The 997,853-nt window shown below is 38.6% G+C and overlaps 41 protein-coding genes, 4 long non-coding RNA genes and 10 other non-coding genes across 79 annotated transcripts; 29 read left to right on the forward strand and 26 right to left on the reverse strand.

Annotated features, from left to right (window-relative positions):
* The first annotated feature begins 4,244 nt into the window (after positions 1-4,244).
* Positions 4,245-7,845, forward strand: LOC139937596 (uncharacterized). Its single transcript, XM_071932806.1, has 3 exons — positions 4,245-4,740; positions 6,012-6,246; positions 7,664-7,845. The coding sequence occupies exons 1-3, from the start codon at positions 4,338-4,340 to the stop codon at positions 7,800-7,802; spliced, it is 777 nt and encodes a 258-aa protein (XP_071788907.1). The 5' UTR covers positions 4,245-4,337; the 3' UTR covers positions 7,803-7,845.
* A 4,269-nt stretch (positions 7,846-12,114) lies between these two features.
* Positions 12,115-19,729, forward strand: LOC139937378 (thioredoxin-like protein 1). The gene is made up of 8 exons (XM_071932500.1): positions 12,115-12,266; positions 14,072-14,168; positions 14,519-14,689; positions 15,914-16,036; positions 16,506-16,666; positions 17,297-17,375; positions 17,546-17,650; positions 18,053-19,729. The coding sequence occupies exons 1-8, from the start codon at positions 12,154-12,156 to the stop codon at positions 18,080-18,082; spliced, it is 879 nt and encodes a 292-aa protein (XP_071788601.1). The 5' UTR covers positions 12,115-12,153; the 3' UTR covers positions 18,083-19,729.
* A 120-nt stretch (positions 19,730-19,849) lies between these two features.
* Positions 19,850-26,432, reverse strand: LOC139937379 (general transcription factor IIE subunit 2-like). Its single transcript, XM_071932501.1, has 8 exons — positions 26,341-26,432; positions 25,630-25,873; positions 24,948-25,057; positions 24,383-24,490; positions 23,718-23,900; positions 22,993-23,086; positions 22,019-22,131; positions 19,850-21,670 (listed from the first exon to the last, which is right to left on the reverse strand). Exons 2-8 carry the CDS (start codon positions 25,763-25,765, stop codon positions 21,554-21,556), a joined length of 861 nt encoding a protein of 286 aa, XP_071788602.1. The 5' UTR covers positions 25,766-25,873; positions 26,341-26,432; the 3' UTR covers positions 19,850-21,553.
* Positions 26,433-26,675: 243 nt separating this feature from the next.
* LOC139937337 (AP-4 complex subunit epsilon-1-like) lies at positions 26,676-46,038 on the forward strand. 2 transcript variants are annotated; one of them, XM_071932440.1, is made up of 22 exons: positions 26,676-26,915; positions 27,714-27,785; positions 27,971-28,094; positions 29,044-29,239; positions 29,740-29,899; positions 30,340-30,506; positions 30,974-31,050; positions 31,577-31,699; positions 32,423-32,532; positions 33,048-33,187; positions 33,790-33,899; positions 34,702-34,805; positions 35,266-35,481; positions 36,516-36,599; positions 37,503-37,617; positions 38,580-38,769; positions 39,548-39,722; positions 40,518-40,655; positions 41,321-42,349; positions 42,911-43,113; positions 44,831-44,985; positions 45,853-46,038. In XM_071932440.1, exons 1-22 carry the CDS (start codon positions 26,781-26,783, stop codon positions 46,035-46,037), a joined length of 4,008 nt encoding a protein of 1,335 aa, XP_071788541.1. In that variant the 5' UTR covers positions 26,676-26,780; the 3' UTR covers position 46,038. The 2 variants fall into 2 exon arrangements, with proteins under 2 accessions (XP_071788541.1, XP_071788543.1); XM_071932442.1 differs by having other exon boundaries at positions 42,914-43,113.
* A 22-nt stretch (positions 46,039-46,060) lies between these two features.
* Positions 46,061-71,271, reverse strand: LOC139937338 (organic cation transporter protein-like). The gene is made up of 10 exons (XM_071932443.1): positions 70,195-71,271; positions 62,764-62,867; positions 62,107-62,261; positions 59,414-59,582; positions 56,685-56,820; positions 55,904-55,983; positions 53,894-54,102; positions 53,264-53,372; positions 50,766-50,974; positions 46,061-49,889 (listed from the first exon to the last, which is right to left on the reverse strand). Exons 1-10 carry the CDS (start codon positions 70,606-70,608, stop codon positions 49,681-49,683), a joined length of 1,794 nt encoding a protein of 597 aa, XP_071788544.1. The 5' UTR covers positions 70,609-71,271; the 3' UTR covers positions 46,061-49,680.
* A 5,727-nt stretch (positions 71,272-76,998) lies between these two features.
* On the reverse strand, positions 76,999-95,070 carry LOC139937524 (proton-coupled zinc antiporter SLC30A2-like). Its single transcript, XM_071932697.1, has 7 exons — positions 94,258-95,070; positions 91,746-91,892; positions 90,442-90,595; positions 83,813-84,143; positions 83,162-83,267; positions 82,100-82,234; positions 76,999-79,970 (listed from the first exon to the last, which is right to left on the reverse strand). The coding sequence occupies exons 1-7, from the start codon at positions 94,685-94,687 to the stop codon at positions 79,822-79,824; spliced, it is 1,452 nt and encodes a 483-aa protein (XP_071788798.1). The 5' UTR covers positions 94,688-95,070; the 3' UTR covers positions 76,999-79,821.
* A 615-nt stretch (positions 95,071-95,685) lies between these two features.
* Positions 95,686-113,764, forward strand: LOC139937445 (metal cation symporter ZIP14-like). 2 transcript variants are annotated; one of them, XM_071932588.1, is made up of 9 exons: positions 95,686-95,817; positions 96,391-96,972; positions 103,829-104,078; positions 105,010-105,185; positions 105,762-105,962; positions 106,466-106,667; positions 106,957-107,268; positions 107,891-108,078; positions 110,273-113,764. In XM_071932588.1, exons 2-9 carry the CDS (start codon positions 96,448-96,450, stop codon positions 110,420-110,422), a joined length of 2,004 nt encoding a protein of 667 aa, XP_071788689.1. In that variant the 5' UTR covers positions 95,686-95,817; positions 96,391-96,447; the 3' UTR covers positions 110,423-113,764. The 2 variants fall into 2 exon arrangements, with proteins under 2 accessions (XP_071788689.1, XP_071788688.1); XM_071932587.1 differs by having other exon boundaries at positions 96,441-96,972.
* Positions 113,765-115,720: 1,956 nt separating this feature from the next.
* LOC139937598 (coiled-coil domain-containing protein 13-like) lies at positions 115,721-137,993 on the reverse strand. Its single transcript, XM_071932811.1, has 15 exons — positions 137,920-137,993; positions 136,461-136,714; positions 135,696-135,767; positions 135,183-135,288; positions 134,195-134,430; positions 133,218-133,340; positions 132,654-132,758; positions 131,461-131,673; positions 130,586-130,762; positions 129,574-129,780; positions 129,157-129,329; positions 128,442-128,546; positions 127,022-127,153; positions 126,113-126,361; positions 115,721-117,846 (listed from the first exon to the last, which is right to left on the reverse strand). Exons 2-15 carry the CDS (start codon positions 136,662-136,664, stop codon positions 117,678-117,680), a joined length of 2,271 nt encoding a protein of 756 aa, XP_071788912.1. The 5' UTR covers positions 136,665-136,714; positions 137,920-137,993; the 3' UTR covers positions 115,721-117,677.
* A 2,129-nt stretch (positions 137,994-140,122) lies between these two features.
* LOC139937827 (NADPH oxidase 5-like) lies at positions 140,123-162,882 on the forward strand. The gene is made up of 14 exons (XM_071933150.1): positions 140,123-140,499; positions 146,850-146,958; positions 147,670-147,820; positions 150,027-150,237; positions 151,419-151,621; positions 154,231-154,431; positions 155,888-156,078; positions 156,903-157,097; positions 157,813-157,945; positions 158,555-159,273; positions 159,588-159,716; positions 160,133-160,345; positions 160,945-161,205; positions 162,751-162,882. Exons 1-14 carry the CDS (start codon positions 140,447-140,449, stop codon positions 162,880-162,882), a joined length of 2,901 nt encoding a protein of 966 aa, XP_071789251.1. The 5' UTR covers positions 140,123-140,446.
* A 1,027-nt stretch (positions 162,883-163,909) lies between these two features.
* Positions 163,910-220,350, forward strand: LOC139937828 (NADPH oxidase 5-like). Of its 3 annotated transcripts, none has more exons than XM_071933153.1 (14): positions 163,910-163,999; positions 174,047-174,167; positions 175,486-175,636; positions 177,923-178,133; positions 179,161-179,366; positions 180,067-180,267; positions 181,151-181,341; positions 181,882-182,076; positions 182,939-183,071; positions 183,635-184,062; positions 184,971-185,114; positions 185,936-186,148; positions 186,608-186,868; positions 187,419-188,003. In XM_071933153.1, exons 3-14 carry the CDS (start codon positions 175,513-175,515, stop codon positions 187,548-187,550), a joined length of 2,439 nt encoding a protein of 812 aa, XP_071789254.1. In that variant the 5' UTR covers positions 163,910-163,999; positions 174,047-174,167; positions 175,486-175,512; the 3' UTR covers positions 187,551-188,003. The 3 variants fall into 3 exon arrangements, with proteins under 3 accessions (XP_071789254.1, XP_071789253.1, XP_071789252.1); XM_071933152.1 differs by lacking the exons at positions 163,910-163,999; positions 184,971-185,114; positions 185,936-186,148; positions 186,608-186,868; positions 187,419-188,003 and adding exons at positions 171,515-171,783; positions 217,877-218,020; positions 218,546-218,758; positions 219,215-219,475; positions 220,026-220,350; XM_071933151.1 differs by lacking the exon at positions 163,910-163,999 and adding an exon at positions 171,515-171,783 and having other exon boundaries at positions 187,419-188,004.
* LOC139937830 (organic cation transporter protein-like) lies at positions 188,002-206,881 on the reverse strand. The gene is made up of 10 exons (XM_071933156.1): positions 206,328-206,881; positions 197,399-197,502; positions 196,520-196,674; positions 194,189-194,357; positions 192,806-192,947; positions 191,947-192,041; positions 190,988-191,196; positions 190,451-190,559; positions 189,820-190,028; positions 188,002-189,099 (listed from the first exon to the last, which is right to left on the reverse strand). The coding sequence occupies exons 1-10, from the start codon at positions 206,745-206,747 to the stop codon at positions 188,960-188,962; spliced, it is 1,752 nt and encodes a 583-aa protein (XP_071789257.1). The 5' UTR covers positions 206,748-206,881; the 3' UTR covers positions 188,002-188,959.
* A 235-nt stretch (positions 220,351-220,585) lies between the features above and the next one.
* Positions 220,586-238,385, reverse strand: LOC139937829 (organic cation transporter protein-like). The gene is made up of 10 exons (XM_071933154.1): positions 237,836-238,385; positions 230,110-230,213; positions 229,231-229,385; positions 226,903-227,071; positions 225,493-225,634; positions 224,641-224,735; positions 223,834-224,042; positions 223,307-223,415; positions 222,643-222,851; positions 220,586-221,897 (listed from the first exon to the last, which is right to left on the reverse strand). The coding sequence occupies exons 1-10, from the start codon at positions 238,253-238,255 to the stop codon at positions 221,758-221,760; spliced, it is 1,752 nt and encodes a 583-aa protein (XP_071789255.1). The 5' UTR covers positions 238,256-238,385; the 3' UTR covers positions 220,586-221,757.
* Positions 238,386-248,984: 10,599 nt separating this feature from the next.
* Positions 248,985-250,719, forward strand: LOC139937832 (NADPH oxidase 5-like). Its single transcript, XM_071933158.1, has 3 exons — positions 248,985-249,154; positions 249,611-249,871; positions 250,422-250,719. The coding sequence occupies exons 1-3, from the start codon at positions 249,005-249,007 to the stop codon at positions 250,551-250,553; spliced, it is 543 nt and encodes a 180-aa protein (XP_071789259.1). The 5' UTR covers positions 248,985-249,004; the 3' UTR covers positions 250,554-250,719.
* A 20-nt stretch (positions 250,720-250,739) lies between these two features.
* Positions 250,740-275,193, reverse strand: LOC139937831 (organic cation transporter protein-like). Its single transcript, XM_071933157.1, has 10 exons — positions 274,610-275,193; positions 265,392-265,495; positions 264,512-264,666; positions 258,196-258,364; positions 256,067-256,208; positions 255,218-255,312; positions 254,251-254,459; positions 253,723-253,831; positions 253,040-253,248; positions 250,740-252,292 (listed from the first exon to the last, which is right to left on the reverse strand). Exons 1-10 carry the CDS (start codon positions 275,027-275,029, stop codon positions 252,153-252,155), a joined length of 1,752 nt encoding a protein of 583 aa, XP_071789258.1. The 5' UTR covers positions 275,030-275,193; the 3' UTR covers positions 250,740-252,152.
* An 11,265-nt stretch (positions 275,194-286,458) lies between these two features.
* LOC139937523 (organic cation transporter protein-like) lies at positions 286,459-301,494 on the reverse strand. The gene is made up of 10 exons (XM_071932696.1): positions 300,818-301,494; positions 295,376-295,479; positions 294,499-294,653; positions 292,904-293,072; positions 291,586-291,727; positions 290,960-291,054; positions 289,901-290,109; positions 289,406-289,514; positions 288,765-288,973; positions 286,459-287,791 (listed from the first exon to the last, which is right to left on the reverse strand). Exons 1-10 carry the CDS (start codon positions 301,235-301,237, stop codon positions 287,664-287,666), a joined length of 1,740 nt encoding a protein of 579 aa, XP_071788797.1. The 5' UTR covers positions 301,238-301,494; the 3' UTR covers positions 286,459-287,663.
* A 15,424-nt stretch (positions 301,495-316,918) lies between these two features.
* Positions 316,919-332,438, forward strand: LOC139937498 (organic cation transporter protein-like). 2 transcript variants are annotated; one of them, XM_071932654.1, is made up of 11 exons: positions 316,919-317,512; positions 318,619-318,722; positions 319,953-320,107; positions 322,745-322,913; positions 323,464-323,608; positions 324,014-324,111; positions 325,633-325,841; positions 326,986-327,094; positions 327,593-327,801; positions 328,871-328,998; positions 332,337-332,438. In XM_071932654.1, exons 1-10 carry the CDS (start codon positions 317,093-317,095, stop codon positions 328,978-328,980), a joined length of 1,728 nt encoding a protein of 575 aa, XP_071788755.1. In that variant the 5' UTR covers positions 316,919-317,092; the 3' UTR covers positions 328,981-328,998; positions 332,337-332,438. The 2 variants fall into 2 exon arrangements, with proteins under 2 accessions (XP_071788755.1, XP_071788754.1); XM_071932653.1 differs by lacking the exon at positions 332,337-332,438 and having other exon boundaries at positions 328,871-332,310.
* LOC139937499 (heparanase-like) lies at positions 332,377-341,890 on the forward strand. Of its 2 annotated transcripts, none has more exons than XM_071932656.1 (11): positions 332,377-332,486; positions 333,949-334,063; positions 334,480-334,638; positions 335,445-335,590; positions 335,898-336,065; positions 336,924-337,098; positions 338,119-338,367; positions 338,919-339,033; positions 339,130-339,257; positions 339,769-339,921; positions 341,022-341,890. In XM_071932656.1, the coding sequence occupies exons 2-11, from the start codon at positions 333,966-333,968 to the stop codon at positions 341,182-341,184; spliced, it is 1,554 nt and encodes a 517-aa protein (XP_071788757.1). In that variant the 5' UTR covers positions 332,377-332,486; positions 333,949-333,965; the 3' UTR covers positions 341,185-341,890. The 2 variants fall into 2 exon arrangements, with proteins under 2 accessions (XP_071788757.1, XP_071788756.1); XM_071932655.1 differs by lacking the exon at positions 332,377-332,486 and adding an exon at positions 332,502-332,840.
* Positions 341,891-342,760: 870 nt separating this feature from the next.
* LOC139937233 (delta-type opioid receptor-like) lies at positions 342,761-343,720 on the reverse strand. Its single transcript, XM_071932319.1, has one exon. The coding sequence runs from the start codon at positions 343,718-343,720 to the stop codon at positions 342,761-342,763; it is 960 nt and encodes a 319-aa protein (XP_071788420.1).
* A 2,000-nt stretch (positions 343,721-345,720) lies between these two features.
* On the reverse strand, positions 345,721-345,793 carry Trnar-ccu (transfer RNA arginine (anticodon CCU)). The gene has a single exon. It is a non-coding gene; the product is annotated as a tRNA-Arg (tRNA).
* A 233-nt stretch (positions 345,794-346,026) lies between these two features.
* On the reverse strand, positions 346,027-346,099 carry Trnar-ccu (transfer RNA arginine (anticodon CCU)). Its single transcript has one exon. It is a non-coding gene; the product is annotated as a tRNA-Arg (tRNA).
* A 279-nt stretch (positions 346,100-346,378) lies between these two features.
* On the reverse strand, positions 346,379-346,451 carry Trnar-ccu (transfer RNA arginine (anticodon CCU)). The gene has a single exon. It is a non-coding gene; the product is annotated as a tRNA-Arg (tRNA).
* Positions 346,452-346,735: 284 nt separating this feature from the next.
* On the reverse strand, positions 346,736-346,808 carry Trnar-ccu (transfer RNA arginine (anticodon CCU)). Its single transcript has one exon. It is a non-coding gene; the product is annotated as a tRNA-Arg (tRNA).
* A 129-nt stretch (positions 346,809-346,937) lies between these two features.
* On the forward strand, positions 346,938-347,010 carry Trnar-ccu (transfer RNA arginine (anticodon CCU)). The gene has a single exon. It is a non-coding gene; the product is annotated as a tRNA-Arg (tRNA).
* A 680-nt stretch (positions 347,011-347,690) lies between these two features.
* On the forward strand, positions 347,691-347,763 carry Trnar-ccu (transfer RNA arginine (anticodon CCU)). The gene has a single exon. It is a non-coding gene; the product is annotated as a tRNA-Arg (tRNA).
* Positions 347,764-348,637: 874 nt separating this feature from the next.
* Positions 348,638-348,710, forward strand: Trnar-ccu (transfer RNA arginine (anticodon CCU)). The gene has a single exon. It is a non-coding gene; the product is annotated as a tRNA-Arg (tRNA).
* Positions 348,711-348,915: 205 nt separating this feature from the next.
* On the reverse strand, positions 348,916-348,988 carry Trnar-ccu (transfer RNA arginine (anticodon CCU)). Its single transcript has one exon. It is a non-coding gene; the product is annotated as a tRNA-Arg (tRNA).
* A 161-nt stretch (positions 348,989-349,149) lies between these two features.
* Positions 349,150-349,222, forward strand: Trnar-ccu (transfer RNA arginine (anticodon CCU)). Its single transcript has one exon. It is a non-coding gene; the product is annotated as a tRNA-Arg (tRNA).
* Positions 349,223-349,495: 273 nt separating this feature from the next.
* Trnar-ccu (transfer RNA arginine (anticodon CCU)) lies at positions 349,496-349,568 on the forward strand. The gene has a single exon. It is a non-coding gene; the product is annotated as a tRNA-Arg (tRNA).
* Positions 349,569-350,468: 900 nt separating this feature from the next.
* LOC139937470 (vacuolar protein sorting-associated protein 16 homolog) lies at positions 350,469-373,196 on the forward strand. Its single transcript, XM_071932619.1, has 24 exons — positions 350,469-350,579; positions 351,644-351,738; positions 352,244-352,341; positions 352,742-352,870; positions 354,152-354,296; positions 354,708-354,823; positions 355,337-355,456; positions 355,836-355,966; positions 356,764-356,858; positions 357,021-357,097; positions 357,949-358,074; positions 359,536-359,663; positions 360,209-360,244; positions 361,512-361,620; positions 362,427-362,561; positions 362,901-363,009; positions 363,837-363,934; positions 365,465-365,569; positions 366,188-366,265; positions 367,365-367,534; positions 368,319-368,415; positions 368,841-368,944; positions 370,154-370,291; positions 371,165-373,196. The coding sequence occupies exons 1-24, from the start codon at positions 350,530-350,532 to the stop codon at positions 371,181-371,183; spliced, it is 2,508 nt and encodes an 835-aa protein (XP_071788720.1). The 5' UTR covers positions 350,469-350,529; the 3' UTR covers positions 371,184-373,196.
* Positions 373,197-373,303: 107 nt separating this feature from the next.
* Positions 373,304-377,586, reverse strand: LOC139937471 (uncharacterized). 2 transcript variants are annotated; one of them, XM_071932621.1, is made up of 3 exons: positions 377,118-377,586; positions 375,314-375,466; positions 373,304-374,746 (listed from the first exon to the last, which is right to left on the reverse strand). In XM_071932621.1, the coding sequence occupies exons 2-3, from the start codon at positions 375,407-375,409 to the stop codon at positions 373,304-373,306; spliced, it is 1,539 nt and encodes a 512-aa protein (XP_071788722.1). In that variant the 5' UTR covers positions 375,410-375,466; positions 377,118-377,586. The 2 variants fall into 2 exon arrangements, with proteins under 2 accessions (XP_071788722.1, XP_071788721.1); XM_071932620.1 differs by lacking the exon at positions 377,118-377,586 and adding an exon at positions 375,675-376,393.
* A 15,316-nt stretch (positions 377,587-392,902) lies between these two features.
* On the forward strand, positions 392,903-395,743 carry LOC139937575 (uncharacterized). Its single transcript, XR_011786069.1, has 3 exons — positions 392,903-393,384; positions 394,377-394,472; positions 395,358-395,743. It is a non-coding gene; the product is annotated as an uncharacterized lncRNA (long non-coding RNA).
* A 4,722-nt stretch (positions 395,744-400,465) lies between these two features.
* Positions 400,466-439,175, reverse strand: LOC139937018 (uncharacterized). Of its 3 annotated transcripts, none has more exons than XM_071931958.1 (9): positions 438,875-439,175; positions 436,623-436,689; positions 434,977-435,183; positions 428,661-428,876; positions 426,912-427,475; positions 419,876-420,036; positions 416,472-416,619; positions 411,461-411,597; positions 400,466-409,858 (listed from the first exon to the last, which is right to left on the reverse strand). In XM_071931958.1, exons 2-9 carry the CDS (start codon positions 436,663-436,665, stop codon positions 408,134-408,136), a joined length of 3,201 nt encoding a protein of 1,066 aa, XP_071788059.1. In that variant the 5' UTR covers positions 436,666-436,689; positions 438,875-439,175; the 3' UTR covers positions 400,466-408,133. The 3 variants fall into 3 exon arrangements, with proteins under 3 accessions (XP_071788059.1, XP_071788058.1, XP_071788060.1); XM_071931957.1 differs by having other exon boundaries at positions 436,623-436,692; XM_071931959.1 differs by lacking the exon at positions 438,875-439,175 and adding an exon at positions 438,757-438,784 and having other exon boundaries at positions 436,623-436,692.
* A 5,314-nt stretch (positions 439,176-444,489) lies between these two features.
* LOC139937701 (peroxisomal trans-2-enoyl-CoA reductase-like) lies at positions 444,490-711,709 on the forward strand. The gene is made up of 9 exons (XM_071932981.1): positions 444,490-444,628; positions 445,752-445,885; positions 446,630-446,795; positions 447,555-447,636; positions 448,531-448,627; positions 449,080-449,184; positions 450,166-450,280; positions 450,904-452,817; positions 711,635-711,709. Exons 1-8 carry the CDS (start codon positions 444,490-444,492, stop codon positions 450,990-450,992), a joined length of 927 nt encoding a protein of 308 aa, XP_071789082.1. The 3' UTR covers positions 450,993-452,817; positions 711,635-711,709.
* LOC139937702 (peroxisomal membrane protein 11B-like) lies at positions 451,001-457,719 on the reverse strand. The gene is made up of 4 exons (XM_071932983.1): positions 457,589-457,719; positions 456,071-456,186; positions 455,326-455,489; positions 451,001-454,209 (listed from the first exon to the last, which is right to left on the reverse strand). Exons 1-4 carry the CDS (start codon positions 457,690-457,692, stop codon positions 453,880-453,882), a joined length of 714 nt encoding a protein of 237 aa, XP_071789084.1. The 5' UTR covers positions 457,693-457,719; the 3' UTR covers positions 451,001-453,879.
* On the forward strand, positions 480,069-488,440 carry LOC139937657 (uncharacterized). Its single transcript, XM_071932906.1, has 8 exons — positions 480,069-480,189; positions 481,294-481,497; positions 482,003-482,203; positions 483,293-483,574; positions 484,380-484,742; positions 485,458-485,575; positions 486,534-486,607; positions 487,500-488,440. The coding sequence occupies exons 1-8, from the start codon at positions 480,183-480,185 to the stop codon at positions 488,438-488,440; spliced, it is 2,190 nt and encodes a 729-aa protein (XP_071789007.1). The 5' UTR covers positions 480,069-480,182.
* LOC139937466 (uncharacterized) lies at positions 490,637-494,422 on the forward strand. The gene is made up of 3 exons (XM_071932615.1): positions 490,637-490,808; positions 491,477-491,569; positions 492,232-494,422. Exons 2-3 carry the CDS (start codon positions 491,514-491,516, stop codon positions 492,692-492,694), a joined length of 519 nt encoding a protein of 172 aa, XP_071788716.1. The 5' UTR covers positions 490,637-490,808; positions 491,477-491,513; the 3' UTR covers positions 492,695-494,422.
* LOC139937558 (uncharacterized) lies at positions 502,508-580,345 on the reverse strand. Of its 2 annotated transcripts, XM_071932760.1 has the most exons (5): positions 580,047-580,345; positions 544,142-544,216; positions 520,955-521,034; positions 519,714-519,794; positions 502,508-505,847 (listed from the first exon to the last, which is right to left on the reverse strand). In XM_071932760.1, exons 1-5 carry the CDS (start codon positions 580,099-580,101, stop codon positions 505,803-505,805), a joined length of 336 nt encoding a protein of 111 aa, XP_071788861.1. In that variant the 5' UTR covers positions 580,102-580,345; the 3' UTR covers positions 502,508-505,802. The 2 variants fall into 2 exon arrangements, with proteins under 2 accessions (XP_071788861.1, XP_071788862.1); XM_071932761.1 differs by lacking the exons at positions 544,142-544,216; positions 580,047-580,345 and adding an exon at positions 533,608-533,987.
* LOC139937557 (uncharacterized) lies at positions 619,649-657,958 on the reverse strand. Of its 2 annotated transcripts, XM_071932758.1 has the most exons (6): positions 657,402-657,958; positions 642,577-642,648; positions 628,980-629,036; positions 627,886-627,941; positions 626,525-626,623; positions 619,649-624,970 (listed from the first exon to the last, which is right to left on the reverse strand). In XM_071932758.1, exons 1-6 carry the CDS (start codon positions 657,481-657,483, stop codon positions 624,929-624,931), a joined length of 408 nt encoding a protein of 135 aa, XP_071788859.1. In that variant the 5' UTR covers positions 657,484-657,958; the 3' UTR covers positions 619,649-624,928. The 2 variants fall into 2 exon arrangements, with proteins under 2 accessions (XP_071788859.1, XP_071788860.1); XM_071932759.1 differs by lacking the exon at positions 642,577-642,648.
* Positions 670,656-684,110, reverse strand: LOC139937733 (FAST kinase domain-containing protein 2, mitochondrial-like). Of its 2 annotated transcripts, none has more exons than XM_071933022.1 (5): positions 683,977-684,110; positions 681,046-682,614; positions 676,578-676,844; positions 675,986-676,140; positions 670,656-672,929 (listed from the first exon to the last, which is right to left on the reverse strand). In XM_071933022.1, exons 2-5 carry the CDS (start codon positions 682,529-682,531, stop codon positions 672,846-672,848), a joined length of 1,992 nt encoding a protein of 663 aa, XP_071789123.1. In that variant the 5' UTR covers positions 682,532-682,614; positions 683,977-684,110; the 3' UTR covers positions 670,656-672,845. The 2 variants fall into 2 exon arrangements, with proteins under 2 accessions (XP_071789123.1, XP_071789122.1); XM_071933021.1 differs by having other exon boundaries at positions 683,973-684,098.
* LOC139937703 (GTP-binding protein Rheb-like) lies at positions 684,254-693,219 on the forward strand. Its single transcript, XM_071932984.1, has 7 exons — positions 684,254-684,421; positions 685,602-685,673; positions 687,708-687,858; positions 688,489-688,545; positions 689,246-689,293; positions 690,407-690,488; positions 691,118-693,219. The coding sequence occupies exons 1-7, from the start codon at positions 684,367-684,369 to the stop codon at positions 691,208-691,210; spliced, it is 558 nt and encodes a 185-aa protein (XP_071789085.1). The 5' UTR covers positions 684,254-684,366; the 3' UTR covers positions 691,211-693,219.
* On the reverse strand, positions 695,609-829,916 carry LOC139937700 (uncharacterized). Of its 3 annotated transcripts, XM_071932978.1 has the most exons (5): positions 829,233-829,916; positions 797,645-797,701; positions 749,503-749,838; positions 731,397-731,708; positions 695,609-704,087 (listed from the first exon to the last, which is right to left on the reverse strand). In XM_071932978.1, the coding sequence occupies exons 1-5, from the start codon at positions 829,455-829,457 to the stop codon at positions 701,757-701,759; spliced, it is 3,261 nt and encodes a 1,086-aa protein (XP_071789079.1). In that variant the 5' UTR covers positions 829,458-829,916; the 3' UTR covers positions 695,609-701,756. The 3 variants fall into 3 exon arrangements, with proteins under 3 accessions (XP_071789079.1, XP_071789080.1, XP_071789081.1); XM_071932979.1 differs by lacking the exons at positions 749,503-749,838; positions 797,645-797,701; positions 829,233-829,916 and adding an exon at positions 743,387-743,526 and having other exon boundaries at positions 695,610-704,087; XM_071932980.1 differs by lacking the exons at positions 749,503-749,838; positions 797,645-797,701; positions 829,233-829,916 and adding an exon at positions 732,348-732,440 and having other exon boundaries at positions 695,610-704,087.
* Positions 829,917-830,335: 419 nt separating this feature from the next.
* Positions 830,336-835,218, reverse strand: LOC139937583 (uncharacterized). Its single transcript, XM_071932791.1, has 4 exons — positions 835,088-835,218; positions 832,485-832,741; positions 832,067-832,167; positions 830,336-831,418 (listed from the first exon to the last, which is right to left on the reverse strand). Exons 1-4 carry the CDS (start codon positions 835,158-835,160, stop codon positions 831,415-831,417), a joined length of 435 nt encoding a protein of 144 aa, XP_071788892.1. The 5' UTR covers positions 835,161-835,218; the 3' UTR covers positions 830,336-831,414.
* Positions 835,219-837,249: 2,031 nt separating this feature from the next.
* On the forward strand, positions 837,250-850,571 carry LOC139937705 (tetratricopeptide repeat protein 23-like). 2 transcript variants are annotated; one of them, XM_071932986.1, is made up of 13 exons: positions 837,250-837,362; positions 838,708-838,878; positions 839,422-839,617; positions 840,169-840,292; positions 842,532-842,688; positions 843,256-843,381; positions 844,376-844,502; positions 845,401-845,483; positions 846,213-846,298; positions 846,805-846,932; positions 847,554-847,703; positions 848,423-848,505; positions 848,851-850,571. In XM_071932986.1, the coding sequence occupies exons 2-13, from the start codon at positions 838,712-838,714 to the stop codon at positions 848,978-848,980; spliced, it is 1,557 nt and encodes a 518-aa protein (XP_071789087.1). In that variant the 5' UTR covers positions 837,250-837,362; positions 838,708-838,711; the 3' UTR covers positions 848,981-850,571. The 2 variants fall into 2 exon arrangements, with proteins under 2 accessions (XP_071789087.1, XP_071789088.1); XM_071932987.1 differs by lacking the exon at positions 837,250-837,362 and adding an exon at positions 837,369-837,480.
* A 1,313-nt stretch (positions 850,572-851,884) lies between these two features.
* On the reverse strand, positions 851,885-859,962 carry LOC139937601 (MIF4G domain-containing protein B-like). The gene is made up of 5 exons (XM_071932818.1): positions 859,170-859,962; positions 858,286-858,506; positions 856,890-857,097; positions 856,171-856,224; positions 851,885-855,911 (listed from the first exon to the last, which is right to left on the reverse strand). Exons 1-5 carry the CDS (start codon positions 859,389-859,391, stop codon positions 855,693-855,695), a joined length of 924 nt encoding a protein of 307 aa, XP_071788919.1. The 5' UTR covers positions 859,392-859,962; the 3' UTR covers positions 851,885-855,692.
* Positions 859,963-861,304: 1,342 nt separating this feature from the next.
* Positions 861,305-870,272, forward strand: LOC139937459 (mitochondrial glutathione transporter SLC25A40-like). The gene is made up of 10 exons (XM_071932606.1): positions 861,305-861,930; positions 862,823-862,885; positions 863,204-863,349; positions 863,799-863,866; positions 864,194-864,330; positions 864,916-865,089; positions 865,799-865,908; positions 866,353-866,428; positions 867,205-867,291; positions 868,379-870,272. Exons 1-10 carry the CDS (start codon positions 861,534-861,536, stop codon positions 868,486-868,488), a joined length of 1,368 nt encoding a protein of 455 aa, XP_071788707.1. The 5' UTR covers positions 861,305-861,533; the 3' UTR covers positions 868,489-870,272.
* Positions 870,273-873,406: 3,134 nt separating this feature from the next.
* Positions 873,407-878,423, forward strand: LOC139937157 (uncharacterized). Its single transcript, XM_071932190.1, has one exon. It carries the CDS (start codon positions 874,155-874,157, stop codon positions 875,607-875,609), a length of 1,455 nt encoding a protein of 484 aa, XP_071788291.1. The 5' UTR covers positions 873,407-874,154; the 3' UTR covers positions 875,610-878,423.
* A 128-nt stretch (positions 878,424-878,551) lies between these two features.
* Positions 878,552-885,231, reverse strand: LOC139937154 (serine beta-lactamase-like protein LACTB, mitochondrial). Of its 3 annotated transcripts, none has more exons than XM_071932186.1 (6): positions 885,090-885,231; positions 883,834-884,380; positions 882,723-882,913; positions 881,829-882,138; positions 880,584-880,907; positions 878,552-879,922 (listed from the first exon to the last, which is right to left on the reverse strand). In XM_071932186.1, exons 2-6 carry the CDS (start codon positions 884,246-884,248, stop codon positions 879,471-879,473), a joined length of 1,692 nt encoding a protein of 563 aa, XP_071788287.1. In that variant the 5' UTR covers positions 884,249-884,380; positions 885,090-885,231; the 3' UTR covers positions 878,552-879,470. The 3 variants fall into 3 exon arrangements, with proteins under 3 accessions (XP_071788287.1, XP_071788288.1, XP_071788289.1); XM_071932187.1 differs by lacking the exon at positions 885,090-885,231 and adding an exon at positions 884,927-884,984; XM_071932188.1 differs by lacking the exon at positions 885,090-885,231 and adding an exon at positions 884,880-884,936.
* Positions 885,232-885,423: 192 nt separating this feature from the next.
* LOC139937153 (UBX domain-containing protein 4-like) lies at positions 885,424-900,108 on the forward strand. 2 transcript variants are annotated; one of them, XM_071932185.1, is made up of 10 exons: positions 885,424-885,594; positions 886,133-886,238; positions 886,530-886,558; positions 887,048-887,169; positions 888,017-888,244; positions 888,452-888,738; positions 894,469-894,571; positions 895,154-895,285; positions 896,535-896,782; positions 898,084-900,108. In XM_071932185.1, exons 1-10 carry the CDS (start codon positions 885,513-885,515, stop codon positions 898,223-898,225), a joined length of 1,479 nt encoding a protein of 492 aa, XP_071788286.1. In that variant the 5' UTR covers positions 885,424-885,512; the 3' UTR covers positions 898,226-900,108. The 2 variants fall into 2 exon arrangements, with proteins under 2 accessions (XP_071788286.1, XP_071788285.1); XM_071932184.1 differs by lacking the exons at positions 894,469-894,571; positions 895,154-895,285; positions 896,535-896,782; positions 898,084-900,108 and adding an exon at positions 889,377-892,775.
* On the reverse strand, positions 898,223-905,479 carry LOC139937156 (uncharacterized). Its single transcript, XM_071932189.1, has 3 exons — positions 905,344-905,479; positions 902,837-902,998; positions 898,223-902,607 (listed from the first exon to the last, which is right to left on the reverse strand). The coding sequence occupies exons 2-3, from the start codon at positions 902,843-902,845 to the stop codon at positions 901,033-901,035; spliced, it is 1,584 nt and encodes a 527-aa protein (XP_071788290.1). The 5' UTR covers positions 902,846-902,998; positions 905,344-905,479; the 3' UTR covers positions 898,223-901,032.
* A 219-nt stretch (positions 905,480-905,698) lies between these two features.
* LOC139937158 (alpha-(1,3)-fucosyltransferase 4-like) lies at positions 905,699-912,347 on the forward strand. Of its 2 annotated transcripts, none has more exons than XM_071932193.1 (3): positions 905,699-905,833; positions 909,433-909,488; positions 910,370-912,347. In XM_071932193.1, exons 2-3 carry the CDS (start codon positions 909,456-909,458, stop codon positions 911,717-911,719), a joined length of 1,383 nt encoding a protein of 460 aa, XP_071788294.1. In that variant the 5' UTR covers positions 905,699-905,833; positions 909,433-909,455; the 3' UTR covers positions 911,720-912,347. The 2 variants fall into 2 exon arrangements, with proteins under 2 accessions (XP_071788294.1, XP_071788292.1); XM_071932191.1 differs by lacking the exon at positions 905,699-905,833 and adding an exon at positions 905,854-906,124.
* Positions 912,348-916,235: 3,888 nt separating this feature from the next.
* Positions 916,236-967,779, forward strand: LOC139937159 (uncharacterized). Of its 5 annotated transcripts, none has more exons than XM_071932195.1 (27): positions 916,236-916,391; positions 918,483-918,572; positions 919,807-919,913; positions 942,041-942,427; positions 943,420-943,602; positions 944,991-945,119; positions 945,755-945,904; positions 946,106-946,270; positions 947,344-947,727; positions 948,156-948,383; positions 948,978-949,139; positions 950,004-950,258; positions 950,645-951,100; positions 951,648-951,836; positions 952,686-952,814; positions 953,272-953,532; positions 954,003-954,224; positions 954,773-955,069; positions 956,310-956,435; positions 957,158-957,931; positions 958,256-958,516; positions 959,562-959,888; positions 961,468-961,998; positions 962,436-962,516; positions 962,646-962,753; positions 963,826-963,946; positions 965,064-967,779. In XM_071932195.1, the coding sequence occupies exons 1-27, from the start codon at positions 916,288-916,290 to the stop codon at positions 965,137-965,139; spliced, it is 6,303 nt and encodes a 2,100-aa protein (XP_071788296.1). In that variant the 5' UTR covers positions 916,236-916,287; the 3' UTR covers positions 965,140-967,779. The 5 variants fall into 5 exon arrangements, with proteins under 5 accessions (XP_071788296.1, XP_071788299.1, XP_071788295.1 ...); XM_071932198.1 differs by lacking the exon at positions 916,236-916,391 and adding an exon at positions 918,186-918,203; XM_071932194.1 differs by lacking the exons at positions 916,236-916,391; positions 918,483-918,572; positions 919,807-919,913 and adding exons at positions 924,165-924,845; positions 925,171-925,269; positions 928,914-929,023.
* Positions 967,780-970,795: 3,016 nt separating this feature from the next.
* On the forward strand, positions 970,796-973,505 carry LOC139937363 (succinate dehydrogenase assembly factor 3, mitochondrial-like). Its single transcript, XM_071932475.1, has 3 exons — positions 970,796-970,841; positions 971,757-972,019; positions 973,082-973,505. Exons 2-3 carry the CDS (start codon positions 971,846-971,848, stop codon positions 973,265-973,267), a joined length of 360 nt encoding a protein of 119 aa, XP_071788576.1. The 5' UTR covers positions 970,796-970,841; positions 971,757-971,845; the 3' UTR covers positions 973,268-973,505.
* Positions 973,506-977,735: 4,230 nt separating this feature from the next.
* LOC139937600 (uncharacterized) lies at positions 977,736-979,849 on the forward strand. The gene is made up of 3 exons (XR_011786070.1): positions 977,736-978,063; positions 978,785-978,897; positions 979,352-979,849. It is a non-coding gene; the product is annotated as an uncharacterized lncRNA (long non-coding RNA).
* An 8,066-nt stretch (positions 979,850-987,915) lies between these two features.
* Positions 987,916-991,439, forward strand: LOC139937833 (uncharacterized). 2 transcript variants are annotated; one of them, XR_011786094.1, is made up of 3 exons: positions 987,916-988,567; positions 989,306-989,405; positions 989,853-991,439. It is a non-coding gene; the product is annotated as an uncharacterized lncRNA (long non-coding RNA). The 2 variants fall into 2 exon arrangements; XR_011786093.1 differs by lacking the exon at positions 987,916-988,567 and having other exon boundaries at positions 989,292-989,405.
* LOC139937834 (uncharacterized) lies at positions 990,870-992,673 on the reverse strand. Its single transcript, XR_011786095.1, has 2 exons — positions 992,124-992,673; positions 990,870-991,598 (listed from the first exon to the last, which is right to left on the reverse strand). It is a non-coding gene; the product is annotated as an uncharacterized lncRNA (long non-coding RNA).
* Positions 992,674-997,853: the final 5,180 nt, after the last annotated feature.

The following is a 997,853-nucleotide window of genomic DNA, read 5'->3' on the forward strand; positions in this document are numbered from 1 at the left end:
TCGACCACAGAAAAGGGTCAAACTGACGCAGAATTCGACTTTAAAGACACTGGACACTATTGGTAATTATCAAAGATCACCGAAGATGTTATCGGTTCACTAAGTTTCTCGAAACCAGTGGAGACGTCGTAAAAGGGACTGTCCATGGGCACCTTTGGTAATTGTCAAAGACAAGTATCCTCACTCGGTGTATCTCAACATATGCATAAAATAACAAACCTGTGAATATTTGGACTCAATTGGTCAAGAGAAGTTGTAAGAGAATAATGAAAAAGGAATTTGTGTGGTTTTGACTAACAAAAGGCTTCAGGCCAGAAGTCGTTTAATAATATTTGAGTGAGAAACTGCCTCGTTCTCAACAATGCAACACAGTACTTGTTACAAGCAAGTAATTGATGCTAACAATTATGTTGAGTTTTTACCAATAGTTTCCAGTGCCTTTAATCAGAGAATTCTATTTAGCAGGTTTCCTGCTTAGCAAAAAAATGTAATAAGCAGGACACCAGTCACAGATTACTTTGAGCTGGTAACGTTATTCTGGCAAGCATGTTATTTTTGTGCTTAGCCAAATTTTGTGCTTAAACGGAACTCTAGAATCAAATTGGGGCATTCATTGGCCCTGTCCTTTTCACCATTATAACCTCACACCGCAGCAGTCGGTCGAGTTAAGTGTCTTTGGCCGGTAACCTTGTTATGGCAAGCGGTTTTTTTTTCACTTAGCTAATTTTTTTGCTTAGGCAACTCATGGAGCCATGGGCAACTCTATGAAATTGGCCCCAAGACAAACCATGAGCCAACCGACCAAACCACTCATCAATGGCCACACTGTCATTGTCACCATTAAAGGAACACGTTGCCTTGGATCGGACGAGTTGGTCAAAACAAAAGCGTTTGTAACCCATTTTTATAAAATGCATATGGTTGGAAAGATGTTTTAAAAGTAGAATACAATGATCCACACAAGTTTGCCTCGAAATTGCGTGGTTTTCCTTCTACTGTGCGAGCTAACATGATCGGCCATTTATGGGAGTCAAAATTTTGACCCCCATAAATGGCCGACGTGTTAGTCGACGAGGTAAAAGGAAAACCACGCAATTTCGAGGCATGTTTGTGTGGATCATTGTATTCTACTTTTACAACATCTTTCTACCCATATGCATTTTATAAAAAACGGTTACAAACGCTTTTCAAAGACTAACTCGACCGATCCAAGGCAACGTGTTCCTTTAAACTTACACTGCAGCACTCGGTAGAGTTAACTGTCCAATAACGCCACAACTATCGACCACAAATCCCCCAAAGGTGGCTCCTAACTAATGATTATTGACGTTCTAGCCTTGACAGATTGGGTCTTAGCTTAACTCATATTAATTACCCCCACTCATTCTAAACTAAACCCCTCCACGATATACAAAGCACGTCAGCGAGGGATAAACCCTGTATGCTTTGTAAAACAAGTCAATGGTTTGTTTTTTAACAGCTGGAACCGGCCCAGTGATTAGTGGTTTTTAATTGATTATTTGTCAACATGCATTAAAGCTTGATTTTGATTAATGACTTCGTTAATGCTGCATATAGACATTTTAAACTATTTCAATGTTAACTGTGACATTCAGTGCGTTTGATTGTTTATTGTTTTAAACAAGATGGGGTCGGGTTGTTTTAAACATAACTGGTTAAATCCATTGATTTATAACATAGAAGAAATAATTGTAAAATGTCAAATTCGATTTCACCAATAAAATATTGTAATTATAATTTTGGCTCAGCCAGATATATTATTAGAGGACACGAGGATAGTTAAGCACTCCGGACGCAAAATGTTCAAGCAAAATTACAAATACCGCATTCAAAGAGAGTAAAAAGATGCAACAACTTGGTAAAAACAGTAAATATGACACTCTCAATCCGAAGAGAGAGAGTGCAGCAGAAGGAACTTTGTTTTATCACTCGCATAATACGCTTTATATTGATTTAAGACACCGGACACTATTTGCAATTGTCAAAGACCAGTCTTCTCACTTGGTGTATCTCAACATTATGCATAAAATAACAAACCTGTGAAAATTGGAACTCAATTGGTCATCGAAATTGCGAGATAATAATGAAAGAAAAAACGCCCTTGTCACACGAAGTTGTTTGCTTTCACATGTTTGATTTCGAGACCTCAAACTCTAAATCTGATGACTCGAAATCAAATTCGTGTGAAATTGCTTCTTTCTCGAAACTACAATACTTCAGAGGGAGCCGTTTCTCACAGTGTTGTTTACTATCAACCTCTCCCCATCACCATTACTCGTTAGTGAGGTTTTATGCTGATAATTATTTTGAGTAATTACCAATAGTGTCCACTGTCTTTAATAGACAGTACGTTAAGCTTAAAATTATCTGTTAACAAAGAAAGACATTCGGTTGGGGACCCGCTCCCTCAACCCACCCATACTTCCACCTGCACTGGAGCCTGAATTGCTTTGCCTTGCAGGCTCTGGAACTACCTTCATCACCGTCGTACGTCCAGGCTCGTACGGCATTGTCTTGTGTCGTTTAGAATTGAAGTTTCCTTCTTTTTGAGTGATTCACTCTGTCCTGGAGTGAAACCCCTCTAAAAGAGTAAAATAGCCACCACTCTTTTTAAAGAGCCATTTGAGGGACAACTCGAAATGTAAAGAGTGATGTTTTCACTCTTTTACATTACAGAGCAGTGCCTTTTCAGTGAAAATGTCTGTACATTTATTTTAGGGCTTATACACAGTGTACTTATACCTTTAAATTAAGACTAAACATCATAGAGGATGTAAATAACACAAATCCAGTCACTTCTAAACGGTACAGCTGAAAAAAGTTTGCAAATATTTTGAGCGATGGGCCAATATCCAGGGTGCACCGTTTCAAATCAAGAGATGTGTCTCTCTTTTCATTTTGCTCCAGAGACGTTTCTGAAGCAATTTACGATTATACATATTCTCTAATAGTAATTTACTGCCTGGAGGGCTATCCGCTTATGCTCTTAACCGTACAGTTGAGCCATATAATGGAGGGAGAGCGAAAATTTAAGAAAATCGATGCCTTTATTTTATTGGTCTGTAATGAAATTACCTCTCGTTTCCTTCTCTTGGGCTGATAGACGGGGAATTTCAGGCGCGAACGACGTAAAAACACCTGGCATTGCCCCGGCCTCCTGATAGCTAAACCAAAGCGAGCGTACTTTATAGCGTTCTTTGGCCGGGCACTCCGGGCCATGACTGTACCGTTAACTGCAACACACGCTCCCCACTAGCTCGCTACATCACCGGCGCAGCATCCGCGGCTTCCTGGCGGTCGATATTATACAAGCGTCTTTTATTGAAACCCACCGAGTCAGAAAACAAATCGAGCTGTCTAATGCTATGTCTTGAAGCTATTTCAATTTGTCAATAGCTGAATGGGACATTATCAGTGGTTCCACACGCCGCAATGGCGAATAAGAAACCTGCTTCTAACCATTATTATTATTTTTTTTCTCTTCTTTCGAGAATGTCATTGCAGAGGTGAACTTTTTTGCCCAGAAGGGGAGGTGGGAAAAAAAGCAGACATATTTATTCCAGCAAACATCTATCAAGCTTTCATAACATCTTAATGTAACAATCTCTTTAAGCAATAACCAATCACGGAGACTCTCTTTTTGTGTTTCATTATTCATGGCCCAAGTGGTGAGAGGGTCATTTAGCGCGGTTTGCGGTTTTCAATCTTACTAAATTTAATAATTTGTGTTTTTAACTCTTTTATTAGGGTAGGATGGCCTCATGCATTTATCGGCCTAAGCACTTCCGGTGCATCAGGCATGGACGAAATAACTCGTCGTTTTGCGCCCCCGTACTTACACAAGTGAAATGACTATAAAAACAACCAAGCTCTCCCGCGCAAACCGAAAACGCCATTTAGCCATGACAAAAAAAGACACCTGCCATTTCTTTCATATGCAAACAAGCCACGCGTGCCGGATGCACTTTGCACCAATGGGAAAGCAAGTTGGCGCGCGATGCACCGTCAATCATCGCCGCTCGTCTGGCGTATTGTTATTGACTGTATGCTAATAGTTCAATCAAGCAATTTGTGAGCGCGCGACCCACAACTTGTGACGAGACTAACACTACTGTGAAAATGGTGGGCGGGGCAGAGAGGCGAAAGAAACAAATTACACGCAGTTATTACATATTGTCAAACAGATTTTCACTCATGTGTTCGGCGAGCAAGGACTGCGAGAATTCAATTCAAGGGAGCAGACTCACGACAGTTTTATTTTATAACGGTTTCATTCCTTGTGAACGGTTTTAGCAGACTAGTTTTGTGTTTTAGAGATGGCGAATCTATCAGTTTGCGACGCGGAGAAGAAGTTGAAATCTCCCGGGTCTCCGAGCTGTCCGTCCCCGCTGCTGATCGGTACGAACATTTCGCTGGGTGTAGAGCCGCGTTTATCGGCCTTCAAATCGCTGGTGTCACCCGCTGGATGTGAGAGCCCGGTAAAACGAGAGCCTACTGCAGCTGAAGCAAGCAGAGGGATACTTGACGGTGCCCTACCCCCATCATCACTCCACAGTCATGCCAGTAGTTTTCATGTGTATTCTAAACTATTAGACTCTGCCACAGCGGCAGTTGCTTCAAATGCTGCAACACTGCGATATGGAGAACTTACGTCAGGCATTTCAACTTTAAATTGTAACAGATCACCAACGTTATCATTTGGATCGTCAAATAGTCTATGTAAGTATGCAGTGGTAACAATCAATTTGAAGTTGTTGTACTTTCTTAAATTATGTTATATTCATTAGGTAGAAAACTTAACAGTTGCTGTCAAATCTCTTGCCTCAAAATGTTTGGAAATTGAAAGTTTGTTTAACGAAGAGCAGTGCATGAGTGGTAATGAAATTTCTTTCACATGACTTCAAAAATAGCGACAAGATTTCTTAAAGGCAGTGGACACTATTGGTAATTACTCAAAATACTTATTGGCATAAAACCTTACTTGGTGACGAGTAATGGGGAGAGGTTGATGGTATAAAACATTGAGAGAAATAGCTCCCTCTGAAGTGACATATAGTTTTCGAGAAAGAAGTAATTTTCCACGAATTTGATTTAGAATTTGAGGTCTCGAAATCAACCATCTAATCGCACACAACTTCGTCTGGATGTGACAAGGGTTATTTCTTTCATTCTTGCAACTTCGACGACCAATTGAGCTCAAATTTTCACAGGTTTGTTATTTTATGCATATGTTGAGACACACCAAGTGAGAAGACTGGTCTTTGACAATTACCAATAGTGTCCTGTGTCTTTAAAAGAAACTGCCGGCCACAGTTTTCGATCTGTCCAATTTCCTTCAAGGGATGGCACAAAACAAAGGTTTTCGGAAGAAAAAAACGTGTATCCTAGTTTTTTTTTTTTTTTTTTTTTTTTTTAAAGTGATAGCTCAAAAGTTGACCTGTGGTTAGATGTTTGAGAAAAGATACCGGACTGGAGACAGCAGTGCTATGAACAGCAATACAGGACATAACCCTATGAAGAACCACCACAGTTTGGGGACACCACCCGAAATAAACTAACATAGGGTTTTGATACCTTGTAGATCAAGTTGTTGACCAAACATGAAACCCTACTCACTATGTAATGTATAAATTACGAGTAGAAATGTCAACTCAATCAGTCGTCAAGTTTTTGAGAAAAAGAGGTGAAAATCACAGAGCGATTTTTTTTTCAAGAAAGTCGCTTAAAAACCAGCACTGGTGAATATGTTTTACATGCTAAAATAATGTTCGTCTCCTGAGACGAAAACTATTTTCATGTCACTATTCTATTAATTTCTAAAAAACTACAGCACCTCAGTTAGTAATATTCTAAGGGGAGCTTTCTATCCCACCATCATCTTCAAACCGTGTAAGTTTAATGTAAATTGAACATTGTGTTCTGTGTCGTTCAAAAAAAGGACCAAAACCCTTTAACAATCAATGTTGTTTTCTTATTATCTCGTACTCCAGTCAGTCGCCGAAGACGAAAGGAGACAAGACAGCGACGACAGAGGACAACCTTCACCAGTGACCAGACCCTCAAGCTTGAGATGGAGTACCATCGCACTGAGTACATCACAAGGATGAGGAGAGTAGAACTAGCAGATCTTCTTAATCTCACCGAGACGCAAATCAAGATATGGTTCCAGAATCGCCGAGCTAAAGACAAGAGGATTGAGAAAGCACAACTCGACCAGCAATACAGGTAGGAGTCAAATGCAGTTTTCAACTCAATGGATCTGCTAAAAATATTATCCCTTTTCTGGTAAATAATTGACCGAAATGGTCGTTAAAGGTCACACCATTTCGGTTGAACTATTTCCCAAATTCAATTCATTTCACTTCAATTCAATTCAATTCGATTAAATTTGACATTTATTTCCGTACTTACAATAAGAAAAGACAGAACCATCTGGACAATATTTAGTAATAGGCCTACACAGCCAAAGGGTAAATCTGACCAAATGCTAATGACACCGAAAAAACCCCACACTTTCCAGTTTAGACAACACATTCATGTGGAACACAACACAGTTACCATTATTGGACTCGTGATCACACAAATAATATTTTTTAAACTACAACAGTCAACAGATAGGCCAACAGTGTTACATGTAATGGATAGCACCAATATTTACTACTCTCATCATGTCAAAATAATGAATGAACAATGAAGCACAATTCTGTATTTGTGTTTATTTTAATTATTATGTTGTCCATTTTGTGAGCATGTTTTTTTTATATATCTATACACGGGTATTTTTTAGATCGATTATGAAGGTTTGTAGACCTGGTTCTATGGACTACCGCTGAGAGGGGGTTCAAATTAATTGGATTTGTAATAAGCTACCAATTCAAAACGATATTATGTTTAGCGGTTTTTGAAAGTGCGTTAATAACACTGTTAAATAACATTAAACGAAGTATGACTTTTTCACAATGCGCCACACGTTTAGATAAAATAACTAAAAATGCAAATAAAATTTGTCACATTTCTACTTTTATTAAGTTCATTTAGTCATGTCCAATTTGCGAAATTCCATGAATGTTAAATTGTAGATTTCGCAATTGTAATGACTATTACACAATTTGACCCCCCCCCCCCCCGAAAGGTCAAACTGAGTTTAATCTTCTACTAATTAATGTGCACATTGCGTTTCTATTATGGTTGCCTTGAAATGTCATCATGCCGCGTAAAATTCATCTGATTTTTCCTGGGGACAATCTCTTATTATCAGAGTATTACCTGAACAAGTCAGGATATTTATGACCTCTGACAAGTTTCGTGGCTACCGTAGGTTTTATCCCAATATTTTTTAATCCGTTTTTTATATCACACAACGCCGAGTTTAGAAGAAGAAAAAAAAACACAGTTCGACTGACTTTGTGAAATAAAAATGCATACTTTCCTTTTCATAGATTTGAATAATAAGTGGTTTGGACTGTTAAACTCATCGTAACAATTAACTTGGCTGTTTGGTGTTTAATTTTGTTGAATGTGTTTGTAAATTTCCCTTTTTCGAACGCTAAAGAGATATACTCTTCTAGGGTCGAAACGTCAGGCCATTAACTATTTTTAGCAAAATGTAATTTAGGAAGCTTTGTTCTGGTTTACCAAACAGGAGTATGGGTCTACCTGCGCCTGGATGTACGTATGCCGCCCCATATCCTGGATTCTGTGGAGCATGTTACTATCCTTCGAACTCCAACATTAATCCCACCGCTGCCACCATTGGAAGGCCATACCAGCTTAGCCTCTGACAGATAGGCAAAACGGACAGACCACATGTTTTGAATAATGCGGACTCAAGCTCAGGCATTAATTCCACCGCTGCCACCACAAAATAATGAGCTCAGTGTGTGCTAGATCGCACGCAGTCAATCAGATTGGCATGTAACCGTTTGGCCTGTTGCCATTCCTTTAACCGCTCCTGAATCATCCCCACCCTACCACCACCGGGAGCGCACTAGTTCAAACCAGAGAAGAGAAGTTCACCTTCTGCCCCATACAGGAGTCTCTGAAGCCAATGAAACTATAAGTTTAATCCCACCGCTGCCACCATTTTTATCAATACGTCTCTCATGATCTGACTGACATGAACGCGAATCCAGGAACCTTCTTCAGTTTATTGTGAGTTTTTTTTAAATAATGGCTAAACCAACCTTTTGGTCACCTGACCTCATGGCTTCCTTGCCACATAAGAAGAGCTGAAACCAGGTCTATTTTAACCTTGACGATCTTAAAGGTTGTTCAGAGCGTATCTTTAAACAGGAAGAGTAAGTCAATGTACAAGAGGTGTCAACTTGGCTAACAACACAATGGTGTCTGTCACTGCAATAATTAAATTGAACAAAACAAAATGTGATAAAACAAAAATGTGATAGACGTTTCTCCAGAACAGTAGCATGTTCAGAGGTTTGTGTGATTATGGTCTGTGTGTATAAAATTAATGTAAACAATCTGTAGGTCTTTGAATGTTTTTCGTTTTAGTTTCTCCGTTGTTAGTCAAAGCCTTTTGGATCCACTACAGTATCATGTACTTGGCCAACAGGAGGCGCACACAGTTTATTTATTTGGATGGTTTGTCAAATAATTTGTATCATACTTACAGTGCAATATCGATTATTAATCGAAGGAAAGGTACAATAGACCAATCAATTATAGAATAGGCCTTATTCGTTCAACATTTTAAAACAGCAAAAATGTAAAGCTAAGAGATAATACCACACGCGTTCAACATTTGCAGTTGTTTACTTATTTTGGCACAAATCAAAACTGTTCAGCAAATTTCACTGCAACAGACCGAAAAATAAGCGGGTCACCATGCCAATAACACATTATGCAGTGGTATGTAGATATATTTTGAGTATAAGTAAGCATTTTCTTGCTAAGCAACAAATTTGTTTGAATATTGAGCAAAAGTAGTCTGATCTCGGCAATGTTCAGAGAAATGGATATTCAAAAAAAACCTTAACTTGTGTACCCTCTTGTGACTAAATGTAAGGTTTATTTAATAATTATATTGATGCAATAAAACTAATGTATATAATCTGAAACTAAACCACTTATTCGAATGGACTGAATAATTTCATTCGTTGTCCCAGGTTAAGACTACACAAAATTCTGAACGTCGGACCATCCCGTGTCAGTCCTGTAAAATGGTAATATATACCATGCATGCCCGAGGGTGGGGGCAGAGTGTACTCCCTCACAACCACCCCCAAAATGTTCACACGTTCCTCTTGTTCCGAAACACACCTCCCGAAATATTTTCAATAAATCCCGAGATAGATTTCAAGCAAACAATGAAGACACGTACTGGGGGTGGTGAAATGCAATTGAGATTGTGCGTCAAATACCATCGAAGTACCCTCTCCGCATACTCTCTCTCTAAATAATGTAAAAGAGTGAAAATTTCACTTTCCTGTCCGAGTGGTGGCATTTTCGCTCTTTTGAGAGTGAAAGTCACTCGGTATCACTCTTTTTGAGTGAAATTGGAACGAACTTCACTCAATCAATTTGAAAGTATACCCGTTTTTCACTCTTAAATGAGTTGTCCGCCATATTATAGCTCTTTGCAAGAGTGAAAGCAGACACTAAAAACGAGTGGTTTGTCATTCTTTTACATTAAGAGAGTACACAAAACCAAACCACCCTCATCCATTATTGTAATGGTGGAAAGAAATCCCAATTTATATGTCTCGATGTATATTTTAATAACACTGTAAAAAAAGAAATCCCACTATTTTATTTGGAACATGAGATGACATTTTGCAGTCTAGATGATGTCAAATACACGTAGTTGTTGTTACGCGCAGTTTACATTTCAACCCACAGTGTCACATTGTCACTATTACTCTGTTTGTCACGATAACTAACCCGTACGCAAATTGCTCAGACTTCTATAAACTGCCAATGTTTCTCTTGCACTCAGCCCTAATTTCCCCCCTCAAACGAGTGAGATTTATAATAAAAAAAAATATCCATTCTGCGACCCATTGGCAATTATTCTTTCATGATGAGCTGGAATTAAGCCTTCGTCGTTGGAACAGCGCCCAGGGCATGGGGGGATTTCTCATCAGTGGACGGCTTCCGGAGCAGGTGAAATCACGCTGCTCGCCCCGTACTTGACGGTAAGGAGTCGGTTCATGTCATATCCCAAGCCCCAAATTGTTGACTTGCATTTTGCATGATGTAGACCACTCATCAAACAAGAGAAAGAAAAAAAACCCTGGACGGAATCATCATGTTTGCATCTTGTGTTACAACAATTGGTTATTTTGAAGAAATCAATTTCTGATCGGTGGATTTATATAGTCCTTAGTGTGTGTTGTTTAAAATATAAAAAATGCTGACAACTCTTCTTATGTTACGAGTTGACATAACCCATTTGTTGCTCCACCTTCTCTGTTATCTGTGTTATGAAAACATATTCCGTTTCTTTTCCTCTTTGAGTATTCATGATTGCTCAACATCTCTGGAGATTTTTTTCACGACTGTTTGGATTACCCAAAAGGATGATACGGTGTAGGCCTATAGTGGAAGGGACATCTTTTGTTAAAGCCACTGGACACGTCACTTTTGGTAATTGTCGCAGACCAGTCTTCTCCCTTGGTTTATCTCAACATACAATGCATAAATAGTAACAAATCTGTGAAATTTTGAACTCAATTGGTTGTCGAAGTTGTGAGAGAACAATGGAAGAAAAACCACAACTGTTGAACAAGTTGTGTGTTTTCAGCCAGCTGAGGGCTCGAATTCATGTAAAATATCATCAATTCAAATAATATTTCAGTGAGGTTACTTCTTCTTAAAGGCAGTGGACACTATTGGTAATTGCTCAAAATAATTTTGAGCATAAAACCTTTCCTGGTGACGAGTAATGGGGAGAGGTTGATGGTATAAAACATTGTGAGAAACAGCTCTCTCTAAAGTGCCATAGTTTTCGAGAAAGAAGTAATTTTCCACGAATTTGATTTCGAGACCTCAGGTTTAGAACTTGAGGTCTCGAAATCAACCATCTAAACGCACACAACTTCGTGTGACAAGGGTGTTTTTTCTTTCATTATTATCTCGCAAGTTCGATGACCGATTGAGCTCAATTTATCACAGGTTTGTTATTTCATGCATATGTTGAGATACACCAACTGTGAAGGCTAGTCTTCTTGACAATTACCAATAGTGTCCACTGTCTTTAAGAACTACGTTGTTTCAGAGGGAGCCGTTTTTTTTACAATGTCACCAACTCTCCATTGTTCGTTACCAGCGGCACACAACCACCATCGTTTGAGTGTACTCGTTAAAACCCGCCCTTGGTGTTGTTCCCGTCTTCAGCTTGTTGATGTCGTCATGTCCTCATTATTTGAAAGTTCAAGTTGCATTACACTAGAGATGTTGAAGATATCATGAGATCGTACTACCCAAATTGTTGCAATAATGACGAAGAAAGCTGCATTTAGGCTTACTACTAAATCAGCTCCTTTATTCAACAACCGTGGTAATAAACTTGAATTAGGGAATCTATTAACGCTGACACTTAACGAACCATTGATTTGATTTACTTTGATTGCTAGTTGAAAAACTCATGGGTGATTAGAGATTGAGATGGGGATTCTTAACCGTGTGTCCCGTTTTGCGCGCAGCAGATAACTGGAATTTTAGCCGAGTTTGTGATACTGGTGGTGGAGTGTACAAGTGTAGGCGCCCTATTACTAGTAGTAGCTCAGTGGTTTCATCAGTCTCTTGCCGTGTTTGTGAAAAACAACTTCTGGTGGCACTTGGTCGTCTTGGATGACGGTATTTAGAGCGAGAGTGGATTGTGATTCCTGGTAGCAAAAATAACTTCATGCGTCATAATAGGAAACAAAAAAACATGTGTCATTATGACAACCACAATCTCAGCGTTGGAGCCAAAAAGGTTTGTTATGACTCGACAATAATACAGGAAGGACCAAGAGAGGGCGCTATCACTTTAGGCAAGTGTTTTAGAGTGGCCCCTCAATGTAATGAAATCAACGAAGGAAATAGCTCCTGTGAAGTCCAGGTCTCAACGTACATTCGGTCTCTGCGAAATAAACGAAATTTGAGAGTCACGTCGCGTCTAGCAAAAAAATGGCACAAAAACAACTCCCAAGTAATATGAAAGTCGTGGAAAAAGACGATTTGGATGATGAGCTGACAAAAGCAGGGAGCAAGCCCGTCGTTGTTGATTTCACTGCTTCTTGGTAATGTATTTGAAAGGAAGTTAAACAACTAAATGTGGGAGGAGGTTTCAAACAGGTCGAGTTGCAGTTAGTTGGGAGTTGTTGATCGAGTGACAAGGGTGACACAAAAACAAGGGATTTGAGTTGAAAACGATGATGAAACTTGAGGGATAGTTCTAGAATTAGCAACTAAGGTTCCCCGTGTAGGAGTCAAACATATTCATTATCTATACAACAACATTCATTTCATGTCGTGCTTCCGTAACACAATACGTTATCAAAATGGTCATTGATACTTAGCTAGGTCAAACATGACATTCATTATTCATGACAATGACATGACACGTTCTCACTTGTGTACTGTATATTGTGTGGTCTTTTGTTTGATATTGTTTTAAGATAGCAAACACTTCAGGAAAAGTTTCTGTATGAAATAATAATACAGTATTTAATTTACCTCAATTTACCTCAATGATATAGGCCCTATTTTTCTTTATGTCAAAATGAGTGAAAAAGTGGTGGCGCCATATGGAAAGTTATTCACACTTCATTTTTTTTTATGATTTTCCTATAGTATAGGTCCTTTGTATTTCACACCTAAAACTTTTTCAACAGACACACTACACTTTCAGTGTCAGTGTCAACTCTTACAACTTACAGTACCATTTACATACATTCACAACACTTTTATTGTACGGCTCATTATGTTTTACTCTTATAATAAAAGCTCATAGTCATGGGGAGCCGGTACAGGGAGCCTTCTGCTTTTCTAGAACTTAGAAGTATGCGAGGGAATGTTGTGTAGTGTGTGGTGGTGGATCTTCTTCTTCTTTTTTAAGGGAAAAAGAAAAAAGGAAGCAGTATTATTGCTAGTTCATTGATTGTGTTTACTCTATCTGGATATCCGTATTTAATGATGCTATGTCAGATTTTTGGCCCCAGACATTAAAAAATAGATTTTGAGTGAAAGATTTTGAGTTTCAAAGATTATCACCCACTCTAACGTAAAAAAAAAGTTTAACTTTTACTTTTAATGGTCAGGAACCATGACAAAAATTTAAAACGTTCCTTATAAAACACATAAGAATTGGTCACGTGGTATTGTCGGGATCCCGACAAAAACTAATTATGAGCACTTTATTTCACAGCTACATGTACTAATAATTGGCGGACTTTTTCGAGCAATGGCTCAAATGAAAGCTTGTAACTTTCTCGACCCCCATCAAAATACCTATTGAATTTTAAATCAAAATTTTTTGGGTCAAATCGGCCAAAAATCTGACATAGCATCTTTAACAAAGAGTTGTCAAAGTCCTGTACTTCGCTACTCCTCCTTAGCCCCACTTGTGTCGCTAAGTTGAATCCTTGGCTACAGCAAAGCGTTTTATTTTGGGCGGTTACCAACGGTACACAGACTGGAGTCTGACAGAATGCAACATACACACGTTGTTGGACAAGAGGTCACTCTCTTAAACTCTACACCCCTGAAGAAAAACATTAGATGCAGGAAGAGTTTCTTCACCCAAAGAGTGATAAACACTATGGAACGCCCTTCCACAAGCTATAGTGGATGCCAAAACTGTAACATTTAAGAAAAATATGGATTTTCACTGGAAGGAAGAAAATAGAGGATATGGGGTCACAAAGGCTATGCCTAATTAATCTACCCATTAAACCGTAAGTAGTAAGTAGTAAGCACTGGTAATTAAACTATAACCTGTGTACACAATGTACTGTACGTGTATGTGTATGTGTATGTGTGGTAGTATATAAAGAAATTTTGTATTGTTTAATTATTCTACTCTTTAATACTTTATTTTTAATAGGTGTGGACCATGTCAGCGGATCGCTCCAGAATTTGTCACGCTTGCTTCAACCTACCCGAAGGCTTTGTTTATTAAATGTGATGTCGATGATAACCCGGTAGGTAACCAACTTCTAGGTTTCGTTGGCAGACATGCCAATGATACCAATGATAAAATACTTTTGGGTTTGAATCCCACCCGAGTAGATATGCCTGTGATATTTTTTCACAGGACTTGGGAAGGTACTGAGTATACAGTGCTAACACACCGGTGTATGGGGGAAAAAAAATAAATAAAAAAATTAAGATCAAATATTTATTATAATTTTTTGTTTATCTCCAGGGTAGGGATAATGGCGCTTTCAGAGTGCATAACATACAGTAGATCATACATGAAAGTGTACAGAGTGGTTAACAACACATAATCTGTTCAGCTTTTTGCTCATATGTTTTTTTTTTGTCTACACAGACCTCCAGTTCCAAATATGGCATCACTGCCATGCCGACTTTTGTATTTTTCCGAAGCAAGGCAAAGATTGACGAGTTCTGCGGTGCAAAGCTTGATGGGCTGAAAAGCAAACTTGAGAAGTGGCTTAACACAGACGGAGATCAGTCGGACGACAAACTAAAAGGAGGATATGTAAGTCAGATTCAGAAGCGAAATAAGACTAAATAGACCCCCTTGCAAACTGCAAAATAATAATGAGAATACCGTAATTATCGGATTATAAACCGCCCGGCGTATAAACCGCACTTCCAAAAAAATATAGAAAACAAATATTTAAGTGTCGGCGTTTAAACCGCCCGACAAATAAACCGCAGTCCAGAGCCCACCTTGCCGTCAACTCGCCTTTAACTCACTTGGTGCCGTCAACTTGTCCTCAACTCCTCCAATAATACATTTAAAATTCACAAAAGAGGCAAAGAACTGTAAAGTATTAGCTAAAGGAGAATTTTCATAAGTTTTAGGTTACATTTCAGTATAAAAAATTGAGTTTTTTCTCATTAAAAATTACCTCGAAGCAGCAAAACCGTCGCGCTATTTTGCTTTTTTCAGACCTTACACAATATGAACAACAGGGGGCGCCTTCCTTCATATGGTTAGTCTAGGCCCAAGATGTCAATGATTGGTACCGCATAGTGTCTTATGTACTGCGCCGTGTTATTTGATTGCTGACGTCTTGGGTGAAGACTAATTCATACCTGCCATCTGCGGAGTGATCGAACTGATGGGGAGTAGACGGCACAAGCGAGTTGATGGCGAGTTGACTGCGCAAGTAGTAGGACCGAAAATAACAAACTCCAACCGGCATAAATTTATTTATAATTGTTAACATTTCCATTGAAATAATAATAATAATTAACTGTACTACCGCGGAGTCAGTTCTTGCGCGGGTAGTACAGTTCATTACGATCCTTTAAGCTAAAGTAGTAGTCCTAGCCTATTTCTATATCATCCGCCCAGGTAATAGTTAATAAGCAGGACAGTTCTTTTCAGAACTGAGAAGTCTCCCAAACACCCGAAAAATCTACACCGCGGTAGTAGAATTAAGCAAGCGGTTCTCTAAGAACAAACTCTACCTGGCAAGTAGATACACACATGGTGTTACCGCAAACCAAATATACATTGATACCTCACCATTTTCTCAAATCCTATACATGTTAAGTTGGTCTGTTAGAAGTAATCATGACAGGATTGGAACCCACTTTCACAGGGCTGAATGAATACTTGGGCTAATTAGCTGTCACACATTCTAAGTTGGTCTATTAGGAATGACCATGTAGGGATGCAACTCACCTTCGCAACTACCTCACGTCTTGACGATAACTTTCATCGTTACTTGCTTTTCTATTCTTCCTCAAGATGGATTTATATCAGTTCATTGATAAGCGTTCAATGGAATGTTTAAACCAGAGTAACGAGCACGACTTGGAAGCTTGTCTGAGAAAAGAAGACGGTTACCTCGAATCGGACTGTGATGAACAGGTAGGAGTAGATTCTACATCTCGTACAGTATTATTTGGTTTAATCCTCAAACGGATGTGTGAAGTACTGTATAGCTAATTCTTTACAATGTTTATCAGGGATAATCGATATGTGAAAAGCTTTTTATACTTTAAAAAAAAAAAAAAAGGAAAGGCACATTACTTGGGTGGGTAGATAATAGATGTTAAATTTGCATCAGGGAAAACCGGATAAAGAATATAAATTGGTTTACCCGTACACCGATGTGTGTTAGCACTGTGTACTCAGTACTATCCTGAGTTCTGTGAAAAAAAATCAGTGGCATATTCCTTTGGTGGGATTCGACCCCATGACCTTTGCCATGTCAGGAGGGTTAATAATAAATTAAAAAAATTATAGTTCTTATGTAATGCAGTTTACATTAAAGTATAAATAAAGATGTGCTTTACAATAATTCTTTCTCAATGTTTTTTGTTCTTCTCCTTTCTAGCTTATTATCAATATAGGATTCAATCAGAACATTAAGTTACACTCCTTGAAGATCAACGGACCTGAAGACGCTGTACCCAAGACCATCAAGATCTTCACCAATCAATTTAAGACAATGGACTTCGATTCTGCTGAGAGGATGCAACCAATTCAAGAATTGGTGTAAGTGTAATGTGTTCCTTTGATTATTCTTTTGTTTAATGGCTTAAAGGCAGTGGACACTATTGGTAATTACTCAAAATAATTGTTAGCATAAAAACTTACTTGGTAACGAGAAATGGGGAGAAGTTGATAGTATAAAACATTGTGAGAAACGGCTCCCTCTGAAGTAATGCAGTTTTTGAGAAAAAAGTAATTTCCCGCTAATTTTATTTCGAGACCTCAGATTTAGAATTTGAGGTCTCGAAATCCAGCATCTGAACGCACAAAACTTTGTGTGACAAGGGTGTTATTTATTTCATTCATATCTCCCAACTTCGACGACTGATTGAGCTCAAATTATCACAGGTTTGTTATTTTATGCTTGAGATACACCAAGTGATAAGACTGGTCTTTGACAATAACCAATAGTGTCCACTGCCTTTAAAGGCAAAGTATATCTTTGGGTTTTTGAGCTGTTGGATTGTTTTAATCCTATTTATCTGTAGACGTTTAATAAAACTAACCTGTGAAATTTCAAAAAGTGTTGTTTCTTTTTAAAGATGTTGCCAATTGTTATAGTTACTTAGTATTTTCCACATCATGCAAATCATCAAACATTTCCTATCACTGTTTTTTTTATTTCTGTGATAGGCTGACAAAGGATGAAGTGGTTGACGATGTTGCAATCCCGCTACGCTTCGTCAAATACCAGAATGTTTCTTCTGTCACAGTAAGTATTTTCCCTGTCATCGTTTACACTATGAGGAGACATAGTTGCAGGACTTGTGTCTTGAGCAACTTGAATTCGTCACCAGTCACAGGCATATTAATTGGGTGGGATTCGAACCCACTACCTTTACAACTCTAGATTAAAACTTGTTGACTTTGCTTTTCTTCTAGTTATTTGTGAAAGACAACCAGGGTGGAGGAGATGTAACTCAGATTAATCAGCTAGCGTTTATTGGAATGCCTGTCAACACAACCAACATGGGAGAATTTAAAAGGGTAAGATACTGTGTCGATGGTGGTAGTTCTTGGCTCTGCTTTCTGTAAGTGAAAAATAGGCACTTATGGTGGATGATAAACTCATGCTGTACAAAATGAGTTTTGTCATGCATTCATTTTTAAGTGTGTCGGTGCTCTTCCACATGAGTTATCTAGCCATATGCTGGAAGTCGCACTATTTTTTCGATATCTTTGTTTTGGGGCCAGTCAGAAGCCATACAACCGTTAACTGTTGTGTAGCCAGGGATAACTCCCAAGTTTATGATACAACCTGGGAAGCGGCAGCCAGGGGATCACCTTAAGGGGATGCAACTTTTTTATTCATACAAAATAAAGACATTGATGTTTTGCTAATGATATTTTTCAATGAGACTTTATGATTAATTGTGTTTTTATTTACAGATCGCTGGCAAGAAAGGAGAGAGTCACTGAAAAGCCAACAACTTCCAGACAAGGACCTTTTTATAAACATCAGCTTCTGTACAAATAACAGTTTAGTTCTTTTGTTTTTGATAAATTATGAGTGTTTGAGGAACTTGACCCAACAAACAAACTGGGCTCAATTTCATAGACCTGCTCCGGCAGAAAAAAAATTGATTTATGCTGCTAAGCGAAAATGAGTAATATACATGTACTAGTCACAAATTGTACACATGACATGATATTTTGGCTTGGGTGAACTTAGTCTAGTAAGCATAATTTTATTGTGCTTAGCAACCTTTTGTGCTTTAGCAGCTCTATGAAGTTTAGCCCTGGTATTTGGTTCTAGTCTTGGTCCAAGATACTGTCTGTTGTTGTCAGTAAACAACATTTTGCACCAAATAGAGTACAATAGCAAATTTCTTGCAAACCTTGGGTCGCATCTGATTTGATGGCTAGGGCTGAATCGGGTGCTAAGGCTGTTGCTAAGAATGCCTGCATGTATAGACGATGTGACCTATGTTTACATTCAAACCGCCCTCTGTTGACAAAACACTGTATACTGTACATCATGTTTCGCCGAGCAAATAGACGCGTAGTCACAGTAAGATTGCATACACTTTCTAGCTGAAACACAAAGGTTTTGCTCGGCGGTATGTGCGCAAATCATGTTATGGTTTGAGTGACGTCAGAGGTCACATCGTCTATACTTCAACGTATGATGATTTAGTTATCAAACCCCAGCAATTTCCGCCAAATTAGGAGTCGGTTTGTCATGGTTTATAAAAACCTTTTGGAATATATTAACAGTTTTGTGCAGAGGAGTTCCTGTACACAGGCAGTAAAATTTGACCGTCCGAGTTTCAGACACGAGTATTCAAGGCTGTGTTGTTCCTAATCGTCCATGCATGAGACGGGTATCCATCCATGCATGATATGGGTAATCATCCACAAACCTCACAGCCTGCTTTTTAACTTTCAATGAATGACTATCTGCCTCGCAGATAAGATATCCATGCACAAAATGTTTTCTGTCCCTTTTTTTTCTTAAGAGAATTCAATAATTTGATATCTTGATGTTTACTCAGTTTGTTAAAGTAAGCTTTGCTTTCCCTTGAGTAATACTTCTTCCAGTGGTTTTAAAGACACCGTAACCATGACAATGAATGAAAAATTATACCCATGTATTCTATGTTTTATTTATAAGTCTTTTCGGCCAACTAACTTCTGAAAAGCTTTACTAATCTTGTATCAAGTGTATGCCTTTAAAAAAGTTCTCTTAAAACATTTGTTGAATGTTTTCCATTATACATGTACCTCAAGCATGAGTTATAATAATACTAACAGGCATTTATTAGGCATTTCGAAACATTGTACCAAAGCGCAGTTTGAAAGGGAGTCCGAGTCTGAGTCAACAACTATGGACTTGAAACCAGCTCGAGTCCGAGACTGGAATAGCGTCTCTAGCATTGTATCCGCAATATTAACTAGTAATAGTTACTCTCCCAACTTAGTCTCGAGAGATCCCAACTTAATCTCGAGATCCTCTTTGTTCTTCAGTACCCCAACAAGGTTTGTTTTAAACCTTTTTATTTTGTACATGAATCATCTGCAAATGGCATGGATGAATAAATCAGAAGATTTCACTACTTTGAAGAATTTTGTATTTTTGTGTAAAATTTGTCATAACAGCTTAGAGGAAAAGTAATGTTGTTATGGAGAAAAATTTAGGTTTTAGCCGCCCCCCCCCCCCCAACATTTGAATCTGATCCTTATAATACCTTGGAGGATCAAAACAGTAAAGCGGTTTAAAAAACCAAGGGTATTCTTCGCCTTAAATTAAAAGAATTAATATTTTTAAAGCAGCCAAAAGAAAAAGAGTTTGTAATCTGATGATTTGTTGGTTTGAAGGCACAGTGGTAGTTTTTCGGTTGGTGCAGAGGAGTTTTCATCAATTCAGTCACACAACAGGACAGTAGATTTCCAATAAACATTTCACTTGTAATATCTAAAACTAGTGTTGTGATTGTTAGTGTCTATTGTGATTGTTATGCAATAAACCAGTCGGGCGTGACCGGTGGCTGGGCCGCACCACTAGATTTAGGTTACAACCTAAATTACAACACTAGTTTATTTACATACATCTCACATCATCTTTTTTTTAATATAGTTTTTTGTATGACTCTCAGAAGGGATCTAAGTCCATGACATTTTATAAAAACTTTTACTGAGAATAAAAAGGTATTACACAAGATTGGTAAGAATAAAAGAAATTCATTGTTTAATTTGAGTAAGAAAGCCGACCGATTGGGAAGATCATACAAGAACCGTTTTTTTTTTCGTGAAATATTTCCCTCTGAAAGAAAGTCAATGAAAATTGTTCGTTGTTTATCAAATTTTTTCACAAGTTTGTTTATTCCATGTATGTTCAATCACAAACAAATCCACAAACACTCTCTGCCACTATTTTTGTCAGCTCCACCAATCATGTATAAAAATCAACTTGAACAGAAGAATAGGACCTGATCTTCGATACGGCTATGTAAAAGAAAAATGTCTGGAAAATGTTTGAAAAGTATCAAAACTAATATCAATGTCAGGGATTCAAAACTTCATTGCTCCATTCCTGATCATAAAAATACTGTAATTCAGGATTATGGTCCACAGTTGCATTTAACAATTCATAAAACTAACAATAAAAATACGTATTTAATAAGCATTTATTTGAGCCAAGTAGGCCCCTCAAAGGACCTCGAAATTCTACAATACTGTTTGTCTGATAATAAGTATTCCTTAAAGGATCTCAACTCCTTAGGAGTATGCAGCATCGTCAGTCAAATCGGTATACAGAGTGCCACTCTTTTACATCAATAATCTGTACCCTCACAGGTAGCCATTTAGTTCCCCTGGGTGAAGAGAAGCAATTACAGTTTTGTCTTGCTCAAGGTCACAAGTGTCACAGCTGCGATTTGAACCCACACTCCATTGACTTGGCCAGCTGAACTTGAGTTCTCTTAACCTGAACATCCGACGTCACACTCGAGGCTCGGAAATTAAGCAAGAGAGTGCCCTCAAGCCTGCATCAGATCATGACAGTCACATGGTACGGATGTATCTGGGATCTTGCATTCATTTCGTAGTCAAATTCTTCGTACACATGTACATATATTGTACCCCTATTGCTTGTTTATGTACCATGTATGTATGTATCCGATGGTATCACTGGTTCTGTAAAACCAATACCTGTCTTTATCCTTGCGGATTAGACAGGGGACTAGTCTAGAGTTCTCTTTGCCAATACACATTAAGGTCATGTTGAACCAAATTGTTCATGATGGATGTCCAGACATCACTTCATTTGATGTTTAGTTTCTCACTTTGGTTTTGCGGGATCCTGCGTATAATCCTGAAGCACTCCCCATAAATAACCAAATTGTTCATGATGGATGTCCAGACATCACTTCATTCCTTGATGTTAGTTTCTCACTTTGGCTTTGCGGGATCCTGCGTATAATCCTGAAGCACTCCCGATAAATGATCGTTGTGCGTTTTAAATTTCCTGGGTCCTTTCCGACCTAGTCTCTTCTTCCTTTGATGCACCTGTCGAAACAAAAATAAAATAATTGAAATAAAAAAAACCTCCAAACAAAGGGATTAGGTGATTAGAAAGTGTAGTTACTGTTCCTCAATGCAATAATTTTTTTGAGGACAAATTATACCGAACCGGTACAAATTCCATCTCATTTTGTTTTCAGTTTTTTCCAGCGAATTTGTTCCTTGGAAAAAAGTAGGGAAATTTAATTGAGTACAAGGGCTGATCTACATTCAAGACTCATCTGTTTCACCAGGCTCACCAACTATTCAACTGTGGGTCACTGTCTTCAAGCAAATGTTGATTTTGGTTATAAATGACTGATTGATTGATTGATTGATTGATTGAATACTCACATGTTTTAAGCTGAGATCTTCCATGGAGGATATTCCTTGTTTCTTCAAATGTTCTTCAATTTTACTCTCGTCGATGGAGTCTACCGCTGTGGTGTTCCATAACTCCTTCAATTCTAAGATAATAGAACATTGCTTCATTAGGAGAAAAAGGACCATCTCAAAATCTCCTTCCTACAAAGAACCACCATGGAGTGGAATCTACTGCCTCTAAACACTAGAGAATCTATGTCAATTGAGATCTTTCCATCAAAGATTAACAATAGACATATGTAGTGGCGCAGGTCGGCACATGTCAGCTACTGCCAGCTACTGATCAAAGTGTTGTCTCCCAAATTTGTAATCATGTTTTCAAACTTTTTTTTACTCGTGAGTTTGCAATGCCTCCAATGCGGTATCATGTACATGAAATCTACTGTTCGTCAACATTAGGGAGTCTATGTCAATATTGAGATCTTTAAGCCAAAGATTAACAATAGACAGATGTTGTGGCGCATAACAGCTACTACCACTTTTTGAAGTTTGATCAACGTGTTGTCTTTTCTGGTTTTTTAATCATGTTTTGAAACTTTTGTTAACATGTGAGTTTGCAACGCCTCCAATTCGGTATCATGTTCAAAGTAAGCTCTCAGCACAGTTGTGCCACAAGACACAACCTGTGTCATTTAAGAAAATGGTAGAACAACTCGCTTGAAAATGAGACGAAAGATTAGGAGGGTTTATTATTGGGTTCAAAACCAAGACCACTGTGGAATGGAATCTACTGCCTTTCAACACACTAGGAATCTATGTCAATTGAGATCTTAACATCATAGATTAACAATAAACTGATGTCAGGGCGCATGTCAACTAATGTCAGTTGTTGAAGTTTGATCGAAGTGTTGTCTCCCAATTTTTAAATCATGTTTCAAAACTTTTCTGAAGTGTTACTACTTTGTATCAAAGGACATTCAGTTGTTGGATTTGTTACTACATACCTTCATCTACATTAAGCTGGCAAGACTTGTCGTTAAAGAAGACTACTCTCTTCTTATCTTGCCTGGTGATGATGATCACCAAGTCACCAAGATTCTGAAATGAAATGAAGGATAGAGAGAGGATGCGTCAGTTACGAGAAAGGACAAAACATTCGGCTCCTGTTTTACTTTTGGTATGGGTTAAAGCCTATTGTCGCTAGGAGAGGAAAGAAATTTTACTTAGTTGGCTCCAAAACTGTAATAATCAAAACTGGCGTAAATCTCATATTCTTCGATCTGTTGATTGTTGACTGAAATGATCGATTCTTTCCCTCACCTCCAAAATCCTATAAAATCCAACTTGGGTTCTGCTGGATGTTGGAATTTGATGGATTTGATATGCTGAAACCAGTCACTCGTAGCCATCAGGCCATGATCATCAATTTTTTTTCATTTTATTTCAACTCTTCTGGTTGTGAAGCTAAGGACTCTCAAAAAAAATGAACTTCATCACTGTACTAGCCAAGACAAGGAAAGAAGGTTCAGTTTAAGATGTGGGAGGAAAACCCCAGAGAACTATTCCAGGGAAACCCATGAAGTCAGGCAGGGACTGAAAGCCTAGTCCTCATAACGCACTTCGGGTGGATTGGAGCCGGGGTCTTAGAGGTTCAAGTTCAGCTCCAGTAAATTTTTCTTTGTTCAAACGAAAATAAAATTGATTGCGAATTGGACTTGGTAAGATTTACCTTAATGCAATTCTCATAGTTTGGTAAGCTCTCCTGAATATCGTCCATCATGATGCCTCCAAGACCTTGTTGATCGTACTTAGTGAGAAGACGGAGTAAAGCTTTACGATTCCTTAGATGGAAGGTTGCCTTGTAGAAGTACTTGCCATCTTCGATTCCAATCTTAGGATTGTTCGGTAGAGCCTGAGTGTCAGACAATCAAATGTTTCAGATCTTAATAATAAGTAGGATTTGAAACTTTGCATGGTGGAAATATAACTTTGGAGAGGTTTGCGGTAACACCAAGTGAATATCTCTTTCAAGTAGTGGTGTTTCTGAACCGCCAGTTCTTTTCAGAACCAACACTACTCATACGAGAAATTCATATGGTGTTCTGGTGTTACCAGAAACCTCTCTTAATCTTTATAATAAATCATCTTTTTTAACCAAACCAAAGATCTTTATAAAATATCCCAAAGCAAACTACAATGTTTGAACATTTTTTTCGCAATCGATCTTTCCCGAGTGGTTCTTGTAAGAGTCCTTGTCACAATTAATTGGTACTTCAGCTGGGAACCAAACAGTACACAAACACGGTATACATTGCATGACATTTTAGCCGGTAGCCTGTATCTGCTAAGCAGGATTCTTCTGTGCTAAGCATTAAGCAAGGTCCCTAAGTTTACCTCATTGATGAGCCACATCTTTTGCTTGGGAGCTGCATCAAGTTGTTTTGTCTCATCTAGGATTTCTTCTATGCTGAGGGGAAAGGTGTCGCCTTGCTGATGACGTTGCTGTGTGCGGGAAAAGAACCACAAGGAAATATGAACAAACAAAATCGACTAGAGTGAACTTGAACCTGCGACCTCCGGACTAACATACCGGTGTTCTACAAACTGAGTTATCTAACCCTATGTTGGCGGTCTCCGATTTTTGTCAATGGCTTTGTTTGGCGTGCCAGTCAGAAGTCATTCAAAATGTAACTGCCATGTAGCCAGGGATCACACCCAAGTTTCTGATACAACCTTGCAAGCAGCAGGAGAGGGATTACCTGAAATATAACTTTTTGTTCCTCTGAGATTTGTTCACTCCTTTTGTATAGAATATTGGAGACCCCATAGGATGGCCGGCCCTGCGGTCGACATAATGTATCCACTGTTTCAAATCACAGTGGCTGATATTGAATGGTCAAATAATAGGAGGGTTAAAAAATTATTTTCAAACTCTATATGAAATGATCAGCACTTTTACCTTCATGTGATCCACAATCTTAGCGAGTACTCCAAATTTATACTTGGAGCTTCCCTGCATCATTCTGTAGTTTTGCCCACTGGAGCTTGAAGCAGACCCATGGCTCCGAGCTGTGGGATTATGACAAATATATTTCTTTTGACTTGGACTCCCTTGTAGTTATTTTGAGTGAACTTTTTAAATTTTCAGAATCCATGAACTGAACAGTCAAACTTGTGGAATCTATGAAAGCCTAAACTTGCTGCTCAGAGTATTTTCTTTCCTCACTTTTAAAAATTCAAGTAAAAAATTCTATTCAGGGTTCTCTTTAGAAAACCGAGGGACATACTGGTCACAAATTTTGAGAGTTTGGCCGAAGCATGCTGAATTTAAACAACTGAACAAGGGTGTAATCTATAGTCTATTTTGACTTGGTGTTTGGCAAAACAGCTTGTTTACTTGCTATTCTTCAATGTACATTGAAGACATGGAAATGATGATAAATGTTATTTGAACAGCATTTTTAAAGGCGCCGGTCAAGATGGAAAAGAGGGAAATTTCAAGTGATATGGAAAGCAAGTGTGAACAGGTGTGTCTTGAGTTGCTGCTGAAAGATGGAGATGTTATGTATTTCCCTGAGGTTTTCAGGAAGTGAATTCCAGAGCCTGGGTGATGTAATCGAAAAAAAACCTGTCCCTGTTACCTTGTGCTCTTGAGTCATTGAGTCTTTTCCTCTTGGCTTGCTGCTGAGATGATGGCTTTGGTCTCTTCTCAACCACAGGCTGCGCCAACGCACGTTTGCGGAACGCTTCCCTCTCTCGCAGTAGACCCGCATCCATCTTGAAGATTTTGCTTAGTTAAAGTCAGAACTTAATGTTTTCAAGGTTTGGAGTTGTTGTCACACTGTGTTCCACGGAGAAATCTGTCTACAGGATTCTGAAGGTCATCTGAAAGTTGATTTGATTTGAGTAAATTAATTCTGCAAGAAAACGAGACCTAGTTACCGACTGTCAACTTTTGGTCTTGGTCATGAGGAGTGAGAAAGTGGCAATCTGATACGTCTTTTGGATAACTTTCAGTATGGCGCCACCACTTTTTCATTCATTTTTACCAAATGGTATATCTCATTGACTTGAGGTAAATTAGATACTATATTATTTCACATCGAATGAAAAAGTGGTGGCACCACACAGAAACTTATTTCCATTATTTGTTACAGCAGGCTACACAAAAATGTTATTTAATATAATTATTTAATTTATACTAGGAAACATGACATACATTGTCATTGACAAAAAGAAAAAAAAACATTTAAATGTTACTCGTAATTTTCCTCCTAGACGGTTTATCGGTTGCTCTTAGTTAGTCTTACAAATTAATTATCTGCTCTGAATCAGATCAAAAACTTACTCACCATTCATGAATCTGATAAACCGATTCTCTTTACAATGAAATAAAACAAAATCAAAGGTTTGTTTTGGTTCTGATCCTTCCCCTTCGCTCTCCTCTGAAATTATGATAAAAAATTCTTTATCTAAAATAAATCCCATCCTTCCTTGGGAGGTCAAATTTATCCCCCGTATTCATACAATGGTGACAGCTCAACAAAACTCCTTCAACTGCATGGTTTTAGCGTTCACATAATAGATTTTTACTGAGTGTTGCAGTCTAGTGTTCAGACTATGTTTTGTTCGTGTCTCAATACAGTTTTAGTCGGATCCTTATGCTACGATGAGCTAATGATAAAATGTAAGTCATCGATAGTAAACAAGGATCTTGAAAGAACTGATTTTTTGTTTTCACTACTTAATCGCAAATTGAGTGATGTCGTTTCTGCAAAGGCAAGGTTAGACCATGTCAGACGTGATGGAGAAGACATTTTCCTCGGTGTCCGGGTTCATAATGAACAGCATCGGCTCAAGGAACATGGATGTTTCGCCTGGATTTCACAACCTCATTCGGAGCATCAGAAAAGCCCGTTCAAAAACTGTAAGACTATTTTAATTACCTGCAATTCGCTTTGTTTTAATCTTATTTTCTTAGTGGTAAAAAGGGGAAGGCTTTTGCATTGTATGGGGAGGGGGGCAGATATCTAACTCGATATTGAACTGGGACTGTCTACTCTATGTTATAACAATTCTCGTCTCTTGTCATCAAAAAAATAAAGTTGTGGTCAGCAGATTCAGCATCATTTATTTTATAATAATTGCTTCCAGTGCCAGTGGTTCACATGTTTGTGCACCACTGCTCTATGTGATGTAGCTGTGATAAAGCTACAATTATCGCAGTTAAATTTCCCCCATTTTTTTAAATACAGTCCCATTTGCCAACATTAAACAAATCTACAACAAAATTAACATGCATTATTAATATTATAATGTTGAAAAGGGTAAAAATTGACTTTCAATCATATTTTTAATCTACGGTATGGTTTGCGTCTGAAGAATTGGTTGAGGTTTACAATTATCCCCAATTTTGAAATATATTACAATTATCAGGTCAGATGTTAAGAAATTTATAATGTGGAAGGGTTGGGTTCATGGAAATTGTACAGTATCTGACAAAATGTTCCCAGGGGTTACTGTTTTTGTAGCCAAGGTCAAAGTAAACATATCAACAACCGTTGGGATAGGCCTTTGTTGGTTGAAGTCCGACCTTGAGGGAGTCAGTCTGAGGTTGTAAAATATACCAAATCACACAGACATGGTGGGCGTCGCTTAAAACTGACAAGCAGAAATGTATTTTTATGTTAATGAAATTTGTTTGTTTGTATTTGTTGCATTTTAGGAGGAAGAGAAAGCCATTCAGAGGGAGTTGGAACTTCTGAAACTAAAACTTCAACAACCAGATACAAGTGTGGTAAGGGTGTTCCTGGATACCGTGAATTCATTAAAACACAGGAAAAAATACAAGAAAATAACACAGGAAAACTATCGGAAAGCACTGGAAAACTACCTGATAAATACTGTAAAACAGTGTGGCAGGCAAAATTGAATGAAACCATTTCTCGAAAGACATTCTTGTGCTTTATTCGTCCATTTCAGATCAAAGTGAAGGAGTTTTTGGTTCGGATCATTTACTGTGAGGTTCTGGGCTACAGTGCTTCGTTCAGTTATATTCACGCCATTAAACTTGCCCAGCAAGGCTCACTGGCTACCAAGCGTGTCGGTAAGTAGAATGTAGAATAAAGGGAGCAGAAGCAAAATTTGGTTACTCCAAACTGAATCATTGGATACAAATTTAAGACTTAACAAGTTTATGAGGAAATAGAAAAGCTGGTGCAAACTGCTTACCAACCAAAGGGACCTATGGTGACACAGGTGTCAAATGCAAAATAATAGTAGACATTTTGACCTCAGCAGAGTCTTTTCTTGAAAGCTTAAAGGAACACGTTGCCTTAGATCGGTCGAGTTGGTCTTTCCAAAGCGTTTGTAACCGTTTGTTATAAAATGCATATGGGTAGAAAGATGTTGAAAAAGTAGAATACAATGATCCACACAAACATGCCTCGAAATTGCACGGTTTCGTTTTACATGTACCGTCCACTAACACGGTCGGCCATTTATGGGAGTCAAATTTTTGACTCCCATAAGTAGCTGACCGTGTTAGTTCGCACAGTAAAAGTAAAACCACGCAAGTTTGAGGCAAGTTTGTGTGGATCATTGTATTCTACTTTTACAACATCTTTCCAACCATATGCATTTTATAAAAACGGTTACAAACACTTTTTATAGATCAACTCGTCCGTTCCAAGGCAACGTGTTCCTTTGATGACAACACAACAAACATATTGCAGGTGTACTGGTAAAACCAAAATAGTGAAGAGAAAGAGAATGTAAAGAGACAGCAACATAATTTACACAGACAAAGCCAGGGATGAATGATGGAGGAGACGAAGGGAAGGGGGGAGGCTGGTTTAACCACAAGAGGTTGGGACCCCCCCCCCCCCCAAAAAAAAAAAAAAAAAAATCAAAGGTGGGAAGTTCTGTAATATTGGCTGATTGATGCCCAGAAGCGGTCATCTCTTGAGAATTTTCTTGAATTGAAACCTGTCTTAATGAGGAGACGGTTTGAGTAAATGATTTCCAATCACTTCATCTTTTTTTTATCCTTGAAGGCTACTTGGCAATCTCCCTGTTTCTCCACGAGGACCATGAGTTGATCCTCCTCCTCGTCAACACAATCCAGCGAGATCTATCCAGCACCAACATGTTGCACAATTGCATGGCGCTGAGCGCCGTCTGCAAGCTGATTGGCTCAGAGATGGTCCCTGCTGTCCTCCCATTGGTGGAAGAGAAACTCAAACATCCCAAGTGAGTAGTTGTGACTCAAGTTATGCATGCAGGGCCTTTTCTATGTTTTATTCATGATGCCGTTATTTTTTGACATTTCGATTTATTTAATTTATTCTGGTTGTGAAGCCAAGGACTCTCAGAAGGGCAAACTTATTCACTATAAAAAATAGCCTAGAACCAAACGGAGAGAAGATGAGGAAGGAAGTTTAAGTTGCAGATGTGGGTGGTAAGCCTCAGAGAACTGTTCCAGGGAAAACCCACACAGTCAGCAGGTACATGTAGGTACTGAAAACCCAATCCACATAGTGCACCGACCTGATTCGAGCCGGGGTCTTAGATGAAGAAGGTGAAGAAAAGATACTTCCACACCAACCTTCAGAACTGTTTGAAAGTGCCAAGTTGCAAAAGGTTTCATTTTGTTTTAGGAACTTGTACAACTCACCCTACGAGTCACCTTATTACTGTTGACCTGATGACCATTTCTTTACCACTGACCTTTTGCCTTTGACCTTTGACAGAGCTCTTGTGAGGAAGAAGGCAGTCTTGGCCCTGCGCTCGTTGTACCTTAAAGCTCCACACATGGTGACCAACCCAGAGGACCTGTTTAAGCAGGCAGTCTGTGATCGCGATGTGGCAGTAATGAGTGCTGCTCTTCACATTCATAATGATCTTATTAAGGTAAGGACCTGCTTTTTGACAAATTTAAAAAAAATATTTTTAACAAAACTAGAATTAATAGATGTTAAATTTGCATCGGGGATAAAAAATATTCTTTTTGGTTTTTTACCCATTCACACCAATGTGTGTTTAGCACTGTATACTCAGTACTTACCCGAGTTCTGTGAAAAAAAATCACAGGCATATTACTCGGGTGGGATTCGAACCCACTACCTTTGCAATTATAGAGCAGTGTCATACCAACTAGACCAACGAGGTGGCCTGGTGACTAAAGAGGCAGTTCGAATCCTATGTTTAGCAGCAGGTACTGCAAACAATTTAATAGACATTAAGTTTGCCTCGGGGAAAGAATATTCATTTTGGTTTATTACCCATACACCAGAATTTAATGTGAGAAACAGAACCTAAGCTTGTTCTTTTTTTTTTGTTCCATCTTAAAGGAAGAACCCGCCGCTAACAAGCAGTTAGTGCGCCCCCTTGTGACCATACTGAGACAGGTGTTCCAGAGGAAGCTATCGTCTGAGTATGAGTACCATGGCGTCTCGGCTCCCTGGATGCAAATCAAACTACTCAGGATGCTGGCAAGACTCGGTGCTGAAGATATACAGTAAGTCTTGAAAAATGTCTTAAAGGAACCGGACACCTTTGGTAATTTCAGAGACCAGTATTCTCAGTTGTTTTATCCCAACATATGCATAAAATAACAAACCTGTGAAATATTGGGCTGAATTGGTCATCAAAGTTGCAAGAGAAAGAAAAAACACACGTGTTGTACAAATTGGTGTGCTTCCAGATGCCTTAAAAAAGGCTTCAGGCCTGAAGTCTTTTTCAAAATTACCTCTTTCTCAAAAACTATTTTACTTCAGAGGGAGCCATTTCTCACAATGTTTTGTCAACAGTTGTGTCAACAGTTCTCCATTGTCCATTACCAAGTAAGTTTTTATGCTAACAATGATTTTGAGTACTAATGGTCACTGGCGAGAACTGGGGAACATACTATGGACTGCACCCTGTACAGGAAGAATTTAATTATAAAGAATGCAGATTATTATCGCTATTGTGTTTGTCTTTTAGCTACAGCAGTTTGATGTACGATATTCTTGAAGACATTCTCCAGCAGTCTTCCGCACTAAGCCATAACATTGCTTTTGGTAAGAATCGCTTTTTGAATCACTTCTTTGCCTTGTTTGTTTAATTTTGCTGTTTGACAAATATGGGTGTTTCTTCAGAGTTGAATGAAGATTTGAAGCTATTTTTGTAATCTTTTGAATCTATTGCAGTAACTATTGGATTTCAAAAATTTAGTCATGCAGGCCTGGTGATTTGATTTTAGAAAGGGCAAGGGCAGGTAGATAAGACGCCTCTATGGGGAATTTGTCAATTTCTATGTTGGAATATATAAAGGGGCACCAAGGCAATGACCAGGGGCAACTGAGGCTATTGCTTCTGTTACCAGTGTGAGGTATCTGGTTTGGTCATGCACTTTATTTTAATTTTACTTTGAATTGATCATGTTCATGCTGATGGTAGAGGAAAAAATAGTTTGGTTATAAACAATGGCCTTAAACGCATGATTAAAATCATAGATTTTTAAATGATGTAGTGATTATGGGATTTTTTGTTCATATATTTTTCTTCAATATTTTATACTATTTTCTTTATGTTGATTGTTTTCAGCGGTGCAATATGAGTGTCTCATTACAGTAGCTACTATTCATCCAAATGAACCACTTCTTATAAAAGCCGCTCAGTGCATCGGCAAGTTCCTCAAATCCTTCAATTATAATCTGAAATACATGGGTAAGAATACCTCCTTTTGTTGTAATAAGAGTGATCCTTGTGGCTTAAAAATTATTACCCCTGGGGTGGATTTCACAAAGGTAGTCCTAACTTAGGACTAGTCCTAGGCAATGCTAAGAGATAGGACCAGTCCTAAGTTAGGACCAGTAACTCATCCTAACTTAGGAATGATCCTATCTCTTAGCATTGCCTAGGACTAGTCCTACGTTAGGACTACCTTTGTGAAATCCACCCCTGGTCAATGGGCCAATTATTTCATTACCTTAACCATCTCAGCTCCCTGGCATGCCTGGGGAGTATACAGCCTGTGCTGCCAAGTAAATAGCGCACTAAGCTAAATCAATCACAAGAACCATCTCTGCTCTCACAGGTACCCATTTACCCGTGATGATGAGAAGTTAGTATAGTTAAGTGTCTTACTCAGGGACACAAGTGTCATGACCAGGATTCGAACCCACACCATGATGGCTCAGCACCCAGAACTTAAGTCAGTACCTACAGATTACTGTAAAGCCAAGAAATCCTAGAAATCGAAGACACTTGGTCATGTTATTTGTCCATGCCATTGGCTTTACCTAGGTCCTCGTGTCTTTTTTGTTCTTTTCTTTTTTTCTTCTTCTTGGGGAGGGGGGGGGGGGGGGGCGAAACTAATTCTTGTCAACCTCCTTCTCTGAACTGTGTGTTTGTTTGAAACTTTTTGGATCTGCTTATTTTATCATCCAGGTATCTGCGCTTTAAGTGCAATTTTAAAGGTCTTACCGAGCTGTGCGGAAGAGCATCAACTGACTGTCATCGACTGCTTGGAAGATGCTGATGATACTATACGATTAAAGGTCAGTAGAGGTCATTGAAGGTCACTAGGGGTCGTTAAAGGTCTGTTGAGGTCACACTGTTGTACTTTGGTTTGGATTATCTCAGGAATTTTCTTAATGTTCAATTCGAAGTTGGTTTTCCTAAATATATTATAAACTTTTGCTTTTTACCAAACAAATTTCCAACATGTAGACCATCAGGCCTGAACTTTATGGCTCTGCTTACCGCCATTCTGCGCTTCCAATCACCATTCTATGCTTACTGTGTAAGTGCTGATTTTTCTGAGCTAGCTGTGTAAGCAAAGAATGCCTAGTTACGTTGACTAAGCACGCACACAAGCACAAATTCCCTGCCAACCAATGAAATACGCTTGCTGTAAACGCGGAATTCCCTGCTTCCGTAAGGGCTTATTATTTACTTATGATAAGCAGAAACATGAAATTGGGCCAAGGTGGGAAATTCTTAATTATAGATTTAATTTGTGTAGACTGTTTTATTGTGATGTTGTTCCATTTAATTTTTTATTTTATGACAGACTTTAGATCTTTTGTTCCAAATGACAACCATGTCCAACGTTGAAGTAATTTGTGAGAAGCTGTTGACGGTACTGATGGATACCAGGGAGATGTTTACAAGGCAGGATCTTTTGTCAAAAATCATCCAGCTCACTGAAAGATATCCTTTGTGAAATAAATGTCAGTATTATTGTTATAATTGTTATGATTGAAATTGTGTAATAAATAAGAAGCCCCTGGGATTTAAAAAAATATGTGTAGTGGAGATGTTTTTGTTTTGCTTTTTTGTTTAACTGTATGTTTTAATGGGATGTTTGGGTGTTTGCATTCACCCATACATAATGATCCCCAAATGATTGTTTTTGAGGGTGTCAAATGGTCCCCAAAGTTGACTCGGGGTTTATTCAGAGTTTGTATGGTTCTTCTTATTTGGGGGGGGGGGGGGGGAGAGGTTGAGATAACTGAGGCGGAGTCCACCCTTGGACAAAAAGGAACTATAACAAACGATTGTGAACAGTTTTGTTGTTTGTTTAGAAGTGTTTTACATTTTTTTCAAGTAATTTTTCCCAGAAAGTGCTTTATTTAGAGAGTTTTAAAAATGTTCACCTTTTGGTCAGATGCTTGCAATCTGGGCTGCTTAACTTGGAAAAAATTGTTTTCCATCAAGAGGATGTTCTTGTACCACTCTGAAATCATACTTTTTTTTCCAAAGTATATGTCAGGATGAATAATAGTATGAGAATTCTTTAACGACTTCTAAACATTTCAGCCCTCAGTAATGTGGTATCTGAACACCTTGACCCGACTACTTACTATCACGGATGAAGTACCTGATAACGTCATCAATCACATCATTAGTGCAATATCAAAAGGTAGGCTTATTATTTAATGTTTCATCTATAGAGGAGACTGCCGACATTAGGGCTATCAAATATATGGATGCGCTCGTTAAGCTTCCCTGGGTCTACCCTGCTGTGCTCGATCGGGTGAGCCCCTGACAAGAGCTAAACGAATGTCCACTCACTGCTCTCGTAGTGACGTCATGCACCTGGGGCCAGCCCCCAAGTGACCCACTCCACAAGCAGGGCACTGGGGGCTGACCGGGATGAGCCCCTGGAATGACGTCAAAGCTATTCGAACGTACCGGGGGCAGTCCAGGGTCGACCCAGGGAAGCAAACGAACGCACCCTATGGTTGGCCTAGCTACAAGCTTAGTGTGACGGACGCAGTGCCCTGCAAGCTTTAGAGGGTATTGGCCGAACATTTTTGTCATCTTCTTCGGCATGCCAGCATTGAGGTCTACATTATGAGATGTTCAAGGCCACACCAAGCATCCTTGTGTAACACCCATCCAGATTCTAGAGACTTCTCCATCTGGTAGTGAGGGTCCAGAGGCCGATTTCACAAAGAGCTAAGATTGATCTCAACTGCAAAAAAATCATAGTTGCCAAGTAAAGTATGATGTTACAATACAATGTTACGGCGCCCTCACCTTGAGTTCAAAAGGAGGTTGTTCATTGGCCAATCTATGTGCGTTTCGATCGTTTCGTCACCGTTTGACCTCAAAGATGGCGGCTGGATGACGTCAATGCATAAGGTCTATTGGTACATGATTATTAGACACATCTTGCAATCACCATTTCAACTCTCCCGTTCGGTTTTATTATTTTACAGAATCCAGACGTAGCTCTGACATTGGAAGCCACGCCCTTCAGTTATACCTGCCACTCCTCACCAAGAATAACACCTCACATAAACTCTTGAAAATTGGCTGTTGGGTAAGTCAGATTTGAAACTTTAAAAAATCTACCGGACAGTGGATGAATGGTCAGACTTTTGTTACACTTCAAGTCAATATACAAACAGTTGACATTTTGCTTTTCACAAATAGAGAACACCCACCAATCAGGTTGGGGCTGTAAACCCACTCCACTAGCAAGGCTCAAGTCCGGGCCTCGAACCGGGGTCTAGAGAGGTGAAATACAGGAAAGAAACCACTGAACCAACCTGGAAGCCTGATAGAATTGTTCTGTTCATCAAAAGAATAAATTAGCATTTATTCAATTAATGATAGTCTCCAATGAAAATCTGTAATATTTTGTGAAATTGATTTATGCTTTCTCTAGAGTTCTATTCATGAGGTGTGAGCAACAAATATGAAAAAGTTAACCTTTTAGCAGTACTTGTAAACTTTTAAAAAGACAAATTCTTACAGCTATATTCTTATTTCTGAATCAGATACTCGGTGAGTTTTCTGACCTAGACACTGCTCCACCAGCCTCAGAAATCCTTGCAACTCTTTGTTCACACCTTGAGAGGAGACTAGATGAAGACTTAGAAGTATGGGTGATGGGTACTTTGACCAAGGTGGTAGGGAGAGGTGGCGGTGTCACGGCTGATGTACGTAGGGTCATCGAGAAGTGTCTGGTAGGACCATCAATGGAGCTTAGACAGGTAAAAATAATAACAATACAAAAAAAATAGTTGTTAATGGCCTGATGTTTCGACCCTAGCAGAGTCTTTCTTTCTTCAAGGAAAACTGCTAGGGGCCAAACTTCAGGCCATTAAATTTTGTTTGCATTTATACCATAAGTCCTTTTGGCAGGTAAGTTGTTTGCAACAGCTAATTTTATTTTCTCATCTTATAATAATAATGGCAATATGAATGTACATTTATAGGGCGCATATATCCATTACAAATGCTCAAGGTGCCAACAAGAAAATCCTGAAAACAAAAACAAAGAAACTCTTTAAGAAACCATTTAAAGTTGTCTCTTAAAGGCAGTGGACACTATTGGTAATTGTCAAAGACTAGCCTTCACAGTTGGTGTATCTCAACAAGTGCATAAAATAACAAACCTGTGAAAATTTGAGCTCAATCGGTCATCAAACTTGCGAGATAATAATGAAAGAAAAAAAAAAAACACCCTTGTCACACGAAGTTGTGTGCGTTTAGATGGTTGATTTCGAGACCTCAAGTTCTAAATCTGAGGTCTCGAAATCAAATTCATGGAAAATTACTTCTTTCTAAAAAACTATGGCACTTCAGAGGGTGCCATTTCTCACAATGTTTTATACTATCAACCTCTCCCCATTACTCATTACCAAGTGAGGTTTTATGCTAATAATTATTTTGAGTAATTACCAATAGTGTCCACTGCCTTTAAATGCTGATATGCTGGAGCATGACCTCAATGGTGATGGTAAATAATTCCAGAGATGAGGGGCTGCTAAATCAACCAGGCCCTATTCCCCATGAACTTTTAGTTCTTAACTCTACCAGTTTTAATCTGTTGATGATCGGAGGTCGACTCTTGCATGAAGAAAAAGTTTAATATGACATGATAAAATTCTCAAAAAACAGTTGTTATTGTAACATTTTAAACTTGGTTGTTGGCAAACATGTACGAAGTGTGTAAATTCAGTATTTGTCATTCATGGGTGAAATAGTGAAACCAAATAATAACAATTTGTCTTCATGGTTACAGAGAGCATTTGAGTTACAGAAATTGTGCAATAGCGTAGACTTGATGACTGAAGCTCACCCATGGACATCGTCTGATGAACTGCAGGTATAAAATGGTCGATTTATTTCCTTTTTGTTGCTACTGTTCTATGATTTGTTTTTCTTATTTGAGTGCTTTGCAGACAAATTAAACTTTGTTCCTTCTTGATGTTTTTTGTTGTTGATATTTGTTTGATGATTGTTTTCTAGGGAGGGGTAAGGCAGAGGTGAGAATTTTCAGAACCTTTATCTGACTTGAGACTTGTTCATGTCTGACCTGGTGACAAAAAAAACATGGTGTATATTTTCAAGATGCGAATGAGTCCTTGGCCCAATTTCATGGCTCTGCTTACCGCCGAATTCTGCGCTTACAATCTAGATCCCCGCTTACGTGCAAGCGCCAAATTTCTGCGCTAGCCTCGAATGCCTAGTAACGCGGAGTACGCAAGCGCAGAAGCCAAAATTCGCTGCTAACCCGTGAAATACGCCTTCCGTAAGCACAGAATTCCCTGCTTCTGTAAGCGCCGATTCTGTGCTTACAGTAAGCAGAGCCATGAAATTGGGCCCAGCTCTTTGATCCACTTCTCTAGTGCTGAGATTATTCCTAAAAGCTAATTGGAGTTTGTTGGAGTCTGTAGTACAACTGAGAGATGTACAAACAGAAGACGTCCGTGCACCCAATGCTAGTCTAACATGGCACTTAAAACTTATTTTATGTCACAGGTTTTCAAGGGCTAATTTTGTTGTGTCTGTTTTTCTTCGTCTTTTTTTGTTTTGTTTGTTGTTGGTTTTTACTGCGCCTTAAACACCCAGCAGGGTGGATACGTGCGCATTACAAGTCTTGTTATTTTTATTATTACTTTGTTACCTGTGTAAGGGGTATTGCGGTAAACTTAATACATTGATTGATTACTTTATTGATTAAGTGATTACTCAATATTGATTAATCTATATTGTTTTTTATATATAGTTTGATTGGAGTCTATCATTCTTGGATCAGTACGTCTCGGACGCCTTATCCCAAGGAGTGGCACCTTACAAACCTAAACAGCAACGCCATGCTGAGAGACAGGATACCACGCAAGGTAAAGATTGAAGACTCTGTGCACCCATCCCCAGTGTGAAATAGAATGCCTGGCTGACTCAGTGGTGTGAGATCAGAGACTAGTGCAAGTCTCTCACAGATTCAAATATTGGGACCTGTTAAAGTGTGCGAGTTTGTTTCCTTTTTTAGGAAAGTTATACGTTTGTTAATCACTCTTACAATAAATGGATATATGCCCCAAAACTTGAATCTGAAAAGTGTTACTGTCAGTTAGCGTTTCTCCCATTTTGTTTGCCTATTAGGGATTATTTTACCTGCAGGGACTTATTCGCTCTTGATTTTTAGCGATATCTAAAAAACGTGACTACCTTGGGTAATGAAATGTTCACATATCAATATAAACCACATTAGTGTTATTGTAAACATATACATTTACATAAGATTAAGACAATCAAACTGTTCAAAAAAGTATACCTTGCCTTTAAAGCAATGGACGTGGAGAAAAGTGGTCCCCAAAATATTTGAATACGTTTGAGACTTGCAAAGTCTATTTGGTGAAATAAGGTCAAAGAGAAGTCAAGACAAGTTGTTGGGTCTGCCCAACATAGCAGTTGTCAAACTGGAAGGTGGATCACTGGTTTTTAATCAGAACTTTTAGTAAAGTTAAAGATAAAGTTTAAGTGTGGTTTATGCAATGAGATTACAGTAGCAATGTCTGCAGTTATGTCTGGAAATCTTCCTTTATTCTTCTTCAAGTTCTCAAATCTTTGGAGGAAATAATATTCAAAATAGAATTAGTATTTAACCAACGGTTCTTTTCAGAACCACCTCAACTCATTTAGAGATCATTACATGGTGTTACCGCAAACTCTTCTATATCTTATCTCCACCATGCAAAGTTTCAAATCCTACTTAGAATTAGTATTTGTTTCAAATTAAATACAATAAATCATTAACCAATTAAACCAAATACATTTGATTATTATATCCGTTGTCCTTAAGTTTTACAACCTCAGTTCGCTGGACTCAATTTCGTGCCGTACCGAAGCCCGACATCGTCCATGGTGAGCGGTCACACTGTCTCAACCTCTACCCCAGAGGGTAGAACTACAATCAAGTCAACCTCCTCCCCAGAGCCTTCACTGAGCTCTGGTGCGTCAGGGAACAGTGCTGAGCCCAGATCGTCAGAGAGGTAGGTATTGTTGTAACCGTGTTTACTTCAGCATGGGGCCGATTTCACAAAGAACTAAGATTGATCGTAACAGCAAATCGATCGTAGTTGCTATGTAAAGTGTGATGTCACACGTAATACTGACAATTTGTCTTGCAATGAATTTGATTGATTTGTGAAATCGGCCCCTGCGGCTACAAGGCTAGTAAGACGAGAAGTTTAAAAAAGATTTTTTGCAAGTTTGCTACAAACCAGACCATCCACATCCACTGCCATCAGGGGACCAGTCTACGTTCCAAGCCATCACTTGGGAACAGTCTGCATCCAATTTTGATTGGTCAAAAGTGAATCTTTTAAACCTGACCACTAGAGGGAGCTTTATCATTTAAAATACGGATGTTACTTTTGCTGCTTAGAGCAAAAAGCAAAAATTAGGAAATCATTTATAATAAAAAAAAACACTTTACCTCTTGTATAAAGATATTCTGGATTGCTGTAACAATTTTGTGACAACATTGTTCATTGTGTGTGTGGCCAGTTTTCATTTATTTTTCATTTTGTAAAAATAATTTTGGTAAGTCCTTAAGTTTCTTCTCAGGAGTGAGGGGTTGTAGGCGAATAGGGAGGCAAAGTGTTTCACCTTGTGTGTCCAGCTTTAAAATAGCTCACTCATAATATTATGTCTTCGAACTTCACTGTATTTTGTTTGTCTTGTGAAACTCAAAATAACATTTAAAAGCGCCACTGACCACAAAGACTTGTCTCCATCGTAACTCTGCAAAATTTATCTTCCTTAAAGTTTATCAGGTCTGAAGCTACAGGGTGTAAAGAGAGTCTGGGGACAGAAAGGGTACACTAAGACGACATCGGATGCAAAGACACAGTCTCATCCTCAAGGAGGTCACAGGCCACTCCCCTCATCCAGTCAAGCCACACCCAGCAGTCCAAGCAGAGGCATCGCTCCAACTGTCCAGGTTGGTTGTTAATTCAGTTTTTGTAGTTTTAACGAGGGGCTCCAAGGCCAAATGGAGTTTTGTGAGGTACTCATTTTCGAATAGAGTCCTCAGGAAAGTACAAGAAATGTTACAAAACTGTACTCTGTTGAAACGGTGTCAAATGTAACTCTTTCAGAGCGAAAAAAACCCCAAATGGATTTGTACATTCCAAAGAGAAATTTTTGCATCAGTCAAAAGTTCAAATTCAATGCCGGTTGGGAAGCTAACTAATTGTTAGCATAAAAACTTACGTGGTAATGAGTAATGGAGAGCTGTTGATAGTATAAAACATTGTGAGAAACAGCTCCCTCTGTGGTAACGTATTTTTTGACAAAGAGGTAATTTCTCACTCAAATATTTAAAGACTTCAGGTCCATCTGAAAGCACACACATGACACAAGTTTGTGCAAAAATTGTTTGTTCTTTCATTATTTTCTTGCAACTTCGATGACCAATTGAGTTCAACTTTTCACAGATTTGTTACTGTGTTGGGATTAACCAAGTGAGAATACTAGTCTTTGACAATAGACCGATCCACTAAGCTCTGCCCCATTGCGTATTGACCAATCACAACGCAATGAAGGTCCGACAAATAAGGTCCGACATGCGTGTGTCTTCTTGGCGCGCGTGGCAGAGTTGTGCAGAAAGGCATTTGAGAGCCCCACGTGTTCTTGCTCACATGTGCGTCGTGGGCGGAGCCTACTGGATTGGTCTATTACATGTGTACCAATGGTGTCCAGTGCCTTCATGTAATTTGTATTTTCGTTTCCACAGTTAAGTTTAGCTACAGCTGTAGGAGTAACAACCTCATCAGCTGCCGACATCGGGTCACCGGAAGAAAATCGGAAGAAGGAACTTGCCAAGGCTTTGTTTGGAGGATTACAGAAGACAATGACAACAAGCAGTAGTAAGGTACAGCCACCCTCTTCCTTCAATCCCCTTGCCCCGCCCCCTCCTCCTTAGAGCACATTGTGGTTATAGTTTGAAGGACCATCACTGGTTATTGTGTTGTCACAAGGACGTAAGCTCTGGTGTTTCTGATCAGCAGAGTGTGTGCTCATGTCCAGGTCTTACGTAGCACTTATTTCCTTGTGGTGTGTCATGGCCGAGTGGTTAAGAGCACCGGATTCAAGCTCAAGTGTTTGATCAGCAGAGTGTGGGTGCAAATCCCAGTCGTGACACTTGCTCTGAAAATTTGGGAGGTAGTGCTTTCTGCTCTACTGGCCAGGCTTTGGACTGATGATACCCAAGCCTACATCTGTATGGACTATAAAAGGAGTAACCCTGTTTCAGCCCTAGGAGTAGGTGGCAACGGCCTCTGAAAAAAAAAAAATTGTAGCCCACACCTTGAATTGGCCTTCAGGCCTTGTGTGTCTGGCGACTTGCAAAAAAAAGAAAAATACTTTACCATTGATACTTTGTCCTTGATATGGAACATTGAGCTATAGGTCCCATGTACTACAAACAAGTAAACAAACAAGCGAACAAACTAGGATAGGTATTGTATGTTAGCAAAAACCAGAATAGTCCTGTTTGTGACACCAGTGATATGTTTTTATTTTGTTTCAATTTTTTAGCAACCTCTGGACAGAAAACCGCAACTGTCAGTAGCCACACATCAAGCATCAGCATCACATTCCTCCAAAGCAGATCAACTTCATATGGATAAAAGTTTGCCTGATTTACTCACATTATCAGAACAGGACTCCACATTTCCCCATCCAGATCCTTTGAATGTCCAGTTTGCATCACACGGAGTGCAGAACATGGAAATAAATAATATAAATCCATCCCATGGAGAGACAAATAAACTTATAGAAGGTTTTTCTGACCAGCAAGAAAATGTCTTTGTAAACCGAACAGAATTGAATCAACCGACAAAAAAACAAACCGCATTGAAACAAAATCAACTCATTAAAGACAATGTCATCCACCATGACATAAACAATGAAAATATTTCCGTTAATGGGACTGAAGATTTAGAACAGAGGAAAACTGATAATGTTCAGGGGCTGACACAGGGTCTTGGGGCTAAACAACAAAGCATGTATGAAGAGTTTAAAGATTTCAATTTGTCCGATGGTGACTCTGCCAACAGTTTAACAAGAAATAATGACAATATTTCTGTGACTGAAACTAAGGAGGGTCACGGAGAAAGGATGAACCAATCTTCAGAAATTTCTGAGGAGGAATGTCTCGCTAGTAACGCCAATCCCAATCTTACCACTCTCGGAGACCTCTCTTCGATATCAAATAATAAATCTGGTTTGAATCCGATGGAGTCAAAGGATCAGTTGAATCCCGGAGACAACCCAACCTCAAAAATGGCCACAGCTACTGAAATCTCAATCTTGGACTTTAGCGTAGGGGACTCTCCCTTCACGAGACTCACGGACGATTTACCGATCAACATTCCGGCTGATTGGTCAGACTACCCAAGAGCTTGTGAGAGGATTCATCTATGCCAAGATACCTCGCTGGGTGTGACTCTACTTAAAGTCTGGAAACCTGATGCTCTGGGTTTGGTGTTTAACGTTACAAATCCAAATCCCAAAGAGACGGTGACTGGAGTTAAAATTAAACTTGATATTTCATCTAATTTGAAGGTAGGGCAACAATTTATTAACAAAACTCAACCAGTAATTCTTCACAAATCTCTATTTCCAACATTTTCAGCTTGCTATCAGGGAGATATTTAGAACTACATTCAATATAATAGGGACAAAGTTTCCATAATATCAGGGAGATTTTCAAATCAGTTCATCAGAACACGGTAGGATTTCCATTGTTTACGTAGTTCTGGGCGTGCGCACATTACCAAGAACAATGGATTTTACCTAGTAAGTCTGCTGCCACCAAGCGTCATGAAAGTCTCTCATTAGAACATCCCTACCACTTATATGAGACCCTCCTAAAGAGAAATTAATATCAGGTTTATTTTCATCATTTTAAAGGGTTTTGTAAATGCTAAAAAATTATTTTTGTGAAATGTTTTACTCGTTTCTCAAAAACTGCAGCACCTCTCGACAAGTAATATTTTAAGGGAAGCTTTTTTCCATCAATATCTTTTAACCTTGTAAGTTAAATGTAAATCTGTGAACCTTTGTGTTTTGTGTCAGACATAAAGTACTCGACACCCTTTTGACAATCCGTTTCTTTTTCTCCAGCAGTTATGTACAAATCCTACGGCCAATTCTCTGTCCAAAGAAACCATCGAGCCAAATACAACGGGGATTCTAACTGCAGAGCTGAACTGTGTCTCTTCGGCCCAGACCATGAGGCTAGGCGGAGAAATATCTTACAAAGATTACACCAAGACAAATCGTAGGCTCTTCTTTAGTTCTCCCATCCTCGTCAGTGACCTCTTAAGGTAGGTGTTGCACTCAATCAAACAATCATCAGGGGTAACCCTCAGTGTTGTAGCTAGACCAATTTTAGTGGTGGGCTTTACATCCGTTTTAGTCCGCCAAGGGTGAGAGGTTCAACCAATTCATTCGTGTTTAGATAAGGGGTCATCATTGCTGAAGTGCAATCTGGGGGAAATCTGTGCTGGGCAGCACAGTGTATTTTGCTGAGAGTGTTGGGTGAAATTGTTTAGTTCTGGGTAGGCCCGCCCAGCACCGCTCACTGTGGCTACAACACTCGTAACCTTGTTACAGCCCCAGAGCAGGTTTCCCTGTGACTGATTTCACAAAGAGTTAAAGGAACACGTTGCCTTGGATCGGACGAGTTAGTCTTTGAAAAGCGTTTATAACCGTTTGTTATAAAATGCATATGATTAGAAAGATATTTTAAAAGTAGAACATAACGATCCACACAAATATCACTCGAAATTGCATGGTTTTCCTTTTACCTCGTCAACTAACACGGTCAGCCATTTATGGGAGTCAAATTTTTGACTCCCATTTATGGGAGTCAAAAATTTGTGTTAGTTCGCAAAGTAAAAGGAAAACCGCGCAATTTCGAGGCAAATTTGTGTGGATCATTGTATTCTACTTTTACAACATCTTTCTAACCATATGCATTTTATAACAAACGGGACCAACTCGACGGATCCAAGGCAACGTGTTCCTTTAAGATTGATCCTAACTGTGAATCAATCTTAACTGCTAAGCAAAATGTGATGTCACAATACAAATCACTATGGTGATACTGACAACTCATCACAAGATGAATCTTGGTGCTTAGTGAAATCCAGCCTAGGTGACAGTAAATTTGTGTCGACAGTCCAAATCAGGCAAGTGTAGCCCTCCCCTACTTGGGCTGTCGACCCAATCAACTGTCACCTTGAAGTTTTCACTCTGCCTCGTGAGGTAAAAAAAACAAAACTATTTTGAAGATCCCAAACCCAGGCTTCTACTTATCAAAAAAAGCTTCAGCTGAGGTCAAGTGTTGTTGTTGTTGTTTTTTGTTGTTGTTGTTTGTTGTTGTTTAGATGATCTTAAAACTATCCATCCGGGTGGTCGGGTTAGTGTACTGGTTTCTTTCCTTGCTTTCTCGCTCTGAGAGTCTGGTTCAAATCCTGCAGGGGGCACTACTCAAGGGGATATAGAACCATGATTAAACCTAAAGCCAACCTCGTTCCCAGGGGTGATCAATCTCGCCATTTTTTCTCAGCATGCCTTGCTCGATCATACCCCCTGGAATTGGCAAATTTAGATGTGCTATTTAAATGAGCCTTAAATGAGCGTATTATTCTATCTTTTCTCCGCGCGCACGCATGTCTTTCGTCTCAAGAAATTTTTTAGTTTTTGTTTTAAAAAAATGTGTTCGTGTCATTAAAAAACGCGGTTGTGATAAACATTAAAATATCTACGCGCGCACGCACTTGACTTCTAATGCATACCCATTTTCCTGAGCCAATCAGCGTTATTTCCCACACATCCCTCCCTGGGGTTAGTGACGAGAGGTATCGATACGGCGCGCTGCCCATGGTAGCAAGGCTGACCACAAGCCAATTTATTGACACTCAAGTGTAGGATCTGCACTTCAATTCATGCGGTCTTGTGGATTTCCCCCACCCCCCCCCCCCCAACTTGGGACCTGTTTTCTGTATTCACTGTAACTCTGACTGTTTTCTCCGACAGACCGCTGAAACTCCAAACATCTGACTTTGGTGAGCAGTGGCAACGACAAACCCATGATTGCAAGTTAGATGCCGATGTCAGCCCAGCTGTCACAATGTCAAAGGTCATGACCTTGATGACCCATGAACTGAACCTCCACCTTGTTGAAATAATTGGTCAGCAAATGTGAACTAAATGTTTCTTTTGATCGTGTCAACAAACCATGTTGTTTTATTGGTTTTAAGTTATGATATTTATTGCAAAAAATGATTGCTTGTTGTTTTGACAGTCCGGACAGCGAACTCTGGTCTTCTGCAGGAAAATGCTGGACGGCTGCTGCTGCCTTACATTTGACCCCTTTACTCTTCACTACTGTATAAATACTGACTTTACCCTAACACAAACCCAAAATGCTTGTTAACGGTAATGGATTGGTTTTTGTTAACTTTATACTAATTTTTAGGAATATTTTTCAATAAAAATACAAAAGTCACTTGTGAAGGTTTCAGCTGAATGCAGTGTGTACTGGCAAAAAACTGTCGCAGTATTTTCACAAGAACGTCGATTCTCTCCACATTTAGCGAGGTGACATGAGGTGACAACCAACTGTTATAGTTGCATACTGCATTGCTTCACAATCAGCACGCCATGATGGTTGCTGGTGGGGCTTTGATTTCATCCTTTGGGACATTGGGAACTGCATATGGGCTATTGAGCAAATTTATTCAGACTTGGGGCCTAATTTCATGGCTCTGTTTACCTTAACCGTAAGCAAGGAATCGGCACTTGCGGAAACTAGGAATTTCGTGCTTACAATATGTCAATCGTTATTTCACAGGTTGACTGGGAATTTTGCGTTTACTCCACGTTATTAGTCATTCTTTGTTCGCAAAGCTAGTGCAGAAATTTGGCGATTGCCCTTTAAGCTGAGAATGGTCATCGTAAGCGCAGAATTCAGCGGTAAGCAGAGCCATGAAATTGGGTCCAGCTCACCAAATCAAATTCATATCCAGCCAATCAATATCTTCTTTTATTTTGTTCAGGTAATGAAGGTATAACTTGTGGGAGTCTTGTCAACGGATCCATCAGTCTTCTTCATCTCAAACTCCCAAGTAGTACGTCTCTTCATGTTTGGATACGATCTTCAAGCCAACTCCTCTCTGATTCCATCGCTAAGCAGTTTAAGGATAACATCTTGAAGATGCTGGAAAGCAATGCTGATGTTTAAACTCCCTGTATTTGATGTCATCAATACAAACAGCGCCCTCATTGGCTGAGAGATGTGTGTGGTGCGTACACATGTGTCAGTTTCCACTGTATGACGGATGTACGCAATGTTTTTTATTGTAGGTGCTTTTTTTTAAGAATCCAGGCATACCCCTACATCAGCTGGGTTCAATTTCTCAGAGCTGCTGAAGCAGAAATTTACGCTTACGATTTCTGCTTAGCAACAATAAGCAGGATACCTGTCACAAATTTTACATGCAGTATGGTAATCTAGCTGGTAACCTTTATTCTGATAAGCATAATTGTGTTGTGCTTATAGCTTCTTTTTGTGCTTAAGCAGCTCTTTGAAATTGGGATCTAAACAGCTGATCCGCATTTTTGGTTTCTCAGCTATATCATCAGAAAAATACAAAGTCTTGTTGCGTCTGGCACTTTACTCTTTGACTTTCTTATATCCTTTGTGATTTCTTCACATTTTGATCAATTTGTATTTTTGACTATGGTTTAAAATGCAAAGGAAGCATTACTGAAGTGAAAATTTAAATTTTGGCCATAAATTTGATAAAAATGCTGGACTTACCTCTTGTAATTTTTTTCAGTTTGGGTCAAAAATTTGATTAAAAAGATAGACTTATGATTTTTTACAGTTTGGGCCAAAAAAATGATTAAAAATATTGACTTAACCCCTTGTGTTTTTTTTTTAAATTTTGGCCCAAAATTTGATAAAAATGCTGGACTTACCCCTTGTGATTTTTACAATTTTGGCCCAAAATTTGATAAAATTGCTGGACTTACCCCTTGTGATTTTTTCAATTTTGGCCCAAAATTTGATTAAAATGCTGAACTTACCCCTTGTGATTTTTTCAATTTTTGTCTTAAATTTGATAAAAAAACTGGACTTACCCCTTCTGATTTTTCAATTAAAAGCCAATTTTGATAAAAATGCTGGACTTACCCCTTGTGAATTTTTTTAATTTTAGGCAAAAATTTGATTAAAATGCTGGACTTACCCCTTGTGATTTTTTCAATTTTTGCCTTAAATTTGATAAAAATGCTGGACTTACCCCTTGTGATTTTTCAATTAAAAGCCAAAATTTGATAAAAATGCTGGACTTACCCCTTGATAGTTTTACTAATTTTAGGCAAAAATTTGATAAAAAAACTGGACTTACCCCTTGTGATTTTTTCAATTTTGGCCCAAATTTAATAAAAATGCTGGACTTACCCCTTGTGATTTTTTCAATTTTGGCCCAAAATTTGATAAAAATGCTGGACTTACCCCTTGTAATTTTTTCAATTTTGGCCCAAAATTTGATAAAAATGCTGGACTTACCCCTTGTGATTTTTTCAATTTTGGCCCAAAATTTGATAAAATTGCTGGAATTACCCTTTGTGTTTTTTACAAATTTTTCATGAAGGGTTATGAATTTTTAGTTAGAATTGTTAACCAAGTGTTATGAATCCATAAATATTTCCACATTCAATTGATGTTTAATACCCTGTTTACAAACTTGTTAAAATATTTCAAACAGATAACTAATTTATACAACTACCATGATATATGAAAATGTCACTAAATGTAAACCCATTACTTCTTTTCTCTAAACCGTCTACAATGTATCTACCTAAACTGAGGTATATATTCATTTTAAAACTTACAAACTATACAGATAGCGGAACTATACAGAATAATAAACCAGCTCATGTGAAGTCTTCTCATGACACGTCTTGGCTGCACTATTCTGAGAGTCAGATCACAGGGCCCAAATTTCATGAAGCTATTTAGCAGAAAATACTGCTCGACAAACGTCATCGCTAAGCAAAAATTGAGTGGGGCAACAGTGTGAACCTGTTTCTAATATTAAGCAATATTTCTTTGCTTTGCAAGTTTTTTTGTGCGTACTTGCTTTATGAAACTGGGCCTGTGTGTGTCAATGTGCATTCCGTTTTGGGGACAAGAATGCGGTGAAACTCACACCATATCTGTACATGTATTATGCATTATGACTCTCAAAATGGCAGACTGCACAATGTATATACAAAGTGTTAGTCCAAGTGAAAATATGTTTTTTAGGCTGCATATATACATGTAGGCTTATGTCATTGGTTAGGCCAAGGAAAGCAAATGAACAGCATTTGTATTTGCATTTAAAATAATTACACTGCAAGGCTAAAACAAAGTACAGTACATATAATTACTAGGAGCTGGAAACATTGTGTCTAAATTATACCTTCAAAACATTCGTCCAAATTGCTCATTTACAATACTTGTTCATGTCTGATGAAATTTGGTGTCTAAGTTATCATCAAACAATACTTCACACATTAAATATGATACCCAAATTGATATGTTGCAATAATTGTACTTAAATAAATGGCAAATAAAACTTGACATCCAAATTGTTAATAAACAATAGAGATGTAAAGTTACCAATGAGTGTGGTTGTCAGCGTTTGGAGAGTCGCAAAGTTTTAAATCCTACTAAGCTTAAAGGTCAACTCCTACTTAAAGGTCAACGTGTAAAAGTATCCCTGAGGAGACTGATCAAATAACCCGTTAGTTCGGCTTGATGGTAACCAAGTTATGTCTTCCCGTCTGTAATGCACTTATAAAAATATCCTTCATTCTAAATGACTTTGTTGACGTAAAAATAAACAAGTACTCTTTTCAAATTATATTTTAACTATTGAAATAAACGTTAAGACATTATGATTTCAGCAATTGTAAAGATTAATGCTACACCAATATTAGTAACAAAGACAAACATATGAATTGAGACTACAAAAGTCAAATTTACATTGTAAGTAATTCTATACAGTTATGTTTACAATAAAAACAAAATATTTATTTGGATACTGGCTCCAGTTTAGTTATCTTTATGTTGTCTCTACTTGGTAGGCAGTGGACACTATTGGTAATTACTAAAAATAATTATTAGCATAAAACCTTTCTTGGTGACGAGTAATGGGGAGAGGTTGATGGTATAAAACATTGTGAGAAACGGCTCCCTCTGAAGTGCCCTAGTTTTCGAGTTAGAAGTAATTTTCCATGAATTTGATTTCGAGACCTCAGATTTAAGACTTGAGGTCTCAAAATCAACCATCTAAACGCACACAACTTCGTGTGACAAGGGTGTTTTTTTCTTTCATTTTTATCTCGCAAGTTCGATGACTGATTGAGCTCAAATTTTCACAGGTTTGTTATTTTATGCATTTATGTTGAGATACACCAAATGTGAAGGCTAGTCTTTGACAATTACCAATAGTGTCTACGTGTCTTTAAGACTAATTCTCAACAAGTTAAAAGAAAGTTAACTATAAAAAAAATATACATTTAACTATTTTTTTTATGGCAGTAAAATATCTATCCAAAGATACATTTCTCCAAGAATTTCAGTCATTGAAATTATGTGCTTGAATCATATCCAGCCAAGCAAATTTAATAGAGGTCTAATCGGTAAGACACTGCTTTAGAATTGCAAAGGTCGTGGGTTCGAATCCCACCAGAGTAATAAGCCTGTAGTTTGTTTTCACAGAGAACCATAAAGTACTAAGTATACAGTGCTTACACACATCGGAGTATAATATGGGTAAAACTAAGAGTAGTTTTCTTTATCCCCTATGCAAACTTCCATCTATTAAGGTTTACACTATACCGGTAGCGTTATCTACTTTTCCTCCGTCCTCATCAACATTACATCCATCATCCTTACTCCCTCTCTCATCTCCGCCCATGTCATCACTCTTTCCGTTCTGGTTGGTATCAACAGGCTTGTAGGTCTTGTCATCGTCACGGGTCACACCTTGTCCATGTTTCCAACCTCGCCAGTGGGGAAGCCTGAATGGTTCTCCAGCTATAGAAAGAAAAATCAAGATAAAGTTTTTAATTTTTTTTTTGCTTACATCGATGTGTATTCAGTAGGCAGAAACCCCCTCTCCAACACGTCCCGGCTTGAAGTGTTGGCGGTAGCACCGGCCCTGGCGCTGTATGTGCTCGGAGGTGCATACTTTTCTGTGACTTGTTAGAAAATACATGGCAAATCACTCAGGTGGGATGTGAACCCACAACCTTCAAAATGCTAGAGCAGATGTCTTACCACTATACCACTGAGCTAGCCTGCAGTTGGGTCAGAACACATTACTTATCCATGATATCTTGTCTCTAGTAAAAAGCCAAGGTCAAGGGTTCGAATCCCAACTGAGTGATTTGACTGGTTTAGAGAGCACTCTGCTGATTGGAAGAGGACTCAAATTGTTGGAAGATCATATTATAGATTGTGCTGGTTCAAAAAAAATCTTACTTTACTTTACTGGTTAAAGGAACATTACAGAATTGGTTTTGCAAACAAAACAGTGTAAGCATTTTTTGTAATCCACCATATACATAAACTGACAAACCTGTAGAAGTTTGAGAGCGATAGGCCATCTGGTACACATTTTGCCTGACATCAATGCAAAAACAAAAATGAATGAAATGCTCACTGAGCGATAAACTCAAAACAGGAAATTTAATTATTTGTTTCTCATCAAATTTGACACTTCCTACAGAAACATTGAATGATGTTTTCTACTATCATCATCATCAGACCATGTAAGTTTTATGTAAATCTGTGTGATCTTCACAATTTTTGTTTCTTACCAATTCTGTAACATTCTTCAACAAATGTGTGAGTTGAAAGTTCCTCATTATGGCCCAATGGATGACATAAAGTATTTTAAAGTTAACCCACCTCCCATCTCTTCTCCTTGCTTGATTGTCTCGGGCATGTTAAGACCCAACGTCTCAGGGAGTAAAAGACTCAATAAGCTTGCAAGCACAGCGAGACAGCCAAATACTAAGAGTGGAAGTGGTTCCCATAGACTGCGAAGTACCAACAGAGGCGGAGCCATGATGCTTCCAAAACGGGCACACATGGACGAAAGACCAATACCAATACTCCTGAAAACAAAATAGAGGTTTTTTTTTATCTGGATATAATCTTCTTAAAGGGAAGGTACACGTTTGGTAATTGTCAAAGACCAGTCTTCTATCTTGGTGTATCCCAACATAACCATAAAATAATAAGCCTGTGATAACTTGAGCTAAATTGGTCATCGAAGTTGCGAGAAAATGATGAGTGAAAAAATACCCTTGTTGGACAAGTATGTATGCTTTCAGACAGGAATAAAAGACTTCTGGCTAGAAGTCTTTTATTATTTTAGTGAGAAATTACCTCTTTCTCAAAAACTGCTTTACTTCAGAGGGAGCCAATTCTCACAATATTTTATACTATTAACAGCTCTCCAATGCGCGATACCAAGTCAGTTTTTAGTTAATATTTGTTTTGATTAATTACCAAACGTGTACCTTCCCTTTAATGCTCTTATTAGAGCAAAACAAGAAGAGTGAAAACAATGAAGAAATTTTAGTTTTATATGTGGGAGGAAAACCCCAGGGAATTATTTCAGAGAAATTCAACCCACAGAGTCAGAAGTAGGGACTGAAAAGCCAATCTACTTAGTGCCCCACGGTGGGATTCGCACCTGGATCCCGGAGGTGGAAGGCGAGGCAAGACACTGTTACACCAATCTGACTGCCAGAATTAACTACAGATGGTAAGTTCCAGAGGGATCAGGTTGGGTCAGCGATTTCCTTCCCTGCCTTTCACCTCTGTGGACATGGTTCAATTCCCACCTCAGACCAGAGCGTTCAGGTTGGGTCAGTGGTTTCTTTCCCTGCCTTTCACCTCTGTGGACCCGGTTCGAATCCCACCTCAGACCGGAGCCTTCAGGTTGGCTCAGTGTTTTCTTTCCCTGCCTTTCACCTCTGTGGACCCGGTTCGAATCCCACCTCAGACCGGAGCCTTCAGGTTAGGTCAGCGGTTTATTTCCCTGCCTTTCACCTCTGTGGACCTGGTTCAAATCCCACCTTAGACCAGAGTGTTCAGGTTTGGTCAGCGGTTTCTTTCCCTGCCTTTCACCTCTGTGGACCTGGTTCAAAACCCACCTCAGACCCTAGCCTTCAGGTTAGGTCAGCGGTTTCTTTCCCTGCCCTTCACCTCTGTTGACCCCGGTTCGAATCCTACCTCAGACGAGAGCCTTGCATATGGATTGGGTTTTCAGTCCATGTGGATTGGGTTTTCCACTATTGGGTTTTTTCCTCCCATATCTAAAACTGAGCAATTCTTCTTGCATGTATTCCTGTTACTAGTCCTATTAGAGCTGTTGGAAATGTAAAATGAACAGCAACAAGTGGTTTGTATCAAATGTCCAATATCGACCTGCAAGATTTGACGTAGGTCCTACTACTTCAATCAACCCAAAAAGTTATAGTAAATATCTCCTTAATTGACAATTTCTTATGTTTCTCAAGCTCCTTATAATCTAAAACTGGAAACCGAAAAGTCCAAGATCAGAGCGAAGATCGTGTTGCAATAATAATTATATATTGTGATGGCATCTATGTACATGTATGTAAAGGGTAAATCATTCATTGTTTGTATATCTAGAAGAAAGGGTGAGGGATTTTGAGGTACATATAACTCCCATTTTTTTAACCTGCTTGTGTCAGTCACTCAAACCAGAAAAAAATTGGGTAGAATTTTGCATATTTTCACTTATTAAAAAGTTGAGAGCCAACATTTACAGGGCCGGGGGCGGGGGGCAAACAAGAATTAGCGTGAGTTGTAGGCATCAGTATCTGTTTTTAATTTGCTCGGTTTTGCTGAATTATAGATTTTGTTTTGTGTTTTGCGTGGTAGCAAGCCATTGATTTTCCCTTTGCCCTTTTAAAACCAACCCATCCATTGACTGGTTGTTAATTAAAAATGAGAGGCTTTACATGTGTCCTTAATGGGTTGCCTCAGGCTGATGCCCTGACATATAGTTATTGTTTCCTAAAAATTAACAGTGTGACCTTTTAAATTTGGTGTCATCATTAATGTCAGACTATCAGAAACTGACTTTATCCTTGGTAACCAATCAATAAGTGGTGTTTGCCTATGAACAACTGGTACTACATACAAATTACCCTGGTATATGCAAAGGAATTTTGGAGGAGTGCATTTATTTCAACCCTGTTGTTTTAAAAAAAAGTGCACTTCTGTCAACCAAAAATTGCCTACTTTCTAATTCTTATTCCTTTTGAGTGCAACCTTCACACTATGGTTGAGTATTTTAAAGCACTGCTAGACTGATGTCAGTAACAAAATTGTAAAGAAAATAGAAATATAATTTGTGAGTATGGTACCTGACAGGGGTAGGGAAGATCTCTGCTGAGAATATGTAGATGAGAAGAAAAGAAGCCGAGATACCAAACTTTCCAATCATCGCTACGGTAGTTCTTCCTGCTCCGGCCTCTGCAATAATCAGTTCCATTTGGATAATTGGTTAATACAAGAATACATTTGGCATCATGGCAAAGATACTTCAGTGCACCAAACGTTTAGGTCTTGCCCCCCCCCCCCCCCCCAATCTCAACCACCAATATTCTCTCCGAGTCAAAACCCCCAAAATACAAAAATATCCCTTTTGGAAATTTGAAGAGCCACTGGGCCATTTAATTTGCTATTCACTAATAGCATTTCATCAGTTCCTTAAGGAATATGTAGCGCACCAAGCTAAGTCAATCACAAGAACCATCTCTGCCCTCACTGGTGCACATTTGCCTGCCTTGACAAGAAACATGGGTGAAGAGAAGCAATTATAGTTGAGTGTCTTTCCCAAGACACAAAAAGTGATTCTAGGATTCGAACCCACCTCATGATGTTTCTCACCTCATAGTCACAAACCTCAACTTGGTGAAGGACAACAATGAAATAAGAATGTCTGATGATCTTACAGTTTTTTTTGCCATTTGTTTAAGATTTTACTTTCTTACCAATAAAAATGGTTGCCAGGCAGGAAACACCTCCGAGGAGTAAAGATAAGAACAGGATGAAGCGACGGCCAAACCTGTCGATAGTCAACAAGACAGCGATGCATGCTGGGATCTCTACGAAGCCACCAATAAAAAACGCTAAGTAGTCGTCTGTTCCGAGGTTTGAGGTGCTCAACGATAGGCCGTAGTAAACTGCAGCATTGACAAACCTGTGAAGTTACAAGAACGATGAGTAAAACAATTCTATGGGGAAAATCAAGTAGGATTGAAACTTTGAATGGCTCAGAGTTATTTGCGGTAACACCATGGTAATATCTCTCAATCGGAGCAGACTGATCGAAATGTTGTGTCGTTAACCACCAGTTCTTTTTATAACAAACGCTACTCAAAAGTGATATACATGTATTTAGTTGATAAAAATTTGAAACAGTATTTATAATGTATTGAAAAAAATTTGCTCATTAGAACTGCTGCCAAAACGAAAAACATACTGTCTTTGTTTAATAATAAAAGTTGACTAGCAAGTTTCAAACATGCAAACTGCAATATAACCACAACAATTTAGAGTAGGGTGCTAGTGGATGGTGCTGGGGAAAAGGTTCAGAACCAGGGGCCAATTTCATAGAGCTGCTTAAGCACACAATTTTGCTTAAGCAAAAAAATCCTTGCTTAGTAAAATCAGATTACCGGCCAAGACTCCACTCAATTGTTATGCTAAGTAAACAACAGCTAAATACCAGTCACAAGCAAAGTATGTTGCATGAAATGTTGGCCAGTAACATGTGTAAAATAACCGAGCTATTTTCGTGCTTAAGCAATTTAAAGGAACACGTTGCCTTGGATCGGTCGAGTTGGTCTTTGAAAAGCGTTTGTAACCGTTTTTTATAAAATGCATATGGGTAGAAAGATGTTGTAAAAGTAGAATACAATGATCCACACAAACATGCCTCGAAATTGCGTGGTTTTCCTTTTACCTCGTCGACTAACACGTCGGCTATTTATGGGGGTCAAAATTTTGACTCCCATAAATGGCCAACCATGTTAGTTCGCACAGTAGAAGGAAAACCACGCAATTTCGAGGCAAACTTGTGTGGATCATTGTATTCTACTTTCAAAACATCTTTCCAACCATATGCATTTTATAAAAAACGGTTACAAACGCTTTTGTTTTGACCAACTCGTCCGATCCAAGGCAACGTGTTCCTTGAATTGCTTAAAGGAACACGTTGCCTTGGATCGGACGAGTTGGTCAAAACAAAAGCGTTTGTAACCGTTTTTTATAAAATGCATATGGGTAGAAAGATGTTGTAAAAGTAGAATACAATGATCCACACAAGTTTGCCTCGAAATTGCGTGGTTTTCCTTCTACTGTGCGAACTAACACGGTCGGCCATTTATGGGAGTCAAAATTTTGACCCCCATAAATGGCCGACGTGTTAGTCGATGAGGTAAAAGGAAAACCACGCAATTTCGAGGCATGTTTGTGTGGATCATTGTATTCTACTTTTACAACATCTTTCTACCCATATGCATTTTATAAAAAACGGTTACAAACGCTTTTCAAAGACCAACTCGACCGATCCAAGGCAACGTGTTCCTTTAAGCAGCTCTATGAAATTGGCCCCTGTCTAGAGACCAAGGCCTTAGAGTATGTTTGTTTTAAAATGTTAACACCAATAATGTTTTACAACTTCTTGGACATAAAGAAGCAAACTCACATTTGTTTTTGACGTGAGTCTCCCAAAAAGTGTGGCGAGGGGGGGGGGGGGGGGTAGGTAATGTGAAAAATACAAGACCCTGTTGAAGGTTTAAGAGTTGGTTTGTTTTTAAAACTTGTAAGAAAGAAAAAGACACATGTTCTTAAAGTATTGGGGAAAGGTCAAATTACCTCCTAATTGTATGTTAAGATTATAAATTAAATGTTCCTCCTCAACTGATAATTAAGGAAGAGGATTGAAAATCTTCCCAGAAAGGTGGGGGGGGGGTGGTAGGGTTTGAAAAATTACTCACCAGTTGAACATAACATTAAATGTTCTCTTTCTTAGGTTTGGAGTGCGGAACAAATCAATAAATGATCTTCTAACAACTACCTATAATTTGGTGAAAATGGAAACAAAAATTAACTTAGATGGTTTTAATTTTTGTTTATGTATTGCTTTTCAATCCAAGCCTTGAAAAGCTTCAGTATTAATTCAAAAGTGAATATTGTGCAGTTAAACAAACACAGTTACAAGGATGCGTTAACCTTTCCTACTTAGTTTTTACATTTTATTGTAATTTACAGCCAATAGAAGCTTAGTGTATTTGTTATGATGCGGACAAATACAAAATCCTATATGTATCTTTAAAGACAGGGTAGACTTTTGGTAAGTGTCAAAAACCACTATCCCCTCTCGGTGTTTCTCAACTTTTGCATACAGTAACGAATCTTAGGACAAAAGTGCTCAATTGGTCATCAAAGTTGCAAGAAAATAATGAAAGAAAAAACACCCTTGTCGCACAACTGTGTGTGCTTTAAGATGCCTGTAAAAAGGTATTTTGCATATCCAACAATATTTGTTTTAAGTATTCTAATTTTGTTTTCTGAAATTTGTAAAAATCATGGTAAAAACATTAAAATGTAAGAATGTTTAATGTCTTTCTTCTTTTTCTCCGGTGAAGAAAAACAGTGACTATAAAATATTTAAAACGAGTGTAATTATGCCTGTTTTATTTAACTTTTCATTTTCAGATTGATTATTAATTTCATTTCTTCTGAATATTTACGGCAACATTCTCTAGGTTTTCCCACCTGCATTCGATCTGCCTCACTAAAGAGTTGTTCTGGCAATTTGGCCTTGTTGACTTTGGCAATTTTACGGATAATGACCTCAGCCTCAGCCAGCCTGCCTTGGGTGATCAGCCAACGGGCAGACTCAGGAATTACTCTGTCAAAAAAAAAAATGAAAAAAAAAGTTAGTCCGACGTTTCAACCTAGAGTCTTTCTCGACGGTTAAAGACACTATTGGTAATTGTCAAAGACCAGTCTTCCCACTTGCTGTATCCCAACATATGCATAAAATAATAAACCTGTGAAAATTTGAGCTCAATCGGTCATCGAAGTTGCGAGATAATAATGAAAGAAAAACACCCTTGTCACACAAAGTTGTGCGCTTTCGGATGCTTGATTTCGAGACCTCAAAATAATTCTAAATCTGAGGTTTCGAAATCAAATTCGTTGAAATTTACTTCTTTCTCGTAAACTATAGCACTTCAGAGGGAGCCGTTTCTCACATGTTATATACTATCAACCTCTCCCAATTACTCGTTACCAAGTAAGGTTTTGTGCAAATAATTGTTTTGAATAATAACCAATAGTGTCCACTGCCTTTAAAAGACAACACAACAAACATGAAAAGAAAGCACACAGAATTATGAGGAGGAAGGGAGCGACAACAAACAATCCACAGTGAGCAGACATGACCAGGGCCCAATTTCATAGAGCTGCTAAGCACACATATTTGCTTAGCATGATATTGTTGCCGTAATAAAACAGGATTACTAACCAAATTTTCACATGATTTTCAGGGTAGAGTAAACAATAGCTGAACATCAGTAATAAGCGATTATATGCAATAAATGGAAATTTGGTTGGTAATCCTGGTTTTTTTTCCCAAGGAAGAAATTTCATGCTAAGCAAATTTTCGTGCTTAGCAGCTCTATGAAATTGGGCCCAGTAGGATTTAAAATGCAGTATTGGCCAGCCACTTTCTGGGAGCCCTTGGTATATGACGAGCTATTTGTGTAAAGATCAAATTGTAACAAATGAAGAAGTAGAGCCTTGTGTTATGAACTTTTATTAGTCTTTTTAGTACGGCATGATGGGTGTGTGCCTCCTATGATTAATGCAAGCATGGAATTTGGCAAAACCTGTCAGAAATATTACAAGGAAGAAAAAATATGGTAGAGTAACAAGCAATGACAACCATTTTGAAAAATTGTGGTTCGGGCCTATGGTTCGGGCCCCCTCTTTTTTTTGGCAACCTTTGTGCATTTTTATAATCCATAACAGAAATCCTAACCCGCGAATGACGTTTTTCCCGGAGGCTGTTCATTCATGACATTACACGCTGTACATGCCAAATTCAATGCTTACATGCTTACAGGCACAAATTGCCCGTAAATATTCCCTCTATCTGCACTTTGTAATCGGTTTAAAAAACTTATGTAAAATGTCGTTGCAATGAACAATTAGTTGAAAATGAAACCCAACAACATTAATCGAGAAAACATTGTCCAGATCTAGTTTCTACTTTCATTGGCACGGAATGGGTTTCAAGTTTAACTTTGTAATTACACTTTAAAGGTGTGTTTTCATTGTACGGAAACATCAATATCCTTTGGTCCAAAATGGTGAAGTTGTTGAAGACAATGTGTGCAATGACACGGATCCATAATTTGATTGGTCTGTTTCGTTTTCAAACAGCGATGTATCTATGTAGCTAAATATTGAACACAATAGTGTCAATGTTAGGACTGAATGATGCATGAAACGTGAGGTGCCTTTATAGGCAGTGGACACTATTGGTAATTATCAAAGACTAGCCTTCACAGTTGGTGTATCTCAACATATGCATAAAATAACAAACCTGTGAAAATGTTAGCTCAATCGGTCATCGAACTTGCGAGGTAATAATGAAAGAAAAAACACCCTTGTCACACGAAGTTGTGTGCATTTAGTTGGTTGATTTCGAGACCTCAAGTTCTAAATCTGAGGTCTCGAAATCAAATTCGTGGAAAATTACTTCTTTCTCGAAAACTATGGCACTTCAGAGGGAGCCGTTTCTCACGATGTTTTATACCATCAACCTCTCCCCATTACTCGTCACCAAGAAAGGTTTTATGATAATAATTATTTTGAGTAATTACCAATAGTGTCCACTGCCTTTAAGGTGAGGATTAGCAGCGCTATAAAAACAGTCCTATATATATGTGTTCATGTTTCAGTTAACTATGAAATAACAAACCTTTGAAAATTTGGGCTTAATCAATTTCGAGTCAGGAGAAAATAATTAGAAAATAGTGAGAAAACAATGCACAGCAATATTTTTCTCAGAATGTAATCAGAATGTCTGTAATTTAGTTATAAAAACTGAAATCAGCTGTTTTTAAAACAGGTTTTCAGACACATTTTTCTCCAATGACTTCAATCCTCACAGGGAAATGTTTCACAGAAAATTTGGTTTAAATATGAATTTTTTACAGGCCTGCTTCGTTTTTGAAAGGGCAAGGGCACAAAGCATTTTCTCTTTGGTAAGGGGCACCCTATAAGAGGAAATTGTAAATTTCTAAACCCGAGCATTTAAAGGGCACCAAGGCAATGACAAGGGGGCAAGGAGGTAGTTGCTTTCGCCTCAGAAATATCAGACCTGAACTTTATTATCAGTAAGCTTTCAGACTAAAACAAAAGTGCAGCACTTGCGTTTTTTTATCGCTACAGATCATTGAAATAATATTATAATGCAGAATAAGAAGATTTACCGAATGAGAAGAAAGAATGCTGCAATTGGTATTGCCCCGATTAGTTGCAATGTTCTCCAGTCACGTACAAAGTAGGCAATGACGGCTAGTAGCATGTAACCCATCGCAAAGGCACATTCTGCACAAACTCCTATAAAGGTGCGCCACTCGGGTCCAACCAGCTCCGTACCTGGTTAGGAGATGGAGAAAGGAAATGTTGGAAACGACAATAGGGGGATGGGGGGCAGGGCAAGGTTTTGATTACGTCAGGGAGTGGTTCCAACTGGGTTTATTTCACTTTTGTCTTAAAGGCACTGGACACGTTTGTCAAAAACAAGTTTTCTCTCTTGGTGTATCCTGCCACCAACATGCATACAACCCGTGAAAATTTGGGGTCAAGTGGTCATCGAATTTGCAAGAGAATAATGAAAGAAAAAAAAAGAAAAAATTGTTGCATAACTTTAGGTGCTTTCAGATGCATAATAAAAGGTTTTTATCATTTGAGTGAGAAATTACCTCTTTCTCAAACAGAGGGAACCGTTTCTTACAATTAAAATACCATCGCCAGCTCTCCATTGCTCGTTACCAAGTAATTGTTATGCTAACAATTGTTTTAAGTAATATTACCAATAGTTTAATGCTGCCGAAAGAGGGTCTTTGAAATAATATAAAAAACAATTATGTTCATTCTTCTTCCGTTTCTTATTATTTCCTCTTTTTTTTAGAGGGGGGGGGGGGGGGCTGCACAATGGAGTATGAACCCTTCAGCACCAGAGAGGTCGAACCCAATTCCCATGCCGGTGCTTCCCGAAATTTATAGACCGTCTCAAAATGAACAGAAGCTACCAGCTTAAAACTGGCGGGAAAAACACGCTGCAGCAATCATGGAATGACGAATATACTGTTTCTTTAAATGGTACTGGACTGGTAATGGCTAAACAATATATAGCAACATTGTGAGAAACAAACTCCCTCTGCAGTAACGTGGTTTTTTGAGAAAAAGGTAATTCCTCACTGAAATGTTGGAAACTGAACAAAAAACTTCAGGCCTTAAGCAATATTGTTTACAGGCATCTGGAAACACACACAATATTGTGCAACAATGGGGTAACTTTTGTCTTTCATTTTTGTACTTGCAACTTTGATGACCAATTATTGATCCAAAATTTGATATTAAGTTATGCATATGTTGAGATTCAAGTTAGTGCACTGGTCTTTGAAAATAACCAAAGGTTTATTTATAGTGCCTTTAAAAAAATACAGTCAATCACAACCTTGACATAGATTTATTAGAAACTTTTTCGAGGAAGGTTCTCAGTTTGACTTGGCGTCGCCTGAGCAACCAACAACCTCGATCCCTGAAGGTTAAATTAACTATAAGGTGCATCCATTTTTTATTACATTATGAATATAAGCATTCGTAAATTGGACTTGGTTTCCGTTACTTCGAACCCCATATTCAGCGCATTGGACCACCACTACGTGTCTTATTTGAATCAGGTGCCCTTTTTGAAACCACGGCTACGGCTCCAGATTCGGCACAGGCTAGCTTGGCCCCGCGAGCGTGTTTTTGTTGTTGAAATTTTGCGTGCGCTTTGCATATACGTGCTAAGGGCTTCAGACGAGAGAAAGAAGACTGAAGCAGAATCCAAAGCCGAAAACGTGGTTTCGAAAAGGGCCATGCAGATTTTTGATCCATGCTATTTTTTCAAAGGGGGTGTTTGATAATTGTCCAGGGTCGTGGTACCTACCCTGAAAAACCACAAACTCAAATTAGAGGAACATGAACTACGTGAATATTTCGCTAATAATAATAGGAAACACAGATGAATACACATTTTATTGGGGGTACAAATTGATTGGGAAACATTATAGCCCACCTACTGAGAATGAGCGTGGGAATGGATGCACCGGCCCAATACATTACTGTCCAGAACAGGAGATCTAAGGTTCCAACTGAAATGGAGACTAATTCGTTAAGTAGGCATATTGTTCGAAAACATTTATTTGTATGATTCCAACGAGTTTTCAAAATAACCCCGGGTGGGATGGTGGTACCATGTACATTGCGACCATTTTTTTCACTCATGATGTCTGGCCAAAAATTGTTTTTTTTAGTGGAGACATATACATACACCGTGCGTCACCACTCACCACCACGTTGGACGATTTTTCTTCAACTTGTTTGGAGGTACGTCGAAAGAAAATAAATATTTATAAAGGTAATACTTTGTAATACTCAAAGCAAATCAAGCACCAATTCGGACAATGTGTCATCACACGCAAAGTATACATTTAAACTTCGGTACAGTGGCATCAGTTGTTACAATCCTAAATAATGTAGATGTGTACATGTGAAGATCAAAAAGCCGCGTGTTGCGATTTCACTGAAAATCCCGCGAAGAATAATTCCAACACAATCTGAGAAACGTTACTGACAGAAACACTTCTCACATCCAAGGTTTCTCAACAAAGACGATGTGACCCCTGACGTCACACGAAAACCATAACATGATTCGCGCGCATACCGCCGGGCAAAACCTTTGTGTTTTGGCAGCCAGCTAGAAAGTGTACGCAACCTTACTGTGACTGCGCAACTCAGTCAACAGAGGGCGGTTTGAATGTAAACATATGTCACATGATCTATAGGTTTAACCATAGGTCTTTAAACACACTATAGGTCTTTAAAAAGAATTCCTTTAAAACTTCCTTACCAATGACAAACGCCATGATGTACACACCCATGTTAGATACAGCCAGAAAGAAACGCAATACTACGAAAGCAGACATCGTTGGAGCAAAGACTGTGGCTAAGCTGAAGATAAACTGGAATCCAAGACACAGAAACAATGTCCGATGACGCCCCAACCTGAAAGAAATTTAGAATGACAATAATTTCAATATGCGATTTTGTTTAAAAGTGTATTTAAAGGCATGGACGTCTTTGGTAATTCGTCAAACACCAGTTTCATCACTTGGTGTATCCCAACATATGCATAAGCTAACAAGTCAGTCAATCAATTGACCATCGAAGTGGCAAGAGAACAATGAAAAAACAAACTTGGTGTTGAACTCATTTGTGAGCTTTCAAATGGCTCGAAAAGGCTTCAGGCCTGAAGTACATTTTCTTTTTTTGTGAAGTTAGCTCTTTCTCAAAAAACTACGTTACTTCCAGAGGGAGTCACTTCTCATAATGTTTTATCAACCGCTCTCCATTGCTCGTTTCTAAGTAAGTTTTTATGCTGACAATTATTTTAAGTGATTACCAATAACGCCTTTATTAGACATCTCAGGCTGTTAATTAACAACTCTTCAAAGGATAAACAAAAACGGGAAGTTGGAAGAAAGCCTGAATAAAAAATGCCCCTTACCAATCAGCGAAGATACCACTGATGAGAGAACTGACCAACACACCGGCGAAGAACAACGACTGGGCCATCTCCGGTATGTTTTTTTGGTCGCAGACAACATCGAACTGTCAAAAGAAGAAGAAAATGTTTATATTTATCGACATTGTTGTTATCAAATCAATTATCTAAAGCATATTACGCAAATACTCAAAATGTGTTGATTTTAATGATAATCTGAATGTTAATCCTGCTGGAAACATCGCACCAACTTTGTCTAAAGAAGACAATGAAGACATTTCAGTTATAGAAGTGGGCGGAGTCAGGAGTGAAGCGATTTATCTTTCTTCTATAAGTTTTTTTTCTTTAGCTCGCAAACCAGAAGGTTTACAAGACTGTCATTAATGTTCCTTTAAGAAATAATGATTTTCATGTTTTTTTTTATAGGTATGACATTCGTCAGAATAAACAATAAGGGTCAAACTTGTACCAAATACAAACAGATTTTCTTTTATTGAAAAAAAAACAAAACAAAAAAAAAAAAAAAAAAAAAACACACTTGGCAGTAGTTCGTGTTCTGCCACTGCCAGCATAATATTTACTCTATATACCACTATATGGCTTGTAGTATCCAGTAATTTTATTATGAAATGACAGCAACACATCTCGCACAACAGTGAGGGAGAGAGTGCAGTTATCGTCTTAAAGGCACTAGACACATTGGTAATTACTCAAAATAATTGTGAGCATACACCCTACTAGAAACGAGTAAAGGAGAGCTGTTGATAGTATAAAACATTGTGAGAAACGGCTCCCTCTGAAGTAACGCAGTTTTTGAGAAAGAAGTAAATTCTCCCTTAAATGTTTGAATTGAATTCGTGACCTCGGCTGAATTGGAGTCCCGAATTCAAGCATCTGTCAACACAAAACTTATGCGACCAGGGTGTTTTTTCTTTCGTTATTATCTCGCAACTTCGACGACCAATTGAGCTCAAATTTTTACATGCTTGTTATTGTATGCATATGTTGAGATACACCAAGTGAGAGGACTGGTCTTTGACAATTACCAATAGTGTCCAGTGCCTTTAATAAGCATTGTGTCTCGTCTCTTGGGAAAGCATTAAATTCTATCCAGCAAAACATATCCTCGGGAAAATTTAAAAGAATCAAACGTGGTTGGCACAATGCGTTCTTATATCAAAAAAATGTGCTCGGAGTCAGCTCAGAATAAACTTTCATTCCGAGGAAGGAATTAAATTAAAGAGACGCAAATCTATACAAATTTAAAATATGATATATCAATTATGTTTATAAGTCTCGAATTCAGACTGTATTGTACACACCGGCAAACTTTTTACTTGGATTGCATTTTTTTTTTTTTTTTTTTTCTCGGTCATAAAGAGTTGACTGTTTATTTTAAGGGTTGATCAATTTGTTTATAATTATGGAGGGATGTATGGGGGGGGGGGGGGTGTGCACTTTCAGGTTTTCCCATAAAACGATCCCCTTCTCAGCCATTGACTCAATGCACTAGTTTGACGTGGCCGGGAGGCAAACATATCGCTGCACTTGGAAAAATGGCTGAATAATGCTGCATATAAACATGTAATAAATTTCAACATTTAATCAGATAACTTTTAATGTTTCAAAGTCCCACATTTCAAAGAAGGAACCCCGGATGCGGGGCATGGACATAAACAGGAGTGGGTTAATAGTTTCTACTGGTAATAATTTAGTTTTTGTTTTAATAAATAACGAAATATTTCTCATGGACGCTGACTTTCGTAAAGCAGTCTCGTGAAAAAAAACCTTCCGGAACATGACTGCTGCTCGCGACGTGTGTTAATTCAAGCGTTGTAGTCTCGCACGCATGCAACAGCACTCACACGACATATAATAGTTCCCAGTAGCGAACTGTTTCGCTATCACCGCGACAGACATTTTTACGACTTGTCCACAAGTCTAAAAATGGTCCAAACTTTAGTTTCCTTTGACACCAACTTGATATGATTTTCGCCCCAGGTGCTTTTCATGGAGTAAGAAAGGTCAGAAGAGTTCATGATCCAAGCGCGAGAGGAATTCGGCAGTGCCCTTGAGCAAGTCCCATTGCGGATTGGCAGGAAATATAATGCATAAGCGCTGTGACTATGGGATCAAGCTGTTTCAACAGCAGGATAGCTGCTTAAACACAGAAAGCAGTTAAGCACAACCAAATTATGCTTACCAGATTAAGAACACCAGCCCAACTACAATGTCACATGTTAATTATTGTGACTGGTATCCTGCTCATTTCTGCGTAAGCTCTATGAAATTGGACCCAGGTTTAACACTCGGACTTTTTAATCAAGTTTGATTTCTTTCGATTTTGTGGCGTGCGAAGTATACTCCCCTCAACACGATACTCCACTGAAAATGTAAGCCAGCCACACGTGGCCACTGGCCCTTACTATAGCTAGTACTCGAACTCAAGTACTAATTGCTTGGTATCCTATGTAGGCCCTACTTGGCACTCGACTGAAAAGTGGACTTCCCGCGGAGTTCTTGTTACCTCGACTTCGTCTCGGTAAAATTATCAAGAACCAGGCATCGGTGGGTTTAAACCACTAGTTTATAAACCTCTTCACCACACATTGATTCCCTTATAACGTTATTACCACTTTGCAGGAAAAAACAAAACGTTTTTATGACAGTGGCTACAACTTGTAGCTACTTGCATACAATAAGACTTGAAAAATTACTACAAAGTCAACCGTGGATACATGCAACTACAAACTAAAACCAAGTTGGCTGTATAACTTCAAACGGAAATCATAACAACCTTAAACCACTCTCTCAGTGGTATACGGTTCTGAGTAAAGGAATTATCCTTTTTATGAAAATATATTCAAATTATTTAGCTCAGCGTGACACCCTGGAATATTTATGCGGATCGACCTTTGATAACCCTGTGACAATAATGTCTATTGTTGGGTTGGCACCACTACAGTCAGACGTCCCACGGCCCCCTGGTGTGGTGTGAAGTTGACTCGATGAACAAAATTCACACTCTTTTTTTTACAATAAAATATGGCATGATAGATGTCTCACGAGTGTGGAATGTTCATTTTTGTCAAGTTCTAATCAAAATGGCAACATTATCGCCACATATTGGTAGACGAATCACTTCTGGTTCTCTGCTTCACAATGAAATAAAACTTCACAATCACAAAAATGCTCTTATTTTCATTAGACGGTGGGTAAATGTTTTTATTTGGTTTGAGACTGAAACGATGTCAGACCCTTTCAATAGATCTCCAACGAACATGACTTTGTCAAAGTGGTTGATAGGGTTACAGACGGAAAGAAACAACAAAGTTATGGACACCTTCTTTTTAGAATGTTTGTGACGGTGCATACCTCGGGCTAGCATACCCCTAGATTCAGTTTAAAAAAAATTCTTTCACAATAATTATTTTGTGTGCTAATAATATCTTTGAAGGTTTTGTACACGTTTGGTAATTGGAACACATTGTCTGTTTCACCCCTATGCTGTATAGGCCCACCCAGACGCGGATCCAGGATTTCTTTCACCGGGGGGGGGGGGGGGGGGGGCACAATTACTTTGTAGTCATACTTTGGGGTTTTTTGCTCAAAGAAATTTAAGGGATCCAGGCCTGGGGCCGGCCGTACGGCCCCTGGTGGGGTCCAGGGGCGAAGCCCCGGTGGGGATCTAGCGGGCGCAAAAGGCCCCTGGAGCTCTGAGCTTTTGGAGTTTTTGTCTCGAGAAATCAAGCCTGCTACCATTCAACAAATTGGATGATAAGGTTATACAAACGGAAAGAAACAACATTGTTACGGACACCTTTTTCAGATTGTTCGCTATGATGGCGCATGGGCTATATGCATACACTCTAAAAACTCCCGGGTTAGGATTGACCCGGATTTGGGTCCAAGGGAACAGACCCATAAAGCAGGGAAAAAGCAGGGATTTTGACTCGGTTTCCGGGACACATTGACACGAATTCCGGGTCAAACTGACCCAGAAATGTGTCTGGGCCCCCTAGGACCTAAATCCGGGTCAATTCTGACCCGGGAGTTTTTAGAGTGTACCCCACAGTCAGTTAAAAGAAAATACAATCTCAAGAATTATTTCGGGTGGTAATAATATCTTTGAAGGTTTCGTATACATTTGGTAATTGGACCCCGTTGTTTGTTTCAATTCTATGCTGTGAAATATACCATGCAACAAATTCAGTTCAAAAGGTGGTAGCGTTTTTGAGATTGCCGAAAATCTGGAGCGGTTATTTCCACTCAGGAAAATTAATCTGCATTTGGAATAAACAGAGAACGCCTCTCAGATTCGAAAAACTTTTTGGGGAAGTCATATCTTTTTCCATAACCATACGTCGAAGTGAACAATTTATCATAATGCATAACAGGCCAGCCCTTCTATCCAAAGCTGCTGTACTTCTAACAAACAATAGTTTTTATTTCCATTATTTTTCAGAGTGAAAACCAGACGTGCAGGCCCCTTAACACCACAAGGTTCAAGGGATCGAACCTGGGAGATCAGGAACGACGGTGTCGATTGCAACCTGTTGAAACCATCTCGGTTGCCCTCCTCAACTTATAGCCCAGTTTCAGATAGCTACTTCAGCAGGCACTGGACACTTTTCGGTAAACTGTCAATTCCCAGTGTTCTAACTTAAAATTTAAAAAAAAAAAAAATTATGCAGGTTCGCCCAAAACAAGGCTAAAAGCCACTTTAGGTGAAGGGCTACACGGAACAAAACATATAAATGCAGAAACGCAGTGGAGCTGAAGGTAGGAATTGATATTCCTCTTAAAAGATGGCAGATCATAGGATGAAGGGAAACATGCATCAGGCAAGAAGTTCCAAAGAGATGCAGTACGAGGGAAACAAGCTACATGTACTGTAAAACAGACAGAGGCTGGCCACAGACCTTCACTGAGAAAGAGGTTGTAGTGTAGATCAAAGATTATATAGCGCCGCAAGGCGCGCTCTATAATCTTTGGTGTAGATCCTGAACTAATCTCAAATAGGTTAACAATGCGCTTCTGCACTCGATCTAGTCAGAATAAAAAGCGGGCAGAAGCTCCAGCCCAAATATGGCAACATGGTGTATCCATGCATAAAATAACAATTCTGTAAAAAATTGTGACACTGTACGAAGGTATCCCTTGTACCATAAAGAATCCTGCTAGAGTTTTGTCCTTCCCCCTTTCCCTTTTTCACCAAACCAGACCCCTGTCGATTGATCGATGAGCCCCTCCATCTACAAGGACATGTATGGTTGAGAATGGTCGAGATTAGAATATCGCATTGAGCTAACCGTCGATGTCCAAGATATCAAATGTTGTCAGCTAGTGCATGGTTTGAAGATCTCTTTTAATGGCTTATACCATGCAATGAGTGTGTCAGTTGAGGCGAGGCCAAAGCAGACCTGGATCAGCAATATGGGATTCATAAATATTAGTCCTTTTTTTTGTTTACTATCACGCCACAGTTTTAGTCTCATACTGAATCCCCTTACCGTCCACCTGTACCCTTTTTAAATCCTGGAGGAGCCTCTCCACAAGTCTGACCTCTGTCCATATTCCAACGTGCCTGATTTAAAGCACTGGGCACCTTTTGAAAATTGTCAAAGACCAGCCGTCGATTTCACAAAACTCTTCCTAACTTAAGACTAATCTTAGGACTTAGGACGAGTTCCAACCCTGCACTGTAGCATGCAGACCTTAAGATAAATCTTAAGTTAGGACGAGGGGACGAGTTACTCGTCCTAACTCGAGATAAGACGAATCCTAACTCTTTGTGAAATCGACGGCAGTACTCTCACTTGGTGTATCCCAACATATGCATACAATAACAAATCTGTGAGAATTGGAAATCAATTGGTCGTCGAATTTGGAAGAAGAAAACATACCCTTATTGTACAAATTTGTGTGCTTTCAGACTTACAAAAGACTTCATGCCTAAAGTCTTTTAATATTTGAGCAAGAAATTGCCTCTTTCTCAAAAAATGTATTTCCAGAGGGAGCCGTTTCTTACAATGTTTGATACTACCAAGAGCTCTCCATAGCTTGTACCAAGTAAGTTTTTATGCTAGCAATTATTTTGAGTAATTACAAAAGTAATTTAATATTGCTTGATGTAACCAACGAGGCCATACTCATGGATCCTAAATCTATACAAAGTGGTGGTCCGTATTGCTCCTAAAGTAGTCTTGGTCGCGGTCACACACAACCAATGTTCCGATTATGCACGGCAAAAACTGTCCACGCTTGTTATGAACGAACGCTAGCGGGCGCTCTGTTTCTCTGATTTAGATCTCACCATGGTGAGCACAGAACATGGTGAGATCCGTAAATCAGAGAAACAGCGCCCGCTAGCGTTCGTTCATTACAAGCGTGGACAGTTTTTACCGTGCGTAATCGGAACGTTGGTTGTGTGTGACCGCGCAACACCAATGGTCTTGGAACCAAGACTACTCCTAAAGCCTCTTTATCCCCCTTTTGTGTTCCACCCAACCATGATATGAAGAAACACGAGGCCACAACATCCCCAAACACAATCACATCAATTTCTATGCCTCTTTTACACACTCTATGTTTACACACAAGGTACACTTAATACACGAGGCACATTATGCAATCTTGTAAAATTCATGACCTGCATCCAACGAAATGCAGAACATGAACAGGAACTTTGATAATGCGAAAATCGACTTAGCTGTTGCAACCAGCCCCTTCCCCCACCCCCATCTTTGTGTCCCCTTTATCCCACTTGATTACATCTGCTACACAAACATCAACCCAAATAGCCCCGCCCCCTCCTCGTAAGCTTTCCCTCCGTTATACATGGTTTTACCTTGTGGTCCGTTAAAAAGATATACGAAGCATATATTCCAAAGGTGCCGACAAATTAACAACTTCATTAAAGCACAACTACAAATTGTTAACTCAAAACTATTCCGTATTTGTGAGGTTTAGGACATCAGGGATATGAGGGTAAATTTATAAATAATGTTGCGTTGAAGTCAATGTTTTGTGGTGTGTCGTAGCCGAGTGGTTGAGAAAAAGAACGCATGCAGAACTCGAGCTCCGGGGGGTCTATTTCACAAAGAGCTAGTCCTACGAGGTATACAAATTGCATGGATAGTCCTAAGTTAGGACGAGTAACTCGAGATAAGACTAGTCCTAACTCTTTGTGAAATCCACCCCTGGTGTTTCTGATCGGCAGAATACACGTGGGTTGGGTGCCATGATACTTGTATCATCATTGAATAATTCATCTTTACGCACCTTTGTTTACAGGTTTACTGATGAGATTTGCAAGCTAGAATGTTAGTTCACTTTATAACGAGGCATCCTTGTTTTCGTTACCATAAATATAATTATGAGTATGAGTTTTAAAGAAAAGAAGCGGGAAATATTAAAGATAGAAAAACTCACATCTTGAACGACGGTTGTGTGATACTGTGAGCGATCGTACTCCCATCCCACATCGCACCCAATGGTTTCATTCCAAAATCCTTCGGTCTCATTCTCATAAAGTAAAGCATCCTCTTCACCAAAATTGCGGTATCTGAGACATCCATCAAACTGTCCTTTCTCATCTCTAGGAATGCTCAAGTTCTTCCTTTCTTCGAGGCATAGTGAGTAGTCATCAGACACCTTGGAGTAGAGGCTGCAGTTCGGCTCGGTCAGCTGCGGGGTGGCACACCAGTGTGCCGTGTCTGGAGCAAGAAACACCTGGGCGAATTGATGATAACTCATAGGAAGGGAGAACACGCACACGAAGAAGAAAATCATCTTTTGGTAGCGACCAAAAGTACCAATGTGGTTGAGGATCTCGTCGAAATGCATCTTGATTGCTAGCTAGGATGGTCAAATTGGAAGTCTGATTCAGTTGGACTCAACGTGGAGTAGCTGTTTATTTCTCACTGTAAACTCATCTCTCCGCTGTACGGGGCTTCGCAATTGTTGTCTGTGTATTCATGATTTGTGTATCAATTGAAAGTTGCCGGCCAGGTCGATTTAACAGTTGCATAACAAGTCAACTCAAGTTATTAACAACAGAAGATCTTCTCCAAACTGATTGTTTCCACTCTGTCTTTTGGCTGGCTCGTAACCGATCACCAACTGTAGCCACTACTACTACAACAGCTAGCTGTGTTAAGACGAATTAAAGCAAACCTGCGCCGCGTGGTTCCGAAAAACTCCCCGACTCCCTGCTCACCTTCCCGCCCACTATACTCCGCACAACTAAAATACTTCAATTCGGATCACACAACCCTCGCAGAGCTAAACGTGTTTATATACTCGCCAACCGACCAGCTTAACTCCGTTAAAATCATGGAGCTGTTCCTAACTCCATGGTATAATTGAATAATTTCCCACCAAGCAGATTGTCGAGCAGAAGCTAGTCCCCAGTTCCCCGCTGTGTAGATTTGTTACGGAATGACTTGAATATAGTATTGCTTTTATTAGCTGTGGGTATTTTTCTGTCATTGTCTGTGGTGAATGCTGGAGTCTCTCTGACCATAGAGCTAGTGCTCTGACTGACACGCACCTTCTCATTGCTAGGTTGCTTTGTGCACTCGACGATCAAGGTCAAATGTAGTTTAAAGGAACTATAGACACCTGTTATTGTAAAAAAAAAAAAAAAAAAAAAAAAAACAGTTTTCTCACTTGGTGTATTCCAACATATGCGTAAAGTAACAAATCTGTACAATGCCTATTTTGTGCTTTTATAGCTTTAATTGTTTGTATAGTTCTATATGTTTATACTGTTTGCCATGTTTGAATAATGTCCATCTATAATTATGTCCTTTTACATTGTCTCTTCTTAATAAGTTGTGGCATCAGGAGATTAACTCGATAGTAATTTAGTTGATTTTTTTTTAAATCCATCAGGGGTGCCACTTTGTTTTTCTTTTCTCTTTTCTCTTTCTCCTAAATGTATGTACTTGTATTTGTTCTCTTTACCCATCTTATTGTCTTTAAAAACTTCGTGAATGAAAAAATACTTCTTTCTCCAAAACTACGTTACTTCAAAGAGAGCCGTTTCTCACAATGTTTTATACTATCAACAGCTCTCCATTGCTCGTTACCAAGTAAGGTTTTATGCTAACAATTAGTATGAGTAATACCAATAGTGTCCAATGCCTTTAAATACATTGTGTGCATATCGTGTGTTTGAAGTGTTATTTACAGAGTAAACTGAAATAAGTGTGGAGTTGACGGTGATACAAAGCTCCACCAGCAGAAAACTGAATGAATGCTCGAAGGCTGGCTAATGTAGTTTTAGGGCTATTCGAAATTCAATTCATTTTGTGGGGGATTATTTTTGGTTACATGGCTATCATTGCATTGCATAGCAACATTTCTCATGGACAAATCACCGTAATTGTGTTGTCGACCCTACCTTTAATACCATGACTGAATTTGTTCACAAGATTTCTTCATTCATACCCCCCCCCCCCATCCTCCCAGAAAAAAAAGAAAAGAAAAAAAAGGATAAAAAAATATTGGAAAAAAGGTATGTGCAGACAAAACGTCAACGTTACTTTTGAAGGGGCGCTGATTTGCCTTTAATTGGGCTATTAAAGGTGTTTATTATGAAATTAATATGGTTTGAGAGATGTTTAAAAAAAAAAAAAAAAAATTGTTGGAACTTTGTGGAACCAACACTGTCCGCCATTTTAAAGAACCCGATTTTTCAAGAAGTAAAAGGAAAACTGGTCAATATTTGGAGTTAAAATTTGTGTCATCCCTGGAATTACACGGTGGCCACAGAGACCGTGACCTCTGTTGACCCTGGTATTGGCATTGGTGCCCCCTTCACGACTTAAAGACTTTCAAGTAAAAGTGCCATTTGAAAAATGAAAAATGGCCATGCCATCTCAATTATGAAATTCCATGCCCTTTATGTGAATCATTATATTACTTAAAAAAGATCATCTTTCTGACCATATTATTCATTTAAAAAACCAAAACCATTGTCCAAAACGCCCGATCTGAGACAGAGTGTCACTTTAAGGTTTGAATTCAACACTTAAGAGTCGATTTCCTTCCACTCAATCAAAAGTACATTGTATGTTATCAAAACATAAACATAGATCCCCCATGACGTGTGAAGGACAAAGGCAGAAAGGCTCACCAAGGTTGATTTTGTGTTTTCACTCATTTTTAAATTTATAGTCCATATCTGAAAATGGTGGGTCATTCTCTAACCTCGTGTTAAATCGTGTATAAATGTAACTGTGTTCAATACCCTTCAAGTTTAGTGCAACTTTTCTCAAAATCCAAAATCGCTCGATATGACGCTCCAAGTTCAACATTGGTAATTACTCAAAATAACTGTTATCATGCAAACTTACTTGGTAACGAGCAATGGAGAGCTGTTGATGGCATAAAACATTGTAAGAAACGGCTCTGTACTAAGTATTGTAGTTTTCGAGAAAGAAGTATTTTTTCACGAATTTGATTTCGAGACCAGAATAGATTATTTGAGGTCCCGAAGTCAAGCATCGGAAAGCACACAACTTCGTGTGACAAGGGTGTTTTTTTCTTTCATTATTATCTCGCAACTTCGACGACCAATTCAGCTCAAATTTTCACAGGTTTGTTATTTTATGCATGATAAGTTGAGATACACCAAGTGAGAAGACTGGTCTTTGGCAATTACCAAAGGTGTCCCAGTGTCTTTAAGGTAAGGTCAACTCCTGTTCAAAACGACTCAACCACGTGCGTTTTTTACTCAAATATCCTTGCACTGCTTGTTAAACATTCTGCAACTCGTGCATTTATTTTAACAACTTCCATACCAGTTAAACTGATGATGTATTTGATATCATTTTACACCCAATGTAGAGTTAGAGGACCTTGGGTCAATAATTCCATCAGGATATTATACACGTTTGAGGGAACAGCTTGCGTACTGACGATAAAATGGGTCAAACTGGAAAACAGGGAACTGAAATGAATACAATGAATAACGAGGACAGTGGTAGCATTTTATGATTTATAACCAATATTAACAAAACTGCGTGTTTTGAGCTTTCGTATAGAAGAAACTACGTAATCAAAATGGGGGGAAAAGAAAAAGAAAAAAACCCAATTAGATTACAAAAAAAAAAATTTTTTAAAAAGATGCAAAACAAACCCTCATTGAAAACGGCTCCTCAGCATTGGTCCCACAGGGACGTTGCAACCAAACAGGTTCCTATAGGGTTGAACAAGCTATTTTCATAGATTCATGCTGTCAACAAGTTGATCAAAATAGCGACAATTTGAGACATCGCAAAATCACACCCTATTTCGATGATGCCAATCGGATAAACAAGCCTATGAGAAAACGACAAAATAAAATCACATTTTCGTTGTTTTCACGAAAACGGTGAGCACAGACTTGAAGACATAATATCCAAATTAATCCACGGTGTGTTATATCGAAAACAGCAATTTTATAATTGGTCTCTTAAAGACAGAGTACACTATTGGTAATTGTGAAAGACCAGTCTCCTCACTTGGTGTATCTCAACATATGCATAAAATAACAAACCTGTACAAATTTGAGCTCGATCGGTCGTCGGAGTTGCGAGATAACTATGAAAGAAAAAAACACCCTTGTCACACGAAGTTGTGTGCTTTCAGATGCTTGATTTCGATACCTCAAGTTCTAAACTTAATGAGGTCTCGAAATTAAATTCGTGGAAAAATTACTTTTTTCTTGAAAACTACTCCACATCAGAGGGAGCCGTTTCTCACAATGTTTTATACTATCAACCTCTCCCCATTACTTGATACCAAATAAGGGTTTGTGTTAATAATTATTTTGAGTAATTACCAATAGTGTCCACTGCCTTTAAAACCAATAATAGCCATACTTTGGTTCGTGGTATTGCCGCACTGCGTTCTGTTTACATTAATAAGGGCTATTGTGTTGAGACTCTTTAAGGAAACAATTTTGATAAACAAATTGGCGCCAAACTCTAACAACACGTGGGTAGAAATTATTGAACGGCTCTGTCGATGAATATGGGTATAATTTTTATACGGAGGACATTCAGGAATTAAAATTATATTAATTGTGTTTTAATACCGTAAGTTTTTTTTTCCGGCTGATTACAACAAAAATTCATTCGGTTTGACATCCAGCTCACTCAATTGTTTTTGAAAATAAATGCACTGGCGATTAGGAAAATAACAGTAAAAAGAATGATTAATTTAAATTTCAACAGTTTAGCATATTATTTATAATAATTCGAAGTCATTATGTCATTCGGGGTCAAATCGTTCAGTTTTGTTGGTCAAAGTTAAATTTACATTCATCAAAACAAAAATTTACATATAAATATAATAGTAGTTGGTTATCTTAAAAGTAGAATTTCAACTGAAGAAAGGTGAAAATGTAGCCTTTGACTGTCTACAACACATTACTTGCACGTTACCTAGTGGGCCTATAAAGGCTTTCAATCACAAAAAACTTGCTTAGCACATAAAAGTATAGCTTAACAAGAAACAGATTACCAGCCAAAATTACAGAAAGTTTAAACTGGTTACGACTGGTGCCCCACTGAATGTTTGCTGAGCAAAGAAAGTTGTTAAGAGTTCTGCACAACAATTATGACATGGTCCTGAATGAATGAGACAAACGAAGTCATGTGTTCGCGGAAACGAAACTGACATGCAATAATGGCAGCTAAAACAACAAGCCAATTTTGAATGATTTAAGGAAACATGCGTGATTGATTTAAGGAAACATGCGTGAATGTGAAGTTTTTGCTAAAATTGACGGGGAACACCTGTTGTTTTTATGTAATGACACTGCAGGGGAAACTGGCAAGGACGAGCTGTACAGAGATTTTGTTTTCATTATTTAATTTTTATTTCAGAAGTAGACAGTGATGAGTTCACCATTGGGCATCAGATCATCATGTCGAAGGCAAGTTCATTCCAGATTTAAATTTTGATCAGCATCGTGATGTAAATAGCTGATTACAAACGACTGAGGGCGCATGTTGAATTACTGAATGTATGGGTGCGTTCGTTTAGCTTCCCTGGGTCGACCCCGGCGTGTGACGTTTTTTTTTTTTTTTTTTTTTTTTTTTCCAGGACGAACGTGTGCAGATAGTTACCCACGTTCGTCCTGGAAAAAAAAAAACGGCCACACACCGGGGTCGACCCAGGGAATCTAAACGAACGCACCCTGAAGTAGGTAAAAAAAGCATCATAATGGAAATATCACACGAACTTTTTTTGTAGAGAATCCAATTAAGAAATTGAAAAACCCGTTAGGAAAACCCGCGCGGTCGGTTAGGGACTGAACAAACTAATCCACATGCAAAACCAAGGCCCCCTCCGGGATTCGAACCGGGGTCCTGGAGGTGATAAGACGACGGGGACGCATGAACCACTCCACTGTGACGATCGAGCAAACCTGACTACCCGACTCCCAGCTTAACACTGAATTTTCAAATAATATTGTCGCCTGATCTTTGACTTTATAAAGATGAGATTTTGAAGAGTCAAATTTTGAACTTTTGAAAACGATTATTAATATAAGTGTCCCCATAATTAAAAATGGGGTTGTAAACATATTTTGATTACACGGCTGTGGAGAGTCTGGTACCCATCTTACTTGTCGGGTCATGCCAACAGTGCAAAAATGAGATAACACTCCAGATGACAGCGTACACTAAATTACTCATAAAATTCATAGTTACTACCTTCATGGCAAGAGTCGGATGTTCGTTGCCGTCTGCCCTTCCAATTCGATCCCCGACGAGCCATTTCCATTTAAATACCGCGCCCTCGATCAGTTACATCCATCCAGTCAAACAAATTAATAGTCTTTGAGAAATTTGAAGACACTGCACTTCAACAGCGCCCTCTGTTGTCATTGTACATGCACAATAATACACATTGATTGAACTTGACATAAAAGAGTAAGCCAAAGTTTGGTCAAAAGTCTGTACCACTACATCTTCTTAAACCAGAAACACTCTGATACTTAAATCGAGAGCCTAAGAAGAAACATTCCATCTGAAGTTTTGGGTAAAATTGATATCCAGTGCAATTAATTCGTCACTTTGAACAAGCAACATTTCAAAAATCACCCCTAAACCAACAACCCCAGAACATTATTGCCTTAAAAACAAAATGGACACTTACTGTGATCATGTGCTGATCCAAAAAGGGTTGGAATTAAAACTTCCATAAAGAATAGTCTTGCAAGTTATAAGCATTTCTTTATTTTATTTATCATTCATCATCATTATTTACAAAATAATTATTAATAATTTCAAAGTGTACTTTGCACCACGATCAATTAAATTACCATATAAATTACAGTTCAACACAAAAACCATACCTTGAAAAGACAAGAAGCAACTGTTTAACCACCAACAAGTATCTTAAAGCATGCATAAGTTTTTGACTGAAAAGCTCATTAAGAAAATTACAAGGGAGTTTAACTTTGAACTCCCGGTTTGAGATGTACTTTTTCAATACTTCCTTTAAGTGTGGTCTTAAAATAATATATATAACAAATTATGTTTAGACTTTATAAAAATCAAATACTTTCTAAAGTACTTCATGTTCACAGTGACCATTATTTGCTTGCTGGAACAAACTGCCTTCAAACCTAAGTATATATACATAATGTTTTTTTTATCATCGATTGGTTTAAAGGAACATGTTGGTCTTTGAAAAGCGTTTGTAACCGTTTGTTATAAAAATGCATATGGTTTAGAAAGATGTATTAAAAGTAGAATACAATGATCCACACAAATTTGCCTCGAAATTGCGTGGTTTTCCTTTTACTTTGCGAACTAACACGGTCAGCCTGTCAAAGGTATATTTCCACAACCACATTACTTTAAAATGAAAATTTATTCAAAATGATTTGTACAATCGAGTAGTCCAAAGTTGCTGTAAGTTAATATTGCCATTAATGTTTAGAGTGATAACCTAACATATTATTCCATTTCAGAGTGATCTTAGTACATGTACTAACAAGTTAGCACCTGAAAATCTTCTTTTCTGCTCAACAGTAACGCCAGTCTTCTCTAAATAATAATAATAAAAAAAAAAAAAAAAAAAAAAAAAAAAAAACCAGATTATTTTGTATTGATACAGGCTGCGTAGAAGATTAATTATGCCTGCATTTCTGAAAGACAGTTAAAATAATACAGATCAAAAAAAAAAAAAGTTGTGTCTCCTGCAGGCTTATAAAATAAGCTTCTCCTAACAACATGAACAAGAATTTAAAAGAACCACAATGTATTATCATAATAGTACTCAAGGACCGCACCCTTGTCTTTGTTACTGTGCACTGACTACATTAGAAACTACATGAGAAACTTTGTATTTTATAATTGCATAGGTACAGTTATTGCTCAAAATGTACATCACTCTGATTATTTATAAATCAATTACAAATTCGAGCTTAAAATATTTGGAATTTTAGCGTTGAGTAATAATGAATATTTTAATTGTGCTCAAATAAAGGCTTCTATACAAGCTTCATAAGGGCAATGTCACATAATATGCCAATTTACAAGCAGCCAGATTCAAGTAATCTCAAAGGAGGAAAAACCCAACGTTTTAGTTTTCATATATTTATTATGTATATTTTGGATTCATACAACTTGGAAAGAAAACTGCCGCTTGTGCTGCAGAAGTGTTCCTTTTCCATGGAATGCAGGGCCCAATTTCATAGAGCTGCTGTACATGTGAAATCATGCACACCTTAGGAAACTGTTCCAGTACAGTCAGCAGAAACAGTGCTAACCATTAAGCAGCGCAATGAGATTGGGCCTCCAAGTTGCCTATAAATATTGGTCCATGTACATGTAATAAGCTCTCGAGGCTTGCACTGCAGATGCATCGATTGTCCTTGGGATAAAATTTTATCCCCAAATTGCAAACTTAAGTCCAGAAGATGATCAGAGCATACTGATCGAAATGTTGAAACCAATGGTTCTTTTTAGAACCACCCCAACTCATTAGAGATAGTCATTACATGGTGTTACCACAAACCTTTCCATATCGTATTTCCACCATGCAAAGTTTCAAATCCTACTTAACTTTAGTCCAAATAAGGGATTATTGATGGCTAATCATGGCCAAGCAAATTCCAGTGGTTTAAGTTATCGGGGTGTGGGTTCGAATTCCAGTAATGACACTTGTGTTCTTGAGCAAGACATTTGCTTTAATTGTTCCTCTCCACCCAGGGGTAAATGGGTACATGTAAGGGCAGTGATGGTTCTTGTGATTGATTTAGCTTAGTGCGCTACATACTTAGCATCACAGGCTACATACTAACAAAGGAGCTGAGATGTTTTAAGGAATGATACAAGAAACAAGTTGCTGGGTCAGTTGATCCAGTGGTTGGATTCTCAAGAAACAAGCTGCTGATAGAAATACATTCAGATTGATGTTAGATGCTGGGCGTGGCAACATCCCTACGCTTCAACCCAAGCAACATCTTTCTCATTTAATGCCTTTGAGGAAGACTCTGCTTGGGTTTTTAACATGAAAACATTGCCTTGTTTTCCGCCTTTACCACAAATCATTTTGGTCAGTGTGCAGTTGCTATACCAACTGCTTAAAAAAGAAAAGGCTGATTTTTAAATATCCTAATTATATTTTGTTCAATTCACTGTCCTTTTCAAAGTATGACATTGATTATTTAATTAATTGATAATTATACTAATAATATTGAACATTTATAGAGCACCATGTCTGTCAAGGATGACACTCATGACGCAAAAAAAACCCAAGAACACTGCCAAATACACAAAGACAAACAACCAAAGAGCAAATCTATGATTTCCACACAATAGACAGGTTTTGAGATGTGTTTTAAATTGAGAACAAATATCTGCTTATCTGAGTTGAAATGGGAGGCTGTTCCAAAGAGATTGCCAGACAATGCTACATGCAATCTTCATCATTCAAGTCAAATTATATCCATGAGTCTAGAGTCTTCTCCTAGATATTATTACATGTATTTCGCATGAAGTCTGAACCAGGCTTTGAAGGATGATGTACATGTACCATGATTGAGTTCTATATCGTAGGCTCCCGACATCGGCCGCAGTTGTTCATGATGTCTGGTTTGTAGTGCTCTACTTGGATCGTGGAGAAGACGATGTTGTACTTGTTTCGGATCAGATGAGATGCTTCTTGAAGAACCTGTTCACTATCTGTCCCTGCATCTGGAAGAATAAAACAAAAAAGATATATTGTTACATTTGAGTCACTCTACAGATATACCAGTTTTTGTTTTTGATTGATAATAATTTAACAATTTGGGGGGGCTAATCATCCTTTATCGCCGCTAAAAGCTGAATTGCGAAGGATGCGGCTGCAACGTGTTCGAGAAGCAGGCATGCAAGGGCGCCTTTTGCTGACAGCCACATCGACCCATTATGACTACGGAGCACAGCCAAGATTGAAAGTGGAGCCAAGGGAGGAAAACCGGATGGTCTGGAAAACCCTTGTGGCACAGCAGAGTACCAACGCACAACTCAACTCACATAAAATATGGCCCTGGCTGGGAATCGAACCAGGGTCACCTAGGTGAGAGGCGAGCGCTTTACGTCATTGATTGATTGATTGATTCAAGAATGGTATTTGGTCCATTACGCTGGCAGGATCAACTCAGGAACATGTCCAAATTCCACTTCATTAATAATATCGAAGTCATATACAGCGCACGAATCTACCAAACAAGGTACTCATGGCGCTGAGTATATACAAACTTTAAGAAAGATAGGTTATTGCAGTGATGGATTCTGAGACCCAATGATGGATTCTGAGGCCCAATTACCCTCATTAGGCAGAACAACTAGCTACGAACATATTTGAATGGGGACGCGAATTCCACGGAGGCCAACGGACACCTTTTCCTAAGCTGAAGAGAGAAGCGATTTAGTCCTTTGAAAAAAGACTCAAATTCTGGTAGTTAAGTCATGAGGGTGTGGGTTCGAATCCCTATCATGAAACTTGTGTCTTTGCAAAACCATAATTTCCTCTCTCCACCCAGGGGTAAATGGGTACATGTGAGGGTAATGATGGTTCTTAAGATTGATTTAACTTGAAGCTCTACATACTAGCACAGGCTGTATATTCACTGGGGACCTGAGATGGTTTAAGGAATGAAATAAAAATGGCCCAGTGACCGGGGTAATGATGTTGGAGCGCCATGAGTGTCCCCGAGTGATAGATTTGAGCGATGTATAAGGGCCTTGTCACACGAGGCAACTTTTGCAGTCAACTTGGAGGCAATCAACTCAGTGTATGCTACAGGATCACTTTGGTAGCACATGAGTCAATTTTATAACACTGTCTTACGATCCACAAAAGAAAAATAATAGCATTCAAATGGGAATGCCTTTTCTTCTTGGAGATTTCCTGGAACAGGTTGCACGTAAATTGCCTCTAGTAATATGACCCTAAGAAGCCACTAATATTATTATTGTAAAATTGTTAGATTCTTAATGATTACATGTACGTTCATTCTATTTCTGCTCAACACAATACATTGACTAGCTATTTTGAAAAGTTGATCGATATTACCTACATTTGTCGTTAAGTCATCAATGTTAAAAAAGCAATCCAAATTAACCGACCTCTTGTACATTGAGATCTCGCGTAGAACCGTGACCTCATATTCTATAAATAGATCACTAAAGCTGCATACACCTCATCCGACTTGACACGATCAAGTGAAAAACATACCAGCATGCAGAGAAGGTATTTGTTTAGTTATCACTCTTAAAACTAATTGAAATAAAAGATTGTGATTAGAAGCTTACAGGAGCTTTCGATACAATGAAGCTTTCTGGGAACTATTTCACTTTGAAGTGGGTGTGTAAGACACATATGTATCAGTTTTTATGCCCCCAAATTTGAATCCCAGATTAAGGGATTATTCTTTTTGAGTGGGCATATTCTCTAAGGATTTTTTTAGAGATATCTAAAAAAAAACACGCCCACCTTTGAAATGAGACTTTCACCATTAGTTTTATTGCATACACGTACATCTACATGTACACACAGCTGTGTTTATGGTGTCAACCGGGAACTTCTCTTTGTTCTCCAATTGTTTTTCAGAAGTCCCCATTGGTTCTGTACACAAAATCGGATCAAGGTTGTCCTCTGTGTGACTTTTCCCTGGATCCCTTTTGCTAAAGTTCTCGATTTAAATGCATAGACATGCCCATAAATGTACATATGTGTAGGATAAAAACAATCCAACAGTTCAAAAAAAACAAAGGTATACTTTGCCTTGAAACTGTAAATTGAAGGTAGGTCGGTACCTAACAAAAGATGTTTCACTCACCAACACACAGGTGGACGGCCATTGCAGCCTGATTTGTCGTCAACGACCACACATGAAGACCATGGGCCATTCTTACATGCGGTAAACTCTTCAAATCAGCTCTTAAATTTTTAATGTTTATGTGTTTTGGAACACCTGAAATTTAAACAAAGAAAAAAGAATCATATACAAAAACTTCTGAAAGAGATGACACTATACGGCTCTCTTAATATTCATGCATGACGTCACAATTCTTACCCAAAATGAGGCCATAGACGCACGTCCACCACCACTTGCAGTGGCTGCGCTATGGCCTTGTTTTGGGTTAGAATTGTGGCGTACTCATGCATAAATATTAAGAGAGGCCTATTGACCCAATGTCATAGTCGGCTACTGTCTGCCATGCTTTACATTTTGGAAGTCTCCATGAAAATTCCAGGGTAAGCAAGTAAATGTCCTGTCGGCTAAAATACAAACTGCATCACATATAACGCACGAGGACAATACCTCAAATGGGGCAACCAAGATTATCTGTCTAGCTGCTGGGCAAACTCGGTGGTCTATTGGTATTGTGTTCTGCAATGGCAAGGGTTGTTGGTCGAATCTCACCCGAGTAATATGCTGGTTATTTTTTGTCACAGAACTCAGTAATAGAGCGCAGTCACCCTGGGTTTTTGCTGACCACTCTATGGGTTTGATTGGCTGAGCTGATGTTTAGGTATCAAGTTCTGGCGGCTACATGTAAGTCAAGAGGGTGTGGGTTCAATCTCATTCATGACACTTGTGTCCTTCCTTGAACTGCAATTGCTTCTCTTCACTCAGGAGTCAATGGGTACCAGTGAGGGCAGGCATGGTTTTTCTGATTGATTTAGCTTAGAGCATCACTAAATGTACATGTATTATACATGTGTGTACATACTTGGCAGCACAGGCCGAGATGATTAAGAAATGAAAACAAAAGTGCCCAACGATAATAATGCTACAGTTCCATAAGCGTCACCAAGTGACAAGATATGAGAGGTACATGTATATAACCAGCCATTATTATTATATTATTTATGTTATAACTCTGGCATGTCATACCTTCCATCAGGACTTGGATAGCGTCTCTTAAAATCAAGATTGTTGTCACCAAAACCAGCACAGAGAAGATAAATGTACAGATTGGATCTGCAATTTTGTATTCAGGCTGTGGAAGAAAACAAAAATAATTACCAAGATCAGCTATTAATAAAATATTTGCTAACCTTTGCATAATTTTAATCCAAATTAACCTTTAAACTTAGCTAATGGTCTGACATTTTGACTGCTTCTCGAACACGTTGCAGCTCTTATTAGCTGAGAGTTAGGATGATTAGCCCCCCAAATATTATTATTATTATTATTATTATTATTATTATTATTATTATTATTATTATTTCTCGAAAGAAGACTCTGCATTTATACCATCGGACCTTTTAGTTGGTAAGTTGTTTGCAACAGCTAATTCCAAGGAATTTTCTTCTTGGTAAAGGGGCACCCTATGAGTAAATTGAGGTCTTGAAATCAAATTTGTGGAAAATGACTTCTTTCTCAAAAACTACGTCACTTCAGAGGGAGCCGTTTCTCACAATGTTTTATACTATCAACCTCTCCCCATTACTCATTACCAAGTGAGGTTTTATGCTGATATTTTTTTTAAAGGAATTACCAATAGTGTCCACTGCCTTTAAAAAACCATTAAAAAACTCTCACCTCGACTAAGATAATAACAGCTGCGATACAGACACCAACGCTCTGTATCAGATCACCCAGTATATGTATAAATGCTGCCCTCACATTCATGTTCCCTTCGGACTTCTTGGGTTTGGCCGGATTCAACTCCTCGTCCGTGTCCGCATCCACAATCCGTATCGGATCTGCTTGGATGCTAAGAGGCTGATCATCTCGGTCTTCTTGAAGAGTCTGGTAGGGAGTGTTACTCTCATGATCCCCGTTGTGACTATGACTGTGGCCGTGGCCTCCCCCTCCCCCTAGTCCTCCATGGCTGTGGCTGTGCCCGGTAAAGTGCAACACGGCTGCAAGTCTGTGTAGGGAATAATAATAACATTAGTCTATTTTCTATACCATCCACCCTGGTAATAGTTAAAAAGCAGGACAGTTCTTTTCAGAACTGAGAAGTCTCCCGAACCTCCGATTATCTACTCCGCGGCAGTAGAATAAAGCAAGACAGTTCTCTAAGAACAACTCTACCTGGCAAGTAAATACACACATAGTGTGACCGCAAACCAAATATACATTGATACCTCACCATGCAATGCCTCAAATCCTATATAATAAAACATGAAAAAGGCTTCTTAGGGGTAGCTACAAATCCGTCACTCAGTGACGCTCAAAGCGCTTTAATTCAGTATTTTTCTGAAAGGTGTATGTGGGACTACATGTACATGTAGTATTACTGCAGATTACTAGCCCCCAGGAAGTTTTAGTAGCCTAAGGACCTTGTCACACGAGGCAACTTTTACAGGCAACTTGCAGGCAACCAACTACAGTGCACGCTACAGGACCACTTGGGTAGCACATGAGTAGTTTTTGAAACAATGTCTTATGATCTCCAAGAAAAAAAAAAGGGAACATTCAAATGTGAATGGCTTCTCTTCTTGGAGATTGCCTGGAAATGGTTGCCTGTAAATTGCCTCATGTAACATGACCCTTGGGGTGGATTTCATAAAGAGTTAAGACCAGTCTAATCTTGAGTTAGGATGAGTTACTTGTCCTAACTTAGGACTAGCCTTAAGTTTTTAATATCACTTAGGACTAGTCTTAAGTTAGGACTAGTCCCAACTCTTTATGAAATTCAACCCCAGATTTTAAAGGAACACTTTGCCTTGGATCGGCCAAGTTGGTCTTTGAAAAGCGTTTGTAACCGTTTGTTATAAAATGCATACGATTAGAAAGATATTTTAAAAGTAGAATATAATGATCCACACAAATTTTCCTTGAAATTGCGTGGTTTTCCTTTAACTTGTGAACTAACACGGTCAGCCATTTATGGGGGTCAAAAATTTGACTTCCATAAATGACCGTGTTAGTCGACGAGGTAAAAGGAAAACCACGCAACTTTGAGTCATACTTGTGTGGATCATTATTTTCTACTTTTAAAATATCTTTCTAATCATATGCATTTTATAACAAACGGTTACAAACGCTTTTCAAAGACCAACTCGACCGATCCAAGGCAACGTGTTCCTTTAAACAAATTGTCATTTGCATCTTGTTGATTTATTAAATAAGGCCTTATAACATTATAATAAGCCCTTTGAGAAATGAAAAAGAAAGTTGTTGAAAAGCAGTTTCCTCCTTTTGACCTTTTTAAGTATATTAGCAGGATATTAATTACTTCAATAATTTGTAATAGTGCTGGTACAAGCTTAATAAAGTAATAAAACTGAGCGTATCATTTTATAGAATGTTTTATGATGAGCGCTTTATAATCTTTCGGATTTTAATAATCTTTCGGATTATTTCAAATGATTCATCCAGTTCACAGTGTTTGACATTACAGTCGTCAGAAAGAAAAAATATTATTTCTTATACATTTAATTTGACAAAACTCTCCTTGTGTATGTCAGTTATTCATCAATCCCATTAAATATGTTAAACAACATAATATTTTTCACAAATTTTAAATTAATAAAAAAATTCATTTAATAAAACAAGTTGAATTTGATTTCACGTGCACTTTCAAATTATGAGTGCCTGTGGTCCTTCTACATGTATTGTTTTCAAGGCACAGACTAAAACAATTTACATTAAAACTGCAATTTTTACATTCCTCTGAATCGAACCATGGCAACAAAATCTTGACATGAAACGCCATCCACCTTGCCTAGATGATAATTTGTTTTTCTGGTGGGGTACAATGCATGTCAAAGGTCACTACTTAAACCTCGAACAAAACATTTATTTTCCTTTTTCTACATTGTAACAGCAATGACTTTAGTTAATCGCAAAGTCAGCGATGTCGCAAAGTCACTTTTGTGAAAACGGCCCCTTGTGTTTAGTATCATCTACATGTACATACAGAGTTCAAGCTGTTACGCAAGTTGCAGCTAATTAATTTCAGCAGAAAAGATTCCTTCATTCATTAAGCAAACAAAATAGCAGACAAAAAAAGACTGATTTGTTTACAGTTTAAGTTAACCATAAAAGTATTATACTTGTGTACTGAAGTATGTACATATTTTGTTTTCAGATATCAATATAAACCACAAGGAAAAAACTGACTGGGTAAATTTTTGAAATGATTTTGGGGTTGAACAAAGAATTTACTAAAGTGGGATTCGAACCAACGACCTCCGGATTTGAATGGGAGCACGTTAATTCGGAGGTCGTTGGTTCGAACCCCACTCTAGTCAATTCTTTGTTCAACCCCCAAATTATTTTGTTTTCAATTGTTTTCTTAGTGATTGGTTTTTGATTGTTTTCAACCTTTGTAATATTGCATTCGTTCAAACATCAGTTTCTTGTACATGTACATGTTCTTGGCTTGTCTCCATCACTACATCTGTTGAAGTAGGTGTTGCTACACAAGCTCATCAATGCACCTTTGGTGGTAATAAGGTCTAGTCTTTCAGTGCTAAACCACTTCTTCTTGTGTGCAATTAATTGAAGTTGTAAAGATTAATTAAAGAATAATAAAAATGTTGATTATCACGAGGGATTTTATATATTTTTTAATGCAGGTTGTTTCTCAGAAATTCACATCGCTCACATTCAAACCCCATCCCTTCAAACTCCAACAACAACAACAACACCATGTTTTAATTGATTTTGTCGGATTAAGGATTGTCAAAGTAAAACGATCACTGATGTGTTTTTTTTACATATTTGATGTTTGCACACGTGCATTTCAGTGCTTTTAAAAGGGTGATACCTGTTCTAATAAACATTTTTGAATTGAATTGAATTAAGCTTTAAATGTGATACCACCCTAAAATAAGAGTCCAAAAGGGCCCAATTTCATGAAGCTGTTTTGCAGTTGCCAAGTGACAAGTTTCTTTGCTTCGCATAAATTGAGTGGGGCATCTGTCAATTCTAGCTAGTAATCTGTTTTCTGTTAGTCAGTACTTTTACTGTCCCCAACAGGTCTTTCTGCTTACAGGCTGCCTTTATGGTTGGGTTGTATAGAGCTACCTTGGTGTTGGATTATGTTCACAAAGAGGATCTTACCAACCTGTAGATCAATGGAATTCAGGATGAATTGACCACAGGATGAAACCCCAAAAAGCTAATTGAGTTATCAACACGTGTACTTGGCTTGTTGAGTTTGTATACTGGTTATTGTAACCTGCTATTTCGACCCTGTCAGAGACTTTCCTCAAAGGTTTAATGACAGTACTAGTTCTATTTGTGTGTAGTCAGGTAGTGTTGTCATTTAGCCTAATAGTGGAAGACTATAAACATCAGGCCATTACTCTACTAGGGTCGAAACGTCAGGCCATTAACTTTTTAAAAACATTTATACATGTAGGTACTTTCAGTTGGTAAGCAGTTTGTGAAACAGCTTATACACTGTACTAGTTTCTCAATACATATAACCAATAACAAAATGTACTATTCATAGTACACACTGTATATTGTACATGGTTGGTAAGCAGATTGTCAATAAATATAATAAATAACAAAAGTTACTATACAATAATACTCGTGTAGTAGGCCAGGCCTACACACAGTATCACATCCTGTGGTAACCACGTTTCTGATACAATTTACATGTATCGCCATGTATGTAAAACAATGATCCATGGAAGTTGCTTCAGGAAGTGAGAATCCAACAACAATAGATAGTTGAGATGTTGATGTAATCAAACATGTGATACATTATTCTGGACCGTTTGTCGTTACCAAGAGTCCCATGAGGCAAGTCACATTTTCATAAAGTTGCTTAGGCGCACGAAAACAAGCTCAGCACAACAAATTGCTTGCCAGAACAGGGTCACCAGCCAATATACAAAAATAAATGTGACATACATGTACAATTTGTGACTGGCATCCTGCTCATTTCTGCTAAGCAGAAAATTGTTGCTTAAAGGAACACGTTGCCTTGGATCGGTCGAGTTGGTCTTTAAAAAGCGTTTGTAACCGTTTTTTATAAAATGCATATGGGTAGAAAGATGTTGTAAAAGTAGAATACAATGATCCAGACAAACATGCCTCGAAATTGCGTGGTTTTCCTTTTACCTCATCGACTAACACGTCGGCCATTTATGGGGGTCAAAATTTTGACTCCCATAAATGGCCGACCATGTTAGTTCGCACAGTAGAAGGAAAATCACGCAATTTCGAGGCAAACTTGTGTGGATCATTGTATTCTACTTTTAAAACATCTTTCCAACCATATGCATTTTATAAAAAACGGTTACAAACGCTTTTGTTTTGACCAACTCGTCCGATCCAAGGCAACGTGTTCCTTTAAAGCGGAAGCCATTGGACACTTTCAGTAAACAGTATTGTCCAAGGCACACCATGCCCACACTTTTAGGAAATTGTAAACTTCTATTGTCAGAGCATTTCCAGGGCACCAAGGCCAGGGAGCATAATGACAAATGCCTTTGATGCCTCAGTAAAGTATCATGCCTAACTGTTCTACAATGTTGTATTTTCAATCCAATAACTGTTTTTTTATGTCGTTGAGTCAAAGAGATAATAAAAACTGCATTATCTTAGCATAAAACAAGATGCTGTTTACATAGATTATCGATTGGTCGTTACATCTGGGCATTCACCATTGCCGCCTTCCGTTTGTTTTTTCTGATAACTGACTTTAGTGTCAATACAATTAGAACCAGAAGTTGTGCAATGTTTGTACCTTGATGTTTGCGTCGGCATAAAATGAGGGTCAATTATATAACCCCATGCTCATGGATGTCTAAGTAGCTGTTTATTACATAAAAACTCTTCCTTGATTATGTGACATGGGCCCAATTTCATAGAGCTGCTAAGCACAAAAACTTGCTTAGCATGAAATTTCTGCCTCCGTAAAAACAGGATTACCAACCAAATTTCCACATGATTTCCAGGATGAGCAAACATCAGCTAAATACCAGTAACAAGCAATATGCAACTAATGGACATTTTGTTGGTAATCCTGTTTTTATCAAGGAAGAAATTTCATGCTAAGCAAATTTTTGTGCTTAGCAGCTCTATGAAATTGGGCCCTGTTCATTAGGTCTGTTGATAGTTGCAAAACCAAACTGAAAGCACACCTTATGACACACCATTTTTAAAGCCATTATACACTTTCGGAACAGAAAAAAAAAAAAAAAAAAGTTCACAGATTAACAAATAACTTACGGTTTAACAGAAGGTAATGGTGAAAGACTTCTCTTGAAATATTATTCCATGAAATGCTTTACTTTTTCAAAAAACATTAAAACAATTATAAATTCTCGATACCGAGAATTACAGATTTATTTTAAACACATGTCATGACACGGCGAAACGCACGGAAACAAGGGTGGGGTTTTCCGTTGTTTTCTCCCGACTCCGATGACCGATTGAGCCTAAATTTTCACAGGTTTGTTATCTTGTATAGAAGTTGTAATACACGAAGTGTGGGCCTTTGGACAATACTGTTTACCGAAAGTGTCCAATGGCTTTAACTAACCTTCCTTCTTACATAGAGCAAGGACTCTTATTAGCGCCATGAACAGCCCTTGGTTTTATATGTTTTTGCCTATTATAAATGTCCATACAAGTTGGTACAACATTTTCTTTCAAGGTTCCATAAAAGGTGTCTTGAAAACTTCAATGAATGGTTTTCCAACAAAAAGACCTCGCCGAACACCAACAAGCTAAATACTTTAAACCAGAGATACAATATGTAGATAGATAGTGGGAAGTGTTTTCACGCTAAGGTTTCGTTTCCCAGTGTTAGCAACATGAACAAACTTGATACTTGACTTCCTCTAAAAAGGCGCCTGTCCGTTTTCAGATTTCTAAATTTCACAAAGCCGTTAAAATGGTTTTAAAAGCAGAAATTGCTTAGCAAACTTCTCTACCAAGCGGAAAATAAGAGGAGCACCAGTTGCAACAAAGTAAACTTTAAGGCATTTTGGCTGGTAACCGGTGTCTGATAAGTGCTTAGCAACTTGATGCAAATTGGGCCCTGTAAAGCCTGTAAGCACAAAACTTGCTAAGCAGAGAGTAGTGTTGCTTAGCAGAAACAGGTTACCAGCAAAATTACATTACGTTTGCAGTGTTGTGGCTGGTGCCCCACTCAATTTTTGCTCAGCATAGAAATATGTCAAGCAGTGTTTTCTGTTTTTTTTTAACAGCTCTATGAAATTGGGACCTGGTCCAGACAGAAAGATTGAACTTACAGTATATTGATTCCGAGTCCAGAACCAGCAGTAATCAGCATGATTTCACCATTGATTTCATAATCTTGGTTTATACATCTCATGATAGCGAGGTATACTAGAACGCCGGTAGCCAACCAGATAGTCAAAACACTTATTACAGCACCAAGAACCTCTGAAATTAACCATCAAATCAAACAAAATTAACAAATTAATAAAATTAAGTTCAAATTTGTCTGTTACTTATTATAGCATCAAGAACCTCTGAAACTAAACATCAAATCAAGCAGATAACAAACGGGGAGGATTTGAAACTTTGCACGGTGGAAATACGATATGGAAAGGTTTGCTATAACACCATGTAATGACTATCTCTAAAATGAGTTTGGGTGGTTCTGAAAAAAACCATTGGTTTCAACTCGATGTTTCGATCAGTATGCTCTGATTGCCTTCTGAAGAATAACAAATGAATAAAACTCAATAAAAATTTGTCTCTGTTACTTATCTAAAAGCAACAGGCACATCTGATATTAATCATCATAAAAAAATAATAACAAATTAATAACAGTAATTACTTTATGCATACATTATAACATGTGTCCTGCATGTACACTTCAAATTAAAATGATCACAATTAAATCCAAGGTCACATTATTATATTATTATGTCGTGGCCAGTCTGGTTCTGGCAGAGCGGATAGAGCAATGAACTCAATTTCTAGTGGCCGAGCCATGAGATTGTGGGTTTCAATCGCGGTTGTGACATTTGTGTCCTTGGGCACGACACTGTACATTAATTGCTTCTCACCACCCGGGAGTAATTCCAGACCATAAACTAAGATGTTTAACAACAATACATTAAAGGATTTTAAAAGTGCTGGTATCTCCATGTAGTTAAAGGAAAATATTTAGTTTTTCCTCTTACTAAAAAATAAAAAAAAAAAAAAATCCTACTAAGAGATCGCAAATTTTCCATCGAAAAATGAAAGAAAAGTTTGTGAAATAGGACTGATTGACAGCAAAATTATTTTGTGTAAAAATCTTTGAATTTTGAATTTGGACGAGCATGAGCCACTACTGGATTCTGATTTAAAAAAATATCAAAAAAGTTTGTTATATATTTGTTAATCAATCAACAATAAATAACACATTTTGGATAGCTTTGAGAGGGCCTTTCACTTCAACATAATGCACACACTTCAAATTTTATCGAATAACGCAACCCTCCTCCCGTCAGCAGGAGGGTTACGTTATCGCAACTCATATCCGATGTGTTTTCAATCAACAATATTTTAAAGTCATTTTGGCCAAAAGATTCTGACATACCAGCTCTGAAGTAACCGAAGGACATACGTGCAGTTGGGGGTCGTCGTGCAATCCACAACGCAAATAAACTGATGAGAAAACTTGTGAAGTCGCTAAGAAGATGAGCTGCATCCGTCATTATTGCTAAACTGTGAGAAAGGTAGCCACCTATTAAGAGGAAATAAATATAAAATAATGAATTTATGATCATCTGTGGAAATTTCTTTATTTGATTTAAATTATGTAAGCTTACTTTCATTGTCATTGTAGGCCTAGAATTTCATCTTCACAGGTGCAAATTAATTTAAAAAGTCTTTCTTAAAGACAGTGAACACTTTCGGCACAGAAAAAAAAATTAAAGTTCACAGATTTACGAATAACTTACAGTGTTTACAGAAGGTAATGGTGAAAGACTTCTCCTGAAATATTATTCAATGAAATGCTAAATACTTTTCGAGAAAACATTAAAACGATTATCAATTCTCGTTGTCGAGAATTACGGATTTATTTTAAACACATGTCATTACACGGCGAAACGTGCAGAAACAAGATGGATTTTCCCCGTTTTTTTCTCCTGACTCCGATGACCGATTGAGCCTACATTTTCACAGGTTTGTTATTCTTTATATCAGTTGTTGTGATACACGAAGTGTGGGCCTATGGACAATACTGTTTACCGAAAGTGTCCAACGGCTTTAAAGGCACTGGACACTAAATTGGTAATTACTCAAAATAATCATTAGCAAAAAAAACTTACTGTAATGAGCAATGGAGAGTATAAAACATTGTGAGAAACAGCTCCCTTGGAAGTAACATAGTTTATCGAGAAAGAAGTAATTTTCCAAGAATTTGATTTTGAAACCTCAGAATTAGATTTTGACGTCTCGAAATCAAGCATCTGAAAGCACACAACTTCGTGTGACATTATTATCTCGCAACTTTGACGACCAACTGAGTTGAAAGTTTCACAGGTTTGTTATTTCATGGTCATTTTATGCATGTTGCGATACACCAAGTGAGAAGACTGGTCTTTGACAATAACCAAAAGTGTCCATCAGTGCCTTAAAAGTAGATTCTGATACCAGTGAGTAAGGCCTAGAAACTCAATCTTTTAGCGATCAGGTCATCGTTCAACCCACACTGTCATTGACGCTAATTTAAAGGACACGTTCTTTTTGAAGGCCAATACCAGAGCAACAGAGGGCGTTTGGCTTCCTTGGAGGTGAAGCCTTCTTTCAAAGTCACAAATCCTGGTCTTCTCAGATCTACCTACAACTCTGAATCCCAGTGGCACCTTGTTGGGCTACATGTAGTATGGCTCTATTTTACAGCAATCTTATCATAGTCGACTATAAGTCTATATGAAAACACAGGTCTTAAAAGAGAGCCATACAAGCAAGGTGGACTATTCTTATTCGAATATAAAATAAACATCTTGTTTATATTGTATAAATAAGGGAATAAAAGGGTATAGACAAGTTCTTACGCGGCCGTTTAAAGCTGGCAGGGTCGAATTGCCCTGCGATAAAAGCCCAAGCCAAAGGCTAGGCGAGGGCTTTTATTGCACGGTAACAACCCTGCAAGGTTTTAGAACGAGTCACTACTCTTTTATTCCCATTCATAATTGCCGTTTTGTTAAAAAAAGAAAAAAAAAAAAACTCACAGACACTTTGACAGTTGAAAATTTGAGGTTTGAAATATTTTCACAAAAACTTTGTGAAGAGTATGTATGTTGCCCATGGGTTGTGTGTATGCTGAGAAATAGGTTACAAGCACATGCACTCAGAAATAGATTAAGCGCTGTTACATAGCTATGAACTGCGTGTTCCACGTGATAATCTTGCGCGATGACACGCGGAAGCCAGCCGGTTATAAACACTGGTCATTATCAACCGTTTAAAGACCCCCACGTGACGCGCTCTCCACCAATATGAGTAGAGAAACTATCTGGGGTATTTATGAATTATCCTTTTGTTTGATAATTCTCTTTTAAAAAATATAAATAATGGTTATAAATAGAAAAACTTGCTGGTAGTTACCGCTACCATGGAGGAATAAATTATTCCTCCATGCCGCTACATTTTAACTTGTATTGATTTTTAGGCCTACATCTTATTCAATCAGAAGTAAAAAAGGAATTTAACCACGACTGGTCACTGGTGCAAAGTAGTCGTTCGCTGCACTTATTGATACCCTGTGAGAATTTAGAATTTCAGCAATTGAAAACAAATGAAATCATTATCAATATGTTGTTCTGCCTGAAGTAATTTGCAGTGTAAATCTTTTGTATCAATTTATAATTGATCCAAAAGCTAGTGCAGTGCGGAGAACTATGAGTACTAAAAGATAAAATTGGCACTATTTATGAGAATTTGTAAAGAAAAATAAATTAAAGACAGTTCTAGCTCTACGACTATCTACGTTTAGCTACTTTTCTATTCTATTTTTAATAATGTAGTAATATTATTATAATGAGGTTTTCGAAATTTGTCAAAAAATAAATAAAATAGATTTAACTTTACACTTGGCATACCAACAAACTCTCCAATCATAAATATCAAGCACACGGCCGCAGCAAAAATGAGTTGTTTCTGTGCTCTTATGTTTGTGGACATGTCGGCACCGGTCCCTCCTGGGCCCAACAAGGCGGCGTGACAGTGGTCAGTGCTCTGCTCCAATTTGGAGTCCATATCCAGGGGAGGGTCATCTTCTGCTGAGCTGGTGTGATTCTGTGTGTTGTTGGGAACAATCCTTACACATGGTGATAGTTCACTGGCCATGATTAGTTCTGAATTATTGGCACGTTCACTTTCCTGAGTTGTGTTATATCTAGCACCACTTCTCCGACTTAGTTGCGATGGTTCGCCGGACCCTCCTTCTTCGAACTTTTCACCGACAACATCCACAAGTAAAACTGTGCCACCGAAACCTCCACTCTGCTCATGTGTAGCTGTTCCATTCATGGCTTTTTGACAAAAACTAAAGCAACTGCACACGAGTCCTGCCACACATGGTCAGGCCCACGTCGGAATTTGGACTTCGGACCGTCATTTTGAGGTCCACACTTTACTTAGACTTCAATATGGAGTTCCACTGCTCAGGAACGAAGGAAGTAGTGCAAAACGGGTCGTAGTCTCTCGACACTTCGGTGGCAGATTTTCAACTGAAATACTCAAACAATACCGAACCGATTATGGAACAGTCCCTTTTCTAGAATTGAACAAACAGAACGAACAGAACTAGCCCAACTTTTGGTTGATGGTTGATAGAAAATAATTCATTTGGCCATAAATAATAATTGTTCTGAAGTTCCACGCGTAATAATGTTTGTTTTGTACACACACGACTTTAGAGACATCAAGTCAAAGTTAACAGTAGTAACAACCTCTAAGGGCACCAGTCTATACGCTGCAGCCCTAGTTGCATAAAAACAAGATTAGTATCCAACTCAAAATGACACTTCTCGCTGTGTCCGAAACGACGACTTCGGCTACAGCTACGTCTAGATCAGCGCGTCTACCACCAGTGTTGAAGAATAGGCAGACGCGGGCGATCTAGCCGTAGCTGTAGCCGAAGTCGCCGTTTCGGACACGGCCTTAGTATGTCGCCGGTGTGACATCCCTTCTTTTTTTTCCACGGTGATTTATATTATAAATCATCCAAACATTTATACCCAAATAATAGTATTTAAATTATTCATGGCAGAGGAGATCGAATACATTTTATTGTGCTCATGTGTATCATAACAATAAAAAAATGGAAATAAACTGTACATCACAACTACAAAACCTAACAACGGCTGGTTAAAAGACTACCAGTGCAATTCATCATGTCCCTTGTTTATTATCTTGCCGATAAAAATAGAACGGTCAAAGGTCAGTGACGTCACGCACAATGAACGCAGGATGTCGTTCGTCAGCGTGTGAATTTTTTCACACGGCACGCCATTTTGGAGCCAGGCAGTGCACACGGCACGTCGCAATCTCTTTTGGAACCGTGCGGAGAATTTCCACGACCTAGTGCAACAAATCGACCAAGTTTGAGTGTTGATGTGTTGGATGGACCACGTGGTTTCTACATACGGGGAGAATGGGTAAAATAAGAGTTATTTCAAAGAAAACTTGTCCGGAATTGTAGAAAAAAACTAGAATGTTCTTTGTTACAGTGTGTTTTTTCGTCCATTATGGATGTAAATGCTGAGCATGCGGTGGTGATGTACGTGTTGTGGATGCGTTGGATGTTTGTGTACACATGATACGGTGCCGGCCCGTGTGAACCACACGTACAACCCACCCGCAGTGTGCAATTGGCTCAATTTACCTGGGTTGAGTGACTCTTGCTAATACGCCTCGATTGATTTGTAAGCTCACAGGCTTAGTATAAAAACACTGAAGGATAAAAAAAAGAAAAAAAAAAAAAAAAAAAGGGAAACGTCAGAGAAAGTTTATCATCATATTATTATACTCGCCCTCATTGCTATCATTTCGGAGGTACCCATCTTGCTATAAGGCTGGCCTCTTTATTGTCTGAGCTTAGAACAGCATTACTTTGAAAACTTGATAACGATTTGTGACTTTGTCTATGATATTCCTCTTCGAAGATTGCAAGCAGAAACTTTGTTGAAATCCTTAATTGTTTTCTTTCCTTTCCGAAATTAAATTGGAAGAAGATCGATACGATTAATAGAAGTAAGACATTTTATTGAAAACTCTTCAGACCTAAGATGGTCCTCCTCTCACGATGGATGATTCAGGCAGCATCATTAGTTCTGTTTGCTCTCTGCTCTGTCATGCTACCTTGCCAGTGTTTCGCGAGGGATGGACTAGGTGGAGATGCTGTAACGGGTCTCCAGGACGAAGGTGACGGTCAGCCTGATAACATTGACAATGGAGAATTTCTCCGTCAACTTTTCCAAAAGTACGGAGACGACTCTGGTCGGATAAGCTTCCAGGGCTTTGTTGAGCTGGTCGGGAGCATCGGGCTCGGCCGGCACGATGAAACGGATGTGCCCGGGTTGGATTCGGACCGTAAGCATCATCATCATCATCATCATCACATAGAGTGGTATGACCAAGATACAGAACCGACTAGTGATGAACACCTTGATGAAGAAACAGCAACTTCCGGGGGAGGGTCACCGGCAGACCGGGAACTACGGGATGGTGAGCTTCCTGGGCGTGTGAGACCGACTAGGCCCATGGTTGGGGAGGACTCCAGTTCTAAGTCGGAACAGCAACAATTAACTCAGGTAAGTTTTTATTTCATAAAAATAGTGGCAAATTTCCCGCTGGACGCCACCAATTAATTGTTTTCCCGTATTTAGTGTCAGTAGCCTACATCCAGAAAACAGGTCTAGGTTTTTATCTTTTGAATTAATATGAAATTCATGTTTGTCTGCTTGCTCTGAGGTGTGCCTCCCTCATCTGCTTGTAGGATGCTTTATCCTTTTTATTTTTGCCAATAAATGACCCACGATTTACAGCTACATTTCAAGTATATAGATTTAGGGGAAAAACAAAACAAAGGAAAACAAAAACTCGATATATTGGTGGCGGAATACGGAAATGTTTCTAAAAAATAAAATAAAGATAATCAGAAACAGTCTTTCTCAACTGAATTCCTGCACATTCTGTGCAAAAAGGGTTTCTTGTATCAAAAGAACTTACTACTTTTTGGTCGCAACGGTTAAAAAAAAAAGTTGCGAACGAATAAGGCACTTAAAACATGAGATTTTGTTGTGGTTTAATTCATCACTTTTCTTTACCCAGATCATAGTACACGTATGGCCTACTCACTTCATTTAAAGACACTGGACACTATCGGTAATTATCGATAAAAGATCGAGGTGTATCTCAACATATTATGCATAAACTGTAAAAATTTGCGAGATAATAATGAAAGAAAAACACACGAAATTGTGTACTTTCAGATGCTTGATTTCGAGACCTCAAAATCTAATTCTGAGGTCTGAAAATCAAAGTCTTGGAAAACTACTTCTTTCTCGAAAACTACGTTACTTCAGAGGGAGCCACTTCTCACAATGTTTTAACCCATCAGCAGCTCTCTGTTACTCGTTACCAAGTACGGTTTTAGGCTAATAATTACCTCGAGAATTACTAACAGTGTCCAGTACCTTTAATCTATCAACTGAATGGAACAATATTATAGACCTGTATTTTTCGTGGTATTGTTTTTAAAACTTTTCGTTTCCGGGATCATGAGCTCTTCAGGCTCAATCACAATTTTTTTCTCAGCTAAGATCAAGCTTACATGCTTGCATGACGTAATCGGTTTTTATGAAACATGTTTTGATTTGAACAAAACTTTGAAAAATAGAGCTGAAATTTCTTGGCCGTGACACCAGAATGTACGAAAGTCCTTTTTTAAGTCTCCCAACACATAAAGCTCCAACCAAGACATAGGTCCAGGAAGAAACTTAAGAGTTATTGCCTCATGTTTTATGTAATTTGATACTTTATCTTGGTTTCGATTTACTGCTCTGAGAAATTTATTGGGTTCCCCCTTGCAGCTTGTTCATGTTGTTTTTTTTTAACACAAAATAATCCTTCGCTGATAAACCATTATAATAACAGATTTAAATGTATTGTACAAAAAATTCAATAAACAACCTTTTCGGCGGATCTTTTTGTGACATGCTCGGTTTGTATGAAACATGTTTTGATTTGAACCACAAGTTTTTGAGAAATAAAGGTGAAATTTCTTGGCCGTGACGAGCAATGTTTGTACGTTACGCGGAGTTCAGATGCAAGATCAAAAGAGGGCATTTCTATTTTGATTATTCATTCACTTTGAATTCGTCAAATTTCATCAAAGTGAATCGACAAGAAACTTAAACTCTCGTTATTGACGGGTGCAAACAAATGGACTTTTATTTATGGTGGGTTGGAATCCAAGTTAGCAGGTGCCGATTATGCAAAGGGACCCTAAAAGGTCAAGAAAGTGCAAACAAATTAAAGTCTTTTTAGAGGTTCATGGTACACGTTTGGTAATTACTCAATATTTTGATTAGCATAAAACCTTACTTGGTAACGAGCAACGGAGAGCTGTTGATAGTATATAACACGTTGTGAGAAACGACTATCTCTGAAGTAGCTTAGTTTTTGAGAAAGAGGTAATTTCTTACTAAAATAATAAAAGACTTCTGACCAGAAGCCTTTTATTCCTATCTGAAAGCGCACTAATTTGTACAACAAGGGTGTTTTTATTTCATCATTTTCTTTCAACTTCAATGACCAATTGAGTCAAAATTTTCACAGGTTAACTGACTTTATTCATATGTTGGGATATACGGCAAGTGACGTGTGAATACTGGCCTTTGACAATTACCAGACGTGTGTCCAGTGCCTTTAATGTAGAACTGCACACAAAAATTCCATTAAGAACTTATTTATGACAACTTTCAACATTTTTGACGATGAGGTGTTTTTTTTTTTGGGGGGGGGGGGGGCGATGACAATATTTTCTGTGTTGGTTAAAAGACGAGCAATTTGATTTTCAGCGAGAATAAGCTCAGTCTGTAGGCTGAAGGCCGTGCCACGTTTTTTATCTTTTGAATTAATATGAAATTCATGTTTGTCTGCTTGCTCTGAGGTGTGCCTCCCTGATCTGCTTGTAGTATTTTTGGCAATAAATGACCCACGATTTACAGCTACATTTCAAGTATAGATTTAGGAAATTAAAAATCTTTCCTATAATGCCATTTGCACGAACAAAATCCGTCATCGTTTTAGGCAGTGGACACGATTGGTAATTACTCAAAATAATTATTAGCATAAAACCTTACTTTGTAACGAGTAATAGGGAGAGGTGGATAAAATATAACATTGTGAGAAACGGCTCCCTCTGAAGTCAAACAGCTTTCGAAAAAGAAGTTTTTTTTCACGAATTTGATTTTGAGACATCAGACTTAGATTTCGAGGTCTCGAAATCAAGCATCTGAAAGCACACAACTTCTTGTGACAAGGGTAATTTTTCTTTCATTGTTATCTTGCAACTTTGACGTCCAATTGAGCTCAAGTTTTCACAGGTTTGTTATGTTATGCATATGTTGAGATACGTGATATATGAAAAGACTGGTCTTTGACAATTACCAATAGTTTCCAGTGTCTTTAAAAAACTACTGTCAGAAAAAAACCTTGACATAGATTTATCTAAAACTTTTTCGCGGAAGGTTCTCAGTTTGACTTGGCGTCACTGTGAGCAGGCATGTCAATTTTTGTACGACCGTGATAGAGAAAAACACGGACGCCTGTTTTGTTTTGACAAACTTTGTTCACTCAACAAAATAAACGTTATCAAAACTTTTCTTTGGCATTACAACTGCGAACTTATGACCTAAAATGTGTGTAGTTTGGTAATTGACAGCAGGGCGCTAATTGTTCTCGGCGCGAAGAATTTAATCTAATGACCCCGAAATTTGGCTGACACCCTTTTCGTTAGCCAGGGTGTCCCCTGTTTGTTTTGGTAATAATATCCAGGCCTGAATATATCTACTGGTATTTTCAAAGTAATATTGAATATCTTTGAAAGTATGATCCAATCAGTGAACGTCATATCTTGCGTCATGCCCAAGGCTCCAACCCAGGGGCCGTATTTTAGTATTTGGTTTGTTTACTCCATTTTTTTTTATGATGAAAGGAAAGTCGGATAAGATCACCCAGCACGCATATTTTCAGTAAGACCCAGGGTGTATTCTGACACTTTATATTGGTACCAACAGATTATATTAATGGAATTTTAAACGTTCTGCACCTCAAAGATGTTGTCCCAGGGGTGCGTCCGAATCCGTGTGAAATTCACTTTGTTTTTGTTGTCTTAACGCAGGAGGTGGTATTCATGATCACAGCTGCGTGCATTTTACCCTAATAGAGCCATTTCCCGCCAAGCAGTAGGTGGTTTTACTGGGGTTAACGGGGTGTTTGTTTCTGCAGTTCGTGCGTTCATTTTACCCAAAATGGGAAAGGGATTTTTTGTCCAGTTTGATTGACGGGTATGGTTGACTTTTAGCCCGTCAACGGGTGTCCATTAGTGAACCATCACCTCTTCAAGGTCGCATTAGGTGGCATAGTTTACCGCCGGACTTGACATTTTGATTTAAAATAATAATTGTTTTTTAGTCGACTTGGGTGTTGTCCAACAATTCCTTGTCAAAGTACATCTTGCATAGCTGCAGGCTTATTTTGTGATTCCAGTGGTCAGTGGATGAAATAGCCATTGAGTTGGCCTCGCAAGTTTACACATTGGTTGTACCCGCAAGTTTACTCTCTTATCTATCTATATATAGTTTCTTCCGATTTCTCAACACCAAAGCTTCAAACAATACCGTTATAGTTGGCAGTTGAATTGTTCTTTTCAGAACTGAGAAGTCTCCCGAGCCCCATATATCTTCTCCGCGGCAGTAAAATAAATGCAAGACAGTTCTCTAAGAACAAACGTCTACCTGGCAAGATATACACACATAGTGTTACCGCAAACCAAATATAGTTGAATTGTTGTTTGATGGTCATTTTATCTGAAAGTGATAACGCACTGCAGGGATCGAGGGTAGAGGAGATCTTCTAACTGTTGATCTTGGACAAATCTAAGATTCGTTTAAATCTTAAGTGGGTCTTTATGGGATGACCTCTTAGTGCCCATAGCCCAAACAGCACATCACTGAAATCAATGAAGACCTATCATTGGTTGAGAGTTTTGCGTGTGGTGCTTTTATCATCATCATCATCATCCTTCGTCCTTAGAATAGTAGAAGCAGCTTTGATGAAGTGAAGTGGTGCCAGGTTGATTTGTCCCTCATGAGTTGTTGAGTCTCGTTTGGATTGAGATTTGTGTCTCGGGTGATGGTGTCAGTGTAGCTCATTTTCCTCCTGCCGCGATTTGGATGTCCACCAGGAGGATTCCAGTAGACCAGATGCGATATAGGTTTATACACGCATGAATGGCCTCGCCGATGGCGGCAACTGCAAAGTGGTTCGAAACTGCATCATCTTCCTGAAAGTCAAAAAAATATATCCCTTGAAAATCCTGTGTGGGTGTTGTTCGGACGAAAATGCGATCGTTCTAATAGAACCAAGACTCTGGAGTCTACCACCATAAAAAGGCGCAAAACAACTTTTACTAACTGTTAAATAATCAGCTTATATTTTTGCTGGTATAGTTTAACAGCAATGATGCGTGAATAAATACCATAAATTAACAGTCGGAAATAGGTATAATTTTAAAACATACTTAAAATGTTGTCCTTGAAAATGTGTGATGTTCATACAATGTTCGTTCGTATAGGCGTTCCTCATATAGTAAAAACAATAGAGTTGGTCATACATAGGGTTTTTTGCCCTCGATAATGACTTTGCTATGCTAGGGTCCAAACGTCAGACATTATATTTTTGTTGTACATCATATACGTACTTTAGGGTTGGTATAAACAGCTGATTCTACTTTTCGTTCTATTTTTGAGTGACAGTTTTATCTAGGCCATAGGTCTAGATTGTGTATACTTACAGAACAAAACTCTTACTTTTACTAGACTTAAAGGCAATGGACACTATTGGTAATTGTCAAAGACCAGTCTTCTCACTTGGTGTATCTCAATATAATGCATGAAATAACAAACCTGTGAAAATTTGAGCTTGATTGGTCGTCGGAGTTGCGAGATAACTATGAAAGAAAAAAACACCCTTGTCACACGAAGTTGGGAATGTGTGCTTTCAGATGCTTGATTTCGATACCTCAAATTCTAAACTTGAGGTCTCGAAATCAAAATCGTGAAAAATTACTTCTTTCTCGAAAACTACGTCACTTCAGAGGGAGCCGTTTCTTACAAAGTGTTATACCATCAACCTCTCCCCATTACTCGTTACCAAGGAAGGTTTTATGCTGATAATTATTTTGAGAAATTACCAATAGTGTCCACTGCCTTTAAGAAAAAAATGTTCTTATTGTTCTAATCTTGTTTTATGGCGATTGGAAAACGATTTGACAGTAGGTTACTTTTTTTGCAATCCCTCGGGTGTGCAATTGTCCTGTCTTGAACCTATTGTTTAAAGTCTGCTGTTTATATATATATATTTTTTTATATTTGGCCTTTTATAAACTATATACACTGTTTATTTTGCTGATGTAAATTTGGTGTTTCCACCCGTAAATGAAATAAAACCAACTCAATGAAAACAACTTCCATTTGGCGGTGACATAGTTGCATACCGGTATAGGTTATACGATAGTCTATGTTCGACCATCATTAGGGTTTTTCTTTCACATAAAAATATGATTAATTTATGATGACTTGTTTTGTACTAAAATCATTTCTGCACGTTCGGGATCTGTGCCATGCTTAGAAAGATAAACTCCGTGGTCTTTTCTCTATGGACTAGGCTGGTCGAGCTTGGCTACGCCTAACGGCTACGCCTACGGCTACGGGTTGATCACCGAATGAACATGTGTTGTAACTTGAAACTTTGCAATACAACGGTTTCAAATGAAAAGTTGTCCCTCGCTCAACATGACACTATATAAAGTTGTTTTTACCTCCAAAGTTTTGTTTCAGGTTGCTTTACATCGGGTCTCCATGATTTGAACTTTGCTTCAGTTTGTCATGTTTTTCGTTTTAGAAGCACCACTGGAAGTCCACCTCACAGTTTGATCGTAGCAATTATTTTGTAGACAATGCTCAATTTGGGTTTCTGGCGGTCATAACAACTAAATAAACTGTTGCTTTACTCACAGACAAGACTGCATCCCGAATCCATGTGTTATGATGGGAAGTGCTTATTCCTTGAAATGTTTCTAATACTAAAAACGACTGTCTTTTGTGTTTTGACTAAACAATTTTTTTTTTTAGGTGATCCAGCCTCATGAAGTAATTGGGACAAATTGTGGGAGAAAAAATAAAACCAGTGAAAGTTTATCTGAGCTGTTGGTGAATTTTTATTTTATAAGAGATGCTCATTGCCTTAGAAACCTACATTTAATCTGAGTTTTAATTGGGTCAGTAATTGTTCCATATATGTCAACATCACAGCAGCAGGTCTGGGATCACAGATTCATTCTTATAATTATTTCCTGATTTTCCTGTCATTTTGTCGCAGTGCCTTTCTCCAGATGGCTTACTGGGTATCTTCGATATCCAGGCCTCGACGGGACTTACACAGAAGGAGTTCCTTCAGATGTGCCCGGTACTCTTGCAGCAGCTAGACAGCCATGTGTGCATGCAGTTTCCCATCAATGGCGGTGACAGTCACCAGGTTGTCACCAATCATGACGGTCACGAAGATGCCACTAATGGTCATGCAGAGATGAACAACACTGAAGTAGGACACCAGCATGTCCCTGGCCATAGTAAGTATGGCATGATGTCACTATAACAAAATTGTCATTTTAACAAGCTTGTCATTTGTTATGTCAAAGTTATTGCCTATAAGCCATTGTCACTATCAATATAATTGGCACTATAGCTAAATCATTTATGAAGTCATTGTCACTTTTAATGTCATTGTCATCCCGAGCATTGTCACTGTCAATGTAATTGTCATAGCCATTGTCACACTATATTCAGGACATTGTCATTTATCTGGGGCATTGTCACTGTTGATATCTTGTTACTGTCGAATTCACTGTAACAATCAGGGTAATTTTTCCTGTCAAAGTCATGTCACTATTGAGGGCATTGCCACTATGGACATTGTCACGGTTATTGTGACTTTCTAAATTATAGGCACTTTCCAAGTCTCTGTCACTATCAAAGCTAGCTGTCACTGTCATTTTCATCTTCACTATTACAAAAGTACCTGTAGCTTTTTCAAATTCAACTCTCCCAATATTTGTAGATGTTTGAATAGTTCAATTTGTTTGGGTGCTTACAATAAAGCGTGATCAGCATTATTTATATTTGTTGGAGTAATAATAATATGTCAAAAACTACCAAAAATATAAATAGTGCTGATCGTGCAGCTGTAGGCCTACCTTAGAATAGCTTCCCGCAGGATTACACACAATCTGAAACACACACACTATATGGACCCTCATGGGATCACTGACTTGGAACAAACTATAGCCTCCCAAAATGTATAGAAACATGGAACTCCAGAATGATCCGCAATACAAAGTTTAGCAAAGCAGCAAGGCTTGTTATTATTTCATAAAAGAAAGACACAAAATCAAGCAGTTTGCACATTTCTTAATTGGTGGAAAGCACCAAGTAAATACTTCTTTGCCATAAATCTGTACTAGTTTTAACAAAACATAATGGATTTTTCTTGTTGTTTTCCAGTTTGGGGTTACGGCATCGCAGCTATTACTCTTATCAGTCTTACGTCCATAATGTGCATCTTGATTGTGCCTTGCATGCAACGCTTTCCTAATGGCTACCACCGCTTGATATCCGTCCTCGTTGCCATGGCAGTTGGAACTCTCTCTGGAGATGCCCTGATGCACCTCATTCCTCATGTAAGTAATTGTTTGCAGAAAAACTGATAAAATTTATTGATACGGAAATTAAGAAGAGGAAGTTAAACTGACATCTTCAGGTGTGTGATTTTTTAGGATGTTTTCTGATTTTCAAGAGTTAAGAAGTCTTTTTAAAGGCACTGGACACTATTGGTAGTTACTCAAAATAATTGTTAGCATACAAACAAATGTACTTGGTAATAAGCAATGGAGACCTGTTGATGATTTAAAACATTGTGAGAAACGGCTCCCTCTGAAGTAAGGTAGTGTTTGAGAAAGAGGTCATACTGGTATTTGACAATTACCAAAGGTGTCCAGAGCACTTGAGTCATAATTGTCTTGAAAGAAGTCAAGCAATTACCAAAAGGAAAAATAGTCCTCATTGTATCCAAATCTGTTAGTATGTATTTTTTGGGGGTCATGCACAGAGTCTGTTTTAAATCTCGTAATAAAGTGTACCATTTCATTTGGGATGTTCTGGGTCTGGAACGAGGGGGAACCAGGCATAAACAAGAGCCATTTTCAAGAATTTTCTATTTCATCCAATCTAATCCCTGCATCTTTGTTGTCTTTTAGTCTCTAGGTATTCATATTCATGATGATACGTCCACCGTTAGTTCCGACGATGATGACCACTCCCATGAGGCTATTCAGAACGAGAAGGAGCACGCCCTCAACGCCGTCTGGAAAGGTTTCTTCGTCCTCGTTGGGATTTTCTCCTTTTTTATTATTGAGCAACTCATGGGAGTTTGTCAACAAGCAAGAAAAACTAAAAAGGTATGTCTAATTTAACGATACAAAAATGTGATTTTAAAATTCTCAACCAAAATGAAGAAAATGTTTTTTGTTGTTGCTAAGCAACAAGTTTGATGTCAGTCACAAATGCTACAGGTACATTAAAATGGTGATTTTGTTTGAAACTATTTTCTGGCATAATTTTGTTGTGCTTGGCTAGTTCTTGTGAGCTCTATCAAACTGTGCCAAGGGTATAAAGGTGGCCGGCCATGATCTATTAAGCTATTGTGTAAAAAAGAAACACAAATAAATGGTTTTGCTTTTGAATTGTAGCTTCTATGTCAACGTGGTATCAATGTTGTGGTCTTTGCTTTGGAAGTGGGTAAAATCTTGTGGCCGATTCTAGCCGGTATTGGCGTTTTGACACAAGCCGCCATTGGCCGCTATGGTCTCTAAAGTGTTAAACAAGAACAATTTTTGTCCTTCAACAAATCTTGAATTGTCAGAATAAAGTTTATTTATAAAGACTCTTATTTCCTTCAAAGGCAAAGAGGAAGAAAAAGCACCGAATTGAGAAGAGTGGGAGCCAAAAACCTCTTAACCCTAATCGTGACTACCCCTGCGACAATCACGCCAATCTTCCAGAAGTGGAGTACAACATGCTGAAGGGTAACGAGGCTGTGGGAAAAAAACTTTGCCACCACTGTGTTGTTGCCATGACACCGGGAGATGCCAATAAAGAAATCAGTAAGAAAATCAAATATTTTGAAGAGATGGGAGAGGGTTGAATTTTAAACGATATCATTCATCAGTTTTGCTCACACGGGACCAACGGCTTTACGTCCCATACAAAGGACGGAGCATCGTGGTTAATGTCTTGCTTAGGACACAGGTGTCACGACTCTCGTACCCACACTCTGCTGAACACCAGAGCTTGAGATGGTGATCTTAACCACTAGGTCATGACACGCCACAACAAAGGGAATAATCAGTTCGCAATTGTTTCATTTCTTGTTGATGTAATTTCCATTCACAGTTCGGAACAGTATGCTCCTCATAGATGATGTGGAGTTGAATAGTCACTTGGAGCAAGAAGGAACCTCATCTCATCGTCACAACCACGAGCCAGATCCAGAAGTTGGTCACGGTAATCACCATGGACACAGCCACGATGTCCCTAAAATGGGCAAGAACAGCATAGCCACGCTTGCATGGATCGTGGTGCTGGGTGACGGACTGCATAACTTCTGCGACGGACTCGTTGTCGGGGCGGCATTCGCAGACAGCATTGCTGGGGGTCTTAGCACATCAATAGCAGTCATGTGTCATGAGGTGCCTCATGAGCTAGGTATGGAAATTATTTTCAAACTTCTAAATATTTCTTCATCATCTTCAGGCCTACGGGTCACAGTGCTAGTCACTTTGTGGGCTCCGTAAGTTTGATCACCATAATGATAATAACAAGAGTGTTCACACTGCTGCATGCATGAACTCCTAATTGTCAGGTTACTAACTTGAGTTAGTTTTGTAACTTGGGTACTAAGTTTCCTCTGGAATAACCTAAGGATGTCAGTCGAGCCTGTTTTGTTTTGTTTCCATAATCTTTTATGAACGACTTCAAGAAAAGTGAAGAAAGTAAGAAAACATTTGAGTCCTTTTTGTTGTAAAACATTGCTCAGATTGTCGAAAGCATTCTTATTACTAAACTTTGTTGTTTCAGCTGAAGACGAGCAGAGTATACTGTTCGAAACGACGAGACCAAACCGGCTCTTCTCAGAGCCAACACTCACACAAAAGAGATTTACACATGGTTGTACCCGCAAGTTCACTATTTATTTAAACCAAAATGCTCTGATCGTCCAGAAGACGATCAGAGCATAATGATCCAAACGTCGAGTTGAAACCAAAGATTTTTTTTCAAATCCTACATATATTTATTTAAAGTTTCTTCCTGTTTGATATTTCTGCAGGTGATTTTGCTGTGATGTTAAAGGGAGGCATGACCATCAAGCAGGCGCTGTTTGTCCAGGCCGTCTCTTCGGTGCTAGCCTACATGGGCCTGGCCATTGGTGTTGCCGCTGGAAATATCGAGGCTTTAAGCATGTGGATATTCGCCCTAGCTGGCGGAATGTTTATCTACATTGCTCTTGTGGATCTGGTGAGTGAATGGATATGACTTTAGGCCTAGTAAAACAAAATACCAGTTGATCATCCGGGTTTTTCCAAAAAGAGGAGGATGAGGGCCTATTTATTTTTTATTTCTCTCAAAGGTGGCTGCCAAGTATTTATATTCAAACTGGCAACCAATTCATCAATTTATAGCCACCACTAACTTTATGTAGAAATACTTTTGTGAAATGTCATTTAAAAAAAAAAAAAAAAAAAAAACAGAAAAAAGGATGTGGCCTCAAAAAAGGATGAGGGGGATGATTAACTTAAATTTTTTTTATTTGGCCTTATCATAAAACAAACCCCTTGCGTAGCATAAGTAATCCCATACCAAGGTCGATTGTACCATGACTGTACATAAAGTGGTTTTATAGACTTGCAGAAATTTTCCGTCAGGTTTTTTATTATGGGATAAATGGTGTTGGGGGACCAGTATAACCTGGACAATATCTTGTAAATACTATTTCAGTATTTTCAAACACACGATGCGTACATTTCAGACCTTTCAAAATATCATAAATTTGTGCCAACACAATTGACAGATGTACAAAACATTTTTGTGGAGGGGGTCCTAACAGAATCTTTTAGCACAGTTTTTTATTTTTTTTTATTGAAGTAACTGGAAAAATGTGTTAAAATAGAAAAGTGGTGGACATTATATGAGAAATTTTGCCATCATAAGTAATATAGTTTTTAAACACTGGACAAGTTTGATGTTTGATTGAGACCATTGTACAGTATACACAGTTGTAAAATTGCAAATCTGAGCTGAAGTGAACAATATTGATCAAACAAGACTTGTTTGATCACTTAGTGTCCGTGGATTTACAACAAAAGTTAGACGTGCAGAGAAAAATCAATATGAGGGATACCTGCAAACGGAAGTGTGCAAAAGTCTGTACCAGGTTTACATTGATGATAGCCTGAATGTGGCTCATATTCAAACAGGTATTAATAGTAATCATATCTTTCAAGAGGCAAGTGCAAACCAAACTGTAAATATTGCAAACAGTCGTGTGACTCTCAGGAAGCCTAATGAATGAACCATGGACCAAGTTCAAGTCTTATCGGAACCTGATGCACACCACATTGAGATAATGTGTAATTTACTGATAATTGATGTGGTATTGCGACGAATGCAAAATATTTTGTTGTACCAGTTTGTGTGCAAATAACAGGCCCTGTGATTTTTGAGGAATTTTCCTGTGTTTATAAATAGACATTCTTAAGACTTGTGCCGAAACATTCAATTCTAAATTTGTCTATAAATAAATTTGCTGTATCACCTCAGAAATTTGAGATTTTCATCTCATCACATGAATTTAAGTACACAATGCAGGGTTGCTGTACAGAAAGGAAAACCAAAGTGTACTAAAATTCTCAAAATTCTTAAAGCCACTGGACACTTTCGGTACAAAAAAAAAAATAAAAGTTCAAGACTTCTCTTGAAATATTATTCCTTGAAATGCTTTACTTTTTGAGAAAACATTAAAACAATATCAATTCTCGATAGCGAGAATTACGGATTTATTTTAAACACATGTCATGACACGGCGAAACGTGCGGAAACAAGGGTGGGTTTTCCCGTTATTTTCTTCCGACTCCGATGACCGATTGAGCCTAAATTTTCACAGGTTTGTCATTTTATATATAAGTCGGATACACGAAGTGTGGGACTTGGACAATACTGTTTACCTAAAGTGTCCAATGGCTTTAACATTTAATGCCACGCATGCATAGTCTCAGATCTTACATGTGATCCAGTCAACCTATATGAACCAATCAAATGTAAGCCAATTAACCTGTGAGCCAATCAACTGTAAGCCAATTAACATTTGAGCAAATCAACTGTGATGAGCCAATCAACTGTGAGCAAATCAACATGTGCGCAAGTCATTATGTGAGCCAATCAACTGTGAGCAAATCAACATGTGCGCAAATCATTATGTGAGCCAATCAACTGTGAGCAAATCAACATGTGAGCCAATCAACTGTGAGCAAATCAACATGTGAGCTAATCAACTGTGAGCAATCAACTGTGAGCAAATCAACCACTTTTTCATGTTACCTCAAAGTGTGTGAATATTTACAGGGGGTTAGCGTTTTGTTGACATTGGTTTTTCAGTTTGCATAAAATTGAATGTACATGTAATATGCCTGTTTTTTCTTCTTTCAATTTGCAGTTCCCAGAATTGGTTGAAACACTGAGCAGCAGACCAGGGCAGAAGCTTCAGTTGCTGTTTCTTCAGGGTTTTGGTACAGCGCTGGGCGTTTGTATTATGTTATTCATTGGACTTCAAGAGGATTGGTTGAGAAAGCAACTCGGAAGCTAAAAGAGTCAACTCTAAAGACACAACGTCTAGACCCGGCCTACCTCAAGCCTCTATTATTATATATATGGTTTTTGTTTTTGTTTTATTTTAAATGACATTGAGAAATAGAATTGTTTTCAACTCTAGTTAATGCTGATAACCAGTTGGTGAAACATCTCTATCTTTTCTTTATAAAAAGAAAAAATCAAAACTGTCAGGAAATAAGTCTAAGTCTCAAACCTGTTTTAGGACAGATGGGACACAAGTCCCTTATAAAAAAAAAATGGTTTACCTTTGATAGGCTTAAAGATGCCTGTATATAGTAGACGATAAACCGAACAAAATGTAAGTTTTAGATTCAGGAGGAAAGCCCACAAATAGGGAAAACCCATGGGGTCAGATAGAAAACTAAAAATCCAATCCACATGCAAGGTTCAGGTCCATTGTGGGATTCGACCAGGGGTCCCAGAGGTGAACACACAGAGGAAGAAACCAAGAAAACACAAACGCCTCAATGAAACTCTGATGTGATGGTGTAAGATTTCACTTCTAAGATTTGATATCCTCAAAACTTTACTTTTCATATTTTGGTTCTTCAAAGTTTTACTGCCTTTTTTAGATATTTGTAGTTGAGTTTTCACCTGTAAATCTTAAAATTGAAGGAATGGGAGACTTTGGAACGCTACATGGCAGCTGACTTACCAGGTAAATTGTCAATGTTGATGTAGTTCTCAGCATGCTCCATTACCGAGAACAATAGATTTACCTGGTACATGTAAGTCTGCTGCAACCTTACATCCCAATAATGTCCCCTAAAAATATTGCCAATGAAGAAAGGTATTTTTACTACATCAGTAAAAGGCAAACACAACCACAATGTATTAACTTACACAACTATTATTTAGTAACTTATATTTCATTATTTCTTGTATAATTTTTGTTTGTAGAAGTGTTAACAAAACACTACAAAATTATAAGTAAATAAGTAGGAGTGAGGCTGGGTGTATTAAAGTGTGCTTGTTGTATGGGAGAATTTAAAACCTAAAGGCGGTTTCTGAATTTACTGATGTGGCTACGGCTGAAGCTGTTGCTATGTGCATCTAATGCTTCAATGCTTCTCAAGTCATAGCCGCAGACACTACCTCAGATATGCCCTTTTCACAGGTTATTTTTTTTTACTCAGTTTCGTGATTACTAAAGTATGAAATACATGTATATTTTCAATAACGCTGATGTTGCCTTTTTTTTTAAATATTATTTTTGTTGTTGATAATCATGCACCACCTTAAGTTAAGGCCACCAATTAGGTAGATTAATGTATTCCTTATGAATATTTAAAGGATCCAGGTATTTTTTGTAGGACACAAACCACAGTGCCCACAAATTTACACTAATCTGAGATTAAATCTCACACAGTTTGAAGATAATGATGATAGAAAGCTTCTCTTACAACATTTCTTGTTGGGGTGCTGTAGTTTTTGAGAAATGAGTACAAGTCTAAAAAATAATTTTTGTCTCTAAATAAAGACGAAAAGTATTTTAGCGTGTAAAACGTATTTTCGTGTCATCGTTTCTACTCATCTCTGAAAAATTACATTTCCTCAGCTAGTAATATTTTAAGGGAAGCTTTCTACTATAATTATCTTTAAACAGTGTAAGTTTAATGTAAATCTGTGGACATAGTGTTACAAAAAATACCCACAAGTGTAAACTATTTAATTTCACTGCCAAAAACAAATGCCATAAGGATAGATTGTTAATTCAATGCAAATTATGCCTAATTAAATTAGATTTGAAATGTTTAACTGGAATTGAAACTAAAATAAAAGACTTTGTGCCACCGTTTAACACATTTTTACTCTTATTATGCTTAAACTGTTCTTTAACTACCTTCTTCTGTTTTCCCATTCTATATGAAAAAACCTTTTAACTGCAGTATATATATGTTTGTTTTGTAGTCCCAATTTCATACAGCTGCTTCCGCAGAAAACTCTGCGTAATTTTGTTGTGCTTAGCTACTTTTTTTTGCCTAGGCAGCTCTGTGACATCGGGTCCCTAATGTCTGGGCAAATCAAAACATACAGTTTCTACCCAGTGGTGTGGGCACGCATCATGGTTTGCGTAAATTTGCATGATGAGTGGCATTTCTGATTTCTGCGTAGTGTTTTTAGGTGATTTAATAGTTGAAACCAAAGCGTTCGTAGTGCCTTTGAAATATTTGACATTCCAGTTTGTACTAAACAATGTGGCTTTAAAAAAATGTGTAACAATGATTTTCTAAGTGATGTTTGTAGCTTTGCATGGTGCGAATGATAAGAGTTAACTATAAATAGAAACAAACTTGAGGGTACAACCATGTGTTTAATAATGTCTTTTGAGGGAGTGTTGGCTCTGAACCGGTGTTGTCTCGAAGTTTTGAACAGTATACATGTATTCTGATGAGCTATACTGTATACTTGAAGACGAGCACTAGAGAATACCGTTCAAAATGATGATACCAAACTGGCTACTCTCAGAGCCAACATTCCCTCAATTAAGATTTCATAAATGTACATGGTAGTATTCGCAAATTTGCTATTATTTATAGTTGTTTCTTGGTGAATTTCTAGACTGCTTTTCACTTTTCCTGTTGAGCTTAAAACTTCTGGTGCTACTGACAAAACAGTGGAAGAAGTAACTTGAACATTTATTGTGTACACAATGGTTGGAAACAGCAACTGGTACAATAAAACAGATGTTTTGACAAACTTTCATCAAAGCAAAAGTTGTTAAATACCAGCCAAACCAGAGTGGTTCACAGTAATGAGAAACTTGAGGTTTAATATGTATGTTTTCATAACTTTTTTAAATTATTTTTTGACGCACAGTTAATACAGATTTAGAATGAGAATGTTGTGCTCTTATAATTGCTTGAATTGGCCTATAATAGTATTAAAGTAAATGGTTTTCAAATCATTTATTCACTAAGTATTTCTTGAATATTTTCATTTTGGGGGGAGAGGTGTCAAACATAAAGTTGAATGAAAAGACTCCTGTGGTTTGAGTTCAATTTTGAAAAGATATTTGCAGGGTATTATAAATTTTCTTTAAAGGTATACAAAATTTAAATTGTTTGAACAATTTGTTGACAACTCTTTAGGTTGGTTATAGAGGTGTAGTTGTTTGAATACAGGGTGTCTGTAAAATGGTCACAGATTTAAAATATGAAATATGTAGATATAATGGTGATTAAGACAAGGTTAAATGGTAATAAAAGAAGATTGTTGTTAAAAGAACAAAACCTGTGTATTGTCATTAACTTAACTCTTTTCTGACTGAGTGACAACATTCTTCTTGGATAGTCTGTTTGCCGAACCTTGTTCACAATATCAATTGTGAGAAAACCATCAAATGAGGCTTGGTTCCCTCTTAAAGCCATTGGACCCTTTCGGTACAGGAACAAAAAATGAAATTTCACAGATTTACAAATAACTTACATGGTTTACAGAAGGTAGTGGTGAAATACTTCTCTTGAAATATTATTCCATGAAATGCTTTACTTTTTGAGAAAACAGTAAAACAATATCAATTCTCGTTAACGAGAATTACGGATTTATTTTAAAAACATGTCATGACACGGCGAAACGCGCGGATACAAGGGTGGGTTTTCCCGTTATTTTCTCCCGACTCCGATGACCGATTAAGCCCAAATTTTCACAGGTTTGTTATTTGATATAGAAGTTGTGATACACGAAGTGTGGGCCTTGGACAATACTGTTTACCGAAAGGGTCCAATGGCTTTAAAGGCAGTGGACGCTATTGATAATTACTCAGGATAATTGTTAAAGCATAACAATTGACTTGGTAACGAGCAATGGAGAGCTGTTGATGGTATAAAACATTGTGAGAAACGGCTCCCTCTGAAGTAACATTGTTTTCGAGAAAGAAGTAACCACTTAATATTTGAATTTGGTTTTGAGACCTCAGAAATAGATTATTAGGTCTCGAAATCAAACATCTGGAAGCACACAACTTAGTATGACAAGGGTGTTTTTTCTTTCATTATTATCTCGCATTTCAAAGACCAGCTCAAATTTTTGTTTGTTATTTTTGTGAGGAGAAGACTGGTCTTTGACAATATTAACAAAAATGTACAGTGCCTTTAACTTGTTGTGTGACAAACTTTTTCTGTTCCTTTCTTTTGAACTGTTTATTTTGTATCCTGAGCGAGCGCCATGAGCGCCTTTTTGTGGCGGATACAGGCGCTATATAAGACTCCATTATTATTATTATTATTAGTTAGGTTTTGATACGTACACTCTGACCCTTCCTCCGTAGATGATCAGAGCATACTGATTGAAAAGTTGGTTTGTCAACCACCGTCTCTTCTCAGATTCACCACTCAAAAAAGATTTCCACATGGTGCTATCACAAACCTCACATGATTATACTCCCACCATGCAAAGTTTCGACTGTCATTTCACAAGTCCGTCAGCTTTTTTACTAGCCCCTCTTTCATATTAAAGGAACACGTTGCCTTGGATCGGGTCGAGTTGGTCTTTGAAAAGCATTTGTTATAAAATGCATATGGGTAGAAAGATGTTGTAAAAGTAGAACACAATGATCCACATAAACATGCCTCGAAATTGCCTGGTTTTCCTTTTACCTCGTCGACTAACACGGTCGGCCATTTATGGGAGTCAAATGTTTGACTCCCATAAATGGCCGATCGTGTTAGTTCGCACAGTAAAAGGAAAACCACGCAATTTCGAGGCAAACTTGTGTGGATCATTGTATTCTACTTTTAAAACATCTTTCCAACCATATGCATTTTATAAAAAACGGTTACAAACGCTTTTTATAGACCAACTCGTCCGATCCAAGGCAACTTGTACCTTTAAATAGGGATGCTTTTCAACACTGAACTAGCCAGTCGGACCATTTTGAGAAAAGTCCGTACTAGCTGCCTTGCCCTTGCACTCACAAGAAAGGGCATCAGGGTTGATTTCCTAAGATACTCCTAACTTAGAACTAAGTCATAGAACTCTTTAAGAGTTATTAAACACTTCAAGCCATTCCTAAGTTAGGTAAATCGTCCTAACTCAAGATGAGATTAATCTTAACTCTTTGTGAGATCTACAGCAGGACTACTACAACAGAAGGATCAATGAAAAAAAATTAAAAAAAAAAAAAAAAAAAAATCATACACCTCAGTAAAATATGAAACCAAAGTGAAAACTAACAGCACTTAATTCTGCATTGCGGGTGACATCAAATGTCTTTCCTAGTTAAGAGTAATAACATTAAATAACAACAAGTACATGTAATCTGCATTTAAGAAGCTCTCAACAGAACAAATATTTAATAATCTTCAAGATATTATTTCTTTGCCACAAATATATCAATGTACAATTCAATACAGTTAAGTCAAAGGACGGACTCTGTTTACTGGACAAGTTTAAACTAATTGAATCAATAATTCGTATCATTATCTCATTATTACGAAACAAAAGCAGACAATTATTTGCTTTAAATATTTACATTTGTACATTTGACAATGTTCCTGCTCTTTGCTAGGACGGTTTATAAAGTATTTCAAAGAGCCAGAAACTAAAAAAAATAAATCATCAGTTAAAACAATTTCTCATCATACAAATAAAACAGAATAAATAGCAGCAAAAAATGAAAAAAGAACTGAAAGTTTGCCGATGTCAGTTTTGAAAAAAAAAATCTTAAAATGTCAATTTTTTGTTTTTTAATAAAAAAAAAATAGTAACACACAAATTTGGCTTCGAAAACCAACTCGTAATGAGTTTTTACATCACAACCTAGCTAGCAGGACTGTGTTAAATACATCTGGGTTTTTTTCTAAGGAACAAATCTGAAATGCTTCTTTAATGAATACTGTCTGGTGACACAATCCTTTCAAAGATATAATTGTTCCCAAGAATTTTCTGGGCCATCCCTTCTCGGTTTTGTTTGCACTTGAGTAAACAATTGCTCCATTATGTTGCAAGGTCCATTGCATTTGTAAAGGAAAAGAACCGTCTAGCAAAAAAGGTGTGGTTCAACAATCCCAATAAAACAGTTCAACCATTTTAAACACCGAGGATAGTTCTGTGACTTTTCAGGAATATAAACTGACCAGAATTTTTGTGTCTACATTCTCACGTTATCAGAAAGCAAAGGATAATCTTACATATTTTGAAATATTTTGACACATGAATGAAAACACAAATGATAACATCTCTCATGGAAAAAAGACCCGCTCAAACTAAACAAATTGAATGTTGTTAAACAAACACACAACAAATCCTTATCCATGTCAATATTTGGACATGTGTAATTATTAAAAATTCTTTTGAACTTTCCAAGTAATTTTGAAACCAGGGCGAGGCACTATCAACTGTTATCAGAGCCAACACTCTTCCATGAAGATGTTTGTACTTTACCAGCAAGTGTACTACATGTAATGTTTTATAGTTATGCTATTTTAACTATTTTAAAGTTGCTGGTTTAATTTTTTCTTTGCAAAGCTTTTCCTGTAGGTTTTATATTGTGTCAATTTTTACTATACTTCTTTTTATGTGCTGCTTCTTGTGCTTTTAATGTATGTGGATAAATTTGCTTTCTTTTGTATTTAATTTCAATTTTTATTGTAAAGCGCATTGGTCTGTTTTGGAATTGCGCTATATAAATCTTTTTAATAATAATAATCATAATAATAATTTCTTAACAAAGCTTCAAACATCACTTAAGCCGAGTTCCAATTGAAACTTTCGTTGTTGCTGTTAAAGTACCGTGACTTTTCTGTAGAATGACACAATTAGATCCAATGGGGACGCATGGTAAATTGACCTCTCTGTCAACTTACTGCGACCGTGATGTAAAACTAACATGCAAAAGAGATTGCGGAAGACTTCTGCGCAGCTACGGTAACTTAATAGGCCCGCTACAAAGTCCAATGTGAACAGCTCAGCTCTGCGCTGTAAACCTACCGCAACCACGCTGTAAAACGCTATGCAAACACCGCAGAATATAAGTCCTTGGGGTCGGTTTCACAAAGAGTTACGATTGATCTTTACTGCTAATCAATTATAACTGCTTAGTAAAGTGTGATGACACAATACAAATCACTTTGGCGATACTGACAACTCAACTTCTGATGAATCTTAGTGCTTTGTGAAATCGAGCCCAGATGGGAACGCATGGTAGAATTACACCAAAGCCAGGCACAGTAACTTTCTGTGTGTCGCAGAAGAAAACTCCAATGGGAACCCTGCTTTAGTTAGCCTTGTTAGCTGCTTATTGCGTTGGATTGCTTGAACTGACGTAATCCTTGGAGGAAAACCTCCTTGGTTTGTCTCATCATCTCATGATAAAGTTTAAGATCTTCCTCCTTGGCTTTCAAGGTGCTCTTAACGGCTGACTTCAAGGCGTTGTTTTCATCCATCTGAATCCCTAATCTGTAACAACAAATATTAGCACAACAAATGATTAATGGCCCGATGTTTCGACCCTAGCATAAAGCTAATGTGTAGGCCTATTGGTATATTTTATATAAGTTATCACACAAGCGAGAGTGGAATATGGAAAAATATAGCGCTTCTGCGTCCCATATCCAACTAGGCTGAAGGCCGAGTTGGATATGGAATGCAGATGCGCTATATTTTCCGTACTTCCACGAGCGTGCTGTGATAACGTATTTATCTTCAAGCAAACTTGGCGCGTGACATAGAACACACAAGACGCATGGTAGTGATATTAGCCGTGCAATATAGGTTTTTATCACCACTCCATTCTGCGAATCTGATTGGAGGATTAGCGCGTACTTGAAGATAATTAACATTATCACAATGTGATCAAAAGGTCATTGCATGACAATTTACACTAAATTAAAAAAATCAGCTAAACATATCTGGGTATACACTGTATCCAGAATAAAATATTTAGCTTATAATTGTTCGTTTATTGTTTCAACGGTAACATTGTAAAACAGGCCATTATATATGTACATGTTCAAAATAATACAGTTAAGCCAGGATGAAATAAATACACTTTTATGGTACTGCAGGGAGAGCTCACTAAGAAGCAAAGCTTATAAGCTTGAGCCCCAAAGAGATGCAGTACATGTTAGTGGAATAAAGCTGTTGGAATGGCATCTTGTTCTACATCGTAGCAAATCAACAAGGTGTATGTATGTGTGAGAAGAAGCAGAAAGTCTGGTTTCACGCTTAAAACCCTGATGGGAGAAACTAGGTCAGACACACTGGTGGCACATTTAACATGGAAATATCTGGTATTTTAAGAAACTCAACGACTTTTTATTTTTATTCATCAGTGACACGGTGATTGATTGATATAATATATCAAAATAGCATTAGGATAACTGCTACATAATTGGTTTTCAAACTTTCATTTGTAAATAGGGTGAAAAATGTTTACCCATTATTGTGGCGATGCCCATTATTTGAAATACATGTACCGAAAGTCAATTGATTTCTACTGAACATTGCCGCAAGCTTGTGTGCCAACCCACCCATGTCCCACTATTCACTACTGTCAGTGTTTACAGGGAGGTCATAAATCACAAAATGTGAAAATGACAATAGAAAATTACTTGGCAACAAGCTCTGGAGAGCTGTTGATGTTATAAAATATTGTTAGAAACGCCCCCCTCCGAGTCATGTAGTTTTAGAGAAAGAAGTAATTTTTTTTACAAAAATAATTGAATCGGAAAGGCTTCAGGCATGCAACTAGCCATTGTCAGGCATCTGAAAGCACACAATTCTATGCAACAAGAATGTTTTTCTTTTATTATTTTTGAGCAATTGTCTGACCAGTTGAACCCGAACTTTCAAAGGGTTGTTATTGTATGCCATTTGTCGGGATACATCGAGTGAGGATACTGTTTTTTGACTATTACCAAATGATACTGTGTTTGTGGAAAGTGTGCACCACCAACTCTACCATCAAGCACACATAAAATAAATTATGGATTAAAGCAAGTCTTAACAAAATAGAGCTTACGAGCCTTACGAAATAGAGATAAGATTCACTAATAAAAGAAGGAAGATTGTTCCAAATCATGTATTTGTCCAGCTACACTGAAAGCATTTATGAATAGAGTAAAATGTTGTTGTACAATTAATGTCAAATAGTTTGATGTAAACTTTGAATGATTACACAGTGCCGCAGTTTAAGTCTTTCACCATGTTCACTCCTTCTGATATTCAAGAGGGTCATAATGGTCATTGCTAAGTTGGCTGTACTCCTTGTAGTAGTTTGTAGGGAAGTAGTCTATGTGGCAGCAGTCTGTGGGGCAGTAGTCTGTGGGGCAGTAGTCTGTGGGGCAGTAGTCTGTGGGGCAGCAGTCTGTGGGGCAGTAGTCTGTGGGGCAGCAGTCTGTGGGGCAGCAGTCTGTGGGGCAGCAGTCTGTGGGGCAGTAGTCTGTGGGGCAGCAGTGTGTGGGGCAGCAGTGTGTGGGGCAGCAGTCTGTGGGGCAGCAGTCTGTGGGGCAGCAGTGTGTGGAGCAGCAGTCTGTGGGGCAGCAGTCTGTGGGGCAGTAGTCTGTTGGGCAGCAGTCTGTGGGGCAGCAGTGTGTGGGGCAGCAGTCTGTGTGGCAGCAGTCTGTGGGGCAGTAGTCTGTGGGGCAGTAGTCTGTGGGGCAGCAGTCTGTGGGGCAGTAGTCTGTGGGGCAGCAGTCTGTGGGGCAGCAGTGTGTGGGGCAGCAGTCTGAGGGGCAGCAGTCTGTGGGGCAGTAGTGTGTGGGGCAGCAGTCTGTGGGGCAGCAGTCTGTGGGGCAGTAGTCTGTTGGGCAGCAGTCTGTGGGGCAGCAGTGTGTGGGGCAGCAGTCTGTGTGGCAGCAGTCTGTGGGGCAGCAGTCTGTGGGGCAGTAGTTTGTGGGGCAGCAGTCTGTGGGGCAGCAGTCTGTTGGGCAGCAGTGTGTGGGGCAGCAGTCTGTGGGGCAGCAGTCTGTGGGGCAGCAGTCTGTGGGGCAGCAGTCTGTGGGGCAGCAGTCTGAGGGCAGCCATCTGTGGGGCAGCAGTGTGTGGGGCAGCATTCTGTGGGGCAGCATTCTGTGGGGCAGCAGTCTGTTGGGCAGCTGTGTGTGGGGCAGCAGTCTGTGGGGCAGCAGTCTTTGGGGGCAGCAGTCTGTGGGGCAGCAGTGTGTGGGGCAGCAGTCTGTGGGGCAGCCATCTGTGGGGCAGCAGTCTGTGGGGCAGTAGTCTGTGGGGCAGTAGTTTGTGGGGCAGCAGTCTGTGGGGCAGCAGTCTGTGGGGCAGCAGTCTGTGGGGCAGTAGTCTGTGGGCAGCAATCTGTGGGGCAGCAGCCTGTGGGGCAGTAACCTGTGGGGCAGCCATCTGTGGGGCAGCAGTCTGTGGGGCAGCAGTCTGTGGGGCAGTAGTCTGTGGGTCAGCAGTATGTGGGCCAGCAGTCTACGGGGCAGCAGTGTGTGGGGCAGCAGTCTGTGGGGCAGCCATCTGTGGGGCAGCAGTCTGTGGGGCAGTAGTCTGTGGGGCAGTAGTCTGTGGGTCAGCAGTCTGTGGGGCAGCCATGGCAGCAGTCTGTGGGGCAGCAGCCTGTGGGGCAGTAACCTATGGGGCATTTGTCTGTGGGGCAGCAGTGTGTGGGGCAGCAGTGTGTGGGGCAGCAGCCTGTGGGGCAGCAGCCTGTGGGGCAGTAACCTATGGGGCATTTGTCTGTGGGGCAGCAGTGTGTGGGGCAGCAGTGTGTGGGGCAGCAGCCTGTGGGGCAGCAGCCTGTGGGGCAGTAGTCTATGGGGCATTTGTCTGTGGGGCAGCAGTCTGTAGGGTAGCAGTCTGTGGGGCAGCAGTCTGTGGGGCAGCAGTCTGTGGGGCAGCAGTCTGTGGGGCAGCAGTGTGTGGGGAAGCAGTCTGTGGGGCAGCAGCCTGTGGGGCAGTAGTCTGTGGGGCAGCAGTGTGTGGGGCAGTTGTCTGTGGGGCAGTAGTCTGTGGGGCAGAAGTCTGTGGGGCAGAAGTCTGTGGTGCAGCAGTTTGTAGGGTGGTAGTTTGTGGGGCAGTAGTTTGTAGGGCAGTAGTCTGTGGGGCAGCCGTATTTAAGGCGGCAGTCTGTGGGGCAGTAGTCTGTGGGGCAGCAGTCTGTGGGGCAGAAGGCTGTGGGCCAGCAGTTAGTGCAGTAATTTGTGGGTTGGTAGTTTGTGGGGCAGTATTCTGTAGGGCAGTAGTCTGTGGGGCAGCCATATGTAGGGTGACAGTCTGTGGGACAGTAGTCTGTGGGGCAGTAGTCTGTGGGGCAGCTTGGTCGTTTGTTTCATTTTCTAGACACATGTTTGTGGGAGCGTTGTTGACTATTCGGCCATAAAGCTGATGAGTAGCTATCGGTGTCAGTGCTTGACGCTCCCTGCAGCAACACCGGTTTCTCAGTTCTGTAATTACATTTAGTCTGGTTCGTAGAAAACCATACGCAAACGGCATAACAGTTACCATGACTGAAGTCGCAACCATCATATTTGCATCCATGTTCCTTTCTGTGGCGACCAAATGCACGGTTAAATGCCCTAGGTGAACAGTATCAAAAGCGAGTACAGCAATTGTCGTGATGGCTAACTTGATAACAACTCTGCGTTGTACAGCGGCTCTTGCTAGAGGGCGCTTCCAAAGTCTTGTTAAAGTCCAGGAGTACAAGACAAAGTTAATGATGAGAAATATCATTGCCATGAGGAGCATAACTGACAGTAAAATGGTTTTTCTAGCTTCCAATCTAGCATGTTCGGTAACAATAAAAAATAATTGCATAAGCCCCCTACAAACCACAGCAAAGGTCCATGTTCCAACACAAATCACGGCCAGACGGCAATTGTTCCGGAAAATAGATGAGCGCTTTTTTTTGGCGAACGTCGCTAGAAGATGTTCCATGGCGATCATGGTAACAAACAGACCAGAGGCAATGTGGGCAACAGGAAGGAATGAACATACTTTGTGGACCCCCTTCAGATCCGCAGCCCAAGCCAGAGATAAGGTTAGGAACATGAATCCACTCACAGAGAGGTTACACAAGATGGCGTTGAAGGGTGTTCGCATCGACTTGGCGAAGACAACGAAGAAGATGAATAGACCGTTTGTCAGGAAACCGATAGGGCTCACCACATAGATAAGAACGCTTGCTGTGCAAGTACTGTTCATCTCATAGCTGTAGTTTTCCATGTTACAGACTTCAAGTTGTGTCAGTGGTTAGCGTTGCAAGACTTCAAAACGAGTCAAGATGAAGGATGCTGAAGGATGATATCTTGGATTCCGTCTCAAGTCTATCAAGGACTCAAGGTAGCATCTCATAGCTGTAGTTTTCCATGTCACAGACTTCAAGTTGTGTCAGTGGTCAGCGTTGCAAGACTTGAAAACGAGTCAAGATGAAGGATGATGAAGGATCTTTGATTCTGTCTTGGATTCGGTCTCAAGTCTATCAAGGACTCAAGGTAGCATCTCACAGCTGTAGTTTTCCATGTCACAGACTTCAAAATGTGTTAGTGGTCAACGTTGCAAGACTTGAAAACGAGTCAAGATGAAGGATGATGAAGGATCTTTGATTCTATCTTGGATTCGGTCTCAAGTCTATCAAGGACTCAAGGCAGCAGCAGGTGATGCAAACAATTGCTCAAAGAAAACAGCGTTTGTTTTGTAGTAAAGCGGTTCTCGATACCAACACATAGGGTTCGAAGTGCCTCTAGCCACAAGGCTAGCTCAGTGGTCTAGTGATAAGTCATCTGCCCAAGCAATCCGAAAGTCATGGGTTCAAATCCCATTCAAGTGATTTTCATGTAGATGTTTTTATCAACCATGCTCAGGAAAGTACTTAGTATACAGTGCTTAATACAAACCGGTGTATGGGTAAAAGCAAACTGTATTCCTTGTCACTGATGCAAAAATTAACATTTATTTTCCAACTAGTTCATCGTATATTCAATCTATACAACTGTCGCCACTCATGCATTCAGGAGCTGTCAATAAATCATCTCCTCTCAATTTCCCTTGTGGTTCATTACTTAAAGGAACACGTTGCCTTGGATCGGACGAGTTGGTCTATGAAAAGCGTTTGAAACCGTTTGTTATGAAATGCATATTGTTAGAAAGATGTTTTAAAAGTAGAATATAATGATCCACACAAGTATAACTCCAAATTGCACGGTTTTCATTTTACGTCGCGAACTAACACGGTAGGCTATTTATGGGAGTCAAAGTTTTGACTCCCATAAATGGCCGACCGTGTTTGTCGACCAGGTAAAACGAAAACCACGCAATTTCGAGGCATATTTGTGTAGATCATTGTATTCTACTTTTACAACATCTTTCTAATCATATCGATTTTATAACAAACGGTTACTGGACGCTTTTCGACCGATTCAAGACCAACTCGACCGATTCAAGGCAACGTGTTCCTTTAAAGGGACACATTCCTTTGGATACGGCGAGTTCAAAACCGTTTATTATAAAATGCATGGTTAGAAAGATGTTTTACAAGTAGAATATAATGATCCACACAAATATGCCTCGTAATTGCACGGTTTTTCTTATACGTCGTGAACTAACACGACACACCATTTTGTGGAGTCAAATTTTTTACTCAACAAAATGGCCGTCCGTGTTATAGTTTGCAAATTAAAAGGAAAACCGTGCAATGTGTTGATCATTATATTCTTTTTTAAAACATCTTTCCAACCTTGCATTTCATAAGAAATGGTTTCAAACGCTTTTCATAGACCAACTCGCCCGATCCAAGGCAACGTGTCACTTTAATTTCATCTCTTTATGCTTTTTAACAAAAGTGTAAACAATGACTTGTCAGCTTGACGTATTGCAATTTACTGCTCCATCACTGATGAAAAATTAATTAAAAATAGGCAGCTTTCCTCTCCAACCACAAAAGCTTTGGAATGGCTTCATAATATAATCCATAAACTGAAGAACAAAGTTATGCCTCAAATGAACCAGATATTTTAGCCCAAATGTAGCCAAAATCAGTAGTTTTCAGAGGCTTTTCCTGTCTAGAAAAAAAACAACTTTGCATATTTTGTATTCTTCTTTTTCGTTTGTTAATTTATATATTTCTATTTTTCAAAACAAAAAAAAATTAATTAATTTTGATTTTAAGTTTGGCCTATTTCTTTGACCAACCCAACCAAACTTTTAAGATTTTTATTATTGACTATTCTGAATTGTACCTTGTTTTTACTTGCTGTGAGTTGATGTTGATTTTAACCCTTCAAGGAACTCCATACAGAGCATGAAAACATTCACCTCACAGAAAAGAAAACACTTTTATTTGATATTCTCTTTTCTTAGAAACTTGCCGAAATTGTTTTGTCTAAGCGAAACTTGTTTAACAACTCCTTGTCGTTGGCCTATTATAGAACTTTTAATCTAGGCAAACCCGTGGTCAAACAAATAATATTGCCATACCCTTCAATCTAGACCCATGAAATTCATGTAGATATGTTTTTTTTTTAAAGAACAATGCTTCATAATAATTTAGAAACATGATCCAAGCTTGCACTATTGAGGTTTATAAATAAAGACAAGTTTACAAACTGTGGACGAAACAAATTATATGCATGAAAACTGTTCAATGTTGAAAAGCCTTGAACTGGTTTACAATAGATGATATGATGATGACTAATAAATGAATATTCAATAGCTTCACGTATATAAGTCGGTTTGCCAACCATCAGTGACCACATGGACAGTCTCTCCTACTATTGGTTTATTGCTGCTTAATGAATAATTCATGAGTATGAACACCTCGAAACATGAATATTCAATATGTAGCCTCATGTTGCTAACAGACATGACAGATAATGACTAAGATGGTTAATGTCTGCATACTGCATTATTTATAAGTATAACAATTTAGTAAACATGGATAAATAATTATAACAATTATAGCCTCATGGTCAAGAGCTAACATACAGTATCTGCATGGCAGGCCCGTGTGCTTCGTTTTTTGAAAGGGCAAGGGCACCAAGACATTTTCTCTTTGGTATGTAAAGGGCACACTATGAGGAAATTGTAAATCTCTATTGCATTTCAAGGGCACCAAGGCAATGACCAGGGGGTATGGAGTCACTCGCCTTTGTTGACTCCGTGAAGTATCGGGCCTGGCATGGTTAGCCCTTCATATTGATATGGTTAATGTATGCATAATGAATTATTCATGACCACCTTTAACAAACGTGGATGAATATTGTGGATGATAGTCAATTGCTAACAAACAGTGTCTTTATGGTTTGTCTACATACTGAGTTATTCATAAGTATGACCACCTAACAAACACTGATGAATATTCAATACATAGACTCATAGTCAGTTGCTAACAATGACTACATGGTTAGATATTTGCATACATAATTATTCAAAAGAATAATCACCTGGCAAAAATGGATACATTTTCAAAAATATAAACTCATGTATTCCATTGCTCACAAACAGTGATTACATTGTTAGATGTCTGCGTACTGAATTACTTATCATTTTGATCACCTAGCAAACAGCAATGAATATGCAATTTACATTGTATAATACATGTAGTCATAAACAATGTGAATGGTTAAATCACCTCCAAACATAAGTACAAAGTCAGAGTAAAGCCAAATCATTACATAATAAAGCAGTTTAAAGCAACTGCTTTATAGACCCTCCCACAATCAACCGAATATACGAATAATTCATGAAAACAAATGAATAAACATGAACCTACCTTGTCTGTAGCTCATCTAGAGTCTGGTGGTTGAGTGACAGCTCCCTATTCACCAACTCCTCATCTGTTACGTATCCTCCTGACGTCATCGTCGTTGTTGACTTCACGGTCGATGACTTCTTGACCCCTTTACCGCTGCTACTCTCAACTTTGACCTTGCCTAGTTGTTTCTCAAGCCACACGTTCCTCTGTTTGACTTCTTGAAGGCTGCTTTGTGCTTCGGTGGTTTTGATGTTGGCATCATCGGCCCTGAGAATGCAGAGAGAGTGAGTGTGACAAACAGCCGACTTCAGGCACTTAAAGGCAGTGGACACTATTGGTAATTACTCAAAATAATTATTAGCATAAAACCTTTCTTGGAGACGAGTAATGGAGAGCTGTTGATAGTATAAAATATTGTGAGAAATGGCTCCCTCTGAAGTAACGTAGTTTTCGAGAAAGAAGTAACTTTCCACGAATTTGATTTCGAGACCTCAGAATAAGATTTTGAGGTCTCAAAATCAAGCATCTGAAAGCACACAACTTTGTGTGTCAAGGGTGTTTTTTCTTCCATAAATATCTTGCAACTTTGTTGACCAATTGAGCTGAAATTTTCATAGGTTTGTTATTTTATGCATATGTTGAGATACACCAAGTGAGAAGACTGGTCTTTGACAATTTCCAATAGTGTCCAGTGTCTTTAAACGGAAAACAAATTTATTGGAGGGATGGATTGTCGAGGGGAGAGTGTTTAAACTGAAATTTTCTTCAGTGTCTTCTCTCCATTTGGTTCTTGGCTAATATAGTGATTAAGTTTGCTTTTCTGAGAGTCCTGGGCATCACAACCAGAATAAATTAAATGAAAAATGAATTGAAATAATAAGGAGGTTTTGAGAAAATTAGAAATCTTCAAACTAGAATGTTTCTGACCTGTTCTGAAGGATCTGAACAAGCTCCATGAGTTTATCTCGCTCTACCTCAGCAACCTGACACAGTGACCTGTATTGTTGTAACTGTCTCCTCCAGTCCTCGGACCCCTCACCTGATGCTGATGTTACGCTCCTTCAAGGGGTGACACAAAATGAATCAAGTCAGTACAAAGATGCAAATGATAATACAAAACTTACTTGGTAACGAGTAATGGAGAGCTGTTGATAGTATACACCATTGTGAGAAACCCCTCTCTCTGAAGCTACATCGTTTTTGAGAAAGAAGTAATCTTCCACTAAAATATTTGAATTTGATTTCGAGACCTCAGAACTAGATTTTGAGGTCCCGAAGTCAAGCATCTGAAAGCACACAACTTCGTGTGACAAGGGTGTTTTTTCTTCCATTATTATCTCGCAACTTTGACGACCAATTGAATTCAAATTTTCATAGGTTTGTTATTTTGTGCATATGTTGAAACACAACAAGTGAGAAGACTGGTCTTTGACATTTACCAAAGGTGTCCAGTTTCTTTAAGAATACGTAACTTACAACTCTCCAAAAAAAGAAATTACATTGCTTGCACAAGTTTAAAAGCACCATAAACATCCAAAAAGTCACAAAAGGCAGATACAAATATTGCAAAAAGAAGCGATGCACCAAGTAAGAACACTGTAGGCATGGGCGAATTATTTGAATATCCGGTTAATGGCGAATAGGTTTTCCTATCCGTAACCGCGAATGCCTTTTTTTTCTTAACCGGATATCCGCATAGGGCGCGAATACCTATTTACAAACCGGATAATTCTGTAATTACAACCGAGTAACCGGATATTCTTTAATATCCGAATATCCGCGGACGTCGGGCGACAACTGATATGAATGTTTTGTCTGAATCCTTATGAAACTTCTATTAAGACAGCAAAAAACAGCATAAATTAAGTATTTAACTATGCTCACCTCCGTGAAGAGTTAAAACAATGACATTTCTGACGTAATTTGTTCAAAGATTACAAAAATTTTCCTTCACGTAGAGTCAATCACGATCAAAAGAAAAAGCAAATCGCCATCTTTAAATTAGATCCGGTCATTTTTATGAATGAACCGAGTGACACTGTCTAAAACTAATATCAATCCGCCCATAAGATCTCATTCACAAACGAACAGCGCCCTCTAGCGGCAAAAAAGAAAAAAAATTATATATATTTTTTTATATATTTTTTTTAAATAGCGCCCTCTAGCGGCGAAAAAACTATTCGAATATCCGGTTAATTTCGGATAGTTGGCCAGCGGTATCCGAATAACAAAATTTCACTATTCGCCCAGCACTAGAACACTGGTCTTTGACGATTACCAAAGGTGTCCAGTGCGTTTAAGTTACAACTAAGATTTGACGAGTAATTGATATTGAATGATAACTTACCCAGCGCTGGTGGGCCGTGTACCTCTTGAGGATGCTCTACTTGGTGTATCTCCATTGCTCAGTCTAGATGATCCCCGCTGAACAGTTGGAGGTCGTATCCCTTGCCTAAAAGCAAATTTGAAACATTAGTGGTCAAAAGTAGGAAAAAAGGTTATAATTTTTATAAATTTATTGGGGATGAGATTTGAGGTCCTAGACCATCAATAAATAAGCCATTTGCATGTTAGATTTTAATATACAATGACGTGCTTGATCAGAGGGTAACCACTAATATTTGAATTCCTCAGACAATCGACAGTTGCCATGTCCCATGATTCAGGGCAAGCTTTTGCATTGTTTGTAAGAGAGGGTGAACAGCCATGCACAATTGTGAATGGATGTGTCTGGCGCAATGGTACCAGGGTCTGCTCATCTTGAGGTTGTTTTGCAAAGGCTTGCCCCTACCCATTTGACATACAGTGTAGCAACTGTTTGAGGTATTCAAATGTAAGCGTTACACTGTGACTATAGCAAGTCATTGTACCAGCCATGATCTAAATAATAAATAATAATAAAGAAAACTTATATAGAGGCAAAGTCTGCCTAAAAGATGCTCAAGGCGCTTCATAGAGAAACAATCTAAAAAGCAAAGGCTAAAAAACACTTATCTAAGTAATTAATAAATCTATCTCGCAAATGGCTTCTTAGCTAAGAACATCAAGAATATCTACTTTACCTTGACTGCGGAGGTGTTGGTGACCCATGAGACAACCCACTGTGTCTCTCTGCACTAAGTGGTCTATCCATTGATGTGATTGTGAAGGATCTGCTTGGGGTTCTGCTCTGGGGTCTGTCAGGGGGTGTGTCGGTAAAGCCGTTATGCTGCAACCTCTGAAGCTGCTGCTCTTGCTGAAAGAGTAAAATATGAAATATCAAAAACCGAGTCTGGAGGTTTTTAAAGTGTCTTTTTGTCTTTAAGGTTAAGCTTAAGACTGAAGCACAAAACACAAAACACTTTTAAATGAAAACATTGTGAACTAAAGACAATGCTCTCAATAATTTCCTGGCTGTCACAAGAGGATGTCAGGGAGAAGGGAGCCATGGGAAGGGGGAAGAGATCGGGAAGTGGGGGGGGGGGAGGCGTTAAACTGACCATTCTTCTCATTTCCAGTACTTCATCCTCCAGCCGTTGGACCGTTGCCTCTTTCTCCTTGACGATGAGTCTAAGTTGGTCTACCGTGTTGGCTTCCTGTTGGCTGCGTAGTTGTAGCTGCTTACCAGCATGCTCCTGGAGCTTCTTAGCGTCTTGGTGTTGCTTGGTGCTTAGGTCTAGATGCTTCTTAAGCTGGTCTTGCTGACCCTTGATATTCAAACAGTACAGCAGTGTTAGTTAAAGCCATTGGACACTTTCGGACAGAAAAAAAAAAAAAAATAAGTTCACAGATTTACAAATAACTTACAGGGTTTACAGAAGGTAATGGTGAAAGACTTCTCTTGAAATATTATTCCATGAAATGCTTTACTTTTGGAGAAAACATTAAAACAATATCAATTCTCGATATCGAGAATTACCGATTTATTTTAAACACATGTCATGACGTGCGGAAACAAGGCTGGGTTTTTCCGTTATTTTCTCCCGACCCCGATGACCGATTGAGCCTACATTTTCACAGGTTTGTTATTTTATATATAAGTTGTGATACACAAAGTGTGGGCCTTGGACATTACTGTTTACCGAAAGTGTCCAATGGCTTTAAACACAGGAGCCAGTTTTTTTTTTTAAACACTCCTGAAGTCAGGACAAATCCTAAGAAATCACAAGGTCTGACTTTTTGAATCACATTCTACCAAGAAACTAGATTTACAATGGACTCTCTGAAGGCGTGTCTAACGTTCGATTTTCCGCCATTATTTACAACTTGTGTCGATAATTTGAATACATGGTCTTTTTCGTCAAATAAATAATTGTGTAAAAAAAAAAGAATTTGTTTAGTATAAATACTTTTAGACGGCTGGAAGTCAAACTAACTCCGAAGATCACTGGTGATTCTGACAATCGACTCATTCAGCTTGACTGCATCACAAATGTCTGGTCCAGTAAATATTTTGAGCTACAAGCCTTGCTGTTTTGTGGATTTTTTTCAACCTTGGCGACCATTACTCACCAGTAGCGCTTCAATCAGCTCATTGTCGTGTTTTCCCTTGTCTAGCAAAGTGGAATTCTGCTGCTTCAATGCCTTCACTTCATTGGACAACACTTTATTACGTGCTTTAGAGGCATCGAGTTTCTCCTTTAACTTACGGTAATCCTCTTCCAAAGTCTTCAATTCTATAGTTGCTTTCTGAAAAAAAGACGATTTTGATTGTGAAAGGAGTCAAATGTGGTTGAGAAAAAAAATGTAGTATTACTTGCACAACATAATGTATTGAGCACCTTGCACAAGTGTCCACCAATAGACCAATCCAGTAGGCTCCGCCCACGACGCACGTGTCAGCAAGAACACATGGAACTCTCCAATGCCTTTCTGCACAACTCTGCCGCGCGCTAAGATACGCGCCTGCATGTCGGGTCTTAGTGTTGGACCTTCGTTGCGTTGTGATTGGTCAATAGGCAATGGGGCAGAGCTTAATGGATCGGTCTATTAAAGGCACCACACCTCAATCCACAGTAAGTTGCTGAGGAGGCTTTTAGCGAGTACCAGCAGAGAAATATAATAAATCTTTCAGGCTTTCAGGAGATGGGGATGTGATAGGCTGTTGGAAAAAAACCTGAACTATGAGCGCAAAGCATGAAAGATTGCGAGCGCGAAAGCTTCCAAGTGCGAAGACTGCTTTTTAAACATTTATCCTTGGTTTTGAAAGCCCAACTCTGCCATCTTGGGTGTTCCATACGATTGCATCTTCATTTTCTTATGAATTTAATCTTAGATATATTAAAACAAGACAAAAAATAAGACAAAAAAACAAGGAAAATAGCAGAATAACAGTTAAAAATGGAGAAATCAATCTGAGGAGAAAGTATATTAGATTAACGTCTCACCTCTTTCTCTTCTCGTTTATCCTTCTCCTGTTGTCTGAGTCTTTGTCTCTGGCGTTCGTCCATCCTCCCTACACCCTTGGTGCTTCTTGGCGGGGCAGACGTGATCGATGACCTCCCCTCAGAGAACTCCATCGTCATGAACTGCTCCTCTAAGCTCATCTCAGTCCCTGGGCGACTTTTAAACTGATCTATTTGTTGATTCAGCTCAGAGACCTGGTGAGAGGAAGTTGAGAGGAGGGGGGGGGGAGGGGTAAGTATTTTGTCTCATAAGCTGCAAGCAGAAGATATCTAACCAGTATCTTTAATGACTTCCCAAGATATCCACAAATACTCGAGAGAGCAGAATACGGGCAGCTGGCAACTACCAACTATCATGACGAAGCACCTCACAAATTCATTCTCTGGTAACCAAAACAAGGTATGGTGCACAAACATGAGTAGACACCTGAAGTTACAGCTCTTCGCGGCCACTCTTGAATCAGTGCTATTTTTTTCGAGCGAAGCATGGACATTAAATCTGTTCTAGAAAAAAACAACTTGATGTTTACAACATCAGAAGGCTTTGCTATATTGTTGATGTCTTGAGGGAAGATACCCCAAGTTTAGGCCAAATAAAACAAAACACCAGTTGGGGCCGCCTGCTTTTTTTTAAACTATTTTTTATTTTTTCAATTTAAAAAAAAAGAAAAAAAAAGAAAAGTTTTTCTTCTTTGATCCATCCTTTCAAAAGGACAGGCCTAAGGGCTTTTCCTGAATCTACTGTGATGCTCTCGAACACGTGTAACCCTCTGTTTCATAAAACAATAATAAGTGCATGCCTACCAGCAAATCTTTTAATAGTGCTCATGCAACAAATAGATTGAAAATAAGTTTGCGGTGGGTTCAAACTGAAGAATTGGTGGCCTGTTTGATTTGAAATATTAGGCGACCATTTTATAAAAAAAATAAAAAATAATAAATAAAAAGGCCCTCATCCTCCTCTTTTTTGAAAAATCCGGACGATCAGCTGGTATTTTTTTGCAAAAATCTGCGCAAGAAGAGTAAAGTTTGCAGGGCACAGCTATCGCCACCCGGAGCATCCAGCCAGCAACCCTGTCCTCTGGGGGCCTAAGCAAGGTTAAGCCCAAAGAGCCTAACGACCTTAATAGTCCTGAGCCGGGGGTTTCCACAAACTGACTCTACATTCTACTTACCTTGTTTTGCAGCAGGATAATCTGCTGAGCTCTACCTCTCCAGTTACTGCTATCATTCAGGAGGTTCTGGATGTTAACATTCTCACCTAGCTCCTTAGAAAGAACCTTCAAACACAAACAAAGAAAGAATTTTTCATTACAGATTTTGAGATGTGGGGCATGGGTGGGGGGAGGGTGACTTAGTGGTATCTTTCCCCACCTACTTCTATGGTCACCAGTTCCAGTTTGTCAAGTAGATTAGGTTTCTCAGGTACTACACACTTTTTTAGTTGAATTAATATAAATAATTGACGCTACTCAGGCCAAACTCGGCTCGAGATGTTGTGACCACGGGTTTGTCCAATGTGAGAAATACACTGTGCCATCCAGGCCGATCCTTGGCAGCTTGAACAGATTGATCGTTGAAACACAATCCACATGGCATTCAAACAAACTATGTAAGGTCTCAATAACGTTCAAACATTCTTGGGATTTTTTAGGTTCCTGAACTTGTGACGGACATAAAATCAAACAGATTCCAACATTCCTTTACACCCAGACAGTGTCACTCTGTCACTTGATTACCTTATGAGCCACCTTGAGTTCCTGTTTAAGTAAGTTGACTTGATTCCTGAAGTCGGTCTGCTTGGCTTGGCTCTTGTTTAGGCTGTCTTGAAGTGTCTTCAACTCTGCAGCCATCGACGCTGCCTGGTGGAACAATTACATCAGGAGTTTTCTTCATAAACAAACTTGGTAACAACTACAATAGGTACTACACAATACAAGTCATTCAGTTCAATTAGAATTGACCAAGCTGGCCATTAGCTGGAGGTCACAGCATCTAGTGCCCTGTTCTTTGCCTTGGCGCCCTTGCCCTGTCAAAAACGAAGCATACAGGTCTGCAGAGATCGCAACTACTTAGAGGTCACAGCATCTAGTGCCCTGCCTTTGCCTTGGCGCCCTTGCCCTGTCAAAAACGAAGTGTACAGGTCTGCAGAGATCGCAACTACTTAGAGGTCACAGCATCTAGTGCCCTGCCTTTGCCTTGGCGCCCTTGCCCTGTCAATAACGAAGCATACAGGTCTGCGAAGATCACAACTACTTAGAGGCCACAGCCTCTAGTGCCTTGGTCTTTGCCGTGGTGCCCTTGCCCTGTCAAAAACGACGCGTACAGGTCTGCAAAGATCACAACTACCTACAGGCCACAGCCTCTAGTACCCTGGTCTTTGCCGTGGTGCCCTTGCCCTGTCAAAATCGAAGCATACTGGTATATGCAGATCACAACTACCTGGAGGCTACAGCCTCTGTTGCCCTGGTCTTGGCCTTGGTGCCCCCTTCAAAAGATCCCATAGACTTTCAGATTTTTCCTAAGGAAATGCCATATTTGCAAAATAAAAATGGCCTTGCCATCCCAAAGATGAAATTCCAGGAGTGATTGATGACAGAATAGATGCAACAAAAGATGGCAGATGTTTGAGACTTTTCAAGTTAACATTACTCTTTCATACTAACAGGAGTTCTTTACATAATCTCTGAATATTTGGAGGGTGTATAAAAAATACCTGGTCGATGGATTGTTCCTCACTCAGTGGCGTTTTCTGATGGGTGCTCTTGCCTCCAATCTCTCCAGGCTGTGACTGTTGAAGAGCCTCCCTAACTTCTTTCTCTTTGTCTCTGACCTTACGAAGAAGCTGCTTCACTTTGGTTTTCTCACCCTCCAGTTCCGCTGTCAGCTCTCGATTCTTCTTGGAGAGGTCCACTATCTTGGTTGCCGCGGTGTCACTCGCAAACCCTCCACCTTGAAAAATGAAATCCACAATGAACTTTCATTCATCAAATTTTGTTGATGGCAGTGTCTGTCATAGTTCTCAAAACTGCCTCAAGACCATTTTGGCAGTCTCGAGTCTCAGCTTGGTCCCAAGCTGGGCCCAATTTCATAGAGCTGCTTAAACACAAAAGGTAGCTAAGCAAAACAAAAATATGCTTACCAGCCAAAATACAGCATCACATGTACAAGTTGTGGCTGGTATCCTGCTCATTTCTGCTAAGCAGAACATTGCTAAGCATTACCTAATCAGCTCTATGAATTTAGGCCCCATTATGCTTAGTCCAGATCTTGCGAGAACTTTTCTCGGTCTCAGGTTGAGAGATCTAGGTCTCATTGTTGGGATTCTATGTCATTGTTGCATGTCTCAAGAATGTCTACAAATCTGTTTTGCAGTCTCAGCTCGGTCTTGTCCTTATCTTACGAGAACTTGTCTCGGTCTAAGATGGAGAGACCTAGGTCTCATTGTTTGGATTCTATGTTTCACTACAACATTGGTTGGGGGTCTTCCTTTTGCATCTTAAAAGTCACCGATTTGAAATCTGGCGTTTACTTCAATTTTATTTAAAGCAGTTTCAACAAAAATGCCAGAATAACTTCCCTGCCAACAAAATAAATGGTTTGGAAAGGCCATGAACTATTTACACATCTTAAGACAGATGATCTAACCTTATCCATGATACAAGAATTGGAAGAATTGGATGTTCTCTGAGTCTTCTACATACCTCCAAGAGCCAGCCTGTCCTCATCTCGCTGTTTCTTCAGCTTCCTGATCTCGTAGTCTCTCTCACTCAGAAGCTTGTATAACCGTCCCGATTCATCTTTAAGCTCCTTGAGAAAGAAGAATTTCAAAAAATAGGCTGAATGAAGATGTCCAATGTATGTAATATAATTTACATGTAGAAGTTGCAGATTCACTAGTTGTCAAGTTTATTAAAAAAAAGTGAAATCACAGAGCAATGTATTCGTGAAATGGTTTAACTTTAATAACTCAATTCACAAAAACTACAGCGTAAGGGAAGCTTTCTACCATCATTATTTTTAGACCAGTAAAATGTATATAAATCTGTGAATGCTTGTGTTTTGTGTTGTACAAAAAGTACCATAACCAACTAAAACAACAGTCAGGCAACAATCACAAGATATCAATGGGTAAAAAGATTTAACTCAAAGTGACAAATAGTTGTATTTTTCTTGTTATTCCTGATGCAAATTGACTTTCTAATTTCTGAACTTACCCTAATCTGACCGTTGAGATGAGCTGTAAGTTCCTCATCGAACTTAATGTCATTTATAACAGGTTCACTCAACTGAAAATAAAAAGAACAAGATTTAATCCATACCCTCTTTAGAGTGGTCTTTTCTGCACCCATTGAGCACACAAACCGTCCACCGTCAGCAGCCGCACCCTTGTCTAGATACTGAATAGGCTCATGACAAGTAGCTGGATAGATGTAGAAAGTACACATCCAAAATACTTAAGTACCAACCGCAACAGTCTCAAATCCTCCATTTACCCTTCTTGAGTGGTTTACTTGCAAGGATCCTTCATCATCATTGTAACAAAATCCATCTCATTATGGCAACTCAACACTCGACTCTGATTATGGTGGTATGTCCAATCTAAAGTTTGAAGAGTCCGATATTGCAAAACCAGGCAAGTTGGATCTTGCAGGATGTGTAAAAAAAACTTTGAAATTAAACAGCCCTTTGACATTTCTACTCGAAACATTTGTGTCCCTGAGCAAGACACTTCACTACAATTGCTTCTCTCCACCCAGGGGTAAATGGTTACCTGTGAGGGCAGAGTTGGTTCTTGCAATTGATTACCTCAGTGCACTACATATTTGGCGGCACAGGGAGCTGAGATGGTTTAAGGAATGGTTTAAGGCCCAATGACCAGGGGTAATAATGTTGAAGCACCATGAGCGTCACTGCGCAACGGACCCAAGCATTACATAAGAAGCCAATATTATTATTATTATTTAAGTAGAATCACGCACCTTTAAATCTAGGTCATCATCTAACCTAAGACCACCGGGTTCAGATCCATCCTTGGTCTTTTTCCCATTCTCTTCCCTCTCCTTAGCTACTAGCTCCTTCTTATTCTTCTCTTCTTGTCGTTGTTTTCGTCGGAGTAGTTTCTTTTGTTGCTGCTCCTGAAGAGCCTGGAATTGCTGACGGAGAGTATCGTCCGTGGCGTCCATGATGAAACGCTGTAAACACTCAGCGGAGAGAATTAAGCATGGTCGATGATCTGTGACAAATGATCCATATGCAAGAAAAAAGAATGAAAATAATTATTTTTGTTCAACTGAATGGCAGAATACATGCCGGGAAATTGGCTGGCAATGGAAGGTCTTTGCTTCTGTTGCCCCTTGTTCTTGGCCTCAGACATGTCAGAGCCCTTTTAAAAGTCTCACACAAACTTTTAAAGATTTTCTGATGAAGTACCCTTTTGCAAAATTAAAATGGCCTTGCCCTTTCAAAAGTTGAAATTCCAAGCCTGAGCCGAGGGGTGAGGAGAGGGAATTCAAAATGTTAGACTTACACTCAGCTCTGGTTTCCAGCACAAACACATTTAACTTGCACGTTTACAATCTTTCGTTTGATTGACAACTATGAATTTATGAAATTGAGAGTTAGAAACAACCAGAGCACAGCTTATGATGACAGTATCTGTTCATCTATTTCTACCATCGTGCTCTGTTAATGCACACGTAATAGTTTACGCTCTTTAAAAGTGGTTAACTTTAAATTGTTATTTTCTTTTGGGCCCACAGAAAATCCAAAACAGATAAAATTAAGTCAATTATTGTTGTTTTTTAATGTTTAATCGAAGGAAAACAAAAGGACACAAAACAAAAAATTACTCAAAAGTTGACGTCAGATAGATATTTGCACATCATGTTTTATTTATTTATTTACAAATTTATTTGTTTATTTAATTTGAAATTTATCGCGCAGGTATGGATCGACCAATTTTGTTGTCAAGTGCTTTGTCCCTGGTTTCAACAAAATGAAGAAATTAATAAGACACCCCCCATGCCACCCCCCCCCCTCCGAAAAACAACTTTAAACGAAGTAGGCCTATTTGTATTTCTTTGTCATTTGTGAAAAATGAACCTAGCAATTTCTTTCTTTACTATCAAATTACTCATGATGAGACAAGCTTTCCATTGATACCAATTTTGAGTAGGTGCTCTGGAAAAACCTCAAAAGTGCCGGACTCCCTAACTCAACTGCTGTGTCTGTGTGTAGTGTAAAATCATGGCGGTAGAAAGTAAAATGAAAATCATGGAGCCTGGCCCAGGAACTTACCCAACAAAAATAATGAAAAATACATTTATTTAAGAAGTGAAATTAAAATTGAAAAAACAATATAAATATCCATCGTGTATGTGGTCATTCAATTCATACAAGAAAAAATTAAATATCGTCCAATAAGTATTGTAAACAAACCTTTTGCCGTTAAGTTTTCCTTCGCAACATGTATCACGAATCAACAGCATCTAAAAATTCCAACAATGTCAAAGAGTTCCTAGACGCACCATAACTTAGTTACCATTGTTCATTCACTAGGCACCCGACTTACCCAATCACTTATAATAACAGGAAACGATAGAGGGCGCCCTATGTTGCTAAGTTGGCGAGATGTGGTGGGGCGGGGCTGGAGGGGGGGGGGGGGGGCTACTTTTAAAATTTACCTTTTGTGTCAGAAAAAACAGGTTTAATGGTTGGATTGGTTATAATTGATTTCAGCCATTGTTAAGATTGTAACTTGTCGAAGTCGTCAACTTGCGGGGAATGCCGTATCCCCCACAAGTTATTTTTCACGAAGCTGCCTAACGGACGACCGTACGTGCCTCCATGCCGAGATCATCATTCTCCGAACTTATTTTTGAGAAAAAATTGGAACTCGCTCACAAATCAGTCGACCTATGGTAAACCATGGAGGTATTTTCTACCTCCATGGGGAACATGCACCAGAAATAATAGCGGCCTGTCATTATGTCTTTTTATCACAAATTAATTTGGCCCTTCGTTTATATCCTTTTAAAACATAAAGCTACTTATTTCAAATAATTAGTAATCAAAAGGAGAATGGCCTGCGCATATGAATTTGCTTTTTCGGCCACTCCACTGTTGCTTAAAGGAACACGTTGCCTTGGATCGGTCGAGTTGGTCTTTGAAAAGCGTTTTGTGACCGTTTGTTATAAAATGCATATGGTTAGAAAGATGATTTAAAAGTAGAATACAATGATCTACACAAATATGCCTCGAAATTGCGTGGTTTTCTTATTACCTCGTCGACTAACACGTCGGCCATTTATGGGGGTCAAAATTTTGACTCACATAAATGGCCGACCGTGATAGTTCGCGACGTAAAACGAAAACCGTGCAATTTTGAGTGATACTTGTGTGGATCATTATATTCTACTTTTAAAACATCTTTCTAACCGTATACATTTCATAACAAACGGATTCAAACGCTTTTTATAGACCAACTCGTCCGATCCAAGGCAACGTGTTCCTTTAAAGCGTGCACGTGTGCAGTTTATAATAAATATTTTTTTTTAAAGGAACACGTTGCCTTGGATCGGTCGAGTTGGTCTTTGAAAAGCGTTTTTTGACCGTTTATTATAAAATGCATATGGTTAGAAAGATGATGTAAAAGTAGAATACAATGATCTACACAAATATGTCTCGAAATTGCGTGGTTTTCTTTTTACCTCGTCCAATAACACAGTCGGCCATTTATGGGAGTCAAAATTTTGACCCCCCTAAATGGCCGACCGTGATAGTTCGCAACGTAAAAAGAAAACCGTGCAATTTTGAGAGATACTTGTGTGGATCATTATATTCTACTTTTAAAACATCTTTCTAACCATATACATTTAATAACAAACGGTTTCAAACGCTTTTTATAGACCAACTCATCCGATCCAAGGCAACGTGTTCCTTTAACGGGCAGCGCTTTCACACTCCCATTGGTTTTGTTCATCTCCCCATTATTATTTCTGGTTCGTGTGAACATCCGATAAATCTACTCCGCGGTAGTAGAATAAAGAAAGACAGCTCTCTATTGAACAAACTCTACCTTGCAAGTAGATATACACATGGTGTTACCGCAAACCAAATAATATATATTGATACCTCACCAATGCAATGCCTCAAATCATATAAAACCAACACAATGTTTGAATATTTTTTTGACCATTGTTACAAACATTATTTTAGTAGAGTTCTATTTTTGATTTGTATTCATGGCTTTCAAAAGTTTTTCAACCAAGGCTGGCAAAAACTCGGGTTTTTGACATTGCAAAAGAAAGGTACATCTATATAGACACCGATTCGGATACGGTCTGTAACTCGTATACAAAACTCGGGCTAGGTCAGCAAGATTGGTGACGACATGTATTTATACAAAGTACTACAAACTAGTTACGTGTCGCTTGGTTGCACAAAACAGTTGTTAGTATCCCTTGGTGAAGATGGCGACTGCCATTTTAAACCTTGGGCTTATTTGTAACGTCACAATGAAATCTGTCACTGGAACAGATTATTCCTAACAGGCGCTAAAAAAAAAAACACACACATTTTATAAGTGTGATACGCATGAGAAGTGATCTGACTTATTTGACATCGTGTTAAAATGCGGGGGCACACTGAACTTGTATTTGCATATTCACTCAACCTTTAGGAAAGTTTTTGAAATTTCTACCAAATAACCAACCTCTTAAGGGATTCATTCAAGTACACATCTAGTACATGTTATACAAAGTAGCGTATAAGACAACGTCACTGACTCGTCCAAATGTGCCACAACTTATCAACTTCACGAGTTGTCATCGACGGCTGATAGTGACATTCAACTTGACGGAGCTTTGGAAGATCCAGACATTGTCCCCACTCGGAAGATCGAGAGCTTGATGATAAACGTCGCTAAAGCTTTTACAAAGGTTCGGCTTGAAAACTTCATGCTGAGATGTCGCAGTCTTTCAAAGATCGCACGAAGAGCCAGCGTGATGTCCGGCTAAGGTGAGTATAGGCTATTGCCTAGGCTTACGGGTAGGCTAAGGGTACGCTGTCTGAGCATGGAGGAAGATGGTCTGAGACAGTTTTCTTTGTATTTAAGGCACTGGGGATGATTTCACAATGAGTTATTAAGAGTCAGTTCAGGTAAATAGTTGACACTTGCTCACGGTCAAAAAATGATTTTTTTTTATACTTTGTGGGTAGAAGGGCCTTGGGGTGCAAGTAAACGAAATTGCATTTTCAATTCTATATATAGCCCGTTGCCATGGTTACGGCTCATTTTGTTTTTTGGCCATTTTAGGCCGATTTTGGGGTCTGAAAAACTGGTTTTTAGCTCACATTTACAACTCCACCCAACCAAAATGCAACATTATTTCAAAAAACCTTTTATATCACTACAAAGTATTATCCTTGGCCTTCCTTGAGAAAAAAAATTATTGCTTTAAATAACACCCTTTTGCTATTTTTGCGTTATGCATTACAGTATGTTTTTAGAACTTGCAAAATCAACATTTTTACCCTATTTTTGGACCCCAAAATGTCAACTTGCCAGGGGTCTCAGAAAATTTCCCTTTCGGCTGTGATTAGGGCTAACAGTGGTCTTTCCATATCTGGTGTCAAAAACTCGGGCAATTGTATCCTGCTGTGACAGTACTGCCTCATAACTAGACTTTTTTCCCCAAAACATGAAAAATTCCTTTTCCTTTTTAAGGGTCTTTTCACATAATATCGAAATACAGAAAACAGAATATGAAAATTGCACCAGGAGACATTCGTCTTGTCCCACGTCCGATTTATAAAGACCACATAATTGCTCTAAGTGATCGAAAATATTTTTTATAATGTCATTGGTTTTTGTTTTAGTTTTAAAATTATACAATTAATAGGGTTGTTGTGAAGTGTTTCCATCGGGTTATTGTGATGTTGTCCCTTAAGTTTATACATTTTAATTATGGGACGCATTTTCCAAATCACACCAAATTTAATCTGTAGCATGTGTCACGCATAAATGTCGGCCTACAATTCTTGATGGAAAAAAAGCAACCAGTTTGACCTTTCGTGTTTTTCCCGAAAACGTGACCTCCCTAGTTGATGACTCTCTGACATTAAAGCCATTGGACCCTTTCGGTACAGTAAAAAAAAAAAAAAAGTTCACAGATTTACAAATTATTTACAGGGTTTACAGAAGGTAATGGTGAAAGACTTTCTTGAAATATTAGTCCATGGAATGCTTTACTTTTTGAGAAAACAGTAAAACAATATAAATTCTCGTTAGCGAGAATTACGGATTTATTTTAAACACATGTCATGACACGGCGAAACGGGCGGAAACAAGAGTGGGTTTTCCCGTTATTTTCTCCCGACTCCGATGACCGATTGAGCCTAAATTTTCACAGGTTTGTTATTTTATATATAAGTTGTGATACACGAAGTGTGGGACTTGGACAATACTGTTTACCGAAAGTGTATAATGGCTTTAAGTTCTTTTTTAAATAATTGAAAACTAAAATTTAGCCGAATAAAGAAACATTGGTATATCAGACATCTAAAGAACACACAAAATATTTATTTTAGTACTAAATAACAAAATAGCATGTCTCTGAAGAAGGTCCGGTTTGGATCGAAAGCTAAGACCATCGACCCTAAAATAAATAACAAACATTAAACAATCAAAACTACTATCTAACTAACTAATTAACCAACTCACTAACTAGTTAACTTACTAAACAAACAAATAAGCAAACAAGAATAACTACGAAAAAATGAACAAATAAGTAAACAAATAAATAAGAAAGTATAAAACAAGTAAATAAGTAAAATAAATGGTCTTTTGATTATTTAATGGACCGTCCCGGCTTTCCACTAAGCTCCGCCCACCGTGCACGTGAGCAAGACACGTGTACGAACACTCCCAATGACATTCTGCACGATTCTGCCGCGCGTGTCAAATATACGCGCACGCATGACCGAGTTTGTCCGACCACAATCATTGCTGTGATTGGTCAAATGGGTGAACGCGCACAGTTTGATTGGCAGGCCGGATCGGTCCATTCACGTAACGTTTCCATAAAATAAACTAACTTTACATTTGTTGTTAATTAATGTCCGCGTTTAATATTATCTGACAAAACAATTTCAATGCATAGATTTTGAGCTTAATTCCAATTACCGAACTTTCCCTGATGTTTTAGATTGATTTGTCACATTTAGCTAATTTTGTGATACACAACTCCTCTCCAATCTCCGCATAGGGCTGGCCAACTATTAGTTACTCCATGTTGTTTACGACTAGCTGTCTCTCTCAAAAAAAATCAAATTTCTATAGAATAAATTTTGGAGACTGAATAACTGGAGTTGTAAAAATCCACTTATCTTGATTTCTAAGCGCAGTTCTTGTTGCTGACCACTCTAAAAGGATTTAAGAAAGAAGCGGTAAACAATACTCGTCAGGGTTAAGAGGACACGTGACCTTGTGGTGGGTGCTTTGGGATATAAAAAGCGTTTGTTGTAAAAAAATAAATAAAATTAAATTTTAAACATGTTAAAAGACGTTTTTTGGAAAGATGATTTAAAGACCCCGGACACTATTGGTAATTGTCTCCTCACTTGGTGTATCTGAACATATGCATAAAACAGCTCAATATTGGTCAACGAAGTTGGAGATAATAATGAAAGAAAAAAACACCTTGTCACATGAAGTTGTGTGCTTTCAGATGCTTGATTTCGAGACCTCAAATTCTAAAATCTGAGGTCTCGCGGAAAATCACTTCTTTCTCAAAAACGTTACTTCAGAGGGAGCCGTTTCTCACAATGTTTTATACTATCACCAGCTCTCAGTTACTTATAACCAAGTAAGTTTTTATGCTAAAATTTACTTTGAGTAATTACCAATAGTGTCCACTGCCTTTAAATGCACTTGACACGATTGTCAGTAATGTCAAAGACCAGTATTATCACTTGGTGTTTTCCACCAACATAAACATATGCATAACACAACAAATCTGTGAAAATTTTGAATGAAATGGTCATTGAAGATGCCGAAAAGGGCTTCAGGTCTGACGTCGTTTAATATTTGAGTGAGAAATTACCTCTTTCTAAAAAAAAAACATGTTACTTGGAGGGAGCCGTTTCACAAAATGTTTTATAATATCAACAGCTCTCCGTTGCTCATCACCAAGTAAGCTTGTATGTTAACAATAGTTTGGGGGTAACATTAAATGATTTACACAAAACTGCCTCGAAATCTTGTGGTTTTCCGTTCACTCCATAACTACGATCCGCCATTTTGTGGGGTCAGAAATTTCGAGCAAGTTCGAGCGTCGACCATTGTCAACCGCTTGTCAATGTTTGGTAACCTATCCGTTCAATAGGCCTACATCATTGGTACCAGGCAAAATCGACCAATGGTCGACTTGAGTCCCTCGCTTGAACTCGACCCATGTGACTTCAATTCATGACAAACGCCTTTTTTATAGACCAAATCGCCCAAATCCAGGACGGTTACAGCTTGAAAATAAGGTTTGACGGTCCGAAGGTTCGTTAGTCCGAAGGCTCGTTTGTCCGAAGTATCGTTGGTCCAAAGGTTCAATAGTCCGAAGATTCGATAGTCCGAAAGTTCGATAGTCCGAAGGTTCGATAGTCCGAAGGTTCGATGGTCAGAATTGACAATAAGGTCCGATAGTCCGAATTGACAATGAGGTTCGATCGTCGATTCGGATTATCGGACCTTATCGTCGATTCGGACTATCGGACCTTATCGTCGATTCGGACTATCGGACCTTATCGTCGATTCGGACTACCGAACCTTCGGACCAGTGAACCTTCGGATCAATGAACCTTCGGACTAATGAACCTTTGGACTATCGCATCAAATGTTCGAATTAACGAACCCTATTACATTTTCGAACTAACGAACCCCCTGTTATGGGAAATTTGTGCGATCGGACTATCGAACCTTCGGACTATCGAACCTTCGGACTATCGAACCTTCAGACTATTGAACCTTCGGACTGTTTTTTTTTAGCTGGTATGTTGGATTTGAAACTTTACATGGTGGAAGTATTAACTAAGAGCGGTTTGAGGTAGCACCATATGAATAATAAGGAAATCAATGTGTGGTGAAGAGGTTTTCAACTAGTGGTTTAATCCTCAGGCCTGGTTCTTGATAATTTTACCGAAACGAAGTCGAGGTATATTATAAAGAACCAGGCCTCGGCGGGTTTAAACCACTAGCTGAAAACCGATTCAACACACTTTGATTCCCATTCATAAATACCTTTTCGGTCAAAAACATTATCACTTTTTGGTCAAAAAGTAAAATAAATGCAAAAATTACAATTGTTCAATGATTTCTTTCAACACAACACCCCTCCACAGCTATGAAATGGTAAAGCCCTCCGCCGCCCTCGGGTAAACAACTCCTTATAAGGGAATGCTGTGCGCGTCGCGCGTATCGCGTGATGTGGCACAACTGTTTTAGCCGTTGCTCCCGACCAATAGGAACGATGAAACTATCTTATAAGAACAGGTGCAAGGTCGCGTACCACACGCCCATGAATTAACACTTTTTACCGGTCATAAACAAAGGTTTATACAAACCAACGTAACGCGCTCCCCACCGATAGGAAGAAACTGTCTGAGGTTTTTATGAATAGTGTTTCATTATACAAAACAAACTTGTTTATGATGTCGACCACGAATCTTTTTCTGTTATGTGATAAGTTCAAATCGTGTATAGTGTGTACCTTTGTCCTAATCCCACATCGCCAAACCATTGTCACATAACCACCCTCCGGATCAGTAAGTTTTTGATAGTCTTTCCGCACATGTGAAGGAAAAGAAAGCATTCACTCATGTATAGTACTGGACCTTTAAAGACGGGTTGACTTGTACTTTTCGTGTAAAATGATTTAGGTTTTTGAATTGTGTAGTTTGATAAATTATATAAAAAAACTGTTGCGTTGATCTATTTGTCATGTTTGGCGACATATTATGCAGTCCCCCTTATTTAGTACACTTGGCCCTTGCAGATTTAATGGGACAACGTTTAACATTTTAGTTAAAGGGCTTTTTGGGCTACAAAATAGACTAAGATATGACTTCAACGGTCTTCCAGGAATGAAGAAGAACAGTCCTTAAAAAAAATCATCAAATTTAGCCGTTTTTTAGCATTTTAAGACAAAAACGCAGGTCGTGTGATTGTTCTAACCAAAAAGTGGTACAAACAATCATGTGACCTTCCGGGCTAGTTTTACTTTCAGCCGTCTAAAAGTAACTTACTTAACCAAATTTAAATCTTTTTTTTACAAAATTATTTACGAATAATTGACGAAAAAGATTCAAATTATCGCTACAAAATGTAAATAATGGTGAAAAATCTAACGTAAGATTCACATTCAAAGAGTCCGTGTAACGGAAGCTTGTTATATGGCCGCTTTGGTTTTTTTAAATACGTGCTATTTTGATGATTTTTTTACAGCAACCATCTATAAAAACATTATTTATGATTCTACACCCCTAAATTGCGTAAACGGTGAGCCGGTGTGTCCCTTTAAGCTATAATTTCAATGAAAGTAGTATTATTCTAAAGTTTACATACTGTTTTTGTTGTGGGTTGTGCCAACTTGTGCATTCTAGATGCTCTGTGGTTCAGTCTAAGGCCAACAAGAGGCTCATTTGAAACAAAACCAACAGCCTTCAAAATTTTGAGCTGTAGAGTTTGGGTCTTTTAGGTAATACTTTATTGGGCTGGTCGGGCGGTAGGGAATAAAAATGTATTGTGAGATTTGTCTTACATTGCGGCATCTACTGTGTGCAATAATGCAAGTACTCGGCTTAAATAATAATGTCCACTGAGTTATAATTGGCGAGGGGAAAAAAGGTGTAATTTCAAGTTAGTTTCTATACAAGATTAATGCCTGACAAAATAATTATGATATTTTACTTCATTACGACATTTCAAAATTTAAATAAAAGATATGTGTAGTCGATTGCAAAACCTTTATATGGTGGGGTCCGGGCCCGCTTAAGGGCCCGTGATGTTTTATAATTTGTTATAGATGCTGTGTGGTGCAATCTTAGACAAATAAGTACATACATGATGAAGGAAACAGAACGAACAACCTTAAAAATTTGAGCTGTAGAATTTGGGCCTTTTTGATTTAGACCTGTTTTTGATTTTGCCTGCAATGTACGCAAGAAATACGGAAAAAGACAAACATCTCAGAAACGTCACACAGAATGGTTAAAAACAAAACAAAAACAAAACAAAAACAAAACAAAAACAAATAACATACAAACCTTGTACATTTCCCCATTTTTGATATATAACTCATTTTTTTTTCTTCTGACAGGCCTTCTCGCAATGCTGACAACGAATGGCTGGCCTGGGTGGCTAAGAAATTCAAAGGTGCCCAAAATATTGACAGGCAAACTTTCAAAAAGGTCCTCCAAGTAAAAAATGTAAGTGGTGGAGATGATTGACTTTCTTAGACTAGTTTCTTTTCTTTAGATAAAGACTCAACGTTGGTATTTATTTTATACTGATTTCGCTCTAAATGCACTGGACGCCTTTGCAATATTAGCAAATACCAATATTCTCGCTTGGTGTGTCCCAACATAATGCTAACAATAAAAAGTCTGTGGAAATTTGAACTCAATAGGTCATCGAAGCTGCAAGAAAATAATGAAAGAAAAGCACCCTTCTTGCAAAATTTGTGTGCTTTCAGATCTTTTGAGAACAAAAATACTTCTTTCTAAAAAACACGTTGACAAAGGGAGCAGTTTCTCACAATGTGTTATACTATCAACTCTCTATTGCTCTGTACATAACTCTGAGGTACTGTTGGAAAATGTATGTATTATTTTGGCGAAGAAAGCTATTTATAATTGTAGGTTCAAGAACAAGAAACCGAATATGACCTCCTTTTTTAACTTAGTTAGGTTTCACTACACATTGGAGAAAAAATAGCTTTGGACAACAACAACCTGTATAAATTTGATAATAAGTGGACTGCTCCTAGAAATGACCTTTTTTAAATAAGATGCTAGGTTACCGGATTGTCTGTGTGTTTTTTGGGTATGTAATTTGTGCTTGTATGTTGTATTGTGTCATGTTTTATGCTCAAAATTTATTTGAGACACTATTTCTGAAGTCAAGCTTTCCGTTTGAAGGAGTTTTTTGCAGATCGTTTCTTCGACGTGTTTGACGAGGATAAAACTGGCATAATACCCTTAGCTGAGATGATGGACGGTTTGTTCCTTCTCAACGAAGGAACAAAAGAAGACAAGATTCAATTTTTCTTCACTATGTACGACTTGGACAGTAAGATATTCCATTATGTTGGTCTTACTAGAATTATTACAAACTGAAGTGTACAGAGTTCTTAACTACGAGACGTTCAAAACTTGCTACAAAAAGATGAGTGGAAAAGAAAGTAATCTTTCAACAAATTTTGTTTCAACAATGGTTTTTCGAAATTGAGATGATATTCATTTCACTTTGACCCGTCGTATTTAAGCAACCTTCACCACACCCAGAAACAAAATTCCCCATTTAAAAATATGTATAGATAATACCAAACCGGTAGACTGTAACACGAGAGGTTTATTAGGTTCCCGATTGGGTGAAGGTTCCCCGATTGGGTGAAGGTCCCCAATGCATGCCAAAAAGTACAAGTGCAAATAAAAGAGGGACTAAAAATAGGAGGTCCCGATTGCTTTACACGCTGGGGTGCGCGATATAATTGCAACAACCTTTACAGCACAAATTATTTGAAAAGGACTATCCGTCAGAAATCTGAAACCACCGTTTCCCTGTTCGTAGAATTGTTTGGCTAATTGGAACAATTGAAAACACTTAACAATTGGATTAGTGTAGAAGTCTAGACCATGACGCCTACTTGCACTTTTAACGTCACATACAACTTGCAATATTCTGGAAACTCGTTTTGTAATTTGCATCAACAAATTTCTTTTATTAAGGTCTTTGCCTCTTTTCAAAATGAATTAACTCGTGTAGGTCTATTATACCTTATAGAAATGCAAAATATCATGGGGGTCGCTCAGTCAGCCATGCATAGAAATGGTTGAAAGGTTCATAAATGTCATGTTTGTCGCATCATGGGGCGATGTAAGCCCCATTCATACTTCCTTCGAATTTGTCATGAACTTGACGCCAAAACTCTGTTTTTGCAAAAGAGTTGAGCTCAACTCAACCCCTGCGAATTATTCGTTGCGAATATGTAACGTTGTCAACATACATCGCATTCGTATATATGCGTATAAGCAAAACAATCCTTGCTTATAGTTAAATCAGATTACCAGCCAAGACTCCACTCAATTGTTGTGCTATAAGTAAACAACGGCTAAATACCAGTCACAAACAATGTATAATGGCATAAAATTGTGGCCAGTAACATGTGTATAATAATCGAGCTATGTCGTGCTTAAGCATTTTTTTTTGCTTAAGCAGCTTTATGAAATTGGACCCTGGGGCTGTTGAATGTTAACAAAAGAGATATGACTAAAGCACAAAGAGAGAGAGCTTGGAAAAAAAACCTTTTAGAAATCGGCGAAACATTAAGGCGTCGCCTCGCTCCGTTAACCGAAACGGTTGTAGGTCACAAGTTTTTACGATTTTATTAAAATGTCATGTCACGGTTTTTTTTACGTTGGCATACTGAGTGAAGCTTGGCAGAATATTTCATAGAGTTAGTGGGTCATTTCACTTGTTAAAAACAAAGAATCTATAGGAATTGCCTTGCCTAATTAAAATGTAGCAGATTATACTAAACGGCGCATAATTGTTAAGTTTTTTTCCCCCGAATGAGTAAATAGAATAAACTTAATTGCAATGGCTTAAGGTAAATACAGAGTCAAAGGCAAATAATGATCAACATTAACTTAAACGTCTTAATGGCACTGTACACTAATGGTAAAGTCAAAGACCAGAATTCCCACTTGGTGTATCCCCCAACATACATAAAATAACGGGTCTATGAAAATTTTGACTCAATTGATCATCGAAGAATACACGAGAGAAAAATGAATAAAAGAAAACACCCTTGCACGGCCTTGTTTCTGCAACAAGGCATTTTTGCACAAATTTGTGTGCTATCAGATGGCTATAAAAAGGGTTTCAGGCCTGAAGTCTTTCTTTATTTGAGTGAGAAATTACATCTTTCTCAAAAACTTCGTTACTTCAGAGGGAGCCGTTTCTCACAATCTTTTATACTTTCATCAACAGCTCGTTCAAAAGTAAGTTTTTATGCCAATAATTACTTTGAGTAACCAATAGTGTCAAGTGCTTAATTTAACCAAACGCTGTCAGTAGACCTGCATATCAATGTCACCAAACCGAGGCTTGATGAACAAACTAGTCTTGTTCCTTTTTAAAAAATGATTATTAGCATTCATTATAGTTATTTGATACGAGGAGCATGACCAAGATGGAGGCAGTATATGAGTTTGTTTTAGCTAGAGGGATACTTCTTTAGATGATGACATTTGTATTAACCCTCTTCTTAAAGACAATGGTGAGATCGACAAAGAGGAGCTGAGGAGTCTCTTGAAGACAGGAATGGTTGAAAGTTCGGTGCAGATAAGTGAGAACAAGCTAAACCATCTGACAGACACACTGTTCACAAGTGCAGACCAAGACAACAGCGGTAGCATCTCATTTGATGAGTTCTTGGATGTGTTGGTTCGGCATCCAGGCCTCATGGAGAACTTCTCAATCGGGTTGGTCAAATAATTTGCGTTACAGATAAATTAATGGTTAACTCAAAAAGAGGAGTTCTTAATCGAGGGGCGTTCTGGCTTTTTGTCAAGGCCTTCGTGTCTTTGACAGCTTCGTAGAGCTGAGGTCCCAAGCGACTGGAACGGGATACCACACACGCGAGTGGAGGAGAAGAATCTGTCCAATCTACGAGGGCCTTGACAAAAGGCTAGGGCGTTCCCAACGAGGGGAACGCCCAGTTAGTGAGCTCGCTACGAGTAACTATACTCTCTAAAAGTTCTATATTGAAATTCACTCCCAAACCATTCGACTTGTGGACAAGTTGTTAAAATGTCTGTCGCTCGTTGTGATAGCGTCCCGACTCTCACCGCGATTTCTGCGGTATTTTCGCCCCCGAGGCTGCTGCTCTCACGACTACGGTCCCAGTTAATGGGGAGTTGAAGTCGGGCAACCAGCAGATCGCGCGAGAGCACGGCGCCATCAACTCGACTATCTCACCGTGTGGGACCATTAACGACTTGTGCACAAGCCTACCAGTCTAAACCTTTAGAGAGAATGTTTCCTATCTTACCATGTGACCTGTGATGTCACATGTTTACAAAAGAGTCGCAGAGCCTCGATTTCCTGAAGCCACGATTTCTCAAGGAAAGAAATAATTCAATCTTGCATTTTATTGACGTTAAGAAGGGGGCACATTCCCAAAACCTATTATAAGCTATGTGTAGTTCATCTTGAAGATATTTTGAAATTAGGAAACAAAATGTCTACTATGTTTGTATTATCATCTCATCAAAAATATCTCAAGTTTATATTTATTCAATCAGTTTAAAAACAGAACATTGCAATCAACAGAAGACTGAGAAAAAAACACACATGCTAAAAAAGAATTACGAGAGAAAAAAAAACCCACACAGCAGCCTATATTAATACGAGCTATGGTGAACAATTGGATTACATACTGCGTGGTTCGGTTTTATACAAACAAATTTACCCATACCCAATAGTGTGATTCTATCGAGTCCACCGTACCTCAAAATGGTTTAAAGGGATTGGCCTTTCAAATCTAAAAGACCAACCCCATTTACAAGAAAGTCTGCTGCCACCTAGCGTTCCACAGTCTCCCATTGGAACAGGATAATAAATACATTTGCAAACCCTTATAGTTATTTTTTGTTCTCTTCAGAGCGTCAGCATGGTTGAAATCATCTCAAGTCAGCAAAACGAAAAAAGACGTTCGTTCCCACACTACAGCAGCAAACTACATCTTGAATAACATCAAAAGGATCGGATTTCTGCTCTTTATTTTCCTCATCAATCTCATTCTTGTCCTCGAAGCCGTTATAAGATATTCCAAGACGGCGGATTCCAACTGGTTTTTTTTAGCTGGTGTGTTGGATTTGAAACTTTACATGGTGGAAGTATTAACTAAGAGAGATTTGCGGTAGCACCTTATGAATAATAAGGAAATCAGTGTGTGGTGAAGAGGTTTTCAACTAGTGGTTTAATCCTCAGGCCTGGTTCTTGATAATTTTACCGAGACGAAGTCGAGGTAAATTATAAAGAACCAGGCCCTTGGCGGGTTTAACCCACTAGTTGAAAACCGATTCAACACACTTTGATTCCCATTCATAAATACTTTTTCGGTTAAAAAACATCAACACTTTTGGTCAAAAAGTAAAATAAATGCAAAAATTATAATTGTTCAATGATTTCTTTCAACACAACACCCCTCCAGCTATGAAATGGTAAAGCCCTCAACGTCCCTCGGGTAAACAACTTCTTAAAGGGAATGCGTGGGCGTCGCGCATATCGCGTGATGTGGCACAACTGTCCCGGCCGTTGCTCTCGACCAATATGAATGAAGAAACTGTCTTATAAGTACATGTGCAAGCAGGCGTGTCACGCCCATGTTTCAACACTTTTTACCGGTCATAAACAAAGGTTTATACACACCCACGTGACGCGCTCTCCACCAATAGGAATAGCGAAAATGTCCGAGGTATTTATGAATCTCTCTTAACAGGCAGTGGACAATATTGGTAATTAATCAAAATAATTATTAGCATAAAACCTTACTTGGTAACGAGCGATGGAGAGCTGTTGATAGTAAAACACATTGTGAGAAAAGGCTCCCTCTGAAGTAACGAAGTTTTCGGGAAAAAAAAGTAGTTTTCCATGAATTTGAGTTCGAGACCTCAGAATTAGATTTGGAGGTATCGAAATCAAGCACACAACTTCGTGTGACAAGCATGTTTTTTCTTCTTTTCTTTCATCTGGCAACTTCGACGACCAATTGAGCTCAAATTTTCGCAGGTTTGTTTTGTAATGCATATATTGAGATACACCAAGTGAGCAGACTGGTCTTTGACAATTACCAATAGTGTCAAGTACAGTGTTGGTTCTGAAAAGAACCGGTGTAGGTAATGACTCAACTTTTCGATCAGTATGCTCTGATTGTTTTCACTACTCAAACGAGATATTCACATGGTGTCCCACAAACCTCTCTCTTAGCTGTTTATGTTGATCGTAATTTCTCAATGCGGAATTACCCTTTCACAAAAACAGTTTACGCAAACACGCAGCACCCTTTTGTCGCCAACATTACTTCAATTCAAAAAGGTCAACTTTGAAATGTCAGAATGTAATGACGTCATGCTAAATTTCATTAAACCCATGTGACATAGCCTTTTAAAAGGGCACCGAACACCTTTTGTGCGTTAGGATGAATAATACAGGGCTTCAGGCTAGAGGTATTTTAATGTTTGAGTGAGAACATTTACATCTTTCTCAAAAACAACCAGTGGGGGCCGTTTCCCAAACATTTTGACATTTAATGTTTAATACCATCAACAGCTCTCCATTGCTCGTTACCATGTAAGGTTTATGCTAACACCACTGGTCTCCAGTGTCTTTAAAAACACTGGACACTATTGGTAATTGTCAAAGATCAGTCTTCTCTCTTGGTGTATCTCAATATAATGCACAAAATAACAAACCTGTATAAATTTGAACTCAATTGGTCGTCGAAGTTGCGAAATACTAATGGAAGAAAAAAACATGCCACACAAAGTCTAATTCTGTTAAGTCTCGAAATAAAATTTAAATATTTAAGTGGAAAATTTACCTCTTTATCAAAAACAACGTTACTTCAGAGGGAGCCGTTTCTCACAATGTTTTATACTATCATCAGCTCTCCTTTGCTTGTTACCAAGTAAGTTTTTATGCTAACAAAATTGTTTGAGTAATTACCAATAGTGTCCATGGGTCGATTTCACAAAGAGTTAGGTCTCGTCTTATCTCGAGTTAGGACGAGTAACTCTGCCTAACTTAGGATTAATCTTAAAGTCACCTGGAAGTGGTATTTTTTCAAAATAAAGCTTTTGTCACTAATATATGTGTTTTGATGAGTGGAATGAAAATAAACAGTAAACTAAGGTTTTAAAAAATCAGTTCTTATGTTATTTACAAATTTAAGAGTAGACCTAAATCGAGGCAGAAGTAAACACAATTGCAAAGTACATGTACGGACCAAGTCGTGAGTTTGTACGTTTAAAAAAAAAACACTTTTTGAAATGTACCAACTGACGACTTGGACGTACATGTACTTTGCACGTGTGTTTACTATACGCATTGCATGCAAAGTCTGCCTCTATTGACGTCACAAAAGGGGTAGGCGGAGTCAGCCCCCCAAACAACTTTATATATTTTTTAAACATATAAGTCGTGACAAACAGTTACTAAAAAAATTGTTTTATTGTTCGTAAGCATATACTCTTGTGTTTGAAAGAAGAAAAAAAAAATATTTCCAGGTGACTTTAAGGTCTGAATGCTACAGTGCAGGGTTGGGACTCGTTCTACGCTCTAAGAGTATTCTTAAGTTAAGAAGAGTTTTGTGAAATCGGCGGCAGTGCTTTTAAATAAACACAATACTAAAATAAAAAAAGGTGAAGAAAATATCTTAATAACCAAGAGATGTTTACTATTTTTTCCTGCAGCTCGTGGTTGTGGCAGTGCGCTAAACTTCGACTGCTCCGTGGTTGTTCTTCTGATGCTCCGTAAGGTCCTGAGTTTCTTAAGAACGACATGGTTGTTTCGTTGTCTACCATTTGATGACACCATCAACATTCATAAACTAATCGGCTACTTGTGTTTTATCCTTGGCATAATACACACCATAGGGCACGTCGGCAACGCACGTAAGTTCATTTTAAATTGGGCTACTTCCCTTCTCTAATGCGCATGAATTTAAAAATGGAAAGACATTTTATACCTACTTTTTTAACAAGATTTGTATATTCTTAGACATTTGTGCCCTTATAGGCAAGGCACCATATTGCTTCGTAAAAAGTTGGGGAGGTAGTGCATTCAACTTTAAAGGCAGTGGACTATTGGAATATACTCAAAATAATTATTAGCATAAAACCTTAATTGGTAACGAGTAATGTGGAGAGGTTGATAGTATAAAACATTGCGAGAAACGGCTCCCTCTGAAGTACCATAGTTTTCGAGAAAGAAGTAATTTTTCATGAATTTGATTTCGAGACCTCAGATTTAGAATGTTGAGGTCTCGAAATCAAGCATCTGAAAGCACACAACTACGTGTGACAAGGGTGTTTTTTCTTTCATTATTATCTCGTAACTTCGACGACCAATTGAGCTCAGATGTTCACAGGTTTGTTTTTTATAGATATATGTGGAGACACACCAAGTGAGAAGACGGTTTTTGACAATTACCAATATTGTCCAGAGTATTTAATACCAGGCGGGCTCTTAGAGGATAACACCCATGCCGCCATACTGTGACGGGGACAACCCTATTTCAGCCAAGGAGTAAAGGCGGCAACGTGTGTCTGGTGACAGTTGAGTTTGGTTATCCCAAATTAAAGGCAGTGGACACTATTGGTAATTGTCAAAGACTAGCCTTCACAGTTAGTGTATCTCAACATATGCATAAAATAATAAACCTGTGGAAATTTTAGCTCAATCGGTCAACGAACTTGCGAGATAATAATGAAAGAAAAAAACACACATGTCACACGAATTCGTGTGCGTTTAGATGGTTGATTTCGAGACCTCAAGTTCTAAATCTGAGGTCTTGAAATCAAATTCGTGGAAAATCACTTCTTTCTCGAAAACTATGGCACTTCAGAGGGAGCCGTTTTATACCATCAACCTCTCCCCATTACTCGTCACCAAGAAAGGTTTCATGCTAACAATTATTTTGAGTAATTACCAATAGTGTCCACTGCCTTTAAGTGTACAGGCTTCACCTTGAGGTGACCGTCCGGTCTTGTGACGTAATAGGCGATCTCTCGTAAATATTTCCGTTCGAAGCACATTCGCTAGCATATTCTCCCCAGTGTGAGAGTAGCATTACTCAACCGGAGAAATCAGTTTACCACTGCTAACCACAAAAACTGGAATGCTTAGCACCAATCAACAGTTTGCTAGCCGTTTTAATTTAGTGTTTACTTTACTCCTTCACTCTAAAAACATCCGGATCAGAAGTGAGCCTGATCCACTTTTTTTAACCACTTTCCGGGTTAGTTCCGTATTAGAATGACCCATAAAGGAGCAGGAATCCGGGACCCGGAATCCAGGTAAATTTTTATCCGGGATTTTCTATGATTATGTTTGTATTTGTTCATACAGTAATATTGCAAACCTACAAAAACATCACGGCGGTAGAGCTGCTATTTACCAATCCGAAACTCCTGCCAGTTGGTCTGCGAGTCGGTGAGCTGAAGGGAAGTGCTTTTATCACGGGCTGGATCCTCATCGCGGTCTTGCTGATCCTCATTTGCGGCTCGCTCCCCTACGTCAGACGGTCTGGACACTTTCAGGTGAGTGATGGGTGAAGCAAAAACGCAAGTCCGAAGCAACAGTTGCTGTCTGTTGTTGTCTTCAAACAAAAATGGAAAAAGTAATGGGTTTATCTCAACACCATTGAGTTTCAGACAACCCTCTTTATTATTTATTATTATTTATTCGACCTCAACAGTACAAGTACAGAAAATACAAACAAGGGAACAATGTAAGGGAAAAAACCCATAACATAAACGAAGACGTTACAAAACATTATGAGTAAACAAAAAAAGACAAAAAAAAAAAATAAATAAATAAATAAGTTAATTAATTACACAAAAAATCAGCCAATCAATAAATAATACACAAAATAATTAAGTAAATAAATAAACAATTAAATAAGTAAGTAAACAAACAAGCGACAAATCATTATTGTGGCGGGGAACTGATTATTTGTTTACAATGGACATATGATTAGTGTACAATGGCATCATAAGGTACAAGAGCAAGGTGTACAGATGTAATTCTCCTCATACTGAATACTGGTGTCCTGTATATAACAACGTTCAGCGATAGCGATCTGGGCCCAATTTCATTGCTTACCGTAAGCACAGAATCGGCGCTTACGGAATCAGGGAATTCAGTGCTTACGGCAAGCATATTTAACGGGTTAGCGGTGAATTTTGGCTTCTGCGCGTGTCGTACTCCGCGTTACTAGGGATTCTACGCTTACAAGGCTAGTGCAGAAATTCGTCGCTTGCACGTAAGCGGCGAATCGTGATCGTAGTAAGCGCAGAATTCTGCGTAGCAGAGCCATGAAAGTGGGCCCTGTATTTTATTGCCATGTCTCTTGTACTCGCAGGTGTTTTTCTGGACCCACAAGATCTGTTACTGTCTCTTCTGGTTCGTGCTCATTCTCCATACGCCCAACTTTTGGTTATGGTTCATTCTTCCCGCGTTTTGTTTCATCCTTGAGAAGTTCTTTGAGATGAAGCTTGTCAAGAGGCTTCGATTTGGAAAAACGTACATCAAGGAAGTTAACTTACTACCCTCCGGGGTAAGTATTGGTATTAAAGGCTCTGGGGTGGACCTTACAAAGAGTGAGAACTATAGTCTTTAGCTCGAGTTAACTTAGGACTAGCCTTAAGCCTGTAATAACTCCTATAGGACTAGTCCTAACTTAAGTCTTTGTGAAATCGACCCCTGATGGACACTATTGGTAATTACTCAAAATAATTGTTAGCATACAAACTTACTTAGGCGGTAAATGAAGAGCTGTTGATGGTGTAAAACAGTGTGAGAAACGGCTCCCTCTGAAGTAACGTAGTTTTTGAGGAAGAGGTAGTTTCTCACTCAAATGATAAAACACTTCAGGCCTAAGCCTTTTAGCAGATGATGCAACAATGGGCTGTTTTCTTTCATTTTTCTCTTGCAACCGCGATGACCAATGGGAGACTTTTGGACACTTGGTGGCAGCAGACTTACCAGGTAAAATCCATTGTTCTCGGTAATGTGCGTATGCTTGGAACTACGTAAAGAATGGAAATTTACCTGGTTAGTCTGCTGCCACCTAGCGTTCCAAAGTCTCCCATTGAGTCAAAATCTTTCAAAATGTTTGGTTCCGCGGAAAGAAAATAATGTGCTTCTCAACGGTCACGGTCAGGTGTAATAATGGGTCACCAGTGCTTCAGTACTACGGTGGCCGATTAGAAACATCAGACACTACTGAAACTTTCATACTGAGAAAGTCTGTGTAACATTTGTTTTTTCAGGTGACCCATTTGGTCTTGCCGAGACCGCGGAACTTCAAGTACAAGGCAGGCGACTACATCTTCATCCAAATTCCCGGCCTGGCGAAGCATGAGTGGCACCCGTTCACAATAAGCAGCGCACCGGAACAAATTGGTAAGCCAATCAAACTTAAAGTGAATGCTTTTGGGTTATTTTTGCTCTTCTAAAGCAATGAATTCGAAACATCCCTATAATCAGTAAAAAAGAACTTACAAGTTTTACGGCGATTCCTTATTTCAACACGACACCCATTACCTTTTCATTTAAAAACGCTAGTTCCACATTAGCCTTGCTCAAGGCAGTCGAATTATTCAGTTCGAAAAAAGACCGCCGCTGTATAAAAACCCACCCGCATTCACTGTGCGTAACACCGCACACACGATGCCCCCGTACACTATCCGCATGCGTCGGCCGTCAGTACGAGTGCGGATGACATTGTGTGCACAGTAGTCGTACGATATGACAGTGTGTATACGGGTGGGTCATGCGGTGTGATCGCACGCACCACGCACAGGGTATACGGGTGGGTTTACAGCGGCGTCTTTTCGGAGCGAATAATGCGACTGCCTTCTTTAGCAATGCTAGTTCCACATATTCTTGCAGGACAATACTGAACGCTTTGATACGCCCTATGAGTGTGATAAAGCACTACATACAAATCTTGTATTATCAGTATTAAAAGATAAGTTAATAACATTGTTATTATTTTCACCCTGCCTGTAGATACTGTTTCTGTGCATATCCGCTCTGCCGGCAACTGGACCAAGCGACTCTATCACATGTTCGACCTCATGACGTCACACTCCATTAAACGCGCGCATATCAGCGTCACTTCACTAACCTCTAACCAGGGGAATGTTAACAAAGGATTTGAAATGTCACCAACGGATGATGGGGATGAAGAGGCAAACGTCGTCACGGTTCAAGAGTTCAAGGTTGACCATTCAGGGATCGACGGATCAGATGAGGACTCGTCCGAGTACGAGTTGGATTTTGAGGAGGATGAAGTGCGCCCTCAATTGACGATCCGACGAGTCAGTTACCAGCCTCCTGAAGAGCTGCCCACGACAGAGTGGAAAAAGGCGCATGGTGCTCCGACCATTATTGAGGAAACCGGGGAGGAAGAGGATGAGGAGGCGGACGATGAAGCAGAAGAGGATAAACACGAGGAGGAGAAACATGAGGAGGAGGTTGATGAAGCAGAAGAGGATAAACACGAGGAGGAGAAACATGAGGAGGAGGTTGATGAACATGATAAGGAGGTTGATGAAAACGAGAGGGAGGTTGATGAAAACGAGAAGGAGGTTGATGAAAACGAGAAGGAGGTTGATGAAAACGAGAAGGAGGTTGAGCAGGCAGTGGCGGTGGTGAAGAAGCAGGCCAGATTTGCAAATGGACACCAGGACACTTCTGATGCTGCTGAACTCACTTTAGGAAATGATGTGAGTTTACAACCAAAGTTATATAAATAAACTTTTTTTCAGAAGACGGTCAGAGCATACTGATCGAAACGTCGAAATGAAACCAACGGTTCTTTTCAGAACCACCCCAACCTAAAGATAGTCATTACATGGTGCTACCGTAAACCTCTCCATATCATATTTCCACCATGCAAAGTTTCAAATCCTACCAAGTTATATAATTATTCATTCTAAGTGGTTATTCTTATCCAAAAGATGTCGTATTCACATCAATAATCGTGTGTTTTGTTTGATCAAACGTTTGTTTTTTTGATATTATTTATTTTATTTTGAAGAGCGCTTCAGTAACGGTAGAGATCGAACCAACCTCGCCCTCTTCGTACAAGAACTACGATCGACGCAAGAGTAAGCCCTTCGTTAAGCCGAATGTCAAATTTGATTTGAAATCAAGTGGACGATTACGAGTAAGTAAAATGTTTGAATGTAAACTTTAATGTCCTCGGGCGGCTGAGTTGGATTGAAGGCGTGTCCTGGCCGAGTGGATAAGAGCACTTGACTCAAGCTCTGGTGTTTCTGATCAGCAGAGTGTTTGGTTCTAGTCTCAGTCGTGACAATTGTTGATTGTCTTGTACAACGTAAATATAGGGGGTCGATATTAAATAGTCAATCTGCGTCGATTGACGAATGACGTTACAAAAAAGGATGGGCGGAGTCACCGCCAAACAAGTTTGTATGTTTTGTTCAAAATACAAATCTCGAAAAATAATCATTTCAGCAATTTGTTTTCTTGTTAACATAATATACTTTTATGTAAACAAAAATGAACAATATATTTCCAGGCGACTCTAAGAAACCTTTTTCCTGTTTTTTGTTTTGAAAGGTTCACATACAGGGACCGTACGGTACCCCAAGCACAAGCATTTTCAATTCAGAGCATGCCGTAATGATCGGAGCAGGAATTGGTGTCACTCCCTACGCGTCCATTCTCCAATCCATCATGTACAGACATCGTAACATCCTCAGCGAATGCCCGAACTGCAACCACTCCTGGGTGGATCTGGAGAGACAGAAGCGCGCCCTCAGAGTCAAGAAGGTTTGCTTCTTTAATGTATTTTATGTTTGTTGAATTTTAATTGAATTTAGGCTGTGTTTGTCAAGGATGTAGCCCTCGTCACGAATCTGCCATTTGTCAAGAAGGTTTGCTTCTTTAATGTATTTTATGTTTGTTGGATTTTAATTGAATTTAGGCTGTGTTTGTCCAGGATGTAGCCCTCGTCACGAATCTGCCATTCATCTCTAGCTGTTCTCGTCCTGCCTAGAGCTAATGTCATCCCTCCTTCTTCTTTGTCTGCCTCTTCCCCCTTTTCCCTGATGTCCTTGTTCGTTTGTATACGTTAGGATACACCAAGTGAGAATACTGGTCTTTTACAATGTCAAATGTGTCTTGCCTTGAAGCATACATTTTAAAGAAGACACCTGCATGTAGAGGTCATGAGTGACATGTTTTAACAAATTTAATGCTTTTTATCATGACAATAAATATTTTGAATGAATATTTAATCTTTGAATATAATGGGTGATTCAAGTATTTTGAAAACGTTATGAAAGTTGGAAATGGTAAATCTGTAAATAATTTTCAAGTTGGAAATGGTAAATCGTACAAGTTTTAACATACCTTCTCCTGCATTCTAGGTGGATTTCATTTGGATGAACCGTAACTACATGGCCTTTGAATGGTTCGTTGACCTACTCTTACATCTGGAGGATCAACAGAGTGAATACTCACTGGATCGGTTCCTAGACATCCACCTCTTCATGACCGGTATGAAGCGATTTGACCTGAAGAATATTGGCCTCCAGATGGCGCTAGACTTGGTCCATGAGAAGGAAAACCGTGATTTATTGACGGGACTCAAGACTAAACTGCAGGCGGGGAGACCCGACTGGGAAAAGGTAGAACTCTTGTTTACACTGTAAATTCGCAGTATTGTTTGTGTGCACAAGTCTGTATTAAAGGAACACGTTGCCTTGGATCGGACGAGTTGGTCTATGAAAAGCGTTTGGAACCGTTTGTTATGAAATGCATATGGTTAGAAAGATGTTTTAAAAGTGGAATATAATGATCCACTCAAGTATCACTCAAAATTGCACGGTTTTCATTTTACGTCGCGAACTAACACGGTCGGCCATTTATGGGAGTCAAAGTTTTGACTCCCATAAATGGCTGACCGTGTTTGTCGAGGAGGTAAAACAAAAGCCACGCAATTTCGAGGCATATTTGTGTAGATCATTGTATTCTACTTTTACAACATCTTTCTAACCATATCGATTTTATAACAAAGTGTTCCAAGACGCTTTTCAAAGACCAACTCGACCGATCCAAGGCAACGTGTTCCTTTAAGTGTTTACTAACTGGAGATTTCGAGTCATGGGTCATTGTCTAATCATATTGCATAGTCAATCGGGTCTGCCTGATAGAACGTATTAAGGGATAGCAACTGTTTTTGCTGGAAATTGAACGAGATAGTTATACTAAAAAGAGTTTTCGGTCTACTGGCTGCATACCGGTAGGTATGTGAGAAACGAAGAAACCTGGTAGTTAATTAGCAAAATTCAATCATAATTGAGATTCTTTATTGGCGCTTGCGTCCCTCAAAACATGGGCCCAATTTCATAGAACTGCTTAGTACAAAAATTTGCTTAGCATGAAATTTCTTCCTTGATAAAAACAGGATTACCAACCAAATTTCCATTTGGTGCATATTGCTTGTTGCAGGTATTTAGCTGTGTGTTTGCTTATCCTGAAAATCACGTGGACAATTTGATTGGTAATCCTGTTTTTATCACAGCAACAATGTCATGCTAAGCAAATTTTTGTGCTCAGTAGCTCTATGAAATTGGTCCATGGTCATACTGAAAAACAATCGAATGCCGATGTGGCAGGAGATTCTCTACCCCGGAGATAATATGTAGCGCCCTCTTTTGAAACACCCTTCTAGACAGAATGGATTAACAGACCCTAAATGGGTTAAAGACACTAGACACTATTGGTAATTGTCAAAGACCAGTCTTTTCACCTAGTGTATCTCAACAATGCATAAAAAAAAACTGTGAAAATTTGAGGTCAATTTGTTGTCGAAGTTGCGAGATAATAATAAAGAAACAAAAACACCCCTGTCACACGAATTTTCTTTTTTTAGATGGTTGATTTCGAAACCTCAAATTCTAAATCTGAGGTCTCGAAATCAAATTCGACGAAAAATACTTCTTTCTCGAAAAACTACGTCTCTTCAGAGGGAGCAGTTTCTCACAATGTTTTATACTATAAATTTCTCCCCATTACTCGTTACCAAGTAAGGTTTTATGCTAGTACTTATTTGGAGTAATTACCAATAGTGTCCACTGCGGTTAAGATTCAAGAACGATTCAAGATTCATCCTTCTATGAAAAATTACTTTTAATAGTATTAACTTGCACCATTGCTTCCATCTTTTGCAGCTATTTACAAAGATTAAGTCTGAGAACAGAGGGAAGGTGTCAGTGTTCTTCTGCGGAGCGCCAGCTCTCGGATCTGTCATCAAAAGCCAATGTGATACCTTCGGCTTCAATTTCCACAAAGAGAGCTTCTAGATAGCCTGAACGTCTGACGTCATTCTTCGAGGCTCGTGAATAAAGACAGGGCTAGCTTCTAGAGAGTCAGCATCGTGTCATAGACAAAAAGGGAAAGATGTCTCTATAAGATGTTACAAACTTTTTTAATACAAAAAAAGGTAAACAAAACAACCCTAATTACATAACAAAGACCAATCAGGAAACAAACTACATCCAAACAAACTCCACTCCACCCCACCTCGACCCCCCCCAAAAAAAATAAAAGAAGAAGAAGAAGAAGAAGAAGAAGAAGAAGAAGAAGAAGAAGAAGAAGAACAAAACAAAACGAGCTTAACAATTCAGCTATTGAATTAGACATATGACGTCACTATGTTGTACCGTATATTGATTCAATGAGATTAAACACACCTGGAGGAAAACCACCCACAATGCCGCAATTGTTACCTTATCTTGATGCAAGGGATTAACACACCTAGCTGGCGAACACAGCCCGCATTATCAATGTTGCACATTATCTCGATTTGCAGAGGGTTATAAGCTTGCCAATATATAATAGATAGTTCCCACATAACGTAAATCGGCCATCTTTACGGGCAATTTGGAACACATAGCCATGTGTTTTGCGCGAGAACGGCGTGCAGCACGCGCAGGATTCACAAAACTCGTTGCCTGATTGGTTAGTAAACAGCGTGGTTGCGTTAATAAACTGAGCGCTTGACGCGCCTGCAAGCTTAAATGCAATTTGCCCGTAAAGATGGCGTCTATAGACTGTGCAAGTCTCGCACGTAGCGAAAACGAGAACTTAATTCGAAAAGAAGTATATTTTTGTACAAAACCAAATTGTATTGAAATTGTTATTTGTTAAAAAATTCTTAAAGATTATTATTTTTAACGTACTTTTTGTATAATTATTATTTTATTTCGTGAACATAATAATTGTTTTGTTTAAATTAACGTAAATATTATACATTTATCGGGACGAGGATCGCTGTTCGACATCGACCTGGATGGTTTTTCTAACAAACCCCGTTTGTGAATCACGTCCAATTGGTGCGATCATCACATAGGTTCAGCGATAATGGGAACGTCAATTGGGTAATATTCTTAATTGTTTAGAGTAAACCGGAAACTGGAGGTAAAGTTTTTTTCTTTAGTTTTCTTCGTTAATTTGTTGAATTGATTTTACTTTTCTGTTTTTAATCACTTATTTTTACATTCCCAAGAACATATTCACTTTTTAGAGTCATAACTTATGTTAAACTAAAATTATTGACAGAACAAAATCTCCCCAACGTAAAACTCCATTAGGTTGGGACCACAATGGTCCCGGAAGTTTAATTTCTCGCGAGACTTGCACAGTCTATTGCAACTTATCTATTGCAACAGTTTTGCAAGCATAGGTTACTCTACCTTGGAAATGTGTGGTTAAGATTTGGTGTAAATAGAAACTTTATGCAGTTTACCCTTTATTGTTTAGTTATAAAGATTCTCACAGAATTGATTGATTACATGCATGACATGTACTATTCTCTGACAAGTAAAGTAATGGATTTCAATGTGCCATTTAGTGTTTCTTTTTTTCTATATCGGTTCCAGTGAGGAACATAAAGAACAATACCTAATTTTAGTAATATTTGGCTCTTTTTCTTAATCCCAGACATGTTTAAATGTGTTTTTCTCGCCATTTTACAATTGACATGAGATTTGAATGACTAAAATAGTTTTCATGTTTTGGATATATTTTATCAATACCTATTTAAGTAATATTTGATTTTTTTCAAATATTAAATAAACGGAATATTAATGTGTTTTTCTCGACATTACAAAATTTACAAATATTTGAATGAGTAAAATTATTTTTATACTCTGGATATAATTTTGTACGTATATATATTATTTTGGGTCTAAAGGCAGTGGACACTATTTGTAATTACTCAAAATAATTATTGGCATAAAACCTTACTTTAATGGGAGAGGTTGATAGTATAAAACATTGTGAGAAACGGCTCCCTCTGAAGTGACATAGTTTTCGAGAAAGAAGTAATTTTCCACGAATTTGATTTCGAGACCTCAGATTTAGAATTTTGGTCTCGCAATCCACCATCTAAATGTACACAACTTCGTGTGACGAGGCTGTTTTTTTTCCGTTCATTATTATCTCCCAATCTCGACGACCAATTGAGCTCAAATGTTCACAGGTTCGTTATTTTATGCATGAGTTGAGATACACCAAGTGAAAAGACTGGTCTTTGGCAATTACTAATAGTGTCCAGTGTCTTTATATCTTTAATTTAATGAAACAATATTTTAATAAATATAAAGACTGTTTTTTTAAACTTGTCTGATAACTTGTACATTCCAGTGGTTTAGACGGGACAGAGTTCTATCAATTGTTTGTGACGCGTGTCAAAGATGACTTTTTTTGTGTGAAAGTATTATACTACCAAAATTGTCAGTGACGAAAGTGAAAGTTCTAACAGCGTTTTCTAAACCCTCCGGATCCCACAGGCCTGACACATAAATGTATTGACCAGTGTTAAAGGCACCGAACACTTGTTACTCAAAATAATGGTTAGCATAAAACCTTACTGGCAACGACCAATGGAGACCTGGTAATAGTATAAAACATTGCGAGAAACGGCCTAACTCTTTTTTTTTTACAGAAACAGGTAGACCCTGATTCAATTCAAATATTACAAAAACTTCAAGCCCGAAGCCCTTTAAAGGCATGTTTTTTTTCTTTCAGTATTTCTCACTCAAATAATAAAAGACTTCAGCTGTGAAGCCTTTTAGAAGGCATCTGAAAGCACTAATATGCTTCGAAATTGCACAGTTTTCCTATACGTCGTGTGGACTAACACATCACCCCAACTTCTCACTCAAATATTACCATTCTTCAGGCCGGAAGCCTTTTAATACGCATCTCAAAGCACAGACATGTGCAACAATGGTGTTTGCAACTTCGATGATCAATTGAGTCAACATTTTCACAGATTTCTTATTATATGTATTTTGGGATGCACCAAGTGAGGATACTTATCTTTGACAATTACCAAAGGTTTACAGTGTCTTTAATATCCGGTTTTGCTGATCTTGCTCTTTATATTGGTAAATATACTGAGAATCAAAAGGCTCCAGAGCCTGAAGTTTTCTTGAGTGAGAAATTACCTCTTTCTAAAACACTACGTTACTTCAGAGGGAGCCGTTTCTCACAACGTTTTATACTATCAACAGCTCCCCATTGCTCTTCACCAAGTAAATTTATATGCTAACAATTATTTTAAGCAATTACCAATAGTGCCACGTGCCTTTAAAGCAGACATTTTAGAACTTCTGATGTTTGTTTCCCGGATCGATTATAATAGACGTTGATGTCAACATTGAGGACTATGGGGGTATTTTCCCTAATAATGTACCAAAGTAAGAAACGTGTGATTTAAAACTAAGCCAAAAATAATTCCCTTATCAAAGATCAACTTGTCAAAATCCTGCATACTGATTTACTGATAACAACAAGTAAATACTCTATGACTAGACCATTAAGCTCACTGTTATGATTAACCTCTATATTACTCATTGTTCTCTTATGGTGTGTCGTGGTTAAAGCCATTGGACCTTTTCGGTGCAGAAAAAAAATAAAAGTTCACAGATTTACAAATAATTTACAGGGTTTACAGGAGATAATGGTGAAAGACTTCTCTTGATATACTAGTCCATGAAATGTTTTACTTTTTGAGAAAACGGTTAAACAATATAAACTCTCGTTTGCGAGAATTAAGGATTTATTTTAAACACACGCCATGACACGGCGAAACGTGCGGAAACAAGGGTGGGTTTTCCCGTTAAGTTTCTCCCCACTCCGATGACCGATTGAGCCTTTATTTTCACAGGTTTTTATTTTTATATATAAGTTGTGATACACGAAGTGTGGGACTTGGACAATACTGTTTACCGAAAGTGTCCAATGGCTTTATGAGGTTAATAATTTAAGAGGGCGTGGGTTCGAGTCCCGATCATGGCACTTTCTAATTAGTTGCTATGTTCTTTGAGTGGGGTTCCTTAGAAGAGCACGTAAAGATTATTGAACATAATCTTGTACACAATTTGTCTGTAAACACTTCCCTTTTAAATGTTTTTATAATGTATATTCTTGTTGTGTATCTTTTAAACTCAATTCAGCCCTCGGGCTGCGATGTTTGCATTTTTTAATAAACCAATAATAATAATACTAATAATAATAATTTTCCTTTCAAGATATTGCCAGAGCAAGTCAAATTAAACATATTAATGCTGGTAGAATTTTGAAGAGAATTGAAAAACACATAGATTATACGTTAATCAATGAGAAAAGAGAAGGCCCGGCAGTGCACACAAGTAACTGGCTTGCCATTTGTGATCATCAAAGCAAAACTGTTCCTATTTGTGAAACTAATGTGAAGTCTAATTATATGAACTGCATAATGTGTAAATTTGTTTCTCCCAAGGTGCAAGTTAAATGGAAACACATTTTTCACCTAGGACAAGACTTACCTTGGGCTTCAGTTTGGATGAATAATTGGAAAAATGGGTTAATGGATCCGGATGACAAACAGTTTATGTACAAACTTAGACATAGAATTCTACCAACTAAAGACGTTTTGCTGAAAATAGGTGTCGTGAAAGAACTAACATGCCCGCTTTGTAACATTAACAATGAAACTCACGAACATATCTTTATTTATTGTACCCACGCGCGGGAGGCTTGGATCTTTGTGGAAAGACTGCTCAGAAAATATACTGGTAACAAACACTATTACTTGAATGACTCTAATAGAATTCTTGGTTATAATTTAGAACCAGTTCAGGCTATCGTCGTAGCTAAACTGCTTAGACTGATCTGGAATATAAGATGCAAAAAGGTGTTCAACAGTTATTCCAGACCAGCAGAAATTGACATCATCATTCAGTTAAAAAAATCCTTGAAATACTTTCTCCGTATGGAAAAGACCAGATTGAGCCCAGAATCTTTTGAAACTATTTACACTAGAAATAATGCGTTGTGTTTCACTGTTAATGATGATGTCAATTTCGATTACTAATTGCTTTTCTCACCAAAGGCCGTCACCGTGTTCCTTTTTATGACCTTTGTGTTTATTTATTTTTGTTTTATTAACCTTGATTGTCTAACATAATTTCTACCCATTGTTTTTCTCGATCACCGTGATTAGGTCACGCTAAAATGTATATATTAATATTTATGTCTCTTGTTCTTGTTTGTATGTTATCAATTTTAATTTCTATGTATTACAACCCGTAGCTCATTTAATCTGTTATATAATAGCAGTATGTATTGGAGCTTGTTGTATTGATGTATGCTGTTGCTGATAATTGTTGTTGAATAAACGGAGTAGCATAACTCCACATCAAGAGAAAACAAAAATAACTAGAGATTGAGAGTTTGTGAACAAACTCAAGGTGTTCGGTTTCCGGAAGTAAAAGCCTGGATTAAAAAACAAATATTACACCTTGCTTTGTTCTCAAGATTTGTAATAAATGATTCAAATTGCAAAAACTGTCAAAACCACATGATTACGTCATCTAGTAAAAGTGTATGTTTGGTGACGTCATCGGTAATATTTGTTTTAAACCAGACCTTTGCCAGACTTGTATGGTGTGATGGTAAAGCATCAAAGGATGTTTGTTTCGACCTAAAAGACAATCAACCACGCCCTTTCAAATCATTTCACAGTAACTTCCCGTTTAAACAGGTCAAAAGGTCAACGAAAGTTCACCAACATATCCATTTCTGTCAAGTACGTAAAGCCCTTTCATATGATGTACAGATTGTCAAAATAGCTTATGTAGTTTAGGAAATATGAACTAAGGAAATATTGACTGACGACTGAAGAAAATACTGTAAGGGGCATGTATTTTTTAACCGCCTTGAACGAAGACTATTCTTCATGAAGCTTTTTCGCGCTCTATTGATAATATTTTTAAAAAGAAGTAAAAAAAAAAAACGTGGATCAAAAATAATGATTTTTTGAAATAATAATTTGAATTTTTATTACTCAAGAATGGATGACGTCATCATGACCTAACTAACACATTATTCCACTCCTAATGCATATCCAACTATGTGCGAAGTTTCAAGTTCATACGAGTTTGGGAAGTGTGCTTTTGTTCGAGGACAAGGGACGAAGAGAAGAAGAAGATGAAAATCTGGATTGTTTAATTGATTTGTTTGTACTAAAGTTTTGTTTAATCCGGCAGTTTTTTTTAGCAAGACCACTCCTAATTGCTTGGGCCTTATGCTTTAACCATTCTGTTTTCTTTGAATGTTTTGTATTGTAACATCCATGTCTGTGCATGGAGGTAGAAATAGATTAGTTTACGTAACGTCCTTTCCTACTAGAGAAAGTTTGAAAGGGCTTATGTTATTCCAGAGATTTTTTTTCTTCAAAATATTTAACTCAAAATAACTTGGATAGTTGTTTTAACAAATAATCAAAACAATTGATGATTATGCTAAGTTCAAGAAGTAATAGATATCGTAATACTGACGTGAATTCCGTGGGCCCAAAACGCCCTTCACCCGGGGGGAGTGGTCGATCGATGTAACGTCTCTATTCTTCTCGGTGTTTAACCAAATCATGACCAATGTTCGTCATTTTGTACTGTTGTTTTCTCACATAATTAAAAGTCCCATGAATCACTGAAGTAGGTGGCCATCTCAGCGAAACTTCGTCTTCAATTCCACATTGACCACTAAGCCATTAGAAGGGTAACATTTGAACAATTTGATGCTGAAGATTGAAATGAAATCGTTTTCGCAGCGTTCTGCATAGGTTTATGCATATCACGCTATGGCACAGAGTACAACAAACTTGGCAGCATGCCACCAAATAAATTATGCCTAATACACTACACGTGTACGCCACAAGTGTTACGCACAACCAGTGGGGAAATTTCGTAGTTCTTTATACAAGAAATTGTGAATTTTCGAACTCGATTTTGAACCAGAAGAAGAGCTCAAAATGGGATCACGTCTGCGAGGCATTTACGGAGTTTTTAACGAACTTTCCGATGATGTGTCGATTGTAACAACCCATCATGTAGATCAAAAGTTATGATTTTTTTAAATAATAAACTTTGAAAATTCATAACTCAAGAATTGATGACGTCATCGTGACATAACTCAAACTGTTTCTTCTCCTTATACATATCTAACTATGTGTGAAGTTTCAACTTTATATGTGCTTGGGAAGTGTTTTTTTTTTAGCGGACAATCGCCGCTAATAAGCAGAATAGATGATCACTGGAGCGTGCTCTGCTGCACCGCTAATACACTACACGTTGTGTGTATGCCTACGTGCAATGTTTACGCACATACCAATGGGGATTTACGTTGTTCTTTAGACGTGAATTTTGAAATTTCCAACCTCTCTTTTGAGCCGGAAGACAACATCAAAATGGGGTCATGTCTGTGGGGCGTTTACGGAGTTTTCAATGACGATTCCGATGATGTTTCGATTGTAAGAATCCCTCATGTAGATCAAAAGTTATGATTTTTTGAAGAATTGATGACGTCATCATGACGTAACTCACGCGGTTTCTTCTCCTTATAAATCGCTAACTATGTGTGAAGTTTCAAGTTCATACAAATTTGGAAAAGGCGCTTTTGTTAGCGGACAAGGGACGCTGAGAAGAAGAAGAAGAAGAATTTAAAAAAAACGAGCAAAAATAAGAGGTGTTCGGGTTCAATACCCGAACACCTAAAAAACCGAACAAAAATAAGAGGTGTTCGGGTTCAATACCCGAACACCTAAAAAGGAAAAAAAAACGAACAAAAATAACAGGTGTTCCGGGCTGTTTGCCCGAACACCTAAAAAACCGAACAAAAATAAGAGGTGTTCCGGGCTGTTGGCCCGAACACCTAATAATAATAATAAAGGATCCAGGGGTCGATTTCACAAAGATAGTCCTAATTAGGACTGCCAGAAAAGTTTGTAACAATTATTGTCCTATACAAGGAACGTGGTTTACGTTCAACGCTCACTTGGTTTTGTTTAAGTTCTGGGTAAGGTAATTGCCATTGTGCAAATAAATTTATTACCATTGACTCTGTCACCATTTTAAATTCCATTCTGTTCTTGTCGTGTTCCCATTCAATGTTTTATTTTGTGGTTTAAACCTACTGTGAATGTTTTGAATGCAACGGATGGATACATATTTTTCCAGTATGAGGGGGGGGGGGGGGGGGCTGGTTTAAATTCATACAAATGTGGCAGTCTGATGTGCCCTCCAACGTTCATCAAATTACTTCACTATACATGGCAGTCAACACGTACAAAATACTGTTACCATTATCAAAAGAAGTCAAACACGTGGTGCAAAACTTGATGCTTTAAAATGCACAATACATTACTTAACAAGGTTACACATCTATTATGGCCTCACAAATATATTACAATGTACAAAAATATGATTCACTGCATATAAATAATCGACTTAGAAAAGGTTTGCATTGCATAAACGTTGGTATTGGGGATTAACGTCACGTGTACAATTCCCCCAATCAACGACTGCCCTTGTCACTGCAGCCTTGCACAAAATCACACCGGACAATGAGTTGTCCTCCCCACTAGTATGTGTTAATTTCGTAAAGCAATACAGTGGTAAACACACACCTCCATCATGCAATACTGTGACATCAACAAATCTACACCAGAAACAGTTTTTGAGTATTCTTTGGATAACTAACAGCTTCTGAGTGGATAAACTCGCCGTGCATTTTCTAGAATTTGTGTCTTATATTCTTCGATCGAAAAGCAACCTTAGCGTGTTTTCTGTACTATAACTCTACAAAGTATATCAAACGATGTCTACGTCTTTCAGAAAGAAATCGAGAAGAAGTCGGCAACTGCACCGACGTAAGAGGTAAGCAAAGGTGACCAATGCTGGGGCGAATTTTATAAAGCTGGTTTAAGCAGGAAAAAATGCTTAGCTGGTTGCTAAGCAAACATTGAGTAGAGCACCAGTTGTTCGCAAAAATTTTCTGAGCTTAGCACATTTTTGTGATTACAGGTCTGATGACATTGAACCTCGATCATTTTAGAAAGTTTAAAACAGAGAGTATCTTGGTCATTTTTAACTGAATGCAGAGAGTACATGGCATGAGTTTCATAGTGACGAAGCTATTTTGATTTAGCTGATACAACCTGTCTCATGGTGTTAACATGAATAACTGGAATCCATCTTCATGCTTAGCAAACTGTATGAGCTGTGGAATAGAGTTTACTGCACAATAGCTGATTAACGAGCTACATCGATCAGCCAAAGTGCAGCAGGAACAATACTTGCATTCGAGCTGTCACTTTTAAGAAAGAACAGAATCATAAAACCTTGAACATTCAATGATACAACCAACCCTTTCACACAGTTTTAACAGTGTTAGTGTCCGCATGGTGTCCGTATAACTGTAACAACGTTATCGGTTAATGTGTGTTTGTCTAATTAAAGGCACTGGTGGACATTATTGGTTACTACTCAAAATAATTGTTAGCCTAACAACTTAATTGGGGAGCTGTTGATAGTATGAAACATTGTGATAAACGGCTCCCTGGATAGTTTACAAGTTTGGAGAAAGAGGTATAGGCCTTCTCCTTACTCAATTAGAATCTAGTTTAAAAGACTTCAGGCCTGAAACATTTTCTGAGCATCTGCATGAAAGCTTACTATTGTGCAACAATGGTGGTTTTCTTTCATGATTCTCTTGCGACTTCGACTTCGACGACCAATTGATTTCAAATGTTAGTTGTTATTTTATGCACATGCTGGGATTCTTCCTCCATGGATACACCAAGTGAGAATACTGGTCTTTGACATTTACCAAAGGTGTCCATTGCCTTTAACGTAAGCTGATTTCGTTTGTTTAAACCATGGGGTAGTTTCCTACCTCCATGTACCATACACCCATTTTGAACCGCGTCATTGTGGATAAGCATACACAGAGTTGTGTTGGTTTTTTGGATTAAAGTTCCAATGTTTGAGCCATGCATCACACCGACATACATTGTTAAAAAAGACAACGCCACAGAGCTGTCATGTCACGGTGGTCAAACTAAGGGGGTGAACAGAAAACGAGTTTGTTTATATAGTTTCGTTATGCCAGGTTCCCGCCCTCGAATAGCTCATCAGGCCAAGTATTAAAAAAAACAGTTGATCAACCAGGTTTTTCTTAATGGGGAGTTATACGTTGTGGTAATCGCTTTTAAATATTAATGCCAATACAAATTATTCGGTTAAAAGTACGGGACCTTTCGAAAGCATTTTGAGAATCATGACGTCACTTCGGAGCCTTTTTCTATACAGCTGCCTTCCGCCTCAGGAAAGGTCTGCCTGTCCCCATCAAAAAACACTCAGACTGTTCTGTCCTTCAAAAAGGGTTTCCAAGACACACCTGTTCTCCAATCTGTAGCTTGTTGTTACCACCACTTTTTTTTTTTTTTTTTTACATTTTCCTCTATAAGCGCCTTGGAAAAAAAAGATATATATATTAGAAGCTCCAGTCTCAGACTATTGATTCGAGTGTTTAGAAAGACATGGGATTAAACTCAGCCTCTTAGCATATCGATTCGTTATACAGTTAGGGACCATTATATTTAGTTACATGTGGGAGTTCCATCTTTGAGTTCTGATGTTAAAATGAAACCAACCAGCAATACACAGGCACTTTATTTTTGAAAGGGCAGGGACACCAAGGCATTTTTTTTTCTTGGTAAAAGGGCACCCTACGAGGAAATTGTACATTTCTACCGCGCTTAATAAGAACTTTGCATTATTAATATTTACATGCTGTTCATTTGGTGTCTTTGTAAGACGATACGTTAGTGCACAGATTAGATAATTGGGGCAGTGTACCCGTCCGAATACTTCGAATTGTCTTCTTCTTTCCGTCATCTCAATCTCATCTCTATCAGTCATCTCAATGTTATTTTTTATATCAATTAACAATTGCTGTGTCTCTGTCCTTACTCTATGGTCTGTCAATGAAGAAAACAAGGCTTGTCGGGTTAAATACAAGATCTATAACCCGTCACCCAGTAATTGTTCAGTTGGTGTTTGTAACAACAAGTGTACATTATGATTTCGGCTGTGCACATTTTGCGAATGCTTCAGTTTTTCTTCTTCGTTCCTTCAGAAACTACGAGGACGCGGACTCCGAGTGGCTGCAGTGGGCAGAAGCCCGATTCCAAGAAATTGCCGGTCAAGATTTGGACATAGACAGAAAGAGCTTTAAGAAGGCTCTTCAAGTACGAAATGTAAGAATGATAATGATATTACCAAATCAAAATATTGTGTTTGTTACTTTTCCCAGTTGCGCATCCACGCAACACTGAAATAGACAAATATTGTTCTTAGGTAACACCGTTGTGGCTCATAGCTCATAGTTGGTAGAGCACCTGCCCGGAGTGTCAGAGGGTCTTGGGTTGAAATCCCAATGAGGACCATTTGATTTTTCTCTCATCCCATGTTAGGTTATTATTATTTCTTGTCATGAAATCAAGGATGCTTTATAAGTGGACTTTATCACTTTAGCACTAAATCCTGTGCTTGGTGAACTATGCTTGGTGTGACCAGAAACACCGGGGTTAACCCTTATAGACCTTTAACACGCTGTCACCATCTTGGTGTTGTTCACTGTTTCCAATAACATTAATGAATTCAAACATTCATTGCGCATGGCACCAGACTATTATTTCATCTAGCCTCAGTTTGGTTACTGTGAGTTTGAATGGAGTAAAATCGAGATGACCACACCGTTGATGAAGGTCTATACTCTTTCAAGACAACTGTTCTATGTTCTTTTGCGTCTTTGGTTTTAAAAAGCTTACATCAGTTTTCGATAGTGAAAGGCATTTTGAGAAACATTTCACTTTGAAGTAATGTGGATATATGTTTAAAAAAAAAAAAAAAAAAAAAAAAAAACAGGTGTTCTACTGGTTCAAAAAACCAAAGCTATACTTTCCCATTATATTCACTAATCCAGGCACTTCAAGTGTACTTTTATGTTGTACCAACATAACATCGAGTGCACTTTTCATCAAACAAAAATGTGTCATTACAAACTACGACGATATGTTGTTAAAGGGAAGGTACACGTTTGGTAATTACTCAAAACAAGTATCTTAAAAACTGACTTGGTAACGAGCATTGGAGAGTTGTTGATAGTATACAACTTAGTGGGAAACGACTCCCTCTGAAGTAGCGTAATTTTTGAGAAAGAGGTAATTTCTCACTAAAATGTTCAAAGACTTCTTGAAGTCTTTTATTCATATCTGAAAGCACACAAATTCGTCCAAAAAGGGTGTTTTTCTGTCGTTATTTTCTCGCAACTTCGATGACCGATTGAGTTCAAATTTTCACAGGCTTGTTATTTCATGCATTATGATGAGATACACCAAGTGAGAAGACTGGTCTTTGACGATTAATAATGTGTTCAATGCCTTTAAGAGAAACCTGTCAATTAATATGAGTTTGTTTAAACAGTTTTGTTTAGTCAGATTGTCCAAATTTCAAAAGGTATTTTTAACGAATTAATGTCAGATGTTAATAATTAACCCCCTGTTTGTTCTGTAGGAGTTCTTTGCAGATCGTTTCTTCGACATGTTCGATGACGATAAAAGCGGCACGATATCCAAAAGTGAAATGCTGGATGGGTTATTCCTTCTAAACGAAGGAACAAAAGAAGACAAAATTAGATTTTTCTTCGACGTGTACGACTTGGACAGTAAGTTGTTTACATTTTCTAAAGGTGGTGTATTTGGGAGTGGTGTGGAAGGGAGGGGGGGGGGCAGGGAGCAGGAAAAAAACCCATTATAACCCATACACTCTCTGCTTGGATAGTTATACTTTGTTATAATTATAACATGTTGGTCTAGCACAGGAGGATACAGTACATGTATTTGATGTAACTTCAGACGCACATAGAAAACGACAACTGAGAGCAACAATCATCGACGCAGAAGTGGATCATGTCTAGGTCTCCGTACAATTAGGAAGATACAAACAAATTCCAGAATAGTTGATGTTTTGGCTACAGCTACACTACTACTTCTGCAGAAAAACGTTTCATTTCGATCTATGTTTTTTAAAACCAGCTGGATGTGAGAGCGCGGTCTAGACAGTTCTTACAAAAACATGGCGCAGCTATGAGTGGTATAAAACCCCACTTGAACCAGCGAATCTCAAACTTGCAATATGGTGGTATTGTAGTACACACTCCTCATTGCTAACCAAGCCGCCATATTGTGTAGTTCTGCTCTTGTCAATATTCTCAGTATTACCAGACTTCCTAAAAGCAACTCTAATCCCGTTAGATTGTGTAAACCCAGCCACCAGTTTGTTTTCTACGCCCTTCCCTGGATGAACATCTATTGTCTCGAAAAACCTTTTTTGGGTTTTTCCTTGGGGCAACCATCTTTAACCAAGGACAAACAGATTTACCATTATGTTGCCTATTCATGTGTTAAAGACACTGGACACTATTGGTAATTGTCAAAGACCAGTCTTCTCAACGTATGCATTTCATAACAAACCTGTGAAAGTTTGAGCTCAATTGGTCGTCGAAGTTGCCAGATAATAATGAAAGAAAACACCCCTGTCACACGAAGTTGTGTGCTTTTAGATGCTTGATTTCGAGACCTCAAATTCTAATTTTGAGGTCTCGAAATCAAATTCGTGGAATATTACTTCTTCGAAAATTACGTTACTAGAGAGCCGTTTAGCACAATGTTTTACACTATCAACCTCTTCCCATTACTCGTTATACAAAGTAAGGTTTTATACTAATAATTATTTTGAGTAATTACCAATAGTGTCAATTGCCTTTTAATTCACTTTATAATGCTCAGTAAGCTCAGAAGTGAACAAACCTTGGATTTATTCATGGAAATGAATGACCACTGTACCTTTGGTGGAGGTTCCTAAGTGTAGGCCTTTACACTAAGATTTTCCATTTTTGTTCGAGCCGAATCTGGGCATGACAGACAATAATAGCTTGGTAACCTTTTTTATAACTTGGAATCAAATGGTCATTATGGTTGTGAACCAGAGAACCTGGCAAACACGCCCACGGACTGATATAGTCCAGCTACTATAACTAAGGCCCATATGTGGAAAATGCACTGTGTGGTAAAAGCATGAAACTTTCCACAGTTGTTATTTATACCCTAAAGATATTTTTCAGACGTGAACCCACTTAGGATCTTGCCAATTTTAGGGACGGGGCTACGTTTTAACAACACACGATACTGGCGAGTATCGTGTTGGTACTTCAGTGCTGCGTTGACCCATATCTGTTTGAGGGTTGGCTCATTTACATTTGCACATTGGCCCAATTTAGTTTCCATAACTCACACAGTAGTACAGGCCCGATAACGTTTATGGTCGATCTGCCACTTCTGTATTGGGCCATTACAGTGTCACTATTGGCCCAGAGTCGGCCCGTTATCTGGCCAGATATGGCCCCCTTCTGGCAGAGGGTTAGCCCAATACTCGTTGCACATTGGCATTTTATCGGCCCAGTACTGTTGACATTAAGCACCAAGTACAGGCCCATTAACGCTCGTCCGATGCTGAAACTTCTATAGTTATTTGGATTGGGTCATTATAGCATGCCACTATTATTGGCCCAGAAATGGCCAGCTACTGGCCAGATAATGCCCACAGCTGGCAGAAGCTTGGCCAAATACTTTTTTGCACAGTTACAGTCAACACAGGTTTTCTACAAATTTCGCCAAAATGGTGTGCCGTTAAAAAAAAGTATTGGCCCCCCAAAAAGGTTTTCTATACCATTTTGCCAAACTGGTGTGCCGCATTAAAACATACATTGGCCCATAATTTAATGATTTCACGTTTTTAAATTAGAACTTTGCAGCGGTAGCTTTTTCCAAAGAGACATCTTTCATTTTCAAAAGAAAAAAACAACAATTATGCAGCACCTCAACAATTTCCAACTATGTATGACTGTTTTTACTAGCAATATCTTTGACACGTTGTATTTTCCTTCTTGAAGACAATGGTGAGATCGACAAAGATGAGCTAAGGAGTCTCGTGAAGACAGGAATGGATGAAAGTTCGGTACAGCTAAGTCAGAACAAGCTAGATCATCTGACAAACACACTGTTCACAAGTGCAGACCAAGACAACAACGACAGCATCTCATTTGATGAGTTCTTGACTGCTTTGGGGCGTTACCCGGACCTCATAGAAAACTTCTCACTGGGGTAAGTGTCGAACAATTAGGGTGAAAGAGAGTTGTAATCCAAATAGTGACCACTCCTTGTTCCAAAACTCCTGTTCCGACACCCCCTTGTGATCCACGTAAGGGTAAGGGTTCAATAGACCAGCTAAACTTGAAAAAGTCTCGAGAAAACAAATCCATGGCATAGTTTGTTTATGGTTGGCATGCATGCTAGCTATAATGATCAGGAAGACGATTATGAACATACATTGTAGGTGGGGTGTCGGAACCCAGAGGTGTCGGAACATGTGCCATACAAATAATACAATATCATGTTATTTCAGAGAAGTTACGACTCCAGCAGCATATTTCTCAGAGCTTACAATAGGGACTTTTCGTTTTCGACGACGGATGGTTCTGCGACGGTTGTTCAGCTAAACGTTGTCGTTTTCAGCACAACGAAGATTCATCCCAAGTACTGTCGTAGAAATTGAGGGACGACCGTCCTCAAAGCCGACGCATGCGCAGATGATGCCAAATGTCACCTTTACCGTCGCATAACCATCCGTCGTCGAAAACGAAAAGTCCCTATTTGTAAATAAGAAACCGACAACAACACCTAGATGTTACATTTTATTATCATATGCTTTGGGACCTTTATTGGCTACCAATTATTAGAGAACGAATCCATTTTAATTTAATTTAATTGTTCTTCTTGTTTTAAATGCTTGAACAAAAATACACCTCGTTTATATTTCCACTTTACTGTCATTACACTAGTGTGATTTACACTCCTCCGCAATTGCTTCGGTCCACACTTGACATCGCTCGCTTGAATGTTCCCCGGGCAAACAAAGTTCTAGGTCAAAAAGCTTTCAGTGTAGCTGGGCTAATCATTTGGAACAATCTTCCTGCTGTCATGAGGGAATCTGTTACTCTATCTGCAATCCGCTATTTCCAAAAGACTTTTGTCCGTGTTAATTTCTTTCTAGTGCGCTATGATTTTGACGGTATAGCGCCATATAAGTTTTAATTGTTATGTAATTGTTATGTTCAATATTCTTTCACAGTGCATCCGCTTGGTTTAAATCCAAACACACTGAAAAACTTCACGAAGGTCGAGTTGGGATCAGGACCAAATTAGCTTCCGACATAAGGAATAACGCCAAGCGGATTGCCATTATACACGTAATAGCCATCGTCAATATCGGCCTCTTCGTGGCGTCAGCGTATAGATATTCACTCACTCCGGATTCTAACTGGAGTTTTCTCATTGGTGAGTTTACCTTTTAGCAAATTTCAAAACTTGTTCATGTTCCCCGAGCCATCCACAGTTAATAATAAGAAATAACTATAAATGCTAAATAGTAAACTTGCGGGTACAACCATATATAATATCTCTTTTGATGGAATGTTGGCTCTGAAAAGAGCCGAAGTTATTTTAACGTTTCGAACAGTATACTCTGCTCGCCTTCATGAGAACGAGCAAAGCATACTATTCGAAACGTTGGTACCACATCTGCTCTTTTCAGAGCTAACATTCCATTAAAACAGATATTATACACCCGCAAGTTTATTATCTAGTATTGTAGTTAGGCCCTACTTCTTATCCTTCACACCATGCAAAGCTTCAAACACCATTTAAAGTTAATGAACATGTACACAGTCTTAAATGAACAATGGTCAAAGACTGAGTAATATGGGAAGCTTCGAACTGGGTGCTTGCCCAGCGTAATTCCGAATTTTTCGTTTGCTTTATATTATTTAAATCGACTGTTTGAAAGGATGAAAAGAAAGAAAAAAAAACCCACCCCGTCAAAAAATACAACCCAGAATAAAGACAAAAAAGAAAAACAAACCTCAAGTGCAAACTCTCGGTGGCTTACTTTTCTTATTCAACCCCTCGTGTGTCTTTTTCAAGCTCAATGAGTGATAATTGTTCTCGTAATCTTACGTTCACTCTTATTTCCCTGCAGCTCGTGGTTGTGGTAATGCGCTCAACTTCAATTGCTCCGTGGTTGTGGTTTTTATGCTCCGTAAGACCCTGAGTTTCTTAAGATCGACCTGGTTGTATCATTTTCTACCATTTGACGACACCATTGTTATCCATAAAATAGTCGGTTACACGTGTTTTATCCTTGGGATAACGCATACTTTTGGGCACGTTGGAAACGCACGTAAGTGGTTCTTATAAAAACAATTGATTAAACGAGACAAAGTTAAAGCCATTATACACTTTCGGTAAACAGTATTGTCCAAGTCCCACACTTCGTGTTTCACAACTTATATATAAAATAACAATCCTGTGGAAATTTAGGCTCAATCGGACATCGGAGTCGGGAGAAAATAACGGGAAAACCCACTCCTGTTTTCGCGCGTTTCGCCGTGTCATGACATGTGTTTATATAACAACTCCGTAATTCTCGTTAACGAGAATTTATATTGTTTTACCGTTTTCTCAAAAAGTAAAGCATTTCATGGACTAATATTTCAAGAGAAGTCTTTCACCATTACCTTCTGTAAACCCTGTAAATTATTTGTAAATCTGTGAACTTTTTTTTTTTCTGTACCGAAAGGGTCCAATGGCTTTAACTCCAGTACTCCAATACTCGAAACAATATTGTTTACCTCTGTGGTTACTGAAAAACGTACACACATGCAGTGATTACAGCAAATGCACAGTTTATTGTCACATTTAGGGAAGCGTATTGCCTCCACACGAATATCACTCTCTTTCTGTGTACGTACACATAATTCCGGATCCAGCTCGGGGTCTGACCAATCAGGATGTGGATTTGAATCTTTTAAAAAGAAATCCAGAAATGACAAATTCCGAATTTAAACCCAAATTTCTGTAACAGTTTGTGGGTCTGCCTTACTCCAGAAATGGGTGAGGTTGGGACCGGATTCCGGGTCAATTATGACCGGATTCCGAGTCAATTATTATGACCCGGGAATTATATAGAGTCAAGGTACGATGATTTATAACAACATTTCATAAAACAACCAATTCCTATATTCCAGGCATTCATATGAATTTTGTTGTTTGGCTGTGTTTAGTGATTTTAGAAACGTATAAAAACTTCACGGCGGTAGAACTGCTATTCACCAATCCATCCCTCATGCCAGTTGGTCTGCGAGTCGGTCGGTTAGAGGGAAGTGCCTTCATCACGGGCTGGATCCTCGTTTCGGTCTTGCTTATCCTCATTGTCGGTTCGCTCTCGTGCGTCAGACGGTCTGGACACTTCGAGGTAAGTGAGAAGCTGACTTAAAATTAGTTTGCCAACAATATAACTACACTATCCTTTGTGACGGACCTGAGCTCTATTTATAAGAAGCCAGTATTAACCCCCTTCTCTCCTTCACGGTGTTCCGAATGCAGTTTCTCCCCCACTCAGCGAGTTGGGCTTATAATGTGACGATGCCTGACGTCAGGCTCTAACATCATCATCATCATCACAATCATAGCCGTCCTCCCGAGGTAGGTCCCGGAGATGGCTTTCCAACAACTATGAGTCTCCATAGGTCTCTGTTCCTTGCTAGGTTTCCTGCTGCTGCCACAGATGGTATGTCAACCTCTTCGCAGAAGTGCTTGATGTCTTCCAGCCATCGTTTCCTGGACTACCTCTGGGTCTGCTAACTGCTTGTGACCTTCTAAGAGAGTTTTGGGGTATCGGCCGCTGCCGATTTTGTTTACAAGCCCAAAGTATTTGAAATTTGCTTTCCTAATAATGCTCTAACATGTCTGCTTTATTTATGAATCATTTAGATTGATATTTATATTTCCACAGATATTTTTCTGGACTCACAAGTTCTGTTACATGGCCTTCTTATTTCTGCTCATCCTACACGCTCCGAGATTTTGGTATTGGTTCTTGGGTCCGGCCCTTTTTTTAACTCTGGAAAAATTCAGTGAGATGAAAATCGTCAAGCGCTTTCGGTATGGCAAGACGTACGTCAAGGAAGTTAACCTGCTCCCATCTGGTGTGAGTATCAGTTTATATTTATGAGTTTAGAATAATGTTGCTTTAGCGCCTTAAGGGGTTTGGGTACTTTTTGTAGACAACAAACACAATGTCCACAGATTTACGACACTGGACACTATTGGTAATTGTCAAAGACTAGCCTTCTCAACATATGCATAAAATAACAAACCTGTGAAAATTTGAGCTCAATCGGTCGTCGAAGTTGTGAGATAATAATGAAAGAAAAAATACCCTTGCCACACGAAATTGTGTGCTTCAGATGTTTGATTTCGAGACCTCAAATTCTAAACCTGAGAGGTCTCGAAATCAAATTCGTGGAAAAAATACTTCTTTCTCGAAAACTACGTTACTTCAGAGGGAGCCGTTTCTCACAACGTTTTATACTATCAACCTCTCCCAATTATTCGTTACCTAGAAGGATTTTATGCTAAAAATTATTTTGAGTAATTACCAATAGTGTTCACTGCCTTCAAACTCACATTTTGAAGATAATGATGGTAGAAAGCCTCCCTGAAAACGTTACTTGCTGAGGTGATGTAGTTTTTGAGAAATGAGTAAAACAATGTCATGAAAATAGTTTTCATCTCAATGATCATGAGACGAAATTTATTTTAGCTTGAAAAACGTATCTCTGGAAAGAACTGTCCTGCTTTTTAACTATTACCCGGGCGGATGGTATAGAAAATAGACTGGGACTAACTGTACTACCGCGGAGTCAGTTTCTTAAATCGGTCTCAACGTTTCGACTACCTTGCTCTAGTCATCGTCAGCCTGACGACACGCATGGTGTTACCGCAAACCAAATTTTATACACTCCTTTATTTTCTCAACAAACTGACGTAAGTTTATGTTGAATTAACAGGTGACCCACTTAGTCTTGACGAGACCACGGCAGTTCAAGTTCAAAGCAGGCGACTACCTCTTCATCCAAATTCCTAAAATGGCGGCACACGAGTGGCATCCGTTTACAATTAGCAGCGCTCCGGAAGACATAGGTGCGTTACCGTCAACATGTTCCAGACCAATATGGACCAGTACACGCTTGTTTCAAACATCATGGTATAATGTAATTAAACAAACAAGCCAGTAAGCATGTCTATGATCTGACTCATGTCACATGAGACAATTTAAAGGCCACCAGTTCTAGGCGATCTCCAAGAAGAAAATCCATTAACGTTTGAATATTCCCATATTTTCCTTTGGGATCCTAAGACATTGTTTGAAGAATGACTCATGTGCTTACAAAATGGTCATAAAAAATAGCATGGCCTGCAGTTGGCTGCCTGTAATATTTGCCTCTCGTTTGAAAATGCTCTTATATTATTAACATAGCTAAAATTAGCAAATTTAGGATGGACTTTTGTCCAAGTTTCCTGTAAAAGTTGCCTCGTGTGAGATGGCCCTTATAATTTACATGAGTCACGTTAATAATTTCAGAGTGGATTGTTGTTGCAGCTAAGATTTTGTTTTTTATTGACCCAGGCTTTAAATTAATAAATGTGAACGTTAAGGTATAAAAGTCAATTATCGTTTTTTTTTTCTTTTTTTTTTCTGGCAGATACTGTATCATTGCACATTAGGTCCGCTGGTAACTGGACTAAGCTACTCTACCAATCATTTGACGCCATGTTGACGTCTCAATCTAACAAATCCACCGTGGAAGGAGGAAACACAAATGGCGGCTTTGAACTACAATTGATGGATGAGGGAGACAAAAATGAAAACACCTTCACGGTTGAAGAGGTTGCCATTGACATGTCTTCGAGTGACTCTAAAGATAGTTCCGAAGACGAGGAGGAGGATGAAGAGAAACCACGCCCAGTTTTGAGGATCAGTCGTAAGGGTTACCGTTTCTCCAAGAAGATGCCATTGGATGCTTCGGTGAAGGTTTCTTCTGATGTTGAAGCTATTGGAGAAGAAACTAAAGGGGTGATTCTTAAAGATACAGGTGAAGACACTCACAAGGAAACAGCAGAAGAAAGTAAGGTGAGTATTGAAATAGATGATGCGAATGAGGTGTGGGGTTGTGATATCGGGTTCAGTTGGCGTTATGGTGTCTTTCCACACCTTTCACCTCTAGGACCCCGGTTTGAAACACGCCTGGGGCACTATGTAAATTGGGTCTAATTCGGTCCCGACCTGAATGTGTGGGTTTTCCATGGAATAATTCTCTGGGGTTTTCCTCACACATCTAAAACTAACATTTCCTTTCTTCCCCATTGAGTCCTTGGCTATTCGTACAGAAATTAAGTTGTTTTTTCTCTCTGAGAGTCCTTGTTGACGCAACAAGAACTAATAAAAGGAATAAAAGGGTAGCGGTTAGGGTTCTTTCACGCCCGTTTAAAACAGGCAGGGTCGAATTGCCGTATGATATCACACAGCAACTTGACCTTGCAAGGTTTTAAACGGCCGTGAAAGAACCCTAACCGCTACCCTTTTATTCCCATTCATAAATACCTTTCTGGTTATAAAGGCGTAATGAAGTAAGAAACTCTGTAAAACATATCCGTTCCCGACGTGCTTGAGCTATGTTTGTTTCTACCCCCATGGTATGTACATGTTACATGTACATGTACGACGTCCGTGTGTTGCATGCCTATTTCCGACAGTTTCAAGTTCCGTTTGTGCGCATTATGGTCTTGGTGCAACACGTTCTGGTTTTCCTTTCACACACAGCGCGCCTGCATCGCCTGTAAACAAGAAACGTCTTGCATCAAGACTAGCGTGGAGTATCCGCTCACAACAGGTTATAAACACTGGTCATTATCAAAGGGTTAAACACCCCCACGTGACGCGCTCTCCGCCAATAGGAATAGCGAAACTGTCCGAGGTATTCATGAATGAGAAGTTAGCCACATCTTGCTGTAAGAGTTATTTTGTAATTTTCTGTACAGGGTAACGGTATTAATGGTCATGGTACAGCTTCCCAATCCACAATGGATGATACAACTCAACAACCAGCAGCAATCTCGGTGGACGAAACTCGTCGTAAATCCAGCAATATCACATTCGATTTGAAAACCAAGGGTCGAATACGCGTAAGTACTGCATGTTTCAATAAGACTTTTTTCCCTGAGCAAACATTGAGACCAGACATATTTCTTGGAATGTGGTACATTTGTAATAGATGTTAAATTTGCATCGGGGATAAAGAATATTAATTTGGGTTTTTACCCATACACCGATGTGTGTTAGCACTGTATACTCAGTACTTTCCCGAGTCCTGTGAAAAAATATCACAGGCATGTTACTCGGGTGGGATTCGAACCCACGACCCTTGCAATTCTAGAGCAGTGTCTTACCAACTAGACTACCGAGGTTGCCCGGCAGCTAGAGGCAGTTCGAATCCTATGTTTTGGCAGCGGGTACCGCAACGATATAATTATACATTATGGATGTACATTTGGATGGAAACCAGACACAAGCCTAGCAGATATTGAACGTGCTGATTTTGGGTAGAAAATAACCATGCTTACGGTTATCCAGCGTGCCTGTCTGTTCGCATTTTAGAAAGATTCAAAAGAGCAGCCATTTTTTACGCCAGTTCTTGGATTTCTGACAGAACAAACAGTGGGATTTGGGGGACTTTTAGTGTGATATTCTAGGCGCATTCCGGACCTCAATCAAAATTCAGCTTGTAACGAGCTATTTCCAGGTTTTGGCCTATGACCTATTAAATGTAATGCATCTTCATGTTTAAATGGAGTGTATAGTTCCATTTGCGCAGTTCTTATCTTTGACAAGTTTTGTTGAATGCTGACGTCAATATGTTACAACCAAACATCTTCATCAAACAACACTATGTTACTGTTTCTTAGCACGTTGACACTGCGTCCTAAAAGTTGTTGTTTTACCATAGGTTCACATACAGGGACCGTACGGTACCCCAAGCACCAGCATTTTCCACTCAGAGCATGCCGTAATGATCGGAGCAGGAATTGGTGTCACTCCCTACGCGTCCATTCTCCAATCCATCATGTACAGACATCGTAACATCCTCCACGAGTGCCCGAACTGCAACCATTCCTGGGTGGATCTAGAGAGCCAGAAGCGCGCCCTCAGGGTCAAAAAGGTAAGTGACGTCACAATAGGTACACGGTCCAAAGTGATGATATGGAAAGGGCTTGAGTTGAAGAGTTGTCAGAATAGATGGACTGCAAATGACGCCATTGACCACCATCTTTGACGAGAAACAATGGAAAGTGAATACTATCAATCAATTATGTTCTTTCACGCGTGCATGTAATATCAAAGATGGCGACCAATGCAAGAGGTATGTTTAACTCTTAGATTTATTCACGGTTGTATGGAACTTTGATTTAGGGTTCTGGGATGAATTCGTACACGTTATGTTTCTCCTGAGGACGAGCACAGTATACTGTTCGAAATGTCGAGACCAAACCGGCTCTTCTCAGAGGCAACACTCACACAAAAGAGATTTACACATGGTACCCGCAAGTTTACTTTTTCTTCCTACATCCTGACGAGTTTTGTTTGACTGTTGGATTTCCATCCACCTCTTTCATGTCAGGTTGATTTCATATGGTTGAACCGTAACTACATGGCCTTTGAATGGTTCGTTGACCTACTCTTACATCTGGAGGATCAACAGAGTGAATACTCACTGGATCGGTTCCTAGACATCCACCTCTTCATGACCGGTATGAAGCGATTTGACCTGAAGAATATTGGCCTCCAGATGGCGCTAGACTTGGTCCATGAGAAGGAAGAACGCGATATACTGACGGGACTCCGGACCAAACTGCAGGCGGGGAGACCTGACTGGAAAAAGGTAAAGAGCTTCTATACATTGAGTGTATTATTCGCTCTCCTGGTGAAGACTGGTCGAATTGTCGAGGAAATCGATATGTTGTAATTGAAATCACATCTGTTTAAACAAGTGTGAAGCATCAAGTATCCTTGTTACATTTCCATTACCATTAAATTATTATTTCATCATGCAAATGGTGTGAAAGTACACTTAAAGACGCTAGACACCTTGTCAAAGACCAGTCTTCTCACTTGGTGTTTCTTAACATAACATAACAAACCTGTGAAAATTTGAGAAAAAACACTCTTGTCACGAGAAGTTGTTTGCTTTCAGATGCTTGATTTCAGGACCTCAAAATCTAAACCTGAGGTGTCGAAATCATTTCTTCTTTCTCTAAATTACTTCTTTCTCTAAAACTACGTTTCTTCAGAAGGAGCCGTTCCTCACATGTTTTATACTATCAACAGCTATCCAATGCTTGTTACCAAGTAAGTTTTTATGCTAACAATTATTTTGAGTAATTACCATTTGTTTTCTAATATTGGTGTATAATGTTTTAAATCTTCTGCAGCTATTTACAAAGATCAAGTCTGAGAAAAAAGGAAAGGTTTCGGTGTACTTTTGCGGAGCGGCAGCTCTAGGATCGGTCATCAAACAACACTGTGATACCTTTGGCTTCAAATTCCACAAAGAGAGCTTCTAGATATAGCTGAGAACAGGAAATGTGCTGGCACAAAGTTCTCCGTTCTTTTTGTTGTTGTTGTTGTTGTTGTTGGTTCAGATAATCGTGATATCCCATTCTGATTTTTGTATACTGATGTATAACACATATTAACACTTATAATTATAAGAATTTGTTATTAGAAGAAACAATTACTATTGTGTGAAATCTACGCCCAATCATTATACACACAGCGATAAAATCGTCTAAAAGCCACCTATTTTTAACGTTTCCCGTTAATTTTTTAAAAGCATTCACATGTTTTTTTATGATGCACTCAATACACAAGCATAAATGAAATGCCATTTTATTACTGGATTAAATTTTACTTGTTTACGAGCAACCATCTTTTGTTTATTATATTTTTTTATTTATTAAACAACGGTAATTAACAAAATCATTTTATAGTGTATTAATCTCAAGTCTCCACGGTTAGAATACAGACAGTTTAAGTGATGATTCAATTTTTTAGTTTAAACTTTAGGATAATTTCAAAAATGTAACAATGGTAAAAAGTTACAATTGTAAAAAAAATTTTTTTTTTGCTCAAACTGGGTGTCACCCTGCAAAAGTAGGCCATGAGATAACTTTTGTCTAATTAATTCTAAAGTTCGTGCAATAATACAATGTCCCCATGAAGGGTCTTCAACCTGCTTTAAAACATACCGTACTGGCATAGTGTCCCGATATCAACGAAACCAGATGTAGGCAAAACATGGATACTTTCTAGCTGGCTGCCAAAACAGAAAAGGTTTTTCTAATCATCTGATGGTTTTCGGGTGACGTCAGAGGTCACATCGTCTATACTTAAAATTAATTTAAACGTTTACTTTATAATTTAACGTTTAGTTGTATCGGGTTACCAGTCGCAGCAATGGTAACTGTATGGTAGTATACGGTTGATAACCTATTTTTATTAAGCAAGATTTGTGTTTGCTTAGCAGTTATTTTTGTGTGTGTTCACATGCTTTATGAAATTTAACCCAAGGTGTAAAACATAGACGTTCTTTATATGCAGTGGTACGTTCCTATTAGTGCAATAGGTAATTGGTCATTTAATTTATCAAATATTTCAGACGAACCGTTTTAAGGTATAAAAGTTATATTAAAATTGAGATCCGAAAATAACACAGCCATTTATATACCTATGTTATACTGGTTTCCAATGCCGTAGTACAATATAACCAAACAGTGAAAATATTCACACAATTTTCGTGCGCCACTCACGCGCAACTTCCGGTGTCAGCGAGAGGGCGCTGTTTATTGCTTTTGACGTCATAGACAAACGGTTTATTTACACTATAGCTATCTAAACACCATTTAGTTCTTACCCCTTCTAACTGTTAAAAAATGAATAAGTTCCCGAAACCGTTATTCATTTGAACCTCAATTTAAACCACTTCGGACGCATTGGTATCTTTTTTCTCGTCTGTCGGAATCTTCTTATAGTTTTGATTGGTGTCGTCTGCGTCGTTTACCTCGGGTGCAGACGGTCTCTTGAAGAGGGTTTTCAGTCCGAAGCCCTGACCCTCTAAAATGAGGAAAAGAAATAAATATTAAATTACTTATTATTTATTTGATTTGATTGATCCCTTACCCCCATCCCACCCTTAATAAGTTTTGTTAAAGGGAGCTTTCAAAGTCTTGTTGGAAACGATACTCTTTGACGTAATGTAGTTTTAGAAAAAAAAATGTTATTTTTTAACAGCACAAATTCTAATCTGAGAGAGGGCCGAGGCACGAAGCCTTTCTCGTGTATCTGATAAAAGCACACAATTCTATGCAAGGGGATGATGTGTTTTTCTTTCATTATTTTCGTGCAACTTCAATGACCAATTGAGCCCATCTTGTCACTGGTTTGTTATTGTATGTTATTTGAGGCACACCAAGTGAGAATACTGGTCTTTGAGAACTCAAGCCTGCCTTTTCTCAGAGTATCCAAAAATATTTAATAAACAATAAATTGCGAAGATTTAGACTCAATTGGTCATCGAAGTTGAAAGAGAGTTAAAGGAAAAACACTCATGTTTCACAATTTGTATGCTTTGAGATGCCTAAAAGGCTTCAGACCTGAAATTCTTTTAATAATTTCAGTGAGAAATTTATCTCCTCTTTTTCAAAATTTACGTCCAGCCGTTTTCTAACAATCTTGTATATCACCTAAGTAAGTTTTGATGCTAAACTCTATTAATAAACTCCCTTCGACCCACAGTGAATTAAAAAGATAAAAAAGAAAACGAGGATAACTTACTTCCGTGGTCTTCTCCTTCCTGGATAGTCTCCGGCAAGTCTTGGTTCAGAGTCTCAGGCAGGAGAAGAGCCAAGACTCCGGCGAGTAAGGAACAACCTCCGAAGACAATTAGAGGTAATGGTTTCCAGAAGTCTCCTAGGATGAGGATGACCGGGGCGATGATGCCGCTGATACGGGCAAACATGGATGACATTCCCATACCCATGCTCCTGGTCAAAAGTAAAAAAAAAAAAAGTTTAACAAAACAATTCGCATGAATAAGTAGGATTTAAAACTTTGCATGGTGGAAATACGATGATAAAGGTTTGCGTCATACGTGGTGTTACCCCAAACCTTTACTAAATTAGTATTAAATGGGCTTTGTAAAAAAAAAAAAAAAAAGAAAGGAACTTTAAGGCTTACTAAGATGTTGTTTTCTTGTGCAATTTTTTTTTTGATTTTTTTTTTTAAACATTATTGTATTTTGTTTTCATTTCGGTTGTGCTTTCTTATTTTTTTATATATTTTTTTTAAAATAAATACCGTTATTGTAAATTTACTTGCAAATCGGCTGATGCCGCTATTTGCAAATCCGTATGATAATCCATGAATGAATGAATGAATGAATGAATGGTCGAATGACTGGTCTTACCTAACGGGTGTAGGATACAATTCCACCGAATAAATGTAGATGACGTTAAAGGAACCGGAAATGGCGAATTTCCCTATCATAGCAACTGCCGCCCTGGCTACACCCGGCTCTGTTATGATAAAACAAGAAAAAAGAAAAACTACAAAATAGAACTAGACATTGTGCGCCGTACAGTTTGTCGTTTAGTGGGTAGCAAAACTCAATAACACAATAGGAGACTTTTCAACGCTAGGTGGCAGCAGACTTACCGGGTAAATTTCCATCGTTACGTAGTTCTGAACATGCGCATAATTGAACAATGGATTTACCCGGTAAGTCTGCTGCCCTCTATCGTCCGAGAAAGTCTCCCATTGGGTAAAGTTTCTTAGCCCGTATTTTCACCTGGATACTCATACCTATGTTGTTTTTTTTAGAATGGGTGTCATTGGGTTTAAGAGCACAAAAAGATGGAATATCAAGAAGTATACAACAAACAAATCTCAAGCAACTGTTACACTGACACCAACAAACAATGTCCAATCAAGCAATTTAACTAACCAATAAATATAGTAGTTAGGCAAGCCACGCCCCCAGTTGCCAGATACAGTGCCAAGGGGAGACGGCGCCCCCAACGTTGTATGGTAAACCAGCTGGACAAATAGGCTGGTAACTCCACTGCTCCAGATATAAAAGCCGCCACGTAGTCATCAACACCTAGATCTGATGTGCTCAGGGAGAGTCCATAGTAAACCAGACTATTCACAAACCTTACAGAAAGCATTGGTTAAAAAATTATTGTTGGCATAACTTTGTTCGATTTTAATTTTTACCACTTTTATATTATTTGTTGAAAAGGAAAACAATGCAACAAAGCATCATTGCAACATAGACCTGAGTAAAATTGGTTAGGCGAGTTTAAAGTAACAACAAATGACTCTTTCAAGGGGGGGGGGTGTCCTTGCCCCCAGTTGAGGGGCCGATCCTCGACCCAGTAGGGGCTGTCTTCGCCTCTGGGCTGGCAAGTACTGAGTTTTTGAGTATGAAGAAACCTAAATTAAAAATAAATACAAAACTTTCGAGACGGTTACGAACGAAATACGGTATAGAAAACGATAACCCAAAGTCTTAGCCCATGATTGTCTTAAACACTTATACAAATTGATGTATCTGATTAATAATAATTAATGGGGTTTAGCTGCACGCTCTGCGTGAACGGGAACGTGAACGTCAGAAAATTGTGCCCTGTTAGCATACCTGAAGTTACCATTTTTCACTTCAGGTACGTAACGTACGTGCATTAGAGCATACAGTAAGCCCCAAAAGTGGCGACATGACCAAGAAGCACAACGATTGTTTGACGTTCACGTTCACGTTCACGTATTTGCTCGCGTTACGTGCAGCTAAACCTTGCTAAACATTTATAATGTGCACATATCCACCCACAGGGATGCTCGAGGCGCATAAAAGGGATGAAACCATCGAATTTACTGGTGTTTTTTAGGTTTGTATTTCCTTACCAGTTGAAGAAGATATTGAGGGTTTTCTTGCGCATGTTTGGAGTTCTGAAAAGGTCAATCTGAGTTGGCTGACGAGTCAAAATATTATTAGTGTCCTGTGAAAAGACGTGGAGAGAAGAAATAGAAAGAAAATCTGCAATCAATTTTTTGTCTCCAGTTAAACAATTTTCAGTGTTAAACTGTGTAATAATGTCATATTATGATACAAAACACAGGTAACGGATTTGGCCGACCTGGGGTCGATTTCACAAATCACAAAGACACATTTTATGGCGAGTGAGATCAATCTAAGCTCGTTGTGAAATTGATTGTGTGACTTTATGGAAGACAATCTACCATTGAAACGGGAAGGAATCGAACCCACGACCTTCTAAATATACTCCACACTGGATGACGCTGGAAGCTGGAAGGGAAAGATTACAGAGCGTGTCGTGTACGAGGATGACCGGGTACATATACGACATTCGTATATACACATGCTCCTTAACGATGGAAACAATCCATGGAAACAACCAAACCATTGAAACAAGAAGGATTCGAACCCACGACCTTCTAAATACACCCCCAATGTGGGACGCTGGGAAAATATTCATGAGCGTGCCGGGTATGAGGATGACTTGAACACTAGATGACATTCGTATACCCATGCTCCTCAAGGATGGAAACAATCCACGGAAACAACCAAACCGTTGAAACAAGAAGGATTCGAACCAACGACCTTCAAAATACACTCCACAGTGTGGGACGCTGGGAGGGAAAGATTGCATGAGCGTGCCGGGTATGAGGATGACTTGAACACTAGTAAAACCATCCATCACTTAGGTGGGATTCGAACCCGAGACCAACGGTTTATTCTCACCTTTTCCTGTATGGTTTCCTCTTCGGCGAACATGTTCTCCGGGACCGATTTCTTGTTCACCTTTGCAATGGACTTAATGATCTTCTCGGCTTGCTTGAATTTCTTCTTTGATATCAACCAACGTGGAGACTCTGGCAAAAAGCTATAGATAGAATGTTGAATTCATTTTAGCTTTCTTCTTAAACGATCTCAACATTCATTGAAATATCAGTTTGGTGATAAACAAACCAATATTAAACAACTGTTTAAAGGGTGTATGTACTTTTTGTAGGACAAAAAACACAATGTCCACAGATTTACACTAATCTTACATAGTTTGAAGATAATGAAAGTAGAAAGTGCTGTAGTATTTGGGGAGTTAGTAAAACAATGCCACGAAAATAGTTTTGGTCTCATGAGACCAACATTATTTTAGGCATTTACAAACGTATTTTCATGACAGTGTTTTACTCATTTCTCAAAAACTACAGCATCTCAGTAAGTAATATTTGAAGGGAAGCTTTCCACTATCATTATCTTCAAACCCTGTAAGTTTAATGTAAATCTATGGACATTTTGACAAAGTACCCAAATCCTTTAAATAAATAAAGCTATACACTCAGACAGATGAAACTTTTGAAGTAAACGAAATGTTGTTATAAAAGTTCAAATTTTTAACAAACTGCGTCAAAATGACCAGTAAATAGTTCAAACTGACGTATATTACTAACTTAGGCCATGCCTAACCCGATGAATGCAAGGGATGACCCGATTTAGTGCAGGCCCGACTTGATTCATGTCAGGGTTGACCCGATTTTGGTCAGTCTGAACCAATTTAGGCCATGTTCGACCCACTTAAGGTCATGTCTGACCCGATTTAGGGTCAGCCCTGACCCAACTTTTAAGGCGACCAAGAAATTTCACGGGTGAGCTGGTCGATACCGGATGGTCGGAAGTCTGAAACCTGACTACTTGGTTTAGATTGTACACAAATCCTATTAAATATACACATCTCAACCTTCTGGATAAGAATTGACCCGGATCCAGGTTCCGTAGGACCCGACCCTATATCTGAGTCAACTTGATCCCCGAAATCTGTACAAAAACTGACTCGTCGGGAACACCTCAAACTGACGTTAGAATACTACCATCAAAATCCCATTTTGTTGACCCAGAATGAGTCAGACAGAAAATTTCAGTGTATTTCTCTCAATGAATCTGTCATGAGATAACTTGACCCTGTGTAGCCACACCATCAACATCTGCATCTATTCAGCTACTTGGCAAAGCCTGTTCAGCATCTTAACAAGGGTGCGGCTGCCGACGCTGGACGGAAGTGTACCAAAATATATACACAAATAGAAATACGTACCATATTTAAATATCACATTAAATATCACTTACAAGAAAAAGGCGAAGAAGATAAAGGTTGGTATGGAGATGGCTAATTGAAGATGGCGCCATTCGCGTAGACTATACGCCATGACCGCCAACAGAGCGTATCCTATAGAGAACAACACTGCTAGAATCGTCCCCACCATGGTCCGGTAGGCTGGCCCAACGATCTCCGTAACTGGTGAGATATTGAATAAGTAGGATTTGAAACTTTGCATGGTGGAATTACGGTATGCTCTGATCGTCTTCTGGAGAACAGAAGACGATCAGAGCATACTGATCAAATCGTCGAGTTGAAACCAACAGTTCTTTTCAGAACCACCCCAACTCATTAGAGATAGTCATTACATGGTGTTACTGTAAACCTTTCCATAAGACGTAAATTGTTAATTTTTAGTTAGTAAACCATTTTTGGAAAAGGTAAAGGTGGGGTCAAAACAACACAAAGTTAACGATATTGTTCATGCCGGTATGTTGTTTTGATCTGCCTTTCTCTCTACTTATAGTTGGAGGTCTATAGAAAGACATTTTGGAGTAAACGGAATCTGTGTAATTTTTATTTGCTAAAAGTTAGTAAATAGGCCTACTCTTATCTACCCAGACTTCCTTCTTACTGCGTTAACTATACAACTGTATGCTGTAATCTTTCATTAGTGGGTGCGTTCGTTTAGCTTCCCTGTGTCGACCCCGCGGTGCTCACTCGGGATCGGGTGAGTCCCTGATAAGGGCTAATCGAACGATCACACTCGCCCTCTCGTGGTGACGGCATGCACCTCAGGTCACCCCAAGTGACCCACTCCACAAGCAGGGCACTGGGGGCTGACCCAGGTGAGCCCCGTCAAAGCTATTCGAACGCACCAGGGCAGACCGGGGTCGACCCAGGGAAGCTAAACGAACGCACCCAAAGATGAGGCTTTCACCAAAGGCGCTGGGATGGGTAAACGTATCATGCACGCTCATTGGTTTTATAATGCGCAGTTCCATCATGCATCACACTCACACTGCAACATAATTTCTATGCACTGCATACATGACGTACTTCCTTACTAAGAATCTACCCCTAGTTGATTACCCACCCCAGCGGTCATTGATAGACTGGCCACTGGGTGGCCGAGCGAAGATGAGGCCCAGATTTCGACTTCGTGTTTAAAGTATAGTCATACTATTTAGGCCAACGTGAACCTGAACTCATGTTTCAAGATCAACGTGAGACATTTCTGACCGCATTGCTGTAATTTGTGTAGACCAAGAGAACGAGGTTGCGACCCTGAAAAGTTGGTATTGGAAACCTGGAGGTCGTTAACGTGAAAATGTTTGAAGAATGAATGTTTATTATTCCTAAGCTTGAAGATCGTCTGAAGTTTCCTCAGATTGTTGTGATACTTTCAAAACATATCATGATCTGTACCATCCCTAAATTTTGGCACAGCTGGTCAAGTCATGCTCCTTTACCAATTTCAATTACTGGCTGGTATTTATTACAATACAAAATGTCGACTTAATGGTACCAGGTTGTTAAGCCCACGCAGTTCCATCTTAAAGGAACACGTTGCCTTGGATCGGACGAGTTGGTCAAAACAAAAGCGTTTGTAACCGTTTTTTATAAAATGCATATGGTTGGAAAGATGTTTTAAAAGTAGAATACAATGATCCACACAAGTTTGCCTCGAAATTGCGTGGTTTTCCTTCTACTGTGCGAACTAACATGGTCGGCCATTTATGGGAGTCAATATTTTGACCCCCATAAATGGCCGACGTGTTAGTCGACAAGGTAAAAGGAAACCACGCAATTTCGAGGCATGTTTGTGTGGATCATTGTATTCTACTTTTACAACATCTTTCTACCCATATGCATTTTATAAAAAACGGTTACAAACGCTTTTCAAAGACCAACTCGACCGATCCAAGGCAACGTGTTCCTTTAAGGCCAGTGGCTTCACCAAACATGTTTCCTGGGGGGGGGGGGGGGGGGGTGGTTCAGGGGAGGAGAATGTGGGGTGGCTGAAGCAGTGCCAAGTGGACGATTGGAGCCCCACTACATTCATCCCATTCATTCACGATAAGCTATTCTTCTGAAAACAATCTAAGAAATGTCAAAGGGCCAGAGTCTCGAAGGATTACCAATAATAAAGGACATCAGCGAGTTCTACCTCCATGATAAGATACACGGTCTTTCGAAGGGTGGGGCGGGGGGGGGTCAAGAAGGGTCCAATAGTTTACCTCGCCAGTGGGTGGTAGGGGACCTATACCGTTCCTTCACTGAAACCTCAATAGACTATTCTTCAAGAATAGACATTTCTTATAGACATTTCAAAGAGACAGATAATCTTTGGGGATTACCAATGATAAAGGACATCAGATACACGCCAAAATTCCCAGCAGCAATGAAGAATCGCAACGCCGTGTAGAACGCCATGTTTTGGACAAATGCCGCAGCAGTAGTGGCTGCAACAGCAACGCAAAGACTGAGGAAGAAAGCAGGTTTCCTGCCACCCCTAGGTAGAGAGGAAAAGGAGAAAAGTGTTTGCGAAAGTTAAAAGGAAATACAAATGCAGTCATATTGCGGGGCACTGATTAGGCCGATTTAAACAAACGACAGCCACCTTAGATCACTTTACAAGTCGACGTTAATCAGGCATTCGACGTTTCGATAGTTTTGTCTAGAAGTAATTGGCTTACATAAATCAAAACAGGTAAACACGTATACAACAAATATGCAAAGCTTCCTTTTCTTTATTCGAAAACAGATTTTTTAAAAGAACTTTTTGTCGGGCTTTGTAGCCATCCAATTAAAGGCACTGGACACCATTGGTAGTTACTCAAAATAATTGTTGGCATAAAAACTTACGTGGTAATGAGCAATGGAGAGCTGTTGATGGCATAAAACATGTGCGAAACGGCCCCCTCTGAAGTAAAGTAGTTTTTGATAAAGGGGTATTTTCTCACTCAAATATTAAAAGACTTCAGGTCTGAAGACTTTTTAATTTAAGGCATATGAAAGCACACAATTTGTGCAACAAGGATGTTTGTTGTTTGTATTCTCTTGCAACTTCGATGACCAATTGAGTTCATATTTTTACAGATCAGTTATGTTATGCATACGTTCGGATACACCAAGTGAGAAATAATTTTGACCGCTATGAAGGTGTCGATTGCCCTTTTTAAAGAGCAACTCAAGGAAGGAATACATCAAAAATCGCAATAAGAAGAAAAACTCACCAGTCTGCAACGATTCCCCAAAAGAAAGATCCGAAGAGAAACCCAGCGAAGTAGACAGACTGCGCCAAACTAGGAAGAGTTTGTTTGGAGCAGACGAGGTCGAACTGAAAAGAAAAATTATCAACAAAATTTATTTAAGTTTTATACTAAGTTTTATAATTAAGTTTTATAATAAAAGACAGTGGACACTATTGGTTATTGTCAAAAACCAGTGTTTTCACTTGGTGTATCTCAACAAATGCATAAAATAACAAACCTGTGAAAATTTGAGCTCAATCGGTTGTCGAAGTTGCGAGATATTAATGAAAGAAAAAGACACCCTGGTCACACAAAGTTGTGTGCTTTCAGATGCTTGATTTCGAAACCTCAAATTCTAAACTTCAGGTCTCAAAATCAAATTCGTGGAAATTACTTCTTTCTCGAAAACTACGTCACTTCAGAGGGAGCCGTTTCTCACAAAGTTTTATACTATCAACCTCTCTCCATTACTCGTTACCAAGTAAGGATTTGTGCTAATAATTATGTTGAGTTAATACCAATAGTGTCCACTGTCGTTAATTGACAGAATGGTGGAGAAAATAAAACAAACAAAATATACTTTTGATGCAAAGTTTCCCGGTGGTGTGGAAATTGTCACTTATAAAGAAGTAAAGTTATTTCCTTAGTATTAAGAGACAGGAAACCAGTATTTAGTGGAACGCAATTAGTATCGCAATTCGACCGAATACCATTGCTTATATACTACCATCGCGTGAGCTTTCTTAATACACCTGACAACAACAACAACAACAACACGACGACAACAACAGTGTTTCTGGTTCACATAGCAAGCTACAGTGTAAGGGTAGGGGTTAACCCCAGTGTTTCTGGTTCACATAGCAAGCACCCTTGTTTACAGGTTTCCTCAGGCTTGCAAGCTACAGTGTAAGGGTAGGGGTTAACCCCAGTGTTTCTGGTTCACATAGCAAGAACCATTGTTTACAGGTTTCCTCGGGCTTGCGAGCTACAGTGATTAAGGTCACTCATGAGGCATCCTTGGTTTCATTACCAAAAATGGATAATAATAATTGTTTCTCAAATTTTGAAGCGAACTAGTCTCGCGCTGTATCTAGTCGAAATTTGAATACACGCGAGGTTTGGAGAGAAAGTCCCAGCCCAACAAAATGAAACCTTATTTAAAACCCTAATCGTTCCATAATTTATTCCGTTTTTTTTATGAAACAAGGAGCCCGTATTTGTTGTTGTTTTCTTTCATAGCTAATAATAGTTGGGGTTTCAAACCGGTGTCGCATTCAATGTTGTCCTTTATGCAATACCGTCCGGCGGACATTATTGCATATGCAATAATGCCCGCCTGTCGGTTTTGCATAAGCAATCGTGTCCGTCCGTCTGCTGCATAATGCAATGTGCATACGCAGTTGTGTCCGCACCCCTGTGCAAAACCGTCCTTGCAGTTATTTTAACGCCCTTGGTCGACGAAACACGTTCGCCTTTTTATTTACAAGCTAAGTGCATGTCATGAATGACATGAGAAATGTTCGGCCGTTGGGTATTTGCTGCAATCATAAAATACGTGAATATTCATGCTGCATTTATACGTTAAGGTTCAGCGCATGCACGCTTACTCACATGCGCACATACATGTAGTCATGTACATGTCCACTGGACGGTGTTTGCATAGCCCCGGACACGATTGCATATGCAAAAGTGTCCAGAGCGGACAGTATTGCATGGCGGACACAATTGCATCTGCACCGGCCGTTTAATGCACTGTGTTTTTATTGTTTCATGCTCCATTTTGCATTATTATTGTGGTCGATAAACATCTGTTTTAAAACTATTATAATTATTAGTAGTAGTGGTATTAATGGTACCTAAAACCTGGTATGGTATGGTATTTGTATGATTTTTAATTCCTAGAAAAGAAACCATAATGCTGCCTCATAAAGTGAACATCATCACTGTAGCTCGTTGAGGCTGGGTCACATCAAACTAGTTCTAAAAACTAGGTTCACTTCGTGTGCACACAATTTAAGTTCATGGGGGTGTCGTGGCCGAGCGGATAAGAGCACCGAATGCTTCTGTTCAACAGAGCTTCTTCATGACCGGTTCACAGTCTTTCCGGATAGTACCAACCCTAACATTCTCACAGAGTCTTACTGTTCAATAACTTCTACCGTCCTTGACGAAGTTTGTCCCTTTGTGACCAGAGAACGTACCGTCAAACCCAAACTCCCATGGTACAACAACTCCATCCATACTGAAAGGCGTGTTCGACGTCGGCTTGAACGGAAATGGAAAAAGAGCAACTCAGCGTTTGACGAACAAGCCTTCCGTTCTCAAAAGGAACATGTTAACAAACTGATCACTGATTCTAAGATTATGTACTTTTCCGATAAATGTACCAATTGTAATATCAAAGATATGTATGCCATAATTAATGTTCTTCTTAACAAGACTGCTCAAGTTTTACCTGAATGTGATTCTAACACAAAGCTTGCTGACAACTTTCTGTCCTTTTTCAAGGACAAGGTTGATACCATACGCTCCAATGTCAGTTCACACCCTGATACCAATGTCATTGTTCCTAAACAGACTTCCACTGTCTTTTGTATGCCAGAATTTGAGCAGCTTACTTGTGACGCCGTTAAACAAATTATCATGCGTCTTTCAAACAAATCTTGCTCATTGGACACCTTACCATCCTGGTTGGTTAAAAACAATCTATCCACTCTTCTCCCGGTTATCACAAAGATTGTTAATGCTTCCCTCTCATCTGGTATATTCCCGTCCAATCTTAAACACTCTGTAATTACTCCTGTACTTAAGAAGAGTTCTCTTGACCGTAATGATCTTAAGAGTTACCGTCCTGTAGCCAATGTACCCTTTTTGTCCAAGGTCATAGAGAAGGTGGCAACATGTCAAGTAATTAACCATGTGGACAGCTACACACTAGGGGAACAGTTCCAGTCTGCTTACAAGCGCTTTCATAGCACTGAGACTGCCCTCCTTCGGGTGAAAAATGACATTCTTCGTTCCCTTGATAAAAGTAAAGCTGTTCTCTTGGTGTTGCTTGACATGTCTGCCGCCTTTGACACGGTTGACCACGACATTCTCCTCCAGAGACTTCATACTCAATTTGGAATAAGCAGTACGGTCAATACTTGGTTCAGCACTTATATCAAAAACCGTACCACCAAAGTTTCGATAAAAGGCGATTTCTCAAGACATCATATCTTTACCTATTCCATACCTCAGGGGTCCATAGTAGGTCCGTTGGCTTTCATTTTGTACACCAATCCCATTGGCGAGATCATTCGTCAACATGGTATCTCATTTCATGAATACGCTGATGATATTCAGCTTTATGCTGAGTTTGACCCTAAGTCTGAAGGTGATCGTCAGCGTGTACTCAGCAAATTATCATCATGTGTGCTTGCCATCAACAAATGGATGGCTCAAAACATGCTTCAGCTGAACCAGGGAAAGACGGAGTTTATTGTTTTTGCGAACAGTCATGTTTTATCCACTCTCCCTAATCTTGAACTAATATTGGCCGACTTTACAATTCCTGCTTCCACATCTGTTAAGAACCTAGGAGTCTCGCTTGATTGTTCTCTGAATATGTCTCATCACATTAGCTCTGTATGTAAAACTGTTAATTTCCACATACGTAATCTATGGCGTATTCGCCGGTTTATTACACAAAGCGCTTGCCATCATGCCGTCAGAAGTCTGGTCTTGTCCCGTCTTGACTATGCCAACTCTCTTTTGGTAGGTGCCCGCGAAAATGACCTCGCTCGACTCCAGCGTCTACAAAACAAGGCCGCTCGGCTAGTATTTGCGTGTGGCCGTGACCAGCCTTCTGCCGGCCTGATTGCATCGCTGCATTGGCTCCCTGTTAAAGAACGTATCAACTTCAAAATTTTCACTCATGTATACAAAATCCTCCACACCCAATCTCCATCATATCTGGTTGAACTTGTTCATTCCCAAAACTCCAATACTGCTGATGAATACAGGCAACGACTCCGCTCATCAGCTGATCAGACCCGGCTTTCCGTTCCTAGAACTAGACGGAAAGCTGGGGATAGCTCATTCTCCATAGCTGCCCCTCGCCTATGGAATGAGCTCCCCGCGGGTCTGAGAGAGGCGATCTCGTTGCCTGTATTCAAAAGCCTCCTCAAGACATTTCTTTTTCCCCACCCATCCTAGTTTGTTTGTTTTTCTTTTGTTTTGTTGTCATAGTCTCATGTAAAGCGCTCTGTTCTCCGTAGAGCGCTATATAAATGTTTCATATTATTATTATTATTATTAGAGTGTGGGTTCGAATCCCGGTCGTGACACTTGTGTCCCGTAGCAAGATACTTTACTATAATTGCTTTTTTACAACCAGGGCAAAAAATGTTGCTTAAGCAAAAATTGTTTTGCTTAAGCAAAAAAACATTTGCTTAAGCAAAAAATGTTTTTGCTTAAGCAAAAAATGTTGCTTAAGCAAAAAAATCTTTGCTTTGTAAAATCAGATTACCGGCTAAGACTCCACTAAATTGTTATGCTAAGTAAACACCAGCTAAATGTAAGTCACAAGCAATGCACATGGCACGAGATTTTTGCCAGTAACATGTGTAAAATAAGCAAGCTATTTTCGTGCTTAAGCAAATTTTTTGCTTAAGCAGCTCTATGAAATTGGGCCCAGGTGTAATGGGAACATGAGGGCATAGATGGTTCGTGTGGTTGGCTTAGCTATAGTGCGCTATATATTTGGCGGCACGGGGAGCTGAGATCGTTTCAGGAATGAAATGGCCCAGTGAAAAGGATAATAATGTTGGAAGCGCTTTGAGACATGGGGTATAAAGCGCTATATAAAATCGAATATTATTACTATTTTTATTAAGCCCAGAACTTAGCGAGAACGAGGTCGGTGTGATGTGGTTTTGAGCCTCAGGAAACCTGTTTGCAATAACCAGAAACACAGGGGTTAACTCCATCTGTTATGTGTGCCAATCCGTCGCATAGGACTACTCCGGAACCTTGGATTGGTGTACAATTTATAAAGGAGGACGAACAAATGGTAAATTACCTTGCCCAAGGCCACTGTGCCACGAAAGGGACTCAATTATTGTCACTTTGAAAGGAGTTGAACAAAAATAGTAATCTTTATAATAAAAAGTATACAGAGTTCGATTTGTGATGAGTGGACCCCTAGCCTAAACTAAGACGAAAGAGAATAAAGGAAAGGGCATGCCTAAAGATACACAGTGGCCGATTTCACAAAGCGCTACGATTCATCTGCTGCCTTGGATCAGATGAGTTGGTCCATGAAAAGCGTTTGAAACCGTCTATTATAAAAATGCATATAGTTGGAAAGATTTTAAATAGTAGGATACAATGATCCAAACAAACATGCCTCGAAATTGCATGGTTTTCCTTTAACATGGTGAACTACACACGGTACGCCATTTTGTGGAGTCAATTTTTTGACCCGTACGAAATGGCGGATCGTGTTAGTTCGGAAAGTAATAGGAAAACCACGCAAATTTGAGGCATACATGTGTGGATCTTTATATTCTACTTTTAAAATATCTGTTGAACCATATGCATTTTATAACTTACGGTTTCGAATGCTTTTCATGGACCAACTCGCCCGATTCCAGGCAATGTGTCCTTTAATGCCATTGGACACTTTCTAAACAGAACAACAAAAATTAAAAGTTCACAGATTTACAAATAACTTACAGGGTTTACAGAAGGTATTGATGATAGACTTCCCTTGAAATATTATTCCATGAAATGCTTTACTTTTTGAGAAATTATTAAAACACTCATCAATTCTCGATATCGAGAATAACGGATTTATTTTAAACACATGTCATGACACGGCAAAACGTGCGGAAACAAGGGTGGATTTTCCCGTTGTTTTCTCCCGACTCCGATGATCGATTGAGCCTAAATTTTCACAGGTTTGTTAATTTATATACAAGTTGTGATACACGAAGTGCGGGCCTTTGGACAATACTGTTTACCGATGTTGTGCGATTGCTTTAAAGGGAAGGTACACTATTGGTAGTTGTCACAGACCAGTGCTCTCACTTGGTGTATCTCAACATAATATGCATAAAATAACAAACCTGTGAACATTTGAGCTCAATTGGTCATTTGAGTTGGAAGAAAATGATGAAAGAAAAAACACCCTTGTTGGAAGAATTTGTGTGCTTTCAGATAGGAATAAAAGACTTCTAGCTAGAAGTCATTTATTATTTTAGTGAGAAATTACCTCTATTTCACAATCTATGCTACTTCAGAGGGAGCCGTTCTCACAATGTTTTATATCAACAGCTCCCCATTATGCGTCACCAAGTAAGGTTTTATGCTAATCATTATTTTTAGTAATAACCAATAGTGTACACTGCCTTTAAGCCATACCCTCTAATGGTGTCGGGTATTGAGAGGAAAATATCAGGAGTAGAAACATAATACAAAACATTCGTTTGCACATGCAAAGACTGCACATAGGTAAAAAAGAAGTTATTATACTAAATAAAATACATATCAATAAATGAAAATAAAACTTTAATTCCCTGTTCAAGGCTACAAAGGCAGCATGAAACAAGATCAATGACACATTGGAACATAATACTATGTTGAGGTTTTACCAGTTAATGTGATTCTCAGCGGGGGCTGGAGCAGCACCCTACCGGGTCGAGAGAGCCGATCCTCGGCGCTGACGATGCTACTGCGGTAACGGAGAACTCTGTTTTCCACCGAAATTAAGCCGAATTGCCTAAATTATTCGGTACCTTTACTACGAAAATCTTGAACTTTGACCCTTTAAGGCAGTGTAACTTTCCTTAGGCTAAGTATCTCAGGTTAAAGAACATTTTCTACGTAAATTGTGCACAAAAATACTGCGGTTTTACAGTGTAGGCGCATACTCGTGAACACTGATTTTGTTTTTTGAAAACGGTATTTGTTAACTTGTTTGGGTCGAACAAACTGTCTCTTCAATATATCTGGAAACATTATTGGCTTTGCAAAAGTACGCATTTATCAACATTACAAATGAGCTATCCGCGTTTCCCGACGGGCTACTGGGTGCAGTTCGCCGTGGCTTTCGTATGAATCTCAAGGGCGGGGCACTGGAGGGTTAAAACCATAGACCTGATCGCAAATACCACTGCGCAAGCGCAGACTGTTGAATGAAGTGCATTGTGGGATATATATGGATCAAATTTGGATACCAGCTAGACTACAATGCACCTAATTCAAAGCTTTACGCGCGCGCCCCGGTATTTGCGAAAAGGTCTATGCCTTTATCGCACCCAACTGCTGGTTCAGCCAACCAAAAGGACACGTGATAAACTCTACACAAAGCAGAGGCCATTAGAAAATTACATGCCAGGGGAAAAGGGTTTCGACGAAGACGATGACGGGGCAAACAACGCTCATTTAACCATTAAATGATGAACGATCCAGACGAACTTTATGGCACACCAGTCACACATTACTCTTTACAAAACACATACCTAGGTTCAGTTCTGTAGGAATGATCGTGAATGAATGAGTGGTATTTTGTGAAAAAGTAAATTGCCACTAACTTTTGAATGAATAAGTTTAACCTAATGTGAATTGTATGAGCTTGGTAACACTGCCCCATGGCCCCTCGGCGCATTCCATTTCTGACCTGAACTATAAAGTAAAGTTTCGTGACATTCATTCTTAAAGGCAGTGGACACTGTTGGTAAATACTCAAAATAATTATAAGCATAAAACCCTCCTTGGTATAAAGAGTAATGGGGAGAGGTTGATAGTATAAAACATTGTGAGAAACGGCTCCCTTTGAAGTGACGTAGTTTTCGGGAAAGAAGTAATTTTCCACGAATTTGTTGAGACCTCAGATTTAGAATTTGAGGTCTCGAAATCAAGCATATGAAAGCACACAACTTCGTGTGACAAGGGTGTTTCTTCTTTTATTATTATCTCGCAACTTCGACGACCAATTGAGCTCAAATTTTCACAGGGCTGTTATTTTAAGTATAATGTTTAGATACACCAAGTGAGATGACTGGTCTTTGACAATATTACCAATAGTGTCCAGTGTCTTTAAGTAAATAAGGAACAACATCTCAGTGTACAGCTTGTTTGGTAGGCAGAGTAAAGTAAAACTCTCCAAACAATTCCTAACAGGAGAACGGTTTATTAGACAAAATTGTTTAAATATTATAATATAGCCTGGCAGTAGACCCAGCGGAGTACAAATCGCGCCACGCCTCCTTTAAATGGACACGTTGCCTTGGATCGGGCGAGTTGGTCTATGAAAAGGTTTGCAGTCGTTTGTTATGAAAGATGTTTTAAAGGTAGAAAATAAAGATCCACTCAAATATGCGTGGTTTTCCTTTTACTTTTACGGCGGCCATTTTGAGGAGGCAAACATTTTGACTTCTTGATGGTGTGCTGACGTGTTAGTTCATGACGTATAATGGAACACCGTGCAAATTCGAGGCATATTTGACAGGATCTTTATGTTCTATTTTAAAAACATCTTTCCAACCATATGCATTTCATAACAAACGGTTAGAAACGTTTTTCATAAACCAATTCGCCCAATCCAAGGCAACGTGTCCCTTTAAGCTAGCGCTGAGGGTTCATCCGCAAAAAGTAGCTCTTCCTTTTTTTTTTAGGGGGGGGGGGGGCGGCTTTACTGGAAAAGTGGTTGATCCTCCTTTTTATAACCGAAGGTCACAGAGCCTCACGCCTTTTTTCCCACAGTCACCACTGTTTCATTCGTCATGACATGAAATAATATTTAACTATTCAAAATGAGGTATTCCTTTTCGTGAAAACAAGTTACGAATCGGTGGCAAGACATGGAAAGTTTGCCAATAATTCCAAAAATTGTACAAAGAAAAGATAAATGATGAGTATACATTACATCTTGAATGATCGTAGTCTTATACTGGGATCGATCGTACTCCCACCCTGCATCGCACTCGATGGTTTCATTGGTCCACCCATCATCCTGACCGTCCGTCAAATTGGAGATACCTTGCTCCGGACTACTCCGAGCATTGAGGTACCGCTCGCATTCCGAATACACCGTGTTCCCATCCTCGTCGACAGTGAACGGTAGAGTCAACTCCTTTTGCAACTCCAGACAGTCCGACTCTAGAGAGCTACAGTTTAGAGATTGACTTTCAGGAACCGCACACCAATGGTCTGTCTTGGCCGCCAGAAACACTTGGCCAATAGCATGCCATGCTGAAGGAATTCCTGTTAAAGCAATCAGTAGACACAACACTATCTGATACCGTCCGAAAACACCTACTTCCACTAAAATGCTATCAAACTTCATGCCTGTGGTTTGATGGTGTGGCTTCACGGGAAGGAATGCCACGAACTAAAGGCCTCGAAACTTAGAGACTGTGTGTCAACAACAGATCGCAAAACGTTAATGCCGCACTGACAAAATTGTAAAGTATTGACAAAGAATTTCTGCACAACTAATGCTACTGCTTGTACAGCAGTGTAGGGTTGTCACATCCGTATGTTGGCCGCTACCCAACCACCCGTGACAGGTTTCAGATGTCAATTATTCAGAAAACTGTACTTTTTTGTGCGGCTGTGCTTTCAAGCGATGACAAGTTGAACCAAAGCAAACGACAGCAGAAGGGAAACTTATTAGTGGAGAAATCTATGCTTAGAGGAAGGATTCTTGCTCTTAGTTTCTGATGATGAGAGTTTTCGGGGGCGGAAGGGGGGAGTGGTTCAGAAAGCAACGTCACCATATGGATTGTATTGCACGTTCTGCATTTCTCTAATGTAAAAGAGTGAAAAACACCACTCTTTACATTTCGAGTTGTCCCTCATGTGTGGCTCTTAAAAAAAGAGTGGTGGTTATTTCACTCTTTTAAAAGGGGTTTCACTCCAGGACAGAGTGAAAAAAAAATCACTCAAAAAGATGCAAACTAATTGAAAAAGAGTTGTCCCTCATATGGCTCTTCAAAGAGTGCTTCTACACTCTTTGCATTTAGAGAGAGGAACTGATCGGGTTGGATTTTGTGTTATTTAACCACCGGAACGAATCCATCTGAATGAAATTAAAAAAGGGACAAGGTTGCAAACTGTATAACAATGAGTGTGCATCAAGAAGGAGCCGTTTGAACGCAATATCGTGGTGACTTGTTGCCTCTGTTGTTCCATTGACCTTTTTTTTGTGAGACTATGTTTTAGTGGAACTCAATTGAACCATTGAATGGCCCCATTCTGGGTACACCAGTGCCTACCCATACGAACAGTAGCCTTTTTCTCAAGGCCTTCATGGCTTCGACAGCTATAGAACAGCTACCCCAAGCGACTGGAAGTGGATATTATACGTACCGAGTGGTGACTCGACTCGCAAGCGTGGTCCCCTCTTCCACTCGCTTGGGATCTCGGCTCTACGAAGCTGTCAAAGCCACGAAAGCATTGACACAAGGCTACACGAACAGGGGCACACAGTCCCAGGGCATCGCGATTGATCATGTCAAGGCTGGAAAAGGACACGAGAATAATTATTTAAAACATTTTAATTAAAAACATCCTGATGCGTCCCATTTGTGTTGAACACTATGATTAGTAGAATTGTTTTCGAAACCGGCAGCTTACAACGTGTCACCAGTGTATATATGCTTTGTTTGCGATTCAAACAATCGAAATGAGTTTGGGTTGAACAAAGACAAATTGACTATAGACTGGTGGTATTTGAACCAACGTCATCTGGATTATGATGCCGGTGTCAGATGCAATTGTGTCCGCCATGCAATACTGTCCGCTCCGGACACTTTTGCATATATGCAATCGTGTCCGGGCTATGCAAAAACCGTCCGGCGGACATGTACATGACTGTACATGTCTGTACATGTACGTGGTGCGTGAGCGAGCGTGCATGCACTGAACCTACGTACGTGTATGCAGCATGAATATTCAAGTATCTTATTATTGCAGCGAATACCCCAACGGCCGAACATTTCCCATGTCATTCATGACATGCACTAAGTAAAAAAAATGGTGAACGTGTTCCGTCGACCAAGGGCGTTTCAATTTACTGCAAGGACGGTTTTGCACGGGGCGGACACAACTGCATATGCAAATGTGTCGGTGGGCGGACACAATTGCATTATGCAGCAGCGTCCGGGCGGACACGATTGCATATGCAAGACCGTCCGGCGGACATTATTGCATATGGAATAATGTCCTCCGAATAGTATTGCATAGAAGGCATAACTGCATGCGACACCGGCGCTATACCATCATGATAATAGCGGTCTCTCTATTTGACAATCTTGGTTTGGGGTGCAGTCCTCAGCAGCCATAGAACCTTAAAGGAACACGTTGCCTTGGATCGGACGAGTTGGTCTACACAAAAGCGTTTGAAACCGTTTGTTATGAAATGTATATGGTTAGAAAGATGTTTTAAAAGTAGAAAATAATGATCGACACAAGTATCACTCAAAATTGCTCGGTTTTCATTTTACGTCGCAAATTAACACTGTCGGCCATTTATGGGAGTCAACTTTTTGACTCCCATAAATGGCCGACCGTGTTAGTCGAGGAGGTAAAACGAAAACCTCGCAATTTTGAGGCATATTTGTGTAGATCATTGTATTCTACTTTTACAACATCTTTCTAACCATATCAATTTTATAGCAAATGGTTACAAACGCTTTTCAACGACCAACTCGACCGATCCAAGAAAACGTGTTCCTTTAAGCTGACGTGTAGCTACGGATCACACCCAAGTTCACGATACAAACACAATTCAAATTTTGGGGCAAAACAAAGTTTTGGGGCAAAAATATAGTTTACCATAACAACATTACTTCGAATTAAATATATGTTTCGTTCAAAATACTTATTTTTTTTTTTTACTTTCTAAAGCTTTTATTATAGGCTTCATACCAAAACTTGTTATTGCTATTATTTTTTAAGAGTGACTGCAGGATTCGAACTGCCTCTAGCTACCGGGCAACCTCGGTAGTCTAGTTGGTAAGACACTGCTCTAGAATTGAAAGGGTCGCGGGGTTAATCCCACCCGAGTAACTTGCCTATGATATGTTTTCACAGGACTCGAGAAAGTACTGAGTATACAGTGCTAACACACATCGGTGTATGGGTAAAAACCCAAATTAGTATTCTTTATCCTCGATGCAAATTTAACATCTATTATATCATACATTCCCTTAAAAGTGGCTATGTCCCCCTTTTCAAACACCAAGTTTTAAACTACAATGGAGTTTCCCTTTTAGTTTATATTTTGATATTTGAAAACATATGATTATGACTTTGGATTTTCTTTTGTATATGTTATATTGTACGCCTTGACCTTGTCTTTGACATTTCTGACTGATCACAGTTCTAAAAACGCACAGAGTCGCGTCTAATTATCGGATTTCCTTAGCGGGTTTGTTATGATGGATGAAAGGTTTCACAACAGCCTTCAAACTCAGTGCTTTAAACTTAGCCTTTAATCAAGTCGTTAAACGTCTATAAAGGCTCAATAATGTTTACTGCTACTAACCTTTATGTATTTGTTGTTGTATACGTTGTATTGAAGTCAACCAGCAGATTGTGTAACTTGCATATCTTTTCGAAAACTGGAATTACAATAAAAATTAATAACTAGATAAAATATTCGTTCATAAAAACTAACACAGAAGGGTTTAGGTTAGGGGACCAAAGCCCAAAAATATTATAACGAGTTTATAATGAGTATTACATGTGATATTCAACATCGAAAAACTTTAAAGACAGTGGACACTATTGGTAACTGTCAAAGACCAGTCTTCTCACTTGGTGTATCTAAACATATGCATAAAATAACAAACCTGTGAAAATTTGAGCTCAATTGGTTGTCGAAGTTGCGAGATATGAATGAAATAAAAAACACCCTTGTCACACGAAGTTGGGTGCTTTCAGACTTGAGGTCTCGAAATTAAATTCGTGGAAAATTACGTCTTTCTCGAAAACTACGTCACTTCAGAGGGAGCCGTTTCTCACAATGTTTTATACTATCAACCTCTCCCCATTACTCGTTACCAAGTGAGGTTTTATGCTGATAATTATTTTGAGTAATTACCAATAGTGTCCACTGCCTTTAAAACAATCTTTTACTTGTTTAGACCGGATTGAAAGGTCGACATTGTGTCCGAAAGCTAATTAGATGTTTGTCATCATAAGCTGGGATTCATGTATAATGCATGAGTATTTGTCATCATCAATTGAGATTCATGCATAATGCATGAGTATTTAAAACCAACTGGTTCAAAATTATTGTTAAGATTGCAATAACAAACAGTTGTCAATCTGTTGACGAGTCACATAAAACTGTAACGCGCGGAAAATAATGCTTACCAGTTACACTAAAGTGAAGATTTAAAGACTCATAGCCCTAACAATTACATCATTTCTCTGCTAAAAAAAAAAATTTATTCACACGGAATAAAATCAAAGAGTTTCAGGACATTCGCCAAAAACGGTACATGACGTCAGAACCACGTCTTAGTCCGTACACAATATACCCTTTTCACGCTTTCACCATCTTGGTCATGTTCACTGTTTTCAATAACAGGAATGAATGCTAACATTCATTGCGCAAACATGGCACCAGACCATTTCGTCCAGCCTCAGTTTGGTTACAATGAGTTGGAATGGAGTAAAATCAAGATGGCCACACCGTGGTAAAGGTCTATAGAGATAAATACCCATAGGGAGAAACATTAATGTCCTCTCTTGCTTAAAGCTAAAAATAGAAGGAAAAAACGGTAACAGGTCGCGAAAACATTTACAGTAAACGCAACATGAAGGAAGAAGCCTGAACACATGACGTCACACTTGGAGGCTCGTGAATAACGCCAGAGAGTGGTCTCCAGCTATTAAGGTCAATCCACGTCCACAAGTTCATTCACCTACAATGTCACGTCAAATCCTATTCACTGTGCAAGTACACACACTGTACAGTACACACAGTGCACATCGCACAACATGCTAGCCTTGCTCAAGGCAGTCGAATTGTTCACTCCGAAAAAAGACCGCCGCTGTATAAAAACCCACCCGTATTCACTGTGCGTAAAACCCACCCGTATTCACTGTGCGTAACATCGCACGACACGATGCTCCCGTAAACTATCCGCATGCGGAGGCCGTCAGGCCGACAGCCTTGTAGGATCTGTGTTGAAGCCACTGACCTCATTACTATAATAAGCGAAGAGTTTCCACGGTCAGCTCATTACCATAATGCCCGCGAAAGACGAGACATGTTTACCTCACACACCACCACCACGGACGCATGATAGGGTCCAAAGGTCGTGATAAGGGAAGTGCGTGATTGGACGTCAAAATGAATAATTCATTTGCCTCACATCCTGTGTTGTCTGATAGGTCTGACGAACGATATACATATTCATGAGCTGCATACTAGCATATCCTAGAGCCCCCCCACTTTCGTCCACTATTGGAATTTTTTCAATACAACACATTAAAACGGGAAGATACAGATCCGACAAGGCTGTCGGCCTGACGGCCTCCGCATGCGGTTAGTGGTGTACGAGTGCGATGACTTGTGTGAACAGTATTCGTGCGATGTGACAGTGTGTATACGGGTGGGTCATTCGGTGTGATCGCACACACCATGCACAGGGTATACGGCGGGTGGGTTTACAGCTGCGTCTTTTCGGAGCGAATAATGCGACTGCCTTGAGCAAGGCTAACAACATGCAGACGACCAAAGGTAAGATTTCCATACCTGGGCCCAATTTCATAGAGCTGCTTAAGCAACAAAATTTGCTGAAGCAAAAAAAATCTTTGCTTTGTAAAATCAGATTACCGGCTTAGACTCCATTCAATTGTTATGCTAAGTAAACAACAGCTAAATATTAGTCACAAGCAATGTACATGGCATGAAACTTTTGCCAGTAACATGTGTAAAATAAGCAAGCTATTTTCGTGCTTAAGTAAATTTTTTGCTTAAGCAGCTCTACGAAATTGGGCCCTGTGCTTTGATTGGTCCGAGATGATGTTTGTCAGCTTGACCTACATCACCTCAGACCAATCAAAACACCGATACGGAAAGCTCACCTCATTGCACGTTTATCCAATGAAATCATCGTATCCAATGAAATCACTGGTTCCAATAAGAAAGACAGGGGACCAGTCTAATTAAACAGGGAAGTTGTAGGCCCCTATCAGGTAAAAGTAAGATTGGTGGCACAGGTGCATTCACTACAATAGTCCCGATGTGTTTATAACAAATACAAAACTTGTATTTGTTTGTGTTCAGGTAACATTCTTTCGACATAATCACTTTGTAAACATGATTTCGGCAAGGAAGCACATGGGATCAGTGTTAAGTTCAAGATTGAGAAACGTCAACAGGTGTTGACGGACTATGACGCATGGGAGCTAGGTCGCAGCCATGACCTGCCGTTGGCACTAGGGGGACGACTCAAAACTGCGACAAACAGAACTTGTCGCGACCCATGGGAGATGGTTAGGGAGACCAAGGGGGTGGTTAAAAATAGGCAATACCCTTGTTGTCTTAAACAAGAGAATCAATGTGGTGGTGAAGAGGTTTCAACTTATGGTTTAAACCCAACGAGGCCTGGTTCTTGATAATTTTACCGAGACGAAGTCGAGGTAAATTATCAAGAACAGGCCTCGGCGGGTTTAAACCACTAGTTGAAAAACGTTCAACACACTGCATAATGTTGAGAGTCATCATCACCGAAGGAAACATCCAGAAGCTGATTCTACCCCCTGGGCTGGAAAGTGTGCAGGATTTGAAGAACCAAGTCAAGGAGAGGTTTGAACTCAAAGGGGAATTCAGTCTCCAATTCATTGATCCGGACTTTGATAATTTCATAAGCTTATCATCACTAAAGGATATCAAAGACAAGGGAACTATCAAAGTCGTTCATAGCCTTGATCAAGACGCTACAGCCAGCCGCGATCTGCAAAATCCCAGTCCCCATCACTGATTTCCGCCAGCGCACCCCCATACATAACACAGTGCACGTGTACAGCGTATGTACACATACGTACTGTACATGTACATGTACCATCTGTGTACGGTACACTTACGGTACATGGGTACTTCCTGTTGTTTAAGCCTCGTGTGCGAGGTTGAAAGTAGAAAGACACGATCGTACTCACGACTACGCTATACTGTTCTCGCTGTACAATGTATGGTAATGTACATTTTGTGTATGCACTGCATGCGTGTGCAGCGAACCGGGCCGGGGAACAGTACGTCAACAGCCTTGATCAAGGCTAGACATGTGTGAGACACAATAAACCAAGCAAGCATCAAAGCAACAGCTCTTGTAGAACTCAAGACATTACACATCAGATGATCAGTTCTGCTCTGTAGCACAAGCATTTGTCAAGAAGCACCCATACCTGAAAGAACCAGGTGCTGCCACTGGCTACCTTGGTTGGAAAATAAGCCTTAAACTCAAGATGGGTAACTATTGCGAAATCACGGATGCACAGAACTAACTGTAAAATCACTCTAAATCAGCCAACAACATAAAAAAACCAAGAAAGGCAGAAGGCAGAAGTTAACTACCTCCCTGAATATCCTGGTGATGAAACAGCTGCAAGCTATGAAAAGGAACGGACTGCTCTTCTTGATTCATTGAGAAAAACACACAATGGAAAAGTGATTATGGAAAAAATGGCAAAGACATTTTTCCCACCACAGACAAGAAGTAGTTCTTCAAAAACCATATGTTGTTCTAAAGAATAGTGATTGAAACCAGCTGACCACTTGCCAATGTAATGATATAATTAATCCTGTACCTTTATACAAGTTTTACTGAACAATCTTTTTTTTCTACTTATTACTTAAAGGGACATGTTGCCTTGGATTGGTCGAGTTGGTCCATGAAAAGTGTTTGAAACCGTTTGATATGAAATGTGTAAAATAAACCAAACAAACATGCCTCCAAATTACGTGGTTTTTCATTTATGTTGCGAACAAACACTGTCGCCAATTTGTGTAGTAAACAAAATAGCCGACCGTGTTTGTTAGCAACGTAAAAGAAAAACCACTCACTTTCGAGGCATGTTTGTTTGGAATTTTTGGATATTTTATTCTACTTTTAAAACATCTTTCCAACCATATACATTTCATATCAAACGGTTTCAAACACTTTTCATTGACCAACTCGACCGATCCAATGCAACGTGTCCCTTTAAAGTGATATTAAATAAGGTTGAGCAAGCTGAATATCTATACCCAATGCTAGACATTACAAGGACCTAAAGTTGATTTCTCTGCACTTTTTTAGGTCAACTAAATGGGTCCTTAGCTTAAAAATGATTGTTTGTAAATAATAACCTTCAGCATGTCTCTTTACTCGCTTAACAAAGACTAACAAAAAATACATCTTTCGGGGGGGGGGGGTGTTAACTTGAATCTTATTTTTTAAAAGAATAGTCCAAAAAGTATTATCTTATAAATGCATCCTAAACCTGTTTGATATAGCTTGTCAGCCAGATGCTTTTTCTTCAAAAGTTCTTTCTGAAAAATCTGTACTTTAGTTATGTTCCACACCGTCAAGAGAATATTGTTTTGAAGCGTATGACCACTTGCCAAAACAATACTGTATTTAATAACTTCCGTGTCAGATAATTAAGACTTTAACAAATGAAAGTTGTATCATAAACACAACTAAAAATTGATACAACAAAGCAAGGTGTTTTTTATGTGATTATGCTATGAAGTTAAAGGGTCTGGGTATTTTTTGTATGATACAAAACACAATATCCACAGATTTACATTAAACTCATACAGTTTGAAAATAATGATAGTAGAAAGCTTCCCTTACAATGTTACTTGCTGAGGAATGAGTAAAACAAGTCACAACAATAATTTTCGTCAACGAAAACTATTTAAGCTTGTGAAATATATTTTCGTGAATTTTTGTTTGTTAATTTCTCAAAAACTACAGCACCTCAGCAAGTAATATAAGCTTTCTACTGTCAATATCTTCAAACGGTGTAAGTTTAATAGGAATCTGTGGAAATTGTATTATGTGTTACAAAAAGTACCAAAATCCTTCAAGAGTGTTCAAACGAGTTTGCTGATGTTATTGTTAAAAATTATTGTTGTTGTTGTTGTTCATATTATGTTTACATAAAATAAATGCGTTCATGGTAGATAATTGCACAAACCGCAAGTCAAACCTTACTGAATTTGGATAAGAGTGTCAATAATTTAAGTAACACACAGAAAGCACTTTCATGATTTTGTTTGAGTGTTGTTTACAAATATCAGTATGTAGTTTACCCCCAATCGGTTAATTTCCTTAACTCAGTTAATTTCCGTCAACTCTATGACTTAAATTGTTTACACATTGATTTGTGTTAAGTCTTGCATCATAATATTACACACCAGTATAAAATCACACTGCGAATTAAGTTTAAAACATTTAAAGGAACACGTTGCCTTTGATCGGACGAGTTGGTCTATTAAAAGCGTTTGAAACCGTTTGTTATGAAATGCATATGGTTAGAAAGATGTTGTAAAAGTAGAATATAATGATCCACACAAGTATCACTCGAAACTGCACGGTTTCCCTTTTACGTCGCGAACTATCACGGTCGGCCATTTATGGAAGTCAAAATTTTGACTCCCATAAATGGCCGACAGTGTTAGTCGATAGGGTAAAAAGAAAACCACGCAATTTCGAGGCATATTTGTGTAGATCATTGTATTCTACTTTTACAATATCTTTCTAACCATATACATTTTACCACAAACGGTTACAGAACGATTTTCAAAGACCAACTCGACCGATCCAAGGCAACGTGTTCCTTTAAGTACTATTGTAGCTGTAATTCAGTTTAATTTCATGTGCAATCTGAATAAATACCTTGTGGAATCTACCTCAATCAATTAAACTTGCCCGGATCATTTTATTTTTGTGATTGCCTAAGTTAAATGTGAGTAACACAAACTTAAATTATTTGCGCCTATTTACCTTGCAAATTCAAGTTACATACAATAATATAACTTTGTTGGGTTAATAACCAAATTCAATTTAATCAAACAAACCCATACTGAGTAAAATTGAATTGATTTAATCAATTGGTTTTTAGTTAATTTTACTTCAAATGAAAAGTAGCGCCCACTTCGAATTGTAAGTTAATTCAACTTGCCATAGGAAGTAATATTAGATGCACCACAATGAGTAAATTGGGCTGTGATATTTTAAGTTTAACAAACTTGGGGAATACAAGTACAAAGAACTTATATTCTTGTCCCGTTCAATTTACTCAATTATATCGAGTCAACAAACTTGCCTTAATACAATTAAGTAATTCGAAGAAAACGCGTTTTGAGTTTATTTTACTTACAATTAAACGTAGCGCCTACTTCTAGCCTCAAGTTATTTCAACTTGCCTTAGATTTGAGTAATAGTAAATGAATCGTAATATGTCATCCCAACTCTTTTCAAATCAGTAAAGTTAACTTGAAAAAGCGAGGAACACATAATTTTTAAGTTAACTGGACTTTGACATTTTAAGTTTAAATAACTTGAGGAATAAAAGTACCAAGAACTTAAATTCTTATCCCGTTCAATCTACTCAATAAAATTGAGACAACAAACCTGCCTTAATAAAATTAAGTAAGTTGAACAAAACATTTTTTTTAGTGTGGGGCAATATGTAAATTGGGTCTAATTCGGTCCCGACCTGAATGTGTGGGTTTTCCATGGAATAATTCTCTGGGGTTTTCCTCACACATCTAAAACTAACATTTCCTTTCTTCCCCATTGAGTCCTTGGCTATTCGTACAGAAATTAAGTTGTTTTTTTCTCTCTGAGATTCCTTGTTGACGCAACAAGAACTAAAAAAGGAATAAAAGGGTAGCGGTTAGGGTTCTTTCACGCCCGTTTAAAACAGGCAGGGTCGAATTGCCGTATGAAATCACACAGCAATTTGACCTTGCAAGGTTTTCAACGGCCGTGAAAGAACCCTAACCGCTACCCTTTTATTCCCATTCATAAATACCTTTTTGGTTAAAAGGCGTTATGAAGTAAGAAACTCTGTAAAACTTATCCGTTCCCGACGTGCTTGAGCTATGTTTGTTTCTACCTCCATGGTATGTACATGTTACATGTACATGTACGACGTCCGTGTGTTGCATGCCTATTTCCGACAGTTCCGTTTGTGCGCATTATAGTCTTGGTGCAACACGTTCTGGTTTTCCTTTCACACACAGCGCGCCTGCATCGCCTGTAAACAAGAAACGTCTTGCATCAAGACTAGCGTGGAGTATCCGCTCACAACAGGTTATAAACACTGGTCATTATCAAAGGGTTAAACACCCCCACGTGACGCGCTCTCCACCAATAGGAATAGCGAAACTGTCCGAGGTATTTATGAATGAGAAGTTAACCACATCTTGCTGTAAGAGTTATTTTGTAATTTTCTCTACAGGGTAACGGTATTAATGGTCATGGTACAGTTTCCCAATCCACAATGGATGATACAACTCAACAACCAGCAGCAATCTCGGTGGACGAAACTCGTCGTAAATCCAGCAATATCACATTCGATTTGAAAACCAAGGGTCGAATACGCGTAAGTACTGCATGTTTCAATAAGACTTTTTTTCCCTGAGCAAACATAGAGACATGAAATATTTCTTGGAATGGGGTACATTTGGATGGAAACCAGACACAAGCCTAGCAGATATAGAACGTGCTGATTTTGGGTAGAAAATAACCATGCTTACGGTTATCCGGCGTGCCTGTCTGTTTGCATTTTAGAAAGATTCAAAAGAGCAGCCAGTTCTTGGATTTCTGACAGAACAAACAGTGGGATTTGGGGGACTTTTAGTGTGATATTCTAGGCGCATTCCGGACCTCAAACAAAATTCAGCTTGTTACGAGCTATTTCCAGGTTTTGGCCTATGACCTATTAAATGTAATGCATCTTCATGTTTAAATGGAGTGTGTAGTTCCATTTGCGCAGTTCTTATCTTTGACAAGTTTTGTTGAACGCTGACGTCATTATGTTACAACCAAACATCTTCATCAAACAACACTATGTTACTGTTTCTTAGCACGTTGACACTGCGTCCTAAAAGTTGTTGTTTTACCATAGGTTCACATACAGGGACCGTACGGTACCCCAAGCACCAGCATTTTCCACTCAGATCATGCCGTAATGATCGGAGCAGGAATTGGTGTCACTCCCTACGCGTCCATTCTCCAATCCATCATGTACAGACATCGTAACATCCTCCACGAGTGCCCGAACTGCAACCACTCCTGGGTGGATCTGGAGAGCCAGAAGCGCGCCCTCAGGGTCAAAAAGGTAAGTGACGTCACAATAGGTACACGGTCCAAAGTGTTGATATGGAAAGGGCTCGAGTTGAAGAGTTGTCAGAAAAGATGGACTGCAAATGACGCCATTGACCACCGTCTTTGACGTGAAACAATGGAAAGTGAATACTCTCAATCAATTATACTCTTTCACGCGTGCATGTATTATCAAAGATGGCGACCAATGCAAGAGATCTGTTTAACTCTTGTATTTATTCACTGTATGGAACTTTGATTTAGGGTTCTGGGATGAATTCGTACACGTTATGTTTCTCCTGAGGACGAGCACAGTATACTGTTCGAAATGTCGAGACCAAACCAGCTCTTCTCAGAGCCAAAACTCACACAAAAGAGATTTACACATGGTACCCGCAAGTTTACTTTTTCTTCCTACATCCTGACGAGTTTTGTTTGACTGTTGGATTTCCATCCACCTCTTTCATGTCAGGTTGATTTCATATGGTTGAACCGTAACTACATGGCCTTTGAATGGTTCGTTGACCTACTCTTACATCTGGAGGATCAACAGAGTGAATACTCACTGGATCGGTTCCTAGACATCCACCTCTTCATGACCGGTATGAAGCGATTTGACCTGAAGAATATTGGCCTCCAGATGGCGCTAGACTTGGTCCATGAGAAGGAAGAACGCGATATACTGACGGGACTCCGGACCAAACTGCAGGCGGGGAGACCTGACTGGAAAAAGGTAAAGAGCTTCTATACATTGAGTGTATTATTCGCTCTCCTGGTGAAGACTGGTCGAATTGTCGAGGAAATCGATATGTTGTAATTGAAATCACATCTGTTTAAACAAGTGTGAAGCATCAAGTATCCTTTTTACATTTCCATTACCATTAAATTATTATTTCATCATGCAAATGGTGTGAAAGTACACTTAAAGACGCTAGACACCTTGTCAAAGACCAGTCTTCTCACTTGGTGTTTCTTAACATAACATAACAAACCTGTGAAAATTTGAGAAAAAACACTCTTGTCACGAGAAGTTGTTTGCTTTCAGATGCTTGATTTCAGGACCTCAAAATCTAAACCTGAGGTGTCGAAATCATTTCTTCTTTCTCTAAATTACTTCTTTCTCTAAAACTACGTTTCTTCAGAAGGAGCCGTTCCTCACATGTTTTATACTATCAACAGCTATCCAATGCTTGTTACCAAGTAAGTTTTTATGCTAACAATTATTTTGAGTAATTACCATTTGTTTTCTAATATTGGTGTATAATGTTTTAAATCTTCTGCAGCTATTTACAAAGATCAAGTCTGAGAAAAAAGGAAAGGTTTCGGTGTACTTTTGCGGAGCGGCAGCTCTAGGATCGGTCATCAAACAACACTGTGATACGTTTGGCTTCAAATTCCACAAAGAGAGCTTCTAGATATAGCTGAGAACAGGAAATGTGTTGCCACAAAGTTCTCCGTCGTTGTCGCTGTCGCTTTCGCTGTCGCTTTCGCTGTCGTTGTCGTTGTTGTTGTTGTTGGGGGTGGGGTGGGTATCAATCATGAGCCTTGGTTCAGTTAATCGTGATATCTCATTCTGATTTTTTGCTTTTTTTTGTTGATGTATAACACAGAAGAAACAATTACTATTTTGTTAAATCTACGACACAGCGATAAAATCGTCTAAAAGACACCTATTTTTAACGTTAACCGTTACTTTTTTTAAAGCATTCACGTGTTGTTTTTATGATGCACTCAATACACAAACATAAATGAAATGCTATTTTATTACTGGATTAAATTTAACTTGTTTACGAGCAACCATCTTTTGTTTTTTATATTTTTTTATTTATTAAACAACGATAATGAACAAAATCATTGTATAGTATATTCATCTCAAGTCTCCACGGTTAGAATACAGACAGTTTAAGTGATAATTAAATTTTTAAGTTAAAACTTTAGGTTAATTTTCACAATGTAACAATGTTAAATTACAATTGTAAGAAATTGATTTTTTTTGCATATAATTGGATGTCACTCTGCAAAAGTAGGCCAAGAGATAACTTTTGTCTAATTAATTCTAAAGTTCGTGCAATACAATGTCCCCATGAAGGGTCTTCAACCTGCTTTAAAACATACCGTACTGGCATAGTGTCCCGATATCAACGAAACCAGATGTAGGCAAAACATGGATAGCCTGTTTCGCTGTCATGTCCACCACTTCTCATCTCAGTTTAGAGGCAATGGGCACCATTGATAAGAAGATGTGACCCCGATGTTTACATTCAAATCGCCCTCTGTTGACCAAACACTGTACACGTCATGTTTCGCCGGGCAAAAAGACGCGTGGTCATGGTAAGATTGCGTGTACTTTCTAGCTGGCTGCCAAAACAGAAAAGGTTTTTCTAATCATCTGATGGTTTTCGGGTGACGTCAGAGGTCACATCGTCTATACTTAAAATTAATTTAAACGTGTACTTTATAATTTAAAGTTTAGTCGTATCGGGTTACCAGTCGCAGCAATGGTAACTGTATGGTAGTATATGGTGGATAACCTATTTTTATTAAGCAAGATTTGTGTTTGCTTAGCAGTTATTTTTTTGTGTGTTCACATGCTTTATGAAATTTAACCCAAGGTGTAAAACATAGACGTTCTTTATATGCAGTGGTACGTTCCTATTAGTGCAATAGGTAATTGGTCATTTAATTTATCAAATATTTCAGACGAACCGTTTTAAGGTATAAAAGTTATATTAAAATTGAGATCCGAAAATAAAACAGCCATTTTTATACCTATGTTATACTGGTTTCCAATGCCGTAGTACAATATAACCAAACAGTGAAAATATTCACACAATTTTCGTGCGCCACTCACGCGCAACTTCCGGTGTCAGCGAGAGGGCGCTGTTTATTGCTTTTGACGTCATAGACAAACGGTTTATTTACACTATAGCTATCTAAACACCATTTAGTTCTTACCCCTTCTAACTGTTAAAAAATGAATAAGTTCCCGAAACCATTATTCATTTGAATCTCAATTTAAACCACTTCGGACACATTGGTATCTTTCTTCTCGTCTGTCGGAATCTTCTTATAGTTTTGATTGGTGTCGTCTGCGTCGTTTACCTCGGGTGCAGACGATTTCTTGAAGAGGGTTTTCAGTCCGAAGCCCTGACCCTCTAAAATGAGGAAAAAATAAATATTAAATTACCTTTTACATTACTCCTTCAAACAATTTTATTTTGATTTATTTGATTTGATTGATCCCTTACCCCCATCCCACCCTTAATAAGTTTTGTTAAAGGGAGCTTTCAAAGTCTTGTTGGAAACGATACTTTTTGACGTAATGTAGTTTTAGAAAAAAATTGTTATTTTTTAACAGCACAAATTCTAATCTGAGAAAGGGCCGAGGCATGAAGCCTTTCTTGTGTATCTGATAAAAGCACATAATTCTATGCAAGGGGATGATGTGTTTTTCTCTCATTATTTTCCTGCAACTTCAATCACCAATTGAGCCCAACTTTTCACTGGTTTGTTATTGTATGTTATTTGGGGCACACCAAGTGAGAATACTGGTCTTTGACAACTCAAGCCTGCCTTTTCTCAGGGTATCCCAATTTGTTTTAGTAAACAATAAATTGCGAAGATTTAGACTCAATTGGTCATCGAAGTTGCAAGAAAGTGAAAGGAAAAACACTCTTGTTGCACAATTTGTATGCTTTGAGATGCCTATAAGGCTTCAGACCTGAAATTCTTTTAATAATTTCAGTGAGAAATTTATCTCCTCTTTTTCAAAATTTACGTCCAGCCGTTTTCTAACAATCTTGTATGTCACCTAAGTAAGTTTTGATGCTAAACTCTATTAATAAAGTCCGTTCGGTCCACAGTAACTTAAAAAAAGAAAAGAAAACGAGGATCACTTACTTCCGTGGTCTTCTCCTTCCTGAATAGTCTCCGGCAAGTCTTGGTTCAGAGTCTCAGGCAGGAGAAGAGCCAAGACTCCGGCGAGTAAGGAACAACCTCCGAAGACAATTAGAGGTAATGGTTTCCAGAAGTCTCCTAGGATGAGGATGACCGGGGCGATGATGCCGCTGATACGGGCAAACATGGATGACATTCCCATACCCATGCTCCTGGTCAAAAGTAAAAAAAAAAAAAAAAAAGTTTAACAAAACAATTCGCATGAATAAGTAGGATTTAAAACTTTGCATGGTGGAAATACGATGATAAAGGTTTGCGTCATACGTGGTGTTACCCCAAACCTTTACTAAATTAGTATTATATGGGCTTTGTAAAAGAAACCCAAAAACCAAACACCTCGAAACAGCTATGTTCAAAGGAACTTTAAGGCTTACTAAGATATTGTTTTCTTGTGCAATTGATTTTTTTTTTTTTTTTTTTTTGAAAACATTATTGTATTTTGTTTTCATTTCGGTTGTGCTTTCTTTTTTTTTTGATATTTTTTATTTTAATAAATACCGTTATTGTAAATTTACTTGCAAATCGGCTGATGCCGCTATTTGCAAATCCGTATGATAATCCATGAATGAATGAATGAACGAATGAATGGTCGAATGACTGGTCTTACCTAACGGGTGTAGGATACAATTCCACCGAATAAATGTAGATGACGTTAAAGGAACCGGAAATGGCGAATTTCCCTATCATAGCAACTGCCGCCCTGGCTACACCCGGCTCTGTTATGATAAAACAAGAAAAAAGAAAAACTACAAAATAGAATTAGACATTGTGCGCCGCACAGTTTGTCGTTTAGTCGGTGGCAAAACTAACACAATAGGAGACTTTTCAACGCTAGGTGGCAGCAGACTTACTGGGTAAATTTCCATCTTTACGTAGTTCTGAACATGCACATAATTGAACAATGGATTTACCCGGTAAGTGTGCTGCCCTCTATCGTCCGAGAAAGTCTCCCATTCGGTAAGGTTTCTTAGACCGTATTTTCACCTGGATACTCATACATATGTTTTTAGAATGGGTGTCATTGGGTTTAAGAGCACAAAAAGATGGAATATCAAGAAGTATACAACAAACAAATCTCAAGCAACTGTTACACTGACACCAACAAACAATGTCCAATCAAGCAATTTAACTAACCAATAAATATAGTAGTTAGGCAAGCCACGCCCCCAGTTGCCAGATACAGTGCCAAGGGGAGACGGCGCCCCCAACGTTGTATGGTAAACCAGCTGGACAAATAGGCTGGTAACTCCACTGCTCCAGATATAAAAGCCGCCACGTAGTCATCAACACCTAGATCTGATGTGCTCAGGGAGAGTCCATAGTAAACCAGACTATTCACAAACCTTACAGAAAGCATTGGTTAAAAAATTATTGTTGGCATAACTTTGTTCAATTTTAATTTTTACCACTTTTATATTATTCGTTGAAAAGGAAAACCATGCAACAAAGCATCATTGCAACATAGGCCTGAGTAAAATTGATTAGGCGAGTTTAAAGTAACAACAAATGACTCTTTCAAGGGGGGGGTGTCCTTGCCCCCAGTTGAGGGGCCGATCCTCGACCCAGTAGGGGCTGTCTTCGCCTCTGGGCTGGCAAGTACTGAGTTTTTGAGTATGAAGAAACCTAAATTAAAAATAAATACAAAACTTTCGAGACGGTTACGAACGAAATACAGTATAGAAAACGATAACCCAAAGTCTTAGCCTTAACGTACGTGCATTAGAGCATACAGTAAGCCCCAAAAGTGGCGACATGACCAAGAAGCACAACGATTGTTTGACGTTCACGTTCACGTTCACGTATTTGCTCGCGTTACGTGCAGCTGAACCTTGCTAAACATTTTATAATGTGCACATATCCACCCACAGGGATGCTCGAGGCGCATAAAAGGGATGAAACCATCGAATTTACTGGTGTTTTTTTAGATTTGTTTTTCCTTACCAGTTGAAGAAGATATTGAGGGTTTTCTTGCGCATGTTTGGAGTTCTGAAAAGGTCAATCTGAGTTGGCTGACGAGTCAAAATATTATTAGTGTCCTGTGAAAAGACGTGGAGAGAAGAAATAGAAAGAAAATCTGCAATCAATTTTTTGTCTCCAGTTAAACAATTTTCAGTGTTAAACTGTGTAATAATGTCATATTATGATACAAAACACAGGTAACGGATTTGGCCGACCTGGGGTCGATTTCACAAATCACAAAGACACATTTTATGGCGAGTGAGATCAATCTTAGCTCGTTGTGAAATTGATTGTGTGACTTTATGGAAGACAATCTACCATTGAAACGGGAAGGAATCGAACCCACGACCTTCTAAATATACTCCACACTGGATGACGCTGGAAGGGAAAGATTACAGAGCGTGTCGTGTACGAGGATGACCGGGTACATATACGACATTCGTATATACACATGCTCCTTAACGATAGAAACAATCCATGGAAACAACCAAACCATTGAAAAAAGAAGGATTCGAACCCACGACCTTCTAAATACACCCCCAATGTGGGACGCTGGGAAAATATTCATGAGCGTGCCGGGTATGAGGATGACTTGAACACTAGATGACATTCGTATACCCATGCTCCTCAAGGATGGAAACAATCCACGGAAACAACCAAACCGTTGAAACAAGAAGGAGTCGAACCAACGACCTTCAAAATACACTCCACAGTGTGGGACGCTGGGAGGGAAAGATTGCATGAGCGTGCCGGGTATGAGGATGACTTGAACACTAGTAAAACCATCCATCACTTAGGTGGGATTCGAACCCGAGACCAACGGTTTATTCTCACCTTTTCCTGTATGGTTTCCTCTTCGGCGAACATGTTCTCCGGGACCGATTTCTTGTTCACCTTTGCAATGGACTTAATGATCTTCTCGGCTTGCTTGAATTTCTTCTTTGATATCAACCAACGTGGAGACTCTGGCAAAAAGCTATAGATAGAATGTTGAATTCATTTTAGCTTTCTTCTTAAACGATCTCAACATTCATTGAAATATCAGTTTGGTGATAAACAAACCAATATTAAACAACTGTTTAAAGGGTGTATGTACTTTTTGTAGGACAAAAAACACAATGTCCACAGATTTACACTAATCTTACATAGTTTGAAGATAATGATAGTAGAAAGCTTCACTGAAAATATTACGTGCTGAAGTGCTGTAGTTTTTGGGGAATTAGTAAAACAATGCCACGAAAATAGTTTTGGTCTCATGAGACCAAAATTATTTTAGGCATTTACAAACGTATTTTCATGACAGTGTTTTACTCATTTCTCAAAAACTACAGCATCTCAGTAAGTAATATTTGAAGGGAAGCTTTCCACTATCATTATCTTCAAACCCTGTAAGTTTAATGTAAATCTATGGACATTTTGACAAAGTACCCAAATCCTTTAAATAAATAAAGCTATACACTCAGACAGATGAAACTTTTGAAGTAAACGAAATGTTGTTATAAAAGTTCAAATTTTTAACAAACTGCGTCAAAATGACCAGTAAATAGTTCAAACTGACGTATATTACTAACTTAGGCCATGCCTAACCCGATGAATGCAAGGGATGACCCGATTTAGTGCAGGCCCGACTTGATTCATGTCAGGGTTGACCCGATTTTGGTCAGTCTGAACCAATTTAGGCCATGTTTGACCCACTTAAGGTCATGTCTGACCCGATTTAGGGTCAGCCCTGACCCAACTTTTAAGGCGACCAAGAAATTTCACGGGTGAGCTGGTCGATACCGGATGGTCGGAAGTCTGAAACCTGACTACTTGGTTTAGATTGTACACAAATCCTATTAAATATACACATCTCAACCTTCTGGATAAGAATTGACCCGGATCCAGGTTCCGTAGGACCCGACCCTATATCTGAGTCAACTTGATCCCCGAAATCTGTACAAAAACTGACTCGTCGGGAACACCTCAAACTGACGTTAGAATACTACCATCAAAATCCCATTTTGTTGACCCAGAATGAGTCAGACAGAAAATTTCAGTGTATTTCTCTCAATGAATCTGTCATGAGATAACTTGACCCTGTGTAGCCACACCATCAACATCTGCATCTATTCAGCTACTTGGCAAAGCCTGTTCAGCATCTTAACAAGGGTGCGGCTGCCGACGCTGGACGGAAGTGTACCAAAATATATACACAAATAGAATTACGTACCATATTTAAATATCACATTAAATATCACTTACAAGAAAAAGGCGAAGAAGATAAAGGTTGGTATGGAGATGGCTAATTGAAGATGGCGCCATTCGCGTAGACTATACGCCATGACCGCCAACAGAGCGTATCCTATAGAGAACAACACTGCTAGAATCGTCCCCACCATGGTCCGGTAGGCTGGCCCAACGATCTCCGTAACTGGTGAGATATTGAATAAGTAGGATTTGAAACTTTTCATGGTGGAATTACGGTATGCTCTGATCGTCTTCTGGAGAACAGAAGACGATCAGAGCATACTGATCAAATCGTCGAGTTGAAACCAACAGTTCTTTTCAGAACCACCCCAACTCATTAGAGATAGTCATTACATGGTGTTACTGTAAACCTTTCCATAAGACGTAAATTGTTAATTTTTAGTTAGTAAACCATTTTTGGAAAAGGTAAAGGTGGGGTCAAAACAACACAAAGTTAACGATATTGTTCATGCCGGTATGTTGTTTTGATCTGGCTTTCTCTCTACTTATAGTTGGAGGTCTATTGAAAGACATTTTGGAGTAAACGGAATCTGTGTAATTTTTATTTGCTAAAAGTTAGTAAATAGGCCTACTCTTATCTACCCAGACTTCCTTCTTACTGCGTTAACTATACAACTGTATGCTGTAATCTTTCATTAGTGGGTGCGTTCGTTTAGCTTCCCTGTGTCGACCCCGCGGTGCTCACTCGGGATCGGGTGAGTCCCTGATAAGGGCTAATCGAACGATCACACTCGCCCTCTCGTGGTGACGGCATGCACCTCAGGTCACCCCAAGTGACCCACTCCACAAGCAGGGCACTGGGGGCTGACCCAGGTGAGCCCCGTCAAAGCTATTCGAACGCACCAGGGCAGACCGGGGTCGACCCAGGGAAGCTAAACGAACGCACCCAAAGATGAGGCTTTCACCAAAGGCGCTGGGATGGGTAAACGTATCATGCACGCTCATTGGTTTTATAATGCGCAGTCCCATCATGCATCACACTCACACTGCAACATAATTTCTATGCACTGCATACATGACGTACTTCCTCACTAAGAATCTACCCCTAGTTGATTACCCACCCCAGCGGTCATTGATAGACTGGCCACTGGGTGGCCGAGCGAAGATGAGGCCCAGATTTCGACTTCGTGTTTAAAGTATAGTCATACTATTTAGGCCAACGTGAACCTGAACTCATGTTTCAAGATCAACGTGAGACATTTCTGACCGCATTGCTGTAATTTGTGTAGACCAAGAGAACGAGGTTGCGACCCTGAAAAGTTGGTATTGGAAACCTGGAGGTCGTTAACGTGAAAATGTTTGAAGAATGAATGTTTATTATTCCTAAGCTTGAAGATCGTCTGAAGTTTCCTCAGATTGTTGTGATACTTTCAAAACATATCATGATCTGTACCATCCCTAAATTTTGGCACAGCTGGTCAAGTCATGCTCCTTTACCAATTTCAATTACTGGCTGGTATTTATTACAATACAAAATGTCGACTTAATGGTACCAGGTTGTTAAGCCCACGCAGTTCCATCTTAAAGGAACACGTTGCCTTGGATCGGACGAGTTGGTCAAAACAAAAGCGTTTGTAACCGTTTTTTATAAAATGCATATGGTTGGAAAGATGTTTTAAAAGTAGAATACAATGATCCACACAAGTTTGCCTCGAAATTGCGTGGTTTTCCTTCTACTGTGCGAACTAACATGGTCGGCCATTTATGGGAGTCAAAATTTTGACCCCCATAAATGGCCGACGTGTTAGTCGACAAGGTAAAAGGAAACCACGCAATTTCGAGGCATGTTTGTGTGGATCATTGTATTCTACTTTTACAACATCTTTCTACCCATATGCATTTTATAAAAAACGGTTACAAACGCTTTTCAAAGACCAACTCGACCGATCCAAGGCAACGTGTTCCTTTAAGGCCAGTGGCTTCACCAAACATGTTTCCTGGGGGGGGGGGGGGGTGGTTCAGGGGAGGAGAATGTGGGGTGGCTGAAGCAGTGCCAAGTGGACGATTGGAGCCCCACTACATTCATCCCATTCATTCACGATAAGCTATTCTTCTGAAAACAATCTAAGAAATGTCAAAGGGCCAGAGTCTCGAAGGATTACCAATAATAAAGGACATCAGCGAGTTCTACCTCCATGATAAGATACACGGTCTTTCGAAGGGTGGGGCGGGGGGGGGGGTCAAGAAGGGTCCAATAGTTTACCTCGCCAGTGGGTGGTAGGGGACCTATACCGTTCCTTCACTGAAACCTCAATAGACTATTCTTCAAGAATAGACATTTCTTATAGACATTTCAAAGAGACAGATAATCTTTGGGATTACCAATGATAAAGGACATCAGATACACGCCAAAATTCCCAGCAGCAATGAAGAATCGCAACGCCGTGTAGAACGCCATGTTTTGGACAAATGCCGCAGCAGTAGTGGCTGCAACAGCAACGCAAAGACTGAGGAAGAAAGCAGGTTTCCTGCCACCCCTAGGTAGAGAGGAAAAGGAGAAAAGTGTTTGCGAAAGTTAAAAGGAAATACAAATGCAGTCATATTGCGGGGCACTGATTAGGCCGATTTAAACAAACGACAGCCACCTTAGATCACTTTACAAGTCGACGTTAATCAGGCATTCGACGTTTCGATAGTTTTGTCTAGAAGTAATTGGCTTACATAAATCAAAACAGTCCTACACGTATACAACAAATATGCAAAGCTTCCTTTTCTTTATTCGAAAACAGATTTTTTAAAAGAACTTTTTGTCGGGCTTTGTAGCCATCCAATTAAAGGCACTGGACACCATTGGTAGTTACTCAAAATAATTGTTGGCATAAAAACTTACGTGGTAATGAGCAATGGAGAGCTGTTGATGGCATAAAACATGTGCGAAACGGCCCCCTCTGAAGTAAAGTAGTTTTTGATAAAGGGGTATTTTCTCACTCAAATATTAAAAGACTTCAGGTCTGAAGACTTTTTAATTTAAGGCATATGAAAGCACACAATTTGTGCAACAAGGATGTTTGTTGTTTGTATTCTCTTGCAACTTCGATGACCAATTGAGTTCATATTTTTACAGATCAGTTATGTTATGCATACGTTCGGATACACCAAGTGAGAAATAATTTTGACAGCTATGAAGGTGTCGATTGCCCTTTTTAAAGAGCAATTCAAGGAAGGAATACATCAAAAATCGCAATAAGAAGAAAAACTCACCAGTCTGCAACGATTCCCCAAAAGAAAGATCCGAAGAGAAACCCAGCGAAGTAGACAGACTGCGCCAAACTAGGAAGAGTTTGTTTGGAGCAGACGAGGTCGAACTGAAAAGAAAAATTATCAACAAAATTTATATAAGTTTTATACTAAGTTTTATAATTAAGTTTTATAATAAAAGACAGTGGACACTATTGGTTATTGTCAAAGACCAGTGTTTTCACTTGGTGTATCTCAACAAATGCATAAAATAACAAACCTGTGAAAATTTGAGCTCAATCGGTTGTCGAAGTTGCGAGATATTAATGAAAGTAAAAGACACCCTGGTCACACAAAGTTGTGTGCTTTCAGATGCTTAATTTCGAAACCTCATATTCTAAACTTCAGGTCTCAAAATCAAATTCGTGGAAATTACTTCTTTTTCGAAAACTACGTCACTTCAGAGGGAGCCGTTTCTCACAAAGTTTTATACTATCAACCTCTCTCCATTACTCGTTACCAAGTAAGGATTTGTGCTAATAATTATGTTGAGTTAATACCAATAGTGTCCACTGTCGTTAATTGACAGAATGGTGGAGAAAATAAAACAAACAAAAAATACTTTTGATGCAAAGTTTCCCGGTGGTGTGGAAATTGTCACTTATAAAGAAGTAAAGTTATTTCCTTAGTATTAAGAGACAGGAAACCAGTATTTAGTGGAACGCAATTAGTATCGCAATTCGACCGAATACCATTGCTTATATACTACCATCGCGTGAGCTTTCTTAATTCACCTGACAACAACAACAACAACACGACGACAACAACAGTGTTTCTGGTTCACATAGCAAGCTACAGTGTAAGGGTAGGGGTTAACCCCAGTGTTTCTGGTTCACATAGCAAGCACCCTTGTTTTACAGGTTTCATCAGGCTTGCAAGCTACAGTGTAAGGGTAGGGGTTAACCCCAGTGTTTCTGGTTCACATAGCAAGAACCATTGTTTACAGGTTTCCTCGGGCTTGCGAGCTACAGTGATTAAGGTCACTCATGAGGCATCCTTGGTTTCATTACCAAAAATGGATAATAATAATTGTTTCTCAAATTTTGAAGCGAACTAGTCTCGCGCTGTATCTAGTCGAAATTTGAATACACGCGAGGTTTGGAGAGAAAGTCCCAGCCCAACAAAATGAAACCTTATTTAAAACCCTAATCGTTCCATAATTTATTCCGTTTTTTTATTAAACAAGGAGGACCGTATTTATTGTTGTTTTCTTTCATAGCTAATAATAGTTGGGGGTTTCAAACTGGTGTCACATTCAATGTTGTCCTTTATGCAATACCGTCCGGCGGACATTATTGCATATGCAATAATGCCCGCCTGTCGGTTTTGCATAAGCAATCGTGTCCGTCCGGCTGCTGCATAATGCAATGTGTCCGCCCGGACACATTTGCATATGCAGTTGTGTCCGCACCCCTGTGCAAAACCGTCCTTGCAGTTAATTTAACGCCCTTGGTCGACGAAACACGTTCGCCTTTTTATTTACAAGCTAAGTGCATGTCATGAATGACATGAGAAATGTTCGGCCGTTGGGTATTTGCTGTAATCATAAAATACGTGAATATTCATGCTGCATTTATACGTTAAGGTTCAGCTTATGCACGCTTACTCACATGCGCACATACATGTAGTCATGTACATGTCCACTGGACGGTGTTTGCATAGCCCCGGACACGATTGCATATGCAAAAGTGTCCAGAGCGGACAGTATTGCATGGCGGACACAATTGCATCTGCACCGGCCGTTTAATGCACTGTGTTTTTATTGTTTCATGCTCCATTTTGCATTATTATTGTGGTCGATAAACATCTGTTTTAAAACTATTATAGTTATTAGTAGTAGTGGTATTAATGGTACCTAAAACCTGGTATGGTATGGTATTTGTATGATTTTTAATTCCTAGAAAAGAAACCATAATGCTGCCTCATAAAGTGAACATCATCACTGTAGCTCGTTAAGGCTGGGTCACATCAAACTAGTTCTAAAAACTAGGTTCACTTCGTGTGCACACAATTTAAGTTCATGGGGGTGTCGTGGCCGAGCGCATAATAGCACCGAATGCTTCTGTTCAACAGAGTGTGGGTTCGAATCCCGGTCGTGACACTTGTGTCCCTTAGCAAGATACTTATACTATAATTGCTTTTTTACAACCAGGGCCCAATTTTATAGATGTGCTTAAGCAAAAAATGTTGCTTAAGCAAAAATTGTTTTGCTTAAGCAAAAAAACATTTGCTTAAGCAAAAAATGTTGCTTAAGCAAAAAAATCTTTGCTTTGTAAAATCAGATTACCGGCTAAGACTCCACTAAATTGTTATGCTAAGTAAACACCAGCTAAATGTAAGTCACAAGCAATGCACATGGCACGACATTTTTGCCAGTAACATGTGTAAAATAAGCAAGCTATTTTCGTGCTTAAGCAAATATTTTGCTTAAGCAGCTCTATGAAATTGGGCCCAGGTGTAATGGGAACATGAGGGCATAGATGGTTCGTGTGGTTGGCTTAGCTATAGTGCGCTATATATTTGGCGGCACGGGGAGCTGAGATCGTTTCAGGAATGAAATGGCCCAGTGAAAAGGATAATAATGTTGGAAGCGCTTTGAGACATGGGGTATAAAGCGCTATATAAAATCGAATATTATTACTATTTTTATTAAGCCCAGAACTTAGCGAGAACGAGGTCGGTGTGATGTGATTTTGAGCCTCAGGAAACCTGTTTGCAATAACCAGAAACACAGGGGTTAACTCCATCTGTTATGTGTGCCAATCCGTCGCATAGGACTACTCCGGAACCCTGGATTGGTGTACAATTTATAAAGGAGGACGAACAAATGGTAAATTACCTTGCCCAAGGCCACTGTGCCACGAAAGGGACTCAATTATTGTCACTTTGAAAGGAGTTGAACAAAAATAGTAATCTTTATAATAAAAAGTATACAGAGTTCGATTTGTGATGAGTGGACCCCGAGCCTCAACTAAGACGAAAGAGAATAAAGAAAAGGGCATGCCTAAAGATACACAGGGGCCGATTTCACAAAGCGCTACGATTCATCTGCTGCCTTGGATCAGATGAGTTGGTCCATGAAAAGCGTTTGAAACCGTCTATTATAAAAATGCATATAGTTGGAAAGATTTTTAAATAGTAGGATACAATGATCCAAACAAACATGCCTCGAAATTGCATGGTTTTCCTTTAACATGGTGAACTACACACGGTACGCCATTTTGTGGAGTCAATTTTTTGACCCGTACGAAATGGCGGATCGTGTTAGTTCGGAAAGTAAAAGGAAAACCACGCAAATTTGAGGCATACTTGTGTGGATTTTTATTTTCTACTTTTAAAATATCTTTTGAACCATATGCATTTTATAACTAACGGTTTCGAATGCTTTTCATGGACCAACTCGCCCGATTCCAGGCAATGTGTCCCTTTCATGCCATTGGACACTTTCTAAACAGAACAACAAAAATTAAAAGTTCACAGATTTACAGAAGGTATTGATGATAGACTTCCCTTGAAATATTATTCCATGAAATGCTTTACTTTTTGAGAAATTATTAAAACACTCATCAATTCTCGATATCGAGAATAACGGATTTATTTTAAACACATGTCATGACACGGCAAAACGTGCGGAAACAAGGGTGGATTTTCCCGTTGTTTTCTCCCGACTCCGATGATCGATTGAGCCTAAATTTTCACAGGTTTGTTAATTTATATACAAGTTGTGATACACGAAGTGCGGGCCTTTGGACAATACTGTTTACCGATGTTGTGCGATTGCTTTAAAGGGAAGGTACACTATTGGTAGTTGTCACAGACCAGTGTTCTCACTTGGTGTATCTCAACATAATATGCATAAAATAACAAACCTGTGAACATTTGAGCTCAATTGGTCATTTGAGTTGGAAGAAAATGATGAAAGAAAAAACACCCTTGTTGGAAGAATTTGTGTGCTTTCAGATAGGAATAAAAGACTTCTAGCTAGAAGTCTTTTATTATTTTAGTGAGAAATTACCTCTATTTCACAATCTATGCTACTTCAGAGGGAGCCATTCTCACAATGTTTTATATCAACAGCTCACCATTATGCGTCACCACGGGTGTTGAGAGGAAAATATCAGGAGTAGAAACATAATACAGAACATTCGTTTGCACATGCAGAGACTGCACATAGGTAAAAAAGAAGTTATTATACTAAATAAAATACCAATCAATAAATGAAAATAAAACTTCAATTCCCTGTTCAAGGCTACAAAGGCAGCATGAAACAAGATCAATGGCACATGAGGAACATAATACTATGTTGAGGTTTTACCAGTTAATGTGATTCTCAGCGGGGCTGGAGCAGCACCCTACCGGGTCGAGAGATCCTCGGCGCTGATGATGCTACTGCGGTAACCATGAACTCAGTTTTCCACCGAAATTAAGCCGAATTGCCTACATTATTCGGTCCCTTTATTACAAAAATCTTGTTTAAGTTGAAAAGTGAATCACTTTTGTTCGATTGACATGACCTTTGACCCTTTAAGGCAGTATAACTCTGCATAGCTCTAGTTTAAAAGAAAATTTTCTACTTAGGCTTGTGCACAAAAAAACTGCGGTTTTACAGTGTAGGCACATACTCGTGAACACTGATTTATTTTTTTTTTTGAAAACGGTATTTGTTAACGTGTTTGGGTCAAACAAACTGTCTATTCAATATCTAGAAACATTATTGGCTTTGCAAATGTACGCATTCATCAACATTACAAATGAGCTACCCACGTTTCCCGACGGGCTACTGCATGGCTGCAGTTCGCCGTGGCATTCGTATGAATCTCAAGGGCGAGGCATTGGAGGGTTAAAACCATGCCTTTATCGCACCCAACTGCTGGTTCAGCCAACCAAATGGACACGTGATAAACTCTACACAAAGCAGAGGCCATTAGACAATTACATGCCAGGGGAAAAGGGTTTCGACAAAGACGATGGCGGGGCAAACAATAGACTTGATGACAAGTCGTTAGGCGCTGCCTATTTGTCTGCCTTTCATGCAACAGTCACAGTGCGATGTTACACATGCAACAGTCGTAGGTAGCGCGAGGTAATTGCGACTGACCCGCACACACATACTGGGATCGAGGGTGTGTGTATCGTCCCCGCAGCTACACCGCGCTGTAACTACACACCGCGCTTAACAATTACCGTCTTGACTTCAAGACTAGGCAAACAACAAACCCCAGAACATTATGACCAACTAGTCCAAAACCACGCCTACAACGCCATCTATACATTTGTACAACCACGAAATACAAGGCTTGAGCATTGGACATGGTCACCAGTCTGATAAAGCTCATAAATTAGGAGTGAAACGTAACTAAAATAATATGTTAAAGTTAACATTCTTTGATTCGAAAAACGAACGCTCATTATCCATTAAATGATGAACGATCCAGACAAACTTAATGGCACACCAGTCACACAATACTTTTTTCAAAACACATACCAAGGTTCAGTTCTGTAGGAATGATCGTGAATGAATGAGTGGTATTTTTGTTAAAAAGTAAATAGCCAGTCACTTTGGAATAAATCGGTTTAAAGGAACACGTTGCCTTGGATCGGTCGAGTTTGTCTTTGAAAAGCGTTTGTTATAAAAATGTATGTAGGTAGAAAGATGCTGTAAAAGTAGAATACAATGATCCACACAAACATGCCTCGAAATTGCACGGTTTTACTTTTACCTCGTCGACTAACACAGTCGGCCATTTATGGGAGTCAAATGTTTGACTCCCATAAATGGCCGACCGTGTTAGTTCGCACAGTAAAAGGAAAACCACGCAATTTTGAGGTAAACTTGTGTGGATCATTGTATTCTACTTTTAAAACATCTTTCCAATCATATGCTTTTTATAACAAACGGTTAAAAACGCTTTTTGTATAGACCAACTCGTCCGATCCAAGGCAACGTGTTCCTTTAACCTAATGTGAATTGTATGAGCTTGGTAACACTGCCCCATGGCCCCTCGGCGCATTCCATTTCTGACCTGAACTATAAAGTAAAGTTTCGTGACATTCATTCTTAAAGGAACACGTTGCCTTGGATCGGTCGAGTTGGTTTTTGAAAAGCGTTTGTAACCGTTTTTCATAAAATGCATATGGGTAGAAAGATGTTGTAAAAGTAGAATACAATGATCCACACAAACATACCTCAAAATTGCGTGGTTTTCCTTTTACCTCGTCGACTAACACGTCGGCCATTTATGGGGGTCAAAATTTTGACTCCCATAAATGGCCGACCGTGTTGGTTCGCACAGTAGAAGGAAAACCATGCAATTTCGAGGCAAACTTGTGTGGATCATTGTATTCTACTTTTAAAACGTCTTTCCAACCATATATGCATTATATAAAAAACGGTTACAAACGCTTTTGTTTTGACCAACTCGTCCGATCCAAGGCAACGTGTTCCTTTAAAGGCAGTGGACACTGTTGGTAAATACTCAAAATAATTATAAGCATAAAACCCTCCTTGGTATTAAGAGTAATGGGGAGAGGTTGATAGTATAAAACATTGTGAGAAACGGCTCCCTTTGAAGTGACGTAGTTTTCGGGAAAGAAGTAATTTTCCACGAATTTGTTGAGACCTCAGATTTAGAATTTGAGGTCTCGAAATCAAGCATATGAAAGCACACAACTTCGTGTGACAAGGGTGTTTCTTCTTTTATTATTATCTCGCAACTTCGACGACCAATTGAGCTCAAATTTTCACAGGGCTGTTATTTTAAGTATAATGTTTAGATACACCAAGTGAGATGACTGGTCTTTGACAATATTACCAATAGTGTCCAGTGTCTTTAAGTAAATAAGGAACAACATCTCAGTGTACAGATTGTTTGGTAGGCAGAGTAAAGTAAAACTCTCCAAACAATTCCTAACAGGAGAACGGTTTATTAGACAAAATTGTTTAAATATTATAACATAGCCTGGCAGTAGACCCAGCGGAGTACAAATCGCGCCACGCCTCCTTTAAATGGACACGTTGCCTTGGATCGGGCGAGTTGGTCTATGAAAAGGTTTGCAGTCGTTTGTTATGAAAGATGTTTTAAAGGTAGAAAATAAAGATCCACTCAAATATGCCTCGAAATTGCGTGGTTTTCCTTTTACTTTTACGGCGGCCATTTTGAGGAGGCAAACATTTTGACTTCTTGATGGTGTGCTGACGTGTTAGTTCATGACGTATAATGGAACACCGTGCAAATTCGAGGCATATTTGACAGGATCTTTATGTTCTATTTTAAAAACATCTTTCCAACCATATGCATTTCATAACAAACGGTTAGAAACGTTTTTCATAAACCAATTCGCCCAATCCAAGGCAACGTGTCCCTTTAAGCTAGCGCTGAGGGTTCATCCGCAAAAAGTAGCTCTTCCCTTTTTTTTTTAGGGGGGGGGGCGGCTTTACTGGAAAAGTGGTTGATCCTCCTTTTTATAACCGAAGGTCACAGAGCCTCACGCCTTTTTTCCCACAGTCGGAAAAATTTTCGTGTCATGTCACCACTGTTTCATTCGTCATGACATGAAATAATATTTAACTATTTAAAATGAGGTATTCCTTTTCGTGAAAACAAGTTACGAATCGGTGGCAAGACATGGAAAGTTTGCCAATAATTCCAAAAATTGTACAAAGAAAAGATAAATGATGAGTATACATTACATCTTGAATGATCGTAGTCTTATACTGGGATCGATCGTACTCCCACCCTGCATCGCACTCGATGGTTTCATTGGTCCACCCATCATCCTGACCGTCCGTCAAATTGGAGATACCTTGCTCCGGACTACTCCGAGCATTGAGGTACCGCTCGCATTCCGAATACACCGTGTTCCCATCCTCGTCGACAGTGAACGGTAGAGTCAACTCCTTTTGCAACTCCAGACAATCCGACTCTAGAGAGCTACAGTTTAGAGATTGACTGTCAGGAACAGTACACCAATGGTCTGTCTTGGCCGCCAGAAACACTTGGCCAATAGCATGCCATGCTGAAGGAATTCCTGTTAAAGTAATCAGTAGACACAACACTATCTGATACCGTCCGAAAACACCTACTTCCACTAAAATGCTATCAAACTTCATGCCTGTGGTTTGATGGTGTGGCTTCACGGGAAGGAATGCCACGAACTAAAGGCCTCGAAACTTAGAGACTGTGTGTCAACAACAGATCGCAAAACGTTAATGCCGCACTGACAAAATTGTAAAGTATTGACAAAGAATTTCTGCACAACTAATGCTACTGCTTGTACAGCAGTGTAGGGTGTCACATCCGTATGTTGGCCACTACCCAACCACCCGTGACAGGTTTCAGATGTCAATTATTCAGAAAACATGTACTTTTTTGTGTGGCTCTGCTTTCAAGCGATGACAAGTTGAACCAAAGCAAACGACAGCAGAAGGGAAACTTATTAGTGGAGAAATCTATGCTTAGAGGAAGGATTCTTGCTCTTAGTTTCTGATGATGAGAGTTTTCGGGGGCGGAAGGGGGGAGTGGTTCAGAAAGTAACGTCACCATATGGATTGTATTGCACGTTCTGCATTTCTCTAATGTAAGAGAGTGAAAAACACCACTCTTTACATTTCGAGTTGTCCCTCATGTGTGGCTCTTAAAAAAAGAGTGGTGGTTATTTCACTCTTTTAAAAGGGGTTTCACTCCAGGACAGAGTGAAAAAAAAATCACTCAAACTAAAGCAAACTAATTGAAAAAGAGTTGTCCCTCATATGGCTCTTCAAAGAGTGCTTCTACACTCTTTGCATTTAGAGAGAGGAACTGATCGGGTTGGATTTTGTGTTATTTAACCACCGGAACGAATCCATCTGAATGAAATTAAAAAAGGGACATGGTTGCGAACTGTATAACAATGAGTGTGCATCAAGAAGGAGCCATTTGAACGCATTATCGTGGTGACTTGTTGCCTCTGTTGTTCCATTGACCTTTTTTTGTGAGACTATGTTTTAGTGGAACTCAATTGAACCATTGAACGGCCCCATTCTGGGTACACCAGTGCCTACCCATACGAACAGTAGCCTGGACAGCTATAGAACAGCTACCCCAAGCGACTGGAAGTGGATACCACGTACCGAGTGGTGACTCGACTCGCAAGCGTGGTCTACTCTTCCAGTCGCTTGGGATCTCGGCTCTACGAAGCTGTCAAAGCCACGAAAGCATTGACACAAGGCTACACGAACAGGGCCACACAGTCCCAGGGCATCGCGATTGATCATGTCAAGGCTGGAAAATGACACGAGAATAATTATTTAAAACATTCTAATTAAAAACATCCTGATGCGTCCCATTTGTGTTGAACACTATGATTAGTAGAATTGTTTTCGAAACCGGCAGCTTACAACGTGTCACCAGTGTATATATGCTTTGTTTGCGATTCAAACAATCTAAATGAGTTTGGGTTGAACAAAGACAAATTGACTATAGACTGGTGGTATTTGAACCAACGTCATCTGTATTATGATGCCGGTGTCAGATGCAATTGTGTCCGCCATGCAATACTGTCCGCTCCGGACACTTTTGCATATATGCAATCGTGTCCGGGCTATGCAAAAACCGTCCGGCGGACATGTACATGACTGTACATGTCTGTGCATGTACGTGGTGCGTGAGCGAGCGTGCATGCACTGAACCTACGTACGTGTATGCAGCATGAATATTCAAGTATCTTATTATTGCAGCGAATACCCCAACGGCCGAACATTTCCCATGTCATTCATGACATGCACTAAGTAAAAAAAATGGTGAACGTGTTCCGTCGACCAAGGGCGTTTCAATTTACTGCAAGGACGGTTTTGCACGGGGCGGACACAACTGCATATGCAAATGTGTCGGCGGGCGGACACAATTGCATTATGCAGCAGCGTCCGGGCGGACACGATTGCATATGCAAGACCGTCCGGCGGACATTATTGCATATGGAATAATGTCCTCCGAATAGTATTGCATAGAGGGCATAACTGCATGCGACACCGGCGCTATACCATCATAATAATAGCGGTCTCTCTATTTGACAATCTTGGTTTGGGGTGCAGTCCTCAGCAGCCATAGAACCTTAAAGGAACACGTTGCCTTGGATCGGACGAGTTGGTCTACACAAAAGCGTTTGAAACCGTTTGTTATGAAATGTATATGGTTAGAAAGATGTTTTAAAAGTAGAAAATAATGATCGACACAAGTATCACTCAAAATTGCTCGGTTTTCATTTTACGTCGCAAATTAACACTGTCGGCCATTTATGGGAGTCAACTTTTTGACTCCCATAAATGGCCGACCGTGTTAGTCGAGGAGGTAAAACGAAAACCTCGCAATTTTGAGGCATATTTGTGTAGATCATTGTATTCTACTTTTACAACATCTTTCTAACCATATCAATTTTATAGCAAATGGTTACAAACGCTTTTCAACGACCAACTCGACCGATCCAAGAAAATGTGTTCCTTTAAGCTGACGTGTAGCTACGGATCACACCTAAGTTCACGATACAAACACAATTCAAATTTTGGGGCAAAACAAAGTTTTGGGGCAAAAATATAGTTTACCATAACAACATTACTTCGAATTAAATATATGTTTCGTTCAAAATACTTATTTTTTTTTTTTACTTTCTAAAGCTTTCATTATAGGCTTCATACCAAAACTTGTTATTGCTATTATTTTTTAAGAGTGACTGCAGGATTCGAACTGCCTCTAGCTACCGGGCAACCTCGGTAGTTTAGTTGGTAAGACACTGCTCTAGAATTGAAAGGGTCGCGGGGTTGAATCCCACCCGAGTAACTTGCCTATGATATGTTTTCACAGGACTCGGGAAAGTACTGAGTATACAGTGCTAACACACATCGGTGTATGGGTAAAAACCCAAGTTAGTATTCTTTATCCTCGATGCAAATTTAACATCTATTATATCATACATTCCCTTAAAAGTGGCTATGTCCCCCTTTTCAAAGACCAAGTTTCAAACTACAATGGAGTTTCCCTTTTAGTTTATATTTTGATATTTGAAAACATATGATTATGACTTTGGATTTTCTTTTGTATATGTTATATTGTACGCCTTGACCTTGTCTTTGACATTTCTGACTGATCACAGTTCTAAAAACGCACAGAGTCGCGTCTAATTATCGGATTTCCTTAGCGGGTTTGTTATGATGGATGAAAGGTTTCACAACAGCCTTCAAACTCAGTGCTTTAAACTTAGCCTTTAATCAAGTCGTTAAACGTCTAAAGGTTCAATAATGTTTACTGCTACTAACCTTTATGTATTTGTTGTTGTATACGTTGTATTGAAGTCAACCAGCAGATTGTGTAACTTGCATATCTTTTCGAAAACTGGAATTACAATAAAAATTAATAACTAGATAAAATATTCGTTCATAAAAACTAACACAGAAGGGTTTAGGTTAGGGGACCAAAGCCAAAAAATATTATAACGAGTTTATAATGAGTATTACATGTGATATTCAACATCGAAAACCTTTAAAGACAGTGGACACTATTGGTAACTGTCAAAGACCAGTCTTCTCACTTGGTGTATCTAAACATATGCATAAAATAACAAACCTGTGAAAATTTGAGCTCAATTGGTTGTCGATGTTGCGAGATATGAATGAAATAAAAAACACCCTAATTGTAACACGAAGTTGTGTGCTTTCAGATACTTGATTTCGAGACCTAAAATTCTAAACTTGAGGTCTCGAAATCAAATTCGTGGAAAATTACGTCTTTCTCGAAAACTACGTCACTTCAGAGGGAGCCGTTTCTCACAATGTTTTATACCATCAACCTCTCCCCATTACTCGTCACCAAGAAAGGTTTTATGCTAATAATTGTTTTGAGTAATTACCAGTAGTGTCCACTGCTTTTAAAACAATATTTTACTTGTTTGTACCTGATTGAAAGGTCGACATTGTGTCCGAAAGCTAATTAGATGTTTGTCATTATCAGTTGGGATTCATGCATAATGCATGAGTATTTAAATCCAACTGGTTCAAAATGATTGTTAAGATTGCAATAACAAAACAGTTGTTAATCTGTTGATGAGTCATATTAAACTGTAACGCGCGGAAAATAATGGTTACCAGTTACACTAAAGTGAAGATTTAAAGACTCATAGCCCTAACAATTACATCATTTCTCTGCTAAAAAAAAGAATTTATTCACATGGAATAAAATCAAAGAGTTTCAGGACATTCGCCAAAAACGGTACATGACGTCAGAACCACGTCTTAGTCCGTACACAATATACCCTTTTCACGCTTTCACCATCTTGGTCATGTTCACTGTTTTCAATAACAGGAATGAATGCTAACATTCATTGCGCAAACATGGCACCAGACCATTTCGTCCAGCCTCAGTTTTGTTACAATGAGTAGGAATGGAGTAAAATCAAGATGGCCACACCATGATAAAGGTCTATAGAGATAAATACCCACGGGGAAGAACATTAATGACCTTTCTTGCCCAAAGCTAAAAATTGAAAGAAAAAACGGTAACAGGTCGCGAAAACATTTACAGTAAACGCAACATGAAGGAAGAAGCCTGAACACATGACGTCACACTTCGAGGCTCGTGAATAACGCCAGAGAGTGGTCTCTTTGCCTAGGTCAATACCCGTCCATAATTCAAGTTCATTCACCTACATTAATTTCACGTCAAATCCTATACACTGTGCAAGTACGTACACTGTACAGTACACACAGTGCACATCACACAACACGCAGACGACCAAAGGTAAGCTTTCCATACCTGTGTTTTGATTGGTCCGAGGTGATGTTTGTCAGCTGCACCTACATCACCTCAGACCAATCAAAACACCGATACGGAAGGCTCACCTCATTGCACGTTTACCCAATCAAATCATTGTATCCAATCAAATCACTGGTTCTGAAAAAAAGACAGGGGACCAGTCTAACAGGTTGTAGGCCCCTATCAGGCAAAAGAAAGATTGGTGGTGCACTTGCATTCACTACAATAGTCCCGATGTGTTTATAACATCTACAACTCTTTGTTGTGTTCAGTAGCATACTTTTGACATAATCACTTTGTAAACATGATTTCTGCGAGGAAGCACATGGGATCAGTGCTAAGTTCAAGATTGAGAAACTTCAACAGGTGTTGACGGACTATGACGCATGGGAGCTAGGTCGCAGCCATGACCTGCCGTTGGCACTAGGGGGACGACTCAAAACTGCGACAAACAGAACTTGTCGCGACCCATGGGAGATGGTTAGGGAGACCAAGGGGATGGTTAAAAATAGGCAATACCCTTGTTGTCTTAAACAAGAGAATCAATGTGGTGGTGAAGAGGTTTCAACTAGTGGTTTAAACCCAACGAGGCCTGGTTCTTGATAATTTTACCGAGACGAAGTCGAGGTAAATTATCAAGAACAGGCCTCGGCGGGTTTAAACCACTAGTTGAAAAACGTTCAACACACTGCATAATGTTGAGAGTCATCATCACCGAAGGAAACATCCAGAAGCTGATTCTACCCCCTGGGCTGGAAAGTGTGCAGGATTTGAAGAACCAAGTCAAGGAGAGGTTTGAACTCAAAGGGGAATTCAGTCTCCAATTCATTGATCCGGACTTTGATAATTTCATAAGCTTATCATCACTAAAGGATATTAAAGACAAGGGAACTATCAAAGTCGTTCATAGCCTTGATTAAGACGCTACAGCCAGCCGCGATCTGCAAAATCCCAGTCCCCATCACTGATTTCCCCCAGCGCACCCCCATACATAACAACACAGTGCACGTGTACAGCGTATGTACACATACGTACTGTACGTGTACATGTACCATCTGTGTACGGTACACTTACGGTACATGGGTACTTCCTGTTGTTTAAGCCTCATGTGCGAGGTTGAAAGTAGAAAGACACGATCGTACTCACGACTACGCTATACTGTTCTCGCTGTACAATGTATGGTAATGTACATTTTGTGTATGCACTGCATGCGTGTGCAGCGAACCGGGCCGGGGAACAGTACGTCAACAGCCTTGATCAAGGCTAGACATGTGTGAGACACAATAAACCAAGCAAGCATCAAAGCAACAGCTCTTGTAGAACTCAAGACATTACACATCAGATGATCAGTTCTGCTCTGTAGCACAAGCATTTGTCAAGAAGCACCCATACCTGAAAGAACCAGGTGCTGCCACTGGCTACCTTGGTTGGAAAATAAGCCTTAAACTCAAGATGGGTAACTATTGCGAAATCACGGATGCACAGAACTAACTGTAAAATCACTCTAAATCAGCCAACAACATAAAAAACCAAGAAAGGCAGAAGGCAGAAGTTAACTACCTCCCTGAATATCCTGGTGATGAAACAGCTGCAAGCTATGAAAAGGAACGGACTGCTCTTCTTGATTCATTGAGAAAAACACACAATGGAAAAGTGATTATGGAAAAAATGGCAAAGACATTTTTCCCACCACAGACAAGAAGTAGTTCTTCAAAAACCATATGTTGTTCTAAAGAATAGTGATTGAAACCAGCTGACCACTTGCCAATGTAATGATATAATTAATCCTGTACCTTTATACAAGTTTTACTGAACAATCTTTTTTTCTACTTATTACTTAAAGGGACATGTTGCCTTGGATTGGTCGAGTTGGTCCATGAAAAGTGTTTGAAACCGTTTGATATGAAATGTGTAAAATAAACCAAACAAACATGCCTCCAAATTACGTGGTTTTTCTTTTATGTTGCGAACAAACACTGTCGCCAATTTGTGTAGTAAACAAAATAGCCGACCGTGTTTGTTAGCAACGTAAAAGAAAAACCACTCACTTTCGAGGCATGTTTGTTTGGAATTTTTGGATATTTTATTCTACTTTTAAAACATCTTTCCAACCATATACATTTCATATCAAACGGTTTCAAACACTTTTCATTGACCAACTCGACCGATCCAATGCAACGTGTCCCTTTAAAGTGATATTAAATAAGGTTGAGCAAGCTGAATATCTATACCCAATGCTAGACATTACAAGGACCTAAAGTTGATTTCTCTGCACTTTTTTAGGTCAACTAAATGGGTCCTTAGCTTAAAAATTATTGTTTGTAAATAATAACCTGCAGTATGTCTCTTTACTCGCTTAACAAAGACTAAAAAAAATACATCTTTGGGGGGGGGGGGTGTTAACTTGAATCTTATTTTTTAAAAGAATAGTCCAAAAAAGTATTATCTTATAAATGCATCCTAAACCTGTTTGATATAGCTTGTCAGCCAGATGCTTTTTCTTCAAAAGTTCTTTCTGAAAAATCTGTACTTTAGTTATGTTCCACACCGTCAAGAGAATATTGTTTTGAAGCGTATGACCACTTGCCAAAACAATACTGTATTTAATAACTTCCGTGTCAGATAATTAAGACTTTAACAAATGAAAGTTGTATCATAAACACAACTAAAAATTGATACAACAAAGCAAGGTGTTTTTTATGTGATTATGCTATGAAGTTAAAGGGTCTGGGTATTTTTTGTATGATACAAAACACAATATCCACAGATTTACATTAAACTCATACAGTTTGAAAATAATGATAGTAGAAAGCTTCCCTTACAATGTTACTTGCTGAGGAATGAGTAAAACAAGTCACAACAATAATTTTCGTCAACGAAAACTATTTAAGCTTGTGAAATATATTTTCGTGAATTTTTGTTTGTTAATTTCTCAAAAACTACAGCACCTCAGCAAGTAATATAAGCTTTCTACTGTCAATATCTTCAAACGGTGTAAGTTTAATAGGAATCTGTGGAAATTGTATTATGTGTTACAAAAAGTACCAAAATCCTTCAAGAGTGTTCAAACGAGTTTGCTGATGTTATTGTTAAAAATTATTGTTGTTGTTGTTGTTCATATTATGTTTACATAAAATAAATGCGTTCATGGTAGATAATTGCACAAACCGCAAGTCAAACCTTACTGAATTTGGATAAGAGTGTCAATAATTTAAGTAACACACAGAAAGCACTTTCATGATTTTGTTTGAGTGTTGTTTACAAATATCAGTATGTAGTTTACCCCCAATCGGTTAATTTCCTTAACTCAGTTAATTTCCGTCAACTCTATGACTTAAATTGTTTACACATTGATTTGTGTTAAATCTTGCATCATAATATTACACACCAGTATAAAATCACACTGCGAATTAAGTTTAAAACATTTAAAGGAACACGTTGCCTTGGATCGGACGAGTTGGTCTATTAAAAGCGTTTGAAACCGTTTGTTATGAAATGCATATGGTTAGAAAGATGTTGTAAAAGTAGAATAAAATGATCCACACAAGTATCACTCGAAACTGCACGGTTTCCCTTTTACGTCGCGAACTATCACGGTCGGCCATTTATGGGAGTCAAAATTTTGGCTCCCATAAATGGCCGACAGTGTTAGTCGATAGGGTAAAAAGAAAACCACGCAATTTTGAGGCATATTTGTGTAGATCATTGTATTCTACTTTTACAATATCTTTCTAACCATATACATTTTACCACAAACGGTTACAGAACGATTTTCAAAGACCAACTCGACCGATCCAAGGCAACGTGTTCCTTTAAGTACTATTGTAGCTGTAATTCAGTTTAATTTCATGTGCAATCTGAATAAATACCTTGTGGAATCTACCTCAATCAATTAAACTTGCCCGGATCATTTTATTTTTGTGATTGCCTAAGTTAAATGTGAGTAACACAAACTTAAATTATTTGCGCCTATTTACCTTGCAAATTCAAGTTACATACAATAATATAACTTTGTTGGGTTATTAACCAAATTCAATTTAATCAAACAAACCCATACTGAGTAAAATTGAATTGATTTAATCAATTGGTTTTTAGTTAATTTTACTTCAAATGAAAAGTAGCACCCACTTCGAATTGTAAGTTAATTCAACTTGCCATAGGAAGTAATATTAGATGCACCACAATGAGTAAATTGGGCTGTGATATTTTAAGTTTAACAAACTTGGGGAATACAAGTACAAAGAACTTATATTCTTGTCCCGTTCAATTTACTCAATTATATCGAGTCAACAAACTTGCCTTAATACAATTAAGTAATTCGAAGAAAACGCGTTTTGAGTTTATTTTACTTACAATTAAACGTAGCGCCTACTTCTAGCCTCAAGTTATTTCAACTTGCCTTAGATTTGAGTAATAGTAAATGAATCGTAATATGTCATCCCAACTCATTTCAAATCAGTAAAGTTAACTTGAAAAAGCGAGGAACACATAATTTTTAAGTTAACTGGACTTTGACATTTTAAGTTTAAATAACTTGAGGAATAAAAGTACCAAGAACTTAAATTATTATCCCGTTCAATCTACTCAATAAAATTGAGACAACAAACCTGCCTTAATAAAATTAAGTAAGTTGAACAAAACATTTTTTTTAGTGTGGGGCAATATGTAAATTGGGTCTAATTCGGTCCCGACCTGAATGTGTGGGTTTTCCATGGAATAATTCTCTGGGGTTTTCCTCACACATCTAAAACTAACATTTCCTTTCTTCCCCATTGAGTCCTTGGCTATTCGTACAGAAATTAAGTTGTTTTTTCTCTCTGAGATTCCTTGTTGACGCAACAAGAACTAATAAAGGAATAAAAGGGTAGCGGTTAGGGTTCTTACCCTTTTATTCCCATTCATAAATACCTTTTTGGTTAAAAGGCGTTATGAAGTAAGAAACTCTGTAAAACTTATCCGTTCCCGACGTGCTTGAGCTATGTTTGTTTCTACCTCCATGGTATGTACATGTTACATGTACATGTACGACGTCCGTGTGTTGCATGCCTATTTCCGACAGTTCCGTTTGTGCGCATTATAGTCTTGGTGCAACACGTTCTGGTTTTCCTTTCACACACAGCGCGCCTGCATCGCCTGTAAACAAGAAACGTCTTGCATCAAGACTAGCGTGGAGTATCCGCTCACAACAGGTTATAAACACTGGTCATTATCAAAGGGTTAAACACCCCCCACGTGACGCGCTCTCCACCAATAGGAATAGCGAAACTGTCCGAGGTATTTATGAATGAGAAGTTAACCACATCTTGCTGTAAGAGTTATTTTGTAATTTTCTGTACAGGGTAACGGTATTAATGGTCATGGTACAGCTTCCCAATCCACAATGGATGATACACCTCAACAACCAGCAGCAATCTCGGTGGACGAAACTCGTCGTAAATCCAGCAATATCACATTCGATTTGAAAACCAAGGGTCGAATACGCGTAAGTACTGCATGTTTCAATAAGACTTTTTTCCCTGAGCAAACATTGAGACCAGACATATTTCTTGGAATGGGGTACATTTGGATGGAAACCAGACACAAGCCTAGCAGATATAGAACGTGCTGATTTGGGTAGAAAATAACCATGCTTACGGTTATCCGGCGTGCCTGTCTGTTTGCATTTTAGAAAGATTCAAAAGAGCAGCCATTTTTTACGCCAGTTCTTGGATTTCTGACAGAACAAACAGTGGGATTTGGGGGACTTTTAGTGTGATATTCTAGGCGCATTCCGGACCTCAATCAAAATTCAGCTTGTAACGAGCTATTTCCAGGTTTTGGCCTATGACCTATTAAATGTAATGCATCTTCATGTTTAAATGGAGTGTATAGTTCCATTTGCGCAGTTCTTATCTTTGACAAGTTTTGTTGAATGCTGACGTCAATATGTTACAACCAAACATCTTCATCAAACAACACTATGTTACTGTTTCTTAGCACGTTGACACTGCGTCCTAAAAGTTGTTGTTTTACCATAGGTTCACATACAGGGACCGTACGGTACCCCAAGCACCAGCATTTTCAATTCAGAGCATGCCGTAATGATCGGAGCAGGAATTGGTGTCACTCCCTACGCGTCCATTCTCCAATCCATCATGTACAGACATCGTAACATCCTCCACGAGTGCCCGAACTGCAACCACTCCTGGGTGGATCTGGAGAGCCAGAAGCGCGCCCTCAGGGTCAAAAAGGTAAGTGACGTCACAATAGGTACACGGTCCAAAGTGTTGATATGGAAAGGGCTCGAGTTGAAGAGTTGTCAGAAAAGATGGACTGCAAATGACGCCATTGACCACCGTCTTTGACGTGAAACAATGGAAAGTGAATACTCTCAATCAATTATACTCTTTCACGCGTGCATGTATTATCAAAGATGGCGACCAATGCAAGAGATCTGTTTAACTCTTGTATTTATTCACTGTATGGAACTTTGATTTAGGGTTCTGGGATGGATTCGTACACATCATGTTTCTCCTGAAGACGAGCACAGTATACTGTTCGAAATGTCGAGACCGAACCGGCTCTTCTCAGAGGCAACACTCACACAAAAGAGATTTACACATGGTACCCGCAAGTTTACTTTTTCTTCCTACATCCTGACGAGTTTTGTTTGACTGTTGGATTTCCATCCACCTCTTTCATGTCAGGTTGATTTCATATGGTTGAACCGTAACTACATGGCCTTTGAATGGTTCGTTGACCTACTCTTGCATATGGAGAATCAACAGAGTGAATACTCACTGGATCGGTTCCTAGACATCCACCTCTTCATGACCGGTATGAAGCGATTTGACCTGAAGAATATTGGCCTCCAGATGGCGCTAGACTTGGTCCATGAGAAGGAAGAACGCGATATACTGACGGGACTCCGGACCAAACTGCAGGCGGGGAGACCTGACTGGAAAAAGGTAAAGAGCTTCTATACATTGAGTGTATTATTCGCTCTCCTGGTGAAGACTGGTCGAATTGTCGAGGAAATCGATATGTTGTAATTGAAATCACATCTGTTTAAACAAGTGTGAAGCATCAAGTATCCTTGTTACATTTCCATTACCATTAAATTATTATTTCATCATGCAAATGGTGTGAAAGTACACTTAAAGACGCTAGACACCTTGTCAAAGACCAGTCTTCTCACTTGGTGTTTCTTAACATAACATAACAAACCTGTGAAAATTTGAGAAAAAACACTCTTGTCACGAGAAGTTGTTTGCTTTCAGATGCTTGATTTCAGGACCTCAAAATCTAAACCTGAGGTGTCGAAATCATTTCTTCTTTCTCTAAATTACTTCTTTCTCTAAAACTACGTTTCTTCAGAAGGAGCCGTTCCTCACATGTTTTATACTATCAACAGCTATCCAATGCTTGTTACCAAGTAAGTTTTTATGCTAACAATTATTTTGAGTAATTACCATTTGTTTTCTAATATTGGTGTATAATGTTTTAAATCTTCTGCAGCTATTTACAAAGATCAAGTCTGAGAAAAAAGGAAAGGTTTCGGTGTACTTTTGCGGAGCGGCAGCTCTAGGATCGGTCATCAAACAACACTGTGATACGTTTGGCTTCAAATTCCACAAAGAGAGCTTCTAGATATAGCTGAGAACAGGAAATGTGTTGCCACAAAGTTCTCCGTCGTTGTCGCTGTCGCTTTCGCTGTCGCTTTCGCTGTCGTTGTCGTTGTTGTTGTTGTTGGGGGTGGGGTGGGTATCAATCATGAGCCTTGGTTCAGTTAATCGTGATATCTCATTCTGAATTTTTGCTTTTTTTTGTTGATGTATAACACAGAAGAAACAATTACTATTTTGTTAAATCTACGACACAGCGATAAAATCGTCTAAAAGACACCTATTTTTAACGTTAACCGTTATTTTTTTTAAAGCATTCACGTGTTGTTTTTATGATGCACTCAATACACAAACATAAATGAAATGCTATTTTATTACTGGATTAAATTTAACTTGTTTACGAGCAACCATCTTTTGTTTTTTATATTTTTTTATTTATTAAACAACGATAATGAACAAAATCATTGTATAGTATATTCATCTCAAGTCTCCACGGTTAGAATACAGACAGTTTAAGTGATAATTAAATTTTTAAGTTAAAACTTTAGGTTAATTTTCACAATGTAACAATGTTAAATTACAATTGTAAGAAATTGATTTTTTTTGCATATAATTGGATGTCACTCTGCAAAAGTTGGCCAAGAGATAACTTTTGTCTAATTAATTCTAAAGTTCGTGCAATACAATGTCCCCATGAAGGGTCTTCAACCTGCTTTAAAACATACCGTACTGGCATAGTGTCCCGATATCAACGAAACCAGATGTAGGCAAAACATGGATAGCCTGTTTCGCTGTCATGTCCACCACTTCTCATCTCAGTTTAGAGGCAATGGGCACCATTGATAAGAAGATGTGACCCCGATGTTTACATTCAAATCGCCCTCTGTTGACCAAACACTGTACACGTCATGTTTCGCCGGGCAAAAAGACGCGTGGTCATGGTAAGATTGCGTGTACTTTCTAGCTGGCTGCCAAAACAGAAAAGGTTTTTCTAATCATCTGATGGTTTTCGGGTGACGTCAGAGGTCACATCGTCTATACTTAAAATTAATTTAAACGTTTACTTTATAATTTAAAGTTTAGTCGTATCGGGTTACCAGTCGCAGCAATGGTAACTGTATGGTAGTATATGGTGGATAGCCTATTTTTATTAAGCAAGATTTGTGTTTGCTTAGCAGTTATTTTTTGTGTGTTCACATGCTTTATGAAATTTAACCCAAGGTGTAAAACATAGACGTTCTTTATATGCAGTGGTACGTTCCTATTAGTGCAATAGGTAATTGGTCATTTAATTTATCAAATATTTCAGACGAACCGTTTTAAGGTATAAAAGTTATATTAAAATTGAGATCCGAAAATAAAACAGCTATTTATATACCTATGTTCTACTGGTTTCCAATGTCGTAGTACAATATAACCAAACAGTGAAAATATTCACACAATTTTCGTGCGCCACTCACGCGCAACTTCCGGTGTCAGCGAGAGGGCGCTGTTTATTGCTTTTGACGTCATAGACAAACGGTTTATTTACACTATAGCTATCTAAACACCATTTAGTTCTTACCCCTTCTAACTGTTAAAAAATTAATAAGTTCCCGAAACCATTATTCATTTGAATCTCAATTTAAACCACTTCGGACGCATTGGTATCTTTTTTCTCGTCTGTCGGAATCTTCTTATAGTTTTGATTGGTGTCGTCTGCGTCGTTTACCTCGGGTGCATATGGTTTCTTGAAGAGGGTTTTCAGTCCGAAGCCCTGACCCTCTAAAATGAGGAAAAAAATAAACATTAAATTACCTTTTACATTACTCCTTCAAACAATTTTATTTTGATTTATTTGATTTTATTGATCCCTTACCCCCATCCCACCCTTAATAAGTTTTGTTAAAGGGAGCTTTCAAAGTCTTGTTGGAAACGATACTCTTTGACGTAATGTAGTTTTAGAAAAAAAATGTTATTTTTTAACAGCACAAATTCTAATCTGAGAAAGGGCCGAGGCATGAAGCCTTTCTTGTGTATCTGATAAAAGCACACAATTCTATGCAAGGGGATGATGTGTTTTTCTTTCATTATTTTCTTGCAACTTCAATGACCACAATTGAGCCCATCTTTTCACTGGTTTGTTATTGTATGTTATTTGGGGCACACCAAGTGAGAATACTGGTCTTTGACAACTCAAGCCTGCCTTTTCTCAGGGTATCCCAATTTCTTTTAGTAAACAATAAATTGCGAAGATTTAGACTCAATTGGTCATCGAAGTTGCAAGAGAGTGAAAGAAAAAACACTCTTGATGCACAATTTGTATGCTTTGAGATGCCTAAAAGGCTTCAGACCTGAAATTCTTTTAATAATTTCAGTGAGAAATTTATCTCCTCTTTTTCAAAATTTACGTCCAGCCGTTTTCTCACAATCTTGTATACCACCGTAAGTAAGTTTTGATGCTCAACTCTATTAATAAACTCCCCTCGGCCCACAGTGAGTTAAAAAGAAAAGAAAACAAGGATAACTTACTTCCGTGGTCTTCTCCTTCCTGAATAGTCTCCGGCAAGTCTTGGTTCAGAGTCTCAGGCAGGAGAAGAGCCAAGACTCCGGCGAGTAAGGAACAACCTCCGAAGACGATTAGAGGTAATGGTTTCCAGAAGTCTCCTAGGATGAGGATGACCGGGGCGATGATGCCGCTGATACGGGCAAACATGGATGACATTCCCATACCCATGCTCCTGGTCAAAAGTATGAAAAAAAAAGAAAAAAAGTTTAACAAAATAATTCGCATGAATAAGTAGGATTTAAAACTTTACATGGTGGAAATACGATGATAAAGGTTTGCGGTAACGTCATACGTGGTGTTACCCCAAACCTTTACTAAATTTGCATGAAGTATTAAATGGGCTTTGTAAAAGAAACCCCAAAACCAAACACCTCGAAACAGCTATGTTCAAAGGAACTTTAAGGCTAACTAAGATATTGTTTTCTTGTGCAATTATTATTATTATTATTAGTTTATTTTTTTTTTTACATTATTGTATTTTGTTTTCATTTCGATTGTGCTTTCTTATTTTTTTTATATTTTTTATTAAATACCGTTATTGTAAATTTACTTGCAAAGCGGCTGATGTCACTATTTGTAAATCCGTATGATAATCCATGAATGAATGAATGAATGAATGAATGAATGGTCGAATGACTGGTCTTACCTAACGGGTGTAGGATACAATTCCACCGAATAAATGTAGATGACGTTAAAGGAACCGGAAATGGCGAATTTCCCTATCATAGCAACTGCCGCCCTGGCTACACCCGGCTCTGTTATGATAAAACAAGAAAAAAGAAAAACTACAAAATAGAACTAGACATTGTGCGCCGTACAGTTTGTCGTTTAGTCGGTAGCAAAGCTAACACAATAGGAGACTTTTCAACGCTAGGTGGCAGCATACTTACCGGGTAAATTTCCATCGTTACGTAGTTCTGAACATGCGCATAATTGAACAATGGATTTACTCAGTAAGTCTGCTGCCCTCTATTGTCCGAGAAAGTCTCCCATTGGGTAAGGTTTCTTAGACCGTATTTTCACCTGGATACTCATACCTATGTTTTTTAGAATGGGTGTCATTGGGTTTAAGAGCACAAAAAGATGGAATATCAAGAAGTATACAACAAACAAATCTCAAGCAACTGTTACACTGACACCAACAAACAATGTCCAATCAAGCAATTTAACTAACCAATAAATATAGTAGTTAGGCAAGCCACGCCCCCAGTTGCCAGATACAGTGCCAAGGGGAGACGGCGCCCCCAACGTTGTATGGTAAACCAGCTGGACAAATAGGCTGGTAACTCCACTGCTCCAGATATAAAAGCCGCCACGTAGTCATCAACACCTAGATCTGATGTGCTCAGGGAGAGTCCATAGTAAACCAGACTATTCACAAACCTTACAGAAAGCATTGGTTAAAAAATTATTGTTGGCATAACTTTGTTCGATTTTAATTTTTACCACTTTTATATTATTTGTTGAAAAGGAAAACAATGCAACAAAGCATCATTGCAACATAGGCCTGAGTAAAATTGATTAGGCGAGTTTAAAGTAACAACAAATGACTCTTTCAAGGGGGGGGGGGTGTCCTTGCCCCCAGTTGAGGGGCCGATCCTCGACCCAGTAGGGGCTGTCTTCGCCTCTGGGCTGGCAAGTACTGAGTTTTTGAGTATGAAGAAACCTAAATTAAAAATAAATACAAAACTTTCGAGACGGTTACGAACGAAATACGGTATAGAAAACGATAACCCAAAGTCTTAGCCCATGATTGTCTTAAACACTTATACAAATTGATGTATCTGATTAATAATAAAATGGGGTTTAGCTGCACGCTCTGCGTGAACGGGAACGTGAACGTCAGAAAATTGTGTCTTGTTAGCAAACCTGAAGTTACCATTTTTCACTTCAGGTAAGTAACGTACGTGCATTAGAGCAAAGACCCAAAAGTGGCGACATGACCAAGAAGCACAACGATTGTTTGACGTTCACGTTCACGTTTGACGTTCACGTTCACGTATTTGCTCGCGTTACGTGCAGCTGAACCTTGCTAAACATTTTATAATGTGCACATATCCACCCACAGGGATGCTCGAGGCGCATAAAAGGGATGAAACCATCGAATTTACTGGTGTTTTTTTAGATTTGTTTTTCCTTACCAGTTGAAGAAGATATTGAGGGTTTTCTTGCGCATGTTTGAAGTTCTGAAAAGGTCAATCTGAGTTGGCTGACGAGTCAAAATATTATTAGTTTCCTGTAAAAAGACGTGGAGAGAAGAAATAGAAAGAAAATCGTCAATCAATTTTTTGTCTCCAGTTAAACAATTTCCAGTGTTAAAATGTGTAATAATGTCATATGATACAAAACACAGGTAACGGATTTGGCCGACCTTGGGTCGATTTCACAAATCACAAAGACACATTTTATGGCGAGTGAGATCAATCTTAGCTCGTCGTGAAATTGATTGTGTGACTTAGTGGAAGACAATCTACCATTGAAACGGGAAGGAATCGAACCCACGACCTTCTAAATACACTCCACACTGGGGGACGCTGGGAGGGGAAGATTACCAGAGCGTGTCGTGTACGAGGATGACTGGGTACATATACGACATTCGTATACACATGCTCCTCAACGATGGACACAATCCATGAAAACAACCAAACCGTTGAAACAAGAAGGATTCGAACCAACGACCTTCTAAATACACTCCACAATGTGGGACGCTGGGAAAATATTCATGAGCGTGCCGGGTATGAGGATGACTTGAACACTAGATGACATTCGTATACCCATGCTCCTCAAGGATGGAAACAATCCACGGAGACAACCAAACCGTTGAAATAAGAAGGATTCGAACCAACGACCTTCAAAATACACTCCACAGTGTGGGACGCTGGGAGGGAAAGATTGCATGAGCGTGCCGGGTATGAGGATGACTTGAACACTAGTAAAACCATCCATCACTTAGGTGGGATTCGAACCCGAGACCAACGGTTTATTCTCACCTTTTCCTGTATGGTTTCCTCTTCGGCGAACATGTTCTCCGGGACCGATTTCTTGTTCACCTTTGCAATGGACTTAATGATCTTCTCGGCTTGCTTGAATTTCTTCTTTGATATCAACCAACGTGGAGACTCTGGCAAAAAGCTATAGATAGAATGTTGAATTCATTTTAGCTTTCTTCTTAAACGATCTCAACATTCATTGAAATATCAGTTTGGTGATAAACAAACCAATATTAAACAACTGTTTAAAGGGTGTATGTACTTTTTGTAGGACAAAAAACACAATGTCCACAGATTTACACTAATCTTACATAGTTTGAAAATAATGATAGTAGAAAGCTTCACTGAAAATATTACGTGCTGAAGTGCTGTAGTTTTTGGGGAATTAGTAAAACAATGCCACGAAAATAATTTTGGTCTCATGAGACCAAAATTATTTTAGGCATTTACAAACGTATTTTCATGACAGTGTTTTACTCATTTCTCAAAAACTACAGCATCTCAGTAAGTAATATTTGAAGGGAAGCTTTCCACTATCATTATCTTCAAACCCTGTAAGTTTAATGTAAATCTATGGACATTTTGACAAAGTACCCAAATCCTTTAAATAAATAAAGCTATACACTCAGACAGATGAAACTTTTTAAGTAAACGAAATGTTGTTATAAAAGTTCAAATTTTTAACAAACTGCATCAAAATGACCAGTAAATAGTTCAAACTGACGTATATTACTAACTTAGGCCATGCCTAACCCGATGAATGCAAGGGATGACCCGATTTAGTGCAGGCCCGACTTGATTCATGTCAGGGTTGACCCGATTTTGGTCAGTCTGAACCAATTTAGGCCATGTTTGACCCACTTAAGGTCATGTCTGACCCGATTTAGGGTCAGCCCTGACCCAACTTTTAAGGCGACCAAGAAATTTCACGGGTGAGCTGGTCGATACCGGATGGTCGGAAGTCTGAAACCTGACTACTTGGTTTAGATTGTACACAAATCCTATTAAATATACACATCTCAACCTTCTGGATAAGAATTGACCCGGATCCAGGTTCCGTAGGACCCGACCCTATATCTGAGTCAACTTGATCCCCGAAATCTGTACAAAAACTGACTCGTCGGGAACACCTCAAACTGACGTTAGAATACTACCATCAAAATCCCATTTTGTTGACCCAGAATGAGTCAGACAGAAAATTTCAGTGTATTTCTCTCAATGAATCTGTCATGAGATAACTTGACCCTGTGTAGCCACACCATCAACATCTGCATCTATTTAGCCTTGCTCAAGGCAGTCGAATTATTCACTCCGAAAAAAGACCGCCGCTGTATAAAAACCCACCCGTATTCACTGTGCGTAAAACCCACCCGTATTCACTGTGCGTAACATCGCACGACACGATGCCCCCGTACACTATCCGCATGCGGAGGCCGTCAGGCCGACAGCCTTGTAGGATCTGTGTTGAAGCCACTGACCTCATTACTATAATAAGCGAAGAGTTCCCACGGTCAGCTCATTACCATAATGCCCGCGAAAGACGAGACATGTTTACCTCACACACCACCACCACGGACGCATAATAGGGTCCAAAGGTCGTGATAAGGGAAGTGCGTGATTGGACGTCAAAATGAATAATTCATTTGCCTCACATCCTGTGTTGTCTGATAGGTCTGACGAACGATATACATATTCATGAGCTGCATACTAGCATATCCTCGAGCCCCCCCCAATTTCGTCCACTATTGGATTTTTTACAATACAACACATTAAAACGGGAAGATACAGATCCGACAAGGCTGTCGGCCTGACGGCCTCCGCATGCGGTTAATGGTGTACGAGTGCGATGACTTGTGTGAACAGTATTCGTGCGATGTGACAGTGTGTATACGGGTTGGTCATTCGGTGTGATCGCAAAGGGTATACGGCGGGTGGGTTTACAGCTGCGTCTTTTCGGAGCGAATAATGCGACTGCCTTGAGCAAGGCTAGCATCTATTCAGCTACTTGGCAAAGCCTGTTCAGCATCTTAACAAGGGTGCGGCTGCCGACGCTGGACGGAAGTGTACCAAAATATATACACAAATAGAAATACGTACCATATTTAAATATCACATTAAATATCACTTACAAGAAAAAGGCGAAGAAGATAAAGGTTGGTATGGAGATGGCTAATTGAAGATGGCGCCATTCGCGTAGACTATACGCCATGACCGCCAACAGAGCGTATCCTATAGAGAACAACACTGCTAGAATCGTCCCCACCATGGTCCGGTAGGCTGGCCCAACGATCTCCGTAACTGGTGAGATATTGAATAAGTAGGATTTGAAACTTTGCATGGTGGAACTACGGTATGCTCTGATCGTCTTCTGGAGAACAGAAGACGATCAGAGCATACTGATCAAATCGTCGAGTTGAAACCAACAGTTCTTTTCAGAACCACCCCAACTCATTAGAGATAGTCATTACATGGTGTTACTGTAAACCTTTCCATAAGACGTAAATTGTTAATTTTTAGTTAGTAAACCATTTTTGGAAAAGGTAAAGGTGGGGTCAAAACAACACAAAGTTAACGATATTGTTCATGCCGGTATGTTGTTTTGATCTGGCTTTCTCTCTACTTATAGTTGGAGGTCTATAGAAAGACATTTTGGAGTAAACGGAATCTGTGTAATTTTTATTTGCTAAAAGTTAGTAAATAGGCCTACTCTTATCTACCCAGACTTCCTTCTTACTGCGTTAACTATACAACTGTATGCTGTAATCTTTCATTAGTGGGTGCGTTCGTTTAGCTTCCCTGTGTCGACCCCGCGGTGCTCACTCGGGATCGGGTGAGTCCCTGATAAGGGCTAATCGAACGATCACACTCGCCCTCTCGTGGTGACGGCATGCACCTCAGGTCACCCCAAGTGACCCACTCCACAAGCAGGGCACTGGGGGCTGACCCAGGTGAGCCCCGTCAAAGCTATTCGAACGCACCAGGGCAGACCGGGGTCGACCCAGGGAAGCTAAACGAACGCACCCAAAGATGAGGCTTTCACCAAAGGCGCTGGGATGTAGTAGGGTCATATCTTTGGATTCCGTGACCATTTTTTTGCTACCTTTTTTTCTCGATGGATTTGGCTTCAGGAACCATTTAAAACGAAAATTAGCTCCTATGAACCTCTGAAATGTGATAGGAACTTTTTTTATTGCGCAATATTCAAAATGGCCGCCGACGCCATCTTGAAAAACATTAATGGTAATAGCTCTGGCACCAGATGACCTAGATGGACAAAGGAGATGTCCTTTTCCACTATATCTGGCATGACAAATACACTGGAGTGGTTATTGTAATGTTTGGGGACCATCTTGACCTCTAAATCCAATATGGCCGCCGGACGCCATCTTGAAAACTATAACTTTTATTAGCTCTGGCACCATATGACCTACACGGACAAAGGAGATATCATTTTCCACTATATCTGGCATGGCAAATACACTGGAGTGGTTATTGTAAGGTTTGGGGACCATCTTGACCTCGAAATCCAATATGGCCGCCGGATTGCATCTTGAAAAACATAACTTTCATTAGCTATCGCACCAGATGACCTAGACAGACAAAAGATATGTCATTTTCCACTAAATTTGGCATTACAAGTCTACTGGAACGGTTATTGTAGAGTGTGGGGATCATCCTAAACCCAAAATCCGAATGGCCGCTGTCGCCATCTCACAAATTATGAATTGTAATAGCTCAGGCACAAGAAGAGCTGTACAAACAAATATGGTGTAATTTTCCACTATTTCTGGCATTACAACTGATTCTAACTGATTCAAGCACTCTCGATACATACGGGCAAAGAACTCGCGGTGTAATCCTTGCATTGGCCCAGGGCCAAAGATGACCAAGTGAGACCTAAACCAGAAGAACAGACTGTGCCAGGGTTTTCAGGGCTTCAGCCAACATGTCAAAACCAGAGGAAAGTCGAGCAATTTCATACGACATACCCCAACCCACTTGATAAGACGATTTATTTGATGTGATGTGTAAACTTGTAAAGCCAATCAATTCAAAGAGATAAAAATGCCTTTCGCAATAATTGTTGGTGACCATCCTGTAAACTTTCCACAAAATCATACCTTTCACATGACCTTTCCACATCAATATGTCACTCATCTACGCTATATTCAAGAGGTTTAAAGGGATCTGGCATCTTAGATGTTTTGGTTCCAGTGGGTGTCATTGCAGATGGTTCTTTTTTTCGGCCCTTCGTGGGAAAAGAGCGGGTTCGATGCCTGTATAACTCTATCTGCCGTAAAATCGAGAAGATGCCGACTATACGTGTCATTGTCATAGATTCACATCCATGGAAGCATGAGGTTGAGTGAAGACTTGAACTCTGTCCAGTTGCTCGTTCTGATGACATGGGTACTTTGAGTCAGAATATCCACCATTTCCATGAAGGAAATCCAGTATTCTGCTTGTTGGGAACCCTCAAAGTCCTTGAAGAGAGTGTCAACTACAATCATGTAGGTCAATCAGATCAGCATTGTACTTAGGTTCATCATGTGAATCTGAAAGTTCTTGAGCACTAATTGAAAGTCGGAGCTTGGCAAGTAAAGCCTCAATAGCAAATACGCTTCAAGTCATGTGTTTTTGTCCTGGCATGACAGAACAGTCTCGATACTTGATACCCTTCCTGAAGACCAGGCTGCATTCAAGGAATATGGTATGTTGCGCACTCAATAATTGGAAAACCATATTCATGTGTCGTCCTTGACATTTGGATAGAGCCAACAATGAATAAGGGCTCTAAGCTGACATCTGGATGACTGGCAATTCCAAACAATGAAAAGCAACTCCTTTCAGACACTCGAAATAGCAAGCATCAGAAGAACTTTTCAACTCGAGAATTGCAGTAAGGATGGAGGAAATGGAGTGTAAAGCTTTGGCCTCTGTTCTCTGGCTGGTCGAAACGAGTGGTGCCCAATCTTGAAGACATCCTGCAGAATCGTGTTGTGCCTTCCGTAGCAATCTTCAACGTCAATGGAACCATGCATAAGACACAGAAAAGCAAGCTCCCGCAAAAGTCTTACTTCGACTGCCATTCCAGAGCCTGATGTATACACATAGATCCTCGATATGGGCCTCATATGGCGCTTGACCATTCCTACCACTGAAGACAAACTGCCAATCAGCAATGTTTTCATGAAATCAGAAGATTTCCATGCTCTCCTGAGCACACCTGAGAACAAGGCAAGATCCGCCTTCAAGTTTTCCTCCAAGAAGCTTTCCTAAAAACAGCAGAGTCAACCAGCAGAGATCATCTACGTGTAGTAGGCAGAACTGCTAAGAATCTCGCAGGCAGTCTGATGCCAGAGCTTAATATTGTGCCCATGCAGAGGCAGACACTGCCATATTCACCATTTACATTGTGCTTTGTTCTTAAGGCTACTCAGAAGCAGTCATTTTTGATACTGAGAACACTGACAACTTTGTACAAGTGGCATATGTTTCTCAGAATACATCAGGGCTCATGTGTGTGTATAACGCAAACATCAACTAATCGGTGCCCGGTGTTAGTGAGATGTGGCAATGGCCACTTCCATCATACCACTTTATGTTCTTTGGGTGTGACGATAACTCTGGTTTCTATGGATCAATTGGGTTGAAAAGTCCAAAGAGGCACAAGACCTGCTAGATAAAACAGCTCCCTGTGACAAAAGATTATCAGCAATTTGGAGCAATTTGTCATACGTGTATGGCGATTGTAAAAGCAAGACCCTGGGAGAAGTCCGAGCTGCCAAGTGAAGAGTGCAGGAAAAAGAGCACTATTTGGCTTGTGCCTGACTTGGACAGTCTCTGTCCACACTTGGGAGCGTGCATACTAACTAAGTTAAGAAGTCACCCCTCACCAATAGGCCATGGGTTGCATCTTGCAAATGGCTTGTGTCTGCCAATCCGTTATACTAAGCCCCCCCATTCCCTGATCCATGTCCCTACCAACAAACCCGCAGACACATGACAACAGTGATAGCGGCAGCTAAGTGAAAAGTGAGATAGGTTGTGATAGTGAAGCTGCTATGATGTGAATCTTGGATTTAGAGGTAAGGATGGTTCCAGAACTATAAAAAAACATTTTAAAATTAATTTGTAATGCCAGAAATAGTGGGAAATGACACACTATTTGTTCTTATAGCTCTTCTTGTGCCACAGCTTTCACATTTCAAATTTTCAAGATGGCGTTCGGCGGCCATATTGGATTTCGAGGTCAAGATGGTCCCTTATAATATTACCACTCCAGTGTATTTGGCATGCCAGATATAGTGGAAAAGGATATCTCCTTTGTCCGTCTAGGTCATCTGGTGCCAGAGCCAATGAAAGTTAGTTTTTTCAAGATGGCTTCCGGCGGCCATATTGGATTTAGAGGACAAGATGGTCCGCAAACCTTACAATAACCCTTCCAGTGTATTTGTCATGCCAGATATAGTGGAAAAGGACATCTCCTTTGTCCGTCTAGGTCATCTGGTGCCAGAGCTATTACAATTTATGTTTTTTCAAGATGGCGTACGGCGGCCATATTTGATTTGGAGGTCAAGATGGTCCCCAAACCTTACAATAACCACTCCAGTGTATTTGTCATGCCAGATATAGTGGAAAAGGACATCTCCTTTGTCCATCTAGGTCATCTGGTGCCAGAGCTATTACAATTTATGTTTTTCAAGATGGCGTCGGCGGCCATATTGGATTAAGAGGTCAAGATGGCCCCCAAACCTTACAATTACCACTCCAGTGTATTTGTCATGTCAGATATAGTGGAAAAGGACATCTCCTTTGTCCACCTAGGTCATCTGGTGCCAGAGCTATTACAATTTATGTTTTTCAAGATGGCGTCGGCGGCCATTTTGAATATTGCGCAATAAAAAAAGTTCCTATCACATTTCAGAGGTTCATAGGAGCTAATTTTCCTTTTAAATGGTTCCTGAACTCAAATCCATCGAGAAAAAAAGGTAGCAAAAAAATTGTCACGGAATCCAAAGATATGACCCTACTAATGGGTAAACGTATCATGCACGCTCATTGGTTTTATAATGCGCAGTCCCATCATGCATCACACTCACACTGCAACATAATTTCTATGCACTGCATACATGACGTACTTCCTTACTAAGAATCTACCCCTAGTTGATTACCCACCCCAGCGGTCATTGATAGACTGGCCACTGGGTGGCCGAGCGAAGATGAGGCCCAGATTTCGACTTCGTGTTTAAAGTATAGTCATACTATTTAAGCCAACGTGAACCTGAACTCATGTTTCAAGATCAACGTGAGACATTTCTGACCGCATTGCTGTAATTTGTGTAGACCAAGAGAACGAGGTTGCGACCCTGAAAAGTTGGTATTGGAAACCTGGAGGTCGTTAACGTGACAATGTTTGAAGAATGAATGTTTATTATTCCTAAGCTTGAAGATCGTCTGAAGTTTCCTCAGATTGTTGTGATACTTTCAAAACATATCATGATCTGTACCATCCCTGATTTTGGCACAGCTGGTCAAGTCATGCTCCTTTACCAATTTCAATTACTGGCTGGTATTTATTACAATACAAAATGTCGACTTAATGGTACCAGGTTGTTAAGCCCACGCAGTTCCATCTTAAAGGAACACGTTGCCTTGGATCGGACGAGTTGGTCAAAACAAAAGCGTTTGTAACCGTTTTTTATAAAATGCATATGGTTGGAAAGATGTTTTAAAAGTAGAATACAATGATCCACACAAGTTTGCCTCGAAATTGCGTGGTTTTCCTTCTACTGTGCGAACTAACATGGTCGGCCATTTATGGGAGTCAAAATTTTGACCCCCATAAATGGCCGACGTGTTAGTCGACAAGGTAAAAGGAAAACCACGCAATTTCGAGGCATGTTTGTGTGGATCATTGTATTCTACTTTTACAACATCTTTCTACCCATATGCATTTTATAAAAAACGGTTACAAACGCTTTTCAAAGACCAACTCGACCGATCCAAGGCAACGTATTCCTTTAAGGCCAGTGGCTTCACCAAACATGTTTCCTGGGGGGGGGGGGGGGTGGTTCAGGGGAGGAGAATGTGGGGTGGCTGAAGCAGTGCCAAGTGGACGATTGGAGCCCCACTACATTCATCCCATTCATTCACGATAAGCTATTCTTCTGAAAACAATCTAAGAAATGTCAAAGGGCCAGAGTCTCTAAGGATTACCAATAATAAAGGACATCAGCGAGTTCTACCTCCATGATAAGATACACGGTCTTTCGAAGGGTGGGGCGGGGGGGGGGGGGTGTCAAGAAGGGTCCAATATTTTACCTCGCCAGTGGGTGGTAGGGGACCTATACCGTTCCTTCACTGAAACCTCAATAGACTATTCTTCAAGAATAGACATTTCTTATAGACATTTCAAAGAGACAGATAATCTTTGGGGATTACCAATGATAAAGGACATCAGATACACGCCAAAATTCCCAGCAGCAATGAAGAATCGCAATGCCGTGTAGAACGCCATGTTTTGGACAAATGCCGCAGCAGTAGTGGCTGCAACAGCAACGCAAAGACTGAGGAAGAAAGCAGGTTTCCTGCCACCCCTAGGTAGAGAGGAAAAGGAGAAAAGTGTTTGCGAAAGTTAAAAGGAAATACAAATGCAGTCATATTGCGGGGCACTGATTAGGCCGATTTAAACAAACGACAGCCACCTTAGATCACTTTACAAGTCGACGTTAATCAGGCATTCGACGTTTCGATAGTTTTGTCTAGAAGTAATTGGCTTACATAAATCAAAACAGTCCTACACGTATACAACAAATATGCAAAGCTTCCTTTTCTTTATTCGAAAACAGATTTTTTAAAAGAACTTTTTGTCGGGCTTTGTAGCCATCCAATTAAAGGCACTGGACACCATTGGTAGTTACTCAAAATAATTGTTGGCATAAAAACTTACGTGGTAATGAGCAATGGAGAGCTGTTGATGGCATAAAACATGTGCGAAACGGCCCCCTCTGAAGTAAAGTAGTTTTTGATAAAGGGGTATTTTCTCACTCAAATTATTAAAAGACTTCAGGTCTGAAGACTTTTTAATTTAAGGCATATGAAAGCACACAATTTGTGCAACAAGGATGTTTGTTGTTTGTATTCTCTTGCAACTTCGATGACCAATTGAGTTCATATTTTTACAGATCAGTTATGTTATGCATACGTTCGGATACACCAAGTGAGAAATAATTTTGACAGCTATGAAGGTGTCGATTGCCCTTTTTAAAGAGCAATTCAAGGAAGGAATACATCAAAAATCGCAATAAGAAGAAAAACTCACCAGTCTGCAACGATTCCCCAAAAGAAAGATCCGAAGAGAAACCCAGCGAAGTAGACAGACTGCGCCAAACTAGGAAGAGTTTGTTTGGAGCAGACGAGGTCGAACTGAAAAGAAAAATTATCAACAAAACTTATATAAGTTTTATACTAAGTTTTATAATTAAGTTTTATAATTAAAGACAGTGGACACTATTGGTTATTGTCAAAGACCAGTGTTTTCACTTGGTGTATCTCAACAAATGAATAAAATAACAAACCTGTGAAAATTTGAGCTCAATCGGTTGTCGAAGTTGCGAGATATTAATGAAAGTAAAAGACACCCTGGTCACACAAAGTTGTGTGCTTTCAGATGCTTAATTTCGAAACCTCAAATTCTAAACTTCAGGTCTCAAAATCAAATTCGTGGAAATTACTTCTTTCTCGAAAACTACGTCACTTCAGAGGGAGCCGTTTCTTACATAGTTTTATACTACCAACCTCTCTCCATTACTCGTTACCAAGTAAGGATTTGTGCTAATAATTATGTTGAGTTAATACCAATAGTGTCCACTGTCGTTAATTGACAGAATGGTGGAGAAAATAAAACAAACAAAAAATACTTTTGATGCAAAGTTTCCCGGTGGTGTGGAAATTGTCACTTATATAGAAGTAAAGTTATTTCCTTAGTATTAAGAGACAGGAAACCAGTATTTAGTGGAACGCAATTAGTATCGCAATTCGACCGAATACCATTGCTTATATACTACCATCGCGTGAGCTTTCTTAATTCACCTGACAACAACGACGACGACGACGGCGACGGCGACGGCGACGACGACGACGACGGCGACGACGACGACGACGACGACGACGACGATGGCGACGACGGCGACGGCGACGGCGACGACGACGACGACGGCGACGGCGACGACGACGGCGACGGCGACGGCGACGGCGACGGCGACGGCGACGGCGACGGCGACGGCGACGGCGACAGCGACAGCAACAGCAACAGCAACAGCAACAGCAGCAGCAACAGCAACAGCAGCAGCAGCAGCAGCAGCAGCAGAGAAAACCAAAAAGATTTATTGAATACAACACATTTATCTGCCATTTAGAATAACTCTTTCAGCGGAACAATAAATATGCCTACGTGCGTGAACTCAAACTTGAGCAATTTAGCAACTTTGGGTTGCCACGTGCATTCTGCCAAGTGTCGTATACACTACCAAAACGTGCACAATATTCAAATGATGTCGTTCACAAATGTGTGGGTTCGAATCCTGGTCTGGCTGGTCATGCTGATTGTGCACTGGAGCACAACTCGGATGGGACATTAAGCCGTAGGAACGTGTACTAGGATATTGGTATAGGGGCCTATTGCGCGAAAAAGAACAACACTTTTTATGTATACGAGAAGGGGTTAACCCCAGTGGTTCTGGTTCACACAGCAAGCATCCTTGTTTAAAGGTTTCCTCGTACTTGCGAGCTACAGTGTAAGGGTAGGGGTTTACCCCAGTGTTTCTGGTTCACATAGCAAGCACCCTTGTTTACAGGTTTCCTCATACTTGGGAGCTACAGTGTAAGGGTAGGGGTTAACCCCAGTGTTTCTGATTCACATAGCAAGCACCTTTGTTTACAGGTTTCCTAAGGCTTGCAAGCTACAGTGTAAGGGTAGGGGTTAACCCCAGTGTTTCTGGTTCACATAGCAAGCACCCTTGTTTACAGGTTTCCTCAGGCTTGCAAGCTACAGTTTAAGGGTAGGGGTTACCCCAGTGTTTCTGGTTCACATAGCAAGCACCTTTGTTTACAGATTTCATCAGGCTTGCAAGCTACAGTGTAAGGGTAGGGGTTAAGCCCAGTGTTTCTGGTTCACATAGCAAGCACCTTTGTTTACAGATTTCATCAGGCTTGCAAGCTACAGCGTAAGGGTAGGGGTTAAGCCCAGTGTTTCTGGTTCACATAGCAAGCACCCTTGTTTACAGGTTTCCTCAGGCTGGCAAGTTACAGTGAAAAGGTAGGGGTTAACCCCAGTGTTTCTGGTTCACAAAGAAAGCACCCTTGTTTACAGGTTTCCTCAGGCTGGCAAGCTACAGTGTAAGGGTAGGGGTTAACCCCAGTGTTTCTGGTTCACATATCAAGCACCTATGTTTACAGGTTTCCTCAGGCTTGCAAGCTACAGTGTAAGGGTAGGGGTTACCCCAGTGTTTCTGGTTCACATAGCAAGCACCCTTGTTTACAGGTTTCCTCAGGCTTGTAAGCTACAGTGTAAGAGTAGGGGTTAACCCTGGTGTTTCTGGTTCACATAGCAAGCACCCTTGTTTACAGGTTTCCTCAGGCTTGCAAGCTACAGTGTAAGGGTAGGGGTTAACCCTAGTGTTTCTGGTTCACATAGCAAGCACCTTTGTTTACAGGTTTCCTCAGGCTTGCAAGCTACAGTGTAAGGGTAGGGGTTAACCCCAGTGTTTCTGGTTCACATAGCAAGCACCCTTGTTTTACAGGTTTCCTCAGGCTTGCAAGCTACAGTGAAAGGGTAGGGGTTAACCCCAGTGTTTCTGGTTCACATAGCAAGCACCCTTGTTTACAGGTTTCCTCGGGCTTGCGAGCTACAGTGACTAAGGTCACTCATGAGGCATCCTTGGTTTCATTACCAAAAATGGATAATAATAATTGTTTCTCAAATTTTGAAGCGAACTAAGTCTCGCGCTGTATCTAGTCGAAATTTGAATACACGCGAGGTTTGGAGAGAAAGTCCCGGCCCAACAAAATGAAACCTTATTTAAAACCCTAATCGTTCCATAATTTATTCCGTTTTTTTATTAAACAAGGAGGACCGTATTTATTGTTGTTTTCTTTCATAGCTAATAATAGTTGGGAGTTTCAAACCGGTGTCGCATTCAATGTCCTTTATGCAATACCGTCCGGCGGACATTATTGCATATGCAATAATGCCCGCCTGTCGGTTTTGCATAAGTAATCGTGTCCGTCCGTCTGCTGCATAATGCAATGTGTCCGCCCGGACACATTTGCATACGCAGTTGTGTCCGCACCCCTGTGCAAAACCGTCCTTGCAGTTAATTTAACGCCCTTGGTCGACGAAACACGTTCGCCTTTTTATTTACAAGCTAAGTGCATGTCATGAATGACATGAGAAATGTTCGGCCGTTGGGTATTTGCTGCAATCATAAAATACGTGAATATTCATGCTGCATTTATACGTTAAGGTTCAGCGCATGCACGCTTACTCACATGCGCACATACATGTAGTCATGTACATGTCCACTGGACGGTGTTTGCATAGCCCCGGACACGATTGCATATGCAAAAGTGTCCAGAGCGGACAGTATTGCATGGCGGACACAATTGCATCTGCACCGGCCGTTTAATGCACTGTGTTTTTATTGTTTCATGCTCCATTTTGCATTATTATTGTGGTCGATAAACATCTGTTTTAAAACTATTATAGTTATTAGTAGTAGTGGTATTAATGGTACCTAAAACCTGGTATGGTATGGTATTTGTATGATTTTTAATTCCTAGAAAAGAAACCATAATGCTGCCTCATAAAGTGAACATCATCACTGTAGCTCGTTAAGGCTGGGTCACATCAAACTAGTTCTAAAAACTAGGTTCACTTCGTGTGCACACAATTTAAGTTCATGGGGGTGTCGTGGCCGAGCGCATAATAGCACCGAATGCTTCTGTTCAACAGAGTGTGGGTTCGAATCCCGGTCGTGACACTTGTGTCCCTTAGCAAGATACTTTACTATAATTGCTTTTTTACAACCAGGGCCCAATTTTATAGATGTGCTTAAGCAAAAAATGTTGCTTAAGCAAAAATTGTTTTGCTTAAGCAAAAAAACATTTGCTTAAGCAAAAAATGTTTTTGCTTAAGCAAAAAATGTTGCTTAAGCAAAAAAATCTTTGCTTTGTAAAATCAGATTACCGGCTAAGACTCCACTAAATTGTTATGCTAAGTAAACACCAGCTAAATGTAAGTCACAAGCAATGCACATGGCACGAGATTTTTGCCAGTAACATGTGTAAAATAAGCAAGCTATTTTCGTGCTTAAGCAAATATTTTGCTTAAGCAGCTCTATGAAATTGGGCCCAGGTGTAATGGGAACATGAGGGCATAGATGGTTCGTGTGGTTGGCTTAGCTATAGTGCGCTATATATTTGGCGGCACGGGGAGCTGAGATCGTTTCAGGAATGAAATGGCCCAGTGAAAAGGATAATAATGTTGGAAGCGCTTTGAGACATGGGGTATAAAGCGCTATATAAAATCGAATATTATTACTATTTTTATTAAGCCCAGAACTTAGCGAGAACGAGGTCGGTGTGATGTGGTTTTGAGCCTCATGAAACCTGTTTGCAATAACCAGAAACACATGGGTTAACTCCATCTGTTATGTGTGCCAATCCGTCGCATAGGACTACTCCGGAACCCTGGATTGGTGTACAATTTATAAAGGAGGACGAACAAATGGTAAATTACCTTGCCCAAGGCCACTGTGCCACGAAAGGGACTCAATTATTGTCACTTTGAAAGGAGTTGAACAAAAATAGTAATCTTTATAATAAAAAGTATACAGAGTTCGATTTGTGATGAGTGGACCCCTAGCCTCAACTAAGACGAAAGAGAATAAAGGAAAGGGCATGCCTAAAGATACACAGGGGCCGATTTCACAAAGCGCTACGATTCATCTGCTGCCTTGGATCAGATGAGTTGGTCCATGAAAAGCGTTTGAAACCGTCTATTATAAAAATGCATATAGTTGGAAAGATTTTTAAATAGTAGGATACAATGATCCAAACAAACATGCCTCGAAATTGCATGGTTTTCCTTTAACATGGTGAACTACACACGGTACGCCATTTTGTGGAGTCAATTTTTTGACCCGTACGAAATGGCGGATCGTGTTAGTTCGGAAAGTAAAAGGAAAACCACGCAAATTTGAGGCATACTTGTGTGGATCTTTATATTCTACTTTTAAAATATCTTTTGAACCATATGCATTTTATAACTAACGGTTTCGAATGCTTTTCATGGACCAACTCGCCCGATTCCAGGCAATGTGTCCCTTTCATGCCATTGGACACTTTCTAAACAGAACAACAAAAATGAAAAGTTCACAGATTTACAAATAACTTACAGGGTTTACAGAAGGTATTGATGATAGACTTCCCTTGAAATATTATTCCATGAAATGCTTTACTTTTTGAGAAATTATTAAAACACTCATCAATTCTCGATATCGAGAATAACGGATTTATTTTAAACACATGTCATGACACGGCAAAACGTGCGGAAACAAGGGTGGATTTTCCCGTTGTTTTCTCCCGACTCCGATGATCGATTGAGCCTAAATTTTCACAGGTTTGTTAATTTATATACAAGTTGTGATACACGAAGTGCGGGCCTTTGGACAATACTGTTTACCGATGTTGTGCGATTGCTTTAAAGGGAAGGTACACTATTGATAGTTGTCACAGACCAGTGCTCTCACTTGGTGTATCTCAACAAAATATGCATAAAATAACAAACCTGTGAACATTTGAGCTCAATTGGTCATTTGAGTTGGAAGAAAATGATGAAAGAAAAAACACCCTTGTTGGAAGAATTTGTGTGCTTTCAGATAGGAATAAAAGACTTCTAGCTAGAAGTCTTTTATTATTTTAGTGAGAAATTACCTCTATTTCACAATCTATGCTACTTCAGAGGGAGCCATTCTCACAATGTTTTATATCAACAGCTCCCCATTATGCGTCACCACGGGTGTTAAGAGGAAAATATCAGGAGTAGAAACATAATACAGAACATTCGTTTGCACATGCAGAGACTGCACATAGGTAAAAAAGAAGTTATTATACTAAATAAAATACAAATCAATAAATGAAAATAAAACTTCAATTCCCTGTTCAAGGCTACAAAGGCAGCATGAAACAAGATCAATGGCACATGAGGAACATAATACTATGTTGAGGTTTTACCAGTTAATGTGATTCTCAGCGGGGCTGGAGCAGCACCCAACCGGGTCGAGAGATCCTCAGCGCTGATGATGCTACTGCGGTAACCATGAACTCAGTTTTCCACCGAAATTAAGCCGAATTGCCTACATTATTCGGTCCCTTTATTACAAAAATCTTGTTTAAGTTGAAAAGTGAATCACTTTTGTTCGATTGACATGACCTTTGACCCTTTAGGGCAGTATAGCCCTGCATAGCTCTAGTTTAAAAGAACATTTTCTACATAGGCTTGTGCACAAAAATACTGAGGTTTTACAGTGTAGGCACATACTCGTGAACACTGATTTTTTTTTTTTAAAACGGTATTTGTTTTAACGTGTTTGGGTCAAACAAACTGTCTATTCGATATCTAGAAACATTATTGGCTTTGCAAAAGTACGCATTTATCAACATTACAAATGAGCTACCCACGTTTCCCGACGGGCTACTGCATGGCTGCAGTTCGCCGTGGCATTCGTATGAATCTCAAGGGCGAGCTGCGAGGCATTGGAGGGTTAAAACCATGCCTTTATCGCACCCAACTGCTGGTTCAGCCAACCAAATGGACACGTGATAAACTCTACACAAAGCAGAGGCCATTAGACAATTACATGCCAGGGGAAAAGGGTTTCGACAAAGACGATGACGGGGCAAACAACAAACCCCATACAACATTATGACCAACTAGTCCAAAACTACGCCTACAACGCCATCTATACTTTTGTACAACCACAAGGCTTGAGCATAGACCTTTTCGCAAATACTGGGGCGCGCGCGTAAAGCTTGGAATTAGGTGCATTGTGGTCTAGCTGGCAGCAAAATTTGATTCATAGCTATCCCACAATGCACCTCATTCAACAGTCTGCGCTTGCGCATTGGTATTTGCGATAAGGTCTATTGGACATGGTCACCAGTCTGATAAAGCTCATAAATTAGGAGTGAAACGTAACTAAAATAATATGTTAAAGTTAACATTCTTTGATTCGAAAAACGAACGCTCATTATCCATTAAATGATGAACGATCCAGACAAACTTAATGGCACACCAGTCACACAATACTTTTTTCAAAACACATACCAAGGTTCAGTTCTGTAGGAATGATCGTGAATGAATGAGTGGTATTTTTGTTAAAAAGTAAATAGCCAGTCACTTTGGAATAAATCGGTTTAAAGGAACACGTTGCCTTGGATCGGTCGAGTTTGTCTTTGAAAAGCGTTTGTTATAAAATGTATGTAGGTAGAAAGATGCTGTAAAAGTAGAATACAATGATCCACACAAACATGCCTCGAAATTGCACGGTTTTACTTTTACCTCGTCGACTAACACAGTCGGCCATTTATGGGAGTCAAATTTTTGACTCCCATAAATGGCCGACCGTGTTAGTTCGCACAGTAAAAGGAAAACCACGCAATTTCGAGGCAAACTTGTGTGGATCATTGTATTCTACTTTTAAAACATCTTTCCAATCATATGCTTTTTATAACAAACGGTTAAATACGCTTTTTTTATAGACCAACTCGTCCGATCCAAGGCAACGTGTTCCTTTAACCTAATGTGAATTGTATGAGCTTGGTAACGCTGCCCTATGGCCCCTCGGCGCATTCCATTTCTGACCTGAACTATAAAGTAAAGTTTCGTGACATTCATTCTTAAAGGAACACGTTGCCTTGGATCGGTCGAGTTGGTTTTTGAAAAGCGTTTGTAACCGTTTTTCATAAAATGCATATGGGTAGAAAGATGTTGTAAAAGTAGAATACAATGATCCACACAAACATACCTCAAAATTGCGTGGTTTTCCTTTTACCTCGTCGACTAACACGTCGGCCATTTATGGGGGTCAAAATTTTGACTCCCATAAATGGCCGACCGTGTTGGTTCGCACAGTAAAAGGAAAACCATGCAATTTCGAGGCAAACTTGTGTGGATCATTGTATTCTACTTTTAAAACGTCTTTCCAACCATATATGCATTATATAAAAAACGGTTACAAACGCTTTTGTTTTGACCAACTCGTCCGATCCAAGGCAACGTGTTCCTTTAAAGGCAGTGGACACTGTTGGTAAATACTCAAAATAATTATAAGCATAAAACCCTCCTTGGTATAAAGAGTAATGGGGAGAGGTTGATAGTATAAAACATTGTGAGAAACGGCTCCCTTTGAAGTGACGTAGTTTTCGGGAAAGAAGTAATTTTCCACGAATTTGTTGAGACCTCAGATTTAGAATTTGAGGTCTCGAAATCAAGCATATGAAAGCACACAACTTCGTGTGACAAGGGTGTTTCTTCTTTTATTATTATCTCGCAACTTCGACGACCAATTGAGCTCAAATTTTCACAGGGCTGTTATTTTAAGTATAATGTTTAGATACACCAAGTGAGATGACTGGTCTTTGACAATATTACCAATAGTGTCCAGTGTCTTTAAGTAAATAAGGAACAACATCTCAGTGTACAGATTGTTTGGTAGGCAGAGTAAAGTAAAACTCTCCAAACAATTCCTAACAGGAGAACGGTTTATTAGACAAAATTGTTTAAATATTATAATATAGCCTGGCAGTAGACCCAGCGGAGTACAAATCGCGCCACGCCTCCTTTAAATGGACACGTTGCCTTGGATCGGGCGAGTTGGTCTATGAAAAGGTTTGCAGTCGTTTGTTATTGCGTGGTTTTCCTTTTACTTTTACGGCGGCCATTTTGAGGAGGCAAACATTTTGACTTCTTGATGGTGTGCTGACGTGTTAGTTCATGACGTATAATGGAACACCGTGCAAATTCGAGGCATATTTGACAGGATCTTTATGTTCTATTTTAAAAACATCTTTCCAACCATATGCATTTCATAACAAACGGTTAGAAACGTTTTTCATAAACCAATTCGCCCAATCCAAGGCAACGTGTCCCTTTAAGCTAGCGCTGAGGGTTCATCCGCAAAAAGTAGCTCTTCCTTTTTTTTTTTAGGGGGGGGGGGGCGGCTTTACTGGAAAAGTGGTTGATCCTCCTTTTTATAACCGAAGGTCACAGAGCCTCACGCCTTTTTTCCCACAGTCGGAAAAGTTTTCGTGTCATGTCACCACTGTTTCATTCGTCATGACATGAAATAATATTTAACTATTCAAAATGAGGTATTCCTTTTCGTGAAAACAAGTTACGAATCGGTGGCAAGACATGGAAAGTTTGCCAATAATTCCAAAAATTGTACAAAGAAAAGATAAGTGATGAGTATACATTACATCTTGAATGATCGTAGTCTTATACTGGGATCGATCGTACTCCCACCCTGCATCGCACTCGATGGTTTCATTGGTCCACCCATCATCCTGACCGTCCGTCAAATTGGAGATACCTTGCTCCGGACTACTCCGAGCATTGAGGTACCGCTCGCATTCCGAATACACCGTGTTCCCATCCTCGTCGACAGTGAACGGTAGAGTCAACTCCTTTTGCAACTCCAGACAGTCCGACTCTAGAGAGCTACAGTTTAGAGATTGACTTTCAGGAACCGCACACCAATGGTCTGTCTTGGCCGCCAGAAACACTTGGCCAATAGCATGCCATGCTGAAGGAATTCCTGTTAAAGTAATCAGTAGACACAACACTATCTGATACCGTCCGAAAACACCTACTTCCACTAAAATGCTATCAAACTTCATGCCTGTGGTTTGATGGTGTGGCTTCAAGGGAAGGAATGCCACGAACTAAAGGCCTCGATACAGAGAGACTGTGTGTCAACAACAGATCGCAAAACGTTAATGCTGCACTGGCAACATTGTAAAGTATTGACAAAGAATTTCTGCACAACTAACGCTACTGCTTGTACACTCGCAGCAGTAGGGTTGTCACATCCATATGGTGGCCGCTACCCAACCACCCGTGACAGGTTTCAGATGTCAATTATTCAGAAAACATGTACTTTTTTGTGTGGCTGTGCTTTCAAGCGATGACAAGTTGAACCAAAGCAAACGACAGCAGAAGGGAATCTTCAGATTGTCCATGCGTACGTGCGGTCCGAAATAAGACCAACAGTAACATGGTTTACTCGGGTTTATTAGTGGAGAAATCTATGCTTAGAGGAAGGATTCTTGCTCTTAGTTTCTGATGATGAGAGTTTTCGGGGGCGGAAGGGGGGAGTGGTTCAGAAAGTAACGTCACCATATGGATTGTATTGCACGTTCTGCATTTCTCTAATGTAAAAGAGTGAAAAACACCACTCTTTACATTTCGAGTTGTCCCTCATGTGTGGCTCTTAAAAAAAGAGTGGTGGTTATTTCACTCTTTTAAAAGGGGTTTCACTCCAGGACAGAGTGAAAAAAAAATCACTCAAAAAGATGCAAACTAATTGAAAAAGAGTTGTCCCTCATATGGCTCTTCAAAGAGTGCTTCTACACTCTTTGCATTTAGAGAGAGGAACTGATCGGGTTGGATTTTGTGTTATTTAACCACCGGAACGAATCCATCTGAATGAAATTAAAAAAGGGACAAGGTTGCAAACTGTATAACAATGAGTGTGCATCAAGAAGGAGCCGTTTGAACGCAATATCGTGGTGACTTGTTGCCTCTGTTGTTCCATTGACCTTTTTTTTGTGAGACTATGTTTTAGTGGAACTCAATTGAACCATTGAATGGCCCCATTCTGGGTACACCAGTGCCTACCCATACGAACAGTAGCCTTTTTCTCAAGGCCTTCATGGCTTCGACAGCTATAGAACAGCTACCCCAAGCGACTGGAAGTGGATATTATACGTACCGAGTGGTGACTCGACTCGCAAGCGTGGTCCCCTCTTCCACTCGCTTGGGATCTCGGCTCTACGAAGCTGTCAAAGCCACGAAAGCATTGACACAAGGCTACACGAACAGGGGCACACAGTCCCAGGGCATCGCGATTGATCATGTCAAGGCTGGAAAAGGACACGAGAATAATTATTTAAAACATTTTAATTAAAAACATCCTGATGCGTCCCATTTGTGTTGAACACTATGATTAGTAGAATTGTTTTCGAAACCGGCAGCTTACAACGTGTCACCAGTGTATATATGCTTTGTTTGCGATTCAAACAATCTAAATGAGTTTGGGTTGAACAAAGACAAATTGACTATAGACTGGTGGTATTTGAACCAACGTCATCTGGATTATGATGCCGGTGTCAGATGCAATTGTGTCCGCCATGCAATACTGTCCGCTCCGGACACTTTTGCATATATGCAATCGTGTCCGGGCTATGCAAAAACCGTCCGGCGGACATGTACATGACTGTACATGTCTGTACATGTACGTGGTGCGTGAGCGAGCGTGCATGCACTGAACCTACGTACGTGTATGCAGCATGAATATTCAAGTATCTTATTATTGCAGCGAATACCCCAACGGCCGAACATTTCCCATGTCATTCATGACATGCACTAAGTAAAAAAAATGGTGAACGTGTTCCGTCGACCAAGGGCGTTTCAATTTACTGCAAGGACGGTTTTGCACGGGGCGGACACAACTGCATATGCAAATGTGTCGGTGGGCGGACACAATTGCATTATGCAGCAGCGTCCGGGCGGACACGATTGCATATGCAAGACCGTCCGGCGGACATTATTGCATATGGAATAATGTCCTCCGAATAGTATTGCATAGAGGGCATAACTGCATGCGACACCGGCGCTATACCATCATGATAATAGCGGTCTCTCTATTTGACAATCTTGGTTTGGGGTGCAGTCTTCAGCAGCCATAGAACCTCAAAGGAACACGTTGCCTTGGATCGGACGAGTTGGTCTACACAAAAGCGTTTGAAACCGTTTGTTATGAAATGTATATGGTTAGAAAGATGTTTTAAAAGTAGAAAATAATGATCGACACAAGTATCACTCAAAATTGCTCGGTTTTCATTTTACGTCGCAAATTAACACTGTCGGCCATTTATGGGAGTCAACTTTTTGACTCCCATAAATGGCCGACCGTGTTAGTCGAGGAGGTAAAACGAAAACCTCGCAATTTTGAGGCATATTTGTGTAGATCATTGTATTCTACTTTTACAACATCTTTCTAACCATATCAATTTTATAGCAAATGGTTACAAACGCTTTTCAACGACCAACTCGACCGATCCAAGAAAACGTGTTCCTTTAAGCTGACGTGTAGCTACGGATCACACCCAAGTTCACGATACAAACACAATTCAAATTTTGGGGCAAAACAAAGTTTTGGGGCAAAAATATAGTTTACCATAACAACATTACTTCGAATTAAATATATGTTTCGTTCAAAATACTTATTTTTTTGTTTTACTTTCTAAAGCTTTCATTATAGGCTTCATACCAAAACTTGTTATTGCTATTATTTTTTAAGAGTGACTGCAGGATTCGAACTGCCTCTAGCTACCGGGCAACCTCGGTAGTTTAGTTGGTAAGACACTGCTCTAGAATTGAAAGGGTCGCGGGGTTGAATCCCACCCGAGTAACTTGCCTATGATATGTTTTCACAGGACTCGGGAAAGTACTGAGTATACAGTGCTAACACACATCGGTGTATGGGTAAAAACCCAAATTAGTATTCTTTATCCTCGATGCAAATTTAACATCTATTATATCATACATTCCCTTAAAAGTGGCTATGTCCCCCTTTTCAAACACCAAGTTTTAAACTACAATGGAGTTTCCCTTTTAGTTTATATTGTGATATTTGAAAACATATGATTATGACTTTGGATTTTCTTTTGTATATGTTATATTGTACGCCTTGACCTTGTCTTTGACATTTCTGACTGATCACAGTTCTAAAAACGCACAGAGTCGCGTCTAATTATCGGATTTCCTTAGCGGGTTTGTTATGATGGATGAAAGGTTTCACAACAGCCTTCAAACTCAGTGCTTTAAACTTAGCCTTTAATCAAGTCGTTAAACGTCTAAAGGCTCAATAATGTTTACTGCTACTAACCTTTATGTATTTGTTGTTGTATACGTTGTATTGAAGTCAACCAGCAGATTATGTAACTTGCATATCTTTTCGAAAACTGGAATTACAATAAAAATTAATAACTAGATAAAATATTCGTTCATAAAAACTAACACAGAAGGGTTTAGGATAGGGGACCAAAGCCCAAAAATATTATAACGAGTTTATAATGAGTATTACATGTGATATTCAACATCGAAAACCTTTAAAGACAGTGGACACTATTGGTAAGTGTCAAAGACCAGTCTTCTCACTTGGTGTATCTAAACATATGCATAAAATAACAAACCTGTGAAAATTTGAGCTCAATTGGTTGTCGATGTTGCGAGATATGAATGAAACAAAAAACACCCTAATTGTAACACGAAGTTGTGTGCTTTCAGATACTTGATTTCGAGACCTAAAATTCTAAACTTGAGGTCTCGAAATCAAATTCGTGGAAAATTACGTCTTTCTCGAAAACTACGTCACTTCAGAGGGAGCCGTTTCTCACAATGTTTTATACCATCAACCTCTCCCCATTACTCGTCACCAAGAAAGATTTTATGCTAATAATTGTTTTGAGTAATTACCAGTAGTGTCCACTGCTTTTAAAACAATATTTTACTTGTTTGTACCTGATTGAAAGGTCGACATTGTGTCCGAAAGCTAATTAGATGTTTGTCATTATCAGTTGGGATTCATGCATAATGCATGAGTATTTAAATCCAACTGGTTCAAAATGATTGTTAAGATTGCAATAACAAAACAGTTGTTAATCTGTTGATGAGTCATATTAAACTGTAACGCGCGGAAAATAATGCTTACCAGTTACACTAAAGTGAAGATTTAAAGACTCATAGCCCTAACAATTACATCATTTCTCTGCTAAAAAAAAGAATTTATTCACATGGAATAAAATCAAAGAGTTTCAGGACATTCGCCAAAAACGGTACATGACGTCAGAACCACGTCTTAGTCCGTACACAATATACCCTTTTCACGCTTTCACCATCTTGGTCATGTTCACTGTTTTCAATAACAGGAATGAATGCTAACATTCATTGCGCAAACATGGCACCAGACCATTTCGTCCAGCCTCAGTTTTGTTACAATGAGTAGGAATGGAGTAAAATCAAGATGGCCACACCATGATAAAGGTCTATAGAGATAAATACCCACGGGGAAGAACATTAATGACTTTTCTTGCCCAAAGCTAAAAATTGAAAGAAAAAACGGTAACAGGTCGCGAAAACATTTACAGTAAACGCAACATGAAGGAAGAAGCCTGAACACATGACGTCACACTTCGAGGCTCGTGAATAACGCCAGAGAGTGGTCTCTTTGCCTAGGTCAATACCCGTCCATAATTCAAGTTCATTCACCTACATTAATTTCACGTCAAATCCTATACACTGTGCAGGTACGTACACTGTACAGTACACACAGTGCACATCACACAACACGCAGACGACCAAAGGTAAGCTTTCCATACCTGTGTTTTGATTGGTCCGAGGTGATGTTTGTCAGCTGCACCTACATCACCTCAGACCAATCAAAACACCGATACGGAAGGCTCACCTCATTGCACGTTTACCCAATCAAATCATTGTATCCAATCAAATCACTGGTTCTGAAAAAAAGACAGGGGACCAGTCTAACAGGTTGTAGGCCCCTATCAGGCAAAAGAAAGATTGGTGGTGCACTTGCATTCACTACAATAGTCCCGATGTGTTTATAACATCTACAACTCTTTGTTGTGTTCAGTAGCATACTTTTGACATAATCACTTTGTAAACATGATTTCTGCGAGGAAGCACATGGGATCAGTGCTAAGTTCAAGATTGAGAAACTTCAACAGGTGTTGACGGACTATGACGCATGGGAGCTAGGTCGCAGCCATGACCTGCCGTTGGCACTAGGGGGACGACTCAAAACTGCGACAAACAGAACTTGTCGCGACCCATGGGAGATGGTTAGGGAGACCAAGGGGATGGTTAAAAATAGGCAATACCCTTGTTGTCTTAAACAAGAGAATCAATGTGGTGGTGAAGAGGTTTCAACTAGTGGTTTAAACCCAACGAGGCCTGGTTCTTGATAATTTTACCGAGACGAAGTCGAGGTAAATTATGAAGAACAGGCCTCGGCTGGTTTAAACCACTAGTTGAAAAACGTTCAACACACTGCATAATGTTGAGAGTCATCATCACCGAAGGAAACATCCAGAAGCTGATTCTACCCCCTGGGCTGGAAAGTGTGCAGGATTTGAAGAACCAAGTCAAGGAGAGGTTTGAACTCAAAGGGGAATTCAGTCTCCAATTCATTGATCCGGACTTTGATAATTTCATAAGCTTATCATCACTAAAGGATATTAAAGACAAGGGAACTATCAAAGTCGTTCATAGCCTTGATTAAGACGCTACAGCCAGCCGCGATCTGCAAAATCCCAGTCCCCATCACTGATTTCCCCCAGCGCACCCCCATATATAACAACACAGTGCACGTGTACAGCGTATGTACACATACATACTGTACATGTACATGTACCATCTGTGTACGGTACACTTACGGTACATGGGTACTTCCTGTTGTTTAAGCCACGTGTGCGAGGTTGAAAGTAGAAAGACACGATCGTACTCACGACTACGCTATACTGTTCTCGCTGTACAATGTATGGTAATGTACATTTTGTGTATGCACTGCATGCGTGTGCAGCGAACCGGGCCGGGGAACAGTACGTCATCAACAGCCTTGATCAAGGCTAGACATGTGTGAGACACAATAAACCAAGCAAGCATCAAAGCAACAGCTCTTGTAGAACTCAAGACATTACACATCAGATGATCAGTTCTGCTCTGTAGCACAAGCATTTGTCAAGAAGCACCCATACCTGAAAGAACCAGGTGCTGCCACTGGCTACCTTGGTTGGAAAATAAGCCTTAAACTCAAGATGGGTAACTATTGCGAAATCACGGATGCACAGAACTAACTGTAAAATCACTCTAAATCAGCCAACAACATAAAAAAAACCAAGAAAGGCAGAAGGCAGAAGTTAACTACCTCCCTGAATATCCTGGTGATGAAACAGCTGCAAGCTATGAAAAGGAACGGACTGCTCTTCTTGATTCATTGAGAAAAACACACAATGGAAAAGTGATTATGGAAAAAATGGCAAAGACATTTTTCCCACCACAGACAAGAAGTAGTTCTTCAAAAACCATATGTTGTTCTAAAGAATAGTGATTGAAACCAGCTGACCACTTGCCAATGTAATGATATAATTAATCCTGTACCTTTATACAAGTTTTACTGAACAATCTTTTTTTTCTACTTATTACTTAAAGGGACATGTTGCCTTGGATTGGTCGAGTTGGTCCATGAAAAGTGTTTGAAACCGTTTGATATGAAATGTGTAAAATAAACCAAACAAACATGCCTCCAAATTGCGTGGTTTTTCTTTTATGTTGCGAACAAACACTGTCGCCAATTTGTGTAGTAAACAAAATAGCCGACCGTGTTTGTTAGCAACGTAAAAGAAAAACCACTCACTTTCGAGGCATGTTTGTTTGGATGTTTGGATTATTTTATTCTACTTTTAAAACATCTTTCCAACCATATACATTTCATATCAAACGGTTTCAAACGCTTTTCATTGACCAACTCGACCGATCCAATGCAACGTGTCCCTTTAAAGTGATATTAAATAAGGTTGAGCAAGCTGAATATCTATACCCAATGCTAGACATTACAAGGACCTAAAGTTGATTTCTCTGCACTTTTTTAGGTCAACTAAATGGGTCCTTAGCTTAAAAATGAAAAACTTAAAAGTTTGTAAATAATAACCTGCAGCATGTCTCTTTACTCGCTTAACAAAGACTAACAAAAAATACATCTTTCGGGGGGGGGGGGTGTTAACTTGAATCTTATTTTTTAAAAGAATAGTCCAAAAAAGTATTATCTTATAAATGCATCCTAAACCTGTTTGATATAGCTTGTCAGCCAGATGCTTTTTCTTCAAAAGTTCTTTCTGAAAAATCTGTACTTTAGTTATGTTCCACACCGTCAAGAGAATATTGTTTTGAAGCGTATGACCACTTGCCAAAACAATACTGTATTTAATAACTTCCGTGTCAGATAATTAAGACTTTAACAAATAAAAGTTGTATCATAAACACAACTAAAAATTGATACAACAAAGCAAGGTGTTTTTTATGTGATTATGCTATGAAGTTAAAGGGTCTGGGTATTTTTTGTATGATACAAAACACAATATCCACAGATTTACATTAAACTCATACAGTTTGAAAATAATGATAGTAGAAAGCTTCCCTTACAATGTTACTTGCTGAGGAATGAGTAAAACAAGTCACAACAATAATTTTCGTCAACGAAAACTATTTAAGCTTGTGAAATATATTTTCGTGAATTTTTGTTTGTTAATTTCTCAAAAACTACAGCACCTCAGCAAGTAATATAAGCTTTCTACTGTCAATATCTTCAAACGGTGTAAGTTTAATAGGAATCTGTGGAAATTGTATTATGTGTTACAAAAAGTACCAAAATCCTTCAAGAGTGTTCAAACGAGTTTGCTGATGTTATTGTTAAAAATTATTGTTGTTGTTGTTGTTCATATTATGTTTACATAAAATAAATGCGTTCATGGTAGATAATTGCACAAACCGCAAGTCAAACCTTACTGAATTTGGATAAGAGTGTCAATAATTTAAGTAACACACAGAAAGCACTTTCATGATTTTGTTTGAGTGTTGTTTACAAATATCAGTATGTAGTTTACCCCCAATCGGTTAATTTCCTTAACTCAGTTAATTTCCGTCAACTCTATGACTTAAATTGTTTACACATTGATTTGTGTTAATTCTTGCATCATAATATTACACACCAGTATAAAATCACACTGCGAATTAAGTTTAAAACATTTAAAGGAACACGTTGCCTTTGATCGGACGAGTTGGTCTATTAAAAGCGTTTGAAACCGTTTGTTGTGAAATGCATATGGTTAGAAAGATGTTGTAAAAGTAGAATATAATGATCCACACAAGTATCACTCGAAACTGCACGGTTTCCCTTTTACGTCGCGAACTATCACGGTCGGCCATTTATGGGAGTCAAAATTTTGACTCCCATAAATGGCCGACAGTGTTAGTCGATAGGGTAAAAAGAAAACCACGCAATTTTGAGGCATATTTGTGTAGATCATTGTATTCTACTTTTACAATATTTGTCTAACCATATACATTTTACCACAAACGGTTACAGAACGATTTTCAAAGACCAACTCGACCGATCCAAGGCAACGTGTTCCTTTAAGTACTATTGTAGCTGTAATTCAGTTTAATTTCATGTGCAATCTGAATAAATACCTTGTGGAATCTACCTCAATCAATTAAACTTGCCCGGATCATTTTATTTTTGTGATTGCCTAAGTTAAATGTGAGTAACACAAACTTAAATTATTTGCGCCTATTTACCTTGCAAATTCAAGTTACATACAATAATATAACTTTGTTGGGTTAATAACCAAATTCAATTTAATCAAACAAACCCATACTGAGTAAAATTGAATTGATTTAATCAATTGGTTTTTAGTTAATTTTACTTCAAATGAAAAGTAGCGCCCACTTCGAATTGTAAGTTAATTCAACTTGCCATAGGAAGTAATATTAGTTGCATCACAATGAGTAAATTGGGCTGTGATATTTTAAGTTTAACAAACTTGGGGAATACAAGTACAAAGAACTTATATTCTTGTCCTGTTCAATTTACTCAATTATATCGAGTCAACAAACTTGCCTTAATACAATTAAGTAATTCGAAGAAAACGCGTTTTGAGTTTATTTTACTTACAACTAAACGTAGCGCCTACTTCTAGCCTCAAGTTATTTCAACTTGCCTTAGATTTGAGTAATAGTAAATGAATCGTAATATGTCATCCCAACTCATTTCAAATCAGTAAAGTTAACTTGAAAAAGCGAGGAACACATAATTTTTAAGTTAACTGGACTTTGACATTTTAAGTTTAAATAACTTGAGGAATAAAAGTACCAAGAACTTAAATTCTTATCCCGTTCAATCTACTCAATAAAATTGAGACAACAAACCTGCCTTAATAAAATTAAGTAAGTTGAACAAAACATTTTTTTTAGTGTGGGGCAATATGTAAATTGGGTCTAATTCGGTCCCGACCTGAATGTGTGGGTTTTCCATGGAATAATTCTCTGGGGTTTTCCTCACACATCTAAAACTAACATTTCCTTTCTTCCCCATTGAATCCTTGGCTATTCGTACCGAAATTAAGTTGTTTTTTCTCTCTGAGATTCCTTGTTGACGCAACAAGAACTAATAAAGGAATAAAAGGGTAGCGGTTAGGGTTCTTTCACGCCCGTTTAAAACAGGCAGGGTCGAATTGCCGTATGAAATCACACAGCAATTTGACCTTACAAGGTTTTAAACGGCCGTGAAAGAACCCTAACCGCTACCCTTTTATTCCCATTCATAAATACCTTTTTTGTTAAAAGGCGTTATGAAGTAAGAAACTCTGTAAAACTTATCCGTTCCCGACGTGCTTGAGCTATGTTTGTTTCTACCCCCATGGTGTGTACATGTTACATGTACATGTACGACGTCCGTGTGTTGCATGCCTATTTCCGACAGTTCCGTTTGTGCGCATTATAGTCTTGGTGCAACACGTTCTGGTTTTCCTTTCACACACAGCGCGCCTGCATCGCCTGTAAACAAGAAACGTCTTGCATCAAGACTAGCGTGGAGTATCCGCTCACAACAGGTTATAAACACTGGTCATTATCAAAGGGTTAAACACCCCCCACGTGACGCGCTCTCCACCAATAGGAATAGCGAAACTGTCCGAGGTATTTATGAATGAGAAGTTAACCACATCTTGCTGTAAGAGTTATTTTGTAATTTTCTGTACAGGGTAACGGTATTAATGGTCATGGTACAGTTTCCCAATCCACAATGGATGATACAACTCAACAACCAGCAGCAATCTCGGTGGACGAAACTCGTCGTAAATCCAGCAATATCACATTCGATTTGAAAACCAAGGGTCGAATACGCGTAAGTACTGCATGTTTCAATAAGACTTTTTTCCCTGAGCAAACATTGAGACATGAGATATTTCTTGGAATGGGGTACATTTGGATGGAAACCAGACACAAGCCTAGCAGATATAGAACGTGCTGATTTGGGTAGAAAATAACCATGCTTACGGTTATCCGGCGTGCCTGTCTGTTTGCATTTTAGAAAGATTCAAAAGAGCAGCCATTTTTTACGCCAGTTCTTGGATTTCTGACAGAACAAACAGTGGGATTTGGGGGACTTTTAGTGTGATATTCTGGGCGCATTTCGGACCTCAAACAAAATTCAGCTTGTAACGAGCTATTTCCAGGTTTTGGCCTATGACCTATTAAATGTAATGCATCTTCATGTTTAAATGGAGTGTATAGTTCCATTTGCGCAGTTCTTATCTTTGACAAGTTTTGTTGAATGCTGACGTCAATATGTTACAACCAAACATCTTCATCAAACAACACTATGTTACTGTTTCTTAGCACGTTGACACTGCGTCCTAAAAGTTGTTGTTTTACCATAGGTTCACATCCAGGGACCGTACGGAACCCCAAGCACCAGCATCTTCCACTCAGAGCATGCCGTAATGATCGGAGCAGGAATTGGTGTCACTCCCTACGCTTCCATTCTCCAATCCATCTAGTCTTGGTGCAAGACGTTTCTCGTTTCCTTATCACGCACACCGCGGCCAATTCACCGACAGCGCGCGCAACGACTCACCTGACTTATAGTCCACTCAACGCCGGTTTCTCCGGCGGTGAGTGGACTTAATATGCTTATGAACAATAAAACAATTTTTTTTTAGTAATTGTTTGTCAGGATTTATATGTTTAAAACATATATAAAGTTGTTTGGGGGGCTGACTCCGCCTACTCCTTTTGTGACGTCAATCGAGGCAGACTTTGCCTGCAATGCGTATAGTAAACACAGGTGCAAAGTGCATGTATGTCCAAGTCGTGAGTGGGTACATTTCAAAAAGTGTTTTTCTGCATTCAGCAGCAATACACCTGGTCGGCATTGCCGGAAAAACAAAATTGTAAATAACATAAGAACTGATTTTATAAAACCTTGGTTAACTGTTTATTCACATTCCACTCATCAAAACACATATATTAGTGACAAAAGCTTTATTTTGAAAAAAAAATACCACTTCCAGGTGACTTTAAACAACGAAAATGAACAAAATCATTGTATAGTATATTCAACTCAAGTCTCCACGGTTAGAATACAGACAGTTTAAGTGATGATTAAATGTTTTAGTTTAAACTTTAGGATAATTTTCACAATGTAACACTGGTAAAAAGTTGCAATTGTAAGAATTTGAAAATGTTTGCATATAAGTGGGTGTCACCCTGCAAAAGTAGGCCAAGAGATAACTTTTGTCTAATTAATTCTAAAGTTCGTGCAATAATACAATGTCCCCATGAAGGGTCTTCAACCAGCTTTAAAACACTGGCATAGTGTCCCGATATCAACGAAACCAGATGTAGGCAAAACATGGATAGCCTGTTCCGCTGTCATGTCCACCACTTCTCATCTCAGTTAGAGGCAATGGGCATTGATAAGTTTAGACGATGTGACCCATGTTTACATTCAAACTTCCCTCTGTTGACCAAACACTGTACACGTCATGTTTCGCCGGGCAAAAAGACGCGTGGTCATGGTAAGATTGCGTGTACTTTCTAGCTGGCTGACAAAAATCATTTTATGTTTGTTTGGGTGACGTCAGAGGTCACATCGTCTACATTGTATATTCAAAATGAATTTAAACGTTTACTTTATAATTTAAAGTTTAGTTGTATCGGGTTACCAGTCGCAGCAATGGTAACTTAACGGTAGTATATGGTTGATAACCTATTTTTATTAAGCAAGATATGTGTTTGCTTAGCAGCCATTTATATACCTATGTTATACTGGTTTCCAATGCCGTAGTAAAATATAATTAAACAGTGAAAATATTCACACAATTTTCGTGCGCCACTCACGCGCAACTTCCGGTGTCAGCGAGAGGGCGCTGTTTATTGCTTTTGACGTCATAGACAAACGGTTTATTTACACTATAGCTATCTAAACACCATTTACTTCTTACCCCTTCTAACTGTTAAAAAATTAATAAGTTCCCGAAACCATTATTCATTTTACCCCTTCTAACTGTTAAAAAATTAATAAGTTCCCGAAACCATTATTCATTTTACCCCTTCTAACTGTTAAAAAATTAATAAGTTCCCGAAACCATTATACAACATTTGAACCTCAATTTAAACCACATTGGTATCTTTTTTCTCGTCTTTCGGAATCTTATAGTTTTGATTGGTGTCGTCTGCGTCGTTTACCTCGGGTGCATATGGTTTCTTGAAGAGGGTTTTCAGTCCGAAGCCCTGACCCTCTAAAATGAGGAAAAACAGAAATACAAAATTACCTTTTACATTACTCCTTCACACAATTTTATTTTATTGATTTATATGATTTGATTGATCCCTTACCCCCATCCCACCCTTAATAAGTTTTGTTCAAGGGAGCTTTTAAAGTCTTGTTGGAAACGATACTCTTTGATGTAGATTTAGAAAAATATTGTTATTTTTTAACAGCACAAATTCTAATCTGAGAGAGGGCCGAGGCACGAAGCCTTTCTCGTGTATCTGATAAAAGCACACAATTCTATGCAAGGGGAGGCTGTGTTTTCTTTCATTATTTTCTTGCAACTTCAATGACCAATAATTGAGCCCAACTTGTCACTGGTTTGTTTAGGTATGCAATGTTAGGGCACACCAAGTGAGAATACTGCCGTCGATTTCACAAAGAGTTTGGACTCGTCTTATCTCGAGTTAGGACGAGTAACTCTTCCTAACTTAGGATTAATCTTAAGGTATGCATGCTACAGTGCAGGGTTGTGTCTCGTCCAAAGTCCTATAGATTAGTCTTAAGTTAGGAAGAGTTTTGTGAAATCGAAGGCAGGTCTTTGACAACTCAAGCCTGCCTTGTCTCAGAGTATCCCAAAAATGTTTAATAAACAATAACGAAGATTTACACTCATTTGTTCATCAAAGTTGCAAGAGAGTGAAAGAAAAAAAACACTCTTGTTGCACAATTTGTGTGCTTTGAGATGACTAAAAGGCTTCAGGTCTGAAGTCTTTTAACAATTTCAGTGAAAAATGTGTCTCCTCTTTCTAAAAATCTACGTCCAGAGGGAGCCGTTTCTCACAATATCTTATACTACCAAGTAAGTTTTTATTGCTCTCAATTATTTTGAGTAAATACCAACAGTTTCCAGTGCATATCAAGCATTGCTAAACTCTATTGATAAAGTCCGTTCAGCCCACAGTAAATTAAAAAAAGAAAAGAAAACGAGGATAACTTACTTCCGTGGTCTTCTCCTTCCTGGATAGTCTCCGGCAAGTTTTGGTTGAGAGTCTCAGGCAGGAAAAGAGCCAAGAAGCCGGCGAGTAAGGAAGAACCTCCGAAGACAACTAGAGGTAATGGTTTCCAGAAGTCTCCTAGGATGAGGATGAACGGGGCGAGGATGCCGCTGATACGGGCAAACATGGATGACATTCCCATACCCATGCTCCTGGTCAAAAGTATCCAGAAAAAAAACAAAACAAAGTTTAACAAAACAATTCGTATGAATAAGTGGGATTTCAAACTTTGCATGGTGGAAATACGATGATAAAGGTTAGCGGTAACGTCATACGTGGTGTTACCCCAAACCTTTACTAAAATTGCATGAAGTATTAAATGGGCTTTAATACCTCGAAACAGCTTTGTTCAAAGGAACTTTAAGGCTTACTAAGATATTGTTTCCCCGTGCAATTAATTTAAAACGTTTTGATTTGCTTTAACATTATTGTATTTTGTTTTCATTTCGATTGTTTTTTTTTTTTTTAAATACTGTTATTGTTAATTTACTTGCAAATCCGCCGCTATTTGTAAATCCGTATGATAATCCATGAATGAATGAATGAATGAATGAATGAATGAATGGTCGAATGACTGGTCTTACCTAATGGGTGTAGGATACAATTCCATTGAATAAATGTAGATGACGTTGAAGGAACCGGAAATGGCGAATTTCCCTATCATAGCAACTGCCGCCCTGGCTACACCCGGATCTGTTATGATAAAACAAGAAAAAAAGAAGAAAAACTACAAAATAGAACTAGACATTGTGCGCCGTACAGTTCGTCGTTTAGTCGGTAGCAAAACTTACACAATAGGAGACTTTTCAACGCTAGGTGGCAGCAGACTTACCGGGTAAATTTCCATCGTTACGTAGTTCTGAACATGCGCATAATTTAACAATGGATTTACCCGGTAGGTCTGCTGCCCTTTATCGTCCGAGAAAGTCTCCCATTGGGTAAGGTTTCTTAGACCGTATTTTCACCTGGACACTCATACCTATGTTTTTAGAATGGTGTCATTGGGTTCTTAAGAGCAAATCTCAAGCAACTGTAACACTGACACCAACAAACACTGCCAATCAAGCAATTTAACTAACCAATAAATATAGTAGTTAGGCAAGCCACGCCCCCAGTTGCCAGATACAGTGCCAAGGGGAGACGGCGCCCCCAACGTTGTATGATAAACCAGCTGGACAAATAGGCTGGTAACTCCACTGCTCCAGATACAAAAGCCGCTATGTAGTCGTCAACACCCAGATCAGAGGTGCTCAGGGAGAGTCCATAGTAAACCAGACTATTCACAGACCTTAAAGAAAGCATTGTTGATAATTAACTATAACAAGATTACCAATTCATATTTTAATTCAACGAATTAATTTGTTGAAAGGAAACAAATACCATAGGGCCTTTAATATCTTTGAAAAAGGATCCTAAGACTTAATAACATATAGACCTGAGCAAAGTTTATTAAGCGAAATCAAAAGTAGCAATACACATCTCTTCCAAGGGGGGGTGTCCCCGCCCCCCATATCAGGGGCCGGTCCTCACCCCAGCAGGGGTTACAATCGCCCAGAGTGGCGTGTGGCCCTTTTTGAGCATGGATATTTCTAATAACAATAAGACTTTATTCACGTATAAAGCGCAAATTACAATATGTTTTTGTTCAAACGCGCAGAACAATAAAATATTAATAAAAAATAAAATAAAAAACACTATAAAATATACCCATACGCAGAACACAGGAAACATCTATAAAATAACTTTAAAAATTATCAGTTAAAATTGCAATAAAAATAAAAATCAAAGAAGATTAAAACAAATTATAAACATTGTAAAAAAGACAACACACATTTTGAAAACAGATGAAAACAACTTTTAACAAGGAGATCAGAACGTCCCACCTTTTTACTTAATATAATAAATAAACTTAAATTAAATATTTGTAAAACAAAACGTTCGTGACGGTTTGGTGAGTTGAACAAAAAGACAGTAACCCGACGACCCGTAATCTTTACAATAATTGTCTCAAACAAATTATACAAATTGGTGTAATCTAATTAGTAATAATAATAACAACATTTATAATGCGCATGCTCATGGCGCCTAAAGGGGATTAAGTTATTGAATTTACAGTTTTTTAAACACATTTTTCTTACCAGTTGATGAAGATGATAATGGTCTTCTTGCGCATGTTAGGAGTTCTGAAAAGGTCAATCTGAGTTGGCTGACGAGCTAAAATATTACTAGTTTCCTGTGAAAAGACGTGGAGAGAAGAAATAGAAAGAAAAACTGCAATCAATTTTTTGTCTTTAGTTTAACAATAATTTTCAGTGTTTAAACTGTGTAATAATGTCATAGGATACAAAACACAGGTGGCGAGTGAGATCAATCTTAGCTCGTTGGGAAACTGATTGTATGACTAAGTGGAAGACAATCTACCATTGAAACAGGAAGGATTCGAATCCACGACCTTCTAAGTATACTCCCCACTGGGGGACGCTGGGAGGGAAAGATTACCAGAGCGTGTCGTGTACAAGGATGACCGGATACATATACGACATTCCTATCCACGCTCTTCAATGATGGAAACAATCCATGGAAACAACCAAACCGTTGAAACAAGAAGGATTCGAACCCACGACCTTCTAATTACCCTCCCCAATGTGGGACGCTGGGAGGGAAAGATTCAATGAGCGTGCCGGGTATGAGGACGACTTGAACACTAGTAAACTACCCATCACTCCGGTGGGATTCGAACGCGAGACCATCGGTTTATTCTCACCTTTTCCGGTACGGGATCCTCTTCGGCAAACATGTTCTCCGGCACCGATTTCTTGTTCACCTTTGCAATGGACTTAATGATCTTCTCGGCTTGCTTGAATTTCTTCTTTGATATCAACCAACGTGGAGACTCTGGCAAAAAGCTATAAGTAGAATGTTGAATTCATTTTAGCTTTCTTCTAAAACGATCTCAACATTCATTGAAATATCAGTTTGGTGATAAACAAACTAATATTAAACGACTGTTTAAAGGGTGTCTGTAATTTTGTAGGACAAAAAACACAATGTCCACAGATTTACACTAATCTTACATAGTTTGAAGATAATGATAGTAGAAAGTGCTGTAGTATTTGGGGAATGAGTAAAACAATGCCACGAAAATAATTTTGGTCTCATGAGACCAAAATTATTTTAAGCATTTACAAACGTATTTTCATGACAGTGTTTTACTCATTTCTCAAAAACTACAGCATCTCAGTAAGTAATATTTGAAGGGAAGCTTTCCACTGTCATTATCTTCAAACCCTGTAAGTTTAATGTAAATCTATGGACGTTTTGAAAAAGTACCCAAATCCCAACGAAATGTTGTTATAGAAGTTCAAATTTTTAACAAACTGCATCAAAATGACCAGTAAATAGTTCAAACTGACGTATATTACTAACTTAGGCCATGCCTAACCCGATGAATGCAAGGGATGACCCGATTTAGTGAGGCCCGACTTGATTCATGTCAGGGTTGACCCGATTTTGGTCAGTCTGAACAAATTTAGGCCATGTTTGACCCACTTAAGGTCATGTCTGACCCGATTTGGGGTCAGCCCTGACCCAACGTTTAAGCGACCAAGAAATTTCACGGGTAAGCTGGTCGATACCGGATGTTCGGAAGTCTGAACCCTGACTTCTTGATTTAGATTGTACATCACTTATTAGCCTTGAGGATAAGAATTGATCCGGATCCAGGTTCCGTAGGACCTGACCCTATATCTGAGTCAACTTGATCCCCGGAATCTGTACCAAATTTTACTCGTCGGAACCATCTCAAACTGACGTTAGAATACTACCATCAAAATCCCATTTTGTTGACCCAGAATGAGTCAGACAGAAAATTTCAGTGTATGTCTTTCAATGAATCTGTCATGAGATAAACTTGAACCTGTGTAGCCATACCATCAACATCTGCATCTATTCAGTTACTTGGGAAAAGCCTGTTCAGCATCTTAACAAGGGTGCGGCTGCCGACGCTGGACGGAAGTGTACCAAAATATATACACAAATAGAAATACGTACCATATTTAAATATCACATTAAATATCACTTACAAGAAAAAGGCGAAGAAGATAACGTTTGGTATGGAGATGGCTAATTGAAGAGTGCGCCATTCGCGTAGACTGTACGCGATGACCGCCAACAGAGCATATCCTATAGAGAACATTATCGAGATAATCGTCCCCACCATGGGCCGGTAGGCTGGCCCAACGATCTCCGTAACTGGTGAGATAAACAATAAGTAGGATTTGAAAATTTGCATGGTGGACATACGGTAAGCTGTGATCGTCTTCTGGAGAACAGAATACTGATCAAATCGTCGAGTTGAAACCAACGGTTCTTTTCAGAACCACCCCAACTCATAAGAGATAGTCATTACATGCTAGAAGTTAGTAAATAGGCCTACTCTTATCTACCCAGACTTCCTTCTTACTGCGTTAACTATACAACTGTATGCTGTAATCTTTCATTAGTGGGTGCGTTCGTTTAGCTTCCCTGTGTCGACCCCGCGGTGCTCACTCGGGATCGGGTGAGTCCCTGATAAGGGCTAATCGAACGATCACACTCGCCCTCTCGTGGTGACGGCATGCACCTCAGGTCACCCCAAGTGACCCACTCCACAAGCAGTGCACTGGGGGCTGACCCAGATGAGCCCCGTCAAAGCTATTCGAACGCACCAGGGAACTAATTGGTTTTATAACGCGCAGTCCCATCATGCATCACACTCACACTGCACCCTACATTTCTAAGCACTGCATACATGACGTACTTCCTTACTAAGAATCTACCCCTAGTTGATTACCCATCCCAGCGGTCATTGATAGACTGGCCACTAGGGCCGAGCGAAGATGAGGCTCAGATTTCGACTTTTTTCGTGTTTAAAGTATTGTCATATTATTTAGGCCAACGTGAACCTGAACTCATGTTCCCAGATCAAAGTGAGACATTTCTGACCGCATTGCTGTAATTTTTTGTAGACCAAGTAAACGAGGTTGCGACCCTAAAAAGTTGGTATTGGAAACCTGGAGGTCGTTAATGTGAAAATGTTTGAAGAATGAATATTTATCATTCCTAAGCTTTGAAGATCGTCTGAAGTTTCCTCAGATTGTTGTGATACTTTCAGATTATATCATGGTCTGTACCATCCCTGATTTTGGCACAGCTGGTCAAGTCATGCTCCTTTCAAAATGATCCTTTACCAGTTCCAATTACTGGTTGGTATTTATTACAATACAAAATGTCGCCTTAATGGTACCAGGTTGTTGAGCCCACGCAGTTCCATCTGGTGGGGGTTCAGGGGAGGAGAATGTGGGGTGGCTGAAGCAGTGCTAAGTGGACGATTGCAGCCCCACTACATTCATCCTATTAAGCTATTCTTCTGAAAACAATCTAAGAAATGTCAAAGGGCCAGAGTCTCGAAGGATTACCAATAATAAAGGACATCAGCGAGTTCTACCTCCATGATAAGATACACGGTCTTTCGAAGGGTGGGGCGGGGGGTCAAGAAGGGTCCAACAGTTTACCTCGCCAGTGGGTGGTAGGTGGACGGTCGGGGACCTATACCATTCCTTCACTAAATCCTCAATAGACTATTCTTCTAGACACAATCTTAGACATGTCAAAGAGGCAAAGAATTTTTGGGGATTACCAATGATAAAGGACATCAGATACACGCCAAAAATCCCAGCAGCAATGAAGAATCGCAACGCCGTGTAGAACGCCATGTTTTGGACAAATGCCGCAGCAGTAGTGGCTGCAACAACAACGCAAAGACTGAGGAAGAAAGCAGGTTTCCTGCCACCCCTAGGTAGAGAGGAAAAGGAGAAAAGTGTTCGCGAAAGTTAAAAGGAAATACAAATGCAGTCATATTGCGGGGCACTGATTAGGCCGATTTAAACAAACGACAGACACCTTGGATCACTTTACAAGTCGACGTTAATCAGACATTCGACGTTTCGATAGTTTTGTCTAAAAGTAATTGGCTCACATAAATCAAACAGTCCTACACGTATACAACAAAGCAAAGCTTCCTTTTCTTTATTCGAGAACAGATTTTTTTAAAGAACTTTTTGACGGGCTTTGTAGCCATCCAATGAAAGGCACTGGACACCATTGGTAGTTACTCAAAATAATTGTTGGCATAAAAACTTACGTGGTAATGAGCAATGGATAGCTGTTGATGGCATAAAACATGTGCGAAACGGCCCCCTCTGTAGTAAAGTAGTTTTTGATAAAGGGGTATTTTCTCTCTCAAATATTAAAATACTTCAAGTCTGAAGACTTTTTAATTGAAGGCATCTGAAAGCACACAATTTGTGCAACAAGGATGTTTGTTGTCTGTATATTCTCTTGCAACTTTGATGACCAAATGAGTCGATATTTTTACAGATCAGTTATGTTATCCATACGTTTGGATACACCAAGTGGGAAATAATTTTGACCGCTATGAAGGTGTCGATTGCCCTTTTTTTAGAGCAACTCAAGGAAGGAATACATCAAAAATTGCAATAAGAAGAAAAACTCACCAGTCTGAAACCATTCCCCAAAAGAAAGATCCGAAGAGTAACCCAGCGAAGTAGACAGACTGCGCCAAACTAGGAAGAGTTTGTTTGGAGCAGACGAGGTCGAACTGAAAAGAAAAATTATCAACAAAATTTATTCAAGTTTTATACTAAGTTTTATAATTAAGTTTTATAATTATACTATTGGTTATTGTCAAAGACCACTTGGTGTATCTCAACAAATGCATAAAATAACAAACCTGTGAAAATTTGAGCTCAATCGGTTGTCGAAGTTGCGAGATATTAATGAAAGTAAAAGACACCCTGGTCACACAAAGTTGTGTGCTTTCAGATGCTTGATTTCGGAACCTCAAATTCTAAACTTCAGGTCTCAAAATCAAATTCGTGGAAAATTACTTCTTTTTCGAAAACTACGTCACTTCAGAGGGAGCCGTTTCTCACAAAGTTTTATACTACCAACCTCTCTCCATTACTCGTTACCAAGTAAGGTTTTGTGCTAATAATTATGTTGATAATTATGTTGAGTTAATACAAATAGTGTCCACTGTCGTTAATTGACAGAATGGTGGAGAAACAACAAAAACAACAACAACAACAACAACAACAACGACAACGACGGCGGGAACATGAGGGCATAGATGGTTCGTGTGGTTGGCTTAGCTATAGTGCGCTACATATTTGGCGGCACGGGGAGCTGAGATGGTTAAAGGAATGAAATGGCCCAGTGAAAAGAATAATAATGTTGGAAGCGCTTCGAGACATGGGGTATAAAGCGCTATATAGGGTGCGTTCGTTTATCTTCCCTGGGTCGACCCCGGTGTGTGACGTTTTTTTCCCAGGACGAGCGTGTGCAGATATTAAAGCCATTGGACCCTTTCGGTACAGAAAAAAAAAAAAGTTCACAGATTTACAAATAATTTACAGGGTTTACAGAAGGTAATGGTGAAAGACTTCTCTTGAAATAATAGTCCATGAAATGCTTTACTTTTTGAGAAAACGGTAAAACAGTATAAATTCTCGTTAACGAGAATTACAGATTTGTTATAAACACATGTCATGACACGGCGAAACGCGCGAAAACAGGAGTGGGTTTTCCCGTTATTTTCTCCCGACTCCGATGTCCGATTGAGCCTAAATTTCCACAGGATTGTTATTTTATATATAAGTTGTGATACACGAAGTGTGGGACTTGGACAATACTGTTACCGAAAGTGTATAATGGCTTTAACCCACGTTCGTCCTAGAAACAAAAAAACGCCACACACCGGGGTTGACCCAGGGAAGCTAAACGAACGCACCCAATAAATCGAATATTATTATACTTTTATTAAGCCCAGAACTTAGCGAGAACGAGGTCGGTGTGATGTGGTTTTGAGCCTCAAGAAACACAGGGGTTAACCCCATCTGTTATGTGTGCCAATCAAAGATTATAGAGCGGCGCAAGGCGCAAGATGAGGAACTGAAGCTTTATCTATTGTTGGAACGTGAAATACGCATGGGCGCCATTTCAGCAAATAAATGTTTTGTTTCCCATTGACAGGAATGGTCATTGTCTGCACTGATCTCCTGTTGTATCAAAAGAGATTTCAGCCCGAGTTCCGCATCTGGCGCCTTGCGGCGCTCTATAATCTTTGGTGCCAATCCTTTGCACGTAGGACTACTCCGGAACCCTGGATTAGTGTTCAATTTATAAAGGAGGACGAACAAAATGGTAATCTTTATAACAAAAAGTATAGAGTTCGATTTGTGATGAGTGGACCCCCTAGCCTCAACTAAGACGAAAGAGAATAAAGGAAAGGACATTCCTTAAGATACACAGGGGCCGATTTCACAAAGCGCTACGATTCATCTGTTGCCTTGGATCAGATGAGTTGGTCCATGAAAAAGCGTTTGAAATCGTTTACTATAAAAATGCGCACTGTTGAAAAGGTGTTTAAACAGTAGAATACAATGATCCAAACAAACATGCCTCGAAAATGCATGGTTTTCCTTTAAATGGTGAACTACACACGGTACGCCATTTTTTTGAGTCAATTTTTTGACCCGTACGAAATGGCGGATCGTGTTAGTTCGGAAAACCACGCAAATTTGAGGCATACTTGTGTGGATTTTTATTTTCTACTTTTAAAATATCTTTTGAACCTTATGCATTTTATAACTAACGGTTTCGAATGCTTTTCATGGACCAACTCGCCCGATTCCAGGCAATGTGTCCCTTTAATGCCATTGGACACTTTCTAAAACAGAACAACAAAAATTAAAAGTTCACAGATTTACAAATAACTTGCAGGGTTTACACAGAAGGTAATGGTGATAGACTTCCCTAGAAATATTATTCCATGAAATGCTTTACTTTTTGAGAAATTATTAAAACACTCATCAATTCTCGATATCGAGAATAACGGATTTATTTTAAACAGATGTCATGACACGGCAAAACGTGCGGAAACAAGGTTGGATTTTCCCGTTGTTTTCTCCCGACTCCGATCGGGCCTAAATTTTCACAGGTTTGTTAATTTATATATAAGTTGTGATACACGAAGTGCGGGCCTTTGGACAATACTGTTTACCGATGTTGTGCGATTGCTTTAAAGGGAAGGTACACTATTGGTAGTTGTCACAGACCAGTGTTCTCACTTGGTGTTTTTCAACATATGCATAAAATAACAAACCTGTGAACATTTGAGCTCAATTGGTCATTTGAGTTTGAAGAAAATGATGAAAGAAAAAACACCCTTGTTGGAAGAATTTGTGTGCTTTCAGAAAGGAATAAAAGACTTCTAGCTAGAAGTCTTTTATTATTTTAAAGTGAGAAATTACCTCTATTTCACAATCTATGCTACTTCAGAGGGAGCCGTTTTTCACAATGTTTTATATCAACAGCTCCCCATTATGTGTCACCAAGTAAGGTTTTATGCTAATCATTATTTTTAGTAATAACCAATAGTGTACACTGCCTTTAAGCCATACCCTCTAATGGTGTCGGGTATTGAGAGGAAAATATCAGGAGTAGAAACATAATACAAAACATTCGTTTGCACATGCAGAGACTGCACATAGGTAAAAAAGAAGTTATTATACTAAATAAAATACATATCAATAAATGAAAATAAAACTTTAATTCCCTGTTCAAGGCTACAAAGGCAGCATGAAACAAGATCAAGGACACATGTGATTCTAAGCGGGGGCTGGAGCAGTACCCTACCGGGTCGAGAGAGCCGATCCTCGGCGCTGACGATGCTACTGCGGTAACGGAGAACTCTGTTTTCCACCGAAATTAAGCCGAACTGCCTAAATTATTTGGTACCTTTACTACGAAAATCTTGTTTAAGTTGAAAAGTGAATCACCCTTTTTTCAATTGACATGACCTTTGACCCTTTAAGGCAGTGTAACTTTGCTTAGGCTAAGTATCTCAGGTTAAAGAACATTTTCTACGTAAATTGTGCACAAAAATACTGAGGTTTTACAGTGTAGGCACATACTCGTGAACACTGATTTTGTTTTTTGAAAACGGTATTTGTTAACTTGTTTGGGTCGAACAAACTGTCTCTTCAATATATCTGGAAACATTATTGGCTTTGCAAAAGTACGCTTTTATCAACATTACAAATGTGCTATCCGCGTTTCCCGACGGGCTACTGGGTGCAGTTCGCCGTGGCTTTCGTATGAATCTCAAGAGCGGGGCACTGGAGGGTTAAAACCATAGACCTGATCGCAAATACCACTGCGCAAGCGCAGACTGTTGAATAAGGTGCATTGTGGGATATATATGGATCAAATTTGGATACCAGCTAGACTACAATGCACCTAATTCAAAGCTTTATCGCACCCAACTGCTGGTTCAGCCAACCAAAATGACACGTGATAAACTCTACACAAAGCAGAGGCCATTAGAAAATTACATGCCAGGGGAAAAGGGATTCGACAAAGACGATGACGGGGCAAACAACGCTCATTTATCCATTAAATGATGAACGATCCAGACAAAACACATACCAAGGTTCAGTTCTGTAGGAATGATCGTGAATGAATGAGTGGTATTTTGTGAAAAAGTAAATTGCCACTAACTTTTGAATGAATAAGTTTAACCTAATGTGAATTGTATGAGCTTGGTAACACTGCCCCATGGCCCCTCGGCGCATTCCATTTCTGACCTGAACTATAAAGTAAAGTTTCGTGACATTCATTCTTAAATTTTAAAGGCAGTGGACACTGTTGGTAAATACTCAAAAAAAAAAATGATAAGCATAAAACCCTCCTTGGTATAAAGAGTAATGGGGAGAGGTTGATAGTATAAAACATTGTGAGAAATGGCTCCCTTTGAAGTGACGTATAGTTTTCGAGAAAAGTAATTTTCCAATGTGAATTGTATGAGCTTGGTAACGGCACCTCATATTTAGAATTTGAGGTCTCGAAATCAAGCATATGAAAGCACACAACTTCGTGTGACAAGGGCGTTTCTTCTTTTATTATTATCTCAGGGCTGTTAATTTAAGTATAATGTTGAGATACACCAAGTGAGAAGACTGGTCTTTGACAGTATCACCAATAGTGTCCAGTGTCTTTAAGTAAATAAGGAACAACATCTCAGTGTACAGATTGTTTGGTAGGCAGAGTAAAGTAAAACTCTCCAAACAATTCCTAACAAGAGAACGGTTTATCAGACAAAATTGTTTAATTATTATAACATATAGCCTGGCAGTAGACCCAGCGGAGTACAAATCGCGCCACGCCTCCTTTAAATGGACATGTTGCCTTGGATCGGGCGAGTTGGTCTATGAAAAGGTTTGCAGTCGTTTGTTATGAAAGATGTTTAAAGGTAGAAAATAAAGATCCACTCAAATATGCCTCGAAATTGCGTGGTTTTCCTTTTACTTTTATGACGGCCATTTTGAGGAGGCAAACATTTTGACTTCTTGATGGTGTGCTGAATTGGGTGTGCTGACGTGTTAGTTCATGACGTATAATGGAACAACGTGCAAATTCGAGGCATATTTGAGTGGATCTTTATATTCTATTTTAAAAACATCTTTCCAACCATATGCATTTCATAACAAACGGTTAGAAACGTTTTTCATGGACCAACTCGCCCAATCCAAGGCAACGTGTCCCTTTACGCTAGCGCTGAGGGTTCATCCGCAAAAAGTAGCTCTTTTATTTTTTTTTTTTTTTTTAGGGGGGGGGGGCTTTACTGGAAAAGTGGTTGATCCTTCTTTTTATAACCGAAGGTCACAGAGCCTCACGCCTTTTTTCCCACAGTCGGAAAAGTTTTCGTGTCATGTCACCACTGTTTCATTCGTCATGACATGAAATAATATTTAACTATTCAAAATGAGGTATTCCTTTTCGTGAAAACAAGTTACGAATCGGTGGCAAGACATGGAAAGTTTGCCAATAATTCTAAAAATTGTACAAAGAAAAGATAAATGATGAGTATACATTACATCTTGAATGATCGTAGTCTTATACTGGGATCGATCGTACTCCCACCCTGCATCGCACTCGATGGTTTCATTGGTCCACCCATCATCCTGACCGTCTGTCAAATTGGAGACACCTTGCTCCGGACTACTCCGAGCATTGAGGTACCGCTCGCATTTCGAATACACCGTGTTCCCATCCTCGTCGACAGTGAACGGTAGAGTCAACTCCTTTTGCAACTCCAGACAATCCGACTCTAGAGAGCTACAGTTTAGAGACTGACTTTCAGGAACCGCACACCAATGGTCTGTCTTGGCCCCCAGAAACACTTGGCCAATAGCATGCCATGCTACAGGAATTGCTGTTGAAGTAATCAGTAGACACAACACTAACTGATACCGTCCGAAAACACCTACTTCCACTAAAATGCTATCAAACTTCATGCCTGTGGTCTGATGGTGTGGCTTCACGGGAAGGAATGCCACGAACTAAAGGCCTCGATACAGAGAGACTGTGTGTCAACAACAGATCGCAAAACGTTAGTGCCGCACTGACAAAATTGTAAAGTTTCGACAAAGAATTTCTGCAAAAAATAGTTAATGGCCTGACGTTTCGACCCTAGCAGAGTCTTTCTCGAAGGCTAAATGACAACACAACAAACATGAACAGGTAACTAAGTGAAGTAAAAGCAGTGAAGTAGAAATACATGAATGGGGTTAGAAAGCGTGCATGAAGAAGCAGGGGGTAAACAATGAATAGGGGGACAAGAAAGGGGGTGAAGGGAAGGGACTGGCTTGACCACAAGCAAGAAGATGGAAACACAAAGGACGCTATACATATTCATGTTATGTTCAATAGAGCAGGAAAGCTGGAGGCATGGTATGCCCCAGGAAAATTCTCTTATTGTCTGCTCCTTGTAAAGCATGCAGGTAGCGGACAATCACTCACAAGACAGTGTAGTGTTAGAATTCACTATAAAGGCAAGATTTACTAAGAATTGCTGTTGTCCACTAGTGCCCAGCCAAAATTAACCAAAGGAAAAAGCGAAAAGGGGAACATTTTGTAATTATTTATAAGTACCCTCTTAAACTATTTTGCAAAGAAATGTATGTTAAGAAGGGGCTGGGTGAAGCATGTTGGGTGTCACTGTGGCCGAATAACATAAGGATTTATTTATAACTGTTAAAGCTGATACTCCAGCGTCCTTACTTACTGTTATTATGTGCAAACACAAAAACATCGTATTCATATCATAGGATTGAAACTCCAAAATCCAGTAGGGATCACACAAAGTTGGGTTAACAAGAGAAGAAAAAAGGAATATATAATTTTGTAAGTGACCAACTAATCTTATTTGAATGTGAACAGCAGACCTGAATATCATAAGAGCTGAACGTAATCTTATTTAAATGTGAACAGTAGACCTGAATATCATCACAGATGAACGTAATCTTATTTGAATGTGAACAGCAGACCCGAATATCATTACAGATGAACGTAATCTTATTTGAATGTGAACAGCAGTCCTGAATATCATTACAGATGAACGTAATCTTAATTGAATGGATGACAGCAGACCCGAATATCATTACAGATGAACGTAATCTTATTTGAATGTGAACAGTAGTCCTGAATACATTACAGATGAACGTAATCTTATTTGAATGTGAACAGCAGTCCTGAATATCATCACGGATGAACGTAATCTTATTTGAATGTGAACAGCAGACTTTTTCTTTACAAGTTGAGCACACCTACATTGTTAGACTCCAACTGCCCAACCAAAGGGACTTGCACATGTTGGATTGAGCTCACAAGTAGTGGTATTATACTGTATAGGCTATTGTTGCATGCTTTTTTTTACACACCCTGCTTGCTTAGTAAATCTTTCCTCAATATAGTGAATGCTAACACTACACTGTCTTGTGAGTGATTGTCTGCTACCTGCATGCTTTACAAGGAGCAGACAATAAGATAAATTTCCTGGGGCTTTCACATGCCTCCAGCTCTCCTGCTCTATTGAACATAACATGAATAATGTATAGCGTTTAACAAAGACAACGGTCCGAGAAGGGTGGAGCCTTCAGTATCCAGCTTGTAATCGGGCATTGGCAAGATATGGACGTGCTACGGTGCTTTAAACGTGTAAAACGAATGATCACTAATAAGACCAACAGTAACATGGTTTACTCGGGTTTATTAGTGGAGGAATCTATACTTAGAGGAAGGATTCTTGCTCTTAGTTTCTGATGATGAGAGTTTTCGGGGGCGGAAGAGGGGAGTGGTTCAGAAAGTAACGTCACAATATGGATTGTATTGCACGTTCTGCATGTCTCTAATGTAAAATGAGTTGTCCCTCATGTGTGGCTCTTTAAAAAGAGCGATGGTTATTTCACTCTTTTAAGAGGGGTTTCACTCTTGGACAGAGTGAAAAAAAATCATTCAAAAATATGCAAACTAATTGAAAAAGAGTTGTCCCTCATATGGCTCTTCAAAGAGTGCTTCTACACTCTGTGCATTTAGAGAGAGGAACTGATCGGGTTGGATTTTGTGTTATTTAACCACCGGAACGAATCCATCTGAATGAAATTAAAAAAGGGACATGGTTGCGAACTGTATAACAATGAGTGTGCCCCAAGAAGGAGCCGTTTGAACGCAATATCGTGGTGACTTGTTGAGAATATATTTTAGTGGAACTCAATTGAACCATTGAACAGCCCCATTCTGGGAACACCAGTGCCTACCCATACGAACAGTAGCCTTTTTCTCAAGGCCTTCATGGCTTCGACAGCTATAGAACAGCTACTCGAAGCAAGACCGTCCGGCGGACATTATTGCATATGGAATATGTCCTCCGAATAGTATTGCATAACTGCATGCGACACCGGTGCTATCCATCATGATAATAGCGGTCTCTCTATTTGACAATCTTGGTTTGGGGTGCAGTCCTCAGCAGCCATAGAACCTTAAAGGAACACGTTGCCTTGGATCGGACGAGTTGGTCTATACAAAAGCGTTTGAAACCGTTTGTTATGAAATGTATATGGTTGGAAAGATGTTTTAAAAGTAAAATATAATGATCCACACAAGTATCACTCAAAATTGCTCGGTTTTCATTTGACTCCCATAAATGGCCGACCGAGGTAAAACGACGATTTGTGTAGATCGTTGTATTCTAATTTTGCAACATCTTTCTAACCATATCAATTTTATAGCAAATGGTTACAAACGCTTTTCAACGACCAACTTAACCGATCCAAGGCAGTGTTCCTTTAAGCTGACGTGTAACAAATGATATATTTTACCATTACAACATTACTTCGAGTTAAATATATGTTTTGTTCAAAATGCTGTTTTTTTTTCTTAAGTTTTCATTATAGGCTTCATACCAAAACTTGTTATTGCTATTATTTTTTAAGAGTGACCACAGGATTCGAACTGCCTCTAGCTACCGGGCAACCTCGGTAGTCTAGTTGGTAAGACACTGCTCTAGAACTGCAAGGGTCGCGGGGTTGAATCCCACCGAGTAACTTGCCTATGATATGTTTTCACAGGACTCGGGAAAGTACTGAGTATACAGTGCTAACACAAACCCAAATTAGTATTCTTTATCCTCAATGCAAATTTAACATCTATTATATCGTGTACATTCCCTTACAAGTGGCTATGTCCCCTTTTTCAAATACCAAATTTTAAACTACAAGGGAGTTTCCCTTTTGGTTTATATTTTGATATTGAAAAACATATGATTATGACTTTGGATTTATTTTTTTATATTATGTTATATTGTACGCCTTGACCTTGACTTTGAACTTTCTGACTGATCACAGTTCTAAAAACGTCACGTCTAATTATCGGACTTCCTAAGTGGGTTTGTTATGATGGATGAACGGATCTCACAACAGCCTTCAAACTCAGTTCTAAACTTAGCCTTTAATCAAGTCGTTAAACGTCTAAAGGCTTAACAATGTTTACTGGTACTAGTTTTTATGTATTTGTTGTTGTATGCGTTGTATTGAAGTCAACCAGCAGATTGTGTAACGTGCATATGTTTTCGAAAACTGGAATTACAATAAAAACTAGACATTAGGTGTTTGTGAACAAACACAAAGCTGTTCCGTGTAAAATTACCAAGGAGTCTGTAACTGAAAAAAACAAGTTTGAAAATCGGTTGTGTAGAGGTTAAATTTGGAGCACGGTTGTTCTAATTTTATTTTTGATGCCTAAGGGGCCGTTCACAATTATCAACATTTTCACAAGTGTATAAAGAGTACACTTTTTCAAGACCCCCCCTCCCCCCTAAAAGTGTACGAATAAAATGTTGATTTTTTTTCACACAAGTCTACATATAGATACATGTCCTTGCTATGTACACTGTACATAGTAAATTTTCATGTACGTTGCAGACTACGATGCCGCGCACCGTCTATTATTATTATGCTGTACCAATCTTGCACTAGTATCGTCTAATTGCGCAAACCATTCCTACACTGTTTTCAAATTGCGCAGATAATTCATGCATGATCTCCCAATCTATCGGCATATAGCGCACACTACTCCTGTACTATTGTCAAATTGCGCAAAATATTCATGCTCAAATAGATATGCCAATTGCATAAACCACAAACCATTCCTGCACGATCGGCAGTTACACAAACTATTCTTGCAAGATGGACTGATTGTGCAAACAATTTTGCGCAAATCAATTCAACACGAACAAAACCACTTTAGTGCACGATCGCCGCCCGAACAAATTTCAGATTTGCGTCCGGGTGTTTTTTGACCTCTGATCGGTCTCCTTATACCACGTAAACTTGATTTCAAGTCTGAGAGTGCGGTCATTTCTCTGCATCTCAGCCACGCATAATTCCCCATTAGGTTTGCTACCACGCTCTAACTCGCTCTAATGACGGATGTTTGGCCACGAGAGGGCGCTGTTTTATCCAAAAATATGTCAGGACAACTATTACCGCACGATCACAGACTTGGAACCAAGTCTAAATACCACGCTGTTGTCAAAATGTAGTTAGTCAGGATGCCCTGCGACACAGAGAAAAATGCACGCGGAATGCCGTTACGAAATAGCCGACTTCTGGGTACCAGTCTCTGCACACTATTATGGTACACAAAGGTAGGTGATGCAGTGCACTGAACAGTGGTTTGTGTTCGTCTCTAGTGTTTTTCGAAATGTTTTGCCTGGGCGCGATATTTTTTGTCCGGGCGGACGACGAGTTTGTCCAGGCGCAGCATTTTTGTCTGGGCGCATTTGATATTTTTGTCCGGGCGCAGCGCCCTGGCCAAAAAAACGATCGACATCAAAAGTATTTTATAAAGCGTACGGCAGGCATAAACCCCCTCCCCCCGAGCGTACGGTTTGTACGCTCGTGAAAATGTTGATAATTGTGAACGGTCCCTAAGGAGTCTAAAACGGTTGTGTAGTTTATTAGATATGGTCCCACTTCCGGTTGACCCAGAAGTAAAGGTCAACATGGGGTCACGGCCAGCCAATGCAAATGTCCAATGTCAAAGGAGTTAATAACCAAAACAAAATTGAAAATCGGTCGTGTAGTTCTTAAGATATGGTCCCACTTCCGGTTGACCCGGAAAAAAAGGTCAACATGGGGGTCATGGTTTTCAAAGTTAATATTTAATGCCTAAGGAGTCTATAACTGAAAAAGTTTGAAGATCGGTTGTATAGTTCTTGAAAAATGATCCCACTTCCGGTTGACCCGGAAATAAAGGTCAACACAAGGTCACAGTTTTCAAAGTTAATATTTAATGTCTAAGTAGTCTACAACTGAAAAAGTTTGAAAATCGGTTGTGTAGTTCTTGAGATACGGTCCCAGTTCCGGTTGACCCGGAAGAAGAGGTCAAAGTTGGGTCACGAATTTTCCCCAACAACATTTAATGCCTAATGAGTCTATAACTGAAGAAAAAAATTAAATCGGTTGTGTAGCTCTTGAGATATGGTCCCACTTCCGGTTGACCCGGACGTAGAGGTAAAATCGGGGTCACGATTACCAAATGCAAATCTATCATGCCTAAGAAGTCTATTACTGAAAAAAATTTTGAATTCGGCCGTTCACTTCTTGAGATATAGTGCTGCAAAGAAAAACTCATTAAAGCTTCTAATTATCATAAATTATCACGTGATGACGTCACAGTTTAAAAATTGTGTTTTTCGTACTAAAAAAATTCATAAGGTACACGATGGTGTGTAACTTACCCCGATCCGATGCCTTTTACAAAAAACCTATTAGAACGTACATTCGTTTTAACGAAAACCCTGAACCATCGTAGGACTCCAATGTATGCCTATTGGAATTGTGTATAAATCCAACGGAGTATGTCCAGAACACGGTTAGAAAGAAAAAAAATACAATGATATCAACACCAGGACAGCGTCGTAGACTCCCCTCAAGTAAGTCCTCACACAAACACCCATAGAGAAAGTGTACAGCCACATGAAAGCGACTGCACCCAGTTTAGTGACTACATCCAGAAGTACTACGTTGTACCCATGACGCCAAGATTTAATGATAAACGTCCCTTGATTGGTTTTAATGGACGGAAACCATTATTTTTAGAATCAGTATATTTTTGACACAAAATATCAAATTTAGGAAACAAACAGATATAACTTTTGAAGTTATTAAGTTTTTGACCATTTAAATGTTGACATTTGAAGAGCCATTGTGTTTGTGCACAGACACAAAACGTGCAATACATGACGTCATGGTGACGTCGTCCGGATTTTAAGGCCATGGAATAGTTATACAGTACCCAAAAAGTACAAAATTGAAAACAAATTGCGATCGGACGTATAGTTTGTGAGATATGGCAGTCTAAAGATTGGCTAATTAAATATTCATGTCGTTATAACTTAGTTAATTAATTATTTAATTTATGCAAATTACATATAACTGCAACTTCAAGACCTAAGCTTTAATATGATATAGGGTCTGACTCTGTTATACTAAGCCAAGTATGATTTTTGGCTTGAACAAAATGCCCTGGTTAAACCTATGGGCTTTTGACGGAAACAAATAATAATAATAACTAGATATAGTGTTTGTAAAAACAAACACTAGGTGTTCGGCTATTGTTGGGTCAGTGTTTGAATAAATGAAACAAGTATTGTAAATATCCCGTCAAATTACAAAGAAATCAAAACCAAACAGTTTTCTTGATGTGTAATAATTTTATGGAAAAAGCATCAAAAAGTGTACATTTCAATTTAAAAGCCTTTAAATAATGCCTTTTCAAAGCATTTTACAGGCTCTTCCAGTTTAAAAAGGTCAAAAAGTCAAGAGAAGGTCACCTACATACCCATTTTTGTGGAATACGTGAGGCCCTTTCATATGATGTATAGATTGTCAAAATAGATTTTGTGGTTGAGGAAATGTGAACTGATGAATAATGACGACTGGAGAAGAGACTAACTAACCGGAAGGGTAATGTTTGTTGAAAAGCCTTGAAAACAGACTACGTACGTAGAGCCCTTTCATATCATGTACAAAATAGCTTTAGTGGTTTAGGACATAGAAACTATGCATAATGACGACTGGAGAAGAGACTAACTAACCGGAAGGGAAATGTTTGTTGAAAAGCCTTGAAAACAGCCTACGTACGTAGAGCCCTTTCATATCATGTACAGATTGTCAAAATAGCTTTTGTGGTTTAGGACATAGGAACTATGCATAATGACGACTGGAGAAGAGACTAACTAACCGGAAGGGAAGTGTTTGTTGAAAACACATTGAAAACAGACTACATACGTAAAGCCCTTTCATATGATGTATAGATTGTCAAAATAGCTTTTGTGGTTGAGGATGTAGGAGCTTAATGCATAATGACGACTAGAGAAGAGACTAACTAACCGGAAGGGGAATATTTGTTGAAAACGCCTTGAAAACAGACTAAAAACGAGGCTATTTATAGGAGAAAAAAATAAATACAAAAATAAACAGTACAAATTTTGGTCGCCAAGTGGTCTCCCATCGAAATACTGACTGGGCCCGATTTTGCTTAACCTCAGTGACCGGACGAGAACCGGTGTTATCAACGCAGTATGGTCGTAGATAAAACTAATTAATTACTTTTGAAGAAAACTGACATTATGTTGAGAACGCCTCGAACGCAGACTAAAACGATCAAAACGTGGTGCAGTGTGTGACTATGCTCCTCAATGCACCGCATACTTCCACGTGGTGACCGCAATGCACCGCATGCTTACACGTGGTGACAGAGTACGTGTACATGTAATCGTAAAATCTTTACGCGCAATCAATGGGGGAATTTTGTAGTTCTTTATACATGAATTTTGAGATTTTCAACCTCTCTTTTGAGCCGGAAGACAAAATCAAAATGGGGTCATGTCTGTGAGGCGTTTACGGAGTTTTTAATGCCCTTTCCGATGATGTATTGATTGTAAAAATCCCTCATGTAGATTTAAAGTTATGATTTTTTGAAATAATAAACTTTGAATTAGTGTATCTCGTCAACTAATGACGTCATCGTGACGTTACAACTTTTGTATCATCTACTGGTTATTGTCTACCTGTGTGCAAAGTTTCAACTTAATGCAAGCTTCGCATCTATGCTTTTTCTTGCGGACAATCGACAGCGAGAGGAAGAAGAAAAACCAAAAAAAAGAAAAAACCGAACAATAACAAAGAGTTGTTCAGGCTGTTACCCGTACACCTAAAAAAAAAAAAACGAACAAAATCAAAGAGTTGTTCGGGCTGTTGCCCGAACACCTAAAAGAAAAAAAAACCGAACAAAATCAAAGAGTTGTTCGGGCTGTTGCCCGAACACCTAAAAAAAATAAAAAAAAAATAAAAAAACCGAACAAAATCAAAGAGTTGTTCGGGCTGTTGCCCGAACACCTAAACAAAAAAAAAACGAACAAAAACAAAGAGTTATTCGGGCCGTTGCCCGAACACCTAAAAAAAAAAAAACTCAGGTTATGTTTGGCTAACAATTGAGTAAAAGAAAAGGCAACACTATCAATATAATGATAATCCAACTTAAATATTACAAACATTATTTATTTTTTAGTTTTGGGGGATAAAAAAATATATTGATTTCACACGGAGACTCGAACTCGCAGGTATCAGAGATGTGTGCGCGACTGATGACCACCATCGGGCCTGATGCATTATACGAGGGTTTAGATGTATTTATATCAACAGAGGGGATTATGATCCGGCGAAATAATTCTTGTGTCATGATTTTGCGAACATTCCCACTAAATATGATCTGCTAACGCCTTTAACTATTAAGTAGGGTTGGAATTTAGTATTAGATGGCTTTAGGGTTTTTGACGACGACGTTGTCGTCGTCAAAAACCCCTATTCAATTACGCACGTTCGTCGGAGGACGCCACCTTGGAGTCTAAAATAATTTGACTTTTTTTCACTCATTTCTCAAAAACTACAACACCACAGCAAGTAATATTTTAAGGGAAGCTTTCAACTGTCATTATCTTCAAACTGTTTAAGTTTAGTGTAATTCTGTGGACACCAAGGTATGTCGTCTTCAAAAACACCTATTTATATACGCACGTTCGTTAAACGAAAACCCTTAGCCTTCGTGTACAAAACATATTGGTCCAGAACTCGGTTAGGAAACGAAGAAAGTGACACTGCGCTGTGGTCCAGAACGTATGTAGAAAAACAAGAAAAGGAGACTTGAGTAGACTCCTCTCAAGAAGTCACAACTCATGATAGGTACATACTGAATTGCATTTACCATAGAGAAAGTTTAACAATAACATGGAAGTGACTGCATCCAGTTATGATCAAAAACGCGTAGACTCATCTCAAGAAGTCACAACTCACGATAGGTACATACTGTATGGCATTTACCAAAGAAAATATTTAACAATAACATGGAAGCGACTGCATCCAGTTATATTCAAAAGAAGATTACGTGGCTAATTAAAGAAGATTTTTTGTTTTGTTTACATTTAGTGTAAAGCTTATGTTCTAAGCTTCAATTTGGTATATGATTGCACTCTTTTGAAGATGGTCTAGGAGATTAGGTTTAAAGAAAAAAACGTGTGCATTGTTATGGGTTTTAGACCTCTGGGTCAAAAGAATTACAGATTTATTTTAAACACATGTCATGACACGGCGAAACGCGCGGATACGAGGGTGGGTTTTCCCGTTATTTTCTCCCGACTCCGATGACCGATTGAGCCTAAATTTTCACAGTTTTGTTATAGAAGTTGTGATACACGAATAGTGTGGGCCTTGGGCAATACTGTTAACCGAAAGGGTCCAATGGCTTTAAGTCATGTTTGACGCCTTGGATCGGGCACCACTAGGGCAGGAGATGTTAAGGATGTTCCAAACGATACATAATTAGTATGCTTAGCCCGGTTTTGGGTTCCAGTATTTTCTTATTTTATGTAAATAACATTATATGCGTTAAAGGAACACGTTGCCTTGGATCGGACGAGTTGGTATATAAAAAGCGTTTGTAACCGTTTGTTATAAAATACATAATGGTTAGAAGATGTTGTAAAAGTAGAACAAAATGATCCACACAAATTTGCCTCGAAATTGCGTGGTTTTCCTTTTACTTTACGAACTGACACGGTCGGCCATTTTTGGGAGTCTTAAAAAACAGGATCTAAATGGAACAGCTGAAAATAAAAACCATGTCGAAATATACCATTGTTATTCAATAGAGACGTATTGTAGTCACTTTGGTTGGGGAGTGAGGAAACTAGTAAAACACACACATAAATCACAGTGCTGGCTGGGACATAATGTTATGCACCTGGCAAATCTATGCATGGATATTCTTTAAAAGGTTTTGTTTGTTTGAAAAGATTCACATGGTTCGTTGAATATAAGGGGGTTGGTAATGTTGTGGCGACAACAACCTTTTTATCCTTTTGTCAACCATCATATAAGAATGTAACTTCACGGCTCATGGTTGCACTTTGGTATTGTCACTTTTCAACTCGGCTCTACGTGCTGTCTGGTACCTTCCATACATACATTTTGTTGTGAAGATTTTAATTGTGTAAAGGCTTATAGTTTGATGAATAGTATGACGAAAACAAACTTTTATCCGTTTGAACTGAATTCATGATTTATTGTCTCAATCTTCTCACGTAGTTATTTAGTAGGGTCAAAACCTATTTTGCAAGTACATGTACACCATGTAGTGTTAGTTGGACGCAGTTTGCTAACAGCCATTAACCTTTTTTAAATAAAATCAGTAAATTAATAATTTTGCTTGTTACATAAAATAAAATTGAAGAGGATGCCTGAATTGACTAATACAATCGGAGTTTGACGAGGTGTTCTTAGATTGTGGTTATTCTTCTGCATCCCAGGCACAAAAAAAACGCCCCACATTGTTAGCGATCACGCGGGCCCTAACTCGCAATCTCAATTTGCAACGTGTGCAGGCTGTGTATAAGTAAACTGTAAGTCGACTTGGTAAGATAAATTCTGTTGTTAAGTCAACTGATAGTTTTGAATAAGTCGACTTAGCAAAATAATATGTCGGTTAGTAACTGGTTCCACGAAATAAGTCGTCTTGATGAGATAACGTATGTCGGTAACTCAATATGTTGGATGGCACTCCTGGAGCTCCGTAGGTGACCTTTTGCACGTCAAAACTTATCAATGGAAAATCACGCCATGTGCACGCACATGGCACTGGCGTATAATGTGTAAACAAGTCTGAACAAGCTATAATCGCGAGGGGTATGCTGCGTTGGGCATAAACACTTAGGCCAAGAAAATATACAAATGCTTACTTTTGAACCGTAAGACAAGGTCAAAATGGGATTATGTCTGCGAGGCGTATACGGAGTTTTGAATGATGATTCCGATGATGTATTGATTGTAAGAATCCCTTGTGTAGATCAGAAGTTATGATTTTATAATAATAAAAAAACTTGGAATGACCATCATTCAATAACGGTGGACGTCATCATGACGTAACTTACACGGTTTCTCTCCTAATAAATACCTATCTATGTGTGAAGTTTCAAGTTCAAACGGGTTTGGGAAAGGTGCTTTTGTTAGCGGACAAGGTATTTTTGAGTTGGCCGAACAAACTTAAAAATACACTAGATATAGTGTTTGTAGAAACAAACACTAGGTGTTCTGCAATTGTTGGGTCAGTGTTTGAATAAATGAAACAAGTATTGTTGATAGCACGTCAAATTACAAAGAAATCAAAACCAAACAGCTTTCTAGATGTGTAATAATTTTATGGAAAAATTATCAAAAAGTGTACATTTCAACCTAAAAGCCTTAAAATAATGCCTTTTCAAAGCATTTTACAGGCTCTTCCAGTTTAAAAAGGTCAAAAAGTCAACAGAAGGTCACCAACATACCCATTTTTGTGGAATACGGGAGGCCCTTTCATATGATGTATAGATTGTCAAAATAGCTTTTGTGGTTGAGGAAATGTGAACTGATGAATAATGAAGACTGGAGAAGAGACTAACTAACCGAAAGGGAAATGTTTGTTGAAAACACCTTGAAAACAGACTACGTACGTAAAGCCCTTTCATATGATGTATAGATTGTCAAAATAGATTGTGTGGTTGAGGACATAGGAACTTATGCATAATGACGACTGGAGAAGAGACTAACTAACCGAAAGGGAAATGTTTGTTGAAAACACGTTGAAAACAGACTACGTACGTAAAGCCCTTTCATATGATGTATAGATTGTCAAAATAGCTTGTGTGGTTGAGGATATTAGGAGCTTATGCATAATGACGACTTGAGAAGAGACTTACTAACCGGGAGGGAAATCTTTGTTGAAAACAGACTAAAGTGAAGCTAGTTATAGGAGAAAAAAAATTAAATACAAAAATTAATAGTACAAATTTTGGTCGCCAAGTGGTCTCCTATCCAAATACTGACTGGGCCCGATTTTGATTAACTTCAGTGACCGGAAGAGAACCGGTGTTATCAACGCAGTATGGTCGTAGATTCAACTAATTAATTACTTTTGAAGAAAACTGACATTATGTTGAGAACGCCTCGAACGCAGACTAAAACGATCTAAACGTGGTGCAAAGCGTGACTATGCTCCTCAATGCACCGCATACTTACACGTGGTGACCGCAATGCACCGCATGCTTACACGTGGTGACAAAGTACGTGTACATGTAATCGTAAAATCTTTACGCGCAATCAATGGGGGAATTTTGTAGTTCTTTATACATGAATTTTGAGATTTTCAACCTCTCTTTTGAGCCGGAAGACAAAATCAAAATGGGGTCATGTTTGTTTTTAATGCCCTTTCCGATGATGTATTGATTGTAAAAATCCCTCATGTAGATCTAAAGTTATGATTTTTTGAAATAATAAACTTTGAATTAGTGTATCTCGTCAACTGATGAAGTCATCGTGACGTAACAACTTTTGCATCATCTACTGGTTATTGTCTACCTGTGTGCAAAGTTTCAACTTAATGCAAGCTTCGCATCTATGCTTTTTCTTGCGGACAAGCAAGCAAGCAAGCAAGCAAGCAAGCAAGCAAGCAAGCAAGCAAGCAAGCAAGCAAGCAAGCAAGCAAGCAAGCAAGCAAGCAAGCAAGCAAGCAAGCAGGCAGGCAAGCAAGCAGGCAAGCAAGCAAGCAAGCAAGCAAGCAAGCAAGCAAGCAAGCAAGCAAACACTCAACCAGACAAACAAACACATTAAAAACACGCTAACAAAAAAACAAACACACACACGCAAAAAGGAAAAAAAAGACAAAACAAACACACAAACAAGAAAATAAAAACTGGGAATAAAATCGATGGTAAAAAAATTGAGGCCTGCCAAAGTGTGTTACATGTTCAAAATACTGGTGAGGTAGGGAATGGGGCTAGACCTGTATCGGTTGGTTCTGCACCTAATACTAGACAAAGAGTCGGAATTCCTAAGGTTATTATTCCTTGCAGGAGGCAGCCACTCTCTATGCTTGCTTGAGGACAGGAGCGAATTACCAAAGTTCAAAGAGAGCTGTTCATAGTCTTTCAGTGAGGGGCGGAATGTTAAGCACCACACAAATATCAGCATAAAGTTTAAATTTACAAATTTAGACCGGATTGAAAGGTCGACATTGTGTCCGAAAGCTAATTAGATGTTTGTCATCATTTTTAAGATTGCAATAACAAAACAGTTGTCAATCTGTTGACGAGTCACATAAAACTGTAACGCGCGGAAAATAATGCTTACCAGTTACACTAAAGTGAAGGTTTAAAGACTCATAGCCCTAACAATTTCATCATTTCTCTGCTAAAAAGAGAATTTATACACACGGAATAAAATCAAAGAGTTTCAGGACATTCGCAAAAAACGGTACATGACGTCAGAAACACGTCTTAGTCCGTACACAATACCCTTTTCACGCTTTCACCATTTTGGTCATGTTCCCTGTTTTCAATAACAGGAATGAACGCTAACATTCATTGCGCAAACATGGCACCAGACCATTCGTCCAGCTTCAGTTTGGTTACATGAGTTGGAATGGAGTAAAATCAAGATGGCCACACCGTGATAAAGGTCTATAGAGATAAATACCCATAGGGAGAAACATTAATGTCCTCTCTTGCTCAAAGCTAAAAATGGAAGGAAAAAACGGTAACAGGTCGCGAAAACATTAACAGTAAACGCAGACGACCAAAGGTAAGCTTTCCATGTCTGTGTTTTGATTGGTCCGATGTGATGTTTGTTAGCTGCACCTACATCACCTCAGACCAATCAAAACACCAATACGGAAGGCTCACCTCATTGCACGTTTACCAAATCAAATCATTGTATCCAATGAAATCACTGGTTCTAATAAGAAATACAGGGGACCAGTCTAAACAGGGAAGTTGTAGGCCCCTATCAGGTAAAAGCATAGAGTTATATATAAGAACTAGAGGGCGCACTGGTAATGCTTCTTGCATATTTTATGGGTAAAAATAAGATTGGTGGTGCACTTGCATTCACTACAATAGTCCCGATGTGTTTATAACATCTACAACTCTTTGTTGTGTTCAGTAGCATACTTTTGACGTAATCACTTTGTAAACATGATTTCTGCGAGGAAGCACATGGGATCATTCCTAAGTTCAAGATTGAGAAACGTCAACAGGTGTTAACGGACTATGACGCATGGAAACTAGGTCGCAGCCATGACCTGCCGTTGGCACTAGGGGACGACTCAAAACTGCGACAAACAGAACTTGTCGCGACCCATGGGAGGTGGTTAGGGAGACCAAGGGGATGGTTAAAAATAGGCAATACCCTTGTTGTCTTAAACAAGAGAATCAATGTGGTGGTGAAGAGGTTTCAACTACTGGTTTAAACCCAACGAGGCCTGGTTCTTGATCATTTTACCGAGACGGTAAAAGACAGGCCTCGGCGGGTTTAAACCACTAGTTGAAAACCGTTCAACACATTTTGAATCCCATTCATAAATACCTTTTCGGTTAAAAAACATCAACACTTTTTGGTCAAAAAATAAAATAAATGCAAATAATTATTACAATTGTTCAATGATTTCTTTCAACACAACACCCCTCCAGGCTAAATGACAACAAAACAAACATGAACAGGTAACAAATATTGATAAACATGTGTAAGATATCAGGGTTTGTTGCCCCATAATTTGAATCTGAGAGGCGGTGATGGTTCTGAGGTTTCCGTACTTCCATAGGGATTGTTCTTCCTGCGTGAAGATTATTCGCTCCGGATTTTTGGTGATATCTCAAAAAGGCGACCACTTCAATTTGAAATGAATTTCGTTACAGGCTAATTTTATTGTATTTATTGTATCGAACGTTCCCAAAAACCAACGGTATATTTTGGTCATAATTGTTGCCTTCACGAAAATGTTTTGTGCTGCATCATCTTTTTTTACACCAGTCTCATAATTAGAAAACTTAGCAAAGGCCTACCTTTCAGAAACATATGTTCCTCAGAATAAAAAACTAGATTTATGGCACTTTAACTAAAACCTTATTATTATGCACACCCTGGTTGGTCGAAAAGTGGATACGTGGACGAAACAGTTGTAAACCTAGAGGGTCAAAAGACCCCAAAGGCCTAATTTGGGGAGGCACTGTGCAAGGTGGGCGGGTACCAATGACCTGATTTTGATTTGTTTCAGTTTGTTGGTTTTGTTTGTTGGCGTTTTTAGAGCAAACCAAAGTCAACCTTTGTTCCTTATTAATGATGGTCCAATGTACTACTACGACAAGAGCTGGAACCTTCAGTGGAGTGTTTATGCAAAACATTTCATATTAGTCCTTGGTTAATTAAAGGTCATTAATTGTAACGATGAAGTTTGATGATATTTTAGTAGAGATCGGAGTTTTTGGCAAGTATCAGAAAGTTCTTGGAGTACTGCTGTATCTGTGTGCTATACCTCTGTCCGAGCACGCCATAGCTCAGGTGTTTCTGGCGGCCAAGACAGACCATTGGTGTACTGTTCCTGACAGTCAATCTCTAAACTGTAGCTCTCTAGAGTCGGATTGTCTGGAGTTGCAAAAGGAGTTGACTCTACCGTTCACTGTCGACGAGGATGGAAACACGGTGTATTCGGAATGCGAGCGGTACCTGAATGCTCGGAGTAGTCTGGACCAAGGTGTCTCCAATTTGACGGACGGTCAGGATGATGGGTGGGCCAATGAAACCATCGCGTGCGATGCAGGGTGGGAGTACGATCGATCCCAGTATAAAACAACTGTCATACAAGACGTAAGTAAACAAAGATCAATAGACAATATTGTAGAAATTAATTGGAAACAAGTCAAATGATTGGAGTTTAGATTCGAATCCCGGTCCTTGAAAAACGAATCACTTTATTTGCCCCTCTTCAACCAGTACCTACGGGGGCAGAGGTTGATATTGTGTTTAAAAAAGCCCTGATAGCAGGACTAGTGTCATAGCAGTTTATGGTTGTATACTCCCACAGGGAGTATTATAGATGGTTTGATCAGGTCACCAATGCAAAGCGCATTAAAGCCATTGGACCCGTTCGATAAACAATGTTGTGGAAGGCCCACGCTTCGTGTACCACAACTTCTATATCAAATAACAAACCTGTGAAAATTTAGGCTCAAGCGGTCATCGGAGTCGGGTGAAAACAACGGAAAACACCACCCTTGTTTCCGCGCGTTTCGCCGTGTCATGACATGTGTTAAAAATAAATCCGTAATTCTCGTTAACGAGAATTTACATTGTTTTGCTGTTTTCTCAAAAAGTATAGAGCATTTCATGGACTAATATTTCAAGAGAAATCTTTCACCATTGCCTTCTGTAAACCCTGTAAGTTATTTGTAATTCTGTGAACTTTTATTTTGTTTTCTGAACCGAAAGGGTCCAATGGCTTTAAAGGCAGGGGACACTATTAGTAATTACTCAAAATAATTATTAGCATAAAACCTTACTTGGTAATGAGTAATGGGGAGAGGCTGATAGTATAAAACATTGTGAGAAGCGGCTCCCTCTGAAGTGATTTAGTTTTCGAGAAAGAAGTGATTTTCCTTGAATATGATTTCGAGATCTCAGATTTAGAATTTGAGGTCTCGAAATCAAGCATCTGACAGCACACAACTTCGTGTGACAAGGGTGTTGTTTTCTTTCACTATTATCTCGCAAGTTCGACGACCAATTGAGCTAAATTTTTCACAGGTTAGTTGTTTTATGCATTATAAGTTGAGATACACCAAGTGAGAAGACTAATCATTGAAAATAACCATAAGTGTCTAGTGTATTTAAGACGTTACTTTGAAATGTGCTTTGAATACAACATTTAAATTTATTATTTAATAAGTATTTTAATTGTTGACTCTATATAACAGTTTGATCTGGTGTGCGCTAAGGGCGACATGTCCGGTTTCGCGCAGTCCGTCTTTTTTGCCGGTTTCCTCAGCGGATCTCTCATCTGGGGAGCAGTTGCTGATTGGTTCGTAGTCCTTGTTTTGCCCTGGTACCATAGAGTCATTTCAAAAGATTATTGGATGCGATAATGTCCTCTATAGTATTGCAAAATATACGCTCTCTCAGGCTCTGGTTTAAAGGTTTCGGGTACTTTTTCAAAATGTCAACAGATTTACATTAAACTTACAGGGTTTGAAGATAATGATAGGGGAAAGCTTCCCTTCAAATAATACTAACTAAGGCTGTGTAGTTTTTGAGAAATGAGTAAAACAAGTCACAAAAATGTTTTTGTCTCATGAGACCAAAATTATTTTAGCATGTAAAATCCTCTTAACCAATTATGATATTATACCAAATCCATAGCATAACTGGTTAATACGTTTTTACATGCTAAAACTATACAGCACCTCAGTAAGTAAAATTTCAAGGGAAGCTTTCTACTATCATAATCTTCAAACTGTGTAAGTTTAATGTAAATCTGTGGATATTGTGTTTTTTTGTTAGGAAAAAGTACATATACACTTTAAGGCATTGACACTCAGCAGTATACCGTGTTTTTGTTTGTTTTTTAAGAGTTATTAATTTCTTTCTAATTTCTTTCTAAAATATTATTAGACTTCAAGCCTGAAGCCTTTAGGCATCTGAAATAATTATATTAATAATAGTAGTATCGAAGTCTTACATAGCGCACGTATCTACCAAACAAGGTACTCAAGGCGCTGAGTATATACAAACTTTCAGAAAGATAGGTTATTGCAGTGATGAGTTCTGAGACCCAACTATTTAGCACCTTATAAGGGTTTACAAGGTGCTACGGCGCATACAGCAGCCACAGCCAGGAACACCGCGGGAAACACTCCTCTTGTTGATTAGTGCAGTGGGTTATTTTACATGCGTTACACAACACATGGGACCAACGGCTTTACGTCACATCCGAAGGACGAAGCAATGGTTAAGTGTATTGCTTAAGGACACAAGTGTTACGGCTGGGGAAAGCACACGCATTTCGTGCAACGGGTGTTTTTCGTCTCTCATTATGCCCTTGCAACTTCGAGGACCAATTGGGTCCAAATTTGCACAGATATGTTATTTTATGCACATGTTGGGATACACCAAGTGAGAATAATATTTTTTTTTTTTTTTTCTTTATACAATTACCAAAGGTGTCCAGTGCATTTAAGGGAAATGAAAAACGAAAATATTACACATGTGAGAGTAAGTTTCACTTTGAGCATTTCTCTGAATTTAATTCCAGGGCCGGTAGGCGACCAACGTTCTTCGTTTGTGTCACAATGTCACTCGTCTCAGCAACTTCTGTTAGTTTCATGCCGAACTTTGCTTCATTCGCTGCCATGAGGTTCTTTGTAGCGGCAGGAAACTACGGCATCTATTTGATGGCGTTCATTTTAGGTAATCAGTTACTGAACACTACTAGTATTTACTTAAAATATGCCTTGGCAAGGCTTATGGCAATAGAGAACTGTCACTAGTTTAAAATAGGCTCCCTCTGCATGAAGTAACGTAGATTTTGAGAAAAGGGTAATTTCTCGCGCAAATAATAAATAAAATACTCCATTCAGACCAGAAACATTGTTAGGCATCTGAAAGCACACACATTTGTGCAGCATAAGTGCCTTCTCTTTCATTATTCTCTTGCAACTTCGATGACCAAATGAGTTCAAATTTTCACAGATTTGTTATGGAAAGCATTATGTTTGGATACATGTAGTCATAATGTATGTCTTTGACAGTAAACTAATGTGTCCGGTGCATTTAACTATAAAGTAAACCAGTTATAAAAAGACAACACGTTTAAGATGGGCCAAGAGCATTACAAGGAGAAGTTGAATATGTCAATGAAAACATGACCTATTAATAATTACATTATCGCAAGGTTAATGACGTCGATGGCAGTCAGACTTTTCGAGATGAACCTTCGAACCACGTAAACTGAGACAAAACAAACACAGAAAACAAACACCACCAATAAACAAACAAAAATGCAAGCTGTAACAGTACCGGTATACGCTGTTAAAACTGGTTTATAGGCCTCCACAAGGTCCATTGTCTATACAAATTTATTAGCTATCACACCAACATGAAGAAAACGATTCCAAACTTTGAATAGTTTGTCACTTTTTATCAGACCGTGTATTCATGTCCACCCATAACGGCGAAAATATCATTGTTAAAAATTAAATGTAAATTAGTACACTAAAGCTCTTGAACCTCACACAAAAATAGCGCACTCCTATATCGGAGTGTGTCCGTACAATATACATGGTAATATAAGCTATGACACGCCATGCATATTCCCGACCAATCTTTGTTTCAGACTGGCCCTCCAGAGGCTAATCGAACCAAATTTTAGCGAATTAAATGAAAGTTCGACCTGACATGTTGAAATGAAATGTTCGAACTCTGAAACAGTTAAGAGCGACTGGACGCGCTAGAAACCGGAATCTGGCACGCCTTGGTTTCAGACGTCGATCTTTATGATGTCAATTTTATGAAAATGTATGGTAATTAGACGATGTCTTCCAGCATCATATAGGGTGCGTTCGTTTAGCTACCCTGGGCCGACCCCGGTCTGCCCCCGGTGCGTTCGAATAGCTTTGACGTCACTCCAGGGGCTCACCGGGTCAGCTCCTAGTGCCCTGCTTGTGGAGTGGGTCACTTGGGGGCTGGCCCGAGGTACATGACGTCACTACGAGAGCGGTGAGTGGTCGTTCGTTTAACTCTTGTCAAGGGCTCACCCGAGTGAGCACGGCGGGTGGCCCAGGGACGCTAATCGAACGCCGCAGTTCACCTGGGGCGCATTAGGACAGCCTGCAGATGGGGAGGGAGTTCAGACTTTTTTTAAGCGAGAAGATAAATGCAAACAAAATCATGCAAACCATATATCTCTCTTTAGGCCTACTTTGACCGGCTTTGACAGTGCAACTTTAGAGGTCAGTGGCGCGTTTGTTTGTGTTCTTATCTCCAGCCAAAGGTCAACTGATGTCTGATACTAAAAATTATTTTGATTGACCTCCATTCAAATCGTTCCTATTATCTATTTGGTTCGGCGCGACTATGGAGCGCCTGTCTAATACGGGTGAGCTATAATAAAGATATGCACTCTTTTTGCTATAGAAACGTCCAATCCGAATCGAGCTTTCAAGTTTGCTTGAAGATAATCATTGTTGGACGATGATCATGGGGTAAAGTTATCAATTTGACCTCTAGAAAGCAAAACAAGTTCGGAGCCCATTTTTGATGTCTTCTCGTTATCGCCTGTATTTAGCATGGTACGTTGACTTGCATTATATTGCGCGATTTGGGCTATAAAATCGTTCTGAAACGAAGAATAATAATTACGCATGGAAATAATCTTTTAAAAAGTAGAATAAATCATGTTTTCTTCACGTTCAAATATGCTAAAACATTGTGGGCATGGTTTCCTTTTACTTCGTGAACTAACACATTTCGTCATTTTGTGGAGTCAAAATTGTTGTTCTTTTATTTCAATTTATTTCAAAACAAACTAAAGATTTGCAATGGGATAATTAAGTCAAGAAGTTGTGTAAGACATTCGCATGAAGCGGGGATGATATTACAACAATTAATGAAATTCAGATCACTGCCTCTAGCTACCGGGCAATCTCGGCAGTCTAGTTGGTAGGACGCTGCTCTAGAATTACAAAGGTTGTGGGTTCGAATCCCACCCGAGTAATAACCATGTGATATTTTGTTCACAGGACTTGGGAAAGTAATGAGTATACAGTGCTAACACACATCGGTGTATGGGTAAAAAAAATAATTAATAGGTGCCTTTTTTAGCTAAAACTGGCCCAATCCAAGGCAACGCGTACCTTTCATGTTTCAATATGATCACCGGAGTAGTATGCCTGTAATGTTTTTCACAGAGCCCGGGAAGATACTGAGTATACAGTGCTAAACACACATCGTTTATACGGGTAACATCAAAATGATTTTATTCTTCATCCCCGTTGCAATTTTCCATCTTCATAATCATTATAAAGTTTGTTCTGTTTGAATGCACAGTGTCTGAGATTGTTGGCCCTGAGTACCGGGTGCAGGTGGGTACCATGTTATCAGTGTTATTTGCACTTGGCTACGTACTCCTGTCTCTGTTAGCGTATCTTCTTCGTGAGTGGCGACATCTTCAGCTGGCACTATCTCTTCCAATTTCTATATTCCTCTTATATTTTATGTAAGTTTCAATGTTTTTCAAATATGTTTTGTTTTTCAACATGTTTCAGAATGACATTCTCGTCTGATTGAAATAAGGCGATGTAAACCTCATGTTTCCCATGCCATTGTGAAACACCGTACACAAAACACATTGAACTAAACAAGAAAAACCTGTAAAGACCGCGCTTGCTGGAGTCATGATTTCATGTAGAATGTGACTGCTGTTTCTGCAGCAGCAGCATGCACTAGCATCAGCAGAAGCAACAGCGGCATCAATACAAAGTCTTTTATGGGCAGTGGACACTCTTGGTAATTTACTCAAAATAATTATTAGCAATACCTTACTTGGTAACGAGTAATGATGAGAGGTTGATAGTATAAAACATTGTGAGTAACGGCTCCCTCTGATGAAGTGAAGTAGTTTTCGAGAAAGAAGTAATTTTCCGCGAATTTGATTTCGAGACCTCAGATTTAGATTTTGAGGTCTAGAAATCAAGCATCTGAAAGCACACAACTTCGTGTGACAAGTTAGTATCCAGGTTATTTAACAACGCTATCCTTTTTCAAAGATTTCTTCCTGAGTCCCCGCGATGGCTCATCTCGAAGAAGAGGTATAAGGAAGCGAAGATGGTCATCGATAAAATTGCTGAGGTTAACGGGACTCAGGTCCCAGAAAACTTATTTGACGACCCGGAGGATCATGATGAAAAGGAGGTATAGAGCCCAATGGGAGATTTTGAAACGCTAGGTGGCAGCAGACTTACCAGGTAAATTTCCATTGTTAACGTAGGTCTGAGCGTGCGCACATTACCGAGACAGTGGATTTTACCTGGTAAGTCTGCTGCCACCAAGCGTCCCGAAAGTCTCCCATTTATTACAGAGTTTAATCTACCTGTAGCCTAATTAGTATTTTAAGAGCTGTGTCTTGAGAGAGTTGTGAAATCGGCTCAATTTCATAAAGCTTGTAGCAGAAATTACTGCTTAGCAATTTTTTTTGCTAAGCAAAAAATGAGTGGGCCACCAGTTGCAACAATGTAAACGTTATGTAATTTTGGCTGGTAATTGAAACTATACTGCATAATTATAACATCACTTCACATAATTATTGTATTATCACAGAAAACCTCTGAAAGTTCCACGAGTCGACAGCCGACCCACATCGATCTGTTCCGAACACCAAATATGAGGAAGAAGACACTTAATCTATTGTACAATTGGTGCGTAAGTGTGGATTCGGTTAGAGGTTTGGCGTATTATTAACTGTAAGCACAAAAATTTGCTTAGTATGAAATGTACTCCATGATAAAAACAGGGTTACCAACCAAAATTTCCGTTTGTTGCACATTGCAATTGATACTTGTATTCAGCTGTTGATTGCTTATCCTGAAAATCACGTGGCAATGTGGTTGGTAATCCAGTTTTTACCAAGGAAGAAATTTCATGTTTAGAAAATTGTTTGTGCTTTCAGGCTTTATGCAATTGGTCCCAGATTTAGATTAATACAGATTAGTATATCAACATTATGTTAATGCCAAAAATAGGGGTAATCGAACCGAGCCGAGCGGTTAAGAGCACAGAGGTCGATTACTGGTGCTTCTAATCAGCAGAGTGTGGGTTAAAGTCCCAGTCGTGGCACTTGTGTTCCTGACCGTAACAGGATACTTACCATATCAAAGCTTAATTGTCCTAGCCGTCGGATGGGACATTGGCCGTAGGTCTACATGCACAATGTAGTAGTGCACGTAAAGGATTTTTTTCGAGGTCGTGTTCGAATATGAGACTATGGAACGCTAGGTGGCAGCAGTCTTACCAGGTAAAACTACATTGTTTACGTAGTTCTTCTGCCGTAAGTCTGCTGCCACCCAGCGTCCCAAAAGTGTCCCATTGGCGGCTACAGGTAGATTTCTGCGTAATCCTGCGTCAACCGTAGACTGGGCCCCTGTCTTTATCCGCAAGGATAAAGACAGGTACCAGCTATTTAGATCCATTGATTCCATTGGGTATAATGATACAATTGGATAAATGCAGTGACTGAAAGCTACCGTAGCTGGGTTTGTTTTGATTGGTCTGACTCACCTCGGTTGGCAAATCAAAACACAAATATGGAAAGCTTACTTTCGGTCGTCCGCACGTGTGTGTCCACGTGTGTGGTAGTATGCATACAGTACATGCATGGTGGATACGGTACTTGCTTGGTAATGTTGGTGTAGAATTTGTGGGTATCTCTATGAGAGGTCAAAGGTCAAACCACACGCCGGTTTTTGGCCGGTCTCTGGCGTTATTCACGAGCCTCGAAGAATGACGTCAGACGTTCAGGCTACGTCAACCGTGGAAGTCTCGCGCGTATTAAAACAGTTATGGGGAACCACTTTGGTCCCACGTCGTTGCTTATAACACGTTTGGTTACTCAAAACTTGCACAGTTTAGAGGACGTACATCACAACAGTTTAGCATCAAGCCGTATAGTCATAGCCGTAGCTGTAGCTGTAGCCACTGATTCGGACACGGCTTATGACACAGCGTACATATAGTTAATTTCTTTAATTGCTTGTCATTGTTCGCTTGATTTTGAACTTATTTTTATATCTTGTTGTTTTTGCTGATTATCTTTATTTTTAATGTTTCTCTGTATTAGCGTCATGGAGCATTGTTTTCGATGGATATGGCGCTATATAAATTTTTACTATTATTATTATTACAACACGTCCCCTAATATTAATCCACCTCGTTCCCGGCAGGTTTGTATCCGGGTTTGTGTACTACGGACTTTCTCTTAGTACTTCAAGTCTTGGGATCGATCCATACATTGCTGCTTTCGTATCTGGAACTGTTGATTTCCCAGCATTCTTTTCCAGTTGGTATTTCATGCAGAGATTCGGTCGTCGTATATCAGTATGTTGCTACTTGGGTATTGCTGGATTGGCGTGTCTCATTACTTCGTGTATCTGTACGTAGCATGGAACTCTTCTATTACGCTGTCACCATCTTGGTCATGTTCCCTTTCCAATGAAAAACTAACATTCATTGCGCAAACATGGCACGAGACTATTACTTCGTCCAGCCTCGAAATGCCTTTACAATGCCCTAACATTTATATGATGAGTTGGAACGGAGTAAAATCAAGATGGCCACACTGTGATAAAGGTCTATTGGCACGGGGAAAGAAGAAGAATCATTTCGCGGGCACTGTCTGACGTAAAAAGCCAGTCACACTGCAGCAATAACGAACACGATTGGCGATTACGACGCAAAGAGAACACATTCTGTTGGTTGAATTGCTCCACGCAGAATACGCGCACGCTTTTTCGACCAATCGAGGGCTTGCGTGGTTAACGTTCTCGTTGTCGTTCTCGTTATCGCTGCAGCCGTCGATTTTACTAATCTCTTCCTAACTTAGGATTAATCTTAGGACTAAAGCCCGGTTCATACTTCATGCGAACGCGAATGCGAAGCGAATTTGACGTGAATTTGACGTCACACCCTCCTTTCGCAGCGATTATTCGCAAGGGAGTAGAGCAGAGTTCAACTACTGCAGCCTGCGAATTGTTCGTTGCGAATTTGTGACGTCAAGATTCGCTTCGCATTCGCATTCGCAGGAAGTATGAACCGGGCTTTAGGACGGATTCTGTTCCGTATCCGAGAACGTTAGGACGCATTGAACCCGTCCTAATTTAGGACGGTTTGCTCGTCCTAACTAGCTCGAGATAGGATTAATCCTAGCGTCTCGTGAACTCGGCTGCAGTGTGTCTGACCCTTTAAGGGCTAGACTTGAATCAAGTCGGGCTTTGTGCTTATTCACAAAAAGGTAACGGTTTTCGTGGCAGCAAGGTGAAAGTGGAACATTCGTGGCAGTGCACATAACTCAAGCTCTGCTGTATCTGATCAGAGCAGAGTGTGGGTTCGAGTCCCGGTAATGACACTTGTGTCCTGAAACAAGGCATGACAAACCATGACAGTTTTAACACGGAGGTTCACTTTGCTCTTACCAGAGCTGTGGAATAAAGCATCAACGAGTAAGGTAACAAAAAGTTCACGTCAACTTCCACAGTTAAATACTATTGTTGGTTTTTGTTTTGTTTTGCACTATGTAGCTCCTGGTGTTGGGCGGGCTGTAGTGGCAATGATTGGAAAGTTTGGCATAGCAGGTTCTTTCAACGCGATCTACACACTGTCTGTTGAGTTGTACCCAACACCAATAAGGTAACCTTAAAGGCACTTGTCACTATTTATAATACTCAAAATTGATGTAAGCATAAAAACTTACTTGGAAACGAGCAATGGTGAGTTGTTGATAGTAAAAAACATTGTGAGAAACGGCTCCCTCTGTAGTAACGTATTGTTTGAGAAAAGGGTAATTTCTTACTCAAAATATTAAAAGATTTCAGACCTGAAGCCTTTAATTAAGCATCTCAAAGCACACAAGTTTACGCTACATGGGTGTAAGCACACAAGTTTACGCTACATGGGTTTTACGGATACACAAAGTGATAATAGTGGTCTTTGACGCTTTGTTTTCTAAATCGATTCATAATAGGGTATTCTAAAAATAAAATCAGGACAATTTTTGAGGATGGCAATTTCATACTACAGACAAAAATTGCTACCCGGATCGATTTATCTGCTGCCACCCAGCGTTGTAAAAATAAATAAACAAGTTTACTGAGTGTTTGGGTTACTTCTTATATGCTTTATACACAGAACAATCGGCGTTGGTTTATCATCCATGTCAGCTAGGATCAGTGGTACCCTGGCCCCGGTCATCCTCTTACTCGGCAAGTTCTGGGAACCACTTCCGTTGGTCATCTTCGGTACCAGTGCTGTCGTAGCGGGCGCACTCACTCTACTTTTACCCGAGACGCTGAACCAACCTTTACCAGAGACGATTGAGGAAGGAGAAATATTTGGAAGTGAGTTGGTTAAAAAATCAACTTTTACGTAAAAAGCACGGCAATTTTGTTTAAATCTATGTAACACAGCTGGCATGGGGCCAAATGACCCATTTTGTTGAAACATTATTTTTTTTAAAGAAATCTCAACCCTTTAAAATAAGACATTAAGCTTTGAATATCTCCTAGGACTAGTCCTATTATTAAGGATTAGTCCTAACTCTTTTTGTTCCATGGTTAAATCGAACTAATGTCATTAAAGGCGGTGGACACTATTGGTAATTATACAAAATAATTATTAGCATAAACCTTACTCATGGTAACGAGTAACGAGAGAGGTTGATAGAAAAAAAAATGTGAGAAATGGCTCCATCTAAAGTTTTCGAGAAAGTAGTAATTTTCCACGAATTTGATTTCGAGTCCTCAGATTTAGAATTTGAGGTCTCGAAATCAAGCATCTGAAAGCAAACAACCTAGTGTGACAAGGGTATTTTTCTTTCACTATTATCTCGCAACTTCGACGACCGATTGAGCTCAAATATTTTCACAGAATTGTGATTTTATGCATGTTGAAATACACCAAGTGTACTGGTCTTTGACAATAACCAATAGTGTCCAGTGTCTTTAAAGTTAGTCCCAAGTTAGGTCGATCGTCCTAACTCGAGAAAAGACTAGTCTTAATTTTTTTTTTAATCCACCCCTTATCTTTTGTTTTCTGATAAAAACTTGTTATGAAGGTTGCCCATCAGCTAATCACGCTATTCCTATCACAAAGACAAACCCCTGCACGTCCATTCAGAAAGGCATACGTGGATACAAATTGGACCAAGTTTTCAGAGGGTGCCTAGCGTTGCCCAAGTACCAACATTTGAGAGTGATCAACCCCCACGTTACAATGTTGGAACTTTTAGTGTCTTCTTGGTTTAAAAAAACAATTTAGATTTAAAGGGGGAGTATTATTGGTGCGTGGCCGATGAATATTGTTCCATATTTTGGCAATTTGTTTATATACTAAAACTGCACACGTTTGTAACCATTTCGCACTCATAATGATACATCTCTGTGCTTCTTTTCTCGTTTGCGTCTCTAGAGGGACAGAGTTTCTACCTGATGACACCAAAGGAATCTTGCAAACCTGAGCCTAGCAGCAGTGACACCAAGTACAAACATATTCCAGATGAGGAACACACACAAGTTTAAAGACACTGGACACTATTGGTAATTGTCAAAGACTAGTCTCCACAGTTGGTGTAATTCAACATATGCACAAAATAACAAACCTGTGAAATTTAGATCTCAATTGGTAGTCGAAGTTGCGAGATAACAATGGAAGAAAAAGTATCCTTGTCACACGAAGTTGTGTGCTTTCAGATGCTTGATTTCGGTACCTCAAAATCTAATTCTGAGGTCTCGAAAATCAAATTCGTGGAAAATAACTTCTTTCTCGAAAACTACGTTACTTCAGAGGGAGCACAATGTTTTATACTACCAACCTCTCCCCATTACTCGTTACCAAGTAAGGTTTTATGCTAATATTTATTTTGAGTATAATTACCAATAGTGTCCACTGATTTTAAGAGGCAGAGGTGCGTGGCCGATGAATGTTGTTCCATATTTTGGCAAAAATTGCACATCTTTGTACCAGTCTTGCACTTTAATTATACATCTCTGTGCTTCTTTTCTCGTTTGTGTCTCTAGAGAGACAGAGTTTCTACCTGATGACACCAAAGGAACCAGGGCCCAATTCATAGAGCTGCTTAAAACCATTGGACCCTTTCGGTAAACAGTGTTGTCCAAGGCCCACACTTTGTGTACCACAACTTCTATATCAAATAACAAACCTGTGAAAATTTAGGCTCAATCGGTCATCGGAGTCGGGAGAAAACAACGGAAAAACCCACCCTTGTTTCCGCGCGTTTCGCCGTGTCATGACATGTGTTTGAAATAAATCCAAAATTCTCGTTAACGAGAATTTATATTGTTTTGCTGTTTTCTCAAAAAGTAAAGCATTTCATGGAATAATATTTCAAGAGAAGTCTTTCACCATTGCCTTCTGTAAACCCTGTAAGTTATTTGTAAATCTGTGAACCGAAAGGGTCCAATGGCTTTAAGCACAAAATTTCGCGTAAGCAAAAAAATCCTTGCTTAGTAAATCAGATTACCGGCCAAGACTCCACTCAATTGTTAAGCCAAGTAAACAACAGCTAATTACCAGTCACAAGCAATGTATATGGCATGACATTTTTGCCAGTAACATGTAAAAAATAAGCGAGCTAATTCGTGCTTAAGCAAATATTTTGCTTAAGCAGCTCTATGAAATTGGCCCCAGGGCAAACCTGAGCCTAGCAGCAGTGACACCAAATGCAAACATATTCCAGATATCGAACATACAGGTGTTTTAAAGATTTGGTCTTGATTAAAGACACTGGACACCTTTGGTAATTGTCAAAGACCAGTCTTCTCACTTGGTGTATCTCAACATATGCACAAAATAACAAACCTGTGGAATTTTGATCTCAATTGGGGAGACGAAATTGCGAGATAATGATGAAAGAAAAAACACCCTTGTCGCAAGAGGTTGAGTGCTTTCGGGACCTCAAAATCTAATTCTGAGGTCTCGAAATCAACTTCGTAGAAAAAAATGTCTTCCTTTTCAAAAACTACGTTACTTCAGAGGGAGCCGTTTCTCACAATGTTTTATATCATCAAAAGCTCTCTATTGCTCATTACCAAGTAAGTTTTTATTCTAACAATTATTTTGAGTAAAAACCAATAGTGTCCAGTTCACTCATTCATAGATGAGTGCTAAACTTCTAGTTTGAATAAAAACAGAATTGACAAATAAGTGTGACCATATATATTCTTAAAACTTTTAGGAACATCAATGGAGCTGAATTAATGCATTAAATGTTCCAAGTTGTAAACAAAAATCAGATAATTTAATCGTACGACTTGTTTGTGCACATTCTAAAACGTTTAACTATCCTGCTCTCAGAGAATTCCTTTTCCTATGGGTGCGTTCGATTAGCGTCCCTGTGTCAACCCCGCGGTGCTCACTCGGGTGAGCCCCTGACAAGAGCTAATCGAACGATCACACTCGCCCTCTCGTGGTAACGGCATGCACCTCGGGTCACCCTCAAGTGACCCACTCCACTAGACTGGGCCCCTGTCTTTATCCGCAAGGATAAAGACAGGTCGCTGCCGCTATGATCCAGTGATTCCATTGGATACACTGATATCATTTGGATACGCGCAGTGACATTAGATGCCCAAATAGTCACTGCTCTCGAGTCCGCAATGGAATTTGATTACGTATCTGTATGTGAAATGACCGAGGTCAGAGGTCAAACTACACGCCAGTTTTGCAAATTTTGAGGCCGGTCTCTGGCGTTATTCACGAGCCTCGAAGAACGACGTCAGACGTTCAGGCTACCAGTCCCCAAGCAGGGCACTGGGGGATGGACCGGGGTCGACCCAGGGAAGCTAGTTCAGTAGACTTCATTGCTGTACTGCCTGACATTGGGGCAGAAGGCATATAGACCTTTATCATGCTGCCTCCATCTCGGTCATGTTTCTCGTATCGAATAACAATAATAAATGCCAATAATCATTTTGCAATGAGGAACCAGACTAGTTTGTTCGTCTATCCTCGGTTTGGTAACATTGATATCAATGGGAGAAATTCGAGATGGCTGCATCATAAAGGACTAAAAGGCCTTTAACATTAAATTCACAAACACTTTAAAGCCAGTGGACATTTTCGGTAAACAGCATTGTCCAAGGCCCACACTTCGTGTATCACAACTTATATATAAAATAACAAACCTGTGAAAATTTAGGCTCAATCGGTCATCGGAGTCGGGAGAAAATAACGGGGAAACCCACCTTTGTTTCGCACGTTTCGCCGTGTCATGAAATGTGTTTAAAATAAATCCGTAATTCTCGCTATCGAGAACTGATAATTGTTTTAATGTTTTCTCAAAAAGTAAAGCATTTCATGGAATAATATTTCAAGAGAAGTATTTTACCATTACCTTCTGTAAACCCTGTAAAAGTTATTTGTAAATCTGTGAACTTTTTTTTTCTGTTCCGAAAGTGTATATATGGCTTTATATTTTAGACCATGTGAACTTTTTTTACAAAAAGTGTGACCTTGTACATTTTTTTTAGTTTTCTGGCACTGAGGCACGATACTGCACAGATTGTATGGGAAAGTCATAATTTCCACCTAAATTTAAGAATTATGAACGTAAAAGCTGGACAAGTTTTGGGATGTGCCCCCTTTCATCATATCAAAAGTTGATAAGAATTAGACAGTGGAATCTCCATAAAATATACGATTTTATGATTTCCTCCTATAGTATTAGGCTGTGTACAAACTTTGCCTGCAGGAAAGTTGACATTTTGTGTCATAACTTCCACATAAATCCAAGAATTATGAAAGTAAAAGCTGGACAAGTTTTGAGATTTGCCCCCCTTTCATCATATCAAAAGTTGATAAGAGTTAGACAGTGGAATCTCCATAAAATATAAGATTTTATGATTTCCTCCTATAGGCTGTGTACAAATTTTGCCTGCAGGCAGTCCATGCTCTGTGGCTCGTTTGTAAAAATGTGATGACACAGGTCACATCGTCTATACAGAAGTAGCCTGGCCGACAATTTTGCTTTTCGTACCACACGCTGGCCATCGCATACACGCATAAGGTATGAGCGCTTTCCCGGATCCCTTTACTGTTGACCCCGTAGCCCCATGTGGTAGAAAACAAAAAATTGCACCCGGCTGAAATCCTCTAAAGAATACATGAGATTGGATATCCAAGCAGACAATAAAAACATCGACAAAGGAAACACAGCGCACCAAAGCGTACGGTCACACAAACAGCAAGCATTTTTGCCACAGGCAAGGGTTCCATGAAGGCAGAACTAAAGCATAGCAGTGGGACAAAAAACAACACCAAGCTAGTTGGTTATTCCTATGTTAGTTGAGGTCAGTCTGCATAAGTTATTAAAAAGTGTATACAAAAATAAACACTCCAAAGAATTCGACACAGAGAAGAGGTAAGTTGCCAATATCATTCTTAATTACTGGATTGATTGCATATAGCATGAAGTTCTGAACTGCAATTTTTCATTGAAATTTGAAAACTCATTTCGGTAACTGATTTCACATTGATATGTTCGTGGTTGTACAGTGACGTGTGTTGAGCAGTATACCTTAGGTTGTGTGGTTTTCTATCGATTCTATATAATAAAAAAAAATGAAGAGTTGCAGAGACTCTCAAAACAATCACTGCATAATAATTTATCAAGGAAGAACATCAATAGCACAGTTAATTTCTATAATATGAACGATTGAAACTGTTAGCTATACTACTTGTGTTTGCATGCGGTTGTTGATTTGAACTCGATCGAATCGCATGTTGCTATACACCGTTTAGTCGTGGTGTGCATGTGTACACCACACTACACCTATTAAAAACCACCCGGTCGTGACAAGGGTCTGTCTGTATACGATTGATGACTTTGACATTGGAAGGCAATACAAACTTACTATAAGTACATGTTTATCACCCTTTGATATGCATTTTGAGACCCTTTTTTCACTTCAAAGTGCTGCGGCTATGTAAAAACATATCTCTTTTTACCACCCAATATAGGGGTGACTTTATAGTGGCGAATTGTTACATGTATTTCGATTTTGTGGTCCTTTCTTTAAAGGAACACGTTGCCTTGGATCGGTCGAGTTTGTAACCGTTTGTTATAAAATGCATATGGGTAGAAAGATGTAAAAGTAGAATACAATGATCCACACAAACATGCCTCGAAATTGCGTGGTTTTCTTTTTACCTCGTCGACTAAACACGGTCGGCCATTTATGGGAGTCAAATTTTTTACTCCCATAAATGGCCGACCGTGTTAGTTTGCAAAGTAAAGGTAAAACCACGCAATTTCGAGGCAGGTTTGTGTGGATCATTTTATTCTACTTTATAACATCTTTCCAACCATTGCATTAATTTATAACAAACGGTTAAAACGCGTTTTTTATAGACCAACTCGTCCGATCCAAGGCAACGTGTTCCTTTAGTAATGCTTCGATCTAGGTTTCCCTGATCACAAGACGAAATAGTGTTTATTAACGACAATCAAATCTGTGTTTTTTTACCAGGATTGCTTGGCATTAACATGTTACGTCATGTCACCAACTTCCTGGTCCTAGTCTTCGCTCAAGCCGTCTTCTTGCTCCCCAAGGTTGACGTAACAGGCTTCAGACAACACGAAGGGTAAGAACTAACTCATATTAATCCAATAGCTTCATGGACGTCCCTATGGTATAATAATGTTGGTAAAAGGAAAAGGGAGAGTCTGAGCATCAAATCCAGCTCCTTCGTCCCTCTTTGTACAATTGACTCACGAAGGTAATGTGTTCGCTTGAGAACGCTTCACGCAGACGGATTCTTGTTGAAGTTTGTCATTCACTATACCTAGCTGAATAGAGTCAGTAAAAGCTGACTTCGGTTGTCGGTTTTCCTAATTTGGAGTAGATAAGTTAATTGTTTTTTTATAAAAGTTGCAAAGTTTGTTTTGTTCTTGTTATAATATTGTTCAAGTTCGACATAATACTGAATTCGGGTTTAACATCAAACTAAGGGATAGTTTGTAATCATTTATATTAAACAATTATACTTTTCTTTCGTAGGCCTATGCTAAGAATAAACGAGACCCCCGACTTGTCGACCAGAGTTCTAGATTATAAGGTCAACGTAAGTTTAAAATTGCCGATCTTCAAGACGGATGCAAGATTTTTATCCCACAACGTCGAGAGTGCAATCTTCAATAAGACAAACTTCAACTTCAGGTAAAAATCCTCAACATTTTGCTTGAAAATGGAAAATGGCAAACGGCATTATGAACTTTGGTTATAATTCTTTTTCAAATTAATGGTTAGACTATCACTTGACTTGCCTCTCCACAGTCTTCTATAGTCTTCCCGATGTGGCGAGAGAATTCCCGAGAGAATTATACCACTGTATTAACTATACTTCCTTCAGCGCTCTCTTTTGGCCAAACCTCCCATCAGGGGAGAAACATCTCCGGATGCACATTTCCCTTCAAAGGGCATCGGTGTGGCAGGAGATTCTATGTGCCCCCCCCCCCCCGGAGATTCGGTCCCCCGCAAACTGGGTACAAACTTCTTCTGCTAGCGCCCTCTTTTGAACGATCCTCCTTAGCCCATGCTTGCTAAGCCCGGTTCATACTTCATGCGAATGCGAAGCGAATTTGACGTGAATTTGACGTCACAACCCTCCTTTCGCAGCGATATTCGCAAGTGAGGTGAGCGGCGGGGCAACTGCAGCGAACTTTACGCTGCGGATTTGTGACGTCAACATTCGTCAACTTTCAGATGCTTGATTTTGAGACCTCATATATTCTAAATCTGAGGTCTCGAAATCAAATTCGTGGAAAATTACTTCTTTCTCGAAATCCACGGTACTTCAGCAGAGGGAGCTGTTTCTCACAATGTTTTATACCATCAACCTCTCCCCATTACTCATTACCAAGTAAGGTACTATGCCAACAATTATTTGGAGTATTTACCAATAGTGTCCACTGCCTTTTGTACAATTCTTGCACGTAACATATAAATGTTTATCCCCTTATTAGCTCAACAAAGTTGCAGACTCTGATGAGGGGACTGGCACCAGCTTACCTACGTGTTGGTGGCACGAGTTCCGACTTCGTCACCTTCCAAAATCCATGCAAAGAAGAAGTAGCCAAACGCAATCAGCATAAACAGACAATTTTATGTCGTAAGTTTTATATTAGAAAGCCAGCATAGAGATTTAGTGTTATTATGCAACTTGAAATAAAATATTACTGTGTTGTTTAATGTTGAATCGCCCCTTTTTCAATTGAATGTGTCGTTTTCTTCGTAATAGTATCGACTTTGATTGTTATAAAATAGGCATTACCACAAATGAAGTCGTAGAACATATATTTTGCAGAAGAATTGGAAACCATTAAATTTGTCTCTACACTTACTGTCAGAAATCCTGTAATTTTGTGTCAATTATTCTTTGATCTATGCAATTTGTTTTCCCCCAAATTAATGCGTAGCACAGGATTGGATTAGACTGAATGACTTTTGTTTGGCTACTGGTTTGCAGCTCGTCTACGCCCTCAACCAGTTGAAACGTACAGAGGATGGACAATGGGACCCGACTAACACGGAGAAGCTCCTAGACTTCAACACGTACGATGTGCCTGCATGGGAATTAGGGAACGGTATGAGTTTAGGTCTGGCTCTCTGACGTCCCTATGGGCCTTGCCACACGAGGCAAGTTGCACAGGCAACCGACTGCTGTGCATGCTACAAGACCACTGTATGGCGCATGGGTCATTAATTTTTTTTTTTTTTCGAACAATATAATTACTATTAACAAGACAAATTTGCGGACATTGAAAATGTTAATGGTTTTCTTCTTGGAAATTGACTAGAACTGGTTGCCTGCAAATTGCCTTGTGTGACGTGACCATAGCCATGTTGTAAAAAATGCACACCCTAAAAAAAAGGGAAAACTCAGTTGTGAATACGGAGGAACGGACAGATAATGACGACACACCCCTTTAAAGACATTGAATACGTTTGGTAATTGTCAAAGAACAGTATTCGATCGCACTAGGTGTATCCCAACATGTGCATAAAATAACAAAGCTGTGAAAATTTGGGCTCAGATGGTCATCGAAGTTGCGAGAAAATAATGAAGGAAAAACACCCTTGTATGCTTTCAGATGCATGAGAAAGGCTTTGGTGAGAACAATACCGCTTTCTCAAAAAAAAATACGTTACGTCAGAGGGAGTCACAATGTTTTATACTACCAACGGCTCTCTGTTGCTGGACCAATAATTGGTCGGTTATCTGTTATGCCAATATTTTGAGTAATTACCAAACGTGTCCAGGGGTGGATTTCACAAAGAGTTAAGACTAGTCTTATCTCGAGTTAGGACGAGTTCCTCATCCTAACTTAGGACTAGCTTTAATCTCCTAGGACTAGTCCTAAGTTAGGACTAGTAAGTTCTAACTCTTAAATTACTTTTAAATATTTTCAGTTTTGTTCTCCTTTTTTTATTTGATATCAAAGAGCCCAACAGTTACCTAAGTCACGCAAACATCAGTCTATCCGGAGAACAGATTGGCCAGGACTTCAACGTCTTAAGAACCGTCTTCAACAAGAGATCCAACTATCGCAACGCCGTCATTTTTGGTCCAGATATAAACATCAGAGGAGCCATAATTACAACCATTTTCCTTGAAAGGTTGAATGTTGCAAATGTTGCTATGATACATGTTCAGTTTTGTGTTTAGTGAGGTTTGATTCCCAATCGGCCATTCCATTGGTGGTAATCCATTTCTTTTCCCATAAACAGGAGCGATCGGCTTTCTTTAAAGACACTGGGCACTATGGATAATTGACAAAGACCAGTGTTCTCACTTGTATCTCAAAATATGTACAAAATAAAACACCTGTGAAAATTTGAACTCAATTGGTCGTCGAAGTTGTGAGATAATAATGGGAGAAAAAACATCTTTGTCACACGAAGTTGGGTGCTTCGGGACCTCAAAATCTAACTCTGAGGTCTCGAAATAAAATTCGTTGAAAATTACTTCTTTCTCGAAAACTACGTTACTTCAGAGGGAGTTGTTTTTTCATAATGTCTTACCAACAGCTCCGCATTGCTCGTTACCAAAGAAGTAAAGTTACTTTGTATGCTAACAATTATTTTGAGTAACATACCAATAGTGTCCACTGCTTTTACAGGGTTATTTGTGTACTTTTTGTACGACACAAAACACAATCGTCCACAGATTTACACGGTTTGAAGATAATGATGGTGGAAAGCCTCCACACAAAGGCACTATTGGTAGTTACTCAAAATAATTGATAGAATTATTACGATAACTACCTGGGAAGCGGCGGCCAGGAGATCACCTTATAAAGAGATGCGATTTTTTTTTTTTCAAATATAAAATAAAAGGTTTATAAACCCCTCTAAGGAAACTGACTGGGTAGATATTGTTTGAAGCTTTGCATGGTGTGAAGAGATAAGAAGAAACTCTAAATAAAAAACTTGTGGGTACAACCATGTGTAAAATTCTTAGGGTGACTGTTGGCTCTGAAAAGAGCCGGTTGGGTCTCGACGTTTCGAACAGTATACTCTGATCGTCTTCAGGAGAAACGACTGGATAGTTTATAAAGTTTTGGTTTGAACAATTAATGTTGAAATTTTTATATGCTTATTTTATCGTCTAAAATAGTTGTATGTTTTTCTGAACAGATTTGTTGCGGCAACTAACGCAACGAACGGTACGACTTTTCACTGCTATTACCTCGATGGCAGCACTGCAACCTTGGATGACTTCATTGACCCGGAAGTACTTGATGTTCTTCCGGGTGAAATCAATCTAATTAAATCTACGGTTGACAAGTACTATGGGAAAGAAGCTAAACCGATGCTGGGAGAAACGGGCAGTGCCTACAATGGAGGAGCAAAAAATCTATCTGACAGATACGTTGCAGGATTTATGTAAGCAGGGCCCAATTTCAAAGCACTGCTTAATAGTAAGCAGATTTTCCTTGCTTATGTAGCAGAACAGTTTCAACAGCGCATTTTCATAGCGCTGCTTAGCGGCCGATTTTGTGCTTACTGTGCAATTTCTATTTCATAGAGCTGCTAACCGTAAGCACAAAAAGGCCTGCTAAACATCCAGTGCTTAATACCGCACGAAAATATATGACGTCACAATGCAAATCCATGGTAAACGCGCAGTATGGCCGCCCAATTCTGCTGCTAACCTGTGAAATACGCTTGCACCTTAGCAATTTGTTGTGATATTTTCTTACCGTTAAGCAGCGCTATGAAATTGGGCCAGGGAGTTAGTATACCTTTTCGTGTGCTTACGGTTAGCAGTGATATAAAATGGAAATTTTACAGTAAGCAAAAATTAATCAGCCGTTAAGCAGTTCTATGAAGTTGGGCCAGGGAGTTATTAGGCATTGTTTATCCTTGAGCTTGACTTAATCCTACCTTAGTGCTTAAAATGGCATCTTACTAAAGGATACCCCTTTGTTTTCTAGGCTCCTAGATAAGCTTGGGATGAGTGCTAAGATGGGGCTCAATGTCGTCATGCGTGCTGCGCTGTACGGCAGTGATTACACGATGCTGGACCTCGACAACCTCGACCCCAAACCGGTAGGCATGAGCTACTCCTGTTCTGTAGGACTTAGTCTTTTGCATTCTGCACGAGATTCGTTCTAAATTGCACTTATTTCCGACACCTCTTTACAGACTTATTGGTCCGCTTACATCTACAAGCGTCTAGTCAACACCACAGTACTTGAAGCAAATGTAGTCAACACAAACTCTAGTAAAGATGATCGCATTGTGCGTGTGTACGCACACTGTACATCAACAGAGTAAGTATTGGGCTCATTGTAGACCTTGGAGTAAGACCAAGGACAGAACAAGAAAGGGGAAATAAAAAGACTCCATTAATGGAATTTCGAAAGACTGGGGTGCTCCACAAGCAAGTGTGTGTACAGTTCAGTGCGGGGACACAGGAAAAACAAAGAATAACACGCAATGATGCACACGTGTTTGACCATTACATTAAAGGACACCTATTGTACTTTCTGTTGTTCCTGTATTGAAACAATCCCTATTGGTTTTGTACACAAATGACTAGTGAGGACCCATGAAAACAAATAACCGACAAGTGAGGACCTATTGTCCCTATTGAAAAATGTTCCCGGAGGTCAGGCCATACAAACCCATTTTGTTTTACTTATTATCATGTATCCTTGTGATTCCAATGTCCAAAACGATACCATGTTTTTGCATGCATAAGATTCCGCATTAATATTAACATGAAACTTTTTTTGTTATATTCATTTTTTATTTTATTTTTCAAATTAATCTTAATTACAGAAAAAGTGGCTACGACGCAGGCGCAGTGACCCTGATCGTCATGAATTTGCATAAGCGCCACTCGGCGAACATCACGCTCCTTCAAGAGCTCTATGGACAAGACGTGGATCAGTATTTACTAACGCCGCACGGGCCGTTGGGCATGGCGTCATTGTAAGTAAAATGCAGCAGCAACAAGTTGACGACGTCCATTTTTTATAATTTTTTTATATTAACTTGGTTTTACCCTTATTACACCGATGTGTGTAAGCAATGTAACTCGGTACTTTCCCAAGCTCTGTGGATGCATCACAGTTGTATTACTCGAGTGGGATGGGATTTGAACCCAAGACCTTTGCAATTCTACAGCAGTGTCTTACCAACTAGACCACCGAGATTTCCCGGTAGCTAGAGGCAGTTTGAATCCTTTGTTATAGCAGCGGGTACTGCAATGATTTTACAAATATTTAATTTGCCAAAACCAAGACTTTCATAATAGTTAACGTAGTTGCCAATATTGCGATCCGCGGCCGAGCGGTCTAGTTTTACCGGACCCAAGCTCTGGTGTTGTCAGCAGCAGACTGTGGTTGTGAATCCTGGTTATAACAATCATGAGCAAGACACTTTAAAATTGCTTCATAACAGTTTTGGAAGGTACTGCATTCTGCTCACAACAGGCTCCTAATGGATGGTACCTACATGCTTACAGACTGTTTCAACCATGGGTTAAGCTGGCAACGTGTCCCTGGTGACAGTTGATGTTGGTTGGCAGCGCAATTCAGTCAAGTCTATGGCCGGCCCCACCTTGAAGTGGCCGTCCGGTCATGTGAATACGCGATTACCTCACGGTTATTAAAGGCAATTAATTTAAAGGATTTGGGTACTTTTTCAAAATGTCCATAGATTTACATTAAACTTACAGGGTTTGACGATAATGATAGTGGAAAGCTTCCCTTCAAATATCACTTACTGAGGTGCTGTAGTTTGTGAGAAATGAGTAAAGCAATGTCATGAAAATACGTTTGTAAATGATTAAAAATAATTTTCGTCTCATGAGACGAAAATTATTTCCATGACATTGTTTTACTCATTTCCCAAAAACTAACAGCACCTCAGCACGTACTATTTTCAGGGAAGCTTTCTACTATCATTATCTTCAAACTGTGTAAGTTTAGTGTAAATCTGTGGACATTTGGTATTTTTGTCCAACAAAAGATACATAGACCCTTTAAGAAACAATTTTAAATAATTTTTTTGCTGTGTTTATTTTGCAGACAAATAGAGCTGAATAACAACTTGTTGGCGATGGTCGATGACAGGACATTACCGGAACTAAAACCCGTTCGACTCAAAGGAGGGCGTCAGCTAGTTCTACCACCCCTGTCCTATGGGTTCTACGTTGTCAACAATGCAAAGGCAGAATCCTGTATTGGATGAGAACTACAGCGATTGAGAGAGAGATAGAGCGCCAATAATGTTAAAGATGCTATGTCAGATTTTTGGCCGATTTGACCCCAAAACTTTGATTTAAAATTCAAAAGGTCGAGAAAGTTACAAGCTTTCATTTGAGTCATTGCTCGAAAAAGTCCGCCAATTATTAGTAGCAGTGAAATAAAGTGCTCAAAATTAGTTTTTGTCGGGATCCCGACAATTATTATATCACGTGACCAATTCTTGTGTGTTTTATAAGAAACGTTTTAATTTTTTTGTCATGGTTCCTGACCATCAAAAGTAAAAGTTGAACTTTTTTTCGTTAGAGCGGGTGATTTTTTAATGTTTGGGGCCAAAAATCTGACAGCATCTTTAACTCATTTTTAATAATGCATGGCTGGTCGATGGATTTTTGAAGAAATAATGTTCGGCTGAAAGAATATACATGCATGTAGTCGTAGGAGCAGAATATTATGGGCTCTCTGAGGTGACATTTTGAGAGTGTAATGACAGGCTGGTCAAGCACAGCGTACTATAAGTGTAATTGGATAATCAAAGTTGAGGTCCAAATTGTGCCATGCTCGCAGTATAAGTCTCTTTCCTTTGAAATCAAGTCTGATATCAAAATATGTTTGCAGACAAGTCTGTTCCTAAGTCAATAATAGCTTATTCCAAGGGCGTTCTTAACATTAATAAAGTAATGTCAACATAGCAGTCTTAATAACATGTCTTAATTTGAATTGATCAATTCCTGAAGGTTAAAGGCAGTGGACACTATTGGTAATTACTCAAAATAATTATTAGCATGAAACCTTACTTGGTAACGAATAATGGGGAGAGGTTGATGGTATAAAACATTATGAGAAGCGGCTCCCTCTGAAGTACCATAGTTTTCGAGAAAGAAGAAATTTTCCGCGAATTTGATTTCGAGATTTCAAGTTTAGAATTTGAGGTCTCGAAATCAAGCATATGAAAGCACACAACGTCGTGTGACAAGGGTGTTTTTTTCTTTCATTATTATCTCGCAACTCTGACGACCGATTGAGCTCAAATTTTCACAGGTTGGTTATTTTATGTTTATGTTGAGATACACCAAGTGGGAAGACTGGTCTTTGACAATTACCAATAGTGTCCACTGTCTTTAAGGACAAATCTCAAGTTTAAGATGTCGTCTCAAATAAAACGTCGAGTTGTATTACTTTAAACCCTGACACCCTCATGGGGTCGGTTGAGACTATAGGTAAAATTACCCCAAATTACTAATTTTCTAACAAACCATTCCGATTTATGCAATATTTTGAAGGAGAGGCAAAGATAAGACCTATATTTGTTTATGTACATATAATTCTGAACGAAACGCTACGATTAACCCTATCTTGAGTTTAGGATGAGTAACCTGTCCTAGCATAGGATGGATTCAATTCGTCCTAACGTCTTAGGATAAGGAACTGAACTCATCCTAAGTCCTAAGATTAATCCTAAGATAGGAATAGAGTGGTGAAATCGACGGCAGAAAATGCAGAGCCAGACCCACATTTTCCCAAGTCAGTTTTATTTGCTTCACATTGTTAGCTGCGTTGCTCTAGTTGGCTGTATTGGGATCTATGGACAGAGGCGTTGAGTTAGTCTCACCTCCAGCCTGAACACGATTGCGACGAAATGTGCTCCGTATCAGATGCATGAGCTGAACTTGAAAATGTTCATACTTGAAGCAATAAACGACTGGATTGACGCTCATGTTGCACATGACGAGCCCAGAGCATGCGATAAAAACAGCCTCATAGTCGATGTTGGTGGTAATGATTAGAAATCTCACTACCATGATGGGCGACCAGCAGACAAAGAAAAGGGTACCAGCTATCAGCATGGTCTTCAGTACGTTGCGTTTAGCCTTGCTCAACACTCCCTGGCCTCGCTGGTTCGCGTTGGTTTCACCAGCCAGTTTGCGTCGCAGCATGAGCAGAATATTCACGTACGAAAATGCCATCAGAGTCACAGGAATCATGTACTCAACTAAAAGAGGAGGTAGTATCAGATATACAGCTGAAAACCGTACAGGAACACACATACCTTGGTGTACGCGTCTCATTGCAATGACGCGCGTTGAATACGCAAAGCCAATGATCCAAGCAGCACACATTGAAACTTTGATCTTGAAGAGTGAGCAGTAGTTGCGGTGTTTGACCGGATAGCACGTGGCAAGAAAACGCTCCAGCGATATCACCACCAGATTGTACGATGACGTCACATTCAGTCCCCAGATGAAATAATCACTTTCTATTAACCGACAAACGAGCACACCCCAAAAGGTGTCGCCAACTTCTGCGCCCACAAAAGAGCCCGGACCTTTAATGACGCGGAGCCCTAGGAACGTAACTCCGGACACGAAATCCACTACGGATTGGTGTAGAATGAGTCTGTTGGTGAAAGACGTGAACTGTTTTCGTCTGACCGTCATGACGAAAATCACCAAACCGTTTCCCAATATGGCAGAGCAAGCAATAACAGTATCCAATGCTTTTACAGCGTTGTCGTAGGCCATTGTTTAACGTACACTCAGCCTTATTAGGGAAATTAAATCAGAAACTGCAGCAGTTTGCTGGGTGGGGGGGGGGGGGGGGTAGCGACAAAATTCTTCAACTGAAATTCATTGCTTTTACAGCATTGATTGTTCTTATAGCCCATGGTGCGGGGTGTCGGTGCTGCTCGGGAGAATGAAATCCGAATCTGCAGCTTTGGTTGTGTTTAGCGACAAAAGTCTTCGAAGTTGGAGTTCATTGCTTTGACAGCCTTGTTGTATGCCATGGCGTATAGCACTCGGTTCTGTTCAGGAAAATGAATACGTTAACTACAATTTGCTGATTTTATAAAGACAAAAGTCTTCAGAGTTGATGTATCACAGCCGAGACGTTGGTCTGACTGGTCCACCGTGTATGCCTCGGGATTCACACTGACTTGATGATTCCTTCCACCGTACTCATTTAATGTCTTTTCAATTGTGAGAATGTCATCAAATTAAAGGTCGAATCCATTAAAATAATTGCATTTTACACACTACTACGCATACTGACCGTGTAAATTCAACAGACTTCAAGAAGATAAATATTGAGTTTTGTCGTCCGAATTTAATTTTGCGGAGCAGCCTTTTTGTTTTCTTTTTTTTCCTGTGTTAAATCGTTGTCGTTGTGAGATCGTAATCAAATGAAAGGAAATCGAAGTCAGCCTTTTGTACCAAAAAAGCAAACAAAGAAAACACTTACGATGATTATACATACATACAACAGAGTATTAATTTTATAAGCGCCTTTCCGACAAGATCAAATTAAAGCGCTATAAAGTGAGCGAACCAATGGAACTAATATCACAGATCCTAGCTTTTTAGTGATTTTGTTTTGCCTGCTTGGTACTTTTTTTGGTTTGCTGTCTCACGAAACGAAGAGATGGAAAAAAAAAAAATCTTATATAGCGCTTTACATTAGTGCCCTGGTCATAGGGCCAATAAACATCTCTCTTAATGTTTCTCAGCTCCCTTGGGAGTATACAACCTGGGCAACAGTTTATATCGCTTCAAAGGCTTTTTCATGCACAATATCAACCTATACCCTCGCAGATACCCATTTATACCCCTGGGTGAAGAGAAGCAATTATAGTAAAGTATCTTGCTCAAGGACACAAGTGTCACGACCGGGATTCGAACCCACACTCCGGTGAAAACGCACCAGAACTAATAGAGTTTGAATACTTATAGATGTTAATTACCTGTACTCCAAGTAATTTTTAGCACAAAAACTTACCTGGTACAGAGCAATGGAGAGCTGTTGATAGTATAAATACATTGTGAGAAACGGCTCCCTCTAAAGTAACATAGTTTTTGAAAGAAGTATATTTCCAATAAAATATTTGAATTTTGATTTCAAGACCCCAGAATAAGATTTTGAGGTCTCGAAATCGAGCATCTGAAAGCACTCAACTTCGAGTGACAAGTGTATTTTTTCTTCCATTATTATCTCGTAACTTCGACGACCAATTGAGTTCAAATTTTCACAAGTTTGTTATTTTATGCGTATGTTGAGATACACCAAGTGAGAAAACTGGTCTTTGACAATTACCAAAGGTGTCAAGTGTCTTTAAAAACTATCACGTGACATTATGACGTGCCATGACTTACGGCAGTCTAATCTATTTTGCGCTGGAACGACAATGCGCCAATAAAAATTAAAAATAGGTGAAGAAAAATCAAGAAGCTCCTTAATTGCTTCACACGGACCCATAAAGAAATCCAGGTCGCAAAAAGACCTTGAATGAAATCAAATTGAATGGAATCATGTTAAAGGATATTAAAAGAACTAAATTATGCAAAACCTTGAAATTAATTTGATAATAATTGCATTTTATTAGTATGTTTGAGGAAGGAAAAAGATTCTCAATTTCTTATCACCATCCCCTGCCATCTGAACAACGTGTGGTTATCACCATTGTTGATCAACGATGCCTTCAAAAGGCTACGTGACTATTGGCAAACAAAACTAGTTTGATACAATCTATCCCTGGCGGGACTCGAACCCGCAGTCTTCGGTTTAGGAGACCGACGCCTTGTCCATTAGGCCACAGGGACGGTGATGGCTATTCCACGATCATAATGCTCTTATTTTTTTTTTTTTTGCATCGCGATAAATATCTGCTCATAAAAATGTCATGTCAACCTATCTGAAAGGCAAGCTAGGTGGGTTACCAGTTATGTCTGATTGTTGAACATCAATTGCTGCAAAAAAAAAACCTTTAAATTATACAAAAGAACTTATTTCAAACAAGCATTTAAAAATTATTTTTCCCCTCAAGGAATGTGTTTACCCCTGGCGGGACTCGAACCCGCAGTCTTCGGTTTAGGAGACCGACGCCTTGTCCATTAGGCCACAGGGACTGTGATGGTTATTCGACGATGGTCGCGCCGTTCTCTCTGCTTCAAAGAGTTGTGTTTATTTGTTCATTTTATTTAACACAATTTGTGCCTTTTCGCATTGCGAAGATGAAAAACTTCTCAAAAACTGAAAGACAGTTTAAAACTAAGAGGCACGCTGTGTGTATAGCATATAGTTTATGTTCAACATCAATTGCTTCAAAACAAAAACTTTTTATACAAAAAACCTTAACTAAAGCTTGTTTAAAATAGCAGTTTTGCAACCATGAATAGGCTATATCCGATTCCTGGCGGGACTCGAACCCGCAGTCTTCGGTTTAGGAGACCGACGCCTTGTCCATTAGGCCACAGGGACGGTGATGGTTATTCGACGAGGATCGCGCAATTCTCTCCGGCAAGCTTTAACACTCTTCTACTTCAAAGAGTTGTCTTTATTTATTCATTTTAATTGTCATTAAACACAATTTATAACTTTTATAAAAATGCAAGTCAGTTTAATGCTAAAAGGCAAGCTGGGTGGATAGCTTATAATTAATGTTCAACATCAATTGCTGCTAAGTAACTTAAAAAAAACAAAAAAAAAAACAATTATCATAAAGTGTGTTTAAAATAGCAGTTTTGCAACCTTGAATAGGCGTATATCCCTGGCGGGACTCGAACCCGCAGTCTTCGGTTTAGGAGACCGACGCCTTGTCCATTAGGCCACAGGGACTTACATGGTCTTCGGTTCACACTTTACACATGGCATAGCTTGCTATGGAGCAGATGAACAGCCTCTCCTCGCTCAGAACACTTGCCCTTCTTCTTGTTCAAATGACCTTCATATGCAATCCCTCCCACAGCCCCTGTGGCCTAATGGACAAGGCGTCGGTCTCCTAAACCGAAGACTGCGGGTTCGAGTCCCGCCAGGGGTATAGAGCTTGGAAACAAATATTTTGTTTTAAAAATAAATTATTATTTTCATTTAAACAGTGTTCTTTCTGCTGCGTTTGATGTTATTACATAAATATTATAAGCAACCTAACACCTTGCCTATCGCATTTAAGAATTAATTGTATTAAATCACTTTAATTGTAAATTTTATTATCGCGGTGCAAAAAGTAAAGAATGAATAGTTTTATGAAAAATGAATATGAAAGATTAAGAACAACTTTCGAAGTAGACACGTATGTTGTTGCGGAGAACAGTACGATCGTCGTCAAGTAACCATGATACGGTCCCTGTGGCCTAATAGACAAGGCGTCGGTCTCCTAAACCGAAGATTGCTGGTTCGAGTCCCGCCAGGGGTAAAAGCATATTCATTTGTGAACAACGACTGATTTCCAGTGTTTTAAAGGAAATGTTTGTAAATGGTTGAAGTTTTCTTTTTGCAGCATGTTGAACAATATGATAAAACTAGCCACTCAGCTTGCCTCAGTTTAAATAATGTCTAAAAATTGCAATGGATTTTTATGAGCAGATTTTTTGCCATCGCGATACTAGATTAATAGCAAACAATTAAAGTTCAATAAAACATAAAATTAAACAAAACTTCGAAGCACAGCCGCGCGTTTGTGTTTGTGTTTTGCGGAGAAGAGCAGCATTAACCATCACCGTCCCTGTGGCCTAATGGACAAGGCGTCGGTCTCCTAAACCGAAGACTGCGGGTTCGAGTCCCACCAGGGATAGATTGTATCAAACTAGTTTTGTTTGTCAATAGTCACGTAGCCTTTTGAAGGCATCGTTGTTCAACAATGGTGATAACCACACGTTGTTCAGATGGCAGTGGATGGTAATAAGAAATTGAGGATTGTGAGATTCTTTTTCCTTCCTCAAACATAGTGATAAAATGCAGTTATTATCAAATTAGTTTCAAGGTTTTGCATAATTTGGTTCTTTTAATATCCTTTGACATGATTCCATTCAATTTGATTTCATTCAAGGTCTTTTTGCGACCTGGATTTCTTTATGGGTCCGTGTGAAGCAATTAAGGAGCTTCTTGATTTTTCTTCACCTATTTTTAATTTTTATTGGCGCATTGTCGTTCCAGCGCAAAATAGATTAGACTGCAGTAAGTAAGTCATGGCACGTCATAGTGTCACGTGATAGTTTTTGAAGACACTTGACACCTTTGGTAATTGTCAAAGACCTAAACCTAAGACTGCGGGTTCGAGTCCCGCCAGGGATATAGCCTATTCATGGTTGCAAAACTGCTAATTTAAACAAACTTTAGTTAAGGTTTTTTCAGAAAAAGTGTTTGGTTCGAGTCCCGCCAGGGATCGGATATAGCCTATTCATGGTTGCAAAACTGCTATTTTAAACAAACTTTAGTTAAGGTTTTTTGTATAAAAAGTTTTTGTTTTGAAGCAATTGATGTTGAACATTAACTGTAAGCTATACACCCAGCTTGCTTTTCAGGTTCAAACTGTCTTTCATTTTTTGAGAAGTTTTTCATCTTCGCGATGCGAAAAGGCACAAATTGTGTTAAATAAAATGAACAATTAATTAAGACAACTCTTTGAAGCAGGAGAACAGCGCGACCATCGTCGAATAACCATCACAGTCCCTGTGGCCTAATGGACAAGGCGTCGGTCTCCTAAACCGAAGACTGTGGGTTCGAGTCCCACCAGGGGTAAAGGATTTTTTCATACTGGGGAAAATCACTATTTTTTTTTACCAACAGTTTTAAAAAGAAATTGTTCATATTTTCGTCTGCTGCGTTTGATGTTGAACAATAAGATATTAGCAACTGCAGCAGATGGAATAATAAGAACAAATTCTTTTTAAAGGAGTGTTAAGAAAAAAAAAACAAGCTGTTTTCCCCATTTATGGAAATCCTTTACCCCTGGTGGGACTCGAACCCACAGTCTTCGGTTTAGGAGACCGACGCCTTGTCCATTAGGCCACAGGGGCTGCGGTGGTTAATCCAGATGACACTAAGCACCAACGTGCGTCTCTGCTTCGAAAGGTTTTTCTTCTTTATATTAATATTTTTTTTTTCAATTGCGTTTTATTGCAAAACCTTCGACGCATTGCAGAGAGCCATTATTATTAACCTCGTCGAATAAATCACCGTCCCTGTGGCCTAATGGACAAGGCATCGGTCTCCTAAACCGAAGATTGCGGGTTCGAGTCCCGCCAGGGGTAAACGCGTTTTCATAGGTGGACAACTTTTTTTAACACTGTAAAATACATTAGTTTTTTATTTAGAAATTTTGTTCAGCAGTTGATGTTTAACAGTTAACTTATAATAAGCAACCCCACCTAGCTTGCCTTTTTAGTATAAAAACTGATTGGCCTTTTTATGAGCGGGTAGGCCTATTATTGTTATCGCGATGCAAACAAGCCAAAATAAAAATTGAGTAACAAACTAAAGAAAAAGAAGAAAACAAATCTTCATGAAATTGAAATAACCACACCGTCTCTGTGGCCTAATGGACAAGGCGTCGGTCTCCTAAACCGAAGACTGCGAGTTCAAGTCCCGCCAGGGATAGAAACGTGAACGTGCTTTTTAGTTTCATCCCGCCCCAGAAGGTGGTTATTTTGAACATAAAACAAAGATTGAAATGATTATTACTTCATATTAAAGGAACACGTTGCCCTGGATTGGACGAGTTGGTCTGTAAAAAGCGTTTGAAACCGTTTGTTATAAAATGCATATGGATAGAAAGATCTTTTAAAAGTAGAATACAATGATCCACACAAATTTGCCCCGAAATTGCGTGGTTTTCCTTTTACTCTGCGAAATAACACGGTCGGCCATTTATGGGAGTCAAAAATTTGACTCCCATACATAGCCGACCGTGTTAGTCGACGAGGTAAAAGGAAAACCGTGGATTTCCGAGTCGTGTTTGTGTGGATCATTGTATTCTACATTTACAACATCTTTCCACCCATATGATTTTATAACAAACGGTTACAAACGCTTTTTATGGACCAACTCGACCGATCCAATTAGGCAACGTGTTCCTTTAACTTCAACTCCTAAAACTGTCTAAATCTGGTCCAGATAATCAGCCTGGACCCGGCCGGGTCTTGAATCGAGATCTTCAAAACCTAGTTTTAAGTGCCTCAGTATTAAATTAGTCGGTACCCCCTTTAACCAAAAACTCTCTTCAAAAAATGGGTGATTGTTGAAATAATATTCCGCTGCGGGAAAGCCAGCTTTTTATTATGGATGGCCATTGAAACTCTGCTTGGGTCGATAACTATTTTTATTTTATAATATAATATGAGTGAAAAGGCGGTGACCGGATACAGAAACTTTTCCATAATGTTCTCTGTTTTAACTGCGGGTTAGGTAGGGCCTTGTCAGAAGTGCGCCGCGCGCGGTCGGTGAAAATTGTCATGACCGATAGGATCACTAGAGGGCGCTATTTTTATTTAGTAGACAAAATAATTAAAAAAGGAGGAGTGATGTGATTTTCGGGGGAAGAGACCCAGAACCGAAGACAATGGCGCACATTACTGGTGATTGGAACCCCTTAGGGGAGGTGTTTTACCGGTAAGGAAGATAAAAACACTTCAATTATTACTGTAAATGGTGTACGGGTGGTCATAGGCAAAACAAAAGAAGAATTGTGTTGTGTTTTGTGGGAGCCATTTAGTTTGCCCAGTTACCGGACAATAGCTCTGCCCCCTTTTCTCTGCTGCCCAGCTGCAGCAGGGCCCAATTTCGTAGATCTGCTAAGCACAAAAATTTGCTGAGCATGAAATCTTTGCCTTGATAAAAACAGGATTACCAACAAAATTTCCACAGGATTTTCAGGATAAGCAAACAACAGCTGAATACCAGTAACAAGCAATATCAATTTTTCAATGAGTCAAACAAATGGAAATTTGGTTGGTAATCCTGTTTTTATCAAGCAAGGATTTAAGGAAGAAATTTCATGCTAAGCAAATTTTTGTGCTTAGCAGTATACTCTATGAAATTGGACCCTGGTCGCTACATTATTTTTTGTTACTGTTCTCACCTGGCTCATAAAAAAGGAGTATGAGTGTTTCTTTTCTTCATTTTTTTTTTTTTTTTTTTGGGGGGGGTTGTGTCCTACCATCACTTTTTAATTTGTTATTAATTAAAATATATATATCTAAAATTTATAAAAAGACCAATTTATTTATTAATAATATTATTAAAATTAAATGATTTTACTCAATTGTTTGACTTTGAGGTATTCCATTTTGCGTTGGTAAAAAATAAGTGAAAAAGTAGTGACAGGATACGGAAAGTTTTCCCTTTTGTTTACTTTTCTTTTTCTTTATTTGTTTCTCCCAGTCCCAGGATATTAAGTCCAAAATTTTAAATGGTCTGAATCTCATTCCCATCTCGTGAAATGCGAAACCACCTTGACCCCTTGAGGAGTTGACAATTTTTGCAAGGAACAGACTTAAGATTTGTCATGGTAAAATATTTAAAGCACAAAAAACCCAGTCACTGCCCATACATGTATTGGCTTGTATTGGGTGATGTTGTGGCTTTATCAAAAGTATGCCTTTAAGCTGACTAAAATATCCACTGCTCAGTCTAACTGCTTAAAATAATACATCATTTATAATTTAACCAAACAGGAAGTTGGAGCTGTACAGTATGGATCGAAGCTGGCAAGAGGTCGCTGACCTTAAGAAGTTCAAGGTGGCTGCCGCCCCCTACGGAGGACCCATCGGTAAGTAGAAGTCCTGGGGTTGATTTCACAAAGAGTTAAGACTAGTCCTTACTTAGGACTTGTCCAAGGAGATATAAAAGTGTGTGGCTAGTCCTAAGTTAGGACAAGTACCTTGTCTTAACTCGAGATAAGACTAGTCTTAACTCTTTGTGAAATCCACCCCTGATAAGTATTATTCGTCTCCCACTTCACAAACACAACAAAGGCGATTGATCCATGCCCTCTGGTCATTGCCTTGGTGCCCATGAAATGCTCCAGTAGAAATTTACAATTTCCTCATAGGGTGCCCTTAACCAAGAAGAAAATTCTTGTCCTTTCAAAAACGAGGTATACAGGCCTGTACCATAGTGCGGTTGCAGCTCATAGAAAAGTTGTAGAGTCAACTGTACTGTATCAATCATGCAACTTATAGATCTGTGTGTGGGTTGCTTACCAAACCTCACATCCTTCTGAGATCAAAGTTTCATAACTCTGTCAAAATGCTTTCATTCCTGTTTCTTTTCAGCACTTGTTCGTGATGACAGTAAGGCAGGAGTCCGAGGTTCCACCCGCCCAACTGTCTACATCTACACATCATCTGGAAGAGAAATCTCACAGTTTCGGGTGAGTAGTTAATGCTGCAGCCGATTTCACGAAACGCTAGGATTAATCCTATCTCGGGTTAGGACGAGTAACCCGTCCTAACTTAAGATGGGTTCAATTCGTCCTAACGTCTTCAGATACGGAACTGAACTCATCCTAAAGTCCTAAAATTAATCCTAAATTAGGATGAGTTTGGTGAAATCGACGGCAGGTCTCATAGAAGCACCTGGAGCCACTGGTGGCGTCTTGTATGACCTAATCTAGAGGCAGTGATTTAAGTTTTTAGTACCGCTACTCTTTGTGCCTTAAGATCTTTTTGTCTTGAAGACACTGGACATTATTGGCAATTGTCAAAGATGTACTCTAGACAAAGCCATGATTTCATTGTGTTGATGATTCTTTTATTTCTACCTCTATCCAGTGGGATAGTGGCCAGTTGTTGCAAATGGGATGGTCAAGTAGAGAAGATCTTCTCTGCGTACAAGAGGACGGTACCGTCTTAGTGTACGACATCTTCGGAACTTTCCAGAGAAACTTCAGTCTTGGTCAGGTAAGTACAGTGTAAGATGCGTCATGGAGCAAGTTCGAGTGTACACCATGGTTAACTAAAGTTTGAGTATTTTTACTCAAACCCAGGCTGGTCGACCATTGGTTGACTACTGTGGTCAGTGTTGTAGCCACGGTGGGCGGTCCTGGGCGGGCCTGCACAGGACTCACAATTTTTGCCCAGCACTCTGAGAAAAATACATTATGCTGCCTAGCACAGATTTCAAATATTGTCCACTTTGCATTGATCTGAGACACAGCTAATGATGAGGAGAATCAAATGTCACAGAGAAAGAACACAATCAAAAGGCCATTCAACTTTCTCTTGGTAGCATAACATAATTTTGCTGATCCCCTTGCCATCGGTAGACTTCCAAATTTGATTTATTGCCCACCACTCAAATTGGTCTAGCTACAACCCTCAGTCTGTGGTCGACCATTTAGAACCAGGCTCATGAGCGTGGTTTCATCCGTGATCCCCTGAAAGCCTGTTCCAAGCTAACATGTTCTGCCATCTTTTCGCTAAATTATTAATTTGTTGTTTTTATCTCTGATCTGTATCTTGTGTCTGTGTAGCGGTCAAGTCTAACAGTCTAATGTTCAACTGTCTTTTTGCTTGCGTGTATGTCGTCTGTTTTTTGTGGGTTGTTTTTTTGGTCTGGCTGTTTTACAAGCTTCTGCTTATCAAACATGTCAAAACAGCCACATACTCTATTTAATACATTAATCCTGCTGGATGCTCTTTAATGTTTTACCCCAATAAGGCCAAGTAAAAAAAGAGACATGTTTAGCGTCCGGGTTTCTCAAAAAAAGGAAGGAGGAGGGGCTTTTTATTTTTTTTATTTTTTTCAAGATGGCCGCCATTCTTTTTAAAATGTCAAATATCCATTGTTTTTTCTACTGCTCAAACACACAATACGTAAATGAAACATTTTGGTCAAGACATTCAGACAAGACATTCAGATTGTTTTAGCTGAGATCGTTTAAAATAACCCTTTTTTCATAAATAAAAAAAATATATAAAAAAAATAACAATAAATGTGCACAAAAAAAAAAAAATTAAAAAAATAAAATAAAAAAGGACGCGTCCTCTTAAAAGGAACCGGGCGGGGATGCTAAACATATTCCCTTTTTTACTCGCCCTAATGTACTTCTCATTATTTTTCATAGCAGTAAGCAAATAAATGTGTATCTGAACCTACCAACCTACAACTCGCCCTTCCATTTAATCCCATCAGTCCAATCCATTCACTCATGTAGCTTCTCTTTCCTGTTGTTCCTTCAGGAGGCACGTGACACCAAGGTCTTAGAGTGCAAGATCTTCCAGGGATTCGTGGGTACAGGTCTTGCCATCCTGACTGGAAGCTACCGATTCTTTGTCATCAATAACATTGACGACCCTCACAGCCGTAAGATGGTCGAAGTGCCAGGTAAAATCACCCCTGCTTTGGATTTATTTTGTATTTTATCATACATTTTCTTATTTCAGTTTCTTTTTCTTTTTTTCTTTTTTTTTACGGATTTTTAAATTAATGGTTGCAGATCAAGGATAGTTTTCTGTGAGGTATCTTGTGATACTTTCTTTGACATAGACTTGCAAGGTAAATCCATTGTGCTCCAAAATGAGTGCATGCTCATAACTATATAAACAATGGAAATTTACCTGGTAAATCTGCTGCCACCTAGAGTTCCAAAGTCTCCCATCAGCTTATTGAATAGCATTTATCAATAATTACAAAAGTAAAAAAAAAAAAGAACAACATGATTTTGAATTTTGCACCATCTTCCTGAACCATCCTTATATTAGTTTAACTTAGCGACCTCCACTCTTCATTCTACAGGTCTAGACTGTCCTCCCAGTAGTTGGTCCATCATCTGCCGAGACAGACATACTCAGATTCTTCTTGCCAAAGAAAGACAATTATTCCTCCTGGACTACACAGATGTACATGAACAGGTAAGAAGATGTCCACTATCTTATCTTCAGCGAATTGTCTTTGTCTTTTTCTTAAGGCCTTAGGTTAAAGTGCATTAGGTTAAAGTATTGTTAAGGATTCGATGGTTTCTATGCAACAATTTGTAAAATCTCATTAATGAAATTCTAGGATAATATGACATTGACTTTTTTTATAGCTATGTAAGAAACAGTTGAGATGTTGCCAAACATACAGAGCGATAAAGTCCAAGCAGAAAGAATAATCCATAACTAGAGTACACAATGTGGAAAATGTTACTAACAGTAATGTTTGTCAGATTCAAATTTTGGGGTATAAAAACTGCCATCCTTTTACATAACCACAGTCTGACAGTACTTCAAAATTAAATGTTTCTCAAAAAATGCCTCATTCTAACAAAAGCTACTGTAACCTTTTTTTGCCATTGTTTTTAAGATTGATTTCCAAACCTAAACCTTCCCTTTAATATTCGCATTGTCATTGACTTATTGAGTGGTAATTTCTTCTTCTTGTAGATGCTAGAAACAAGAAGTAACATCAACTCTTTCATTGAGATGGCCGTCTCGTTTGATAACCGTCTCCTAGCTCTCTTTGCTGACACTGGACTTCTGTGGATTGGTTCCTCTGATCTTCAGGTAGAATCAAATTATTTTTTATTATTGATTCAGAAATGGCGTTGTCGAGCGGTTAACAGCACCGAATTCAAACTCTGGTGTTTCTGATCAGCAGAGTGTGGGTTTGAGTGCCAGTTGTGACAGTTGTGTCCTTAAGCAAGACACTTAACCATTGCTTCGTCCTTCGGTTTTGTGCAATTCATAATCATAGATGTTAAACCAATGTTTATATAAGAGAGATTGGCTGTTAATATTCACTTGTGGGAGTTTTTCGAGTTCCCTTAAGGGGGGGAAGATCTTCCAAAGAAAAAAAAAAAACATATTATATTATCTCAAGAAATTTTGTTGAATTTGCTTTCTCCATCTGACTTTGGTTTCAATTCTTGTTTCCGTTCTATAGAAATGTTACTGTGAGTTTGACACAAAGAGTCAGATGAGACCCAAGCAGTTAGCGTGGTGCGGCACCGGAGCGGTGGTCGGCTACTGGGAGAACCTCCTTCTGGTCATCGGTCCTCACAAAGACTGGATCAAATATCCTTTAAAATATCTCTAAGAAATCTCTGATTAGTACTAAGTATACAGTGCTATTAACATATCGATGTATGGGTAAAAACCAAAATTAATATTCTTTTTCCCCGATACAAACTTAACATCTATTATAGCGTTGCGGTACCCACTGCCAAAACACAGGATTTGAACTGCCTCTAGCTACCAGGCAACCTCGGTAGTCTAGTTGGTAAGACACTGCTCTAGAATTGCAAGGGTCGTGGGTTGGAATCCCACCCGAGTAACATGCCTGTGATATTTTTTCACAGGACTCGGGGAAAGTACTAAGTATACAGTGCTGTAACACATCGATGTATATGGGTAAAAACCAAAATAAATAAATCTCTGATTTGTTTGTTACTTTTCATTTTCACACTATTAATATTATCATTCCAGGATTTTACCCATAACCTATTCCTTTTCATAGCACCATGTAATTGTTTACAAGGTGCTGCGTCGCAATAATATGCTGCCAATCAAACCAAAAACATTGGGGCAAACCCCTTCTCTTATAAATAAGTGCCCTTGGTTCTTTTACGTGCATTCACAACGCACTGGTCCTACGGCTTTACGACCCATCCTAAGGACGCAGCAATAGTGGTTAAGTGGCGTACTTAAGGACACAAGTGACCGGGACTGGAACCCACACTCTGCTGATCAGAAACACCAGAGCTTAAGTTCGGTGCTCTTGTCCGCTCTGCTTCGACACGCCAAACATGCCAAATGTAACAAATAATCATGACAATTTTTTACAACATTTTTTCTTAACTTTCGTGAGTCACATTCAACATGGACAGTGATGCCTACCTAGTACCAGAAGCAGATGGAGTACGTATCGTTGACACTCACACTCACGAGTTACTGCAACGAGTACCAGGTGAGTTCTTATATCATCTGAGTTGTCTTGTTGACCATTCACATCTTGTGAATCCACAAAGAAAAACCTTTTTAGTCTCAATTGTCAATTGTTAATTTTTGCAAGAATGTCAATATATTTAGTAATAAATAAGTGTTTTTTTCCCCCCTCTTTTTCTGACAGTTGTTGTGGAGGAGATTTTTAAGATTGGTTCCATGGCACCCGGTGCGATGCTCTTTGAGGCATCGAAGGAGTTTCAGGTATGACATGCACCTGTTTATTGTAGAGTGTTGGGGCCGAGTGGTTAAGAGCTTCGAATTCAAGTTCTGGTGCTAATTCACCGGAGTATGGGTTCGGGTCCCGGTCGTGACACTTGTGTCTTTGAGCAAGATACTTTACTATAATTGCTTCTCTTCACCCAGGGGTATAAATGGGTACCTGCGAGGGTAGAGGTTGATATTGTGAATAAACAGCTTTCGGAGCGCCATGGCAGCTCAAGGCTGTATACTCCCTAATGGGAGCTGAGAAAGATTAAAGGGATGTTTATTGGCCCAATGACCAGGGGACTAATGTAAAGCGCATTGATACGGTTTATTGTGAAATGCGCTATATAAGAATTTGTTATTATTATTATTACTTATACATGTATATCACTAATTGAAATTTATGTCCAGGGCTCTATTCTCCCTAAAAATGCATTTTTAAAACAATTCTAGTTTTGAAGCCAAACACTCCCAGAAAAGCAAATTTAATTACTTTGATCCCCATGGGAGAGAAGACATAGAAGGAAGTTTTAGTTTCAGATGTAGGAGGAAATCTGGTAGGGACAGACAACCCAATCCACAGGAATTGAACTGGGTTCCTAGAAGTGGAATGCAAGAAAAGAGAACAACCACGGCAATCTTACAACAATCAAATACTTTCTTATTGACACGCATGTACGTTGCGCTAGACAAGGGTCTCAAAGTTTTTGACAAAGCAGTAACTTTTAGTTGGCCAATCAGCGATGTTTCTCAACTCACTTACCAGAGCTTAGTGATTAGAGGTATCGATATGGCGTGCTGCCCATGCCTAAATAAATAACAGTCATCGTTATTTTTGGTTTGTACAGAAAGAAAGTCAGAAAGCTGATGAGTATATCCGGATGGTGAAGGACCAGCTCTCATTGGCCGTTGATCAGACCATTGAAGCAGCGGGGTGTGAGTACGAACCCGCAACGCAACGAATGCTTCTTAGGGTGAGTGTTTTGGTCATAAAGTTCATCAATAGATCTTTCAAGTAAGTTTTGTTTTTAGATATTTACTCACTGAAAGACTCTCTCTCTTAAGTCCATGTGTGGCTTCTGCCGTCCCGTGGTGGTCCGAGAAACAAACTCTCTCCAAGCCTCCTTGTCCAGAGCTGTTGTTGTTAGCTCATGCATGTTATGTCTTTTCAGTGCACGAATGTTGTCAGTCTATCTGGCTTTTGGTCTTCCTCTTCCAGCGAAAGTCATTTGCTTAAAATTTGTAAAATCAATCCACACTGTGCGATTGTTAAGCAGAATATTGTGTAATTTTTGTTATATATTGTTGTATTTTTTATCCTTCCCTTAATCCCTCTCCCCTCTCTTTTTCTATAAATGGATATGTATTTGTTTGTACTTGTTTTATGCCTCTGAAGAAGGTCCGGTTTGGATCGAAAGCTAAGGCCATCTACCCTATTCATTATATATTTATATTTATATTTATACATAATTTTTAATGATTCCTGTAAGTGGCGGCTATCCGCTGTTGGATGTCAATAATAAATAATTATTAAAAAAATTAAAAAAATTGCCTTGCATCTGAGGAGTGAAAACTGCAGTAAAATCGCACCCAGTTTACAATATGGTGTTTAATTATCATAAGCTTTGCATTATTTGTTTAATATTGTTAACAAAACAGTTGAGTAGGTATAGAGGGAGCCCTCGCTGTGTCACGCGCATAACTCCACTGACCTGATATGGGCACAAATCTCTATGGGTCAATAAGCCATTTGTGACCCGCTACGTGAAAATGAGTCAGATGTCGCCCAATGCATTATTAAGTAATATGGACAGTTTAATGTCCATTTTTTAAATACTTTTTAAGATCTTTATTTGCTTGGTTAATCTTGAGAACACTTACCTTTAGGCTATAAATCTATAAAAACATTAATTTTGTTATCATACTTATGTCTAATTTGTATCCTTTCGCGTGCAATGGTATTTTAAAACATTACTTTACTTGTAATTCGTTTTTCAGAAAAACTGATGTATTTGCTAATTTAAAATGGGAGTAACTCAGCAACGCGACACACCCCAAAGCTTAGACATATACCAAATTACTGCTGCTGGTGTGTTCCTTCCAGCCATACATACAACTCAATTCTTGAAATTGTCAACATCTGACTCATTTTACACGTAGCGGGTCACATTTGCGAGTTAGATTTGAATAATGTCTGGTACAATGACTTGCTTAGTCACAATGTACCGCTTACATTTGAATTCCTCAGACTAGGGGCAAGCTTTTGCTAATTAATTAAGAGACGGTCACATGGTCTATCATCACAACTCGTAAATGGCTTATTGCAAATGAATGTAAACTAAAGAGTGACCAGTGTATTATGATGGGTCAGCACCGTTTTCTTATCGGGCCTTTTTCTATCGGTTATTTTCATCAAGATTTTATTATTTTTTCAGGCTGCTTCCTTCGGCAAGTGTTTCTTGACCAACTTGAATCCAGAGAAGTTTGTCAATATGTGTAAATTACTGAGAGTTCTCAACTCTGTGAGGGAGTATCACGTTGGAGTTCCACTCAGCTATGAACAGTATCCTTTGCTACCTTCATAAGAATAAATATTAATAACAATTACAAGTTCTTATATAGCGCATTTTTACAATTTTACATTAGTGCCCTGCACATTGGGCCATCAACATTTCTTTAATCTTTCTCAGCTCTCTGGGGAGTAAACAGCCTAGGGCAACCATAGCACTCCAGTGATTTTTTCACACACAATATCAACCTCTACCCTCGCAGGTACCCATTTATACCCCTGGGTGAAGAGAAGCAATTATAGTAAGTATCTTGCTCAAGGACACAAGTGTCGTGACCGGGACTCGAACCCACACTCCGGTGACTGAACCACCAGAACTTGAATTCAATGCTCTAAAACACTTGGCCATCTTGGTTATGTTCCCTTTGTTTGATACTGATTGTAAATACTAAAAGTTTGACACTCCACTCCAGTATACAGCAGTAACTTGCTACTTGTTATCTAAAATGAAAAAGGAACAACCAAAAATGAAAAAGAAACAACTAAAAATGCATAAAGAAATACTTAAAGCAATTAGATTCCTGAAGGTGTTCTTGCAGACTCAAACGGTTGACTCTACCAGTGTTAATCGACAGGTAAGATTTTCTTATTTTAATTTTTTTCTTTTTTTTCTTACTTTTTATTTTACTTACAAACAGATGTAACTTAAATCAGAGATACAACCAAATCTGAAAAATGCTGTGGTGTCGTTTTGGACGCATAAATCTGGGAAAAATCTAATATTTTCCTTCCGATTTATACATATTCAGATTTTAAGCAAAAAAACCTGATTTTGGAGGTGAAATCAGAAAAGTCGTAATGCCGATTCAAGTAAAAAAAATTGCATCTCTGTTATAAACATGTAGCTACATGTACTTAGCAATCAAATGTTTTGTTTAGCAACATCGGCCTGATACGCTAGCTTGTGCATTGGGAGAACCCTGTATTGCAAGTTTTTTGTTAGTATGAAACATCTTATAGTTACAACATAGGAAGTTACCAGGCCTTGAACGAAGGAGCTTTAAGAAGATTTTGTTCCCAATATCCGTCACAGCTGCACAATAAATTTTGTAGTGAAAGAGTTAAACCATGAATTTAGCGACTCATTTTTACAAATCCAAAAATAATGTAGGTGTTACTTACATATTATTTTAGTTAGTTCTGTTTCACTCCTAAGCTATGAGCTTCTTTAGACTGGTGACTATGTCCAATGCTGAACTGCCTTTTATACCCTTTCTTGGTGGACATAGAGGGCGCTGTAGGTGTGGGTTGGTCATAAATGTTCTGGAGCTTTTAAAGGCAGTGGACACTATTGGTAATTGTCAAAGACTAGACTTCACACTTGGTGTATCTCAACATATGCACAAAATATCAAACCTGTGAAAATTTGAGCTCAATCGGTCGTCGAAGTTGCGAGATAATAATGAAAGAAATATAACCCTTGTCACACGAAGTTGTGTGCGTTTAGATGGTTGATTTCCAGACCTCAAGTTCTAAATCTGAGGTCTCAAAATCAAATTCGTGGAAAATATTTTTTTGAAGACTATGGCACTTCAGAGGGAGCCGTTTCTCACAATGTTTTTTACCATCAACCTCTCTCCATTGCTCATCACCAAGAAAGGTTTTATGCCAATAATTATTTGGAGTAATTACCAATAGTGTCCACTGCCTTTAAGACTACGGGTCTCACAAGCTTAGGAGTGAAACGTAACTAGCTAAAACTATTTAAACAAATTGTTTAAAAATGAACCTCATAATTCATGATTATCAACAATCCAGATGAACTTATTTAATGAAGCGTTAAAAAAGTCTTTTAGTTACAAATTTGTTTTATTTGATGTTTGGTGTGAATTATTCTTCTAGGTTGATCCTGCGTCGTCAGTGGTGTCTCGCCATGCACATCAGTCGCTTCTTGAAACTACCTGAGGCTGATGGAGAGAGTAGAATACTCGCACACTGGGCTTGCTACAAGGTACCGTAGAACCTTCATTTATCACTTCCACTCTTGGCTGTATTTTCCCAAACAAAAAATGTATAATTAACCAGTCAGTTTAAAGGGGGGTCTTGGCTCACTGGTAAAGAGCGCCAAATTCAAGTTCTGGTTGCTAAGTCATAAGGTTGTGGGTTTGAATCCCAGTTATGACACTTCTGTCCTTGAGCAAGACACTTAACTGTAAGTCTTTCTCTTCACCCAGGGGGTAAATGGGTACCTGTGAGGGCAGAGATGGTTCTAAAGGTTAAATTAGCGTGAAGCTCTACACACTTGGCAGCACAGGCTGTTTACTCCTCAGGGAGCTGAGATGATTAAATGAATGAAATAAATGGCCATGTGAACAGGGGTAATAACATAGAGTTATATATAAGAACTAGAGGGCGCACAAGTGAAGCTTCATGCACAAACGCCACGGGACCGCAAGATGACAAGCGCGTCATTCTGCATGCGCGTTGAATATGAAATACACGTTTGAGTTTTTTTTATTGAACGCTCACGCGATGCTGTTTGTTCAACTTACAAAATGGTCGCACAAACACACGCTGTGAGATGCCAGTTTTGTCAACTTAGAAAATGGCCGCCTGGGCGCATGCCAGGGCACGTATATAGGCAAGTGCGCTCTCTAGTTCTTATATATAACTCTATGGGTAATAATGTACAAGCACCATGAGTGTCATTGAGTAACAGGTTCGAGTACCATAGTAAGAAGCCACTATTTTTTATTATTTTTCCTTGTGGTTTGTTGTTTCATATAATGACTTGTGCAATTTCTTGTTTGTATGAAGGTATTGCAGAAGCACATAGCGGATGAAAGGATAGCCCAAGATATAAAGAGTAAGCTTGACACCACGCCAGGGATTGCTTATTCTGAGATTGCTAAGAAGGCATCGGAATGTGGGCGTACCCAACTTGCCGTCAGGGTATGTATATTCTAGTAGACCACAACCCTTCAAAATCCAACTGCACGTATTGTTTCATTCTGTTGGACTGAGGACTGTTCCAGTAAACTGATTATATATTTTTTAGATTGAGAACTCTTCTCAAAACATCTCTGTTCAATTCATCGTATACATAATTATTCTTTTGTTCCTCTGAGCGCTTAGAGACTTTCTTTTGGAGGTGTTAGGCACTATAGAAGTGCAGTTGTTATTATTATTATTATTATTATTATCAATTCTAGTGAATCACTCACGGGATCGAGGCATACCGCCATAAACAAAGTCTAACAGTTTGAGTGCTTATTGTGTTTGTTTGATCAGCTTCTGGAATATGAGCCTCGAGCAGCTGAACAAGTCCCTCTGTTGATGACGATGAGAGACCAAAAAGTTGCTCTTATTAAAGCAATAGAGAGTGGTGATACTGACTTGGGTGAGTACTTAAGAAGTCTCAGATATGTCTCAAAGATGAGCATTGCTGGGCTTAGGTCTTAGGCATTGCCTCAATTGCCTCAATGCGATGAGTTGTTACCCAGCGTTCTGCCTTAGCAGTGGTCTACTGGCTAATTTTCTTTTAAATGAGAGATCACCTACTATCACAATGACACAGATGGCCACTTCAAGTTGGGGGCTACATGTACACTTAACTAATTTGGGCTATCGACCCAAATCAACTGCCACCAGGGGCTAGTTTGCTGAAACGATTACCCCCTTCACAGTCCGTAATGATGTCGTTATGGGTATCATCCACTATGGGCCTGGCTTGTAGAGCAGAATGCACTACCTTCACTAATTTTTTAAGGAGCACTTATGGTTAAGTGCCTTGCTCAATGGCGCAAGTGTCATTACCGGGAATCGAACCCACACTCTGCTGCTGACAACACCAGGGCCCAATTTCATAGAGCTGCTAAGCACAAAAATTTGCTAAGCATGGAATTTCTACCTTTGTAAAAACAGGATTACCAACCAGATTTCAATTTGTAGCATATTCCTTGTTACTGGTATTTAGCTGTTGTTTGCTCATCCTGAAATTCACGTTGAAACTTCGTTGGTAATCCTGTTTTTATCAAGGAAGAAATTTCATGCTAAGCAAATTTGTGTGCTTAGCAGCTCTATGAAATTGGGCCCAGAGCTTGGGTCTGGTAAACTAGACCGCCTGGCCACGACACACCACAAATGGTAGTTATAACTTCTGAGGATCGGTCAAAATTATCTCCAAAGCTAGACTTGACCAGAAGTTTCCCTATTCCATACATACAGTGTACATGGTTCTACTCCAGATGAAAGAGACGATGCCAATGGGTGATTTCCTCATGTCACTCAGAAACCATCCAATGGCACAGAGCCTCTTTATGCAGGTAGGTCAACACATTCAAACCAACACCTCTTCAATAACAATAATATATCGGCTCTTATAATCCAAAAATATTAGCCTTACTCTTCAAACTTTATTATACCAGGGCTCAATTTCATAGAGCTGCTCAAGCAAATTATGCTTACCAGAATAAGTTTACCAGCCAAACTGCCATGTCACAAGTACGATTTGTGACTGGTATCTTGCTCATTTCTGCTTAGCAGAAAATGTTTAAGCAATATTCTCTGCTAAAAGGCAGTGGACACTATTGGTAATTACTCAAAATAATTATTAGCATAAAACCTTTCTTGGTGACGAGTAATGGGGAGAGGTTGATGGTAAAAAACACCGTGAGAAACGGCTCCCTCTGAAGTGCCATAGTTTTCGAGAAAGAAGTAATTTTCCACAAATTTGATTTGGAGACCTCAGATTTAGAATTTGAGGTCTCGAAATCAACCATCTAAACGCACACAACTTCGGGTGACAAGGGCATTTTTTTCTTTCATTATTATCTCGCAAGTTCGATGACCGATTGAGCCCAAATTTCCACAGGTTTGCTATTTTATGCATATGTTGAGATACACCAACTGTGAAGGCTAGTCTTTGACAATTACCAATAGTGTCCAGTGTCTTTAATCCCTGGGGAATAATATATTGTTTAAAAAAAAAACAAAAAAAACAATTAGCTTCCCGAGCTATAAAAACTGTTTTGTAATGTATTTGTTTAGTGATGTATATCATGCACATGCTTAAAGCCATTGGACACTTTTGGTAAAAAGTGTCCACAGGCTTTAAGCAGCCTTTTAAAATCAGGCACTGGTCACTGGGCCACTTATTGCATTCCTATAAATCATCTCACCTCCCTTGTGTGTATACAGCCTGTGCTGCCAAGTATAATGCACACTAAGCTAAATCAACAAGTATGTTGAGAAGCAATTATTGTTTAGTAGCTTGCTCAAGGACACAAGTATCATGACTAGCCTGGCCAGTTACGGGGACAGGGCTTACTCCAACATAGCACCAAGACTCTGGAACTCACTTCCGGAATTCCTCAGACAAATCCACAACATCACTCTCTTCCATCAGAAACTCAATACACACTTGTTCTTGCTTGCTTTCCAACATCTTGACAAAACTTGACTGGCGCCTTTGAATGTTCCTCTTTTCCAGTAAAGTGCGCCTTATAAATGCTGTAGTTTATTATTTTTATTATGACTAGGATTCAAACCCATATCCTGATGACTTAGCTACCAGAACTCGAGTCCGATGCACTGTCGTGACATGTTGTGTGATTCTGCCACCAAATGAATGCTAATATAAACTTTCTTGCTTGTTCCTTTAGAACTTCAAACATTGTGCTGAGCAAAGAAAAAATATTCCTGAGCAGAAAATAGTTACCGACAAAAATACCATATAATACCTGGTATTTGAATGGTTCCTTGATAAATTTGATAAGCTCAGGCATCTCAGGCTCAGGCATTTTTCGCACTTTGTCATTTTTTTTTTACTGAACCTTTATTTCTTTTTGATGTAGTTTTGTCGAGAACAGAACCCAGCCCTTTTGTCAGATCTTCACTATCAAAATGATGACTTCCAGGAGATGGGAAATTGTCAAGTCGCAGAAAGTTTCCAGACTTCAGTAAGTCTTTAGTAAAATGTCTAGTATGGATCTTTATGTCTATTATGACGTGGACCAGTATCTTCAACAACATATGTTGACATAATCGACAAATCATTACATCCCAAAAACTTTTTCGGGGGCATAAATGTCCATGTCTGACAAAATTGTAATTAAGGAACATTTGAATATCAAAATAGATTTTTAGGTTTGGGGATGAACAAAGAAAAGTTTCATTAAAATGCCAGGGCTCTACCAACTGAGCCCTCTAGACCTAAAGTTTTCGGATCAAATTCCACTCTGTCCATTTTTACTGGGTTCAATTTAAAGTTATTGGTATTTCCCCAGTCATTTTCCCTTCCCGCTCAAGAAATTTTGAGCCAAAAATTTGCCCTGTGGGTTCCCTTTATAGTTTATAACTGGATATTTTTAGATGATACTGTTGTATTAAGTGATTTTATGATTACTTTTTAATTTGTTTATTTTTTTTTCTTAACAATGTAATTATGCAGGGCCCAAATGGAAATCAGTTATATTTTACTGATTTGGCTCACACTTCGTAAATAAAGGAAAAATATAAATAAATAAATAGATCTCCCAATTCTTTCCATATTAATGTTTTTGTTTTCTTGATATTAGGACATGAGGCAGAAGTTAGACAAACTCAACCAAGCTCAAGACAGTTACACCAAGGCAAGGAATGAACTAGCAGCAAAGGTAAACAAATAACACTTGATACTTTATCCCATAGGGTCCCCATGGATCTGCTTACAGATGAATTCTGCTTGTGCGATCACCATTCTTTGCTTACAGACCAAGCGCAAATTTTCTGCGCTAGCTGGACATGTATACGTAAAGAATGCCTAGTACTGTGGATAACACACGCGCACAAGCTTCCCTAAGCTCTGATTCATTGATTATTGTAAACAATGCCATGAAACTGGACCTAGTTCCCAAAAATAAGGATTTAGTGATGGGTTTGTTAAGATTTTCCCTATTTTTTGTGTTTTTTCTTTGATGTGTGCAAGTAAATGAAACCGCTTGGTGAATAGTCTCTGAATGCAGCCGTTTTTTTTTGTTGTCTTTCAGGGAGCTGAAAAGCAAGCTAAACTACTTATGTATCCAAAGCCTTAGTCTTTCAATGCAGCCGTTTTTTATGTTGTCTTGCAGGCAGCTGAAAAGCAAGCTAAACTACTTATGTATCCAAAGCCTTAGTCTTTCAATGCAGCCGTTTTTTATGTTGTCTTGCAGGCAGCTGAAAAGCAAGCTAAACTACTTATGTATCCAAAGCCTTAGTCTTTCAATTCAGCCGTTTTTTATGTTGTCTTGCAGGCAGCTGAAAAGCAAGCTAAACTACTTACGTATCCAAAGCCTTAGTCTTTCAATTCAGCCGTTTTTTATGTTGTCTTGATGGCAGCTGAAAAGCAAGCTAAACCACTTATATCCAAAGCCTTAGTCTTTCAATGCAGCCGTTTTTTATATGTTGTCTTGCAGGCAGCTGAAAAGCAAGCTAAACTACTTATGTATCCAAAGCCTTAGTCTTTCAATTCAGCCGTTTTTTATGTTGTCTTGCAGGCAGCTGAAAAGCAAGCTAAACTACTTACGTATCCAAAGCCTTAGTCTTTCAATTCAGCCGTTTTTTATGTTGTCTTGATGGCAGCTGAAAAGCAAGCTAAACCACTTATATCCAAAGCCTTAGTCTTTCAATGCAGCCGTTTTTTATGTTGTCTTGCAGGCAGCTGAAAAGCAAGCTAAACTACTTATGTATCCAAAGCCTTAGTCTTTCAATGCAGCCGTTTTTTATGTTGTCTTGCAGGCAGCTGAAGAGCAAGCTAAACTTCTTGGTTATCAACAGAAGTTAGAGGAGCAGTATAAAGTGACGTATATAGGCAAGACGTTACATGACACCATGCATGAACTGATCTCTAAGAATATGAGCAAGTTAGCCGAGCAACTCAGAAAAGAATTCAAGGTTCCAGACAAGAGGTATGGGGTTTATCATAAGTTCAAACATTTGTTGCACTCAATTACGAATCACTAATTTTCCTCTTATAAATATTATATAACACTTATAACAAAAAGGTACTCAAGGCGTCTGAAGAAACGCTACTACCGTTACTCCTTGTATCCAAGAACTATTACCAATCTGGAACTCACTCCCGCCACAGGTTGAATCAGTCCCTGACGCCTATAATTTTAAGTCCCTCCTTGAAAATATAAAATTTGAGTAGGGAGCATGCATGCACAAGGGTCTGCACGTTTATAGCCCAGTGGCGGCGGTTTGTGCAGTAAAGACAAGATAAGAAACGGAACGTTTCAAGACAAGTCTTCAAATTGGATCATAATCCTTGTTGCCAAAGTGAAGGATTCAGAAGGACTTGGGGCAGGTGGTCAAGACAAAAATTGCTTAGCACTGAGTCGAGCATTCCAATCTCATCCAATTCCAATCAATTTGGTGACATAGTATAGAATAACCCCTTTTTTGCTATGAAAGTCACCATCTTGTTGGGCAAACCGTATGCGGGTCCAAACGCGCACATCAATGAAGCACGCAGCACGCAGCATTCCTGGTTTGATTTCTACAGCACATGCAAGCACAATTGCACGCACAGACGCCATGTTGTAGGTCAGATATTTGAACGGTGACGTCATATTCAATACCGTCTATAGTAGAGGTGGTTATTGGTGGATTGAGGACTGTAGGAAAAAGGGCCTAGGGAGATTTTAGTTTCATTTGTCTGAGTTTTTGTTTGCTCTTTTTCTACTCTAGGTTCTGGTGGATGAAGGTTGATGCTTTAGCCAGCGCTGGTGATTGGTTAGAATTAGAGAGATTTGCAAAGAGTAAGAAGTCACCAATCGGATATGAGGTATGCCATTTGAAAAAAATATATATATTTTGAATTGAAATAAATTTTAAATGTCTTCTGTATGCCACGAAGATGGTCAATTCTGCAAGTGTTTATGTAAACAAACTTAGGTTGGTATTTAAAAAAAAAAAAAAAAATGACTTGTGTCAAAATTTATGAACCTGTCAAGTAGAAAAAGGTGCTTAGCAAATATCTCGCACTTTCGATGACCAATTGAGCTTAAATTTTCACAGGTTTGGTATTTTATGCATAATGTTGAGATACAGCAAGTGAGAAGACTGGTCTTTGACTGTCCAGTGTCTTTAACTTACTTCACTCATTACCTCTCAGAAATAATTATTTACAATTTTCCATGTCTAAGTTACCAGTTTGATGATTACTGTCCTCTCTGAATACTAATGTCTAATTTCTTTTAACCTCGCTAGCCGTTTGTTGAAGTCTGTATGAAGCACGCCAATAAGTACGAGGCCAATAAGTATATCGGGAGAGTCACTGCAGAACACAAAGTCAAGATGTACATCCGTATGGGGTGAGTTACAATCGGATCTCGTTACTACCCAACAACTCCTTCAAAATCATTCCCCCTGGGCCTATTTTCATAGAGCTGCCTCAAGACACTGGACACCTTTGGTAATTGTCAAAGACCAGTCTCCTCACTTGGTGTATCCCAACTTAGGCATAATATTTACAAACCTGTGAAAATTTGAACTCAATTGGTCGTCGAAGTTGCCAGAGAATAATGGAAGAAAAAAACCCTTTATTCACACAAGTTGCTTTCAGATGCTTGAATTTGAGACCTCAGCTGAGGTCTCTTATTCAATTTAAATATTTGAGTGAGAAATTACTTCTTTCTTAAAAACTTTGTTACGTCAGAGGGAGCCTTTCTCACAATTGCTCATTACTAAGTAATTTTTTATGCTAACAACTATTTTGAGTAATTACCAATAGTGTCCAGTGCCTTTCAGCACACAAAAAAACAGCTAAGCCCAACAAAACTTTGCTTACCAGAATTAGGTTACCAGTCAAAATAATATTTGACATGTATACTTTGTGACTGGTAATGGTATACTGCTCATTTATGCTTAGCAGAAATTTGAGCAAGCTCCCTTGATTGGTTAAATCCTTTAAACTCAAGCCTTTTTCGTCAATTTTGCATCTTGCGCTCGGGTTGAAAATGACTGGTTTACTTCTCATAAACCAGTTTATAATATATAAACCAGTTAATAATATCATACACCACTATAAAGCTTACATGTAGGGCTACATTTATATCTAAATTGTTTTTTTCCACAATGTTTTTTGGAAGAAAAAAAATGTTTGCTTACAAATTGTGTGCTTAGCAGAAGTAAGTAGGATACCAGTCAGAAATGTTGAATGTCACATAGTATTTCGGCTGGTAACCTTAGTCTGGTAAGCATGGTTTTGTTATACTCAGCTACTTCTTCTGCTTAAGCAGCTCATGAAATTGGGCCCAGCCGTCTATTTCACCAACTTCTTCCTGACTTAAGATTAATCTTCGGACATAGGATGAGTCCCAGCCCTGCACTGTAGCATGCAGACCTTAAGATTAATCCTAAGTTAGGACGAGTTACTCGTCCTAACTCGAGATAAGACAAGTCCTAATTCTTTGTGAAATCGACGGCTGGTTTCTCAGAAGGTCTCTGACCATGTTGCGATTTGAAGGTCTAAAGTCTTCCATTGTTAATTGATTGATCTTTGTTTCTACATCTTGTTGAAGATCGCTTGAAGAAGCTGCTGATTTAGCGTTCCAGCAACGCAACGAGGAAGACTTGAACCTGGTACTACGTCAGAGCATTGGTAACCGAACTCTAAGCGCTAAGATCCAAAGCATGAAGGCACAGTTGGTCGCTAAGAGGTGAGCAGGATACCAGTGAGAAACCTACTTACCCGCCATCAATCATCAACTATAACTTCAATAAACGGATGATGAAATGCAACCCCCCCCCCCCTGGATATTCTTGGAACAATCCTGCCTTGCTGAATTTAATACTTGGAATATTCCATTTGCCATGGATGGGGAGAACATTATGAAAAGTGTAATATATTTAGGAATAAAAATACTATATTAAAAAATAATGATAATGTTGCCCTGCGACAATGATCTGTCTTAATAGCAATGTATACTCTGTGCTTCATGAGCCTTGCCAATTGCAGGAAATGTGTCCAGGCACCTCCAGTGGAATTGAAAATTTGACCCTCTGCATTATTAAGCAGTTATTTGAACTGAATGCTATGTAGCTAGAAGCAAGACAGGGTTCTTAAGGGTCTGGGTACTTTTTGTAACACAAAACACAAGTCGTCAGATTTACATTAAACTTTCACAGTTTAAAGATATTGATAGTAGAAAGCTTCCCTTAAAATCTGAATGTACTTGCTAAGGTGCTGTAGTTTTTGAGAAATTAGTAAAACAGTGTCACAACAATTACAGCACCTCAGCAAGTAATATTTACAGGGAAGCTTTTTTACCATCATTATCTCAAACCTGTGTAAAGTCCGGTTCATACTTCCTGCGAACGAGAATGCGAAGCGAATTTGACGTGAATTTGACGTCACACCCTCCTTTTGCAGCGATTATTCGCAAGGGAGTAGAGCAGAGTTCAACTGCTGCGAATTGTTAGTTGCGAATTTGTGACGTCAAGATTCAATTCGCATTTGCATTCGCAGGAAGTATGAACCGGGCTTTAGTTTAATGTAAATCTGTGGATATATTGTGCTTTGTGTCCTACAGAGATTACCCGAATCCATAAACAGTGGTCTGCTAGCGCAGAAATGTGGTGCTTGCACAGTTAGGGGGAAATGGTGCAGAGCCATGCAGGTAAGCATAAAAACTTGCTGAGCACGTGCTTAACAGAAACTGGTCACCAGCCAAAACTCCATTAAGTTTACATTGTTGCAACTGGTACCCCACTTACGCTATGAGTAGCAATGAAATTGGGTTAACACAATGGGAGTTAGCAAGTTGCAATAAATATTATAATAACCAGAAAATTTGTTAAAATGTAATTATGACAATTAAAAAATAGCTGATAAAATCAGTGTTCGGTTATTGGAGCAGTTATCTAACCACTAAAGATGGAATTTCAATGACAGACACACAACTGGATCAAAATATCTTTATTTAATTTTTTTTGAAATTTTTAGAATTTATGAGGAGATTTACACCTCTTTAAATATTTTATTTTGGGGGAATTTCTTTTGGATGAAGCCAAGACATGATAAATAAGTATATACATGTATATATCTGACATAAATACTTGTTTGTCATTTTCATTATTATTTCTATTCGTTTTGTGAAAAGAATAGTAAGTGAATTACTTTATCTACTGAAAATCCATAAATATGTATAACATCAATTTTGTACCCCCCAAAACGCAAGGACAAAAGTTAAATCTATCAAACTTTGACAGTGGTTACTATTTTTAGACACCCCTGACTAGTTGTGTTTAATCATGAGAAAATGTACCATCAAGATCATAATAGGAATAATAGTAGCTTCTTAAAGGCACTGGACACCTTTGGTAATTGTCAAAGACCAGTATTCTCACTGAGTGTATACCAACATATGCATCCAATAGCAAATCTCATGAAAAATATTCCTAAATTGTATGTCAAAGTTGCAAGAGAATAATGAAGAAAAAACATTTCTGTGGCACAAATAATGTGCTTTCAGATGCCTCAAAAAAGCTTCAGGCATAGCCCCTGAAGTCTTTGAATATTTGAGGGAGAACCTCTTTCGCAAAAAGTACATTTCTTCAGAGGAAGCCGTTTCTCGCAATGTTTTAGACTATCGACAGGTCTCCATTGCTCGTTACCAAGTAAGTTTTTATGCCAACAATTATTTTGAGTAATTACCAAAATTACCCAGTGCCTTAAACGCACAAATCCGGCACTCAGTGAGGCTTGTGGCCGAGAGTTCCCTGCCCCACCCCCTCCATAACCAACCCCACTAGATGTGAGGACAACCATTTACATTTGGAGAGATGTATCACGATCTTCAAACACAGTTTACAACTTGACAATAGCCACCGAAGCTTCGAGAGTTTATGCCATGTTTGGATATTGTGAAGTGTTGACCATGCTTGGTTGGAGTTTATACAAGACGATATGTTTGTATTGGTTTCCTTTCACAAACAGTGACGACCGTAAAAAATAAAATGACTCTTGTTAACGAGATGTTTCAAGTTGTTTGCTTCGCAACGGGAAAATAAATTGACAGTAAAAAAAAAATAGGGATAGGAAATTGGTGGGCTTTACCTCAAGTCGGAGGATTTCTTTTATGTCTGCCTGGTGGGAAATGTCTGTTAATTTCTACCTGATATAAAGAAATCCTGCTCTTTGATCTACTTCTCTAAAGTGCTCGTATGAATCTATAACTCAAGGGGTTATCAAAAGGTTGAGATGCCATCATATTAACTTTACTTCTAAAATGTTGATCTTTGTTTCAAAACCTTCTGTGGGAAGTGACTCTCGCCCGGATTAAGATAATTTTAAGTTTAACAATTATTATTTATTCATGTATGGAGACTTTCGCTTGTTTTCTATAGCACAGAACAAACTCCATTGTTAGAATTTCCATGATCGGAAATTTGCTATGTCTAAACTTTGGTTCTTAGCTAAATCATACCATGGAGGTAATACCAAACTATTCAAAATATTTAAAATTTCAAATGACATTTGTATATTACGAGTCGCATCATTAGTTTTTTATCTTTATAAAATAGGAATAATGTCACAGAAACACAAGGCAACCGGTTCCAGGCAATTTCCAATAAGGACATCCGTTTACATTCTTCAGTTTTCCATTACCAGTACTTACTTATCTTTTGCGCTGCCAAAGTTTCCTTTTGTATGTGACAATTTTTGTAGCTTATCTGTAATAATCATTTAGTTCTACGTCTCCAAGGATAAGCTTCAGTCCCTGAGTTTTCTTCCTCTTCTTACTCCTCTTCGTCTTCATCCCAGAGTCCTGTAGGAATATTCTGTCCAAGCATTTCTGGCATTTACAAGTTGGCACGTGTGTGAAGTAGGAGAAAGTATAAGCGGGCGTTGTCCGCGTACCTAGCCCGGTGAAATCGTCCGGTAGACGGCGGGACCGAGCCACTGCGAGTGCCCTCGTGTAGGCATCACGGTATGCATTCACCGCTAGTTCCGACTCACGACGCCGTTGTTGTTCTCCGTGGAGCCGCTGCCTGGTGCTGGGAAGAGGGAGGTGGTTCGATGCAGTGGGTATCGAGGCCGGGTAAACACCGCCATCTCCACGGTGTGATGCTGAAGCATCTGATGCTTGGTTATAAAGTCCATCATGCCACGATCTCTTATGATTCATCCCTTGATTAAAACCCAAAGCCTCCGACTTGACATACCCTTCCCCAGCCCCTGTACGGACCCCCGGATTCCCCCGCTCATCAGCAGCCGCGGGTGTGATGTTATAGTTCCTCCCGGAGAAATCAAACTCGTAGTCCGAGCATGTACTCGCTGGCGAGACAGACGGTGGGAAAGGATAAAACGGACTGTCTCGGTCACTACCTCTCAAAGCACCCAAGTAGCTCAAGTGGTTTGAAGTCTTCCCTTGGCCTTCGCTACCACCCTGAGTTGTCCTTGTATTTGGTGATCTCTGTGAACTTAGGTTCAAGTCAGCCCCCTTGTCTCCATGGTTGTAACGCAGCAACGGTTTCCCGTAGATAGAGCCACGGTTTCCATCGTGTTCTGTTGTCCCACCCGGAGCCGCCAGCCTTCCCGGTTGGGCAACTCGTTTCGGCAGGCGGTAGTCAACACTCCGTGCCGACCAATTCGAACCTTTCCCGGACCGAATCTCGGAAGAATTCACGCTGGGTGTGGATTTCGGATCAGACCTACGTGAGGATAGCTCATGACTCAGCTCACGATCCGCCCGGATTTTCTTCCGTGTCCACTGCTCCCTGGTTGCCTGATCCGGTGACCACCCCACTGCTCCATCGGCCGAGTCATGCAACCTCTTACCACTCCCACTCCAAGTTCCCTTTTCATTTTTGAGCTGTTTCCGTTTCTTATAACTTTCTCTCCTCTGTCTGACATCTCGTATTTGTTTCCAACCTTCCTCAGTAGAATCGAGAGATAAAACAGCCGTTGATGTCTTATCTGCCTTGTCTAGTGTCCAGTCTTTACTCGCCTGGTTACCGTGTGTTTTTACGAAACTGCCAATCCCTCCTGGCAATGAAGTGGCCGTCTGCTTTTGTGTTCCGGTTATTTTCATTTGTCCGAGTCCAGACTGCATTTGTAAATAATAGTCACTCTTGTATAGATCTTCAAAAGGAATTCCATCTTGCCGACTCTATAGTGGGGAAAAAGAAAGATTTTCAAACAAAATTCACCACGAATCATCATTTTCAAATCTTCAAAATGTTTGAAGAGAAAGAATGTACCTTTAGTTTGTTTTAACCGTTCTGTTGTTTTATTCCTATATGAATATACAACAAAACATAACTGTGAAAATCTCATTACAAAGGGTGGTTTGCGTTGTTGAGATATCGCCGGAATCCGGAGATATGTCCACGCAAAAAAAAATAATCCGTAATTGGAAACACAATCTGAGAAACGTATCTGAAATCAGATACAATGCTCAGATTCAAAGGTTGGGGGATAAAAACTGATATATTTTTTCCATTACTTTGATTTTAAATGCTTTATACAATCGAATGCTGCTGTACTTATAACCATTTTTTTAACCAAAACTTATACCTAAGTTTTATTCTGCCCTGATTATGTAAGTTTTGTGCCTTTTTGTTGATTTATTCAATACTCCATTCCCAATCGAGGAGCTTTCGGAAGTTACCGGAAAGTTATAAACAAAATGAGAGTTAAAAAACGGAGGAAAGTTTTAAAAAGTGGCTCTCCGTACCGGCACAACGACACCGAACTGTTTGGTAGTATCTAGCAGGGCTGCAACCCGTCTCTGCTCATGGCGTATCCCCACGAGGCTTAGCGGCTCTGGCATGGTGGCATCCGTGGGTGATGACGACGCTACTTCCCCGTCAGATGGAACAAGAGATTTCTGGAAAGAATACGAACATAATTTTAATTTTTAATTCTTGATTTCAAGTTAATAATGAACGAGTGATGAGTCTGCTTCCCCAGTGGGAGGAACAAGGGATTTCTGTGGAGAATAAAATAAAATTAATTTACATTTATTATATTTTATTTCAAGTTCATTAAAAATTAACGAGTGATGTGTCGATTTCGCACCCATTTATTATACATACCACGGAGGTTTTAACTAAGTGCTTCACAACAGGTTCATGATGTTTTCCGGTGATAACTAGGCTCTCATTCATTTTCCACCAAAATATTAAAAAGAACTACCAGCAATAGACGAGACATCATTGTTAGTGTCAACTCCACTGATTCAAAATTAACACCAATCACAATGGAACTGTTGGCGGCAACTGGATTAGACTAAAAAGTATGTCCTCAGTCGCAAGATTGTGGGGGTTTAAGTTCCAATCCGACAGCTGATGATTCCACAGTTGACGATCGGCCTGGTGCTGCCATCAGTCAAGTTACGTTCTTGCTCTTTTAGTTCCACACAGACCCTAATTTTTTTCAGTTCATAATCAGAGTCATTGTTAATAACACCGTAGAGAAATACCGTGGAGAAATTTCTCTTTCAACCTTGGTGCTAACATCCATTGAGAGAAGAGGTTGTCACGTTATAATGTGGTTTGATCCTTCTCATTTAAAACTTATGTCTCATCGCAAGATCGTGGGATTTGAATTCCTACCCGACCGCCGGGCCGATTCCACAGTTGACAATTGACCGAATGTTGCCACCAGTGACCTAGTTGCGTTATTGCTCCAGACACTCAATTTATTCACTCCATAATCTCAAAGTCATTGTTTAACAAAGCCTTAGAGAAAGACGGTCGAGAAATGACTGATGCAAGCTTGGTGCTAACATCCATTGGCAGATGAGGTTGCCACGTACATGTGGTTTGATGATCCTAGCAATCTCACATTATTAACCTCGCAATGTTTACTCATACACACTCGCAGTCAATAATGTCACCTTAATTATTTAGATGATGTAAGCTTACTGTGAGACGTTGGCAACAACGACTCACCGTGTATTTATGCAGTCATAGATCGATGGTCATTGTTAAACAATAATTACCAAATAATGAAACAAGGTCGTCTTCTTTTATGGCTGAGCATAGCGTGTAAAGATGCATTCTACAAGTTTGACCACGTCTTGGAAATCTCTTGGAAATCAAGACGTTCAGTATGAATGGTGAACTAGTGATCGACAAAAACAATCGGGGAAATATATTCCTTGGTAATTTGAAGTCAGGTTGTTGCATTCTCGAAGTGATAGCATCAAATTGGCACATAAGATAATTACTCATTCATACAATTCTTTAAAAAGTGACAGCGCTTCACACGGAAATATTTATACAAGTGTCAACTTCCTATTTATTATACCATGTAAGAATTTATATAGTTGTTCCTTTCCAGTGATGCAATTTTGTGTTAAAGTGATTCTAAAGACGACTAGGCTGCATAGTTATCCTTCACTCCTCTCGAGGAAACCCCAGATAAAGACAGTCATTTGAATGCCTCAAAATTTTTAACTGTACACCTCAAAGCCTGGAAAAGATTCCTGAAGATCAGCAAGCTGATTTAGAGATATTTAAAGAAGTACAACTTACAACTCTGCGATACGACTGAGGAAAAATAGCTGTGTAGATTGCGTCTTGTGTGCTGGCTTTAAAGTTTAGACACTCGTGTGATTACAGCCATAGGAACACCATGGCGGATAGTTAACCTCGGTTGTATACCATCAGTTCACCGTTTCGACAGTGTTTCACAACCTAGTCGAAAATAGGCTTTACATCAAATCATAGGCACAAACAGCAAACAAGAGACAAAGGCCAGTCCGGGATGGAAAACAGTGTCAATAAAAACCCAAATACCACGAGTAGATGTCAAATAAAACGAGTGTGTAGTTTGATCCTTTCTCTATGGTTTGATCAAGGACCCTTCAGTGAGTGTGGCTGATGTAGGTGCATGCATCCTCAAAAAAAAGAACCCAGACAGTGACTTCAATGACTGGCAGGTTAGGGAGTGGGGCACCCATGTTAAGCTGTGGGCTAACTCATTTTAAAGGCTTGTGTTTTCGTGAACCATGCATGTTCAGATAATTTCATCTTGCCTAGAACGAACTACCGACACTATGTACTTGACACAATCATTGGTAATTGTCAAAGACCAGTATTCTCACTTGGTGTATCCCAACCAGACTGATCCCAACATATGCATACAAAATCACAAACCTGTGAAAATTTGGACTCAATTTGGTCGTCGAAGTTGCTATAGAATAATGAAAGGAAAAAAACACCCTTGTTGCATAAAATGTGTGTGCTCTCAATATGCCTAAAAAGGGCAAGGCCTGAAGTATTTTAATATTTTAATGAAAAATAACCACTCTCAAAAACTTTGTTACTTCAGAGGAAGCCGTTTCTCACAATGTTTTATACTATCAACAGCTCTCCACTGCTCATTACCAAGTAAGTTTTTTTAAGATAAAAAAAAAGAGACACTGAAAGTTTGGAGATTGACTCACAAGCTTTTCACAGAAAGAACTTGCACCGGTGTTTTGGGGGTTGAAACTCGGCACCTAGTTACACCAAACGAGTCGATCAGAGCGTAATCACAGCCCAAGGCTCCCGTTAAATGTTCCATTGTCTCCCTGCTACTTCTCACATGTTTACCAACCAAGCACGTATCACTTAACATTTTCTTCTTTGTGAATCAATGAATAGAATCAATATTTTTGTCTTGATCGTGTGAGACGAAAATGATGTTGGCCTCCTGACGGGCCAGCAACATAGACCGCCTGGGGCTCTTGCTGAATAGTCTGAAATGAGCGGGTACTAACTAGTCACAGCAACTGTGGTATTTTGGCCAGTATTTTCTTTTAAAACAAAACCAGATAAACTCTCAGCAAGTGAGAGGGAAAATGCACTCAAAATAATTGAGAAGAAAGACAGTTGTGGTACCAGTGACTTTTTCAAGATAAATCGGGAAAGTGAATGGCGGATCACCCAAACTACCTCGTGTGTAATACTTTTTATTCTGAAATAAAAACAACGTGAATATAATAAGATCCTCCCACAAATAGGGAGGTTTACCCTTAGACTTGGGTTTTGGTAAAACATGTGGAAAGAATAATATTTTCACAGAGTTGCTGTAATTTCACGGTTTGGATTGCAAAGTTTAAGGTGTACAATGTCTAAGTTTAAGTTGTATAGGCCTTCAACGTCTGAGGACGGAACTCCCACACACTGAACTCGTATCTACAATTGTACTGTAATTTAGCTATTTGACTAACCCTTGGGGTCATGTTCATAGATTCTAAAAATTAATAAATAAAGAGTTTTTGATAGACTGGGTCCGTAACTACGAAATAAAACCTGAACTTTAGCACATGTTTATGAGTTGTCTTTGGTTAAACACATGTCACACTTAAAAGGTGTAATCTTCTCGAGTTATCACACCATAAGCTGAACTAAATAAACAGGTCGTTAATAAATTCACCATAAAATACTTCAAACTCTCTTTTATGGTGTTTGTATATAGCGGTCCAATTCCAGAACCGGTTTAAAACCCATACTTGGTGCTTGAATTTTAACGTTTACAGTTCGACAAAACATAGGAATATGCTACTAGAACTGATTCAAATTAAAGAAACACATTGCCTTGGATCGGTCGAGTTGGTCTTTGAACAACGTTTTGTAACCGTTTGTTGTAAAATAAATATGGTTAAAAAGATGTTTTAAAAGTAGAATACAATGATCCACACAAATATGCCTAGAATGCGTGGTTTTCCTTTTACCTCGTCGACTAACACTGTCGGCCATTTATGGGAGTCAACTTTTTGACTCCCAAAAATGGCCGACCGTGTTAGTTCGCAAAGCAAAAGGAAAACCAAGCAATTTCGAGGCAAATTTGTGTGGCTCATTGTATTCTACTTTTAAAACATCCTTTCTAACCATATGCATTTTATAACAAACGGTTTCAAACTGTTTTTTTTAGACCATTTCGTCCGATCCAAGGCAATGTGTTCCTTTAAACTTTCCTATATACTAAATAAAGTAATGATTTGTGAGTGAGGTCACACTTACTTATACAAAGTAATGTTTAGGCGACATTTATCTCGTACTAATTAAAGTCATACTTATTATGATATGTAAATAATTCATTAATGAGTTGTCTTTTACTCTTTTGAGAATGCCCCTACAAAAATTTCCATTCATGTATAAAATTAAACACACTCCTGAAAAATCAAAATGGACGACCATTGAGAATTTGCTAGAGGAGAAAATTATAAGCAAAACATTAGAACAAAGTTATTACAGTAATTTTACCTTGTAAATGTACATTTTGGAGGCAACGTGCTTCGTGCTTCTCGATGAAGAAGATGATCATTAGTGGTTTTTACATTTTAATTTACATCATATTTTATGTGAGGTATAGGCTATTACTGTTTCACACCTGTCGGAATTAAGATGAAAAGACCAATCTATTCAACCGTCAACTACTATAGATTGTGATGAATCTGTTATCATCCGAAAGTATAATCAACTTGATTGTCATTATCCACTAAAAAAATGAAATGCCTTCAACAGCAGGCACTCATACAGAAACATCAAATAACCCCTGTCTCTCAGCTTATCACCTGGGCTCAATTTCGTAGAGCTGCTAAGCACAAAATGTGCTTACCATGACATTTCTGTCTCCATAAAAAAACAGGATTACTGACCATATTTCCACATGATTTTCCGGATGAGCAAACAACAGCTGAATACAAGTAAAAAGCAATATGCAACAAAAGGAAATTTGGTTGGTAATACTGTTTTTATCGAATAAGAAATTTCATGCTAAGCTAATTTGTATGCTTAGCAGCTCTATGAAATGTTGCAACAGGTGCCCCACTAATTTTTGTTCCCAGGAAAGAAATTTGCCAGGCAGTTCTGCTTTACAGCTTAAAATTGAGCCCTGTGTCACTTAAACATGAAGATGACGGTGAAACAGGGGAAGACAAAAGCTCAGCTATGCAGATGTAATTGCTATAGGGACATCGGGGTAATCCAACTGATCTTCCCAATTAATGAGGCCTTATAGATAAGAATAAGCAAATCTCAAGATTCCAACCGTGGTCGACTAGAGAGGGAGATGTACATTCATTATTCTTGATTTGTGAGAAAATATTATGAACTATATCCCGCTGATAAAATATGGAATTCTTAAAGGGACTAGGCCCCTAATGCAAAACTAAAGCTACAGTTACAAATTTTGTGCACGCATGGTTAACAAAAATTACATTTCCTTGGTGGTTTAGAATCGTATGATAATGGTTGACAAAAGAAAGAAAAAAGAATCTTTGGATTCGTATAGTTTTGCGGCATCATTCCACCACTTTAAAGGAAATTACGCGTAATAAAAGTGCCGCATATAATAACTTTAATTTAAGCGCACTTTTTGTAAACCCTCTTAGGTCTTCAAAGAGGCGGGTTGTTACAGGTGCAATCATAGGGGATATTAATTACATCTTACTCAACGGAAATGAGTTAATCTCAATCAAGCAGTGAATTTCCTACTTTTCCTTTTTCGGTCACCATATGTATAACAAGAAAGCGTATTATAATAATTCAAATATCATGCGTGATAGGCAACTTAAAGGCAGTGGACAGTGGATTGTCAAAGACAAGCCTTCACAGTTGGTGTATCTCAACATATGCATTAAATAACAAACCTGTGAAAATTTGAGCTCATTCGGACATCGAATTTACGAGATAATAATGAAAGAAAAAAAAACACCCTTGTCACACGAAGTTGTGTGCGTTTAGATGGTTGATTTCGAGACCTCAAGTTCTAAACTTGAGGTCTCGAAATCAAATTCGTGGAAAATTACTTCTTTCTCGAAAACTACTCCACTTCAGAGGGAGCCGTTTCTCACAATGTTTTATACCATCAACATCTCCCCATTACTCGTCGTCAAGAAAGGTTTTATGCTAATAATTATTTTGAATAATTACCAATAGTGTCCACTGCCTTTAACGGAAATTAGTTTATCTCAATCAAGCAGTGAATTTCCTACTTTTCCTTGAAATGTCAAATGCTGGTTCGGTCGCTATCTATAGAACAAGAAAGCGTATTATAATATTCAAATATCATGCGTGATAGGCAACTAAACCCAGTGTCCCCGGAAAAAAACTGTTTGCCGGAGATTCTGTCATGGACTGGATCGAGGAGGATGATTCAAAGGAGGGCGCTACCGGAAGAAGTTTGTACACAGTTTGCTGCAATAGGGAACATAATCTTTGGGGACGGAATCTCCGGGGGTGGGGGTTGGGATGGCTGCTGACAACCCAGATATTCCACCTGGCAAATTCAATTTCCTCTTATTGAGCCATAATATCAAACAAAGGGACAGACTTCACTTTGAGAAATTATGTTCAGTTGTTTCAAGGCTTCGAACTCGATGCCTTCTTAAAGGCAGTGGACACTATTGGTAATTACTAAAAATAATTATTAGCATAAAACCTTACTTGGTAAACGAGTAATGGGGACAGGTTGGTAGTTTAAAACATTGTGAGAAACGGCTCCCTCTGAAGTAACATAATTTTCGAGAAAGAAGTAATTTTCCACGAATTTGATTTTGAGACCTCAGATTTAGAATTTTGAGGTCTCGAAATCAAGCATCGGAAAGCACACAACTTTGTGTGACAAGGGTGTTTTTTTCTTCCATTATTATTATCTCGCAACTTCGATGACCGATTGAGCTCAAGTTTTCACAGGTTTGTTATTTTAAGCATATGTTGAGATACAGCAAGTGAGAAGACTGGTCTTTGACAATTACCAATAGTGTCCAGTGTCTTTAATCCCTGGGGAATATATTGTTTTAAAAAACAAAACAAAACAATTAGCTCCGAGCTATGAAAACTATCTTGTAATATATTTGTTTAGTGATGTATTATTATGCACATGCTTAAAAGAGAAAATAAGAAGCCGCTAACAAGTATTTATTGGTGCAAACAGGGCGTGTCCTTTATACAGTTAGCAATTTTCTTCTTAACCCTTTACCATCATCGGGGCCCAATTTCATGAATCTGCTTAACATTGTACTTACGTCCCATAAACTGTGTGCTACAAGCGCATTATTCTTAGGTAAGCAGAGCCATGAAACTGGATCCAAGACCAAATTTCATAAAGCTCATCAACAGAAAATACTGTTTAGCAAACTTCTTTCCTTAGCCAAAATTGAGTGGGACACCAGTTGCAATTCATTGTAAACTTTATTCAGATTCTTTTTAAAAAATGTTCGTGCTTAGCAATTTTGTTGTGCTTACAGGATTTATGAGGTATTTTATGTTAACATGTATTAAATTGGACCCAGCTGGGCCCAATTTAATAACAACCTTGTCAAAGCACAGAAACACATTGCTATAGCAGAATTTGAGTACGGGTGTCAGATGCAGTTGTGTCCGCCATGCAATACTGTCCGCTCCGGACACTTTTGCATATGCAATCGTGTCCAGGGCTATACAAAAACCGTCCAGTGGACATAGCAAGCGAGCGTGCATGCACTGAACCTACGTATATGCAGCATGAATATTCACGTATTTTATGATTGCAGCGAATACCCAACGGCCGAACATTTCCCATGGCTTTCATGACATGCACTTAGCTTGTAAAAGAAATGGCAAACGTGTTCAGTCGAAGGGCGTTTAATTTATTGCAATGACGGTTTTGCACGGGGGCGGACACAACTGCATATGCAATTGTGTCCGGGCGGACACAATTGCGTTATGCAGCAGCGTCTGGGAGGACACGATTGTATATTTTATGCAAAACCGTCCAGCGGACATTATTGCATATGCAATAATGTTTGCACATGCAATAATGTGCTCCGGATGGTATTGCAATTGCACATACGACACCGGCAAGAACTCAATGTTTACGTTGTTGTTGTAACTCATGCCTCGCTCAATTTTTGCTAAGAAAAGAAAACGTCATGCATAATTTTCAGCTTAACAGCTTTATGAAATTGGGCATTGGGCCCTGGGCCCAATTTGAAGCCTGTTACAAAAAATACTTGCTAAGCACAGAAAAATATTGCTTAGCAGAGAGTGGTAACCAGCCAAAATTCCATAAAGTTGACATGATTGCAACTGGTGCACCACTAATTGTTTGCTTAGCTAAGAAAATTAATGCCAAGCAGTATTTACTGCTAAACTAACAGCTTTATGACAATTTTCCCAGGTGTGTGGTAGACCTAATGATATGTAGGGGTGGAGTGATGTTCTACAATGAAGATGTTTTAGCCAGCACTGGCAATAATAGATTTCTGAGCTGTTCCTTCCTTTTACTGTTGAGTCTCCCCCCTGGAGGAGAAACAAAGCCAGGGCCCCCTTGGATGGGAATAGAACCACCTGCATTTTTAGAGCAGTCTTCTCTAACCCAACACAATTTAGAAATAATGTGAGGCGAAAAACTCTCAAAAAATATTATAGTTGTTATCCTTGGTGCATGAATTTCATCATTCTATTATAAGACTGACCGTAAACTGCACCGCCTGAGTCAGGCAACGGGGCGTGTCTATCATCCAATCGGGTTGAGGTTTCTTAGCTTTCGAGAAATTCCTTGCATTGTTATTGGCCCAGATGTTACGAAGCCAATTGTAGTATATGCAAATCGTATTGCTAGCCCTCCATGATGAAAACAAGAATTGTTTTCCTTAAGACTCTTTGTTGGGAACTTATTAAGACCTATACAGTACCGCCCTATGCCAAATTTGATAAGCTGTTAAGGCATAGCAAGTTTCTTTGCTAAGCAAAGAATGAATGGTACATCGACACCAGCTGCAACAATTTCACCTTTATGGAATTTTAGTTGGTTACCAGTTTTTGTTAAGCAAGATTTGTCTGTGCTTAACAAGTTCTATGCTTATAGGATTTTTGTAATTGGAAACAATTTTATAACGCATGTAAGAACACCATTGCTATTGGCTAAACACAGAAACGAATTGCTAAGCATAAAGTGCGTTTAATAGCTAAACATTCAATAATGTTTACAGAACCACACCAACTCAATTAGAGATTATAATATGTTTACATTGTTGTGAATATAGTGTCCAGCCTTTTATTTTATTTTATTTTTTGCTAAGCAAAGAAATTTTGTCAAGCAAATTGTTCTGATTAACAGCTTTATGAAATTGGGGTCTGGGCTATAGGTCCAATTTCGTAAAGCAGGTAAGCACCGACAAATCGTGCTATAACATAAATTGGATTCTAGCCAGATTTCCATATTTAATGTTGCAACTGGTGTTGCACTCATTTTTTGCTTAGCAAAGAAATTAGCTTTGCATTATTTTCTGCTTAACAGCTTTTTGCAATTTGGCGCAGATGTGTAGCGGATGATAAATTCTAAGCCTAGTATGATCTTCAACAATGAAGTGTTTTTGCCAACACAGACAGTAATCGGTGCAATCGTAAATTTCTGCGCTGTTCCTTCCTTTTGAGTCTCCCTCTGGAGGAGAAACAAAGCCAGGACCCCCGTTGGTGGGAATCGAACCACCTGCATTTTCAGAGCGGTCTTCTCTAACCCAACACAATTTAGAAACACTCGGAGGCGAAAAACTCTCAAAAAAATTATAGTTTTTATCCTTGGTGCAGTTATTTCATAATTTTATTATAAAACGGACCGTAAATTGCACCGCCAGAGCAAGGCAACGGGGCGGGTCTATCATCCAATCGGGCTGAGGTTTTGAAATTCCTTACATTGTTATTGGCCCAGATGTTACCAAGCCAATTGAGGTATATGCAAATCGTATTGTTATTCAAATTTATCGTCTCTGCGCTTTTTGGCTGGTAAAAGACAAGGCAGGAAAAAAGACGCAGCGAAGACCGCATGGTTTAGTTCTACACGAGTCGGCGAACGGGCAAGATGGCGAATCTTCATGGTTGAATTTGGACCTCGCTTTTTATCGGATGAACTATATCAAAGTTTCACTCTTTATAACTGAAACAAACTGAGTTTCTAACTTTGAGTAGTCACTAGTCACATTCAGAACATTATTTATGAACTTCTGAAGGTAAAATGTACCTAAAACTTCAGACGAAAGTGAGGACCTTTGGTCAAGTTTTCACCAAAGCCTTACACGAGCAACTCTCACATTTTAGTCTAATTTTGTAGTCGAGTTTACGACCTGCTTGAAAACTCCCACGGAGTTTTTGCTAGTTGAGAATTCCTCCAAGTTGGACAGAATTGTCACCGGTGTAGTCAACCAACCCGCTGGTGGCATGGACCAACTCTGATGTTGAGCTTGCGAGTAGGGCTAGAAGGTTCCGGGGGTTTGTACATTTTTTTAAGACAACCAGAACTGTGGAACATTAACTTTTTACAAAATGGACTTGCATTCTCCTGTTGAACTTTCGCCTTTTTCTTGCGAGCACCGTCAAGTTGGTGTGAGATGCTCTTTACGTGCACCGTACTAAAATAACTTGAAAATGTGGCTTAAATTGGAAAACCAAACACTTTTTTGTGACTGTTGTCACTTTGAACTTTGAAACTTTTATGCCCACTGCCCTGGGTGAAGAAAGAAGATCTATGGATTGTGTGGTATGGGTTTGGTCAAGTCGTCCAAGGCTACAACGAGGTCGTCCAAGTTTCTACAAGTCGTCCCAGTGAAAAGACAAGTCGTCAAAGTCATTAAAAGTGACTCGGTTTTGTGTTTCAGAACTGAGCACTTTTTTGCTGACTGTTGTCAGAACTTTGAAACTTTTATGCTGACTGTTGTCAGAACTTTGAAACTTTTATGCTGACTGTTGTCAGAACTTTGAAACTTTTTTACTGACTGTTGTCAGAACTTTGAAACTTTTGTTCTGACTGTTGTCAGAACTTTGACACTTTTATTCTGGCTGTTGTCAGAACTTTGAAACTTTTATGCTGACTGTTGTCAGAATTTTAACACTTTTATTCTGACTGTTGTCAGAACTTTGAAACTTTTATTCTGACTGTTGTCAGAACTTTGAAACTTTTACATGCCCTCTGGGTGAAGAAATGTCTGTGGATTGTGTGGTATGGGTTTACAAGCCGTCAAAGTGGTAAGACAAGATCATTAAGATGACGTTAAGTGGTAAGCGAAAATCTAACTCGAAAATCTAACCCGAAAATCTAACCCGAAAATCTAACCCTTTCATCACCAATAATACCTATCGGTTTTCTTTGATGTTGTCTACTAATATTGTCAATGATGATGCCATCCACTATTTTCTGATCCGGTTTTCTCGTTTTGAGGGCATTTTGGTCGTGGCCAGAGTGATGCCTTGTAAAATAGTTTTCTTGGACATTTCCATTGTTTGGAAGAAGCTGATGTTGTTGTCATTTTAATCTTATATACATTCGCATGTTTAATTTGCTAATTAGCAAACATAATTAGAGACCCATTGATAAAACTAAAACGATCTTTAATCTTACTATTTAAACAAAATTAAAGCTTTTGGATAAATGTAGACAATTCTACACTTTAGGAACTTTAGGATATTGAAAATCACTCGACAGTTTTTTCCCTTGGAGTATTTTTCCCCCTGAGAATAACTTTTATAAAAATAAATAGCCCCATCCCAATTAAAATCAAGAAAAACTTTGAAAGTGATACTTCAGTATGCAACTGAGGTATACACTGTTCAACTAAAAATCATTAGTAGCCTAATAAAAATATAGAAGCAAAACCAAAATGGGAAAAAATAAGATTGAGCATCGAGTAGTATAGACTTTTAAGATGATACAATTTGTTCAGTTGGAAATATTAAAAAGGTTAATTTGGATAGCTGAATTAATCCTTTAATATTCCTGATGAAAACTTGTTATCAATTGATTGAAAGAGAAAAGATTAGGTGTATAAAAAATAATTACCCTATAATGGAACAAGATTATTTGTTCAGAATTAAACTTTACAAAGAGAAAAATGTAAGATAGTGTTTCTCAAGACTGCTCGAAAATACTGTCAAACATAGTTAAGCTGGAGCATTTTGCGGTAAACGCGATAGATGACTATTTTTTAGTTAGAAATATTAAAGTAGTTAATTTAAATTATTCATTTATTATTTCTTCTAAATAAATTTTATAAATTTTTGATTGTGAGGAAGTAGTAAATGCGCGAAGCAAATTTACCACACTTTGGTTGCTGCGCATGAGAGGAGCGCACAATGAAGAGCGAGCAAAAAAGCGGCGGACGAAGAAAGAAGACAAAGACGAAAGAAGACATCCCATCTCATCCCCTCTTGAAGTGAAAGGTGACTATGGCACGTAAGTGGTTAGAGGGACACAGACTAGGCCTAGAACTTAAGTGTTTCCTTTCAATAGGTTTGACTTTGCCCTCATTGAGGGCGAGCAAACTTTAAAAAGAAAGTTAATGGTAGGCAAAAGTTTAACCCAATTCCTTACATGGTGTTCAACTCGGTACTTGTTGATGTTGTCTACTAATACATGTATTGTCAATGGTGATGCCATCCCCTATTTTCTTATCGTTTTCTTGATTTGAGGGCATTTTGGTCGTGGCCAGAGTGATGCCTTAAAATACCTTTTTTTGGACATTTCCCAGGGTTTTGAAGAATCTGAAGTTGTTGTCATTTTAAAGTTATACATTTGCATAATTCGATAATTAGCAAAATTATTTAGAGACCCATTGATAACTTAATTTTAAAAATCTTGAAGCTTACTATAAACAAAATTATAGCGTTTGGATAATTTTAAATAATTCTCCACTCTAGGAAACATAGGATATTGAAAACCACTTGACAGTTTTTTCCCTTGGAATATTTTTTTCCCTTAGAATAACTTTTATAAACAAGTTAGTGTTTACTAAAAATCATAAGTAATGGAAGCAAACCCCAAATGGGAAAAAATTCTTTAAACTGCTCTTAAGTAGTCAAGTACTTTAAGTTTGAACGTTTTGTAGTATAGACTTAAATGATGATACATTTTGTTCAGTTGGGAATATTAAAAAGGTTAATTTGGAAAGCTGAATTAGTCCTTTAATATTTCTGATGAAAACTTGTTATCAATTGACTGCAATGGAAAAGATAAGGTGCATAATTACAAAATTACTATTTAAGTGAGCTAGATAAAAAAAAAATCAGAATTAAACTTTACAAAAAGGGAAAAATGTAAGATAGTGTTTCCCGAGACTGCTCCAAAATAGTTTCAAACAACGTTAAGATGGCGCATTTTGCCGTATACGTGATAGGTGATAATTTTTTAAATATTAAAATGGTTAAATTAAATCATGCATTTAGTATTTCTTCTCAATAAATATTATCAATGATTGCTATTATCAAGTAGAAAATGCGCGCAGCAAATTTACCACGCTTCGGTTGCTGCGCACGAGAGGAGCGCGCACTGAGGAGCAAGCAACAACAAAAGGCGGCAGAAGAAAGAAGACAAAGACACAAGAAGACAAGACATCCCGTCTCATATCCTCTTGATGTTTAAAGGTGTTTATGGTACGTATGTTGTAAGTGTTAGAGGGGGGGACAAAGAGTAGGCCTAGAACTAAAGTGCTACTTTTCAAAAGGCCCATGGCAGTTTGGCTTTAGCCCTTATTGAGGGCTGTCAAACTTTAAGAAGGTACATGTAGCTACTAGTTAGAAAAGGTTTAACCCAATTCCTCCCTTAGTCGTACAGGGTGTTGTCTACTAATATTTTCAATGGTGAAGCCATCCACTTTTATTCTGATCCGGTTTTCTTGATTGGAGGGCATTTTGGTCGTGGCCAGAGTGATGCCTTAAAATAGTTTCCCTTGGAGCATTTCCCAGTGTTTGGAAGAAGCCAATAACCTTCTTTTGTTGTCATTTTAAAGTTTAATTCCCTTGTGTCCCAAGCAGTTTAGAGACCTTATTAAGGTCATTTTGTAGTCATTTTTTTTTGAAAAAAAAAACCCAACAAAAAATATAGTTCTTAAAGATATGAAAACAATAAAAAACAACATTATCTCAGTGTGCCTGATGCACAAACTAATTGAAATTACTATAAAAAAAAAATACTAAATGACACCTCCTCCCCCCTCCCCCAAGTGTAAACCCATGTTAACATGGTACATTTGCAGTAAACTAATCATTGATAAATTCTTTCAGTAAGGGATGTTAAATTGATTAATTTATTTGAATTAAATTAACCGTTTAATATTTCTGACAAAAGGATTTTATCAATTGATTTTGAGTGAATCGATATGCAAGCCTAGCAAACGAAAACAAAGATTTGAATTAAATTTAGTTTTGAGAGCGTGCGCAGCAGGCAAACGATAAATTGAGAAGCGAGCAAACGATAAATTGAGAAGCGAGCAAAAAAAACAAAAACAAAAAGGAAAAGGAGGAGGAGAAACCAGAACTACGAAGAAGAAAAGAAGAACAAGACGAAGCATACATGTACATCCCATCTTGGTGTAAAAGGTGATTGTCGTAAGTATATGGTAAGTTGGTTAGATAGGGCAAAGAATTGGCCTAGAGGAAACTTTCGTTTAAATGTAATCTTAGTTATCACTTGGTTTACGTCTTATTTAATTGCCTTGGTTGATCAGTGATATCACTCTTGTGATATTTTTTACTCTTAATTTTATTTATGTTGCTTTTAATTTTCCGTAACATTCTTAAATATTTACGCACATTTTTATATCGTAAATTTATCACTTGATTTTAAGTTTACTTTTAATATGTTAATTCGTTTGCAGGGCCCAAATGGAAACTAGTTATTTTTTTCCGATTTGGATTACCCTGGGTAAAACTAATAATTACAGAACTTAATAACAGTATGGGGAGGTCGCAAATAGAATCCTAAGGCTTGTATACAGAGTCTGGCCTCCACAAGAAGAATACATATAATTAATAAGTTACAATCATGAGTTTTCAAACAATCATGAGTTTTCAAAATAGATAAATAAGCAATTTTCAATTTGGTTTATTTATTGAGTAATTTAATTTTATAGTTGTTCATAACCTGACAAGTCAAAAAATACAATTTAAAGAAAAAATAACCATCCATAACTTAACAGTTTTATTAATATTGAATCATATGGCAATATTTTAAGTAAAAGTTCATAAAGCTCCTAGTTATCGTAACCTAAGAAGAAGTTGCTTTTAATATCGTAATTTTATCACATGATTTTATGTTTACTTTTAATATGTTAGTTTGTTTGCAGGGCCCAGATAGAAACTAGTTATTTTTTACCGATTTGGATTACCCTGGGTAAATAAAGGAAATAAATAAATAAATAAATAAATAAATAGAACTTTCAGGTTTCAGGTTTCAGCTTTATTTCCATACCATTTGTACATGTACAATGTAAGGTAAAACTAATAATTACAGAACTTAATAACAGTATGAGGAGGTCCCAAACAGGAAGCCTAGGCTTATAATAGGGTCTGGCCTCTACAAAAAGAAGACATATAATTAATAAGTTACAATCATGAGTTTTGAAAATAGATAATTAAGCAATATTCAATTTGGTTTATTTATTGAGTAATTTATTTTTATAGTTGTTCATATCCTGACAAGTCAAAAAATACAATTAAGAAGAAAAAATAACTATCCATAACTAAACAGTTTGATTAATATTGAGTCATATGGCAATTTAAGTAAAAGTTTATAAAGCTCCTAGTTATCGTTAAATAAGAAGAAGTTGCTTTTTTAGTACTTCTTACAAACTCTTAAGTAAGTGGGCACAAAGGAGAGGTCCCTGATATCTTACAGTTGAAAGGTGAAGACTTGTCCTAACTTTACTTAGATGAAGTTTATCTGAAGCCCTAGTGTTGTAGGTATGAATGTTAGTGTTCCTTACAGTTTTCTAACAGTCTAACATTCAACGGTAATGACACAGTTTTTTCAAAGTTAGGCCTATACATTAAAGTACATATTATGGTATTTATAGAGATCAAATACAGATAAGGTGTTGAATTTGACGAATAGCAGTCCAGAGTGATCTCTGGGGCCAGACCCAATTAAGTGTTGTATTTCAACAGATTGGTTGCAGAGATGATTGGGGGTCTGAGATGGACCAAACTACCTGAAGTACACACCGATTACCAACAGGTTAAGTATGACTAAACAGGCCTGGAATTTCATGACGGCTACGGAGGTCATGACCTCTGTTGCCCGGGGCCTTGGTGCCCTTTCAAAAGTTTCCCATAGACTTTAAGATTTTCCAATTGAAGTGCTCTTTTCAAAATGAAAATGGCCTTGCATTCTCAAAGATGAAATTCCAGGTCTGGATTAGCTCAGGTGAGGTGAGGTCAGGTGAGGTCGGGTAAGGTCAGGTGAGGTCAGGTGTGGCCGGGTAAGTTCAGGGTGGATAGACGGACCAAAATAACCAACTTTTCCTTTCACAGCGAATAACACCCGTTCATTTCACAGCGACTAAAAAACGTTTTCTTCCCCCTGAATAACTCCTTTTTGCCTTAAATTCAACTAACTTGATTTATTTTTGTTTCAACAGAAACCTTGTTTCCATCCTGTGGTGGATAGGACGCTCAGATAGTGATGGTTGGTAAGATATGAGGTAATAGTATGGTGTAAACCATGGAGGAAGAATCTCCATGGTCTAACCAATCCTTCCTTTTGACTCTTGTTGAGCTTTTCTTCAACTTACCAAACTAAAAATCTAAGGTGTCTAAGAGATGCCACCATCCGATATCTCCTCATTTCTGGACATATCTGATGGTGGCATCTCTCAGACACGGTAGATTTTATGTTTGGTTAAGTTATCAGGTAAGCTCAACTAAACATGATTTATAAAAAATTAATGCTAACATTTCTTCAGAACTTTTTTTCTTTTCAGATACCAGAGGTGACTGCTCTTTACTTCTGGCATGGCAAGAGGTTTGGTAATGTATTAATTTAAGTTAAGATAAAGTTTAACCGAAAGTTAATCACAAAAGGAGAGCTTTTAAGAACTGGGATGTCTCTCACCAAACCTGGTCTGAGTAGAAGCAGCCATTAAAAGACTTAATCGCCCACACATTGGGCTTCAAATCTTCAAAGGAGCAACTTCACTTCTTAAAGTCATATGTTGTTCAAAGAATTTGGATGAAGTTTTAGTAGCTAAAATGCTTGATTTCAAACTTTGCAAAACCTTAGAATTCATGAAAAAAATCTCTCATCTCAAGCCGTTTGGATATAACAGTTGGAAACTGACAGTAGCAACTGACTTGAGTTTAACTAAAATGGTAAACATTGGTTATAACGATTAAACTTTCTTTCAATGTCTTTAGAGAAGTTCTTCATTATCACATTATACCAGAGGTTTCTTCATCAATGCAGTTTTCACTTCAGACATGGCAAGGATTTTGGTAAAGTATCAATTTGTTACTACGTAAAGTTTGACCAGCAAAGAGAATTATCAAAAGAGAGCTTAAGCCGATCTCTCGGCCCACCTACGTAGTACAAACATTTGGACGCATTCGATCATCAACAAGTTTAAATCTCCCACATATTGCACCTGACATCTTCAAAGGAGCGCCTTAATAGCCGATTTCACTTCTTCAAAATGTTTGCTGTTGGCAATTTTTGACCGAGTTTTCAAACACCATCAAAAATTGAAGAAAATGACTCCACACTATTACTTTACTTTAAAAAAATGTAGTCTCCCATGCATTGGGGCTGAATCCTTCAAAGGAGCAACTTAGCTGATTTCAGTTCTGACAAGTGCTCTTTTTAGAGCAAAAGTTTTGACTTATTTTTATGAGTTCTAAAAAAATTGTAGCAACTGATGATTTAGTTGGTAAACATTGTTTATTAAACAAAATGGCAACTTTCTTGTTAATGTCTTTAGAACTTCTTTGTTATCACAGATACCAGAGGCGATGGACATTGTTACTTTGGCATGGGAAGGAGTTTGGTAATGTATCGATTTGAATTGAGGTAACACTTGACTGGAAATTAATGGCAGTGGACACTATTGGTAATTGTCAAAGACCAGCCTTCAGTTGGTGTATCTCAACATATGCATAAAATAACAAACCTAGAAAATTTGAGCTCAATCGGTCATCGACTTGCGAGATAATAATGAAAGAAAAAAACACCCTTGTCACACGACATTGTGTGCGTTTAGATGGTTTCTCACAATGTTTTATACCATCAACCTCTCCGCATTACTCGTCACCAAGAAAGGTTTTATGCTAATAACTATTTTGAGTAATTACCAATAGTGTCCACTGCCTTTAACTACCAAAGAGAGCTTTACAAATGGTCTCTTACCCCAGGCTGCTTGGAGATATGATTGGTATAAACAGTTGCAAGTGATCTTCAAACAAAGTGACAATTGAAGCTCTGCATGGTATAGAAACCCACCTGAAGACAAGCAGAGTATACTATTCGAAACGTCAAGACAACACCCGCTCTTTTCAGAGCCAGCACTACTCCAAAAAGAAATTTTACACATTGTCGTACCCAGAAGTTCACTATAAGTTTCAATTATGGATTGTTCTGTTTGAAACATCCAGACAACACCCCCTATTTCCAGAGCCAGCACTACTCCAAAATGAAATTTGACACATGGTTGTACCCAGAAGTTCACTAGTTTCAATTATGGACTATTCTGTTTGAAACATCCAGACAACATCAGCTCTTTTCAGAGCCAACACTTCTCAAAAAAGAAATTTTACACTTGGTTGTACCCAGAAGTTCACTAGTTTTAGTTAGTTACTTCTTAAAATAATTAATCTCCCACACGTTGGACTTTAGTCTTCAAGGGAGAAACTTGGCTGGTATCACAATCATACAGGTGTTTGTTTTTGAACAAAAGTTTGGATTGAACTTTAGCAGTTCTAAAATGCTTGCTCTCAAACTCCTCAAAATCTGCAAATTCACTACAAAATGTTAAAACCCCTTTTACTTATTTTCTTTGTATTCAGTTGTCTGGTGCAAGATGGTGATCTTAGTGAACTTGCCTGACTGATGTCATCTATGTTTATCGTCATAGTAGGAATGACCACTACAAGGTCGCACTGGTAAGTTCAAGTTTGAGACCTTTGACCTTCAAGTTTTTATCGAATTCAAAGCACTTGAAATCCGTTAGCTCAGTGCATTTTTCCCTTCAAATTTTGTAAGAAAGACCGTCTGTTCGTAAACAATCATGCAAAAGATTTTCTCAAGAACACATCCATAAAGAGAAAAAATACCCCTCACTAATTCCTGGTCATTTCTGCTACGCAGACAATTTACAGGGCATTTTATTTCTGCTTTAGCGGGAACTCTTTGAAATTGGGCCCACTTGCTCAGTTTTTTAGCGAGATCGTCCAAAACTTGATGTTACTTCTTCAATGAAACTCTTACAAAATAAAGGATCAATCCAAGCTAGCCATAGTGTACTTGTTTTTTTTCAGTATCCTTTAGGCTCGTACTCATTGATAAAGAAAACTTTATCGGAGAAACGAAGGAGATGCGTTTCAGGTTTTGTTTAAGCTGCTGACCTTGTTTAAAGATGCTATGTCAGATTTTTGGCCCCAAACAGTAAAAAATATATATTTTTTGAGTGAATGGTATACTAAAGAGTATCAATCGCTCTAACGAAAAACAAATTTAACTTTTACTTTTAATGGTCAGGAAAATTTAAAACGTTTCTTATAAAACACATAAGAATTGGTCACATGATATAATTTCGGATCCCGACAAAAACTAATTTTGAGCACTTTAATTCACTGCTACTAATTATTGGCGGACTTTTTCAAGCAATGGCTCAAATGAAAGCTTGTAACTTTCACGACCCCTATCAAAATACCTGAATTTTAAATCAAAATGTTTGGGTTAAATCGACCAAAAATCTGACGTAGCATCTTTAATAGATTTAGTGAGAGTGATCAAATAATAATCAGTTAGGTTATTTCAAACTGCAGATTGGGAGAGAGTCTTTATAATGACATCATGGTGACATCAGCCTGAGATGACGAGAGAAGACTCTGGCTTGATTGAGGATCTTATGGACAAGAGCTAAGGACTGACTGGAGCAAGTCTAATCAAGAGGAGGATCAACATCATCCGGATCACAGTGACAACTAGAGCCGTGGGCTGTATCCAAATTGGCGGCTACGGTTACGGCTACGACTATTGCTATAGCGTTTCTAAGGACGTCCTATACTTCAAAGCTTGATGAAGTGACAATCTTGTCGTAGCCGTAGCTGTAGCCGCCAGTTCGGACATGGCTTTGTAGAACTAAAGACTTTTATCAAATTGCAACCATCTAGTTTCTCCCCTGATCAATTCATATAACTCACTAGCCAAACAAAGGCTTGGATGAAAAAAAGTCTGGCCCCTCTATGCAATGAGAATAAGACCTTTGAAAACGATATTGTGTATATGGGAAACTAGATGGTCAAACCGTGATAAAAGTCTTGAGTTTTATGATTGGTTTAGTTCTTATTAGAACCCAATCATAAAACTCAGACTTTTATTACGGTTTGACCATCTAGTTTCCCATAAACACAATATCATTTTCAAGGTCTTATTCTTATTGCATAGAGGGGCCAGACTATCTTCAATATGTACAGCCAAGTGCATACCATAGAGTTATATATAAACACTAGAGGGCGCACGAGTGATGCTTCGTGCACAAACGCCACGGGACCGCAAGATGACAAGCGCGTCATTCTGCACGCGCGTTGAATATGAAATGCACGTTGGAGGTTTTTTATATTGAACGCTCACGCGATGCTGTTTGTTCAACTTACAAAATGGCCGCACAAACACACGCTGTGAGATAGCTGTTTTGTCAACTTAGAAAATGGCCGCCTGCTCGCATACCGGGACGCGTATATAGGCCAGTGCGCGCTCTAGTTCTTATATATAACTCTATGGTTCATACTTCCTGCGAATGCAAATGTGATACGAATTTTGACTTCACAAATTCGCAACGAATATTTCCCAACAGTTGGGCTGACTCTTGCGAAACCTTCGCTGCGAAAACAGCCCTGTGACGTTAAACTCGCTTCACATTCGCAGGAAGAATAAACCGGGCTTAATATGTAGTTTTATCTTAGTACGTTATAGCTTTTGGGTGTTTATGCTTTCAAGTGCATTTGAGGGATCGTAAAGAAAATGCCTTTACAAGAATGGTTCAGAGAGTTGGGACGTCTTGCATCCTTAAAGACAATAAATAATTGTGCCACTATTTTTGCGTTTCATTACTTTTTCCAATTTAAAGTAAAATATGTACTTGACAGTATGATATGTCACAGTACTTCATACAAATTTTAGTTACTTTAAAAGCAAAAGTTGCTCTCAAAATTCTTGCGTTTGAAAAACAAATTTGCAAGGCACTGCAGAGGGTCAAATCCGTTTGGAACCTCTTTTTTTCACAACTCTCTTCATCCACTCAATAACACCTAGAGACTCCAGGGTCACAATTTCATTGGCCAACTTGGTTATTATTTCAGCCAATCAGGTACACTTATCAGATAAACTTTTCCTCTTGAATGCAGCTCCGCATCGCTCAAAAAGAGCAGGGAGCTGTACAGCGACAATCAAATACAGTTATCAGTTTAAAAAATAAATCGGTAATCACATGGTGCTACAATTTCACAAACAATACTTTGCACCCAAATAACTTCCCCTTTGCACACTAATATCTTCACCTAACATATCACCACAACTAATGAACCATATAACAGAATAATTGTGCTCTATGTGATTACTGATTCAATCGCAATACACAATATTTGCAAAATTTACGCAATGCTGTGCGATTCTTACGAAGGTGTCTTGACACACAAGTATTAAGTCACTCACGAGTTAAAACAAAAAGTACCAAATTCTTAACTGATATACAGTGCTCGATATTGGCTGAGGTAATTGCTTAAGAAAGTTGTCAGGAGACTTGGAGTGGGGGGTAGGGGTTGATAGTGGGAATAGTATTATCTAGTGCCTACTTAATGTACCGTAGTTTATATCTATTTAGTTTTGGTGCAAGACGTTGTTCCTAAATTAACACTCTATTGTCTTGTGCCCCCTGTCCGAGCACGACTCGAACGATAGGGGGCACTGTTTAGAAAACTTGAGTTCGTTTGTTGCTTCTAACAAATGGTGAGGCGCCAGGCACTGTTGAGTTGCAGATAATGCATAAGAACGTCTTGCACCAAGACTTAATTTCTGGCCAATTTCATAGAGCTGTGAGAAGGCATAAAAAGAAATTTTCTTAGCAACATTTTGCTGTTTCTGCAGCTCCATGAAATTGGGCCATGGTGTAGTTGTAATGTATGTATAGCCTTATAAATTAAACTGATGCCGATCTACAGAGTTATAAACTTGGGTGCCGTAGAAATTTGGAGCCATATGGGAGTTTCCCCATAGTAGGGGTTTTCACCCATCTCGTAACAAGCAATTAACGCAGACATTGTTGTTCATATGTAGTAAATATTTTTTATGTTAGTAGTGGTAATTATTAAATAATCAATTAAAGTTGAATGAGGCATCATTTTGACATTCATTGGAACCTGTTCTCTTCCCTAATTATCGACAATTTGTTAAAAACATACAGAATGCTCCGAACTTTGACAGACTACAGCCTAGTTCATACTTACTGCGACTGCGAATGCGACATCACATGGCTGTTTTCGCAGCGTTTGTTTCGCAGGAGTTGAACACAGCTCAACTGTTGAGATTTATTCTTTGTGAATTTGTGAAGCCAAAATTCAAATCGCATACGCATTTGCAAGAAGTATGAACCAGGCTTAACCTAGTCAAGATGTTGAACGGTTTACCAATAAATCTACATACAACAGACATAGAAACAGTAAAATAAAATACACTACCTTAGTGCTATTGGAGTCGAGTACTGGAGTGTCCGAACTGAGAGAGAAGAGGTCATCAGTTCATCTTGCTGTTTCACCGAGCTCAGGATCGGATCAATCGCTGTACATTATTGTCTGCTGTCGGCACATGGGTCGTCACTCCATCTTGCTGTTTCACTGAGCTTTGAGTTTCACTGAGCTTTCACCGAGCTTTGAGTTTCAGGGAGCTTTGAGTTTCACTGAGCTTTGAGTTTCACTGAGCTTTGGATCGGATCAAAAGCTGTACATCCTCATCTACTGTCGGCACATTGCAAAGACTTGCCTAGAAAGTGTTACAGTTCCTTGAAGAAGTAGTAGAGACATCAAAACCCTTCAACGGTTTTATCTTCTACCGTCTAGAGAAATCACCCAACAGGCAACTCCTTCAATGGTTTTACGTTCTTCGTCTAGAGAAATCAACGGCCAAGCAAATCCTTTGATGGTTTTACTTCTTCATGTAGAGAAATCACCCACCAGGTAACTCCTTCAATGGTCTTATGTTCTTCGTCTAGAGAAATCAACGGCCAAGCAAATCCTTCGATGGTTTTACTTCTTCATGTAGAGAAATCGCCCACCAGGCAACTCCTTCAATGGTCTTATGTTCTTCGTCTAGAGAAATCAACCCCCAGTCCAATCCTTCAATGGTTTTACTTCTTCATGTAGAGAAATCGCCCACCAGGTAACTCCTTCAATGGTCTTATGTTCTTCGTCTAGAAAAATCAACGGCCAAGCAAATCCTTCGATGGTTTTACTTCTTCATGTAGAGAAATCACCCACCAGGTAACTCCTTCAATGGTCTTATGTTCTTCGTCTAGAGAAATCAACGGCCAAGCAAATCCTTCGATGGTTTTACTTCTTCATGTAGAGAAATCGCCCACCAGGTAACTCCTTCAATGGTCTTATGTTCTTCGTCTAGAAAAATCAACGGCCAAGCAAATCCTTCGATGGTTTTACTTCTTCATGTAGAGAAATCGCCCACCAGGCAACTCCTTCAATGGTCTTATGTTCTTCGTCTAGAGAAATCAACGGCCAAGCAAATCCTTCGATGGTTTTACTTCTTCATGTAGAGAAATCACCCACCAGGTAACTCCTTCAATGGTCTTATGTTCTTCGTCTTGAGAAGTCGACCCCCAGTCAAATCCTTCAATGGTTCCATCTTCTTCATCCTCCAAACACTGTTAAGCTCCTCAAATCCTGCATTCCAACCCCATCTCAAAGCTTATAAAATGAACCAGAACAAAAGCATACTACACAATGGAGTCACCTGGTGTGTAAAAGTCACTGTAAAAGTGAACAAAAAGCACCAGTAACTTTATACAAGTTTCAATGTAATGGAAGCCATTCAAAATAAATGTAATGTGAATCCACTAAGGTCAGATTCCCCTTGGTTGACAACTGATAAAAAACAATGTCAAAACGACTAATGGTCACTTTCTCCATACACAACATGGGGTTTGTCAATTTCTAAAGGTTATTTCAGCCAAAAAACATGAACGATACGCAGGGTTTTAATTATGATCCAACTGAAGTTTTATGAAAAAACATATCACTTTTTAACTCCAAAATTTGAATCTGAAAATCGTTACTGACGGTTATGATTTTCAGATTGTTTTTTTCCAAAAGCAGATTACTCTTCCTGCATTGACATAACCACTTAAAGGCACTGGACACTATTGGTAATTACTCAAAATAATTATTAGCATAAAAACTTACTTGAGTATGAGTAATGGGGAGATGTTGCAAGTGTAAAACATTGTGAGAAACGGCTCCCTCTGAAGTAACGTGTTTTTCAAAAAAGAAATAATTTTCCACGAATTTCATTTTGATAACTCAGAATTAGAATTTGAGGTCTCGAAATCAAGCATCTGAAAGCACACAACTTCGTGTATCAAGGGTGTTTTTTCTTTCATAATATCTCGCAACTCCGACAACCAATTGAGCTGAAATTTTCACAGGTTTGTTATTTTATGCTTATGTTGAGATACACCATCAAGTGAGAAGACTGGTCTTTGACAATTACCAATAGTGTCCAGTTTCTTTAAGATTGTCAAAAATATCTCAAAAAAACGCTACTGCCTTTTGAAACTATATTTTCAAGGGTTAGTTTTATGGTTTATACAAGTTCATATAATATCAAATTTGCAACGAACAATAAAAAAAACCATGCAGACAAGTGAGGCTACAGTTTGCTGTTGACAAGCGCTACATTTAATATGAACGACTATCGGTAATTATTAATAAGTCTAACAATATATTCTGACATAATTACTTATGAATTACTATGCTATACACTACATGGTAACATCTCTACAATTCCTTATGTACATGAAATTTCATACACAGTAAGGACTGTACAAGTCTAGTGTGCATTTGAGCTCCATTGAGGGTGTGAGTTTGATTTCTGGGCGCTTCAATGCAAAGATGACCCATCTAAATTCCCACTAAACTTGCACAGTCTGCTGAGATAACATAAACTGAAACTATCATCAATGTAAAAGGTGATTCCCTATATATATATAAAAAAAAAAATACATCTTACAGTGGCAGTTACCGTGTTAAGAATCTTGATGTGATTTTAGGTGAACCTGTGGCACAATTTCATAGAGCTGCTTTTAAAAGCATGAAAAAGTAGCTAAGCTCATCAAAATGTTGATTACCAGAATAAGGTTACCAACCGATAAACCGATTCCCATGAATGGTTTTCCTGCTACTAAAATTGCACTTAGCAGAACTTGTGTTAAAATAGTTTATTACTGGATGGTTAACACTCTTTTCTGCTTAAGCTGCTTTATGAAATTGAGCCCTTGTTTTGAACTGGTCTTTTGTAATTAAAATTGGGTTTACAAGAAAAAGATTCTTCCCACTTCTTTATCGCAAGAATTGTTATGACATGACATTAAGAAAATAATTTCTAGCAACCTATCCACAACCTAACCAAGGTGTCAAGGCATTCAATAAAAAACATTGACAGATATAAAATAAATTCGTTTTTAACCACATTTTATCATCACCTAATAAAACTAGAAATAACAAGAAAATTGAACTTGCATAAAATTTCTTAAAATGTCCAATTGATTTCAATATTTCATACGTGTGTACCTATCCTTCCTCCAACAAACAAAAATAAAAATAGCAATCTAAATAAATAGAACATAGATAATAAACAATTAGTATCAACCTTAATTTAACCATTTTCTTCAAGCACCATCAAAGAGCTATTAGAATGAAATGCCAAACATTGCCATCTTTTCCTGATGTGAACACATCTGCTAGTCTTTCCTCCTGTCACTCGCTACTGATTCATAGCTGGCAGTATCATCCTTTCCTTGTATTATTATCACAGCTGTGAAACCAATCTTAAACAGTCATTCTTGAATCAAGACTAATTTTAATAATGAAATACATTTCCCCATAATGGAGTTGGTGTGCAGCATTTTTTGTATTATTAAAAACATATACATTCAAACAAAAATACACTTAAAGGTTAAATGCATCGAAAATCAATATCATAAATGACAAACGCCAAGGCTAATTTCATAGAGCTGCTGACTGCTAAGAAAAACTGAGTAAGCAACCAGTCTAAAGTGCTATTCACACGACAGCATTTTAACTGGGGTCCCTTGATAACTTTAGCATGGTTGTAAAATGTAGCAATGTTTGACAAGATTTCGCAAGAGAACTTGGACAGTAGAATTTTTTTGTTTGTCCTTTCACAACGGACATTTTGAAAAATTGTACAACCATACTACAATTTAACAGGGGACCCCTGCTAAATTGCTCTCGTGTGAAAGGGGTATAGTATTATTTCTTTTGTGCTTAGCTGCTTTTAGGTATTAAGCAGCTCGACAACATTAGTTTCTCAGGTTTATACTTTTTATTAAGAATATGAAAATAACAGATGTTGAATGAAAACAAAAAGTCAACATATTTTGTATTTAGAGTTGCGTGGACTTATTTATTTTTCACTGAAAGGAATATTTCTTTGAATTTTTGACAGATGCTGTTGGGAAATGAAAAACAAACAAAACCTGTTGTATATGCTGATGAAAATGCACAGATGTGAGATGAAAGGTTGTTTGTACATGACTAATGGATGTGAGACAAACATCCAATGTCATGATCTCGATCAATAACTCATTCTTAGTTTATAATTAACTACCATTATCGTTTGCAGATTCTTTCGTGCAGATTCTTTCGTTCTTTTTTAAATTTATAATTTATAATTTATTTCAAATTTAAATCTACATTTTCGGGTCAAATGGGCCAAAAATCGGACCTAGCATCCTTCAATAAGTTTCAAACAGCATAGTGAAAAAAACCAAAAAAACATGGGTTTAACAGTTCCACGAATTCCAAAAAATTGTTTGTTCACCTATTTTCATGCTAGGATTCTATCACAATCAAAATCAAATGCAAATAACTAAACTAAATTAAAATGTACAAATTTGTAAAAATTATATTTAAAAAGGGAGGATAAATTTATAAATGTCCTTATTAGATTTTGTAGAGAAGGGAAAACCATTGCTAGAAAGGTGGAAAAGAGCATATTGACTAAACTCGGGTTAAGGCTCTTCAAAAGTTGTACTTATTACAATGAAATAAAACATGGAATGTGTTTATATTTTCATAAACAATAATCCTTCTGCAATTAAGTAGAACCGGACATGATAGTTTTACTTTGGACATAAAAACCACTACTTGTACATGTAGGTATGCAAATTCACTGTGACTGGTGAAGTGGTTAGAATCACAATGTTGTGGGTTCGAATCCAGCCAAGTTGACCCCAGACTTCACAATAACTAAAATAAGTATTGGTGTCCATAGTTGCTAAATTACAAGTTATTGATTTATGCAATTCATCAAAGGTATTTTAGAATAATTTTCCTATTTCAACATCGGTGTGTGATTCACATTGGAAATTGAAGTGTCCACCGACACATGAACTTTGTTTTAAATTATTAAATAAATAAATAAATTTCAATTGCAAAAAAAAAAAAAAGGTTAGAAATGTATTGTGCATAACAGATTCAAGAAAGTTTTACCAAGATGATAGTCAATATCTCTCTTTTGTATAATGGCTTTATAAAACTTCAAAAACATGTCTTGTTTTTTTTTTTTTAAGCGCCTTGAGCACCTTATCTGTATGCTATAACTGATACAACTTCTTTCAATATTATTATCAAATATTCGAACATCTGTTCAACCATCCATTTTGCTTTTTACCAGTTTATTTTTAGGGAAAACAGTCATACAATATTATTTAAAACAACCTTACTCGACATAGTTTCTCAACTACTTGTACAGTTATTAAAAGTTACGGGTTCAACCTCACAGCGCAACATTGATACATGTACCAATTAAAGAAGCACATGAATTCAAATGAAACAATAATAAAAAGCTCGTTTTTAAAAAATACTTTTTTTGTTTTCTTACAAAAAATGCTGTCAGTGCAGTTGCTTAGTTAATTAATAAAAAAATCTTGCAAATTCTACGATAAAAAAAATACAAAGAGCAAAGCACAGACTTGCAGCTGAACTTTCACTTTAAACAGCAACTATGTACTTGTCCTGATTTTTGATCAGTCTAGTTTGTATGCACTGGGCGCCATTTTAGCAAGCAATTCTTTCAATGCAACACTAGATCAGTACAGACAATGACCATTGCTACACAGGACGAGATATTGGGCCCTGGGCCCTATTTCATAGAGCTGCTTAGCACACAAATTTGCTTAGCATGAAATTTTTGCCTTGATAAAAAAACAGGAATACCAACCAAATGTCCATGTGATTTTCAGGATAAGCAAACAACGGCTGAAAACCAGTAACGAGCATTATGAAACTAATGGAAATTTGGTTGGCAATCCTGTTTTTATCAAGGAAGAAATTTCATGCTAAGCAAATTTGTGTGCTTAGCAGCTCTATGAAATCGGCCCCTGGTAAGTTTGCATCCACTTGCCATCTAGAGGTCCCCATTGTACAAGCAGCTTGTAAAGGGCTATCAGGGTAGCTGCATAATACAGTAGAATCTACAAGGAGTCTACATACTAAAAAACACCAATAGGAACGCTACATGATTCAGAAGGGTTAACTGGACATCTATCCTAACAGTTTTGCATCAGTAGAACCCCCTTCAATGGGGGTAGTTCATCTGTCAACTTTGCGTCAATGCGTATTGCGTAGCACAAAGCACCATCAACACAAAATAAGGTGCTAATAATTATTCACTAAAACTTCATTTCAGATGATCACATTTTATAAAGCTATACCACTCCGTGAATAGTCAACGGTCAAAATTGAGCAAGTCAATAACAAAAAATGTGTTTTGTTTTTTAAAATTATGAATAACCATAATCTGCATAAAGCAGTTTGTGAATCAAAAAATTGAGGTACATGTAATTTTGTATGAATACAGGTAAGTATTTGACTGAATTCTAAAAAATTTACAATTGTCATGATAGTTAATACAGCTTATGTTATTTTGTTATGATGTACATTATACATTAATGCAGTTTGTTATTTACACATGACTTTAGCTTCTCTCAAATGAATCCAGGGCCCAGTTTCACAAAGCTGTTTTAAGCAGAAAATACTGCTTGACAAATTTCTTTGCTTAGCAAAAATTGAGTCTAGCACCAGCCACAACAATTTAATGTAATTTGGGCTGGTAACATGTTTCTGCTAAGCAATACTTTTCTGTGCTAAGCAACTTTTTTGTGCTTACAGGCGTTGTAAAACTGGACCCAGAAATGAGCAGGTACTCCCACTAAGATCTTAAAAAAACAAACTTGTGAGGACCTGAAGTAATCTTGGGCAGAGGCGTTGATCTCTCGGACAATCTTTGATGGTGCATTATAGCAAAGGCCAAGAAAACAACAGATTAAACCTTAAAGGATTGGGGTACTTTTTGTAACACAAAACACAATGTCCACAGATTTACATTAAACTTACGCAGTTTGAAGATAATGATATTAGAAGGCTTCCCTTCAAATATTACTTGCTGAGGTGCTGTAGATTTTTTTAGAAATGAGTAAAACAATCTCACGAAAATACATTTAACATGCTAAAATAATTTTTCTCTCATTTGAGGCGAATATTATTTTTGTGACTTGTTTTACTCATTTCTCAAAAACTACAGCACCTCAGTAAGTAATATTTTAAGGGAAGCTTTCTACCATCATTATCTCATGTAAATCTGTGGACATTGTGTTTTGTGTTCTACAAAAAGTACCCAGACCCTTTAACGAGGACTTCACCGTGTTTACCTGCCGGTAACATCCATCAAGTGTGGGAGGAACTTTTAAGAGTCTTCATCTGTCAAGATCCTGAGCCGATGCATTTCTTAAAACCCCGATCTAGTTTACTTGAAACCTCTTGGGAGATGTTGGGAGTCAGACAGAGCACCTTCATTATTTGTGTCAATATTGAATCTACCAGGAGTGGTCCTCACGGGTAACTTCAAGAAAGCGTTATTACATTTAAAGCTTGGACTTGGGACTTGGGAATCTCGGCCGAAAGTCAGTGTAAACATGGTAAATGGCAGTAGAATATTCTACTTGAATGCAGAGACCGTACAATTGCCTTTATGCATTGACGTCACTAAGCAGCTATCTTAAAGACAGTGTACACTATTGGTGATTGTCAAAGACTAGTCTTCACAGTTGGTGTATCTCAACATATGCATAAAATAACAAACCTGTGAAAATTTGAGCTCAATCGGTCCTCGAATTTGCGAGATAATAATGAAAGAAAAAAACACCCTTGTCACACGAAGTTGTGTGCTTTCTGATGCTTGATTTTGAGACCTCAAATTCTAAACTTGAGGTCTCGAAATCAAATTCGTGGAAAATTACTTCTTTCTCGAAAACTACGTCACTTCAGAGGGAGCCGTTTCTCACAATGTTTTATACCATCCATCTCTCCCCATTACTCGTAATCAAGAATGGTTTTATGATGATAAATATTTTGAGTAATTACCAATAGTGTCCACTGCCTTTAAAGAGACATGTTGCTTTGGTTTGGGTGAGTTGGTCAATGAAAAGTGTTTGAAAGATGTTTTAAAAGAAGAATAAAATGATCCACACTAATATGCCATGAAATTGCTTGGTTTTCCTTTTATTTTGCGAACTAACACGATCGTGTTAGAAGTTCACGGCGTATAAGTAAAACCGTGCAATTTCGACGTATTTTTGTGTGTATCATTATATTCTACATGTACTTTTAAAACATCTTTCCAACCATGCATTTTCCAACAAATGGTTTTAAAACGCTTTTCATGGACCAACTTGCCCGATCCAAGACAACATATCCCTTTTTGAACAATGACAAACTTTGAAAAAACAAGCAGCTATTTACGTGCGGCCTGATCAGTGATTAGCGACCTTCTTTTTGACCTCCAGCTGAGGTCGCTCTCTCAATGACGTCATGTGCATATAAAGTCTATTGGTAGATAAAACTTCATCATACTATTTTTTGTGTACATATTATTATTTAACTCTTTATACAGTTGAATGTTACATTGTTTACATTTGCATTTTACATTTTAAATACTTTACAGCTTTTGAGCAAATCAGTTGATCAAAAACCAAAAAGCAATTCCAAACTGACATCACTCTTCAAAAGTGATCTTAAAAATTAATTACACTAATGTAAACAAAAATTAGTTACCATAACAAAACCAAAGATAACGCATCCACTTTATACAATATTTTCCATCTCAAAGTCTATTTCACTTTCAGATGGCTCGGTTCTTATCAAAATTGAATGATAACACCAAATTAAAAATGTGTTAAATTATTCAGAACAGTTCATTATGACAATGAAATACAAATAGGAATCCCATTAGTTTAACATGATCGTTTGTAACAACATTTTATTGTCATGGGGATTTTTAGGAACTTGATCTGTGATATTTCCAAAACTCTCTGTCCCTTTTGATGCATGAAGATTTTTTGATTTGAGCTTTGAAACTACAAATTGACAAGTTTGTACTCAAAACATTATTTCTTGTGATGAGTGCATCTACTCTGTAGTAGTCAACTTTCTCATCGTCTGACCACTCAGTTTTATTCCAAGTGTGGTTTTGAATGATGTATAAAATATGCCAGCCATTAGGAGTAGAGAAACTGTCTGGGGTATTTATGAATAATGTATAAAGTATGCCAGCCATGATGTACCGTTGGATTGAGGACTGTACCGGTAACTGATTAAACTGGGTCAGGTTTACTACTACTACAATCAGAGCCATACAGGTTGCGTGTTGAGCGACCCCAACCATAATATGGTGTAGGATTTTAAGATAGGTTTGCGCTAACACCATGTGGGTATATCTTTTGAGTAGTATTGGTTCTGAAAAGAACCGGTGGTTAACGACTCAACATTTCGATCAGTATGCTCTGATCGTCTTCAGGAGAAACTACTCAAAAGAGTATTCACATGGTGTTACCACAAACCTCTCTTAGTTATATACTTCCACTACGCAAATTTTAAAATCCTGTGTTAGATTTTGTTAGAGTGAGAAAGGATCCTAAGAAATCATTTAAGGGAGTTCAGCCCGGTTCATACTTCCTGCGAATGCAAAGCGAATTTGACATGAATTTGACGTCACGACCCGCCTTTCGCAGCGATATTCGCAAGTGAGTAGAGCAGAGTTCAACTGCTGCGAATTTTTCGTTGCGAATTTGTGACGTCTACATTCGCTTTGCATTCGCATTCGCAGGAAGTATGACCCGGGCTTTAGTGTTTAACCAAGGTGTGTACTGTCAGGATAATGTACTCAGTGCCGGCTCTACCTCATCAGGACTACATTGAACCCTGTCTTAATGTAATACTTCTCTCTCAGTCACTCATGATCAGACACAAGACACCTGGTAATTGGTACATGATGCAGCATCAGCCCCGCCCCAAACCACGCTCTCATCATCCAACTGGAAGGTGTTATCAGTCACCCCTCTCCTATGCCCATTCACAATCTTACCTGTTGGAGGGAGGGGCGTGTCTCCATTTGTGATGTGACCGTTAGGGTGTATAGCATGACCGTTCTGAGTCAGGTGAGGTCTGTTGTTACACTGGTCGCCTGAATTGTTGTTTGCACTGTGCTCCGATGAGTTGTCCGATGAGGTTGCGCCGTCGGTACTGGATTCGGGGGAGCTTTCATCCGATACGGAGCTCCCGTCGCTCTTATTTTGGTAAACTGAGAGTTTCTTACTGCCACCGATTCTATATGGTGTGACCTTTCTCTTGGTCTTCTTCAGGTCTATATTGATTCCACAGTCTCTTGATTTGGAGTTTCCGTTAAGCGGACTGCTGATGTCGGATTCCTCACTGGATCTATCTCCAACTGACCATGATAACGGTCGAGTGTTAAGAACTGCCTTCTCAGACGGCTGTACCTTTTCCCTTAGTAAAACTAGCGGTTCTTCAGCTTTGGCCTTGTAGTGTGTCCCATTTGTGGCGACTTTAACCGGGTGGCACTGGGGGTTTACACTGTCCATTTTGGCAATCCCTGTTTGTACCTTGGTCGTGGGACCAGAATCAGGGATGTACACTGCTACTAGTTTCTTTTTCGATCCAAGCTCGTTACTCGGTAAAGGGAGTGTGTTTGGTCGCCGACTGTGGTTGGAGTCGGAACTATTACTTGACCCCTCTGACAAAGTGGACTGCAGGCTGCTGCAGGATCCCTTACTGGAGAAAGAGTGCTCAGATATGGACGATTCCATTCCCTTTGCATGGTAGTTCTGATTGGGGCTTGTGATGTTCACCTGCTCTGCATCTCTGGCCTGCTGTCTCTGTTTGTTGACGTCGGGCTTGGCCGGTTTGCTGGATCGTTGCTCGGCGGCGACGTCGGCCAGGGAATGATTGGGATGCGAGCGTGCTCTTGCTTCATTGACTGTGAGCTGACCCCAGACCGGTAGGCTGGTAGGTCTGTGAAGGTTATGCCTCTTACTCCACACACCTAGATTATCAGTCATCTGATCACCACCTAGGCTTGGTCTCATCTCATGCATGACAAGCGGCTGACTCGGAGACGTAGTAGGTTCACTGTAACCATAACCCTCACTGGAGCTTTCTGTAGGTGTGCTGTAAGGTCGACCATACTTGAGATCTGAGGTGAACCTCTCGATGTTTTCATCTGAGTAGTGGAGGTTCTTGGGGTCGACGATCGGAGCAATGGCTGAAAGATCGATCAGATTCAGATCAGACTGGGCTGAGAGACTCGTACTGATGGTATCCGGGGACAAGAGTCTCTGACGCTCATTCTTTTCTAACATTGCACTCGACGGCATGTACCGCGTCCCAAAGTCATCTGACGAAGAGACTTCACCCTGGTGAGGTGCATGATGCGTTGAATCTACTGTGGTGACTCCTAGAGGGCGCTCTGGCAGACTACGAGACTGAGTACACGTAGCGACTGTCATCCCCTCTGAGGTGGGGTTGATGGTTGGGCTGACCGTACGGTGTTTGTCCCACAGAATCATCAGCTCAATGATGCGCTCTTCCACACACAGAGCGGTGAGTCGTGCCTCGGAGTCGTGATCCCAACAATCCTCAATAGTTTCTTTCAAAGAACGAAGCGCCTGAAGATGCAAGACAATTAAAGACAATCAAAACACTATCCAAACCCATACTCTATTCCCAACAATAATACACAGTTACTTTTATAAAGAGGTTTGTGCTTGGGGTAAAGCAAGCACAGGGATGATGGACCAGCTTAAGGGGCTGGGGTGGAATTCACAAAGAGTTAAGATTAGTTTAACATGTATCTCAAGTTACTTAGGACTAGCCGTAAGCTTTTAAAATCTCCTAGGACAAGTCCTAAGTTAAGACTAGTCCTTACTCTTTGTGAAATTTACCCCTGAACCCACTTGCTATAGAGCGAATGTCTTAGTGCACAGCCACAATCATGAAAACCACTGATGTAGCAGATCGCTGTGTCAATGATGAATAAAAAGTGCTTGAGTTTATTGACAAGATTTCCAAAGAGTTACTCAATATTTATCTGTTGTTCATTTGGTGTCTTTGTAAAAAAAGTGTACCCCTGACAATCTGACAAAGTGGCTGTGCACCTTAACAATCATTGACATTTACTTTTAAGGAGGGTAGTGACTTGGGGTAAAGAAAGCACTTGGACGTTGGAGCAGTTTAGAGGGCCTGAATCCTCTCTCTGGAGAGAATGTCTCAACAATCTTTGACAGTTTCTTACCAGGGACATGGGGCCGGAAGGTAAAAAAAGCAAAGTTTGAAAACTTGACAGAACTCCAAGAGCAACTTAAAGGGTCTGAACCCATGACCTGTACTCTTGAAGGGGCACAGCAATTTTCTGAATAATGTATGCATTGGAACTTTGCAAAGGACACCACAGCAAAAGCACAGGGCACCATAAGCCTTTTTGAGATGTGGCGGACACAATGCTACAGCACTATAAGTTTTGGGTAAATTGGTGTGTATACACCCAAACCAAACAGTACAATCCTATCACATGTATCACGTCCGCCATACTTCAAAAAGGCTTATGGCAATGGACCGTTCCGCCTGTCCACTAAGCTCCGCCCACCGCAAACGTGAGCAAGAAACGTGTACAAACACTCCCAATGACATTCTGCACGATTCCGCCGGGCGTGACAAATATACGCGCACACATGACCGAGTTTGTCCGACCACAATCATTGCTGTGATTGGTCAAATGGGTGAACGCGCACAGTTTGATTGATAGGCCGGATCGGTCCATTGCTGTGGGTACCGTGGCTGAATTCGAGGCCTGCAGATGTCCCATCCACAAATAATCCTCAGTAAAGCCTGATTCATACTTGCTGCGAATGTGAATGTGATACAAATTTTGACGTCACAAAATGGCAACGAATAACTCGCATCAGTTGACTTTTGCTGCAAAAACAGCCTTGTGACGTATAGACCGATCTATTTAGCTCCGCCCCATTGCGTATTGACCAATCACAACGCACTGAAGGTCCAACACTCGGGTCCGACATGCGTGCGCGTATGCTTGGCGCGCGCGACAGAGTTGTGCAGAAAAGCATTGGAGAGCCCCAGGTGTTCTTGCTCACACGTGCGTCGTGGGCGGAGCCTACTGGATCGGTCTATTGCATTCACAGGGAGTATGATCCGGGCTTTACACAATCTCTGATAAAAAGTAACATTTCAGAGCTCTTTGTTTGTTTTACCTGGTTGTTTTCTTTCCAGGCGTCAGGGAAAGCAGGTCTCTTCCTCCCTCGGGATACATGGACCTGCATGTCTTCAAAGGTTGGATGTTGGCACAGCTCGTCAGAGAACGGCAGCTTGTATGGTGGTACTTCACCGCCTGAAAGACAAGACAAAAATAGATGCTGAATTAATATATCATGGAAAGTTGTTATCTAATAGATGTTAAATTTGTATCGGGGATAAAGAATTCATTTTGGTCTTGACCCCCATATACACCACTGTGTGTTAGCACTGTATACTCATGGGGAAAGCCCTGTCTTGTCTTATTGACCATTTAACATTATGTTTAGTATGTGTTGTTTGTGGGAATCTCCATACATGTATGTATCTACATGTAAGTTAAACAGTTCATATTTACATCGGTTATTTACTAAAGCTTGCAGACGTTAATTGTGGATTGTTTAGGTTGCTGGCAGAATGTTCATAATTTACATGCCTGAGGCTAAATGCACTGCAGAGCCTTGTAACTCATTACATAGTAGGCTCTAAAAATTAGTGGGTCTCATAATTCCACAAATTCATGAACCCTGCCTCTTATATTTCTCTTTGTTCAAGTGCATTGTGAGTACCTTATTGGTGGATGCATATTTACATTGTATTGTATTTCATGTAAGACTGCATATTAAATTTAGTAACTGAGTGCTGCAAGTAGTACATGTAGAAATCCCCCTTTAGTGCATGCATTATGTACATGGAATACAGTCATAAAACATTTACTTGATAGATGATATTGTACACTAAACCTCATCCATGTCATCATCGATCAATAAATATGACAAGAATTTTGAGTTATACTGTCTGCGTATCCTAATCACTCAGGATACTTTTCTACATACATTGAACACTGTCTACTATGTACATTACACTGCATAACGTGTATAATGTACAGTAGGCCTACATGTATAATATGACAATTACATAAATGTATGTGTGATGCCAGACTACAAATGTATGTATTAAGTCATGCATATGTTATGTACAGTGTATGCTCGATTTCACAAAGCACTAAAATTCATCTTACTGTACAACTTTAGACACTGATGTACTTATACATAAGATGAGTTGTAAACATCATCAGTGATTTGTGACGTCACACTTTGCTTAGAAATTAAGATTGATTCGGAAAATCTTGGCTCGTTGTGAAATCGACCCAAGACGCAAACTTGTTTGTACATAATGTGTACATAATGTGTACTGTTCAGTAATCAGTATTCTGCCTTAACATTTTGGTTTAACACCATTTGAACCGAAATAACATGTCCTTTGACCCCAAAGTCAAAACAACCAAAACTAATATCTTTTAGACAGATCAATCAATCAAACTGTTCGGCAAAATATCTGCAAGTCATCCAACTTCAATACTGACATTTTATTTGGCACTGATAGACAAACTTTAAAAAACACTTATTTTCATTGACTATAAAGTCTACAGAAATCCCATTTTATTTCCATTTTATTTCTCAATTCACGAAATAAAATTGCTCATTTAGTAATACAATATGCAATTAATAAAAGTGTTAATAAATTTTCTTCAACGACTGCCCAGATATTGTTTCCCTTCACTGGAAAGCCAGCGGTAATTTCATAATCTGAGTCAGTTAATCAGAAATAGAATGACCTCAACAGGTGACTGTACAAATACAGGTGTCTCGTTGATAAGCTGCTGGCCAGAGGGCTAGTAATATTGCACCACGGCTAAATTCTCACGCCCGTGCCCGCGTGTGCTCAACTGACTGATATGTAGTTGGTGTCATCTCCGGACATTAGTCACAGCTGAGTCAGAGATGTTTGTTGTAGTCAGCCAGGTATTCTTGAATCAAATGCTGTGGTTTTTTTACGTTGTGTGTGTGTGAAGGAAATGAATGAATGAATGAATGGTTGAAGATGAAACGTCCAAGTGCAAATTGACGTCTTTTGGATTTTTTGTAGTCGGTACCCTGCTGTGAAACCATCTGGGTGTCTTAGTATTCATTTACGTACATGTACATGTACAGTGTGTACAGTATGTGTACTATATACATGTACTAAGTACATGTAGTACAGACCATTGCAAATGTACATATGACAACGCACATCGCAAAAGTACCAAAGATGGATACTATACTATTTGGCTTCACAGCACAGTGAATATTAAAAAAGAGATTGAACAAAAAAATTAATTAATTAAAATTTAAAACCCATTCAACAATCTTCCACTAACATGACTAATAATGATTATAGTAGCTCGTGCACGTACGCACTATGGGCTCTCTATCCATGATGCATATTGTAGGTCTAGCTAATCAGACATTGTCAGACATGTTCTTATCTATAAATTGGGCATGAGATTCAGTGAATGATTTCGTCCAGCAATTTTTCTTAGCATGAAGTTTTGACTACATGTAAATGCTGAAATTGAGTAGCAAATCCTGTTTTCCGTGTAGCAATTGAAACATGTGTAGCATTTTGCTTTGATTCATGTGTGTTGTATACAACACCGTACAAGGGAAATCGTTCACTGGTATTATCAGAAGAGTGGGGACAGTAGAACAAAGGAACACAAAAGGGACATAGCTGTACTCACATTGGAATCCTTCAATTTTTTTGCCCTCACATGTTTTCATTTTTTGTAAAAATGCCAATTATTTTTAAGACAGTTTTTAGGATGAGTGTGCTCAGTTTGGTTTTACTGGGCAGCACATACCGATTGCTGGCGCCGACCGGTGAAGACCAGTATTTATAACTGATGTACATGAACTACTTTTATACAACTCTGCAGCTGATTTCACGAAACGCTAGGATAAATCCTATCTCGAGTTAGGACGACTAACTAGTCCTTAACTTAGGATTAATCTTAAGGTCTACATGCTACAGTGCAGGGTTGGGACTCGTCCTAAGTCCTAAGATTAATCCTAAGTTATGAAGAGTTTGGTGAAATTGACGACAGGACCCTTTACCTACATGTAAGTAATGAATGTCTCTGTGTCTGAAGTTTAATTCAACCTCAAAACACCTAAGCACCCAGCACTTTCTACAAGTTTTTCTTTTTACTGTTTTTTTAAACAGCTGTTAGAAAACTGCAAGCAAAAATATGGATACTTTGTGACAGTTTGATGGGAACGCCCAGAGCATCCAGTCAAAAAACAGTCATTTTTTCCACTGACAAGCCATGGTAGTAGTCGATCCTCACTCATACAAATACTAATAAATGAAAAATTTAGAGCAAAGGAGACTGTGGGGCAAATTCTGAACACCAAGTATTCACCTTACCTCTTTAAATTTGTATTTTTATTTACAAGAATTATGTATTTTAAGTAGTTGATTTCATAGGAAAAATGTTGTCTTCATTCAAGTTTTTTCTGGCTTTCGATAAGCGCGAGCCTTGTTATTCGATAAAGTAATCCAGGACCGGGGCATGGAATATCACTTCGTTTTCTTTCATGATCCTTGATTTTCAGTATTTTCTGTTTTCAATAAGCATAAGACTTGTAACTGGATAAGTGCGAGGGTTGTAAATGTATGTTTCTGGATTGCGTGATGTAACTTCACCGAGTGTTTTTCATGATGCATTGATAAACCCACCTTATAGTCCAATATTATTGACTTGAATAAGTAGACACAGCAATTGGAAATACCAGGCAATATAAGAGTCATGGTGAAGTTCAACAGGAAATAATCTGCGCCTTTAACTTTTCAAGTGCATGTATCTACACTTGAAGGTTCCAACATGTTTAGTCTCTGCCACAAACTAATTGATGTTTTGTCAGTAAAATGAAGGTTCATTAGCAAAGGGGGTTCTTTGAAACCCGTCGACATTTCCGATATCAACTTTTGCAGCATCCTAACGTAAACATCCCGAGGGTGGGAAATGAGCTTGTTGACTCCAATATCGGGAATTTCCTGTCGACCTGTGGGTTTCCAAAACAGTTTTTGCTTTGCGGGTTTCTGGGTTTGGGGGAGAGCATATCGACCTACAATATAAGTTTTTGAAACCATGACGGAATTCAGGTTTACAGTGAATGATACAAATGTAGGTTGGTGACGGGTGAGCGGTTGGATTGGATGAATTGCTTGGCAGGTCAATTGATAGGTGTGTATACATGAACGATACCGTGAAATGTCACGCGAGAGGGAGAGTGGGACGGCAGTTGTTGACTTCGGGGTCGGAGTGTGATTTTAACACCTTCTACAGAGCAATGTCGTCTACCAAAGAACAATACATTATTGAACCTTTGTTGGGCTGGAATTACACGCAGGGCACGGAGGCAATATCCTCCGTTGCCCCTGCCAGCGATTTCACAAAACGCTGGGATTAATCATATCTTGTGTAACTTGTCCCATGCTGGTCCTAACTTAGGATGTGTTCAATGCGTCTTAACGTCTAAGGACAACAAAACTTAATTCGTCCCAAGAAGATTAATCCGAAGTTGGGAAAAGTTTGGTGAAATCGACAGCATTGTCCTGGCCTTGGTGCCCCTTCAAGGGGGTTTCCCATTGACTTTTAGATTTTGCAATGGAAGTGCCTTTTGCAAAATGAAAATGTCCATGCCCTTTCAAAGTTGAAATTCCAAGCCTGCCTTGTACCACTAAAAAATTTGAATAAACATGATCCTTCATCTAAAAGGTTAGCAGACATATCTTTAATTAATATGCACTGACCATGGAAAACAAACAAACAAACAAATGAATAAACAAACAACACCTTAATAAATGAGGTTAAAGTTCCAAGTCTTGTTGAGATAATTTGTAAAGGAGAAAATAGAATACGTGTAGCTGTTGCAAACTGTTACAAACCAAAACGGACCTATGGTATACATGGAAAAAAAGATAACAGAGTCTTTCTCAAAGGCAAAATGACAACACAACAAACAAGAACAGGCAACTTAGTGTTAGTTACCTGTTCATCTGTTCATGTTAGGGCCGAAACATCAGGCCATTAACTATTTTGTGCATAATTTGTAACAATTATTAAAATATATGCATATTAATTACCTGGATAGAGGTCACTGCATCTGGTTCCCATCTCCCACAGTACCAGTCCTAAGGCGTAGATATCAACTTGCTTCAGAGCAGACTCACAATCTCTTAGATTCACAGCTCCGTCTAAGACTTCAGGAGACATATATCGTACTGTACCAACCTGAAATTTCACAGAAATAATAAATTAAGCCATAATAACAATAGAGCGCATTATCACAATAATCGTCTCAATGCGCTTTATATTTGTGCCCTTGTCATCGGGCCGATAAAATCCCTTTAATCTTTCTCAGCTCCCTGGAAATATACATCCTCAAACTGCTCAAACGGCGCTCCGGAGGCTTTTTCATACAAAACATCTACCCCTACCCTCGCAGGTACCCATTTTTACCCCTGGGCATGCTGGGTGAAGAGAAGCAATTAATAGTAAAGCATCTTGCTAAATGACACAAGTGTCATGACCAAGACCTGAACCCACACTCCGATGACAACCTGAACTTGAATTCGATGCCACTCGGCCATGACACCCTACGGAGGTACAACCAAAGATTATATAGCGCCACAAGGCGCAAGATGCGGAACTCGGGCTAGAATGTGAAATCCCACTGGACGTCATTTCATCAAGTAACTCTTTTGATACAACAATAGATCAGTGCAGATCAGTGCAGACAATGATCATTCCTATCAATGGGAAACAAAACATTCACTTGCTGAAATGGCGCCCATGCGTATTTCACGTTCCAACAATGGATAAAGCTTCAGTTCCGCATCTTGCGCCTTGCGGCGCTCTATAATCTTTGGTACAATGTACATGAGGTATTCAAGGCCAAGTCTGAACCAATGGCTTCTGCAGTCTTTGATGCCATTAGCCATTGTCACAGCCAAAGTCACTTAATTTGGACACAGCTTAAAAAGGAAAAAGTAGAAGGTTTGTTTTTTTTAATGGCCCTTCGACACATTTTTTTATTCTTTTTTTCAAAATGATTCTTTTTTTTGGAGATTGTAAAATATATATCCTTTTTTTCAGGAAAAAAACATTTGCCATTAAAAAAGAAAAAAAAAAAAAGGCGGCTTCTAAAAAAGGAAGTTGGTGGGGACGCTAAACATTATTTTATTTTTATTTGGACGATAACCAACACACTGTTTAAGTGTTTTCCAAGGCCCACACTTTGTTTACCACAACTTGTATATCAAATAACAAACCTGTGAAAATTTAGGCTCAATCAGTCATCGGAGTCGGGAGAAAACAACGGAAAACCCCACCCTTGTTTCCGCGCGTTTCACCGTGTCATGACTAGTCTTGGTGCAAGACGTTTCTCGTTTCCTTTATGTGTTAAAAATAAATCCGTAATTCTCGTTAACGAGAATTTATATTGTTTTGCTGTTTTCTCAACAAGTAAAGCATTTCATGGACTAATATTTCAAGAGAAGTCTTTCACCATTGCCTTCTGTAAACCCTGTAAGTTATTTGTAAATCTGTGAACTTTTATTTTTTTTCTGAATCGAAAGTGTCCAATGGCTTTAACAACACTAGAACTGGAGTCCACCTTGTCGTGGGTGTACATTGTACAAGTTCACTTGGCCATGACACTCCATACACAGGCCTGATGCTTCATTCTTGAACAAAGGGCAAGGGCACCAAGGCATTTTCTCTTTTGGTAAGTACTGTAAAGGCCACCTCTACATGTAACATGGAGCATTTCACTGGGAGCTTCAAGGCAATGACCAAGGAGCAATGGAGGCAATTCCCTCCATTGTCTCTGTGAAGGATCTGGCCTGGTGTACACATATTATTGTCTTTTGGACTACCCAGTTTGAATTGTTATGAAGTTTTTATTTCCATTTTACATTACAACAACAAAAACAAGTAAGGGCAATGAATTTGAAGCACTACCTCACCTTTATCATTATATTTTGAGAAAGATTAGCCGCTACTGAAAATATGCATAACTTTTTATGAATGTCTTAATGTGATTTCTGACCAAAGCAGTTTCATCATCGTTCTTAGAAATAAACAAGACAAACAGAACCCCCCCCCAAAAAAAAAAAAAAAAAAAAAAAAAAAACTCAGACAGTTCATACTGAACATTGTACCGCACTTGTTTATCTCGGGCCGACAGTACCTCGCTAATGAACGTCTGGAGTTTTTATCAGTACACTAAAGAATGGCCACAAATATACAAAGCGTACGTGTGTGACCGACATTGCTGTGCAACCTCATCTGGGAGAAATGTACTCATGGGAGATTGTTATTCTTTAAACTAAAGAATGCTGATGATTTGTCATGGCCAGATTTTTTTTATGTTCAGGGATATTTCTTCCAAATCAGAGAGAGTTGAAAGCTCTAAAATAACTCTCCAGACATGGACCCATATGCCAGAAATCAACAACTGATAAGGAAATAAAAAAATATTTGCACCTCCTGTACTTGTATGAAAACAAAACCTAGAGATAAGAAAACTAGTTTCTACTAGACCTTTTTGGATGGTCAGGTCAAATTTCATTTCTCACGTTACAGATTTGTGTAAACTGTCTTCATAATAATGTGTAAGCTTCAAAAGAATTCATGTCAAAAATAATTGTTTTTATATTAGAACAATACTCAATAGATAGACTTTGGGATGCTGAATGGCGGTAAATATGGAGTACGATCCAATTGTTTAGGATACTGTAGGTCTGCAAAAGCGCTTATTTTTGAGAACATTAGATATTTTAGTTTTCAGTTTCATTAGTTAGTCGTCAAGTTTTTTAGACAACAAAAAATGAAAATCATATAGCAATGTTTCAGGAGAGTCGCGTAAATCCAATGTAAATGCTAAAATAGTTTTCGTCTCCCGGAGACAAAGACGAAAATAATTTTTTGGGGGGAAATGGTTTTACTAATTTCTCAAAAAATAACTACAGCACCCCGAGCAAGTAATATACTAAGCTTTCTTCCATCGTTATCCGTGTAAGTTTAATGTAAATTTTGTGGATGTTTGTGTTATGTGTCTTAAAGGGAAGGTAGATGTTTGGTAATTATTCAAAACAAATATTAACTTAAAAACTGACTTGGTAATGAGCATTGGAGAGCTGTTGAGAGTATAAAACATTGTGAGAAACGACTCCCTCTGAAGCAGCATAGATTTTGAGAAAGAAGTAATTTCTCACTAAAATGACAAAAGACTTCTAGCTATTAAGTCTTTTATTCCTATCTGAAACCACACAAATTCGTCCAACAAAGGTGTTTTTTCTTTAATCATTCTCTCCCAACTCCGATGACCAATTGAGCTCAAATTTTCACAGGTTTGTTATTTTATATGTTGAGATACGCCAAGTGAGAAGACTGGTCTTTGACAATTACCAATAGTGTCCACTGTCTTTAAAAAAAATACCCAATCCCTTTAACTGATAACGAATAACAAGACAAGAAAACTTACATCAGTAATGGTGCTATTATCCTCATCTCCTTCCCTGACGACAGACGAACCAAAGACTTTCATCGCGAATCCAAAATCTCCGATCACGCATGTCAGGTCTGACTTCACTAGGATGTTACGGCTGTTGATATCGCGATGAACAATTGCTGGCCGATTCGAACCTACACACACAAGAAGAACAAAATATAATGTATGGTAATGGTATTAGACAAAACGACTCCGTTATAATATTAACAAATTCTTATAATAGCGCATTACACAATAAACCGTATCAATGCGCTTTACATAAGTCCCCTGACGATTCGTCTTATCTCGAATTAGGATTAAACTTAGGATTAATCTTAAGGCCTGTATGCTACAGTGCAGGGTTGGGACTCGTCCTAAGTCTTAAGGTTAGTCTTAAGTTAGGAAGAGTTTTGTGAAATCGACGGGCCGGTCATTGGGCCAATAACATCCCTTTAATCTTTCTCAGCTCCCAATATGGACTATACAGCCCCGAGCTGCCGTGGCGCTCCGAAGACTTTTTCATTCACATTATCAACCTCTACCTGCGCAGGTACCCATTTGTACCCCTGGGTGAAGAGAAGCAATTATAGCAAAGTATCTTGCTCAAGGACACAAGTGTCACGACCGGGATTCGAACCCACACTCCAGTGACTGCACCAGAACTTAAATTTGATGCTCTTAACCACTCGGACTCTTACCAGGCCCTAATTTTGGTGATAGAAATCTTTTTTACCATATTGCCCTGGTCAATGGGCCCTATATTGTACGTCATCATAGAATCCCCTACATGTATGTGCATTACTGCCTACTGTACATACACACAGTTCCTTTAAAATGTATCGGAAGACAACAGGCATTTTTTCTTTCAACATTGTCCAATGCTAAGTTTAGTCTCCATGATTTGGGGAATTCCAAATACATGTGGGCTTGTAAAATAGTCAACTCTCATGTGATTTGAAGCATTGCATGATGAGGTATCAATTATTTGGTTTGCGGTAACACTATATTTGCCAGGTAGAAGTTGTTCTTTAGAGAACTGTCTTGCTAATATATTTTCTACTACTGCAGAGTAGATTTTTTCGGATGTTTCGGAAGACTTCTCTTTAATACAATTCTCAACTCTCTTTATAACCAGATTGCTGGGAATGGCCAAATTATCTCCTTTTATCGTTGTTTTAAAAAATGTCGAGAATGAGATGAGAGTACAGCAAAACAATGAAACACAAAGCAGAAAAGAGATTCTAACCTTTAGAGTATCAGGCCTGTATATATGCTTCGTTTTTGGAAGGGCAAGGGCACCAAGGCATTTTCTCCTTGATAAAGGGCACACTACATGTACATGTACATGTACATGTACATGCCCTATGAGGAAATTGTAAATTTCTACTGCAGAGCATTTCAAGAGCCCCAAGGCAAGGACCAGGGGGCACAGTGGCAATTGCCTGTATTGCCTTTGTGAAGTAACAGGCCTGGTAGTACCGTACAAACTGTACTTGTTAAAACATATCCTCTCTTTACCATTGTTCTTTATCAGTTTATAAAAATAAAAAAAAGAGCCGACTGGATATCCATACATACATGTAGTACGTGTGTCATGTACGACATGTACTCGATGTCAGGGCCCAATTTCATAGAGCTGCTTACATGGCTTAGGCACAAATTTGTGCTTTTAAGCAAAAAAACCTTGCTTAGTAAAATCAGATTACCGGCCAAGACTCCACTCATTTGTTATGCTAAGTAAACAACAGCTAAATACCAGTCACAACCAATGTACAGTATATATGGCATGACATTTTGGCCAAAACAAGAACGCTATTTTTGTGCTTTAAAAGCAAGTTTTTTGCTTAAGCAACTGTATGCAATTAGCCCCAGGTCATGCAGAGTGTTGAGTAATCTAAGCGAATGTTAAGCCTGAATGACAGTATCATGAGACCCCTGCATGTATATGATGTACATGGTAAGTCCTATAGGTTCACCTTAAGCCCAACATTACTAATCTAATAATCAGGTCCGATAACTTGATCAAATGAAAAGGTGACATTTTCACTGATCTCCATTATTGAGTCATGACTATCGGCCAGAGTGTTACCATGGTTACAGGAATGATTTGGTTGCATCAGACTCATTTTGTACGCTGGCTTCCATGAAGCACATTTGAACGCACATCATTGTACGCATTTACAATGTATGTACCTGTATATAGGTCAATATGATCAAAAGAGACAGAGGACAGTCTGGGTAAAATGTTGAGTGTGTGGGCAAAAATTATGCAGTACAGTAGCTACACATGTACGCCATACCGTACATGTACCGTACTCGCACAATTGACTTTAAAGGAACACGTTGCCTTGGATTGGACGAGTTGGTCAAAACAAAAGCGTTTGTAACCGTTTTGTATATAATGCATATGGTTGGACAGATGTTTTAAAAGTAGAATACAATGATCCACACAAGTTTGCCTCGAAATTGCGTGGTTTTCCTTCTACTGTGCGAACTAACACGGTCGGCCATTTATGGGAGTCAAAATTTTGACCCCCATAAATGGCCGACGTGTTAGTCGACGAGGTAAAAGGAAAACCACGCAATTTCGAGGCATGTTTGTGTGGATCATTGTATTCTACTTTTACAACATCTTTCTACCCATATGCATTTTATAAAAAACGGTTACAAACGCTTTTCAAAGACCAACTCGACCAATCCAAGGCAACGTGTTCCTTTAAATCTGTTCAATGCTTCCTTTTCTAAGGCATCTGAAAGCACACAATTCTATGCAACTAAGGTTATTTTTTTACTTTCTTCATTATTTTCTTGCAACTTTGATGACCAATTCAGCCCAAACTTTCAAAGGTTTGTCATTTTTAAAATCCTAGAGTGCATCTTATTCTTCTAGAGGATACCAAGCGAGGATACTGGTGTGGTCTTTGTCAATAACCAAAAGTATCCTGCCTTTTTCGGGTAGCAAGTATTTCCATAATACAACAAAACGCTTCATACACCGCCTCAAGCACTTCACTGTTTAAAGGGACATGTTCCCTTGGATCAGTCGAGTTGGTCTATGAAAAGTGATTGAAACAGTTTCTTATAAAATGCGAATGGTTGGTCAGATGTTTTCAAAATAAAATAATGATCCACACAAGTACATGCCTCAAAATTGCTCGGATTTCCTTTTTAGTGTTTGACTTTGCGAACTAACACGGTCGGCCATTTTATAGTAAAAATGTTGACTCCTCAAAATGTCGTAACTGTGTGTTAGTTCATGACGTAATAGGAAAACCAAGCAATTTCGAGGCAGATTTGTGTGGATCATTAATATTCTATTTTTTTTTTTTGCCAACCATGCATTTTATAATAAATGGTTTTAAGCACATTTCATAGACCAACTCACCTGATCCAAGGCAATGTGTCACTTTAATTCCATCGCCCTACAGGGCCCTGCTACAAAAATATTTCATCAGTCAATTTCGGCCTTCAAAGTTCAAATTAGTCTTGTATTTTATTCCACCCCCTCACCAACATGTATCTAGCCATCATACTCTGGTCTAGTCTGGGTCCAGCATAGTTTGAGTTTCTTGTCATGCGTGTCATTTTTTATTTATCTTTTTTTGTGTTTGCTTTTTATTTATGGTGAGGTTTTAATTTTCAGAATATTAAAGAAACCTTTCATCCATCCCTGCATGCATGGCTATTAGATTCGTAAAAAAAAGACCCAGATTTTTTTTAATAAAGTCCGTTCCTCCCTCCATTTGATAATGAGCTTTGATAATTTAAATGTTTTAAAACAATTTTCCTATTCATGCAAGCTTTTTGTTTAAACTTGTATCAGTTTACCTTTTTATCAGTTTACCTAAAAAATAATAATAATAATAATAATAATAATAATAATAATAATAATAACAATAAAAAGAAGAAAGAACAGTGCTGAAAAGAGGCTCGTTTAGGGGGAAAGGCAAACAGAAACTAAAATTTTAATTGACCCGAAGTGTTCTCTTTAAAAATTGGTGGAGCCCTTTTGTGTAACCCCTAAAAGGTTGACCCACTTTTCAGTGGACGCAGTAGAGAGTACAGACATGCAACTTTCTAATTGCAAAAAAAAAGGAGGAAACAGCCGATCACACCTAACTTTTGTACGGTGTTTTTCAGTTTTCTGTGGCACTGTTTTGAAAAGAAATTTTAAGAGGATATAAGCTGATCAAAAGTTGCATGCCTGATGTATGTTCATGATGCAATCATTTTTGTACCCTTAAATATGTAAACTGTGCCATTTTTAAAGACACTGGACACTATTGGTAAATTGTCAAAGACCAGTCTTCTCACTTGGTGTATCTCAACTGTCAACATTTGTTTGCGTAAAATAACAAACCTGTGAACATTTGAGCTCAATTCGGTTGTCGAAGTTGCGAGATAACTATGAAAGAAAAAACATCCTTGTCACATGATATTGTGTGCTTTCAGATGCTTGATTTCGAGACCTCAAATTCTAAATATGAGGTCTCGAAATCAAATTTGTGATTTGTGGAAAATTACTTCTTTTTCGAAAACTACATCACTTCAGAGGGAGCCGTTTCTCAAAGTGTTTTACACTCTCAACCTCTCACAATTACTTGTTACAAAGTAAGGTTTTATGCTAATAATTATTTTGAGTATTTACCAATAGTGTCCACTGCCTTTAAGCAGGTTCCTGTACAAGACATTTAGGTCTTGACATCCAGGGAGCTTGTCAACCTGTCCCTTGTAACCCCTCGATTTGACACTATACATGCTACATGTATACATAGCCTTTCCAAATGTCACATTTTTTTGGAACAGATGCAGATGCCAATTATGTTCCTTCAGGAATTCAAGTAGTGGAACGTTTATATTATTGAACAGGCCTACTGGATCGGTTTGAATATGAGATCTGTACATAAGATGCTTGCCATGAATATAAATGTGTCGACAACTGGAGAACTGGCATTATAGGCTTTATGTACGTGGATTTATAAGAATTAAGTATAAATAAATAGTAAACTTGCGGGTACAACCATGTATTGTCAATAAATCTCTTTTGAGGGAATGTTGGCTCTAAACATGCTGAAAACAAAAGAATTCAAGCGTACATTGTGCTTGCAATGAATATAAACGTGTCCACAACTAAAGAACCGGTTCAGCACTATGAATTTACTCAAAGATTATAATGTAGTAAACTATAAATAATTGTATTACTTGCAAGGGAATGTTGGCTCTGAAAAGAGCCAGCTTGGCCTCTATGGATGATTTCCAGTAAATCAGGACTGAGCTGCGATTATAAATCATTCCAACAGTGGGGGGTCGTTGGTTTTACAATTACCCAATGGCAATCAGAAGAAGCTGCTCCAGTGTTTGTTTGAGCATCTTCAGGACTACTGTTCTGAGTATTACATAAAGGCCTGACACAAAGCAGGTGCATATCATTGTATACTCTAAACAAGTTACAATGTGAATCCGTGTTTACAAAGTCTGTAAATTCATAAACCATGTTGTTTGACCTTGATCTTGCAATGGCAATGTGTACAACAGGGGGGGGGGGGGGGAGATGCTTCCATTACCTGTTGTTAACACTTTTTTTGTTTTTACAGGTTCACGACACTCCCACTTGCACTTTTGTCATTCTCCCTTTAACTCCAAAAAATAAGCGACAACAAATAAAAAAGTAAATAATAAATTTAAAAAATCGTATTCGTTTACGTCGGCTTTTTTTACCAGGGCATTCTGTACCCAAATTTGTGAAGTTTGGCCTTTACAGTATGTATACTGAATTGAAACAAAGTCCTCAAATTGTTTTTTACTTGGTGCTACATGTATTCTTTGGTGTAAAAGCCCTCCGTGCAATCTAGGAAATCCAATAATTGTTTTTCTTTCTGACTTTTTTTAGTTTGCACTTCAGTCAAAAAAGAAGAAAAACATTTATTTTAAATTCATAATTCAGTTATAGGCCTACATGTAATTCCCAAATGCTTTTAAAGCTATTTTCTGTGTGTATGTGTGTTTTCTGAAGCAAAACAAAACCACCCAAACTAAAATACATGTAGGAAGATTATTTCCAGAGTATAAAAACTGATGTATTTTTTGTTCAAAGTACATTTATCTGCCAAGAATTATGTCTTTATGATTCAAGCTGAGTGCAAAAAACACACTGCAACATGACATTAAAGTTGTTCTATTTATTTATTATCTAGGAACCTAAGCTCACTGTCTCTGGAATTCTATTACACCCCATGGGTAAACATGTAATTTAGTAACATCTGCAGAAAAGGCCACTCATATTATTGACGTACCCTGGGCATAAACCCAAGGCTTCCCTCCGCTCCAAGTCCCAAGGTAATCAACTGTGTACGTAGCCTTCTTTTTTGGAATAATTGATATTTGCCCCTAGACCTAGATTACTGATCCAAGAGGATTGGTGTGCTAAGCCTCTTGGTAATTATAAACTGTATCCATATTGCTTAGCGTCTTGGTAATTATAAACTCTATCCATTTGTCTTTAGGCCTCAAACAATATTCCAATCACAATCTAAGTCATTGCTAGCTGGATGTACTGGATTGCAATGAAGTTCCTCAAATCATACCTTCTCAACATTTTCTCAACAGTTTTTTTTTTTATTATATAAAAACTAAGCAGGTTGACGATAAAATTGATTTATTTCCCCCCTCCTGAAACTTTTGCCGCTTTTCTTATTCATATTTGCATACTTATTAGGAGGGTTTGCCCTGTAGCTTTTCCAGCTCGACCAGTAAGCTTTTCTTTTCTGTACTCCAGTGTTGTAGCTCAACAAATTTAAGTGGTTGGTTCTAAAACCAATTTATTCCACAAAGGGTGAGTGGTTCAACAAAAATTAACCATGTTAACCATGTTTAGATATGGGTCCATCAAAGGCACAAATCAAACCAAGGATTTCCAAGAACTCATGGGGGGAGGTGCTGTCGTTTTTGACAACACCTAAGTTTCACTACTCTGAAACTTTTCTTGGATTTGTTAGCCCACTGCAAGTGTTACACAACATTAATAACCTACCTCCTTTGTCGACAGCCTGATGAAGGTGCGCTAATCCAGCAGCAGCCGTCTGAGCTAGACGACACATCCCATGCCAATCATAAGTATTCTCCTTCAAGTAGCTGGACAACGCCCCGTACTGCATGAACTCCACTACCAGTAAATATTCGGGCCAATTGTCCTCTCCCATACGCTCACAGCTGCCGATGCACTTGAGGACGTTGGGGTGCTCCACGTACGCTAGACTGTACATCTCGACTTCGTTCATGTAGCACTGACGAGACGCTCCGGCGAAGATCTTCACAGCGACTTCCCTATTCTCCAGCAGCCCTCGATAACAGTTACAGTAACGCCCCTGCCCGACTAAGTTTAAGACTTTAAGCTGGTCTAAGTCCACGCTAGGCTCTGGTGGCGCAGCTTCTATCATGTTCAGATGGTCTTTGTTAGCTTTGAGGCTGCGTGTGCGGTAGAACCGGATAACCAAGAAAATGATTGGGATGGAGACACACAGGCAGAGAATACACAACATGATCACAATGATGGTGGTCCAACTTTCATCATTCTTTGGTGGTAAGGTAAAGACTTCTGATGAATGAAGGAAAAAAAAAGAAATAAAAAGGTGAACTCTTTAAAGGAACACGTCTATAAAAGGCGTTTTTTTACATTTGTTTTATAAAATGCATAATGGTTAGATGTTTTAAAGGTAGAATACAATAATCCACACAAGTTTGCCTCGAAATTGCGAGGTTTGCCATTTACTGTGCGAACCAACACGGTCGGCCATTTATGGGAGTCAAAATTTTGACTCCCATAAATGGCTGACCGTGTTAGTCGACGAGGTAAAAGGAAAACCTTACAATTTCGAGGCATGTTTGTGTGGATCATTGTATTCTACTTTTACAACATGTTTTTACCCATGTGCATTTCATAACAAGGTTACACACGCTTTTCAAAGACCAACTCGACCGATCCAAGGCAACGTGTTCCTTTAACCAAACTGGTTAAATACTGTTAATGATAATTGATACCTACATAATAATGAGACAAATACAGTAGAAGGTTTGTTCATTTCTCTCCAGTGACTACCGAGCAGGACTACAAAATAGTTAGCTTGTCACATCGCTAGTCCATATTCCATATTACGTCATGTACGCAGAGACACTTTCAACACTGAAGTTGCCAGCCGGACCACTTGGAGTGCGCTTGACTGGTCTTCAGGTGTTTAAACTAGCATTTGAATAATAAATTTTCTAAGTTTGACAATTTATTTTTGAGTGTGTGAATGTTACTTAATTTGACAATCAAACTGGTTGTGAATGGGTTACAGTAACAGGCCTGATACTTCACGGAGGCAACGAAGGCGATTGCCTCCGTGTCCACTGGTCATTGCCTTGGTGCCCTTGAAATGCTCCAGTACAAATTTGCAATTTCATCATAGGGTGCCCTTTACCAAAAAGAAAATGCCTTGGTGCCCTTGCCCTTTCAAAAACGAAGCATACAGGCCTGCAGTAACATTTAGTTTACTGGCCCGATGGGCTACTTTAGAAAAAGTTTAAATGCAAGGTGTTCAATTCTCTTCAGTGACTACCGTCACACCGTGCAGGACTAATGTACATCGTGTACTAAACAGAGACACTTTTCAACACTGAAGTTGCCAGCCGGACTACTTGGAGTGAATTTCTGCGCCTTGAACACCCAGCAGGGTTGGTATGTGCATATTACAAGTCTTTATTATTATTATTAAGGCTTGATAATAATCTCAATACTAACCCAATGGCTTGTAAGTTATAGGTTCCGTCGGTGGTTGCGGCACATAAGTACTACTGACGTTGACATTACAGTAGTCGCCTTTGCAGCAACAGAACTGGCTGGTGATGTTGTGCGCTTGCTGCACGATTAAGATAGGAGGTTCAGATGAATTGCAGACGTTCTGATTACAGCTGTTGGCGTATTGTCTCGCTTCAGACATATCCGATGTCCAACAACCTGTGGATTAATTGAAATTAAGTCATTCGTTAATTAAAGGCACTGGACACTATTGGTAATTACTCATACTAATTGTTAGCATAAAAACTTACTTGGTAACAAGCGATGGATAGCTGTTGATAGTATAAAACATTGTGAGAAACAGCTCCCTCTTAAAGGCACTGGGACACTATTGGTAGTTACTCAAAATAATTGTTTGCATAAAAACTTACTTGGTAGTGAGTAATGGGGAGCTGTTGATAGTATAAAACATTGTGAGAAACGGTTCCCTCTGAAACAACGTAGTTTTTGATAAAGAGGTAATTTCTCACAAAAATATTTGAATTCAATTTGAGACCTCAGCTGAGGTCTCGAAATCGAGCATCTGAAAGTACACAACTTGTGCGACAAGGGTGTTTTTTCTTCCAATATTCTCTCGTAACTTCGACGACCAATTGAGTTCAAATTTTCACCGGTTTGTTATTTTGTGCATAAATGTTGATATATATATTTTGTACACCAAGTGAGAATACTGGGCCCAATTTCATAGAGCTGCTTAAGCAAAAAAATTTGCTTAAGCAAAAAAATCTTTGCTTTGTAAAATCAGATTACCGGCTAAGACTCCACTCAATTGTTATGCTAAGTAAACAACAGCTAAATATTAGTCACAAGCAATGTACATGGCATGAAACTTTTGCCAGTAACATGTGTAAAATAAGCAAGCTATTTTCGTGCTTAAGTAAATTTTTTGCTTAAGCAGCTCTATGAAATTGGGCCCTGGTCTTTGACAATTGCCAAACTTAGGTGTCCAGTGCCATTAAATGTAAATGAGCAACACTACCATGTGATCATGTTTCAACCAATTGGATTGTTCAAACACTCTAATACGTAGCTATTTATGAATGCAGCATCTACATGTACATATACATGTATGGTGCAATCACTGTGATGTGGTGAATGCTTCGGCAGTACACAGTCAACCCTCCTACAATGTATCCGGTATGCTTCGAGTTTTTTAAGGGCAAGGGCACCAAGGCATTTTCTTCCTGGTGAGGAAATTGTGAATTTGTACTTCAAGGGCATTTTAAGGGCACGAAGGCATTGACTAGGGGGGATGGCGGAAATCGCTATCGTTGCCCCCGTGAAGTATAAGGCCTTGTGGTACAAACATGTACATGTACACAGCATGTTAATCTGTAAGTGCAGGCCAGAATCTTAACAAGATTATGTTGGCCCCTAAGCTTACTAAGTAAGATAACAAGACGAACCAACTGCTATTACTGTCAAAACACTGGCTGAAAATAACGCCAGGGGCTGTTACTATAAATACAGTAAATTAGTGTTGGAAAAACTGCATATTGTACTGTGCCCTTACCATCATGTAATCTTGTACACTCCAACTGATTTAAAATGTATACATTTTCAGCCTGGTCATGATCGTTCGTTTATGATTTGTTTGTTTTGTTGGTTTGTTTACTACCGGTAGTTTGTTTGTTTACTAGTTTGTTTGTTTAGGTGATTTTCCCCATCAAGGGAACTGTACTCAGTAATGTAGTTATTTTTAATCTAAAAAAATGTCTTATTTGATGACCAGGATCACCCTGAATTGAAATTTGGTGTACATGGAAATTGTTTTGATATCGGTTTCAATTTTTGGTGAATAAAAGTTGGCACAGCTTACATTTTGTTGAAAACAAACATTCAGTTTCACAGATGGTACGACACAGAAATGTTGATAGGAAATTTGGAAAAAGGCCAAACACAACAGGTCAGGTGCAATTGTATGATAAAAGGTTGAGGTGAACAATCAGATAATACAGGGTGAGTGAGAAGCTTGCATTGTCATTATTAAAGGCAGTGGAAATTATTGGTAATTGCTCAAAATAATTATTAGCATAAAACCTTTCTTGGTGACGAGTAATGGGGAGAGGTTGATGGTATAAAACATTGTGAGAAACGGCTCCCTCTGAAGTGCCATAGTTTTCAAGAAAGAAGTAATTTTCCACGAATTTGATTTTGAGACCTCAGATTAAGAACTTGAGGTCTTGAAATCAACCATCTAAACGCGCACACCTTCGTGTGACAAGGGTGTTTTTTTCTTTCATTATTATCTCGCAAGTTCGATGACCGATTGAGCTCAATTTTTCACAGGTTTGTTATTTTATGCATGGGGCTGTTGAGATACACCAACTGTGAAGGCTAGTCTTTGACAATTACCAATAGTGTCCACTGCCTTTAGGGAGCGTCTCAAAAGTCGGAACGGTAGGAACGTTCTTTTTGGATCGCAAGAGTATCCCCACCGCTTTTGTCCGTTCCACAGGACTGGTCTTTTGGAACTCTCCGCGTATACTTTGTCATGATGTTGCGATCCTGCGGGCATATGCCCGCGATCCATTGGATCCTGCGGGCATATGCCCGCAGGAACGTTCTTTTGCGCTAGGAACGTGCCCGACTTTTGAGACGCTCCCTTAATGAAATAAAAACATCAAACAAGATTTAAAATTTCAGTGTTCCCTAAATTTGTAATTACAGTATACCACTAAATACATGTACAACTTGACATGTGTTAGCAACAGGGGTGTCTGTAGGTCATTTGGACACCATGGTTTAAATTTAGATGTGGACACCCTGTTATGTCATTGTTCTACATGTGTGTCCTACCATTTTTTGAAATTTCCAGCATATTTTGAAACCCTTGTACCAAAGATTGGCTAAAATCTTTGAACACCCCGTAATCTTGATTAATTATAACAGAGGGAGTAACTGTCCAGATTGTGCTACACTTATAATGTGTTTACTACAGATGAACTAAAGATATGAACCACTCCTGAGTCATCAGATCCGAACACTCATCAGTCACTAAATTATGTGGCACTGCTACCGTTTTATGTATTAATGATACAGGCCTGATACTTCATGGATGCAAAAATTGCCCGCTTGCCCTTAGCAATTGCCTTGTGATGCCCCTTGGAATATTCAAGTACTGTAGATAGAGGTGCCTGCTGTGTTAGTGTTACGGATAAAAAAGACTGCTTTGTCCTTGCAGAAATTAGAATCAGGCTTCATGATATTGCCATCGGGTTCTGTGTCCACTATTAACCATTCAAGGTAGAAATTAACATGAACTTCATTGCAAGAAATCAGCAAGCAAGGCTTTCACATGTAGCTTACAGTTTAACACTGAGCTACATTTTTTTCAGCAGACGTTCCAAAAGAAAATCAGTACGTACAATGTAGAACAAAAAATACAAGTTCACAGATTTACAAATAACTTACAGGGTTTACAGAAGGTAATCGTGAAAGACCTCTTGAAATATTATTCCATGAAATGCTTTACTTTTCGAGAAAACATTAAAACAATATCGATTCTCGATAGCAAGAATTACGGATTTATTTTAAACCATTTGTCATGACACGGCGAAACGTGCGGAAACAAGGGTGAGTTTTCCCGTTATTTTCTCCCGACTCTGATGACCGATTGAGCATAAATTTTCACAGGTTTGTTATTTTATATAAAAGTTGTGATACACGAAGTGTGGGCCTTGGACATTACTGTTTACCAAAAGTGTCCAATGGCTTCAATAACAAGAGCATTCCTTGTTTATTTTTAAAACTCATGATTGATGTACATGTATCTTCATATTTTGAATTCTTTTTGAAGGGGCCAGACCTTGTACAAATTTGCTTTGGCTTCTTGTCTGACCTCCCTTATATTGTGCTACCTACGTAATGGTATAGAAATAAACCTAACCTGAACCTGAAAGGAGACCCCCTCCCCCCCAAAAAAGATCATAAGAAACTGAACTGACAAAGCATCTTTGTCCATGTAATTGTTGCACTTAAACCCCACAGCAGCCTGCAGAGCTCTGATGAATGTACATGTAAGACAGGTCCAAGCTCTTCTCCACATTTTGATTAGTCTGAGGCGAGTGGAATAGTGCGCAAGTGTCAATTCAACACCTGTCTTTTTTTTTGGTCATTCCTTGCTTATTGAAAAATGTTGATGACGGATGACTGTTTGTGTACAAGAAATAATGTATTGTTGCAAATCAAATGGATTGTAATGAGTGTCTACATGTATGCACATCATTCATGCAGTGTACTACATATTGTAGGCCTACGGCACAAACTAAATTGTGCATTTGTAACTGCCTTTGACATTGACTAGCAGCACGCTCATTAAAACTAATGGCTTGTTCATGATCAATAAAGTACATTGTGATAAAGCCATTAAGCACATTGTCAGCATGGTTTGAATTCAACAATGTTTCTGCAAAGAAACCAACATGTACAAAATATTGGGAATCTTAGTAAATTTACCCCCTTTTCTTTTTGATAAACAAAATTGTTAAAAAAATTACAGATGCAAGTACATTTGTACCATGTAACTCTTCACCTCATGCAATTTCTATTACGATGTACAATTATGTGTACTGTTACATGTACAGCTGTAATAAAATGTGACCCCCAAATCCTAAGTCTCTGTCAAAATTAATGCTCTTTTGCAAAAGTAATGAAATGAAAATGAAAATTGCTTTGGAAGAAAAAAACTTCCATGCTGATAAACAACAAAAATCATACATTAGTTATTATTTACATATGTGCACCTGTTTTAGCTGTTAAGATTGATTGGTCAGAATTGTTTCAAGATATTTTTCAATTCAATAACAAATCAAGAAAATATTTATACCATACTCTTTAAGATACTACTTAGAAACCTACATAAAAGAATTATCAGTCAGTAGGCTATAGAATCAGTTAAATTATTTATTCCTATCTTAAATTGAACAGTTTATCATAAACTTTATCAGTTTTCTAATGAAATGAAAACACTTTTGACAGCAACTTGACGCTTAACCTGATGATACATGTATCCTATTCGCACAGCTCAGTTGTTCTGTAACTTTGGACTTTCAACTTGCCCTCTGACAACAAGGGATACAATTTGGCATTGTATGAAAATTAGTTGTTGATGTGTTAACAACAGACGCAAATGATTTCAACATATGCAAACATTATTACTGCAGATCACATAGTCAAAAGTCCAAAAATAGTTTTCCGTGAAGTCATTAATCAAACGTTTTCTTTTTCTTTGTAAAAGAATACTACATATAAAAAAAATCAACTTGAGAAGTTACTGATATTCTGGGAGAATTTATTATCAAAATCACATTCTGCTTTGAGACCGGCGGCATTTAAAGGCAGTGGACACTATTGGTAATTGTCACAGTCAGTGTATCTCAACATAAGCATAAAATAACAAACCTGTGAAAATTTGAGCTCAATCGGTCATCGACCTTGCGAGATAATAATGAAAGAGAAAACACCCATGTCACACAAAGTTGTGTGCGTTTAGATGGTAGATTTTGAGACCTCAAGTTCTAAATCTGAGGTCTCAAAATCAAATTCGTGGAAAATGACTTCTTTCTTGAAAACTATGGCACTTCAGAGGGAGCCGTTTCTCACAATGTTTTATACCATCAACCTCTCCCCATTACTCGTCACCAAGAAAGGTTTTATGCTAATAATTATTTTGAGTACCTACCAATAGTGTCCACTGCCTTTAAATCAGTAATAGAAACCATTTAATATATACAAAAAACAATAGGTGTTACACTCAACTTCAGGTGAAAGCAATTTAAATATTTGAGGAAATCTGTTAGTTCAACTACATTTCATGAAGTTCTAAAGACTAAACTTGTTCCATGTATTCATTTGCGAAGGCCTGATACTTCACGGAGGCAACAAAGCTGTCTGCCTCCAATCCCCACCTGTCGTTACTTTGGTGCCCTAAAAATGCTCCAGTAGTAGAAATTCACAATTTCCTCATAGGGTGAGCTTTACCAAGGTGTCAAGCCTCGGTGCTTTTGCCCATTCAAAAACGAAGCATACAGGCCTGTGTGCACTATGGTCTTGATGGAATAGCGCCTTATAAATTTTAATTGATACAGCAGCAGATTTCACAAAACTTTACGCAACTGCGTAAAGTCGACTTGCGCAAGGTTTATGGAGCAACTTGCACCATAAACATTGCACAAGTGGACTTAGGCAGTTGCATTAAGTTTTGTGGATTCGGCTCAGGATTGCCTGTAAGGTTATTTTTTATTGTAAGAATCGTTACCTTGTTTTGAGACGATAATCTCATCGTGACCTGGCCGACTGTACCAAAAGGAGAAGCACCAGCCTTTTCTTCCATCACACCTAACACTCTTATTGTCTGATTGCAAGACTCCTATGACCTCATCTTCGTCCGTCTTGACTACATCGTTGACCCTCTCGTTCTTGTACGCACAGAGCGTACCGCTCAACCCATAGGTCACCGACGCCCCTGTTTGACAGTAGGAAAATAGTACATGATTACTTAAGTGTCATTCAATACCACCAATGGGAGACTTTAAAGACGCTGGTGGCAGCAGTAAAAATGTTACTTATTTGTGGCTCTGCGCATGCACCCAAATGCTCAGTATTGTGCGAGAACTGGCCAGAATTGTTAAAAACGGACCGACCAAAAGTCTTTCGTTGCAACTGTTATTTATCCTACTGGCTGTTGACATACATGTACATGTACATTGTAATGACCTTTTTTAATCTTGGCAAAAATCTGGCCATAATTTGTTAACTTAAATGCATGAGAGATACATGTATACGATAGGTAACAAAAGGTCAGTTTAAAACGTTTTAAAACAGCACTCAGCAGTAGGCCTGGGCGAATTATTCGAATATCCGGTTAATGGCGAATAGGTTTTCCTATCCGTAACCGCGAATGCCTTTTTTTTCTTAACCGGATATCCGCATAGGGCGCGAATAGCTATTTATAAACCGGATAGTTCTGTAATTACAACCAAGTAACCGGATATTCTTTTAATATCCGAATATCCGCGGACGTCGGGCGACAACTGATAGGAATGTTGTGTCTGTATCCTTATGAAACTTCTTTTAAGACAGCATAAAACAGCATACATTAAGTATTTAACTATGCTCACCTCCGTGAAGAGTTAAACAATGACATTTCTGACGTAATGTGTTCAAAGTTTTCTTTCACGTAGAGTCAATCACGATCAAAAGAAAAAGCAAATTGCCATCTTTAAATTAGATCCGGTTATTTTTATGAATGAAAAATATATATTTCTTTTCTTTTTTTTATTTTCTTTTTTATTAGCGCCCTCTAGCGGCGAAAAAAAACTATTCGAATATCCGGTTAATTTCGGATAGTTGGTCAGCGGTATCCGAATATCAAAATTTCACTATTCGCCCAGCACTACTCAGCAGTATGTGAAATTGGGAACTAAATGTACTAATTGCGCTTACACATCTTTTGTTTCACATGTTTTATTCCGCCCACTGTACATGTACAGAAAAAAGGAAAGACGATTTCGGTAATCCCTCCAATCAGTGTATCGTGTACACTGTACAGTGTGCTGTTCAGGTCCAGACTCGTTCTCACCTCATAAATACAATGTATACTGTAAGCCAAGAGTGGGTGTACTGACCAATGTGTTATCCAATTAAAGTATTGTGAGTCGTCCCCAGTGCGCCGAATGATATTCATGAATTTTAATCAGAGTGCGCTAGAAAACATTTGACTCCCTTTTTAGGATTCAACCAGGATGTAACTGACATAACTGAGAGCATTAACAAAATTTGAAAGCCATTTAAAAAAAAAACAAGATGTTTTCATGATGTTCTCCCCAAGTAGATATTTGATCTAAGTACAATGTAGAAGTGTACAGTACATGTACCTTTAGCTCTTTCAATAGGCCTACTTACCTAATAATAGAATGTAAAACAGCGATGCACTAAACATTGTCATCTTCTAAATCCTTGATTTCTTGAGCTACTGAAACGAAGAAAGCACAGAGAAAATATACACAACTGAGATTCAATTTTTAAACATCAATGAATCAAAGAATATATTTGTTTAAAATAATATTAATCTCTGCTTTTAAAAGAAAGATCATTTAAAGCTCTGCCTTTTAATGCATTGGCCAAGAACAACTGCGACCAAAAGTCTCTCACGTTAAGATTTCAGCCAATCTCTTATCAATCTAGCCAAACTCCGTAGTCTGTTGTTAGACATGTTATTGTTAGTCAGTCAGAATCATAATGTTAGGAATTGAAATCCCATAAAAATGTAGTCAAGATTTCGTCTGCATTTGAGTTTTTGCTGTGTAGGCCTACACACTGTCTGTAGCACAGAGCAGAATACGGTGCATTTCTACCATCCTCAAGTGCGTCATAGACAAACACATCGTGTATTAAGTGTATGTTACATGTATGTACGGTACATGTATGTAGTAAGTTGCTACACAGTGGGGGGGAGGGCTTTTGTAATATTTGATTGTTAAAGCCATTATACACTTTCGGTAAACAGTATTGTCCAAGTCCCACACTTCGTGTATCACAACTTATATATAAAATAACACTCCTGTGGAAATTTAGGCTCAATCGGACATCGGAGTCGGGAGAAAATAACGGGAAAACCCACTCCTGTTTTCGCGCGTTTCGCCATGTCATGACATGTGTTTATAACAAATCCGTAATTCTCGTTAACGAGAATTTATATTGTTTTACCGTTTTCTCAAAAAGTAAAGCATTTCATGGACTAATATTTCAAGAGAAGTCTTTCACCATTACCTTCTGTAAACCCTGTAAATTATTTGTAAATCTGTGAACTTTTTTTTTTTTTCCTGTACCGAAAGGGTCCAATGGCTTTAAAGAATCACATTATGTGTGTACAGCCATGATCTTTGATCTATCTTTTACATACACTTTCCATAGATGTGTCATTTAGACAAAAAAGAAAATACCTGAGCACTGGATCAGTTGGAATAAAAACAGAAACACAATGTTTTGGGAATTCGTTGCTAATAACTAACTATTTTGGTCTTGTACATGTATTTGGTGAGTATTTTACTTTATTATAGTCCACATCTCTCTGCAGTTAAGTTGAGATAGACGTACATTAGACTAGGATTACATGTGTAGTACATAATTCATATTCGTACGTAGAACTAGTAACTGGGGCGCTGTACTCCTGTTTCGAAATTTTGACATTCTAGTTCGACAGAGAATGTCAAAATTTCGAAAAAGGAGAACAGCGCCCCATTTACTGGGTGTAATTCGTACGTATACTATTCCTAGAACTATGAGGTTTCGTTCGGCTATCGTCTCCACGAACAATAGCGAAGACGATAGCGGAACGAACCTCAATAGTTCTATGAGTACTAATACGTACCATCAATGATCAAATTAAACTTAAAAAGTAAAGTAAATAATTGATGTAGTAAAAATTTAACTTAAAATTGTTAGATATATTATAAAATAAGAATCATGAATCTCCTTCAGATTCAAAGAGAAACAGAATGCAAATTGTCTCACTATTTTATTACATACATCCAGACTTAATAGTTGCGACTAGTTTATTGCTCCATGGTTGCTATAACGTACCCTCCTCCCCGGAGGAGAGTTACGTTACGGTCTGGATTAGTCTGGATTAGTTGCGATAACCGTCGGTTATCGCAACTAATCCAGACTGAACTTATTGATCTCCATCCAATCCAACATCTTCATTCTTGTTTTGTACAGTGCCTTGCAATTGCATGGTACATGTACTGCAAATGGTAGAGGTGTATTCATTTGTATGTTTGATCAGTCATCACTCTGCTGTCTGACTCAGCAGATCAGAAATTTATGAAATTTATTTACAAATAATGTGGTAGTGTGAGACATTTTGTTACTAATTGTATCATTAATTATTAGTATTACAGCTCAGACACACATTGTAATAAAGTATTTAAAATACTACGAAACTTGTGATTTGTGATTTTCATTCATAGGTAAGCACAGGAAATGTACGAACTGAGTTTGAAAAAATTAGCATTGTTGTTAAACTGCACCCCACACACGGTAGCCAGAGTTTATTCTTGTAGTAGCCACCCTAGTCATGCCGCCAGTGTCAGTGACTAGTTGTGTACAAAAATGGCAATGTGAGTTTACACGTACTCGAATCAAAGACTTACCAACACCAAACTTGATCTCATCACATGCATGTTTTCCCATCAACTGCCGTCTTCTACATCATCTGTACACACTCTATTCCAGTGAAATACCCCCCATTTACAATCCACATAAACACAAAGGCTGGAAACTACCTAACTCTTCTACAAAAAGCCAGCAACATTTTTATCAACGTTCCTTCGCTGCGATCATCTCGTATTGCTTTCAATGCGTAGTCTTCATACGCATTATCAATGACCCAAACTAGCCTTGACTGACGAGACTGTAGTATTCAGCACACACAGCGGGTACAGCGCTTTGACAGACGACTATCAACCGAACTACTCATTATGTCTAGCACCTGTGCATTTATTATGGAAAAACGGGTAGGAACTACATTTTCTCTAACATTTTCTGTAATTATTCATAAAAATCAGTGATATTTTAAAATTATTTAGATGACATGTAATTAATGAGTTAATAAGAAGTAGAATTAGATTATCAAATGTTGGTTATGCTGTACATTCTTGTTAAATGCCACTGGCGTCAAAAGGGCACGTCACTTAGCGGAGTAATAATGGTTTTCTAAAAGTAATGCATTCGTCGACCCCTGCACTCCTTTAGCATTATTTATGTGTCGATTGTAGTGAGGCTCGAGGTTGAACGCAAGACTCAGGATTTTGCGAGGCCGCCGGGGACTTTTGGATTTTAGTGATCAAATTATTTTTTTCTTTTGGGTGTTGTTGTTATTATTGAACCAAAAACCGTCGCATTTTTTGTGTACTTTTACTGTAAGTAAATATTATGCTTATTTGATGCGCCGTTCGCTAATTTTGATAACATAAGTTTCTTGCATAACGTTCCCTTTTTTGATCAAAATGTAAAGAAAAGTAGTTGAAATTATGGGGGGTGGGGGGGGGGGGGCTATCTAGGCGCCAAGTTGTCCAACACAAGTAGCGCCTATTATTCTAGTTTTAGACCAAACAATAATTCACAACCGAAACCTGTAGTGGGTGCCTGAGCGAAGCTGTAAAGTCCGCAGTCCGCACCTGTACGTGTGCATCCAACTAGTATGGCCGTTAAAGGCAGTGGATGGTACATACTCAAAATAATTATCAGCATAAAACCTCACTTGGTGACGAGTAACGGGGAGAGGTTGATAGTACAAAACATAGTGAGAAACGGCTCCCTACGAAGTGACGTAGTTTTCGAAAAGAAGTAATTTTCCACGAATTTGATTTCGAGACCTCAAATTTAGAATTTGAGGTCTCGAAATCAAGCATCTGAAAGCACACAACTTCGTGTGACAAGGGTGTTTTTTCGTTCATAGTTATCTCGCAACTCCGACAACCAATATTGAGCTCAAATTTGTACAGGTTTGTTATTTTATGCATATGTTGAGATACACCAAGTGAGAAGACTGGTCTTTGACAATTACCAATAGCGTCCATTGTCTTAAAGGAACACGTTGCCTTGGATCGGTCGAGTTGGTCTTTGAAAAGCGTTTGTAACCGTTTTTTATAAAATGCATATGGGTAGAAAGATGTTGTAAAAGTAGAATACAATGATCCACACAAACATGCCTCGAAATTACGTGGTTTTCCTTTAACCTTGTCGACTAACACGTCGGCCATTTATGGGGGTCAAAATTTTGACTCCCATAAATGGCCGACCATGTTAGTTCGCACAGTAGAAGGAAAACCACGCAATTTCGAGGCAAACTTGTGTGGATCATTGTATTCTACTTTTAAAACATCTTTCCAACCATATGCATTTTACAAAAAACGGTTACAAACGGATCCAAGGCAACGTGTTCCTTTAAGTGATGGGGTAATTTGGACATTATCGCATTTTTTCATACAGTCTGGCTTTCTTGTAGAATTTTTAATAAAAACAAAATAATTGTCTAAACAATTCCAACTCATGGAATTCCAATGCCTATCCGGTGTGAGGATTAGCACTTTTTTTATTTACAACAATTATTTCCAGGGTGAGTGAACAATACATCATTAATTGGTAGGCCGATAGTATAAGAAATACGAGTTCATATCATGTTTCTCTTTTATCCGGCCCGGCAGCGATTTTTGTTTCCCCAAACGACATTGCAATTGTTTTCCCTGCCGCTGTGATTGGCTCTTTCCGTCAGACTATACGTCATCATGCTTTTTTCACCAAATCATTGCAATGTCGTTTGGGAAAACAAAAATCGCACCGGGCAGCCTTATTTAAAATTTGTTCCTCAGAAATCCATAAAAACTTAAACCCAATCTGCACTGATTATGTCTGCAGGAGTATGTTCTGTTTCATTTTGCTATAAAATTACCGAAAATCCCAATTAATCTGAAAACTTGACCATGCATATAAAAATCTTTGCTCGCTCCTAGTATATAGTGTGTTTTATCTATAGTCTCAAAGTTGAATAAATTATTTTTCTTTTTCAATTTGCTATGTATTGTGTAACCCGACTTATCTTGTATTTGTTGAATTTGTTGTAACACTTTTTTTTGTAGTATAACGCAATTCTTTATCTTTTAACTTTGCACATTGAAGCGATTTTTGCCGTTGGGTCAAATCGCCACCTGTTTACATTTTAATGTGTTGATAATAAAATAAATAATAAAAAGAAACTTCGTGTGTGACTTTCTATGCTCCTCTTGCCTTTATGGCGAAAATCAATTATTTAGTTATTGGTATTACATTAATTTCAGTATTGCCACTTGTCGTGTATAAACAAAAAAGTATGTGATAATGGAGACAGATGTTAAAATTATTATATCGGGCGGATAATTTTTCTCTTCATAAAAAATTATTATTTTACAAAATTTTATCCTGGAAGTTCCCTATCCTACCCCATATGTCGATGTGTGAAGGTACTCATCACTCAGTGACCCCGAGTTCTGAGACAGCAAGCATGGGCGTCTACACGGGTGGGATTCGAACCCGCCGCCCTTGCACTTCGAGAGCAGTGTCTTACCAACTACACCACCGAGACTGCCCGGCGGCTAATGGCAGTTCGATGTTTAAGTAGCGGGTATCTGCAAACGATTTAATAGATGTTTTGCATCGGGGATAAAGAATATTCATTTTGGTGGCAGAAGCAATAATAACTGTGTCTGGTGAGCTAGAACAATCACTGGGTTACATTTATTACTTAATTCGAAGCCTCATTGATATAACCAAAGAAATGTAATCTGCACTAGTATAGCTCGCTCTATATTCTTATTTTTTTTTAGTGCTAGTAGTGCCCATGTTTTTTTTTTTTTATACAGTAGGCCTGCAACTCACTATGTCTATCTCGACGTTATCGTCATTTTTAAGTGAGGTATGGAGATGGATTTTCTGAGTGCAAGGGGGGGGGGGGGGGTTAACAGCTGGTAGCGGATGGGTGAAACCTTTTATTTACTCATTCACCCAAATTCCTTTTTTTCTCGAAAATTTTGTCTGTAAGGCCTAATTAATTAATTTCAGTATTGCCACTTAAGTCATGTATAAACAAAAAATTATGTGATCATGGAGACAGATGTTAATATTATTATATCGGGCGGATAATTGTTTTCATCATATTTAGTATTTTACCAAATTTTATCCTGGGCGTTCCCTGTGCCCATACACCGATGTGTGTATGGAGGTGCTCATCACTCGGTGCTCCCAGGTTCTGTGAAAGCAAGCATTGGCGTCTACACGGGTAGGATTCGAACCCGCCACCCTTGCACTTCGGGAGCAGTGTCTTACCGACTACACCACCGAGACTGCCCGGCGGCTAGAGGCAGTTCGATGTTTAAGTAGTGCAAACGATTTAATAGATGTTTTGCATCGGGGATAAAGAAGTGACCCGCCTGGCCGAGCTAGAACAATCACCGGGTCACACTAATTAATACTTTAAATTGGAAGCCTGGCTGATTTATACCACATCAAAATATAATCTGCTATAGCCGTGCGCTCCATCTCCTTTTTTTTTTTTTTTTTTTTTTTTATTATACAGTAGGCCTACAGCTCACCTAGGTCTACTTGATGTTATCACATTTTTTTAAAGAGGGATATTCTGAGTGGAGGTAGGGGGGGGGGGGGGGTTATAACAGCTGGTAGCAGATGAGTCAAACTTTTTATTTTACTCATTCACCCAAAACCTTTTTCCCCCGAAAATTTCGTCTGTAAAGGCCAAATTTGTTAATGTCCATCAAAATACCTATTGAATTTTACAGCATCTTTAATTCACAACAGAAACACCGTGTGTGGCTTTCATGCTCCCCTTGCTTCCATGGAGAAAATTAATTATTTAGTTATTGGTAATACATTAATTTCAGTATTGCCACTTAAGCTAGTCGTGTATTAACAAAAATAATACGATATTACGGAGACAGATTATATCGGGTGGATATTTTTTTCTTCTTTATTTTTGGGGTATTTTTACCAAATGTTATCCTGGACATTCCTTTATCTCATACATCGGTGTGTGGAGACACTCATGACTCGGTATCCCGGGTTCTGTGAAGGCAAGCAGGGGCGTCTACATGGGCGGGATTCGAACCCTCTACCCTTGCACTTCAAGTCCAGTGTCTTACCGACTACACCATCGAGACTGCCCGGCGGCTAGAGGCAGTTCGATGTTTAAGTAGTGTATCTGCAAACGATTTAATATATGTTTTGCATCGGGGATAAAGAATAATTATTGGCCGAGCTAGAACAATCACCGGGTCACACTTATTACTTTAAAGATGTTATGTCAGATTTTTGGCCGATTTGACCCAACAATTTTAATTTAAAACTCAATAGGTATTTTGATGGGGGTCGAAAAAGTTACAAGCTTTCATTTGAGCCATTGCTCGAAAAAGTCCGCCAATTATTAGTAGCAGTGAAATAAAGTGCTCAAAATTAGTTTCTGATATCACGTGACCAATTCTTATGTGTTTTATAAGAAACGTTTTAAATTGTTGTCATGGTTCCTGACCATTAAAAGTGAAAGTTAAAATTGTTTTCGTTAGAGCGGGTGAAACTCTTTGAAATACCATTCACTCAAAAAAAATCTATTTGTTAATGTTTGGGGCAAAAAATCTGACATAGCATCTTTAAATATGAAGCCTGATTGATATTATACCACATCCAAATGTAATCTGCTATAGCCGTGCGCTCCATCTCCTTGTTTTTTTAAATTTTTATTTTATTTTTTTACTTTTTTATACAGTAGGCCTACAGCTCACCTAGCTCTACTCGATGTTATCGACATTTTTTTAAAGAGGGATATTCTGAGTGGAGGGGGGGGGGTGGGTATAACAGCTGGTAGCAGATGAGTGGAACTTTTTATTTTACTCATTCACCCAAAACCTTTTTTCCCCGAAAATTTCGTCTGTATAGGCCAAATTTATTAATGTTTTGTTTGTCCATTAGAACTACAACTAAAATAAGTCGACAAATAACGAGGGTCAAGTTGTCACAAGTAAGATTTGATTCAAACCCCCAAACTTCGTCACCGAAGAGAAGAGATCCATCTTTATGATTAATTTTGTCAGAAGTGTTGTGCGCCCCTTTAGTTTTTAAAGTCCGTTCATTTTCCGTCGCACCTCCCCTTTTTGTGTTTAGTCTGGTGGCAATGAAGCGGCAACATTTTAAGTGGTTTACTTACGACGATACTTCTAGGGATATGACATCATACACAAAGGTAAACATGGCGGCGGTTTCAAGTGTATTTCGTGCTGGTCTTTTCGCTAATAAAGTTGCTATTGTTACTGGGGGTGCCTCTGGGATCGGGAGAGCCATAAGCCAGGAACTGCTTTACTTAGGTATGGTGAATTTTGTGTATAAAATTCCGTATTTCTGTATGTAAAATAGCGTTAAAAAGCCTTTCTGAAAAAGTCGTTGTGTACAGTGTAACAGTGTGTAAGTGAGTGTTGCACCACTCACAGTCACACTTTCACAGTTATAGTACTTTCAGGAACACACTTACAGTACAGCATTACATTATTATAATTATTGTGATTCCTGAAGAGTGAAAGTGAAAACTTGTGATTTTGTGTGTGTGATCGTAGACGTACATTATAGTACTCCTACCTCGAGCTATGAAGTTCGTTCTGTTATCATGTAGCTGCGGAACAAACTTCATATTTCTAGTTAGGAGAAGTATTCGTACACACAGGCGCTGCCTTAAACTTCGTTCCCTTGGATTTGGAATGGATTGGAAGACTTGGTTGGTGGTTCGGACAGCTACGTATAGAACTTATCCATCCCAAGCGACTGGGAATGGAAGGGGAGACCACGCACTCGAGTGATGCAGACACATATTTAATTTTTTGTTTTATCACCTAGTTCGTTTTTGGTTTCTTAATCTTAATCTTTTAAATCTTGACATTAGCGTCAGCACAGTCACATTATTTTTTAAAAAACAATGCACACTGCCTGGAAAAAACAACAATCATCCAAGCGCCTTGGAAAATGGATTCGTTTCAAAATAAATGCTTGGGAAAGCCTGCGTTTTGACTGGTTGGAAAAGTTTCCGTATGGCACCACCACTTTTTCATTCGATATGAAATAATATAATCTAATTTACCTCAATGAGATATCTGTTTTTGTAAAAATTTGTGAAAAAGTGGTGGCGCTGTACAGAAAGTTATCCGATTGGTTAATCAGTCTGCCCTTTGCAGACAAGTTTTGAATAAATAATGCACGTTTCTTGCTCCAAAAAGAAAAAACGCAAACAGGTTGAAAAGGGCCCTTGTGGTTTGCCCCTCAACTCGCGAGAGTGGTCTCCTCTTCCAAGTTCAAGTCCAGTTTGCTCTACGAAGCTGTCCAAGCGACGAAGGCCCAGACAAATGCTGAGAAGGGGACACAGCAGTTTCCCTCTGGTTAGGAGTATTTCTGTGCGGAAACTTTAAATTTGTATTTGAACTTTTTCTTTCCACATTGAAGGATGTAAAGTTGTAATTGCATCCAGGAATCAGGAGAAGCTTCAGAATGCAGTCAGAGAAATGAAGACTCAAATACCGATCAAATCCACAGCTGACATTAAACAAGTCAAATGTAACATCAGAAATGAGGAAGAGGTACTTGTAAATCTAAAGTCTTTGCATTAAAACAAGTGTAAACAACTGCAGAAAAGGCAGAATAGGCGGTGCAGAATAGGCAGAATACGTAGGTGGTGCAGAATAGGCAATACAATGATTATTTGTACCCAAGCCCTTCCTCTACCACCCCCCTCCCAGTCGTCTCCTTGCTCATTTTTCATCCCTTGTTTTTTTCTGTGTGCTTTCTGCCACTATCTTTCTATGTTATTCCACTTGAATTTGACTGTTTCTGTTACTTTTTTCGTTTGTTGTTTTGTGTTCTCCCAAAAATCCTTCAAGAAATATACTGCAAGGATTAAAACATCAGGGCTTTTTCACTTTGCTAATGTTTTGCACAACCTTTAAATATTTGTTCCTTGTATGATGAGATGTTGATAATAAAACTTAATGAGATAATTGGTTTAATCTCTGCTCTTACCAATTTCTAATCTCCCTTTTGAACCCATCCATATCCAATCCTTCATGGGGAGACCGATCTTTCTCACATCCTGCCCCACACCTATGCAACAAATTGCCGGCAAAAGTTAAATCTTCTGTTTATTGAACCCTTTGATGTTTTTAGCTTTAAAGCTTAGGCTTGTGTTTCTATTTTGATTATTATTCAATAACGTTATTGTTTGTTTATCACCACCACCACTTTTGTGGCTATGTCATGTATGTGCGCTATATAAGTTTTCATTAACATTATTATTGTTATTAACATTTCCACTTCTACTGTTGCAGGTGAAAGCATTAATGGACTCAACGTTGAGCTACTACGGAAAGATAGATTATCTTGTGAACAACGGCGGTGGGCAGTTTATGAGTCCGCTTTCTAATATCAAACTGAAAGGATGGAATGCCGTTATCGACACCAACCTGAACGGCACATTCTTGTGTAGTAGAGAGGGTATGCAGCTGACCCAAATCTCATTGAGCAGCTTAAAGGCACTGGACACAACTAGTAATTGTCAAAGACTAGTATTCTCACTTGGTGTATCCCAAATAACAAACCTGTGAAAATTTGAGCTCAATTGGTCATTGAATTTGCAAGAGGATAATAAAAGAAAACACACCCTTGTTGCATTACTTTAAAGGCAGTGGACACTATTTGTAATTACTCAAAAATAATTATTAGCACAAAACCTTACTTGGTAACGAGTAATGGGGACAGGTTGATATTATGAAACATTGTGAGAAACGGCTCCCTTTGAAGTGACTTAGTTTTTGAGAAAGAAGTTATTTTCATCGGATTTGATTTAGAGACCTCAGATTTAGAAATTGAGGTCTCGAAATCAAGCATCTGAAAGCGCACAACTCCGTGTGACAAGGGCGTTTTTTCTTTCATTATTATCTCCCAACTTTGATGACCAATTGAGCTCAAATTTTCACAGGTTTGTTATTTTATGCATATGTTGAGATACAGCAAGTGAGAAGACTGGTCTTTGACAATTATCAATAGCGTCCAGTGTCTTTAAGGAGAAAGGAGACTTTGAAGATGAAACTTAACATTTCTGCTTGAACTTTTCAAGGGGCACCAAGTCAATGACAAGAGTCTTTATTGGGGCAATTGCCTCTGTTACTTGTGTGAAGTTTCAGACCTACACTATGTAGTTGTATTTTGTAGTTATTCTGTCATCAAATCTAAGTTTCACTTTACTTCTGACAGCTTACAACAAGTGGATGGTCGATCATGGAGGTGTGATTGTAAACATCATTGTAGATATGTGGAATGGCTTCCCTATGATGGGGTGAGTACCGGGCCAGATTTAGAGCTTGGGTTTCAGAGGGGAAAGAATCTTGGAGTCAAGGGTTTCTTTGAACATTCACATACAAAGTAAGCAAGGTTTATGGAGACACATTGTAATGAATGTATCTTTTGAGCTTTGTTGGTTCTGAGAAGAACCAGTAGCTTTACCAACTCCTTTGTGTTTAGGAAAAAACTATAAATAAATAGTGAACTTGCGGGCACAACTTTGTGTGAATCTCTTTTGTGTGAGTGTTGGCTCTTGGAAGATCCGGTTTGGTCTCGACGTTTCGAACAGTATACTCTGCTTATCTTTTTAATCCACCAGCTCTTCTCAGAACCACCACAGCTCATTAGAGATTTATTACATGGTGTCTCTGCAAACCTCACTTGATTTTATCTCAACCATGCAAAGTTTCAGATCCTACTTGATTTGTTATGATAAGCAAGTGTTTCCCATTATCTTAACAGAGTTGTGGAAGTGTTGTGGCCGAGCGGTTAAGAGCCCGAATTCAAACTCTGGTGTTTCTGATCAGCAGAGTGTGGGTTCGAATCCCAAGCCGTGACACTTGTTCTCTTAAGCAAGACACTTAACCATTGCTTCGTCCTTCGGATGAGACGTAAAGCCGTTGGTCCCATGTGTTGTGTAACGCATGTAAAAGAACCCAGTGCACTTATCGAAAAGAGAAGGGGTTCGCCCCGGTGTTCCTGGTTGTGGCTGCTTAATGCGCCGTAGCACCTTGTAAATCCCTATAAGGTGCTAAATAATTGGGTCTCAGAATTCATCACTGCAATAACCTTTCTGAGAGTTTGTATATACTCAGCGCCTTGAGTACCTTGTTTGGTAGATACGTGCGCTATATAAGACTTCGATATTATTTATTATTATATTTTACAGACACACCGGGGCAGCAAGAGCAGGAGTAGAGAACCTTACAAAGACGGCATCCTTAGAGTGGGCACCAAGTGGAGTTCGCATCAACTGTGTAGCTCCTGTAAGTGTTCCTACAACATCTGCTCCAACCAATAGACTGCAGTTTTGCATGTATTTGAACATTGGGAAACAGTGCGCGAGTTTGATTCCTTCATGCGTTAAAGCAATAAATGTAGGACTAAATTGGTCCTCAACTTATTTGACCGCTCGCAAGACTTGCACGCTCTATACCACGTGGTCAGACCTAACACTATATTCTTAAAATTGTAATGCAATGTTTCTAGAGAAAATTTGGGATGAACATATACAAATACTAGAGCAGGAATTGAACCTATGACCTCTAGATCAACAGGCCATCGCTCCACCAACTTAGCTAACTAACCTTAATGTTGGTGGTCTCCCTATTTCGTCAATATCTTTGTTCTCTATAATTTGTTAGTTTGTGTGATTCACTTTCTGAGGTTTATTATTGAGTAATAAATAACCCTGAAATATTGTTTTTGATTTAAACAGGGGACAGTTTACTCAGAATCAGCGGCTGCTAACTACGCAACTCCAGAGATCTTTGAGACTGCAGTTCCTGCCATTCCAGCAAAACGGCTCGGCAAAGTAGAAGAGGTAGGACAATAATTGGACACTTTTGAGACACTGGTGGCAGCAGACGTAACAGTCCTTTTTTGCGACTCTGAGCATGCGCCCACTTGCTCAGTATAGCGCGTAGGATTGAACTGTGAAAAAGACCGTCTAAAAGTCTCCCTTATAAATGGATTGTTTACTAAGAAAAAAATCCAGTTTGAAACCTGCAACATGGCGTCTGAAACCATGGTTAAGACTGTGTCTGAACTTTCAGCTCCAGCTACAGTTGTATTCTCAGATCATCATCAGTTGAAGTATTGACCCAATTCACCTGGCGTCATCATCAGAAAAATCTTGAGTGCGCCATACTGGTGGGCAATTTCAGTTGTTTTTATATATAACTCTATGCCCTGCAGTATCCAGTGTAGTGCGCATTTTAGGCGACGCGGCGTTAATACACGTAAACCTAACTGCCCACCAACATGGTGAGCGTGGCATCAGTCGCCGCGTGTGACGCGCGTGCAAGGGGTCAATAGGATGTTGTTGGGAACACCCTTTAGCAACAGTCATGGCCGTTATCAAAGCTCCCAATGGGAGACTTTGGAACGCTAGGTGGCAGCAGACTTACCAGGTAAATTTCCATTGTTTAAGTAGTTCAGGGCAAGCGCACATTACTGAGAACAATGGATTTTACCTGGTAAGTCTGCTGCCACCAAAAGTCTCCTATTTGGATACAGCCATGGTCAGGTATCTGATGACCAAAGAAAACAAATTATTCCATAAATTGGAGAGAAGACTCAAAGATTCTTATCAGAATATTTGGCTTAAATTTTTAATTTTGGTTTGTGTTTGAGTTTTTTTTTTTTATTGCCCCCACTTTTATTTTCTGGTTATGTATTGTACAATAGGCCTTTTTTATATTTTTATTTTTTTACTGTTGACCACCCCTCCCCCCAAAAAAGAATAACTCAAAACTAACAATAGTGATAATTACAAATGAGTTTGAATATATGCGTTTTCCAGATATCAGCCGCCGTGTGCTTCCTGTTGTCACCAGCAGCTTCCTACATAACTGGAGAAACCATTAAAGTGGATGGAGGGTCAAGTCTTTACGGGCAGTCAGGATGGCATGTACCAGGTGAGGTTTTGTCTTGATTCATAAACATGAAGTTTTGATATCAGATTCTACAATAATAGAATCCTTAACACAATTTAATGGCAGAGGGCGCCACAGTTGTGGTAAAGATTCTTCTTTGTACAATACAAACAATGAAAGTTACTGAATCAATACTAGGTATGAGTACACAGCAACCCCCCTTCCATAACAAGTAACATAGAACTCACACCCCAACCATACAAACAGAATCAAATAGGAGGCTGTTTTTGTGTTTGTAGCGTTTTTTTTTTTTTACTGTTCTGTGGTCAAGTCAGTACATTTTCTTTAAAGTTTTTTATCATTAAGTAGCATAAATCTCATCAGGGAAGGCCTGGATTTTTATCTGTGAGAGGTGAGGCGATTTTAATTTTGCAAAGGGCACTTCCATTGGAAAGTCATGAAGTCTATGGAAAATTTTGGAAGGTGCACCAATGTTACAACGGGGCAACTAGGCCAAGGTCTGGAGTGTAGTTTCAGGTCTGTTGGGGGGGGGGGGTTGGGATTAAAGCATTCTTTAATAGAAGAAGAAATATTTCATCAGTTTTATTTGGTAAACAGATTTTCAATTTGTTTTTACAAATTTGTTTTGTTTTTCTTTGTTTCAGATCATGATAGATCAAAAGCCTATGAATGGAAGAGTGACATCAAAGATAAAGCAAAAACAATTGAAGAAATAGATAAATCAAAACTATGACGACTCTATATTTTTCCAATTAAAAAATTTATTCAAAATTTCAATATAAATGTAAAATTTGTACATCCACTGGCAAAGTAAACCTGTATATAAATAATTAATATTTTCATTTAAAAGTTTGAACCAAAAGTACCTCGACTTTAATTTAATATTTAAAGAGCTGAAGAAAACATTTTGCAAATTATGAAATGGAATAATGCCATATGCTCTTCTCAAAGACAAATCAAAGTCACATCAAAAATTGGTAAGATAAAGAGGTAGAAACAAAAGAAAGAAATACCCATGGGCTGATTTCAAAACAGCTGAGATTAAAGGAACACGTTGCCTTGGATCGGTCGAGTTGGTCTTTGAAAAGCATTTGTAACTGTTTGTTATAAAATGCATATGGTTAGAAAGATGTTTTAAAAGTAGAATAGAATAATCCACACTTGCCTCAAAATTGCGTGGTTTTCCTTTTACTTTGCGAACTATAAACACGGTTGGCCATCTAAATGGTCGACCGTGTTTGTCGACGAGGTAAATGGAAAACCACGCAATTTCGAGTGATACTTGTGTGGATCATTACTATATTCTACTTTTAAAATATCTTTCAAATCAATGCATTTCATAACAAAACGGTTACAAACGCTTTTCAAAGACCAACTCGTCCGATCCAAGACAATGTGTTCCTTTAAGATGAAGAGGAAGCTGCAAACCGTATTTTGTTTGTTACTTTAATTTTACGTGCTCAGCAATCTAAACTTCCTAGCAAAATGTGATGTCACAATACAAGTTTTTGGGTTGATATTGACAGCTCACCGTAAGATACATTTGAATGCCTAGTGATATCCAGCCCTGCCGTCAATTTCACCAAACTCTTCCTAACCTAGGATCAATCTAAAGACATAGGACGAGTTAAATTCTGTATATGCAGATGGCGTCACATTTAACCTACCCTAAGTTAGAGTCCTAACTCAAAATAGGATTAATCCAAGTGTTTTGTGAAAATTAACTGCTGGTTCATTTCATTTGAACAAACCAGATTCCGATTTTACAAAGCACTAAGATTTATCTTAAAATCAGTTGGCAGTATTACCATAATGATTTGTATTGTGACACTTTGCTTAGCAGTTACGATTGATACAAAGGTTAATCAATCTTAGCTCTTTGTGATGTCAAGCCCATAGCATTTGTATATTTGGATGGCATTAATGGTTAGATACATTTTTAATCACAGTCATTTTTAGGAAACAGCTTTCTATAAAAAAAATATTACATCATGTTTTAATAATTTGATTTCAGACTGCAACATTTAAAATTCAGAACTGTTGAGCACCATTTGTTTACGAATGATATTTTTTTAAATAACAGACTGCAATTGTTTTAAAATTCAGGGTTTTTCTTTGTTGTTACTGTGCATTTTGACTAAAACGATAAAACAAACTGTTGTTGATAATTGGCAGTAAATAAAAACTTGTAGTTTGAACCAAAACTAAATGTTAATTTATGTTTGTTAAATTCAACTGAATAGCGTTTTGTGCAACTTCGCCTTGTCAATAAAATCCCTTTTACATGATCATTTTATTTTTTGTTTTATTTCATATTTTCAGTTTCACGTTCTTTCTTTGGCAATGGAAAGGTACAAATGAAAACATAATTTCTGATATTGTTGAACACAATTATTGTGAGAAGAAATGTATCATCAAACTTCCATGCCCAACATGTAACTTGTATACTCCCCAGGGAGCTGAGATGGTTTTAAGGAATTAATTAAATGTCCCAGTGACCAGCCGTCGATTTCACCAAACTCTTCCTACTTTAGGATTAATCTTAGGACTTTGGACGAGTTAAGTTCCGTATTCAAAGGCGTTGGACACATTTAACCCATCCTAAGATAGGACGGGTTACTCATCCTACCTCGAGATAGGATTAAACTTCGCATTTTGTAAAAACCGGCTGCAGGGGTAATAATGTTGGAAGCACTTTGGGACGCCCTTCGGGAGTGTATAGCGCTATATAAAAACGATTATTATTATTGTGTACGATGCCCTTGTACTAAGTCCTACATATGTGTACAAGGAGAAGATGAAAAACACCCAGCCCCCGATTTCACGAAGTGCTGCGATGCGTCGCAAGTGCAAGTTGCGACCGGTTACACGTCGTAAGTTGCGAACTCGTCGCAGCCGTGACGTGTCTTATAGGTCTACGACGCATCGCAAACCCTACAACGCGTCGCTACTTGCGATGAGTTTCGTGAAATCGGGGGCTGGTCTCTCAAGATGTAACCGTTTGTTGTAAAATGTATATGGTTAGAAAGATATTGTAAAAGTAGAATACAATGATCTACACAAATATGCCTCGAATTTGCGTGGTTTTTTTTTTACCCTGTCGACTAACACTGTCGGTCATTTATGGGAGTCAAAATTTTGACTCCCATAAATGGCCGGCCGTGATAGTTCGCGACGTAAAAGGGAAACCGTGCAGTTTCGAGTGATACTTGTGTGGATCATTATATTCTACTTTTAAAAACATCTTTCTAACCATATGCATTTCATAACAAACGGTTTAAAACGCTTTTAGTAGACCAACTCGTCCGATCCAGGGCAACGTGTTTCTTTAACTGTGCTCAACTTCATAGTTGATCAGTAGTTCATCATGAATCAAAAGTTTTGGTCACACATTTCATTTTGCTCTTGTTGAATTAATAGACTGTTCACTTCTCATGAACATTTTTATTCAAACAAAACACAGTTCTGAAAGCTGTATTGCACTCGATGCAATTTTGCACAGCAGTACTTTACTCTCAAGTTAACTTTGCTGAACTTCATAGTTGATCAGTTGTTCATGTGTAAATCACAAGTTCGGACTTCATTTCGCTCTCGCTGAATTTTTAGAATTCAAAAACTGTTCACTTCCCATGAACATTTTTATTCCACACTAAATGAATTGCTGTGACGGAAGCAATGACCCCTCCCATCGACCCCAAACCTTTGCTTACGTATCCTAGTACAGACACAGGGATCCATACATCACTAAGATTGACCATGAGACCGAGCCGAGCCTTATGCATGTCTCGCTTGAGCTCTACTCCTTGATTAGACTTCATCAGTCCTTCTCGTTTCAGGGCCTCTGCTTGACGCGTCAGCAGTTGGATCTTACGGAGGTCATTTAAGGTCAAAGAGAGTAACGCTACGAGCCAGTACCACGCTGAGCGTTGACCCCATTTCTTGATATCTACCTGTTCAGTAAGGAACAATTGAATTTGTTATTGCACAAAATGTCAATCTATTAAATCGTTGCGGTACCAGCTGCTAAAATGTAGGATTCAAACTGCTTCTAGCTACCGGACAATCTTGGTGGTTTAGTTAGTAAGACACTGCTCTAGGATTGCAAAGGTCCTGGCTTGAATCCCATCCGAGTAATATGCCTGTGATTTTTTTTTTACAGAGCTCAGGAAAGTACCAAGTGAGTACATGTATACAGTGGTAACACACATCTATGTGTGTAAAACCAAAATTAATATGCAATAACAAAATTCAAAGAAATATCTCACAATTTTGAGGACTTTAGTCTACTTGTTATTCTTCAACCTTTTTAAACTGATAATAAAGGGAAGGTACACGTTTGGTAATTGTCAAAGACCAGTCTTCTCACTTTGTGTAGCCAATCATAACCATGAAAACAATAAGCCTGTGACAATTTGGGCTCAATCGATCATCAAAGTTGCGAGAAAATGATGAAAGAAAAAACACTCTTTTTGGACGATTTTGTGTGCTTTTAGATAGGAATAAATTTGAGTGAGAAATTACCCCTTTCTCAAAAACTACGTTACTTCAGAGGGAGTCGTTTTCCACAATGTTTAATACTATCAACAGCCCTCCAATGCTCGTTACCAAGTCAGTTTTTAAGTTAATATTTGTTTTGAATAATTACCAAATGTCTACCTTCCCTTTAAGACTTTTAGCTTGCTCAAAATACCAACTTTTATTTATTTAGATTGCCTGACATGTAAAAGCCAACGAAAAGCCACTTCAAGATAACGGCTACAAGAAACTGATTTGGGCTTTCGACCCAAACCAACTGCCACCAGAGTGCACCGTGCACTACACCCCTGCGCCATGACACGCCAAAAGCATCCTTACATTTAAACGCTGTATTCCACTGTAGTAATTTTTCCTTTGCAATTGGTCACCAAAAATTGAATATGTACCAAGTCACTTCCCCTTGTGGTTCAATACTTCAAATCAAAATGAAAACAAAAACATGAGCTACATATAAAACACAAACAAAACAACAGATTGTACAGATGAAAAAAAAAGTAATGAAATGATTTGAATCAAGGTTTCGTTCTTACATCACAAATCTTAGTTCTGCCGAGCCATACCAGGTGATCTATCAGCAGCCACAGTGCTTTACCAGTGAAGCCAATTAAGGTCAAGAATCGTTGAATGTCATCCGTCTGTTGGAGTGCATCCACTGCCCTCTGTGCAAACTCCATGGAACGGAACATTCGGAATACTAAAACGAGATCAAGAATAGAGAAAAGAAGTTTGTAAGATTTATTTTACTCACAACAATTTTTTGAGGCTGGACTTGAATCATACAGAACCAGGTCATGCCCTTGTCTTGGCATCGGTGCCCCTTTTCCCCCATACACTTGAAAGATTTCCAACGGAAGCGCCCTTTGCAAAATAAAAGTGGCCTTGCCCTTAGATGAAATTCCAGGCCTGCTTAGAAGGACTGTGGTATGGCTTGAGTTCAAATATATTACTGGACTGTAAATATTTGTACAAAACTATGTTTTTTTTATTGTTTTTTTTAATGAGCTTTCAGGAGGATGTTGAAGGCAGCAAGGCGATTGCCTCTAACGACCCCTGGGGCTGATTTCACAAAGAGTTAAGTGTATTGAACCATTCAGTTGTGCATTTAGATTCATTTGGGATCTGGAGGACTCAGGAGGGGTGGCTATAAAGTAACCCATTGTTATGCCACTGCCTCCGTGCCTCTTAGTAGAAATTTTGAATCCATTGTGTCTGGAAAAACTGTCTTGTCCTTACAGTACAGGAACATATCGCCTGCAGTTTTTTAGCCCAACGTACATTTTCTTGATGTAGTGACAGCTGCTTCGAGCTGTTGAACCTTTTGTACCGTGGTGTCTGGTCCTCCATATCTTGTAAAGTACCAAAGCAGAAACCTTGAGGCATATTGGGTAACCCTGTTAAAAAAGAAAACACACAAATTAATATTGAACAATTTATTTGAATTGGCCCTTGCGGTCCTACTACTTGCCGTCAACTCGCCGTCAACCCATTTTCGTGCCGTCAACTCATTAAATTTACATGAAAAATCTATAAAAAGGGGCACGGAAGTGTTAAGTCTGGGCTAAACTACATATTTCTCATGGTTTTCGGTAAAAATTCATTTACAAAAACGACTTTGTGTTGATAAAAAAAGTACCAATCATTGACATCTTGGGCCAAGACTAATCAATGTGAAAAAGCAAGATGGCGGCCGACAGTTTTTCGGCATAGAGAAATTTTTTTCACAAGAAAAAAACTCAATTTTTATTCCGAAATATGACCCAAAACTTACGCGAATTCTCTTTGAGCTGATACTTTACAGTTCTATGCTTCTTTTGTGGATTTTAAATGTATATTGGAGGAGTTGACGGCGAGTTGACGGCGCAAGTGAGTTGACGGCGAGTTGACGGCAAGTAGTAGGACCCGGCCCTTGATATATAAATACAGGAATGGAATTTATTTAATCTCACCTTGCAAAGGGCACTTCCGTCAGAAAATCTTAAGTATGTATAATAAACAATCTGGGGGACGTTTCACATTTTCATTGCCATTTTAAGGCTAGTGAGAAATGGCGACACGAGAATAAACAAACGGGTCATCCTTTCATCTTTAAAATAGCATAACTCCACTGACTGTACATACATGTATTTAAAGCTATATGAAGCTGATTTAAGCACCAGTGAACTTCTCTTGAAACAAGCTTTCCATTGATTCCCAAAATGCTGCAACCACCGAACCCCCTACCTAGGACCCTGCCCCAAAATAAAAAGAGCCTAAGCTCCACCATTCTGCCACTGAACTGGCATCCCTACCATTTACCAACAAAAACATGACCAACTCAACTGTCAATGAATTACTAATAATTAGCCTAGCCTGGCTAATTATTATAATTTTTAAATTAATATTATAATAAAACTTTTTAAGAAAACAGAAAGTTCCTTGCTTTTATGGCCATGTCGGGGATAACTTTCCGTATGGCGCCACCACTTTTTCACTCATTTTTACAAAAAGGGATATGTCAATCAGGTAAATTAGATACTATATTATTTTATTTCGAATGAAAAAGTGGTGGCGCCATACGGAAACTTTTCCCATGTCGGATATACCGCTTCCGATTGTCGCAACCCTCTCCTTGACCAGAAAAATAAGTGAAGAAAGTGTGGATCTGTTGTGTTATTTATTAAACAATTAAATTTTTCACGAATTGGGTGCAGTGAAAAGCATCATTGACATTCTCAGCCTAAACGTTGATTTGAGCGTGGCAAAGGTGTAAAGAAAACCAAAACAATGCTTCACTTGGTATGATTACGAACAAACCTGTAAAGTTTATCCCGCCCTTCGGTGTACGATGTAAACTTTACGAAATCCCGAACAAATTGTTCATTCACTGCGGACACTGGCCATGGCAGTGGCAACGACATCGTTCAGCTTCGGACGACTTATCAAGCATTATACTGAATGGGGATGTACACAACTTGAGGTCAACTCGGGCCCAGTTCAAATACGTGTATTAACTGACTCGTACCTATTTTGGTCAGGTCGTATTTATTATTTGGCAAGCTCAAACTCGCCACTCTTCAGAAGGTGGGTGTGGTGGTGGGTGTGGTGGTGGGTGTGGTGGTGGGTTGGGGGGGGGGGGTAAATTCGTCTCATGGATGGAGCACGAGTGCGCTCGGCCGGAAGCGTTAAATTTTTACGGCGTGAGGTGGGCCCGCTTAAGGGCATCGACAGATTTTGCATAGGCAAATTAGAGGCATGTTTGATGAACTTCAAAACTTGAGCTGTACAATTTGCGGCTTTGGATTCTACCTAGGCAATATTTTAAATTGTCATACAAGACGTGCAGTAGGCCTATATCAGTTCAATATTATATGCAATACAGTAGTCAACTTTAGATTCTTTCAAAATACATTTATTACACCCCGGGCCTGGCGCTACCACCGACCCGCCCTTAGACCTTTTCGCAAATACCGGGGCGCGCGCGTAAAGCTTGGAATTAGGTGCATTGTGGTCTAGCTGGTAGCAAAATTTGATGCATATCTATCCCACAATGCACCTCATTCAACAGTCTGCGCTTGCGCATTGGTATTTGCGATAAGGTCTTTGGTCACACCATGGAAGTAGAAATGGTTCCACTAGTTGACTCGATGGACAAACAAAAAAGGTACACCGATACTGGTTAGACCAATGCATATAAAGCCAACCAAAAAATTTCAAAAAGAACTTAGAAAACAAAATAAGTTTAGATGCCAGCGAGTACGTTTCTGTTCGATTTCAAAACTTAAACATTATATTGTTGAAAAATATTTATAGAGATTAATGGATCAAATGAAACACTGTAAGTTGAAAGGGCGCCCTCGGACGACGAGAGTTTCGGACGAAATGAATTCCATTTTTGGAGAAGGCCTAGATTGACGTCAGACCTACCTAGGCATCGTGACTAAAGATGAGTAACCCGGCGAACTTCTAACGTCACAACTTCGAGGCTACCACTCTTAAGGGTTAATCAAGAGATATCTAATCACAGTACTAAAGCAAAATAATTGTGCATAGTTATGCAAGACTTTAATACCGACCCCCACCATGCATCCACGAACACCCAAGTTAAAGGCAGTGGACACTATTGGTAATTACCAAAAATAATTATTAGCATGAAACCTTACTTTGCAACGGGTAATGGGGAGAGGTTGATAGTATAAAACATTGTGATAAAAGGCTCCCTCTGAAGTGACGTAGTTTTCGAGAAAGAAGTAATTTTCCACGAATTTTATTTCGAGACCCCTGAATTAGATTTTGATGTCTCGAAACCAAGCATCTGAAAGCACACAACTTCGTATGACAAGGGTGTTCTTTCTTTCATTATTATCTCGCAACTTCGACGACCGATTGAGCTCAAATTTTCACAGGTTATTGTTATTTGTATGCATATAAAAAATTATGTTGAGATACACCGAGTAAGAAGACTGTTCTTAGACAATTACCAATAGTGTCCAGTGTCTTGTACTTTCTTTAAGGACTTTTCCATTGGTTATGTACACACCAACTTAAAAAATATGTGTGTGTCATCGATTTATCGAACATTGTCGAACATTGCGATTTTCGAAATAATTATTCAATTCAGGAACAAAGAAAGAAACATTAATACTTCCACTTAGTTGAATTCGTCGTTGTGGTCCAAACATCTTTAAAAGACACTGGACACCTTTGGTAATAATGTCAAAGACCAGTCTTCTCACTTGGTGTATCTCAACATTATGCAAAACATTGAGCTGAAAATTTGAGCTCAATTGGTCGTCGAAGTTGCGAAATAATAATGAGAGAAAAAACACCCTTGTCACACCAAGTTGTGTGCTTTCAGATGCTTGATTTCGAGACCTCAAATTCTAATTCTGAGGTCTCGAAATCACATTCGTGGAAAATTACTTCTTTCTCGAAAACTACGTCACTTCATTTCTCACAATGGTTTATATCAACAGCTCTCCATTACTCGTTACCAAGTAAGTTTTTATACGTATAAGATACTGGGCACTATTGGTAATTGTCAAAGATTGGTCTTCTCACTTGGTGTATCTCAACACATGCATACAATAACAAACCAGTGTGAAAATTTGAGCTCAAACGGTCGTCGAAGTTGCGAGATAGTAAGGAAAGAAAAAAACACCCAGTGTCGCTCCATGGTCACACGAAGTTGTGTGCTTTCAGATGCTTGATTTCGAGACCTCAAATTCTAAATCTGAAGTCTCGAAATCAAATTCGTGGAAAATTACTTCTTTCTCGAAAACTTCAGAGGGAGCTGTTTCTCAAAATGTTTTATACTATCAACCTTTCCCCATTACTCGTAATCAAGAAATGTTTTATGATAATAAATATTTTGAGTAATTACCAAAAGTGTCCACTGCCTTTAAAAACCCTCAACCGAATTTGAACCCAACGGGGCAAGGTATACAGCCAGTCCCCTCACATCTTCAACCGACAATGCTCCGACGACAGATATATGAAGAACTTGCGCCGATGAATCAGTGCAGTCCGCCCTGGTGGATTTGGGTTTGAGTTAGTCACTTTAATAGTACCTCACCAAACAACGACAATCGTGCCCTCAAGAAACAACACATGATAGGCAAGATGTGTTCAGTTTTTGACTGAAATGTTCATGCCATGTGTTATTAAACCCCAAATGTTCGAGTTTTTTTCGCTGATTCATTGGAGGAACCTTGATAAAGGGAAAGTTTTTTCGAGTATAACTTGTCTCATGTTTTTATGGATCCCGAGTGATTTTTAACAGTGGTTGATTTGCGAGCACTCTTATTTCCCTTTCTGTTGTGACCTCGATAGGCCGGAATTTCAGCTCAAAGGGTCAGTTATGTTATAACATAACAAGATGATTTACATAATAGTATATAGGAAGGAAAGGCCTACATACTCCAAAGCCTATTATGCGATTTTCGAACTATTCAAATCAAGAACAAAAGAAAGAAATTTCAAAATTATGACAAAACTTCCTCTCGCCAACGCAAGCCAAAAGTATGGATACAAAGATACAGATAAAACCTGAGACAATGCTCGAAAGCTTTCTTTAACCATGCTATAATCACAAGGGAGTCTTTATCAGCAATGCCTTGATCCATAGTTCACCACATTGATTTCGGTTGGTAATCTGAATTTTGCTTCAGCACATTTGTGTTGAGTGAAACTACGTGCTTGAGCATGGTCTTATAAAATCTCCTAGCAGAATGAATGCTGATGTAGGCCTATAGCCATGAGCCGCAGCCATAGTCAAAGACGCAGCCGATGATGTCAATATCCCATGCCTGGATCCCTGTGGTCACTGCTGGCATCATTACACACCTTTCACTCAGCACCAGTCTCTAGAGGATTGCCAGACGAGAAGGTGAATTGGTTAATCCTTGATTAGGTTTTATTTACAAGCCCATGTAGACCCAAGCCTTCAGGCTCCTTAATCCAGATTAAGAAGACGATGATGAGATATTCCCCCACACCTTGGGTTTATTGTGACAAGAACCGCATCATCATGTTAAAGCTGTCAGATTAACTCAAGTTCATAATATCTACAGTCATCATGGTCATGTGGTAATCACAACTGTTGGATTAGGGGAACATTCATGGCCAAGGGCTTGTCATACCATGTATGATGGTGAGCCAACGATCATGGCACAATGACAAAGAAGTAGATCAGGGGTCACATAAAGATAGTCTTATTAACTTATGTCCTATAAAGGACTCTTTATAGATAGATAGATAGATAGATAAAAATAATGGTTTATTAAAAAACTGTCCTCGCAGCGTGCAGCACAAAGGCTGAATTACAACAATTTTACATAAATTTAAAATTTAAAATTTGAAACTAAATAGAAGGCAAATTGGTAAAAAAAAAAAAAAAAAAAGTCAAATAGTTAAGCCTCTCTCCTAAATTTACACATTGAAAATGTGTAGGAGTTATCTTTAACTTATCTTACTAGTGATATTGTTGTCCTAATTTGGAACGAGTAACTCGTCCTAACTTGAGATGATACATAGTCTGAACTCTTTGTGAAATCCACCCCCATTGCAGGTTCCAGTTGGTCCAAAATATTGAAGAGAAACTTTCCTTCTTCGAAATAGAGTTCATAAGAAACTGCAAAACTCTGACGCAAAGGATTTGCAAAAGACAAAAGAAAAACAAAATTCAGATGGTAAAGTCATTTCAGATTCGTTTACAATTTGGCCGTATGTGTAAAAAAAGAAATCGTCACTCATCAATTTTAGGTGGTTTCTTATAAAAGAGGTGGTCACTGGTAATTTGAAAATTTATTTTGAAGGCAGTGGACACTATTGGTAATTGTCAAAGACTAGCCTTCATAGTTGGTGTATCTCAACATATACATAAAATAACAAACCTATGAAAATTTGAGCTCAATCGGTCATCGAACTTGCGAGATATGAATGAAAGAAAAAAAACACCCTTGTCACACGACGGTGTGTGCGTTTAGATGGTTGATTTCGAGACCTCAAGTTTTAAATCTGAGGTCTCAAAATCAAATTTGTGGAAAATTACTTCTTACCCGGAAACTATGGCACTTCAGAGGGAGCCATTTCTCACAATGTTTTATACCATCAACCTCTCCATATTACTTGTCACCAAAAAAGGTTTTATGCTAATAATTATTTTGAGTAATTACCAATAGTGTCCACTGCCTTTAAAAGAGGTGATGGTAGTTTGAAAATTTATTTTGATGTTGAACATGTTGCGGGAATGTAATAAGCCTATTTCACTCGCTGCCCGATGGCTCGACCACGACCCTATAGACCCCAACTGATTCCTTGTTCCGAGGTCAAGTTTCTTTAACCCCATCTCCTTGCAGCTGATTTATTTCAAGATGGTACAAAAGCCTGGACATTCTCTTTCAAAGATCTACTCATGAAGATGGAAAGTTCGCTTCCTCCTCAGCAAGTGCCAATTGTCATTTTGATTTAGCCTCGTAGTCAGCCCCAGACCGGGGGTTCTTGTGAGCGTTCCCCACCGAGGAACACCTAAAGTTCAGTGACACTCTGGCCAGTCAACCATTTCTTGTGTCCCCCTTGAATTTCGCTTTGAGTGGGGCAGGGGTGTTACAAGGTTCAACAGTTTTTATTACCAAAGTGTACAACTGGTGAGGGGTTGGTTGAATTTGACCATGGCCCAATTTCATAGAGCTGCTTGAACAGAAAATATTACATAAAGGCAGTGGACACTATTGGTGAAAATAATTATCAGCATAAAACCTCACTTGGTAACGAGTAATAGGGAGAGGTTAATAGTATAAAAAACATTGTGAGAAACGGCTCCCTCAGATTTAGAATTTGAGGTCTCGAAATCAAGCATCTGAAAGCACACAACTTTGTGTGACAGGTTTTTTTCTTTTCTTTCATAGTTATCTCGCAACTCCGACAACCAATCGAGCTCAAATTTTCACAGGTTTGTTATTTTATGCATATGTTGAGATACACCAAGTGAGAAGACTGGTCTTTGACAATTACCAATAGTGTCTTGTGTCTTTAACAGCTCTCTGCTAAGCAGAAATGAGCAGGATACCAATCACAAATTGTACATGTGGCAGTGTAGTTTGGCTGGTAACCTTAATCTGGTAAGCATGATTTTGTTGTGGAGAGATGTTGATAGTACAAAACAATTTCAGAAACGGCTCCCTCTGAAGTAACTTAGCTTTTGAGAAAGAGGTAGTTTACTCACTCAAATAATAAAGACTTCAGCTGAAGTATTTTGCTTTGCATCTGAAAACAAACAAAGTTGTGCCACAAGGATGTTTTTCTTTCATTATTCTCTTGCAACTTCGATGACCAATTGAGCCAAAGTTCTGGTCTTTGATAATTAACCAAAAGTGTCTAGTGCCTTTAAGGTTGTTGCCAAGCAAGGTGAGGTTCATAAAGCTACTCGAATTACAGCTTTAAATGATGACAGGACAAAATTCAAACATAACCCGAGGATTTTTTAATGTTTTCTTTTTCTCCCAAGACACAATCCATTCCCGACAAACCATTTTTGAAAAGGATAAAGTTCATAATGTCACAGGTTGATGTCATTATAATTTGATAAACTGAATGCAGTGTGACACATCATTGCTAAGTTGTTAGTTTTTTAAGTCATAATTTTGCTCAAGTTCCGCACACAGCGCTGTTTTTGGTTAAAGTCATTTTTTTTGTCATCACCAGAACAGTTGACTCACTCTGCTCTGACTCACGACGCTGTCAAGCTGACGCTCAAATTTATTGCAATGATTTATGAAACAATACTCTCAAGAAACAGGACACGTTCACATTTTGTTACCACAAGAAAAATCTTTAGATTGTAAAGCTCTACTGATCCTCTCAAGTTGTGATCCCCCAACAGAGTGAGTTACAAAACTTGTGGTATGCATTTCAGCAAAGTGTCACATTCTCCCACCCCCTGTCTACCCCTTTCCTTCCCCAAATAATCCCCTTCCTTCCCCCTTTACTGATAACTTCCAGTTGGAAATCTTACCCCCCATCTGTGTAACTTCTAGTTGGGAATCTTACCCCCATCTGTGGAACTTCCAGTTGGAAAGCTTACCCCCATCTGTGGTTTCCTACAGCTTCAATATACAGGACGTGAAAACAAACCTTTGCCCCATTCTTTGGAGGTCTATTAACATGATGATTTCGTCATATCTATATAGATGCTCTTTTCACACGACACAAACTTAGCAAGGGTCTCTTGCTAAATTGTTAGCATGGTTGCGAAACTGCAACTCGTGTGAAAAGGACGATAATGTTTATTCTGTCCTTAAAGAACTGCAGATTTGAGAAGATTTCACTGGGGACTTGACCAAACGTTGTTGTCATTCATTTAAAATGCAATAAATGTAAAAATTTCACAACCATGCTCAAGTTATTAGCAAGCGGCCCCTGCTAAATTGCTGTTGTGCGAAAAGGGCTTTTGAAAATAAAAGCCCTAACTCCTTGTTCCTTTTACTTTTTTTGAAAGCATTGGTGTTTTTTTGGCAAGATTGCATGGGCTTCTGGAAATTCAGGATATAAACGACTGTTACATAGCGCCATGTAATGATGTACAAGTTGTTGTGGCGCAATATGCTGCCAATCACTTAGGAACACGGGGGGCGAACCCCTTCTCTTTTCGATAAGTGCACAGGTTTATTTTACGTGCATTACATAACACACAGAACCAACGGCTTTACGTCCCATCCGAAGTGGTTAAGTATCTTGCTTACGAACACAGGTGTCACGAGTGGGACTCGAACCCACACTCTGCATGGGGTGCATTTTTGCGGTCGTAAACAATAACTGTTTCGGTGAACTACCAGTGATCAACCAAGTGGCCAGTTCAACCGAAACAGTTATTGGTTACGTTCCCGAAATCGCACCCCTGATCACAAATCCCAGTGTTTGAATCCGGTGTTCTTAACCGCTAGGCCATGACACGCCACGGCTGGTATAGAGACGGCTTTGCCTAAAGGCCATAGGGTGTGGCAATCCTCACACCTTGATCATCTGCCTCATCTTGGACAGGTGCCCCAGTCTCTGTGACGTTAGGCCGGAACCTTCAATACGAAGTCCATCTGTCTCCTAATGGTGTCTTTTCACACCTTAGCTGTCAGTGTCAAGTTCCCTAAGGGCGTTATAACAATGACTGTGCGGTCAGCCGCAATATCCCCAGCACCAGTCTATATTGTTGACTTTTGTGTTTGATTCTTTTCTTATCAGGGTGACAGAGACAGTTTTGGAACATGGGCGGACCGTAGTCTTTTGACAAGTTGTGATTTTTTTGGCTGATAGTTGAAGGAGTTGAAATGATTAATTACGGCATTGGAACGTTCCACTTATAGACTGTCTGAAGTCAAGTTGGTGTCTCGCAAACTAAATAAACAAACTCGGTCTGAAGTTTGTGATAAACATATTAGTCATACAGCATGTCGAGGTTATTGAAACTATGTAGATCAATATTTTTGACTGCACAAAGTGTACGCACTAATGCCTCCTTTCTTTAAGTTGATCAAGTTACTTTAGTATTGTAGTCGTTACTCCTTTACTTCAGCCTTTCTTTAAAAAAGGCTAACGGTGTGTTACCATAAACAAGTTTCTGACGTAAAGTTCATTGAGCAAAACAATCTCCAAGGGCTACGCGGCCGTTAAAAAAAATAAAAATATAACAAAGGTACAATTCTTTTGTAGTAAACTTAAGTATACAACCTTCATTTAATGTTTAGGTTAGGGACCTAGTTTTTGTAATCTTGTCAAAATTATCTTAAAGTGTATGCTTCAGGGTATTTCATAATTTCCAAATCAATTCCATTGAAATGTTTCGGCAGTTTCAAGAGTCAGCCATCTTGAACAAAACCTAACTTACTGGTTCAAAAAAAAAAACCACCCATATGTAATTGCAATCAAAATCTTCGTTACACATGCTTTGAAGCCAGCCAATTTCTGATGCAGGATTTGAGGTTTCTTACGAGGGTGGTAGATGAGGATTAATTATTTTAGTTACACATGATTTCTTTATTTTTAAGTTTAATTCAGCAGGAAGTTTGGGTCTTAAAATACAATTTACTTGAGAACTGGTCAGGTCGTTTCCAACGTTATGTCTCTTGTTCACAGTGTAAATCTCTCGAGAATCCCGTAATATTGCGTTAAAGTTTGTTTATTTTTCACTCTTTCACCAAAGAAATATCAATAAATAAATAACACCAAATTACAGATTGTTTTTCTAGAAGTGGACTTTAAATCTCCTCAGGGCAATAATGTAGACTCAAAGTGACGCAGAGAAGGACCGTGTCCCTAAGGGGATGAGGGCATGTCCCGGCCAGTCCCCTAGCGTCCCCCAAATCGCCTTTAGCAGTATCGTCATGTCTATACTCATCAAGGTTTTAATTCCTTGATGCAATTTGTGTGTAAGGACGAAATGAACTCATCACTGCGCGGTATTTTGCAATCTTAAGGTTGTTTGTTTGTGCTTAAAGGCAGTGGACACTATTGGTCATTACTCAAAATAATTAATAGCATAAACGAGTAATGGGGAGCTGTTGATAGTACAACACATTTTTAGAATAGGCTCCCTCTGTGAAGTAACGTAGTTTTCGAGAAAGAAGTAATTTTCCAATAATTTGATTTCGAAACCTCAGATTTAGAATTTGAGGTCTCGAAATCAAGCATCTGAAAGCACACAACTTCGTGTGACAAGAGTGTTTTTTCTTACATTATTATCTCGCAACTTCGAAGACCGATTGAGCTCAAATTTTCACAGGTTTGTTATTTTGTTCATATGTTGAGATACAGAAAGTGAGAAGACTGGTCTTTGACTATTATCAACTGTGTCCAGTGTCTTTAAAATTAGCAACATGCTGGGAGCACAACTTAAGCACGAAACACCCACAACAAACAATAAAAAAAAGTAACATTAACACGGAACACTCACTATCGAAGTTTTTTGATTTTTTTTCTTCTTCTTATAAACAAAAACAACTTGCAGAAAACGAACTTACAGAAAACAAGGAAGCTTCGGAGCACATGTCAGAGTAAAAAAAAAAAACATGCAACACACACAACAGTGCCCAAACAAGCACCACACATAACCCATAACAACCAAACAAGCTACAACAACGATGACAGCACGATGACAGCACGATGACAGCAAAACTCACATAGTGAAGTTTTTAATTTGTTTTTTACAAAATCAACTTTGCAGAAAACAAACTTACAGAAAACAAAACAAACTTAAAAAGCAAATTGTTCCAAACTTTCATTTTTGTTGTTGTTACCACAGGGTGTTTGTTTTTCAATTAGTGTTAGTTTAGTCTTCCCTATGTTTGGTTTTGGTCTGAGGAAGGTGTCACGTATACTAAAAATGTCCCGAAGGATAAATTTAATCTGATGACAGTTCCAATCCAATCTGTAAAGGTATTTCGCTCTTGTCTTCTGTTCAAGTTGAATTGCGTGACTGCTGTCATGTACAATAGAAGGATGACTCAGCATCATCAATCTAGATGAGGTTTTTGTTTGTGGAGGTTTGAGGCACTATAGCCCGTTCATAGTTCAGGCGAATTCGAATACGATACGAATTTTGACGTCACAAATTCGCATTGAATGATTCGCAATAGTTGAACTAAGTCTTGCAAAACATTCGCAGCGAAAACACTATGACGTCAAAGTTCGCTTAGCATTTGCATTTGCAGGAAGTATGAACCGGGCTTTATGATGATCGGAAGTAAGCAATCCTGATTACCACACTGTCCACAAGGAAATAATATCACACATTTCCAGCCCTCGGTTCTTGGAACTATCATCTTCAAATTAATAGATTGATTTGTCTTAAAACGTTAACTCGAGCCTTTTGGCCATCTTTCCCATCGCCACTCGACAACTTCCCAAGTTATCGTCACTTTTGTATACAGGAGCAATCTCCACAACACGTTGGTTTGAGAGTGGCAATATGGTGGCTTAGTGGCTCTAACTGGCGCTAAAGTTTTTTGTTTTTTGAACATCCAGTGTAGCTGCATGGCGTTCAGCAACATGGTTGATGCAACAATGATGTACAGCAATGTGGTTGCATGAAGCTATGCATGAAGTTACCAGCCGGGTGCATATTTCTGTCAAGTCATTCGATGAGACGTATTGCTCAGCCACATGCGGGTCATTTACCCCGTCTACCTGACTCAGTATGTGTCTTTAATGATGGGGCTATACTCCAGGTATTTGCGGCTTCCACACTCGTCCCAAAACAGTCCCATCGAACCACCCCCTGCAATCGGGCCGCATGATCGGCGGGCAACTCCTGAAGCAACGAACTCTTCGACACGGTGTGATAATGTTCCCTGATTGACGATTACCATATGAACTGAAGACACATTGTGAACTATAAACTTCATGATACCCAATGACTCAGATTACACCTATAACGATGTAATTGGCCATTGTTTCTCACTCGGAGAGAGTGTCACTTGGGCAATCGCCGCAATGCGACGCCACCGGAACGAAGGTCGTGAGTCAGCCCGCCCATTCTAGGCATCCAACGGTAGCCCTCCCCGAGCGGACGTGGGTCGTTAACAACCGGAAAGGATACCCATTGAGGTCTTGTGTTCTCTTGGTTCCTAAGCTTGTCAACTGTCCCAACCCTGTCCCACCGGCCGAACCGACTCAGGATGAGTAATGCCCATAGTGTTCAAAACCTCATGGTTCAGGTTGGCCAGTCGGCACAACTTTTGATGTCTTGAGCGAACCGCAAGGGTTTAAGGACCTCCGTTCTTACATGCATCTTAAAGTTTATCACTGATCTCAAACACACCTGTGTCGAGTTCCTCTGATGTTAGCGATAGCTTTGACTACGCCCTGCTGCAGTATTTAAAACGCCAACCCTGGATTGACATTCCATCAGTTCCTCTTCAAACCTCTTCAAGGATGCAAGTTCCTAAGACAATCATCTAGATGCGGCACCTCATCATCTACTAAATGGAGCACACCATGGCCAGATTGTGGATTGTATTATTACCAAGTTGGTGTCTGCTCGGATGGCTGTTGCACCGTGATGTGGCTGCAGCTTCAACCGTTCCAGCTGGATCGTATCAGGCATCAGGCTGCATCGTTCCGGCTAGCTCAACTGATCCAAACCGGTAAGCGCTCATGTATTACCACACACAAAATTCCTTTCTCACCCCTCAAAAGTACATACGTGCATGGTCGACCGGGGTGCGTGCTGGTTGAACTACCCGTCTCGAAGTGGGTCAACCACCACATCTTGCGAGGGTACGACGGAAATGAATTGGTTACAGCGACTGGGATTGAGGTTACAGGTTTGCAGGTAGTTGGTTAAAGTGATTGCTTGGGAGTGCTAACCCGTCAAAATGATTTTAACGATTTTTTTTAAAATCAGGCAGCGAGATTCGAGACTCGAGACGTTATTTTTGACTACGAAATGTCGTGTTCGGAGTAGAGTAAATTAACGTTTAAAGCCACTGTGGTTTTTAAAAGAGAAATTTCATTCAATCAAACAAATTAAAGATAAATGTTATACAACTACTGAAGTTTATTCAGTATTTTATTTTAATTCAGTTGTTGTTGTAAAACAGTTATTAGTGACGATATGTCTGATTTGACTAACAACGCATGACCAAAATGCTTATATTACTCTGATTCAGTTTAGAATACTTAAAGCGACTTTTAATCTGAGTGATTGGGTCCCACTCTGTACAATTATCAAACAAGGATCCAAAAAGAGGGATTATGAATGCTTCAAGATTTGTTTGTTTGTTTGTTTGCTGGGGATGAAGTAGGTTCTCTTTTGCACAGTGCGTTCTGTTTTTAATTTTTTTATTTATTTTTTTCAAATTTTGTATCTTTAAAACCTGACTCGCTTCTAAGGGCAAGCGATAGCAACTGTATGACGTTATTCTACCGTTTCTTTGTCAATAATATCAAACAATAATGATTCTCAAAATGGCTTCAAACTTTGGTTGCTTGTGCAATACGTTGCTGTGAAGAATCAATTATTGCAAACGTCGAGATCCTTAAAAGCACGGTGTACCTTTTGTAATAATAATAATTGTCAAAATCCCATGCATACGATAATAAACCAATGAAAATTTCGAAGTTGCAAAAGAAAACACACTTGCTACATAACATGTTGTGCTTTCAGATGCCTTATAAGAAAGACTTCATGCCCGAGTTCTTTCTCAGAATCAAATTTCTCTGAAAGCACATTACTTCAAAATGAGTTGTCTTATAATGTATTATAACATCAACAGCTCTCTAGTGCTCTACGTTTTAATGGTCTTTAATCTTAAGAGCAATTACCAAAAAGCTACCATGCCTTTAAAATATACTCTTTAGTTTTTTCGCGCGTCAATTTTAGTTAGTCGATTCTTATCAGACAGTCGATTCTATTTAAGACTCTAATGGAATCGATTAAATGGAAGCCACATTGTAACATGGCCGCCCACTCAGCAGGTGCACAATGCACACTCAGCTGTCAGGAGTGACTGATTGGGGGGGGGGCTATTTCTTTTCCTGTTCTTTGCAAAAGTACATGAAATGGAGCAGGTCAAGAGGAGCTGTGGTACAATAGCGAGGTATTACGGGATAAAACGATTTGTGGTCCAAGTTTTTTTTCATTTTTAACGATCTTATTATAATAATGATAATACTGATAATAATAATATTGAAGTCTTATATAGCGCACGTATCTACCAAACAAGGTACTCAAGGCGCTGAGTATATACAAACTTTCATAAAGATGTCATTGAAGTGATGAATTCTGAGACCCAATTATTTAACACATTGTAAGGTTTACAAGGTGCTACGGCGCATACAGCAGCCACAACCAGGAACACCGGGGCGAACCCCTTCTCTTTTCGATAAGTGCACTTGGTTCTTTTACATGCGTTACGCAACACATGGGGCCAACGGCTTTACGTCCCATCCGAATGACGAAGCAATGGTTATGTGTCTTGCTTAAGGAAACAAGTGTCACGGCTGGGGATTCGAAACCACACTCTGCTGATGAGAAACACCAGAGTTTGAATTCGGTGCTCTTAACCGCTCGGCCACGGCACTTCCTCATTATGATAAATGTAAGTATTGCATCAAGCAAATTACACACAAGCAAATCATTCTGTTGGGACTCGAACCTACTACCTTTGCATTGCTTGAGCAGATGTCCTACCACTAGACCACCGAGCTAGCCACGAGCTAGCCCGGTGGCTAGAGGCAGTTCGATACCAACTACTTCATCACTACCTAGCATGCAGCTCTTTACTCAGTGTGAACCTTAACATATTCAATATGAATATATTGGAAAAAGTAATTCGTAAAATTTTGGGCTCGAAAAAATATGCCGTTCAGTTATGTGACAAATAACCATCTGTGCGCAAAATTTATGACTATTACGCAGGCCACGCTATTGCTCATAACGACACTGGACACAAATTGTAAAATACTAAAATAATTGTAGCATGAAACCTTATTTGGTAACGAGCAATGGAGAGCAGTGGCCCAATTTCATAAAGCCTGTACGCACACAAATTTGCTTAGCATGAAATTTCTTCCTTGATAAAAACAGGATTACGAACCAAATTTCAACGTGATTTTCAGGATAAGCAAGTGACAGCTAAATACCAATAACAAGCAAAGTGTAACACATAGAAGTTTGGTTGGTAATCCTGTTTGTATCAAGGAAGAAATTTCATGCTAAGCAAATGTTTGTGCTTACAGGCCTTATGAAATTGAGCCCTGTTTATAGTAACCAACACTGTGAGAAACGGCTCCCCCAAGAACGTCGAATCCAATTGGCAACGGTAAGATAATTGATGAGGTAACAGCGGGTACCAACCGCATCCCTTGCCGCAGTATTCACAAACGGACACCAAGTAATTTGAATTTCCAAGTCACCTTTAAGCGACCCTTTTGGACATTCAGTTGTTTTTTTGTGGATATAATTTGAATGAGTTTTAATTAACGGTTGAACTTCAAAATAAATTATTTCACATGATGCTTTACTACCTTGAATAACAATTTATAAATTAGTCCACTACCACTTTACTTGACAGTGAATCATTCTCAAAATCCTTTATGCCTATCGAAAGCTGCTGTATTTCTTACCAAGTTAGTTGTTATGCCGTTGATTTTAAGGTATAGCTTTCCTCGTTACAAAGTAAGTTTTTATGCTAACAGTTATTTTGAGTAATTTCCCAAAGTACCTCTAAACAATTATTTTTACACGCATAGTCTCATAGTCAGGGGTTTGAGTTCATGTTTGATAAATCCTAATTAATTAAAACCTGCTACATTAACGACAATTACATATTACAAAACATGACCAATTATATCCGTGCCAATCCTTATTACAATGAGTTTGACTCCTCGAACAACCTGAACCTGTTGGAGAAACTCACCTGGACGCAATTTTGTTCTGTAGTCAAGAATGGCCATCCTCAAAAATGCCCCCATTTTGTTTTATTGAGGATTTCCTTTTTTTAATCGATTTAGAAGAAACAAAATTTCCCCCATTGAAAAGCACTACGACAGTGGCAATTTTGATGTACAGAAAAAGAAAATTGCCGCCGGGACGATGGGCTCGAAATTGAAATTGGAGATTTCCTTAACATGACGACATATGATTGGTAAGATCACCTGCTAGCTAGTAAAGCATCTCCGATACACACACCCTTTGTCTCTTACCCCCCCCCCCCCCCCCCCCTTAGTCAAGTCCCCCATAAACGGCCGGCCTTGGTCGACATCATATCCGGTTGTTCCTCTATAAAACCAAGATCACTTTTATATCCTTTTTCTCATCAAAATATGAAGAAGAAGTGTCAAGTCACTTTACAAGAAGATGAGGCCTGTTGGGATGATTCATAAATAAGGGTTGGGGAGGGGGGGGGGGGTAGGGTAGGGGAGGACAGGTCTAGCCGCATGTCCTTATCTGTTTGTGGGGGAATACACGTCTATAAAATGATAGATTGAAACAGAAATGATGACAGATACAATGCTGTTGAATCTTCTACGTATCTTCTTTTCAAAACAACTGTTTGTCAGCTCGGAGACGTTTTCAGGCCGTGTGGACGGACAGCCGGGGTGGTTGTTGTGGGTGTGTACAAGGGGAGAGGTGTGGGGGGTGTGACGTGGGTACGGTGCCGACGTCGTCCCCACATTATAGATCACGCGATACCGATCAGCTGTCAATGAGATGTGGGGACGAGATGACCTGTGCGAGACATGATAGATGCAAAGGGGGCATTCTGATGACAGATGTGAAGATTTACTGTTCCTAGCTGAGGGGAGGGCGATTAATGGATGCCCCATGCACAGCCAACCCAAATCTTGACTTCTTGTGACCATTTTTCATCATCGTACTTTAAACTTCTTTATAGGCGATACGCTCTTATTATTCAAGAACACATTCATCTAAATACTCCATCCAACTTTCAAAAGAAAAGTTTTGTTTTAATCTGTTAAGCAACAACAACAACAACGACGACGACACGGACGACAACTACAACAAAAACGACAACTAAAACAAACGACAACAACAACAACACAGCAACAACAACAACAACAACAACAACAACAACAACAACAACAACAACGGCAACAACAACAACAACAACAACAACAACAACACCATAAACAGCAACAACAACATCAACAAAAACAGCAACCACAACAACAACAACAACAACAATAGCAACAACAAATAAACAACAACAGAGGTTTTGTTTTGTAAGGAAAATTGCTCATTATCACTGTAGGTGATGGCAATCAAAATAAGAGACAGATAAAATATGCTATTTCGGGGACTTCTCAGCATTTCTGACAATCATAACAAAATGTTCACTTGAACAAATGACCTCCATTTATTAATGTCTGGCAACAGCTGTTGCGAAGTGGTTTCGAAATAAAGTCCTTGGAGGTCATTTACTTGACCTCGTGCTAATTATATTAATTTTCATCTTGAACTGGTGACTTATACTGATCGCTGACTCAATTAAATTTAACCTTACGGAGAATATAATTACAAAACTTTCTTCTTGGCATGCCACAAAGAGGGCATTAAAGGTCATGTGTCATTTTCTAAAATGATGAGTGATGAGGTCATCCAAGCAACCATTGCTATAGTTTTCCCGAACATTCCTTAATTTAACATAATTTTAAAGGAACACGTTGCCTTGGATCGGCTGAGTTGGTCTTTGAAAAGCGTATGTAACCGTTTGTTATAAAATTGATATAGTTAGAAAGATGTTGTAAAAGTAGAATACAATGATCTACACAAATATCCCTCAAAATTGCGTGGTTTTCGTTTTACCTCGTCGACTAATACGGTCGGCCATTTATGGGAGTCAAAAAGTTGACTCCCATAAATGGCCGACCGTGTTAATTTGCGACGTAAAATGAAAACCGTGCAATTTTGAGTGATACTTGTGTGGATCAATATATTCTACTTTTAAAACATCTTTCCAACCATATACATTTCATAACAAATGGTTTCAAACGCTTTTTTTTATAGACCAACTCGTCCGATCCAAGGCAACGTGTTCCTTTAAAGAAAGTACTTAGAACAATAGGGACATCCCAAAGAATTATGTATACGCCTAATGAAATGATATTAATTAACGGAAAGGTTATTTTAAAGCTTAGCAGTAACTTGTTGTTGAGGCGTTCGCAGGCTGATTAGCAGTTCTGAGAGGCATTCACACGCCCAAGTTTGTATATACGGCTGCAACCGTGGACCTCATATTGTCCCTCTTTTGTTAAAGGCAGTGGACACTATTGGTAGTTACTCAAAATAATTATTAGCATAAAAACTTTCTTGGTGACGAGTAATGGGGAGAGGTTGATGGTATAAAATGTTGTGAGAAACGGCACCCTCTGACGTGCCATAGTTTTCGAGAAAGAAGTCATTTTCAACAAATTTGATTTCGAGACCTCAGATTTAGAACTTGAGGTCTCGAAATCAACCATCTAAACGCAAACAACTTCGTGTGACTAGGGTGTTTTCTTCTTTCATTATTATCTCGCAACTTTGATGACCGATGGAGCTCAAATTTTCACAGGTTAGTTATTTTATGCATATGTTGAGATACACCAACTGTGAAGGCTAGTCTTTGACAATTACCAATAGTGTCCACTGCCTTAAATAACTTTTTGTCAACAGCTCCCTTGGTTTTGTACACGTTTTCTTACCATGGACCTTTCCCAAACCGTGGACCCTATTGTCCTCTTTTGTTATAGGTCCCTGGTTTGAATGTGTATACCTACTCAGAAGCACGTTTCTCTTCGAACCACACCTTTACACCACAGTTGTACTTTCAGCATTTATCTAGAGCGTAAAAGAGGAAATGAGCACCAGTGAATAGTTAGAACAATTTCCTACTGTTATTACACCACGTAGAGTCTTTATACTCTCAGATTTCCACTGGAGCCTATTTGAGATTAAATCATTACTGAAGGAAAGTCAAAGGGCGTTGTCACTGCGTAAGAATCTGAAGTTGCGGTGTAAGACGGTGAATTCGGTTACTATAATCTTGAGGTTAATTGAAAACAATGGATTTACGTCATTAAAAGGGTTGTTGATGACCTCAAACATGAGTAAAGATGTTATCTGAAACGGTTTCTTGGAAGGAAGGTTATACGAACCAAAGAATCAGAAACTGAAGCTGTTTTTGGCGTACGTAACTTTCTGATCATAGGGACACGACAAAACATTGGAAACTCTTAAAATGTTTGATGCAGACAATTTAATTGTTTCTCAGAACATTTCTCAGAGTATCCACTGCATAATTTGTCAACTGCTTTAACATAAGACAAACAAAGGTTTTTTTTTTTTTTTTTTTTTTTTTTTTAATGCACCGCGGCCGGACACCTTTGGTAAATGTTAAAGGACCGGTATTTGTATTTTCACCGGTGTATCCCCCAACATATGCGTAAAAGCAACTCTGTGAAAATTTGAGCTCAATTGATCATCACAAAAAAATGAAAGAAAAACACCCTTGTTGCACAAATTGGTGTGCTTTCAGATGGGTAAAAAGGCTTCTGCTAAAGTCTAATTACCTCTTTCTAAAAAAAACTACGTTACTTCAGAGGGATCCGTTTCTCGCATTATACTAGTACTTAGCTCTCCATTGCTCGTTACCACGTAAGTTTTTTATGCTAACACTAACAGTTATTTTGAGTAATTACCAGTAGTGTCCAGTACATATTTGGAAAGAGTGTTCTCCTCAATGACTCAGACATCTGTCAAAGTATTACGGACAGTTATTCACAGAATTCTCCTAATTGATTTACTTCTCCCAATCGTCTTTTTTGTTATCAAATTATCCCACACCAAAGTCTATTTATCAAGACCATATTTCTAGCATTAATTCTTTTTAGTAAAACGTTCGACCCCTATGAGACTTCCTGGCCATGGCGTCAGTGGGGAGGGGGGGGGGGGGCGTGGATGCTCAGGCCATATCCACGTTAGTTTTAGCCAGTGTTTGACTCGGCGTTATTGGACGGGAGGTAGACTCCTCATCAAGGCGCTTAGTCAGTCGCACAGCCAGTCCATCGGGAGGATATTACGAACTTAACGTACACTGTTCACTCATCCCCGCTTGGGGATACTAGTACGACGTCGACCCCACTAACACGAAGCGATTCTCCGTTGTGATGACAAATGAATCTTAATCCAATGTTGTTTTTCCCTTCTCTGACCGTCCTTTTGAGGAGATAATGATGGGGGAAATGGATGACATGTGTTTGGGGAGGTAGGGTGTGGGAAATCATAAAACCAAGCAATGTCAGTCAAATCGACTGGTTGAGAATGTTGACAGCCACACCTAATGTGATTGGCTTACCTGTCCAGCGCCCGAGGATGGTCATCAACTCCTAGGTCAGGAGTGAGTGAGAGTTACTTGGTTACAGTATTCAAGTGTCAAGGAAACTGTTGATGTAATGAGGGAATAAGACGCTGCTTTGTCTAGTCATTACCCAAGTGTAATTACACTGGTCCCAATACGATACTTGGTTCTCTTCCGCTTTCGTTCCATAATACCCGTTTGTCACGGTTACTTGTCATAGGAATGTCCAGCTCTCCACTTCTGCCTTTTAAAAATATTTTTCAACTTTTACAATCCAATGTTGTTTTTGTATGCGCTTCTTTGACTTTTGTCTGATTCTGAGTTCGGTTAATTAGGCCCATTATTGAGTTCTTGTAAGTTTTTTCTGTTAATGTTAAGTTTAGAACCACTGCACCACTGAGTGAGACCGGTGACCACGGTTCGACTCCCCGATGCAACCGTTCCATTTATCAAAACTATCGCTATCTTTCTCGATAATAATGCCAAAAGTTGCAATTCTCATCTTTATTTAGCTGAACCACTTCCATGAATCATCTCATTACATCAAAACCATTCTGACAGCCACGTTCGAGCCCATCACACTTTACCCTTTCGCGGTTTACAACAGATCTCGCACTGCGGTCATGAAATAGTTTGAAAAGGCAGAGTTTATCGAGGCAGCTTTTTCTTAAATACCTTTGTCATCTTTAGTTGTTTCCCAAATGAGTTCAAGAGAAATCTATATGCCTAGAACATGACAAGTCACAGATGCGTGATACATAAGGACATCGCAAAGCATTACGTGCAAGCACGCGTGTTTACCGTCTGCAAGTCTTAAATCCCAGAGGGCTGCAACTTCCTTTAAAATAAAACTGAGCTTCGTTTACCTTTTAAGACCATATGGAATAATTTAGAGGACATTGTACCTAAAAAACGGCCACAAATATTGTCAGAGTACTTTTTTGGGGCGGGAGAATTCATACCGCACTGTGACGTTTACCTTTAAAAAAAAGTATGTGAAAACCTTCATGATCAATGCATCCCACCATCTCTGCACAGTCTCCTGACGACCAGGGAAACAAATTAGAAAACCTGTTAACATAAAAACTTGCTTAGCACAAACAAATCTTGCTCAGCTAACTGGTAACATTTGAGAAGCGTTACTGTGCTAACGTTTTTCATTATATTCTTCCTGCGTGAACATAACCGTTCCGGATTTTCGGCGATGTCTGAAATACGCGACCACCCTTTGAAATTAAATTTTCACAGATTAATTGTATTATAAACAACTACATTTGTAACAAGGATTTAAACAATTGAACGGTTCCAATTGAACTTTCACCTTTGCTTTTGCTGATCGGCAACTAATGTCATCTGTGACGTCAACCATCCCAGTATTTTTCCTTGATGTGATCGAATCTGACAAGGCGTTTCAAATGAGATCGCACCACCCTTCAAGTTTCTCTTCTTATCAAGAAGAACAATCGAAAGGTCTTTTAATAACCCCCTTTTCTGTGTATAAGTTATAAGTACGGTTAGCGGTGACACCATAACAAAATCTCTTTAGTGAGTAGTGGTGGAGCTAGTTTGTATACTGCTCACAACAGAGATGTGTACATGGTGTCACTGCAAACCTTACTTTATTTATTTTACTTAGTTTGTTGTTCCACCATGCACTCAGCCTTAAGTATTGTCTCCCTTGTCTGTGTTATTTTTATCTTAGCTTTAGACAACCCTTCACGTGCTGTGACGGATGGGAGCAAATCCAAGGAAGATGCATTCCTGGTAAGAAACATCTCCTTAATTTGGGGGTAAATAGGTTGATTTAAATCGATCGAAATTCAATATTCGATGTCTTCAATCGATCACTTTATTAACTAACTACTGTATGTAACTGATTTCAAATGTTTGATTACGGTTTGATATCAAGTCATAAACCACGAGGAAAACTGATAAATTTAAATTCAATTTTGGGGTTGAATGTGACAGAAATGAACTTGAATTTCTCTGTTCTACAAAAGAAAATGAAATAAAATGGGTTTGAATTTGTGATTACCTTTTCTGTCATAGTTTCCAAACCTTGCCCGAGGGGCTACTCACAAAATGACCCTGGAGGATGTTATAAAGTCATGACCTTGACGTCATCGTGGGAGGAGTCAAGAAAGGCATGCCAACGAGATGGCCAATCAGATCTCGCCATTGTCGATACGAGAGAGGAGTTAAAACGTTTGACAAGTTTGGCTCGAGGAATTCAGCGAAACATTTGGATAGGTAAAAAGCAAGACGCATGCCCAATAACTTCTTGATTCTTTTTCATTAAGAATGATATATTAAGTGAGAAAATCTTAACTTAGACTTAGAGTTTTCTTCCAAGGTTTCGTAGTTCATTTTGTAACCAGGTTTTGTGTTTCCTAATTGACGGTTTCTCCTAATTGGCAATGCCAATGCACAGTTAAAGCCATTATACACTTTCGGAACAGAAAAAAAAGAAAAAAAGTTCACAGATTTACAAATAATTTACAGGGTTTACAGAAGGTAATGGTTGAAATACTTCCCTTGAAATATTATTCCACGAAATGCTTTAGTTTTTGAGAAAACATTAAAACAATTATCAATTCTCGATATCGAGAATTACGGATTTATTTTTAACACATGTCATGACATGGCGAAACGTGCGGAACCCGTTATTTTCTCCCGACTCCGATGACCGATTGAGCCTAAATGTTCACAGGTTTGTTTAATATTTTATAAATAAGTTGTGATACACGAAGTGTGGGCCTTTTGACAATACTGTTTACCGTTGTTGTGCGATTGCTTTAATTGAATGAACACAATGACCTTGAAACGTTTTTTTGTTTTTTTTTGCAGGTTTGAGAGAAGCACCCCTGATCAAGTCTCTAGTTTGGGTCGACGGTTCGCTCGTTACCCCCTCTGATGATCTTGCTTCACTCCTCCCACAAACCAACACCCCTAATCAGAGCTCATCTGTTCTACCAGTGCCGAAGTGCATCGGTATCAACGCAGGCAGTGGATTGGTGGAGCAAAGGGATTGTGAAACACTCGCAGCATCTATTTGCGAAATGCGATGTGAGTATATGGTAATGGGTGCGTTCGTTTAGCTTCCCTGGGTCGACCCCGGTGTGTGGCGTTTTTTTTTTCCAGGAAGAACGTGGGTAAATATCTGCACACGTTCGTCCTGGAAAAAGAAAACGCCACACACCGGGGTCGACCCGGGGAAGCTAATCGAACGCACCCATAATGGAACACAATGGTGTAGATAATGTGACTCTGCTCATATCGCATGAATTCGATAGTTCGAATTCTGAATTAAATTTATAAAGTGGTTGCCATTCCTTTTCCGGTTTGTTTTTTAAGAACTTCAATGACATTTACGGGCCTTCCATTGCAAAACACCCCACTTAAAAATTTACACAGTTTCTCATTAAGACCTTTTCTGTGTGTTTTTATGTTTTACTTTATTTCAAAGTTTCAAAGTCATACTTTGTATATGGACATGAATATAACAATGCCTCTTTTTACCTTTCGTCCCGTTGTAAAGGCAACAGCTCATCTCTGCATTTAAGTTGATAAATGTTTCATTTTTTTTTAGTTGGGCATTTTCGTCATTGAAGGGCATAGTATCATAACAGAACATCAAGCGAATCTAGAAACAAAAATGAGAAACTGTTTAGTTAGGTAAACTTCGTAATCCCCTTAAAGGCAATGGACACTGGTAATTGTCAAAGACCAGTCTTCTCACTTGGTGTATCTCAACATATGCATAAAATAACAAACCTGTGAAAATTTGAGCTCAATCGGTCATTGAAGTTGCGAGATAATAATGAAAGAAAAAACACCCTTGTCACACGAAGTTGTGTGCGTTTACATGGTTGATTTCAAGACCTCAAGTTCTAAATCTGAGGTCTCGAAATCAAATTCGTGGAAAATTACTTCTTTCTCGAAAACTATGGCACTTCGGAGGGAGCCGTTCCTCACAATGTTTTATACCCTCAACCTCTCCCCATTACACTTTACCAAATAAGGTTTTATGCTAATAATTATTTTGAGTAATTACCAATAGTGTCCACTGCCTTTAATCAAAGTGAATAATATTCATATTATGATGATTTCTTGGACGGAAAAGATTAATTGTGGCTTTTTGAAATAAGTTATATGACTTATTTGTTCCAGCTCAGTGTCCGCGGGGATTCGGCCAATACTACGAGGGTCACTGCTACCGGTTCGTCACTGACCGGCCGCTACCGTGGCGCCAGGCCAGGAAGGAATGCCAAAAGGCCCCGGGAGGAGAGCTAGCTATTGCCAAGAAACACCCGGTCAGCGAGAGCCAGTTTCTTCTCGGTCGGGTACAGACAAAAATAAAGGATCTGTGGATAGGTACGAGTGTTCTCATTGGCGTATCTTACTAAAAAAAATACATCATATTGATATTATTAGGTCTTTTTATACATGCTTTCTGTGTCCAGCCCCCGAGAAAGAAGTAATTTTCCACGAATTTGATTTTGAGACCTCAGGTTTAGAACTTGAGGTCTCGAAATCAACCAGCTAAACGCGCACACCTTCGTGTGACAAGGGTGTTTTTTTTCTTTCATTCATATCTCGCAAGTTCGATGACCGATTGAGCTCAAATTTTCACAGGTTTGTAATTTTATGCATATGTTGAGATAAACCAACTGTGAAGGCTAGTCTTTGACAATTACCAACAGTGTCCACTGCCTTTAAACGCGAATGAGGCAAGCAAATGAACCCATGTCTTACGTAATCGAAATCAGACTATAAGACCCAAGGCATTCTGACTAATGACATTGAGGGAAAAATAGTTTTGTATTCGTTCAATTTGTTTATGATCAATTTCATTTTCTTAGATAACTGATCTTTACAGGACTGTTTCATGATTCGCAAACGGGCGTTTGGAGGTGGGTAGATGATACCCCATTGTCGGAGAAGCAGGGCCAAGTATGGAACCTTGGGGAACCTAATAATCCGAGAGGCCGTGAAAACTGCGCTGGGATTAGTTTCCAGGCAAAGTGGAATGACTCAGACTGTAGTGAGAATTTACCATACGTGTGTGAGATACAAGAAAGTAAGTGCAAAGTTTGTTGTACTTTGTTGGATTTATCTTTTAGTTTTAAAGGCAGTGGACACTTTTGGTAATTACACAAAATATTTATTAGCACTTACTTGGTAATGAGTAATGGGGAGAGGTTGATAGTATACTACATTGTGAGAAACGGCTCCCTCTGAAGTGGAGTAGTTTTCGAGAAAGAAGTAAATTTCATCGAATTTGATTTCGAGACCTCAGATTTAGAATTTCAGGTCTCGAAATCAAGCGTCTGAAAGCGCACAACTCCGTGTGACAAGGTTATTTTTTTTTTTCATTATTATCTCCTTCATTATTATCTCCTTTGATGACTTTGATGACCGATTGAGCTCAAATTTTCACAAGTTTGTTATTTTGTGCATATGTTAAGATGCAGCAAGTGAGAAGACTGGTCTTTGACAACTACCAAAAGTGTCCACTGCTTTTAATTGCTGGACAACAATTTGTTGCTTTTGTCTTGCGTTTAAGCCAATAGTCCTGTTGGTAATAATTGTTAAAGACCAGTGTTCTCACTTGGTGTATCCCAACAAATTCATAAAATAACAAGCCTGTGAAAATTTGAGCTCAATTGGTCATCGAGGTTGCAAAAGAATAATGCAAGAAAAAACACCAATGTTGCACACATTTGTGTGCTCTTTAAGATGCCTAAAATAAAAGGTTTCAAACCAGAAGTCTTTTATTGTTTGAGTGTGAAATCACCTCTTTCTCATAAAACTACGTTACTTCAGAGGGAGCCGTTTCCCACAAAGTTTTATACTATCAACAGCTCTCCATTGCTCGTTACCAAGTAAGTTGTTATGCCGACAATTATTTTGAGTAACCAGTGCCTTTAACAAACATTATTCAACTAGGTATTTATTCCATTTTGACGATTTTGTTTTGCTTTTAAAATTAATCAAAGGAGGCACTTCTTATTGTTTCAGTGGAAACATTATTTGAGCACTCACCAGTTTATCTTCTTGGTAAGCAATGCATGTGTGGATCTTCTACAAATTCTACAAAATCTACAAGATTTCATTCTTGAAAATGTGATTCACATGTTTCTTTCTTTTTTGTTTTGAATCAACACAGATAGTGAATGCTACACAAACGTGAATGGAAACGATTACAATGGTCATGTTAAAATATCAGCAACCGGTAATAAGTGTGTGGAATGGAACCGAGATGACCTACGCGCCCTCAACGTTGACCCCATCTCAGACGTTGATTGGTTGAAACTGAGGGGTCACAACCATTGTCGGAACCCTGGAGGTTTTAGAGATTCAACGTGGTGCGTAGTGGAGAGAAGAAACAGTGGGTCCGTAAGTTGGAAGCCATGTTACATCGGCGAGCCACAAGTGACGTGCGTCCAAGGTAATAATTCTTACACAGGGCCCAATTTCATAAAGCTGTTTAGCAGAAAGAGCTTGTTCGCTAAGCAAACAATTTGTGGGGCACCAATCTGACTTACGGGCCGTATGAAATTGGGCCCAGTATATGAACCTATTCAGCTATTTCGTTTGTAATTACATTAGCTATAATATTAAAGCAAGAATGAATAAAAACGTTGCATTGAGCGCTACAAAGATAGTCTTGATTGGCGACGTTGTGCTTTAAATATTTTTTAGCCACCGGTAGAGGGGGTGCAACATCGACTGGCTCATCAGAGTGGCATGGAATTGTTGAGCATTTGTTGGACGGGGTGGGGAAGTTTGTGGTTTTGTTTGTAGAAAATACTGTTAAAAAAGCGGAGAAATAAGATATAAATACTAAAATGCTTTACACAACCCACCAACCAAAACGACTTTTTGTATAAAATGCACACAAAATATTTAATGGCCTGCCGTTTAATCTCGAAGGCTAAATCAATTTCTGTTAGGGTCGATACGTCAGGCTGTTAACATTTTATTTCACTTATATTATATCATAAACCCTTTTGGGTGGCAAGAAGCTTACAACAGCTCATCAATACTTCTTCCTTGTGAATTTTTTCAAAAGTTTTGTTTTGTTAACACTTGTCGTTGTTTTTCCATTGTGCTCGTGCTTTCTTTATTTTTGTTAACACTGTTATTGTAAGTTGCAATTCGTCTGATGCCGCGATTGGTAAACTTGTATAATAAACCATGAATGAATGAACTTATCTAGTTTACTTAATACTTTTCGCCTAATATTCTTATAGGTGATACCCGTTCATCTGTTCGGAGATACGCCACACCATGCACCGTAGAAGACTCATGCTCCAACGGGCACACTTGCCATCCCGTCATGCGCGAGTGCATCTGCCCGAGTGGGTACCAAGGAATTGACTGTCTACTGCAATGCAGACCGGGTACCTACGGTTACCAGTGCGACCTTACCTGCCCTTCATGTCCCGGAGGGGTCACCTGTCATCACGTGACCGGAAGTTGTCTAGAGGTCAATACTGAAGTGACGGAATCTAACGGAGGAAATCGACATGCTGGGTCCTGCTCCGGTATCTGCGTGCTGGCTGTGAAGGTTGGCTGTGTGTGTGACAACACTAGTGGCTCATGCCCCTGTCCCGGTAGGTGTTTAAGCTTGGGGTGGGTACTTGGAGGGGTGGGGGAGGGGCTTGGGGTCAGTCTCCCTATGGTCAAACCTCGGCGAGCTAAACAAATTTAGTTCAATGAAAGTGAAGAATCGGTAAGGAGGATTTCTCTACGGAACCGCCTGTCTGAACACTGGCTCAATAGTCAATGTTAAGGGTTCGACCTTTTTCACGAGGAAATCGCAAAGCCTTTGGTTAGAACTATCTATAACGGAAACAATATTGTTTATTATTATTGGCTTATTAAAAACCATTCAAACTTGGCAGCCAGAGGCCGAATTGCGTTTAAAATTACAGAGCATAAGAAAATAAATACACTATTTTTGGAAAAATAAAAAAAAACATTAAGATATAAAAACATTTATTTAAGTACAAATACAAAATACAAGATATTCAAAGACTAAAATACAAAACTACTTTTCACTAAGGAGGCATAACACACCTCTTACTAAAAACTATATTAAGTGCTACTATTAAAGGCAGTGGACACTATTGGTAATTGTCAAAGACCAGTCTTCTGCAAAAGTCTAAACAAGAAATTACTACTTTTTATGAATTCGGCCCTATATGTGCAGTCGAGTCCCCCGTACTTATTTTCAAGTTTTTTGCCCACACCCCTGCGTCTTCAGCAGAGTCTCCATCTGAAATAACGAGCGCCCTCTTTATATCTGTCTCCCTCTATCTCCTCCAGCCTACGTCATCGCAGTGCTAGCTGTTGCCATAGTAACGTGGGTAGTTTTGGGTTTTGCTTGCTTGGCATGTGGAATACTTCGTAGACGACGTAACGGCACTAGAGTGGAATACAAACGGTGAGTCAGTGCACTTTAGTTATTTGCTGATTTTGAAGACTTTAAAATAGTTAGCGGTCACTTGAAAGAATCATAACTTGTTAATTCTCAGCGCAGTGATGACGTCATCAAAGGTGCCTTTTGTGATAAGGAATGATTAAGTCTCGTTGGTAAACTGATAAGTCAGTTTACGATTGTTGTTTGTAGGACCAAACAAAAACAGATTGAGTTAAAATAGTTAACTGTCACTTGAAATACGATACATTACTTGTTAATTATTTTTAACGCAGTGATGACGTCATCCAGTGTGTCTTATGTGATAAGGAATGATCTGGTCCCATCCGTAATGACAAATAAATCAGTTTTTATTTTTAATTTTTTTTTATTGGGTCCAGTAAACAATAACAACTTTCCGAGTTGTATGAGTAAAAATATAAATGTTCACATTTCATTATTATTGTTTGAACACAAAAGTTGGTCATGGTGGAAATCTACCTTTGAAACATTTTAAGACAGTTGACACCTTTGGTAATTAACAAAGACTAGTCTTCTCACTTGGTGTATCTCAACATATGCACAACATAACAAACCTGTGAAAACTTTAACTCAATTAGTGTTCGAAGTTGCGAGATAATAATGGAAGGAAAAACAAAAACGCCCTTGTCACACGAAGTTGTGTGCTTTTAGACTCTTGATTTCGGAATCTCAAAAAATTAAATTCTGAGGTCTCGAAATAAACATTTTAGTGGGAAATTACTTCTTTCTCGAAAATTACGTTACTTCAGAGAGGGAGCCGTTTCTCACAATGTTTTATACTATCAACAGCTCAATCTCCATTGCTTGTTACCAAGTAAGTTTTTGTGCTAACAATTATTTTGAGTAATTACCAAAAGTGTCCAGTGCCTTTAAATATAAATTGATCTTGCTTCTATATTGATTTTTAATATTTAATTTACGTTTAATTGTTTTCACAAAATAGCGATTCCGACTATTGCGAAGAGATCGGTACCGATTCGGATACTGATGACGAGTTACAGACTCAACAAGTACCAGGTAAGAATCCGATTACTGATAGAATCGATACTCGAACAATTCAGGACTTCAAAACAACATGGTCAACCATTTTTCTTCATGCTTTTCGCCAAACCTCGTCTTAGGCTCCGTGTAGACCGTTCAAAACTCCCCGACCCCTTTTTTCTTTTTTTGTATTCATAAAAAACAACATTTTCAGCTGATATTTTTTACAAAATGTACAGGAAAAGATGTTTAAAGAAAGTTTTTTATTCATGTTGGCAAAGCAAGAACAATTCTTCAAGTAATTTACTTGGGCTACACTGTGCTTAGTTGTTTGAAAAAGTTTACAGAAAATGTCATCTAGGAGTAAAATTTGTTTGACAAAACTATTGAAAACATCAAAAACACACAAACCCTCTGTTTCATAGTGATTGTGATTATTTCTTTATTCTTGATTTCATATTTTGGCATGTCAAAAAACAAAACAAAAACAAAAAAACCTCCCTCCCTCCCCCATCCGCAAAAAAAGGACGATCAGCAATTTTTTGTTTATGTGGCCTAATGGCAAAACAGCTTATCTCTGCAGCCTACTTGCTTTTCTCAAAATGTTATTTTTTCAAGTTTCATTTGATGACTGCAGCCGTGTCACACGGCTGGCGGTGGTTATGAGTGATACAAAGAAATCGGCATCATCCATGGAGAACAGTTAACATAATTTTATGTATTGTCCTAAATTGTAAATTCGTGTAAAGATTTAACATGAAACGACAGTTGAAGTAATACATGTCTTGTCATTGCTCATTGATGTAACTTCTTGAAACAAAGTGACAAGAACATCTGCCGATTTGAACATCTGCCGATTTGACTCAATGACAACAATTCACCGATTTCAATTTAAAACCTCATTTATTTTGACATATCTTTGTATCAGGTCATCCAACGAATGAAATTGTTTCTCAGCCTGCAATTGGCATGACAGTTGGTGTTATGGATAAGTTTGAGTCAAGCACAAGAGCCTTACTACATGACACATCCCACGGCAGACCACCCCCAGTCCCCACAGCACCACTCCCCACTACTCCGGTTCGTCCGTCCGACTCCCCACCCAACGATACAACTCCCCCGGAGTCACCGTTCTACCTGAACGTCACACGCTACCGTGACGAAACGGAGTACTCAAATCCGTACGAGTTCTTTGGTCGGGAGCCCGTATGGAGACGCTCCGCCCCGGGGCCCGATGAAGTCTGGGAACCATTCCTCTTCCGGCCTGTTCCGAATCACGACGAGTTGAACAACGCCCCCAACGGCTACGTAAATGATTCAGTCATCAAACTCAAAGAGAAGAAAAGATTGAACAAACACGGACATCCAATGCCGTATCGGTTACGGTTTTCATTCCGGAGTAAAGAGCTCGATAGTAACGGGGGAGTCGAAACGCAACATAAACGCACGTTCAGGCAAAAACCTGCACTGAAACCAAAACCTGACAATATAAAATTGCGGCCACCGTTCAGCGGGAAATGTCTAGGGGGAACCAGGGTGAACTCCGCCGGGGCTACGACGCTCACACGCCGGTCAGACCCACAGAGTGGCGCCACTCGACACGACGAGTTCGAACTGAAAATCATCGGGCAGCATTCACCCATCGCGACCAGGAACGGCGATACGATGAGGCGGCATAAGATCCAGCGGGGAACTTCGGTTCCCAATTCCGGATCCTCGTGCAAAGTCGACCCTGATATCGTCGGAATGAACTCGCCGTGGAGTTGGAGGGATGGGAAGTCTTCGGATGGTCATGTTTACGTAAACGAAAAGATCGGAAGACCACGTGTAGTAGGCAAAGCAAGAAGTGTGGATGAGTTTGGCGCGTAAAATAAAGTACTTCAAGTCATGTGACTGATTGACGGAGAGGCAATTAGCCTCACGTAAGGGCGGTATTGTGGCCGAAGAGAAACTCTTGTACATAAGTTCGGCTGACACCCTCATGTTAACGTTTGTGCCGTAAATGTATTCTACCTACCCCAAACAAAAACTAGTGAGAGTTTTACACTGACTGCCTGTCCTGTTTGTAAGTGGTGCCACGCCAACTTCACGCAAACTTGCCTCATCATGGCACAGAAGCCCCCAAGAATTGCATTTGTTGTCTTTGATGATTTATAAATGGACGTAATAATTTTTGGGACTTGACTGTCGCATTCTTGCAAAGACTCAAAGTCTGTTCAGAAGTACCAGTTAGTGTCATAAACAATACCTTTGAACAATAAAATAGTTTTTTTTTTTGGCGGTAATAACACAAAAACTAAAGCAAGACTTTGAGCCGTAAGCAGTGTTAAAACATTGCGAATGTTTGACGTAATGTCTTTACTATGCAGAGTGTACAGTAACCGTTTCTTTCGATGCGCCCTCTGTCGGCATTGCTGCTTTAGGCTTAACACCTTGCATTGATTCCTTTTCGAACTCTCGATTTTAGTTTCGAAAACGGTGTACTTTCGTTGCAGGCGAAAGGATCCCACGCCAAAATCGTGCTTTCGAAAACGCCTTCAAACTTGTTATTTTGTTTATTTTTTTTTGTTTTCTTCGATTTGGTTTCTGATCGGGATGTGGTATAAATTATTTCTACCTCCATGATTGCGAATTTGTTACAGAAAAGTTTGTTTGCAATAATTATTGTTCAATTTTTATTTTATTTTTGTCTTAAACACAACTGTCAGACTTAAAGTCACCTGGAAATAGATTTTTTTTCCTTTCAAACATAAGAGTATATGCTTACGAACAATAAAACAATTTTTTTAGTAATTGTTTGTCACGATTTATATGTTTAAAAAATATATAAAGTTGTTTGGGGGGCTGACTCCGCCTACCCCTTTTGTGACGTCAATCGAGGCAGACTTTGCCTGCAATGCGTATAGTAAACACACGTGCAAAGTACACGTACGTCCAAGTCGTGAGTTAGTACATTCGAAAAAGTGTTTTTCTGCATTCAGCAGCAATACACCTGGTCGGCATTGCCGGAAAAAAACAAACTTTTTTTTTTTTGAAACGTACAAACTCACAACTTGGTCCGTACATGTACTTTGCAATTGTGTTTACTCTACGCATTACAGGCAAAGTCTGCCTCGATTGACGTCACGAACAGCGCCCTCTCGGGTCGGGGTCCACTATTAAATTTGTAAATAACATAAGAACTGATTTTTTAAAACCTTAGTTAACTGTTTATTCACATTCCACTCATCAAAACACATATATTAGTGACAAAAGCTTTATTCTGAAAAAATACCACTTCCAGGTGACTTTAATGAACTTAAGTCATCGATCTTAGTATAATGTGATTGTTCGTCAAACAAAAACCCTCTTTGTTTGGTATTTCTGTTTTGCCTAAATCAGCCAAAAGCCTAACTGATGCGATATGTAAATTATAACTAAAAAAGATCATGTACTAAAATATTTATTTAAACTTCATAGCTGAAATGTAAATAATACTGAACTGTAAAAAGGCAAATGATAATATATTCCTTGAATAAGATGAAATAAAAATGATCAGAAAAAATGTATAATTGTTTCTTCTTTTTTCAGACAGCCTTTGTCTATCGTTGGAATTTATTTGACCCCAAACGTGTTGCTGTTTTTACGGTAAACAACAATGCATGACGTCATCAAAAAACGTCAGTAAAACCTAAACACCAATTCAATGGATTTAAATGAGTTAAATAATATCAGAGTTACACATTGCTTCACAGGTTGTCCCAAGTCCCCACAGCGACTAAAACACAAACTGGAAATTTTAATAACATTTTTTTGTAAAACCCTTTCTCGACCACATGAATTACAGTTTATGAACATCACTAATCACTAAATTATGCAAATGATCAAATCGATTATTCACCAGCTGTGTTAGCGGGAAACCAAAAAAAAAAAAAAAAAAAAAAAAAACCACACACAATGGAATCAAGCCATTCCGCTTGTTTTTGTTTGTGTTGCGTTTTATTTCCAATCATTGTCTAACATCTGTTACAGAATGAATTGTGTAAAGCACGACTCAACGTACGCATAGAACAAATATTAATTTTGTCATCTGGTTTGCAGAAAACGAATAAATGAACTGAATTAATTAATGAAGCCCTTAGGTTTAACTCTACCAATAAACAACGGCGCAATATTGTTTAAATACTGCTACGACACGGAATTATTTATCTAGTCGACACGAGACCAACAAATTTAAATCAGAATGCTGAACACAGAGGTAAGTTGTAGCATAGTTCCTCCTACACCTTGTTTTGGTAATTATTTTGGGCGTGTGTTATTTTAAGGAAAAATGTCTTCGTATACGCATTGCCATATGATTTTATTCTGTGAGAATCGTTATTATAAACCCAAATGGTGTGAAATTATTGGTATCTTATTGTGTTATTTGAAAGAAAAGTTCACTTATTTGATTTCTATCTCTAATAATTAGTAATTAAGGTTATACAGAAGTGGCGGAGCTGACAAAATAGTCACAGACTGTGTGTTGTGGGATCCATATACGCATGAAATAACAAACCTCAACACCATTGGAAATATCCCTTTTCTATATGCCGTATCAAAAATATTGGAAAACCACTACGCACAGTTTTCAGCAAGTGTCATGTGGTTGCAAGCAAAATCATTGCATTTTGTTATTGTTTTGCAGATACTGTTTTCTCGAATATTACGAATTAATTTTAGAAGCAAATATTTAAGCTTTCAGACTGAATAATTATGTTTGTTTTTTTGTAAACCTATGTCAATTCTTTACAAAACATCTAAGTAGGCCTACAAGTTACTGATTCAAAACTTGAGCCCATCAGACCAACCCTCTACACTTAAAAACCTTGCCTTAATTCACAAAATCAGCATAGAAACTGAAATGTTCTTCTTTTCCTCCTTTAGACTTTGAGAGACAAATGTTCTTCTATACTGAAGTACAATGGAATGGAACAGTGATTATTATGAAAGTCAATGGGATTATTCACAAAGTGATCGGTAAGAAATACATCTCGCTTGTTGTTGTTGTTGTTGTTGTTGCTGTTGTTATGTTGTTGTTGTTGTTGCTGTTGCTGCTGCTGTTGTTGATGTTGTTGTTGTTGTTGTTGTTGTTGTTATTGCTGTTGTTGTTGTTGTTGTTGTTGTTGTTGTTGTTGTTGTTGTTGTTGTTGTTGTTGTTGTTGTTGTTGTTGTTGTTGTTGTTGTTGTTGTTGTTGTTGTTGTTGTTGTTGTTGTTGTTGTTGTTGTTGTTGTTGTTGTTGTTGGTGGTGGTGGTGCTGCTGCTGTTGTTGCTGCTGCTGCTGCTGCTGCTGCTGTGGCTAGTGTTGATGTTGCTGCTGCTGCTGTTGTTGTTGTTGCTGCTAGTGTTGATGTTGCTGCTGCTGCTGTTTATGTTGTTGTTGTTGTTGTTGTTGTTGTTGTTGTTGTTGTTGTTGTTGTTGTTGTTGTTGTTGTTGTTGGTGGTGGTGGTGGTGGTGCTGCTGCTGCTGCTGTTGTTGCTGCTAGTGTTGATGTTGCTGCTGCTGCTGTTGATGTTGTTGTAGCTGTTGCTGTTGCTGTTGCTGTTGCTGTACCAGCAATTACCATAACCATTTTGTTTCCCATTCGCTTTTCATTTGACATAATTAGCTAAATTACTCCTTTCGTATTCTTCTTTTTAGCACCATGCATTATGTGAGTTACATCCTTGCAGCAACCTGCTTCGTCATCTTAGTTCTAGCCATCGTTTTCCTCCTTCGAGAATGCTGCGACTACGACCACAGCACCGAGAACTCCGAGATGTTTATCCTCCGAAACGAGGAATCCTGCGCCCCAAATTACACCGAAACTACGGCCGAGAGAGAGCAGACGCGCGGTCATCGAATTGCGCACGAATTCAACCGTCATCAGAATGTGGTTTTATTATCGTCTGCGCATTCCATGGCCAACCAGCCACCGCCGTATTATGCGTATGATACAACGACACGCGCAACCTACTACATGTATCCAACTGCGCAAAACACGGCGGGAAGTTTAAATGCGCCAACAATGTCAGCGCAACTGGTGCAACGTAATTATGGGGAGACGGTGCCTTTAGGTGGAACGACAGCCAGACCACCACCTTACGCACCAAATCATCATTAATGTACTCTTAACATGGTGGCAAAAACACTTATCATATACTTTTCGAAACCACGACTTCGGCTTTGGATTCGGCTTCAGGCTCCGTCCTCTCGTCTGAAGCCCTAGGCGCGTACGCAATGCACGCACAACTGTCGAAACAACCGCGGGCCAATTTAGCCTGAGCCGAATCCAAAGCCGAAGCCGTGGATTTGAAAATGGCCTTTGATGATACAAACTATAACTTATAAATTCTTGCATGTAATTGTGATAAACATTGCAGTAGTCTAAACACGCAATCTGTTATACTCTTCCCATTATGATTTTTTTTAAGAGAATTGATAAACTATGTTTTCCGAGGTCAAGGAGACATGACGGGCCTGATATCCTGTTTTGTCCCCCATTAACAATTACAATTACCGAACCTAAGCTTTAAATACCGTTTTTTTTTCTGTGAAAAAGAACCTGTCTTCATACGCATTGGTTAACATTGTTAAAATCGGTGCTTGAGTGTCATTAATATCATAATCGACCCATGAGTCATTGTCAGTAAAAACAAAATATTTATTTTTGAAAAGAAATTGTTGGATTATTTTATTCTTTATAGTTATTAAATTTGTTAAAAGTTATTCTTTACAGTCAGTCATAAAGATGGGAGCAAAAGAAAAACATGCTCATAAAAATGAAACGTATTAATGGCACCGAAACTTTAACAGAACCCCATCCTAAAAAATCAGAGATTCTAAACTAAAAATGGCGATTTGGAAAGTAAATAAAGTTTAATCTTGAAAATTTCAAGTGCATTTTCCTTCAAAATGCGACAGAAAATAAAGCAACCGTATTATCATAACAATTATGAAGTGCCGTAGTAATAGTAATCCGATGAAATAACAAAAACTGTTTTTGGGTCATATTTTTATTCCTTTGCCTTTAACAATGGTTTCACTGATGGATTTATACAAATGTTTCTCCTGACGCAATTCATAGCCTTTGTCTAACCACACCACTCTTCTTTAATCGTATGAACAAGAAGGTCTGTTCATTGTTCTCGTGCGCTCGGGTAGTTCTTTGCCAAAAAGGTAAAATAGATTACAAAAATAAGAAGCATTGTTGGTGTGTTATTTTATTTTAGGGAAGATAAATTAGACTTGTTGTTTTAACGTGGGAGGTGTAGGCGTTTTACACTTTAAAAAAATAATAGACACTTCTGGGAGAACAAGTCCATGACTTTGACCATCCTATCTATATTGCCAATTATTTGAAGCTTTATTAAAAGAAAAAGTAAAAGGTATCATGAAAATCTAAGGATTATTATGTCTTTGACAAAAATGTAACCCTTGAGATGTTTTTTCGTTCTAGACAAAGTGCATTGTTTTGAGTTATTGACTTTTTTGCAGTGCACTCAAAGTGAGGCATGGGCTAGGCCTTTTCTAAGTCACGGTTTGGCATTGTAAAGGCTTTGTCACGCCTGATTGAAGCTCATAATGAAATAACTGACGAAACCTATAAGCCCAAGCCCAAAGCCTCGGTCTCGAGAAGGCCCTTTAACGTAGTTTGAGCCCTGTCATCTTCTGCGTTTCTTATCGAATCCACTCCCCGTAAATTAAGACGTACTTATTTAAGTTTATCTTTAAATATTCAGACGCGATGTATTATTTGGTGAAAATGTGTCACCAATTGTGAGAATAAACAGACAGGTGGGTTCTTTTAGACATTGCTATTGCTGTTACATTTACTCCCCGTAAATAATGACGTATGCACTTACGTGTATTTCATTACATATTCAAATTTTAAAGCCTTAATTTTAAGCGGTGTGAAAAATGCATCATCAATTGGGAAACTTACAAGTATTTTTTGTTTAAGAATTAGATTTTGGGAACTGAGGACCGTGTGTGGTTTGTGAAGATTTCTCGAAAATCCATTTTACTAAATGAAGGAATTTCAGGACGTTTTTAGAGTCTAAGACTATTTCGCGATGCCCATGTACGGATTCCCAATCGGTCAAGGAAACTGACCAGTAGTGCCATAGCATAACTTGTTGTATGTTGTTGTGGCTGTGGTCATTTTTCAAGGAAGAAGTCAAGTACAGATTCTAGCCCATATTAAGTATTCCTTATAATCAGTTGTTCAGTTTACGCATTAAGTGCAATATATTGGCACCGAGTAGTACACTTTACAATGCTGTGACATCATGCATGCAACACCCGTATTCAAAAGGCATATTATTAAAGTTCTTACATAACATTTGCCAGGTTTCTACAATCGTGCCATTAACCATGCTCTGGTAATGTTTGACGTCAAGCATGAAACACCCGTCTTCAAAAGGAATGGTGCAAGGTGAACATTCCTGAGAGGCACAAAGTTACATAATATTTGACCAGGTTTCTACAATCATGTCATACTAGATCTGGTCATTGTTTGATCGGCATACCACGTCCACAATGAAACTCAAAATGAGACTAAATCTGGGCAGAAGTCCGCCATATACTGAAAAGAAAAAGAGTTCAGTGGTTTTAAAAAGTTAGCGAGAAAGCAATGGGGTAAATCAACCCGTGTATTCTGTATGAATAGTCTAACTCTAACACCCATTTAGCACTTCAGCCAGAATGTTGAACTAAGTTGGAATACTGGCACCGTAGAAGTTATTGATTGCACCGCATAAATACAGTAGGTGCGAGCTCGGGTTTGTCCGCCCTGACCCAGCCCTGTTTAGACATCAGTGCCACGGAGGAGTCCAACCTGAGCTAGCCCCGATGACCCTCAAGTCGAACGTTACGGATCCCATCTTTGGATAAATCGACCATTGAATTTGAATGAAGTTGACCGTGACTGTGTTCTCGTTGTGCTTTATTATCAACATTTTACGGAGTAGAATATCAGCGTGGATATAACGTTGGAGTTAAGAGGGTAATAAACTCCCCCGATGCGGGATGGCCTAACCGGGAGCAACTGCCTACATCACGCGGAAATAGCAGGTAATGATTAGAATAATTTCTTTGTTAACCTTCATTGTCAGAAGTATTATTTCTAACACATTTTGCTTCATTAAACACGGCTTTGTGTTTGTCATTCTGAAGACTACCAGTAGGGGTGACGTGAATAAATCTAAAGTAGTAATAGTTGCGCTGCTCGATTCTGGAGTGGCAATTTGAACTACACATTTACGGCACAACGTTTAAGGAAGCCTCGCGTTATAGCTGAGGTTGTAATCGGGTCTAAACGTCTTAAGCCCAAATGGATGACGTAGTTATACAGCACTGACTACTCAAATCTCTTTAATTTTCTCGAATTAATCAGCGCCCCCATTGCAACTGACACCTTGACACTGTCCGTGATGAACTTTAACCCGGGCTGTTGCCATCTACAGACCTACACCCTCTGTTTTGACGTTGTAACATGAGCGCATTAGACTGTGGATTAATTGGTGAGATTGTTTGGCAATGTTCTCCGCGATCAATTAAAGAGATAAGGGTTTCATTGACATGGCAGGCGGAAGAAGCAATTTGTAGACAAATTTACTCTAATACTGTACGGTCCTTAAAGGCAGTGGACACTATTGGTAATTGTCAAAGACTAGCCTTCACAGTTGGTGTATCTCAACATATACATAAAATAACAAACCTGTGAAAATTTGAGTTCAATCGATCATCGAAGTTGCGAGATAATAATGAAAGAAAATAACCCTTGTCACACGAAGTTGTGTGCGTTTAGATGGTCGATTTCGAGACCTCAAGTTCTATTAACCTGAGGTCTCGAAATCAAATTCGTGGAAAACTACTTCTCTCTCGAAAACTATGGCACTTCAGAGGGAGCCGTTTCTCACAATGTTTTATATCATCAACCTCTCGCCATTACTCATTACCAAGAAAGATTTTATGCCAATAATTATTTTGAGTAATTACCAATAGTGTCCACTGCCTTTATAAGAAACTAACCCATAGAATCATTATATAGTTGCAAATTAATTTGTAAAATTTTGGCCAAGGTAATGCTGAGAAAATGTTTGCATAGAAAACATTGTGAAAATGCTGACTCCATTGGTCATCAAAGTTGCAAGGAAAAAAACAACACCCTTGTTGCACAAAATTTAACTTTTAAAACGTACGGTTTTTATATGAAACCAACCCATAAGTATCATAACTTGTAAATTAATTTGTAAATTGTCGGCCAACGTAATATGGAGAAACATTTTGCATAAAAATAACAAATATGTGAAAATTTGGACTCGTTGTTCTTAGAAATTCCAAGAAGATAACGATAGAAAAAGATATAGTACCAGAATTGCAATTTTTTTCAAATTTCGGCCAATATTTTTTACATCAAAATAAGAATTAATTTTGTGGACGGAAATAGTTGGATATACAATCATACAAAAAAGCTTGGTTAGTAAAGAGCGTCCTTCATAACCCATTGTTCATTCTTCACAATCCATTTTGCTCGAAAGGTTGGAAATTATGCTTATTGTGAGAAACATAAGACTATGTTTAAAACAAACAAACGTATGTCATTTTAACAAACATATCTAATTTGATTTAGCCGAATAAGAATAACAACAAACCCTTAAAGCTGAAACGATTGCTGTCGCCTTACCCTTTAAAACAAGGTGATAGTGTTGCTCTAAACCTTTCCTGTTCTTGATTGTAACAGACTTACTAATTAAAGACCAATCATATGACCTTGAGGAACACTTAGCCTCAAAACACTGTTTGATATTGACTTAGATTGGGAAGCATCCACTGTGAACAGCTCTTCCTCCGTGGAGTGAGATGCGGAAGTAAGGTCTTGATGCTTCGATCGCATCTTGAGGATTTGAAGGGAGTTAGTGTACCTTTGAAAGTTACTTCAAACGGTTGGGCTGGAAATTAATGGCAATACCAACTTCAGAGTTGGATAGTATTGTGCAATTTGAGAAACATGTAACCTCTAAGTACTGCGGTATACGCAAAAAGGTATAACTTGTATGCCTGAAATTTGAATATAAGAAGATTACTGCGCGAGGTGGGGCTTCTAAGATTCCCTTCTCAGATTCTCAGATTCCTTTGTTCAACACTAAATCGTACACAATTAACCCAGTCAGTTTCCCTTGTGGTTTATTCTTAGATACTTGTTCGCTTTCATCATATTATTAGGACTTCAAGTATTGGCAAAAAGCACAAAATTGAATTTGACCTTTGAGTTTTGACCCCCATCTTTAAGACCCAGGTCACAATTTCAAAGAGCTGCTAAAGCACAAATTAAATTAAGCTGAGCACAATAAGAATATGCTCACCAGAATAAGGTGTACCAGTCTCATGTATACCATGGTGACTGGTTTCTTGCTCATTTCTGCTAAGCAGGACATTGAGACAAACATTCTCTGCTTGTAAAGCCATTGGACACTTTCGGTTAACAGTAATGTCCAAATGCCCACAGTTCGTGTATAATAACTTATATATAAAATAACAAACCTGTGGAAATTTAGGTCATCGGAGTCGGGAGAAAATAACGGGAAAACCCAGCCTTGTTTCCGCACGTTTCGCCGTGTCATGACATGTGTTTACAATACATCCGTAATTCTCCCTATCGAGAACTAATAATTATTTTAATGTTTTCTCAAAAAGTAAAGCATTTCATGGAATAATATTTCAAGAGAAGTCTTTCACCATTACCTTCTGTAAACCCTGTAAGTTATTTGTAAATCTGTGACCTTTTATTTTTAAAGTGTGCCCAAGTCAAGAGATTGTCTTCACCTTTGATCCTACCAGATCTTTCTTTGTTTACTTCGCAAAAGAGAAAAGAAAAAAGGTTTTTCTAAATAAATTCCTTTTTGAGTCGAAAGGGTGAAGTGTACTTTCTCTTGACGGGTGTGAGAGAAAAAAGGGGGAAAAATAAGAAGAAAGAAAAAAAGAGTAAATCTTGAGCCACGACAGTATCGTCACCAAGTGTACTTTGCTACGTCCGTACGGTGCAATCGCCGTTATAGAGTGTGTACGAGTAGAAAAGCACTCGCTGCGGTACTTCAGCGTGTCGTTCTGACGAGGGGTGCCGGGATGAAGTTGCACAGAGCAACCCGGTGTTTTATTACAACTCGGTGTGTTTCTTCGTTGATCGTCGGTCGTGTCCTATCGTCAACGCCCTTGTATTATTCCGTAACCAGCGTTAGTTTGAAAACTCTTTCCGCTCAGTCGCTGATGCTGAATTTAATATAATCACAGTTTGTAATTCGTTTAGATTGGTTGTTATTTGCAAGATTTGTTTGTGTGTTGTTTGTGATGTTGGCAATTGTTGGAAGTTCTTTGTTGACGCATTTCGCTTTTATAGCAATATTTGTCGATTATCAGGATCAATTTGGATGAGTGGAAATTAACTGGATGAGTGGAAGTTTTTTTAAAAGTTTATTTCGATGTCTAAGTCAACATAAATTGATTAAACTGGATTAAAAATATCAAGGCAAATTCTTTTTGTTCCCTAAATATTGCTCCGATTTTGTTTTGACTAACATAATTTAAAAATAAGGTTGTGTTCTTTGCGTTATCATTATGACAGAGAAAAACAATAATTTAAACGTAAACTTTGACCCAAATCGCGAATACATTATAAAGTCTAATTTTATTAAATAATTTGTGAACCTTCAACACATGAAAAGCAAATAAATATTTAAACTAAACATATTGAATACCGGATTAAGTGTTCGATTAATAAGTTAGTTGATGATTGAACAGCTCAGGTCATATTTTATTAACTAAATAATATCAAAGGAAATTCAGTCCAACCTTCCTCGCTTTAAGGGGTGTGTCACAACACCAGATTGGAGCTCCCGCGGTTAAACTAACCCGGAGCTGTGACGCTTTCTCTTTCAAAAGGATACCAGCCGTTTCTCGTACAATTCAAAATGAGATTGTGTCAAAGAATATTGATCAAGAAACCGGAGGTTTGACAATGGAGGAAAAACATGCTTTCAACAAGTTCAATAGAAAATGTCCCCCTCTGAAGACTGACGGACGCTCTGAATACTCTGAATACGAATAGCTACAACTGATTGAGGAACCTAATACTAAGCCAATGGAAAAGGTCGTAGCTACAGGAGTTCCAACAATAAAAGACATGTCAACTGTCGTTTCACATGCCCTATTTCATGCATCTTTCATCGGGTTACCGGACCATGTGGCTGTGGCGGGGTGGCACATTGCTAAACCATTCCGTCAGGGTAAAGCCCGGTGAGCTGCCTTGATTAGCGTGGCTCGCTTTAGTATCCTAAGCTTTTTTCTGACCTGTAGCCACCCCTTCCCTCTAGCTAATAATAGCTTCAGAGTCAGGTGTCTCCACACTAGCTCTGACCGAGTGAACCAGGCGTTCGTCTTACTGCGTAATATTGTAAACAACTGCTATTAGAGGATGTAAACACCGTTTATAACATGGATATATTGCAATTCAAAATGCGTTGATTATTTGATGATTCGTTTCAAAACTCATCAAACAAAAATTCAGGTGTTTGAATTGTGTTCTATAGCTGGTATTTGTTTCTATTAGTATTCATTTATTCCGCAGCAGAGATAATGAATTTGCCAAATCAACCTTCAATTTACATTGTTACAACTGGTGCCCATCTCATTTTGTACTAGAAGAAATTGTCTAAGAAGTATATCCTGCTTAAAGCCAACTGCGTACACTTTCGTAATTACTCAAAATTATCGTTAGCATGAAAACTTGGTAACTAGCAGTGGACAGATGTTAATGGTAAAATGGCTCTCTGAAGTAACGTAGTTTTTGAGAAAGAAGTAATTTCTCACTAAAATATATGAATTGAATTGAATTGGAGACCTCAGCTGAAGGCATCTGAAAGCACACAACTTGTGCGACAATGGTTTTTTTCATCCATTATTCTCTCGCAACTGCGACGACCAGTTGGGTAAACATTTTCACAGATATGTTATTTTTTTGCATGTTGAGAAACACCAAGTGAAAAGACTGGTCTTTGACAATTACCAAAGGCGTACCTTAAACAGCTTAATCAATTTTGACCATAATAAGTATTTTTGCAATGGAATATATAAACGCCAATGTACTTTTAAATACCAGTGCTACAAGTTTCATCAAACTACTTCAAATTAATAAGCAAATAAAATACAACATGGGGAACCAAATTTGTTTACTTTCCAAGCTGACAACAGGGGGTTTACTTTTGTTTTTATACTCCACGTAAAACAATACCTCCTCTGACAGCAGAGGTTGATTTTAAAACATTTCAAACTGTAAATTACTTCAAGTTGTCAACCTGCAGCCTTTTCCCGCTTTACCTGTACATACAAACCATTACTCGACAGCCCATCCAACCAGAAAGACACCCAGGAACAGGCCAGGTTGAAATCAGACATCGCGGAGATACCATTATCTTTAGCGTCTTCTTTCTCCTTTCTATCGTGAATTCTCGCGTGATTTCACACCGCAAATTGCTTTTAATGGCCTCAGTGACTGGTGGTTTGCTGACGTCAGAACAAACAGCGTACCGCCCTTGAGGGACGGGCGGCAAGCGAGAAGGGTTTCGATTGGCGCGCAAACTCGTGAACACGTGGACATGCGGTATCATGTGACGCTAGACATTTTAAACTTTGTCTGACGAGCATTTTGGTAGTGGTCGAAACTCAAGGCGATAATGGTAAATGCTTTTAAGGAATGTTGGTAATGTAGGGGGACTTACACTGATGGATGTCTTATCTTCTGAAAACATCTTATAACTCTTTGACTAAGTTTAAGATTCGTAACATGCTGCCATTGCCCGCATGGTATAGCTTGTATGGTTCTTTAAAATAATAGGAACTTGAAATATGACGGATACAGACTTCGAGATCTTCAAACGTTATAACAACATCACATTTTTAAAAGGAAGTTTTAAGCTAGTTTTCTTGATACTTTCTTGAAGTTTAAGACTGAAATTCACCCTTTCTAATCAGTTGAAACTATATAGGGACAAAACATTGTTAGTTTTCACCAGTTTCAATCGAATTTAAATCTAAAACTCTAAATGAGCAAGCTTTCCAAGTCTTGAGGAAAGAAATCTCTGGCAACTGGCATGGGAATCGAACCCTAGCCGTCGAGTTCACAAAGCGTTAGGACTCGTCTTATCTTGAGTTAGGACGAGTAACTCCTGTCCTAACATAGGATTAATCTTAAGGTCTGTATGCTACAGTGCAGGGTTGGGACCCGTCCTAAGCCATAAATTAATCCCAAGTTAGGAAGAGTTTTGTGAAATCGACGGCTGAACCTTTTGTTTTATAAAGCAGATTTTTCACAAAAAATAAAAACACTACAACACTAGGCCCTACTCAAAGACGACAAATAAGAAGAAGAAGCGATTTACACATGATTAAATTACAGTTAATTCCCATGAGGCCAACTTAGACGCAATTCGACGTGAATTAAAGACACTGGAGGGCACCTTTGGTAATTGTCAAAGACCAGTCTTCTCACCATATGCAAAAAAAATAACAAACCTGTGAAAATTTGAGCTCAATTAGTCATCGAATTGCGAGATAATAATGAAAGGAAACAACACCCTTGTCGCACGACGTTGTGCGCTCTCAGATGCTTGATTTCGAGACCTCAAATTCGAAATCTTAAAGCCTCGAAATCAAATTCGTGGAAAGTTACTTCTTTCTAGAAAACTACGTCGCTTCAGAGGGAGCCGTTTCTCACAATGTTTTGTACTATCAACAGCTCCCCTTTATACTAAGTAAGGTTTTATGGTTAACATTATTTTGAGTAATTATCAATAGTGTCCACTGCTTTTAAAGCATTTCTCCTGACAATCACAGAATAATTCACACCGAGAATTCAACCACACCGTAGATATAATGCAGCTAAAACATATTTCAATATTTATTTTCATAAAATATCTGGAAATGAAAGTTTGACAGTCATTGTTCTCTGAATCACACCGATAAGAGTGGTTTCTCTACTTTTGTTCGTACCTTCTGGCACTCTGACCTAACGCTGAGGATTAAGCAACACATCGGGCAAATCTTCAAACATTTTGAGAACAAATACAATTTATCAAGAAGTTAAGAAGAAAATGAAATCATTTGTGTAACAATCGAGCTTAAATTATAGATTCAGACTCGAGTTAAGAAAATAATGGCTATGTTAATAAATAGCAGTTATGTTGTGAAATAGCGTCACCAGCTACCAGCCACCAGTTTCGTTTGGCTAAAGACATGCCATCTATACAACGTTTTGTCTTAACCAAACGTATTGTACAAGGCCCTTTTCGTAACCACGGCTTCGGCTTTGGATTTGGCTTCAGGTTCCGTCCTCTCGTCTGAAGCCCTTAGCACGTACGCAATGCACGCGCCAGTTGCCAAAACAACCGCGGGGGCTTGCTAGCCTGAGCCGAATCTGGAGCCGTGGTTTCGAAAAAGGGCTCAAGTTCACTGAACCCCATTTGTGAGTTTCAATCAAGTTAAAAAAAATATATAAAAAAAAATCGGAGGGGGGGTCTACCTCATGGAATATTATCAACCAAATTATCGGATGTATACTTATAATTACCCCAGACAGTGCCATTATGATCGGTCAATGATAAGTCCCGTATCGCTACATCATCAATTCCTCAGGTAACATGTTTGCGTATTACCTGAAGGCCCATGTTTATTCCGTGACTACATGTAGTATTTGATGTCCAACCTAGACATAGGCAAACAGTGGGTGATGTATAGCGGTAGGAAGTAACACTTAATAGCCCCGAGACAGAGTGAGAGTGGACTATAGATTATAGGGCACAGAGGATCACTTGGCTTTCTCTATGCTAAACGTAAACATGAGCTTGTGAATTTGCCTCATCCGAAACAACGTAACATGTTAACGTTTACGTTTGCGTAATTTGCGCATGGACACTGGGACTAACTCTCATTAATGTTTGAACACAAGTTATTAACTTTAAACTATACATTAAACAGGGGTCATTGAAGATGTTTTTCAAAAATGCACATTACGATAACACTATCGGTAGTACAGCGTTGAGTCAGGGTGCCAGACGGTACTTGGACTAATTTACTCACTAGATTTAATAACATGACTTAAAAATCAAGACACAAAATATGTTCTTCTTTATCTTTATACAATTTGTCTCGTCAGCAACACGGTAGATGGCTTACGGTAATCGGTTACTATTCCCAGTTTAGGCAGTAGCACCCTCTTGACACACTCTGGAGATTGTTCGGAAGGCAAATCCCTCCCATCAAAATTTGTTTCATTATTTATTTCGCTGTGGTGAGTGAATTTTGTTTTTATCTTAACAGGCATCCGTCCATCAACATACATAAATATTGATAGTAAAATCTGCATTAAGACTTCAGCGCTTCTTCAAAACATGGTTTTCATAATTGTTGTACCCGATATCGAGTATGCCCGTTCAGTTATGGGAGAAGGGCAGGGTTTGTGGTTGTGTTGGGGGGGGGGGGGGCGTGTCAGTGTGGATACAGCATGACCTTTGACACTAGAGTGCTACTGCGTAACCTTTCTTGAGTTAAGCTAAGAGGAGCATCTACAATTTTAAAACTCTCCAATATTTAATACTCTGCATTAAGTTATCATTAATCGCTTTAAAGAAATGTACAAGCTGAAAGCAGACAAGTATATTTAATAATTAATTTGTTCTGATTAGAATGGGCTTTTGTTCTGGTTGTCGACTGCAAAATGGCGGCTTTGGCCAGCTCTTGTGTCAAAATTAAACTATTTATTGCTATCTAAGGTTTGAACGAAATGATTTGGGGTTTTCTCGACATTGGTGGCTTTTTAGTCTACAAAACGAACTTCGGGAATGGATTGTTTCTATTACCAACATGTGAAGACTAGCTGGTACATCAACGTGTCTTCACTGACGCCACTAAAATGTGAATTTTTAAAACTGAATCTTGCCCAAACGCATCCGAAATTTACACCAAGACAAAGACTTGTTTTTTAACAGGCAAATTTTGTTTCCTTTAATTAGTGACTGTCTCACACCCAAGTAATACTTGTTCAAATAATCTAGTCTTGCGTAGTACAATACATGGACAAGCCTCACCTATATGACTTACTTCTGAAATGCATGTCGTCAAAACTAAAGTTGCGATCGGAATTAACTGGGAAACGAATATTCGAGGCAAAATCACACGAACCAATACGGTTAATAGAAAAATAGCGCTATATACCGCAGTCTTCTCAAACTTTCAAGGACTTTGGGGGAAAAAAAGACAAAAACCGAAAGGGCATAAAGGCCTAGCATTAATACATTTGTTTGTCAAATAGATCAATTAGTTCATCTTCTACAGTGACACTTTTAATGACAATAATTAGTTAAAATTTAAATAAATACTCATAATTGACAATTTGCCTTTCAAGGGGAAAGTGTAACATTGGTGGTATCCGGTTAAAACTGGTCCCATATAAATGCAGATCCATATAAGCATATGACGATGGGGTACCAGACTCACGGCAAAGGTTTAATGAGTTCAAACAGTTAAGTTTCAAAGAAGTTTTTGTCTGGGGGTGTGTTGTTTTAACGGTTTATTTCATTTCATTTTGATAGTTTCCGCGGTGTGTTTGGGGATTGAGAATTACTGAAGATTTAGACAAAACTTTTTAACAATTTTGAAAAGAAAAATTAAGTAAAGGATACCCTTATAGTTTAAATTTCTAATGGATTATTTAAAATAACAAACTACCCGAAAACCACCAATGGTACACCTTCCTACCTAGCTTACAAACCCACAATTTATTCAATAATTCTAAAGATTTTTTTTTTTACATGTTTGGATATTGGTTAGAACTTATCATTTCAATTAGTATGAGTTTATTTTCCGGTTTCTTTGTTCCAAAGATGCAACCCAAACTAATTATCAAAATGCAAATTTTGAATAACAGAGGTTGCTAGATGAACAAAAGGTCAAAGGTCATTTGCATTGAATAACGCGTCAGTATTTATATTTATCAGTCCTTTTAGAGTCGTCGCGCAATGCATAGGTCATTTAATTTATTTAAAATTTTGTATTCGAAAAAAAATCAACTTTGTTGTTTTTTGTTTGATCCCCGTTGTTAGGGTAAGACCCTGTTCTTATAAGACTTAGACGAGTCAGTCGCCAGACTTAGACGAGGCGGTCGCCAGACGGTCTCCGTCTCACTCATTCTCGGCTTCGCTGTTCATTCTTGTCATGGCAAGTAACTGTAAGATTGAAATGGAAAAAAGAAAAAACAAAAGTCAAGTTATGATAAAGTGAAAAATGCATTAACGGATACAAAAATGTATATATATATAGCGTTGACTTGCCTCCGAAGAAGGTCCGGTTTGGATCGAAAGCTAAGGCCATCTACCCTATTTATTTTGTATAAATATAATATCTATGATCAAAAAGAAGAAGAAGACTAAATCAAATTATCTATAAATAAACACAATTTTAATGGAAAACATGTTTATATGTATCTCCAGTTACCTGTGGAGATTGATCAAAAGAAGCAGAAGAATAAAACAAAAATCAAATCATCATTAAGTGACAAATGTATTAACGGATCAACAACAAACAACTGTGACGAGACGTATAAATATCGTAAAGGAGAAATAATGTAATTCTGGGAATTATTTTATTCCGCGATGTTAATCTTCTTTTAACAGTAGCAAAAAAGTATCCCTTAAATAGAAAGAAACAGTGCGTGGAAGGAAATAAATCAGTTATAATGAACTAATTCTTTTAAAGAATTGTGATTTCATTGCACTTTTTGGTTTACGTCATCAGGTGTTTGTCATTTCGATAATTCCCAAGACGTACTGTGCTTTGGAAAGCAACATGCTATACTTGTCGCATATGAAGATTTGTTTTGTACTCTTTGCCGATATAAAGGTTGCCTGAAAAAAGTATTATTTTTAAACTTACAACAACAACAAAATAGATCGAGAACTCAGAATTACTTGGGATTATTAGAAGAAGCGGCAATTAAAGGCAGTGGACACTATCGGTAATTGTCAAAGACTAGCCCTTACAGTTGATGTATCTCAACATATGCATAAAATAACTAACCTGTGAAAATTTGAGCTCAATCGGTCATCGAACTTGCGAGATAATAATGAAAGAAAAAACACCCTAGTCACACGAAGTTTTGTGCGTTTAGATGGTTGATTTCGAGACCTCAAGTTCTAAATCTGAGGTCTCGAAATCAAATTCGTGGAAGATTATTTCTTTTTCGAAAACTATGGCACTTCAGAGGGAGCCGTTTCTCACAATGTTTTATACCATCAACCTCTCCCCATTACTCGCCCCCAAGAAAGGTTTTATGCTAATAATTATTTTGAGTAATTACCAATAGTGTCCACTGCCTTTAAAGCACAAAGGTCATTAAGCACAAAAACGTCTTTCTAAGCAGAATGAATTACTATACGAAAATACTAGGAATGAATACATGATTCTAGTCATACGTTTCTGCATTCGATAATAAGTGATGTGAAATGAGCTATTTCTTTGTATTTATACGGATTAAACAAAAATCTTCCTAATTATTTGTAGCATTTTCAAGCGTGTTGACAATTATTTAAAACTATTCAGCTGCAAGGGTTGGACTGAAATACATATTGAAAACATAACAAATGAAATGGAAATATAATTGGAAATGATGACATAGAAAACAGAAATACAATTGGGAAAATATTTAAAAAAGGAAAGGAAATACAAATGGAAAACATGAAAGAAAGGAAATCTAAAGGAAGTACGAATACAAATCATGACAAAGGAATTTAAAGAGTAGCATCCATTGGAATGTGAGGAGGAAAACACTAAAGAAACAGAGACTTAATTAACATTGTAATTTAAAGCGGCTTATTTTTCTATAATTGGACTTCCCGATCACGATAATGGTCTTGACACGTTTTATTGCGCGTCAAAATTCTTTGAAGCTATTTTATCAAAACCCTTTTAATTTTTTAGAGTTGTCGGACCTATTGTGACGAATATAGCGCAGAATAGGTTTCAGATGCTTTTATTATAATCAGTGGAAGAGCGTAATTTAAAACCTTTGTCTAATAACGGCGTACGGTAGAATACAATGGTCGCAGTTTACATGAAGATAATTTGTACGTGAACTGTTAAAGGCACCGTACACGTTAGGTAATTGTCAAAGACCAGTATTCTCATTTCGTGTATCCATACAAATACAAAAAATAACAAATCTGTGAAAAAATTGGCTTTATTGGTCATTGGAGTTGCAAGAAAATAATGAAAGAATAAACGCACACTTGTGTGATTTCAGATGCTGAATCAAAGGCTTCAGGACTGAAATCTTTTTCAGATCAAAATATTTAAGTGAGAATTTCTTTTATTTATTTTTATTTACGTAATTCCAGAGGGAGACACTTCTTACAGCGTTTTATATAATCAACACCTCTTCTTTGCTCGTTACCACGTAGTTTTTTTTATTATGACTAAGTATATTTTGAATAAAGGACCAAAATTTTCCATTGCCTTTAAAAAAAGAGTTACTGAAAATGCTATTTGTAGAAATAATTAGCAGTGTTGTATCATGCGGAGGTGTCAAGTAAGTTATGTGCAAATTTGAGCAAGACATTTCTTTGTATTCCCTCTACATAGCTACGATTTCCTCGACTTTACCGTAGATTTCTTGCCACATTGTTTTATTTGAAAAAATTGACACTCAACTGAACAGAGTTGAAGTGCGTGTTTTGCCTAAGGTATAATAGAAAAGTCACTGATCCATTTGGGTTGGGATACAAAATATGACCATCGCTATTTTTGAATTTGCAGTGTCTAAAGTACAAACTGTGAAAACTGAAGTAGCGATAAACACGCAAGCCATGCAACTTGTTCGTCGAAGCACTTTGTTCACAATTTGCGGAATATTGCAAAAAGCTTTATGCCAAGGTGTTTCTGTACACAGATCAATCATTGGTTGACATATACGTGGAGTTTTCGTTTAGTATACCGAGATCGGATCGTTAAATCGAATATCTGACAGTTGACGTGCTAATGCTGTTTCAATACCAAACACACAAACACCTTAACTTGCACTTCGTCGACAGGTCAGTGCAAATTTTTCGTCTCTCTTGTTTCTAAAAAGTGGAGCCATTTTCTAACACTTCATTGATTTGGGTGGATTAAGCGTTGATGCACCAAATAAGAGATATAATCAGACAGATAAAACGGGCCCAGATAAATCCACACTTAAGAAACGCATACACCTGTTCAATTATGTAAATTGTCAATGGCTTGAAAGATACAATGTCACAGATACAGATCATTTTCACTTCCGTTTTATAAAAAAATGCAAAGTAGAGAGTGAGTGAGCCGGCTTAAGGTTGCTTATAACCCCATAACAAATTGCCACTCTTGAAAAAGGACTTTCTTAAAATAAGATAGGCATTCAAAAATGTACTTTTACTTTAGAGCTTAAACTCCGGTGGAGTTATTGTTTGAATACAGAACATGAATGAGGCCTCCATGCACTTATGATTCATGTAAAGCAGCGTTCGGAACTGCGAGTTGGTGTCTTGGTTCAGGTTCTGGTTAGTCTTTTGTCAAGGTCTTCGTAGCTCGGACACCTGATGCCTCCAAGTGACTCAAAGTGGATACCACGCGCATGAGTCTAGAGGCAAAGCTACGAGGACTTTTTACAACCCGTTTGTGGCTGTCCAAGTATAACAAATGCCTTGACAAAAGGCTACGGTTATGGCGAAATACGGCATCTGAGTGGGCAGCAAGATTTACACAAGGTGGGCCCCCCTGATTATGTTACCCATATCCACAGCTTGAAGTTTACTCTTAAAAACACGAATAGTTGGTGCATGGCGAATATCCTGTGGTAGTTTGTTCCATTCTGCAAAATTTGAGAATGATAATTTGTAACAGTCTTTGTTAAAGGGAAGGTACACTGTTGGTAATGTTCAAGGACCAGTGTTCTCACTTAATTTATCTCAACATATGCACAAAATAACAAACATGTGAAAATTTGAACTCAATTGGTCATCGGAGTTGGGAGAAAATGATGAAAGAAAAACACACCCTTGTTAGACGCATTTGTGTGCTTTCTGATAAGAATAAAAGACTATAGCTATAGCCTTGCTCAAGGCAGTCGAATTATTCACTCCGAAAAATGACCGCCGCTGTATAAAAACCCACCCGTATTCACTGTGCGTAAAACCCACCCGTATTCACTGTGCGTAATATCGCACGACACGATGCCCCCGTACACTATCCGCATGCGGAGGCCGTCAGGCTGACAGCCTTGTAGGATCTGTGTTGAAGCCACTGACCTCATTACTATAATAAGCGAAGAGTTCCCACGGTCAGGTCATTACCATAATGCCCGCGAAAGACGAGACATGTTTACCTCTCACACCACCACCACGGACGCATGATAGGGTCCAAAGGTCGTGATAAGGGAAGTGCGTGATTGGACGTCAAAATGAATAATTCATTTGCCTCACATCCTGTGTTGTCTGATAGGTCTGACGAACGATATACATATTCATGAGCTGCATACTAGCATATCCTCGAGCCCCCCCAATTTCGTCCACTATTGGAATTTTTTCAATACAACACATTAAAACGGGAAGATACAGATCCGACAAGGCTGTCGGCCTGACGGCCTCCGCATGCGGTTAGTGGTGTACGAGTGCGATGACTTGTGTGAACAGTATTCGTGCGATGTGACAGTGTGTATACGGGTTGGTCATTCGGTGTGATCGCACACACCATGCACAGGGTATACGGCGGGTGGGTTTACAGCTGCGTCTTTTCGGAGTGAATAATGCGACTGCCTTGAGCAAGGCTACTATAGCTATAGAAGTCTTTTATTTTTTTAGTGAGAAATCACCTCTTTCTCAAAAACTACGTTACTTCAGATGGAGTCGTTTCCCACAATGTGTTGTACTATCAACAGCTATCCAATGCTCGTTACCAAGTCAGTTTTTAAGTTAATATTTGTTTTGAGTAATTACCAAACGTGTACCTTCCCTTTAAAGAAGACAGTTTTTTACGTTCCAACCCAGTCCCCGTACACCTTGGTCTGGTGCGGTATGAGTCTTGGACTTGGGTACCGTTAAAATGGAAGGGTTTGATGGAGGATGATCTGCCACTCAACGCTGAAAATCGCGAGGAAAATGTACCGATGAGTGACACATTAGTACATGCATGTGTAAACTTGTAATTTTGAATGTGGTCATATCTTCACTGTGTTATAACAAACCACCGTCATTGTCAGTTGTATCTGTTATTCGGTGTGGCTACTGTTGGTCGTATATTGTGCCAGTGATGCATGTCACAACCGCGACACAGCGCTTGTCAAGAATACCAACGACAACAATTTCATTTTGCTTGCAAGCGTCCACTTTAAAATCAAAGAGCCCATTGAAACACTTTAATTTTCACAGGAATTGAGAAAAACCATGAAACAATTTATTAAAATGAACCAGTCGTAATAAGCTCATAAAACGAGTTGTACGTTATTGATCGTTGCACACAAAATGAGGCATCCTTTGGACCGTAAAGCTCTCAGATCGGAAGTAATACAATTATTAACTGTCCAAGGTTGTTGAGCCATTTCCAACACTTCATTGATTTTAATGGATTATTGCGTTGTACAAAAGAGAAGATGTGTTAAGGCAGATAAAAGATGCCAGATAAATACATAAAAATGAAAATGAAATATGAAATGGTGGCTGCTGCTAAAGTGCAATGACTTATTTTGGCTTCAAAAAGGCAATTTTTTTACTCAGATCTCAAAAACCCATGAAGTTCAACTTCAGGCCGCCATATATCAATGAGTGTACAATGGCTCTTTGACTAACCCGGTGCGATTGACTGTTAAAAAGGTCTCGTATCTGGATAATTAGGGCTACGGTGTTTCAGATTAGCCATATAGTCAACCTCAGAGTTCAATGTACTTAATCAAACGTAAAGGTATTTGACAGGTACGGTGTTTCAGAAGTGACATTATGCATGATCACCTTCAAAGCACGAACGAATCATTACATAATCATAACAAGAACGAAACTTCATAGCGGTACTGTGACGGGCCTTTTATAGTTTTGGCGACCTTTACAGCATGGTGTATACCCTTTGACTGAGATTCCATTTGGCTGAGCTTAACACGTAATGATTGAGTTTACAAGAAGTTTAGGGGTGCATTTTGGCGGCTGTAACCAATAATTGTTTTTGACGTCATAACCAAAATGGTAACCGAGCTCACAACTCGGTTATCGTTCAGTCTGAACAGCAGAACCAATGACCAACAACTGAAACAGTTTTTGGTTACCACCGCCAAAACGCATCCCTGATATATCTCGAATGTCTATGATGTTGGAAACGTTCGAATTCCATGGCATGGTTCAACATCATTCGTCGCCGTCGTAGGAGCACGTACAAACGCACACATCAATGCCCAAAGGCACATAAATAGTCTGGTGCCTTTGGCGTATGGTTATCAGCGCGTTGAGGATAGTCTACGAGTGGTACCTGACAAAGATGGCGACACCTGAGGGAATAACTTAACACAATGTTTGGGGAGTCCAATAGTTTAAGGGTAATCTGATCTTTGGACCTAAGCCATGCAAGATGCATGAATGCTTTTGGGGCATTAAACACTCAACCTGACGTCCCTTTTGACCTGGATGAACCGTGTCTCGTTCCACCATTTAAAGCTTTAATGTGCGCCAGTCATTCCTTGAACGATTCGCTGTGATACCGTGTACAAAAAATCAACCGAACCCAGGATCTCTAGTATACAGTCGAATTTTTACGTCACAAGGCTGTTTTCGCAGCGAATGGTTTGAAGGAGTTCAGCAACATTTCAAATAATGCCAATTATTCGTTGCGATTTTCTGACGTCAAAATTCGTATCGCATTAATAGGAAGTATTAACCGGGCTTCGGTACTCCAATATAACAAAGAATGTGGAAACAATCGAAAAGGTATTTGTTTCAACGCGAGATTGCAATTGTTTCCCGCGTTGTATGTATCCGATCAAGATCAAAGAAGTCATTTTAAGTAGGATTTGGAATTTTTTATGATGGAAAGACGATATTGAAGGGTTTGCGGTAACACCATGTAATGACTATCTCTTAAATGAGTTGGGGTGGCTCTGAAAAGAACCGTTTGTTTTAACCGTTATGTTTTTTACAAGATATTTTGTTTTTTTACATGCAACGCCAAACCAAGCAAAATCGTAAAGCACACTACATCGGCCTAACAATTTCATTTATGGCCGTTTCCTTTCAACTACACTGACCCTTGTCATCACGCCAGTATAAATATAGGAATCCACGCTTTATAATTCCATTAGTTTGTTCCTAATTTGGTGTTGTGTTTCTATAGAGACAATTTGCATAATTGCTAATTGGCTAAGGGTATCGGCCCGCGTCATTCTAGGAGTAATAAAGTTAATTAAATTATTTTCTTCTTTGGTTTCTTTCTGATATTTGGATGTAAATTCGATGAGATTTGATCATTACCTGAAGCTGAAGACCTTTACGCAATGCGCAAAGGGTCAATATGATCCAAAAGTAACACTCATTAAATCACAGAGGTGATTATTTATACATGTACACCGAACTTACAAATCGATAATCGCATGAAGCTAAGATGCAAATAGATAAAAAAAACAAGCTATTTTTAGCGTTTTTATGTTTTTTTTGTTTTTTTTACCGAGCAGATTTACTACTGTGGCAAATTTTGTTCTTGTGACGTTGAAAAAAACTTACCTATAGACGGAGTATAATAGTGTTTATTGTTTAAATCTTGGTCAGTTTTAACTACGTTTTGTTTATTGCCAGAGTGTGTCTAATTTAACAATGTTTGCAACCACGCCAGAAGTAATTTGAGAATTATGGCTATTCTATCTGCAAATTTTGCATTTATGAACTACATGGAGCAGTATATAAGTGTCTTTTTAAAATAATGTCTGTGTCAGGTTTCACCAACTTTTTGTCTATTGCTATTGTGCATCATGTTGTCACAGTATAACCAACATGGCCCAATTTCATAGAGCTGCTTAGCACAAAAGCTGAATATCAATAACAAACAACATGCAACAAATGGAAATTTGGCTGATGGTAATCCTGTGTTTATCAAGGAAGAAATTTCATTCTTAGCAAATTTTTATGCTTAGCAGCTCTATGAAATTGGGCCCTGGTCATTGGAACGCGAGAACTATTACCGGTTTTTTTTTGTCAATTTCAAACCCCAATGTTTTTACTGACAGAGTAAACAGAGGAGTCGATTTCTATTTTTCCTAAGGCAAGGGATAGAACATTCATGTAAACTGATACATTTTATTTCATTTCGTAGGTAACAAACAACATGATGAGGAAATATTGTATATTCAGTTAAGTGTATCAGTCGCAATTTTTTTGGCAGAAAAAAAATCCGATTGGATTTGATTTTGCCTTTTCCTGAAAATTCCTCCCGTATCAGTAGGGAAAAGATTGACGTTGTAGCCAGCATCTAATAACCTGATTTAAATTGATTCCGGAAAACTTTGAGTTTTCTGTAGATTAGTAGACAATGTACTTTTGATATTTTGCGCAAGGCAATAATACTTTAATTAAATCATTTGTTGACACCCAACAACATTATGTTGACACTAATTTATTATCAACAAGTTCATATGAAGTGAAGAAGTTCTAACGCTCTGATAAAACTGTTCTCCTTTGTCATGTTGTCATAAACAAAATAATTATGGCCTAAAGTAAATCCACCCTTACTTCTCGTGCATTTAAAAAAAAATAAGATGATAAAATAATGGTGTACGTTAAAAGCACATGGAACACCATAACAAAGTTGTGTAACAAAGTTAACAATGATTATTTTGTTTTATGTATGTAAAGTTCGCTTGATGTGACACAATTTTGCGAATTTTAAATTGTTGAAACAAGTTTTTTTCTGTACAAACACTGGTCGTTCGTTGTTTTTTGTTACCCGAACTGCTGTTTATTTTAGGCTCGCTCAATGCGTATGAATCGCATGTCACCTGTTCACCTTTTAACTCACATTGTGTTTTAGCTTAAGAGGTGTGATTCAGGTGTTACTGACCCAATCTTCAACCATTTTACCTGTTAACATCCTAATAGGCCGACGTCTGCCGTATTCCCCAACCCATCAGTAGTCTACAATCACACCCGTGGGTGTTTTTCATAGTAACTCGTTTATTTTTCGGCCTGACAAATCTGGATATAAAAATGCATAAAATACGGAAGACGCAAGGGAATGTTTCTGTTTCCTATATCAGATGTTAAAGTTGCTTTATAGATGTTTCTGAACGATCGGATAATTTGAATGAATTACATCACCATTGGGTGAGATTGGCGGTAGCACCATGTATAAATCTCTTTGAGTAGAGTTGGTTCTGAAAAGAACTGGTAAAATTTGAAACTTTTTATGGTTGGAGTATAATCAGGTAGGGTTTGCGTAAGCACTATGTGGAAACATCTCTTTTGAGGAGTGTTGGATCTGAAAAGAACTGGTGAATTAAACATTTCTTTCTAGTGCTGTGCTCATTTTTTCTCTCTCAATTGTTTGGCATATTTTGTCTTAAAAGTGAAACTTCATTTCAAACAGTTGTGTACATCTTTCCGAACCTGCGACTAAAATCACACTTGAAAATATATTCTTATACTTCTTCTTTTAAAGGCAGTGGACACTATTGGTAATTAAAACTTTTTTCGAAATTTGTTTTTCCTAAACGTAAAATTTTCCAAGGGTGAAGTTATTTAGTAATTTATTATATCTATTGACATGCTGTATATATCTAAAACATATCTGATGAATGATTTAAAAACGACAATGACAAAATGGCATTAAAAAAAAAATCTCCGCCGATATTTACGATATTGCTTTCAAACTGTGACCTCGCTCAACTATTTATCTTGAACCCCGAATGACTTGAATTCAATTGAACTATGATGACTGTCCGATTCGTGCCACCATTATTTGTACCCATGATTTATTTTTGGACTGGTTGGCACAGCAAGCACATTTTTTTTTAAATGATATTTAATTTGCGTTTTGTTAAAACCACATCATCTCATGAAGAAGTGTTTATTCGACAGCTCAGTAAGCGCGGATGTTTCTCCCCAAGGGTTAAGGTCAAAACGGTTAAACCGTCCCTCTAGCAGAACGAGACATCAAACGCAAGCTTAAATCCCAAGATGTGTCATGTACACCTATAAGCTCACGTGTGCCAGAAAACAACCAAAACTAGAAATGTCTTCCTCAACAAATGATTGTAAAAAGATAGGTCTCGTCTCCCATGTGTTCTTCTTTGCAGTCACGAATCAATTTCACAACGGATCATTTTTCAGTTTGTGTAATTTTGACAGCAACCTGTCAGTTTGAAAGATATGTATAGTCGTTCAGTTTTACTGCAGAATTATGACAATTCAATTAGGCAATTTGTTGTGTTGAAGGGTTGGGAACAAGTAAACTATCATCTTGGCTCTTATATTTGTCAGTTCTTAGGCTCCAATATCTCTTGATGACTCGATTATATCCGGAACAAAATCCAGCAACTAAAAACAACTCGAGATTTTCAAAGGAAATCGGTCAACAATATGATTCTAAAATGATGAAAAGTTACCCAGCGATAAAAACGATGCAAGCGTATAACGTAAAGCGTCAACATGTTCAGCTTGTCAATTGTTTCGATATAATGCCGAGGAGCATTTAACCGTGTGTTTTCTTGGTTTTGTGATTTTACTTTCTTCAAAACATCTTCACATTCAAACATACTTTCCCTTAAAAGTTCAACAGAAGAAAAAGTTATCAAATTCTACTGAATCAGTGGTGCACCTGTTGTGGTTATCTTGGTACATGTTCCGTCAAGTAGAAAAATAGCATTAAAAGAAAAAATCAAATTCATCAGTTAACCTCATATAAAAACAGGTGCACTGTCTCCCCGCATTACAATACGCTAAACTTGCAAACAAATTTGTCAATCTCGATTTGAAGACAGTAACGTAGGCCCAGATCAAAGACATCGCGTTGACTTTTTATTAATTGGTGCGTTGCTTTTGGCGGGAAATGTCAGAGTGAATTGTATTCGGTAAGTTGAGTGCCCGCGGCAAAAAGTCTTTACACCAATTGTTGTATTGCATGACACATACAAATGGGGACGCTAACCCGATGAAAGAAACCACTTAGCCATCTTGAGACATGGAAAACACATTCACATGACACTATTAGGTTTGGGCAAACTTGTCCGTATAAACCCAAACCAAACAGTGCACTCGTAGTGTCCGCCTTAAAGGCAGTGGACACTATTGGTAATTACTCAAAATAATTATTAGCATAAAACCTTACTTGGTAACGAGTAATGGGAAGAGGTTGATAGTATGAAACATTGTGAGAAACGGCTCCCTGTGAAGTGGAGTACTTTTCGAGTAAGAAGTAATTTTCCACGAATTTGATTGCGAGACCTCAGATTTAGAACTTGAGATCTTGCAACTTCGATGACCGATTGAGCTGAAATTTTCACAGGTTTGTTATTTTATGCATATGTTGAGATGCAGCAAGTGAGAAGACCGGTCTTTGACAATTACCAATAGTGTCCATGGTCTTTAAATTAAAGGGCTAATTGAATGAATTTCATTTTGTTTCTTGGTCGTGTTGGGTGAAGAAACCTTGGTTCTTATTCCGTCCTAATCGAATCTTGAGAATCACCCCGAATGAAAATTGGTTTGTAATTTCACATTCACATCCAAGACCTAATCATGGCGACTCTGGATTGCCGTATAAGGACGACCAAACGCATGACTGACACTCGGCCAAGGTTGGTTTATTCACCGATCACAAGACATCATCGATAACTCACAACCCTAACATAATTCTCTCCCTTGTTTTTAATTTTCTGAGATGAAAGCCTGGCGCGATTCAAGACCTTCGGCCTTGTCGTCAATAATCCGGCATGATCTAAAACAACCTGACCGCAGAAAACCACCAAGATCCATAATCGTTGAGGTATTAGAAGTCTCTACTTAGCAATAAAGGTAAATCGTGATAACCTTTTATTTTCTTTCATGAAAGTTAAACAACAAACATGTTGTTTGATTTCATGTTATGATTCATAAGTAGGATTTGAAACTTTGCATGGTGAAAGATAAGATAAAGAAGAGTTTGCGGTAACACCATGTAATAATCTCTAAATGAGTTGGGGTGGTTCTGAAAAGAACCGTTGGTTTAACTCTACGTTTCGATCAGTATGCTCTGATCAGTATGCTCTTCTGGATCATTCTCCAGAAGTCGATCAGAGCATACTGGTCGAAACGTCGAGTTAAACCAACGGTTCTTTACAGAACCACCCCAACTCATTTAGAGATTATTACATGGTGTTACCGCAAACTCTTCTTTATGTTATGATTCATGTTGATTTTGAGTTCTCATAATGAACACGTTAGTCTTACATAACACTGTTGTTACTGAAACTCTCGCTTTCTTTAATATCTTTTTCGATTGAAGGCATACAAGCACACATCTCAACTACCTACTTGAATTTATGGAATCGTGTTTGTTTGTTCCATCCTTAGTTTGCTAGTCCCGTTGTATTATTCATTGGTGGGCTTTCACCCGAAGCTTAGCTTGTCAAAATATAATCAAACAAAACGCAGTAAAACTGTTGTAAGAGACAATGAAGGAAAAAAGGGAAAAAAGGGAAAAAAAGGAGAAAAAAACTATACATAAACCAAACAAAAAATATTGGGAAACACAAATGTAGAAATTGCTTATAAGATGAAATTAATTCTTGTTGCTATCATACTATTTGATTTATTACAACCATATATCTAATTGAATGGCACATTCCCACCTTAATGTGCAAACCCCTGCAATATTTTGTTCAAGATCACTGCGATTTCTGACTCGAGCAATATACCAAATGTCTTTATGACATTGCTGCAGCTTCACCACGACGCAAATAATCACGTTCACCGCAAATAAACTTCAAATTTCCCGCGCAATGTGAAAAGGGTAACGGGTCCGTTTTTCTTTTGTTAAAAGGTCACAAAACGCGGTGTTTCTAAATCGTATCCCGATGCAGCTGTTACCTGCCACTTGAATTACTTTTGATTCTTTGCACATTGTGTTGGTCAGGAACCGACAATAATCACTTCTTTCTCCCAGTGACACATTTCTACCGAGTCTCTCTTTATAAACAAAATGACTTTTGTATAAAAAGCAATAAATCTGTCAAAAGTGACAACCTATACAAACAGATTTGTGACGTTTTAATATATATCTTATAAATATCTTCTGACGTGATTAATAACTGAATCCTGACTCAAATGTGAGCATGAATTAGGTAAATTAAAATGTTCAGCCGCCCATTGTTTTGTTCCATGTTTGTAAAAGCCAGACTTTATCAGACTTTATTTGCGTTCCTTTTGAAAAACCACACTTACCGTTTTTCAATATGCCTCACATTGTAGCTTTAAAATCATTTTTTCTCTGCACTGTCATTCATAAAGACTCACATTCTATAGACACTATGAATTTTTGTTTGAGGAAGAAAACGTATGAGGATGAAAACTTTATGAAATCGTGAGCAATGGAGAGCAAACATGACAGTAGTGTAATAATCGCTCTCCGCAAACACGCACTTTTTAAAAAGTCCGTTGGCGCGCAAATTTACAAATCCGTCTGCTAGACAAGAACGTCGAGTGAACAGTTCCTTGAAGGAAGTGGATACGATTGGTCATTACTCAAAATAATTATTGCATAAACCTTACTTGATAACGAGTAATGGGGAGAGGTTGATGGTATAAAACATTGTGAGAAACGGCTCCCTCTGAAGTGAAGTAGTTTTCGAGAAAGTAGTAACTTTCAACCTCAATTAGGTTTTGAAGTCTCGAAATCAAGCATCTGAAAGCACACAACTTCGTGTGGCAAGGGTATTTTTTTCTTTCATTATTATCTCGCAACTTCGACGGCCAATTGAGCTCAAAATTTCACAGGTTTGTTAATTCATGCATATGTTGAGATACACTAAGTGAGAAGACTGGTCTTTGACAATTACCAGCAGTGTCCAATGTCCTAAAACCTACCTGTGATAACATATGCCTCTTCCCCGGTGAGAGGTGAGCGAGGTACAACGCTAGTGAGTTTGGCATAGGCTCTTTTTCAACCTGAAGAACAAGAAAAACACAAGAACAGTAGATTAAACAAATCAATCAATCAATTAACAGAACCATGTTTTCCTTTTTGTGTATTTTTCACACAAATTGATGTTCAGAAAATATGTTTTGGGTTTATATTCAAGTGTTAAAGTTTTGTTTTGCTCCCAGTTCATTCAAAATATTATTAGCTTTTACTGATGGAGATTTACAGTTATTTCATGATATCCAGAGTGTCAAATTTGGTCAAGCATAATTTTCCATAATCATTTGAACGTGTAAGCAATATTTTGTACTCGAGTATATATTTATTACCCCGGCCAGATTTTTTTAAATGTGCATTGCTGGACACCCATCATAGTGGAAATATTTGCATTATTATTATTGTTATTAAAGTGAAAGCAATTCTTTGCACTTGATGTAATCCCTTTCTGACCTGAACAGAAAGTTCAGTCATTCTAAAAACATGTTTCACTTATTACTCGCATCGACTACACTCTGTACGTTTACACACACACACGCAACACTGCAGTGTATTTTGTGGTATCTTTCATTTTGGTCCAACACGTCACTCCTTCAGGCCATGTCCTCGGAAATCTAAGTCTACCGTGTACCGAGCTGCGGGGAAAAACACCTGCCCGTATAAAAGTCTGTCGGTTTGACGCCCCTAATGGGGTGAAACTCTCATTCTTCATGATCTCCCATCCGAGAAATGAATTACCAACAGGTAGCCAATAACGGAGTGATCTGATTAAACGCCCGTATAGATCCTCTCTACGCGGGCAGAAGGCATCTGGATTGACGGGTGAAAACAGCCATCGACACGGCGCAGAAGGTCTCGCCGCATTACGGTCGTTTAGACTCAACCCGGACGTGTCGATCGATTTTTATCCACGGCCGTTCTGCTGGGATTTTTTCTCCGCATCAGCTTTTTAATCTTTCCCGTATTGATTATCTCTCAGGACTGATGGTTTTTCTATATTTGAGTGAGATGCTCACTGAATAACCAAAAGTCACCCGATAATTGTTGTAGATAATTGATTTTGCAAGGAATGGATTTACAGCAGTTAATGCATTGTTTGGACTCGCATACGTTTACATGCCACTCCCCATACAGTCCGGTTAATGTGGGCAAACTAAGGTGACGTCATGATGATGTCATGAACACTTACCTCTACCGAATCCCCAGCTTCTTCGTCCATCAAATTAAGATAGTTTACCGGCCTCAGTTCATTCTGTGTTCTTTTACCATCTGTAATAAAAACAATAATAATTTAGTCATCGAGATTTAAATCTAAATGCAGATACTAATTTGGGTTGACGGGAAAGTAAACTTTTTTTTAACAGTTCGATTGTTTTAATCTTTTTTATATACATGAAGATATATACAATCAAACTAACCCGTAAACATTTTATTTCAAAAAGTGGTCGCGTTTTTCAGATGTCGCAGAAAATCAGAAGTGGTTATGTTTACGCAGTAAGACTAATACGTAATTGGAGTACACAATCTGAGAGACGTTTCTGTCATTAACGCTTCCCAGATACAAAAGTTGGGGAATAAAAACCTATTTTTTTTAAATATTTCTTTTAAGTGAAATGATTCTCAAGATGCTCCTGTGCTTCTATATAAGGAAGTTTTTAATTGCAGTTAACAGTAAACAAAAAAATGTATACTTTTCCTTTACAGAAACAAATTTGGGCAATAGCGTGCATGTATAGAGAAGTAGTCTGGTTCCCTTTTAGCACAATGCGTATACATTATGAATCGCGTCAGGGAACACGTTTGATAAGTTATTTCTATGTTATAAAAGGATGCTAAAACCAACAGATTGTTTCACGAAAGTTTTGAATCGGTTAGTAATAGACTGAACAAATAATGAATGGCATACACAAAAAGGCAAAATTATTGCAACATTTCGGTCTACAGGAAGGCAACAAAATGAATGAAAAGGCTTGACCATAAAGAGGCGGTCAAACACGAATGCAAGTGTCGACCTTTTTCTCGAGGCAGTAGTGTTCCACTCAATTAAATGTGACTCTTTTGCTGTTTCTACATTTTTGCAATATTATGATTGACGATGAAGAATTACTCTCATGCAATTTGTCCCCTCCATGCCATCACAAAGACAGTTTCTCAACGCAACAACTTACTGTCTTATATATTTAAGAGCCATGGTTTCCGGTGTTGCGCTTTTCAGAGTGAGAGGCAGTGCGATCAGAATTGAGTTGAACCCAGAGGCAAGGTGGCTACATTATGACAGTGTACACGGCGTGTTTCATCAACCTAGTTTGTAATACGTGTCTATCATTCATTGTAATGTATGTAGAAGATGTAGGAGTCCGAAGACGCATGTGTTGGTGATGACAACCTAATTGAATGGTTCTGCTTACTGTTTTTCTAGCATGGAGTTCCTCCATGCAGCGCCCACTTTCCGAGAGCTGTTAAGCAGAATATATTACTCGACAAATTTCTTTTCTAAGCAAAATTTGACTGGGCGTCAGTCACAACCATGTAAACTTAATGTTGTTTTGGCTGGTAATATGTTTCTGTTGTAGCAATACTTTTCTTTGCTTATGGCACGTTTTTGTGCGTACGGGCACTGTACGCGAAGAATCGGTGCTTGTGGAAGTATCGTGGCCGAGCGGTTAAGAGCACCGAATTCAAACTCTGGTGTTTCTGACCAGCAGAGTGTGGGTTTGAATCCACAGCCGTCACACTTGTGTCAAGACACGCATTGCTTCGTCCTTCGGATGGAACGTAAAGCCGTTGGTCCCATGTGTTGTAACGCATATAAAAGACCCAGTGCACTTTTCGAAAAGAGAAGGGGTTCGCCCGGTGTACTGGCTATGGCTGCTTAATGCGCCGTAGCACCTTGTAAACCCTTATACGGTGCTAAATAATTGGGTCTCAGAATCCATCACTGCAATTACCTATTTTTTTAAAAGTTTGTATTATACTCAGCGCCTTAAGTATCTTGTTTGGTAGATACGTGCGCTATATAAGACTTCGATAGTATTATTATTATTATTATTATTATTGTGGAAGCAAGGAATTATACACTTAGGTCAAGTGTATTTCATGAGCGCAAAAATTAGGTGCTTGCACAAAGCGAGAATGGTGACCGTAAGTGCAGAGTTCGGCGGTAAGCAGAGCCATGAAATCGGGTCCACATCTCTGCTTCTAAGATGGACGTCGTAACGTGGAGCGTTTTAATGCTTTGGTTGTAAAATAGGAAAAACAAACGTTGCCACTTTGTCAAACATCACCTTGCCTCTTCGCAATAAAGATAACATTTCATTTTTGTTGTTATATGGTGAAGTTCTAGGTTGACTACTTGTTATCAATGATGCACCCGAAACTAACATTGGTTTGATTCAAACTGTATCATTGACCTACATAAAGACGAGGTATGCTGGAGGAATCAATCGTCGACCGTGTTGACGAACCATCATGACGCCGTCATAATCATTCAATCCACGGTCTGATTGACATCACGCTCACCCCCCCCCCCCCCCCCCCCCTCTTGATTGGACATCTTTATGTTCGGTATCGGCAACCCATGAACATGTCATAATGTAAGGGTATCACGTCAGTACGTGACTGTAAAAAGTCATACTCGATGGCTCTTGCTGGTGTTGACCTGGTATGACGGTGAATATGATTATCTGACTTTAAATGACGGTGATTATACAACAGACAGTCTTACTCAATGGACTTCACCTTTCTCTCTACAACCTGCTAGAATTTATTGGTCAGGCCCTCAGAAAAAAATAAACGTAAACATGAACGAACAAAAAAACTACACTAACGACAGGCTTCGTCACCAACGTTTTTTTAATTAGATAAAGTTATTCGTAACATCTTATCCAAGTGAGTCTGGAATAAGATCAATCAATCAATCGTTTTTAATAGATGTTAAATTTGCATCGGGGATAAAGAATAGTATAATTTGGTTTTACCCGTACACCAATCGTTCGTTCATTTTTATTTTTTATTTTTTAAGATGGCGGTCGATGACGCGTATGGCAATCCATCTCTAGTGTCGCCAAACGCAAAAAATCAACCTCGTTCTCATCGTCGATTGATCTCTCCGCGCCATCTTTTCCAGCTTGTACAGCTAATTCAGGAGTGACGACAGGGATCAATGCAACGCACTGCTCATGGTAAAAAGGTTGATCTTGAATGGATTAGTCTTTAAAGCTGAGATCGTCCGAATTGGCGCTATGGTTATGGCTTACTATAAGAAACGGCGATTTCGGCTAATAAAGCTACTGCTAGAAAGCTACAGCTATCCTTCAACACTGACAGACGCACTGATCTACTAGCTGAAGTCGCCGTTTCGTAGACGGCCTGAGAGGTGGGTGTCGCTGAGAACGTCCAAAGACCTTTATGACGGTGCAGCCATCTTGAATCTCTCCCATTGATATCAATGTTACCAAACTGAGGCTGGAATAACAAACTAGTCTGGTTCCTATTTTCCTATCCGCCAATTTGGAAACAGCCTTAGCCAAGCTTCCAATAAAGATTGTCACGTCACTCACATGGGACGACATAGAGACGAAAGCGATTAATTTGAGTGGACGGTACACTACCGCACATCAAGGTGACCAGAGTTGACTTTAAGCGCGTTGTTTCAATCTCATTACCGCATAGCCCAAAGGGATGAGTCGTAGTCTAACCTCCAGGCCACTAAGAAATTAAACCAAGTTTACGGAGCGAGTTTTTTTGTCTCTAGAATACTAAAGATACAGGGGTGGATTTCACAAAGAGTTAAGAGGCTTATCTCGAGTTGGGACGAGTTACTCGTCCTAACTTAGAAACTAGCCGTGTGTTTTTAACAACTCCTAAATAGATTTGGACTATCTTTGTAAAATCGACCCGGGACACCAACATTTTATTGACATGGAAACCAACAAATGTACATCTTTGGAATTACTTATTTTGGCTAGGAACGGGTGGGTGCCGACGGGAAAATGATAAATTAATCAAAATATATTCACACCAATTAAGAACCGTTTGCAGTATTTAAAACAGTTACAGGAGTGGCTTCTCATATTGCGCTTAACTATCTGTTACTCAGCAACGCTCACGGCCTAATACGCATATGGCACATTCTACAAAGAGTTAAGACTCGTCTTATTTCGAGGGAACAATAGGGCTAGCCTTTAGATTTATTTTACTCCTAGGACTAGTTTTACGTTAGGATCTTTGTGAAATCGACCCTTAGTCACTGGGCCGTTTATGTCATTCTTTAAACCATCTTAGCTCCTTTTTTGGGGGAATATACAGCGTGTGCCGCCAAAATATGTAGTACACAAAACTAACACAAGAACCATCTCTGCCTTCACAGGTACCCGTACCCCCTAGGTGATGAGAAGCAATTACAGTTTAAATTGTCATGACCGGGGTTCGAAACCCACACCCTGATGACTTTAATAACAAGTAGAACGCGAGTCCAAACGCACTAAACCACTCGGACAAGACATGTCATAATGTTTGTTCTTAAGGGTTTTGGTCTACGAGAAACATGATTTAGTTTTCGCTACCTGGGCAGGTGAGATTACAGCGGACGATACAAAATCAATTAAACATTCAATGGCCTTACAGTGTTACACGGATCCTATTGTCACTCTCGATCGGAAACTTAAAACAATTGATTCGATGGGAGAAATTAATCGGACGATAAGATGCTGTTACAATAAGTATAGCTGTTTACCATGAAATATAGCCTAATTGAGAAATAAACAAATTCAATTTACCAATATTGACAGATTTAATTTATGTTTTTTTATTTTTAATCTAAACATGGTTGAATGTTCCTATGGATTCAGGAAAGTGTAAATTTGGCAGAGATTGCACATAAGAAAACCACCAATAATCATCTCAAATAAACAAGAAAGCCGAGCGCCCATCCTTTGCCACCACTCCCGCCGAACGCCTGGGGGGTCGGGGAGGGGGGGGGGTACAGACAATGAGGTCGTTCACACGCCGTACTAAAGTTGGTCTAAGTCCACTTAGACCGGTTCGGGTTCAACTTTTGTGCGTGTGAACGCAAATAAAGTTAGACCGGATTGGGTTTAAACCCCAAAACTTAAACCGTCCAGCGAGGCGGTCTAAGTCTAAACCGGTTCGGGTTTATCTTTTAACACTGCGTGTGGACAGAATGACATCCGGTTTTAACTCACAACGGACGACCCATTGTGTGGTTCAATGCACACGCCCGGGACCCGGAGTATTTGTATACGGTTTCTGTTGCCTCTTATGCTGAAAAGCACCGAGTATTTATATTACTTTCTTGCCGCTTACCGAGTTGGCGAAACCCTCTCGATCGGTGTATGCAGTTTAACACAGGCCCACGCCCATGATTTATTAAATTCTGAAACAAAATTATATTTTCCAAGCTTTTTTTGTTGAGTGTCCTACAATAAATTGAAACTGCTTTTCATGCGTATACTACGAGCGCAGCGAAGAAGCATTTTTGTAATGCTTCTCACATGTACAGCGCTGCCATCCCATAGTGATCACTCTCTGATATCCCATAGTTATCCATCACCGATCCCGTGGATGTGCCTTTCTATTACTTTCAATCTTGGAGAATGAACTGCAGTGGGCGCGAGGCTGTGTGTAGGGGAAATTCCCTACGCCAGCAATATCACCACGTTGTTGGGAAGTTGGGAAAATACTGCAAAGTACATGTATTTACGTAACTTGCACGTGTGTAGTTGTGTTTATGAACGAATCAGAATAAAAATCGCGGCACCAGCTTTTGAGAGATCGCAACTTCCAATCGATTGAAGTACAAACTAAAAGTATTTATTAAATCGGAAACAGTGGTATAAAACAAAACACAAAAATGAAACGTGTTCTGTTTCATGGAATATGGACAATATTTTGGTGAGTTTTCTCGGCGGTTTGTATCAATATTTTGTTTGTTTAAAAAAATAATTTCGAGTCGTGTTCATGTTTGTTTTAAGTGCCCATATCCTCCTAACGGTAAAACTGTTACCACGTTCGATTGAGCCATTTGTATCCAATAATTATGCCCTGTCTGATCATCCAGGGCATGGGACACTCAGTATCTCGGCATACTCGGTGCGTGAATCTGATGAACAAAACCGGATGTTAGAGCAACGGGTCGCGTCTACTTTGACCTCTTAAAACCGAAGATAAACCGGATCGGGTTTAACTCTGTGCTGTCTGAACGCAATGGGTTTTTATTTTTACGACCACCCCCCGCTGCTCGTAAAAGTTAGACCGGTTCGGGTCTAAGTTAGCACGCTGTCTGAACATACCCTCTGAGTGAAATGTCTAGCTACTTAGCCGAGTGTCATGACCACAATTATCTAGTTTGTCTCGTTTCAAATGAGAAAAACAAAGAACTGACGACGAAATAACCCCGGGAGATAATTTCCTCTGATGTTCTACAAGATGTGACCCAATCTCCCAGCTGGTGATCACTCACATTGCAAATCTAACACCTTCTAAATGGATCTAACAACAATCACAATGTAACATACTCCATGGGGTACGGAGAGGTTTCCAATGTCGTCATAATGTGCCATCATTTAGCCAAGTATATCAAGTCAGGTGGGGATTTATGCTCAAAGCACACATACTTGTACCCTATTGACTGTACATCAGCATGAGCTATTAATGGATGCGCCTCAAAGATCGCCTTAGCAGGGAATGTTGGGCCCAAAATCGGCGCTTAGGGTAGCCTGAAACAGACAAGATCGACGCATAATGTTTAAGGCATTGGACACTATTGGCAATTACTCAAAATAATTGTTAGCATAAAAACAACGAGCAATGGAGAGCTGTTGATATATATGACACATTGTGAGAAACGGCTCTCTCTGAAGTGACGTAGTTGTTACGAAAGAATTTCTCACTCGAATATGAAAAGACTTCTGGGCATCTGCAAGCTCACAATGATTTGCAGCAAGGGTGTTTTTCTGTCATTATTCTTTTGAAACTTCAAAGACCAATTATATATATATATATATATATATATTTTACAGATTTGTTAGGTTATGCATATGTTGGGATACACCAAGTGAGAAGACTGGTCTTTGATTACCAAAGGTGTCCAGTGCCTTTAACGTATTTCACATGTCAGCAAGGGATTGCTGGTGTATGCGTGTGTATTTTACATTCCTAAACACATTATTCGCTTACAGATTATGTAAAAATCTTTGCTAACCATGTATAGTGGAGAATGACCGTTAGGTGAAGAAAAATTCCGTCGTAAATTGAGCCTTGAAATGTGGCCCCAGGTGACGATGTAAAATATCAATCATAAAACAATTTGCTAATCAAAAACCCCGATCAATTTTTGCTATAAAACAATCCCATTTATTGAGTACTATTAATTTTGGAATCCCATCCGAGTAATATACCTGCGCCCCCCCCCCCCCCCAACAGAACTAGGGTGTATTACGGGGTAAAACAAAAATGAGTGTTCTTTATCCCCGATGCAAACTTAAAATCTTGTAAATCTTAATGAGTAATCTTAACAACGAACTCACCCTTAAACAGAATTGAACACACAAGAGCGAAGAATGCCCGTATTGTTTCAGAGTTATTTCAATTTGTAAATTTTTACATTAAATTTAACATAACTAGGTTTTGATGAAATGTATTTTTTTTTTTCGGTGGAAAAGAATAAAAAACGGTTGTGCTGTTTTTGTCAAGGCCATTTTTGTATTTTTGTATGTGTATTTCGATTGAACCGAGACGAAATGAGACTTGAATTTCCGTGGAAATCTAAAAGTTTGAAAATAGTGTAACTTTAAAAAATACCATAAGATAATAAGAGACATGTTTGAAATTTATAAGAATTGTTAACTTCACCCAAGTAATCTTTTTAATATTGTATTTAACATTACATTTTAATGTAATTTAATTGTAAACCAAACTCCTTTAGTCTTTGACTTTTTATTTGATCTATTTTTTTTTATAAAACCAAAATTGAATTGAATTGAGTTGAGTTGAATTGATCAGAGTTATGAAATATGCAAATAACCTATAAAGACCCTTAGGCTGGCTATGGACACTTCAAGTGTTTCATGTCGAACCTAAAAACGGGAACCTTGTCAAGAAACATCAACTGTAGGCCTATTGTATAAGAAAGCATTTTAGTTTAACATCAAACTCATATAGCAGGCTCGTTGGATCGTAAATGATGACGCAAAATCGATGACTTTTGTAAGTTTCACAATAATCTTGATGAGGATGCATCTCGAAGACTACTCGAGAGGGTGAAGATTATGTTCCCGATTTCAGACCAACAGGCGGAGGGGGAAAAAAGAAACATTTTCGAAGTGCGACTTGAATTATTATCGTTGATTGATTTCTTGGGTTTAATTATGAATGTCTGGAGAGTGGTTTGAGCTTCCGTTATTTATCGAGTCTAATTGTGATAAGTGACAATCGGCAATGGCCTTTGACCTGACATTGACCTTTAAAGATGCAGTTGCGTTTTATAAATGAGCAGGTCATGTTATCGAGTATTATCTGATCGACTGGATTTCATATATGAAAAAGAATTTGTTGAATCGATGTTAAAGACACTTGACACTATTGGTATTTGCCAAAGACCAGTATTCTCACTTGTTGTATTCCAACATATGCATGAAACAATAAATTTGTAAAAACGTGTGGACTTAGCAAGAGAATAATGAAATAGAACACCCTTCAAGTTTATGCATTACTTTGTGTGCTTTCAGATGCATAAAAATAGGTCGAGTGCGAAATTACCTCTTTCTCAAAGTGTTTATTACAACCATCAGCTCTCCATTGCTCGTTACCAAGCAAGTTTTTATGCTCACCAATATTTTGAGTAACTACCAATATTGCCCAGTACTTTAAAATAATATGTTGTTGATTGTTTGATAATGCATACAAAGAAACCCTCGTTTGACCGATTTGCTGCCTTAAGATTAAATGTGTCAGTTTGGCTGCAAGGGGTGCCTGTTCCCAATGAGTCTAGTCGATTTCAGGAATGCCTCATTACGTTTATTATCTGTTATAATTGATGATCTGTCTAGATTGGCAAGTACGTTCAAATAAAGATTTAGGGCAGTAGTTAAACCAAGGGTTTCCCATAGAGTGCCCAATGCATCTTGCAAGAAGCAGACCTCTGTTTGATAATATTATTCTGTCGTCCATTGCTTAACATCAGCTATTGCATACCATTATGAACTTTAGTAAGAAACGAACGAGTAAATCTTTAACAGTGCACCCTTTTGATGTATTTGTTTTTCAATGCTTGGGAAATATCGCCCTTTTCCACTCTGCTGAAAGGGAAACGTTCAGAAAAACGGAATTCTTGCGGCCAGCTTGGATGTTACGGATGTTATTGTGATCGTGTTGGACCGAGGTAGCGTGAAACCCGATTCTTATTGCCTAACACTCACCAGTCCCTTTCTCACGTCGTGAATAAATATTAAACAATGTTCTCAAGCTCGTTTTTCTTTCTCGTCAAAATCTTTCTCGTGTGGGTTTTACGAGAAAGTAGAAGTGCTCAAGGCAAACAAGGGCTATGCGGGTTCTTAATACATAAATCAATTCGTCAGGGCTGGCGTTCAAACACACATACCATTCCGATTTTTTTTTTTTTTTTTTTTTTTGATATCTTCATTTTGAATTTGTGGTCATTCATGTCAAAATCAGTTTTATATATAGAATCCAGCTGAATGTCCGACACGTGATTTCGCATGTTGATGTTCTTTCAGAACTGAGAGTTTTTTTCTCATTGTGGATTTAAGAACAGTTTGAACCTCAAATGTACGTGACAATTTTTCATAAACTCTCTTTTTCTGGTTTTCTATTCTATGACTAACCGCACATTATTAGCCACACGTATTGGATATCCCTCGAGGCTGACAGGGATAAGTCAAGTCGTCTCAAGACGTCTCATTGATAACCCAAGTCGTCTCAGTGATAACCCAAGCCGTCTCAGTGATAACCAAAGTCGTCTCATTGAAAACCCAAGTCGTCCCATACTCCCATTTATAACCCAAGTCGTCTCAGCGATTGTGAAGTACGTAGCCCCTTGATGTGGAGAATTCGAGCATGATTGTTTGTCACATGAATGAATAAATAATATATTAATGTGAAATGTTTTGAAAATGTTTCAATATAACAATTTCATACATATCGCTCACTGGATGTCGTTGCCTTCGGGTGTTGTTTTAGGTCGACACGCAGTGACTTCGGAAAGAATCTGTGTTTTGCCGAAAACCTCGATGCAAAAAGATAAATTGCAAGTTCTGAGATTTACAAATCGACTGTCAGATCTTGAATATTCCTATAGATGTCGTTTCATTGCTCATGAAAACCATATTACTGAAAACAAAAGTGTATTATCACTCTGCAAACGTGCACCTTATAGTATGCGAAATGTTGTTTTCCATATAGGAATTATAACCCCCCCCCCCAACAAAAAATAATAAATACGAACACTATTTGTTGCAACATGTAATGCGATATCAATATTTTGATCAGTCGACTACAGACATGAAAAATTCACTCAATATTTTTCTTATCACTTTGAGAAAGAAAAATAACGGCATGGTTTGCGGTTCATGTGCTTTGTTTAATGTGAAAATGTGCTGGAGTACAACAAATAAATATTCTTTTCCGCCATACTGTAATGAAATTTGGATTCCGTAAAATAATACAGACTTTCGCAATTCGCTTTTACTTTATGTAGATAAACGTTTTGTGGAAGAGTGTTTTTCTTCATCCGTATCATTTGTAAAAACCAAACTGATCATACTCTTACCCTTTGGAGTTATGTAACACATTATCATTGTTTCTTATTTCTAGAAAACCGCATATCAAACTGTTTTTAAAATGCTTTGCTGTTGCTGTTGTTGATGTCAGTTAGGGCCTATTAAACTAGATATAATTACTGTCAATGTCTGACATGTTTCCGTTTCGGAGGAAACGCTTGCAATATACATGTCAGAATCAAGGACTTGATTGACGGGAACTTAAAGATACATTTTCATTTTTTGTTTTATTAAATATTTTTTTGAAAAACCGTGTCATTTAAACTTTATAATTTGTAATACGATGTTTTAATCCCATTACAAACACAACAAAAACAAAACCGCGAACGATCATCGCAATGGGTCAGTTTTTTTCGAGAAAATATGAACGGTTTTAAGTGATTTTGTACAGTTTGCTCGAATCAAGATAAGACATCGTGCTTTTGTTTGTTTCGCAAAAGCCACTATTTCAGATGAAAATGTTATTTTCTTCAGGACCAACTTTACAGGTGATATGAAGAGGCTGTAAGATATTTAGCTTTGATACTAAAGCTCTATTTTTTGTATTTTATACAACACGTTCTGTGTTGTTCCCGCGATCTTGTACCATGTTGCGTACCTTAAACTGCGAGCTTGAAATAATGTTACTCTGAAAACAGGTCATATAAAAATATGTAAACTTGACATCATTTTCTTCCGAAAACAGACGCTTTTACAAATGTTTCCCCTTGATTTTTTACTCAGATTCAAAAATCATTAATTGCTCACCCTGGTTTCTTGACCCATTTCCATCCTCGTGATATAGGAAACGATGACTGGTTCTAATTGTATACACATAGTTAAATTTCTTCATTTGATGACAAACCGAAACATATGTTTTACATAGCCTGTGATAGCAACCACAATAACAAAAGGTATAATAATTAACCTTCGGGAAAGACTCGAAACTTCAGACCATTAACCATTTTTTTCGCATTTATACCCTCTGTCATTTTGGTTGGTAATCAGTTGGTAATCAGCTAATTCTATTTTCTAATTAATAATGTATAGCTGGGTGTATATCACTTTATGCAGAAACCCAACGTGTAAATACCAGCACGTTATAGAGTTCACTGTTGGACATCCACCTTATCTAAACACCATGGGGGTGTTTAGTGGGTATTAGGTTAACTCCAACCTGCCCCAGTAGTGTCAAGATAAACCCCCTGGTGTTACTGAAACACCCTGGGGTTTTCGCAGTCAGTCATCGGGACTTAATATCGACCGCTCCCCCATCAAAAGCCACCGTTGCACAATGGGAGAGCATCATGCGTCAAATCGGACTTTTTATTTGCAAACAAATGCTGTACTGTGTTTAAGGGCAAAAATAGACAGATAATATTAAAGGATTGGTAAGACAAATGCTCGACACAGATCACAAATTTACGTACAACTAACACGGTCTAATGATAAAAGAAAACATCCCTTGAAATATTTCTGTCTAAAATGTCATATTTGATGAGAAATAAATAGAACTAATTATCCGTTTGGAGGTGATAGCTCAGCGACTGAGCGTTTTATTCATTCTTCTTTTTTTAATCGATGTTATGAAAAATGTGCAATCGGTCTTTTTACCCCACTATTTTCTCGTGAACCAGATGGCTGATCGATCTCAAACTTCTACAGGTTTGTCAGTTTATGTATGGTGAATTACATAAAGTGATTACACTGCCAGCAACGGTTTTGTTAGTAAAAACTCAATTGGTCGTCAAAGTTGCGAGATAATAACGGAAGAAAAAACAAACTAGTCATGCGAAGTTGTGTGCTTTCATATGCTAGATTTCGGGACCTCAAAATCTTATTTTGAGGTCTCGAAATCAAATTCAAATATTTCAGTGGAAAATTACTTCTTTCTCGAAAACTACGTTACTACAGAGAGAGCTGTTCTCGCAATGTTTTATACTATCAACAGCTCTCCATTGCTCGTTACAAAGTAAGTTTTTATGCTAACAATTATTTTGAGTAATTACCAATAGTGTCCAGTGCCTTTAAATGAAATTTGACTTACATGTGGGTCCAAAGACTCTGTTGTAGTTCCTCCTTGGTTCTGCAAGGCACATCACCGAGAGGCACATTATAGCCACAGCAAGCCGTTGAGATGAGTTTAACATCTTCGTTGTGAGTAGACAAACACCCCCAAAAGGAACTATTTACAACGTCTTGAGACAAAGACCAAATAGCCCACTAATCAGCCTCAAAGAAGGCTTTTGGCAAAGTTCTAAATCGAAGAGCAAACTCAATATGTACGGAAGAAAGTTGTTCACGGTGATGTGGTTACGTTCACTGCTTAGGTACAGAATGCGGGCTGTATATAGTTGTTGGTTTATACGCGGGCGTTCTTCGTGCGATTGTGCTGTTTTCTCTCTCCAATGCGTTTTCTTAGGCCCCGTGTTTTCTTCTGCACACTTGCCGTCCGACGAGTCTTGTTTTATATACGAGCAATCAGAGTGGTTTAAGAGCATTGCGCGAATCGGCACTGCGTCCTTATGTGTCACCATCTTTAGCCAATTCATAATACAAGCTTCAAACCGCGTGCGGGAGGGCGGCCTTTTCTTGCGTCAAGAGGCGTGCGATTTGGCTTATTAAGCTAGCTTTGCTCTAGATGTTATTCACAATACACGGATGGGCACTTGATCTGGCGCCCTGCAACGTGGAATGAAGGGTGGGGAGAGATGCTGAGCAAGTTCAAAAACTAAACTTCAATTTGAAGGTTCTTCGAAAAGAGGATAGGCCTAAATTTCCTATTGTGTTCTATTTTTCAGATGCGTATTAGATTTCCAAGATCTCTTTGAACAGTTTAATTTTTGTCCTTTGAAAAATATATGACCCTTTTAAAGTTTTGTGTTGGTGAATTCGGCCGTGGGTTGTTCGATGTTTGAAAATTACACGCATCAGTTCACATGTACTTTTTAAAATGTTTTCTTCGGATAAGGGTCACATTTGTGACGTCATCGCTCCTTATATCGGGCTTGTTATGGTTTATATTCTATTGTGTATTTTGGGGGTACGTTACTCACAGACGTGTTATCCTTAAAGGCAGTGGACACTATTGGTAATTACACAAAAATACTTATTAGCATAAAACCTTACTTGGTAACGAGTAATGGGGAGAGGTTTGTAGTATGAAACATTGTGAGAAACGGCTCCCTCGGAAGTGGAGTAGTTTTCCATGAATTTTATTTCGAGACCTCAGGTTTATAATCTGAGGTCCCGAAATCAAGCATCTGAAAGCACACAACTTTGTGTGACAAGGGTGTTTTTTTTTTCAAAGTTATCTTGCAGCTCTGACGACCAATCGAGCTCAAATTTTCACAGGTTTGTTATTTTATGCATTTATTGAGATACAACAAGTGGGACGACTGGTCTTTGACTTTAAAGTATTAAAGTGGCAATAAGTTTAAGCATGAGGGACAGGGAGACCGTGGAACAAGTCTATGTTAACATAATTGGCCCAGTACACCACTGGAAATACATAATACAATTCCTTAAGTTAATCCGACTTCTCATTTGCATATAAATGTAGAAACAAGCTTTCAAACACAAAGGAAGGACACAATTTTAAGGCGATGAAATTTTTTGTTTTCAAACACAAAAGGTTATTTTTTTATGAACATCACGTAAACATTTCTGACCAAAATAAGTCATTTAAAAATCAATAATATGGGTACCGCGTAAACAAGTATATTAATTGTAATTAACCACTTTATAGTCTCTTTTTTTTTTTTTTAAACACCGGAAATGTAAAATTTTTGTGACTAGCAGCCAATTTTGAAATAAAAAAACTTGTTGTCTTTCAAAGAATCTAAATCAAAAGACAATGCTGATAATCCCATATTTAAATTTATTTCTTGTCACAGTCGATTTGTCACCGCTAAATAAATAATTAATCATTAGTATTCCAACATTGAGATAAAATGATTTTTTTTGTCTAGAAGTTTTTGTCTCATTCCCTTAATTGCTTCACCATATTAATAATTATAGCTTTTCATCCAGCATACAAAGAGATGACTAGACATTAAGTGTTTGTGAACAAACACGAAGCTGTTTCGTGTTGTTTTGCTTGGATTATGTGCTTCATTGCCCAAGGAATCTATAGCTGAATGAAGGTTTCAACAAAGTTATGTAGCTCTTGTTATATACAAAGAGATGATTATATGATAGTTTTATAACAGCGGAAGTTTTATATTCACGTTTTATTAATGTTTTAATGATGACCACTTCCTGCTCAAAGACTCGTTTCCGCGTTTTATTTTCAGTAGGCCTAATAATTTTTAACGATTGCAGTCTTTGATCGGATGGAATAATAATGTATATTGGTTAATTACTAGACCGTTGAATTGATAAAGAATCATGAAATTAGTTTGTGATTCTCTTTTTCCCAAAGCAATTTTATTTCAACTAAATAATTCATGAAGCGATAGTTTTTATTATTAACGGTGTTGCAAATGAATGCAAAATGTAAATGCAAAATGGTGTATTTGTAGAAAAAGAGTAAGCATTAAAATACACCTTGAAACTTCTCTGTTTTTGGCAGTTTTTTTTTATGTTCTTCAGGGAGATCGAGCGGAATAACAAGTTTTAATAAGTACGCTTAGCAGTATTCAGTATTCAAAACTGTTTTTTAAACAGATTTCCTCCTAAAGTATTTGCTTTGCTCTATGTTAATCTATTTAGCCTTTTTTTCTCAAGACGTGTGAGTGTCACTCGTGAGTACTTAATGTCAAGTCGACTTGCGACGAGCCCCCAGTCTTATATCGATTTAACATCAACCTGACTGCGGATGTAAAAAGCCATTCCGTTTGCCTATTGCAAGTCGCATTCTAATACGTCACGATAGAACTTATAAATTGACTAGTCTAGACCCGCCATGTGGATTCACAATCCCAGAAATTAAAAGCTAGTCCCTCAAAACAGAAAATACTTGAAGATGAAATTACTTATTCCAGAGGTGCATTCTATAAGACGTCACAATAAAACCTAGAAATTGCCCGTCTAGACCCGCCAGTTTTGGATTCACAGTCCCAGAAAAAAATGTAAAGTTAGTCCCTCATCCATAAAAAAAACAAAAAAAAACAAACTTAAAAACAGTGATGATTAAAATGACTTTTTGAATTGTGTTTATGCGAGAGTTGACTCAACCAATGTATTTTTGGAATCGCTGAGGGCGCTAGTCACTGTATTATTTGGAGGTGGCGACGAAGACGTTTATGGTCTAGAAAAACAATAAATATTCACCTTACAGAAAAACGTCATTAGCGTATGCTTGGCGTATTGAGCAGGATTTTTGTCAATATTAATGTAACATTTTGGCCTGTATATATTACATGTAATCAAAATTGTTTCGAGGAAAGCAATTTGTTTGTGGTTGAGCAGCTTTGTGGGGTTGTGCCTAATTAGTAGGCCTAGATTGCTCCTTATTTATATTAAGGACAAGGGTCAAAGCACATGCTTTGTTTAGGGCCCTTGCTTTAAATTCGTATTGATTCCTCTACAGTTTCACTTTACATTGTATAACACTTCATTATGATACTTTTGATTTGTTAAATATATGGAAAAAGTAAATGAATGTTATAATAACACAACAAACAAAGTACCTTTATAGCTCCACATTCAGTATACTGACATCTTTGATTATCACAGACCTGTATTCTTTAAAAATACAATCAGTTATTTTATAGTCCCTGTTCCAGTACCATGTAAACACAATTGGGGATTCTTGCGTCCAAATTTCACCCCAATACTCAGCCAACTCAAGATCGCAATTCTGGATACCATTAGGGGTCAATTTCACAAAGGGTCAGGACTAAAAGTTAGGACTAGTCCTAACTTTCCTTATTAAAAACTCGAGTAACTCGTCATAAAACCATGCCCCTAACTCGATATAAGACAAGTCTTATGTCCTTGTGTTAATCCACCCCATAATCGAACGACTAGCGAGGTTTGAGTGTTCAGCCGACCCTGGAAAGTCGGTTCCATCCCCCGCGACCGTCGCCAGCCTAGAAGAGAAAGAACCCGCGTGCATTGAGGCAATACAATCTCGTCCCATTCCACCTAGTTGACTTCGTAGTCAGTTTGCCATGCCCTGTCGAACCCGCGGATGAAATCCTTGAGATCGACGTCGTGGTGTATTAACCTTCTCCCCTTATCTCGTTCGCATCACCAGGTCACGGAAAGTGACGCACACTAATATCGAGCTAGGGGACTAATCGAATTTCGAAGATTGTTGAGGAGAAATTATGGTTTCTGTTTTGATTGGAATAATATCGACAACCCGATAACCTGATTAAAGGAACACGTTGCCTTGGATCGGTCGAGTTGGTCTTTGAAAAGTGTTTGTAACCGTTTTTTATAAAATACATATGGGTAGAAAGATGTTGTAAAAGTAGAATACAATGATCCACACAAACATGCCTCGAAATTGCGTGGTTTTCCTTTTACCTCGTCGACTGACACGTCGGCCATTTATGGGGGGTCAAAATTTTGACTCCCATAAATGGCCGACCATGTTAGTTCGCACAGTAAAAGGAAAACCACACAATTTCGAGGCAAACTTGTGTTGATCATTGTATTCTACTTTTAAAACATCTTTCCAACCATATGCATTTTATAAAAAACGGTTACAGACGCTTTTGTTTTGACCAACTCGTCCGATCCAAGGCAACGTGTTCCTTTAAACAATTCGTTGTGCCCAACGTCCAACTCGACCTTCGGGACAATGTTGTGCGAGTAAAACCATGTCAAGTTATCTAAAGACTAGTTTTGCGGTAATACCAAGTAAATCTCTTTTTGAATATACTGTAAACACATATATGCACCTCTTGCACTTAAAAATCATCACAAATTTGTCCATAAATAACCTCCACTTGAGGTACTTCTCAACATCACCAGAAAAATAACTAATGATTGACGTCTTAATGTTTCGATCAGTACGCTCTGATCGTCTTCAGGAGAGGTTGAATTAGAGGATTTGCACGAAACACCTATTTGCTTACATTTCTATCAATTGCCGTTGGGTTTGAAAAAGGTACAGATCACTTAAAGTGGAGATTTGGCAACATTTTAGTCAAATTTTCATGATCAATGTTATAATGTACAAATATGGTAGTTCTCGTGTACGTCCATGGTAGTTCTCGTGTACATGCACGATAAGAGCGGGAATTTGCTTGGTAGCACTACACTTCCATAGTTAACCCAACCATGGACGTTAATTTACTCCATGACCAAACTGCCAATATTCTGAATTGATAAACATAAGAGCTCCCTGTATTTTAGGTTGAGAGCATCCAAACGACGCATACATTCGGAAAATTCGTACAGTTGTTTGTCATTGTCACTGAGAAAGGTGCATGACCAAGACATCGGTTGGTGGCCTTACAGTCACTAAACACCGTACAAAAAAAAATAAGCAACTTGACGGACTCGTTAAAATCCATGAATGAATCTTATTGTGTCGAATTACGAAAATAGCGTCAGAGTTTAAAGCCCAGCCAAAACACGTGTTCCGTCATCCCGTTGTGACGATGACGTAGCCTCCTGACAAGACGTTAAAGGCACTGGAAACTATTGGTATAAATTACTCAAAATAATTGTTAGCATAAAAACTTACTTGGTCAACCAGCATGAGAGAGCTGTTGATAGTATAAAAAATTGTGAGAACGGCTCCCTCTAATGAAGTAACGTAGTTTTGAGAAAGAGGTAATTTCTCACTCAAAATATTAAACAACTTCAGGATTGAAGGCTTTTTTTATGCATCTGAAAGCACAAAAATAGTGTTTTTTTTTCTTTCATTATTCTCTTGCAACTTCGATGACCAATTCAGTCAAACAAAAATTACAGATTTGATATTTTGTGCATAATTAGTTTGGGATACACCGAGTGAGAATACTGGCCTTTGACGTTTACCAAAAGTAAACAGCACCTTTAATCTACTTGTATGATGACGATCCTTCAGTCAAACCTCTCCCCTTTGCAAGCAATCTTGCGTAGGGGTTTGGGGAGTTGTTAATTATGACACAGCCTGTCCCCTCCTCCCTTGATCCCGTGTGCGGCTGGTGGCAGGATTTATAACTTCGTGTTTATCTACACGTTCGCTGTTGCTTCTTTCAATTAATCAGAGCAGGGCGAGAAAATGGATGATAGAGGTCGGAGGAAATGTCAAGAAATTGTTTTTAAAAGAAGGTACACTTATGTTGTACAGGATGCAGTGGGGGCGGGGGCGGCGCGAGGGTTGTGTCAGGAGGGGGCGGGGTTACAGTGAACTCACAGTGCTGCATGGTTGATTGTAGATGAATTTAACGAATATTTACAAAGTTCTAAAATATTCGAAAGTGAGATATTCGGAAGCGGTATACGGATGAGGTATACGGATAAGAGATAACAAAGAGAGCTTTACAATTAATTAATTGTGAATAATTCAACTTTTCAAATTGGAATATAAATATCTGATAAATCACTATTTGATAATAGACCCTTCAATTTACCTCAATTTTTGTGTAAATTAAATATGAATAACAATAATTGTGGCTTCTTACAGAGCGCATGTTCGTCACTCAGTGACGCTCCTAGCGCTGTAACTTGCAATATTATTACCTGCACTACTACGTTTAAATTATTAGACCTAATTTTGATAGCACCATGTAATGTTTTTACAAAGTGCTGTGGCGCAATTTGCTGCCGATCGGACCCCTTCTCTTTTCGATAAGTGCACTGGGTTCTTTTACATGCGTGACATAACAAATGGGACAGCTTAACGTCCCATCCGAAGGACGAAGCAATGGTGAAGTGTCTTGCTCAAGGATACAAGTGTCACGGCTGGGGATTTCGAGCCCACACTCTGCTGATGAGAAACACCAGAGTTTGAATTTTGGTGCTCTTAACCGCTCGGCCACGACACTGAAGTAAAACATCCTGAGATTTGTAGACGAAAAAGCTTTTGTTTGTGAGGCTAAACAATGAGTAGCATGGCACTCAAGCACAATCAGACATCACTATACCAACATTTTAGATATTTTTGATGTGATTCCGTTCACCATTTATATTGTATTTGATTGACAAAGTTGGTGAAACTGAAAGTCACTGAGGAGATGATGAGTATACAAAAGGATGTTGTTGTTATTGTTGTTGATGGTATCGTTGTTGTTTTTGTTTTTGCTCTTTGTTTTTTTCTTCTTGTTTATGATAAGATTTTTGAGTTGGATACAAGCTTGAAAGATGCACAGCCGTGTACAGTGGTTGCAGAGTTGAGACGTACAGAATATATGTTGATGCTGCTGCTGCTACTGCTACTGTTTGTGTTTTTGTTGTTGTTGTTGTTGTTGTTGTTGTTGTTGCTGCTGCTGCTGCTGCTGCTGCTGCTGCTGCTGCTGCTGTTGCTGCTGTTGTTGTTGTTGTTGTTGTTGTTGTTGTTGTTGTTGTTGTTGTTGTTGTTGTTGTTGTTGTTGTTGTTGTTGTTGTTGTTGTTGTTGTTGTTGTTGTTGTTGCTTGTTGTTTTTCTTGTGTATATTAAGATGTTTGAATTGGGTACGAGCTTGATATAGATGCACAGTCGTGTACAGTTGTAGCGTTTGAATCGGAGTTAGTGATTTTGTGTATAGTTTGTCAACATTAGCAGTTGATCCAGCCTAAAAGCTTGCCAAATCGGGAGATGAAAAAAAAGCCAAGACGTTTTGTTGAAGAGTTCGGAAACTCACTTTGTGTGGTCCATTCCTCACTCTGCTCCGTTCAACCACCCTATGTACACCATTGTAGTCATAACAACGACATCAAGTGTTTGCTACTCAGACCCATTCGATCAGCCATGCACCGGGTTAGGTTTATTGCACTTTTACAAGACAGTAGTCTCAGCACTCCACCATCTCTGTCGAGTTTCCAGTCTTCACAATGACAGCCATACAATACAGATTTTCATTGTATAGCGTAAGCGCCAGACTGTTTTTGCATACCAGCCTCGATTTGGATAGAGTTATTTGAATGTTAAAGGCACAGAGGATTTGAATAGTCATCCCATTAATCTACAGACTCAACATTGTTCAAAATACTTTACTTTAGCTGGGCTCGATTTCACGTAGCAATAGTCAGTATTACCATAGTGATTATTTTTGTGTTGTGACATTTTGAATTGCAGTTGAGATCTTTAGCTCTTTGTGAAATCAGCCCCTAGTGTCTTACTGGTGAGTTGGTTGGTCTCAATGGATATAGATATACAGTGTAATTCGGACCATACCTCCTGTTAAAACTTTCATTGGCTTTGCAACACTGCGTTATAGCCCTTATGGGTCACATCATTACATTATCACGTATGTGGTAACGTTCATTATTAGGGAGGTTTAACTGCACGTTCCGCTTGAACGTGAACGGAACGTGAACGTGAACGTGAACGTGAACGTGAACGTGAACGTGAACGTGAACGTGAACGTGAACGTGAACGTGAACGTCAGAAACACGTGTCGTCAAAATCTCACGTTTTTAGCATACGTGAAGTTACCATTAATTATCACGTCAAGTACGTGCGCGCAGACGTCATACGTTAGCATGCAACAAGCCAAAAGTGGTGACGTCACACCCATAAACAAAACAAGTTTTTGACGTTCACGTTCACTATTTTAATCGCGTAACGTTCAGCTAAACCTCGCTATTAATTGATGAAAAGAGCCACTTGCGTAACAACTAAGTACATGGAAACTAAAGAGTCAGTAACTAAAACTATTGTCCGGCTGAAGCCGTAGTTGAGATTACTGTATACCTTGAATTTTAATGTTTTTTCGACATAATTTGTGGATAATTTTGCAAAACAAGGATGGTAATTCAAATAACTATTCGACTTCAATACAATGCCGCAGTTTTCTGATGTCGCAAAAAAAGTGACCACTTAACGTTGCAATATTGACTCCTGTGGTTGCTATGGTAATTACTGAATGCATTTCATCACATGACATGTTTTGTTTTTGTTCAGTCTGAGAAGCTTGTCGTAATGTAGTGATGCAATTAACTTCGGAAACTCACTCTGATTCGATGACGCAGGCTCTAGCTTACTAACCCAGAGTGTTTTAATTACACGATTAGAAATGAGAAAACATGCATTGACTTCAAATGACGTAGGTTGGTGGTTTAGACTATCCAACCTTTCTGACGGAAGATTCCAAGTCTGGATCCCCCCCCCACCACCACCCCCCCCCTACCACCAGTATCTCACTAGGGGTTCTATTTTTCTGCCATGTTAGACCCATCGCTCACACGCTAATCCATCCATAACACAGCATCCGTCAGAAGGGGGTATCCTTTTACAGCGGGAACTACTCCTGCCGTGTTTCTGTCACGAAGCACGGGGTGCAACATCACGGAGGTGATGAAGATGCAAAAAACACGGGATGCAGTTTTTTTTTTTACCTTCTTCGTCTTGTTAGGCTAAAGACGATATCATCGTTAAGACTGGCGCATATGCGAGGAGCAATGCCCTACGGGCAAAGAGGGGAAAGCGGTGGCGAATACATTATTTATTGACAATATCCGCTGTGAACACCTAACGGGAATTGAGCTTTTAAATATTACGGAAGCCATTTTTATGATCATTAAAACAATGTGGAAAGCAGATTTAAGATTGGAGGAAGCTTGAAGTCAGTGTCCGCCTCCAAGAGGTATAATAAGATCTTTGTATAACGTTTTACAATGAATAGTGGTTAAAATTGTTAAGTGCAACTAGCAGCGTAACTAAAGCTATGGGGTTGCAATCTTATGGCAATGATCTGGGAGAATAGAGTGGCGCCCCCTGTTGTTCATGACTGCATGGGCTGTTTCCGCAGAGGGCGCAAACTATCAGACTAAAGCTTTGTGTTCTAAAGACAAACAAACTGAGTGTTTTTACAGAAAACAATGCTAGCAGAAAGCCGAGGTTGATGGAAACAAGTTCAGGTTTAATTTTTCAAGGGCATTGTGCCAACGTTGGCCCAGTTCGCAGGGACTATCGTTGACCATGGACTAACTTAAAGTCGAGGATGGTTGGACTAGACTGGTCGACTATTGGAACAGCCTACCGGTCATGGTTGCATCGCTGGTAATCAATGATGATTTTTAATCGTGCAGTGTACGCAGAGAGGACCAGATCAGAATTGTTATAACGCAGACGTGAATTTACCAACTCTCGCAACAATAATAGGTCAACTCAACGTATTAATTTGATGGAAATAAAACAATCTTTCCAGAACCCAAACCCCCTTTAAAAGAAGGTAGTCACTGTCGACTGTAACTCAAAGACATGTCTTCACATAGACCTTATCGCAAATACCAATGCGCAAGCGCAGACTGTTAAATGAGGTGCATTGTGGGATAGATATGAATCAAATTTTGCTACCAGCTAGACCACAATGCATCTAATTCCAAGCTTTACGCGCGCGCCCCAGTATTTGCGAAAAGGTCTATTCCACTTTATAGGCAAAGTGTTAGAGCGTCCTCTATCGACAGTTTGACAACATCATGTTGCTCAGGTATCTGTTTACCAACACACCAATGATAAACAGCGATACGAGGAAACAATGAATGATACTTACAGGCACCTCCACCTTCCATCAGCATTCTCTGGTGTTGAGTAAGCTGTGCTCTTGTTGGCGTCAGGGTTCCAAACACTGCAAATAAGAAAGACAACATAAAACTCGCATTATTAATTAATTGATATTTGAGAAAATAGAATTAGCTGTTGCAAACAACTTACCAACTAAATGGACCGATGGTGTAAATGCAAAAAGAAATAGTTGAGTGCTACGAAAAATGTATTTTTGTATATGTCTCCATTCGGCTTGTTTGCATTTTTTTTTTGAAAGCCTCATCTGTGAGACACGTTTCCAAAAGTAGTTGTTGTTTTTCAAAAATGGTTAATAATTATTTGTGTATCCCATTCATGAACTAAATTTGTAGGTCATGCCTTTCAAACTTCTCAATGCGCTTGTCATTAGTGCCCTTGTCTTTGGTTCAATAATTAACATCCCTGTAATCTTTCTCAGCTTCCTGTGAAGACAGCCCGGGCTGCCGCTGCGGTTATTAAACTTCAAAGGCTTTCTCAAACATCAACCTCTATCCTCGCAGGTACAAAAACCTTTCTTGATTACGAGTAGTGGGGAGAGGTTGATATATGGTATAAAATATTGTGAGAAACAGCTCCCTTTGAAGTGACGTAGTTTTCGAGAAAGAAGTAATTTTCCACGAGTTCGATTTCGATACCTCAAGTTTAGAATTTGAGGTCTGGAAATCAAGCATCAGAAAGCACACAACCTCGTGTGACAAGGGTGTTTTTTCCATTATTATCTGGCAACTTCGACGACCGATTGAGCTCAAATTTTTACAGGTTTGTTATATTATGCATATGTTGAGATACACCAAGTGGGAAGACTTGTCTTTGATAGTGTCCACTGCCTTTAATCTAAATTACAATTTATTTGATTTTTCTTGTCTGAACAGGTGGCAGAAAATCATCAACAGGTATGGTGTGCCTTACGTCTATAAGATTCTTAAAGAAATAAACAAGCAAGACAGTCACCGTTCACGCAGTAAGCATGCGCTGTGGCGTTATGTATCCGAGAAGGAATAACAACACAAGAGGGCAGTATACACTTTTCCCAAATCCAACGGTTTGCCAAGATGATGGTGAGTCTTAAGAACAAACACTTTTGCACTTGTTTATAATTGTCAAGATAATAACTTTTGTAATGTGAAATGATGTCAGTAAATCAAGTATGTCTGCTGGCTTAAAAATTACCCTTTTTTTACCGACAATAACAAACATTTTTAATAACCCGAGTAGGCTTTAACTCTTGTGCATTCTCGGTTAGGGCTGGATATTGTGGATTTTGTGTGCTGGTATTTGATATGAAAAATCATTCCACCGTCTTGTTTACATTTAACATTCCGTGACTGCCGATAAAATAGAGAGTACATGGTGACGACTGATGTGAGGTAGAATAATGATCAAAATAATGGTCGGCCGACCATCTCTTAATTGTGAATCAAACCTGCATTTTGAAACAACACCTGGCGAAACGATTTCACTGGAATCTTGAAAATAGTACATAGTTTTTCAGTCTATGGTTTGCGGTAACACCATGTGTGTCTACGTACTTGCCAGGTAGATTTTATTATTTAGCGAACTGTCTAGCTCTGTATTCGATACAGTGGAGTAGTTTCTTTAAGTCGTGAGTATTTTTTGAAGAAACTTGAAGGTACCTTTGTTCTCATGTCTGCAAAGATGGCGGGAGTGAACCTTTATCATCACAGATTGTTGATCATTTTAAAATCAATCCATGCAGGGCAATTAAAGTTCAAGTAGCAATATTGATATCATTAACACTTAAACATAAATTACTAAGACCTTGTGTATAGTAGCATTAATTTAAATCCAATATTATGCCATAATATGCCGGACATAACTTTCCAATAATTTATTTGATCCTCTCCGACGTCCAATCAAAATCATCAGATTGTTGATTTAAGGGTTTGATACCTTTTAAAGATCAAGTGTTTGGCCACGACATGAACCTTTACTCGCTGTGCATGAAGATTGTATGTAATAATATAATTTACCTGTAGAAGTTTCATATTCATTAGGTGTCATATTTGTTCAGAAAAAAAGTGACAATCACGGAGCAGTTTTTTAGGACTCAGAGTCGCATAAATCCGCTGCTCACGGCGACGAAAACTATTTTCGTGAAATTGATTTGTTCACTTCGAAAAACAAAAAATCAGCACCCCATCAAATAATAATTGAAGGGAAGCTTACTACCATCATTATTTTTAAACCGTGAAATTAAAGTAAATATGTGGACGTTTAGTGTTTGTGTGTATAATAAAAAGTACAGAAACTTTTAATGTCCACATTTCATTTAATTTTAATTCCATTTCAACTCCATTGTTTGGCATTTCTAGACGATTGATTCTTTTTTTCCAAAGTCACTCCTTACACCACATTTATAACATAATAATATAGAACAAAATCTTAACTAAACCAGGAGTCGGTTTGTCGCGGAATATTTATTTCATTCCATCTGCCTTTCTTTATTAGGGACAGAACATGTGACCTATTTCATAACATGCACCACAGTCTCCAAAGAATAATATTTTCAAAATAATATAAGTTTTGATTGGAATAGACCATGGTTTTGATTTGATCATTTCTGTTCATAGGATTCCTACATGTACCGCCATAAACTGAGCTCCAAATATAGAAACGAGCACGTCTGTGCGTGCCAAACACAACTGTCAGCCAATATTGGTATTTTGTTCGCCGCAGTCAGGACACAAGCATGTGACGTCATGCAAGAGCTAATATTGAGAGCACTCTTTGGCAGGCTTTTTTTTTTTTTGTAATGGCCGATTTTAGATTAAAAGTTGAACACAAAATACAAAAATGTCCTTTGTCTAGATGCAAAGATACTGGTTGGTAACTATGAGTGAACGACTGAGGGCGGTATAACGTGCTCATGCACGGCCATGTGTTTGGGAGGTATTGCTATGTTGATTGAATTCTATAGTCAACACCTCAAGTTATCATGTCACCACATAACACAGCACCGGGTTACGGTGACTCCAATCGGATTCATACAATGAATGGCGGGAACAAAATAATATGATTCGGGAGGCTGGTTGTGTACCCATGACATTTTTTTCTAATGATGTTGTTCTGGAGAAATAAAACACATGTGTCAGGTTGAAGCCGGTTGTTGGTTTTGGATGTTGGAGGGGGGGGGGGGGGGGGGTGTCACGAACACTAAATATTCTTTTCCAATAAATGTTCAATGTTTGGAGTCAGTGTGTTTTATCTATCTTGAGTGACCTTATTAAAGTCCCATGAAAACTACCACAGAGTTGGTTATCGAAGCACCAATAGGAATGTTGCGTGGTATTATAGCCATAGAGAGTGTCTGGGGAGCAACAAAATGTTTGTGTCTCCTGTCAAAACACATTTATATTGACTGTCAACCGGTGTTATGTACACTGTTTTTTATTGATTTTGGATCCTTTTGGTCCCTGTCCATACATTTCTCGATCACATTCAATGAATGTTGACGCTCACAAAATAACATCTGATTTCTATGGCGTGTTTTTGAGTAGAAAAACCTCAAATTCAATTTAGAAATGTTTCTTTAGTATTCCAATAGTCAATGTATGAATAGATTTTTTTAAATTTCATATTGATTGACCTCAATAAGCACACAGCCATACTGTCATTGTCAGTCACTTTCTAATTTATGAATAAATAATGAGATTTATGACTATGGGGATTGCGCATTATGGAATTGATATGACACGTCATGCACAGTAATCAACTGAACGGAACACTGGGCAATATGATGAGGATATAGACCCACTGTGTTAAAAAATTATATAGTATTATATGCTTATTAGCAGTTTGCTTGACTAAGACAACATGTTTAAGTTGTATTTGCTGTAAAACTGAAAATGATATTCGAATGTAATCAAACCATGTAACTTTGCTATATGATGGTGAAGTCCCCTACTATACTGCCTTAATAAGTACATTTTCCAAATAAGCAGTTTGCGTTTACCTTGACATGAATATTTTATTTGCTGTAAAATCTTTGAAAATATTCAAATGGCGAAAATAATTAGGGAATAACAGTGCGTGGTAATCACTGCGTGGTAATGACCAGGTTGTGGCTGGCGCTGTTAACGGACCTGGTTTTGACCAATCAGAGACTTGAAACCGTCCAAGGTATTTATTAATTTATAATCAAACCATGTAACTGTGCCATTATGATGAGGTACACCCACAGTAATAAGACAATGCAGTTTGCGTTACTTGGACACAATGTTTTAGTTTTACTTGCTGCAATAATAAAAAAAGAAGAAGTAATATTCAAAATGCGGAAATACTCGTTCGTAACATAAATCACTTTCCAGAAAATGGTTACCAGCCAAGCTACCATGTCACAAGTGCAATTCCTGACTGGTATCCTCCCCAATTATGCTAAGCAGAAATTGGTTAAGCAGTATTCCCTGCTTACATCTTTATGAAAACGATGCACTGAACAGTGCCGCTGGCCATTAAACCATTGACGCTCCTTGCTCCGCCCCAATCCACAAAATACACCGTCTGACCCATTTTGATGCGGATTTTAAATCTGTAATTTCACAATTTGCGGCACGGCTAAACCTTTACCGGGATTTACTGATGTTTTGACGCTCCCGCATTCCCCCAAACCTTTAAGCTCAGTGCTTGTTGTTACAAAATTTATTGATCGTGTCGATAAAAATATCCCCGAGTACATCATAAACTCGTATACCTAAAAACAAGAAGGGTATATATCTCTGCTGGCGGGTGTATGTTGTCAAGCGTGGTGTGTCTTGGCTATTAGTTTAATTTACCATAAATTCGATCTAGGTCTCAGTAATTGAAACCGTTAAGTCGCTGAGTGAGTTCTACCTCCATGGTTTTCCTAACTGGGTTTTCATTTCTTAGAAGGCAACGGCATGGCGCTGCTAACCGCACAATCCAGCGCTTAAAGCCATTGGACACTTTCAGTAAACAGTATTGTCCAAAGGCCCACACTTCGTGTATCACAACTTATTTATAAATAACAAACCTGTGAAAATTTAGGCTCAATCGGTCATCGGAGTCGGGAGAAAATAATGGGAAAACCCACCCTTGTTTCCGCACGTTTCGCCGTGTCATGACATGTGTTTACTACAATCCGTAATTCTCGTTGTCGTGAATTGATATTGTTTTAATGTTTTCTCAAAAAGTAAAGCATTTCATGAAATAATATTTTCAAGAGAAGTCTTTCACCATTACCTTCTGTAAACCCTGTAAGTTATTTGTAAATCTGTGAACTTCTATTTTTTTTTGTTCCGAAAGGACCGCCCAGCCGCCTAGCGATACACTGTATGCGGTAGGAAGAAACCTCGCTAGCTTGTGTTTGTAGAAAAAAGGGAACATCAAAAGAAAACTTGATAGTCATTAGTAGGTCTACGCATTTGTTAATCCATCCAGTTGTTTATAAACCATTATTAATTCTCCTTTCACAGTTGACTTGTCGAAGCTAATGACGATGACATAATTTAGCTCTTACCAATTAGTAAACACAAAGGAAACTGTATTTATTCATCATTCATGATGATATTGTCGAAAACTAACGCCTTCGCATTTAATTAGTATATGAGCATTGAGCCAGATAAAAGTCGAAAACTAACGCCTTCGCATTTAATTAGTATGAGCATTGAGCCAGATAAAAGCCTTGAAAAGCCATTATGTCCATTTTACCCTTACAATAAAATATTCGAGAGCCGTTTATTGTTCCCAATGGGAGCCTGTACTTTTGTACAAATTACCGAAAGGGTAAAAAATTGTGCATAAATGTTAAGCTATCTTTTAAAGATTGAACTACGATTCCAGTTGTTTACTGCAAGAATCTTGAAAAATTGGTTTTCAGAAAACTCGGGCGGTGCAGGGACTAGAGGGTTAAATGCACTGGACACTATTGGTAATCACTCAAAATAGTTGTTAGCATAAACAGTTACCTTGGTAACAAGCAATGGAGGTATGTGGATAGTTAAACAAATTGTGTGAAAAGGCTTCTTTTTAAGTACATGTAACGTAGTTTTTGAGAAAGAGCATCTTTTTACAACCAAATATCAATTAATGTGATTGCATTATTTTAATCATGTAATGGCAGTTTCTTTCATAAACATGGATTCGAACCTGACCCAACATTAATGTCAAATCAGACCTTGTTCATGTTATGTAAATAGACGGCCTTGGCTGACTAATTTAGTATGTACCCAAGACATCAAGGGCGTACTTATTAAATATGGACGGCGAATTGGATTGGAGAATAACAAAGTCCCTCTAGAGCTTTCAAACTAAATGAGCAGCTGTGGAAATAGAAAAACAATATGGGAAGAAAATAGAACGTGGAGACAGTGACTCATCGGCTCACTATGGGAGGTTTTTCTTAAAGTTAAAGACAGTGGACACTATTGGTAATTATCAAAGACCAGTCTTCTCACTTGGTGTATCTCATCATCTGCATAAAATAACAAACCTGTGAAAATTTGAGCTCAATTGGTCATTGAAGTTGCGAGATAACTATGAAAGAAAAAACTCCCTTGTCACATGAAGTTTTGTGCTTTCAGATGCTTGATTTAGAGACCTCACATTCTAAATCTGAGGTCTCGAAATCAAACTCGTGGAAAATTACTTCTTTCTCGAAAACTACTTCACTTCGGAGGGAGCCGTTTCTCAAAATGTTTTATACTATCAACCTCTCCCCATTACTCCTTACCAAGTAAGGTTTTATGCTAATAATTATTTTGAGTATTACCAATAGTGTCCACTGCCTTTAAAGGCACTGGACACTATTGGTAATAACTCAAAAACAATTGTTAGCATAATAAAGTTACTTGGTAATGAGCATTAGAGAGCTGTCGATAATATAAAACGTTATGAGAAACGGCTCCCTCTGGAGTAACGTAGATTTTGAGAAAGAGTTAATTTCTCACTCAACTAGTAAAATACATCAGGCCTAAAGCCTTTCTCAGGCATATGAAAGCACACGCATTGTGCAACAAGGGTGTTTTTCTTGCATTACTCTTTTGCAACTTCGATGACCAATTGAGTAAAAATAATTGTCACAATGTTGTTATTTTATATTCATTGAAATACACCTAGTGAGAAAACTGGTCTTTAACAAAGGTGTCCTGGGGTGGATTTCGCAAAGGTAGTCCTATAACTTAGGACTAGTCCTAGGCAATGCATAAGAGATAGGACCAGTCCTAAGTTAGGATTTAGGATAAGTTACTGGTCCTAACTTAGGACCAGTCCTATCTCTTAGCATTGCTTAGGACTAGTCCTAAGTTAGGACTACCTTTGTGAAATCCACCCCAGTGCCTTTAATGAAGGCATGACCACTGTTTGCAACTACATTTCTTCATGTATGTAATTTTGCAACAAGAACCCTGATGTATGAACTGTAGCCTAAAATATCATTATCAGTTACACGTAAGAAACAACTCATGTACAAGTAGCTTCATACGTTATCCTCTGCAGCCCTACCGGTCTGCAGTCAGTAGAGCGAAAACACATTTTAGTTATTAACTCGTCCATTTATTTGAAGGGGAAAAAAAAAACGAAACAAAAAAACATGTGAAACCCTTTAAGGGCAGTGGGTACTATTGGTTATTACCCAAAATAATTATTAGCATAAAACCTCACTTGGTAACGAGTAATGGGAGAACTTGATAGTATAACACATTGTGAGAAACGGCTCCCTCTGAAGTAACGTAGTTTTGGAGAAAGAAGTAATTTTCCACGAATTTGATTTCGAGACCTCAGATTTCGAATTTGAGGTCTTGAAATAAAGCATCTAAACGCACACAACTTCGAGTGACAAGGGTGTTTTTTCTTTTATTATTATCTCGCAACCTCGACGACCGATTGAGCTTAAATGTTCACAGGTTTTTGAGAAGACTGGTCTGACACAATAACCAATAGTGTCCAGTGTCTTTAAGTTCTACCCTCAGACAGGTTAGCTTGACACGGCCTATGACCTATGACCCATGGACCCTTTAGCCATACGATGACCCATGGACTTGGAATCCCCATTTAGAAACCACTTTCTACATAGGGTTGTGCACACAAATACTGCAGTTTTACAGTGTAAACACATACTAACTAACATTATAAAAAATATATATATAGATAATGAATAGGGTAGATGGCCTTAGCTTTTGATCCAATCCGGACCTTCTTCAGACGCATAAAACAAGTACAAACAAATACATATCCATTTATAGAAAAAGAGAGGGGAAAGGGATTAAGGAAAGGATCCAGAAAGAAGCGGGAAAATACCAGCCAATCAAAGTTTCTATTTCAGAAACAATATTGGTGGCTATGAACCAATAGGAGTGAAGTGGCGAGGACAAAGGATGTTTAGAATGAAAGGATGAGTTACTGGACCGTAAAAGGGGTAAAAGTATTACCTGAAATATATATATATATATATATAATTGTAAAAAAAAAAAAACTGTCTCTATACGTTTGGAAATGTTGTTAGCTATGCAAAACAAATAGGAAATCAACATAACAAATTAATGAGTTATTCACATTTTCCAAAGACTGGCCGAGGACCGGTGGAGCATTCGTGGAAATCTGACGGGGACGGGGCGTCGCAGGGTTTCAAAGGCCAATAATTCCACTTAATACATCAAACTCCGTAATGTCATTGATCTCACATTAATACCATCACTACCTTCTCCCCCAGTAGGATATAGCTATTTTTGATGACAAAATCTATTTATAAACCGCTACCAATCAGGCTTAATAGCAGTCTTCATTGGAAACCTACTATAATTGCCTGATGTGGGTTTTTATATAATTGTTGATACCGCCAAGGTCGTACCGCACCAATGGGCGTCTTCACATCACAGTGGCATGCGTCATAAGAGGGACATGTTGCCTTGGATCGGTCGAGTTGGTCTTTGAAAAGCGTTTGAAACCATTTGTTATGGAGTGCATGGTTGGACAGGTTTAAAACTAGATTATTATAATGATCCACACAAACATGCCTCGAAATTCCACGGTTTTCCTTATACCTCGTGAACTAAAACTGGCACGTCATTTTGGTGAGTCAAATTTTTGGCTTCACAAAATTGCCGACCGTGTTAGTCCACGACGTGTAAGGAAAACCGTGCAATTTCAAATAAAAGATCAACTCGACCGATCCAAGGCAACGTGTTACTTTAAACTTGTACCAATTATGGATGCATGAGCTTTATCTGAGTGGAACGAAGTTCAAGTTATTATACGATACGTTCGGTAGGGAGGCTGAACAAAACTGATGAGAAAAGTTATTTTATTTTGAAGATATTTTCATGGAATACGAGTTTATGCATGGCGGTGCATTTGAGTTCTGGATGGTAGCCTGTTTTTGCTTGGTGAGATAGCGTGCGAAGATTATTTAAAACTCATGAAAATATTTATTTTAAGGTAGTATAAACAAAATGCAAATGAACTAAAAAAAAAACATCGAATTTCTCTATGAATAATAGGCCTTTTGTATAAACACGTTTAGAGATAAGGAAAAAAAAACATGTAGACATAACTGTTTTGGCGTGGTTCGTTACATACTACAATAGTATAAAGTATATATGATTTGAGGCATTGCATAGTGAGGTATCAATATTTGGTTTGCCGGGTAGAGTTTGTTCTTGAAATGAACTGAGAAATGAAAATGGTATTAAGGATCGCTATACAACATGTCAAAGATGAGAAAGGGAATCCGACAGCAATGTCGACATCGTCAGACGTCTATGGCCTTTTCGAAACCATTGATTGGTGGATGGGCTTCCGGCCTAGGCTCCATCCGCCTTTTGAAGTCCGGTTCCTACATACAGAGCATGTTTTCAAAAAAACTCCATGACCTGGAGCATAAGCCGTGCTTTCGAAAACACCCTTAGTCGGTATCATGTTCAATAAGTCCAGGGGGAGGTAGTATGGGAAACGCAACGCTAATAATGTTTCAACAAATCATACCCAATTTATTAGATTTGACAATGCAATACAATCCATCGTAAGACAAATTGTCAGTATCACCACAGTGATTTGTATTATGACTTCACACTCTCTGCAAGCAACTACGATTGATTACTTAGTTACGATCAATCTTAGCTCTTTGTGAAATCGGTCCCAGAGTTTTATTTGAAACGCCTATGGGAGTTTGTATCTTAGGGGCATTACTGTCAATGTACAACCCCTGACATTTACTCAGTAGGGTTGACTTTGTAAATGATTTTTCCTTTAATGACCCCCTTCGCCACCCAACATCAAATGCCCCCCCCCCCCACACACACACACGCACACACCAGCATCAAATTTCCCCCACCCCTCTCCACGCCCTCGGCCTACTATCATGTCCAAGAAACCGTAAATGAAGAGCATAATTCGCAGCGACACTCCGTGTCATCTTTCACTACCTAATTCCCCTATCACTTTACCGGTATTATAAAGTACTCTTCAAACAGGGAATAATATTGCAGAACAAATAAAACATGCAATTTCATATCATGTTATCCCTTCTTTTTTTAATTGGTATCAAAATGATGCATTAAAGGAGTATTAAAGGAATATCTTTGGGTTAGTTTTATTCCCGTGTTGTATCACACACTTCTGTGTGATCCCTGGCTACACTATTTATACAGGTTGTGGAATTTGACTGGCACCCAACCACAAACATGTTAGATAGGGAAAGCAGCCAACATAGGGGCTGTATACCTGTCGGTATAGAGCTTCAGGCAAGTTAAGCTGGATGTCACAGGTTCAAATCCCGCTCCCTTTAATGTGTCTTTGCTCAACCCAAATACTATTTCTTACAACTTGGTGTGACGTTCCCATTGATCGTATTATACCTTTAAGATAGACAGAGCCCCTTGTTGTGACGTATTCATTCGAAGTTACAGGACCTTGCCACGGTGAACAAGTCCAACTCCCAACAATTTGTCTACGTTCAACCCAAAAATGTCTTATGTTGATGAAATTCCCTTGCTCGTACACCTTTAAGATTTGATGGGTCCTGTAACTGTAGCGAGCTGTGACGTACTGTACTTGGCGACGTTGAACTGCGGAAACAAATTGTTATCATTGAGGCAATTTCTTCCTTCTGTCATGGGTTCAAGTCCCGCCCTATCAAATTGTCTATGTTTAACCCAAATGTTTCCAAAATGCCTAGTATTGAGTGCGATGTTCCCGTAGCTCGTACACCTTTAAGTTGGACAGAGTCATTTGCTGTGGCTTACTCATTCGATGACACAAGAGCCTCCGCCACGGTGAACATGGGAAACAAATCTTATCAAAGCGACGATTTATTCTGTCGTATGTGTTAAATTCCCGCTCTTGTCACATTTTCTATGTGCAACACGAATATTTCTTGTAGGCCTTAAAGTTTGACATTCATATGATCATATACCTTTAAGATGTGCAGAGTCCCTTCGTTTTCATTTGATATACTCGCCACGGTGAACATGGGAAACAAATCTTATCGCTAGCCCTTGGGAGTATGTGTTAACCTAATGGAATGAGAAGCTGTATTAGGCAAAGTCAATAATAAAGAGAAGAACTCCGTGAAGATTTCTAACGCTGATATCTATATATGTGATATCTATAAATGGGGAGATTGGTTGGGACGAAATTAGGCCCAATCGGAATTGAAAAGGGAGATATACTTCTTATTTGGAAACTGGCATTGCATGTTAAGGGAGTCAATGTGTGGTGAAGAGGTTTTTAACTGGTGGTTTTAAACCCGCCGAGGCCTGGTTCTTGATAATTACCAAGACGAAGTTTCTATAAACTTCTCACCAAGCTTCAGAACCCTAAAACTTTCGGGATAAATCCAGCTTGCTTGGTTAAAATACAAAGAGATAAACAAGGTTATAACGCCAAAATTCAAGTTGAATACTCCTTATGCTGATTCAGTGCTGGCCACACATAGGCTAACTGTGTTTAAACACTTCTGGTTGTGGTTATATCATCCGTTTAAACACCCCCACGTGACGTCCTCTGAACGAATCAAAATGAAGAAACTGTCTAAGTATTTATGAACAAAATTTATTGCTGTCTACGGAGGCGAACGATCTCCAGGTAATATGAAATAATTGCTCAAAAACCAAGCATTGATCGTAATCACTATTGCCGGAGATTTGACATATAAATATGGATGTCGTGTTCCAATTTAAATGTCCGTGAGCAGACGTACGATTTCGAAATCGCCAACTTTCTGAGGGGGATGTTTCATCAGATTTTAATAACATGGAGCGTCTTGCTGCTATGCCTTTTCAGCGTACGCATTCATTGAAAGTTTTAATCCGCTTGTTCTTAAATGAGGCATTTTACTTTTTGTGTGTTTTCAAAATTGCTTCACCTTTATTTGAAAGTAATAAAACACCTGTGAATTATAACAAACAATGCAGCGTTGGGCATACCAGTCTGCAATTTATCACCGGCTTATTAAGATAAACTCCTTTTTCTCATAAAAGAGTTTTATCTTTGTACTATAATAATCTCATCCAGGTTCAAATATTCTATCTGGGTTAATTCCGCTTTCAACATAGTAGCTTTCATTAAACGAGATTTGTTTCCTTGGCAAGTATGACTTCATCTCAAAACTCTTGGAAACAATTATTGAATGCGTCTTTCTGCAATATAAGGGATAAACCTTCCCGACCCCCCCCCCTCTATCTTTAGGCATAGGACTAAACCCGCATGCACTCGTCTTCTGCTTACACAAGACACAAAGTATAAACCCCCCTGTGGGCGCGACGCAAAAACCCAATCATTCGGCAACCTCGTGTAGCCGTAGGTCAATGTTTTTGAATGCGTGCCCCCGGTAGCTTCTCTCCATTATTCGTATTTTGGTAAGAAATCGCAACCTGTATCCCCCTCCTCTGCTCCGCAGGGAACGTAAGTTGACATTATTGTAAAAGTAGATATATCGTTGGGCCAAATCCTTTTACCCTTTTCCCAAAGGTAGATAGAATAAGCAAGTCATGATAATATCATTTAGCAGTTTGACTGTATACGTAACTTCCCTGGAGGGATCAAAAACACAACTTGAGGGTATTGAGAAACTTTAACTTTCTACTGTCTGCATCATTGACGTCAGTTAGGGAACATAACATAAAATATAGGTAAGTTGAATATTTATGAATTGTTTATGAGTTCTTACAAGTTTGTTTTTATATTAAACTTATCCTCGAGACATGTTTTTATTTATCCAACCAAAGCTAATCAATATGATGGTAACAATATAATTTCCAAACAATATTAAAGATTTCCAAGATGAAATCTTCGCGTGTGTTTACTCGATGCCAAAGAAAAAATACGAGAATATTTTATGACGAAGAAAAAGGATTGATATTAGTATATCATGTTTGTTTTTAACTCCTGTTTTTTTACACCCAAGGGTGGCTCCTTTGTAGACATCCCTAAACGCCGTCAAAATATTTACACAGACTATTTCAAGATGTTACTTGACTTTCAAAGCTATAATCCGCATAATTTGAGCAAATAATGATAAGCAAAAAAATATGCACGGCTAACGACAAAACCAATTGTCGGTAATAACTTCAAACTCCCTATAAAATAAATCGTAATTCCCGGCGATAAACAATTTAATAAAACATAATCTTAGCATTGTCTTATTATTACTGGGGGTTTTTAGATATTTTTTATTCGGTCTTCTTAAGATTTAATTTGTATTTTGCTTTCTTCTGCTTTTATCGGATTTGTTCTTCTTTTCTTTTTCTGTTATATCGAGGTGACTTTAAAGGCAGTGGACACCGTTGGTTATAACTCAAAATAATAATGAGCATAAAATCTAACTTAGTAACGAGGAATGGAGAGCTGTTAATAGTAACGTAGCAACGTAGTTTTCGAGAAACTTCGTGTGACAAGTGTTTTTTTCTTCCATTTTAGTATATCGCAACTACGACGACCAAATGAGCTCAAATTTCCACAGGTTTGTTATTGGTGTTGACGTACACCAAGTGAAAAGACTGGTCTTTGACAATTACCATGGGTGTCCACTGCCTTCAAGAGGGAAATATAGGGCTTACTATTTTAAACGTTGCTGGAGATTCGTATGTTTTGATTTCCCCTTTACCTTTTGGCACCGTTGCTTTACTCCAGTATATACCATGTTGATAAACTTGCTGGGGTTAACAAGAATAATCTAGCTAGTAATTACCTTGGTGTATAGATTCAACGTTTCGATCAGTATAGTTAGACGGTATTCATAAGTGAACGGAGCTGTATTTGGATATTCCAAATATGTAACGAGAAAAACGTCCAGTGACTTAGCAAAATAAGCCGGCACCACTAAAAATTTAAATTAATTTCAAATTATTTCTCATGTTCTTTTTTTTTTTTTGCGCCAACTTCCCGTAGATTCTGGACGATTTTGTAAATAATCTTGTTGGTCCACACCTGTGCACACAATATTTTGTTTCACTGGTAAATATTTGTTGGCTAGGGGGTAGTTTACATAATAGTAACGGTCACTAACCTCGCTAATAAGACAACTTTTCGTTTATTTGCGCTCTTGCATTCATACATCTTACTCCCTACGGGACTTATTGATCTGTTCGGATTTATGGAAGGTTGTGATAGACAGACTTTCTGGATGATTCAGGCTTGTGGTTTGTAATCATAAAATATCCGTGGTTAGGTTTTAATATTACATGACTGTTGAGAATAGAAGTCCACATCGTAGACACGCAACTTTCAACCATTCTATCCAACTTTGTCCCTCCTGTCAGGGTGTTTGAGCGCGAGACCAGACTTTCTGCTTGTTCTCATCCTTATACTGTGGCTGTTCCGAGATGTAGAACAAAGAGCTACCCCAGTAGCTTTTCCCCTCGTACTGTATCTCTTTGGAACTCCCACTTGGTGCATGTTTCCCTTCATCATGATCTGCCATCTTTTAAGAGGAATATAAATTCCTACCTCCAGCTCCACTGAGCTACTACATTTCTATGTTTTCTTCCTTGTAGCCCTTAACCTTGTTTTGGGCGAACTTGCATTACAAAAAAAAAAAAAAAAAAAAAAAAAATACGCATCATGTATTATGGCCTATAGTTGTCAAACTAGGCAACTTTTGCCGGTGAGGCGGTTTCAACTTTCCGCCGTGTTCAGTTTTCCAAATGACCAAATACGGTAACATTACGTCATGCGACGCCTGCACACAGCAAGCGAAAGACGTCAATTGTTATATGCTTTACCGAGTCCCGGATAACTGAACACGGCGGAAGACTGAAACCGCCACACCTGCAACTTGGAGGCAACCAACTGCAGTGCATGCTCCGTGACCTCTAAATTGGAAGGCACAGGAGCGTCTCCTGAAGACTAGCAGAGTACACTGTTCGAAACGTCGAGACCAAACCGGATCTTCTCAGAACCAACACTCACACAACAGAGACTTACACATGGCTGTACCCGCAAGTTTACTATTTATTCAGAGTTTCCTCCTTCAGGAGCAATTTTCCTAACAATGTCTATCGACCATCCCGAAAAAAATGTGTACATTGAAATGTCAATGTCTTGAGAGTGCCTGGAAATGGTTGCCTGTAAATTGCCTCGTGTGACATGGGCCTTGAAAACATCTTAGGTCTGTTTGAAAGGAACTCGGCACGGAATTCGTGATTGACTATTTATTACCAAGAATTTAAGGTAGCGAGGTTCGATATCAAATCATGTTATCTACATGAGTGGGCGGTCCAGTTTGTCATCCCTTCTACCCGCCTGTAATAAGTATGTTTGATTTTGTAAATCAACAGTAATGACTTCTTTGGATTCTGACATAAAAAAAATATGATGGCTGAGGTATACCAATACACATAGAATAATAAACATTCAAAATGAAATGTCAGGAGTGTGATCAATAACCCACTCCGTTGCAGAAACATCTCAGTACCGAGCCCCCATAAAACCATCGCTAGCTTTTCGATCAAATTTCACTCAATCCAATGATCTATCATTTCGTTTCGAGTGAACGATCCGTAACTTTGATAACATGTTATTGGTTTTTATATTTTTGTTTCATAATTTCATTGAGATCATTCATGACATGGGTGTATAGTCAGTTATACTCAATGTGAACGCTGAACATAGTGGCAAAGGGGAAAGAAGCTAGGAACATTATTTATTGCCAAGGAGCCAGAAGCAACATTTACAGCAACTAAAACCGTTTTTACTAGTCGAAACAGACCATGTCCGAACTGCTGACTTCGGTTATGGGTACGGCCGGAGAGATCACTGTTAAAGCCTGAGCCCAAATTTCAAAGAGCTGCTAAAACACAACAAAAAAGCTAAGCACAACAAAATATGCTAACCAGAGGATACGAGTCAAAATACAAAGTCACATGTACCATTTCTGACTAGCTGCTTAAATCTGCTAAGCAGAAATGTGTCGAGCAAAATTGTTGATCGGGAAGTTTGTATATTAGGGACCTTTTCGAAACCACGGCATCGACTTTGGATTCGGCTCAGCCTAGCTTGGCCCCGCGGTTGTTTTGACAATTTCATGTGCGTTGGGTACGGGCTTAGGGCTTCCGACGAGAGAACGAAGCCTGAAGCTGAATTAAAAGCCGAAGCAATGAATTCGAAAAGGGCCAAAGAGTTCAAGATACAGTTTACCCAAGATGGTTATTTAGAAATGCTGATACTAGTCTCAAAAAGGAACCATTTCTCATCAGCAGTGAATCAATGGTTGTTCAAATGGACCGTGACAGTGATGAAATGAAACAATGATCACTGGCAGTCACGCCCAATTGTTATCATTGCACGCCAAACGGGCAAAACGGAAATCATGTTATAATAACCCTCGATCGTTCATGCGGTCTCTCTCGTACAGGTGTCAAGTTGATAATGACCGACATCCGTTTTGGGTAATAAATAAAGACCGTTTGGTCCATTAATAACTTGTGAACTTGAAGTCGGCATCAGGTACATGTCCGGTGGACTGGGGGCAAGACACCTGTCGGACTGTTAAGCATCCGGTAATTTGTTGCGACAACTTGTAAAGCCTGCAGTGGCAGACTAAAGATACCGCGTCGTTGAATTAAATAGCAAATTTGTCAAAGGACACAACCCTTTTTTTTATACATGTGTTAGAAAAAACTTCCGCAACCTAAACTTAAACTCGTGTCTAGTTAGGGAAGATAAACATCGGAAAATATCAATTAACTCTAATGAAATTGAAAGACTTGGCAAGGAGGGGCTCTCGTGTTACAAAACTATTTTCAAACCGTTTTCCGAAAATAAAAACTTGGCTTATTTTTAAAATTTTTTAAAGTGATTGTTCTTCTTTTCCTTTTCCCGTTCGTGCAATTTTTTAATGTAACTAACGTCTACTGTTTATGGTTTAATATCATTCGAGTTGTCTATTCAGTGCCAATACACTTTATTGTTTAAACAAATTGTTGTAGTTCTCTTAAAGGCAGTGGACACTACTGGTAATTACTCACAATAATTATTAGCATAAAAACTCACATGGTAACGAGTAATGGGGAGAGGCTGGTAGTATAAAACATTGTGAGAAACGGCTCCCTCTGAAGTGACGTAGTTTTCGAGAAATAAGTAATTTTCAAAGAATTTGATTTCGAGACCTCAAATTTAGAATTTGAGGTCTCGAAATCAAGCATCCGAAAGCACACAACTTCGTGTGACAAGTTTTTCTTTTCTTGCATAGTTATCTCGAAACTCCGACGACCAATCGAGCTCAAATTTTCACAGGCTTGTTATTTTATGTATATGTTGAGATACACCAAGTGAGAAGACTGGTCTTTGACAATTACCAATAGTGTCCAGGGTCTTTAACGAGTACGCTGCTAGTTATCTTTTATTCTATAGTGTTGTATTTTTTGTTTTACATATTCAATTTCACTTCACTGTTATCGGAGGCAATTGATACTTAGTTTTTTAATAATGCTATTGTGGTTGGCTACGTTACGGAACATTAGGCCTCGTAGCGTCAAGGTGATGAATACAGCAATCAGTAAAATTACATAGTTAGAGATTAACATAATAACAATACAACAAAACATGATATTCCATCAATATACACCATTTGCAACATTGACCAACTTACTTTAACCTGCATTGAGGTGCAAGACCAATACACTCCTTTTGTTCTTTTGATGTTGTCTTTTCAGTCACTCGGTTACCATGACAACGGTTACGCGCCCTGCGTTTAACGTGACGTTGTCGTACTTACAGCCAATATCGCCCCGGCACGCTAGTTCATTATTGCTTATTTAATTTACAGAGAAAAAAAAATCCTCTATTATGCAGTTTTACCCCGTTCCCATGGTAGCGAGTGCCGCAATAAATAAATAATTTCAAAGCGTCAATCTATTTTTGGTCGCGACGTGATAAGGAGCGGGTAATTAGCCATGCACAGCCCTCGGCAAGACGCCTGTGTAACACCCCCTTTTCTTTCACAATTAAAACAATTAGCATCCGTGAAGACTGTCTTCGCATGTTTGGACGAGAAGTCTTGTTTCAAATAAGTTCATATCTCGTAAAAACATTTTTTATCTTAATAACCAAATTACGTCTTAATAATTTATACTCCATGTGTTGGTATTTTTTGTCTCTCTGTGTATTTATATCTCAAAGGGTTTTGATGAGCTTTGTTGTCAATTTGTTTTGGCCATGACATTAATCCCTACTCACTGTAAATGCGAGTTAATATGTAAATATTAATAATATTTATCTGGTAAAAATGTCAGTTTCAATAGTCGTCAAATTTTTGAGAAAAAGATGAAAATCGCAAAGCAATGTTTTCAGGAGTGTCGCGTAAATCCGTTGTACACGCTAAAATAATGTTCGACTCCTTTCAATGAATACTATTTTCGTGACAATGTTTAAAGGCAGTGGACACTGTTGGTAATTTTCAAAGACTAGCCTTCACAGTTGGTGTATCTCAACATATGCATAAAATAACTAACCTGTGAAAATTTGAGCTCAATCGGTCATCAAAGTTGCGAGAAAATAATGAAAGAGGTGATACAGTTTTTGAGAAATAAATTAAAGGCAGTGGACACTATTGGTAATTACTCAAAATTATTATTAGCATAAAACCTTTCTTGGTGACGAGTAATGGGGAGAGGTTGATGGTATAAAACATTGTGAGAAACGGCTCCCTCTGAAGTGCCATAGATTTCGAGAAAGAAGTAATTTTCCACGAATTTGATTTCGAGACCTCAGACTTAGAACTTGAGGTCTCGAAATCAACCATGTAAACGCACACAACTTCGTGTGACAAGGGTATTTTTTCTTTCATTATTATCTCGAGGTGATATCATCTCGGCAAGTAATATGTTAAGAGAACCTTTTTGCTATCATTATATTTAAACTGTGAAAGTTTGATGTAAATCTGTGAAAAAAATTATGTTGTCTGTCGCACACAAAGTACCCCAAATCCTTTAAGATAAGCAATTGTGTCTTACACAATACCATATTTTGTGCATTTATGCAAACAAGGAATGCATTATGCACCTTAATGGTCTTAATTTCTATCAATTTTCTATCTTCCAAATAAATAACGTAAGAGGTTTGGAAGTCGTCTCGTTCTAATGGGCGCGAACGATAGATTGTCAATCGAGGATCTCAGTGCGTAGGAGTAAGCTTTTTTGTTCACACCAGCGTTTATAGGTCTACACTACACGAAAGGCATTTCTTTTTCTCTTTTAAAGACACTGGACACTATTGGTAATCGTCAAAGACCAGTCTTCTCACTTGGTGTATCTCAACATATACATAAAATAACAAACCTGTGAAAATTTGAGCACAATTGGTTATTGTAGTTGCGAGATAACAATGAAAGAAAAAAACACCCTTTTCACACGAAGTTGTGTGCTTTCAGATGCTTGATTTCGAGACCTCAAAATTTAATCCTGAGGTCTCAAAAACTACGCTACTTCAGAGGGCGCCGTTTCTCACAATGTTGTATACTTCTGAGCTCTCCGTTGCTCGTTACCAAGTAAGTTTGCATGCTAACAATTAGTTTGAGTAATATAACAGTGTCCACGGCCTTTAAACAAAAAGCTTAAAGCTGACATAACCATAGGACAAACTACCCACTATGATCAAAATCAGATTATCTTCCAGCCGTATGTTGCGGATGTTTAACATTTCTCCCCTGACTTTGCTTCTATTTTGATTGTATGTCACATCACTCTAAACGCACAATACTTCAAACTTCAAGTAGCTAAATCTACGAATATGAAGACTGGGTTTTTTTCTTCATCAAGTGAATGGGGTTATCTTTGTAACGAGCGCACGAGCTATCTTTGCCCGTGTACTGCCTTGGACTGACGGGAACACGTGCGACATGTCTCCAGGTGTTTCCGTCAATCACAGTCAAGGAAGCGATGATATATGGTTTGACACCCTACAACGGCACTCCGAGGTATCATGGGATTTGAGTCTTCGTGTCCATGTCGCTTCGGTTATCACGATATATGGGTTTTGCGTAGAGAAGGGGTTCACCTTGCATGGGGGGGGGGGGGAGGGAATTATAAAAGGACACGGCACGAGCATTTCTTATTTAGAAGGGGATGTTGCAATGGGGTTTGAAATTCCCTGATGATTTGAGGTTTTTGCCAGAAGTAAGTGTCACTTGACTCGCTTCTTTTAATGTCAGCCAATATTAAGAAAATATTGTTAAAGCGAACCAGACAAAGCATATGACTGGCTAAGAGGCTTGTTCACACTTCTGTGCACCTTTATTTTGGTGTTTATGTCTGCAAATTTTGTTCGGTCTCAAAGCTGATACATTCTTAGATAGGCTAATAAAAACACTATAGTAGTAATAAGACTTTATAAATAGTGCTAAGTCAATCAATAAAAATGCTCACACGTGCTTTGCATACTTTAAAGCAAAACTTAAAAAAGATTTGTAATGAAGTACATCCAGTGGCAATTAATACAAAGGATGTATGATAAACAAAACAAATTGCTAAAATAATCCTACGAAAATAAAATTGTGTATTTAAACCTGTAAAAAAAACACGACAAAAACGCGATAAAAAGTACAATTATGGATACATAATGCAATCAAGTCCGTCACACAGAAGTGACAACAAAACACAAAAGATCAAAAGTAGCTTTTTCGATAAGTTTTTGTAATTGTTTAATTGTGCTTTTATTTTTCAGTTATTGTAAGCGCTGTGATGTAGTTTTCTATGGGGAGCGTTTCTAAATACCTGTTGTTATTATTATTATGATTATTATTATTAAAAGAGACAAATTAATATCTTACACGTTCACCTTGAAAGTTAATTTAGTTATTAATATTGAAAAATAATAATATAGTCTTATAAAAGTGCATAACGTACCTGCCGATAAGGCACTTGAGGCGCTTGAATAATTAGAAACACTCTAAGACAGGTTTTGAGTTTCTTTGAATTATGAGACAAAACTTAAACACCTTAAAGGCAGTGGACACTATTGGTAATTGTCAAAGACAAGTCTTCTCACTTCGTGTATCCTAACAAGTATACATAATAACAAACCTGTGAAAATTTGAGCTCAATTGGTGAAAGAAAAATACACCCTTGTCTACCGAAGTTGTGTGCTTTCAGATGCTTGATTTCGAGACCTCGCATTCTAAACTTGAGGGTCTCGAAATCAAATTCGTGTAAAAATACTTCTTTCTCTGAAGTACGCCACTTCAGAGGGAGCCGTTTCTCACAAAGTGTTATACCATCAATCTCTCCCCATTACTCGTTACCAAGTAAGGTTTTATGCTAATAATTGTTTTGAGTAATTACCAATAGTGTCCACTGCTTTTAATGATTTAATATAAGCCATTAAGCAAACCCCGAAGTTTGCGATAGAACAATGAAAGACAATACACAATTTGTTGCACAAATTTACGGGCTTCAGCCCTCTGAAGTCTTTTATCAGATTCAAATATTTGAGTAAGAAATTGCCTGTTTTCTAAAAAAAAAAATATATATACGTTACTTCAGACGAAACCGTTTCTCACAGTGTTTTATACCATCAACAGCTTCCAATGGCCACTACCAAGTAAACTTTTATGCTAAACATTATCTGAGTAATATACAAATAGTTTCCATTGCGTGTAACACAGGAACTAAAAGACAACAACTTGACAAACTAAAACATAGAATAACAAACATGGAAATTGAAATGTCAAGAGTATGATTAATAACAAACTCTGTTTCTAAAACGTCTCAGTACCAAGCCTAATAAAAACCAGCTTTTTCAATCAAACCTCACTCAATCCAATGATCTCTCACTTTGTTTCAAGTGCTGAACGATCTGCTGTAACTGTGATATGCAATGCTCAACAGCATTATTTGTTTGCAGAATTGTTTTCATATTTTGATTGAGATCATTCATGTCATGGGTCTGTTGTCGCTTGAACTCAAGGTGAAGGCTAAACATAGTGGCAATTGGGAAGCTGGGAATAATATTTATTGCACAAAGCGGAAATGATAAAACAATATATACCTCGCAAGTTATTGGCTTTTGGATGCGAACACCCATTGCAATCTTCTTGTTCCAGTAAGAGTATTAAAGGCAGTGGACACTATTGGTAATTACTCAAAATAATTATTAGCATAAAACCTTTCCTGGTGACGAGTAATGGGGAGAGGTTAGTGGTATAAAATATTGTGAGAAACTGCTCCCTCTGAAGTGACGTAGTTTTCGAGAAAGAAGTAATTTTCCACAAATTTGATTTCGAGACCTCAGATTTAGAACTTGAGGTCTCGAAGTCAACTATCTAAATGCAAACAACTTCGTGTGACAAGGGTGTTTTTTCTTTCATTATTATCTCGCAACTTTGATGACCGATTGAGCTAAAGTTTTCACAGGTTATTTATTGTATGCATATGTTGAGATATACCAACTGTGAAGGCTAGTCTTTGACAATTACCAATAGTGTCCACTGCCTTTAAAGTGTGTTTTTTATATTAATTTTGTGGCCATGTTAATTTTGTGGCTGTGAATAATATTGTTTGCAATGTCATTTGCCTGTAGAAGTTTCAGCTTTCATTAGTCGTCAAGTCTTTAAGAAGAAAAAAGTGTAAATTACATAGCAATGTTTTCAGGAGAGTCGCGTATTTTCGTCTCGTGAGACAGATACTATTTATTTTACTAAATTCTCAAAAACTACAGCACCATAGCAAGACAATTATTTAGTGGAAGCTTTCTACCACCATGTAAGTTTAATGTAAAAATGTGGACATTTGTGTTTTGTGTCATTCAAAAAGTATCCAGACCCTTTGAAATAGTAGTTTTTCTTTTGTAAAAGAAATACTATAAATTGGGTAGTTATGCTCTCAAGAAAACGCCGACATCGAATGATAGGGATTTATTATCTCACATCATTTGCATAATTTCAAACGCCAATTATTTCCACTGAAAATCTGTACTTAAAACTCTACAGTTAAAAAAAAATCATTTTATTTTCATAAATATCTGCACAAGAAAAGAAAAAGGTAGTCAGTGACCTGACGTCAAGCCATTCAGTATTGTTTTGAATTTTAGTTTTTTAAATGTTAACCCCATTGTGTCAATATCTTCCTGTCATTGATTTCGTCTTTTGTTGTTGGTGTAAACCAGCCCCCTTCCCTCCACCTCTATTGTGTCTCTCTGTATTGTTCGTTTCTTGCCTTTTTTGTTTGTTTTTTTGCCACTTTTCATCTCTTTTCACTTGACTGCCTCTGCTGTGTTGTATTGTCATTATTAGCCTTCGAAAAAGACTCTGCTAGGGTTGACATGTCAGGCTATCAATATTTTGTGCATTTTAAAATTTATTGGTGTATTTATTTTTTATTCTTTTTGGGGAAGTCATGTGACTTTTTTCGCACAAAACAATGTAATAACTGACACTTGTTACTTTCACAGTAATACCTTGTACCAGAACAGGTATAAATACCTCACAACAGTAGAATAGCTTCATCTACAATCTTAAATCATTTATTTATTTATTTATTTAATTATTTTGGAAATTAAGGTTCACTTTGGATGCAACCTTATACTGCGAAAGATTAACTAAAGTGGGGGATAAAACCGAATCACGGGAAAATCAAACCCAAATTCTTCCATCAATCCTGCATACCTTTAGTGTATTTAGATAAATAGAGTATGGAATAACATAATTAATCCGCCGCAGGACATTCATTTTAGCGAAATTGAAGAGGATTTTGAAACAATTCTCAGCAGAGTTGACTGCTAGACAGATTGAATGTTTTTTTTGTAACACAACTGTGAAAGTCTTTGTATATAATAATATATCTGCGGGGCATATACACCCGTTTGTATATTATTATGTCTCGAATTATAAGTTTTTTAATTTTCGAAGTTAATAATTTTTCTGTTCAATAATACTATAGCTCGAATTGCTTCGATCACCAATTTAGAGTGGCTTCTGACTGGCTCTCCCTTCCACCAAAAATTAAGACATTGACAAATATGGCTCTCAGAGCACCGGAATGTGAATCCGGGGGTCGCATGTTCCAAGTCCCAATTCGGTCCATTTCTCTTTGTTCGCAAAGTAAAATTAAAGGCAGTGGACGCTATTGGTAATTACTCAAAATAATTATTAGCACAAAACCCTACTTGGTAACAAGTTATAGGAAGAGGTTAATAGTATAAAACATTGTGAGAAACTGCTCCCTCTGAAGTGACGTAGTTTTCGAGAAAGAAGTAATTTTCCACGAATTTGATTTCGATACCTCAGATTTAGAATTCGAGGTCTCGAAATCAAGCATCTGAAAGCGCACAACTCCGTGTGACAAGGGTGTTTTTTCTTTCATTATTATCTCCCAACTGTGATGACCAATTGAGCTGATTTTTTCACAGGTTTGTTGTTTTATACATATGTTGAGATACACAAAGTGAGAAGACTGGTCTATGACAATTACCAATTGTGCCCATTGTCTTTAAGAGCGGCTTCTGACTGGCCGTCCCTTCCACCACAAATCAAGGCATTCACAAATATCGCTCATAGAGCACCACAACCGGAACATGAATCCGGAGGTTACATGTTCAAGTCACAATCCGGTCCAGGTTTTTGTTTTTGTCCCTTGTGGTTAATTGCTTACAACAACATTCTGTGTCCGAAATGATGCAATGCTGAGATATTGTCCCACGAGCCCAATATTGATGAGATTAAATCCAATGCGATACAAGATAATAAGTTTTTGATTACACTAAGGTATGACCAATAATAACCGAAATGAAATAACATGTCCTCAGGATGGTTGGATTGTAGCTGTTAATTTGAAACAAGATGACGGGAAGTAATTTACTCTTCTGGCAAAATATGTTTTAATTGTGTTCGTGCAAATGAATCCAGCTTTGAATTAGGGCTCAAATGTATCAAATTCGGCTGTGTAATAAACCAGTTTTCATTTAAGATATTTCCTTATGAAAGTGTGGAAATAAATAAGAAATCACGCAAAATGGTGTAAAAAATGTCATTTTACTTTATACTTTTTCTGAGAGAAATGTTTGGTTGAGCAAAAGTTATCGTCATGTTGTCCCGGCTTATTTTCGAAAACTGTTCATGATGTTTACTTTTTACTTATAATTTTAAAATTTGCATGACCTGATTAAAAAAAAAAATCATATATCAAAACATGTTTGGTTCTGAATGGATTTATGCTTAAAGTAGTGAGTGAATGTCAATATCCCGACAACAAATTCACTTCAGTTGTTAATTGTTTAACCATTTTAATACCATTAATTGTCAAGTGCAGTACCTTAAAACGTAAGATTATAACTTTGTCGAATCTATAAAACAAAACTATTTAGAATTTGAATCTAAACTTAATAGGACAAATCAGCCAATAAATCTAACCTACATCTTTAAAGACACTGGGCACTATTGATACTTGTCAAAGACAGGTCTTCTACTTGGTGTATCTCAACATTATGTACAGAAACAAACCTGTGAAAATTTGAACTCAATTGGTCGTCGAAATTGCGAGATAATAATGGAAGAAAAAACGTCCACACGAAGTTGTGTGCTCTCATGATTGATTTTGAGACCTCGCGCGTGAGGTCTCGAAATCAATTAAAATATTTTTCTCAAAAACTACGTCTCCTCAGAGGGAGCCATTCCTCACAATGTTTTCTACTATCAACAGTCCTCCATTGCTCGTTACCAAGTTAGTTTGTATACGCTAACAATTATTTTGAGTAATGGCCAATAGTGCTGGTTTAATCGGATCGTGATGAATTGTCAATTCTCGTGTTTGCTTTGTCGCCAAACAATCTGCCTGATCCATAGTCCTAATTAATCACAAATACTTTCTAAAACAGGACGTCAAAAAAAAAATCGCAGCCAACTGAGTCCATGAGTGACATTTCACCCCGACATTTTCCCGCCCAAATCTAGCCGTCAATTGTTTTCCCAAAATTCATAAGTCCACTCAATATCACAAACTATTTACTTTAGACCAAGCAAATCGGATTTAATTTGACCCAGTTATCAACATCTGTTTTTAAGAAATTGCAATCTCGCCCTCGGGAGAACTTTTGAAGGCAATACGGCATCTGTCAAGGTGTGCTGCTAAGACAATATTTGATGCGAGCGGTAGACCTCTTACCTCGTCTCCAATTTATGTATTTGTACACTCAGTTACTAAAGTACAAAAACCTTATTTGTAAAATGTTGTTTTAGGCTAAAAACAAAGAAGGAGCATGTTTCGCGTACTCCCTAATAGGAAATATTTTTTTAAATGGGCCCCCTTTTTTAAATGGCCGCTCAACACATTTTTTTCTGGGCTTTTTTTTTTCCTCAGATTTTGTTGTTGTTGCTGATATCGTTAACATATATCTTTTTCTTTTTTTTAACAAAAAAAGAAAGAAGTACAAACAGAGGCCGCATTTTTAAAGAAAAACGGACGGGACACTCATCATGTTTTTATTTGTATTTTGCCCACTTTTCATTATCTTGTTTTTGTTGTGAATGGGACTGGAGGTGTTTGTGTATACTTGAGTTTAACTCGTGTATAAGGAGTTGAAAGGGAAGGTACACTGTTCGGTAATTGTCAAAGACCAGTGTTCTCACTCTCAACATATGCATAAAATAACAAACATGTGAAAATTGAGCATCGGAGTTGGGAGAAAATGATGGAAGAAAGAACACCCTTGTTGGGCGAATTTGTGTGCTTTCAGATAAGAATTAAAGACTTCTAGCTAGAAGTCTTTTATTATTTTAGTGAGAAATCACATCTTTTTCTCAAAAACTACGTTACTTCAGAGGGAGTCATTTCCCACAATGTTTTATACTATCATCAGCTCTCCAATGCAAGTTACCAAGTCAGTTTTTAAGTTAATATTTGTTTTGAGACTTTAAGAAGTCAATATACACGTAGGTGACTGATCCGTTTAGAGCCCGCCTCTATGCGTAGGAAATCTTGGCAGAGCTTGTTTTGACTTTCCATTCATTCCACCCCCTCTTTTTGTGTTTGCAAATATACAAACACTACATGTCTAGTTTTCTCTCTTTTTCTTTTTCTTCTTGTTTTCTTTACAATTCAGTAGCCCAGGGTGATTAAGATTTGAACTGGGTGTTTATGTGAATATGGATGATACAAACACTATGTCTAGTTTCTTCCTTCCTTGTTCTTCTTCTTCTCATTGCTTTCTTACCAAAACAACAGACAGACCAAGGTATTGTGAATATGGAAATAAACATACAAACACTAGTTGTCTAGTTTTCTCTCCTCTTCTTCTTCAAATTGCTTTCTTTAAAAACAACCTAACAGGGTGAATAGGATTTGAACTCGACAGGAAAAAACAAAATAATGATAAAACAATTGGATTTGAAGTAGACGTACGGTGGTTTATCTTGCCAACGTGTCGTCCTTAATTATCGGAACTGAATCCCACTTCGTTTAAAATGGATTAACGTCATCCCCCCTCAATCCGGCCAATTGGATTAGCCTCTTGGATTTGTGGGAAGGTGTCATCTTCATTATTTTCCTCCTGAGACATAACCACAATCTGATTGTAAGCACATTTTCGGGTCTGACAAAATCGCGTTCCGTTAAATTGTTTTTAAGCGTTGCTGTCTCCCCCACGCATGAAAAAAAAGCACTAAAGTTACTTTAGCCCGAGCGACTATACACCGGTTTGGTTTTTCTTCATACATTTATGCAAAAAATTAAAAACTAATAAAACGAGATGTAGTTACCCGGCTGAGGTTCATTCACCTTTTAGCTTGTAGGTGTTTATTCAAGCTACATTTGGTCACTATCTTATCGCACTGCCAAGCGGCTCATTCTCAATTCATGTTCGATAGTTACAACTCGTTCTGTTGTACTTCAATAGCGGGTGCGCATATCAATGAAACACCGTGTTTAAATGCCACGACTGTGTTTGACAACTGAAGAGACATTCTTTTTTATTTCAATGAAATTCATGCAGCTAGGATGAGATAAACGCTTGGAGTACATTATTGCAATAAATATAAGTGAGGGGAAACAACGCCGGCTAAACTGTCTGTGTTGTTTCAAACCACGATCTTATCTCAGTGGTTTAATAAATAAAACATTTCTATATCTGGATGGGGGAGGCCTTTATTGAAAACAGCCCTTCGGTAAAACATTATGATCTTTCTCTATTCTTTCAAATTATTCTCCTTTGTTTTGTAGGACTAAGGGCAAACAGAAAACCTTACGGCCTAACTAGATTATCTCTATGAGGTTTTTTTCCCCGATAGTTTTTAGTGAAATGTAAATTCATTCCGAACATCTTACACGTTGTATGTGCCTTGGATATATTGACTAATTTTGACGGGTGTAAAGAAATGTCAATGCGAATGAAACCTTCTGTTTGGTTGTTCTTCGGCTGGTTTTTGTTTACTTGTTTGTTTAGACGATCTTCCCTCAGTAAGGGAACTCGATACAAAGCTCCCACGTGGGGATATCAACGCCAAGTTGGCAACAGCCAATCTCTCATACAAACATCGGTTTACCGTTTCAGATTATGAACTGTAGGCCTACACACAATATATATTTTCTTTTCATTATTTAAAAACCCGAGGTAAACATATCGGACCTTCTCGTTTTGATAAAAACACAAGTTTTAGAAGCATCAAAAGGTTAGTTCTGAACAATAATAAGTCGGTATTATGAATACAATACAAAGCAGTATATCATTGTTTAAAGTCATGCTTATGTGTTGAGCGTGTTGATTGGGCAATATTATTAAGATGTTCTATCATCCCTAAAACTCAATGGACCCATCGATTGCGCTTGTGATGTTTGGCAGTTCAACTAATACTTAAATTACGAATAATAAAGCGTATAGTTCTTTGGTCAATGATCTAGCAAAATATTTGAAAACTCTTTTGTACCTCACTTACAAAATGTTAGGGACCGATGAAAGAACAAATTTAATGAATTGGTGTTTTCGAGGGAGCACCATTAAATCAAATAGCGCATGGTTTTGGGTGTATTATGATAGGCCTCCTCGTTACATCTAGTCTCAGTATGCATCATATTCAACCCCTACTACACCCCAGCCAACCCACCCCACCCCACCTCACCTCACCCCACCCCACCCTCAGCTTTCACCCTTCATCATACTCCAAGTCAAACGCCCACTTGACGCCATCTTCGGTCTGGTCTGTAATGACGTCATCATCCGTGGTCATCATACCGCGCATAAAATAATTTTAGCGTAATGAGACAAACTCTCACTTGGGATATGCCGTCAGACTGACGTAGTGATGATGATTAGCAAGATTGAACAAAAGGTTACTTAATAATCGACAACTCGACACACACGGTTCTTATCATAATTGAATAACAAAGGAAGAGCTATAACACAACTAACTGTGAAATCCTTACGGTATTTTAAAGGCACTGGACACCTTTGGTAAAATTGCCAAAGACCAGTATTCTCACGAGGTGTATCCCGCTATGCATAAAATAACAAACCTGTGAAAATTTTGACTCCATCTGTCATCGAAGTTGCTATAGGGAATGATGAAAGAAAAAAACGCCATTGTTGCACCAATTTGAATACTTTCGATTGCATAATAAAAGTCTTCCGGCCTAAAGTCTATTAATATTGTGGTCTAGCTTCACGTTACGCGAGCAAAAACGTGACCGTGAACGTCAGAAAAAAATTGACGTAACCACTTTTGGTGTAATGAATGTTCGCAAACAATGGTAACTTCACGTATTCTTAAAACGTGAGATTTTTACAACAGCATTTTCTCACGTTAACGTTTTTGTTCTCGTTGAACGTGCAATTAAATACTCCCTTATATTTGAATGAGAAACTATACCTCTTACTTCAGAGGGAGCCATGTCTCACAATCTGTTATTCTATCAACAGTTCTCCATTGCTTGTTACCAAGTACAATTTTAACTCTAATTATGTTGAGTAGTTACCAATAGTGTCCATTAATACGTTTACCTGATCGCGCCATAGGTTCCATTGGTCAGAGGAGACCGCCGTGTATAAGGCATGTTATCCTGGTGATCGATTTCGAACCAAGGTCTCTACCGACACTCGCGAATTTCCGTTTTATCAAAATAGAAGAAAGGAAATGCACTGTAGAGTTGTTTCCTACCTTCCTGAGCTGCACAGTGGCTAATTTTATCCTTCTTAGGAAAGACGTCCCCGTTCAATGTATTTATAATTATGTTAATACTAATTAGTTTTGAATAGAGGCATCAGTTATGTTATGTTTATACTGAGTCACGACTCATTTACATTTTTATTTATGACTTGAGCAGAAAGGCTAATTTTTTTTTCTCTGACCAATATTTGCCTCGTATCAAAAATATGAAGTGCTATTCCTTTAAAGCGTAAAATAGACAAATTCCATTTGGTTGATGTTATTGTATAAGGAGACTTGAACTTTAATTATCGTATTAGGGCAAAATAAATGTCAAAAAGAATCTATTTGGGGCGCGGTTTGTGACGATACACAGGAAACAAAATAATCGTCCGTTTTTCTATCGTCATTATTTTATCAAAAGAGGATTACATTGTGTGTTACTGCTACTGTTCTAGTTGTTGGTTTTGTTGTTGTTGTTGTTGCTGTTGTTGTTGCTGTTGTTGTTGTTGTTGTTGTTGTTGTTGTCGTTGTCGTCGTTGTCGTCGTCGTCGTCGTCGTCGTCATCGTCGTCGTCGTCGTCGTCGTCGTCGTCGTCGGCGACGTTAATTGTCGCTGTTGTCGCTGTTGTTGTTGATGTTATTGTTATTGTTTGTTTGGTTAGTATTATTGTTGTTTGGTTGCTTCTGTTGTTGTTGTTGTTGTCATCTACGTCCCTTCGCACTATCGTCATTTATAAGGTAGCTCGAACTGCCTGCATTAATTTCATTCGTGTGCAATGATCACACTGTAAGTAAAAGGGTAATCAACATTGACGATGTACTCATTAGTAAACAACAACAATCAACAATGTGTCCTTATCTCCACATTGAGGCAACATAGACTTGTCCCAGCCGAACAATTCCGGAAATTACACAATTAATCACAATTTGCGATCGAGTAATTGATTCACAAATCATGAAAGGTGTTTGTGCTCATTCATTCTGGTCAAGAATATGGGACGGAGGCCAATGGCTCTCAACCATGTTCCAACTTCCTGGTCTTTGACATGGTCAGTTATAGTTGCATTATAGTACTCTGATAGTTTCCCAATAGTTTTTAAATAGTGTGACTTTTATAATAGTGCAAACAGGTGCATTTCACCCAGTATAATATCTTTAATCCAATAACACACGGGGCGTGGGGGTATATTGAACCCTATATAATAGATCCTTTACAAACCAAACTCGGAACAAATCGTTTTCACAGCTGCTCTCTCGTAATCATATCATTTATGTATGAATCTAAAACTATTGAAATCACGAGCATACTATATTTGTTTGAGAACAAGGCTGAAAGGCTTGACAAACAAACTAGTTTTTTTTTATTCGTCAACCCTAAACCGGAGTGTCATGCGTATACAGCACCGATCTGTTGATTTATAATTGAAAGCGATATGAGGGAATTTATTTGTTGAGAAAGTGTTTTTGATTTGAACGACTAATCGGGCGGAAGTTTACCAAAAAAAAAGACATTTGGCGTAAGTACATTTTTCTTCATTGATTATTAAAGGCATTAAAGGCAGTGGACACTATTGGTAATTGTCAAAGATTAGTCTTCACAGTTGGTGTATCTCAACATTTGCATAAAATAACAAACCTGTGATAATTTGAGCTCGGTCGTCGAAGTTGCGAGATAATAATGAAAGAAAAAAACACCCCTGTCACACGAAGCTGTGTGCTTTCAGATGGTTGATTTCGAGACCTCGAATCAAATTCGTGGAATATTACTTCTTTCTCGAAAACTATACGTCACTTCAGAGGGAGCTGTTTCACACATTGTTTTATACCATCAACCTCTCCCCATTACTTGTAGTCAAGAAAGGTTTTATAATGATAATTATATTGAGTTATTACCAATAGTGTTCACTGCCTTTAACAACATCGCTACTTATCTTCAGAATAACGTATTTCAGCTATCGTTACCCGAGTCAACTTACGATTAAACATGAGATATGTATTAAATAATACGATTTCAAATATCGTTACTACTGCAGGTGTCTTTAAGCGGCAATTTTGTCACAAAACTAACTTTTGGACTGAACGAGGTTCAAAAGGAATTATCCTCCGCTGTCTTTTTATCATTTTTGGATCAAAGGTTGAATCGATTTGTCAATTATCGTGGATGCAGTGCTACTATTTTGAGATTTATCGAGCTAACAGATCAAAGGGGCAATTTTAATATCAGATTCAAACGTTTTTTTATTGATGGGCTTAAGATATTTTTTTTACAGTTGCTAATGTATCGGGTAACAATGCGGTAAACGTTGGAAGCTTCAAAATATATATTGACAATAAAACCCTCAAAGCGTTAGTATTAAAGCCATTGGACCCTTTCGGTAAAAAAAAAAGAACAAAAAGTTCACAGATTTACAAATAATTTACAGGGTTTACAGAAGGTAATGGTGAAAGACTTCTCTTGAAATATTAGTCCATGAAATGCTTTACTTTTTGAGAAAACGGTAAAACAATATAAATTCTCGTTAGCGAGAATTACGGATTTGTTATAAACACGTGTCATGACACGGCGAAACGCGCGAAAACAGGAGTGGGTTTTCCCGTTATTTTCTCCCGACTCCGATGTCCGATTGAGCCTAAATTTCCACAGGATTGTTATTTTATGTATAAGTTGTGATACACGAAGTGTGGGACTTGGACAATACTGTTTACCGAAAGTGTATAATGGCTTTAAAGACAAACTCAAGCAAATTGTGTTGTCTCTTTAAAGGGAAAATCTGAATATCATACATTTTATTTTACGTATATTTTTATGCCGGTATAACGACTCCATCTTGGCCGCCTCAGGTAGATGGCCATGTACCTTATTGCCCCCCCCCCCCCCCCCCTTCTATCCAAGACTCGCATTAAAGGCAGTGGACACTAATGATAGTTACTCAAAATAATTATTATCATAAAACCTTACTTGGTAACGAGTAATAGAGAGGTTGATAGTATAAAACATTGTGATAAACAGGTCCCTCTGAAGTGACGTAGTTTTTGAGAAAGAAGTAATTTTCCACGAACTTGATTTCGAGACCTCAGATTTAGAATTTGGGGTCTCGAAAGCAAGCATCTGAAAGTACACAAGTTCGTGTGACAGGGTGTTTTTTTCTTTTATTACTATCTCGCAACTTAGACGACCGATTGAGCACAAATTTTCACAAGTTTGCTATTTTATGCATATGTTGAGATACACTGAGTGAGAAGACAGGTCTTTGACAATAACCAATAGTGTCCACTGTCTTTAAATGAAACCTTAATAGAAGTCATGAGCTTTCACTTGTTAGTAAATGACGTGTTTAAAACTCGGTACAAGACGATATGATTAAAAGGCGCTCGTTTGAGAAAATGAATGTTTTCCAGTTCTTACCAGATATTTATATTCGTCGACATCAATTACAGAACCTCATTAAATCAATGATGTCCAGAAAATGCCATCTCAACAGGTTCAAAACTGGTGTCACTGCTTTACTTAACTTAAGAGATAACGTATAACACCCTACATAATTGATTTTAACCATTCTTATTGATGCGAATCCTATAGACCATGTGAACCTTGTTTACAATAAGTGTGACCTTGTACATTCTTTGAGTATTCTGGCAGGCAAAATACTACACTGATCCTATGGGATAGTTGACATTTTGTCTCATAATTTCCACATAAAACCAAGAGTTTTTATATGAAAGTAAAAGCTGAACAAGTTTCGAGATGTGCCCCCTTTCATCATATCAAAAGTTAGTAAGAATTAGACAGTGCAATCTCCACAAAATATAAGATTTTACGTTTTATTCCATTGAGCTGTGTCCAAAACATGCCTTCAGGAAGTCCAGCCTCTAAGGCTCTTTTGTAAACATGTGATGTCACAGGTCACATCGTCTATAAACTAACAATTCTCCCTTTCAGTTTTGTTGTCATTTGCTTTAAAATGTTAGCACTCTGCCTCATTATACGCAGTCTTTTCCATTTGTAAATCTAGCGCGTTTATCTTCAAAATTTGCATTATCTCAACATGGTGTTTTTCTCGTTAATAAATAAACAGATTTAATTTCAAAAAAAAAAAAAAAAAATGTGGTGTCACCAAGCACAGACATGTTTCTCACCAAAGGTGCCATGTTAATTAATGTTATGTATTGGTTCAATGAAGACCAGTTTGAATCCATAATGACTATTGCATCACAGACTAATGTGCCCTTCGTACTACAAGCAAGAGTGGAGGGTATTATTCATGCAATAAATTAAGGTACATCTGAGGACAGCTAGTTAGTTCGACATGTAACAAAATAATCTCATAGCAAAGTAGTGGTGGTGTGTTGTCATTTAAGCCTTCATGAAAGACTCTGCTTTTAGGGCCGAAACGCCAGACCATTAAAGTTTCTGGACACTATTGGTAATTGTTAAAGACCAGTCTTCTCATCAACATATGCATAAAATAACAAACCTGTGAAAACTTGAGCTCAGTTGGTCATCGAATGTGCGAGATAATAATGACAGAAAAACACCCTTGTCACACGAAGTTGTGTGCTTTCAGATGCTTGACTTCGAGACCTCACATTCTAAACTTGAGGTGTCGAAATCAAATTCGTGGAAAATTACTTCCTTCACGAAAACTACATTACTTCAGAGTGAGCCGTTTCTCACAATGTTTTTATACTATCAACCTCTCCCCATTACTTGTTACCATGTAAGGTTCGATGCTAATAAATATTTTGAGTAATTACCAATAGTGTCCACTGCCGTTAACAAAACATTAATGGCACATAGTCACCTTTGGTAATTTACATTTTTTGTATCCTAACATGTGCATAAAATAACAAATCTGTAAATATTTTGACACAGTTGGTCTTCGAAGTTGCAAGAGAATAATGAAAGAAAATAATACTATTGTAAAAATTTCAGATGCCTTCAGATGCCTAAAGAGGCTTCAGGCTCGAAGTAATTTAATATTTGAGAGAGAAATTACCTCTATAAAACAACGCTACTTCAGAAGGAGACGTTTATCACAATGTTTTATACAATCAACAACTCTACACTAATCGTTACCAAGTTAGTTTTTTTATGCTGACAATTATGTTTTAGTAATTACCAATAGTATTGGGTGCTTTTTAACGTTTCAAATCCTACTCATTTTTATCTTGTATTTATACCACAGTTTCTTCTTGGTGTTGTCTGTAGTTTCAACAGCTAATTCCATGATCTCAAAATATTATCACTGAATCACTTTCAAAATGACATTGATTACTTCCGCGATGAAGCAGCCACTTGGAAACATTTAAAAAAGTTGATATCTTATAAATCTTACCTGCGAGTACAAGTACTATCGTTGATAGAGTCGCAAGCAGTCCCGTATTTGCCATTCTGTTGGTGTTAACAAGGAGATCCCCTCTTCCCGATCCCTAAAAAAGTATCCTCGTTTTTTTTTTGTTCCCGCTAAAAAAATAAAGAGAGTCAGCTCAGTAGATGTTGAACGAAGCCCCGGGAGCAGATGGAGTGACTGTGATGTATAACCTGACTGTTAAAGTGATACGTTGCGATGTCTGACTACACTTGAAGTAAGAGTGTGGGGTTTTATACGTACTGTCGCTTGATGATAACTCTTTAGAGAACTTCAGGTTGTCCGCAGGGAACGCTCTTTTTTTGCACTGGCGGGGTACGGTATGATGAAACAACGCGCGCACCAACCAACCATCCACAGCGCTTGAACCACGCGTTATATGCAAATGAGGTTGGCATGACGTCAGGTTTAGTCTTTAGCACAAAGCGGTGATCTCCACTTACACTATGGCCGTCAAGATACAATTGCAATAATTGTCAGTAGCTAAATACACTATTAAGACACGTGAACATTGTCACAATGACATTTTACAGAGCGAGTTGAGTTCAGATTTTACATGTGTGTATTTTGTGACAATCAAAGAGTCCATCAAAACAGTATTTTGTTGTTTTGATAAAAGGCATGTATCATGTTTCTATGGACCTTTAGTTGGTCAGTATTAGAACGGCTTATTATCGGATGTGTCTGTCTATTTCATATTAAACATCGGTTAATTAAACATCAGTTTGGGCTTAAGTTACAAATAAAAACAACATATTCTAAAAAAAAAAAAAAAAAAAAAAAAAAGGCTTTTAGTTTCATATAAAATACTCAATTAAGAAGACAAATAGCAATGTAGTTGTACAAAATTACAGCAAACACTACTGTTATATTATTGCTAATAGTATGGCAATAATTGTACTTCAAATTTTTTGTCCACTTCTTTTTCTTGCGAATAATCCATATAGTTATTTTATTTCAAAAGGAAAATACATCCGTGCATTGTTTTTGGTTTAGGTTTAGGGTTGGGATTAGGGTTAGGATTAGGGGTTAAGTTTAGGGTTAGGGTTAGGATAAAGTTTGAATAACTGAGGAATGGGATTAGGGATTATGTTTATGGTAATGGTCAGAATCGGGCTTATGTTCAGGATTAGGGTTAGGGGTAGGTTTATGGTTTTGAGAGGGTTTGGGGGTTTGTTTTGGGTTAGGATTAGAGGTTAAAGTTAGGAAACGGTTAATTGTTTTGTAGGTGTAGGGTATAGGTTTAGGGTTAGGGTTAGGTTTGGGTTAGTCTTAATGTTAAGAGTTTGGGTTGTGGGTTATGGCGTTTGGCGTTTGGGTTAGGTTTGGGTTGAGGTTACAGTTATTTATAGGGGTTTGGTTTGAGTTATGAAGTTATCATTGAAATGGTAACTTGGTTTAGGTTTCTGTTTTTTCTGTGTTCATTTTCCCCATGGAGACATTCACAATTAGTTTTCACTTATTCAATCGGAAGTATACATATAGTCAGATATGTTGATGTTTATTTCAAAATACACATTCACTCTCGCAGTGCGGAGTCAGGAAAACTGTCCGAGATGCTGACTGTTTGTGATCCGCAGACTTGATTCCAGACGTACCACGGCCATAAAATGTGTTTCCTTTTCCTTGTTTTCTGTTTCCCCTTTTTTATCTCTCAAGCTATATGAGTTATTGTGATGAAACAAAAGTTAGCGCTTGCATTGTGCTGTGAGTACTTTGCATAATTTAATTATCTAATCATCACTAGTGATTATTTTGAGTTCAATAGCGATGAAAGAAACCCATGTCATTCATTTTATTGAGTCCCCTCATTTCACCTATACTCTCTTGTGAGAAACACACAGGAATTATGTCTTTATTAACCCGAGTAGTAAACGACAAGGCACTCCGCTATTCATAGTTTTTATTTTCACATGTACCAAAATGCCATAATTTTGTTTGGTCTTTGAACTAGACAGACGATTGCTCAACATCAGTAAGTGTATAAAATATAATTTTCATGTAAAACATGAAGTATGTGTAGAGAAGATGAAGCAAATAAGTAAGTTTGTCCGTCAAGTATATTTTAGAGTGATGTAGTTTCCGAGACTGATAAATTAAAGGAATTGTACACGTTTGGTAGTTAAAGGCAGTGGACACTATTGGTATTTACTCAAAATAATTATCAGCATAAAAACTAACTTGATAACGGGTAATGGGGAGAGTTTGGTAGTATAAAACATTCTGAGAAACGGCTCCCTCTGAAGTGACGCAGTTTTCGAGAAAGAAGTAATTTTCCAAAAATTTGATTTCGAGAACTCAGATTTAGAATTTGAGGTCTCGAATTTAAGCATCTGAAAGCACACAACTTCGTGTGACAAGGGTGATTTTTCTTCGGTTATTATCTCCCAATTTCGACGACCAATTTAGCTCAAATTTTCACAGGTTTGTTATTGTATGCTTATGTTGAGACACACCGAATGAGAAGACTGGTCTTTGACAATTACCAATAGTGTCCAGTGTCCCTAATCATAATATGTATCATAGAATAACAACTGACTTGGTAACGAGCAATGGAGAGCTATTGGTAGTATAAAACAATGTGAGAAACGACCCCTCTGAGGTTACGTAGGGGTTTTGTTTGAGAAAGAGGTAATTTTTCACTAAAATAATAAAAGACGTCTGGCTGTTATCTGAAGCATGCTTCTGTGTACAACAAGGTTTTCTTTCTTTCATCATTTTCTTGCAACTTCAAATAATAGTTAACATAATAAACGAGACGTATAAAGCGTATTTTACACATTCAATGCGCTGGGAGAGTGCTACGGAAAAGACGTTTATGAGCGAAAAGAGAATAGATGTGTTTTTAATTTACTTTATTACAACTTGGTAGGGCGTTCCAGCACCAGCGACTGAAAAGGACCGGTCCCCTGCCCTTTTGTGAGTGCGAGGGGTTGTTAGATTCTGGCTGGAGCGGGGCCCACTCCTTGTGTTATTTTATGCATAATGGTGGGATACACCAAGTGAGAATACCGATCTTTGACAATTACCAAAGGTGTCCAGTGTCTTTAAAAGAAACATTTTTATTTATTCCTTTATTGATGTTGTTGCTTTCTTCTTTTAATCATAAAAAAATAAAAGAAAAAAAAATAAAATTGCAGGTGGTTTTGCAGACATTTTTTTTTTTTTGATTTTGAGGAAGTAGCCCGTGGGTCAACACATTCACAAGTGTTGGTGTTGTCTTGTTAAAAAACACAGGTTTAAAGATCATAATTTCAATATTTTCGGGTGTAAAGGGGATTTTGTTTCCAGCTTGGAAGAGGAAACTCTGATCAAATATCAGAAGGACAGATGGTTCTTTTGCCTTCTGTTTCCTTCATCAGGGAAGCCTTGGGGTGTTTACAAATTCACACATTTTAACAGAATGAGGATATCTTTTTTTTTTTTAAGAAACTTAAATGTGGTTGTTAAAGTGATTTCTGATATCATTAATTATATGATTACCGTTATTTTGTTCACTTCTTTCAAAGTATACATCACGATAAATTACAACTTGAAACTCACAAAACAAAAGATGAAGTAAGGGTCCCTTGTGGTTTTTACTTGAGAAAAACATACTAAAGGCATGGACACTATTGGTAATTGTCAAAGACTAGCCTTCACAGTTGGTGCATCTCAACATATGCATAAAATAACAAACCTGTGAAAATTTGAGCTCAATCGGTCATCGAAGTTGCGAGATAATAATGAAAGAAAAATAACCCTTGTCACACGAAGTTGTGTGCGTTTAGATGGTTGATTTCGAGACCTCAAGTTATAAATCTGAGGTCTCGAAATCAAATTCGTGGAAAATTACTTCTTTCTCGAAAACTATGTCACTTCAGAGGGAGCTGTTTCTCACAATGTTTTATACCATCCATCTCTCCCCATTACTCGTCACCAAGAAAGGTTTTATGCCAATAATTACTTTGAGTAATTACCAATAGTGTACACTGCCTTTAAAGGATAAATGCAAATGAAGGAAGCAAGTTTGAGGAATACTTAAAACTACCCAGTAACCCAAATTTTAAACCTGCCAGTTACAAGAACAATCAAAAGAAAGACAACAATATATATAAGTTTGCAATTTTAAGTACGATTTGCACAAAATGTTCATAGTGCAGGAAAACTATCCAGAGTCTCTATAACGGACTGTGATTTACTGAAGGAACCGGTGGGTACCAATTTTGAGCATGTGTTTTTTAAATGGTATCATCAGACACATATACTGCAGGTTTATGCTGCCTGTCACAGATAAATCCCGAAGTAGAAGAACTGGCAGATATTAGGTGATGTTAAAATTTGCATCTGGGATAAAGAATATAAAATTTGGTTTTAAACCATACACCGATGTTTGTTAGCACTGTATACTCAGTACTCAGCACTGTATACGGTTAGTAAGACATATTTGCCTTCGAAACAAAATGAATACTGCATTTATCTTTTCTGCTCCATTTTCTTCGAAACACTAAACGATGTTGACATATTTAGTACACGGTCGTGTTAATCACAAGACTATGCTAGACCTACAGCCATTTATCATTCACATCGTAATTAAGGAATTAATCAGTATACAACAAAGGGAAAAGGCGCACGTAATGCCTTTTCGTTTCCGAAGATAAATTGAAGAAATAATGAACAACGATTTGACTTGAAGTTGACACTTGAACACAAAAGGACACCGTGCTGCTCAGGTACTTCTATGACACGCTTGATTGAGGGTTAATAAACTGATAATTGTAGAAACGAGTTACTGGGTTCGGTCGGCGAGGAAAAACTCCCGGCTAGACGGGGATACCTGCTCCTTCGTCTCGAAACTTTAAACTCTCTTAGAAAAAAAAAAAAAATCCGCCGTGATTGATGATTCAAGAGTGAAGGACATTTATAAAAGACTTCCCCTTTAAAGATTCTGTTTTCGTTTGGTCGGACATTCTACTTTCATGCGTAATTCAAAAATTAGGGGCGACCTTGTGCGTGTAATCTACCTTTGAGAGCCGTTGTAGCGAGTGCAAAAGTGGGCGTGGTTTATTTCAGACTGACGTCATATTTTGAAAGTTTGTTTTATGTTGGAGTAAAAAGCTGCCCCATTTAACTAAAATAAATCGATTGTGTGCGGCACCTCTGCGCGATATTGTTTCATAGCTCCTATTAAACTTGATTGACTAAATGTCGAGATGTTACATGTTTCCAAACGCTACCTCTAACCTCTGGCAGCTCATGAATTATTCATTGTTCGAAATGATACGTGCAGCAACTGAATGTTCTGATTTGACTACTGATTATGATGAAGATAATGTTATTAAATAGTCAGATTGAATATTCATGAAGGCTCATTTCATTATAGTTTATTAGGCACACCTTTTATTTCAGAGGGAGCCGTTTCATACAATGTTTATACTATCGGCAGCTATATTGCTTGTTACCATGTAAGTTGTTGTGCTAACCTTTAGTAATTACCCCTTGTAGTCAGTGTCTTTATTAAAGACACTGGACACTATTGGTAGTTGTCACTTGGTGTATCTCAACATATGCATAAAATAACAATCCTGTGTGAAAATTTGAGCTCAATTGGTCATCGGAGTTGCGAGATAATAATGAAAGAAAAAAACACCCTTGTCACACGAAGTTTTTTGCTTTCAGATGCTTGATTTCGAGACCTCAAATGCTAAACTTGAGGTCTCGAAATCAAAATTCGTGGAAAATTACTTCTTTCTCGAAAACTACGTCACTTCAGAGGGAGCCGTTTCTCACAATGTTTTATACTATCAACCTCTCCCCATTACTCATTACCAAGTAAGGTTTTATGCTAATAATTACTTTGAGTAATTACCAATAGTGTCCACTGCCTTTAAGGTAAGGGGCTTGTAACGCTTCCCCAACATTCCACGTGGCATTAAAGTTCCAACCCCCTTCAACTAGATACCTCATATCTCAATGATACCACGGTCGTCTCAATCTTCGAGTCGTCCTTGAGATTTTCCCGAGTATGCGTCTTTAAATTTCTCGATCAAGAATTTCATTCACAAAATGAACACTTAAGTTTTTTTTCTGAAAATGTAAGTTATCGATTTGTCCCATTTTTGCTCCAATATTGGACCGTAAAATTTCGACGTAACAAATTTAATCATTATAATTTGTTTGAGTGTTTAATTTTATTCTCAGCACACGGGGCAAAAGTGTATTTGCCGGTGAAACTGAAGCAAATGTCGTACGCCTTCTTGGATTTCGATTTTTTATTATTTTATTTCTTGCAATTTTACGCCTGGATAATTTACCTCAATTAAAATTAAGTAGTTTCCAAAACTAATTCAAACAATGAAGGATTGATACCTTTTTAAAACAGTGTTCACAAATATTTGTTTCGTATCTTACTTTCATTTATCGAATTTAAGGTGGCTGTTTGTAGAAATATATTGATTGTAGGCCTATGCAATGAATTCAACCGCGCGGAGGTTTGAAAAGTTCAGCCAAGTGGAAAGATGGTAGATGGTTTCCGATCTGTAGATTGTGCGTGCATTAAGTTAGTAAGGGATACGAGAAAAAGCAAAAACGGCTGTTTTTAATTTTATGCAAATAATGCATATTTCCCCTACATCCTTGTTCTGGCCTTTTATATGTTTTGGGGGAAGGTTTGAAGAGTTATTTGCCGGGAAACAAAGATTACATTGCAATTTTGTCTATAGGTCAAGCCATTTTTGCATAGATTGACTAGACTATTGTATGACATGATTCTCCAAAAGCTCACACCTACTTTAAACCATGCAGTCCCTGGTGATTTGGAGACCTTGTTTTCCTGCACGTCTATTGTTCGGTTTTGAGAATAATGGGTGTATCTTCACACTGGATTTGTTCCACATTTCATATTCAGTTATAAATATTTCAAAGGTATTGTAAAGAATTGGTAGTAATGCTAGAATAGATTCTCCACATTTCATATAGTCAGTTATAAATGTTTTAAAGGTTCAGACCTTTGTATCATGCTGCCTCCATCTTGGTGAAGTTCCTTGTATCGAATAACAATAATGAATGATTAATAACCATTCTGCAAATAGGAACCAGACTATTTTGCTCTTTCAGACTCATGATAGAGGTATATACATGTTCCACGTATCATACAGTCAGTTGTTAAAGGAACACGTTGCCTTGGATCGGACGAGTTGAACTATAAAAAGCGTTTATAACCCTTTGTTATAAAATGCATATGGTTGGAAAGATGTTTTAAAAGTAGAATACAATGATCGACACAAGTTTGCCTCGAAATTGCGTGGTTTTCCTTTTACTGTGCGAACTAACACGGTCGGCCATTTATGGGAGTCAAAAATTTGACTCCCATAAATGGCCGACCGTAGTAGTCGACGAGGTAAAAGGTAAACCGTGCAATTTCGAGGCATGTTTGTGTGGATCATTGTATTCTACTTTTACAACATCTTTCTACCCATATGCATTTTATAAAAAACGGTTACGCACGCTTTTCAACGACCAACTCGACCGATCCAAGGCAACGTGTTCCTTTAATGTTTTAAAGGTATTATACATGATTGGTACAGCTGACAGAATAGACGCAGATAGTGTTCGTAATGCATGTGATCAACCGTACTTCATAAAATAACAAACCTGTGACAACTTTAGCTTAATCCGTTGTGCTGTGTCAGATGAAAATAGTGAAAACCAAAAACACTGTTCAGCATATAAACACATTTTTACTCAATTTTAGTTGAAACCCATAAGAGCTGTTTTGTAAGTTAAGGTTACTTTTCAGCTACATTTTTCTTGAATATTATAACGTCATTTTAAAAACACTGAACACTATTGGTAATTGTCAAAGACCATTCTTCTCACTTGGTGTATCTCAACATATGCACAAAATAACAAACCTGTGTACATTTTAGTTCAATTGGTGGTCGAAGTTGCGAGATAACTGTGAAAGAAAAAAAACACCCTTATCAATCAAATCCGTGGAAACGAAAACCAGTACGTCACTTCAGAGGGAGTCGTTTCACACAATGTTTTATACTATCAACCTCTCCCCATTACTCGTTACCAAATAAGGTTTTATGCTTATTATTATTTTGAGTAATTACAATAGTGTTTATTGCCTTCAAAGGGAGGTAATTGCAGCTACGGCTACTATTGTTGCTAAGGCTGTTGCTAAGGACTTCATATACCTCAACCCACGATGACGCGGAAATCTAGCCGTAGCCATAGCTCTAACCGCTAATTCAGACACGGCCAAAGTTCAGCATGGAAAATAGTCATTCGTGTCTCGCAATGGCACCCATTCTTGTTCGATAACGGGTTTACTGCTTGTGGTAATAGTTTATGTACACGAGGCTGTAACAGCGCATGGTTATGAATCCAGACATCCATTCCATCCAGTAGACTTCCTACACAACGAGACAGCAGCGTCGATACCCACCAAGGGACACTAATTTGCATCCAATGCACGTGGTTGTCTAATAAACATGGCGTCGTCACTGTCGATTATAATCGAATAGCTAAGAATCGATTTCCTTGCTGTCATGGTGTATATGACTTGGCACTGCGACTCCGAGTATCCAATGAAACTATAATATGGGGACTTGTTGAGCAGCGTCAAACAGAGTCTGCCGTTTCCACTGGGGGCCTTACTTCTTATCCCCAACCCATTTTGTCAAATTTACCATCAAAGGGTTTGATTGTATACGAACCGAGGGACCGCTTTGCGGCTTTTTGCGTACATGCCCCCCGTCCGAGCGACCGGGACGTGAGGGGCTTCACTTAGCCGACTGCCCGCGGCTTTGTACGGCACAGATCTCTTTAGAGGTATCCGCTAGTCGATTCCCTTGATTCAGTTTTGGGCCTCATTTTTTACTAAACAATAAAACAAAATTTGTCCTGTTTCATCTATACGGGAATTTTATCGACGTTTGAAATTCAATTTGAGAAGCAAATTTTCCCCGTAAAATAAACATTGCGAAGGATTTACACTCGCAAGCCAATTTAATTCAAAAGTACAATAGGCACATGTGGATACATTAACAACAAATCAACCAAAGCAACATATTTATTATTAGTGATTGTCATTACTTCATGCATAACCCTGTGCAACAAAATAATATGCAACAATAAGATTATAATAAAAACAAATTCATGAAAGATTTACCTACACTAAAATGAAAGTAAAAGCAAGTTTAGTACTAAGTTCTAAGTACGATAACCTATGCATATCATTATCCTTTTTATTTTTTTTTTGATAGCCTTTAGTCCAAAATTAATTAGATAGAATTCAAATTCGCTAGATAGAATTCTAGCTTCTCCATTGACTTTCCAGTCTTCTTCTTCTTTTAAACCTCATCATTAATATTGCAATCTAAAGTCTCGAAGATAAACAAGATTTATCGTAAGCTCTGCTAACTTTGGTTTTATACTTATATAAGTTTCCAATTATTTCTTTTGTTTGTAAATTAAATTCCACTGTTTGTAGTGATTTACATTCAAAATACTTGACGAATCTCTTTCAGAACATTATTTAAACAAGATTTTAATTTTTTTTTTTATACAAAAACAAGTTGTCAACGGAACAATTTCAAACTGTGGAAGTTCGGCCATAGCGTTGTATGATGTTTATTAATCAAATTTCAAATGAAAAAAAAAAAACACGAATGATTCCGGAAAAATAAATAAATGAATAAAATACAATTAAAACATTTGAAATAAAATTAGCTCATAGAATTTTCGTCGATCTCCGAGGAATATTTGTTAATATCAAATTTATATTAATTAACAGTCTTGATATAGCGCTCCTATATCTTCGATTGAGTTAAACTAATTTGACATAATTATTATTATTCGGTTAGAGAGCTATGGTTGGTAGCGTTTTAGTTCGATGGCCTGTATATCGCCCAAAGAAAGTTTGTTGAAGAAGTATTTTCTCCGAAGGAATTTTGACAGATAAAAACACTGTTTCAAAAAGAAACATTTTAAAATATAGTGGGATTTGGCACACAGGTAGAGCGTGTATATAAAAAAAAAAAATGAGCAATACTATGTTAAGCTATATAGAGCCATCATATAATTTGAAATTTGAACAATTCAGGTAGAGTAGAAAGTACAAGTAGGGTGTTAAAGTCAGTGGACACTTTTGGTAATTACTCAAAATAATTATTAACCTTTCTGGGTAACGAGTAATGGGGAGAGGTTGATGGTAAAAAACATTGTGATAAACGGCTCCCTCTGAAGTAATGTAGTTTTCGAGAAAGAAGCAATTTTCCTCGAATTTGATTTCGAGACTTCAGATTTAGAATTTGAGGCCTCGAAATCAAGCATCTGAAAGCACACAACTTCGTGTGACAAGGGTATTTTTTACTTTCATTATTATCTCGCAACTTCGACGGCCGATTATTTTATGCATATGTTAAGAACTGTGAAGACTATAGTCTTTGACATTTACCAATAGTGTCCAGTGTCTTTAAGGACAAATCTACGTTAGGCTAATGCCAATCTTTCTCATAACAAACTCCGACTATGTGTCAAACTCAATGCTTGGATCATTAAAGGAACAATTCCATCTCTGCATTTTTTCTTTTCAGAGAGTTAGCTTAGAGATGAGACACTGGACACTATTAGTAAATGTCAAAGACTAGTCTTCTCACTTGGTGTATCTCAACATGCACAAAATAACAAACCTGTGAAACTGTATGAACTCATTTGGTCGTCGGAGTTGCGAGATAATAATGGAAGACAAAACACACGGAGTTGTGTGCATTCACATGCTTGAGTTCGGGACCTCAACATCTAATTCTTAAGTCTTGAAATCAAATTCGTGGAAAACTACCCCTTTCTCGAAAACTACGTTACTTCAGAGGGAGCCGTTTCTCACAATGTTTTATACTATATGTTTTCTCGGTCAAATTAAGAAAATGAGCAGCCAATTTCATTTTCATGCGTTCGAATTTAAGCTGTTTTGCCTCTCCAGTTGTTACTGCGTTTCAAATTCAGAATTCGGCCATTCAATTTCATTTTGAGTCGAGTCAAATTCCTTTAACACTCTGTTCAATTAAGCGTATCGTCATTCTTTTTCGTGACACTCACGCCTCAAGAAGCGTCTGCGAATTTGAATGCTTCTTTGATGAGTGGTTAAAGGAACACGTTGCCTTGGATCGGGTCGAGTTGGTCTTCGAAAAGCGTTTGTAACCGTTTGTTATAAAAATGGTTAGAAAGATGATTTAGAAGTAGAATACAATGATCCACACAAATTTGCCTCGAAATTGCATGGTTTTCCGTTTACTTTACGAACTAACACGGTCGGCCATTTATGGGAGTCAAAAATGTGACTCCCATAAATGGCCGATCGTGTTAGTCGACGAGGAAAAAGGAAAACCACGCAATTTCGAGTGATACTTGTGTGGATCATTATATTCTACTTTTAAAATATCTTTCTAATCATATGAATTTTATAACAAACGGTTAAAAACGCTTTTCAAATACCAACTCGACCGATCCAAGGCAACGTGTTCCTTTAAATTGAATAATTATTTTGTCAAATCGAATGACGCAACATTACATATTTTGATTAATCATAAAACGAAATCGAATGACCCTTTTCGCGCGAAATAGAATAGATTGGTGCTTAAATTGGCTGCTCATTTGCCGAAATTGACCGAGAAAACCTATATCAATCTCTCCATTGCTCGGAACAAAGTAAGTTTTTATGCTGACAATTATTTTGAGTAATTTCTAATAGTGTCCAGTGCCTTTAATTGAAATAAGTTAAGGTATGTGGTTGGCGTTTACTCTGTCCATGTCCTCTACTCTAAAACCAGAACTGGGCCCAATTTCATAGAGCTGCTTAGCACAAAAGTTTGCTAAGCATGAAATGTTTGCCTTGATAAAAAAAAGAGGATTACCAACCAAATTTCCACGTGATTTTCAGGATAAGCAAACAACAGCTGATTACCAGTAACAAGCAATGTGCAACAAATGGAAATATGGTTGGTAATCCTGTTTTTATCAAGGAAGAAATTTTATGCTAAGCAATTTTTTGTGCTTAGCGGCTCTATGAAATTGGGCCCTGTACTTGAGTCCGAGCCCCGTTGGTACTGACCATTATAGGGTCAGTATGACTCGAAATCTGTCAAAGTTACCATGTAGGGTTTGAAAATTTGCACGGTGGAAGTATAACAAAAAAAGAGGTTTATGGTAACACCATGTCAAAATCTCTTTTTGTGTAGTAGCGGTTGTTAAAGCACTCGACGTTTCGATCAGATGCTCTGATCGTCTTCCGGAGACAAATGTTCTCCTTAAGACGATCAAAGCATACTGATCAAAACGATGAGTCGTTAACCACTGTTTCTTTTCAGAACCAATACTACTCAATAAGAGATATTCACACGGTGTTACCTCAAACCTCTCCCAGAAAAATGACCATAAGTCAACTTGAATGAGACCAGTTTAAGGGTCAATCTGACCCAGCTATGGTCAGGTCATGGAACCCACAATCTGGGTTATCTGACCTGGGAGCTTTAAATTTAGTACCGATTAAATCACAAGGAGATTGTGAAAGTTAACTCGACAGACACAACGCCGAATTGTCTAAATCGTACATTGATCTGGCCGTAGGAGATTGGGTCGTGGTCACGGGGTCGAGGGATCAAAGGTGAAGGGTCAAGCAAGCTGCAGTGTAGTTCTAACTTTATCTGGTTATAATTCGCCCTTTCTTTTGTTAACTCTTAAATGATTACCCAACACTATTTTAATGCAGGCTATACAGTGAACTTAAAGGTTCGTACAATGTATTGTGAGAAGATGTAACTAGATGTTGCGAACTGCTTAACAACCAAAAAGATTTGTGGTATATATGCAAAAACTAGTTAATGGTCTGACATTTCGACCCCAGAAGACTCTTCTAGAGTCAACACGTCATGCCATTAGTAATGTAATGTCTAACATTATTTATGATGTTATGTTTTGTTTATGACGATGCATATACGGATTTCTTAATTAATTTATGAATATTATTGTGGCTACTGGTGCAGTCATGTCACGCTCCTTTCTTAAGTATTAAGGAACAACCTTACATCGTCCCTAGTTTCTCTGCCTCTGGAGAGAATGCCAGCGTATCAAATCATAGAACATTGCCCCGAGGTTTCGTCCTCATGCACCGCCTGCCTTCTTCGATAAACCACGGTACGACAACCACACTCCGCGCTCTCCCTCATTATTTAATTAGAGAGAAATCCTATGTTTACTTTTCCGTTTTACGATTTGCTTTCAGTGCCGATTCCGATTGGAGGGATGTACGACATGTTTTTAAAGGGTGGTTGGTGGCTTTGAATGTGAAAGACGGATACCTTGTGACAGAAAGCATCTTTCTTTTTGCAAAATTGTCATGCTTTTTTGATGTTGCTGTGGTGTATGTTCCCTGTTTGTACAGCAGTCATGTACATGTATTTGCAGTTATGACACAACTAGGGCCCAGACTACTGTATTGTCACAATTCTTGCGTTGGTTTGGTTACATTGATATGAAAGCAAACTCAGCATGCATGGGTGCACTTTTATTTAAAGGGAAGGTACACGTTTGGTAATTGTCAAAGACCAGTCTTTTCACTGGGTGTATCCCAACATATGCATAAAATAACAAGCCTGTGAAAAATTGAGCTAAATTGGTCATCGAAGTTGCGAGGAAATTATGAGAGAAAAAACACCTTCCTTTCGAATTTTTGTGCTTTCAGATAGGACTTTAAAGACTTCTGGCTAGAAGTCTTTTATTATTTCATTGAGAAATTAATTACCTCTTTTCAAAACTTATGCTACTTCAGAGGGATTCGTTTCCAACAATATTCATACTATCAACAGCTCTACAATGCTCTTTAGCAAGTACGTTTTTAATTTAATACTTGTTTTGAGTAATTACCAAACGTGTACCTTCCCTTTAAAGCTTGATGCTAACGATCTGGTTGTATTGCAAATAAATCAAATATTCGAAAATTCACTAAATAAGTACTGTTCACTTGAAAAAAGGTCCACTATAAAATGGCAACAATTTTTGGGTAAAAAAAGTATGATATGTATATTGTAAAAAAAAGGGTTTGGAGTCAACAAAGTTGTTCTTAGCACTTTAAAACAAATATATATATATACATAAGGCATATTTATTGTAAAATCAGAAAGAAATGAAAAAAACATAAAGAAAAGCATACCATCCATTCTAAGTTGTGTGCCTTATATGGCTAAGGTATAATTTACAGTACAACATAACAATGGAATTTCACACGTCTTTTTTAGTATATAGGTTTAGTGAGAAGTTTTTCTCATAACATACACAGGGGGAAATGTTAATAACATTTTAAGCTTGGGGCCATCACTATACGGAGGCCAAATGAACTGGGTTGAGTCTATGACACACACAGGGAATATTTGTTGCGCCTACGTACCAGCCGGGACACTTTCCATAATTACAGACTGTCTCGTGATAATTGCGATAATGTGCGATCAAAAGATAAATTTCCCTCTAAACAAACAAATAAATGCTGCGAGCATATCTGAGGGTGGCGAAATGTTAAAGAGAGAGAGAGTGTGTGTGGTTTGAATATAAAGCGACTAATGGATCACGGGGTCATCTGCACCTGACCAATGGGAGTCCTTAATTGATTTAAATATTCCCAAACCCTCAAGTCATTAAATTGATTTGAAATGAAACGTTAAATAGAGAGAATGTTGTTTGAATATAAAGCGACTTGAAGGTCACGGGGTCATCTGCAATTGACCAGGGCCCAATTTCATGGCTCTGTTTACCGTAAGCACAGAATAGGCGCTTACGGAAGCAGTGAATTCTGTGCTTACGGCAAGCGTATTTCACGGGTTGGCTTCTGCGCGTGCGTACTCCACGTTACTAGGCATTCTACGCTTACAAGGCTAGCGCAGAAATTCGGCGCTTGCACATAAGCGGGGAATCGTGATCGTAAGCGCAGAATTCGGCGGTAAGCAGAGCCATGAAATGGGAGACTTTGGGACGCTAGGTGGCAGCAGACTTACCAGGTAAATTCCCATTTTTTACGTAGTTCTGAGCGTGCGCACATGACCGAGAACAATGGATTTTACCTGGTAAGTCTGCTGCCACCAAGCGTCCCGAAAGTCCCCTATTTGGTCCTGTGTGAGTCCTCAATGATTTGAATTTATCCCAAACCATTAGTCATTAGGTTATACCTCTCTAAAAACTAACTGGAAGAGCTTTCAATGTAGAAGGAGACGAGATGTTGCTCAAGCAATATTTATATTTTACCCTCAGGTTAATTCATGCTGTAAAATTAATCAAAACGTTATATTGTGTTTTACGACGCCACCGCAAGGGTATGGACAATGCATAAATAGGGATTATTCGTCATTTAGTTCATAGCACTCTTCTCAAAATACAAAAAATTTACATAGAGATGTTAGACAAAGATGTGGTTTAGGGCTAACACAGTGGTCCCTCAATCGGGAGAAGACTGACGCAAAACATGAAACTCGACAATCAAATTAAGACTCGGGAAACAATAACGAAGTGTACTTTTTGTTGACATGTTATGATTGTAATGGGAGGTGAACATTGTTTTGGGGTCGTTGGTGCAATTAGCATTGCGACCTATGTTACTAATTAATGTTTTGTATATAGACAGCTGAGTTTATTTTGGAATAAACTGAACTTTTTAACTGAACTATTCACTGCAGTATGTATTCGCCGCCAGAGGCCAATTGATAACATTTTATATTTTGTACCTTTACACATATATAACAAATAAAAATAAAGAAACTCTCGGAGAGAGTAACAAAGTCTTTATAAACCGGTCAAACTTTTTACCGCACAGCGAGTTCAAACGCACCAATTTCACTATTCATGGATACCATTTATAACACCTGTCCCTACCGGTTGAAACAAATAGACCATTACCCACTCAGCAATAAATATAACTGTTTCAGTGACTAGCTGTTATGCAAGAGGGATCCCCGTAAGGTGTGAAGGCAAGAGCGGGCCGCTTCAAACCCATCGCCCGAAAAGTGTCAACGTCTTCCCGCTATAGGGTGGTGAAGTCTACTCGCCTCACAAAATGGAAATGTTCGGAGAAGGTTCCTTCCTCTATAGATATATACAGTAACGATATGCAATTAAGAATCCGGCAGATGGGGGATGGAGGGTCGTACTTTATAATTACTCAGATAAATCCAGAGGATTTACGTCGCTTGATGAAAGAGGTCAGTCGATATTCTCCCCACGATGTCTTGAAGATGTCTTGACGATTATATCTTTGGCCTTGCCGTTATTGAGGGGTAGCGTTGAGAATGCTTGGGGGCAACTGCAAAGCCTTCGAGTGCGTCATTGTGGAATCATTACTGGTGTTATCAACGATTATTAAAGGCGATAAAGTCATTTTTGAAGATGTATTAATGATTAATTGGATGGGTATTCATTGACAGACAGTATTTTTGTGACTTTTTGGCCATGTGATTTGAATGTTCATTTCAAGCAACGTTGTATCTTTGTACTTACAACTAATACTATTCCTTCGCGTTCACAACCGACGTTGTACTATACTTGTTACGCGCAATCAACGTTTTTACTTATTTTGTTTCTGCTAGCAACCGACGTTGTACTAGTCTTTGTGCTCGCAACAGACGTTGTACTATTTGTGTAATCACAACCGACGTTGTACTACTTGTGTAATCACAACCGACGTTGTACTATACGTGTAAACACAACCGACGTTGTACTATTCGTGTAATCACAACTGTCGTTATACTATTCGTGTAATCACAACCGACGTTGTACTATTCGTGTAATCACAACCGACGTTGTACTATTCGTGTAATTACAACCGACCTTGTACTATTTGTGTAATCACAACCGACGTTGTACTATTCGTGTAATTACAACCGACCTTGTACTATTTGTGTAATCACAACAGACGTTGTACTATTCGTGTAATCACAACCGACGTTGTACTATTCGTGTAATCACAACCGACGTTGTACTATTCGTGTAATCACAACCGACGTTGTACTATACGTGTAAACACAACCGACGTTGTACTATTCGTGTAATCACAACTGTCGTTATACTATTCGTGTAATCACAACCGACGTTGTACTATTCGTGTAATCACAACCGACGTTGTACTATTCGTGTAATTACAACCGACCTTGTACTATTTGTGTAATCACAACAGACGTTGTACTATTCGTGTAATCACAACCGACGTTGTACTATTCGTGTAATCACAACCGACGTTGTACTACTCGTGTAAACACAACCGACGTTGTACTATTCGTGCAATCACAACCGACGTTGTACTATTCGTGTAATCACAACCGACCTTGTACTATTCGTGTAACACAACCGACGTTGTACTATACGTGTAATCACAACCGACGTTGTACTATACGTGTAACACAACCGACGTTGTACTATTCGTGCAATCACAACCGACGTTGTACTATTCGTGTAATCACAACCGACGTTGTACTATTCGTGTAATCACAACCGACCTTGTACTATTCGTGTAATCACAACCGACCTTGTACTATTCGTGTAATCACAACCGACGTTGTACTACTCGTGTAATCACAACCGACGTTGTACTATACGTGTAATCACAACCGACGTTGTACTATTCGTGCAATCACAACCGACGTTGTACTATTCGTGTAATCACAACCGACGTTGTACTATTCGTGTAATCACAATCGACCTTGTACTATTCGTGTAATCACAACCGACGTTGTACTATTCGTGTAATCACAACCGACGTTGTACTACTCGTGTAATCACAACCGACGTTGTACTATACGTGTAACACAACCAACGTTGTACTATACGTGTAATCACAACCGACGTTGTACTATACGTGTAACACAACCGACGTTGTACTATACGTGTAATCGCAACTGACGTTGTACTATTTGTGTAATCACAACCGACGTTGTAGTATTCGTGCAATCACAACCGACGTTGTACTATTCGTGTAATCACAACCGACGTTGTACTATTCGAGTGATCACAACCGACGTTGTACTATTCGTGTAATCGCAAACGACGTTGTATGTAATCACAACGGACGCCGTACCTTTCTAATTAACGTAGTAGTGTTCTCTTTGTTGTCTAAACACCTATCATCGGACGGTTGCCTTTACTCACAAATCAACAATATATGTCTTTAAATTATTGTTGTAACTTACAACCGAAGCATATTCTACACAAACCAAATAAAGTTGTACTATTCGTCTACTCGCAACCGACGTTGCACTATCTTTCGATCTTTTCTACGTTCCCCAGACGACTTTTTTCAATTCGCATTCTACTAATAGTCGATGTGACCTGTGACATCACATGTTTTTACAAAAGAGCCACCAAGCCTGGACTTCTTGCAGGTACGATTTGTACAGCTTAATTGAAGAAAACATCAAATCTTATATTATTTTATGTAGATTGCACTGTCCAATTGAAAGGGGGCACATCTCAACACTTGTTCCTTAACTCTTGGATTTATGTGGAAATTAGGACACAAAATGTCAACTTCCCCATATCACCAGTGCAGTATCTTGCCTGCCAGACTAGCCAAAGAATGAACAAGGTCACATTTATATTGTAAACAAAGTTCACATGGTGTATATCAAACACTAACAAGACTAAGCAGAAGTAATGAGACTCGCATACAGTCCCTTCATGTGAAATAAAATTATCGCTGCAACATAGCGCCTGAACTCACAGTATATTCCCGTTTAGCTTCAATGGTTAAAACATCCGAATAATTTCTATACCCACAAAAACACTAATGAAATTATTTGAAGCATATTTATTTCCCGGCTGTCAGAAAATAATGTGGCCAAGGGGGGTGTAGACTCATTTTTCTTCATAGTTTCCGGAAACTGATTTTGGTTAAATTAATTACGGGCAGTGCTTGGTCAAAATTATGGCATAAACTGACTTTTATTTTTGAGAAAAAAAAAGAACAGCCTTTGGAAGTAATATGGGAATATAATTACAGAATAATAGACATGTGGTTAATGGCACTTTATGAAATTGATTTTGAGAAACGCATTGCATTTGCAAAACCCTGGATACATACTTGTTCGCAGATGAGTAAACTCGTGTTAAAGACTCGGGACACTATCGGTAGTTGTCAGAGACCAGTCTTCTGCTGTATCTCAACGTATGCATAAACTAACTAACATGTGAAAATTTGAGCTGAATTGGTCGTTTTGCGAGATAACTATAAAAGAAAAAAAACCCTTGTCACACGAAGTTGTGTGCTTTTAGATGCTTGATTTCGAGACCTCAAATTCTAAAGCTGAGGTCTCGAAGTCAAATTCGTGGAAAATTACTTCATTCTCGAAAACTTTGCACTTCAGAGGGAGCCGTTTCTCACATTGTTTTATAATATCAACCTCTCCCAATTACTCGTTACCAAGTGAGGTTTTATGCTGATAATTATTTGGAGTAAATACCAATAGTGTCCACTGCCACTAAACTACTTATTTTACATTCTTCCCACAAATTTGATCTCTGAAGATGAAATTAATGGATTTGCTGATAAAAAAAAAAGTAATTGACATCCTTTCCCACAAACTAAAGAAATACAATATGTTATCCTTCTCGACGACCTTGGTGCTATGTGTAGGGTTTTCAAAAAACTGACTAGATCCAAATGGGCAAACTATACGATTAACCCTCTAGTCCCTGCACCGCCCGAGTTTGCTGAAAACTAATACTTCAAGATTCTTGCAGTTAATTACTGGAATCGTAGTTCAAATTTTAAAAGATAGCCACAGCTTAATTTTTATGCACAATTTGAACCTTGATATTTGTATAAAAGTACAAGTTCGCATGAGAACAATACATGTTTCTCGTTAAACGGCTACGGTAATTTTTATGGCGAATATTTGTTTGTAAGGATAAAATGGACACAATAGCTTTTCAAGGCTTTTATCTGACTCAATGATTATACTGATTAAATGCGAGGGCGTGAGTTTTCGACAATAATTATCATGAACGAGGAATACCAACAGTTTCCTTTGTGTTTACTAATGAGCGTTTTGTTGGGGTAAGAGCTAAATTATTTCACCATCATTAGCTTCATTAGCTTAATAATGACTATCGAGGATTCTTTTGATGTTCCTTTTTTTCTACAAACACAAGCTAGCAAGGTTTCCTCCGACCACTACAGTATATCGATAGGCGGCTGGGCGGTCCATTGGCTAAATGGTTAATGACTTGTTTGTTTATTTTGTTTGTTTGTTTGTTTGTTTGTTCGTTTCGTTTCAACAGAACGACCATGATTAATAACAGCTGCCTTTCAACTGAAGTATAATTTGTAAAACATCAGTTAAAATGTAAAAAATGCATTTACCCATGGTTGACATTCCCAGAAAACCGTATTATTACAATATGTTATAATCATTCTCGACGACCTTGGTACCATTTATGGGGTTTTCAAAAAGTAAACTCACCTCAAATGAGGCACACAATACGACATATGACTTGTTTGTTTCATCAGTGCAATAACAACTGCATTTCAATTGAAATACATAGATAAAAACATCAGTGGTAATTGGTCTCATTGTAAACTAATATACAGCTTTTATGTTTCCATACATCTATAAAATAATGATGATCGGTTGCTTTCACAGTAATTACCTCGTAAATTAACATAATTCTAGCGGAGGAAACAGTCATTAAGAACTCATTATGGATGTTCAGTTTTGTTAATTTGCCGTAAAATGAGGAGACATGCACGGGGAAAAGAGATGTGTGATGTGTGGGGGGAAATGGCCAGGTCGGCTCGCTGCTCCCGGACCGTGACGAGCCCGGGGAGGGTGGGACGTGACTCCGGTACTGGTCGCCGGGGTTTCGAGTCGAGAGACGGTTGGAGTCTCATGCATGTTTGATACTGGCATCCATCCAGCCCAAGGGCCTCGGTGGAAATAAATTGTTGATTAATGTGAGCCGTTGGTAACGGTTCCGCTCGGCTTTGCATCCCAACGGGCACAAACACCCTGTTAAAAATGCGTTTCAAGGGTCCGGGTCATGGGTTGATCTTCATAAAAAATAAAATAAAAAACCGGTACTTGAGTTTGATTAACGGTGAATTTGTGGGTGTGACACCTTCCCGTAGTAAATGAATTGTGCATACATATAGGAACTGTAAAACGGCTCATTAAGATCAACGCCATAATCTTAATAGACTGTGCCTGTCTTTAAAAGTGGTGCCCGCAAGGATCATGCGCAAACAACGGGATAAAAAAGGTGTGTGACCCCCTCAGACATTGCTGCCGGCAAATTTTGTCTGTAGTGTAGAATTGCCAACGTCAAAAACAAATCCTGACTTTGTCTTTAAGGATTCCCTTTTCTGAAACAAAGCTGTTCTCCCATCGAAAAGCACTATGTTATACGACAGTGGCAATTTTGATGCACAGAAAAAAAATCCTGCATGGCTATCCCCTCGGAAGAGATGGTTGTGCCGCTTGGGTCTAGCCTCCCCTCGTGCCGCAAAACGAACTCGGTTTCCAGATTGGATATATCTGCAGGGGTTGTACGCTACCCCTACTATGGTGGATGCACTCGCCTTGGTCGCAATCACTCTATTAACTCCTTCATATTATTCCATAGATGCGTGAATGGGAAAAAAAAGCTGCAGCACACGTTTCAAATGTGAGATTTCTGAAACAGATCACGTGACCCTACATGTATATACACCACTCAATCTTTGTCCTGATGGTGGCCATTAAATTTTAAAGGCAGTTGACACTATTGGTAATTACTCAAAATAGTTATTAGCATAAAACCTTTCTTGGTGACGAGTAATGGGGAGAGGTTGATGGTACAACACATTTTTGAGAAAGTAAACATAGTTTTCGAGAAAGAAGTAATTTTCAACGAATTTGATTTCGAGACCTCGGATTTAGAATTTGAGGTCTCGAAATCAACCATCTGAACGCACACATTTTCATGTGACAAGGGTGTTTTTTCTTTCATTATTATCTCGCAACTTCGACGACCAATTGAGCTCAAATTTTCACGGGTTTATTATGTTATGCATATATTGAGATAGACCAACTGTGAAGGCTAGTCTTTGACAATTACCAATAGTGTCAACTGTCTTTAAGTTTGGGGAACATTTTTTTTTTCCTTGGTCTCCGTAAGGTTAAGAAAAATAAGCACAGTTCTCTTGAAGACGAGCAGAGTATATTTTTCGAAACGTCGAGACCAAACCGGTTCTTTTCAGAGCCACTACTCACTCAAAAGAGATTCATTATACAATTGTTGCACGCTGTGATGTGACGGGGTCCATGGTGTACAAAACGCATGGACCAATCACAGCGTGCAACAATTTATTTTTATTTTTTATACCTTGGTAAAGTTGTTATTCCTCTTATCGAAGTTCTGTTGTTATCTTCAAACATTATTACGACGGAGTATTCATTGTTTAATCAGCAGACCAACAAGAAACAATTCCTGACTGTTCCCTCGAACCCGCGGGTGTTGGCATACGCAGCGCTGGAAATCGACCAACACTGGGAACGATCAAGGTGATGTACACCGGTGTACATCACTTTTCATGTCACCCGACCCAGGTCCGAGCCATGTAACATGCGTTTTTGTTGCACGTTACGTGATTGGTTCTCGACCAATCAAGCCTCACGGTTTGTTACCGAGTTATAACAAACATGGTTGTATACCCGCGAAGTTGACTATTTATTTACAGTTCCTCTTTTAAGCACAGTAAATTTGACCCACCACATAACACAGAAAATTATTTGCGTTCACAAAAAGGTCGAATTCAATGGGGGTTTTCTTTTAGTGACTATCATCAACATTCGGGGATGAATTATTAAAAAAAAAAAAAGTATCCTGTGCAATTTTGTGTTATCTAAAAGCTACTTGTAGTATGAGCAGCCAGAACAAGGTGTAATGGAAGCAGTCAAGTGGAAATACTTTAAAAGAGTGACACAGAAGGCTCACGGATAAGAGCAAGAGATAAACCATGGCCAATTTCATAGAGCTGCTAAGCACAAAAATGTGCGTAGCATGAAATTTCTTCCTTGATAAAAACAGGATTATTTTCAGGATGAGCAAACGGATAAGCAATATGCAACTAAATGGAAACTTGGTTGTTGACCCTGTTTTTGGGGTTTTGTTTTGTTTTCAAGAAAGATATGTCATGCTAAGCAAATATTTGTGCTTAGCAGTTCCATGATATTGGCCACAGAATACTTTTTTTTTTTGGGGGGGGGGGTGGGTAGGGTGAGGGAACGGGCTAGTTTGACCAGGAAATGGAAACACAAAGGACGATATCATCAATGGGAACAACAAGATTAAATAGAGAGAAAAACAGAATGAATTGGTGATAATTTTGTGCAGAATAAAAGGGTTTTCTTTCAACAGAAAATAGCGTAGGCATACTTTCGTTTTGACCATTCGTAACGGAGGGATGAGGGTTTCGTAAAGATTGTTTTGCCAATGTTTTATTTTACCCTCTGTGGTGAGTGTGTGGAACCCACATAGCTCGTGGGAATCAAATATCATTCTCGAAGTATCGCCCCCTCGGGTTTTTCTCACCCGACAATAAACTTGTTGGGTTTTTGTTCTCCGGAATGAAAATATAATTGTGTGGCTATTTCTGAAATACTTGTACGTTTAATTACATTCCAATAGAGAAGACGGACCTTAATTGCGATGAAGCCAAACATAGCTAGAACTCCGAATAAAAACAATCCGACGAAGAGTATAAACTGTAATTTGGTATTATGTCTCTCTTTTTAACCACTTTGTATTAAATTTTTGCTATGCCGTTGGGGAAATAGATATCCAATCGGTAAATGTTTTGACAAAAATCTTAAGTCTTTTTTTTTTATTTTATTTTTTTTTTTGGGGGGGGAAGTTGTTTACAGTTAATTTTTTGGTTAAAAAATATACCACTATCTCAGGGGAAATGGGTTAAGAAATAATTTACCCACACTTCGTTAACACAACTTCTATATAAAATAACGAACCTGTGAAAATTTAAGCTCAATCGGACGTCCGAGTTGGGAAAAAATAACAGGAAAACCCACCCTTGTTTCCGCACGTTTCGCCGTGCCATGCCGTGTGTTTAAAATAAATCCGTAATTCTCGATATCGAGAACTGATATTGTTTTACTGTTTTCTCAAAAAGTAAAGCATTTCATGGAATAATATTTCAAGAGAAGTCTTTCACCACTACCTTCTGTAAACCTTGTAAGTTATTTGTAAATCTGTAAACTTTTATTTATTTTTTCTGTACCGAAAGGGTCCAATGGCTCTAAAAGAGGTGGGGTGGGGAGAGGGATGTTTGCCGTTTCTGGGCTTAATGATGTATAATAAGGATACCAAACGTCGTCTAACTTTAGTCTGCAAGTTTGCTGATTATAAAATTCCTATACTTGAACCAATTTTCCCCTGTGCAATGAGGGCCATCTCTCACGAGGCAATTTACCGGCAACCAGTTCCAGCCAATCTCCAAGAACAAGATACATTCACATTTCAATTGTCACCTATTTTTTCTTGGGAATCACAATACAATGTTCGTGTGCTGCTTAAAGCCAGTGGACACTATTGATAATTGTCAAAGACTAGCCTTCACAGTTGGTGTATTTCAACATATGCATAAAATAACAAACCTGTGAAAATTTAAGCTCAATCGGTCGTCGAAGTTCCGAGATATTAATGAAAGAAAAAAAACACAAAAAAAAAATCAAATTCGTGGAAAATTACTTCTTTCTCGAAAACTACGTCACTTCAGGGGGAGCTGTTTCTCACAATGTTTTATACTATCAACCTCTTCCCGTTACTCGTAATCAAGAAAGGTTTTATGATGACAATTATTTTGAGTAATTCAGATAGTGTCCACTGCCTTTAATTAAGTGGTCCCGTGCACTGCAGTTGGTTGCCTCCAAGTTGCCTGTAAACATTGCCTCATGTGACAAGGTCTTAAGTTCTTCTGAAATGAACTCATATTCGAGAAAGAAATATATTAAGACCTAAAAAAACTGCTGATTTTGGTCGATACAACCCAAATTAAGGACCAGTTCAACCGCTGAAAATAGGGTGTTTGGTTTTTCATCATCTTTTTCCTGACACACCCAACTGATTAAAGCCAAAATTTTCACAGCTTTGTCATTTAATTTCGTGGTTGATCACACAAATCATGAGCACTATCTGTGACTAGTTTCGCAAATACCATTGCGCAAGCGCAAACTGTCGAATGAGGTGCATGCTGGTCTAGCTAGTACCCAAATTTGATAGCTAGTTATACCAGCATGCACCTTATTCCACGTCTATTGTGCGCGTACCGAGTATTAATTGCGATAAGGTCTATCCTTTAATGCGGAAATCCATCACCCCAAGAAATCTCATGAAAAGCACAGAGTCCAAAATCAAAACACTGAGGATCGGAGCAGAGACTTAGAAACGCGTCACATGCCAGCACAGCCTAATTCATGATTCAGTTTGAGTAATTGAAAATTCACTGAATCTCAAATTTAACTAGTCTGTAATCTAAGGAGACCCAACTCACTCCCTGCTTCCCAAAACCCCCCTTTTGCAAACCAGATTAAAAACCGCCCGTCACTCCCCCCAACCCATTTTAAAATAACGCTCCAGCGACTAGGTTTCCTCTCATATCATGGCATTTTAATCAGGCGATTAGTTCGTCCAAACCACTCGGCTTTTATAAGTCGATCTGTTTCTAATCATATTGGAGACTTTTGAATTTGTTATTTTCCAGCAGCGGGGGAAAAACAACAAAATTGGAGTTAAGGGAATCTATACTTGATACATTTATTAATGATTTCTGGGGAATAGGGCTTATTTGGACTGCAGATAAATCTTTTTTCATTCGTCCCTCCTTTTTTCTTTAATCCTCATCATGAAAGCTTGTTAGACCAGCGATAAGATGCCGGTAATGCGTTTAAGGGTTTGCCTTGTTGTAGTCAGTGGATCTAACGACATGAGCTTGTTGTCATCAAAACATGACGTAGGGACAAGATGTTGAGAGAAACGATTTTAACTTTCGATTCGTACCCTGTCATAAAACTCTCTTGTTTTTGTTTGTTCAATACTGCGTTTGTTGATGACGAAACCACAAATGGTAGAATGAAATAATAGTTGCGCCAATCTTTAATACAATTATCGTGCATATTTATTATTTATTTGTATGGTAGTTAAACGAAATGCCTTAAAACAAACATCCAACGGCCTTAACGACGAGGAAGCAGTCAATAATGTATCTTTTGGAAAAGAATGGGAAGTGAACTCGCAAAAAAATACTGTACATTTTGTTATAACATTTTAACCAACTATCAGAAAGTCTTACACGTACCTGTTTTCATTTGGGCCTTAAAAACTTCTCAAATCATGTGAAGTATGCAGCACCGGGAGCCGCGTGGTCGAACTTTAATGATCTCATTTTTTGTAGCAAAAGGGGGATTATAAAGACTTGGGTGTTACACAAGGAAGGTACACAGTCCATGGGGGACTGTTGTGCAGGGGGAAAGGAAAAAACGAAAGGACAATCCATTTAAAGACACTGGACACTATTGGTAATTGTCAAAGACCAGTCTTCTCACTTGGTGTATCTCAACACATGCATAAAATAACAAACCTGTAGAAATTTGAGCTCAATTGGTCGTCGATGTTGCGAGATAATAATGAAAGAAGAAAGAAAAAAACTGCTCACACGAAGTTGTGTCAGTGTTTTCAGATGCTTGATTTCGAGACCAAAAATTTTAATTCTGAGGTCTCGAAATCAAATTCGTCGAAAATTACTTGTTCCGCGAATAGAATGTTAATTCAGAAGGAGCCGTTTCTTACATAGGTTAATATTGTCAGCAGTTCCCCATTACTCATTACCAAGTAAGATTTTATGTTAAAAAATTATGTTGAGTAGTTTTTTTTGTTTTGTTTTTTAGAATAGATGAGTTCATGACATGTATAATAACAGTGGTTTGAAAACCAAACGAGTCTTTGTAAACGTACACAATATTATACAAATAACTATTTTCGAAAATCCTTTGAAGTAATCCTGCACTTCCGGATGGATTTCAGCTCATTGCCTAAAGAAACAAAGTAAGTTGTTTAAAATAATCAAAAGTATAAGAATTAGTCATTGTCCATTTATTCATAAATAGTTCGCTTATTATAATTGGAATTTTGGAACTTACATTAATCGTATAAATTGAGACTAATAATTGTTAAGTGGTTGTTGCAATAAATCATTTTAATAACAATAATAACATTTATTAGAGCTTATACTGGCGGTTTTTAAGCCCATTAACCTTACATTACCAAAGAAATGAGTCTGCGACGAGAGATTTGAATGAGCGCGGCTAGAGGTTGCTTGACGGATATTGAGATGGTTGCGGTTTCTTTATAAAATATTTACAAACTAATTGGCCGAAAATGTTATTAATTCTGTAATATCATAACCCTGATGCACTTTTGAGGAATGGAATATCTGTCTGCTTAAGGTTTTTAAAAGGTCCATAAATTGTCTTGCATTGTGAAAAGTGGTTGGGTTGTATTGGATTGTCAAATAGTAGGCCTATGACTTTGAAAAACACCGGATACGCATTTAGTTTCCCTTTTCACCAAAGATGTTTTATAGGTTACGGCTCAGTGGATTTGTGGGCGTAAACTCAACTCTAAAGCCCGTTGATGTTACAGAAATATTTCCAGTAAAATTAAAATATTTAAGTGGATTATGAAGCTTAGTGAGACCAATGCTCTGTTTTAAGTCATACAAGGAAGCTTGAATATTCCACCCCCTCTCAAAATGGCAAAAGTTCAAAGTTCCGGGGGCTTCGCCCCCTACATCCACACCGGGATTCCCCATGGTCACACAGGGGCTCCCCCGGGATCCCATGGGGACTTCCCCCTGAACCACACAGGGGTGGATTTCACAAGGAGTTAAGCTTACATTAATAGTCTTATCTCGAGATTGGACGGAGTTACTCGTTTAACTTAGGACTAGCCACACGTTTTTAAAATCTCCATAGAACTAGTCCTGAGTTAGGACTAGTCCTAATTTTATTTTGAAATCGACCTCGGGGCCCGTAAAGCCGGCCCTTTGCCCCCACCCGTTACAAACGTCGGAGCCCACAAGCCGTGGGGTCGTGGTTTTGAAACAATTGCAGCAACATGAAACTCCTGAACATTATTCATGATTTGCATTCCATTCACCCAACAGAATGTTAAGTCATTTAACTAACAACTGTTATAGACAGAAGATAATGTAATTACCTCTAATTCTTCATGCTTAATTAGATTCAATGTGTCTAAATCGGGAGTGATTTTTGTCATGTGGGTGCCGACAACACCAATTCTGTATTGAAGTTTGGTTGCGCTGCGTGGAGGTTACGTTATATAGATTAATTAATTTAATCAAACTTGCCTTCAGTCGATTCGTTCGACCATTCAGAGTAAGAAACAAGTCAAACCTCCCGAGATTTCGAGCAGGTATACGAGATTAACAAAACCCCACGCAAATTATTTCCGGATGTAGGCAACGCCTACCCAAAATGTTTAGGCCGCTAACAAAACAACTGCGGCTCAAAACTATCTTGGGTAGCTTTTACATTTCACTTCAGAAAACAACGCTGATCCGTTAATTGTTTTCAAACATTTCGAAGTTGAAAACAGGAAGTTTACCTGACTTCCAATAACCAATAACTTCCCACAAGTACAATTTATTTTTACAAACCAAAGTTGAAATTGAGAGGAGAAATTTGGTCTTCAAAATGTCAAGTTTGCGTAGATTGTCATCCTAGGTGGCCTGATTGTTCCGGAAAGGTCAAGAATTGTTTCCTTTTAATCGTCAAGGTCAAACTCAGACCGCTATCGTGTATAATTGCGTTGTAATTTCATTGCAAAACTGACACTTGACAGCACCGTGTTTTGTGGCCAAGCTCACGGGGCCTTAGAGCGCCTCAACCCGGCCATCACTATGGCTACCCACACGGTCAGTCCAACATAATGAGCATCGTCAAGTTCTATTATCGTAACACTAACTAGTTAACCACCTGTTGTTTACGATACGTATTCTATTTGTTCACTTAGAAGTGGGCTTGCATCAGTTAACAAAACTACTCAAATTAATGCCATAACACGTTCTGCTTACATTTCATTTTGAAAAAAAAAGTATGTACCATGCAAAAGGTTTGGAATAGGCAAAGTTTAAGCACTAAACACATAATGGTAATTGTCAAAGATCAGGGCCCAATTTCATGGCTCCGCTTACCGCCGAATTCTGCGCTTACGATCACGATTCGCCGCTTACGTGCAAGCGCCGAACTTCTGCGCTAGCCTTGTAAGCGTAGAATGCCTAGTACGCACACCCAGAATCCAAAATTCGCCGCTAACCCGTGAAATACGCTTGCCGTAAGCACGGAATTCCCTGCTTCCGTAAGCGCCGATTCTGTGCTTACGGTAAGCAGAGCCATTCATCTCACTCAGTGTATGCCAACATTTTCCAAGTCAATTGTTGACTCAATTGGTGGTTACAAGAAAGTAATGAAAAAAACAAAACCCTTGTTGCACAGTTTGTGTGTGTTCTTTCAGATGGATGAAAAAGGCTGCAGAACAGAAGTTGTTTTCAGATCAAATTATTTTAGAGAGAAATTACCTCTTTCTAAAAAACTACGTTACTTCAGAGGGAGCCGTTTCTCACAATGTTTTATACTATCAACAGCTCTCCTTTGCTTGTTACCAAGTAAGTTTGTATGTTAATTATACTTGAAGTAACTACCAATAGTGTGGATAAATGCTTCCATGTTTAAAAATTATTGTATAGTCCAACTTCAAACTCTGACTTGTCATGCTTCGGTGGAAATTACACAATATAATCTAAAAGCAATTTAACACATATCCGTTGTACTATAATAAACTCTTAAACGCGTGAACAACATAATAGAGCGGGTCAAATTAAAACAAAGGGGAAGTGTTTAATAATAATAAAAATCAATAACACCATGGCAACTGGGTAAAAGAATAGAGCTTGGGTTTATTGTTGGATTTGTCAGAAAGGTTGGATTGTCAGTCTTTAACAAAAAGTGTTTTAAATATGATTTGAAACGGTGCATGGCGGAAGGATACAATATACAAGTTTGGGCTACGTTTAGAAACAAGGTTTGGGCTAAATTTAGATACAATATTTTGGCTACCTTGACTAATAATGGTTACATTTACATGCAAGGTTTGGGCTACATTTAGAGCCGGCTCACGCGACACAATTGATATCCCTTCACGTTATGACGTATTCAAGTGAGAGGGCTCAGTTAAGTATGTCTTCATCACAAAAAAAAGAAGATCGGTTTTATAACTCGCGATACTAGTCAAATGTAACTAGTCTGCAATTCTTATCCTACCGATGTATTGGATTATGGCAAGACAATTTAACCTCCATACATAACATTTTCATCAGCGTCACAGCCTTAAGCTGATCCAGAATGTTGGAAAGACTTTCATGTGATTTAATAATGCAAAAAAATAGAAATTCATCCACGTCAGTGAGTCTAGTATATGAAAGAGGACAAACTGATTGTCATATTATGGAGCTATACGCTCAACCCCAAGGATGGGTTTATTAAGGATCTATATCGCACGCATTGACGATCATTGCTTTCTGTAGGATACTCTATGGCTCTATGCGTTGGCTTTATCACAACACCTCGTAAGGCATAGCTGTTGATTGTGTGAGTGTTAAATCGACCATTAACACCTTAAAGTCAGGTCTGAATTGAGCTCGTCGCTTGCTGCTAATTATTGACGCTGCTCAAGGTTAATAATCACTAAGGATACAGGCCGAGTTTATTATTAAGGTGCTGCTTTGCGTTGTCTAATTATAGATGGTGGTGGTCGGGGGTTTGTAGGTTAAAAATTCATATTGCAGTAGGGATTTTGTTGACAATAAAAGAAGTGAGATGTGCACATCTCCAAAGGAGATGTTTTAAAAAGGTTGTTGATATAAAGTCCGTATTAAAGATGCTTTGTCAGTTTTTTGGCTGATTTGACCCAACAATCTTGGTATAAAATTCAATAGATATTTTGATGGGGGTCGAGAAAGTTACAAGCTTTCAGTTGAGCCATTGCTCGAAAAGGTCAGCCAATTAGTAGTAGTGAAATAAGTGCTCAAAATTAGTTTTTGTCGGGATTTTGTGTGTTTTAAAAGAACAATTTAAGTTTTTATCATGGTTCGTGTTTTCGTTATAGAGCGGGTGATACTCTTTGAAATATCACTCAAACAAAATATGTTTTTTAATGTTTGGGGCCAAAAAACTGACATACATGTTTAATGTCAGTTTTGAGTTGTTGTTTGTAGATGCTAAACAGACTGATATGGACGGATGTAGACTATGACGTCATGGATGGTTCCACTCCATGGTTACACCATAGTGACTGTTGAACCTTGCTCTAAGTCTGGCCCAATATTGAGACTCTTATCAAGTGCGCCTTAATCATGGCACACATCTTTAATCATTTCCTGCCAAAACTTACAGCTCGTTTGTTCTTGACCGTTAATTGTAACGGATCTTAATTTATTAAACTAGAAGAGAAGCGGCTGTCTTTGGCTGAGACTAAGGCCTACATTATATGTAGCCACAGCCACAGCTGATGTTTTCACTTAAGCCATGTCAACCAGTTCCAGGCAGTCTCAAAGAGCAAAAGGCATTCTATTTTGAATGTTCACATAATTGTCTTGGAGATCGTAAGACATTGTTAGGAAAACACCAGAATGGGTGTAGTATTACATGTTGCAAGTTATTCTAAAACAACGCATTGTGACATGCATCATCCTTGGTAAAGTTCGTTGTGAGAACCAAATATTTTCTTATAATATGTACATTCGAGAATTATATACATTTCACAATTTACCCAAATTATTAATTTGGGTGAATTGTGAAATATCTATACTTCACTTGGTAAACAAACTCACTTGGTACTGTGACTTTAAAATGTCATTTTACCCAACGTTAACGCCATCTTTTACCAGTGTGGCGCATTCATGTTCACGCGACAGTGCGATATTCTCCTCGATAAACCATTTTGAGAACAGCGATTTTTCCTTGAGAAATAATAATATGTGTAATCTTCCTCCCTAAAATGTTCTCATTTGAGCCCTCTGTTGATGTACCTTTTTTACTCTCTTATTATTTGTTCTCTTGTTCCTTCCTAAGACATTTTGTAATCATTTAGCAAGATGTTATTTAAATCAAGTGGTTTGGTACTTCAAGAAAACAAATAATAAATCCGATGTTTACTGACAAAACCTGAGTGTATAGTATTACACCGACATCCGCAGGTGTATCAGAGTATAAGAATATAAAAATAAAAACAAATTGTGACAACAATTTAAAGAACAAACTGTCGCAGTGTTAACTTCAGTGTGTGTTTTGAAACTTAATGCCACCGTAGACGTGGAACCATGTGGTTTTGCCGTCATAGATGTTGACTGAACCTGAGACCAAAATCGTCTCGATAATATCAGATTCTCTAGAAGCAATCGGTTGAAAATCAGTCAACAATTCAACTTCTTGTTTTTATTCAAGAACACCTTTTTGGATTTTGGTAATACTAAAGGCTAGCATAATTATGCACATTTACCATACCGCTCCCTTGCAATGAACTGTTGATAAAAAAAGGCTTATCCTTTGGAAACGGAAACGTCTTGTCGCATTGAACCACAGAACCGAAAAACTGTTTCTAAGATGGTTGACAGGGTCAAAAGTCCGGTGAAGTAGTACTATAGACCCTTATCTTGCTGCCACCATCTTGGTCATGTTCCCTGTTCCTATAACAGTAATGAATACTAACATTCGTTGCGTAAACATGGCACCAGACTATTATTTCGTCCAGCCTCAGTTTGGTTACAATGAGTTGGAATGGGTTTAAGTCAAGATGACCACACCGTGAGGTCTACAAATGAACCAAAGCATCATTGTAACTGCAACATTATTAACTCCCCCTTCTTACTGTAATGTCTGACTTCATTTTTTTTGCTAATACCCTCTTCATAACCTTTATCTCCATAGAGATGCATGAAGTTAAGTACATCATAAATAATCAACTGATTTAATTAGCTACTTCCCAAAGTATTCTTAAATATTAATCACCTGCTTGTGTAGTTAAAATAGTATAAATTAATGAGCGAACCTGTTTCATGATGGACCGAATTGAATATAGAACACCCAGGAGAGATTCGGGGTCTCCGAGAGGTTGTTGAGAGGTCGTTGTTTTGTTACTCCCTTGTTGTTTCCGGAGTAGGGGGAGCGATACAAATTTTGTGGTCCGGCTAAACAAATCGCATCCCATCACATCCGGGGCCTCGTGGGATCTGGTCCGGGTTAACAACCGTGGTCAGACACGGAGCTATATGGAAATCCGGGTTAAGATGACATGCAACTCCGTCTTGTATATAACGGTTTCTTGTATTCCGGTTTAGAGTTGACCATGATCGGGGCTAGAGTGGGGATTTTTTTTTTTGGTAAAGCTTCAAAATCCACACGTTTCTTGAGAAGATCCGGAGCTGTATGAAATCCAAGTTCAGATGGCATGCCACTATGTTTTGTATCTAATGATATCTTGGAACTATTCCGGTTCAGAATTGACCAGAATCGGATCTAAAGCGGGAATAAGAACCGCAAATGGTTTCGTAATATAAGAAACCCATCGTCGGTCGGCTTGACTCAATCTAGGTCAACGGTTGACCTTAAAACGGATCTGGGTTCAGAGTCCACAGGTTGCTTGTAAAAGAAAAAGAAAAGAAAAAACCATTGATGCGCAGCGCTCCTGTTATACATGTACCTATAAGCTCGTTTGCCGCAAAAGAATGCTTTTCATAAAATAAACGTGTAAATTGAAGTTGTCGTTTTGTATAGTTTTGTATAAAACTTTTTTTTTTAATTAAAAATAATTTATTTCAAAATGTGAAATATTTTTTGTAATATAATCGCTCTCTTAAAAAAATAGAGCAGACAGCGCCATTTAGCTCAGATGGTCTGAACCAAATAATCGTTCATGCGAGACGACTTTGGAAAAATTGGGAAGTTGTTACTGAATAATGTTCTAAGAACATTCTCCACAAATCACTAGGGCTCAGGTTGGAATGAAAACTTCATAGTTTAGAAGGTCATGTGGCGTCATGAGCAGTGAAGGACGAGACTATAAATTATAAATAACTCATCTAAATTAGACCCAATTAACCCAGAGATATAAACGTGTTCAGTTGAATATTTCATAAACGCAGATAAAAGGGAGACTTCGTTATTTATGACTGACATAATGGGGGTGGAAGATACAGGGTTGTATCATTGGAGGTCCATAACGTTCCAGTTGAATGTTTTTGTTGCCGTTCTTCTTCTGTGACAGTTGTGTCTTTGATGTAATTCTGGTAGGCTTTGTGTTTTGTCTTCTGTAAATACAAACAATTACTTGTAAACAAAATTCTAGCACAATTATCGTGTAGTTTGTGTGAGCATATTTATGATTTTTAACAAGCTCGTGAATTACGCCAGAGATTTTCCTTTGAGCCAACGTCCATAATCACATTTGACCGTGCACAATTTCACAAGGCTTTCATAATTCTGGAGATTCGCAGTTAAAAGCGAAATATACACGAGTGTATCCATGAAGCGAAAACCTGCCCTTACCATTGCAGCCTTGCGGATAAGCACATGAAACCAGTCTCTTTTACCAGAAAAGGACAGGGAACAAGTCTATTTTTCAGAAAAGGACAGGGAACAAGTCTAGTTTACCAGCAAATGACAGGTAACAAGTCTATTTCACCAGTAAAGGACAGGAAACAAGTCTTTTTTACCAGCAAATGACAAGGAACAAGTCTACCTTACCAAAAAGGTACAGGGAACAAGTTTATTTCCAGAAAGGGACAGAGAGCAGGTCTATTTGCCAGCAAAGGACAGGAAACAAGTCTATTTTACCAGTAAAGGACAGGGAACAAGTCTATTTTGCCAGCAAAGGACAGGGAACAAGTCTTTTTTACCAGCAAATGACAGGGAACAAGTCTACCTTACCAGAAAGGGACAGGGAACAAGTCTATTTTACCAGTAAAGGACAGGGAACAAGTCTATTTTGCCAGCAAAGGACAGGGAACAAGTCTTTTTTACCAGCAAATGACAGGGAACAAGTCTACCTTACCAGAAAGGGACAGGGAACAAGTCTATTTTACCAGTAAATGACAGGGAACAAGTCTATTTCCAGAAAGGGACGAGAGCAGGTCTATTTTGCCAGCAAAGGACAGGGAACAAGTCTATTTTACCAGCAACAAGCAGAAGAATTTCTTCTCGAAGTCAGCAATCACAACAAAATCCAATGAAAGCAAACTCTAAACGCAGTTCGAGATGACTACACAAAATAATCTGGCGTGACCCAGATCTTCCGTCCCCAAAACGTTGCCAACGGGCAGAAATCGTGGGCAGAGGCACGCCAGCGTGTAAATTGAAAATGGTGGTCACTCGTCTACAATTATTATGAAATAACAAAATTAAGCAGTCAATTTATGATCCTGCCTGGCTGGATGCATGGAGGGAACCTAGACGGGTTTTATGAGGCAGAAAGTTGACATTATTAGAGGGTTTTTTTTCTGAGAAGAGGGCAGACTCTATTGGGCCGTGACCCAATTCCAAAATCGTCAAACATGATTGAGTAATTTGGTCAAAGTTTATCTTCATGGATGCATGGGAAAGCAATCGCTTGACAGAATCATTTCATGGGAAAAGATGATACGCAAAACTTGAAAGGGGAAGGAAATGTGGTTCGTACATTTTAAAAAGTGGGATCATCTTGATGAATGTTTTAAATAAGTTAAATCGTATTCAGCAGGCAGCCTTTTCCACCTTTGTAATTCATATGGAATGGGTTGTGTAATAATGTTTAAAGACAATAATGTTTAAAGACAAAAAAATAAGACATAAAATAACAAACCTGTGAAAATTTTAGCTCAATTTTTTTGGTCGTCGTAGTTGCGAGATATGAATGATATAAAAAACACCCTTAGTCACACGTGTGCTTTCAGATGCTTGATTTCGAGACCTCAAATTCTAAACTTGAGGTCTCGAAATCAAATTCGTGGAAATTACTTCTTTCTCAAAAACTACGTCACTTCAGAGGGAGCCGTTTCTCACAATGTTTTATACCATCAACCTCTCCCCATTACTCGTTACCAAGTAAGGTTTTGTGCTGATAAATATTTTGAGTAATTACCAATAGTGTCCACTGCCTTTAAACAAATATTCATTTTTGTTTAAAAAAAGAGACATATTTGTAATGGGGAGGGGGAACGTAAAGACAATGAACAATATGGAGCAGGTCATAACAAAGCTTTGAAATGTATTGAATATCTCTCTAAAGGGCTATTATTAATTTGTAAATGATGGTTCAACAAGTGTGCACATCTTCTGATAAAAAAAATAAATAAAAAAAATTGCCATATTATAGTCTATGATTCTTTTTATGAGAATTTTCATAAAAAACAGATAACTGGAATGGATGCAGTCTCACAGAGAACAATCGCTTATTATATTGTTAATATTATTTTGTAAACTATAGGCCTTTGGCACACTAGACTTTGGCACACTTCAACAACAAGGTCGCATCAATGTTAAACTGTTTCAGAATTTCAAGAGACTTCTTGTATCATCTTTATTCCATCCACTCGTCTGGCTTCATGCTTTGTTTTCGTTTTCGGTGAGAAGGAAGACATCTCAAACCCGGAATGTTTTTGTTTCAGTTTATGAAGAGGTAGAGGGGAGGAGACGGGGTTTACTTGCAAGGAAGGACGCTCCAGCTTCCCTTTAAATGTGTGTGTGTTTCAAATAATTTGATTTTAATTGCAAGGACACTTAGTGCATGACGCAAGACGGCCATGGCCACATTACTATAATGAATGAAACCATCCGAAAACTCTCTCACTTTGTGACTTGTAGAAGGACCCCCCCCCCCTCCCCTCCCAGGAAAAAGAGCTCCATAGTTTTACTGATTTGTGAACTTGACATTTTTTATTCCTTTGTAACCTAGATACTAATTTGTCATCACACTGCAAAACCGGGGTTGTTAATTATCTTGGTATCTATATGTGACGACACCGTCATGGTGTTAAAGGCAGTGGACACTATTGGTAATTACTCAAAATAATTATCATCATAAACCTTTCTTGATTACGAGTAATGATGAGTGGTTGATAGTATAAAACATTGTGAGAAACGGCTCCCTCTGCAGTGACGTAGTTTTCGAGAAATCAGTAATTTTCCACGAATTTGATTTCGAGACCTCAAGTTTAGAATTTGAAAATCTCGAAATCAAGCATCACATCACAAAGCACACAAATTCGTGTGACGGAGGGTGTTTTTTTCTTTCATTAATCTCGCAACTTCGACGACCGATTGAGCTCAAATTTTCACAGGTTTGTTATTTTATGCATATGTTGAGATACACGCACTGTGACGACTAGTCTTTGACAATTACCAATAGAGTCCACTGTCTTTAAATAACACCGATGTTAGGAATAATTAATTCACTACCCTAGTTTTTGCAGTGCATGAAGCAGTCAATTTTTTTTTATTTTTTTTTTGTGAATCTTCTACAAATTTATTTCTGAAAGACTGATCAATTTTGTTGATGACAATCGTACAGGTGAAAATAATCCAAATTATTGGGAAGAATTTCAAACTTGTTATCACATAATGTATATGTTATTCCAAAGGTTGTAGCATTTGTAATAATATATGTTATATTAGTCGGTAGTCTAGTTGGTAAGACACTGCTCTAGAATTAAAAGGGTCGTGGGTTCGAACCCCACCCGAGTAACATGCCTGTGATATTTTTTTCACAGGACTCGGGAAAGCACTTAGTGTACAGTGCTAACACACATCGGTGTATATGGGTAAAAAAACAAAATTAATATAGCATTTGTAATGTTTGCCGTCTGCTTGACGCACATGTTGTTCAATCAATTAAAGGGTTTTGTTACTTTTTGTATAAACACTTTTTTTGCCAAGACATAAATGCAGATGTATGGAATATAATTTACCAGTACAAGTTGCAGCTTCATTAATCGTCAGGGTTTTTTTTGAGAGAAAAAAAAGTGAAAATCACAGAGCAATGTTTTCAAGAGAGTCTCTTAAAGGCAGTATGGACACTATCGGTAGTTACTCAAAATAATTGTTAGCATAAAACCTCACTTGGTAACGAGTAATGGGGAGAGGTTGGTAGTATAAAACATTGTGAGAAACGGATCCCTCTGAAGTGACGTAGTTTTTTAGAGAGAAGTATTTTTCGACGAATTTGATTTCGAGACCTCAAGTTTAGAATCTGAGGTCTCGAAATCAAGCATCTGAAAGCACACAACTTTGTTTGACAATGGTGTTTTTTTGTTCTTTCATATTTATCTCGCAACTCCGACGACCAATCGAGCTCAAATTTTCACAGGTTTGTTATTTCATGCCTATAAGTAAGAGGAATGGTCTTTGACATTTACCAATAGTGCCCATTGTCTTTATATCCGTTGTACATGCTTCATAGTTTGACCCACACCCTTTGCAGAGTGAAGGCGCCCAATTTGTATGTGCAACTAATGCTAATTTTCTAAATCACGTGGGCATCCATGGTAATGATATATTCAACCAAATGTAAAAAGTTTAAAATTTGAATTTTTAGAGGAGTAAACATCGCCAACAGTGCGTTTAATTAAAACTTGATTAATTGATGGGAATTTCTTCTCTTCAATTATTTATTGTTGAACCTCCATGAACTGTCGACACTCAAATGTTTTACTTGGTTTTTATGTCATCATTTTAATTTTTTCGTATTTGGTTTTGCATGTTTCGGTAAATTAGGTTTAAGTTATAAACACGTTGAAATTGTGTACTTATTTTGGCATTAAAGTGCCATGCGACACGAGACAGTTTCCAACCAACATTCATTCTCAAATATTTGTCTATATAAAGGAACATTGCAGAATTGGTTTTTGCCAACAAAACAGTTGCTGGCATTGTAAGCACTTTAGGTAATCCACCATACATAAACTGACAAACCTGTAGAAGTTTGAAATCGATCGGCCATCTGGGTCAGGAGAGAATAGTGAAAGACCGATTGCATTTTGCATTGCATCGATGCCAAAATGAAAATGAATACGAATAAACGCTCGCTTAGCGATAAACTCCAAACGCGAAGTTAGACTATTTATTTCTTTTCAAATTATGACATTTCAGACAAAAATATAACAGGGATGTTTTCAAATATCATCATCATTATTAGACCGTGTAAGTTCTATGTAAATCTGTGATCTTCACGATTTTTGTTTCTTGCCAATTCTGTACCGTTCCTTTAAGTTTTTTCTTTTGGATATAGTAAGTTACAGCTAGAAGATAGTCTCTTGTGTTGCCGAAGTTCCTTGTGCATTTTACCTCCTCGTTGCATAAAAAAATGCTCTTTGTAACAGGGTCTTCAAAAAAAACAATGTACAACATTGACTCAAAAACAAAATAAAAAATCATAATTATTTTCATCTTCTTTTTCTTGTATGCTTTATTGTCACTACAAAGTCAAATAATTACAATGTATGAAATTATACATTATTAATGCTAGATTCTATCAAATTAATGCCCATCTATGTCTTTCTGCAGTTTCAAACACAATTAAAAGTTATGAATACAATGAAACGTGGCGATCGGTGAACTCAAAGCTATAATCAGCGCTACAGAAAACGTCTTCTAATTAATTAAACGAACCCATAAACTTGCCTTCTTACTGTAAGTAGTACTTTTTGGACACAGGTTTTAACTTTTTAAGTTGTGTTGTATATCATTCTTTGAAAAATCTCATAATTGTAAGTTTTCAATCTAATAATATTCGGATCAGACTGACCCACATTCAGGGGCAGGGTAAACAGGAATATGGATCAAAATGAAACAGAAAAGGGTCAGACCTACACGCAATATGAGTTAAAATCTTTTTGTTTTACCTGTTTGCGGTCAACCTGACTTAGATATGAGTCAGATTCCTTTTGACCAGCAGTCCGGGTCAATTCTGACTCGTTTTTTTCTGGAGAGTACAAAGCCTCATAAATTTAGGATTACACTTTAAAAACATTAGGATCAGGCTGAGCCGGATTCCGGGTCAGGGCTAACCCGAAATCCGGATCAAAATGACACCTTAAAGGGTCAGACCTACGCAGAATCTGAGTTTCATTTGTTTTACCTTTTTGGGGTCAACCTGACTTAGAAATGCGTCAAAGCCCTTTGGACCAAAAAACATGGTCAAGTCTATAAAAAAATCGAGAGTACCGTTTTACGATTGTTAAAGAATCAGCTCCCTTTCATCAATACACACATTTCCAGTTTATGATCGTGTTATCATTATTTGGCTATACCAGAAAAAAAAAGAAAAATAAGATGGCCCTACAGCCTTGTTTGCGTTGAAATAATGTAAGATATTCCTCGACAACAAAATGCACAGCGTCAACAGAGAAGCCTTATAAATACATATCAATTCGACAATCATGAATATTTTGAATAATTATACAGATTTCCAGGGAATGCTATAATATTTCTAGAAAGTTCAGCACCAACAATGCCTCTACACAAATTTTAATTAACTTGAAATGGATTCTGTCTGTAAAAGCATAATATTGTTTTTCTCTTATTGTCTGAACCATGTCTTAATTGAGATCATGGCCAAGCTTAGTGCACGTTGCTCGAAATGTCGTGTCTGTATTCATAATAAGGGTTAAAGACAGCCGATTACTTAAAAAAAATAGATATATATTAATAATAAAATAGTAGATAATTTCATTTGTATTTCAAATGATTGATTTATGTTTGTGGTGATTTAAATAAACATGTTGACCCTTTTCTGCCCAAAACTAAAGTGTTATTTAGAATAAAAACTAGTCGGATTACATGTAAATATTTCGCAAAATAAGGTAAAGGGACTTGAAAATGTTTCGTCTGGAGTTTTAAAGGTTCTTACGAAGGGATTGGGTTGTAGAGTTTGATGCCTTTGGAGGTTTATAAAAGTTATGTTATTCATACCAAAGACCAATTAGGCAATGCACTAACTATACGCTAATTAAATAATACTAAGCAATAAGTTAATTTATTTACGTAATCAGGAATAGTTCTCTTATTTATGGAAGGGGTGGGATGATTTGCAAAAAAAAAAAATCTATGCGCCGACTAATGTTTAAAAGAACTCGTTTAACTCTGAGTTGTTCTGTTATATTAGTCAACTTCATTGACCACCAATATAACTAAACTTTAGCAACTATACTTGTGTATACATTTCATATTTTTTTACGGATAAATATTAATCATTTATACGGCAAACCCTTGTTGAATGAAATAAATCATTTGAGTTTAACATAAATGTATTTAATGTTATGGAACATAGCCGATGAAAGTATCTGTGATGATGAATGATGGTTGCGTGCAGATACAATGTGCACCACGGCTGTGTGTGCACAACTAATTGGGTTCAAAGGGACGCGATAAGATGAGAACTGTTAATCTGTTTGATCTGACAATCCCCCCGAAAAGACAATATTTGTTGCAATTAAACAAACCAGAGTTGGCTAAAAAAATATAAGGATCAGTGTGTCAACAATCTAATGCATCAGGTTGTGGTATGGATGACCGGTCAGCAGCAAGTTGTCCGTCAAAATTCACAGGGATTGCACAGGGGGATAATGGAATTCATATTTAATCGGTGAAGTAATCAATAAACCAAATAAAATTTTGAGTCATGATTCCCATCGAAAGTTGCTTTAATGATAAATGAAGGCCGTGGCACTGGCCTCTCGGACATTGATACCCAATTCATAGTCAATACGTTTCGAGACTAAACAGATTTCGTCTTTTTAAAGATGTTTAGCAAATTGTTCATCAAAATTCACAAGGGTTGCACACCGAATAATAATTTATTCAGTGAAATAATTAAAATTACAAAATATATTGAGTCATAAATCCCATTGAAAGTTGTAATGCTAATTAAGAGTGCGTCGGACTATCAGACAATAATACCCAATTCGTAGTCAATTTTAAGACTAAACAGAATTTGTCTTTTCTTGAATAGTCCCTTTAAGCTGAATTTCTAAAAAATAAGTTACACAAGTCTATAATATTTTGTGTATTATATTGTTTCTTATATTCAAAAGGTTAAATACCTTGTCTTCAAGATAATTCTACTTCGAAGGTTTGCTCTATCTATTGTTTTATTATTAACTGAATTGTTATTCTTATTCTGGTTTTGCCCGTCGTATTAAAAAAATAAAAGGTTAACTGGCAGCATGATGATTTCCCTAAAAGAAATGTCAAAGTGTAGTTTCAAAAACCGCTTCATAATCATAATTAGCAATTTGCGATAGGATGGAAACTATTGGCATATATAGGCATGCACCGTTTTAGTTTGGTTGTACAAACACAATTACCAAAGTGATGATTATTTTGTTGTGTCCACCATTGTCTCAAATTGGTTTATGATATCTGTTTTTCTTGGGAAAGTTGCTTGTGAGAGAAGATGTTTACTAAAAATGTTTAATTCAAGAAAAGAATATTAATGTTTCCTATCTCTTCTTTATATTTGTTATGCATGTCGCATTCTTGGGAAATCTCTTTTTTCAAAGAAACATTTTTAAAGAAAATATTTCTTAATATATTAACATTGTTATTTATATCCCAATTAGAATAAACAGCTGCACACATAATATTATGTTAGACCTTTATCTTACCTCACGTAAGAGGTAGATTGTACCAGAGTTTGCCAGCTTAGAAATGCAACGTTAAACATGAATGAGTTCCAAGTTCTCCAAACATACCAACAGAAGTTTTGCTGCACATTATTTTAGTTTTAAAGAGGGTAAGATTCACGTAAAGTTTTAATAATTAAAAAAGGACATGTGTTCCTAGATATGACAAATTCTGTATTTTATGGTCAATTAAATTTTATTATTGTGGCATCGCTTTATCTCAAAACGAAGTTGATACAAAACAATCACCGTCCCTTTACAAAAGAAAACAAGATGTAAATTCCTAGAAAACATATTTTTCAAGTGGTTTAATTTGACTCATAAAATATGGCATTTGAGGGGCTTTAGTGTGCATAACAAGTGATATTAATATACATCTACACAAGTTAATTAGCGTCGTTGAGGACGAATGCCTGGGAATAAATTCATCTTAAAACTCAATAAATTCGTAAACATAATGTAAATTATGCTCCCTGTGGAGTCTTCAAATCTTGTTTTTTTTTTACCGAATTTGTATTTTTACCGAATTTGTATAGATGGAAATTTGCATCGGGGATAACAAATATATTTTTTCTTTCTCAAAATGTCTCTAACTACCGGCCAATCTCGGTGGTCTTGTTGGTCAGACATTGCTCTAGAATTGCAAAGGTCGTGGGTTCGAATCCCACCCGAGTACTAATAATGCATGAGATTTCTTAGAGCTCGGTAAAGTACTGAGTATAAAGTGCTTACACACAGCGGTGTATATTGGTAAAACCAAAAGATAATATTATTTGATTCTTATTTGTAGTGGTTCCTGGGGGGGGGGGGTAAACTTTTCGTTGAGGATTCAGTTTGGCTATATATGATTGTTTAATTGAATGTAAGCAACGAGGGGGTTGAATCGGACTGCACTCTTTTGTCTGATTCCCCGTATGCTAAACAACGATGTGTATGTTGACTATGTCGAAAAATGGCGCACCAGCCTCTTTTCCCCTCACTGCCTCTTTTTGAGGACAACAATTTTGTTTAATTAGGGAAACCATAGCTGTATCATGTTGGAAAGGGTGAGGGTCAATAATAGTGGCTGTGGCTGCAACTGCCTTGACAACAGTCGCAGCCACCAATTCAAACACGGCATGTACGGGTTGCTTGACTAGTGATTCGATTCTTCAGTGATATTGAATACTGCCCTCACGTGATGAACATTACAACAGGTTTTCTTTTCCACTGTTCCCAGCAGACCATGGTAAGGTTATTATTACAGAAAAAAACTGAATTGGTTGGAATGTATAGAGAGCTAAACAAAAATAAATTCATGGTAAATAACAGCTGAAAGGGAAGGTCAGACTTTGGTAAAATTGGTTTGAATTAAATTATCGACAAAAGCTAACGATCGCCCCTCATCATGAAAGCAGCAAAAAGATCGAGCGTTGTTGTTCTTATAATAATATCATAGTCATCAAGCACGTCACTATAGTCTGTATTATTTTTTAAATTGGACTTTCCTTTTTTTAATGAATCTTTGGTTTTAACGTCAGCTTATCAGGGTTATTTGCTCTTAATAAGCAAAGTTTGTCAGAGATAATTTTTAAGTCAACTTTTTCAAGTCATAACCAGTAATAGTTTAAAGACGTTTCCATTGTTGATAAACTTCCAAACTTGTTAACAGATGTTCTGGACAAATTCATCAATTTCTGCAAACTTTCATCAAATACCACCCTTGATTTGATGTATTGTTTCCAACAAATTTAACACTCTTTTTGAGTAGTTGTGCGGCATTCTTAAAAACTCTGGTCATCTGTTTTCGTTTTTCATTTATGCCTTTCCATAGTTTTTACAATCTCGGGAAATGGTTGGCAAAAACTCAGAATGTGACGTTGCAAAAGAAAGGTCTATTACACGACCCCATAAGGGAGAACTGTTTAGTCGGGTGCCTTGCTTGTTCGGATCGTCATTGTGTGGTGTGTGCATAGCTGAGTCGGCGGGCAGTCAGGTCGTCCCCAATAATGTACATCCTTGGGCTGGTTTATAGGTGATGATGAGTACAGAGTTAGGCACCGGGTTGAAACTACAATGGATCTCTGGTTGATGATGAGGCTATTTGAAAAATCTAAAATGGAAAGAAAGGAGGAAAAATGAAACAGGTTATCGTTGGCCCTGTAAGATCATTCTGAGCAAAGTTTAATGAATTAAAATTGTACAGGTAATGGGTTTTATTACCCGATGAACTATGCAACTGACACAGTAGCCTGGCTGTTTCAATAACGCTTTACAAATAGACTGCAATGGCAAGCAACAGGGGGCGCTCTTCATGCTTCACATCTTCACAGCTCTGTTTCGTACGTAGCCCTGTCTTTATTTATTTCGTTTACTTCATTTACTTCATTATGCAAACATTGCTTTTTGTTTGTTTACATCCGGTTGACTATAGTAATGCAACAGCTACTAAAGAAAAAGTGAAAAGATAATTAGGATATCATTTCAAAAACAGTTTAAAACATTACTCTTTATTTTTGTACTGGTTTTTGTCAGCTGTACGGCAAACTACAAACAAACTGTTTCTGATTGCATCCTCTTATTATTCATGGTTTATTAAAAACTATTTTGAATCATCCTCCTCCAGTCCTCGCTAATTTCCCATTTGGGGAGAGAATCTCCGGCGGACAGAACTCCATTCTCACAACTTAAATCGACCAAATGAGGGCGCTATGACATTTTCAACGTCTCTCACTCATTGCCTAAATAATTTAACCCTCTAGTCCCGCACCGCCCGAGTTTCTGAAAACCAATTTTTCAAGATTCTTGCAGTAAACAACTGGAATCGAAGTTCAATTTTTAAAAGATAGCTTAATATTTATGCACAATTTTTTACCCTTTCGGTAATGTTTGTATAAAAGTACAAGCTCCCATTGGGAACAATAAACGGCTCTCGAATATTTTATTGTAAGGATAAAATGGACACAATAGCTTTTCAAGGCTTTTATCTGGCTCAATGCTCATATTAATTTAATGCGAAGGCGTTAGTTTTCGACTTTTATCTGGCTCAATGCTCATACTAATTAAATGCGAAGGCGTTAGTTTCTGAAAATTAATTTTTCAAGATTCTTGCAGTAAACAACTGGAATCGTAGTTCAGTTTTTAAAAGATAGCTTAATATTTATGCACATTTTTTTACCCTTTCGGTAATGTTTGTAAAAAAGTACAAGCTCCCATTGGGAACAATAAACGGCTCTCGAATATTTTATTGTAAGGATAAAATGGACACAATAGCTTTTCAAGGCTTTTATCTGGCTCAATGCTCATACTAATTAAATGCGAAGGCGTTAGTTTTCGACAATATCATCATTAATGATGAATAAATACAGTTTCCTTTGTGTTTACTAATTGGTAAGAGCTAAATTATTTCATCGTCATTAGCTTCGACAAGTCAACTGTGAAAGGAGAATTTTAATGATTTATAAACAACTGGATGGATTAACAAATGCGTAGACCTACTAATGACTATCGAGTTTTCTGTTGATGTTCCCTTTTTTCTACAAACACAAACTAGCGAGGTTTCCTCCTACCGCATACAGTGTATATCGCTAGGAGTCGTCGAGTGCTAGTTGTCTGTTTGTCGTGAGTTGGGGAATTTGTTGTTATTGTTAGTTTTGAAGAGACTTACTCCGATTATGTATCTTTGCCACTCCGGTGATAATTCATCGAACCACACATCTAGTGTACACTGCTGACTGTTCGTCCAATCACTTTCCAAAGGCGGTGACTAGAAAATAGAAAAAGGAGTATCCTTAAAGACAGTGGACACTATTGGTAATTACTCAAAATAACTATCATCATAAAACCTTTCTTGATTACGAGTAATGGGGAGAGGTTGATGGTATAAAACATTGTGAGAAACAGCTCCCTCTGAAGTGACGTAGTTTTCGAGTTAGAAGTCATTTTCCACTAATTTGATTTCGAGACCTCAAGTTAAGAACTTGAGGTCTCGAAATCAAGCATCAGAAAGCACACATTTCGTGTGACAAGGGTGTTTTTTATTTCATTATTATCTCGCAACTTCTACGACCGATTGAGCTCAAATTTTCACAAGTTTGTTATTTTATGCATTTGTTGAGATACACCAAGTGAGAAGACTGGTCTTTGACATTACCAATAGTGTCCACTGTCTTTAATTATTTACTTAGAAAAGGTAACACTTTAAGTCATGTTCGTTTTCGATATTTTGCCATAATTAGCTTTCCCGAATGCCAATGTGATCAAACTTGTCAAAATGCTATATTATTTTCACGCTATTCTCTTTCGATAGGTACCAAGTTGTCGCACTGACTAGTTCACAATAGTGCGCCCTCTCTTGGTATGTGAAACAACTTTTATTTAATTGCTTCAATTGTCACAACACAGTGGACACTGGGACACTTATCAAAGAGCCTGATCTTTCGCCGTTCTGTCCAAATTGCAAAAAAAAAATCTTCTTTCTTCTATAACTCAGTATTTGTCAGTTTTTAAATAACTATGACATTTCGGTTTTATATTTAAGTTTCAAAATTTAATGTTTATGCCTTATCGCCTCAAGGTGTTAGTTGTAACAACGGATTTAAAAATCACAGGAAACAAATAAAAGTCATAAAATCAGTTTTTACGACACGTTGCCTTGGATTCGGCGATTTGGTCTATGACAAGCGTTTGAAACCGTTTGCTATGAGATGCATATGGGTACAAATATTTTGTAAAAGTAGAATATAATGATCAACACAAACATGCCTCGAAATCGCACGGTGTTACTTATACGTCATGAACAAAAAACGGTCGGCCATTTTGTGGAGTCAAAGTTTTGGCTTCACAAAATGGCCGACTGTGTTATTTCACGTAATAATTGAACCGTGCAATTTCGAAGCATGTTTGTGTGGATCATTGTGTTCTAATTTCAAAACATATTTCCAACCATATGCATTTCGTAACAATCGTATTCATTCAAAGAGCAACTCGCCGAATCCAAGGCAACGTGTCCCTTTAACAGTGTCATACCTGTATCTTACGAACATCTTTCGAATTGTCATTTTCAAACGGTCCCGATCGTTTACCTGCGATGTTTAGAGACAAAGAAAATGTGGTTAATTCGTGGAATTACCACTTAAATTGTAAACCACAATCATACGATTACTATTAAGATGGCACAGTGGTCTGCGTCCTAGTGCAGATCCAACAGTAGTCGTAAGCTGCACGTTGATAAGGGGAGCAATAAACCATAGATTAGAAAGAAAAAAAGAAAAAGAAACGAAAAAGGACAACGACAACAGAAAAACCACACATTAAACAAGCAAACAAACACCCCAACACACGGATGAGCGCACATAGGGTACCAGACAAGACTGCACATTTGGTTGTGCCAAAATAATGACTTAGAAACCACGTGACCAAAAACAAAAACTTGTTCCCTCCGTGTAGCAACTCTTTCAAGTCACAGCTCTGGCATCTGTGACTATTATACCGCCCTCTATTGACTTTATTCTGTATCAAATACATTCAGAAAGGTCCCTCACCGTTTCATTAACTCGTTCACCAGTAATCTTTAAAGACACTGGCCACTATTGGTAAATGTCAAAGACCAGTCATCTCACTTGGTGTATTCCATCATATGCATAAAATAACAAACCTGTGAAAATTTTAGCTTGATTGGTCGTCGGAAATGCGACATAACTTTGAAAGAAAAAACACCCTTGTTACATAAAGTTGTTTGCTTTCAGATGCTTGATTTCGAGACCTCAAATTTCTAAACTCGAGGTATCGAAATCAAATTCATGGAAAAATACTTCTTTCTCGAAAACTACGTCACTTCAGAGGGAGCCGTTTCTCACAATGTTTTATACTATCAACCTCTCCCCACTACTCGTACCAAGTAAATTTGTATGCTAATAATTATTTTGAGTAATTACCAATAGTGTCCACTGCCTTTAACTTCATACAAAAATTAATCGGGTGTTTGGGGCAAAACAGTCCTCTGTCCCCTGCTACCGTATCGACTCCTTCTTAACACTCTATTCTCACCACGTTAGGCACGGCCATGAATAAATACACATCCTGTCAGATCTCTTAAATTATTAAACCATTTAAACACTTACCGAAGCCGCTACAATGGATAGCACATTTCAATGTCGTACAGGAGTCGCATGAGTTTGCTGTCAAACAAGAAGGAAAAGAAACAAAAACATTAAATGTTGAGACCCAGGGATGAGTGGTTGTATCCTGCTTGAGTGGAGACTAGCATTCGTACAACATTTGAGAGAGTTCAGGGTGATAAAACGATCTCAAGGTTTACTAATGGGAATGTTGATAATCGAGTAGTGAATTATTTAAGGTTGTCAAATTAGTCCTGCAAATTATGAAATAATTGTTCGTTATAATAATGGTTTTAAAACTGTACATCAATTAGCGTGAATTACGGAAAAAATGCATCAGGTGGTTTAGAGTAGTGTATTGTTTAAGGTTCTCAAATTAGTCCTGCAAATTATGAAATAATTGTTCGTTATAATAATGGTTTTAAAACTGTACATCAATTAGCGTCAATTTTGTAAAAGAAATGCATCAGGTGGTTTAGCTGTTACTTATTTTCGAACCATTTAAAAGGATCAAGTTGTGCAGAACAGGTCACCAGGTGGGCTTAGCGGCACTGGGGTGGATTTCACAAAGGTAGTCCTAACTTAGGACTAGTCCTAGGCAATGCTAAGAGATAGGACCAGTCCTAAGTTAGGATGAGTTACTGGTCCTAACTTAGGACCAGTCCTATCATTTAGCATTGCTTAGGACTAGTCCTAAGTTAGGACTACCTTTGTGAAATCAACCCCAGGACACCTTTGCCATTTGTCAAAGATCAACATGCATTACATAAGCATTGCGTGAAAATTTTAACTCAATTGGTCATCTAAATTGCAAGAGAATTATTCAAGAAAAAAATTCCCTTGTTGCACAAATTGGTGTACTTTCAGATGCCGACAAGGGCTTCATGCCTGAAGTTATATTTGAGTGAGAAATTACCTCTTTCTCAAAAACTACGTTACTTCAGAGGGAGTCGGTTCTCACAGTGTTTTATAGTTCTGCGTTGCTCGTTACCAAGTAAATTTATGCTAACAATAATTTTGAGTAATTACTAATTGTGTCCAGTGCCTTTAATGAATCTAAACTCATTTTTGCAAATTCTGATTTGTCTAATTAAATTTCAAAATGGCTGACCTTAATAGTTAGAAGGGGAAACAAATCAAACTGAAATCACGATCAATTAATGGTCGGCTTGACAAGGGGAAATCTCTCAATCGTGAATCTTGTTTTTTTTTTGTTTTTTGTTTTTTTTTAAGAGTCGAAAAAAGAAAAGAAAAAAGGCAAGGTTGACTTGATCCGTGATTGAATTATTACGACCTTGCTGTTCCTGCACTTAGCGATAATTCGTCATTTACGCTTTTGACTTCACATCCGTCATCTCGTAAGGAGATTGTCAATGAAGGAAATGCTAAATTTGTATTATTCTTGTTAATAGAATGTCTGTGCCATAGGCAGATCTGGAACTGGAAATATGTTAATATACAACTCTAATTTACGAATTTCCTTACATGGCTACAAGGCTATAAATATTCTGAATTTGAAACTCAGTATATATCTGAAGAGAGGAAAAATATCTTGTATTCGACCGCATGGAAATTTATTTGGTTGATCATTTTGCAGAAAGTGACCGAGAAAAGCTAAACTATTCGAAACAAAAATATAGCGGTATCATGAGATTTGGGGCATTGCTTTATGAGGTATCAACCAATGGTTTGCGCTTGCACAATGTGCGTCTCTACTTAGCTGGGTAAATTGGGTTCTTTCAAGAACTATGCTTGCTTAATGATATTCTACTACCGGGGAGTAGTTTTTTTTTTAGTGTTGGAGACTTCTCAGTTCTGATAAGAACTGTCCTGCTTTTTAAACTACTACCTTGGCGGAAGGTGGGAAAACGGCTGGGACTACTTTGTGGATCGAGGGGACTTCGCGTTATAAATGTCACTATCAAGGAGTGGGGTTCTTATTGGTCTCAACGTTTCGCCTAGCTTACTCAAGTCATCTTCAAGAGAGAAGCTATAAAAATGACATAATTTACATAGATACAGACAGGGGACCGGCCAATGGACTTCCTTCTTTTTACCGCTAGCTGGGGGCGCCCTTCTTTTACGACGCAATGTGTTATTATAATATCAGTCGGTTGAATTTATATCTGTGATTGATAATAACAATATTGCGTATTGACTTCCAACGAGTGTCCTCAATTAGCCTTCAATGGAAGTCACTAATTAATTAACCAGACCCAGATCAATGCAGATTGCGACCTCCACGAGTAGAGACAGGTTGTTCCTGAAGAGGTCGCTCGGCCTTGCCGTAGGTTTATAGGCTCGTTAAACAGTCGCTAATTCTAAAGGACACCGTCCGGTCTCGATGTAACAAATTCGATTAGAGTTAGACTTCAATTTCTCTTTAAGAGTCATCCAATAATAACATTAACTCCTTCAATGGTTACATTGCGCTCCGTGGAAATAAAAAAAAAATTAAAATTGAAGGAGGAATCAGAAACAGCTTTAGAATGTGAAGTCTCGCGAGATGTTATTTCTGGAATAGCCTCGGGATAGGCCGATGAGTTTTAAATTGTCGACTCAAAATTGCACACCATGGTCGACGTGCGTAATCTAGAGTCAGCATGGTTGTATACATTTAGCCTCTGCAAAATTGATGAGCAATTTGATGTTTGGAAGTGGTTTACATGAATAATTAGTTGATTTGTATTAAAAAAAGGAATGCAAGCTTGAGGAATGTACTGTTCCTGTCAATCACCCAATCCCCATCGTTTCGACGACGTGACAAAGTGATCTCTTCTTCTTGCAGCTTTTCCAGCATTAGGAAAGATTTCCATTCACTTTTTATTAGATTGCAGCCCGCAGTGACCAATATAGTTGAGATTATTCCACTTTCTTCATTTTACATCTCGCTATATAAGCTCCTTTTGTGGCTTAGAGCAACGAGAGTATTTCTTTACAACGACAGACAGAGTTAAAGTGCCGAGAAGATGATGGATGAAGTGGGTAGAATGGTTACAATCTTAGTAGTCTGGATGACGAGCCCGTCGGGGGAACGACTCTCTCTCTCCATCTCTCTCTCTCTCTCTCAGTATCAGTGTCCGGAATACACACTCCGATGCGCACACACACAACTTACATATCGACCTAATTCGAACTGACCACGGGGGAAATCGCTCCTTAAAAGCCACGAATTATTGGATGAAAATATGACACCACCTGCATTAAATGGTTGTCAAAAGTTAGAACGATAATGACAAATTGAGTGGAGAAATGTGTGTGGCGTAGGTTGTTGTTATTGTTGTTGTTATTGCAGTTTGTGCTGTTGTTGTTGTTCCTTTTTTGCTGTTGTTGTTGTTGTTGTTGTCGTTGTTGCTGCTGTTGCTGTTATTGTTGTTGTTTTTGTTGTCGTCGTCGTCGTCATCGTCGTCGGCGTTGTCGTTGTCGTTATCGTAGTTGATCATGATGTGTCACCGTGACGTCATTGCAGTATGGGTCAATAACTTCTTTTCTAGTAAGAGGTAAATTATTGTTCGACTGCAGGACTTGCAATTACGAGGTGGTAGGTTCAAATCCTACGAGGGTAACCACTGATTTCATCTAGTTACAGACTTTGTTAACCAATGTTTGTATGATAGAGATTGGTTGTTGCCAGCTTGGTGTTCTATATACCCTTGTGCAAGTTTACATTGTTCCCTTGACCGGAAGATTATTAAAACAGATAGACAGACAAACAAACAAACAAACCAGTAGGCCTACTTAGTGCGTGTCAAGGAAAAATGTCACATGTGACAGATTTGAGCGCTTCATACGAAGCCACTTTTGTTTATCATTATTATTATACTCCAAGACAAACAAAATTAAACAACGGATTTGCATTCGTGCTTTTGTTATTTTTGTCTATTTCCCTATCTAAAAGAGACACCATAAACAATGGTACGGCAGCCACAACGAACTAACACCAACAGAAATCCATCACTTCACTGCAGTAATAAATTGATACCGAAGGCTCCCGTTGCGTCGACGTACGTCTCGCTAAACCCGGGTTGTTTGTCATCATCTTAATGCATCAGAACTGATCAGAAACGTAACGTGAGACAAAGTCAAGACGTATCTTGTCATAAACCCTAGGATGAATGCTACCTATTAATGGATCTTGATGTCCCAACGGAGGTGTCATTAACACCCTTACTTCAACCCCAACCAACCCATCCCCTGTTTTTTGTTTTATGCAGCCATGATATTTGCGGAGACTTCCAATGTGATTTATCTTTACAGTTATTATTAAGTTACAGTAATTCTAGAGGCTTTAATATCTTTATAAATCACTATCATTGTAAGACAATGATTTAATCCATTTGTTTAATCTGATGACACAGCTTTTACAGATCATCTACTTCTTCTTCTTCATTTTCTTCATTTTCTGATTCGTCCTTTTCTATCAATGATAAACAGTAATCCAAACCAATAAGACAAACCAAAATGTCCTTTTACGGAATTACAAAAACAAAAACATTAAAGGGAAGGTACACGTTTGGTTATTACTCAAAACAAATATTAACTTAAAAACGGACTTGGTAACATCCATGTTTTACACATTATTGGGTGCAGTGTTTGTGACGTCATAAGGAAACTGTGACATGGTGGAACCGTAATTAAAGCGAGGCTGGAAGTAAATTATAATGTCGCGGCTCAGTGATAATGAAACAATAACATTGATCCGTGGTATAGTTATGGATTTTTTTTACACAATACGGACTGTCAGAACTGCCAGTCAAAGTCGTGTGGAAATAATTCTTAAGAAAAAAAGTGATTGAGTGTGATGCTTTTTCTGGCAACTTTTCGAATTTATAAAAGGTCAAATCTAAAACCTATACAACATATCGATAAAAACACCCTTGTCGTTACCTCATACGATAAACAAATTAGACATAGATCTGTGCATTATTACAACAGGTCAAAATACTGTAGTAAGATTTGTTTCTAGACGGGTATTCACAAAAAAAACATGTCGATAATTACTGAACCTCGATGAAGCCTGCCTACAACAAAACAACAACATTTTATCAAAGTGTTTTGATTACATCAAGTGAGAAGACTTCGTGTACGTGTTCCGGTTAAGATTGATTGCTTAACTTTACAGAAACGGTCCTTTAAAAGCTGCACTTCTTCGTAAAAGCTTCGTCGTTGGATTGTTTAAAACATTGATGTTAAGACTAATGATCGATCTTAACATGCAGAGTGATCAATGGGTGAACTTTTTATTTAGTCTTTGCAAAACAAAAGAATGCAGGAACGTGTTTTTTATGGGGGTGGTAATATAATTGGTGTTAAGCTTGTGGGGGTGTTTTTGCTTCATTTCTCGTTTGCCCCTTTCTTGTACTTTTTAATTCCAAGTTCCTGAAAAACAAAAACTGTGCAAAATGTTTTCACAATTGGGGTGCACTTTTTCGAAAAAAGAAATTGCTTGTTAAATGTTGTGAACTTTTAACTAATTTGTGCAAATCAATAATTCAAAACACCAATATTTCGATCACCTTGAAGAAACATGTTTTCAATTTCTGGTTCATACAGAGTGCAATAACCCAGGTCAATCAGCAATTCCAGGAATGTTGGTGTATTTTGACGGAGTTATCAAGGGGGGACAGTCGTATCAACGGAGCTTGGTGAATCCACGAAGCGACAGGCCGACACTTAGCACCCTCCCACGCCCCGTGATCACCCCCACTACCCGGGTTGTCACTTCCAGCTAAAGACGGCATCATCCTTTCATCACTTCATGATGTAAGTTATGCAATTTTGCGCTCCGTTTTTTTTCTCCTTCTTATTACACAAAACATATCTCTTGATTTTGGACGTGAGCCGATGTGATTTCTATCCAGCAACGTTAATTACCGCTTGGGAAAACTATCACGTTGTAAGTTTGGACAAACCTGTCAGAGATGGTTCGTCGGCAAATCAGCTCAATTTACAGAGTGTCGTTGTTTTATGAAGCACTTAAACCAGTTGTGAATGTCAGTTCAGAAACAATTTGACTCAAAACCCTAGAATATGAGCTGTCTACAGACTTAAAGGGCATTGGGACACCTTTAGTAAATGTCAGAGAGTAGTGTTCTCACTTGGTGTATCCCTACATATGCACACAAAAAAACAAATCTGTGAAAATTCAGACTCAATTGGTCATCGAAGTCGCAAGGGTTAGAAAAAAATGAAAAACAAAAACCCTTGTTGCACAAAATGTTTGTGGTTTCAGATGCCCAATAAAAGTATTCAAACCTGAAGTATTTTAATATTTGAGTGGGAATTTTCCTCTTTCTTGCGTTAATTCAGAGGGAAGCCGTTTCTCGAAATGATTTCTACCATCAACAGCTCTCCATTACTCGTTACCAAGTATGTAATAATTATGCTAACAATTAATTTGTGAAATTACCAAACGAGTCAAGTGCCTTTAAGGTATCGCAACACACAGGAACTCCTTGCGTCAATTTCACACATTTATACGAGACAAATGTAGGCCATCATAAATAAGTTTGCTTTTGTTTACTTCAACTCATTTTGTATAATGTTGGCAGCGTATAGAACATCACAAATTAATAGTGTTTTATTTTTTCGTACACATCGTCAGCTCGGCTCCAATGGAGTGTAAACAACTTTCACGGAACGGCATTTTTAGGTGGGTGATGTTTAGTGTCGGTAAAGTAGGTTAAATTCATCACAAACAACCAACGCAGTCAAAGAAAACATCTTCCTTTGAAAGACTCCGGAGTCTAAAACCGATCTGTTCATAATTGACCTAGTTTATCAGGTCTAATGGGCACTGACCCATTTATCATTCAAGCTGACCCGGAAACTGGTCAAACAATGGATTATGCATCAACTTGACCCACTTCTTTGTCAATTTGACACAAAGATCGGGTTAAATTGACCCAGAAACGGGTAAAACAATTTTTCTCAATATTTTTTTTTTTGCGGTAATTTTGACCTGTTGTTTGGTTTGTTTATATTGCACATCCAACCTAATTAAATTTGCTAGATATCATGTTTATCAAACAGTAATGATCTAGGTGCAACTGGTATACCTTATAAACTCATTTTGGGACTTCACATCAGAAGCCTGAATAAAAATACTAAAAGGATGCTTCTAAACATGGAAAACCCTCAAAATTGACAAATATATTGATTTATCTTTATTCGCAATGCTTTTCTCTCTTTGTTAAAGCGCTGAGACGTGGTATAAATAAAAAAGCAATATAGCCCAGTGTATGTATGTATGTATGTATATGATGTATGTATTATTTCAGTTAAAGCATCTGGACACTTTCTGAACAGAACAAAAATTAAAAGTTCACTTACAGGGTTTACAGAAGGTGGGTGAAAGACTTCTCTTGAAATATTGTTCCAAGAAATGCTTTACTTTTTGAAAAAAACTTTAACAATTATCAATTCTCGAAATCGAGAATGTCGGATTACTTTAAACACATGTCATTACACGGCGAAACGTGCGGAAACAAGGGTGGGCTTTCCCGTTATTTTCTCCCGACTCCGATGACCGATGAATTTTCACAGGTTTGTGGTTTTATGTATAAGTTGTGATACACGAAGTGTGGGCTTTTGGACAATACTGTTTACCGATGTTGTGCGATTGCTTTAAATCGATCAAATAATCATAAATTTAATCATAAAATCTCCGATAAAGCGAATTCGCTTTTTGTTGTTTCCTTATTCAACAAGAGGACCTCCTAATTGGTTACACTATGGTTGATTTGACTGCACGATGCTATTAATGAAAACCAAGCCATTCAAAAACTAGTGACCTTAATATTAATATTACCATGGTGACATACAAACAAATTGCGTATTGTGAGGGAACCTGTTTCGAAGGGCTAGGATGATTTGTGTTTAGATAAAAACCTAGCAAGATTTTCATCAGCGTACCTCAAGGTTGGCGAATAACTGAGACGCTGTGGATTGTGGAAAGAAAATGATTTGTTTTTCTTGTTCGGTTTGTACAAAAACTTTGATTAGGCGGTGAGATAGTGTTTTATTGAACTAGTTCAGTCGTTATCATTCAGTATTTTGTTCACCAACCATCGATGGCCATAGATTGTGTATAAGCTGACCTCGAGAGATTTGAGTCTTCGCGAGAATCTGAACTTCTATTAGACAGTTGTTTTTGAAAAGATCTTGTGTAGCCGTTTGGAAATATGGTGAACTTATTCACATGACACTGTTATGTTTGGATGAATTAGTCTGTATATGCCTAACACCCAAACCAAACAGTGCACTCAAATAATATAGTGTTCGCCACACGTCAGCAAGGCCAATTGCGATGTTTTTATAAGTTACACCCACTGAAAGTTACACCCACTAGTGGTATAATTACTCAAAACTACAGCACCTCAGTAAGTAATATTTTCATGGAAGCTTTCTACTATCATTATCTTCAAACTGTGTAAAGTTTAATGTAAATCTGTGGACATTGTGTTTTTTGTCCTATAAAAAGTACATAGCCCTTTAACCAGATTGTGTAAAACGTCATAAATACGCAAAGAGTGATGACGTCACAGCCACTATTCAAACGTCGTTGCTCCGCTATTAATACCGTACGCCAGACTAGTGGACTACTGCAATGACGGTCCCTGATCGAGCAAAAGTAAATTTCATATACCATCCGTATCCAAGTTCAAACTGCTAGATTAAAGCGTATAGGCTGAGTGGTTTCGCGTCACTTCTCAATCTGAGAGCGTCTGTTTTATTCATTCCTCCCTCCCCCAGTACAAACATCCCGAAACAAGGAAAGGAAGGAAAAAACGAAAGTCAGCGATGAGAATGTGATTCGTTCCGTAATAAAACATTCCTGTTATTTGTGTTGTCAGCGACCCGGTGTTTCCGTTCACGAATCTCGGACACTAAATCAAAATGAAAAGTCTTCTTTTTTTTCCCCTTTCTATTTGGATCTTCCACGGTTCTTCAAGTCCGCATCAGTGCTCACATGTCCGGTTTGTCTTGATGCCTCCGTTCCCAAAACACGCAAAAGGATTAGCTGATATTGCCAACTTAGACCACCGTGAAATGTGTCTAAACCCCAACAGTGCACTGCACCACTCTAACCCCGCGATCATTTGCGTAGTTTCTGAAGTCGACAAGGGGAGGGTGGGGGTGGGAGGGGGGGGGGGGGCAGGGGGGACACACTCAATAAATACTGCACGACAGGAAAAATAGTAAAATATATTGTGCCACTTTTCCCCGCGATTATGCACTGCACAATGCCTGAGTTACGTGGCGATTTGACTTGATAATATTTATCAATAAGCAAACTTGAATCGTCGATTCTCATTGGACGACCAACAGCAACAAGAATGTGATATAACCCTATCACACGACCCGTATCATATCCCTTGCATGACGTCACACTTTCAAAAAGCGTACTTTGCCTCGAAATTGCGTGGTTTTCCATTTCCTTAAAGAACTAACACGGTCGGCCATTAATACGAGAGTCAAAAATTTGACTCCCATAAACGGCCGACCGTGTTAGTCGACGAGGTAAAAGGAAAACCGTGCAATTTCGAGGCATGTTTGTGTGGATCGTTGTATTCTACATTTACAAAATCTTCACCATATGCATTTTATAACAAACGGTTACAAACGCTTTTCAAAGACCAACTCGACCGATCCAAGGCAACTGTTCCTTTAAATTATGTGGACGTTTGTGTTTTGTGTCGTACAAAACGTACCCAAACGCTTCAAGATAAACATTGTTCTATATGACAAGATAACGTGAACAAGTTCAAATCTCTTGCCACAAACCGGTTCCACTCTAGCGAGCCATTTGCGATCAAAACCTCCTCAACCATCCTATGTCATCAATTTGTAGGTTAGGTAGAAGAAAGTCAACCGTAAGGTGGTGCATGCGTTGAATTTCATTCAATGAAATAGAAAGGACTGAATTATGAGCAGAACGAAATCATGTGTCACGAAAACGTAATTGACTGCTCTTTCAGACACCCCTATGTTCCGACAACCCTATAAGGCAGTTCTAAAAAATACCTGATGATTTTCACGGTCGAGTTTACGGATTTCGAAAATACACTCTGGGGTGTCGAGACGTAGGGGTACCGAAACCCTAGGCCCAGGGATATCGAAACAAATGTATAACCATAAAGAGAAACAATAGTTTGAATGAATAAGGACAGCATGATTGTGTACAGTTTTGAAAGCATGTTTATGGAGCAATATAGTTTTGCGACGCAATGGCTAAGTGATACCAATTGCATTTGTTTAAAGGCACCGTGCACTATTTGTACTTAAAATAAATGTTAGCATAAAAACATACTTGGTAACGAGCAATGGAGAGCTGTTGATATCAAAGCACATTGTAAGAACCGGCTCTCTTTGATATTGAGTTTTTGAGAAAGAGGTAATTTCTCACAAATAGAAAGACTTCAGCTGAAGCCTTTTCTTACGCATCTGGTAGCACAACAAGTAATTCAGCCAGGGTCTTTTTCTTTCAATATTCTCTTGCAAATTCGATGACCAATTGAGCCCAAATGCTTACAGGTTTGTTATTGAATGCATAACGTTGGGATACACTAAGTGATGATACTGGGCCCAATTTCATAGAGCTGCTTAAGCACAAAATTTTGCTTAAGCAAAAAAAAAAATCATGCTTAGTAAAATCAGATTACCGGCCAAGACTCCACTCAATTGTTATGGTAAGTAAACAACAGCTAATTACCAGTCACAATCAATGTATATGGCATGAAATTTTGGCCAGTAACGTGTGTAAAATAAGCAAGCTATTTTCGTGCTTAAGCAAATTTTTTGCTTAAGCAGCTCTATGAAATTGGCCCCTGGTCTTTGACAATAGACCTTTTCGCAAATACTGGGGCGCGCGCGTAAAGCTTGGAATTAGATGCATTGTGGTCTAGCTGGTAGCAAAATTTGATTCATATCTATCCCACAATGCACCTCATTCAACAGTCTGCGCTTGCGCATTGGTATTTGCGATAAGGTCTATATTAACTAACGCGTCCAGTGTCTTTTATCGTAGTTTAATCTTCAACGTACGCCTATTGATCATTGTCTAGGTTGAAACTCATGAAATACATGTTGCTAACTTGACTGAAAATGCCATGCGACCCTGCCTACCAAAACAACGCACTGCCTGCCATAACTCATGGAAAAAAACTACATTTCGCTCAACAAGTAGATGAAAATATAAGGGTTTTCAAATAACATCCAATTAGGGCCAAGGTGGCTAGTATATTGTTCAAAATACATAATGTTTAGGACATCGCGTCATTTTGATACCAATGCCGGTACTTAAATGGCTTCACTTAACTATTGTCATTTCATTATTACCCAAAAAGCCTGATTTTGGAGTGAGGCGTCAAATTTGATTAATTATTAATTTCCTCTGAAAAGATTGGCTGGAAAACCTAAAAGAGCATTTTTGTGCGCTTAATTGATACCCTTGGCAAAATATTAGTAGCAGTTTTGATATTAGGTGGTTTGGTAAAGAAATATTCGCTCGATCCTTTCAGTTGTGCCGACCGTCAGGCTTTTCATACGGCGCGGTGTTTCTGAGTTCGCGGTTCATTGATCAAACTAAGAAGAATTCAAGGAAACAATCTTCAATGTTGACTTCCACCCACACCTTCGTTAGGAGCAATAATTATCCAAGGTTGTCTCTCGTGGGCGGCAATATGTTAGATGGACAGATTTTTTTTCAAAAGAAATTGTGTCAGAGTAACTCATTTGACTACATGGGTTTATGAGGGAATCGACTCGAGATTTGCAAACCGAAGTGTTTGGTTTAAAGGCAGTGGACACTATTGGTAATTACTCAAAATAATTATTGGCATAAAACCTTACTTGCTGACGAGTAATGGGGAGAGGGTGTCGGTATAAAACATGGTGAGAAACGGCTCCCTCTGAAGTGCCATAGTTTTCGAGAAGAAGTAATTTTCCACGAATTTGTTTTCGAGACCTCAGATTTAGAACTTAAGGTCTCGAAATCAACCATCTAAACGCACACAACTTCGTGTGACAAGGGTGTTTTTTTCTTTCATTATTATCTCGCAACTTCTATGACCGATTGAGCTCAAATTTTCACAGGTTTGTTATTTTATGCATATGTTGAGATACACCAACTGTGAAGGCTAGTCTTTGACAATTACCAATAGTGTCCACTGCCTTTAAAGCAAAACTTAAAAAAAAAAAAAAAAAAAGCTCATAGACCAATTTTTTTTTTGAGCTGCTTAAATTGCTTTAAAAAACCTGCTTAGCAATAATGAGCCGGATACCCGTCACAAACTGTACCTAAGACATGGTATGTCTTAAGGCTGGTAGCCTTATTCTGGCTAGCATAGTTTATTTGCCGGCTTATTTTGGGGGCTGAATCTGCTCACTGAAATTGAGGCCCTAGTGATTCGATCGGCAGAGTGCGGGCTCTTGAAACCGTATTATTAATTAGCGATACACTTGACCGCTATTGTTTTGCCTTCGGATGGGACGTAAAGCTTTAGGTCCAGTGTGTTGTGTAACGTACATAAAAGAACTAGACTTATAGCTGGGGTTCAACCCAATATTTTCTGGTTTGTTGGCTGCAGCACCTTGTAGACCAGGGGCCAATTTCATAGAGCTGCTTAAGCAACAAACTTGCTTAAGCACGAAAATAGCTCCCTTGTTTTACACATGTTACTGACCAAAATGTCATGCCATATACATTGCTTGTGACTGGTATTTAGCTGTTGTTTACTTAGCATAAAAGTTGAGTGGAGTCTTGGCCGGTAATCTAATTTTACTAAGCAAGGATTTTTTTGCTTAAGCAAAATTTTGTGCTTAAGCAGCTCTATGAAATGGGGCCAAGTACAAGGTATGTAAAACAATGTGGACGTGTATAAGATTTGAAGCATTGTATGGTGAGGTATCGTTGGTTTACGGTAACACCATGTATATATCTACTTGCCAGGTAGAGTCTGTTCTTAGAGAACCGTCTTTCTTTATTTTACTGCCGCGGAGTATAGATTTATCGGATGTTCGGGAGACTTCTCAGTTCCGAAAAGAACTGTCCTGATTTTTAACTACTCCCTGGGTGGAAAGTACATAAAAATGGCTGGGACTACTACTTTAGCTTATAGGGTCGTAACTAACTGCAAATTGGGGTACGTATCGAGCATTGATCCACATACCTTCTAGACAAAAAACGAGCGCTTTGAGACGCCATTTTGGTACGATAAAGCGCTATCTGAAATTACTGCTAAAAAAATCTGTGAAAAATAAACGCACCATACAATGATGTAGTTTCATTCATTCATTCAAAAAAAAGTTAGTCATTCAAAAAAGAAATGATTGAGAAGAGTTATTGATCTTGCAAACATCTGTCAGACAAACTTTTAGAAAAAGTGTGGTTTATATAAATAAAAAATGTCCATGCGTACAAATGTATGTCTTTGTAGTTGCTGGGCACCTCTGTGAAAAAAAACCCAGTGTTTTACTGAGAGGATTCAATAGAGTCAGAGGATTCAAATTGAGTAAAGAAATCAATAAATAAATAAAACACATGCGTACAATTATCTGGTGTAAGATTTGTGTCCATGCATGTATGCATTATACATACCGACCACCGGTTCGATTGTCGTGGGTTCGATTGTTGCGTCCCTCCGTTGCATCTGTTGTAGAATTATATGCCCTGGATTTAAAAAGCGAATATTTTTAGGACACTGTTGTTTTTTTGTTAGCTTTCAATTTCATGCTGATTTTTTTTTATATTTATTATTGATCTTCCCATCCTGCCGTTGATTTCACCAAACTAACTTGGGATTAATCTTAGGACTTAGGACGAGTTAAGTATACCCTATCCTAAGACGTTAGGACGTATTGAACTCATCATAAGTTGAACGCCACTAGTCCTTATTCGAGATGGGATTAGAAGAACACGTTGCATTGGTTCAGGCGAGTTGGTCTTTAAAAAGCGTTTGGAATCGTATGTTATGAAATGCATACAAATTATGGTTAGATAGATAAATAAAAAAAAGTAGAATATAATGACCCACACCGTGCAATTTTGAGGCTTGTTTGAGTGGAACATTAATATACCTTTAAAACATCTTTCTAACCATATGCATTTCATAACAAACGGTTTCAAACGCTTTTTCAAAGACCGACTCGCCCGATCCAAGGCAACGTGTTCCTTTAATTCTAGCGTTTCGTGAGATCGGCTGCAGGGAACTCGGCAAACTTCCATGAGGGGGATATAGACGCCAAGCTGGCAACAGCCAATCTCTCACATACAGCCATTGGTTTATTGTCAATGATTATGAGTTCCACAAATTGAGAAACTGTGATTCAGCAACCATAGAGAATATGTACTAATTATATTCATTGTAAAATCAGCGGTTAGCTTGGTAGGATTCGAACCCACAACCTTCTGGTTACAAGTCATGCTCAGTCTTACCACTGAACCACGTGGTGACCCTATTTCCTGTTGACTCTACAAACTTTAAAAAGTTCTTTCAAAATGTAAGATGACGAAAACATATTTCTGAGGAATAGAGGCTTTACAAAGAGCGTCTGTTTTTCGTGAAAAATCAATAAACAAGGAGATAACTCCTTGAATACTGGAAACGTGTTATTTTATGGCGTTGTCAGAATTTAACCTCGTGGAGACATGTGAATTTAGTATTTCCCTCCTCAGTAGCTGTGAGTTTAGTAAACGGTCACTGTACCCACATGAAAATTCTATCAGCAGGCAGGGCCAGTAGGTAGTTATTCATTGTCTGTATTGACCCCCCCCCCCCCCCAAGAAAACAATAGGAGCTCTCTCCAGCAAAGTTCTGGGTCGGGTGGTTCTAAGAAGGTCAACCAGTGATGTCAAAGCCCTGAAACACATGAATCTAAAAAATGGACTAGCATGTCTGTTCCCCTAAGTGCACCGACCATGAGGCATCGGTTAGGTAAAACGGCCGAAGGCACCATGAAGATGATCCATAGAGAGTGAAAATCCTGCCAGAAAATTGAGAACATTTCGTCTTATTATTTCAAAAATGTTCTTGCTGGATAAAACAAAACATAATCCAACATTTTGTTTTGTTAAGGAGCGTGCATAACCCCTCCTGTACTATTTTGTGGATGCATTTTACGAATCGTGTTTATTAATTATTTCAAACATGCTTCCAATCCACCTATAACGGACGATCTAAGCAGTGCTCCGCTCACCGAACACCCGGCGATATTTGAACAGCGATTGCAGCTTCCAGTTCATCGACACTTTTTCCCGTAACTTCCGGCAGGTGGAAAGCAGCGTCAAAACCACGCCAAAAAACACTTTGAGAAACCGTGAGATCTTTCCCGTAACTTTACACAATCACCTGTTCTGATTTCCGAGGGAGGGTGGTTTTGTGATGTATTTAATCATTCAGTCGACTCGAGTGCGTTGATCTTTTAGTTTTTAACACCAAGATGCAGATTTAGGTTCCCTTGACTGCATTGTCCATTTTGTGCATTGATTTACTTATGTCAACTTCCATTGGCAAACAAGTCACTCTTTTCTTTGACATTTTGGACAGAGCTTATAAATTAATACTGTTTCACAGTTACGAGACCCAAACAGTACTACGACCTTTTTGTGCGTTTCTTGAACGCCAATCAAGTCCCACCTCTCCGGGACTGGGCACAAGTTTGAGTTAACTTTTGGCAAAATTTACGTATTCTTGATAAACTCAAAGCTCTAGAAACGTGGGTTGTTTTTAAATCGCTTAAGTGGTAGTTATGTTGTGGATGTTGTTTTGTGTTTTGTTTTTCAAAGGTGAGAGTAATTTTGTTGGGGGGAAAATTATATGAAACCTGTAGTTTTCTTTCACTAAAAATTATTTAGGCTTTATAAATGTCTAACTGTCACATTTGGTGGTCCAATCACATTTGGTGGGCCAAACACATTGGTGGGCGAGATTACATGACATCTGCACTTAAAGCCATTGGACACTTTCGGTAAACAGTATTGTCCAAGGCCCACACTTCGTGTATCACAACTTATATACAAAACAACAAACCTGTGGAAATTTAGGCTCAATTGGTAATCGGAGTCGGGAGAAAATAATGGGAAAACTCACCCTTGTTTCCGCATGTTTCGCCGTGTCATGTCATGTGTTTAAAATAAATCCGTTATTCTCGATATCGAGAACTGATATTGTATTAATGTTTTCTTAAAAAGTAAAGCATTTCATGGAATGATGTATCAAGAGAAGTCTTTCACAATTTAATACTTTCTGTAAACCCTGTAAGTTATTTGTAAATCTGTGAACTTTTAATTTTTGTTCTGTTCCGAAAGTGTCCAATGGCTTTAAAGAAAGCGCACTTATCAAATAGGGTCTCTAAGGTTCTGAGCTCATAATTTGTTTTCCAAAAGTAGAGTCAGTGTGTGGGTTCGAGGGGGTCATTTCAATTAAATTTTCAATTTATTTTGTTTTCACTTTGCAACATGTACTTACAAGTAATTATAGAGGAGGCCAAGTGAACAAAGATGATCAATTATGCTAATTATTATCTGCTAATTATAAGACACAATGAAACAGCATTAACATGCCTGTGATATTTTTTTCACAGAACTCGGGAAAGTACTGAGTATACAGTGCCAATACACATCGGTGTATGGGTAAAAAAAGCAAAATTAATGAAGCAGTAAATGTGTATAGGCATATTCAAATAACCAACTCTTGTTTTATACAAATCGCACTATAAAACAATACTGTAAAAAAAGAAATTAAAGTAACAACAAATCGTACAGGACAGACGGGGAACGGAAAAGGGCACATTTCATTTCTTAAGCAGATAATGTTGCTTATAACAATTGCTTAGTAGAAATAATCAGGATACCAGGCAACCTTGTACATGATATCAAGTATTGTGGCTGGTAACATTCTTTCAGTAAAGCTTCTTTTTGTGCTAAATTGCTTTTTTTTTGTGTTTAAGCAGTTATATAATATTTAGCCCAGGGCAAACAAACAAAGCTATCGCGACCTAACGACTAGGACGGAACTAGACGCAAAACATTTAAACTTGAGTGGTGGGGTTGAAATGGTGGTACCTTTCCCTGCCTTCCAATTCTTGGACGACGGTTCGAATCCCACCAGGGACACTATGTTGATTGGGTTTTCAGTCCCTACTTGACTGCGTGGGTTTTCCCTGGAATAACTCTCTGGTTTGCCAGTAGAGTGATTAAAGGGAAGGTACACGATTGGTAATTGTCAAAAACCAGTCTTCTCACTTGGTGTATCCCATCATACGCATAAAATAATAAGCCTGTGAAAATTTGCGCTCAATCGGTCATCGAAGTTGCGAGAAAATTATGAAAGAAAAAGCACCGTTGTGTGACGAATTTGTGTTCTTTCAGATAGGAATAAAAGACTTCTAGCTAGTCTTTTATTATTTTAGTGAGAAATTACCTCTTTCTCAAAACCTACATTACTTCAGAAGGAGTCGTTTCCCATAATGTTTTTATACTATCAACAGCTCTGCAATGCTCGTTACCAAGTCAGTTTTTAAGGTAATATTTGTTTTGAGTAATTACCAAACGTGTACCTTCCCTTTAAGATCACTTTTCTGAGAGTCCTTGGCTTTACAATCAGTATAAATTAAATGAGATGAAATGAAAACTCAATTTTGAGCAGATCTGCAAAGAATAAAAGGGTTGGCAATACACAACGTCTGCTCAGAACTAGGTCATTAAAGACACTGGACACAGCAATTCGACCATGCCTGTTTTAAATAAAAGGCCGCGAAAGAACTAGTAGCTACCCTATTATTCCTTTATCTACCAGGAGCTCCAAAACATGCGAAAAACAGTTTTATGAAATCCATACAAAATGCACAAAAATACATTATAGATCTGAGCGGACGAAAATTAAAGTTAAAGTATGTTTTTCCCCACTTCCTTAAATACTCCATCTATTTAGAAATGAGTGCATCACAAAACTGAGTTCAACCCTGGCACCTCTCTATGAGCAAATCGTCCCTTCGCAGAAAACGTTTCGCTCAAACAGAAAAACCTTCAGTAAATATTGATGACAATACATAAATGCTTTTTGCTGCATTATTAGCGAAGCAAAAACATCCGTTGTAAAACGAAAATTCTGCTGAGAAGTTGCAGGAAAATTGAAAAATCACATCCTTGACCATGACAAGCTAATTCCATTAAAAGGAAGATAAGTCCATTTCTCTTATTGATCTTGTAAGATTGTATGACGTATGTGATCGATATTATCATCTAATTACGAATCCCCCATAACCCAATGAAAACCGATCGATAGGGAAGTGCTTCTTGTGTTATTACAAGATGTGACGTTGATGTAGTGTAAAGTGCTACTCACACGCAGCGTTTTAAGTGGGGTCCTTTGCTTAATTTTAGCATGGGTGTAAAATGTAGCAATGTTTGACAAGATTCTGCAAGAGAACTTGGACAGTAGACAAAAATTATTGCCTTTCACACGAGGTACATTTTGTGAAATTTTAGAACCATGTTGCGATTTGGCAAGGAACCCTTGCTAAAATGCTATCGTGTGAAAGGGGCTTAAGTTGGCGCTGCGCAGGGTTCAAATGTCGTGGGTGACAGTGTGGTACGCTGGGGTTGGACGAAACACAAAGAACCACGTGGGTGCGCTATCATCATTGCCCAAACTTTGGTTATTTTTGTGCACGCCCATCCATTTTGTTTGTTTGTTGGTTCGTTTAGATGATCTTCCCGTCATGGGAACTTGGCAAACTCTCACAAGGGGATATAAACACCAAGCTGTCAACAGCCAATCTCCTTCATACATACATTGGTTTAACGTCTATGATTATGAGTTCCACAAATCAACAAATTGTGATTCAGTAACTAGACGACAAGTAGGATTTGAAACTTTGCATGGTGGAACGATATAGAAAGGTTTGCGGTAAACACCATGTAATGACTATCTCTAAATGAGTTGGGGTGGTTCTGAAAAGAACCGTTGGTTTCAACTCGACGTTTCGATCAGTATGCTCTGATCGTCTTCTGCAGGAAGCTCACGACAATACTTATTCTGTTGTGTTGTGAAGTCGGTGGTTAGATTGGTAGAAATCAAACTACCATTTTGTGATTGCAAAGTAATGCAGTCTAATCACTGGACCACGGTGACCTAATAACTCGCGTGACCTCATGGTGTCGATAAAATAAAATAACATGTTCAATATTTATTTAATTAAATTAACAACACTTTAAAAAAATATTGACTGGTTCTTGATGTTAAAATAACTTTCAAATAGTTACGTCATCTACAAGTTGTCCGTATCAGTTCCAGACAAATTCGCATTTCGCCAGAACGAATTGTATGTCAACTCAAAACGAGCAGGAACGAAAAAAAAAATCCTTTATTGTAGGACCAATAAACCGAATTGAATTGAATTGAATTGAATTGATTGAATTGAATTGAATGAATTGAATTGAATTGAATAAAAGGACAATTTAGTATACATTGGTCCTACGTGACTCATACTAGGAAGCCTGAATTATCCCTATGCATTGTATATGGTATAATGGAATTCATGAATATGACATCCATTTGGCGGCAATTACAAAAGGTTTAATTTCCAGTATTTCCAAAGAAAAAATCATTAATGTCGAACATGTCCACTTTTTTTCCGGCATTGTATGAATGGTTACAATTTATTTCTAAAGGAGTCTTTTATCCTTTATTGTATAACAAAAACCAGAAAGTGCGGTTTATCAGAAGGTAGCTCCTATACACATTGAAGTGTCTACCTTGCCCTATATGGAAATAATGGTTTATACAAGAAAGCCTGGTTTGTCCGAAAGGAAGCTCCTATACACATTGACAACATCTCATGACCATCTTTTCCCAGGCTCATTGTCAACTGAAACAAATCCCTTTTTCATATCGGGGTTTGTATTTGCTGCACTACCTTGGAGAGCTCCTTGTTCATGGGTCCACACATCGCTAATCTAGCAAATAACTAGGGCAATTGCGTCCCTTTCCTTACCCAAACATCCAATAGTATGTTCTTAATAAATAGCGTCGTCCACCCGGCTTAGTCTTGACATTTAGAATAGACCGCGAAAGCCAAAAGAGAATGAAGCTATTTATATAATTAAAATAACGGCTGCAAATGTCCGGTGTAGCGTAATTCAACAGAAAATCGATGAGCGGGAAACCGAACAAAGTGTACCCGTTAATCGGCGTCTTGGTACGGGCTGAATTGCTCTCGTATTACGCTCGACTACTCGTAGTTTACTCTTGGTTGGGTTCAAAATGACGACAAGCAAGAAATACAAAATGGAGGGAAAATTAAAAAAAATGGGACTTATTGAAGGGTTAGGACATTGCAAGTTGTATGATGTGTAAAGATACTATAGATTTACTATACCAGTGGCGGAGAGAGCCGTGTGTTTCATTAAGTAGGCCTACCATGTAGGTGAATGTACGTGTTTTGTTTATGTTACGCTTTAGTTTAGTCTGTGATTAGTTGTTCATTTAATTATTTGTTCATTTAAATGTGAATCGCTCAAATGAACGGACGACCAATGAACAAAAGATTAAATGAATGAATCAGTACATGATGAATTGAATAAACGAATGTTATAACTGAACGCATTCATTTTGTAATCTGTCAAACCTGGAATTTCCGCAGGCACAATGTGGATGTGGAGGGAAAACAATAAAAATCGTTTTTGTTTTTTTTTCTTTCTTTTTCTTTAGATTGAAGTGTATTTTTCCCCAACTTTTTATAAGGTTTAAAAGTAGATTTTTGGGTCGACATAATAAATTAACATTAGGCCTACTGACATACTCCATTTCGAAGTCTGAAATGTTGCTCATGCTAATTGATAATGATATGGTTTTGATGTGCGAAAGATACACTCTTCCTGGTTGGTCATGCTTTCAATAGTCAACGATTACGTGAATGGACCGATCCGGCCTGTCAATCAAACTGTGCGCGTTCAGCCATTTGACCAATCACAGCAATGATTGTGGTCGGACAAACTCGGTCATGCGTGCGCGTAAATTTGGCACGCGCGGCAGAAACGTGCAGAATGTCATTGGGAGTGCTCGTACACATGTCTTGCTCACGTGCGCGGTGGGCGGAGCTTAATGGAAAGCCGGAACGGTCCATTGACATATCGACCAATGGTAAAGCAATAGACCCTTCCAATGAAATATGTAAACTGCGCGTAGCGCGTGCGCACTAACGTTTTGGTTGGCAACATGAGGGAAAATCACTCTGTTTTGTACACGGCTAATGGGTGCGTGACGCAGACGCGACTGCGCGTCTGCTTAGTGCACAACTCTATGGCGTTTGCCAACCAACAGGGTCTTTACGCATGCGTGAATGTAATTAGCATATTTCATGGGAAGGGTCCATTACATAATTTTTTTGAAAGTCCAAAGTTTATCACAGTACTCCCCTTCCCTTACTAAAGGAACCCCTTTACTGTCAAATTTGTGTATCCCCTCCGTCCGTCTGCCATTTGGAAGTATACGAACAACTCAAAGGATCATTACATAATTGGTTTTGCTAACTAAACAGTTGCTGGCAGAAGTAATCCACCATATACATAAACTGACAAACCTGTTGAAGTTTGAGATCGATCGGCCATCTGTGTCACGAGATAGTGATGCAATGACAGTGATGCAAAAAAAAAAATGAAAAAAATCGCTCACTGAGCGATAAACTCCAAACGCGAAATAAGATTATTTATTTCTCATCAAGATATGACATTTCAGGCAGAACTATTTCAAGGGATGTTTTCAACTATCATCATCATTAGACCGTGTAAGTTTGATGTAAATCTATGATCTTCAGAGTTTTTGTTTCTTACCAATTCTATAACATTCCTTTAAATTCATACTTCCTCACTGCGTAGCGAATTTTGACGTCACAGCTCCGTTTTCGTTGACGCGAATAGTTCGTTGCGAATTTGTGACGTCAATGTTCCTATCGCATTCGCAGGAAGTTTGAACCGGGCTTTACCAAGCCAACCCAACCGCTCGCAAATGTTTGGACCTAATTTTTTAGCTCGTCGCGACTTTGCAGTATAAGCTGGAGTAAGCCATGTGTACATTTATTCATTCTGAGTATGCCTAGGCCCTAGCTACAGCCGTGAATCAAAACGTGAATTATACTTCAAACATCCTGAACACCAGATGTCGAGAGATGACGTCTTAACCACTAAGCTACGCCTGCAGCAGCTAGCTGCAGCGAGCATTTCAAAAAGGGGTCACCCAGGTTGAAACAGAACGGACTCCTTTCAATTCCATACTTTGAACATGATTCTTCGGCGTAAAGTAGTAAACACAAGTAATGAAACAGAATGATGGTAACAGTTTTGTAACGGATTTGTCGCCAGTCAATATACGTTTTTGTAAATGTGGAGCATAAATTATAGTTATATATATATGTTTTACAATGTTCTTTTTTTGTTGTTGAGATGTGGCGAGGCATGGTGACCCTGTGGGGGCGTGGACAATAAGAACAAAAAGTAACGACTTGTGCCCATTACGCCTTCGGGCACAAGACGTGAATTGTGTCGTAAATATTCACGACTTTACTCACAGTCGTTCATTTATTTTCTTAAATATTGGCGTAGTTATTTACGACTTCGGGTACCAAGTCGTGAATATCTACGGAAATTTGCATTATTAGTGTAAGGCCGACTTGTGAACAAGTCGTAAATTTCACGACTTGGAGGACCAGTCGTTAATTTCGTCTTAAAGCCATTGGACCCTTTCGGTTCAGAAAAAAAAAATAAAGGTTCACAAATTTACAAATAACTTACAGGGTTTACAGAAGGCAATGGTGAAAGACTTCTCTTGAAGTATTATTCCATGAAATGCTGTACTTTTTTGAGAAAACAGCAAAACAATATAAATTCTCGTTAACGAGAATTACGGATTTATTTTAAACACATATATCATGACACGGCAAAACGCGCGGAAACAAGGGTGGGTTTTTCCGTTGTTTTCTCCCGACTCCGATGACCGATTGAGCCTAAATTTTCACTGGTTTGTTATTTGATATAGAAGTTGTGGTACACAAAGTGTGGGCATTTGACAACACTGTTTACCGAAAGGGTCCAATGGCTTTAAACATTAGGTCTATTGACGTACTTTTTTTTACGACTTCGGGCAAAAAAGGTCGTGAATTTCTTCGGTAATTTGCGTAAGGGTTCACGACTTGTGCACAAGTCGTGAATATTGGCGTCTTAATTCTCGACTTGGGGGAGGAGCACAAGTCGTGAGTTTCATCATGTTAGATATTGACGTCAGTATTTATATTCAATGTCCCTCCAGGGTCGGCCACCATAACATTTCCCATTGTTTAGCAAAACAACATAAACCAATACACGCTGTTTGATTTGATACAACGGTTTAGATGAACACCGAAGTGGGTTGGGAATGAGGCGTCACCGTGCCTCCGTCAGTGGGGGTGTTGGCGTCGACTGTCCCCCGTAGAATTGGTGTCCAACATACGGAGACTTGGGTAAATAACACCAGTCTTAAATGTCATAGCAGGCTCAATCGATTTGGATATTAGAAGCTTTAGTTTTTAACATGGTGATTACTGTCGCCACATCTTTGAAGGTTTTCGTGCAGGAAGTATGAATATGTAGAGCCACTTCAATATTGTACAGGCGTACCCCAGGGCTTTTTTTATAAAAAAGAATTCCACAAAAGTTTCGGGATGTTTTTGAGGTAAGTACTCAAATTAATGACAAAGTAACTTTTTAAAAGGGGGATTTTGAGTGCTTCAACTATAAATATGTTTTGTTTATTTTTTTATTTTTTATTTTTTTTTTTAATCTTCGGACATAATTCTTTGTTGGCAGGGGGCCGTCCAGGGTAAGGAAAAAGTTTTAGAAACTTTCATCAAAAAGATGTGCCCTCCCAGACCCCTTTTCACATCGATTCAAACAGTATAGTTTGCAAGAATCACCCTGAAAGGTTTTGATACATGTTGTACCAAGTTTTTGGCCATGATATTAAATCCCTACCCACTGTGAGTGAAACAACTTCAAAAGTCGTCAATTTTTTGAGAAAAACAAATAAAGTAAAAATAACAGAGTAATGTTCTCAAGAGAGTCGCGTTAATCCGTTATAATGAGAGAAACATTATTTTCGTGAAATTGTTTTGCTAATTTCTCAAATAAACTACAGCACCTCAGCAAGTAATATTTTAAGGGAAGCTTTCTACCATCATTAATCTGATATGGATGTTTGTGTTTTGTGTCTTACAATAGGTACCCAACCCCTTTAAAGCTATACTCTTGTGAACAACTACACATTTTTTTCTGGCACGTTATTACAATCAGAGACAGCTATTGTTTCTTCCATTGTTTTTCTTGAACTTAAAGCCATTGGACTGTGTGCTTAAAAATGCTTGATTTCGAGACCTCAATTTCTAAATCTGAGGCCTCGAAATCAAATTCGTGGAAAATTATTTCTTTCTTGAAAACTACATCACTTCAGAGGGAGCCGTTTCTGACACTGTTTTATACTATCAACCTCTCCCCATTACTCGTAACCAAGTAAGGTTTTATGCTGATAATTATTTTGAGTAATTACCAATAGTGTCCACTGCCTTTAATACGGGTGAGGTTTAAATTTCTAAAATATTTTTGAGTTAACGGAGAGAGTTGTTGAAATTGTCGCTGACAAACTTAACCCTTGCTCGACACCCAACGTTTTCCAATATTTGTAGACACTCGACAATTACACCAAATCTAATGGAGACAGATTTAATATCCTCCCGGCTCATCTCAGTTACTAGGAAATTCATTAAGGAATTTGAAGGCATTGTGTTAGCTACGAGCACATGCAATGTATGTCTTTAGAGCCGCTGGACTCCTTTGATAATTGTCTAAGACCAGGGCCCAATTTCATAGAGCTGCTTAAGCACAAAATTTTGCTTAAGCAAACAAATCCTTGCTTAGTAAAATCAGATTACCGGCCAAGACTCCACTCAATTGTTATGCTAAGTGAACAACAGCTAATTACCAGTCACAATCAATGTATATGGCATAACATTTTGGCCAGTAACGTGTGTAAAATAAGCGAGCTGTTTTCGTGCTTCAGCAAAATTTTTGCTTAGGCAGCTCTATGAAATTGGCCACAGTATACCCACTAGATGCATCCCAACATATGCATACATAAAATTAAAAAAACCTGTGAAAATTTGAACTCCGTTGAACTTTGAAAATGCAAGAAAATAATGAAAGAAAAAGACCACTCCTATTGCATAAATTTGTGTGATTTCAGATGCATTCAAGGGGGGTTCAGGCCTGAAGTATTTTAATAGTTGAGTGAGAAACTGCCTCTTTCTTAAAAAAAAACACCTTCAGAGGGAGCCTTTTCTCACAATGTTTTATACTATCAACCTCTCCCCATTACTCGTTATACCAAATAAGGTTTTATGCTTATTATTATTTTGAGTAATTACTAAGTGTCTATTGCCTTTAAAGGGAGGTAATTGCAGCTACGGCTCCTATTGTTGCTAAGGCTGTTGCTAAGGACTTCCTATACTTCAACGCGTGATGACGCGGACGTCTAGCCGTAGCCATAGCTCTAACCGCTAATTCAGACACGGCTTTCTCGTAATTTCTCATTACCAAGTAAGGTTTTATGCTGACAACAATTTCGAGTAATTACCAGTAGTGTCTTGCCTTCGACAGTGTTAGGCAGTTGGGCATTATTTTTTAGATCACTGTTATGTGCATAAATTTTTAAAACAGCGCCAGGAGCGTCACTGAGTGACGGACATGTGCGCTATATAAGAAGCCACAATTATTATTATTATTATTAAATAAAGCGAATACTGACGAAATTTTGCACGAGACAAAATTCAGGGAAGCAGGTCCACCCATCTTTTCGAAAAACGAAGAAAATTGATACCATCCAGTCGATTTGTCGACATGTCAGCTTTTTGATTTGAGAAATCTCACTTTGTCTACACGCATAATATTTTGACATAGGATGTTTTTATTTTTTTTTAGAAGGTCGTATTTAAACGCGTAACGAGTCGAATAAACACACTTGCATACACGAGGGCTACTTTCAGCACACAAGTCGACCTTTACGAAAACAAACCAATCTAAAAACAGAACCAATCTAAAAACAAATCTGGTAATTGTCAAAGACTTGCCTTCACAGTTGGTGTATCTCAACATATCCATAAAATAACTAACCTGTGAAAATTTGAGCTCAATCGGTCATCGAACTTGCGAGATAATAATAAAAGAAAAAACACCCTGTCACACGAAGTTGTGTGCATTTATATGGTTGATTTCGAGACCCCAAGTTCTAAATATGAGGTCTCGAAATCAAATTCGCGGAAAATTACTTCTTTCTCGAAAATTATGGCACTTCAGAGGGAGCCGTTTCTCACAATGTTTTATACCATCAACCTCTCCCCCATTACCCGTCACCAAGTAAGGTTTTATGCTACTAATTATTTTGAGTAATTACCAATAGTGTCCACTGCCTTTAATGTAAGAGCTCCGTAGACTTCACAAAGAGACCCACAATGGGTATAGAGTAGAGACAATGTATTGTGATTATAAATTAATTGCGTCACACAAACATAATGACATGGACATGTAGCTACGGGTGACGACATAGTTATTGATGCTAAATAACGATTTTGTAACTAACTCTTGATGCGTAATTAGGTGAAATCGAAGGTGAAAACAGGACACAAGTGTCTTGTAAACACATAATACTTGACCCTGAAAATTTGTGAGGATGCTATCGTAGGAGGTTGCCCCGTTGAATCATGGAGGAAGGAAACAGTTAATTTACATCAAATACTAATACGTAGGGGATATTTTCTTACAGAAACTGGGGAACTTTAAGGTATAATGTATTGTTTAATGATCTTTTTTTTAAACAGATCATGAAAATTGTAATGAAAGCTTACAAAAAGACTTGTATATCCTGCAGATCTATTAGTTTAATGTAAGAGCTGTTATCTTCGGGAATATTGCCCCATATTGTGAAGATGTTTTTGACCTTATTTCTTAATTTAATTTGTCAACCGAAATAAGCACCCATCTACATGCACTGAATCTATGATATAACATAATGTTACTTTAAAACATCGATATATGTTACGATGTAATGCGCGTTCAAGAAGCACATTTTTATGAGGCAAAGATGTTTAAGAAATGGATGGGCGAAGTTTTTAAATTCTGATACCCGATTATGTAGCAACTTGAAAGGGTTTGGAAGGTGCTGCGGCACATTCAGCAGTCTCTGCCAGACCGGTGCAAACCCCCTTCTCTTCGCGATAAGTGTAACTGGGTAATTTTTCGTGCATCACACGACACACGGAACAACGGCTTTACGTCCCATCCGAAGGACGAGTCAATTATGGTTAAGTGTCTTTCTTAAGGACACAATGGACTGGAACCTACACTCTGCTGATCAGGAACACAAGAGCTCGAGTCCGGCGCACTAGATTTCTCAGCCACTTGGCCTACACTATGCTCTTAATGTTTCTCCTTTGTTTCTTTTACTTTTTTTTTTGTTTCTGGTGCTGCTGGATGTCCACCTATTTTGTCAACTAATTATTATATCATTCAAAAGATGCTTGGTCTAATTTTTTCCCGAGTTACCTGAAAATTTAGTTCACAATTTTAAAAAGCCACTTTGCCAGATTCTAAAAAAGTTACAAGATTTCATTTACGATACCGGTAGTGCACGAGGGGGAAAACTCCCCCTAAAAATCAACAGAAACGCCAAAAGAATATTGTGTATCGTATTTAATTAAACGAACTATTGCTAGAACCCCGACATTATCTCACTTCCAAGGCATTTTACAAACACGTTTACATGTTACATTTATGTGTGCAGTTTCCGTGGCAAATGCAAAACTTTGTGAGTCTGTTTTGTTTTTAACAAGCATCATATGTCGAAATTCACTCGACTAAATGGAATCATGAAAGGGGAAACATTTCTGAAAACGGGCAATAACTTTAATGTCAAACCCTTCTTTGTGTGCTGGTGTACTTGCAATAAAGGGAGTTCAAACTTCGTCGAGTCTTTACAATTTCGCACAATATAAAAATCTACGCGACAATAGTGTTACTAGATTTTAACTGGAGGTACAGAACACACGAAAGACTTAAGTAACTAAATGAGCGCTCCAACTCAAAGGAGACTTGCTGCTTAAAGTTAAAAACGAGCTGCGACAACAATTTCATGGACAAGATTGTATCTTCATTGCACAAAATATGAGCCGTGCGAATTTAAGCTATTGAAATTTTGAACTACAACGTAGACGTATTGACTTCCACTATAAATTATATGAAGATGCTAACAGGTTAATCAGTTCATAGCAGACCTGTAAAGAATTTGCATCAATAAAATCGGAAAAGAAATGTTGACAATAATATTAATTTTTCATAAAACTCACCTTCTGTGACTGTTGCCCAAATGATTGCAATGACCAGTAGAAAAACCACGCCGTAAACACTCGGTCTTGCCGTAGTACCCATCTTGCTCTAAAAGACAACTGTTTTACAAAATAAAAAGTTCGTAATCAAGTTCACCCCCGAAGACAGCCCCGAATCAACCGCTCGGTCCTCTCTTTGCGTCAAGACAAAAAGTGTTGAGGAAGTTTGCTTATTCTCTCGTCGTGATGACACCTCTCAAGTCACCCGTGTCCTCTAGGATGGAGTTTGACACTAATACTGCTCTGATCTTAGAAGAAAGTAGAGCGACATCAAACAGCAAAGAAACACTCCCAATATTATTTGCTAAGAATGTGATACTCTTCAGTGGAGGGTATCATTTACTTAAGACACGTCCGCCAGCTCCGTGTAGTAGTAGCCGTTAGCTCAAGTCGTCGCACCAAAGATGAAGTGGGGAACGATGAAATGCCCTTTTTCTTTAAAAGCTGTAGCCTGATCCCAGTGGGGATTGGTAGCTCGTTTGCGGTTCCGTAATGATCACAGACGGTAGTGTCAGGTGAGTGGGATAACAGACTCGCTTGAGCAGCCGAGCGCAAAGTGACTAACACGGTAGGGAAGATCTACTTGTTATTGCATTATCTTGTAAAAATGCGCACACTCGTCACATCCGGCACGCAACAAGTTTATTCCCCTGTCCTTCTTCGCGGATGAAGATTTATCAGTAGCGTATGACCATAAAGATAACTACATCCATCATGTAATATAAACATGTATACTGCATCATCAGCCCACCCCCTTCGTTCATTAGTTGATGATGATGGCGCTGACGAACCAGCGAGAGGTTCATTTACATCGTCTTGTATAGTAACACACGTGTTACCAGTGAGGGCACGTTGAGCGGAGAGATGGTTTGATTAGGGGTGGCGTGGCGAAGCTACAGGCGGTACCGAGACGTGCCTAACACCCTGACGTATCCACTAGTTTCCGTTGTCGTCTTAGCATTTGTGACACTCCAACTGTCAAAGCCTGTGCACACAATACTTGCGGCTCTCTTACAGGAAAATTATTCACGAAATACAGTCAGTTATGGTGTCAGTTTTTCAGAATGAAAATTGACATGGCTACTTTTTGCAGTCGCGTTCTAGATGAGGCGAGGCAGATTGACATTTATCACCCTTAAATTATTGTCTTCAGATAAAGTAACACTTGTTTTGGCGATTGAAATTTTAAATATATTGTTTTGGTAGATCATGTATGATTTGACCAGCTTAAAGCCGATCCCTCTAGTGGCAATTCTTAAAGGAACACGTTGCCTTGGATCGGACGAGTTGGTCTTTGAAAAGCGTTTGTAACCGTTTTTTATAAAATGCATATGGGTAGAAAGATGTTGTAAAAGTAGAATACAATGATCCACACAAACATGCCTCGAAATTGCGTGGTTTTCCTTTTACCTCGTCGACTAACACGTCGGCCATTTATGGGGGTCAAAATTTTGACTCCCATAAATGGCCGACGGTGTTAGTTCGCACAGTAGAAGGAAAACCACGAAATTTCGAGGAAAACTTGTGTGTATCATGTATGCTACTTTTAAAATATCTTTCCAACCATATTCATTATATTAAAAACGGTTACAAACGCTTTTGTTTTGACCAACTCGTCCGATCCAAGGCAACGTGTTCCTTTAATGAATCTACGTATTGAGAATCGTTATTGTTAGGAATAGTGTATCTTCTTAAACTGCTTTATTTATAAGCCAAATTTATACTGCCAATGTTTTAAATAATATAGTCACAAAAAAAAACAACGAACTTATTCGATACTGATGTTTAAGGATGTTTTGCACAAAAACAAGGAACAGAAAAACACTACTGTTTGGATCGCTGCCCAGAATTCAAGAAAATTTAATAATGTCACTACTTCAGACCAGAAAACAGAGTAATCACCCTGAATAATATTTTAGATATAGTTGCAAAATTCTTCCTCTCTGTGTCACAACTATCTGAGGTTTTGTTTGAAAAACATTTCAAGCAAAAATTATGTAAGTGAATTTTTCTTACCCTGACAATCTTATACCTAAGTTGTGTTTAAAATATTGGCACATTCACCAAGGGTATGCAAACCATTATATTTAATCTCCCATTGGAATTGTACCCGCTATTATACAAATATAGCTATTTGCCTTTTCGTCGTAATCAAAATACCATAATTTACATCTCCAATTAAAATGTCATTACATTGATAATTCTTTATTAAGTATGCCAACACAAATGAAGTTAATTGGGTTGAGTTGATAAATAAAATACCCGCCCAATTATACAGCGAGGGGCATTTATACAAGACATTGGTTAATATATAGCCTTGCCTGTGTATTATCTTAGGCAACAATACAACACGGAGATACCACCAAATGTTTTACAGTTAAATTTGCGTGGGTTTGTTTGCGTTCGTGTTGGGGAAGGTTTCTTTGGCTAGCTAGTCGGGGGAGTTTGGGAGATGAACTTGGATTCCCGTGCCTGGCTGGGAAAACAATAGATTTAAGATCGATCTTAGAATGTTAAAGCTACAGGGACGGCTCACAAACTACATCCATTCGGATTAATTATGTCATTTAACCCGCTTTACTGTGATTCACTAACAACATACTAAGACGTACCAAGGTTTTAGGCGGGAATATTATACCATGCATTTTACGTTAGCAATAGGGAGGTTTAGCTGCACGTTGCGCGAGCAAAAACGTGAACGTCAAAAGAATGTGTAATTTCTAGGTGACGTCACAACTTTGGGCTTATTTCATATTTACGTATGAGGTCTGCACGAAAAGTGTGGGTTCTAGTCCCAGTCGTGACAAGACACTTAATCCATCCTTCGGATGGGACGTAAAGTCGGTGGTCCCGTGTGTTGTGTAACGCACGTAAAAAAACAAAACCAGTGCATTTATCGGAAAGAGAAGGGGTTCGCCCCGGTGTTCCTGGTTTGATTGGCAGCATATTGCACCACATCACCTTGTAAGACAGTACCTGGTGCCCTGTAAAAGGAGGTATATTTTATAAAAGCGTAGTCAATCATACCTTACAGGTAAATACTAGCTGGTGAAGCGCCTTGAGCTCCACTGAGTGACGGATATGCGCACAAGACGCCATTATAATATTATTAAGAAGTGAGCTAAATAAACCTGTATTAATAGTGTAGCTCAATTCAATTTTCAAACCACACCATCAGGGACAATCAACCCGTATCTCATTCATATAATGGGTGCGTTCATTTAGCTTCCCGGGGTCGACCCCGGTCTTTCCCGGTGCGTTCGAATAGCTTTGACGTCATTCTAGGGGCCAACCCGGGTCAGCCCCCAGTGTCCTGCTTGTGGAGTGGGTCACCTGGGGGCTGGCCCCAGGTGCATGACGTTACTACGAGAGCGGTGAGTGGTCGTTCGTTTAGCTCTTGTCGGGGGCTCACCGAAGTGAGCACCGCATGGTAGACCCAGGGAAGCTATTTATGAAGGGCATGGGGACAATTATTGTAGACCAACTTTTTTTTCTGTATCCAAGCAACAAATTGTTCATAAATATCGGCGCAGATGTTTAATATTTGCGTTTTGTTTGATGCTTTTAAATCGTTTGGGTGCAAGCTATGATTTTGATGAAAGAAAAACACTCTCAGACTTCCCATGTGATATTGTGTCCACGTTATACAAGCAAACCTCATACCTATGAGATCATTGGCAAATGAACCTCGTCTGGTTTTAAAGTGTCATTTATTTCTAGACTCCACTCAAAAGTGTTTTGTCTGTCAACGGATCGTTTGCTACAACTCCGGAAATTCACACAATATCTGTGTTAATGTATGACAACATCTTTTACTTTTAATATTCAAAACAGTGGTTTTTGTTCCTTTTACACTAAAAAAAAAAAAAATTAGTTAATTGCCTGACGTTTCAATCCTCCGCAGGTTCCTTTTGCCTTTTGTCAATGTCATACTATCCTTTCATGTTTTCCCGCATTGTATTACCTTTTGCGTTTACCACTTTTATGATCCAGCAATCTACCCATTCATATCCTGACCATCCTTTGTTCTCACCACTTAACTCTTAGGCTGTTAGTTCTTAACCACCCAATTGTTTATAAATCGGTAACTTTGATTGGCTATAATTTTCCCGCTTTTTCTGGATACCTTCCCTTAAAGGCAGTGGACACTATTGGTAATTACTCAAAATAATTATTAGCATAAAACCTTTTTTGGTGACGAGTAATGGGGAGAGGTTGATGGTATAAAACATAGTGGGAAACGGCTCCCTCTGAAGAGCCATAGTTTTCAAGTAATTTTCCACGAATTTGATTTCGAGACCTCAGATTTAGAATTTGAGGTCTCGGAATCAACCATCTAAACGCACACAACTTCGTGTGACAAGGTTTTTTTTCTTTCTTTCATTACTATCTCGCAACTTCGATTACCGATTGAGCTCAAATTTTCACAGGTTTGTTATTTTATGCTCATGTTGAGATACACTATAGGTTAGTCTTTGACACTTACCGATAGTGTACACTGCCTTTAATAATTTGCTCCTCTTTTTCTATAAATGGATATGGGTTGTTTTGTCTGTACCTGCTTATTTCTTTGAAGAAGGTCCGGTTTGGATCGAAAGCTAAGGCAATTTCTAACCTATACTCATCAAAATAATACTTTGGTCATAATGAGCCACGTCTGTCAGAAAGACACTCATGTCACATAAAAAAAACTCTGCTAATGACGATACTAAAAGCCAAGACTGAACATGTGAGTTTTCGGGTTCGATTTGAAGCTGGAGAGAGTGTCTACTTGTCTGAGGTTCAGTGGAAGGGCATTCCAAAGAAATGGTTCAGCTTGTGAGAAAGAACGGTAGGCCTATCCCTAAGTCTGTTAAGAACATGGGTTGTTGAAGAGCATCGTGCTTAAAAAATACACTGGACACTTTTGGTAATTGTCAAAGACCAGTCTTCTCACTTGGTGTATCTCGACGTTATGCATAAATAACAAAACCTGTGCAAATTTGAGCTGAATTGGTCGTCGAAGCTGCGAGATAATAATGAAAGAAGAAAAAACACCCTTGTCACACGAAGTTGCTTTTAGATGGTTGATTTCGAGACCTCAAAATTCTAAATCTGAGGTCTCGAACTCAAATTCGTGGAAATTTTACTTTCTCGAAAACTATATGTCACTTCAGAGGGAGCCGTTTTCTCACAATGTCTTATACTATCAACCTCTCCCATTACTCTTCACAAAGTGAGGTTTTATGCTAATAATTATTTTGAGTATTTACCAATAGTGTCCACTGCATTTAATATAAAGTAGAAGAAAAAAACCAATAATGTTCAGAACACGCTTTTCGGATGTCTATAATATTTAGACAAGGTGTGCTCCATAATGATAGACCCTTGGCGCACATAAATGCAGTTTATACATTAAATTCAAAATTAATCAGTATATTTTTTTAAAAATTTAAACAATCTTAATAATAACAGAAGGAGCAAAACGCCCTCAATATCAGCACAATCTTCTCACAGCACTCAACTGGTTATTATTTCAAATATGGCTAAACTAAAACAAGACCAACGTCTCAAATAAACATACACCGAGTAATGGAGCCAGTTTGGAGCCTCTGTCTGTCTACACCAAAACCCCTCTCACTGATTTATCGATGAGGTATACTCCATTTGTGTGTCATAATGGAGTAACAAATCGTTGGTAATGGTTGGGAATAACTGAGGGAGTGGGCAGCGAAAGTCACTCCTGGGTTTATTTCTGGTGAGAGGTTCCAATCTTTATTGGTGCACTCTAAAAGCTTCGGGCAGTATTGAACCGGATTATGTGTTTAGACCTTTATCACGGTGTGGCCATCTTGATTTTACTCCATTCAAAACTCATTGTAACCAAACTGAGGCTGGACGAAATAATAGAATGGTGCCATATTTGCACAATGAATGTTAGCATGTATTACTGTTATTGCAAACAGGGAATATGACCAGGGTGGTGACAGCTTAAACCCTTTACGAGTCAGGCTGACATGGAAAACTAAAACAAGTTTTATTGAACTCGGATTTGGTGTCAGTTTGTAATAGTTTGTTCATAGACTGATTCGGTTTAATTCCGGAGTAATTTTTTGACACAGATTCCAGAGCCCAGTTTCATAGAGCTGCTAAGCACAAACATGTGCTTAGCATGAAATTGTTGCCTTGGTAAAAACAGGATTACCAACAAAATTTCCACGTGATTTCCAGAATAAGCAAACAGCAGCTGAAAACCAGTAACAAGCAATATGCAACAAATGAAAATGTGGTTGGTTGATCTTGTTTTTATCAAGGAATAATTGTTTGTTTCTCAACAACTCTATGAAATTGAGCCCTGATCACACATATCCACAGAAATGAGCCCTGTCAGATGCAATTGTGTCCGCCGTGCAATACTGTCCGCTCCGGACACTTTTGCATGTGCAATCGTGTGCGGGGCTATGCAAAAACCGTCCGGCGGACATGTACATGAATATACATGTATGTGCGCGCGTAAGCGAGCGTGCATGCACTGAACATGCGTATGCAACATGAATGTTCACGTATTTTATGATTGCAGCGAATACCCAACGGCCGAACATTTCCCATGTCATTCATGACATGCACTAAGCTTGTCAAAAAATGGTGAACGTGTTCCATCGACCAAGTGCGTTTAATTTACTGCAAGGAGGGTTTTGCACGGGGCGGACACAACCACATATGTAAATGTGTCCGGGCGGACACAATTGCATTATGCAGCAGCGTCCGGGCGGACACGATTGCATATGCAAAACCGTCCGGCGAACATGATTGCATATGCAATAATGTCCTCCGGATAGTATTGCATAGAGGACATAATTGCATGCGACACCGAAGTCACTTTGTAAACCCACTGTAAACCCACATGAAATGCTACATTTATAAATGGGTCTCAAAATTCATTACTTCGACCTACCTTTTTGAAAAAAAATATGAATACACGTATATTACGTGCTCTGTTTTATAAGACTTCGATATTATTCTGATCCGTTTTTAAGAGTGTATCAAGAAATATATCGACTAGTTTTCTGACGATGCTTAGCATAAACTTCCACTTGGAAGCAGCTTTTAAAGCCTAACTATTTTTTTTTAAAGTCTCGTCAGAAACATCTCGTCGTTCCAAAAAAAGTGCGTTCCTCACAGAAAGTACAGAAGGGTTTCTCCAGCTGTTCGGTGTTTATTCTAAGCTTCAGGATGAACCATTAACATCCTCGGCTAAAAACGCATCCTTAATAAATCTGTGATCTTTGTAGCATGATTGATGACGCAATTCCCCCTCTACAACACCCCGCCCCTCCAATCCGTCATGGTTCCCTTGGGATTGTGGGGGGGGGGGGGGGGGGGGGGGCGGTATTACCAGTTGTGGTCAACTCAAAATGCAGGTTTGCAGGAACATTCAAGGCAGTGGACACGTTTAGTAATATTGTCAAGATTTACACTTGGTATGTCCAAATATTATTATTTTTGTATGCATAAAATAACAACTCTGTGAATATTTTCACTCAATTGGTCATCGAAGTTGCAAGAGAAGATTGAAAGAAAAAAAAATACCACTGTTGCTTTCAGAGGGCAAAATCCTTAAACTGAAGTATTTTATTACTTGAGTGAGAAAATTACATCTCCTTAAAAACTACGTATACTTCAGCCGTTTCCCACAATATGTTATACAATCAAACAGCTCCCCATTGCTCGTTATTACCAAGTAAGTTTGTTTGCTAACAATTTATGAGTAATAACTAACAGTGCCCAGTGCCTTTAAGAAAATTGAATCGCCACAGTTCGAGACAGCAATCGATTTAGAAATGCAATAAGCTAAGAGCAACATTTATGCATTTGTTATTAAATATCACTCAGAAACTGATTGAATGTGGGTTTTTTTTTCTTCCCCCTCACTGTTCCAGATTCTGTCAACCTTGGTCGGGAGGTACATTAAGGCAGTGGACACTATTTGTAATTACTCAAAATAATTGTTAGCATAAAAACTTACCTGGTAACAAGCATGGGGAGCTGTTGATAGTATAAAACATTGTGAGAAACGGCCCCCTCTGAAGTAACGTAGTTTTCGAGAAAGAAGTAATTTTCCACGAATTTGATTTCAAGGCCTCAGAATCAGATTTTGAGGTCTCGAAATCAAGCATCTGAAAGCGCACAACTTCGTGTGACAAGGGTGATTTTTCTTCCATTCTTATTTTGCAACTTCGACGACCAATTATTTTGTGCATATGTTGAGATACAGCAAATGAGAACGCTGGTCTTTGAGAATTACCAAAAGTGTCCAGTGTCTTTAAGGGGGAGGGGAGAAGGGGGTGGAAGAAAGGGGGGTTATCTTCCCAGTGACTCTGACTCAGACTCCCTTAATAACAGCAGCTCAAATTCTCTAATCGATTTAATTTTCATCTTGATGTCTAGATAATGCTGTTTGGAATTTCAAATTTTGTTTTGATGGGTGGCATTTCCTGGTTAAACGGTAATTGATACAACCCCAGATCAAAATGACTGTTTGAGGTTTGAACACTTCGTGCAGCGAACTCACACTCGGTGATTTATTTTTTAGGAAACCATTTTTGGCCTCTATACATAATCATCACTAATGAGGAATTGATCCCGTTTGTCAAACAAAATTGCACTTTCAGATTAAAGGCATGGACACTATTGGTAATTACTCAAAATAATTATTACCATGAAAACTTACTTGAGAAAGAGATATTTTCTTACTCAAATATTTGAATCTCATAGAAGACTTCAGGGGTCGATTTCACGACACTTTACGCAACCGCGTAAGTCCACTTGCGCAACGTTTATGGCGCAAGTTGCGTAGTTGCGTATACAGTTTCGTGAAATCGGCTGCAGGTCTGATACCCTTTTTAGGATGGGCATCTGAAAGAACACAAAGTGTGCAACAATGGTGTTCTTTCTTTCATTGTTCCCTCGCAACTTCGATGACCAATTGAGTCCAATCATTTTACAGATTTGTTATTTTATGCACTATGTTGGGATGCACAAAGAAAAAATACTGGTCTTTGACAATTACCAAAGGTGCCCGGTGCCTTTAATAATACATGTCATATTATTGCTCCCTTTCAGGCCACCTTAAATACATAGCCTACACCACTGTACCTTAAAGGAACACGTTGCCTTGGATCGGCAGGTTGGTCTATAAAAAGCGTTTGTAACCCTTTGTTATAAAATGCATATGATTGGAAAGATGTTTTAAAAATATAATAAATGGCCGACGTGTATAGTTGACGAGGTATAAAAGGAAAACCGTTCAATTTCGAGGCGTTTGGTGTGGATCATTGTATTCTACTTTTACATCTTTCTACCCATATGCATTTTATAACAAACGGTTACAAACGCTTTTCAAAGACCAACTCGGCCGGATTAAGGCAACGTGTTCCTTTAAGTATATTAAATTTTACAAGAAGGGTTCGTCAGACTTACGAACAAGATCCACTTATTTGTGTTGTATCAATATACATCCCCCAGCTTCTTACACAATTTCTAAAGTTCACTTTCATTTCCAGCTGTCTATATCAATTAATCATATAGAATGCCTTCAACATCGCACCTGTCTTCGGCAGCGTGTAACGCGCTTAAACTTGATGGGGGAAACACGCAACGATCCCCCGGCTACGTCTTGACCGGAAAAGGAATAATATTTTGGTCGCGTAAGAAAGCCATTCTCTCGGGCATTATTTTGTGGCCACATCGGTCAGATTTTTGGTGTGGGAAGAAAGATGATCGTAAGCTTGGGGGTGCTTAGAGAAGGGTGGATCGGGGTGTGAGTGGGGGCGTAGACAGGAACGGTTCGTCGCGCCTCAATGTTTAATCCTCTTAAAAATTACGTTTGGTTTACGGAACTATGAAAAATTTCGTCTAAGGTCATAGGTGCTTGCGGTATGCTTTATTAAAAAATGTCTAAGTCTGTATTCTGTTTTGTTTCTTTTTAATCATAAGTAATATATAGTTACACTGAATGAAGCGATTATTTTGTTTATTTGTAGCCCTCTTTGTATATATTTATTTAATTATTTTTTTCTTCTCTGGATTTATTTATTTATTTATTTGTTTATTTATAATTATTTTCATGCAGGGATTTTCATAGATATTAAGGCACTTCGAGCTGAGAATGTTGGAGGGTTTTTTCCCCGGACATAAGCTTAAAACAAGGTAAGCAGTTTGTTGTTTTACTCCTACACGATTTGGCTTTTAAATGAAATTGTAATGATAGTCCTCGTATTTAAAAAAAATATCTTTTCACAATTTGTTGAAAAGGAGCTTTTTCGACTCTCTTCATTTCCACGTCAAATAATTTGTTTTCTTCAAATCAATACCTGGAATATTGATTGAAATTTTGCATTAAATCCTCAATCATGATATTTTGAAGAACAAACCTATTCTTTAAACTTTACCCAGTCCTTTCACTAATGAACAAACGGCTCACGTTCAAGGGCATGTGTTGATTAAATGCAGTAATAATGATGGCCGATTCCTGACCCGAACCGGGAAAAAGTATTAGATTAAAATAATGTATACAAAAATAAACGCGAGTACAAATATATTCATTTGAATTAATTTCCTCTTGCTAAAAATATTCGTATTACACGTAGGCCTACCCGTATAAAATAAACAATCAAATTCAGATATTAAGCCGACAATTGTTATTCGTCATGCAAGCCTTAACGGACTATTTATACAAATCTCTCATTTCCAATCATATCAAATTCATCAGTTTGGACAGCTCTTCTTGTCCAACCCACTTCATTTGACGTTCCAGAAAAACCTTTAAAGCAATAATTTCTCCAAAGAGCCATCATAACCCGGAGCAGCTCCTTTGTTCCGGATGTAGTTTAAAATGTAATTGTCAAAGACTAGTCTTCTCAGTTTGTGTATCTCAACGTATGCACAAAAAACAAAATCGTATTTGTGGAAAATTGCTTCTTTCTGTAGAAAACTACGTTACTTTAGAGGGAGCTGTTTCTCACAATGTTTTATATTATCACCAGCTCTCCATTGCTCGTAGTATCCATTTAGTTTTTATTTTGAGTATTTACCAATAGTGTCCACTGCCTCTAAGGAGTTGGAACGGTGAGCGGCCGTACCAATCGGGTTCTTACTTAACTGCCATTGGAGGTGAGGAATGGACAACTATTACGTCACTGATGCGTAGCCATAACAACATTTTCAATAGATTTTGTTATAAAGTTTATGAAGTCTGCTATTATTAATCCCTCTGTGCGGTTTACTGTTTTAAATATAGAGTCCCGTTTTTTCGGCGTTCAATTTTTTTTCTTTTTTTTCTTTTTAAGTACACATAAATTCTCCGTACGTGGACAATATAAATAATATGTATTGTTATCGTAACGTACTGTTTTGTATTATTGCATTGTTTTGTATTAGACTATTGGATTTTATCGTTATACAACGTTGGTGTGTTTTGTGATGTGTTGTAGTAAAGCGTCTTGTACTGTAAATTATTTGTCTAATTGGTAAGACACTGCTCTAGAAATGCAAAGGTCGTGGGTTCAAATCCCAACCGAGTAATATGCCTGTGATTTCTTTTTCATCAGAACTCGGGTATAAGTACTGAGTATACAGGGCTTGTGTATGTGGGTAAAAATAAAAAATAAATATAATTTGTATCAACTTCTGAAATTCTTGAGTGCAATTTATTCCGAAGCTGCGGCGATAGATAAGTAGAAATAATGCGGTACCGCTGCTTCATGGTAATTCAAGTTCTGGATCTAAGGATGCTCCACGGGCCGCTGCTCCCCATCCAATGGTTTGAAGATACAATCTATATCACCTCCTTAAGGATCAAAGCTCCCTGTTTGCAGATGGATGCAGATAAAACACAGCAACTGGATGAAACCTTAAAGGTATCGGATACTTTTTTTGGTTTGTTTTTTTAACTTTTTTTTATGCAAGTCGCCAGACACACAAGGCCTGAAGGGCACTTCAAGGTGATGGCTACATTTTGTCCAGAGGCCGTTGCCACCTACTCTTAGGGATAAAACAGGGTTACCCCTTTTACAGTCCAAACGGATGTAGGCTTGGGTATCGTCAGTCCGAAGCCTGGCCGGTAGAGCAGAAAGCACTACCTCCCCAAGTTTGTCGAAGACCACTGTTCTTACTTGGTGTATCCCATCTAATGCATAAAATAACAAATCTGTGGAAAAGCTGACTCAATTGGTCATCGAAGTTGCAGGAGAATAATGAAAGAAAAAAAAACCTTGTCACACAAAAATGTGTGTGCTTTAAGATTCATTTTTTTATAACAGGCTTCACGCCTGAAGTCTTTTAAAAACTATTTTAAAAACAACGTTATTCACTTCAGAGGGAGCCGTTTCTCACAATGTTGTAAACTACCAACATCTCCCCACTGCTCGTTTCTCAGTCAGTTTTATGCTGAAATTTATTTTGAGTAATTATGTAAATAGTCCAGTGTCTTTAAGGACCAAGCACACTGTGTGTAGATGGATGCCGATAAAACACAACAACTGGAAAAACTTTATAGACAGCGTGCGGGGATTTGTTACGTTGGACTAGTCCAAAGCTTATAGTCCCGAGTTATCGATGCTGCACCTCTTCGTTTTAAAGACATTAAAGGAACACGTTGCCTTGGATCGGACGAGTTGGTCCATTAAAAGCGTTTGAAACCGTTTGTTATAAAATGCATATGGTGAGAAAGATGTTTTAAAAGTAGAATATAATGATCCACACAAGTATCACTCAAAATTGCATGGTTTTCCTTTTACGTCGCGAACTATCACGGTCGGCCATTTATGGGAGTCAAAATTTTGACTCCCATAAATGGTCGACCGCGTTAGTTGACGAGGTAAAAAGAAAACCACGCAATTTCGAGGCATATTTGTGTAGATCAATATATTCTACTTTTACAACATCTTTCTAACCATGTGCATTTTATAAAAAAACGGTTTCAAACGCTTTTCAAAGACCAACTCGACCGATCCAAGGCAACGTGTTCCTTTAAGACGAGTGTCAAACAAAATTCACTGAGCACTTTTAGCTAAGAAACCCACATTGGTACGAAACCGTTATTAGGTTGTATATTGTTGTATTTTATTTTCAAATAAAGTTGAGCTTTACGAAAGTTTACTCATTAGTTATAAACATACACTATAATTTGATCCTTGGGGAAAAATAGTAAAACTTAATCGACTAAAAGGGCTGACCTAAACATGTCATATTGTGGATGCTTTAAAGACAGTCGACACTATTGATGATTGCCAAAGGCCACACTTGGTGTATCTCAACATATGCATAAAAAAACAAACCTGTGGAAATTTCAGCTCACTTGGTCGTCAAAGTTGCGAGACAATAATGAGAGAAAAAAACACCCTTATCACATAAAGTTGTGTGCTTTCAGATGCTTGATTTCGAGACCTCAAGTTCTAAACGTGAGGTCTCGAAATCAAATTCTTGGAAAATTACTTTTCTCAACAACTACGCCACTTCAGAGGGAGCCGTTTCACACAATGTTTCATACTATCAACCTCCCCATTACTCGTTACCAAATGAGGTTTTATGCCGATAATTATTTTGAGTAATTACCAATAGTGTCCACTGCCTTTAATAGGCTAAAAAAAAAATCAGGCTATTTTTTCCAGGGGATTGTCTTTTTTAAATCTTACTAAAGTAGGAGGAATATCGAGCTATGCAAAGTGTTAGACTAAGGGACATGACGGTTGTTTAATCCGTAGGACGTCTAGCTTATATTGTTCTTACATTGTAAAAGAGATATATTGTAAACGAGACATCATAGTTTCCCAAAATCAGCACACTTGGCATCCTTTTTCAATTTTTCGTTGTAACCCTGGTTATGTGTAAACACCCACAGAGTAAAATGATCTTTAAGTTTCCTCAACTGCCTTGGGCAAGAGGGCGTCCCTCTAGAGATAAACGCGAACAGGGCTCGGGTGATGTTTTATTGACCTAGTGAAAGGTACTCGAAGAGGTTCCGCTTTCGGGTAAAATATATCAATCCAATAATATGTAGAATATTTTGAAATTTGTGAAGGGTTTTGGTACATTTTGTAGTTCACGTTTTTGGCCATAAAATGAATCCTTACTAAACCGTGAATGAAGATGTTTGTAATAATTATAATTTACCTGTAGAAATTTCAGCTTCAATAGTTGTCAAGTTTTTGAGAAACAAAAACTGAACATCACAAAGCAGCGGCTCAGCAAGTAATATTTTCAGGCAAGCCTTTCCACAAACTGTGGAAGTTTAATTTAAATCTGTGGACTTTTGTGTTTCACAAACACTTTCCAGAAATGCATTTCAAGGAGATTGAGGTGCATTTTATGGTTTTTAAAATTTAGTGTTTGTTTTCAGAAAGATTCAGCTATGGTAAAAATAGACAGGCAATTACGACTCATTTTACTTATACCACAAATTATTTTGGTCCGGTAACAGGCTTACAGAAGCTATTTATTGTATTCTTATTCCATTATCAAAGGCATTAAGACACTTCTCTGCACCGTTCCTTTATTCAAAATTTCTTGCAGCAAACTTTTCCTCTACTCTCCGCACTCTTCTGATCGGTTATAAATGTAATGACGGTTTCAATTTAAAAGGGACTGGGAGCGGGACATGTTTGAAGTGTTCTTGTGGTGAAATGTTGGTCTTAATGACAAATTCAAGTGTTACATATGGACTACTTTTCCCCCTCAAAAACATTAAAGGTATACAGGATTGGTTGAGTTGACAAAAAGAGTGTTCATGTTTTGTTTCGTTGTGCGAGTCAGAAGGGATAAAAGGTGAAAACAATGCACTATTTCTAGCTTGTAAACACATTGTAAAAAAAAAAAACCGAAATCAGCTGTTGTGGGTTTGCGAAATACTTCATAAAAATGTCATATTAATTTGTTATCCTCGTCCTTATCCTTTTCTAATAAAGGTAGAAGGGGAAAACAGTTCTACCTTGTATCCATGGCAACAAGAATCTATCAAGGTAAGGTAATTTTCTTGTAATAACTTTTTGTAAAGAATAAAGTTCAATAAAGTTCAATTTCTAGAATAAATGTCACTATAAATTGTCTTCAGCTATATTTTCTTCAGGATTTTACAAGAAAATGTATTCAGATAAATTATTGCTGATGGTCAACTTTTTTTCACAAAACAAATTGTATTTTTTTTATAATCTTGAAAAGCTACACTTATACTAAATGATTTATAGACTCTAGCCGTTACAACTTTAGGCCTTCACTGTCCAATTTCTTGAAAAATTCATCTCTCTTTATTCTAGCAGTTTTAACTTCGGACATTTTCTGTCACAATATCTGAAAAATTTAACGGGTGGAGTTCTTCAAGGTGCTATAATGAGGCTGGTAGATGACTGAAACCATAGCTGGCTGGAACTATCAGGGCATTACTCCCAGAATCTGTTTGACGAACTCTGTTCTGTCTTTGTGTGTTTCTAGAGATGCCCACTCAGTGCAATGAACCTATCCAGAAAGGAAAAAAAAAACAGCAAAACAAAAATGTCTGTGAATTCAATTCAATGTTTAGAATTTCCCTGAGGCTGAACTTTAAAATTCCAACATCCTTCCCACATTCTGAGAAATGAATATAAAAATTACTGATTTAATTCTGATATGCTGACAATTTTGCTAAGTCTTCTCAAGAAAATTTGAATGTACAGATGTTCTCTAACAAAAAAATCTAGCATTTTAAGGAGATTGCACTGTGCAATATTTCTTAGCTTGTGTTGTATTTTGTAGCAACTGCTAATGATTTTGCTTGCTTCTTGTCACCAGGCCTTTTTGTTGGTCAAGTGGTTAAGAATTCTGCTCTAAAATGCAGGGTTCATGGTTTCGAACCCCACGCCCAAAGGACCCAGAAAAGCACTGAAATATACTTGTATCCTTTGATACTTTTAAAGGCAGTGGACACTATTGGTAATTACTCAAAATAATTATTAGCATAAAACCTTTCTTGGTGGTGAGTAATGGGGAGAGGTTGATGGTATAAAACACTGAGAAACGGCACCCTCTGAAGTGCCATAGTTTTCGAGAAATCAGTAATTTTCCACGAATTTGATTTCGAGACCTCAGATTTAGAACTTGAGGTCACGAAATCAACCATCTAAACGCACACACCTTCGTGTGACAAGAATGTTTTTTCTTTCATTCATATCTCGCAAGTTCCATGACCGATTGAGCTCAAATTTTCACAGGTTTGTTATTTTATGCATATGTTGAGACCCACCAACTGTGAAGGCTAGTCTTTGACAGTTACCAATAGTGTCCTCTGCCTTTAACTGTATTTTATGTGCAGTTTTTTCTCCTTTCTTCTCATAAATTGACATTTCAGGGAACAAGAAAATCTATGGGGGACTTAGAACAGAATTAGAATCCAACTCAAAGACAAATTCTGGAATCTGTAGGAATAACTTCAAGGAGTAGGGTTGTCAAAGGCTACGTAAAAACTCTGATAGAAGTGTTGATTTCTTACATCTGGATCCGTAAACTTTGCTCATTTCAATTTCTCTGACATCTCAAACATGCCTCAGGAAAAGAACACAGGAAGTATCAACTTTCCAATGAATTAAAGATTTCTTGAAAAGTGTACTTTTTAGATTGATTCAAGTTGAATGAATGGATGCACAACTGCATGTTATCAGAGTTTGTTCTTTTTCCACAGGTGCATCGAGAAATTCTCTCCAAATGGCTGTCCTCGTCATTCAGTTCCAAAGTACTCATTTTGCAGACAACTTTTAGGTAAGTTAGGATTCATGGGGTTTGAGGCATTGCATGTAATGGTGAGGTAGCAAAGTACATGGATATGTATGTACATTGTTTTGTTTTCGGTAACAACATGTCTGTATCTACTTGTTAGATAGATTATGTTCTTTTTGAGAACATGTCTTGCTTTATGTTCTGCCAACAGGGAGTAGATTTTTTCAGAAATCGGGAGACTTCTCTACTACCGCAATGAAAGTTTTGGGGATTTTTCATAAGTATAATCGAAATGCAAAAGTTTGACATACAACCTCAGGGATGCGAGCAAAGATGGTTTTAAATGACCTTTATTTTGATTGGATAATGTTGAACCTTGAACCTTGAACTTTGTTGATACAACAAATGGTCTCCCATCCTAGTACTGACCACAGTCAATTGCGGATAAAGGCATTAGACACATCTGGTTATTGTCAAAGACCAGTATTCTCACTTGGTATATCCCAACATTCATAAAAATCAAACATCCAAACATTTTGACTCAATTGATCATCAAAGTTGCAAGAGAATAATGAAAGGAAAAAACACTTGTTGCACAATTTTGTGTGCTTTCAGATGCCTAAAAAGGCTTCAGGCCGGAAGTCTTTATATTTGAGTGAGAAATTACCTCTTTCTCAAAAACTTCATTACTTCAGAGGGAGCCGTTTCTCACAATGTTTTATACTATCAACAGCTCTCCGTTGCTCATTACCAAGAAAGTTTTTATGCCAACAATTATTTTGAGTAATTACTAATAGTGCCCTTTAACTTAGCAACATTGCCTCTGTATTTCCCGAAGGGTAAACAGTATTTGATGTATCTAGATCGAACCAACACAAGTAGCATTCCCAGGGTACAGCTAACTAGTTCACATCAAAGCTAAGATAATCCCACACAAAAAATTGCACGTACAGTAGAGATATATTATGTGCTATAACTATATAATGCACATCCCCTCTGGTCATGAAAATTGTTTGATATTTATCTTGCCACCTCAAAATTCGTGTTTATGAGGTTTCTTCAGGCATATGAAGTTCATCATGAGTACTACCTGTTCATTAATAAAGACTTGTTTAACATTTTCTAGATGCTTGAAGGTTTTTCTCTTTCTCTGGAAGAGTTCAAACATCGAGCAGAACAAAACTGATGAATTTTAAGGGGTTAGACTTCAGGAAGTGTCGTGGCCGAGCGGTTAGGAGCACCAAATTCAAACTCTGGTGTTTCTGATCAGCAGAGTGTGGGTTCGAATCCCCAGCCATGGCACTTGTGTCCTTAAGCAAAACACTTAACCATTGCTTCGTCCTTCGGATGGGACGTAAAGCCGTTGGTCCCATGTGTTGTGTAACGCATGTAAAAGAACCCAGTGCACTTTTAAAAAAGAGAAGGGGTTCGCCCTGGTGTTCCTGGCTGTGGCTGCTGTATGCGCCGTAGCACCTTGTAAACCCTTATACGGTGCTAAATAATTGGGTCTCAAAATTCATCACTGCAATAACCTATCTTTCTGAAAGTTTGTATATACGCAGCGCCTTGAGTACCTTGTTTGGTAGATACGTGCGCTATATAAGACTTCGATATTATATTATTATTATTATTATTATTATTATTATTATTGCTAGGAGCTTTAGGTGATTCGCTGGAAGGTAAATAAACAATGTACAGAAAATCTGATGATCTTTTTGGTGATTCTTTTGTTTGTTTTGATCAAAGCTTTCATACAGTGTGTGCAGCTGAATGTGTGGGGGTTTTACGATGATGTTCGGTGTTTAGCGGAATGACGTCATTACCATGTGAAAAGTGTAACCCAAGGCCTCCAGGTGTCGTTTCTTGATTATTTCTCTGCCGAGTGGTCGTTCAGGGAAGTTGGCACAATACTGTGCATGCCTAGTCAAGTCAATTGCTATTGTTTGCTCTTCTTGCTTCTTGGCTGTGATTAAAACATCTGGAAATGACAAGGAATTAAAAAGAAAATTACTTTATAAGAGCCACATGAAAATGAACATCAATTCATTCAAAGAATTGTACAAAGAATTGTCAGCATCAAGAGTTGAACAATTTCAAAAATAATTCTATTTCAGGTTTACTCCTTTTGTGGTGCTTTGTTCTCAATATCAAATAAAAAATATTATTTTTCTCATGAAAATATTGTACCTCACAAACCTGATATCATTTTTTTAAGCAAAATTCAAATGATTGTTTTCTGTTGATCAAATAGTCCTGGATAATTTCAGTCAAGGCTTTCTGTACATCTGCGCCTCCCTTTACCATTTGTGAAATTGAAAAGAAATATATTTATGAAACTAAGAAAAAGGTTTCGGTGCTATTATTAACCCTGAAACGTTTTACTTCTTCACTCCAACCCCCCACCCACTCGCTTACCTACTGTATATCCATGACCGACAGTTACATCGGTTGCCAGGCAAAGTTGTGTATTCTGAGTCAGATCTTTGAACACTTCTGCCAATGACACCTTCAATTTGCGGATCCCTTCAGCGTTTGCATCTTCACTCGCATGGTCGGCTGCTCCGAGTGGATGTGACAGATGTATGGGATGATCCGGATCACTAGGGGAATGTCCCCCGAGGGGTAGGAGCTCCGGTCTGTCCAGTTGGATCATGGTGCGGAGGAAGTGTAGATGGGAGGTGGCTTTACAATCAAAGATCAACAGGAGAGAAAAAATATGAAAAAATACTTCAGTAAAGAGTACTTTTAGACAGGATTGCATTGATCTAGAATAAAAGGTTTTCAAAAAAAGGCTGACCCATTTTAAATTTATTTATTTATTTATTTATTTATTTATTTATTTATTTATTTATTTATTTATTTATTTATTTATTTATTTATTTATTTATTTATTTTTTATTTTGTTTTGGAGGGGGGTTGAATTGATTGCTTATGCTGTACAGTTTTGAGGAGCAATTAGTCAGCCCTTATGTATTATGCTGTACCTTATCTTGATTCAAAGACTGTAAGCATAACAGCAGCAGCAGTAGTTTTCCCAACACTAACAATGCTACTTTGTCTTGATTCACAGCCAGTAAGCGTACACTAACAGTACACTGCTGTACCTTATATTGATTCACAGCTAGTAACTGTACCAGTGGTAACAGGTTTGCCAATGTTACCAAGACTGTACGTACCTAACCTCCTGGGATACAATGCTTTCAGCAAGGAAGACGTTAAAACCCGTATTCATTGCAGAAAATTCTTGCTCAAGGATACCCTGAAAGGAATTGGATCTCGCTTGACAGAGTGCCTGATTCCCCTATAACAGTTGCAACATTCCACTAAGGGCAATTTAAGCATGGCTTTCAATGCATTTATCTTTACCTCAGACTCGAGCTGCTTTTAAAATCTTCAAATCCGGTCTAGTATTCTAAATGCAAAGCTGTTTGCAATTGGACTTTCAAATGTCAAGCTAGTCCTATAAAATCGAATTCCAGTTTGGTTAATTTGTATTTAAAGCCTATTTTTACTATTTAAATACACCATCGATTAATTACTAATGTCCTATCTTGTGAAAAACAGATCATCACAGCCGAGGTGTGAAACGTTTTCCTTCCAAAGCCATACATTTAAGTGTTTGGTTGAGGGTGTTTGTTTAGCCCTGGGCTATCTCCAGTTTTCCAGTGAGCATGGCTTTCAATGCATACAAGATACGACCGAAATTATCATATAATTTATATTCATAGCTACATAAGCTTTAGGCTACATACGTGGTGAGAAAATTGTTTAAATTAGTCTTGGTTTGTTTTCAGAATTTTCACAAACTAGACTTTGAGTTCAACTGGTGTTACAAGCTTCTCATTTTATAATAACAATTTGTAATTTTAAAGGCAGTGGACACTATTGGTAATTACTCAAAATAATTATTGGCATAAAAGCTTACTTGGTGACGAGTAATGGGGAGAGGTCGATAGTATAACACATTGTGAGAAACGGCTCCCTCTGAAGTAACGTAGTTTTTGAGAAAGAAGTAATTTTCCATGAATTTGATTTCAAGACCTCGGATTTAGAATTTGAGGTCTCAAAATCAAGCATCTGAAAGTACACAACTTCGTGTGACAAGGGTGTTTTTTCTTTCATTATTATCTCAAATCTTTGATGACTGATTGAGCTAAAGAATTCACAGGGTAGCTATTTTATGTATATGTTGAGATACACGAAGTGAGAAGACTAGTCTTTGACAATTACCAATAGGGTCCAGTGTCTTTAATGACATATTTATCAATGGTAATGTGAATGGTACATATTTGGCTAAATATCTCTTTGAAGGTGTACATTGTGAGTTACATGCCAAACAACAGAGACAATGGTGTCAATTGCCTCATTGCCCCCTGGTCACTGCCTTGGTGCCCCTTGAAATGTTCCAGTAGAAATTGATATTTCCATCGTGGAGATGCCTTGCCCTTATACAAGAACCAAGTATCAAGCAATGGTTCAGGCCATGCTTTGTTTTTGAAAGGGCAAAGGCACCAAGGCGTTTTCTCCAGTAAGGGCAACTCAATGGGGAAATGATCAATTTCTATTTAAACATTTCAAGGGGCACCAAGGCAATGAAAAGGGGCAACAGAGGCAATTATTTTTGTTCATGCCGTTGCATCCATGAAATATCAGGCCTGAATAAGTAATACTTAAGGCAGTGGACACTAACTGGTAATTTCTTCTTTCATAGTTACCTCGCAACTTCGACGACCAATTGAGCTCAAATTTTCACAGGTTTGTTATTTTATGCATATGTTGAGATACACCAAGTGAGAAGACTGGTCTTTGACAATTACCAATAGTGACCACTGTCTTTAATTCTATGCAAATTTAAGAGTTTATTTTTTCTCTGCAAGTGTACAAATTCTCATTTTTTTCCTCCATAATTTGACTTTTTTTTCCCCCTCTAAAATTTCTATTTCAATCTCTATCCTGATGTATTCAGAGTCCCTTGAAACAGGGTCATTGCCACAACAAATGGGTTTATTCATCGGTTGACTTCATCGATCAATACCATTTGCAATGTCCAATTCCAGTCATCCATTTTGTTTAGCCGGTGTTTTCTTTTATTCAGTTTGAAGTCATCTAGAGTATGTCAGACGTATCCATTAGGCCCACCCACCTCTTGCATTTAATGTAGGTCAATCGTTTATGAATGGAGTGGTTCGACCCACAGTGACCCTGATCCCTTTTAATATCTGTATATTTGTTGAATTCATGTTTGATTTCGTTCTTATTTTGTATGGAATTTTATTGATAATTAATACATACATAGTTTTATCCATCCATTTCTGGCGCTTGGGCTGTGGATGCGGTATGAAATATAGGCTTTATCAATATGAATTTAAACTTACAATTTTCATAATTGACTACATGTAAATAAATGTAGAAACCAAAATCAGGACTCCTTGAATCTGCAGGTGTGAACCATTTGCCAATGACACGTCTCTTAGTGCATGTAGTGTAATGTAAAACATTTGGTGTACGGAAAAAACTGACATCCATTTAAAAACTTCTTTATATTTTTTATTTTTTATTAATTTATATTTTGAGTTGTAAGTCTCCAAACTTCAGGTTATTTCCTTTAACACTGTTTAAGATTCAAAACATGTACTTAATTGAACAGGTTTTTTTTTGTCAGTCTGCAAGGCATTATGTAGGGCCTACGTACACGTACACTGTACGAGTAAGAAAATCTTTTGGGAATATTAATAGGCTTCTTCTTGTTTAAAGGCAGTGGACACTGTTGGTAATTTACTCAAAATAATTATTGGCATAAAACTTTTTTTGGTGACGAGAAATGGGGAGAGTTTGATGGTAAAAAACATTGTGAGAAACGGCTCCCTCTGAAGTGCCATAGTTTTCGAGAAAGAAGTAATTTTCCACGAACTTGATTTCAAGACCTCAGATTTAAACATTGAGGTCTCAAAATCAAGCATCTGAAAGCACACAACTTCGTTTGACAAGGGTTATTTTTCTTTCATTATTATCTCAAAACTTCGATGACCGATTGAGCTCAAATTTTCACAGGTTTGTTATTTTATGCATATGTTGAGATACACAAACTGTGAAGGCTAGTCTTTGACAATTACCAATAGTGTCCACTGCCTTTAATTCAGCGAGTTATGAATAATACATTATTTCCAATACACTGAAGAGACACCTTCACTTCAAGTACTATTATTTGTATAAAATAAACTACCAAAACAGTTTAGATTAACATTTTAATTACCTATTTTTGTAGATTCAGGAAAGTTAACAGTTTTTTATTTTATTTTATAAAGTACTGCGGGAAAAAATGCCCCAAAGGTAGGTGGTCGTAAATGAATTAAAAAAAGTTATCGCAATCCCTACATTATCTCCTGTCCATCAACCATTACAAACAATTTGTACATGTACGTACAATGTATTTTGCATTGTCTAAGGGATAGAGAAATTTTGGGGTATACGGTTTCATTTTGAAACATTTGATCATTGTGCGGCTCCCTTATTTTTATTTTCCCATTCTACTCAATGTCAACTTTAAACAATCAGTGGGCACAATTTCATAGAGCTGCTTTTAGAAGCATAAAAAGTAGCTCAGCATAACAAAATTATGCTTACCAGAATAATGTTACCAGCCAAACTACCATGTCACAAGTGCAACTTGTAACTGGTAACCAGCTGATTTCTGCTTAGCAGAAAAAAAAAGTTGAGCAATATTCTCTGCTTTAAAAGCAGCTGAACTGAGATATATGAAAATGGTAAAAATGGGAAAAATAGTCTGGTCCCATTTTGCCACTATGATAATCAATATTGGTTTTATGTTACTGAACACAGGGAGCAAGAAAAGATGGTTGCAGTAAGAGGGATAAATACAAACCTTCCCCGGACTCAAAAGATCGTCTGCTGAGGGCTCTCGTCACCAGACTAGGAGGGAAGGATCCACACTGAGCCAGCAGTTCCGTCAATCTCACCAACTGTCTGTAGACAACACCAAGATCATCACGCTGGCTCCCCTCAAGCTCGCACTCCGCCGCATCCTCTACGAGATCAAAAACACCAATGTCCGTTGGAGTATGATGAAACTTTGCAAAGGGGGTGACCAGTTTGATAAGGGTACCAAACTTCACCCCTTCAAGAGACCTCTCACAAACTGATGTCGCAAGTTTGTTGAGGAGATTCTTATGGAGGAACCTTTGGACGGAGTAAGAGGCAAGGATTTTGGAGAGGTTGTTGAAACTCCACTCATTGATGCTGTCCGCTATCAGATCCCCGGCTTTCTCCAGGAGGCGTGGACTGTAACACTGCCAGCTTGGCAGAGAGTCTAGTACTCGCCTCAGCATGGCCGGGGGTAGGTGCTCGATATACGCAGTGAGAATCTCACACGCCTCCCTCAGAAATTCTGGATTGTGGTATCCTATGGATTCCAATGCGAACATTGTATTGGTGGTGTCTCTGACAACTGCTTGTGGGTCTGTTTCTGCTTTAGCTTTCAAAATGGCGATGCTACGAATGGCCATCTGGAAGAGTGTGCGTTTATCGAGGTGTTGGCCGGTGGTGTAAAGGAGGGTGTTCAACGATGTGACATTGGCGCAGGTATCGATGCGTGTGGGTACCAGCAGAGCGATGGCCTGCAGCAATGCAGTCACACGCTGGTCATTTTGTTGCATTTTGTTCAGCTTGCTCGCTAACATCGCCAATTCATCGCAGTTCAAGGAGTTCAGTCGATGTTCTGCGTTCACCAGAAGAGTCTGGATCATCATACTACTCTGAGGTATCCCGAGATCCACCACAGCTTTCAAGACATTCACAAGAGAGTTTGAATCCAACGCCCTGGCATGCCGCAGAGTCAACTGGCACAACTTCACAAATTCCTTGTCTCGATGAACACTAAGTTGATTCTCTTCGGTCACTTTTACAAGTTGCGTAGAATTTCCTTGATCGTCCTCCATGCTGGTCGCCATCTGATTTTGAATCTGAGATAGCTTGATGATAGCCTGAGCTGCATGAACTTCAGTTAAATCTCCACCAAGTTCTCTAACAGCCTGGAAGACGGCAGATGTAGAGAAGGCATCGTGTAACTCCTCAAGCACTCTCAAGCTTCTCCCGTCGACGATCTTTTCAATCGGAACAATCTCAGACGATCTGGGTTGTGCTTTTACCATTCTTGGTGTGTGTGCTTTTCCTACTGGATGATGCCATGCTTGTGAGCCATAAGAACGCTCCAAAGTTTCAAATGAAATCCCAGGGAATTCATTGGTACCAGAAGGTTTTGCTCTGCTGATTACGAATGATGATGTCTCCCATTTCTTCAGCATGTGTCTTGCAGTGCGTGTGAGCATGATGCTGTTTTTGGTTGCAAACATGATTAGTTGAATGTAGTTCAAAAGTACCTTCTTTGATGGCTAAATATCAGGTTCAATTCAAGTATAGGCCTTCTTGAAAATATCTGTAATAAAAAACAAATGTTTTTAAACTTTGTACTCCATCAAAACATGTCAAACCCTTTCTTCTGCACCCCCAGATTGGGCCAGAGCTGAAAGAAAGCAGAAGAGACAATTTAATTAAGTAAAAATACTGTGACAACCTGACCCAGTGATTATTGGTACTACAAACTAGAGTAGTGTGCGTCAAGTTGTGGATGTGTGCACATGTCTAGTTTATAATGAAGGCAAACTAAATTGATTTGTATAGTTCAATTGGGATAAAACCACTTTTTTAAAAATGTTCATAGGGGCCTACTGGCACAATCGATTGAAAACATCCTCAGGACAGGTGCCCCCCCCCCAAAAAAAATGGCCGGAATTTGGGGGTTGTTCTAAAACCCCCTCGACCCACGACCCCCTCGACCACTCGAATTTATTGCGATTTGTTTTTCTGTACACCGAAATTGCTACAGTTCACAACCTCAGCCAATCACGCACACATTTGTATGCTGACGTAGACTACACCATGCCTCGCACATCTATTAAACACAGCGTACGAGACAAACCATACACACGTGGTATGCACGAAGCAAACTGCGCGTGATTGGCTGCTGAGATCGGTCCTGTGGCAATTGTGATGTACAGATAAAAAACCGCGGCACTTCCACGCGTATCTCTTGGCCGATCCGAGCCTGAATAAGATTATTATCCCAACTTGGAACCTGCGTTTACCGCCCGAGTACGATTTACGGCCAACTCATTACGTGATGATCAGGCAGACCCATTTCCGGTCGATCGCTCCCGTTCTGTGTACTACTAGTTGCTCTATGCGCGGAGCTCGAGGTTGTAGACCCGACCGACCAAAATGGCCCACATGTGTTTTGGGGGCCCCAATCGGTGTAGAGTAATACAACTGTGTGGCTGATGCATAAATAACCGCACGCATTTTCAGACCTGAAATTAAGTCTAGTCGTGGAAGGAAGTTGCGCCGCGGATCACACACACTGTGAATTCTAAATCGGGGACATCATTCTTACTCGGTCGTAAAGCGACATTTTATGAATTCGGAATTTTGACATTCTTGGAACACGTGGCGGACGTCGAGGGGACGTGGGTCGAGGGGGGTCGAGGGGGTTTTAGAACAACCCGGAATTTGGGGGCCAGGTCGTAAAAAATTTCTGTTAACTGTTAGTTACAATTACCAAACACTAGACTAGAGCTTCAAAAGAATAAAAACCATTTATTATATTAATAAATTCCATCTTATTATAAATATTATTAAATCAATATCAATCTCATTCAATTTCAATACATTCAATCACAAACAATAATAAATGTTTAACCTGGTCGCAAAACAATGACTAAATGAATCAATAATTACTTGCGTTCATATTAATTAGTGTCCTCCATTGATCCGCCATCTACAGGAAAAGCATGTGGGAGGATGTCTCAAGAAACAACACACACATGGGCGCCGCCATGTTGATTGTGATCTGTGATCGTTCTCAGCGCTAAGCAAGCGTACTCGCGTACTCTAACAAAATGTGGATACACGAGGTTGAAATTTATGTCTAGACTGGTACCGGCGAGTGATATCAATGGACAGGTGGCGATGACTAATCGATCACCGCACATTTTGACTACTGGGTCCCAGACAGTTAGAACAGTTTCAGTTTTGTCGCACGAAAAAACGGAAAATTCTAACAACCCGTCGACCATTCTTCACGCTGTCCTGCTTTCTTTATACCTTGCCAAAGTAAATATTCACTTTCAAAATGGCCCCACCTCCTAAAGATCGGTGTATAGCTGTCATGGGGTTCAGATCTGTTGGTAAGTTTTAAGTTTATTTTTGTTTTTATAGAGAACTTGAAAAATTGCTCGGTCTTCAGTTTTTGAGATCGATCAGCTCCCCCATGCATCCACGTCGTAAACATTGGAAGACCACCCATTGTGACTGATGAGGACTAGTTTACAACTCGACCTATTTCAATATTATTTCCCAATTTGACAATGAATCTGAATTAAAGCAAAGTTATATGGTCGGCAAAGCAGTGAACCATCTTTTTATCGAATACAATGAATGGATGAAGACAATAATTTAGTTAAAACTTAAAGCCATTGGACCCTTTCGTTCGGTAAACAGTGTTGTCCAAGGCCCACACTTTGTGTACCACAACTTCTATATCAAATAACAAACCTGTAAAAACTTAGGCTCAATCGGTCATCGGAGTCGGGAGAAAACAACGGAAAAACCCACCCTTGTTTCCGCGCGTTTAAAATAAATCCGTAATTCTCGTTAACGAGAAATTTATATTGTTTTGCTGTTTTCTCAAAAAGTAAAGCATTTCATGGAATAATATTTCAAGAGAAGTCTTTCACCATTGCCTTCTGTAAACCCTGTAAGTTATTTGTAAATCTGTGAACTTTTTCTTTTTTTTCTGAACCGAAAGGGTCCAATGGCTTTAAGTCAAAAAGTAAATAAACAAAATTAGGCCTACACGTTTTCACTTTCAATGTATTTGAAAGTTTTCATTCAGAAATTATAAAATAAATAGGCAAAATTTGCTAGGTATGTAGAAATCTGTAATGGTTTGACTTTAGTTTTAAAGCTTTATGTTTTACTACGACTAACAACTTCTGAAAAGTCAAATGTCTAGATTTTGTAAACTGGTAAACATCGCAAAAATTCAAAACAAATGCCAGTCATCTTGCCCCCGGCAAAGTTGCCCCCAACAAAGTCGGCCCCTGCAAAGTCGCCCCGGCAAGCTAGCCCCCTCCAGGTACAAGAACTTTCTAAGGATAACTTTCCGTATGGCGCCAACACTTTTTCACTCATTTTTACAAAAAGGGATATCTCATTGAGGTAAATTAGATACTATATTATTTCATATCGAATGAAAAAGTGGTGGCGTCATACGGAAACTTTTCCCTTTCTAAGATAGGCATACAGTCTGGAATAAAAATGAGATTTTGTTTTATTATAATGTCTTTGTCTTGTCTCTTTCTTCAGGCAAATCATCGCTGACAATTCAATTTGTTGAGAACCAATTTGTGGATGCCTACGACCCTACCATTGAAAACAGTAAGTGAATAATTATAGTTGCTTTAGAGTTGGATTATAATGGCTCCTTGAAATGTCTTATTGTCCATGATAGTTGCGATAACGTAACCCTCCTCCCGACGGCCGCCAGGCCGTAGGGTTACGAAGCATTCGCAATCTGTGCAGTGTGAAATGGTTAAAAACGTACAATTTCGACAGCTAATCAGCAGATTGCTCCATTTTTACCACTTTGGAAAATCATGACACAAATTCTAGGAACACGTACTTGATACTCAATGTCTAATGAATCCTACCATATTACTCAAAACACCATTGAGGAAATAATTTGAAGAAAAATGACAAAAACTTACCAGATCCTGGAGCGAAAGAGTAAAAAATGTCCCAGGTTGAAAATTTGAATCTGAGGGGGGGCGGAGCTTCGGCTGTGTGTGCACGTCACGGGGTCAACGACTCAGCGCTACGTGTGGTGCATTGTGTATCCTGGTAACTGTGCAGTCGTAGTCTTGGTTCCAAGACCATTGGTGTTGCGCGGTCACACACAACCAACGTTCCGATCTATGCACGGCAAAAACTGTACACGCTTGTAATAAACGAACATTAGCGGGCACAGTTAACCACTTCGCCCTGCACAGATTGCGGATGCTTCGTAACCCTCCGGCCTGGAGGCCGTCGGGAGGAGGGTTACGTTATCGCAACTATGTCCGTGATTGATTAGATGTCTGTGTTGTACATGTATGTGTTCCAGCCTGTAAGAACTGTTTTGGGTATGAATGAATATACCCCCGGAAGTGATTGAGAGCGCCCTCACGCGGTCAAAAGTATGGCCCACCACGCAGGTCAGGAAAGCCATATAGCCTCTGTTGCCCCTGGTCTTGGCCTTGGTGCCCCTTCAAAAAGTCTCCCAATGACTTTTAGATTTCCCAATGGAAGTGCCCTACGTGTAGTTGCAAAATGAAAGCGGCCTTGCCCTTTCCAAGATGAACCTCCAGGCCTGCAATTTGATTGAGTGCGAACAGAATTTTATGGTCAATGGTGGCACAACTGTGAACAGAACCATCCTATTTACATATGTGTAACCATGGTAACTATGTAATGCATATCATAATATTTATAACACATTACACTGGCATACATTTTGTAATTGTAAATTATGTAATAATAATAATAATATCGAAGTCTTATATAGCGCATGTGTCTACCAAACAAGGTACTCAAGATGCTGAGTATATACAAACTATCAGAAAGATAGGTAATTGCAGTGATGAATTTTGAGACCCAATTATTTAGCACCTTGTAAGGGTATCATTCAAAACAACTATTGATGATATTAAATGGTTAGACAGTAAGAGGGTTGACTTTGAACTATGTAACAATCACCACATGATATCTTATCGCAGGCTGGCATAGTGCATCTATCATATAAAACCCAGAGTGAATAAAATTGAATGGTCAGACAGTAGGAGGGTTGACTTTAAACTGTGTACATGCATTTACCACATTACATAACATTGCAGGCTGGCATAGTTTATCTAATTTGTCAATAAAAACCACAGTGGATGACATGAGCGGTCATAAATTGGGAGGGTTGACTTTAAAGGAACACGTTGCCTTGGATCGGACGAGTTGGTCAAAACAAAAGCGTTTGTAACCGTTTTGTATATAATGCATATGGTTGGAAAGATGTTTTAAAAGTAGAATACAATGATCCACACAAGTTTGCCTCGAAATTGCAAGGTTTTCCTTCTACTGTGCGAACTAACACGGTCGGCCATTTATGGGAGTCAAAATTTTGACCCCCATAAATGGCCGACGTGTTAGTCGACGAGGTAAAATGAAAACCACGCAATTTCGAGGCATGTTTGTGTGGATCATTGTATTCTACTTTTACAACATCTTTCTACCCATATGCATTTTATAAAAAACGGTTACAAACGCTGTTCAAAGACCAACTCGACCGATCCAAGGCAACGTGTTCCTTTAAGATGTGTATACATTCACCACATGGTACATGGTACATGATTAACTGCTTTGTTTTGTTGTTTATTTTTCCTAAAGCATTTGAAAAGATGTTAAGACTTGGGAATCAAGAGTTCAAGCTGAAGATAGTAGACACGGCTGGTCACGATGAGTATTCCATCTTCCCACAATCCCTCACTGTCACGATACATGGATATGTCCTCGTCTACACTGTGACGTCACAGAAAAGGTAATCGTTGAAGGAAAAGATGAAGCAAGGTCTGAATAAAAGGGTTTTGTAGATGCATCTTTTTGGCCACACCCGAGGGCTTCTCAAAGCGCTTCCAACATTAGAACCCTGATCACTGGGCCTTTTCATTCCTTAGACCATCTCAGCTCCCTGGGGAGTATACAGCCTGTGCTGCCAAATATGTAGCACACTAAGCTAAATCAATCACAAGAACCATCTCTGCCCTCACAGGTACCCATTTACCCCTGGGTGGAGAGAAGCAATTATAGTTAAGTGTCTTGCTCAGGGACACAAGTGTCATGACCGGGATTCAAACTCACACTCTGCTGAACAGAAGCATCAGAGCTTGAGTTCGGTGCTCTTATCCACTCGGCCGGAACACCCTACAATGATGAACAATAACAATATAGAAGTTCTGATAGCATTCATATTAACACAACATGGAGTTAAAAGTTAAAAGTAAAGAGAAAAGTCCACACGGAAGATGAAGAAATATGGAGAGAGGATTTTCTTTTTTAACTTAATGCTGAAAGATGTTATCGATACAAAAAGTATTTTCCCTTTTTAGAGTATTGAGTACAACATTAATGAACTTATTTTAAATAACTTGTTCCTTTTTTTTCCTAACAGTTTTGATGTTGTAAAAATCATATATGAGAAGTTACTCGACACAACCGGAAATGTAAAGTAAGTGAAGCTCAATATATTGCCAAGGATACATGTACACCCCTTTTCATTGGTCGCCATCAGTGAAGTCAAACAACTGAATATTTTTAAATAATAATAAAAATATATTGTTACCGCGTTTAATTCTACGTTTCTAAGCGCATGGTGCTGGTGTACTTGAAGACTATAGTAAACCAGGGCAACGTCACCAAAACACAAGGGTACAAATGCGCACCTTGTGTACGCACCACGCACAAATCTATAAAAAAACAACAAGAAAACACTTGGGCAAACCCCTTCACCTTCTTGGCCATGCCACACTGGTGATATTGACAAATAAATAAACAAGGTTGTCACAGCAAGTACAGAAATGGGCCTTCCGTGTTTGAATGGTCAGGGGTGATTAATCACACTGAAGAGGTTTTAGGTCTGGAAAGATCCCACGTGAAAGTGTATCCATAAAGTTCAATTACTAGATTGGTCCGAGTGTCCTTTCGCACGTGACGTCTTCTGAGTCAGGTGCTCTTGCCTGGAAGGTAAAAAGACAGTTTATTATTCATTGGCCAACCCTGTGCGATGCACGTATACTCATCAGTGCCTTTGCATTATTTCGTCATCGGTTTACCTCTAAGAAGGCGTCAAGGCAAAGCCGTTTAAATTAAAAGATATCATCATGGGTTGACATTTTGTTTTGAATAATTTGTCATTATCTTCTCCACAGTGTTCCAGTGGTTCTAGTCGGAAACAAGAAAGATCTACATATGGAGAGGTTCGTTCTACTGATTTATTTATTTATTTATTTATACAAAGTTCTCTTTTTAAAAAAAAAAAGGGCAAGGAGGAGCCACTTTAGACACCCGCAATTCTCAAGAGATTTTGTTTATTTTTTAAGGAAAAGTACTCTATCATCTATGATCTATCATCATTAATTTGGGCCGCATCCATCATCTAGGCGTCTAGTCGCCCAGTCCCCCCTTAGCCACCCAGTCCAGACGATCAACACTTAGTCTCTTAGTTTGATGAAAACGTGTGTGGGTGTGGTTTCTTAGAGCTGGCCCATTAAGAAAATGACATCTTTATTCCTGATTCACTAGTTTGGATTTCAATAATTGGTTTTAATAGTACATGGGATGTGAGGCATTGCATGATGAGGTATCAATATATAATGTTTACAGTAACACCATATGTGTATGTACTTGCTGGGTAGATTATGTTCTTTTGAGAACTTGTCTTGCTTTATGTTCTACCACCGCAGAAAACATTTACGAAGAACAGAAAGAAGCCACAATTATTGTTATTTTAATGATGTCAATTTTGGCTCTGCTATACTTCAAAGCCTTACTTAGTAATCAATTTTAAATTAGTCACGTTCCCATCTTCAAAAGCGATTAATGAATACTGATTGTCAAAACGCCAAAAAGGATCAGACTTTGTTCCTTCCGACCTCAAGTTGATCCAATTGTACTAGCTGGCTTAACTCTAAACTATGCTACTGTCAAATGACATCTACAAATCTAGTCAAATGATGCGAGGTCAAACATGATTATGTACATATGGGATAATAGCAGATCTCTGTAATTCACTAGCCTCAAAGTGTGACGTCAGATGTTCAGGCTCATTCGACTGCAGTCACCCACCAGAACTTGCTGGCCAGTGAAAAGAGCGCCCTCGCTTGACTTTTACAATGAAAAAAAAAACCAGATGAAAAACGAAGAAACAAAATTGTGATTTGCCTATTGATTTATAAGGACTGTAGGAGTAGGGATAGGTGATTTGTTGCACATCGGTGAAAGGTTAAAACCCTAAGTTTGTATACATGTACATGTAAATTACCCCCGCTGTGATCAATTAATGTTGTATTTTATTTTTTATTTTTTTTCAGAGTTATTTCAACAGCGGAAGGGAAGGAGCTTGCACAGTCTTGGAACGCAGACTTTATAGAATCATCAGCAAAACAAAACGAGGTGAGACTCAAGGCCTGATACTTCAAGGAGGTGACGAAGGCGATTGCCTCCATTCCCCCAGGTCATTGCCTTGGTGCCCTTGATGTGCTCCAGTAGAAATTTTCAATTTCCTCATAGGGTGCCCTTTACCAAGGAGAACATACCTTGGTGCCCTTGCCCATTCAAAAACGAAGGCTACAGGCCTGCGTTACAATCTGTTCCTCTTAAAGGCACTCTACACTTGGTAATTGTCGAAGACCAGTCTTATCACTTGGTGTATCATATCACATGCACAAAATAACAAACCTTTGAAAATTTGAACTTAATTGGTCGTTGATGTTGCGAGATAATAATAATGGAAGAAAAACATCTTGTCACAAGAAGTAGTGTGTGCTTTCAGATGCTTGATTTCAGAACCTCAAAATCTAATTCTGAGGTCTCAAAATCAAATTCGTAGAAAATTACTTCTTTTTCGAAATCTACGTTAGTTCAGAGGGAGACATTCTCACAATGTTTAATACAATCAACAGCTCTCCATCCATTGCTTGTTACCAAGTGTTTTTTTATGCTAACAATTATTTTGAGTAATTACCATCAGTGTCCACTGCCTTTAACATCATTTTGTCTGTCTGTTTCGTAATCCATTTCAGAGCGTAGTGGATATCTTCAAGACAGTTCTCCAAATTATTGAGAAGAACGAAAGGGGAACGCAAAAGAAAGACGATAACTGCGTTCTACTGTGATTCCAAGCCTGTCTACATCATGTCTCACAGCAATAAAAGGTGCACCGTTGTATTTTTAAAGCTTTTTTTGTTATTGTGTTTTGTTTTTGTTATTGTTTTTTTTTTCAAGGGGAGGGGTTTTAGAGCTAGTCTATGTAACCAATTATGTTTATTTCTTACTCTTTAGCTATTGGCTTCCATGTCGGGCTAGAGTAAAAAAATATACAGCAAACAAATTTTGAAAATTTGTCTTTTTGTTTGTTTTCGTTTTTAGTATTGATATTTTTCATGGATAGAAATGGTTGGTGTAAAAACCTTTAAAACTCAAAATGTATTGCCCTTCCCCCCCCCCCCCTCCTCCCTCCTGTTTCTTCATTGAAATGTTATGTCACTCTTTTTTCCCCGTTTTTATTTTGTATTGTTCCATGGCATAAGTTTTACTCTATTCTTGTAAAAAAAATAAGTGGAGGAAGTGAATGAAATTACACTTTCTTAACCAAAGTTATACCGTAAAAAGAAAAAAAACTAATAAATTTGACACAAACCCAAATCTTGAGATATATAGGGTGTGTTCGATTAGGTTCCCTGTGTCGACCCTGCAGTGCTCACACGGGTGAGCCCCTGACAAGAATCGAACGATCACTCACCCTCTCTTGGTGACGTCATGCACCTCAGGCCAGCCCCAAGGTGACCTGTTCCACAAGCAAGTCACTAAGGGCTGACCCGGGTGAGCCCCTGGAATAACGTCAAAGCCATTTCAATGCATGGGGCAGATCAAGGTAAACCAGGGAAGCTAATCAAACGCACCCATTGTGTCAGTCTCAGGGAGATTTCTTTAAGCTCTTTTAACAATAAGATGGGAAGGTTTTGAAGTAGAAATTTATTGTGGGGGTATCGTGGCCAAGCAGATAGGAGCATCGGACTTGAGTTCTGGTGGTTCATTGGGATGTGGGTTCGAATCCTGGTCGGGACACTTTTAATCTTTATCACAAACAAAGTTGGCACCTAATAAATGTTTTGTGTGGTATTTTTCTTGACAATTTGAATTTAATGTACTCGTCTCGAAACTGATGTTGTACCATCTTAATTTCACTAGACCAATATGACAAAATAGCTGTAATGTTTTTTAAGGGTTCAGTTCCAGAAGTGTATGTGTGTGTGGTTTTTCGTTTCTTTTTAAAAATAAACATGTACTCCTTAACGAAATAGGTTTAATGAAAAGTGTTTCTCACCTGCTTTGTAACCAGTAATTTGGATATTTCTTGATTGAAACCAAACTTAACCATCAAAAATTGCAAATAAATATTTGTATATCCTTTTGTTCAACATGTGTATGCATGTTAAAAAAAAGTAAGAATATGCACAATAAATGGGTTCTGTAGTCTTTATAAAAGTCCAGACCCACCCGCCAAATTAGAAACATTTAAGGTTATTCAAGTATACTTCCTTCTTGCTATTTAATTTATGTAACCAGAGAGTTAAGCTGTATACTAAACGAATGAACAATCAAAAGTTTTGGAAAACTTTCCCTAGAGATTAGAATTCCCTTGTATATTTGGTGTATATTTGGAAATTGTTTAAAGACACTGGACACTAATGGTAATTGTCAAAGACCAGTCTTCTCACTTTGTGAATCTCAGCATATGCATAAAAAACAAACCTGTGAAAATTTGAACTCAATTGGTCATCAAAGTTGTGAGATAATAATGGAAGAAAAAACATCCTTGTCACACGAAGTTGTGTGCTTTAAGATGCTTTATTTCGGGACCTCATAATCTAATTCTGAGGTCTCAAAATCGAAATCGTGGAAAACTACTTCCTCTTTCTCAAAAACTACATTACTTCAGAGGGAGCCGTTTCTCACAATGTTTTGTGAGAAATTTGTGGAAAACTACTTCCTCTTTCTCAAAAACTACATTGCTTCAGAGGGAGCCGTTTCTCACAATGTTTTGTTCTATCAACAGCTCTCCATTGATTGTTACCAAGTAAGTTTTAATGCTAACAATTATTTTGAGCAATTACCATTATGGTCCAGTGCCTTTAAAGGCAGTGGACACTATTGGTAATTACTCAAAATAATTATTAGCATAAAACCTTTCTTGGTGACGAGTAATGGGGAGAGGTTGATGGTATGAAACATTGTGAGAAACGGCTCCCTCTGAAGTGCCATAGTTTTTGAGAAAGAAGTAATTTTCCACGAACTTGATTTAGAGACCTCAAGTTTAGAATTTGAGGTCTCTAAATCAACCATGTAAACGCACACAACTTCGTATGACAAGGGTGTTTTTTTCTTTCATTATTATCTCGCAACTTCGATGACCGATTGAGCTCAAATTTTCACAGGTTTGTTATTTTATGCATATGTTGAGATACACCAACTGTGAAGGCTAGTCTTTGACAATTACCAATAGTGTCCACTGCCTTTAACCTTATTTGTAAAAGTAACCTTTTTGTTTCATCAGTTACCATGGTGATGAACGGATAGACATGTGGATTTGTAATTGACGACGTTGATTCGCTATGCACTCATTCGATGGTGCTTTTTATTTTATATTAATCTGCCTTTTCTTGAGTTTCGCAGAGGTTTCTTGACTGGTACCCCTGTACACTTCTAGTTCATACTACTCACAGTAAGCGGTAAACAGTGATCTCTTAGTATAGACCTTGTGCGTTGATGTGGTTCTTGGGCCAGGTTCATAGCACTGCTTACTGCAAGAATCTGGTAAGCGTTGAAATCCATGGTAAGCAGCACCATGACATTTGGTTCAGGACCCAATTGCTAAACTACTTTTAATGCAGCTCTATGAAATGTGTGTGTTTTTACCATTGTGTAGAACCTGTTCAATTGATGCATTCTGGACAGTTTTTGCTTTGAGGAAAAAAAAAGCACACTGCTGTTTGAGCTGTGTGCCAAATTTCAGCTTTCCCATTGGCTAAAATGTTTTTTTTACATTCATGCATGTCACATGGTATTGATACTCTATGTCCACAGCTGACATAGAGGGCGTACACACTAGATATGGACAACTAAGCTCAGTATTTTCTGTGTTGTAGGCCCAGTCATTGGTTTTGACAATGAGCACATGGACCTACTCTGAGTGGCTTGGGGTCTAGCGCCCTCTATAGTTGCTTGTCTTGAGTTCTATTACTCTGGTAATTGTCTCGGCTGGGCTTTGTTGACTAAAAGCAGAATCAGCAGAACCATTGCTTCGGACTTCATTACTTGCCCTAACTCGAGATATGATTAATCCTAGCGTTTTTGTGAAAATTGGCTGCTGGCACACAACAATGTACACAATAAAAAAAAATTGTGATCTATATAATACTTTGGTATTCTTAGAATATTAGTCTTTTCCCAGACTTCTTTCTGCTTTTTCAAAAACTAGTATGCTCTATTCCATTATAGCATGTACATTGTAATATTATTCTGTATAAATATTTAATCTTTGATGAGTAAAGAAGTAGATAACTCTTTTTAATGATCTGACAAATAAGGCATAATTAAGCCATCAGAACTTCCTTCAAGTGAATTTCATTTTCCAATCTTGACTATTTTTTTGAGGATGCCTTTATTAGTCGTGTATAAAGTCATTCAAAGTGGAAGAATAATAAATAAAAAAACTAATATTACCAAGAAATCTTGATTTTTCAGATTGTTTGTAAGGTTTGAAAGAGTACAAAATCACAATAACTTGATATGCTCTATGGCCTGTGGGACTGTAGTCTGTGTTTCAAGACCTTCGCATGGATCAAGTTCCAAGTTATATCAGTAGAGCCTACTGCATCATTTTAGAAGATAAAATTACATCTTGAAAATTGACCAAAATTTGAAAAAAATGCTGGACTTACCCCTTATGATTTGTTCAATTTTGGACATATTTTTCAACAATCTTTTTCACAATAAAGCTTCAATTCTAGGCCAAGTTAAATAAACAGGCATCAGTAAAGCTTACCACATCATTTTAGAACATAACATCGCATCTTGAAAATTGACCAAAATTTGATAAAAATGCTGGGCTTACCCCTTATAATTTTTTCAATTTTGCATGTATTTTTCAACAATCAATATTTTTCAAAATAAAGCTTGAATTCCAGGCCAAGTTATATAAAAAGGCATCAGTAAAGCTTACTGCATCATTTTAGAACAAAAAATCGCATCTTGAAAATTGACGCACTAAATTACTTCAGATACTATTTACACCAATTCTAATCACACAACACTTGTCTTACAGGAACAATTTGTGCGGATAATTGTAAATTTGTTTTTTAATTCTCAACCAAAATTCTACGATTCTATATTATGCTTTAAAATTGGATGCAGGAGACACTACCGATGCCATGTTCATCACTTGACCTATGACACTTGACCTATAACACTTGAACTATGACACAATAAAACAAATCAAGAAATAATCACCATATAGTTTGATTTCTTGTTCATCATGTATAATCCTTTATTAAGTTACATTCTTCACTTTGCTTTATGATATCAAGCATGCACCATTTCAACAGGAAAGAAAACACATTATATTTATTCAAAATGATTTTTTTTTTATAATAATTTACAAAGTCATGCCCATCGTACTTTCATTCATGCTACAGTATTCAATGTTGGAAGTTTGGAAGAGAAGACTAACAATACTGGCAGTCAAAGACAATGCCGAAGACCATTATGGTTTGGTGGGGTTGACCTTAGCTACAAACCTTAAAGGCAGTGTACACTATTGGTAATTGTCAAAGACTAGCCTTCACAGTTGGTGTTTCTCAACATATACATAAAATAACAAACCTGTGAAAATTTGAGCTCAATCGGTCATCGAACTTGCGAGATAAGAATAAAAGAAAAAATACCCTTGTCACACGAAGTTGTGTGCTTTCAGATGCTTGATTTCGAGACCTCAAATTCTAAATCGGAGGTTTCGAAATCAATTTCGTGGAAAATTACTTCTTTCTCGAAATTTATGTCACTTCAGAGGGAGCCGTTTCTCACAATGTTTTATACTATCAACCTCTCCCCATTACTCTTTACCAAGTAAGATTTTATGCTCATAACTATTTTGAGTAATTACCAATAATGTCCACAGCCTTTAAAACAGATGTTTTGACCAAATTCATCATGTTGCAATCGTTCAATTAAAAAAAGCAAACAAGTACAATATTTGTATTTTTGGTTGCTGCATACAACTTATTAGAAACCCAATAAATGGTATGAACAAATCTTTCTTAAACCAATACTTATTGTACCTTTCTTCAAAATTTACAAATTGTTGGAAATTACAAAAGTAAATTAAATGAATAGTTCTGAGAAAGTTATTCTTGAACCCTTTAACTTGACACCGTTTATTTCAACAACTGATTGAAATAGTTCCAATCGGAGTTTGTTTTTGCAAAACCTTAATGGATCTTTTGCGATTTCTAAAGTTTTGGGAAAAGGTTCAGCATGGAGACTGCGCAAAATGCTTGACGCACACGCATTAATTTCTTGTATTCATGTATAATATACAATGTTTATGAACATTAAGGTCGTCAGCTCTCCACGTTCATTACTAGACACACTTTTGATAAAATATATAACTTTACAATTCCACGTTCAAAATATTATCTGATCATGGAATAATTCCTTCAACAAGTTTGATCGTTTAGACTAGAGCATAATGTTATATATAACTAGGAATATTCATAGTCCATATAAAGACCATTGCATTGGTTTACTTGTATACAAAAACAAAAAATCATTGCATATCACATTTTGGTCAACTTTAAATGGTTTCCTTCGTCCACTTGGTGGCTTATTGAAGACGATATTTTTAAGGAATTACTAATTGGGAATATATTCCCACAATGGCAGACAACACACACAAATGATTAATATCACTGCAAATACAAAACACTGTAGTTTGAAAAGTAGTTGAAAAGTATCAAAATAAAATGGAATCCAAACATCCCCTACTTTTCGAGAGCTCAGTCCTGCCTGGAGGGTAAAAACCTAAGAGCAGTATTTCATTATTGTCCATGATCAAATACTGGAAAAGCTAGCGAGAGACGTTTTATCGGGAACAATTATTCTTAAAGGCAGTGGACATTATTGGTAATTACTCAAAATAGCTATTAGCATAAAACCTTTCTTGGTGACAAGTAATGGGGAGAGGTTGATGGTTTAAAACATTGTGAGAAACGGCTCCCCCCGGAAGTGCCATAGTTTTTGAGAAAGAAGTAATTTTCCACGAATTTGATTTCAAGACCTCAGATTTAGAACTTGAGGTCTCGAAATGAACCATCTAAACGCACACAACTTCTTGTGACCGATGACCGATTGGGCTAAAATTGTCACAGGTTTGTTATTTTAAGCATAAGTTGAGATACACCAACTGTGAAGGCTAGTCTTTGACAATTACCAATAGTGTCCACTGCCTTTAAAGGAAGCAGAATTGCCACTATTTGTATCTTGCAATCAGGGAGATTTTGTACAACAATCCAGGAGACATTTCTTTTACATTAAAGACATTGGACACTATTGGTAATTGTCAAAGACCAGTCTTCTCACTTGGTGCATCCGAACATATGCATAAAATAACAAACCTGTGAAAATTTGAGCTCAATCAGTCATCAAAGTTGCGAGATGATAATGAAAGAAAAAACACACTTGTTACACCGAGTTGTGTGCTTTCAGATGCTTGATTTCGAGACCTCAAATTCTAAACTTGAGGTCCCAAAATCAAATTCGCTGAAAATTACTTCTTTCTCGAAAACTACATTGCTTCAGAGGGAGCCGTTTCTCACACTGTTTTATACCATCAACCTCTCCCCATTACTCATTACCAAGTAAGGTTTTATGCTAATAATTATTTTGAGTAATTACCAATAGGGTCCACTGCCTTTAAACATACTAGTAAGGAAACAGTTGCCCTAATCAGGGAGATTTTCAAATTTGTTTACCAGAACACAGAAAGATTGGTTTATTTTCAGGGAACTTTCTGCAGAATCATGGAGAGTTGGGAGCGCTGATGGAAAGTAATTACAGATTACACTATATATAGACACTATAATTTACCGCACATTAGTTTAATAATGATTGAATACTTTCTGAATAGTTTAATAATGATTGAATACTTTCTGAATAAGTAACCCAAAATAAACCCTTAGTAACACTCTTGGGTATAATATATGTTAAATTGCAAAGGTTGTGGGTTCGAATCCCACCCAATAACATGCCTGTGATATTTTTTTTCACAGGACTCGGGGGAAAGTACTGAGTATACAGTGCTAACACATCTGTGTATGGGTAAAAACCAAAGATTATAGAGCGCCGCAAGGCGCAAGATGCGGAACTGAAGCTTTATCTATTGTTGGAAAGTGAAATATGCATGGGCGCCATTTCAGCAAGTGAATGTTTTGTTTCCCATTGATAGGAATGGTCAATGTCTGCACTGATCTACTGTTGTATCAAAATAGTTACTTGCTGAAATGGCGTCCAGTGGGATTTCACATTCTAGCCCGAGTTCCGCATCTTGCGCCGCCTTGCGGCGCTATATAATCTTTGGTAAAAACCAAAATTTATACTCTTGGGTATGTAGATATGCATAGTGTAGAAGGAAAAACAATGTTGACCGTGGTAAAGTAACACATAGACAGCTATCCCCAAAGGCCCAAACCCATGATACTTATCTAAGCTTTTGCGCAGAAAAATAAAGTTAACTTAGAAAAATCATCTCGCCTGCAATTAATGACCAGTAAAAATTCCAAATTTCTTTCCTTGCTGCAAATATTTCCTTCTGAAGCGGACAGACAAAAATGCACATGAAAATATTAAAGTAAGTCTATTGCACAATAACAAAAATTAATACTAATATAAAAGCAAACATTGCAAGAAATGTTCTTAATAGCGAGTGAAAACAAAAAACAAAAAAACATAAAAGTTGCAAAATAGAAGTACTTGTAACTGCTCTTTTACAATGTTAATAACGCTGCTGTTTGAGTCAAGTTCCTTGTATGTTAGTTCTCATTATACTAAAATGGGACCAGACTATTTTGTCAATTTTTTTTTTTTTTTTTTTGGGGGGGGGGGGGGGTTGGTTAAAATAGCCTTTTACAAAATCTTTGGGGGGGGGGGGGGACTACTTCTAAAAACTGTTTATTATTTTCCTTTCTAAAAAAAAGCATTCATACTAGAGCAAACCTGAACAACAGCAGGGTCCATTTAAAGGCAACAACACCGTTCGGTTTGGTACAGTTACGGCAAGAAACTCTGTTATAATACATGTACTACCACTGAATACATCTTGCCACAAAGTTCTTCTCAGAAAGAAACAATGTATGTATGGCTTCAGTTTTACATTTTTTTAGAGGAAAGAAAAGTTATTTTCTGTTTAAATATAGGTTTTCTCGGTCAAATTCGGCAAATGAGCAGTCAATTTCATTTTCATGCGTTTGAATTAAAGCTGTTTTACCTCTCCAGTTGTTACTGCGTCATTTCAAATTCAGAATTCGGTCATTCAATTTCGTTTTGAGTCAAGTCAAATTCCTTTAGCACTCTGTTCAATTAGCGTATCGTCATTCTTTTTCGTGACACACACGCCTCAAGAAGCGTCTGCGAATTTGAATGCTGCTTTGATGAATTGATAAATTGAATGATTATTTTGTTAAATCGAATGACGCAACATTAAATTTGACTATTCATAAAACGAAATCGAATGACCCTTTTCAGTAGCACTCGATTTCGCCGAATAGAATAGCTTGGTGGTTAAATTGGCTGCTCATTTGCCAAAATTGACCGAGAACACCTATAGTTGAATAAAAAAAACAGCGGATAAGAATTTGACATCTCAGCGAACGAAAATACTCATCCGAGACTGTTTGATTAATATGTTGTCTGAGAAATTACAAACACATTCTACAAAAACAAAAAACTGTGCAGCGCATAATTTTTTTTAAATATTTTTCAGGATACTAACACCGTTTGAATTCATAAAAACTTACTTTTTTATATAGAAGTTTATCTATAGGCATCTCAGGGGTAAACATATTAGCTGTCCAATTCTCAAGTCCAGAATATGTTTAAAGGCACTGGACACTATTGGTAATTACTCAATATAATTGTTTTAGCATAAAAACTTATTTGGTAACAAGCAATGGAAAGCTGTTGATAACAGATTATGAGGAACGGCTCCCTCTAAAGTAACATAGTTTTTGAGAAAGAGGTAATAATTATTTCTCACTCAAATAATCAAAGACTTCAGGCCTGAAGTCTTATACTAGGCATCTAGAAGCACACAAATTTGTGCAACAAAGATTTGTTATTTTATGCATATGTGCGTTGAGAAAAATCAAGTAAGAATACTGGTCTTTGACAGTTACGTAAGGTGTCCAGTGCCTTTAAAGGATACATTAGTCTTGTAAGACAGTAACATTTTAAGAGTAGAGCATTGCTGAGCCGCAAGAGAAGACCCCTGGTCCATCGGAGGTTTCTTTGAAATTTAAGCCTCGACGCTATTTTCAAAGTGAGTTAAGTAGGCCACAGTTATCTGAAGGACTTTGCAAGCACTCTTGAGTCTTCCTCTTACCGTGTCTTACCATTTATTTCGCTGACCTGGGGGCGTTTGCGCTAGTTTAACAGAATACCGTTCTATACACTAATTATTATTAAAATATCCGGCTTGAAATAATGAGCGGAATATAATGCTTTATAATGCACCCTGTTTTCAGCTTTTAAATGCTTTGCGAATGCTTGGCTTTATGTAAGTAATTCAATGTTTAAATAAATCTGCTACATGTATGGGAAACTTTTAAAGACAGTGGACACTATTGGTAATTGTTAAAGACCAGTCATCTCACTTGGTGTATCTCAACATATGCATAAAATAACAAACCTGTGAAAATTTGAGCTTGATTGGTTGTCGGAGTTGCAAGATAACTATGAAAGAAGAAAAAAACACCCTTGTCACACAAAGTTGTGTGCTTTCAGATGCTTGATTTCGAGACCTCAAAATCTAATTCTGAGGTCTCGAAATCAAATTTGTAGGAAAATTACTTATTTCTCGAAAACTACGTTACTTCAGAGGTAGCCGTTTCTCACAATGTTTTATACTACCAACCTCTCCCCATTACTTGTTACCAATTGAGGTTTTATGCTAATAATTATTTTGAGTAATTACCAATAGTGTCCACTGCCTTTAAAAGGGGACCAGAGCCAAGACAAAGGTAACAGAGGCAATGGCCTCTGTAATATTCCAGGCCCGTTAGGAAGTAGTGTAAACTGTTTGGGGCATTTTGTAAAAATTTGATATTGTAGTCGCATCATATATTTCAGACAATTTATCGAGTCATCAAGAAAGTTTCTGGGACTTTATAACACCAGACAAAACAAAAATTATTGATAATACATGTACACAAGTGAACCTTTAAAAAACAGTTCCCATAGTTGTTGAAAACGCCTTTGCATTATTAACTGAATTGAGCAAAAAATCACTACTTGTTTGCTTTGCAAATATTGTAACGAAAGATTGCATTTAAACTTCATGGGAGTCACCTTCAAATCTCTTATTTAAAATGTTGTGTACAATTTTGAGGGTTAGAGAACCGTTTCTCTTGCACTCTCTAAACTCTTGGCCAGACATCCCTGAAGCAAGGCCTCATGTTTGGTCCCACTAGTTCCGATAAGATCTGCATCGGGACAGCTATGCTCAAACTTCGTCTCTGAACTCGGTAAGACGCCCTCCTCCATCCCGCTTTCCTCCACAAGCCTCAGTTTCAAAAGGTCCTTGGGGTTCAGCAGCGGACTCGGCGTTTGAGGCGAGTCTTTGTTTTCCGGAAGCTCAGGATCTGGTTTGCGCGTTGACGTCTCGCAGCTGAGTTTCTCTGCAGAGTTTGCCTTCTCGATGTATCCATCGATGATATTATGGCTCTGTAGAGCCTCAGTGAGGTACTGCTCATCGGTGGTGATCACATTCTGAATGTCTTCCAAGACTGTCTTAATTGCCGGCGACAGCCCGCTGATGGATTGTTTCAAGAAACGCGACACGAGGACACTGGTGTCCTGACTGAGTTCCACCATGGATTTGGGTCTGGCTTTAGGTTTAGGCACTGATGTCAAAGGGTCCTGGACTGTTGTGGAAGGCGTGGGTGCACTGACTGAACTTTGTATCTCGGGAGGCAGGTCGTCCATCGGCATCGGAATCCTTAGAGGTGATTCTCTGGACTTTCTAAGCGAATCCACATACTGTTGAGTGGGTTGTGTTTGCTCCGGCATGCTCTGCACTCCGACTGAGGTATACGTTCTCCCAGTGTCTCTGTGAATCCACGGATCACTCTCATCTATAAAAGTAACCGCGGTGGGATGACTGCGCCGTGATTGGATGGCGGGATGAGATTGCCTCAAGCGGAGATTGAGAGAATTTGGTCGTTTCTGGCGCAGGTTTATTTGTTCTCCCGTATCGGCCCATGATGTAATTGTCATTGAAGATTCCGGTTGATTGGCAATAGGCGGAGCTTGAGCTACTGCCATTGGTGCATAATTTCTTGTCTGAGGTTCTGAACTATTCGCTCTTCTGCTGCCTGCTGATGTAGTCTTTTCCGTGTTTGACCTTTGGTGTTTGGGTCGACCCCTGGATGGGGTGTTACTCGAAGATCCAGAGTTTTTCCTGTGTTTTTGTTCACGATGACCCCCTATACTTGATCCATGAGCATTAGTAGGGTCCATCATTTCATGTTTTATTGCTCCGTTGGCCATCCTAGCAATCATTCGCCTCGGTGGGGGTGGATGCCGATGGTCCTCATCGCTATCGCTGGAAGAACTTGTGGAAATAAATCGATTCCGACCCCGTCGCCCGCGTCCAAAGCTCCCACTGGTGCTGGATCGCGAGCTGCTTTCTGTTGGAGATGTACTACACGTCGTCGATGAGGAAACTCGTCGTCGTTCGGCGGCGTGGCGACTGTGTCGGCGTCGTTGTCGGCGACCGATTGCCGAGTCCCGACTCGTGTGGCTACTACTAGTACCAGTTAGGCGTTCGTTACTGCTGCTTGATTTGGTGTTAGAAGGCACACTGGTGGTGGTGGGTCCTGACACACTGCCAGACGAGGAACTCGCTTTCCTGTCCATTAAACCTGATTTAGATTTGACGGATACCCTACTGGGTTCATTATTGTTGGCGGGGCGACTGTTATCACAGCCAGCTCCTCGGATTTGATTCACGGCCCTACACAAATTGGCAACACATTGAGATGACACGACGGTGGAAACATTTTGGCTGACGGAGCAAGGAATATTCGGGATGAATCTATCTCCTACATTGATACTCTCTGCATTAGTAGCTGAGTTCACATTGGTTGCATTATTATCAGTCCCCTCGAGAGATGTCTGTGAAGCGGTCGACACGCGATTCCCCCGTGACGGTCTACTCCGGTGATGTCGCATAATCACCACCGGTAGACAACCTCCACTGTTTGAACGCAGCCGTGGCTCGGGACCAACTCCATCATTTACAATTAGTAAACCGTTGCTACTCTCACCCTGCTGGGGTATGATCTGGCAAGGTAACCTCCCCTCCTGCCGCTGTTGGCCGGCCCGTGGGGAGCCTCCCGACGATGTTGAGCGTGGCCGGGATTTACTTTTCACATGCCGTCTATTGTTGTTAATGATTTGTACAGGCGCTGGGGCATTGGCAATGTTGCTGTGGTGATGATGGTGGTGGTGCTGGTGAGGTTCAATGGAATTACAACCAGACTGTTCCATTCTGGGCATGGGGGCGACTCGTGTTACATGATGACTGTCCCATCGGAGTGGAGGGGTGGGTATCTGTTCGGTGTTGTTTCTTTGGTAGATGGTGATGATGGCACGGCCAGGATTGTAGGAATTGCTGATGGCAGTCTGAGAACCAAGGCGACGAGGTTCGATATGACGTATCTGTAGTTTAAAAAAAAAGCAGAATGAAAAATAGAAAATTAAATACATCTTCTTAAAAGGATTTCATTCACAAAGAGACAATATTTTCTCAGAATGGATTGTAATGAAGTAGAAAATTCTTTAAAAATGGGTGGCTGTTTTCCAGGGATGAAATTTGAAGAATGTGAAAGTTCCTGTAAAACTGCTGGCTGGACTGGGTTTACTTTTATATTCTAAATCAGATGTTACAATTCAGGAGGTTTGTAGACTCTATGCATCATCAGAAAAACAAAGTACATATTAAACACAATGTCCCTTTGAAAGCAAACAAAAATGGTAAGAAAAATTCCTGATATAAAAAAACCCCATGAAAAATCACATGGTTTTTTTTCCGTTGGCTTGGAGAAGAACTCAAGTTGTTCCCAATGTTTTCTCTTTTAACTGTGATTAAACAGAAAGGTCAAGTAAACCCTGACCTAAATTTTAACTGGAACAGCAGTATAAATCATGGTCAATGAAAAATGGAAATAACTGCCACTTATTAATCTGGCACTAGTTCTAAGCAACTAAAGAATGATGATCAGGTGATCAGGGTACCAGACTGACCACCCTGCATTCTTTTTTATGTATTATTATTTAGAAATATCCAATAAATGGGAGACATTACTAGGGAAAAACCAGGGGTCTGAATTACACAAGTCAATTACATAAACACTGGGGATGAGGTTGTCATCATGAACAACCTCTATTCCAAAAGTACAATGTTATCAAATTAACTACTGCCAAAGTTTGCATTCCCTGAACCTCAGAGACACAACTGAATTACGTTCCCACAGCAGACAGTAGGAAAGCACTTAAACAATGAGTCAAATATTTGCTTTGCTTTAATGTGTATTCTGATTATTTGAGCTCGGCGGTCATTCTACTTTTTAGGAGTAAATGAACTTTGGGCGATGGCTGATTAGTCTTTCCCTACAGTGATCCACAGGGAAAACCTTGTTTTTAGGAAAGGTTCATTTTTTTGCAACCACATACGGTTAGATTCATTATTTAAAAAAATATATATATACTCTTGCCAATAGAGGGGGCCGGTCATTACAGCTTCGTCATCACCTTAACCATCTTACTAGATGAACCATCTTATACTAGCTGATCCATCAAGCCTACCACCAAATGAAGTAGTGTTCTAAAACATCTTCTACTTGATGTTCAAAATATTAAAAAGAAAGTCACAGCAAGAGAACATTTGATGGGCATGGCTAAATCAAGTGGGCTTGGCCAAAAAAAGTGGGTGTGGCTGGGTTTGCATTACGGTGCACCTGAGTCAGTCTCCAATATTTCCACTCTGAGGCGGGCAACTGGTTCCATTTATTGATGAACACATCTAATGGGCTTGGCAACATCTAATGGGCTGGGCAACATCTAATGGGCGTGGCCACACTGGCCTAAACAACAATGTATTGGTTCTCAGTTAAAAAATCCAGGGTCTCAAAAAAAAGTTTAAAAAAAAATTAAAAAAACTTCATAGAGAACCCCAACTGCAAAGTTAAAAAAGCAACATTGGCCCACTCTTGTGAAGTGTAACCACTACAAAACAAAATTGAGTTTGTGAAAACATGACAACAACAAGGAGAGATCCATCAAAATGAAGTTTGTGTTTCCAAACACCGCTCGATGAATTACTTTACCAGAGACCTCCTGGACAAGCTACACAAAAAACATGTACGAGCAAATCCTCACATAAACCCATTCTGACATTTCTGATTCAGTCTGCAATTTCTTCCAACAACCCTCTCTAATAAGTCAAGCAGGGCATGCATGATCACCCGTTTTCATATTTCATTCTCTCTCTTTCTTTCTTCATTGTCTCCGTTGGCGTAGAGATCACGAGTTGTGATAAGCTCCAACCTCCTAACCATCGGGACAGTTATTGGATATTTACTTTGATGCAATAACAGTGTCTGGGCCACTGCACTTGTTAAAAGATTACCTCGTGTGGCTTTTAGGTACACTGTAGCCTCCAGCAGACATAATCATCCTGTTTTCCAATTATGAAGTCCAACTAAAACCATCCAGAAAAAAATTGATTGCAGATTTGTCTGCTTCTACCTAGCAAATCTTTTGGAGGGAAGCAGTCGGAATGAATACTCGGTATGGTTTTGGGAGGCTGGTAAGCCATTCCTGTTTAAAGTGAAAATGTTTCCGTGTTAAGCAGATTTGTATGCATGAGATTCTTATACTATAATGCCAAAATGATTTCAAGATAAGTTTCAGACTGCTTTAATTGGAGCTGCCATTTTGGTTAACTCCCATTCAAGACAACAACAGTAGTTCAGATTGCAAAATTTCTCTAGAGGATCAGTACTTGTGTAATTAAGTAACAATCATTGAGCTTTCAGATTAAAACTCCTCTTTTTTCAGCTACTTAGAAATCCCATACTGTGTCGTTAAAACTCCTGAATAAAACCCCACAGAAGAACAATTCTCTTGGATGTAACAGCAACCTTCATGCATTCACCTCTTAATAAACCCAAACAAACCAAACAAAAAAAGGAACAGGCGATGCCCTATTCAGGTACCTTTTCTATTTGATCCTTTTCCGTTCTGCAACAACAGTTTGTTATTCTGCGCTCCCAGACAGTTCCAAAATGCCTACAACAGTAATACCCCTTTGACAGGCCTTCATCTAGCCCTGTGTTTACTCAAAACAATCTTTTTGAAAAAAAAAAACCTCACAACATGAGGGCGACATTGGTTAACCTTGTGCATATACGAGCTATTGTGTCTGAAGAACACGTATTGTACAGTCCTGGATGGGTGCTTTTGTAAGCAGACAATACACAATGTACTGGATAAGGAACCGTGCACAAAACTGTTCAGAATACAAGATGAATATGCCATAAATTGAACTATTTTAATAGATGTTCATTTTGCATCGGGGGTAACAAATTATACTTTTTTTTCCCCCATATATACACTGATATTTTTTAAGCAATGTACGTATACTCAGTACTTTCCTGAGTTCTGTGAAAATATCTTAGTGTTCATCAAAGAAATATTGTGGAGGAAGAAGGACTCTTTTCTAAGTTACCAACACAAGATATTCCCATTACATGAAGATACCAAAACTCTGCAGATTGTCAGGAAGATCAGTGAACATCCAAAACCATGACAAATCACGAGACTGATGACCTACATGTAACCTCAACCATCTGGGGGCAATTTCATATAGCTGCTTAAGCAAAAAAATTTGCTTAAGCACGAAAATAGCTCGCTTATTTTACACATGTTTCTGGCCAAAATTTCATGCCATATACATTGCTTATGACTAGTATTTAGCTGTTGTTTACTTAGCATAACAATTGAGTGGAGTCTTGGCCAGCTATCTGATTTTACTAAGCAATGAATTTTTTGCTTAAGCAAATTTTTTTGCTTAAGCAGCTCTATGAAATTGGGCCCTACACCTCAACATTTCAACTAATTACATGTATACTCCAGGGATGAGAGTAATTTCTCACAAAAAGGTCTGAAGCTATGTAGGATACAAATTCTGCTGATGTTTTGTTGAAATTATGGCTTTTCCACCTGAATGGTAACTCCTCCTGGAGTGGAGTTATAGATTCCACTGAGCTTTTAGGAACAGTGTTCTCAGCACTAGAGAAGTAGATCAAAGAGCAGGTTATATTATGGAATAAGTAACGGCTGATTTTCTTCACCAGGCTGACTTAATAAAAAGTCTGAATTCAGATAAAAGTCTGACAACGCTCATCCGTGATCTTCATCACCTCCATCAAAACCGATTTGGTTGTTTCGTCTCTGCATTCTAAGGTGTCATTATAACCCCATAATACGATGAAAATTGCTTGACGGTGAAATAAATTTCCAACTTCCTCTCAGGAGTTCTAGCCAACACAATTACAAATGAAACTACTTACATTAGGGAGAAGGACTATGCCAAGTTAAAGCCCGCAGCCGCGTTCGTTCTTGTTAACATCAAACCAGGATTTGGAAGGTAGTTCTCCCTTGTCATGACAGCACAATTCCAACCGTAATCACTCACTCCCCAAGTACACAATAATAAAATCTGGTCCCATCGACAGTAATGTAGAGTCGGCCACTGCTAACCTCAAAGCTATATTCCCCTGGAGCTGACAATGAACTGCTCACTCTCCGAGACTGACATTACAAGCACATTGTACGACGACCACGTTTGCTCGATCAGAATGTTCGGGTTTAATCATTAACATCATGAACATGGCGAACAAAGAAAAAAAAAAGTGTAGGCAAAAAATAGCCAGAGTTTATTATGAAGCCATCATGTTCTCAGCTTGGCACATAGCCAAATAGGCCAAATGAGTAATAATCGCCCAATCACAACTTAACAATGGTTGGTGCGAGGGCCCCAAGCACTTAAATTCCCAGCTTTAATCACCGACTTGCTTTGAACATTACCCGCTGGTGTCAAGGAGAGTTATTAAAAACGCTGGTAATGGTCTTGCACTGAGGTGGCACTTCTTATTTATTGTAAGGGTCAATTATCTGAGAATGATGACGGCCATTATAGTCTGGAGGATGCGTCAAGTTTTTTTTTTTAGACAAGCCTTATTAACAGACCGCCTACCAGGATATGATACTCCAGGAACAATTGACCCACTATCTTTATAGTCAGAATCCCCGTCTCCAATAACAATAATGAAACTACCTCTCATTAAATAAATAAGGGGACAGACTAATTTTCCTTCCAGCCTCAGTTTGGTTACATTGATTTGAATGGGGAAAAAAAAAAAAAAAAAAAGATGGCAGCTCAATGATGACAGTCTACACCATTCACAATCAAGACTAGCTAATTAAAGAGAACAGACTTTTTTTTCCTTTTTTTTTGCAGCGTTACAGATTATCAGAATCAAGCAACAAAACATTATTGAATTTGGGGTCAAAAACAAACCACAGAGCAGGAATAAAATTGACCACTGAAAACTTTCTGAGAAAAACATTGTTAAATTAAAAATCCTATTTAAAATAAAAAAACCTTGTTTATTTAACTGTTACTGGTATTGTGTGTCACATACCGGTACATGTACGCCAGCAGCATATAGGGTATATATCTTGACAAGAAAAACGTTTCTTGACTATAAGGCGATTTTAAACCTGTGACATCCCTGGCACTTCCCTATTTTTGGCAATATCTTTGTTCAGAGTGCCAGTAAGAAACCAATTAGCCAGTTTATTTTTTTTTTTCTTAACAAGATTTTTTTTTATTTTTAACACTTTTTTTTCTCTCTCAAGAGTGGTTTAAAACTTCAGTTGTCACTCCCACGAAGAGTTCTACAAAAAGGAAGTCATGAAGAATAAAAGGCAAAAGGTAGAGTAGAGGATATAAATGGTGTAATGTTACAAGGTACATAAATTACAAGGTATGAAGTACATTGCCAAGGTACAAGAAATACAGACAATATGTACTATGTGACATTGTAAAGATGACACTGTAAACATGACTGCTTTTTAGTCAGAAAATTTGTCGGTGAATTGCAGATTTTAGATTAAAAACACAAATTTAGATAATTGTTAAAGGATTTGGGTAATTTTTCAAAATGTCCATAGATTTACATTAAACTTACAGGGTTTGAAGATAATGATAGTGTAAAGCTTCCCTTCAAATATTACTTACTGAGGTGCTGTAGTTTTTGAGAAATGAGTAAAAAAATGTCATGAAAATACGTTTGTAAATGATTAAAATAATAATTGTCTCATGAGACAAAAATTATTTTCATGACATTGTTTTACTCATTTCCCAAAAACTACAGCACCTCAGCACGTAATATTTTTAGGGAAGCTTTCTACTATCATTATCTTCAAACTGTGTAAGTTGAGTGTAAATCTGTGGACATTGTGTTTTTTGTCTTACAAAAGTTACATAGAACCTTTAAAGTTAATCATAACATTAACATCACACCTTCAACCAACAGAAGTATCACCATCAACACAGTTCCCAAAATGGCAATAACTATTTCAACACAAAAACAGTCTCAAATTGTTTGGTTAATCATTCCTCAGTCCTACCTTTTAAAGAGTGAAGATTTTACAAGCAGGAAACTTCCAACACTTCCATATCAAACAATTTCAGTCCAGAAGTCCAAATAAATTCCACGCTCATCTTCAAGTTACAAAGTCCAGTCTGCTAGTGTACAATTGTCAAAATCACAGTCATGACTGGTAAAGAAAGTCACTTGTTGCGTGGAGTTGGGGTCCTTACTTTATGAAACCACCACGTGTGTGAGAGAGAATTTCAGTACAGCAGAGCTTTAGGACCCAACACGGCTAATGTTTAAAAGAGGTCAACCATATCAAGCCACAATGTCAAAATCCTCAGAACGGGAATAACTGAAATACCTTTGTTGAATCCACCGTGTTTTACTTTCACAATGAACCAGACACCTAAACCCATAAACCCACATCCTGTTAGAAAGAATTCCCTAATCCCTCCGTCAATAAATCATATCTATTCATCATTAATATATCATGATTGCTTTTGTTAAACAAACATTCACGGTACTTTGCAGTCAACTGGTCCCACTTCAAGCAGAAGATTAGGCAGTGATCATTAAAAAGCCAGCGGACAGAAGAGAAATGTTAACCTTCTGTACCGTCTTGACAAGGTAATGGATACACCTGTATGACCATGAAGTATACTTTATTACAAAGGTTAGGCTTACGTTGTAAACGATAACCCTGTACTAAGCTGGGAATAACTATTTTGGGACCAGTTATACGCAATAAACATGTCAGGGAATTTGGACTTGCTGCCAATAATTTTCCGAAAAGCATGCCATTTTTTTTTATTATTTTTTTTTTTTACTTTAGACATTTACACAAAGAATACAAATTGATCAGGGGTGGATTTCACAAAGAGTAAAGACTTAAGTCTCATCTCGAGTTAGGAAAAGTTACTCATCCTAACTTAGGACTAGCCACACATTTTGTACATCTCCTAGGACTTGTCCTAAGTTAGGACTAGTCCTAACTCTTTGTGAAATCGACCCCTGGGCTGTCAAGGTTAACTTACACTCAAGTATCATGAACTGTCATCTGGTGTATAACCAAATCCCTTCCAACGATAAAACTATAAATATGATACTTTTTGAAAACCATCTTATGGGCTCTGGCTTGAGCTCTGCCAGTAATTTTGAATACACTTTCAAACCAAGACTTCAACCAGATGAAAAGTCCCTACGGCCAAAGCCTTAGCCATGAGCCTCAATAAACATCTCAGCCAGAGCCACAATAATCCTCTGGCTAACAATAACACTTAGACAAGTTGTTTTAACAGTTAGTCCGCAAGTCTTAAAAACATTTATCGCTTAACGGCTCTCATGCGACTATACCCTCACCAAACTGCTGCTGATACAAGACTTTTGCTTTCCTTGCTACGACGCCAGGAGCCAGCAGTCTCGCAAGAACAGTTTAGTCGAATGAGAGTCGTTACCACAACAAACATTTCACGATTTGTCCACAAGTCTACCTAACACTGTACATGTGAATGTGCAGAATTTGTTTGCCGGAAGACATAGCTTAAAGGAACACGTTGCCTTGGATCGGTCGAGTTGGTCTTTGAAAAGCGTTTGTAACCGTTTTTTATAAAATGCATATGGTTAGAAAGATGTTGTAAAAGTAGAATACAATGATCCACACAAACATGCCTCGAAATTGCGTGGTTTTCCTTTTACCTCGTCGACTAACACGTCGGCCATTTATGGGGGTCAAAATTTTGACTCCCATAAATGGCCGACCATGTTAGTTCGCACAGTAACAGGAAAACCACGCAATTTCAAGGCAAACTTGTGTGGATCATTGTATTCTACTTTTAAAACATCTTTTCAACCATATGCATTTTATAAAAAATGGTTACAAACGCTTTTGTTTTGACCAACTCGTCCGATCCAAGGCAACGTGTTCCTTTAACGGCTCTCACGCGACTATACACTCATTTTCTTGGAAGCCATAGCCATATCTATAGCCACAGCCATATTTTTTTTTAAACACCCCCCTAAACACTTTACTTATCTCTGGGATCAAGCCCTCTCAATGTTGCTATTTACAGACATTCCGTCTACTGTTTATTATTGGACAAAGTTCCACATAGCTCGGAGGCCTCCCTCTTTGATACTCTGCTCTTAATGCACAATGAAAATAAAAACTGACCAAATGAAAAGCTATATTGTGGGTTGAGTTGATAGTATCAGTAATACCTACAGAATGCTTTAGGGCGTAAAGCACCACCAAGTTCGGATACGTAAGACCAACGACCCTTATTCAATATATTGGATAAGAAAGAATTGGAATAATACTGGAGGTTTCTGCTGCGGTCGGAAATAAATTACTTTTGATGGGAATTCAATTGAAGTCCAGGCTAAAGATTGAAGCAAATATCCTACAATAATGGGGCGTTTTGATTAGATTGAATGGAATGTTTGCCAATTCAGTTAGTTACAATGCAGCATGAAAAGGACTTCAACAGTAACAAATGAAACTTCCAAATACACAAATACTATAGTGTAAAGGAACCTTCCACTTATTCTAGGAAATTAGTTAATATTTCACAGGACCTCAGAGTAAGTTGTAAAAACTGTTGGGGCGCCATATAAACACTAGCCTTTGTTGAATATTGGATGCAGCCATGCCGTATTTTAAAGTATACCACTTGCTTTCTTGTAGAGTACCAGTCATTTATAATATATCATAATATCGAAGTCTTATATAGCGCGCGTGTCTACCAAACAAGGTACTCAAGGCGCTGAGTATATACAAACTTTCAGAAAGATAGGTTATTGCAGTGATGAATTCTGAGACCCAATTATTTAGCACCTTATAAGGGTTTACAAGGTGCTACGGCAGATTAAGCAGCTACAACCAGGAACACCATTTTGAACAGCTAGTTCATGTCCGAATTAGCAGCTTCAACTACGACTAAGTCATCATCAGGCATTGCAGTAAAGTGTCTTGAGTAACTCCTTTAGCAACAGTCAGTAGCCATAGCTGCAGTCACCAAGTTGGATATGGCCTTAATTATTCCATATTCCAGAACAACAGATGGCTGTATACTCCCCAGGGAGCTGAGATGGTTTAAGGAATGATTTAAGGCCCAGTGACCAGGGGTAATAATGTCGGAAGCGCTTTGAGACACCCCTTGGGCGTGAAAAGCACTATATAAAAACGGTCTATTACTATTATTATTATTAATGTTACAGAGACCACATCTGATAGTGATATACCAAATATGACTTTTGTTTAATTAATAAGACCTTTTCAATTTGAAACCGAAAAAATCCTGTCAAGTGTTTATTTTGAAATAGCTGTTCAAAGATGTTTCTTCTTAGTGGAATTTGGCTGTACCGTGATGACAAAACATTTTATGAGTCAATTTCTGCATGGATACCATTCTGAAATCTCAAGTTGCATTTTGTATCGAGCCGATCAGTTGGGAGATGAAAGTGATATTAAAATAGAATTGGATTAAATAATTATAATGAAATGGCTGGGTAATCATGTCTTATGCCCTGACTGCAATGGTTTGCCATGAATAACTAAGTGTCTGATGCCCTTTCAAACGTTAAAGGAACACGTTGCCTTAGATCGGTCGAGTTGGTCCTTGAAAAGCCGTTTAAAAAAAAATGCATATGGGTAGAAAGATGTTGTAAAAGTAGCATACAATGATCCACACAAACATGCCTCGAAATTGCACAGTTTTCCTTTTACCTCGTCGACTAACACGGTCGGCCATTTATGGGAGTCAAATTTGTGACTCCCATAAATGGCCGACCGTGTTAATTCGCACAGTAAAAGGAAAACCACGCAATTTCGAGGCAAACTCGTGTGGATCATTGTATTCTACTTTTAAAATATCTTTCCAACCATATGCATTTTATAAAAAAAGGGTTACAAACGCTTTTATAGACCAACTCGTCCGATCCAAGGCAACGTGTTCCTTTAAGTGGCGCCGGAAAACGCTGATTAGAAGCCAAATACACTTACTGGAAACTGAATATTTTGATTTATTGCATTGGGTGAAGTCTTCCAAAATTTTTCAGAACTTAAACTATGCTATTAGACACCAATAAAAGACCTGAAATGTCACAGAGGTCCATAAAAACTATTGTCTTGATGGTCCTTTTTCCCCAAAGAATTATCTTATTTTTCATTTGAAGAACCTTTTTCTGTTTTCCAAAGAAGCTTTGCCCCTTCATCAATAAAATCGTAAATCAATAAAACTTATTGTGGACTAAAGTATGCCATGCTTTTAAAGTAATCAAAAACAAGATGAAAAATTTCATTGAATTCTCAAGGAATGTTACCCAAAACTACATCACAAAATGGTACCAAAAAACAAACACTACAACAATTTTTAAAAAGTACTCAAAAGAAAAACAAAGTAACAACCCCAATAACTAAATGGAAGACTTTGAACTGACATTCTAGTTGTCACTATGGATTCAAACTAAGAATTGACAAATCAGATGCAAGATCTGCGCCTCCAGGGTCGAGTACACCTAGGAGATGAACTACACGTATACACACAAGCCGACTTTAATGAAAAACAAACTAATGAACATGAAAACAACTTGATGTATATTCACCGTAGATGCACACAGGCATTGGTAAAGCCCATACCGATGAAACCTGAAGTCTGAGTAGACCGCACAAGTATTACAATTTTATGCCTCCAAACGATTCAGTTCTCATGGCGATGAATTTAAGAAACTCTTTTTCAATTTAGGCAACATTATTGTAGACATCCATACATATACCACAGGGCTCAATTTCATGGCTCTGCTTACCGTAAGCAAAGACTTTGTGCTTGCAGAAGCAGGGAATTCTGTGCTTATGTCAATTGTATTTCATAGGTTAGCGAGGAATTTTGGCTTGTGTGTGTGGCCTATTCCACGTTACTAGGCATTCTACTCTTACACAGCTCAGTAGTGCAGAAATGTGGCGTTTGCCCTTTAAGCTAAGAATGGTGATCGTAGATTCGTAAGCGAAGATTTCAGTGGTAAGCGGAGCCATGAAAGTGGGCCCTGAAGTGTTTGTTGTGTATGTATGCCATGAAACCATGCTCCGATTATGCCATTAGTGGTTTAGGGTTCCCTAATATCGACAAGAATCTATTACGCATTCATCCGTCGGTAAGGATTATAAGGTTACCTCCAGAAAATTATAATTATTAAATCATTTATGATGGAACAGAGCTCAGCAAACCGTTAGGGTATGGGACCCATACAGGTCAAATTTTTAACAAGCTGAAAAATTGCTCACCAAGTTGGTTGAACCAGCCACACTTTGTGAAATTGTGTTTAGTATAACACAGAATTTACGCTGGTAACCTGTTTCTGTCTGGAATAATTTGTTTGCGCTAAGCACAGTTCTTTGCTTGAGTACCTTTTGAGAAATTTTGCCATGATTTGTTGAAGGATATCAACAGAAATGTCAATCGATTCTGTCTTGGTTCTAGACGACATTATAATTATAGCTAGCAAAGTGAATGTTCAAATTGAGACCTTTTAATTATAGCTAGCAAAGTGAATGTTCAAATTGAGACCTTGTAATTATAGCTAGCAAAGTGAATGTTCAAATTGACACCTTGTAATATAGCTAGCAAAGTGAATGTTCAAATTGACACCTTATAATTATAGTTAGCAAAGTGAATGTTCAAATTGAGACCTTATAATTATAGCTAGCAAAGTGAATGTTCAAATTGACACCTTATAATTAAAGCTAGCAAAGTGAATGTTCAAATTGAGACCTTATAATTAAAGCTAGCAAAGTGAATGTTCAAATTGAGACCTTATAATTAAAGCTAGCAAAGTGAATGTTCAATTGAGACCTTTTAATTATAGCTAGCAAAGTGAGTGTTCAAATTGAGACCATATAATTATAGTTAGCAAAGTGAATGTTCAAATTGAGACTAATAGAGAGTGGCATATTAACGACATGAAAACCTCACACTTGGCTGATTTTGCAGATAGCTGTCTCTCTAATCTATGGATTATAATCATGTGCTTCACTGGTCTCACAGACTTATTGTTATTAAAGGGTATTTCAAACACAAACTGTCAAAAAAGGTGGTATATGTTTGGTTGGAATTGAACAAAAATGAGACATCTTTGAATTGTTTGGTCTTTGAGAAAGACTCTGCTAGGGTAAAACATCAGGCTATTAACTATATTTTGCATCTTTGGAATGCAAGACAGAAGCTGTAACCTCCCATACCCAAGTCCATACCCTCGTACCTGTTCAAAATGATCTGAAAGTCATTCTGGGTTTTGTTTAAAGCCATTGGACACTTACAGTAATGTCCAAAGGCCCACACTTCATGTATCACAACTTATATATAAAATAACAAACCTGTGAAAGTTTAGACTCAATCGGTCATCGGAGTCGGGAGAAAATAGTGGGAAAACCCACCCTTGTTTCCGCACGTTTCCCCGTGTCATGACATGTGTTTACTATAGTCCGTAATTCTCGTTGTCGAGAATTGATAATTGTTTTAATGTTTTCTCAAAAAGTAAAGCATTTCATGGAATAATATTTCAAGAGAAGTCTTTTACCATTACCTTCTGTAAACCCTGCAAGTTGATTGTAAATCTGTGAACTTTTTATTTTTGTTTCTGTTCCGAAAGTGTATAATGGCTTTAAGGTTTTTTTTCTCAAGCAAAATTTATTTCAAAAAAATGACCTTGCTAAGCAGTATTGCAGGCCAATTTACTGTGGTGGGGACACAATAGTTACCAAAAAATTAAGTTTATTCTAAAATGTTAACCAATAATGTTCTTTCCTTATATTATTTTTTAGCAAATAGGTACCCACATCATCACCCACATAACTGCTTTATTTAACATGCGAACAAAACAAAACCACATGTTTTAACAGGATCCATCATTTCTAAACGCGCACAAAAAGACTGCTTCAACCAGAAACAGTCTGCTGTCATAGAGTTACACTATTCATTCTTAAAGGCTCGTTAATAACGCCAGAGACCGGCCTCAAAAAATTGCAAAACCGGCGTGTAGTTTGACCTCTGACTTCGGTCATTTCACATATAGATACGATTTGGGTATGTCACTGCACGTATCAAATGATATCATTGTATCCAATGGAATCACTGGATCTAGCGGCAGGGACCTGTCTTTACATAAAGACAGGGGCCCAATCTAAGTGATAATTATCTCCTTCTCAAAAACTACAAATGTTACTTCAGAGGTTGCCATTTCTCACAATGTTTTATACTATCAAAAGCTCTCCATTGCTTGTTACCATCAGCAAGATTTTATGGTACCACCTTTTTTGAGTAATTACCAATAGTGTCCAGTGCCTTTAACGTCACCACCTGCTACATGTTAATACATGCCTGTGGTTTCAGTCTTGATTAATATACTTTGTCTAAAATTGCCTGGGTGAGTAAAACTATGTCAGGGTTAACTTCGGTCGGTCACAGGTTTCAACGTGTTTGGCAACTTTTTGATAATATAAATATTTGCGCAGACCTACCTTACATGTTTGTACGTGTGCGTATTGACTGAGTACACATTCCAGGTGATAACAGAGTACACAAGCCAAGTTTAACTTTCCTTTTAGTCAAAGAATATCACCCTCAAAAACCTAATCCGTCTTTCCGGCTACTACAAGTACATTCAGTACGTACACAAGGTACATGTAACCTATAAAAGCTCAATTTTTCTCCTTAAAGCCATTGGACACTTTCGGTAAACATTACTATCCAAGGCCCACACTTCGTGTATCACATCTTATACATAAAATAACAAACCTGTGAAAATTAGGCTCAATCCGTCATTGGAGTCGGGAGAAAGTAATGGGAAAACCCACCCTTGTTTCCGCACGTTTTGCCGTGTCATGACATGTGTTTAAAGTAAACCCGTAATTCTAATTACCGAGAATTGATATTGTTTTAATGTTTTCTCAAAAAGTAAAGCTTTCATGGAATAATATTTCAAGACAAGTCTTTCACCATTACCTTCTGTAAACCCTGTAAGTTATAAGTAAATCTGTGATCTTTTTTTTTTCTCTGTTCCGAAAGTGTCCAATGGCTTTAAGACAATCAGAGCATACTGATGGTGGAAGTGTTGAGTTGTTAACCACTGGTTCTTTTCAGAACCAACACTACTCAAATTATGAGATATCCACGTGGTGTCCCCGCAAACCTCTCTTGTTTGTTATACTTCTACCAGGCAAAGTTTCAAAATCAGCCCAATTATTGTTTTTAGTGTTTGCCCTCCTTTGAAAACCAACAAAGTTCTCTTTAAAAAAAAAAAATTAAAAAAAAATCCCCAATAATTCTACGAATTCTCATTACTAAAGGTCGCATTGAAGACTTGAGCGTCACTCACCCACAACTCACCCACAATGTCAAACCCCAACAAAAAGGGAATTAAGACATTCTGTGAAGGTTCTCCTCTACTAAACTTCCTGAATTAGTCAGACAGTCTATTTTATTCTCTTCTCAAATAGGTGGAGGTCATTAGCCGCTGATCCTTTTAAAGAATTAAATCCCACTTTGAGTGAACGCTAATTGTTCTTTTGTTGTTAGTGTTACTCCAGTGATTTCAGTATCTCGAGGGCTGTGGTACATTCATATGGACTAACAGAAAATGGACGGCATTTTACCTCAAATGCTGATGTTATTGACCTTGTACGACTCAGGAACACAGCATCGTACAATAGACGTCCATCGTTTTTGCCTTCTGGGAGTGTGCTTTGACTCCCAAAATGGTGGAAAAGTCCATCGTTTTTGCCTTCTGGGAGTGTGCTTTGACTCCCAAAAAGGTGGACAAGATAGATACAATGAGCACTACAAAGTGTAAAATGGGCCAATATATCTGTGATTGAAATAAATGGATAGTATTTAAAAAAAAAAAGGTTCAAAGTGTAAACAAGTTGAAAATCCTTAAAACTGGGTGGTCTCTCTCCTTGAAGATTTTCACCGACCCAACAACTTCAAAGATATTACATTTTTGAGGATTCACAGACTCTCTGTATCAGCACAAATGGAAAGATGTGGAAAAACGGCTTTCGTATTTCGTTTCCTAGAACGTATGTTATTGACTTCTTGTCTTTCAAGGAAAGTGGAACAACATGGTAGACAAATATTGACAAACCACCTCCAATCAACAACCACTAAACATGAACAAATGATCCTTCAATTTATGGCCAAAATAAAGCTTCAGTAAAAGTTTAGATTATCCTTAATACAAAAATACTATTACAAATCAGATCCTACGTTTCAGATCCTACGTTTTCACAGTTCCGGCAGTTCCGGCATTTCCGGCAGCTCAGGCAATGCTGGCTTCACAAATTGCCTACTCAAGTATTCCAAATCATCCAGATGAACTATTTTGAGTAATAGAGGAAAATTTACAAATTCATCAAAACAGCAAAACAGGAATCTCCCGCATAGTTCCACTTACATTACACTGCATAGCTTGATCCAGTTTACACTAACCACAAACAGAAAATCTTTGTTGGAATTCAAGGAAACCAAGTCACTGAAAATCACAGGATTAAAACACCGCTGTCAAAAAAACACAGAATACAACTGTGCGGCCTGTGTGAAAAGGCAGTCATTATGAATGGGGTCCAGACATGGAGTGAACAATAGGCTTTGTTTTGGAGGAGACACGTTTCCAAGGCTATTAAGACATACTTAGACTCATTCGGACAAAGGTAGGCAGTCAAGCAGACCACCTTTTGATATTTTACTCCCCTAATAAATAATGCAATTACAAATGGCTAAATATTTGAAGCAAAAAATCTTATTGATCGGGTGTTTGTGGTTTGCACCTTGCAGTGTAAACTACAGGTACTGATGAGGTCCAGTAGTGATTATTGTTATTTGATACAGAACAGACAACAACAAGTTTCCTTTAAGGTAGTGGATACTATTGGTAATTACTCAAAATAATTATCATCATAAAACCTTACTTGATTACGAGTAATGGGGAGAGGTTGATGGTCTCCCTCTGAAGTGACGTAGTTTTCAAGAAAGAAGTAATTTTCCACGAACTTGATTTCGAGACCTCAAGTTTAGAATTTGAGGTCTCGAAATCAAGCATCAGAAAGCACACAACTTCGTGACACAAGGGTTTTTACTTCTTTCATTATTATCTCGCAAATTCGACGACCAATTGAGCTCAAATTTTCACAGGTTTGTTATTTTATGCATATGTTGAGATACACCAACTGTGAAGACTAGTCTGACAATTACCAATAGTGTCCACTGTCTTCAACTTACTGAGACAATCAGATAACTCTACAATAGCCTTTGGGTCCAGGAAAAAGCCTTGCCAGAAATGATGTTGGTGGCAATTTCTTAAAAGATGTATTCAGTAAAAATGGTGCTTTAACATGTTCTGCTCAGCAACAATTAGCAGGAACTACTACGCAGTATTTTGGCTGCAGGTAAACTGTTTCCGCTAAGCAGATGTCTTCTATGCTAAGCAGCTCTTTAATTATGAAATTGTGCTGAGGTTGTTGCCAGAATGTTAAAATGAATTTATTTTAGTTTGCCCTTTTACCATACTGGAAAATAGGGGCATGCAGAATCATTCACTAGAGAATTTTTAAACTTGCCAATTCAGCCACATCCTAATTTTCTCCTATATATCAGATGCAAAACTATTCCAGTACAGAGTCACGACTTATAAAGAAGTAATAAAGTTCACCATTTCTGAAGAATACCAGACCTCTAAACCAAAGTAACTCCAGTCTCTTCTTAGTTTTGGTTTCTGCCAAAAACCCCAAGAGATTAGATGAACTATGACAATTTAAGCTGAAACATACCATAAGTAAAAGGTTTTTTTATGCGTTTTTCGTGTAAACATTGTAAAAGAAATCCACCTCACCACTCACATAAAAGTGCATTCAAACCACCAATTTTAAAGCCACAAGTGTCTCGGACTAAAGTTGTGAAAGTCCTACTTGTGCAAATTCAGAGACCACTTGGTTTTGTCTGTCAATTAGTTGTGTTTCTGAATGTGTATGAACAGTTATGTTACCAGGGGTCGATTTCACAAAGAGTACTTGTCTTACCTTGAGTTAGACCGAGTAACATTTCCTAACTTGGGATTAATCTTAAGGTCTGCATGCTGCAGTGCAGGGTTGGGACTCGACCTAAGTCCTAAGATTAGTCTTAAGTTAGGAAGAGTTTTGTGAAATCGACGGCAGCAAATTTCCTTTCATCTCAATTACAGTACTACCTTATCTTCACTGCCTGCATGTTGTTTTAATCTTTATGGCCGAATAGAGTTTAATTTACACAGTGTGACTTCTAGAGTGTTCTCACGCCACCGAAAGTTTCAAAATCCAATGTTAAGTCATTACATTGAATGTGTCTACATACCTACTGCATTGCATCGTATATATGTAGTTTATTAATTGGCTTCAGGAGACAGGAATGAGATTTCAAGAATATGAAAATTCCAGGACAGATTTGCTACCAGGCCTGCAGACCTTGAACCTCCCAGATGCTACAAAAATACAAGTACAGAAGTTTATAGACACTGTGCATCACCAGAAATTTAAAACAAAACTTCAGGTTTAAATTGAGTGTGGTCAATATCTCTCTGCATTTGTTGTCTGACTTTGCTCCTCTATAATGACAGATTAATTGCCCACGTTGAGATTTTTAGAAAATCTCAAATAAAAAATAAAAACACTGAGAAATCATATGTCTGTTTGGGCAGAAACTCAGCAAAGCCCCATATTATTGAATGATCAAGTCTGTAAAGGGTAAAGGCACACCAATAGTCAAACTTGAGGGGAAAGGGGTCCAAGCAGACTTGGTCAAGTCTACCTTGAGTCTACCAACACCTGCACAGCCTGCCTCATATTAATGTCCAGACAAGAATAGTCCTCTGTGATCAATGGGAAACCACCAGTCTCCAGACACAACACAACCCCTGACCCCCCCCCCCCCCCTACATATCAGCACTTCACCTCCCTCTGTGCCCAACATCCTAACATCAAGTTCCCTGTCCCAACTCAAGGTCGCGCAGGGTCGCCGAGGGCTGCACTTCTCAGACAATTAAGGCAAAAACACAAGGGAGTTGTTTGAGGATTGTGATACAGTTCAAAGAGGGTTCCTGGTTTGATTGGCTGCATGTTGTGCCACAGCACCTTATATCGAAGACCATTAGGACCTACATGGTACTATATGAAAGGAGTGGGTCTCATACTTAAGGGAATGATTTCATCGAGCAATTTCACAAAGCAAAACATTTTGACAGAACATGTTTTGTGCAAACTCAATGCTAACATTGAGTAGCAAATGATGATTTTTTTTAAAGTAGAAACTTAGATATTTTGCATAGCATTTTGCTCTGCTATACAAGGGAAATCGTTCACTGTACTTCAAACAAAGTCCCACATACAATGCAGGAAAATACTGAATGTCAAAGCGCCTTGCGCGTCACTGAGTGATATGAGCGCTATATAAGAAGCCATTATTATTATTAAAAGGGAAGACTGAATGAAAGCAAGTGGTTCCAGGTGTTTTCAAACAGGGGTAGCTAGCTAACAGTAACTCAGCAATGGGCCTCTCATAAAGGGCTTTGTAAAATTTTCAAATGTTGTGTTGAACTAGGAACGATATAATTCTGAAGTGACTAACTTTGTGTGGTGTTTTCAGACAAAGTGCATAATTTTTGATGATACAAAGTTGGTGTGATGGGGAAAAAGGACATTTAGCAATCACTCAGCAAAATTGCGTTTCAATTCAAGAAAACAGAACGGCTTTCTGCACCTCACAAGGCATTCTGGGAAGGTTAAATTCATCGAAAACACATCGTTGGGGGGCAATGAAACAAAAAATGAAACAGTAATGAATTATTCTTTTGTCCAGAGCTCAAATGTAAGCACCATATATAAGTGTCAGACGCTCATTCTGTGACACCAAACAAATTCCTAATAAGCCTTAGATTTACGTAACTTCAACACTTACCTTACTCCATAAAAGCCAAGATATTTAAAAAAAATAAATACAGCCATCCAGAAATCAATCACCAATCTCCCCAGAGTTACATTCTATAGGCCAAGGGGTGCTGCTTAGGCAAACTATAAATGCATACATAAAAACACCTGTCATTTCTAAACCCTTAGACAAGCACATTAAGTGATTGTTACCTGTTTGCAGGGTCACACATAGCCAAGCCAACATGTTTTGCCCATCTGGGCACACCCCCCCCCCCCCCTCCCACAGGGAGGTCACTACCCTAGAGAGATCATTAGCATTTATGTTCACATTTGCAACTCAATCAAGAGTCATAACATCAATCCTATTATGATTAGCCAGTTGGTAGAATGTTGCAATAACAAAAAGCCATTCTAACTCTTAACCAACAAAAACAACACCCTGAACAGTTTTCAGAATTTTAAAGGCACTGGACACTATCGGTAATTACTCAAAATAATTGTTAACATAAACACTTACTTGATAATGAGCAATGGAGAGCTTTTGATAACATAAAACATTGTGTGAAACAGCTCCCTCTGAAGTAACATAGTTTTTGAGAAAGAGGTAATTTCAAACTCAAATATTTGAATCTGATATTAGACTTCAGGCGTGAGGTCTGTCTCAGGCCTCTGATGAAAGCACACAAATTTGTGCAACAAGGTTTTTTTTTTTTCTTTCATTATTCTCTTGCAACTTTGACGACCATTTGAGTTCAAATTTTCACAATTTTTTTTTTTATGCATATGTAGGGATACACCAAGTGAGAATACTGGGCTTTGACAAATACCAAAGGTATCCAGTCCCTTTAATTAAGAGTCAAATTGCAAGATTTGCAACTCCTGACAAGATTGTTACAATACAATTATCTTGAACGGTCAAATCAGAAGTCTTGACTTTTCTTTACTGGAAACTGTCTATTCCAATATAATTTCCACTAAATTTACTGCCAATCAATCTCTCTCTACATTGCTTTCCCAGGTGTTCAATTATTTCGTTTTATTCAATAATATGAACGATTTAATTTAATTTCCACTTACCACTGCTATGACTGGAAAAACAAGTTATAGATTTCAAAATCTAAAAGATTGACATTTCCAAAGTTGATATAGTGCAAGAAAACCCTCTTCCATGTTACTTAATAGTCTGATACTAATTTCATAGGGCTGCTTAACGGTTATCAAATTTCGTGCTTACTTTAACAGGAAAAAAATTGCTTAAAGACACTGGACACCTTTGGTAATTGTCAAAGACCAGTATTCTAACTTGTTGTATCCCAACATATGCTTAAAATACAAAGTCTGTGAAAATGTTGACTCAATTGGTCGTCGAAGTTGCAAGAGAACAATGAAAGACAAAACACCCTTGTTGCACAGTTCATGTGCTTTCATATGCCTAATAAAAGGCTTTAGGCCTGAAGTCTTTTTAAAATTTAAAGCCATTGGACACTTTCGGTACAGAAAAATAAAAAAAGTTCACAGATTTACAAATAACTTACAGGGTTTACAGAAGGTAATGGTGAAAGACTTCTCTTGAAATATTATTCCATGAAATGCTTTACTTTTTGAGAAAATATTAAAACAATATAAATTCTCGACATCGAGATTTAAGGATTTATTTTAAACACATGTCATGACATGGCGAAACGTGCCGAAACAAGGCTGGGTTTTCCCGTTATTTTCTCCCGACTCCGATGACCAATTGAGCCTAAATTTTCACAGGTTTGTTATTTTATAAAGAAGTTGTGATACACGAAGTGTGGGCCTTTGGACAAAACTGTTTACAGAAAGTGTCCAATGGCTTTTAGCGTAAAGAGTATTTCACAGATTATAGCATGACAATTTCATGTTAACATTGTTCACATCCTCATTGTGGGGCACCTTGGTTTTCCTGCTGTATTTTCAGCTAAAATCTGGAGATGATGATGATGAGCTATGGTATAATTTTTTTTTTTTTTTTTTCCTGGCTAAAAAAAATGAAATGAAGTGCCTTTATGCACCAACAGGAATCACAGGTACTGGCAGAAGACTTCAGATGGCGAACTCATAAACAAGGTCCCTGGAGGTAGCTTTTGTACCCTGGGTATAATGTGTTTGCCAACTGACCAGAAAAGGCCCCAGTGAAGTTGAATGAAACCCTCTTGTTGTGGACACACTGAGAAGATCTTTCTTTCATCCATGGCTTTTCTCTCATTAGTTGGGTCCACACAGTAAACACAATTGCAGGGAGTGATCATTCATGGGGGGCCATGAGAGATGACCCAGGGTGTGTTGGAACATAGAGTAAGGTTGGAAGTTAACTGAGGCATGGGACAGCCTAGCTATAATGTAACAGTTCATTGTGGGCATGAGAGATTGGTGTCTCTGTAAGATGGTTCAGCACTTAAAAGAATCTTGCTACTTGACAGGGTGTGTTGTACATGTAACATAGAGCAAAGATAGTTGCATCATCAACAACCTAGTTATAATGGGAGATATGTTGTAACTTAACTGAGGCATGGGACAGCCTAGTTATAATGTGACAGTTATTTGGTGGTATGAGAGATTGGTGTCTCCATAAGATGCTTCAGCACTTACAAGAATCTTGCTACTTGACAGGGTGTGTTGTACATGGGTATGGAGCAAAGTAAGTTGCATCATCAACAACCTAGTTATAATGAGAGATGACCCATGGTGTGTTTTAAGTTAACTGAGGCATGGGACAACTTTAACTAGGTAGTTATAATGTAACCTTTCTTTCATGTGGCCATAAGAGATGGATGTCTCTAGGCAGAGAGTATAGATGCTTCAACACGCGCAACAGTCTTTCTCATTGACAGGTTTTGATGATAACTTGCATTATTAACAACCTAGTTATAATGAGAGATGACCCATGGTGTGTTGTTAAGTTAACTGAGGCATGGGACAATAATGTAACCTTTCTTTCATGTGGCCATGAGAGATGGGTGTCTCTAGGCAGAGAGTATAAGATGCTTCAACATTCGCAACAGTCTTGCTACTTGACAGGTTTTGTTGTACATGTACATAAGTTGCATCATCAACAACCTAGTTATAACGAGCGATGACCCAGGGTGTGGTGTAAGTTAACTGAGGTACCGGCAACCTAGGTGTATTGAACAGTTCTTAGGGCCATGAAAGACAATCCAGAGTTGGGGGTGCCCTTTCTTGAGTAACTTTTCGTTGCCTTCTTCTACTTCTAGCTCGGCACAACGAATTCCAGACAGACAACATTGTAGCATAGCTAACTGGTTAGTCACTGAAAAGGTTCAAAGATTTTGGTACTTTTTGTAAAAAAAAACTACACCACCTCAGCAAGTAGTATTTTAAGGGAAGCTTTCTACCATCGTTATTTTCAAACGGTTTAATGTAAATCTGTGGACATTGTGTTTTATGTCCTACTGAATCCATCCAACTAGAGAGCCCAACCCTACGATAGATTGTGGAATATTTTGGGATGGTTTTAAGAATCTTACAAGGGCAAGACAGTGTCTTCTTATTTCCTACCTCCATTCTGTACAATACAAGCTTCCTCCTACCCATGCTTCCTTCAAGAATGTGTATTTATAGACTTGTGGACAAGTCGTTAATGGTCCACCGCGGTGAGATAGTCGAGTTGTCACTGCTCTTGCACGAACTGCTGTTGCCGACTTCTACTCCCCATGGAGAGTAGAAGTCGGGCAGCGCGCAGTAGTCGCGCAACCAGCAGTTTGCGCAGAGGCTGAGCACCGCTGCAACTTGATTATCTCATCGTGTGGGACCATAAACGACTTGTCCACAAGTCTAGTACATTTACTGTCTGGGATCTATCTAATGAGGCATAAGATTGCTTCCTATAGACTAAGTCAAAACACCTCCATACAAAAAAAATCACATTGATCATTCAACCTCCATGTATTGATCCAGCCTCAGGATTGATGTGGAAGAAGAAAACAGCATAATTCAGACAGACAGGATTAGCTTCAGAAAAAAAATACCAAGAAAACTATCTGCAACCCTGAAGTTGTTCAACTGCTTTTTCAAATGCACATTTTTTTTTTTTTTTTTTTGCCGTGCTGAACAGGCGTAAAATTTCACCTTTAAGCAAGGCCATTTTCATTTTGCAAAGGGTACTTCCATTGGAAAATCTTAAAGTCTATGGAAGGGGCACCAAGGTCAACACCTGAGGGCATGCATGGCCTCGTGTAATTCCAGCCCTGGCTGATGTAGAAAAGGTTACAAAATGCAAATTTCTTTGCAGATTCTACAATCAAGTCCAAATTTGAATTCAATTTAAAAACGTTGAAACAAAAGTTGTAGAGTTAAAATTTGACAGCATTAAAAAACTGTCTCCAGCTTCTCTTTTTTTTATGATTTTTTAAACACCCAAAGTGTCTCGTTCAGTTCAACACTGACAGTCAGGGCGACTACAAAGCAAGTCAAAATCAAACCAAACCCGTAACTGTCACTTTACTCCAAGACACGCCAACAGCAATCACATACAGCCACTTACGATTGCAAACATGGTGTCCCATGTTTGGTTTACGCAGCTCCAGTTACCCTAGTATTGAGCAAATATGAAGATTGTACCCTTTTTTTGAGCCAGCGTGTTGTATGAGTGACAAGCCATAACCTCAAGGGAAGAACCTGGCATAAGATCAATCATTCCTTAGCAGTGTACCCATGTGACCAGGATATGACAGCCTGATCCAGATTGCATCTATTTTCACCTAACCCCCTTGAATTTAAATCAACAATAAGGCACCAAAAAAAAACGTGTTTAGCGTCCCAGCCTGCTTCCTTTTTTTTTCATAAAACAAAAATGAAATTAATTTTTTTTTTTTTACTCATACACCGATGTGTGTTAGCACTGTATACTCAGTACTTTCCGGAGTCCTGTGAACAGATATCACAGGCATGTTACTCGGGTGGGATTCGAACCCACGACCCTTGCAATTCTAGAGCAGTGTCTTACCAACTAGACTACCGAGGTTGCCGGGTAGCTAGAGGCAGTTCGAATCCTATGTTTTGGCAATCGTTGCGGTACCCGCTGCCAAATATTCTTTATCCCCGATGCAAATTTAACATCTATTATAAACATGAAATTAACAAACAGATGCTCAGCCGGTTGTCTTTAAAAATGTGTCCACCAGCCATATGAAAAAAAAGGTCCCTCCTCCTTTCTTTATTCAAAAAGACAGTACGCTAAACATGTTTTTTTATTCATTTGGCCTATAACCAGCATCTGACTTGTAAAGCCAAACCCTCAAGGATATAAAGCTATTTAATTTGAAAATCACTGACTTCAGCTAAATTGATAAAAATGATAAAGTAGCTGATTCATTCCGAATGACAAAATAAGTTTTAGAAAAATGACTTCTTTGCTCTTTTCAAACTTGATTCCATGATATATTTGGTTAATTCTAAAACTGATTTTAGTTACAAGAAAAAACTTATTCAATACAGGCCTCGGGGCTAAATTGTTGAACAATACTCACAAACTTGTTGCCATTCTAGTTTCATTTTTACTCAACCGTTCTCTTCAACTCTGCATGGTATATAATAGCCTTGCATAGTTCATTCAATGGTTTATTGTGACAGTTGTGACATTTAAGTTTGCCCAACATCTAAGGGTCAATGCTAGGACAGATCTTATGCCAAATTCATTTATGCCTGATGCTAGTTCTCAAAACACAAAGTAGTCAGCAGAATCACCCTTTAACAATCACAGTTCCATATAAAGGACATTCAATAATGGCTGGTTTCCTGCTAAGTTTGGCTGATAAACATTAAACCATTATCAAGCTGTGATAGTCTTGCTCCCTGTGTGTAATAGCCATTACTTGAAATATCAATAAACATTCTCCTGGAAAGGTACCAGACTATTTTACCCCTCCAGCCTCGGTTTGGATTACATGGTTTTGATTGGTTTTAAGAAAAACAATATGGCTGCTAACGGTTCTCTCACCTCAGTCGCCCTGTTATTTTGGGCCCTGGGATGTACTGTGTCTATACTTAGGATGAATTGAATGTTCCATTCACTACTGTACTCCATAAAATCCATGCATGCCAACACAGCCAAAAACTAGTTTCATAACACTCCAGTCCAGACCAGACATTGCTGGCTTATTATCCTCGATACCTCAAAACAAATACTCAGCCAATCGGATTAAAAACTTAACCTAACACGCTACAATGCATGAAGTGTAAAGCAGCATTTACAACAACAAAAAAACAGACAGAAGGAGCAGACACTACAAACTCACCCTCTCATCAGCATTGCACTAGCCAGTCCTACGTATCCAACTGTACTACTATAACCACACACAGAACAAGTATGACAGCCAATCCATCTGCACAAATTCCGTCATCCCGTCCAAATGGTTCCAGCTATTTTCCCTCGATCACCTCACAATTTCCCCAATGCTGTTCTGGCAATAACACAACGGAGGTAGCAAGTACCCTGCGGCTAACACCAAAGTGGGTTTTGTTCAGCACTCCAGTTTATGAAGGGGTCTGACAAACACCCCGTGCTATTGTACTTGCCCATGTACCGGTAAGCTTGATCCCTTAGCGTGTTGGGCAAAGAAAGCCCAGTGGGGGGAAAGTAGTTTTTCTATCAGGGGACCCGATTTCACAACATCGGTGGCATTTAAAAACTGCTGAATGGCGACTGTGAAAACTTGTTAATAGATTTCTGCGGTTTCCTTGTGCCGACTTGACAATGGCTGGGAAGGAAATAGTACCAGCTAGTAATTATGTCATCTACTCTGAGTCCATGCCAACTAAGGAGAGTCTGAATAAAACCGATTGTGATCGCTGAAAATAGAATATCTGCGAAGTCTTAATGTAGACAGTTCCCATGTATGGTTGAAGCTCCTGGACTAATGTGTGACAGGTTTGATAATTGGGTGGTCATTATATAAGGGATAGGCGGTTGAGGATGAGATCAAAATTATAATGGGTCCGAGGGGGCCTTGACTACAAGCTGATGGAGCTCAATGACTTCCATTCCAGAAGAGAGAGACAAATCAAGATGTAACCAGTAACAACTCAGTCATTAAAGGCACTGGACACCTTTTGTAATTTGTCAAAGACCAGTATTCTCACTTGGTGGTTTCCAACACACAGTAAGCATGAAATTAAAAATCTGTGCAAATTTGAACTCATTTGGTCATCGAAGTTGTAAGAAAATAATAAATAAAAAAAAACACCCTTGTTGCACAAACTTGTGTGCTTTGAGATGCCCCAAAAAGTATTAAAAGACTTCAGGCCTAAAGCTTTTTAATAATACCGAGTGAGACATTACCTCTTTCTCAAAAACCATGTAACCAGAGCATCAGAGAGAGCCGTTTCTCTGAATTTTTTTAAACTACCACGGCTCTCCTTTGCTCGTTACCAAGTAAGTTTTTATGCCTACAAATTATTTTGAGCAATTACTAACAGTGTTCAGTGCCTTTAAACGTCTCGTACTGCATTCATCACTGCGAGAAATTACTGTGTAAACACTACCCGATCTACGGCAGGGCATTGAGAATAGTATTTATATCATTATAAAAGCTGTAGTCTTGACTGCATTTGTTTTGGTTGCCACGACGGACGCAAATAGAAATATCCAATTACAAGAAATGAAAGGGTATGATTTTGTTTATTGAGATGACATGAGAAGAGATATCTGTCTAAAGAGTGGAATTGTAAATGGGAGTTCGCCAAATGGAATATTTTTTCACTTTTTGCAGGATTTGATCACTCCAAATATTATAATAAGGTGTGAAAATACATAATCTCTATTTTTACTTTTCCTTAAAAATGGAAACTTGATAAGTATCAGATCAAAGCATTCTAAAGTAAGAAACTTTTTACTGCTTGTTTCTTTCATCCCAAATATTTCCTTCTTGCGACCATTTTTGGCTGATTTCAAAATCAAATGAAATATTTGATCTATTTATTGGCCTTTAAATGTCCTTGACATTTCAAGAAAATTCCTACCACAAATTACTTAATAAAGCGAGCAACCATTAAACATCAGCTTTCTACCACATGTAGTTTCCGAACTTCACAAGAGCTGGCTTAGGAGTTGATATTTGAGAGGGCAAGGCTATTTTCAGAAGCACCAAGGCGATTGCCTGCGTGTAATTCTCCAGTGCAAATTTACAATTTCTCCATAGGGTGCCCTTTACCAAGGAGAAAAGGCCTTGGTGCCCTTGCCCTTTCAAAAACGAAGCATATCGGCCTGGAGGGGCTGGAGACCAGGGGCCATGGCCACTATGTAAATCCGGGCCTGCAAGAGTGATGTTGACAACAAATTCCTAGTCGGAAAAAAAAAATTGAGATAAATCTTACCTCGCTTGGTTCGACCTGATACTCTTGAGCCACGGAACACTCGATCGTCGTCCCGCCAGGAGACAGGTCAAGGGTCGAGTACGGCGGCGGCATATCCATCGGACCAATCACAGGCGTCGGAGTGGACATGTCATCCATGAACTCATTGGACTCTACCAGCACCCTGTCGTTGGAGATTGCCGTGTACTCCGGTGGGGAGTAAGGAGGAGGGGGTGCGATGGGCGGGGTGAAGATGGAGTCAGTCGGCATGATGATGTCGCTGAAGAAGGAATCTCTCGCTAGGTTACTGCACTGTGAACGACGGACGACCATCTGTAGGGAAATACAAGAAACGTCTTCAATCATTGACTAAATTATTCAGGAGAGATAGGAATATATCATCCATGAAGGAAACCGTGAATAAATTAACGGTGGATACCCAGACAGATACTTCAAATATGATCCTGTATCTTTACAAACCTTTATTAAAGTATAAAAATCTTTGCCTATGAGCAAACAGCAATAATGAATACAGATTCAAATACATCAAATTGGGATCAGACTATTTGTTCCCTTCCAGCCCTGGCCTGTATGCTTCGTTTTTTGAAAGGACGAGGGCACCAAGGCATTTTCTACTCGAATCCAGTATGCAGTGGTTACTGCACACTATTAATATTATGGACTACTCTTGCATCTATCGGGGATAAAGAACAATGGCTTACGCAAAATAGTGGGGACAACTCAGGCTCAACAAGAAGACAAACAATAGGACAAAGAAAGCAAAACAAAAAAAGTTATAAAATAGTATGTTTTATCTGTGTACAGTTTTGGGCAAACCAACCCACCACCCTCCTTCAACCAAAGAGTCTCCATGTGCCCAAAGAACAATAATTTGGTTTTACAATTTTACAGTAATCATTTCTCATCCCTAATGCAATTACTTCATCTATAGAACAGTTCACTGTACCTTACCTTAAACTTTACAAATTCAACCAGCCGGTACTGAAGTTAAAGTTATCCCTATTTAATAATACTGCAACATCAATGATCAGCTCTCTAGTCTCAACAAACCTCTTACACAAAGTGATTATAAATACAGCCCTCCAGGCAGCTCCTTCAGTGTTTAAACTCAGAGGGTTTTCATCACCACTGGCTAGATTACTAAATCAAGCAAGTGATGTATTGACAGAATACTTAGCGAACAACTCATATTGACAGACTTAAGGACTTAATCGGAAACACAATCAGCAGAGGAGAGTCTTCCATTAAACTCTACTGACCCCCAAGAAGGTGTGACCCTGTTACCTACATGATAATCATCGCTTGAACATACAATGTCTTTAAGTTTGATTACGGTTTACATCATTAGTTTTTCAAAGAGTGAAATCATTTCAATTAGCACAATCTACAACCAATCTGCTGATCCCATCCAAGCTCCAAGAAGGTGTGACCATGTTGTGTGGTTATAATCACCTTGAACATACATTGTCTTCAAAAAGGTTCTGATTGCACCATATTTTTTTGTCCAAAGGGTGAAAACATTTCAGCAAGCACACCCTCAAACAATCTGAGAAAACTTCAGCAAATTATGTGGTCATGTTTTAGTAAAATCATAGAAAAACCGTTAAGTGATTTTTTATTTGTGTTTTAACCCATTGACACAAATGTGTGAAAAGCACTGTTGCTTAGTACTTTTCCCAAATCCTGTAAACAGAACCCACAGGCATATTATTACTCTGATGGGATTCGAACCCACAACGTTTACCATTCTAGAGCTGGAGTACAGTCCTTGTCACGCATCGGTGTATGGGCAAAACACAAATAGTATTCTTCAACCCTACTGCGAATTCAACAGGCGTACTCCTTGCAACAACTATCACCAGTAAGGCCAAATAAAAATAAATAACAGTTGATCGTCCGGATTTTTCAAAAAAGAGGAGGATGAGGGCCTTACTATTTACTATTTTGTTTCAAGATGGCTGCTTAGTATTTCAAATCAAACAGGCCACCAATTTTCAGTTTGAATCAACCGCAAACTTATTTATACCTATTAGTTGCATGAGGACCTGCCTGTGTTAACCCTAATTACACTAACAGGGTCGGATAACACTAAAAAGATTTGCTGGTAGACATTCACTAGGATTGTATTATGAAACAGACGGTAAAAAGTGTTTGAGAGCATCACGTTAGATTCGGGAAAAGCTCCTAGGCAAGTCCTTTTGAAAAGATCAATTAAAAAAACTTCTTCCTTTTTTTTTACAAAAATAGTATAAAAAAAAGGATGTGGCTCCAAAAAAGGATGCGGGCGGGGACGATCAACTGTTTTGGTTTTTTTTTTTTTGGCCTAACGGTGGTTTTGGAGGTATTCAAATGCTATTCCTTCAAATTTGACAGACAATCAGAAGAATGTTTTTTACTGGAGGAATGCCACTGATATGAACTTTATTATCAGTAACCTTTTGGATTGTCTGATTATAGTGTTCCTTGAAAAAAAAAATGCCTGGAATAAATTTACTCTCTCCCCAAAAACTAATTAACACTTTAATGTAAAGAGCTTAACATAACATTTCCAACGGATTCAGGTGATGTAGGCTACAGGTATTAGGCATTATTAGTAACTTATTAAATATCTGTGGGCACTGTACTTAACGAGTGCCATGTTTGCCAACGGGGTTTGGCCTGTCACTTTGTCACTTTGCGTGGAAGGATGACTAGATTAATTGATGAGGGAATTGACCAGGGTGTGAAGCGAGGGAGCAAAGATTAAAACTGCATTTGCAGCAAATCACTCTCGTCTTAAAACTTGTCCATGAAACAGAAAGCTTTGGGGAAAAAATGATGACCATAATTTTATGAATTTAATTGTTGCAAGGAATTGTTATTTTCAAATGTGCCCCAAAAAAGGGTTTAAAATATTTTATTAGGCATCGAAAACTGCAGTTTAATGTACTTCTCATCTTAAAACTGTTCCACACATCAAAAAGCATTGGGGGAAAAAAAAAAAAAACCACACAATTTTCATGATTTAATTTGTTGCACGGGATCTTTGTTCGGGGGTGCCAGTCAGAAGCCATACAACCGTTAACTGCCGTGTAGCCAGGGATCACACCCAAATTACGATACAACCTATGGCTTCTGACTGGCACCCCCGAACAAAGATATTGACAAAATAGGGACACCGCCAATATAGGGCTAGATAGCTCAGTTGGTAGAGCGACGGCACGTTAATCCGGAGGTCGTTGGTTCGAATCCCACTCTAGTCAATTCTTTGTTCAACCCCAAAAATCATTTACAAATTTACCCAGTCAGGTTCCCTTGAGGTTTATGTAAAAGGAAAACCACGCAATTTCGAGGCAAGTTTGTGTGGATCATTATTCTACTTTTAAAACATCTTTCCAACCATATGCATTTCATAACAAATGGCTTCAAATGCTTTTCAAAGACCAACTCGACCGATCCAAGACAACCTGTTCCTTTAATACTGCACCAGGAAACAAAAAACAATTTGATGATTTAATTTTGGTCAGGGGTTTTGAGAAGATTTTTTTGTTCAAATGTGCAAAACAGTTTGAAAAAAATGTTGGTTATCGTTCTTTAAAGTTTATGCAAATGGTATAAGGCAACATGCCTCGCAACACTGCGAGGTTAATGACATCAAATTACAGAGCTCATCTGCAGGGTATCTGTTGCCCACAGCCAAAAGAAAAATGCGCTGTTTGCTCTGATCAACATGTTTTTAAATCTTCTTTAAGCTATTTTGTCTTCTGAGGCCCTCCATATAAAAATCATTCTTTATCTACAGTATTGCATCTCAGAAGGCTGGCTGTTTTTGGGTTTTTTTTTTTTGTTTGGGGGGGGGGGGGGTGGGGTTTTCAGTGTAAACCCTAGAGCTTAAAAACAGAGGCATTGGTATCAAGTGTTTACACAGCTCAACAACATTTCTTAGATGATTGAAAATGTTCCCAGTTAACTTTAAAAAGAAAAAAGAAAAAAAATATTGGAATACAAAGTTTGAGTTATGAACTTATTAGTGTTTCTGTGGGGCCAGCTTTGGATATGGTGCTGATAACCAGGGGTAAAACAAATAATTGCCAAAAAAAAAAAAAAAAAAAAAAAAACAGCAACCAAAAACATAAAAGTAAAAAACATAAATATTCAGCGAAAATCCGTTTACATCAGACAACCCCTCTCACAGAAAAGATTATTTGTGATTGTTCAACGACAAATAAATGAGTCACAGGCAAAACAACAACTCAGTCGAGAAAGCTCAACAACCAAACTGCAAACAACATGTAACCGATCATACATGATCAGATTACCACACAATGACAGAACAGTCAGCAATGCATTAACACTGTGTCATTGAGCTGCTATGTACACATAGTATGGAGAGGGTACATGTAAACTAATCCCTAACCAGTGGCATACATCAGAACCTACTTGACTGATGGCGACAGGTAACCATTATCAGTTGAAACGATTCAATCATTTTACAATTACACAGTAAACTGGTTTGTACAACAAGTAGGCAGGTATCCAAGCTTTCAAGAGGTGTACAGACTTCACAAACTGTGTACATTCCCCTTTACAAACTTGTTACTCGCCTCCATGGTTGTGTACTCAACACTTAAAATAAATCCGTAGTTCTCGATATCGAAGAATTGATATTGTTTTAATGTTTTCTCAGAAAGTAAAGCATTTCATGGAATAATATTTCAAGACAAGTCTTTCACCATTACCTTCTGTAAACCCTGTAAGTTGTTTGTAAATCTGTGAACTTTTATTTTTTTTTCTGTTCCGAAAGTGTCTAATGGCTTTTAAGCCATTGGACCCTTTCGGTAAACAGTGTTGTCCAAGGCCCACACTTTGTGTACCACAACTTCTATATCAAATAACAAACCTGTGAAAATTTAGGCTCAATCAGTCATCGGAGTCGGGAGAAAACAACGAAAAAACCCACCCTTGTTTCCGCGCGTTTCGCCGTGTCATGACATGTGTTTAAAATAAATCCGTAATTCTTGTTAACGAGAATTTGTATTGTTTTGCTGTTTTCTCAAAAAGTAAAGCATTTCATGGAATAATATTTCAAGAGAAGTCTTTCACCATTGCCTTCTGTAAACCCTGTAAGTTATTTGTAAATCTGTGAACTTTTTTTTTTTTCTGTTACGAAAGTGTCTAATGGCTTTAAAAGGGACTCATCCTAAACTACACAGACCTAAAGAGCAAAATATGAAAAAGTACATGTACACACAAACAAAGTACAATGAATGTAAACTAAACTCAATCAACACATACACTCCTAAGCATCTAAATTCCAAATTTAAATTAGATTGACCTAAAACCCAAGACGATCAGAGCATACTGATCAAAAGGTTGAGTTGAAACCAACGGTTCTTTTCAGAACCACCCCAACTCATTAGAGATAGTCATTACATGGTGTTACCGCAAACCTTTCCAAATCAGATTTCCACCATGCAAAGTTTCAAATCCTACTTAGATTGACCTACACAAAATACTTTCTAAACAAACTTACTGCAAGCATCCATGAACAAAATGAAGACAATTCTTCCTCTGTGATGCGATCAAACTCAAAGCTGTTTCTTCTCAAATCAATGAGGTATTTGTACTCGATTTAGATCTTTAGTTGAAGTCTCTACATCTCATGATGTAAACAGTATATCTACAGACTGACATCTCCCAGCAGGTCAACCCTGGATAAACTAGGGCAATCTCTTCTTAATGAGCTAACCAGTGATAACTTGACCTTGTCCTTCTTCAACCCACTCTCCCCCAGTCCTATACCCCCTAATTCCCTTCCGGATCAATTACATGTATCTTCAAAAGCTGTCACAAACAACTGCCATTCGATCTGCAGCACACTCCTGTTACAGACAATGGACACTATTGGTAATTGTCAAAGACCAGTCCTAAAGTAACAAACTTGTGAAAATTTGAGCTCAATTGGTCGTTGGAGTTGCGATATACCTATGAAAGAAAAACACACCCTTGTCATACGAAGTTGTGTGCGTTTAGATGGTTGATTTCGAGACCTCAAGTTCTGCGTTTAGATGGTTGATTTCGAGACCTCAAGTTCTAAACTTGAGGTCTTGAAATTAAATTCATGGAAAATTACATCTTTCTCGAAAACTACGTCACTTCAGAGGGAGCCGTTTCTCACAATGTTTTATACTATCAACCTCTCCCCATTACTCGTTACCAAGTGAGGTTTTATGGTGATAATTATTTTGAATAATTACCAAGTGTCCACTGCCTTTAAAGACAGTGGACACTATTGGTAATTGTCAAAGACCAGTCTTCTCACTTGGTGTATCTCAACATATGCATGAAATAACAAACCTATGAAAGTTTGAGCTCAATTGGTCGTCGGAGTTGCGTGATAACTATGAAAGAAAGAAACATCCTTGTCACACGAAGTTGTGTGCTTTCAGATGCTTGATTTCGAGACCTCAAAATTCTTAACTCGAGGTCTCGAAATCAAATGGAAAATTATTTCTTTCTCAAAAACTATGTCACTTCAGAGGGAGCCGTTTCTCACAATGTTTTATACTATCAACCTCTCCCTATTACTCATAACCAAATGAGGTTTTATGGTGATAATTATTTTGAGTAATTACCAATAGTGTCCAGTGCCTTTAAGCTTCAAGTGATTCTAGTGCAGCTAGACTACTGCCATGGTGGATCTACACCCCTATCCTGTAGCTTCAACTTCAAGCGATTCTAACAATTACAAAGCGGCCTTCTTTAAAAAGTTACTCAATAATTTTAAATTAGTTGAGCCTTACCTCCATGGTCCAGCAAAATATTGGGTATAAATTCCTTGATATGGTAATGTTGCCTTTGCAAGCTGTACATAAAGTATTGTCATGTAAATGTTAAACGAAAGAAGACTGCCTCATCCTTGGTCGCTGCATTTGAGAACTGTCTGGTAGTCTTACGAAATAGTTCTGGGAGTATGTACTTGCAAGATGGACCACCCTCAGGCACATTATCAGACATTTGGAAACAGTATCCTCTAAATAAACAGTTCTATCAGACCCAAACTGGGCCCATCAGTCAGGATCGTTCTCTTTGTTTATTGCTGAGAAATGATGACCATTTATGGTCATTTTTTTATAGAAATGCTTGATGTACTTAGATATTGGGGGGGGGGGGTGTAATTTCACACCCTTGTGAGTGGTTTATCTACCAAACCACTCCCTATGGTCAGCTGACTATCTTGTCTTACTTTGTTGTTGGTTTAAAGGCAGTGGACACTATTGGTAATTACTCAAAATAATGATTAGCATAAAACCTTTCTTGGTGACAAGTAATGGGGAGAGGTTGATGGTATAAAACACTGTGAGAAACGGCTCCCTCTGAAGTGCCATAGTTTTCGAGAAAGAAGTAATTTTCCACGAATTTGATTTCAAGACCTCAGATTTAGAACTTGAGGTCTCGAAATCAACCATCTAAATGCACACAACTTCGTGTGACATGGGTGTTTTTTTCTTTCATTATTATTTCGCAAGTTCCATGACTGATTGAGCTCAAATTTTCAAAGGTTAGTTATATTATGCATATGTTGAGATACACCAACTGTGCAGACAAGTCTTTGGCAATTACCAATAGTGTCCACTGCCTTTAAAGTCCCTCTACTTTTTCTTCCAATCCTTCACAGTGAATGTTCTGTCACAACAAACATTAACAATAACATGACGATTTTGAGGAACCTTGAACAGTCACATGTATTTTTATTTATTTAGGAATCTTCAGCGAGTGAGGAATTATCCTTAATTTACTGAAGCTAAATTTACCCAAACCAACCATAAATGAGTGAGAACCCATAAGTTATGTTATTCTTCTCAATGTGTAGGACAAAAATTAAACATCCCATGTGTTTGTTACATCAATCTTGAGGAAGAGGTTGCAGTTCCTTCTTTAGCCTCAGCTGTAAAGCAACTTACATGTGTATACTCAGAAATCACAACAGCAAGGCGAGATTATTAATCTCTCTAAACAATTGTAAGTGCAAAGAAATTAACAGAGAAGGTATTGAAAGTAGCCTCATTTCTCAAATCCAAATTGGAAACAATTTCACAAAAGAAAAACAAGCAGTTGAAGTGATCTCCGAAGGTCACATTTTTTTCTAGCGACATTAATTAGGGCAATCCTTTGGAATGACCTTATCTATTCAAGATGGGGTTTTTTTCTTTCCTTTTTTTTTCTGGAGAATAAATTACGAGATCTTCTCTCAGGGGAAATCTATTTATGAGTGTGGGGAGGTTTTATTTATTTCAAATATCTGGTATTATTTGTCAGCAGTTAATGGCATCTGCCTGGTGACCGAACAGCTGCTATTTTACTTCAAAAAAAGTTATAACAGCCTGAAGACTTGGTGGGGCTCAAAATAGGATGGAAACATTTTTGACATAATATAGTTACAGGGAGGGTGCTTAGGGTTTATAAAGAAATGCTCAAGTTTTGAGGAGAATTTATTAACATTGTTAAGTTTTATCTAGACTTCAAAAAGTTCAAAATGCTGCTAGGCTTGTCTGTTGGACACCAAGATTATTTTATTGACATTTGAGGACCTTCCATGACAAAGTACCCTGCCTGTGATGTGTTGCATATTAAAGGCAGTGGACACTATTGGTAATTAATTAAAAATAATTATTAGCATAAAACATCACTCGTTAACGAGTAATGGGGAGAGGTTGATAGTATAAAACATTGTGAGAAACAGCTCCTTCTGAAGTGACGTAGTTTTTGAGAAGAAGACATTTAACAAAGAATTTGATTTTGAGACTTCAAGTTTAGAATTTGAGGTCGCGAAATCAAGCATCTAAAAGCACACAACTCCGTGTGACTAGGGTGTTTTTTCTTTCATAGTTATCTCGCAACTCCGACGACCAATCGAGCTCAAATTTTCACAGGTTTGTTATTTTATGCATATATGTTGATATACACCAAGTGAGAAGACTGGTCTTTGACAATTTCCAATAGTGTCCACTGTCTTTAAAGACTATTCCAACTTTTCTTCAACTCTTATTCAAATCGTTACTTTTAAAATTCTGGGTAATCCCCAGATTTGAGAGAACTGGAAAACTTCTGCTTGAAGTGGCACCCATATTGTTAATGATATTTAAATATGATTTATTTTTGAAAACGGGATACCAGTAAAAAAGTTCTCTTACAAATACACAAATACTATTCGCCTTTTGTATGTTTCTGTTACCATACCGAATATACTCTCTTAGAAACCAGCCGTCGATTTCACAAAGAGTTAGGACTCGTCTTATCTCGAGTTAGGACGAGTAACTCGTCCTAACTTAGGATTAATCTTAAGGTCTGCATGCTACAGTGCAGGGTTGGGACTCGTCCTAAGTCCTAAGATTAGTCTTAAGTTAGGAAGAGTTTTGTGAAATCGACGGCAGTATCTTTTTATTACCCCTTTACAAATATATTCCAATGGGCATCTGACAGATCGATGATTGGTTAAAAACTCCATCAGCAATCCTTACACAGACATACATCTGTCAGTGTACACCATAAATGTTACCAGTGGCCCAGCAGGGGACCAGTGTCAACCTCATTGAGTGACATGAATGCACTTCATCTGTCAAGTGCTCTTCACATTTTGAAATGTCTTGAGCATTATGTCTTCATCAGAGGAAAGTGATCTCATTAATAGTGGAGGAGGCTTGACAAGTACAAGATATCTTGTCTCAGAAAAACAGATGTTGCAAAATGCATTTAAAGGGTCTATGTAACTTTTGTAGGACAAAAAAACACAATGTCCACAGATTTACACTAAACTTACACAGTTTAAAGATAATGATAGTAGAAAGCTTCCCCGAAAATATTACGTGCTGAGGTGCTGTAGTTTTGGGGAAATGAGTAAAACAATGTCATGAAAATAATTTTTGTCTCATGAGACGAAAATTATTTTAATCATTTACAAATGTATTTTCATGACATTGTTTTACTAATTTCTCAAAAACTACAGCACCTCAGTAAGTAATATTTGAAGGGAAGTTTTCCACTATCATTATCTTCAAACCCTGTAAGTTTAATGTAAATCTATGGACATTTTGAAAAAGTAAACCAAATCCTTTAAAGCCATTGGACACTTTCGGAACAGAAAAAAATTAAATGTTCACAGATTTACAAACAACTTACAGGGTTTACAGAAGGTAATGTCGAAAGACTTCTCTTGAAATATTATTCCATGAAACACTTTACTTTTTGAAAAAACATTAAAACAATATCAATTCTCGATATCGAGAATTACAAATTTATTTTAAACACATGTCATGACACGGCGAAACGCGCAGATGCAAGGGTGGGTTTCCCGTTATTTTCTCCCGACTCCGATGACCAATTGAGCCTAAATTTTCACAGGTTTGTTATTTTATATAGAAGTAATGATACACGAAGTGTGGGCCTTGGACAATACTGTTTACTGAAAGTGTGTATGACTTTAAAGGTATTATACAGGATTAAAAATCAGGATAGAAAACATAATTGTTTAATTTGGGACTGAAAGTTCATTCTAAAAACAAAACAAAAATCTTTTAAATATTCCCCTCTGAAATGATGTCATATTCTAATTTGGTTTTTCCAACTGAAATTACAAATGTGTTTCAGGCATGGTTTTTCAACATTTTCTACTAACTCACACAAAAGATTTAAAGGCAGTGGACACTATTGGTAATTACTCAAAACAATTATTAACATAAAACCTTACTTGGTAACGAGTAATGGAGAGGTTGATAGCATAAAACATTGGGAGAAACGGCTCCCTCTGAAATTGACATAGTTTTCGAGAAAGAAGTGAAGTAGGATTTGAAACTTTGCATGGTGGAGATAAGATATAGAAGAGTTTGCGGTAACACCATGTAATAACAATCTCTAAGAAAGAAGTTATTTTCCATGAATTTGATTTTGAGACCTCAGATTTAGAATTTGAGGTGACAAGGTTTTTTTTTTTTTTTTTAATATCTCGCAACTTTGATGACCAATTGAGCTCAAAATACACACGCTTGTTACTTTATGCATATGTTGAGATACACCAAGTGAGAAGACTGGTCTTTGACAATTACCAATAGTGTCTAGTGCATTAAGTGTGTGATTAATCACACAAGAACATGAACAGTATCTATTTCAGCTCTACCAACCTTTCAAGGTGCTGAGTTAAATTAATTTCATAGGTCAAAAAGTTCTTCCAGAGGTAAGGAGAATTCCAATCGAACTAATGACAACTTTAGATCCTGGCATGAAACAATGGCCATGGCCTCACACAAGAAAATTCCTTCACTCAGACCAAAGAGCTGTGCTCAGACGTAGTTCAGAAAATCTCAAACTTCTTGTTGATGCTTGGGTTTTTATTAAGGATTTTTTTTTTTTTCCATTGATATGGCAGATCAAATTTATTTATTTTGATCTGCTCTTAAAAGATAACTAGCTTCTCACTCTACCATGTTTACATAACGAAGAGGTTCACATGTGGCATTAGCGAACATTGACTTTAACATCAAAATGCCACGAGCAGATTAAAGGTATCAATTCGACGCAACAAACTTGTGTAAGATGTAAGTTTCAAAGGACAGTTTTTTAAACTTTAGCAAAACAAAATTGTCTCTGAAAATACAAAAAATACACATACATCCAGTGTACTCTACATGTAATACAGGCCTACACTTCACTGACCATAAAGTGAATATCCCACTTTAAAAACAATGTAATACCCAACTGTTCTAATCTTACTGTTCAACGTTTCTCTTTAAGTAGGATTTGAAACTTTGCATGGTGGAAATATGATATAGAAGAGTTTGCGGTAACACCATGTAATAACAATCTCTAAATGAGTTGGGGGTGGTTCTGAAAAGAACCGTTGGATTAACTCGACGTTTCGATGAGTATGCTCTGATCGTCTTCTGGTTTCTCTTTAACTTAAAAAAAACAAGAACTGCCTCAATCCTATCCATGAAACATAGCTACATGTAATTTACCTTTGACACCATCACATGAAGTGCATTCCGAAAACCTCAGAGTATTAAATTCACACTCCTGGATCCCTGTAAACACCAACTGCTTCAAACCTTTTAGGCAAAACTCTTGGAGTTATTTCCCCCGCCCGCTGTGTCAGGACAGATCTTACCTGTGCCTGGTCGACATCTGGCTCCAAATTTAGCATCAGTTTCCATCTACCTGGAGAGCCAACAACTATCGGATTTTGGCGTGTCTCTCTCTCTCTGGGAAGGTCTCACACTAAGAAGGTCTCTAGAACTTAAGGTCTTCTAGAAGTTCCGAAACTACATACTTAACTCTAACGCATCAGGCAGATTGACTCATAACACACCAAGGACTCATACAGATTGAGTAACCTTTACCATTTGATGGATGTTTTTCTTGACCCCTTCACCTTGGGGTTGGGTTTTGTGAAAAATATTCTACCCATATGAAATTACTCGAAATTATCAGGACCAGACATTTATTTTTTAATTAAATAGTATGATTTGATGATTGCTGTTCCTACATAGTTATAATACAAAAAATAAAATAAAAATAATTTAAAAAAATGTACTTTTCAGGGGAGAGCAAATCATTAAATATCTTTCCATTGCCTAGAATTTCATCTTTGAGAGGGCAAGGCCACTTTCCTTAAGCAAAGGACACTTCCAATTAAATAAATAGATTAGCTGCTTTGTATCCAAAAATTCAACACTAATTTTGAATAGTTGTTTGACATTGTTGCAATCTGTGGCCATCTGGGTTTTTTCCATTTATGGCTTTCCATAGTTTTTCCAATCTCAGTTGGCAAAAACTTGAGCTGGTACATTGTGATAGAAAGGTCTACAGAGCAAGCGCCTACAGATGGTAAAATACAACTCCACCTTACAAATCTCTCAGACAAATGTGGTCTGTTGCTTTAATTCTAAATTTAGCGTGTTATGAGTCATCTGGCAGCTAGTGTAAGAAGTTGTGAAACTATTGTTACAGGTCCCCTGCTAGTTCCAATGTTCAGTCACACACCCTGGGGTTTATTTGTGTTTCGAATCATCAACAAAGAATGCCATTATTCAATGAGCCAATTGAGCCAAAAACCAAATCCAGTCTAACAAAACTGAAATCTAAGATTTTACAAATGAACAAATAAATGATAATAATAACCTGCAAATTCGATACAAATGAACAACTAGCCTTGCCCATGTTTTTTAAAACCTTTTATGATCATTAGAAACTTAGAAAAAGCTCATTATATTCAATATATACTTGGTTTGCAGAGTTTGTTCATAGAACTGTCTTTCTTTCTCTCCTTATATTCAAAATCACATGTTATTATTAGGCCCTTTTCGTCACTTACACAACAAAGAAATATATTATTTTGACATTTTTAACAAAATCTTAAACGATACAAGGAGACATAACATTCCTCATTTTGGACACCAGGTAATTGCTACTTGTACCTTACAACACGTACAGTCGCAACAATACCAAAACAGGCAACCACACTCATAAGTAAACAAACAACTCAAAAGTAAACACCATATTACTTTATAATCATTGACCACAAACCCCAGACAGCTTCTGGGAAGAAAAAAAAAAAACCCAGACAGGGAGCAGGAAGGTGTTACTGTAAGATTGACAGAACCATGCACCATTAACCTCGATCACGTGAAACTGAACAAATACAAAAACCTAGAACTCCAAGCAGGGGTTCAGCACCTCTCCAACCAACCACAGATTTCATTCATTCATTCATTTTTATTTAGTTGCAAAATATTACATGAATAGCCGTCTGAATCAGAGGATTGTCTGAGAATTGTTGCAGGTAGAGGGTGTTTTTTTTAGCATTATTGCTGGATAAATAATGGTTTCATCATGCTTTGACGGGTCAGTATTGTTATCTTAAGTTGAAGAAAAGGTAAACGCACACTTTTGAAAATAAGTTGCGTGAGGAGCAGACTGAATGAACCTTGGAATTGTTTTTGTTTTTTTAATCCAAAGGACCATCTCATTGTGGTTAAGTCAATATCAATACATTATAGCTATTATTTTGGTAAAATAATAGCTATAATAACAATGGCAACTTTTAAAGAGCCGGTATCCGGCGCAAGCGACGCTCATGGCACTGCTCTGCGAAAAACAAACCAGCAAGCAAATGAAAATCGCATCACATAATTAGAAAATAGAGTTAACAAAATGCTTCTTTATGTAGATGAGTTTTTAAACTGTTCTTGAGTACGCTAAGTGAGTTTGAAAACTAAAAAGTTGAAAGTAATCCAGTCAAACTTAACACATCCCAGCACTAAAGGACTGGGGAAGAGCTGTTGAAAAAACTTTGCTTTGTGAAAACCAAAAAAAATTTCCAGATGCAAGGAATACGCCAAGTGAGTTTGAAAGCTAAAAAGTTGAAAGTAATCCAGTCAAACTTAACACATCCCAGCACTAAAGGACTGGGGAAGAGCTGTTGAAAAAAACTTTGCTTTGTGATAACCAATAAATTGTTCCAGATGCAAAGTGTTCCATCTGTTAATTTTGTTTTGCAGTACCTGCTGCTAATTACAGGATTCGAACCAGCAACCTGTCACGGAATACGCCCAGTGATCTAGCGGCTAAGATATCTGCTCTAAAATATTTGGGTCGTGGGTTCAAATCCTACCAAAGTAAAATGCTTCTGTTTCTGAAAGCAGGGCTGCATGCTTCGTTTTTGAAAGGGCAAGGGCATCAAGGCATTTTCTTTTTGGCAAAGGGCACCCTATGAGGAAATTGTAAATTTCTACTAGAGCATTTCAAGGGCACCAAGGCAATGACAAGGGGCAACGGAGCCACACATCAATGGAAAAAGAAAGTTTATTAAAGGGAAGGTACACCTTTGGTAGTTACTCAAAACAAATATTAACTTAAAAACTGACTTGGTAACAAGCATTGGAGAGCTGTTGATAGTATAAAATATTGTGGGAAATAACTCCCTCTGAAGTAACATAGTTTTTGAATAAGAGGTAATTTCCCACTTAAATAATAAAAGACCTAGAAGTCTTTTATTTCTATCTGAAAGCACACACATTCGTCCAACAAGGGTGTTTTATCTTTCATCATTTTCTTGCAACTTTGCCCAAATTTTCACAGGCTTGTTATTTTATGCTTATGATGGGATACACCAAGTGAGAAGACTGGTCTTTGACAATTCCCAAACGTGTACCTTCCCTTTAACGCTAAAAAAAAACCTCCTGTAATTACACAATGTAGAAGCAGGTACATCAAACACTAGATTATACTAGGCAGAACTTTTAACTTGATAATGTTGTTCGTTTTTATGACCAATGTGTTGATGACCACTGTGAACGCCAGGCTTAATGGAAGATTTTCAAGAAGACTTCAGAAAAGTTGAACTTAGCAGCGCTTGTAATGCATTAAGTTTGGACTAGATGAAATACATCAAGAGAGGGCGGTATACAACAAACTGGTTTGGAACAACAGAAATGTTGAGTTGCCAAATGTTGAGTTGCCAGATAAGAGGCTTCCCATCACTTTTAACATTTCCAAACCACAGCAGGGCCTGGTTTCTTGAGCAGAAATGTTTTCTGCTTAAGCAGAAAAATCTGCGTAGCAAATTTAAAGACACTGGACACTATTGGTAATTGTCAAAGACCAGTCTTCTCACTTGGTGTATCTCAACATTATGCAAAAAATAACAAACCTGTGAAAATTTGAGCTCAATTGGTCGTCGAAGTTGCGAGATAACAATGAAAGAAAAAACACCCTTGTCACACAAAGTTGCGTGCTTTCATATGCTTGATTTCGAGACCTCAAATTTGATTTAGAAACCTCAAATTTAGAATTTGAGGTCTCAAAATCAAATTCGTTAAAAATTACTTCTTTCTCGAAAACTATTTCACTTCAGAGGGAGCCATTTCTCACAATGTTTTGTACAATCAACCTCTCCCCATAACTCGTTACCAAGTAAGGTTTTATGCTAATTAATATTTCAAGTAATTGCCAATAGTGTCCACTGCCTTTAAATGCTAAGCAAAACAATGTAAACTTTTATATGGACTTTTGGCTGGTAACCAGTTTCTGCTAAGCAATATATTTCTGTGCCCAGCAAGTTTTTGTGCATACAGGCATCATGAAATTTGGCCCTGGGCAGGATATTAAATAGACAGACAGTAAGAGGGTTGACTGTGTACGGAGTAAATGTAGCAACTGCATTTTCATGTCACTGGCTGATCTAAAAATGGTCAGACGAGAGGGCCCAACGTCATAGAGCTGCTTCAGCAGTAAATATTGCTTAGCAATTTTCTGCTTATAAATCAGAAGTGAGCAGGATACCAGTCACAAATTGTACATATTATTATACACTTCGGCTGGTCACTTTGTTCTGGTAAGCATAATTATGTTGCACTTAGCTATACTTGTTGTGCTTATGCAACTCTATAAAATTGGGCCCAGGGTCAAAATCCACAAGCAAAAACAAACTATCAACTTCATTCAGGAAAACAACTCTTGATGAAATCTATCACCTTAAACAGGTGCTAAGAGTGGACTCTGTATTTTTCTAAAATAACATCTTCCAGAAACTATCCCCCATTTCATCTTGACCTCTCTGTCCAATTAAGACATTCTTGGTTAAGCCCTGAGAGGGTCATAAAAACTCTTAAGTTGATTTCTGGCATCCCTCATAATTGACCAACTGAGAGAAAAGTCTAGAATTTTCACAGCTTAGGATTTTTCTCTTGATGTGATGATGGCAGCTTTCAATGATTGAAGCTGCAACATTTCAAACCTATTTTTAAGACTTCTTGTATTATGGGGTCAAATGAAGACTAATCAATTAGCTGAGAGTTGTGTATGTGTTGGACTCAACACCCTCATTATTTTGGTTTTTGTCTCACCAAAGTGCTAGTCACACAACAACTATTTAACTGGGGTTCCTTGTTTAATTTTAGCACGGTTGTAAAATGTAGCAATGTTTGATAAGATTTTGACAAGAAAACTTGGACCTTAGAAACAAATTGTTGTCCTTCCACACGAGGTACATTTTGTAAAATTTCACAACCATGTATTAAAGGCAGTGGACACTATTGGTTATTGTCCAAGACTAGCCTTCACAGTTGGTGTATCTCAACATATGCATAAAATAACAAACCTGTAAAAATTTGGGCTCAATCGGTCTTCGAACTTGCGAGATAATAATGAAAGAAAAAAACACCCTTGACACACGAAGTTGTGTGCGTTTAGATGGTTGATTTCGAGACCTCAAGTTCTAAACCTGAGGTCTCGATATCAAATTCGTGGACAATTTCTTCTTTCTCGAAAACTATGGCACTTCAGAGAGTGCCGTTTCTCACAATGTTTTATACCATCAACCTCTCCCCATTACTTGTCACCAAGAAAGTTTTTTTGCTAATAAATATTTTGAGTTATTACCAATAGTGTCCACTGCCTTTAAAGCAAGGGATCCTTGCTAAAGTGCTCTCGTGTGAAAGGGGCTCAAGTCTCAGTCTCCAATGTTGGTCTCGGTCTGAAGACGTTCCTCCCACACATACAACCATAACGGTTTGATTGATCGCTTAAATGACACGGTAATATAAAACTCGTCAAACCCCAGCTGTCTTCAGAATTACCTTTCGTAAATCCCCAACAACCTTTTACAGTTTGACGACCCATTCTCAACCCACACGGGCCACAAATAACCACTGTTTCATACCGCAGTGTTGCATTCAACACTCCAACCTATGTACCAATCCGCTAATAATATCATTAACAAGAACATTATTAATTTTTGTTTTTACCCATACACTAATGCATGTTAGCACTGTATACTCGGTACTTTCCCGAGTCCTGTGAAAAAATATCACGGGCATGTTACTCAGGTGGGATTTGAACCCACGACCTTTGCAGTTCTAGAGCAGTGTCTTCTAATTCTACCTCCATGGTCTTACCAACTAGACCACCGAGAGTGTCTGATGGCTAGAGGCAGTTCAAATCCTGTGTTTTGTAAGTACTGAGTATACAGTGCTAACACACATCGGTGTATATGGGTAAAACCCAAATTAATACTCTTTATCCCCGATGCTAATTTAACATCTAAAATTATCAAAAATGCTGAATTCAAGCTTACCCTTCTTGTTGTATGCCTCTTGACGATGTATGCGCAGCCAATAATGGTTGACGCTATGCAGATTACACATGCAACTATATTAGTTACGCATACTGAGTACATGAGTTCCTTCAAGGTAGTAGTGATCATGGAGCAATCATCCACACCCTCGAAAGATATCATGTCCTCCCATCTCATACACCCGGAATGAGACTCGCAGCAAAGGCACGACCTTGGGCGACTACTCTCCTTGCAGTTGACCAGGGTCTGGAAGTCGGCACCGCTGAGGCCGGAGAGCGCCGTAGCCACTAGGTGGAGGACCACGCAGACGGCCGATAGGAAAGTGAAGAAACTCAACTGAAGGAAACAAACAGAATAACGAGAAAATAAGCCACACTTTCATTTATATAAGAGAATAAATAACAAATACTTTAAAGACCTGATACTCCATGGAGGCAACAAAGGCGATTGCCTCCATGCCCCCTGGTCATTGCCTTGGTGCCCTTGAAATGCTCCAGTAGAAATTTCCTCATAGGGTGCCCTTTACCAAGGAGAAAATGCCCTGGTGCCCTTACCCTTTCAAAACAAAGCATACAGGCCTGACTACATAAGAATGAGCAGGCCTGGAATTACTTGAAGGCCTGGAATTACTTGAAGGCCACAGAGGTTGAGGCCTAATCAGCACCTCACTATTGTTGTAAGAAGACAGCAAAACAAAGAACCATAAAGCAGAAAGAAGATCAGTGGAGCAGTCCTGGAATTTCACAGAGGTCACAGAGGTCACAGAGGTCACAGAGGTCACAGAGGTCATAGCCTCCATTGCCCTGGTCTTGACCTTGGTGCCCCTTCAAAAGTTTTCTATAGTCTTTGAGATTTTCCAATACAAGTGCCTTTTTCAAAATGAAAATGGCCTTGCCCTCTCAATGATGAAATCCCGGGCCTGAAGGAGTAAAGACATAAGATATACTTCTGTGTACCCTAACAAGACGTTAATTACAAATAGATAAGTCTGTCCTATCCAGGTCAAAATTCCAGTTGAACCCAGTTGACTGATGTCAACTGGTTCTACTGGATAGTGACCAAACTCATCCATTTTCCATATTAACTAACTGGTTTGGACTAGGTTTAACTGTGTTCGACTAGGTTTCCTACTGGATAGTGACCAAACTCATCCATTTTCCATATTAACCAACTGGTTTGGACTAGGTTTAACTGTGTTCAACTAGGTTTAAATTATAAACCATTTGGTTCTATCGATTTTTCATATTGAACCAACTGGTTTTAACTGTGTTTAACTAGTTCATCAACTGGTTTTCAACTAGTTCCAATTAAACCCAGTTTAACTAGGTTCAACTGGAATGGGTCATCAGGCCGGTGTTGATATCAAGTTAGCTTAGCATTACACGACAGAATGTTTTGAAATCCCCTGGAAAGTATGCGCGTCCGTCACAGGTAACACCCTGGCGGCCGGTACCCAATTGTACTCCTGTGTGGAGAGAAGCAATTATGATTTCCTGACCAGGAAAAGAAAAGACCATTGCCTAAAAGCTTTAGTAGGGATCGCTCTGCAGTGTCACATTTACTTCATTACTTCTGGCAGTGGCTGCCGACTGTGCCGTAGCACTTTGTAAACCTCTACAAGGTGTTCACATAAATGGGTCTCATAATTCAAAAAACTTCAATAACCTGTCTGGAAACAAATGATTATAAGTGCTTTGAGACACCCATTGATTTAAGTGCTATATAAAACCTAGTAACTATACTATTATATTTATTATGCAACGAACATGTTGACACTGATCAACCGTGGCTTCAGCACTTTTCTGGAATTCCCTGAAGGATCAAGACGGAAATTGCACTTAATTAAAAATGTACCCCTTCAGCCACGAACACTGGAAATAAATTATTATCTTCATCAAGTGATCATTCTGTGTGAAAAAAGGAGTCATTTATAGCTTTCAAATATTTTCCTCCTTTTTTTTTCTAAAAAAGGGTCGTTATCATTTGGATTTTCTTAACACCAGTTGTTAAGCCCTGTTCATACTTCCTGCGAATAGAAACACTTTAACAAATTTTGACGTCAAACATTTGCAACAAATAATTCAAAACAGTCAAAGTGTGTTCAACTCCTGCAAAACATTCGCTTTGAAAAAAGCCATGTGATGTCAAAACTCACTTCACATTCGCAGAAAGTATGATCTGGGCTTAACACATCGCCCACATTAGCATTTACATTGATGCCCACACAACATTTAGACATCTCTGAGATTTTCATTTTGCCTGAATGATTTGATGCGAAGGCGATACCCACGAAGGATTCATTACAACCACCCTGTCCGTCTCGGTCTACCAAGTCTTCCCTCTTTGCTGTAAATCATCAAGGGGCGCCTCTCTCAAATGAAGCCCCCGAGAGCAATTTGATTTTTTGCAATTACATGGTCCTGCTGATCATTGGCAGTGCATAGGTTTTTATAAAAAATAGTGTCTGGGTACCCTTTTAAATTAACCAGCACGCAATTAATAGCCTAATTTGTGGATGTGGATAATGTACTTTATGTGGAGACGTACAGGAGCAACCTCTATCAAGCAGTACTCAAATCAATACAAGACATACAGTTTCTTAGTTATCGGAAAAGCAAACCAAATATGTATATTTTTTGAAGGGTTTTTATACCTTTTGAAGATCAAGTTTTTGGCTGTGACATAAATCCTTACTCCTGGTGAATGAAGATAGAAATAACATAGATTACCTGTAAAAGTTTCAACCTCATTAGATATGAAGCTTTTGAGAAAAAATGTGAAAATCACAAACAATGATTTCAGGAGAGCTGTGTAAATCCCCTGTACATGTTAAAACAAAAATAATTCTCACTGATACAAAAAATGCTTTGCATGAAATTGTTTTACTCATTTCTCAAACACGACAGTACATCTTTTATTACATATTACCAAAAGCATAAAACCCCTTTAATGTCTTTGATCAGTCTTTTAATCTAAAGTTGTCAGGGATAGTAAAATTTTATTAGTTGTTGCAGCAACTACCACCTACTACATGAAATCCCCAATAAAGTCTACCCTTTAAAGGGAAGGTACACGTTTGGTTGCTACTCAAAACAAATATTAACTTAAAATCATTGGAGAGCTGTTGATAGTATAAAATATTGTGGGAAACGAATCCCTCTGAAGTAACGCAGTTTTTGAGAAAGAGGTAATTTCTCACTAAAATGATAAAAGACTTCTAGCTAGAAGTCTTTTTGTCCTATCTGAAAGCACACAAATTCGTCCAACAAGGTTGTTTTTTCTTTCATCATTTTCTCGCAACTCCGATGACCAGTTGAGCCCAAATTTTCACAGGATTGTTATTTTATGCTTATGATTGGATACACCAAGTGAAGACACTGGTCTTTGACAATTACCAAACGTGTACCTTCCCTTTAATTTATCACACGATTGTAATGTATCCACACAGTGAAATCCTCCAGTGGTGCCAGTGGTTGCTTTCAATTAACAGGTAAGTGGCAATAATTAAACAGGCTCCACGCTGTATTAGTTCTCCTCCCCCTTTTAAGCTCTCTGTCACGTTCTCAACACGCCATATTTTTGTAACACATAGTTCAATCTAAAAGGTAGTAATTAAAACAAGTCTTAGTATGTAGGGTGTGAAAATGTTGGAGAAATGTGAATAGGAAATTGACCAAGTGACTTTTTAGTATTCACAGCATATGTGTATGGGGGGAAAAAAAAGTACAAAATAGAGCCTCTGCTAGGGTCAAAACGTCTGGCCATTTTTTTTTTTTTTTTTTGTAAAATAGAAGAATTGCAGACCAACAAATTTTCTTGTTATTGGTGTTGGGTGATCAGAATTGAACATAACAGAGATGTTAAATTTGCATCGGGGATAAAGAAAATTAATTTTGGTTTTTACCCAGACACCCATGTGTGTTAGCACTGTACATGTATACTCAGTACTTTCACTAGTCCTGTGAAAAAAATATCACAGGCATGTTACTCGGGTGGGATTCGAACCCACGACCCTTGCAATTCTAGAGCAAATTGAACATAGCGATGCTCCAATCCAACCTTGCTAAAACCAGGCCTTCCTGCCAAAACCGTTTAAAATGTTTCTCAAAATGCATTTTACTATCCAAAAGCTGATATACTTCTTACCACAAGTTTTTACTGCCATTAATTTTCAGAGTAATTACTAGACTTGATTCAAGTCTTAGATCGGGGTTATTCTTCTGCATCTCAGCCACGAAAAACGCCCCCACATTATTAGCTATCACGCTCCCTAACTCGCAATCTAAATGACGAGGAAAGATCACAAGAGGGCGCTGTTTGTAGCGGCTATCAGGATGACTAAAAAGCCACGATTGAAGACTTGGAACGAAGTCTAAGTAATTACCAAACGAGACCCTTCAAGTATGGGTCCCCTCCACCCCCTACTGTTTTTACACCTTAAAAAAATGATAATATAAACAGTAGGTAGACAGGCTTACTCCACCCCAAGACCTCATCCAAGAAACACGTATGCCCCAAGCAACCCTTTCCACCAGTGGGGGTAGGTTTTATATGATTTATACGTCTGGTTTTTTAAGTTTCTGAATTGGATTTCAATAATTTAGCGCTCTAGTTTCAGAACATAAAAGACTTGCTTTGTAGGCAATATATTACCAGGCAATATATTACCAGGCAATATATTACCAGGCAATATTTAATTGTCTGTGGTTGGTTTCATTGTCTCTGGTTGATTCCCTTGGCCCAAGTTTTAGAAAGCTGTTAAGCAGAAAATACTGAAATTTCTATGCTAAGCAAAAATTTTTTAAACTTCTCTGGAAACCAGTTTCTGCTAAGCAATATTTGTCCGTGCTAAGCAAGTTTTTGTGCTAACAGGCTTCATGAAAACTGGGCCCAGTTCATACAGTCCCCAATTCCTGATCATAACACATTGAGGACTCAACAAAATCAAAGACACCAACAGAGGGCGCTATAACACCTCCCATAAAAATCCCCGTTGATTTATGACCAAATTGTCTGCATCACCTTGCTAGTCAACCTTCATCATGCAACGAAGGCCCTGGGGCATCTAGCTCCCATCTAGCATGACATAACCCTGTATTTCTCTCAGATAGGAACTGGCAGGTGGAAATATACACTGGGAAAATATTGCGGGCAAACATAAAAGTGTGCCAGTAGTATTTCTTATACGCCAATCTATCCACTTTAATAATGGTGTACTTGGTTGACAGAGGCCAGCCAGGCTCGGGATAGCGATGGCAGTCTGCACTGCAGACGAACATTGAGAGTTGTCAAGAGACATTATTATGTTAACTAAAAACAAAGAGATGTGGTGGGTCCTCTTTCATTCTGCCACATATTCTTGTTCCCTGTTTTGCCAACTATTTTGGCCTTCTAGCATGTCTAGCGTTGGTTTTATTTAGTTTACATTTTTTTAAAGACAGTGGACACTATTGGTAATTGTCTAAGACTAGCCTTCACAGGTGGTGTATCTCAACATATGCATAAAATAACAAACCTATGAAAATTTGAGCTCAATCGGTCATCGAACTTGCGAGATAATAATGAAAGAAAAAATACCCTTGTCACACGAAGTTGTGTGCATTTAGATAGTTGATTTCGAGACCTCAAGTTCTAAACTTGAGGTCTTGAAATCAAATTCGTGGAAAATTACTTCTTTCTCGAAAACTATGGCACTTCAGAGGGAGCCATTTCTCACAATGTTTTATACCATCAACCTCTCCCCATTTACTCGTCACCAAGAAAGGTTTTACGATAATAATTATTTTGAGTAATTACCAATAGTGTCCACTGCCTTTAAATGGGAAAATAAAATAAAAAATAAAAAAAATGAAAAACAAAGTTACAGGCTTACACCACTAGTATATATTTCCATCTGAAATGCCATGTTTTCAAGATTAGAAAACTAAATGTTTGGATCTGAACTCCAAAGACAAGAGGAATGTGTTGGTAAAATTCACAGTAAGATTTTATTAATTTTTTCTGACTAGGCGATTTGAAAAAGGTAAAAAAAAAATGTTCAAAAAACCTGATGATGCACTGTCCCTATGAGGAATAATCTCATATCCTGTTATTTTTGGGCCAATCAGAAAGGCTGCAAAACATTTTCATCAGCAGTGAGTATCTAGTTTCAGAAATCACAATTTATGGACCAACTGAAATCATTTTCAAATCACTCTTAAATACTTCCTTTGAAAGAAAAAAAATCCCAATACTACGTACAGTATCTTAATATTTTGTTGGCAAGTCAATTTTTCTTACGTTTTTTCCCCTGAATAATACGCCACAATCTGACTGAAAGATTCTAATAAAGGCAAACAGTTTTATTATCGTATATTTCTTTGTTAATGACAGTTCGACTACAAGATATTTGATCCTACCCCTGCTGAGATTCATGAGTCATGGTATTTCTTACAAGAAAACAAACCGGTGTAGAGTTACACCAGAAACACGCTTCACGCTGGGCGCATATCCTGGTACTGCGATATATAACAAGCTCTTACAACATGGGCGACTCGTAAAATTTACCCAAAGAACTTCAACGGAGATTAAATCTTTGGCGATTGAGTAAATAAAGATAAAGTTTGTTATAAAATGGGTAAAAAAGAAACAGCCCAACAACTTTATCGGAAACAAGATAAGATAAAATAAATTGATGCAAGCCATTTGCAACCTTTTGCAATTTAAGTGTAATAGATATTTAACAAGATCAAATGTAAACGCCATGGGAACAAACCCTCAGTTCCCCAAAATTTTTGAATTTGAATGAGAATTTTACAATCAACAATAATTATAAAGCAGTAGGAATAGTTGAGACAGAATTTTTAAAGAAACATCTTGAAGCAGTTCACAAGACCTAGCCTTAATTAAGAGTGAATCAAGTTCATGTGGCCCCCGGCTCCATCATTTCAGTGTCTTATAATTAATCGTCTTCAAATCACACCTCTATACAAACAAGACAAAGGTCCATCTTCCCTCATCATTAATCCTTAAAGACACTAAGACACGCTGATGGTAATTGTCAAAGACCAGTCTTCACAGTTGGTGTATCTCAACATAAGCATAAAAATAACAAACCTGTGAAAATTTGAACTCAATTGGTCATCGAAGTTGCGAGAGAACAAAAATGGAAGAAAAAACACCTTCGTCGCACAAGTTTTTTTCTTTCAGCTGCTCTAATTCGAGACCTCAGCTGAGGTCTCGAAATCAATTCAAATATTTTAGTGAGAAATTATTTCTATCTCAAAAACTTACACTACTTAAGATGGAGCCGTCCCGTTTCTCACACTGTTAACTCTACTACACTGTTGACAGCTCTCCATTGCTCAATACCAAGTCATCTTTTACGCTAACCATTATTTTGAGTAATACCAATTAATATCCAGTGTTTTTAAAACAGTGCTCCTTATTAGTTGCAGACCATCTTGTACAACAAGCAGATTTACCCTCCACATGATAAATAAGGACAACAATAACTGCCGTGATGACCCCACCCCACCAATTAACCAAACCATTCAAGTGATGTAATCCGAGACCATCTTCGGTTAGCGGTTACCCCCCTGGAGATACCGCCCTCCTTCCCCTCTCTCAACTCCGTCCTAAAGCCTGCATCCACAACAGTCTCATCTTCGCTCCGTAGACTCTTTAAACAAATTCATGTTTTTGCCATTTGAAATGGAAATAATCCATTTAGCATTCCATGTCATCTGTCTTATCTCTAGGCGGCAGGGGCTTTTTGGTCACAAGTGCCGGAGCGAGACTCTTGTCCATAAGGTGGAGAGACGACGTAATATCATCCCTTAAAGACTGCTTGGTTTTATGCTAAGTATTCAAATCTACATTTGTTCACATAAATTCAACGTATGTTCTTTTAGTACCCCCATGCATGCCATGTACAGACAATAATTACGTAGACAAATTGACCACACTGCAGCCTCAATGCAATTTTGGTTAATCAAGAGGGCGCGGGAACTTTTAGTTTGGACTACATACTGTACTACAGCTTGGTTTTATGCAAATTCAAATCTACATTTGTTCACATAATCTCAACGTTTCTTCTGTTAAATGTACACCTACCCCATGTATAGACAATGTGTTGACAAATTGACCAGTCTCAATGCAATTTTGATAAATCAAGAGGGAGCGAAAACCTTTAGTTTAGACTACATACTGTACTAACCATGCTAACTATAGCTTAGTTTGATGCTAAGTATTCAAATCTACACTTGTTCACATCACATAATGTAAGTTGTATTACACCCAATGTACAGACATTGTGTAGTCAAATTGACCACTCCAGCCTCAATGCAATTTCAATTACTCCAGAGGGAGCAGAAACTGTTACATGTAGCCAGACATAGACCTACTAACTAATTCATTTTTAGCTATGTATAAGGGGTAAATTTGACCATTACATCATAACCATTATAATTGGTGAAACAAAAGCAATCGCCCCAAAATATCATTGGTACAAACCTAATGAATTTCACTTTGTTTCTCTAGTTCTGATGTTAATCATTGGTACAAACCTAATGAATTTCACTTTATTTCTCTAGTTCTGATGTTATCCTAGAATTTGACACCAACCACACTATTTGTGTACAAATCATCATCATTCAGTTAAAGGAACACGTTGCCTTGGATCGGTCGAGTTGGTCTTTGAAAAGCGTTTGTGTAGAAAGATATGGTAAAAGTAGAATACAATGATCCACACAAACATGCCTCGAAATGGCACGGTTTTCCTTTTATCTCGTCGACTAAATTTTATGGGAGTCAAATTTTTGACTCCCATAAATAGCCGACCGTGTTAGTTCGCACAGTAAAAGGAAAACCACTCACCGAGGCAAACTGTGGATCATTGTTTGCTACTTTTAAATGATCTTTCAAAACATATGCATTTGATAAAAACGGTTACAAACGCTTTTTAAAGACCAACTCATCCGATCCAAGGCAACGTGTTCCTTTAACATCATCTACGGCGCTATGAGCAGTGACTGTTTTGACTGATATCATTTTATTTTATTTTATTTTACAAAGTAACGAGAGATACTTGACATTCAGTTATCACCAATGCAAATTCAAAACATGATTCTCTTAATTGTCAAGGAATTGGATTCAAATTATGCCAACGGAATACATTACTGATATCAATCCTAAACTCAGCACCCCCAAAAACCCAATAATTGCTTTTTGGTTGCTGGATTTACTCCAAATATGAGCATAGTAATTTTTCTTTAAGTGCGTCTGAATGCGATCCATCCATCATAAAGCATACACATATAATGCTCATATCAAAGGCTCCACTCTGTCAGTTACCCTCAGGCATTTAGAGGTCACAACCATCTCAATAAATCTTAAGAGGAAAATAATGACCACAAATCCCGCTATATCGTTCCTTTTTTTTATGATGAACTTGAGGTGCAATTTAGCCACAGTCCCCTGGAATCCATCATTCTAAATGACCCATGGCTGGGGCAGTGAATATATAACTAGTGGATACAAAAAAGTGTGATGGAGCTTATGTCTCCCTTTAAAGGTGTTGGGGTGGATTTCACAAAAAGTTAAGACTAGCACTAGTCTTATCTTGAGTTAGGACGAGTTACTCGAGTTACTCGTCCTAACTTAGGACTAGCCACAAGTTTTGTATATCCCCCAGGACTAGTCCTAAGTTAGGACCGAGTCCTAACTCTTTGTGAAATCGACCCCAGGACACGTTTGGTAATTCCCCAAAACTAGTATTCTCAATATGTAAACATATGCATAAACAACAAACACAATTTGGGCTCAATTGGTCATCGAAGTTAGAAGAGAAAAATGAGGGCTAAAAGCACCCTAGCTGCATGACTGTGTGTGCTTTCAGACGCATTTTGACTGGAGTGAGAAATTACCTCTTTCTCAAAAACTACACTACTTCAGAGGGAGCCGTTTCTCACAATGTTTTATACTATCAACAGCTCTCCATTGCTCGGTATCAAGTAAAAAACATTTCTAACAATTATTTTGAGTAATTACCGAAGGTGTCCAGTGCCTTTAACCCTACCCCCCCCCCCTCCAATCCCAACAAGCTCAGTCAGCTCGCTGTCTCAGCTTACTCTCAGGCTTTCAACTCCTAGATCCAATTAGTTACGTCTAAATAAACTTTCCAGTGTGAGAGTTGTGTGGACAGATTTGTTAGAGTCCATGGTTAGAGTAGAGTAACTATTTTATTAAGTACAAGGCGCCCACAAAGCCAATAAGGAGAGAGAAAGAAACTGCTATGAACAAACAACTCCCCCCCCCCCCCCCCGACCTCCAACCCTAAAAATGTTTTGTATATTTTTAAGTCTATGTTATCCTGGTTCCTTACAAAATTATTGCTCAGCTTAGTTTGAACCGCAAGGGAAACTGACTTGGTAATAATTTTGCTCATAGCAAAGAAAAGCTTACTAGAGCAGAACTTACACGTACGACCTCAGGATTGTTGCAGGTTCAAGTTCTTTAGGCCCCCTCCCCCTATAGTATTTTATTTTTGTTCGACCCAAATTTAAAGCCACATTTCAAGCCCAGTCCATGCTGATTCTGTACCTAGATTAAGAGGACAACTCATGAGAAATAATATCTACGTATTTCTTAAGCAAACATTATCTGCCCTTGTAGCAAAATGTGTGTACAAATTACTGTTCAGGAGCTTTTCACTCTGTTTCAGATTGTTTTCATCATGCCCTGAACCAGTGTCTTCAGCCACTACCTGGACGCATTTAAGCTCACATACACGAAGCATACAGGTTTTAACTGCATCATGCTAGCATTTTGTATAGTTGCAGCATCTTGCTCTATGGTTGCAGTAACACCATTGGTTGAAGACGTCCGAGATATAATTGAAGTGGGATGCAGTATATGAAATAGTTCCGGCCCAGTCATTGGGACACATGATTTATGCTTTGATTTTACCTAATTCTATTGTCCAATTTGACCCAATTTAGCTAACATCATCCTCAAAAAAAAAAAACCTTTGTAGTGCCATTTTGGGAGTCAATGTTCTTATGGCATGGTTGGCATGGTTGGCTTGTGCGTTAAGCACTTGCCTCTCACCAAGATGACCCCGGTTCGATTCCCGGTCGGGGCTATATGTGAGTTGAGTTGTGCGTTGGTTCTCTGCTGTGCCACAAGGGTTTTCCAGACCATCCGGTTTCCGGTTTGGAAAATCAAACACTTTCGATCTTGGCTGTGCTCCGTGGTCATAATGGGTTGCTGTGGCTGGCAGCCTAAGGCGCCCTTGCATGCCTGCTTCTCGAACACGTTGTAGCCGCATCCTTCGCAATTCAGCTCTTAGCTGCGAGTAAGTTTATTAGCCCTCCAAATTATATTATTAAATTATATTATGTATTCAACATTGTATTGCGCATTTTACGTAATGCGACATTTACAAGCCTACCATTATCTTTGTGTGTGCAATTTGTCTTGCAAATGGCGTTTGTTTCAGACTGGTATAGGTTTCAGGATGATTTCTTCTCCTCAGAAGGTACTGTTTCAAGACGCTCAATGCGTTCTTTATTTCATAGTGGTTTGGGTGTGAGAGCAATTTGTGTGTAATAGCGCCCTCTGTTTTGAGTTGGTTCCCCCACATTTGATTGAATTATTTGAGAAAAAAATGAAACACAACAAGATGATTGCACAAACTGGAATCAAAATCAAACATCATAATGAACCAAAAAACAACAAAACAATTCCAAGAACCAATGTCGTTCAACATGTTCATAAAAGTACTGTACAGTTGTAACTCATCATCACTCTGTGATTTGCTCAAGTCCATCCCTTTGGGAATCCTTACAATTATAACCTAACGACATGCATACATCATTAAAGCCGAACCACGGTCTGCTGCACCCACAAATGTAGCTCCATCACTCCCATTTACAAGCAATTAACATAATCTCGTCGCAAATCATCATATCACAAAATACACATCTCTAGACTCAGAGGCCAGATAACATCCAGTTGTGAAAGGTTAATCGAGCTGAGGGGTGGATGGGGAAGGGGGAAGGAAAGGTCAAAGGGTAACCATTAATGGCCCAGAACAACCTCGAACAGTCCAAGCTTCGGAAGAGTGAAATCTGGGAACTAATATTTTCCTTTCTACGGTTAACATGGTAAACTAATCAGCAATACAGTGATTACTTTACAACTCCCTGGTCCCCTGATTTTTTTTGGAGTGTGATTATCATTCAGTCACTTCCAAGCACCCTCTTTGATAACTGAAGCTGACATCAAGCCTGGTTTGTAATCCACATGCAAGGAGGGGGTAAATGTAAAGCAACTAATGAACAACGACATCTAGCTTTCCATAAAAAGTAACAATGAAAATCAGAGACCTTTTTCCAAAGTAAGTGCTTAAACAGTAAGAGAGTTTTGAAAGGTAAAACTGTAAAAGAACTGAATATTAAAGGAACTTGTTGCCTTGGATCAGACAAGTTGGTCTATAAAAAGCGTTTGTAACCCGTTTGTTGTATTAGTCGACGAGGTAAAAGAAAAACTGTGCAATTTTGAGGCATGTTTGTGTGGATCATTGTATTCTACTTTAACAACATCTTTCTATCCATATGCATTTTATAACAAACGGTGTACAAACGCTTTTTATAGACTAACTCGTCCGATCCAAGGCAACGACTTTAATATTTTTAGCTCCGGCAAACCAGATAAGGATTTGGATATATATGAAGAATATTTTGATTGCTGGAAGACACAAATCAACCTGGGCCAATTTCACAAAGAGCTAAGGTTGATCTTATTAATTGCAATCGTAGTTGCTAAGTTTAGTGTGATGTCACAATACAAATCAATTCATGGTAACACTGATGAGAAAATGTTTTGCGATGAATTTGATTAAAGTATTCACTTTAGTTTACCAAGTTACATTGGAAGGAAAATATCAGTTCCAAGATTTCACTCTTCCAAATCTTGGACTCTTGAGGTTGTTGTTGTCATTTTTTTCTATTCCAGGGGCTCATGTCCGATAAAGAAATACATGTATGAGAAAATTGGCTGCCACGCGTGGTAAAAAGTCTATTTCAAGGAAAACCACAGCGTTTTTCCTTTTCATATTTCCACTGTCCTTGCCTCGGTGAGCTGTCCGTGCCACACAATGCTTGATTATACCGCAGCAGCGTTTTACAACGTTCATTCATCTAAGCAGCTGTTCTTGTTCCAACAAGATTACGACAGATCACGGACAGACACGATATGAAATATCCGGGTTGAGTACACAGACCTGAGCTATTCTCAGAGAGACGCATCGAGGAATCATGGCGAAAAAAATCACTAACAGGAACGCAGAAACTCACACAGATCTCTAACCTCTCTAAGTTTCGTTTCTTTCCTCCTTGATGAGGGGGTAGTCAAGGTTTTGTTTAAAGGGAAAGGGAACAACTGGGTAATTGATTCCTTCCTTGGTATCTTGGGAAAAGATTTTTCTTTTGAAAGAAATCACTAACAGGAACGCAGAAACTCAGAAGAAGAAAAAAAAACCGAAGAATTCACACAGATTTCTAACCTTTCTAAGTTTTGTTTCTTCCTTTCTTGAGGGGGGTAGACAGTTTTTTTTTTTTTTTGCGAAAGGAACAACTGGTAAATTGATTTGTTCCTTTGAGGTATCTTGGGAAAAGAGGGCGGGGTTTGTTGAGACCTGGGGGATCTGCTCAGGATTGATTCTTTGTTAGGGAACGGAGATTTCTCCACATAATAAAGTTCACCTGAACTTTCTATTTTTGCCAAGTTGTGAGGTTATACGAAGATATATTTGACGGGGAGAGAGCAAATGCTGAAATTAATCTACAATTTGATAGATCATGAACCTCCGTGTTCAGAGGGTGTTTGTGGCAGGCAAGATACTGCACTGGTCATAAGGAAATCTTTTACATTTTGTGTCATAACTTCCTCATATCAAGAGTTATAAATGTAACAGCTGAACAAGTTTTCTACCAGACAGAATAATCTCCATAAAAAAAAATATAAAATTCATGTGTTCTTCATTAATGAGCTGTAAACAAGTCTACCTGCAGAAAGTCAAGACTAAAAGCCAGTTCATACTTCCTGCGAATGTGATACGAATGTTGACGTCAAAGATTCGCAACGAAATTTGCAATGAGTTGAGTTCAGCTCAACTCACTTGCAAATATCGCTGCGAAATGAGGGTTGTGACGTCAAATTTCGCCTCGCATTCGCATGAAGTATGAACCGGGCTTTATAAGCTCTCTGTTATTGATGCCATAGGTCACATGGTCACAGTAAATAAGTACAACAAGTACATACATATAGTCTTTCATCGCAACAAGAAGGTAGCCACATACTGGAAGACCTTCAAAAACCTTGTAGGAATTAACAGAAATGAATGTCTGGACCCCAAGCAGAGATTACAAAACCAAGGCCGATTTAACTGTCAGATTTAACAAAATTGCAATAACCCTGATATCATTGACATTAAAAGGGAGGGACACTAATTGGCTACAGATCCACAATTTCTCACGAAGGTAGGGGCTGGAGGGGGAGGGGCCTGAGAAAAGAGGGGAGTTGCTAAATGGATGACTGAAGACCACCATGTAAACAAATTGAGAATAGTGTACCTACACCACACATACATATAATCCGTCACTGAAATATAAGTGGATTCTCTATTTTAGAAAACACAATTAGTAATCTCGCCTGCATGTTTTACACAAACAGTGCCCTCTTGTGGTTCAGTGTACGTATGTTCTAACCACAGATTATAGAACACTGAAGGCACAAGATGAAGAACTCAGGCTAAATGTTATGCACTGGACTCCATTTCAGTAAGCAACTCTTTTAATGCAACAATAGAGTGTAGACAACATTGCTATCAATGCAAAAACAATGGCGCCTATGCTTTTTTTGTGTTCCAACAATAGATAGAGATCCAGTTGCTCATCTCGCACCTTCGGTGTTCTATAATCTTTGGTCCTAACGTAATTGAATGCATGAAGTAAAACATGACGGAGGTACATGCACTTTAATCCGAGTAGACAGAGCTCTATGGGGACCGAACTCTACAGAGACCCGTCTAGATACAATTATTGCAGCTACAGCGTAGTCACAATGCAGCTTTTATTGCATCTGTGACCACATTTAGGTTGGCAAAACATCTTGTAACGGACGATGGATCAACAAACCATTTTCCGGGGATGGGGGATTGTTGGGTTTGGAGGGGCTAGGAGGGCATGAAGGACTATGGTATCATTCTAGAAGGAAACAGTGAAGACTTTTCATTCAGAAGACTCTAGAGGGTAAGGAGCTTGGAATAATCTTGCAGCGCAATCACTTCTGCTTGGTCAGCAGACAACTGGTGTTCATACAAAGTGAATGTGCATTTCATCAATGAAAATCTTATCTTTATAACTTGACAAATAAAAACTAAGTTGTAGTTGTAAATCATTCTGTTTTTGATCTGCAACTCTTTGCAACAACATGAATATGTCACAAATTGACTTGAGTATTTCCTCAATTTGAAAGAAATATTGGTGTGAATCTCATTGGAAGAGTACATGTATGCTCAATATTGTGGCACCACTGCAACACTTTGTTCATTGGTGGCTCGACTCGACCACGGACCTCTACGGTTCACTTGATATTATTTATAATCTCAATGCATATGCATGTCATAAGGGACCATTGCCTACAAGCTTTGCTTCTTAAATGGATCCCTCCGCAGTGTCAACATTGTTATGCATCTATTTCTTCAAACCTATGTTGTGAAACGATTATTTTTCATTGTTGTAATAATTTCTTGTGACTGCTGTTTGATATTGGTTTTTTTTTTTTTTATACTGTTGAAATAAAATGAACCTTGAACCTTGAAGGGGGTTGGGCCATAGGACTACATTAATAAATATTGGGACACAACCAACAAAGGATGACATTGACAAGGAATATTTGGGAAAGACAGGAAGGAAACAAATATGGGCACAGGACAAATGGTGACAAATTGTCAAACGGCTGTTTGCTGAGCAAAGACAAATCTTGCTAAGCTACAATTCCCTATACAATACCTGGCATACTAAGAAGTATTTAATTTCTGCTTAACAGAAAATCAGGTCATGCATATAACAGCTTTGATATGTGACCCTCGGAAAAAAAACTAGGTCAATTTTTATTAAAGAGGCACTGGATATCATCATGCCTGTGGCTGTATATATATATATGAACTGTAACCACATTATTGCACATGTGCGCCCTCCCTCTGTCTCATATGAAAGGAGCGCACACAACCAGAGTTTGAGAGTTCTTAATTCCATGTACAGCCACAGACATGCCTTGATCATAATGGCATTTCCACCTTTTTGTGACCCTTGGAGTTATAGATTTTAAGGAGTTCTCAGACACGCAGTAGGCCAATCCTCTGCACGTACTTATGTACACATCAAAGAGCTAGCCCTGGTAGGACGTCATCAGTGCTGTGTATGCAACTGAAGAGTCAAACCTGTGCTAATCAACTTGATGCAAAAAAGGTAAACAGAAGAACCTGACAATCTGGTAGATCTCCTCACCGCCAAATTCTGCCCTTACGATTACCATTCTCTGCAAAATTTCTTCCCTAACTGTTGTAAGCGCAGAATGCCTAGTCACATGAAGTATGCTAGCGCAAAAGCCAAAATTCCCGCTAACCTGTGAAGTACGCTTGATGTTAGCACAGAATTCCCTGCTTCCGCAAGCGCCAATGTTTTGGCTCACGGTAAGCAGAGCCATGAAATTGGGCCCAGATACACAAGTAGATCTAAAACGTCCCATCCTTGATTAAGTTACAAGCAATAATATTATTGATGGCCGAGACTGGTCTTGTTATAGTTTCTAGAAGAGACTGTGATACAATCCACAGACATTCCGTGATGATGAGGAGCACAAATCAAATTAAGAAAAGTTCAAGGTAGCAAAGGATTCTGACATGGGAGGTATGATTCGATTAAAGAAATAAAAACACTAAAAGCTTTGGAGGAATTCTCTGTGATTTGTTGGAGAGCTTGGGGCTAACTCTTAACCCCACACCTGCACTTTTGTTTCCCTCTTCCTTTAATTTTGTTTTCTATTTTAACTATTTGTGTTTATTGTTTCAAAGCAACCATTCTTTTCTTAATCAATATCAGTTTGAGGAGTATTTAATTTCCCATTAAATGGTCTATGTAACTTTTGTAGGACAAAAAACACAATGTCCACAGATTTACACTAAACTTACACAGTTTGAAGATAATGATAGTAGAAAGCTATCCTGAAAATATTACGTGCTGAGGTGCTGTAGTTATGGGGAAATGAGTAAAACAATGTCATGAAAATAATTTTGAGACGAAAATTATTTTAATCATTTAGAAACGTATTTTCATGACATTGTTTTACTCATTTCTCAAAAACTACAGCACCTCAGTTAGTAATATTTGAACGGAAGCTTTCCACTATCATTATCTTCAAACTGTGTAAGTTTAGTGTAAATCTGTGGACATTGTGTTTTATGTCCCACAAAAAGTACATTTTACACCCTTTAAACAAATTTTTACCTCATTGAATAACTATTTTGTTCTGCACGTTTTGCACAATTTATTTAATTTGATTTGGGGTTGAGTAAAACAAAATTTACTCGAGAATGATTTGAACCATCCTCATGCTCTATTAACTAAGCTTTCTTATTCCAACCCTATGTTGAGCGGTCTCCCTATTTCGCCAATATCCTTGTTCCATGGTTTACTATTTGATACTTGTTAAATTTTTGCAGTTTTTAATTTGGTAAACTTCCATTCAACAATTTGCACCTACATTTATTACTTCTATTTCCCTTGTTTTCGTTTTTGTTAAATAAGTTTACCATTTCTGCTTGTAAAAATGTAAACCATTTATCGATTTATTTCGCTCTAATTTAATTAAATTGACTACTGTTTATTCATACATCTTACTTTTCTATTCATTTTTGTAGATACATTTTACCTTCATGGGGGGGGGGGGGGGGTAAAGAAGAGACGGAAAAAAAGGCTTAAAATATTTCCCATCCTCTCTGGAGCTTCTCAGCCTCCATATAGTCCCATGAGTCAAGAGCTCATCTACAACTGTCTACAAAAAAAACACCAAGATTATTCAGAATATATCCACGCTCGGATCCCAGCCCCATCAGAAGAAGCCGGCCCGCCGCATCCTGGCTCATGACATCCTCCTCAGACCCCCTACATGAGTCATACGTTTCCAATATACACACACCGAGCCTATTTAGATTACAGTGTGAATCCTTCATTTACACACGTCGCGTTACACACCACCCCCTTGTATGCTTCAGTAAGACTCCACTAAATTCATAATTTAGCCGCGTTTTCTAACGGGATGGTAGTAGCGAGAGAAGACAATCTCGTGGCTTTGAGATATTGCTGTCTTATCATCTCCAACGCACGAGAAGTGCAGTGGATGACCCACGTTATTAAACCAACGCATATTGACAGAGTAACCGTGTAGGGATTGCTGATTCACTGCAATTTTATATCACAAGATGTTTTTTAACTATGTATTTGTGACGAGTAGATGTTTGATTTATCTGATATCATTTACACTACTCCCCTCGGTATTGGTCTACGGTATTGGTCTTCGGAGGTACACAACTCTAGTTGACTCAGCTTTTAAATGATGCACGACACCGTATTAAACACAAGAATGAGCATCAGCAGCCTGTTCAAATAAATGCCATCTCTATACTATTGAATACCAAACAAAGACATTGTCCAAGTATTTGAACAGAGAAGCCATATTAATATTTTAATGCAATTATACACATCTGCGTGCACACTGCACAATAATGTTTATTTTAACCTAATTTATAAATTAAACAAATCTCTTGACAGAAATGTTGCAACCTACTGGATGACAGTTAATAAGTTCTCAGTGTGTTTATTTATGGTACAGCTGATTGTAATTATATAATGTAAACATGTGTTGGTGTCCTGTTAAAATAAAGACAATGACAGCCAGGAGAAAGAAAAAAACTGTTTGAGAATTGTCTTTTCTAGAAAATGAAATACTAACTCATTGTAATTAAAGGCAGTGGACACTATTGGTAATTGTCAAAGACTAGTCTTCACAGTTGGTGTATCTCAACATATGCATAAAATAACAAACCTATGAAAATTTGAGCTCAATCGGTCATCGAACTTGCGAGATAATAATGAAAGAAAAAATACCCTTGTCACACGAAGTTGTGTGCGTTTAGATAGTTGATTTCGAGACCTCAAGTTCTAAACTTGAGGTCTCAAAATCAAATTCGTGGAAAATTACTTTTTTTCTCGAAAACTATGGCACTTCAGAGGGAGCCGTTTTTCACAATGTTTTATACCATCAACCTCTCCCCATTACTCGTCACCAAGAAAGGTTTTACGCTAATAATTATTTTGAGTAATTACCAATAGTGTCCACTGCCTTTAAACAAGTAATCTGGTTTCATGGAACTGCTTGGGCAGAAGAGATTGCTTACCAATTTTCTGATAAAAAAGAAATTTAGGAGAAATCTCTCAGGATACCAGTCACAGATGGTACAACAGACATTTTAGTTTGGCAAATTTGGCTGGTAAACTCATTCTGGTAAGCAATATGTTGCTCTGCTTAAAAGGAACGCGTTGCCTTGGATGGGTCGAGTTGGTCTTTGAAAAGCATTTGTAACCGTTTTATTTAAAATGCATTATATAGGTAGAAAGATGTTGTAAAAGTAGAATACAATGATCCACACAAACATGCCTCGAAATTGTACGGTTTTCCTTTTACCTCGTCGACTAACACAGTCTGCCATTTATGGGACTCAAATTTTTGACTCCCATAAATGGCCGACCGTGTTAGTTCTTCGAGTAAATGGAAAACCACGCAATTTCGAGGCAAATTTGTGTGGATCATTGTATTCTACTTTCAAAACATTTTTCCAGCCATGTGCATTTTATAACAAACGGTTACAAACGATTGTTCATAGACCAACTCGTCCGATCCAAGGCAACGTGTTCCTTTAACTGCTTTACATTCTAAAAGCATTTCTATAAAGGCCGAGGAGAAATTTGGCGCAAATCTATGAACTTGGCTTTGTTGTGTGTTAAAGGACTGCAGAGTAAAATTGTAGTGCAAGGCAATTTAAATTTGAAGCATGCATTTTATTCATCGTGTTGTCATATCTCGAGCATGTGTGCCGTAGGCATGATTTCGCTCCTGAAGTCACTCAGAAGCTGAAATCTGCAATGTCCAGATCAATTTTATAATAAATTTCTTCTTTAACTCTGACAAACAAAAAGGTAAAATAATATGATAAAAGTATAATGGATGAATTTTGACAATGCAAGGTGGAAGCAAACTTTCTTCTTGAAAATGTGCGCATGCTCAGAGTTCCATACACAATGACAATGACACACTGCCATGTAGAGTCATTAAGTCTCATATTGGTTGCATATAACCGGTACAGCTACAACTATTGGGTACAAATTTTCTTGAAATAAAGAGACAAATTTATGACTCTTTGCAGATATTGTTTCGACAAGTTTGAGCAAGTTTCAATCTTTCTTGATGATGAGCTTAATGATTGTAGTAAACAAATATAAAAGAAACATGATTTTTTTTTTTTTTTTTCAAAAATTAAAAGGAGGTAAGTAGAACAGATGGGACAAGTTAATGATCCAGCATATAAGTCAAGACGTATCAGAGGAACATGGGTAAAGATCTCTTTATAAGGCGGGTAAAAGATGGTCACTTTATCAAGTCAGATGGCCAATATAGGCAGACAATGAGTTTCATCTTTGTGAGGGCAAGGCACTTCCAATGGAACCTCTTGAACTTTGTTAATAACTGCTGAAGGGGCACCAAGGCCAAGACTATGGGCAACAGAGGGCAGGGTTTCAAACCAGGCCTGATTGTCAATGGGAAAGGTAATGTAAGTTGAGAATCAATGAAACAAATACGACAGCGCCTCCAGAGTCAACGTCTCTGAACGAACATCTTCCAATTTGGGATTCTGCTCGGAACATTCTGGGTGTCATTAATAGCTAACCCCATCCTACGACCACAATAGTAGTACGTTGCGACTTGATGGAGACTAATTAAAGTTACGTTCATGTTGAGCGTATTCGATTACCTACGGCTGGTCAGAGCAATTAAAAATGTCTCTAACTACGACACGGCGTAAGCCGGTACTAACTGCTGTGTGGAAATCAATTCATCGAGGCTAATCACAATAATTGTGCGAGGTGTGATTGACTGTTGATTGCAATTAGCGAGTAAAAGACAGGACCCGTATTGTTACTCAAAAAAACAAGATCTTAGATTGGCAGATTGTGGCGAGTAAAACGCCGAGATTACAAACACTATAATCAACTGTCATCAAGTAATCAACCTGAGACAGCCGGACGACAAATAGCCCGGGGTCAACAAACACCTCAAGGTTGCACAGAATGTACAATTCATTATGTGTCCATTAAACAGAAAATCTCTGAGAATCAGAACGATCTCATTAGGTAATCAGAGTACATCGCTTCAGATGTATAAAAAAAAAAATAAGAAAATAAAAAAAAACTTTCTTGATGAAAATGAATGTCTTCATCTCCTTTACATCAGATTCATCAAGAACAAAAATAAATAGTGAAAAAAAAAAAATTGTATTGAAACATCTTTTTCTACCAATAGTATGATCGGAACAATCTCATTGGAAGAAATCTCGCATCAGGTGAATAACAATAAAAACCTTTCTCCATGAAATGCCTTCTCCTTTAAATCAGATTCATCAAGAACAAAAATAAACAACTGTACAAGAAAAAGTAAAAGTAAAAGCAAAAGTAAAAGAAAATAAAAAACACATATTTTTCTACCAATGGTAAAAAAATCTCAAAGTGAAAGCCAGTTTTCATTTCTCTTTGGCAAGTCCTATCCCAGAGACGCATAATGATACGATCAGTAAATAAAGACAGCCATCAGCACACCACTCTCCTCAATCATTTTCTCCAATCATAATAATAATAAAAAAAATCGCAAAGAAATCATATCTCCGTATCTTTAAAGAACAACCGCTAGACTAAAAAGCTCAGAGATCCGTAATATTGCACATGCTCACCGCGTCTATGCCAGCATCAAGGAATCAATATGAGATGCTCTTCTTTGCCGGTGGCACAGAGGCAGGACGCTTGAGTGGTCGCATTGAATACCAAAATGCATCATAATTTGTGCGATTGGCCGACTAACCCCGGAGTTGAAAGCGAGTCAATCGGCAACAGTCTCTCCGCTCCGCTCAGGGACGAGACCACTCTCCGCTACGCGACCCTAACACCAGGTGTTCCACACTGCATCTGTTTGTATTCCTCTATGTAGCATGTCAAACCTTTTTTTTTTTCACCGTGGAGATTAGATAAAGCAAGGAGGTGGTGTGAATTGAGATGTTCAGTGGAGAGCAATATAAACATCACGCCCCATTGAGAGTGAAACCCTCCAACTTGTACATGTGTTATTCAATTCAATTCAAGTCAACATATTTTTTATACTACTCTTCTCTCCATGCAATGCCTCAAATCCTATATACTCTTCTCAAATCTCAAGATACAAAATATTACATAGACAAGCAACATAATAGGCACACTGGGAAGGGGGGAAAATGGTTAAATTTTGGAGTGATCCCTGACACAAAAAAAGGCAGTTAATGATAGTAGAAAGCTTCCCTTAAAAAAAGCTATTTGTATATACTACTTTAAGGGAAGCTTTTTATCATCATTATCTTCAAACTGTGTAAATTTAATGTAAATCTATGGACATTGTGTTTTGTGTTACAAAGAGTACCCAAAGCCTTAAACAGTTGCATGGCTTCTGACTGGCACCCCGGAAAAAAATATATTGACAAAATAGGGAAACCGCCAATAAAGGAATACAGTAGATACATGTAGCTCATAGGTTGAGCATCTGCACATCAATCCGAAGGTCGTTTGGTTCAAATCCTGCTAGATATTTCTTTGATGAACCCCAAATCATTTCAAATTTACCACGTCCCTGGTGGTTTATTATTTGATTCAAAATACAAAAGGTTACCGTGCACATGGATTCACCAACTCCAACCCTCTACCCCTCCCCTCTCAAAATTGTTGAAAAGTATACTCTTCCACTCACTTCAAACTGCCCAATTAGTATAAATTGCTTTTCCAATGATCAACATGCCCTTCACACAGTTTCTGTGCCAAGGATAAAAGCCAATCTACTCAAAAACCAACTTCATTCAACCGTCCCCCTCCCACAATGAAACCTATTGAGTAGGTCCCACACCCCGTAACGCAGCCGTCGTATCTCCACACAATTAATCCACTCTCGGCATAGCGGGTCTATCGATCAATTAGACCGGTGTGAAGTGGGGTTTAGCGTTCGGCCATCAAAAAAGAACACAGAGCTTTTGTTACAGATACGTCAATAAGAAAACCTCACCGTCATAATTTGAGTGATGTCGGGTTGGGTTTTCTTTTTCTGTGTCTGTCTCACTCTCCACTCCGTGCCTACCATCTGGCATGTCACGTATCTGAATACCTGTGTTTGATTAACCCATTTGTAGCTGACACGTACGTCGCACACGAACACGAAGTCTTTGACTCAATAACGGATATTGTTATTGACCCGTAAATAAAATTCACATTTCGCTTGGCCTTTATGTTATCTACATGGAGGGAGTTTTTTGTTGATCCTGTTTATCAAATTTCTGAAAAGTAAAGTATTTCTAATGACTATTAAATTGAGCAAAATTTGTCATTGGTTTACGTGTACAGTAGAAAGCTTTCCAATCAGAATTTCAAGTGTTTTCCTAGCTGCAACTTTCTACCGTACCCCCACTGTTTACATTTTAAGCCTCTATAAGACGGAAAAAGATAAACAATAATCAAAATTATTTGGGAAAATATCCACATGGAAGGAAGCATGATGATACCCTAATTTAACAACTAATTAACTGCGCTTACTGTCATTATTCTTGACTTACTTCATGTACTTTGAAGGTTGTCGTCAAATTTCAGCAGTTGCTACATGTACTTGTGTAAATCTCTTCAAAGCAAGTTTGGTTCTGAAAAGAACTGGGCCCAATTTCATGGCTCTGCTTACCGCCTAATTGTCTGTTTCTGATCACGATTCCCCGCTAACCTGCAAGCACTGAATTTCTGTGCTAGCCTTGTAAGCGTAGAAAACCTAGTAACGTGGAGTACGCACGCGCAGAAGCCAAAGTTCGCCGCTAACTCGTGAAATACGCTTGCTGTAAGCACAGAATTCCCTCCTTCCGTAAGCGCCGATTCTGTGCTTACGGTAAGCAGAGCCATGAAATTGGGCCCCGGTGGTTGACAAGTATGTTTAGATCATCTTCTTGATCGCCTCCCTCCAGAGTTGTCAACCACCAAATCTTTTCAGAACCAACCACCAAGTTACTCAAAAGAGATTTACAAATGCTTCTGCAAACCTAACCTGATTATACTCCCACCATGCAAACTTTCAAATTTTACTTGCTATAAAGCGAACAAAACTTATTGTTATACCTCGGTAACAAACTGTGAAGTTTGATTGGTCGAGAACCAATCATGTGACGCGCAACAAAAACACATGTTACATGGCTCGACGGGCCGGGTAACATGAAAAGTGATGTACACCGGTGTATCACCTTGATCGTACCCCGCGTTGGCCGATTTCCAGCACCGTGTACGAAACAACCGGGGGTACGAGGGAATTGTTTCTGTTCGTCTGCTAATTAAACAATGAATAGTCCGTCGTAATAATGTTTGAAGATGACAACAGAACTTCGAGAAGAGGATAACAATTATACAAAGGTATAACAAAACAATTGTTGCACGCTGTGACTGGGGTCCATGGGTTTTGGCACCCTCGGCTTCGCCTCGAGTGACATTACCCCCCTCGGGTGTACAAAACGCCATGGATCCCGTCACAGCGTGCAACAATTGTATAATGTGCAGTAAGTAGCAGGGAACATGACGAGAAACCTTTGGTTAGTATACCCATGGAGATAAAAATGATTCTACTTCCATGGTATACCACAATAATCTTGAAAACAAATAGACTGAAAAAAAGTTTTCCACTACCCAAAGGAAGAATCTTGTTGGTGGTATTTCCATAAAGTGTCTCTGGAAAGAGGGGACTTCTCTGTTAGCAAAGGAGCAATAAGAAGACCATGACTAAGATGTCCACCTCATCCATCCATCCTCCACGGCATCTTGAACAAGTCAAGACCTAAGATAGTATCAAATATCTCCCAAGTGTTTGAAGTGCTCCTGTGTACTTTATCTGAGTCTATTTAAACTAAAATTTCGGGATGAATCTGAGGGCCGTTGTTTGCATCCCGTGAAATATGGTTTGCTCTCCGGATGATGATTGCCCGTTGAGTTCACGTCAAAAACCACAAAAGTGTAAAGACCTGATGAGGTTTGCAGGGCTATTTATTTCAAAGACACTAAGTGACTCACGGGACGTTAGCAAAAGACATTAATAAAGTCTGTCCAGAGCCAATATGGCTCTGGACATGCCTTATGCCTGGTTTCATTGCATTTGAAAACCTGTGAAGCATTGCATTTCTAACCTCCCTGGACAGGATGCCAGTCCAAAACAGGTTATTCCAATCTCTTGCAGATACCCATTTGTACTCCTGGGTGGAGAGAAGCACTTATGATAAAGTGTCTTGATTAAGGACATAAGTGTCACATCAAAGTCAGGCCAGGATTCAAACCCGAGTTCTGTAAATTAGAGAACTTGAGCCTGCCGCTCAAGCTCTCGCCCATTTGTACTCCTGGTGGGGAGAAGCAATTATGATAGTGCCTTGCTCAAATACACGTATGTTTTAACTGACCAGGCCGAGATTCTAACCCACAATCTGTAGATCACAGTACTTAAGTCCACTGCCCTAAATCGATCAGTCATAACACCCCACTATCACACACGACTTTAATAGGGACGTTATCTGTAATTTTTTTATATTTTTTTCTTTATTCCACATATTATTTTCAATATATTTTCCAACCCGAAGTAAAGTTTGAAATCAGATTTCATTTCAGCAACAGCTAGCCTTGGGGTTTGAAACCTCAAAACTGCTTATTCATCTAACACGTACCGTATACGAAATTGCCTCACATCCACAATTGCTCGCTTCTGAAAGGAAACAAGGTTGCTTCTTTATGAACAACCCAAGTTAATTTTCATAGGTTATGTCAAATCCATCATGCAACTAGTCACAACTGTGTAGAAAAAAAGTCCTGCTTCTTGTGAAGTAAAATACTTTTGAAGTTTCATTTAAGACTGTCGCTCAGTAACTACCTGTAATTTGACAGTCGTCTTTCGACGTCAAATTGCAGAGCAAAAGAAACTTGCTCCGGCACACGTAGATATTGTCAACAGCGTTGGAAAAGCAAACTCAAACATTTGCTTGAGTTTCATCTGAAGTGCAGGGTAGCGGACGCTTCATTGTGGCCGGACAACTGGCACAGAGTTTTCAGCTGTCGTCGTTCAAGTAATTCGAGATAGACCAAGGGTGTACCATTCACAACCCTAATCAATAATTATCAACGGAATCAGTCAAATTACGACCCCCGCGATGAAATGCCTTGTTTTACTTCAAGGACGAGAAGCACTATTTCTAAAGATTCAAGATCTACTCTTTTTTTGTATGCTTTATTTAATTCAACCTTGTTTTTTGGGAAGGTTGACTTGTAATAGTATATGGTCTACTCCGAATGTACTTCACTATTAAATTTCGTTTTGAAATGGTTATTGATTTGCAGATAAACAGTAGGAGTGTTTGATGGCAAACATTTGAAATACAGTCAGCTCAGAGTTTGACAGAAAACTAATCGAAATGATATCGTCAAATGAGGAGTGTGGGTTGAGAATTGCTTCCTATTTTTAGACATTAATTTGAAAAAAGTTCCTTTCTTAGACAGACAAACTCTTTGAAATTTAAGAAGAATGAAAAAATAGTTGCCCTAAGCCATTTAAAAACATAACTCAAAATACTGCTATTGTGTCTGTCACGCCTGGAGTTTTATTTTTGAGATGGCAGGGTCCTTTTTTCATTTTGCAGAGGGCACTTTTATCAAAAATCTTACAGTCTATTGGAAACTTTTGCAGGGGCACCAAGGCCAAGACTAGGGCAACAGAGACCATGATCTCCTAGTAACTCAAGACTTGGTGTGTACCGATGCTTTTCTAGAATAAAAGAGACATAGGCTACATGTGGAAGTGTCGTGGCCGAGCGGTTAAGATCACCGAATTCAAACTCTGGTGTTTCTGATCAGCAGAGTGTGGGTTCGAATCCCCAGCCGTGACATTTGTGTCCTTTAGCAAGACACTTCACCATTGCTTCGTCCTTCGGATGGGACGTTAAACCATTGGTCCAATGTGTCAGTAACGCATGTAAAAGAACGCAGTGCACTTATCGAAAAGAGGTCCGCCCCGGTGTTCCTGATCCGATCGGCAGCAAATTGCGCCACAGTACCTTGTAAAACATTACATGGTGCTTTCAGAAGTAGGTCTCATAATTCAAACGTAGTTGTTATTATTACATGATCTGTGGCTTGATCTGAGCATAAAATGTACATTGTATACATGTACATGCACATGTAAAGAAGAATTTCTTGTTTCTCAGCCCCCCCCCCCCCCCACACCCAGGGTCATATTTAAGAAATTGATTTGTATTTTTTCTTCACCACTAGATGTGGAAGTTATGTAGAACGAAGAACATTTGGTCTTTGGCTTGTTTATTTATCCAAGAGGAATTCCCAGTAGAGGCAATCTACAGCAGAGTGTCATTCAAACATTCGAAGAAAACTGTTTTCAGTTAATTTCCCGGAGACGGCGCGATGATATTGTTCGAGTCACAGCTCACTGTTCACACGTCTAATGAGACGAACATTTACACCGGGTCCCCGGTATGGTTAAATAAACAGTCCCCTGGTGTAATGAGGAAACTGAGCAACGTGACGACAGGGAAGTTGGCACGGAATTCCAAATCTAACTGAGGCATTTATGACAGCGACTCACGGGGGAGACTGCATTCAAGTCAGGAATTATAGAACACCTTGGCTTATTGGTGTCTTGCCCTTCTGCTTTTCATTTCTTGAGACCCTGTTCGAATCCTACCTCAGACCACACCCTCTTGTGTGGGCATTGTGTCTTCAGTTCTTACATGATTACAAAGATTTCCTACAAGAGATCTATAATTTACAGCATGCAAGTCAGGATTGATAGAACACCTTGGCTTATCGGTGTCTTGCCCTTCTGTAATTTCACTTCTTTAAACCCCGGTTCGAATCCTAACGCGGACGGACCACAACCTCTTGTGTTGACAGTGTCTTCAATTCTTACACGGTTACAAAGATTTCCTACAAGAGATCTATAAGTTACAGCATTCAAGTCCGGAATTATAGAACACCTTGGCTTAGTTGTGTCTTACCTACCTTTCACTTCTGTAGGCCCCACCCTCTTTTGTGGACTGTGTCTTCAAAACACGATTACAAAATCTTCCACCCAGTATCTTCAATTCAACATTCCTTTATCACTGTTCTCCATTATACATACATACAGATCTTCAGGGGCGTAAAGGTAACAGTGCTACATGTAAACGTAGTAAGCAGTAATTTCATGGTGACGATAAACAGAGGCATGAAATTGGTCTCAGAATTTGTTGACCCGATAGACAATTCAATATCACCTCAATTATTCTTGAACAATTCTTGAAAACCATGTAGGAAAATTCGCCCCCCCCCCCAAAAAAAAAAAAAACAACAACAACAACAACAACAACACAATACCAGGCCCAACAACACAATACCAGGCCCATAGAAATGGGATCCATAAAGAGACGGTATAACATCGCATTACGTCTTTATTCCAAATTAAACCAATAACCAGTCATCTTGCACAAGGGCAACTGCACCTGCAAGCCTGGATTAATTTGTTTCCACGCCGTGATCACGAAACCCTCTCTCTACATTAATCTTCATCCGGACACATGTTTCATTAAATTCCGCACCTAATATTCCCTTCCAGAGAAAAAAAGAAAAAAGAAAACACACTGTAAGGTTGAGTAGGAGGCGACAAGGTCACAAAATTTCAAAGAGCCAAGTGAGGCGCGCATGGTAATGAATAGATATACATGTTGGAAGGGTGTTGGTCTAAAAAAAGCATGGGAGAGTGGTTCCACAATACACATGTGCCAGGAAGGACGACCTTGGTTTGACCTTAAAGAAAAACCCTCCGGAGTTTTTCAAATTCCCAAACAACTCAAAGGAATTCTTCGGTAAAAAAACACATTTGCAAATAAGTCAAGGCGTTATTACACAGCGTTGGCACTGATACATGTGTGCTCATCAGTTTTCATCAAATTAGTTTAACAACAATATTATATTAAGATTTATACTGCGCCCCTTACGTACATAAAACTTATCAAAAGCATGTAACACTTCTTAAAATGCACAGAATGTAAGAAAAAGATGAAGAAATAAGACTGGTGACCAGGCCAGTACCCAAACCACAGTATGGGGGTACATCTGTTCCACCAACAGAAAACATTCAAACTTTTCTCTCTAAAACATAGAATGTAACACAGAAAGTGTAAAACAAATTCTTCTTAATCTCGGAAACGTGATTTAATCAAAAGAAGAAGAGATGTTTATACATGTATGGCATCTTTCATGTCTGTGGTGACCCATTCTCTCCATTATTGTTTCTTTAACGATCAAAAAACCCTACAAACTCCTTCTGTCCGTAGACTGAAAAACTCGACAACTCCGGATGGTATATATTTGAAGAACAGTTTTGTGTCCTCGGGCGCAGCGTAAACTTTATTCTGCAAATCTCAGAGCGCCATCTGACGAGAGAGAGCACTCGTTGAAACGACAGAGGCACGGCGTGCCACGAATACTGATCGTTTGAGGGAAGGGTTTGGGGAGAACGACGACGTGGGGCTTTGAAATAAGAGCATGGATGTACATGTACGTATAGGAGGAGACAGTCATGATGATATTAAATGGCTTGCACTTTTAATGAAGGCTGCCGGCCAATACTTCCCAGATGACTTGAGGCTGTATTCAAGGAATATCGTGCGCTTCGTTATGATTTATAGATGTGTTGTTACATTACTTTCATCCTCTTTGTACATTAATCAGGACCAATGCTCCTTTTAAAGGCAGTGGACACTAATGGTAATTACTCAAAATAATTATTAACATAAAACCTTTCTTGGTGACGAGTAATGGGGAGAGGTTGATGGTATAAAACATTGTGAGAAACGGCTCCCTCTGAAGTGCCATAGTTTTCGAGAAAGAAGTAATTTTCCATGAGTTTGATTTCGAGACCTCAGATTAAGAACTTGAGGTCTCGAAATCAACCATCTAAACGCACACAACTTTTTGCTTACAAGTAAAACAAAAGCTCACTCACTTAAGACAAAAATAATGTTAAGAAGAGATAAAGGACCCTATACATAAGACAAAAGATAAGACTGGAGTAAGCAAGTTTTTAGAGATGTTTTCATTCCAAGAAGATCATCTTCATTTGCCACCAAGAACAAAAACTAATTGTGATTTTAAAAAACACAACAAAAACCTCAGCAAATTACATTTGACAGTTCTTGCATTGTGCGGGTCAAAACAAAATTTAATCCCAGTTATTTAAAGTTACTCAAAGACAATTAAAAAATTCCATTGTGTGGCAAGGAGGAAAAGCTTAGCGTCTCAACCAGGATCAACAATCATTCGGACATTATGTAACTCATTTCCTCAAGACAAACACACACCTAGCAAGGCTACACATAATTGATAATTTGATAATTCCACATAACAATGGCCAGAGGGGTACATGTAGCTTCAAGACTCAACCCTGTTTTATGATGTTATGTAACTTGTTTTCTCGCCACCCAAGAAATTGTCTCATTGTCAAATCACTGCAGGAGGAAAGACTCTTAATTGACTCTCCACTCCTCTCTACCCTCTGTTACTCCCTTTCATGTATAATGCCGCTGAATTCCTGCATCTTCTCCTTCCTTGAAAAATTCCAGTCCTGAAAGTTCACAGAGGCAAAGGAGCCAATAGCCTCTGTTGCATATGTTCATTGCCTTGGTGTCTCTTAAAATGTTGCAATAGAAATTTCCTCATAGAGGTGCATAGTCTTGGTTCCAAGGCGCTCCAGTTGTGTAGTCACGAACCATGTAGTCACGAAAACCTAACTGCTCTCCAAACTGCTCTCACCGCCCAGCGAACAACTTGCCAATAGAGGACGCTATCATTCCCGTAACCGCTATCACCACGAACTGCTCTCACAGGAGCGCGGTTCGTGGTGTGATAGCAGTTACGGGAATGAGAGCGCCCTCTAGTGGCGAGTGGTTATTGGGGTGATAGCGGTTTAGATAGCTGTTAGGTTTTCGTGACTCAACTGGAGCGTCTTGGAACCAAGACTAAGAGGTGCATATCTGCAGGCAATTCGCACGGCCCAATACACAACCTTGTGCATGGGGGAAAACCCTGCTACTAACAACAAAACACAAAGACTATGCATCTTAAGTCACTTTTATGAAATAGTTTTGGAAACTTGGGCTCTGAGGTTATAATAAGTCTATTTGTGCCCCCCTTATGAAGTAATTGCAAATTGCAAGTTGCATCTTGTATTATATTGAAACCCTTTTTCACCAACAGTATTTTTCTGTGACTAAGGATCAATTACAGTTGTAAATGTACATGAACAACAGGCTGTTTTTTAGGCTTTGGGGTTTTTGAGTGGCAGACACTAAGCGGGAAGGGGAAATGGGTGGGAAGGGTGAATCTGAGAGGGGAAGTGCTAAGCGGATGGACTATATTATCATTATGCTACCACTATGTGTAGAATGTGCACAACGTTATGTAAGTATCCTATTTTGTGTCTACACTCTACATAAAAAAATGTATGGGTTTTGTGTGTTGTGTACTGCACATCAAATGACACAGTTACACTCATCGCAGAGAAGGGGCCCCTCTCCCCTAATGTTTCTTGGAGTGGCTGCCGGATGCGCTAAAGCACCTTGTAAGCCCTTATAAGATGTTGCATAAATGGTTCAAATATTCAAAACTTTTTTTAACCAGTCTTTAAAAAAAGGATATTAATTTTGTTTTAAAGCCATTTGACCCTTTTGGTAAACAGTATATTGTCCAAGGCCCACAGTTCGTGTATCACAACTTCTATATAAAATAACAAACCTGTGGAAATTTAGGCTCGATCGGTCATCGGAGTCGGGAGAAAATAACGGGAAAATTCACCCTTGTATCCGCACGTTTCGCCGTGTCATGACATGTGTTTAAAATAAATCCGTAATTCTTGATATCGAGAATCGATATTGTTTTACTGTTTTCTCAAAAAGTAAAGCATTTCATGGAATAATATTTCAAGAGAAGTCTTTCACCACTACCTTCTGTAAACCCTGTAAGTTAGTTGTACATCTGTGAACTTTTTTTTCTTTTTTCTGTACCGAAAGGGTCCAATGGCTTTAAGCGCTTTGAAATGCCAGTATTTAAAGTCCTATAACAAAACTAGTCGTTTGTTATCATGACTCTTATTATGCCATCTTGACTTTTTCCTCATCACAAGTCAATGTAAACAAACCGAGGCAGGAATGAAAATAGTCTGGTACATCAATGTAGACAAAAATTGCTGCAACATGATAAAAAAGGTGCTATGGCCATGTTCGAAATGGCGAATTCGGCTACAGCTACGGCTAGAATGCACTGCTGCCTATTTTATCTACACTGGCTGGCGCTGTAGCCAAAGTCGCCGTTTCGGAAACGGCCTATTACAATCACTGCATCTTATCAAACACTGACAAAACAGATCAAGGGCATTCCTTACATTGGGAAACAAAATCGGAATGAAATTGCACGACTGAACGAACGCCTGGAAGAAAAGGAAAGAAATGAAGATGGATGCCAACTGCATCTTGAGGAAACAGGTCGACTCGAAATGACTCATACACAGGTGAGTAAACTCTGGCACCCAATCCACTTTGTGTCTTGGTCGCTCTACTCAAGGATCTGAGTAGATGCTTAGGTGATCAGTCTTCTTGAAGACACTCAACCTGTTCCTTAATAAGAGATTAAGACTACCGACTGTCTATTGTTCAAGTCATGTCTGGAAGGGGCATTAAATCTGGACAATCGGACCATTGTTTGACCATGGTTGGTATGTGATGATCCTTCTTAATGGGTGATAGTCATAGAGCTAACAAGCTGTCCTTTTCATAAAGACAGAGTTGTTTCCGATAATAAAACACTTCACACTTTTCTGCTCCAGTTGTGTCATGGTTTTTACATAGATTGATGATGATGTCAGACCACTAAATCAGGTTGTCATTCGGACAAGCTTCCTCTTGAGTTGAGCTGATACAAAGGTTTGTACCATGGGGATACATGGGGGAAGGAAAGTCTAAAGGCTTGCTCAACACGCCCATTTTAAACGTACACGTACATGTACATGTTCTATACATTATATTGTACGAAATAGAAACTTTTATTGGCTGTTATTTTCCCGCTTCTTTCTGGATCCTTTCCTTAATCCCTTTCCCCCTCTCTTTTTCTATAAATGGATATGTATTTGTTTGTACTTGTTTTATGCCTCTGAAGAAGGTCTGGATTGGATCGAAAGCTAAGGCCATCTACCCTATTCATTATATTGTACGATGTATACAATGTACATGTATTTTGTATTAATGCCATTTTTATAAAGACAAATTTGCATCTAGTTTCACAGCAGATGATGTGTGTACCTGGGTGTCATACTGCTGTTGCCTCTGTTGTCAAATGTGATTGTCTGTTTTGCCTGAACGCACTTTTTTTCTTATTTCTTAAGGGCGGGGTATTTGTTCCTTTAACAAGTACATGTACATGTACATGTAGTAAACTATGTTAATGACCTCATGTTCGGACCCTAACCAAGTTTGCATCGGTTACGTAAAACAAGAAATGAACTGTGCTAATGACATTACATGAAACTGACAACCGCCCCCCTCTTCTCTCAAAGAAGACAAAATGGCTGCCCTCATTATGGTCATGAGCAACAAGTCGAACAAAGAAGACCTCACACTTTAACAGTAGAGTCTTTCTCAATGACTCAAACAAGTAGTTCGTCTAAACAGTATCAGCCACATGAGTATTTACCTATCACTACTTACACATCCAAATTTACCAAAGCCACAAGTAAGAGTCTAAAAGGCAACTCCTGGAATACCCCACCCCCCCCCCCACACAACAATTCACCCTCCCCTTCCTGTATCTTCCTCCCCTAATAATTGTCAGTCGCTTCTCATTCAGGATCACACTTCCTGCATATTTCGAGTCACAAAGTAAATTTGAAAAAAGACGCAACAACTTCGCAAAGTCAGCACAAAGCAACATGAAACGAGGGCGCCAGATATGGAGTCCCTCAAAAATTTGACGGTGGGTGAAGAGGAAGGGCAGGGGGCAAAGCAGGGGGGGGGGGGGGCAACATGGTGAGTCAGCATCCAACCACTTTACATATCCTAAGATGTGTACTTACATGTATAGTCATGTACAATTGTACCAGTATGGATTTTTCTCTGAGTAGGAAGCTGTTTAAGGGTGAAATTTCAAGTGCATCTACGTGGTGGAGTAGCGCAAGGGCTTACTACTTGGTTGAGAGTCTTGCACTCGTACGCCGTGCATGCTCCGATTACAACGACGCAATTCAACCGGGTCCAATCAAATGAAGAACAAATTTACATTGGATTTATCTGGATGAGAAAGGTTAATATGGGCACATCTTCTGCATGTTTAACTGTTTTTGTTTATGTTTTGTCTTTGGTTTTGTTTGCTTTGATTTTGATTTTGATATGTTTTTTTTTTTCATTTTTTTTTTTATATATATATTTATTTATTTATTTATTTATTTATTTTTTTCGGGGGGGGGGGGGGGGCGATTTCTCTACTTTTTGTTTCTTTAAAAAAAATTACACTACAATAAAGGAAAAGACCTTTGTTTGACCAAAGAGCTGTATTAGCTCTATGGTTTATCAAATGAGAGATACTTCATACAGAGGCAATTGCCCAGGTGCCCCTTGATATAGTCCGGCAAACAAGTTTTGTCACAGAGCTGTGGCGTCAAATTCGCTTCGCAGGAAGCATTCGCTAGAAATATGAACCGGGCTTTAGAGTCTCCTGCTACCGGGCAGCCCACGACTCTCCTACTCTTAATCTGATATTGGTCAGTGGACATTGTGATTCCAAAGTAGACAAACTGGTCTTTCTAAATCTGATTATTCCCTCACCCAAATCTGCTCCATCCTCCATTCCATAAAATCAATTATAAACCAAGGAGCTTACACTAACTCAACAATCCATCTATTTTTTTGTACTGAATTAACACACACGCCTTTTAAAATGGGACAAGAAAAAAAACTTCTCTGCCCCAGTCCCTTCCGCCTTCCATGCCTGATAATTCACGTAGGCAAAGAAAGCGATTGCCTGATCCATGCCCCCTGGTCAATGCCTTCATGTCTTTCAAATGCTCCGTTAGAACTTAATTTAAAAAAATGTCCTCAAAAGATGCCCTTTACCAAGAAGAAAATGCCTTGGTGCCCCTGCCCTTTCAAAAAAACGAAGCATACAGGCCAGCTCCTTTAATCTACCGCCTCCTTCATCCAATAAAATAAATATCAGTCAGTCAGCTTTAGACTGACCTCCCTTAACAGCTCTACGGTATTACCCACAGCCTGCTCCAATCCACTCAACACCAAGGCACAAAGGATTAAAAAAACTACAAAATTAAATCAACCCATGACGTCGTCCCGAAGTACATCCACCCCCCCATGCCTCCACGGAGAAAAACTTGCATTAGGGGTTCTTTCTTTGCGCTCAAATCTGGTCTACAGGATACACACAACTGAACATTTTCTTTTCTTTTTATTTTCTTCTAATAGGAGGAGTCTAGAATGGAAAGTGCAGGGAGCTGGGATAAGCTGACCAGAAGGTCATGATGGGGGGCGATGCTTAGGGAGGAAGTGATGTTGGAGGTTACAGATGACGTCTTATTGTTTGTAAAGACTCACGAGGAAGTGATGTTGGAGGTTATATATAATATAGAGAAGACGTTGTATTGTTTGCAAAGACTGATATCACGCCACAATGGGCCCAATTTCATGAAGCTGTTAAGCAGACATTTTTGGTTTCCAAATTTCTTTACTAAGAAAGAAACCGAATGGGGCACCAGTTGTAATGATGTCAAATAAATGGAATTTTGGATGATTACTGTCTGTTAAGCAAGTTTGTATCTGTGCTTATAGGCTTAATAAAAATAGCCCTGGCGGACAGATGGTTTTTTTTTTTGTTTTTTGTTTTTTGTTTTTTATGCAAGTCGCCAGACACACAAGGCCTAAAGGCTACTTCAAGATGTGGGCTACAATCATTTTTGTCCAGAGGCCGTTGCCACCTACTCCTAGGGGTGAAACAGGGTTACCCCTTTTACAGTCCATACGGATGTACAGTAGGCTTGGGTAAAGCATGTGCATGTATGTGCCTCCCCTGGTTGTACACTTTGCTCTGTAATTTCCACATAATCAACATAAAAAAGCTACAAAGATTAATACATATAGGAGATCAACTTCCAGGACTTTGTTGGGCTGTAGATTTACTGAATCAATTACCGGTAAGTGTATTGCCTGATGTCACCTAGTTTCAAGAGTAACAAGTGTAGCGTACACCATTTCTTCGCCGCAAAAAAGCACAAAGCCACTAATTTCACCATATTTTATTTTCCATTTTTTTTCCCATAGGGTCAGTAACTTTACCACATGTCAACTAATAACTGGCCAATAATATCAAATCTGCATCCTGCAACAATAAAACCCAATATTTTATTTGGACCATGTGTTTTTCTGATCATTCCTAAAAAGTAAAAAACATACGTACACACAACGCATGTAAGGTAGAGTAGTTCCGGTGTCTGCCACCTGTCTTACTAGGATTCATGCATTTGTAAAACCCTCCCCATTTATCACCTCCTAGCACTAACCACATTCACCTTATTGTTATTCCACTTAGGGCCCAATTTCATAGAACTGCTTTCAAAGCCATTGGAAACTTTCGGTACAGAAAAAAAATAAAAGCTCACAGATTTACAAATAATTTACAGGGTTTACAGAAGGTAATGGTGAAAGATTTCTCTTGAAATATTATTACATGAAATGCTTTACTTTTTGAGAAAACATTAAAACAATATCAATTCTCGATATCGAGAATTACAGATTTATTTTAAACACATGTCATGACACGGCGAATCGTGCGGAAACAAGGGTGGGTTTTCCCGTTATTTTCTCCCGACTCCGATGACCGGTTGAGCCTAATTTTTCACAGGTTTGTTATTTTATATAGAAGTTGTGATACACAAAGTGTGGGTCTTGGACAATACTGTTTACCGAAAGTGTCCAATGGCTTTAAGCAGACAAGAAAGTAGCGCTGGCAGCACAACAGTCTTCAATCTTCAATGGTGAAATCCTTATTCAGCTATGTATAGCTATACTTATCATATTGCTTATCAGAATAAGGTTTACCAGCCAAAATAAATGTCACATGTACACTTTCTGACTGGTATCCTCCTCATTTATGCTTAGCAGAACATTTTTAAGCACAATTATTTTGCTTAAGCAGCTCTATGAAATTGGGCCCAGGTCTCATTCGTCAAGACCCAGTGACTCCATACTGGGCATCACATAAATAAACCCCTCCTAAGTTACCCAACTCAAATTATACAAAAGGTTGTTTTATATTGTCGTTGTGAATGGTTTACTTGAAGTTGCCCATTCCAAATGTTTTAATTTTATTTTTTTAATTAGCACAGTTCACAATCCTTCGCCACAGAACACATGGAACTCACATGATGTGTACAATGAGTGCATGATTAACTGACAATAACTTTCTCTCTAAGTCAAGGTATTGGCGACGGATGATTAAACGTTCCTATTCAATATCTTTCCCTGGACGAGTCTCCCCCCCCCTTCCCTACCCCCTTAGGCCAATTTCTATCAACTCTCTATTAGCACCTGCAACCTGCACCGCCATGCCTCACTAAGGATATTGTCCCCTCAGCAATAAAATCACCTGAGCATTTATAATTACTCTTCTCCTCATTGCACTGAAACCTCCGCAGCCAAGGCAAAGCTCTCTTTTTTTTCAGAAGCACCGATGACTAGTTAATTCATCATCTTTGGTCGTATTTCATGCCAAAGTCACGCGCATCAAAAAAACCTTAAGGTGTGCACGGCTCTGTGATGACGGAGACAGCAAGGGGGGGTGGGGGGAGAAGTGCAACTTTCCAGTGCACTGCACGTCCGAACTTGTGTTCAGAGGGGGTTTGGGGTGATTTCAACTCCCCCACAGCAACAGGTTTGTACGACGCAAACACCACCACAAGACCCGGCGAGGAAGAACGAGAGAATAATAAAGACGGAATTCATATTACATTTCTTGCAGTCGGAATAATTGCGCTTCCTTTTACCTGCAATTAGGTTAAAGCATGGTAAATGGGTAATCTGAGCGGAGAGACGAGCACAGAGAATTAGCCCTTCAGGGGGTCAGTACTCCAATTCAATTCAGCAAAATGTCTGCGGAATTAAGCAATTTCGCAAGAAGAGGTTACTGAGCATTTTCTAAAATTAAGAACAAGAGTTTCTCTCATGTTACTGGAGGGTTAACTTTTGTTTCCAAGATGCACCCATCACCCCCCCCCCCCCCTCTTTTTGATCTCATGGTTACAGGATACTGGTGAAGGGCGCCTCCCCTCCCCCCAAGGAAAACAAACGGGGGAACAAACAAAAAACACTCGTCCCGAAATGAGAACAAGATGGGACTTGAAACGGGGAATTAAAAAAAAAAAGAGCCTGAAGGATCGAGTAATTTAAAACGAACAAAACTGATTCCGCATGAAATTAGGTCACCTCATTTTATGTAAAACTGACTTCTAATAATTATGTCCAACCCCCCCAAAAAAGAGGAAATTGGAAATGTCTTGTAAGATGAACAGGTGTGCCCTGGCAACTCTGCGAATGACCGAATGAGATTTAGAGAAAAATGAGAAGACGAAAAAAAAAAAAAAAAAAAAAAAAAAAAAGCCTCTTGCTGAGAATGACAGCACAGGCTGGATTATCCGCTAAACAAACATTGGCAAAGTGTAATGCTTAAAGTGATTGCTGCTCATACCATGAACGTACAATATGAAGTAATAAACGTACAAGATGAAGTAACTTGGGGCTATACACTTCTCATAATACAATACATCAGCCTTTGATGCAGCATCGTAATCAAATGCAGAGCTCAAAATTGAAATCTTGAGGGCAGCTTGTCTACTACAACCAGTTCACTAACATGACTAATACAGTGAATGAGTAGCACTCTTCTCACAGTGCAAAGACCAAACACTGAACATGGTTTATACTTCATTAAAGAGGGGCTCCAAGGTCAGGTTCAGTTTTGTAATCCATTTATTTTCCATTAAAGGCAGTGGACACTATTGGTAATTACTCAAAATAATTTTTAGCACAAAAACTTACTTGTTAATGAGTAATGGGGAGAGGTTGATAGTTAAAAACATTGTGAGAAACGGCTCCCTCTGAAGTAACGTAGTTTTAGAGAAAGAAGTAATTTTCCACCAATTTGATTTCGAGACCTCAGATTTAGAACTTGAGGTCTCGAAATCAACCATCTGAAAGCACACAACTTCGTGTGACAAGGGTGTTTTTTCTTTCATTATTATCTCGCAACTTCGATGACCGACTGAGCTCAAATTTTCACAGGTTATGTATTTTTATGCATATGTTGAGATACACCAACTGTGAAGGCTAGTCTTTGACAATTACCAATAGTGTCCACTGCCTTTAAATAGAGTCTTTACCAAGGACACAACATTACAAGTCTCTACCCTGGCGATTAAGCAAAAACGCTCATTAAATGACATCACATTTAAGATAATGGTCTGTACGAAAATTGTTTGTTCGTTTTCTGAATTTTGAAGATACTCAATCGAAATGGTGCCTTCCACTTTGGAATGTACAGACTCATTTTTTAGTGTTCAATGACGTCACATTTAAAATTTGCTCTGAAAGAGTATCAAATATAACTTTTTACACCAATTTAGCATAGGGTTAGAGACACACCCTTGTCATTTTTTCCCCACTTTCTATTGGAAAATTAGTGCACAACTGAATGACCTCTGAGCCATTCTTTAGGGCCTACTGATGTTTGATCCTTGGCAAAAAAAAACAGGATTATTTTATGATTTTACTGATTTTCTGTTGGGAAAGATACATTGAAGTCAGGTCTTTGACATATTATTTTCTATGAACACAGTTGTCTCTGGAGGATTTGCACTGGTGTCACCTTTATAACCAGTGAATTTTCAGACTGAAACTATTTTCCATCTGCAGTTATTCAAGTGCTATCCTTTCGACTTAGTAATTATTTTCAATGAGCAAAGCTGTCTTTGAAGGATTTGCAATGGTCACCTTTATAGACGGTGTGACCTGTGCGGCACACGTTTACAAAAGAGCCACAGAGCCTGGACTTCCTGCAGGCATGATTTGTACACAGTCCAATGGTAGAAAACATAAAATCTTACACTTAACGAGAATGCACTGTCTAGTTCTTATCAACTTTTGATATGATGAAAGGGGGCACATCTCAAAACTTGTCCAGCTTTTTCTTTCATAACTCTTGGATTGATGTGGAAAGTATGACACAAAATATCAACTTTCCCATATGGTCAGTGCAGTATCCTGCCTGCAAGACCCAGACTAGCTGGGGAATGCACCAGGTCACAGTTCATAATATGGTCTATAAGCAGTGAACTTTCAGACTCAAACTACCACCCTCCCCCTCCCCCCCCCCCCAACGTACTTTCATCTGTAAGTTTGGGAGCTAAATAGGCAGGTTGTGACAATGTGAGATTTAGAATCACTTGTTTCCAACCTGGTCATGAATCATTTTCAAGAAAACAGGAAACTTATTACAAGAGATACTGAGTATACAGTGCTTAAATTCACATCAGTGTAAGGGCAAAAATATCATGGCTCAACAAGCTTGGCACCTCGCTAGTTAAAAACAAACAAGTTTGGATAAGGTTTTAGGGTCGATACCACAAAGAGTTATAACGATGCCATTTGATTCTCTATATAGATCAATTTAAAACAATAACACAGACCTTTTTAATTGCAGGAATGAGTTTGGCCTATGTAGGCCTAAGCATTCCTGAAAAAAAGACTCAAGGGTCTGGGTTCCCCTTTATTCTAGACTTGGAACCTCCCAGATGTTACAATTCCGAAGGTTTACAAAGTATACGGACTTTGTGAATCAAAATAAATACAAAACTACAGGTTTGGACAAACTGTGGATTTTTTCTTTCTCCCTTTGATGATTGCTTTACTTATTTATTTATTTATTTATTTCTTGTTTATCCTGGGAAATCCATTCAGTAAGAAAAACTCACTGATCTCCCATGGATCCCAGCTAATAACAAACTACAGAAGTGAACTTAAGATAAAAATATTACAAATTTACACAGAAAAACATTGCACATTCATTTAAAAAAGCACTAGATCCAAGCATGCACATACATTTTGAAAACTAAAAAAAAAAAAAAAAAAAACGTTTTTAAATAGGACGCAGAAATATTACCCATCTTTCATGAAAATTTGAAGGCTCAAGGAGATTTCAAAAACATCATGACATCAAGAAAAATTCTGAGAAGTCACTGGTGCCAGGCTTAAACCTTGCGCTAATTGACAAGGAACAATCATCCCACCCCTACCTAAAAACAGTGGAGGATAATTCCTTACAGTTTGGTTGATCATTCAACATCATTCAAACAGTCCAGCATTTGTATGGTAGGCAAACAGTATATAGGCAAAAAAACCTTTTAGTAATTTGCTCCAGCAATTTGTATGACTAATTACCAAACCACTACGAACATTCAAGTACACATAAGTATTACCACTTGACCTCCGTAGACCAGGATATTAAAAATAAAATACAGGTACAGGAAGAGGGGAGATGTAAACAAAATGTAAAAGTATTGTCATTTTACTCCGCCACTCCTGAGCAGATCGAGGAACCAATTGCCTGCTCCATGAATATCTTCAACTCTGTGGTAACCATATCTGGCTCAGGAGTACCTAGAGTGACCCAAGGTGTGTAACAAGATGACCGCAAGATGACAACCAAGACGTTCATACACACGAAATGAAGACTTCCCCGCACAATCATCACTCAAGCTAAATTGCCGTGGAGGCAATTTCCTAAAATGACCCAATTTACACACTTTTCACCCTCAATAGTTATATTGACAGAAGACCGAGTCATGAGGGGAAAAAGGGGCTAATAGAGACGCTACGTTTGTTTGGGTTTTTTTCTCTTTTGCTGGGACACGTTTAAAGTTTTCTTTGTTGAGATTTGAATCTGGAAGTGGGTTACACCTTGCAGGTTTGTATGATAAGAATGATGAATTGGAGGAATGAAGAGATTGGTGAAATGAAGAAATTGGAATCTGAGAAGGATCAACAAAGAGTGGGGAAGAGTAACGTTTTGATGTTTAAATGGTAAAGTAACAGATGTAGAGCAAGCCAGTCACAAATCCTTTTCTGCCCTCAAAGGTACCCATTTACCCCTAGGTGAAGAGAAAGCAATTATACATTAAAATGTCTTGCTCAAGGACACAAACGTCATGACAGGGATTTGAACCCACATCCCAATGACTTAAGAACCAGAAGTTTAGTCCAATGAGTGAACCGCCCGCCCACAACAGCCAAAGAGAACGATATGTCTCTACATTTGGAAATGTCTCAATCGTCCTTCTTGAAGTGGACAGGAAACTTCACCCCATGTACCCGCTCTGTCAATTCTGGACAATCCAAATTGGGGGGGGGGTGGGGTTGGCAGGTTTGTAATGGGTTTTAGGGGTTGGGTTTGTTACCAGTCTGTCAGTGTTGTAGCCACGGTGGGCCGTGCTGGGCGATTCTACCCAGAAATAACAAATTTCGCCCATCGCTCTGAGCAAAATACACTGTGCTGCCCAGCACAGAATTCCCCCAGATTGCACTTCAGCAATGATGGCCCCCATATCTAAACATGAATAATTTTGGTTGAACCACTCGCCCTTGATGGACTACATTGGATTTCGAGCCCACTAATAAAATTGGTCCCGCTACAACACTGAATTATTTTATAATCATAATTACTGTGTATGACCCTCTAAGCTGGTTGACTAAATACAGATGATTAAATCTTGAGATTCTTCCAATTTGAAAATGGAAATGGTGCTCTTGAAAACCTCCCGGAAATGTCTTGAAGTACTGCGGCTGAAGACAAAAAAAATCTTGAACTTGCATCTTGATTTAACAGTCTCAAACATGACTTTCAAAATGGACCTTCATTAAGGGACTAGACACTATTGGTTACTACTCAAAATAGTTGTTAGCATACAAACTTATTGGTAATGACCAATGGAGAGCTGTTGATAGTATAAAACATGGTGAGAAGCGGCTTCCCCTGAAAGAACATAGTTTTTGAGAAGGAGGTAATTTCTCACTAAAAAATTAAAAGAATTCCACAAAGCTTTTTATTTATTTTTATCTGAAAGCATTCAAATTTGTGAAACAAGGGTTGTTTTTTTCTTTCATTATTCTCTAGCAACTTCGATGACCAATTGAGTCCAAACTTTCACAGGTTTGTGATTTCATGCATTATGTTGGAAATACACCAAGTGAGAAAAATGGTCTTTGACAATTTCCGAAGGTATCCAGTACCTTTAAAAGAATTCGCATATATCAGGTGCAGGTGCGAGTTGTTTTAATGATTGAGCCTAGCTGCAGAGATGTATACATTAACTGATTGATTTACATGTTTTTCCCGGTCACAGCTTCGAGCTAGAATGGCTCCTAAATGGCCTCTTGCCACAGACAATAAAGATAACTGTGAACATTACTTACCCCAACCCACTCTCTTCAGGCGAGATGAGTGGATTTGAGAGAAAACCACTCTGTGTTTTGTTTACATTTGATGAGGGAAGAAGGTGGGGCAGTGATTGGTCATAGGAGAAAAGACGAGGTACATTTGATGCAAGTTTATCTCAAATGACTCTCTTATCAGTCATGATATTTGGTCCTTTGAAAAATAGAGGGATCATTTTTATCTTGTACACGTACAAAGCCTAACCTAAATGTGCTATTGTACATGATGAAGGCTGTAATAGACTTTTCAGGCTATTCAACCACATCTTTAACATTTTCAAAAGACAAACAATTTGAAATCAGACTAAGTAGGGAAGAATGTCTTGCCTGTCTTTTATCTTTTCGTTTTAGAGGGGGGGGGGTGATATTGAAGGGGGAAACAAGAAGAGAAAAAGTTGAGCTACACGTACGCGTAGTACTGTCATAATTTTCTATCCTACATGTTTTTGTGGACGTCCAAATGCTTATTAGTTTGACACTGCAGGCACATGATGTATGGCATCTAGGCCTATATGGTGTGTCGTGGCCGTGGCCGTGCGGTCACTGGACTCAAGCTCTGGTACATGTATTTCTGATCAGCAGAGTCAGGGCTTGAGTCCCGGTCTTGACACGTGTGTCCATAAGCACACAAATTTTAAGTTTAAAACCATAAATTGCTTTGTCCTTCGGTAAGAACGTAAAGCTGTATGTCATGTGTGATTTGCACAATAAGTAAAAGAACCCAGAATACTTCAAGTATACTGTAGTTAGCTTCAGACTGCGCAACAGCACCTTGTAATCCGTTACAAGGTGCTACAGCAGCGTCTTGTAAACTGTTACATGGTGCTACAATGTATGTAAATAAATGTGTCTTATAATTCAAGCATAGCTCCCCGCATACCTTGTAGAAGAAATAAGGAGCGCTTTGAAAGGAACTGCAAATTATTTTAATATGAATGTATTCTTTGAAAGAATTTGTGGATCTGAATTTGTGGAGCTGACAGTATTGAATGAGCTTCAGTATCTACACTGTCTTCTATTGAAACTTTTAGCAAAAATAATTTTTCATTTTGTGAAAACTTAATATTCACAGGACAAGTTGGAGTGTATACTATGTAGGCCTTTGTATGGCAGGCTTGAATCTTATAGCAGACTGACAGCTACACGACCATAGAGCAATGAAGGGGACATCCATCAAATAAAGTCTCGTTCACCAGATTACAAGATCAAATTCAGAGGGGCTTTGTGCCGATATCTCAAAAAATCACCGATGGGATATAAAAATCCCACCATGTCGCTCCCAGCTGGCATTCTCAAGATTCCGTGAGAAGAAACCGTCAAGGCAAGAAAACATCGGCCAAGATCTCAAGGGGTTGGAACCCTGGCTAACTTCCTGAACCAAGAATGCCCTGAATTCTCCCTCATGAGATGTTTTCATGTTCTTCTGTACCTCGACGTAAACAATGCCTGGCATCTTCGAAGTCCCAAGTCTCTCATCAGTCTAGCATTGGTGTCAGAAGAGGGAGGTATGGAAAACAGATTCCTGAGAAGGTTGGAAGTCTGGAATCTTCCTTTTCCCCCGCGAGGGTACGGACCTGTTATTCTTAACGCCCAGAAGTGCCCGGGTTGAAACAGACCTCACAACGAAGAGGTAAAATACTGAGATGAACAGCTGTTAAGTTCCTTTTTTCTTTTCTTTTTAATAAGACATTCACATCGAGCTTAAGATACAGAGAATAGATCTATGCCATGCTGCAAGAATATTTGTTTAGTTACTTGTGTTCTTGATGTTTATATTTGGTTTTAAAATGTTTAATGTTTTCATTGTTGTGATTTTTTAAATATAAACGCTTGGGAATTTTTATTTTGTTTTCATGTTATTAGTTTATAGCTATTTTTTGTGCATATTTGTCTGATACACTAGCTTGCGCATGGGAAGAACTCTTATAAAATATACCTTTTCTTGATTTGTTTAAACAACTTCTTCAATACACATATATGTACACAGTGAAACAGAAACAGCACCACAACAATATCAAAAAAAGGTTCAATAAAATTACCCAAATACTTGTAACTTTCTAGCACTTTTTCCACCGCAGCTGATCTGATTGACCTAAGCCTTCACCTGGCAGGTACTCACGAGCCATCTACAGATTACACGGCTCTTAAAGTGCTTCCTATCGAACGGATCTTCATCCTAAACCATGAAGGAAGGAGTAAACTCAGCCAAGACATGTTGATGTCCTTAGCCCAGGGAGAGTGGGAGCTTGAAGCATCAATGTCCAATGTGATAGGCCTCCAAGGCTTCTTGCTTGTCCCCGCTAGTTTGCCATCTTGAAGAACAGCATCAAGTACAGTAGTGTAAACCATGTGTACATGCATGATGTATTGCGACATACTCCGGCAACAGGACAACCAGGCAAAAGAAAACATTTGAACACAGTTTGAGACTGAAGCCACAGCAATGTACCTCAAAGAAATATTCATCGACTCTTAAGCCACCATTAGAATGACCAGGTTCCTAGCTTGTCCCCGCTGTGAGCCTTCAAAATTTGCTATCTTGAAACACAGCATCAAGTACTAGCGTACAGTATATAGTATACATGGCGACATACTCAAGCAATAGGACAACTGAGCAAAACAAAACATTTGAACGCAATTTAAGACTGAGGCCAGCATCATCCTAAAAAGGCAGTCGCCGACCAGTGTTTTTTTAGATCATCACAAGGTTGACTTGAGGGTGGGTTTTGTAACAAACCCAGAACTTTGTCTTTGAGCGAGGCCATTTTCATCTGTAAACTGGCAAAGGGGAAATCCAAAACGTATAATCAGAAAGTCTATTTTAAGGGGACTAAGACAAGGGGCAGAGAGAGGTCATGACCTTTGCATAATCCAACATTTCCTCTTCTGAAACAAAACTCTGTAGCTTACCACAAATTACTTCTAAGCAAAAACTATGGGGCATGGGAAAGTTTAAATTTACTTAATTGACCTAATGGGCTTAGGCTAGGACTTAGGCTTTGGCAGTTATGTTGGAAACATGCAATTTCTTTACATGGATTTAAGTAGATGGACTGAGTCCAAGCTACAGAACAAGCGTAAGCTGTGGTTTCAAGAAGGGTGTAGGTTCCCACGTACATCACTTTAAAGATGCTATGTCAGATTTTTGGCCGATTGGACCCCAAAATTTAGATTTAAAATTCAATGGGTATTTTGATGGGGGTCGAGAAAGTTACATTTGAGCCATTGCTCGAAAAAAAAAAAAAATTATTAGTAACAGTGAAATAAAGTGCTCAAAATTAGTTTTTGTCGGGATCCCGACAATAAATCACGATACCAATTCTTAGCCTATGTGTTTTATAAGAAACGTTTCAAATTTTTGTCATGGTTCCTGACCATTAAAAGTAAAAGTTAAATTTTTTTTCGTTAGAGCAGGTGATACTCTTTGAAATACCATTCACTCAAAAAAATATATTTTTTAATGTTTTGGGCAAAAATCTGACATAGCATCTTTAAAGTTTGAAGAAGAAAAAAATCACAACCTAACAGGTTCAAAATCTCACACCTCTTTTTACAGGTACATGTACATATTTCAACCAAATTGACAGTTACTGTAGTTGTACAGTATGAACATATGGCCAGGTCATTCACATGTAAGTGACAGAGTTGTACAAAAGTGCATATGTTCATGTACTGTTGTACACATACATTTCTAGGTTAATAACTTCTTAAGACAGTGTCACAACAGTTCATAAGAAACCTGCCATCCCAACATGCATCTTTAAAATTGCCAGCTTCTCAAAATGCAATATGTTCTCATTAAGTCTTGTATCCTATTCTCACAGCGCTGATCAAAAGCCCATCCATGAACCAATGTGAATTAAATCCCACCCTTGATGATCAGAAGCAGATTTGCTGAGGTCTGTTTTCCCAATCAGTCCGTGAGCGAGAGACGCTATCATCATCAGCCTCTATCATCGCACGTTTAGTAGAGAGGTTTCACTAGCCACTGATTCCACTCTACGCCTCGCTCGGCAATGGACGCAGTTGGTTTCCTTCACCAAGTGGGGTTAGAAAACATATTGATTAGAGGGGAGAGGGAGGAGGGAAGGAGGGTGGTGTACTTACAGCTAGCGATGAAGGTTGCTTCCATGCTATCAGACCAACTCCACCAGTCAGTAGAACCTGTATGGCAAGAAATGAGAAACAAAAGTAGACATTGTTAAAAAGTGTACGCGTACGTACAATTCACTGATATACTTTGAGGAGATCTTAGGTGGTATCCATTTTGTTTTCTACAAGTCATATCAGTTAACCCAAACTGAGGCAGGAAGGAAATTTAGTATGGCGCCTTCTTTCTTAAATGTGAGGATTCAATTATTATAGGATGGTACTAGACAAGAGTTAAAGGGATAGGCCTGGAGTTTTATATTTGACAAGGGCAAGGCCATTTTCATTTTGCAAAGGGCACTTCCATTGGGAAAAAAAATTAGAGTCAATGGGAAAATTTTGAAGCCACACAAAGGCCAAGACCGTGCAATGGAGGCTTGGAGTGATAGATGGCGGTCATTTTTTCTTCTCCAATTTGTTAGGAAAATTAGCCTGGCGCCTTTTTGGTAAAATGAGAGGATTCAATGCTCAAGTCCAAATTTAAGGGAGAAGTATAATTTCCTCAAATTGGGGTCGATCCCTGAGAACTCATGACAGCCAGACCACCATCAGTCATTGTTTTTGTCTGCCTTAATCGTGCTCCATATCTACTAACCATTAACAATTTCCCGCAAAAACAACCCCTTTCCTGTTCCCTGCGAGATCAGCCTACAAGATCAAAACCCAGCAAGCCAAAGTTTCCAGCAAGTTTTACCCCTAAATCCCACTAAATACTCAATGTCAAAAACACCACACAATCCAACCAAATTAAAAGATTCCGACACAGCTTATTAAAGGTCTGAAGAAAAAAAAGTGTCTTCAACCCCAATTGTTTATGACGATTCCTAAATTTGCCCCATCCGTCCCTATTTCACACTCTCTACACCCGTCACCCTGTAGGCATGGTAGGGGTGCACTATCAGTCATATCCTATATCCTCTGCTTACCAGTTATCACGCTATTATGCCTTTTTCTTTGAATTTGGAAAAAAATAATGATGCAATATATCAACCGATGCCCTAATTATCTTCATTTGTTAATACGAAGTATGCAAACATATATTAAAACTTGATGGACATTGAAATGTTCACACCACACACCGATCTTGGATGACTTCAACTGGCCCCATTTGTTTTGAGTTTTTCCTATTTTCACGGCAAAAAAGAAAGTATGGTTTCCCGGTGAAGCCATACATGGAAGAAACATCTGCAGTGACTACAAGTGTTCTTTGAGACTCTGTGTATGACTGTATAGCCAGCAGTTGCCTTCATTTTATTCAAAATATTTTATTATTATTTTTTTTAAATTACCATGGTAACTTGCAAAAAATTTTAAAAAATAAAAAGTGTGAATAATTACTGGCTTCAAAATCTGATTTCTATTTCTTTTTTTTCTACTTTTTTTCTTAATACTTATAATAAAGCGTATTAATAAACAGTGATAATTGAATCAACAAGCTGATGTTTAAATTTTAATATAAATAATAGTATTGATACGAGGGTTACAAAATAAAAATCTCAAAAAATATTAGAAAATGATATAAGGCACATGGCTTCTTTAAGCCTCTGTATTTTTCTTTAAGAATGCTCAGCAAAACATTCAGTCACATGATTTTGATCATCATGAATTGTGAATTGAAATAGCGTTTGATGAAACTTTTTCGGTGGGCAAATATTTTTTTATGGCCTCAACATTATGACATATTTTTGTACCTTGTAGAAATGCCTAAAATACCAAACTTTTTGCATTTACAAGTGCAAATGACCAGTGGAGCCTTACATGTTTCTAAGTTTTTGTCAAAGAAGAGGAGACTCTTTGCTTGGCATATAAAACCACACAATTTTTATCTTGGGACTGTTTACATCACGCACAGAGAGGTAAAAGATTTGCAACGATAATAGGGACACCGCGAAAACAGGACCTCCTACGATATATTTAGTATCATAAGCCGGTCCCTGCTACATGTATATTACAGAGCTTAACGATCGACATCCTTTCTGGAGAACCAAGCTAAGCCATGCCTAACCCAACCCTCAAAACGACAACATGAGATCCTGTTTAAAGGAACTGGACTGGTTTGGTAATTGTCAAAGACCAGTCTTCTCACTTGGTGTATCTCACCATATGCATAAAATAACAAACCTGTGAACATTTGAACTCAATTGGTCGTCGAAGTTGCGAGATAATAATGAAAGAAAAAACACCCCTGTCACACGAAGTTGTGTGCTTTCAGATGCTTGAATTCGAGACCTCAGCTGAGGTCTCAAATTTAATTCAAATATTTCAGTGAGAAACTACTTCTTTCTCAAAAACTAGGTTACTTCAGAGGGAGTTTCCACAATGTTTTATACTATCAACAGCTCTCCATTGCTTGGTACAAGCTCTCCATTGCTTGGTACAAAGTAAGTTGTTATGCTAACAATTAATTTGAGTAATAACCAATAGGGTCCAGTGCCTTTAATGGACAGGGAAACTTCACTGTGCAGAAGTAATGGGGCCGCTACTGTGACACGAATATTACTAATAATGTACTGGAGGATTCGATAACAAAGTACACCTAGATTTGGTTTCATTGGCTGAAGGGGCCATTGTAGTATCATCGAGTGTTTTGTAGGTTTGTTTTTCATCCGATGTAATTTACTTCAATTGGAAAGGATGGCTCGTATTGTTTTACCTGAAATAAGGGCAATCCTATTCAGGCATTGAACTGCAAGTAAAATTCCACAGTTCTGCGGGGCTTGGAAGTAAAAATATTCACCAGACTAAAATTCATTTTACAATTGATTAGAACTCATTGAGGAGAGAGAATGTACAAAATGTACTAGCCTCGAGCCAGTGATGGTACTGCTTTTGTTTCAGACGAGCTAACTAGAAGCATTGGAATAGTAACATCACAACCATTGAGTTATAAGAACTAGAGGGCGCACTGGCCTATATACTTGACCAGGCATGCGTGCAGGCGGCCATTTTCTAAGTTGCCAAAACAGGCATCGCACAGCGTGTGTTTGTGCGGCCATTTTGTAAGTTGACAAAACAGCATAGCGTCAGCGTTCAATAAACACAAATTCTAACGTGTACTTCATATTCAATGCGCGTACAGAATGGCGTGCGTCGGTCCTGTCGTGTTAGTGCAAAAAGCATCACTAGTGCGCCCTCAAGTTCTTATATATAACTCCATGATCACAACCAAAGATTATTCAGCACTGAGGAACTTGGGCTGAAAAAAAACTGAAATATGCACGGCTAGCCACTCTTTTGAGGCCACAATAGATCAGTGCCGAACATTTTACCATTGCTATCAATGAATAACGAAACATTTCTTTTCTAAAATGGCGCCCAAATGAGATGAGCTCCTGCCACTGTAACTTATCATGCACCTTTGGCGCTCTATAATCTTGGATCACTGGATGGAACAAGCCCTGCTGAGTCTACTATTATTCAAAACACACTTTCTCAGATTTACTCATTATCTACTTTTAGCTTTACAAGCTTTTTCCTTCAGCAAACATCACAAGAGCGAAAATATTTAGGTCTTGTAAAAATATTTACTGTCCGGTAAGATTTCTGAGCTACAAGACATATAGTCTAGTAGAGGAGATTGTCTTGAAATTTGAGCCTGGGATATGTACGTAAGACCTGTATAAACATGTATTAGAAACAGTGTACAAGGCAAAATGTTACCCTTCCGTACAAAAATCAGACGTCAGAAACGACATCGCTCGGCAGACTTGCAAGACTCGTGACTCATGACTTTGACTTTGGAGTTTCTCTTGAATCGACTTTTTCTTTGTCTGCTCCTAAAAATAGGCAGAATGATGAGACATCTGGGGAAGCTTCAGTTTGTAACTTATTAAAACTGACATCATACTAGAGTTCAGAAGGACACTGTATCCCCAAAAAGTAACGTCGCTCATATACCGTATTACATACACAGAGCATTCAGGTTGTGCTCAGTGGTTTATTTCCCTGCCTTTCACCACTGTGGACCCCGGTTCGAATCCCATCTTAAAGGGAAGGTACACTATTGGTAATTGTCAAAGACCAGTGTTCTCACTTGGTGTATCTCAACATATGCATAAAATAACAAACCTGTGAAAATTTGAGCTCAATTGGTCATCAGAGTTGGGAGAAAATGGTGAAAGAAAAAAACACCCTTGTTGGACGAATCTGTGTGCTTTCAGATAAGAATAAAAGACAGACTTCTAGCTAGAAGTCTTTTAATATTTTAGTGAGAAATAACCTATTTCTCAAAAAGTACATTACTTCAGAGGGAGTCGTTCCCCACAATGTTATACTATCAACAGCTCTCCATTGCTCGTTACCAAGTCAGTTTTTAAGTTACCAAACGTGTATCTTCCCTGTAAACCCTACCTGATTGCATGGGATCCCCCTGTTTGGAATTTCTTCCAACATCTAAAACTGAACATTTCTTCTCGTTTCCCTTGCGCTGTTGGATTTGTGATGAAAGAAACAACTAACTAACTAAATAAGTTAAAAAAAAAAAAAAATGGACAAGTTTCATATGAAAAAGGAAGAAAAATTTATAAGCAGTTTAATAGTGTAGGTTACACAGTTCTTAGTAGAACATATGACAATTTGAGAAGTTGTGTTTACTATCCCAAAGCAGTCCAGTAGAAATTCACAATTTCCTAATAGGATGCCCTTTTACCAAGGAGAAAATGCCTTGGTGCCCTTGCCCTATCAAAAGAAAAGCATACAGGCCTGCAACCGCCTTCGTTACCTCCATAAAAGATCAGGCATGATGTACGCCGGGCTAGTTTTAAGGGTGAGCCCTGGATTCCTGTCTCTGGATTTTTTCGCTTTCCAGAGATGTAGTGATAACCTAATGGAGTTACCCTTTGCCTGGGAGATGTAGAGCTACATATAGGTCCTTCTAAAATTACAAAATGGCTAATTCAAGCACTCCCGTCCCACTCTCTTGCCCTAATCATCCACCAATAAAGAGCTTAGTACTTGGATAACTGTCAACTTACTATCCTCACGACTTCAAAATCATACTACGGAGAAAAAATAAAAGGGTATAAAAAATCAGAGGAGATTTCTATTTTGGTTGTTATCAGGACGTCGGTAATGTAGGCTCTCTCGTTTTACACACGAATCATTGAGTCCTCTTTATCGTTAATCAAATCGCTGGCGGAGAATGATTGTCCCATTTTGAGAAAAATAATCAATGGAGGACTGGGGAGCGGAAAGCTTCATGTGGACGTTTCAATAATGTCTCTAGTATTACTCTTAATGCATCTGATAAATGCATTAAGGGAGAAATTTACGCTTATTCCTCGGTCAATACTCTGATGTAACACGTTACTTAACGCACTGCTAAAGCATTGGGTTTAATGCCACTGAGTGGGAGGATTACTCTATCAGCAATACGCTCCATGTTCCTCGATTTCGCCTGGCCAGTTACGGGGACAGGGCTTACTCCAACATAGCAGCAAGACTCTGGAACTCACTTCCGGAATACCTCAGACAAATCCACAACATCACTCTATTCCAGCAAAAACACACTTGTTCTTGCTTGCTTTCCAACATCTTGACAAAACTTGACCAGCGCCTTTGAGTGTTTTTCTTTTTCAGTAAAGTGCACCTTATAAATGCTGTAGTTTATTATTATTATTACTTGCAGATCCTACTTGCAGATCATACTTTCAGATTTTGTTCAAACCTCAGTTGTGAAATCTAATCAAAACTACATTTGATTTAAATCAAAGCTACAATTATTGTTGTTGAAGTGACATTGATCATCAACATGCTCCACGTGTTTCACTCTTTACTCCTTCAGGATGAATTTTGACACATGACTATTTGAAATAGTATATACTATACCATCAAGAAAGTTTACTGAGGAATTCCATTCAGCACAGCACCAACCAATGATTTCTTTTTCTATTGTAGTCAAATTTTCATTTACCACACAAATACAAGATCCATATAAGAAGAAAGAATTCCTGAAATCAAACAAACACATCTGAAACCTATATGCCTCCGAAAAATGAAAGAAAGAAAACCTTTTCAATTTTTTAACTCAATTGGGGCAGTTCTTTTTACTGAACTGGGTCAACATACCAATCATAAAACCTAAACTGACAGCTAGTTTAACAGCAACTGACCAACACCTCTTTATTTACAACTCTGCATTCTTCATTACTTTTATGGGTCGTAACAAAGGTGCTTTCACTCTTTGATTTTGTACTTATTTTTCATATTAAATAGTATACACGGTCATGATTTTAAACAAGGTCATTTGAACAATATTTTGAAGATCTGCACAATGGGTTTTAAATTTGCACCAGCGATAAAGAATAGTTATTCTAGTTTTAAACCAGTACACCAATGTAGCACTGTATCAGTACTCCCCCCCCCCCCCCCTCACAGGCAGAACTACAGGGGTGGATTTCACAAAGGTAGTCCTAACTTAGGACTAGTCCTAGGCAATGCTATGAGATAGGACCAGTCCTAAGTGAGGATGAGTTACTGGTCCTAACTTAGGACCAGTCCTATCTCTTAGCATTGCCTAGGACTAGTCCTAAGTTAGGACTACCTTTGTGAAAGAGTTAGGACTAGTCTTATCTCGAGTTAGGACCAGTTACTCGTCCTAACTTAAGACTACCCATGCAATTTGTATATCTCCTAGGACTAGTCCTAAGTTAGGACTAGTCTTAACTCTTTGTGAAATCGACCCCTGGCCTGATAGTGATATGCTTAGTTTTTGAAAGGGCAAAAGCACCAAAGCATTTTCTCTTTGATAAAGAGAAATTTGTTAATTCCTACTGTAGCATTTCACAGGCACCAAGGCACAAATGACCAGGGGGCATGGAGGCAATTGCCTCTGTGCCTTCGTGAAGTATCAGGCTTGGGCACATAATGTATCTGCAAAGTTATGGATCCTAGAACACAGTTTTCGAAAGCAAAACAAGAACTGGAAAGGGCACTACCACAAGAAGTTGCTTGCCACAAAAACTTGAGGAACTCAGCTGATCAGCTGGGATGCTTGATAGCCAAGACCTTTGATATTCCTCAGTTTTTTTGTGCTTCTCAACTTTCCAGCCAAAAAAGAACGATCAATATCGCTTACTCTACGCTTGGGTTTCGACAAAATCAAACTGCTTTTTCTCCACTTAAAATAAAAACACAACCCATCGGGAAATCCTGCAAATAAGTTTGTACCCCCTTGGTGTTTTTTTTTTTTCTTCTTCTTTCTTTTTAACTTCTGCTCTTTTTGGCAAATTGAAAGAGAGATGGATCATGGGTCTCCAGTGAACAAAAGTGGAACACAGTGAGAAAATCTATTATTGTCACATAAATAAAAGAAAGGGTTTCTCGTTTGAAGTTTTTAAAATTGGTTGCAAGCTTTTGCTTAGTACTCTGTCTTATCATTTAAATATAATTTGTACAGCAAATTGATGTGAGAGTTTATTTTTAAACACTTCCATAGTGCTTATTCAGGTAATCTATTTAGAATTGGATTTATCAGTGAATGTACTTTTCAAACCAGTTCCTAAACAAGAGAAATGAAAACAAGACAAGTTTGAACTTGTCTTAAAAAAATCCAAGACTTTAAACGTACTGTAATTAAATGCAAAATGCTTTATGTTTGATACAGGTACTATATTCCCGCCATTATTCATGCATGTATAGTCACATCCATGAGCCCCATGTGTACACAATCCGCAAATGAACCCCAGTATGGATTTTTTTTTAACCCAATTTCCAGCCCAGATCCGGGTAAATTGCGAATTAACCTGAAAAAAAAAAAAAATCATCGGACAAACTCCAACATTATCCCATTCCAGGAGAAACAAAGCACTCTATGGTGGCGGCGACCAGCGTGTGTACAATTAAAGTGTTCCCGGTACTCCGCTGCACCAGTGATATTATTTGCTGGATCAATGCAATACTCTGCAGGATCAGTCGCTGGGGCCATACTGGATATTTCCAGTCCGGGGCTCAAAGCCAAAAGGGAATTGCGACGTGTCTCTATTACCTTCCGTTGTTTCCATTTTTGTTTCTTCCCGTGCAACGACAGTGGGGACCACATGCACGAGGGAAGCAATCGGAGTTGATCGGCGAGCACGTTCGACACGTTGTGTGCTTTTGAAGTCAGCCAAACTCTCCTACCCAACACTCTTTGCAAAAATTAATCCCCTACATTACCACCATAAATTCCACTATCAATGAGCATGCTAGTTCTAAACAGTTTGATTTATATTTCCCTCCTCCATAAATGAAACAAAAGCTTCACATTAACCTTCACATATTCAGGTAACTCATCCACACACTCGCAAATAAGAATCATAAATCTTTACCCACACAAAACAAAAATTCCCATCCAAGTTTTCTTTCCATGACACTTAAAGACACTGGACACTATTGGTAATGGTCAAATACCAGTCTTTTTACTTTGTGTATCTCAACATAGGCATACATGTACATGTAACATAACAAACCTGTGAAAATTTATGAGCTCAATTGGACGTGGAAGTTGCGAGATTATAATGAAAGAAGAAACACCCTTGTCACACGAAGTTGTGTGCTTTCTGATCCTTGATTTTGAGACCTCAAAATCTAATTCTGAGGTCTCGAAATAAAATTCATGGAAAATTAGTTCTTTCTCAAAAGCTACGTTACTTCAGAGGGAGCTGCTTCTCACAATGTTTTATACTACCAACAGCTCTCCATTACTTGTTACAAAGTAAGTTTTTATGCTACAAATTATTTTGAGTAGTTACCAACAGCGTCCACTGCCTTTAAGGAAAGATGGGTATAGTATAACCCAAGTATAGTGCATATTTTATTTCTCATTTTAGATCTCTTGAGATGAATTATCGATCTAGGCTTCATTACAGCCGGGTCTTACTCGACTGGCGCCAAAGATTGAAAAGCGAGCTACACGTTATTATTATCCACGCTCTGGACAACTGAATATTTCTTTGCCATCCGAGTGTTTGTCCCTCCTGCAGTAGAGGGGAAGGGGAAGACATATCGTAGAGTTCTCGCTGAAGCAGAGGATGTGAATTACAGCTGTATGGACCAGCTGCCTGTAATTTGGACGGTAACAAAAGATGATGAGATATCAAATCAGTCCCCAGACATTGTCATTGAAAAAAAGGGATAAAATTCCACCATCTTAAAGGGATTGTATACCTTTGGTTTATGGAATCCTTCGATTGTTTTGATCCTAAAAATGTAGATATCAATAAAACTAACCCATGATTTTTCAAAAGGTGGTACTGTTTTTTGTTAGATTTCAATGAAAATCTGAAGTGGTTAAGCCGAGTCGGATTCTATACTTACGATGAGGCGTACCAACAACTTCTGCAATCTAGAAGCTGGGCCCATTTTCATGGTCTGCAGAGCCATGAAAATGGGCCATGAAAATGGGCCAGAGCCATTAAAAATCGGCCCAGCTCTAAATTGCAGTGTTTGTAAGTGGTGTTAGGTAATTGAAACCAAACTTAAAAGAACGTCTTTGCTGCTCATTCCTTTACAAAAATCACATTAGAAGAAATATCTTCACAGCGTCACTGGGTTCTTAAAATCAACATTGTCAATAATGTTCCAGCTGCCATGTTGTCAAGCCCAGTTCATACTTCCTACGAATGCGACACAATATTTGACGGCACAAACTCGCATCAGTTGATTTGTGCTGAACTCCTGCGAAACATTCGCAGCAAAAACAGCCCAGCGACGTCACCATTCGTATCGCAGTTTGTTTTTTCCTGACGATTTGACAGCCAACATCTGTTTAGGTTTTCTTTGAACATGCGAATGATTCACAGGACAGTGATCTTATTTTTATACATTTTAGATTTTCATGTTAGATGGAATTATTTGCCAAGGATGTTTGGAACCACTCCTACGAGAATCTTTCATCAAAGTACACTTTTTAGCTTCTTCAGACTAAATGCTGTTACATGTAGCTTGTTGGCAGACGCATAATGGGACAGACTATCATTTATCAGAATCATGTTTCACTCTTCTTCTCATTCTTCCAGAGGGCATCATTTTTTTTAAATCTAAAATTAAAATTACTATAGTGTAATAAGACACAGATATCTTATAGGGCGATGAGAGCCACTGCTGACAAAAAGGTCTGGAAGTAGCATTTGAAACCGGAGGTTTGTTGAAATGATGACATTTCAGTTACCCCCAGAGTTAAAATAACAAGGAGCTTCAGGACTAGGAGGTCGTTCAGACACAGTACTAAAGTTGGTTTAACTCATGGTTCAACCCGATCGAGTTCAACTCTGTGTGTCTGAACGGTTTTAAAGTTAGTCCGAATCAAGTTAAACCCACAAAAGATAAACCGACCAGGAAGGGGGTTTATCTTTAGACCGCTTCGGGTTAAAAGAAGTTAAACCGGTTCGGGTCTAACTTAGTACGCTGTCTGAACAAACCCTAGTACCCTCAGTGCTAGAGTAACAGATCAAAGAGCAGAATATATTTACATCTGGAGAGAGCGATTTTTGACCAAGCTGACAGGAAAAAAAAGTAAAAATTCAGATGAGTCTGAAATGTTTTCACTCCACTGCAAGAGAAAAGCCTCTTCAGTGATTATCTATTTCTCTTTATCCTGTGCTGTCTGTTGCCAAGCAATGCTCCTATACATGTAGATGTACATGTATGTATCAGCTTATAATAATAACAAATTCTTATATAGCGCATTTCACAATAAACCGTATCAATGCGCTTTACATTAGTCCCCTGGTCATTGGGCCAATAAACATCCCTTTAATCTTTCTCAGCTCCCATCATTAGGGAGTATACAGCCCCGTGCTGCCGTGGCGCTCCGAAAGCTTTTCATTCACAATATCAACCTCTACCCTCGCAGGTACCCATTCATACCCCTGGGTGAAGAGAAGCAATTACATTAAAGTATCTTGCTCAAGGACACAAGTGTCACAACCGGGGTTCGAACCCACACTCCGGTGACTTAGCACCAGCACTTGAAATCAATGCTCTAGAAACCACTCGGCAGCGGCACTCTTTATCTCCTCCATCTTCTGTTGTCTCCCTCTTTTTCTTGTCCGGTTTCTTGGAGTCCAATTGGTTGTTTTGCATGCCAACCTGTTTTCATTTCCTTGTTAATAGGTGACCCATGGAGCCACTTCTTCATTTGCATATACCACCTTGTAATTTATGCATAATCGGCCGTTAATTAATGCCAAGGGTGAGAGTCAATGCTGTAAACAAAGTCAGGGCTTTTAGTTTATTGTGTGACTAGATGGCTGGCAAGCTCAGAGTTGGAACTAACTGTGCCGAGAAGCACTGGGGTGGAAACAGCGGGCCATCCAGCCAATGCTCAACTTCTTGAGGCTTGAACAGAGTGCATTTTGCTGTGGTAATAAGTATCAGGCCGGGACTCACTAAACTGTGATGAGTAAAGGTGCAATGAGCCGAGATGCTCCACTGAACTAACTGAATAATCGCAATGTGAGGCGGTCCATGACCGGACGTGACAAAGTTGAGAAACTGTTGCAATAGCTGAGGAATGTACAAATGTATTAAAGATACTAAAGCAAGAGAACAGTCAAAAAGCCTGTTTCATACTTCCTGCGAATGCGTTACAAATTTTGACGTCACAAATTCACAACGAATAATTCAAAACAGTTGCACTGTGCTGAACTTCTTCGAAGCATTGTTGCGGAAACAGCCCTGTGACGTCGAAATTTGCTTCGCATTCACATTCGCAGGAAGTATGAACCGGGCTTCAGACATTTATAGCCTTATTGATAATAATGCAAACATACCTAAAGTAGCACAAGAAATTTTAAGAAAAGCTGTGTGATGACGCAATAACTACACTATGACTTCAGTAAAGCGGTGGACGACTTCAGTTAAGGCCGTGGGTGGACGGACTGGAGGGTGGGTGGGTCAAGTAAAGAGATTGGACCTTTGACTTGGCCATGCTTGGCATGAGGGCACAGCGCGTGCACATGACTAAAGTAGAGCCTTAAAACGAGTCTTGTCTGAACACACACCCTACGTCTATGTATCCTGGCTCCAAATGCCCACATGACTCTCCGGCAATTTCCTGATTTCCCCTCATCTTGAGGTCATCCTTGGACAAACAGGGAGAACCCTCAAGGAACCTCGAGTGTTTTCAGTTCCTGTCTTACTCTCTGTATACATACCGGTGGGGGGGGGCTATTACGGCAAATTAAAAAACATGTTTAGCGTCCTGCCTTTTTTTTTAAGGAAAAGAGGTTTTTTTGTTTTTGTTTTTTTTTTTAAATTGTCTGGGATTCAAAAACAAAATATGAGACCGTTATAATGTATCCTTTTGTTATCAGAAAAAGAAAATAAACAAAAAAAACTATTTTGTTTTATTTAAATTTAAAAAAAGGGAGGAGGCCTCTAAAACGGAAGCGGGCGGAGACCCTAAACATCTTTCTTTTTCATTTAGCCTTATTGGATGAAGCGGAGAAGAAGACGGAGCAAGACAGAGGGTCGAGAGACAATTGACCAGATCCTTTAATCATTAACCCAAAGTGTGTTCCTGTTCCTATATCCATTGATGAATCAGGTCACATTAGGCGCAGAAACAGGAAATGGACAATCCGTTATCGGCACCAAAATCAAACAAGACGTTGGTTAATTTTTGCGGGTATCTTTTTACTGCAGATTGGTCTGGTTCAGAGCTATGGTCGCTGAATGGTCGCAACCAGGCTGAGGTCACACCGGAATTTAGCGGCTCAGGCTATGAAGTATGGATGTAATACAATCTATATAGCCAGAACCGTAGCCTTAACCCACACACGCCCAAGGCTATTATTGTTTGTCAGCACGCCTTAGTTTAGTGGCTTAGGCTACGACTTGAGGCCCCCAGGGCTTGTGTCTAAGTATGGATTTAACACAACCATTGATCTATCTAGCCAGAGCTGTAGCCTTAACCCACACAGGCCCAAGGCTATCATTGTTTGTCAGCAATGGTGGGATTTCACATCTTGTTTCTCCAGAGTCAATCTCAATTGGGGTGGAACAGTCAATAAAAAATCATTAGTTTTACACTGACTGATATTCAGATCAATACAATGAACAGTTTTAGATTTCTGGAACACAAATTGACATTACACGAAGTTTTATCCAAAAGCTTCATAAGGATCATTTAAAGAATTTTTTTCCAACTATAGAACTAGATTTCTGGAAATTTCACGAATATAAGCTCAAATCTGACCTGATAAAAAATGTGTTTTTAATTAATACAACAAGTAAATGACTGAAAATCATGAGGACTTGTACTGCTAAATCCTGAAGAAAAAAAAAGTTTTTTATTTATCTATTGCCACAGAGTAGAGTTTGGTTCTGGTGAGTTCTGGTTCAGTTCAGTTCAAAAAGAAAAAGGCATGTCTTCCAGATCTGCAATGGAGTAGAATTTATTTCTAAAACAAACTCATTCAGTTAAAGGCAGTGGACACTTATTTTGGGTAATTACTCAAAATAATTATTAGCATAAAACCTTTCTTACTAACGAGTAATAAACATTGTGAGGAATGGCTTCCTCTGAAGTGGAGTAGTTTTCGAGAAAGAAGTAATTTTCCACGAATTTGATTTCGAGACCTCAGATTTAGATTTTGAGGTCTCGAAATCAAGCGTCTGAAAGCACACAACTTCGTGTGACAAGGGTGTTTTTTCTTTCATTATTGTTTCTCGCAACTTCAACGACCGATTGAGCTCAAATTTTCACAGGTTTGTTAATTTATGCATAATATGTTGAGATACACCAACTGTGAAGACTAGTCTTTGAAAATTACCAATAGTGTCCACTGTCCACAATCAAATTCATCGCAAAACATTTTCGCAGTGTTACAAGGGTGTTTTTTATTTTATTATTATCTCGCAACTTCGACGACCAATGAGTTCACAGGTTTGTTATTTTATGCATATGTTGAGATACACCAAGTGAGAAGACTGGTCTTTGACAGTTACCAAAGGAGTCAAGTGTCTTAAAAAAGTGTGTAGTACAACAGTCTATAAAATGCAATTTTGTCTGAAAAGTAAATTGCATGTATACATTCATGAATCGTTGAGCATTATGTTACCACGATTGGTTCACAAATCAGTTGTACTTATAAAGTACACTTTAGTACGACAGTCTATAAAATGCAATTTTATCTAAAAAAAAGTACATGAATACATTCATGCATCACAACTCCTTATGTTACCATGATTAATTGCTCCACTTTCCGATATACGAGTCACAAATCACTTTTTATTCAATCTTTACAATGTCCACAACTCAAACAGTTTTGAAAATGTTGGGCGTAACACTCTGATAAGAATCAATTAGTTTCAATGCAGTGATGAATCAAACAGCCACGATATCATCAAAAAAACCTGGTTTGCAGAGGACGATCTACAAACGCAATTTCTTGGGAACCGTTTTCTTTATTGCAGCAATCATCAAAGATGACATGCTATTTGTAATTCACATTCAAGATAAATCAAATTTATAACCGATCAGCTCCTGATGTTGGGCCGCGTAACAAGTGCAGTGGCTTGGCTCTCCAAGAGAAACGCATCAAAGTAATAAAGGCTGATGAGACAGAGTTAGTGTGTAATAAATTGTTTGGCTTTTCAATTGGATTTGTCTACATCCCAATCTACATCTAAGAATGTAGGTTTTGAGAAGAGGTATTCAAACTGCCTGGTTGACAAGAAATCAGCTTAAGAACTTATTTTAAAAGTAGGTGTGTTTTTTAACAAAAGATATACGGAAGGTTCAGTTAACAGCCTGGTTTTAATAAATGCATAAAAGCAACGGGTCACTTTTGATTATTACTAAAAATAGTTGTTATTATAAAAACTTACTTAGGAACAAGCAATGAGGAGCTTTTGATAGTATAAAACATTGTGAGAAACGGCTCCCACTGAAGTAAAAAAGTTTTTGAGAAAGAGGTAATTTCTCACTCAAATATTTAAAGACTTCATGCCTGAAGCATTTTTAGGCATCTGAAAGCTACACAAATTTTTGCAAAAAGGGTGTTTTTTCTTTTCATTGTCCTCTTGCATTTTTGATGACCATTTGATTCAACAAGTTCACAGATTTTTTTATTTTATGCATACTGTATGTTCGGATACACCAAATGATAAAACTGGTCTTTGACAATTATTACCAAACGTGTCCAGTGCCTTTTAGAGGAAATAATTTGACTGATAAGACAAGACCGTCCTCATGATTGTCAAAGCCCTTGACTCTTTAAGAAAACATTTTGTTTGACACAAAACTGTCAGAGTGCTCCAATTCCTGCCTCTGTAGAGTGTCTTCTCTTGACAGTGACCTGCTGGCCGATTGCCAACTAAAACACCTGAAGACGAGTTTCGATTTTCTCAAAGTAGTTTATACATGTAGCTAGCATTTATTTTGTTATCATATTCAGGAAGCAACGAGCATGTCAAAAAAATCACTTTTTCTTCCATCAATATTATGTTTCGCTTCCTGTCTTTAAAGATGACTTTGAGCCATGCTGCTTAAACAAAATTGTGCATAATTTCTTAATTTCTTAATTGCATTAATTAGTTAAGTGGACATTCCCCTGAACAATTGCATTTTGTATTTTCACAAGAAAAAAAGGCATTCCCAAAACATGTTCGAATTACATTGTAAAAAAAATGGACGGGTAAACAGAACTTGGTTATCACAAAGAGATGTGCTTGTCAGTTAAACATGCCCATCTTCTCACTCAGTTTTCTTAAAACACAATTTCGCACATTAACTTCTTACGCCAAATTTCTCCAGTAACTTTTCATTACGACCTTCTGCCACAAACACGACAAAATGACTTTTTGTCAAAGGAAAACAATTAAACAATGTAGAAGAGCCAGTAAAAAATACCAGTGAACTGTGAAACAGCACCACCAGATGAATTTCACAGAAAAAAAAATTCCAAAAGAAAATTTCTTTAACTTTTTCACATTTGAGTTGCTAAACCTGGCAAACTCCCGGGATAATAGCAATTTCATGAGGAGTAGCTTCCCCTGATTACACCATGTCTCCAGTCCAACAACTTCATTTTGTTTTTTCCACCATCGAAGTTTCAAATCCTACCTACCCCTGCTTGGAACTATGGTTAAGAAAATAACCCTAGGGTTAGCCCACTAAGTGTTTATTTTCTATTTTTCCCCGAAGAAAATTGTGAGATGAATCGAGAGTGAGAGGAAAAATTGGGTGGCATGGGGGAATAAATGTACCAGAAAATGCCTTGGGTTTGTTTCCATAGAGTTGACTTCATAAGGACTTGAAGTGACAAATCAAAGATGAGAATGGCACACTCTGGCTCATAAAGAGCATCTAGACACTACACACAAACCTATAAATTCAAACAGCATTTATTATTTAAAGGCAGTGGACACTCTTGGTAATTGTCAAAGACTAGCCCTCACAGTTAGTGTATCTCAACATATGCATAAAATAACAAACCTGTGAAAATTTGAGCTCAATTGGTCGTAGAACTTGCGAGATAATAATGAAAAAAAAGCACCCTTGTCACACGAAGTTGTGGGCATTTAGATGGTTGATTTCAAGACCTCAAGTTCTAAACTTGAGGTCTCAAAATCAAATTCGTGGAAAATTACTTCTTTCTCCAAAACTATGGCACTTCAGAGGGAGCCGTTTCTCACAATGTTTTATACTATCAACCTTTCCCCATTACTCGTCACCAAGTAAGGTTTTATGCCAATAATTATTTTGAGTAATTACCAATAGTGTCCACTGTCTTTAACCACTCAACGTTGAACCGGTGGTTATCGCCTCAACACTTAGATCAGTGTGCTGAGCATACTAATCTAAATGATGAGTCGTTAACCACCGGTTCTTTTCAGAACCAACACTTCTCAAAAGAGATATTCTCATGGAGTTACCGCAAACCTACCTCTCTTAATTATTTAACATCTGGGTAACATTTTCTAGTGAGTCCACCAACCATTTGAGACCATCCAACTAAAGTTTTGTATGGTTTTGTATGGTCCAGAAATAACTGTGTACAAGTAAATGTATAGGCCTGGGACTGGCCAAATCACCTCTAAATAACAGGATCATTGTTATATATTTGGTTTGTGGTAACACCATGTGTGTATCTACTTGCCAGGTAGAGTTTGTTCTTAGAGAACTGTCTTTCTTAATTCTACTACCCCGGAGTAGACTTTTTCGGGTGTTCGGGAGACTTCTCAGTTCTGAAAAGAACTGTCCTGCTTATTAACTATTACCTGGGCGGATGGTATAGAAATAGGCTGGGACTACTACTATAGCTTATATGATCGTAATTAACTGTACTACCACGGAGTCAGTTCTTGGGTTTGGTCTCAACGTTTCGACTAGCTTGCTCTAGTCATCGTCAGGAGACTGTTGTAAGAGGACAGCAAAATGCAGAAACACAAGGCAGATTGAAGATCAGTATAGAACCTCTATAAAACATACTCTTAAAAGAAGAGTTGATTGTACTTGTATATTCAGTACTGTGATCCTCATTCAACACGATGACCACATGGTATCATAATGCAAGCCGGCTTACGATGTAGCTATTAAGTTTATACATTATTCAACAACAGTACAGTGGATTATGTTGAATAGGGTTGACTGTACCGTTAGCTATCATTTTATAGAACACTGTTAAAGGCAGTGGACACTATTGGTAATTACTCAAAATAATTATTAGCATAAAACCTAAAACGAGTAATGGGGAGAGGGTGATGGGAAGGTATAAAGCATTGTGAGAAACTGCTCCCTCTGAAGTGCCATAGTTTTTGAGAAAGAAGTAATATTCCTCGAATTTGATTTCGAGACCTCAGATTTAGAACTTGAGGTCTCGAAATCAACCATCTAAAGCACACAACTTCGTGTGACAAGGGTGTTTTTTCTTTCATTATTTATCTCGCAACTTCGCTGACCGATTGAGCTCAAATTTTCACAGGTTAGTTATTTTATGGATATGTTGAGATACATGTACACAAACTGTGAAGGCTAGTCTTTGATAATTACCAATAGTGTCCACTGCCTTTAAGAAGAAATTCTGCTAATAAAGAATATATTCTAGAGTCTTAATCTCATTTCTGCTTTGTGTTTCTTTGTTTTGCATTCCTGTTGTAAAAAGATAATCTGGCCAGTCCCAACGACCTTGTTACAAAGGAGAGTTGACTGTTTGCTGTGTGTTGATGTATTCATTTGGTACTACAGGCTGGCAGCATTATATCAAAATAAAAACAATAGTGGATATAATATTTATTGGTCAGCCGGTAGGAGGGTTAACTGTGTACATTCACCGCAAACAGGCTGGCTGTCAATTAAAACCATCAGATAGGGGAGGGTTGTCTGTGTATTGTGGAGATGTATTCACCAAGTGATCATATTGCAGGCTGGCATGGTGCAACTATCATTTAAAACCACAGAAGATGATATTGAATGGTCAGACAGTAGGAGGGTTGACTGTGAACAGTTGAGATGCATTCACCACAAACAGGATGGCTGTCATTCAAACCATCAGTGGACAGCACAAGAGCTTTAGGTCTAGTAGGAGCATGCCCCAGCTACCTGTTTGACCTCATCACCCCGTACATACCTGCCCAACCACTCCGCCTCTCCTCCTCTCAGTGTCTTCTCACCAGACAAACAAAATCATTTCCTTGATTGGAAAACCAGACTCATTTCCCCTGTGTAGAAAACACCTGTGGGACCTTAGAACAACACAGTGGAGTGTACTGAGTTTCCAAAACTGACAGCATTCACAAACCAGCCTGTTTGTACAACATACAAACATGTATTGTGAAACCAGACGGAAGGTTGCTTTGAAACTTGGATCCAGTCCCTGTGTTTCCCGTCTTTCAAACCCATTTCCTGAAACCTTTAACAAAAAAAGCATCACACCTGTACCTTTGATCCATTTAAGGACAACCTAAGTTTGCAATTGTGAATAAAAATTCTACTGGGAACTTAAAACAACAGGGAGACTTTTAAAGGTCCATATTTCAAACTCATCACAAATATTGTACAGGTTCGTACGATAGGCCTATACAATAAAACCAGACATTCGACTGTCAAAATCTTCTTTCAAAAACCTGAGAGTGCAACCTAAACCAAAAGAGAGCAAACACTGCACATGAATCATTACAAAGCGACGAGACGGATAAAATCCTACAATGCAAATAGGCATGACATCATAATACCATCCATTTGTTCCCCCTCTTCAGTCACTTAGAACCAAAAGCTACATATCGCTGCAACCACTTCAGATGCGGGTGCCTTTGATGCCCGTAGACCAAGGCTCTTAACGTTTTTGAAAAAAAAAAAAGAGCGCGAGTCACAGGGAATCAAAAGCACTTGAAACGTGAAGCTGTAACATTTTACTTTAAGTTGTTCCAATCAATTACTTAATCCTCTTAGCACACAGGGTTTTTTATCTACGTCTTTCTGAGCGTTAATCCTACATGAGAACTGCGCTATTATACTGACTGTGGGTTAATGGGAGAACGAACAATGGTTGGTGTGAGGGTAGAATGGAGAAGGGGATGGTGTATCCTTCTAAAGGTTGTTTAGCTTATAAGAGTCTGCTTTTGTCCTGTCATTCGTCTGCTGAGATCCAAACAATGAAGCTTGCATGAAACCCTTGAAGAAGCTAACCAAGAAGGTCTCAAATCTAAAATCTACCCCCCCCCCCCCTTCTGCCATATCCAACACCTTAAATCATGAAATGTTGTTTCAATACAGTCAAAATACCTCAAAGGAAGCTATGATGAAAACGGCCCTGGTCAGACATCTGTCCTTACTGCGGCTATGTAGTAATACAATATAGACAGACATCAATCATGGAATTAAAGGCATTGGACACCTTTGGCGATTAGTCAAAGACCAGTATTCTAACTTGGTGTTTCCCAATATATTATGCACAAAATAACAAGCCTGTGAAAATTTCGAGTAGACTAAACTTGAGACAGCGACAGATTGAGTTATAATCCTAGCCAATTCCCGTCAAACCACTAATCAGGAGGGGATATTTGCTTGTCTAATAGATGAGTTTTCAAATAAAACGTACATTATGTATCAGGCCAAATAAGAAAAAATACCATTTGATCGTCAAGATTTTTCAAAAAAGAGGAGGATGAGGGCATTTTTTTTTTTTTTTTCTTTCCTTTTTTTTTCAAGATGGCTGCTAAGTATTTCAAATCAAACAGGCCACCAATTTTTCAGTTTGAACCCACCGCAAACTTATTTTTTATATCTATTTGTTGCATGAGGGCGCGGGTTAACAGGGTCGGATTTGTACACTAACAAGATTCGCTTGTAGGCATTCACTCATTTTGTGTTTGAAACAATGGTTACACGTGTTCGAGAGCATTACGTTCGATTCGGGAAAAGCCCTTAGGCCAGTCCTTTTGAAAGGATGGTATTAAAAAATATAAAGAAATTGAAAATAAAAAATGGTAAAAAAAATTATGTGGCCCCAAGGATGAGGGCAGGAACTACAAACTGGTACATTTTTTCATTTTCCTTGGGGGGGGGGGGCCTTATAAGTGCCTTTTTTTTGGGGGGGGGTACTTTCTAAAGGTTAGAATGTTCAAGAAGTCACATCCAATGATCTTGATAAGAAGGATGTTTTGGTTATCTTCGAAATTGAATGTCATTTCACGATTACTGAGAGTTGCCTGATTTTGGCTGGGAAGGGGAGGGGGGGGGGGGTTGGTGTCCCACCAGCATTAAGTGCACTATTTCAACAAAGAAGTCCTTTCCATTCATAGTAAATATCCGTCATCAATCAAATCTCTTCACAAACTGAAGTGATTTTTTTTGTTCTTGTATTATAGTACAGTTGAGTGCCTTTGATAACCATGGACAGTGCATGCATCTACAGGTGACCCGTGACAACGAGTTTCGTCTGACAGTAGTGTTTTTACAAGGGCGATCTAACAGGCCCTGTAGGGTACAAGTGGTTTGCTTTAGAATATAGGCTTATAAGATCCTCCGTGTAGTTTTTATTGTCTAAGATGAGTCAGTAGGTGCTATCAATTCTGTGGTCGCATAATCATATCGTAAACGAAGCAATCATAAACATAAGGGTCATTTTGAATGGAAACTGTATTGAATGTCATAATATCTTTAATGTTTTGTTTTGATTTTTTTGTTTTTGGTTGTCTTGGTTCAATGAGATTGACCATGTGATCTTATAATAAATCGCAAGTCCTGCATTCCCTTTCCTACAAGTCTAGTCTTATGAGAAATTTGAATTTGTGTCATCAAAATTATCACTTGGTCAAAAATTGTAAAACATAACCGCTGAGAAAGCTTAAAGGTGTGCCCATTCTATTCCTTTTAAAAGTTTACAAAAACAGTGCAATCTCCATACGAAAATGTAATTCTATGTTTTCTTCCAACAAATTGTGCCTACAGGAAGTATAGGATCTGTAGTCCTTTACCAAATAAGTCATGTTGTAGCCAAGCAGTTAAGAGCACCAGACTCAAGTTCTGCAATCATATCTAAAATGTCAAGCAACCATTTCATTTCACAACTCAAGTGTTTAGTGCTCCAACACAATTTAACTGGAACCTGTGTTTCTTCGAGATGATGTATTTTTGTATTAAAACATGACGGCAAACTCTAAAAGGTATTATCTTAATTAAATGACCATGAACAAAACACGTATTTCTGGGTGTTTTTTGTGAACTAGCTCACGTCAATGGTATGCAGGCGGTGTCTTCAAAAACAAGTCCGTGGTGCATTTGATGCAAGACAACTTTAGAATCCAGTGATCGTAGTGATTAGCACGTTAATAAATTGCCTATGTAATGGATATTGGCTAGGAGGGGAGACGGTGGTCGGAGCTGTCTGTGGCAATCTCATTTTCATTGATGTGTGCTTCGTTGAGCGGAGTAGGTGTACGAGGGGGTCCATGGTCCAAGTCTCCGTGGAGAGTGTATGAGTTATGGCTCGTCTCTTTGAATCAATTAAGCTGCGAGTGTACATAGCGGAATGGACAACTTTCAGCTAACAGTCACAAGGTACACAGACCCTTTGTTCGGGACTGATTGGGAAATGCATCGTGTGTTTTTTTGTTTGCATCGTGAGATGGGATGGGAAAATATTAGCTCAAGGTTCTCTGTTTCTTTTTGTCTCCAAGTAGGATGAAGAACAGAATCTCTGGACTCCCCCCCCCCCCAAAAAAAGTTATTTTTTTAAGGATAAAAATGTAGTTGAAAATAAGTTAATATGTTTGATATTAACCCATCCAATTTGAAGTAGCCTAGACTTAGAGCTACTTAAAAATACACCACACATTCAATGCAGGGCCCAATTTCATGGCTCTGCTTACCGCCGAATTCTGCGCTTACGATCGTGATTCACCGCTTACGTGCAAGCGCCGAATTTCTGCGCTAGCCTTGTAAGCGTAGAATGACTAGTAACATTGAGTACGCACGCACAGCAGCCCAAATTCGCCGCTAACCCGTGAAATACGCTTGCCGTAAGCACAGAATTCCCTGCTTCCGTAAGCGCTGATTCTGTGCTTACGGTAAGCAGAGCCATGAAATTGGGCCCTGGTGTGACAAGGCCTGCTCAGTAGCTGGACCCAGACAATGCTTGAAGTCGCTACCTCTCAACATTCATATTTGCAAACCCGTTCAATCTTAAACTCAAGTCAGCTGGCACCAATTACTTGGATGAAATATTTCAAGTCCAAAATTACCAATTCGATATTTTTATAACTTTCATAAAATTATCAACCATTTTCCAGAAGAGCCAAGATTTTAACTAAATTAATATCGTTAAGTTAAGTGTGATGTCACAATACAAAACAATGAATTGTTTGGTGATCACATTGTTCTCACATACATAATACTTAGCTGCTATGCGAGAAAAAAAAAACCTTGCGCACTTCAATGGGTCCTGTTTTATCAAGTGCCAGACTTGCACAGTCTATTGGGGGTTTTCTCCTACATGTACATGTACATCTAGAAACTGACAAATTTCTCTATCATCTTCATTACACAGGTGTCTTCAGGCTTTTTGTTTCATTACCAGCAAGATAGGGGCAATGACTCACTTCATTTCTGCACTAGAAGAATACGAGTGTGATTGCTACTCATCCGAATCACTTCCTCTCTTCGTGGACCAGAGCGTGACAATAAGATTATAAGACAAGACAGCCATGCAAACATCCTCACTTCACCCTCAGAAGCTAGACAGGACAGTGACTTCATTGTTCTTGTTATCCTGCTAGACGAAATCCTTCTTTAATGAGGACTTGATGATGAGCCCCTTAGTTTGGGTGTAGTCAGGCATGATAAGACGTTCTTTTCAAGGCACTGAACAGGTTTGGTAGTTGTCAGAGACCAGTGTTCTCACTTGGTGTCATCTGGTCATCAAAGTTGCAAGAAAATAATGAAAGAAAACACACCCTTGTTGCACAAATTGGTGTGCTCTCTGATGCCTTTAAAAAGGCTTCAGGCCTGAAGTCTTTTGATATTTGAGTGAGAAATTACCTCTTTCTCAAAAGCTACAATACTTCAGAGGGAGCCGTTTCTCACAATGTTTTATACTACCAACAGCTCTCCATTGCTTGTTACCAAGGAATTTTTTATGCTGACAACTCTTGCGAGTAATTCCCTTTTGACCCCTTGCACGCACTTCACACGCGGCGACTGTGCCACGCTCACCATTTTTGTGGGCAATAGGTTTACGTGTCAACGCTGCGTCTCCCAAAAATGCGCAAATCACTGAATAACGCACAGTGACATTGCCCACCAGTATGGCACATCCAAGATTATTCTGATGATGACGTCAGGTGAATTGGGTGAATAGTGTCCTGCAGTTACCTTTAATGAGGACTTGATGAGCTCTTAATTTGGGTTTATAGTCAGGCGTGATAAGACGTTCTTTTTTCCATGGCCACTTCTTCAAGGGGATTTAAAGTTCCCCCTTGAGCATTTTGAAGGGCACCAAGGCGATGACCACACGCATGAAGGCAATCGCCTTTGTTGCTTCCAAGAAGTACAAAGTCTGGGAGATATTGATCTATTAGGCCAAATTTTAAAAAATACCAGTTGATTGTCCGGATTTAAAAAAAAAAAAAAAGAGGATGAGGGCCTTTTTATTTAATATAATTTTTTTTTTCCAAGATGGCCGTTAGTATTTCAAATTAAACAGGCCACAAATTCATCAGTTTGAAACACCGCAAACTTATTTTATATCTATTGCATGATGACCCGTGTTAATAGGGTCGGATTATTACCCTAAAAAGATTTGCTAGTATCTGGTAGGAATTCACTAATATTGTCTCATAAAACAGACGTTGTTTTGGGGTGGTTTTTTTTACAACAATCGAGAAAAAAAAAAAAAAAAAGTGTAAAAAAAAGGATGCGGCCCCAAAAAAGGATGCAGGCAGGAAAGATCAACTGTTTTTTATTTTTATTTTGCCTTATTAATAAGTGGAGTTTTTTTTCTTCAAGATATAGGCCTACTGTTTAACTGTTTTGAAAAGAAATTGTGTTGATTCAAATCAACGTAAATTAAGGTCTGTAATAATAATAATTTTAAGTGATTGATTTATAGGATTATCTTTTATTTAATTGATGGAAAGTGTGAATTTCGATGATCAGTATCCATTCTGGTCACCATGTCATTAGAAACTGAAAAGACATTGAAGGTCAAAAGAACAACGTAATTTGTTTGTTTACCATTTAAGCTAGCAGTGTATATAAGCCTTCACAACTGCCGGAACGAAACTGTGGAACACCATATACCATTTCGCACCAGAACACTGGACACTGTTTCGTCATTCAAAAACCACGTACAAACCCACCTATTTCCAGTTGCTCTTTAATTGTATTTGTTTTCCATTGCCTGTTGTTGCTGAGCGCCATGATCTAGATGGCATGGCACTACAAATCTGGTTATTATTGTTATATTCACTATTGTCCTGGGTTCTGTTGCTCTCATGAAATCCCAGCGATGTTATGCAGGGGTCAAAATTAAGTGTATTTTCATGGTAGTCAGCAGGGCTAGTAACCAATAATTTTTAGTAGCCCTGATGAGATTTTGGTAGCCCACAAGACACATTATGTCTCGCGTCATGGCTCAAACTTTACAATACACCATAGCACAGTTCTTTGTTGTTTGTAATGATGATTTTTGCATTGTTTTTCCACTAGCCCGTCGGGCTATCAAACTGGAAAAATCAGTAGCCCGGCTGTAAATCTGGTAGTCCGGGGCTAGCGGGCTAGTGGCAATTTCGACCCCTGTTATGACGAGATCTGAACCAATGAACTGTGTGAATCAGAAGATTAAAGTGTGTGTAAAGAAACATCAGGCATCGCTGACTCAGGATTCCCCGAATACAACACTGAAGACGTTGACTAATAACCCATACTGTCCAAAATGACGATCCTAGTGCATAAAATGCACAGGATGTGTCGTTGAAGTTGCGAAAGTCATTACAGCTTTAGCGCTTGCTTGTTTGAAAGGGAAGGGTAAGGGGTGAAGCATAGTGTTTGGTCGAAATTAACCTCAAGTACCGTAGTCTAGCTGGCTAGTTCAGAATTCTAAAGCACTATTTAATATGAATTATTCAGGGCTGTATGCTTCATTTTTGAAAGGGCAAAGGCACCAAGGCAATTTCTCTTTGGTAAAGGGCACCCTACAAGGAAGTTGTAAATTTCTATTGGATCACTTCAAGGGCACCAAGGCAATGAGCAGGGGGCAAGGAGCCAATCGCCTGATTATCAGGCCTGATTATTGATGAGTGCAAAAGCTGATGGACTGTGAAATGAAAAGCTAACTGGTCCTGCTGGCCAGTTACTGGAACAGTAACTTACAAACCCTCCTGCAGAATTTTAGGGTTCTGGGTTCTATTCCATTCTAAGGTGCCCAGAGAGCAGTGCTTTATGGTTGAGGAGCAAACTGCTAGATTCTCTCTCTGAACGCATGAATTGTGTCACCGTATGACATGACTGCTCATCTACCCTTCAAATCATCAAATTATGAATTATGGACTGTATAGGATTTGAGCAGAGGCATTGCAAGGTGAGGTATATTTGGTTTATGGTAACACCATGTGTGTATCTACTTGCCAGGTAGAGTTTGTTCTTAGAGAACTGTCTTGCTTAATTCTACTACAGCGGAGTAGATTGTTTGGGTGTTCGGGAGACTTCTCAGTTCTGAAAAGAACTGTCCTGCTTATTAACTATTACCTGGGCGGATGGTATAGAAATTGGCTGGGACAGCGGACTACTACTTTAGCTTATAGGATCGTAATTAAAGGAACACGTTGCCTTGGATCGGTCGAGTTGGTCTTTGAAAAGCGTTTGTAACCGTTTTTTATAAAATGCATATGGGTAGAAAGATGTTGTAAAAGTAGAATACAATGATCCACACAAACATGCCTCGAAATTGCGTGGTTTTCCTTTTACCTTGTCGACTAACACGTCGGCCATTTATGGGGGTCAAAATTTTGACTCCCATAAATGGCCGACCATGTTAGTTCGCACAGTAGAAGGAAAACCACGCAATTTCGAGGCAAACTTGTGTGGATCATTGTATTCTACTTTTAAAACATCTTTCCAACCATTATATGCATTTTATAAAAAACGGTTACAAACGCTTTTGTTTTGACCAACTCGTCCGATCCAAGGCAACGTGTTCCTTTAACTGAACTACCACGGAGTCAGTTCTTGGGTTGGTCTCAACGTTTCGACTAGCTTGCTCTAGTCATCATCAGGGACTTATGGACTGTGTAATGAAAAGCTAAAATGGTCCTGCTGGCCAGAGTGCACGATGTAAGTCACTGAAACAATGCTGGGTCTGGTTCGATTCCACTCTGAGGTGCCCAGAGCCAGAGATAGTACACGGGGCTTTATGGTTGCTAGATACTATTTCTGAATGCACTATTAATGATGTTGGTGTATTGTTTTTTAAAACATAAATGCTTCATCTACCCTTTAAATCATGCTGGTGACACACTGCACTGAATACTCAGTAGTCAGACAATACTGGCCTGTGTAACATGAGCCGTAAAACTAAAGAGCTACAATGAATAAATTATATTGTTTTTTTTAATGAGGTTGGTAATCTGGCATACGGCAGTCAGAATGGATTGAAAGGATGGGAACCGGGCATTTTACCTCATGAATATTCACACACATGTGCAAGCTGGTTCATTTAAATACCAAATCATTATGGCAACAACACCCCCCCCCCCTCCAAAAAAATAAAAAATAAAAAAATAAAAAAACTTGACGTTGTGGGGCGAATGGCATGGGAATCAAACAAACCATAAACAAGCCGAGTTTTCAAAATTCAAAAAAGTACGAGCGACACTTCGTGTTGTAATGTTCCGATCATATCAACATTGCCGGGCATTTTCATCAGTACTGAAGACCGCATATTTACAGCACAGCTGTAGTTACACTGTACGTGCGCCCCGTCCAGGATTACGACTTACGAGGGTTTACCTGCACTTTTATAACAACACCTGTAATTCACACAAAAGCCGTTTCTGAAACTTGTTGACACGGGTAGTTACATTTGAAAAAGAAAATCCAATAGCAAGAATGATTGTTGCCTCAGGCAATGAAAGTGACTAGCCCTTAAAAAGCAACACTCGGCGAACACAACCGAGGCAGAACCATTGGTGCATATTACATTTTGGACTATAATTTAAAGTGTCTACTAAAAGTTCTAACCACATCCACTTTGATTGTAGGAATAAATTCTTCAAGATAATTGGAAATAAAAAAAGTAATAAAGAGTACCAGTTGATTTATCGTCAAAGTGGCTTTTTGATATTTCCAGCTGAGATCTTTTTGGTAGATATCAAACAGCAGTGATATTAAAGCGAGATTAAAAAACATTAATTTCCATTGAAAATATTCCTTTCCGTTTTATAGAACTTGATGATTATAAGATGAACATTTGTTTGACCTACGTTGTGTTGTCACACAACTATTCCACTATTTCAGGCTGATTCATTCTTGTTCTAGGGCAAGGAAGTTTTTCCTTAAAAAGGCAGGCCTGTTTTTGAAAGAGCAAGGGCACCTAGGCATTTTCTCCTTGGTAAAGGGCACCCTATGAAGAAATTGAAAATTTCTACTGTAAGCATTTCAAGGGCACGAAGGCATTGACCAGGGGCATTGAGGCAATCGCCTTTGTTGCCGTACGAAGTACATGTATATCAGCCCTGAGATAAAAAGGGCACAGGTCTATGAGGGCAATTTACACACTTCAAAGGACAGCAAGGTAACATTGATCAGGGGCATGGAAGAAATAACCTCTCTTGCCTTTGTGAAGTATCGGGCCTTGAACATTTCAAGGGGCACCAAGGTAATGACCAGGAGGCATGGAGGCAGCTCTGACGCCTCAGTGGACAATTTCACAAAGGGCAAAAAATGGAAATTGATCAAAGGATTTGAGACTGAAAGGACAGGGAAAAGTGCCCTGCCCTTCACATTTCACATGATGAAAACAGCAGGCCTGTTGATGCAACATTGCAGGGGTATAATCAAATGGCCATCGACCAACAACATTTAGGCAGGACAGTTTTGACTTGTAGGTCTTCTTTGACTGTTTCCTCACTGGTTACACACTCAACACACGTGTCTTCTGTCAAAACAGGTCAGGTAATTTGAATTTGGGGTTGTAACAGTACATTCCTAATCACATGCATTTGGTGCAGTGTTTTGCCTTAGGGGAAGAAATGTCAATTTAAATATCGCTGTCCGAATAAGACATCCCACACGCATCTAAAGCAAACATTTCTGAATTTGAAGTACACACATAAGTATTCATTTGATCATTCTAACTGGAAGTCTCTCTTCACTTTGAACAGAAAAAATAATCTAGGAAATTTCTGAAGGAGGCCAAACTAAATCAACTTTTCTGGGTCTTTCAATATCGTCTGGAGTTTGGATGATTTTGTATGTGGGCAAGTTTGGTATTCAGCTATAGGTGGCCAGTGTTGTAGCTAGACTAGTTTCAGTGGTGGGCAATAAATAAAATTTTGTTGGAAGTCTACCAAGGGCAAGGGGATCAACAAAATGATTTGTGTTTAATTATGGGCCATTATTGCTGAAGTGGGGCAAGGTTTCCAAACTGTTCTTGTTATGGGGCCATGCAATAAGTAGAATCATCTTTTGACTGTGTTCTTTCTCTGTGACATTTGATACTCCTTATCATTAGCTGTGTCTCAAATCAATGCAAAGAGGACAATATTTGAAATCTGTGCTGGGCGGCACATTGTATTTTGCTCAGAGTGCTGGGCAAAAAATGTGAGTCCTGGGCAGGCCCGCCCAGCACCGCCCACCGTGGCTACAACACTGTTGGTGGCATAGAAATGCTACATTTACTGCAAGTACCTGTAACTATTGTTATTGTTTGTTGATTTTGGAGGACTGAGGCTCTATCCTGCAAAGAGCAGGTGAACCCTTTTAGTGAACCCCTGTCAGGAGTTCTCTACGCACCATGTAAAAAGGCAATAAAGTAGTTCAAATGAAAACCCTGCTTAAAGGCAGTGGACAGTATTGGCAATTACTCAAAATAATTATGAGCACAAAACCTCACTTGGTTACGAATAATGTGGAGAGGTTGATAATATAAAACATTGTGAGAAACGGCTCCCTCTGAAGTGACGTAGTTTTCGAGAAAGAAATAATTTTCCACGAGTTTGATTGCGGACCTCAAGTTTAGAATTTGAGGTCTCGAAATCAAGCGTCTGAAAGCACACAACTTCGTGCAACAAGGGTGTTTTTTATTTCATTCATATCCCGCAACTTGGACGACCAATTGAGCTCAAATTTTCACAGGTTTGTTATTTTATGCATATGTTTAGATACACCAAGTGAGAAGATTGGTCTTTGACAATTACCAATAGCGTCCACTGTCTTTAAAGCCATTATACACTTTCGGTAAACAGTGTTGTCCAAGTCCCACACTTCGTGTATCACAACTTATAAAATAACAATCCTGTGGAAATTTAGGCTCAATCGGACATCGGAGTCGGGAGAAAAAAACGGGAAAACTTACTCCTGTTTTCACGCGTTTCGCCGTGTCATGACATGTGTTTATAACAAATCCGTAATTCTCGTTAACGAGAATTTATATTGTTTTACCGTTTTCTCAAAAAGTAAAGCATTTCATGGACTAATATTTCAAGAGAAGTCTTTCACCATTACCTTCTGTAAACCCTGTAAATTATTTGTAAATCTGTGAACTTTTTTTTTTTTTCTGTACCGAAAGGGTCCAATGGCTTTAATGCCAATGAAAAATCTTAAAGTCTATGGGAAACTATTGTAGGAGCACCAAGGCCAAGACGAGGGCATTAAAGCTAGAGGCCATGGCCTTCGTGGTCCCTGAGAACAAGTGTAGTTCCAGGCTGGAGTACAATCTTTTACGATCTTTGCTTCTACTGTAGCTAATAAAAAACAGAAGCCATTTCAGGTTAGGAGGAAGAAAGCTTCAAGAATCAGGAACTGACTGTTTCTATTTTCATCGTGAATGAAGTTTACTCGAGGCATAATTGTCTAGAAGACGAGATACAGAAGGCAATTTGTAAGGAGATACACCTGACCTGCTTCACAAAATAGAACCAGTCTTGTTCAATTTTTTTTTAAACATCGTCCAAGGGAGGGGGTGGAAAAAAAAGAAAAACCAAACGAATTCCTCCAAAGGGGAAATGCATTCCATACATTTGATAATAATGTTGTGGTTGAAAAATGAAAATAGAAGACGATAGCGGAACGAACCTCATAGTTCTAGGAATAGCTTATGTAGTTGCGATAATTTAACCCTCCTCCCGACGGCGAAGCACCGCCCGGTCACAATCGGCCGTCACCTCCGTCATTCTAACCGATGAGCCGTCCGGTATTGCTGTCGGGAGGAGGGTTACATTATCGCAACTAGTCGGGGTAGATAGGACTGTGTAATGGCAAAACTTGATGGCTGATGGCACCGCACAAATCACCATTGCTCTTAAAGTCAAGTTATTGCAAATTCAATAGACTATGCAAGTGTTTGGGACCTGTTAAAGTGCGCAAGTTTGTTTTCTTCACACGTTGGAGGTATGTGCGTGGGACCAAAGTGGTACAAACAGATCCAGTATGCGCAAGACTTGCACTGTACGTGTTTCGCCACACAACCAAAACAATTACTGCGCACAAAATCTCTGACAAAAATAATGCTCTCTAGAGTCTATGTTGGAACCACTGATGACACAATTTTTTGTTGTTGGCTGTATTAGAATTTGAAAAAAAAATTATACAACAAACGAGCAAAAAGTACGAATAACTTTCCGTATGGCGCCACCACTTTTTCACTCATTTTTACAAAAATGGGTATCTCATTGAGGTAAATTGGATACTATATTATTTCATATCGAATGAAAAAGTGGTGGCGCCATACGAAATTTTTTCCAAAAGTACCATGAGTACATGCACAGAGCATTAACAAACTTTCCCTTCGATTCGATTCAAATGTAAACATTGCCCTTTTTTTACCATTAGGGCCTATATTATATTAAACTGTTTTTATAAAAAGTTTTTATGGTAATAATTCGACAGGGTCTGAACTAAACTTACCGAAAACCCAGCCCAATATGGGCAAGCATTCCTGACTCGGTTGCTAGTCGACAGGGCAAACGCTGTGAAGCTAATCGCCACGATGGCAAGGCCGAGAATCATCTGACTAACTCCAAGGACTAGGGTAGTCTTCCGGGGTTTGGGTCTTGCCGCGAGCCGGCGAAGCACCACCCGGTCACATTCGGCCGTCACCTCCGTCATTCTACCCGATGACCCGTCCGGCATTGCTGCTACACTCCCTCCGTCCTGCTCCCTTGTTAGTTCACAACTCGATTGCTAAAAAGGCACTTGTCCTTTCCCAGTTTAATAATTCACGGTGTACGGGAACTTTGATCTGGCTTTACTGGCCATTTTTGACAGCGAGTGTAGTAGATGAGTGACTTCTCTGTCTCTGTGTCAGTCAACGACCAGTCACGTAAAATCAGCCATGTGTCGGTAGGGTTGTTCCGCCGTCCGCACTCACTCCTACTCCCGTGTTCACTGTCCTAGATTTCCGCTTACATCCACCGACAATCACTTACATTTCAACACAGAAGTACATATAGCTTCAAGATTATAGTCCCTTTATTTGCTGTACCTTTTGGTGGTGATTGTCGAATTATACTATGATTATACACACCCCTTTTTAAGACAACCGTGCAATCCTCACGCCCAAGATCTTACTCGTTGTGTGTGATGTTGACATGGACAGCACATAATAATTCACGGTCGATAGTTGATGTTCACATGCACTATGAATCATACTGCGCACACATTGCCTCTTTAAGAAGCCCAACGTGCGGTCGTTTAAGCACATAGTGTTACGCGTAAATAAATCATATATTGGGCGTAAAAAGGAGTCGAAATATGCGTCAAGAAAAAAAGTTTCTCACCGCAAGAACTTCAAAGCTTTACTGGTTTAGGCCGACTGGTGGCGCAAGACATTTCAATGAAAATCTTGTTTTGAAGCGTGCATTAATTTTATTATTCAACTCAATGGCAAAAGACGTCGGCGCAGCTGCCTATGTACCTATTATAGCACATTTATTCTCAAAATCATTACCGACGCGACATTACCATGTTAGGTGGTCTGGGAAAAGGACAAAAACGTTTTTTTAATAATTGTCTTGTTTTTTATTTTCATCACCAACTAATTATTTAGAACAACTAGAAATACCCATCACAAAATAATACTAATGAGCCAAATTAATTCATGCACCAAATTGTTATTATAATTTGTTTTTTGTAAGCCCTCAAAATCAGTTGAATACTAATTACGTTTTGGGGGCATTTCAACTAACTTTAAGGAGGTCTGTTAATGTCACGGTGATAATCCAAAGTTAGATTCTTCCATGTTGGTGTTTTAATCTGTAGTGAGTCTGTGCTTTTTTAGCGTGTTATAACAATGTTATTGAATAACTAAACTTTGTCTTTATGCTGGACCTTTTTTTATACTCAATAAAACGGGTCAAAATGTTCGAATAAACAAAGTTTTTAACGTCAACTACTGTTCCTTAATAAATTACGAATTAAGTAGCCTAACTATAAGCGGCATGCACAAAGTAAACAATAAAACTTATAATGCTCGTGTTAAAAAAAATTAATAGTAATGAAAAAAAAATGGAAAAAAAAGATAATAGGCCTACATTTATTTTCACAAGAGGGCGCTATACATAAATCATAGATTTGCAGAACGTCATGTAGGCCTACTGATTGAGATTGGGTCCCCACTATTTTGATAATGAGCTTTAGTATGTTACTCCATAACTCTGGTGGCTCAATGTTCTTTCTCTATTCAAGCAGACAATGTACTCGTATTTACCTCGTCGCCAGAGTATCGTACAAGTTAGTAAACAAAAGCTCTGAAAAGAGGCATTGTTATAAAAGACAGATGCAAGACTCCGTAGTTTTACCATGGAGGTTTACACTTAGTGTAAAACTACGGATTAGACTGACAAGAAGTGATAAACAATTAGTATTGTGCACACCCTGGTGACCCTCCCTATAATAGCTTATTTGTTATGCCACTAAAATTGAACCTTAGTTTTGTCAAAGAAAGACAACTTTTTTATAAAATAAAATAAATAAAAGCTCAAAAAGCTTTTTGAAGCCGTCTGACTGGACCCCTCTTGGCGTTACAAAAACACTCCTTTATACAGTCCCTGCTTCCACCTCACGTCCCGTCGGAAACCTTCTTCACGCTTCATCTGGATTCAGAGAAAAAAAAATGTAATTATAGAAGGTGGTTTCAAACCAACACTCTGTAGTTAGGGCCCAATTTCATAAAGCCTGTAAGTACACAAAAACTTGCTTTTAGCTCAAACAACTTTTGTTTTAAAACCTTCGGACACTTTCGGTAAACAGTATTGTCCAACGGCCCACAATTCGTGTATCAGAACTTGTGTTTATTATTAAGTAACAAACCTGTGAAAAATTTAGGCTCAATCGGTCATCGGAGTCGGGAGAAAAAAACGAGAAAACCCACCCTTGTTTTCCGCATGTTTCGCCGTGTCATGACGTAAATCCGTAATTCTCGATAATCGACAGTTTTTTTGTTTAAATGATTTTTTCAAAAAGTAAAGCATGTCATGGAGTAATATTTCAAGAGAAGTCTTTCACATACCTTCTGTAAACCCTGTAGGTTATTTGTAAATCTGTGATTTTTGTTTCTATTCCGAAAGTGTCCAATGGCCTTTTAATTGAGCAAAAAAAAAAAGATCAGCAAGAATGCAATGTTTCTATAGCTGCGACTGGTACCCCGTTCATTCATTTTTCTTGCTTAGCAGAATTTCCTGCTCACAGCTTAATTAAATTAACTTGGGCCATAAACAGTGAAGACACGCAAATAAACTTACCGCCTACCGCGAGCAGGCAAGCGGCCAACAAACGTGTTGCATTGATGGCCTGGCTCACATTTGCAAGTGGTCCCGTCTGTCTTATCGAAGGTCTTACCCAACTGAAAGTAAAAGCATGACATTAATATATTGAAAAATGATGAGTAATCGGGAAAAAACATCAATTGCACGGTTTAAAAAAATAAAAAATAAAAAAACTGAAGAAAAAAGAAAAAAAGAAAAAAGAAGTCAGCCCCCCCCCCCAAAAAAAAAAAAAAAAAAAATACCATGTAACATGTAAAACTTTGAATTTGTTTAATTATTCTATAGTAAGACTGGATTTTATTTTTAGTTTTTTTTTTTAGTTTTCGGCAATAATATTTTCTGCTCAAGCAGCCCTATGAAATTGGGCCCTGGGTCTCTTTCAAGCAATGCTTACCTCAACATACTCGTCTCCGACTTTGCAGCCGCATTGTTCCTTCGGGATACAGTCCGTGTAGTACTGCAGCCACTGTGACTTAGTACCTGCCAGACATCCACATTTTGGGAGGGTTTTCAATGCAAGACATGCTTTCTCCTCATCCGCACAGTTTGCTTCGTCTGGCTCGCCGTCCATAATGTAATCTTTACATGACTGAGAATTACACTTCGTGTGGCAGTCAACTTGGTCCAAACCGTGGCACTCAACCTCTTGGGCTATCGCAACAAAAGAACAACAAGGGGGTAAAACAACACTCCAATCTCCCGGGGTCAGAATTTACATTTATTTCTGGTCAAAGGTAGTCTGGGGCCGATAATTTCATAAAGACCTAACACTGATCTTAGGGCGTGTCCTAATTAGCGGCTACAGCTATAAGCTACGGCTAGATTTCCGCGTCATTATGGGTTGTAGTATAGGAAGTCCTTAGCAACACCCTTAGCAACAGCCGTAGCCGTAGCCGTAGCCGTAGTCGTAAATTCGAATACAGCCTCAAAGACACTGGATACTATTGGTAGTTCAAAAAAACAGTCTTCTCACTTGTCGAATATTTCAACATATGCATAAAATAATAAGCCATGTGACAATAATAAAATTGAGCTCAATTGGTCGCCGAAGTTGCGAGACAATAATAAAAGAAAAACACCCTTGTCACACGAAGTTGTGTGCTTTCAGATGCTTGATTTCGAGACCTCAAGTTCTAAATCTGAGGTCTCGAAATCAAATTCGTGGAAAATTACTTCTTTCTCGAAAAGTACTCCACAGAGTTGAAAGGCAGGGAAAGAAACCAATGAGCCAACCTAAAGGCTCCGGTCTGAGGTCGGACTCGAACCGGGGTCTACAGAGGTGAAAGGCAGGGAAATAAACCACTAAGCCAACCTGAAGGCCCGGTCTGAGGTAGGATTCGAAGAGTGTCCACATGAGCGAAAGGCAGGAACAAACAATTGAGCCAACATAACTGCCTTTAACTCAAAATTGATGTGTGGATTCCTACAAAGAAAATTGTGACAATTGAAGATTTTTTGATGCGAACCATGTGTATCGTTACCACTTGTATCGTTACCACTGTGTACGAGCTGAACAAGAACGTTAAATTTGTTGAAGAATATTATGCAAAGCAGACTGGATTAACCCGGTTTTTAGAAACAACAATATGAAGAAAAAAATGCTTTCCCTCAAACTGAGATCAAATCTACGTGCTTTGTTTTACTGTTCCCACGGTCAATCATCTCATCCACGTATTGACCCTCGATCGATTTGAACAAACCAATAAATCTTTAAATCGACAACTAGATCAAGGTAATTAACGATTATCAGCGTTGAGTGCTCTCGTATTGGCGTCGTCATAGTACAGCCAATCAATAATAATAATAATAATATTTTGATCACATGCATTTTGTGGTTGACCCATTTTGCGACAACCGTTGGCACAGTTAGCAGGCAAAAGGCGCCTACAAAAATCTCAAGGTTTCCCCGCCACAAGTTCAGGGAAAAGTTGCCCTCCTGCCACGCCCCACTCCTTCAAGGATTCATTGCCTAATTTCATAAAGCTGCTCTCTGCTTAAAAATTTTACTTGTCTAAGCAAAACAAAATGAGTGGGCACCAGTCAGAACAATGTCAACTTAATGTTATGTTTGCCGTTAACTCGTTTAATAATTTTGCTTATCACTTTTTGGTGCTTAGTGAAATTGGGCTCACATTTTTATTTTTTTATTTTATAGTTTGATGCAACTAAACTTTTTCAAGATGCTCGTCTTTGGTGACTATTTTGGGGTTGCAATGTACGGGGCAAGGAAAGTATACAGCCAGTCGAGTTTGGTTAGGATGTAGTGTTTATTGGGTGCTTTCAGGCATTTAAACTCTGCCGTCGATTTCACAAAGAGTTAGGACTCGTCTTATGTCGAGTTAGGACGAGTAACTCTTCCTAACTTAGGATTAATCTTAAGGTCTGCATGCTACAGAGCAGGGTTGGGACTCGTCCTAAGTCCTAAGATTAGTCTATAGTTAGAAAGAGTTTTGTGAAATCGACGGCAGGACACAATTGGTAATTACTCAAACTAAAGATTAGCGTAACAACTTATCTTTAAAACATTATGACAAACGGCTCCATCTATTAGTTTTTATTTAGTTTTTTTTTTTTTTTTTTTTTTTTTTTTTTTTTTTATGATATTATTTGCATTGGGGATAAATAATATAATTTTTTGGTTTTACCCTTACACCGATGTGTGTTAGCACTGTCAGCACTCTGTGAACAAAAATCACAGGCATATAACTCGCCGCGTGGGATTCGAACCCAAGACCTTTGAAATTTTAGAGCAGTGTCTTACAGACTGGTATGTTATAGCTATAGAGGCAACCAATGCCTGTGATGTTTTGCTCACAGAATTTGGGAAAGTATAACAGAGCTAACACGCGTCCGGAGGGTAAGGGTAAAACAAAAATTAATATTCATAACATTCTTGTTTTGGCCGGCAGACATAACGGTAGACAATTAAACAAATTGTTCACAAAACGTGCATGATTTATCAAAAATAAACTTATAAATAAATAAATAAATAAATACCTGCAACTGTTGAACTGTAAAGACAAATAATTGCGATGATCATAAGACCGGTATACACTCGGAAAACACCCATGGCGACTATCAAAATCTATCTCTCCCTCTGCGGCCGAACACAACAGCCAACTGATACCACTTCTACTGTTATTAATCAGCATGCTCATTATATACCCGTAAGAAACAATAATTATTATCTAAATAAACAACACAATAATCGATACCAATTAATTGATCGTGGGCGTCCAGATGGAAGGGATTATACTTTGACGTCATCTTTGACGAGCACTCTTAAAAAACTATAGATACTATTAACCAAATTAATTGTTTCCCCCTTCTAAAACAAGGCCATGCAAACATACATCGAAGTGCAGAGTGGGTAAATCACACCCACCGTCCTCCGCTCTACACACACAACCGACCCTTGTCTAACTTTAAGCAACGCAGGGGAGGGGGGGGGGTCACGGGTCTGCGTACCATAAGAACGGAATCGGCGCTTGCGGAGGCAGGGAATTATGTCCTTATGGTAAGCTTACACAGTTTATAAGCGGGAAATTGTGACTTGCGTGTCTACGCGCTTATTTGGCTCTTGATAATTCGGCTTTTGCACGTAAGCAGAGAATGGTGATCGAAAGCGCAGAATTCGGCGGTAAGCAGAGCCATGAAATTTGGCCCAGATGAGTCGTTACAAATCCCTTTACACTGGTCACCCAAGCCGACTGGGTCCTAGCACAACCCCGCACATAACCCCCGCATCCCACCCTTTGCGATTAACAAGACAATACCTTTTTATTCGAGTTTTGCAATGTCGTAATAAAGCACTAAAGTCTTAAAGTTGCAGTGATAATTAAAGTTTTGCCCAAATCCAAAAGACGCAAGATTGCACCATAGAGCGTCTATAATGCAAATTTGCCGGTGCCCTTTCGCGGGCCCCGGACCCACACACCATAAAGGCTTTGTGCTCCGCGCTCGCATGCTCCTCTCCATCTTGGACAGATTTTGGCCTCCTGAAATCTTGGTCTAGATCATTAATTTTAACATTAATTGATTCATAACCGTGATCGATAGCAACTTTACCGACAAATTCAATGTTGTCCACTATTTTGTTGCAGTTTGTTTTGAATGCTCTGCAAAAAAAGTGGGGAATTATTATTTTATTCATTTTTTGTTAGGCCTATTCCCACGATTAATAAAAACATATTATTAGTCGATAAATAATTTCACATACAAACAATCTTTAAATCCTTGAGAGCAACACCTGGAAACAACAGGATGTGCTTTGGGACCAGTTTTTTTCAACTGCCAATCACGTCTTCATTGACCCAGATTTAATTGTTTCCTGTTTTACGACGGCGTCGCAAAAACAACAACAACAACAACAGCAGCAACAACTAACAACGAAAAACAGCCAGTGTGTTTTGGATAAGAAAAAAGGGTTGTCTGAGAATAATTGTCTTCAATTTTTTAAAAAGGAAAATAGAAAGAAGTAATTTTCCACAAAAATAATTTTTATTTGAATTTTATTTCGAGCCTCAGAATTAGATTTCGAGGACCATCAAACATCTGAAAGCACACAACTTCGTGCGACAAGGGTGTTTTTCCTTCCTTTATCTCGCATCGTCGACGACCAATTTTTGAGTTTGTTCACAGATTTGTTATTTTGTGCAAAGGCCTAATTGTGTTGAGGTATACACCAAGTGAGAAGACTGGTCTCAACATACCAATAAATTATAGTGTGTGTCTTTAAGTCAACGGAGTCAGGGGTTCGACTCGCGGTCGTACCGTGACACTTGTGTCTTTGAGCAAGATGTTTACTAAAATTGATTCTCTTGATTCTCTTCACCTATGGGTATTAATGGGTGCATGCGAGGGAAGATTGTGATATTTTGAACGGTATGATGATTGGCCCATTAACAAAATAAACAGCACTATGGTTATACTGATGTAAGAATTTTTTGTCGTTGTTGTTTCTTGAATGACGCAAGAGATCTGCTTTTGAGCACACGTAGGGCCTGCATAATTATCTTTGACCTCGCATCAGTTAACATTATTTTATTTTTTTCATTTCATCTTCCATCACATGGTTCTTGAAATCGCAGTCTTGTCCGACATCTTGCCAGTCTAAGTAAAATTGATTAATTTTCAACAACAGAGGGCGCTCCATTCAATGGTGCATTTTTTTTGCAGTGGACGAGAACGATAAGAATGGAGAAAATGCAGTGGGTTGTTTTCATAGCAACAGGACTCTTTCATTGACACAAATATTAGAGTTTTTTACGTCGTAAGTACTGCTTTAATTTCACCCTTTTTTCTTTGTTGATTAAAAACATTTCGAGTGGGATACCGGGATTAGAATCGGAGCAAAACGAACGTAGTGGGCACTGCGGTGTGTGTGTGCGGTGGGTCTTCTATCTAATTCTAATTTCTAAATCTAAATCTAACGACTAAACATTAAATAATTCTACCTGTGACAGTACACCAGGCTAGGACTAGGTTTAAATGCATATAATGTAGGTAGCACTACTAGCATACTATTGGATATTTTGAGTGAAAGTGTTTGAAGAGGAATTTCATAATTAAATATTGAACTTTTAAGGTTGGATAATGTTTCTTTGACTCTTTTGATTGTTGGCATAATAATGCACAAGTGATTTATACCAAAAATTCATCATTTTATCTGAACATAACCAACGACAAGAAACTTTGTTCTCAGCATGATTAAGCCTGACTAAATACAGACTGCGAGTAAACCGCAGAGCTTGCACAGTCTCGCGGTAAACGGGGAATCAAAGTTGGGTTGAGGGTCGAGAACATTTATGAGGGTCGATAACATATGACCCTACATTACATTAGCATTACTAAAATACTATAAGACACTGGACGATATTGGTAATTGTCAAAGACTAGTCTTCACTGTTAGTGTATCTCAACATATGCATAAAATAACAAACCTTTGAAAATTTGAGCTCAATCGGTCGTCGAAGTTGCGAGATATTAATGAAAGAAAAAGCTCTTGTCGCACCATGGTCACACGAAGTTGTGTGCTTTCAGATGCTTGATTTCGAGACCTCAAATTCTAAATCTGAGGTCTCGAAATCAAACTCGTGGAAAATTACTTCATTCTCAAAAACTACGTCACTTCAGAGGGAGCTGTTTCTCACAATGTTTTATACTATCATTCTCCCCCAATTACTGGTAATCAAGAAAGATTTTTTTTGAGTAATTACCAATAGTGTCCACTGCCTTTAAGTTACGTATTTTACCATCAATCACATCATGATGATAATTGGGGAATGACAACAATTTACAAAGTGGATCAATCTGACTGTCCGTACTGTCATTTGTGGCAGTCATTGTTTTTGTTGCACTCTCTTCTTCAAAATTTAGTCTTAAATTAAGAAAAAATCTCCACCCCAAGTCCAACCCAAGGCAAGAGTCAAGACCATCAACCAAGGAGGTAGTATTTCTACCTCCATGTCAAGACCAAGTACATGTAAGTAAGTAAAGGGGGGGTAGGGGTAGGGGTAGGGCTAGCCACAAATAGGCCCAAGAAGGCCCCAAAAACTTGGAAAATTATTTGTATTTGTAATTGAAAGGCAAAACACTTTTTCCCTGTTTCTCTCCAGGATAATGGATTCCTTCTCAGATTTATCATTATCTGATCCGGCAGACAACGGAGCCTCCAGCGAAGATGAGAAACCTAACCTCCAAGGCTTGGGTCTAAAGATCGTTGACATTCCCACTGAGAATGGTAGCAGCTCCAGCAAGCAGAGAAAGCGTAATGGAGATAACTACAGGTGAGTTTAGCTCTGATCAACAGAACAGTCAAGTGAGGGTTATGATCACAGACCTTATGCATCAAACTCTGGTGTTTCTGATCAACAGAGTTTTGGTTTGAGTCCCAGTCATGACACCTGTGACCTTAAACGAGCACTTGGTCCTTCGGATGGGACGTAAAGCCGTTGGTCCCACGTGCTGTGTAATGCATGTAAAGGAACGATTTCACCAAACTCTTCTTAACTAATTAATCTTAGGACTTAGGACCAGTAAAGTTCCCTTTCCGAAGACGTAGGCAGATTGAACCCATCCTAAGTTAGGACGGGTTGCTCTCCCCAACTCGAATTAGGATTAATCCTAACGTTTTGTGAAATTGGCTGCAAGTCTCATAATTCAATTGTAGTCCCACATACCTTGCAGGAAAGTACTGTATGCTAAAGCGCCTTGAGCGACACTGAGTGACACATATGCATGCTATAAAAGAAGCCACTGTTACTAATTATATAAAGTTTTCCTTATTATTATTTATGCATATTATTTTCATTGATCTCTGCTCTCCTCAGCAACGATAACATCTCTGACGATGGTTCTGAGCTTTCCTCACAACGATCCGAGAGGTCAAGGTCATCCCCAAGCAGACAAAAGAAGAAGCTACACAAGCTAAGACTGAAAGACGGTTCAGTTGTCGTCTTGAATCCCCCGGAAGAACTTCTGAAGAGATCAGAAAGTAAAGCGAGGAAGCACGCTGGTTTTGGTGAGGTATGAAATACCTTTAGTAGATAAAAGATTAAAGTGTACTGCGGGGAGAAAGGCCAACCAATGTTACCAATAAGCAACAGACTGTGTAAGTCTCACGTGTTTTCGTTTGGGCTTGGTAAGCAGTTAAATTTGTGTGTTGTGCTTAAAGGCTCTGAACAAAGACTTGTCAAAGACCAGTCTTATCACTTAGTGTATATCAACATATATGCTCAAAATAACAAACCTGTGAAAATTTGGACTCAAGTGGTCGTCAAAGTTGCGAGAGACTAATGGAAGAAAAAACCCCCTTGGTGCATAGGTTATGTGCTTTCAGCTGCCTTGAATTCGAGACGTCAGCTGAGGTCTCTTATTCAATTCAAATATTTTAGTGAGAAATTACTTCTTTCTCAAAAACTACATTATATCAGAGGGATTCGTTTCTCACAATGTTTTATACTATCAACAGCTCTCCATTGTTTTCTAACCAAGTAAGTTGTTATGCTAACATTTATTTTGAGTAATTACCATTAGTGTCCAGTGCCTTTAAGTTGTGTGATTGATTTTTTCCTCAGGTCGAACCAGCTCTCCAGGAGTACATCCGCTGCACCGCCCTCTGTCGTCTTGTGTATGGAGACGGACACTGGAAGTTAGCCGAGAGTCACACCAACCTTGCGTATGCTTACCTCACCCTCAAAGGTACAACAAGTTTGTAACTTCCTCTAGGCTCCCCTCTTAAAGTTGTTCTAGTGTATACTCCAAAGCAGCCCTTGAACCTCACTCTTGTAAGAGGCACAGCTTTTTTCCTCTGGTCAAACCTCACTCTTGAAAGAGGCACAGCTTTTTTCCTCTGGTCAAACCTCACTCTTGAAAGAGGCACAGCTTTTTTCCTCTGGTCAAACCTCACTCTTGAAAGAGGCACAGTTTTTTTCCTCTGGTCAAACCTCACTCTTGAAAGAGGCACAGCTTTTTTCCTCTGGTCAAACCTCACTCTTGAAAGAGGCACAGCTTTTTTCCTCTGGTCAAACCTCACTCTTGAAAGAGGCACAGCTTTTTTCCTCTGGTCAAACCTCACTCTTGAAAGAGGCACAGCTTTTTTCCAGTGGTCAAGGGGCACTTAGGAGAAATTGTTTGTATTGGAACTTTGCAGAGGGTACCACAGCAAAAGCACAGGGCACCATGGCAACTGCTGTGGGTGCCGAGGGTTATTTCAAGGCTTGCCAAGATGCCTCAAAACAACTTATGATATGTACATGGTGAAGTAACCCATGCCACACTTTCCTGTCATTGTATTTGTATGTATGGTCAGTCAGTGCCACAGATTGCCACAGCAGAAATTGACCAAGGCTGAGAACCTTATCTCTTCCAACAACGGCTTCAAGTCCATTGCAATTGAGCATGGCTGGTGGCTTCTCCAGTTTACCACTCTCATTTAAAGGGTCTATGTAACTTTTGTAGGACGAAAAACACAATGTCCACAGATTTACACTCAACTTACACAGTTTGAAGATAATGATAGTAGAAAGCTTCCCTGAAAATACTATGTGCTGAGGTGCTGTAGTTTGGGGGAAATGAGTAAAACAACGTCATGAAAATAATTTTAATCATTTACAAACGTATTTTCATGACACTGTTTTACTCATTTCTCAAATACTACAGCACCTCAGTAAGTAAGACTTGAAGGGAAGCTTTCCGCTATCATTATCTTCAAACCCTGTAAGTTTAATGTAAATCTATGGACATTTTGAACAAGTACCCCAATCCTTTAAAGCCATTATACACTTTCGGTACAGAAAAAAAAAAAAGTTCACAGATATACAAATAATTTACAGGGTTTACAGAAGGTAATGGTGAAAGACTTCTCTTGAAATATTGGCCTATGAAATGCTTTACTTTTTGAGAAAACATTCAAACAATATCAATTCTCGATAGCGAGAATTACGGATTTATTTTAAACACATGTCATGACACGGCGAAACGTGCAGAAACAAGAGTGGGTTTTCCCGTTATTTTCTCCCGACTCCGATGTCCGATTGAGCCTAAATTTTCACAGGTTTGTTATTTTATATATAAGTTGTGATACACGAAGTGTGGGCCTTGGACAATACTGTGTACCGAAAGTGTATAATGGCTTTAAACACTTCATGTACCAGTGGTTATACCGCAGGCCTCGCAGATTAACAAAGTTGTGGTTCGAATCCCCTAAGCTAGCCGCTGACTTTCACAATAACCAGAATAAGTATTGTCTTCTTGTTACTGAATCACAGTTTCTTAATTTGTGCAATTCATAGTCATAGGCGTTAAACCAGTGTTCGTATGAGAGAGATTGGCTGTTGCCAGCTTGATGATGGTATCCCCTAGTGGGAGGTTGCCGAGTTCCCTTGGTAGGAAGATCATCTTAACAATCAAAGAAACAGACAATGGGCTCTCTACATCAGAATGTGTGTGTCAAATGCCACTTTTTAACAGCGTTGCGATGTACCTTCACTGTAACAAAATTAAATTTTATTTTGTGGATTAAAGGCAGTGGACACTATTGGTAATTACTCAAAATAATTATTAGCATAAAACTTTACTTGGTATCAAGAAATGGGGAGAGGTTGATAGTATAAACCATTGTGAGAAACGGCTCCCTCTGAAGTGGAGTAGTTTCCGAGAAAGAAGTAATTTTCCACGAATTTGATTTTGAGACCTCAGATTGAGAATTTGAGGTTCCGAAATCAAGCATCTGAAAGCACACAACTTCGTGTGACAAGGGTGTTTTTTCTTTCATTATTATCTCGCAACTTCGATGACCGATTGAGCTCAACTTTTCACAGGTTTGTTATTTTATGCATATGTTGAGATACAGCAAGGGAGAAGACTGGTCTTTGACAATATTGCCAATAGTGTCCAGTGTCTTTAATGTTGATTTTTTGTTTTATTTCTTAACGTACAGACTTGGTTCCCCAGGCTCAGTACCAGGCAGAAGCAGCTAAGAAGATCATGCTAAGCGGACTCCATGCATCGGACTCCAGCGAGTCTAAAGCTGACCTCCTGGCCATACTGGTCAAGATGTACTACGTCCTTGGTCGTAGTAACACCATCAATAACAAATATCCTTTTTTGTATTTCTGTTTGTTTAATTATGCAAAAAATAGTCAATGGCCCGCAGTTTCGACCGAGGCAAAGTCTTTCTTCGAGAAAGACTCTGCTAGGGTTATTTATACCATAGGTCCTTTTGGTTGGTACGCAGTTTGCAAAAGCTAATTATATTTTCTCTGTTTTTTTTTATATAAGGCAATAATCTTTTTGCTTAAGAGCTCTCAGCCCGTAGTCAAAAGGAAACAGGTAAAACGAGGTGTAGAAAATAGTTTTTTTGAATGGTTTTTTAATTTGAGACTTCCCGTTAACCATCTTACTGCTTCTAGCAATTCCAATCAAAATTATTCAAATACTTTAATGAGAAATTACCTCCTTCTCAAATACTATATTTCTTCAGAAGGAGCTGTTTCTCACAATGCTTTATACTATCAACAGCTCTCCATTGCTCACTACCAAGTCAGTTTTTATGCTAATATAGTTTGAGTAAATACCAAACGTGTCCATTGCCTTAAATTCTAACATACAGACTGAAATCCACAGAGACGAGTTGTTTGATTCCTTAATCCACCTGATTCCACATATCCTGAGGCAGAACAGTGTCTTGTGAAGGCAGACAAGGTGTCTGAAGAAAGAGCTAAGCTGACTAGCACAGTTGGATCAGAACAGCAACAGATGGCAATCTACATCGCCATCGCTATGGGAAAGTACGTCCAACTAACCAAGCAGAAAATCGTACGCCGCCTAAATCAAACTTGAACCGACGCACCAGGGGCCAATTTCACAGAGCTAAGATTGATCTTTAAATCATTTGTAGTTGCTAAGTGTGATGTCACAACACAAATCACTATGGTGATACTGGAAAAATTGTCTTCTGATGATTTTTTTGGGCTTTGTGAAATTGGCCCGTGGGCCCATTATCATAGAGCTGCTTAAGCAGAAAATATTACTTTACGATAACCTGCTTAGAAGAAATTAGCAGGATACCAGTCACAAATAGAATATGTGACATTGTATTTTGGCTGATAATCTAGTGAATTGAATTTTGTTGTATTTAGCTTATTTTTGTGCTGAAGCCGCTCTCTGACGCTCTGATTGACAAACTTGTTTAAAAGACAATGGACCGATCCGACCTGTCAATCAAACTGTGCGCGTTCACCCATTTGACCAATCACAGCAATGATTGTGGTCGGACAAACTCGGTCATGCGTGCGCGTATATTTGGCACGCGCGGCAGAATCGTGCAGAATGTCATTGGGAGTGCTCGTACACATGTCTTGCTCATGTGTGCGGTGGGCGGAGCTTAATGGAAAGCCGTAACGGTCCATTCCTTGCACTGGTCGGCCCTTGTTAATATTTCCCATGTTAACATACATGTAGTGTCCATGTTTCTAAAACATAACCAAATTTATTTTTTTGTCGTATGTTTTTTCAGACACTTTACAATAAGTTTTATTTCTTACAAAAATGAAAAACCATGTATTGGCGTTTGGTGATGATTCGCTGATAAATGATTGGTCTCCAAAAGGGCTCAATGTAACAATACTATTGTAATAGCAATTAGAAGCAAAACTTATAATGCGCACATATCCACCGATTGAGTGCCCAAGGCATTTACAGTAACACAATACAATAACTTTAAAAAAAAAACTTACAAATGTATGAACTTATTTTTCAACATTTTTGACTTGTTAATTTCAGGTTATACGCCAACCAGAATAAGCAGGCCCTTGGCGCTAGTTACTACGAGAAGGCCGTACGACTTACAGAAAAACACAATGGCTCAGACAGCTTGGAACTTATTCCAATATACCAAGACCTTGGCAAAATATCCTTTGGTAAACTAGAAACGTTTTAAAGTTTCAAGAAGGGCAGGGAATCCGATTATGGGTTGAGATTTTACTTTTTTCTTGAATCAGCAAGAAAGTAGCTTTCCGAGGACATCGTATGGCTGTTGGTTTTATCAATAAGTTTGTAAAACGGTGAAACAAAGCTTGGGGAAAAGTCATGGTGGGATTTTTCAAACTTGATAATACTTCTTGCAAAATTGAAAATAATTCCAGCGGATCAGCAGAGAGAAAAGTGGAAAAGAAGTTAAAATAACAACAAAATGTCTCCAAAGCCATTCCAGCAGTTATTTTCTACTTACTGCATATCTTTGAAACTTGTTGCGTGGTGTATATTTTACCCCATCCTACAATCTAGACTGTTTTAGGAGGAATATCAATTCCTACCGTCTGCTGCCCTGAGTTAATTTCATCTTTAACGTTTTCTTCTTTTATAATAATAATAATAATGATAATTCATATTTATTAAGTACCTTATGCAGAGCCCCAAAGTGCTTTACAAAAAAAAAAAAAAAAAAAAAAGTAGCCAAACAAACTTCTAAGAGTGGCCTTTAGCCTTATTTTGAGCAAACTTGCATAATTTTATTTTTTTAAACATTCAAAGACTCAGTTATTTTGAAGGAAGATGATGGTGGATATGTCTGCAGAGCTGCTAACTCTACTTGATTCTGCAGAAAGTTCCCTGAAAAAAACACAATCTTTCCATGTTCTTATGAACAAATTTGAAAGTATTCTTGATTTTGGAAATGTTTCCACTTTTGAGTTGGATGTTATTTGAAACATCTCCCTGATTGTTGTATAGAATTTCCCTGCTTGCAAGATGCAAATGTTGGCAGCTCTGTTTGTGGTTTTTTGTTTCCTTAACTTGATTTGTTTTACTTGGAGCAGAGTAAAGGGAAGCACGCTAATCATGACAAGGCTGTTGAGTACTACCTTCAGGCCCATTCAATCACCGTAGCAAGGTAAACCAATTACTCAAAACAGCTACTTGAAAGCAGCTTGAATGCTCTTGAAGCATAGAGGTAAAAAAGTGGCTGTTCATTGGCCGAACCGTTGCGCCGCGCGTACAAATCTGTGCGTTTTGATTGTTATCACTTCACCTCTAAGATGACGGCTGGATGACGTCAATGCATAAAGTCCATTTCAATATAGTCTAACGGCTTTTTCACTAGTCAGTGCTTTAAAGACACTGGACACTATTGGTAATTGTCATAGACCAGTCTTCTCACTTTGTGTATCTCAACATATGCATAAAATAACAAACCTTTGAAACTTTGAACTCAATTGGTTGTCGAAGTTGCGAGAGAATAATGGAAGAAAAAACACCCTTGTTGCACAAGTATTGTGTGCTTTCATATGCTTGAATTGTGTGCTTTCAGATGCTTGAACTCGAGACCTCATCTGAAGTCTCGAATGCAGTTTAACTATTTTAGTGAGAGAGCTTTCTAAAAAACTAGGTTACTTCAGAGGGAGCCGTTTCTCACAATGTTTAATACTATCCACAGCTCCCCATTACCTGTTACCAAGTCGGTTTTTATGCTAACTATTATTTTGAGTAATTACCAATAGTGTCCAGTGCCTTTTTGAAAAAGGGATGTTTTTCAACACTGGTCCTCGGGTATTTGGCCAGCGGACCACTGTTAAGGATTTCCAATTGTTGAATCAAATGGTTGACTTTCTGTCGTTTACAGATACAGTGGGCAGAGTGAGGAGGTTGCAGAGACGGCCTTTAAGCTGGCTCTGGCTTACTCTGAGCAAGCCTCGGCTGAAGCAGAAAGTAAGTATACTGCATACAATAAGAGATTGAAGCCGTAGCCACACTGGTGGCTGTCGCTACAGCTATGGGTTGCTAAGGGTGTTGTTATAAGGATGTCCCATACTTCAATGCATGCTGTCATATCTTTGTTTTGTAATTTTATACTATTGCCAAACAAGGTTTCGTCTTTCAAAGTATTTTTCTTTTGATGACAGAAACTGGTAGTTCTGAAAAGATGTTAATACATTGCAAAACACCTTGCCACCTACTCCTAGGGCTGAAATAGGGTTACCCCCTTTACAGTCCATATGGATGTAGGCTTGGGTTTCATCAATACGAAGCCTGGCTGGTAGAGCAGAAAGCACTACCTCCCCAATTTTACGTATACAAGTGTCACGACTGGGACTTGAACCCACACTCTGCTGATCAAACACCAGAGATTGAATCGGTGCTCTTTCGCTCAGCCATGACGTGCACAAAATGGTGGTATTGAATAATTGTTGTGATTTCTTGTGGTGCACTTACAGCTACAGCTGAGAGATACCATGATGAGAGTCTGGGTATCAGACAAGTGTTATACGGACCGCATCATCCAAAGACAATCAGGACACAAGAGAGTCTTTGTAAACTCCTCATCAGAACGGACAGACTAGAGGTGGGTAATCAATAACCGATTGTATTGACCATGTATTGAATAGCAGAAAGAATAGGGTGGGTAATCAATAACCAATTGTATTGGCTATGTATTGGATAGTTTCCTGAATCCTAAGACAATCAGGACACAGGACAGTCTTTGTGAACTGCTGATCAGAGCGGACAGACTAGAGGTGGGTAATCAATAACTGCTTGTATTGATTATGTATTGACTGGTGTCCTTAATCAGAAGTCTTATTGGACCACCACCAAACAATACGTTAACTATGACACAAGAGCATTAGCAAACTCCAAATCAGACATGATCTGGAGCAGCTATGTCCACGCAGGGAGAATAATCTATGATTTGAATTCACATTCCGAGCAATAATGTAGAAATGTTTCTCAGATTGAATTGTTTTTGAATCCCTCTCTCTCTCTAAACCAACATTCCTAAGAAGAGAACCAGTCCTCAAAATGTTGGGGGTTTTTTTCTGATCATTTATTTTGGAGTAATTACCAAAGGTTTACACACCTTTTTAAGAACCACAATGGACGTCTAGACAACAAAAATTACTGTTTACTTTTTATTCTTCTATTATGAACTTGAGATGAAAACCGAACAATGACATTATCTTTACAGGAAGCAGTTTCATTACTAAAGACCATCATGTCATCCAAGTGCGCCACTTACGGTGATTTCAGTGATGAGGTTGGAGAAACGTATAAGTTGTACGGCTCCATCTTACTGTCTCAAGGACAGCTTGATAAAGCCATGAGGTACTTCAAGAAGGTAAGACGAGTTTTGTAGTTGGACTCTTGGCAAATGTCAAATCTTTTGGCAAGTCACACTTTGTCACATTCATTACTTCTGACTCCAAAGCTGGTAAAATGTTTGCGTGTAATTTTACCAAAAAACATTGTTTAATTTTTCAAAGGCATTTTTATGATCTTATGACAGAAAGTTATGATTCCGAGTGGGTTTAGCCTAGCTTGGAAGTTTTCATGGGCATGTAGGACATATAAACCTAGATCAATGGTCCATGTGGGACCCATGTAAGGAAATGGTCATCTGCTGAGCACACTCTGGCGGGTATCATGGAGCAGGGGGGTCATTGAGGAGGGGCCCCAAAATCAACTAGATCAGCCAGAGAGTTAACCTTAAAAAAAACTTACTGGAAAGTTTTGGCATAGTCCCTGGAATCACAAATGGCCACTGCCAGACGTTTTTCAGTGGTGGAGGGTGCATGCCAGACACGCTAAAATGGCCCCACCCCAAGCTTGTGAGGTAACCCGGTGACAGATTCTGTGTTATGAATCACTTTGATATCCCTTTAAAACTATCAGGCAGTTGCAGGACCGGTGACTGATACATTTGCAGTGGTCTATGGCCGATTGCTTTAATCGTTTGTTTCGTTTCATTTAACCAGTGAAGTTCTCTTTGAACTGTACTCCCTGGGAGCCTAGAGACATATACAATACTTAATTATCTGTGTTTCTTTTCTTTGACAGTGCTACAGCATTCAAAGCAGTTTGTACGGCCCAAGTCACAGGAAATCTAAAGCAACGCAACAAACCATAGACATGCTGCTGCAGTAAGTAACAAAACAATTGTTGCTTTTAATGTTGGATTACTTTTACCACACTTTAGTCTGTAAACAGCAGTTATACCATACCATAGGTCATTTTGGTTGGTAAACAGCAATTATGTTAATGGTCATTTTGGATGGTAAAAGTTTGTAACAGCTTAATTTCTTGAGAAAGTAGAATTAGCTGTTGCAAACTGCCTACCAACCGAATCGACATACAGTTGATGGCGTGATGTTCCGACCCTAGCAGAGTCATTCACAAAGGCTAAAAAATCTATTATATAGATTTTTTTCATTTATCAAAATTACTCTGGCAATTTTCAATAGATTGGTTTGTATTTTGCTTACTAGATCACCGGCGTTGAAGGCAAAGGAAGGACAGAGCAAGGCAGGGCAGCTCAAGAACCGGCCAAGATTCTCAGCTACTATCAAGACGAGCTCAGAACCTGGAGTTTCTAGCGTTAATACTTCAGGTTACTAGGGAAACCATCAAACTTTTCAAACAGCAAAGCTCTAGCAGCTTTAGCTTCAACTCTATTGAGGCCTCGATAACGAAAACGGGAACGTTAAAAATGCACACCCTCGATTGGTTGAATAAGCGTGGGCGCATTCTTTTGCGTCGTGATCGTTATTGTTTTCGGTATCACTGCAGTGTGACTTGGCCTTTATGGTCTCCCTACACCAATCAGAAGGCCAGTGAGAAACTAACGGCCATTCCAGTATGTACATAAACACTTCAAATTCAATGAGGCATTTCTTAATGGTTGGGGAGGTAGCGCATTCTGCTCTACCAGCCAAGCTCCTACTGGCTGACACAAATGCCTACATGTACATCCTCACGCACTGTGAAGGGGGTAACCCTGTTTCAGCCCCAGGAGTAGGTTGCAACGTTCCCCTGGTGGCAGTTGATTGCGTTGATAGCCCAAGTGTAGCCCTCACCTTTAAGTGGCCGACCGGCCTTGTGAGTTGGGCGATACCTCATACAAAAAACATAATTAGCTAGTATTGATTAGTGCTATTTATAGCTACAGGTAGGCGGGCCCTTCAACATCTCTGCTGTTAATAATGTTTATCAATGTGAGGTCAAAGGGAATTCTTCAAGCCAAGCGCAAGATAGTAAATTTAAGTGTTAACAAATAACATAAATATATTGTAAATGTTTTGTATGTATATATTTTGGTAAAGCTTTGTACATGTATAATGTGTTAAAAGGTGACCTAAAACACGCTAGTGTAGCCTTTCTTCGGGATCGTCTAAAAAGTTTGAATGGTAGGGGTGATCTTATTGGATTGGATAAGTATTAAGCATGTGTGACTGGTCCGATGTGACTGCCAGTGCCGGTGTCCCAGAAAAATCTGTCCCCCCAGAGATTCTGTCCTCCATATAGCCTGAACATCTGACGTCACAGTTCGACGCTCGTGAATAACGCCAGAGACCGGCCTCAAAAATTGCAAAACCGGCGTGTAGTTTGACCTCTGACCTCGGTCTTTTCACACAGAGATGCGCAGTCAACTTCTATTGCGGAGGTGACTGCAGTGACTATTTGGGTATCTATGTCACTGCATGTTTGTCAAACGATGATTGTATCCAATGGAATCAATGGATCTGACTGCGGGGACCTGTCTTTATCCTTGCGGATAAAGACCGGGGCCCAGGCTATCCTCCACATGGGAAATTGACGTGGGCTTGTAGAAGATCATTCAAAAGAGGGCGCTATCAGAGGTAGTTTGTACACAGTTCGCCACATGGGGGGACAGAATCTCCTTCCACACCGGCACGCTCCATTGGAAAAATTCAAAATGCTACTACGCTTCAGTAAATTCTGGCAGTCCCCTGGATTGATAGCATAATGCATAAGGGAAAGTTATTTTGCAACTAGACAGACCTGCCTTGAGATTTAACATACTAAAATATTGTGGTGGCATGGAGCTGGATTACTGATTTATAAATAACTTTGTACGGAATCATCTTGGGGTTAAAACAAAAGGCCAACTAACTTATCTTAATCTTAGTCTTTGTGGATGGATTTTTATTTTCTGTGCAATAAATGTACATGCAAGGGAGCAATATTATATCAGTGTTTGTGTCAAACTTTGAAGATACTATTTATTAAAGAGAACGAGTAAGGCAGTAGCTTTTTAGTAGCTGGAAGGAGGCCGGCCCTCTACTTAAAAAGGACAAGCATTCACCAAAATGCAGTCAATGCAAAAACCTTATGATGACGTCAAAAATATGTATTTTTGCATTTATTGTATTTTGGTAAATGCTTGTCCCTTTGAAATACAGAATCAGCCTCCTTGTATCTCTACACTTAAAGGCAGTGGACACTATTGGTAATTGTCAAAGACTAGCCTTCACAGTTAGTGTATCTCAACATACGCATAAAATAACAAACCTGTGAAAGTTTGAGCTCAATCGGTCATCAAAGTTGCGAGATAATAATGAAAGAAGAAACACCCTTGTCACACGAAGTTGTGTGCGTTTAGATGGTTGATTTCAAGACCTCAAGTTCTAAATCTGAGGTCTCGAAATCAAATTCGTGGAGAATTACTTCTTTCTCGAAAACTATGGCACTTCAGAGGGAGCTGTTTCTCACAATGTTTGATACCATCAACCTCTCCCCATTACTCGTCACAAAGAAAGGCTTTATGCTAATAATTATTTTGAGTAATTACCAATAGTGTCCACTGCCTTTAAATTTCACTTTTTAATTGAAAAGATCTAGGGTTTTGACCCTAAGAGAGTCGTGTTATAAGGCTCATAACACACAGTTAGATTTTGAGACGGACCTCTGCTGGGCTTGAAACGCAAGGCCTGTTATAATTTTTAGCATTTGTACTAAATGTCCTTTTGGTTGGTGAGCAGTTTACAACAGCATACAGAAGAACCCCAGATTTCTTACAGGCAAATGAAAATATGGTTCCTGTGGGTCTTTTTAAAGGAACACGTTGCCTTGGATCGAACGAGTTGGTCTACAAAAAGCGTTTGTAACATTTTTTTTTATAAAATGCTTATGGTTGGAAAGATGTTTTAAAAGTAGAATACAATGATCCACACAACTTTACCTCGAAATTGCATGGTTTTCCTTTTAGTGTGCGTACTAACACGGTTGGCCATTTATGGGAGTCAAAAGTCTGACTCCCATAAATGGCCGACCGTGTTAGTCGACGAGGTAAAAGGAAAACCGTGCAATTTCGAGGCATGTTTGTGTGGATCATTGTATTCTACTTTTACAACATCTTTCTACCCATATGCATTTTATTACAAACGCTTTTCAAAGACCAACTCGACCGATCCAAGGCAACGTGTTCCTTTAAAGTTAATTCAGCAAAGTTCTTTTCAGAACCTTGTACTGTAGGTCTTCACAGATTTGTGTACGTGTGCTGCTATGTGTTTGAGCATGCATGTGTAAGGGTACCTTTGACTGCCACATAGAGCCCATAATGATACAATGACCACAAAGCACGGACAGAAATCGAACAAGTTAAAATTTCCCTAACCCCTGGACCTCACAATTTTAGGTCAGCTATGCTTAAGAATAACCATCCAAACACATGTGTAAGTGCACTTATTAAGATTTTAATCTTGTTACAAGTTTTGTTACCAAACCTTAAAAAATCAACATAAAGTAACCACAATTACAAATTGTTTAAAGATTTTACATGCAGTTTATCCATGTGGGACAATATTGAAACAAAAGGGTTTTAAACGACCCATTTAAAATCGGGAAATGGGGAATGGGAAAAACGGGACAATTTTGAGCTTTTAATTGTTGCATACATAGTATGTATAATTTTACTTTGAGTTTGATGCTCTACATGTGGACCACTCGGCCAGGACACGAACACAACATTTTAAGGTACAGTATGATTTGTCAATGTTATTTGAAAAAGAAATTCATTCAATTATCTATTTTTGCCTATTTTGATTTGTTGGGGCAACTTTTTTTGTTTTTACTCAATTGGTATTTCAGATGGAAATATTTCTCCGAACATTTGGCACTAGCATTATCAGAATCAAGTTGAATACAAAATCAAGCTTCCACATTAAAAAACATTCTTGAAATTATTTTGCTCATTACAACCACTTAACATACCTTTACCTTTAAAAGAAAAATAATGATAAGAATTTAGTGCCTTCAAGACTGGCTAAATTTTGAGTTTGAACAAATCAAATAAATCTAAATTATGAAATGTATCTTTTTTATCACCCTTATGAAATGGCTTCTGGGATTAATATATACAAAAATATTCTAAAGTCAAGTTAAAAAGTAAAAAATATTAATAATAATTAGGAAAAAATGCCATAGATTTGCAACATAATATTTGTATTATTTTCCAGTGAGTTTTCCAACCATTTAAAATCATTCAACAGCAAAATCATTCTGTTCATTGTACATGTACATAACTAACTGTGTATACACTGTGTAGATAGATCACATTTACAATGCAGACTGCATAGATGGTTAAAGGCAGTGGACACTATTGGTAATTACTCAAAATAATTATTAGCATAAAACCTTTCTTGGTGACGAGTAATAGGGAGAGGTCGATGGTATAAAACATTGTGAGAAACCGCTCCCTCTAAAGTGCCATAGTTTTCGAGAAAGAAGTGATTTTCCACGAATTTGATTTTGAGACCTCAGATTTAGAACTTGACGTCTCGAAATCAACCATCTAAACGCACAGAACTTTGTGTGACAAGGGTGTTTTTTCTTTCATTATTATCTCGCAACTTTGATGACCGATTGAGCTCAAACTTTCACAGGTTAGTTATTGTATGCATATGTTGAGATACACCAACTGTGAAGGCTAGTCTTTGACAATTACCAATAGTGTCCACTGTCTTTAACATACCTTTACCTTTAAAAGAAAAATAATGATAAGAATTTAGTGCCTTCATGACTGGCTAAATTTTAATGTTGAAGAAATCAATTAAATCTAAATAATGAAATGTATCTTTTCAATAACCCTTATGAAATGGCTTCTGGGAATAATATATACAAAAATATTCTAAAGTCAAGTTAAAAAGTAAACAAAAATAATAATAATTAGGGGAAAAAAATGCCATAGATTTGCAACATAATATTTGTATTATTTTCCAGTGAGTTTTCCAACCATTTAAAATCATTCAACAGCAAAATCATTCTGTTCATTGTACAATGTACATAACAAACTGTGTATACACTGTGTAGATAGATCACATTAACAATGCAGACTGCATAGATGGTTAAAGGCAGTGGACACTATTGGTAACTACTCAAAATAATTATTAGCATAAAACCTTTCTTGGTGACGAGTAATAGGGAGAGGTCGATGGTATAAAACAATGTGAGAAACAGCTCCCTCTGAAGTGCCATAGTTTTTGAGAAAGAAGTGATTTTCCATAAAATTGATTTTAAGACTTCAGATTTAGAGCTTGAGGTCTTGAAATCAACCATCTAAACGCAAACACAACTTTGTGTGACAAGGGTGTTTTTTCTTTCATTGTATTATCTTGCAACTTTGACGACCAAATGAGCTCAAATTTTCACAGGTTTGTTATTTTATGCATATGTTGAGGTACACCAAGTGAGAACACTGGTCTTTGACAATTACCAATAGTGTCCTGTGTCTTTAAGGGTTAGCATGCTATCATACTGCATGCTTACATGTAAGTGCCATGAATGTCATTCAAAACAACCAATGCCCTACCTTCTTTTTATGCCACTGGACAGTAGCCACATATGACGTCAGGGCAAGCAGTCAACAAATCAAAAATAAGAACTCAAAATCATTGCTGAAACTACATAGTTCCATTCTCAGATTTGATTTGAAGAGGTTCATGACCCATACTAACTTTAAAAAGTTCTTAAAAACAAAAACTGAACAATGCCACGACTTCAACTTCATTTAGGAACAAAACACCAAATAAACACCAAATAAACAGTATGCTCTTTACTTTCTGATTAATATCGGATTAAAAACATTTTACGATGAACATTTTTCTCCGCTTTTCTTGTTTGGCAGCAAGATTCACACATCTGAGTATTTCTGCTGAGCCCCCGTATCGGGGGCAACAAATAAAGCCCAAATTGAGCTGTTCACTTTCAAAAAGTATCATTACATGTTTTATGGACACAACTGATTCTATCTCACATCAAATACTCCCTCCAATTGAGCTGTTCACTTTCAAAAAGTATCATTACATGTTTAATGGACACAACTGATTCTATCTCACATCAAATACTCCCTCCAATTGAGCTGTTCACTTTCAAAAAGTATCATTACATGTTTAATGGACACAACTGATTCTATCTCACATCAAATACTCTCTCCTCAACCACCACACCCATCTTATCACTTTCCTTGACTCAAACCAACACCCAGTCATACCCCTCCTTGAGCACACCCACTTACACCCATTCAGCTGCAAAGGCACCCAGCACCCACTCAGCACTTCAAATACCACCAACATCCAATAACTCCACTCAGACTCAACTGTACACATTACACCTTTTGATTCTCACCAACGTCCACACGCACCATTACATGTAGTACGGCTTACCCCACAACCAGAACACATTCACCTTACATCAAACGCCCACACACACCCTTTGCATACCTACGCTTACCCCACACCCAGAACCCAGTCGCCTTACATCCAACACCCACTCACCCACTCTCTTCACATGCACCTACAGCGTGTTCTTAGCCTTCAACTCAAATCCACATCAGTCACACCATACACACATTTGACACCTACCACCACCCATTTGACACCTACCACCCAAATAACTTACTCACACCAAATCAGTGTTCCCATAGACGCCCATGAACACCCAGGAACACCCACAACCAACAAGGCTCTCACACCTGGGTAGGTTCTCTGTTCTGAATCGCAGCAAACACTTACAGAAGATCCCAAGTTTGTTCTTTTTCTTGTGTTTTTGCATAGAGCTCACGACAACCACGTCCTATTCAAAACTCCAATGTCATCATTTCCAGCAAACCCCATCTCAAGTTTTGTAGCACTGCCACTGTCATGACTGTGCCTGAAGAAGGACTATCCGGTAACTCTTATTCCCTCCTTTGTATTTTGATGAAGTCTGTCTACATTTCAAAACCACAAATCCAATGTCATCATTTCCAGCAATCCCCTATCTCAAGTTTTGTCGCACTGTCACTGTGCCTAAAGGAGGTCTATCCAAAGACTCAATTTCCCTTCATGGTATCTTGATAGAGTTGCACATACGCACTGGTAGTTGAGTCGTCAAACGCCCATCCACTCGCACACAACTCGATTGTCTCAAGTAAGTGCACACGGCTATTTACTGTGACTCCCGTCCCAAGGAATCGATCCCTGAGGCTATCCATCAAGATTTCCATCTTAGCAGGATGACTTCTCTGAAGAATCTGTCCAAGCTGTTTCAACTGAAATTCAGAATGGATTTTTTTATAAGGTCATGGAAGAGCTATGGAAACAGAAAGTTCAATAAATCATAACCAATGGCAACCAGGAGGGGGAAAAGGGGGTAAAATGCCTCTAACAGAAATGTCTCAGTGTAAATGGGGCAGCAATATTTTGTGAAAATACTGATATGATCTGCTTCTCACTATCAACGACCAGGGGCGTGAAGGTAATTTCAACCCACCCCCTCCCCTCCCCCCTCTACCATTAAGTAATATTTACCTTGAGGGTGGCGTACTCAATTTGTTTTTCAGAGCCATTCTTGTCCGTCACCAACTGTTGGCAGAAAAAGGGAGAAAAGTATTGATTAACATCACATCAGTAACACTTAAGGGTTTTTAGGCCAACAGAATTAATGTAAATGGCCAACAAGGTTTTGGTTCTACCTCATGTTCATTCCCTGTTGGTGATACAAAAACACAAACTGCTAGGAGAGGAACATTTCACTATTAATTTGAAATAAGGGAAAGTACAGAACAAAACTTGAAATATAACAAAATGACCAGGGCTAGGATTTCGATTTTGAATAGGCAAGGGGTACCAAGGCTTTTTCTCCTTCATACAGGGCACCTCTCTGAGGAAATCGTACAATTCTTAAGGAACATTTCAAGGGGCACCAAGGCCCTTTGTACGGCAAACATTGCCTCCATGAAGTATCCGGGCCTAGAAATGTACACGTAAATAATAAGTGTGTTAATCTTGATTTCTGAGAATAAGAAAAGGAAAAGAACTGGTGATAATTTATTAGGGTGTAGTGGCCGAGCGGATAAGAGCACCGAACTCAAGCTCTGATGCTTCTGTTCAGCAAAGTGCGAGTTCAAATCCCGGTCGTGACACTTGTGTCCCTGAGCAAGACACTTAACTATCATTTCTTCTCTCCACCCAGAGGTAAATGGGTACCTATGAGGGCAGAGATGGTTCTTGCGTTTATCTAGACATACCTGCTCCAAGCACGAGTACACAGGTTCAATCAGTATATTCAAATAACCATTTGCAGCAGTTTTCATCATCGCAAACAAATCACAAAGCAAACAGACGAATGCCAGCCATCTCGTCGGCTGATCTCCTCTCCAGCTATCCCTGGACTCGAGGCCTTCTCTGATATGATTCAAGATTGTCAAGCGGAATATCACTCCGTCTTTCTCAAATCTAAATCAAGAAAAATAAATTACACTTGAGTGAACGGGAAAGTATGTTAAGCAATCGCTCTTAAAGGAACACGTTGCCTTGGATCGGTCGAGTTGGTCTTTGAAAAGCATTTGTAACCGTTTTTTATAAAATGCATATGGTTGGAAAGATGTTTTAAAAGTAGAATACAATGATCCACACAAGTTTGCCTCGAAATTGCGTGGTTTTCCTTCTACTGTGCGAACTAACATGGTCGGCCATTTATGGGAGTCAAAATTTTGACCCCCATAAATGGCCGACGTGTTAGTCGACGAGGTAAGAGGAAAACCACGCAATTTCGAGGCATGTTTGTGTGGATCATTGTATTCTACTTTTACAACATCTTTCTACCCATATGCATTTTATAAAAAAACGGTTACAAACGCTTTTCAAAGACCAACTCGACCGATCCAAGGCAACGTGTTCCTTTAAAAATAAAATTTGGTTAGATGCCTACAGCAGCTATTGATAGTATAAAGCATTTTTAGAAGTATTTCACTTTGAAGTTCGGTTTTATATAATATGTAAAAGATATCAGTTTTTATGCCCCAAAAATTTAATCCCAGAAGCATTACTGTCCTTAGCGTTTCTCTGATTGTGTATTTTCTATTAGGGATTAATCTTCCTGCGTGAACATATCCACTCAAGGTTTACGTTAACTTCAGTGTACGAGATAAAGCTTCTCTTAAAAAAATACTTCTTCAAATAAAAGTTTGTACATTATTTAACCAGAGTAGAAAGTTTTTTCTCACACTGATTCTGGTCTTGCAGAAATTCTCTAGCTGCAAGTTGCACTCTTGTGGATTTCTCCCGCCCCCCTCCCCCAACACAAGCCCCACCTTACAAAGAATGAGAATATGTTTGCAATCCAAATCAATGAAAAGTGGAATTTTAACATGAAGCACCTATACGCCTCTCTTAATATTTATGCATGACGTCATAATTCTTACCCAAAATGAGGCTATGGGTTAGCGTTGTGACATACGCATAAATATTAAGAGAGGCATTTATACCCAAGTTTGTTAAAAAGACGTTTACTGTTAATAATTTAGTCCTGGTAGAGGAGTCCAACCAGGGCTAGTCCATCATTATGAGCTTTCCACCAAGAAATTCTACAGCCCTAAATACACAATGGCTAAATGCAAAAATGAACATCTAAAACAGCCGTACTTTGCTAATGCTGCACACAGGCTCGCCACACATGATGTCAATGCTGGATCTAACAGTGTCCAGTCGTAGATGTCTGACACAAGATTCTGTAGGTCTTCTCCAGTCGAAATATTTTCAAGAACTTTTTCAACGATTATGGATTCATCTTCAGGTTTCAATGCCTTGATTTCATCAGCGTTGGTGGCGCACATCTTTTTAAGTAGGTCTAAAATGTTGCTTTCCTGGAAAGTAAAAAGTTAAGCAAAAATTAAATTAATGCTTTGGCTAGTTTTTCTTAAATAATGTGAAAGTATTATTACAAAAAGGTTTCTTAACATTTTTAAGTTAGGCCTATTTGTTACACCCGTACACAAAAACAGTAATTATGTCAAAACTATTCAACTAAACAAAATGTGGTAAACAAATTTGGTTCAGAAATGTTTCTACATCCAGCTGCCACTTTGATTTATTCCTATTTATTAATATTATTGTGTTTCTATGAATATTTCAGATTTGTTATTGATATTGTTAGCTATCTTACAATACATCCATAGGCCCAAATGAACTCTATTATTGAAATTTTAAAACAGAACATAAGTCAAGCGGATGGAACTCTTGACTTAGTAGTTCGTCTCAATTTAACATGTTTAAATTAATAATGCACTCATCTCCGAATCCGAATTAAAGTTAAACTTATTTTTTTTTTTTTTTTTTTTTTTTTTTTTTTATAAATTAAAAGAACTTCCACGGCGCTCTGCCCATGGTAGCGTATAAATATTCTATAATTTTGTATTTTTATTTGAATTGCCAACTAAATAATAATAATAATATTACTCAAACAGAAGCCGAGAAATTTATCACTAACTAAATAGATGCACTAACAAAATACAAAAACAATAGCCTACCGCCTTGGAAGCTGAATCAGTGGAATTCTCAATCACCGCTGCTGGTGAAATGCTCTCATTTTCTTGTTTGTCAGTTGCTCCTTTCTCATCAGCCGTATCTCCTGAATTTGTTGTATTCTTAACACGGTTTGCCCTGCCTCTACCTTTATCTAAATTATTAGTTCGAAGATGTGGGACGTCGCTCGTTGTCAGACCGTCGTACAAACTCCTGGCGGACGCCATCTTGAAATGCCCGGCGTAATTTTCGGTATGACAACTGGACTCTTAGGCCTCTTAACATACACACACAATCAATGAGTATTGGTACCTGCCTATTATTACTCATTATCAGGAAATGTATTCAAGAGTTGGTGTATTTTTTTTTGCGCCAGAAGTCTGAGGATTTTGTATTTGTCACCAAAAACAAATTCGAGACCCTTTTTAATAATCACCAGCGCAAGTTTTTGCTAACCCAAGTTGGAAAACTATGGAACGCCATAAATGCAACACAAAAACAAACCCCTACTATTACCTTGTCCTTCCTCTATGCTATTACACCCTATACACTCTCCCGCCCCTGGCCATCCCATGCACACAAAAACGGTGTATGTACTGTAGTCGGTCCCGAGTGTCATTGAACCCGGATGATGATTTGAATACAACACACATTGTAAACATTCATGTTGAAAGCTTGGCAAATACAACAATCCGTCTTTGCGGCCTTTCTTGCAGTTCCCATTGTTTCCACATGGCCTTGATTCGAGGAAGCTCTGCTCTCACCCGCCATTTGTCACGCGTCCCCTAATCCCGTCACGGCGGCAGATTATATCAGTCCAATCTAATTAAAAGAAAAACAAAGCAGTATGTCGCAATGTAGGCCCTACCCACAACTCTAAAATTCAAAACAAAAGTGTCACAGAAAGCATCACATTATTTTTATGGAATTAAAATGTTTTTTGTTGTTGAATTCTCAATGCTCATTATTTCAATTCTGTTATTTATAGTTTCATTCTTTCCAAAATGATGCATTGTTGGACGTCGTGTTGTTCAGGAAACGTGTGCATTTTATTCGCTAGTAAGATGTTCGTAGTTTTGTAACACAATGATCTAAAGTTGGGGGGGGGGGCAAAAAAATGTTTTTTCTCTTTTTTTTTTTCTTTCTTTTTTTCTACAGAAAGACCAGTCTGGTTGAGACATTATTCCTCCATGGTTGAGACAAACGCGAGAACTCTATTTTCAGACTCTTATGGATATCCGTGAATAGTCACCTACTTTGCATAATTATTAACTTATTTGCTTTTACGAATGGAGGACTAAGGCTCTTTTATACGGAACTGAAACGTGAAATTGTGACGGTGAGCTAGAGAAGAAATCAAGAAAGATGAGTAATGATCAATGCCGTCAAACTCGTCACGTAGCAATTCACAAAACTGCTATTTGCATACTTTGGAGCTCCTGGTAAATGGAGTTCATTGATCAAGAGTGGCCCACAAAGAATTTTGTTTGGCAAGAAGAAACACAGCACATTTTCCAAGGAAACATTCATTTTTTGTATTTTGATTAATTTGTTCAAATATTGATAGCATTGACGTAATTGTGCCATTAAAACGACCTAGTTCTGACTCAGACTAGCGAACTGATAATAATCATATCATGGTCATTGAACCATGATTGAATTTGAATATAACGGCTCCAGACAAGCAACGTGGAAGTTCAAGGTCTGTTGTTGTTGAAAGCTTGGCCAATAAAACTGCCCACTTTCCTAATTCGATTTCCCATTCTTTCAATGCTGGCCTTGATTTCTAAGAAATCTAGTATTGACCGCGCGCTCAGGTTGTTTTCGTCCACGCGCACAGTTTTTGGACCAGTCCATCTGGCAAAGTAAGAGGGGTGGCATTTATCTAAAACATCCAAATTACAAAATAATATATATATAAAAAAGGATTCAAGTTTATATTTTACAAGACTATTTACATACCTATCATATTTTGTCTAATTCATATTTGTGCTTACTTCCAAATGAAATTTAAAAAAATCTTTGTTTGTTTTATTTAATTTCATTCACTCCCCTGTGTTAATATGGACTACGCTGTGTTTTGGCACTGGCCCAGGCACGAACACGTGTGATTGTGTTTACATACAATGAACATCGCGCGGCTACTGACCTGTGAGTTTTCAGCTTGATTTTGCACGTAGACACTAGATTGTTCTACACTGTAGTAGTGTTATTAAATTATATATCACGGCTTGATGTAGAAGTAGAATAAGGTTCTTCGTCGGTCAGTAATAGTCAGAACTGTTCGGGGACTTGGTGGAAGTAAGTCGCTGTCTTACTCGCTTCCATTATTGTCGTACATTTTCTGAGATATTTCTTGCATTTGCAGAATGTGCAAGCCAAAGTTTCTCCAGCCTCCCGAGGCCACTGGCGTTATTGTTGGGCCGAATGGCCAGCCCATCAAAAACCTGCAACAAATCCGCAGATATTCTGTGGATGGAAGCCCACTCTCGCCACCACCTCTGGACCCGAACCAGAAGATTTCATTCAACCGTAGCAGGAGTGATTCTCAAGCGGTTCCAGTAATCTCACCCCTGGTTGCAAAACGTGCGAGGAGCGTTTCGCCGTCTGTGCGAAGGAACGTCTCCCCGAGAAATGCTTCGCCGAGCCCCACGAGAAGCCTCCCCGTCGCACCCCAACGTCCCGTGCAACCAGAAGGCGGTGATGTGACTGCAGTTCAGAGAGGCATTGCATCGTGTGCTGGAACGGTGTTCATGTCAATTTTTAGTGAGTTAAAATTCCTACTCTCATGATCGAAGCACTCATTTAGAATAAATGACATTTCATATCGACTTTTTTCCTGTTACGTTATTTATCTTTTGTTTATAGTTATTATACCAAGATTTTTACACTGTGTCAAATTTTTTAATAAAAAAATAATATGTGTGTCAATTTCTCCTGAGCTGAAGATCATACTGGTTGATCTGATTAAACCGTCGAGTTGTATAAATAAAAACACCACACATTCTTTTCCTCTCCGCCACAACTCGTGTAGTTGGAGAGGGATTTTTAAATGGTGTAGAACTAAGTAGTAAATAAAGATTAAGTGACAAATTTGTAAAAAATAAATAAAACAAACGTATTTAATACTTCAAGTTTTTAGAATTTTTAAATTCTAAAGTACAAAGTACTATCTTGCATTACCACTCAACTCAAAAGTTATTCAGTTTTGGGTTGGACCATGAGAGTGGGATGTGAACCTGGGGCCGATTTCACAAAGATCTAAAATTGATCGTAACTGCAAATCAATCGTAGTTGCTTAGTAAAGTGTGATGTCACAATACAAATCACTATGGTGATACTGAAAATTTGTGTTGCGATGAATTTTATTGCTTTGTGAAATCGGCCCCAGTTACATCATATAGACTGCTAGAATAGCCTATATACACTATAGGGCTCTAGGGTTCAGTTGGTAGAACACAGGCATGTCAGTATGGAGGATGCAGGTTCAAATCTCACCCTTTGTTCGACCCAAAATTAATTACCAATTACCCAGCCAGTTTCTCTTGAGGTTTTTTAAATGTAGAAAGTAACATTTACTTGACTATTTCCAGTCGTTTTTTCTTCCATGGAGGTATTCCCTAAGACAATTTTTTTTCCCTCCTTTTTGATCCCGCAGTGACTCCCTTGGATGTGGTGAAAGTGAGGCTGCAGGCTCAGCAACAACCCTCAACAATCATAAGTAATTACAACAACTTATCAATAATCAAATAATTTTACCAGAATAATCGCTTAACATTACAAAAGGGGGTTTTGAATCTTGATTTTTTTTTTCTTGACAAAATTGTTTCCCAAGTAATAAAGATGAAACTAAGTAATTCTGAGAGTAACATAACAACACCAGAGAAAATGTCAGCAACTTTCTTAAGGAGATGACAAAATACAATCAGTTTGAAAAACCAGTTCAACTAAAAGTGATTATATAGAATAAAATTAATACAAAACTGAAGTGGGGTGAATTTTTTTCTTCTAAAATCATCACATTTATTTTTACCCAAAGGAACTTTCCGTCCAATTCACAAGAACAGTCTTCCATCGACTCTCAACCTGGTGCCCTACAGACAGTTTACCAGCATCCAGACGACACATTCTCATTCCGCTATGCTATGCCAGAGTCCACCATCCTACAAACTCAACGGTACTTTGGTAAGTTATTTAAAATTAGTGTCATCGGTACCACTAAATTAAAAACAGAAATTTGCCCCATGCTGTGCAGTTTTACTGGTGTAGCCTAACCTCACTCAATCAGTCGGGGCCCAATTTATGAGACTGCTCAATGCTGTTGTTATAGCCCATGGAGTCATGCACATATCAGGCCACTGTAAATGCAGAATTTGTCAGTTAGTAGGCAACACTATGAAATAGACCTCTAGATGTCAGCTGTGTATTATCTACTGAACAAATAAAATTGTTTCAAAGGTTGAGAATTCGATATCAATATCAGACTTGTCTGTGGTTAAAGTGTCAACATTATAACAAAAGTTTAAAACTTAAAATAAATTACTTTTGAAAAATAATATTATTAAACAATTTTTTTATTATTTTTTTTTCAATTTGAAATTTTTATGAGTCTCTCTTTTCCTCTACATTATTAGGACGCCTTTGCCAAGATTGCTCGCAATGAGAGTTGGTGCAGACTGTGGAGTGGATTTGCTCCTGCACTGTAAGTCAATCCAAATATTCCATAAAAACAAAATCAAACCAAAACTTCTTCTCCAGAAGAGCATACTAATCGAAACGTGGAGTTAACCAACGGTTCTTTTCAGAACCACCCCAACTCATTTAGAGATAGTCATTACATGGTGTTACCACAAACCCTTCTATATCTAAACTTCTTTGTCAACCAGGAAAGCTTTGTGGCTGTCTTGTAAACATGTGATGTCATTGGTCACATTGTCTTTTGAGACACAGTAATAACTTCCCATAAGCTTTCAATTTTTCTCTCTGATCCTTAACCCCCAAAAAATTCAATATTTTTGTCCTTTCCCAGGTTGATGCGCATTCCGTCAAATGTCATCTATTTCTCTGTTTACGAGAAACTGAAATCAGCAATGGGCTTCCAGCGAGGCAAAACAGACAAGACGAACAACTTCTTGATAACTTTGTCTGCAAGTGGCACTGCTAAAGGTAAGAGTCCATAGAAGGACATATGTCATCACCCATAGAGGAAAATAGAAAATGTTTCCATGGTTTTTGCTAAAACAAAAGAGTACGGGTGTTGTAATTTGAAGTTGGAATTCAAAGATGAAACTTGAAAAATGAAAAGTTGGAGCATCTCTGAAATTAATGACTTTCAAATAACTATCTTCAATTCTTTTGTATCAAACAATTGCAATTAAAAGTTAGAATGCAAAGGTGAAACAGAAAAGAAGAAAGAAACTTTGAGTTTTAGTTTGATGAATTTTATGACTTTCAAATAATTATCTTCATTTCTTCCATATCTAACAAGCACTGCAATTCAAAATTGGAATGCAACAATGAAACTGAAAATATAAAAAAAAAGTTGGAGCATTTTTGAATTTATGTTTGATGATTTTTATGACTTACAAATAATATCCTTCAATTCTTCCATATTTAACAATACTTGCAATTCAAAATTGGAATGCAAAAAAGAAACTGAAAAAGATAGTTGAAACATAATATTTGAGTTAATATTTGATGACCTTCAAATAAATATCGTAATGATATGAACGTTTGTCTTCCTCTCTGCAGCTATTTCAGTGACGAGCATCAGTCCTCTTGAGATGATTCGGACCAAGATGCAGTCAGAGCCCTTGTCCTACGCCCAGCTGTCAAACTGTCTCAAGCGTGCCGTCAAGACGGATGGTCTGACCTCACTGTGGAGGGGTCTTGGCCCCATGCTCAGCCGAGATGTTATGTATGCAGGTGAGTTACAACTCATGGTCCAGTTCTGTCATGGTGAGGGGGAGGTGCAGCTGCTCCCAGGAGTTGTGAATATTTCTTAGAGTAGCCCTGGATCAAGCTGTGGGCCAGCTGTGGTACAATTGCCCTGGTTGGACTTCAGTGCCACTGCATGGATGGTCTGGTCTTGAGTTTTACTGGGCCCAACATAAAACAACTTCTTGCCCTTCCTTGAAAACTGCTGTCGTAAAATATAGAGATTAGCCCAAAAGCAAACTGTAGGCCAGCTGTTGTACAAACTTAGCCCAGGTTGAACTTCAGTGCCACTGCATGGATGGTCTGGACTCTGGTCTTGAGTTTATCTGGCCCGACACTATAACCACTGGCATTGAACCTGAAGTCCAATGTAAAGTTTGAGCCATGTCTAGGGCATGTCACTCACTTGGGCAAACTTCAAGCCCAAATGCCACTGCCTTTTCTTCAGTGATGAACATTTTAAATCGAGTATTTGGGCAGGGGTCACCAATGTGCATAGAGCCTGATTTAACTGCACTACTGAAAAGCAAGTAACCCTATACATTATATCAGAAGTTGGAAGATGGAAGATAAAAGAGTGAATCAGACTAATCATTAACACTGTTACACTGTTTCAAAACTTCTTGCACTTCCTTGAAAACTGCAGTCATAAAATACTCTTAATCATTGCTGAATTCTTTCTTGTTATCATTTTCAGTTTTGTACTGGACCCACTATGAGCTGTTGAAGGCTGAGATGTGTAAGGTGTTCCACACTGAGGACCCAACAGTTGCCATGACGTTCTGGACGGGTGTCATGTCGGGAGTGGTAAGTTTTCCTTTTTCTTCAAAGTTTGTCTAGAGTAGATTTCATGGCTAAATCCCAGTGAAGCAAATTTTGATGTACGTTTTTGTAGTGAGATTCAAAGCAGTTGACAAGCCTCAACCGAATTTGTGACGTCATAACTCATATCGCATTCGCAGGAAGTATGAACCGGGCTTTATAGTTAGTTGCTTTGAAAAATTGCTGGGGAAAAAAACCCAATGAAATAAAATTTGGTAATTATCAACCTTTTATTGACAGCAGATCAGTCTTTAAATTGGAAAGGTGGCAGTTGGAAAAGTTTTGTTTTTTTTTGTTTTTTGTGAGCTTTTTACATGGAGCAAAAACAGGGGGATTGGTTAATTTGAGACCTGACTAATAAATCAGTTGCAGAAGCAAAGTTGAAGCCTCTTTAATGAAAGCTTGTTCTTTCTTTGTTTTATTCCCCAGCTTGCTGCTGTTGTTTCCACACCGTTTGACGTTGTGAAAACTCATAAGCAAATCTCCATTGGGAAGGCCCCCACCGGTGAGTATTATTAGCCAACAAAAAAATGTGTCTGCAAAAATAATTATTTAAATCTATCATGAGAAATAAAACTAAATTGCTTTCAAATTTGATTGAAATTAGCCCATATCATCAAGGGAAACTGATAACCATAGAGTCTCTGTCCTTACTCTATGTGATAACTAAGTAATTTGGTTGATCAAAGACAAACTGATTGGAGTGGGACTTGAACCTTTGACCTCCAGGTTAACGTGCAGGCCATATATAAGAACTAGAGGGCGCACGGGTGATGCTTCTTGCACAAAGGCAACGGGACCGCAAGGAGACAGGCTCGTGCCATTATGTACGCGCGTTGAATATGAAACACACGTTGGGAGTTTGTGTTTATTGAACGCTACGCGGTGCTGTTTTGTTCAACTTACAAAATGGCCACACAAACACACGTTGTGGGATGCCAGTTTTGTCAACTTAGAAAATGGTCGCCTGTGCGCATGCTGGAGCGCGTATATAGGCCAGTGTGCCCTCTAGTTCTTATATATAACTCTATGGTGTAGGGGCTCTACCAACTGGGCTATTTAGCACTTCGTTGGAGCCTCTGAAAATGTTTGAGGTGCCAGTCAGAAACCATTCAACCAGTGAGAAAAAACTAAACTTGTGTTGCTGATGAGCTAAACAACTAAATAATTTTCTGTATACTGTTTTTTAATTTGTTTTGATTCGTTGTAAAGATATTAACTCAATAGTTACAAAACACATTTTATAATGAGTTTCATTTTTTATTTGTTTTTTCCTGGTAGGTGGTGATGGACCACGCAGTAGAGCAAGTAGTCTTTCCATCATGAAGGGAATCTTTGCTCAATCTGGTGTCAAGGGACTCTTTGCTGGTAAGTTAAAACCTTCCAATTCAGCCTCAAATCCATAGCTTCAACTTCAACTAATGTTGATGACCTGTGACATCACATGTTTACAAAAGAGCCACAAGCGTGGACTTCCTGCAGGCACGATTTGTACACAGCCTATAGGAATGTTTTCTGGAGGTTGCACTGTTCAATTCTTATAAACTTTTGATATGATGGAAGGGGGCACATCTCAAAACATGTCCAGCTTTTACTTTCGTAACTCTTGGATTTATGCGGAAATTATGACACAAAATATAAACCTTTTCCATATGACCTGTGCAGTATCTTGCCTGCCAGACTAGCTAAAGAATGTACAAGGTCACACAAACAAAGTTCACATGGTATATACTCAAGAGGAGGTTTCTGCACAGTATAGGAAGATGATGATGAACAGGGGATTGGGCTCCATCAGTTTAGTTGACTATGTATACATTCAATACAGCCATATAATCAGGTGGGCAGAGCCCGAGTCAAGAGTCAAAGCCAAAGCTACGGTGACTCTTGAAAACTTTATTTTCAAATCAACCCAACTCTTTTGATCTGAATTTTTTTTTTTTTTTTTTCAATTCATCAAAAGTTTCACACAAAGATTTGTTTAATGTGGCATTTGCAACTTTAAAGTCTATGAACTATACTCATCGACCAGTAGTAAAATGGGTACCTATGAAGGTAGAACTTGTTCATGGGAATTATTGGCAACCTGCATGTTAGTCAACTAATTTGACTGCTGCTGTTGCATACTCCAAGGGAGTAAGGACGATGGTGTAAGACGCTTTGATACAATGTTTAAAATTGCCAAGTAAATCATCATCATCGATTAGCATCATGTATTTCTGCACCTGCTGCCTGACTTGTGAGACGCTTCCAAATAGACGGGTCTTGAGCTGCCACTTCTGCCTCCTCCACAGACCACCCAGTGCCCAGTCTGGAGAGGTCCCTCTGAATTACATTTTTTCCATGATGTCCTAGGGCGCCCTCGTCTGCGTTTCCCATGGGTTGGTGAGCAGTTGTAGAGTTGTTTAGTGATGCGATTTGTTGCCAAGTAAATGCCAAGTTTTATTGTTGTTTCCAGGTACCGTGCCACGCATTTTCAAAGGGGCTCCCTCTAGTGCCATCCTCATCACAACCTACGAGGTCAGCATCTCTCTCTTCAAGAAGTACAACCTGGAGCATGGGTACTAGGAACCACACGCAGACTAAACGCACATTTAGCGATGAAACATTAAACCTATAATGAGTCAGGACCCCTGTGTCTTAACGATGAAGTTGCTCTTCAAGTCTAAGGAGTTGAGGCTGTTGGGAGAAATATGGAAAAAGAGCCAGAAGAGTTTGGCAGGCATAAGATTTTGTCATAATTTGTTCCTGATTTCAGGAATTGCTTCTTCAAAATCTCCTTAAAATGTTCTTGCAAGTAGGCAAGTAGTAAAGCAGTCAGCCAGTCACCAGAAAGATGTAGTCCACATAGTGTACGAACCTTTACTTTGTATTTCTGGTGATGCACTTAGTATGTAAACCTCAGGACGTCTTGGAGGATTTGGGTCTAGAATAAGAAGGAACCCAGAAATTTCAGATTTGGCAAATCTCAACTCTGGTTAGTATTTAAGAGTTGGTGCTAGATTGTTATTCTTTGCAATAATGCATCGTGGTACTCAATGTGATCGGATAGACCTCTTGAATCTGTACTATGGGTGAATGTACCTAAACCAATTAGTTGGTCGATCTCATTACAACGTTTGGGCTCTTTGTAAAGTGAACTTTTGAGCTTTTTTAGTCTCGATTTTATATGACCAAACTTTTAGATGTTCCATTTTACTTGGAACATCTTGGGCTCTTTGTGGCTGATGAAGCACAAGCAGATGTTGTGGTTCAAGGCTTTGCCAAAAGAATAGTTTTTCTCATTTTTGACAATCTCTTAGCTTTTTAGTCGATCTTTATACTGGGAAATCTTGGTAGTCTAGTTGGTAAGACACTTCTCTAGAATTTCAAGGGTCGTGGGTTCAAATCCCACCTGAGTAATATGCCTGTGAGATTTGTTTTCACATGTCTTGGGAAAATACCGAGTATGCAGTGCTAACACACATCAGTGTTTCGGTAAAAAAACCAGAAATTAATAGTCGGATCTTTTAATAACTTGATGAATTTATTTTGAAAACAATAAAAAATCTTGTTTAATAGAGTAGATATTTTGTAACTCTTGAAAACAACTTGAGAACGCTTTGGTTCAATTGTACTTTTTTTCAAATCACTTAATTGATAGATGTTTTATTGGTGTTCAAGAAAAGTTTGATGTATGTTAATGATTTGTCTTGGCTGATTTTGTTCAGAGTAAATATCGGCTGACTTTTCACAGGCTGAAAATTTGTGTAATATTTCTGGAGTCTAAATAAATTTTATTTAGTAAATATTGGATCTAGTGTCTTGACTGAGAATTCAAGTAAAACTTGTGTGTTTTCGACAGGTAGGTATTTTATTGATTTCTACAGGGCATTATATGTTTCAAATTTTTATTATTTACAATAATATGGCTTTGATTGAGATGGTGTAATCAATTGCTGGCATTGGTAAAGTCATGTTTATTGAGAGGTTTTTTTTTTTAGAAACAAGGTGGAATTTTGTTTTCTGTTCGTAAAACATACTTCATGTGTTATCCATTTCTGGCATTGGTAAAGTCATGTTATTTTTATTTTATTTAGGTGGACAGTTTCTTTTTTTTTTGGTAAAACATATTTTATATTTTGGTTTAGGACGTTTGTCAGTTTTAAGTGTTGTGTAGTTGCATTTAGATGGTGTCGAACTTAAACGGTGTTGTAAAGTTAAACATTTCCAATACGTGGTTTATGTGATTTTTCACCCTTTTCTTACATTTATAAAGTAATATTTAAACAAACTTTGAATTATTTGTAACTTGTTGAACTTTCATGAATAAATGCATTACATCCGGAGAAAAGGACATGTTCATCAAAATATTTTCGTTTCCAAATTGGTTCGTTCTTTTAATCTTGTGTCATAAAATCTGGATATAAAAATTGTTTGGAGAAAACCGAAACTGTATGGAATATAAGGTGGTTTAAAGACAATGAATTAGGGATGAAAAGTTTCAGACTTTTATCTGAACAAATTCTGTTATTTCTTTCTTCAGCCACAAATATAGCTCTTAGATTATTTTTCTAGCACTAAGGATCCACTGCTCACAAAAGCTCCTGTGAAAAGTGTAAAATGCCATTAATTTTTCAACTTCGGTCCTACTTCTAAAATTTATATCCTAGTTTTTGACTTTATTTTGGTCGGCAATTTTTATAATGACTCTCTCGCCCCTGGAAATATGTAAAAGAAAGTGGGCGAGGCTAGCCTGGACATCTGACGTCACACTTCGAGGCTCGTGAATTACGCCAGAGATCTGCCATTGAGCCCGCCTCAATAACCACCTTTGACCCCGCATCATTTCACATGGGCTTCAAGGTTCTGGAGACTCGCAGTTTAATCCGACGTACATGATTGTGTGTACATATATACCAATGATATCCTTGCTTGCGGAAAAGGACAGGATCCTTGCGGAAATACAGACATGCTATTCATGGCTACCATACCAAATTGGGGGCGTTCGTTTAGCTTCCCTGGGTCTACCCCGCGGTGCTCACTCGGGTGAGCCCCTGACAAGAGCTCAACGAACGACCACTCACCGCTCTCGTAGTGACGTCGTTTACCTGGGGCCAGCCCCCACGTGACCCACTCCACAAGCAGGGCACTGAGGGCTGACCTGGGTAGCCCCTGGAATGATGTCAAAAAGCTGTTCGAACGCACCGGGGCAAACCGGTGATGATACAGGGAAGCTAAACGAACGCACCCATTGTTATCCATCCAACGATGGAACATTTTATTGAAAGGTTCTTGTTGACTAAAATTAATTGTTTGTGGTATAATTACAGTCCTATTGTCATTCATCCAATGCACAATCCACATTTAGATGATTTATATATAGTCAACTTGAGCGACTTGCATGGGGGGAGTCAAACCAAACATTAACTATTTGTACTTGAAAGAAGCCTAAACACCACGTGCTGCTGATTTAAAACCGTCATAACAATTTCATGGAGTGATGAAAATCTCAGTAGGCCTATAACCTATTCATGCTTTCAAGACAAACCTTATACAAACGGGGGAAATAATACTCACACCAGATTACTGTCAGAAGCATCTGCAAAGTTGGTAAACTAAAGACGTGTACTTTGTACCTGCCTAACTCCTCCGTTGACCCAAGCATCTTAATTAATTGGTTTGTCCTGATTGCCAAAAATATTGAACAAGATTTTGCAGAGTTATTAATAACTGTTTTGACAGGCCCACCTAAAAACCTTGACGGTTCAAAAAAAGTGTGACATCGTGCCTGCGCCTACAAACAATGCACATTATCTTGCCTAGGCCTAAAACAGTTCACACTATATTTGCCGAGTTCAATGACTTAAATTTGTTGTTTCGTTGAGGAAACCAGGTCTATTTTATTTGCCTTGCAATGGTTTACTTGACTTTAAAGTTCATGCAAGGTTCACGATTATAACTCGACCAGGTCGCGAGCAGGTTGAAGGGAACAAAGCTGTGTCCCTGGCCCGGGACTCTATCCGGGCTGAGCCCCGGTGTGAGACTGAGTTCGACCTGGTTGCGTGCAGGTTGTTTTGGGGACATAGTACACGACATTATGGCATCTTTAAAACCATTTGGTGGAAATCTGTAAAATAAGACCACCGCCCCCCCCCCCCCCAAAAAAAAAAAATAAATAAATAAATAAAATAAAAAAATAAAAAACACACACATAAGACAACAACCAGCTTACAAAAAAGTTGGTGTGAAAATTGATTTGAAGGCGTTCTCAGGAGCTCCCATTGCCATTTATTTCAACTGTTCTTTTTCCCAAGATGTGTTCCTTTGATTTTTTTCAAGAAGGTTTCTTCAAGGCTTCTTCTTGACGGTCAATATACCAGGTTTCATTCACAGCTATGGTAGACAAACTTCTTTGCACACTTGCTCCATCAGACGGCATCTCAGAAGGTGTACCATAGTTCAAGAGGCCCAGTTCCACAGATACACAGAAGGGTTGAATACATGCAAAATAAAGACAACAAGTTATCCCCAGAAAAATACGATTTGAGACAATCATTTAGACAAAATTATTCAATGGGTGACGACATTTCATAATTCATTTTACATGTGTGTTTAATTTCTATAAAATGGGTTGGGGTCAGATTTAGTTTAGAAAGTCTCACAATAAAGTACACCGACGTCTGTATGGCTAGCCCGACCTTCGGCCACCCGGGGTAGCCGATCTGATCGGCTCGTCGGCTTCTATTATTTTTCTTACTTAAAAAGTGTGTCTGGCCTGTTGGACTATATCTAATGGTCGACTCCACTTGGGGTTTATTTCCGGTGGATATAAGTGAAAGGTCAGTCCAGCATCCTCGATTGATTTGCCACTCATTAAAATCTTCTACTTTCAAACTTAACCTGATTAAAGACATTGGACACTTTGGTAATATTGTCAAAGACCAGTATTCTCTGTATCCAAATGTATGCATAAATAACACCTGTGAAATCGTGGACTCTAAATTGGTCATCGAAGTTGCAAGAGAATAAAAAAAAAAACCTATTTGCACAAAATAATTTGTGTGATTTCAGATGCCTAATAATGTAATAAAATGCTTCAGGCCGAACGTATTTCAACACTCACTTATGAGAAATTACCTCTTTCTCAAAAACTACGTTACTTCAGATGGAGTAGTTCCTCAAAGTGTTTTATTCTATTAACAGCTCGCCACTGCTCGTTACCAAGTAAGTTTTTAAGTTAACAATTATTTTGAGTAATTACCAACAGTATACCAAAATTTTGTACTTAACAATTATTTTGAGTAATCACCAACAAAAGTGTCCAGTGCCTTTAAAACGCTTTGTCTGTATAGCTATTACAGTCACAACAGTAGGCCTACCATGCGGTTTGCAAGCCAACTGTTTGAGGTTGAAACAGGATGTGTTGTGAGATACGTGGGTTGACAATACGATTGTTTTATTGTTACAATGCAGAATAACTTTTTAACCAGTTGGTATCTATGACCCATCTTGTACAGTACGAGTCATGGCCATTTCTTTCTAGTTTATTGATGGTGAAACCGAACCGACTGGATTGTCCTAATCGGGCTTCGTCATTCAGACAATACTTGCTTGGTTTCGTTCTGCTGTCGACTGCTCTTTGATTTGGTGAACTGTATGAGTGCAAAGTAAAGTTTTTATACATTCTGGTGCATGACAATAACAGGTGAATCTCCACCCGATCCAGCTTTTACAGTGGACCTGAATGATCACAAATGCAAGAATTGAAAAGTTTTTTGCTACGGACGAAACATTTGTTTCATCTGCTCATCAGCCATCAGTTTCGTCACAGTACCGGCACAAGTTCTCTTCAGTGAGCCAGTCGATTGTATCTCAAAGCAACACAAACTCCACGCACTTTGCTTGTATTTAATGGTATACCTTCAATTTGATACGGATGAAACTTCGCTTTATTTGCTCACAGCCGCCAATTTCGTCACAGTGCCGGCACAGGTTTTATCTTCAGTCAGCTATAGTTATCTCGAACCAACACAAACTCCTCGCACACTGGTTCAAGTCAATGGTTTACCTAGAGGCCTAGTAGCATTGTAATTTGTGTGGCCAATGCACCAAGCTTGAAGCTTATTGAAATATCACAAACTGAACGTCATCTCGAGTCGTAGAGGAGTGTCGTACATTTTGTTGCAATTCTTGCATACGGGCTGACTCATCTTCATCTTCAATTTGCTTGCCTCAGCACAAGAGAACAAAGGATGGCAACGGTTCATCAACTGTCTTTGAACATTCACAACATTGTCTTGTTAAGTTTCATGGTCTGCACAACTGCGATCGGATCAATGATCTTCACTGAGCATCCGAGAGATACGAGCGTGGTAGCAGGCAGCGATGCAACATTCCGCTGTGGTACTGATCTCACATGTAGCTACTTCTACTGGGGTCGCTACAAGGCGTCCACAGGAGCCTTTTCTTACATATCTAAGTGCTTAACAAGCTATGAATCTCAGTATGATATCCAAGTGGAGGAAAATGTGTACACATTGCTGGTTCAGGATGTGAGCTTAGAGGACACGGGGACTGTGTTTGAATGCTGGCAGTACATTGGAAAGTGGTTGAAGTCAACGAATGCTACGCTGACGGTCCTGCCCGAACCGCCTAGCTGTCGGACGAGTCCATCTGGGCCTCACGCCGTGGGAGATCGGATTTCACTGGAGTGTAGTGAGCCAAATGGCCAGAATTCGGCAGGTCTTTCTTGGCAGTCTGCGAGGGATGGAATTAAGTTGGATAACATGACGGAGTTATCACCAGGCCTGCCGAAGACAGTAGAGTTGACGCTAACGGAGCATGACAACTTCGAAGCATTTATCTGTACTGCTGGTGAAGATTCAAACGGCACTAGTTGCTCTATAACTCCCCTGGCGATACCGACAAACGTCACCATCTCCCCGTCTGGAACACTGTCCCTGGCAGATGGTCAAGATGCGGAATTTTATTGCGAGGCCAAAGCCGTTCCTAGTGCAACATCGTACACGTGGTTAATAACAATGGGCGGTGAAACACACGCCGTAGATCATCTTCAGAACAACACTGACCAAGTAGAACATCTCGCCATCGATGAATCAGGAAGAACCCTTCGCGTAATCAATGCATCAGTAATGGGAGATGCTCCTCTACAAGTCGCCTGCAAAGCTACAAACGTATTAAATATAACTGGAATCAGTCTACCAACTACTCTACGTGTTGAGCAAGTTGTAGACGAGGACCCTCGCACAACAAAATCGTCATTTTCCCCATCAAACAAGGAGACAAATAATGATAGAGGAAAAGACACTCTTAGCGATTGGTCGCAGATGACCCTCGTGATTGGCATCATGCTTTGCGTTGTCGTCGTTTTCATGGCAGCGGGTTTGGGGCTGCTGTACGCCCGCTGGCAGCGACGAATGACCGGGGCAAATCAACCGTCGAGTCCCACCTCGCGCACCCACAACGATAACACACCGTTCTCGCTACACGACCCTGAAGCCGACTTCAGGCGTGGTTCATTGGGGTGTGTGAGAGCTTGTGCCGTGATGGAGTGCTCCCAGTTACAGCAATTTGGTACCGGGAATGATAATGAGTACATGGAGGTGTTGGGGACCCAGTCTAACACCCCAGCCCCCGCCCATGAGAAGGCAGTAGCGACGGAACCAATTTACGAAAGACATTTTTGATGGATACTAATTTATAAGGTGAAATGCAATGCTAAAGGGTGTGGAACAAGTATGCAACCACAACTAAATGAACCACAATAGTGATTTTACGATCCGTACGGGAAACTAAAGCCCGGTTTTTATTTCCTCCACATTGGAATCGAATTTGGTGACACAATAATCGGTACGCTCCCTGATGAAAATTCGCTTTGTATGAAGCATTCGCAGAAATTATGAACCAGCTTTACTCTTTACCTAACTCCCTCCGATGAGTCTTTTTGCGATAGAGGAAAAAAAACAAAAAACAAAAACAATCGGAAATATCCCAAGAGTGTAACGTCTGTACACGGTGTACTTTTGGGAAAATTCCATTCCCACAAAAAGTAACATTACTAGTGTTGCAGTTCTCCATCTCGATAAATTAACAACAGGAATGCACCGTATCAAAAACCGCTCCACTTAAAAGACATAATCTGCATCCACCCAAAACTGCTGTAAATCAAATGGCGTAATGGGGAGGGGGCACTGGGGCACGTGCCCTAAATTGAAATCTGGATATTTCATATTAAAAGAGCCTAATGTGATAATTTCAATTTGTTTAGAACCATCTTTCCATAAGTTACACATACATACAATGATTACGTGTTACTTCCCCGTCGGATATCTTTAAAAATGGTAAATGGCATAAATAAGAGCGCTGTAATGGGGCTTTTTAAAGGAGAACTGCAAACAATGAAAACAACAGTGATAATAGTCAGAAGTGCCCCTAGAAATTACATGAGTGCTGAAAATGGGCTTTTTTGAGAAATGCAAAATCAAGAAAACATTGCTGTGTATAAGTGCTGCCTGCAGATGTAAATAATACTTTACTATGACTTTATAAAGATGTGATGTTGCCTCTAGATGTCTATTTATCGGGTGAAAGTTTATAACAATTGCTGAAAAGGTAATTAAAACAAAAAAGGCTCATCATGATTAATCTCTTTTGCTCCATTTTACATTGTATTAAAAATGTACATTCGCCGCATTCAAATTTGAAGCTTGTCTTCCATAGATTGAAACTCTGTTCTCTCACAAACGTAGACTGTAATGATCGTAGATTTTCGATTAAATTTCCACAAAACTATAGTTCTACATTTGTTTTATACCTGTTTATAACAAAAACGTAAATCTGGCGTTGTGAGGTAGATTGATCGAATCTATTCTTAAAATTAACTGAAACCGTCAATATAGGGCTAGATAGCTTAGTTGGTAGAGCGCCGGCACGTCAATCTGGAGGTCGTTGGTTCGTATCCCACTCTAGAAAATTTGTCTTTGTTCAACCCCAAAAGTCATTTAAAAATTTACCCAGTCAGTTTCCCTTGTGGTTTAAATTGAATACACTTTGTACATACATAGGGCTACGTGTTATTGTAGTCAGTATTTCCGGCACTTTTACCAGTGGTATGCCATCCGATAGGCGCAGGCCTACCTGCAAAACATGAACAGGAACTTACGTGTTCGTGTTATCTATAAATTATTCGTTTTGTAAAGAAAACATGTTTGTTTTTGTCTCAGAGCCTTCCTCAATAAAATAAGCATTAAATCAATTTTCTGTCCATTTATATTTTGGAGCTAATCGTGAATCGTGATCAAAGGAGACCCAGGACAGCCATATTTTGCCAATCATCTTCTCTATACTCCGGGACAATTTAAACCGTGGGGTGGGGTGCAATTACCAACAATGCATAAACAGGGCCCAATTTCATAAAGCCTGTAAGCTCAAAGACCTGCTAGCACAGGAAATTCTTGCTTAGCAATAACGGGTTCGCCGCCATTCCATAAAGTTTACATTGTTGCAACTGGTGCCCAAATCATTATTATTTTTTGCTTAGCTGTATTTTCTGCTAAACAACTTTATGAAATTGGGCACAGGAGGCAATTCGGCCAAATCCTGTCCCGTTTATATAATTTTATGATGTTTAAAACTAATTGTTTAAAGGAACACGTTGCCTTGGATCGTTCGAGTTGGTCTTTGAAAGGCGTCTGTAACCGTTTGTTATAAAATGCATTGGTTAGTAAGATGGTTTAAAAGTAGAATACAATGATCCACACACATTTGCCTCGAAATTGCGTGGTTTTCGTTTTACTTTGCGAACTAACACGGTCGGCCGTCAATGGGAGTCAAAAATTTGACTCGCATAAATGGCCGACCGTATTTGTCGACAAGGTAAAAGAAAAAACACGCAATTTTGAGTGATACTTGTGTGGATCATTATATTCTACTTTTAGAATATCTTTCTAGTCATATGCATTTTATAACAAACGGTTACAAACGCCTTTTAAAGACCAACTCGACCGATCCAAGGCAACGTGTTCCTTTAAGGATGGAGTCTGCCATTGATAAACAAAATAATAATATTTGTGATGGTTTGCTTCTGTACGTAAGTGCAGTAAGGTTCCCGCTGAGCTGGAAAACTCGTGTTTATGTCACTTCCGCTGTACAATACTTTCGATTCAAGTCCGTTAAAGCCATTGGACACTTTCGGTAAACAGTATTGTCCAAGGCCCACACTTCGTGTATCACAACTTATATATAAAATAACAAACCTGTGAAAATTTAGGCTGAATCGGTCATCGGAGTCGGGAGAAAGTAACGGGAAAACCCACCCTTGTTTCCGCACGTTTCGCCGTGTAATGACATGTGTTTAAAATAAATCCGTAATTTTTGAAATCGAGAATTGATATTGTTTTAAAGTTTTCTCAAAAACCAAAGCATTTCATGGAATAATATTTCAAGAGAAGTCTTTCACCATTACCTTCTGTAAACCCTGTAAGTTATTTGTAAATATTATGTGAACTTTTAATTTCTTTTCTGTACCGATAGTGTATAATGGCTTTAAATCTCATAATTAAGTGGTGGTGCTCACTCAGTATATTTGTTGACTGTGTAATTTATGATGACTATGCAACATAACATCGGGTAGATTCAATAAAATATATTTTATTTCACGGCTGTTTCGGTTAATAAATAGCATTTAATAGGAAATATTATTACATTTAAAAATAAAACAGTACCCATGTTAGCATCCCTTGTTAACTATATAGTATGAATAGTATTAAAAACTTCAGAATCAATATGAGCACCAGAAAATTACTTTTTAGTTCATCTAGAGCTCTCTAAATTGTTTTGTTCCATTCAAAAACACATTTACTTGTAAAACGGTTTTACAAATATTTGATTAATGACGTCTTATTCAGATTTAGTCTACCACAGTTGTTTAAAATTTCTTAGTTACAAAAATAACAAGTACATTCTTACTGATCAGATGTTGAATCAATTTGCAGCATTTTTTTTATTACTCTTTATAATTCCCATTACCAAGATTTCTCTCTTTTTTCAAGAACCCCAATCAAACCAAAGAACAAGTACATTGTATGGTTAAATGCACTGGACACCATGTCAAAGATAATTGTCAAAGACCAGTATTAGCACTTGGTCTATCCCAACATATGCATACACATAAAATAACTAAACTGTGAACAATTTTACTCAATTGGTCATCAAAGTTGCAAGAGAATAAATAAAGAAAAAAACACCCTTGTGGCACAATTTTGTGTGCTTTCTTATGCTTAAAGAAGGCCTGAAGTCTTTTAATATTTTGAGTGAGAAATTACCTCTTTCTCAAAATCTACGTTACATCAGAGGGAGCAGTTTCTCACATTGTGTGCTATCGTTAGTGCTCGTTACCAAGTAAGTTTAAGTTAACAATTAGTTTGAGTAATTACCAATAGTGTCCAGTGCCTTAAAGTTATATTAATTTTGTCGTCAATCTAGCTATTACTCATGCATACCCCAAAACCAGAACCAACCTAATATAGATTACAATCCCCTCTTTCTTGTCAAAGCTTAATCTTTTGAAATTCATTGGCTATGTCAATGGCAGTTCTATACAGATTCACATTTTCAAGATTGACAATTATTGCAACCACCACTCCCTGAGGCAAAGTCATAACATCATTTTGTGACAGCTTATTGGATTCATTTTGATCATCTGGTTTCCCATCCTCTTGAACACTGCCCTCTTGTGACCCATCATTCAGTTGAGTCTTGTCCAACGGATCTGATTCCCTGGGTACAAGGAGCAGTACGGAACTTGCCCCAACAGCGGCCCCAGTGTGAGACACAAGTTGGTGTTTGTCGGGGCAGAAGCCTTTCTGTTCCCCTTTGTCACGTACCCCCCACCCCATGGCGTAGAAACCGTCACGCTCCCAGCTGCACTTGGTGATGGGCACTGCGGCCCAGATTGCCCTCACAGTCTCTGGTTTGAGGTAGCCCGGTAGATATCCAGCTTCTGAAAATAATAATATACATGTATTTTTAAATTTAGCCTTCAAGAAAAACTATAGTGCTAGGGTCGAAACGTCAGGTCATTACCTATTAATTTTTTTGCATTTATACCATAGGTCATTTGTTTGTTGATAAGCAGTTCACAACAGCTAACTTTCTTTTTTTTTTCTCGTTTTAAGATATACTTAGTATTTCCGAACACTTTTAATGTACTGGGATATAATCTCTCATTCCTATAATTTGATCAAGTCTTCTAATAATGAATGAACCAGCTCCATTTCTGAGTAAACCAACAACGCCCTTCCACACCCTGAAATTGAAGCAGTGAGAACAAAATGAAAACAAAATGACACTTTCTTGGGTCTGCAGAGGTGGGGAAGTAAGGAAGTTGCAGAAGAGAAAGTTCAATACAACAGAGCTACCGATATTTGCATCTTGCAATCAGAGAGATTTTTGTAAAACTATCAGGGAGATATTTAGAATTACATTTAACATAACAGGGAATTGTTTTTTTCATAATCAGGGAGTTTTTTTAACGAGGAAAGATTGGTTGATTTTCAGGAAACTTCAACAGAATAAGAGTTGAAAGCTCTGTACATCCATGGCCCCTCCACCCCTCTGCCTGTCCCTTCCCCCTCCCCACAAAAAAACAACTGAATATTTACCTCTATGCTTCTCTGTGTACTGATAACTATACACCATGGCGTTTCCAAACTGAACCAAGTCTCCCACATCAGATAAAAATCCGCCTCCTGCCCACTTGTGCGATAAATTGACGGGTGGCGAGTTGAGCAGTTTGCCTCTCTTGTTGTATGAGTAACCCCTGGCTCTGTTGTAGATGAGAGGTTTGGCTTTGTCTGGGACGGTGTGGTCCATTCCGAGATCCTTGAAGATCGTCTCCATGTAGGTGAGGTAGTCTTGGTCAGCGACGGCATCGACTATGGCACTAACTAAAGTCCAGCCGTGAGTGGTGTAGTAAAACTTACTTCCTAAAGCAAGAAAAGAGATTGTTTATGCAAATTAAAGACAGTGGACACTATTGGTAATTGTCAAAGAATAGCCTTCACAGTTGGTATATCTCAACATATGCATAAAATAACTAACCTGTGAAAATTTAAGCTCAATCGGTCACCGAACTTGTGAGATAATAATGAAAGAAAAAACACCCTTGTCACAGTCACACAAAGTTGGGTGCGTTTAGATGGTTAATTTCGAGACCTCAAGTTCTAAATCCGAGGTCTTGAAATCAAATTCGTGGAAAATTACTTCTTTCTCGAAAACTATGGCACCTCAGAGGGAGTCGTTTTTCACAATGTTTTATACCATCAACCTCTCCCCATTACTCGTCACCAAGAAAGGTTTTATGCTAATAGTTATTTTGAGTAATTACCAATAGTGTCCACTGCCTTTAACCTAAGGATTTAAAGGTAATGGTTTGAAGTTTGATAGTACTAACCTGGTATGTTAAACCAACAAACTGTTAATGTTAATCCAAACCTGTTTAAGCTGATTTGGTTTATGTGTCAATGGCACTCAAACTTAACTTGGTTTAAGAGTCAAAGTTAATGACCATTTCAATTTCAATTTTATCAATGTTCACCTGATTTAACTGGTTTAGTAAAGCTAATCTGAGCTTAAATCTAGTTTATCAATGTCAGTTTTAGCTAATCTGGTTTCTGCATCACTCTTCACCCGACTTACAAATTTTACGAATGTTAATCTGAGCTAACCTGGATTATCAATGTCAATTTGATTTAACTTGGTTTATGCACCATAGTTCATCTGATTTAACTGGTTCATGAATGACATACTGAGTTAATCTGTTTTTTCAATGTAAATTTGAGTTACCCTGGTTTATTCATCTTTGCTCATCAGATTTAACTGGTTTATGAAAGTTAATCTCAGCTAACCTGGTTTATGCATCAACGGGTCCTCCTTAAACATCTCCAGAGCGTCTACAACTGAGGAGTAATCCTTCGTGACGTAAAACTCTTTCAGTTCAGAATCTTTCTCTTTCTTGTTGCATTTTTCCTTTCCGTTGTCAGTCAGTTCTTTCATCTGATCATCTTTGGAAGAGTTTTTCCCATCATGCTCGTGGTCAGTAGATTTATTCTCAGTTCTATTGTCTTTCTTCGAGTCTTTCAGCTTCTTGATGTAGTCTTTACTGTAGTGTCGGATACCGGCTAGGTGGGACACCAGTTGTCTCATTGTGATGTCAACCTGTGAGTTCAAATGAAGGCATTTAAGGTTTTTAAAATGAAGTTTCTCTGACTGAATCACTACAAGCTGTGATGTTTTTGAAATGGCCAACACAGTGAAATTACAATAGTCATTGCAAGTCCAAAATAATAGGCATGATCAGGACACAAAGGATTCTGGGTTAATTAGAATCTGCCCAAGCAATACCGACAACCAATCAATCAATTAGCAAACATTTTTATAGCACCAAAATCAACATTAATTGTTCAAAGGTGCTCGTAAAGTTAATTCCCACTTGAGCAGTTTCTTGAAACTATGAATAGTCTGAGCATCCTTGATGTGATTTGGAAGAGTGTTCTATTCTTTAAGTCCAAAACAGGAGAGTGAGTGATCAACCATCATGGCGTGCTGATTTTGAAGCACAACTAGAAGTCCTGACATAAGCAGCATGGTGTAACTCTTGGCAGCTCGATTGAATTTTTAACTGTGCTCGATTCCCTTAAAATGGCCCGTGTGCGTATGGGCTATCATCATTTACTCATTCGGATCCCCTTAAAAGCCATCCTGGCCCCATCCATGGCCCCGCCCCTAACAAGAAAGTGTACCTGCTCTCCATCAACCTCTTTCTCAGGGAATTCAGGTAAATAAAACTGAACAGGTTTGTCCATATCTAGCTTTCCTTCTTCCCAGAGTTTGGCTACAGCTGCCATCGTGAACGACTTGCTGATGCTTGCAATGCGATGAACACTGTCGCTTGTACACGGAAGTCGGTTCTCTATATCTGCATATCCTAGCCCTGTTAAAATTGAATTGGTAAGAAACAAAAATCGTGAAGATCACAGATTTACATAAAACTTACTTGAAATATTTCTGTCTGAAATTTCATATTTGATGAGAAATAAATAATCTAATTTCGCGTTTTGAGTTTATCGCTCAGTGAGCGTTTTATTCATTTTTGTTTTGGCATCAATGGCATGCAAAATTTGTAATCCGTTTTTCACTATTTTCTCAAACTTCTACAGGTTTGTCAGTTTATGTATATGGTGGATTTCATAAAGTGCTTACACTGCCAGCAACTTGTTTACTAGCAAAACCAATTCTGTAATGTTCCTTTAAATATAGCAATCATTAATAAGTTTTGGGGTTTCGGATTTTGGAGGTCGGTGACACATGCCTTGAACTTTGCTCTTGAAGGGGCACATAAATTTTCTTCTGGTGAGGGGCACTTCAATGAGGAAAATGTAATTCTGTATCTTGGAACTTTACAAAGGGCACCACGGCAAAAGTGTAGGCAGACCTGATACATAGGCGATTGCCTCCATGCCCCCTGGTCATTGCCTTGGTGCCCTTGAAATTCTTCAGTATTAATTTACAATTTCCTGATAGGGTGCCCTTTACCATGGAGAAAATGCCTTGGCCTGAAAACATACAGGCCTGCACAGGGTAGGGGGCAATAGACCGATCCATTAACCTCCGCCCCATTGCGTATTGACCAATCACAATGCAACGAAGGTCCGACAAATAAGGTCCGACATATGCGTGCGCGTATCTTGGCGCGCGGGGCAGAGTTGTGCAGAAAGGCATTGGAGAGCCCCACGTGTTCTTGCTCACACGTGCATTGTGGGCCGAGCCTACTGGATTGGTCTATTGTTGTGGGTGCCGTGGGTTAACTCAAGGCCTGTGCTGAGCTACATAGATGAGACGTTCTCTCCTCACCTTCCGTCCATAATAGTCTCCCGTCGACACTTACAGCAGCAACGATACCGGGTGACCCAACCTCATCCTTAGCTCTCTGGAGCAAATCTCTTGCTTTCCATTTTGCCTCCTCCAGACCAGAAGTCCCGCCTCTCTTCCTTTTATCTATCTTGTCTTTCTTTTTGCATTGAGCTTCTTCGACTCCAAGAATGCCGAGGTCCTTAATAGGTTTATGCTTCAAAAGTAGACTTGCAACTAGTCCAGTGGCAACCGCTACCCCACCTCCTAGCGTCCATAAAAAAGAGAGCCGTAGCCTATTCCTTCCTGAGTGAGAACCAGTTTTATGGCTGTGATACCAGTTTTTGGCTGTGAGACACACTTTTGATTTCCACTGATGGCTTTGGAGGTCGAGTAAGGCACCTTTAACTTTGAACATTTCAACAAATTTATTTTGACTCCAGTAGAGAATTTGTCTTCAGTTCAGCGAGTGGAATGCACTTGTTTACAGAGGATCCCTTTCACTATTCTCAATGACGATTCTGAGGTCTGTGATGCTTATAAAATTGACCTATAAAGAGGGATAAATAAAAAGAAAATTTAGAATATTTTGAATAATGGATACAATCAGTGATTTATCATTGTCTTTGTTTATTTTTTGTATTTGTAGGCCTTTAAAGTCTTTATCCCAGATGCAAATTTAACATGTTTATTTTTATTGTATTGTTTTCCATGATGGGGGTGAGATGTCAAAATTTCAAAAAAAGGAATCTAGCGCCCCAGTCACTAGGTCTAACACATTATTTAATTATTAATTGCCATGCACAGGAGAAAACAAGTTCCAATTTGAATTGAAAATAAAACCTAAAAGAAAAAAGTACAGTCCAAACAAACAAAAACAAACCAATGCAATTCAATTCAATTGATCGAGTTATCAACAAAAAAACAATCAATAGTGCTTAGTTTTTTAGTAGTGTGCAAAAATACCACAGTAAATGCAAACATAATTCAGTTCCCATTCTGGACAAAAACAACATCTGGCAAACCCATTTATTAACCGTAGTAAGTACTAAAGCTAAAAGGGCATCCATCCATATGGTGTAGTGTATCAGCTCACCATGTGGAACAATGGTCCCATGATATCTGATCATCGACAGGAGTGAACAGTGAAAAAGGTCAGGCTTAGTGCGAGTGAGCACTTCGATAACAAAACCATGATGACAAAATAACTAAGTTGTGACGAAACGACCGCCACCATTAACTTATTTAGTTTCACTTACTACGCCCTTTGAATTTTGCTGCATCCGGGTTACTTAGTTGAAATGGTCATGAGAGAGATTTTGTTGAAAAATCGCTTGTTGTCTGCTGGACCATCCTTTTATTTGAAAGATGGAATTATTTTATGGTGGTTGATTTATTATTTCAATGTTTTGATTGTGTACAAAAAAAGTTGAGCACTTGACGCCATCAACGGCAAAATGCTACCATTGAAGTATGGATCCCGCATTCTTAATAGATTAATCTAACGGTTGTAAATGCCAGGAACCAGTCCATTGACCATTTAAGACTGGTTCTCTATTCTGTTTCACTACGTTTCATACACAAACAGTTCTGGAATCCATACAACAATATTACGCGACGAACGGGTTGTGTGAAATTAATAGTCGAAGTTGTGGTAATTTTCACGGCTTTGGTCTCGCACCATGCATTGGTTTGAGGGTTCCATCACTGCTGCTATCACAGCAGCAAAACAGAAAAGAGTATTGTTTGTTGTTTATGTTCGAGGTAGGTCAAGTTAGTCAGAAGTTTGAGATGTTTGTATTATTTTTGTTTGTGCATCGTCACTCTTTTCTTTAGTTAGTGAACGATAATACGTTTGTTTCCGACACCGTTTTGTTATGGCCGAGTGAGGGCGTATTAGTACTATTTATTTTGATTCAGCAAATAAGTCAACCATTTTTTTAAATACTTTTACCTAACTGTTTCATTGCTGAACAGTAAACGGATAACTTTCCGTATGGCGCCACCACTTTTTCACTCATTTTTACAAAAAGGGATATATCAATCAGGTAAATTAGATACATATTATTTTATTTCGAATGAAAAAGTGGTGGTGCCATACGGAAACTTTTCCTTTCCAATCACACTCACAGGCGGAAACAAGTGTTAAAAATAAACAAATCTGCCCTTAAATTTATTAAAACTAGAAAAGAGCTTATTAATGTTTTTGAAGATTATAAGTCCGATTTCGTTTGATAAACAGGGTAGACATTATTTTTGTTGATCGATAAAGGCTTTTGTGATGTCACATTGTTATTTACAGGTGAAGATGACGTTTCAAAACAGATGGATACTACTTGGGCAGACGAGGGCGTTTCTCAAATATGTACCGAGTCTGGTATGATTGTGATTCGATTCAATTCAGACAGGTAAGTACAGTAGAAGTGTTACATTACATTGGCATTACAAATCAATGCATTAACTACAATACATGTACATGAGGTGGTGTTCCACCCATTTTTGAAAGAGTAGGCCCTAAGGGGTAGTTCTAGTTTTCAAAAAATCTATTTTTCAAGAAACACTTAACAAAGATGTTGATAATGTTCCAGGAAGAGCCATTGAGACCTTCAACCAGCTTTGGATTATTAAAAATGAATTATTAAAAAACATGTTTTGCAATTTGTATGTTTTGTAATTAACTTCTTTGTTTTTCTCCACAGTGATGAATGTAAGCAGTTCTCGCAGTATTGTATCCTTACACTTACCGTCATTACATGTATATAAGATATGTATTTAGATAAAAATATTGTTTTTGTAGTGTTTACTTATATTTGTCGATCCCCTAATGGTTGTACGGCTTCTGACTAGCAACCACGAACAAAGATATTGACTTGTAGGGAGACCGCCAACATTGGGGTAGATAGCTCGGTAGAGCGCTGGCACGTTAGTTCGGAAGTTGTTGGTTCAATGCCCGCTCTAGTCAATTTCTCATTGTTCTATCCCAAATCGTTAGATCTTCAGATGGTTAAAGAATTCAGATGTATGAAGGGATGAAAAGTGTTTTGAAGCACCATGAAATATTTGCACAAATTATTTTTTTATTTTATTTGCCAGCCTGACCACTACTTTGTACTAATACAATAAGAATAAAAAATCGTAAATATTTGTAAAGTGCTCAGGGGTTTCTAAGACTAACCAAACCAAACTTGCTTTAGTGATCCTTAACTGTGAGCCACAGACCCAGTCATATGTGTACCTTGTGTATCATTCATCTCTGGAGAGACGGGGATTCCTCTTGAAGGAGCGGCTGGCTACGTGAACGCCTCGGACTTCAAACAAAAGATTCAGGCAGTCCTTCAGGTCAGATTGAGCTTTCTTTATTCTTGATGTTCAGAATGAATTCAATATTAATCAAAATACTCAACTATAACTAGTTACTTCCAACCTAGAGCGAGTTCGAGTGGGCACAATTAGTCGACCCGTGGTTGACTACTGACTAGCAACGCACAAGCGCAGTGACGCACTCACTCGAACGACTCATTTGGAAGTCTAGTCAACCCTCCGTCTTTTCGCTACAGTGCCACTGGTACCCCTCAACGCTTTACACATGTTAGAATGGAACATGCTGTTGGGACCAGCGAAGAAACCATGGGCTGGTTCCAAATGGTCGAAAACAGTAGTCGACCAATGGTTGACCAGCCTGGGGTCGAGTGCAAATGGTCAACTTTTAGTTAACCATTGTGCACATTCTTTGGATTTCCAGAGCCCATGGGTCCATTTAATGTACAGTCGGAGGAAGGGTGTGGGTGTGGAGGAAGAGTGTAAGGGCGTAGGAATGGTTATTCCCTCATAAGCAAGGGTAGTCCTGAGAGGAGTGGCACCTCCAGTTCTTATTAGCCTCCAAAGGAAAATTCAATGCAAATCCATTTACGGAGAAGATTGGAATGGCTGTAGGATGTCCCGGCTACTGGAGACATAGCCAGGCCCTTTTCAAAACGACCGCATCGGCTTTGGATTCGGCTCAGGCTAGGTTTTCCCTCCGGTTGATTTGACAATTGCGCGTGCTTTGCATATACGCGCTCAGGGCTTCAGATGAGAGAACGGAGCTTGAAGCTGAATCCAAAGCCGAAGCCGTGGTTTGGAAAAAGGGCCATAATAATAATGTGAATGCTGACAGTGTATTGTGTTCTCATTTTAAAATTTGTAGATGGCAAGCACCCAGTCCACATCAAGTCCAGGAGCTGGTACTAGCGGCCAGTCTCCGGCTGCCTCTAGCACCTCATCCAAGCGTCCCTCATCGACTCCATCCCAGCCCATGGACACCGTAGCTGCTCCCGACACTCAGAAGAAAGAACTGTCTAAGCTTGAAAAGGCAGCGAAGCTCAGACAGAAGATGGAGGAGATTCATCAGCAGAAAGAAAAACAGAAAGCAGACGTGAGTCAGCGACGTTTTATAATAATATAAATCAGTAATGAGATTCAGGACTTCAGGATGTACTCTTTAGACGCAAACCTCTTTATAACAGTACTCTTTGTAATGAGGGTTGACTGTAGTTGACATAGGAAGAAGTTTGTTTTGTATCAATCTTTTAGATAATTGATTGTGTCTTCACAATGTTATGTTAATTTTATGTGTTCCTAGGAAGCAAAAATGAAAGAAATCGAACGCAGAAAGGTCGGTCAAGCTGTCCAGCAATCGTCGCAGGAACGAGCCGAGAAAGAGGCCAAACGTCTTGCCGGGGAGATCCGAAAGGAGAAAGAGGAGGACAGACTCGCCAAGGAGCGTATCCGGGAGCAGATAGCGAGAGACCGAGCCGAAAAGCAATCAAGATACGATGTAGAGAAGAAGGAGAGATTGAAGACGAGGGAGGCTGCGTCTGAAGCTGCTAAGATTGCCGCTAGTGAAGCTCCGAAAAGAAAGATCAATATGTGAGTAGGGTTAAAATAATTCATAGTTTACCCTTTGAGAAGGGACTCCCGACTGCTACATGTATGCACACCTTACTTTTAAGATGGGTTGTTCTAAAGCTTTAATTTGTTTGAGTTATAAGTTAGGGATTAACTGGTTTGGGTGACTGTTTAGCGTGAATTTGTCTGAGTTGCAAGGCATGCTACCTCAGATGATTGATAACATTGGCTCAAAGTGGTTTGCAAAAAGTTCCACATGTTTTTATTTCATTGTATGAATTTTTACCTTCACTTTATACAATCATTTAGCATTTAGCAACTGCCTGTCAATACAAAAACACCACTTGTGGCTCCAATCTCTGTTCTACTATCAGTCTTTGGCTGTTTCACATGTTAGGCATACAAAAGGGCCTCCAGATTTTGTTGCATGTTAACTCAAGAAGTGTAGCATGCATCGGAAAGGACTTTGAGTTGATTGATACGTATGATCACCGGAGAGAATTAAAAGGAGAGACTCGTGAATAGGTGGCATTATCAGCTACATGTACTTCAGCAATCGGTTAAACCAAGCTTATTCCCAATCAACTGACAACACTCGGCAAACTGACCTCCGAAAGCTGTTGCTAATGTCATGTCCTTCCATCTGCTTCCTTGTGCAGGTCAAAGGGCAAAGGTCAGAGAAGGGAAGGACTTGAACCGGTTACAGTTGGGAAGTACAAAGTATGGAACTGCCTGAAATGTGATAATGAGTATCACCAGCCCGGAAGTCTGTACCGTCACATGAGGATTGAACATGGGCCCAAGTTGTTTGGATTCTGTCGACAGTGTTCCTTCAAGACTAATCGGAGAGACAACTTAAGACGGCATTACAGGATGGAGCATCCTCTCCAAATAGATGAACTAGAATCAATAAGATTTGAAAGCATTGAGGCAAGAAATGAACGAGTTCAAAGTGAAAAATCAGAGACGGCTCCAGCGACCTCTAAGAGACGTGCAAGTAGAAAGAAGAAGGTCAGAAAAGACAAGACTGTGGCCAGTTGCGTGCCTTTACCGACCCATCCGTCTGAAGATGTTTCTGGTATTAGCAATACAACAATAATATCAGTGGATGGACACTTACAAAACGCACAGGAAAGTGAACACGATCGTCTCTCTGTCCCTATAAAAGTTGAGCCAGACGAGCAATCGTTGGATTCACAACCTATGTCCGAGTTAAGTTTGGCCGCTTCCAGTTCTCAGAACGATGAAAACAGCTCTGATTTATATGAAAGGATAGTAGGAGGTAGCACAGACATGCACCAGTGTCCAAAATGTACAAAGCAATATACTCAGTACACGAGCCTGTGTCGTCACATTAAGCTGGATCACGGACGTCGAACTTTCTCCTGGTGTAGACGCTGCTCCTTTTACAGCAACAGAAGAGACAACCTCCGCCGCCACTACAAAAAGATGCACTTGCGACACTTCTCAGATTTTAAAAAGATCACTCCTGAAACCAAGAAACAGAAAAAGCGACGGGAGCAACAGGAGGAACAAGGAAGTGACCAGAGTGATGCTCAGGCTAGGGAAGAGCTCATGCAAGAGATGATGGGGAGAAATGAGTACGTAGGGGCTGTAAATGAGTCTACCTTTTCTGATGATGAATCGCAGATTTGTCACAGCGACTGGGATCTGTTTGATGACAATGATCTAGGGGAAGAAAACAATCCAGAAATGATGTCTGATTCAGAGACACCTGGATTCGGTCGTGAAACATCCCCATCAGATTATGAGCCTTTCCATCAACATCTTGGAATGTCTGACCTCGTTGGAGATGCTTCTGCTTCAGAGATACCTTCAAGTAGTCAGCAAAGTTTAGACGTCTGTAACAGCTTGCTTCCTTTTATGACATGCTCTTCTGATCAAGATGGACACTTCAGAGACTTGGGGCCGGACAATGACATCAGCCAGGTACAAGGAATAGGAGGAGATGCTTATTCATTCAAGTGCCCGAAATGTAAAAATGTATATCAAAACAGGAGCAGTCTCTATCGACATCTTCGTAGCGACCATGGCCCTCCGTTTTTCCTTTGGTGTAGACATTGCGTCTTCCACACTAAGCGGAAGTACAACCTAAAGAGGCACTACTGCCATCTGCATCAGCAGTTTGTAGGCGAAGTGGATATCATTGAGTTTGAGACGAGGGAGGAAGTGGAACATCGTACGGGACAAGAACTAGTGCTGAGAAACAGAGCTAAGTTAAGCAAGAAGTCCCCCTGGACAATTAAGAAGAAATACAGAAACATGAAGGCTCTCCCTCAAGGATCGGACACCTTAAGATTCGCTGAGGAGCACCAAGAAATCAGAGATACATCGATAAATGCTTCACGTCTAGCCAGACCAAACATAGGAAGTTCATTTGTATCTGATGCGATCGCTTATCCCCAGAGTATTAGAAAGACGTCTGCTTCTTCAGCGACAATACCAACTGAGGGTAACTTTCCCCTACAAAGAGGTCAGCTAGTTAACGCACCGCCAATGTCTAATAAGTCATTGCAACCTGGAGGTTCTGGAATGTCCAAAACTAACAGTGTTTTGAATTATCCACAGAGCACTTCAACTCCACAAATGGTTCATGGACAGACCCCAAACTTTGTTGCATCCAACTCGATGAACTTCCCTCCCAGATCTGCTTATATTCCTTCTTCTAAACAGTCCCCTGTAGTATTCAAAAGACCTTACGTACCACCTGCTAACATACATGTACCAAACCCTGCACAAAGCAATACTCCTCATCATTTGGTCCAAGAACCAAGTTCTGTATCTGCTGTTTGTGGCCGGGGTCAAGAACCAAGTTCTTTGACTGCTGTTCGTGGCCGGGGTCAAGAACCAAGTTCTGTAACTGTTGTTTGTGGCCGGGGTCAAGAACCAAGTTCTTTGACTGCTGTTCGTGGCCGGGGTCAAGAACCAAGTTCTGTAACTGCTATTTGTGGCCGGGGTCAAGAACCAAGCACTTTGACTGCTGTTCGTGGCCTGGGCCAAGAACCAAGTTCTTTGACTGCTGTTCCGGCCCAAGAATCAAGTCTTGAGACCTCATCTCAAGGCCTAGTCCAAAAACCAAGTTCTATAACTGCTGCTCGTAGTCTGGTCCAGGAACCAAGTTCCATGACTGCTTCGCATGGCTCCGTCCAAGAACAAAGTTCTGTGACGTCAACGTGTGAGAACCCAAATAACAGTGTACCCCTCACTAAATTGGAAAGAGTTTTACGTGGGAGAGTGACAGAAGTGGTGGAGGAATCTCACACTGTGACGTACTCTGGTGGGGAAAAAGTCAAGGAAGAGACTATAAAAAGGACTTATAAAGTTATGTTCGATGCAGAGTTTGGAGACGGAAAAGTCGAGCCTTTTTAAGTGTGATGTTACTGTAAAAGTGTGGCCTTCTATTTAAGTCTCGCTTTCTCTCACTGTGATGTTTGTATTTGAACAGAACCATTGCTTATTTTTATCTCTGCTTTCGCCTTAATCCCATTTGCTAGACTTCAATTCCAGATTTGATATGTTATTGTACCGTAGAGACAAGGGAAGGACATCAAAATTATAATAACCAGTACTGCTTTTAATCCTCCAATACTATAGCACACAATAGACACCGATGCACAGCACAGTCAGTTGTTGTTAAGGTTGAAAGGTCAACACGGCATGAGGCTGGCCACACACAAGTTTACAAAATCTAATCCAATTAGCCCTAGAAACAACAATATTTCGCCACTGTGAAGAACTTCAAATACTGACTGCAATAAGCATCATGTCTAAATCTTGTACATTCCTCGGACAAAAACTAAAATCCTTCTGAAACTATAGACATGACAGATGTGTGAAATAACTTTGACTCTCAAAGCACACATTTCTGTCTTCCTTTCTTCCATTTTCATTGTTGGTAACGGTAACCCATCCAGCAAGCTGACCATTTTGGGCTCTTCTTACAAAAAGGGAAAAAGGGGTAGATTAACAGTACGTACAGTAGAAGTTGATATAATAATGTTAAGGAAAAAGCACTGTCAATAAAACTGTTGCATCCTGACAGGTTTCTTATAGGCCTTTATTTCATGAGAGCAGTGGAAGTGTGGTGGCCGAGTGGTTAAGAGCACTGAGTTCAAACTCTGGTGTTTCTGATCAGCAGAGTGTGGGTTCGAACCCCCAGTTGTGACACTTGTGTCCTTAAGCAAGACACTTAACCATTGCTTTGTCCTTCGGATGGGACGTAAAGCCGTTGGTCCCATGTGTTGTGTAACGCATGTAAAAGAACCCAGTGCACTTATCGAAAAGAGAAGGGGTTCCCCCCAGTATTCTGGTTGTGGCTGCTTAATGCGCCGTAGCACCTTGTAAACCCTTATAAGTGCTAAATAATTGGGTCTCCGAATTCATCACTGCAATAACCTATCTTTCTGAAAGTTTGTATGTACATGAACTCAGTGCCTTGAGTATCTTGTTTGGTAGATTCGTGCGCTATATAAGACTTTGATATTATTATTATTATTATTATTATTGAAAATCTTTCTTCGGCTTAGTTTTACTGTATCTATGTATATGAAACTGAAACCAATGATCCTCCAAAAGATTAAATGTTACATATCTTGTCATAAAGATTTGTGGACAAGTTGTTAATGGTCTGCCGCGTTGAGATAGTCAAGTTGTTGCGGTGCTCTCGCGCGAACTGCTGGTTGCGTCTTCTACTCCATGGGAATGTAGTCCTGAGAGCAGTAGTCTCACGGGGCCAGCAGTCTCGCGAGAATACCGCTGGAATCGCGGGGAGATTCGGAATAGAGTTGGAGCGCTATCACCGCGACAGACATTTAACGACTTGTCCACAAGTCCACTTGTCATACAATTGAGTAAGACCTGGTTTCAAATGAAGGAAGTTTAAAAAGTACAGAACTGTCAAGAAAAAGATTACATCAACTCGTGAAAACTTCATCAGATCTAAATGTATAGGTGATTGTAAACTAACTGGAAAACATGGACAAGTTTTTGGCCTTATGCGCTGCAAAAAGTTTACAAATAGGTTGATTGTTGGTTGTGGTGACTTATTGAAAAGTGAGTATTACTGATATCAATGTCTAATGTTTTCTTTAAATTTGTTTTTTTTTCTCTTTGTTAACCTCAACCTCCTGATGCATTCCTTTATGAAATGGCCTCAAATTGAAATCTTCTTGTTTCTAATCACCCAAATTTAAGCAAAACTTGTGAGTAAAATGTATTCCTTTGAGGATTTGTGATGGCTGTAGTTTAACTCTTTCATCAGTGCCTGCTTTATTAAGGTTTTTCAAAACTCTGTATAATATTTTTTGAAAAAGTCTCTCTCACCAAACGAAATTGATCTTGATGATCTGCGTTGCCTTGGTACATACCAAAGTCTGTAGTATTTCTTGAGGAATGCCCTCTCGTGCTAATGTGTATACTATTAGCAAACTAATTTTCTGCAAAACGCAGCCAACACTTACAGAAATTTCGTTTACGTTTTGACTAGTATCACTAGTCATCGTCAGAACAAAACACCACTAGTCGGTTGGTGGCGCTGCTTCCTGCTACGGCCACTGGATTGTGGTTTAGCCGATTGTGTCCTCCCCCGGGGTGAAACTTGGTGTATTTTATTGGTTGTACATGGACGATGACACTTTTTGAGTACAAGTATGACTTTGGCAATAAAAGAGTGAGGGATAAGATGTGAGCCATTGTGTCTTTGAGTTCATGTTTGTATTTTTCTTGTTTCAGGGACGTTGCCCGTATCCAGTTCAGATTACCAGATGGATCAACACTCATGAAGCAATTCGATGCTAAGGCCCCGTTACAAGAGGCGCAAGACTTCTTAATGCAGGTGGGATGGAATTTCTGTTTATGTGGGTTTAAATTAAAGTTGGGAGAAGAAAGTAAGGACCTTATTTACCTGAGAAAGGTTGGTTGGACTAAATACACATATAAACTGTCATTAGAAAGCTCTCGGATTCACCAGTTTTTAGTGGTGTGTGTATTTCTGTCATTTTAAGCCTTTCCCAAAAACATTGATAGGGTCAGTTTCTTGACACAAATACAATTTTGACAATTTTAAGAATCACATGTAGATATTTATGTTCTTTCTTGAGCTTGGAGCAGTCATTTTCCAAGACTTTATTCGCCTCCTTTGATTGTTTCTTGGAAATTGTATGATAAAGATTGTAATGTGTCGGGAGGAAGTTACTCCTTAATTTCCAGGGCTGGATTTCATGAACCACTAAGGGTTATCTGAAGATGAGTTTAAAGTATTGGAATAGTGATTTGTGTTTGGACCGTACACTGCATTGCAATTGAGGTTGATACACAATTAAGATCAATCTTAAATCTTCATCTTGTGCGCAATGTTACCCTTGGCTACCAATTTACTTTATCTTACAACCACAAAACATTGTTGTTTTACCAACAGAATATTGGCTCAGCAATGAGAGAGTTTACGATGTCGACCACATTTCCCCGACGTCGATTTTCATCTACGAACATGAACTCAACCTTTGTGGATCTTGACCTGGTTCCAACAGCAGCAATTATCGTTGTTCCAGTAAGTTATTTAAACAGAGATTGGAAGTGAAAGCACCATTTGAAGCTTTACATGAATGCACAATAAAGCCCGGTTCAAACTTCCTGCAAATGCAAATGCTAAGCGAAATTTGCCTAACAGATTTGCATGGAAATTTGCATCAGTTAAAATGTGCTCAATTCCTGCGAAACGGTCACTGTGAAAACAGCCCTGCGAAGTCCAAATTCACTTCGCATTTGCATTCGAACTTAAAGGACATAGTTTTGCGAGTATCAACTGTTTAGGTGCAATAGGTACAATCTCTCTTGTGAAAAGAAGTGGTTGTGAGGAGGACTGGAATTGAGAATACTCTATTTTGTTTAAACGGTGTGCTTTGCTCGTCTTAAGGAGAATTCTCGACTTCTTGGTCTTGATTGGCAAGACATCTACAATGAACTCTAGAAAGGTAAAGGTTGTGGGTTGGAATCCCACCCGAGTAATATGCCTGAGAATGTTTTTCACAGAACTTGGGGAAAGTACCGAGTATACAGTGCTGACACACATCGGTGTATATGGGTAAAACCTAAATGAATATTCTTTATCCCTGATGCCAATTTAACATCTATTAAATCATTGCGGTACCTGCTGTAAAAACATAGGATTTGAACTCCCTCTAGCTACCGGGCAATTATCTCGGTGGTATAGTTGGTAAGATATCTGTTCTCGAATGGCAAAGGTCGTGGGTTCAAATCCCACCAAAGTTATATGCCTGTGAATTTTTTTTCACAGAACTCTGGAAAAGACTGAGTACACAGTGCTAACACACATCGATGTAAGGGTAATAGTAATATTCTTAAAGGAACACGTTGCCTTGGATCAGTCGAGTTGGTCTTTGAAAAACGTTTGTAACCGTTTTTTATAAAATGCATATGGGTAGAAAGATGTTGTAAAAGTAGAATACAATGATCCACACAAACATGCCTCGAAATTGCGTGGTTTTCCTTTTACCTCGTCGACTAACACGTCGGCCATTTATGGGGGTCAAAATTTTGACTCCCATAAATGGCCGACCATGTTAGTTCGCACAGTAGAAGGAAAACCACGCAATTTCGAGGCAAACTTGTGTGGATCATTGTATTCTACTTTTAAAACATCTTTCCAACCATATGCATTTTATAAAAAACGGTTACAAACGCTTTTGTTTTGACCAACTCGTCCGATCCAAGGCAATGTGTTCCTTTAATCTCTGTTGCATTTTTCTTAATGTTGATGTTATCGATGTGTTATACAGGGTCGCTTGAAGGACATCCCAGCAGCTGGTAGTCCCTCATCAGCAGCTGCCAAGTCTGGTAGCTCGCTTGGCTTCTTTACCATGCTCCTAGCCCCGCTCATCTTTCTCTGGAACGTCATCTATAACTTCCTGTTTGGCCGACCGAGCCAACCAGAGGTTCAAGCGGCACAGAGTCGGGTGCCTGTGGAGCAAACTGCACCATCTGGTAATGAATATGCACAGAGTTCAACAGGTGCAAGACCTAAAAGGTAATGTGATATTGGAAAACCTAAGGCTGTGTAAAAAATTAGCGGATACGGCTTTGGCACAACTACAGCTATAGTTACCTCACTGTGTAATCATGTATTGAACTATAGGTCATCCGTAGCAACACCCTTAGAAACAGTCCCAGCCGTATCTTCCAATTATAACGAAAGTTCAGCAAAACAAAATACATTGATCTAATTAATTTTTTATTTTTTAGGGGATGAAACTTAGTTAAAAGAAGGGTAAAGATTTGATGATAATCAAAAAATTTGGTGCAATGAATTTTGCCTGACTTGTTTTTGTGGATTCTCAGATAGATGCATGTGCTACTTTAGTATTGACATGCTTGCAACTTTTCAATCTGTTCAACTGATTTTCTCCTTTTTTCTTTAAAATAAGCGCCATAATAAAAATTAAAAGAAACACTTTACACAATAAAGTGTGGTTGGCCATGTCCTCTTTTGAAGTAAAAACCTTGCATATATGTCAGTGTGTTTGTAGTTGAAGGATTAATCCCAGATAAGATTAAATCGATTGGACAATGTTTTAACTATTGTTTACGGTCCCAGGGTAGGAGAAGGGCACCAGGTTTAGGGAAATGTGCTATTTAGTAATTTAGGGACATGCAGCTGATTTCACGAAACTTTACGCAACTGCGAAAGTCCACTTGCGCAACATTTATGGCATAAGTTGCGCCATAAACATTGCGCAAGTGGATTTGCGCAGTTGCGTAATGTTTCGTGAAAACGGCTGCAGGGGTGGACTAGTCTTATCTCGAGTTAGGATGAGTTACTCGTCCTTACTAAAGCCTTAAGTTTTGAATATCTCCTAGGACTAGTCCTAACTTTCCTAACTCTTTGTGAAATCAACTCCAGATAGTACAAAAACAATTCACTGATTTTGGTCAAAGTGTGGTCTGTTTTTTGGAGTGGGGGCTATTACTATTTACTCTGTTTTTAAATTTGGAGGTTTAAAAAAAAGTATGCCATGTCTTTCCACCATGAATGTGCTGTTTTTTTAAAACTAGGTTTTTACTTTGTTTTGGTGTGGTGTTATTGTTGCTTGCCTTTTTAATGTTTGTTCTTTGCAATTTTATCCACCTTTTTGTTGCCTTCTTGTAATGTTAAAAAAACAAAACAATTGTACTTAATTTGATTGCAGATTTAATTGATTGTACTTTTTAGGGATGGCCCATTGAAAATAATCTTATTAAGCAATATGGTTACCGTCAATCAATGAACATTGTATTATTATTATTATTATTTTAGTTTTACAAATAGTATTTTCTATTTGTTGTCCTCAGTTCCCAGGTTAGGAGAAGGAATCCAGGGGCTGGTGGTTCATCTTCCAGACAGGAAGGAAACATCCACCGTTTGGCAACGGTTCAAAACGATGACGATGACGACAATAACACATGGAACGGAAACTCAACACAGCAAATGTAAAAAAACAATGTTGGCAATTTATTTTAATGGTCTTTATGTTGTAAGGGTTAGTTTGTTTGTCACAAGAGGGCGACAGTCATCTTAAAGGGTTTGGGTATTTTTTGTGTGACACAAAAGCACAAAACTTCCACAGGTGTACATTAAACTCACACGGTTTAAAGATAATGCTAGTAGAAAGCTTCCCATAAAACACTACTGGCTTAGATGTTGTGGTTTTTGAGAAATGGGTAAAACAATTTCAAAAGAACAATTAGTTTGACAAAATTATATTAGCATGCACAACGGTTTTGGGAAAATGATTTAGGGGATGTCTTTTTGCTGTTTCATTAACAAAACACTAAGATTCATTTTTTTTATGAGAAAGATCGACATTTGCATGAGCCAAAAAATTATGTGATTCTTTTTCTACAATAAAAATGAATTGGATTTAAAACTTTGCATGGTGGGAGTATATTCAGTTGAGGTTTGCGGTAGCACCATGTGGAAATCTTTTTTTAAGTAGTGTTTGAAGAACTGATGGTCAACCACCCGTTTTTCTCTGAACCAACACTACACAAAAGAGATTTACACATGGTGCTACCGCAAACCTCAACTGAAGAATTACATGGATATTTTTGTCATACTGTTAAGAATGAAGGAGGCTTTATTCAAAGCAAATGTAATATCTATTTCCAGTTATAGTTATGGTGGAGGGTCTATCTGATTTGTTATTTGAATTGGTTTATGATGTCACCATAGAAACAGAAGATTAAGAATGCCGTGCTCATTGTCATTTTGGGTCTGCAGGGCACGCCCTCTATGTCAGCTGTGATCATAGAGTATCGATACCATGTGACATGCCTGTTTTGCATAAATAGCCAAACCAAACAAAATGGGTATGCTGTAATGTGCCATACATCTAAAATGGCAGCCTGCATGACTTACACACAGTACACCACACAGCATTCTCTAAGTTCTACGTAGATGTTTAGGCCTGTATGCTTGGTGTTTAAAAGGGCAAGGGCACCAGGGCAAGGGCACCAAGGCACTTTCTCATTGGCAAAGGGCACTCTGTGAGGAAATTTTTAATTTTCTACTGGAGCATTTCATGGGCACCAAGGGGGCATGGAGGCAATCGCCTTCGTTGCCTCCATGAGGTATCTGGCCTGGATGCTACTAAGCTGTAATGTTAGCATTTACATCTAAGGATTGCTTGGTCTTTTGGATTTATTATTTTTGCCATGTCTGTTTTTGTTAACAAAATTTCTGTAAGTTATTGCCCCCATATCATATAACATAAATTAAGATGGAACTTATTATGTAAAAACTAGTGATGAACTATTGGAACTGTGTCTATATTACGTAACAGTAAATTTTTATTGAACATTTTGGCTGATAATTAAATCAATGTTTTGTTTTTATAAAAAATGATAATGATATAAAGTTTTCTAATATCAAGGGAAATATATACATGTTACTAGGGATTCTATAGTAGTTTTAATTTGGATAACCATCTACCGTCACATTGTGTCTCGCAATGTTTTAAACTATCAACCTCTCCCCATTTCTCGTTTGCCAAGTAAGGTTTAATGATAACAATTATTTTGAGTAATTACCAGTAGTGTCCAGTGTCTTTAAGTCAGTATATTCATATCGAGGCAGAGAGTTAAACTTAGCCTGTTTCTTGTCTGGTATGAAGTTTTATTTCTTTAAGATCACACTCAACAAATACATTGATGCCCTGATTCAGACTTAAGTGTGTATTTCAAAGATGGTTGAAATGGTTAAAGGGGGAGGGGCAAGTGGGGTCGCAACAATTTTGTTATAAATTGGATATTTGATTAAACAAAATGATTGTGGTATGAAAGAAAACTTTAATAAAAAATTAATGACCTGTTTGAAATCATGTTGTTCAAGTGTGAAAGGTTTGTGACAATTTTGTAGATCATTTTGCCACATTGATTACACTATAGGGACGTGTTTTAGGTTTACCACTTGACTTTGGCTCTTGTGATGTTTTAACTTTGTTCAAATCTTGTTTTATCGTTGTGCTTTTATTATAACTGACTTGCGGCAGATACGGAACCAGGGAACTTGAGGGTGCAAAAGTGTTTTATTTTCTAGGGGGTGGGGCACTTCTTGCCTGTTAAATTTATAGTTTTGATTTGCATTTCACTTAAATAAGCAATCCCATTTTCAGCACCGTTGTCTTTTTATTTAACGTTTTTTTTTTTTTTTTTTTCTTTTTTTTTTTCCTTATAATAAATCTGACGCGAGTATCAAAACAAAAACATTGTCTGCGTATAAAATATATATTTAAATACATTGAAATAATCACATTAAAATCAAGGTATACGTTTGGTACTTACATTGTCAATTAAAAACTGACTTGGTACAATCAGCAGCTGTCGATGGTGTAGATTAATTTAAGAATCATTTCACTCCTAGAAATGTGGTTATTGAAAAAATATATCCAGATTTACCCCCCCCCCCCCCCCCCCTAAATTCGAATCTGGGCAACATTATACTGTCGGATACGTTTCACGGATTGGGTATTCAAATTCCGAATTACCTTTCCCGCGTAGAATCTCTACAAACCACTACCACCTTTTGATTAATGAATTTTGACCAGGTTAGTTTTATTGTATATTTTTTATATACATGCAGAATTAAAACACTTGGAACGGTTGAACAAAATGTACACTTTCCTTACACTCTGGTAATTTTGAACCTCAAAAGTCCAGATAAACAAACAAAACAATAATTAGGGGACACTAATTATTTATTTTTTGTTTGTTAACGATATTTATGGGGAAAGAGTATAATCTTTACCATGGAACCCAGCTAGTGACGTTAACATCAGTAGGTAAGAAAGCACCCTCACCCTTCCTCATGTTACGACAAGAGTTAAACCAAGGTGTATCCGACAAGAGTCTCTTTTTCATCTGCATCTTAGATGCTTTATCTATACTTGGTACAAGGCCACAAAAATGAGAGAGTTTCAAATCTGGGTAGTTTTGAACTATGGTGCCTCGGTAGCGCCACTCAAAATACCTAGCGTACTGTTGTGGATTTCTGTCCAGGCGAGTTAGAAAGACCGCTAGTTCTTTGGGTGTCTTGAAATCACCTGCATAGATGAAGGAATTTGGAGGTGCGTTTTGCGTGTAGAACTCTTTCGGTGCCCCGTAGACTACCGGCACCGCTCCGTGCATCAAGGCAGTCTCCCAAAACTTCTCAGTGACGTAGTCGTCACATTCGGCATTTTCGAGCGAGAGATAAAATTTGTATTGCCCCATGAGATTCTTGCACTCGTCGGAGAGTCTCGGAAGACACGTCAGGTTACCACACCTCCCGTAAATGTCTACCTGTATGTGAGACTGTAACTTCAAAACGAAATCCATGCGAGGCCAAAACACCTCCTTGACGCAGTTACTACCCATCCACGCAATCAGCTTCTGCTTACCATGGATCCTATCAGATGCCTTTTTGTGCTTAGAGTCCAGCGGGGTACCAGTTTTATAGACACCATACGGTATGTGGATATCGGCTGTTTTCGAATAAGACCACACCACGTGGTTTGGAGTTAAACCTACGTAAGGTATCCACTTACGCATGCGCAGGGGTGTCTCAGCGCCGTAGAAAACTAATAGCTGGCGAGGATCAAACGCAAAGGTTCGAAACAGCGACATTTTGACCTTCAGCGAAAACGGCGACATACCAAACACCACTGCGTCTTTACCTTTAATACTACCTGGTCTGTTACTGAGAATTAATTGGACAGTGCAGGAGTCACATGATGCTTTAGTTGACCAATCACCATCGTCTAGAGGTTTGAGGGCGCTAACAAGCTGGTTAAGTTCTCTCCATTGCCGAATCACGTTAATTCCACCGTAGACGAGTATAGTTCTGTTCTGGCACTTTGCCGGCTTTAAAACTCTGCTTTGGACGGCAGTATCATTTTTGTTTTGGATTGGTTTCTTCAAGCTACGTTTTCTTTTTGTTGGAGAGGGCTTTCTGACTACATTACTGTCCTTGCTAATGTCGCTACTGTTGGCCATTTGGTTTGCCATGCGTTTTATTCCCGAGTCACTTAACTTAGACTTTCTTGTTTTTAATTTCCGTTTCTCTTGAGTTTGAGGGTTAACTTTCCGCTTCAGTCTTTGACTTTCTATCGGTTGTACATTTTTCACCGAAGTAAGATTTATATCTCCAGGATTTTGTTTTAACTGAATGTTCTCATGTGTGGGGGCGGGATGATCTGTTTGATCGTGTGAGCTTTCATATTGCCGACTGTTGAATGCCTTTATGCATTCTGGCTCTAGTATGAACGTAATTTGTATCAAGCCGATGACTACAGTAAACAGTAGTAGGCATTCGTACAGCTTGTACTGGCTCAGACGCATCTGTTGAGAAAACGAAAACAGACAATACATGAGATTTCAATTCACACCGAGCAGGAATAACATACCTGTGAGAATCATTTAGCAGACAATGTCAAGTCGACAGGTAATTACCAAACTTATATTTCCAAAATTTCTTTCCCAGCAATTTGTCGAACCAGTTGGTTTTGGTTGTATTAATGTGTTAAGTTAATTAATTGATAAACAACAGCTTACTGCAAAACATACTTACAGGGATCATGGTTGCCCAGGTGATTTGTCAAATACTTGTAAAGCGCTTGGGTTGCTGAAGGCAAAGACGATTGTTGACGGTAAATGATTAATTAAGAGGTGCATGTGTCTGTTGACTAAGAAGGAGCTGGAAAAGCTAAGTTGACAATTGAAGTCATTACACCTGGGGAGGAAAAATAGTATTGCAAGTTTTTCTACATTGACTTGAACTGATTCGAAGTTCACTAAAACCTTTGAAGGTCTGAAACTGAAGTTAAGAAATTATAGTGGGTCTCTCAGACTTTCAACATTTCTTTTCGTTATCATTAATTTGGGGATAGGACGAAGGTGAAGTTTATAGGTCGATGTTTTTAGTTCCCCCCCCCCCGATCCATTTACTTTCCAGAATATTTTTCTTTCAACTTGTATGTGTCACACTTTAAAGACACTGGACACTATTGGTAATTGTCAAAGACTAGCCTTCACAGTTGGTGTATCTCAACATATGCATAACATAACGAACCTGTGAAAATTTTAGCCTCGCTCAAGGCAGTCGAATTATTCACTCCGAAAAAAAGACCGCCGCTGTATAAAAACCCACCCGTATTCACTGTGCGTAACATCTCACGACACGATGCGCCCGTACACTATCCGCATGCAGAGGCCGTCAGGCCGACACGGCCTCCGCATGCGGTTAGTGGTACGAGTGCGGATGACTTGTGTGCACAGTAGTCGTACGATGTGACAGTGTGTATACGGGTGGGTCATGCGGTGTGATCGCACGCACCACGCACAGGGTATGCGGGTGGGTTTACAGCGGTGTCTTTTCGGAGCGAATAATGCGACTGCCTTGAGCAAGGCTATGAAAATTTGAGCTCAATCGATTGTCGACGTTGCGAAAGAAAAACTTGTCACACGAAGTTGTGTGCTTTCAGATGCTTGATTTCGAGACCTCAAATTCTAAATCCGAGGTCTCGAAATTAAATTTGTAGAAAGTTACTTCTTACTTGAAAACTACGTTACTTCAGAGAGAGCCGTTTCTCACAATGTTTTAAACTATCAACCTCTCCCCATTACTCGTTTGCCAAGTAAGTTCTTAACTCGAGGTATCGAAATCAAATTCGTGGAAAACCACTTCTTCCTCGAAAACTACATTACTTCAGATGGAGGTGTTTCTCACAATGTTTGATACTATTAACAGCTCGACACTACTCGTTACTAAGTAAGTTTGTATGTTAACAAATATATTGAGTGATTACAACTGCCTTTAATGTAGATCGCTCAACCTCAACAACTGTATAGGTATAGTTAACAGTTGGCAACAAAGTGTCTCACTCCTTGCGTCCACGGTCGAGTGCCTTAATATTGCCTTGCTTCCTGCCTTCATGATTTAATTATTTAACAGATTTTAGGTATTTAGAAACAGGTAATGTTGATGTCTGAAAGGCTCAATTGCAGAATACCCCGCAACTCATAAGCATCACCTCGTACCATGGAGGAAGGAATAGAAGGAGCTCGAACGAAGGGACATCAAAAGTCGAACGTGCGGTACCGCGGTCGTTTAACAACACCTCGTAATCACCGACATACCTTATACAGACAATAGGCGACCTGGCGTATGTGAGTTTGCGTGTGCGCACTTGGTTCTTCACTCAACCATGGTGTCGTAAGTCGTATGGATATAATACAGAAAAACAACTTTTTTGAGACCTGATAAAAATTGTGTACACTTGTGCTCACCAAATCGAAAAACACAATTGAATACCAACCACCCTCGTGTGCTTATACCAAAATTTTGAACCACCGCTAGTGACCGGAAAGTCACAAAAAATGAAAAAATATGCCATGATTTTTCAGTGAAACACCACAAATGGTAAAGGAAAACGTGTGTATTCCCAATTCTTGTCTCCAATGATTCAACTTTACGCAAAGGCAATGGTGCAGAGCGGCGGTACCGCACGTTCTGTACAAAGAAATCTAATTCTGCTCGTTAATCGGCCGTCCAGCTGGAGGTCTCCTATCTTTTTCCACTGGTTAGACGGGGGCATTGTCAGGGTATTCTTTTGTTACTCTGCGGTTATGTGGGTCGTTCGAGCTACTTCTATTCCTTCCTCCATGCTCGTACCCAGCGGCTACAGCTACGCAGTCACGGAACAGTGACCGCACATAATGTACCGAAGTGATCGTTCAGTGTGTCCTTACTCTATGCTCTATGGTGTACTGTAGCATGAAGTATGGTGTGTACATACATGAAGTATGGGGGTCGACTTGCCACAAGTATCATATCAGTGCCACAAAGTGATACAGACAGAGTGAAATACCAGCCATATTATCTGTTCATGAGTTAAGATTTCCTGGTTGGGCGTGTCGACGAGTGGTCGAGTCGTCTACGCCATTCCTGAATTTGTGGGGATCATAGAGCAATTAAGGACCGTGGTCGAGTCGTCGGGGCTAGAGGTTGCTCTCTTAACCACAGACCATTTTAAATTAGTGACAATTAATATGCATGGAGATCATCATCATTATTACCTTTTGTTATCCCAGGTTGAAACCACGATGAATGCTGCCTATAACTCATAACTATTTGAAGAATGTCAGTCCGGCCGATTTGCTGATGCTTAACCATACAGATCGATCACCTTCAAACTCCAACCCAAAACATGAACCGATGGCGTTGACCCAACTCGACACACACCTGTATACGTTCTTCATTAAGTATTCTCTGTCATTACTCTACACATATTGATCATTGAATCGTAAATGACGCACTGTTGCGTAACAACGTTGTCTGATCTTTTATTATTCAAAACGTTAGCTCTTCATGTCTTCAACACGTACACTCTTTACGCGAATTCTAAGACTGTGTGTCAGCATGGAGGTAAAAACATGAGGTTGTGTGTTGTTTGCCGTCAAGCTAAGCCATAGGCCCCATGGCATAGGCCTATGACCTAAGTATAAGAGTTTGTAAAAGCGGTCTAAACAAACCAGCTCAATTGAACCTACATTGCTTCAGGTTGCGGTAGGTACAGATCAGTTTTTATCGAGCTAAAATTTAACTAATCAAACTCAATCCAATGTAAGGATGTTATTTGTGCAAACGATTACCATTGTTTGTTCTCGGCTTGGTCACGAACTTATGTCCGTTTCCGTGCAACGTGCAAGAGTACCAGTCTGGTTTATGGTTTGCTTTTCTCCTGTCTGATCTTAACTTTAACACGTAGGCGTTGTGTTGGCATTTGGAGTCATTGTGAAAAAAATGTATTAACTTCACACGTGAGTTTGAAATACCCATTTGAAATGCACATACAAGGTAAGGTGTCGTACGTTATTCAATAAATCAACTTGTTATCGAAAGAAACAGGACTAGGGTCGATTTGCAAAAAGTTGCTTGTCAACTGTCCCACTCTCTTTGTGAGAAACGATTGTCATTAACTTCGGCATAGGGCATTCATTAAATAGATAGGCCTAATATAACAAAATATATCTAGTATTGATACAGTGTTATATCATGGAGGAATAAATTTATTGTGATGTGGCGTTCCAAAGGTTGACGTAATACAACACTTATATGCTTTCGTTTGGGGGAATTTGGTCCCATATCTCTCAAGATTGACTTCCTCTATTATGGATCTGCTTTAATAAAAAACTAGACATTAGGTGTTTGTGAACAAACACAAAGCTGTTCCGTGTTCTTTTGCTTTGATTATGTGTTAACATTACCAAGGAGTCTATAACTGAAAAAAAGTTTGAAAAATACTGTACAGTGTCTTGAGTTACGGTGCCACTTCATGGGGTCATAATAGAAAACAAAAACTAAAAATCAATGCAAAACACATGTAGGGGATGGAGGGGCCCATAAAAAGCAAACCTTAACGAGTACGGACCCCCCCCCCTCCCTTTTTTCCTAACGAAGAAAGCAATGTAAGCATTTCTATTTAGTTGGTGTAATCTTATGTAGCGGCAAAATAATTCAAAATTACAGGAAGAACAAACACAAAAACAGTTAGCGTAAAATAAAACTTAACCATATATTTAAATGAAACAGATAAACAAAATACCCAAAATAAATACTAGAGAAATTGGGCCCCACAACTCTTGCTGGGAAAAAAACCATGTCGAAACATACCATTGTTATCCATTAGAGACGTTTTGTAGTCACTTTGGTTGGGGAGCGAGGAATCTAGCAAAAACACACGAAAATCCCATGGCTGGGACATCAGTTTATACACCAGACAAATCTTTTATATGGATATTCTTTTGAATATTTTATTTTGTGCATATGGTCCATGATTCATGGTCCGTTGAATATAAATGGGCGGTTGTATCGACAACAGACTTTTATCCTTTTGATCACCATCAGCCCCATGTATAATAAACTTCAACGGCTGACGATTGCACTTTTGGTATTGTCATTGTTAAACTCCGGTTCCATTGTGTGCTGTCTGTTACCCTCCACACATTGATTTTCTTGTGAATAGTAGCTGTGTATGATTCATGGTTCGCTGAATAATGTGGCAATAACAAACTTTTATCATTTTGAACTGAATGCTTGATTTATTATCTAGAGGTAAATGCTTGAGGCCAGTAAGAGTATTGTGCACGTACACCATGTAGTTTTTGTTGGAAACCATTTGCTAACAGCCATTTATGTTACCCTTTGAAATACAATCAGAAAATTTATAAGTTTGCTTGTTGCATAAAATTAAATTGAAGATGATGCCTGAATTGATTTTTACAATCAGAGTTGGACTCTAGACTGACGTGTAGGACTCCTTGAACACTCCAAGTGGTTCAATAGGTAGTACAATTCCAATACTTATGCTGATGTTCTCATGATGTCAGCATCAACAGGAAGTTCCAACAACTTTGTCCCCTTGTACAATTAAATATGCAAATATGGGTCACGTGGTTAATATATTACGATTTTTAATTTTTTTTTGGGTCGGTGGTTTGATGTTTGATCTAGTACGATTTGATTTCACAGAACTCTTAACCACCAAACTCTGCGCTTATGATCACCATTTTCCGCTTACTGTGTTTTTCAAACATCATCGTGTCATGCATGCACACAGGTTATGTTTGGCTAACAATTGAGAAAAAGAAAAGGCAACACTATCGATATAAAGATAAGAATCTAACTTAAATATTACAAAAATAAATATTTTTTTAGTTTTGGGGGATAAAAAAAAAATATTGATCTCACACGGAGATTCGCTCTAACAAGTATAAGAGATGTAAGCGCGACTGATGACCACTAGGCCATGAGGCCCAATGCATACTACGAGGGTTTACATGTATTTGTATCAACAGAGGGGATTATGATCCGGCGAAATAATTCTCGTGTCATGATTTTGCGAGTATTGTCACTAAATATGAACTGCTAACGCCTTTAACTATTAAGTAGAGTTGAAATGTAGTGTTAGATGCCTTTAGGGTTTTTTGACGAGGACGTCGTCGTCAAAAACCCCTATTCAATTACGCACGTTCGTCCACGGAGGACGCCACCTCGGAGTCTAAATTTGACATTTTTTCACTCATTTCTCAAAAACTACAACACCACAGCAAGTAATATTTTAAGGGAAGCTTTCAACTGTCATTATCTTCAAACTGTTTAAGTTTAGTGTAATTCTGTGGACACCAAGGTATGTCGTCGTCGTCAAAAACCCTTGTTTATATACGCACGTTCGTTAAACGAAAACCGTAAGCCTTCGTGTACAAAGCATATTGGTCCAGAACTCGGTTAGGAAACAATGAAACAGAGACTGCACTGTGGTCCAGAACGTATGTAGAAAAATAAGAAAAAGAGACTTGAGTAGACTCCTCTCAAGAAGTCACAACTCATGATTGGTACATACTGAATTGCATTTACCATAGAGAATGTTTAACAATAACATGGAAGTGACTGCATCCAGTTATGTTCAAACGCGTAGACTCATCTCAAGAAGTCACAACTCATGAAAGGTACATACTGTATTGCATTTACCAAAGAGAATATTACAATAACATGGAAGCGACTGCATCCAGTTATATTCAAATGAAGATTACGTGGCTAGTTATTGAAGATTTTTAATTTTGTTTACATTTAGAGTAAAGCTTATGTTCTAAGCTTCAATTTGGTATATGATTTCACTCTTTTGAAATTATGGTCTAGGAGATTAGGTTTAAAGAAAAAAACGTGTGCAATTGCTATGGGTTTTAGGCAGAAACAAAGAATAAGAAAACAAATAAAAATCTCGACAGAAACAATACCTGTTCCGACGGTAGGTCGGAACAGCTAAAAACTCGATGCTGCCTGATTTGCAGCAACAATTATTACTGTTATGTTCTAGCATGGAGCAATGGTTCTATAGGTTGCTATGCTTTTGTGTTTTTGTTTTGCCAACTGTTCGCTGTGTTGTTTTTGTTTTTACATTGATCAATGAACGATTTCCCTTGTATAGCAGGGCAAAATGTTATGCAGAATGTATCAGTTGCTACCGAAAAACATCATCAAAATTTGCAACTCAATATTACCATTCAGTGTGAACATTTTTTTTTTCAGTCCAAGTATATTGTGCTTTGCAAAAATGCTGGACGTAATCATTCCCTGTTCATGATTTTGTGTCTGTTTTTCTGCAGGACCCACATCCGTGCAAGGAAACATGAATCTACGGAGGATGTATATCGGATTGACAGTAAGTTCACAATCACTAACAGCCCAGTATACGTTTTAGGGGATCATTGTACACTTTCATTTGATTGATTTTTGGAGTTGAACAACTTTTGACTAGAGTGGGATTCGGGGAACCAACGACCACCGGATTAACGTGCCGGCGCTCTACCAACTGAGCTATCTAGCCCTATGTTGGCAGTTTCCCTATTTAGTAAATATTTTTGTTCGGGTTTTATTTTATTTCTAAGACGAATTAACGAGAATTAATCTTAAAGATCATTGACATGTTTAAAATACAAAAATTGCAAAAAAACCAAAACAGGCATACAATCAAACAGAGATAGCCTGAGATTGCCGATCAAAGGCGAACCAAATCTCACAATTTTAAAATAACTCTTTTGTAACATAAAGCACGATGTCCACAATTTTACATTAAACTTAAACCGTTTGAATAAAATGATAGTAAAAAACTTACCCTAAAATATTACTTGCTGAGGTGCTGTAGTTTTTTGTGTAATGAGTAAAACAATGTCTCGAAAATACGCTCAACATGCTAAAGTAAGTTTTGTCTCCTGAGACGAAAATTATATTCATGAGTTTTTTACTCATTTCTCAAAAACTACTGCACCTTAGCAAGTTATTTTTTAAGGGAGCTTTCTACTATTATCTTCAAATTGTGTAAGTTTAATGTAAATCTGTGTCCTACAAAAAGTAGTAGACCCTCAACAATGTGACAATTTAAGAATGTATGATGGCTGTAAATTTATAAGAATATTTAACTGTATCAACACTTTTATGGTAAAACGTCTAGCAAACATTGACTACTTCTCCCAACCATATCGTCTGATTATCGTAAAATATAAATAGTTTCATTTGAACATTCGATTTGGCTTTATCTTTCAGACCCGACGATTAAACTTGCAATGGTTTTGCGCCAGCATTTTTGGTACGACGATCGTCTTATTCATCGTAGGAGGACTGTCGCTAAAGAAACCCCATTTTCGAATTCCACCATTGTTGTCACTTTCTAAATATAAACCAGCCAATATGGACTCGATAAAACCAATGGTACATCCCGGACGCATGGGGCAGTTTTTCAAGGAGAGTAACTCCCGACGAAGAGGATCACTGCCGACTAAACAGTTTGCTATTCTAGCTGAGATGGGTGTCATCTCCAAATGGAACGAACTTGAAGACATGTACCGGTGTTTCCTTAACCCAGTGGACAACTCGACCCGGCCATGCCTCGTGTACTGCCCGGAACACGACATCACTGTGGAGTTAGTGATGACGGAAACTCCAAATGGTTTCCAAGGCAAAGACGCAGCTGTATTCGGGATGTCTCCCTTCACTCTACTGAAGAGCGCCCCCAGGTTAATGAGATATTTGTCGAAACCAACCATTCCTGCATCACAGGCTCTGGTACTGTACAGTATGGAGTCACCTTTGAGGGTACACAAATGGATTGAGAGAATTAGCCGCGCAAAGTATCACATCGACTTCACTTACTTGCCGAAATCAGACATCAGCGTGCCGTATGCTTACTATAAACCTGGTGCACTTGTAAATGGATTTGAGGGTACGAAAAATCACGCTCAGGGAAAGACGGGTCTCATTGCTTGGATGGGAAGTAACTGTGCGAAGGAAGTCTTCTGGCCCCGTATGGAATTCATTCAAGACCTAGGGCGCCACCTACCGTTGGATACCTACGGGAAATGTGGTAACCTAACATGTCTGCCGAGACTTTCGACAAAGTGTGTAAACCTTATCAGTACGTACAAGTTTTATTTAGCAGTGGAGAACTCTGAGTGTCGTGAGTACATTACGGAAAAGTTTTGGGAGTCGTGTCTATTGAATGGTGTCGTGCCTATAGTATATGGATCCCCTAAGGCCGACTTTGAAAAACTAGCTCCTCCAAATTCATACATTCATGTTAGCGACTTTGAGAGTGTTAAAGAACTTGCAGATTACATCATTAAAGTTGACCAATCAGATGAGCTGTACAATAGTTACTTCGAGTGGCGGAAGCTCGGGTCAGTTATTGTGACCTATCCCAAGATGCAACCAAACTATTTCTGTAACATATTACCTCTTTTGAAGAAGACTGCGGAAGCCAAGTTCGTCCATGAGTCGAGTTGGTACAATTCATGTAGAGGGAACATTACTAGGAGATTTAACATATCGCAGGTACCAGCTTTGAAAGACTGGGAGCCATGGAAACTAGGTATCAATGACTACACAAATGGCTATTGAAAATCCTAATAAGCAACAATGCATTCACTTTTGAGATATTTAATTTATTATTTTAGCCGGACGCGCGTGATAAAGAACAATAATGTTTTATTTATTTCCTTTCAAGTAAAGTTTCCCACAATGACAATCTTTATATCTTTTAAGTCATGTCCAAATTTACGTGAACATATTAATTATTTTCAATCTAACCAACACATCCTTTAAAGCCATTGGACACTTTCGGTACAGAAAATAAATTAAAAGTTCACAGATTTACAAATAACTTACATGGTTTACAGAAGTTAATGGTGAAAGACTTCCCTTGAAATATTATTCCATGAAGTGCTTTACTTTTTGAGAAAACATTAAAACAATATCAATTCTCGATATCGAGAGTTACGGATTTATTTTAAACACATGTCAAGACACGGCGAAACGTGCGGAAACAAGGGTGGGTTTTCCCGTTATTTTCTCCCGACTCCGACGACCGATGGGCCTAAATTTTCACAGGTTTGTTATTTTATATATAGTTTGTGATACACGAAGTGTGGGCCTTAACCTTGGACAATACTGTTTACCGAAAGTGTCCAATTGCTTTAAAAACAGTCGATCTTCCTAAAAGGTGAAAGTGTAACATTTTTTTTTTTTTTTTTTTGGGGGGGGGGGTATTGTATTACGAACAAAACGAGTCTTAAAATGTAAAACAGTCTGGCATCGATTTGGTGTGGTGACAAGAAGTATAACACGGGAGCTTTAAATAAAATCTAAGAAAAAATAAAGAATGTCATATTTATTATGACTTATATTTCATTATGTTTGAGTTTAAGTCGTATTATTTTGTAACTATAGTTTTTAGTCATACTAAGTCAGTATATGCGATACAAGTCTCTATAACTGTAAAAATTGACATTCGTTCCCAAAAGTTATGTTCCTCTACCGATTCTGGGATTATTTATGTTTTTGTTTAAATATGTAACTCAACAAAGATGGAGGTATTAAAATAATGTAGCCATGTGAATAGTGTACATGAAACATAGAAATTAACTATTTACTCATTTCATCTGTGATCAAATACTTTAAACTAAATGTAGGTACGTCTCTGGTTGTCGTAGTGAGTGTTTCGTCATCTATGTATGTCTGTGGTTAATTTTTGTTATTGATCTGGGGGGATTATAAGTCAAGTGGTCATGGATTAAAATGAAAATCATTCCCCCACGTCAGCAGATTCTCTAAGTCATTATTCATTAAGACACCCAGCTCACAGCGAGGTCTTGTCATTTTGGGAGTCAAGTTGCATACCAACACGTCTAAAGGCGCGGCCATGTCACAACCAATTCCGGGTAGTCTACGAACCGAAAAAAATAAATAACATTTTAATGTTTTCATTAATGTTTAGAAAATCGTTAGAATTTTTTTAAAAAGTACTCATGTGTTACCAAAATGGTCCTGTAGCATGGACTGCTGTTGGTTGTCTCCAAGTTGCCTGGGAAAGTTGCTTCGCATGTGACAATGCCCCTTATACCATCGTTTGCGTAGCCTGATGAAACGCACACCGCACAAAACAGGGAATCTGACTAACAAAAAGGCGTCACCAAGATTGATCACGTAATTGCATCAGGGCCTAGTTTCTTAACGCTGGTAAGCCAACAATTCTGCTGAGCAAGTTTCTTTGCTAAGCAAGAAATGAGTGGGGTATACTGACTTTTTTTAAATATGTTTTTGTATTGATTGATTGATTGATTGATTGATTGATTGATTGATTGATTGATTGATTGATTGATTGATTGATTGATTGATTGATTGATTGATTGATTGATTGATTGATTGATTGATTGATTGATTGATTGATTGATTGATTGATTGATTGATTGATTGATTGATTGATTGATTGATTGATTGATTGATTGATTGATTGATTGATTGATTGATTGATTGATTGATTGATTGATTGATTGATTGATTGATTGATTGATTGATTGATTGATTGATTGATTGATTGATTGATTGATTGATTGATTGATTGATTGATTGATTGATTGATTGATTGATTGATTGATTGATTGATTGATTGATTGATTGATTGATTGATTGATTGATTGATTGATTGATTGATTGATTGATTGATTGATTGATTGATTGATTGATTGATTGATTGATTGATTGATTGATTGATTGATTGATTGATTGATTGATTGATTGATTGATTGATTGATTGATTGATTGATTGATTGATTGATTGATTGATTGATTGATTGATTGATTGATTGATTGATTTTTTTTTAAATTTTTTTTTTAATGTTTTTATTTATTTATTTATTTATTTATTTTTTTTTTTTTTGGGGGGGGCAAGATTTGCGTTTGCTAAGCAAGTTTTTGTGCTCACAGGCTTTTTGAATCTGGGCTAAGATGATTTGGGTCATGAATCTGCTGTAGAATTTTCCAACGCTCTTTATAACGTCTTTTGTAACGTATTCCAATAGAATTTTTATAACGTCTTTTATTCCAATTATTATATTTATTTATTTGTTTATTTTATTCTGAAGTTTGTTCTAAATGATGGGACTTGGTACCATACGTGTATCACCTAAAAACCAAAATGAAAACTTTAATTTTCATTTTAAAAACCAGGATTTGAAAAGAAAAAAAGAACGCACTAAACAATGCCCATTTACAGGAGATCACTTTACATGTTGACGGACACAGTGAAAGTTGATTCATCCGGTTTTCACGTAAGAATCCTTTGACGAATTCGTTATTTCCTTGTTTGCTTCCGGTTATGAAATACAAGGGCAATTTTATGGTATAACTTACTACAAGTATATCCTTTTGAACCTCTATCTGGTTATCAAGCGAGACACGCACATGACATTGTCGGTAGGATATTGTAACGTAGAAGGATAAAATGACACCATTTTTGGATGAAGTTTTGAATGATTATGATAGGGTTATATTTTGACAAAATAAATTGTAATGTCTTGGCGACCACTACCACTCGCTGAGAAACGTTGCTTCCGGTGATAAAGGCACGACACTATTGGTAATATTATAGAGCTGTAGAAAGTACATGATAAGAAACGGCTCCCTCTGAAGTAACGTAGTTTTTGAGAAAGAGGTAACTTCTTAGCCAAAGACTTCAGGCATGCAGCCCCGGCCTTTTTGCGAACTAACACGGTCGGCCATTTATGGGTGTCAACAATTTGACACCCATAAATGGCCGACCGTGTTAGTCGACGAGGTAACAGGAAAAACACGCAATTTCGAGTGATACTTGTATGGATCATTTTACCCTACTTTTAAAATATCTTTTTAATCATAATTATGCATTTTATAACAAACGGTTACAAATGCTTTTCAAAGACCAACTCGGCCGATCCAAGGCAACATGTTCCTTTAAGCCATCTGAAAGCACAAATTTGTACAACAAGGGTGTTTTTTCTTTCATTATTCTCTTGCAACTACGATGATCAATTGGGTCAACATTTGTACAGGTTTGTTACTTTATGCATACGTTGAGATAAACCAAGTGAGAATACTGGTCATTTGCGTGTAAGAATTGAATATTGTCTGGTACACTGACGTACACTGACGTGTTAACACTTAAATTTAAGTTCCTCAGACTAAAGTGACAGTTCATATAGGGTGCGTTCGTTTAGCTTCCCTGGGTCATCCCCGGTGTGTGGCTTTTTTTTTTCCAGGACGAACGTGGGTAATCATCTGCACACGTTCGTCCTGAAAAAAAACCTGTCACACACCGGGGTCGACCCAGGGAAGCTAAACGAACGCACCCATAGTCACACGATTAGGGGCAAGCTTTTGCTTAGTTACGTATAAGAGACGGTGGACACCATTGATCTCTACTATCAATGGTGGACACCCATACATAATACTGAATGGATTTGTGTGGCACAATGGTACCAGGGTCTGCTTATCTGGAGGTTGCTATACAAAAGCTTGCTCTGTGCCATTTGACATAGCAACTGTCTGAGGAATTCAAATCTCTGAAAATTTGGACGCAATTGGTCATTGATGGCGAAGTTGCAAGAAAAAACATCCTTGTAGCACAACTTTGTGTGCGCTTCCAGGTGCCTGAATAAAGGGCTTCAGGCCTGAAGTCTATTTCATACTCAAATAACATTGGAAAAAAATTACCTCTTTCTCAAAAACTACGTTACTTCAGAGGAAGCCGTTTCTCACAATGTTTTATACTCCAAACAGCCCTCATTTCTCGTTGCTAATTTATATTTTGATTTATTGAGATGTTCGGTGCCTACCAATTATGTCAGTTGCGTGTCATTTACCACGTTTCATTAAATAGTTTAATATTATGACGGACCTTTTGTTGAAAATGAGCGGAATTGTTGTTTTGATATACACTGTTGACAAAACTTACTCACAAACAAAGGATACAGAATGATGACAAACATGTAAATCAATATATCGGATGTATATATCTTATTACCATATCCTATGTTTGTCACACCAAAAACAATTTGCAAGTTATTCTCTTCATATTCATTTTGGATCTCAATCTCTCTCTTCTCATTACCTGATGTACAGGTAGGATTAGTGTTCATTCGTTAGACTTTAAGATGTTTCGTTTGATCGTCTTGTCTTGTGTCTTATTCTTCGCGTTATTTCATGGGAGTTATTCACTTACTCTGGATCAGGACCATGTGTGCAATCGGACCAGTTTGTAAGTATCTTAAAAGTTAATAAAGAAACAGTAATGTTGGGTTTCACAAAATATTAATATCCATAATATAATATAAAAGACCAGTTGTCAGTATTGCCATGGTGATTTGTTTTGTGAAATAACACTTTGCTTATAGTTAGTAGTTACGACGTCTTATCTAAGCTTTTTGCGAAATCTGGCTCGTCCTATTTGAGGAAAGGTGCATTTTGTATGACCAAAGGAAAACAACCGAATGCAAAAAAAAATGTACTTTTGTAATGCTCTGGGAAGTACTTGTCTCGGCAGATATAGTTGCCTCTTGACGTCATCTAGTGTTAAAGACTACCGCTTACATGGCAATGATAAACCATTTCAAAAACACAATAAACTATTTATATGCCTACGCAATTTCGTGTTTTTCGAGAAATTGTAGGCCTATTTTAATACCGAGTGTGGCACGCGGAAGTCAGTTCAACTTTCTTGAACGATTGGTCAGTGAACTGAATAACTACTTGTCGGAAACCATTCATGGCAAGAAGACATTTCTGGCAGTGGAACGAAAGAGTAGTTTATTTCTTGTTTGTAAATACACATTAACCACCGATTCTATGTACCGGAGTACATTCTCAATAAAAACATCTAGACAAGTAGTTACAATGTTGTTGCTGTTGTTCTTTTTGTAATAACTAGTTATGTCCCTGCCAGATTCAAGCAATTTTTTTTTATTGTCGTATCGCCTTTAAATAGCAATTATTATTTTGGCAATGGACACTATTGGCAATTACTCAAAATTATTATTAGCATAAAACCTTACTTGGTAACGAGTAATAGGGAGAGGTTGATGGTATAAAACATTGTGAGAAACAGCTCCCTCTGAAGTGACGTAGTTTTCGAGAAAGAAGTAATTTTCCACGAATTTGATTTTGAGATCACAGAATTAGATTTTGAGCATCTGAAAGCATACAACTTCGTGTGACAAGAGTGTTTTTGTGCAACATCGACGACCAATTGAGCTCAAATTTTCACAGGTTTGAAAAGACTGGTCTTTGACAATTACCAATTGTCCAAAGTCTTTAACGCTATAACATTTACAGTACATTTATTTGAACTGTTTTCGAATAAGACTTTTCCCGTAATTTAAAGTTGGGGTTAGAGTTTACTATTCATTATTTAGTTTGCTCTCGAGATTTGGGGATAACTAAAAGATGTCATGAGGAAAATTGTCGAACAATAGGCCTATATAATTCTTTTTATTCACACAGTCTTTGATTATAAAATAAAAAACGAAAGACAAAACGAGTTATTTTGTTCTTATGATCCGGGTTGAAATTCTAGTAATCGTTATCAACACTTCGGAAATGATGGCTGTCATATTCTTGAAACTTGATCGGGATGTTCCGACTGTCGAGTTGCAAGAAGGTCAAACAAGGTCAAACACTGTCAACATGGAGCGTCAGTTCTTACAGGCAAAGCTTTGTTTAAAGTAAAAGTTTTGTACAATGAGTTTAAGGCACTGAAAGACAATTGTATTCTCATTTTGGTGTATCCAGCAGAGCCCATATGCATAAAACAGTGGGTGCGTTCGATTAGCTTCCCTGGGTCGACCCCGCGGTGCTCACTCGGGTGAGCCCCTGACAAGAGCTAAACGAACGACCAGTCACCGCTCTCATAGTGACGTCATGCACCCGGGGCCAGCCCCAAGTGACCCACTGGGGCTGACCCGGGTGAGCCCCTGGAATGACGTCAAAGCTATTCGAACGTACCGGGGACAGACCGGCGTCGACCCAGGGAAGCTAAACGAACGCACCCTATGTGAACATTCTGACTCAACTGGTTATCATAGTTGCAAGAGAATAATGAAAGAAAAACACCCTTGTTGCACATTATTGTGTGTGCTTTCAGATGTCAATTATAATAGGCTTCATGTCTGAATTACCTCTTTCTCAAACACTACGTTACTTCAGTGGGAGGCATTTCTCACAATGTTTAATAACAGCTCTCCATTGCTCGTTACCGAGTTGAAAGTGTTTATCTATCAATTAATTTAAGTGATTAATAACAGTACCCAGTGCCTTCAAATCAGCTTTTAAACTTGTGATTTCTAATTTGCAGATATAACGAATCGTACGTGGAGGGATATCAGGTCGCTCAATATGAGACGCATATGACGACGTGTTATTGGTGGCAATGTCAACAGATCAGGTAAGAGGAAACATTCTCAATATTTATGACAAATCAACGTTAAAGGCAGTCGACACTATTGGTAATTACTCAAAATAATTATTAGCATAAAACCTTTCTTGGTGACGAGTAACGGGGAGAGGTTGATGGTAGAACACATTGTGATAAACGGCTCCCTCTAAAGTGCCATAGTTTTCGAGAAAGAAGTAATTTTCCACGAATTCGATTTCGAAACCTCAGATTACGAATTTGAGGTCTCAAAATCAACCATCTAAACGTACACAACTTCGTGTGACAATGTTTTTTTTTTCTTTCATTATTATCTCGCAACTATGAAGACCGATTGAGCTCAAATTTTCACAGGTTTATTATTTTATGCATATGTTGAGATACACCAACTGTGAAGGCTAGTCTTTGACAGTTACCAATAGCGTCCAGTGTCTTTAAAGGAACATTACATAATATTGTTTTTTGCTAAACCATTTGCTGGTAATGTAAGCACTTTGTGTAATCCACCTAGTACATACAACTGATAAACCGTATCCGTGTGTACGTTGGATGCGTGTTAGATTGTGACGTTGACTTCCAATTACCACCTCCCCATGTCCATAATCACTCTACCCTTTAAAAAAAAAAAAGAGTTGATCCCAAAACCGATTTCGACACTTGAATGTGCCCCTCTTTATACAATGATGAAATAGACTAAATAACAAAATGATATGAACACCGAGGACACTAAAACACAAAACACAGAGTAAACCTTCACAACTGCTGACCCTAAACTGTGGAACAACGACCTCACATCAGATCACTGGATAATGTTTCGTCATATTCATTCAAAAACAACTTTAAAAACTCACCTGTTTTCACTTGCGCTTTGTTTTTCATTGCTTGTTGTTGCTGAGGGCCATGTATGATCTAGATGGAATGGCGCTACTATAGAAATCCTGCTGTTATCATCATCATTATTATTATTATTATTAATTTAAAAATACATTATAACAAGTAAACGGTAAATGTCGCTATTATTTGATTACATTTTTGATGTGTCGATTCACATGTAGGCCCTACATGATGACCTCGATTGGCCTCAAAAACCATGTATACTTGTGCAATTTAAACTCTAAACTAATAAAGAAAAAAACATTCATTTAAATTTAAAATCAAACCCCTAAGGAGACTTCAAAACCTATTTTTGTCCCCCTGTTCAACAATTGTCAATACAATTCTAAATTAAGTATCTCTACATTGACAGGGTTGTTTACCGAATGCAGAACACAACCAGGTACAGATTAGTTCGATTTAATGGTCTGGTTTGCTGTGACGGTTGGATGTACAACGAGTCAAACGATAGTTGCATACGTAAGTAAAACTATTCATTATTCATTATTCATTATTCATTATTCATTATTCATTATTCATTATTCATTATTCATTATTCATTATTCATTATTCATTATTCATTATTCATTATTCATTATTCATTATTCATTATTCATTATTCATTATTCATTATTCATTATTCATTATTCATTATTCATTATTCATTATTCATTATTCATTATTCATTATTCATTATTCATTATTCATTATTCATTATTCATTATTCATTATTCATTATTCATTATTCATTATTCATTATTCATTATTCATTATTCATTATTCATTATTCATTATTCATTATTCATTTTAATTGTTTCATGAACCAGTCATACAACCATGTTAACATTACAGAGCCCATTCACAGAGAACCGGAACTTAAAGCCATTGGACACTTTCGGTAAACAGTATTGTCCAAGGCCCACACTTCGTGTATCACAACTTATATATAAAATAACAAACCTGTGAAAATTTAGGCTCAATCGGTCACCGGAGTCGGGAGAAAATAACAGAAAACCCACCCTTGTTTCCGAACGTTTCGCCGTGTCATGTTAATTTTCGAAATCGAGAATTGATATTGTTTTAATGTTTTCTCAAAAACCAAAGCATTTAATGGAATAATATTTCAAGAGAAGTCTTCTGTAACCCCTGTAAGTTATTTGTAAATCTGTGAACTTTTTTTTTTTTTTTTTTTTTTTTACCGAAAGTGTCAGATGGCTTTAAAGTGGAGTTTTAACTCCCACGTCCGTTTTACCAATATGGACCCAACTTCATGGCTCTGCTTTAGTGCTATATACTCTGCTTATAACAGTAAGCAAAGAATCAGTGCTTATACGGAAGCAGTGAATTCATAAAGTGCATAATGCGAACAGTCATCCGTTTGGGTCAACCACTGTTTGTATAGCGCCCTCATTGGCATTAAACTAATTTTAATTACAGTCAGGCCTATAGAAATTTGCAAATGATTTAGGGGGAAAAACAAAACTTATGGAAGGGGAAATTTGTAACGAAGGAGTGCAATGCCTGTAAAGAAAGATAGGGGGTTTGTCATATACTAATAAAAAACCTCACTATTTGTCAATCTACGCTTCATGAACTCATTTCGGTTTCTTATAAAGGTTTTGCTTTAAGTAAGCTCTTCGTTTTCAATGAAAAAATATCCCTTCCGTTGATGGCTGCCTCGGGATATTGTCTCGTTGTCTACTCCCGAGAGGGACTCCCGGAGGACATTTTGTAATCTCGCGAGTAACAGATGAAATTAATACGGAAGCGTATTTTCGCCACATGAATACAAAAATTACCTCTGTCTTATCATGTAAACGATAACTTACCGTGTACGTACACGGGTACGTACACAAGAAATAATTGCAACTTATCGTATACGTACACGGTATCCAATTTTGGATACCGCGTCTGGTATAAAAGAAGATCCCACCTCTGCCTCAAGAGTTTAACGGCAGAGTTATAGCAACAACAAGCAATGATCAACTCACGGCTCATCAAACTCGCCAAGGCGGCTGCCGTTGTTTTGAGCTTTCTACCCGTCGTTCTTTGTATATCCACCGGTGGCGACAATGTCTGTACGAACAACATCACGTAAGTAAAAAAAGTTCTAAAAAGTATAAATTATAATGTTTTAAGTCAAGCCTAAGTTTGATTTTTTTATTATTCTAATATATTATTTGTAAAAGTAATAATTGCCGTGTCATATATGCAGTTTGTACCCATTGCTACCTTGTTAAAAGACTTTAGGCATAAAAGCCTTTTTAGGCATCTAAAAGCCTAAACATTAATTGTGCAACAGGGTAATTCTATCGCAACTTCGATGACCAATTGAATCGAAATTTTCGCAGATTTGTTATTGTATACATAAATATGTTGGGGTACACCAAGTAAGAATAATGGTCTTAGACAATTACCAAAGGTGTCCAGTGCAGAATGGATTTGTTAAATGTTGTAATTAGGTCTAGCCGTCTAGTTGAGTAAATTGGTGGTTAGGCCTATGTTAAAGGAACACGTTGCCTTGGATCGGTCGAGTTGGTCTTTGAAAAGCGTTTGTTATGATATGCATTTGGGTAGAAAGATGCTGTAAAAGTAGAATACAATGATCCACACAAACATGCCTCGAAATTGCACGGTTTTCCTTTTACCTCGTCGGCTAACACGGTCGGCCATTTATGGGAGTCAAATTTTTGACTCCCATAAATGGCCGACCGTGTTAGTTCGCACAGTAAAAGAAAAACCACGCAATTTCGAGGCAAACTTGTGTGGATCATTGTATTCTACTTTTAAATTATCTTTCCAACCATATGCATTTTATAACAAACGGTTACAAACGCTTTTTTATAGACCAACTCGTCCGATCCAAGGCAACGTGTTCCTTTAATACTCAAGTGTATCATTTCCATATTAAAGTAATAATTCAGCATTCAACCAATCACTTTATTCCACATCAAAGCTTACAAAGTTTAAAAGAAGAAAAAAAAATCAATTAGAATTCGTAACTCAATTGATATACTGAAGTCACTTTTCTGAAAACAATTCCCAGTTATGTGTACATTATTTCTATAACTTTCCAGGTTTACTGAAAGTTACGTAACTTTCCAACGAGTGTCATACTCAAGCAGTAGGTTTGAATTTATTTGCCCGCCTTTGATGGAATGTCAGACAGTGCTTTTCACATAGTAAGTATCGGAAAGATAGGGGCATTTTTAACTAAAATCAAGGATACCCCCCCCCCCCCCCCCCGGAATGATATTTTATTTTTCTCCAGTAAAACGTACATTATCGTACAACAAGTATTTAATAAAACAGCGCATCTCATGGCAAATTAATGTAAGGGTATTATATAACTTATGCAAACAAAGACCATGCAGTTAATAAATTGTTTTGCGAGCGAAAACCATGAACACACATTTTGCGTGTTATGGTTATCCTCATGCTTATAGGCTCATCAAACATTCAATGTCTTATTTTGTTCTGACTGGGATGGACAAGGTATCGCTTGACGTCTGAATTTTAAAATGGACAAAATAAAATATCCTACAAATTTCTTGATATTAATTGATTCCCTAATAACTTCACTCAGCACTGCATACAGGGCCAGGTACTTGACAAGCATCCGTGTTGCATCGAGGTCCGTTGGAGTGTGCTGTAGCGGATGGGACTATAATTCCAGAACAGACGACTGTTTAATGCGTAAGTCAGTTCAAAATATTCATATAGCAAGGACGTGTGTTGGTTTTCACCGAGTTGCTCGTCCTTGCTTAAGACATTGGACACTATTGGTAATTGTCAAAGAGCAGTCTGCTCACTTGGTGTATCTCAACATATGCACAAAGAATTAAACCTGTGAAAATTTGAGCTCGATTGGTCGTCGGAGTTGCGAGGTATCTATGAAAGAAAAAGCACTCTTGTCACACGAAGTTGTGTGCTTTCAGATGCTCGATTTCGAGACCTCAAATTCTAAACTTGAGGTCTCGAAATCAAAATTGTGTAAAATTACTTCTTTCTCGAAAACTACGTCACTTCGGAGGGACCTGTTTCTCACAATGTTTTATACTATCAACCTCTCCCCATTACTCATAACCAAGTGAGGTTTTATGCTATTAATTATTTTGAGTTATTACCGTTAATGTCCTCTGGCCTTAATGTAATAACTTATAAAGAGTCATGGACTAGTCCTAAGTTAGTGTGGGGAAACGGCATTTTAATCAGCTTAGCTCACCTTTAATATTACATCGTGCGTGAGAGTATGCTGACAGCTTTTATTTGCAGTTGTGCGTCCATTTTACGAGTCTATTACGTCAATGAGTTGGCTACCCTGATTGGTTGAGAAAACTTGCGTGCCTATACTAACTTGTATTTTCATGTATTCTTCGGCAAAGAATATCTGCACGTACACCATGTGTCTAGATTTGTTTCGATTGTGTCGTCTTCTGACATCTTGGTGAAACAAAGAGAGGTATAAAACCCTCCAAACCAGCTATAGGCTATTTGTTGTTGTTGCAGACTACCAGTAGAGCGAGTGGGCATTTGAGACATGTTGGGTGTAAACTACAACTATTGGGTTCGGGACTGTTACGGTTTTATATAGGCCTTTATTTTCTGACTACTTTCTCCGTGTGCAAAATTAAGGAGTTAATTAAAACGCCTTGATATTAAAATAGGCCGACATTTTTACCTTGTCTGGAGAACACTAAATCAATGGGGAGTGTTTTTATAAGACGAGGTCAGACCTTGAGCATTGGAGGGGTGGCAGGGGGCATATCCTGCGGTAGAATGCAGAAATTTCACCCATTGGAATCACCCCAGTGCCGATGGACAAGGGCGGGTCATTATTATGACTAACGGAGGTCCAGTAGTGACTGACCATGCAATGCATTTCCGGTACCGAAATACACCAAGAATTGGTTCATATATAGCATTAATTATGAAATGAAAGTAGGTGAAATAAAGAAAGGGATACCGCGATTGAACGTCATGGTCATTTGTTTTCTTCTGGAAGTTACTTGCCTGTATTGATTGTCCTGGTCATGTTAAATGAGGCCAAGTTTTTGTCACCTGATACCCCTGCAATATTGAGTGGGCTTGCAGCAGGTGTAATTATAGCCATTGCTACTTGAAGTTAGCGTGACGGTACCGAACAACGGCCGGAACCCGTAAGATATCAGTTGCATTAAACAATGCAAATCCTGAATATCACAATGACTTGACTGATGAGCAGTTAATCAGTTGAATATTAAGTTGTCTTGTGGAGCGGTTATTAGTTGTCAACACGTCTTCACGGTGTTCCAAAATGATGAATGGATTTTATAGGATAATATTTTTAATGATTGTGTTGATCTTGCTCCACGTGTCGCCAAGTTGGTGCCTTTCGTTGGAAGATGAAAACGCGTGCACGTTCGAACAACAGTAAGTGAATATCTCAATATTTATCTTATAATAACACAATTTGTGAAACGATTCCAGTTTCTTTTCTTGAAAGATTTGCTATATTTTCTCCATTTTTTTTTAAAAGTAAGTAAAAGCGTGGAATTATTCAAAAGAGGTTGAAAGTAGACTAACTTCTTTATTCTTCAGTCAGTCTGATTCTATGTTAAAATACACAAAGTATGAATACTGGTCTTTGACAGTTACCAAACGTGTCAAGTGCCCTAAATGTCATTGTTTAGCCGTGTGAGATGAAATTCAAAGCGAAGTATAAAGTTTAATTAATCCATTTGTTTTATAAATACAGAGTAACAAGGACAACAGCCAGGAGTTTACCAGTTAGTAACACCCAGTTTTACCAAACAAAATGTGGATTATTCGGTTGGAAGAGTTGTACAGCTCAAAGGTAAGTAACAAACAATTTAATTATTGTATACGCCGAATGAATAAACCCGGATGATAGTATTGAGCTTATGGATACAATCTAAAGAACGTAAAGAATGTTTCCTTCATTTTTTTTTTTTTTTTTTTTTTTGGGGGGGGGATTATTATCCCTAAATTATATTTATTAATAATATCTAATAATATCTACCTACCAACAAGGTACTCAAGGCACTTAGCAAATACATCATTACGGAAAGATAGATTATTGAAGTTATAAATTCTGAGATCCATGTAGCACCTTATAAGGGTTTACAAGGTGCTACGGCGCATGAAGCAGCCACAACCAGGAACACCGGGGCGAACCCCTACTCTTTTCGATAAGAGTGCACTGTGTTCTTTTACGTGCATTATTCAACACACGTACTTGCATAAGTGTTTTAAAAATGGTTCGCGGTTCATGGGCTAACTATTACAGCTTTCTATAACCTTTAATGTATTGTTGATCTGACGACATCGATTCGCAAAATTATTGTTTGTGTGATTTTACAGTCACACACACACACTCACAAAATCAAACACACATTCTCAAAATATGCATCCCCGTGGAGCCATCTCTTTTCATTGTCTCCGTACTTAAAGGATTTGGGTACTTTTTGTAACACAAAACACAATGTCCACAGATTTAAATTAAACTGACACCGTTTGGTAGAAAGCGTACCTCAAAATGTTAGATGCTGAGCTGCTGTAGTTTTTGAGAAATGAGTAAAACAATGTCATAAAAATATGTTTTTCATGCTAAAATAATGTTCGTCTCATGATCAGTGAGACAAACATTATTTCCATGACATTGTTTTACTCATTTCTCAAAAAACAACAACACCTCAACAAGTAATATTTTCAGGGAAGCTTTCTACTATCATTATCTTCAAACTGTGTAAATTTAGTGTAAATCTGTGGACATTGTGTTTTTTGTCCTACAAAAAGTACATAGACCCTTTAAGGTTTTCACATAGACTTTGTACACCAAGATGCTTGTGGAGCACCCAGGTCTTTAGAATTTTCCAATGGAGTCCTTTTAATTTCCCTTTTTTGTTTTGTCCTTCGTCCCCAGAAGGTACCGAATATGAGAGCACAATTCTTACTTGATGGAGCATTATTTTGTTATTTCCTTTGTCCGCCTGAACTAAACAGTTTCCCATACTTTGAACACGTATATTTCCCTTTGGAACACTCAAGTCTATTATAAAACTCCAATATGGAGTCCTTGTCTTTCATAAAATACCGCAATATAGAACAACAAGTGACACATAGATTGGCAGGGTTGTCTTATAATGAAAGTTCGTTATCTTTAAGCTTAACGAAAGTGAACTTTAGTGAACTTTCAGATTCTGCGAGATGGTTGCAGTTTATTGACCCTCTTTGTAAGCTTTTATTAAAGGTTTTTAATATACCTTGCTTGTTTATATCAAGTTTTTGGCCATGACATGAATCCTTATCAAGATGTTTGTAATATAATTTATCTGATAGAAGTTTCTGCTTTATTTGTCGTCAAGTTTTTGAGAATAAAAATAAAACTGGAAATTTCTTTCCAGCTAAACTATTGTTCTATTTTACACCTGCTTTTACCTCCACACCAGATTATAAAGTGGCACATTAGTAAGAGTGTATTGAAAATGATCTTGTTTAGGAGAAGCTATTTCTTTAAATACACTGGACACTATTGGTAATTACTCAAAAATAATTGTTATCAGAAAAACGTACTACTTGGTATTAACGAGCAATGGAGAGCTGTTGATAGTATTAAACATTGCGCGGAACTGCGTCCTCTGAAGCATAGAAAGAAGTAATTTCTCGCTAAAATATGATTTGAATTTAATTCGAGACCTCAGCTTAGAGGTCTCGAATTCAAGGCATTTTAAAGCACTAGTACGACAAGGGTGTTTTTTCTCTTCATTATTCTCGCGCAACTTCGACGACCAGTTGAGTTCAAATTTTCACAGGTTTATTATTTTAAGCATAATGTTGAGATACACCAAGTGAGAAGACCAAGTGGTCTTTGACAACTATTAAAGGTGTCCAGTGCCTTTAAGTGGCCATCAGCAAAATGAGCTCCCAATCAACAGAAAGTTGTCTTATTATGATCGTGCCCCCTCAATGTTACCCTAGTTTCGCTTTGATGTTTATGAAATGAAATTAAAATCCTTGTTGACGAGATATCTGGGAGCCTTCATAATAACATCCTGTCGTGATGTAACAGACAATGCATGCACTATCCACAACTAAAACCAGGGACACCTTTCTCCATTGTGAGACGGAAACCCAGATGTTTCCTGATGAAAGGTGACATACTTTCATCAATAATTTGAAGAAGAAAAAATACATCTTTATACAAACAAACAAGCTTGCGAAACGTGTTTTATGCAAGCTGCTCCCATTATGTTGTTGCTTTTGGAAACCCGAAACAGATGAAAAAGCCACAAGTATTTGTCTAAAGGCATGGAATAAAAACATCTAAAAGCATTTTTTTTGTAACACTGGACACTAAAGTAGTTGTCCTCATTAGCATAAATGAAACGTACTTGGTAACGAGCAATAGAGAGTTGTTGATAGTGTAAAACATTGTGAGAAACGGCTCCCTCTGAAGTTACGTATTTTTTTAAGAAAGCGGTAATTCCAAACTCAAGTATTTAAGGATTTGGGTACTTTTTCAAGATGTCCATAGATTTACATTAAACTTACAGGGTTTGAAGATAATGATAGTGGCGAGCTTCCCTTTAAATATTACTTACCGAGGTGCTGTAGTTTTTCAGAAATGAGTAAAACAATGTCATGAAAATACGTTTGTAAATGCTTAAAATAATTTTCGTCTCATGAGATGAAAATTATTTTCATGACATTGTTTTACTGATTTCCCAAAAACTACAGCACCTCAGCACGTAATATTTTCAAGGTAGCTTTCTACTATCATTATCTTCGAACTGTGTAAGTTTAGTGTAAATCTGTGGACTTTGTGTTTTTTGTTCTACAAAAGTTACATTGACCCTTTAAAAGACTTCCGGTCTGAGTCATTTTTTCGGCATCTGAAAGCGCACGTGCACGAGGGTGTTTTTTCCCTTCTTTATTCTCTCGCAACTTCGACGACCAATTGAGTCAAAGATTTCACAGATTTGTTATTTTACGCATTATGTTAGGATAGCCAAGCGCAAGTTCGAGTGTGCACAATGGTTAAATAAAGGTTGACCATTTTGACTCGAACCCAGGCTGGTCGACCATTGGTTGACTACTGTGGTCGACCATTTGGAACCAGCCTCGAGCCCATGGTTTCTTCACTGGTCCCAACATCATGTTCCATTCTAACATGTGTTTAGCGCAGAAGGGAACCAGTGACACTTTAGCGAAAAGGTGGAAGGTTGAGACTACCAAACGAGTCGTTCGGGTGAGTACGTCACTGCGCATGTGCGTTGCTAGTCTGTGGTCGACCACTGGTGGACTAAAATATGTGCGCACTCGAACTTGCTCCAAGTGAGAATACTGGTGTTTGACAATTACCAAAGGTGTTCTGTTGCCTTTAAATGTTTGTGTTGTTTTGAATGACCACTAGTTACCTTAAATCAAGGACATGATGGGCAATAACTGATAAGTATAATATTTCCTTTTCTGTTACAGAACAGTTTACCGAATTGGATACAGACAGAGTTTCCATACAGTTACACAGGAAGTAGTTGATTGTTGCGCTGGATGGTCACTTCGACCGGAACGTGATGATTGTTTGAGCCGTAAGTGAGTCAAGAAAACCAGGGGTGTCCATAGAGTAGAAAGAATGGTCATAAAAAAATTGTCAGAATTTGTTTGCACGCCATTTTTTATTTTTCATTTCTATTGGAAATGGAAGGGCATGTCTTGCCTTTAAAACACGTGGTTTAAAACACTTGGTTTTAAAACCAATACAGACACATTATACAGACATCCACATTACAGACACATTATAATAGGTCTACCGTAGCAATTTATACCGATCTGTACTCCACCAACAATCAAGCACTCTTGGCAGGAATCCTGCCGAGTTATCAACGTAAACGTAAACGTAAACGTAAACGTAAATGTAAACGTAAATGTAAACGTAAGCGGTCAGTTATTATTGGTGCAAAACTGACCCTCTATAGTGTTTATAGCGTTAGGCAAGAAAGCGAAAACGAAAGCGAAAACGCGAGTGTCAATTACTGCTCGACAGACATCAAGTTGCCAAGTTTCCCTCATGAAGGGAAGATCCGTTTTTAGTTTAAACATACGGAGGACAAATTATGACTTCTATAATGTTTCCGCATCTCCGTGTAAAGGAAATAATAAGTAGTGCAGGTTTCCGTCGTTTATGTGTTATATATTTTTTAAATCATCGAACATAAGTACACATTTACAGTTGACATTGTTCGGGCCATGACAAAGGTTAACCATGTCATTAAGTACATGGTGAATGTAAGATTACAACGGCAGTCTCTAACGGTTTTGCAGAACGATTTTTTAGGACTCTTTCAAATCATTGCTCCAATGGGGGATTTTTGTGATGCTATGTGGCAGCAGACTTGGCCTACCTGGGGTGCGATTTGGCAGCCGTTGCCAACTGTTTCGGTCACTGGTTCCAGTGGTAAACCAATAGCAAGTTCAATAGAAACAGTTATTGGTTACGACCGCCAAAACACATCCCCAGGTAAACACATTGACCTCCAATGCTCAGAACTACGTAGACAATTCGGAAAAGTTACCTTTGCTGCCACCTAGCGTTGTAAAGTTGCACTTTTTCCGACTGGTGGATTATAAGGTTGTGGGTTCGAACCCCACCCGAGTAATATAACTCTGGGAAGGAGGCTACTGAGTTTACAGTGCTAAAACATCGATAAGGGTAAAACAAAACAAATATAGACTTGCAGATTCAGAATATTGCCATCTTACGTACTTATAAGTTCCATGGCTGCTCGTGGATGTTGTCGCCTTCGTTTGGCATAGAAATCTCAGAAAGAGAGTATACTGTATGGAACAGTCAGCCAAGTGGAGTTCTGTTTTTGTGGTGGGCAGTGCCCTGGTGTGGTTACCTAGCCTTCGTGAAATTGTATACGGTTAGGGAGGTAATGGTATACGGATGGAGCGAGGACACTTCGGTGCTGTAGAGGTAACTCTCCTTAAAATGCACCCAAATGGAGGGTTTTTGAGGGGTACCCGAAGGGCCCAGTTTTTTTTAACGAAGTGGTGTATATTGTTATTAGAATATTGTCTAACATTACCGGACGGCTGCTGTTGTGCCATCGACCCAAATCAAAATTATGCCCTAAGAGGCATCTGCCACTACGCCTTAAGCTGAAACCACTACGCCTTGGGCTGAAACAAGGTAACCTCTTGGACACAGTAGCTTGGGCATTGGTTTCACCCACTAGAAGCCTAATTGGTAGTGCAGGAAACACTGTACTTTCCCACTTTTCACGAAACAGTTAGGGCTAAGTGCCTTGCGCAATATGCTTACATCCTCCAAACCCAGACACATTATTTCAAAAACGGATGTAAAGTTGAATACCTCATGTTTGGGTTTTTACAAGTCAGGAGAAATGTTGGAAAATACACCGGAAGCACTTGTCGAAAGTTGGCTTTTTATAGAGACCCTTGTTTTTTTTGCTAAGCATGCAATTCAACCTTTTAACTGTTTATCTCTAAACCCATGATCTCTACGTGTCTTGTGATTCGTTGAAAATTGTCTGTTTGTTTCCTGTGACAAGGGTTCTTGTAAAAATTGAGCATATAAAAGGCATGGCAACTGTGTGTTTGGGTATCTGGTTACTTTTTGGGGGAGTGCGTAAAATTATTAAACGGAGGCTGGAACAACCCGACCCATAATCAAACCTTACTGGAATGCACTGTTTGCAATTTCATCTAGTATCTACATTGTGCTAATTACACACTATACAGGTAGAACCTTTTGGGCTTTAAGTGGCGTAGCTCTATGGTTTTTTTGTGCCTTAGCTGATGAAAGCGCCGTATAAAGCATTGCTTGATCGCGAGTATGTTGTACCAGACTGTAGTGACCGTTTGTTGCTGTCTAATTGCGGTCCATCTTCAAAGCTGTGATGCCCGCACATGTTCCAGAAGAGTAAGGTAAGATCTGGGATATTTCACAAATAAATGTTTCATAATTCTTGCAAATAATATCGTTAGTTATTATTATACTTTTTACAAACTTTTTTCTTTTAATTCATTTGATTGCGTAACTTCTGGGTTGTCTACATCGCGCCAGAGTACTAGTACATTAAAACCATATGACCCTTTCGGTAAACAGTATTGTCCAAGGCCCACACTTCGTGTGTCACAACTTCTATATCAAATAACAAACCTGTGAAAATTTAGGCTCAATCGGTCATCGGAGTCGGGAGAAAATAATGGGAAAACCCACCCTTGTATCCGCACGTTTCGCCGTGTCGTGACACGTGTTTAAAATAAATCCGTATTCTCGATATCGAGAATTAATATTGTTTTAATGTTTTCTCAAAAAGTAAAGCATTTCATGGAATAATATTTCAAGAGAAGTCTTTCACATCTACCTTCTGTAAACCCTGTAAGTTATTTGTAAATCTGTGAACTTTTTTTTTCTGTACCGAAAGGGTCCAATGGCTTTAAAATTTAAAACTAAGAAAAAAAGTGTGAATTGTTTTCGCCAATTACGATGACCGTGCATTCAATATTTGATTGTTCCGTTAAAACCTTTTGCTTGTAAAAAAAAAACTTGTAACATTCAGATGTTTAAAACCTTATCTTTGAAGCTTTAATAGGCCTAACTGTCAGTAAATGTATTTTTTTGTTTTTATAAAAAAAAACATAGCATAACGATGAAATGAAATGAATGTCAGTGGTCAAGTTGGCGTAGTTGTTTCTTTCCCCCACCTTCCACCTCAAGGACGACGGTTCGAACCCCAACGGGGATACTATGTAGATTGGGGTTCCAGTCGTACACCTGACTGTGTGTGTTTCCCCGGAATATTTCCTCCCACATAATAAGAAGGAGACTTCCTTCCTTGTAATAATAATAGTCATCTCTCCATTGGGTTCTGTCTAGTTTAGTCGTTAAGTTTACTTTTTAGAAAGTCCTTCGCTTCACAACCAGAACCAAAATTAAAATGCTTTTTTTCGTTGTTTCGTTTTTGTATTATAGATACAGAGTTTCATCTCGGATAACAGTAAGAAGGAGCAGCCAGCAAAAGTACACAGTAGGCTGTAAATTCCTAGGTTGGGGAAGATGCAACAAATATCGGTATGATGAAAAACATACAATATTTTTTTTCAATTTATCAAAACAAAAAAACACCAGAAGCTTAAAAGCAGTGGACACTATTATTGGTAATTACTCGGAACTTACTTGGTAATGAGTAAAGGAGAGCTGTTGATAGTATAAACCATTGTGACAAACGGCTCCCTCTTTTGAGAAAGACGTAATTTCTCACTCAAATCATACTACTTTGATTGTTCGACTGGCACACACATTCCTCTTGGGAATTTACAGATTCCATGCTTTTGATGATCTGTGGCGTCAACGAAAGAATATCATCACTATAACATGGCATTTGGCACAAGTTTAACGTAAAATCTGAAACTATATTTTAGCCCGTGCCTTTTACCACAAGGTCGGTCTTTTGGAGAACGTGTGCATGCATCACAAAACTGAATTTGTTCTCGCCCCCCCCCCCCCCCCCTCGTTAATACATTTATTTAAACATTAATTTTTATTTCCTTTCTAAGGACGACGTATTATACTGGATATGACGTTACATACAGTTATTCTAGCTACCCAGATTACTACTGCTGCACTGGATGGCGAGGTAGCGGCTGTTCTCAACGTAAGTATCACTTGCCAAGGCAACATTTCATAGAGCTCTTTAGTTTTTGGAGAAAATTTTACTTGAAGGCACTGGACACTATTGGTAATTACTCAAACAAGAATTGTTAGCATAAAAACTTATTTGGTAACGAGCAATGGAGAGTTGTTGATAGTATAAAACATTGTGAGAAACGGCTCCCTCTGAAGTTACCTATAGTTTTATGCATAACAATGTTGGGATGCACCAAGTGGGAATATGCCTATCTGGTCTTTGACACATACCAAACGTGTGCAGTGCCTTTAAAAAAATCACTGCTTAGCAGTAATGAGTAGGATGCCAGTCAACAAATTGCACGTGTTAAATGGTATTTTTAGCTGTGAACCCACCGGTTAACATATACCTAGTTGTTTGCTTAGCTTTTGTGAGCTTACGTAGCTCTATGAAATTGGGCCCATATCCGGGGGTGTCACAACTTGATGTGGGCCTACGGACACTCGAGATCACAAATGGATGTATACATCTTACGATATCCTCCTTTATATTCAGAAGGTTTTAAAATTAGTTTTGTTTTGTTAGTCCTTTCTCTGTTCCGGCTCATTTGTCTTACCAGGGGTTGATTTCACAAAGGTAGTCCTAACTTAGGACTAGTCCTAAGCAATGCTAAGAGATAGGACCAGTCCTAAGTTAGGACCAGTAACTCATCCTAACTTAGGACTAGTCCTATCTCTTAGCATTGCCTAGGACTAGTCCTAAGTTAGGACTACCTTTGTGAAATCCACCCCAGGCTTCTAACTTAAATACAATTTAGAGCTGGCAGTGGTATCGTTGTATATTTCATTACAAAAGTTTCTTCCATGGATGTGTACATGATTATAATTATGCGCTCTCTGTTATCAACCGATCAAGAATGAAAAGGCGACCATTGGTGTATTTATCAAAATGTTAGAATGGGTGCGTGGGTTTATTGATAACATGCCAAGTAGAGTAATTTTATTGTTGAAAAGGGAGAACTTAGAACTGCAAGTATTTGCTAAAAAAATCCTAACCGCGGATGTCCCTTATCTACACCCCGATCATTGAGTTAACTTTATCTGGTGCGAGAGTCTGTTCCATCGATTAAATAAATAAACCAAAGAGGATTTTATGCAATGATCAGGATGTTGCCCGCTATTAGTACGTGCTGTTCCTGTGTACATTTTTTGACTACAATAAATTACGTTGTAATATTACCATTATCTCTGAATGTATTTTCTATTATTTTCTGTCTGTATGAGCACTTTTAGTTTGAATTGTCAAAATTGTTTTGATTTATAATTTGTCCTTTTCCAATCATGTATTGTGCATGTTTTGGTGTTTGCAAAATAAAGAACAAATCGATTGCATTTGTTGAAAATACCCACTTGTGATATTAGGCCTGACTTTTCCGAAAGCTGATCTGCTTAAGGGTCTTTTACCTTCACAACAAAACAAGAAACATAACAACACAAAACATAACTGTGAATCGCAACAACCCTTTGATGTACACTGAGACATGCAGAACATAATTCTGAAAGCCAAATTATTTTTGTTAATCTACTCGATGTTGATTATTATTTTTGACTTATCATCATCATGACCGTATTTATAACGCGCCTTTTCCCAAAGGATTCAAACTGCCAAGTAATTAATGCAAGGCGAGTTGGTCGAAGTTTGAATTATGAGTCCTAATATAGCACCTTGTAAAGCCCGGTTCATACTTCATGCGAACGCGAATGCGAAGCGAATTTGACGTGAATTTGTTCGTTGCGAATATGTGGCGTCAAGATTCGCTTCGCATTCGCATTCGCAGGAAGTATGAACCGGGCTTAAATGGCTTACAATGTGTTGTGGTGCAATATGCTGGCAACCAAGCCATGAACCCCGGGGCGAATCCCTGCTCTTCCCGATAGGTGCATTGTGTTCTTTAGCGTGCGTTACACAACACACGGGACCAGCGGTCTTACGTGCCATCCGAATGACCAAATAACGGTTCAGTGTTACGACTGGGGCTCAAACCCATGAATCTGACGATCAGCAACACCAGAGTTTGAATCGGTGCTCTTAACTTTGAATTCGGTACTCTTATGCTACGCTCACACTAGGGAAAATATGCTAGCGAATGGGCTTACAAATAGAATTATTATGAAGGTATGAGAACTTTCTACGGGAAGTTATTGTGGGAGGGTTGAGTTGTAAGCCCGACCCCTCAATACATCCTCCAAATCAGAACCGTCATTTTAAAATAGGAAGCAAATTCGATAAAAGAATCGCATGTTTGGGAATTTGCCAGTCAAGGACAATTTTTGAAAATACCCCGGAAACACTTGTCCTAAGTTTGCTTTTATAGAGACAGTTTTTTTTTGTCTCTAAACCAAGGATGCTTATGATTCGTTGCAATGTTTCTGATTATTTCCGTAACAAGGTCCTGGTATATATTTCAGCAGCATAATATTTTATAAAAGGGTATTAAAAATCCTCGGTTCCTTAGGTCTTTGGTATCTGACTGTTTTGGGAGTACATAATTGTAAGAGGAGGAACGATCCGATCTAGATTAAAACCTTGCTGGAATGCATTGTTTGCTTTTTCAATTTTCTACATTGCGTTAAGTACACTCTATACAATTAGAACCTTTTGGGCTCTAAGTGGCGTAGCTCTATGGTTTTTTGTGCCTTAGCTGTTGAAAGCGCCGTATAAATCCTTGCTTGATCGCGAGTATGTTGTACCAGGCTGTATTGACCGTTTGTTGCTGTCTAATTGCCGTCAACCTTCAAAGCTGTGATGCCCGCACATGTTCCAGAAGAGTAAGGTAAGATCTGGGTAATACCATAAAGATTATAATTGTTTCAGAACTCTTGCATTATTTGTTAATTATAATAATAAAAACAATTACAACTTGTAAGTATAGTTGAGGATAATAATTATGCTGGAGAAGGTCATTTTCATTAATTAGGCATATATTCATTATTGCGTGAATTTGCGGGGTGTCTACAACGCCCAAGATTACTTTCAAAATAGTACATTTTATTTAATAATCAATCTGTCTTAACCCTTTTCTTTGTAAAAAAAAAACAACCTAAATAATGTACGTTCCATTTTCAACTTTTCCTGATAGTTTCTGCAAAGCCTTTGAATAACTTTCAGTAAACACATTTTGTTTATAAAAGTAAATGAACATTACAATGACGAGTGAATGAATGCCTATCTTGTTTGATCTTGCATTATAGATACAGAATATACGAAAGGGTATCAGTAAGAAGGAGCAGGCAGCAAAGATACACAACAAAATGTGAATTATTTGGTTGGAAAAGATGCAGCAGATATCGGTATGTTGAAAAACCTTCGTTATGTTTGTATTAAAAAAAAATGTATATATATATAGTAATAATAATAATAATAATAATAATAATAATAATAATAATAATAATAATAATAATGCTTAAAGGCACTGGACACGGTTGGTAAATGCCAAATACCAGTATTCTCACTTGGTGTATCCCAACATGCATAACATAACAAACCTGTGAACATTTTGCGCAATTTATCATCGAGTTTGCGAGAGAATAATGAAAGAAAAAACACCCATACAAGGGTGCAATTGGAAGCACACAAAGTATTGCATCACCCTTGGAAAAACATAATGGAGGTTTTGGCAATCGAATTAAGAATTCGGGGTCAACATCAACTATTTTTCTCGACCCACAGTTTTATGTGAAAGATCAATTTTAGCGTGCAATAAACATTTCATCCAGTCTCTGGTCCAAGGTCAAAATAAAAAGAGCATCTTGAGGGAAAATTCAAAGTCTTCATCCTCACGATAAAAAGGTGTCAAATCACTGTGTTTGGACGGTACCATTCAAACACTTTGTCATTATCTAAAACTGTTCGATAACGTCACACTTGGTACCACATCTTTGCACAGGATTTTTCAGATCAATCCTGAATTTTGAATCGAAACGGCATTATTAGGTTTGATTGTTAGACTGGCGCACAGATCCCTCTTGGGAATTCTACAGATTCCTTGGTTTGATGTTCTGTTACGTCATGTTTATACGTCATGTTTTAAGTTTCGCTCTGGAAGAGTATCGCTGCTGGCATTTTACACCATTTTAGCGTGAGCTTGGAGAATGTATTGGCCATGTGAGCACTCGTGAGCGGTCTATTGAAAAAATAGTGTATATTATAACAAAACTGAATTTGACCTTTGATCCCCTCGTTAATACATTTATTTAAAAATGTCATGCTTATTTCCTTTCTAAGGGCAACGTATTCAACTGGATATGAAACTGATTACAGGTATACTAGCTACACAAGTTACTACTGCTGCAACGGATGGCGAGGTGGCGGCTGTTCTCAACGTAAGTGTCAACCAGGGCTGGGGTGTCACTCACTTCATGTATGGACAGTTAAAGGAACACGTTGCCTTGGATCGGTCGAGTTGGTCTTTGAAAAGCGTTTGCAATCGTTTGTTATAAAATGCATACTATGATTAGAAAGATATTTTAAAAGTAGAACAAAATGATCCACACGAGTATCACTCGAAATTGCGTGGTTTTCCTTTTACCTCGTCGACAAACACGGTCGGCCATTGGGAGTCAAATTTGACTCCCATGAGTGGCCGACCGTGTTAGTTCGCAAAATAAAAGGAAAGCCACGCAATTTCAAGGCAAATTTGTGTTGATCATTGTATTCTACTTTTAAATCATCTTTCTAACAATATGCATTAATTTTTTAGAACAAACGGCTACAAACGCTTTTCAAAGACCAACTCGACCGATCCAAGGCAACGTGTTCCTTTAAGGAGTAAAACAAAAATACTCTTAAAACGGACGTAGAAACTATCCCCTTTCTGTTTTGGAATTGGGTTTGCGTTTGTTAGTATTTTCTTTATTTTAGCGCTATGGTTTTATCAGTCTAATCGTTTAAAAACGATTCAGAGCTGGTGGTGATTAACAAATCTATTTCACTACAAAAGTTAACTTCCTTGATGTTTATTAGGTTGTTTGTTATCAACCAATCTAGAATTTAAGAGGCGACAATTGGTGTATTTTATCAGAATATTAGAATGGGTGCGTGGGTTTATTGATCACATGCCAATAAAAAGCCTTGTTGTTGTATTGCTAAAAAGGGGAACCAAGACTTTAAAATACTTGCTAAAAAATCCTCACCGCGGATGTCTCTTATCTTCAACCTGATCAGAAAGACTATATTGATCAAAACACGGTGCGAAAGTCTGTTACATCGATTAACAGAAATAGACCAAGGGGGAATTTGATGCAATAGTCAGGATGTTGCCTGCTCTTATAACGTGCTTTTCCTGTGTATCGTTTAACTACAATAAATAATGTTGTGTTATTGTTAACTTTTGTAGTTTGTATGAGCACTCCTTGTTTGAATTGTCAAAATTGTTTCGAGTAACTGTGTTTTTTTTCCCCCAATCGATATACTTTGCATGTTGATGTGTTAAAAATAAAAATCGATTGTATCCACGGATGTGAGTATAGGCCTGGGTCTGACCTTGCAGAAAGCTGATCGCCCAATTCCAGGCGATTTTACCTTCCCGAACAAACTGACTTAAAGGCAGTGGACACTATTGGTAATTACTCAAAATAATTATTAGCATTAAACCTCACTTGGTAAAGAGTAATTGGGATAGGTTGACAGTATAAAACATTGTGAGAAACGGCTCCCTCTGAAGTGGAGTAGTTTTCGAGATAGAAGTAATTTTCCACGAATTTGATTTCGAGACCTCAAGTTTAGAACTTGAGGTCTCGGAATCAACCATCTAAACGCACACAACTTCGTGTGTCGACTAGGGTGTTTTCTTCTTTCATTGTTATCTCGCTACTTTGATGACCGATTGAGCTCAATTTTTCACAGGTTTGTTATTTTATGCATATGTTGAGATACACCAACTGTGAAGGCTAGTCTTTGACAATTGCCAATAGTGTCCACTGCCTTTAAAAACATAACTGCGAATCGCAACCTGCCTATAGCCCATGCAGCTTCTGACTGAGTGAGTAATGTGAAATTTCCAAACAGAATCGTTTAAAAGTTATGGAAAAAATTTCTGACAACCAATAAATCCACTTTAAATCTTTTTCAAAATAATTATTAGATGACTGATGAAGAGGCAATGATCTTTTTAGTGGGGAGGGTTGAGCTGGAGGTCCAACCCCTTCTGATCACGCCGTCTAACTGTTCTTCAAAAAAATATAATGTTTAAAGCTTTGCAATAATAAGAATAAACTACAAACAAATAGTAAACTTGCGGGTACGTTCATGTATAGATCTCTTTTTAGGGAGTGCTGGCGCTCTGAAAAGGTCATCAGAACTCAAAGAATTAGGTTAACATCATCACTTCCTCATTCTTTTGCAGCAATTTGAACCAGAAACACACAAGCAGTCACATTCAAGGACGAATAGGCCATGTCAACATGTGACACTGTGAACTTCCGCTGACAGAGGAAAAAAATACCACATCGAACTTTTCTTCTATGTATGGATAAAACAAAATAAAAAAATACATATATATACAAGAGTAATGTTTTTTCATTGTTTTTCAAGTTGTGTCTTTTCTTCATCATTAAAAGTTCAAAAAAGTGCAAGAAAGCAAAAATATATTATTTATACAAACTGTGCATGCAAGAAGTCGACATCATGCACAGACGTTTTTATGAACGTGGTTGGAAATTAATTGTCGAGCAATAGCGCGTCATAACATTCGCTGCTAGTGTCCCGGGTGTTTGCCACATGTGAACAAAAATTTAGTATTACAACAACATAGGGTCTACATAATGGGGGAACGTGTTCCCATAGACCCAAATTTTGATGTTTATAACTGCATGGATATAAACAAATACAAGGGTCGAGCTTAACCTTTGGCTACTAAAGGTTAATCTTATGATTTGCCAGAACCTGTTTAAATTTAGCACTATTTTAACCTCATAAATGTATAGTTTCCAGAGGCAATGTTGTTTTCTCTGTTCAAGAAGTAATCCCATGATTATGTCACCAATGTTGACTGGTTTGGGGAATACCCCCTTTGCGCCCTCACGGTTGAAAAGTGAACAGGAATAGTATCCCGTCGTCTCGATACACACAGCAGGCTGTAATCAACTCACATTGAGCAGCACCCGCGTGTAAACGCGCTAAATGTAAACTTGTAAACTTGTCATTGCTTGAGCAGAGAAGTGGGTGTCCAGCAGAGTAAAACTTCTAAAAGAATGTCAAGAAAACAAAACGTGAGCTAGAGAGATGATGTGTGTTCTTCCCCTTTCGTCGACATCCTAGGCATAGCCTGATGGGGTCGGGGGGGGGGGGGGTGGGGCGGCTGAGGCTCATAAAATGGAGGTACAATTGCATCTCTTGATTTGTGTTTGTTCATGTTCATCATGTTGTAGGTTAGTTGCGATAACGTAACTAGTTCATCATGTATTGTTGATCTCATGATCATGTACGCCTGGCCGGGCAAATGCACTCAGTATGGTTTATTCATTTTATAAATCTGAGTTTCCGGGTAGTCGTGGTTAACTTCTAGAAACTGTATTATTATTTTTTTTTATAAGGCTCTATCCTATGGATAGTTTCGAGAAGCAGAAGTAGCCGTGGCTGATTGAAAGGGATATTAAAACTGTTAGTATTCTGTCTACTCTTTGGGTTGGAAAATATTACAAAGTTCTTTATTTTTAGTTTTAATTTACTAATCTGTCTCAAAACCTGAATTTGAATTTTTTTTTTTTAAATATCTGTATTGGTCTCCTGTTGAGGTTGTCGTCGTACGTCTGAGTTTGCGGGTAGTCGTGTATATAGGGACTTGATAATCAGTGAAATGTGACAGTGCCTCGTATTCGGTATAGCCTTCCGACTTTAATTTATATAAGCGTAATACTTTTTTAGTTAGATTATTTTCCTTATTTAATTAAACAATCATGATACTAACTACATTCATTATCATCATGTCACTACAAACTAAATAAATAACTAAGTTACTAAAACTACAACATTACAGGCCAGAGTAGGCCTAGGCCTACTCCTGGAACTTCTATGAGGTTCATTCCGCTATCGTCTCCACCCACAGGGAGACGATAGCGGAACGAACCTCATAGTTCTAGGAGTAAGGCCAGAGCTGCAGAGTAGTTTAGCTCTGTTGAGTGAGAATACCTGTGGCCCCATAAATAGCCATTTTGTTCCTCGTTGTCTTTGAACCGTTCTGTTTGGAGAATGCTGGGATCCTGGTTTGAATTTGGTGTATTGATAACTAGGCCCTAAATGTCTTTTATAAAGTCCACACCTGCATCAACAACAGTAATCCTCCCTCGATTGACCCAAAGGTTGAACTCGTTGATTCGAGGGGGTCAGTGAAATTCTGGGATTTACCCCCCCCCCCCAGAAAAAAAACAAACAGGGCATCAATTGGCATCAGTTATGGCGCTAGGCGAACCACGGATGAACCAATTTTTGTAAGTCCTAGTATTGCAACAGGGGCACTGCAGTGCACTGTACTCTTTTAAACTCCTGTTCAAATTATATATTAAAAAGACGTACACAGCCCCAGGCCTACTTTTTATGGGCCTACTTTATCAGAAAGTTAGACTATGAGTTGTTTTAAGCTATAGGAAATTATTAGCCTTGTCATTTGTGCTTCATCACCAATGCTTTATCATTTTTGGTGGATTGTTTGGGTTTTTGTAAGCAAGTTGACGTACAACGCCCCAGCTACAATGTACTGCTTGTCACTCCAGTGCTGCTGTCTTGAGTTTCATTACTTTATATAGGGCCACTTAGAAAGTAAGACTATGGGTTGCTTTAAAGCTATAGGACATCAACAGCTTAGTCATTTGTGCTTCATCACCAATGCTTTCATTTTCAGTGGATTGATAAAAGACCATTTTGATACTCTTGTTTTTCTTTCCTACTATGCAGCTATCTGCGATCCATCTTGTGTGTCCGGTCAAGGAAGATGTTCCGCCCCTAACTCCTGCAGCTGTTATCCAGGGTATCAAGGATCTCGCTGCCAGCAGTCTTGCCCAACCGGAAGCTACGGACAAAACTGCGCTTCAAGGTGTAGATGTCAGAACGGCGGAGTGTGTAACGCTGTAACGGGGTCATGTGCCTGTATTGCTGGTTGGAGTGGGGATACTTGCGATCAACCGTGCTCCGAGGGTCGCTACGGGGTAGGGTGTAGATTTCAATGCCAGTGCAGGGCGGACACCAGTAGTTGTAGTCGTCATACAGGGTCGTGTTCGTGTCATCCGGGTTGGACGGGGACTCTGTGTGACAACACTTGTCCTGCTGGACACTACGGTGCAGGTATGTACAGGGAACTGTTCGGTCAAGCAATATTATTTAGACTGAACAAGTTTTGTGCTCATTGAATCCTACTAGTGAGTAGCAAATGACGATTATTGAGTAGTAGTTGATACATTTTTTGTAGCAATGTGCTATGCTATACAAGGGAAGTCATTCACTGATGTATTGTTTGGAACTCAATTTAAGTACATTTAATTGCCTTCAAAGGAAAGATCAACAGATTCAGAACAAAAACTGAAGATTACGTTTTGTTGAATAGTTATTCAATAGTTATCCGGACGGTCTGCAGACTGGTCACCGATATTCAGTGCCTCATGTTTATTCATCAGCCTATTGACACTCCAACAATAGTGCCAACCTGGCCCACGTTATTAACTGTGCTGCGCTTGGCCGCACATGACCGTTCTGTCTGTAGACCGTCTGCACGCCTTGACAAAACAGACTTGCCTGCAGCCTGGAATGGCTGCAGACTTTCTGCAGAGGAACGGTTGGGGAATTTTGACTAAGTCCCTTAAACAAGTCTTAAAACTTGAAAAATAAATAAATAAAGATGAAGCATTTTGTTTGTCGGCGAGGGTGGTTTCGCACTAACCCACTTAAGTTTTATTTTTATAGCACGGTGTTTTGACAAAACAAAAATACCCACTGTCACATCCGGTTTTAAGTCCTCACAGGTGACTGGTGACCCAGGACGTGTTTTGCAGTATGCTATAAGTTGTAAAAGCGAGCATCTTTGTACACGCTGGTAGCGGATGTTGTTGTGTTGGGTCGCGTTGCTGTGTGAGCTCTTAACATCGAATATAGACCAATGTGTTTAACTACCAGCTGTCTGAAATGCAAGGTAGTTTAATTTTTTACGACTGCCCCCACCCCCCAACCCCCGCTTATAAATTTAAAACAGTTTGGGTCTAACTTCAGTTCGCTGTCTAAACATGGCCATAGGGTTGTAACCTTTTAGTTTGAAACTGTTTTTACTTGTTTGATTTAACCAGGTTGCAGTAGTAACTGTTCATGCCAGAATGGTGCTTCATGTCATCATGTGAATGGATCCTGCAGCTGTTTACCAGGATGGGAAGGTCCACTCTGTGCTGCTGCATGTGCAGAGGGCTTCTACGGTGATCAGTGCTCTAATACATGCCAGTGTGAAAATGACGCAACTTGTGACAAGGCAAATGGTATGGAATCTGGGCTCAATTTCATAGAGCTGCTAAGCACGAAAAGTTGCTTAGCATGAAATTTTTTCCTTGATAAAAAAAGGATTACCAACAAAATTTACATTCGTTGATTATTGCTTGGTACTTGTATTCAGCTGTTGTTTGATTATCCTGAAAATCACGTGGAAATTTGGTTGAGAAATCCTGTTTTTATCAAGGCAAAATTTCATGCTAAGCAATTTTTTATGCTTAGCAGCTCTATAAAATTGGGCCCTGTGATCATCGTTAAACTGTATTGTGTTTTCATTTTTTGTGCGGTGATGCAAGATTGTGGTTAAGATTGGCGGTGGGGGCGTGTCTTCAGTGTAGGCTCGTGGGGGACGGAGCTCCGCTGGCCCCCACGGCCAGTCCCCTTTGAAGGTGGGTCGGATGTAATCATCTCCCCTTATTGCTGATCTTCACTGGCTCAGAATAAAAGATTATAGAGCGCCGTAGACGCAAGATGCAGGACTCAGGCTGAAATGTGAAATCCCACTTGGCGCCATTTCGGCAAGTAACTCTTTTGATACAACAATAGATCAGTGCAGTTCAGTGCAGACAATGACCATTCCTATCAATGGGAAACAAAACATTCACTTGCTGAAAAGGCGCCCATGCGTATTTCACATTCAAACAATAGATAAAGCTTCAGTTCCGCATCTTGCGCCTTCGGCGCTTTATATTGCTCCGAATCCCTCAAAGGATACAGTGCAAAGTCCTGACACTTAGTTTTAAGTCCCTTTACCACGAGGCTCCGCGATACCGCCTGGACCTCCATATCCACCATTCTGCCTACAATCTTCACTCATCATGCGCAACTGCCATGAGTTTTCCAAAATCTAATAAGAAGGCTGTCCTTTCTCATTCACTGCTCCTACAAATGTACACTCTGGAACTCAATACCTCATTCATTAGCCAATGTGACTTACATTTCCCATCTTAAAAAGCATCTTAAAACTCACTTGATTGTTTAATATGTTCCTTTGCGGTTCTCATCTGGGCCCAAGTTCACGGCTCTGTTTACCGCCGAATTCCGCGCTTACAATCACGATTACCCGCTTACGTGCAAGCGCCGAATTTCTGCGCTAGCCTTGTAAGTGTAGAATGCCTAGTAACGTTGAGTATGCACGCGCAGAAGCCCAAATTTGCCACTTGCCCGTGAAATACATAATTCCCTGCTTCCGTAAGCGCAGATTCTGTGCTAACGGTAAGCAGAGCCATGAAATTGGGCCCTGTTTTGTTGTAGCGTCTTGCAATCGCTGGAAAAGCCCCTTTACTAAATGCTGTTATTATTATTGTTAATCTTAAGTTTTCTTATGGACTTCGCTGATGAGAGTTTGAAGTAAATGAATGTTTGATTTGATTGACAGGACACTGCAGGTGTACAGCAGGTTGGCAGGGAGCATCATGTAGTCAACCTTGTTCTCAGGGGACCTATGGTATTGACTGTCGTCATCAATGCCAGTGTCAGAATAACGCTTCTTGCAGTCATGTCAATGGTGAGCTATAGAACATGTGACTATAAAGGGACACAGTGCCTAGGAACAGGCGAAACCATTTTTGAAACCATTTGTTATAAAAAGCATAATGGTTAGAAAGATGTTTCAAAAGTAGAATATAATGATCCACACAAATATGCCTGAAAATTGCATGGTTTTCCTTGTACTTTGTGAACTAACACGGTGGTCCGTTTTATGAAGTCAAAATTTTGACTCCACAAAATGGTCCTCATTTGGATTTTAGCCTAAGACCCCTGACACTCGGGCAGATGCTCTACCAATTAAGCTATGAGGCACAGCGGTTTTCCCTAAGAACAATATTTTTCTCTCTCTGTGTTGCATGGATGCGCAACTGGGCAAAGTATCAAACACAATGATTTGGTAAGGTGCCTAATTACCATAGAAGTGAAATAATCAAACATGGGATGAGAGAAGAAACCAATGATCCTCATTGGGATTAGAGCCCAAGACCCCTGACACTCCAGGCGAGATGCTCTACCAACTGAGCTACGAGACACAGCGGTGTACTCCCTCAGGTTTTTCCTAAGAACCACTTTTTCTCTTTCTGTGTTGCATGGATGCGCAACTAACAAACTTTTGTATGAATTCTCTTTGACTGTTGTTCTGTTATTCAGGGACTTGTTCCTGTACTCCTGGTTGGATTGGTGAGCATTGTGGCAATGCCTGTGAAGTAAACTTCTATGGAGACGATTGTCAGTCCGAGTGTGAGTGTTTGAACGGCGCAGCTTGCCACCATGTTACTGGAGAATGTCGCTGTACAGCAGGTAAATTTAACAACTTGGGCAACTTACCCTGCTCCATTTCTTTAGAGTAGTCTTCTTAGCCTTTGCATAGTCGTCAGGCTAGTTCTTAAAAATGTATTTAAAAGTCTCTGTTCAAAACTCATTTGTTTGAAGCCTTCTTACTTGTAACTTGTTTAGCTTTCTCCTGATTATTTTTCTAAAAATATGGATGTTTTATTTCAGGATTTACTGGGAGGTATTGCGGTGATGCGTGCCAAGAAGGACAGTACGGTTTGGACTGCGCTAGTGATTGCTCATGCCTGAATGATGCACACTGTCATCACATTACAGGAAACTGTGAATGCACACCAGGATATGCAGGTGTTCGGTGTGCTCAACACTGCCCAAGTAAGCAGAAGTTTTGCAATATTGAGAAACTACATTGAAAAGTGTCTTTGAGCATTGCATTTAAAGACACTGCCGTCGATTTCACAAAACTCTTCCTAACTTAAGACTAATCTTAGGACTTAAGACGAGTCCCATCCCTGCACTGTAGCATGCAGACCTTAAGATTAATCCTAAGTTAGGAAGAGTTACTCGTCCTAACTCGAGATAAGACGAGTCCTAACTCTTTGTGAAATTGACGGCTGGACACTATTGGTAATCGTCAAAGACTAGTCTTCACAGTTGGTGTATCTCATACATAAAATAACAAACCTGTGAAAATTTGAGCTCAATTGGTCGTCGAAACTTCCGAGATATTATTGAAAGAAAAAAACACCCTTGTCGCACCATGGTCACACGAAGTTGTTTGCTTTCAGATGCTTGATTTCGAGACCTCAAGTTCTAAATCTGAGGTCTCAAAATCAAATTCGTGGAAATATACTTCTTTCTCGAAAACTATGTCACTTCAGAGGGAGCTGTTTCTCTAAGTGTTTTATACTATCAACCTCTCTCCATTAAGTACTCGTAATCAAGAAAGATTTTATGATAATAATTATTTTGAGTAATTACCAATAGTGTCCACTGCCTTTAAGAGAGATGTTTTAAATAATCTTAAAGGCACTGGACACCTTTGGTAATTGTCAAAAAGCAGTATAGTCAGTTGGTGTATCCCAGCATGCATAAAATAACAAATCTGTGAAAGTTTGAACTCAATTGGTCGTCGAAGTTGCAAGAAAATGACGAAAGAAAAAACACCCTTGCTGCACAATTGTGTGTGCCTTCAGATGCCTGGAAAAAGGCTTCAGGCCTGAAGTCTTTTTCATATTCAAATATTTAAGTGAGAAATTACCTCTTTCTCAAAAATTACATTACTTCAGAGGGAGCTGTTTCTCACAAAGCTTTCGATTACCAACAGCCTGTTGCTCATTACCAAGTACTCTATATGCTTATTTTTTTTTGTATTACAGAACATTACAAATTTAAAGAACTTGAGATATTACTAAAAAAGTACGATTTCAAATGTCCTTATTCAACAGCTGGGTTTTACGGAGTGAACTGTGCGGAAAATTGTGAATGCAATAATGGCAATTGTCACCATATCACCGGCCAGTGTACATGTCACTCCGGGTGGCAGGGACAGATATGTGACAGTGTTTGTGATTCTGGTTACTATGGCGACCAGTGTAACGGAGACTGTCGTTGCATGAACGGGGCATCATGTCACCATGTGACTGGATCGTGTACTTGCACTGCTGGCTGGTCGTCGGAGCTCTGTGACCAGGAGTGTGATAGCAGTTTCTTTGGCCTAGCCTGTGCCTCCCACTGTAGATGTGAGAATGGTGCAACTTGTCATCACGTTACTGGTGCGTGTAGCTGTTCACCAGGCTATACTGGGGAGTTTTGTCAAGAGATTTGTAACGGTAAGGCAACACTTTGTTCGAGTTATAACATTGAAACGTTTCATTGACTGAAATCACACCTAGTTTATTGATATGATACTGATAACAGTAAAAAACAAACAGCTTCAAGATTTGACATACTTCTACTCAACCAGAAGAGGTCAAAGTGTAAAGGTCATGTCCAGAAGTGGCCTTTTCAATGTTTCTCATGATAAACACACCGTCAAAACATCCGAAACCAAACCAAATGTATGTTGTGTACTTCTTTTTGTAACTGTAAAGATAACCAATGAGGAAATACATCCCCCCCCAAATTTTTTTTTACAATTTAAACGATGGCTTATACTGATGAGTGGCCTCAGAAAGGTTTATGATCTCCAATTATTGTTTCTGATTACCAGAAATACTTATGTTACATTCAATCCTTCTGCTTTTCCCCGTTATTCAAGGTGTGTATGGTCAAGATTGTAGCTTTCCGTGTCTGTGTCAAAACGGAGCATCTTGCCATCATGTGACTGGGGATTGTACTTGCTCTTATGGCTGGATTGGTACCATATGTAATCGTCCGTGTACGGATGGTTTCTATGGTAACCAGTGCCTAGACGAATGTTTATGTGAGAACGATGCTGCTTGTGATCATGTGACTGGAAGGTGTAATTGTACCAGCGGGTGGCAAGGTAAGTGTTGATGTTTAAGATCTTTAGACGATGTGACCTTTGACAGCATATGTTTACAAAAGAGCCACCAAGCCAGGGGTGGATTTCACAAAGAGCTAAGACTAGTCCTAACTTAGGACTAGTCCTAGGAGATATTAAAAACTTAAGGCTAGTCCTAAGTTAATAATAATAATAATAATAGTAAGACTTGTAATGCGCACATATCCACCCTGCTGGGTGTTCAAGGCGAGTAACTTGTCTTAACTCAAGATAAGACTAGTCTTAACACTTTGTGAAATCCACCCTGGACTTCCTGCAGGCACGATTTGTACACACCTCAATCTGAGAAGCGTAACCCAACAGTAATTTTTCTCAGATTGTGTTTTCCAGTTGTAGATTATTCTTCCTACATGGACATAACCGCTCCAGATTTTGTCTGCAATAACTCAAAAACACCTTTTGAAATGAAGTTTTCCCAGGTTAGTTTTAGCGTATAATATATCAACTTTATAGGGTTTAAACAAACAGTGGGTTTCAATGACCAATTATAGGCAATCCCTTTTTCTTATAGTTTGTAGTTTTCTGTTAACCAAACTTTTTTCACATGTCCGACAGGTACATACTGTGACTCTACATGCAATGAAGGACATTATGGACTAGACTGTGCTGAACAATGCTACTGCCTGAATGGTGCAAGCTGCCACCATGTGACTGGAGAGTGTCAATGTGCACCGGGATACATCGGTGACTTGTGTGAAAACTCATGTACACCTGGAGGTAAAGACTAATCATGAAATCTGATTTCATGATTTCACTGATTGTACTCAAATCACCTGAACTAGTAGTAGCTTATAGACACCTGGACACCTTTGGTAATTGTCCAAGACCAGTATTCTCACTTGGTGTATCTCAACATATGTATAAAATAACAACTGTGCATTTGGCCTGAGCTATATCGATTTATTTTATTCACGATATCGCCGACAATATATCTCGATATTCGATATAATCGCGATTAATTAAAGTTGACATCAACAGTCTTCTAACTCCCATTGAAAGTTGTAGAAGAGACAGTCATAAGAGAGGTGTGCTAATGACCTATTCTTCTGGTTTTACTCCAAACCTATTGGGTGCAAGATGTCTCAGCTAGGAAATACATCGCAATTTTGCGATATTTAATCGATATCGCGATATATCGCGATATATCACGATATATCAATATTTCGATTAAAACCAAATCGATCCAATATCGAAATTGTTTCCAAATTAGTATCGCGATATCCAAGCTTAATTTGGCCTCAATTGGTCATCAAAGTTGCATGAGAATAATTTAAAAGCTATAAAACACCCTTGCTGCTCAAAGTTGTATGCTTTCAGATGCCTATAAAAAAGCTTCTTAGGCCTAAGTCTTTTATCAGATTCAAATTATCTGAGTGAAAAATTACCTCTATCTCAAAAAGTACGTTACTTCAGAGGGAGCTATTTCTCACAGTGTTTTATACTGTCAACAGCTCTCCATTGCTTTTACCAAGTAAGTTTTTCTGCTAACAATTATTTTGAGTAATTACCAATAGTGTCCAGTGTCTTTAAAACTTATTTTGGATAATTTATAATAATTTTTTTATTTAATTGTTTTTTTAGAATATGGTCCAGATTGTCTTCTACAATGTCAATGTCAAAATGGAGCCTTATGTGATCATCGTAACGGTAGTTGCCTGTGTACGCCTGGTTGGATTGGCTTATACTGTGACGAAACCTGCCAAGCTGGTACCTATGGAGAACAGTGTCGTCATCAATGTCTCTGTCAGAATGATGCAGTCTGTGATCATGTGTCTGGTTCCTGCCTCTGTCAGCCTGGATGGATAGGAGATGCGTGTGAGACTCCATGCAGGCAAGGTTTGTAACCAGGTTTTTGGTATACCCACATTTTTTATAGAATAGTTCTTTTCAGAAAAAATACAAATCGGTATTAACTTATCAAATTAAAATTTAGGATTGGACTTCAGATGCCTTTTCTATCGTAAGATGTTATTCTGGGAAAATGGTTTGAGATCAATACAATAACAAAGACTTCTGCTGCTAATAATAATAACTAGTTCTTATAAAAAATAGCGTAGTTTACAATTGTCTCAATGCACTTTAAAATAGTGCCCTGGTCATTTGGCAACAAAAACATTCCTTTAAACTTTCTCAGCTCCTTGAGACTGAGCTGTCGTGAATCTACAGTAGCTTTATCTCACACAATAGCAACAGTTTCAAATGATCTATTTGTTTGTTTCTAGGTCACTTTGGTCAAGATTGTAGTTTCCTGTGCACGTGTCAAAATGGTGCTGTATGCGACGCTGTGTCTGGGACCTGTACTTGTGCCCCAGGTTATCAAGGTGTGAATTGTGACGCAGCATGTCACCAGGGGAACTTCGGCCAAGACTGTCTTGAAATCTGCGATTGTTTGAATGCGGCATCGTGCGACCATGTCAATGGTTCCTGTGCATGCTTACCAGGCTGGGAGGGTACTGTCTGCGGCAGTGCGTGCCAGGGCGGTATGTACGGAGATGGATGCGCTCAGAGTTGTTTGTGTCTGAATGACGCACTTTGTCATCACATAGACGGGACTTGTAACTGTACGGCAGGATGGATGGGGGCGCTGTGCGGAGACAGTTGCGAAGATGGTCACTATGGGTACAGATGTAGAGAGCAGTGTATGTGTCAACATGGTGGAGTGTGCAATCACATCAATGGTAAGCCTACATCATAGAAACTAATGTTGGTGAGAAGTTTTCAAAGCATGATATTGTGACACCTTAGAAGTATTTAAATTGAGATCATTGGGTTTGTTGGATTAGCTTCCCTTGGTCGACCCTGATCTGCCCCCCAGTGTGTTTGAATAGCTTTGACGTCATACCAAGGGCTCATCGGGTTAGCCCCCAGTGCCCTGCTTGTGGAACGGGTCACTTGGGGCTGGCCCAAGGTGCAATGACGTACATGAGAGGGCGAGTGATCTTTCGATTAGCTCTTGTCAGGGGCTCACCCGAATGAGTAGGGGTTGACCTGTGGAAGCTAATCAAATGCACCCTATCGTTTGACCCGTGTCAGTTTAATTGTATTGCTTCTTGGAATAGTGAGCACTTGGCCACAAATTTTGCCATTTCTTACATCAGCTATGTTGTACACATAACATAACGAAGCTTGTAGCCTAAAACTATCGCAAAAATAACTTTGTTATTAATTACTTTGTACATTGTACTCATCTAAACCATTTCTCTCACATTCAATTTTGGTTGTCAGGGTGGTGCTCATGTCAGCCGGGTTGGCAAGGAGACATCTGTGAGAGACCATGTGACCCTGGTTACTATGGTGATAACTGTCAATCTGAGTCGGAGTGTCAGAACGGAGCGAGGACCCATCATGTTACAGGAGAGTGTTTTTGTACACCAGGCTGGACTGGGCTACTTTGTGAAAATCCATGCCCAACAGGTAAAGTTTTAAAACTTGATTTTATTTTTATGTTAATGAAAAATACACGCTGGAAGTTGTGAGTATTTGGAGTTGAATTAAAACAAAAATGTAAAAAAGGTAACGTCTTGTGAAGAATTTTCTGTGTAAAGACTTAAAACCCTCAAATTGAGCTCATAATAAACAATCTTCACAGCTAAGAAAGCATGTATTAATTTGTTATTATAATATATTTCTGGTAATGAAACGAAGGATGCCGCATTTAAGTGAACTAAATGAATGTAACTCATCACAAGCCTGGAAATCTGTAAAAAAGAGTGCTTGCTACTGTATGTCTTCTGGGTATGTCACCCAGAAACACTGGGGTTACCCCTGCTCTTCCTCGATCAGTGTTCATGGGTTCTTTTACGCTCACTACCAATTATACAAGACCTACAGCTTAATGTTAAGTATCTCGCTCAAGGACACAATTGCTGCGACCAGGGGCCAATTTCATAGAGCTGCTTAAGCAAAAAAGTTGCTTAAGCACGAAAATAGCTCGCTTATTTTACACATGTTACCAGTTACTGGCAAAAATGTCATGCCACATTGCTTGTGACTGGTATTTAGCTGTTGTTGACTTAGCATAACAATTGAGTGGAGTCTTGGCCAGTAATCTGATTTTACTAAGCAAGGATTGTTTTGCTTAAAAGCAAAATTTTGTGCTTAAGCAGCTCTATGAAATTGGCCCCGGGACTCAAACCCACACTCTGCTGATCAGAAACGCCAGAGCTTGAGTTCAGTATTTTGATCCGCTCAGCCATGACACACCACAATTACTCTGAGCTATGAGGGTGGTATTCTTATCTTGTACGTTATATTTTACTGTAGGTTCCTATGGAAGTCGGTGCAACCAGACATGCCTTTGTAAAAACGGAGCAACATGTGACCATGTGAACGGGACTTGTTACTGCAGCTCTGGTTACATTGGAATCTACTGCAATGAGCCATGCGATGAAGGTATATCTTATGACATTAATCAATTTCCATGGCAACAATAGCATGAAAAAAGGGCAAAGTAATGGAATAGACAACATAATATTACTTTAAAATAATCACGATGGCAGAATGAGAATTACACTGGACATTATTTGTTTAACATTGTGTCATAAAAATTGTGTTTACTTTTGAAACATTGAGAAGAAAACAAATACTTTGCACGAGCCAAACACAGTCTGCAAGATTGGAGTGTACAGTCTGTGGTGCTAAGTATGTAGCGCACCAAGCTAATTCAATCACAAGAACCACCTCTGCCCTCGCATGTACTCTTTTAACCCTGGGTGACAGGGATTCGAACCCACGCCTTGATGACTCAGCCACCTGAACTTGAATTTGATGCTGTGAAGCACTCGGGCCATGACACCCTTTAATTGTTCATAAGAGATATTAAGTAATCTTTGATGTTCTTCTCTTTTAGGTTACCATGGTCTAGACTGTCAAGCCAATTGCACCTGTCTCAACAATGCAACCTGCGATCATGTGACTGGTAACTGTGCATGTACCGACGGTTGGATCGGCCCATCATGCGCCTTGCCGTGTGGCGATGGGTTCTTTGGTTCTCAATGCCAACAGGAATGCCGATGTGAGAACGAGGGGCGATGCGATCATGTGACTGGGGAGTGCTCGTGTTTGCCGGGGTACATTGGAGAATATTGTCAAGAACAGTGTCAACGACCTGGTAATTAGCTCATAAAGTATCGCTGGGGTTGATTTTACAAAGATAGTCCTATTAAACTTAGGACTAGTCCTAGGACTCAGTAGGAGTTAATTAAAACTTAAAGCTAGTCCTACGTTAGGACTTGTAACTCGTCCTAACTTGAGATTAAGACCCAGGTGTGTCATCTGATCTTGTTGTATTGATTGGAAGGTTGAAGAGCATCCCCCCCGCCCCGCCCCCATCCACCCAAAAACCTAAAATGCTAGATTTTTTTAAACACTATGCTTTTTGATAAGGTTAACAGTATATTGATTTTTGAAGATTAAAATCAATTTCATCAAGTTTTCACCAATCAATTAATATTGTCAATTTACTTTTTAAGTTCAGTCGCCCATAATTAAAGAAATCATTTTTTTTGTATAGGCCTAATTCCCATGATTACCATTCCTGTGATTCCAATATGAACATATTGTATCTTTTACTCGTTGTAGGAATCGGTTACGGCCTGGGTTGTCTGGAGCTATGTGAGTGTCTTAACGATGCTTACTGTAACCCTATCAATGGATCATGCTCATGTACCCCTGGATGGTTGGGAACCCACTGTGATACGCCTTGCGTAGAGGGCTACTTTGGCAACGGCTGTACCCACATCTGTACATGTCAGAATGGAGCTATGTGTGATCACGTGACAGGAGAGTGTCTTTGTGCACCAGGTATGGGTCTTTTACTTCTTTACATTTCAAATCACACCTGTGGCCCATTTTACAAAGTGATAAAATTCATCGCAAGACAAATTTTCACTATCACCATTGTATTGTGACATCACACTTGATTTCCAGTTAACATCAATCTTAGCTCCAGGGCCCAATTTCATAAAGCATGTAAGCCCTAACCTTGCTAAGCACAGAAAACTCTCGCTTAGCAAAAATTTGTTACCAGCCAAAATACTATATAATTTACCTTTGCTGTGACTGGTACAAGTTATTGCTTAGCTAGGGAATTTACTTAGCATAATTTTCTTCTTTCATTGGGTCTCGGTGTGTTGTGGCGAAGTGGTCAAGTAATTTTTGTCTCACTGAGACGAAAGTTATTTTTGCGAAATTGTTTAATTGATGTCTCAGAAACTACAACAACTAGTAGTATTTTAAGGGAAGCTTTCTACCATCAGTAAGTTAATTGTAAATCTGTGGCCGTTTGTGTTTTGTGTCATACAGAAAATACTCAAACAAACTGTTTCTTCATTCTTTCTCTCCCTCTTAAGGTTGGAGGGGTCGCAATTGCTCCGAGCCTTGTAGTACAGGAACGTATGGTGCACTCTGTAGACAGACCTGCACATGCCAAAACGGCGCAAGCTGTAACCATATAGATGGTGACTGTACCTGCACAGCTGGATGGCATGGTGTTCACTGTGAGATGATGTGTGAGGCTGGTACCTATGGGTTACTCTGTAATCAACGCTGTCTGTGTCAGAACGAAGCACGCTGTGATCATGTGACAGGGGTTTGTTCTTGTACCCCTGGGTGGGAGGGTGATCATTGTGGGGCGTCATGTCAGTCAGGTAAGCATGATTATAGTATATCAATAATAATAATTTTAAAGACTTGTAATGCGTATCATTTTTGTATCTGCTTGTTGTGCGCAATGCAATGTCTTGATTTTGGAGATCATGACGATGACTAGAGCAAGCTAGTCGACACGTTGAGACCAATTCAGAACTGACTCCGCGGCAGTACAGTTAATTATGATCCTATAAGCTAAAGTAGTAGTCCAGTCTATTTTCTATACCACCCGCCCTGGTAATAGTTAAAAAGCAGGACAGTTCTTTTCAGAACTGAGAAGTCTCCCGAAAATCCGAACAATCTACTCCGCGGTAGTAGAATAAAGCAAGACAGTTCTCTAAGAACAAACTCTACCTGGCAAGAAGATACACACATGGTGTAACCGCAAACCAAATATACATTCAGATCATTAACGTTTTCGTATGTCTTATTTTATAACCACCCTGCTGGGTGTTCAAGGCACAGTAAAACCAAAACCAAAATAAAAGAAAGAGACACAGCAAAATAAGTTCTTGAAAACCTGTGACTTTGGATAAATTTTGAGAAGAGATTTGAATGTTGTGGTTCAAATCAAGATTTTAGATTAAGTATTAGAGAGTGTCAGTTGTGTGGCGCATCCCATGGTTTTTTCCTACTTCATGGGGTGTTATTTATTTGTTCATATAGATTTTCCTGCCTCTCTTTATACCCTCCCATCTAGCCTGACCATTCATTATTAGCGACTGTGGATTAGAGATACGTTTTGGGGGTCACAGGTCATAACCAAAAACTGTTTGTGTGTCTGTTTAGAAGGTCCATCGGGTAATCATGAAACAGTCATTGGTTATGACCACCAAAACGCACCCTTAAATGATAGATAAGCTGCAGCAGCCGATTTCACGAAACTTTACGCAACTGCGTAAGTCCACTAGCGCAACGTTTATGGAGCAACTTGCGCCATAAAAGTTGCGCAAGTGGATTTACGCAGTTGCGTAAAGTTTCGTGAAATCGGCTGCAGGCCTGCACCATGGTATCATGTGGTAATACATCTACAAAAAACATACAGTTTCGCTCTTTTAACCGTAAAAAACAATCGGAGTTAAATGCTTCTTATGATTTTTTGGTCGACTTGTTGCTGGGAACAGTTGTAAAAAAGGAAGAGTTAAAAATTCAATAGCAACAATATATCTAACTTTTTATGAGAAGAATTTGATATTATTATTTGAATATTTCAATTGAAATGTCTCTTTGAATTAACAGGTTGGTATGGTGAGTCATGTAATCAAGTCTGTCGCTGCGAGAATGATGCCGAGTGTAACCACATCAATGGATCCTGTACATGCACTGCTGGATGGATGGGAGTCTGGTGCCAGACTCCGTGCCAAGGTAACTTTTATATTCCTGAACCACCAGAAAATCAGGAGACAGAGTATTTTCAAATGCAGGCCCTAGGATTTAGAATTCCACCCCACACTCTATCAAAAGTTCTAGCTCTTTGATCAAGTTCAAAAGGTCGCTGAAACCTACTTGTTTAATCTGTAATACTTGTCCGGCTTGGTCTGTATGTGCTATTTGATGTGCTATTTTCCAAATTTTTATGATGTTTTTGTCATTGTGCCCTTTTGTGCCTTTGTTATTTGTATTGTCTGGATCGCCTTTAGATAGTGATTATTTTCGCTTTTTGGTTATCCGCAGGCTTGTTCTCTGTGTAGTCATATTTGTATTGCCTTTTCTTTGTATGAAAATAAATAAATAAAATAAATGTATGTACACGTCATAGAGAGCCCGGCTTTAGATTGACTCTCTACCATGTCTACTCAACCTGATTTCTGGAGGTTGGGCCTGGCAGTGGTTTTCCACTTGGTTTCTGGTCAAGAGTTTATTATTGCAAACTATAACTCCTTATCAGAACGGAGAAGTCTCAAGAATTCCAAAAAATCTACTTGTTACAGTAGTAGAATAAAAATCTACCTAGCAAGTAGATACACGCTCGTCATGTGGTTACAGCAAACCAAATATAAATTCCTATGTTGTGCAACTCTGGTTTTTTGTAAACATTGAATTAGTTGAATTAGTTTTACTTTTACTTTATTTCTTGTCTTTTTCAGAGGGTCATTTTGGGTTGCGCTGTCTTGATGTGTGTACCTGTCAGAACGATGCATCCTGTAACCCAGTGACTGGTCATTGTTCTTGTACCCCGGGCTGGCAAGGTGACTCCTGCGAATACAGGTGTCCTGTTGGCTCCTACGGGCAGAATTGTCACCATGACTGTCAGTGTCAACATGACGGGGTGTGTCACCATGTCACCGGTGAATGTGACTGTCAACCCGGTTGGATTGGTCAGATATGTAATGTGACATGTCCTGAGGGATATTACGGCTGGCAGTGTTCGTCGCTCTGTGAATGCCATAATGCTGCTGTCTGTGTCGCAACCACCGGTCAGTGTTTGTGTCCGCCTGGGTTTTACTCTACCTTGTGTGAGTTGCCGTGTCCAGCTGGATTATACGGTCACCTGTGTCTTGACACGTGTGCGTGTCAGAACGGGGCTTACTGTGACAACGTGAACGGTCAATGCACATGTACGGCAGGTTGGCAAGGAGCGAATTGCACCCAGTCTTGTCAGGATGGTTCGTATGGACTCAATTGTACGTCTACCTGTGAGTGTATGAACGGAGCTCGGTGTGATCACGTCGATGGAGACTGCCAATGTCTACCAGGTTGGATGGGTACGAGGTGTGGTGAGGTGTGTCCTAGAGGGTCCTATGGGCAGTACTGTGGCTCTTTGTGCCTGTGTATGAACGGGGCGGAGTGTGATCCGGTTGATGGTAACTGTACATGCCAACCAGGGTACAAGGGGGACTTGTGCATGAATCTGTGTAATGGTAAGTGAAAATCTAATATTTCAAAATTTTGTAAAATGTGAAACAGCATCAATAAACTAAAGCAACATTAAATCATCAAGTTAAAGTTAAGGTTTATTGTTTCCAAAGTAACATTGTAAAACAGGCAATAATATGTTCAAAAACTACAGTACCTACCCTTTAAGTAGAAGCTATACATGTACATCAAATACTATTCATTATAACAAAAAATATTACTAATTTTGGTTTATCCCTTACACCGATGTGTGTAAGGATTAAACCAAAATTTATATTCTTTACCCCGATGCAAATTTAACATCTTTCAAATAATGATTTTGTTCACAGAAGGAACATATGGTCAAGATTGCCTCAACAGTTGCTGGTGTGAGAATGCTGTCCATTGTTCACCACATACCGGGGAATGCCTCTGTAGCAATGGCTGGATTGGTGAGCGCTGCGACACGGCATGTGACGAGAATTGGTACGGTGAAAACTGCACACTACAGTGTCGCTGTCAGAATGATGCGTTGTGTGATCATGTGACAGGGTCATGTGACTGTACACCTGGCTGGAAGGGACCATCATGTGATCGACACTGCTGGGAAGGTATGAAGTTGTAGATTGATTGCACATGACGTCGTTGACCACCATCTTTGATGAAACGTGCGCGTGTGAAAGGCTATCATTGTCTGAGAGTTATGCGCAGCGCGTGTGCATTTTTTGCGTTGTTTAACTTCAAATACGGCGGTCGATGACGCTATGTCAATCCATCTATTCTTATATTGATTATTGGTTAGAAAAGCACAGACAAAATTACTGTAGCTGGATTTGAACCTGTGTCCTTTGGAGTAATGTACAAGTGCTCTTCCAACTGAGGAATTGCAATCCGGGCTATATCTCTTTAGGCCCCACCTTAGCAGTCGTTCAATATTGGCTCTCATTATGCGGTCTGCGCTCCAGCTAGGGTTAATGTAGGTTTTGAGAAAAAAGGTGATTTCTAACTCGAATGTTAAAAGACTTCAGGCCTGAATTTTGTTTAGGCATCTGAAATCACACAAATGTGTGCAACAAAGGTTTTTCTTCTTTGACGTTATTCTCTTGCAACTTCGATGACCAGTTGAGTACAAAATTTTCAAAGATTTGTGAACTTATGCATATGTTGGGATACATGAAGTGGGAATACTGGTCTTTGACAATATTACCAAAGGTGTCCGTGCCTTTAAAGACAGTGGACACTATTGGTAATTGTCAAAGACCAGTCTTCTCACTTGGTGTATCTCAACATATGCATAAAATAACAAACCTGTGAAAATTTGAGCTCAATCGGTTGTCGAAGTTGCGAGATATTAATGAAAGAAAAAAACACCCTGGTCACACAAAGTTGTGTGCTTTCAGATGCTTGATTTTGAGACCTCAAATTCTAAACTTGAGGTCTCAAAATCAAATTTGTAGAAAATTACTTCTTTCTCGAAAACTACGTCATTTCAGAGGGAGCTGTTTCTCACGATGTTTTATACCATCAACCTCTCCCCATTACTCCTCACCAAGAACGGTTTTATGCTAATAATTATTTTAAGTAATAACCAATAGTTTCCACTGCCGTTAAACTGTGGCTCTTTGATCATTTCAAATGTAATTTTCATCCTATTAGGAATGTTCGGACACCACTGTGATGAAATTTGCCTCTGTGAGAACGGCGCACACTGCAACCATATTAGCGGCTCATGCACCTGTCGGCCTGGATGGATCGGCCAGTATTGCAACATAACTTGCCCTAGTGGAACGTACGGTGACGCCTGCAGCAAGAACTGCAGCTGCATGAATGAGGGTGTTTGCGACGCCAGGACTGGGTCTTGCTGGTGTAAACCTGGATGGACTGATGATGATTGTTCTTTGCTTTGTAGTGAAAACACGTACGGACACGGGTGTAACTACATATGTCAATGTGAGAATGAGAGTCCATGCCACCATGTGACAGGTACTGACATTCAAACTCTGTATTTTCATCATTATAACTATTTTGTATGCTTAAATCACGGATAGTTTTCAAACTCCTAACACTCACCTACAAATGCAAAAACGGATTAGCACCAGACTATCTCCAGGAATTAATTCAACACTATCACCCTCCGCGAAAAACTTTGTTCCAGTTCGAAAGGTCTTCTCACAGCAGTTCGAGTTCACACAAAGTTCTACGGTCAACATTCCTTCCAATATGCTTCACCTAGACTAAGGAACTCTCTTCCCAACAATCTCAAAGACTGTTCCACTATACAACAACTTCAATCTAAACTTAAAACCCATTTTGTGTAATATGCGCTACATAAGAACTGCTTGTTATTACTATTATTATTATTGTTATTATTATTATTATTATTATTATTATTATTATTATTATTATTATTATTATTATTATTATTATTATTATTATTATTATTATTATTATTATTATTATTATTATTATTATTATTATTATTATTATTATTATTATTATTATTATTATTATTATTATTATTATTATTATTATTATTATTATTATTATTATTATTATTATTATTATTATTATTATTATTATTATTATTATTATTATTATTATTATTATTATTATTATTATTATTATTATTATTATTATTATTATTATTATTATTATTATTATTATTATTATTATTATTATTATTATTATTATTATTATTATTAAAAAATCTGAAAACAAAGCATTTGTAGGCTTGATCTGCCATCAAAAGTTGATATCTATGGTTTCAATGACACACCTTAAAGCCGAGTCACACTGCAGCGATAATGAAAACGATAACCCTTACGAGGCAAAGAGAATGCATGCTATTGGTTGAATTGCTCCACGCAGAAGAATACGCACATGCGTCGTGATCGTTATCGTTTTTCGTTATTGCTGCAGTGTGACTAGGCCTTTATCAGACAACACACTGCCTGGCAACAAGATTCAACTGTAAGATCATTGGACATCTCCTTGTGTTTCCTCTCTATTTGAAAACAAAACAGCCACACAAATTAAACTATATTTGTGACAGGCTCTACAAAAATGAGTCTCTTGTCGCACAACCCACTTTCCAGCACAGGGCTGTTGAGTGATGGGAGGGTGAAAAACAATTTCAACATTTATTTTATGGTTCTTTAGGGTCTATTTTTTTACATTTTCTGAAAAAAAAACATTCGCTTTTGATTGTTAAAGGTGAATAAAACATGTACTTTTTGTTCAGCCCCTAGACAACAATAATTAATGTTTTTATTAAAGGGAGCCCTGTTTCCCCAGTATGGGTTATTTTCAGATTGTGACATAATCTATTTTTTAAAAGGTCATAGCTTTTGAACCAAACATGATACAAGTGTGCAAGATATGTCAAAATGAAGCTTGTTGTATGCTCTCTTCAGCCACGTATAAAACCCAATAAGTTAATTGCCCCCCTTGTGACTCTTTTTTGCAGAGCCCATCACATTTATTGTAAATGTAAACAAGCTGTAAGGGCAGTGAAAATGTACCAAATATCTGATATTTTTCTTGCTTTGAATTTGTTGTATAGGTCATTGCAACTGTACAGATGGGTGGACTGGACAGCATTGCAACCGACCATGCCAAGAGGGTTTCTACGGTCACCGATGCAGCTACGCCTGTGATTGCGTCCATGGCGTATGCGATCATATCGCAGGTCATTGTGACTGTTTGCCGGGTTGGCAAGGTGCCAACTGCTCCGCTCCGTGTAATGAAAGCTACTACGGCAACGAATGTCTGCAGGAGTGTCAATGTAACAACGAGGGATCATGCGACCCTGTGAATGGTAACTGCGACTGTTTGGATGGTTGGAAAGGTGTATACTGTGAGAGCAACTGCGATTGGGGATACTATGGCCGAGACTGCGCCTTCAAGTGTGCGTGCCCGGGTGATGTCTGTGACCAGCGGAATGGCAGCTGCCCTGAGAGAAAGGAGTGCGAGAAAGGGAAATGGGGCTGGAGCTGTGAGCACAGCTGTGTGTGTTACAACCAAGCAACCTGCAACCAGACGGATGGTGTATGTATCTGCAAGAAGGGATTCGGGGGAACTGAGTGTGAAATAGGTAAGGTTGGGAATGCACAAAGGGTTGCGATGGGGGGGGGGGGCTAAAGGGAAATTTGGGTACTGAATAGATGTTGTTATGCTGTAATGCATACAGATGTGTTTTAGTGGATTTTTACAGATTAGTAGTTTTATACATCATAGTTCTAGAACTACACAGGGGCAATGGTCTCTGCTGCTGTGGTCTTGGCCTTTGGTGCCCCCTTTAAAAGGTTCAAATAGACTGTCAGATTTTGCAATAGAATTGCCCTTTACAAAAGGGAAATGGCCTTTTCCTTTCAAAGATGAAATTCCAGGCCTAAAATGAGATGATGTGATCAAATGCATATATGGTTGGTTTTAACAGATATTTACATGCAAGATTTGTTAACCTTTCTTGAATCATTTTCATTTTGTAACATTGTACTTTTAATCCACAATATATTTTATTTTTGTCAGTCTTGTCTACTCTGAAGGCACAAAATACTTCCAATGGATTTGGAGCTAGACCTAAAAGTGAAGAAGAAAAGAAAAACAACAGTAAGTAAATATTCTTTATTATTGCGTATTTTTTTTGTTAACAATCTTTTACTATGCCATGGCCTTCTTTCCATTGTCCTCTATATTGGTTTTCAAGATTGTAGCTGATCTTTTTGTTTGTGATTGCAGAATCTGGAGAAACTGCTGTGATCGTAGTATTGTGCTCTCTTGCAGCGGTTGCCACTACAATCATCATAGTCTGTCTGGTAAAAAGGAAACGCAAACACAAGAGACTTGGTGAGAATCCTTGTTATCCTTTAACCCTCCTACTATTGGTTACATTAACCAGTGAGGTGACCAACCATTTGAAACCATTCAACTGCATGGGCTTTGCAGTGTGGCATAACTGTGCAAGGAACTAACTTTGTACGGCCTACCTAAGTGTACTTTGTAGATCAATTCATCACATGGATTCTGCAGGTCAATCAAAGCCAAAAATGAAGATATTGATTGGTCAGACAGTAGGAGGGTTGACTGTGTACCATGAAGAAGCATTCGCCACATGATATATCGCAGGCTGACATAGTTTATCTATCATTCAAAGCCACACAAATAGATATTGATTGGTCAGACAGTAGGAGGGTTGACTGTGTACCATGAAGAAGCATTCGCCACATGATATCATATCGCAGGCAGACATAGTTTATCTATCATTCAAAGCCACACAAAAAGATATTGATTGGTCAGACAGTAGGAGGGTTGACTGTGTACCATGAAGAAGCATTCGCCACATGATATCATATCGCAGGCTGACATAGTTTATCTATCATTCAAAGCCACACAAATAGATATTGATTGGTCAGACAGTAGGAGGGTTGACTGTGTACCATGAAGAAGCATTCGCCACATGATATATCGCAGTCTGACATAGTTTATCTGTCATTCAAAGCCACACAAAAAGATATTGATTGGTCAGACAGTAGGAGGGTTGACTGTGTACTGTGATCATGTTGATCATTTAGGCTGGCATATTTTACAATGCAAAACCTCAGAGAATGATTTTAAGGGATCAAACAGTGGGAGGGTTACACAATTTAGATTCTTTAGACTTGCTCCTGAGGGTTTGATCACTTTAGCTTGTGGGTTCGAATCCCAACCGACGAATATGCCTGTGGATTTTTGTTCACAGAACTTCGGTAAGTACTGAGTATACAGTGCTAACACACATTGGTGTAAGGGTAAAACCAAAATAAATACACTTTAGCATCAGGGGTACATCCAAAGACAGTTTCTTAAAAGAAAATTGTCACAAAAATGAGAGTGAACAAAAGTTGAAGGTTTTGATCTTGTGTCTTAATTTTCATCTTAGATGCTCAGAGACTCTCCGAGGCTGATGGTTTAGCATCTTGCAGAGGTTCATCCATGACTAGTAATAGTATCACTGATGATAAGGCTCTTGTGGATACTGGCAAGGAAACGACAAACACGAGGTAAGTTTGTCTTCTCGTTGGTCTGCCCTTCTCATTTAGTAATGATAATAATAATACAGTCGATGATTAGAGCAAGCTAGTCAAAACATTGAGACCAATTCAAGAAGTGACCCTGCGATAGTGCAGTTACAATTACAATCCTAAAAGTTAAAGTAGTAGTCCCAGCCTATTTTTTTTTTTATACCTTCCGCCAGGGTACAAGTTAAAAAGCAGGACAGTACTTTTCAGAACTGAGAAGTCTTCCGAACTTCCGATATATCTAGTAGAATAAAGAAAGACAGTTCTCTAAGAACAAATTCTACCAGGCAAATAGATACACACATGGTGTTACTGCAAACCAAATACGTATTATTAATAATACAGAACAGTGATTTACCAATGGGAATCAAATTATCACAGAACCAAGACTTTTTAATACTATAGTGGCCCAGTTAAATTCAATTAAAGTCGTTTTTATTTTTATCACAGTTTACAATGTATAATTAAGTTTGTTTTTATGATGTGCACTTAAAGGCAGTGGACACTATTGGTAATTACTCAAAATAATTATTATCATAAAACCTCACCTGGTAGCAAGTAATGGGGAGCTTTTGATAGTTTAAAACATTGTGAGAAACAGCTCCCTCTGAAGTAACGTAGTTTTTGAGAAAGAAGTAGTTTCTCACTAAAATATTAGAATTTGATTTCGAGACCTCAGCTTGTGCAACATATTCATTTTTATTTCAAAATTCTCTCGCAACTGTGACGACCAATTTAGCTCAAATTTTTATAGGTTTGTTGGTTTATGCATATGTTGAGATACACCAAGTGAGAAGACTGGTCTTTGACAATTACCAATAGTGTCTTTTAGTTTGATGTCATACCAAGTAATAGACAATTAGTGTTTGGGTAGGGTGTGGTTAATATTTGTGCACATTTAGGTAGATAATCTCCCCTTAGCTGCAACCTAACATTTTATTACTCGGCCGGTGAATTATGTGTAATAATCTTGAAGATGGTAGCGCAACTCAAGCCCTGTAGATTAGTGCAGTTTACCTTGACCTTTAACTTGAAATGAATCTTAAAATTGATTCTATCTTGCAGCATTGGTGTTGACAATATTTTATTTTATTTTTAGACCCCAGCAGAAGACAAACGGCCATGGTCCTGATTTGGTCATCGAGAATCCAGTGTTTGGAGAAGAGTTTGAGTGATTACATAACACCATGACTAATAACAATAATATGGAAGTCTTATATAGCGCACGTATCTACCAAACAAGGTACTCAAGGCGCTGAGTATATACAAACTTTCAGAAAGATAGGTTATTGCAGTGATTAATTCTGAGACCCAATTATTTAGCACTTTATAAGGGTTTGACAAGGTGCTACGGCGCATTAAGCAGCCACAACCAGGAACACCGGGGCGAACCCCTTCTATTTTCAATAAATGCACTGGGTTCTTTTACAAGCGTTACACAACACATGGGACCAACGGCTTTACGTCCCATCCGAAGGACGAAGCAATGGTTACGTGTCTTGCTCAAGGACACAGTGTCACGGCTGGGGATTCGAACCCACACTCTGCTGATCAGAAACACCAAAGTTGGAATTCGGTGCTCTTAACCGCTCGGCCACGACACTTTCACGACTAGTACATATATGACTACCCTGGCTGTGGTGTTCAGCTGACGTTGGGCTGTTATTGGCTGAGCCCAATTTCATGGCACTACTTACCACATGGTGTTACCGTAAGCCAAATATAGATTGATACCAAAGAGTTATATATAAGAACTAGAGGGCGCACGAGTGATGCTTCGTGCACAAACGCCACGGGACCGCAAGATGACAAGCGCGCCATTCTGTACGCGCATTGAATATGAATTACACGTTTGAGTTTTTTTTTTATTGAACGCTCACGCGATGCTGTTTCTTCAACTTACAAAATGGCCGCACAAACACACGCTGTGAGATAGATGTTTTGTCAACTATTAGAAAATGGCCGCCTGCTCGCATACCGGGGCGCGTATATAGGCCAGTGCGCGCTCTAGTTTTTTTATATAACTCTATGATTGATACCTAACCATGCAATGCCTCAATGCAAGCTTTCTCCAGAAGACGATCAGAGCATACTGATCGAAACGTTGAGTTGAAACCAACGGTTATTTTCAGAACCACCCCAACTCATTAGAGATAGTCATTACATGGTGTTACCGCAAACCTTTCCATATCGTATTTCCACCATGCAAAGTTTCAAATCCTACTTGCCTCAAATCCCATTTATACTGAGTCCTATTAGTGCATGATTCTATGGGTCATTCCCCGGTAAGCAGAGCCATGAAATTGGGTACCAGGTAAAACAGGTAAACACTCCCTGAAGCCGTGAGTCTCACATAATGAGTCGCAGAACTGTTGCCTGAATTGTTTTTATAACAGACCTATGCATTGATGGCATCGCAACAACATTTTAGCTGTATGCTTCGTTTTTTAAAGGGGCAAAGGCACCAGGCATTTTTCTCCTTTTAAAGGGCACTAGACGCAAATGGTTTTCCCCACAAGATGGCGACTTTTATAGCAACAAAGGGGTTATTCGATACGGTCTTTACTCAAATGAAATTATGGTCTGTTCTAAAGATAATGTATTTATTGTATTGGTTTACCCGCTATGCAATGACCAATGTAGTAAAGACGTGTAATTGTTCAGTATCATAGAAACTTATAAACTGTACAGAGTTTTGTGTTCCTAAAATAACTTTCTTTGTTTTTGTGAAAGCAGTTTGCATGTTTGGACTGTCAAGATAAGATGTTATCTTGAAAAACTTAAAAAAAAAAAAACTAGAAAACTAAGGTAGGAGGTGGGGTGTGCTGGTTACCTCTGCCCTTGTATTTTGTATGTATATAATTTTTTGAGGAAACTTTGTATTTTTTTCTTAGAAACTGAAAGTGTTTTACTTAACATTCAAGTTCTTTAATTGAGGCTATTGGTATTGCAATGTAATGGTTCAGCCGTCGATTTCACCAAACTCTCCCTAACTTAAGATTAACCTTAGGACTTAGGACGAGTACCCACCCTGCACTGTAGCATGCAGACCTTAAGATTAAGGAAAAGTTTCCGTATTTTTCATTCGATATGAAATAATATAGTATCTAATTTACCTCAATGAGATATCCCTTTTTGTAAAAAAGGGTGAAAAAGTGGTGGCGCCATACGGAAAGTTATCCAAGATGAATCCTAAGTTAGGACGAGGTTACTCGTCCTAACTCGAGATAGGATTAATCCTAGCGTTTCGTGAAATCGGCTGCAGAATGGAGTAGTTAAGCCCCGCCCACCATAGCAACTGTCCATCAGCAATGCAAAGTTTGGGTATGCCTCCATAGTGTAATATAGTGAACAATTCCACACATCAAATGCTGGAAAACTAATGCCCAAAATGTATACAACCTTTACACATGTTTTCTTTATGTGTCGGAATTAAGTAGGATTTTGGGGTGCGTTGTGTGATACTGTTTAGTCAATACATTATGGGATTTTACTTCTAAGATACTAATCTAAACCAAGTCCGTTCTGGTAGTGTTTTAAATGAGGCACATATAGTCCTGTATGTTCATTCCTCATGACGTTTTCCCATTTAGAGTTTTCTTAGTTTTACTCAGATATGTTTTGAGGTCATAGTTGTCATTAAGATGCTTTTTTCCTACTTCAAATACAAATGTTAAATAGAATGTTTTAATTAATGAGTGTATTGTACATATTAGGAGGGACTTTTGTTTGTCATTATTATTAAACTTTAATTGTATTATTTGTTGGTTTGCCAATAAATCTGTTGAATCATTTGAAAGATGTCAATGAGTCCATTCTGTAAACGTCATAGTCATATAAAACGGTCTTTGGTTTAGCATTCATTTTGCACTATCTGTAAAGGAATTTGCTATAAGAATTGTTTTATTACTATATTATACACAAGTATACATAATAAATTGTACTGGATCTCATGCTAAAAATACAAAATTGGCTCCCAAAAAGTACTCACTGAATTGGTTAATTTCTAAAAAGCATTTTCTTTTCAAATAAAATGCAGGGTATTAATTTTGCACATACTTCAAATTTAGGAATTTGTTGGGTGAAGTTAAAAGATATGGAAAATAAAATCGTGAGTCATTTGAGTAGAAAATTTAGTATTTTGTTGCTTGTCAATACTTAAGAAAAAAGGCTGATAACTCACCAGAAAAGAAAAAAAAACCACTGTCATCGTCTTGAGTAGAGAGACATTATTGCTTCACGGGGAGAAATTGGGGGTAACTTGGGGCGAGAGAAATTGCGTGGTAGTCTGCGGGCTCCGGCCCTTCAGCCCCCCCCCCCCCCCCGCACCACCACCATTGTTGCTCCTTTGTATATTATATGATAAGTAAATCGAATTTTCAGGTGCCTTGCAATCATCTCCACTATCCGACAACATCCTGAAATCATTTGAAAGATGCCATCCTCACCAGTTTAGGATTGAAAACACTATACCCGTACCTACTTGGCAACGTGACTAATTTAAAAACAACCATCTACTACGATCAACACATTGTGCATTAGGATAATTAACAAAAGAAGTGACAATTACCACATTCCACACTACAGCCTATAAGTATAAAACGCGTGATAAGCTGTTGTCTGACTTTCACGGACAACATTGTACCGATCACTGAATTGGAGTCCTGCCGCCCAGTGAAAATAGTTCGCCATTGTTGGGTTTAATAAGAGAGGGAAAACCAGTTTACACATTAGTTTAGTTTCTTATAAAATACCAACCCAGAAGTGTATCCATCTAGGCTTAACTGTAGAAGAGAACAATAAATTATTGTGACGCTCGCGTAGTAATACCATAGTCTCAGAGTGGATGTTGCCCGCCGGGATGCAAATCATTGTCAAACTTCTTCTGCAGCTATTTCGCGCCTAAATAATTATAATACATCGTACGCTTTTTGTGTGTGTACATGATAATGCAAGTACAATGTGTACATAAACATAGGTTGCACATTATGGACCACAGCATGGATGCGTCAAGAAAACTCGTTCTAATTCACTGCCTTCTATGAGCACATTGACTCTATGTCATTAACCGTTGACTGGAGGTGGTCCTTTTAATGTTATGGACCAATTTGCAGTCGCTCTGTGGTTGGAAAAGGAGACATACAACTCTGAATTTTGAAGATGTGCCATCCTTAGTTATGATGGAGAAGACCTGCTACCACAACTCGCCCTTCTACAGCGTACGAAGAAAATGTTCAATATGTGTTTCGAGGTAGGGGCGATACCCCGCCGTCCTGCCTGCAACCTGCGCACTAGTGTGCAACTGTGAGGTAGATTGTGAGGTCATGAAAATTGTAATGTATCAAATACTCGGGTTTTTGGTCAACTTTACCGACCGTTTTGAAAACTTGGTTTGCCCCGAGTGTGTCTACAGACTCTAATAACAAGGTCTACGCCCGGATGGTACTGACAACCAACGCCGATGGAGTGATAAAGTTTCAAGATTCCAGCTGATTGAATCGACTAGTCAGTGTTGGATGAATTTTGTGCTGGTTGTCATCAAAAAGATCGAATTTTGAGAGAATGTATCAAAGCTGGGTCAATCTTCGCCTGAGGTGGTAAGTTAAAACCGTTGTTGGGGAAACAAAAATTTAGGGCTCATATAATTATTTTGTTGAAATTGTTGACTATTTCATTTTATTATTGCATTAGGCTTTGTTTGCCGATTCCCCATTTTTTTTTATGAAAGCCCCTCAATATTTGGGGAAAGTTAATGAATAAGTAATAAGGCCCTTCAAGCTTGCACGCCAGCTTATACCCTATTTAAATAATATTATTAATAGGTTTTAAAACAAAATAAAAATCATCAAAGAAAAAAGTGTCTCCTGCTAATTGTGAGCAGTTTAAAGAATTTCCAGAATCCAGCTATTGTCTATATATAGGCACCTGTTCACCACTAGGTCGTGTCGGTGGAGAAGGTTATGGGTGACATTGTTGTCTGCACTTCCTTTTCATAAGTTTGTTTTGTGGTTGTTCGATACTACTCACTCACTTGTGTAATTGGGGCTTCAAATTGTGTATTAGTTGTTTTTCAGTATTGATCAGGGCTCTCGAAATGTTAACTGCTGACTGTTGTAGGCCATTCGGCCCGCCGTGATTTAAGCGTCAGCTCGGTTTAAATAAGGTCACTGTTTTTTAACCCGGCTCTGTTAAAGGATGTTCAAATTATTGTCTTTGTCGTCAGTGAACATTACTCAAAATAATTATTACCATAAAACCTTATTATAACGATCAATGGGGAGCTGTTCTGAAGTGACGAAAGCATGGGAAATACTCGACAAGTACAGTAAGCCAATAAAACATTAGATTTTTCCCGAGTTTGTTTGCAGGTCATCCACTAGCCACACTTGTGTGGCCAATGAATCCTTGGTCACACAAGATGGGGCCAGTCATCCTCGCGTTTAAAAATAATGTTTGCTTATCAACCCACATAGGCAAACATAGAACCCAAAAGTTGTAATTACAAAATATATTATCTGCGTTAATTCCAAAACGGTATTTATTTTAAGATACTGTGGGCTTTTATAAATAAAAAACAATTAACTTCTGATTGGCGCATGAATTATGAACTAGTGCTTGCATGGTGCACTCCTCCATGGTGTACTTTGGTGGGGCCCGCCGGCGGCGAAGTACTGGGGTTTTTTTAACAGAGAAACTCAGAAATTGTTGTACCGCCCTCTTTAGTCGACTTGCATAACAAAACGGGTTCCTAGACGACTGTTGATGAAAAAGGAGCGTGACGGTGGTTTACAACCAGGAACCATGTGGACTGGGTGATTGTTGTTGTGTAACGTAACGGATTGTGTACACTGAGAAGCGAAGTTTGCCGATGTCGATGGTAAGAGATCTCTTTTTTTTTCAGTTCTTAGAAATGACATAGTTAATTAATTATTGGGATGTTACAAGTCGTGGCGTGATATATGGAAAGTTATCAACTATATAAACTATTATGAGTATTCTATTAATTAAAAGGCTACATGATGATGTAGGCCAGGCCTATTTAATTGACACAATTCTGTTGTTGTGACTGGAGTGTGGATGCGCCACGCCACACCAGGGACTCGGATGGGGTTGGTTTAATATATCAATACTAGAGGGCGCCATTCTTTCAACTATCTAAAGCCGTGTTTGATTTCGCACAAACCGTGGTTAACATTCCAATAATGTGAAACTTAGCACTTGGATCACTTCCGGGGTAAAATGACCGACACGTCTGGTGAAAACAAACGACTGACTAAAACAAAGACAAGAGGGCGCTATCGCAGTGACCTTGAGTTCCACCAAGCAATGAGTTCAACCGAGAGCTTGCTTGTTAGTAATGTGTGTAAATACATCACTGCCCTGTGTACGTCGTGTCACCTCATAAGATCAGGGACGGCTTTTACCCAGATCGCTTTTCGGCTCAGTTAAACTGACCTGGTCAATTTAACCTGGCAGACATGGGTCCGTTACTTACCCATTCAGGGCGGGTCAGTTACATGGGTGGGAAACTTACCAGGCTGTCAGCATTGGACTTAAAATGATCTTGAGCTATCCATTTGGTTGATTAGTTCACCCCCAAAAAGTCCAAAATCGAAAGTGACTTTAGGAAAGTGTTATACTTGTACATGCCTTAAAAAAATGTATGCTCTTCTGGGCATCCCACTGTTGTTTATTGAAGTTTTTTATAGGGATTTTATTGTTTGTAAATGTAATTGTGAAGTGTGTGCCATAATGAATTATTATTATCTGTTAATATTATTTTTTTTTTCAGAGGTAAAATAACTTGAAGGTTCAGCATAGGCTCACATCTTACATAAAGTCTTAGGGATCCAGTTAATACTGCCTATCCAGATTGTTACAATGGCAAGTAGACAAGCTTTATCAGTCCTCTCGCTGTACAAGAACATTCTTCTTCTTCATCGCTTGCTACCGCTAGAGCTGAAGGCAGTGGGTGATGAGTACGTCAAGGCAGAGTTTCGTAGACATAAGAATGTCAAACCTGAAGAGGGCAAGAAGTTCGTGGAGGAATGGCAGGTCAGTAGATTGTAATTATGTGTTTTACCTTTACCTATACAGCAGTGAGACATGGTGTACGCTGTACTTTCTTAGAGTTTGGCGACAAACACACTTATAAATACAATGCAGGCATATTACTTCGCTGGGATTTGAACTCTCATTCTAAAATTATTCGTTGTTTATTGTTAGATTTTTTAAGTTGTCTTTCTCAGTTAAAGCTATTATACACTTTCCGTAAACAGTATTGTCCGAGTCCAACACTTTGTATATCACAACTTATATATAAAATAACAAACCTGTGAAAATTTAGGCTCAATCGGTCATCGGAGTCAGGAGAAAATAATGGGAAAACCCACTCCTGTTTTCGCGCGTTTCGCTGTGTCATGACATGTGTTTATAATAAATCTGTAATGCTCGCTATCGAGAATTGATATTGTTGTAATGTTTTCTCAAAAAGTAAAGCATTTCATGGAACAATATTTCAAGAGAAGTCTTTCATCATTACCTTCTGTAAACCCTGTTAATAATTTGTAAATCTGTGAACTGTTTTTTTTTTTCTGTACCGAAAGTGTATGATGGCTTTAAGTTTATATATGCATACAAAATATATACAGAATAAACAATTTAAATTGAATTTTTTAATCAAAATGATGGCGGCACAGCCCACAGCTGGACTTACCTGGGGGTCGCGTAGGCCGTGGCCTCCCTTGCCCCTCGTGTTGGCCTTGGTGCCCCTTCAAAAGTGTCCCATAGACTTTCAGATTTTACAATCTGGGAAGTGGAAATGAAAATGGCCTTGCCCTCTCAATGATGAAATTCCAGGCCTAAGGGCACAAAATGCTAAGTAGTTTCATTAAGCATTTAAGTTTATAAGCGATTCAATAATGGATTGCACAAAAAATTTAAGTGCATTGCCCTAACCTGTGCCTCTTTTTCTAATAAAAAGCTATACATGTATCAGCAGTTTTGTATTAAACACAATTAACAACATATGCCACCAAATTTTAAAATGATGTGATACTCATACAATTTATTTTAAAAAGTTAATTTATAAAGTGTCAAATTTTTAAAACTTTACAGAACTACGCAGCTGTTCTACAAGATCAGCTCCAGCAAAGCCAATCCACCTTACAAGATGTTGGTGTCGATCTTTCTGAGACAAATCTTGATGAACTGAGTCCGGATCAGCTTGGACAGCTTCTTGAGCTGAGAAAAGAAACATCGAAACCTTCTCCTTTTGTGCCACCAGTTGAAGGACCTTCATGATGATACACACTGGTGTAATTTCTGGAACTTTTAATTTATATAAACTGTTATGAAAACTTGTGTTGGTACAAATGAGTTTTAAAGAGACAATAGCATCATTGAATAAGATAACCTAATCCAGTGATTGGACTTTAGCCAGCCCAAATTTGTCTGTTTATCGTCGTTGCGAAATTGAAGGACTCCGAAGGACTGGGGTATTTAATTCATTGCAGTAGAGTAGGATGCAGAAGGATAAGAACATCGAAACATCAAAATTAGACTAGACTTGTGGACAAGTCGTTAACGGTCCCACGCAGTGAGATAGTCGAGTTGTGGCGGTTTTCTCGCGAGATTACTGCTCTCATGCGAACTGCTGGTTGCCTGACTTCTACGACCGTAGTCGTGAGGGCAGTAGTCTCACGGGGCCAGCAGTCTCGCGAGAAAACCGCGAGGAGAGTCAGAATACTATCACTGAGACAGACATTTAACGACTTGTCCACAAGTCTAAAATTAGACAGCCAAATTATGATTTAATTATTTATAGTTTTTGAGAAGAGTATTTTGAATTGTCAACTTCTGAAAAACTGATGATGCAATTAAGGTTGCATGGCATTTTGTTCATAAAGACACTTTTAAGTATGTGTTAAGTTTCAACATTTTTTTTTTGAAATGGTAATGGGTTTCATTAAAGGCAGTGGACACTATTGGTAATTGTCAAAGACTGCCTTTACAGTTGGTGTATCTCAACATATGCATAAAATAAACCTGTGAAAATTTGAGCTCAGTCGGTCATCGAAGTTGCAAGATAATAATCAAAGAAACACCCTTGTCACACGAAGTTGTGTGCGTTTAGATGGTTGATTTCGAGACCTCAAGTTCTAAATCTGAGGTCTCGAAATCAAATTCTTGGAAAATTACTTCTTTCTCGAAAACTATGGCACTTCAGAGGGAGCCGTTTTTCACAGTGTTTTATACCATCAACCTCTCCCCATTACTCGTCACCAAGAAAGGTTTTATGCCAATATTTATTTTGAGTAATTACTAATAGTGTCCACTGCCTTTAAATAAAATACCCCATTTAGGAGTTGTAAAGAAGGCTCTTATACAGATAATGTTGTCGAAACTGGAATGCTTTTATGGTAATGGTAAATCTGTATTCCAATAAAGAGAGACCAACTAGTTCAATATCATTGTTCACAGACCTCAAACAGGTTTTTTCATCATTATTATAAAACGTATGTTTCTGTGACAGTCTTGTTGTCTGCGCAGGTATTTTTGGTAACATGGACACGTTGTATTTTGGCAATATTTCTACGAAGTATGTAATAAATATATCGAAATGACTATCAGTAATTTAGTCATTTTAGACGGCATAACTAATTTTAGCAAGCACTGAACATTTGACCCTGTAGGTTTTATTTATAAGCCGCCAATGACATCACGATTCCTTTGTCACGCGGGTTTGTTTGACCTCACGTTTTTCAGAAATTTAGCTCGGAGTGTTTCAAGAATTTTGTTTTACCATGTTTACACGTGAGGTATACGAGACTCGTTATATGTTTTTTTCTGTTTCCCGTGGACTGCATCTATTACAAAAATGTAACAACTATATATTTTTGAGCATTCTGTAGCCGCTGTTTAAGGACTTACCTGAATACATGTTCCTGGGGGGGGGGGGGGGTTGCTTTTGAAGAGCAGAGCCAGCGCATACAACATAAGCTTTACTCCACGTGGTTTATATCATGGAGGGTCTTTTTACGAAAGGTATCGTTGCTGAAGTTTTATTTCCTGCAACAATAATGCCACCGCTTTTAAAAAAATGTTTGAGACGAGACGTTATAGTAAGAAATCTTTACTTGAAGAAGTGGATATAATGTTTTTAAAAAGAGACCGGAGCACGAAGGCGATTTTTTTTCATGAACCTTTCGGGCAATACAGTACACTGTCCATTGACCAATCAATAAGCGGTATTATGTGACGTCATATACTTGGCCCAGTCTCTCACAAGCTTCATTCCATCAGTTTCTTCACAAATTAGCAGTTTTGGTTTACAAAACATCGCTGCTGAAGTTGGACGTATGATTATTTTCACTATGCTACACACAAGGATATACAATATTGTGATGAAGTATTGTGTGTGTGTAAAAGAAACCGCATAATCGCAGGATGCCAGTTTTGTTTTTACTGTGCACTTTAAAACTATGTTCTGGAATTTCAATGCTGGACTTAATTGTGTAAACAAGTCTTCCTATTCGAGTACACTTTAAAAAACAACCATATCAATACTTCAAATGGGTAGAGGGCCACTGCATGATACAAGTTCGAGGGAGAGTTGACAAAGCTTGTAAGGTTCTTTTCTTAACCACTAAAGGAAGCAACAAGCATGAGTCAACTTTTACAAAAAGGTATCTTGATCAGCAATCGCACCCCAATGTGCTAATTAATTAATTAATTAATAACGAATCGAGGTTCGCAACTTCCCGTCGTCAAAATACATTGAACGAACATCAAACAAACGCAATGCATTCAAAAGAAAGTAATTGCATTTATAGATCCAACAAACTCGTCTTTGCTTTTCACTGTAACATCAGAAATACGTGTATGTACCTCAAATCACAATTTCATAGAAAAGAAAGGTTTACAAAGAGAGAACCCAAAAGTGGTTAAGCGTGGTAAAAAAAAAAAGACATGATATTTCCAGGTCGAAACAGCAAAACGTCCATTTGCAACTTTGATAAAGCAATACAAAGCTGGGTCGATCTAGGAATCTGCTCTGATAATCAGAAGTTGTGTGTCAATTTAAATTTTCTCCACTTATGTAACCCATTTTGTTTTAGGGATTCTTCTTTCAGTATTAAAAGAAGAAACAAATCTGTGTTTGCTTTATGATGCTTGGTAAAAGGAATACTAATTTTCTGCTCCAGAAAAAAATCTTATTGAGGTGAGATTTGTAGGCTGTGAAGCGTGGTGTGAAGCATTGAGAATGTCAATGATGGAGAAGGTCAAACTACGGATAGGTTGTCGTATTGGTTAGGACATAATGATTGTCATTTCTCAAAGAAAAGTCATAGTCTCATTGTTACTCGCTTGGTTATCGTCAGTCCACAAGATTGCTCGTGAAGCTATCTCATCCTACCTGAAGTGCGGATAGGAGATCGGCAGTCTTTGCAGTGTAGATTTTGCCTTCCGCATACAATGAGACTTCCTTCGTGGGGGAAAGCAGTCAGGTTTTTTAACAGGGCCCTATTGTTCCATTTATTTTACAATGCTGGCTAGATAATAGGGTTTAATGCGTAACGCAGTAAACCGATTTAACACCAGGAAATATGCATAATTATAGTCAGGTTGCACAGTCGGGGCTATAAGCGATTGGGATTGTCAGGGCGCATTCAGACGTGGTTCCATTGTTCTTTTCAACCAACCAAAGCAATGCATTTGGGGAAAGGGTGCTTGTCTTTCTGGGAACCGTCATTGAATATTCTGCCACCGAGGAGTTAAGATAGATTGTATAGTTTCGCAAAATTCCCTCCCTCCCTCCCTGGGGTTAATGGAAGGGTCAGGGTATTACGGAATACGTGGTACAGATTGATATGACTGATAATCTTACAACTTACACTTAAAGCGGTAAGTTTAGGTTGTTCCTATAAACAAGAAGCTAATAGGCATTGTAGCCTGTGAGGAAGTGGTAAATTCATTTATGTGAATTGATATGGATAAATATGGTGGTAATAAAATGATGTGATTGTTTATAAAGAAGTAGATTAATTTGGTACCTTCTTGGCAACTCGCTGGAAGTGGGAACCTCATTGACCCGGAGTTTTCTCCAGTCAATGAGTGCATTTATAATTATAATAATTGTAATTAGTCTGGTACCTTCTTTGGCAAATCGCCGAGAAGTGGGAACCTTTGCGGATTGGAAATTTACCGTTCGCAAAGTGAGGGATTGGGACCCTTTGCGAATTGGGCGCAAAGTGTATTATAATGGGAACTGGTATACTTCTTTATGAGTGTGGATATCACTGGATGGAATTAAATAAAGGGAAATCCCTTATATTATTATGAATGGGCGTTTTACCACCGAATTCAGAGTACGGAATAAATTAACTCTTGGCAGAGTTCACTACAACAACAAATCCTTGTGTCTGTGTATATTTATCAGGTGGTAATGAATGAGACTTAAATTTAAAGATGGACTATAACGGTACTCCTACATTAAAATCACTATCAGAACTTGTTTATGTTGTGTTCAGCTATCAATTCATTGTTGTGGTCATGTTTTTCTCCAAATAGTTTTGCTACAATTTGACCGAAAAAATTTGACCTCGATTCTTCGATTTTGAAATTTCCCGCCCTGTACTGATTCCCGGCTATTAAACCAACACTGAAATCCTAGCGGATTTGTAAACCAGCGGACGTCATGAACGCGGTCAAAAAATGGTGATGTCATACCCATGAAGCAACGAGAGTAAACAAAGATTACGCCATGTTACTCCGTGTGTTGTGTATGCGTTTTCATCATCTACACTATAGGCGTGCGTGTGTGCTACGAAGCTAAATAAATACTGCCGACTATTTGGTTGTTTGTGGATGCACTAGAAGTTTCAAAGTTTGTGTAAGAAGCCTGGATCGATTCCAAAATTTAAACCTCTAAACATCGAGAGAATTCAGGGGGATCTTCTACCACCAGGCCCCAGCCAGTGCTGCTGGTGCATGCTACGACGTCGGCGGGGTCCTTCTGCCGTGGCCCTGGTCGCAAGTGGCCGTGGAACAGCAAAAGAATCAAGTGGCATTACAGAAAAGAGAGGGAGAAAAGCCTGGTAAGTACTTGTTAATAATTTTTAAAAATCTACTACTGAGAAACTATCTCCATTATTAATTCAGGCCCAATACATGTACATGTAATTGTAATAAGAAAAATAGTAAACAATCTCTACCCTTTTCATGCAAGGAACAATCATCTTGTTGTCAAATGACACGATGTGCATGCTCTGAATCTGACCCGACTACCATAAAATAGCTATAGTGTATTGACTCTGTTGAGTGATGAATCCATGTAGCCATCCAAGTGCTTTAGGCATGTTTATGCCCTGGTTTACACTTTCTGGCATGTTCATGCTCAACCATGTGTGAACACTATATTAATCCATTTAAAAAGTTGATTGTTACAGTTAACAGTTTATTGGCCTCGCTGACATGTATTTATATTGTTCTATACTGGATTGCTGGACATTGTTTTTGCCAAAGCTGCCTAAGAATTGTTCGCTTTTTTTTTTTTAAGGCACAGCTCAAAAATATGTTCAAACTCCCATCCATATAATTGCCCATCCATGGTCATTCAGAATTTTTCTCTCCTAATTCAAGTTACCAATTCCAGAGAAGTTTAGTCTGAAGTTTTCCTATAGCTGTGTTTATTGGCTTGGCACGGTTAATTATGGAGTGTTTACTATATTTGCATTTGTAAAATAAGGCCAGTTCTTTTTCAGCACTAGTTTTTTTATTTATTTATTTATTTATTTATTTTTATTTTTTTTTGTACAGAAATAACTCGCAGCTCTACACTACAATGAGAATGCACGACGAAGACAAAGCAGTACGGAGACATGCTAGCCAGAACTAGAAATGGAGACCTAAGATTCTCAATAGCACTTTAGGTAAGTAGTAGGCTTATGCATGCAAATTTTCAGATGATCAGATGATTTCTCCTTTTTTAGTTTTTCAGCTGCCCCTTTGAAAACTGTTCACGGTGGAGGGGGGGGGGGAGGGGATGGGGTGTTGAATCGCAAGAACCCCCCCCCCCCCCACCCCGATCTGTACCTGAACAGTTTTGTACTAGGTGTAGATCTGGGGGAGGGGGGTGGTTAGAGGTCATGTTTTCTATCAGACATAAAGAAAACCTGCCCCCTTGGTTTTGTTGCATGTGGACTCCTTTTGTACTGGTTTTGCGTTAACTCCTGTAAAGTTCTTTTCAAAACTACGCCAACTCAAAGAGATTGTCAGTACATGGTGTTACGTCAAACCTTCCGAGATTGTATTTCTGCCTTGTAAATTTTCAAGAAATCCCACATAATGATTATTTGGTTTTGTTTTTTATTTTTCATTAAACAGAAGAATGCATGCACAATGCACTGTTTCATTGTCAGCAGGGTGACAAGACATGAAAACAACTCCATCCCCATCCGCAGCTGATGTGTAACCCCCGTGTCATTGACATCAACCTTCACCAGCCGGAAAAGGATGGAGGGGGTGGGGGTTCAAAGGTAGTGGGTTCAACTTTGTTTGAAGAAAGAATGACCTGTGTCCAGTTTCATGGATCTGTTCATCACCAAATTCTGCGCTTATGATCACCGTTCTCTGCTTACGTCCAAAGGCTACATTTCTGCGCTTACTTTGTAAGCGTAGAATGCCTGGTATAAACCAAGAATGCACCCATGACCCGCAAAAGCCAAAATTTGCTGGTAACCTGTGAAACACGCTTGACGTAAGCGCAGAATTTCCTGCTTCCGCAAGTGTCGATTCTTTGTTTACAGTAAGCAGATCCATGAAATTGGGCCCTAGCTTGTACACATTGATGTGGGTTTTTATTTTATTTTTTATATATATATATATATATATTTTTTTTTTTTTTTTTGGGGGGGGGGGGGTAACCAGGGTAGGGTAGTACAATCAACTTTGTTTAAAAACAGAATGACATGGTCTGTACACAATGATTTTATTATATTCGTTTAATGTACAACTTAATTTACATATTACAAAGAGAACCACAGCTAACTAGGTACATAACATGGCTTAGGTTTTCTTTTTTTTGGGGGGAGGGGCGTTGACAGGGTTGTATAGTTAACTTTTTTTGATGACGGAATGTTCAGATGATTTCGCTATCACTAGGCAACCTTTTTTCAATTTTGATATTTTAAACTCGAAAATAAACTATTGTCGTTTGCAAATACATACAGTTTTAGTGTTGTCGTTATTATGGAGGTGTACATGGCTTCTGTTTTTTTGTTTTGTTTTTATATTTCTGCTAACCAAGTTGAATGTTGTTACCATGTTAATCATAGTGTATTGTTGACAACAGGGGACAAGTTTATTGCACATAAGTGCTAAATTAATCAATTTGAACCACACACCTAATTTTATAAGCCATAGTAATTTACATTTTGTGTCTTTCAGAAGGGTAGGTGGTTCAAATTAAATTAATCAATTTGAACCACCCACCCATCTGAAAGAAACAAAATGAAATAATATACATGTACATTTATACGTAAATTATTATGGCTTATCAAATTATTTCTCACTCCCTCCGGATCATTATAACTTGGAAAATTGTTACGACTGAAGACAAATAAACCAAAGCAAAGCTGCCTAATCCGTTGGTGGATACGAAAATCCTTCCACTGTACTGTACACGAGGGTTTGGAAACGTCCTTCGTGTTGCTGCCATCAAACATGATGTCAGTGGCAGCGGTTGAACGGACAAAATAGTCCTAAGCTCACCACTTGCTGATAATCATCATTGCAGTGTTTTCTGTAAAACAAAACAAAAGAATTCATACAAAATTATTAACAAAAGAACTCATACAAAATTATTAGCAACAGATTTGTGGTTTGCATGGTGAAGTGTTAATATTGCATGTGTGTACCTGAATTGCTTTAAAACTATACCCATGCCAGAAGGCACTCATAATCCAAAGAAGCAGTTACATACATGTACATGAGATATTTGTGTAGATGCACATGTGTCAACCACCACGCAGTTACTTGGTGGAGAAAAACAACAACATAGGTTATCTATAAAAATATCAGTTTAAATTGATAATGTATGAATTTTGCCAACAAAGTATAAAACGCAAGACAAAAATTACCCCTCCCCTCACATTTCTACTGCCTAAGTCAGTGCATGTGTTGTTCACATACATGTATTATAACGTGAATGGAGGTAAACAATAAACCTTGTCCATCATGTTCGTTCATGTTTTAATTTAGTCAAGGATAGCCTTCAACTATTTTTGGGAGCAGAAATAAACTGATCAAACGAAGCATCATTCAGTATAATTCATGAAACGTTTTGTGGCCTTACCAGTCTGTCTTTAGCTGTCGATCATCAGGGTTTGGCTCATCGTCTTCGGCCTGACGATCATCGTCACCGGGCTGGTTAACTACATGTACTCATAACACGTCTTCGGCTTCTCTCTCGTCCGGTGAGCTCCCCTTATCGCTAGAGCCGTCACTTTCCTCTGAAGTGCTTCCCTGAAATGCCTTTTCCTCATCTATACTGTGGTTTTTCCCAAGACCCGCTGCCATCGGACATTTTCGCTGTTTTTTGTGTCAAAAAAATGCAGCCTATAGTGTCCGATGTTATTCCACATTCAATGTACATGTTAAATGCACGCACACGATCGACCTGACACACTGTGTACAGAGCTTCGGTACGTGGTGTGACGTCACACACTGTGTATGAATGGTTCGTGGGTCACCGGCTTTTGCCGAAACTGAGTTTTCTGGGTCGGAGTACGCCGCGCGAATTTGTGTTTTTTTTTTTTTGCATGAAGAAAAAGGTTTTATTGAATACTACTAAAATATCAGTCCTTATTTTACATTTCTTGTACAAAAATAGTAATATTGGCTATATCAATAATCTGTTATAGTCCATCTTTAATGTGATTTAAAAAGTTCGACACAAGTCATGTCTAGAGTGTGGTTTATCTGCTTTGCACTAACATGCTGTTGCAGTGCTTCAACTGATATAGATGTGGCTGTGTTCCTGTATGTAAGTGAATCAAACTTGGTTTTCGATTTCCGACGGTTATTACCAGCCCTTGAGATTGCCCGTGAAACCATCTTACACATCGTAGAGAGAGGCGAGTATGCCAATTTTACCCTACGGTGGGTTGTCACTCCAGAACTTTGCGTTTTATCTACAGTAAATGACGCAATACGAGTAGCAGCAAAACTGTATTTTGAAGGAAAAGCATTGGCTTATTTCGGTCCGTCTTGTAGCCATACTTTAGTGAGTGTAGCGGATTTTGCTGCTTCGGTGAATGTACCAATATTTTATGACTCCAACACTATGGTGTCTTTGTTGAGGGAATTGTTCTTTCTCAATGGCTGGGATTCATACGTCTTGCTGAGAAAAGGCTACATCGCTAGGCTTATAAAAGATGCCATTGAGAATGGCTTGCGCGAGGCAGATTTTACTGGATTCACAATTTTCGTTGAAGACTACGATGAGAGTTACAGAGAGTCACTTGAGAGAGCTGCTGTCATCAGCAAGAGTGAGTATGAACTTTTGTATTGGGTGCGTACGATTAGCTTCCCTGTGTCGACCCCGGTCTGCCCCGGTACGTTCGAATAGCTTTGACGGGGCTCACCTGGGTCAGCCCCCAGTGCCCTGCTTGTGGAGTGGATCACTTGGGGGTGACCTGAGGAGCATGCCGTCACCACGAGAGGGCGAGTGTGATCGTTCGATTAGCTCTTGTCAGGGGCTCGCCCGGGTGAGCACCGCGGGGTAGACCCAGGGAAGCTAAACGAACGCGCCCATTTTGTTGGAGTTTTGTATTCACGGGTTGTTCTCATGATATTCATAACGTGATGCTGTTTGTAATATTTCATGAGATTGAATGTTGTTTCCTGTTTAATGAAACTCTTTCGACAACTACCTCTATATAAGCAGCACTTGTTCGTTCTTGAAAATTATTGTCTTTTATTCTTTCTGGCTTTGGTTGTTTAAGAGTAACGACTGGTCAAGCTCACCCACTAAAAAATACGACCAGCCAACTGGTCCCGTTGGCAATAGTCCGTGGTAATATATTGTTGTGTTTCCTTTAATCGTTTGATCAATAAAGATATTCCGACACGTCTAAACTGGTTCTGCTGAGCAAAACGACTTGCGTTATAATCCACATTTTCGGACTCGCACTACTTTGTGACAACTGGCTGTGAAGAACTTGAATAGCACGCGATACTCACTAAGACTATACAGCAGTATTCTTCCTCATAAAATGTTAAGGCAGATAAAGACACAAGAGTCACGAAGATGGTTTGAAGTTAGTCAAATTTACAGACTCTTCTGAGGCCACACCCTGCTGGTTATAAACACTTATTGCATTATAGATGAATGAGTCAGAGGAGGTATCTGAGAAGCATTGCTTGGAATTAGTGAAATAAAAGAAAGATTTGTAACACTCTGAAGAAAGGAACTAATATATAGAACGTGACTGCTTTAATGTTACAGAAAAGACCACTTTAAAGTTAATGGAACACCACCGACTGTGTGACCTTGCAGGAGCTTTTTGAAGGGCTTTTGGGTGAATTATACAAAATTATAAATACGTTTCCGTTTGATTTTCGTTAAGTGTTTCTAAAAGGCACGTCATGGTCCCTGGAGAAATAAAAAACCTTCAACAAATCCAGGGCAACTATCCTCCTTGGAAAAGGAAGTCCGTCTTTTACTAGTCTTTGATTGATACGAGATGTAAGTTGAGTCTTCTTCGAGACGAAACGCCCCCGCATGGGACTAAGAGCTGGTTGTTTAAAAGCCGGTTTAAAGTCGGTCGCGATTGAAATCTTGCGCGCGATCTTAAGATTGAGGCCTAAAACTGTGTCTTTTTATGATCGCGCGTCAAGATTTCCATCGCAAGACCGACTATAACTTAGTCTTGGCCCAAGACGATGGTGCTTGATTCTGGATAGTGTACTACGCGCGGTTGAATCGCCAAAGCGCGCCCGCCACGGTATGATTTAGTTACGTGGACGGCTTGAAATCTGGGGCCTTTCTCAAACCTCGGCTTAGGCTCCGGCTCAGGCTCCGCGTGCAGGTACAATCAGCAATACGCGCTTTAAATGCAGGCTAAAGGCCGAGCTGCGCACACAGCGCGCGGAGCCTAAGCCTGAGCCGGAGCCCAAGCCGTGGTTTGAGAAAGACCCCTAGACTCAAGCCGTCCACGTAACTAAATCATACCGTGGCGGGCGCGCTTTGGCGATTCAACCGCGCGTAGTACACTATCCAGAATCAAGCACCATCGTCAAGACTAACTATAACTCGGCCTTTTTTTTTAAGAGCTTGGATCGCAAAGTCAGGCATCATTCACCGGCTTGAGACTTCGAATGTTTGCGTCCGTCCTGTTGAGTTCAGTTTAATACTAGGAGTAAGTTTGAAACAACTCATGGCTAGAGTGTGGTTGCTTTGCTTGGCACTAACATGCTGTTGCAGTGGTGCTACTGATGTTGATGTGGTGGTAGTCCTGTTTACACGTAAAAGACAAATTTACAGCTTAGAAAGGTTATTGCCAGCCTTTGAGATTGCCCGTGAAACCATCTCACACCGCGTGGAGACAGGTGAATATGCCAACTTTACTCTACGATGGGTTCTCACACCAGATAACTGCACTCTCAATGGACCAGTAAACAATGCAATAAGAGAAGCTGCTAAACTTTACTTTGAAGGAAAAGCATTGGCTTATTTCGGTCCGTCTTGTAGCCATACTTTATCGAGTGTAGCAGATTTTGCTGCTTCGGTAAATGTACCAATATTTTCTGGCAGTGCAGGAACTGTAGAACTTTACAACAAAGACAGGTATCCAACAGCAACTCAAACTATTTATGACTCCAACACTATGGTGTCTTTCTTGAGGGAATTGTTCTTTCTCAATGGCTGGGATTCATATGTCTTGCTAAGAAAAGGCTACATCGCTTTGCTTATAAAAGATGCAATTGAGAATGGCTTGCGCGAGGCAGATTTTACTGGATTCACAATTTTTGTGGAAGACAGCGATGGGAGTTACAAAGAGTCACTTGAAAGAGCTTCCGTTATCAGCAGGAGTAAGTATATGAACTTTGGTGTCGTGTTGGATCTTGTGTTCGTTTGCTATTATGTTCATGACACGATGCTGTCTCGGAATTTTCATTTTTCTTTGTCGCTAATAGTTCTCTTGAAAAGCTGTCTTTTTGTTTCCTCCTTCCTATGAAACGCATTCGACACCTTCATACGTACCACGCGATAGTTGATACTTTTAGAGTGACGGCTGGCCAGGCTCACATACTATGACCAGCCAACTGGTCCCTTTGGCTTGTCCATGAAACTAAACGGCTGGAAGATGATTTTCTTTAAACGGAATAAGTGAATAGTAATGATTTACTCTCATTCTCACATGTTTACTTTGTTGCGTATCGACTGTTACAGCCAAATAGAAGGCTTTTCTTAAATGATACTGTACAGCTGATGTTCTTTTCCTTGAGGTTTATTGTTTTACAATCGTATTATCTTCATATTTTAAGACAGAAAAATACCAGGAGTCACGAAGCTGGTTTGAAGGTAGTCAAATTTACAGACTCTTCTGTTATTGCATTATAGATGAATGAGTCAGGAAGTGTTTGAAAACCTGGCTAGGAATGAGTGAAATACTAGAAAGATTTGCACCATTCTGAAGAATGGCACTATATATGAACGTGACTGCTTTAATGTTGCAGAAAAGACCACTTTAAAGTAATGAAACACCGCTGACTGAAACCTCGGTGGACCTTTTTGGCGGGCTTTGTGGGGTATTATATAGAAACGAATACGTTTCCGTTTGATTTTCGTAAATAGGTGTTATACAAAGGCAAGGGGGTCCTTGGAGACACGCTTCTTGGAAGGAGGAAGGCCATAAAGACCGAGTCACACTGCGAAAACGATAACTATCACGACGCAAAGAGAACTTATTCTATGCAAACGCTCAGTCAACCAATAGAATGCGTTCTCTTTGCGCCGTGATCGTTTTCGTTATGTGACATGTAAGATCATTCTGTTTCGAGACGAGACGGCCACTTGTAAGTATTAAAAAGAAATCTGTCTTGGGTTAAAAGCTAGTCGTTTAAAAGGCACTGGAGCGCCGAAGTCTGGCATCATTCGTCGGCTTTGAGGCTCAATTTTGGATGCTTGAGTCTAGTCCGTTCTAAAGTTTCAGTTTAATCCTAGGAGTGAGTTTGACAAAGTCATGCCTAGAGTGTGGTTTATTTGCTTGGCATTAACATGCTGTTGCAGTGCTGCTACTGATATAGATGTGGCTGTGTTGCTGTATGTGAGTAAATCAAACTCGGTTTTCGATTTCCGACGGTTATTACCAGCCCTTGAGATTGCCCGTGAAACCATCTCACACATCGTAGAGAGAGGCGAGTATGCCAATTTTACCCTACGGTGGGTTGTCACTCCAGAACGCTGCGCTTTCTTTACAGTAAATGACGCAATACGAGTAGCGGCAAAACTGTACTTTGAAGGAAAAGCATTGGCTTATTTCGGACCGTCCTGTAGCGGCTCTTTAGTGAGTGTAGCGGATTTTGCTGCTTCGGTAAATGTACCAATATTTTCTGGCAGTGCAGGAACTGTAGAGCTCTACAATAAGATCAGGTATCCAACAGCAACTCAAACTATTTTTGACTCCAACACTATGGTGTCTTTCTTGAGGGAATTGTTCTTTCTCAATGGCTGGGATTCATATGTATTGCTGAGAAAAGGCTACATCGCCAGGCTTATAAAAGATGCCATTGAGAATGGCTTGCGGGAGGCAGATTTTACTGGATTCACAATTTCTGTGGAAGGAAATGACGAGATTTACAAAGAGTCACTTGAAAGAGCTTCTGTCATCAGCAGGAGTGAGTATGGACTTGAGTTTGCAATTTATGACTACAAGATGTGTTCCTTTTAACGAAAAGTTTTTTTTTTTTCACTTCGTTCCTTAAACATTTAGTATTGTAATGCCCTAAGTAAAAGATTTTTTACTTTAAAAGTCGTCATATATGGCGACAATCAGTTATCAACCAGGGATTGCTTTATTTTATGCTATCATAATTATGGTGACAATCAGTTGTTTTCAGTCTTTGAAACTGTTTATGAAACCATTTCACTCCCTTGGCCCCATAGACTACACAAAACGTGATAAAATGTATTGTATACATTTTTCAGCTTGCCGTCATTGCCCTTCATTGATGTAGATGTACAGCCCTGCTCATTATGCGTCCCAAATAGGGGAGTAGGCCACATGAGACTCGGGCGGTTCACGAGCCCCAACTTTTTATTGTCCAAGTATGTTTGAATTATCGATGTGGCATCAGACAAAGCTTCATTTCATGTTGTTCAAACCCAATTAGGGGAAAATCGCCACTGATGTCAGGGGTCATTATAATAAATAAGCCGTTCTGACTCTCGGCTGAATTTTTAAGCATAAAATGGTTACAAATCGGTATCTACGATGTCTGTTTGGCCAAAAAGGGTAATAGTTAAAACATTGAGATTATCCTGTAGCCGTTGTTTTAAGTGTGCTGCAGCTGATTTCAAGACACGCTAGGATTAATCATATCTCGAGTTAGGACGAGTAACCCGTCCTAACTTACGATGGGTTCAATGCGTCTTATTGTCTATGGATACGGAACTGAACTCGTCCTAAGAGTTTGGTGAAATCGACGGCAGCAAATACAAAATGGGTCTGCATGTTGTTTTCGAGTAAAACCAAATGTTTTCCCCCAAATTCTGGTTTTAAAAGGATGTAAATCTTATCAAGATCGATCTGAGACTTTCCTCTCGCATGACTTTCCTTTAAGCTTTCCAATAGCTCGAGGGTTTATCCACATGCCTGTTCCTCGTGTTTGAGATGCTAAAGATGAAGTGTCTCTCGACTTACCTTGGAACTTCCTCTTTCTTTAAAGATGGACTATAACGGTACTCCTACATTAAAATCACTATCAGAACTTGTTTATGTTGTGTTCAGCTATCAATTCATTGTTGTGGTCATGTTTTTCTCCAAATAATTTTGCTACAATTTGACCGAAAAAATTTGACCTCGATTCTTCGATTTTGAAATTTCCCGCCCTGGACTGGTTCCCGGCTATTAAACCAACACTGAAATCCAAGCGGATTTGTAAACCAGCGGACGTCATGAACGCGGTCAAAAAATGGTGATGTCATACCCATGAAGCAACGAGAGTAAACAAAGATTACGCCATGTTACTCCGTGTGTTGTGTATGCGTTTTCATCCACACTATAGGCGTGCGTGTGTGCTACGAAGCTTTTTGTTTCTAATGTATCAGCTATAAATACTGCCGACTATTTGGTTGTTTGTGGATGCACTAGAAGTTTCAAAGTTTGTGTAAGAAGCCTGGATCGATTCCGAAATTTAAACCTCTAAGCATCGAGAGAATTCAGGGGGATCTTCTACCACCAGGCCCCAGCCAGTGCTGCTTGTGCATGTTACGACGTCGGCGGGGTCCCTCTGCCGTGGCCCTGGTCGCAAGTGGCCGTGGAACAGCAAAAGAATCAAGTGGCATTACAGAAAAGAGAGAGAGAGAAAAGCCTGGTAAGTACTTGTTAATAATTTTTTTTAAATCTACTACTGAGAAACTATCTCCATTATTAATTCAGGCCCAATACATGTACATGTAATTGTAATCAGAAAAATAGTAAACAATCTCTACCCTTTTCATGCAAGGAACAATCATCTTGTTGTCAAATGACACGATGTGCATGCTCTGAATCTGACCCGACTACCATAAAATAGCTACATAGTGTATTGACTCTGTTGAGTGATGAATCCATGTAGCCACCCAAGTGCTTTAGGCATGTTTATGCCCTGGTTTACACTTTCTGGCATGTTCATGCTCAACCATGTGTGAACACTATATTAATCCATTTAAAAAGTTGATTGTTACAGTTAACAGTTTATTGGCCTCGCTGACATGTATTTATATTGGTCTATACTGGATTGCTGGACATTGTTTTTGCCAAAGCTGCCTAAGAATTGTTTGCTTTTTTTTTTTAAGGCACAGCTCAGAAATATGTTCAAACTCCCATCCATATAATTGCCCATCCATGGTCATTCAGAATTTTTCTCTTCTTATTCAGGAATTACCAATTCCAGAGAAGTTTAGTCTGAAGTTTTCCTATAGCTGTGTTTATTGGCTTGGCACGGTTAATTATGGAGTGTTTACTATATTTGCATTTGTAAAATAAGGCCAGTTCTTTTTCAGCACTAGTTTTTTTGTTTATTTATTTATTTTTTGTTTTTTATATTTTTTTGTACGGAAATAACTCGCAGCTCTACACTACAATGAGAATGCAGGACAAAGACAATGCAGTACGAAGACATGCTAGCCAGAACTAGAAATGGAGACCTAAGATTCTCAATAGCACTTTAGGTAAGTAGTAGGCCTATGCATGCAAATTTTCAGAGGATCAGATGATTTCTTCATTTTTAGTTTTTCAGCTGCCCCTTTGAAAACTGTTCACGGTGGAGGGGGGGGGGAGGGGATGGGGTGTTGAATCGCAACCCCCCCCCCACCCTGATCTGTACCTGAACAGTTTTGTACTAGGTGTAGATCTGGGGGAGGGGGGTGGTTGGAGGTCATGTTTCTATCAGACATAAAGAAAACCTGCCCCCTTGGTTTTGTTGCATGTGGACTCCTTTTGTACTGGTTTTGCGTTAACTCCTGTAAGGTTCTTTTCAAAACTACGCAAACTCAAAGAGAGATTGTCAGTACATGGTGTTACGTCAAACCTTCCGAGATTGTATTTCTGCCTTGTAAATTTTCAAGAAATCCCACATAACGATTATTTGGTTTTGTTTTCTATTTTTCATTAAACAGATACGCATAGAATGCATGCACAATGCACTTGTTCATTGTCAGCAGGGTGACAAGACACGAAAACAACTCCATCCGCAGCTGATGTGTAACCCCCGTGTCATTGACATCAACCTTCACCAGCCGGAAAAGGATGCAACAGCTTTTTTTTTTTTGGGGGGGGGGTGGGGGTTCAAAGGTAGTGGGTTCAACTTTGTTTGAAGAAAGAATGACCTGTGTCCAGTTTCATGGATCTGTTCATCACCAAATTCTGCGCTTATGATCACCGTTCTCTGCTTACGTCCAAACGCTAAATTTCTGAGCTTACTTTATAAGCGTAGAATGCCTGGTATAAACCAACTATGCACCCATGACCGGCAAAAGCCAAAATTTGCTGGTAACCTGTGAAACGCGCTTGATGTAAGCACAGAATTCCCTGCTTTCGCAAGTGCCGATTCTTTGTTTACAGTATGCAGATCCATGAAACTGGGCCCTAGCTAGCCTGTACACATTGATTTTTTTGTGCTTTTTTTTTGGTAGGGGGGGGGGAGAAAGAATGACCTATGCCCAATTTCATGGATCTGTTCACCACCAAAATGTGCGCTATGGTCACGGTTCTCTGCTTACGTCCAAAGGCTAAATTTCTGCGCTTAATACTTTGTAAGCGTAGAATGCCTGGTATAAACCAAGTATGCACCCATGACCCGCAAAAGCCAAAATTTGCTGGTAACCTGTGAAACACGCTTGACGTAAGCACAGAATTTCCTGCTTCCGCAAGTGTCGATTCTTTGTTTACAGTAAGCAGATCCATGAAATTGGGCCCTAGCTTGTACACATTGATGTGGGTTTTTATTTTATTTTTTATATATATATATTTTTTTTTTGGGGGGGGGGGGTAACCAGGGTAGTACAATCAACTTTGTTTAAAAACAGAATGACATGGTCTGTACACAATGATTTTATTATATTCTTTTAATGTACAACTTAATTTACAATTTACAAAGAGAACCACAGCTAACTAGGTACATAACATGGCTTAGGTTTTCTTTTTTGGGGGGTAGGGGCGTTGACAGGGTTGTATAGTTAACTTTTTTTGATGACGGAATGTTCAGATGATTTCGCTATCACTAGGCAACCTTTTTTCAATTTTGATATTTTAAACTCAAAAATAAACTATTGTCGTTTGCAAATACATACAGTTTTAGTGTTGTCGTTATTATGGAGGTGTACATGGCTTCTATTTTTTGTTTTGTTTTTATATTTCTGCTAACCAAGTTGAATGTTGTTACCATGTTAATCATAGTGTATTGTTGACAACAGGGGACAAGTTTATTGCACATGAGTGCTAAATTAATCAATTTGAACCACACACCTAATTTTATAAGCCATAGTAATTTACATTTTGTGTCTTTCAGAGGGGTGGGTGGTTCAAATTAAATTAATCAATTTGAACCACCCACCCATCTGAAAGAAACAAAATGAAATAATATACATGTACATTTATACGTAAATTATTATGGCTTATCAAATTATTTCTCACTCCCTCCGGATCATTATAACTTGGAAAATTGTTACGACTGAAGACAAATAAACCAAAGCAAAGCTGCCTAATCCGTTGGTGGATACGAAAATCCTTCCACTGTACTGTACATGAGGGTTTGGAAACGTCCTTCGTGTTGCTGCCATCAAACATGATGTCAGTGGCAGCGGTTGAACGGACAAGATAGTCCTAAGCTCACCACTTGCTGATAATCATCATTGCAGTGTTTTCTGTAAAACAAAACAAAAGAATTCATACAAAATTATTAACAACAGATTTGTGGTTTGCATGGTGAAGTGTCAATATTGCATGTGTGTACCTGAATTGCTTTAAAACTATACCCATGCCAGAAGGCAATCATAATCCAAAGTAGCAGTTACATACATGTACATGAGATATTTGTGTAGATGCACATGTGTCAACCACCATGCAGTTACTTGGTGGAGAAAAACAACAACATAGGTTATCTACAATATCAGTTTAAATTGATAATGTATGAATTTTGCCAACAAAGTATAAAACGCAAGACAAAAATTACCCCTCCCCTCACATTTCTATACTGCCCAAGTCAGTGCATGTGTTGTTCACATACATGTATTATAACGTGAATGGAGGTAAACAATAAACCTTGTCCATCATGTTCGTTCATGTTTTAATTTAGTCAAGGATAGCCTTCAACTATTTTTGGGAGCAGAAATAAACTGATCAAACGAAGCATCATTCAGTATAATTCATGAAACGTTTTGTGGCCTTACCAGTCTGTCTTTAGCCGTCGATCATCAGGGTTTGGCTCATCGTCTTCGGCCTGACGATCATCGTCCCCGGGCTGGTTAACTACATGTACTCATAACACGTCTTCGGCTTCTCTCTCGTCCGGTGAGCTCCCCTTATCGCTAGAGCCCTCACTTTCCTCTGAAGTGCCTCCCTAAAATGCCTTTTCCTCATCTATACTGTGGTTTTCCCGAGACCCGCTGCCATCGGACAGTTTCACTGTTTTTTTGTGTCAAAAAAAATGCAGCCTATAGTGTCCGATGTTATTCCACATTCAATGTACATGTAAAACGCACGCACACGATCGACCTGACACACTGTGTACAGAGCTTCGGTACGTGGTGTGACGTCACACACTGTGTATGAATGGTTCGTGGGTCACCGGCTTTTGCCGAAACTGAGTTTTCTGGGTCGGAGTACGCCGCGCGAATTCGTGTTTTTTTTGCATGAAGGTAAAGGTTTTATTGAATACTACTAAAATATCAGTCCTTATTTTACATTTCTTGTACAAAAATAGTAATATTGGCTATATCAATAATCTGTTATAGTCCACCTTTAATATGGCACAATATCACTTAGACCACGTGAGCGATAAAATTACCCCATGTGCCATTGACATACTTTTGCACACGCAACTACCGCGCATTATTTGATTTTAAACTGCAGCGCGCAAGGTTGTTTTCAAGTTCAAACGGCCGACAGACAATTGCAAACTTGCCCATTATTGAATGCTGCGCCTTAATTGAGAAGTTAAAGAGTGAAATTGTATGTCTGTGGGTAACAATAGGCATAACTCTGCCTGGTGATCATTTTGCTTATAATTACTCCCTATTGGATGCTGTATGCTCTAAAAGCAAGACGCAAGGCTCCGACGAGTTACGCACCGCAAATTTAATCACATGGTTGATGAGGAAAAACCGTCATTTAAAAACCAACACAAAAAACACAACAAAAAACACACACAATCAACCACGACTCACCGCAAAACAATCAGCCACATGGTCGATAACGATTTTCTGTGATTGTTTTTTAACCGGATTTGTCCTTCGGTCTCTTGATAATGTGGACTACGGTAGTTTGCCGAGTTCCGGGCCCAGTTCCGTGGCTCTGCTTACCGTGAGCAAATAATCTGCGCTTACTGAAGCAGGGAATTCGGTGCTTACGCCAAGCTAGACTGGGCCCCTGTCTTTAAAAGACAGGTACCTGCTACTCAGATTCAGTGATTCCATGGGATACAATGAAAATCATCGGATAAACGTGCAGTGACATGAGCTTTATGTGGGTCAAAGAAAGGTACATGTACACGCCGGCTGGAGGCCTGTCTTAGCTCTGGCGTTGTTCACGAGCCTAATAATAATAACCCGTTTTTATATAGCGCTTTTCACACCCGGAGGGCGTCCCAAAGCGCGTCACATTATTACCCCTGGTCACTGGGCCTTAATTCACTCCTTAAACCATCTCAGCTCCCTGGTGGGGAGTATGCAGCCCGTGCAACATTAATATGCGCAACATTAATATACCCTCACAGGTACCCATTTACCCCTGGGTGGAGAGAAGCAATAATAGTTAAGTGTCTTGCTCAGGGACACAAGTGTCACGACCGGGATTCGAACCAACACTCTTCTGAACAGAAGCACCAGAGCTTGAGTTCGGTGTTCTTAGTCACTCGGCCACGACACCCCGAAGTGTGACGTCAGATGTTCAGGCTGCGCTTACGGAAGCAGAGAATTGTGTGCTTACGCCAATCATATTTCACGGGTTAGCGGGGAATTTTGGCTTCAGTGCTTGCGCACTCCACGTATCTAGGTTTCTACGCTTATAGGGGGCCTACACAGCTTGCGTAGAAATTCGGCACTTGCACGTAAGCAGAGAATGGTGATCGTAAGCGCAGATTTCGGCGGTAAGCAGAGCCATAAAATTGGGCCCTGGTGGCCGCGGTTCGCCAGTATGTGATGGGTTTGACTGACAGGTTGGTTTGCTTTATGGTATGCTTATATGAATATGCTTTATGCTGTAGTAAAGCAAGTTCAAGCAAGTTAAGTCTCTTGGGACGTCAAGTGGGTGAAGACCTTTTTGTTTAATCCAAGGTGAACGATTTCAATGCAATCGGTAAAAATGGGGGAAATGTCAGTTGTATAGAAACGTGTTTGATTCAGCAGATATAGGCTTGGATGATACTGGCATGTACTCTATGTAAATAAGAAAGATCGGAAAAAAACATGTTTTGAAAAAAAAAATACATTCCATGGAGGACGCTTTCAGATGTAATTGTTTTCAAAAATACAAGGTAGAGTAGAAAAAGAGTTCCGTCTTTATTATTTGGTTGGGTATTTTTTGTGTTAATATTAAAAAGCACGTAATTCACGTATGGGCAAAGTAGGGACTGTCTTCCACGTACGACGTATACAGATATAGGGCCTATTTATAGGTTTAAGAAATTTTAGGCGGACAGAAAGTAGATTAAAATACAGAATGTAGACATTAAAATTACGGTAAAATGCGCTGGACTATAGTGAACCAAAAAATCATCGAAAATGAAAGGTAAAAACATCGCTTATGCACATGTGTGCCTTTTTTTTATTTCATTGTTTATGCCAAATTTGTATTGCCTTCCAACCGATGTAGAAGTTGCAGTCTTTTTGTCAAGAGAATTTGCCGTCGGAAATGTATTTGGAGAAGCGCGTCTTCTTCCTGCTATCGAGATTGCTGGAGATACCATTTCACGAAGAGTGGATAGCGGCGAGTATGCTAACTTCACTCTTACGTGGAGTCTTTCACAAACTGGATGCAGCAGGGCAGTACAGACTGTAATGGGAGCTTCTGCACGTCTGTATTTTGAAAATCATGTCATGGCGTTTTTCGGACCAGCTTGTAGTGTTGCTATTCTAGGCGTTGGTGATCTAGCCTCTTCAATGAATCTACCCATGTTCTCAGGTAGCGCTTATATACATGAACTGGACAATAAGGACAGGTTCCCAACACTTACTCAGACTATGTACAAAACAGGAACGATGGTATCGTTTCTTAAAAAGCTTTTTGAGTTCTTTGGCTGGAATTCTTACTTCTTACTTGGTAAGGGTTATGGATTCAGTGTAACGAGATCCTCTCTTGAAGGTGGTCTTCGTGATGCAGGAATACGGGGCTTTACTCTTGAGGTCCACTACAATGACATGAACTTTGAGGTTCCTCTGAAAGAAGCTTCCAGCGTTGGCCGAAGTGAGTATGTCTTTAGAAAGCAATGGAAGTAAATGTATAGAATATGTCATTGAGTTTTAGTCCCCCTTATTAAAAAAAACCCGTTAGATCTATGCTCACACAAGCATGTAAATATCTAGGCCTGCAGCCGATTTTACTAACACTTGGATTATTCCGATCTCGAGTTAGGACGAGTAACTCGTAGGACGAGTTACTCGTCCTAACTTGGGATGGGTTCAATGCGTCCTACGTCTTTGTATGTGGAAGTTAACTCGTCCTAAAGTCATAATTAGTCCTAGGACGAGTAAGGACTAGTTAGGACGAGTAACTCGTCCTAACTTGGGATTGGTTCATTGCGTCTTTATGTCCAGTAGGATTTGAAACTTTGCATGGTGGAAATAAGATATAAAAGAGTTTGCGGTAACACCATGTAATAACAATCGTCGACGATCAGAGCATACTGATCGAAACGTCGAGTAAATCCAATGGTTCTTTTCAGAACCACCCCAACTCATTTAGAGATTGTTTTTACATGGTGTTACCGCAAACTCTTCTATATGTCTTTATGTTCAATGACATGGAACTTAACTCGTCCTAAGTTCTAAGATTAGTCCTAAGTAAGGAAGAGTTTGTTGAAATCGACGGCTGTAATCGGGGACTGTTTTTTTGTTGTTCTGTTTGTACTTGTAACTCAAAGTTTATTTTTGAGTGGTACACACTTTACAACTAGGGACCTTACACAACCTGCAACCGTGGTGTATTTGTGGTGTATTCGTTTAATAGGTCCCGGTATTACACGCAGTACACCGATTCCACGCTTGGAGTACGTGTATACACATTCAAACCGGGGACCTATAACAAAAGAGGACAATAGGGTCCACGGTTCGGGAAAGGTTCCCCAGTTTGAAAACATATACAAAAACAAATGGAGCTGTTGCAAAACAAGATATTATATAAATAAAACAGGCGTATACACTTATGTGCGTGTGTACTGGAAAATTCGTTGATGGCTCAATTGATGACACTTCATTTTGAATCGTTTTTAATGCAACTGGCATTATGATTTGATTTGCTGGAAAAAAAACCTTTACGGGTTCCGTACTTCAGTACAACACTAAAGAAGAGACCCCAAAGTGAAAATCAATTGAGTGACTCATTTAATAACTCATTTATGTCAGTGGGTGGAAACATTACAATGCCTTAACCTCACGTTTAAATGGCGTCAAAAATGGCACTTCAGTTGAACCTCTTTCACAGCGTATAGTAATTTGAATCGTGATGTGATTGAGCATCACAAAAAACTCTTTCACAGCGTATAGTAATATGAATCATGATGTGATTGAGCATCACAAAAATTGGACCTGTTCAAAAAGGAGGAATTTTGCTGCGGCAGTAAAAAAGTTAAACTTGTGTTCGTGGCTGTGATTGGTCAATGCAGTAAGGGCGCGACTTAATTGGTCGGTCCACTATGGAGTTTTGAATTTTAAATACTACACAAACTGTGCAGCCCCCCCCCCCCCCATCAAAATCTGTATAGGAGATTGTGTTTGTTGACGATTGTTCACGGTTGTGATGGGTCAATGCAGCTTATTCTTGTCACTACAGTAACATTTCGATCAAGTTATATTTTGTAACCGTCTGATATGAGCCCGGCTCAGACTTCCCGTGCTCAAACAGCTCCTGCGAATTCGCTGCGAAAAAAGCCATTTGACGGCAAAACTTGGTTCGCATTCGTATCAACAGGAAGTATAAGCCGGGCCTAATGGCACACGTATGGATCAGATTGCCTGATATGTGTTTTTCTTAAGTAAAATTCAAGGATTTTTTTTCCCCATTGACAAAATATGTCAATAATACACCAAAGATTGTTGATAGATAAGTCCTAATCTGACCTTCGAAAACACTTCCAAATGATGGAAGCTTTCTTACGTGCATGGTCATTACAATTGTAGACCTATAAAAACATATTTTTTTAAGGCTCTAGTTTAATTGACTCTGAAGTAAAGCGACAGTATGGACAGCTGCGTCGGTCGGCAGTTACGAAAAGTGCTACTTTTGATTGTGATTTTGGCAACGTGTTCTGGGAATGAAACAATAACTGTAGATGTTGTAGTGATTCTTTTCAGAAGTAACTCTATATACGGAGAAACCCGTATCCTACCAGCCCTTGAGATTGCCCGTGAAACAATCTCACACCGTGTGGAGAGAGGCGAGTACGCCAACTTTACTCTACGGTGGGTCTACTCGTCACATGGTTGTAGTCGTGGAAGAGTTGCTTACGCCTCGGGGATTGCTGCGCAACTTTACTTTGAACGGAACGTAGTTGCGTATTTTGGGCCACCGTGCAGTGGCGACATGCAAAGTGTGGCTGACTTTGCTGCCTCGATGAATATACCAATCTTCTCAGGAAGTGCTGGGTCTCATGCATTGGAGAGTAAACTAAGATATCCTACTCTAACTAGTACCGTTAACAAAGTGGGTACGATGGTGTCTTTCATGGAGGAACTGTTGAAGTTCTA

This window comes from Asterias amurensis, chromosome 5, assembly GCF_032118995.1.
Source record: "Asterias amurensis chromosome 5, ASM3211899v1".
NCBI classification, from domain to species: domain Eukaryota; kingdom Metazoa; phylum Echinodermata; class Asteroidea; order Forcipulatida; family Asteriidae; genus Asterias; species Asterias amurensis.

Coding starts and splice junctions, on each gene's coding strand:
- LOC139937338 (XM_071932443.1), bottom strand. CDS start 70,608: ATGCATTTCGACGAGATCCTCAACCACATTGGTACTTTTGGTCGCTAC. Junction 55,984..56,684: donor GTGAGGCAGATCGAATGCAG/GTGGGAAAACCT, acceptor ACCAAATTATAG/GTAGTTGTTAGAAGATCATT. Junction 53,373..53,893: donor CCTGGCAACCATTTTTATTG/GTAAGAAAGTAA, acceptor TGATTATTGCAG/AGGCCGGAGCAGGAAGAACT.
- LOC139937657 (XM_071932906.1), top strand. Junction 482,204..483,292: donor CGTGTGTGAGATACAAGAAA/GTAAGTGCAAAG, acceptor GAATCAACACAG/ATAGTGAATGCTACACAAAC. Junction 485,576..486,533: donor ACTAGAGTGGAATACAAACG/GTGAGTCAGTGC, acceptor TTCACAAAATAG/CGATTCCGACTATTGCGAAG.
- LOC139937459 (XM_071932606.1), top strand. CDS start 861,534: ATGTGCAAGCCAAAGTTTCTCCAGCCTCCCGAGGCCACTGGCGTTATT. Junction 863,867..864,193: donor AGTGGATTTGCTCCTGCACT/GTAAGTCAATCC, acceptor GTCCTTTCCCAG/GTTGATGCGCATTCCGTCAA. Junction 867,292..868,378: donor TGTCAAGGGACTCTTTGCTG/GTAAGTTAAAAC, acceptor TGTTGTTTCCAG/GTACCGTGCCACGCATTTTC.
- LOC139937018 (XM_071931958.1), bottom strand. CDS start 436,665: ATGACAATGTTTAGTGCATCGCTGTTTTACATTCTATTATTAG. Junction 427,476..428,660: donor TATAACTTACAAGCCATTGG/GTTAGTATTGAG, acceptor TTCATTCATCAG/AAGTCTTTACCTTACCACCA. Junction 409,859..411,460: donor CCTGGAAAGAAAACAACCAG/GTAAAACAAACA, acceptor TTGCATCTTCAG/GCGCTTCGTTCTTTGAAAGA.
- LOC139937466 (XM_071932615.1), top strand. CDS start 491,514: ATGGAATGGAACAGTGATTATTATGAAAGTCAATGGGATTATTCACAA. Junction 491,570..492,231: donor GATTATTCACAAAGTGATCG/GTAAGAAATACA, acceptor TCTTCTTTTTAG/CACCATGCATTATGTGAGTT.
- LOC139937471 (XM_071932620.1), bottom strand. CDS start 375,746: ATGAATGAGAGCCTAGTTATCACCGGAAAACATCATGAACCTGTTGTG. Junction 375,467..375,674: donor ACTTAGTTAAAACCTCCGTG/GTATGTATAATA, acceptor TATTCTTTCCAG/AAATCTCTTGTTCCATCTGA. Junction 374,747..375,313: donor AGTTCGGTGTCGTTGTGCCG/GTACGGAGAGCC, acceptor TCCCCACTATAG/AGTCGGCAAGATGGAATTCC.
- LOC139937832 (XM_071933158.1), top strand. CDS start 249,005: ATGATCGGAGCAGGAATTGGTGTCACTCCCTACGCGTCCATTCTCCAA. Junction 249,155..249,610: donor GCGCCCTCAGGGTCAAAAAG/GTAAGTGACGTC, acceptor CTTTCATGTCAG/GTTGATTTCATATGGTTGAA. Junction 249,872..250,421: donor GGAGACCTGACTGGAAAAAG/GTAAAGAGCTTC, acceptor AATCTTCTGCAG/CTATTTACAAAGATCAAGTC.
- LOC139937583 (XM_071932791.1), bottom strand. CDS start 835,160: ATGGGTGTTTTCCGAGTGTATACCGGTCTTATGATCATCGCAATTATT. Junction 832,742..835,087: donor TTACAGTTCAACAGTTGCAG/GTATTTATTTAT, acceptor TTGTTGCGATAG/CCCAAGAGGTTGAGTGCCAC. Junction 832,168..832,484: donor TCGGAGACGAGTATGTTGAG/GTAAGCATTGCT, acceptor TTTTACTTTCAG/TTGGGTAAGACCTTCGATAA.
- LOC139937702 (XM_071932983.1), bottom strand. CDS start 457,692: ATGTCGTTGCCACTGCCATGGCCAGTGTCCGCAGTGAATGAACAATTT. Junction 456,187..457,588: donor GGGCGGGATAAACTTTACAG/GTTTGTTCGTAA, acceptor CTTTTTTAACAG/GGTTACCCAATATGCCTCAA. Junction 454,210..455,325: donor GCAGAACTAAGATTTGTGAT/GTAAGAACGAAA, acceptor CTTACTGAACAG/GTAGATATCAAGAAATGGGG.
- LOC139937158 (XM_071932191.1), top strand. Junction 909,489..910,369: donor GGATGTATATCGGATTGACA/GTAAGTTCACAA, acceptor TTTATCTTTCAG/ACCCGACGATTAAACTTGCA.
- LOC139937700 (XM_071932978.1), bottom strand. CDS start 829,457: ATGCCGGACGGGTCATCGGGTAGAATGACGGAGGTGACGGCCGAATGT. Junction 797,702..829,232: donor CATATTGGGCTGGGTTTTCG/GTAAGTTTAGTT, acceptor CTTGCCATACAG/GTTCTACTGACTGGTGGAGT. Junction 749,839..797,644: donor AGCAACCTTCATCGCTAGCT/GTAAGTACACCA, acceptor TGTTTCCTTCAG/TTGAGTTTCTTCACTTTCCT.
- LOC139937159 (XM_071932194.1), top strand. CDS start 924,730: ATGATGAATGGATTTTATAGGATAATATTTTTAATGATTGTGTTGATC. Junction 948,384..948,977: donor TTGTACCAGCGGGTGGCAAG/GTAAGTGTTGAT, acceptor CATGTCCGACAG/GTACATACTGTGACTCTACA. Junction 963,947..965,063: donor AAGGAAACGACAAACACGAG/GTAAGTTTGTCT, acceptor TTTTATTTTTAG/ACCCCAGCAGAAGACAAACG.
- LOC139937379 (XM_071932501.1), bottom strand. CDS start 25,765: ATGGATGCGGGTCTACTGCGAGAGAGGGAAGCGTTCCGCAAACGTGCG. Junction 25,058..25,629: donor CAATGACTCAAGAGCACAAG/GTAACAGGGACA, acceptor ATAATCCCACAG/CTCGGAGCCATGGGTCTGCT. Junction 22,132..22,992: donor CCAGCTTAATGTAGATGAAG/GTATGTAGTAAC, acceptor CTATTATCTTAG/AATTGAAGGAGTTATGGAAC.
- LOC139937558 (XM_071932760.1), bottom strand. CDS start 580,101: ATGGCAAATACGGGACTGCTTGCGACTCTATCAACGATAGTACTTGTA. Junction 521,035..544,141: donor GATGGAAGGTGGAGGTGCCT/GTAAGTATCATT, acceptor TTTTTATTACAG/ATGGTAAAAGAACACAGAAT. Junction 519,795..520,954: donor AAGCTGGGGATTCGGTAGAG/GTAAGTGTTCAT, acceptor CTTGTTCTTCAG/GTTGAAAAAGAGCCTATGCC.
- LOC139937828 (XM_071933152.1), top strand. CDS start 171,725: ATGTCTACGTCTTTCAGAAAGAAATCGAGAAGAAGTCGGCAACTGCAC. Junction 171,784..174,046: donor CAACTGCACCGACGTAAGAG/GTAAGCAAAGGT, acceptor TCGTTCCTTCAG/AAACTACGAGGACGCGGACT. Junction 219,476..220,025: donor GGAGACCTGACTGGAAAAAG/GTAAAGAGCTTC, acceptor AATCTTCTGCAG/CTATTTACAAAGATCAAGTC.
- LOC139937470 (XM_071932619.1), top strand. CDS start 350,530: ATGGCGCACATTACTGGTGATTGGAACCCCTTAGGGGAGGTGTTTTAC. Junction 351,739..352,243: donor CCCCTACGGAGGACCCATCG/GTAAGTAGAAGT, acceptor GTTTCTTTTCAG/CACTTGTTCGTGATGACAGT. Junction 352,342..352,741: donor GAGAAATCTCACAGTTTCGG/GTGAGTAGTTAA, acceptor ACCTCTATCCAG/TGGGATAGTGGCCAGTTGTT.
- LOC139937703 (XM_071932984.1), top strand. CDS start 684,367: ATGGCCCCACCTCCTAAAGATCGGTGTATAGCTGTCATGGGGTTCAGA. Junction 688,546..689,245: donor GACACAACCGGAAATGTAAA/GTAAGTGAAGCT, acceptor TCTTCTCCACAG/TGTTCCAGTGGTTCTAGTCG. Junction 690,489..691,117: donor CATCAGCAAAACAAAACGAG/GTGAGACTCAAG, acceptor AATCCATTTCAG/AGCGTAGTGGATATCTTCAA.
- LOC139937363 (XM_071932475.1), top strand. CDS start 971,846: ATGGCAAGTAGACAAGCTTTATCAGTCCTCTCGCTGTACAAGAACATT. Junction 972,020..973,081: donor AGTTCGTGGAGGAATGGCAG/GTCAGTAGATTG, acceptor AAAACTTTACAG/AACTACGCAGCTGTTCTACA.
- LOC139937157 (XM_071932190.1), top strand. CDS start 874,155: ATGGCAACGGTTCATCAACTGTCTTTGAACATTCACAACATTGTCTTG.
- LOC139937829 (XM_071933154.1), bottom strand. CDS start 238,255: ATGAAGTTTGATAGCATTTTAGTGGAAGTAGGTGTTTTCGGACGGTAT. Junction 229,386..230,109: donor TGGGGAATCGTTGCAGACTG/GTGAGTTTTTCT, acceptor CTCTCTACCTAG/GGGTGGCAGGAAACCTGCTT. Junction 224,736..225,492: donor AGGAAACCATACAGGAAAAG/GTGAGAATAAAC, acceptor GTCTTTTCACAG/GACACTAATAATATTTTGAC.
- LOC139937827 (XM_071933150.1), top strand. CDS start 140,447: ATGTCGCAGTCTTTCAAAGATCGCACGAAGAGCCAGCGTGATGTCCGG. Junction 157,946..158,554: donor CAGCGCACCGGAACAAATTG/GTAAGCCAATCA, acceptor CCCTGCCTGTAG/ATACTGTTTCTGTGCATATC. Junction 160,346..160,944: donor GCGCCCTCAGAGTCAAGAAG/GTTTGCTTCTTT, acceptor CCTGCATTCTAG/GTGGATTTCATTTGGATGAA.
- LOC139937705 (XM_071932986.1), top strand. CDS start 838,712: ATGGATTCCTTCTCAGATTTATCATTATCTGATCCGGCAGACAACGGA. Junction 839,618..840,168: donor AGCACGCTGGTTTTGGTGAG/GTATGAAATACC, acceptor TTTTTTCCTCAG/GTCGAACCAGCTCTCCAGGA. Junction 847,704..848,422: donor CCATGAGGTACTTCAAGAAG/GTAAGACGAGTT, acceptor TTTCTTTGACAG/TGCTACAGCATTCAAAGCAG.
- LOC139937233 (XM_071932319.1), bottom strand. CDS start 343,720: ATGGCCTACGACAACGCTGTAAAAGCATTGGATACTGTTATTGCTTGC.
- LOC139937524 (XM_071932697.1), bottom strand. CDS start 94,687: ATGAATGGAACAGCTACACATGAGCAGAGTGGAGGTTTCGGTGGCACA. Junction 84,144..90,441: donor GGACTCGGAATCAATATACT/GTAAGTTCAATC, acceptor TTCCCTACACAG/ACTTGCAGCCGTGTTGCACT. Junction 82,235..83,161: donor TATCCAAGTCCTGATGGAAG/GTATGACATGCC, acceptor TTTAAATTTCAG/GTGTTCCAAAACACATAAAC.
- LOC139937598 (XM_071932811.1), bottom strand. CDS start 136,664: ATGGACGCCACGGACGATACTCTCCGTCAGCAATTCCAGGCTCTTCAG. Junction 131,674..132,653: donor TTATCCTGCTGCAAAACAAG/GTAAGTAGAATG, acceptor TCCTCTCACCAG/GTCTCTGAGCTGAATCAACA. Junction 129,781..130,585: donor AGCTGATTGAAGCGCTACTG/GTGAGTAATGGT, acceptor TTGAATATCAAG/GGTCAGCAAGACCAGCTTAA.
- LOC139937523 (XM_071932696.1), bottom strand. CDS start 301,237: ATGAAGTTTGATAGCATTTTAGTGGAAGTAGGTGTTTTCGGACGGTAT. Junction 295,480..300,817: donor AGACTACGATCATTCAAGAT/GTAATGTATACT, acceptor TTTTCTTTTCAG/TTCGACCTCGTCTGCTCCAA. Junction 294,654..295,375: donor TGGGGAATGGTTTCAGACTG/GTGAGTTTTTCT, acceptor CTCTCTACCTAG/GGGTGGCAGGAAACCTGCTT.
- LOC139937499 (XM_071932656.1), top strand. CDS start 333,966: ATGTTACGTCATGTCACCAACTTCCTGGTCCTAGTCTTCGCTCAAGCC. Junction 335,591..335,897: donor TAAACAGACAATTTTATGTC/GTAAGTTTTATA, acceptor ATTAATGCGTAG/CACAGGATTGGATTAGACTG. Junction 336,066..336,923: donor TGCATGGGAATTAGGGAACG/GTATGAGTTTAG, acceptor TTGATATCAAAG/AGCCCAACAGTTACCTAAGT.
- LOC139937601 (XM_071932818.1), bottom strand. CDS start 859,391: ATGGCGTCCGCCAGGAGTTTGTACGACGGTCTGACAACGAGCGACGTC. Junction 858,507..859,169: donor CTGATTCAGCTTCCAAGGCG/GTAGGCTATTGT, acceptor TTTACTTTCCAG/GAAAGCAACATTTTAGACCT. Junction 855,912..856,170: donor TTGAGTACGCCACCCTCAAG/GTAAATATTACT, acceptor TCTGAATTTCAG/TTGAAACAGCTTGGACAGAT.
- LOC139937498 (XM_071932654.1), top strand. CDS start 317,093: ATGAAGTTTGATGATATTTTAGTAGAGATCGGAGTTTTTGGCAAGTAT. Junction 322,914..323,463: donor ATATTCCTCTTATATTTTAT/GTAAGTTTCAAT, acceptor CCTTTTTCAAAG/ATTTCTTCCTGAGTCCCCGC. Junction 327,095..327,592: donor TTGTACCCAACACCAATAAG/GTAACCTTAAAG, acceptor CTTTATACACAG/AACAATCGGCGTTGGTTTAT.
- LOC139937154 (XM_071932186.1), bottom strand. CDS start 884,248: ATGTTCAAAGTTAAAGGTGCCTTACTCGACCTCCAAAGCCATCAGTGG. Junction 882,914..883,833: donor GAGACTATTATGGACGGAAG/GTGAGGAGAGAA, acceptor CAATTTTAACAG/GGCTAGGATATGCAGATATA. Junction 879,923..880,583: donor GTACACAGAGAAGCATAGAG/GTAAATATTCAG, acceptor TATTATTTTCAG/AAGCTGGATATCTACCGGGC.
- LOC139937445 (XM_071932587.1), top strand. CDS start 95,774: ATGTGTTGGATGGACCACGTGGTTTCTACATACGGGGAGAATGG. Junction 104,079..105,009: donor CCAGCATGTCCCTGGCCATA/GTAAGTATGGCA, acceptor GTTGTTTTCCAG/TTTGGGGTTACGGCATCGCA. Junction 107,269..107,890: donor TGAGGTGCCTCATGAGCTAG/GTATGGAAATTA, acceptor ATATTTCTGCAG/GTGATTTTGCTGTGATGTTA.
- LOC139937153 (XM_071932184.1), top strand. CDS start 885,513: ATGCATTGGTTTGAGGGTTCCATCACTGCTGCTATCACAGCAGCAAAA. Junction 885,595..886,132: donor GTTTGTTGTTTATGTTCGAG/GTAGGTCAAGTT, acceptor TGTTATTTACAG/GTGAAGATGACGTTTCAAAA. Junction 887,170..888,016: donor AGATTCAGGCAGTCCTTCAG/GTCAGATTGAGC, acceptor TAAAATTTGTAG/ATGGCAAGCACCCAGTCCAC.
- LOC139937733 (XM_071933022.1), bottom strand. CDS start 682,531: ATGTTTGCAACCAAAAACAGCATCATGCTCACACGCACTGCAAGACAC. Junction 676,845..681,045: donor ATCTTTTGAGTCCGGGGAAG/GTTTGTATTTAT, acceptor TTGATTGTAAAG/CCACCTCCCATCTACACTTC. Junction 672,930..675,985: donor TGGGTTACACTTTTCACATG/GTAATGACGTCA, acceptor CTTTCTGGATAG/GTTCATTGCACTGAGTGGGC.
- LOC139937830 (XM_071933156.1), bottom strand. CDS start 206,747: ATGAAGTTTGATAGCATTTTAGTGGAAGTAGGTGTTTTCGGACGGTAT. Junction 197,503..206,327: donor AGACTACGATCATTCAAGAT/GTAATGTATACT, acceptor TTTTCTTTTCAG/TTCGACCTCGTCTGCTCCAA. Junction 191,197..191,946: donor CTCAATATCTTCTTCAACTG/GTAAGGAAATAC, acceptor GCTTTCTGTAAG/GTTTGTGAATAGTCTGGTTT.
- LOC139937701 (XM_071932981.1), top strand. CDS start 444,490: ATGACATCATACACAAAGGTAAACATGGCGGCGGTTTCAAGTGTATTT. Junction 448,628..449,079: donor GCATCAACTGTGTAGCTCCT/GTAAGTGTTCCT, acceptor TGATTTAAACAG/GGGACAGTTTACTCAGAATC. Junction 450,281..450,903: donor GTCAGGATGGCATGTACCAG/GTGAGGTTTTGT, acceptor TCTTTGTTTCAG/ATCATGATAGATCAAAAGCC.
- LOC139937831 (XM_071933157.1), bottom strand. CDS start 275,029: ATGAAGTTTGATAGCATTTTAGTGGAAGTAGGTGTTTTCGGACGGTAT. Junction 258,365..264,511: donor TCTGATGTCCTTTATCATTG/GTAATCCCCAAA, acceptor ATATCTCACCAG/TTACGGAGATCGTTGGGCCA. Junction 254,460..255,217: donor CTCAATATCTTCTTCAACTG/GTAAGGAAAAAC, acceptor GCTTTCTGTAAG/GTTTGTGAATAGTCTGGTTT.
- LOC139937337 (XM_071932440.1), top strand. CDS start 26,781: ATGTCAGACGTGATGGAGAAGACATTTTCCTCGGTGTCCGGGTTCATA. Junction 35,482..36,515: donor CATCAATGGAGCTTAGACAG/GTAAAAATAATA, acceptor TCATGGTTACAG/AGAGCATTTGAGTTACAGAA. Junction 40,656..41,320: donor TGACAACAAGCAGTAGTAAG/GTACAGCCACCC, acceptor TCAATTTTTTAG/CAACCTCTGGACAGAAAACC.
- LOC139937378 (XM_071932500.1), top strand. CDS start 12,154: ATGGCACAAAAACAACTCCCAAGTAATATGAAAGTCGTGGAAAAAGAC. Junction 17,376..17,545: donor AGAATGTTTCTTCTGTCACA/GTAAGTATTTTC, acceptor CTTTTCTTCTAG/TTATTTGTGAAAGACAACCA. Junction 17,651..18,052: donor ACATGGGAGAATTTAAAAGG/GTAAGATACTGT, acceptor TTTTATTTACAG/ATCGCTGGCAAGAAAGGAGA.
- LOC139937557 (XM_071932758.1), bottom strand. CDS start 657,483: ATGGGTACTACGGCAAGACCGAGTGTTTACGGCGTGGTTTTTCTACTG. Junction 642,649..657,401: donor TTGGGCAACAGTCACAGAAG/GTGAGTTTTATG, acceptor TTTTAAATCCAG/GGCATATAATTCTACAACAG. Junction 627,942..628,979: donor TATCCATTGTAGCGGCTTCG/GTAAGTGTTTAA, acceptor TAAACATCGCAG/GTAAACGATCGGGACCGTTT.
- LOC139937596 (XM_071932806.1), top strand. CDS start 4,338: ATGGCGAATCTATCAGTTTGCGACGCGGAGAAGAAGTTGAAATCTCCC. Junction 4,741..6,011: donor TGGATCGTCAAATAGTCTAT/GTAAGTATGCAG, acceptor CTCGTACTCCAG/TCAGTCGCCGAAGACGAAAG. Junction 6,247..7,663: donor CAACTCGACCAGCAATACAG/GTAGGAGTCAAA, acceptor TTTACCAAACAG/GAGTATGGGTCTACCTGCGC.